Source organism: Apteryx mantelli, chromosome 1, assembly GCF_036417845.1.
Source record: "Apteryx mantelli isolate bAptMan1 chromosome 1, bAptMan1.hap1, whole genome shotgun sequence".
NCBI lineage: Eukaryota > Metazoa > Chordata > Aves > Apterygiformes > Apterygidae > Apteryx > Apteryx mantelli.
Genome location: NC_089978.1, coordinates 152,393,991 through 153,524,991, shown reverse-complemented (window position 1 = coordinate 153,524,991; position 1,131,001 = coordinate 152,393,991). Strand labels below are relative to the sequence as shown.

The 1,131,001-nt window shown below is 42.6% G+C and overlaps 14 protein-coding genes and 1 pseudogene across 29 annotated transcripts; 8 read left to right on the top strand and 7 right to left on the bottom strand.

Annotated features, from left to right (window-relative positions):
* The first annotated feature begins 14,113 nt into the window (after positions 1 to 14,113).
* On the top strand, positions 14,114 to 87,606 carry WNT5B (Wnt family member 5B). The gene is made up of 5 exons (XM_067307120.1): positions 14,114 to 14,153; positions 70,261 to 70,409; positions 71,159 to 71,406; positions 77,760 to 78,052; positions 86,071 to 87,606. The coding sequence occupies exons 1-5, from the start codon at positions 14,148 to 14,150 to the stop codon at positions 86,527 to 86,529; spliced, it is 1,155 nt and encodes a 384-aa protein (XP_067163221.1). The 5' UTR covers positions 14,114 to 14,147; the 3' UTR covers positions 86,530 to 87,606.
* FBXL14 (F-box and leucine rich repeat protein 14) lies at positions 46,627 to 50,197 on the bottom strand. Its single transcript, XM_067307109.1, has one exon. The coding sequence runs from the start codon at positions 50,195 to 50,197 to the stop codon at positions 48,995 to 48,997; it is 1,203 nt and encodes a 400-aa protein (XP_067163210.1). The 3' UTR covers positions 46,627 to 48,994.
* An 8,353-nt stretch (positions 87,607 to 95,959) lies between the features above and the next one.
* ADIPOR2 (adiponectin receptor 2) lies at positions 95,960 to 156,794 on the top strand. 11 transcript variants are annotated; one of them, XM_067307047.1, is made up of 11 exons: positions 95,965 to 96,024; positions 99,284 to 99,326; positions 100,199 to 100,319; positions 113,850 to 113,916; positions 117,509 to 117,745; positions 129,724 to 129,843; positions 131,661 to 131,832; positions 132,501 to 132,687; positions 133,791 to 133,978; positions 134,997 to 135,190; positions 136,739 to 139,517. In XM_067307047.1, the coding sequence occupies exons 5-11, from the start codon at positions 117,581 to 117,583 to the stop codon at positions 136,868 to 136,870; spliced, it is 1,158 nt and encodes a 385-aa protein (XP_067163148.1). In that variant the 5' UTR covers positions 95,965 to 96,024; positions 99,284 to 99,326; positions 100,199 to 100,319; positions 113,850 to 113,916; positions 117,509 to 117,580; the 3' UTR covers positions 136,871 to 139,517. The 11 variants fall into 11 exon arrangements, with proteins under 11 accessions (XP_067163191.1, XP_067163127.1, XP_067163148.1 ...); XM_067307040.1 differs by lacking the exon at positions 95,965 to 96,024 and adding an exon at positions 97,722 to 98,152; XM_067307033.1 differs by lacking the exon at positions 95,965 to 96,024 and having other exon boundaries at positions 99,105 to 99,326.
* On the bottom strand, positions 149,001 to 285,087 carry CACNA2D4 (calcium voltage-gated channel auxiliary subunit alpha2delta 4). Its single transcript, XM_067307017.1, has 40 exons — positions 284,981 to 285,087; positions 279,517 to 279,598; positions 272,341 to 272,457; positions 270,798 to 270,857; positions 268,622 to 268,784; positions 265,938 to 266,069; positions 264,820 to 264,880; positions 264,011 to 264,161; positions 262,514 to 262,588; positions 261,498 to 261,587; positions 252,272 to 252,385; positions 251,124 to 251,202; positions 249,254 to 249,387; positions 247,463 to 247,480; positions 246,105 to 246,182; positions 244,700 to 244,780; positions 242,188 to 242,262; positions 240,679 to 240,765; positions 237,042 to 237,113; positions 232,834 to 232,895; positions 232,128 to 232,195; positions 231,943 to 231,988; positions 230,335 to 230,432; positions 228,140 to 228,233; positions 226,711 to 226,806; positions 224,582 to 224,709; positions 221,888 to 221,968; positions 178,766 to 178,827; positions 177,624 to 177,638; positions 175,637 to 175,681; positions 174,635 to 174,697; positions 168,062 to 168,132; positions 167,127 to 167,202; positions 165,272 to 165,324; positions 164,194 to 164,249; positions 162,662 to 162,682; positions 157,034 to 157,151; positions 150,808 to 150,920; positions 149,886 to 149,968; positions 149,001 to 149,087 (listed from the first exon to the last, which is right to left on the bottom strand). Exons 1-40 carry the CDS (start codon positions 285,085 to 285,087, stop codon positions 149,001 to 149,003), a joined length of 3,312 nt encoding a protein of 1,103 aa, XP_067163118.1.
* On the top strand, positions 160,350 to 162,120 carry LOC136990970 (uncharacterized; annotated as a pseudogene).
* On the top strand, positions 196,230 to 202,967 carry LRTM2 (leucine rich repeats and transmembrane domains 2). Its single transcript, XM_013947215.2, has 3 exons — positions 196,230 to 196,296; positions 200,056 to 200,646; positions 202,513 to 202,967. Exons 1-3 carry the CDS (start codon positions 196,230 to 196,232, stop codon positions 202,965 to 202,967), a joined length of 1,113 nt encoding a protein of 370 aa, XP_013802669.2.
* Positions 285,088 to 303,015: 17,928 nt separating the features above from the next.
* On the bottom strand, positions 303,016 to 350,864 carry DCP1B (decapping mRNA 1B). 2 transcript variants are annotated; one of them, XM_067307002.1, is made up of 9 exons: positions 350,712 to 350,864; positions 349,490 to 349,530; positions 346,804 to 346,931; positions 325,203 to 325,269; positions 322,919 to 323,054; positions 314,161 to 314,289; positions 312,572 to 313,411; positions 305,905 to 306,153; positions 303,016 to 304,012 (listed from the first exon to the last, which is right to left on the bottom strand). In XM_067307002.1, the coding sequence occupies exons 1-9, from the start codon at positions 350,862 to 350,864 to the stop codon at positions 303,932 to 303,934; spliced, it is 1,824 nt and encodes a 607-aa protein (XP_067163103.1). In that variant the 3' UTR covers positions 303,016 to 303,931. The 2 variants fall into 2 exon arrangements, with proteins under 2 accessions (XP_067163103.1, XP_067163109.1); XM_067307008.1 differs by lacking the exon at positions 350,712 to 350,864 and adding an exon at positions 350,433 to 350,486.
* On the top strand, positions 336,633 to 837,568 carry CACNA1C (calcium voltage-gated channel subunit alpha1 C). The gene is made up of 50 exons (XM_013947219.2): positions 336,633 to 337,340; positions 412,408 to 412,731; positions 416,145 to 416,248; positions 625,481 to 625,620; positions 633,260 to 633,399; positions 655,435 to 655,596; positions 658,072 to 658,268; positions 680,668 to 680,771; positions 687,053 to 687,225; positions 711,322 to 711,412; positions 720,349 to 720,375; positions 722,460 to 722,620; positions 723,429 to 723,654; positions 729,841 to 730,048; positions 730,867 to 730,987; positions 732,935 to 733,049; positions 734,186 to 734,306; positions 734,429 to 734,498; positions 742,450 to 742,582; positions 744,330 to 744,459; positions 748,175 to 748,234; positions 748,371 to 748,430; positions 751,992 to 752,098; positions 753,974 to 754,061; positions 754,521 to 754,628; positions 755,354 to 755,406; positions 755,514 to 755,660; positions 756,546 to 756,747; positions 757,175 to 757,333; positions 760,193 to 760,303; positions 777,375 to 777,458; positions 778,076 to 778,159; positions 798,437 to 798,469; positions 801,483 to 801,611; positions 805,281 to 805,346; positions 808,958 to 809,049; positions 809,950 to 810,115; positions 811,002 to 811,129; positions 812,830 to 812,926; positions 814,845 to 814,947; positions 817,190 to 817,291; positions 818,723 to 818,850; positions 820,041 to 820,175; positions 821,206 to 821,558; positions 822,472 to 822,498; positions 823,844 to 823,972; positions 824,460 to 824,569; positions 826,554 to 826,657; positions 829,508 to 829,831; positions 830,105 to 837,568. The coding sequence occupies exons 1-50, from the start codon at positions 337,211 to 337,213 to the stop codon at positions 830,399 to 830,401; spliced, it is 6,663 nt and encodes a 2,220-aa protein (XP_013802673.1). The 5' UTR covers positions 336,633 to 337,210; the 3' UTR covers positions 830,402 to 837,568.
* A 1,659-nt stretch (positions 837,569 to 839,227) lies between these two features.
* IL17RA (interleukin 17 receptor A) lies at positions 839,228 to 864,305 on the top strand. 5 transcript variants are annotated; one of them, XM_067306957.1, is made up of 13 exons: positions 839,228 to 839,404; positions 848,500 to 848,524; positions 851,562 to 851,708; positions 852,940 to 853,064; positions 854,148 to 854,274; positions 856,260 to 856,307; positions 856,399 to 856,556; positions 857,923 to 858,000; positions 858,452 to 858,527; positions 858,611 to 858,625; positions 859,499 to 859,600; positions 860,649 to 860,690; positions 861,346 to 864,305. In XM_067306957.1, exons 1-13 carry the CDS (start codon positions 839,276 to 839,278, stop codon positions 862,851 to 862,853), a joined length of 2,580 nt encoding a protein of 859 aa, XP_067163058.1. In that variant the 5' UTR covers positions 839,228 to 839,275; the 3' UTR covers positions 862,854 to 864,305. The 5 variants fall into 5 exon arrangements, with proteins under 5 accessions (XP_067163058.1, XP_067163066.1, XP_067163071.1 ...); XM_067306965.1 differs by lacking the exon at positions 858,611 to 858,625; XM_067306970.1 differs by lacking the exon at positions 859,499 to 859,600.
* Positions 864,306 to 868,299: 3,994 nt separating this feature from the next.
* Positions 868,300 to 869,481, bottom strand: TMEM121B (transmembrane protein 121B). Its single transcript, XM_067295070.1, has one exon. The coding sequence runs from the start codon at positions 869,479 to 869,481 to the stop codon at positions 868,300 to 868,302; it is 1,182 nt and encodes a 393-aa protein (XP_067151171.1).
* Positions 869,482 to 876,487: 7,006 nt separating this feature from the next.
* Positions 876,488 to 886,427, bottom strand: HDHD5 (haloacid dehalogenase like hydrolase domain containing 5). Its single transcript, XM_067306949.1, has 9 exons — positions 886,341 to 886,427; positions 885,973 to 886,173; positions 884,909 to 885,021; positions 883,331 to 883,424; positions 882,803 to 882,836; positions 882,156 to 882,330; positions 881,670 to 881,858; positions 880,672 to 881,052; positions 876,488 to 877,483 (listed from the first exon to the last, which is right to left on the bottom strand). Exons 1-8 carry the CDS (start codon positions 886,425 to 886,427, stop codon positions 880,683 to 880,685), a joined length of 1,263 nt encoding a protein of 420 aa, XP_067163050.1. The 3' UTR covers positions 876,488 to 877,483; positions 880,672 to 880,682.
* Positions 886,428 to 891,742: 5,315 nt separating this feature from the next.
* Positions 891,743 to 914,944, bottom strand: ADA2 (adenosine deaminase 2). Its single transcript, XM_013948059.2, has 10 exons — positions 914,851 to 914,944; positions 913,534 to 913,859; positions 910,395 to 910,620; positions 902,971 to 903,181; positions 899,746 to 899,873; positions 898,532 to 898,622; positions 898,110 to 898,218; positions 897,358 to 897,515; positions 896,294 to 896,496; positions 891,743 to 895,375 (listed from the first exon to the last, which is right to left on the bottom strand). The coding sequence occupies exons 2-10, from the start codon at positions 913,844 to 913,846 to the stop codon at positions 895,267 to 895,269; spliced, it is 1,548 nt and encodes a 515-aa protein (XP_013803513.1). The 5' UTR covers positions 913,847 to 913,859; positions 914,851 to 914,944; the 3' UTR covers positions 891,743 to 895,266.
* A 29,673-nt stretch (positions 914,945 to 944,617) lies between these two features.
* On the top strand, positions 944,618 to 1,042,381 carry CECR2 (CECR2 histone acetyl-lysine reader). The gene is made up of 18 exons (XM_067289856.1): positions 944,618 to 944,785; positions 995,372 to 995,466; positions 1,016,793 to 1,016,976; positions 1,018,032 to 1,018,171; positions 1,018,709 to 1,018,813; positions 1,019,444 to 1,019,493; positions 1,021,987 to 1,022,156; positions 1,022,904 to 1,022,981; positions 1,027,803 to 1,027,959; positions 1,031,885 to 1,032,014; positions 1,032,306 to 1,032,343; positions 1,032,449 to 1,032,540; positions 1,032,830 to 1,032,956; positions 1,034,369 to 1,034,808; positions 1,036,069 to 1,036,197; positions 1,036,371 to 1,037,190; positions 1,039,650 to 1,041,060; positions 1,042,006 to 1,042,381. Exons 1-18 carry the CDS (start codon positions 944,618 to 944,620, stop codon positions 1,042,169 to 1,042,171), a joined length of 4,500 nt encoding a protein of 1,499 aa, XP_067145957.1. The 3' UTR covers positions 1,042,172 to 1,042,381.
* A 29,153-nt stretch (positions 1,042,382 to 1,071,534) lies between these two features.
* Positions 1,071,535 to 1,083,425, bottom strand: ATP6V1E1 (ATPase H+ transporting V1 subunit E1). Its single transcript, XM_013947684.2, has 9 exons — positions 1,083,285 to 1,083,425; positions 1,079,588 to 1,079,653; positions 1,078,093 to 1,078,202; positions 1,077,537 to 1,077,603; positions 1,075,593 to 1,075,682; positions 1,074,195 to 1,074,263; positions 1,073,714 to 1,073,808; positions 1,072,746 to 1,072,833; positions 1,071,535 to 1,072,160 (listed from the first exon to the last, which is right to left on the bottom strand). Exons 1-9 carry the CDS (start codon positions 1,083,315 to 1,083,317, stop codon positions 1,072,098 to 1,072,100), a joined length of 681 nt encoding a protein of 226 aa, XP_013803138.1. The 5' UTR covers positions 1,083,318 to 1,083,425; the 3' UTR covers positions 1,071,535 to 1,072,097.
* Positions 1,083,426 to 1,085,628: 2,203 nt separating this feature from the next.
* Positions 1,085,629 to 1,125,709, top strand: BCL2L13 (BCL2 like 13). Its single transcript, XM_067306924.1, has 7 exons — positions 1,085,629 to 1,085,980; positions 1,091,741 to 1,091,930; positions 1,100,832 to 1,100,942; positions 1,101,905 to 1,102,061; positions 1,105,337 to 1,105,406; positions 1,112,083 to 1,112,226; positions 1,123,775 to 1,125,709. The coding sequence occupies exons 2-7, from the start codon at positions 1,091,810 to 1,091,812 to the stop codon at positions 1,124,585 to 1,124,587; spliced, it is 1,416 nt and encodes a 471-aa protein (XP_067163025.1). The 5' UTR covers positions 1,085,629 to 1,085,980; positions 1,091,741 to 1,091,809; the 3' UTR covers positions 1,124,588 to 1,125,709.
* Positions 1,125,710 to 1,131,001: the final 5,292 nt, after the last annotated feature.

Sequence of the window (1,131,001 nt, the reverse complement as noted above, 5' to 3'; positions counted from 1 at the left end):
GTTTACACAGATTGATGCTATAGGGATGCATAAGATCTCCTGCGCATGTGTAAGATTACCAAAAACAGATATTACAGACTAATTGTCTGCACTAATGAGGTGGTCTGTGTGTGCCTGGTGACCTTTAGACTGAGACTGAGATATCAAGTAGCTGCTCTTTTCACTGGGCTTCAGGACATTTGGAAATCTTGGGCAAAAGGCCAAAGTCCTCTTTTCTTTTCCTATCTTAAAAAACCTTCAGTCCAAAGAAAGGGAACATGCCCTGTAAAACTAAATATATTGCAGTTGTGGACATACATAACAAAAATAATTATGAACAAAATTTTCTTATCAAGCAAACAGAGCCAAATCTTGTGTTGTTGATTGCATTTCTGAGTATACTGATGTTCTGTTATAATTTATAAAAGTGGAATGGCTGGGACCAACTTAGATATAGTGGCAGGGTTATAGCAATTGATCCTGTTGGTATGGGCCTTAAATCTGGATGCTTTAAAGTACGTGATGAGTAGCTTTTACCAAAGAGTTACAATTGCAAAAATTAAAACAGTTCTAAATGAGTCACTAAGTAGATGAAATATTTAGTCCTCTGTTAAGCAGCCAGTTTGCGTGAATGGGTCACTTATTTCAGTGGGAATGCTGCTGCTGTCTGTAGAAGCAAACCTTGTGACAAGTCAAGTTAAAAACATTTGGTTTCTTCATGTATTTAGAAAAAGGATGGGTTGCTGCTCTAACTCAAAACCCCTCCTAAAAGGATTTTCTTTCAGTTTGAGTAAACCTTTCATTTTCTGTAACGGTGGACAATTTTGGAGAACCACAAGTCTTTGAATTTACATGAACGCTCTTAACTCTATTATATAATGCATAGAAACTGTTTTTAGCTTTGAACAGTATATCATCTTGTAGACCAGTGTATTGAAGTGCATGCATGCATATATATCTCTATGTATCTGTGTATATCTGTGTGATAATATATATGTGTAGCTGCATGCTAAAAACTATGTTCAAAGAATACAAAGTTTGCAAATTCAAAGGTCTGGAAATCAGAAAATCTACATGACTTCATGCATAATAGGCCCATGATGCAATTTTCAGTGATGTATTTACATAACTATTTTTTGTTTGACCTTTCCTTCATTAAATGTGCAAGATAAAATGATTTCTTCAGATCAGTAATTACACAGACCCTAGTACTGCTGTCATCCATGCCTTTACCAAGACCACCGGTTTTCTGTTGCAAGCCTCTCGTTACTTTGATTCTATAAATCATCCCTCACATCAGTGACCTCTTAGAAATCAAGGGGCTTGTTCCAATAACAAAGGAATAGCCCTGAAGTCCTTCAAAATTTTCACAAGACATGAGCTCATAACTGCTTTAACTTGTTTCTAAAATTAACCAGATCCTGACATTTAGGAAGACCCAGACTTCAAATTCCACGGTTTGCAAGTGCCTGGAGCAGGGGATTTGGTCTGGCACAGCATATATATATATCATCCAGATCCAGAGCTAAATTTTGGTTCACCTCTTCTATCTGTACATGTGTTCCTTTGTTTAAGTTGACTAGAACAATCTTTTTATTTCTGGGAGATGTGCATCAAGCACCTATTTGGGTACTTGGCTCAGTTTAGATTTCCAAGTGTAAAAATGCAGTTTAATTCCCTTCAGCCATACACCCGCGCTTGCCCAAGCCTTCAGTTTGCTTATGTGCTCGTGTTCTTCTCCTGACAGAGGTATCTGATCCTTCTGTACAAAACATCTGTCAAGGATGCTTAAGGCCACAAAGGACCTACGATTTAACAGTGCTCGTACCTCTCGTACAGTGAGCGTACCTCTGCTTCTACCATCACACCTTCACTGAACAGAGACCAGCACCAACACGGCAGTGGCTTCTACAGTGGCTCCCAGGGCGTGCAGGCACTTCCCCGTGCAATGAATCTTTGAACTTCAATTGCTGCCACTTATTTCTAATGGTTTTGATAATTGAAATCTTCACATAGCAAAAAGGAATCTTGTCTCCTCACATGGCTGAACATTAACTATGATCAGACACCGCACCCGGCATCCAGCAAAGATTGCCTCAGGCTTCCTCGGGAGTCAAAGACATAGAAGGAGATCTAGTAGCAATGTCCTTCCTCCAGTCTTCCATACTGTCTACAAAATGCGTTGCCTTTCGCAGCCTGGTCATTCCAGGCAGCAGCGCAAGTCTACAAAGTTCTGTATAAACTTTTTGAGACCTTATCCTGGTAGATAAGGTGACTGAAATATTACAGAGGGGGCAAGTATCTGTATCCGCTTGTAGAATGCAATTACTAACATCTGCATGATGCTATCTCAGATATTTAATGACTTGGAGGACATGTGAAATACATGCACGTGCGATGTAAAGGCTGGATGCAAAGTGTAGAAGCTGGTAAGTTTGATTTCAGCACCTCATTATTTTGGTCACTGCATGACTTCAATCATCAGTTCATACCATTCCTGGTATGAACTAATATTTAGCATTAATATTTAGTATTAGTACTTTTGTGGTGCTGGTCAATAAAGTCTGAGAAAGCAAATGGTGAGACTATTATGGATATTTTGAAAAATTGCTGCTTTTGAGATTAGGGGTATGCCATGTTGATATCCTTCATTGCTGTAGTGTATTTTGGCTTCAGGTGTATTTTCCTAATTCAAGTGGTAACTCTGTAAGGTTATTTTCACAGGGAGCCAGGGTTCAGCAGCAGCAGCCCAGGCTGGAAGAGCTGAGGAGCTCTGGCACCCCCAGAGCCAAGGTAAGCTCAGCTCTTCCTAGGGAAGACCCTCTGTACATCACTTATGGTGGATAAGATCAAACATGCAAGTACAATAAAACTGCCACTTCTCCTGGTCCAGACAGCTTGCAACCTGAGCATTATCAGCAGTTGCTTGATGTTAAATGTTAAACCTTCTTGGCAACACTTTCAGCAGAAGCTGAAAACACCATAATTTTTACCAGGCACCATAAAAACTGCTCCTGCTTTCTCCTCTTAGATAATGTAGCTTTGTGTTAGATGGGGATCTGTGTAAAATTCTGACCAAAGAGGGTAGTTTGTGACTGGCTTTGCCTGTACTGTACACCGCATACCCAAAGCAGATTGTTTTTACTGAAGGTTAGGGTTCAGTAGAAGATGGGAGTTAGATCACTTGGTTTTCCTTTTGCAATATAAAAAATGGATGTCTTCATTGCTGCTTTCTCACCTGATCTGATGTGGAGGAAAAGTCCAGAAGTATTGAATGGCTTTTTCCTGTACAATTTTGACTCTAATGTGTTGGGTTTGTTGTTTTTTTTTTGGGGGGGGGGGTTAATCTCTTATCCATAAATTCAGCAGAAATATGCATGTACAGATATCCTCTTTCCTCATTTTTTGGGTAAAACACATTTTAGCAGAATGCAGATGAAGTGATAAGAAGTTTGTGCAGAGAATTTGGCTTTGTTCCCATGATGGTCTGTTTACTGCACCTAGCGTGACTGGTTCATATTCATCTTTTTACAGATGCTTAGGGTTCCAAAGATGTAAAATGAACCAGAAAGTCATCCCATGCATGGCAACTCATGCTGTTATCTTGATTCTCTACATAAAAGCAGGTACTACAACAGAAGATTTTTTGGAAAAAAAAAAATCTCCACTGAAGATGATATATGACCATGGTGAGGTCTTTCTGCTACTCAGCAAGAGAAGAGAGGACAGTGGTAGCTGGCAGCTACTACTTAAGCTGACATACTTGACTTAGATTTGCATTGGGCTAAGAGCATGCGTATACACCAATTACTAAAGCTCACCTAACATGCAGCAATTTGTTAAGCAGTAGTAACTCAATTGCTTGCATTGTCTGTTCAGATGACATACTAACAAAATGCTTTAAGGCAGTAGCTTCCAATTTTTCAGTAATGTCAACTTGCAGTGTGTCTCAGAAAGCAGCACCCATTTTTATCATCTTCTTTAAGGTCAAAACTGTTGAACATGAGGGGTTTGCTGGTTATTTTTGATGGCATGCAAGGTTATCAGGTGGGTGTGACAAATAGAGGAACCACTTCCCTAGGACAAATGGTGATGCTGGTCACTTAGGAGGAGAAAATAAGAAATAGATTAAATTGCTCAGTCCACTCCGGCTTTTGCAAACTTTGTCATGACTATTTCTAATCATACAATAGTGTAAGGTCCCCATTTCTCCTGCCTCAGTGATATGAGAAGTGCAAATAATCAATGAGCACAGACGAAAGAAACTATTTTCCCTTGGTGCATTTAAGCCAGCATTCAAAATCCTCCATCACAAGGATGACATTATGCCCCATGGATTGCACTTCCTACTCATGCCTTCTGAAGGGTCATCTCGTGTTGGTTTAGCAGAACCACAACACCTTGAATCCAGAACAGAGCCACTGCTGGACCCAGTGTGAGAGAGGTGCAATAGCCTGGAGTCTGCCCGAGAAAAGAGTGGAACCAAGATTTGTCAACAAAATATAATGTACGTCCGCAGCCTTCACATGGCTCCTCACTTGGCTGTAGGGATGAGCCTCACCAAGCTGTAGGGATGCGCATTTTGCTGTACAACAGATGTCAGAGATGTAATGCACCTAATGCAACATTAGCCCTTACAGTTTGCCACAACATGAGAATAACCTAAGGTAGGAATTTTACTTCAAGGGTGAAAGGTTGATCTTTATCCTTATGTTTGGAGGCTTTAATTTGATCCCTTTGTTAATGGAGGACATGATGACTCTTGAAAACAACAGTGGTAATGCAATTATTTATGTTCATCTGACAGAAGAGTAGATCAAAGCTATCTATAGAGCTGCAGACAAATATCACCATGGATGACCCAAAGGCATCCTTTGTGTGAGGTGACTGTATGGAGTATGACTTCATTTGAAAATCAGCCTTAGATCCATACAGCAAAGTCATCCAGGCTAATGCTGACCCAGAGCTTTTCTTTGCCTTTGCTTACAACTGAGCGGTGACAGAAGTTAGAGACGATGATGCCAACTTTCCCTGTTTTTGTTTTTCTGGTAAGAGACCTTATTCAGCACAACAGTATCGCTTATGCTCATCATTATGTGTGCAATCTTAAGATGATATCTCGGCAAGTTCAGACACGATTGAGATCTTTGAGCTGTGTCGTTGTGGGGGTGTATTAGAGCCTGGCACTGTGCAGCCTGGGTGTAATGGATCATTTGGGAACTTCTGTAAATGTGTGAAAAGTCAGTGAAACAGCAGTCACTCCACGCACAATTCAGAGCCAGGCCTGAGCAGGCTCCTGCCCTTCTGGGTATCTCTAGGCACTGCCCGTCCTCGCAGCAGTGCTGACGCCGTTAATAATTAACATCTCGACAAGGAAGAGCCAAGCAGATTTAAGAAAAGATAGACAGCAAATCAGCAAAAGAAGAAATCGAAGGTCAGCTCCTCCCTTGCCTTCCATAGAGTTTTCTCCATCTGTACCAGTTGCAATTCAGGCCTCTAAAAATACTGTTGCTGTATAGACTTCTAGCTGCCATGTGCTTGGGAAGGTTCATATAACTCGCTGGTAAAAAAATCATGTGATTATCCTAAAGCCCAAATTTTGTATATTCACTAAGTATCAACAGAAATATATATGGGCCTCCTGCATCTCACATAAGCTCATTCACTCTGCACAGATCTCTGTGCACAGGTTATTCATACTGCTATAAAATGGATTATATACAAGCCAAATCTTGAAAGGTGTTGAACACAGCATTACTACATTTTATAAGGTTTGGCTCTTTAAAAAACAGCCCCTGAAGCCCAATGATGGAAAGGGGCTCCCCATCAGCATTTACAAAGAAGATTGCAGCTCTCATTGCTCGAGTGAAAAGAAGAAAAATGTAGCTTGAGTGAACACTTTAGCACTCAGAGACAAGAATCAAATCCACAGAAACAAAGGCCTCCCCAGGTAAAAAATCTTGTGTGTGTGAGCAAACGTCATATCAAAATTCATGTGGGGGCTCTCTGTTTTTTCTTTTTTTTTTTTTCTTTTTTTGCTGGTGTGTATAATTACGATTCCAGGATCTGTTGAAGCCTTTAGTGATTTTGGCTGCTTAGCCTTGGGTGCCATGACTGCTGTGAGCAGGTAGGTGTTCTGCACATCCTGAAAAATCAATGTCTCAAAGTGAAAATTCAGAATCTTGACTTCGTTAAGGATCTCCACCATGGAAAATATGGAACAGATATGCAATTTAATATAAATTATATACAGGAATTCTGCATGTCTTTAATCTTATCTTTACAAGAGGTCACGACAACAATCTGGGCTAGAACTATATTGGTTTATGTCTTTAGTCGCTTTTCACACATAGACACACACACACACACACGCACACGCACACGCACATTTATCTCCTGAACAAGTCCTTGAAATGTGCCGAGGGTTCCTGTGCCTCAGGAGCATCAGTAGTTGTGCACAGCCCTTTGTCTGGTGTCCAAGTACTTAGACCATATTCAACACAATATTTAAGTGCCTTAGCAGAGAGCCATCTATTGCCATGTGGTATCTTCTTGCTTCATATATTGTGGCTGTGATGGTGCTTCAGGTATTATAGTTTTCTTCTCTGCCTACTTTGTGTGCTTTAATGTTGCTGTTTGTGTAAGCCTGAATATTACCCATGCTATATATATTCGTTTAGAAGCCTAAACATTGTCTAAAAGAAAAGAAACATTGTCTAAAAGAAAACTGTTTATATTCCCTTTGGCTTGCGCTGTGAAGGTGAGACTATTAAGCAAAGGCGTTTGTCATCAAAGGACGCCTCAGAGCCTACAAAACATGATGGTTTTCATCCAAGGGCTCTACTGTCATCTGTTTGGCTTGCAGAGTGACTTGTGTGTGGCAAAGGCAAAGTCATGGAGAGACCATGCTAAGCCTTGCTCGTGCTCTTCGGTTCATCTCTGGGCTTTCTGGGACCCTGGTATAAAAGCCGGAAACCTGCTGTGGTTTTACTCTCTCTGAAGTGCTTCAGGCCCCACTGTTGGGAGCGCCCAAACCGGAGGTGACGCGGCGAGACATGGAGCGAGCCAAGGGAGGGCGAGGATGGCGGCAGCAGTGGAAAGCCCGCCCGGGTGCAGAGGACTGCTTGTGGCACGGTCTGAGACACGCTGGGTTTGGGCGACACAGCAGGGCGGCCCCTGCCTCTGCCCCCCGTCCTTGCCCTGTGGCAGGGCCGGGGAAGGGGTTCGCCCTTTTAGCCTGTCTCTCTGCCTCCGCCCTTTGGTGTGAGCCCACCCATGTTGCACGGTCCACAGGAAAGCTGGGTGCAACATGTAAATTGTGGGGGGTTTTTTTTTCTTCCTTTATCTGAAGTTCCTCTGCAGTATTAATCCCAATGATTAGCAGGAGAATGATCTCCTTTCGCCTTTAAGTGCCGGATCCAGCCAGAAGCATGTCTTTCCTACTTTCAAAATAGAAATTAGAGAACATTTTAGCAAATGAAGAAAGAAATTACAAATGGAGAAGCTTAGAGAGAAGCTTAGGAGAAAAAGAGTCAGACGGACAGAAAGGAAGAAAGTTTAAATGGAGAAGCTAGACAGGAAGCATGTAGCGGAGAGCAGTGAGTTATGAGCACCTGCCTGGATTCCCCAGATGCCATTTTGGGGAAGGGGCCGCTGCTGCTGCCATGTGGAGCAGAGGAACACGGCTGGGCACCCCTCTCCTCCTGCCCCAGCTGCACCAGCTGAGTAGCCGCCGGCTGCAGGCGCAGGGGAGTGACAGGACTCGTCCGTCTCTTGCAAATCGCAGCCAGCGCCTCGTGTGCACTTCCCCAAAATGCCCTGGGGACCGCTCAGCTGTTCGGGGACATCTTCCTGCCAGATGTGCAGGACATCAGCATCGCTATTTGGAGAAAGTGGTGGTGCAGGGAGGGGAGCTGGCAGGGCAACAGCTCGCTGCTTAGACTGCTGGCCAGAGCACAAGGCAGAAATTTGGGTTTCCTTGCTTCCTTACATCCAGGTGTTGCTGCAGCACCTGGAGCAAACAGCCCCAGAGCCCAGCAGCCCCATGGCCACAGTGCCCACCACCCCACAGCTTGCCCAGGCCATGAGCAGGAGCAGAGCCTGGCCCTGGTTCCCATGGCTGGGCTGCGCTCCTGCCCTCCTCACCCACCTGCCACCACCGGGCTGCAGCATTGCCTCCCGCATGGCCCCGCCTGCACGCGTACATGCACAAGCATGCACACACGGCTGCGGCTGTTGAAGCCAACCACGCGGCCGATGCTTAATTACACTGCTGAGCTCGTTACCACAGGAAGTCGCCGGGGCCAAGAATTAGGTAAGACCGCAGCGGAGGGCCGGCCATTTGAACAGACAATAAGAATATCCAGCGTTGTCGTAATTCGTGCCGATAACAGTTTTGGAAAGGATGTGTAACTCTTCGCCTGGGGGTCGAAGCCAAGCTGGGGAGCCCAGGCCTGGGCCTGAGAGGAGGGGAGCGGAGGGGCAGATTACCTCACCGTCTGGCTATGGGGGGCCCCGCACAGCCCGGCTCCTTGTGGGCAGGGCTTGGGGCTCAGTGGACATCTCCCACCCTGCTGCCCCGCGGTTGCTCCTGCCGCTGGCCGCCGCGACCCTCCACCCTGGTGCCAGTCCACAGCTGGTCCCGACACCGCGCCTCCGTGGCTGGCTGGTCCTGCCGCGGCATCGCATGAGCCGGGGAGGGTAGTTACAGTTTAACCTGCTGGGGCGGCGCAAGAACAAGGCCTGTCTAATGATAAACCAGGGGCATGAACTCTGAATGCTGGCCCCAGCCTCGCTGCCGAATTACGCGAGGCTGGGCAAAGCCAGGGCTGCATCCTGCCTCTGTTGCCACCAGGCCCACGGGGTCACTGCGGCACTCCTTTGAATGTTGTGTCTTGCAGAGGGTTCCCTGTTATTTGATCTTCTGGGTATTCAAGGCTCACCAAGCGGCATGGCTCTCCCCTTTGCTGTGAGATCAGGGAGGAGGCAAAAGGTGCCGGAAGGAGCAGGGCTGCAGCATCGGCCAGAGCCCCGGGGCCCCGGCCTGTTCCCCGCCTGCAGTGCACGGAGCAGGATGTTCAGCCCCAACATCAGACCCCCTGCGGGCACCTAAGTACCTTTGCAGAGCTGCAAGGGCAGGGGCAAACCGGACAGAGGATAACTTCGGTAACCAGTGAATATGAAGAGGTGGCATGCCGTCTCATGGGGCCCGCATACCCCCAGCAAGCACTGCTGGCTGTGGCTCCATCGCGGCTCTGGAGCAGCCCACCCGTCAGCAGCACCATCCACACAGGACAATAACCCCCCCCAGGGACCCTCCTAGCACATCGCCAAGGTGAGGAAAGGCAAAAATGCACAGCCTACAGCTGCAGAGTCGCTGCAGGTGGATGCCAGGCCCTTTGCGCCCTGCACCGGTGGAGGGGAAGAGTGCGCTGAAGGTGGGTGAGGACCATGGAGGCAGGGCAACGAGAGCAGCAGCAGGCAGAGGCAGGAGGACATCCAACCCCCCAAAGGCAGCAGCTCCTGCCTACCCTATGGAGCCCCAGTTTGGCTCCTGCCTTATCTCGGCAGGGCGTCCCAGAGTCCAGGATGGATTTTACTCGGTGATGTCAGGCCAGATGAATCCTGGTTTAATTGACCGTGGGTGAAATCGTGCTTCGATGGTTAATGTTATACTTGGGGCTGGGAAAACTACTGCAAGATCATAGCAATTAGAGCTGGAAATGATTCAAGTCATCTAATTTATTTCCTCTCCCCCCCCCCTTATTGTCTCTCCCGAGGGACCGAGGCAGTAACGTTCCCAACAATACGTTCCCCTGTGCTTTGTCCAGTCCTGTCTCAGTGACTCAAGGAACGGAGCATCCACGTGTCTCTGGGGAGACAATTCCACAGCTTAAAAGACGTCAACATTAGGAAATGTTTCAGAAATTTAGCCTACATTTCCTTTTGTGGAGTGCCACAAATTCTCAGGTCATGAGCTTTATGCCTCAAGGAAACTGGCTGCTTCCCATGAGGGCAGCAGCTGGGAATAAGGTGGTGTTTTTTGTCGGGGTTTGCAGGGGCAGGTAAAGAACGTGGGGGTGGGTCAATGAAGGTTTTCACACCTGTGAGGCAGGTCAGATCAGGTAACTTGTCTGGAACGAGCCCTTCCTTGGCAGGAGCTGGAGATATTTTTTCCATTTCCAGATTTTTGTTCCACAAATCCCACCTTGAATCATAAAAAAATCTCACTCCTGGAAACTCGTTCAGTTTTACACGATAAACTCACCCCATTTGATTTGTTCCTTGCTACTAATCCCCATCACAGGAGTGTGGGGCATGTGGTAATTAAAGGAAAGCATGCATCCCAATGAAAGAAGTGTAAAGAAGCGTATCAGGTACTCCTTGAAAGATGTCCCAGAATGGGTAATGACTTGACCTCAATTCTGCCCTGCATGAAGCGATGACACAGGACCGTCTGACTGGGGGAAGCTTGTCATACAGATGCAACAGGGACAGAAAAAGCTTCCCAAGAGATAAGGGTTTATGAACATCACAGAAATGCTAGATTGGGCCTACTTCTACAGAAAGAGAAGTTGGGACCACGTCGCTTCGTGACGGAGTCTCCCATTTCTGAACATATTCTGCAGGTCATGCCATTTACAGAGAGGGACTTATGCTCCTTGTGCTGTGTGGGTTAAACTACTTTTTGCACATGATCTGATTTAACAGCTTCCCTGGTTGTGCTGTCACACTGTCTCCTATCATTATTAGTCACATCCAACACTCTGGTGGTGGAGTAAAGTCCAAATTCCACCCAGTTCCAGTTGTGGACAATGCTCATTATTAAATCAGGCAGGCCTAGTCATATTGGGACATCTTGTAAGGAACATCTGGACAACTTCTTCAGCAGCTGAGACTGGACAGGAACCCCTGCTGCTGGCAGCTGGTGCCCCCAGCACCTTGTGAGGATCACCCCTAGTGACGGTACAAATGCCCCTTTCCTCTTCTGTCCTGCTCTGTAAATGGAGGAATAGCTTCAGTGAACAAAAAGGCTGTGATACTCATGGGTGAGTGTTTTGGTGGAGGATAAAGCAAACCTGTGGGAGAAACTGGAAGGAACAAAGGCAACCTACTTTTCTTCTGTAAAGAAAAACATCAAAGACATTTCAGAAGAAAGGACAACACAAGGAAAAGCAGCAGTCCTCACCCATCCACAAGAATATCCATGACCAACTCATCCACGGCTTTTACCAGAGTTGGCAGGCATGCCTGGTCTCCTCCCACCTGAGACCTGCCCCCACACACACTTTGTTCCCTTGCGAAGGTGACCCCCTATACGCTGCACTGCTGCTGACTGACACCCTCCTTCCTCCCCCTCCAGCCCTTCACATGGGCAGCCAGGGGCCTGCTCCTGCCCCACTTTCTGGGTGCGTGCCCCCAGCTCTTCCTCCTGCTCCCCTGGCATCCAGCACCACTACGGGAGCGACCCACGCCTCCCCTCTGCTCTTCTTGCCTTGCCAAAGAGGCAGGAGTGGAGACTAAGGAAGGATTAAAGCTGCAGTAAGTCCCATCTTTCTCAATGACTGCACTGAAGCCAGCGTGGTCTTTTGAAAAATCCATGGTTTTTTTGAACAATCCACGTACTTCATAGCTGGAGGTTTTAAGGAGCACGTGTATCCAGTCCTGCCAGGCTGTCTCTGCTGTGAGTCCTACAGCAGCTCTGCCCTCTGCCTGCTCTTTCCCCCAGCTTTAACCCCAATTCAAGGCAGTATCTTGGGGTTCGAACCAGTGCCAGCCCCAGGAGGACTCTCTTGGCATTGTATCAGACACAAAGATGAGGACCTCAGGCCTACTAGCCTGTTGTGGCCAGATGTCCCTTGTTGCACCAAAAGTGGAAAAGCATGTTACTTAGCAGGCCAAGCAATTTGTTACCAAGCCTCAGTTCTGAGATGCTCCCCCTCACACCTCCAGGTCCCTGAAAGAGGACCCTAGTGTCCACTAGTTCCCCCAAAGAGGACCCTGCACCTGCTCTCTGAAGCCTGAATATGCAAGTTAAAAGTTCAACAGACAAGAAGGGAACAACGTCCCATCTCATAAAACAGCTTTACCTTGGAGCAAGGAAAGCTGGCATCTAACATTAACAACTGCAGCCAGTTGCAATTTCAAGACTGCATTTCCCCTCTAATTAGTTGGTATTTGCTACACCAACTATTATCTTTCTAGTTATATACCTCTGAGGACAATGGTTCCTTATTTCCTACCACAAATACTGGGTTACTATTAACCTCCAGCTGCCCCTCCTCTATCCCCCATTCACATTAAAAGAAAGTATCATTAATGACTACAGCGATGGGAAACATGGGAACAGGCAGTCATAAATTAAGACACTCAGAGCCTTCAATTATTTGTACTGTGTATCCTCTATTCAAACACTTACCTGCTTCTTGAAAAATGCTCACATGAGTATTTCCACTCTGAACATGAACAAACACTCGAAGCTATTTGAAAGCAGACACTAGTGTATGGGTGCATGCCTCGAACTTCACTGGCTAAGTCAGAAGTTGGTGTAAATCTGAGTAATTCCAGTGGGCCAAACACCTCCCTTTTGGTATTAACCTGCATGTGGATGTGTATGGGTTGGCGCAGCAAGGAGCTGGGTCTGGCTGCTCCTTGCCCTTTGCACCAGGCTCCAGGGCTCCTGCTGCACCGAGACTTTGGATTCCTGACACCGTGGGGCCCGGAGATGGGGACCCAACATAACAAGCGCAAATCCTGGCTTAGCTCAGGGCTGCAGGGCTGCCACCAAGCTCAGAGGCTGGGCCTACGAATCCTGCCTTTATGTGCTGACATGCACAGTGATCCCCAGGGCTAGACACTGTTCTCAGTTACACCAACATACACTTGCAGTGATCCTGCTAATGCCCATGCAGCTACTCCCTACTTCTGCCAGGAAAAGTGAGAACAGGATCTGGCCATGGATCTGCAAAGTTTTATGGGAGGAGATGACGGGGAGAGGCTGTGAACCCCAGTATGATCCTGATGTTGTAGGCAATGGATAGACTTGCCTGTTGAGAGCCAGCCCCATAATGAGCTCCATGAGAGCGGCACGCTGCCTGCTACGCAGAGCGTCACCGGGGCCTTTTCAGTGGTGTTCCTGAACCGGGCTTGGCCTCGTTCTCCCCATCTCTCCAAACCGCCGCTGCCTGCGCAGGCCGACCCCGGGAGACAGGCGCCAAAACCCCCCGCTCGCAGTTTAGAGTAGAGAGGCTGAAGCAGCAGGTCACCAGGTCAAAACCCTTCCCGGGGGGAGAGCCAGAAACCGGAGCGCCGATGCCGGAGGGGCTCACGCTTCCTGCACATCAGCGCCCGGCCCGGGGGGGCCTGTACAGACGGGGCGTCCGCAGGCACCCGCTGCAAGAAACGCGCTTCACGGCGGGAGGGAGCGCGTGGGGACCGCCCCCTCCCCGGCGAGGGGCCCGGCGGAGGGCAGCGGGGGCTCCCCACGAGCTGGCCAAATCCCTCTGCGGGCAGCCGGGGCCGGACGGCAGGAGCCCGCGGAGCCGCGGGCTGCCCCGCCGGGGGCCCCCGGTCACGCAAGGCCGCGGCTCCCGCCCCGCCGCCGCCCGAGAGCGCCGCCGCGGAGGCCCCCGACGGCAGCGCGCCGCCCCCGGCCGCGCCGGGGCGCCGGGACGTGGCGGGCGGAGGCGGCCGGGCCCCGCGCCGGGCCCGCCGGGCCCCAGCGGCACCGGCGAGGGGGGCGGCGGTGCCCGCGGCGGGGCGGGCGCAGGGCGCGGGGGGCGGGCGCGGGGCGGGCGGAGGCGGGGCGGAGGCGGCCGGAGCCCCCGGGATCCGCCGGCACCTCCCGGGCCCGGCACTCGCCGCCGCCAACTTCGGCCGGGAGCCGCCGCGGGGGCCGCCGGTGCCGGAGCCCAGCGCGGCCGCGGCGACGGCGAGGGCAGCGCCGGGAGCCCCCCCCCAACCCCCCCGACACCACCCTTCCGCCGCCCCGCGCCCCTCTCGCTGCCGGCGGGGTCTGGGCGCGGCGACGGCGCCGCGGCCCCCGGGGCAGGTGCGTCCCCTCGCGGTCTCCGGCCGCCGCGGCGCCGCGGCGAGGGGCGCGGGGCCCCGTGCCCGCCGCGGGCACCGGCTCACCTGCCGCCGCCGCGGGGGGACACGGCGCCCGGGAGATGCAGGTAGGAGGCGGCCCCGGCCCGCGGCGGGAGGGAGGGCGGTGTTTCGCCGGCGCGGCTCGGCCGTCCCGGGGGCCGGACGTCGGCCCCGGCGGCCCGGTGAGGGGCGGGAAGCGGCGCCGCCGCGGAGACGCGGGCGCCCCCCGCCCGCGACGGGCCGCCGGCCGGGGCAGGGCAGCGCCGGGATGCGGCGACCCGCGGCCGGGGGGCGTCCAGGGGGCCGGCGGCGGCGCTGGGGCGTCAGGACCCCCGGCTGAGCCCCGCCGCGCCAAATGGCGGCGCCCGCCCGTCGCCGCGGCCCCTGGGCGGCGCGGGCAGCGCGGCCGTCGGGGCAGGGGGAGACACGGGGCCGGCCCGGCCCGCGGTGGTCTAGGGCGGGGGACGGGCCCTGTGCTGGCAGGAGGGACCCCTGTGGGCCAGGCCGGCGTCGCTCTGGGAAAAAGGCGTTATTCCGAGGTGACAGGCACCACTTTGGCTGAACCGACGTGTCTGCGGCACGAGGCGCCTTGCTTTGGCCCAACGGACGCCCCTCCACACGTGCCCCTGCCTCCCTCGGTGTGCGGCGCTGGCCGCGTCCCTCTCGGGCGCGAGCGTGGACCCATGTGCTGTCCCCAGAGTCCCCTGCCCGTGCCGACATCTCTGCCCGCGTGGCCGTGCGGCGTGGGAGAGCCCGGTCTCACGGCACCCGTGCGTGACGCCCCGGCGATGTCTGTAACAACCGCGCTGTCTTGTGCAACTCTTTTTCTTTCTGGGAAGTAGGGGTGCAACGTTTCCCTTGATGGTATGGGCAAAAGAACTTCCCCAAACAGATTTTGATGTGCTGTGATGTGCTTTGTTGCCTCATGTTTGTCATAATTTTTCTGAGCCACGGATGAGCATCACTATCTGTCTGTCTATTTATCTTTTACCAGGCTCTTAATGCTTTCTTACATGCGCTTCCTAGCAGGTATTCATCGATACCCTTGCTCTACAGTCTGCAAAATTGTTCGTCGGTTCTTTGCGACAGAACAGTGCCATTTCTCGCACGTGTACCAGCGTTCATGTTCTCACTTTGTTTTCTTCCCCCAAAAGACCGCTTTTGGCTTTTCTAGCCAAAAGCTGTGGTCCATGCACGTTGCACTTCTCGCGCGCACCTGCAGGTCTCTGTGCTGCTGCTCCCTGGTACAATCTGCTCTATCGTGCTTCCCAGCACGCAGAGACTTCCTTTTGCACTGGTGCCTGCTCTTCCCTGTACACATTGAGTGCTCTTTCCTACTGTCCTTTGTATGTGCTTCTGTGTCCGCACAGCCTCAGACACGCGCGCATTAATGGCTACGCAGAATGCGCCTTTACTGTGCACTCTTCTTTGTGCACCCGTTCGCTTTGCTCTATCTGCTGCATGCCTGCGTGTGTGTCACTGACATCTTTCCCACACATCTCTACAGGTGGTGGTTGTGCGGGGGGGGCACCACAGCTCACGCTTACGCCTGTCACTCGTTGCCCTTCGTTCCTGCATTTACTTGTGCGCGTTGACACACTATCTGCTTGTATTGATGGTGGCAGTTTTATCCTGCAGGCACGTGTCTATCTGCTGTCACGTGCACAGATACTGTTTTAAAAGGGGAATGAAATTTGATGCATGCTCATCTTCCTCAACGAGAAAGAAGTGAACTTTCTCAAAGTTTACGGGAGAGAGAGACTCCTTTTAAACCACTGTCCTATTCATGGATGCATGGATTTATATGAGGTGAAGGTTGGGCACTGAAGGAATTTCTTTACACCAAACTTCCAGTATATGGAATAAGTTACCACGGGTGGCAGCAAAGCTAGCGTAAGTAGTCATTTTTTGTCCTTCTTCTTTAAAGAAATTAGCCAACTATATGAAGGGAAAAGCATGAGGTTCAACTGCCAATTCAGGGTAGGAGGCAGAGTTGGACAGGCAAGCTGGCCTCTTTCCAGCTGTGGATTTCCTGTGCTCCCAGGCTCCATCTCTTACTTGTCTTTCTATGCCCAGGAGTGTTAAGGAGAGATTCCTCCCTTTTGGAAATAAGTCCCTCCCTACCTTATTTACTGACTTTAATATTAATACACCTTCCCTCTTGGTAGCTTAAGCAGTCCCTGTGTCCTTTCCACTGTTCCATTGTATAAAACTAAAATGTCCTTGCATGTGTTACTAAAGTCAGTTTAGAGAACATTAAAGCTGAAAATATTGAAGCCAGCTCCAAGCAGAGAGAAATCTTCTCTCTCAGCCTCTTCCCTGTCAGTCTCCAAGAACAACATCAGAACATTTGAAAGAGCTGGGTCTAAAAAGTTGAGTTTTCCTATTCTTTTTAGATACTAAGGTGCATCCCACTTGTATTTTCAAGACTTTTTCCACAATCAAAGACCAGAAAAATAGCTTTTCAAAGGAAAACTCACATTCCCATATAATTACAAGTCTCCAGAAGCTTGGGCTCTTAGCAAGGGGTCAAATATTGCAAAATTTTTAAAAATAAATAAGTTGGCAAATCTCAGTGCAATCACCTTTGATGCTATTTGTTCTTTTCTCTGGACCGGTAGGCCTCTGTGTTTCTAGACTGCTTCAGATGTTGAGTCTTTTGTACTAAAGTTGTTGGGTTTGAGTTTCAAGGAGCACAGGGAAAACAGTCTTTTTAGAAAACTGCATGATTGCTCATTTAAATGAATATAAATTTTTTCTATTCATAAGATCTTTTTTCTAATGACTGATCAAAAGTTCAAGTAAAAACCATTTCATCATTTCAAAATTATTTGGGCACATACACAGTAAGTGTTTCAGAGAGACTTTTAAACACAGTACTTTTAAAATCAGGATGCAGATAGTCAAGGCATGTTGTCATTTAAGGCAGTGCAGTCTGTGATTTGCTTCCATTTTTTACAGAGAAAGGCATGTAAGCTTGTTGGGAAGAGGACTACAGACTTCACTGAAAGTGAAGGCAGTGCAGAGAAGAGTCACAGGAATTGCTCCTGGACTGGAAAAATCCCTTCTAATGGGAGATTTAGGGAACATGGATCTATGTTACATTTCACAAAGAAAATTAAGAGGTAGCTTGATGTGATATCTAAGTGCTTTCAGCAGTAGAAAGTATCTGGTAGTTAGCATTTTAATTCAAGTAGAGAAATGCATAACGGAACTCTGTGGCTGGGCATTTAAGCTATATACATTCACATTAGAAATAGGCAACATTTTTAACAGCAGGGTGATTAACCATTGGAACAAACTACCAAAGGAAACGGTGGCTTCTCCAGCTCCTAAAATCTTCAAATAAAGACTGAATGTCTTTTTGGAAAATATGCTTTACTCAAACATGAGTTACTGGGCTCACTGCAGAGATAACTGGATGAAATTGTACGTACAGAATTACAGAAGAGACCAGACCGTGTGATCCGCTGCCCCCTTCCAAGCTTTGGCTTATGAATTTGTAAAGCTTACGCAAATCTTTCTCTGCTATAAGTGAGGTAGAGCAACAGGGTCGTTGAAAGCAGATTGTCGCTTTTCAGCACAGCTGTTCCACAAAGTAGGGTTGCTCTCATGTACCTTATAATTACACAGGCTTTCTCTGCAAAAGCACTTTGCAAGCTGAGACTGATGTACATTGCAGGCTATTCATATGTAGGGATCCTTCACTTGTCCTTGGAAGCTGTAAAACATGCAATGAAGTTTGATGGCTTGCAGTGAGACTGCAGACAGAAGAGGAAAAGAGCGCTGTATCCCCTTGAGTCCTCAGGGCTTGGAAGACTCCCGTTAGAATTTGGCTGAGATTGCAAGACTTCAACTTCTTGTTCTTTCAATAAGTGTCACAAGCGATTGCTAAACCTCTGCTTTTACTCCTTTTTTCCTCAGAAAGGTAGCTTGGCAGGGCCCTGAATGGCCATACCAACACTGTCCCCTCCTTGGTTCTCTGTGGGTTTCCTTTGGCAACTTTCCTTTGTGCATAGTCCCAGTTTTCCCTAAGTACCTTGCTCAGGACTGAGGCTCTCCTCAGACTGCAGTTTTATGCACACTTCTCCAAATGGCTTTCCCACCTTCCAGGGACACTGTAGCACAGAGATGTTTGAATGAATGACGGGGAAAAAATGTCCACGCAGTCAGGCTCTCCCACACCTGCTCACCTCAGAAGATCCTATTCTGAAATGCCCTAGTCTGTGGTTACAGCCCCCCAGCAGTTTTGTTGGGGGAGGGGGTCCCCCTGGCAAGGCAGATGGTGAGAGCTGTGTGAACCCCATCTCTTCCCCTTGGTATGTATGTTTACCTGTCTAAATTTAACTCCCCGGTCAGCTTCATCCATCCTAAGCTGACCTGTTCTCTTGTGGCTAAGCTGTGGGTCTGGCTCATGCTGCAGCGTTTCCTGGCTGCTTTGGGCTCGTGGTTTGCTGCTCATTCCCTCTCTCCAGCAAACGCCGGTTCTTTCGAGGCCCTGGGCAAGCCAATTTTCCCTGCTCTTAGGTTTTACTTCTAAATCCGGTTGTGTGAAAAGGGACTTAACAGCCCTCAGGACTGGAGGGTCCCTTGTTCTCTCATCTCCTCTTGCTCTTTCCTGCTCTGATTACTTACTGTGCAGTGGGCTTCAGGAAATCTCCGGGTGGCCTGTTATAGTCCACAGCAGCTTGTTCTCGCTGTGATTGTTCCCAAATGGAGACCAGGCACCCTGAAGAGCTCGGGGCAATCTCTAAAGGGACGGTGCTTCTTTCAGCCCCCATTAGGACCCCTGAGGTAGGGTTGGTAGGTGCTCCTTGACATGCACGTCTTCCTTATTTCACTTTGTTCGGAACTGGGTTTCCCTGAGTTTCCTGTAGTTTGTTTGTTTGGGAACTTACTGATATGCACCTCAGCTTCAAAGGAATTAAAGAGAGGGAGAAGCAGAGAAGAGGAAGAGTTCATATTTCTGTTGGGCTGAACAGAACGAATTTCCTTTAACATGGAGTAGGAATTTGGTGCAGTAAATATGGCCCAACCTGGCAGCCTTATTCATCTAAATAAAAAAGGCAGGATCAAATTATTAGTGTCCTGCATAACCCTGCGAGAGACCCCTAATTGATCTCTGCTTTTCTGGCCATGCCTGGTTGTCATGTACTTAATGCTGTGGTCTACCACATGAGAGAAATGGTTTGAATCCTGGCCTCATCTGTCACTCTTTGAGCTAACCCGGTGGCCTTGTATTTAATACTCTTGTATTCAGAGGAGAGGTAATAAAGGCCAAGGTTTTCAGCAATGACTAGTGATTTGGAGTATCCAACTTGAAACACTGTCAAAGGTCTCGATTTTTTCCAAGGTTCAGCTATTTCTGACAATTGGGCAGTCTTGGGTAGTCTGGAATTGATTACCCAAAAAGACTAGTCAGTTTTGAAAATCTTCATCTAAGGATCTGGCATGGAATTAGAAAAAACAAAATTAGAGAGAACAATGCACTATGTAAGTCTTTAACAGAAATACTCCAATGTAGTAAATCTTCCTGGAGTGATAATCAAGTTCATAGCCAGACAATATTGCAGGCAGAGATTTGAAAAAGGTTTAGTTTAATTTTTGCTGCTGTCTAACTCATAAAGAAAGTCTTGAAGGGCATGATAGTTTTTCTTTTAGGGAAAGAGAAGGAGAGTGGCTTCTTATATTTATATATATGTATGTATCTCTGAAGTTTTAAGTCTTAGCTTATTTGAAGGGCTTGGGAAAAATACAAGTTTACAATAAACTCTCACATCTTAACTGGAGATCAAGGAGACTGAAGTGGTTGCGTGGATGTGTTGTTTTTTCAGAATGATTTTAGTCATTAAGGGTAGAGGGTTAACAAAAATCATACCAATACTAGTATTTCAGGGGTCTCCCTAAACTTATCTTCCTTTTCCAGTTGTTCTGTGTTCAGTTCCTTGGCTGTTTTGGTATCATGGTTTCACTGACTCCTGAAATATTGTGGCAGCTCTGTTGTGTACAAGTTTGAGTTCTAAAGCAAATTACATAAAAATATCCCATGTTGAGCTATTAAAACCTTTCTGACCTTTGTTATACATCAAAGAATGGTGAGAGAAACACATAAGCCCAAATATGCCTTCATTGATAGAACGTTTTTCAAAAAATATCATTTTGTGACTGTTAGGTTCATTAGTCTCTGAGGTATGTTCCTAAGTACTCCAAAGTTGTCTCTCATCATAAAAATTTGATACTGTACAAAAGAAAGTGAAGTTTCATTTTTTCCTCTTCTTCTTACAGATAGAGCAACTCTAGGGTTTTCCTTATTATATTCTGCAGCCCAGATTTGTTATAATCACTATAGTTATTGGACATGGCAGAATTTCAGGGTTTTGTTTAGTAAATATTTTGCCATTATCATTTCTGTGTCACAGTGGGGATGTTTGAAATTTCCTGTGGCTGTCATCACTTTCGATCCTGCCCAGCTTTGGATCCTGAAAACTTAACTGGAGTTTTATGGTTCTGTATTGAGATGATGCAGCTATTCATGGGGTAGCCATTACTCTACATGTTGTAGTGGAAGCTTCTGTTTTTGAGCCTAAATGTCAGTTCTTGCTCAAGTGCATAATGTGTACAAAACAGATTTCTCTCTGATATCTGCAGTCTTATGTGTGATTGCAGGTGTTATTTCACCTGTGGAGATTTCACAGTCTGCCTACAGGTAGAGTGGAGTTAGTGCTCACATGAATTATGACCAATTACCTGTCACATTTTTCCCCCACCCATTTTTATAACTATCCCCCATTTTCACCTATTCTTAACAAGCTGTTTGGGAGTTTTGCCAAACTGCAAAATGAACTTCTATTAATTTTTTATCAATAGCAAGAAAGTTTTCAGCAGGGTAAGTTTGGTAAGTACAGCACTGTTTATGTTCAGTTTTTACTGTAGCTGCATACTCCGTCAGCATCTCTGCTATTTTCCAAGGACTCTGCACAATCCTGAAAGACTAGAGAGCTGGTTGTCTTCTCCAAAGTATTCTAAGATGTAGTTCTGTATTTCTGCATAACTAGGGTTGCACTTCAATAGCATAAAAACTCATTGCACATAACAATCCAGGGTTTTCTCCAAAAGGCATGTAAAGCATCTGTATTTTCTAAGAAAATGGTGTCAGTTAGGTCCAACTGACTTACCAGGAACAATCTACTCCAATCAATCTCTGTCAATTTGACTGTTTTCCTAAGATCTTCTCTATACTAGAGCTGTGCCAGCACAGTTCTCCAGTGTAGCACTTTTCTGCCCGTGTAGTTGTGACACCTTGACAGAAAACATGAATGAAATCAGCAAAAGTTCCTTCTGCTGGCACAGAAGAACACACTGGGAAGATCCCAGTCAGCAAAACAGTGTTAACTGGGGTGTTGGGAGGCATGTGAATTTTTTATTCCGTGAACTAACATAGTTACATGATCTAAACTTGATAGTCTATACCAGGACCTCGTGTAGATGCAGGTAACACTTTTAAGTCAAGCATAAAAACGAGCTAAAAGCAATAGAAAAAGTGGCTATATTTAGATAGGGTTGAATTAGTTTGTGCTAGTTAAGCCTAACTATGGCTCTCTTATCTGTGGACAAAGCTCAGTTAGGAACTGTATTTTAAATACCTAAGGATAAGGCTCTGTCAGTTCCTTGCCACTTTTGGTAGACCTATGTGAGATCTGAGTTGGCGAACTTGTTGGCAAACAAGGAGAATCCCGAGCCGTGCAGCTTGAAGGTGGCCAGCTGCCGCTCACGGTTACAGCATGCCTCTGAGCCATGGTGAACGTCTTTGCCTGTCACCTGTATGAATTCTTGCATTTCCATGATGTAACAGGGAAGATTATCCTCCTGTTTCCCAGCTTGTCCAGTACCTCGTTATTCCTCTTGGTAAAAGAGGCTGCAATCTGCAGAGAGCCCAAAAGCTCTGTCCATAGCCAGAAAAGGATCATCTAGCGGACCTGTGTGCAAGAGCACGTGTGTGTGCCTGCCTCTAGGGTATGCTGGAGGGATGGGGGAGGCTGGGGGAGGAGGATACGGTCCCGTGGAAATCGTGGCTCATTCGCATCATTGGGACAGGCATGAGAGTGCTGTAGAGGGGACATAGCTTTCTAAACTCAGCCCAGGATTGAAAGAGCTCGAAAGTGACACCCGTTCCCAAGTTATGAACCGTGATCCAGAAGGTCCGTCAACATTGAAGGCACTGGTCTGCTGTAAAAAGCTAAGTAGCTTCCACAAAGTCCTCTCCTGGTTTGGGTCTCAGGCGGATGTTGCTCTGCTGAGTCACTGTTGTCACCGAAATCTCGACCTAACTAAATTTAATCTTTCCCTTCAGCTCCTCTGCCCAAATGGGCAGGAGCCTTTTGCTCTTAATGTTAAATTCCTCACTTGATCCTGTCACTCTTTTCTTCGTAGTGCCTTCTCTCAATATATCTCAGCATTGTTCTGAGCAGATCTTCCAGACTATCTTGCTGGCTTGTAATTTGAGGTCCTGAGTCTTCAGCCCTTGTAAATTGACCTGCTGTGCAGTTTTTATGCTGTGCAGACTTGCGTGATCAGAGCGATTGTCCAGCTTGTCAGAAGCAGCAGACAGTAGTGGTGCAGTTGCCTTTTCAGCCTAACTTTGTAACCCTGTGTCTGTGATACACAGCTTTCTCTCTTTGCTCCCCTTTCTGCAGTAAAATCTGGTTGGGTATTTCTGCACAGGACAGAAATTGCTTCTAGTTGTATATCTGCCTAAAGGCATCTTTAGAAATTTTGTGGATTCCTAGAGTTTGAGTGAGGCTTTTGTTTGTGTCATTCTGCAAAGAAGTAATGTTAAATACGTTAACAAGTTATTAGAGGTAACTTTGTGTTTCCTGAGTCCAATTTGCTTTTTCCTTTTCAAGGTTTTGCGAAGCAGACCTTTGGAAAGTGATCTGTAGTCTAGTGTGCTGAATAAGAGATGCTGCCTTGGAGAGCATATCTGGGAGTATCCTCAAACTCTACCCCTCATGTGTGTGCAGAACTGGATTTCTCTTTGTCCAGTACTCATCTGAAATGATGACCTTTTCCTCTAAATTAAAATCTGTAATTGCTCTGTAATATTTCACAGAGTATAATATTTCTGGATAGGTCTGGGTGAAAGCATCCCAGTTCCTGGACTTTATAAAGACTCTCCGGTTCCTGGTGTGTCCCCAGTGTGGACGTGCCCACTGGGGACATTGATATACTTGAAGCAAATGCCAAGTCCCCAAACAGCAAAACAGGCATGGAGCTGATAAAATAAAAAGGCTTTCATTAGAAAACATGGGTTGGTCTAAATTGAAATTTTCTGAAGAAAACATATTTTTCCATAGTGGCATTTCAAAACTTAATTATTTCTGTTTCCAACTGATATTTAGACTTAAATGTCACTGTATGTTGAAACCTTAACCTGAAACAAGAGTTTAAATTTCAGGTCAACGTACTGAAATATCTTGTTTTGGATCAATGTTTCGAGAGTTTTGTTTCTATCAAGAATATCTTGTTTTTTCCCCCACATTTTCAAATCAAAAGTGTTTGGAATTGTTCATGGCATGAAATAGTATAATATTTTGACCTTTCATCCTTATTTGGAATGAGGCAAATGCTGAAATCTCAGACCTTCTTGGGGAACAGAGATTCCATTCTCTGACCAGATCCACAAAAGTATATTTCCACTGGTTTTGCTGGCTGGCTACTCCAATACTTTGTGTGTGATGACTTGTAATTCGCTGCAGATTGAATCTGTGGCATGTCCACATGGCTGGTCTGGAGAGGCTGAGGGCAGTTAATCTTTCTTACTCTGTGTTGTGCTTTCAGATTAATATCCAGATTTCTTTCCCAAGATAAATTTTCCTTCCTAACCAGTGTTTGGTAATGCACTGCGCAGCTTCCTGATACATATTCCATACACAAATTAGGACTCTGATGTTCTCTCAGTATAGCTACGAGCTCTCATATGAAATCAGGATGTTTTAAAATTTGAGACAGCTTCTCAGTTGGCTATTGTTTACAGTCTTGCAAACTGCCATATATCTTCTGCTAAGAAGTTACTTTTTTCCCTTCCCACCATTGTCGGGAACTTTTTCTTGCCAGGCTCTGTACACTGTGTCTCTGAAACAATTTTATGGTGTTCCTCAGAAGCGTGCTTTTCTAAAGTTGCCTCAAAGCATAATCCAGAGAAAGTCTCTGAACCAAGAAATGTCTTTCTGTTTGGCTTTGAGGTGTTATCTTCACTCTTCCAAAATGCAGTTGGCTCCATCTACATCCCTAAGTTGTTTTGTTTGGAGCAAAGAGAGCTCAGAAAATCAAGAGAGGCCACACACATAAACAACTGCGTGTGAAATCAATTAAGCTAAAAGAGTAAGAGACATATTCTTGAAGGAGAAAAGACTAGTTCTCGCAGAAACTTCCCTTGTGTATTGCGTTGGCAGGACTGTTACAAACATTACATCACTGGAACAATGATGAGCTAGGTGAATATTTTAAACTTTTTCTGCTAACACTGGCTAATACTTTAAGTAAGAATGGTGTTTGATAGTGTTTGAAGAGTCTTCCATGAATATTCTAACAAATGAATTTAATAGTAGAAATGCTCATAGATAAAATATTAACATGCTAAAGCAAATGCTAGTGATGGAACTTAAATTTTGACATCATAACTTCAAATATTTGCATCATAACTTTGATGCCAGGAATTGCACTGATCCATCCAGGGATAAGAAGCCATCTGTCGTTCTTACATATTCAGGTATCAGACATTTTCAGCAGTATGTTCACAAAAAATCTACAGGACAGGAGTTCTTATAAACAATTTTTGATCTTCAATTAGAGAAAATCTTATATTGCTTTTAAAAAATCTGATAAGGCAAAGGGACAGGTTTCCTCAAGTTGTACATTATAAATTATTACTTGTCTCTGTAGCTGCATGACTGTGAAACCGGACTTTAAGAATTTCTAAACCCGGTTAACTCTTGGACTGTTGTCATATATAGCAGGAGTGCTCAACTTTCTCCACAGGAAGACAGTTTCTCGTTTCTCAGCACAATGTGGTCCTTTGCTTTAGGATACCCAGCGGTCAGTGATTAAGAACATATCCAGTTCCTCTGTGCACCTCTGTAAGTAATAGTCTCCTCTCTTGGCAGGCTGGCCCAGGGCAGAGCTAGCACATTCTGGGAGAAAAAACTGAGTTCGGCCTTTCTTGGCTGAAGGAAGGCCATGGAAAGGAGGCCTCAGGAGAGCACTGTACAGAGGAAAGGAAAGGAAGGAAAGATTGGGAAGGCTAGGAGGCATCTACTCCACTCAAAATAACCCCTTGAATTGTCACTGGAGAGGATGAAGCAGTGCAAATCTGAGAAACCTTTTAGTCTTTGTGCTTGTAGTGTTACTTCAACATTCAAGTCATTTCACTGCCATGAACTTCCCTGGCCCTATCCTACCTCCCATTTGGGGATGAAAAAAATAACAAGAGAAATTACTTTGCATTCTATGCTGAGATCTCCCTGAAGAATCACATTCTACTTCGTCCAACCCTGAACTGAAAGTTTCTCTTATGGAGTGAAAGGTTCCCAAAGGCTTACAGAAAAAACATCCATGTCAGGGAAAGCTAGAGGATGAGGATCTTGACTGGATACTCCTGGTCATGCAAGCCTATGGTCAGATTTTTTCCCAGTTTCTTGTTTCACTTCTAGTATAAAAGAGATTATTTTCCACATTTGAAAAGAAGGAAAGTCCTTTACATCTAAGATTTTGGTGTCTAATTTTTTTATTTGAGGCCAGGAGATTCTCAAGCATGGAAGCCAAAAGATATCATTTGTTACTGTACTGCAGGTGAGAACCCTTCCCAAGAAGGCAAAGAGCCATCCCCATAGCCTTTTGGGCAGAAGGGAATCACCAGGTGCAACCTGGCATTGCCAAATCCCAGCAGGTTGGCAGAAGCTTCTGAGAAGCCACTGCCTTTTACTGGTCTGATCACCTTTGTTTGTTTTATTTGCTATCTGATTTGTTCGAGGCTGACAAGGAGGGAAGGAGATCACCTCTCAGGGCCCTCAGGTCAAAACTTGGGCTTCCTAGAGCTTAGCTCTGTTTCCTTCCCTGCCACAGCCGCTGTGCTGACCCCAGGAGGCATCTCTCCAGGGAGGTGTCTGCTGAAATGCACAAAGTCATTTGCAAGTTAGCTGCCCTAAATACCCTTGAAATACATTTCCCTCAGGCACCTTTATAAATTCCCAAAGCAACCAGCGAGCCTTTTTAGGTTCCTAAGTATCTCTGTTAAACTGGCTCATGGTCTCTTGGTGTGTCTTAGCTTCACATCTATGAAAAGGCAATCATCATAGCACGTTCATACTTCCCTGATGCTCATGTGGTCCTTATACTATTTTATCTTGAACCGAGCCTGAGCAGACAGTGTAAATGGTTTTCTCATCCTCTACATTCCCTTCTTGTGCTTGGATGGAAATACAAACACTTGACAACATAAATAAATTAAACTGCTGATTTCCAGGACCTAAATACAGTCTTGGATTTGCTGCCCAACCTGAAAATAAAACTCCTCTTGTGAAGTTTTCTTGTTTTGTTTTTTGTTTTGTTTTAAACAAAGCAAGTAAACAGCAGCTGCACTACTGAACACGAGACGACGATTTGCCCAGTTGAGTTTCCTGGATCCCTCCCTGGGTTCTGCTCAGCCGGTTGTGCCCCATGCTGCGCTTTGGGAGGGGCGTACCAAGCTAAATATATCTGCACTGTCTGTGAAATGCAGTATGGGGTACTGCGTCATTTCGTGGAGTTTACTTGGAAACTAAGGTGGGAAGCCAGCTTTTATTTTCAGCGTTGGGTCAGATGCATTGGTCAGTCATCTCACCCTGAATTTTAGTGTCGATCAGGAGTTTGTCCTTGAAAAAGAGACATAAAGCCTGCTTTCTAAATAAAAAAGCAAGCTAATTAAAGAAACAAAATAACATTGGAGCAACCATATTTTTCTTGTTTGACAACCAGATTTAAGGTCCAAGAGCTTCTTTGGATAGGTCACCTTAAAAAAACAACAAAAAAAATCATAGCTCGAATATTGTCACTTATTGGATAGAGGAGTTGGTGTGATGCTGAGTGCTCTAAATATATCACAAAAAACTCCAGCTCTGGCAGCACACTGGCAATTGGAGTCCTTGGGTTTTTGATTATGTGGGCACAGAAATGTATACCTCCTAGAAATGCATAATGATCAGATGCAAATGTATAGCTAAAGAGGCTTTAAATTTGCGCTTTCTAGGTCTGATTTTTGGTTCGTCTTCCACTGTTGTTTCTGCTAGTGCAGCATGAGTGATTTCAAATGAATGGTATTTCCTCGCCTTGGTCCAGAGGTGCTGATGCAGCATGATGCACACCTGAGCTAGCTCTGGTCTCTGCCTCATGCAAGTAATGGCAGCAGGGCAAATGTAGCTGCACTGGTGACACTGATCTGCTGGGGACTCTCTGGGACTTATCCAGGCAAACAGATGTGCTGCAGCCTTGCTGTCTCTGAGTTAGCCAAGACTTTTTGCCTGTATGTCTAAAAGCTCTGGGTGCTGAATGTATTTTTCCTCTCTTCTTCCTTATACCACTGTAAGTGAGAGGAGTGCTGGAGTCTCTGTTTGGCTATCTTACTAAAACAGTGGTAAACAGTAACTAAACAGTGCAGTATAAGGCTTTACTTTTATCCACTGGGGCTGATGATGTGAAATAACTGCTGTCTTGTGTTTTACAGTGCCTAGCATACAGGCCTCTGGATGCTACTGCAATGCAAGCAGCACATTGCAGACCAAAACCATATAAGCTTTATGTGCATAGAGCACCTGTCATCCTGGAGTCCCAATCTACAGCTAGGGATCCTAGAGCTCTGTGACATACATTTCATACTGATGACAATAAAATCCTCCAGATTTCTCTGGGGGTATTCAGTTGTGAGGAAGTGGGCTGGATACTAGAATTTCTGGGGTTTATCCCTTGCTCTGTGATTGAGATAAGTCTGAGTGCCTCCTTTCCTTCACAGACCTCACCTGGGCACTAATGTCTGTGAGCAGTGGAGACTGCAGAGGATTACCATTACCATTTCAATCTGCCCAGGTGTAGCTTGTCCTCTCTGTAACTTCGGAGTGTTGGGAGGACAGATGAGAAATACTTTTCTTTAGCTTTCATTGCTTCTTTGACTGTCCAATGGTTCCTAGGAAGGTGGTAAGTAAATGAACAACCTTAGCAGATGTTACTGCAGAGGTTTGACAGTTTTGTGTCTCTTTTGATTTCCTGTACTTTATTCTTTGGTGATTTATGTTTCCAAAGTGATCCATTTTCTCCTTCTTCCTATCCAACAGTCACCCTGCCTCAGCCCTGAGGAATCGGTATAACTTGCAGTTGGAATTACCTTGTTTTATCAGTGGGCTGGCAGGACTTAGGGAAGAGGATTTCCTAGCAAAGGTAGACAGAATTCACAATAGCTGTCCTGCAACCACATGCTCTAACTACACTCTGTGACATAGTCTTAATATTCATGGTTTTTACTTAACTGTTGTGTGGAAAGTAAGACTGTTTGTACGGTATGCCAGACAGACACCTTCAATAGGAGAAGATGTGCTGGATGGATAGCATGTCTCTCTCTCACAGTCTCCTCCCATGCAGATTATTAACTGAACCATAATAACATATGATTAACTGTTCAAAAATAAATATTGCCCCTGTGTGAAGCAGTACTCCCTTTCCTCTTTTCCCCCTTAAGCCCTTCTCCCTCACCCCCATTATCACTATGGAATAGTGTCCTGGCTGGGCGCATCAGCCATCTAGTAGAAAAGGGTAGATAAATACCTCAATTTCTTTTTCTTTTTCTTTTTTTTTTTTAATGAAGTGTTTGTGGCTTTGCCTTGGATTCCAGCAGTGGAAGGGGAAATAGGTTGAATCGGTCAATGTGTCTGCACAGTGGACAGTGTTAATGCTGCACTTTGAGGACAGTGAGTTGTTTTGTCTTGTCAGTAGAACTGTCAATGCTCAAGCTGGAGTTTCTGCAAGAGATTCCAGGAGCACTGAAGGATTTTGGTCAGTATTTCAGTGTGTTTGTGTGGAGGCCAGGTGAGGTCTATGGCCTAGAATTTGAGGTCAAGAAACAGACTGCACAGAGCGACCTCTTGAGATTTGGAGTTCCCAAATTGCAGGTTCCCTGTCTGGTCCGCTGAGAGACACGAGGTAGCGCAAGAAGATGCAGTGGGCAGGAAAAACTCTGATCTGCACTTCCTTGCTTGTTCTGACCCCTGCTGCAAATGTGAACATAAAGCTGTGGATGGATGCTGGCAGCCCCCACATTTCCTTCAGTTGGTGCCAGGGTTTGCATTTCCATGCCTTTGAGAGAACAGCTGATGAGTTTGGGGTTGCAGTTTTAGGGAGCAGTCCAGTCTTAGAGCAGCACTCACACCATGCGGGTAAGAGTAACCATGAGCTTCCACTCAGCATGCAGACATTTAGTGGGAGGGAATAAGGGAGGGGGCAAAAAGGGAAAAGCAAACAAGGGACTGGGAAAGGCAGGGATAAAGAGGAAATGAAGAAGGAGGGGGAAATGTGGTAACTCGGCAGGGTGCAGGTTTGATATTGCCTCTCCCGATATTTATGCAGCACTGGTGTGTTACGGTAGTGACCTCAGCATAAATTTCCACATAACTGATGGGAAATGCTTGTGTGTGGAAGGAAATGGGGAAGGAGGGAATGCATTAACACAAAAGATTAACCCCACTGCTGCGAGCTCCTCTCTGTTGGCAATTATTTCTTCTTCTGCATTTTCTTACCATTACTTACCTGAGGGCTATCATCTCCTAAATGAAACCTGGGCTTTGCTCATATTCTGTGTAGGGACACTGCAGAAAAACCTCATAGCTGCAAATGATAGAGTAGGAGATAACCAATGTTATCCAGGAACAATAAAATAGGGCATTGTGTTATGGGAGAAACCATCTTTCTTGTGGGGTGTAAAACTTTGTGCCTGACTATTGAAGGTCTCCAGGCACTAATGCTAATCCTGCCCATGTTTTACTGTGGAATAAATAATGTAAAACCCATGATAATTCCTTCTGTAATGTCAGTAGATATTTTTCGTTCTTATACTAGTATGCTGTGGTCCTGTGTCCTGTTAAGCCACTGCTCTGTCTCGCTGCAGCAGCCCTACCGTAACAGCTTAACTGGTTTGCTGAGTGGTTTGGAGCCTTTTGATGGAAGGTGCTATTTAATTATCAGTGGTGTTATGTTCCCAGAGTTCACTCCATGAAAGCAAAATACTGGCAGTCTGTAATTAATCTAAGCTAATGTGCCACTGTTTACACTCCATCTCCCAAACCAGACAGATGTAAGAAGACACCCAGCTTTCATCTGGGATCCTCCCAGGTTATTTCTGAGCTATCTTTGGAGAACTGTAGTGAACATATCTACCCACCCCACAAGTCCCTCAGAAATGAATACCTTCAACTTTTCTAAGGAATGAGTGGGAGACTTTGTTACTTATTTCCTAGCAGGGAACAGACTTAATGCCTTTTCATTTGCTTTACCAAAGCTGACATTGGCTGGCATGGAACTGGAGGACATAACTTCTCTAGTACTAATGAATTTTGCAGTATGAAGAAGTCTGATGTAATAAGTGTTGCTTCTTCCCTTGCTGCCTGAACTTTAGATGAATAGGAGACTGCAGTATGTGGGGATGTGCTGGATGGGTCTGGTTGAAGGACTAGTGATTCTCTGCCAGCCTGGGACTCTGGTCTTAAAAATAAAATATCATATGTTCATTTCTGGTCACTCTGCTACAAATATTTAGCGGAAAAAGGTGATGAAAATGCTTAGAGCAGTAGAGAGACTGAAAAGATTTTGCATCCATAGTTTAGAGTGAAAAGTAATAAAAAGTAACATGACAGAAGTATATAAACTTAGAGGTATAGAGAAGTAAACCAGGCATTCCTGTGTATACTTTTACGTAATACAAGGATTTCAATGAAATTGAAATAAAACATCTGACATAGGTGAAACTTATTTTTTCATACAACACATAAATAATTGAGACCAAGAATTTAATAGAATTCAGAAAGGATTAGACATTTATATGGATAGAGATACTACAGTTTATGAATTTTATTCTAGCTGTTTTAAAAGGTATCAGGCCTCCTGTTCCTGGACATTCTTCCAGCTGCAACTGGTTAAATGCCCTTCCTGGCCCCAAGAACATACAATACCTTCCTTTGAAGCATCTGACAGGGGACACTAGTGCAGAGGAGTCATTGCCTTAGCCTTGCATTCCCAAAACGTCTCTGCATTGAGCGATCGGTATAAATCTAGCTGAAATCAGAGTTGACCAAAAGTTTCTAATCACCTGAAAGCTGATTTGTGGCATTTGAGGGTATTGCCATCCTGGACTATAGATCCAGCAATAGTTGTCCACCTTGTCAAACCACCAACTCTGTTGGCTTGATTACCTCTTTGCTAGTCATCTCAGTGTTGTACTGTGTAGGTGACCTCTGCAGGTCTGAGGCACAACAGGGAACATTACAACATCAAAGCCTATACAGGTCCTGCCCTCTCGGGGAACAATGCATTTTAGGTGTTACCTCAGCGTCTTTTGTCAGCAGTATGTTTCATTTAGAATGAAATGAACTGTGAGCAACTTTGAAGGGCTTCTCTGGATTTAACTTTTTCTTGTTAGGAGTATGTCTTTGGACAGTATGACTGTTTTTAATGAACAGTAATTTATACTGCTGCAGATGTGCAGGTGAAGAATGGTTCACCCACTGCTGCTACACTGGACCCCATGGATGCTGGAACTTCCTGGGGACATCTGCGATAGGGTTTGGCCTCGCTTCTTCCCCCATCCCAGCCTTCTGCCGGTTTAGCAAAAGCGGCCTGATTGCATCTCTGGCCTGGAGGAAAGAAAGCGTTGTTGTATCCAGCAGAGGGTGCTAATGAGCAGATATCCTGAGTAATCGGGTACTGCTGGTACCTCTGTTCTCTTGCGGTGGAGCCCCAATTTTCAGTGGCTGTGCCTGCGTTAGCAAGTAGAGTGGGCCAGTAGGAGTGGATCTGGAGGATGAAACAGTTGGTGCTGAAGACCTGGCATCCACGCTATAGCATTTTGGGGTGGAGGGCTATTATTTTGGACTAGCTCTCTTTTGGTCCCATGAACTCGGTGTCCATTTGTAGATGGAGTGTAGATGATGTGTCCTCCTCGAGTACATTGTCCTGTTTAGTTTTGTCCAAAGTGAATCCAGTTCATGAACTCCAAGACTGCTCCAAGCTGCAAACCAAAGCATGGGTAGTGGGACCAATCAGGAGATTTATTTCAAAAGTGAATACTTATTTGAACTAAAATTCAAGTGTACCCATGACTGTCTGATTGTCAGTAATGGTCAGGTTTGCTATTAAGTCCCTGTCACCTATGTCAAACTGATCATTTTTAAAATGCAGGTGACTGCAGATACTCCATCTGCTCTCCGTTCAAGGCAGTTTGTGGCCCCTGAGTTTTGAATCAAGTTATGCCTGAACTGAACCTAAACTCTCTAAGTGCATCTCAGTCAAAGCTTCCCAGTTTGATCTGACTTTTTTTTCTGTTCAAGCCACAAGTTACAATGCAAAACTGTAACTCGGTCCCAGCTGTGCTCTGAAGGGTCACAAACCTTTCAATGAACCTGGGCTGAGTCTGTGCCAAATCCCAGAACCAGGTGTATTTTTCATGTGTTTTTAGGACTGTGTGTTGTAAATGTCACATGGCTCTGAAATTTAGCCCATGGAGCAAACGTAGCATATTATCACAGCACTGGGATTAGGGAAGAAGAAGAGGTATTTTTTTCAGATAATTATAGGCAGCTGAGTTGCCTGTAGGAAAAAAACAAAATCCTGCTAATGCTCAGCACCTTTAGAGTACTTACTGCAGTGCAGGCATCACTGAACTTCTGTACATCAAAGGGGGAAATATCTGTCTGGTGTACAATCTAAGGTACTCCTGGATTGTAGAAAGATCATAGGTCACAATTATATCAGCTGCAGAAAACTCCACTGCTGTCTTTAGAAATCTCTCTAATTTTCCCCAAAGTCCTTTCTACTGAAAAATCCCAGAATGTTTAATAAACATACATAGTTAATAGTACTATCTTGCATGAGTCATCATTATAGTGATCTCTTTTATATGGGAGTTTTCCATCAGTAGCTCTGAAAACCTTTTACAGAAGAGATTTTTCTCACTATCCCCATTTTGCAGATGGGGAAACAAAGTAGAGATGAGGACATGCTTAAGATTATGCAGCCAGCCAAATTGGCATTAAAATTTAAGGTTCTTGGTTCTGTGCTCTACTAGAACTGCTTCTCCAACCACTGAAGTGCATTTAGATCTGGATGAAACACAGCAGCTATTGAAACAATTCGGGACAGAAAGTGGAGGAAGGCAGAATGTAATTACGTGCATAGGAGTGGTCACGTAACCAAATGCCAATGTTTGTGTAAAGCGACATGTTGTCTTTAATAACCACAAGTGTGGTCAGGCACCCATTTATTTCCTCTGAAAGACAACATGTTGAGCAGGTCAGCGCCCTCTTGGCATTATGCCGAAACACTGGGTCAGTGTTGACTCAGAGGAAAAAGTTCCACTGACTAAGTCACCCACATCGCTTCCTGAAGGACCCTGGGTTTTCCTTGGAGTATTGACTAGACCCAGCATTGCTGTGCTGGTGAGATCGGGTGAGATCATGACCTGAAGTGGTCTGGCTGCAGTCAAACATAAGGAGATATTGAAAAAACACTTATTGTAAGAGCTAGATGGGTGTTGAGCTTTGGGGTTTTTTTTGTTTTTTTGAATGATTTCGTTTTGAATTACAGATCTTCAGGGAAAAAAAAAGAAAAAAACAAAAAACCCTTCTTTAACTAACTTGGTAATAATAGCATGGTTTTAAAAGTACTTGTTTAGCCAATGCTGACTATATGCTTACACAGCTACCTCTGGCCTGGGAAAGATCGAAACCACAATGGCTAAGTATAGAGGCCTCTAAAATATCTTCATATATACAGTGCCTGAATACACAAACAGAACCAGTCTCTCTTCTGTCTACAGGAGCAATATTTTCCATAGGATTTGTATTGACAGAGGTTTACCCCTGGAGTTATGCTTATTTATTAAAATAAAAATCCTCCGGAATTACATCCCTGTGCTGAACCCCATTTCACAGCCACCTTCAACCTGATATAAGAAACATAATATCTTCCTGAATAAAAGTAAGCACTTTTTCATTCTGTGGTGGAGCAGGCTCCTGACTAGGGATTAAAAAAAAGGGGGTGGGGGACTATTGCTAGGGTTTCCAGCCCTGGCTCCTGAGAACAGCTAGTGCATGAAGGGGAGAAGTTCTCCCGTCCTTGAAGCGTGGTGGGATCCATGTACTAAGCAAGCAGCCAGAGTCACACTGGATGCTGGGTGCAGTGAAATCCATTTGCCTCTGTAAAGAAAGCACATCTGTATGTGGTGTGGAGCTTGCTGGTGGGTTAAACTCCTGTTTGCATTTTGTACTTTGTAGTCTGTTTTCTGGAGTGCAAGGCCATGTCTCTTTTGCAGCGTGACCCCTGACTTCTCTGTGTGGCTCCCTTTAAGTCTTTGACTTAAACTGCCACAGTTGCTTTTGGGCAGTTGTGGGCAAAGCAGTTTTCTGTTCCTCCTCTGTGAGTGTTATACCTCAAATATGTTCCTGCTGATTCCCAGCTGTGGGCTAGTTTTATACTGACACAACATATTCTTGTGTAAATGACAGATTTGTCTGAACTGGGGTTAGCGCTACTCGGTTTGCACGTAGCTGTAGGCAGTGCATGACATTGTTCTGGTGGGAGTGACGTCCTGTCCAAGTCAGGAGGTGGTAGGAGTGGCACACTGAATGCGTGCCCAAATTATGTGCTCCAGGGAGCAACACCTGGTTTATGAGACATATGCAGATGTTGCGTAGGTGGTCCTCAGATGCTTGTAGATTTTCCTATCGTTTTGACCGTGATTCTCTCTTCTGGCTCTGGATTGCTTGCTGGCATACTAGCAGATCTGGAAAGCCCCCAGCTTTCATAATAAGAACTTGTCCTTTCTTTTTGGATAAAGCTGCTTCTTTAAATGTTTGTAACAATATGCAGCTGAATATATAGACAGTTCTTTCAACACAAAACCACTGTCAGACATAATTTGTCTGCAGTTACTGGACCCAAATTGCATTTTTAAGTATTTATTTCTACAAGGACAATTCTCCAGGGAATGGGTATGGAAAGGAACAGAAACGAACATGCTCTAGGACCTCCTCTAGTGTTGTCTGCAGTCTCTGACAGCTTTGCTGTGTTGTACTCTGAGCACAGAAGTATCAGTGCTTATATTCTAGACTTCTTTGATGACTTCCGTCCAAAGGTCTCAAGTATTTTAAGAATTTCCATTAATTAGCTTTTCAGTTCTCATAGATAAATTAAATCGAGAGTGATATTAGCATGAAGCAGCTGAGATGCAGAAGGGTGGCAGAACTTGCCTATAGTCATACAGTGAGCTAGGAACAGAATCCACTCTGTTATCTTTCCTCAAAGGTGCTAGTCACCAGAGGCTCCCATGGCACTTCGGGATTTCTGAATGCTTAGTGTTTTTTACTTTTGTTTGTTTGTTTGTTTTTAGAAAATCAAGCCATAATATTTACTTCATCTCACTGTCACTAATGCCCATTGCATTGCATAGCTGTTCATGAGGGCAATACAATGTGTAGGAAATGGAGTTGTAATTTTCTGGATAAGCAACATTATTTTTGTACTATACTGTAGCTCAGTACTTCTGTCCTGCAGAACTAGTGATATGACTAGAGCTGAAATTGTGTCTTGAAAACATGTAGTGATAATGAAAGCAGGAAACCAGTATGTATTCGCACACCATACCTCCTCCATGTATGGTGACAATCAGCATGATATCTCTGCTTAGAGCTGAAAAGGGATTTTTCCCTCTGTTTATGACTGTGAGACATCCTATCCTGGTGACAGAATTAACAAGAGCTGATAAAGTTCAAAGTTCTTTAATGCTCGTGATAGGACAGTTTTGTGCAATGTACAGCTGAAACAGGAATGGTCTTAATCGTCACCCCGTCAGTCCCTTCTTTTCCCTTACATCATAGAGTTATGGTAGAGAAATAAGATCCTAACTTGTACAGCTGCGTATGAAATGCTGGTCATCTTCAGTTTTAGGAAATTAAGCATATTCTACTCATCACCATTAGCGACCCCTGTGTAGGGGACAGAAATATGGTCCCTGTTGGTTCCTGTGGAGAACACTTCTGTTAGATCAGTGGGGCATCAGTATGAGAGAAGATAAGGGAGTGGGACTTCCAGGAGTCTTAAAAAAAAAAAAAAAAAAGCAGTGGGAATGCTGGGAAAGAGGAGGAATATCAAGTTATCTACACGTCTTGGGGATCTTTAACAATTTCCAAATGGCAAGTAATTAATCTTTATAATGTCCCTGTAACCAGTCACTTTAAATCATTGGGATTCTGGATTCAAATCTTGCTGGTCACAAACATTTGGGAGGATCATAATAGTTTCCAGACATGTTTGTCATACATCTAAAAATCCACCAGTATAATACAGCATGATAGTTGCATTATAGTTAGACTTTTTACAAGAAAAGTCCAGTACAGAAGTAGAGCTGCAGCATGTTACATTTGAGGTGCATCTGCAGAGAGTTGATCGAGAGGACTGAGGGGAAAGGAGTTGTGTTCAAGGCTGTAAGAGGTTGCCCTAGACAAGACAGTGATCAACTGTTCTGCATTGCCACTTGTGGAAAGCAGAAAAAAATATGGTTAATCTGCAGCAAAAAAAAAAAAAAAAGATTCAAGTGGATATGTAGAAGAAGTATTGCAAGTACACTGGAACTGGTTAAGTAGGGGAGCTATAGGCTATGCCTTTGTTGGAGAATTTTAGGAACGAGTAAGATAAACCTTTGTCAGGCATGATCTAAGTATACTTGATCCTGCCGCAGTGCAGAATGTTGGACAGTGATCTCTGGAAGTCCCCCATGTTTCAAGGATACTGTAACTAGGGCTTTTCTTGGCTATCCACGGATAGCAGGCTATGTATAAATAGAAAGATGAGGAACTCCATGGGTGAAGCTCGCCTACAGTGCTTAGGAACAGCAGGCCAGGTGAAAGAGTCACTTGTCAGGAACCAGTAAAGGATGGCTCTCCTGTGGAGTTATGTCTGCTGTACAGTTTATTAGGGTGAAAAGATGGAACTAGAGCTGACTTTTCATCTAACCTCACATTTCTAGTAACATCAGTGAATTATACAGGTCCCACACTACGCTACTAGTGAATGGTGATTCTGGGTCCCTTGCTGTTGGATACTGAAGCTCTCAAGCCATCTGGAAGAGCAGACTCGCCCATCATCTGAAAGTTGGGCCATACGGAGTATCTGAAAGAACATCAGCCTTAAAGAGCAATTTTGAAAATGCGTGGCAGTTAGTCCTTTTATCTCACTAGCTTAAAACTCTTCTTTACAAAAGCAGTGTCCTTGTGTTATAGGTGGAGAGAATGATGTAGAGAGAGAGGTAAAAGACCTGATCCAAAAACCAAAACAAAACAAAAAACCCACAAATGATACTTAAGCAGTATTCAAAGTTGCAAAATCAAAAGCTCCAGCTTAGACACCACCTAGCTCCTGGAGGCATCTAAATTCCACAAATGCCTCATTTGCCTTTTTCTCTGTGTTCATTTGTCTTTTTTATTTAACATCCCTCAGGTGCTGAGTGTTGTACTTACGTGCCTGCCCAAAACTACTGGAGTCTGATTGTGATCCAGAAACAAAGTATCCTGGCCCCTTGGCCCCTCAGCCTCCCCAGGCATTTTCAGAGCATACCTAGCACACATGGACATAATAAGATCCAAAACACAGTGACAGCTGCCACTTTCTTTTAAAACATCATCTTATATAGCAACTGAATGGTTGGGATGCTCAGGGCTTAAGAACTGCTTCTGTGTTTTATCCAACAGCTGCTTTATGCAACATATGGAAAGGTTTCCAGAAGGCGAGACAGTCCCTGAGATCAAATGCTGATAGTCTATACTCATTTCTTTCCTTGCCTACTCTTCGTGTTGCAGTGAATCTTGAATAATCATCTGCACAATAACATGGCTTAGATGGGCGTAGTAAAGAGTGGCCCTTTCTCCTGGCCCTCGCCTGAGGGCTGATGGTTAGTGCCTTCTCCAGGAGGGGAGAGTTTGAAGTGCCACAAATGGAGGAAGGAATTTAGGTAGGTCTCCCACTTCCTCAGGCTACTGTTTAAAAGTAGGGCAGACCACTGCTTCCTCCAGGTACGGCTTGCTTGTTTGTACACAAATGCGAGCGCAGCTCTTTGACAGCAGAGGCAAAGCACCTACTTTTGGAGACCTGGCTCACTTGTGAGCATGGCCAGTGACCTGCAGCTCTGAGCACAGTATCTAGCTCCTCGGGCAGGGGAGCCAGTGCTCCCCCACCTGCAGCATTTCTCTTTTGGCTGTCACACACCAAGCGTGCTGACAAGAGGTGGCTCTGTGCCTAGTAAGGAGTTGTTTTGGAGCCTCTGAGGTGTCTAACTCTTCTCAGAGACTGTGAAAGCACTGGGGACCTTAACCCTGGTTTCCGCCCTTGGAGCAAGAGGCTGGGTGTTGCAGCACACGTCTTAGATGCCAAGTCTTTTTTGGAACTTGCTGTAAGTGACTTGTGCAAGGCCTCCTGCATAATGGGTTTGCAGAGCCAAAGCCCAACCTTACGGCCTATCCAGTGGACTATATCCAAGCTTACGCTTTGTTTTTTCAGTTTGGTGAGGCTCCCAGGACTGGATTGCTTTTTCTTGAGCTATTATTAATAAGCTTCCAGTATGCAGTGCTGCTTCTGTGAAGAAGCATTTCTGTTGGCTGCACAGTGCTGGAGTGGGACTTCTCTAACCTGAAGCCTGAGGTCTGTCATGTAGGACAGAGAGGAGGCTTGCAGCCGAGATGAGTGGTGGTCTCTCTGGATCCAGCTGCAGTGGTTTAGGTTTCTGGCTGAGTCCATCTGAAAGCAGCACAGAGCAAAATACAAAGAGAGGGAGGATCGTAAGTACCCCCCATTCTCTCCTGATAATCCCTTAAAAAATAATTGCAGGCCTAAACCTCTGGCCTCCAGCAAATTTTCCACTCGATTAGAGGCTTTTGTGAAGCTGGGGAAAGGGACACACAGACTTGCACATTGTGCCACTGCCCGAAACTTACAGCTGGGATTTTTTCCATCAAAAGGGGATTTTAGTAAAACCATTATAAGGGGCTTAGTCACAGAAAAGCGGTTGAGCTGAGACAGGGGTAGATTAGCTTTAACATGCTTGTTTTTTGGCACTAGGGACAGGGGTGGAAGTTACACCCAGCCGCTCACATGCAGCCTCCCTCTGTCTGTCTGAGTTCCTGGCAGGTGTGTGAGGGAGATGTCATCCCCGCACGCTGCGTGTGGAAACGCCTGTGATGAGAGGAAGGGAATGGGTAGCCCAAGCACAAGTTCTCACACAGTGTGGTCTGCATCTCTAAAGCAAAAGTCACTGCCATCTGATCAGTGTCTGGTGTGGTCTGTGTAAGTTTGCTAATGGTCAGGTGCCTCTCCAGAAGGAAAATCATGATGGGCAGTACCGCTTGCAGTCTTAAGGACCATGTCCTGACTGTGCCTTTGATCCACGTGGGTGGTCCCTGTGAATCACTCCAGAGACAGTAGCCATGAAGATGGAGATGGCTGGAGCAGCTGGTACAGCTGCAGTCTGAGCTGTACCTGTTTTTGTGACTAGACTTCAGCCTTGAGGGCTATCAAGGCACTGCTTTTTGTCAGCTATGCATTTGTTTTGTGAAATTCACTGTTGCCTTAAATGAAAGCTGCAATGGCTGAAGAATGTGAAGAATATTTTGTTGGAGTGGTTCCTGGTGCTGGGAGCTCTACTACAACCCACACTCGTGCATCCACACTTCTGGTGGCCCTGGGTGGCATGGCCGGGTATGAGAATACTAGGAAGAAGTCCTGTACGCTCAGTGTTTCTCTGTCCTCATCCTTCCTCACAAGTGTTACATTAGGCTGGAAAACTCATTTCTGTTTTTCCTCCTAGCCAAGTAGTGCAGGCCAGCAGAACTGGGGATCAGGAGAGCAGGTAGACACTAGACACGGTTCTGCCACTGATTTGTTATATAACCTTAGTCAGGTTGCTTCCACCGCTTTTTCCATGTTAGTGATGATACTTCCCTTTCTGATGTCTGAGCATGTAGGAGCTAATTATTAATTTTAGTAAATTACTGGGTATATCTACTTCTGAAGAAGGCACTATTGCTGTATCTGTAGCAGCAGTGTTAGAAGTTAAAAAAAAAAAAAAAAAATCCAGTTCAAGTTCAAAAACGGACATGCGCATGCAGTCTTAGATACCTTAATCATTAGAGAGGTATCCTGCGGAGTAACTGCCAACAGTTTAGCAAAGCCCAGCACAACAAAACTGAACCAAAATAATCAAAGCATTAAGTGTCATCCTACTCTGCTCCTATTCTCACACTTGCACACTTTTCAAAAAAACAAAGAAAATAATTTCTCCATGTCAAGCTAGAAATGTCAAAAGCTTTGGACTATCCAGGATTAGGCTTTACAAAAAAAGTGCTAAATCTAAAATCAGTAAAAAGCCTTACTAGTTATCTGTACCAAAGAGTGCCTAGCATGGCCTTTTCCCTACTCAGACTGCGGCAGTGTGGACTAGGGAGAGAGGTGGTGCAGTTTCTGAGCCATTTGGGGCTTTTCAAGTCAAAATCTTTTTTTTTTTTCTTTCTCGAGAAACCCGCAGACAGTTCAGGTCCTGAAACACAGGTCTCGTACACAATGATGTGTTGTTTAATGATCAGACAGATATTTTTCCACACCAACTTTGTTTCCACTTTGATTTAAGGTGTAAACCCGTAGGGGTCTTGTCTGCCCTCAGAGAGAGTGCAGGGACACGCTTGAGTTAACCAACAGGAAATGAAGTATTGATGGTGACACAGCTCCCCGCAGCCTCTTGCACAAGTGAGCATTTTGGGGTGAAGACTGCGTGTCTGGGAGGGAAATCTAGTTCTCAGTATGCAAGCAGAGAAGACTTAAACATTTATCTGTATTAAATCATGGATGGCTTAAGTTGGTCCTCTCGCTCTGCATTAATCATAATAGACTTGACCTCTGCCATCTTTGCTCAAGAAACAAGTTGCAAGGTAGGTCATGGGGAACAGGAACGAGCGCCTGCAGACCCGTGGCGGCGGCAGCGCTGGCTGTGCTGGCTACCTGGAAGCGGGCGTCAGAGGGACGTGGGACGCCACAGCACCTCTTGCATCTCTTGGCAAAGTGAGATGACACTTTCCCTCCTGGTTTTTCCTCGGAGCTGATCTCTCCAGGCCTGTGATTTTATATATACTTATTTATTTATTTATTTATTTTTTTTTTTAGTTATTCTCGTCTGAGCTGCGTTGCCACCGGTTTAGTGGGCAGCCTGGCACCCGCAGCGCCCTAGTCCGGGCGCGGTGATGCTTGCTGGTGCCTGGGGCTTCGTGGCGCGTTTGGGCCGGCTCATAGCTCGGCGGCGGGGGCCGGGCGGCGGCGGCACTCGGCGGGCAATGCTGCCGCCTGGCGGCCCCGGCGGCGGCGGCCCCGGCCCCGGCCCCGGCGGGTCCGCCGGTGCCCGGGCGGCGCCGGGGAGGAGGCTGCGCACCGAGCCGGGTGGCTCCGACGGCACAAGCGCATCAGCGGCGCGCTGCCCCTTTAGTTTCCCTTATATTCCCCTTGCCCCCCCCGTCTGCTTTACTGGGCGTGCGCCGGGGCGAGGCGGCCCCCGGGGTCTCCCCGCCGCCTGCGGCTCACCGCTGCGCGGCCGAGGGTGGCCGGAGCCGGCCTGCCCGCGAGGCATCCTCGAGCGAGGCCGCGAGCGCGGAGACGGGGACCCCGCGGCACGAGCAGCCCTGCCGGCCTCCCCCCCCGCCCCGACGTGTGGCACGAGGAGTTCGTAGCTTTGAAGGACGCGGTGCCTTTACCCCGGAGCCGGGGCACCGGGAGTGCAGCTGTAGCTGTCGCGAAAGGCGGTGGTGGCGGGGTTTTATTGCTGCTGAGCGGTGGGTGCTTTCGTTCACCGAACACGAAGAGGGGCTGCTGGCTACGTAGCCGCGATCGGCGTGCCCGTGTAGCACTATGCGCCTCCGGTGCAGACCAGCCGCGCTGCTGGAGTTACCCAGGGGTTGTGAAGTTCGGGCACATTGTATGGGTGGATGGTGGGGAAGGAAGAGAAGAGGATGAACTTCAGACAGGATTTTTTTATTATTATTATTATTATTATTTTTTAAGGTCGGGAGAACATTGTTTTATCTTCAAATCACTAAACTCTGCCTGGAGATGGAAGAATCAAGGGAAGGAAAATGACTAGGAATTGCCCCTTTCTAGATCTGAGCACATTCAGTTCTGGAGCCGAATAAGAGTTCATGTCTCTGTAACCCTCTAGTGAAAATACTTGCTCAGGGCATGTGTCTAGTCCCCGGTATTAAACTTAGGACCCAGTCTCCAAAACACACCCCTGGTTTTAGGAAATATTTTAAGAAAATACCATTTCCATTCATCTTTCTGTCTTAAGGACAGGTCAGAGATGGATTTTTTTGAAATGTTCACAGTGCTATTTCAGGTTGGACTGGCATTTAGCTAATGCATTTGGTAGATTTAATTAAAAGGGGGGGGGGAAGCACTAGTGTCACTGCCAGATGTGGCTGGAATCTAAGTTCTGGCATAGGAACTGGACAAACCCTCTCCAGCTCTTTATTTCATGCAGCTTAGGGCTGGGGAATTCGGTGGGAAGGGCTCCATGGCTGGCCACGGCAGGGAGCATTATGCAACCGAGCCAGCAGCTTTGGCATAGTGCCTAGCTGATGTCCTTAGGGGTCCTCAAATACTGCCTGAACCACCCAGTTGAGTTTATTGATTATCTTTTCTCCACAGAAGGCACTATTAAAGAGCTGCTGGCTAAAAGAGTTGGATTTAAGGTAGGAACAAGAGAGAGAAAAAAACAAGAGTCCCCTTTGCTAGAACGAACCCGTGCATGTAGTGAGGCTGCCAGATCTAAGGGACAACTAACTACCTTTGAGCTGTTAAGGGCAGTGTGTATTAACTTCTGGTTTTGGTTCCAAAAACTTTGGATGTCTTGGCCACCCAGCCCTCGCTTTAACTCTTCCCCGATTGCTGAAGAGCAGGTTCAATAGTAAGTTATATAATACTCTGCACAGACCACCTCTTGTCCTAACACAGACACCAGTCAGTTTGCCTTAAATCTATCCCGAGACCCCAGTTATTTATTAATGGGGAAGCTGAAGCCCCCAGAATTGCCACAGCAAACAGCCTCAGCAGAACCAGCAACGTGGGGTGAGAAGGTATAAAAATGAATAAATCTTTCATGCTTAACACTGACTAGCACAGACCTCCCATGTGCTAGTCCAGTGCAGTAGGACCCAGGTGGAGCTGCCTTCTTCCGCCCCCATCTCCCCCCTCCACAAATGTGGTCTTGGAGGACCAGGGAGAGGAGCCAGCCACAGGCTCCAGCCAGGGGAGCAGCTGCTGCAGCAGACCAGGGACCCTCACGCGCTCAGGGACATCGCTGCAGCTTGTTAGCCAGCTTCCCCCCGCCTGTGCCGCTTGATCCCTAGCCGCCTCCTCCTCCTCTTCCTCTCCTGGCTGAGCACTTTTCCTCCCCTTCGCTTCACACCTGCTCTGCTCCACTTTGCGCCACCATCTGCATAAAGCAGGCTGGGCAGCTAGTGAGCTCCTGGTTTAGCCTCCACGTCTGGCTCCCGCTGCTGTAGGCACGCCAGGGCAGGGACTCTGCTGCCTCAACCGGCAAGGCTGGACATGCTGGGAGAGCTTTTGGTGGGTTCACTAGTGACAGCTGGGACCAAAGGGCCAGGACATGCAGGGCTGCCTCCCAGCCCCATGTGCTCACTCGCAGAGCCACTGCTGCTTCGGTGGGTCTCTGGCATGTGTTTGGGCACTGCGACCTCCGTGACACAGGCGGGAGATTTCCAGTTCACTTCCAAACAGTGCTTTTTATGTTTTTCTACCTTGGTTGCCAACTGAGTCATGTTCAAAAATTCAAGAGTGGCTGGAGAGTGAAAATTAAGTTTCCCTCTTACCCTGAGGAGTTATATGGTAATCAGTCTATGGTTGTTAGCAATGGATTATTTATTTTAAGAAACCCTTCTCTATACTAGAAAACGCATGCATTCTTCCAACTCTGGCCTCGCTGGACAGTAAGGCCTGCACCTGTGCCCAAGACAGTACTGTCATTCCTGGGTGTTGGAGAGAGGCAATCCATCGGGAGCACTTGCTCCTTCTGTGGAAACAGTCCGGTGTGTCTAAACACCAGGCTTCAGGGAGGCTTGGCTTCCATTTAAATAGCATGCTGGGCCACATGGGCAATGTTTTTGTTTTGTTTTTTTTAATGGGGAGAGGAAAGGTTTTTTCTTTTTTTTTTTTAAATCCTATTTCTGATTACAGAATTTTAAAAGAATACACACATTATGGTCATTTAGATGTTCAAGTATCCATGTGAACATGGGGTTAATAAGGAGCTGCTGTGTATTTCCACTGAAATCCAGCAGAAACAAACCTACCTCATAGGAGATCTATCATTCTCCAGCCATTGCTAGAACTGCAATGAACACTTAACTTTTCAGTGGTAATAGGAACCTGATCTGGAATCCCTGTTGTTTATAGTGTTCATACATACATCCTCTTTTTCGGTCAAGAAGTTATTGTAGACTTTTTTTTTTTAAACACAGGGAAGAAAGACCCCACACCTCCCTCCAAGTAAAGGAAGATGGATATAGTGTCAGGCTCAATTAGATCCAATTGTGGTGGCCTTCCCTAAAGTGAACAATGCAGCTTTTGTGATGAACTCCCAGCAGAAAGCCTGGAAGTCTTGGGGAGGGGGGGGAGGAAGCCAACCCCGAAAGCCTGAATCCTGAGGCAGTCTAGGTGCCAGCCCTTCTCAGGATGCGGAGGAGATAGATAGATAGATAGTATGCAACTCTACCCTCTGCCCTCTTATAAGGTATTTTCCCTTTTAAGGTGAGACACTGACATGAAAGGGGTGAGGTGGTTAGAGCAGGTAACAAAGAACTATGTATAGCCGAGTCTTAGCCAAAAAACATCTGCAAACACACAGGTTAAGCGCCCAGAACAGGTTCATACTAGGAGTGGAGGGGACCTCTTTTGCTAGGGCCGTGCTGCGGGCAGTTCCCCCACCTGGAGCAGAACTTGGGTGAGTGCCGCAGGAGCGGGATAGCCGGGCTGGAACAAAGTAGCCTGCTCAGCGCTGGAAGTGCTTAAAATGCAAATGTACAGGAACTTCAGACCATCCCCCTCCCTCCTCTGCATGGAGGAAAGCAGCTAAATACAGCCAGGCCTGGAGAGGAATGTTAAAAAGAGGGGAAGAATCACCCTCCTCCTTTCCATAGGGACCCTCACACGGCGAGATTCAGTATGCATGACTGAACAAGCAAGCAAGGACAGCTCCTCTTTTAACTTTCCTGAACAATGGCTTCGGCTTCTTCCACCATTTCGCATTCTCTCTACCCCAACCCCTCCTTCAAAGAAGGAAGGGGGCAGCGGGGGAAGAAAGCCCTGCTGCAGGACTTAGAGGGAGAAAAGCTTTGTTTCGTGCCCTATGAACACCGCTTAAGCTCCATCTCAAACAACAATAAAAAACCACATCGCAGAAGTCTAAAAGGGACCCTGTCAGGTTAAAAGTCATACATTAAAGAGAAAGATTACGGTATAATACAAAGGACACCTTAGATTATTCACACATTTTTTTTTTAAATTTCCACTTTACTTCCTCTTTACTTTTATCTTTGCTTGGGCAATGGAAATCAACCAAGCCATTTCAGAGTTCCCAGGTTTTCGTGTGCTGGCAAGAGTGCAGTTTTTAGGTGATTGCCATTACAGGAAATGTTTTTATTTGATTCATCTTCTGCAGAGGATGGTGAGGTTGGGTGTCAATTTAGGCTAAGTAAATCACAAAAAACCTCTGCCATGTACCTGAAGCTTTAAAAATTAATAAATACAACCCTCTGTTCCCCCTTCCAAATGGTAGGTTTCCTCTACCACAAAATGCTCAATTTGCCTGATAGCAAACTTCAGCAGTTTCAGCATGTCTGACCTCAGACTGAGCAGACACGTAACACTAATCTGCTGTATAACTCAGTTTCTCTTTAGAGATGCTGAGAACAGGTAACTTCTCGCATACAAAGCTGGTCCTGCTAAAACCTTTTTTTTTTTTTTTAATAAACTTTCAATTATGATGTTACTCAACAATTTGCACAGGAGGGACCAGACTCTCTCTTTCCTTTCTCTCATCAGACTTGGTCACTCATTGAAACAAGAGAGAGCAGCCCCAAACCCTCCATATAAGCTATTACAGCACGCTTACCAAAATCAACAGATAAGATACCTGTCTTTAAAAAGCACAGACAACACAGATACATCTTTTTTTCAAAAACATACTTCATATTTCCTCTTTTATTATATAAATATCAGTTTAACCTTTTACTGTAAGAATATAAAATGTTTTAAGAGGATCTTTGTTATTTTTTTATACAAATTCACAAACAGTACAATTAATCCATAGGGGTCTCTGGGTTTGCGTTAACTCCATGGTCTGGCCTGTTACTGTGGAGGATTTGAGATTTTGAACATATGAGCAAAAAAAGCCAAGATATTTTTCTTAAAAACAAAACAAAAAACCTTATTCTTCCTCTTTAAAATAATAATAAAAAAAAATCTAAAGAACCAGCTCCATTTTATTGACAGAACAGAGATAAGACAGATGAACTTCAGTCTCCTCCCCTTCACATTACAGCCTCAGGGCCTGCAGGCCTGCTTTGCTCCTCTCTCCACTTACAAACAGGAAGCCTCACATAGTGACCTTTTGTAGGTGATTTGGGAGGGGAGGGGAAAATATTTGCATATATCTATATATATAAATTTTTTTAAACGAACTTGCATTTTACACATTTCTGTTAACAGTAGCCCAATCCTCAGCATGGATTCTCACATGTTACATGTTTGTGCTAGAAGAGTAAAAATGCAGAAGCACAGTTTGGGTCCCCAATCCCCAATGAAGAGGGAGGGAGAGGCACAACCAGAATGTGAAGGTGGGACACAGTAGGGTAAGCTTAAAAAATAAAAAAAAAATAAAGGAGAAATGGGGGGGAAGGGAGAGAAAAGAAAAAAAAATACAAACCCAAGGGGCATTATTCCAGTCTAGGCACAAAAATGTTTCAGTCTCAAAATCTCTTTCCTGTAAGAATTCCAGGGTTTTGAGGGGAAAAAAAAAGTAACAAATTAAAACGAGGTAGCCAGACATCATATATATATATTTATATATATAGAATATATTCAGCAGAAAAAAAATGTACTTAAAAATCCACAAGAACAGCAACTTCAAATGTCTTTAAAAATAAAACCATGTAAGAAAATGAATACTGTAAAGAGGAGAATGGATAAGGAAAACTGGGATCAGTTATAAGACACAAGCAAGGGATAGGTGGGAGAGTTAAGAGGCTGTTTTTGTAGCAGTAATTTTTTTTATGCATTTCAAAATAAAAACAGGTCACAGTATCTCAAAAGAAGCAGAAATGAAGCTGGAGATTCTTCCTCAAGTCCCATGGGTAGAGGGGAGCTACTTGCCCCCTTCCACCCACTCACCCCCAATCCAAAGAGGAATGGATATGTAGCTGGATATGTCTTTATCCTCATTGCCAAGAAAGAGAAGGAGGGGAGAAAAAGAGAGAATGATGAAAGGGAAGATGCGTCTCTCGGTAACTCTCAGCATCCCCCAGTATGTGGGGAGGTTTAAGAGACCAGGGTCTGTGTCCAGTCCCTACAGAGACAGGAGAGGGAGGAAATGGTTATCTGGATCTCCAATACGGAGAGATGGGGAGAAAGAATGGAGTGCCTAGGCTTTCTCGCTAACCATAGCGCAGGATGACATGGAAACATACAAAAGGAGAGGTTGCTGCTATCCCTATTCTCAGTGCAGTGGAAAACTGGAATAGTGGGAGATTGTATCCACCCACAGCAGAGAATAACATGGAACTGGAGATTGCAAACAGACAAAAAAAAAAAAAATCAATGTACCTAGGGAGCAGTATTTCTGTCACAATTCCCAGTTGGCGGGGGAGGGGCAGGCGCAGAGGTGGAATGGTTTTACCAAAAGCTGTGTCTGTGCCCAGTGTGCAGGGGAACTGGGTGGCTGGGTATGGAAATGTAGCTAGGAAGCTTCTGCTGCTGCTGTTATTGTTTGTTCCCATCTCCATTCCCACTCTCCTTTATATAAACAAAAAATAATCTATTCTCGATACATGGCAGAACAAGGGCCTTTCTTTATCCATCCTTAGTGCATGAGGGGATGGAGTGAAGGAGTGGGGATAAAGAGGGGTATCTCTAGCCCCAGTGCATAAGATTGTGGGCTTCTGCCTCTTCTGTAGAGAAGGATGCTGTGGGGGGAGGGGGAGCTCTGTTTCCCAATGTGGAGTTGGAGGCATGACCTGGAAAGGATAGGTGCTTTCTCTCTCTCTCTCCTCCTGTCCCCCTCACCCTCCTTCCTCCTTCTCCTCCAGAGCAAGGATGGGTAGGCAGCACAGAAGGGTCAAGGATATACTCTCTCTCTATATATATTCCTCCATCCAGTGCCAGGGTGCGTGGGTAGCATGGCTCTGTGCGTGCCTTTCTCTCTCTCTCTCTCGTGCTCTCTCTCTCTCCCTCTCTCTCCCCTCCATTGCAGCAGTCAGTCAGTAAGTCAGTCCATGAGTCCCTCCAGAGGAGATGGAGGTCTCGGGGTGCCCCCCTCCTCTCACCTGACCTTCTCGCTCTCAGTCATTTCCCAAAGTCCCAGGTTGAGCACCTTGAGGCAGGGCAGCTGGGTGATGCGCTCCAAGCCCCGCTTGGTGATGCGGGTGCAGCCGTAGAGGTCGATGCCCGTGAGCTGGCTGAGGTGTTCAGCAATGAGCTCCAGGCCCTTGTCAGTGATGCGGACGCACTGGCCAATGTTGAGGGTGCGAAGCCCGTGCATCTGTCGCACCATGCGGTTGATGCCCTCGTCACTGATGTGGCAGGAGCAGAGGGAGAGGGAACGCAGCCCGTCCAGGCCCTGTGCGATATAGGCTAGGCTCTGGTCCCCCACCTTGTCGCAGAAGGAGACGTCGAGGCCAGACAGCCGCAGGCTGCCCATGGCCAGATGCATGATGCCCGTGTCGCTGATGTTGTCGCAGGAGCGCAGGTTGAGGCTGCGCAGGCTACTCATGTGTGACAGGTGCAGCAGCCCCGCGTCCGAGATGCCCCCACAGAAGCTGAGGTTGAGCTGGCGGAGGCGGCCCAGCCCGCGGGCCAGGTGCTTGAGTGAGAGGTCGCTGAGCTTCTGGCAGTCCTGCAGTGTGAGCTGCTCCAGGCCCAGGCAGCCCTCGGCCGCGCTGCGTGTCATGCCCGCCAGATGCCCGATGCCCACGTCGGAGAGGTGCCGGCAGGAGCGCAGGTTGAGGCTCTTGAGGCGCTGCAGGCCCCAGGCGATGAGTAGGAGGCCAGTGTTGGTGATGTTGCTGCAGCCGCCCAGCTCGAGCACCTCGAGGCCCTTGAGGTACTGAGCGATGCGGCCCAGGCTGCTGTCCGTGATCTGCTTGCAGAGGCTGAGGTTGAGCGAGCGCAGGGAGCCGATCTCGGCCACGAAGGCGTGGCCCAGCCCGTTGTCGGTGAGGTTGTAGCAGCCGCTGAGGTTGAGGCTCTCGATGTCCGCCATGCCCTGGATCACGTAGCTCAGGCTGCGCCGCAGCGACAGGATCTGCACCCGCCGGATGCCCCGCGCCGCCAGGCTGGGGAAGAGCGAGGGGTTGGCGCGGCGCAGGTGCAGCTTCGCCTCCACGCCCCGCCACACGGAGCGGTGGTAGGCGGCGTCGCGCCAGGCCGTGCACACCTGCGCCGCGCGGCCCTTGTCGCGCACCTCCAGGTACCCGAAGATCATGGCCAGCAGCTCCGGGAACAGGCACGAGATGTGCGTTTCCATCGCCCGCCCGCGCCCGCGCCCGGCCGCCCCCGCCGGCGCCGCGCTCCGCCGCCGGGCCCGGCCCGCTTCCGCTCGGGGCCCGCCCGCCTTCCGCTCCGCGCCGCGTCGCGCCGCGCTCCTCCTCGCCGCCGCCGCCGCCCTCACATCGCCGGCCCGCGCGGCGCGGCCCGCGGGGGGAGACGCTGCTGCGCGACCGGGGCCCGGCCCGGCCCTGCGGCCGCCGCCGCCGCCTTTACCGCCGCGCCGGGCGGGCCGCGCCGCCGCTGCCGCCGCCGCGCTGCTGCGGCCGCGCCGCGCCGTGCCGCATCGTGCCGCCTCGCGGCGGGCGGGCGGGTGCGCCCCGGCGGCGGCCCCCGCGCTCCGTCCCTGGCGCCGGCCGCCGAGCCCCGCCGCCTCCCTTTGTCTCCGCGCCGCCGCCGCCGCCGCTCACAGCCCGCGGCCCCGGGCCGCCCGCATCCCGCGGCGGCGACCTGAAGGCAGCGAGGCAGGGAGGTCGCGCCGGCGCTGCCCGGCGCGGCCCGGCCCGCCCCGCCGCCGGTACCGACTCCGCCGCTCCGGGCCCGGCCGCCGCCGGCCGCCTGCTCCGCTCCGCCGCGCCGCGCCGCTCGCTGCTGGGCCCCGGCGCCGCGCTCGGGCCGGGCGGGGAGGGGGGAGGAGGCAGGACGGGGGGGAGGAGGAGGCGACGCTGGGCTGGGCTGGGTCTGGCGACGGCGGCGCTGCTCCCCCCGCCCCTCCCCGCGCCGCTTGCGCAATGGTACGATCCGGAACACTCCGAGCCGTCGCCCTGGAAACAGCGCGGCCCATTCGCTGCGCCCCGCCGTTAACCGTTGCGCCGCCGCCGCCGCCGCTCCCCGCCCGCCGCCGCGGCAAGCGCCCCTCCGCCAGGGGGCGCCGGCGGGGCGGGGCCCTGCGTGTCCCTCCCCCTTGCCCCCCGCCCTTCCCGCCATGTCGGTGAGGAGAAGCCCTAACCGCAGGCTGTCTCGGCCTCACCAGGGCCAAAACTTACCCACCCCCCCCACGTAGGCATCCCCATCAAGGCCGCAGGAGCGTGGCCCTCCATAGCTCGGGGACGGGGGGAGCTGTCAAGGGGGCTAGGGCCTCCGCGCTGGGCAACGGAAGAATTATGGGGAGCGGCTTTCTCCCAACGGTCTCCTTGAACTGGCGCTGAAAACAGTTTTAGGTGCTCACGTAAACCAAGCAATTTTCAGCGTTTCCAGCAGTCTCGAGAAAGACGCTTTGAAATCCGCGTTTGCTACCTGTCTGTAGCCTCATGTACTGGTAACCGTGTGTGCTTCAACACCGGGCACTTCCTGCACGGGTGTTAAAAATGGGTTAAGTCCTACTGCAGATCAGGTAAGGCTTTTGGAAGCAGTTTCAGGAGAGCAGTGCTGCTCTTCAGTGCCAAAGAGCTGTAACAAAAAAAAGTAGAGTTCACATTTGTTCATCATGACAGGCCGCATTTTTAATACTGTTTGGATTACTAAAATACTACTAAAATCAGCCGCGTTACTGATGTGTTTGCTATACTGAGACTTTCACTAACCCAAAGGAATAGGCTCTATTTTAATCATCATCTAAATTTATCTGCTATAGAAGTGCCCCTGGCTCCATCTTCACGTACAGATTCCACATTAGTAGTCTTTGTTGAGCAGAGACTTAGATGTTAAATGCTTAGTTTCACTCTGCTTTATTTTTTTTTCTTTTTTTTTGCCTTAAGTTGGAGACCATGAGAGTGGAATGACTCTTAGGCCCTGGTCCTGCAATGAGATCCCAGTGCATATAAGCATCGCTGTTGACATTAGGTTGTGGTTTGGCAACACAGAAAATCCAGCAATAGAACTCCTGTTACTGGCTCAAAAATGCCATGGCCATGTGAGGCAAAGTGCTGGCCTGGTATTCATTCGCTCTGCCCGGTCAAGTTAATTCAAGAAGTTTTTGACAGGTTAACTTTTTACTAGCAGACTGTATGCAGGATCGGGTATCACTGTACACAGCTCTAGCCAAATCAGGTATCATCTGCACCCCTGCAGTGGGCATAAAGCCAGCGTAAAATTGGCATTGGCTCTGTATCGTGTGCTCTGGCTCATTCAGAAGTGTGGTCATGTGCCTTGGCCTGATCCCGATCAAATTTGTGCTCCTGGGTGATCCAGCAATGTGCAGATCTGGCTTAAATGATCACAGCACCACAGCCTCACACAGACGCTGTACCAGGTGTCACCCAGTGCTAATTATCTTCTTAGCATTATTTATTTATTTTTGCCTGTACCATCGGATTAATGTGAAAACAGTTAGGGGAGTCGATTTTGCTGAGCAAGAGTACTCTAAACCTGCTTCTGTGCTTAGACCAATCATAGAACACTTTGACCAAAAAAGAAAATTTACATGAAGTCAGGAGCAGGGGAAAGGTTTGGCATGCGCAGTGTTTCGCAGGCTGCGTGGGCCTGGCTTTGTGAGACCTGTTCAGCTGAAGACAGTGGGGCTGCTCACCAGAAGGTTGAGTCCAGTAGACATCAGGCAACATGTGAAAGAAATGTGGTACAAAGGTGGTGTTGGCATATCTTAGTGATTGTTGCATTACTCATAACTGGCAAAGCTACAAGCAAGTTATACAAGTCATTCTGAAAGAGTGCTAGTGAAGTCTTTTACTGTATTATCCTGTATTTGGTTATGGAAACTTACCATGGAAATAATTCTATAATTCCTATTTTTAAACCTTCTACCTTGAAATCGCAGTTGAGGGGAAGGGGGAAAGGCACGCTCCTTAAGCCATAGGATTTTACTTTAAATATTTTTTTCTTTATATCTTAGCATGTTGTGTGCTTAATGCCTGTTGTGTGTAACCAGCAAAGGCTAGAAATAGATGGTGCATTTTTTTGGAGACCCTGAAGTCCCCTTTCTCACATGTTACACTTCGAGTGTCTGTCTGTGCTTCATTGTGAACTAGTGAGATTTAGATGTTACATGGAGTAGCCCTGGAGTTTGGACTCATAATCCTAATCTCCTGTGTTTTGAGGGGGAAGGACAAAAAGTATTTTTGTAGTAGTTTTTTATCGTCTGCTTTATCTGAATGATAGATGTTTGGAAATAGAGTTTAGAAAGACAAAGTAAAAGTGCACGGAAAGGGGCAATTTATCACATGGTTGTTCAGTTGATTTTGCATTTCCAGAAGCAAAGAAATATGTGCCATGTTTACCATGATCTCATATGGTATAAATAGGAGGTGGTAATCACCATGTGATAAACTGCATTTTATTAAAAATCTCTGACTACCTCATATGCACTCTGACTGCTAATCTATCCCTCTGGAACTATTTCTAACATTCCAGCCCCTTGAACAGCTCCGAACAGCCGCTTTCTCTTTTTGAAAGCACTTGCCAGATAAACGTTTCATTCTTTTTTCCCCAATTACACCGGTGTTCAGTGGAGGCTGGACAGTTTTGCTTGGCAGTGGTTCAGGAAGATCTGCATAACTCACTCATGGCTTCTGCGATTGGAAGTGATCCGTGCCGATAAACCTGCACCATCGTCTGTCTTGTATCTTGTATTCCATGTTTGGGCATAGTGTCCGCTGGGTCTTTCTGCAGTTTCATCTCAGTCTGTCCCTATTTGTTCCTTTTGCTTCTTAGTTTGTAAGATAACATCCCCCCCCCCCTTTTCCATGCCTGGTTTAAATTAATCATTTAAGAGATAACAAATACAGATTCCTTCCCTACCCTTCCTTTTCTTCTGCCACCCTGCTCCATGTGCTTTCTGCATTTTTAAAGCTCCAACCATGGAATGGAAGATTGCTGAATTTATCCACAGAAATCTTCTTGGCATTTGGCTTTTTCTCACTCATGGGCAATCCCACTGATTGCAGGAGAGCAATGACACCAAACCACTTAAACAATAAAGCCTGTGGTCTTCAAACACTTCTCTCTCTTTTGATCCATTCAACCTTAAATTGGTTCCTAAAGTAATATATTTCCCCACCTTGCCTAGCTAACCTTACTGCTTTCACTAAATTGGCTGTCTCTTGCCTTCTGCTGTGCCCTGCAGTCACTGCTCCCTCCCTTGCCCCATGTGCACCACGCTGTCCCACATCCTGGCACCTGAGAGACGACAGGCAGCTTCATCCAACAGAGCAGAAAAGACTGCACAGAACGGGTGTACAGACGACTAGGATTCATATGCTTCCACTCATTATGGCCAAGATTATTAAAGGGGTATTAGGGAGTTAGGAGCCTGGGGGGGTCCTCATTCATGCAGACAGCACTGGAGAGCTAGGCTTTTATTTAAAACAGTCATTTTTCAGACCAGACAGCATAAAGAAAATACAACTAGGAATTGTAACATTATGTTGCAATTGTAACATTATGTTCCTCTTGCCTTGGCGGAGCTTTGACCTGAGCATTAGGTCACAATGAAGCTTTCCGTAAAAGTGAAAAAACATGTTTTTACTGTACCTTGCAGGTACCATGACTTTAATATGGTGAAGTGCTACGCAAGTCTGTATTTTAGGATTAGGTGGTTCCATCTAGACAAAGTAATTCTGATCTGCCATTTATTTCCTGGTGTCAGGGCGGGGGGTGTTTTCATTCAAAATACAATATACTGTTAATATTTAGGCAGGTGCTGGGGCAAAATTCAGATCTGATGTCTCAGTGCAAATACTGGCTCTAAATTTGAGCCTGTGGGAGTTGTTTTTTTTTCATTTGGGTTTTGATCAATAACTGACAAGAATATAGCTGTGTTTATGTGAGGAAGAATGGTCAGAGGGTATAAAGCATGGGAGTTCTAGTTTATATTCCCAATTTTGCCATTAAGTTGTTCAGTGACCATTGCTGCTGTAATAGGTTGAATCGTCTATAGATGAAAGGACTGTGTGAAGAACCAAAATAATGTATTTTGGTGTTGGCTCTTGGACTCGGATGTCATGTACCTATCATGTACAGCTCATCTGCTCTTGTGTGACAGGACTGTCTGGTGGTTAGACAAAGTGACCTGGGCCCATGACCACAGGCAAATCCCTGCTCCGCCATGTGTGTCAGCTCCTTCATAGCTTATATGAAGTTTTGTGCACGATGTTACAACTCAGCAAAAGAAAGTGTTCTGGAAGTGCAGGAAGTAAAATCTCAAACCGGAATGCTTGCAATTCATTGCATTGAGCGCTATTTTAAGTGTTGAGCTTTGTCGTTCCTTTATTAGCAGTGCCAAAGAAGATCGAGATGTCAGAACGTATCTGATGTAATCATTATTAAAAGCAGAATGGTACAAAAACAAAGAGACCTTTCAGGTAGTAATTGCTTTCATAAGCCTTGCCTGGGGATTGAACTCTAAGACCTCTACAACCTGAGCGAAAACAGGTGGTTCTTGTAGTCACAGCCCATACATGTGTGCCTGACATGCTGTGTAGTACCTGCTACAGCAGCATGTTTGTGAAATCTCTCTCTGCAACAGTTGTCCAAAATCCAACAGAGTACGCTAAAACTCTGTGTATTTCCAATGACATCCAGCATGTTCAGCTTGGGATGAGGATATGTTCTCCCGAAGTAGCTGGCCTTGGGCTGAGATTGGAGAAAAGTGGGTGCGTGGAAGTGGATGCGACTTCCGCTCTGCCAGAGGTTTGCATACAGTCAGGGCAGATGTAGCAATACTGGCCAGCTTGTGAGTAAGCGTTATTTGGCTTTTAGGGAAGCTTGTTGCTAGTCATCTCTGTCAGAAACACCAAGGAAAGGGGAGGCATCGATACCTGCACTTGTTCCTCTCCAGTCAAGTCTTGCCTGGGGCACATGGGAGCAAGGTCTGGGAAGGGGTGATTCATATATTCTTGCAATAGCAAGAGTTAGATATAACCTGATAAGAAGGTAAGTTTGGTCAGGGAAGAGACAGAAGTAGCTGTCCAGTTCTTGAACCACAGTATTTTTTTATCCAGGGATTACTGCGGTGTTAATTTTAACTATGAACTCCTCCCTCTCTGGACCAGAGCCACCAGTACATTTTCAGGTAGTAAATAGCATTTTAAAATTGGCAATTCACTAGAATTGGACAAAGTTATGTCATCTGCCCTACAAATATTGGCTCCAAAGTAAGTTCTTAGAGGAAAAATGAAAAATGGGGCAGTACTGTTTTGAAAACATGCTGTGAAAGTCAGTCACAGTTAGAGCCCAGCATGAAAGAACACAAGCTGCAGGTAAGAGTTATGAAATATAATTTTATATGGAATGCAGGTGAAAGATACAAAATACAATTTTATACAGAATGCAGAATTTGCATTAGTTCTGGCCAAAGGAAGGTTAGTTTAACATCTTGTTCCTAAAAGTAATAGTGCAGAAACTTCTGGTGCTAAATTTGCCTGATTTTCAGAAGTTTTTTGGCTGCAATTCCAGAGAATGCAGAGAGAAGTGGTGGCAGAGGGAAGTGACTTTCAGAAGCTGCATTTGTTCTTGCTTGCATTCTTTGGTACCCTAAAACCTCATTCAAGCTGTTGAATTTCCCAAAGCATGCTATCCACCTGTGCACAAGAAAAATTTTGAAAATCCTCCCTGAAAATGTGGCGGTGAAGTTAAGGGGAGACATGAACAGGGTGGGGAAAAAGTATAGGGTTCACGGTGTTAGAGGTAGAAATATAAATGGATATAAAAAGATGTGTGTTTTATACTAGTTCTTCTTTCAATTTATTTCTATATCATTCAGAAAAACAAAGTAATCCTTTGCCTACAGTATATTCATTCCATATAGATTTATTTTTATGTGACCAGGCCCTGTCATGTACAATGAGAACACAACTTTCTTTAATCCACATGGTTCCCAATTTTAAAAAAAATGTATGTGCACATGAAAATGTGAGCTAGAAATATTGCTTTTAGTCCTTTCTTTCCAGCATACAAGCTGACTAAATTGTGTGGAAAAGCAGCTTGCTTTCCACTGTTTTACCTGAGTTCTACTATTTTCCTAGTCTTGTTGGTGTTGTTGTTTTACACTTTTTGCCAGCAAACCCTGTCTGTATTCTTTCTGTTCCTTTTGGAACAGTGAATCCTTTAGTATGAAGATTATTCCTTAATGCCCTGAAGCAGGAAACACAAACAAAAATCTCTAGATATATTGAAACCTGTGAAAATATTTATAGAATGGCAATGGTTGCCAGGATGTGGGAAGTAACAGGTAATTAAATAATACTCCTGTGCTTATCTATAGTACCTTTCATTTGGTAGAATCAAAGCTCTGCGTAATCATTTAATACCTTAAGCTTCACAGTGTTTCTGGTTGCTTAGCAAGTTTTAGCCCCATTACATCTATGGTAAAACTGAGGCCCAAAGCATATCTTCTGCAGGGATAGGAATTTGTTACCTGCAGCTTGACTTCATTTGAAATGTTGGATGTTTGAGCTCATGCTGTCTCACGCTAGATGCCCAGAAATATAGTCATAGTTTTTGGAAACCGAGGCCTCAATGACTTTCCGGAGTCACATGCTGAGTTTCTTGCAGGGCCAGGAGTACAGCCCAGATCTCCTGGCTCCCTACCCAGCGCCTGAGCTGCAAGGCCAATCCTTAGCTCGGCTTCAATGGATCCTAGAGAGCACTGGCATTTTAGCAAGTCAGCTGGCAACTTAGCTATGTTTTGTTTAGAATGGTTCACATTCTTCCATCTAATTCCCACACTGAAAATTTCCAGCTTCCTCTTTTCCCCTAGCTGTCCCAGCAAGACGTACTGAATATGCAGATGTGATGGCACACACACACACACACACACGTGCTTTTCCTGAAGCAACCCCTCAAAGTTTGTTCTGGATGTTTGTTTTACTCCAGTTCCTCTAATCCCCAAAGTGACATTAAACAGATTTTTTTGTTTAACCTTTGTATGAAACACTCTCTCTCCCGTTTTTTTGTAACGATATGCGGTTTTCGTTACATTTCATTATATTCCCTTGTGCGTGGAGGAGACACTGCATAAATGAAAACATGTTATAATTATTACACACTATGCACAAATTTCTTTTCAGACATCTCCCTTACATACTTTCTCTAGAACATATTTTTGAACGTGCATGTCACTATATTTTCAAACACATTCACATAATAATAAAAAACTCTGCTTTCACTGTATGAGTGTGCAGCAATATGAAGGCTGTTCACCCAAAGTCTTGGAAGCACACTTCAAAGGCAGCTGAGTACTTTGGAAAAATAGGGCTAATTTTGATCAAGAGCAGGAGTAGGAGCTAGGAGTCTTGGTAGCCCGTTTTTAGTGATGAATTTCTCAGGACAAAAAAGGCACTGGGCTTGATCAAAGAACTACACACCGTCAGCATGACTGAAATAAAGACAATCAAAAAGCTGGCTTCTGCTTAAAGTGAGGAAGTTGTTTTGCTGTAACAGCATAAATCCTTAACAGGATTTTTTGCTTTCCCTGCAGTATAGAGACTCAAGCGATTCCTTCTCTCCTCCTACATCCTGCCCACCACAGGCATGGGTGCACAGATCCTCATACATGGGCTTTCTGTAGTCCACACCTGCAAACAAGCATGCAGGACACCACACACACAAACCCTTCTGTGTGACCCAGCATGCTTCCCTCACCCGCAAGCAATCTTTACCTTTTCTACAAATACACTATTTCTGCAGAACAAACACGTATCCCACTGCAAGAACGTTGTATTTGGCCAAAAAAGTCAATGTTACATTCCAGATGAATAGCCATTCCACGTACAGAAATTCCCTAGTCCTTTCTAGTCAAGATATTCAATATCATATTGCCTAGAGAGAATATATACATTCAAAATAATGAAGAAAAAAATATCTGATACTGTAAATGTTCTTTTGGATGGTAGCTTGAAATAGATCATTTTGGTTTCCTCTATTTGAGTGGCAATTGGAAGATCTAAATCCATTTAATTTCTCCCATTGGTTACATATTTTCCCACCAACTTCCCAAAACACCTCTCTTTATTTGAAAAAAGCTCTGTGTCCTATACACTATTCTCTTTTGTTTGGTAAATTCTGCCTGAGGTGTCACTGTGAATATGGAGTTAATAATAATCGTATTTACATGGCTTCACAGAAGGATATTTAAATGCATTAGATCCTGTAATGTATCACAGCATCCACTGGCAATATCACAATACTGATCCTTGGTAGGTGAAGAAACTAAAGTTCAGAGTCTCAGTTAGTTATAGCCAAAATCACTAAGCAAATCAGCAGCAGTGCTGGGCTTAGCAGGTCCCAAACTGGCATCTTGCCATAATGCCCAGGCACAGGGTCACATCCCCACCTCGCAGAGCAGCACAGCTCCAGCCGAAATCGTGGCAGTGCAGACGGTGAGAGCCAAATCGCTGCCTTGCTACCTGCTCCTTGCTGCAAATGCCAGGGCAGGGCAATTTAAGGGCCACACTTGCGGCAAGAGAAGCAGGACTGTCCTTCCTCGGCTCTTGATAGCAAACTGGATTGAAAGACTGGTGTCATGAGAAGTCAAAATTTCCAAGCTCCTTTCTTAAGTTTGCAGGATCATAACAACCCAAATAGGGTATCCTTGTCCAGCCCAATTGCACCTGGTACAGGAATGGTGAATTTTAGGGACTTTTTAGGGTATAAGACAGGCTGCAAATATGTATACTGCCAACTAGACTCTCAGAACGGCTTAGGGCCAAAGTCTCCAGTATATATCGTCCATAGGCTTGAACAGCATTTTCTGAGTAGATGAGGTGTCAAACAGGCACCTAAATGAAGGTTTTTCAAAGAGTTTAACTCTAGGAGTTTTGAGTCTGGTGGTTACAACATATTTTTCACATCAAAAGCAGGAAAGGGGAAGCTCAGTTTTCTACATGCACTTTTGAAATCTGGGTTCTTACTTTGAAGGCTAGGTGTGAGCTGGGTCTTTGGAGGATAAAGCCCCACTGGTGGAGTGCGGGATGTGCAAAGGACAGAGCTATGCTCAGAAACCATCACTATTGGTGGGATAACCGATCTGGTGACAACTTCCACTGATTTTTCCTGATGCAAAGCAAGCTTTCACTTTTGTTAGCTCTACTGGGCCAGCAGAGCTGTGGGAGGAAAAGATGGATTCTATTCTAATGTCTGTACCACCAGCAAAAATGTCACATTACAGTTCATGTTGAGGAGAGAAGCAGGAAAAAAAAAAAAAAGCTTTTTTTGGAAAGCTTTGGCAGTTAAAATATCTATATAATAGGCCTTGAAAACTGAGTCAAATTCAAAGTCATTGAGAAGGAATAAATTTGAGTAAAGTGCTCTGCAATTTTAGTTGCTTCTCCACTTCAGATTTTTTTTTCTTCTTGCTGCTCAGGGAAGGATTTACAAAGGAGCAAATACTAGCTGCTACACTTCAAACATGAAGTAGTTAATTTTACACAGAGGTGCCTTTCAAATTAGTGCTTTGTTATGTTTTTTTTTATTTAGATATTTTAGATTTGTTTGCATTACCATGTTCTTGCTTTTCAGTTTGGCAGCAGTATTGGTTTAAGCAGTTCCTGTCCAAGAAGCAGATTTTCACCCTCTCCGTAGCGCACTCAGTTGTGCCCTCAGCTTGTGGCAATGTGCTATATGAACTCAGTCAGGGAACTGATCCACAATCAAAAATCCTCCAAGGAATACAATTTTTCTTGAAGTGCCGGCACGGCTCCATCTGGCCACGTCTTCCTGCCCTGCTCGGCCACATTTCTGATTCCCACATGAACCAGTCCAGGGAGTTAAATAAGTCAAAAGCATACAATTTTTTTGGTAAGTTTAATTCTGAATCTTTTTAACTCCCTGCCCTTGCTCACAGTGGGACAGATGAAAATCAGGACCAGCACAGGAAGGAGACAGGCTGAGGGAGATGGGAGCCTGGGACTACAGCGGGGCCAGTTTAGGCTCTGCTTGTGTTTTTGTGGGGCTGCAGCCTGAAAGAGCAGTGTCCTGCAGGACAGGGCTGGGATGAGCTCCGGAGGATGGGAGACGCACGTATTTATTACCTCAGTAATGCTGCCAGCACAACCGTATTGTGAGGCTACAGCCTCAGTCTTGGCACATTGGCATATGAACAAATGGGTGTGAGCTGACCATGAATAAATTTAGATTGGAAATTAGAGAAAGAGTCGCAGGGTTTTGAGCAGTGAGATTCCAGACAGAGTAGGGACCCCAAATAAACCAAACAGCTTTCAAAATGCTCTGTAAATTTATATATGGGGTCATATGATGTGTCACTGAAAATAGACATGGCTCCTTGTTCCTCACGTTAGACCTTATCTACTTGAAAAAAAAACCATAGTGGTTTAACTGAACAGTTTAGTTAAATGAGCGCAGATCTTAATTTTGAAGGTTTTACTTTCAGTTTAAAGGGTAACCTACACAAAAATCAACACTGAAATAACTCTTCCAGCTTAAATTTGCATGAATGCACATTCTGCTGAAAATTTGTATTTGGAAACTCTTTATTTAGGAAGGTCAAAATGTTGTAATAGCATTTTGCCAACAAGATCTTAAATAACTTACTTTTATTCTGAAATCAGAACTGTACATATGTGATTGGTGCTAAAAAAAAGGTGAGATATAAAATGATCTCTTTTTGGTACCAATGTATATGCAGTCTATTCCTAAGACAGTTTGAACTGATTTAGCTTAAGTTTGTTGCATCCAGAATTGACAGGATATTCCTAAACTGATTGGAAGTGACCATATAAAAGATAAGTGGATAAATAAATTAATGTAATCCTCTGATTATAGGGAGGGCTTTTAATACTCAAAATATATTAAGCGTGCTTGGAAAATGTTTTCTTCTTTGCTTTGGAAACTGTGATAAGTGTGTAAATGATGCTGTTCACTGGCGCATTATTCCCACAATGTTTTATTACTTGTGGCTTTGAATGTGCTGTATTTGAGCAGGAACAATGTTTAATGGATGGAAGAAGTATTTGGTGCTCAAAAGAATGGAAACAGAAAGCAGATTTTAATATTGACCCTGATTCAGGAAAACAGGTAGACGTATGCCTACTTTTAAGCACCTGGTTTAATGCTTTACAGAAAAGAGGTGAATCTGCACCACAGATTTACTGGTCTGAGCCTGTTACCTAGCCTTCCTGCACCTCATTTTCCCTATCTGTAGGTTAAGGGAAAATAGTACCTGTTAGAGTTGAGGGATCTAATGTATGGTGTTTATGTGCTTGCTTTGCAATTCTTTAGTGGAAGAAGAGCTGACTATTAGTATTATTTTCATGAGACTGGACTTTGTAAGAACATCTTTGAAGACTCTAACAGGAAAGAGAGTGAAAGTAAATTCAATTAGAATTTATTCCATGACTATTTCCTTTGGAAATTTATATTTGTATTCCTACATCAAGATTTGCTCATTATGGTTTAAAAAAAGAAACTAACAGGACACTATTGATCCAAGTCAGACTGACACCAATCCTTGTGGCTTATGCTGAGTTGTTGGATGTCCAAAACAGAGAAATAACTGTGCATCTCTGTGTCTCCCCTGGGTCATTCACTCCAGTGCAGCAGCAGCTTAACTGTATTTAAATATTTGACTGTCTTTGCTAGTTAGTGGAAGTATGAAACGGAGTATGAAACAAACTAGAAGTAAAATATGCTAAAAGCAAAAAATGAGGCCCAGGCCTGTAGCTGCAGGGACATAAATCCTCTCAGTTTGGGATGGCTCCAGTGGGATTGGAGGAGCTAAACACCACTTTGGGGAGGAGGAAGGGTGCGCTGTGCTTTGCAAGATCAGAGTAAGGAAGAAACTACTTAAAGTCATCCAGCTGTTCCCTTCCTCTGGCCTGTCCTGAAGTCTCTGCAGAGAAGTTGCTTCGACTCAGACTATCTTTCACTGCCTTGTTGCTCACGCTGTTAAAGAAAGAACTTTGTCCTATTATCCTGCCTAATCTTAAAGCAGGGCTGACACGTGTACGTGTAATGGCCATAATCTGGGTCCAGAGTTCTCTGCTCTCTGGAAATACTGCAGCCACTACTACATTGCTAGCAGAGCGGAGGGCTGCCTTCACTACGTGGCTCGAGGGGTCCGTGGGACGGGCAATATCACAAGTGGTACGCCAGCTCCCAAAGTCGCCCCTGGTAAACAAACACAGGAGGGACGTACTTTCTTCCATTTCACTTTCCTCGTGTTGTTTTCCCCTCTGAGATGTTTAATCCTCCATGTAAATGTAGCTCTTGTGGAAGGTACTGGCTAGATGGCCTTAAAAGTTGGAATCTTTCATTCATGGAAACCGACAATGTTGTCCAGGAGCAGCATGAGCTGCTAACCTTGCCTGGGCTTGTGGTTCAACTGCACCTGATGTGGCTCCTTTGAGGGGATCTGGGGATTCTGAAAAAGAAATTGTTAGCACAAGCCGAGGAGGTGGCTTGCCTATTTGGAAAGTAAACTGCGACACTGTGGGTCTGTTAAATAACCACCAAACAGTCATCAGAGGATAATGTTTGGTATTTTTCAAATATATGTATTTAGTGATTTGCTGGATTATGACCACACACAGTGGGAGCTGTTCTAGTTTCTTATATGGCTTACCCATGTAAATAAAATACACTAAGATGGTTTCAATTTGTGACTAACGATGATCTGCTGCAGCTCTAGAAACTCTGGAATTCTATCAGTCATAGAAACGACAAGTGCAAAATTTGGGCCAAACATGTCCCATCCTTCTCATGTAACTCCCGATTTAGGTTCTTTGGACCAATATGCAAATAGAGTGTAGTGGACTAACCATGGAAAGAGGAATTGGATGGCCTGAAGTCTGTCTCTGGGAATATTGTGAATATTGATGTTTCCCAAGCAGACAGATACCTGCTAAAATAATTCTACGTTGCTTCCCTCCCTTAAGCTGCAGGGTGCATAACCAAGAATTTAGGGAAAAAAAAGTCTCAGGTCACTTTTCTTCCTAGCCCTTACTGTGAAGCTCAGAATTGGGGAACACGAGCAAATTTCTTAGCCTCTTTGTGCTACAGTGCTTCTACTTAACCATCCAAAAGAGTTGTGACGGTTCCCAGCCACAGGGTGTGACAGAAGTGTGAAACTGCTTTTGTTTCAGCACCTGCAGAAGCTGCATGTGCTCCATAGGTCATTGCTGAGTCTTTTGCACTTTTCTTTTGAACATCTGGTCTCTGTTAACCAGGTTGGCTAGACACTGGGATCCCATCTACTGTAAGGGTACATCTACCACCGAACCACCTGAACAGGGAGGTGGGGTAGTGCCAATTTATCCTTGGAGTTTGCTCCTTTTTTGTAGCAGGTGAGATGGTCTTGCTGCAGGTGAACTCACTGCCTGTCATGTGAAATATTGTGGGATAAAAGACAAAGATTGTGAGGTCTTTTGCTAGTGAAAAACTGGTTTATTCATAGAAACACTATACTTTTTAGCTATTCTAGTTTTAAATGGTAAAAAGATTTAATATCTGGCCTCTTCTGCTGTTTTTAATACTTCTGCTTTTCTTGCTACCTCCCTCCATTCTTGCTTGCCTTGGCTAGACACTTCAGGGACAGCTGTCACCAGGTCTGCTGAGGCTGGAAGGTATATCTTGGCATGTGCTGCACTACATGCTCGAGTGACAGTGAGACTGAATGTCATTGGTCAGGAGAGTCATGGAAAAATGAAAGAGCAAGGTAGTGGTGAAAGGAAATCTGGATCTGTCAGCAGGGGTGACAGGTGATGAGATGCAGAAAAAGGTAGCACATGAGCACCTCGGAAGATAAAACCAAGTGCATAAGTACCAAAAGAAACAAGCAGGATGTGAGTAGGAATAATCTGCCTTTACAATGGACAGACAGACAGTGTGGAACAACTGAACAGGGCAGTGCAATGTCAAGAACAAAGAGACCGACACAAAGGACTGATGTGCTGGGATGCTTTGGGGAGGTTTTGTTACACCTTCTGTAACACCTCAGCTGGATCTGGACCTACAGAGGTGACTCCCATTGCTGCTTTATTAATAATCATGCTACAAATAAAATAACACATTACATCTGGAAAGACTGACACCAGTGCAGCAACACGATGCTACAGTGCTAATAGAAGAACAGCTCAGGAACAATAGTAGGTGAACAGTGCAGTCCAAAACAAGTCAGGGAGGTAAAAGACGACTGAGGATTCTGGCTGAAGGCTGCAATTTAGCTTCAAGGAGTTTTTTTTTTTTTTTTTTTTTAATCCACACTCCCTCTAAAACTAGTTCAGCTGAATGGGTGGATATGCTACTTTAATGAGATTCCTGAAATCTTAGTAAGAACTGTGGTTAAAACCAAGCCCAGCGGCCAGAAGCCAGAAGTGTATGGTAGGGCTTTATGGGGCACCTCTTGGTAGAGCCTGAGTCCACTGCGCAGAAACTGAGGGCAGGGATTCCCTTCCATGCGGCATATGTAAACCAGATCAGGGATCCCTAGGAATCTCTGCTGGCTCCTTAAGTAGATGAGACTCTACTTAAGTGAGTATTTTCCCCTGTTAAGTGGCTTATGTCAGACCTAAGACAGAGAAAGAGAGCAATAAATGTTTCTGGATGCACTGGACATTGTGAGGCATTAGAAACAGGCAATGAACCAGTCAAGTTGTGAGAATAAACAGGAACTTGAAAGAGGCTCTTGACCATAACAGGAAGGATGTATGTCCAGTTCTGCCCCGTCTGAGAGAAACCAGACAAGATGCAGAAATTATGATCATTTCAGTTGCAGTGGAAGGAGGTTTACATTTTCTTTCAACACCCTTTATAGCACTTGATAAAGATCTGTGTCACATTTGGGGACATCCCAAAATTTAAAAAAATCAATAATAGGACAAGAGACTTGCATGGGTAACTCTTTTCTAACTTGTCAGGGCTGTCTTCTAGCCAGGGTTCAACTTTTTCACAGAGTTTGTCAAATTTTTGCAAATGGTCTCATGGACACGACCTCCCCTTCTTTCTTCAAGTCTTGCAACTTCCCTCCAGCAAACGCAGCAGTAACAGTATTTGGAAAGTGGCAATAACTTCCCAGCTGCTTCAGTGTGACTTTCAAAACTTGATGTGTAAATTAGTGCTTCATGCACATTTGTCACCTCTGAAAACTGAACAAAGGCGAATACAGGTATTAATTTTAGGCAGCCAGGCAACACAGTAGACAGTTGCCTAGGGCAGCAGACTTGTTGAGCGCAGCAAAATGCCAAGTTCTTACTAAGATATAAGCTTGCTGCTGCTGCTGCTTTTTTCCTCTAAGAAGGAATCATCTAGCTCAGTCAGAAGAGCATTAGACCTTTACTCTGAGGTTTAAGATTCATGTCCCTTTTCAGGTGACGGCTCCCTGTTTTGCCCGAATGATCCTCGATGGTCTGGGTGCAAGCACCAGCCTTCCAACTGCCTCACAGCATCATGGACTCATTACCACTGTCTGAGTGGGCCAAGCCTCTGTTTTGGATTTTTTCCCCACACCCCTCCTCCCTCCTGCAGTGGGAGCAGTGTGGCCACTTACCCTTTTTGCTCTCTCTCTCCCTTCCCATTTGAGCAGCAAGAGGCCAGGGGGTACAGGAAGGGAAAGGGAGGGAAGGAAGGGAGGGAGATGGCGATTGCTGGGAGGGGAGAGGTCTCCTTGCATGAGTGGATATGAGCAGGCTGCCACATGGAGGGAGGGTTGGGATAAAAGCAGGACTCAGACCGGTGGCAGGGGGTGGCCAGGGGTGATCACCAGGAGGGGTGGTCCAGCTGGACTGGTGCTGGGCCAGAGGCAGGGGCTGGCAAGGGAGCAGCAAGACAGGGTGAGATTGGCTTTATGCAGGGCCTCCCCAAAACCATGTTAGTGTAGTGACCCACTATTAGTGGCCCACTCATGTCCCTCCTACAGAGCCACCCTAATGTCCTGTTGACTCCTAGGCGCCTCCCCTTGAGCCCCCCAAATCCTGATGACCCTGCCAGCATCCCAGTCAATCGTTTGAATTACTGCTAACAGCTCCTTACCCCCCTTACCCTGGCGCCTTGCCGACCCTTCTCATCCCAGCTCTCCAGCTTTACCCCAGCTCTCTTCCTCACAAAATCTCACTGACTTCTTCCAGCCAACCCTGCTTTGGCAAAGTGAACTTTGCCAAAGCTGCTTGAAGCAACCGTGCATTTGGGCTTAAAAGAATAATACAAGCTTTTCATTTACAAAGACTCACTTTGAAGGCAAGTTGAAGCAGACAGCAACAAGGAAGAGAGGCTGACAGTATTCTTCGAACCACCAGCCAAATACTTTGCAGCTTTCAGTTTGGAAGTTGCTGGCTGAGGCTAAATCCCTCCAACAAAACCTCACTTGCTATTACCACTTTATCTGAAGTCATAAACACAATCAGCGAAGAAATTATCTACAAGACCTTAAAAAGGACTCACTTCCACAATTCACATCTTAACAGCAGTCACTCTCTCCAGGAGCAGAATTTAGCTAGAATTCAGTTTCAGACATTTTCCTTTGAAGTATTTCCTTTAACCTTTGACAGAATATTGGGTTGGCTGATTAAGTCCTCTTATCCAATATGGCAATTTTTATGTCCCATGATTCAAAATAAAATCATTGCATTGCTTGTGCTTACTAGCCATCAGGCTGCTACTAGCAGTATTCACAACATTTTGCTGTTGTTAATCATCAGCTGCATTCAAATATTAATAATTAAAATGAGATATTTAATTAATGCCATGTATTTCAAGACCAAGTTTCACCTGAGCATCTTGCAGGCTTTACAGGCCATAAAGGTTTTAGGTTGCATGCCTCCACAGTGCCAAAGTTTGACCGCTGGTGCAGTACTGCTTTGTGATCACGTGCTTGTTGCCCTGCTGACTGCTGCAACTGCACACATGCACCAAGAGAGATTCACACCAACACGAACATTGACATCATCCGTATTCGTGAACGTGTATCAGTTATTGCCATCTCACATACCTAGCTTGGAGAGTCATTGGGATGGCTTGCCACTGTTTACTCCTTTCTCAGAACCCATGAGGAGACTTGGTTAGGGCGAAGCTTATGGATACATCTCTCCCATCATGTCATTTATTTACATGGTGCATACCTTATATGTGTGTGTGAAAGACAGAGAGTGAAGGCTTTTTTTCTTTTTTTCCATCCTAATTCTTCTTCCTTTTGGCTGCGTTGAAATGGAAAGGTGGGATGTTCTTTCCTCTGCCAGCGAAAAGATTTTCTGTATCTGAGGCTGCCTTGGAAATTCTTTAGGTGACATCACACCATGTCTGTGCAGACTCATTGTTTGTCATGGAAAAGTCATTCATCCATACACAACTTCCTTCCTCCCCAGACTCCAAGAGATAAACTTTCCATTCTGTCCATTCCCTATAGAAACCGACCCAAAACATGCATGCGTGGCTACACACACATACACCTTGCCATCCCTCCATCACACTCAAGGGTGTGGGCAGAGGGAGGATATAGGAGATGTGAATAAAGTCACCCTGTTTTCTTCAGACATGGTTCCCGCTGTGCCTGAGCAGTAAAACTCCCCTCCCGTGGAGGTTGTGGGTCACACAAGGCCTTTTTGTCCTGGGGCTAATTCTGGCACTCAGAGCTGCACATGTGTCTGCCAGGTGAGATGGGCCACCAGCTGCAGGTACTGCACATCTGGATGGGGGAGGAAGTGAAGCTTGGTACAAACAAACACAGCAATTTCACCATGGCGGGCACAAGGAATTTGATAAAAAATATACTTCAGCAGTCTGAGCTGCTGAGGCTGATGATTAATGTCTCCAGCACTGTTTATGAGGCAAAATGAAAGGCCAGATACTTGCGGTTCTTGGACCGCGCACGTCTTGGTCACAGCTTGGGAGCCACTGGAGGGGAACCACATGTTCAGCCGGCATTCAGCCTCGCGGCAGGAGCATTGCTGCCACACGGGCACATCCGGAGGGACATCGGGCTGCGGGGGGAGAAGAGTTTGGGGTGAGCGTTTGGCCACGGTGGCAATGCGGGAACCGTCTGGCAGAGGGAAAGACAGGGCTGTGGGAGGCTGTTTCGAGACCGAGACAGCAGTGGTGTAGATGGTGCGATAAGGCTGCGTGAGGAAGGAGGCAGGAAGCAAGGCGCACGTGTTCGAGGCGCCCGCGTGGGTCTGCCACGCACCTCTTCGCTTTCTGCCCAGGCTTTTGAATTTTTAGGGGGAAAGGAGCTGCCTGACTGCGCCTGCCTTTGAGTTTCCTGGTGGGCCGGGAGGGGTGTTTGGACAGGAGGAGCCTTTGAAGCTCTTCCCTCGCCCGCCCCGCGCCTGCTCTGCTCTGCTCCTCCGGGGCCCGGGGCCGGCCCCGCCTGCGCTCGCCGCCCGCAGCCCCAGCGCGACCTCCGCAGCCCGGGGGGCGCGGGCCAGGGTGTTAAGCGGGGCCCTCTGGAAGGCTATTTTGGGCGGGCGGGCGGGGGGGGGGGGAGCTCTCCGCTTGCCGCCGCGGAGCCGGCTCGTTTCCGCGCATTACAAAGGCGGTGGCCGCGCGGGGCGCTTTGAAGTGCCCGAGCCGCGCACCTGCCTCCTGGCCTGGCCCGGCCCGGCCCGGCCCGGCCCGGCCCGGCCCGGCCCGCAGCAGCAGCAGCAGCCGCATCAAAGGCGGCGGCGGCTCCGGGGGCTGCAGGGGGCGGCGGCCGCCGACCCGCACTACGGCCGCGCCGCGCCGGGCGCAGGGCTCCGCGCCGCCCCCGGGGCTCCCCCGTGACGCCCGAGAGGGGCCGCGGAGGCCACCCGCGTCCCCCCCACAACCTTTCGCCCCACACACTCACGGCCGCCCCCCACTCACCTCCCCCCTACCTCCGCCCCCCAAAGCTCACCCCACACCCCCTGCCCCAGGGACACCCCCCTCTGCCCCACCCCACCCCACCCCGCACGCCCTCCTCACCTCACCCCCCCATGCACCTCCCCAGGCGGGCCGGGGAGGGGGCGGCGCGGCCGTCCGCGGCGGCGGAGCCCCGGGAGCGCGGCCCTGCCCCGAGGCCGAGCGAGGCCCCCGCGGAGCCCCCGGCCGGCGGCGGCGGGCGGGGGAGGGTCCTGCGGGGGGCGGCGGGGGCGGAGTGCGAGGGGGCGCCGCGGCCGGGCTGTGCTCGCCGTGCCGCCGCCGCTCGCAGGCCCCGCTACAGGGCTGCTCCTCCGCGCTTCTCCGCAGGGCGCCCCGTCCCGGCGGCCGCCTCTGCGGGGGCTGCCCCAGCGGCGCCGCCGCCGCCCGCAGCCCACGATGACGGGGCCGAGGCTGGCGCTCGCCGCCGCGCTCCTCTGCAGCTGCACCTCGCCGGTGGCCGACGCCAACTCCTGGTGGTGAGTGAGCGGCGGGCGGGCGGCGCCTTTGTCCGCGGCCGGGGCCGGGGCCGGGGCCGGGGCCGGGGCCGGCGGGGCGCAGCCGCCCGCGCCGGCCGGGGCAGCGGGAGGTTTCCCCGCGGGAAGTTTCCTGCCGCCTCCGTCCTGCACTTCGCGGCCTTTTTATTTAAACAGCTCGCTTCTTCCAGGTGTCCCCCCCCCCCCTTCACCTTCCGCCCGCCCCATCCCGTTCTGGGGACGTGGGACGCAGCCGTCTCCCGGCTTCTCTCCTCCGTGCATTTCAGGGGTCCTTTTGCGAGCGCTTGTTGAAATCCTGAACGGGGGAAAACTCGGCGACAGGATGGGTGAAGTTTCCTATCCACTGCCAAAAGCCCTAGGAGCAGCCTTGTAGCCCCCTTCCCCTAAACGGCGGCAAATGCCCTGGCTTGCAGGCATCGCTCGCTGGCAGCCTGCACAAAACAGCTCACTTTCTTCTTTCACAGAGAAAGCGCTGAGCTTTCTCTTGGCCCCCTCCCCATCCCGGGTGTCCTCAGTGTTTAAACTCAGGTTACAAACGAGCTGTGTTTCTCCCGCTAGAGCCCTGGAAAAGACTCGCATCTGGCAGAGGTGTAGAGGGAGGCAGCTGACATGAGCAGTGCTCCCAGGCTTTGGGAGCAGGGCTGGGCTGGTGGGGAAAGGTGCGGGGCGCTTGGCAGAGGGGCCACTCGGGTCTCTCGCCCAGGCTCTGTTGGATGTTTTTCTCATTGTAGGTCTTTGGCCATGAACCCCATCCAGAGACCTGAGATGTACATCATCGGCGCGCAGCCTGTGTGCAGCCAGCTGCCAGGGCTGTCCCCCGGGCAGCGCAAGCTGTGCCAGCTCTACCAGGAGCACATGGTGTTCATCGGGGAGGGGGCCCGCAGCGCCATCAAAGAGTGCCAGTACCAGTTTCGGCAGCGGAGGTGGAACTGCAGCACGGTGGACAACACCTCTGTCTTTGGCCGGGTCATGAAAATAGGTAGGAGCACCCAGCACCGCCGGCAGGCATCAGGTGCTGGGCTCATGTCAGGTGTTTCTGTACAGCTTTCTCCCTTTGTTCAAATATACACGGAGGAGTGATGAGCCCCATTAGTGGTGCTCCTAAAGCTCCCTTAAACGAGCTTTTCCATTCCCTGGCATGCTGGTGCTCCCCAAGCGCTGCCTGTGTGCTGCCTGTGCCTGACAGGTGCGAGGTACCTGAACCACAGCAGGAGCTAGCAGAGGAGGGGGATTTTCCTTTGGGGAGGGGGGGACGGGACATGGGAAGGTCAGGAAGAGGAGCTGCTTTTGTTTCGTGTGCTTGTTTGGAGCTAGGGAGGGAAGAAGCTGGAGCCAGGAACAATGGACCCACATTATCTTCCCCAGCATCTGGAGTGCCCTTGGACAGGGAATGAAGCCATGAGATACGGGGGGAATATTGACTCCCTAATTTGGGATTCCCCCCCCCCCCCGATTCTCTTTTTTCTGCTGCTTTCTGTGTAAACCTAAGAGATTTTTATAATTCCTGCCCTGCTGGCCATAAGAGGCACATTGACAGGCCATTCCTGCACTTGAATTGAGGTGTGACCTAGCTACATTGTTCCAGCTCCTTTTGAAATGCAATCATCTGATGGCAAGAAACTGAGAAATCCGGGCTTGGTTTGATGTGTCCGACAGCCAGGACAATAAAGAAAAGGTGTTAAAACAGCAGCTTACACACATGCACACACACGCTGGCACACACGCTCCAGCCCTTGTGTGAAGAAGTTTTACTACCCACCCACAAAGCCAATCATTTATCACTGAAGAATCCAGAATCCATGCTATCCCTGCACGGTGAGATCAGGGAAAACACTTAGTAGAGAATGGAAAAAGACCCCAGCTCCCACACCCCAGCTACCCCCAGCATTGCTTACACTTTTTTGGACTCCACTCTCAAAAAACAGCACAGGAAGCAGGACACCAATCTTTATACCTCTTCACTTCTGGGGAGTCAAGTCAGTAGGGTGCTGGGATAACCAAGTCCCTTGATTCCTTCCATTTGAGTGCTCAGTGTAAAATTCTTAGGCATCATCCTGGAAAATTTTAGTAACTTTTCAGCATGCGTTACTCAATCTTTCAAAATCCCTAATTCAGCCCATCAAATTCCAATTCCACCCTTTCTATCCATCTCTTCAGCTCATACTCCAAGAAATCCTGTGTTTCTCTAGGGTACTCCTTTGGGAAATTCTGTTTCCTGACACATACTTTCAGCTCCTGACACACATCCAAGGCATCTGCACATCCTTGATCTCTTGCTGTCTGATAGCAAGGGTGGTGGCCAGATGAGGCTGCATACAGTCCCAGACTGTTAAAACTTGTGCTTCAGGGAATGAAAACTGAATGTTCAGCCACAAAAAGGAAAAGGACGGAGACTGGAGCTGTGTCATAATGACAGCAAATACCCCTCCATCTCTCCCATCTGGCATCCCTCCCTGCAGCATAGCCTCAGCATTCCGAAGAATGAAGTAAATTTAAGATCCCCAGAGATCCTAGTGACTCAACAAGGACATAAGAAAAGATGATTCTCTCCTTCTGGGGCAAACCTCATCCCCGGCTAGTCTGGTGGAAGAGTCCAAACATGGAGAAGAAGTAAGGGTGAACTGAAGAGAAAGCAGAGATCAGAGCTGAAGGAAGAAAGACAGAAAGGATCAGTAGGAGTATGGGAAGAAGGGACTAGAGTGGATAAAGGAAGAGGGAAGATTTCTCCTTTTTAAAATTACTTTGATCCTATTAACTTAAATTGAGAGTGGATTTGGGTTTTGATGAGGAAAGGTGTTGTGGGTATGTGATGGTTAAGTCCAGTAGTCCTGTTGCTGTTGTTTTGGGGAGGTGGTGGTGTTTGTTGGCAATGCTGATGTGTCTCTAGTAGGAATCTGCTGATGTCTGTGAAGTGATTGCCTGCGGTTGCCCGCTCTTTAGAAAGTTACCGTAACAAAAAGTTTTGAACCTGCCTCCAATTAGATCCTCTGCTTTGGTCAGTTAGAGCATGTTCGGAGGGTGGTGTTTTTCCTCTAGTACAAGACAGTAGAGAAGAAAGTTAGAAAAATGTTGCCAAAAGTAGCCTGGAGCATTACAGGTTTTGTGATGATTCATCACTGTTATCTGTTTAAAAGTCAGTGATAAGTTGCTATAAAGGATGACACTGCCTCTTTTCTCTTAGTTCTACCTTCAGGTTTTGTTTTTTCTTACTTTGTAATGGGGCATTGCTCATTATTTCAGCAAATCTATTTTCCATGCTGGAGAAGAAAAGAAACCATTTCAACCTGTTAGGTCATGTCAGCTATAAAGTCATTCTTCCCTGGGTTCATACTGTGTGCCTGTCTCCTGTTTTCAACCTCTAAGCCCCAATTCTGGATGACAGCCCTTTTTCTCTGTGTTGTTCCAATGGCACAAAAAAGGTCTGGAGACCAGAGTATCTGCAAGAGTGCAGAGGCATGCCAGAGTGTTGTGGAGAGGGGGAAAAAAGAGATAAGAAAGACCCAGAAGGTGTATAGTGTGCCAATAATTCTAGGCTGCCCACCCACAAATGCAGGCATGGCATATATTATGATATCATACGTGATTTCTTGAGCTGCTCTAGATTATGAGAGGGGAGAAGAACCTACTCCAGCCAAGTCCAAAACCTGGCAGATCCTTGGGAGGGTCTTCATCGGGAAACCTGGAAGATTCTTTCCTTTAACCTTCACACGGTGAACTGCTGCTTGGCGGTCGGTCTGTGTTTAATCATTACACCTTCATTTTGTGCATTTTATAGAGGTGAGGCAGTCCAATAATACAAAGATTTTGTGGAGGCATCTGTAGCACTGAAGTCAGCTGCTTTTTAACATTTGTTTTTCCTAGTGTTTGTGTTATCATGAGAATGGCTTTTAGCTTTGGAATGTAGTCTTTAGCTCATTCAAAAACAATATCTAATTGGTGATGTATAAAAATTATCCTTCTGAAGTTGCTTCTTGTCCTATCGATACAGATTACAGACTGTATATGTGTGTTTATATAGATTATATACAGATATATATACATTAATTACTCCTATCTATATGAAGGAGAGGACAGAGCACCCAATAAGGTAGTGTTAGAATTTCCTTAGAGGAGGAGGAAATATATAGCCTATTCTGTAACCTCTTTCAGTGCAATCCTAAATGCAAGATGGGGTTTTCCGGGTTAGTCCAGTCATTTCTAGAGCCAAAGATTTTATCTTTTTTTTGCCTTTTCAAATGCAAAAAGGAGAAAAGGAGTCATAAAAGAAAAAAGAGAGAAATATTTTTCCTCACTTTTCTTCGAGGTCAGCAAGCTTTAGGGAAATGCTTTTAAAAAAAATAATTTGAAACAAAGACGTTTTCATCAAAAAAGTTAGAACAAATTTTTATCATCTTTACCTCAATCTCCCCACTGAGGTCAGTTCTGCTTCCATTTCTAGCTCAAGAAAAACAAGCTGCTGGGATTGATACCTCATCTGAGTACGACACAGGAGGATGCTCAAGCTGGCATGCTCGCAGGTGGCCCCTGAAAGCCCCTGGAGCCCCTGGCTCAGTCCGTTGTTCGCGGCCCACGCCTGGGGAGCAGAGAGCCAGACAGGCACAGGAGGGCAGCATTGCTCCACGGAGAGCCCCGCTCCCGGCCCTGCCAGCCTCCCACACCGGCCTGGGGACCACAGCCCCCGGGCATCACCCCCAGCCTGCCCAGGGCACCACAGCCCCCGGTCACTAACACCCAACCTGCCCAAGAGAGCTTACCGAAGGTGCGCGAGAGGGCCGGAGGGGGATTACTGCCTGACCTTCTCTGTTACCTTTGTTCATGTTTGCACAAATTTAGGGAATAACACCGACTTGTCAGTTGAGGTGATGCCATAGCGGTGTGGAACTGGAGTGAATTTTGAGAAAAGCAGATGAGCTAAAACCCTAATACTCTTTCCTGTCTGGAAGGTGTGGTAGGAGAGCAGAGACAACACAGTGAGGAGACCAACTAAAAAGTAGGATGTTTAAGTCCACAGTTGCCAACTACAGATTTGCTTCGTATTAGCATAGGATTTCACACCCATGCCCGAACCCACCTTTCAAACCAAGCCATAGTGTTCCAAAACTACCTATACTGAAAATCATGGTTTGTTCTGCTTTGTGCACAGCAAGGAACAAAACCACCACCACTTGTCTCAGCCTCTCCCACTGCCATCTTCAGCAACCTGGACCCCTTAAATTCCCCAGGCACACTGAGCTGTGATGCTGCTACAATCTCAGACATGGAGATGGTTAAAACATGGATATTAAAAGCACAAATCCAGCCTGTACTTTCTGTACAGGAATCTCAACCACGCTTGAAGGATCCTAAGCACCTGGTTTCATGCACTCTCTGTTGAACAAGTTGCAACATTAGGAGGTCCTCTCTTTGTATGTGTTTTGAGCTCTATCCATACAGGCACAGACTGGTAGGGGTAAGTTGCACGTTAGTCCATTACCCTAAAAGTATGCATAACATGCAAAACAAGTAAGATGAGTAAAAGCTCAATGTTGCTCACTACAAAATGACTGCAATTCCCTTAGTGGCCAGTTTCAGCTGAATTACCTTGACTAGGAGTCACTCTCTTTGCCTCTCATTCCAGGGAGGTTTTAGAGGCCGTAATCCTTCTCTTATGATCTGCTATTAAGGCCCTCCTTTCTATAGTATGCATCCCTTGTAGCAGTTTGATTGGCCTTGCGATCTATTCCAGAGCAGCAGCTGTTTTGGCAGAAACCCTTGGTGTACAACCCTCGTTTAGGAAAAAAAACAAATCACAGGTTGTTCTGCAAGGTGGGTAACCACTTGCCTTTGTCTTGGGTCAAGTACTGCTAAGCTGGTGATAAGCTGCTGTTAATTGCAGATTGTCAGCTCATGCAAATTGGAACAAGAGCATACCTAAAGCATCAGCTTAGTCCTGCTGAGGGAGCTGGCACTGAGAGCCTCATGCATTGGTAGCAAACTGTTCTTGGAGGATCTGCCCTCTGAGGTCAGTCCTATTTGTCTGAGAGCATTAGACAGTCATCTCTTGCTGGGGTTTGGTGCAAGTAGCTCTTTGCAATCATACTGCTTATTCCAGCAAAGCTATGGCAGTTGTTCTCTTTATCATCTAAAAGTTTGATGACACACAATGACCCAGAAGGTGTTGGTTCAGTTATTTATTACACTGTGTGGTGTCAGTGCAGGTATGGTTTGCCTCACTGCCCCCTTCTTTCCCCCTGGACCCACAGCACTGGGTTGTGCAGCACACTTGGCCTTATGTGGTGCAGAGGTGCCCTGGTCAAATTGAGGCTGAATCAGTGCCAGGAATACATAGCTGGAGACCAATCCAGCTGCTTGGCTTGTATTCTAAACTGTATAGGGAATGTGCTCCAAGCAGGGCAGTCTCTAGTAGAAGTGCAAATGGAAAGTCTTTTCTTTTATTATTGTCTACATGGGAAAGTTTTACTCGTTCCAGCACTGCAGTTCTGTAGGTGTTGGGAGAGCCTCTGTCTTGATGTTTTACTGTAAAAATGGTTTCCTTTAGTCTATCTCGAACCAATTACCAGCAGACCTTAATTAAACCAAAATAAGGTAGATTTGAACTGAGGTGTCCATAAGAAGTGTTTGTCCCAATTAAACTAAAACAGTTCTAGAGTGACAGTTGGTTAAACTGGATTGCTTCTCTTGCACAGACCTAACTTCATGCGTTGTTCTCAATGATTATTGGCAGATTCGGTGTACAAGGCAGCATGACCCTGCTTGAGCGATTCCTCCAGGTTAGAATCAGAGCACACTGAAAGGTTGATCTGAGTCAGAAATGGGAACAAGGCTGAGCAGTCCCTGCTCATGATGTCGCTGTTTCTTTGGGCTAAGGACTGGAGTTTCCAGGAATCTGAAATGGGCAAACATGAGTGTAATAATAACCTTAAAGAGTAGCACCTACAAATTCATAAAGAACATGCTATTCACAAGAATATTCCTCCAGGCCACAGCAGGAATCTCACCCCCTTCCTTGGTATGACAGAGAATATTTGGGTTTGATCCTGGGTGCACAGAAACTGCCAGGACTGAACAGTCAGTTGACTGGGCCCGTTAATATGAAATGGAAAGAAAAAGGGAATGCAAGCCTGTGTTACGACAGTTCCCACTCCCCTTTGCCAGAACAGTGTGGTTCCCTTAAACTTGATCGTCCGTGCCTTCGTTCTGGTTAATTACGTGAGCCTACTCAGATCACACCATTTCCCACTGCTTGGGGTCAGTGTGGTCCCTCCTTCATGTCTGTTGTGTTCATTAAGAGATCTGTCTTTTGTTAATTTGCTCCTCATGTCTCTCTCACAGGTAGCCGAGAGACTGCTTTCACCTACGCTGTCAGTGCTGCTGGGGTGGTGAATGCGATCAGCCGGGCCTGCCGGGAAGGAGAGCTCTCTAGCTGTGGCTGCAGCCGGACAGCCCGGCCCAAGGACTTGCCTCGAGACTGGCTGTGGGGTGGCTGTGGGGATAATGTGGAGTATGGATATCGTTTTGCCAAGGAGTTTGTGGATGCCAAGGAGAGGGAGAAAAACTACGTGAGAGGTTCAGAGGAGCAAGCTCGCATGCTGATGAACTTGCAGAACAACGAGGCTGGTCGCAGGGTAAGACGAATGCTGACCCTTTCCTGTTTCTCAGAGGCAGATTTTGAGCTCAGGATATAGTTGGATAACAAATTGCTTGGAGATTTGATGGGGGATAGCCCAAAAGTGCCTGAGTAACTCCCTTGAAAGGGTGTATGGTCACATTGCTTCCATTTCTCTGATTATAGACAGTATTATATTCCAGTCTGGCAATGGAAGACAGCCATTAAGCTAAAGCCAGTGAGCTTTTAGGTCTATTGAAATACTGGATGGCACACATGCATGCAGACATGTAAGCCCTTACCAAATTAACCTGGTGCAGTCATGGCCCACTTTCAAGGTTTATGTCTCAGGAACTTCTTCCCAGAGTCGCCAAAGTGACAAGGTGGTGGAAACAGGACAGTCTGTTGGCTCATGGAGTTTTATTCTACTGGCATTGTTCAGATTCTTGAGAATGTAAGGCCAAAAACAAACACTGAATCAGACTGCCTGGCTATCGTTGAAATTTACACCCGGCTCAGCTGCCCTGGTTTTGGGCCAAATAATTTGCATTTAGGCAACAGACATTTTCTGAAAAGATACCCAGTTTTGATCTGCAGAAACCTAGAGATGGGGAATCCATCACTTCCCTTTGTAGTACGCTACCATCATTAATCACCCTCGCTGTTGTAACATTGGGCCTCATTTATCATTTGAATTTATCTGGCATCGGCTTCCGACTGGTTCTTTTTCTGACTTTTACAGCTAGATTGAAAAGCCCCATAGTAATCAGAATTTCCTATCCATGGAAGTATTTATATACTGCTATTTTTTCACCACTCTTTTTTTGACAACTAGATTGAGAACTTAAGCCTCTCTTGCTCTCAGACATTTTCTTCAGCCATCAGATCATATTTGTGTCACTTTAGTGTACCCTTCCCAGTTTTCCCATATCCTTTAAGAAAGTGGATACCAGAATTACATGCAGGGTTCTGGTACTGGTCTGTCTGATGCCATAAGCATAGGTGAAGTTGCCCCCTTCTTATACATTCAGTGTATACGCATCTGCTTTTCACTCAATTCCTCTGTCTGTGACTAATAGCCTGGAAGGTGTATCATCCTCCTTATGTGGTATGACTGCTTAATCCCACTTCTTTCCAAATGTAGAACAGAAACACTTTACTGAACATTTTTGCCTTCTCTACAAGGTATTTAAGAATTTTATCACTGCTGCCTAGTAGTGAGCATTTCTAAGGTTTATTTTATTTCTAATTCTACAAAAAAATCCTATTAAATATTCTTAGCCTTGCTCTTTGGTACCTTCTTCACTAAAATCCTTAGTTTTCCTTATCAATTTTCTGCTCTTTCTAACTTCTAATTGTTACTGAGTTATCTCTCCCTTTCCCAGGCATGTGTTGCTTTTCTGCATATAATTTCAGCTTCATTTTGCCACCAGAGAAGACTTATTCTGTTTTATTGATTGTGAAATTGGTATATGTTCAGTTGAAGCATTGCAAATGCTCCTTACTTTTTTTTGCAAAACCAAATTGGGGTAAATTTGCAGCTGGTGGAAAATAGTGGGCTTGAGAGCTCTGGAACTCAGTGGTTTGTGGATTTTTTGGTTTTGTTTTTTGTTTTTTTAATCTTGGGATGGCAAAGAGACTGGAGTTATAACTGCCCTTGCTTAGAAGGGGCTTCAATTCCTCCATGGAAGAGTAGTGTAAAAGTGAAGTTCTTCTCTGCAGTACTTACACTGAACATCCTGTATGCATGGAGTCATGAACCTGGATTACTACGAATGAATATTCTGCCTAAAACAGGGAGTGCATGGTTTATGAACCCTTTTAAAGGCCAGTCTTGTTGTCTTGAGAGAACCAGACAAAGCAAATGGCCAGTAGGGGGCTGGCTCAACTGTAATAACATCTGTATTAGAAGATAAGCAAGAAGACACTTGGTCCACAGGATGGGCAGACCACCCATGTCTTGTTATACCTGTCTTGTTATAGGGGCAAGAATCTAACTGAGCTGTGACTTCAAACGATGATACAATTTTAGACAGAAGAAAGTTTTGTCCTGTTTAGGAACACAGCTTAAAACAGTTATGTCCCACCTTGTTTAAACTGTGTGTGGGCTGCTATAGTGCACAGGCTTCCTTGGACTCTGTAGACAGGACTCTCAAGGCTGGGTGATTTCTTTGTCTCTGGTTAGTGCAAGACCTGAACAAAAGTCTTCCAAAGAGTCTAACAAGAGACAATGTTATTTTAAGCTTGTTTTGGTAAATAGTTAGAGCTCTGTAAAATAAGTGGCCATAGAAAATAATCTTAGATTAAATGAACACAAGTCATTTTAGATTAAACAAAACGGAAGTATAAACAGTTGTGTAATTAAGCTTGTGGTGTTCAAAGAACAAACTCTGATAAACTAAGGGAGCTGGTTAGTAAACTCAGCTGAGGAGCTTGATGTGGAGGAGGTCTGGAACTTTTTCAAGTCAAAGATGCTAAAGCCATTACAATTCTGCATGCCAAGCAAGAGGAAAAAGCTTGTAGGAAGAATCTCCAGACCTCACTGAATGAATAACTACCACAAAGAAGCTGTTAGGAATAGCCTGAGAGCCTACTAAGAATGGAAAAAAGACCTGATAGCAAATAAATGAAGAAAAGCTCTGTCTTAGAGGTTAAAAAGTGTGAAGATGAAGTGAGAACAGCAAAAAAATCAAGCCGAGTCAGACCTTGCAAAGGGTAATAAAATAGTGAAATGTTCTTATACTAAGCAAATAAGAAGAGATCAGGAGAAGGGAGACTGCTGTTAATTGAGGATGGGGCTGAGTCTAAAGACAGCGGTTTTGGTCCCCAAGGTAAGTGAGTACTTTACCTCAGATTTCAAGTCAGAATGAGGGCATTGCTCATGGGGATGGATAATGTATGTCTGCTTCACTGGAGATGTCTTTTTCTGACCTCAAGATGCCTGCCTGGGGGAATAAGTGTTCATAGACTGAATTTTTATGTCCCCTGGGATGGTGCTTTTCGGGGAAAGCCAGGCAGGGCACCCAAGGGGCAGAAAAGGCCTAGGACAGTTGGCAGTGGCCAATGATGCTGGCACCCTGTGGGAGCGAGGAAGGCATGAGGAGGCAGCTCTTGTGTTGGACAGGTAGAGGAAAAGGAGCTGAGCAGCAGGCACTGAAGTTCACAACTGGAAGATCTGGAAGGGATGGGATGGAGCAGGGGGCTGCTGAAGGAGAGGAGTTTAGGACTGAATGATTCAGAGTGGAGGAAATTGGAGTCAAGTGGCAGCAAAGGGTTGGAAGAATGGAGGGTTCTGGAGTAAATGAGATTGGGGTTTTGGGTGGACTGAGTGGATGAGGATTTGGGGGTAGTGAGGAATGGAGGTGCAAGGCTTAGGAAAGGAGATGACTGTGAATGGATCTGAAGTGTAGGCCTGAGGTAGCTCGGAGACAGCATTGCTACTGGCTCCAGGGTTGTCTGGTCAGGATGGTGTTTGGCCAGTACAGGACAGCCTTTCCTTATGGCTGTTAGAAATATAGGAGCAAAGGCTGAATGGTACGGAGAGAGAAAGGCAGCAAATTTCCAGAAATGGAAATTACCACCACTAAGGTAGAAGCAAAACGCGGTAAAGCTTAAAGTCCTCAAATCATGGGGAGTGCCCACTTTTTCTCCCAACACTCTGAAAGAGCTGGCATCTGGCAGCACAGGCAGTGTGACCTTGGCAGTGTTTACAGGCGGACTAGAGGGAAAGGATAACTCAGAGGAAATGGCAAAATGGGGAGTAATTCAACATGTATTTCTCAAAGGATGATCACACAAAGCTAACTCATGAGTTTTCTTTTAAGATGTTATTGATTTCCTAAAAGGCAAACTAGACTTGATAGGTCTCATTTATCTAAACTTGTGTAAGACATTTCTTGTATTTTCCACGTGACACAGTTAAATTGGGAAAGATAAGGAAAAGTACAGCAATTATGAGATGGATAAGAAACTTATTCATGGGAAGACATCAGTAAGTTGTGTGAAAGGGTGTGTTTTGATCCAGAGAGTGCTTAATTAGCAGAGTTCTTTATGGACTGACCTCAAGACCAACACTTAATATTTTTGTTTATGGGCCTTGGCACAAATATTAGGAATGTGCTGATGAAATTTGCTGATGATGCAAAGTTGGCAGGTATCATGAATACAGAGGAGAATCTGGATCTTGTCCATCAGCTAATTTTGACTACAGTAGTAAAGAAAAGGGTGACATTTAATAAAATAACATTAAGACCATCATGTGACGTCTTGTATGAAAAACGCTCTTAGTCATTAGGAAACCAGAAGAAAACAAATTGAAGGCACCAGTCAGCTGCAGATGACTGCAGATGTAATGCGGCTGTGAAAGTAGCAAATATCCTAGGATGCATTAACAAAAGTATTTTCATAAGACATGGGAAATATTAATGCCATTGTGTTATGCTCTAAAATATTGTCTACTGTCTACTGTCATATTCCCAGGCAGAATGACCTCAGACTAGAAAAGGGTCATTACAGTTGACCCAAGGGGTAGGAATCTTTTTCTAGGAAAGGAGGCTAGAAAAGCTTGCCATGTTTGGCCTAGCAAAGTGAAAGTTGAGAGAGGGTATGACTGATGTCTATGTTAGTGGGATAAATAGCAGGGAAGGAAAAGTACTTTTTAAGCAAAAGGCCAATTTGGCACAACAGCAAATGGCTAAATGTTAAGTTTTCATTTCTGAGATTCTGTTTTTGGAAGTTGGAAGGTACCTGTGTAACTCCATATTCCTGAAAGTTGGTGCTGAAATAAAAGAGAAAAGCATAGAAGTACTAGAGACACGGTAATCATCATTGATAAGTGACCACCAAGTGCCAGCCCACAGAGCCTGGCCCCCATTTCCCAGCCAGTGATGATGTCTTCTGATTTCTAGGGAGATTTTTGCCATGTTCCCCCACTCAGTTTCCTCTAGGTGAGAAAGCCCTCCTTGAACAAGCCTGAGGAGCTCTGATGGCAGGAGGGGAGTTTGTCCATGCTCTCCGTGGTTGGCACAAGGAGGTGAGAGGATCCTGAAGAGAACAAAACTCTTTTTATCTTTCAGGCAGTCCTGACCCCATCACCTCTTCACTCCACTTCGGAGTCCTCGTGGTAGTGGCTCCTGGCTTTATTGCCCTTGTTTGTTTGTCTTTGGCTGTTATCTCAATATGTTCTTTCCTTCCATCTGTCTTTTTTTCCAATTGGTCTCCATTACCCTCTCTTATTTCCCTCCTGTTCCTTATCTGTCGCCCTGTCTGGCAGACTGTGGCAGTCAGTCCTTTCGCACTGTTTACCCAGTCAGCATATGGCAGGCCTCAGTCATCAGTCACTCAATCCAGTGCCAGAAGAGCCTGGAAGGGGGTCTGGCTAATTGACCACACAAGAATTCACCATTAATTCTCTTCCCATTCCCATTCTTGTGAAAAAAGAGTTGGAAAAGAACTTGGGCTTATAGGAAAGGGCATTAAGCCTTTCCATTAGAGGTATTTTCAACCTGTTTAAGTGGCATGGCCATCAATCAGACCCTGCCTTTAGAACTACATGTGGGGTCTGTTATTCTTTACCTTGACCCCAGCTCAGTCAGAAAGGAATTCTCCAATTTCCTCTACTTTCTCCCCATCCAAGCAGCTCAGGGAGAGAGTGAGAGCCATTTTGAGACCGAAGCTACGGTTACACCCACGGTACATTGATAGCGGGAGCTGGGGGTGGCTGTGTGGCCGAGTGGTGCCATGCTTACCTGCGATAACTGGTAGCATTCGCATTCCACAGCACAACTATTACCCACGTGGGCCAGATGTTTTGAGCATCAGTTGCTTTAAGCCAAGTCAGAGTAAACTCAGTCCCATGACATTAGCTGAGAGGGATCGAATTGCAGTGTTTTTCTAAAGGAACAAAGCCTGGGATTAGGAAGAATCATAATACTTTATAAAAACATATGCAAGGGCAAAGGAGGCATGAGTGGCCTGGGATTTGACAGAACCATAATCAAAAAGTGCTAACACAAGCTTATAACAAGCAGACTGGCAAGGCGGTGAGGATATAGAAAGTGTCTGGGGCATTCAGCTGTAGCTCTGTCTGGTTACAGTACAGCAAGAATCATAAGTAACAGTGTGGCTGGTCCTCTGCAGTTATAGTTCAGTCCAAGACAAGTGCTTAACTCCCAGTCTGTAGCTGTTAGGTTACACTGTGAGGGATTGCCTCAGTAAATTGAACTCAGAGGAACAGAACTAAAGCTCCTCTGTTTTAAGGACTCAGTCCATTGACTTTCTTGGGAGCTGGGTTGGCCTCCATGTGATTTAGCAGTTAAGCCATATTGAATCTTCACTAGCTGTCAAAAGCACAAGACGTTAGCTATACCAGGAACCATATTTTTTTTAGGAGGACTCTGACCTCTCTCTGCTGGTTTAGAACATAGCTGTATGCAGACTGTTTTGTTTGCAGTATGTGAAATTGCCTTAATCACCTACCCCTTGGCAAGCAAATACAGAGAGTTGGGAAACTTTATTCTGTGTCAATCTCAGTGTTTGGCAGCTTTCTTCAGCATAAAACCTGGCTAGAAGACATATTTCACCATCTCCCTCAGAACATCCTATTTCTTCTCCCATTCCATGATCTCCCACACCAGATGCAGCTGGTGGTAATTTTGTAGCTTGAGCCAAATAGCTCTATTTGGCATGTGGGATCTGGCAGAGGCAGTGCCCTGCAAATGTGCAAGATGCAGGATGGTTGTGGGAGAACAGATGTGAGCCTCATACTTAATGCGTAAGCATTCTGGAAGTAAAATACTTTAACACTTAGTAGCTCTGATTTAATGTGGATGCCAGCTCTTCACTTTGTAAACTTTATTAAGTTCCTGTTAGTGCTGACAGGATCTCACATAGTCTGCAGTTTTGTACCTATATTTGAGATTAATGGAAAGAACAAACCCAACCTGCATTTCAGTTTATTTTCATAGGTTTTGAGCTTTGTTATTCTAGAGTATTTTTTAATCTCTCTCTCCTCCCAGCTGGGGGGGAGGAGGAGAGAAACGACCCTTTTTTTATATATCACATACTTGCTCTATTGAGGCAACTTAAAACTCACTGGCCTAAATTTTCAGTGTTATTTGTTAATTTTGGTTTCCAAACTTGCAGCAGATGGTGCCACATTTTCAGATGTACGATTCATCTCTAGCCCCCATGAACTTCTGAAAATTTAGTTTAAAATATTTCAGAAAAGACAGCACTGAAAAATTGCATTTGCTTTTTAAAATGTAGGCCTTTTCCATACCTACAGTGATTTTAGAGTAGTGAAATATCTGGACACAAGATGGCGCAAATTTGCAGTTTGGGCTTGCAAATCTGCGCTTCAAGTACTGAGACTGGTAATGCATTGAAAAGATGTGAACCGTTCTGTTTCAGTGTAAAGGTGTTAAATCTTTCACACTGCTACTACCATCTCTGCTTGTTCTTCTTTGGAAAACAACGACTCCTTGGGAAACTGCAGGTGAACAAGATCCTCAACAGAGACAGCGGGAAAGGGTGTGGATCCATGGATTTATATCAAAAGGATACAGATGTATTCTTAGAACTATAGCATCATTTCCTGTTTTAATTGATAGCAAATGAGCAGGTTCCCAGGTGTTCTCTTTTATGAACTTCGAAGGGAAAGAGGTGTAATATGTGGAAGTCCATGAGACTAGGAGCATTTCCAGAAATATGTCACAAGGATAGGACTCTTCCTCCTCGTTCTTTCCTGTTCTTGACCCTGCCATCAGGTCAGAGATCTGCCAAAGGAAGAGAGGGAGGAATGGGGAAGGCACGTTTAGAGGGAATGCGACCAGAACTAGAAATATTTAGGAAGTAAGAGAGCCGCGTTTGCAACAAGCGGAAGAGGAGATTTTTGTCTCTTTTGAAGGGAGAAACAACAGAAATTGGGGGATAATCAAAGCGGTTATGAAAATGTGAAGAATTGATTGTAATTAGGCCAGCTGCCAGTTGCAGCAAGAATAACAACAACTTTGCCTGATTCCACTCCTTTTCCTGCAGGCTGTGTACAAGCTGGCGGATGTGGCCTGTAAGTGCCATGGCGTGTCAGGCTCCTGCAGCCTCAAGACCTGCTGGCTGCAACTGGCTGACTTCCGCAAGGTGGGCGATCTGCTGAAGGAGAAGTATGACAGTGCAGCTGCCATGAGGATCAGCCGCAAGGGCAAGCTGGAGTTGGTGAACAACCGTTTCAACATGCCTACGCAGGAGGACCTGGTCTATGTTGACCCTAGCCCAGACTATTGCCTGCGCAATGAGACCACTGGCTCACTGGGCACTCAGGGCCGACTGTGCAACAAGACCTCAGAGGGCATGGATGGGTGTGAGCTGATGTGTTGTGGCCGGGGTTATGACCAGTTCAAGAGCGTCCAAGTGGAGCGTTGCCACTGCAAGTTCCATTGGTGCTGTTACGTCAAGTGTAAAAAGTGCACAGAGATCGTTGACCAGTACGTCTGTAAATGAAAAGAGCCACCAAAGCAACAAATCTATATTATATAAATCTATATAAATATATTTTATATTTGTATAAATAAACAGATGATGATAATAATTAAAGAAGCTTATTTAAGAGACATTTTGGTTTTGAAATTTCCCCCATCAGACTGGCTAGTTTGCCGTTCCTTTGGTTCTGCTGGGGAATTTGTCTTTGTGTGCATCTGCCCTTGGATGTTTCAGTCAGAGGGAAGGGGCTTAGGGAGCTGCTGACAAAAAGAACGCCTGCTGCACACGGGCACGCACATGCACACACCATCTCACTACAGAAACAAGGTCAGCAAGGAGGAGGAGGAGAAGGGTGGGTTCTTTCTGCTCTCTCGTCATTAAATGTCTGCATTTTGCATAGTATTGGACATCTGAAATTACAACCAGACATGGGCGAGTCCTAGTTACTTGCATTTCAAACCCCACCACCCCACTAAACCCACTGGGGGATTTGGAAGCAATTCTTGGTCCCTCTCAAGGGCTTTGTCACACTAGAGGGAAAGTTGCCAAGTCTCATGGACAAGAATATGGCTTAAAATTTGGAGTGCTGTAAACCATGCCTGGAGCCTGGACAGAGCAGAATGTGGTGGTGGAAGGCTTGCAGCTGATGATGAGGAGGGAAGGCGTGACCCATGGCTGAGAAGTGCACAGCCTGGGAGTCCCTATGAAGCCAGCATCTAGCTCTTCTGTACCACCCGGACAGAAGGGAATCTGTCAGAGCGCAGTCTACATGGATATATACAAGAGGGAGATTTTTTTTTTTTCTTTTCAACCCCATACTGAAACTTAACTTGTCATGGTAGAGGAGAAGCTGCCTGTGCCCAGAGATGTTTGCGAAAGAAATATACTTCATATTTTTGTCAGTAGACAGAAGTTTTGCACGCATACACATGCACATGACTGCATAAGTACTCCTCATACTGCTGCCATTTTTCCTCTTTGAAGTGGATGCAGGTGGTCACTTTGTTCAGTGCTATTAAATCCTTCTCACCACCATCCCAGATGTACAGTTTCTCTTTAACATTAAACACCCCTCACTGAGGTTTCTTTCCCTCTCTTGCTTGTGTATATGTGTGTTTTTATTCTTTTCGGGGGGTCTTTTATTTTGCAGCTTGGTATTTCAGAGCCCAGGGGCCATGCTGTTCCCTGACATAAACTAACCACAGATAAATTTGTTCCCAGAATATGGACAAATATTCACTAATGGAAGTCTTTTCTGTGTTTTCCATTGGTAATAAAAGAGTATAATAAAATTGTAGTAGGGCAGAAGCTGTTACCAAAGTGTGCTAATCAGTCTTACCACTTTGGAATTTTAGTAGAATCCAATTCATAAAACAGGGAACAAATGCTGTTTCTAGCACAGACATTTCCTGTGCCTCTTAGCATCTGCAGAGTTCATTTGCAGTCAGAGAACAATCAAGAAAAGCCAGTCCCAAAATATAAGGGTTTGCTAATACACATCTTCTTTCCTACTGACATTCCTAGTTTTTTTTACTATAAATTTTAAAATGTGCAAAATATGCCAATAAGCAAAGAGCCAGTCATGAAGATTATTATTTTTATATTAAACCTCTGTTTCTTATAAAACATTGCAGTTTTACAGATTCCTCCATTTCAACCACCAGAGAAGAATTTATATGTACCTTTCATACTTCAAATATTTGAGGAGTCCAAAAAAGCATAAGGAAGAAAAATTATGTTTAATAATTAGGAGCTGTTTTTTTAAACCAATGTGTCCAGTTTTTACTTTTTTTTTTTAATCCAACAGGCAATATATTTGCTGGCATCCCAGAATGCAGTTTCTTGGAATATAAACAGTGGCCTAGATTTATTTTATTATATAAAATCCAAAGCCAGTGGTATTGTAATTCAAAGTAACGGAAATAGTTTTCCATGCATGGAAAAAAATGTGAGTGCAATGGCCTGATCCAACTCCCATTAAACTTCAGTGGGAACTGGACTGAGTCCAAGATCAGATCAAACGTGTGAGCTATTCACTCCTGGGATACTATACATTTCTAGCCCAGTAATAAAACTTACTCTACCTTGGATACATCTAAAAAGACCTTTCCTCCCACGACCCTCACCTCATGTTCTTGTCTGTCCTGATTACATCAGTACTTAAAGGTGTCAGATATTTGTATATGACACCCTTAGGTGTTGTTAATATGTCTAATAATTCAAAATGATTTCATTTGGCCTTCCTAATAAAGACCACACATTTAAGGGAATCTCAACTCTCCTTGCAGTTTGGCACCACAATTCATTTTGTGGGTTGCTCCCAGCAACTCTGGGAGTGGAAAAGTTGGCATTGTTAGGGCCACTATTCCTCTGGGTGTCCCTGGCTATGTCTTTTTTCCACCTAAAATTTTGTCTGGATGGAAAGAAGATGATTTTGGCTTTTTGTCTCAGAACTCTGGACCTCTGGCAGCCTGGCTGGAGCCAGTAGTTCCTATTGGACTGGGACCATATAGTGATATGACAGAAGTGACCACTGGATCACTTTCTTCTCCCCCTTACCCCCCCCCCCCATTCACAAGGCCTGGGTTTCAGCCTTCAAGACTTTCTGGGAGTTTTATATCCAAAAATTTGATTCTGCTAAGCTCTAGCTTAAAACTTAATTTATATGGCGCCCACACATGAAAGAACCTCTTTAGGATGGTAGTAAGTATAAAATAAGTCAGGGCACAGTAAGTTTGGTTTGATGCAAAGCCAAAGAAAGTTGAACATAAAACTGTAGAGGAACTGCTTTTTCACCATGAAAATTAGAAAGCGGTGGATTTTGTGTATTGTTGGATGGACAAAATGGTAGAGAGCTGTTGGAGGGTGGTTAAACTTGATTCTGAGCTCCATCAATTATCTGCTTTGTAATCTTCAACAAGTTACTGAATTTCTTTGCATTTTAGTCTCCAGTCCCCCCCTTATGTAAAATGAAGAGCAGGATACCACCTTTTTCTTTGAGAAATATGGAAGAAAAAATTAATTAAAGGCCTACTCTATATACTCTTGCAGTCAGACAGCTGTATCCCCGCTGTGCTGTGATATGCTCAATTCAGGACAAAGAGGCCAGGCCAACCCTGGCTCAGGTGCTCTAAGGTAGTTGTTGAGGGACTCAGCAGGAGCCTGGGGGGCTGTTGCACAAAAACCTTTGTGTGGCACAGGAGTGGAAAAAGCATTGTTCTACAAAAGAAAGGTGAAATTCAGGTCTTGTTTATTTATGGCTATTGAATATCTTGTGGTAAGAGTAAGGCTTAGGAAAGTTAACCTGGTTTCTGAATCAAATACTTGCCTACTTAAATTCTATCTGCATTTTCAAATGGATAAGATATTCACACAATACGCTATTATATAGCATGTGCTGGTAACTAACTGCCACATTCCAGCCCTGAAGTCGCTGCACTTTAGGGCTGATAGAAATGACCACCTGAAAGTCATGTAAAATTAAAGTATTTCAGAACTAAAGGCACTATGCAAATATATGGTTATTGCAAGTCAGTGAACATCAGCTCCTAAACAAAGCCGAACAGGATGCGAATCTGTCATCATTTTCCAACTGGTAAGTAATATATAAGTCATAAACTGAATGAATGAGTCCTTAATATAGTCTAGTGCAAGGCATGCTAAGAAATAGCTGATCCCAGAAAAAAATAGAAACCTTCATTTGATATTAATTATGGTAAAAAGATAGTGGTGGTGTTGTGAGAAAATTTAAGTGGACATGTTAACCCTTGGAAAAAACTGGACTATCGGCCAGTCTCTGCTATTTGGTGGTTCCCATTCTTTGTCGCAGGAAGTCTGTGGCTATCCAGAGCTCAATACGATGGAGAGATTTCTGTCTTTTGCCGTTTGGGAAACAGCAAGGTTGAACCCAAACATGTAGTGTAAATGTAACTTATACTTTTGATCTGGACCCAAGTTTTGTAGCCCCGACAAAGTTCAAATGAAGCAGATCTTGTTCAGTCATATATAATCAACCAGGCAAGGATTTCTCTCTGCTCACTTGACCCTGTCTAGGGAGAAGTCTAGTAGGTTTAAATTACGCTGTGGGAGCAATTCCTAATCACCTGTGGCTACAGAAATACAGACGGTATTTTGATCAGCTGACGCATACACAGAACATCCCAAGGAGACCTTGGGAAATACCTTCCATCAACTAAAGGGCACTTCTAAAATGTCGGTCACAAGGTTGTCCAGAACCAGTGGTTTTTATGTTCATTCACTCATTTAGCTTTTATTTAACTACATTTTGGGCCAAATAGCTTCTAGAAGATACTGTATGAAATAAAGTTGCACTGAGCAGCAGGTTCTGAAGGAAGTGTCATACAACAGACAGTGAGCAGATATGAACATAACATTGGATGCCCTTTTCCTCAAAGGTAGACTCTGGCTATGTCTAAACCGTGGGACCCAGAGACGCATCCCATCTCCTCGGTCCTGACACATACCCTGGCTGTGTCCTGACTCCTCACCAGGGCTGCGTGCAGGCATCAATTGCCCCGCGCTGCACGTTTATGGGAAGGCTGCCGGATGCAAAGGCCATAGCGTGCTGAGCCTGTTCCAGCTCCAGCTCCAGCTCCAGCTCCAGCTTGGGGGAGACTGCTGCTGGCTCTGGGACTGGGTCCATGCTGCGGAGCGTACCAGCTCTGAAGTCTAAATATAACCCACCTCAAAGATAAGCAAAACAGATATCTGTGGCTAGCAGGATACGTACCAGGAGGGACAAAAAAGAATCATGATCAGCCATTGTAAAATAATGATAATATAAAAACCAGCATAATATGATGATCACAGCATGCTTATGCCTTATCAAATTCCCTGTTGTCAATCCTTTCCTGCAGAGCCTGAAGCTGTTACTATTCCCTTTTCTTCCTTAGCGCTGTTAAATGACAGTTGAAAGCTATTATTTGTTGCATTAGGGGGTTACAAAAGGAAAAGAAAAAAAAAAAAAAAAGGCATGACCTACTCATAGCATTTCCTCAAATACAGAAAAGGGGAACAACAGCAGGGTCAGGAGTTCCTCTTCTTCAACGAGCAGAGAGAAGCAGCTTCTCTCTTTTTCTCCACACTGATGGACAGCCATAAAATGGAGTACTAAATATTACCTTGTACTGGACTATGCTGGCTCTGTGTAGGGCACTTGAGCTTTCCACAAGACCTTACTAAACTATTTAAAGGTCTATAGCTTATTAGGGGGTGAGGGGGCTGGTGGTTCAAAGGTCACAGGCATTGCAGAAAGAAAGTAATTAGGAGGAGCAAAAAGGAAGCCAGTTTGTTTGAGAAAATCCAGGCTGCTCCTTGTCAAGGAACCAAGACTTGGGTTTTAAAGCTTGCAGAATTAGGGCTCTGTTTTCACTCAGGTAAATGCAATCTGGAAAATATACCTTGGGTTGCCAGAATTTGCATATCTTCACAGTGAGGCACATGGAGAAAGGATTTGCAGCCTTTTCCCATATGATTGAAAAGGCTCCTCCCTTTTCCAGAGAAAATTGTCTATATATTTAACCACTAGCTTACATGGGAAGGTCTGGAAAGTTAGCTGGTATGTATGGGGGCCATGTGGGAAGAAGGGTATTTGGAGTCATTTCATTTGTTCGTAATTTTAATACTTTCTGCCTGTTTGTTTGGACTTTACCACCTGTCCTCTATAAAGAGACAGCATTTCCCAGTAAAAGGAAAAAAACAGTAATTTGTTTTCTTTTTTTAAGCAAACAGATGCAGCATTCTGCAACAACTATGTCTCTCCATCATGAGCATACCTAGAAGAAATTTTCATCAAAGCCCAACAAAGTACTAATCTCCGTGAGCACTGCCTCCGCTGGGTGTTCCTGCTTTGAGCAGTGTAGTGCGAGAATACCGCCAGCCCTCTTTTGATGCGATGTGACCTGATATGTGGCCAAATTATCAGAGACACAATTTCAGCTGGTGATGCCAGTATCACACAGACCAGGAGCCTTCTTATGATACAAGGAGGCAGGGTCCATTGTGTGATAGATCCATGTATCCATCTCGGACACCACTGGCACCTCTGTTTTGTGAAGTGACCCCAGGTGCTACGTGTCCCAGCAGTCCTTCCCCTCGTCAGTAGAGAGCAGTGGTACCCACTCACACATCAGGCAATGCGTCTGACAGCAAGTATCAAAAGATATGTTATCATAACATTATCTTCCTTTTTTTTGTTCCATTATTTTATAGCCTTATTTTGGAAGAACACCAGAGCTAGGCTTATCTTTTAAAATTACTGTTGTTCTTTACATTTGACAGACAGCCCCATTTTAATTTCTCCTTCCTAACAGACGGTACTGATTGGGAGCTCCCAAGAGTGTTCAGGCAGGTATTGGGAGGACTCTAATATACCAGAGAAATTGGTTCTTTGTAGAGTCCCATTAATGGTTCTATCAGTGGGTCTTCCTTTTCTTTAGGAAGGCCTCACTGCCACCACCTTTTCTCATCCTCACTCCTGCTCCACCACCCCTGCTTCCCTCCTCCTGTTGCCCTCAGAGAGTCTTGCTGCCCCACTCTTGTCCCCAGATCCTGCTACAGGAGTCTTGGCGCTGAAAGTCCTTAAGGACCTTAAAGGCTCTTAAAATACAGCTGCCTAAACCCTATCTTCCTGCTACTCTTGCTGCTAATCTGCCTCCCCATGGGCACCAAGTGCTGCTGATGCCTGCGCATTTCCCCTCTGCTCAGCAACCACTGCTGTGTCCTCTTGCAGTGCTGCAGAGCTCAACTCAACAGGCTGGGCAAAGTTTGTTAACTTGTGCATCTCTCTAATTATCTAAATCTTGCAAGGAAATGCAAAGAGAACGATGAGGTGAAGATTTCCTGGGGCCCAGAAAGATTAGAGTACCTCTTCCACCCTGGGCACTTTCCCCATGAGTGCTGCTCTGTGGTGGTGTGACCGCCAGGTCCCATGCCACCCACATGGCTGCATCCATCCTAGGGAATACAGAAGGAAGCATTTCAAATATGTTTGTGCATAGAGATGGAGCATTTTAAAGGCTTGCAGAAATAAGGCATATCCCATAATTCCTTCTGGATCATAATTAGTCTTTTGGCTGTTTCTAGAGTGCCATATAGTTGTGTCAGTCTTTCATATGACTCCAGAAGCACCATCATCAGCTCAGGATGGGCAGGATGAGGCATTACCATGCAAGGACACATTACAATCATGCCTTTCAGGGAAAAAAAAATGTGGGGTAGAGCCAGTGTCACTTAATGAATGTCACAGTCACTGTGCTGGAGCTAATTGCAGCCCTGCCATGTTCACAGCCTCAAGCAGCCTCATAAGCATTTAGCCATTACCTTTCTTTGGCCAAGAAAACATCTAGACTAGGGTTTTAGAGTGGCAGCCTCTTTGCAATTCACTGTGATTATTCTGGTCGGTCTCAGTTTCATTCACCACAGGCAAATTTGCTCTCTCTTGCTCAGGAACAATAAGAGAGGTAACTAATGACTTGCTAACTTTTGCAAAGTGCAAGACTATGTATTTAGGGCAAAAGCAATCAGAGAAAATAATGAAGGCAATGAACATTTTATATTAACACTGTGATTTCTAGGAATTATCTATAAATGCCCAAGAAGTACATAACCCAATTTTTTTAAATGTGTATTTCCAAATGAATAATTTGCCCTATACTGCACAGTACAGCTTTGCTTTTTGATTCCCAGGCTCTTGAACCAGATATAAACCACCTTAAATCAGTTTATTTGATGATTAATTTAGAACAGTATTCCTATCTCAATTTCTCTCTTAATTGACTGACTACATATAAACTTATGGTGACAGGAAATGACAAATGATAATGACGTGTAGTTTTTACATATGTTTTTCATCAGTAGGGCTCGAAATATTTTAAAATTAGTACCATTTTACAGTTGAAATATTGAAACGTGGGACAGGAAATACTTCATCTAATAAGCAGGGGGTGGAGCTAGGAGCAGACACTGCAGCTGCTACTTGCTATTCTGCTGCCATCAAAATACATTTTGATAACTGGCAGAAATTGTAAATATATCTAATAGTGTAATCTTGATGTTCAATAACTACCTTGCTCCCTTTAAAACTCTTACTTAAAGATTATAATGAATGTGTGAGATGGGGCAGCTATTTTAATGGAGTTAATAGGGAATCATATTTTTATAAACATGGTTTTAAGGAATGGATATTTATTTAATTTTGGTGGGTGTTTCAGGCCAAAATGTTTCAGATATTTATGGAGATAATTTTGCTTCCATAACTATCTCTTTTACAATCAATAAAATGTCTGAGATACATCTTCTGGGTGTGGATACTTTAAAGGACTGTGCCTCAGGAAGGCACTAAAATGTGAAAACCACAAAAATTACACATAGACAAGTTCCAGCAAACCATCTAAATTGTTCTCCTTGACAATGCAAGATTGTCCCCTAACAGGATGTTTCCTCATTTTTTTGACTAGCCTCATTGTACAAGATTCAGCCTTTGGGTTTCCACCATTTTCCCCAAGGACACGATTTCAGAAGCTGGGACCTCAATGTCACATAGGTTTTCCTGCTATTCTGCCTACACTTCCCATGACTTAAAAAAGAATTTTTTGTTCTTCTAGGTGTCCCCTCTCTGTACCTCCAAACTGGACATAGGCACTCCAGTGCTGGCGGCCCATCAGGCTGCCAGGGATTATCCCCACCTTCCCCACCAAGGAGTTTCCCGGTGTCTGCCCCAGCCCACAGGGCACCGTGCCGTGCCTCTGTGCCGTGGCTACGCCTGCCAGGTCCCATTTTGTCAGGCCAGGGGCAAAGGCCGTGTGACGGGCCGTTTCCTGCGACGGCCTCTTCCGCAGGGAAAGGCAACCCTTTGCCCCTTGCACAAGGCCCAGAGGAAACGTTGTCACAAGAGCCGCCCGCGCAGGGCCGCCGGTGCCGGGGGCAGAAGGGGCTCTTCCCAGAGAAGCGACGGATGTGGCAACAGGCCCAGCCCCCACCGCGGAGCTGCCCGACCACCAGCACCCGCACCCCGCCCTAACTGCCCCAACCGTCCTTGCCATGGCAGCCGTCCCACGCATTAGCCAGTGCGCGCCAGCGGAGAACAAAAGCCCGCGCAAACGTCACTCTCTTCCCTCGGCCAATCAGAGCCGGCTCCTGCCGCGGGCGCGGCGGGTTGTGGGAAGAGGCCGCGCCCCTCCTTTCCCCGACCTCCGCGGGCCGAAGCTGGCGCCCACCCCGCGCTCAGGCGCGCTCCCGCCGCGGCGGCGACCTCGGCGACTACAGTCCCCAAGATGCAGCCGGGCTCCCTCCCACGCTTCCTTCCGGTGTGTCGTGCGCAGGCGCCGGGGAGCGGCCCGCATTGGCGGCGGCGGCCTCGTGCGATGATGACGCTCTAGGGCAAGGAGGAGGCGATAAGGCCGGGAGGGAGGCGGCGGCGGCGGCAGCGGTTGCCGCAGGAGGGGGGCGGCGGGCAGCACCGGGCGGGCGCCGGCCGTTGTCAGCGCGCGTGGGCAGGTGAGCGGCCGGCGGGGGAGGGGCCGCGGGGCCCGGCCCGGCCTGGCCGCCGCCTCTCGGGGGTGGGGGTCCGCCGGGGCGGCGGAGGGCGCCTCCTTCCCTGCTGCTGCTCCCCGGGGTGGGGTGGGGGGGCGGCCGGCCCCCCCCCCCCCTCCCCGTCCCGCTGGGCGGCCGTTCGGGTGGGGGGCGGCGGGCGCTGCCCGCGGCTTGGCGGGGAGCGGCCCCGCGGGCGAGCCGGCCGGGGCAGCGGTACGGCGGGCTTGCGGTCACGGTGTTTGCTCACGGGCACGGCGGCAGCACGTCGGAATCCTCGGCTTGAGGAGGCTTTAGGCTGCTGAAGCACTCTAAGTGGGTCAAGAGTCCTGTAAGTGGGGCTTGTTCCTAGGCTCCTTCACACTTGTTGCTTGTCAGGGCGGGGAAATCTGCTGCTGCTGCTCCTAAAATCTCTTTTATGGGTGCGATAAAAATAATAATTCCTGCCCTTATTCAAGAGAAGACTGGGGAGCATTGCCTTGCCTTGCCTGAGGAACACTCCATGTTTTTATATGTATTTATAAACACTGCAGTTATCAGCAACAGATAATGTAAATAGACTTTAGTACAACCAGAATTCAGGTATTCCCAAGTGAAACTGTAATTAAGAAACTTTTTTTAAAAGTTTTTTTTTTTTTTAAACAGAGATTTGGATGTTCATCTCTTGTATGTTTGGGATAGGCAGCAGAGAGGGAGAAACCTGCGGTATTTGACTAGATGACAAAGAAGATAGGACAGCTGTTGTTTTACTGGGCTTCTGAAGCAGTGTGTTGGTTTCTTTTTTGTGACTGTCTTAACCTTACAAGCCTGTTGACTTAGTGGCTTTAGTAGATGTCTGTGTTGGCATATGTTTAAGAAAACCCTTTCCCTTAATACTAAATCATACCTTCCTTGACATATGGGCTTTGTCACTTTATGTATGTAAACTGTTGTATGCACCTGCCACATAGTAGAAAATTTTTTCAATATTACTGCTTTTTTAAAGATACATTTTGTTCTTAGTGAGGCATTGAAGTTCTTCAAGCAATAGAATTGTTTTGTGTATCGGTTTTTAAAATGGACTAGGCTTTTAAAATTGTCCAGGTCCTCTGGGCAAAGCCTTCTGGGCATAATCTGGTTTGGTTTCCAAGAGTTGAGTTCTTAATGTGTAATTGAAGCTGTCTTCAGTCTCTTGCTGTAGTTGGTGTCAGGGAATATTAAATTCTTAGTTACATTCTCTCTGTGGTTGTCATAAATCTGTTCTGGAAGTCAGTGAAGGACAGTGTGCTACACAGTCGTCTTTTTCAAAATTCTGTAGTAAAATTTCTTGGGTTTAAACGACCTTTTTGTAGTGTTTCAGTACTGAGACGCTTGTCTTACTACAGAATCTTAGTGAGACTACTTATAATTTGGTGGTAGTTGCTGTAACAGAGAAAAAGATATTTCTGATTGAGGGAACTAGGTGTTGTATCATGGAATTTAAGGTGCAGCATGGTCAAAAAACAAAGCCTGTTTTCCTTTTTTTATCTTTGGCTATGAACAAATACTGTTTATAGAAGAAAGGAAGTTATCATGTTCTGGGTTTTTTTGGTTTTTTTTTTTGTTTGTTTTCCTTTTCACATAGGGGTACTAGCCAGTTCAAGTTAAGATAGTTTTATGCTGTGGATCTTACACATAGTAAGTTCTCTCTTTAATGTAAGCTTCAGATATACTGTGACTCTTTACCCTATGTGAAGACTGAGTGTGCATTAGTAGGCAGCCTGAAGCTGAACAAGAAGTTCACTGTTGTGTTGGAAGTGTAAGATTAGTTGCTAATATATGGAAATAACAATATTAAGTTGTCAGCTTAGACAAGAGAGTCAAGTAAGTCTGTGGATAAGGTTGTTGGCAGTTTCGTGGTGCCATTTTTTTTTTTAATAGCTAACCAAAAACCTTGGGGAGTACCTGCTGAGGTGGAAAACTGAATTGGAATTGGTGATGGAGGTGTGAAAAGCTGTGTCCCAAGTCTGTCCATGTTTTCAAAAGGATTATTCCTCAGTATAAATCAGATATGAAAAATAATCAGGTGTGAAGTGGAAGATTTTTTTGGCATACCTCTGAAGCAAAGCCTTTCAGGGTGAATATCTCTTTAACCTATTTATCTATTATAAGTATGTTCTCAAAAAATAAATATAGAATATGTTAACTATAGGATCTTAAATTGTTTCAGGTCTTCAGCAGAGTCAGGCCTAAACAAAGGGTTCCTCCCTCCCCTTAATCCCACCTTTACACCAGTGTTTTACCAGTGGCATTGATATTGGTGGCATTACTGCAAGTTTGCTCGAGTGGCTAGTGTGCTTTTGGCAGTTGTGGGCAAGATTCAGACCTGAAGCCTGACTTCTGGATACGGGGTAAAAAGGCTGGACCTTTTTGAAGGAGTTTGAAAAGCCTGTGCTTGCTGTAAGCAAGAGTTTCTGCTGATTTGCCATGAAGGAAAACTAATGGGAATTGACAGGGCATGTAATGCCAGTAATTTTAAAGCCTGGTCTTTGTAGCTATCTTATGTTTTCAGTTGAATGTTCAAGGAGCTGTGTCAAGCGTTGATGTTGAAAGATACTCAATATTAGGCATTAAAAATTTTGCAAGTTTTACAGGTTTCTGGTTGTGTAACCATATCGTCCAAGGTGCTGTGTGAAGAAACAAGGCTTGCTTTCGTCAGTGGAGATGTTGTCTGTGCATGAGGAAAATCTTGATAAGGAAACTTCAGGAGGTCGTTGGCTTATGCCACCAGCTAATTCAGATGCTTAAATAGAAGTAGGAAATGGAAATAGCAATTTTGAGTATTTATGAATCGAAAGTCTGTGTCTGAGTCATTCACTGGCTTTTCTGGCAGACAGTGTTGGTAGGTTTGAAAAGAGGTTGTTACACAAGATAATGGTAATGATTATGAAAAAGTACTTGGGAGGGTGTTTAAGGGGAAAAGTATTACTTTAAACAGTATCATTCTCTGATAAAGCTTGTACTAGACAACTGTCTTATCCTTTCTACAAGGCATTTTATTTCAGCTGGTTGTACTTAACAGGGTGACTGGTGGGCTTTGCTTTTTAAAGCAATATGTTTGTCTAGACCAGTTCCAATAAAGAAATTGGCTTTCAAAGAGTAAGAATATGGTAACAAACTCTAGTATTAGCTTTGCTTCTTTAGATTTCTGTTTTCTGAAAACATTTTTAACTTTCATTTTTGTATTTGAATATTTTCCTGCTATCAGAAGAATTTACTTTTGAAGTAGGATGCTGCAGATCAAGGAGGAGGTGAGTTGCTTCCACATATTTCCTATTGCAGGGCTTTGAAAAGAATGACCTCTTGCCTTGTATGTGTCAATAACTAGGACTAACAGAATCAGACTTTTATCACTGGATATTTGTAGAACTGAGCTGAAGTGTAACTTGCCCAGTGATTACATACTTTTTCTGGAAAGTTTATCTCAATGATTTGCCATAAAAAGAGAATGTTTCTTAACGCAGTTTGAAGACAAACTTTGAGGTTTACTTTGAGGGCACAACGACAGTCTTTTTGCGTACAGAACATTACTCACTGCATTGCAATGTGGCAGTTGGTGTGGTGATAAGCAATCAGCCTCCCTTGGGGAAGGAGGTGCCACAGCTCATGCTGCTGCCGCTTTGTTTTGAGAAGCAGCAAATAATTTGAAGCGAGGGCACGTTGGCAAAATTAAGGTGCTTAGAATTGTGGAGAGGAAGTATTGCATATTGAAATATCAGCTTGCCAGCTAATTTAGGATGGTTTTCAATTACAACTTCTGCTTTCTTTTGAATTTTCAACACCACATGGAAATATCTGTATCCCTCACTGCTTTTTGTTGAGTGGCATCTGTTTGAGTCAGGATATAGTCAGGGTAGGAAGAAAATGACTATTTTGGTTTTGTAGTGCCTTTTTTTTTTTTTTTTTTAAATAACGGGCTCTTGAGCAGTTGAAGTATGATGTAGGGATGATGGGTATAAAATAAAGTTAGATGAAAGCTGTATTTGTTATTGCATATAGTCATGATTGCTCTTGTATTCTAGAGTTACTGATCTCTACTTCTTCATTATAACAGAGAGAGAGGAGGAGAAACAATCTCCTCCTTGCGGAGGAGAAACTGTCTTTTCTTTTTCTGGCCATGCAGGATTGTTTAGCCTTCCAAGTAATCTGCACCCAAACTGTATGTGTATCAGAGAACGTTTCAGAACTTCTCAGTACTGACTGGTGGCCAAGTTGCTTGCAGAAAGGCATCCTTGAATGTTTAGGTAAGTATAAGGGTCACAGGATATGTAATTGTCAGTGTAGCAAAATTTGCAGCGTGGTTCAGATGGACTTCAGTAGCCATGAAAATGCAGTGGAGTTTGCTGGGATGTGCCAGCTGCTGTAACTCACTGTGAACAGGACTAAGCCTTGTGAGAACAGAATATTAAGCCAGCTACTACTTACAAAAAGAAAGTGTTGGAATAAGCAGAGCTATAATCACTGGCTCTCTAAGGTGCCTTTAGCTAGCAGTAAGCAAGAGTAGACAATTTACTTGCAGGAATAGACTGAAGGTCTATTCTGCATACTTAAAATGAGTATTGTGGTTTTCTGGTGGCAGATTTAAGTACATTAGAAACTTCTGTTGGGACTTGGTTTAGGAAATGCTGCTTCCTTTTTTGCCCTACCTTATTTCCTTTCTGACAGTATTTTGTTGGAAAATGATTAGTATTCGCATTTCTACATCTAATACTGACAACCAAAATTATACTATAGATGTCATAATGTTATAACACTGCCTACATTTGAAAAGGTCATCTAAAAATCTAAATGTCTTTACTAGCATAATTGTTTTTCTAAATGCAGCCATGATCATCTGTGTATTTTCAAAGGCACAGTTAGACTGACTTGTCTCAAGTACACCAAAGCCGTTGTTCTTACCCTTTTGACTGACTTCCCTCCTTCTCTTCTTAATCAAACTAAGTGTTCTTTTTCACCACCTTTTGGTCCTTAGAGGACTGCAGTCTGCTTTTCCTTGTTTGAAGCCAGCAGGGTCAATTGTACTGCCCTCTTGGGGTCTGGAGGAAGAGAAGATAGCATATGTTCCCTTAGATCTGCTTAGGGGATCACTGGATCTTTTGAGCAATTTACCAACAGCTTTTGGGAAAGGGTTGTTTTGTTTTCTTGTCCTGTTGGTAGGATCCCTCATTGGGCTTCAACCTGTTTTAATGACAGCGTTCTGCTGAGGTTGCCATTTTAGCTGATTACGGGTATGTTTGTTTGTCTAGTATGACTTTCTCAAAATACTGTCATAAGTATAGTGTAGTAAACTGGATGTTTTACCTGTTTATTCAAAGTTCCATATTCTCTTGAGGGAACGTACCATGGACCTTCTCCCTATATGGAATTTTTTCTTCATGGAGTTCTGCAGTCTTTGTTAAAGCTGCTTATTTGTGCTCTTCTGACTTCTCATGTAAACTGCTTAATGATACTAGATTTCGGGACCTGCTACCTTAAGGACTTCAAGCCAACATTGGTCTATATTTTGAGTTTTCGTAAAATAGAGAATTTCCTATGAAAACGGAATAATTGAATTCAAACAGTAGAAGCTGCCTTGCCTTCTGAGAATGAATGCCACCTCTGATGACTGAGGCTTAATCTGAATTACAAATTCCTTTAGCTAACTTTTAACTCCTGCCTGTACTAGAAAAACCTATATCTGTATCTCCTAATCTGCAGTGAGAACTGTTTTAAAAACCCTGTGCAATGCAAAGATAAATATAGCCAAGACTGGTTATCAGTCTTGAGAGTACTGCCAAGCTTTAAACCGCAAGACTTTAGCATTTGGAATATGAAAGAGGATAGCTAGTAGGACTCAAAATTAAGTACCACTGAATATGCATTTCGGCTTCTCTGAGCTGGCAGTTTAGTCATACTTTTATGAAGAATACTACACTGCATTTCATAGTGGGCTGCTTTTGAGATTTAGTGGTTGCCAGCCCCTGGTGTAAACTTAAGTATGGGCTTGTTCTGTCTTCCTAATGCCCATGCTTGGATTGCATAGACAAATACTAGTGGTCCAAAGATAAGTTAGTGGTGGTGGAATCTGGTGCTCCCTGACATTATGGGCTGTGATAGAACTAATTTACTTGCAAAGAATAGCGTATATTCCAGGTATGATTTTTTTTTTTTTCGTTTTAGGTTTAAGTGGTTATTTAGATTTCTTGATGTATTCCCTAGAAGAGGATATAAAATTGCAAGGTTGATAACAGCTGTACTTCACTGTTCTCAATATTAGTCTTTTATGCAAATAGTATTTTGTCTTTTAATGGAACATGACTGTAAAAATAAAAGGAAGAGACTATTCAGACCTCTCATTAAAGTAGCAATGTGGCAAAGTGCCAACTACTGGCTTTTTGCTTGCTGTACCCTGAGTGGGGAACAAAATGGATTGTTTTCCGAGGTGGGTGTCCTGAGATATGAAAACAAGCGTAAAAAAAATCAACAAAAGCTTTACTTAGTGGCTTTCTGGCCTTTGTATAATCAGTCCTAAGAGGAGGATGCTGAAAGAGGCTTGTGTCCTGATAATCTTGATGCCTATGACTTATGTGCTACTGCACTTGACTTCCTGCTCTTGACCTTTTTAATAATTAAAAACCATACTAATTCTGCAGAGTTACAAAAATAGCAGTTCAATAATGTGTTATAAAAATGTTTTGGCTTTTTTGCCAGCTTCCCTGATGCAACAAAGGAACCTGTTAGATGGCTTATACTTGATTTATAAGTTCTCTCTTATAGGGGCAATTTTCGAATATGTTTTGGGTATAGAAGAGGAATACTAAATTTTTCTGACAACCAGAGTTTACCCATTTTACTCCTGTGAAGGATATAAAAGGGTGGGTATTTTCTTCTAGTGCTCTCTGTAGATCATTCCACAGAAATACAGAGTATAATTCGGCAAAGCTTCCTTTGCTTTTTATTAGGCTTTTTGTAGGTATCTTGGCAATCTTGCATCAGCTAAGAATGCAGAGAAGGAAGATCAATAACAAAACATTAAAACCTTCTGGGTAACAAAAATCCAATATTTGATTCAGTGGCTTGTTGCTAAAGTAGTTGAAGACTTGTGTTGGCTTTAGCTACTGTATCAGTAAAATTCTCTTCTAATTTGGCCTTGATCCTTCCTATACTCTGAAGTTTAAAGTTAGGATATTTCCTATTTCTGCCATAAAGTCAAAATCAGGATTTCAAGTTAAGGTGGTCTATGTTGGCAAGCAAGAGAGACTGACCAAATTTCCCAACACTTGCATAAATGTTTCTGTCCTAAACATTTAACTAGCACATGATGCTGTTGAAAATGCCAGTTATGCCAAATGATTTGGAAGGACTCCAGTATATAGGTCAGTGTAGGGAAAAGGAGATGATACACAAGACTGTCTGTGATGATACTGGAAGAAAGTCTAAAATACTCAGATAAGGTCAGGGTTGATGTAACAGTATAGCTCTGCATGTCTGTGAATGAACTAGGTCCACCTTGGATTTTGAGCAGTAGAGACTTAAATGCTGTGGAAAAGTGATATAAGGTGCTGTCAGAAGAACATTAGTTGCTCATTCTTCAATGTAAGTTCTTTCCAGCTGCATTTTTCTGTATTAGTTAACCGCTCCAAATCAGCCCCTTGTCACACATCACAGTAAAGTCATTGTGAAAAACAAAGCATGATCACAAAACCCATGACTGTTTTCCTCTGAACACTAATGTCTTGGCTCTGTTTCAATAGTTCATTATTATGTAAGTGCCTTAGGGCTGATCTGCATGCAAGACTCGCATGAATGTTCTGTGCAGTCTAAGATTGTCCTCAAAAAGGTGCAATTCCACGTTCCTGTTCCTTTACCAGTGTGTACTAAGTGTCTGGGAGTTCTTTTAGCACTACCTGCAATCCTTCTGTGTATTACCTTTTGGGAAGTTTTATTCCATATGGGGATTAAAACTCTCTTAAATCTTCATACTCTCTTCTTGCAGATCCTGTTATGAGGTAACAGAATATTTGAACACTTTCTCATTTGAAGCCAAAGGGACTCCTGAACTGGATAGTAATCTAAGTTATGTCTTTGTAATAAATGAACAGCTTATAAGCATGTTGTTTGTTAAAACAAAAAATCACAGGTGACACTGGTAGTGTTTGGGGTTGACCAAAGCATAGTTTCATAATTCCTATTGTACAATGACATTTAGTCACACTAATGACGGAGTAATTAAGAATTACTGGCACTTAAAATTAATTACTAGGCAGACATAAAAAGGAAAGGTGTAGAATATATGTGTTACTGCTGCTTGCATTTGAGGCTGCTGCTCTAAGAGATGTGACGAGTAATAGACCTGTATCAGAATATTGTGCTGATGGTGATCCAATCGCTAAGGAAATGTGCAGGATGTTTGCGCTAAAACTACTCTTCAAACAAGAATAAAGACTGTTGGACAGTTACTGAACTTTTGACTTAATTGTACCAAAAGTCTTGATCATCTGGTAAGTAGCCTAGAGAATTGATTATACTGGGAGGCCAGTGATCTGTTGGTGAAAAACAATTCTGCTTTCTGTTTGAAATAAAGCCATACAACTTCAAACCTCTGAACTAACTGTTGGTTAAGGCTTTGTACAGGAATGTTGCTAGCACTTACTGAACATATTGTCATAAATGTAATGTTTGAGCAAGCTTTTCTCTTTGAAGTACTACTTGAAGTAAAGGTAAAGTAGGTTATGTAACTTGTAAAACATTCCTTCCTCCACTGGTGTGCAATCAGTGTCAGTTTGAAGCTAACTTGTGAGTGTTGTAATGCTTTATAACTCTAGTGACACAGGACCCTAAGATAAACTCGAACTTCTTTTAGGGAAATTTTTATGTTGTTTAGCAACATGCCTTCAAATCAAGCAGGAAAAATGAAAATGAATGACAGGAAAAGTCTTTGTCATTCCTTGATGATTTTATGCTGTAGTATTTGTCATAGGCAGTCTTTCCCAAGCTCTGATTTCAAACTCCCATGTGTATGAAAAAGCAATATTACGTATAGTTCGATAAAACTCCTTTCTGACTAAGTGACCCAAAGCAGATTAACACGTGGATTAATGTATTTATGACTGTAATAAATCTGCCTTGACAAATACTAAGGAGAGATTTGTTTGGGGGTTTGAATAAAATACAGTATCTGGGGTTACACTGAAAGTCTTATGGGGAATGATGTAGCTGAGATGGTTAAGAATTTCCTGCTTTCCTTGGTTTTGTGCTCGATCATCTTTATACAGATTCAGCTGTAACTATGTAAAGATCTATTTAAGTCAAAGTTGTTATCTTGGTCGGCAGGCCTACAAAAATCAAGGGATTCTGATTTGAATGGAATGCATGCATTTTGTTATCCACTGCATACATTCAGTAGCTGCTCTGTAGCACACACAAATCTAAGCTTCCCCCCCGCTCCCCTTACTGTGTAAATGTATTATCCGTTTTTTAAGGTAACTTAGAAAGCAGGCTTCGTGCTGCTTTCGTGTCTTTTTTTCTAGGGGTCTTGGACTGTAACATTCCCAAACTTGAGTAGAAAAGTCAAGAACCAGTGACAAGTCTCATGAAAAAGTGATCTATGCTTAGGTAGCACAGCTATTTGTCAGAGAGCAGTAACATATTGGAGATGAGGAATGCTTGGTGTTATGCTTGTGTTTTTGAGAAAGTGGTTAAGATAACCACTCTTATTACTCCATGAGGAAGGTGCAAGATCTGTTTCTTCCAAGTTGTTTATCTTGGGACTGGGACTTAGGAGAGCTTTGCACCTCTGATATGAGGTGACACTTAATATGACAAGCTTGCTTTCTGTAGATAGCTGAGGTCAGTGAGAGTGTAAACCAGTCAGAGGTTGGACTTGAACTACTCACTCTTCCAGCTCAAGATGGAAATTACTGCAGATTATCTGGTATTTGAGAGTGTTTTTTTCTGAAACCTTTGCTCTCACCATTCTGACTTTGAGTGGCAATGAAAATCAAAGACATCAAATTGCTGCGTGACAGTTTAAGCACTCTTCATGAAGGAAGATAAAAAATCATTATCGGTGGTTAACTGACTTTATTTAATCTGCACATATGAATCAAAATGGGGGCAAATTGAGTATTTTGATTTGATAAAAGGGGAGTCATTCCAGTAAAACTTAGAATTCTGGATTAGCTATAACTTAAGTACCACCAGGTTGGGTCAAAACAAAGGACCCTCTAGCTCAGTATCCTACCTCTCTGTGGAGTTGCTGCTTAATCTTCTGTTCTGCAAGCCTCTGACCCCTTCTGTCCCCCCTCCCACCATGATACCCAGCCAGTCTGCCTTCAGGCCACGCTACAGAAACACCTTTGAATGCTTATGCTCTGCTTGCTCAGTTTTCTTGCCCTTGTGTCCTGCCCACCTGCAAAGTGATGAGACCTTTTACCTGAAGCAGAGAGACCAAGAAACTTTGGGCTGGCTCATGCTAAACAGATCCCATGTTTTGCTGGGGATGTTAAGTTGGTGGGTGCTGTAAAAAAAGTGGTGCTATGGGTGTGTTTGTGGGAAGTGTTCGTTCACTTGGTGCATCCCCCTGCTGCAGTAAGAAATCCTGATACATATTGGTCTACTGTGCTGGGTCTCAGGACCTCTTACTGAAACTTGGACTGTGCTTTGTCCTTACCCTTTTTATTTATACTCTTTGGGTCTAAAGCCCAGCCAAGTTGCACAGCCTCTTCCTGGTCCCAGCCAAGCTGGCCATTCAGGGAAGGAGGAGGAAACTTAGCGAATGAGATTTTGGCAGCTATAGGGTAGGATTTATTTCTGCTTCCTTGTCCTCTTGTGTCTCTGGCCAGAGTATCTCAGGGTAGTGCCCTCTGGGTTCTTGGATGCCTTTGGGGAGCTATTGGCATTTTGGGGGTGCTTTGCCTGGTATCCTCAAAGTTTTCTATTTTGATCCTCATCTTTCTGTGTTTTTTTTCTTTCTCTCCACATTTTCTGTCTTATAGTTATTTTTCACGATTTTTTTTCTTCCCCTTTAGGCCCCTTCTCCTTTCTCATAGAGGACTCTGAGGTTTTTAGTAAGGATGCCTATCCCCAAAAGAAAAAATAGCAACTAAACATGAATATTCAAGGAGTCTGTGGAAAGCATATGCTGATATTTGTCCTGAATACTTTCTCAGCTTCCAGATGTTTTAGCTTGGGGATTTCTAGAACTAGAGGTGACTTCTTAACACCCCTTGATGGAGTTCTCTCATGAATTTGTTCAGTCTTGCCATGAATCCTCATGTTCCACAGTTTGCCCATTTGCTGTGTCAAGAACAGCCTCTGTCTGTGTTTGAGTTCGCCATCTGCTAATTCTGTGGCATTCACTTGGCTCACAGAAAACGTTTAATTATGTTTGGTGCTTTCACTTTTTTTTTGTAGCCATGATGATTGCAAAAGCTTGTGCTGTGTTGAAATCTTACTGAAATTTTGAGTGGTCAACTCTGGTTTTAAAAAACTTTTTTTTTTTTTGTTATTGCAAAGAAAGTCCTTTCCCAAATCATTTAGCAAATGACAAGCTGTAAGACATCTGAACTGATAATTAGCACATGATAAAAATAGATTCCAGATTTTGTATTTTGTACATGGAAGGCTTGTGTCACTTCGTACTCTGTTTCCTTAGCTACAGCTGCTTGCTTGTCAGCATAGGTCAGGGTTGGCCTGGTTATCTGGGCAGGTCAGTTGTCATCCAAGATTTTACTTCTGTTCTAACGTATACAAAATTTAACAGGCAGATTAAATTCACAGCACTGGTTATTGACTTTTAGCATTTAAAAGTCTGTCAGTGTCTACTTTTTCTTCGAAAAGCATGCATGCCACTGCTGTGCTGTCAATACTTCAAGAACTTTCCATGCTTTTCATAGTAGTGTAACTGGGGATTTTAGATGAATTTACATCCGACCCCCTTTATGCAGTTTTCAGCTAGCTTTCGAAGCATATCTCTGGCATGCAGATTAGTGGTTGGCTTGTACATGTAGCACTCCATCTTTATCAAGAAGCTTGGCTTGCATTCTTTCAGTATTGATGGCAGCTGTCTATCTGGGTACATCACGTGAGTCTGAATAGCTGTATTGCCTCTCAGATGCAGACATGGACACAGTAGTTGATCTTTGCATAAAATAATAGTAATATAGCTTATTTCTCTGCCGGAAAGAGAACAAGCTTGTACTGTGATGAGATCCCTTTTTGCCAGCTCCATTGACACTAGATGTTGTCCCAGTATAAGGTTTTTCTTTTTTTTTTCTTCTTCTTTCCAGAATAGTTAACTGAATAGTTTTACATGTATTAACACTGTTTGCAGATGCAGTTGGGCTAATGTAAGAGTACCTTCACTGAGTACTGAAAATTAGGACAAATAACTATTCAGTAGCTTGCTGACCCACTTCCTTCTCTCTGCTCATGTTCCTCCTGTCTGGGCCCTTGTCCAGGAAGTCAGCCCAAATTCCTACCGTTCCTACTCTTAACAGTGTGGATATTTATCAACTTTGCCATGCTTCCTTCCTGTTCATAGCATTCCTTGAAGAAATTTTGCATCTTCTGTGATGTCCAGAAGTTCTTTCTGCAGACAGAAGGAACAGAAAGACAGTGACTGTTTAACTCGCTTTTTTTTTTAATGTTTAAATGCTGTCACAGAAATGTACATAACTGTACGGAAGGCCTTTTGGTACAGAACAACATTGATGTTTGGGTCACGTTGGTACAAAGAGCTCTCCTCTGGGGTTAGAGTATTAAAAGCTCAGGCGGTCTATTTGGTTACTTCTTCTCAGGCTGTTTTCAGATTTTGATATTACATTATAATTTTCCTGTAGCACTTCAAAGACTAATAATGCCCTTCAGAATTGCAAAATGGGAGCAGGAATGGAGGAGTGCAGTCACACTGTTATGCTCAAAATCTTGTTTATGGGTAAAAAGGAAGCACACCATATAAATGTGTGTCTATATGTGTGTGTGTGTGTATATAGATATATAAAAAATATGTACGTATGCTTATGTAAAGCCAAGAATTTATTGCAAGTATAATGAAAATCTTAGTCTAATTCAGGGATTATCATTAGTCTGGATCTAATTATTACATAAAAAGAAGAATAATGCAGTTAGTACTTATATACAGGAAAAGTTGCAATAATAGTTGTAAAACAATTAAAACTGTAACAGTTTCTGTCCCTTCTCTTGGAGTTATTCACACTCTTCCATTGCTCCTCTAGGTCTTAAACTCAGTAGCTTTGGACTGCTGGAGAGGGTAACACCATAAGCTAACAAACCTAGAGTCCTTCGTTGGGAGGAATATGATGTTGCTTCATAGTTACTTGAAAAGTAACATGGAGCATGTTTAAGGTCCTAAGCTCTTTCAAACTTTAAACCAGTGTAGCTTTGTTAATTAGACTCCAGGTCACAGCTATACTATCAAAAGGGTCTGCAGGGAATGCAGTTATACTAGCAAAAATTCTTGTGCCAGGATTGTAAAGTAAATCACAGAAAGATGACTTGTTGTGCCAGTGACCTGGTTTAGGTTTTGTAAATGTGTTTTGAGTGTAAGCTACATCTCTACTTAAAGGGCTTGCATGTATACAGATGATAGTTTTCATTCTTACAATTATAGCAATAATTGCGCAGGATATTATGAGTAGATTCTGGGTGTTTTCCTATCTCTCCTTAGTTATAGGACAGTAGAATGTAATAATTCACCTTTCTGCTTTTGAATCATTAGTGATATATCATCAGTGTCCTCAGTCTTGTATCAAAGTTTGAGATGATGTAATAAATTACTATCCTGATGATATTGTTTATCTGAAAGAGTGGCAGCAGATAGTAGAGGGGACTTAAAATTCATTTAAGCTCATTTCTTGACTCTTTCAGTTGTGATTATCTTTTCAAAGTAGATTATATTCTTTGGTTATTTCATGAAGGATATTAATACCCATAATTAAAGTAACTTTATATTACAAACCCTGTTCTTGTCTAAAACTTTACCCATTAGACTAAATCTGCTTCTGACTTATATTTATTAGGTGCAGTCTAGTTACTGTAGATCTCGCTTTTTTTTTCTTTTCTTGAATTCTTGGTGGTTAAGGAAGTATCTGAACAAAGGTGCCGCACTCTGTTTTGTTTCGTTCTTAGACTGATACGATGCACTGGGTAAGGAGGTTGGTTATTCCCACAATATTCTCATAGCTTTTGTTTGTTACAGAAAAGTAGCAGATTTTAGGAATGTCTGACCTGTGGCAAAATTACATTATGGGTTTTGAGGGAAGGACTATGTGCTATTTTCTACTGAAAAAAATGACTTTGAACATAAATAGAAGAATAAGATTTTTGTTCTAATTTTTGTACAAATACAGGAATGCGAGCATGTTTTGTAGACCAAACCTGTCACCCACAAGACAAAATACTGATGAGTAAGCTCACAACACCAGGAATAACATTTGGCAAGATTATCAGCAAAACTGGAGGCTCTGTACTTCTAAAAATTGGAAAGAATGATGTGCTGCTCAGCATCTTGGAACCTGGCTTCTGGGATCCTGACCTCTATTTTTAAACTGGTAGTCTTGGTAAGGTGTCCGGTTTGCTAGGCCAACCGTGGTCTGCAACTGGTCACCAGGATCATAATAAAGACTGTGGTATGGGTATATGTGACAATTAAATACTTGAGCCAACAGATAACTGTCAGTCCTCAAGAGGTTTGGAAAATACTGCCTATACAAAACATGAAGGATGAAAATCTTGGCTGTGTGGTCCTGTCTCTGTCACGTTGCCTCTACTGCTTATCTGACAGCCAATTCAATTTGTTAATTTGATAGAAAACTATTCTCTCTTTCTCTTCCCTAGTTTAACGTTTTTTCCAGAGCACCAACTAGAATGGGCTTTGACAGGTATCAGAGCTGCCTTTGGAGGGGACAGGCATGACAAGTGGGATTGCCTAATGTACTCCTAGGGAGAAAAGGAAGAGTGGGGCTGCCCCCTTTTGGCAGCAGCCCTCCCTTAAATCTCCACAGTTTTATCATCTAAGTGGTGAGCTGTCCAAGCACTGAAGGCAATGGTCCCTTGCTGTCTTCCTGCTTGAAATTTGCAGCCTAAAACATGTGGACTTTCCTCCTTTTTTTTTTTTCCCCCTTCTTATCAAGGTGGCAGTGTGCTGTAGGGTGGGGGGAAGGGGGAGTTGGGTGTGTGTTTTTAAATATGGTTGTTCCATGGGTTGGAGCACTTGGGCTGAAGATCCCTGGTTCAATTTTTAGCAGGATTCAAACCCCTGCTTCCTAGGAGGAGGTGTTGTACCTGCCAGGGTAGAGGAATGTTTGCTGTCTGGATTGCTGATGTTGATCTGGTACCGTTCTCATTCTCATGCAAAGATCCTCTGTGTAGAAGGGAGCATGAGTGTAACAAGCCTAGTAGCTTAGCTCTGGGTTTTAGTGCCTCCTCTAAAGACTTTTTTTTTATATCCACCCAACAGTTCTTTTTATGAATTGAATGTCCTTGAGGCATGATTTAAAAGGCTGTGCTCTATCTTCACTTATAAGAAGAAAGCTTGTGTCTAATTTCAGTCTTTCACATTTAGACAGTTGGTGATCCAATGTGTTACTAACAAAAAACAAATACATCTTTCTATTGTTGGTGGTTGTCAAGTTGATGTGAACTAGTAAGATGCCACAGAAAGAAAAGCATAAAAGAGCACGAAGACCAAATGTTTCTCATTCAGAGAAAACTGAGCCATTTAATGAAAATGAACTGAAAGTCTTCCATGTCTGGGCAGTGGCTTTTTGTGGAACATGGTGTGAAAAGAACTTGAATTTCTGTTGCTCATTTCATTCTGCTTTTGTGGCAATACTCTTGGCTCTGGTTTACTGAAGAGTAAAACTAATTTACAGCAGCCATCCAGTCTGTAACAGCTGGACATTCTGCACTGGGGAGGGGCCAACCTCTGACATGACACTTTAACCCAGTTTCAAAACTGGGATCCAATTTGCAGTACAAATTTGACAAATGTTTTAACAACGTAATAGGATCCTCTGAAATGGATGCATTTAGTTAATGTAGTCAGGCTCTTGACTTGTTCCCTTTCTTTGGACCCAAATGTATCAGAATGTGCTTGATTGTTTGCCTGTGTAGCCTGCTGTGAAATAGCCTAGGCTGAAGTGTCCAGTGACAGTTTACAAGTTACAAAGACAGCTTTTTGGCCATTGACCCTCCGCAGGAATCTGTAAGCTTTGTTTTGTAGATGTCTCTTTATCTAGGGAAATTGCATCTAAGAGAAGAGGTGCTGGATTGCTTTGTCCCTCATTGTTAAAGATGACTTCTAAAGAATTTTTACTGCTTGATTCATACTTTTCCTTCAGGGTACATTAAGAAAACATGGGGTTTACTGAGATTCTTCTCCTTCCCCCCATGCTTACATGCCCTTGTTTGCTTTACTTTTGACTGTGTAGTTTTTGAGAGTATTTGGAAGGCTGTGGATGTTTAACACCTTAATTGAAAAAGACATGGCTCAATCATTAAGAGACTTTATCTTTAAAAAAATCAAGAAGGGTAAAAATCCCTTATTTCAACTTATACTCTTGGATCTTTTGATATTACTGTTTTGTTAACTTTTTAGCTGTGGTCTTCCAACTTAGGGGCAATTCAAAAATCTACTTAAAACATACAGAATTCTTTCTTCTCTCTTCTGCTTTGTTCTGTGCATAATGAAGAAAGCAGCCACCCAGTTGATACCCCATGTAGCTAATCCTTGACCCAGCATGGATTAGCTAGGCCATGTCTAATGGGTGAAATTCAGCAACAGTCTAACTAATGTGATACAGCACTTAGTCCTTCTCTGTCTTCCTCTTCCCTTTCCCCCTTACCCAAACTGTATCCTCCCATCTCCTGCCTTGTATTGACACTGATATTTGCCTAATTTTCCCAGGAGGTGGGTCAGGGTGCCAAACTGGCAGACAGTGAAATAAGAAGAAAAAAATCTGCCTATTTATTACTTTGAATCAGGTCGCTGTGGATGAAGTCAAATGACCACCGGTACTGGTGCTAGGGAGGGATGGCTTGGGCAAGGATAGGTTCATGCCAGTATCACCAGAGAGTAATTAAAGTAAATCAAATAATTTAACCTTGCTGAATGCTGTTGCTGTGACATCATTTGGGGGGGGGGGAAGCTACTTGTGATAGAACCTCTCTAGCAGAGAGGGGAGTGAAAGGAAGATGACATTTTTCACTCTTCTTTCAAATACCGGATATAGGTGGAAAGAAATAGCTTTGAAAGGATGATTCCAGTGCTGCTTACAGGAGGAACATACTGGGAAGAATTGAATGCTGGAGAGACTTGTTTGCTTAGGGATAGTGGGAGGCAGTCTGATCACCCATGACTGTGTTTTGTCTAAAGAGGGGAGTCACAGATCTCCTTAAGGATAGGGTTTGTAGTTAAATCTCAGTGCTTTCTTAGCTTTGCTACCATGTAGTGCTTGTTTAGCTTAGGTAGAAAACCAGTCCCTGTGCCAGTTGAATTCTGGAAGCTTAAGAGGGCTGTATCACTTATCCTGAGAAAAGCTTGTAAGCCATTCCAAGCTCTTGTTAGAATATCCAGGAATATGTTGCAAAGAACAGTAGCATCATCATGTAATGCTTAGTAAGTTTATTTTACTCCCCAAGCGGATGAGGAAAGAGTAAGTATTTAAATGTCCTTAAATATGCTGTGTGACTGTGGATATTGACTCCTGTGCCATGGCATAACAGCAGGGAACTACTGAAATAGTTTTATTTTCTCCTGTTTCTGTTTTCAGAAATAAGATGGAGCCTGAAACTGGCACTGACTCTTCTTGCTGTGGGGATGACAGCTCCTGAATTGGGGTAGGGTGAGCAGTTGAGTGATGATCATGTGGGCCCTTGTAGGTTGTGTGGTGGCAGCAGCATATAGAGTCAACAGACTAATGGAATACTGTCTTTGTTATGGGCTGTTGGGAACTTACCATAGTGTTGAACTGATAAGTTCTGTCTAAAAGCTGGCTTAGCCTTTAGAAGTTCTGTATTTAAACAACAACAACAAAAAAAAAACCCAACCCCAAAACAAGCATCAAACTCTGTGGATGCTTTTCTCAGCTGATTTAAAACACAGCAGGAACTCACTGGATGGTCTAGATGCTGATGTCCTTACTATATCTAAAATCATTAAGTAGAGTTTAGGTTGTACGTGGCGACTTTCTTTCTCAATGACAGCTAATTTTAATGAAAGCTTATCAGTTGTTGCATGCTGCAAAAAAGTTGAAGGCCTTAAATTTAAGATTAATATTTTAATTGAAATATAAAGCAGTCTCTTCCAAAACGCAAGTGTTCTATACCCTTCCAATTTCCAGTTTTAGATTTCATTAACTGCCTAGTCTTAGAGACAGAATGGGGCAGTAGGCCTCTCTACAGTGTTTTAACTGTGACCTTCTAGTCAGAGGCTACTGACCATGTGTAGACTTCCTATCTTAGGAAAAAGTCATCCTAGGCATTTGAACCGTTCAGTGAACTATGGACTCGTAGAAAATTCTTTAACAGAAATTAAAGACCATCTCTGCTCTTCCCATTCATAATTTCAGAGTGCTTTCTTCCTGCTTTCTTTCATGAACAAATAGTTTGGGCTATTAGCAGTTTTCTGTTGGCAGCTCCTTGTTACATTCAGGTACATATTTTTTGCTGTTGCAGTCCACTTAAAGGGTCTAAAATCTTTGGATTATCTCTCAGCTAGCTTACTTTGCATGCTCATTAGGGCAAGCAGATTTAGCACTGAAATGATCCTGTACAAATGACAACATGGAAACTTCTTAGTTTGTTGAGCAAATCCACTGTAAATTCAAGACACAATGAATTTTACTTATGCAGAGTTCTGAAGTTCATCTGTACTGCTGAATGAAAATTAATTTGCTGGAGATGAAATGTCTTCTCTTTTTTTTTAATCTTAGTGATTGCTTGGCAACTGCTAGTCAAATAAATCTTCAAGGCCTATTTTGAGAAGTCTTTTGGCATTCTTGTATCTTCTTGTATTAGAAGAATCTTTCACAAGCATTTTGGCCTTGTATGAGTCCAAATGTGGTTAAGCCTGTTGTGTTGACTCCATGTCTCTTTGTCTTTGAGTATCACTCCCACAGTGTCATGGATTTAGGTGATATAAGGACATGCTCTTAGGCAATATGGCAGTTAGGGCAGTATGCAGGGGCAGCTCTATTGCTTCAAGCTAGTAGAAAGAAAAACCAGTAAAACCTGCTGCTAAATGGCTAATGCAAACTGATCAGTCTGTGGAATTAACTATTATGTACCTGTTCGAAATGTTGTAAACAAACGTATGTGGAATATCAGATAGGGTGTGTGTGTGTGTGTGTGTGTAACTGTTTACAAACAGCTGCTTTGCTAACTTGGCCTTCTTTCTTGGCTATAGCTACAGCTTCAAATTGGGTACAATGTACTGTACTGAAATTAGTCTTTGTAAGTCACCTTTTAAAATGAGATGCCCAATTAATTTCATTTAAAAGTGTAGTTCTTGTTGCATACTCTTTTCAGATCAGTTTTGCCAAACTGCAATGTGACAAAGTCCTCATGTTTCTTGCACACAAAAAGAATTGTGAATCGGCTGCTTTAAGTATGACAAAGGCAAGATTTCGGTTGTTCAGTTGCTTGCTGATTATTTGTTCTTGGTCTTAAAATCCTCTTGCTCAACCTAACTTCTTCATTGGGCTTCTTGTGTAGCTTTGTTATCCCTTGGCTTAATTCTCATGGGATGATAATTTTGATGCTCTTGTGTTTACCAAGTGAACAGCTGTGACCATTTTAGATGTTACATTTCTGATGGAGGCTACTGCCTGTGTATCTGAGTTAGCAGAAAGGTGGACGCACCGTCTGCTCTGCTGGCATATTGTAAATCTACCTTCTTGGATGATGAAAGCAGTATGTCGTACTGAACTTGGGCAAATCATGTATGATTTAGTTTTGCCAAGTCTGTTACCTGCTTATTAACACCTCTCTCCACTGAAGATTGCCAGGCAGCTGAGGGGATGTAACATTAAAACTGCTACAGCAAAATTAGCTATAGCGTATTTGACAGAGCTCAAAATTATCATGTGGTCATCATTTGTAAATGAAGTTAATTCATTAAAGGAAGGGGTACTTTATTTGTGGGCTTTTGGGGGGTAATATTTTATTACAAGATTGTCATAATGTAGGATGGTAAAATAAAAATATAAAATGGGGATTTGATATTGGCAAAGTTCTGCATCTTTTTTTGGGTACTAAGATTCCAATCTAATTATGCACTCTGGCAAGTTAAAACCCTGTTAGGTGGGTTATCTTATTGCTACTTGTTAGTCATATTTAAGTGCTTAATGCTACAATAATAAAATGTTAGGAAGCGTTTAGTACAAAACAAACAGATTCTCATTCGAAGTGATTCTGCCATCTCACTTGAGTGCTAACTCCTTCCGGTTGTTTCTGGCATTCTGGTTATGATGTCTCCCAGGTGTAAAAGTATGTCTTGACTGGATGTTGAAGTGACCATCACACAGGGATGTACAGGAGAAATTGGTAACCAATAATACTCTTGGATTAGGGCTCAGATTGACAGGTTGCCATCAATTATTTTTCTGGAAGTTTAATTAATCTTTAACATCCTGAGTTAAATTTACCCCAAATCCTTTTTGCAGTGTTATAAGTGCAAAATTTAGTTACTCTTCTTCTGAGAAGGTAACATGGCTTTATGGTTTTCTGGGGGAATTATGTATTTCTGATTGCCGTGACAGAAAGCATGGCATTTAAATCTGTCTGGTCTAGTTTCTTTTACAAGTAAAGGTACAGACCCATTGCTAATAGTATTTTGGACATGTTAGTTTAAGCAAGGGAGTCAACATAACCATTGCGAGTACTGCTGCCCTCTTTGCAACCTGTCTGAAGTAGGTTGCTGCTTGAGTTCTCCTTGCTTACTATTGCTCCTGCAGCCGCACCAGTGCGTAATGTTTTAATGAAATCTAGCCCAGTCAATTTGAAATGAGTCTTGTACCCACAAAAAATTGAGGATTGTAGAATGCCTGTGATAAATAGTTTACTTTTAAATGGTATTAACATTACAGCATTTGCAACATTGTAAAAAAAAAAAAATTATAAAACACCCTTGTGCTTTTGTGAATTTATTGTTGTGCTGGAGTTCACTTTGTCACCTTTCAAAGACAGATGTTTAACTTGTGTTAGGATACAAAAGCATTAGTGGTCATGAGATGAGAACTCATTGTCCAGCAATGTAAAAGCCTATACAGATAGTCCTGTGGGAGTTTGGGCATACATAAAGGCAATCTTGGCTATTTCTAAACAGCTAGTCCTAGCTGTTTAGTAGCTTTTAGACATACTTTTCTTCTAGCCAACTCTTGTAATCTTCTTTTTAACTTTGGTTTAGTTATATAAACTGTTTGTCTTTCAGAGCCAACGTATTATCAGCCAAGCCGAAGCCACAAGAGGAAGCAAGAGTATTTGAGAAGGCTCCCGGCATCTCATGAATGAACTAACGGAACTCGATAATGCTGGTTCTCCAGAGCCAGGTCTACGGCTCAGGAAAGGACACATGCCTAGCACTGCAACACAGTCAGATATTGAAGAGGACAGCTCTGAGCAGAGGTTTCTTCTAGTGGAGCCACCTCTGTCTTCTGACCAGGAAAATGTAAGTTATGATCATCTGTTAAGTTTGCTGGGATAAATGAAATTTAAGTGCTTCAGTGCTTGAAATAAGTTCCAGAAATGTGAACCAAGAGCCTGCAACCATTTTGCATCTATGGCTAAATAATTATAATAAAACCACAAAATTGTCAGAAATATTCAGTTAAATATATGGGAACTTGGGTGGCAAGACTGGGCATAAGTGTAACCTTACCAGCTTTGTGTTTTGTATTTCCTCCCTAAAGAAATGGAGTTTGTACTGTCATTCTTCTCTGTGGAGACAGTGTTCATATCAAGCTTTTTGTGCTCTAGCTGCCAATTAGGTATAAGTGGAAGGAGAAGATACGCTGACTATGGTTTGAATATAATCTGAACCTTGCCTGGTTGCTATTCTCTTGGAGAGCAGGAGAGAAAAATCTGCTTACTAACATTACTAGCAGAAGAATGACCATACTGGGTTAGACTAAATATCATTGCTCAATATCCTATCTCTGATAGTAGCCAATAACAGACTTGTAAGGAAGATTATAAGGACAGGGAATCATGTTGTGTTACTTCCCTAGGATCTCTCCCAGCCTTTAGCAATTGGTGGTTCAGGGATTTCCTGAGCCAGTGGCATTGTTTCTGAATTTTTGCTGCATGAGTGTTTGTAAACCTCAGCAGCCACAATATCCTGCGGAAGGGCATTCCACGACTTAATTAGGTGTTGTATAAAAGTAATGTCCAAGCATTGGACAAACGTACCCTCTAGTTGGAGAATTTCAGAACTGTAATTAATGCTTCTGCCAGGATATATACAGATGGATATCAGCACAGTTAAGTGGAAGAGGCATTCAGCTTAGACTCACCATTACAGTAAACTCATTAAGCCATGATAAATGTATCAGCTTAGTTAAACAGCTCTGTGTTCTTAGCCAGCAGCAAAAACACGCTGATACTATGTAGCATAGCCTTCAGTGCAGAAGAGTAGGACTGTTGCTGTAACTGCGTTTGCCACAGGTTCTGGGTGTGTGCATGGACCATTACTATAGCTCAGCTAACACAATAGCCTTTGGTAAGCTGTCTTAACTTTATTTGTTTGAGCCCTTACTGAATTTAGCTTCAAGTGTCCTTGTAATGAGAAGTCAAAACAGGTATTCATGGCTAAGAAGCCAAGTCGATGGAAGTTGTACGCAGCTATGAGCTTCTACAGGACGTTCTCAGCACCATAATAGGAAATGCATTCAGTCTCTTTCTTTGCATTATGTGGAAAGTCCTAATGTGTGTGTATAACTTGTGCAAAGTGTTAGTGGCTGAATCTGCAAAGGTCAGATAAAAGTTTGAGTTGCACTAGCAGATAGTTTTAACATATGTACATTTAATCTGACAATGTGTTTGGTGTCATCTATTTTAAAGGGCTTTCTCTGCCCTATGTGGCTTCCTGTTTTCTTGACTTTTTTTTCAGCCTAATCTTTATTCCTGTATCTTCTTTATGTTTTCTTGGTTTTAATACTGTGGTATTATTAGTTTTTCCCCTCTTAAGAAATTGGATGCTTGATGCCTCAGATGGAGCATCCCAAAACTCTGTGCTGTCAAATGCACTAATGTTAGCTTGCCAAATGGCCTTTATTTTTGTGACATACTGCAGTATTCTAAATAATCTGGAAAACACATTACGCTATATGTCTTCCTCTGTCTTGTATAAGTCTGAGCACATCTGTTACTCAAATACATTGACATGCAAGCTAGGATTTACTCTCTGCTCTACTGTACATTATGGTTATGTGAAACACTCTCAGTAGAAATGACTTATTAGTTCAAAAGCATGATTTTCCTCTGGTCTTGAAGAGGCTCTTATTAGATAACGGTAATGCAAGGTTATTGCTGTTCTGTAGGTGGAAATAGTACCCAGGCATACAGGCTAAATATAGCCTTATAAAAGGACTTAAGTGGTGCCCACTGTATTAGTAATTTATTAGTCAAATGCAACCTCTTTGAAGCAAAAAGTAACAACCCAGGAACTTATATGTTGGAGAAGCAAAGTGGATAAGAGCTGTGAAATGTCTTCATCAGAACATCCATGATAGTCTAATAAGCTTTTTAGATGCTTCTGCTTATGACAAGCTAATGGTATTGACTTTCTTGAATATCATCATGTAAAGGTATCCTAATAGTTATGATACTTCCATAAAACTTATTGGGCTTAAGGCTTGAGGCATTAGTGTAAAAGCTTGTATTTTTGTCCTGTGATAAAATTACATTGTTCTTTTTTCATGGTGCCTGCATACAAATATTTGATCATACTAACTTATTTATATCCTTGCAACTTTTTTTAATATATCAAATCTGCCCCAAACTTTCCTTCATGAGATTCCTTTTCCTCTGCCTACTTGTGTATTGACTTCCTACTTCTCTTGTAGGAGGTACCTGTCTGATTTTGTGGTGGGAAGAAGATTGGGCAAGTTGCATAATCTTTTCTTCCTTTTTACAACTTTAAATTTTTTCCTTTTTCTGGGTTACCTGTTATGTGCTGGCAAAGCACTTTTAAGCAGGTGTTTCTCTCCTGTAGCATGCTGGATTATCTGGCCTTCCTGACAGCATCTTTTCTCCTTTTCTAGTGTCTCAACTGCTTTTGTAATTCAGGCAGTGTCATAGCTCCTAAAGAAATCCCTCTTATTGTGGCTTTGTTAAGCTGATACAAACAAATGCCTGTGACTTTTTGTAACCTGATGAATGGGTTCTTTATGCTGCCCTAAAAACCTGTGCTTGACTCTTTCCTTTTCTACTTTAATCTGTCAGTGACAGGAGGTGAACAAAAGAACCATTTTCTTTGCCTTTATTCCAACCATCAGACTCATGTTCTTGAATTGTGTTTCCTTTTTTGTAGTTGAGCTGCACTGTGCAGTTGGCCTTTCTGTGCCACACAAGACTCCATGAAGTGGGGGCCTGTTGGTCTGAAGGGTTTGATACCCTGTAGCAGGGGTTTGGGAGGAGGTATGCATAGTGCTCAAGTCATCTGAGTGGATAGAAGAAAACTTGGCAAATATTCAGCTGGATCACTTCTCAGGGGGCATGGGCTTTCACTTCAGGTGGAACTTGACCTCTGACAAACTTCTTGCTACTTGCATGCAGCTAGAGTCTTTTCAGGGCATAAATACCAAAATAGCTTGAAGGAGGGGGAGAGAAGGGCATAACAGACTTCCAGATATAAAAGTGTAAGAATAATTGGAAGGTGAGTAAATCACTCAGGGTTCTTAGCTGGGATCATAGAACTTGCTCAAAGCCTTTTCTGTTACAGAACTGTGCGTGTATTATCTATATGGACTACAAAAACAGCTTTCACAAAAATGTGCATGTAAATTTATGGAACAGTTGACTTGTCTCTATGGTGGATGCTGTTTGAATGAAAAATACTCAGTTAACATCTTGCAGGTCAAAGCTTGAAATTTAAGCCTTAAAAGTAGTCTCCCTGGAACTGATATTTGGAAATTCTGACTGTCTTTTTAACTTTTTTCCTTTTTATAGATCTACTTGCAAGCTTCTTGCCAGTTTGAAACCATTAAGCTTTATTCCATCTAGCATTTTACTAATGGTAGTTGGACTTTTGGTTAAAAACTTGCTTCTGCATTTGCCTTCCTCCTGCATTGCATTATAGACTTTGGTTGAGATTACCTTAGGAGTGGGTGTGGGAGAGGCCTGGCATAACAGAATTTGAGGTCTCATCAAAACATGTTTGCTTTTGTTTAAGCAGATTATATTCAAACTTTCTCAATCCCTAGATTTCTGTATCTGCTCTTACATTCCTCTATTTTTTCATTTCTTAGGAAAGAATGTTATTTCTTTGAAAGCAGGTGAATTGGCCTTTTTCCTTCAGGTCAAAAAAATCTTAACATCTGAATTTCTCCTTCATTTGCTGTTCTAGGCACTGGAAGTAGTGCATATTTGTTCTCAGACTACTAATTGCTGAAGCAAGTGCTTATCTTTCCCTATAATACGCCTTTTCTTGCACAGAAACATCTGTGGATATACAGAAGAGAATATCTGAATACTCCCGTTTAAACAGTATGAAGACACATGATGCGTCTATGGAGATGGTTTCCAGGCTCAACAGGCTTCAGTTGGTCAGATGCTGCCTGGTCATCCTTAACTGACAAAGACGCTAATGTGCCTAGTTTATTAACAGGCTTTTAGAGCTTGAATGTCTGTAGAAAAGAAAGAGCTTGGTGACCTAGTCAACCGTGAGTAGACAGTCTTCTGCCCAGAAGTCTGGTAACGTGGGAAAGGGCTGTGTCTGTCTCTGCCCTGTCTCCCAGAAAGCTCCTGGGAATTAGCAAGAAAGTTGCAGTAGGTTATGGCTTCTTGAGTTGCAGCTGGGTTTGACTGTCTCCATTTAAGTCTGGAAGCCATGTGAGAGGGGATGTGTTGGTACTCTGAGTTTGTTGCCTGCCAGCTGGTTTTGTAACCATTCCTTGCTGTGCTGTGTGGTGAAGCCAGGAGAGGGAGGGAGTGGTTTTGTTTAAAATTCACTGGTACAACTGTTTTCCTGGACAAAGGTTAGATTCCACAGTTCTTTTCTGTTGTTCTTATGGAGATCATATCTGCCTGATTTGGGCAGCAATGGGAAGGAAGTGACAGCCTTTCAGTCAGGGTGATATAGAATTGTACCAATGGGTTAACTTGCATCTTCCTCCAACTCTTTTAAATTGCCTGACTTTGCTCTTATGTGAAGTTCAGCAATATTCTTTCTTTTCTCTCTCTCTCTCTCTCTCTCTCTTTCTCTCTTTTTTGTTTTTTTTGTGAGCACTTTTTTTCACAAGCCCAGAGCATTCTTTTTTCTTTGTTTTTTGCTGTCAGGATTAACAATGACAGAGAAAATGGCATGTGAAAATCTTCTGTGGCAGATGTAACTTACAGGCCTTTCTCCGAAGAGGGTACTGATGAGCACATACGGGCACTGAGGCCTTTGGTCTTTATCAAGTACTGAACATTGACAGAAAATCAGTAGTTGCTGCTGCTCAGATTCAACAAACCCTTTTCATCTGAAGACTTTTAACAAGGCAGCTAGTTCTAAAGGGTGTATTAGCAAGGTTGCTGAAGCCAAAATGTGACTTTCCTATGACTGTTTGCTAAACAAATGTTGAATGTTAGTGCTTGTTTCTTTAATGAGTGCCAGCAAGCAATCACCCATAACGAGTTGTATAAAACTGTTTCCAAGTGATGTATTAAATGGAGTGTAGCTTTTATAAAAAGGTGACCTACAAAGGAAAAATACTAAACTCCAAGAACCTTAAAGCACTTAACATTTTGACCAATAGGCTGCAAGGGTCTTTGGCACAGCACTAATAGAAGATTACTTTTTTTTCTTTTTTGGTCCCATGACAGCAAAAACAGCTTTGTGCACCTTTGTGCTTAAAGGATGGATGTAGTTAGCCTTTTGGCAACTGTGGTGTCTCTACATTTACAACCCTGTCAGATTAAGAGAGAATGTAAACTCTAAATAGCAAAGCTGTTTTAAAGTAACTTGGTATGTACAAGAGTTAAGGGAAGTCAGGGAAAGTCTTTAGGTGCTGTGCTTTTCCAGTTGATTGCTTATAACCCAAAGAACATAAGCTGAAGAAATTCTGAAAAATGTGCAACAGGCTTTTAGCAGAAATTGCATGGCACTGCCTGCCACTCCTTTCCCTTTACGAAAGACCAGTTGGTAAAAGGTCAGTTGACAGAATGGGCACACTGAAGTTGCTGAAAAAAGCAATCTGGCTAGTTGAAAAGGATGTTACAGGACTGTGAATAGAAAAGTAGCATTTTTATATAAAAGTCTTGAACATATCTTGGCCGTTTTGCTGAATGCTCTCGGGTTGCTGAATCTGGCAGGCTGCCCCAAGAAACATTAAATGACTTGAATGTCATGTTAAACACTATTAATCATTCATCTAATGTGATCAAGATAAACAGAGCAAGAACTCCAAGTTCATGTCTAGACTTTGTGACTTCAGTTTAATATAGGGGATAACAGTGGTATTGTAAATGAGGCAACATATGTTTTCTAACTTCTATTTTAAAAAGAGTTGTATATAAGTACTGAGTTGTATAATATCCCATGACTCAGGGTTAATCAAGACATTACTTTTTCTGAACAGTCCTGCCTGTGATACAAAGGTGTTTTCATACTGAGGCAAAGTTCTTTCTGGACATGGATCAAGAGGAGAATGAGAGAACATCTGTCAGCAGCTGAAGGAAGCAACGAGAACTTTAAAACAGATTCAGACTGAATCATGCTTTGAAAATTTCCATGACAGTAGCTTTAGGGCATCAGTGACATCTTGATAGTGATTTGGCATCACAAAGTTGAGCTTTGAGATGTGGGATTTTCTCAACGCCAGAAGTTAATACCATGTAGGTATGTGCACTGTGAGTTAGACCCTTGAGTAATTGAATGATGACTTTGCCCAAAAGGGAGCCTTATAGGCGAGTTCTGCCCTTTCCTGGGTTTAGGTGACTCGTATTACAGTTACTAGTGGTTACTAGTTAACACATGCCCTTCTGGTCCTGCTTCAAATACCATACAACCAATGGAAGTTACGGAATTTCTGAAAGAGCAGTCCTGAAAGCTGCTGAAAGTTTTGAGAATACAGCAGCCCATGGAAGTGTGTATTACTTTAACTTTCCTTAATCCATGCCTGCTAGGGTTCTTAGGCTCCTTTCTAGCTGGCTGACATTGCAAAAAGGGAGACTGGAGGTCATTTGGCATCCAGCTGATGTGTACCTAAAGGAAGCTTGTTTTTGAAAATGGTCCACAGAAAGTAGTCTGCAACAGAGCTCAGTAAAACAGGTGCTGATGCTCTCTTTGTTTCTAGCTTATGCTCCTTAAATCTCTTGGTGATCTGATTCAACTTGAATATGTAAAGGGAAGCTGAGACAGCAAAAATGTAAGTAACTTCAGCCAGATTAGCGGGTTGGATCAGCTAATCAATCCAAGGGTCAGAGTGCCAGAAGCAGTATGACAAAAGATAGGGGTGAGGAAGACAGGACCACTTTTGGTACAGTAAGCTTTATAGGTTGCTTTATTAAGTATGATTTCTGTTTCAGTTTGCACATTGTAATGAACACAACACAGGTAGATGAATATTTTCTGGTGAAATGGCAGTCTAAAGCAATGAACAGCAGCTTCTTTGTTGCCTGTACAAGATCATAATCATGTGCAAACTCGAAGTAAGCTTTCTCTAAACCTTTAAACTGACTTGAAGGAACTACACTTGTAGCTTTTGAAGTCCAAATAATACAGCTTTCTCAGAAGTGGGCAAAGAGTTTCTGAAATCTCGTTCTACTATTGTGGCTTGACTTCTGGCAGGCTTTTCCCTAGTAACTGTATTAATAAACAGTATACATGCTAAGAGACTTGAAAGTGATCACACAGATGTTAACCTGTTTGAGAAGGATAAGCTGTTGTAGTAGACAAGTGTATTGAATTTACTAGAGCAAGTTTTGTTGTAGTTTTGTTGCTTGTCGCAAGCTTTTTTGCTATGTGATCTGATTTTTTTTTTTTTTTTTTTTTTTTTGGATGGCATTCAGGCAACAAATTCTTATATTAAGTGTAAACACATTCAATGGCTTCTGTGCCATTGCTATAGAAGAATGAGATTTTAATGTTAAAATAAACTTACTAAAACCAGAATATGTAGGACAGTGTGCAATTGGGCTCTTACAGAAAGGTTTCTTGCTCTTGTTTGCTCCACTGCTTTAAGTCATGGTTTTATCACTGAGCCTTTTTCATCCCCACCAAAGGATTCTCTGAAATTCCTTTTTAGAACAAGATCTATCTCTGGAAGTGTATTGCCTGGAATCCTGGACAAAAAGATGTAAACAAGTCTGCTTTCTTTTACCTTCTTGTCTATCGTTACTGTCACAGAAGGATCTGGAAAAACTTCCCAAAATAAAATGCATATGCTTAAACCAGTAGAACTATCTTCTTCTAACTATTGTCACTTGTCCTTCAAGTTTAGTTTATTTTCTGGTATGATTTATTCAATTCAGGATGCATTTATACATCTGTTCCGTATTTTATATATCGTTAGGTATCCATGCTTTTGTTGGTAGTTTTTGCATTTTATGAATCTGCAAAGGCGGTAAGTTGAAAATTGGAAGGATTAAGTTTCCACAGAATTAGGTATCCAGCCCCTCTAGGGTGTAAGTATGTAGGAGCCAGGATTTCTGATTTGTGTGAAAGACTGGCTCTAGCCATTGCTACATATGTGCAGCAGAAGAATGGCAGATGATGATGATCTAAGTTTGCTTGTTGCAAGTGAATGAGGGGTTTCATTTCAAAATCAAGTATTTCTAAATGCCCTAAGGACTTCTCAGAATTATTTATTCAAAGTTTTAGATGGGGGGAGAAAAAGCAGTTGAGTAAATCAGACAACACAAAAGAGCATCTGAAATATTAGTTGAGTGGAAATCCTTTGAGCCAACAGTCTGGAAAGTACAAAGGCAAAAACTACTTCTGGAAGTACTTGGTTCAGGATGTAGGATACTGCATTAAAAGTGGGAGTATTTGAGTTTTGTTCTGGGCTCTCATTTCTTGCACTGTCATAGACAAGTGGAACTATTTCCCCTCTGTTTCCCCAGAATGGGCAGAATTTAGAAATAGTTGAAAACGGATCCTAAAGCACATGGTTGCTTATGTTGTTATATTCTAGAAGTATTTTTGAATTACTGGTGTAATCAACCAAAGAAGAGAGAATATGGTGATCCAAAGATAAAAAGGAACTTGTCACAGTGGAAACTTTACAATAACAATATGCCTTCTGAACAGAAAAGTGGTAGCTTTTTTTCTTCAGTGATTTTCTGAAGAATTTGAAGCTGAGTAGGCTCCTTCAGGTTTCCAAATGAAAAATGGTATTGGTGTTGCACTACAACTATATATTTCCAGCTTCCAACAGGCATAGTTTACTGTTCTTTAATGGGATATCAGAGGAAGGAGTTGAGAGAGGACAGATGTTCCAGCATGGACCTCCTTTTTCCTCCTTAGCAGGAGCTTTAGTTTTTTCCTTGAATGCTAATTTTGCAGCTTAATAGCAGGAAGGAGATAGTAAAATCAGTTCCATTTTCTGGCAGTAATCTGGACTGTATATATGATACGAATTCCTTTTATCACTAAAAGAAGCTCAGTAATGATTTGTTTGTAGGCACTTTGCCAAAATGCAAACATTTTGGACTAACTCATAAATAGCAGTGCTCTTCAAGCCCCGTGGTCTGTTCAAATTAAGCCTTCTCATCGTTCTAGAAATGGGAGTATGTGGGGAGAGGGAAATGGTCATTTTCTGGCTTTGAGTCACTGGGCAGACTACAATGAATACAGGCTTTGATTCAGTGAAAGACCTTTTTTCCTTCAGTCTACCCAGTTTTGTGAGCTGATGGTTACTAACTTGACTGCCCCATTCAGCTGGTCATAGTGTGGTGCTGGGGCAAGGGGTGGCTAAAAGGCAGAGCAATGCATCTTATATCAGGTGCTTTGGAACTTAAGTATCAGCTTTGCCTTTCTGTAGGGCATGATCTTGGAAACTGAAGACTTCTTTGATTTGTAAGTGCGTGCAGATTATCATGATGAGTGTCTCATCTAGACCTTAAGTGAATTATAAATAATATTGAAAACTGAGAATCCTAAAGTAGAGATCCATTAGTAGAGGAAGCCAGTAAAATTGATAGTGTGGGAAATATGTCATTAAATGTTTTTGAATGAGAATGAAACCAAATTTATTATACATGTTTATTATACTTTCTAGTCCACAGGACATGCATGTATATTAAAAGAATGTTAAACCTATTAACATATCTGTGTTGCCTGATGCCTTTCTCAATAGAACAAAGATTTAAGGGGACCTCTTCAAAAGCTGAAGTTGCAGGGGGCTACTACAACCCTTGGATGTATAAATAAGTACTAGCACATCATTCCTCCCTCTCCAAAAAAGACTGAAGAATCTAGGTAGTTGACTGTAAATTTGAGGTCTCCTTTTATTTATTAAATAAGAGTTTTAAGGAGCTTTTTCAGATAGCTTATTGATGGAAATAGTTAACAAGGCCTTACTCCTAAGGAGAGAGCTGTAAATGTGGGACACGTAGCAAGATCTGATTTCTGATGCAAAACTCAAACAGGATGTTATTAATTTGAACATTCCTGTTAATTTATTAATAAAGTGTATGAGGTTATATATTAGATTCTCAGTCACTGTAAACTGAATTACTGATAATTAATCTTGATATAAAGTTGTTAACCTTGATATGGGAATAGGAGGAAGAAAGTGTCATGGCTTGTGGTGTGGAGGAGGCCAGTCTGCAAATGGATTGTGGGGTTTTCTTGGTTTGGTCACGAGGTATGTGGCGGCTTTCTGTGTCAAGCTTGAAGGGTGCAAAAGGCTCATTCTCTCCTTTCTTGCTTTCTCAAGCTTGTTTACCTTGGAAGCTGAAGCATTAAATGGAGTTACTGATGGGCTGTGAGCATTGTAGTAAGCAAAGAGGAATATAGACACCTCCCCCACCCCCAGAATCACAGAATGGTCGAGGTTGGAAGGGACCTCTGCAGAACATCTAGTCCACCGTCCCGTCCCCCCCACCCTGCTCAAACAGGGTCACCTAGAGCACATTGCACAGGATTGCATCCAGGTGGGTTTTGAATATCTCCAGAGAAGGAGACTCCACAACCTCTCTGGGCAACCTGTTCCAGTGCTCAGTCACCCTCACAGTGAAGAAGTTTTTCCTCATGTTCAGATGGAAGTGTCTGTGTTTCAGTTTGTGCCCGTTGCCTCGTGTCCTGTCGCTGGGCACCACTGAAAAGAGTCTGGTCCCATCCTCTTGACACCCTCCCTTCAGATACTTATAGACATTAATAGGATCCCCCCATTAGTCTTCTCTTCTCCAGGCTGAACAGGCCCAGCTCTCTCTGCCTTTCCTCACAGGGGAGATGCGCCAGTCCCTTCATCATCTTCGTAGCCCTCTGCTGGACTCTCTCCAGTAGCTCCATGTCTCTCTTGTATTGGGGAGCCCAGAACTGGACACAGCACTCCAGATGCGGCCTCACGAGGGCTGAGTAGAGGGGGAGAATCACCTCCCTCGACCTGCTGGCAACGCTCTGCCTCATGCAACCCAGGAATGCAATCCCCTTTTTTTTTTCTAATGCAAAGATAGAATGTATCGTATGTAGATTACTCACATGGTGTTACTTAAATGGGAAGTCAACATAGTGTAGAAAATTGCCACACCTAGTGACTCTTTCCTATATAATTGCTAGTGATACATATATCAACTGAAAATCCAGACTTTTTTTTTTCTTTTTTCCTCCCCCTCCATTGCTCTCAATAGGCCTTGGGGATATGGATGTTTCTCTTTGAATTTTGTTTAAAACTCTCTGGTGTCTGTTAACTGCTTTCTAACTGGAAGAAGTATCATACTAGTTTTTGGAATATGTTGAAAGTCAAATAGAGATGAATAAATGTCTTTTATCGGATTATGAGGCAAACAGAAGTGTCAGTTAAACAGAATAGAACTCCAGTTTTGAACTGAAATTTGAGATGAAGCAATTATAACTAGGTTGATGGATTCCTGCCCTTGGCTTGCTTTTTCTTACCTTAAAATGCCAGATATATTATAGTGGCATTAAGGCAGAGGTAGTGGCATTGAAACATAAAATAGGAATTAATCTATCCCTAGAGGTGGATAGGCTACAGGCTTTAATGATGAGAACACCACTACTTTCTTCCAAACTTTGGGAAAACAAGTGCAAACTGTATAATACTTTGATATGTGAGTTGTTCTGAGATATCTGAGAATGTAAAATAAATATTAATATCTTTCTTCATTATTTTGGATTCCTTCCTCAGCACAGTACAAGGGAAGAAGACTTCTTTGTTTGTCAGGACCTCAAATAATCATAGTTTTGTATGTTAAATGTTGCCTTTCTCTGTCTATCTTCCTACAAAATATTTTCTCTTTTTTCCCCCTCCTTCTCTCCAGAGTTCTGAGGATAATAACCACAATAATGAATTGCCTCAAGAAGATGAAGGATTTATGGGTATGTCACCTCTTCTACAAGCCCACCATGCTATGGAGAGAATGGAAGAATTTGTATGTAAGGTAAGAGCATGTAAAAAAGAAATGAAAATCTACCCAAGTAGTTTCCTTGTTTAGGAAGTTCAGATGACCAACAAACAGCCACTGCAGTGCTAATGTGGGGAAGAGCAGGTACACACCATCCCTGAATGGGCATCTCTTGTTGTAACCACTAACATTACAGCTTTTTGGGATCCCGGTCTGCCATAAATGAATAAATTGTAAAGCAGGGAACAATAGGGGTTACAAACTGAAGCAGCAACTCTAAAGCTGATCATGCAACTGATGAGCCTCTGAGAAACACCTGTGACTGGGAGGCAGAATAAATGCTTTCTGCCTGCAGCATTTCTGGTTCAAGGCACTTTATTTTACAAGGCCAATTTTTCCCAGGCTTCTTCAGACTTGCAAATATTTTTGCTTTCACAGCACCATTTGTATCCATTGTAGAATTAGCTTTGTCTGTTACTCAAATAGGGGGGGAGAAAAAAGATTCTATAGAAAGTATATTTAAGTAAATCCATTGTAGATTTTGTAAATGTTGTTGACCTTGTCTCAGTTTTTGCTACACTTTGAAGTCATGGTCTCTGGCCCCTCTTTCTTGGTGAAAGAGTTTTGCCCCTTCATACACTTGGTCCTGCTGGTTTTATGAACTATTGTTTGATGTTTTTACAGAGGGACCCTAGTTACTAGGTGTTTGCATAGAAGAAAAAAACAAAAGAAACACACATTCTTCCCCTTTTTAGATGTTTGTAGTGTGGATTATGTAAAATGAATTCCCTTTTGCTGTTCAAAATTCAGATCTTTGGTTCATGAAGTAAACAAGTCAATTTTTTTTGTTGAATGCATTTTTGTTTGGTTTTGGAGCATCCTGTCTTTAACTGGGATGGTTATTCTGATTAGTTTTGTTTTCCTTCTGGAAAAGATTGAGCAGAATTGATTAAAAACACTGTGGATTCTTGATGTTGAAACTGAAATAAGAATGTAGTTTTTAAACTTAGTGTTGCAGGATTCTTCAGGCTGGCTCCTGTATTACTAGCCAGATGGCAAATCCAAGGAACATTGCAGAAACGACACCGGTACATAAAGCACTTCTCTGATGCCCCTCTACTTGGCAATGCTGCTTCTGAAGCCAAACTGAAGATGACATGTATCTTATGTCACTGAAGCAGTGCTAAGAACAGCTGTGCACACTTTTTCATTTGGAATCAGCTGCAAGAATAGATGTGTGCACATGTTTTCTCTCGCCCGTGCTCTCATGCGTGCTCTCTTTCCCTTAAGAAAAAATCTGGCAGAATTGGAGAGTTGTGGATCTGTTGCCTTAACTAATCTGTCATTTCTTGTTCTGGGCATGTGGGAGAATTCCGCCCCCCACCCCTAGGATAAGGGATTGGACACTTCTCACTGAACTCTCTTGCCCCTTCATGCTTTATAGCGTAAATTAGTGCTGATGGGTAGACTAGCTATAGGCTACTTTCTTCAAATAAATGGAAGGGATGATCTGTGAAAATCTGTATAACAGAATGTGCAACAAGATTAGATGCTTTCCCTTCATTAAGCAGTGAAAAGCCTGATAGCTTTCCCATTTAAATGAGATGTTGAAGTATTTCTTTCTGGTGCAGCTCAAGTTCATAATGATACGCTGAGTTGAATAGGGAAGAGTGACTTAAGCATTATATTTCAAGTGTAAAGCCTTTTTCCCAGAGATGTCTCATCGACCCATTTCTCTGTTCACTGCACTCACATGTTAACTTAGCAGTTTTACTAATTTGAATTTTCTGACTTTTGCCATACATTAATGGAACTCAGTTGCCTGTGTTTAACCAAACTCTTCTAACCTCCAGGTGTGGGAGGGCCGATGGAGAGTCATTCCCCATGATGTTCTGCCTGACTGGCTAAAGGACAATGACTACTTGTTGCACGGGCACAGACCACCCATGCCTTCGTTCCGGGCTTGTTTCAAGAGTATCTTCAGAATACACACAGAGACGGGTAACATCTGGACGCATCTTCTAGGTATTTTCAATTTGCTTTAATGGTTATTAGTCTCATGACTCTCTTTGAGAGCAAGATAGGAAGGAGTAGGGGGTAGTAAGCATTATCCTTCCATTAGTAACCTGTTAGATTGACTTGCTGTTCCTCTCAATTTTCTCCCATCAAGGCTGGATGGGACTTTAATTGTGACATTCAACTTCCTGATGGTTAATAAAATACCAATAGATATTCTCTATTCTGAAGTCCTGTAAGTGTTAACTGAATTCACGTGTCTGGCCACAGGTACACGCCTATGTTGCAACTTGTTTGAACGTTATTCAACTTGCAAGGAACTTTGAAGGGAAGGGGGTTTTCTGAGCTTCAGAAAAGACCTATGTCCTTCTCCATTCACATTTTGCAACAGTTTGTTTTGTTTTTGTTTTTTCATAATTTGGGAATGTCCAGCCAATTGTCAGGCGTCTTGCAAAACAAGTAAAAATATAGAGTCCATGCGGGTCTGTATTGCTTCAGTCTGAGACAGAAATGTGGTTGCCTGAATGAAGTAGGGCAGTGCTTTATTCAGTATGAGTGCCATTAGTTGTCATGCAATTCCTGTGTTTAGTACTCCCATACTTTAAAAAAAAAAAAAAAAAAAAAAAAAGCTTTCAGTTTGCATGAACTTGACACCTTTTTGCCTTATTGTTTTTCAGGATGTGTGTTCTTCCTGTGTCTGGGAATCTTCTACATGTTCCGGCCAAACATGTCCTTTGTAGCACCTGTGCAGGAGAAAGTGGTTGTTGGATTGTTCTTTCTGGGAGCCATACTTTGCCTCTCCTTCTCATGGCTCTTCCACACAGTTTATTGCCACTCGGAAGGTGTTTCTCGGCTCTTCTCCAAGTAAGTGTCTAGCAGACAGGGTAGGCCCCATAGGAGACATTTGAGAAAACAGAGTTGGGACTCCTACCTGGAGCCCCAGTGTAGTTCATTAGATGACTGCATGTATTTTGGAACAGAATCAAGTGGAGATTCAAAGCAGTTTCTTCTAGTCATTGTTTGTTGCAGCATGGTTGTTTTTGTGCTGCTGTTTTAGTCTTGAAACTATTCTTTACCACTGTTTGGCAGGCATGTGCATATATATTACTGCTGTAAGTAATATACCTAGAGCTTAGTTACAGGATTTTGAATTTTTAATGTGACTGTCACTCACTTCTGTCATTTCAAATTATTTTGGGTAACTTTGAATCTTAAATTTTCTTACATAAAACAGCTTAACCATGTATATCTAGATGTCTTTTTAGTTTTTTGTTCTTGTTGTTGCCATCGTTGTTATTTTACTAAGCATTCTGCTTTGGCTAGATGCTAAATACCCTGTATTTCCTAAGACTGCTCAACCTAGGATTGTGAAATCTGCAAGGCCATCTCTAAAGTAACCCAGTAATTAAAATCCTCTGCTGAAGATTTAACTTCATCTTCTCTTCCACGAACATTTTGTCAGGGAGTGGTAAAAAGCAGTGGCTGTGGGAATTTCTTTTCTTCACTAGTGTCTAGAAAAACAGCTTGGCTGAAAAATTGTGACGTTATTCCTCAATGGTCACTTAAGCTGATGCCTTCCTGACACGTACTTGTTGGACACAAAAGTGTTTGTGTTGGCTGTGCTCTCATAACATGCTGTGTGCCTTTTTTTGTGTGCTCAGAACGCTGTTTTCTCATTCAAAGGTTTATCTGAGGTTCCTTCAAAAGGTCTTGATCTAAAGGCTGCTATATATTCTTGCTGATGACTGTCCAAAAATGGCCTTACTAGTTGCCTATCAAGGTAATCCGTTACTGTAGTAGGGCATTGGTGGAAATTTGCAGTCAAGGAGTAAGTTGTGATAGTGAGAATAACTTCGTTTTGCACTGATAAGTAGGCCCTTGGTATAAGTACTGGAGAAGAGTGTTGGTATGAGAACTTCCTTAGTTTCATGTTTTAAATCAAATTGATTTTTTTTGTTCCACTCTAGGCTGGATTATTCTGGCATTGCACTTCTCATTATGGGCAGCTTTGTACCATGGCTGTACTACTCCTTCTATTGCAACCCGCAGCCTTGCTTCATCTACTTGATTGTGATTTGTGTCCTGGGCATTGCAGCCATAATTGTCTCACAGTGGGACATGTTTGCAACCCCTCAATACCGGGGTGTAAGGGCAGGTAAGACCTGAAGTTAATTGTTTTGCTGCTTGACTGTCTTCCCTCCTTCCTACTTATCACTTGAAAAAACAGTCCTGGGAAGAGTGTGCGTAATTTTACAGAACGCTAATATTCTTGAATTGGGAACTTGATGAGTGTTCTTTCAGCATTGATTATAGCCTCCTGGATGCACAAATAATGGCTAGCACAAGTCCTGGAAGTGCATTTCTGAAATGGTCAGTGACACATGTAATAGGAAAGATAGTACAGGGTATTTCTGGCATTATCTAGCAGTTTTGCTCTCTGGAAAATTTCTAGCATTATCGAGCAACTCTGCTCTCCAGAAAAGTGCTTGGTGTATGTATGCGTATATTCCTTGAACTGCTTGTTTTGTTTCTATAATACTAGGCTCAGACATTAGCAAATCATCTGAATGATTGAATTAATCTGAATGATTTGTCTACATAAAATACATATTTGAGACAGAGCCCAGCTTTTCTCCTCACGTGATCAAGGGATCCAAAATAGATTTTGCTAGAATCTAAGTGCATAAGCCATATTCTCATATAGGGCAAATGAGCCTCAGATGCTACTCTTCTGTTTCCTAGGATTACTTGTGCACTATAATGGTAAATAATCTCCTTGTTGTCACTCCTTGTTGTCTTGCTCCTGAGAGATTATGGTAAAGTGTGACATAGTTCATGTAGCCTCAGTGCCCTCTACAGTCCAAGAAATGTAACTAGCTCTATGTATATTAAAGCTGGCAGACAGTCATTAAACGAAATGTTTCAGTATCTGCAGGAATGTTTAATCAAGTAACTGGTGTATCAAGGAATTCTCTCTGTATTCTTTAGCTTACTTTCCATTAAAGCTATCCTGGGGACCTCCAGCTTCAACAGTTGTCACCTTTCTGCTACTTTTGCAAACACAGAGTGAGCCCTCCATTGTTTTTATTTTGTTCTTTTTTCCCTTTGTCTCCCTTTACTGCTACTATGTTCAAACCTGACTCTCCCACTTTTTTTTTTTTTTAACCTCCTAGGAGTATTTCTAGGTCTGGGTCTTAGTGGGGTTATTCCCACCCTGCACTTTGTCATCTCTGAGGGGCTCCTGAAGGCAGCCACAATGGGGCAAATAGGCTGGCTGGCACTCATGGCATGCCTGTACATCACTGGTGCTGCACTATATGCTGCCCGCATCCCGGAGAGATTCTTCCCTGGCAAGTGTGATATCTGGGTGAGTGTACAAAATGACTGGGTGAGGAGACCAACATGAAAGACTGCTCCCCTTGAGGCTACAGGATGCTGTGCTGGTGTTTTCTTGCAAATATTGAACTGCTCCACTGGGAGCCTAGGTCTTAAGGGGCCAAACAACTGTGGGTTCTCCAAGCCCAGCTGTTCTGCTGCCTCTCTCATTGAGTTACCACAAGCTGATCTGAGGTAACTGCTGGTGTGCAAACTTACCTCAGCATGTGTACTTGGCAGCTTTAATAGATGGTGGCTTTTACTGATGGGTAAGCAACTAGGCATGTCTGTGTGTGTGTGTGTGTGTGTGTGTGTGAGGATCTTACAAGCCCATGCATTACCTTGGGAATCAATAGCCCATGGTTGCTTCCAGTGTGTTCTCTAGGATCCTCACCATGTCTGGCTCCTCATCTTGTATGTCCAGTGAAAATACTGGATAGAACTGATGAACTTTGGAGGGATCTCTGGTTCTGAAGAAGGGAAGGTGGAGTGGGCGAATGTGATGAGGAAAAGGGTTGTGAAGACTGGGTAGGGGAAACGTGGGGAACGTGAAGAAAGAAATGGGGTGGAATAAGACTAAAGATTAGAGGGGGGTGGGCATTTGGGAAAGATGTCAGGCCACTGTACTTCCATTAGACTAGTTTAAGGCACCTAAAGAAGACTTAAAATGGGGATGGTGCCTGGATTGAGTGGCTTCTGCACAGCACCAATTTGCCAGGTGAAGAAATACCAGAGGCATTATTGTTTAAATGGCCTAACAAAACCTTGTTATGATATTGAGCTAGTCTCCAAAAGCACTGGTGTGCCTCCAACTCTTTTTCCAAGCTTCCCATGGAGCCTGCAATGCACATTTACAGAAATTATTCAAGACCATTGTCCACATTGGTATGTCTTTCCTCAAACAAGAGAATGCTTTGTCATGTAGCTCCCTCATGGCTTTTGTTCTGCTATACTATAATCATTAGCATCCTGAGCATTCATTCAGAACATCTGGTTCTTTCAGGGTTTTAATATAATATCACATTGTTTTTCTGCTCTGTTTCATTGTGACAGAGAAATAAAATAACAATGTTTTGAAAATCTACTTGATAAAACTCATGCCCATGACCAGAGCAGAGTTCATACCCATTCACTGTGTGACATAGCCCCTCTAATCATAAACTGCCAGTGAGTGTTGTGCCCATTAGTTGTTGAGGGACTAATTTAAAAAGTATGCTTTTTAAGCCTTTTGGCCAAAGCTCTAAAATTATCTTCATCTCTCACCAAAGATTTGCTGTAGCAATTGGGTAGCATTTGTTGATTGATCAGGTGATTAAGTTGACTGTGGAAAGGGTTGTGTGGAGAACTTGCTTCTTTCTTTTGCTAATGATAGGAGAGGGATAGGCTCAATACAGGATTTAAATAATTTTGCAGCTTGTGACTTGAGGTACTGCTGTGTGTTATTGTATACTTCAGCTGAATGAAAGGCTTTTTTTTGGAGGCAGGGCATCATTAGAACCCAAAATACCCTGGCTGAACGGAAGTATTTTGTTTTTCACAGTTCCACTCCCATCAGCTGTTTCACGTCTTTGTAGTGGCTGGTGCTTTTGTGCATTTCCACGGAGTTTCGAACCTTCAGGAGTTCCGTTTCACGGTTGGAGGAGGCTGCACAGAGGAAGAGGGAATGCAGTAAAACCAGTGTTCAGCCCAGGATAGTAACCAAAACAATACCGCAAGCGCGGTTGAAGCATACTGGCTAGCAAAATGAATACCTGAGAAGAATCCAAGTTTCAGCTGATGGAGCATGGAGCTTCATGGGGATTCTGACTAACCAAGATAAATTCTATACCTCAAGCAATGGAATGAATCAATTTGAAGACCAGGAAATTCTGAAGCCCTAATTTATTCTTGGGATCTACAGATTGAGCTACAGAGGACCCTTTCCAAATCGGCTTCTGTTCAATGCCATATTTATTTGTAGATGTTGGGAGGGATAGCTTAGCAGTTTCCTTTTTTCTTTTTCTTTCTTTTTTTTTTTTTAATCAAGGTTAAATTTATATCCTCTTGGAGGGTTTGGGATTTAATTTTAGATGCTCTTTTGGGAGAAAAAAGTTGTAAATAAGATTTCTAACTTTCTGTTTAAATAAAATTTATATAAATGTTTTAAACAATGGGTGGGGGGAGAAGGGGTTTTTGTAAAGAATGCAACATGCAAGTACCACACACTGTTTCAATTTTGCACAAAATAAATGACTGCGGGAGGACCAGGTAAAATTCCCAGGAGTGAGGTATGTTGTTCTGCAGATTTTTCCTGGTGGCCAACATGCCCTGGGCAGTGTGGGGTCCTGGCAGCACTTGGAGTAGGTTCAGTATGCGTGCATAAGAGTTGTGAAGGCTGGATTAATCAAGTTGTCATTCAGGTCAGTGTTAACAAGTTTATTTACTCAAGTAACTCGAAAGGTACACCTGAGTCCTGCCCAAGTGTGTGGGACAACTGCCTTCCAAGCTTGCTTGGCCTGTATGGTTTTGGATAATGGAACCTACAGAAAGTTGTTTTGATTCTCACCACACGAATTGGAGCATGATGGGATAACTGTGTATGGAATGGCAAACAGACCGACTCCATCAGTGCCTGTCTACACCCAGAGGCCCCAGCTGAGTACATGGTGGCTGTCTGTGGGTCTGCCTGTTTTGTCTGAAAAAATGATGGTAATGCACTTGTTAAGATAGTTGAGCATGTGAGAGGAAACAGAGATGGGGTTGAGATAGACTGGAAAGAAGAAGCTGTGTGCTGCAAGACTTGGAGTTAGCGGTTACTGCAGACCTCAAGCACATTACCTTCTCATGTGTCCGGCTCCATATGCCAAGGGGGTTTGCAGGTTTTTCTTTTTAAAAGAAAAATTCACAATCAGCCCAATGTAGTTCATTTTGGTGTTTTTTTGTTTTTTGTCTAAGGTCTGCTTCCCATCTGTGCTTTAGCAATGGGATTGCTGGTATTTCTTAAACTCTAGAAGTAGAGTTCAGTTGGATTGCTGTGGAGCAGACACACCTCCTATATAAGGGGAGGCATATACCCTTCTCTTGTTTAAATTGATGTAGCTTGATCTTTGGAGCCCAGTCAGAAACCCGACTGAAGGAGAATCTTTGGAGTTGTTAGATGAAACTCGAACATTTTGTTTGTTATGGCACAGCTATTGCTTGGAGTGTTTAGTTGGAAATTCAGAGCAATTACCTCTTTTGTAGCTGAGTTGAACAGCTCATAAAATGCTTTAGTTCACAAAGCAGGAAGGTAAAGGGGTGTGTGTGTGTGTTTTTTTTTCTTTCCTTTTTTTTTCTTTAAGACTCCTGCAAGTTTAAATTTTCATCCTTCAAGAAAAAAATGTGGCTTGCAAAGATCTTCCAGTACCCTGGATATCGCTGAGTTTTTCAGGGAGTTACTTTGCATAATGGAGTCAAATAGAAGCAGAATGCCTTCCTAAAACTTACTGGATATTAAGACGTCACCCTGAATTGAATCTGTTTAAAGCCTTTGAAAGCAAGGCCAGCTTCAGAAAGAGGTGCTGCAGCGGTGGCTGTAAGCTGGAGGAATGTGTTCTCAGTCGGATCACTACACTGGATGCCAGTAGGCCAGAAGGAGAAGTTTATCATGAGTCTGTGTGGTACTAAAATGAAATAAAAAGCAGTATTAACTGGATGCGAGGACTAATGAGCACTGGCATCCCTGACAAAGATATAAAGAGTTGCCTGACAGGAAATATGCTGTTATCTGAGAAAAGCATGGTACGTATCAGAAGCAGACTTGTCCGTAAGGCACTTTGGGATACCTCTGTATCAGTACCAGCAGAAGTGGCAGTCTGCATCCTGGATCATCCTATGCTCACTCCCTGAAGGGTGATTGTAACCTGGTCCTAACAGCACAGAACTATTACAAAGACACAGTACTCCACCTGCTATTCTTAACCCAGTCAGTCTCTCCCTTTGAGAAGTTTGTGTGTTCCAATAAAAACAACCTAGCTGTGCACTTTTCTGTAGCTCCTGCTGAGAACTCTTCCCAGGTTGGCACCTGAATGCCTTACTCTCAGCAGTTAGAGGCTTGCTTGCTCTGTGTGCAGGTTATTGCCATAGAATAGTTAGGACCTACAGCTTCTTTCCTTCCCCATTAAATAGTGGCCTTGTTCAGTATATTTCTTTTTAAAAATTGCTTACTGTTGGAAGCAATGAAGCACATTCTGGGGTTTTGATGGTTGGGGACTCTGGTGATGGTTCCATATAAGATGGGATCTTATTACTTGCTGTATTCTTAACTTCTGCTAATAAAAGAACCAAATGAATATTGTCTAGCTTGGATCTTTCCATGCTGTGTATAACATTTGAAAGAGTCACTCTTGCTTTCCTCCTTCCCAGTGCTTGCAGTCAACACTTCATAGGTAAAAGGTTTCTGCTCGTCTAGAAACCAAACTGATGCTCAAAGACTTGTTTAGGTAGGGTTGAACTAATGCTTGCTATATGCTTCCTAAAACAGAATCTGGTGGCTGGGGGATCGTGTGACTGAAGTGTTAGTGCTGCTATGTGGCACCTTCTTGATATCTACAAGTCAAGCGAGTACATGCCTAGTCTTGCCAGTAAGATTTCTGTGTCCATGGATCCTGCTGCCTCTTAATTACAGTAATAATCTTGAGAGAAGTTTGTTTTCCCAAAGTCTAGATTTTCACTTGATGCTCACTGGAGCTGTAGTCTGTAGTGTGGAGAAAGGAGGTATCTTTAGGTGTGGCCAGTGCCACCACTTCATGAGGCTGCCCAGCATAAGAGTTCACCTGCCACACAGTTATTGTGAACCAGAGCAATAGCTTGGGACAACACTTGTCATGTCCTGTGTCTGCTTGTTTTTGACCTCTACTGTATTTAAAAAGTGACTTAAGGACAAAGTGGGATTACTGTTACTTTTAAGTTTCTTCTTTGTTTTGGAAAGCTTACTTGAATCTATGCTTTAGAATGAGGACCTAAAGCTGAAAGAAAGTCTTGGGGTTATTTTTTGTTGGGGATCTCTCATTGTCACCCAAGACTCCATCTGATCCTGGGCTAGCTATAATTTGGAAAGGTACCTATTGTTGCATTTTTAGAGATATGGATTTTTAGTGGCTCAGGTTTCCAGTTCTGGAACAGACCATGTGTACTGCTTCAGGTTGGGTGCCAGCAGGGTTAAGGGCAGTAAGTGTCTTATATCTACCCACAGTCCTGGTGCACAGCCAGTTTTGGGAAAGGAACACTTTGAATGCTAAAGGAGTAGCAAGCAGGCCAGGGAAAGGAACAAACTGGGCCAAGGAGTTGAACTGGGTGTGGTGGAAGGAGCAGAAACAGGCTGTAAGGTGGTGATGGTATTGGAAAGCCAGAGGTAAAACACTTGCTGGGAGTGCGAGGCTGTGAGGAGGAAAGTGAGCAGGAGGGACTGAGGGCCGGAAGAATGAGAGTTGGTAAGGAAAGAGGACAGGACTTGGAGACCTTGGCTGGCATTGGCTTTTAGATCAGTTGAATTTGGGAATAGCTCTTCAGGAAGGCTGGACTCAAATGACTGGTGTAAAGGAAAGAATGCTCCTAGCTTGCTAGATCTGCCTTGCTGTCTGTGCCCATGTGAGGAATTGTTTCATTCCTGTATACGGAGCTGGGGGCTGGCAGGGGTAGGAAGCAGTTGTGTTTGGCTGGGGAGGGGGTGAGATTGGTGCTGACTAGGCCAGCCCTGTGCCCGGAGTGGAGCCTTGTATTCCTCTGTCTCCATTCCTTAGCTGTCAGCAAACATCTATGAACCCCCGTGGCAAGATATGTCTAATCCTCCTCTTGTGTTAGTTCACACTGAGTGTGGCCATCTACAGCTGTACTGTTTGTTAGTTACTTAACTCTGGATACATGTTCTGCAGTGACTTGTAAGAGATCCAGCTTGAGTAAATGACCTGTGACAACTTGAGGTCTCAGGATTCAAAGAGTGGTGAGAATTTTGCTCTCGGATCACACATGAAGTACAAAAAATGCTGCCCCAGTTGAATATAAACTAGGTTTGATTTTCAGAAATAAGAATGATACTTAAAAGTTGCCTGGGCAACTTTAACTTGCATCTCTTAACCTTTCTGCATGTACTTGTGGCCATGCTATTTTCTCTCCCCAAAAACCCTTGCTTAATTCATTACAAAGGGTGAACTTGTCCTGATGGACTGCTGCAATAAAGGTGAATGTCTAAGGCCATTGCCTAACTTTATTACAGGAGCTGGAAGTAAATGAAGCATGTGATTGGAAAGAGGAAATTTTGTTTTGGTTGAAGCTAATAGCAGCTTCCCTGCAAAACTGAGTTCTTCTGCTTCTGCCAAAGTTTGCGTGTGATGTCCAGCAGTTTGAACCAGCCTCTCCTGCTGGTCACTGCCTCTGTATTTGTCTTGAGTGCCCAAGTTTAAATTCTCGAAGCTAATTTCCAGAAGCACTGAGCGCTAGCTGATGTGCCTTTGAATAAAGTTCCCTGGAAAAATCAGCTCCTTGGAGAAGACGCTTGTTAATTCCTGGGCCCACATGTCTATCTAGGAAAAGGGAACACCAGGCTCAACCTCATGGCAGTGCCAAGCGCTTCGCATGTGATCATCTTCAAGTACTTTAACAACGAGTGACACAGAAAGAGTCCACGTGGAAATCTGCCCAGCATCATCTGAACAGCAATGCAGGTCAACAGCTGCAAAGGGACCGTGGGGTAACTGGTTCCTCAGTGTGGACCATCTTGTTCACCCACAGGAAGACAGGCTTCTTGGGATGGGATGGCAGTATGTGAATGAGCAGTTAGCCTGGCAGTACTGCATGTGCACAACAGGATTGTTTGACTGCTTAATTCTAGCATTTCTAGGACTCCGGAGGGCTTCTCTTTTGCTGTTCTCTCCTCCAATAGTGTTTGTTTCAATGGCAGTGACGTTACTGTTTTTGAGCTCTGAGATGTTTGCATTGAAGATGCACATTGATAGCATTTTTAGTAGCTTCATCTCTGGTATAGAACAACCGGACAAAGTTTTTTTTACAGCTGGCTTAAAACTGAACTGGTCTAGTTGTAAACAAGATGAGAGAATCATATGGCTGGCTGTGTTCCCAGAATGATGATGCATTTCCCTAACAGAGACAAATTACACCCGATCCAATAGATATATGTTTTTTTTTTTTTTTGTCTCTAACTGTGCTGAACCTTTGCTGTATTGCTTGAAGTTTGCCTTAAAATTGACTGGAGCTGAGCTCCCACAAACCAAAAAAAAATTGCGCGGCTGAGCCTCCCTGCTCCCACACTCAGCCATGGTTGAGTGATCAAAGGGGTTGGCCATTTGCTGCAGCATAGCTCTGGATGCTCTCACCATCAAATGCCAAACTGCAGAGCCAGCTTGAGGAGAAGGAAAAGGAGCAGCCAGGGCTTGTGGGGTGGAAGCTGTTGCTGGGAAGGAAAAGGGCGATGCTGTCCCTCCCAGGAGCAGCAGTTGCCACCACCGCCCTGCCTGCTGTTCCCAGCAGCAGCGCCAGCCTGGGGCTTTTCCCTGGCTCTCCTCCAGCTCCATCCTTCCTCCCACCTGCCCCACACTTGCATAGCAGCAACTGATCCTGGCCCTGGTCTGACACGGCCAGACTGAATTTGCTGTGTTTGCTGGCAACCTTCGTACTAGTTTTTTAAAGTGACTGTGTTTATGCGATGTTTCAGCCCTGGCCACAGGAGTGACGCCAGAGCAGTCTGTTAATGTTGTTAACACAGATGAGTCATTTTCCTGCTGTGATGCATTTTTCAAAGATGGGTAGTACAGGGAGGAGAGGAACATGACAGCAGGCTTCATGCGGTGTTTCCAGCACAGCCTGGCGTTAAGTGCCAAGGCTGCTTTGGAGTAGAAAGCAATTGCTGGCTGAAATTCAAAAGAGCAAGTGCAAATTGAGTTTTGGCTAGCGTTTAATGTGCACAGCTTAGGTGTACTCCCTCTGACGGGCACAAGGGCTTCCCCAGCAGCTCCTTGACTCCTTCCCTGTGTGGCCTGTATGAAGTGAGTCCCTGATATGAGAGCTGAGGGAAGGCAGGGCCTCCTGGAAGGACACAGCTTTCTGCTATCATTGTTGCAGCCACTAACTCAGTCTGCTCCCTGCATGTGCAGGAAGCCAGGAGGGGATTGTGTACCTGTTTTCCATCCTGTTTTCCTGGAAAACAGCTTGAGAAGGGCCGGAGAAGTACCTGTGCTCATCCTTGTGCAGCAGATGTGCTGCCCATCATAACACCAGCAGGAAAGACCACAGTGATGGATCCAACCAAGGGGCAGGAAGGGGCTCAGTGCACAGTCCTCACCTACCACTGCCTTGCTCTGGGGAAAGGCTGGGGGCTGAGGCTCCACAGCGCCTCACAGCACACAAGCAGCAGTAGATAAAGCCAGAATTGGTGAAAATTGGTTCTCAACAGCCCATGAGATATTTAATAAAGAAACGTGCTTTGCAGCATGTGACTGGGGCTATTACAGTTTGCATCATACACTGATGAAGAGCTGCTCATGGCCAGGTTGCTGGGACTGACGTAATAGGAGTTAATGACAGTGGCATTAACTGTGATGAAAGGACAGAAGGTGCAGGGCTTCCTTTCAAGTGCAGGCAGAGGTGGCATAAGAGGATCTGCACCTAGGGCAGGGCGGGGGAGAGGCCCAGAGACGAGACTGCGATGTGGGAGAGCAGCCGAGTGCTGGCAGCTGAGTGATACAGGGCAAAAGGGGTGGAGCAACACCCTCTGGCAGGGGTCCAGCCAGCTGGAAATGGAGTTGCTCAGTGCACAGGAGTTTGATGCTCCATCCCCGGTTGCTTTCAAAAATAGCTTTGTGCAAAAGTAAATGGTGCATTTGGCTGCCTTCAGCCCCCCACTTCCCTCCATGCGGAGTCATGTGAGCCTGCAGGGTTTCTGTGCAGAGAGTACCAATGGGCTTTGCTGTTGTCAGTAGAAAGACCATCCTGGAAAATACTCTGAGAAGCTCAGGTCTGAGATGTGAGCATAAAACTGAGCAAGGCCGTGGTATCAGTCCTTTGTCCTCACAGAGGTCACCCCACCTACCCTGCTTGTAGCATATGGCTCCTGATGGTGCTCAGTGCTATCTCCAGTCTGGGATCTGCCAGGCTCTTGCTAAGGAAAAGGCAACTCAGGACAGGCTGTTTCTGTGCCCTGTCTGAATTGCAAACAGCTGATGTTGTTAGGTAAATCTAGGACTGATTTTCCTACTTTTTTATAGTATGAAATCATCTGTGTCTGGTCATACTTGATTGTCTAAATCATCGCTTTGTTTGCTCTGTCACAGGTTTGGTAGTATGAGTCAAGATAGGGTTTGTGTACATAAAGCTGTGCAAGGTGTGTGGCCCTGCCTGCAGCTGGGACGCTAGCAGTGCCTGCCACAGTGTACGGGGCGATAGGATTTCTGCAGCCTGTAATGTGGTGTCTCTGAAACCTGTAGTTCTCAGGATTTTATCCTAAATAATTTAGAGTCCCTTCTTGACTCCCTCTCCTCCTTCCTGGGAAGAAATCGGCTGCAGCTTTTAGGGCTGATAGAGCCCCGATTTGTGCAGCAGCCAGATGTGGTTGGGTGGCTCTGACTGGCACTGTTCACTGCTGAGCAGCACTTGTGACCCTCCACCCTTCAAGTCTTGTCCTTCTGTAATAAAAGCCACTACCTCCAGTTTGTGCACTTACAGGGGCAGACAGGATCTTGCAGAGCTTACAGCTGTGATTTATAGTGCCGTATTGGGGTGGCGGTGTGATGCTGCTTGGCTGGAAATGAGAGATGGCTTCTTTCACAGCTGCTCAGCTGCTGGTTGACTTCTCTGTCCTCAGCTCTCTGCTTTGCTGACCTATTTTTGTCTGCTCTGCCCAGCACGCGGGGCTGAAGAAGTTGGGAGCTGGAGCAGCTGCTCTTCCTGGGGATTTGGCTTTTGCTCCAGGGCTGTGAGTTGATACCTCTGCTGGGCAAGCAGAGCATACAGTGGAATTTGCTTAACCCCATGGCAGAGACAAGAAATGGGTAGGTGTGCTTGGAGTCTGCTTTGCTGGCAAAAAAGCAAGCTTTTACCTTTGAAGGCTAAAAACATACCTGTGTGCAGTTCATCCCACCTTGGGTAATCAGCAATGTGGGAAAGAGAGTTGTGCCTGCCTCCTAATAAATGGCTTTGACAACTGAACGTACAGCCAGAGCTTTGTTAGGAAACTCTGCCTGCTGCAGCGTGTGCACATGCTTCCTCCTTTGGGGAGGACCGGCAGGGCCCTGAGCAGTGCAGACCCTCCAGGAGCAGCCCTAACCAAGCCTGTCTGCCATGGTTTTGGGGCGCTGGGTCCCCTGCAGCAAGCTGGGCTGTCACAGCGCCAGCAGCAGGTCTTTAACTCATGCTCCCTCCACGGGCAGCAGGGAGCCCTGTGCAAAGGGATACCCAGCGGTGCTGCAGGCTCTGAGGCTGCCTCCACCACCTGGCGCAGGGCTGTAGTGGGCAGCGAGTGGTTGCCTGTGATGTCCCCATCAAGGCATCATGTCCTGCTGCAGGGGCACTCTCTGGAAACAGCTCTCTGAAGAGCATCCCCTGGCTGTTAAGTTGCCACCTGGTTTCACCCCTTTATACCTAGCTGAAGCCCCAAGCGTGGATGGGAGGGGAGCTCTTCAGCAGTGACGGGCGCCAGGGGGGACTCGGAGGACAGCCAGTGAGCACCAGAGCAGGCAGCATGAGCTGGCAGGGCGGGAGCACGACCCACGGGACTGAGGCCGTGCAGGCTGAGGCTCTGCGATGCTGGCACTGCTGCAGTACCCCTGGCAGGGCCCAGCCGAGCAGCCTAGCCTTGCCCACGCGCTGGTTCAGGCTGCACCGTGGTGGCCCAGAAAGCCCTGGCACAGCAGCTCCAGCACCTCCAAGTGTGGCTTGTTTTGTTTTAGCCAGTTACATCTCTGTGCCAGCTCCACTGAGGTGCAAATGTCTGTCCTCCTGCTTCTCACTGCAACAGCTTGCCATTGCATCGGGCAAACTGGTGAAAGTCGCTGGGCAGACAAGTTTCCAGGCTGTGCTTTATTTTTAAACCAGGACTTACTGGCAGACCTACACTCTTATTTTTTGGTTGAAGAAATAATTCAATTTCCATCCCCCTTACCCTCCCCTTCCCCTCAGTTGAAACCTATATACAAACTGTGTGAAGTAATTAAACTGGGTATAATTCATCTTATTTTTTTAGTGCAGGTCTGTTTACAGGACCTTGTTTCTTGTGGATTAATACACCTGAAGTCAAATGTTGTTATGCGGCAGGGCAATGTGTATTTATATATCTTTTTTTAAGCTGAGCAGAGCTGGGACTTTAATCCTTTCTGACAGGTGAGGTCACCCTTGAGAGCTGTGTGCCCCAGGAGGGCTCACACAAAGGGCAGGAGTGTGATGTTCTGGGAGCTGCGTCAGCCGGTGGGGGATGCCCTGAGCCAGTTGCTCCTCAGTTTGGGAACAGATCCCAGAGCTCCTCGGTCCTTACAGGAGACTCTTTTTCCTCAGCATAGTCTTCATCTTTCTTGGCTGCTTCTGACTCTAATAAGGTCACTGGATCTGAAGCATGGAAAACAACTCCACTTTCAGGGGCTGATTTACTTCCAGCACTGCAGTTGTTCCTCTTTGCTGTAGCATCACCTTCGATAAGGCAAAAAGAGCCGCAGAAGGAGCTGAAATGTCACAGAAGGTCTCCATTAGGCTTAGGGCTGAGATTTGGTGGCAGGAGGGGAAGCATCTGTACTGGCCCTGCCGCACACTGGGGTGGATTTGTGGACTCTTGGCTGTGTGGGGAAGAAGACAATCCTGGTGTGAGACTAAAGCTTCAGAGAAGCCCTGTTAAAATTGCCCTTGGTACGAGCTGTGCGTGTGTTTAACCACTGCCACTGCTGAGCTGTGGGAGCAGTGGGTTTGCTGCTGGTGCTGTGGCAGGAGGCGCTCAGTGAGGAGTAACGAGGATGCCATGCGAAGGGCAGCGTCAAGACACCTACTGTTGGAGCTGGTGGTTCAGTGTGACGAGCCAGACAGCTCTTGGGGGCCCGGAGGGGTGGTGGGGCTCCTGAAGCTGCCCACCTCGAAGGGGAGGCCAAGACAGGACACTGCCTTGCTCGTCTTCCAGCCTGGTCCTTGGAGCTGTCACTGTGTACCTGCAGGTGCTGTGGGTGGCTAGAGAAGGGGAAGGTGCAGAACGCAAGGTGAGACCCTGCTGCTGTCTGTAGCCATTAGCCGTGGTATCCTTACCCCAGCACGTACCCTGCAGGCACCAGGCCCTCCGCCTGCCTCAAGGGTGATCAGAGGGCTGTGAGCTAAGTGTGGTGCAGCTAACTGGCTTCAGAGAGTGCCCTATAAGGCAGGAGACTCATCTTCCCACAGCTCCAGTAAAAGCAGCAGGGCAGCGACCAGGAACACTTCTTGGCATAGCACATATCACCATATCCCTGATGGCCAAACAGTGCAGCTCCATTTCCATTCTTCCACCTGTGCCATGTCCCTGTGGGCTCTGGCAGGGAGAGGGGTGTCTGGGATGTAGTGTAGGGCTGTGATTAGCACCAAACATGACATGATGCAGCTTAAGTATCTATTTAAAATATGCCATATATTTGTTTTTAAATAGATGATACGGAGCAGTTCATACAAAAAAGGAAAAATGGGCACTTCCCACTCATTTTCATAAAGCTCTGTGAGAACCAGCCCATGCCCAACAGCTGGGAACAGCTGGGCTCAGGGTGGGCGGCTGCTTGCCCCAAGACAGCCAGCGGCAGCTTCAGTGAGCCAGGTAGTGCAGCTCTGAGGGAAAAATTGCCTGTTTCTTAGCTGCTTACACAGTGAAACTAGCAGGCAGCAGACAACCTACCCCCTCTTTTGGTGGGTCATACATAATGCCTTCCTACATGGGAGCCCACATATAGGCAAGAACCTGGATGCTGTTCTAGCAGTGTTAGGGAAGGTCTGTGCTGGAGACCACATGCATCTTGGCAGAGCTCATGTAGCTGCAGCTAACTAGTCAAGCCCTGCTACTTCCCATGGTCCAGGTGCATGTTACGTTAGTGCAATTCAGGTTAGATGCCATGTCCTGTCCCTGGGGTCCGACCGCCGAACACCCCCAAGACCAGGAGACTTTGCCTCCCTGCTGAGGAGCTGTGTGGGCTCTGGTCTGGTATGGCTGCCCCAGTCCAAGGTGCTCAAAATCCTGGCTCTTATGGAGCAACAGGTAGACAGGGTTTCCTATCCGTCCCACTCTCCTAAGGCAAGGCTGGCCCAGCAGAGCCCTCTCCCTCTGTGGGGTAAATCACTCTAGTGTGGCTCTGAGAGAGGCAGGGCCATAGTAAAATCCCCAGGGCATCTGCATGGGCTCTGCTGTTCCTAGCAGGAGCAGCAGTGAAACATAAGGTGTGGGGGGGTCAAACCTACACATCAGCCATGCCTCGACCTCTGCCTCTCCTGCTTTGAGCTGACAGGCTGGGAGCAGCTCGGGTATACAGTGTACAGAGCTGACCTCACTGGTTCCCACACCACTGTGGCCAGGCCTTGGGCTGTGGGCTCTCACAGAGGGAACCGTTTCCAATGTTGGCACCAAACTGAACAACAGGGCTTGTTGGGAAGGATGCAGGACACGCTGTGCTGCATCTTTAGTGCCTCATCTCCCCAAGGAGTCACAGAGGGAGTCACAGAAACACCCATGCCACGATGTCCGCTTCTACCACAGCTCCAGCCTTGTGGCCAGCTGGCTGCTGGAAACAGAGGTCGCCCCATCCTTCTTCACATCTCTGCTGCATATGGTGTTGCAGACAGTGTCACCGCAGGAGCAGCGCCAAGGGCAGTAGGAGCAACGTTGGTGAGACTGAAATCTCGGCAGCGCCACCACAGTCTTGGGCATTTTCCTGGGAAGGAGACAAGGCATCAGCTTGCTTACTGCCAGGGTGGCACCAGTCAGAGGAAAGGGAGCCCTCTTCTCACTTTCGGAAGGGCTTACTGAGGGCAAAGGAAGGGACTGGTTTGATGCCCACAGGCCTAGGCTGCTCCCTGCAAGTTAGAAAGCCACACGCCTCTCCAGCACTCACTGTGCTTTGCCCCACACCCTGCAATCCAGCCCTTGCTCTCTGAGGGTGCAGCAGGATCTGCTTCTGCAACAGCTATGCTGCCATGGGGGCTCCCCGGGCTCCTGCCTGCACCTGCAGGGGCCTCCTGCAGCTCCTTCGGGAGTCCTTTGCCCAAGAGCGGGTCACTGTGCCTGCCTCTGGCCTTGCAGGACAGGCAGCCAGGCTCCCCCTGCCAGTGGCAGGGAGGTGAGGCAGCAGGGCTGAGTATCTCGTGCTGTGCGAAGGTGCCCAGACCATGCTCACACCAGTGGTACCAGAGCTCTCTGCTCCTGTGCCAGTCCCTGGCTGTAAGGAGTGGTTGCAGCAGCAGATGCTCTTCAAGCAAGCAAATCCCCCCAAAGAAATCCCAAAGAAACCCAACAGCCCACTACTGTCTGAACTCAAGCCCTTCACAGATGTCACTAGTGTGAACGTTTTCTTGCTAGGAAACCCTCTGGGTTCCCTTGCTGGGAAACCCTCAGTCCAGCCAGCAGGATGGGGAGAAGATATGCATAATGCAGGTGCGCAGTCATGTATGCAGTGTGTAGGGCCATGGCTGAGCCCAGCCGTGTGCTCTCCCTCCCTGCCCCACGGGGGTACCTCGGGGTGAAATGCATGGCAGGTGTCCGGTCTCCTCCTCAGCTTCTGCGAGCGCATCCGGTCACACTTCACTGATGCATTATGTGAAAGGCTGTTAAGGACATTAGCAGAAGCAGGCAAGCAAAAAGGGGTACGAGTGTGACACAGGGCAAAGGGGTCCTGACGCAAATTGTCTACGTGTAATTGCCCAGCCTTGAGGACAGACTGGGGAGGCAGAAGGGAAGGGCAGGTCATCTCACAGCTGTGAAGGTGCAGATAGGCAGGTCAGGGCCATTTTGAAGCGCTAGGAGAAGGCAAGGAAAGATGGGCAACTGAAAATGTCAAAATGCATGGAGAGGGCTCGGCTTCATGGCAACAGGCTTCACCATGTCACTGCCCTCACCAAGTAGGGCTGAGCTACAAATGCACAGGGGAGCACTGCTGGGGAGCCAGCGCAGCTGCGCCCACCCTGGCACAGACCCTTCCTCCCAGCCTGCAGCAGCCTGGCCCAGCCCTTGCACTTGTACAGCCCATCTGAGACTGCTGCCAAGGCGCAGCCTCATTTCCCTGCCCCCTGCTCCTGCCCCCGGGCTCTGCAGTTTGTAGCAGAGACGAGACATTCGTCCTCTGGCCTGGGAGAGAGAAGATGTGGCTCCAACACTTTTCTCTCCAGCAGGGAATGCCTTAGTGGCTGTGGCAAGTCCTCATGTTAGCGTGCCCCCATTTCTCATTTCGCATTTTAAAGGGAAGGGCTGTTTTCTCCTCTCCATCACACCTCAGACTTGCCTAGCTCCCTGGTTGTCTCCCTGGCTGTCCCGCAAGCTGGGCCCTGCCCTCCACCTCCTTTCCCTTCCCCACAGTGATTGCTACAGGAGCACCCCAGCAAACACAGAGACGAAAGGGCCTGTGGAGACTTGTAGGCCTGCTGCACATAGAAGGATATATTTGACTTCTTTTGCATCTGGCAGGACAGGTGGGAAGATGCTGCAGTCACAGGTGGCATCTGTGACAAGGAGCAGCAGGTTACTGCTGGCAATCTGCTGTGCCACAAACATCCTATGGAGAAAGGAGCACGCGAGAGAAATCACATTACTCCCACCGCAGAGCCAGAGCAGCAGCCCTGGCAACACCTAGCCCTGCTTACCAGAGCAAAGGAATGCAAAGAAAACAGGGACTATCAGAAAGGGATGCCAGCAGAAAGCAGGAGAGAAATAATGAGCAGCTGGGGAATGTGTGCGAGGGGGAGATGGTATTAACACACCTTTTTGTCTGCAGGAAACTCCTAACTGGCTCAGATTTGCAACTCCATGCTAGGCACAAAATCACAGAATCACAGAATGGTTGAGGTGGGAAGGGACCTCTGGAGATTGTCTAAGTCCAACCCCCCTGGCTCAAGCAGGGTCAGCTAGAGCACATTGCATAGGTTTGCATCCAGGTGGGTTTTGAATATCTCCAGAGAAGGAGACTCCACAACCTCGCTGGGGAACCTGTTCCAGTGCTCTGTCACCCTCACAGTGAAGAAGGTTTTCCTCATGTTCAGTCAGAACTTCCTGTGTTTCAGTTTGTGCCTGTTGCCTCGCATCCTGTTGCTGGGCACCACTGAAAAGAGTCTGGCCCCATCTTCTTGACACCCTGCCTTAAGATATTTGTACACATTGACGAGATTCCCCGCTCAGCCTTCTCTTCTCCAGGCTAAACAGGCCCAGCTCTCTCAGCCTTTCCTCATAAGAGAGATGCTCCAGTCCCCTAATCATCTTTGTAGCCCTTCGCTGGACTTGCTCCAGTAGTGCCACATCCCTCTTGTACTGGGGAGCCCAGAACTGGACGCAGTACTCCAGATGTGGCCTCACCAGGGCTGAGTAGAGGGGGAGAATCACCTCCCTCGACCTGCTGGCAACACTCTTCCTGATGCACCCCAGCATACCATTGGCCTTCTTGGCCACAAGAGCACATTGCTGCCTCATGGTCAACTTGCTGCCCACCAGCACTCCCAGGTCCTTCTCCGCAGAGCTGCTTTCCAGCAGGTCAGCCCCCAACCTGTACTGGTGCCGGGGGTTATTCCTCCCCAGGTGCAGGACCCTGCACTTGCCTTTGTTGAACTTCATGAGGTTCCTCTCCGCCCACCTCTCCAGCCTGTCCAGGTCTCTCTGAATGGCAGCACAGCCCTCTGGTGTATCGGCCACTCCTCCCAGTTTTGTATCATCAGCAAACTTGCTGAGGGTGCACTCTGTTCCTTCATCCAGGTCACTGATGAAGAAGTTGAACAAGACTGGACCCAGGACTGACCCCTGGGGGACACCGCTAGCTACAGGCCTCCCACTAGACTCTGTGCCACTGAGCACAACTCTCTGAGCTCTGCCATTCAGCCAGTTCTCAATCCACCTCACTGTCCACACATCTAACCCACACTTCCTGAGCTTGTCTATGAGGATGCTATGGGAGACAGTGTCAAAAGCCTTGCTGAAGTCTAGGTAGACAACATCCACTGCTCTCCCCTCATCTACCCAGCCAGTCATTCCATCACAGAAGGCTATCAGATTGGTTAAGCATGATTTCCCCTTGGTGAAGCCATGTTGACTACTCCTGAGCATCCTCTTTTCCTCCACATGCTTAGAGATGGCCTCCAGGATGAGCTGTTCCATCACCTTTCCAGGGATGGAGATGAGGCTGACTGGCCTTAGTTCCCTGGGTCCTCCTTCTTGCCCTTTTTGAAGACTGGGGGTGACATTGGCCTTCTTCCAGTCCTCAGGCACCTCTCCTGTTCTCCATGACCTTTCAAAGATGATGGAGAGTGGCCTAGCAATGACATCTGCCAGCTCCCTCAGCACTCGTGGGTGCATCCCATCAGGGCCCATGGATTTGTGGGTGTCAAGTTTGCCAAAATGATCTCTAACACAATCCTCCTCCACCAAGGGAAAGTCTTCCTTTCTCCAGACTTTCTCTCTTGTCTCCAGGGTCTGGGGTTCCTGAGGGCTGGCCTGAGCAGTAAAGACTGAAGCAAAGAAGGCATTCAGTAACTCTGCTTTCTCTGCATCCTTCGTCACCAGGGCACCCACCCCGTTCAGCAAAGGGCCCACATTTTCCCTAGTCTTCCTCTTGCTACTGATGTATTTGAAGAAGCCCTTCTTGTTGTCCTTGACATCTCTCGCCAGATTTAATTCCAAACGGGCCTTAGCCTTCCTCATCACATCCCTGCATACTCTGACAACGTTCCTATATTCCTCCCAAGTGGCTTGTCCCCCTTTCCACTTTCTGTATACTTCCTTCTTCTGGTTGAGTTTTGCCAGGAGCTCCTTGCTCATCCATGGAGGTCTTCTGTCTCCTTTGCTTGACTTCCTACTCATAGGGATGCATGGCTCTTGAGCCTGGAGGAAGTGATGTTTGAATATTAACCAGCTCTCTTGAACGCCCCTTCCTTCTAGGGCCCTAACCCATGGGATTCCTCCAAGTATGTCCCTGAAGAGGCCAAAGTTTGCTCTCCTAAATGCCAGGGTTGCGATCCTACTTAGTGCCCTGCCTCCTCCTCGCAGCATCCTGAACTCCACCATCTCATGGTCACTGCAGCCAAGGCTGCCCCCGACCTTCACATCTCCAACCAGTCCTTGTTTGTTTGTTACTATGAGGTCCAGCAGCACACCTCTCCTTGTTGGCTCCTCCACCACCTGTGTCAAGAAGTTGTCACCAATGCTCTGCAGGAACCTCCAGGACTGTTTGTGCCTAGCTGTGTTGTCTTTCCAGCAGATATCAGGCTGGTTGAAGTCCCCCATGAGAACCAGGGCCTGGGATCGTGAGGCTACTTCCAGCTGACTGTAGAAGGCCTCATCGGCTTTCTCTTCCTGATCAGGTGGCCTGTAGTAAACACCCACAACAGTGTCACCCATGCTAGCCTGCCCTTTAATCCTTCCCCATAAGCTCTCAACTTGCTCTTCAGCCACCCCTAGGCACAGCTCAATACATTCCAGTTGCTCTCTCACGTAAAGAGCAACTCCACCACCTCATCTTCCTGGCCTGTCTTTCCTAAAAAGCACGTAGCCATCCATGACAGCACTCCAGTCATGCGAGCTATCCCACCATGTCTCTGTAATTGCAATGAGATCATGGCCCTGCGACCGCACACAGATCTCTAGTTCTTCCTGTTTGTTCCCCATGCTGTGTGCATTGGTGTACAGGCATTTCAGAGAGGTGATCGAGCATGCAGGTTTCCCAGGAGGGGTAAAAGAGGATCCTCCATAGTCATGTCCCATGCGCACTTCCCTGGTTGCATGTACCTGCTGGAGGCATCCCAACTTGAGCTGAGTTTTGCCGACTACCCTGTCTCTATAACTCTCCCCTTCCTCCATCTTTCCAAGTTTAAAGCTGTCCTTACCAGGCTGGCAACCTGTTGGCAAAGACATGTGTGCCCTGCTTAGTGAGGTGGATCCCATCTTTCCCCATCAATTGTCAATCTTCAGACAGCCAGAATCAAAACCAAAACCCAACCAATTCCAACCCCCCCCCCCCCAAACCCCACTCCTCCCAAAACACATATACATGCACACTGAAATGGGGCAACATGTACCAGTTGCAGTCAGAAATGAAGATCACATCTGAGAAGGCCTACTTTCAGGTGGTGGTCTTCCAATGCCCAGTCAACATATTTACACATGTGCTTGTACAGTGCGGGGTGCAGGTAGTATGTGGTCCTGCAAAGGGCAGAATTTTGCTAAGTTTCATGTTATTTGAGTGAGAAATGGAAGATTCCCAGTAGCGTCATTCATTGTATTTGTGAAATGGGACTGACCACAGGGTGCTTTGTTTGCCTACTGCTGTGAAAAAAAAAAAAAGTGACACATCAATTTGTGGTCACAAGTTTGCCTGTCCCTTCCCCTCCCTGTAGAACAAGCAGAATACAAATGTGTCCAGTGATGACTAATGGCACGTGCAGATGAGGATGTGCCTAGGTGCAGCTGTTTGCCCATGCACATGCATGTGAGGGGTTGCATCATGTGAGGGAAGGATGGGGAAGTGCTGCTACCAGGCTGTGCAGGAGTTGGAGGGCTTGCGCGGGCAGGAAGGCTTGTGTGGGCACAGCAGGGTAAGGGCAGGCGTGTGCTTCAGTTGCATGCACAGTTTTGTCCGTGTGTGTGTGTGTGTGTGAGAGAGATGTGTATGCTCACAAGGCTGCATGTGCCTTTGAATGTGTTTGCACATCTGCACATGTGCATCTGGGCACAGAGAAAGCCAGTGATGGCACACTCAGGGTGCTTGTGCTGGCGCTGGCAGGACTGCGATGCTGTACCTTGTATATGTCTCTGTGTGCCACCACTCCTGCTAACCCTCTCTCAGCCAAGGAGGAGGGTTCCTGGATCAGACATTAGAAATACAGGTTTGTGAGGATGTGTCCCCCCTGTGCCATCCATCCTGACAGCTCTGTAGGACAGCCCTGTTTCCCTGGTTACTCACCACTTAGCCTCTCCTTTTGCCAGTCTCTTAACGATTTTTTTTAATATTCAGTTTTAGAGCCTCGACAGAGGTGTTGAAGGTCATGCACTGCAGCATGTGACCACTTCATGAGTATTCCTGACTGATGATTACTTTGGGAACTTTGACAGCCAGGTTTTAACCCATGCACAAACTCTGTGATTAGGATGGCGGCACCCCATATGCAGGACTGAGAGCCAACTTTTCACCCTCTGCAGTGGAAATCAATGCCCAGAATGAAGCATGAAGGCTCCCATGCCACCTGGAACAGTCTGGGGTTGCTAATGTGATCCAGGGAGCTTGTATGCCTGAGCAGGTCTGGGGCAAATGCTACACAGAGCCTGTGTCTGAACTCTCCCCACTTTTGAGCATTTGCATGAAGGTGGCAAAAGAGACGCACTCAGTATCCAGAACTTGCAATCCAGCCCCACACTTTAACTATGAAGGAGCTGAGCAGGACTCAGTGGCTGCTGAAGAAGGAGCTCAGTGATGGTGCTGCCTCCCTCCTGTTTTATACAATAAGGCAGTGAATCAAGAGGGGCAGGAAGTAGGAGACATGGGTTTTCGGCCTCGTTGCTCTGAGATAATTCAAACCCCCCGTTCCCACCACTCAGGAGGTTGCTGTGACCACCAAAGTACAAAAATCTTGGGGTGGAAACATCTGTCAGCTTTCCTGTTGAGGGTGGGTGACAGCACTGCAAAGAACACCAGACTCCAGCTGTGAGAAGGCAATAGCTTGGGCCGGCACCAAGGCGAGGTTGGCCTGAGGCTGGTTTGGTGGTGGTGATTCCTGCGGAGACAGCTTAATGTGTAATGCACAAACAGGTCTGTTTGGTGCACTTAACTCCTTAGGATCTGCCCAGAGCTTATCTCACCTATGCAATAGCTTTTTTAACCGAATCTGCAATTTCTTCTAAGACAAAGTTTGGCAAGGACTATTTTTCATAAAGTCATGCTGACTAGCACAAGCTGATTTCCTAACCTTTAATTCTTTCCTGAAGTCAATCCAAGACTGAAGTCAGACTGGCTAGGCTTTTTTTTTTATGAGGGATTCCAGTTAGTTAGATCCATTTTGAGTCTTCTGTGCATTTTTGTGTAAGAGTATGTTGGGAAAAGCTGGCTGTGGAAATTTGTCCTTTCTTCACCTTCCCACACGTGATTACTAATGGTGCTAGGCACTTTATAACTGCTGAAAATGGCCTCTCTTCACAATGACTTTTCTGTTATTTTTGACTGTTCATTCTCTTAAAATGAAAATGGAGAATAAAAAAGTGTATCTGTTTTTTGATTTCTTTTGGTTTAACACTGCTCTTTTCCCTCCCTCCTTTTTTTCTGTAGAAAAACAGAAAAGAGGAAAAATACAAAAGGAAAAGGAAAGATGAAAGCAATGCAAAAAGGAGAATCTTCTAAAGAGAAAACTTCTGCCAAAAACATGAAAAAAAACAACAAAAATGTTTCTTTTTGAAATCTGTGGAATGGAATGATTTTTTTTTTAACTTTCTCCCTTATTCTACAGCCAGCTGTGCTTGTTAACAGATAGTTTAAAATTTTTCTCTTTTATCCAGGAGTTTTAATTTGGTTGTCCCACCTCCATGTTGTCCAGTGTGGCTATTGAGCTCTGTTGGCACACTTGGTGACTGCAGCTGTGCGTGTCTCGTGAGCTGGTAGGAGCAGAAAACCCCAAATGAAAGGGAATCTGTAATTCTTACTTTTGGCAATCTCTGCACTTGATCAGCCCATTTGTCTCCTTGATGGCTGGCTCGTACACAAAGACAGGGTACTCTGTGTCACAGGGCTGCAAGGTGTCCTGCTTCTTATGCCTGTGAGCTGTGATGGTGAAAAGGAGACAAGATATAAGAAATGAAGGTTAGAGGCTCATGAGGGAGAGGTCTGTATGGAGGCAACCATGTAAGAATTTAGGACTGGCCATCTGGGTGAGAGCAGAGTCCCATCCAGCCCTGTGTCCTGTCTCTGACGGTGGCCAAAGGCAGGTGCCCACCAGAGAGAAAGGAGACAGATATGAGAGGCAAGATGCTGTAGAAACTCAGCACTGCAGTGATCCCTGCTCCCACTAGGTGGTGTGGGAAACCCAGTCTATGTGAGAAATGTTCCCAAAATTCCCACTCGGCTCCCTGAAGTAAGGCTGGCCCTTGCCCTGCGGAAAGGTAGCGGTGGGGCCACAGTGGCAGAAGGGTGCGGCGCCACCACTGGGAGCCCGCAGGCAGGGCCAACAAGCCTATTACAGGGACATTTTGACACTGGTATCCCTGTATTCAAGGGAGGGGGTCTACCAAATCAGCTGTGTTAATAAAGGCCCTCCTGCCTAACCCAACCCTGGTTCGAGCATTGGTTTTAACCTGGGTTCAGAGCTGTGGCTAGACTAGTCCTCAGTGTCTGTGCTTGGAGACTTGCGCTGACGGGGATCCCCAGCATCTGTAAGCCAGTGGGAAGTCCACTACATGTTAAGGGTATCCCCACTGGCAGATGAGGCCTGGTAGCCTTTCTAAAATGGATCTGTGGTTTAATGCAACCTCCCATGTTTCCATGTTCCCCATCAACCTCTGACCCTTTCTGAATGCTGCAACATTTCAGAGAGACCCTATAGCAGGGAATTTGATGGGTTACGTATGTGTCACGTTAAAAAGAAAACACCAGCAGCAAACAGATCTGCCACGAAACCGCAGGGAAGCACCAGACAGCTCTCACAGAGTGGCAGAGTCCCAGCTTGTGTGAGGAACCAGCTCCTGGAGGGAACCATCCATTACAGAGGCAGTGAGCAGCTGGGTCGTCACTCATCAGTCACACTCTGTGGGGCTCCCAAACTAATTTCAGGATGAGAGGGAGCCAAACCACCTCTTTGCCTTACAGACCGTCCCCGGAGAACCAAGGGCATCCTTTCTAGGGGTTCAACAAAGTCTTCCTTTCCCAAAACAACTGCCTTGCTCATACTGGGCCAGTCTGGCAATTATTTTTCTGATGCCAGAGGTAGTAAAGCCAGCTCCTGCCTCTGTCACCCACAGAGGAATGTCTCTGATTGATTGAAGTGTGAGGCTTTGTTGCTAGGGGAGAAGTGGCTGCGGCTCAAACAACAGGAAGTAAGAGAAATGGTTTCTAAATCAGCTTTGGGTCTGAAAACAAGAGATTCCCACACAACCCTCCACCCACACGGTGGCTGCATGCACTGCTGGGCATGATGGGCAGGGGAAAAGAGTCCTTCTGATCTGGAGGACAACCAGCTTTTTCCTTGCAACAGCACCAGCACTGATGATTTATAGAAAAATGCAGCAACAGAGGTTTTAATCAGTAAAGGTATGTAAGAAGGCACCAAGAGACCATCAATGATACTGATGGGTAATCTGTGTTGCTGTAAAACCCAAAAGTCCTCACTGAGACCTCTGGCCTCCTCTCCCCTGACACTGCTGAAGGACGCAGTAAGAGGCAGTCACCACCTCAGGGAGCTCGCCATCTAAACAATATGGATTATGTGAGAGAGAGACAAGAAGGATGATTTTTCTCTCTGCCCATGCAGATTCAGTGACATAAGACATCCATTAAGAGCCAGGAACTGCAGCCAAATCTCCCCTCTAATGCCTTCACCAGGTGATAGGATGTGTATTTAAACCCCTCCCTGCAGTACAGAGTCTCTGGTAGTTGTGCCTTGTGCTTTTCTTCAGACTCTCTCTAAATATGTCACACACAAAGCAGCCTCCCACTTAAATCCTTCCAGACTCTGGGAACCACCTTTCAGTATCATGTTTGGGTTCATTTTTCACAATTCCAAAAGCATATAGGGCTTGATTTCAGCATTCTGCTTTGCTCTGTATTCACCCTTGATTCACTTTAAATTAATGGATGAAATTTGTTCAGGGTCTGGGGGCAACTCTGTGGCCAGCCAGGAGCTCTCTGGCTGTGTCTGTGACCATCTGCTGTTCCACTGTGCGAACAGGCACTGCACCTAAAAACCCCACACTGCAGAAGCACAAAAAGGCCTCTCCCATTTTTACTAACAAACAGAGAACTGCTCTTACTAGGATATGTAGCAGAGATGAACAGTCCTAAGGCTATTTGGGATGAGCAGTAAAAGATGCTATTACTGAGGCAAATTTCAAAGGAGGATTAGACATTTCTGGTAAAACACTCAGGATATCTCCCTTTATGTTCTAAGGTTCCAAACGACAAATACTTTCCTGATCAGACTAGCTACGAAGAACTAACAATATGCCACTAAGTCCCTGATGGTAGAAGGAGGATGGAAAACATAGTGGGAACCTTTTCCTTCAGCCTTATTTTGCTGTACTAGTGGCTAGGAAAATAACTATTTAACTCCAAAACACAAGGCCAGACTATCACAGTCTGTGCCCGGCATAGAGCCTTTTGAGGGGCACACTTGTTGCAAGACCACACATTTGCCCTAAGCCAATGAACTCTCAATGTCCCATCACATTACATTTGATTCACAGCACTGTGCTGACCAGGGCTTTCATAACAGCAGAGCCTTTGGAGCCAGACTCTGCCATTCCCTGTGCAAAACAGCAGCTGTGATGACAATAAAGGTAATCTGATAAAGGTATGGTACGAGGGTCTGCCAGAATTTAGCATATTGCTCATGCCAGGAGTTACAAAGACATAACAGAGCCTTAATGCAGCTGCTTAGTTTTCCCCTCCTCCCCAACATAGAATTAGCTTCTCCATTAGCTTCAGCTTTCTGGTGTAACATCATCAAACCCAATGGAGTAACAGCTATATAAAAATCAGTGGTGTAAAGGGTGGGGGGGCAATGAGGGGGTGACTCAGACCCTTGGCTTTGAGAATGTGGAATGGAAGGAGATTTGAGGCCTCCTAAACTCAGTCGGTGTTGAATCAGGGCTGTTGGGCCGAACTTGGTAGACTTGGAGAACCAAGCCTTAATGTGAAAGGGAACTAAACAAATTGCACCATGCATACCTGGGATAAACCTCTACTTCAGCTCTGGGCACGAGACTAGAGAGGTGACACTTGAGCAGTGACCCTGGCCCAAACTATACCATGGTGGCACTCACAGGAGCAGGCTGTGCGTTTGAAGGTAAGCAGTGGTAAGTACACCAGGTTTAGCCCCTTCAGGGGCACTTTTGCCACTGGTAGTATGGGCTAAGTCACTAACAGAAGTTGCACTTCTGTTTGCAGTCTTTTACAAATGTCTGCAATTCAGTTTGCTCTGGGTTAACCTCATCATGTGCAATAAGCTGTATTTTTAAACTGTGTTAAACTGGCACAAGTCCCCTGCACACACCATCTTAAATCAGTTTCTTGGCACAGGCTAAATGAAAATAAGCCACTTTAAAATCTCCTGACTTCTGCACAGAGACAAGACCAACCTAAGACAGAGATTATGCTTAAGCGTACTGCCACTTATTTTGCCTTGGAAGCAATGCAGCTGCAGCAGTATTCAGAAGTTCAGAGGAGCCCAGTAGCATGTACATCATCAGCATTACACTTGGGCTGAGCCTCTGCATGCACATGCTGGACATCAAAACGTTATCAGCAGCTCTGAGAGTCTGATGGTCAGGGATTAGTAAACAGTCAGGGGAGCTGAGAACAAATTGCAAACTTTATAGCAAAGAGTGAGTTAATGCCAGGCTGTCATTGCTACCATCTGCACTTCCAGAAAGACTTTGTCAGGCAGTTGGCAACCAATCCTTCTGAGCAGCAAAGGAAGCCGCTGCTTCTTGTTATGAGCTATACAGCCCAGATTGTGAACTCTTTCCCACCAGCATAAATCATGAATAACTGCACCCAAGTCAATGGATTTACACTGGTGTAAATGAAACAAAATCTGCCACCTAGTTACAAATACAAAGTTCTAAGTACTAAATTCTGTGCAATACAAAGTACAGAATTTAATCAATTATCTTGTATATCCTTTGTGGACATTATCATACAGTCAAAAACCATTTTTTTGACCTACAGAATTCTAGAAATAGTCCTTTCTAGGCTGCAGCCCTTGGCTGAAAGTAATTTTGGCTTAATTAAAGGCTTTCAGATCTCTGATGATTTCCATAAAAGTAGAAGCCCTTACAAACACAGACAGGAATGAGATGCTGAGAGCAGTGAAAATCTGTGGAAGCAAACATGTCTTCTCACCATCACTGAAAAGCAGATTTGCATGATAAGTGCAATCTGAATCAATTATGCCCATATTCCAACAGCAAGTCTTGCCTTCCCAGAAAGCAAGAGAACTTGGGAAGCAGGAATATGATCAGAGCTGCAGAGCCAGAGTTGCACATTCAGACGAGGGTGAGCATTAGATCCTCAACCATTAATTCTTCTGTATATATATCCCCAAATAAATGTGTATTCAATTTCTCTCTCACAAATGTCTCCTCTCCATACTTTTTGCATACACCAGCCTTGGCAGGCAGTCAAGAAACCGTTCACATCTCTGGCAAAAATCTACAGCCCATTCTTAACAACATGTGCAATCCATTCCTTCCAGCCCCAACAGTATTCTTCTACCCTGCTACTCCCTCCCCCACACATGGACACTCATTTTTTTCATCCACAGCCACACTCCCTTTCTCATCCTCTTCTTCATACATGAAGACACATTCTAACGGTCTCTGTTTCTCTCACGCATACATCTTGCTGGGCAGAGAGCAAACCAGCAAATACAAGCTAAATATGGAAGCAGTGAGATACAAACACAGCCAGTCTGGACTGTGTCTGGAGGGATTTCTAACTTGCCTGTAAGAGTGGATTTATGAGCTAGAGCATATACCTATCAGTTAAACTGATTGAAAGTAATACTGCATTATCCTAGAGCTGGGCTGGTATTCATCAGAAGGAGCTATGCCATGGAGTGTGGAAAAGAAGACTTAAGTTGCTTCTTAATATCTGAAGTCTACAAGACCCATATAGTCTATATTGCAAGAAGGCACAGTCTTTGTTAAGAACAGCCTGTTAAAAGCAGCCTTTGTTTTTAGCAAAATGCCTGAAAAGAGTGGGACAGCTGAGAACCAAAGTGAAGGACATGCCACGTTATAGGCGTTAAGGGCCTATCTATGCTACAGTAATGAGTGATGGTTTTGTCTGGGCCTGCAATCTCTGAGGAGACTGGTGTGTCCTTTTCTTTTATTGACTTCTCAGTGACAGACCTTCAATCACCAGCTCAGGCAGCTAAACAAGTAACAGCACTGCTTGCTCCTTCTCTTTGTAGTGCAAGGAAATACAGCCAGGCACTACCATGTCGCTGTGAAACCCTTCTGCAAGTTCCACATTGTCCAAGAGGTGGAAAAATGTCTTCCTAGCCTGGGATTTCTAGCTAAATCCTAATCTTTTTGTTGCTAAACAGTTCTACTTACAGTGATGGAAGACAGCCTTGGCTGGACAAATCACATAACACACACACACATGATGAAGATGGAGCCACGTGACAGTTTCACATGATGGTAGCACAACGAGGAGATGAATTCATACACAGGGGTCACAGAAGTGATGCAAGAGAGAGAAGAAGAAAGCAGAAAAGGAAATAGTGATGAGTAGTGCAGCAGTCAGAAACCCCTCCCTTCTTCCTCACATCTCAAAGATTAAAACAAATTTCAGCCGTTTAGCATCAACAGCTCTTTGCAGAAACACAAGGCCTCTAGGTCTGTCCTCCAGTAAGAGCAGTCACTCCTGCACTAACAGAAGTGCTGTATTTGCTCATCTGACTCTTCCTCACTGATTTCTGCATGGGGTCACTCTGTTTATCCTGACATGTGTTGAGCAGCATGCAGTGCTGCACAGGGTATATCTGCAACTTCCATCATCGCATCTGGTGAACCTCTTTGGAGGAGCCAAGTGGGAGTTATATGGTACCTAGACACTGGGCTAGCTCTCTGGCTAGGAGGAAGTTTTCCTTTCTGAAAATGACTGCTTTGCTTTGACCAGGAAAATTTAGAGCAAATGAAAGTTCAGCCCTACAGTTAGCAGGGAACATATCACTGCCTCAGTGAAAGTACCTTTAGTGCTGAACAACTAGTCTGGATGTAATAACAGTATCTACATTGTTGCACAGAGCACTCCTCACCTTTCCCTTAAGGTTGCCTCATGGCCATTTACATTCCCTGCCTGTAGGAGCAGGGATAAGACCACAGAGGCTCTGGGGACCTTTTTAGCAGGCAGCCTTGTAACTCCTGGGCAGGTCACTGGATTTCAACCCAGCCATACCCCTCTGCTTCTTCTGCTGTACTCAGCTACTTTGCCATAGCATGTGCCACAATCTTTTATCTTCCAGAGAGAGAGAGAGTTCAGTGGGAAAGTATAGACCCTTAATATGTTATTTGAACCAGCCAGTACAACTCAGCAGAGAATCCCACAGGATGGTTCAAAAAAGGATGTAAAGATGTTATTTTTGTTTGAATCCTACAGGCTCTCTGGCTAGCTCCCAGTGACCCCTGCCAAGCTCTGCAGAGCCTGCTGGTCTCAGCCCTACTCTATCCTGTCCCATAGGCCACCGTCATGAAGGAATCGAAGGGAGTCTTTCAAACTGAAGGGCTCTGCAGCTGATAGACAGAGGCTTTTGTCCCAGTGCATGCACCGTGGCGGGGTGCTTGGAAAGAAGACCCCCATGCTGCAATTATACTGGGGAAAAGAAAGCAGCATCCTCTGAGCAGCACATTGAAGGGCTTCACCCTGACAGCTGTGGTGCTTTGGTAGGCTGAGACGGGAGTGGAAGGGGAGGGAGAAGTAGTGCTGGGGCATGGAAACTGGATTCTAGATTCCGCAGAGGGAGCCACAGTATGGGGAGAGGGCAGTGTTTTCACATGATGCTGGCTTTCCCATGCAGCTTCTTCTGCCACTGGTGGCTGTAATGCTCACGTGCTATGGGGTGGCTGCATTCCTGTATACTCACCATCTGCCAAGTTGTCTGACTGCCAGAAGCTACTCATGTTAAACTCCAAAAGGAAGCTGTCAAAAGAGCAAGAACAGAGGACACTTTTTCAGTAGCCTAAAGGGATGCAGGTGTCAGTGAGATGGCCCTGTGGCCCAGTGAGTATCCGTCCCAAAACGTTCACTATCAATTTTCTGGCAGTGGAAGTCTGATTTTTTTTTGTTTTTTTTTTTGCTCCACATGATACAGTATAGTTCTGTATCATGGACTCTGGAATAACTAAATCGGCTTTTTCCAGAAGTACATACTGTATGTGGGGCTTTCCACTGAAGGAATGACTACTGTGGCCCCTGAGGCTGCTGAGGGATTCAGTCACTCTGAGAGCCACCTGAGGAGCAGGCGCGGATGGCTGCCAGGAAGCCGGCACTCTGACTACACAGCATCAGCTGCAAGTCACACAGAATAATTCTGTAGCAATAAACTCAAGCCCTAGGATCTGGCATCTCAGGTTGGGATAATCAGGGTCAGTATCTCAGCCTGGGCCCAGCAAGCTGAGCAGAGGCACTTTGATCCTAATTTGAATCTGAACTCTTGCTCCTGACCCCTGAAGTTTGAGGTGAGCCTGAAGCCAGTGCTCGATTCAAGGCCTCCCCTCACCCTGCTTTTTTCTCCCTTGCCTCTCTCTTGGATCTGAGCTTCCTGGCTTCATTCTTTCAGTCTTCACCTCCTGTGAAGTGAACACATGCATTCACTTGGCGCAGGCAAATGAGACAGGAAAGAGGACTTAGCATCAAGGATCTGCATCAGGCCTCGGGAGACCCAAGTCCTATTTCTGACTCTGCCACTTTGTACTGAGTGACCTCAGGTAAATCCCAGACCCATTCTGGGCCTCTGCCTCTCCATTTGCAAAATGGGAATAGTAATAGTATTCTGTCTCCCAGGAGTGAGGCACAGGCTCCAGGAGCACAGAGCTGAATGTCTCAAAAAGGCTGACAGCAATGTCCTACTCGGGCCTTGGAGCCCAAGAAACTTGTAGTTTTCTTAGCTCTCACCCCTATTGGTCTGAGCCTCCCAAATGCCCATCTCTTTTTGTACTCACATGAGGAAATCACTTATCAGCCATTTCACTGCAGTTAGAAAGGCATAAATTGGCTGGAGAACAAAAAAAAAAAAAAAAAAAGAGAGAGAGAAATACCATAAGGACTTGGTCAGAGAGTTTGGGCCCCATGTTTCAGACCAATTCCCTCCATGGGTCTGAACTCTTGAAGACAGGCTGGAAATTCAAAGTCTGGGTGTCACTGGAAAATGCTCAAAATGCATCAAAAGACAGCGGAGCTGCCTCGCTACTAATAATATCTTCTCACCCCCTCCCAAGCAGGGTCAGGTAGTTTATCACAAATGTATGAAGGACTTTGAAGATGTAATTGCTGGATGATTTCTCTTCAGTATGGATGACCTTGAGAGCTCAGAGCAGGAGAGAAATACAGCTAAATGGGACACCACCAGTTTTGGATGCTTTTATATTCTGATGGCAAGCGGTGTTTCTGGGACAAGCTACAGTATTGTCCAGGAGTTACTGTTATCTGCTATTGATTATGCTTGACTGTGCTTTTATCCAGTTTTTCCTCAAAATGGCATGTCTACTTTCGTTTTCTTTCTTTTCAGCTACAAATTGTCCCAGGGACAATTCATCTACAGAGAATCCTGCTGATTCTTTTCTTCATGGTGACCATATCTAATTCTCACCTCTTTCTCCCCTAATCCCCCTATATCCTCAGACCCAAAACATATAGCAGTCACAGGATACAAGATAATCTTCAGTTACTGCTAACTCACTTCAACCAAAATAAGTCAGCAAATGGTAAAATGTATAGATGGTTGGGAATTGGATTGATTTTTCCTATGAACAATGTATACGAAAAATGCACTTTTTGTTGATTTCTTACTTTCTGAGGGTTTTGCTAGGAAGGGAAAGGGAGAGATGAGAGCTTAAAGCTCACCCTGTTATTCTCCTCTCAGTTTGCCTTTTTTGGGCAGCTTACATTTTTTGAAATTTCTTTCAGTAACCAAAATTTTATAGGATATGATCAAGCAAATATTTTCACTACAATCACAATATTTTATCTATCTAGCGTAAGTATAACAATTGCTAAAAAAATTAACACATTATTAAAAGGTAATATTTTGTTGAAAATACTTTTTAGTAGGAAAAAATGACAGTCATGCCATAAAATGTACTTCCAGCACACTATATTTTAAAGTATCAAAAAATGATATATAAAAATAATAAACACATCCCTGTTGAGGGTTGCTTTAACTAGTTTGAACTGGATTAGTTTTGGATTAATTACTTAGTTCTGTCTGGTTGAGGCCAGGTTAGGAAGGTAGAACAGGATGAGATTATTAGGTTGTATCAGACTAAGAAGTGATTGCATTTGAGTACTGGTGAAACTGTTGACTCTGGCAGCTCGGCCTTTCTCTGGGCTATCAGCTCTTCTCCCAGCTTTAACCTTCTTCCCAGTTACTCAAGCCTACTTGATCTTCCTTAAAAGGCTGATGACTTCGTCCCAGATGCTCTGTTCGCTGACAGTGTAATTCTCCTTTTTGAGCTGCTGAGTAAAACAATGTCCTATAAAAACAACTCTGTTCCTTTCAGCTGCAACTTGGTTGGTTTCTTGGCTTTTAGAAGCCTGACATAGTCTAGTTCCTGTCCTCTCCCCGGTGCTTCAAATTTTCAACAAGATCCTATATACCAATAGAGAGCCAAATTGGGAACCATTGTCAGTGGCAGTCACTGCCTCAGAAATCTGCCTTACATGAGGTTGGGCATTGCCATGACTTGAAAGCAAACAGCTGCTAAGCTCTTTTGGGGAATGTGCTTCATCAGGGTGTTGGAGATGCCCTAGAAGAAAGCCTCCACAGACTATCCCAGGGCTACGTGCAGAGATACATACGCTGAGCAGAGGCTGTGCTCCGCTGTGGTGGTGGTAGGGTACTTTACACATTGCTTGATAATCATACATTGTCACCCTACAATCAAAACAAAACAAGCAAGCAGTCAAAAGCAAGCAATGCAACTGCCTCTGAGACACTCATGTCAGTGTGCACTACTTTTTTCCTACTTGGACCACAATTAAAAAAAAATTCTATACAGAAGAACTAAAGTGGGGGCCTGCTTATATCCCTCTCTGCTCTTTGGCCACTTCTGAATTTTGAAAAGTGAGATATACAGGGCCCAGATTAATGTAACTGGGTCAGTACAGGAGGAAATGTGTCCCTAATTTCAGATGATGAGCAACACGGACTCTGGAACAGAAAAATTATAATTATATCTACCTCAAGTTTCCCTAGTTCCTGTTTTCAATCCACTGAAATTCTCAATTCTCTTTTGAAAACTACTGGGGGTGTGGAATGAAAATAACAGAGGTATTTTTAAGAGAGAAATGTTCTCAGCTAGCTGCAATGCTGCGTCTGGAGGGGCCTCTCAGCCAACCACTCATAGAAAGGCTTTCCAAGTGGCACAGGAAACTGAAGTGCTTTCACACAAAATGCAAAGAAGTGTTTCCCATAGTACTTTGCCTTAGAAATGACAGAGAAGTAGCTGCTCTCTGGCAACACAAAGCTTGGGAATTACTGTATTCGACAGTGCTTTGCAGCAGACTGAAAGGCAAGAGATGAGGAGAAACAGGGTGCATGGTGATGATAGTTGAATGAGCCAGGGGAAGGGGGCAGGCAGTCAAAGGAGTTCTTGTGGTAAAATAAGAGAGCCACATGCACCAACTCATGCATCCTCCCCCTCCCCAGTGGTGCTGCTTACAGGGGCATGATACACGCTTCTCCACACACCATCTGAAAGCAGAGAAGTACAGAGCAGAGATCCACCACTTACCGCTTGAACATGCCCATGTTTAGCAGCTGGGTCATTACTGAGCCATCCACTGCACCAAAAAATTTTCCAGTCTGCAAGCACAAGAAAGAGGAATAAATTGTGAACAGTAAAATTTCCAAGTGCTCTACTGCTTCAGCTGATACAGTCTGTCTAGAAGCTGAAGGTTCTGCTACCTACTGCACATAACAAGCATTTTAAAGAGTTTGACCTTTGGCTGGCTAGAAGGTTTGAGGGAGGACTTTCCCCGCACTGCAGGTTGGGTATTCTATGCCATTCCTACTGTGCTTCAAAATGATTTAGCCCACATAAGTCCCTGCAGACTCTGACAGAAAAAGGCAGACTTTAAAGCTGCAGAGACCCAGGCACATTAATTCACTTGAAACCTGGGTTCTCTTGTGAGTTTTTGTAAACCCAGGTTTTCTGGATCCGAAAGCTTAAGTCTCTTCTACTTGAGCCTGCTCTGTTAGCTTGGGGCTGTAGTGCCTTCATAAACCTCTGTTGTCCAGCTACCTGAGACTAACTGACTCACCATGCGTAAATGCACAGTACAGATTTATTTAGGTAGCACAAGCAATTTTACAAATCACTGTGGTGCAAGTTCCAAACGTGCAATAGTTTAAAAACCGAACAACATATCACAAACTGATTCATCCCTTTAGTTTGCACCAGACACTATGCACCAGTACAGTCAAAGCTATTGCCCAGGCTCCACCCTAGCAGAAGTTGCATTTGGGGGGCAACAATCCCCAAATTCTGCTTGCATTTCAGGACTAAAAGTGGGGTTTGTGACCCTGTGGTCCCATTTATATTTCAGGGCTGATAAACCCAAGTAGGGTCACAACCCCAACTCTGGGAACCACCACAATAAAGACTTCTTAAACTGAATGACAGTTTAGCTTTCTGGATTACTAAATTGTGACACATCTATTACAAAAATGCTCATAATCTGCCAAATCCACTGCTTTGTTTGCAAGCAAGTAAATAAAATACTTGTAAATAATAAAAACATAGATACAGATCTGTCCTGTATCCTGGCTGATGGGTCTTGACACAGTAAATAGCACCTATATGTTATAGAACCATTCATGTAGTTTGTAGGGGGACATTTTACTTTTCCACTGATAGGCTACCAGTTGTTTAGCATGTATTAGCAGTTGACAGATGACTTCATTTATCTGAGTGGGCCATTTCCACTAAAAAAAGCCTTAGGCAGATTTACCTAAGATCATATGGTAATCATCTAACAGTAGTGTTACATGGTTATGAGCCTCCTCCCAAGAGTGTTTAGAAGGTGTTTCATTGCATAAATTGATACATAACATCAACTTCCCTTTTAGCATTTGGATTTTAATCATCTCAAAGATGGTCGAACATGTCTGAGCAAGCACTAACTTCTTCCACCTCTCCAGCTCTTTCAAGCTGATTATGGTGGTTAGGAGGCCAGCTGCCTGCATTTAATACCAGTCTGCAGCCACAGCAGGAGCAAGAGCAGTGGGATTTAACACAGCACAATCTGCAGCTGGTGTGGCAAGGGCAGAGGGTCACTGCAGGACCGCAGAGGAGATCTGTGCTGTCCAGAGATACTGATGTCTGACTGAGTTTCTCCAGGGAGGGCCTGATTCTTACTGGTATAAGTATGAGGAGATATTTGTATAGGTGAGAGTAAGGCCTAGGGAATGGGTACAGAATAGCATCAGCAAACTGGCATTTAACACAGAATCAGACATCAAAAGCTAAATACTGGTTTAGGTACTTTGTGAGGGTAGTAACACATAAAGCCACTACTTGGCACAAGCTGAAACAGTTCTTTACTGAAGCAACATTTTGCAAAACAGTTCTCATTACAGTCTCCTGCCTCCAATGACTGTCTGCTGCTCCTGCAAATGTCCCTCTGCTGCGTTCCTCCTTACTCTCAGCTCTGGGCAGGTTTCCACAGGCCCTTGCGATTTCACAGATTCACAGAACAAAGCATCACCTCTGACATCCTTGCATGACACACGGTGTGTCATACTGCCCTGCAGCTGAGAGCATACAAGTACATGGACTATGCACAGCAAAGAGATGCACCCTGGAGCACACACACAGCTGGCAAGGTCCATCACTGCTCGTGGACATGTATCCATCCATGCTTTGCCTGTGTGATAAACTATTCACGCAAATACGATGGAAGACAGCTCATTTTGTGTCTGCTGTGCTGCTGTGCGTTATCAGGAATCACCATTGCTAGCAGCCTTGTTAAATCCAGTGCTGGGCAGTGGACCGACAAGGGCTGTTGTGGGATTGGCACCAGGGAGCTGTGGACAAATGGCCAGATGGGTCAGGTGTGGGGCAAGCACACAGCCTCCTTGCTGCACTGCTCAAGCAAAGCCAGCTCTTGCTTTTCTGCAACCTCTGCTCAGGCCCTGGTGGCATCTTGGTCTGCTAGATCCTGCCCCGCACCTTGTCCTGTGAGTCCCACCTGGGCACTGCTTGCAGAATTACCTTGCGAGATGCCTCGGGGAGAAGGCAGGAGTCCCAAAGAAATACTTGTAGTGAGCAAGGGGACATCTGGATGCCACAGGTGGAGAATTCTCAAGACCTGAGATCTGAAGCTGTGCCTCAGGCACTCGTTCTGACTGGCAGCGAAAGACTGCTAAAAACTCAGGGGCGGTCACAGGGCAACGACTGCAAACATCGGCAGAAAAACCCTGTCACTGTGCAGAGCAACTCTCACATCTGTGGCGGTGACAGCTAGCAGGGAGGGCTGTCTGCACAGGCCTGTGCCTGGCTGGGATGCAGCTCTGTGCCAGTGTGCAGGGGACAAGTTCGCCTCATGTTTTGACAGCACTGGAAAGTGCTCCCCTGGCACAGCCCTTGCTGCAGCGTAGTCTGGGCCTGTCAGATACTTTCCCTTCCTCCTCTGCCCCAGATTGCCTGGTCTTCTCTCCCACCCACTCCTTTTTCATGACTCTGGCTATTAACTCTTCGCTCCCTCCACGATGAGTTTGGATGGAGGATTAGTCTGAATTAAGAGATTACCCATTCTTTTTCAAGTAGTCCTGCAGGGAGTTTCCATCTCATCAGTCATTAAAGTCCTGAGTCCCTCCTTCTTCTGCAGTGGCTTCTGCCTGTCAGTAAGCTTCTTGCCACCTTCGGGCAGTGGTTATTAGAGCCAATCCCCCATCCCAAAGGTGGAGGGAGGCAGAGCCTGAACGAGGCTGCTTTTAGAGGGTTGTCGCGGAGCCCCTCTTGTTTCCAGTGCAGGTTGTTCAGGGAAAGGGGTGCAAGCAGCCCTGGGCAGGGAGCAGGCTGAGTGCAAGGTGAAGCACCGTAGCCCAAAGGGAGTGAGCAGAGAAACGGAGCAGAAGATCTCACAGGCCCTGGAGGAGCTCTCAGCACCAGCTGCTCATATGGGCACCATAAGGACACATGCACTTTGCCACCTCTTCTCTATTTTTAGCTTGAGTGGTGCCCCAGGAAGCAGCACCCTGTTGGCATGTTCTGTTTGTTTTCGACGTGAAGCCGGTTCCTTGGTTGCCTTTCTCGGGCAAACACAGAGGAAGCGTCCACGGCCCCACTTGCACTGGAGCCGTAACAGTTTGTGCTGCGCAGCTGGGCAGATGGCCTGTGAGGAACGTTTCCTTCCAAGCCGCTCCACTCAGTGTGAGTCACCGGGATCGCCCGCACACACCCGCTCGCTCAGGATCTGACGCACTCCTTCCCATTCTGGCCGGTTTTGCAGAATGGGTACGGCAGGCGGAAAGCCTTTCTTCTCTCAGCTAGGCATAAACACTGACCCAGGTATCTGAGCCGCTCCTGCTGGTGCTGGTGTCGGGTATGAGGCAGGGCCTCCCACGTAGCAGCATTTAGCTATGAAGGCAACGAAACCCTGGCTATTGGTTTAATGCTGCTGCTGCCTATGTGCTTTCCTGGCTGTGTAGCTGCAATCTTGAATTCCATATAGGGTCTAACAGTGTGGACACCCGTGGTGTCACTGGGAAGTAGAAGCAGTAACTGCAACAAGATAAAGAAGTCATCTGGGAAGAAAAGTAGTGGCGAGCTTTCCAAGGTCGGGTAGGTAACAGCTGGAGAAGCTGACAGTATTGGCGCCTGCCAAAATGCCTGATCTCAGAGGCATGTGGATAATGTTTATAATTTACTCAAATCCACTGTAAGGCCAGGTTTTTGCTAGTCAGATCTTTCAGAGACCAGTTTTTCAAAAAAAATTTTTTTTTCCATAAGATGCAGAAAAATACAGTGACAGAACCTGGGATGACAGCGCTGAGAAAGGGCAGTAGATGTGGTGCCCAAAGGATGTAGGTGCCTTTATCTGTGAACACATGCAACAGCACTCAGTAAAGCACCTTTGAAAATACCATGGTGGTCAGAGGAGGAAATGGTGACTCCTAAGACTAAAAAGACCAACCCATAGAGACATGGCACTCCTGGAGAGAGTCCAGCGGAGGGCTATGAAGATGATTAGGGGACTGGAGCATCTCTCTTATGAGGAAAGACTGAGAGAGCTGGACCTGTTTAGCCTGGAGAAGAGAAGGCTGAGAGGAGATCTTATCAATGTGTAAAAGTATCTGAAGGCAGGGTGTCGAGAGGACGGGGCCAGACTCTTTTCAGTGGTGCCCAGCGACAGGACGCAAGGCAACAGGCACAAACTGAAACACAGGAAGTTCTGACTGAACATGAGGAAAACCTTCTTCACTGTGAGGGTGACTGAGCACTGGAACAGGTTCCCCAGCGAGGTTGTGGAGTCTCCTTCTCTGGAGATATTCAAAACCTGCCTGGACACGATCCTGTGCAACGTGCTCTAGGTGACCCTGCTTGAGCAGGGGGGTTGGACTAGATGATCTGCAGAGGTCCCTTCCCACCTCAACCATTCTGTGATTCTGTGATACTGAACATACAGTAGGACCTGGCCTCCCAGAGTAGGGAGCCATTGCAACTCTGATGCATTGTCCTCCTTTTATTTTCAGGCTTTGTTTGCTTTTCTTAGCACAACAGGTCACTGAACAGGCACTTTTACTGAAATATCCATTGTGCCAGATAGGTCACTTTTCTGATGGAAAAGAGGTTGGTTATTCCTTGCAACATGCACTACTTTATACCTGTCAGTACCACCTCTGCGTGCTACTGCATTGCTGATTCACTTTGCTTCGCCTGTCTTAACAATTCTCATTTGGCATCTCTGGAACTATTGTGTAGTGTCTGCAGAATTCACTATGTCACCTTTCCCTTTTGCCAGCAGATTAATGAATATGCTAGCCAACAAAAGTCCAGAAACTATGGGACACATACTGCTGATGTTTTCCATTCTAAAAATCTTGTTTTATTCCTCTTCTTGTTTTTCTGTCTCAATTACCTTGAGATGAATGACAGTACTTCATGTTTTGCTCCTTAACCAGAACTTCTTTAACAACCTCTTATGAGGGATTCTGTTAAAGGCTTTTAGAAAAACTGAAATACATTAGGTCATTCCTTCTCCCTTATCTACTGTTCTGCTGAAACTCTCAAACAACTGTAGATGATAACAGATTTTCTTCCTTTATAGAAGCTGTGCTGTTTGTCCCAATCACATCCATTGGGTGTTTTATAATTCTGTTTTTATGTATCATTTTAAAGTGTTTGTCACATCTTGAAAAAGTGCTTTCTGGGATTGGATCTACTGCCTTTTGGAAATATACACGCCATATTTGTAACTCTGGTACTATGGCAATTTTAATGAAATTCCACACTACTGTTAGTAATGAAAATGCTTCATTTTCCATTTCTTCTATAAGCTAGCTCTTGCTAGTAACTTATTGCTTTGTAGTTCATGAGTCTGTTCCAGCATGCTACTTTTTGTCATCCATATCCATGGCATTTTTTTATTTTGAAATAAGAAGCTCTGTGGTAAGTTTACCAGAGGGCAGAAAGGTATAGTTAAACCATGTAGTGGCTGGTTCTGTTGATTTTGCCCAAGGTGAACAGGTATCACATCACAAATTGCTCCCCTTGAGCTCTCTGGAATTAGTTGCGGAGGTACTGGCAGCAGGAGAAAAGGAATCAACTTCTGTTGCTATATTCTCATTAATGCCCTGAGTCTTCTTCCTTACTCTTTTACCTCTATGAGTCCAGCAAGTCCTCTTTGCAATTTACTTAAATGATTTTTTTCTTCATTTTTGCCTTTGGCATTTTGCTCTTCCTATCCCCTCAGCTTCCTTTCCCTAAGAACGCCTTTGCTTTGGCTTAAGAGGCTCTCAAAAGTGCTGCTGCCTTTCCTTCCATTTTCAGGGCATGCCTGCCTTCTGGGACTCTCTTAGATCATCTTTCAGTAGCATCTGCGGTGAGGGTAAGGATTCTGATTTCCTTGCTTTTTATAAAAAAGACATTTTGACTAGTTCCTTCCTTATCATTGCAAACTCGTTACTTACCTAGAACAAGCTGTCACTATGCCTGGAAGCCTTCCCCTCACCACACAGTTGAATTTAATCACACTGTGGCCAACCTTGGTACAGAATTCAACTTCATTTGTTTTAAACAGCTCTGGTGTGTTATTTAGGAACAAGACAAGCACACTGTCCTCCTTCTCTTATGCTTTCTTACCTCTGCAGGTCTTTTGGAAATGAGTATAAAGCCATTATTATCAATGAGGAAGCAATTCAGAATCTGCAGAGATGAAAGAGAAGCAACATTAAAGATGGCTTTTCCATGGTTTTCTGTTATGTACTGCTGCAGTGTGGACGTGTGCTTACAGCAATAGACTCAGCCTCAGCATTTCCATGTCTAGCCCCGTCACTCAATTATGGCAGGCTTTAGACAATTCATTTTTTGCTCTCTGCCTCTATTTTGAGATATTTTGTCAGTGAGCTGTTTGTGATAGAGATTTTCTCTTGGCATGGTTGTGTGCAGGCCTAGCATACACTGAACTGTACTTACACAGACAATATATGCTGTAGGAAGTGACAGGGTATTTGGAGACAACTCCACTTTAATAATGAGGTATTTAATGCTTTTCACCTTCAAATTTCAGAGTTTTACAAACACTAATGAAACAATTTATCATTTTTATTTTGCAGAGCAGGAAATGGAGGCACAGAGTTTAGACAGAAGTCTTTGGGTCTCACAGTGAGTCAGTGGGAAAAATTAGGATGCAAAGATCCCACATGAATATAGGACGAAAATTCTCTGGTGACGCCACTCTCTGGGCAGAAGATACCCTGTCTCAAACACGTCTGAGATCAAGATTGGAGCAGTGGCATAAAGGCAAAGAGGGGTGTCCAGCATGTATGTCATGCTGGCAGCCACTCTCTTTGGCAGGCCTGGGACCCCAGTGGGACAGACTTAGAAAAGATGGAGTCTCCTTAGAGTCACTGGCTGGAATTCACATCCCCCTTGCTGAGCTCAGCTGATCTCTCACAGTTGATGTTGGTACTAGGGGAAGACCTAAACTGCAAGTTTGTGTCAATGGCATGAAGTCTTGCTCCAGCTGTGTAGCCTCTTGTGAGAAGATGTTGAACAATACTTGATTTTTGGGGAGACAAAGGCCTCCACAGAGCAGGTGATCATTCCCATCGCAGGTATAGAGAAGAAATCTGGGCAACTTACATCATCCTGACAGCTTAGTGGACAGGCACCATCCAAGGCACTGCACTGGAAAAGAAAAGCAGGAATTAAATCATGGCATGATCTCATCTTACGGTCTCCATCTTGGCAGGGCTAAGCAAAAGGTCTCTGTATCGGCATCCCATTAAGCTGTTTAAGTTAGTTGGCATTTTGAACAAGACAAGCTCTACAGTATGCACAGGCAACACCCACCAAGTAAACCTGTTAGTGGCTCTGCATATTCCCCACACCATGAGTCCTCCCTGAGTAATATTGCTGAGGGCTCTAAGCCTCTACTGGCCTCTGTGAATTGCTTTCAGCAGTTCCCTATGCACTTCCAGCAGGGATGGCACTTATAAAGGAAGGGGGCAGCATCAAGCTCTCTGGCTGTGATAACAAAGGTTATTGCGTGCTGTCGAGAAAACAGCATGTGTTTCAGTATCTCCTAAAATCTGGACTAAATACATGCATGGTGTTTTAGTTCAGGATTATTGTCAGGCAGGTTTTTTTTATTGTTGCTGTTGGTTTCTTTATTATCTAGACAACTAATGATAAAATAGGATGTGAATGGTGCTTGTGTAGCCTGAGACACCATCCATTTGTTTCATTTAGGATTTATGTGTACCAAAGTCGACATTTGTTTCACAACACTGAACCGGACGGGGACAGGAGGGGTTAAGTGGTGAGTAACAAAGCCCTTCAGGTGCTTATTGATTTCATAATTGTTCTGAGTTTGTGGTGGCTGCATGTGTCTGTCTCTCTGTGTTATTTTTTAATTCTATTTTCACCAGGAGCTGAGGAAAGAAAGCTGACATGGTGTTGCCATTTCTGTACATGGGGTCCCCTTCCTGCCAGAGGTTTTCTAGGGTCAGGGAAGGACACTGACATGTGCCATAGCCTGTCTGCTCTCAGTCAGCTGCTCTTTATTACTGCAAAACTCTTATATACAAACCCTAGCCCCCTTTCTGGATGAGTCTCAGTTACAAGAGGTGAAACTGTCATTTCGAACCACAAGAAAACCATTACTTTCAGGTAGATTTTGTTTCCCATAGTGAGTTTTGCAGGACTAAAACAGTATTTTCAGGTTTCTGTCCCTCTGCTCAGTTTCAAAGGAAGCTCAGTGATGCCTGAGTTTGTTTCAAGCCCTGTGGCTTTGCAATACCCCATCCTTATGCTCCAACTCTGACTGGCTCTTTGAAGCCCTATGGATGATGGTTTAAAGACCCTCCTTGGCCCAGTGTCATGATGCAAAGGTGCAAGCATAGTCTCACCCTGATTGAGTTGTTTTGTCTCCCTAGACATAGGCATTAAAAGTAGCAGCCCTATCCTTTATCCCTGGTGGGTTTCTTTCTTTGGTTAGTTGAGAAATATGGCTATAATGACCCAATATTATTGCCTTGGGGGCTAACAAATACAGACCGCAGAGCTCAGAAATCAGAAGAAAAACCCACGTGAACCAGAGATGGTCATTTCCCCCAAGAATGTCCCGGCTCTCAGAGTGCCTTTCTCAGCAGTGTGAGGAGTGATTCTCATTTCCGCTGCTGAGGCCCAGACCTGGAAAAATTCCAGCAGTACCCCTGGTGCTAGGCTGCGTTTGCAGCAATGGGAGTGAGATGAGAAGCCTGACAGCTTGCAGAGAGCCCTTGAGGGGGGGGATAGCTGAACCTGAGCTTGCTGGTTGCTTTGAGACCACTACATCTACTGCCTTATCGTCTCAGCTCCCTCCTCAGAGACCAACCTACCTCACAGCTTTCTCCTGTTCTTGGTCAGGTTTCTGAAATGCTGCAACCCAGAGCACTTTCAGCTTTGCCGAAGACACTTAATTACTGCGAAGACAAATACAGCCTGCGACAGGCTTGGACTGTCTCCAGTGATTACAGACAAGGGACAGTGCCTATATTACACTGGCACACAAACCGCACAATTATGAAGCAGAGACGTGGCAAGGCACGCTGGGATACTTCTCTGTCCAGAGCTTTTGTCTACTTACATCACTGTCATTGGGCTGGGAGGCAGGAGGCACAGCATGGACATCCAGAGCAGCACAGCATGCATTGACATGGGGGAGATGACACAAAATCTGTTAGTCATTGCCCTGTCAAACTGCAGTCACGTCCTGGGAAACCATACAAAGGCTTTTTTCCCTATAGGCACCTATCAGGACCATGGCACACAGACACTTGGCACACAGGCCTCCTTTTAGCTTCTTTAATAAATCTTCCCAGTTTCACTTAACACTTGAAATGAGAGTGCGTGTATGTCTCTGTGAGAACTGCCTGGCTATAGCCCTCAGGAAATTTTTAAAATTAAGCTCTCTGCCAACATGTCAGGATGTGCTCACATGCTTTACCTAAGTCTTTTTAGCTCAGGTTAGGTTTATCTTAGGTCCCCCTATCTCCCCCTTCACCTGTTCTCTGTCATGGTAATCAGCTTCCGGCTCTTGCATCACCACAGTCACCTTATGACATTTCCCTCTTTTTACAGCAGAGACCCATTTCTGTTGTGTGTTGTTTTAGTCCTACTGGACTTTTCTCCCTTGTATAGTGCCCCAAAAGCAAAATCTGGGGGGAAAGCCCCTGAACAGTAACAGAAAAGTGTTTCACTTTTCCTGTCTCTCAGACCAGGGGACTGTTTTAATTATTCCACTTCTCTCGGTCCAGCAAGAGTGTTCAAAATTAGCAAAACACTGAAAGCTTATGCCTGGAGCAAATCATTTTTATTTTGGCAAGCTACTAGTGTTTTGTTACTGTTATCAAGATGATAAAAGAGGGCAGTAGATTTTGTTTTCTACATGCCCAGAGTTGCAGATTTCCATGAGGTTTCTGAAAGGCTGAACGAGCACAAGCCTACTTCCACAATTAAATGTGTCTCATGCAGCAGAGCTAACGCCAGGCCAGGATGCCGACACCGTCAACACAGCATTTGCGGAACAGATTCATGGCTCACATGGCATTAGTGCCGTCAAAGGATTAGAGAAATGTGTGACTTCAAACTAATCTACTCCATAAATCTTTTAACATAAATTTCACTAAAGCCTTTATCAAAATGCCATCGTACATGACGTAACCTAGCATCAGCCTAGCTGACGAAGAACATTAAACTGTCTCTCTGCATGGTTGCTGATGCTCCTACCTGTTGCATGGCCATCCAAAACTTGCGTTGGAGTAATTCCAGCTTAATTTGCACACCCACCGCTATGGGAAATAAAAGGGGGAAGGATGAAAAGAGGAATGTGTGAGAGAGAGAGAGAAAGACAAACACAAGTTAGGAAAGGAGGGGTAAATATTTGCCTGAAGTAATAAGATGTAACTGCAATTGCAACCTGCTTCCAAGTGTAAATGATAAGCACTGATGGATAAGCACTGAGTCAGACCATCAAGTGAGAGTCAGAGGTTTAACAAGGTAGGGGAAAAGGAGACGCTGACTGCTGCACTGAAGTACTGACACCTCCCACCCACTAAACACTACAGAGATACAAACAGATTAACAAAAAAAATACCAAGGGAGTGAGCATGAACTTTCCTCTTTGTCTGTTGTAGATCTGTCAGGCCAGAATGGACTTTTATGATCATCCCAGGCTCATCTGCTACACAACACAGTCTCAATCAGAAAAAAGTAGGCCAGTGAGAGGAAGGGATTCAAATGCCCACCTATCTCAAGGGGAGACCACAGTGATTTAGATAGCCATTAAGCCACCATGAAAGCAGAGAAATACTAAAGCCACTTGATGGAAGAGTGTAGATCAGAACTGCTTAGCTACCTGATCCCAGCCTATTGCACATTCCTCCAAGCAGAAGCGTGTGCGTTTTTTAATGAAGCACATCCTAATTTCTTGGCTTAATCTCTGTTCCATTCCCAGCATCATGTCCCTGAAGCGAGGCATAACTCTACGTTAGAAAAAAATGTGCAGGGCCTCCCTGACAGAGTAACACAACTATCCCCCAGGTAGGTTGCCTGCAAGCACACATAATAACCAATGCAGATGTGCACATCCTAATACTGTGACAGAGGAAAACAGGGAGCCTCAAGCAGGACCCTGAAATAGAATATAAAGTGAAATGAAGGAGAAAAACTACAGAGAGGGAGACTCTGAGCCCCTTTCAGAACCACCAGTATCAGGCAGATACCTGTTTCTAGTTTCTACAGATTTCCTCTCAATTAGCAGGAGCTTTATGGGGGGAACAGAACCTCACTTAGGATCCTTTAAATCTGAATCACACTATATACTATGTGGATGCTTTTAAGTTAACAGTCTGATCTGATGCTCTAATTCAACTGGGTAAGAATGAGAATCAGAGTATGCTGTATTTTCTTGCAGCACGTACAGAAAACCTGGCAGCTGGTATCAGCTGGAATCACAGCCATGTTACATCAGCTCTGCCTTTTATACCAGTGTCAGTGTCCTTCTTGTCACATTCCCATTGCTGGTTCATCTTATAAAATCCCATTCACAGGCATGTTTCTTATCCAGCTCTCCCTGTTGCAGAATGAATCTGACTGCCTTTAAGTGGGTAAAGGGATTATTCTGTACAGCTGCCATGTCCCTAGGCCTCAAAGAGCACAAACCAGACAAGATACAATGTTCACTCGAGATTCATCCATACCTACTTCAAAGAACGTAAAGAAAGGCGAAAGGATGGGGCGGAGTCCAGCTCTGGAGAAGTCATTGACTTCAGCGGGGCTATGGCAGGCCCAGTTAGGCTTGGTGCCCCCACAGACCAATCTGTGCCAGACGGCAAATGGTGCCACTGATGCTGAGTCCACTGAGGTGCAGGAGATCTGATTTGAATAAATAACTCGTTATCCTTTAAAGCTATCTCAAGCAAGAGCTTTTCTCCTTTTCACAGCAGATCACACCGGCAGGACTGAGCATTACCTGGGACACGCAGATTTTATAAGACGTGAAGAGAAGTTGGCATCTAGAAAACTAACCTTGCAATGCAGAGACTTACTGAGCAGCTCATGTTTTTGCCAGGAGGAACATCTATCCAGAAATCATTCCTCAAAGGGACCTTAGCTCCTGGTCATGAATCCTTGCCTCCCCCTTCTCTTCTGCCCAGCAAGTTATGAGTGGTGTGTACTGAACTCAGAGAGAGTTGCCTGCAACATGAGAGTGGAGAGTAGCTGGGGGCTTGCACTGATGTCCTGTGGCACAGACAGGAAGGACGCTCTCCCAGCTCTCTCCTTCCATTTTCCATATTTTCCACAGCCATGTCTAGCCATCTGTCAGCAAGTCTTGTCCTTTGCATGCAGTCTTTGCCAATGGTAGCCTTTCCATAGGGCCTGTGCTTACTGATCTCCCCTGCACCAGCCCTTTCTTTTCTTTATAGCAGTCTCTTTGCTTGGTATCCAGCAGACATCCCTAGCTATTCCTCGTGGAGCTGCGGTGTCTGCTGTTCTCCTCCTCACATTGCTGCACAGTCTGAAGAGGTCATTGGAAACACAGTTAGGGGCTAGCTGGACTTGCACTCAGGTTTGTCTATCCAGACAGTGGTGGGGATAGCACCCACCAAGGGGAATCACAACAGAGAAACTACTCCATGCTCCTGCCTGGCAGCACCACTCCTTGCCACTCAGGGGTGGATTGGCAGCTCCTGGCAAGAATTAGGAGAATCTTCCATGCATTCAAGTGACGCAAGGGAGCCTCCCAGTACTGGTAATGAATAGGTGTCTGGGTGCCTTTAGACTTCTGGTGAGAATAGGGAGAAAGGAGGAAAGCAAAATCTCAGTTCCAGTAAAGTATGATTCCACAGCTCAGATGAGAGGGAGAAAACTAGAATAAAACCCTCTCTGCTTGTTCCAAGTATAAATGACAGCTAATGAGCCTTTTTGCTCTGGTGGCAAAGAGTATGCTGCGGGAACAGAAAGATCCAACGTCCATGAAATTCTGAGTGGCCCTGGTGTGCGGCACAGCAACAACCATAAAGCCCTTGGAGAGACCATGGCTAACAGCTTTATTCCTACTAATGTACAGATAACCTGAGCAACTGCAGTTTCCCAGTGACGGAATAAAACATGAGGACAAACAATGCTGCATACCTTGCGTATTCAGACATTGCTTCGCCATGTCGATGAGCTACCCAGACCTGTGCACAACTTCCCACCAGCAGGCACCCTGTCTGCTCCACAAACCGAAGCGGGACCTGCTGCATTACTGCAGCTGGCTTTCTCAGGAGTCACAGGCTGCCGTTCAGCATGCAGGTAATTAATAGCTTTACCCTCCACCTGTTCATGCCTCGGTGCAGCAGGCCTGCCTCATTAGCTCATCCTCTGCTTGGCTCTCTTTCTGTCTGCCTTCCCTGCCTTGTCTCCTTGATTATCCATATGCTGTTTTCATAAGGAGCTTTCCTCAAGATTTAATTCTCTGACCTACCACACCACAAAAAGGCATAACAAAGAGCCATAAGATTACATCCCATAGACTGCATATCAAGATGTACCTTGTCATTCAAAACCTGTTTTCATGGCGGCTGGTGTGAGTTTAAATAAAAACCATGACTCCAAAGAAAGCAGTGGAAAAGTCCTGCCTTTTCTGTCAATCTTCATTCCTTGTTTCTTGCAACTGAAATATTCCCATTTTCCCCCTCAAGCCAAAAGGAGCTGCTCCATTCAGTCTAAGAAAAGTCCGCTAAAAATTTTACTTAAAAAGTAACTTCAAGACAAATTAAAAATAACAAAAAGCCCAAATCAAAGGCAGACTGCCTACAGTACTGGAGCTCAGAGAAGAGGCAGTTAAAGTGGATCAGTAAAAAAAAGTAATTCTTGCAAACTTTAGCTACTGAGGTAATCAGCAAGCAGAACGAAGGCAGGCGAGAGGTTCGATTTTGAAAGGCAGGCGGAAGGAGTGCTGGGAGAAACCAGAGAGAAGCCTCACAGAGGCGGTGGGTTGGATTTGAGACCTCACCACACCAGAAGGTTGTCTCACATAGGGCAGGGGATGCCTCTGCCGTTATGTGGCTGTAACTGCAAGCAACATTTGTGCTGGACATAGTGGCTGACCACACTCTCCCCGCTGCACGCTGACTCCAGCAGAGTGAACTGCAGGTGTAAAAGATCCTCTCTCGCCCATTCCTCTCCTCACAGCTGTTCCCTGCTCCCCCCTCGCATTCCTCAAGTTTTCCCTGAATTGCCATGGAATCAAATGCCAGGACACGCTCTGTTCGAGCACTGAAGTGTTAAAATAGCCTGCTGTGCCCAGGCACGCTTCATCCAGCCCGTTGTGGGCATTTCTTCATTAAGTCCCTACGTAACACACAGTGCCATAAGCCCCTCTCCACCGCTGGGGCGCCGATGGCAGGTGGGGTGTCTTGGTCGCAGGCCCCATGGTGTCTCCCTGCTGCCTCCCCTTCACCACACCTGCCAGCCTCATCCCTATAGAAATCCGGCAGAAATAGTGGCTTGTCCCCTTCCCCTTCGCGTGCCTTTCTCTCCAGGTTTATTGTGATCAGCCATGCCAGTGAGGGGAGGGAAGGAGGGGAGGAGGCACTTCGGCTCAGTGGTTCCTCTCATAACCTGTGCCTAACGGCTTGGACCAATCTGCCTGGCGAGGGGCCGCGGGGAACTCCCCCCACCCTGGCGTCTCCGCACCCCTCCTCGAGCCCTTTACACCATTCACCAGGAGAGGGAAGGAAGCAAGGGGGGAGGAGGGAGCACGCATGCTGGAGAGACTGAAAGCAAGCAACTGCTCTTTCTCCAGCATGGGTTGAGAGAAAGCAAAATCTTCTGCGCTCCTTCCACCGGGTGTTTTGGTGCAGATCCTGCCTGCTCGGCGGGGTGATTCCTTCGCAGTGTATGTGCGCGTTCCTGTGCGTGTGCTGCTGCCACTGCATATGTACCCCCAGCTGTCACTTCACTGCGCTCAGTCGCTCCCTCTCCTGCCTCTCTCTCTCTCTCCCTATTTATTATTTACAGAGGATTACAGTCCCTTTCCCATGCTGCCATCTAACTGTGCTGCTTCTCTGCCTGCTGTGTGGGGCAACCAGCTGGCTAGCACGCAAGGAGACAAGGGCTCGTGCCAACAGGAGTCCAGCGAGAACTCACCGGGCAACGGAGGGAGTTTCTGCAGGATTTGCTTTGGGAATTGCACAGGGTTCGCTGGAAGAGCTGGCTCAGACGAGGATCCTTCCTAGTCCGAGAACAGTAAGTAGAGGCTCTCTTGTCTGTATATCCCCCTGGCTATGTGAGATCTTTCAGTGGGGCTGCCCCCAAGGAAGTGGCTTCCTCAGGGAGGAGACTGGCAGGCAGGGACAGCACCGGCTGCACTCGGTGCAGCGGAGAAATCCCAGTTGTATGAGGCTGAAGGGCAGCAATTTTCCTGATAAAGCAGAATGACAACTCTGCCGCGGAGGCTGATGGTACTGGTTCTAGTCCAGTTTAAGTATGGGGAGCTGGAAGCAACTTCTCCCAGTTGTGAATGGCACCAGCATCTTTAGCTATGGCACGGACAGCTCAAGTGCAGCTTGGAGGCTAAGTGCTTGGTGCAATGGTGACTATGTACTGGGCAGTTCCTGGTGACCCTGACTCCTGTCCCCTCCTCAGCAAAGTGGAGTGGGTCTAACACACCAGGTGCCACTCACCTGACTGATGGTGGCTTTGCTGGGAAGCATTTTGGTCTCAACTGCCTTCCTTAGTAGGAAAAACCTAAAATGGAGAAGTGAACAAGGACTAAAATTGGATGGGGTGACTGATCCAAAATTCAGTAAACAGGCTTTAGGATGAGTTCTGTGTGTGTGAGTGCGCGCGTGTGTGTTGTCTGCATGTATGTCTTCACACATAAAGCTCACAGACACAATCACAGGACATGAACCATGTCACAAGTGGGGCCAAAAATAAATCCCAAGTTGTTTCCAAAATCCCTGCAGCCTGAGCCTGTGATTTCTGAACTTCTGGGAGGAAGGCATACCACAAGGGATGGGGGTGAATACAGTATGGAAAGAGTTAACAGCCTTTTCCAACATTGCTACTAAGGGCAACTCTGCCTGGGAGAATGGATTTTTCTATGGATTTTGCTTCAGGCAGGGAAATACATATGTGAGTGTTAGTCTGTGTGTAAGTGTGTGTGCATATATACACATGCGGAGACATGTGCGCACATATATATCAAGCAGGGCATTTTCCCCTGCTTCCACTGCTGCCCAGCTTATTACTGCCACTGCATCTCATTCTAATTAAGAGAGACATATAAAATCAGAGCTCTCCTGGTCTGGGGAGAGGGGATGTTTAGAGTCGGCGCTCCAATCAGGTCATTACTGAACCAGGCCCGGGCCTACAATTTGGATAGTCAGGTAGACTGAATGTGCCGGTTCCAGTGCGTCCCTGATTTGAACAGTAGTTAGCAGAATATAGCATTGCTCTGCCACCAGTTCCTGTTCTACCACTGAAGAATTGAGAGAGAAATTAAGAGCTCATTTTGATAAGGGCTGGAGCAGCTGCTGTCCAGAGTGCTATTAAACAATTTACAAGAAGGAAACCCTTAAAGACAGGGTCTCCCTTAAAGGCACAGATGGACTTGTTACAAAGCAGGGGATATTTCTAGCTGTGAGAGGAAAGGGGTGCCTTTCCAGAACCTCAGACCATTTTTCTTCTGAGCTTTGTCACTTGGGCATGTTTTGGGGGACTGGATCTTCCTCTAACTGCTGTGGGCAAGTAACATTTGCGAGGGAATTATTCCACATGAGTGAAGGGCTTGAGGGAGTTGTCTCCCTGTCAGACATCAGTGCAGTCTCTGTTAGTGCATATTGTCCACTTGGAGGAATTCATGGTAAATCTTGAGCAAAGAGGCTCTCTGCAAAGAGAAAGGGGGGAAGCCCTCTTATGTAATTTTTATACCACATCATAGCTTTACCTTTGCTTCCGGCAAAGTGAATGCCACATGATAGCAAGGTGCACTCACAGCTTTGGTATTTTCATGAGTTACTCCAGTCTCCTGCCCTTCCTCTGACTTTCCGAACACTGATTCGGAAAGGATTTTCGGAGCTCATCAGAACCATGGAAGCCTGATGAAGGCAGAGCTGCCATCTCAGCGTGGCAGGAAGGGCCTCAGCAGTGCAGGGCCACAAGAACACCCCGACAGGGGTGCTCAGGGAGCAGTGAAGGCTGTACCAGAGTGTGGAACAGCCCAGGGGCAGGCTCACTCCTGTGGGAGGGTATGTCCGGGTAGGACTTCAGTGACTCTTCAGCATTTGCCTGTTGCTGATTCAAAAGAAAGACGAAGCATTTTCCTTCACTTGCCATGTTTGGTTAGAAGAAGCTGTTCAAAGTGCTTGACATCTGTCCCAGTCCTGGGTGGCTCAAGCAGTAACCCAAATGACCATACTGGGATGCTCCTGCCAGCTGGGTAATGCTCTAAAATGCTACACCATGACACATACTGCACTTCTCAGTAGGAAAGCGCTGACGTTACAGAGTTCTGGACTGTTTCTGCCCATACTGCAGACTGTCTAGCATGAAAACACTCTGTAACACATACCTTATTCCTGCTGTGGCTTTACTGAAATACTTGCTCACAAAAATGCTTTTTGTGGCTCCGGGGACCCTAATACCAAGAAGTAATTGTTTCTATGTGCCAGTTCAAATCCAGGCTGGATGGATGGAAGAGGAAGTTGCTTCACCTGTGAGAGGTGGGATTACATGAAATACTGTTTTATTCACATTGCAAAAACAAGCACTTGCAAGTTAGGAAATGTTGGGATTCAGGCCACCGTGCCATCTGCACTGGGTTGCAGTCCTGACTATTATGATCACACACTGTATTTTCATAAGGCTGCCTCATTCAGGGCACCGGATGCATGGCACTCAGGAAGTGAAGCAGAGGGTTGTTATTATTTTGGTACCGCTACGTGTGTGCCTGTTTTATTTGTTTATTGCCTGTCATCCAAACCCTGCAGGCAATACATCATTATTCATTGCCTTGTGGTGTTCTGAAGATGTGCGCTGCTCTAGTTGCTTCACAGATGATAGAGAATTTATTCTCCTGATGAGGCAAGAGAGAGTGGTTATTTTCCTTGCCATTGAAGGGGAAAGAGATTTCCCCCCTAGCCGCACAGTGAAGGAGCAGCAGGTGCAGGAGTGGAGCCTGGGACCTCTTGGCTCTTAAAGCCACTAATGCCTTGAGACCACACCAGTTTACTGGCTAAGCTGTCAGCATTTTGCAAAACATCAGCTGTGAGTACTCAGCAGTTCTGCAAAATAGCCTCTAGGGTCTCATGTTGGGCACCCGCAAAATTAGGAATGTACAGATTGGCCACCTGCCAAAATTGTGGTTTAATATTTTATGTTGACGATATAAAAATGGCCTCATTTATTACAACATCCTCATTGTTGTCCTATGTATTGTGTCCTTTGCATTGAGTATGGGACATGGTCCTGTGAAAAAAATAAATAGTACTTGATCAGCAAGCAAAGGCTGTGTTGCAATGCATATACACAAGTGGGTGAATTAAGGTTGTGCAGGTATTAACTAACATTTAAGTGCTTGGCTTTACAAACCAAATGGCATATTTTTTCACACAGAATTTTTTTGAAATGAAAATGACACTTTCTTGATTCTTTTTTTATGAATGGAAAAACAGGACACTTTCTCTTATTTACACATTGTAATTCCTCACACCCATCATGGGAAGGACTGAGACCTAAATTTATATCAGGGCCACACAAGTCTGAACTCCATGAATGCCTGCAAGCAAAGGCTTGTTACTCCGAAATCAGGCCCTGAGATCATTCTCCTCCTCACTCAGAGGAGGCTGGGGGACTTCCTTCCCCATATAGTGTTCCCTCACTCAAGGAATAAAATCATAGGACCACATCGTGATTCTGAAGAAGTGCTGTTAGAAGAAACTTGGCTTAGCCCTCATCGCTTGTGCTCTCTTTCCACTCCTGGCTAGGCCCTCTGCTGCCAGTGTTCCCCAAAGCACAGTGTGCTGCTGCTGCTGTGATTTTGCTGCAAGGGGGCAGAGGGGCTGAAGGAGGACCCTGCTCTACACACTTCCATTTAGTGATTTTGATGGGATATGAACGTTACCATGCCTGTACTCCTTCCATGGCTGTAAACCTTCCAGAGAATTGAAGTCACATCAAATCTGAAGATGTTCCCCAGCCTGAATGAGCTCTGCAGCACGGGGCTGTGGTGTGTGCACTAGCTCAGATGGATCTGAGGGGCCATGCTGGACCTCTGGCCAGCAATAGCTGTCACCACATCTTGTTGAGGTGTGGGCAACGCTGCCGACTTCTAAAGCCTGTAAGCATATCCCAGTGATCCTCAGGCACTGCTGATGCTGCAGGCAGCAGCCTGGACCCTAGGCAATTTGCATAGATGTTGCAGGGAGGCCCCTCTTGAATGCTCTGGGAAGGTGATGGGGGGAGATAGGGAAGGGGGAGAAGGAGAACTCCAGGCTCTCTTTTAACATGCAGCACAGTACTCCTCGTGCCACAGGGGCATCCAAGTGAAACAGATCCATGCAACTCACTAAGGCAGAAAAAGAAATCAGCAAAAGGTCTCCTTCAGAATTCAGTATAAATGCATCGTGTGGACAATGAGAGTCAGTCTTTCCTTGGGCAGTTTTCCAGGAGCTGTGAGTGTGCTGGGTCACTGATCCCCTTATGATAAGAGCAGAGAGGATTTTTACTGCTGGCATCCTGCACTCTGCCCCACCACTGCGCATGCATGAATGATCCCTGCCCCTGTGAACATGCCAGGGGCATAAGCTTGTGAAGTGAGACGGCAGTGAAGTTCTGCCTCATCCCACAGTGTTTTCTAACTCCTCACCCCTCTCTGCTCCAACTGGCAAAGTGGTCAGTGACTCTCCTTGCAGCCAATGGTCTGATTCTGAGAGGCTGGCAGCCAGGGGAGCGCAGCCAAGGTGCTGGGTGAGGAAGAGTGGGAGTGACTCTTTCACTCAGCAGCTTAGGTGGCAGCAATTCCCCATCACATTGGCTTCTCCACCAGGCAGTATTTCAGCTCCCAGAAGCAAAAGTAACAAAAGTTACTTAGAAGACCAGGGAGCTTGGGGTCCTGGCATCTTTCAGGATACAGACTATGTTAAGAGGCAAAGCCAGTTCCTGAGCAGACAGAGGCATGAATGATGGCAGATAAGCTGGTGTGGGACAATTTATGCACATGGGATCACCTAGATTTGCAGAAGATCATCGCATCCTAGGAACTAGGAAGCACAAGGAGAAAGCTTTATGATTGAAGCACCTTGATCCAAGTAAGATATAACAGGGGTTTCTTTTGGTATTGATCTGGAAGTCCCTTGATTTGGCAGTCTGGCTCCCTCACTTGCTGTACTGTTTGATAGATGTCTCACCTAGCACTCCAGGGACAGAGCTATGAATGGGGAGCTACTTAACACTTGATCAAAAAACTGATATTTTCATGTCTGGTGGCTAAATTGAGGATCCTCCATCTGATACTCTGTGTAAGTAAATGTGTCTTTAATCTCACACAGGCAGGGTCCCTTCCTGCTATGGATCTGCTGCATCTTTAGCCCTGAATAAGAAGAGACCCAAGGAGAGTATTGGGGTATCTCAGTATTTCTGAGCCCTCAGAGAATCCTTCACAAATGTGGGCCCATTTTCTTCTTCTTAAACACACAGAATAAAAACAAGAAAGAGATTATTTTGGGATCCTGAGTATCATCCAACTAAGAAGTGAGAAAAGTGTCTGTGGGAGTGGGGAGGGAGATGAGCACAGCAGAAGCAGGATTCTCCCACCAATTCTTCTTCTTTCTCTGCAGCCTCTCCCTGAGGTATGCCACCAATCTACCTTCTGCCCCCAGGGTAAGCCTGGGGGAATGGCATTTTAAATGCCAATATGCTGAAAGAAACCTGGGCGGTGTAAAACTGGAAGCAGGAGCAGAACTGTGCCTCCATCAGATCTGTTGAGTTGGGAGTGGCTGCAGGCCTTCTGTCAAGGGGCTGAGTGAAAGGATTAAGGGCCTGAGCTACTACTGACCACGGGATTAACCCCTGTAGAAAATTAAAGTTGTAGAGAAGGCTCTTCCCTCCACAACTGAGAGAAAGAGAAAAACTGGGATTTGGATTAGAATTGGCAGGCCTGGTGACAAGCCACCACCCACAGCCAACTGTTCCCGGCTGGATCAGAAAATGTTATCTCAGGCTCCATGCAGAATCTCCCCTCCACATCTCACTTGATTATCAGCTTTTGCCAACAGCATGAGAAGAACAAAAACATCACTCTGTGGCAAAAAAAGAGAGGAGGAAACTGGGCAAGCAGCTCACGTGTCTGAGCCCTTCCCACTCACTCACCTGCCTCCCTTCTCAGCTGCCTCCATTTCGCTAAATGAAACATGCACGTGGTCTGTCGCATTCAATAATACTCAGAGAAGATGCTGGCACACACATGGCTGGATTTCTTCCTGTCAGCTGCCCCCTCAGCTCTCCTCCTGCTGCTGCTCTGGGCCTCCTCCATATGCTGCACTCTAGCTGTGCTGGGACTTTCCTGTCACTCCTGTGTTGGATATCCCAGTCTCTCCACCTGCTTCTGCAGCCTCCCAAGGCATCCCACTTCTCCGCAGCAATCTGGGTCTTTCCCATCAGTGCTACCCCCTGCTGCCCCTTCAGATACTCTGCTTTCTCAGATGGTTCAATGAGGCCTGATGTCCTTGATATTTCCAGCCCCTCTGACCTCTCCCAGTCTCATTATTGTGAGCTGAATGGGGAGGCCTGGGCTGCAAATAATGTGTCTTGGTTAAGGAAAGGGACTGGGAATCAGAAAAACTGACTTCCCTCCTGATTTTGCCACAGGCTGATCAGGGAACTTTGGGAAAACCCTGTAATTGACCTTGTCAGAACTCCTTTATTCTGTATAACTTTGATAACCCTTACAAATCATTTCTGCAGGACAGGAGAACATTTACAAGCCTAAGTGATCCAGTAATGCACTCTGCAGGTTTGAAAATCTTGAGCTGGGAACAGATGTAGACTCATGTTGAGGTCTTAAGAGCTGAGCATCTGAAATTTCAGACAGCCAAACTTAGCGGCCATTTTCATCTCTATCACAGCTTATCCCTCCATAAAATGGGGACAACATTAACCTTTCTTACAGGGGCATGGGGAGGAAAAATTTGTTAACACCAATCACAGTTGCATTTCAGAGGAGTCTATGCATTATCATTTCAAAGATCAGAAGCTTTCTGACCTATGCACATCCTAGAGAATAGGGTGAGGTTATAATTAACAGCAAGTCAGGAATGTGGCAGGTCCCACAATCACAGGTCCCTTACCATACTGAGTGGGTTTCGTATGCTTTCTACTTACTTTACAGCTTGCTGTATGAGGTGTTTCGCTTAGTTGTGATCGATCACTGCAAGTCAGATGGCACCATTTCTTCTGCAGCTGGATTTCTAGTGTGAATTTAAAATGTGCTTTCCATTGACTGTGACAGTACAACGATAATGAATCCTGAACACGTGTTAATAAATCAGCAAGTGCTGGAAATGAAGCCCCCAGCTATTTAGTGTATAACCTCACTGGGGCAGCGACACACACTGTATGTTTCTACAGTGCTGTTGAGCTTGGCTGACATCTCTGGGTGCTTCTGCAATCCAAATAAACAACTGAGGAGGAGTTGCTGCTGAGACAATGAGCTTATATCTGAACTCTTGTGGTCAATAATTTGCTTGACTGACCTAGGTCTGTTGGGGGGGCAAGAATGGGTATCATATCCATGCCACCTAAATCCACTTCTGGTAGTGTCAGAAGAGGAGCAGCTCCCGCTAGGATGACTCAACCAGATTATTTAATGACCTTCCAATTTCTATAATCAGACCACTGAGCTTATGTATCTCCCTTCCCTTTGTGTACAGTGTCTTGCCTGCCAAGGGCTGACGAAGGAACAGACACAGAATGGGATGCTTTAATCACTGAACTCGGGGGTCCCACTGCCCCCCTTCACTGTGGGTGAGGGCAATAAAACAGGAATCCCAGAAACAACAGCTTCCCCAAGGAAAGGGGGGGAAAAAAGATAATCTCCTTAAATCATCCTTCATGCCCTCCCTCACCCTGTTGGTTTTCTGATAAAGGCTAAAGCAATTTAGCACTGGAAAGGGACTTTGCCATCACTCATCAAGGAGAGTGTGGGGGAGGGATGAATGCCTGCATATACTTCCTGTCAATTTATCACTGGCATCTGTTATAGCCTCTGTTACCTACCCTTTTGTAATATAGGTCACCTTCATGCCCTGACGATGGTACGAAGCCAGACTGTTAAAGGAGTCTGATCCTGGAGCTGTGAACTAAGGGTTAGTGCAATGGACCGTGACAGATGATCCCAGAAAGACGTTGCTGGGCTCTGTTTCTGACTACGGCTCATACTAGTGACATATTGGGATAGTCACCTGTCTCTACAGCCTCAGTGTCCCTGTCTGGAAAATCAGATAATTCTATCCACCTACCTAGAGCAGAGGTGTTGCAGGCTAAGATCTGAGCCTTACTTCCCTTTATGCAGAGCGTTCATGGCACCTAGTGGAAAGACAGACAGATAGCCTTTCTGGAAACCATGGTCCGCAGGTTATTAAATATATAACAATAACAACAACAACAACAACGACACATACAACCATGGCAAGAGCCATTTGTAAAGCAGATGGAAAGCTTTGGATAGAAGGTGTCACAGAACTGGGAAGCGTTACTAAAACAGTATCGGGATGCAGTGAACGGAGACCCTCCCCCCCCTCACAGCATGATCCTTGGGACTCTACTTATGAAAGCTAAGGTTTTACAATGATACTGCAATCACCACTGGTGTCTGGACAGGGAGAAGGGAAGCACAAGACAGCAACAGCACCTGCTGTAGCTTTTATGCCTTGGCAGGTACTGCAGAGTCAATACAATTAATGCATCCTCCTGCCTACCCTGGTAGTAAAGCTCCCTGTTTAAGCTAATGAGGAGAATCCTCATTATAGAGTCCACTGGGGATCTGACAGCAGGCCAAATGCCCAAGTGGCCTTTAGCTTAGCATATTTCTGGCCACTGGAGCCCACAGCCAGAAATGGATGGTTTCATTCTGTTGCTCTGAGCTGAAACCAAAAGAAATGTCTTTTACTGTCCTATATCGAAGGGAAAGAAGGAAAGGCCACCAACAGCCCCACAGGCTACTCTGTTCATATCTCCAAGCACATGGAAGAAAGCTTTGGATGTCATATCCCATGGATCACAGGGCATTCGGCTGACATGTTGTTCCAGGAAGAAGGAACCATGCAGTAAGCCCACAAGACAGATAAACACCAGGTTTGTGGAGTCCTTGGGTGACTTCAGAGTATCAGAGCTCCAGCAGTGGAGATCAGCTGTAAACTGCCAAACCCAGTCAATCCCATGCTAGTCTAGAATGGACAGCATCGTGCCTCTCCTCTCCAGGGCTGGGGGCGTATGTGAGGCACTCCTAGGTCTGGCAGAGTACTTGCTGCTGGAAAAGCCCCAGGTTGTCAGGCTGAAAGCAGCCAGAACAGCTTTGGTGGTGCTCTAGAGAGCCTTGAGGTGTGGGTGGGTGCTGGCTGTCCCAGGACTACCGGCTTCCCAGTGCTGGGTTTGCAGAGAGCGCAGCTGGCTTGCTGCTCTGCAGAGCAGAAGGCATCTCAAGCCAAAGCAAAACACCTAATTAAGTCAGAATTCAAGACAAATCACAGAAAACCTTTACGAAGGAAGTCATCAAAAATCTTCTCTGCTTCCTGACTCTCTCCTGGCTGCAGGATGTTATTCACTAGTGGCACTGGTCTAACAAGCTTATGGGCAATATGTGCCTGGGATAAACTGTTCTTTCTGGATTCTTGGACTTAAAATTCCTCTATAAACATATTATTTCAAGGTGTTAATGCAGAAGCTCATTGGTCCTTTCACTTCCTCAGTCAGCAAACTCTACATATTCCAAAGCTGATGCCCTGCCTCCTAAGCATATGCTATGCTTGTGGATGTCGGCAGCTTTGTGTAAGACATGGATATGGATAGATATGGGTCACAGAAGAGTCCCAAGTACATGTACAAGTCCACCTCTGTGCATACATTTGTAAATGTAAGCTAGATTTGTGCCTATATCTGCATATGTACATGCAGATTGCTGCCTTTCAGACTTAGGTAGATGTGTATGAGTGCACAAATGCGTAGATGCTATCTCTGGGGCGGGGAGTGTTGTGTTTTTGTGACATGCTTTTAAAATAATCATGGGTTTATCAAGGCGTCTCCATCTTTGTGCATGTTGCAGCACAGGAGACAGCATTAAAGCCTGAACAGGTGTTAATCACTATGCACTGTAATAAATTCTAAACATAGGGAAAGAGATTATTTATACACATCTGCTCCTCCCACCCTTCACTCCGTGCTTGAGTCTTGGCACTGCCTCCTAGGATGAGGCGCCTGTGAGGTACCAGAAATGAGTGCATGAACCGGACCTTTCCTGACAGAGCAGAAGGAATTAGATGTAGAAACCCCGACTCTGTCACCATCTTTGCGCCTGGGTACGCCAGTCCTGCCCTCAGCCCTGCACTGTCGGCTGGGGATGGCACAGCGGAATTACACAGAACAGAGAGCAGGGGAAAACACCAACCCATGGACTTAGCAGGGGCCTGGGTGAGGGGAGATCGGAGAGGCAAGTGGTGTCATGAAGCACCCAAGGAAGTTTTTTTTTCTGAGGCTTAGCCCCCTTGATTGGAGCTGAGCCAGCCGATACAGATGGGGTGTTACAAAACAGAGCCAAAAGGCAAGAGCGCAAGGAACAGAGCTATCTATAACCCAGACAAAGTTAGATGGAGTGAAGGTGGGGAAGAGGGAAATGCAGAGCGTGGCAGGCAGACCCTAATGCTGAAAGTAAGGACATGATCATTCGACAACAGGATTTGGAACTGATCAGCTCCAGCTATCCAGCAGCCAGACAAGGCTCTGTGGCTGTCAGCTTAACTCTGCCGTTTATTCCTGTGCTGTAGGGAGTTAAATAGAGCACACGGAAAGCCTGCTGCTGGGGAGTGAAAGTCAAGGAGGGAGAGGGAAGGCAGAGACTGTAATTGGACAGTGCCCGGGAGGGAGTCGGGTGGAAGTGGCTGCGGGCAAAGCCCCTCCAGGTAAGTGCTCGCGGCTTTTCATTGTCCTTGTTGATACCAAGAGCCAGAGGCAGGAGGCTTCAGGGGCGGCATTTAGGACAGAGCCATCAATACGGAGGAGGCTGAAAGTCTTCTCAGCCAGTGCGAGCAAAAGCACTGAATGGGGACAGCTATTTGTTGAGGCTTCTCCTTCAGCAGGGACTGCAGGCAAGACACTCCTGCTCTGTTTGGGGAGTGGGGAGCTGCAGTAGGGGAAGGCTGGAGTTGTTTTGGTGCTGGGCAAGGTATTAATCTGTTTGGTGCATCGGCATTTGGATAAATAATCTAAATAGCTTGGCAAAATGTGCTAGTCCAGGCACTGAAGCTGCTCACCTTTCTCACTGAGATGCTAATTTAAATATGACCTGGTGATTTACACTCCTGTATAAAATAAATCAGTCATGGGAGCCTGGGGGAGGGAGAACAGCTGGCACGTGCATGGGGAGAGTGTCCCAATGGGAGCACAGTGCCCATTGAAAGTAAAGGCTGTGGACATTGTCAGAGCCCCATGGAAGGGGATGCAGGATGGCGTATTTCTGTACCCTGGTGGAAATATGCCCATTTAACTGCTACTGTAACTGTGGGTGGCATATCAGAGAGCAAGCAGGGGGACAGGATGGTGTTTCCCCTTTCCCTGCTTCCCTCTATTCAAGAGGGAAGAGCGAGGGAAGGAGGGACCTGTTGTCAGTCACTTATCGTCAGGGGAGAGTTTATGGTCTTTGGGTTTCTAATTAGACTGAGCATTTTGCCTTCTTCTAATTAAGATGTAATTCCTCTCTTTTCAACACACCCACTCAGTCTCCCCTGCCCCAAGTCCTCCCTTCTCCTCTGAAGCTCCCTTGCTCTTCAGCTCCTGCAGTTGCTGCAGTGTGAAATCCCCAAGCTGAAGCTGTGTTCTACTCAGCCCCGCTCTAACACCATGTCCATTTTACCTTAAAGCAGAAAGGAAGCACTGGTGGGGAGTGTGGGGGGAGAAGTGGCTTGGCAGCCACTAGTGCCCAAATCGTGGTGAGCCCAAGCCATGTATCCCGGAGCAGGATGCATAGGTGGCACTAGCCTGTGTGGCAGCGAGAAGGAATGAGCTGGAGACTGTTGCCCTAGCAGGGTCACCTCAGCAATTCATCAGGTTAACCTTGAATGTGAGGCTAATGTAGCTACTGTGGCAGGCTATTCAAGCACAGGCTTGTCAGTTTGGCACATATGTGAATAAGGCCTTATTTCTTTACCATTAGGTTCAAAATGAATTAAAATCTTGCTGTACTTCTTGAAATATCCTCCATCTCTCCTCCAAAATGGGGCTGATGCCTCAAAGGCAAAACACTAGGTGGGGAAGGGAATGAAAACACTGAGCCCAGACCTGCCTCCTGTGCCCAGGGGACTGAATCCCACCCATTCTGCTCGGCTCTTCTCCCCCAGGATCTGACAGGCAGGCTGCGAGGTAACTCCTCCACCCTCTCGGGCCGTGTGCCAGGCTGGCTGGTGGATGTGAAGACACGCTGGAGAAGACAACAATGCTGCCCACGAGTGCTGGCCACCGGTGGAGGAGCAGCTTCCCCATGAGGTGGCGAGAGGCTTGCCGTAAGTAATACCTACTCAGGTACTAAGCACAATGCTCCTGTTTCTCAAGGGAGTAGAAAGAAAATAGGTCATGTCAGGGTTAAGAATAGGGGAGAGGGACAGCTAAGAATGGAGATGTTTGAACTAATTCCTGATTCCTTTAGAGGCCAGGCTAGCGGGGAGGGAGAATGAGACTCTAAAGTTGAAGATGGGCTTAAAGTGGGACAGTCAGTGATGATTGCTTATGAATTCTAGTGGGCCTGACAGGTGAGAAACAGTGAGGAAGATACCACTGCACAAAGATCCACCCCAAACACTTCTCTGATCGGCACCCTGTAAGCAGCAGACTCCTCTCTGTGGTAGGGGTTTATACATGGGTTGCTGAGCAAGGCTCCCAGCTCTTCATGGCAGGAGAAGTCACGACAGATTTTGGAACTGAATAAAAGATGGGAATGCAGAATACTCCTACTAGGCACTGCCACATGCAGCAAAAATCAAAGAGTAAATAAAGAAGACATCCTTTAAATTAAAACATAAAAGTTCATTTTCCCAGTGGACCAGAGCATCTGCTATAGTACCCCTGAATGCAGAGCACAGATGACTAGGCTGCTGCGGGGCATTAGGGAATGTACCTGCACCTTAGAAAAACATTTGAGGATCACAGCAGAGGAAAGGGAGAGCTTGGAGAGTCTCCATCACTACTGCATGCCCAGGCAGCTGAGCAAACCCATGGTTTCCCTTGCTCCTGCCCTCCTGATGAAATTTGGGACTACCACTATAAGAAGCTAGGGGAATTATTTCCTTCTACAGAAAAAAAAGGCAGCTTTGTAATCCACCCTCACAGACTAGACTGCTGTATAAATTATTTACAATGAATGCTGCTGAGTCTTGACTTAATCTGATATTCCTGGATCAGCTTTCTGCCACCTACTAGAGTCACCAAACACCGCACAAAGTAACTTCATCTTCCCCTCACAAAAAAACACACATCGCTCATCCTCTGGCAGGGCTGGCACAGAGCATCAAGTTCTGCCTATTGCTTCCCTGCTTCTATTCCCCGTATAGTTGCATCCTAACCAGTGAGATGAATTTCTGGGTCTCAGATGACATCCTACACAGATGTATCTCTCACAAGGATGGAAAATGAAATCAGACCTCCATTCTGCGATTTTAGCAAAATGTTTCCAAGAGCACAAAGCAATATATGGGTAACTGAGACATCCTATATGGCTGCAGAAACTTGGCACAAATACAATTCCTGAACTTAACCATAACCAGCTGCTTGACACATTGTTCCTACCAGCCAGCGCCAGCATATATACTGGTGAAATCGCACAGCTGCTCGGTCAGGGACCAGTGGTGGGTAGGTATTTTGAGAGATAAGCCCTGAACAATGCCACCTGTATAACATTACATGGTCTGTTCTCGCCTTGCTTGGTGCACAAAGCAGCTAAGTGTTATCTCATCATCACAGCTGTCAATCTATTATTAATACTGTACTTTTGTCAAGCATCCAGGAAAAGACAGGGTCACTTGAGTGACTCATGGCTCTTTCCCTTCCCCACTCTTGCTCTCATTCTTTTAATTCTCATCCTACAACAAGGGAGCAATGTATTCTGAATGGAATTCAATATCACCCAGCCAGACAGTACCTTCACTGTGCCAATTCACAGGCTTTGATCTGCTTTCATGGCAGTGTCTGCTGTTGACCCCAACCTTTGCACAACAGGAAAGCACAGAGGTACTCAGGATAAAGATCTGTCTTACATTTCACTACAACGATACATTATTATTATTAAAAGAGCACATAGATTGGTACTGGCTGGGCCAATGTAGACCTGAGATCTTGACTGTATGACAGAAAAAAAATTCTTGAAGGAATTGTGAAAGATGTATGAAAAAAAAGTAGCAGGCACTCTCTGAACACTTATCCCTTAGTCCTTAAGGAAATCATATAGCTCAGGGTCCAAATCATGTAGTTGTCCTTATGCTGCCAGTCCACTAATCAGCCAATTCTCACAAGGGTCATGGGGAACACAAAGAGACCTCAGGCATGATGGCAGTATTTGAGTATGAAGGCAGCATCACTGACAGAAGCCAAGTCAAAAAGAAAAGGGGGTGGTGGTGGGGACTATGGGGCAGACTAAACTCTAGAGACAGTGTTGTGAGGGGAGAGAGAAAATGCATGACTGACTGCAGAGCTGCTCCAGTCAGAGCTTCTCCAAAACATGGGTCTCTACTGGCTACCTCTCCTATGACATTCTTTCCAGAATTTCCTTGGGGTTAAGAAATAAAATATCTCTTTATTGGTTCTTACAAAAAAGCAGGAATGCAGGCAGGACAGAAGAATCTAGTTTCCAGTCCAGGAAAGAATGGTGAGACAATAAATGCATCCATTTTAGCTACCATTCAGCCCTGGAAAGACTCAACCAACCCTAAGTGACTGCCTTCACTGAGGAGAAGAGAAAAGTAGAGAGGACAGGGCATGATGTAGAGACAAATCTACTTCAGTTTTACACAAATGCTCAAACTTGTCACCTTAAAAAACAGTGAGGGAGCTGAACTTGCTTTCCACATTGAAGAAATTCATCTTAATTCCTTTTGTGGAATTAAGATGAAGGATGCAAATGTTTTACATAGTCTGCCTAAACATAACTCCCACTCCTCTAATGACAAGAGGCACAAAGCTTGCTTTCCTGTTGCTGATGCTTCATCGTCACAGAAATGAGACTTTTAAAGGGCACTGGCTCCCGGCTAGGGTTGACGACTAGAGCCCTGACACTATTCATGAGATCTGGACACATCTGGAATGGTGATCCAGAACAGCTGTACAAAGCACAAATGCTGTTTTGCAGATTTTCCAACCTTACTTTTGAGACACTGTAGGAGAAAGGGGATGTGCACTAGCCTTTTTTTTTATATCCTTTTCTTCATCTACCAGCCTGCATTTTTTCCTCATCTCTTCTCTGGTATGGGTGATTTGGGTCAGAGGAGATGCTTGTGGGGCTATTGGTGTGGGATTCAGAAACCATTTTGACACCAATAGCAAGTAAAAGTGTTCAGTGTGTCGGGGTCTCTTTGTTGCTTTATAATAGCTTCCTTGGTCATCCCTCTGTAATGCAATTTAATTCATAAAAAAATCTCTTACCAAAAGGCCCACACAAACACATTGTAGATATGGAAAGCAAATGATACCCTGATTTAGAGGTTAATTTGGATTTGAGTTTGATCCATCACAAGGATCATGATTCAAACTGCAGGAGCAAAATTGACATATAGGTTGTTTTGTTTTGCTTTCTGCTTAAAAGCTTTTCATTAACAAGTTTATTTCTCAAAAAAATGCAGCTCCTTAAACATATAGCAGTCTCTTCTCTCTCAACCCTGACTCCTCAGAAAGAGCTGTTCTTCATCTCAGGTGACATCTCCCACTACTCCTTGCTCCATTCTCTTCTGACAGGAACTAATGCTCTGGCATCAGGCAGCAAAACCCTCTGGAATACACTGTCCTTACTTCTTTGCGAAACTGGAAGGATATTTACTTGCTTGCTCACAAAAAAAAAAAAGGCTAAAAAGAAACTCATGCTGCCAGGGAGCAGGCCAGTAGCAAAAGGGTATAGCTGTGAGGAAGATCATTTCACTGCAGGGCACTGTGGTGAACAGTCCTGCTGTGATGGTCATATTGTAGCTGTAGCTGTGCTCAAAGTGGTGATGGGCGAGAAGGAGAAAGCACTGCTCTAACACATGTTCTCGCTCCCTATCTCTCTGCTTTTCAACTGCCAGTGCTTGGCTGTTGGCTGTCACTATGTGCTGCGGAGTCCTTCTTTGCTTGCCCTTCCTCCTGCAAGTGTAACAGTGGTAATCTGGAAGTGGACTGCAGCGGCTTGGGCCTCTCTTCCATCCCCTCAGACATCCCCACAAACACCAGGACCTTCCTTTTTCTCAACAACAAACTCAGCATCCTGCCAGGACCAGTGTTTTCCAACCTCTCTGCCCTACAGAGGCTGGACCTATCCAACAACTTCTTGGACCAGCTCCCTCAGAACATCTTCAGTGACCTGGGGAACCTCACGGAGCTCCAGCTGAGGAACAACAGCATCAGGGCCTTGGACAAGGACCTGCTGCAGCACACGGCCCTGCTGCGCCAGCTGGACCTCTCCATCAATGGCCTGGCCCAGATACCCTCAGGCATCTTTGATGACCTGCCTGCTCTCCGCTCCCTCTCTCTCAGGTCTAATCGCCTGCAGAGCCTGGACAGGGTGACCTTTGAACCTTTAACAAGCCTGCAGCAACTCCAAGTTGGGGATAACCCCTGGGAATGCGACTGCAATCTCCGAGACTTCAAGCACTGGATGGAGTGGTTCTCCTACCGAGGTAAGTGCTCAGGCAGGGTGAGCGAAGCACGGTGTGGGAGACAGACTGCTAGCTTTTCAAAGAAAGGCAGTCAAAGGCAGGCAGAGAAGAAACACAGGCAGATACATCCGGTAGATCAGGCTGACCTAAATTCCAGATCTTTGCCAAGGAACAGGAGGGCAGTGCTATAATGCTAAGAGACTGCGTAGTGCTACTGTAGCATGATACAGTTAATGCTACTGCCAGTCCTGAGAAGGCCCATGCAATCCCAGATTGCCTATTTCCTAGTTTTGTTTCAAATCTCAAAGATTATTCCTCTTTTTTTTTTTTTTTGAGGGGAAGGATCTTTCCTCAAATAACTTGAAAATTTTAGCATTATGAGTTTGCTTCACCCCTTCTGCCAAAAGAAAAGAAGAAATACTTTTCAAGCTTCTAAATAACTGTCCAGTTCTCTTCCTTATGCTAGGAGAACTAAAAGCCAGACTTGTCTGTAAAGCATGAGGTTTGCCTTCAACAAAACAATCATAGGAAGCAGTGCCACTTAGGAAAATATTATAACTAACATTGTCAAACCCAAACGTTCAAATTACCAAGTCAGGCCCTAAGTCAGACTGGCTGTAAAATCATTATTTCAGAACAAGCAGTTTTTGACAACTTCATATTTCCAGTTTTTCCTTGAAACATTGAAGGCTAGAAATGTGTAGATTACTTAGCAGGAATTCTGATGGAACAACATGATTTCAGGAGCTGAGATTCTAAGAAAAATGGCACATTTTACAAGAATGATGGCTGAAGGCCTGACCTTCTGTCACTGAAGCCACTGAGTAGGAAAGGGTCTCAAATCATGTGGATAGCAACAGTCAGCTGTCATATTCCTGCCGATCACAGCCATGCTGCAAAGAGATTATCTGTGCCTATGACTAGACTGCAATACAGTGAAATATGTATTTGTGTGAGCAGAACCAAACAAGCATATGAACGCCACTTTTCCCTTTCGGGGAGTTTGTTTTCTTTCTTGACTCTCACATCACAGAATTGATAAAAAGCACACAGAGTTAATTTTGCCTTTTTTTTTCCCTTCACAAGAAATTGCCCAAACTTGCTGAAGCATTTGTTTCAACATCTGTCGCTATTTTCAGAGGGGAGATGGATTAGTTGTTAGAAGATGGGATCATGTGTCTGTTGTTATTTTGAGAAGATAGGTCCTGATTCTATCTTTCTGTTTTAATTTTTCCTTTCCTAAAAAGTTCTATTGACAATTACATAACTCAATAAACAGTGTGAGGCTGACTTAACAGATGGTTTCAAAGGGCTTTCATGTCTTGGCCTGAAAGCCATCTACACAGATATCATGCACCAGGAGATCTACTGTCAAATCCAACCTAGGTAGAAGCATCCCAGCCAGGTGCCATGGTTGAAACCTCTTCATGGAGGGCTAAGCCATGCCAAATGTCTCCCAGTTAGGCAAAACAACCTTTCTAAAGGACACCGTGTGTGCTCCCTCTGCCCTGTCTGCCCAGTGAATGGAGGTGCAGCCATTCCTCCCTCCTACCACCTTTGAGAGGCACAGTGGACCTGGCAGGATACCGGGGGGGGGCAGTAGCACCTCCTGACTTCATCTTACTCTTGGACTCTAGGAACACCCCATGCTGGATCATGGTTCCCTTTCGGGGTAGGAAGAAGCTCTCTGAAACCTCTCTCCACTCAACAAAGCATTCACCCGTGAGGGACTAGATTTTACAGCACCAACACCATAACAAAGTGGTTCCACACTTGAAAACCATAATGCTGCTATGACTGTCTTTTGTAGGCTGTGTTTAAATGCTCCACCATAGCACTGTATCAGGATGCAGCTGTAATTCACTCCTATTATCTCTGTTGGGACAGGTGGGAAAATCGACCAGCTGGCATGTACCCTGCCCAAGGAGCTGAAAGGGAAGGATATGCGAATGGTGCCCATGGAGATGTTTAACTACTGCTCACAGCTGGATGATGAGAACAGCTCTACTGTGCTGGACAATACTGGCCCACCCTGCACTAAAGGAAGCCCAACTCCTTCCAAATCTAAATCAGGCCCAGAACCAGAGGTGGAGCCCAGTGTGGGATGCCCTCAGAAACAGCGATACAGGCCTGTGAGCGTGCGCCGGGCCATTGGCACTGTGATCATTGCAGGGGTGGTTTGTGGCATTGTGTGCATCATGATGGTGGTGGCAGCAGCTTATGGCTGCATCTATGCATCCCTCATGGCCAAGTACCACCGGGAGCTGAAGAAGAGGCAGCCACTCATGGGTGACACAGAGGGTGAACATGAAGAGCAAAAACAAATCTCTTCGGTGGCATGAAACCCTTCTAGGAAGGCAAGGACAGCAATGAACAAAGGTACCTGAGAGCTGCCAAGCATGGGGTCCTCCCTAAATACATCTTCCCAGACAGACAGACAGACTGTGCTATTGCTCCACTCACCCAAGTAGTGCAACATGCTTCTGGGGGGTCAGGACACCTGGCTCTAATTTCTGTTCCTCTGCCACAGGCTCCTTTTGTGCCCTTCCACCCTTGGGCCCTTTCAGGCAAATAAAGCAGAGTCAGACCTCAAGTGCTTGCTGTGCCTCATGCCCTTGCACAGAGCTTCCCTCATGTGCCTGCTTTGGCAGCAGCTGGCACCTTCTGGGAACCCATGTCATCCCCTCAGCATCAGGACTGAGTCCTCCTGCGCCCTGCCCAGAACTCTCTGCAGAGAGAGCAGCTCTGTGAAAGCTCATGTGAGGAGCAGGACACCAAGCAAGTGTCCATGCCTCACTGTTAGGGTCACTGTTGTTGTGTGACAGTAACTTGTTCCTCACTTGACAAGTCAGTGTGGCCAAGAGCATGTTAGAAGGGATGGAAGGTCTCTAGGGGATGACAACTGTATGAGAGAGATTTCCCTTCTTGCTTTTAGAGGTGGAAGGATACCTACATCATTCCAACACTGTCTGGGAGCACAAAGTTCTTTTTGCTCCTGGCCAAGAACAAGTCTACAAGCTGACATATGTGTCATCCTTTATAGGTACCCAGAGACAGAGCCATGCTCCTGTACACACACACACACACACACACACACTGACTCACTCTGATCCCAACACACATATGCAGACATAGCCCCGCTCCATACATCCAGGCACCCCATCTGTGCATGCAGAGCCACATGTGCACAAACTGATCTGCCCTGTGCATGCAGCCATGAACACGTTTAGCCACTCTACCTTATTTTTATTATAACGGTGCATAGCACCTTCTGGTTCAGAGAAAATATACGAACCCTGCCACTGAGGAGCTAACAAAAATATCTCAGCCATAGTACAGAGCCAGGGGGGGAAGGGACAGGAGAGGACAGAGAAAGCATGAATCAGCAAAGATGAGTACAGAGCATAAACAAAGGTGTGTTTTTGTTATCTATTTTATATTTTCTATGATAAATGGAGAGGGTGAATGATACAAAGCCTCCATCTGCAAGCACTGGAAGGGCAGAGAGAAGTGGGTCATCAGGAAAGACATAAAGGAGGATGTGGCTCACCAGCCTAGGTAGTGCAAGCCATGCTGAGGGATGGTGTGGCCTAAGGGGGAAGTGTGGGGGGCAGAAAACAAACAGCCTGAGAGCTGTCATTGCTGGCAGAGAGGCAAGCATGGTGCATGCACATGGGCAATGTGGCTGGGGTGACTGCAGAAAGGGGGCACAGTTCTGGAGGGTCTTGAGGTAATGGCAAAAATCTGGACCACAGCATGGCACAGGAGGGAGAGCCCACGGAGGGGCTGATATGGTACACAGCACGGCACACAAACGCTCACCTCACAACCACTGCTATGTTCACCGCCATCCACAGCTGCACATGAGTGTGCCCATACACACAACTGCACACACTGTCACTGTCATGTAGGGTAACTTTCCCCAACCAGATTTTAAAGCCCTCAGACTGCAGTGCCTCATATTAGTCTCAGCTCTTTACAACCTGACAGGAAAAAAAAATAAAAGTGAGAGGGGAAAAAAAATAAAAGGAAAGGAACCTAACATAAGAACTCATTTTATATCACTGGAAATGGGATAAAATGCTGTCACCAGGGGAGAGTGCACGTTGCCATGGTAACCCGCTCTAACCCATCACAGTGGGTATTCCTGGGCTAGGAAGATGACACCGGAGGTCATGCATCTGCAATGCCTGTGGATGGTGTGATCCTCATCATCAGGAAACAAGCTGGCAGCAAGCCCAGCTTTGCACAGTATGTGAGAGGTCAGCATGCACTACAGGTGGACCCTGCCAAGGCACGGCACCTCTTCCCCCTGCTCCAACTGAACCCTGATGCCTTTGGATGTCTTGCAGAGCTCCTGCTCAGTGCTGCTGGATCCCTGTGGAAGTGATTCACGCTGGCTCTTCACCCCCTTCTGGTCCCAGCTGGGTTGTTGTGCTGACCCATGGGAACACAATGCCAAGTCTTTAATCTGAGCTTGGAGTGGCACAGTCCCTTCTGACCTGTCCAGGGCAACCAGAAGCAAAGAGACAGGACTGTTTTCTCATGACTTCCCTTTGATACAAGGATGCAGCGGACAAAGGAGGATGTTCTTCAGGAAGCAGAAGACCACATTGCCCTAGAAGAAGGACTGGGAGAAGCAATCCACCCACGAGTGTGTGCACACACCATACCCCTCACCGCCAGCACACTGCATGCCGGGAAGAGCAAGAGGAGGAGGAGGCGGACAAGGTGGGGCTGGCAAGATGTGAGGAGGAAGGACTCTCCCCCCATGCACTGTATAGCCACTCAAACCATCCCATCTGCTGCAACTGTAGCCCGCTCTGAAGGGCAGAACTGGTGCACTGCAGACTCCTTATGTGTGTTACTGCTGCTCCACATTCCCAGCAAGCCAGGACTAGAGTAACTGCTGGATCCAAACCTCTCCCCAACCCCCCTCTCAGGGGAACTTCTCTCTTTACCATACTGGACTCCGCAATCATACTTGAAATGGGACTTGAGTCAGAGCGGTATACTTATAGATATATATTTTACTTGCATCAAATAATGGTGAAACATTGCACAAAACAATTGGTGTGTGTGTGTGTGCGTGTGTGTGTGAGAGAGAGAGAGAGAGAAAGAGAAAGAATGAGAATGTTTTTAAGGGGATAGTCTAGACATAAAATAAATGGGAGGGAGGCATGGGAGGATGTGAGGAGGAAATCCCCCTTTCCCTGCACCTCCCCTGTGACCTCTTCCTGCCCCGACCATTTTTCTTTGTTGCTAATAATATTTTCCACATCTTGTGTTGTGAGGCTGATGATGACCTTGCCCATCCTTTCCTCTTTGTTTTCAGTTATAAGGCAGAAAGTCTGGATTCATCTCAACCCTAGACAAGGGACTGCTATGTTTAGAAACCCACCCAGGAAAGGAGAAGACAGGAAAAGGGAGAAAAGAGAGTTGCTGAGAAACATGAAGGCTGGATGCTATGGGGAGTCCCACTGGAAAGCAAATCCTGTACTCTGAAGGACAAGGCGCTGTCCTCTTTCACGCAGAGCAGAGCAACAAGGTTCACTGGGAAATGCCCTTGTTATACCACTGTTTGTAGGCTCTTTCTCTGCTCCCTAGCACACCTGAAAAGCATGCTGCTCTAGCGGGACTGAGCTTTTGCACTGACAACAGGCACCTCTGGGGAGCACGGGATCCAACATGGTCAGAAACAAAGTCCTCCTGCGGGATGCTGGATGTAGGAGAGCCAGTGCTCCTTGCATGTTCAGGAAAGGGGTTCCTCTGGTGTGCGGGGCAAGGGGCTCTCACGCTCCCTGCAGGCATGATTGGGCAGGGGGGCATCCCACTAAACACACCCTTTGCTGCAGGCAGGAGCACCAATGCCACGTGCACATGCCTGCCTCAGGAAACGCTCTCTGGGGGCAGGCAGGCCCAACCAACATGCCAGGGTGATGTGGCCCTTAGAGGCAGGCAGGCCCACTCGAAATACCCCTTCTGCTCCCCCTGTCCCCCTCCCCATACACCCACCTGTGGTGCAGGCAGGCACATTTCCTGCAGGGAACAGATGGCACTTGTAATTTCTTTTTCTTTTTGTTACCGTTTTGAGGGAGAGCAACAAGATTTTCTAAAATGATTGAATGGAGGTTTCTTTGGCATGAGACAGAAGATTTTTAAAGGTATATTATATTTCTGGCTTGTTGTTACAGAAGAATAATAAAGAATGTATTTTCCTATGCTCCTCATTGTTTAAATGAGATCTCTGACAGCAACCTCCCCTTTCCCCCATCCCCTGCAAAAGCAAATGCTGCAAACACTGCAGCCAGCTAAAGAAGAAAACCCTGAATTTCCACATATGTGTACACTTGTCTGCACATAGTGTTTCAGCTAGGAATGAACATGCACATTTATACAGACACATACACCATCAGTGTAAGTCCTAGGCAAGCATGTGTCTGTAGTCAGGGCAAGGCTGTAGGACAAAATACATAGTCAGTCAAGGTGAGACCCTAGATCTAGAAACACACACACACACAGTGCTCCAGGGACACAGCCAGACAAGGGCGATTGTGTAACAAGGATAAAATACTGTGGCAATCAGCTCATTACATAAAAGTCGAAAGGGCCAAATTAATCCCTCGTGTAAGAACGCGGAAGCCAAAGGAGTTATATTCAGGTCAAATTTGATTCCAAAAGCTTTTTTTTTTTTTTTTTTTAATTTTAATTAGAGCATAACGTTCAATAAAACTTACTGTAGCAAACAGTGAGCTATGGTTTCTGACATCTCCAGACTTCTGGCCATCCTGAGCAGGGTTATTTTAAAATGAATGAAAATTGCTAGGTAATGCTATTGCACCCACAACCACACAGGCTATCACCCCTAGAGATAAATGAATCTCTCCACCAGCTGTTCACTAGCTAGGTCTATCACACCCAGCTAAGAAGTTTAAATTCCCCACTTCTCCAGAAAAGTGCTATACATACACAATTCATCGCATACTCTTCCTGTGACAAAAAGCTGATTCTGAGGCATGTGGAATCTCTGCAGATGTTAAAACCACCACAAGCAAATCCTTGTGACACTGTACTCACACTGTCACATCCAGTCTGATCTTCAGAAAGAAACTGGGAGCAGAACTCAGGTACTCCTAATCCAATAACAACAGCTGAGGGATCTGTTCTGTTGAAAATGTACCACCATGACAGAATCACCATTACTACTATTTAACAGTATGGTATCTATGACATGTAGTTTAATCTAATTTTACCACCCAGGCACAGGAGTGCACACAAATGCTACTAAGCAGTTCATATAACACCAGAAATATAGAGCTGAAAAAAGCAAAGCCAACACACTCATCTGATAACTCTAAACTTTTTCTGTTCATAAATTATCTGGGAGCAGCCTGCGATTTTCTGCAATTTGATTATCTTTCATTTGCCAAATGTATTCACCACGTATACATATCTACTCACATACACATATATATGTATACATAATACATGTAAAATATATAAAATAGAATACCTCCTCAGTATATTGTTCATCGGCAGCCTGCTGTGCAGGCTTGAAGTGTTTGCTAGCTCTGATTGGAAACACAGGTCAGAGGGTCAGTTTCTACCCTCTGATTAGATATGGGCAAGTCCTAGCATAGGATTTCTGGGGGCTGAAAATCCTTCCCTCCAAGAAAATTGTATAATACATACAAAAGAATAAGCATTCCTGATGAGTACAGTTACAGAACTGAGCGAACGTAAATAAAAGATTCTCTTTGTCATTTTGGGAGCTCCCCACACTACTAACAGCTCTGCAAGATGGAGACAAGGCAGCATCCTCACAGCTTTTCTCCCTTGGGAGGGTAGGGGTGAAGGAACCAACAGGGGCTAGACCTCTACTTCTCACAGTGGCACTGTGCTCAAGTCAGGCAGAGGCCACGCGCAAGGCACCGTGAGCGAAGCAGAAAGCAAAGCATGATGCTAAGAATAACAGTCTGCCTTGCATGAAGCTCCAGGGCCAGGACAACACACCACTCTTTGCTTGGGGCGCTAAGATAAGATTTAGCTTTTCACATTTGCTTTTTCTGTGTTCTAACTTCGGAATAAACCTGTTTGTTAGAACATCTGCAGAAAGTCAATGCATAAAGGGCACAGAAAGAGTGACAAATTCAGGTATTTTATTTGAGAAAATATAGACAGACAATACACTGAGATATTCACCCAGCTCTGCATAAAGCTCAAGGGAAATATCCAGAGTAACGACAATGCTTTGCATTTCTATAGTGCTTGCCTCTGGCAACTCTCTGGGAGCTTGCAAACATTAATGAATTCACAGAGGCATTGATTCAGAGAGTATAAAGGCCAGAAGGGACTTCAGATCATCCAGTCTGACCTTCTGTGTATTGCATGCTACTTGGAAAGTGTGCAGAAAAGAACCACAAACATTATTTGGGGGTGGCAGAAAATGCCTTGCTGTGAAAAGCTTAAAGAGCTCAATCTGTTTAGCTTATGAAACAGCAAATACAGAGGTTATCCTGTAGAAAGTCCAATAGTGTGTGTTTACATGCAGCTAAAGTGAATTTTCCAGAAAGGCATCTACCTTTGATTTGAAAACATTCAAGAGATTAAAAATCCCCTTTTCCCTTGGTACCTTATTACAATAACTATTCTTGCTCACTGTTAACATTTACGCTTAATATCTTATTTGAATCTGTCTGGTTTCAGTTTCCTGTCAGGGGTTTTTGTTATGCTTCTCTCTGATAGATTAAAAAAACATTTAGTAACCAGCATCTCTCCCTGTGAAGGTACTTTAACACTAATCAAATCATCTCTCAATCTTCTTTTTGTTAAGATAAGCAGATTGAGTTCATTAAGTCTTTCACTGCAAAGCATTTCCTCATTTCTGGAACAATACTGTAGGCCTTTGTTGCACTCTTTCCAATTTTTCCTCCTCCTTTTAAAAGTACGCCCCTCATCCATCACGATCTGTGATATGTATTGTAGATATTACCTAACTATTGCCATACAATAGTAAATATCACCTTTCCCTACACCTACCCACCAATCATGTCTCACAACACACTTGCTAGGCTGTATGTGCATTATTCCTACTCTAAAGGGAGAGGTATATGGAAAAGCTAGTGCAATGCCCTACAAGACATTTTGAGAGAGCTAGGATAGTGGGGAACTGGTTATGATCCCACTCATAATCACATTTATACTAGTATAAATTCACTGGTTTTTGAATAAGATTCTCCTGATTTATGTGATTCTTGTCAAGAGGAAAATCTAGCCCTTTATTTAAACTAATGGTCCCCTTCTGGCAGTCTCCACTTTCTCATTCACTCCTGGTCTCATATGGTATTCTTCGCATCTCTCCCACTGGATCTAAATGTCTTTGATTCCTCAACTATTCTTTCTCTCTCCCTTTTATTTTCGTTCTCTTGTGACTGATCATCCCCTTTTCAGCGACTGCCTCTGACCAGCTGCTTTTCAGATTCTCCCTTCTCTGATCTCAACTGTCACTTCTCAGTTCACAAAACATGCCAGCCCCCACATCCCCATCTGCTTTTTAAAGGCTTGTTATCATAAGCAGGGGCTTCTCCACTCACTGTTCTTTACTTTGCAAAACCCTCATCAGTCAAGAGAAACCATCACGCTCTCAAGGGCTGAGAGAGGGTTTTAGGTCAGCCCTGTCTAACTTGTGGCCTTCCAGATGCTGCACGGTGGCCTTCCACTGCATTAGCAAAGATATTTTTATTCAATCATGATGGGGAATGTATGAATTATATGGTAAAAAGGCCCAGCCTTGTACCCAAAGGGAGCTCTGAGGCAAATGGTGAGTACCCTGAGTAACTGCCCTGCAGCTCGCTTGCTTGCTGGTAGTTGTATTGCCCAACAGAGAGACAAGGGACCCTGGCTGTTCCTTGGGCAATGGAGAAGCAGCTGCAGGCTCATCTCTTTCTATTCCAGGCATCACATCTTACACTTCTTCTCACAAACTTTTCAAGCTGCAGCTTAAATCCATTGGCTTTTAATCTCAGACTCCTGCTGGAAGGCTATTCTAAAGAGGCCTTACACTAATGGTTAGGAACCCTCTGCTAGTTTCCCACCCTAAATACTTTCTTGGTATTTATACTACACTGTTTTCATACTAGCAGTGTCCTTTAGTTTAAATAGCTTTCCTCTTTCCCATATGCTTCCTCTGTGATGTATTTATATATAGCAATTCTATCCACTGTAGCCTTTGTTCCACTTGGTTAAACAAGCTGGGTTCTCACAGGCTCCTCTCATGAAGACAGGCTTCCCATTCCTCTCATTATCTTTCTGTCCCATTTGTACCTGTTTCAATCTGTATACCCCTGGCAAAAATTGTATGGAAACTCCAGGAGAGGTCTCAGAGAGCTTTGGGCAATAGCAGCAATGCATCCCCATCCCCACTGGGAACACCCTTCCAGCTACCTTCTAGGACAATGCTTGCTTTTTCCACAGCTGCATCACACAATCACTCACCACCATCCTCTGATCAGCTAGTACAGAAGTTTTCAATATTTTTCTCCTCAGCTTCCTCAGGATACGTTTAACTCCTCCTTCCTGGCCAGTTAAGAAAGATTTCTTCATTTGGTGGACAGATTCTAAAAACATGCATCTTCAAGAGCTAAAGGCTAGGGAAGCACAGGGAGGGAGGGCAAGATATGGCTGGGACAGGATCAGAGCCATTGGGAACTGCTGCATCTACCCTGCTGCCTTTCAGCAAGGATCTCGAAATTGAACTTGGCAGCTCTCAGCCTTAAATTTTATGTGGACATAAGGGAGTAATACAGCCTACACTGAGGATCCTAACTGAGAGATGGCAAAATGGACCCAAAGATTTCCAGAAGACAAGAGCTGCCTCCATGCCTGCTTGCTGTGCTTTCTGCCAGCTCCCACAGAATTCCCAGTTTACAGAATACTTCTAATATTAGTCCTCAAGCATTTGACCTTGTCTGTTGTACTACTAAAATTCATTCTGTTTCTGCTACTCCTGTCAAGGTCAAATAAGGCTTTCTCTATGATATCCTCATCCTTCCCTGTACTGGCAATGCCTTCTAGTGTTGAATCATCAGGACACTTCCTCACTCTCTTGCTATTTGTGTCAGGGTCTCAGGGTAATGTTAACAAAGACTAATTCCATGGCTAAATGTTGGGGAGTGCTACAAATAATCTTTTGCTAGATTGAGAGGTGATCTTGCTGCTGTAATCTCCCTCAGACCCATCTCTACCTCCCTGTCCCTTACAACTACTCTACCTTTCTGTATCTTCTGCAGTTTAATTGTTTCCTGTGTGGAACCACATCAAGTACTTTACTGAAATCCAGGGATGAGATCTTTGAATTTCTTTCGCCTTCCAGGAAAATAATTATCTCACAGGAGGCTATTGGGTTAGTCCAGCATGATCTAGCATTGCTAAACCATATCACATGACTCCATTTTTCCCCTAATCTGCATGATAATTATGCTTTCCTTAAAGAACTCTTCTAAGGCACTGCAAACATTACAGAGGTCACACTTAGAGGTCTGAGAGTGACAAACTTATTTCTCCCCCTTTCTTTAACCCTAAATACTGAATTTGCACTTCTCCAGCCAGCATGGAGTCACCCTTGCAGGTAGAGTTGACAAAAATCCTTGCTGTAAGCCTGTGACCCCATGTGCCAGCTCTCCCAGAGACGGAGGGCACCCAGTTCCCCCAGCACTGTGAGTGTGCTAAGCAGCTTGAGCTGCTTATTCCCAGTAGGCAGCTTGTTTCTTTCCCAGGGTCAACACCACTGTCCTTATCAATAACTTAGGCACAGAGCCCACTTTGATTTGTCTCAGATTATAGTCTCCTTGATCTTGACCTTGCTCTCATGGCCCAGAAGTGGCCCCACTTCTTATTCTTTTTCTTTAAATAGCTGAAAAATCTTTTGCCGTTTGTTTTAATCTCCTTTGTGAGGTCTAACTCAGCTTGATTTGTAAGCAATCCTCACTTTATCCCTGCATTTCCTGACCTCTAAGACACAGCTTTCTTTGCTGTCTGTTCTTTTTTCCATTCTGCGTAGGCTCTCTGCAGAGCCAGCTTAAGCGGCATAAGCAGTTGCCTGTGGTGGCAGACAGATGGAGGGTAGCAGAATCAGGCACTGCCATTTACTGACTCTTCACAGAAATATGGTCTCCACAGTGTCCCCAAAAGCTGAACTGCTGCCTCCCTGCACTCCAGACTTTGCACTGCCTCAATGCTGCCAGTGCAAGTTCTAATCTGAAGCAGTGCCAAGAGCCAGAGACACATCACCCCTCTACATACTCAGGGCAAACAGTGTTGTCTGCACCATGCCTTCCTCCTGCATATGCAGCAACATCTCTCCCCCCTGCCTCCCCATTGCCTTGGGAAAGTCAGGCATTTCCCAGAGCTTCTAGGCAAGGGCTTCTATCCAATTTCTCCCATAGGCAGAAGCAAGGGTGGCCACCTTCCACTCCCCTTTCCTCTCATACCCTCCATGCCTCACCTCCTAACAATGGGCCCATACTGACTCCAAAACACTCTGCATTCAGCACCTGCACAGTACCTGGCAAGACAGGAAGATTTGCGGATAGCCCTTACACAGAATAGAGGTAGAGAGAGAAAAAGAGAATGGCTGTCAATACAGCCTCTGCATGATGGAGATAGAGCAGAGTATGGTGTAAGAGCATTTGGGGAAGAAGTAGCATATTACTCAGGATATTATTGGGAATACTATTGGGATAAAGCCCTGAGCAAACTGGTCTGACCTCAGAGTTGACTGCTTTGAGCAGGAGGTTGACTAGAGACCTCCTGAGGTGTCCCTTCCAACCTGAATTATCCTGTAATCCTACGGATGGAACTGTTGTATCCCAGGGAGTGAGGAGGAGAAGAAAAAGGTCTTGTGAGGGAAAAGGGCTGGGAGTAGGAGTCCCATGCCCATTACATAGCCTTATGATGGGGAGATTTATGCCTTGGACAGCTGACTGTCCAAGGAGAAGAGGAACTCAGGAAGGAAATAGGCTGAGTTTGGTGCTAAAAGGAAGGGATCTTAGGGCTAGGCTGGAGCTATGTATTCCCGTATCTCAGACCTGCTGTCTCTCACCCTGTAAAACTTGTCTGCTTATACCTTGACCACCTTTATCGCCATATCCTCAAATTGCTTCTTTTATCCCTTCTAGCATCTTGTCAGATGACCTTGCTCCTCTCTTGAACTATAGGTCCCAACACAGTCCATGCCATCAATTATAGAAGTATTAAAGATAAGATTCTTGAATGGACAATACTACTGCACTCCATGTACTCCAGATGCATAGACATGGTCTGTTGTGGAGACATAGGCATGGATGAGGGAATGTGCTGGCCTTGCATTTGCACAGATTTAGGTTGCACCCTACTTGGTCAGAAGGGTTAGTGCCACTTGCTTGGCAGTCGATGGATCTTCACATAGCTCTGAATAGGAGACCCTGGCCAATCTGGGGCCCTCAGGGTCACATTCACAGAATGCTATCACCCACCTCTACACACCTGCACCAGCTGCCCACTGGGTACACTGCCATGTCCACATGGATTACTCACATACACACTGCCTGTACAACAGAAGATGAGTGTGTGTGTGTAACCCCACCACAGGCAGGAATAAGTGCAAGTCTCTCAGCAAATATATGCACCTACGTGCATCCCTACTTATACATCCAGACAAGTATCATAAACGCATTACACACTGCAAAGAAACTGACTGTATATGCAGATACACATATATCTGCACAAATTCCCTCACACATTGTGTATCTACACATATTCTACACATAACATGCTCCTGCAGGCCCACGTGACCCCAGGCAGAGATACGGGTCTGTAAGGAACCTGGCTAGATAGGAGTTAATGCAAGAAAGGATGGGAAGGAAATTAAAAGCAAAAAAATTGAAAGCCCAGCACATGATTCTTCTCCTATCACATCTGTGAATCCTGGAGCGCGAGAGTAATTGTCTGCAATGAGTCAGACCAAAAGGCACAAGGAAACGGTTGCTATGGCAACCCTCGCACTGCTCTAATTCGGCTCGGAATTAAAATGATATCAAATAATTTGCAAGCAAAAGGAACATGGCAAAGGCACTGGGTGCCAATCTAAAAAATCCAGCTATATGCAAGCCTCTCCTGAGCCAGTGTCAAGGGCTCTTCTCCCTTCAAGCGTGACAACCATTGCAATCAGAGGAGCTATACAGGCGAGAGTGATGGATAACCTTAGGCCAGAAGATTTCTGCTATATACTGGCAAGAACGGGCTCCTGGCCTGGAGTGCCAGCCTGGAACAGGCACCAACACTGGCGACAGCTGGATTTCCCAGAGTAATGCCCCCCAGAACTGACAAGGAAACCCCAGTGCTCACATGTTGTCATGGCAGCCCACAGAGAAAATATCCTGTAAGGGCACTGTCCTAAGCTGGCGGTGAGCAGGATTTCGGCACAGGTATGGACCCACAGCAGGGTTGTTTACTCTGTGTTATGCAAAGCATTGCCCGGATGGGCTGAGGAAAGGAGTTTTTTCCTAGTAAGTGGTACAACATGCAGAATGCAACACTCAGATGAGTTGAGACTATTAGGAAACATTTATACTGCAGAAAAGACTACTGCCTTGGCCTTTCCCCCCTCAATCAAGGGATCGTCCCCAAGGCAGAAGACACTGTCCACAGACAGAGAGGCACAATCCCTGCGCTGAAGATCTTGCAATCTACGCAGAGAGCAGATACACCACAGAAGAAAAGGAAATTGCAGCTGCCCAGCCAGAGAGGGCAGGATACTATAGAAGATGCCTTGCATCGCTGTTTTTTACATTCTTTTGAGGACAAAATAAATGTATTTGACCCCATCCTCAGCAGTCACTGTTTCTGCATGCAGACATAGAGTTTTGCAGGCACATGCTAGGTTTTTCTGCTTGCCCACTGACCTAGCTGGAGGAGAACCAGCTCTGAACAGGGAACTCTGTGGCCCCAACACCAGTACCACACCCTGGCAAAAGGCAGAGTTTGTAAGATCAGACTCAGTGCAAAATACAGCAGCCACCTCGCTTTTGGCTGTCTCATAGAGTAGGCAGAGCAAGCTTGCATCTGCCCCCAAAACACTCAAGAGACAAAAGCAATATTGCTTATAGCTTTCATCTGAGACTAATGCTCACTAAGTCTTAAAATACCTTACTGGATACTTCAAGCCTATTATTGTTTATTTGCCAACAGGTGCCCATTTTGCTCACAGGTCTCTGTCCCAAAGTCTCTGCACGTAATGGGGAATGCAGTGGATGCCAGGCAAGCAGAGAGGTGGACAAGGGATGCAAGGAAGAAGTGTGAGAGGAGAGACGGTGGTTTTGGTGCATCAACAGCATTGTGCAATGTGGATAGCCTGGCCTGCTGAGGAATGGCTCAATGTTTAGGCCAGTCAAATGTGTACTGACTGATAACCAACTCCAGACAGATGTCCTGAGAGGTAGAGAAGCCACTGCTGCTGTTAGTGTTAAAACTATCAGCATTTCTGCCTTACTGAGTTCCCCTGACACTTTCTATGACTGAGCTCCAAGGCACTGCTCTTTCAGATGTTTATCTTATGAAAGTGCTTCTTTTGTTAGAGCAAAGGGATGACTGTGAAACTGCCTGGGCTTTGGGGATTGCCAGGAGGGAGTGGCATTAGGCAGACCCAGAAGTAGCAGGGTGACAGCAGAAAATGAGTTGAGTTGCCTCTCTTTCCACTTATGCTGCCACTGGGTAGAGAGAGGGGGAGATGTAGGGGAGATCCTGCTTTATAAATAAGGCATCCAGATGATACCCCAGGAGTTCACAGCAGTCCACACATTGGGACATTTTTGGCACAACTTCCAGCAATAAAAGAGAGGCAGCATTCCCTCCAAATAGTGCAGTACACATTTGAAGATATCAGTTGCTCATAGTTCTTGTATTGCTAATATTATGCTGGTTTCTAAGCCAGTCTAGTGAAATCATTTTAATTCTCCAGCTCGGATGCAGTTCTTTCAGTATAAAAAGTGCTTATGCTACCATAGCGTGCATTTTACATGCACCTACCATGCATTTAGCAGCTTCTACAGGTACAATTGCCCCTTTCTAGGGAGGAAAACAGAGGAGGTTGACATGTTTTAACCACCCAAACAACAGAATGGTAGATATACAGAACTGTGTGTAGATTACCTTGAAAAAATGCCACAGCAACAGAACTGCTGGAAAAGCCACCTGCATCTCCTCTCTCTGTTTGTTGGTAACAGACAGCAGGCAGCCAAAATTGGGGACCAAGGAAGAGCATGTAGAGGTGTCAAGCTGGCCAGTAATTGCTTTTCAAATGAAGTGCTTCCGTCAGACTGTACTTGTGATAGAGGATGGATTCTAACCAGTGCTATAATGGCAAAATTATTCTCCATTATCTATTTTTCAGACCAACTGATTTCAAATACTTTTGAAAAAAAAAATATAAGCTTTTTTGAAAATCTTTTCCTGCTGTGAGTACAGAGCTCTTCTGAAAATACTGGCCTTAATAACTCAGTGTCCCAACGCCCTCTCTGTAAAATATGGACACTTCCCTTCTCTCACCCTTCTTTGAGCTTGCCTTTCTAAAAAACAAGCCTTCTCTGAAGAAGACTCTCCCCAAGTACATCTGTATATACTTTTCATCATGGGATAACAATTTCACTTTGGCCCAGTGAATAGGAACTAACAATAACCTGAATATAACGGAGGAGAGAGGCATTGTATAAAATAAATCTGGATCTCCCAAAGGCCTATTTGGATAGCCTATTTGTTCTATTGGACACCGCCGGGCCTGTGCATACCCTGTGGTTTGCTGATATCAGCTGTCTCCCATCCCCGAGACATGACAAAAATGGCAAAAATCCTAATAAAAAGAAACCTGTATCTGTTCCTGTTCTGACTGGTAGTTAGCTGACTACCACATAACTCATACAGAGAAGGTCAGGCAATAAAAGAGACGTCATATGCAGCCCAAAGAGACAGTTAAACTCCTGCGCAGATTCCAGCAGTTTCACTGGGGCTTTAAATCACTAAAAGCTTCTGTCAGCAACTGCATGTGATTTCTGCAGTGACCCCCATGAGGACCATAAAGCCCCAGGCTACTGACTCACTGGAGGAAACAAATGACACAGTGCTATCTGGGGCAGGACTTGGCTTGGGGAGAGTGCCATCATAATTCCTTATTTTTCATTTCCAACAAAGTTAGTTCTTGTGAAAGGTACTGGACTGACATCCCAGGAGAATAACTTCCTTCTAATTAATTACAATTAATCATCCAGGCATTACTTAATGTTTGCACAGTGCTTTGAAGCAGCAAAGCACAATATAGCAGGTAGATATTATTAATTCAAAGAAACAAGTATAGCCAAGCTAGCGGTCAAATTGCCTGCATGGCTTCCCACCAAAGCCCTGACTGAGATTATACCAACTCAGCTTGCACAGGTGGGCCCTACCTTGACTCCATCTTGCCCTCTAAGAGATCTCCAGGTACCTAGAACCAGCAAAAGGTCTGCACAAATCCCCCTCACAGCCCAGATACAGGGGCTTGGCCCAAAGAGGGAAAGAGACGGATGAAAAGGGAAGAGGATAGCACAGAGGACACTGTGCTTTGACCCACAGAAGGCCACTGCAGTATAGCGCCATACACGGCACAATTTCAGAGCAGTCCTGGAGGCTGTTCTCCTGTACACCTCCCAAGCCTGCCAAGGGACTGCATAACTGCTTTAGTTCCACACCATTTCCTTCCTACTGAATTTGGACAGCTCCACACCTGTCCTCGTGTGGAGCAGCCTCTCTAATGGTGAGAGGACAGTTTTGGTCTCCTCCCCATTCTGGGTTGCACCACTGAGCCAAGCCAGATCTAAACAGGAGGAAGGAGGCCATCATACTCGCCTGCCATCTGTGCCCTCAACCCCTTGGCTGGGCTGTTCTCTAATCCCAGCTGACTGCTCCCTCATTCTCTGACAGAGTCCAGGCCTATGTCATCTTCTTAGTCATTTGGTTTCATGAGTTTGTCTTTCTCAGCCTTGGTTGGGGACTGGCATTCATCTGCCAGAATGAAAGGGGCCCAACACTCCCTGTCACTGTCATCCTCCTCATGGGGGCACTGGGGGTGCCCCTTACCCACAGGCATAGCTGTAAATCCTAGAGTTCATTTTTTCACTGCACATGTAGCAAACATTTCAGAGTGCTTACAAATCCCCCCAAGCACCATCAAGTCAAACAAGTGACAGTAACAATCAGTGGCAGTATGACAGGCCAGTTCATCCAAATGACACTTTTATAGGGGCACTTAAAAAGCCTTCTTTTGGCCCCCCTGTACATAACTGTGACAGAATGCATCCAGAAACTACAAGCCCACCCAAATCTTTGGCATTCTGGGAACCACTGCTAGGTAGCAAATGGATTTCTGGTAGTATCCTGACTCTAAATGAACATGATATCAAGTCCATTGAGGGCTGATGCTATCAGAATAAGAATAATAATAACAGTCTGTGTCCCACTGTGCTCCAATTGCCTCTTGCTGTGTCTGCACTCACTCCTCTTCCTTCACCTCTCTCTCCTGTCCCTAGTGTGGGGGTGGGATGGTACTGCAGCACTCCCAGGGTCATTTGTGCTGCAACCTCCATTGTGGGGTGAAGTTGCCCAGAATCAGGTCTCAGCCACTTAGCATAGTTATACTAATGTGAGGGGAAATGGAAAGAGACCTATGTCCTTACCTTCAAACCTACTGTCCTCAAGATTTAATAGTATTGCAACAGGTAGGGTGACCATGATGCTTTTTTCTTTGACTACCAGTATTAAGAAAGATTCAGATGGTGATCCTGATCACCACTGGAAACAAAGCAAATGGTAATTTAGATATAGTACCTCTCTGCTCCCTGAAACCCTCAAAGCATGTTGAAAACATATATCCAATCTAGCAAATGGGATGTACCTGGGCAAACCCTTGCACTCCCACTGAAGTCAGTGGTGGCTACAATTAGGGAATAGAGACAGACATTATCTGCCTGAAGGATCTGGGACACTTTGGAAGAAATTACTCCTCTCACAGCTGTTCTGCAGCCCATACTTTGGATGAAATATGGCTAGTCTTCATCAGTGCATAAGGAACAGAGAATGGAGAACACCTACCTGAACATACCATGGGTGGAAGTAAGCAAAAGGTGATGATCTTTTGTGATCAGGTCACCTAACATGCCTGCTAGTGACAAGGGACCGTGGTATTTTTAAGGAACAAAAGCAACGGAGAATTCATTTCTATGTCTCAGCCTGTGGCTACCAGTGAGGAAACTGGTTTGTTCCTTATCATTTCCACAGCTATCAGAAAATTTACCTTAATATTGTTTTAACAGGGTTTCTTTTCCTGTCCTTTGCTGCTTTCTCCACCCTCCTCTTCCCTCACCAGAGGTTTCTATCCCTTCACAGCATCTCCACACAGACAGTTGATTCGGCATTCAGCACAACCGAGGGGGTGGAAATCTCCACAGGGGTTGCAAAAGAGCTGCTGACTGAAGAGGAATGGTCTCAGGGGCAGATCCTCTTGCCACTTGTCCTTGCTCTCTCTCTTCCACCCAGAAGAAGTTTCCTCCCTTGTATTTATGCTGAGTGCCAGATGAACTGTTTTTGTGTGGCTTTGCTCAAGCTCACTGGGAAGGAAAGGAATCATAAAACACAATCTATATTTTTAATTATTTCTCCCCTCCCAAATTCATGCCCCCCCAAAAAATGCTCCAGTGCTGCATAGAGAGACTTAGTACAGTCTCAGTACGATTTCATTCTCTGCTGGTGTACTCATAGTAGTGTCAGCTAGTATCAGTTTTGGTAGCAGTGTCTACGCTTCAAGTACCTACTTAATGTAAACTGTATTGAAACCATCTCCTTATTTCATAGGGGTCTCTGAACAGACTTCACTTGACAATAATTTTCTGACCTTGGTTGGATTTGAAATGGTGGTCTAGTAATGAAAACTGTTATTTCATGTCATCACTCTCTTAAGATAGAAGTACTCTCTCAATCCCCAAGTGATACTTAGAGAGTACCACTCTCTACTGGAACTTATTGAAAGCCTGGAAACTAAGGAACAGTTCATCAGATAAAGTTAAGTTGCCATAGTTTTTACTGACTTCAGTAGATTGAAGAGCATTTACACTGTTTAAAGTTGTGATATTCTTTGCATCCTACCCAGCCTAAGTAAAAGCAATGGATGATTCTCTGATCTAAAGGTATTTGCAATACAGCCTTCTCTCAACTGGATATCTCTATCACAACTGACATTACCTCAAGCTGAGGTAAACAGGGCACAATCTTTCTGTAGAGTACCAGACATCTATTGTAATGCTACTCAATACAGGAGAGTCTGTAGCTGATTTCACTGTTAAAAATTAAATGGCAGATTCACACATAACTGGAAATTTAAAGTCATTGCTTGGTACCTGTTCTAGACGGTCATTCTTTCCATCATACAGGACATAGTTAACACTAAACATTCTTTCATGGGTAGCTCTGCATCTCTGCGTATTTCTGGTGATAATTACTCGACTACCTGTTTTGGCAACCCCTTCCTTTAGCGAATGCTTCCAGCTATAAAAAAATTTCCACTCATATTGAACTACATTTTCTCCCATACCCATACTCCTACACAGTGAGTTTGTTGTATTTTCATAACAGCTGAAGCAATTGCTACAGAAAATGGTAATGTTTCAACAGTGCTTTGGGGCTCTGTGGGAAATAACATGTTCTACAAATATTCCAAAAGTGCACACAGAGTCTAGTGAGGGTCTGTCAAAAGGGGCTCAAAGCTCAGATACAAAAAGAATTATGGAAATCTGTATATATGAGTTGGAAATCCAGAAGCAAGCTCATTCCACCAGTAAAAGTTAGTTTTCAGTTGACATAGAGCTGGAGATGCAGGAGCACCCTGTTCTTCTGAAAACAAGTGTCTTCCACAAACAGTTCAAAAGCTGCACAGAATTCTCAACCTAGTCATGCTCCAGGGTCAAAGTCAGTCTCAATCCACAAAGTTACTGGCTTGAAGATGGGAAGCTTCCATTCAAACAGCCAGTTTTTCTTCCAAAAGCATATTAGCCATTCAGCACCTGTTCTAATGTTCTCTATTTAGCCTGGTTTTCAACATCACTACCATCACTCCCCTTGAGTGACAAGCTAACAGCTCTCAGCTCTCGCTCTCAATATAAGATGCTACCATTTCATTCAAGATAAAAAGAGAATCAGAACGTCCTACCTGCAGCAATACCCATCTTTCCATCCACAGACACAGCTACAGCTGTGCTCACTGTCACCACTTCTGGTGGGTCACCTCCCTCTGTCAAAACACACATATAGGAGACTCAGTTACCTTACCACCAGAGATCAGTAAAATGCAGCGGGAGCAGCTTGCTCACACAATTTCTCATCCAGGTCAGTGTTTACAGAGGCCTAAACCCTGAAAAATCCTAGAGTTTGGAGGACTGCATCTTTCAAACAACAAAAGCTCCCCAAGGGGCTAATAAGGAGATAGTTTGTTCCCTTCTAGAGAATGCAGTTGCCCATGCGACAGATGCCATTTCTGTAATTTTTTTAGTGATTAGATTAACTTCAGCTGGGGCACCACTTTTGAAACTGCCAGGGGACAGTTTGAAGGTCAGCATGACTGATTTAACCTGCAACTGACTCCTTCCTCGCATTCTGTACAGTAAACTCTTGCTCAGACAGATGGATTGGGGATTCTTTCCTTCCCAAGAGCTCCAGAGTTTGTCACTGCTTTTCATTTCTGCCTTCATCATTCTTGTTCATACTCCGTGTGTCCTGAGCATGATTCTGTGGCTACCATAGTTTAGCCTGGAGTCTCTCACTCATTTTTTTGGACTAAAGCCAGATTAACTTCCTCAAGGGTGTCAGATAAGCTAGCAAAACCCTTAAATACTCAGCCAATTGATGTTCGCATGCTTTGAGCCTTATCCTGCATTTATGGTGAATTCCAAATTTCTTGTTGTCCCTAGAGTGAGATTCAATAAGCAATATGCACATACTATCCCTAGAAAAGAAACATCCAACACATGACAGATCTGGGCTGCAAGAACAGTTCTATTTGACCCACAGGGCATTCCCTGCTACCTTCTCTCAGGGATTTTGGACATTGGCAAGGAGGCGCCTGGATAAATTATTCTGATAGCCTCCAGCCATTTGCTACCGGACTCCTCCCCAAGGGGTCTTCTGGCTCTCCCCTCTCATGCAACCTCCAGTCAGGAGGACATATACTGAGTCATGTGGAAAACAGGAAAAGTGGCCTTTGGCAGTTGATTCTCAAGAACTCCCATAAGGTACTGAGTGGCCTCTTCTGGCCAGAAGGTGGGGCACCCTGTTCCATGGGATGTCAAGTGAAGGGCCCGGATTCTGCTCTGACAATGAAGCGCTGTGGCTCAGAAGAACTGAGTATTATTTCCAGGCTCTTCACAGAAATCTTGTGTGATCTCATGGATCACAGTCTCTCTAAGCCTGACTATCCAACTCTAAAGGGAGCAATTATCTTCCCTACAGTTTAGAGTACAAGGTTTTCAGGTCCAGGCACTACCTCTTACAATGTGCTTTTAGGCTTTCCAGCATAATGGGGTCCTGAACTTGACTGAAGAGTCCAAGTAATAGCACTGTAATACAAAAGACAGTGGTAGCTGCTTTTATTCAGTCTTTATCCATGCAAAACTACCTATGACTTCGAAGAAAACCAAATCAAGCCACAACTCCAATAGTTAGTCAACAGTGACTACTGGTGCCTGGGTATTGGGGGTCTGTGGGAAGCACCACAGGGTGCTACCACCAGGTTTTCTAAGCAATACTCCATTCCAAACAGCAAATGCGGTGGCATGCAGGGCAGCAAAAGGTCCCTCCTGCCATGCCTCCCCCCTCTCTCTACACTCCCCTTTTAAGTAAGATGTAAAGGTGCTGGGCAAAGAGAAATTTTGGTGAAAGGTTTCACATATTTTCTGTTTCCACTCCTCTCCCTTTACATCCTGGTTTATCTCTTGCCTCCCAGTCTCGTTTTCTCCTCTTCGCTACTTGCTTTCCCACCCACCAGCCTCCCACCACTGTGCCACAAAAAGCTCTAACAGCTAAAGTGCTGAGCTCTGTGACAGAGATGGAGTGCTGAGGGCCAGAGAAGAGCACAGAGGGGATTTCTGCCTCCTGTGTAGGAATCTCATACCAGTGTTTTTTTGATCTTATCCTTCTAGGCTCTTCTGTTCTCTTCCAGCCTTTGAGGAAGTCCTAGCTGGCTCTGAGAGCTCACAGGAACCAACACCCTAAGCAACAGACACTGAAAAGCTGCTCCTTGCTCGTCTGTCATGTTTGAGCTCCTTTGCTGGGTAAGAGGTACCATATTCTAGTTACAGAAAGTGGTGATGGAAGAAATGACTCCCTCTAAACTCACGTCTTCCTGACTGAGTGCTCACTGATCCCTCATCAGTCCTGGCTGACCATTACTCTAATCATCGCGGCTAATGGGCCTGCCACACATGTGCCTCTCAGGTCTGGCTACACCTGCCTCTCTAATTCCTTCTGCAATACCTTTAACTTCCCCTTCTTATGGTTCACATGTCCTGCAGCCCCTCGTGTTCCCTCCACCGCCTCTCTAAATCTCTCAGTTTACCAGGCCCTTTACCTCCCTGTGTCCTTCACCTCCTCTGCACCCTCGTGTTACATAGTTGTGAACACCTTCCCCATGGCTTGTAGCTGTGTCTTTCCCTCATCTCCAGTTCCCATATCGTGCCATGAGCCTCGTGCCTCTATACTTGTACTAACAAACTGCCAGCGGCCAGATCGCAGCACTTCCCACTGTGCAAGAGGTGGCAATAAAGGGACCGGGATGAACGTGACATGGGGCGCAGCGTGTGACAAGCTTTCTTTTCGCCACTTCCCTGCTTCATGTTCAGGCTGAAGTTACCTGAATCATCTTCTGAAGTGATGCTGTAGATGAAGCTCCCAGGGGGATGTTCAGCTGCCCGACGATACCACAGTGGGAAGTGGTCCATGGTGAAGATACTTTCCTTGTCCTTCTGCGTCAGGAATTTCCTGCCAGAGGAAAAATGAGAGTAGTCTTTTGCACCTGGTGCAGAGGAGCAGCAGTCCTCCTTGGGATTACACAGTGGGAAGTGCTTGGGGCTGGATCCACCAGCTGGGCCCTTCTCAGAGCCACTGGTGGCATCTCGTCACCTGCAGCTTCCTCTGCAGTCAGAGGGGAGACAGGCCACCTCTGGGGCACATTTGGATCAGAGGCACAAGTGCAAAGTTTAATATTAAATTTGCTTGCACAGAGCACCCCTTATCCTGAGGCCTCTCGGACAACTTGGTAGATGGCTGCTGCGCACTGGCCCCTCCATGACCGAAACGCAGCGCCCAACGGGGTGGGACGGATGCACCTGCTCTGTGGCTTGGTGCTTCACACCCACCAAAGGGGTGAGGAATCAATTCCGGTGGGGGATGCACAGAGGCAAGACAACCCCCCCCCACACACACACCCCGCTCCCCGCACCCGCAGAGATGCCTAACGCTTCCACAAAAAGCGTGGCTGCCGTTTCGGAGGCCACCGGGCGGGTCAGGACGAGACACGAGGCTCTCCTCCCCGCCGACCGCCCGCGTCACCTGCCCCGCGCCCGCCATTTTCCGCGGGCGCCCGGCAGCGCCGCCCCCCGCCCGCCCCGCTCCTCGCAGCGCCGGGGGCCACCGCGCCGCTCGCGGCCGCCCGCCAGGTGCCGCTGTTGCCCCGGCCGAGGCCCTCGGCGGCGCCACCGCCTCCCCCCCCCGACAACCCCCCCCAACCGGCCGCGGGCGGCCGTTGGCCGCGGGGCGGGAGCTGCCCCGGGGCTGCGGGGAGCGGCGGGGGCTGCCGCGGGAGGGAGGTGGTCGCCCGTGGCCGCGGGGTGTCTGCCGCCTCCTGCGCCTCAGCCTGCTACAGAGGGATGGGGGAGAGGGGAGGAAAGGAGACTGGACTGTGCCAAAGATTAACGAGAAAAGCAGGGTAGGCGATGCTGTGGTGGCTAAATGTTGGAGTCCTAGGGACTCACTGGCTGAAGGAGCTGAGGAAACAGGAGCTCCTCGCGTGTGACACGTTGGGATCTGTCACAGAAATGTAGTGACTGCAGCTGTATAAAGCCCTGAGCAATGCTCCCAATGAGCAGTGTGGGCTAGGGAATCATCATATCAGCCTCCTATAGCACACACCATTTTCTTTCTTGTCCTCAAGGCCTGGCTCTGGCTTATCCAAGGCGGCCTCAAAAACATGAGGAGCATGGCTGACACGTACAGCACCTCAAGCACAATGGAGCTGAAGACAAAGCTCATGTTTGGGGGACTCGGAGACAGTGAAACACTTGCAAAAAAGCTAAGGACCACCTCTGGTGCCATCCTGTTTTGCTCCAGCTGCTGCTGATGGCTCTGTGACCTGTCCTTTCTTACAGCAGCATGCTCCAGCCTGCATTAAAAACTCAACATAAATGAAAACTGTACCCTTTCCATATCAAACCCGTTCACTGAACACACATTTTTGCCTTGAGGGAGAGGACAAGAGAATGAATCATATATGACAGATGTCAGTCACATCACTTAATGCATCACTGGAAGGCATTGGGATAATACTGTGACATGGGCAACATAAGAGCCAGAACAGAATAAACCTGGGAGGGAATTGAGACAGAAAGATCAAACCTAACCAGACTGGAATGTCTCCTGGACACCGGAGTGCAGAGCCTTTTTCACTGCAAAAATGGTCCTGGGGATCTAGCAACTGGGGACATTTTCTCAATTAGCTGACTAAGGTCAGCGAATGATCAAAATTTTTCATTTTACAATGAAATGAATGCACTTTGGGACAGTATTTTAAGAAATATTCAAAAGGACCAGAGCAAGACAAAGGACCCCTCCCCTGACTCCATAAAACAGCACCCACTCCACCAAGGTCTTGCTTGTTTCCTTTCATTTCTGCATCCCAAAATACAGTTCAGAGACTGGTGGTGATTTCCTGTTGTTCCTTCGCAGAAACTGAGAGAAACCCTGTAATGCAGTTTAGGGACTTGCCTGTTGGAAAGTTTCTCAGAGCCCACATATAAGGCATTCCTCATGAGTCCAGCCCGAGTGCCCAGAAATGCCATCTCAATGTCTGCCTCAGTCTCCCTGTGGGACACAAACATACAAGCAGATGCACACAGTTCTGAGAACATGAGCTATCTCCCTGTCCCAAGGTAAGGGCCTTTCAAACTAGAAGCACACCTGGAGAAGTAGCCCCCAAATTCATTTGTAAGGTAACCCCATTTACAGCAGGCTTCTACGTGCTAACAGCAACAGGTCATTGGCTAACAATTGGCAGGCTTAGACTTGCGCCTACATTCACAGTTTTGAAGTTTGTTCATTTGATTCTTTCATAAGTAGGACATAAGCAAGGGAGAGGGATTGCAGAGAGAGAACGGATGTCTCAGGTCTGTATGAAGTAGGCCAGGTAGCAGACCTACTCGGAAGCAGCGCTTTGACTCAGACAACTGCAGCTGGAGTCATCAAGGGCACAGATGGGAGAGCTACATGGTGGAGAGTCTGCTTCAGTGTGGTGTATATGGTGCAGCTTTAAAGTGAGATGTGTGTATTGCTGTGGCCACCTAAGGGTGTGCTGACTAAAATTTCCTAGCAGGGTTGCCGCTGGCTCAAGCTGTGTCAGCAGTAGGGATACTGGCAAACAGTAACACAAACAGGGACAAGAGTCCTGTGGCCATGCATCTGTGTAAGTAGTATGTTGTCTGCTGAAAGCAGATCTGTGTGACATGATGTTAGATGTTAAAAGCAATAGGTGCCACATTGGGAATAATGAAGTAGAACGTTGCCCTCTAAAGCCAGGGTGTCCTGTCCATTCCGGAGTCTCAACCTGAAGGCATCACCAACAGACACAAGATCAAACTCCCTTTGTTCCACTGATGATAAAGGAGCAAATTCCTTTCCCACTGGGATGTTTTTTGCTATAGTCACATGGGAAGTCAAGCCGAACAACTTTGCTGCCATTCAGAGGGACAATCTGTGCATAGAGAAATACTCATACGAACTTTAAACATCAAACTGAAATGGTCTTAGTTGGCCTGAGATACCAAACTGTATCAACTATAGAGGAAAACACAGTGCAACTGAGTTAGGTGCTGCAATGAACTGGTGCTGAACACCCCTTGCAGTGACACTTCTGAATCATTACTATTCTCCGTTCAAACATGGGTGACCTTAAAGAGAATGTTTCATTACCAAAAAAACCTCACCAAACAGAGTGCTGAGAAGGCCTAAGAACTGAGAAGGCCCCTGAGAAGGCTCAACCTGCTGGAGTTCACTCCTGAAAGATACCGGTGCCTTCTGAGCTATTTCTAAAGTTTCCTATACACGGTGTAAGCATCTGTGACTGTTTCAGGCACTGGGTAAGCACATCTGGAAATGCAGCTTCAATGACGTTTTACACATTTATTTCTCACACACTTACATGGACATATTGAGGGCTAGTGTTGTCCAGTAGGCCTCCATGGGTGCAGTAACCACTGCATCAAACAGCACTTCCTGGACCAACTCCTCATCACCTAAGGAGAAAGGAGAACAAGAATCAGGAGAGAAAGACATGCTCTCCCCCTAGGTGTCTTAGAGAGTCCCTTGTTGCAGACCATCTGTCTGGCTCTGGTCAGTGGAGCAACACAGCACAGAAAGAGGCAGCCCCTTGCAGTGCTGAGGACAAGACCCACAGTCCTGCCTGGTGAGAGCACAGGAGCAGGTGTTACAGCTAAGGCAAACGGTGCTGACGCAGAGAAGGAGCTCTGGGAGCTGCTCTAACAAGGCGGATCATCATGCTGGTCCCCCTCTAAACTTGGCGAAAAAGTTTGGGTTTTAAAGAGTGGGTAGATGAGAGGCTTTCCAATGAAGTTATTCACCACACCTTCTCTCTGGCCTTCTCCTTGACTGAACAGGCTGTCCACAGCCATTGCCTCAAATCCTTCCCCTTGGCCTTGCTTCTGGGTGCTCTGTAGTGAGGACACCAGCCACCCCATTCCACTCAAGCAGCTTCCATCAAAACCCTTAGTGACTTCTTGATGGCCTCTACCCTGTCCTTGTGTTCCTTGGCTTCTCTTGGCATTAACTCTCCATCCTTCCTGCAAGTCTTACAGGATGCTGTCCTGTCCTGGTTTCCCTCAGATGCTCTGGCCGGTCTAGGCTACCAGTCTAGTCCAGTCTGAATTGGGACTGAGAGGTGTTTAGAAAAGTCTGAGGTATCATGCTTTAAATGGCACGCTCTAAAATCCCATTGTAGAAAAGTATCTAAACTAAACTTTGATTTGATCTGTTTCACTTTTATATTGCCCTGCTTGCATTTGTCTCATGTTGTGAGCATGTGATGGCTGTCATATTCCAGATATGCCGCCTTCAGTGCTTTTCTAGACAGAGCCATCCTCTCTGTTTTGATGTTTGAGCCTCTACTTTCTGGGCTGAGCCTGCAGGGCTCTCCTGATCTTTTCCAACTGCTCCCAACTTTCTTATACTTTCCCTGTCACAGCTGGCAAGATCCATTCCCCCATCCTTGCTGTCATTCAGATCTCAAAACCAGAGGTCACAGGCAGATCTTTCCTTCTCTGGCCCCCACATATCTAGGCCATGTCCAAATTCTATTTCTTTTTCCTCCATAACACTTCCAAATCTCCATGCATCTCACAGTCAGCTCTCCTAAATTTTTCTTCTGCCTCCCTGGCTTTTTTGACTCATACATCCCCTCCTTTCAATCTGCTCCAAACACAGCCAGGAGGGGTCTGTTCACACTGTGTAAGAGACAAACAATTATTGGATTACATTTGTTTCCAGTTTTAAGAGATTCCCACCTCCCTGCCAGAGGTTTCTGCCCCTCAGGTGGAGCATGATATGCGAACACTTGATTCCGCATTTGGCATAAATAAGAAGGCTGAAGCTGTGGAGAGCGGGGTGGGCTGAAGGACATCTTGAAGCTAGATTGCTATAGGGAGTCCCCATGCACAGCTGCCTGCCTCTGCCCCCCACAGCAGAGATCCCACTTTGTAGTGGTGCTGTATAAGCTGCTTGTGTGGCTACACTTACCTAGAGAATGGGGCTTGGTGTGAAGGATGAGCAGCAGGGGAACTAGGAAGGATAATCATTCGGTAGCAGGTTTTCTTTTTTCCTCCCCAAATCAATTACCAATTGTGTTTGAAAAACAAAATTAATAGTCCTTGTTCTGGAAGAACCCATCTGTCTAGAAGGCACAGTGCAGCACTGGTAGGATGCTGCCTGGAGCCCTAGAGAGCAGAATAGTCACAGCAGCTTTCCTGGCTCTCCAGCCATCGCCCCCTCCACTGCTGCTGGTCAGTCTACCTTAAACATGGTGTGCAGCCTCCCCACACCATTCAAGCCTTTCACCCTTCACTATTTCCTATGCGGAGACCTTCAATAAGGCCAAGTTATGTAACAGTTTTGAAATGGAAAATAATCCTCTGACAGAGACAAGGAAGTGTGTCTTCAGCTCATTTCCACTTGTGAATTAAGCTGGGCTTGAGTTCAGTTCTGCCTGTGTGAGCAGATGCTGCAGGAGCTCAGTCTGATGCCACTCAGTTTCTCACAGTCCCTTCTGCACCATGATGGGAACAGGAAAACCCCAGCAGGGCCTTTTTGATACCCAGGACTCACATTCCAGGTCAGGTTCCTCTCCGGTGAGGAAACGGATCACAGCCTCCAGCTGGCTGAGCTTCCGGTGATCTGGATCAATGTCTGTGATGCAGTAAATCCTGGTGGGGAGGGGAAACAAGCCCACAAGGATGAAAAGAAATCACAGTAAAGCAAATGCTCCTCAAAAAACCCCAAAACTCAAAAAAACTGCAAACAAAGATTCAGCAAGAAAGCTTGGGCTGCAAAGATTTTGCTGTTGCTACACACCACAGCTTCTTAAAACCTAACAGTGTCACCATAACTCAGGCCCTACTGATAAAATCAAACATCAGTTAGTGTGACTGCTGTGCTAACTTAATATGGCTGCTCTTATATCCTCCAGCATAAGCTAACAATGCAACCTGCTTAGCAGTCCCAAATCCTTTCAGCAGAGTTATATACATGCTGTATGAGATGTGTACCCATGTGTGTAAAACAATAACAATGTGATGGATCAATCTGGAAAGCAGGGGACCACATGCAGTGTTTGTAACACTGGATCAGGACCAGAAAAGCCAAGAGACTGAGAAACAGAACATGAGACATGGAAGGAGCTTGCAGTTTAATACAGTGGCAAGAAAAGCTGTCCCAGAGAAATAGGACACAGCTCCAGGAGCATCAGGACACAGATTGGGGGAGGGGTGGGACAGTGTATTATAAATAGAGGACTCTGTTTTATAAAAGAAACCAGACTTCTAATTCTGCTTTCAGTTTTGACTGCGTCAGTGACAGGACAAGGGAAAGGAAGGGCTTATAAGAGAGAATTACAACTCATTAAGGGACTGAAAGGAATCGTTTATGAGAGAAGTCTAAGAGAAATGAATATGTAAAGCGTGGTAAGCTGACACCTCAAGTTAGGAGTAGAAGAAGAAGTCCCTGCATGTGTCTTAAGTGTGCTGCCTATGAAACTTGACAGTGTAATGAGAGGTCTGAAGGGCTGCAGGGCTTCTTGAATATAGTTGTTTTGGCTTTGATTCAAGCTGTGTTCATGTGCCTTAGTGTAGCTGAATTTTGCGTTCATGAAAATCCCAAACCTCTCAGCAAAAAATGGAAAGTGCCATGCTTTACCCTGTTTCATATCCAAACCAAGCAAACCCGTAAATTATGCAAGATATTGAAACAGGGGTAATAAATCAGCTCCATGTTCACTTGAAATTAGGTCTAAGCTCAGTTCACAGGAATGCCAACCAAAAATAAGCAAGGATTTTAAAAAGCATTTCAATCTCTAGCTAACCTTGCAACAAAATCCCCTGTCAGATTTGACTTAGTCTAGGTTTTGTAGCACAATTCTGAGCAACGAGAGGAGGAAAAAGATGAGTTTGAGCACAGAAGACTGAGGACAGATCTTGGGAGATGTTTCCTAGCAGGGTGATGTGTCAGGCCTTGGAGTGATCTCCCAGAGGAAGAGATGGAACTGAATTCTTGAGGTGCTGCTGCGTTGCCCCAAGACCGTCAGTTCTTCCAGGTGCGGTCCCTGAATAACACTGCTTTTTCTCAGGGCCACTGGTGAACTCAAGCAAAACTGGTGGGAACTTTGCCAACAATCTCAGGACAAAGTCCTGCATCATTGACAGGATTTCCTCCACTTACCATTCATTGGCTAAAAACAAGTCCGGCTGGAGCAGGTCATGCAAACCTGAAACCAGATAATATATTGAGTATTCGGTTAGGTAGCAGACTGACAGATATAGGCTGGGAGGGTAGAAGTGAAGCAGTGAAATTCAGATTAATTTCCTTGTCCATTGGACCAATATGGCTGTTCCAAATTAACCTACCTTCTTCCACTGAAGTGTTGCCCAGCAGGATGTATTCCCCATGTCCTCTGGACAGCACAACACCCAGGCTGCAGGCAGGAGGGAAAACAGAGGGCTTGTCAACAAGGAAAGGTGTAATCCCTGAACATGACACTGTATTCCCTGCAATTACAACCCTAAAAGCCATTAACTCCCTCTACAGCTGTTAAAGAACATCAACAAAAGAGGATTAAGTGAGATCTAATTTCAGCGCAAGAAAGTAAGGAACCTGTCTGTAGAGCTATGAGGCATTTTTTGACCACAATTTTTTGGCCAGAGTTGCACATTCAGGTCAACAATAGCATTTCTAAAACCTTGCCAATTTCAAACCATTTCAGCTGGAGAAAAAACACAAAATAAAAACTAACTTGATTTCTCATGTGATATTTTATAATTATCAGTTTATAACAATGTTTTGCTTTGAACCATACATCAGAACATATAACATATTTAACAGAACCAGATATTGAAAATCTTTCATTCTGCTTTATCTAAAATGTAGCTTTTGGACTTTGAACTTCAGATAAATCTTAATAGTAATTTTGAGTTGACTCCAGATCATTTTTTTTAATGATTATAGGAACAAAGAAATCAGTCATTCACACTGCTCTACTCATGAGTCATAGCCAGTTTTATGAAGAAAAGACTCCTGATACTTTGTATTGGTGACATGCGAATCCTTGCTCACCTGAAAGGTGTGCCACTGATGTCCGTGAAGAAATAATCGTTGGTGAGGAAGAGAACTCGTTTCTGGAATAAGAGCATGAATAAGAATGTGAGAGACCATCAGACAGACCAAGACTGTAGTGATGATGGCGACCTGGGATGTATGTCCTCAAGGTTAGGCCAAAGCAGTTGATCAGCACCAACACTTCACACTGCAGGAGGACTGGCCAGAGGCAGAGATGAATGTGCAGTATGCAGCATATTCAGCAACTTGTGACTTTCAGGAATCTTTATTTCCATATAGGCCTTCAGTTAAACCTTTCTTTGCTTTGGGGCTCCAAGGCAGGCTGCAGGAAGGGGAGGAGAAGCTGCCCTCTGCCTTGCACCATCTGAGCCAACATGCTGGGGCCCTGCTGCTCTTTTGCTGTACAGAGCAACCTTGATGGCTTTGCACATCATCATCATCACCAGCAGGACTGGGGTCTCTGTGAGGCAGGTAAGCAGGAGGGGAGGTGGGGTTGGAGGAGAGTCAGCAGAGGCAGAATGGCCACACAGCTTGTCAGGGAGGTGGGCAGCTGGGGCCAACTCTCCTCACTTTTGTGGGAAATGCTGAGATTCCTGACATTTGTTTTCTTGCCAAATTGGGACAAAAGAGATTTTCTGAAAAAAAAAATCAGTAAAAGAAACAATTTACATTTTTAAAATAAAACACAAGTGCTGATTCAAATCCAAGCCATTTTGATTCACATGAAAATATTTGTTTCAAACTGACATTTTAACTCAAGACATTTCAGATTTTTGAAAGCTGATTTAGAACTTCAGCTGTTTGCCAGACTGGCCTTTTCCTGTAGGAAAGTGTTGATTTCAGTGGAACTCTTTTCCAAAGGAGAAAAGTTTTTGGAAAATCTTTATCCAACACTTATGCCAGTATATGAACCCTAATACATTTAAAATCCCAGCCCTACTCCAAAATGAGGTGAGACGATGTGTGTGGGAGACAGTGAGGGAATACAGAAAACTCACTGCTCCCCAGGGAAAGTCACTCCTGCTCTAACCTGCTCAGAGCTCAGGCTGTGCAGCAGTAGAGGTGGAGCGATGCGCAAAGCACCAGCTCTGCAGTGTGCCCTGAGTTTGTGCACAAGGCAGATGGGCTAATGTGGATGCAGATGGGGGCTAAAGTTAAGGAGTAAGGTGAGGAGGTGGCAGACAGCTCAACCATTTTTCACCTCTCTCCCTCTCTGCGTGACATTCATGTACTGTTGAGCAACATGGTCCCAGCCTTTTGCCAAGCAGAGGCGTTCCAGAAGTGTCATGATAAGCAATATGACACAGTGGCATTTTGATGACTGTGGGGGGTCACCACAGTCTTGCCAGTCTGATCTCACAGAGAAGGAGGAGACCTGGGGGTGAAGGCCTCTGCCTGGGGTGAAGGACACAGCAGCAGATGGCCTGGGGGTGCCACTCCTCCTGGAGTCCGAGACTCTTTCTTCCAGCAGAGCTTGTCTGTTTGTCCTTCGGTCCCCTCCTGCTGCCCTTCTTCTGCATGTGCAACCACTCTGGTGTCTTGTGGGAAGGAGGGTAGACCTCTGTTTGGGCAGGGGGTGGGAATGGCCACTCAGCTCTCCCTGAGACACTGTGCAGGTAGCACCACTCATCCCTTGGGAAGGGCGAGAGGCAGAGACACCCTGGAGCCACGTGGTACTGAGGATGATCAGGCAGGACTTTGCTGCGTAGCACAGAGCAAGGGAGATGACAAGAATACGGGCACCTTGGCACAGCAATGGGATGGCTACTTAACAGCACCAATGGTCTGGGAACGTGTATATTTCAAGCTCTGATATTGTGACTGTACTGGGCAGTCACTCCGCTCTAATGCCATTAGCAGTGGTTTGCCACAGCTCCTACACGTCCTTGCTCTTTTGCTTTCACTCCTACCTTTACAGTCTCAACCCTTTTGTCTGCTAGCCAAAAGCAAAGGCATTTTTTGCCGCCAGATCTCTCTAAGGACTGCCCCTTCTCTGTGGTCCTTATTTTTCTCTCTCCATCCCACTCTGTTCCCAATGCCTTCCTTTGATCAACCTGCGGAATCACTTTTACATAGCTGACAGAATATTTTCTATCCCCTTCACTCAACCCTTTGCTCCGCTGTCTGGCTCTCTCATTCCCATTGTTTTAAGGCTCTGTCAGCACTTCCTTTGTTGCAACTGCTGCTCTGCTTCATCAGCTAGCAGAGTACTAGAGGGAATAGTGAAGTTTCATTTCTGGTCCCTGCTCCATGTGTATTCAGATAAAAGTAAAACTGTCACCTGCTCATCTTCAGTCTCCTATTGTGCTTCATAAGGCTCACAGAGTTGCAGAATAAAACAGGCAATATCTCTTGCTGAGGATACTTCTTGTTACATTTTTCCCTTAGGTAGGGGAGCAGAAAGATGTCCCTAAAACATTGAACTAAAAGGATGTCTTCAGATGACTCAGAAGAAATGTTATTGTGGGTGCACAAAGACAGAATGAGGAAAGAGGTTAAGCCAGAGAAATAAGCAATCTAGACTTCCAAAGAACAGATCTTGCTGGAAAACCCTGATTGCTTTTCTGACAGAGTAACAAAGCTAATGCGTAAAGGGAATAAAGGACGTGCAATATATGTGGGTTTATATAAAGCACTTGAAACAGCTCTCATGAAATTTTATTTTAAAGAATCAATTAATGTGGGCTTAAATAAGATGTGGAGTGAGAACCAACTGCTGTACTGTAAACAGAAAGAAACAGTAAACAACAGTGTATCAAGAAGATGATCTAATGAGAGGAACAGATGGAATCTATCTTAGGAGCCATTATATACAATGATCTATAAGACAAAATAAAACAGCATTTCTCTGCATACTGAGAAAAAGTCTCAACAGCCCTAAAAGTTAGAAAAATGGGATAAAAAGAAGGCATGGGATTCAGTTAAAAAAAAGTCAAGTGGAAAAAATAGTTAAGAAACATAAAAGCCAAGGCAGCAGCTCTGGGGCAACTAAGAAAGAGAGGAAAAATATGAAGGGACAGCAGAAAGGAGATTTGAGGCTCCCTGTTCAGAAATGTCCTGTTGCAGAGAATAGAAGCTCTCTGTAGAACAACTGGGAAGCAGTACTCAAATAATTCAGTGAAGCTCTGGTATTTGTGTACCAGAAGTCATACAACAGACAAAGGGAACAAAAATAATTGCTGAACTGCTTGGACTGAAAAATGTGCAAATATTTCAAATGCATATGTTGTCAATGGCCAGGAGAGGGAGGGCAAATCTATTGACAGGTACCTGATAGTTGTGAACACCAAGAATAGAGACAGATAGTATAGTTACAAGATCTAGCAACCATTCCAAAGAGACAGAGAGATCTCTACATTAAGAAATGGCATCGACTGTGAGCAATTGGTTTATTGGAACTAGTGCTGACTGTGGCTTAGTGTGGGAGCAGTTCAGCTAACCTGATTGCTGAAGAAAATGCTCTTTCCTAAAAGATGGAAAATTTTCCTAAAAGATGGAAGACTTCTGGAGCAGTGTAACTTGCAGGACTCTGGAATACTTCCTAAGAGGAAATGATGAAAGCCAAAATCTTTGGGAGAGTTAAACCTGAATGAAAAAGTACCAGTGAACCTAACGTACACGACAATTTTGCACGTATTCCAAGAGAAACTGTATAACCTTACATTAGAGCTGGTAGGGAACATTCAAAAGTCTCCATTTCCATGGGATTTTTCATAAAATATCTGTAAATACTTGCATAGAAATTTAATCATGGACCTGGTTAAAGGAAATCATATTCTAACAGAGTGAGGGAAAGATTTTCATGAGTGTTTTGGGGGAGGGAAAGGGAGTTGCAAAAGAGCCTCCAAAACTCTTTCTGTCTAGGTCAGCTCAACACACCTTCCCCATCTCTAAACTCTTAAAGCTCTCTGATTTATTTCACAGCCCTACAATGAACAACGTGCTTTTTGGCTTTGCCTGGATAAAGTAGGGAGCTGTGAAGCACTTCCAACACCTTTGTACGAGGAGAATGTTAGTAGGTATGAAGAATACTTCTAACGATGCTCTATTTTATGTCTTTAGCATATGTGTTATATACGTGGTAAAACAATAAAATCCTCACATTCAGAAATGCTGAGCATTAGAAACCACATCCTTCACAGTTCTTCAGCATCCATTTCCCATCCTCTCCTGCTTGTGACCTGAACAGAAGGATAATTTCTTACCCCTTTATCCACAGGGACCTTCACATCCATAGAGAGGTAGCCTGTTTCCCCACTGATCATGGCAGTTCTCAGCTGCAGAGGTGAATAAGAGTGTTAGTGTCTGCAGGTAGAGCAGGATGGAAGTTAATAGAGTCACTTGTCATTAACATAAAGAGACTGACAGAGAAGAGTGACTGGATTACCCCCCACCCAGCCCTTTCTCACTTCTTTTAAACTGAAAATGTGTTCTTAGTGGTCAGGATCCTTGTTCAATCAGTGTAATAAGTGACATAGGAAAATAATGGCTTATGTTGAAAGCTTGTTGATATGTCTTTTTAGCTAAAGGAAAGGACTTGGAAGCTATGAAATTGTCAGTCCAAGTTTCAGACTTCACCATTTGGCAGCCAGCAAGTCATTAGCACAGTACTTTGAGACTGTGAAAGAAGAGACACCTGAGAAAATGCACTTGCTCCCCCAGACCAATTCCAAAGCTCTTTGACATTTTTTAAACTGATTTATAAATTATAAGCTGTATTCAGCAACACTTCTGGGGGGCAGCAAAGCAGCTGTGTAACACAGCACAGCAAGACTATATGATAGCAGGGTAGGCAGTGAGAAGACCAGTTTATTCAATCCTGTTTCCAAAGGCAAAAGGTAATTTTCACAGTGACTCTCAAGTTCTTGCAAGAAAGAGCCAGGAAATTTTCCATAAGCACAAAGTCTTTGACTTTAGGTCCAACCTTCCAGAGCATTTCAGCTTATTGCTTCAGCCTGGATAGAAAAAAAAGGTGGGAAGTAACTAATTCATTCACACAGATTACTTCCTTACTTCCAGAGACAGGCTTCCATTCAAGTGCTGGTCAGTCTCAACTGTATTTGCTTTACACGTCCACAGTTCAAAATATTACGGCTGTTTGAAGCGGGTTATTTACAGTCCTAGAATATAAAGCTTGTGTGTTTATGGGCCCTTAGAAATCAAAACACTGACTTGTACTATTCCTTTTTAGCTAGCAGAGTCTGACCTCCTGTCAGAGCCATGGCCATACGCTGTTCTGGTATGACTGAGCCTGCTACATTTTCTCCAGGTTCTGGGCTGTTCAGATATTGTTGTTCCATCCATACCTTCTCCTCAAATCTCAGGCATCTTTCGTTGCCCCGTATGGCAGTGGAGGAGCAGATCAACAGCTGTCCGAGACAGCAAATTCAGATCTCCTCAGCTCCAGCTAGTCTGCAGGCAGGCTACTATCCTGTGCCCAGCACCCATGCAAGAGTGGTTGTAGGTTGGTGCTAAGATCCAGGCTGGCTTCTTCTTCCTCAATAGCTTCTCCTGCACTGAGAAGTAAATCAGCTATAGCCCTGCTGTCTGGGAGTCCTCATACTACTTGATCCTTTTTACATAGGACAGTTATAGTGACGGTTGGCATCCACTTGCAAAAATGTGAAGGAGAGTTTGGATGGAGGAGTCATCTGGTCCATGCTGAAGCACCATTCCAGACACCCCAGACAGCAAGCACTCCTGCTCACGAGTGATAAGGCTATGCTGCCCCAATCACTGGTAATGAGCACCAACTCCTTTCCAGTGTCCTCTTGTGTGCTTTCAAACCAACACAGACATACAGTTTACCTGAGGGCTTTTAATAGTATCTAGATGTTTAGCCACTCAGTTTCAACATCGGAAGGATTCTGGCAGGATAATTTCTTTTTCAGTGGCTCTGTCAAAGCTGGAGGAAGTCTGCTTGGGTGAGAGCTCCTAGACTGCTGGGCCAGATCCCCTGACCCTTCCCTTTTCCATTCACATGGAGAGTATCCGTTTGGTGCTTTAAGGAAGCCCAGACTTCCTCGTTGCCCAGTTGTGGGTGGTACTATTGTGCACCAGTTTGAATTTTCCAGACAGTGCCATTTTTCCTCCCCTGGATTTCTTTTAGCAGCTGGCTATATTACACATCATTAGCACTTGGGCATATTTTTCCGGTCTGATTTTGCTGCTTATCAGTGTTGCTGAGATCTGTCATTGATCTAATAGCATAGCTGCAAATCTGAGCGTTGAAATGTTGGCAGCTTTCTGCTGCAGTGGGTGTATCTTGAGAGTCTCTAGACTTGCTGAAGTCACACTGCAGATACCGTTCGCGTCACTGATTGTCTCTGTGCCCTCAGTGACTGCAACCTTTCTGTATTCTGAAAAAGCAGTACAGGAACATAAAGTGGTTTTGTTTTACATACCTGTTTTGAATTTTTGTCACTCTGCATAGTTTTGCTCTGATTGCCTAAGCATAGAAACCTTACACTTTACATCATATTTGTGTTCAACTATCAAAATTTTTTGGTCAGACAGGAACTTGCTGGCCAAATAACTATGACAACAAGGTGGAGGGCTCTAAATTCCTGGAAGCTTCTGTGAAATAGTGAACTGGGTAGAGAAGAGTGGCCCTAAAAGTGGCTCTGGTGAGCGAGAGAGAACTACAGTGGGAACAGTTCCTAGAAGACATCAGCAAATCCACACAAAGCCAGAGGCAACCTGTATCTTGTTGGTTCTGCCATGTGTAAAACTACTTAATTTTGTCTTGCTTCCTCATTTCACACACAGTCCTGTTGTGTTTCCTTTCTCAGTCTGCCGCCATTCCAGTTCCTGAGTTCCTTCGGCATGGCACTTTGTACTTGTGCTAGCAACAGCAGTTACTTAGATCCTCTTGCTGGGCAGTTCATTTGTCCTCCCTGTTTGGGTGGATATCTATAGCATCAGATCTGTTTATCTCAACAGTCTCCTCTGTAATCCACAGGCATGTGTCCCACAGATAATTCTGTCTTACTCCAAATGCAGTTCTTATCTTAGCAACTTAAGTATTTATTCTCTCCTAATTCTTCTTTTGAGTAAAAGAAAACCAGCTACAGCAGAACCTTGCTGCCTTACAATTATATTTGGGTTCCTAGTTCTGAAACACTTTTTATCAGGTGTTCAGGTGCACACTTGTTCACTTTTTAGTAATTTTGCTCAAAGGAGAATAAAAAAGGGCATTTTCCAATGTTTTTTCACTCTGGTCAGCTATTGTTTTCGCTGCTTCCCAACTTATGCAATAAAGGGATGTCTGGAAATTTGTTTTTCCCAAGTGTCTAAAAGTCCCTTATGCTCTTTGTTTATTATTAATAAAGACTGTGAGCTTTAGTTTCTTTGTGAATTGCACTTTCTTCCTCACTGTGAATCTTGTTAGTTGAGTGGTTCCAACTATATCTCGTATGCTACATCTACGAGTAACATCACAGGAGGCCTCCCTATTCCTAAACTACCTTGGCTTTTTATTAAGCAAAGGTGCGTACAGAGGTGCAGCAGCTACCACTAGCATTTGGGCCATGTGCAGACAGACTGGCTCCCTGGAGCACCCCCCAAATGCTTCCATCCTCCTGCCAGTGCCTTCCCTCCCTGCTTCATTGGAGGGAAACCTCACATTGAGAGGAAGACAAGTATTTTGAAGGGGAGCAACAGTCTTGTCCTCTTGTAGACCACCAGCCTCTCCTAGGCAGGACCAGTCACTCACAGAAGAAACCAAGAGCATCTGTTGCCTGCTGTAAGCATGCCTCTTCCCTCCTCCTCCCACCATATGTACACACAAAGTAATAGCAAGAAGGAGATACAAGAAGGCTAAAATCAGTTTCTGATACTCACTATTTCATCCTCATCTTCCCATTCCACTTCTGAAAGATCTACACTGTTGTAGTTTGGTTTAGGTTTCAATTTCTTTCCTTCTTTATACTGGGGTTTATTAAAAAAAGGATAAAAAACCCAAGTAAGTGGTCAGGTAACTTCCCAAACTAACCCTTTAAAAATTGATATTTAATTCATAAAACAGGGATGCCTCATTTAGTCTGTGACTGGCAAGGCAACATTTGGGTACAGGTGCCATCTCAATCCCATGCTATCTATTGCTGTACATGGGCAATCTGGGGCTAGGGGAGTTCAAGTGGGAAAAGCCATTTCAAGAGTAAGGGACAAGCAGGAACATAGGTAAACTTGCAGGTAAAGGCTACAGCCTGTTTTGTGAGAATATTCTACAAAATAGCTCAGCACAATACACTGCTCTCCAGCAAATCAGATGTTGCCCACAGCTAAGAGTCTAATCCCATTAACACAATAATAACACCAGGAGATCTTTTCTGATGGGAATTAGGCTTTAGCTTCACTGAAAAAATGGTATGCTTTTCACCTGAAGCTAACTGATGGAAGCAAGTTATTTCCCTGTAATCTTCCTGGTGAAGCAAATGGTGTGCAGTAGACTAGGAGAGGCCAATCCCAGGTGGAGGATAAAGCACTGGCCTTGCCTAGCCCTCATCCTGGAAACACCATGTCTCCCTTCTCTTCACACAGTGGAGTAACTACCTGTGCCTGTTGTCTCCCTGTACAAAGCTGCCTTTATGAAGACAGCTGGTGTGAAGCCCTGTTGTGGCACTTTCTCTTGCCAGTAACCACACTAACTCTTACATCTGTGCACATGTGGATTTGTGCACACAGGCACATGTATGAAATGTAAAATGCATCATACATCTGAGTATCTGTGGAATGAAACCCTTCATGTGTTGCAGGGAGATATGCAGTCTGGAGATCCAGGTGGCACCGCAAAGGAGACAGGTTGTCCTTGTGTCCACCCTGCCCCTCAAGTCCCAGAAGGTCTCTGCAGCCTACTAGTCCCTTCATTGTCTCTGACTTATGAGGTTACTAAGATTTGTGGTACTGGATCCTACTGGCCTCAAATTCCTCAAATGTCTAACCCTACAGCTGCTGGGCAACTATTACTGGGGCGCTACTCATGCTGAATCTTCCTGTAGCAGATGTGCCTGAGTGAGGGGAATTGTTTCTGCAGTTTGATACACAGCAATGAAACCTTGCATGCATGCAAATACATGTGTACCCACAGTTCAGTAAGTGCACACAAGTACAGCACTCACATGCTGTCTTACAGAGAACAGGCAGGTAGGCTACCTTACACTTCATACGCATGTGCAGGCATGTATGCATCAATGTGTGTGGAACTGATTTCTCTGGCCGTCATGTTCGTAGTGTCTATGTGTCAGAACCTGGTAGCCCTCACAGCTCAAAAAAATGTGAGAAATCAGTAGCATCCCTGAGAGTCAGTGTTTTCAAGTGAGCAAAGGTCCTCAAATTCATAGCTATACATACCAAAGGACGCAGGTCTGGGTGTGAAAGGATGTAGCCGTTGTTAGTGTTCAGAAAGGCGTATCCATGGACACCCAGCTGGAGAAAGAGGCATCAGAATAATTAGCTCTGCTTTTTCTAGAAACACTGCTATGTAAAGAATGCTGCAGATACCCTGGCCCCATCAACGTTCAGAAGTATTTCCCTTTAAAAGATATTCACCAGCAGGAGGTAGGCTCCATCCCAAACCATTTGTCTTTGTGTCTTTGGCTGCTCTGTCTGAGAAGACTGACTATGTTTGTATGCACAAATGCATGGGCAGGTAGTTGATTAGTGTACACATTCAAAAAAGATGCACACTTAGAATCTGTGATTGTCTTAGCTGAAAATCACCACAAAGAGGCAGAAATAGCTCTCCACAGTCACAGCAGTTCTGTGCATAGAATAGGCAATAAGGGGAAATATCATAAACCATACAATAACAGCTGTGACAAGTGTGTATGCTGATCACTATATATGTACAATATTGAATGGACAAGGAGTATGAATTTCACAGACATCTCTGGAAACCTGGCCTTCAGACGAGCTCTGCATTATGTGTCGGTGTTGGCAAGGCCAGATCTAGCCTAGGTCAATTGTGCAAGCCTACAGCCTTAAAATGCTTTTTAAGGAATAGCATAACCTGACAAGAGCAGACACTAGCTGACCTGATCTGCAAGAGATTTCTGAGAGAGAAATCACTCAGATCAAGCCCATACACAATACAAATTCCAGTTAAACCCTCAATTGCTAAAAACCCACTGATAGCCTGTGCTTGCCAAAACAAGAAGCGTCTCAAGGAAAATAAGAATCGCTGAAGTTTCTATCTTGAAAAAGATGTAGCAACTTTATATGTTTATAGAGACAACCTATCCTGGAGGAATAACAGTAGGGAAGCAGGGAGGTAAGTCATTCACAATCAGTCTGTACGTTTTTGGAGACATTTATTTCACACATCCCAGATCAAAACTTTGGTCTGTCTCTACATGGAACAGTTTGTTGCAAATCACACAGAGCTCAGCTTAGCATGGCAGACTGAATTCAATGCACACTGGATCAGGACTTGGATCAGCAGGCTTCCCTATTAGCCTATTAAAGCTGAAATTTCTCAGCCAGTAAGTGGGATCATGAATGTATGAGCTCTCCAGGGCTGTAACTCGGGAACAGCTCACTGAACCTTTGTAACTCATATACCAGGGTATCCAAGCTGAGGATACCAGGTTTCCAAACTGAACTGGAGCTGGAAGAGCTTCTGCAAAGACATATTCTGTCTCTGATGTAAAAAATCCTTCAGTTAATTTTTCCTCCTTCTCTGGCACTGGCTGGAGAAAGGAATGGTGTTCCACCTTGGTCCAGAAGAAAGATTATTGTGACACATGGCCTTTGAGTGAGATGGAGAACGGAAGATGAAGGGGAATTAATCTTCCAGAGAAAATAAATGTATGTAAAAATTGAGCCTCCTAGACAAGGTTCCCCCAGTCCCAAAACAGCTACAGAGAGGTACTCGTAGTTCCTGGGTTGCGTGAAGGATCATTTCTACAGCTGCATACAAATGGTCTAAAAATCCTGTGTCCCACTCTGGAAGCACCACACAGATTCATAGCTTCTGGCAGCACTTTCAGTCCTGTCAGTCTTTATCACTCAGACTTCAGACAATTACCTAACAGGTAGTTGTTGTCTAGTAGTTATTTAAGGGAGACTGGAAGCTGTGTGGCTCAAATTACTTGATTTCTGTGGTGATCTTCAGTGGTTACTGCTGTCTCCTGGCATGCAGACTGATTGAACAAAAGGTCACTGCACAGAATTTACAGCAGAAACTGAACAAAACAGTGTATCTCAGGGTATTTTTCTAGAGATCAACTTTTTTTTTTTCCTGAATATGTTGAACTTAGAGCTAATGGAAAGTGTTGGACTAGCAATTCTGGAGAGCAAATACTCCAACTAGGTACAGCACAAGTGAGTGAGAGCCAACTTCCTGTACACTCTCCTGCCAAGAAATCTTCATGCTGATCTGAAGAAAGAAACCCCTAGGCATGACAGGACAGTTTGGTCTCCACAGTCCATCTAGTCCTCAGTTTTTCTGCCAAGAGCATTGACAGTGAGACTAGCTTATTTTGTGCCAGCTGGCATAGTAACCTTTGTCCACTGGGAAATGGATATCAAACATTAATTCTTCTGAGATAGGTTGTTAGATCTGTATTATCCCTGAGGGATCTAAGTTGGTGGCCACCAAGATGCAAAGGCTCCATGACCTGTTGCCAATCCACTGAATCATCCAGTCCCTGTATTTCTGGAGCAGCCTAAGAGCTTCTAGTGGTGAATGATGAATTCTCATGTGTCATGTTGAAATCACACATCATCACATCCAACCTCTCTTGCTTTATGCTCATAGTTCTTCCTACAGACAGAGGAAAGATTTTTCATAGAGTCATGTCCATGGAAGAATGAGTGGTGACTTCGCTGTGTAAAATAACAAATTGCATTATCTCAGTCTTACCATATATCGTGGTGCAAGTTTTAACAGCTCCCTCAGTGGCACATCAGAGCCCACCACACCCAGGAGAATCCCATGAGATCGCTTAAAAATAAAGAAGAATCCATTTTCAGAAACAAAGTTTTGGTAGCTTTTGATCTACCCCCAACTGAATACACATAATTGCCTTCCTACTAGTCTCTCACAGTGTTCTCTCTGGGCTTGAGCAAGTAAGTTCATTCAAACCAACTAACATACCTCAAAAAGTCTCAAGAGGGTTGCTCCAGTGTTTAGGAGTATTTCCACCCAATATTTTCAACATTTTTGATAATGATTCAGAAGGACTATAAAATCATTGAAACAAGATTTGAGGACAAAAATCTGCATTCAGTATGTGCAAATAACAGTAAAGAAAAGTCAATCATGCAAGGCAGTATGGATCGGTTGATAACTGGGCCAGCTAAACCAAATGTAAAATTATTCACCTAGGAAAAAGGAATGCAGGAAATCCCCACAAAATGGGGGAGTGGTTGTTTAAAAAGCATCTGGGGATCATGGTGGAAAAAGGACACACAAGCTCCCACTGCAGTGCTGTGGTAATACAAGTTAAGGCTGGCCTTGGGTAGAGAAGGCAGACAATCTGCATAGAAGTCAGCTGAGGAGTTATCCCTTCTATAGCAATGGTGAGGTACAGTCCATCATTTTAAAAGGATGGTGAAAAACTGGAAATGGTGCAGAAAAGTGTCCCTAAAGAGTTTTAAAACCTGAAGGAAATGCTCTTATCAAAGATAACTAAATCACTCAATTTTTTTATCTTATCAAAAGAAAGACAGATTTGACTTTACTGAAGTGTAGAAGATGCTTTCCAGGGAGAAAATACCAATGGCTACAGGCTTTTTAATCTAGCAGAGAAAGCCATAATGGTGGGAAGGTGAAGCCAGACAAATTCAGACTGCAATTTAGCCACTGGTTTCTAACAGAGAGTGAGAAACCACAGTGGAGAGCTCAGGGCTGGATGCCTTTCTGGAATGACATTTTTGCCAAACATAGGTTACTGGGCTCATGAAGAACTGTCTACATGAAATGTAAAGGTCTGCAATAAACTGCACAGACTAGACAATATAATGATCTCTTCCAGCCTGAAACTTTACGGGTCTGTGAATTAGGCTCAGTTTGAAAACGGAAAATATAATACAGGGAGAAGTGTCATATTTAAGGGGCATTTGGAAGAAATAGCATTTCAGAGGAAATGACAGACTATCATTTTGACTGAGGAATTACCAGCCACACATCTTGCCAGAAATCCACCGCAGTCCTTAATGGCCCAGTGTGCTTTCAGAGGCTCACTGGCTTTAAAACACCACAAAGGTCTGCTGCATCCTTTAACCTCTGCTGGCTGGAAAGAGAGTCAAGCCAGCATTGCACTTACCGTCTCGTTCTTCTTACTGAAGACTGGCATAGCCACTGTTGTCATGAGCAACAGACTTTGAGCTTGAGATGCAAAGAGCTGCCACAAAACAACAAACAGTGTGTTAACAAATGCAATATTGCAGCTAACACGATCAAGAGGCACTGGAATTCCCAAGGACCCCAGATGTTGAGTACAATTAGACACCTCCTCGCCTCCCACACCCCTCTAAAAACAGATGGCAGCACTTTGCAATACTCTGTATCCAAGACAATCATAGGACGGATGCTTGCTAGTGTGGGGTGATGAGGCTGGGATGAAAGCCAGTGAAATGTGTTGAAGCAAGAGACGTTAAAGAGCTGTTTTAATGAAGTGACAGGAACCTGTAAAAGTGGTGGCACAATTTATACCCACCACGCAATGGGAGCAGACATAGGCACTTATGCAACATGTGTAAAAACCACCAACGCGTGGTGCACGGAATTAAGAAAAACAACACAAACATGAGCAAAATCACAGACAATACATATCATCTATTTTGCAAACACATGAATAGCATGAATGAGAAACACCACAGGCAAATGTTTAAAAGCCACAAATATACACAGAGCCTACTTATATATACTTGTTACTCAGGCATCCAAGCATAGCAGAGATAGAGGCAAAATCACAATACAAACAGGTGCAAATGGTAAGCTGTCTCTACAGGGGATACAGGACATGCACAGGTAAGGGGGTAACAGAGGCTCCCAATACTTCAGAAGACCGATACTCTGAAAACACACAAGAAAGGAAGTAAAAGAAGTAAGACATGCGCAGGAGTCTACCAAACTTGCCTAGCTATAGAAAGCTGATGATAATCCTTTGATGCCAGGAACATTTTCCCACCATCTTTCATTTGGTCAGGTAAGCAGCAAGGCAAAAAATGACCTTGTGTCTCTGTTACTGTACAAGTTAGGAGCCATAGAGGAGTCAGGCAATAATCTATGCAGTTGCTTGATGGAGATTCAAGCCTGGTATCTTGAGTTACTGGGTTGTACACTTCTTTGTGGAAACTTCCCATTCGTAGCAACACTAGCGCTAACACACAGCAAATAAACCTCACCAGCACTCACTGGGCATATGGAAAAAGAGATCCAGTGAACTAACCTACTGCACAACACACACACCCCTACCCACTCTGAACCAACAGCACAGCACAGCTCTCCAGTACATCCAGCATTTCCTCTTCTCTTCTTGACAACATAATAGGGCTCCCTCAGTGCTGTAATCTCTACCCCCCTCCAGATGTACAAGCCAGCTGTGGCTGCGCGCTAGCATTGACACACCAACTGGCACAAAAAAAACAACATGCTCACAAAACGTAGGGGTGCAGTTACCTCCTCAGATTGTGGTAGCTAGTGAGAGACATGGATGAACAGACGAATGAATACATGAATGGAGGAATGAATCAAAGATGGGAGAGGCAGGACTGGAGGGAGAGAATGGAAAGCCAAGAAAAGAGGCAAAAAAAGAGATGCAGCAAGAAAGTGCAACAGGAGAAACCCTGCTGCAGCCTTGGGAAGTGTGACACCAAACACAAGTGCCAGGTATAGCATGCTTACTATTGAAAAAAAACTTGCTGGGTACGTAGGGCCTTTTCTGGAGGTTTTGCTTAGCACCCTCAAATATCACATCCCCAGCTCTCCCTTGGCACAGTCCCTGCAGCAGAAAGCATCCTCATATCACATCACAAAGCTGGTATGCCATGGCTGCATCCTCAGCATTCAGCACAGAGGTGCGGACCAGTCTCTTCCCATGAGCATAATACCTGTGCACTGTGATAGTGCAAGCCAGGCAGGCTTGTGGGTATTTCTTGGGGTTCAGCATGGCATCAGCATAGAGTGATACCATGTGCGACCTGGACTTCGTGTTTCCTGCCACAAAGCTTAGCTCAGAACTGCTAGTTTTATTCCAACTCACAGTGAGTTCAAGTTTCTTGCCATGAATCTTAAATCCGAAAACTGTGGGTTCCCCCCGGCTCCTTCGGGGCTGTGGCAGACATCCTAAAACTGCTGCTGGCCAGACCTGGGCTAGAAACTTCAGTCCCGCAGTGGGATTCAGTTCAGGAAATCATGTATGGAAACATTTTTACTGTTTTAAAAAGATTTTTTCCCTAGAAAGCAGAAAAAAATGATGGCATTTTTTTCTGGAACAGGAGAATCTGACTTCTGGTCAGCTCTGGATCTCACAATTATGCCAGACACTTCTCTGTGGTGAAGACTGCAGTGCAGGAAAAAGCTTTATCTGCCTGAAGGCACAGAGAGTCCCAAAGGTAGAACTGTATCTTTCTCTTTCTGCAAAGTAAACAGGGATGAAGAAGATGACTGAGGAAAGTCATCTATTTGGTGAACTGCAGGGGAAGGCTCTTTCAGTGATGATCTAATCCTTTGTCCTTCCCTTCGCTCCTTTGGATTTCAAAGCTGCCTTGGCAACACAACACCATAATAACACCTGCTTATGGTTCAAATGTGTCAGCTCTTCCCTTGGGGCAGGCCTGAGAGAAAGCAAGTGGCATTGGGAGTCTTGATGTACAGTCCTTTGTTTCCCTCCCAGTAAGTGTGCTATGTCCTTTACCCACAGGATTGAGCACAGAGCCACTGCGGTGACATTACATCTTGCCAGCGCAAGCAACAGAAGAGTGAGCCTGCCTCTCAAACTGAGATCTGAGTGACAAGCAGCATGCAGCTGGTCACTGGGCTGGAGGAAATGAATCTCCATGACCCATATTCTGAGCTGTAAATAATCTTTCCTATGACTAATCCTTGAGAAGGTAGCTTCCTTTCACAGAAGTACTACTTAAGTCATGCTGTGTCTGTGTGATTAGTCCTGGGTTCCTGGGTCACCGCAGATTCTCAAGGAGACCTGAGTCTGCTTATACATCTCAACTCCAGGAGTGAGCAGAGAAATATTGTCTGTCTCAGCAGAGCCAGAGCCCAGTAATTTCTATCTCATGGCTTTATGTAGTTTTCAGAGCTTTATTTAGGCATATGTATATATACATAGGATATTTAGAAGGGAAGTCAGGACAAGTTAGATGCCTAAATTTACGAGCTGGACGTCTAACACCTTTGTCAATCTGGCCTGCAGCCCCTATTTGCTGACTAAAGACTTGTGCTGTAGGTCCTTACCGCACTGTCCATGTAGGCCTCAGTCCAAATAATGTCGTGATCATGGCTGATGACCATGGGACGGCTGAGCACATGCAGGTACTCCATCACATTCTCCTGGACATCTGCCAGCGTGGATATCTGAGTGTAGTAGCCTTTGTGGAGAAACAGAGGTGGAGTCACTCTTCTAACACCCCTTCCATATTTATAAATGAAAGTTCATGCAAAGTTAGAAAACTGAATGTCAAAGGCTATATCTACCCAAACAGCTTAGTCTGCTCTTTACAAAAAATGCCTTTACATGCCTTGCGTGGACAAGTCTTTGTCTTGTTGAAAACTAGAATTTCAAAGCATTGGCTCTGTTCTCAAAATCCCGGTCCAATGCTCAAGACCAAAGAGTCTTGGTATAACCAGAATCACGCTAAGCAGATGTAAAATGTTGCTTTGAGTCTTAAGCAAAAACATCACCAAATCAGGCTGCCTTCAGTCCTGGAGGCCAAACATAAGCAAACAAACTATTCCACCAGGCTACTCACTTATCCTGTTCAATTTTATATACAGCCTAAACTCCCAACTTCTTTTCCAGAGTTTTTCCAGCTGATCTGATAAGTTATGTGATGTGGAAGCAAATTTGGTGTGCTTGAAAACAAGGAGCACAAGAGCTATATAATATGTCTATACAGAAGAACCAAAATCAAGGAGCTTTCTTCAGAGCTCAAGTTTGGTAGGTGAGAAGCCTAGTGCAAAGAGAGTATTTTTGGTCTTTGCTTGGTTGTTCAGAAGAATCCATTCTCCCATTTTATGATAAACTAACAGCACAATTAACTCCCTGTCACTAATCTTGAAGCTGAATATGCAATCCAAAATCCAGGCTTTTGTCTCATCTAATAAAAAATAAAAATGTTACATGTGATTCATGGTGCTAACAGATGACTGTTTGAACCTTGAACATCCCCACTCACAGACATTCTGCATGCCAGGCACTCTTTTCTGTCAATTATTTTCAGTAGCAAATGTACCAATGCATTTCACAGTCTGCTGGAGACACTGCTCAGACAGAAAAAGAGCCAACATACCTAGCTAGTCAATCCCCAACTTCAGACTCCCCACCCCCCCTTTCTTTCCCTCTTTAAGAGTGATTATGATTTTGCAAGCATTGCTGGTTTCTGGCCTTCTCCAGATGTACTGAGATCAAGTCATGCCCAAACATGACTCTTTGACTCAAGAGGGGAAAGACTTGTATTCCCCTCTTCCTTCCCCCTTGTGAACTCTGATTGATAGGGCTAAATGCACTTTTTAAGCAGCCCCAAATGCATAGGGATCACTCATCTACTCTGAATGGATTGTCCCATTCATGCCATTTCATGCCAGCTACAATGAATATTGGTTTTGGGGCAGGAGTGACAAGCCATTCTGTTATCCCAGTGAAACCAATGGCACACAAAGAATTTGGCCAGAGTCTAGGGGTTAATCTGCAGATCTTGTGAAAAATGCTGCAAAATCTTTAAAGAAGAGGTGTTTGTTTCACATCTCAGCCAAAAGACATCAGGTTTAGTGACAGAGGTTTAGACAGATTGTCAAAAGTCAGCCACTGGGACTGAATAAGCACAGGGACTTAGGCGGACTGCAGCCAGCATGAATCTCGGGCACAGTGTCCCTTGGCACTGTGACAAGAAAATGTGGTGGTTCATCACTGAGGACTTGTGTTACCTGGACACAGGCACACTTCATGTGGACTAGCAGGCTCTGCTTTTTTCCTAGGAGGCCTTCCAACTAAGGGCTCAGTGGGCCCCAGTTAGGGGCCCACCCCCTCAGTGGGAAAGCCATAGAGGGGTTGCAGTCAACGTGTGATGTGTGTGATTGGCACTGGGGAGCCATTCCTATACTGCACCTTTGTTGTTGCAGGCGATCCATTTCACGTTGGGGGCAAAAGTGACCTCCCGTCCAATGAGGTAAGTGAAAACCCGGACCTGGCAACAAGAACACAATGTTAACCTAATTAAGTTGTAATGTGCTACCAAATCCAAATGGCTGAAGTTTAACATCCCATTATATACTGGTGTGAATGCCTACTTGAGGTGCAGAGCAATAGCTAAAGCAACCTTTTGCCTTCACATGGAGACAGGAGTGTCTTTATTTTGTATTTTATGGGCTGGAACTTTATTATCAATTACAATAAGCCCAGAAAGCCAAGTAGCACTCAGGATCATCTGAATAAGAAGGTAGTGTGAATTCTATTAGATTTTATGATAGCAGCTCTGCCAGGCACTTGCCAAGCACATGCAGAGAGGTTTATAGCTCACAGAAATCCTTTACCTAGGGGAACAGCTGGCCACATGAATCATTAGAAGAAAACTTCACCATTTCTCTTGTGTTTGACCAATAGCAATTAAGTGAATCCTGAAATAAACAGCTTTAACAGCACCATGCTCTGGTCTCTCTGTAGGCTGCTTCTCTCTCTTTGTGCATTGCCTTTAGCTGGGATGAGGTAAACAAATAAATCATAAGGGTTTAAGATGAGCCATGGTCTATTCCACTTTCACAGTCTGCTCTGCTAGCACAAGTCTGTAGTCTCAGACCTTAGAGTAAATAGGGCTGCAAGGTACCTAGAGAGGTCATCTGAGTCATTTCCCTGTCCACTGTCGGGACCAGTCATAGCTGAACCACTCCCAAACAGGATCAGTCGTGGATGGGATTAAAATTCTTTGTAGAGGTGTTTATTATTTAAAAATACTCAGTTCAGTCTTTATCATTGTATCAGGAGAAAATTTTGATCGTCCACAGCTTTGGAAAAAGATGTGTATGAGAAAAAGTCTGCATTGACCTGCAGATATCCATTTGTGATCCTATCAGGTCTAAAATCACCCCAGCGGACTCCTGTCTGGCTGCTCTGTGTTGTGTTTGCAGCAGGATGCATGCGGATATTGGAAGATGTGACTGCTCAGCTCTGCCTGGCATCCTGACTCACGCTCTTCTATTTCTGCTATGGCAGGGTAGCACCTTTCCTCACCCTTTCTATTTATCACTTCCCAGACAAACCTTTCGATCTGGCCAGTTGTATTTTTCAAACACAGCTTCATAATCCTCCACTGCTCCATCTGTGATCAGCATGATGGCTTGGTTACACAAGCCTCCTTGACCAGCATCTCTGAACTAAAAAGAGAGAGGAACAGCATTAGTTGTCTCAGCAACTGATTCTGTGTAATTACAGCATGTTTATTCATGATGGACCAGATCCTGACTCCTCATGCAAATCTTACACTATCTGCAGGAAGAGTTCTGCTTAAAGAAGGACTGTGTTTGTATGCTGCATATAATTTTTTTGTTTATACAGCCCTTCCTAACACAGGTGGTCACACATGCTTTATAGAAGTAAAATAACGAGAAGAAAATAAGTGCTGTGGAGAAAGGGTGAGACTCCCTGCTGCCTCACAGCTTGCACAGTTGCATTCATTTATGCAAAGTGACTATAGACTGACCATAAACACTGCCATTCTGATTTGACAGCAATTTCTGTCACTTCATATGGCAGGAAATGTGAGAGGAGGGGGAATCAGACTCATTATTTCAGGCAAAATCTATCAATCTGCCAAATAAAGAGTAGAGAAAGGCAGGAACACATGAAAAAAAAAAAAGGCTACTGCCATCGGAGCTGAAATAGGTTATGGATGTGCCAAATAGAAAGGCCATATGCTGCAATGACAGAGGACCTGTTATCTGTGAATAAGCAATATTTAAGGTAGAGTAGAATTATGCTAGGACTCTGGTACAAACATCAATATTCTGTTTCCAAAACACACACAGAGAGGTGTTGAAAAGGTGTGTTCTTACAGGCAAGCCAGAACCTGACTGTTTAGCCAGGAAGACCAGTCTTTGAAAGTTGCTTATCTAATGCTCCTGAAGGCAATGCCATTTGCCTCTTATGCCCTCACGTGCAGCAGCTCTAGAGAACTAAGTGCTTTATGGACTACCATCATAGGTGTTGAACTAGCAGTCACCAGAGAAAGTAGCAAAGACAGGCTTTGCTCACATCACAGAGCAAAAACAAGCAGCTATTTTGCTGCACCTCCTAGCTCAATGTCAACATGCACTTCTTCTCTTGCACAGCATCTCTCTGCTTTTATGCTTAGCCTGATCCACAAAGGAGGCTTACAGAAACTGATACAGATTAAAAATATGGAAGGAGGAAGATATGACAGCTCCACACAAGAGATTAATGAGAGGCAATGGCATGAGATAGTGAGTGTGTAGGAGACTAATTTGAGGGTGACTAAGGTTGTATCAGACACAGCAGTGACTTTAAATTGTAGAAGGGCAGCTGTATCTTAGAAATTAGGAAAAGTAGTAAGATTAATTAAGTAAAATAAAAGCAAGCACTGGGCGGGAGAACAGAGTGCAGGGTGTGGACTGGGACTTGTTAGGTGTTTTAAGTTTCAGTTCACAAGTCCCTTCCAGTTTGGTAATGCCATCTTAGGACAGAAGACAAATGCCTTTACTGATACGGATCCCCCTGCAGATTAACATCATGACCATCGATACCAGCCAAGTCCATACTCTATCACTTCTGCAGTAGGATTTCCCCAGTCATTTTACCACTCTTACCATCTCCTCTTCATAAAATTACCAGGTTCAGTGCCAAAATCACCATTTATGTCTGCAGTCCTGCCTCCTTCAAAATTATTCTTAATACCACTGAAATACATGTTACTCTACTGCAATGAGATTGGATTCAATAGCTTCTGAACAACCACCACTAGGACCACACGTATGACTCCTTCCCTCATGATTTCATAATAATCCCATTATTTGCATTACTGACCAGAACCAGGAGTGATGATCTGACATGAGAGAGAAGCAGGTTTAGCAGGGTCTCTGCTTCATTCCTAACTAGCTGTTCCTCAGGCAAGTCTTCCATGAGGGTTAATAAAACAGAGTGAGATCATTGGACTTGCTCATCTTCTTTCCTACCACCAAAGCAGCACATTCAGAGGGGAGACTAGCTGTACCTCTGCTGCTGTGGTCATGCCAACACAGCAGTGGCATCTCCCATGTCTTCCTCCATGTGGTCCACAAGGTCTGACTTTACCAGTGGTTTAGAAAACGGAGAAGATGCATATAAAGAGAAGAGAGGTCTGGAGAGTTTCTACACCTTATCCCATGGAAAAACCATCAGTATCACCCACACAGTTGTCAGAGCCCCGGGAGGTGTTGAAGCACACACACCACATGCCCAGCAAGGAGACTCAAGGTGGAGGCTGAGGGTGAAGGCGCGCAATAGGAACAAGCAAGGGATACTCTTAAGTGCAAATGAAAGGCAAAAGGTAGTTGACAGCCATGTGGGATCCTGCTGCAGACCACCAGATAGGAAAAAGACAAGGAGTCTCAGGTGAGCTATACCTAGGACAGGTATCAACTGTGTCCAGATCACTGGAGAGAACGACTAGTGAGACTGTCCATTACAGAGGCATAGGGCCACACTGGTGTGGGAGATGCTGTCAGAATCACGTTCAGATTGCAGATATGTGAACCTTAAAATTACGAAAGCAGCTTATTCCAGTCTGATGCAATCTACAACACATTTTGTTTAGGTGATTATTAAATTAACACTTAACTGAAGTCACCCGCCATTTCATCAAACTGTTTAAGACATCTCTTCATGTAGGTTACTTCAGACCTCATAATACTGAGATACTGAGAAATTAAATACAATATCGCAACCAGCAATCTCCTAATTATAGGAGTAGACAGTATTTTCAACAGGGAAAATGAGATCATCAGTATCATAGAAGTAGTGACTAAAAGGCATATTTAGAAAACAAATGAGTAAGAGGCAATCCTTGATTCTTAGGTCCTTTCATAACTGGCTGCAACAATGATCTGAGAGTATCCAAAGACCTTTTCACAGGCAGCTCTGTGTATAATTCTTTGCTCTGCCTGAAAGAAGGTGAGGAGCAAGATGGTCACAGACACGTCTGAAGAGGTGTGTGCTAGAGCTGCAGCGAATGGATGAGGCACTGAGCTATGCACTCTCCTCCATAGCTTTGGTCATGTTGCCAGGACTGACAGGCATGATCTAATTCATTCAAGGTCATATTCTCCTGCACTCCCTCATTTGTTCATTGCCTTTTACTTTGCAGTTATAGTCTGGCACAGAGTCACTGGGGAGGCAAGAGGAACATCAGCACAGCTCAGTGGCGCGTGCGCGCACTGACTAATGAGATACACATCTGGCCAGATGAACAAGCAGCCCCATCTCCTCCTGCCCCACTCACGCTGCAGCTGGATGCAGCCCTGCCTGTAATGCAGCACCCTCCACCCCTGGCCTCCAGAATTAGGAGAAATTCAAACTTAGTAGAGTGTCCCCTGAGGAGAAAATTAAGAGTAGAGAAAGAAACAGAAAGCCAATGATGAAGAAATGAGAGACAGAATTAAGTAAAATAGCATAAGCTGGCAAATAGGAAACCCTGAGTTTTGTGTATCCTGAAAAATATGCTACAAAATCCAGGTCCACAAAGATGTGAACAAGATCAGGGAGAAAATTTATAAACATTCAGATAAGAAGCAAGAAAGGGAGTAAAAAGAGTACATGGCCAGATGATAATCAACAGAGGTCTGACGCTTTATGGCCTCTGTGCTTCGTCATCAAAAGGCCAATATTGTCATGGCTGGCTGGATACACGCTGAAGTGCTAAGAAACAAAGAAAGGAAGGAATTACAGGCAGGATCATAAAGTGGTATGGTTAAAGAAGGTGGTAATTGAATGTATTCAAGTAAACTGTGCTCATCAGGAAGGGAAAGAACTGCCAAAGGTGTTGCTAAACTGCAGAATCACAGAATGGTTGGGGTCTGACGGCACCTCTGGGAATCGTCTGGTCCAATCCCCTGCTCAAGTAGGATCACTAGAGCAGGCTGTCCAGCACCGTGACCAGTTAGGTTCTGAAAATCTCCAAGGATGGAGACTCCACAACCTCTCTGGGCAACCTGCTCCAGTGTTTAACCACCCCCACAGTAAAGAGGTGTTTTCTTGCTTTCAAGTTTCAGTTTGTGCCCATTGCCTCTTGTCCTGTCACTGGGCACCACTGGGAAGAGTCTGGCCCCTACTTGCCTCATGGTCTGAGGCCTGACTGAGACTGTATGAGATACCAAAGGATGGGAGGGAATCAACAGAAAATGTTTTACAAGAAGGGAAAAACCTAGATGAGTAAATTGACCTTAAACATCTAGCACATTCCTAGAAAAATTAGTAACACAGCTTTCTTGTGAGTGCACAAAGGGAATGCTTCCCCACACAGGTATGACACAAGATGGCACAAACTCCTTTGACTTCTTACATCAGCAGATGGGTTTATTCTTTACATGGCGTCAGTTCTGCTCAAGTTGCACAGAATTTTATATCTCACTGAAAGCCAATTTAGTACCAGTTTCACCATTTTCCCAAAACATTCCCCCACCATTTTGGAGTGACCTATTCATAATTAACCTCATAAATTATGTCACTTGTGTTCAGCAGTGAGCCGAGGTAACATTACAACAGCTTGGTGTTAAGAGGAGAGATCATTCTAAGGTGGCCTCAGAGAATAGAACTTGGGATCTTTTTCCCTCCACAGTCAAAAAAAATCAGTTTTTAAAATACATGTTTACTCTGAGTAGATCCTGAGAAAGCAGGACCCATAACAGTGAGATTTTGTAATGCCTAATCCTAAGAGATTCATATGTAACAAATATATGAACATATATATGGCTCTCAGGATTAGGGGTGTGTGAGTGTGTTTGCATATATATATGCGCATACACACACATATAAGGCATATCTACCAAAATATATAAATATCCTTACAATTGGTTTACACTGGAAAACATAATCACAGGCTGAAATACAGAACAGGAGACTGAATACTGGCTGGGAAGGAGCACTGCAGAGGCAGATCAGCTGGATATGAATTAACAATGTGACAGTGTCTAAAGAAAGCTAACTGATGTCTTAGGTTGTGTTAAGAGGACTATTGTGTGTAAAACAAGAAAGGTAATTATTCTGCTCTGCTTAGCACTTGATAGCCCTCAGCTGCAGCACTTACAAACTGTTGGGAGCATAGTGTTTCAGAGAAGGCAGGAAACTGGAAGCAGCTGAGAGCAGAGCAGTGGCCAGAACAAAGGGTTATAAATCCTGCAGGAAAAAAGGATGAGAGAACAAGACCTGCTCTGCTTGTTGAAACAAAGAGAAGAGAAGGTAGCAGTGAGGTAGAATAAAACTTGAAAATAAGAAAGGAACTGAAAGATAGCACTTGATGCTTGAGAGTTTTGAAGTACTTTATAAATGCCTGTTTAACACCCTGGTTTCCCTGTGATGCAAATTTGATTGAAACTACTCAGTATGTGGCTAAATCGAAATAGACAGTTTAAGTGGCTTATCCAGCATGGCAGAGAATGGCAGGGGAAGCTCTGGCTAACTGTTCTCCTGAAGCTTTACCGTAAATTGTATCACAGATTAAAATACGCCCTGTCCACCCCAGAACATAATGGCAAAACACAAATATGGTGAGAAGTCGTGCTCTTCTTCAACCCCTCTGCTACTCATACCTCATTGAGTAGGTTGCTGTCAGGCTATTAATTCTATGAGCAATTGGACTAGGAACAAATTACCAAGGAAATTTTGCAGTTGCTTTCATTATAGATACTATTACTGGTTGTCTATTGTAATCAGCAATGTCTGTTTCATCAGTGTGATGTAGCAATTTTCATTTTTCTTCTCTTGCATATTGCATAACAGGATAGTCTGTGAGGAACAGGCACAATTACAAGCTGAGAATGGGAATTTTGTCTGATGGGAAGGGGGTTGCTATTTCCCAGGTTCCCCCTTCTCCCTCCTGCCCTCCAGCTTGGCTGCACACCTTAGCTGTGAGACTGCAGCAGCACCATCTCAGATTTGTTTCAGGACTCTCTGATGCAAACCCTTTCCCTCCTCTATTATTGATATTGATCTGACAAGCTCTAAGATTTCAGAGAGTCCTTAAAACATGTGCACACTTGGAGGTGCTGTTTTGCCTGGAGGAGGCTGGCTGTGGTACTTGCAGAGCCGGGGGTCCTCCAGCTGATGGTATGGAGGCACTCTCCAGCTGAGCCCTTTCCAGGAAGTTCACAGTTTTGGGAAGGCTGCTGCAGAGTAAAGGGGGTGTTTCTACGGTGGTGTGCCTGTGTATATCCAGACCCTGGGGCTGCTGCATGTGTACTGAGACGTGATCTCAGTCTCTCCTAAATGTCATCAGTGAGACTGAAATCCTGGGATGATACTGTGAAGTGAGTGAGGAGATCCTGCAGCCTTCTGCTGTGCATGCAGCCTTTCCATCATGGCTGACTGCAAAAAAGCCTCCCAGCTGATGGCTTCAGCAACCTTGGGTTTAGGCCCAGTTTGCTAAAGATGAGACAGCCATGGTCCATGCTCTGGTGGATGGGCTCCCTTCTGTCACACTGTAAGAAGGCTGCAACTAGCATTACTGGGAAAGGAAAGCTGGGTAGAGGAGGTGCATGTCCATAGCTCAGTTCCACACTCCCCTCCCTCCCCCCCCCCAAACGAATTTATGAAAGTTTGTTTCATGGACTTTCATACTACCATGAAATGGGCAACAGTACCCTTCTGCTTGCTCAGGAGCTTTTGCAGTTCTACCTGAGTGACCATACCTAATTCTTTAATCATGTCAATATAGATGCAGCAGAGATTTCTGGTGCTGCTCTCTGCACTGCTCCTGATTTTGTCTGCTTGAACCATATTTGTCAGAGGTCCTGCAGCCAGCAGAGACAGCATGGTGGTTTCCAGGAATCACATCAACTGGGTGAGTGATTCAGCACCTGAGTGCACCCTGAGCCAGCAGCTTCCAAGGTGTAAAGAGGAGAAATTTGACACTAGGAGTCACCTAGAGCACAGTCACCTTTCCTCACCTGCAGATGTCCAAAGCAAGGATGCTGAAATGTCTGAGTCAGTTTCGTTATCACCCCAAATCTGAGGAGAAGGTAAGACAGGAGGGAAGTAGCATCTCACCTTCTGAGTAAATAATGTTAGGAGGTTTTATCACCACTGGGTGCTGTAGCATCTAGTAGCAATCTCACCACTTTGTTGACCTTATTAGATAAGGCAGGATCAACAAGGATCAAGATAAGTGATTTCTACTTACATTGTTCACTGAGTTTTGGATGCTGAGTAGAGAGGAAAAACATTTTCTGTCTGCCAAAGAGGAGCTGCTTCTCTGTTACTGCAGTGTACTTATGTTAATCCACTGAGCTGAATGCACATAAGTATCTTTTCTGGAGGTATTTTTGTGCTGACTACATCAGATGAAGACTTTTTTCCTCAGTCTCCGCTTTCTGCCACATACCTTCCATTTCCCATGGGCATGCCTGGCTCAAGGTACACAGGGTTTTATAATGATCCTGCCTTCTGGAGGCTTGAGGATTGCCTGGTCTAGTGGGTCAGATTGCCAGAAGTCCATGGGTGGGCCATGCTTGCCAGAAAGGAGACGTGAGGTCTCCTCAGTCAGTGGAGACAAACCAGTTTTGATGTCTATGCTGGGCACAGCCAGTTGCTGTTTCAGCTGGGGCAAACAGGGCTTCTTTAGGCCTACGCTCCCTTCTTCCTGGGACCTTCAAAGTTATTCTGGCTGAGAGTCTGCCTCTTTAATCCGTTGTCATTGTAGATAACCAGTGCTACATTAGATATTAAGAAATAGATTCTCTGTTTAAATATTCTGATTTATAGGACTCAGGTCTATATAGGCTCTGAATCTTTTAAAGGTAAAATTAGTTTTGTTATGAAAATGCAAAGTTATATTTAGATGAATCTAGCAGACATCTAGTGTGTGTAATGGATTCTAGCTTTATACCATTACTGCTTCCCTGATCTCTTGAGTCACTATCTTCCCCCAAAGATACTGAATCATTACTGCTAGGAGTGCTGCCATCTTATTACTACAGTGACAATGCTACGCTACTATTCTCAGATTGCCATTAAATTCATTATGGCTGTTTAAGCTGACAAGACAGCTCAGCTACTGCCATCACGGAGTACAATTCTGATCATACTTGCACTAGGATAAGTCAGGAACAACTTACCATAGCCAGTGAATTTAAACTTAGTTTGCAAAACAATTAAGAGCAGAGAATCTTTCCCAGGACATCAACACCTCTGGTACTTTTGGCATCAATGCCATCATTATAGCTGCTAACATCATACTGTGTACTTATTTCTTTCAGCAAAGGCATTGACATCTACACGCCTACCCCACTGTAGATGGTGCAAAAAGGTGGTTGTGGGGTTCAGCTGAGTTCTTGATCCTTTTCGTTTTAACATTCCTTAAGAAACAGAGTTCACATAAGCCAGTCGTTCACATAAGGCAATGAAACATTTACAAATCTTATCACAGGACATGAAGACACTGACTTTGATTAATTGCCCTGTACCTGTGGTTTCTTCTGTATGAAGAACCCTGATCTGCAGAAGAGTAATATTCAAATAAATCTGAAGCCTGAGAAAAATCTTTCATGTCTTCATCATAACCTACTTACTGAGGCTCGCTAATAACATTACATAAGTAATATAATTCTGATCATAAGATCAGAATTATTGCCTTGAACTTCTCAGTTACATTTTATTGCCACCATCAATAATCAGGGTATCTCTATCCCCATGCTATCAGCAGTATTCACACTGATGAACGCAGTGCTCTCCCGCGCAGGTGCCATCCCCTCAGACCCAGGCTGGGGTCTGCATTGTTAGCAGCAGGAGTTGCAGTGCACTCCTCGAGAGCAGCTTGGGCCAATGCCAGGCTGTGGGCTCATTAAGGAAACACAAGGCAATAGCCTGACCAACTTCTGCCAAATTACCCCTGATTATTCCTGGTGCATGCAAGAGCAGATCCCAGCCCCTATAACTCTCACAGAAAACATGAGACTGACCGCAGGAGAAAATAAAAACTTCCCTCCCATTTAAAGTCCATGAAGATCTCGAGTCCCATGCTCCTGCCCCGAGGCTCGCTGCCCATCCCTGCCCATGCTGCTGCCCTCCATGGCAGCAATCAGCTGCCCCAAGGCATCATGCACAAACTGGGGCATCTCTGAAACCAGTTTGCCCCTGCACGCTGTTTGTCACGAATTCAGGACCCAAGATCAGCTCGCGCCACTTCGCCCTGCAGTGCTACAACAGCTGTACTGGTTGTTGGAAGCAGAGGGGAATGGCGTGGTGGGCCAGGGGCATGTGCACCCTGCGCGATTCTCTTACCTCCCTCAGGATTCTGAAGGACTCTGTCAAGGCCTTGTTCACAGTCCCCACTCCTTTTGCCTGCAGTTCATCCACCAGCTGTTTAAAGTGCTGGCAAGAAGAGAGACAAAGGCAGCGATGAGTTGCAGGTGGAGGCAGGACACTTTTATGGACAGGGAGAGAAAAGGGTAACCTAGAAATTGGTTAGATTTTATTTTGCCCTGATTTTGTTGTAAATGAAACCCTCAGAGAAACTCACAAGACGGAGAGCATTCTTGGTTGTTTTTTTTTTTCCTAAAAGGCTGCAGGATCCTTTGAGAAACTCTGCTGAGACATCACCCTCTGGAGTTATACTCTGTGACACATAGCTAAGCTGGGAAAGAAACTTGGAGAGAAAGTTGCTTGTTGAACACATGGAACAGGCCATGTGAGGATGTACTACTTCATCGTATCAATACACACAGGGAAAGGAAGAAAAAAAAAAATCTAAGAGCTAAAAATACAAGTCAGCCCAGAGGGCGGTGGAGCAGTCAGACACAAACTGACCACCTTGGGGCTGCAGCTGCTGAGCCCTCCTGGATCAGAGCAGCAAAACCCCTAGTCACAGAAAGTGTACTGGGGAAGTACTCTGGCAGAGGGTCAGGCCAGGCTGAGAACACGTTCACTGGAAGAGGGCTGATTTTTCTCCTTTCTGAGGGCTGAGAACATGGGGTTTCAGAGAGCCTTTGCTTCTGCTTGTGGTTTTGCCATGGCAGGTTCACTTGTGCTCCAGCAGAGGTGGTGCGAAGTGTGTCGGGACCTAGGGAAGCTGGTTGTTGCCACCAGCTGACCTGGTATTACAGCAGCTTTGCATAGGCAAAGGCATACCAAGGAGCCAGGAAAAACCACTGCTTTGGAGCCTGTTTCTGAACTACAAACCCACATGCTTTTGGGAGATAGTTGTTTCTTGTCCCTAGAGTTTCATGCCATCCTAACCCTATGTTCTTATTACACTAAGAGAGCTAACCTAATAGTGTCAATGGGAGTCTGATACTCACCTCTCTGTTATCTCTGTCTGCTTGGACCAGGATACCCTTAAAACAGGGCTCAATAAAATGAACATAATCATTGTACTGCAAAGACAAAATGAAAAGAAATGGGTTATAATCGGGGAAGAGGGGAAAAAAAATCAAACTGGGATTCATAAGTGGACATTCAGAAGAACAGTAATCAGTATTATGCTGCTTTATTCATTTTCCCTTGAGAATTGTATGTAGTGATCATGGCAAACTATAATTTTAATAAATCCTGTTTTTTTTTAAATAATGTGTTAATTGTAATTTTTTGCTAAGTTCCATCTGGGCACATCCACATGTACAAAGCTAATGTTTTTTTCACTCAGACATCCCAGAGTCCTCCATATCCTCCAGAGTTCTCCATACTAACTTGTGCTCCTGGCGTCACTTCCAGCACTATTCGCACATACTTTTGACTTCTGGAGATGTTATGTGTCCCCAGCCATCAGCTGAAGCTTGCAAATGACTTTAGCCTGAGCTCTGATGTCTCTGGCACACGGCTGAATGACGACAACCGATCAAGTAACCACACATCAGCTAACTGTGATAATCAGTGGCGTGTGCTGCTGGACATGAAGCAAAACATACCAGTGTAAACCTCTTTCACTAAGGTCCAGATGAGTATATTTACCATATATTTACAGATGACCTTTCCAGCTCCTTAATGACTTCCCTTCCATTCTCTGCCAACACTGTTCACTCCTCCATCCAGCCATCTATATAAAGACAGAGCTGTGACCACTGGAGTTTCTAGCTATCTTACACAATGAGAAGCTATCAACAAAAAGCAGGCTGTATCTTGGTGATCAAGCCCATAAAAACTTGTGTTGGAAGGCCTGAGAGAGACAATGCTTGAATTAACTTTGAAAATTATGAGGTGAGCTGCCATTTGCCTTTAACCTGGCACAAAACCCCCCAGTCTTGATGTGGATTGTGTAAAAGCTTTGCTTTCTGTGGTCACTTTTGCTGGTCCTTTGTGGGTAACAAGCCCACCCTCATACTGGCCATGGTCATAAAGAGGGAGAGAGTAACTCCTACGCAACCTGACCAAACTCCATACAGGGCTTTGCAAATTGGCCCTGAACTGGATTCCAGCCTTAACTGGTGCACAAAATGGCATATGGCAGTAATTGCCTGACCTGGAAACATTATGCTGAGGGTTATACCACTTCTGACCCAAAGCACAGTGTTATGCTCTGCTATGCTATGTGAATTTACTAGTTCAGGTCCCTGTTGGGTCAGGTATCTCTTTACAGCACTTCATTATCTGTTGCAGTCACATCCTAAGTAAAAAGATGCATCTGGCATCCTTCATAGAGGAAATGAGATGACTTAGCAGCCACCCTACCGATCCCCCATTATCCCCCATCCAACATGAGTACTAAGTGTTGCAGTTACACCACTGTAATGTCATCTGTAGTTTGCTAAGGGGACATGAGGGACAAAAGACAACTCTGCACTGAAATGAGACATACTTACTGCAATGATGTTGACAAAGTCATTTTCTCCCAGGGTATCTAAAATAGTGGTGATGGTGTGTTTGGCAATGGTCATCCGCAGGCCCTTCATACTCCCACTGACGTCCACAATAATTACAATATCTTTGGGAGAGGTAGCTGCTTGGATATACCTTTATAAGAAGAGGAATACGCTGAAGCAGGGTGAACACAAACCCCAGTATAACATGTACCACAAGTGCAGCTATCCAGCAGGGTTGAGCTGGGGATCTGATGTGGTATCCAATGCAGAAAAGTGTGAGATTGGGGCAGGGCCCTACCTTGTTGCCCCACCAACCCCAGTGTCTCATTTTCTGCATTGACAAGCATTGGGCCTGCTGCAGACATATGTCCAGATACCGCTGAGAGTGACAACTGCTAAACCGGCCTTTAGACATGTTGAGCAGACTGAATAAATGCCACAAATTCCTGGAGTCTGAACAGCCCAACCCTCTGGTCATAGAATTATGAGGAGAATGGGACAGAGGAAGGATACATCTGCGATAATTTCCATTTGGTATATACTAATGCCTGTCTCTCTGCCCAGCCAGAGAAAGCTGGGACTTCAGGTGACAAGCCAGACTCTCTAACCTGGTATTGCCTTAGTTCATGTACCCCTCAGCTCTCCCAGGAACAGCGTGGGGCAGCAGCTACTGATCAGCTGCCTCACCAAGGTGTCACCAGGCAAGGTCTGTTCCCTTGCCATTTTGCTACCTGTTTTCCAGAGTAGGGAAGAGGCTGGAAAAGAGGGAGCAGAAAAGTGCTTTGACCAAGTTTCTCCAAAACTCTTACCAGCCACGATTCCTGCAGTCGAAGGAGATGACTCCATTCTCATCTGGTAACCATTTTATTCCTGAAGGGAGCAGCAAAGGGAGCAATCAACACACAGAAACAGGCATCTGCTCCCTGTTCCCCAGGCACCAGCACTTCTGTTATTCACTGCTGAGATCCTGCGGGGTCACGCAAGTCTGGCCAGCAGTAGCAATGGCCGTTCTGCAGAAATACCAGAACTGCATGGTCTTTGGCAGTTCTCAGAAAACTGTTAATTAAATTTCTATTCAAAAATATACTTAGATATTGGCTGGTACCTGTAAAATCTATTCAAATCTGGGGAGCAGTTGCACTTAATTTAAGCTTTCTGCCATTTTGATGTAGTTCTCAACAACATCTTTTCTCCTTAAGGAGAAGAAAAGGATAAGCATAAAAAAAGCAGCGGAGATGGGGACATGTCCCTGATTCTCTACTAAAGGCTCTGTCACTGTCATCTCTATTTTCCCCTTCTACAGCATGTAACAGGTCACACAAGGGCACAAGAGCCATCTGACAGAGGGGGGACAAGGCCAAGTTACAGCTGCAGAGGATCTTGGGGGCTCTTCCAAGCATGGATCCTCCCTCTTGCTCCATAACCTTGCATGCCACTCACAGCTGGTGAGGGGAGAGCAAGTCAGGCTGCTCAGCTGCATCTGGCACGTGTGGTCTTGGAGACAGAGAGAGGCTGTGATGCTGTAGCTGCAGCTAAAAATCACAGGAGAATGAGACTGGAAGCTGTTGTGCTACTTCCAAAGCCAGTCTGAGGTATTTGAAGACCCTGTCATGGTATTTTGTGAGCTTTTTAGAGGGCAGTCTGCCTGAAGCACACCTCAGCAAGCAGACTCCTCTGGAGTCACAAGTGCAACGTATCTGGGAGGCTGATCCACATAAGAAATAAGGGTTTATGTCTACCATGGATGCTCTTCCTTTGCCTAAGTGGCAGAGGTATGTGCATCAAGTCTTTCTGTTCACTGCACACGACCCTTCATGGGGCATGTTATCTCCAAGCTTCCCAGACTGGGATCTTTCACAGCACATTCCCCTTCCTGCAATGCTCATGCTTTGAGCTGGAAGAGCTGAGCAGATATTTCCTCTTTTACCTGGGTAAAGCCTGAAGAACCCAGTGGAGCTGCCAAAGTACTGCCAGGTCAGTGTGGGGTCCCTTTCAAAATTGTCCACGAAAATAGGATTCAAAGCTTCTGACATGTAAACTCCATTCAGAATGTCAGGGTCTGCAGGGAAAAAACAGGAAGTGGGGAAAAAAGCATGCAAAAGAGGGGAGGAAGCCCCCCACCTCAGATGGAGGAGGGAGATGGGGACAAAGAGCCCTGGAAAGACTCAGGGCCTTGTCCAAAAGTCATTCCTTGTGCTCTGCACAAAGTCATGCTCCCTTACTAGGGTCACTTGCCTCAAAATGACACCTATGCCCTTGGTACAGCTTTCCAAGAGACACTGTAAAGGGAATTGATTGCATCATTCAAGCTAATCCTGGAGGTCAGCTCACCACTGGCAACTGCAGGTGATCTCAGCTTGGTCATATGCTATCCCCATTTCTCTTTCTGGGCTTGTCTACCCCCGGGCATTACGGGGCTCTGAAAAACTCACAACAGCCAGCACTGTGCAGTATACAACCAGCACAACATACAGACACAGCTGACCTGTTACCTAAGATGGCATGTGCGGCTGTTATAAGGCAACTGCCTGGCACAGCATTAAGAGGAGCAGCCTTTCTACAAAGTTTTTAAATTTATGCTGGTTCCCAAACCTCTACAGGACACATTGTAGTATGACGCAGTTCCCTAAGACAGAGGAGCCCTATGGTTTACATGCCATTTCTTTCTCTTTTTCCCTCATGTTTCTTTGATTCTGTTCTTCTCTTGCCTTCCCTTTCCATTTCTTCCCCAAGCCTGAGCTGTTCTCACTTGCCCCTGAACTCATCAGAATCAATATAAAGTTGCAAACTTGCATGAACTCATAGGAGGCCATGTATCTGTAACACCTGATGTTGACTCAGTGCCTCAGGAGATCAAACGGAGCAGCAGCAATAGGATAAAGAAATTATAGGAAAGTGGTCGTCATAGGATTAACTGCATTAAAGCTGAACAGGATGAGGCCATGACCCACCACTTCCTGTTCAGTCACTTTACGAAAGGCAGCTTTAGTCAAAATAGGGGCAAAATTGAATTGCGGCTCCCCGGTGGTGAAGCTAAAGTAACTCATGCAGGAAGGGGAGCCAGAAGAGCTGCAGAGAGTGAGCCTTGGTGCTCCTGCTGACATTTGCTAGAGAGGGAGTGAGTACTCCCAGGCATTGTACAGACAAGAAATCAGCTAGCTGGGCAGTGCCTCTCCCCTCCAGCAGAGAGAAAGGTCTACGGCTGCCTCTTGCAGCAGCCATTTGGCCACCTCTGTGTGCCACTGTAGGCAACAGCCCACTTTGTTCACCTGCAGCCAGCTCTGCTGGTGGTAAAACTGATAATTTTCAAATTTATCTTCAGCTCAGTAGTACACATCAATCCTAAATCCAGCAGCAAAACTAAGCCAAACAGTGTTAGTGATCATCATTTCAACCCAAATCATCCCAGGCCCCACAGACATCACAAGGGTCAGAGTTGTCTCAGATGAAGGGCCAAGGGGCGGTTGCTGACAAGACAGATGGCTGCTCAAATTATCTGGACTCCTGTGGTTTTGAAACCTAAGTCAGGCTGTGTTTGACCAGAGTGGGAGAATTCCATATCAAAAGTCTAGGAATCACATCGATCTTTCTTTGTGCACAAAATTTTAGTGTCTAGGGCTGTCAGACCAGATGAAATTAATTTAAAATTGTGAGAGAAATAAAAATCCCTCTATTGTCCCCCTAAATAATGTAGCAGTTGTGAGCACAATCATCAATGCCTGCCCTCTCTGGTCCTGAAGCTTGTAAATGAGCTCAGTCTATGAGAGAAGTAATGGAGCTTTTTTTTTGCCAAAATGTTTACAAGAAGAAGAACTGATGGACAGGCTGGCAAAGAGCCACTTCAGGCAGCTTCAAATGTTGACAGAAAAGAGCAGCAACCTAAAGGCAATTGTCATCAGGTGCCTCGGCCTCCAGAAGAAACAAGCAGCGTGCTGGCCTGCCAAAGATGGGCCAGTTTCTGGTGTGTAGCTGTAGCTGTGTGAATGTGCAAGGAGGAGAGGACACAGACCAGGCATGAAAGAGGCTGTGTGAGCCTCAGTGCTTGCCTTGGCTCCTGCAACTGCCAAAGGCTTGCTGAGAACAGAAAACAGCCCAGAATAGCCATGTCCCAATAGCAGCTGTGAATTAACCCCCCACAATAAACTCACTGGGAATTAGGAGTGTCCTCATGAGACATTAGAGCCTCATAACACAAAGGTACGTGAGCTCTAACTTCTCTGTTGAAATCAGTGAGATCTTTGGCACCCAAAGGCCCTGATGGATCTGGCCCTTTGTGCAGAGTAGCTATATCCGGTAAATTCACATCACAGTTCATTTCACTGCTTCTTTGGTTTGGTAGATGAACCCTGCGAGACTACACTGCCTACTTCAGACAGAGGACTGTCCACCATTAGAGGTCTTCCAAGAATGTATTATACCAAAGCCCTGTCACAGTAGCAGACTGCAACAGTCTTGACTGTGACTTGGGACAGTACCCTTCCAGCTCTATTTTCTATTCTGTCAGCTGTCTTTCTCTTTTGTCCCATCCTTCCTTTCAGTATTATTACTACTTGATAGCTTCCATAGCCGCTGACTAGTAGTGAGAAAGTAGAGTCCAGCAGAGTCCATTACCTTTGTTGTAGACATTAGTGGGGAGCTGGATATCACTATATGTTGTGTTCACCAGTAGATTATTGAAATGCTCGTTTGGCTCCAAAATAAATTCATCTCCAAGTTCCACATAATTATCATTCTCATCCTTCTCATTAATCAGGAGAGAGTTGTAGTAATCAAACTGTTGATGAAGACAATGGAAAAAAGAAAGGCAGCAAGAGAGAGAATAAGACAGATTATTATCAGTACTGCCTGAAAAAAAAACATTAAAATATAAAAAGGAGACATCTGGAGAATTTGGGCTTCGAATCAGGTCAATATGAGCAGCAAAGGAGAGCCATTATCAACTGAAAAGTGGTAAGCTACCCAAATGATGGTTTCTGTCCAATTTCTCACTGTCAGGTGCCCACATGTGATAGAGCAACATCATAACTGGCATCAGTACTCATTCAGATTGGAAGCCCCTGAAGAGCCACTTAGAGCAAAGGAACATGGTGACAGATCCTCATGGTTCCTCAGCTCAGAGGTATTTAAGTGTCTGTGTGTCTGGCTCCTGGGTTTTGCTATAGGGTGTGCTGATTCTGAGCTTACTTGCCCTGTTTCTATATCTATCACCTACTGGAGTAACTCCTGATGCAAATGCAACTAGGATTATCCCCTTGCTGTGCCACTCCAAGCAGCAGGAGCTCATCAAGAGCAAAGGATAGAGCAGAAGGTGCTCAAAGACAAGGCAGTTACCCTCCCTGTAAAGGCCATTCAGGGTTTAGTATGTACCAACCCTTTGGCGTCTCCAGGACTCTCCCCCTCAGTTAACAGATGCTTTAAAAGTGATTTTGTGTACTTTATTTCAGGTCAGAGGTTACTGAAGGATATATATTCAAGTACTAAAAGTACTTAGGGGGTGTGAACTGTGTGTGTGAACACAAGGTAATGTGCCTTGCTTTACCCATAACCCTTACTGTGGATGCAGCTGACTTAACCAATGACTGTAACATGACTCTTAAAGAGGTAGGAGAGGTGAAGTTAATATCTAGCTCGATTTCAAGAAGCATTTTCATTCCCACCTTTTCACCAGCATAGACAGGAATACTTGCAGGGGTTGCTTGTACTTCCACTAGGCTCCCTGTGCTTGTACTGCCAATAATGGACTTCATTAATCAGTTTTCAGTTCTGTTCCTTTCACCAACAATAACCCCATAGCGCTGCTACAAACAATTATTAACAGAAAGCCAGTTATCCAGACTGTATGGACAGCATCAAACTTTCACTTAATTGGGAATCCTGACAAGTGGGTGCCTGCATGGTAGAGAAAAGATGATGGGAGTTGGTGAGAAAGATGGTGGGAGACTCAGCTCATTGGATTAATAGTTTGCTGTGGATATTTGTCATATCTTAGGTCTGACCTTTGCAAACAGCATCCTCCTCATTGCTCGTACACACTCAATTTTTAGCCCATTTTCCAGTCAAGTAACCCACAGAACACCAGCTAATTTGCACTAGCACATTACATGGATAATGACAGCTGGTATGCATAATGACAACTTACTGGTATGCAGTAAGAGTAATATCTGTAACAACACACAAGCCACTGCTTTCCTAAATCCTTCCCATCCTTGATCCAAAGGGTCTCATCACCTTTTCTAAGGAGGGGAGAATTGAGCGCTAATTCCCCATGAGGATTGCAGCAGCTGCTTACCCAGCTCCCAGGTGCTAATCCTTATCCCTTTTGAGGGGCTTCAGGACCTTCAAAGTACTGGAAATGCCCAAGCAGCAGCCTAATGCTATAGCCGCTTTGAAGCCTGATGTTTCATGGTTAACTTGCTTCTCTAGCCATTTCCAGTTGAGCATTAAGAAGCTGGGTTTGTGGTGTAACATGCCAATATAGGAAGGAGGGAACAGTTCTAATTATCTGTCATACTGTCTTCCCCCCTGCCAAAATCCCAGTCTCACCTGCTGTGCATGCATCCCTCCCATTTTTGTAGGATGGCAAGGCAAGGAGGTCTAGGTCAGCATTACTAGGCTTGGGACCTGCCAAAGGAGTCACTTAGACTACTTTCTAGTAAGACAAGCCGAGGGCCCTGAAAACAAGGAAACTCCTAACCTGTCTACGAGCCTGAGGTGAGTGGGTCCTGTCTTTTGGCTAGTCTCTCTGAGGGTATGGGCCATATTTTGTCACTGACAGGTATAAACTTACCTCCAGTGAGGAGTTGTATTCATGGTTCAGATCTGCATCTTCTGCTGCCTCCACCAACCTCTAATGCAAACACAAAGAAAGATGAGGGGTGCTGTGGGAAGCACACAAGAAGCTTTTACAGCAGCATCAGTTATTCCCTGACCACACTTAGTGAGAGAACAGCAACCACCTCCATCCACACAACACAAAGTCACAGGGGCTATAAACTTTCTTCCTTCCCTCTTTTTCTGCTGGCCTGTCATTCTGTCCTCCAACTTTACAACCTGGAAGACACTCACAGCTATTTCTTTCAGAGTATGTTCACGCCTACTTACTCCAGAGTCCGTAATAATCTCCTGAGCAATCATAGACATCACAGGACATACACATACAAACAGACACATGTCCATTTAAAGAAAAAACAGCCAGAGATTTCATCTCATTTTCCAGGGGCCCTTCCAAAAAACCATGGGAAAGGCATTTCAAACCAAGCCTGCTGTCAATACCTTGTCAAAGAAACAGGCCTTGTGGGAGTATCAATCTGCTATTGTTACTGAGACAAAAGACCACAATTTTATTTCTTACAGGGCTCAGTGACGCCATGGCCATTTATACACTTTTGCCATTTATGGAAGCCAAAATAATCACTGGTATTCTCCAGTCTGATGTTTCAGGGCACTAATTCTCACTTTGTACGGACTGGGAAGGAATGCAGCCAAACATGTACAAGTTTTCAGAGTTCCACAATTAGTGGCAGTCTCAGCAAAACTACTTTTTTGGTGCTTCACAACGGATAAGGCAATCCAAACTCTGGGAAAGTCTGGCTATGAATTTGATGTTATGGGCCAAAGCCCTGAGTCTAAACATGCCCAAATTTAGCTTTGAGATTCAAATGACGTGTTTCTGGATCGTTTTTACATATTAAATGCTTTAAGCTGTCAGGGCTCTGACTACAGAAACATGCTTCTAAATATAAGGGAGTATGTTAGATCCTTGGATGCAAGAAGAGGGGCCATAACGATTACCTGCTCTGATCTCCAATACAGAAACAGTTAAAGAATATTTGTCACCTCCTCCGCGTTTCCCCAGGTACACAGCTGGAAATCCAAGTGCGTTACTTGCAGCTCATGTTCATGAGTTTTCCCCTGAGCCACACACAGAGCTGAAGCAAGCTACTAGTCTTCAATGACCAGAGTGCATTATGTACAGATGAACTTTATTTTCATTTGTATGAGGCTTTTCTGTTTAAACAATTATAGAGTTAAACCTCCTTCTCCCAAAAGAGCGTTCATTCCCTCATATTTATTTCTAGATTTTGTTTTTTTACTTATTTCTTACTCTAGGCTAAGGGAGAAACCAGTATTCCCTTGTCTGTATGCCCACAGCCTTCCACCAGTGTCTACTTAAAGCTCAGAAGCCAGCTGCACCAGCAGGCTTTTGGTGGGGTGAGGAAGCCCTTGTGTGACCTCTACGCCCACACAACTCTGGCACAGGAGGGGAGCCAGCACCTGCTGCTCTGGGGCCAGCAGAAGGGGCCTTCCTTCCTAGAGCCCCATGGTCATACCTCAACAGCTTCGACCTTCCTGCGGAGCATGCTCTCCATCTGCTCTGAGAACTTCTTCACCAGCTCCAAGCCGTCCACCTCTTTAATCTTCAGTGTTGGCTCCACATCTTTGTATTTCTACCCGATGGAAAGGAGAAAATCCTGCTGAGCAGGAGGCTCACAAGGAAAGGGGTTAATCTATTATCGCTATTCTCTTTGGTGAAGAGAGATGTGTTGAGAGGAATGGCCCAGTTTATTTCCTCCTCTTGTCTTTGTGCTGCCTCCCTTTTCACCCCATAATTTGGGCACCTGCAGATAACCTGCCATAACACTGGTGCCTGAAAATCAGGGTAAAAAAAATAGAAGGCCAGCTTTCAAAAATCTAAAGTGTGTTGTGCTTACATCAGTAATAACATTATATGCATCAGAGACCTGAAACTGAATCAGCCACAGGGACAGATTTACTTAGGGCAGAGGGAGCTGTGTGCTGTCATTACATTGCCCTCCATGTCATACACGCCCTGGGGCACTGGTGGGACGGTCACACTAGTGAGCGTCCTTTCCTTCCACAGCACCATCATATCTGTAGCATATCTTGTCAGTTCTCCAGCAAGATGGGTCAGCGGGCTGCTCAGTGCTTTAGGCAAGAGATTGCCAAGGAAAAGTCAGGGAGACAGGAACCATGCTATTTATTCAGAACACATGAGCATATTTTGGCCAGGAGCAGTGCAGAGGTGACTCCGAACAACTAGGAACTGCAAGCATGGCAGAGATGCAGCAATGAGGAGGGTCCAATAGCTTTAGAGTTGGCCAGGTTTTTCTGACTGTTTCATATAATCTAGGCATTTAAAGCCTGAGAGTACTCCCAAACTGGGTAATTATAATCTGCCTCCCTAAGCCTGATCTTTTAAGATTGGATGCAATGGCCTTTATTTCTTCTCAAAAAATCCCAAAGCAGATCGAGATAGGCAGAAAGAAAGGGAAAAAACAAAAATAAAAAGCCCAAAAAAACTGCAGAAGGAGACAAAGTGATTAACCTATTTCAAAAAAGACGGAGCCTTATCTCCCTGGCAATGAGTGTTCCCTGGAAGTGCAAAGACAAGTGATTAGATTTCCCTGGTCCCTCATCATCATTTCTCTCTGCAGCACATACACATCCCCTCCATCCTGATGCAGGAAATTTATTCCATCCTATAAGTTTTGTCATGTTCCCTTCTTCTATCAGCACCACAGCAATCTCAGCCAGGGCTGTACTTCTCGCCCTGGTACAAAAGGAGGTTAAAGGGTACAGGACAGCAGGGGCTTTACTGACACTCCTGAATGAGAAGAAAGTGGGAGGGAGTTTGCATGTCCTTAGGGTGAGCAAGTGAAGCTCGTTTTGTTCAAGAAGCTCATTGATCATTAGGGAAGGCGGCTGAGCATATGCGGAGGCAGAAATGCCTTGAGGATGGGGCAGGCTGAGTAGGTCAGGCAGAAATAGAAGCAGCATCCAGCCTGCAGCAGACGTGGCAGGGAGGCTGCTCCTTCTGCCTGATGTGATTAACAGCAAAGGTTTTACTGGATTAAAGACACCAGACCTTGCATCCACTCTGCTGCAGCCGGGTAGCAGGAATGGATGGGGGAGAGGGAAGGGCTGAGCACAAAGGTTAGTGCAACCATGCTGCCAAATGAGATGTGTAACAACCCCCCCCCCCACCCCCACAGAGGGCCCTGGCTGATGACGAGACCACAGCACACATCCCAGCTGCTGCCTGTCCCATTTAGCTCCATGTCATGGTGTTGTCAGAAGGGAAGTGATCTCTGCCACGCTACACTTTCATCAGGCCCTCCTCAGGGGGGAGGGTAATCTCTCCTGGGAAAGCTACTGAGGGGGGCAAACCGCACTAGCAAGCACACTCTTTACAAAGTGACCTACTATCGGTTACTTTGGGTCATATCTTGAATTAGAAAGAATTGGGCTTTTTACATCTCAATTATTTTATGTGCCTTTGACACATTGACAAGTACAGGTTAACAGGGTAAAAGTAATCAGGAGCAATCAAGAGCAGCCTGCTAATGTCATGCTCGCATCTGAGCTCTGGGAACTAGCCAGAGCTGGGAAAACACCGCAAAATAACTCTCTGCAAAATTTTAGCTGGCTAGTTCAGGGAATACACCAAGTTGGAGCTCAGATCCCCTTTGAGCTTGTTTCCTACAAATGATCCAGCACACCATTTTGTATCTGTATTCCTGCCACTAAAGTCATCTGCTATTAATGAATACATATCGCAAGAGTTCCTCAAGGTAGGCAACAAAGTAATACTTGTGACTTCAATACCGGATACCATGGCTGAAAGTACTGGGTAGATGTCAAGACAGGTTCTTGTCGTCAACTGAGATTAACCAGCACAACCCAAGTTCAGCACTCAGGTTATCAAATCTTTAGAATTTACAGTATGGGAATCACCTATAGGCTTAGAAAAACTGGCTGATATGATCTGGTATTGAAAAGAGACTAAACCTTCACGGGCTGCTTGTGAACTTGTGAACTTAAAAATTTTCTCACATTCATCAGGTACTTTACTCTCTTAAAACAGTAGGAACAATTCATTAAGATTCCCCTTCAACAGGGAAGGGGGTGGTGATTTAAAAGCAGAAGACCCAGAATTCAGTATCCTACATTTCATCTGTGAACAGAGATATGGATATGTCACCAAATACATTTTCTTGTTCCCACCTCCACGAAATTTAGCCCATTGAAGTACACAGTGTTGCATTACCCACTGCTAGTGAAACTATATTAAGAGTGTGAAAGACAATTCATTCCATCCTCACCCAGAAAAATGTCTCGACTCCAGTTATTTAATTTGTCTGTGCTTCACCATATATTTATTTGTAGTGCTTTCTAGTAATTACATAGCTGGAGCCAAACCCTGCTGTCCTTTCTCAGTCCTATCCACCACTGAAGGCAATTGGGACCTCAGCTACAAAAGGAAGTAGGAAGTAATTCTGAAATATTTATCACATGGCATTAACTCAGTAGAGCAAAACTAAAATCACTGAAGCCAACTGGTGTTTTTTTCACTTGCAGGGAAGTCCTGAGAAGCCCAGAAACACGTGAGATCTTCTCAGTACGGCTGTGGTCTGCAGCCCCAGACCCCAGGAGGGTGCCTTTGGTAGCTGCCTAGGCAACAACAGCAAGAGGACTATGGCAAACAAACCAAATGAGCCACAGGCCACCAATTTCTGTTCACCAGCTCTGTGGGATGTTACCACCCTTCTAACTCAGCCTTTCACACAGCCCCTTCGCTCCAGCTGTATTGCCCTCAGCAGTCCTAGACCACTTAGCATTTTAGTACAAATCCATCATCACTGATCTAAGCTACTATGCCAGACTGGTGAGCGAGCTCGCCTTGGTACCCGGCTTCGTAATATTCAGTGGAATACAATGAATGCTTCAGTCATAATGCAAAGCAGCTCTTAAGCTTTTGCTACGTCTATGAGGTTTGATTTGATGATATACCAACTGCTTGGGGACTAAGAGCCACCTCGGGGCTTTCTTAATGCTCTCCAGTCTGGGGGAGAACCTGCCCTTCTAGATTCAAGAGATGTCTACTGATTCACTGGCTCTCTAGGAGAAATACAATCCAGGAGGAAAACTAAACATTTGGGTTCACAACATGCTATTTCGTTTCTTTTGGAAAAAAAGAAAAAAAAAAACATATCCCCAAACAAACCCAAAGTCAAAGGAAACACATTAAAAATTAATAAAATAGAAGGTTTACAGGCACAGCATTCAAATAACTGAAAAAATATGGCTGTCAGAGCAGCAATAAGTTAGTTACTTCATACCTATTAGGCAAAAGGAGAACATGAGGTCAAATGTGAAATGTACTCAGTTTGAATTTTCTCAAAGTCAGTGTGCCCACTGACTTCAGCAAACAAACATAGAGGGAAGAATCTGAGTACAACCCTCAACATTTCATTCCCTACCCTTGTACTGCTCTGCCTATACTAGCACACAAAGAGAAATATACCACGTGAAAAAGAGGCCATGGCCCCAAATTCAAAAAGCAAATGGGGAACACGCATGCTTGGGTTTCTAGACTTTGGAGCATTTAGCTCCCCAGGCATGACTCACTTGTGTGTGTGTGCTGGTGCACTGATCTACATAAAGCCATTTGGGGTCTGCCAAGAGACATCTCAAGGGGCATGAAAATGTTACCCATTAATAAGAAATTTGCCTGCAGTGCTCTAAGTGACAGGGAACTAGATAGAGACCTCCAGGACAGTCCTTGGTTTAAGCAGCTTGTTTGTGAGAAGGTGGCAGACCCAGTGCTTGCCAGGGAAATTGAGGCTGAGGGACAGACTGAAGAAATGGGTGACAGCTGTTCTTCCCCTCTTTCCACAATTCCAGGAAAACAGGGGGAACTGAAAGGGTTTAAGAAGGTGGACTTGAGGGGTAAAAGGCAAACCTAATTTGATAAAAACTGCTAAAGTATGACCACCTTCAGTAAAGTCAGGGCTGGAGAAGACATGCATTTAGGAGATGACTCTTTGCTGGAGAGCATAAACAGAGCCAGGCTGGATCAAGCCCATCTAACCTGTCTGCTGGAAGTGGTGACAGTGACTCACTGAAGAACATTTCCTCTGAGTCATGGGTGACGCTGCATCTCACTTAGTGATGCCCAGAGTCTGCACAAAGCACAATCCCTCTGTGCTACATCCAGGCTCCATCATGTGCGAGACCAAAGCAGACACCTTCCCCTCTCCATCAGGTAAATTGTGAGGACCTGAGCTGGGTCAGGCAAGTGTGATTGTTTTTTAAGGGCAAAAGGTCTGTCAGGTCACCAGGAAAATAAAGCTTTCCCTTGAATTATCTCAGCACGAATACTAGATTGGGTTTGATTAGATTCAGGCTTCTTTTGGGTCAGAAATCAATTTTCTTTGCTTCTAGTGAATTATATCAAAAGCCCTGGCAGTTGTGAATTTTTGTTGAAGAGTTGGATGTCATGACTGTTGTTCTTAGTGGTACTGTAAGTATCATTTAGAGGACCCATATAGCCCCTCTCCCAAAGGGATTAAGATTCAAGCAGACAAAACATTTAGTGTGGACAGAAGGAGGTGAAATGACTGGGTACAATGTCTCCAGAGAGCAAAAACACCACAGCTATCTTGACACCCACCTCAGTGCCACAGTTGCTTTCCCTGGCCTCTGCTGTTGCCTTTCATGAAGCTAGTATTTTCAAGCTAAATCCTTTTCTCCTTATTCCCAATAACATTTGGACCTTAAGGAATGTGAACTCCCTTAATCTGCTAGTAGAAATAGCCACAGGAGCAGCACAGGCTGGCTGTGTTGAAGCAGTCAGAAGGCATTGTCAGCAGAACTTCTTCAGATGAACCTTTACCATCTTTTAGAAAAACTAGTATTTATGGACTTTCTGTGAGACAGCAAATACTTACACAGTATCAGAAACAAATATCTGAGTATTGAATAACCCCCATCTCCTGCCCACTGGACCTCAGGTGCCCAGAGATGCTGTATCGGGTTGCTTTGCCTCTGACACTACCTTCTGCGGACTTCATGGAGAAATAGGCAATGCAGAAGCATCATCAAAACTGCTAAAGGCCAAATTTTTGCCTGCTATGTCATCACACCATGATTGCCTCATGATTAGGCCAAGAAGTACCTACGTCAGCATTGACAATGTTTTATTGCATAGTGGCACATTCTTCTTAAACACTGACAGTTTTTTATTGCATAGTGGCACGTTCCTCGTAAAAAGGACTAATAGTCAGTATAGACCTTTGCAACAAATACTGAAGATGTTTCTCTGCCAAGTCTGGCAAAGGCAACACTGCAGAAGCCTCTCCCTTCCTCCCTAGCATGCTAGGAACAGGGAATTAGAGGGCTCAGTAGCAAGGCAAGTCAAACCATCCCTTTTTGCACTAGGATGTGGGTATTATTACTATTCAGAGGACAAAAATTAGATACCTAAAGGGCCTAAGACACAATGCATGGCTTATGTTGAAAAGAAGGATCAGAGAAAGAGAAAAGAAAAGAAAAGAAACTGGATAGCCACATGAGATAGAGAAGGAAGTATATCCTCTCAGATGTGCCTGGCAGCAATCAGGCCTCTTGGGCAGCGCTTAGGAGAGGCTGATTAATACAGCCCTGCTGGCAGTGATGCAGAGTTCACAAAGAGTGAAAGAGGAGCAGGCAATGCTAGAATAAATTCCTTGCGTCAGATAGTTATTAATTATTAGCTATGCTACAGGAAAACCGCAAGCTACATTGTTTGTTATGTTGAGCCCACACCAGCCATTCATCTCCGATTTTAGAAATCAAAAAGGTAATAGGGCAAATTCTCTACAGCTGCAAACAGGAAAATTCAGCTAAAGTCCCTGGAGATGCACCCGTTAATGCTGACAAAGACTTTAGGCTGGTGCTGCTCAGTCTTTGATTAGCAAACTGGGTGCCCCAGGCAGGAAAGGGAGGCAGCAATCTGCCTCTGGAGGTCACAGCTTCCAGCCCTGCCAAGACATCCATCTCAGAGACGCCGTCCAAGAGGAAGTGAGGAAAGATGGTTTTAAAGGCAAGATTTAAAAAGGGGGGTGTGACTTGATGAATGCCTGGAGGAAGATAAATGAGGCAGCAGAAATAAACAGGAATACCAGCTGAGGTAGAGGCAGAAAGAGGCAGAAAGAGGCAGAAAGAGGCAGAAAGAGGCAGAAAGAGGCAGAAAGAGGCAGAAAGAGGCAGAAAGAGGCAGAAAGAGGCAGAAAGAGGCAGAAAGAGGCAGGGTGATGAAGCGCAGATGAGGGATGAACAGGAGGGGAGGGAGGGAGGGAGGGAGAGACATGCAGTTAGGAAGGGAGGAGCGAAGAGTCAGTGCCGGGGAGTGGAACAATGACTGGGGAGAAATGTGAGGAATACTGTTAAAAAGCATTAAAAAAAAGCAGGGGCAATTTAGGTGGCATTTGGTCATGGCTAATAACAGCAGGAGAAGAGTTAGATAGATCAGATTTTCTTTAGTTCAGTATAGCTGGGGGGAACTATTCTGTTCCTGTGGACGTGAAGTCCCATGGTTCTGAAAGTTAGCTGGAGACCTTTCTGTTTTGCCTTTTTCCACTGTAAGTCTTCTGCAGAGGGGAAATCTGGAAGGCTACATGGGAAGAGCATGTGAAGGCAAGGAAATCCTTGCAGCTTTTGCCTACCTTCTGTAATAGGAGAGCGCCTGAATACTTAGTCACAATGGAGTACAGCTCCCCACCAAAGGCATCTGCCCAAGATTTCACCCTAAAAGGAGAAAAGAGAAAATTCGGTGTAAATAGGTAATAACCTCTAACTCAAAGGCAGAACTTAATTCCAGGGAGTAAACAGGGAAAAATCTGTCTTCCTATGCACGAAATCCTCAATGTTTCTTCTCACCCATTATAGTGACAATGATAACCCTTTCTCCCCAGACTGCCAGTGAAACAAGCAGTAAGGTAGGAGGCAATCACTGATTTTGGACGTTCTCCCCATGACATTAGTCAGCAAGGAGCAACAGTGAGTTTTGGTAGTCTCAGGCACCTCTTGTTGTATCAGAGGATAGAGTTTATCTCACCTAACTTTAGAGGTGAGAGAGTTGTGTGTTTGGTCTTACATATCATCTGGTTTCCTCTGTTGTTAGTAGAGTGAAATAAATAGCTCTCTGGAGATACCCATTTGTCTTTGCAGAAGGAGGCTAGGGTGATGGTCTAGACACCTAATTTTAAGATTGCTAAACAGAAATAAATCTCAGGCCTAAAAGGAGTTGTCAAGATCCATCTCTTCAATTCGGTTCCTAGAGTTTACAGGGCAGAGGCTAGCGAGCTGAATGAAGATAATGCTATCAGTGGAGATACTATGGCTCGATAATGCCTGAGTAGATTCTGTATCTCGTCATTGTAAAACATTACTCCAGTTTGTGCCATCCTGTAAATAACTGATGTTAGCAATAGCTCATGGAGAACACCAGACATTGAAGAGCAGCCTGAATGCCAAGCCACTCAAATCAGAATAGATGGCTGTTGTAATTGACCGAAGACTTCATCAGAAATCGACTACATGATTCACATTAGGCAGCTCCACCTACACACAATTCCTTTAACAGGGATTCACTTAGGAGAGATTTATTTAATGGAATAAATGGCCTTCTCCACTTATCAGAATATGCTATTTATTTACAGGATAGAGAGCCTTACCTATGGCTTTCAGTAGATTTCTCCCAGCTCAAAGCAGACTTTAACCCCAGGGCCTGACTGTCCAATGCACTGCACCATTTCTGTGGCAGAATAATACAGCCACTGTTAAGATGAGCTCTGGAGCAAAGCCAGTGCAGCGATGGCAGAAGAATCGCAACAATAACTTCAGCCTAGAAAAGCCTATCTGTTTAGTTTCCCCTGTTGTGAACGGAGGCAGACCAGCAGTTACAGGGGCTGATTTAGACCACATGTAAAGCTCCTGCTTTGTACTGCACCTCTCTCCACTAACTCCAAAAAGGGCATAAGCAGAATAGGTACCCTTTATAATCACTCCTTAATTGGCAACGAGGCATTCATTTCTAACCACTGAGTGTGATCTGGCACTGACAGCAGCTGAAATCAGTAAGAACAACTCAAAATTTTTTTTTGGGCTTTGTGTTCTGCATCCTATTTTGACAGCCAGAGCTTTTATCTCTTCATTTCATTCTTAGACCAAAAAGAATACAGGTATTTGCTAGGAAGCCAGGATTTATTGTCCCATATCAGAGTTATTTTTAGAAAGCCTAGAAAAAAAGAGGAAAACAGAAAAAGGGGAAAGAAATATGCTGCAAACGGTTGTAGGGAGCATAGGACCCCACGAAATTCTTTCCTGATTCTTGCAGTGACCAACTTGTTCCCTGAGGCATGAGGTCTGAGGATCTCTAAGTCGACATTTAACTTGACGCCCATCTGCTGATGTTAGTTTATAACTCTTATATGCGAGATACTTTGTGCTGATATTAACCAATGTTCTTCAGGTCTCCTCATCCTTTACTGTAGAAAGCGAAAACCTAAGCATGAGGCTTGGGGTAGTAATTCTAGCAGAGAGACTTGTTTTTACCCTGTTTGCTGAAAGGAATGAGGCACATGTGATCCTGCTTTTTCTGTTCTGTGTTGTGTCTGTGGCTCTGCATGTGACTCTATCCTCCCAGTCCTAATAATTTTTCTGCCCAGCAGGGTAGGAGAGTCAGTGATATTAAGTTCTGACAAGTGTGTGTAGATGGGCAGATTCAGCAGAAAGATGCTATTATTGAGGAAAAGGGGTTGCAATATGAGCTTAGCAATTATCAGTCACTAGAGAAGCCAACCACAAGACACAATTTTATAGAAAATGCAGCTCTGCTGCTCACAGAACTACTTGTCTCTGAAATCCTCAAGTCCCAGTGCCACAGGATTACTCGGCATTCTTGGCTTTCATAAAAACAGGAAAAGGGAAGTTAATTTTTTAGTCTTTGAGGCTATGGCAAAAGAAGACTAAATATGTCAACCTTGAAATTCCAGTAACAGAAGAACTCGGGGAAAAAAAAGTTAGGATTTGTGTAATTTCACCATTGCTAAGCCAGTCTCCTAGGTGGTGAATGCTCAGACTAGGAGCACACTCCCAGCCTGCCCAAGGCCACAGGGCACAGCTCTGGCATGGCATGTGAAGGCCAGGGCAGGACCTCCACAGCTACTTCTGAGCTGCCACCCTGGCTCTGGGGCCACTATTTCTGCTGATGTCCTTGAAGCAGCTCTGCAAGGTGCCATGCTGCAAAACCCACAAGCCTTGGGAGAGGCAAAGGGAGCAAAAAGGACCAAAGGAAGAAGGAAGCACAGAGAGAGGTTTAGAGAGAGGCAACTTTAGAGTAATGATTGGAAAGTTAGGGGAAATGGAAGAATGAGAGGGCACAAAGGTCCTGGGGCCCTCTGGGATAGGACTGAAAAGCAGATAATTGAAAAGGTATGGTGGTATTTCATGGAAGATGAAAAGAAGGCAAGTGAAGAGGCAGAAATACACTGGCATTTACATATATAAAAGACAATTATTTGCCATGGAAGGGAGTGGTCTTAGAGTCCTGGAAGGTTAAGGGCAGTCTGCTGAATTTAAATAGGTTTCTTTGTCTTTTCATAAACAACAAGAGAAAAGGTCAGTGTAAAATTCATCAGGTTGCAGAGATATTTCATCTAAGGCTGCTGGCTCCCAGAACTCAGGAGCAGATGTACAGAGGCGATAGGGGCAGTCAAAAGAGGCCACACCAGGCTGGTCTGCACCTATCCCGCCAGCATTTCCTTATGTTTCAAGTACCCAACAAGCAAAGGCTGAGCAGCCAGCCCCAAACCCTCACAGATCTCACAGCTGCCCATGCCATGACCAGCTTATAAGCAGAGGGTGGTCAGGAAAAAGGGGAGGTGGTTTCTGTGCTGAACTTGCACCTCAGAAATAATAATTGACTGAGCAGATCTTTGCACCATGAGGGTTAAAGCTGAGTGTGTTTTGCAAAGATTTGAATAAGCTGGCAAAGAACTGAGTACACTGCCACAAAGCCAGGCATGACACAGTGAGCAGCACAGGCCTGCTTAGCTTTGTGTCACTTAACGGTGATTGAACCCAGCTGGTGTTTAAAAGCTTTTAGTTTGGTGTCCCCAAAATGTCCTTGTGTAACCTATAGAGCAGGTCCGTTTTCCTACTCCCTTTTGTCCCCTAGCAAATGTATTCTTCTACTGAAATTTCTTTCAAAGGGGCAACTTTGTGCTTTTGTCAAATTCATGCGTGAATATGAAACACCAGGGACTAATTCAGCTGTTGGTCTGGTTTTGGTACCAGGGGAGAGAAGATCTTTTTCCATTGTTTTTTCTTTTTTCTTGTACATGAATAAGTTCCAAATTCTGTGAAGTGATGTAACTGTTTTCTCTGTAGTAAAGGGCTATCACATTATAACCAAACACATCAGAAAAGGATTTGAGCAGAGAGTGCCTGCCTGTAATCCCTGCACTTGTATGCAGTGGCAAAAACAGCAGAAAGAACAGGCTGTCTTCTTAATGCCACAGATTTCAAGACCAAAAGGTATTTCTATGCAGTATTTATTCTGGGCACAGAAAGTTGCTTTTTACTTTACACAGTTTGAAATTATTAGAGGTTGAATTTTATTCTACAGAGAAATGAGAGCAAGAGGGAAATATATTTTGGAACAAACTGCTTCTTTTGCTGCAAAGTTCCTTTTAGATGGACTTTTAAAGTCTTGTTTACCATCACCCAATATTTACTGACAGAAGCACTTAAGAAAATGCAGATTGCTGTAAATCGAAGGCAGTCCCACATGGAAGCAAAGGTAATTTCACAGAAAGGCAGAGGTGTGCGGAAGGCTAAGGACTGCTCTATAACCTGTGCATCCTTCTTATGAAACCCAAATCAGAAGCCCTGAGCTGAGGAAGGATTTGATAGCGCAGCCAACAGTAAAGCCAGTGGCAAAATTTCCTGCGATCCCGTCGATAAAACCCTTGAAAGTGGCAAGGAGCCAGTGCAATGCTTGGTTGCATCAAGCGTGCCACACTGGCAAGCAAATTTGCAAGGGTCTTGTTGGCACTTTTTGAATACAAAAAGCTTTTTCAATCTCAGGAAAGGACTTTGGCTCACCTTGGTTGGTGTAGCCAACATACCTCTTTCTAAAACTTGAGGACAACGTTGTGTCCTCTCCAAGCTAAACCCGCTGTCCTATGCGGACGGATATGGCCCAGCTCTTCTTCTCCAGAGAAACTGCCCCACAACAACTTTTACCAACAGTGTTGCTGACAGGTTTTCAATCCTTAAAGGATTTAATTTGTCTAAATCAGCTTAACAAGGTGAGGCTTCTATAAACTCTGTCTGACAAAACCCCCTAGCCTCCTGGGGGGCTCCGGGACGGGACTCACTGCTGACAAAGGTGTCACCTTGCAGCAGCTTTCCAGCCGCGACCATGATGGAGGAGCCATTCGCACATCCTGGCATGCACACAGCTGTGGGGTGCCCTGATGCCTTGCAGGCACCCAAAGAGCCCACATGCAAAAAGGGCATCAAAATTCTCTATATGTTTGCTACCGCCCACACCCAAAGGCAGCACATGCAGGAAATGTGGCTGTGAATGCCTTGTACTGCAGCTCTGCTTCTTGTTTGTACGCTCCAGAGCTTTGGAAAGAGCTGATTCCCCCCTTTTTCAGTGAGATGGAGCAGGAACAAGCAAGGAAAGGTGCTATGGCCTCTTTCCTCTATGTAGCCACCATCCACCATCCACGTAAATATGCACATATTAAACATACACCTGCTACGTATGTGGACACAAGTTGCTTTTTTGAACGTGCAGTGCACTAAACCAGCGTTAAGGGATCAGTGCCAGCAATATATAATAGTAAAAAGAGCAGGAAAGCTCACACTGCACAATCTGGATCTTGTATGTGCCAAAGAGATGTGTCTTCACCTGATGCCCCATGCACCTCATGCGGCCAGATCCTGACCGGTGCTATGTATCCTTATTGTCCCTTGCAGGCTACAAACCAGCACTTGAGAGCCCAAAGAGGCTGAGGGCAGGGGGTGGCCAGGTGGCAGGGCGGGAGGAGGCTGCGAGGGGGCTGAGGAGGCTGTGGGGAGAGCTGGGGGGTGATGCATGAGGCAAACACTTACGTCTCCAGTGGTATCTTCGTCTGCGCCTTGGTGGCAGGCGGGAGGCAGATGAGGGAGAGGAAAAGCCACGGGGCGGCTCCGGGCCCCATCCTCCACGCACCAACCATCAGCAGGAGGGACAGCCGCAGAGATGTGGGGGATCCCGGCCCGTCCTGCCACTGGGGGACGGTGTCTGCACGTTGCCAGTGGGCTCCGGCATGGCGTGGGGCCAGCGGCTGTGCTGCTGCGGGGCTGAGCCCTCGGGGGATCCTACATCCACCCGGCGTGGGGCCAGCGGCTGTGCTGCTGCGGGGCTGAGCCCTTGGGGGATCCTACATCCACCCGCCCTGGGGCCACGGCTCCTCACTGCCGGCCAGGCTTGGAGGGGCTGCCACGAGGTCTCTGGTGCAGCCAAAAACCCGCCCTGAGCTCTCCGGGGTGGTGCAGAGGGGAGCCTCGGCAGGGGGGTCCTGCGTGGGTGCTGGGTCCGGTGCGGCTCAGCACCCCGCAAGGACAGCAGAGCCCGGCGGGAGTGCCCGGTGGGAGCCGCGGCGTCTGCGTGATCCACTGCCAGCCCTCTAATCCCCTTGCAGAGCAGCAACAGCAGCAGATTTAGGGAAGCGGAGTGGGATAAAATCACCCGGGATTACTCTGATTCCTGAAGACGGGTCTTGGCTTCTCCAGGCAGAGATCAGACTGCCAAGCCTGCTTTAAAGGGGTAGCAACATGCGCCCCCAAAAGCCTCCTCACCTTTGATACCTGCCCAGAAGATGCTCCCCCCCTGCACTGGAGGATGCTTGCACATTGCCCGTCCTCCTCTCTGTCGGGGATCCTCCAGCAACGCGCCACAGGTCTGTGTCCCAGCGCCTTTGGGCAAGCGGTCCAGGGAGCGAGCTGAGTCCCCTCTCTTGGAAATGCTGACCTGCCTCCAGGAGTGTGGGGTGCTTGGAGGGCTCCCACAGCTCCAGCTCTTGGGACGCTAGTGAGTTAATACCACCGTATCTTAGGTTAGCATAGGACCGATGACCCCAGCCACAGACCTGGTATATGACGCACCATCAAACGCAGGTCCAACCCTTGAACCAAAGGGTTTGTAATCTAAGAAGTAATGTCTGAAGACCTCTTACAAGCAAGTCAAGAGGAAAGCAAATGGATAGCAAGAAAGAAAAATGGCATGAAAAAAGGCCCATGCCAGTTAACTGATCACCTACTAATGTGGGCGATTATTTATTAATAGTCAAACCTCTCCGTTCAGGCAACATTTGGTTGAGATTGCCATCCCCTAATCGGTGTCTGGAGACCAATGAATCACAAGGGACCAATGGCTGTATTAGATGAATAACAGCAAGTAGCAAACGGCGTACTCTGATGAGGGGCACATTTATAAGCTCATTATCATCAGGAGAAGTATGAATTATGAATAACTACAGATACAACAGTGGAAAGATTATAAATGACTAGAGCAACCTGTTGAGCAGCTTGACTCTATAGCTATGGCTTAACCCATTTATTAGAATATCTTGCAATTATTTTTCACACCTTTGATAAAATGCAATGCCACAATAGATCAAGTTAGGGTTCTCATAAGGATGTGAAGGGGGAAACTGACTGTGAAACTACTCAAGTAAAACTAAGTGACATATCTTAGATGTGCTGTTGGGTGCAGTGTTGGTGCCACACATGAAATGGGATAACAGAAGAAACAGAGAAGATATAGAGAAAGGAAAAATAAACCCGTGATACATGGAATGGAGGTTAAGTTGTATGGTGAAGAGGCTGGAAGTCCAGGGTGAGCAATTAAGTAATTACAGGAATGACTTACCTCAGGACAGGATGGTTTCTTCATTTATTACAGTCTTTACTCCAGTTTGAGTATCTTTTAAAAAGTTATGAGATTATTCAAACAGAAGTAATGGGCTTGAAGGGCAGAAATTTCCAGATGATGTTCTTAAGTCTGTGCTATGCAAAGGATTACGCTGGAAGGACAAAATGGTTCTTTCTGACCTTAAAATCTACAAAAAAATCAATTCCACACATATAAACTCACACTCTAGAGACACTGCCTTCAAAGTACCACATGACTGTATAGCAAACAGCATAGTTAGCTAATGAAAGCAATAGTCAGAATAGATCTGGATCTTAGTAATGCATTTCTCTCTCTCCAATGGCCAAAATATGATACGTTGGCTCTTTCCCTGAGAAGGGGTAAATACGGAACCAAACTGCCCCAAAAGGAAGCAGAAGGTGATAACAATACAGAGAAACACCTTCCTCCAAGAAATACTCATTACATCCAAGGGGTGCGCATGTGTCGCACGCTACAGCAGAGCTGGTTGCTCTTCCCCTGACTCTGGCCTCACGCTGCTGGGACCGGGGACCTCAGGGCCAGGCTTCTGCCACCTCCTCCTCCTCCTTCCTCTGAATCCAGACAAAAGGAGAAGATAGCTCTTGGGAAGGCTATAAAAACTGGCCATCAAGGTCTCATTTCTCTGTGATTACCAGGATTAAAAGTGAGGGATAGTGTGCAGTGCTGGCTAGCTTCCTTGCCTGTGGAAGAGATGTTAAAAATCCCCATTTTGAAAAAATCCCAAATGAGATCTGAAGAAAGGCAAATCAACATTTTAGACAGCATTTTCTTTCCACTTTGCAGGGAGCCATAAGCAAATAGATATTCTGAGTGACTCTTCCAGGATCTTTTCACTAACCCTTCCAATTACTTTGGGCTATTTGAAGCTGGGACCCAGTTTAATCCAAATGGGTTCTGGCAAGAGACCTTGTCTCTCTGTGTCTGGAAAACTCTGAAACACTGATAGAAAAGGCGATGAGAAACAGCAACACACTGAACTGGGAAATCCAAATCCCTTTATTTGGATTTATCTCATTTAATGGATATCATCTAACGGATATAGCTTACTTAACCCCTTAATGATCTGAAATTGCAAGGCAATGGGATTCAAAGACAAAATGAAAATAGCACAGAGAACTGAGAAATGCCAGGTGACTGGAGAGCCTTTAATGGGATTAGTGTGCATCAAGATTCTTCTGCAGAGCTCAGCTACTGCAGTTTGTGAGCATTTGGACCGCAGGGAGGAGATAAATGACAGCAGGGTCTAACAGGGGGAAAGAAAATGAATCCCATGCGAAAGAATGAAAACAAATAAATAACTGGGAATGAAAACCTGAGGAAGGCTGCAAGAGATATGGGGTAAGACAGTACACCAAATTAGAGCTAAATTTGCAAAATAATGGGGCTATAAAAAATGCCAGTGCAATTTTGTGCTGTGTTCACAGACACAGGGAAGATATACCAGCTCTGTTTGTTTCTGTTTTGACTAGAACCTAAGTTCAGTTTGGATGATCTTGTTATGAGAAGATATTGGCAAGTGTCAAGACCAGCAAAAGAACAAATATGATCAGAACATTGGTGTAAGCAGTGTATGACTGCAGTTCTAGTGACTTATTAAAGTCACTAGAAATTCTCATTTGTTTAATGCGTTAATGTGATGACCCTAACCTGGAAATGCCTGAGCAGCCTAACATGTAGTCTTACAGCAGGATAAACATAAGAAGAATGGGATAAAATGTAGAAAGAGAAACTCTACACTGAGCATCAGAAAAAGCTGAGTAGATAGATCTGCTGGGCATGGCACACTCTCTTACGGCAACCTCTCTCCCTGCAGTACTGCTTAGTAAGGTACATTTTGTAGCAACCAAGTCTCCCTTTGCTAGAAAGTCAGCTGGAACAGAGGACATGGCTGTGGCCTTGAACATGGCAAAGAGAGGCGTATGCAGCTTAGTGGAGATGATGAGCAGATGGGACAGTGTCTCAGACTCCTTGGGTATAAAGCTCATGCGCTCCTCTGTTCCAGGAGGTTTTTCTGGCTAAAACTGGTCACCAGAAGACACTGCTTCCCCATGGCACCTGTGGTATTGATTTTCCAGCTGGCCCATGCAGCGAGGCAGGGGTGCAACCTCCTATCTTCTGCATGTTCTGGAACAGTGTCTTGGGGCCCACGTGGAGTGAGCATCAGGCTCCTTTTCCACTGTAGATATCAGGACTGGGGAAGAAGACATGGGAGATCACAAGTATTGATTTGTTTTTCATTCTGGAGTCATTGGGATCTTGCTGGGTGCCTGCCACTACCTCCTACCTCAAAGTAAGTCTTTGTTCCATCATGGTCCTGAACTTAAAACAGCTGGGACATAATTGTTTAATAAGAATTGTTTGCTTTGATTTCAAATAATTTAAAACAATTCAGTTCCTATGATCCTAGAAAGACTGTATTTTTCCTTAAAGAAATGATGGGGATAAACTATGTGGTCTTGTTCACAGCAGATGTATTTATCTAAGAACATAAACTTATGTCTCTCTTCTCATGGCAGGCCTCCTTAGATACATATCTAGGTACAAAAGATTCTTTCTACCCTGATCAAACATCCTCTTTGAGAACTGCTCTCACAAAAGCACTTTTATTGGTGGTTTTAATGGCTGGTCATGCAAATCTCTTCTGATCAGGGTTCAGCATTGTAAAGGTTTAGCACTTGCAAGCCAAGTTTGCAGGAGGTGTGGATTTAATAGGTGAGCGGGGAAGGGGAAGAGGGCTGCAGCCTCTCTTCTGCATTAGTGCCAGTGCTGCAGGCCGATCCTTCGTCACAGGCTGGGGAAGTCTCCCCACAACTGTGTGTTGCCCTTCCTCCTGGTCTGATCGCATTCAGGCCCGGGAAATGATGCCAGTAGATGATACTCTTTGCTCTAGCAATGGGCTGGCTGCATGGCTGGCAATGTGCCTGGGACCTGGGAATTTCGGGTCCTGCTGCTGCCATTGAGAGCTGAATGATTTGCAGCACATCGTAGTGGTGTTGGTGAGCACCGTCACTGTAAGTGTCCCGTTCTCACCTATCATTGTGGGAAGACGACACCTCCCTCACTCCCAGGAGTGTTTGGGGTTAACTTATTTTTAATACCATCTGGCAGCAGGGGGAATGCTCAATACAGTCTGAAAGGGTTCCTCTGCATCGGAAACCAGGCTGATGAGTGATGGTGCTCACAAGGAGACCCTGATATGACTTCACAGCGCAGTTACACAAAAGCCTGCTTACTGCAGGAATGCAGCTGAATACTGAAACCTCATGGAGATCTCCGCAGAGCAGCACCCTTGTATAATGCTGGGGGGAACATACAGGGTGTCACAGACTGACTCAGAGCAGAGGCTCGTTAGGAAGCTGTTGTGCCACTGACACTCTTCAGTTCAGGTTGCTTCAGAAGCAGTGAGCAGTGATGAATATCTGGCCCCAGAACATCATCAGGTATCAGTGGGGATGACTGGACAAAAGTGTCCTTTTAGACCCTACCTTCCACCCAGTTGCTCTGTAAATATCTGCTCCTAGATCCAGTCACCTGCGAGCTGCGTGCTTTCCCTGTTGTTTTTAGAAGCAACAACACAGGCATCATATTAATTAATGCCTTTGGCTGGTTACTTTGCTTTTTTCCTCCCTTCCCCACTCTCCCCAGCTCTATGCTAAATTTAGACTTGTTTAAATACTCTGAGATGAAACAGGCATTAAAAAAATTTTTTTTTGCTAGCAGCATTTGAAATCCTCAGCATCCATAGTGTTCTGAGCAGCAGGAAACTGAGAGCACAGAGAGACACACCAGGGGAGAGCAAAATGCATAAAAAACATGGAGCAGTGAAGCATCTCCCTCTATTGGAAGGGAAGGGGAGGAGAGGAGATATTCAGCATATACTCAGTTTGGGAAGAACTGTGAGCAAATAGCAGCAGCTTTCCTGGGTGCTGTCACTAAGGTAGTGCCCGGACAGAAAATTAGCTTTATCCTTATCTCTCTACTACCAAAGGGTTAAACTTAATCTTCTCCATTTCAAGTCCACATGACCTGAAGGAACTTGTTTAGGAGGAAGGGAAACCCCATTTTAAAAGGGATTAAAATCTTTCATGATAAAGTGGCTGCACTAGAACAGCTTTTTCGAGGGAGGAAGCTCTGCTTCCTGGGGAGCCCCAGGAATTGCAGTGCATCAAGTGACTAAATAAATGATGCTACTTATTTTGCTAATCTGCACAGCCACAAAGACACTTGACTCAGTGCACGTATAGCAACATCGTTTGTGCTGCCAATTCCTTCGCATTAAATGTGTGATGCAATGAGCCTGTTCAGAGGACATGCTACCTCCTTCCTCCTCAGAGTGTTAATAAGGATTCAGGATTTTGCCAGGTTATCAGGACAGATGTATTTGGGCCAAATTAGGGTTGTTCCAGCCTTGCTGGGCTAGAAGGAAGGAGGGCCCTCCTGCCTAGGTGTCCCCATGTCAGGGTGCAGGCATAAGGGGGGCAGAGCTGAGTTACTTGCCTTCTTGGTCTGGGGTTACTAGCTCACCTATTTGCTGCAGTCCTTATGAGGATTCGTAAGGTAACGGCTGTAGAGTGCATTGGAAATACAGGGTGCTCTGCAATTCTCTGCGCTGCCGTAAAGGGAGACAGCAGAGCCTGCAGGACAGGGGACGCTGCCCTGGAAATGCAGGGACTGTATTCTCACTCAGCAGGTGATCTACAGAGGCACAGCAAGCGAGTAACTACATTTTTCATGTTTTTAAAGTTTTTCTGTTAATTTTACTTTTTGCTGCTGATACTGAGTGTCCAGACAAGAGTTACTGCAGAAATGTATATCGACATTGCTGGGATCTTTGGAATATTCAGAACTCAATTAAAAAAATCTTAAAAGCTTTATTTTTTTTCCCTTCCTTTTGATTTCACAGAAAGGAGCAGCTTTGCCAAAATTCTAGGTCACAAATTAAAACATTTCATGCTTTTCCCCTTTGAAAACAGGACTATTTTTTCACATAAAAATCAGAGATGATCAGTTTCAGTATGATTAAAGATAAAAGCTGGGCTTTAGATACATTTACCACACATAGATGTAGGTGTAGATAAAACAGTCCATTCTTTCATGAATATTAATGAAAATATGTTTGTGATTTTAGGCAACCAGCAATTGTTATTAAAAATACTCTGACAGTTTTGAAAAAAGAGAGGCTGAAGGAAGATTCCACAAGGCTTCCTGCATCAGGTCCACCCCATTCTAAACTAGTCTGCAGTTTGTTCCTGAATTAATCCGTAGTGAGTGAAAGGTATTTCCCTGACCTGAGACTGTCCAACTGACTGGCTGGGAATGGTCTTCATCTCTGGGCGAGGGAGGCATCTGAACAAGGCAGTACCAGCAGTGTCTCCTCTGCTTACAGTTCAAGTCACTTCCCGTCACCCTTATTTGCCTCCATGTCCATAATTAGTTCAGTCACTTGCCAACTTTCATAGCGCACACGCGCTCTCCCTTCCTTCAACATTTTACAGCGGCTCTCTTGGAGAGGAGCCTTCAAAGAGATTTCTCCTCCACTCCAGAGGTTTTAATGCTGTGAGTCTGCCCTGAAAGGATGAAGATACAAATCATGTTGTGTATAGGAAATCATGAAATGCCCTGTTTGATTTCCTTTAAGGAGCATAAATTAGCTGAAGAAGCCACCCACTGCATTTCTTGAGAGAAGTTCATGTTGGTTTTGTAACCCCTTATTGGCCCTGGGCAATTGAGCCAGGAGTCCCTCATTCCAGCTAATGTCTCGGCATATTGGCAAGCGTCTCCTCCCCACATGGGTGCTGGCCCATGAGAACATCAATCCAAGGGGAAAGAGCGACTCACAAGGATTTAGCCTGCTCCACGTGTATATGTAATGAGAGCAAATAATCTCTCTCACTGCTAGAACGTGTAACAGTGTGCAAAGTATATGTCTGAAAAAATCAATATCTAGCAACCTCACTTATTTTGCTCCCTCCTGCTTTTGTCAATATCTGGATAGTGTGTGTGACGGTGAAGAGACAGCAATGACCTGGCAAACCATTTACATGGATCAGGGATAGAGATGTCTACAACATGCTTGAAGTAAATCTAAGAAATGCATTTGATTTCCCTTACAAAAACTGGATTTTAGTTTTACCAGAATGATAAATAAACAAACAAATAAATGCATGCATACAAATGTAACAAAAAAGAAAATTCTTATTCCAAGTCATGATCTCTGTCTAACATCATCTGCCGTTTGCTAAAGAAACACATTGCAGCTGCCTGCCTTCTGGTCAGCACAGCACCAAGGCTGAAGTTAACATCTTTCTGAGCCAGCGGCGCCTAAAGTTTCAGACAGAAGCCAAGCAGTTGTGCCCTGAGGGATTCCTTCTGAAATCTGATGTGCATTAAGTAGGCAGGTCGGCACTGAAATTTCATTAGCAATGGTTATTCACTGTAGCTCTGACCTTAGCCTAATTCATTCAAGTGATGCTGGAGTTAATTGGTGTTTTCAGTTTGGAGTGATTCTCTTTTCTAGCTGCAGTTTAAACCTGGATCTAGTCTGCTCGCCAGGTCTATAAATCCACTGGAAAGAAAAAGCATTACCTGTCTTTCCTTGTACTCTAACGTACAGTATTACATTCTGACAGTCACTAAGCTACTTTACGTCTGTGTAAGGCCCAAAATGTCATAGCAGGCAGCAGTGAAATGCGTGTGCTGTTGCAGCTTGCACACCAGTAATTTTGATGGAGCGCTTCTGCTCTCAACAGTTAAAAAGCTATTGGACTGCAAAGTCTTTGCCCAATTTCAAAGCATTACTTTGCAAGAAATGAAGACCCCATCCAAGAGATCATGATGGGTGGAGCCAGCAAAGCTGCTCTGGCAGCACGGGGCCCCCGGGAGTGCTGGCAAAATGCTGGTTTGAAGGGGCAGGTCCACATGCTGGCTCTCACCAGTTGTGGGTCAGCATTTACAGTTGCTGCACCTAACTGGGGGGTAGACGGGCAGCAGCCTCTACTGGTCATAACAGGCAGGTCATACTTTCCAGCATACTTTCTAATTTCCCCACACTTTCCAGCTGTAAGATCCAGCTAAGTGTCAGCTACCCATGAAGGGCCCCTGTAGGTCTGCTGTAGGGAAATCTGCAAATAAACACAGCAGCTGGGTTTTACAGTGTATGCTGTTACACAACATTATGGTTGTCCCCTCACAGTCTTCAAAGCATAGTGCCACCTCTACGAGGACATTTCACCTGCTCTCATGTTTCAACAAATTTTCCTTACAACACTTGTGCCTCCACCCTGCAAACTGAGACCACTTAGGAGCCGAATTCCTGAGCTTGGGCTGTGGCTCTGGAAATACGGGGTCAGTACACAAGGCCCAAATCCTAGCACTCCTCATCACACTCTGGGGTTGTAAAGAGTGTCCAGGACTTTGCAAATCCTTTGCTGGGGCACCTCCAAACTCTGCTGTCTTTATTTGCAAGTCCTTGATTTCTGGTCAGCTTTTTCCTGTCTTTAAAGTGCCATAAGCTCTCACTTGCCTCTTAGAGTTTTTCCAGAGCTCTGCTGATTCTTTTCTCTCTGCTGATCTCTGGCTTCACTTCTACTAACAGCTGCTTTCTCCTTGTCTACATGTCTAAGGCAGAAACAGAAAATGCGAAGTTATTCAGTTCCAAAGCCTTCCCTCCAAGGAAGGTCTCCAGCAGCAAATGGCAAGCTGTTGTCCTTTCTCACCTTACTGACATGAACATGTTGAGGGTGATCAGAAAAAAAGGGAGCTGACTGCTTTCACATTTTTCCCAGAGTGATGAATGGAGGCACAGCATGCTTCTGAATACAGTACACTGCTGGTGGTACCTGGAGTGTAATATAAAAAAATGACCTAATGCACCTAGTATGGAATAAGATGGAAATATGAAGATGTATTTTAGGTTAATGTAACTAAAAATTCCTTGGAATTAATTGCTTCAGGTGGCTAGGAAAGCTGACAGGGTAGAATAGCTGTGGGGTTCTTTTCCTGTGTGTTTCCTGTTTCCAGTGAGACAGCACTGATGAACTGGATTTAGAATGATACCCCACATATTAACTAAACAGAAAACTGTAATTAGCACCAGAAAATTGCCAGTTGTGTATATGCATATGCAGGGCCAATAAGCTGTAGAAACAAATATAGACGGTGTGCTTGAAAACACACTGTGAGTTCAGCCTTTGTATGGCAGCTCAGTGTAGACAGGGTGAAAAGTTCCTGTGTTCAAGAGCCAGGAAAACATGTTATCATTGACAGTGGTTTTCAGCACTGCTGAACAGTTCTTTACTGGGTGGTGTCATTTCTCGGAAGCATGAAGATCGTGGTGGCAAAGGACAGAAGCAGGAACAGATCTTGGTAGCCCAATAGTCCAACTTGTTCTGGCAAACTTGCGTTTGCAGGTAAGTAAGTAGCTAATGAACAGGATGTTTTCCGGTTTCCTGTTCCCTTGAAAATGAACTTTCTGTCCATTTCTGTCCTGTCTGAAATGCCGGTAGCAATTGCTCACCTCTGGACAGGCCATCAGAAAGCCTTTAGGACTCCCACTGTGCTGCTGCAGCCATTTGGCAGAAGAAAAACATTTCTAAGGAAGAAAAGCAACAGCAGCTTTGTCAGCAGCACATCACAAATCACATCAGAGACTCAGAGTGACGAGCAGATACTAAAGGGACAGGAAGGATAATGGGAAACTTGTACTGACTGGCCACTCTAGTGTGGTCTCTGTTACACAGTTGGAGTGAGTACGTTTCAGAGCAACAGTAATTTTTTTTTTTTTCTGATCAATACAGGAATTGCATACGAAAATACTGTCTTTGTTTAGTTCATTCCTGCTGGCTTTGTTCATTCTTCTGTTCTACAGCAGACATAAGGCATACCATGCTCTCAAGTGCAGGCTACCTCAACTGTGTGACCTGCACAGCCTGTGTGATGCTGCAGAGAAAGGGAAAGGGGAAGGGATTCCTGCTGGGTCATATACCACCAGCTAAGGGAAGAAATACGACTTCAGAAATCCTGCATTTGTCAGGACTCAGAGTTTGGGCACTATGCTGCTGCTGTTGCCTCTAGCTGTTCCTTGCTTTTTCCAGTTTTCCCTACCTACACAGCATGCTGATCTCTACAAACTGTTGCTTTTGAGAAGCAGAGCAATCTGGGCTGGACTGCGGGATTTGTCTGTTTTTTTGCAAAAAAATTTTAAGGGATGGAAGAAAGAGTGAGACCCCAATGAGCTGTGGCTGAGGATCAGAATCCCCTGCTTTGCCTCTCGACTTCCTCTATGACCTTGATAAATCCATTATGTAACCACTCTTCATGTCCATTTTAAATGGAGATAATATTTCCTTCTGTCTGCATTGCAAGGATAATTTGTATAGAAAAGCATTTTTAGATACTTTAGCAATGCTGAAGACATACAAAATATATGTAAGAAACAGAAATCCTTTAAAAACATATATGAAATCTCATCCAAAGACATTTAATTGGAATATGAAATCACCTCTATTATCATCTCTCCAAAAAAAGAGCAGTTCAGTTTGGATTAAATATTGAGCATAATTTTTGTGTCCTTCTGTTCTGTACCTGAAGCCATCCCAGCCATTTATATATTCAGACCTGCCCCCATCAGCACCAGTGTAACTGAACATATGGTTTTGGTGCAATGAGAAGAGCCCCCACCTTTACTCCTTCTGTCACTTCCTGTGCTGGTATTTTATCTCTGAAAACTTCCCATTTCATTAGCTGATTTCCTCAGTGTAGGCACAGTAGCACTTGCAAAGCCTGCTCTGCTTTGACTGCTAGCTGATGTCTCAGAAGTAAGCCTGTGTTTCCTTGATCTTTGGTCATTGGGCTGGTTCAATGCACTTGACACTGAAGAACATCTGTCTGTTGAATTTAATGTCCCCCAGTCAGTGCTTAGCTTAGTGTCCATTCTGAACTTTAATGCTCTCTACATTCCTCCTTTAATGCAAGAACATTTGGTGAAAATTTTCCTAGGTAACATTTTCCTGGGTCAGTTTTGCTCTTTTCTCTCCCTTCTTCCTCTTCCAATGGCTGTCCCTGCAGGTGAGCTGAAAATTCACCAGTTTCACTTATGTTTATAATTATTCACTATCCTTTCACAGACCCTAGTGGGTTTTCTGGAGTACATAGCCAGCATCTCTTGATATCTCAGTCAAAGGAGTTAACTGGAGGTTCTTCATTTTTATGTTTCTACTAATTCCTTCTTACTTTGCCTTGATGAATCTCTTGTTTTATGATTCCTGCAGGGACCTTTCTCAAGGATTTCAAGGATAATGAAGCTTTTATTTGTTATAGGAGTCATCATCATCATCTTTGGTGCTGCTGATATTATCTAGACATTCCTAAATTGTGGCACACATTATTAGTAGGATGTGCTCCACTTGAAAGTAGCACATGGTGACCACTTGTTCTTGCTCACATGGGAGACATGGGTAAGTAACTCTCTGTGAGCAGCTGCTTTGGAGGAAATGGAGTTGAGATTTATGGGAATTGAGTCAGTGGTAGGAAAGAGGACACAAACTGCCTAGAAGCACTAGGTCAGGTCTTTGGGTGTAGAAACAGGGGAAGGGAAATGCAGATCACATGAGGGTAAGACAGCAGGGACAAACAGTTGATTCTACCTGTAAACACAGCTCTGAAAAGAGTTGAGAATTGCTACCTCTGTTGTCAAACATGGTAAGTATGGGATCCCTGAATTAGGCTACAGCTTGACTAATCTCCTAATTCAAACTCTTGGCCACAGCTACCTGCATCCATGGAAGAAGCCAGGGAACACAGGACTTTCCTGATAAGAATCCAAGATGGGATCCTCAGGCAGAAAAAAAAAAAAATCTTACATGAATGGGAAAAGCAGGCACTTTTACTAAGTGGTATGTCTGGGACTACTGCTCTAAGTGGAGAGGAGATTGTTAATGAGCCAGGCTGCTAAGCAGCAGTAAAAATGAAAGAAAAAAGAGCTTTTGTTCCCAGCTTGAGTAGCCCTGCGCCAGGAATGCTGCCAAGAGTCTGCATGTTCCTTTCCTCTGTCCTTCTGAATGCTATATTTACAGGCAAGTGCTGAAGAAAAACACAGATGTAGGCAGGTTTTTGAAGTGGCATAATAATATCTAACTCAATTTTAGTATGTTTCATAAGTAGATTTCAGGAATCAGGTGAAGAAATACAGTACCTATGGATGTACCCAAAGCTATTTGCTGTAACAGAGATGGACACCAACACCGTTCAAGACAATGTGTAGGGGCTGTGCACTCGGTACCTGGGCCTATGATGCAGGATGGCAGTACTTGGGCAAGACAAGAGTTAATATTTACACAGCATCCAATGGCAGGATTAGCATCCCCCTATGACACAGTAGCAGCTGCAGGACTTTACCATCATTTCCTATAGTTCCCTCATGGCTCAAAAACAGGCTACTATTTTCCTGACAGTAAGATAAGTTCTGATCCTTTCTATTTCTTGACTTTAGTTTAGCCACCACATGACCGGAGGGATTTTCTCTTTCTTCTACCTCTACTGACTGCTGTTGTTAATGCAGACATGTTGTTCTGAACTCACAGCTTGCTCTGCTGTTTTGTAGAATTTACGTCAGAATACAATAAAAAAGGCTGTTAACTAATACATGTCCAAGATAGTTTCAAAAAAGTTTTTTATTACACAAGTGACTGAAGTTGCTGCTCTCACAAAATATGTAGTGACTTCCCATTCTATACACCAGATGTTTGTTCTAAATTCATTCTGTGGAAGTTTTTACTATGTTGCTCACTTTTTAAAAGGAAGACGCATGGAGATTACTTGCAACTAGAAATCTTTCTGTAACAGCTACAAGGTAAAGGTGTTCATACACTGGACACTTTCTCTAGAAATTATTACATAAACTTATCTAAAATTTGGTTTTTCTCTCCCCTTTATCTTTCTGGTGCTATTTCCTGTTTATTTCAGTAGTATTCTCAGCTATCCATAAAGGGAATCTGGACTCTAATTGTACCTGCATTTCTCACTCACTTCCATGCTGGGCAGACTTGTATCTGAACAGTCTTGGTCAGGTTTGATGGTAGAGTCTCCAATAAATTAAAAAAAAAAAAAAAGGAAGGGAAAATTCATTCAAACATCTGCTGTATTGTGAGAAGAAGTAGGGACCCGCTCTGATGTCAGGCTTGCTTAAACACAAGGGGGAGGGTGAAGGTGTTGCAAAGGCTAACTTTAGCCCAGCCTCGCTAATCTCCCAGGCTAAATTAGGCTTGTACTCTGACTTTTGTCCTCAAGAGGATCCTGTCTTTCCACTGGCTCTACAGAGAGATTAAGCTCATGAACAGTAATTACCCTCTGTGGAGGTATTTGCAAACACCTTCATGGATTTCCCCGTATAGCCAAGGTAGCAGATAACAATGAAGTTGCATTTGTGATCTTTGTGTATTGTCTCAAAGTATTAATGTCAGTGAAGAGGAAAAAACCTTTAGATTACAGTTTCAGAAATGTTTCAAGTCAGTTTAAGGCAGTATTGCAGCTCAAGTCTTTGGCCTTGCTTTCCTCTCCCCAGTTCCCATGCATTTATTCCCACTGCTGCATACTCTATCCCTATGCTGGTATAGAGGTGCTTGTGCAGCTGCCCACTAAACTGATCAAGGATAAAGCTAACCTTGGGGTGAGGATGAGTCTTAACCTGGACTAATTCTGCAATGCATTTCAGCATGTAGCTACCTTAATCAAGATAAAAAACAAGGAGAAAAAAAAGAAAAAAGGAAGGACGGATGGGTGGGAGCAGGAATGAGCAGCTAGGAGTGGGTGGCTGGGATGGGTTGCTGCTTTAGCAGCAATGCCAGCTTAAAGTGTATATAAATCTGCAGCCTTTGTTTGTTCAGTGTCTTGCAGAATAACATTTTCCTCCTCCTGTCTGCATATTCCAGGCTCCCCCCTCCTATATTTCCAGCTTAGCTGAGCACAACTATACATCCAGAGGTCAGAATAAACTCGTTTCAGATATCCATAGCAGTTCAGAAAAGGCAAGGAGTCTTAAGAGTCTCTTAAAAGTCCTTAGTCAGGCCTAGCATTAAAGGTTACTGTAGTTTTACTGACGATTCATTTTTTAGTACATTATTCATTTCAATGACTAGAATTTTACCTTTTTCTACATTTCAGGAATCCTTCTGGGAAAAGCTGCCTTCTACTCGTAATGTTTTCTACATTAGAGCCTCAAATGCTTACTGAAAAATCTCTTCTAATCTTGCCTTTTTTTCAGCAATGATCTCCAACTTTGCTAAAATATTAAACTGTGATTTTAATATTCTAAAGGGACAAAGATATCTAGAATACTCACTGCACTTATGATTGAAATTCAAAGCTCAACATATTCCAAAAAGGCTGTCAGAGGAGACCAAGCATCCTGCCTATTCAGCTGCATCCTGCTCCTGGAAAATTTTATTTTGCTGTACAGTTTTAATTATCCGCTTTGCAACAACAACAATGGGGAGTAAATAGAGGAGCAGTAGGCAGCTAATGTATAAAAATCAGATAAAGGATTTGAATTTTCTGAGAGAAGGGCCTGAGGAAAGGTTTGGATGGCTTCACTGAGTATTACAGATTTCCATGATAAACAGAGCCAGAATTAGTCAGAGATCATGCTTCAGTATTTCACTTTCTACTTCTTGTCTTCTCACTGTAGTTTGATATATATGGAATCTTGTAAGGAAGTGGACAGTGGTGAAGTGGAAATACACTGAAAACTAATATGAATTCAATGTTGAGACTGGGATTAATGCATAACATAAAGCACTGCTGCAACTTCTGGAGTTTTTGCTAAGCCCCAACATACAAGGTATGTATTCTACTGGAAAAAAAAAAGAAAAAAAGGCAATATAAAATATAATAGGGAACACAACAGTACCACAAGAACATCCCCTGCTCCCCGCCCCGCTCCCCCAAAACATGCATACTTTGGAAGTGCCTAACACAAAGTTGTGACCCTTACATACCTTCTGATTTTCTGCTTGCTACCTTTCTTCCTAAGATTAAAAAAAAAAAAAATCAGGCCCGAAGAGAAGCAGCCCTAACTGCAATGGCCTTTTCCTCTCTAAAGGTCTTATTAGTTTAAGGGCTCCCAAGTTCTAATAACATCTTAAAACCAAAACAACTCAGGGATCCTAAATGTTCAGAAATACTCTAGTTCAGAGGTGATCTATGAAACCCAAATTAAATTTTCCAACACCGTGCGAAGACTTGGCTGCAGAAAAGGAAATTCCCAGCTGATAAAAAAAGCTATTAAACAAAGTTCTAGGTAACCCTGCTTGAGCAGGGGGATTGGACTAGGTGATCTCCTGAGGTCCCTTCCAACCTCAGCCATTCTGTGATTCTGTGAAAACACAATACAAAAATGCAGAGATGAAGTTTTCAGTAATACATGAGGATCCTTCAGCTTTTCCATGGTACTGGAGGGATCTGACTAATTTCAGGAAAAAGCCTTTTTCTGAGACAGACGCTTCAGACAAAAGACAAAAGGGGCATGTCACAGTTTTACACGCCAGTATGATTCCAAACTCAGACTCCAATTCCCAAACATCTCTCAAGAAGCAGATCCCACAATCTGAAACAGAAACCTAGAAAAAAAAAATAATTTCTCACTAGAATTCTCTATTTTCCTTCTTCTGTTCTTTGTCACAAAATTCAGAGTTTCTTTCTGAGTCTTATTTTACCTTCTTACCTCTGTTGTTCTTTGTAAGTGTGCAAGCCAGTTTAAATGGTAACTCCCTCCTTTGTCGCATGCCCTTCTTTACTTCACTCCACAAAAGACAGGTATCTGCCTCCTGAACAATTCCAGATATTCCTTATAACAAAATACAGTGAGGATGGGAGAAAACCAACTCTGTCAGTGTTACTTGGTGTAGATGTAACCAGAAGAGAGGGCAAAGAGTAGAAACCGTTTGCTTTATCCTTGTCTGCTTTAAGAGAGGCTTCAGTTTGTCAAGCATAGTGCAAATACCATTGCTGTCATACACATCAGGAGTTACAGATGTTTTTAAAGAATTTGCATTTAACCTTTTTAAATGCTATGCTACCCTGAAAAGCAATAAATTAGGATGTTTTAAATATTTCTATATCAAAATTGCATTTTTGTAAATAAAAATGTTTCTCCCATGACTAGGAAGCCTATCACTAACACAGCCTGAGATGCTTCATAGCTGAGCTGGATCCTTCCCGCCTCCCCCAAATTACAGAAGTTCTACCAGTTAAATTAAATCTTAACTATGTGTCCCCATCATCTTTAAATTAAACTCTCAAATAATTCAGAATCACAGATACCTATTATATGACTATCTATTCTCATATAAACACTTTTGTGTAGATTCCAATTTCTTTCACACCAGTTCATTTTGGAAGTAATTCAAATTAACTGAGTAGGATCACATAAATTTATAATGGCTATAGGATTAGAATTAAGACTTGCTATCTTTAAAGTCTGCCCTTCATGATATCTGTGCAACATGTTCTTTTCATGGAGTCTGCAAGAATCATAAGCAAACTGGTAACAAAACAGAGCTGGAATACCATTTGCTTTCTATGAGCTAGTTTGTGTAGGAAAAGCCGACCAGTTCTGTAGGCACAAGTCCCATGGGGTTATTCACTCATGTATATAGGAAGTAATTCTTGGATTTTTTTGATTTAGCCTAAACTCTTTTCCAAGAAATCTAAGCAGAAAACCCAAACCAAAACCTCCAAATCACACTCTTATACCAGAGTAAGGACAGATATATGGGGGATAGGGGCAACTATATAAATAGTTACAATTATACTAATTGAAACCTGCATCCTAATTTACACTGAAGAACTTTTCCTTCACAGATGAGGCTACAGAGTTGTGCCTACAGCACTACTCAGAGCAAAGAAGAGTGTATACTCATTTATGCATTATAGATTGGGCTCTCTGTACCATGAAAGAAATGTCTCCTGAGCAATTGGCACTGGGTTCCTAAACTGTAGTAAACTGGCACTTCAGCAGCAGATGCTAATAAAAATATACATATAATTTCTTTCAGTAATTTAAATTCTAACTCATTTAAAACCTCATTAATATGTCTTCTGCCAAGTGTAAAAACATGTTAAAATAAGAGCTAATACAAGCAACCCAACAATTCTAGATACATAGTCCATAGTATAATAAGATGAAGTCACTGCATAGTAGAGATAAATCCATTTTATTTTCTTTTGTAGAAATGGATCAATGAAATCATTGTGCTCCATGAACACACTGAAAAAAAGAACCAGGACTTTTACACCAGGTAGCCTCCCTCTTAAAGTTGTACATTGCTTATAGTAATGCAGATTCGATCTGGAAGAATAGAAACATGAATCCAGTGCCACCTGAAGCTATGCTGATAGCAATAATCACAAACAACCCCCCTCCCGCCCCAATTCATCAAAGGCCTTCCAGAGTCCCATTTCTACAACTAGCTAAAAATATTCCCGTTAAAATAGAAAAAGATTTTTCTACAAAAATTTGGGGGAAAGTCATAACATTTCTTCTAAATAGTTTCTAAATTGCTTTGCAGACAACTAAATAAGGTGATGGAAGTCTACTTAAGACTTTGTTTCAAAATTTCTCCAATATTTTCACAGGGCTAAAAATAGTCCAACATTGCCACCATGTGGTCAGAAATGGGTATCGTTCATTTTGAAAGTTGCATATGACATCTCTCCCAGAGAAAATTCATGTAAAATACCTAGTCGATGAATAATCACAGTATAATTAAAAAAGGAAACTGAACTCTGAGAACAGAGTCTTTATGCAGGAAAAACAATTCTAAGCATGGGCCCACATAAGAAAAATAATTTAAGATATTTTGTGATTAAGTCTTCAGTATCGTGACACTCCCCTCCCTGAAGGCACAATCCATTTCCGCCCACCTCTTTCTCAGTACATCACGTACTTGCCAATAAGCAAAATCTACATGTATGCAAAGTGCCTAAAGACCACTCATTTCAGTTTAATTTTTTTTAAAGGCAGAAGCTTTTAAACATAACATTACTTGAAAAATTTGAAACTTTTCCCCTGGATTCAGGAAGTCATAGAAATTTAATTTAAAAATCATCTTTCACATAGACTTTTTCATTGCCGCCTTTCTCACACTGAAGAGATATGCTTCATAAATAATATTTAAGAAGTTGTCATCATTCTGAAAAACAAAACAGATAATGGTTACTGCACGATAGAGGTTCTTCATTAAAGAGATTAGAAGTTCTTTCCATTTCATGGAACAAATATTTTTCAACCTTTTTCTATTTAAAAAAGCCAGGTGTAGGAAGACTTATTTCCATTACCAAAAATATACATTACTTCCAAGTCTTGCTAGTAGCCCTGCAAGAATTTTGGTATATAAGAATATGAGAATATAAATTTTACTATGGCAAACATGACTGTATCTCTGTAAGAAGTAACGAATACACAGAAAGCAGATTTTCCAGACTCATGGTGGATTTAACTTGAGTAAACTATTCTTATATAATAGTGCAGTGATGATACATCCTTGTAATTTCTTCCCTTTGCTCTCATTAACCTAGGGGTTTCTTTAAGTAGTTTCCTCCGTTACTTCAATAATAATGCCAAGGATGTCTGAAGGAACAGTGAAACACCCTGTTTTTTGATCCTGTACTAAATCCTACCTGGGCAAATCGTTGCATCTTCCTTAGCTCTTTTAGACTTAATGCTCCTAACTGATGCTGCTCCTTTTGCTCTGATGCTCGTTTAACTTTTTGCTTCTGAAGATCATTTTGCAAAAACTGGTCAACTCAAATTAAGAAAGAATGTCATAAGTAGCTCACATGAATATATGAAGATAATTAAAATCGGGATATTCCTTGAGGAAAATCAGGAGCATCTGAGATTGCAGTTACAAATTGGAAAATAACAGGTGAGAAATTGGCAGTCAGTATCACAGTATTAAACAGCAAATAATTTCCAGGCAACTCACTTAACCCTTACTACCACCAAGAATAGCAGGGTCAAATGCACATTTTGCAAGTATGGTTTCAGAGGTTAAAATCCAATTTTCCTTGACTAGTTTCCTTTTTTACTTAAAATATGGCTTTCCTACTATCCAGATATTCCAAGTATGTAAAGACAGGACAATGTGGTATTTTTCTTCTTTAATCCCAAACTAAAAATACAGCCTCTCATTTGTTAAAGATATTATTGTCTTTCTGGGTCTATAATTTAAATTGAATTTTAAATGAGTCACGTCAGCATTCCAATAACGACTTTTATTTTTATTCCAAAGTCATACAGGTACATAGTTTTGGCTTACAAACTGGAACCCTAAACCTGTGTCTCTAATTCCTTTTGCATTATACTGAGTTCTTCAGTTCTACAACCTCTCCTCAGTATTTACTCTTCCAGGTATTCATCACATGGGAAGTTAAAGAAAAAATATTCATAATCAGTCATATCATCCCACATCAGTAAACAATTGTCTCTTATATAACACTCTTAATGCTCTGTCACATTTAAATCTGAGTAACTGCAGCAAAAAGAATTTTAGTGCTCAGACTAGAGAACTGCATTGAATGGACTGAACTAGTATATTTTTTTAGGTTATCTAACCCATATTTTAATTTTGCTCATGCTCGTTCTGTGATTTTAATTTCCCATCTGGATTCCTCTTACTGTTAACATGCATCTCTGAAAATATTTGGCAGCTAGGATAATCACCCATTATTTATCCTTAGCTGAAGATATAATAAATAGCTCTCTGGCTCATAGGCAAACCTTCTGAAGCCTTCAATCATCTTTGTTCTTTTCCTTCAAATTTATTATCTTTCCTGAACACAGAACTACATGCATTAATCAAAATGCAGTTAAGCCAGCAGTTTGTGGAGAGAGGCTATCACCTTCCTGGTCTAAGACATACTGCTTGCTTAATGTACAGCCTAAGTAGCACAACTTCAACATGCATTTTAATTATTCATATAGGCTCCAGACAGATGGATGTAACCAATTAGGTGCATAGGTGTTTAAACCAAAACAGGAATAAGGGCTTTAAGCAAAGTAGGAATAGTCTTGACACTCTACCTGAATCAGGTGTAAAAGTGTTTCCTGCAGCTGCATCTTTGTCACCAAGTTGCTATTGACCACAGATGGCTCTGGGGTTTGCAGCGGCAGGAGAAGGCTAGCAGAGCTAGCAGCAGGTTCTTGGGTTGCTGGTGCTAACCGCCCACTTTCATTTGCTTTTGGTGGGGCAGGTGTAGACTGAGTGAACACCATTGGGGACATCAACAAGGTAGGAGTCACAGTGGCAGGAATACGCTGAGGTGAGATTACCTGTCCATATGAAAATAAAGTCATTAATTAAACAACCTATCTAATTATTTATATGGGAATAAAGATGATGAAAACTGCAAACTGCAGTTTTGACAAGAGGTACACAAACTGCTGCAGATCAGAGTCTAGACAAGTGAAACTCCCATTCAGGACCATTTACATGATCTATTTCCAAACTGAAAAGCCTTCCATCCAACTTGAGAATGCAGTAATAGATTCAAATGCGATTAAGTCTAGCTGATAGGCAAATAATCTGAGTATTAGAGCATCTTATTACAGAAATTAAACTCTTATTAAATATCAACACTCTGGGAATACTATAGCGAAGTTTTCTACACAGGTACACTCCTTAAGTCCCATCTTTGAGAATATACTTGCTTACATGCAAATGCAATTATTGAAGACTAATACTTTATACCTAATACTAAAAAGTATTTTCCAGTAATAACTTCCAAACTACTTTAAATATCCTCATTTTACTTTTTTACTTTTATATCCTCACTTTACATAAGGGGGGTGGAAGGGAAATGGAGATTACATGACTTATCTAAAGAGCCACAGCGAGCTGGCGGCACCATCAGAAGTAGAACTTACCCATAATTGCCTATCTCACATTCAGTTCACAAAATCAAAAAAGGCCCTCAAAGAAAAGGAAAACATAGATGCTTCTGTAATTCTGTGAGTTCCCTCTGTATCATACCATACCAATCTGAAAATATATTATGCGTCAAATAAGTTTTAAATTTTGTGATGCATTTTGGAACTCTAAAACACACAGGACTAGCAATACTAGCAGATATAAGACATCATGGAAAGTTTATTCAGTAAACTTTTAGTTATTAGAACATTCTCCAGGTAACTCTAGTAATAAATCTTAATCAGCTATCTCTTCACTATTCAGGTATCCAATCTTTTTCTTTAAAGAATAAAACGTAAAAAGAATAAGTATGAGCACACCCCAGCTCTTCTGTTTGGGACTGGAACATGACTTATTGCTACTGTGCAAAGGTCAAAGGCTACCAAATCATTTCGTTTTGTCTGAGTCTTGGGTTACAGTTAAATCTTGAAGTGAAATTAAGTAAAACTAAATAAGAAAATAAAGCCGAGGTTTATCTCCTAGCTGTGCAAAACAATGAAGTTTATTAAAGAAATTTCATATTTTTGCAGCTTGTCTTACCCCTAGTTACAATTGCTTTGCTCAAGACATTTCTGAGTATTGTTAGTTATAGCACCATATGAAGAGAAATACAAAGAATCAAGGAGGCTCAAGATCTTGTGCTGGTTTATACTAAATTTAAGAAAGCAGAAAGACTAGGGCACAGGAAAGACTTGTGGATATTAGAAAGCATGCCATACACACTTTATGCAAAAATCTCCCAGGAGTAACACTTTTTAAGTAAATATTGTTTTTTTGTTTCTTAAAGCTAGAGTACTACTTGAAAACAACTCACCACCTACAGCTTTTTTTCCACCCCATGACACATAATCATAACAGAAGCCGAGTCCGTGTTACAATGCTCCTGAATGAGTTAAGGTATTCTTAACTCGCTCTAGGTTTCCTTCCAGCAGTAAGGTAGTACATATATATGTACACCTATGCTTGAAAAAAAAGTTCATTTTAGAAAAAAACCAAGGTACATCCAAAGTGCCATAGCTGTGTAGAGTGAGACATTGAGGCTCTGGACAGATGTTCTCCTCCAAATGTGCCAGTGGAATACTTACTACCTCCGGGCACTGATCACAGCACTTCTGTTCTACTCAACCATGCAGCTCAAGTGACTTGCCTTTAATTTACCTCAAGCAAAATTAGCCAAGTTAGCTTAAACCAGCTGATTTTTCCTAAAGTGATTTAATGAATGCTTATACAAACTCCTCAGCAAGGGTAGGAACCTCCAGTAAAGGAATGGTGATGAGCAGCTGGAGGAGACAAACTGTCCCACCAGCATAGCTGAATCTGAGAAAGTGCATGCCAAAGACCTAAATGAAATGTCCTTAGAAATCAAAAGACATTTTGCCGTAGTCTGACACAAACAAAACCTGAGATAAACCATGCTCTTAATAATATATAATTACTACTGTCAAACAGATACACATGTTGTGGTTTAGCAGATATCTGAAAAATTACTTGTTTTTCAGGGATAGAACAGCTGCTTGTTAGGACTTGCCAAGCATATGGAAGCTAAATGTAGTAAGCAATACTGCCATCTACTGGTGACACAGCTAATATCTAAAAGCTAGTGCAATACATTTACTTGTTTCAAAACAGGAATAGAAAATATACATATCATTTTTCAGGACACAGTATTTGTTTCTCTGTGAAAACTTTAAAATGTATATTTTGTTAACACTTGGGCTCAAAGCTTCTGCCATTTTGCAAACTTTTACATAAACAGAACAGTTTCTTTTCAAAATGTAAGGGGGAATTTTCAGTTTAGATTTAGTTTAGATAATCTTCAGTCACTGGGATGAGAGTCCCATCAGAAAATCTGGACGCTGCTCTTGGCACTACTAGTGGAATTGTTATAGTACCATGCTTTGCTGAAAGCACTGAAAATACTTAGTAGGGACATGTAGCCTTTGGACTAATCTTTCAGCTTTGAGTAACTTCTCACAAGGACACAACAACCCCTCCAAAATGCTACTCAACAACAACTTTCTCATAGAATCTACCTTGAGTTGCTTGTTCATCCAGCCTCTCCTGAATTATCTCCAGCTTTAGCAGGTCAACACTTAAACCTCTGAATCACTAATAACAGAGTAGGAGTCTAGCATCAGTTGTACAGTAATGAAATACGAACAATGAAAAATGTGCAAGGTGATTTCTGCAGCATGTTATATTCCTTTTCTGCAGGAAGATCTCACTAAGATATCTCTTTTTCATATTCTGCATTGCTGGTGGCACTTAGATGACATGATAGCTGGTAAATTCACATCACACCGTGAACCAAGAAATGCATTGGCTCTCCTGTAATGCAAATTGGCAACCACTGTTGCTCCCTAAATGTGCACAATTCCATATGCGTCAACTGCTTCTCTAGAACGTCAGTAGCCAGAGTGGATGTTGTGGGCCTCCAGCTGTTTTTAGTGAGCATTGTTTAAAACTAAGAACATTTAATCTAAGAATGGTTCCTGAACTTTAAAAGACAGTTGCTGTTAAAATATAGCTGGCTACAATGCTGATGCTAACATTGCTTCGTCTTTCCATGTTTAATTCAGAAAATTTTAACTGATGTTTAACAGCAGAATCTTACATCATTTTCCATAACAAGTTTAACTTACTAGTTGCCTTGCTACTGTGCATCTTTACAATCTCATGCTGAAACTGCAGTCAAGATAATCTTTAGGTAATGGTGCGACTCTCTCATCAAAGATACCATGTACCACACAAATTCAGTAGAAACAACATATGATGTACAAAATGTATTTTTGATGAAAAATGCTCCAAGAAAAGAGATAAATGGTCTGCAAAATAAGTGGCCTTTTAAAAAAGAAAAGATAAATTTGTGCCAAGGTTATTGTAAGCACTTTTAAAACCATAACTCTGACTAACATAAACACTTAAGCACACGTATCTATAATGAGGACAACTCATGCCTAATTCTAAGCCCATGTTTTAAAGCCTAATGCAGATTAATGCTTTTTTATTAATGCTTAAGCACATGTTGCTCATTGTCCGCATAAGGAATACTTCTCAGAATAGGGCTGGCACCAGACTGAATGCTTCCGAGTATTATTCTTTAGCTTTTGCTAAAATTTTATTTTGGTGACTGGTCTCTTCCTTTCCATGTGGGAGATCACAGCTCTTACACCATATGGAGATGCAGCAGAAGTCAATTTAAATTTGGGCTTGTAATGTGTCAATTGTGGAAAAGACTATTGCTTCCATTTTCTTAGTATTGCTGAAGGATCTGGGGTGTTCCTTTAAAATGATTTTTCCAACAACAAAGACACTGTCCAGGTACCTTTCTATTCCTGTTAGACTTTTTAGAATTTGCTTTTTCTGTACACTGAATTATAGTAAAAGATGCAATACCAAAAGATAAATAATTATAGAGAACAAACCTTTTGCTGCATTTGTTGTCAGGCTCTGCTTTAACCAATTTTGCATAAGCATGTGCAGATATATTTGTGCCAATTCAATTTCACTCAAGATGTCTGTCTGTAGGCAGGGCAGCACTTAAGCCTGTGGTCTACAGCAAGGATGTGATTATAAAAAGATCAATGATGGTTTTAAAGGTTGTTTCAGATATTTATTTTCCAAAATTTTTCAAGAGTAGGAATATTTAATTTGGCTCATTCATGGCATTCTATAGAAGAAAGATTCATTCCTTCATTTTAGGCCTTTTTTTTTTTTGGCAGTCTGCTGCATGTGAAAGAGGCCATGTCTTCCAGACTGCAAAGCCTTAGGTGCCCTAAACTATAATTAGTCACACTTTGATCATTTTTATATTAAGTCTTATAAACAATACTGAATATGTCAAAAGAACTGCATCTAATACTGTTTTGATAACAGCTGTGGCTGTGTCAGTCAGTAAAGCTACTCTTAGCCAGGCTGAATCTTCTTGGTCTGGTCTCAGCCATGTAAAGTAAGATCAGAGTCTCCTTACTTGCCTTTTCTTTCTTTTTTTTAGGCAAACTTGCAGGAATAATCCTAATAAATGAGACTTCTTACAGTGAGTACTTTTCTTTTTTCAAGTCATTGTTCTATTTGTACCCTTGCAGTAAAATAACTGAAATTGTGATTCCCTTTCCACATTTCATTCCCTTTCCATATTGCAATTAATTTCAGCATCATTTTCTTTTATAAATATACACAAATAAAGCCTTATCAGCATCAGTACCAATCTTTCATTCGAAAATACCTCCATATTTTTGCCACTTTTTATTAGTGTGCATTGGCTTATAACATAGAGGTTGGCACTTGTCTCATTTCACTTTTACCTTCTAAGTAGGAATGGCTCATGTCTCCATGCTATCAGTACATTTCCTGGTGAACCAGACAATTTCTTTCGTTTATAGGAAGCAATCTCCATTCCCAGTGGAAACAGAAGTAAATTATTGTGACTCTGGATCCTTTTTTTATTCATTAGTACTCCACTGAGAAGTCAGATACCCATCTGTAAGCAACTGCTCCTGAATAATTTGAGTGACTAATCCACCAAAAGCCGTTTCACACAAGTTCAAAGTCATGCTGCTTTGATTAAAGACTAAGATTGCTATTTGCTATATTGTATTCATCATCTTCTGATCTCTCTCACAGAATTAAAAATCTTGACCTGTCAGTGTTAGTGACAGATGTAGCCCTTAATTGTTAAATGGCCATTTCAGTCTCTTCAGGTACAGAGCAACTTTCTACAATAAGAAGGATTTTTGTAGCATGCTGAAACATTTTGTAGTCTTTCATTCAGCTTTTTCAGAATTTGCAATAGATTAAAGCAGCTTTTAAACTTTACACTGAAAAGGTGAATGTTTTATTACTTGAATGAGTAACTTCTAGACAGCAGTGCAATACAAGTCTTGGGGATAGCCTATCCAAAATAATGGAAGTTAAAAGGGGCTTAGATGCTCATCCCAAAACAGGACATTGGAAGACATTCAAGTGTAGCACCTCCTATGGAGAATAAAGTTATTAACAAAGACAGCAGTTGTCTAGGAAGGGGCATTTTGTAATTGCACATGAGGCTTTTTGGAAGGACAGAAAGATTTACTCATGAGGTGCACACAATTTCTTGAAGTTTCTTGAATTTTCTAAGACACAATCTAGCTTTTAGTCACAATCACCAGAATGCAGGTTTTGTTCTTTTGAAGACATTCAGGTACTGGGCAACTTTTCAAAATAATATAAAGCAAATAAAAAAAGAACTACTGAATAGCTAAGAGTAGCAGTTATGGTACAAGATAATTAATTCAGCAATGTACAAATACTTAAGAAATGGCTGTAAGAAAATAAGTGACCTGAACTTTTAGCATCCAACTGACATGCATAGGAATGCATACCTGCAACCATGGAAAGTTACAAATAATTTTATAAGAAAAATATTATTAAACACAAACATTACATCCAATAACCAGTGAATAGTCACTATAGCCTGAGAACAAGTACAGCAATTGAAAATGAGGTGAATTTTTGAAGTGCCCCTGAAAAAACCTAAGACCTAATTTTGGTCATTACTGATGTGCAAGAGATTCACCCTTCAGTATTTACAATATCAGAGCTTGGCAAAAAAGAACTTACTTGATGTTGCTATAAAACTATTACCTGTAAAATGAATGATGTGTGTAAGACAGTAATACAGGAAGATTCTGGCCAAAAAGACAGGGACTACCCCTATAAAACGTCAAGTTCAAAAGACAGCCAAACTTTTTTTTTCTTCTTCTTCTTTTTTTTTTTTTTTTAATTCTGAAGTTACTTATTTACCTGAAGGAGAGAGCTCTGTTTTTCTGCACCTGGTGCCTTGTCTATCCAGGAATCAAGTGGTTTCAGTGTATTGGCATTCTGCATAACAACAGGAAACTTAGCTGCCAAGGTTGGTCTGCTGGATACATGCAACTGTTGTTCTTGTTGCACTATTTGCAGTTTTTTCAGTAACTCTTGAGGTGAAATCACCCCAGAATTGGTTGCTTGATTGCCAGAGAGAGAAAGTGGCTGTCTAGGAAGTTTGGACTGTTCTTTACCAACTGTCTGAGACTCCAAAGTCTGGCCAGGCAGGGAACCATTGAAATACACCAAAGGTGGCTGGGTCAGACTATTTATCTGTGCTGCTGGTGCTCCAACAGCAGCAGGAGTCCTGCTGAAGACAGAAGCTGCTGAGCTTACAGGTCCGGTTGCATTGGGGTCCATTTTAGGGACTGATCCCGACTGACCCTGCAATTTCTGTAATAAGCTCCGAGTGCCAGCAGTATCCTGGACGACATGAGATGTTGCAATGCCATGAGAAGTCACAGGCTGGAAGAGTCCTGTGAAAGTCTCACCCACAGGGTGGATATTGCCATTTTCACAGAGTCGGTTCTCAGGAAACTCAGCAAGTGGATGAAGGTCTGTCCCACGCACCATAAGCTTCTGAATTGCTGGGCAAAGATGTTTCTCTGCAGAGGGTGAATGTCTGCTAGGTTCTTCATAAGACAATGAACGTACCACCCCCTGCCTAACAGGAAGATTCTCTTGCTGCTGCTTATTATGTGGTTCTGAGACATCTGGCTTTTCTTGTTTTCCAAACAGTGCTGTCAGAGACAAGTGTTGTGGTTCAGGATCCACATTCTGTGAAGGGAAAAAGAAAAAAAGTAGACATAGTTCTCTTTTGCATGCTAAGTCACATCAAGTGGCTACAAAATTTAGCCAGCAGTATTCAAGCAATAGCTGAGAAAACTACGCTTTGATCTTTTCTCCCAAGAAAAGTCTTAATAATTGTCACACAGGAAGGGCAAGTTGTCAGGCTGCTGATGTGGGAGAAAACCAGTGATTCTGAGAGATAGCAGCAGCTTCACTTTAAATACCATGAAATAGCATCTTCCCTTTCAACCATTACTACAATATTAGTAAGAGACAGAAATCTTCTGCCCTTGTGTGAAGGTGTGCCACTTCTTGTACATCTCACTGTCATGGCTGACAGGATTCAGCTTTTAGGATTTTGCAATGCAATATAGCTTGAAGATATATCAAAACACTTTTCTGTATTTAGATTAACTAAATTCATTTAAAGAAAAAGAACGCAAAAAGAACTGCGGTCCGGCAATTGACTAGACTAGCTTGGCACCAAAGCAGCATCCCCAAACTGAAAGACCAGTATTTCTTTGTTGCATCAGCATAATATGCCTGTAATTTTAATGCTTCCACATCATGTGGTATAGGGAGGGGTGTCTTTTATAAATAGACAGTTTTGCATTAAAATAATTCCTTACTGTAGTTTCACCTCAAATGCTTGCACTGACCTTCTGACCTAAATAAGCATTCCTAAATGGCTGCCGGGTTACAGCAGCACTAATCAGAACACAAGCAAAACATTTTACCTTGCCTTGCTGAGATATTTGCTGATGCTGATTTTCACTAGGCTTCACTGGAATTGGTTTGATTAGGTTAGGGTTGTTATAGATAGCAGAGGAACTGGTCATTTGTTTTGGCTCTGAGCAGGTCTTACACTGCAACAGAAAAAAAAAAGTATTTTTTGAGTAAGTGAGACAATATCTTTTCCCTTAATTCTCTACCATAATAAAATCCAAACACAGTCAGGTATTTAAGAACCAAAAATATCAGTTTTAGCACCATTTATAAAAAGTTACACTACTGAAAGAAATATAACAACTACAACCTAATTTTCTAAAAATACAAAGCATATGCACAAATAAAGACTTGACTCCAACATTTCCTGTGTATGAGGTTTCCCCTTCTAGTTTAAATCTCAGTTCTCTTCCTTATTTTTTGCTTTTCCCCGCACTTAGCCCAAAATCAGTCTGGCACCTTAGAAACTAAGCAACAGACATGCTTTTTCTGCATCAGTAGGCAGCTAGTCCTATAACAGCCTATAAGTAGTTTAGACACATGGGGATTTATGAGCACATAAACACCATTTAAAATGCTTTTTGTTAAAAATTGGGATTATAACTCCTAAACTCCTTTATGTAAATATGCCACAGTGTAAGAACTTGGAGGATACATATACCCACACGGAAAAATAATTAAAAGGTTTAGATCAATGTGCATTTGTAGAATCAGTATGTTTCCTTATCAAACTTGACAGTATTAATCAACGTATTTATAAGGAGATGGGCAAGCAGAGACAGATGACTAAAACTGATCAGTGACACAGAAAGACTAATATATGAAGACAGAAGGGCATCATTTAATTTAGAAAAGAGGCACCAAATATGCTGTGTGAAAGAGATACAGAGAGACAATAAATGGAATAGGATAAGGTAAATCAGATGGTCTCATTCATATTATATAAAAAATAAAAGGATAGTTGATGAAACTAAAAAAGTAATGAGCATACAAGGAATGCTGTTTTCAATGGAAAAGAAAACAGTGAAACACAGCAAGTCACTGCCGCTAGATATTATTGATACCAAGAAATTGGAAAGGTTTTTAAAGAATTGTTTAATAAAAAATTAATCCTATCTAACAAGAATATTCATAGTTAATTAACTAAATTTGATGGGTCTAAGTTTTGTGCCTCAGGACTAATAAGTACTAGGAAAAAAAGCACTTTACAGATGGTTGGTAAGGAATGATCAACTTTGATTTCTTGTTCCTTCCTCCAAAGAATGCAGTACTATGCATTACTGAAGACAGAATACTGCACTAGACAGATTGCTGTTCTCATGCAGTAGAGCCATTGCTATGTGATTATTAAAATGTTAGTATCTTTTCTAGAACTTTGTGATAAATTCTTTAGGATTCAAAGGTGTTAGGTGAGAGAACAATTAGAGCCCCCACAATATACAGAACTGGCTGTAGCATCCATTTCTTACACCTACCACAACAGTAAAATGTGAAAGAAAGCAACCACTGGATGGCTCAGTGAAACAGAACTTCAGTTCTTGAGGGGGTTTGAGGGAACCTGGTGGCAAAGGCCATGGTACACAAGGCCTTCTTCCCTTCAGCCTTTACTGCTAAGACCTGCCTTCAGGAAACCCAGGCCCCTGAGACATGTGGGAAAGTCTGACACATTGAGGAGGATCAGGTAAAGGAACAAAGTGGACATACACAAGTCCATGGAATGCACCCACGAGTGCTGAAGGGGCTGGCTGATGTTGTGTGACCACTCTCGATCATCTTTGAAAAGTCATGGCAACTGGAGGGGCGTTCCTGAGGACTGAAAAAAGTAAATGTCACTCCTATCTTCAAGATGGGCAAGCAGGAGGATCCAGGGAACTACAGGCTGGCCAGCCTCACCTCTTTCCCTGTGAAGTTGATGGAGCAAATAATCCTGGAAGCCATTTCCAAACATAATAAGGACAAGAAGGTGACTGGGAGTAGTCGGCATCAGAAGGGAGATCATGCCTGACCAACCTGATAGCCTTCTACAATGAGATGACTGTCTCAGTAGATGAGGGGAGAGCAGTGGATATTGCTTATCTCGACTTTTGCAAGGGTTACAACACTGTCTCCCATAACATCCTCACAGACCAGCTGATGAAATACAGGCTATATAAATGGACAGTGATGTGGACTGAAAATTGGCTGATCTGCCAGGCTCAAAGAGTTGCAAGCAGTGGCACAAAGTCCAGCTGGAGGCCAGTCACTAGTGGTATCCCCCAGAGGTCAATACTGGGTCCGATACTGTATAACACCTCATTAATGACCTGGATGATGGGACAGAGTGTACCCTCAGCAAGATGATACCAAGCTGGGAGGAGCAGCTGATTTACCAGATAGTTGTGCTACTGTACAGAGTCACCTCAACGAGCTGGAGAAATTGGCCGACAGGAATCTCATAAAGTTCAACAAAGGGAATTGTGAAGTCCTGCACCTTGGGAGGAATAATCTCATGTACCGGTATAATTTGGGGGCTGACCAGTTGGAAAGCAGCTTTACAGAAAAGGACCTGGGAGTCCTGGTGGGCAACAAGTTGACCATGAGCCAGCAATGCGCCCTTGCAGCAAAGAAGACCAGCAGCATCCTTGGCTGCACGAGGCAAAGCGTTGCCAGCAGGTCGAGGGAGGTGATCCTTCCCCTCTGCTCAGCCCTGGTGAGGCCACATCCGGAGTACTCTGTCCAGTTCTGGGCTCCCCAGTACGAGAGACATGGACATACTGGAGCAGGTCTAACAAAGGACTACAAAGATGATTAGGGGTTGGAGCATCTCTCATATGAGAAGAGGCTAAGAGAGTTGGGATTGGTTAGCCTTGTGAAGAGAAGGCTCAATGGGGATCTTATCAATGTGTATAAAAACCTGATGGGAAGGTGAAAAGAAGATGGAGCCAGACTCTTCTCAGTGGTGCCCAGTGAAAGGACAAGAGGGAGTGGGCACAAAATGGAATACAGCAAATTACATTTAAACATAAGAAAAAACTTTTTTTACTGTGAGGGTGATCAAATGCTGGAATGGGTTGTCCAGAGAGGTTGCGGAGACTCCATCTGTGGAGATATTCAAAACCTGGACATGGCCCTGAGCAACCTGCTCTAGCTGATCCTGCTTTGAACAGGGGAGTTGAACTAGATGATCTCCAGTGGTCCCTTCCAGCCCCAGCAGTTCTGAGATTCTGAGAGTTTCTGCTCAAAAATCACCTTGTGGGTGTTTGGACAGTGACAGCCTTCTGCAATGAATTTGTGAAGACATGCTCTCACAAAGTAGAAGTGTAGTTCCATTGGCACTTGGCTTTCTTCTATTGCACTTGGCTGTATTCTGTTGTACAGTAATTTCTGGTTCAAATGCTGCTCTCAGAAATAATTTTAAAACATACAGAGACAATCATGCTACAGGCGGTTTATCCATTTGGTTTAAAGAAAAAAGAAGCACTTGCATCTTCTTCCCTGTTGTATCACTACTGCATAAAGTGAGAAACTGCCTCAAGCACTAGCTTTGAAAAACCATGAAAAACAAGACATTGACTTTGCCAGCAACAGAGAGCTTCACAGCAAAATTAAATTTCAGTTAAATATAAAATCACGTAGTGAGTGCACCATGGCTAATCTGAGTAGGTCACATTCAACATGGAAATCTATTTAAACCTAACTACAGTATTTCCCCTCTCTGAACAAAGACCTAGAAATAACTGCCCCAGAATGAGGTATTTCATTTACCCAAAGTCTCTCTACCCATCTCACGGTACAGAGCAAGTTTCATGATTAAAGACACCTCAAAATTCAAGGGAAAAAATAAAGTCCAAAGTCTTTTAATGGTAGGCAAAACATTGCTTTTAAAAAAAATTTTTTTAAAAGGTAGTTCATGCTTATCTCCCTTCTATATGATTCAAGGCCTGATTAATGGAAGCATTCAAGAGAAATCTGCATTTAATTAAGTTTCAGTTTCAGCTTTGCAGTTCATTTTTAAAATAGTTATAAATGGATTGCTACAAAAAAAATTAACAGAAAAAAATGCGAGAAGCCAACACAGAAAATAAGCCTACCAAATTAAAACTTTTACACTAAACAAAGATTTCCTTTGCATTTATTAACTCTGAGTTACATTTATCACATTTATCACTGCCCATACAAATTGTTTTTTAGGTTCTTCTGAGCTTATGCATAATCATCCTTGGATTTGAGTGACTTAATTTTGTTTGTTTTCTACAAACTTTATTTTATCATCTTTTCCAGGCAGTTCATATGGACTCTCAAACAATGCCAGTCTTAGTATGGAGCCTTCTGTAGCTCCACCAACTTTTTTCTTTTTTTAAACACAAGGACAAATGCCTGCAAATTATTCTTAATCACTTTCTCAGCCAGTTTCTGACTGGTGACTTATGTTGTCTCTCATTCACTTAATGACAATCAGGCATGTTTATCTAGGTAATTGTCAGATGAAAGTTTTTTGAAAGCTCCCCGGAATAGCCACATGTAGCCACTATTTGATCAATACTAAAACACGTGAAGATAATTTTCTTTTCTAGATTGGATATATCCTAAACTATTATGATATTACACAGATGACTAGAGACACACTTCAGTAAAATCAAGTTGCTTTTTGTCCTAAATTATTTTCTTTCTATAGAATGCTGCCTTTTTTTCAATGTACCTCCTTCTTAGTGCTACTTTTCAGCATTGCTATTTTGGGGAAAACATATAAGCATGTGTTTACATTCCTTCCTCAACTACAATCAATAACACACTCTTGTATCTTTCACAATGAGTTCTGCAGGATTTAAATATATGTTATATTAGGCCTTAATTTCTCCAGCGTATTTTAATGAGCTGAATTCTTTAGAAACCATACATACCTTAAATTCCACTGTCATCCTTTGCATGATGCCAGAACTAAGCATAAGTAAATGAGGAGAGAAGCAGTAGAGTTGAGCATAATTATCACAATATGAACAGTTTTTGAGACTAAGTTCTTCAGCAAAAGGAAAATACAATTTATAGGAGCATACATAAAGGCCTATAGAGAATGAAGTTGCCCTGTCTCTGTATTGTTCACATAATATGATATGATAACATGGATGGTTGGCTGGCATCTGATACAGGGAAGTATGCTGAAGAAGAAACAGCCTCTATTGGTTCCTTTGAAATCATCAACTAGTGGCGCTCAGAATATAAGGTCATTTTGGCACACTGGTAGCACATCCTTGCTGATGAGTAAATTATGGACATCTGCATGACATTTTAAGACACTGTCAGGTGGCCAGGTAAAGAAGATATCAGACACCATCATCATCAAGTGGCAAAAAGCAGCATGAAAGAAATGTCAACACACTCTTTAGAGACAGAAGCAGAAGAGTACTGATCAGCTACAATATCTCATGATTATTACAGCTTGCTTCAGAGGTCAGTCCTTTAGTCATACATCTTGTTCAAAACTATGCTTCTTCAAAAGGTGCAGAAGAAATGAAAAGCTTCTAAGACCAAGTCAAAGAAAGGCTAAACAACACAGAGACATACATGGTGAACAGCGATCAAGATGAACAAAAAGACTACATAGGACATGTTAGGCAAGTTTGGTACAGTCAACAGAAACATTTGAGGCAAACAACTGCGCTGTGTTGTGAGATTTCATCGTCTACCTGAACCATATGAGGCTCAAGCATAGACTGAAGAGGATGTTGTCAAAGGAAACACAGACAACAGACAATCATGGTAGCTCAGTACTGGAGTTTTCCTGAAACAGATATCATGCCACTTCACCATCTCTTTCTCTATAGCAGAAATTTGACTCTCGGAGAAAATATGAGCTGCAAAGACCTATCAAGTACAAGGAGGAGATGCGAAAAGGCCTGATACAAGGAAAGGTCAAGCAAGACTGGATGGGACTTAGTCCAGGAGAGTTTTGTAGATGGATGGCTATGCTGAAAGCTATAAAGAGAACTCTGAAGTTGTCAGAGAAGGAATGCAGAGCTAGGTAGCCCTGGAAACCAGGGACTTTTATCTAGCTGATGTCAAGCAGCCACAAGAAGACCTTAGTTTACAGTCACATGAAGGTGTACAAGGTGCTCTGAAGAAGAGGAATGCTAAGGAGGGCAAGAATTATCACAAAAAAAAAAAAGCAATAGTAGCAAGAATTCCCAGAGAAAGCCCTGCTTAAGCGAGACATTCAAAACAAATACAGACTGTTTAAGAATAGTAGCATAGGCTCTGCATCATCTAGGCCAGTTATGGTGCAGTGCCCTCTGGAAAGATAGACCTTCTGGAGAGGTGGTAAGATAGTATCAAGGCTTTCTTACAGATAACAAATCAAAAGGTAAGAATGTACCTGAAAACTTAGAAATTATATTCCTGTTTGAGCAGGTCAGTATCACTGGAACATTTTGCTGAAGGACAGTGAAGAAGCAAAGAACAGAAATAAAATCCAGACGCCAGGCCTGCTCACTGCTGGAAGTGATGCTCATATCAAATGGTTGCGTGTCCTTAGTAACGGACAAGTAAGCTTCGGTTATTTTGGGCACATCAACCAGCCAAAGGATGTCCACTTTATCATGTCCTCTGGTCTATAATATTAAAGGTCAGATTAAGAGACAGATGATTCAATAAATGGGTAGATTGATAGAAGAACTGTGCCACACAGAGCTAAAAACACTGTATCTTGGAGCCCAAGACAAGGCACCACAGTTAAAGAGCAACACATTTCATCATGCTTTGTTCTGCACCCTAGCAGCTCTTGAACTGTTTATCTCTCTAGCTATTATTATGAGGTCTGCTAATACCACTTCTTCTCACCAGAGATCAAGAGAAGGCAAGGATACATTAAAAGTACTTTTTTCAAAAATGTTTTGGTGATTTAGCAGCTTAAAACTCCATTAATAAAAAAAGGGGGAGGGGGGAGGCTAAGCATTTCATTTTTTTCCCCATAACCTCTAAATGTGTAAGTTACTTTTGAGAATGGGCTATACTCTTCAAAGTTACTCACACTCTTCAAAATCTTACTGCGGGGCTTAAAATTCAGCAAACTCTTTAGACGCTTTGAAAACTAATGCTCTTATTCTATGGCTCACAAAAGTTCAAAACACCCTCTTTTCTGAAACCACACAGAATTCAGAAGGAGAACAACAGACTTCATGACTGATTACAGCACATCTGCATCGTAAGTCATAAGACATACTCTGGCAAGGAAGTATATGTCATAAAGCAGCCAGAAAGCACGACTGCTCTGAAACATATTGACATTAAATGCAAAAGTGGTTCTCATTGCCTTTATTTCATGCACTCTTCCTAATTTTATATTACTAACAAAATGAGAAGAAACACACATCCAGTTCTTAAGAGGTCAAATACTCCTATTACTCATGTCCCAGATGAAGAGGAAGTTCTCATGTTATTTCCTTAGCAACCACTTTTAAGCAGAAAGATTAACGGTATGGATAAGAAGCAAATTTACAAAAGATCTTAACTGCAGAAATTTTTTTAAAAAATCTGTTACTTAAACACATCTTCCAGCATTGCCTTTCCTCTGTCTTGATTTTCTGTGTGTTCATCTATATGTGGAAGATGACTTTCTTTAGACTTACCATACATCTTTCTCATAGTATCTGAATACAGCCTAGTATTTTTTCCATCTTTCCAATTATAGTATTTTTAAGGGTGGTTAATAACAAATCCTTGAACATTTCAGAATATATCAAATCACACTCCTTTATGCGAACACTAGATACTTATTCAGTATTAAAATATAGAACAGATACCAGGTTCTGAGGGTGGTTTTTTTGCACTATAAAACATTAAATTCACCTCTTAGAGAAAATACGAAGATCTTAATTTCAAAATAAGCTATGCCACAAGAAAAACAACTACATTTCACCATAACTGAAGTATAACCTTTCTGAGGTTCTTATTAGTAGCCACATTTCAGAAAAACAATTTTTTCTCTCTTCAAATTGTTTATGTTTAAGATACATATATTTCTAGACTCAAAACACTCGTATGTTATGAGCTTATTATTACATGATAACACACATGAAGGACAGGAAGCAGCAGTAGGAACTGCAGGCTCTGAAACAATCTGCAGCATACATATGAATAATTAAAATTATTAGATTTTTATTCCCTAAAGCAAGCTTTTTTGATTGCTCAATAATACAGAACATTATTAGTCCATTAGTTACTTCTTTGTTTAGAAGCCTCAGAAGACCAAAGCAGCCCATGGGCTGAAATCATACTAGGTTCCATCAATGTCCAAAACTAGCTAATGACCACAATTAAAGGCAGTAACTTCAATGCTAAAGGTCTTCCATAGAGGAAATGATCTGTGCAGACCACAGAAACTATTAGAGGGTTTGAATACTTCATCCAGAAATAGGACACAACTTGAAGGGACTTTAAGGTACTACTTAATTAGCAATGAGCACAGGAGCTCTATGGGTCAAAATCAAAGCCAGAAACATTCATGCCCCAAGTTTACACTTCTTTTTAACCCCTAGAGTGCAACAAATAAATAATCATATACATGTTTTCCTTTCAGAAATTTTTATTCACAACATTCTTTTCTCTTGAATCTTTAGCAAATTCTGCCAAACAATTGACAGAGCGTATTGTCTGAAATCAGACCACCAGTTTTACTCTGAGTAAAACTCCTCTACAAAAAGAACTGTTATGTGTTAAAATGTAAAGTGTCAAGCAAGTTGGCATCATGGTATCACTGAAAGGAAATGCCCTCATTTTATAGAGAGCAAGTCTCACCTTGGTATACTCATCTTTGGCCTTGGTAAGCATCCGTAAGATATCCACTTCTTTGTTATTAGTAGAATTCATGATCATTGGGGATACTCCTGTTACTGTGCCCTGCTGTGCTTTGAATTGTTCCTGTTGAGTTAGGCTGAAAGTGGGAGGTGAGAGGAGAATATACAAGAAAAAAACAACAAAAAAATAAAGTTTAACTACTGCTACTTTACCACAATTAAACAAAACTTGAGTATTTTCATTTTTCCCCATCAATATTAAAACACAGTTATCACACCTATATTAAAAGATCTGTATTAAAACAGCTTGATACAGCATGAGATACATGTTCTTCAATCTTGAATATACTAGGTCATAGGCTTAAATTTCTGCAAGTCACTCACAATTTCTAAACTCAGAAAGAGCAGGGAATTTATAGTGTTATTCAGTTCTACTGGTGGTGGAGGATGGCAAACACACAAATCAGTCATTAACTACTAGCAAATGACCAATTTCCTGCCCCAGCTGCTTTATTATTATTGCAGAATGCTGAGAATTATAACACAGAGCCAACTGGCTGAGCTACAGGGTATTTTTTATCTATATGCAACACTGCTATTATAAGCCACTACACATGGTTTACAATAGCATGGATCCTCTGAAAACTAGTCTTTATTGTAGTAAATTACCAGTTTGAGAGCACCTAATCACCACCAACTGCAACTTGAGCTAGTTAACTAAAATTAGCTGTCAAAAACCTGGGCTTCCTAGGGTTCATTGCTTATTTCTGTAAATTCATCCCCATCAATTATTTCTTGGGTCACAACTGACTTATTTTAGAGCTGTAGGACACACAGCATAAACAACAAAAAAGCAAAACCAAAAAAACACCGTTGTCACAGTTTGTGTTTCATAATGTTTTGTCACTGCAAAATGTAGAGCAGCAGGTATTTTTTTTAAGAAGAGACATAAAGGAAACTTGACTAATTTCCCAGCCAGGATTTTATAAAAAATACTATCTGGAATAGAGCGGTAGAATGGTTAAAGCATTTTGCTATGGATCTAAGTGTGTGAGCATGAGCCTTGTTTGGACTGGTACTGCAGGACACAAACAGGCACATGGTACTTTGGCAATCAAAATTGATGTCACTTCCTCAGCATGCTTCTGGCTACAGAAACACGTTTGTTAACTGGGCTGTTAAGACTGGGACAGATGACCTGAAAAGGAGAGATTCACAGTTCTGACAGTGCTTTTGCATTGCTCTGCTAGTATCTAATGCTGTCAGCTTGACTGTATCAGTCTTCTACAGTTTTTCTTGGGATGACAAAGACCTGGACCTACATCATTCCTCTTCCTATCCCTTAAAAGAAATGTCAGAATAGCTGTGACACAACGCCTCCAAATCCTACACAGCACAGGCAACTGGTAAATCCAATCTTTGCCAATTCCTATCAGGTCCCTTTACTATTGCCTCCACATTACTTCTCTAAAAAATTTAGATTGCGCATGCTGATACAATCTAAATGACTTATCTTCTTCCTCCTTCAAACAAACATGAAAACCTGCAGAATATAATCATCAAAAATGGGATCATTGCAAATAAGCCAATTATTAAACCAAGGGCCCCTATCAATTCTGGACATATGAAGAAAGCAGTGACAGTTAAGAGGCTATCCATGATACTGTAAGATTAAAATACTTCTGAGAACATAGTTCTGTGTGAAATTTTGATCTCTGGTTTGACTGCAAAATTCGAGTTCACAGAATTTATATAAAATAATTTTATTGAGTACATAAGAGTCATGAAGTCAGAGCTAATTAAGTGAATTTTGTACATATTGCTAAGAAAGGAGGAAGCAGGAATTCAGCCATGATGCAGAAAGAGGAAAAAAACACAGAAACTGTATTATGACAGTATGTCTTCATGATTGCCCTCGCTTACATTAATGTGAGAAGAAAAAGGTAACAGCAACATTAAAAAAGTCTCCCCAAACCGAAAAATATATTAAGCCTCCAAAGAGTACAATTCTTCAAAACAGATCTCTGAGGCATCAGGGAATAAATCAGATGCACTGTTATGCTCTGATAGGTAAGCTGGACAGTGAATTATGAAAAAGTATTGCAATACAGCAACTTATTTTTGAATATATAAAATGCAGCTGGGTGACAATTTTACTTTCAACAGATTCTATAGAAATAGGTTTAAAGGAGAGAGGTATGACCATCCTTGTAATATAATGTGCATGTATGTACAGAAATACATACATAAAAAAGCACAGAAAGTCTTGTTTACCCATCACTTACTTTTTCATGAGTTCTGCAATTCTTTGGCATTCTTCCTTATCATAAAACCAAATCCCATATATGGACACTGTAAATGCACATCAAACACAAACTATGAGCATCTTCTCAAACAGCAGTTCTACCTGATAGCAATTCTACCTGGTAGATATTTAAAGGTAACCTGCAAAGGAATTTTTAAATTTATTTCTTTCTCCCCCCCCTCCCCCAAATAAATTAAATATGACAACTCAGATCCTCCAGTAAAATAAAAAAAGATCAAAGGCATATCTCCAAGGATGTACAATACAAGCTCTTGAACCTACACTGAAGGCAGAGATATTTGATCCTTTTCTCCAAAACACTAAACCATCAGAGTTTTTCTTTAAATCCTTTTCCTCTGTCAATTTTTTCAGTTGTCATATCCATCCATTAGACCGCTAGTGGTTAGTGTACTGCAGGCAGAGAAGTGTTGCACACATATATAAGCAAGCAAGATTCATTTAGTTTTTAACAACTTTCAGGCCTCTCTTACATAATATACCACCGATGTTGTTATAGTAGCATAAATACACCTCTTCCTCTTTGCCGATTTCCTAGCATGTTGCCCATGACCTTCACCTCCAAAGAAGTAATTATCGGTAGCCAACCTCACTATGAGAAAACCTGTATCTAAGTTCAGACTTCAGCTTCTGGTTTCTGCAAAAGTAAGTGCCTGCAGCTTTGCCCAGCAACAGCAGATTTAAATTTACTAATAGCACAGAATTCTCATATGTACACACCACTAATGCAACCATCGTGATGGTAATAACCATAATGGAACTGTAGTTAGTGCACCTTCCACAATCATCATAAATAGGGAGGTTTTTCCACTCACAACCGTGTTAGATAATTTTTATAAGATAGCCTGGGAATAAATCTATAACACTGTCTGTACATATTCTCGAAAATGATCTGTCCACATCGGTCAGGGTAACTGTCCTAGTTTTAACATCAGGCACAAATCTGCTCCAAGAAGGGGAGGACAGAGGCACTTACAGGGCTAATATGCACCTTCCCCTTTATATCATCACCACAACCTTGTGCAATGTCTTTGTTCCCATTTATATGATACGGTAGCAAAGAGGCAACTAACTGTCCCCCCACCCCCACACTGCAGCAAGAGTTAATCTCACTAACATGTTGTAATTCCTAACACATCTTCAAAACATAGTAGGGGCTAGTTTTCATTTGAGAGGGGACTAAATGGATGGAGTAAATGCTTGAAAACAAGTGTAACACTATGCCTAGTCGTGTAATATTTCTTTGTATTAGAGCAAAACAAAAGGGATTGTTTCTTCAATTACAAAGAACCAAAAATGTAGCATACTTCATATCAGTTGGCTTTATTAAAGTCTGAAAAGAAAATGAATGTGCAGCAGCTCTTTGTAAGACACAAGTGTAATATTTATCTCCATTCCCCTTCAAATTTTCAACCATTTGTTGTCCTTTATATAGCTAAAAATGGTTTAACTGTTTAACAGAACATACCGGTGAAAAGCATAAAAAAAGAACAGCTATCCTATAGACAGACAACAAATAACAACTTTTAAAAGATGTATAATCCTTTTCATGATTAATTTTTTAAAAAGTTTGATGATGATTTTTATTATTCAGCTAAAAAAAGACAAGTAACACAATATGCTCCAGAGGTTCTAAAATCCATGTATAAATGTACAACATATGTGCTGGTGCGAACTGCATAACTCATGTCCTTTTTGTAAAATGGACATTAACATTAAAAACTGAACTTAAAACAGTTATTAATATTCCAACAAAAGTCACAGTAAGCATCAAATAATGAACTGCAAGCTTGTACAAAAGTGTGTGAAGGATTTGCAAGGTTCCAAAATACTGTGCTAAACTAGACATCCTTCTATCTAAACATATTTGAAAAATTCATTGTTCTGTTAGATGTTGTCCATATTACAGGTAACACAACCATATTCTTGAATGCAACAAGGTAACAGATTGAAAACCTCATCTGTCCAGACAGTCAAAATTGTTTTAATAAATCAAGGTTATTCTTTGTTATAAAAGAATCTCCAGCGTAGACAAGGATTGATGAAACACTGGTTAACTGCTCCATCCTTTCTTAAATTTTTTTATTATTTCTGCCACAGCTGGTGGCATGTCCAGTATGCAAGATAGGTTGAACAGATTCACCTATTAGCCAATTGATCAGACAAGTCACAGGCTATTCATGAAAATCTGATAAACTTGAAATCAGACAGTCCCTTGGAAATATTGCACTGCTTCTGGCCATTACAAGTTTAAAGACTGGAATCAAAAGCAGAAGCAAGCTAGTTTACCTCAACTCAGAGACAAAAAAACAACTGTCTGATTGCCAGTATAAAGGACCATTTCAGATTTTATAAAACTACAACTCATCATTTAAAATGCATTTCAAACAAATGCACAGCCAGTTCAGATCACAGAATCAGGATACTGATTATGTCTGTCCAATCAAAGCAACAATATATACCATTTTAACTGAATGCTTTAGTCAGAATATCCTCCAGAGAGCTGTCTTCATTGCAGAATTAGCCCAGATGTTATCTAAGTGTCAACCCCATCCTATTGACTTCCACATGTGCACACACACTTTCTCACCTCAGCCAAATAGTACTTCCAACTCAGATTTGGAAGCACAGATGAAAGAAAGTTGAGATTGAAATCCAAGCCCAATATTCTCTGAGCCGACAGCTTAACCATTTAGCAGTGAAGATGCAAAATCTTTCACAGGTAGACAGTCCTTCACTTCTTTCCATGCTTCCCCCATCTGTCCAGAACAGATGAATACTTCAGAAATACACTGAGAAAGAATCATAGGGCTGTTCAACTTACTGCAGCACAATGGACTCTTCGACATGCACTCTGAACTCTTCTTCAGGCACAAGAGAATGAGGTACCAGTGAAAAGGTAACAGTTTGGGTGGAAATCTGAGATGTCACATACCTGAAGTACACTAAACCTATGTGTTCATATTGAGTGCTCATCACCTGGGCTAACCTTGACATAAAGTTATACTACAATATATTCTACTTTAATCTACATTTAAGGAAACAAAAATGGAAATTATAGTGATAAAAATGTGTACTAACTGCCATCATCTTGATTAATAACAAACATAAAATGGCAACTTTTTTTTATATATACGTTAACACATAAAAATCCAGGAGCAGCCAAAGAATCTAAGACGATAACAAACTGTAATTATTAAGCTAGTAACCCAGCATGCTCTTCACTAACAAGAGATAAATACACATACAATACTAGTCTCACTGCAAGCTTTCTACTAGTATGAAAAGAATGTATTTCTTACCAGGATTCAATTTAAATAGATTATCTGTATACACCCTGTCATCTCCATCGGACTGTTTGACAAAAAGGAAATCTAGATCTAAGTATCACCTGCAGAGTGATAATTGCACTATCTAAAATGTTCACATGCTAAAACGTAATCATTAAACAGCAGAGCTACAAAGGAGATTCTTCTGCTGCAGCACAGAAGAGGAAATATTAAGTCACTGAACGCCCAGCTTTACCTATAAAGTTTTCCAGGGAGATATTGTTGTAAAAACAAACAAACAAACAAACAAACATCAAAACCAGACGTCTTCTGCTCCCCAAATGGGCCAGTTACATGAAAAGTAGCTAACAAAACGGAAGACCAATGAGGAGAGCTAATTTTATTCTGACAAGCTGGCATTCATCTATTCATCCATTTTCAACAGTTCTGAACTCATGTTCTTTACTAAAAGAAATGAGATTTAGTAATGAATTGATCATATTAAAGGAAAAAAAACCTCACCAAGGTCATGTTTTAACAAGATTAAGCTAAACTAGAAGGATGTAACACAGGTATCAAATCAACAAGAAATAGTTAGTGTTGAACTCAAGTAAGACAAATAAATTAGTTAAATCTAATTAAATTTATTAAATTAAATATTAAAGTGTATCAGTCTTTAGAACTGTTAGAATTAAAAAAAGGTAGCTTATAAATCAAACCGGAAAATTTTTAACAAAATCAGTGAAGCTCATTTAATACTGCTCTGTGATTTAATTTCAGAAATTAAATTATTTAATTTTAAAATCACAACTTCAGAGCCAATTCTAAAGCTTCCGCCTGATAATTTTAATTTTTTGGCTAAGTCATTCTTATAACCGCACAAATACTACAGCACTGAACACTATTCATAAGCAGAAGTCGACAGCTGCTACTTACCAGAATTATAGATGACAACTTCTAATCTCTCAAAATTAAGACATTTATTTATTTATAATGATGAAGAATTTCTTACCACCTTTCATAATTCATGTTAAGGATTAACGACCCTATTAAAAAGAAAGGGGTTTTCTTTAGGATTATTCTTTTTAGTCTTCATTTGCATAGCTTCAATTTCCAGCTATTAGCCTTTTGTGCTCTGGATAGAAGTTTCCATTATCAAAGTTTTGGTTTCAGTGTATACACCTGCAGTCATTATTTTTAAGCTACTGATACACAAACTACAATATTTAAGCATGGGTAACATTAAACATGGAAATATCATAACTTCCTACTTGAGACTCCCCTGCAACTAACTGTTTTAAACTTCCTGTCAAAAAAAGATTCCAGAAAAAAAAAAAAAAAAGAGTAGACTATCCATTTTAATTTGAATGTTTTTTTCTTGATGTCATGTTTCCTAGGGTACTGGTCTCATAAGTATGGACTATGCTCTCGCTCCTGAAGACGTAAATCCACACTTGACTACACTGAAATGCAGTTTGTCTATGCACATGTTACAAGAAAGCCAGACTGCTTTACGCTGATGATCATTTCTCTCTGCTATCTATCTTTTGTGCAATATTTGACTAGTCTGCAAACTATTAATGACAACTGTGTTTCTTCTTCTGATAAGCATGTTAAAATACTACAGCGCCAAGAACCATTTTGCAGGACCTACTCAAAAAGTACCCAAAGCAGATTATACCCACAATAATACTTTTAGATTTATGAGTTCTTAAACTTAAAACACCATTTAAAGCACGTCATCTTAATTTTGTATCATTCTACTCTAATGCAAATATGACTTCTTTGTCCCTGATATAGTCTTTATGATTATGATAGCAAACTGGAAGGAATACGCTATGTTCATCAGGCTCAAGTAGTGAAGGAAACTTCCCTGTTAGAGCTCTACATCATTTAACACAGGATAAAGCAAGTAAGACAGGACTGCAAGAAAGGAAAGAGGGTGTAAAAGAACTGCAGCTAATGCAGCTGCACACTATCCTGGAGAGCTGAAGAACAACTCTGAGGCTGCCCCAGAGACATTAGGCAATGATATGCATGTTGCAAAATACCATCTGAAGTGGGCGTCATTGATTGGGTATGTTTCATTTCTGGGTGTTTGATTCGAGAGCCTGGACCTGGGTATAAAATTTGAGTGTGTGATCTGCAAAAACACCAGCCACAGAACTGCAGTCTGCAGGAAGTGTTTTTGAACACGTGAATGAAAAATATACTGAAAAAATTAGGTCCAAGTAATTTAAAGTCAGATACCCCACATTAATGGATCTTAAATCTTAACCATTCTGCCTCAGGATTCCAATTTGTAAAATAGGAGGAATAATACTTCTAATCTGAACAAAGTACAACACAAACAAACCAGTTCAGTTTACTTACAAGGTATCAGCTAGTATACTGATGAGTATCACAGAAAAAAATAATAATTAGTAGTTCTGTCTCTAATATAGAACTTGAGCAGTATGCAAGAGGCCCACATTTCAGCAATGAGGGAAAAATCAGAATACTGAGTAGCTGCTCTTTACAAGAACACCATCCAGACTATTTGATGACTGATGATTTGATTCCTTATAGAAAAAGAATATGTGATCACATAATTTAAAATTACGTACACAAAAAAAGAGAAATTGTAGTGGTAACCTTAATTTTGGTATTTGCCAATCTAGGAGTGCTCAATTCTGCAACTTTAAATCATTTTAAACATAGTATTTTGCATCACTATTTAGGTATTTAAAAATAATAAAAACATAAATTTCACCCTATTATACCATACTGATAGTCATGTGGGACTATCATCAGCAGGACTGCAATCTTTAGGTCTCTTGCTCCTCTACGTTACATAGAGCAGCACAATACAAAATAAATACCCCCAATCCCCAAAGACATTGAAAAAAGATTATTTTTTGGACAATATAAAACTCTATTTTGATACCAGTGTAAATTAAATTCCTAAAAAGCAGGTGGAAGAAAAAAAAAATTGCTAAACAATCAGACACTTGCTCTTTCATTTAAAGCTTGATAATGCTCCTGATCCACCTCTCTGGGTCACTTTTAACATGGACAAGGAAAAGATGACTTTCCATGGTATTTCCATTATTTCAAAGGTTTTTAACATTATATATGAACAAGCAGAAAAAAAAAAGCCAGTTATTAAAGGGAAAAGAAATCCTCCTCAGAGACATCTTAACGCAAAATGAAAATGATTCACGGCGAGTGAAAAAAAGCCTTTTTTCAGCTTGACCAGTCATCTTAAAGTCAACTGAGGAGGGAACTATTCAAACAACCTTCTCAATAAAGCCAAAACACAAAACAAAAAGCCCCTCAAAACCCCATTCCCCCAAAGCAGATTGCTAGAGAGTGGGCAGTGATTGGCAACATTATTAAAGTCAAGAATAGGTTCCTCGCTACCATCTGTTTAATTGTGCCTGGAACTATGTCTTAAAATCAATGCATGAAACAATTTTTTGTTAATAAAATGGACCCTGAAATATCCTTGTGATCTTCAACCTAATGAATAGTGGGTGACCAATTCACAGACTTCCAGATACAGAGCCAACAAACATTACTGATCTCATTGGGCAAAAAAATGACAATTCAAACAGAGATGATAATTTGTTTATAAAATCATGTCTGCAGTTCTAATGATAGCCTGATCTGAGACGCTTCAGAAAAATCTATAGGAAATTCCATAATGAAAAGAACATTAACTCCGCAGCAGGGACAAGCAAAATAAGCTCACTAGAATGTCCCTCAAATAGTCTCAAAGCTAAGGTTATGTTAGCCTGGCAAGAAACTTCAATTTCCATTGATCCATTTATTTCCATATAGCTCAGCAGATGCAAGAGTCCAACAGCAGGTTCTTTACTTTTTGGAAAAGATCCCAAAGGCAAACCAAATTTGCAAGATTTCCCTTAAAACTGACTTTTATTGATGCTACAAGAAATTTTCAGTCATGACACAGGAATAGTGTCGATGCAATGATCCATCTGGCTTAGTGCAATTTTTTTCTCCCCTCCACTGATTTCTAGTCTCATCCCCTGCCATTGCATCATCAGTTCCAAATAACTTTTAAATCATGATGATGCATGACACTGACATGAAGGCAGGAGGTCTGTAGGTGCTGGGCTATCAATTTCTTAAACAACAAGTTGTTCTTAATAAAACCTGTATTGTTCTTAAATAAATAAATAAGTTGTTCTCAAATAACAAGTGTTTCTCATTATTCACAGCAGACTCCTAAAACAACCACATCAGACTGGAGCTCCACTGCCTTTTCTAATAGGAATGATTATACATACAGTCTCTCACTGAAAGAGTTTACAAGCTAAGTGAAGAGATATTAAGATAGACAAATGCTACTGTTTCCATTTTGATATAGAAAAATGACAAGATGCTGACTTTGGAAAGCTCTATGTGGAAGTCTTTATCAAGGCTAAAAACCAAACCCAGATATCCTGAGTCAACAACAGCAACCTTCCTCTGCAAGAAATCCATCAGAGAACGGCTGAGTGGGAAAAGAAATACAACTCCTCAACGTCCGAAGCTCCTATTATCCACACTAGCTTACCAGTGCTCCATTATCCCCAATAACTTTCCACTGCAAACCATTAAATTGGTCTTCCATGCATACTGAAATAAAGCCAGGCTCTCATCTATATAGTGACCTGAACATACACAAAAACACACCATTACTCAAATCTAAACTAAATATATATCCGTAACTTCCATTAGCAGAAAAGCATACATACTAGTAGTATTCCACTAGCACAAAATCATCCTAAGATTATATTTACCAACCCTCCAGCACTACAGATACAGGCTTCTTTCCAGAATGCTAGAAATGAACTTTTAGAAGTTTTGAAACCTGTAAAAAGGGAAGTTATACTGGATTATCTCTGAAGCCTTTTCTCAGAGATTAGTTTATAAAGTTCACAGAATAGTTACTTATCAGTGGAAGAGTTTAAACCAGAACACTGATTATATGCACATCACCCTAAAAGTTAAAGCAATGAAAAGAACTGCCCTACTCAACTGAGGAGGACAACAGGAAGCACCACTGCTCTTCCAGCCTGGGAGATGAAAAAAATAGTTTGCTTTTATTTTAAAGAATATGACTGAGAGCTGCCTTCATCTCATCTATTTCTAGCCTTTATCTTTCCTGCCTTCCACTAGGCTAAAGTAAGTGGCAGCTTCTGTTATGTTTCTTATGGATTATGAGGTGTTCTAGTCCTGTGGGGATGAAGGCTGCTCCAGTGTAAATGACCTACTTGAAAGGTTGGTAGAGGACTCATCAGGATTTGACCACTGCAGTTTTCATGGATTCATATTTTAGCCAAATCTAAGAATATATTCCCCAAAATTTTGAAAGCTTAATCTCTGAGGTACCTGTCAAAGAACATCTCTAATTCCAGAGCTACCTTCAGGTTCAAGGTCAAGTTTTCAAACTCTGCTGGTGTTAATTTTTTCAGTTTAAAAAAAAAAAGAGGAAAAAAGAAGGGAAAATATTTTAACCTTAAGCAGGTGTTCAACACCATGTTATTTTACGTTATTTTTTCCTGAATCCTGAGTTTTTCATATAATCAGTCTGATGAGCTCTTATCCAAAACAGTTCAAGTCATGCAAAATTATAAACAACTTGAAAAAAGGCTTCATTATGAAAATAAGCAAGCTCAACTATAGATGTTGTTTAAAATTCTGACTGTTGTGATCTCATCTCACTTACTTCTTTATTGCATGCCTTCAGATCCTACCTAATGGAAATACATTTGCAGATCGATGAAGCTGTCAACCTGCAACAACGATCTAAGTTGTCCGAAAATATATACTTGTTCTTGTAACGTGTAACATCTAAAGAATATCATAACATTGACAAAACTAAAAAAAAAGCGTTCTTCCATTTGTATACTCTGTATATTCATACATTTTGGAGGCAGTCAATTTCACCATTTCACCATCTTTCCTATGCAATCAACTCCTTTCTGAAAAAGGTTAGAAAAATAAAACAAACATCCTGTAGAAATAGGCAAATGTAGAGTCAACTACTTTTTTTTGAAATTCCACAATTCTCAGTTCCCATTTACAGAGTATCTTATGTCTTTGTTTTTACTATGGCTACTTGCCATAGCCTTTTAAGATTTTTTGATTCAATACCACCACCCCTCCCCCCCAAAAAATGCACTACTCTGTAGCCATCTCTTCTGTTATAGTCAGCTGTTACATCGTCTTCAGTTACTTTGGCCAAACTATGGAGTTTCCATTGAAAATTCCATTTTATCCTTTATGTATATTTAAATTTTATTAAGCATATTTTATGAACTACTTTATTCTTGTGAAAACTGCAATTTAGTCATTTTTCTTTCATGAAGATACAAATGTCACCTCTTTGAAACTACCTTACCGCTTTTTTCATTTGATTGCTCTAATTTTGTTTTTAAGGTATAACTTTAAAAAATAATTTTAGCTATTTAATTCAGTGTTCAACTTATTATAAACTTCAGCATTTTATTGACTTTTCTACCTTCTTTTGCACAAAGTAGTGTGTGTGTGTGTGTGTGTGTGTGTGTGTGTATAGATGCATGTGTGCACGTACAGAAGGAGAATGTACCTTTTGAGATCAAGCTTGTCACCATGAAAATATGATTAAACAATAGGTATTTCTTCGTTTTAAATCTGTAATCCAATAGATGAGAGCATCTGAAAATCCATATTTATCAAATTCATGTTACATTAGCAGCTAGACATTTTAGACAACTGAATCAATGCTGGGAGATACTCTGCAATTTTTGCATTGCTGAATATAGACTAGAGTTATGTTTCGATTCAAGTTCAAATTTGGAACTGTGCATTGGGAGATTTTTGTTACAGCAATTGCATTATTTTCATGCAGGAAGTAAAACTGCATCATTTCATTTTTTTTCAGAAGTCAGCAGTGTTTTACCAACCCACGCATAATCCCTTAGGTATAAAACATACCAGTAATTTTCACCTTCTGCTTTCTTATTCTCGTTCTGTCCCCTCCTTCTGCTTCTAACTTGCTCAGCACAAACTTGAATCCCAACTTTGTTCTCAGTATAGCAAGGAGATGTACAAAATATACATGTGACAGAAATCAGAATAAAAACAGAAGAGAGATGACAACTGAAAAGCAAAAAGAAGTAAAGCACTGCCGGAAGGCATATGATACTTTACATAAAATCCAATGTTATCTCTCCTCTTTTTCTAATTAATTATTACAAAATTTCAAGAGCCTTCCCACTGAAAGATGCCACAGTGAATTTAAATTCCTGCGTACTGGATTTAATGCTGTATTTTGTTAATCCTGAAATTTTACAGAAAAGCAGTTGTTTGACAGAGACAAAAGAATTGGTGGAGCTCCTCAAACTGAAAGTCCATATCCTGTGCAAGACAACGACCAGCACCAGATGATTCACAGGAAGAATCTTCCTACCCCCTTTATTGTCGACATCTGACCTGAAGTATGTGTCTTACATCACTTACTTTTTTTTTCCCCCCTGCCTACTGGATCTGTGGCTGTTGTTATTCATATGAATAATATCTCTACTATGCAAAAGGATTACTGAAACAAACTGTAACAGACCTAGGAGTACATACGTCTAAAATAATGACGCTAGCAGGTACAAACACATTTTTTGTAAAGATTAATTTTAAGCAATACATTATGATGTGAAGACTTTATATTCTGTTACATTTTATTAAAGCAAGCTCTGCACTGCAAAACCAACAACTGGGTTGCAGCCATAACCGTTAAAACACAGCAGATGGCAAATACTAAGCCCAACACTGTTACTAGTTCGTACGCCTCTTACAACAAAAAAACAACACTGCATTTGCAGTCTTAGTGGAATTCCACTGGAACAGTTGCACGGGTTTCTATATAAAACACATTCCTTGTCCTTTAAAGGGTATGCTATCTTATACTTGAAAAGAATTTCTTTCTTTTTTCTCCTCCCGTAATTGAAAAATACTGTTTAATGCCGATTTAAGACTTGTTCTGATGAAGGCAAAGCTGATGAGGCAGTCAAGAGCTTATATTAAATCAATACTAGACAGAAGTGAGCGTTTATATATGCGCCGTAGGATATACTCTTTCACATTAAGAGAAGGTTACAAATATTTTTATATATATACACACACATATAAAAGAGACTGCGAACAAGCAAGCTCGCATTCCAAGAGAAGTTTTCTGGCTATGTCAGGAGTGAAGTCCACGTCCTACTAGACAAACCTATTTTTTTCAAACACGAGAGGATATTATCAGAGAAGTCCGTGCTGATATACAGAAACCAGAGATTGTCATGGCTCGGTGAGGTGATGAGCTGACGGGTGGATGGCGTCCATTATCTTCGTTTCTCAATCCAAGTTTTCCTGAAAAACCACAGGGGGAGGAGTAGGCTCCAACTGAGCATTAGGCACAAAGGACAAGGAAAGGATCAGGAGTGAAGAGCAAGGAAAGAAAGGATAATGCAAGAGATACTGCTGAGATTTCAAAGAGCTGGAAAATAGTTTCTAGAGGAAAGCACTAAGTTGTCAGTAGTTCTAAGCAACACTGAGATTTTAACTTCTGTGCAAGACTATTACATTAAATATTTCTAAAGTAAGAAACAACCAGCCAAAGGGAATTTTCATTTAATATATACAGAAAATATACTCAGGTTCATCTGTTGCAAAGCTCCTTTGGAATTCTACAATGTTTCAAGCCTTTGTTCGGCAAGCGTATCACCCGCTAACCAGCCACTTGCCAGGGGAACCTGAAACGAAGTATAAGGGGAAGCTGGTGCATGAAACTCAGCTCAACTGCTTCTACATCAAACCTGGAGGTAAGACAGCACCACACAGCAGTGTGCATGCAAACTGCATGGGGAGCTATCTCCTGGGATAAATATTCCATTTCTATTTAAATAGAAGAATCTGTATCATTGATGAGTGAGTGACAATCATGTATGAAACAGCATTAATAATGCAAAGTAGTAGTTGGGCATAATGTACTTTAAAGTCTTGTGTGTGTGATCACACTATGACATGGTATAGAGAACTTTGGTAATTCTCAGGTCGGTGGAGTTAAGCAGATGGACAGCTTCTCTTGGTAATATACTGTCTTTTGAGCATCTAACGAACATCACTTTCCCACTTCCCCTTTGACTCGAGTAAAAAAATAAAGGCACAGGCAAAGCATGCAGGTATGAGCAGCAAGCAAGAAAAAAGGTTTTATTGTAGATGAAGAGGCTAAGAAGTTTAAAACATTGCCTGAAAGCTCAATATATTAAATGCAAACGTCTGCATGTAAAGGGGTTAATCTGAAAAGGGCATTATGAGAGTGGTTTTTAAAAAGCAACTTGTTTTGCAAAATTTTGTTTGTGTAACTATTTAGGTATTCACATATGTATTTTCACTGATCTGAAAACATCTACTATTTTATACTACACAGGGAGGTACGGTATGAAGGAGACGGGATACAGGTAGTCACATGAAAAAGACCGTCTTAAAAAAAATCTGTTTCAACTTTAACTCTTGAGCTTTACTGCATCGTATGCCTATCTTATCTTGAAAAGATGTCCGGAATTCCTAGTGTTGGCAGTACACTCTCAGCAGTAAATGTCCAGACAAGCTAATATGCTACTTATGTGCTGACATCCATAAATGGGAAACTAAGACTGTGTTTAGCAGATATATGCAGTATTATACTCTTTGCATTCTATTCAGAAACTCACCCACAACTGCAGGGTACTCGATACATGCTTTTAGTTCTATTCCATATACTTTCCCTACTAATTCGCTTGCCCAGGCAGGTATAAGCTTCTACCATACACAAAATAATTATCAGCCACCAAAAAACTACATAGCATTGTTATCTTAAGTCCTTAGTCTGTTTCTTCTCACATGACATATAGTTTCACTGACTTTCAAATGGGACTCCATCATTCCACATAACTGAAAAATCTGGTAGCAGTACCACACTTTTCCTTATAATTTTGACCACTTTATTACACAACAGAAACACATGGATCATTAGAGCAGAAGATGGCTGCACTCATTACAGTTATAGTTGCAAAACCTCCTACCCTTATAGACCCACTTTACAAATGCAAAGCTTTCTAAATTATTTGCTTTACAGCTGAAGACTTCCAGACCTGGGACCAAATCCTCAGGGTATGAAGGGTGAGGAGGAGACAACAAAAATAACCTTTTAGGAAAGTCCGAACAGAATCCCTGTAGGGGGAGACAAGTGACATGGTTTTCCTCATCAAGATTTTTATGTCTTAAAATTAAGACCTTCATAAATGGCATTTACAATTTCCACTGAAAATATGTGTTGTATTTAGTTTAAGGGAAAACATGAATAATAAGAAAGCCTTGGGGAAAAAAAAATCACTTAAAAATACTTAACAGTATTACATACAAAGAGCTTTGCTTAAAAGAAAAAAGCAGAATATTAGTTCCTTCCTTCCCTCTTGTGATTTGAACCCTAAAAATCTAAATCTAAAAATCACAAACCTACATGTTCTCTCCACACTAAGTACAAAAAATCCCAAGCACCTTGAAGCAGAACTAACCAATACATGCTAATCCTAGAATCCCATTAATAGTTTAGTTTGAATGGGGCATCTGGAGGTCATCTAGTCTAATACTCTGCTCAAAATAGGGCTAACTTCAGTTAGATAAAGAGTTTGGGAAAGAAGATAATATGATAGACACAGATTGTTACCGAAAAGTATCTCTACTTTTCTACTCCACTTTTTCATTCTATTTATTTATTTTTATAGTAATTTGCATACATGCATCCTTCTTTTTCAACAATAAATGATCCTGTTTTCACACAATATTAAAAATCCAACCCTACTCCCATAGAATCAAGCAGAGTTTAATCACAGACTTCCAAAAGAGCCATACCAGCTTCTATATTCTAAAATAAGTAAGCTAACTAAGCACTGGGTAGCAAGATCGACAATCCTGATCTTACCAATCTCCTGTCTTGAGCCAGCACTGCTGTGTGTTCAATCACACCTAAATGCAGAATAGTGCTCAATTATGCCATCAGGTTACCATGTTGTTTTTATATGTTTACAGGTAAACATTAAAGATTTTTAGGTATCGTTGAAAATTAAAATAAGAGACACAACTGGCAAAATTTAATGAAGTTGCAGAAAAAAGTAAATCAATACCTGTACTATTTCTGAGGCATCATTTATTTTTCTTGATCTTCTGAAGTAATTTTTATCATCTTCTACGCACATTAAAGTCATTAGTAGAGTGAAGCATAGAACACAAAATGAGACATTATATGGGAAACACAGCAGTGAGCTAGTAAAGATTTTACAAACCAATCTAAGAACAGATAAATTCTGAGTGAAGGTACAAGGAAGTCACTTAACTGAATGCAAGACAGCATCTCAAAAGCAAGAAAAAGACAGTCACTAAGCACTGGATAAGCAAGCTTCTTCCTGCTCCCTGCTTATTTATTTCTCTCCAAAAAATGTGCACATGACAAAACTATAGAATAGTTAAGTTACAGACAAACTGTAAAACAGATTTAGAAAAAAAAAATGCATAAAACATGACAAAGCTAATTCTGTCAGAAATACGACCTTAATTTTCTGGTTTTAAAATCAACTCCTACTGCAACATTAATGCATTTTCAGTGTGTTTAATTTGCTTTCCTTTTAAATTAAAAAAAAGAAAAAATTTTAAATAATAATTTAATTTAATTTAAATAATTAATTTTAAAAAGGAAAAAAGGTGACTAACATTCAGAAAAGACACTCCTGACCCTGCTGCTGTTCCTTTCTGGCTGGAGGCATGACGAATTTCTATAATGCTGATCAAAGGAGAGAAGGTGGAATGGGAAGAAGGAGGAGCTATTTATTTATTTCTAAGAGGCATAAATGTCTCCCAGGAACACCTCCTCAGGTAAACCACAAGCATTTGTATCCTGAAGAAATGGCAGTGGACTGTCCAGACAAGCTTTTCTAAAGGCTTTAGCCAAATTTGGTTAGCAAACAGGAAGCTGACATGAAAACACCTCTAATGAGGGCCCATCTGCCAGAAGTACTTTGGATTTCTCTAGTTTTACAATTTTCAGTATCAAACAATTTTGTTCCAAATTGATAAACAATTTTTCAAAGAGGTTTAAACTATAGAAATAGTTTCTTCAACAAATTGGGCAGATGTAATAGCTGTCCAGAGTAATAATTTCACTCTCAATCTTAACTTCCAAGAAGTTGTTTTTAAGTTCTTGAGCTGTGATAAAAAGTTGCATTTTACTTAAGGCTGCTGTAACAGAGCACCATATAATACTTAAAAATCATCAACTCACAGAATTTAGAGGAAAATAATTCAAACTGAATGAAGTTAAAAACATTTAACAGTATTTGTTTCAAAAATAAGAAGGACACAAGTATTTTGGGGAAAATCAGTTAAATACCCATTTCAATTTATTGCGTTCATTTTGTTTCTTTTTCATTATTTGACCAGAATACTGTGTGTTGGTGGGTAAAAGGCTAATAAATAAAAGTTCTCCTTTTTAAACTGACATTTTTACCAAAACCAAAAAGCAAATAGGAACTCTGCAGCTTTATTACATCATAAAAAGAAAGCCTAAAACAAAAAAATCTACTTCCCCTGTCTCAATGGAAATAGTTGAGCAAGTTTTTGTTTGCTGATCACTATGCACGACACTGAATCCAAATATATACAGAAAGTAGATCTAACCACCAAATGCTGGTTTCTTTCTCAAATAAAAACACATTTCAGAAGAAAGAAGAGTTTTACTAATATTGAATTATAGAAGATATAATGTAGAATAGTATCAGAACAGATTTCAGGGGAAAAAGACATTATAGCATCCAAAAGCAGATTATTATTATTATATATATATTTTTTACATCCCTTATTCATGTTTACATATCACTCATATTTTTTACCATTTTCTCCTCTTTTCCCTAGGAAAGTAAACTTCTAATAGTTTTCTAAGAAGGTATTTCTTAGACAAATGTTTCTAGAGTCTACCTGAAGGATCAATAGGTCTTCACAGACATCTACAAAAGTGGGACACTTATTAGCCATTTAGCATTTAAATCAAAGGGTGAACTGAAACAAGCCCCACTCAGCCTCTGAACAGATGAGCTCTTCCAGTTGAGAGGGCTCTAGAAGACCATAGTATAGAATCTAAGAATGAAAAAATCTAGTTTGACAAAAATTTACACTATTATCTTTTTCTAAAGCTTTCCTTTCCGTTTTATTTACCCCAACATATTTTGGGGAAAAATTTCCTCCTTGAATAATTCTGACGTAGGGAAAAAATAATTATGATGTAGCAGAGGGAGGGGAGGGGGGGAACTTAGGCTACCTCTGTGGACAGCTGCCAAACTTCCCCCATCTACTGCAAATCTTTGCAGTGTGGGAATCTGGGGAAGTGATACTAAATTCAGAGGGTACTGACAGACCTATGGTGGCCGGTTAAACCTGACAATTGAAATTACTATGAGGTTATGGATGTACCACTTGTCTCTACACAGTTTCACCAAAAGCTGGCACGGCTGTTCTGCTCGCGTGCACTCCCCGACCCTATGCAAGTGTTCAAGTTCAGTAAAACATGCCAGATCTGGCTAGGAAACCTCATATGGCTTCAATCCTAGGAGATGACATGATCAAAAGCTTTGCTAAATAAGTGACACACAAATGAAAAACAACCATCTGTGCCCAAATGGGTAGAGTATCTAGTCAGATACAGAATATTTGTTGAACTGTCACTCAGTTTCTTTCTCCAGTTGCTATAGTAGAAAAACACCCAAGTAACTTGTATCAGATTAACTGTCCCTGTTAGCATACTAGCTTCTTGCAGGGTATGATCTTCCTTATATTTTTTTCCGGCAGCTCTAAACATGAACCGAGCTCTCAGATACACAATTTAATTTTCCCCAAGTTTTCCCTGCTCTATAAATATGAAAACCAGTATACAGTGATAAAATGATAAATCAGTCAGCTCAAGAAATAATTCTCTAACCCAGCATACACCCATATACAACTGGTATGATATACTTTGGGAGTCATGGCGATTGGATTATTATAGAGTTGATCATTGCTAAAAGGAGAAACTGATATTAGTTTAACCAATAATTACATTTCTGCATTTCTTTTGTGCTATTTCATATTAATCAGCAGGAATTCTAGAGCAACAGATTCCAAACATTGGTTTCCACAATAAATACCACCAAAGATTAGGGAAAAAAGTAGTAATTATGAATTTAAGATTAAAATCATTAGATGATCTGAACAAAAAAAACAAAACCACTGTCTTTATTTGCTCTCAGAAAGACAAAGTGTCTGAAACCGCAGTTAACAACATAAGTTTAAGGATCATATTGAAAATACTTATTTGAGCCATAAACCTTTTGTTTCTTGGTGTACTTACAAAAGGATTTCTGTTGGCATCAAATACTCTGTAATTTGAGCTTCCCTTCTGGCTTTCAAATGAATAACCCTAGTTCTAGCCTTACTTTAACAGACACAAATTTTTCTGTTAAATAATGGATCAGTGCAAACATTAACTGGCAGGGCTCTCAAATCCAGCCTGAAAAGTCCTGGGATTACACTGTAGGTGCCTGCACCGATGTTTTTAGACAATAGACTTTAGACCACTAAGACAAAACAAGACCATATGGAAAAACAGAAGTTATATAAAACCCAATAAAGTAAAAAGATCAAAATACTCCTTTTTTATTTTAAGTATTCATAAACTTTAGTTTTATTATATACCATTTTGGAAAGCTTTTTCTATTGTAATCATAGAGTGGGTGCAAAGCAGTCTTGCTAAATTGATAAGTATAACATTACAAAATGTTGGGGACGTCTCCAGTGCAAAAGTAACACCCTTTTGCTGCCGAGAGTGTTTATTTTAAATTGTATGATACAACCAGCCATAGATATTCAGTTCTACTGAAATAAAACTAGTTTCAACAAACATTCATAATATTGCAACAAACAAAAGACTGGCCAGTACTTTCTTATTCTTCCAAATGCTTGATTTTGTTTTTTCTGAAATTTATATTTTCACAAAAATCAAATACAAATCTTATATGAGAAAAGAACTATACCAATTAAAACACAGAGGAAACAGAAATCTTATTAGATATGACATGACTAGCACTATGACAAATAGAGTAAGAAGTAACCAATTCAAACAAAAGATTAGAAAAGGCAACTTGTTTCCAGATCCCATTAAGTGTTACTTCCAAACTGCCCAAGGTTGAGCCAAGTAAACAGCTATTACTGAATAGTCCTCTATTTGCATCCGGAAGCAGGAAATAAAAATAACATTATAACATTAGTGCCTAAAAAGAACAGGTTTTGAATGAAAACTCAATTTAATAAGGAAAAAACCTGAAGCCTCAGTTTAGCAAAAATGATAAATAGAGGTTGTATAATAAAGCAAAACCTAATGAAAATATTTATAGCAAAAACTCAAGGTGGATATTCAGAATCATGTTTGGATGAGACCTTAGCGAAGACAGACATATAATGTTGAGGAAGTTACTTTATTTTATGTAGTAAAGACTGAAATATACAAAAAGGGAGAAAAGGACTGAAGTTAGCTGCATCTTAGTGGAGAAATCGCCATGTAAACTATCTAGATGACTTAAAGAAAACCTGGAAAGGTCAAATGAGGTGGTAAATAACTTTTCTTCTATGGGTCTGTAAACCCAGTTTGTTCTGAAGACATAACTGTTTCCATGGAAGTCTGAGAAAAAAACAGTTTTTGTTTTGAAGTACCAACAGCTTCAGCTTTCTTGGAGAACTAATGATTAAACCTTTATAAGACTATTTTAGAAAGATAACTAGGATTAACATGTATCCGTATGCATGGAACACACCTGATACTACCTGATATCCTAAACTAGTTGATTTTGAGTAAAGCAAACATGAACCTTTTCTCACATAATGAAACACTCAAATTAAGTAGAGACACAGATTTTTCCATGGTCAAATGCAGCAGTTAACTCTGGAGAAAACAGACCCACCAAAACTATGGCTGAAGATGACTTTAGAAAACTAGGAGTATACCAGCTGGGGTTTTGGTACTCTCTTTTTCATGCTTATCCTCAACTGAATCACATAGCAGAGTGCCACGAGGACAAAAAGACACCGGTTCTTGTGGCTGAGAGATCCTAATGTGAAAGAAAAATTTTGGTACCTTCATATTGGTGCTGGCAAATTGTCAGTGTAGGTCATCTCTGAAGATATGCTTTCACCTCCCCTGCTCCAATCCTCCTGCTTCCATTCCCTTAGTTTGTTTTGTATGCTTGCTGGGCTTGTTCTTTAATGCACGCTGAAAATTCTTTGAGGTAGTGCCTCCTAGTACAGATTTGTGAATCTACTAGCAGAAAGGAACATTAACTAATTCAGGGAAAGGAATCCCTTGGTGTGTTTAGCTGGTGTCACACTGGTGTCACTCGCTTGACAGCTGGCTAGTCTATTTTGCATGATACGTCTTAAAGCTGAACATAGAAGGGTTCAGTAAAATTCTTCTGCACAGAAGAGCAGAGAGGTACGAACAAACTGTTCTAACTTTGCAGAGGCTGACTGGCAATGAATTTTTCAACAAAATCCAGCTTTGAGTTGCCAGATGGAAATCCTGCCCTAAAAGAACCACTGTTTAGACAGAAGAATCCAGAAAGGAAGCCTTTTGCATTTTGTTGTTACACAATTAGCCAAAAAGGCCCAAGCAGGTTATTGAACACAACCCCACTGCTCAGAAGCATATGTTAGTACCTGTGTTTGAGACCCTGCAAACCTAAATTCTGACATCTCTTAGTGAACAAACTGTTTATGCCTCAAAATCCAAGTAAACAATTCTCTCTGCTATAAAAAAAAGCTGTTTATATGTGGTGTTCAGACTAAGGACTGTCTTACTTTCATTATATCAGCACAGAGAGTTATAATAAAAAAGTTCTATTTATTCTTTATGCAAATTGTGTCTCAACAAAAAAAAAAAATCAATAGCTTTAACTTCAAAAGGCAAATACTAGTATATGCATATAAAATTCCTACTGGGAATTTAAAATGAGATTAAAAAAACCCTATATACATAGCAGAGACTCATTGAAATCAGATGGCATAAATGGGTCTTGTGGTACTTAACACTGCTTAAAATCCTAATGTCTTGTCTAGTCTAGCCTGGAGATGTCTGTATTTCTTTTCAGTTTATTTGGGAACTTAAATGGTGGAATTTCACCTCTTTTTCAGCATCTCAAATACTCTCAGAAATAGAATTTTCATTTAGACTATTTGTTACTTCACCATTATTATTTCTGCCACATAGCATCTGCAAGCAACAGAACTCCCTCTTGACATATTTTCAAGCTCCACATTGAGTTTAGGAAATAAAAAGATCCAGCAGATTATCAAACTGCACTGCTTTGGATGCCATGACTTTCCTCAGTTTTTACTTCATTCAGAGGGAACACATCTGGATCACAGGTCACATAAAGAATTTTTGGAATCTGTTTTTATGCACCAAGCACAAAGTATAGATCACACTACAGCTCTACTTCCAAGTACAGGCATAAACCTGTATATTTATAAATGCTCATTCACATATAATTGCATGTTGCAATGGTTCTATGTATATTTGTATACACATTTGCCAATTCTTACATATAAGCCTGATAATTATACAAGACAAGCACAGAGACCAAAGTACTAACTTCGTCTCTCATCAGGGTTTAAATGAGGCTCAACTCTATATCAGCACTGTTTTCAGGTCAGTTACCTCTAATAGTCAAGAAGTAACCCCTTCTCCAACTTGCCGTAAGGACAGTATATTGGAGCTGGAACCCAGGCAAGATTTGAACTGGCTGTGCTTGTCTATCTTTATGCAGAACACCAAGATCACATACATCACTCCAACCTTCAGTGGATTCTCTTTATGACAAGACTTCCCAACACTGACTGAAGTATATTCAAAGCACAAACACTATCTGTATGAATATCTACATCCATCACATACACTTTACCATAAAAATCTACTATTTGTCAATTAAGGGAAAGATTACGTGTTAAGCATGTTTAAATGCTTTCTTGAGAAAAGTGGTATTTTAGGAAGCAGTGAGCGACTCTTCTCTTTCAGCATGTCAAAAAAATACATTCCTTCAATTATAACTATTAACCAGCTAGTTTCAGCCCTTGAAAGCTGTAATCTAATGACTTAGACTGTCTTAAACAGAAAAGAGACTATGAAGAAGAGCTGACTACATAAACATTTAACCCAACATATCATGCACTTACATCTGGCATTTCTGTAAAGCAGAAAAGGATCCTGCAGCTGGAAATCAAGGTCTTTAGTAATTGGTTCTGTTCGATTTTCCATGCTCAGCCTGTTCATAATTGTGAAGCCATGCCTCGGAGAAGCCGATCTGAAAATTACCAAGTAGAAATATCAGGTCAAAGACAAACAGAAATGACTATAATTTTTTGTTGTATAGTTCTCCAAAATTGTTTTTCTTTTTTAACAGATATTTCAAAAATCTAATTTGGTTGTCAAGGAAATAACAATTGAGTCTTGCAGTCTTTCATGTAATCCTTTTAATTATTTCAAAACATTCTGTATGAGAAATGACCAAAGCACCACCGTTCACAATAACTGCAGAGTATGCCGCATCTGTGACACTACCATTTGAGGCCCAATGATTTAGTCACATCAATTTCGAACCCACAGCATTACTCATGTATGCATGCCCAGTTTTTATATTGAATTATAAGGGCTACAACTTCTGAACAGGCAAGATATTACTTCATTACACTTCATCCCAGACCACTAGCACCACACTACTCAACCATCAACACCTAGCCTATGGTTTCCTGCTGGAGTTGACAACAGCAATTAGAAAGATATAGTCACGGGCCAGAGCACAGTTGGTTGTTTAATATTCAGGTAACAACTACATAGGATAACAATCATTCCAGATGGGATTTTCAATACCATCTAAAGTATAAGAACACAAATCATATTATGCTGTTTCATAAGGGTTATACTCCTAAGTCATTTAGATAATTTCTGTTAACATGAGCTGTTAACCCTAGCACCAATTCTGACAAGAGATACTACTTTCAAACTGAGTTTGACGCTAAAGGACAAGATAATGGCTAAATGTTTGGGAAAAGTGCCAATTCTGGTAATCACTGGTGGGTTAATGTCTCTATGAAATCCAAAGCACAGGAATCTGCATTACAGGATGGGAGGCAATACAACAGAAAATTAAACAAAAGGTGGAAACCTTAAGAAGAATCCTTGTTCGCAACAGCCAGTAATTCACTTTTTCCCTTTCTTGTTTTCAAATAGTCCACTTCCACTGGTGTTAATCCAGTGGGAAGTCCGATTTTTGAAACTTCCTGAGAGTTCTCAAAGATGGGATAGGTGATAAATAAACCAGCTCAAGTAAAATGGTCACATTACTTTATCACAATGGTAGTAAGAAAGCAAAAGGCAACACCAGTTGCCTCCAACCTATGGTCTATTGGCAATGTTTTTCCAACAGGATTTTATGACTTTGTTCAAAGCCACAGAAAATTAAAGTTAAAACTGAAACTGATGGGGAGGTCAATGTATGATGTCACCCACAGCTCATAACCTGTTCAGTATAGTTCATGGTAGGGAGGGCAGCAAGGGTGGGAATCTTTGATGAAAATGGAAACTTCCTCAGCTTCCCTTCTCTGCAGGGAACAAAAAGAACAATGGAAGAACACAGGTGCTAGAAGTGCCAGGCCTACACATTGTCAGTTCCGGACATCTAAATCCAACATCCCAGAGAAATACTGCTTCTGTTGTACAGTACACAGCTAGGCACCTCATGCTACTGCTAGCACAAACAAGTGCCAGTTCTTTCACCTTGCAGTGGTAATTTTTATAGCATCTCATCTCATCTTTTTGTTCCTCTTCACTTACCTAAAAGGAGGTTAGAAAAATTACTGCTAATGATTCCTACTGCTGGTAGGAAAGAGCTCAAAAGGTTAAAATCAGCATTCCCACCTCACACAATTCAAATTCTCTTGTGCCTCCTCCATGCCAGTTTGTCACTTCATACATATGACTCTTGCCCACTCAAAAGAATCCTTTGATTTCTCAGTGCTCCTATTGGATCCTCAAAAGGAGAAAGTCTGTTTATCTGCTTCAGTGTCCCTTCCAGCAGCTACTGCAAGATCGGTTAACTGAGTCATTTTCTGCTTTTAACATTAGTCACACGAAAATGCTGGGGTACTACCTTGGAAACCCTGTCCGAATGTAAGGCAGGCTCTACAACAGATCTAGTACACAGAATATTAGAATAGATGATCTCATGGATGCTCTGAGAAGCATTCTGTTTGTAAAATCTCTGAACATCACAAGAATTTCTTATCTCCTCAACAGACCTATTCTTAAGTAAAAATATTGAAGTGTAAGTGAAAAAACTGCAAATGTAACATATGTCTAAACATATGAATTACAAAAAATATTCCACAACCAGAGCCATTACATAACAAAAGCACTAAAAACATCCAAAACCATGGAGAAAATATGCACAGAAAATTAGCAGTCAGATACAAGTAACATGAATGTTCCCCTACACAGGAAAAAAAAAGTTTTAAAGTCCTGTCATTCCCTAACCTTAGTGAACACCATTATTTATTTTACTATTTTTTTCAGACACCTTTTAAAGGACAAATGCTACATCCTATTTAAAACAATGTCACAGATTTCTCTGGTTCATCCATATTGAGTTTCAAACTACATTTTGAAGTTTTATCCACACTCTAGGTGATGCCTCTTTCTCATTGTTTTCTTCTCTGCATAGTCTTTTTTCCAGTTTTCAATTTCTTTTCACCTTGGGATACGACAGGATTTGAGCATGTTACTTCATTTGGCCAAACTGTTTCCTAGCTAGGTTTTCCACATCCACAGGTTTCATGTTCAGGCATTAAAATATAACATTCTTACCTTGTGTAAACAAACAGTGTTCCTTCTACATCAGTCTTCTCCTAAATGAAAGGAATGTTAAAAAGTTCAGGCATAAATAAGTCTCTATTATCTTTGTTTTAACAGTACCAACCGGAGTTACACCTCTCTGACTTAAGCAATGAAAAAAATAACTAAACCCTACCTTACGGATGGTGGTGATAGCATAGGTCACCATTCAACTGATGCAAGTGTTACGACAAGATATGAAAACTATTAGATCTGCTTTTTCTTTCTTAATAAAGCCTCACAGTCAGTTTCTAATCTTTTTATATCCTGTCAGCCAGGATAACTGATGAGACCTCATTGGAAACAAACAAGAAAGCCAGCTTATGTGACACAGTGGATACTGAGGCTCAATATCCTGTTTAAAGTATACAAGTGTCTGTGTCTAGGGGCAAGTATTTTAAGACACAGTTAGGGGAGGGGCAGGCTGTTTCAGGCTAAAGAGCCAATAATATGAGGTTAAACACTACACTCAACTATGTTTGGGGGTGACTCTCAAATCTGATTCAGTTTTCAGATAGACTTTCTCCTCACAAGCAATATTCAAAACTGATTGGAGGAAAACACAGAAAGTATATTGCACACATTCTTCAAATATGGCTGGGTGCACAGACCTTAAACCCCATAATAATAATAGTTAATAATAATCCAAGAACAATCCATAAATAGCCTCTCAAATTTTCAAAGGATTCCCCAAAGCATTTATCTTAAATGGCTTTTTTCAATCTTAAATTGCTTTATCTTAAAACACTTTTTAACATTTGCAACCCTGACATATTTCTCTATATATTTCAATTCCAACCGTCACTGTTCATTTTTGAACAGGAGACACTTCCTCATTCTCAGGGGCCCAGTCCAAAAGCCTGTCCCCTTCCCCCCAATACTGCAGAGTAAAAAAGTCCCACGGATGTTTCAAAACCTGCCCCCTGGGCATCACAGGGCTTCATGAAGCCCCACAGAGCTGGAGCGCAGGGACAAGCCGCCCCCGGCCCCGCGAGGCGCCCACGCGGCACCACCCCGGGTGGGGCCCGCGGCAACCGTCCTCGCACCTCAGCGCCCCCCTCCCCCACCCCGGCGGGGGCGGGGCCTCCCCGCTACCCGCCCCCCTCCTAGACGCCCCGCCTCCCCCCGCGGCGGGGGCGGTGTCCCCTCTCGCCCCGCCCCGCGGCGCTGCCGGGGGAGGGGCGGGCGCACGTACCCACTCGTTGGCGCGGTGCCCGAAGGTGTAGAGCGCCACCTGGCTGGCCACGTCCACGATGCTGCTGATGTAGGGGTCGTGCTGCTGCAGCGCCGCCAGGCTGATGTCCAGCCCCTTGCCCAGCAGGGCGGCCCCGGCCACCGCCGCCGCCATTTTGCCTCCAACAACAACACACGGTTCCTAGTAGGCGCAACCAATCCAATGCCGAAAGGAAGGGTGGCGGCTCTTCCCCCCGTCCCCCTTCCCTCCCCCGCTTCCCCTCACTCCCGCCCAGTCGGAACGAGAGCGGGCGGGAGAGTCGGAACCCAGCCGCTGCAGTCGAGCGCCGAGCGCCGCTCTCTCAGGATTGTTGCCCGTGGTAACAGGCAAGCCGCGGGCCCGGGCCGGCGGGGCGGCCGTTGGCCCCGGGCTCAGGGAGGCCGGTCCCGGCCGCCCCTTCCTCAGCGCCTGCCCCGCACCCTCGCCCGGCTCCCGCAGTGACCTGGCCTGGCTGCTTGTTTGCTCCCGGTGCTCGCAGCTTTCGTTTTCGGGTCTCTCAGCACCACCGGGAAGGCCACCGACTTCCTTGTCGGAGCGGCAGTTGAGATCCACCAGTAACAACCCGATTCCCCCAGCTGGAGGTTTAAAAAGAGTCCAATAAACTCTACAGAGACTTGCCGCAAAATTGTGAGAGTTGGACGTGTCAAGCTAGGATATCGTCCAGCATGTGCACACTATGCCTATCAGCATGCTTAGGTGAAGGCCTGGTATGCTCCAAAATACATACATGTTCAAGAGAAGGGAAAGCCACAAAAAAAATGTGGAATTAGAGCCTCGTATCCACAAGCTTATGCACACACAGGAAAATTCAGGCACACCAGTGTGACAATGCAGAGAATATATATGCAAGAGCGCACAAAGTTAGTGTGCGTGCCTGTAAGCACGTGTGCTTCCTGCATCCTTGCATGCATGCACTAGCACAACACACTCCACGCGTGCATGGAAACATAAGCTGGTTAAGACCTATACATAATTCTGTATTTGCTGGCATATACTCAGGCGTATTTCTGCATAGCACTTAAGCAACAAAGAGCACATGAGCACCCACCAAGCAAACAACAGAGGAACAGACTGATAGGACCATGAACTCAGTTTTCCTGCCAGCCATACATACCATATTTCCTATCAACCATACGTATTTTCTTATTAATCTGTTATATCAACAATTTACAGCAAATACATCAGCTTTTTGTGGCATGGAGATAAAGTCAGTATGTACTGTTACATGTGAAAGATTTGGTTAACAGTCCGGCCTGACCCCCCTGTGAGAACACCACTTTTTTAAGCTTGACTTCATCACATGAGACTGCTGTAGCAGTTTTGCGAGGAGTTGCCACCATGTACAGCAGCAGCAGGGCAATATATTTTCTTCTAAAGAATGGGATACTCTGTAAGAACTAAAGGCAAAGGTGATGCATGGTACCTGTTTTGTTAGTATGCAATATGCTGGATGATACCTTCTAAAAAGGGTAGTTGCTGAACGTAGGGGAGGAAGACCTCCATTTTGTTTTCCTCTTGCCTTGGCACCCTGGGTTGGATGGAGGCTGTGGGACAGAATAAGCAGAGGCGCCTGCTCTGAGAGCAACCGGGCAAGCCCAGGGGATGAAATTTCTATAGTGTAACATGGGGACAGGAGAGAGCTGAGAGACAAGCAGCTAGGGGTTTGTAGTATTAAATGTAGGGACAGTGAGTCTCCTGAGTTAGGAATGGACATGCAGCTAGTGGGAGAAAAGTCAGATGAAGAGACTTTTCTCTGAGACTCAAGAGGGAACATGTAGGTTTTGTTGTAGCCCAGAAAGCCACTGAAAATCGCCTTACTAAGAACAAGGATCTACAGCTTCCTCTGCAGATATGTGGTGTGTATGTGGGGAACCTCCTTACAGACTTTTATTATGATCTGCCTCACTCTTACTTTCTCTTTTTCTGAAGCCGTCTTGTTCTGTCTGGGACTCTAATGAAACATAGCTTTGGAGTTTAAAAGTTGTTTAGGTGTTTTTGGTATACTCACGGTAGAGAACTGGTTCTAAGCAGTTTTACTGCAAAGCTCTGGCCGACTCACAGGTCCTGTAACAGCAAAGAAGATATATTGTTCATGGTGGACAAGGGAAACTACCATGCTTTGTCTAGAAATGACGGGGTAGAATGGTAAGAAAAAGAAGTAAGTAGGAAAAATAATTTTGGTTGCTCAGGGAGTGAGTGGATCCACAATCATTTCTTTTTGGTGTTAAATGATCTTCAGTTTCTGGGTTGCAGGCACTCCTAATCACAGGCCTCCTCATGTGCTGAGGACTCTCCCCTTGCCAATTCTTTGTCATGTCTCCTGCTTACAGGAGACCTTTGTCACCAAGACATGGAAGTGTCAAACTCTTGGAGCCCCACTTCTGCACTTCCCTTTCAAGATGCCTTTGCTACCTCCGACAATAATACTTTAAAAAGAGGTTCCCTCACTTTTTTTTACTTTTTTTTTTTTTTTCCCTGGGAAGGGGGCGAGGATATTACAAAATCTGGTCAGAAGGAATGTTATAGAAACTTCTTCAAAGGTTATTCATTTGGACTGCAAATAGTCGTAGTTGTTATCTGGCAGGAGAAGGTAGTATACAGAATTTGTAAGACATATTGCAGCCCTGTTCTAACTGAAAAAATGTATGAAGCAGGAGTGAAGTATCTTTCAACTTTTACAACTTCTCATTTCCCTTTTTGTCAGGCCAGGCAGTAACGAACACTTGAGACCTTGCATGTCAGTTATGTTAGGGAGACAGGCTGACTGGGTCAGGTGCGTCTTTTATGCCCTTCTCTTCACATGCGAACAATGTACCGACTGTCCTGTTTCCCTGCACACCATGGAAAAAATCCCAACTGTGAGGTCAAAATCTTCAAGTAGGCCTGTCAAAAAATTTTGCCTGACTGTGCTCAGTGCACTGTTCATGGCTGCTTCTCCCCTTCAGTACTAACTCCTTCCTGGATTACGGTGTCTTTTTTGATGAGAGCTTGACAAACAGTCCCTGCATTTATAGTGAGTGAATTTATGTTGCTTCTGATCAGGCTATTTCATATTTCTTGTTGCACTGTGTGGAAGCTTCTGCTGGTTCCAGCTGTTTTCCTGTGTAAGTGTGACATAATCGTTCCTTCCATTTAGCCTGAAGCAAAGGTACTTAATAAAACCGTTAGCTCTACCCTGCTTTATGGGATCACTTGATAGTAGTCTTAAATTTTCCGATGAAACAAAATCTTGTAAGTAGAGAAACACTATAAATTCTCACTGCATCTAAAAAGTTAAGAACATTTTAGCAAAAATGTCACGGTTTAAAAAGATTGATTCTTTAAACTGTGTTTATTTGCTTACAGTCAGTAATCCACTGGTCCATGATAACTATCAAATCAAGTCAGAATGATTTTACTGTAATTTGTTTATGAAACAAAGTCATTTTTTATCTTTGAAAATGTCATAATTTCTTGAAGTGTATAATTAGAATGTCACATTTTTGTCTTCCACCCACGTGGATACTATTCTATTAAAAAACTACGCTTTTGACACAGTATGAAAGGGATTTTGAGTAGGTAATATCCAGACTGATTTAAAGCAAAATCCACACAGCATGCCGTTCCTAAGGTCTCTGTTAATAATAAACACTAAGATATTTAGGCCAAACCTTTCCACAAGAATTGTTCAACATTCAAGAATCTGTGTCACTTGTGAAGTCTGAGCCTTTCCTCCTGCAGCAAATTATTGACACTAACAATATGATTTCACATGAATTTATTAGGTGGCAATGCTGAGTTTATGCAGCCCCTGTCCCTGGTCCCAGCCATTCATTCCGGCCATACTGGCATCTCTGTACGGTACTGGCACAAGTGCATGTGTGGCCACGGCGTGAACCAGTCAGACTGGGGAGCTGAACTGATGATTGAAAAACAAGCATTCATCCTGCTGCTGAGATCGCAGCCTCAATTGACTGCTTTCCTATCTGTTCACATTCAGTCCTTTCTTTGACTGGTGATTTTTTTAATAAGTGGCAGGTCTCACTTAGGAAAACGTATAGTGTTGAACACCTCATTTGCTCCCCTTCCTCATCTTCCACCCCTCTGGAGCTCTTATCACATGGTAGTTGCTTTTTCCTTCTTACTCCTTCCCCAAGGCTGCCATAATTTCCTTCTCGCTCTGACCAGTGGCTACAGTGCTGCCCCTGCTAGCAGAAAGGTGCTGAGGCAGCATTAATAAGCTCATCTCGCTTCATCCAGGGCCCCTTGAATATCTTTGCTTGGTGCTTCCCAGCGTGCCAGCTTCCAGGAGAACAGTAGGTGAGTAGGTGGCTCCTGTGGAGCCAGACAGGTCTGACGGGGCTGGCTCACCCATGCTCCACACATCTCTGGGGATGCGTTCGTGCCTCCTCAGCAAGGTACCTCTCACTGCTGGGGAACCGGTGCCTTTTTGGTCTGCTGGAGGCTGACTGCATCCCTTCCCAGACACTGTTGAAATGCATGGTCTTTTTAGCCCACATTTACTACAGGCTCTCAGTAGCTACCTTCGGATTATGCTTTCATCACACTCAAAAGTCTAAATTGTTGGTTGTATTGTTGGACAACCTTTTAATTCCAATCTTAATGGTCAAAGCAGTTATAGTTTTTTTGTTAGTAATTTATTACTAGCTGAAGGTTTCTTAGTAGTTTAATCTGGTGCAGTTATTTGAAAATAAACCCCAGACTAAAATTAAATCTGGTTAGTTTCATTCACATTCCACCTCCAAATAAACCACAGCACATTCAGTTGTTAGTGTGAACACCTGTTTTGTGACATTGCTCCATCTGAAGTTTACGAGACTATTTTGAGATTTTCTGCAATATGTTAGTCCACACAAGAATGGGATGGTATTCTTTGTCATTGTTGCTTTTGAAATTCTGATGTTATCCATACTGTGTCTGAAATGATTAATTACAATTTGCTATGATTTTTCTGTAGAACCTTGTGTTTTTGTATGTAAGTGCCTGGATTCTTACCAAAATACTATTTCTTGCTTTGACTTACATTTTGCTAAGTGATTCTGTTAGTAGCTTCTAAGCTTTTTCCTTGGAGTATATTTATTTACAAGATGCTTAGCATTACTTATTTATAGGCCCAGCTCCTGCCAGTGGCATGTCTAGAAAACAATTTAAAGAAAATTAACCAATGTAGTTAGCTGAAGTATAGTTTTTGTCTCTATAACTTCCTGTTTAGCTATTCTTCTGTAGTGAATAATTCTTTTTGGTTTAACTTTAATCACTTTTCAGAAGTCATATACTGAGCTGAAAAAAAATTCTAATATCACGAAAAGACTATATTTCAGGAGCAGGAAGGGAGAACTTTCACTAATATAATTCCTTTGAATTAGAGTGTTATACAAAAAAAAAAGATTTTCTATTATACATTTAATCTGTAAAAATTCTGCTTTCTATCAGTGTTTGATTTTCAATGTTTTAAGTGACTGTAATAATATTTCAGTGTCTTATCTTTTAGTAGGGCAAAAATGAAAAGATTATAGACCCCACAAAAGATTTTTGTACCTGAAATATTTTTCCCAACTATACTAGTTGATTCAATAAAAGGTTTTACCTCTGCCCATAAACTTTTCCTGACTTCTATATGATTGCAAGTACAATTTCTGTCAGACCTCTTAATAAAATTCTAAATTACTTCCACCAGCCTCTCCCAAAGCTGATAATGTTATAAACATACATTGTTGATTGTCCTGCCATAAGCAAGAAAAAATGCTGTCAAATCTCATTAGCTTTTTTCAACTTCCTTGGTTATTTAATGTATCAGAAATCATTGACTTCCTTCAGCAATATTCCTCTTAAAGTTTAACTTTGCAAGCTACTTTACTGTCAATCCTATGCTACTCTGGTTACAGTTAAAAAGTTGACACTGGATTATATAATGAGAACGCACTCTTTTGGGACCAGTATTTGAGTTCCTCAGTAATTTTATTACCACAGTTGTATGTGCTTATAATCAATAAAATAGTGTTGATATCCATTATGTTATTGCTATTCTGATAAACTGCCATAAACTGATTTGATCCATCAGCTTCATTCTTTACACAGATGATTGGCCAGGCAAACCACCAAAACGCTGATGATAGGCCATGCCTATCCCACAGGTTAATGAGATATAATAGTATTTATATCTTATCTAAGATAATATCTTTCCAAGCACATCTTTCTGGTAATCACCATTTAATTTGGCAGAATCAAACACCTGTAGCTCTAAAAGAGCTATTTCCCAACTAGTTACAGAGAAGATTGCCTCATTTAATTTATTTACTAATGTGAAAAGTTCTATTAGATAATTACATTAAGCCAGGACCTCATTTTTACACCTCACCTAGCATAGGAGCTCTTGTCACATTAGAGAAATGGTGTCATTGCAAAGATGTGCTGCTGTTGCTGCTAAGGAGCTGGTGGCAAGCCTAGAGGAGTATCTGGTCAGGGCAGTGGGATCCCAAGGGGGAGTTCTGAAGAAGGGGAACATGCCCTTGGTGCCAGAGTATCTTTTTTATGAAAACAAATTCTGCATATTCAAGTTAGTTTGGTTGTGTTAACCATAGAAGGGAAGGCTCTGAATTATTGTCATACCTGTAGCTTTTGCACTGTTACCTTATCAGGGGAATTTGCATTACCGTGTTCTTGACTGACAAAAATACTGTTGCTTCTTTGTGAAAAACATCAGTGTTTATTATGGACTCCAGTAAAGGATTCCATAGCATCAGACACAACAAGGGTGAATGGAGCTGGTGAGAGTGTTGTTGCACTACTGAAATCCAGAGTGAGCTACAACAGATAAATGATTATATAAGCAAGGATCCTTACCTGAATCGTGTCTACTTATTATATTGTTGTTATAGATGCAAAGTAACTGAGTAAAGGTGGGTGTTCTGCCTCAAGTGTCCTCAATAAAATTTTGTAGCTGCTTGTGGGGATGACTGTAGGGAAATACTTGTGATGCTGATGGCTACTTAGTATCTGCTTCTGGAGGTGGTAAAGCTTATGAAGGTTCTCACAAACATATATTCTGTAGTTAAAGTTAGGCTTAAAAGCTGTTATATTTTTCTCTTAATATGAGATCAGCTAATCCATAACAGTATGATCTTTCTATCTGGTATATCATTTTGGGTGACCATTTTTATTTATTACTGGCTTTATTTTGCTGGCAAATATCAATGTGATATTTGTTTTAAAATAGATTTCCTTTCAAACTGAAAATTGACTTTTTTTTCTTTCATTATACGGACTGTTGCAATACGGATCCACAATTGCCTTGGTGCTTTAATGCAATTATTTGCCTTTTATTGAAAGTTAAGAATTTTTCATTTTGATTTTAAATTATTATTTGTGTTGCTCTAGGGTTTGTGGATATGGAAAGAATGGCCTGGGCAGAAAAAAGAACTCAGATTTGCATAACTGTACTAGAAGACAGAGCTTGATAACATTTGAAGTGTTGCCCTTGGAAACAATGAACAAAATCTATCTCTGTTTTTTAAGAGGGATGGATTTGGACAAAGGCAGCCTCCAGCAGGCAGCCAATAGATGACTTAAGCACTTTGAATGAGATTTTTGAAGTGGAAACTAAAGGTATTAGCACCACAAAACTCCAGTGGGTATCTGAGTCTGGGTTTATTACACTTGTGTGAATTTATTTCCCCTGGTGAATTCTGAGAGCTGTGAAGGTGTTTGGCAGGCCCTCTTCTACAATCTGATTTTGTCATTTTCTGGTGATGCTGTGCTGTGTCTTCTGTCAGATTAAATTTAGAGGCATACTACCTTGTTTGACAAAAACATGAACTACATGGATTTTCCAAAGAAAAACTTCCGTAACCAGTAGCACGCCGGAGTTTCTTTCTTCCTCTTATTTTTCTTTCACTGATGTTTGCCCAAATCTGTCAATGTTATTATAATCCTAAATTAATCATATAAATATAACCTTCAGTTGAACTTGCGTAATCCTGCTTTGTGATCTACAGTGAAATTGCTTTGTCATTTAAGCAGTAGTAAACCCAGCAACCCCAAACAAGAAGTGCAAAACAAAAACAGGTTGAGGAAATATTTTTTGTTAGATGCTTCTGTTGTTTACTATTGTCTTACTATTTGATTTTAAGAAAAGATTTTCTGAAACAGTTTCGTGTGTGGCTTCTTAAGGAGTTCAGTTTATTAATAACAAATCAAATGCAATCTATTTCATGACCCTCTCCTTTAGTCCTTATTCAAATCAATATGACTTTTTTTTCATTTTTAATGGAAGAGCCAACATGTTGGTTCTGAGTCTGAAAAATCTTAATCTCTGAATCAAAAATAAAAGAAAAAAAATTAGTCATAGAAGCCATAATATGTTACCTGGTGAGACAGCAAAATAGACTGTTTTGGAACTGTCTGGTAATAGCAGTTGAACAAAGAGCAGGGAGGAAAACCACGGGAGCAGAACATACAAGCAATAACGGTGCCCGAAGATTCTTTATGTAGTTAGTTCATAGTAAGTATCATGCTTAAGGTATGCTAAGACAGAAGGGGTCATAGACCCTGGAAGTTAAATTTCTAACCAGCAGAACCTCCCAGGTTGCTGGGAGGCAAGGATTTTTGTATTTCCTGAGGAGGATCTGTCTTTGTGGATGTCTGTCTCAGCACTTACTTCCAGAGTACTGCACCTGGAGTACGGCATTTCTTACTTCTGAGGGCGGAAATGGGAGCAGAGTTACCCGAGCAGCCTGGGCTTGTTCCAAGGCAGAGCTCACAGAAGCACTGACAGGGCAAAATACATCAGATAGAAGTGGGTAGACTGGATTATAAAGGAGAGATCAGTATTGGAAGAAAACTACTGATAGTATGGTTATGTTGCTTATATATTACATGAACATGCAGACTGGGGAAATAGGATACATATAGAGTCACAGCTGATGAGATTAGGGGACAGGACAGCTGGAAAGAATTGGATGGAGTACAGGAGGGGTAGCTGAGGTGGTACAATACCTGCCATGGGGGAGTGGAAGGCAGCATTAACGTAGAGGCAAAACTGAAGAGGGTTGTGGCCAGAATGAGGAAACTGCTGGGAATGAAATGAAATGAAAAGAACAGAATTAGTGTAAATCTTGGTGTAGAAAAATTAGGACAGATTTCATAATGGGAAGTAGAGGAAGAGGGGTGTTCTGGGGTTTAGATGGACTGAACTGCTGAGCACAAGGATGGGTAAATAATGTGCCATGGTTATTGAAAATGCCCTTTTTCTGCCACTACCATTTTTTTAGGTCACTTTACTCACTGTGAGGTGACCTAGTTGGAACTGGTTGCTACTGGTGGAAAGAACGTGTGGAGAGTCTCTCCTCACGCAGTGCTGAGCAATTAGGAAACAGATACAGCATTTAATAGATTTCTGTGTCTTTGTCTCTGAGTGGTTTCTGAGGAATACAGAGTAATAGGCAATTTCTCTGCCTGCTTGAAGAAGAGGAAGACAGGGACATAGACCGATTGATTGTAGGAGAAGCAGGTTGGTCATCAAGAGAGAAAAGTCATAATGACGTAGGGAGAAGCATATATGAAAGGATAAGGCCTGCTAGAAAGCTTCTGGTTTTCTTACTGCTTGACAACACTCACCACCAGATGTCAAAGCCTCCTTGCAGTCACACAGTTCCAGGAGAGATCATACAGTTCTACATTTTCAAATATCATTGTATAGTTAATATCAACTGATAAAAAGCAATTGCATTTTGTCCTAAAATTATATGATGATAGAGCCTGAAGTTTGAAATATGGATTAGGATATAAAGGGAGAAAAAGTCTATGTAAATGTAAGGTACTGTATTTAATGACCTATCTTGGAAATTGTTGCTTGCAAAAATTACATAAAGCAAGCTATTTTGGCTGAGTTTTAGAGAGATGGTATATGTATGTGTGTGTACAAAAAAACAGGTCTAAAGAGGGTAGGGGGAAGCTTATTTTGAACATGTCATTTAAAAAATTTCAAGCAATGGAAAGAAAAAAAAAGCTTTTCTGAGGTCTGATCCCACTAGCATTTGGTTACCTGCATTAACTCCACTTGATAACTCCAGTAATGATAACTCCATTTTTATTTCATGTAAATCAGTAAGATGGTTTGACTTATGGGCTTTTCCTTTCATATGGAAAATCTGTCTTGCTATGTCAGGAGAGAGTTGTAAGCAAGCTACATTTGTAGTTTTATTGGTTCTCAGGTGTCCTAAGGTACTGAGCAATATGATCTTTATTCTGTGAATGAAGATACTGTATATGAACTGCAAGAATAACAGAAAAATTGATCGCACATTTGCCTTTTTCATAGAAGCAAAGCTGAACAGACCTTTGTTCTAAAGCAAAAATAGTAACAAGGATGGAGATTCCACAGCCTTTCTGGACAACTTGTCTCAGCATTTGACCAGCCTCATGGTGAAAACAATTTCTTTACATCTAATTGGAACTTCCCATGTTGCAACTTGTGTCCGTTGCCTCTTGTCTTATCGCTATATATATCTCTGAGAAGAGGCTGGCTCAATCTTCTCTATACCCTTCCATTACATACCTGAAGGCACTAGCAAGGTCTCTTTTAATCATCTCTTCTTCAGGCTTAATAAACCCAGGTCTCTCAGCCTCTCCTCATATGTTTACATGCTTCAGCCCCCTAATCATCTGGGAGATTCTGGACTTGCTCCAGTATGTCAATGTCTTTCTTGTACTGGATAGCCCAAAACTAGATGCAGTACTCCAGCTGGGGCTTCACAGAATGACTTCCCTGTGACCTGCTGGCTACACTCTTGCTAACACAGTCTAGGATTCAGTTGTCCTTCATAGCAAGACTTCACTGCTTGCTTATCTTCAGCTTGTTGTTCCCCTCACCCCCAGGTCCTTTTCTGTAAAGTTGTGCTCCAGCCTGAGCTGGTGCATGTGGTTATTCAATCCCAGGTGCAGGACTTGCACTTGCCTTTGTACTTCATGAGATTCCTGTCCATTTCTCCAGCCTGAATAGCAGCCCTGCACTCCAGCATATTGACTGCTCCCCTAACCTGGTATCATCCATGAACTTGCTGAGAGTGCACTCCATCTGATCATCCTGATTGTTAATAAAGATATTACATAGTACTGGTCCCAGTTTCATTCTCTGAGGGATGCCACTAGTAACTAGCCACCGGTAGGACTTTGCACTACTGATCAGTCCTTTGAATTTGCCAGTCCAGGTGATTTTTTTTTAATCCACCTTACTTATCCAGTCCATATCTCACCAATGTGTCTACAAGAATATTATGGGAGACCATGTCAAAGGCCTTGCTAAAGTCAAGGTAAATGACACCCAGTGCTCTCCTTGTGTTCACAGAGCCAGACATCTCATCATAAAAAACAATCAGGCTGGCCAGGTGTGGTTTGCCTTTGGTAAATCCATACTGGCTGTTCCTAGTCACATTCTTGTCCTTCATGTGCTTGCAAATGGCTTCCAGAATGATTTGCTCCATAACCTTTCCAGGAGAGTGGCTTGGCAGTGACATTGGCCGCTTCTCTCCTCACCCTCGGATGCATCCCATCTGGTCTCAAGGACTTGTGTATGTCCAATTGACTTAAGTGCTCCCTAGGTCAATCTTCATCTACAGCAAATGATGCTTCACTCCCACAGGCTGCTGATGGGCTCAGAGACCTGAAGACAAACCTTCCCAGTAAAAAATTAGGCAAAACAGGCATGGAGCACTCAAGCCTTATTCACATCCTTTGTTCCTGTGCCTCACTGAGCAGTGGGTCCAGGTTTTTCTTAGCCTTCCTTTTGTTCCCAACGTGCTTACAGAAGCCCTTGTTGTTGCCCTTCACATCCCTCACTATTTCCAGCTCCAGCTGAACTTTAGCCTGCCTGACACCATCACTGCACTCTTAGGCAATGTTGTATATTCCTCCCGGGTACCCCATTCCTGCTTCCACCTTCTGCATACTTCCTTTTTGCCTTTGAGCTCAGTCATGAGTTCCCTGTTTATCCCTGTTAGGCTTCTGCCACACTTGCTCAGCTTCTGCATGTCAGAATGGCCTGTTCCTGTGCATTGAGGAGGTTGTCTGTGCGGACCAACCAGCTGTCCTGGACCACTTTGCCCTACAGGGCAGTCTCCCATGGGATCCTGGCAAGTGTATTCCTGAACAAGCTGAATTCTGCTCTCCTGAAGTCCAGAGCTGTGATTTTTCTAATATTTGTCTTGCTTGCTTCTTTCAGGATTTTAAACTCCAGATTGTCATGGTTGCTGCAGTCTAGGCTGCCCTTGAACTTCACATTACCAACGCGTTCATCCTTTTTCATGAATAACAGGTTGAGTGTCTCCCTTAGTCAGCTCATCAGTCACCTGCATCAAGAAACTGTCACCAATATCTTAATATGATTATTATTGAGGATTTCATTTTTTTGAAATGTCTCATTTTCAGACTAAAGAAGTTTGAATAAGTTTCCAAAACTACCGAGTAATTATCTAAACCAAACAGTTTAAAGTTCTCCCACTCTTTATATTAATAGGAACCACAATATTCCCATGCTGACTGTGAGGGGAAAAATCAATATCAGCAAACGTACATTCATATTGATTTATCTTCCCTTTGGTTTTCTAATTTAGTAAAGACTACTAATGCAACATTACATAAAGATTCTCAGGAGAGTAAAAAGGCTAATAAGATCAGGTACCACTGTTTGTTCTGTGTGGAAGTGAACTGACTTGACTGTACATAGTCAGCTATTTAATTAGCCCATACAGGAAGGCTAATGCATACTTTTGAGCCATGTAATAGAGGGCACTATTCCAGGGACGAGCACCAAAAGGAGCCATCAGGATGACTTTTTGGAATGTGGGCTTGGCATGCTATTAGGAAATGGACATTAGAGAAGAGAGGTCCACAGAACCAAATAATAAGATTTTTTTTTTTCCTCGCATAGTATTCTAAGAAATGTTGTACATGTATTTAAATGTCCTGTTATACACATCTATACAGAGCAGTTAATAAATTTCTTCAAACTAGTTTAAAAAATGCTTCTCTGGTCATGTGCAAGTTGTTACGCAAATATTTGGGGGTTTTAATATTATTTCATGTGTTGTATGAGAAGAAGGAATGCATTATGAAAATGTCTGATCAGTTTGCTTTGCTTGCTCATTCCAAACAAGGCAAAGGGAGCAAATGATAAAACATGTTTTTATGATTTGGAAACTAAAGTTTGACTGTTCAGAACACTAGAAGGTTATGTTTTGGGAGAAGTAAGTCAGCTATACACATACATTTACTGTAAGCTTAGAGATAAAATTAGGATATTATATAGTACAAACTGTTGCATGTATGAAAGGATGTGAAGCTTCAGAAACTGAGTTTTTAGTTTTCTGAACAGGGTACACTTAACATAGCCATATCAATCTAGTAACACTTTTTCTAGAACAGAATATTAAATGATCTCAGGGTATTCAGCCTTATAACTGAGACATACACGCCTTGCTATATTAAAAATATAAAAGTGTAACAAGTTATAAAAGGAGAAAAAGAACATTCTCAGTATTCTTACTGTGCATAATCCATACTTCATGATTGGAACTATTCCGTATAATTTTTTATTTTTATTTTTATTTTTTTTTATGATAGGCCATTCATGAGGGCACTGTCATAAAGTAGGACACTTGCTTATCCTATCAAAGGACAAAGAAAACAGCAGATTACTGAAAAATAAGACAGAATAATCAGGTTATTGAAGGCCAGGCTCATGGAGTATTTAGTGTCCCAGAAGAGCTCCTGACAATCTACAGCTGATAGTTTACATTTTCAAGATGATTTTAAAAGTTGAGTCCTATCTCCCAAAATCAAAAATCCATTTTTTTCCAACTTGTAATGAATTTGTTCATCAAGATGCCATTCAGAAGTGAGAAACATATTCTACTACATATGTATATGGAGGAACAGTCTTTGTCCTGTTAAAGTCGATGGAAAATTAGTCGCTTAGGTTAGCTTACTGTCGTTGGAGCATCAGCAAGACCTTTCTTATAAAGAAGGATCCCATTTTGACTTGGAGCACCAAATGGTTGGGTGACTGTCTCCAAAAGACCATGACATAGTTAAAAATGACTGAGTTCAGACTGATCTTGCCTAGTCATTCATCAGCAAAGACTGTAACTCCTGTCTGGAGCTACAGTAACGCTAATTTGATTCAGTATAGAGATCTCTTTCTTAGGGACAGAGATTTTATTGTAAATATGATCTCTTTCTTCAGTCCTTTGGTTGTAAAGGCAGAGAAGTTAAATCAATATCACAGAAGACAGATATTCCAGTGGTCCTCACAAAAAGTAGTACTTGAATATAATTTAAATATTATAAGGCATAACTCCATGGAAACAGAATTGCAAGGTTACCTAGCCAAGCTTAATTCTTGTTTCTTTCATCTAATCTTCTGGATCTAATTTTCTTGTTGTGTACCCCCTGACAAACACAGACTTTCAACCATTCCCAAATTTAAATAAACACAATGTTATTAATGCATAGTTTATTAAAACAGCTGAAACATTTCCATTCCTACTACCTATTTTGCTATTTGAAAAACAAGAGTAACTGATAACAAGTATAGGTGGTCATCCTCTATCGTGTCAGCCCTGGAAAAAAACAAGGACTACACCTGCACAAGACTCTGAGGCTGTTTTCTCAGAGCAAAGGAGAGTTAAACATCTAGGAATGTGGTTCTAGTTTAGCTTCTGAGGTCACCAGTTGTTGTGATCTGGGATTTTTCTGGCCCCTATAGCTTATTCTTCTTCCATACTGAGCGCATGGAAAGCACAAATTTGTCTGAAATTTTAATTTGACAAAAGTCAAGTCATATGTGTGCCAGAAGGCCTTGAAATCTGGGCAATTTTGCCTGTCAGATTACAAGTCCTAGCTCTAAAGTGTGTCTTACTAGGAATTCCCATCAAAATGGGAATATGAATTTTTGGACATGGTTCAATTCAGTTCTTCTTGACCATTCTCTCAGAAATGAGTGATCGTTCTTTTGCAGAAACTTGCAGAATAAATTCAACCTGCAGCTGACTTCCAGTCTCAGAAATTTAAATCCAAACAGTTAAAATTTTGCTATTGATGACTGAAAAGAATGTCTTATATGGAAGTGTTGCCTCATAGGCCACACTAATCGCAGATATTATTATGTATGCTGTGTAAAGCAGGCTTATTTTTAAATGGAAATTAAATTACAGGGAGCCATTTAGTAACACTACAGTTAGTGTGTGCATAAAGTACTAACAGATATTTTTAGTTCTTTCATTACAAGATCTCAAATCACTTTACAAATATTATTTCAGTTAGATCCAGAAATATTATACTCTTTTAAAGTAAAAATAGGCACAAAATCCACATTTGGTCAATATAAGTGAAGAGGCAAGATACTGTTGAGGAACTGGGTCAGAGATTAAATAATTTACCCGGTTCTCCCTGTCAACCTTTGAAACTGCAGCTTTTCATTCTGAAAGGATCTTTAGGAAAAGTTTAGTAGTTCTGTCTTCCTCATTTAAGACTGCTGCATTATCCACTGAAATCAGTGGAACACTTTTCTTTGACTTCTCTAAGTTTTGAATTAGGCCTCTGATTGCTACTTGCACAGTCATAGTATCTTACTTAATGATAAGAATCTGTATTATTGTTTCCACGTGTTCCTTTGTAGGTAATACTCCGCATTTCCTGTGCAGGTGCCTGGTCAATGAATCAATAAGTATTTTAGGATATTTACTTCCATCATTTTGTCTGTTTAGTGCAGACCCATGAACACCTGTGGCTTCTAGTTCTCTGGAAAAGCACTTGTCAACACAGACTAATTTGGAAATATTTCTTGATAGCTCCTAGCAGAAGACACTTCTGGTGCCCTTTCTTTAAATAAAGGGTCTACTGAGTGTAAGTTATATCATTTAAAGGGATGCTATCAAGCAAAACATGTATAAGAAAAATCCTTAATGTGTTTTGGCCATAATACTGCATCTTTTAGAAATTATTTTAAAAAATCAACGCTTACACTGTTTGTTTGCATTTTGCTTGTCACTCTGAGTACAATGATCAGCGTCATTTTTTGTTTATAATCACTTCCACCTTTCAGCTCTTACACACTGGCCAGAACCTCGTGGTTTCATGTGGCTTGGTGAAGTTATATAACCTGTTTACAACCACAGATTTAACCATATTAATGAAGTACCTCTCAAGAGACCTAATGCATCTGGACAGTTTTCTGCTGGTGATACAAGACCGAGACTCTTTCAAAAAAAATATTTCCAGTTCTCAGAAAGCTTTTACTGTCTGTCAAATATCCCCAGTATTGCCAGTGCCTAAGCAGTTTATCTTATTGACATTAGTGTATTATTAACTAGAGTCTCTGAGGACAGATTTTTCCCAAATCATCCTCAAGTGTCTTAAGGGGTTCTTAGGATGTATGTTACATTCCTTGAAAAATCTATTTTCTGATCATTATTTTTCTAATCTGAGAAAGGGAGGCCTGTTGCATGTAGCTTTCCCCTGTCATATCATTTATCCAAATACCAGGGTCATATTAGCAAATGACTGCAAAACAGATGAGCAAAGTTCAGTCTCAGAGAAAGTGAGGTGATGTGATGGATGGAAGAAGCAATACAAAGAAATACTCATTGCATCCTGCTATGGAGAAATCTGCCTGAAGATTAAGAGTATTTGTAACCCCGGAGTCTCCTACTTCTTTCATTTCTTCCAAAGATCCGTAAAACTTTTACTGTAAACCAAATCTTTTCCACCTGAGGTTAGCAAGAAGACTGCATGTCCTCTTGTGAAATTTAGGCTTAGTCATAGAAAGCCACATGCACGCCATGAGCAGGCTTCGTTACTGTAACTCTGCCTCTCTGGGGCTCCCTTGCACTTTGAAATGTAGACCAGAATCTTTGGAGAGAGGACACGGCGCTTAGAGGAGAGGGAAGAGTTGATTCAATTGACGGTATTACGAGAGGCTAAAGATCTTGGTGATGTATCTAGACAGAGATATAGCTAGAAGTTAGTGGTGAGTCATCAAGTGTTTCATGTTTTAATTTCTGCATGTTTCAATAATAAATCAACCTGCACTTATAATCTGCTCCCCCCCAGCTGGGATCATACCTGCTTCCACAGTGCCTCACAAATGGAGAGGAAAGACATGTGGAGATGTCAGTACAAACATCCTTATTAACTCTAGGTGGTGCCTGGGAAGTAAAGGGTGAAGGACCTGACAGTTTGGCTAAGCAAGATATGTCTTGAAAATAAATCTTTAAGGAAGAAATTGTCCTTCTTTCTTTATGGTACTTTAAATGTGATCTGAATCCAGAAAGCCAAGAAGGGATAAAAATGAAAAACCGAAGAAGAATGTAATGCAGAAGATGCAATGCATTAGATGATGATACCTTAAAGAGTGCCAAGTACTGAAGAAGCACAAAATAAATAAAATATATTGAACATTCTTTTTACTTTTTTTTTTTTGAGGGCAGCTGGTACTCTCTTTTATTCAAATACAGTGTAATTTAAGATATACTCTGGCCTATCCTTTGGAACTTCAACAGTTCCCATGCATTCAGTAATCTACTGAATAAGAGAAAGTGTATCTGTAATATCCAAGGTTTTGAGTGATTCAGAGGTCCCTGATCTTTCTCTGCTTTATGCAGGTCATATGTTAAGGATGACCACACTCTCTTCCTCATTGTTGTGTCAATATGAGAGCAAATGATTCAGGAGTGCATTCTTTGTGTGCCACCTGCAGTAACTTCCCTGGGTTGACCCTTTACGGGGCAGCATTTGACTCAGTGAGTACAAGATGCAGCCGGTAATTCTCCCCACTTCTAACTTATGGCTCAGTTCACTTGGTGTTTGTTTTTTCAGAGCTGAAGATAGTTTACTTAGAGAGGGGAGTGCAGGGTGCTTTTTGCTTTGTCAGATGTTTTGTGGTGTAGATAGGCACGCAGGTAAGTGGTGCCCTCAGTCCCTTCTGGAACCACCTCTTACATCTGTAAGAGGTAAGGTGATAGAAAATGTCCTCATTCCCACCCTATTACGTGCATGCTTTCTGATGGGAGATGATAATTTAATTGGTGACACATTCATGACGTAAATTATAGTTTTTCAGGTCCAGTTCTGCCAGATGGGCAGACCATAATGAGCCAAATGCAGACTTTCTCTTTTGTCTACAAAGAGCTGAATTTGTCTCTGGCATTAGTTGTAAACATTCTAAGTTAGAAAACATCTTTTTTCTTTTTCCCTTTTTTTTTTAACCCTATACAAAGGATAGGGCTGCTGGTGTTGCAAAATAATTGAGTCAGAGCGTGTTGCAATCAAAAGATGATTAGTTTCTTGTGTTTATGTGTGTTCTGATGTGAATTAAACCAATCTATTATGTCTGTTTTGTGTTCCTAGGGATGCACTATTTTTATGCAGAACTTGCAAAAGCAGGCACAGTTCACCCGTCTTTATTAGTGACCTTGTCTCGTCCTCTGAATTATGGGCAGTCTGCTTTGAACATGGGGAAATGCTACTAACAATCGTCATGTGGATGTTCGGGTTTTTGTAGTTGTTTAACCTCTCAAGGCCCTGCTGCAGTTCTAGATGTAAAAAAAGAGGAACAGAATTATGGGTGTTTAAAGCTGAAATATTTATAGAAGCAGTTTTTTATTTAAAAATAGCATTTGTGCCTGGGAAGATCAGATGTACCACTTCAGTATGAAAAACAAAACCAGATTTTAGTTGATATTATTAATAGAAATTGCATGAAAATTGATAATGTAATTTAGTTGAAAATATTTTCTTCCGGTCTATGTTTTGAAGTGTTTTTTTGTTACTAAATGCTATAAGGAATAAAAAGAAATACATTTTATATGTTTTATAGTTAGAGGTTACAAATAGTTTAATTTCTGCTTTTAAAGAAGAAAATATTCTGGGTATCAGAATGTATGCCTTAGACTTTAGATGTTTGAAATTAAAGGAGGCATGTGATGTTAGGAAAATCATTTTGCTTACAATGGGAAGATGGGATTCACATCTACCACCAACAAAGTGCTGTAAGTTAAGAGGAAGACATGTACTAGAAAGAGATCAAAATTAAAAACTGGATTATTTAGGGTCAAAGGTTTCCTTAATTGCCTGTAAGAGATGCTTACATGGACTTTCAAAATCCAACTTTATTATTAAAAATGAAAAATAATAAAATGCCTAATCCTGCAGTCATTGTTGATCTGAAGTCACTATTTAGGTTGATGAGTGTTTCACTTGAATGAATATAAAGCACTGCAGGATGTGGCCCAACACATTTTAAGATAGTGGCAATCATTAGTGCTCTAGGATTGAAAGTGTGTCCAAATCTGGCCTGCTATTCTTAAGAATTACAGAATCACAGAATCGCTGAGGTTGGAAGGGACCTCTGGAGATCATCTAGTCCAACCCCCCTGCTCAAGCAGGGTAAATTGACTTTTACTGGAAGAGTTAGTCAAGGAAAATGAAGACCTGACCTTTGTTATATTCGTAACATACAGCAGATGTAGTAAAAAAATTAATATACTCTAAGATGAGTTTCTTTTTTCCCACAATTACTCATTAGTGTAGTGCAAACAAGATGGTAAACCTCTATAACATAAGATGTTGCTGAGTTTTCATACTGGAAATGCTTCCTGACCCAGAGAATCATTCCCTGATAGGACTGAAGGAGTTAAAGTATATTGTGTTTCTCTTTTAAGGCTCAGGCTGTGGAAATAACATCTTTGCAAAGAACCTAACATGCTTTGGTATTTTCAGCTCTCTGAAAGAAATTCTTCCATGTTCTTTGTAAAATGGTAAATTGTGATGGGGAGTAAAGTAAGTGAGTGTTGTGAGTTACTGCATTAGCTTTTCAAATAGTATCTTAGAGCACACCTGAGGAAAAAAAAGTGCTCTCAGAGCAATGATTCAGAACCCCAAATCAAAAATATGAATTCAAATATGTTTTGGAGAGAGGCTTTGCTCTACTTTCTTCAATATTTGAAAGTATTCGTAATACTATGATGACTCCCTTAAATACAACTTTGAGGGAAAAAAAGTCTATTTAAAACTTCAGGTACCAACTAGAGACACTAAAAGCCTATCTGAACAAAGAGATGTTCCTGCTTCATGTTTGCTTTGAATGACAAATCTCCTTGGCTTTGCAGTCCTCTCCCCAATGACAGTGTGAAACAGCACTCTTGATTAGTCAAGAGAAGGCAGCATGCAAGCATTATTATTAAACAGTAGAACATCACACCATCTGGCTCCACCAGCTTGGAAATGATGTCCTGTATTCTTTACTCATGGCTGACAAGAAACAGCAAATTAACTGGAAGTACAAGTGTGATTTACCTTTTACCCCTTACTCTTGACTCCCCTTGGTCCACCATTCATTTTGCCTTTGAACAACCTAATACTTCTAATTTTATTGATCTATCAAGGAAGAAGATAATACTTATTGTACACAAGAGCATTAAGTATATAAAGAGAAAGAAAAAGATGGTGGAAGCCACTGCAGAACTTAAGTTTTTGTTTAAAAAGCTTTTTAAAAAAAAGTTGTTTTTTTTCTGAATTACAGAGTTAAAGGAATACTCTTCTGTGACAGTCCATTTAACGTTTATTCTCAGAGCTAATTTATGGACAGAGAGAGGAATGTTATCATATCAGAACACTGTTAGGCAGCCACCTACTCATTTTTTTTATTTCCTAACACCTAGTAGAGTTGATACCCTGGCTTTATTTGAAAATGTGTTTGATCTCAGCACAGTGATTCCCTCTCACCTCCGTGAGCGTGCTTTTGTTTAAAGCAAACTTTCCAAGATCCCTGCAATTCAGTGTGGTTGAATCTGGGCATAAAGAACAATATCTTATTTACTGTCTTCATAGATGCTGTAAAGATTAATTAGCCCATGCTTTGTAATACTTTGAAGAGTTAAAACTGCCATGTAAGCATTATAATTTGGTTCTCAACTCTGCAGTCTAGCTTTTAATTGCTCTGCTTGCCATATTACCCGGAATTGAACTCTTGCAAAATAAGCAAAATCAGTCATAGTTATTAATCAGATCAGACTTCAAGTAGAATTTAGGGTGGCACCAAATGTGGTAAAGGCTGTGAGTAGGTTGCATTCTTCACCTGGAATAAGTACTGAGCCAAAAAACCTATATGCTTTGGGTTTCACTGTGCTGCCTAATATGCTACCTTTCAACTGTAGCATACATCTGATGACCTGACAATTTATGATCATTATGGATACCACTGAACCTCTTAGTTCTGCAAAATTTTCAGGAGCAAGCTAATTTCCTGTTCTTATAATTATATTCTGACCAAATTCTTACAATAGCTAAATAATTTCATATGGCATTTGTAACTTCCAGTCTTGAAGTACTGTATGGTGTTAGCTCAAAAGGAAGCTGTCAGTTCTATCTTTGTGACTAGTAAGATGATTTTTAACAGTTTTTGTGTGCTCTGAAGTTTTTTGGATGCAAGGCACTCTGTGATATCATAAGTTACAGTATTGATGCTGTTGCAGACTATGGAAGCTTCATCTCAAGGATTGAGAAATGAAGAACACGGGGAGTCACGAATGCGTTCTGCCTAGTGCCAGAACATCAGCACAAGCTGATTGCTCCTTTGTGTCACTCTTAGGGCAAGAGTGTGATTCATCACTTCCATTTTGCTGAATACTGAAGTGCAGATGCATCTTTATGGGTTAGATTTTGCTTCCATTGAAGACTAAATGGCATCCTGATCTCATTTATAATGATGTAAGTTGGGAGTAATTTTGTAAAACTGATTGACCTACATCAGTGTAATTCTTGTGTGAGATCTTGTCAGATTCAACAACTTCACTGGAAATGGGTTTGGTCTTAACACATATATATATATATATATATATATATATATATTTAGTTTCCTTGAAAAGTAATGGATTTTCCACACTGGGGAGTATGCGTAGGCTCTGATTGTTGTTCTCCAATAAAATATTTAAAAAATAAATTCACTTGACATGTTTAATCCATGTGCTCTTTCTGTATGAAAGTTCAGGCACGATGTAGCTTTCAATGAAGGATTAAGTTTGACCACCAGCACTCTTCCATTTTGGCAGTACCACCTGCCATTCTTTGATAGTATGTTCAATCCTCTGTCTTTGTAACTCTGTTAACTACATTGTTTTGATACGTTAGGCTGGTTAAGCTGCAGAAATCTAGTTTAAAAATAGCCGTATGATTTTTAAATGATTTTTAAAAACCGGAGAAGCACAGAAGAAAAAATTGTTTATACATGGTTATATATCTATTTCTGTAGAGCTATTTCTGGTAAACTGAAGCTATCTGATATACTAGAGTAGCATAAAAGGGAAGATTTATGTAAGTATAGATAAAGAATCATTTCTGGCTGTGATCAGGATGATCTTACTGGTATATCTTTGGGTCACTGGGCTGTGCAGTGTGTTTTTATAAGGGATATAGGGAATAGTATCTTTTTCTATCAAATGATTTTATTTAAGAGCAGAATTTCTCTCCTAGCTTCTTCCTTCTTCAATTAATTGATGTCTTTCACTTGTAGATACAAGTAAAGGCTGCAAAGCAGCCGTACAGTAACATACCGCTAAATACAGATGTTCAAAATATGAAATCTGTCAGTCAGTCCCTTGGGCACAAGTCTGTGCCTATTCATGTTAGAACAACAGTCACATGTCTTATTAAATCAGGTATTCTTCTTGTGTCCCATGTACTGTGGATTTGTTCTGCTATATACTGCATAAGCTACACTGTTGTGATTATGCTGATAAGCGTTCCTTCCTCAGGATGCAGTGAAAGCCAGCAGCCCCTGTTGTGCATGGTAGCGACTGCCATAAGCCCTGCAGGCTTAAATGGAAGAGAAACAGAATCAGAGGGACTAAGTAGTCCCATATTATTTATCGTTCGTTGTCTACATTCACAAGCTCTGCCAGCCTGGAACGTGCAGGCGATGCTTTTCCTTTTGGATTGACAGGCAGCAGTGACCGCTAGAAGGTTCAGATGTTGATATCTCCATCTTCCTTCCTTCCTTCCTCCTATGTTTCTGCGGGAGATGGCAGCAGATGATACAGTGATTTTAGAAGTCAGAGACTCTCCTATGAGACTGAAAATGGAAAAAAAATCCCTGTTTCTGTCCAACAGTTATTCAGTTAAATAACAGAATGATGAAGCCTTGTGCATTGTGATGATACAGACGGAACTGAGTAAGATTTTGAGCCTTTTGTTCTTTTGACACTAGAGAAGTACCCTCCAGACTAAAGGAAAATGGTAAAGTACTATTGGAAGTGAATGAACAATTTTCTGTTTCACCTGTTCTTGTTTCAGAATCACAGTCTATCAATAGACATTTTATACTGATTACAATAAAAGAAACACCAGCATTTAGAAAGTCTTAAAATTTATGGCATTTTTACCCCTTTAGTCTCAGAATCTGGAGAGTTCCTGTTGGAAGGGACCTCAGGAGGTCGCCTTCTCCACTCTCCTGCTCAAAACAGGGAGCATGGCCAGCTCATTTTGAAAACCTCCAAGGATGGAGATTCCACAGCCTCTCTGAGCAACCTGGTCCGGTGCCTGGCTGTCCTCAGGGTGAGAAATGTTTGCTCTACATCAAGTTGGAACATCCCGTGTTTCAGTTTATGACCATTGTGATTTGTGTCTGCTGGGTGTCTGTGTAAAGAGCCTGGCTCTGAAGTCTGGAAGAAGCTTAGGAATTGGATAGGGGACTTCTTCAGAGATTTGGTTGTACAGGAGCCAAGTCTGGAATATTCATCCTGCTTCCACTAGCCCAATCTCCTTCTGAAGTCAGAAGACTTCAAACTGTCTTGTAAAAACACAAGTAAATGAGATAAAAAGGACATTCAAAAAGGGGGAAATCAGAGAACAAAGTGGAAAACATGACATCATCTGTTCTCTTCAAAGCTTATTTTCTTGTGTAACATTGGGACAGACGTTTCTTCTTTTTTCCCAATTGCAGGATTACGATGATAAGCATTATTGTATTTTATCAATTTATTGGTTTAATGCCCCAAAATCTTAATCAGGATCACGACCTGAGTTCTTTACAAAATATAAGATGTAAATCCTGCTTATTCTGATTTAAGACTACAATGCAGAAAGGTGAGGGGAACTGGATGGGAAGGAGGGATAAAGACAAAGAATGAGATCATACAATTATATATGCTTGCTGTATGTATAATTGGCATCAGCTTTCCATTCTCTTTTAATTTCTATTAAAAATTGATTAATTTTTCTTCCCATAGTGTAAAAGGGAAATTAAATAAGGACTAAAAAATTCCATGATGCTACGAAAAAAGGTAAGTTATGAATAATAGCACAACCAGCCTTAGCCCCTGTTGTAGCCTATTCGTACATTTATTTATTTTTTCACCAATGTTACTTTGCAGAATAGTGTAGTCTTGACTAGTTGGTGAGGAGGTAACAAGTTTTTCAGTATAAAACTCCATTACTATATTAAGTTCCAGCAAAAGTTTTCCTTCCTCTAACTTTCTCTTGCTCACCCTAAATCAAAGAATATATTAAACCTAATCTGGAAAGCTTACTTCTTGTAATGCGTTCCTTTTAGATAAAACTGCTGATTTTATGCATATTAGGAGCTTAACTTGGTCGTGCGTGGTCTCATGCAATTCTTGAGAGGCAGCTCTTATAAACTAGCGTACACGTCTGATGGCATTATAAAATAACTGAACTCTTAACTATTTATGTTAAGGAAATATAAATATTTCCTTCAGAACATGTGGGATTAGTGAGTAAAGATTTTAGAGCAGAATTGTTTTTTGTTTCCTTTTGCTTGTTTTAGCAAAGATGGGAAGAAATGAAAGGGGAGATATAAATAAACTGTTCTGATTGCATGCTAGAGGGATAGATTTAAATAACAGTATAACATTCTTTGCAGCTTCTAAAGCTAAAATTTTTTTCAAGAAACTGCAAACATAGCAAACATCTTTTACACTATGTTGATTCAAAACCTATCTAACTCTAGTATCACCCAAATGAATTAATGCTCCCAGTTGTTTGCTGCTGGTCACTTCACCTATTTTACTGCCTCGGTTCCATTAACATTCCACTGCAGTTACGGAAGCATTGAAGGGTTTATATTCAGGAGACCACCCATTACATATTCCTACAAGTATTTGGAATATTCTGCAGCAATCATGGAGTTTACAAACAGTGATAGTCACACAACTGCTTTTAAATTAAAAGCCATTTGAGTAACTATTGTGTACTTGCCCAAATCCATGTGGTTGGGGAGGATTTAATTTATGCAGTATTTAAGAACCTTTCCAGGATGCCTTTAATATCTCTCCAGCAAAATAACACTTGTTTCGCACTTCAGAACTTCTGTAACACTTTAATAAAGTCCCAGTAAATGAGCTTTTGGATGTCCTGGGAGAATGATTAGTCAAGATGGAAGCGTAATGAAATGTACAGTTTTAAAGTTGATGATTTAACAAATCCAATTAGGATCTGTGTAACATTCGCTTGTGGTGTTTTGATGATGATTTTTATGGAAATAAAGAGCTATTTTGGACAATTAGTTGGAACTAATTTTGTTTTAAAGGAGGGTTTGCATAGCTTTAAATTGCCTGAATGCAAGGTTTAGATAGTGCAGAGATGTAAAGCTGGATTAACTGTATTCCTTAACCATCCATTTCTGGAATTTGGGGTTGAAATCTAATGTTGCTTCATATGGAAGATGTCTTTAACTTAGTGCCCATTTGAATTCACCACAAAATCATTATTCAGCTAAAAATAATTGCCAGTCCTTTTAGCAGGAGGCTGTGGGAGAACTGCAAGTTGTGGAACATATAAAATTCCCTAAGTTAAAAGTGCTGCAGTTGAAACAGAGGCTGATGGCTCGGTGAGTTGTGATTTTCTCCATTTTGGAAAAAAAAAAAAAAAGCAAAAAGCCCAAAGAACCCCACAAAATTTGCATTATAACCTGATTCACTTACTAAGTAAATTTAGCCCTCTAGCATGAAAAGACCCATTGTGCAAAGTGAAATGCTTGACGTTGTCTGTAGGGTCAATATCACAGTAACTGACTATATTAATGAATTAATCATCTTCCTTGCAGCTAATACATAAGACCATGTATTTTTAGACCATTTTAGCTCATTACTGATTAGCGATTATTGTAGATCATCCAGAATTTGACAGAATTCTTAAGCGTTGTCTTTCATGAATTTACATCAATAATTTTGTACATTGACAAAGCAGATTTGGAAGTCTTGAAACTCATTGTGAAATGAGAAAAGAGAAGGAAAGAACTCTGTGTTATGCCTCCCATCCCCTCTATTTCCTTTGTGTTTTTCTCTTCTGAGCTCAGTTTATGACTTTTATATTTGGAATTGTTTGTACAGGCTAAATATATTTTTCTGTATTGCTTTCTTATTTTGACTTTGTGTAGTTTTCATTGTTTAATAATTTGATCCACTGAGGTTTCATAATTCCAGCATTCTTTAATCCTTCTAGTCACTGTAAAATATTCCTCAACAGCTTGTGCAAATTTAGCCTTTGTAGAGTCCATCCCTTAAAAGAAAGTCCTTCCTCATACTTGCCATAAATCTCAATTTATGTGTGGTACTTAGTTACAAGTAAGATACAGACTACATATTCCTGCGTATTTTGTAGAACTACACTAGAAGTTCAGAATGGTAACTTTCTCCTGCTCTTCCTCGCTCTTCCTTGCTCTTCCTCGCTCTTTCCTTCTTTCCTTCTTTCCTTCTGCGATGGGAAGTATCTAAAATATACTCAATAGTTTGAATGGTGCCTTTTTTTGACCAAGGGTAGGTTGATTGGATAAAAACTCATTTTTTCATTGTAGATTTCCTTGTATGCATTATTCGATCATTTCTTATGTCTGATGAGCAATTGTAGACTACTGTTAGTGCTGAATATTTTGCTTTATTTTTCCCATGTTTCTTTGTTTGCAGTAGCTAATAATGAACTGCTGTGTTTAAATGTCTTTGCATCAGTACATAGCCCAGTCTAGAGCAACCCAATTATTTCTTCCCTAAAATAGAAAGAGTGCAACAGTTTTTCATTAAGTTCAGGTCTTTCCTTTAAGTTTTTATGGCACAGTCACCAATTGACCTTTTCCACTTTTGAGGAACAGAGACTACTTCTATATTGAAATTCTGAAAAGTTGTTAGACCTTCCCCAGTGTGCTAATTAGCGCTGTGGCTATGTGTCCATGATGAAGATGGCATACAGATTCTTACTTTACAGGGTCTTGAGGACAGGCACAAGTTCTCTTCAAGTCTGTTAAGCGTATTTGCATTTTCATTTTTTTTAGGGTAAATGTCTCTTGTGTTGTTTCAGTCTATTTAAGCATTTGTTTCCCACTACTCTTCAAATTTGTGCATGAATTCATACAATGCTACATAGTAATCCTTAAGCAACTAAACACCTATTTACATTAAGAAATGGCAAACTCTCACATTTCTACAGTTGGAATTAAAAAATCACCACTGCCACCACCCATTGAAATCATCTGTACAGATTACAGCTGAAAGCTAAAATGAGCTGTGAATATTTAAATAAAATCACATTTTCAGATATCCAGCTTACTTTCTAGAAAGTAGAAGTTCTGTAGTCTAGAAAATTAAAACCTACTTTACGGCTCTCATTTTCATCTACTTATTTCTCTCCTACGTCTAATGACAGTTTATTCTAATTATTAGCCATTTTCCTATCCAGTTGTCAGTGATTTCATTCTTTTGTCTTTTCTCCTTAGCTCTAACAGTTTCTGTTGTTTCCCAATAGTGGGCCATAACATAATTTAGGAGACCATAAAAATATCCTGATAAATCTCATCATTTTCCATCAAACTTTTTGGAATTGTGTATTGACATTTAAATATAAAACCTAATGACTGAAATTTCAAAGCCAAGTAACAAATCCTGCTAATTTCAATATGAAATATGTGGCTAACTTTCCCAAGTTGACTTTGAAAATCAATGTTTCTGATTTTATAAATTTTCAAAATTTTGTGTGCATTTGGCACGGTTACAGATTCTAGGAAATGAAAGCACCTACAAATCCTGATCAGCAGCCCTACTTTTCCCTTCCATCCCGTGTCTCTTCTTTTCTGGAGAAAGTCGCCTGTGTTACAGCTAATTGGTAGGTCTGAAAAGTCTGCAGTTTCTTGACTGCACTTTCAATGGCTTTAGACAGGACTATCAATTACTTTCATTCTGGTTAAAATTAAGGAGCTGAAACAAAATTGTCAAATAAAGAACATGTTTTAGAAATCCATATTCATTATAGATGTGAACAGCTTTTTTTTTCAATAACAGCCAGGAAGGTGAAATGGAGAGGATGGTATTTACACTTTTAGGTGATACAAAGTTCAGAAAAATCACAAATGGCTTTGAGAACAATTCTAAACAGAGCAGTCCTGATATATGAGAAAAGTTTGCAGTCATCACATATTTGATTTGAGATAAATACGTTTTAGTCCTGCAACACTAGGAAAAAACAAACAAACAGCATTTTCAATACACTGTATATAGACCAACAAAGTAGTATTGCACAAATGACAGAGCTTGTGTTAAGGGTATTACGTTATTCATGCATGATGATTGTTTTAATATACCAGGACCAATCAGGCTATTGCATTCAGGTTTGAACACTCTATTTTAAAGGAAACGGACACTAGACAGAAAACAATTATTTAAATGCTTTGAAAAAAAGAAAGGCCAAATTCTTCTTGCACAACATGCAGTGTTTAGATCCCATTTATTTAAATCAGTGACAAAAAATCCCATAGTTTTCAGTGCAACAAGGTGCTGATTCTTATGGGAAGCTTCCTCTGTTAGTTGGTGGAGGTGCAAAAACTTAAATCTGTGGAAAAAATCACTTTCTGGAAAGTAATGAAGAGCTCTGGCACTGTTTCTCCGAGCTGGCCCTGAAAGGAATCACATTTGTATTGTGAGCTTTAATACTGTTTCTGGAGATAAATACATTTCTTTTCCACTTTTGAATAATTTATCTTCTTATTTTATAGTGAAAGACATAGCTGCCAAAACAGTGTGAATATAATCTATGGAAATTAGATAGTTAGATAACTTATGCAGTAGGCCCAATGAACACCCTAGTTCATGTAAAAAGTAGTGAGACTGCTGAAAAGAGCGTTTCAAATAATTTTATAAATTATAAAAATAGTTCAGTGCAGAGTTACTGTATGTTCTTGTCTGTTCTTCTATTCTCGTCCTATTACTTTCTAGCCCCATCTTTAAAAATCAGCCTAAAGGTAACTCTTCCTTTTTGTGTGAAGGGAACATTCTCCTCCACAGCCTATTTGGTGGTTTCTGTTTTGAAGGTGAATGTTGGTTCTGATAACTGGGTTTTGAAGAAGCCGTTGTGCCCAGTATACTCTATATGTGGCTGGCTAACAGGGAAGGAATACTACATTGTACACGGAACAAAGACAGTCCTGACATGCAGAATGCACTGGTGCATGTTTAAATTATGTACTCTACAAATCATCTTTGACATCTCGTAACTTTTAATAGCTGTTTCTCAGAAATCTCTGTCTTGGTGCTTTATATGGCCTCATTACTATTGTTCTCAGAGCAGTCGCAAAACTACTTTTCTCCTCCTAGCATTCCTCTGAGGAGGAAAACTATTATCTCCACTTTAGAGCTGGCCTAAGGCCGAACATACATTGGATCATTTGTCCAATCTATAGTCGTCTGCTTAAAGAAAGTCTGTGATTGAGGAGGAATTCAATACTGATCTGAGACTTACCTAGTGTCCTGATCATTACGCCATCCATTTTACCTTTAAAGCTGTTGGCTACCACAACAGAAAGGGACAACAAACTTTCTAATTGTTTTTATATTGAAAGAATAATTATTTCGTAAATCTTTTAAGGTCTTTTGCTCACCTGTAAACTCATCTTTGGGCTGCCTGTGTAGTTATCTAACTCCATTTGAAGAAAGCAAAATGTGCTCCCCTTCAAAAGGCCTAAAGGCTTTTCAGATCATCAGACAGTCATCAGTCATTCAAAAATAACAGAGTGTCTTCTAATTCTCACAGAGGGTACACTTTACCTTTGGAGTCCTGGCCCAGAACTTACCTGATCAAACTGCTCAGAGGCCAAGGGCCATTCAGAGAAGGGCTCTTGGCCTCTCCGAAGTCTCAAAGCTGCTGCTCTGGAATCCCTAACAATCCCTTGTTCACTACCTGTAGGAAAAAATAGAAAGAAAGTAAATGTATTTTAGAGCAATTGAGTTTTCTCATTTTCTGAGAAGGGTAACACCTTGGGTGCTCTACTGAGAGATCTATTATTAAATGTGAATTTAAGCAATCACAGTATTGAGAAAAAAATAAAAGCACCTTTACTTCAAATGCAATTTTTTTTACAAAATCCGTTTTCATGAACATTTTCTCAGTGCACTTTGACAGTACAAATGTTTTAGGGGAAGGCATGGTGTTCACTCTTATGTTACCTGACTGTCCTTCGTTAGCAGATGTCTCCATCTTAATGCTGCAATCAGTTTCTTTCCACTTCTCTGTATAGAAAACTATTTGCATCAGAAATGCTGGATAAGGAAACCTCAAGTTATAGTACAATTTTATTTGTGCTAAAGAAATTAATGCCAGCTAATATTCTTGTTTCTTGTTCTATTTTTCTTCTGTATTTGTTTTCTGGTAATTGGCCCAAATTGTGTCCCACAGTGGGAGCTTGGCAGAGAGAGAGGAATAAAGAATGGAGAAAAAGATTTGTAGGTGGCAGGGACAGCTTGTGTATGTAGCTGCATACGTATGTGAACTGGCATAAAGCAAGGCTGTGTGGATGCTAACTATTTAACTAATACAGTATATAAATCCTTAGCTAGCTAAGAATATGACCCGGTAAGGGCAAAAGAAATGTTTGCAGGTGCCCCAGTGGTGTTTGATTTCTGTGCAAGAGTGATCAGCATGCACTTAATCACTTCCTAGGAGATTATGTCCATGCAAGGGTGAATCATACAACTCTTGGTTGACTCATGGCTTGAAAAAAAATGGAATTAGCACAATGCAAAATGGTAAGAATTTGTGTTCAAGAGGAGAAAAATAAAATGCTTGTTTACATAACAAATTTAGGAAGGGAATACTTTGCTGTTTAGTCCTTTTACAATGATGAAAGGAAGAGCAGGTTTTTTGGGGGGGGTTGTTTTTACAAGAGACAACTAGAATTGAAAATGAAAGGTAGTATATTGCTATTCCACCTCTAGGTATGATCTTGCTTGATCTCATAAATTAAACAGGGTAAGTGCATGTGACATTATTAGAGAAAAACTAGGCAATAGAGGACAGAGTATTTTAATTGCTCAGAGGAACTCTTCCTCCCAACTCAGAAATAAAGCCGCATCTCTACATGCTGTCAATGGCAATGTGTTGTTGGTGAATTACCTTTTGGATAGCATCTAAAGCAGAAGTTGTGATCATCAGTGGTTATTAGAAACCAAAACGACCTTTTTTAGGACTAGTGCTTTGACTGCATCCAGATTTTGGTAAGTGCTTTATATCTATTCTAGTTTCTCTTGTAGTTCCAAGTGGATGTTGTATTTTCTTGCTTTTTTTGCCTAAATCTGTTAGGTGTTGCTGTTTTCTATTATATTCTGAGCTTCACCTGAGAGACAGCTGTTTTAAAGTGGTGGGAAGAAAAGCTTCAAAAAGAGACTGATATTTGATAAATCCCATTGAAATCCATTTGTAGAGAAGGCACTAAGTTCATTGTAAAGTAATTGCTTCATAGATGGTGTTACCAATTTTAAAATATTTGAATAGAAATACTCTGTCTTTCTAGGTTACCTGAAAAACCATTAGAAAAGGAAGAACCACTACACTTTAGTTTCCATAAATAGTATTACATACACGTGATGTTACATGGATACACTGTTATCATAAGAATTCACACCTATAGGTTTGCACAGAGGACACAATATTGTGCGCATTCACCCACATGTAATTCCAAGTGTTTTAGTTTCTCAGGTCGTTACAGTTTCTACGGTGGTTCCAGAGGGGTATTTTTGAACTCTGCATCTCTTGTTTAACATGGCAGCTCTGAGAGTCCAGATACATTTAGCATGTACTGCATTCAGTTCACATTTCGTTTTGAAGAAGTCATTTTTGCTTCTCTGCGGAGGCTTCAATTACAGTGGGCCAAACGACAGGGATAATTAAGGCAAGTGGTGGGATACCGGCAGAACACTTCGGTGCTTCCACCAAGGATTTTGAAAATCCTGGCTTGATTAATCTGTTCAAACAGCTGTGCATCCTCTTGTCTGTGCAACTTATCCCTGGGCAGCGCTGTCTCTTCCGCTGTGTGTGTGCCGAGCATGCATTTGTGCCGGGTGGGCTCCTGCGCGCAACGGATCAAGCACGATTACGGCTCTTTCTGTCGTCTCGCTAAGCGCTCGCACATGATGCGGGCGGCAATATTTCAGCAAATTACGTTGCCCTCCTTTAAATTCAGCTCACAATTGCTTTCCGTAGCGGAGCCGCAGGGCAGAGCCCACAGCGCTGAGAAACCGCGTGGAAGAGGGGCAGGAGGCCAGCGGCGCCCACCGCCGCGGGCGGCCCGGCAGGCGCGGTGCGGTGCGGTGCGGTGCCGCCGCCCGGCGCGGCCCGGCCCGGCGCCGCCGCCGCCGCTGCCCTCGCCGGTCCCCCCGCTCGCCCAGGCAGCCGGCTCCGGCTTGCCTCCTTGACGTCATGTCTGTAGAAAGGCTTCAGCAGGCGCAGTGAAGGCAGGGAGCGTGTTAAACTTTCAGATCAAGTCAGCCGGCTCCCAGCGCTGCGCGCGGGGGGCTGCGCGCTGCCGCCGCAGCTGGAACATCTGGAAGTGTTCAGGGTGTCTGTCTGTCTGCGAGAGGCAGAGAGAAGGGAGTGAGTGTGCTGAGGGAGGGGAGGGAGTAAGGGGCTGGGACTGTGCTCTCTCTTCCTCTGCAGAAACAGCTCCCTGCCAACACAACGCGCTCAGAATGGCTTTGAAGAGGAGGAGCAGCAGCGTTTGAACATCTCTCTCTCTCTCTTTTTTTTTTCTCCTCCTTTCCTTACTCTTGTAGTTGGTGGATTTTAAAAAGACATTTAACCCTCAGAGGTTTGTCCTGGATGCTTTTTCTTTCTTTCCTTCCCCCCCCCCCATTTCCCCCCTTCCTGTTCTTTTTTATGGTTTAACAGCCAGAGGTGCTGTGCTAAATTCTTGGAAGGGGCCCGGATGTACTGAGGATGCATTGCAATTTCACTAAAGGAGGCAGTAGTGGAAAGGATCAGTTTTTGGTGTTTGATGCAATAATGGGAATCAGGTAATAATAAAAGAGGAAATTCTGCAGTTCCATTCTTCCTTGAATTTTACCAAGCCGATTTGCGGAGGGATTAATCTGGACTCGTCTTAAATGGTCAATGAAAACAAGAGGATGTACATTCCAGAAGAAAACCATCAAGGTAAGCTTGAGGTTTACCTCAAAGGCTCTAGCAACCATTCTCTCTCGTCCCCATTGTCTGTAATCTCTCGGTGCATTTCAGCTGCTCCCGCCGCTGCCACAGCCAGCGGCAGGCGCAGGGGCCGGGGGAGAGGACAGGCTTGGACACCAGTTTCCCTTCGGAGCATACAGATACCCTCAGCCTGGTGTGTTGCAGGGAGAGACCCCCTCGGCCCCTCGGGGAATGTGTGCTTCATACGAAACCCCAGGCAAAGAAAAGTTGCTTAAGTCGCCGTCATCTTCTTCTGAAGCAGACGGGCGAGAAGGGGCGCCCGGGGCAGGGGCTGTGCAGCATTGACGGAGGCTAAGCGAAGCCGCGGGGCAGCTCGCTCTTACGTGTCAGGGGCAGATTAACTCGCCGTGCAGTCGGGATTAGGGGATCTTTGCCAATTAATGTCGTCCCGGTCCTCCTAACCCCCATCTTCCTAAAACACTGGGAGAGGAGCCCTTCCCTTCTCTTATGCTATTTCTAATCTCTCACGCGAAAGGGGAGGGGAAAGGGGAATTATCTATTTACACACACATACACACAACATACGCACATACTGAGACAGAGGATGACAGACACCGGTGAGTGCCTGTATTAAAATTAAAGTTAGGCTTTACTCGGGGCAGCGATTTCAACACTAGTTCCGCTCGGGTTCGCCCGCATCATGGATACCCAGCCGTGCTGCTGCTTCTCAGTATCAGCAAACGTACCCAGCTTTTCCCTATAGTAAAACTTTGTTTGTCCAAACTCCAGAAGTCTTCGCTCCCCACCCCCCGCCCCACCCCGATCTGCCGTTCCTGGAGTTATTTTTATCCTGTTACCTGCATGTTGTCACCCCCTCCCCTCCCTTCCCGACCAGCCCTGAACCAACACAGCAGTATTGCAGAGCAGGCAGAGCCATTTCCTTCCCTCGGCGAGACAGGAGCAGCGCTCCAGCGGCAGCGCTCTGCCGGGGGGGGGGGGGGCTTTCTCGGCAGAAACCCCCCCGTTTGTGGCCAGCTTCTTCCCCCCACCGCAGGTTTCGCGGTACGTGCTCGCACCTCCGCCGCCCGGGCAGACTTGCCCGGCCCCCGCCCGCCCTCCGTGCCGCGCCGGACGGGGATCGGCGGCGGCGGTGAAACAGCTGGGTTTGGTGCGAGGGGGCCGGGGACCCACGGCCCGGCCCCCCGAGCGGCGCAGGTGCCCCCTCCCGGGCGAGCAGCATCGCTGGGCAGCCCTTAATGGTGGGGGGGTTTCAGCGGTCCCCCCCGCCCGCCCCAGCTTCCAGTTAAATACGATTAAAAAGCTCCGTGGCGGTGGGGCGGGAGGGCAGAGGAAGCGGCCCCGGCGCGCAGCGCAGCGCAGCGCAGCCTACGAGCAGGGCGAGCCCGCGGCCGGCGCCGCCGGAGCGGACGAGGCGCTCAGCCTCCATAGCAATATGCCAACGCTATGGCAACCTGCAGCCGGCTCCCGGCTTTATCAGCTGCAGTGGTTATATAATTGGAGGGAACAGTTTTGCATCTGGCTCTTGGTGCGGATTGTCAGTGCTCCCAGGTGAAAGAGCAACTTGTAAAGCAAACAGAAAACCAGCCAGATGGAAGAAAGTTCTGTTCCCTGGTAGGGCTTGGGCTGTCATTTATTTACAATCTACCTTTATTTTGTGTAAACAGAGAGCGCTTGAAAGGTTAAATTGATCAGTACTCAGGAAAACCTGGTGGCAAGGAGATGAGAGCAAACCAATCACAATGGGGAAGGCAGTAATTAAAGCAAATGTAGGGGCTCAGCTGAAAGAGATTAAAAAGATGAGTAGTGGAAGGCAAGCCTGGGGCTGGGCCATTGGTCTGCCCTTCGCATGCATGGAGGGAGGATTGGTCTAGGATAATCGGTGTCTTACTTTTGCATCCTTCTCAGCTGCTGGCAGCAGAGTGGATGTTCCAGGTACTACCAATGCAAGAAAAATTTTTACGTCTCTTTCCTGAAATGTGAGTGGCGTGACTAGGCCTCTGCCTGTAGTTGCTTTCTGCACATGTTGGCTCTGAGTTAACCACTTATTAGACTACCTCAATAGTCTTATAGTGAGGAGTCTCTATAGTAAGTAAGCCAGAATAGTAATCACCTATTAATATATATATATATATATATATACTGGAGACCATTAGTTAAACAGAGAGGACTGTGGGAGGAAAAATGAATTTTGTTTGAAAATGCCTTGTTGATTTCTTCACTACTAATTTAGCTAGGTTTGTAATATCCTTATTTTACACTTTTGGATGCGACTTAGCACACAAAAAATGTTTTGCCCCAAAATAAGAATTTCCTGACTCCTTAGGATGTTAAAAATATGAGTCTGCTATGTTGTCACTGCAGTCTCACGTTACATGGGAAAAGCCGAACTAATAGTATTATTTCTTGATGCTGAGGTACTTCTCAATGTTTATTTTTCCTACATAATGGAATATATTTTGACAACAATTAATTATTCATTGTTACCATAGTGCATATGCTTATTTAGAAAATTTTAAAAACCCAACAAGCACAAGAAAAAGCTTTCAAAACTAACTACATCACATTTAATGCACGTATGGGACCTGGTGCAATCCTAGATGGGCATCTTTAATGCATTCCCTCATAATATTTTGAAAATTTCCTCTCGTAATATAAAATGGAAAATCGGTTTGCAAAATTGTGTTTTACAGCCCCCTCAAGGGAGGGAACTGAATGAGTCAACCTGGCCTTTGGTGCTGCAAGTTGGAATCTCAAATGTAGTTTAAACATCTAGTTAAATGTCACTGCTTGTGATTTTGGCGTTTGGAGGGATCTTTGCTGGTGAGATTTGGTGACCAGCCAGGAAATGAAATAAAACTAGTATTTTTGCCCTGTTTTTTAGTTAAGAGGGCTTAGGTGGGAGGTGGACGTGGGAGGCTGTGGGGGTGTCCGAGTACTGCCTCTCCCAGAAGGTGGCACTACAGGGCTGCAGAGCCCGGGCGCCGTGGAGGCGCTCGGGAGGCGTTTGGCAGGAGACGATTCTAGGTCTGCTTCATCCATCCCCTGCTTTTCAGGAGGAAAGGCCAGATATAGCACTGATAGATATGTATCTATCCTGGAATAAAATTCATTAGTATTAAAGAGCCCCTGGTAGGTCATCTATTCCATATAGTAATGATCCTCCGAGTGAAAAGCCATTTCTGATATCAGGTCTAAACTACCCTTCGTTCAATTTCAGATAATGCCTTTGGGCTTTGTCCTTATTGCATATTTTGAAAAGATTTCTACCTGCTTCTTGTAAAAAAAAAAAAAAAAAAAAAAAAAAAAAAAAAAAAAAAAGTCCTCAGGTATTTGTCAACCATAATTAGGTCTTCTTGCAACCTCCTTTTCTAACCTGCGCATATATTGTTCTTGAAATCCTTCCCGGGAAGACATTCTTTTCATAGTCCTTGTGTCTTCTGTATCTGTTAAATTAAGCAACTAATTAGTATTCCCTTTATTTGTCAGAAGCCTACTGACAGTGACAGTCAAATCACTAGTATACCCCTAATGCATTTTCTGACCTGAAGTGAGGGTCAAAATGAGAAATATTCCCTTTAACCTTTCAGGTATAAATACACAGGTGATGGTGTACACTTCACAGTTGATTTCAATTTAAGGGTTGAAATCTATCTCATGCTGTGCTACAAGACAAAACCATTGGCAATATGGGCTAAAATTTATTGGATGTTTGCTTTGATTTTCTGCTGTATTTTCAGAATTTCAATTCTATTTCTTGTATTTTTTTTGGACTGTGTTTTTGCATATAGGAGAAATTCCACTCTTTCCATGGTGACAAAGTGATTAGATTAGCATTCTGAGTCTTCATTTTTGTGTGTTATCATTTTGCTGTGAGGATTTGTCAGAATATGCATTAGTTGTGGGGCATAACGAATACTGGTAATTGGTTTAAAGCATCTCATATTTACTTTCAGGATTTTAGGGGGAAAAACCTGAATCACTCTTTTAAAATGCAGCACTACAAATTCCAACCCCACCAATTTAACAATAATTGCTTGTATTTATAAAGTACAATTTTTTACATCAGAGTACTCAGAATATGCTCTAAGCATTAAGTATTTTAATATAATATGAAATAGCATTATAATATAAAATATACTTAACATAATGTTAAATAAGAATAGTTAAACAGCCTGCATAATAGTGCTCTGCATTTACTTGTAAAAGTTACCAGCAGAGCCTACAGAAAAGTATTTAAGCACTTTCAGCCATTTCCTAACCTTAAAAGGAGTATTTAAGTATCCTGCTAAAGATATGGAATTTAAAACATATACTTTTGAAAGACTTTCTTTGAAATGTACATCAGTCCTCTGACTGGCTCTTCTTAAAGTTTGCGAGTTTCTCCCATCATGAACACTCATTTGTGGAGATCTAGCTCTGTAACCAAGACACTGCATGTGAACCCCCTCTTGGCTGCATCACTGCTGTGCCATCAAATAGGTTTTGGGGGTTACAGCTGTGTAATTCATTGCAGGAGATGTGACACACCCTTGCTGTGCAGAATTAATTTGTTCTACCAAGATATTTACTTTGAGTTATTTGTTCTCATTTTAAAAAAACTTCCTGAGAACATTTTAGTTTAGAGAACGTGCAGTATAACTACAATATGGCCATGAATGTTTCAATTTGTTTTATTTTCTTTCAGTTTTGTGGAAAATCAGTCTACATCCATATTTATGATAGTATTCATCTGAATGGCAATCACTGTTAAGCCTGCATTTTCTCCCCCCACCCCCCTATTTTTTTTTTCCTTAAAGGAACTTTCATTATTTATACAGGACAGTTGAGAACATCAAGTTGTCCATGTGTTTGTTAGAAACTGTCTCATTTAACCCTTTTGGGGAATCAATTCAAGGAACTGACATCCAGGAATGGCAAACACAAGATCTCTTCTGAGCAAATTACTTCTGTAAATTTATTGACTATCAACCAACATAACAGATGTGACTATGTGCAGTAAAAGTCTCTTTTAAATTACAGAAAAAAACAAATCAGATCAACACTAAAGAAAGCTTTTGCCAGTGGCAGATATATGCTTTACAAAACATAATGTTATTAAACCGTTCATTTGCTTACTTCATTTTTAAGACTCTAGAGCAACCCAATTTATTTTTGAGTCAATCACTTGTTGAAAACACTATTTTTTATTTAGATTGATAGTGGAGATGAGATGAATTTGAGAGAAAGTTTAGTAATTAAAATGTTTATTACTGGAGTTCGGTATTATTAATTTTAAGAATAGAAGATGACATTAAGCATTCAGTCTTATTGATTACTACTGAATGGTTTTTCTTTTGACATGTTATCTTACATAAAATTGGCATTTTTTTTTTTGTTCTTATAACTTTTACAAATGCAAATTGAAAAAATTGAATACTTACCATTTTTAGATTGCATTGGTTTTATTGGAGTAAATGAGACATTGTGCACTTAACACTACTTGAGGGTTTGTTCCTCTTCCTTCCCTTTTTTTCCTAAGAGATGGGAAGTTGGAGTTGGTCCCCTGTGCAGAGAACAGAGGGCACAGGCAATGGGCATACAGTGCTTCTGCCAGAAAGTAGGTGTATTGAAGTGTCAGCACTAGTTTTAGGTGGTAAAGCACTTCTGGGAGCTCTGAAACAGTGATTAAATCTCCTGGTCACAAGAGCACGTATTGGTATTGGAAAATTGGCATGGAATAAATGAGGGTGAAGTTTGTAGTATATATAAATCTTTGTCCTAAAGAATATTTGAAGTGGTTTCTATCAATCAGTGTGAACAAGCAGGGGGCCATAATGATGCCTGTGGTATAAACTTTGTAACAAACTTGAAAGGGAGTCAGGGTAGCTTGCTTTTGTCCAGAAGAGCTGTCGTTGTCTCTGTACAGTGTATGGAGATTTCCAGAACAGAAGGCCTTGCTGCATTTCTCCCAGAAACCTAAATGTAAAATTAGTAGTTTGCATAGTTTGGCATGTTGAAAAAAAAAACAAGGAGAAAGGATTAATGGGTATAAGATAGAAGATGTGATGGAATCTCATTTTGTCTTTATTTTGGCATATTAGCACATGTCCAGCTATAAAAACAAATTATTTTGATCTACAGTTGAGAGGTTATTAGTATGGTTCATCCCCAGAAGAAGCTTAGATTGAGGGGAAACCACTCATGATGGCTTTGATACTGGTCATCTTTCCTAGAAGGGTTGATTTTGAGACACTACCCTCACTGGTACACATTTCACTGTGAAGAATCACATGCCTAAGGAATGGGGATTAAATAGAATCATAATTTAGGATGGAAGGGCCTCCAGAGATTGTCTAGTTCAATCCCCTGCTCAAAACAGGTCTAATTAGATGAGGTTGCTGGAGGCCAAGTACTGTACAGTCAAGTCTTTCACACCTCCAAGGACAGAGATTTCACAGCCTCTTTTGGCAACTTGTTCCAGTATTTAACCACCCTCATGGTATTAAAAAAAAAAAAAAAAAGGTTTTCCTACTATCCAATCTGTATATTTAAAGATTGAGGGCTATTTTACATATGCTAGCCAACAGCTGAATTGCAGCCGTGTTTCTGTGCTTAATTAGATGATCACGGCCTCTGGATGGAGGGTGTGAAGGACTTCAGCCTCAGCGCCTCACAACACTTTCAAAGTAGATTATTTTTGAAGGTCTTATATTATCATAACTCAAAGGTGAGAAGAGACAAGCCTGGAGTCTCAGTTATTATGATAGGCATACTGAGTTTAACTGGATTGTGTCCCTGCGCTGTGCTACAACAGTTCTGAAGAACTGAGGATGGAGGCAGTTGACCAGCACTGACAGTGATGAGGCAGCAGAAATCTGTAGGCAACTCACTTTAATGTTTCAATACCTGTGAACACATCGCGTCAATAGATGAATCCTGCTATAATTTACAAACATCCTGTTGAATCTAACTTCTGTTGGGCTATATATACCCACACATAAAATTGGGGGTTCTGGCTTCTGTTTAGATCTCCCTCCCCACTGACTTAAGACAATTAAGATAAGTGCTAATGGATGTTCTATGCAATGGTAGAAGCTTATATAGGAATTCAAAGAATAATTATATGTTGGATTTGAGTAGATAACTTCTGCAATTTTCCTGTGTGTGTGTGTTTTTAATCCCTGATACGATACTCTAAATCTCAATGGCTGTCTGGGCAGGTAAAACAATCAGAATCTGTTAAAACAGACTGGGAAGCTTAATCTTTTCTGACAGTTGGGAGGAGTTATCAGAGTACCAGTTAAAGCCTTAGCTGGAAGGAGTTATTTATCCTGGCACCTGTAAGGAAACAAAAGAAATACACAGGATTAATCAATGTCGTGAGCTGGGCACCAACAGATTAAGCCAGCACAGATATGTTGAAGGGAAATTTTGCTCCTTTGGTAAAAGATACAAGATAAAAATTAAGTCATTCTCAAGGGTGACTGGAGAATTAATGATTTTCAGAACAGACCCAGAAGTGAGACCAAAACTCTGGCTAATCCCATGGGAACTCTCTCTGCATCTTGTACATAAATCATAGAGTTAATTTTTTCAATGAAAATATTATCTAAGATCTGTCCAATCTTAAAGGATGCTGTATCATACTTTTAAAATATGCTTCTCTAAATAGTATTGTTATTTATCTTACATTTTTCAGGTTTTCAGTCCATGATGTGGATGGTTGCCTTTGGGTATTTTGGAAAAAACAATTTAAAATGACTGAACATGACATTATAATTACAAAGTAAATATGCTCTAATTGAGTAATTAACTTAACATTTCTTCCTACAGGCATTGTAGGAATGAATTCATGTTACTGATCAGATTTCAGATTCTTTATTCCAAAGGAGAAAAAAAGACTTCCACTCTTCCATATGGCCAGATGGAATTAAAACTTTTTAAATTTCTCCATTTTTTAATTTAATTTTTTTTTATGCATGTGATATTCAACTTGCACTTTCTGTCAGACAAAACATGCTTTTAAATATACGAAAAGACTACCTGTATCTCTTTTCTTGCAAGTCAGTCCAGCTCTCATAGGTACCTGCTATATTCTTTCTGCTTCATGCATTATTGACAACAATAATAATTTGGAATTGAAACTTGTCTTATATGTGGCTTTGAGCAGTAGATTTCATGAATTTTAGATACAGAACTACTACAATGGCTCATGTGAGAGGCAATGGAATTCAAGTGAATTCAAGATTTAATTTTGATGTCTGTTGAAGATAGTGGAAAAATGTTACACTTAAATATGCTACTTAGTATGTTGAATTTTATGTTTAAGTCTGATATTGATTGACAATGTCAGGAAGTTGAAAATTAAGACTGATACACAGCCTCAAACTTTGTTGTTCTTTCTATATTATGTTCTTTCTATATTATGTTCTTTCTATATTATGTTCTTTCTATATTATGTTCTTTCTATATTATGTTCTTTCTATATTATGTTCTTTCTATATTATGTTCTTTCTATATTATGTTCTTTCTATATTATGTTCTTTCTATATTATGTTCTTTCTATATTATGTTCTTTCTATATTATGTTCTTTCTATATTATGTTCTTTCTATATTATGTTCTTTCTATATTATGTTCTTTCTATATTATGTTCTTTCTATATTATGTTCTTTCTATATTATGTTCTTTCTATATTATGTTCTTTCTATATTATGTTCTTTCTATATTATGTTCTTTCTATATTATGTTCTTTCTATATTATGTTCTTTCTATATTATGTTCTTTCTATATTATGTTCTTTCTATATTATGTTCTTTCTATATTATGTTCTTTCTATATTATGTTCTTTCTATATTATGTTCTTTCTATATTATGTTCTTTCTATATTATGTTCTTTCTATATTATGTTCTTTCTATATTATGTTCTTTCTATATTATGTTCTTTCTATATTATGTTCTTTCTATATTATGTTATGTGGCTCACAAGAGGCTGCATTTTCCACTCAGACCCCATAGGTGTAAATACTAGAAACTTAGATTTAGTTAAGTGTCAAGGGGTCTGATATTCTTTGGATGCGTTTAACAGACTTTATTACCTTTGCTGTCAATAAGTCAAATAAGCCCAAGTACCATTATGAAAACAGAGGAAATCCATAGAATTCATTACTTTCCCGACTTGTATACAAATAGACTTTTGTGTAGAGAGGAAAATTTCAGCACTTGTGTGCTGAAATTCCCAAAGTGATGGTTAAATTACCTATTATTGCTGTTTCATAGATTGTATATATACACAGAGTATTTTCAGGTGCAATTTAAATTCAAACTGGTGCCTTTTAGTGAGAAGTAGAATGTATTTATTCAGTGAAAATTGAAACTGATCAGGTTTAATTTTGATTTGAATGGAGCTTCTGTATGACTTATATTCGTAAGCCACGGGGAAGAGCGGATGATATGCAATTTTTACATGACTTTCAGCTAAATTACAGTTTTAAGTGCAAAACCTGAGATTCACAGACATCACTTAGTTTTGGCACAGTCAGTGCCAAAACTGAATTCTTAAATCAATGAATATTTTAAATAATATAAATCTAATAGTTTTTGTCTGCCAGATAGAATCTCACTGACTTTGGCTCATTTGCCCAAGTTCTGTGAATGTGAAGTACTTGTTACTGCTAATAAGTGTTTTGATGTAGTAGTCCTGTGCAGAGCTTTCAAACACAATTCTCTACAGTTTTCTTTGAAGAAAGTTGTTGGTTGTTATCAGTTAAATATGATAAACTTATTGCTTAAATCAGAAATGGAGAAATTCTGAATTCCTGGGAAGTTTAGGAGGGACTGTGTTGAAGTTAGTTCCTTAATTTGGTTTTTGGTTTTACATTGTGACCAAAAGAGAAACAGAGAAGTTTTTCTATCTCCCCCTCCCCTCCCCCCACCATGGAACACTTGTTCTTTAAGGTGGTTTATCATGGAGAGCATTAGTGCATAAAGTACAGAGGTAGGTTTGACTGAAAGTTGTTCAGGTTTTTGGCATGCATTCAGTAGGACTAGATGGCACATTATTTACCAGAAATATGAATGGGGAAATTGTATTTGGAGCTAGTTCTACAAATATCAGAGGGCAGGAAACATTCTTGTAGTGCATATCAGTGGTGTTTTGATACTTCAAAAGGAATGTGATTAATCCATCTGGATGAGCTTACACACATTGGTGAATTTTAGTACTTGTCAACCAATGTTCATGTTGAAATACTACTTAAAAGTACTATTTAAAGATAGAATTGCTGTGGAAGATGAAAAGCTCAACTTGTCATCTTGGGATTTAAACCTCTAGTTCATGTAGCTAGCTTTTTTTAATAACAGTCGTAGAAAGGATCTAAACCTGCATCTGCAGCTGCAAAGCCTGGAACAGAGAGATTTGACAGGTCATCAAGTGCTAGCTGGGAGATTAATGTATAGGCTAGAGTATGAACATTTGGAGGATCAGACAGTATTTTAATTTATTTATATATTAGGATATGGGCTTCCAGAAAGTCTATCATATCTCAACAAAGGCTATACTTCTTTTCTTTTGGAAGGCTGACAAAGAAATGTTTTCTGGGAAGTTGTCTACTTATGTCATTATATATTTACATGGTCATCATCCCTGTAGTAATAACATTTCCCAAATGTTAAACATTCTATTACTCTTCCTAAACTGCCAGCTGGGTAGGCTTGGAAAATTGATATTTTTAAAAAATAAAATGTCGTGCTCATGTGAAGATATTACTTTGAGAAATGTAGCTGAAGAAATTAATTTAGCATTTAATTTTAATGAGATGAGTGTTACAAAGCATTGGGTAGTTGCCGATGTCATCGGGTCTGGAACAGGCACTGACATAGTAATCCCAGGATGCTCAATCCATCCATCTGGGTGCTCCCTGGCAAGCCAGAGAAAGCACCCTGCACCCCAGTCCTCCTGACTGCAGAAGCAGGTTTGACTCTTGTGGTATGGTCAGAACAAGGGGTTAGTTTGCTGTCCTGCTCCAGTGTTGTGATCAAGTGCAGGGCTCCTGAGAGGTGTTCCCAGACAGCTGTGGTCCCATGATGTGCGTAGCTTATTATCCCTTTCCCTGTTTTTTGACTCTCCTTTTTTTTACTGCCTTTGTGCCTCCCTTCTCTGACCCACTCTTCTCCAAAATAAACAAAAAACACCCCTAATTGCTATTTCTCTCATGGTCCCAGTTTTGCTACACCTATACCCAAGTTTGGTATTTCTGACATTGATACCTGGGTAATTTGGGCCTTATGTGGCATTACTAATGCAGTTACCTAGGCACTGTTGGCCTTACAATACTCCCCCCAACGTCCCCAGTACTTCACTTCAATTAATGGTGAAGTCTGGCCATCTCTCATGCTACCTGTAAACTTTGTCAGCTTCTCGCCCTGTTATTTGTCATGTTCAGCAATTTGAAGATCAGTACTTGATCTTTAGGATGTGTATGGTTTTGCTCTTGCAGGTAAGTTGTAGGGATCAAGTGTGCTTCTCTTGTATGTAGATATCACCACGGGCAAATGCGAGTCTGATGGAAAAGGAGACTATTCTCTGATCTCCTGCACACAGAGGTAGACATCTTTTACTTAACAACTAGGTGTACCTCTGGTAGCATAGATAAACTAAGGGACCAGTTCACTGGCCTGTGGACAGTGTCTTTAGCTGAAAGGTAGGGAGATGGTAAGTTCTGTCTTTCTGCTAGAATGAAGATTTCATCCTTGGTCACCAATTTTTGAAGTCTGTCAGGGATCTGACAACTGGTAGATGATGCAAAGAATGGACAGAGACTAACAGGCATAGAAGGGTCTGTTTCCTAAAGGGGGACTGCACACAGTAATCCATGGTGTGCACGCAGTGTGCTTGGTGCTAATGGGTAAGAGGGAATTATGCTGCTGTCTTCTTTCCATCTCCATCTAGACACATTTATCAGTAGACTGCACTGGGGTTTGAATAGAAACCTAGCTATACAGGGACTTCTGGTTTTATCTGCTATCTTTCCAGTGAGCGTGTCACAGGGCACTGGTGTTTTTGTGTTCAAATAGTTGGAAAAACACATTTTCTACCCTCTGGAGTCATTAGAATGTCTCAGAGATGTATGCAATTGCATTGGGTGTTTATATGTGTATATATAGGCAGAAGTGTAATTTGTTTAAAGGACCAGCAGAACGAATAAGTGAAGGTGACTGGAAGGGATCTAGCTGTATTACAAAAAATTCGGAAAGAAATAGAATAATATGAATTGAGAGAGAAATGGGCTATAGTATTTTGTGATCCAGGTCACTCTCTTACAACTGGAAGAGCTTAGCTCCAGAGATTTTTAAGGCATCCAATAAAGGCTTTTAGAGACACGTTTTCAAATTGTCATTCTCTCATATAGTAAAATGAATCAGTTGGCATAGGTTTTGTCTTACCTCATTGTAGATGTCTAGAAGTGTCTAGTCTCCACTAATCATCTAGATTCTGTCTGTAGTCAGTGAAGAGGAAGGCAGGCATGGACACAGAACATGATAGGTATCTAAGATAAGTGGGATGAAATGCTTTCCTGGAGGTACTTAACAGCCTTGACTGTATAGAGAGAACTTTGATGACTAAGTTAGACTAAATGCCAGCTTTTAGACTGCTAGAGCTAGTGAAATGAATTCCACCTTCTGCATGTGTGCCTTTCTAATTTTGGTTGTCAACAATGCAAGTATACTGTGAAGAAAGGAGTTATGTGTCTATGCTATTTTTTAGTAAGTATATTGTCTTTCAGATGACCTGTGTGAATGCATACATTAAATGTATACTTCTGCCTGAAGCATACCATTAAATGAAAGGATTTGTTAAAGCAAACAAGTATGACAGGAAAAACAGTAATTCAGGGGAGAGACATTTAGGAAATCCAGGGAAGCTGTTTCTTGAGGAATATCCCTATCTGTCTCTATCTGGGGTGAAAATGGTTCCTTTTTTTTTTTCCAGACTATGTTTAGGATTGGAGATTATTGTGAACACAAAGTAGGTAGCCTGAGGAAGTTGCTGGGGCTTTCCAGGCAGTGTCAGCAAGAGATGACGAGCATGCCAGAAGACGCGCAGCATCGGAGAAATCATGCTGTAATTGGTTCAATCTGCTTCTCCTAGCTAGCGACGGTAGTTAGCTGGGCCGACTGGAATGTACAAAATTTACACGGAAAGATTAACAGTTAGGTAATAATAATGTAGAAAGAATTTTTTCATTAACTCTTTGGTTTGTGTGCTTTGTGCTTTTGGGTGGAAGAAATACAGTGTGCCTGGTTTTTGACAGTGCTGCTTTTGAATCATTGCAAACGTATACTGTAACAGAGCCCCAAAGGGAAGATAAATCAAGGTGCAAAATTCATTTGGTCTCATTGGCTTAACATTGGAAAACTGGCTTCTGCCTGCCACAGCTTGGAGTACCAGGCAAAGTGCTGGCAGTGAGAGTCCAGCCCAAAGGAGAGCTGTCTGGCGAAGGTGCACCCTGAGAAGGAACGGGAAGGGATTTCATCCTGGTGATATAAGAAGAAAAGGTTAAACCATCTCAGCAGGGCAAGTTTTTGTTGCCCTAAACAAAGGGTGATAGTCGCATTTTCTTCAAGATAATGTAGTTTTACAAAGATATAAAGAAACACATATCTTTTGGAAACTTCTTCCTCCCTCGCTGCCCCAAGCGGGAATATGAATTCTTTATGTATCAAATTATTATCTCTTCAGAGCCTCTTTTCTCAGAATTTATAGCCTTGACTTTATCATGTTACCCTCCACATAAGCGATATAGTGACAGAACGCCTGCCTTGCCCTGGGAGAAGGGTGTGCTGTGGCAACTAAGATATGTGAAACAACCATTATAACTTCCTGAAAAGCATCAACGAGAAATTCTGCTCACAGAAATTGTAATCTGCAGTGTGATAGATCAGTTCAAAATGGCACTTGTCTTTCCTGGAGTGAACTCTTTATTGTGAGATGCTTCTGTAATAATTCAAATTTTTTGGTTTCAAATTTTAAATTTGAATTTTGAAAATGGAAAGTGAGGGCAGTTTTACACTAATAATAATAATAATACAATGGCAGTGTTCCCTATCAGGGGCTTCCCGTTTAAAGTTTCTGTAGAAATCACAAGCATATGCTATGCTTCTGTGGGAAGGTATTCTGTAATTTTGCATAGGATTGTCTATGATGCTTTCTGTCATCATTTCACCATTTGCTTTTGAATGCTCTTTTGCTGCCAGTGCCTAGTAATGATAGTGACTCAAAAGTTGAGACAAGAGAACGTTTCAGGAAATGTATAGATTTAAGTGGGAGTAATTTACTTAAAATATTGTAACTGTTTTTGTAACACTAGTTTTCTGATTAAACCATTGTGCTGCAAATAACTTGCAATAAGTACAGCAATGGGAATCCCCAGTCTGTGTGTGAAAATGTTGGATTTATCTTGCTGCAGGCCTAGATATGTTGCAAATGATACTATTTTAGAGGTAGATTTCCAAGTGATGTATTTTAAATGTTATTGTAATTGTGTTGTTTCCTGCTGTTTTTGGGCTGTCTGTGGATAATGGATCTTAAGGGCAGGAGGGACACCTAGCAGGCCAAAGAAGCTCCCCCAGCAGTTTCTGAATCCTTCTGCTTGAGCACCAAAACACCATGGACATCAGAAGAATGTCCAGGCCCCTGATTTGGGGACCCAAAGTTAAAGTGACTCCTAACGTTGCACAGTTAAGTTTTCTAGTGGTTAGGCACCCTTATTCTTAGTAATGTATACCTTATTAGATATCTGAGCTTGCCTAGTTTCAGCTACCAAATATTTAATCTCATAAGGGTTTTTTCAGTTAGATTAAAGGGTCACCTGGTATCAAAATTTTTTTATGCTCATGCTGGTAAATTGTGGTCACTTTTTTTTAAACTATTTCTTGTGCAAGACTATATTGATATGTCTTTAGTTCCTCATTATAAAATATTTTTTCCACTCTATATTTTCTTGTACCTCTTTCTCTGAGTACTTTATTCTATTACTCTTTTTGAGGTGTGGATCCCAAAACTGGAGAACGTAATTCTGTCTTCCATAGCAGTGCTGTGGCTTTGTCTATACAGCATGTTACCTGGACTTCTAGACTTGCAGATAGTCCATGTCAAGGTCCACGTCATCTGTGCGTTGGCTTACTCTGTGACTATTATTTAGATCCAGCCAGCTGGGTCTCAAGATAAAGAATCTCAGTCTTGCAAGAGAAGCTCGCTCACACTCAAGCTCTGCCTACAAGCAGGGAGGCCACAACACTGATGCAGTGTTTCTGGAGGTGATTAGAGGTGCCCAGTCCTTCTTGGTAAACAGACTGGACTTTTTCTTCCTAATGAGCAGTAGAAATGTAGACTCTCTCAACTGGTGTTCAAATACTATCCGAGTACAGTGTTTGGAAAATTGCTTGCCCTCTTTGTGAACCTGATCCTGCAAAGCACAGAGTACCCCAGGAAAGGTACAAAAAAGCCTCAGCTTCCACTGCCTTCAGTGCGATCCGAGAACTATAGAAAAGACAGAGGTTGGATCAGCAGCTGGAGTACTACCTTCGTGGTATGAGCATAAATATTGGCCACCAGCTTCTAAGCAAGTGTTCTACAAACCTGCTCTGCATCTGCTGTCGCCACCTTTTCTTTGGTACGTGTAAATTCAGTAATGATCAATGAATCTGCTTTTATATAAACAGGATTTTATATTTTTAGAAAGAATCTATAAAGACTGTCTCAAACATTTGTCTGCATCTACTGCAGAAAAGGTCACAGAGAAGCTGGTTAATAATGTTTGTATAGACAGTTTCAGGGTATAGTTTGTATAATTGTTTCAGGGTTACGTGTTACTGTGTTCAACAGAAGATGCAAGCCAGACACTGTTTTTTCTCAAAGGTGCTCACGAAGATTGTCTTGCTAAATTTTCCCACCTTTTATTATCTTTTGTGTTTGCCTCTAGTGACCACATAGTTTTTCCTGTACTTTTTTTCTTTCTGCTACAGTTGCAAGGGCCTTATTTAGGTTGGAAATTAACAGAGCAAGTCAAGAGTGCTTGTTTTTGCGTCTGAATATTACACACACTTAGTATTCAGACTTTGAACACTTTCCAAGTCGATACCAGTAAATACAAAAGTCCATTAGAGAAATGTCCGCGTGTTAGCGGCAGAACATAATGCTTTAGATACTCAGACAATTCAATAAAATTATTTTTCTCTGTACCAATTAACTATAAATATGTATCTGTTAATGTTGCAGTGCCTCTACATCAAATAAGCTTAGTTTGAATAGGAGTACATTTTTTCAGACTGCCTTTCAATGTCACCCTGAATTTGAAACTCAAGCCATTTTTTTTCTTTTGTTGTATATCATGGTTTATATTCATGCAGTTAGCAATTTTCTGTGGGTTTGTTGTAATGGAGGTTCCCAAGTGAAAGGGCTGCCTTTCTCTTCCTGATTTGCAGAGTCCGTTACATATGCAACATCCTCATGATGTTCTGTGGATGAAAGAAAACAGAATGATATGACTGAGGCAGCTTTTTTTTTTTTTTTTTAACCTTCTTCAGTTCAAACTTTGCCATTTTTCGCGTAATCTCTTTCTAGAACCTGAAAGGTGCCAAGTTAAAAAGATCCCTCCTGTTTTTATGCTTTTATCTGGTATAAAATTATTTCAAACTAAGATTACAGTAATTGGATTACTGAAATTAGGAAGAAAAACTTATTTTCACTTAATATTTTGGATTTGGTAGAACTTCTTGTATAGTTGATTTCCAAACTTTTCCCTATAGTTGCCTTTTTCTGATGTTTTGTTAGTCTTGCTCCAAGCAGCAGGGAAAAATCACATTTTAAAAATAGAAAAACGTGATTGTTAAAACACTAAGATTAACAGATGAAATTAAAGTCAGTTTTGACACTTGAAACATCTTTTAACACATTTTCCTTTGAAACTGCATTTCAAGAAGGTAATGCATCTTTAATTTATTAGGATGATACATGCATAATCTAAACATTAGGTAAATGCAGCTTAAAGGAAATTCTAAGTTTCGCATTTTCAAAAGCAAAATATAGTTTTTAGGTGCCTCTGTTTTGGGTGGGTGCTAATGATATAATTTGCAGGTATCTTTTTTGCAAGTGTAGTGTAGTAGATGCCTCTGAAAATTAGATATATATTATTTTATTTTATTGTATGTGCAATATCTGACACCTCTAAAAGCAGTAGTCACTTTTGAAAATTTAGACCAAGTTTATTTTACCCAAGAGGAATGCATCTGAAAGTTGATTTCATCTTAAAAGTTAATGCAGTTTAGGAGCCCTGCTTTGGATGTTAATGTAATCTACTTTATGGAGGAAGCAAAGAAATCTGATTCAATAGCTATCAGGAAAGTAAAAGACATTAAAACCATGTATATTTGCAGAAATGTAGGAAAAATGAAAAGCTATCCATATTTTCTGATAGGGCAGCATGTGCGACACTGACTAGAAAGTGAATTTAAAAACTAGATGACTAGATAAAAGCCTCCATACAAGAATGACTGATGATCCTGGAGGCTAAGCAATCTATCTTTGCTCTTTGGGAGAGAAATGCTTTAATACAAGCTTGTGCATGAAGCCTTGCTCATTCCTGTACCTTTGGTTTGGGTGCATAGTCCTTGCTCCCCTAGCCACAGCCTCAGAGCAGTAGTAGTGCAAGTAAGTGCTGGGTAGCCAGAGGGTTGCTGAAATCTGCCTGCGTTGAATGAGGGGTCAAAGAAGGAGGGAAGGCAGGGACCAGCTGGCCTCCAGAGTCCTTTTTAAACTAAATTATTCTATGATAAATTGTGGATTAATGGCTTCCTAATATAGCTATCACCATTGGGAGGGCTGGCAGGGGGTACTTATGCAGAGGAAGGACAGAAGTATACTTTATTTTTATACACTTGCTAAGCCCTTTCTTACAAACTCTGCCTGCTGTCTGAGTTTATGCATCTGAGCACTGACCCCATAAACAGCAAGAGGAAGCCAAAATCTCAGCCTGTGAAGCCAAAAGAATTTGCACTGTGTATTGTTTATCAGCACTGATCTGTGTTTAGAACTGAACAATGTAGAGGGTGGTTTTTTTTTTTTTTTTGATCTGTGTTCATTCAAATTCATACCATCTTTAACTCAGATGTAGACCTATTTAGAGGGATCTGTTTTGTGCTTTCTGGCAATCATCTACCTGATGCAACTGTGAAGAAACTTCCATTTCTTGACTGAGAAGAGCTTAAGCTGTGGAGGAAATGTGATTGACTTTACAGAATGAAGAACCATTGAAATGGCAAGCTTTGAATTGTTTAGATACCATACACTTGTATGTATTTTCCAGATTTTTGTCACATGTTTTGGGTCAAAATAGGAAACAGTATCTAATGTGCTTTTTACAGAACGGCAGCTACAGAATTGCTCTTTACCTAATACGTAAACACACATGCACGCATATGCTCCCCACATGCAGGTGGCAGTCATGGCATCTCATTTTATCCACTTAAGTTTAATTGCACATCAGACTTTTTTTTTTAAGATTAGATTAGAACTGTATTTACTGTAGATGAAAGCAAAAAGATATGTTTAAGATATGTTAAGATATGTTTAAGCAAGAAAGCTCTCTCAAGGTCTCCTCATTTGAGGATCTGTGCCTGGAGTTTGTCCCAAGAAGTATGATGTTCTTCCAAGACGCTTACCATGACATGCATACACCTATTAGCACATGTTACTGCAAAAGTTTTGTAACAATAGGCACTCTGAAAGACTTTAGGTAGATGTATAGTGCATGAGACATGCATCTATAACTGCTACAAGTGAAGAGCATAATTTTTAAAATTATATTCCATTTGATGTTAGAAGTGCATTGTGCTTTGCATTTTGTGGAAGACTGCGTTACCCCAGCAGAACTACAGCGCTGCATAAAAACTCCTACTAGCCATTCCTTCAAATCCATAGCTAATCGGGCTCTCCCAGGCTTACTTGAGATGAATGCAAATACTGTTGTTAGTAAAAGGATATTTACATCACTAGTCCTCTGTTGCTATTTTTGAGTTTTCATGACTGCTTCAGTGAGCTGTGGTTGAAAGAAAGGAAAGTGTTCTCTGGCTCGGCGTCTGAGAGCTGCATCTGGGTGCCACCAGAAACATGTCTCAAGAAACCAGGGAGGCTTACTTGTGGGTTCTTTTCATGTGCCTTTTTTTTTTTCTTTTTTGTAGCTCAAAAGCTACAAGAAAATGTGAATCCTTCAAAGGGAATTGCCCCCTCCCTCCCACCAACAGCCTAGTACAATTCTCTCTTAGTAAAATTTTTAGTGTAGGGGGTTTTATTATAGACTCCTATGGCTCTCCTGATATCAGCATCAATTACCAAACTTTTTATATTAAAGACTTGCCTTGGGGTGGAGGGAAGAGGCTTAACTTTTAGTAGGCTCACTGCTTTTTCCCCTATCTCCTTCCTAAACAGGATACTTTCTTTCCTTGTCTGGTTCTGGATGTCTTCTCTTTTCTTTGAGCGCACAGTCGCAGCATAATCGCAGAAGAGCAAGTCAGGAGCTAGTTGGATTTTTTGGGGGACCCCTGAGGATTTTCTAATGTCTGTCTTTCCAGATTATTCCAACGAGACTTGACGAAACACCTCTTGGGTGAAGGAGACAGAACAGACTGCTCTGTTTGGTTTTGTTTCCTTTCAGAATGGAAGGATACAAACTAGAGAAATAGAAGAAGGAGCACTGGAGCTGTGAAATCGCAGATACTAACTTGTTATCACCCTGCTAATTAGAAGGGGGGAGAGGGAGTTTGTCATTTGTGTCATTGTAGACTGAGCCATAGGAAACAAATTAGCCAGTCAGTAAGAATATAATTTGCTTTTATTTCAAGAACAGGATCATTTCTTTTATTAAAAAAAAAAAAGAATTGTGTTCATTGAAAAACATGGCATTTTCAAACAGAAAAGAGATCTTATCTGAGACTGACAATGGAAGACTCTGGTTATACGTCTGGCCATAGTGCTGGGTTTTTTTGCATGTGTGTATCAAAGGCTCAGTTTTCAAATAAAGTATACAGACTATCAGGAAGAAAGTAAATATAATTTCAGGTCATCATTCTGTTGATTAAATTACTGATTTTATAGCAATAATGTAGTCAATACAATGTTTGCTCTTTTTTTTTTCTTTAAAGGAGCATATCTATATTTCATGACTAAATGCAAACAAAAGTCTTGGTAAAATGTTTTTTTGACTAGCTGGATTCTTGGAAAAATATATACATATAGCTGTACTGGAGTATGAAAGAGCATATACTCTAAGTCACGTCATTCCTTATTCTGTGGGTTGTGAGTTTTTTCTTTTCTTTTTTTTTTCCCCTCCTCTTCCTTCCCATATCAGAAGATGGCAAATTGTATCATATGGGGATATGACACTGGAAGAACCTTGCCAGCTCGTGATCTCTGGTTTTACTGGGCATATGTTTATCCAGTAAGGCCAAGCATAGCTCTCAAAATACTTCCATGCATATCTGACAGGCTCTGTTCAGGTCTGTCAGACCTTGTTCAGATTTGTTGGTATCTCCCAAATGGGACAGCTAACTGCCTAAATGGCCTGTGAGGCGGCTTGCTAGTTGTGGTGGTGTGAAGGCAGGCTAAACCAGGGTCTCTCCTGTGCCCGACTGCACTATTCCATAGTGCAGACAGGTTGCATGCCAAAAGAATCAGTTGTATTGTTTGTGCACATGCATGTGTGTCCGAGAGCAATCTCAAAGAGCTCACCAGTGCTTGGATGGAAATGATAGAAATCTGTATTTCTGTGCCTAAATCTTTTGAGTGTCTAGGAGAGTGCATATAGAGGAAGCATCTTATCAGGAGGCCACAGATTTCCAGCATGCTCTGGTGAAGCAAGATATTTTTGCATGGATAAAACTATATATACAGTGACCCTGAAGGGAAGAGTTGACCCATGATTTATTCTGGTGTTGAAAAAGAATTATTATTATTTGTATTCTTGTTGGGCCTCTGAACCTTTTTCATCAGCCAGGGATCCATTCTGCTAGATGTTGTACCAATACAGAAAAAAAGTTTGTCCCTTCCTTAGAAAATTCAAAATCTACATAATGTTGACCAAGTTATGAAAATTTACCATGCTGAGTCCATAGTTAATTTTCAAGTGTAAATATTTAACTTGGAGGCATTCATTACTTGATATGAGAGGAGCTTCTGCACTTGCTCTTTTCATCGAAGCGGACTTGTTTTTTCACATTGGTGGTAGCTCATTGCATCTTCTTACACTAATGGCATGCAGTAAAAAAAGCTCTGTTTGGAGGGGGGATATAAAGAAAAACAAAGAGCTCTAGTTGCAAATGAAGCATAAGTCTTGAATAAGATTTTGTGTTTACTTTTTAAAAAATGTTTAGTCTCAACTATGGCAAATGAACTGTCTTAAATCATGTATCTTTTATGTGTGTGTCCTGAAGCCCCAAAACAATTTACAGCAAAAATTCTTTAACTCTTATCTGGGCTAACAACTACATGCTGAGTTTTAGTTTGACATGATGTTTAAAGTGCATGTGTATGTTATAAATTTTGTTATAGCAAAAGCTGTGGTTCAGGTTGCAACCCAGCTTTCATTATAACCCCTATTTCTACTTGTACGTTACCTCCAGAAAAATCTTATTTTTGGAGTGGGGGGAAGTGTCACCGTAGATGTTAACTCTGCCAGAATAGATGTCTTGTCAACTATCTTAAATAGGCAAATAAGAAAAAATGTCCAAATCATGCTTTAAAGAAAGTGAGATTTATGTGAGTGCAGTCCTGCATTCTTTAGGTGAAATTTCAAGGGAAGTACACTGAGAATTTAATAAGGATTTCCAGAAAAGACTGTTTTCTCATACAAATAAGCTGGGTTATTTCACTTCAAGATTTTAAACTTTGTGTATGGCTAGTTGTTATTGTCCTGAGATACTGAAGGACTTCTGGAAAAATGTATTTTCAAAATGAGTTTTCACAACTAAAGAAATAAAGTTACAGGAAAATAGGTCCAAGGGCCCCCACCTCCCATAAGAGTGATGAGCATGTCTAAATACATCTTATAATGTACTGGTGGAGCTGTGATCTAAAGGTTTGAGTCAAGCAGGGCTTCATCAGAGAGGTATCTTCAAATACTGCTTCCTCCTACAAATCTTGCCTCGTGTATGTGATTCTAGAGAAATGTTTCTCTAAACTGGTCAAAAAGACCTAGAGTGCAGGAGCTACTGCCACCAATCCAGGCAACCGATATGTATGCTTCATTGTCATTACTATTAGGAAGTTTATTCTTTTTTTCCTAATGTGCATCTTAGCTTTTGCAGTAAGAAAAAATTCATTACTTGCTTATTTGCTGAGAGTTGTTCCCTTTTTGTTCTTTGAAATAGTATTTCTTAAACTTAAAGACCGTTACCATGTCGTCGTCATCCTCGTATTCTCAGGAGAAGCAGTCCAGGTTCTAGCATTCCCACTTCCATCTCTTTGCTGCGTAGCCCATTTTGGGGGGCCTTTGGTTGCTCTCATTGCCCTCTCCTGGGCTGCCTCAGTTGAGCCGCATCTTTCCTGATGTGTGTAACCCAAACCTGGCTGCAGCATTCCCGCTGAAGCCCTGCCGGCACAGAGCTGGAGGGAAGCCTTACTTGACGTGCTGTGTGGATTGTATGCCTGCTCATATACTGCATTGCGATGATTGCCTTTTGTGGGGAGCAAGCAGTATGGCAATGTCAACTCCTGGTCTGCTGGGAATCCAATATAACCCCCAAGGTTTTTCTGAAAATAATTTGGGCAGATGATTCATCCTGCTTAAATACTTTGCCTTTGTCCCTGCTGAACTGTATTCTATTTTTAAGACCTTTTCTCCAATTCATGAAGCTCATTTTGAATTCTAATCCTGCCCTTCAGTATATTTGCTCCATCTCCCAGCTTCATAGTTACCTGCTCGTTTAATAACACCATTCCCCACTTTGTCCTCTGGATTTTTAATGAACACATAGAACAGAATCAGATACTGGGCAGGAAGCTGGGACCCTCTATGTGCCACATGCATCTATTTAGACTGTGTACCAATGTTCACTGCTCTCAGGCATCCACTGACTTTGCATGCATGTTATAACAACAGGTTTTTTCTAGCTCATGTGTCTCTAGCACGCTTGTAAAAGTGTCATATGAGACCTTATCAAAAGTGTTAAGGGAGTCAGGAGATGTGGCACCTACAGCTCCTGTCCTGCCTGTGAATTCTGGTGCATGGTTGTGGTAGGAATAAAGTCGTCTTTGACACAGTGTGTTCTTGACAGATCCCTGTCTGCTGCTACTTCTCTTTGTCTTCCAAGTACTTGCTGACACTTGTTTGTTGCAGATTTTTTCTGGGAATTGATATTAAGCTGGGTTTGACTTTTCCCCCTTTCTCACTCTTATTTTTTTATTGGGGACTACATTTGCCCTTTCTTAGTCCTCTGAGATCTCTCCCATCCTCCATGAGTTCAAAACTGCAGCCAACAGCTTTGAGATTATTTAAAGAACTTTCTGAAGTATTTGAGGATGCAGTACTTAACTAGAGCTAGCTGAAAGCATGTACATTTTCTAAGTACTTTCTAACTTGCTCTTTTTCTCATATAGGTGGAAATCGTACCTGGTTTGGGATTAATTGTGCTAGTCACCTGCTTTTGCTTTTTTATTTTTTTCCCTTTAGTGAAGATAGATGCAAAAAGGATATGAAACACTTGATTCTTCTTGACATCATTTATCAAACGCTCTAATTTTCCACTGGCTAATGGATCAATGTTTTCCACATTCTTCTTCTAACTAACAGATATCCTGATAGACTGATTTTTTTTGTGTGTGTGTGTGTGTGTGTGTGTGTGTGTGTGTGTGTTCTTTGTGTTTCTTATTAGGCACCTCTCATTCCATCCTTTTATACCTTTTTCCCTGTGTGTCTGGGTTGTAGTCTTACATGATCTTAGTAGTGTGATCAGCTTCCTAATTTCTGTATGTTTTATTTCAGTGTTTGAAATCAATTAAGATATGACTTAATGAGTTTTGTCTTTCACTATACTAACCTTTCTTATGCTTTGAGGAAAAATACAGTTGTGCAACACTATTGTTCTAATGTTTGCAGTTTTAGTGTTATGATGTTTATAGAGTGACTGAAAAAAGAGTGACATTCAGCATTGGCATAGCTGTAATTTCTTTTTAAGAATTAATCTAAGCAAAACTCCTGTAAAATAAATGTTGTGTATAACTAGATGAAATCAAGAAACTCAAAAGCTGCAATGCCATTAACTTGCCCACTTCCACACAGAGTGGTCACCACTTAGGCTTTTTTTTTAATGATGCTTTTGGATCAATTAATGTGTCATGACAGTTGCATGTACATTTGCACTTATAAAGGTTTTGGTGGTCATTACTGTACATTCTTTCGGTGTTTTAGTTGTAAATTTACAACATTGTGTATTTTGTGCAAAATGGTTCACTTCTTGTTGTATAGCAGCCTTATTTGTTACCTTTCTGACTTAATTTTGAAACTTATTTCTGTTATTTCAATATTTGAGATAGTTCTAGAACTTTGCAACTTTGCAGAAATGAAAGTCTATCCCAAGGACTTTGTAATCTAATTTATTTGTTGATATGGCCTTTTCTGTTTAATTACTATTCAAACATTTAAATTTGAGAGTCATAGCACAGAAGTGCTTGAGAGAGAGAGAAAAGGATTCATAAACCTTTCAGTTTTGTGCACCAGCTGGACATAGTCAACAGCACAAATTCTTGTTAAAGGGTGGTAGAGATTAGCAGCGTGATGCTGCTGCAGATCCCAGTGCTTTAGTGAGTGATTCTGTTTGGGTGGGGGCTAAATCTCTTTCCTGCTTCTGGCCACCTTCCAGCTTTATAACCATATAAATAAATGTAATTAAAGTGATTTAGGTATCATGGAACTTCATTTGTAGCAGGGAAATCAAATGAAGCATTTTAATTGCCACATTGCAAAATGAAAATAGCAATTCCAGTAACTGCAACTCTCAGGTTACAGCAAAGTTTTGTGGTAAGGGAGAAATGACTGCCATAGGTGAAATTTACTGTGGTGCCTCACAAGCTCAATATGAGACATGTTCTGCTTACGTCCTAGGAATTAATACTAAGCATCTAAATTATTGTGCTGAATTTCCTAAGTTTGGCTGTACTGTCTTTGAAAATATTCTGCTCAGTTCTTTGTACTTTCTGTGAAACTCTGAGCTTTACTCTTTTTAATTTAAGCTGTTTCTATAAAGTGCCTGCAGATCAAGTCATTTGTCACTGCCATTAGTTATTTAGTACAGATAGTGTCTGCAGCCTCTGAGCTTCATAAAACACAGATCTTTATCAGTAATCAATATTTGTAATATTTGCTAATATAAATCTGTCATTACTGACTCATATTTTGAAGTTAATTTGAGATAAAGGATGTTATTATGGGCCTTGTGATTGTGGTAGAAGTAAAAGCAACGAAATCCCCAGAAGCTGTATCCTTAACTACACTGGCACATCAAAGTCAAAACACATAGACTTGAATCCTCATGAAAAATCTAACTAATAAGCAGTAATAATGGAGAAACTTGACACATTCCCAAATTGCAGAGAAGTCCTCATTAAGGTGAAGCAGCTGTTTATTTTCATAACCGCATGATAAGAACATAGTGGTGATGGATCAGCAAGTTTGCTTTTACTGGAAAACACACGCGTCTTTCTTATCTGCTGTAATGGCTCAGTATTAAATAAGAGCTGGAGTTGGAGAATAATTAGAGCAATTTTCCATTTATTTTTCTTTCCAGTGTGCCTTGGGGTAGGGAGGTCAAAAGGATGCTGAAGGGAAAAACTGAATCTGGAACTAGTCTGAAAATAAATATATATCCCATGAGTAGTGCTGGGTACAATTTGCTTAGTCTTAGAAAACTTCTAAGTTTGTCTGCCAGTTGGTTGCCAGCTTCAGCTAGGAAATCTGCTTAGCCTGTGCAATTCTGAAAGCTCTTTTTCTCACTTTGAAAATGTTAGGGATGTGAATTAACTAGTTCCCATTTCTTGTTTCTTTCTGCTTTCCCTTTCACATATCAGAGTGATATTACTCACCAGTTTCCTTTGGCTGGTTCTGTAACTAGGAGGTTTTTCAGCAAATAATGGCAAGCTCTAGATTTTCCTGCTATGTAGTGAAACTATAACAGCCTGGTAATCTTATCGCAATGCCTGACATAAAATAACATCTAACTGTATTGTGTCCGTCCTTGTGATTCAGTGAGATGAATTTTAAAATCTTGTGTACTGCCTAGGTAGGGGCATAGCCTGTTGCACTGCGTCTGTCAGTGTGATTCTATTACTCTATCTGCTCTGATTCATTTGTAATACAGTCATTGCTGTGATATCTTGGCATTGCATGTACAACCTTAAAATATGCATCCTGAGTAATTTTCTTTTTCAAGACTTTGAAATGGTTGCTGGTTTCCCTAATTTAACTTGTCTTTCATCTAATATCTCTTATCGAAGGATAAGAGTCACATGGTCTTTGTTTGCTTTGTCCTCTAGTCTACAGGAGCCCAGTTGATCTAATTAATAACACCCCTTTTCCACATTAATCTAAAGTGGAACACAATCAATGATAGACTTTGAGCTTGCTTTGAAATAGAAGGTGATCTAAGTCTTTTACTGGGTTTTCTACTATCTGCCCTTTAGACATATGCTTCAGAAAAGCATAGTTTTTTCTGATGAGATGTAAGGGAAACAGTTTCTTGAGGGGAGGCAGTGTTTTGAAACTGAATTCTTTTTTTATAGCCTATGAAGGAACAAGATCTATAAACCATTCCCAACTTCCTTTTACCCATATCCCCAAATATGGGGTGCCAGGCATGTTCACAAGTCCACAAAAAAGTTAAATAGGATTTTAAATCTTGAACAGGATGCATCTAAACAAGAGGTTCTTCCTAATTAAAGTTGGCTGTTATGACTTTACATTGCACTTTTCTAGCATGGCTTATATTTTCTTCTATAAAGTGTTGTCTGTGGCAAAAATTCATTTAATCTTTCCCAAATTCTCACATATCTTAATTGAAGTGTACTTCAACAAAGTCAGGGAAGCAGGTTTGAAGCCTCAAAATTCACTCATTTTGGAATGATTGAAGTTTTAATTTCACTTGCTGAAAAAGTCTCATTGAAGAGGCACAGGTGGCATAATAACTGTCTTTACTGAAACAATGGAACAATTGCACTATCCTGAAAGGGTGACTTTGTTTTTTTTGTACTGCTACGATCTTCCAAATATCAGAGACGTGAGAAAATGGTCACCTGACATATTCCAGTGTTAAGGTTGGGCAAATGCATGTACTGCTTCAGTTTAAGCTGAAATAGGTGCAAAACTTGACTGTTAGGTTTGATCATTTTTGCCAGTGATAGCTTTTAAAGTGAGTCTTATTCCACTGATTTCAATAGTTCAGCTCTTATAAAATCAGTTTATCAGGATAAGGAATCTCTTCCAGTTTCTAAATATATGCATTGGTTGGCCTGAATTACCTGCACCAGTATCCTATAGGACACAAAGGCCATGAACCCTGCCTTTACGTTCCCATTGCTGCTTCAGTGTTCCTTTTAGCCAGCCTGTTCTTAGGGTTATGCATATCTACTGTTTGCAGAGAGCATTTAACTCATAGTTGAAATCTCATTTTACCTTGAGGAAATCTTGAAAACACAAGGATTTTTATGATGGGACTTGAGACTCTCATCTGGGTTCTTTGCCACATGCTACATAGCATGGTGCCATATGTCTGTGTGATGAAGTAGTGAGAACTAGCCTCAGCTTTTGAGCTTTCAAACAATACGACTTGTAAAATGTGTGGCTAAAAAAGAAAGAAAAAGAAGGACAACTTTTTTTGTGTTGGCTCCCTGGAGATTGTTGGTTGGAGGCACTTCTAAACTATGTGTCCATTGGTCCTTGTTAGGAGACTGTTGCAAGATAAATGACTGCACAATAGTATTACTTTAAAATGAAGAGGTTGAATTGGAGGAAAAAGCTGTTAGTCAGTGGATACCCTACACTTATCCTTAACCTCAGATCTTGAGTTTTACTAATGTTTAAGATTTTTCAATGCACTCTTTTCTGCTGTTAAATGTCTCCACAATTTTCTCTGTTCTTTTTCTTTCACAGGTTCCAACTATGGGAGTCCCCGTCCAGCTCATGCCAACATGAATGCCAATGCAGCTGCAGGGCTTGCCCCAGAGCACATCCCTACTCCCGGGGCAGCTCTGTCCTGGCAAGCTGCAATTGATGCTGCCAGGCAGGCCAAATTGATGGGCAGTGCTGGCAATGCAACAATATCCACGGCTAGCTCCACACAGAGAAAACGGCAGCAGTATGGAAAACAGAAAAAACAGGGTACCACCACAGCTACACGTCCTCCCCGGGCACTGCTGTGTTTAACACTGAAAAATCCCATCCGGAGGGCATGCATCAGCATCGTCGAATGGAAATATCCTTTTTGATGTTCTCATTTGGAAAACAGCAAATTGTTAGTGTGCATCAGGCACTGTTCATAAGTGTGGAGAAATCAATATATTAAGTTGAAAGGTACCACTGGGAGCTTAAAGTACACAAGTAGTATTTGACATCTTAATTGAGATCACTTATGCTGGGGGAAAAAATGGTTTAGGACTGAAGCCTTACCCATAGCAGTGTGTAAGAAGCCACCAGAAGTTTAAATCATATAAAGGTTAAGGGTTGAATTCTGCCCTTGCACAAACATGTGCAGCACAAGCTGAAACTGATGGGAGATATGCAAGGTATATCAAGGTACATATTCTAAAGCCAGAATTGAACTGACTCTGTGGGCTTGACAGCAGCTGTTGGCTTTCCTTTCTGTATAGTGTAGAAAATGGGGTGGCATGTGTTTAACAAAAATATGTATGATTCAGAATACCAGAGCTGTTTAACTTGTGGCACCTCTGCAAAAAAAGGAGTGGGACAGAAAAAACTGTATGTGATAAAACCCTGAAACAGGGCTAAGCTCTGTTAATTATACTGGAATTCCATTGAAACCAATAACACTCACTAATGGTAAGATAAAACTTCTGATTATTTGGACGTAGGGAAAGAGAAAGGCAGTTAAAGTAATCCTGCAACATGTACAGATGCAGCAGGGGGCCAGATCTAGTAGTCTGAACAAGAAGCAGACCGTGTCACAGATGATAGATGATAACCACTGACCGAGAACTGCAGAATGCAGGGGTCAGTTCTGCTTCCCTGGAAAGGCAGCGAGAGTCTGGCCGTTGACTTCATCAAGTGAAGGAGCAAAGCTGCTTTAGTCAGCAAAGTCAAAGGAGCACAAGCTTGAATTTTACAACTGGTATGAAATACAAGCTGAAATAAAAATACCTCCCCCTGCCTCCCCAGAGAAACTAAAACTAACCCTGAACAATAACTGTCAGTAAATCACGAGCTAGTGGTGTTCATCAGTAAATACAAAAGAAAAAGCATGTTGCTAGGGATAGATAAGTACATTAAGGGAAGGCAGTACAGAACTCAACAATAGTTAATATGATAAAAAAAATGAGCGATGGTATTTAAGACAATGTGATAATATTGTTTCTTTGGGGGTCTGGTGGGACATTAGAAACATGAAAACAGAATGAGTGTATTAGGTCTCGCTGATATGGACACCTCTTTCAGATAAAGAACTTGTTAAAAATGCTCCTGACAATTCTTTGATGTCCTTAAAGTAGGTACCTGCCTATTCCTTTCTTCTTCAGATGCTAATTTTTAATCCCCTTGATTAGGTTTGTTACTTTCTATCCCTTCTGGCACAACCCTGATACTTTAAGCATAAGATGATGGATGATGACTAACAGGACAAAGCTGAATATTGGCTTACTTGCCAGCACCTCAGTAACCATGTCTTTAGAGAAAGAGCACAGAGTGACATTTGATAAATGAATAAGATCAGCAATGAATGATGGGAATGATGTCCTGTAAAACAGGATACAGCACTGCTGAGATCAAGAGAGGACCAAACAATGTCATTAAAGCAATCCAAAGATGCTGGTGCTTGCATTTTTTTGTATTTATTTGGTTTTAGATGAGTTGCTGGAAATATATAATTTTTTTTTTCTGTCAGAACCTCTCATTGGACATCTAGTGTTTATAAGCATGAAACACTTCAATAACAAATAACATCATTAAAAGGCTGTAATAAGATTTAATTTTCTTGTACTCTGACTCTTCCTAATTGCTAAAAATTACTGAGAAAAGCTGAGCTTAATTTTCTGAACATCTAAATTCTAAGCACAGTGGACATTAAACAAATATCAAATGGTACTTCTGTAGTTTCATACCCAAACATTATGGTGTTAAGAGCTTGGAAGTGCAACTATGTTAATGTTTACATACATATATAGAGTGAAATGAAGTAATTACCTTATTTTGCAAAGATTTACATGTGTGTTTAATTTTCTGCTATGCCTGCAGTGTCTTTGCAGATTTTATACCATTTTATCTTTACAGTGTAAGAGGTTTAGAAGGAAAAAAAAAAAAAAAAGCATGAACAGTGAAGCAATTAGGAAAAAGAAAGCCTATGGAAATGTAGGTCTTTGTGCAGTAAACACTGTGTATGCAACCTTAGTCATCTGAGAAGTCCCACTGGTTTCGCCTATAATGTATGTACTCTGATCCTGGCCTTTAGGCCAGGAAGTTCCCAAGACCAGATCCCCAGTAGCCCAATAATCCGTCTATTTGTTCTGACTTCCCATGTGACTGCAGGCCTTATTTGCCACACTGATAGCTGAACTGAGCTTCTTCTAGAAAGGCCCTGGACTATCTTCTTCCTCCATATTATCATATATCTTCTATTATTCATAGGTTCAAGAATGGTAGTCCAGCAAGTTTTGGAACCCTTTGACTCTTCCATATTTGAAATGTAGAATAAACATAGGGGTCAGTGGCCTGGGATCTGCATATATCTTGCAGTTCAGGCTGCTGGGCATCTGGCTCTCCAGTTCTTTCCTGCTAAAACCTGTTGAGAATAGCAGTCTGCTGACCACTGCACTATCAGGTTTGTTCATTGAACATCCCTAATGCTGTTGGTTTGGGGGATGTTTTATTTATTTATTTATTTTTACAGGAAGTTGATGCCAGGCTGAAATGCCCCTGAATTTGTTCTAGTTTCACTGGCATAAAGAACTCTTACCTTCCTGGTGTCCCTAACATACTGGGTAGGTGCATTTTTTTTGCTCAGGAAGGCAGCTGAAATGCGAATAAAAGAAAAGTTAATACTCCCACAAATAACTTTTAAGGGAGGGGAAAAAAGTATATGTGGCAATGTGTAGTATAAGCACATTTTGGACAAAGCCCTTTTTTTTTTTTTTTTTTTTTTCCTTAAATTTTATTGTCAGGGCTTTAAATGTCTTCTAAGTATATATATGTATTTCTTCAACCCTTTCCTTTAACTTTGAGATATGTGAGAGAGAGTGGAAAAAATAAGAACTTTCATTAAAAATCATTTTTAGAGTTAGTAAATGCAGATGGAAAAGACCAAGACAAACTGTAACTGTAAGAGGAAAGATGACAGTACTTCCAGAGCAGGCTTCTATTATTAAAAATAGCGCAGCCACACTTGAAGGAAAATAAGGAAAATGCAATCTAAATAAATAAAAGAAGAAAAAACTTTTAAGAAATCTGTGTTTACTCTGGCACGCGACTGGCCTACACTGCTTTTGACATATTAGGAAGATTCTTGGCTGGGAGCTCCTAAGAGCACTTAAAAAGGCATATGTTTCTTTTCAGAATATAAGGGACTTGGAATGTTTTCTTTAAACAGAATTCTTAAAAATCTTTTATTTTTTTATTCGTGTGTGCACGTTTCAGAACAATTCCCTTAACTCCATTCCTCAGACCATTTGAAATAATTATTTTACTGACTATTTTTGCCAATTGTGTGGCCTTAGCTATCTATATCCCCTTTCCAGAAGATGATTCCAATGCCACCAATTCCAATCTGGTAAGTCCTTACCGGTGTCTAGTCTTACTACTTCAAAAGTCCTTCTAAAAAGTGACTAGAGTGACTGTTGAAGCTAGGGAACATGAATATATCCACTGAAGATGAGACCATAATAAAGTGGATTTGGGATTTGAGTGCTACATCTTTCATTCATGTTAGCACCTGTTTCGGTGGAGCTGGCTTTAGAAAAGAATGTTCCAAAAATTGCATGGGTCCTGTGTATGAAGTTTTGGTTAGCAAGAATTGCATGCTGCAAAAGTGCTTGGTAAATTTAAACGGCAGGTGTTTGCAGAAGAAATCTTTTATTCATGGATTATATGATGGTTTTCATCTTACTAAGTGCCATTGTGAAATTGATACAGTCCTCCTCTTGGGTGATACATAGGAGCTAGCTTGATGACTAATTTCTAGAAAGTGTATTAATGTTTGCTTTTCACACTGAGATGTGCATTTGGTAGAACAATGTATATATATATATGTGTATATATATATATTTTTTTCCTCTTGTTGAGGGAGATAGCTTTTCATCTGTTGCCATTGATGCTAATGCTAGTACTTTGGGATAGAGTTGTCCATGGAACAAGGAAAGAGTGTTTACTTTTGGCTCAGTATGAAGTCATAGCAAAGAACTCCGTTCAGTAAGGCACAAAACAAAACAGTTTGGGAATGCAAGCCACTGAATTAGCAGAAAACATTTTTCTTTCTTCCCAAATATGTGAACAAATCTCCTACTTATCAGGCTGAATCAGAATAAAAACCTACTCCCAAAATTTAAGAGTTGGGACACTATTTTCTTACTGAAATTTATTGGGGCATAAGAATTTTTAGAGCAACAGAGGTGGAAAATAAAAGCCATACTTCTAAAGTAGGGAGAGTTGGGATGGTTGACAGACACTGTAATTAAAATGATCCATGCTGTTCTCTGGAAGTCAGTCGTTTGATTAAATATCTTTTGAAGTTGTATAAAACAAATTGCAAACTTCAGGACTTTGCTGGAACAGAACTCCTGGCTAAAAAAAATCTTAGTGTTATATTTTTCTATTCTAACTCCTTAAGGAAGTTTAAAAACAGGAGCAGGAGGTGATAAGTGGTTAAACTTAGTGTTAAGCTTAAAATATTTTCTATATTTACAATTAATTTCAAGCCCGTACAGGGTTTTTAACAAAGGAGTTCATGAGCTGGTGGCATCTCCTGCTGCTGTCTTTTTGCTAGCTCAACTTACTGTGGAACAGCAATGACCTGTCTTATGTATGTTTAGAATACTTCAGCCTGGCACCTTTCAGAAATAATATTTTATATTAAAAATGCACATTCAGTTGCTCCTCAGTGACTATAAAAGACTGTGTTGTTCATTTCACATCCTCACTTACAAGGTTAAAAGACAAAAATGAAGCAGAGTTGAAGGTTAGAGAACTCTTAATTTGTCTTGAGCTTAATTGAGTGCGGGTATTTGCCTTATTTCAGTGATGAGACTGCTGGCTAATATCAGGTTGGGAGTATATTGAAATAACTTTGTAATTGAATGAGGTACATTGAAACTGTTCTATTATCAGAAAACATATTCACCTTGTGAGCTGAATTGCTATTCTAAATCTGTTCTCCAAGACATCTCTTGCATCTTTTACCTCATTTGACCAATCCTTCAAAATATCCACCTTATTTGTGGATAGGATTAAGAACAAAAGTGAGAATTATCATCCTAAAAAAGTTTAGAAATATTGTAACCTTGAGGATGAGGAGGTGTGGTTAGTTTACCTGAATAGCTGGTTCGCAGAAGTGAGGAGGAGAGGAAAGTAAACTGGGCAATCTGCTTTACTACACTTTGTTCTCTGGGTCTCAATGAAAAAGCTGTTAAAAATGGCAAGACTTTCACTAGTGGAATTAAGGCTCTGTTCTATGTTTTGGATCAAGCTCTGGAGCTTTGACTGCCCAGCAGCCTTTCGTCCTGTGACCTGAAAAAGGAGCGTTCCTTTTCAACATGCAAGTGACAGGGTGGAACATGGTTAGTGCGGGTCACTGAACTGTGCTTTCGTATTCCATCAAAATCAATTCAGCACTATCACCTGTTAGGTCTTGGGGTTTTTCTTTTCCTCATGTTGATATACATTTATTTTGTATGTATATACTGCTGTTAGGAAACAAGCTTTTAGAGCATATGTCATACAATTGCATTCCCAAGCACTTCACAGAATTATAGGTTGTGATCAGTGAGTGAAGTACTGAGCAATAGCGAGGGGAGAATGGAGGCAAAAGAGTGAGATAAGGGTGAAAAAAATGTGTTAGTTGTGTCTTGGAATGGGATGAAAGAGTAGGTGAAACACAGAATTAAAGGAAAGCTGTTCCATACGGCAGGAACTCGCACTCAAACAGCCAAAGGGTATGATGAAGTCTAGGCTAGAAAGAAGCTGGGCCTGGTAATATGCTCTTGTTGTAAGAGCTGGGATACTTGCTTGATTTCCCCCCAACACCTGTGAGCAAAAGTCTTACCATCAGATTTATTTTGTAGTCATGAAGTCTAGAGCTCCAAAGGCTACAATCAGAAACGTGAAAGGGGTGTATGTCTGCAGTGCGTGCAAGTAGGTTAGTAGTGTGTATGGATGTGTGTACTTGTGCATCGATGTAAGTCTGAACACATACAGAATGTGCCCAGAGAAAGTTTCACTTGTGTAAGAATTCTTGTTTCATTTCCACTTTGCAATTTAGACTTTGGAGGATAAAGTTACCGTAGTCATTCCCACGTTCCTGCTTTCCTGAGACATCCTTAAGCTCCTGAGATATGGAGAAACCGTCTTCAGGAAACACTTGGTGGTTAGTAACTAATTTACAGGGTCTGAAAGAGACACAAACAGTGGACACCAATAAACTACCAATTTTCCCTTAGGATCAGCATATTCCTTTTTTAAGGTTTCATCATAACTTTTCAAACAGTGTTTTCTTTTGGGGCTGAGGGTAAAATTCAAACAGTTGTTTTTAATAAGCTAATGAAGTAGAGAGTGGTGAGAGAAAAGAATTGTGAATGGTGAGAGTGGCTTCCTTTTTGCGTAAAAGTAGGAAAATGATGGCTCAATAATATTTTGATGAATGATTATCTGTATGAATTTCACAGATGTGATCAGCCATTGGTCAAGTGAGGCATACTTACTGCTATGTCTTTCATAGAAGTTTTGGAGGCACATACCTCATTGGTGTATACAAAAAACAGCAATATATATTTATATCTCCTTCTTAATAAACCTTGCCTTTAGGTGCAACAGCTATTCAAAATTGTGCCATAGTTGTTGTCAGCATGCATATTGGAACTAAATACAGAAGTTTCCAATAAATAGTCCTTTTTATTTTGTTCTAGAGAGGAATTGTCATTAGCTGTTATCTTTTAGAAGTTCAGGCCAAATACCACACAGATGTATTGACTGGTTCATTGTGATCCGACTTCATATAATAATAATTCCTATAAAACAGCAAGCCATTTATAACAGGTCTAGTTATGGTTGCTGGACAATGAAGCACTTTCATTTTTAAAATGCACATATATGCTCAGACCCAGGTTTTGAATTTTTATGCTCATTGGAGTGTTTTTGCCACTGTCTTTAAGAACAATATGAGAACAATATTATGTAGTAAAAACAAATGCTTGAAATTGGCTTCTGTAGTTTTTGTTTTTATTTTGTACTGTGTTCACTGAAAAACTATTAAACTTGCACAAATGGAGTGCAGTTGTATTAAGTGCAAAATTGTTTTCATATTAATGAACTCCGCTGAGGCTTTGCTTGATTTTACAAGTAAAGAAAACTCAGGCCTGACTCTGCAAAGAATAGTGTTATGTATTCTCTTGATGGAGTCAGGAAAATTGGAGCTAGTTTGAGGGGAATTAAAGTCAGCCTGCATGAGAGGCTGTAACTGATACAGAGGCTTTCTGCTTGTTATCCCCACAATTATGCATTAGAACAGAGATAATGTACGTTTAGGAATAAAACTATAGACTGCCTAAGATAGGAAGCTGAGAGGAAAATGCTTCTGTCACTTTACTGGCAATTGCAAATGGCACAAGCCTGGTCAATGTCACAGCATGGCAATAACATAATGAGGTTAAGACCAAGGTTTACAACAGGTTTTGTGCAACGCAGTGCAGTCGGTTGTTTATGCCTTGGATAAATAGCAGGAGAAAATTCCTTGTGTTGTTTTGATAGTTCTGCTTTCCCTCCCTTGCCCTTATTATGGGAAGGAAATCCTATTGTACAATAGTTAAATTTAAAAAAAGATCTCTTGCATTTATATGTGCGTTTATAAGTGGATGTCACTTTCAGACTAATTTGCTAAAACCTGAAATATGACCCTGTGAAAAGAAAAAATGGGATTTGTGCTTGCTTGTCGGTGGTTGTGCCAGCCTGAGTTTGTGTGACTACCTGCCTATAGAAAGGGCGCTTGCCCTTCAGTGAGGTATGGCTGCTTTACTAACTGGTAATTACTGTAGTATCCGGTTGAGTGGGTGATCTCTGTACAAAATGAAGAAATATTTGTAATATTTTTGCATTTGCAGCAGACTGACATGATAGATGTGGATGTGGCTAGATACGTACTGTAATTCTAGATACTGGCATAGCAAACAAGCATTTCATATATCGGAGAATTCTGAAGTCAGAACACTGAGCAGTATCTTCCCCCCGCCCCCCCCCCTCCAAAGTCAAAAAGTTTTAGAGAGCAAAGTGGAGGGTTCGGGAAGAGAAAGAATGGCTTTTGTGCATAAGGAAGGATATCAAACCAAAGCTCTTGGACCTCTTCTGTCATTGGTGTAGTCCTCCTATGTGACAGTTCATAACTAGTGAATGAATACAGTAATGACACATACTGACATTAAAGGCGAGATGCTGGGCACATCAGAGTGGATACCAAGCTAATAAGCTCTGATAGGTCTGTTAGCTTAGGCCTCAAGCCATCACTGGTACAGCTCAGGGTTGCGAGGGGATTTTAGAATTTGGAAAGCAAGGAATAAGTAACAGTCTGGAGGAGAGGGGCTGAGGAGGGTGGGAAGGGATTGGAGGGAGGAGGAGAAGAAGAAAAAATTGTTCCAAAAAATCAGTGAAAACTTGCTCTAGAAACATGGAGAACCACTGACCTGTGTGATTCTAAGGAAGCTGAATATGATAAAATTTAGGCTCAACACTTTCCAGGTGGTCAAACTGAGACTTGTTATTCAGAAGTCCTTGGGATCCCTTCCTCTGGCAAAGAGGCTGATTGATACTCAGCATCTCTGGCAGTAGTGAAGCACAGGGGGGAGGAATAAGCACTGCATTTGAGATTGACATTCAAGCCTATATGCTGGTTCTGGTATTGGCATGCTGTGTGGCCTTGGGTAAATTGCTGGTTCGACTTTTCCCATCTGTAAAATGGGTTAGTGCTTCCATGGTGAAGGTAATTAGCCTTACATCACTCAGACCCTTATGAGGGTGAAATGTAGGACAGATGCCCCACCTGTTGTGCACTGGAGAACGCAGAATTTCTGCAGAGAAGTAAGTGTATGAGAATATCATCACAATATGCTCACATGCGCTGAATTAATTTGGGGAGGCCTCTTAACTTTTGAATGCTTAAATTTTCAGCCTTTTAATGGCCTTTTAACACAGTGGTGTAATTTCCTAGGCTTTGTGAAAGTGAAATTGGTAAAGCAGAGTAACACCTGTATGTGTTACTAGCAAGGCTAGAACTGTTAGATTCCCTGGACAGACCTCTGCCACTTGAACTGTCTGGGTAATTGGTAGCAGTAAGAGGTTGTTCTCTGTGTGGACCAGGTGAAGAAAGGATTGGGAAAGCTTGGAGGAGAGATTCATAGATGTTTGCCCACAGCAGAGGAATGCAAGGTTTTATTCTAAGCTCTAGAAGGGAATACACTCAAAGGACTCTTCTGCCTCTGAAAAAAGGACTATTTCTGCCAATGATGACTCCTTCTGAACCTTTCCTCTACTCAGCTGCAGTTGTCTGAGGTCTAACTCTTCCTCAGTTCTTCTGCTATTTCTATTCTTTTTGCTTAACTGCACTTAGAGTCCATACTTCAGGTTTCTCATCTTTCTACCATTTTGTTTAGGCATCTGGCTCCCTGTCCTGCACATGGTTTACTGCTGATTCCCAATATCAGACAAATGTCAACCTTCTTTTTATACCAGCGGTCCCAGTGCCCTCACCCAGTCTGTTTGCTACTGTTTCCCAGCTCTTCATCGGCTCCGAGATCTCTCATCTCTGTGTGCCATCATTTTTGCTCCTTGTTTTATTATCTTTGCTTGGCCAAATCCATTTTCTCCTTCTACTGTGTCTTCCATCAAACCCATCCTTCTTGCTGCTTTGAAAAACTTTTTTTTTCTATTTGCTTCTAACTGCAGTCTCTCCTCCATAATGCTTCCGTATGTTACTTGGCTGTCTTCTCAATTGATCTCAGTGCTGTCCATGACTGCTTCTCCAATCCACTCCAGTCTTAAATTCCTTTCAGTTCCTAAACCAAGTCTCTGTAACCAAGCAATCCCAGTCTTCCCTCCAATTCCCCTTTTCCAATTCCATTCTCAGCATGTTGTTCTCTCAGTCTGAGTCTTTCCCTGACTTAGCCTTATAGCCCTTTTGCCTTTGAAATAAGTAGTCTCTTCACTGATGCCTGGAAGCCAGCAGCAGGAATACTGAGAGAGCAGCCCCAACTCAAAGTTCAGCTGCTTTATTCCACCTTGATTCAGGCCAATTGAGAAAAGTCATTACAAAATGAATCCTTTTAAGCCTCTGTAGCCCTTGCCCAGCTTTGTGGAGGTGATATCTACATCCTGGTATGCAGAAGCTCAAGGATGCTTGATTAGTATTTGTAATGACAGTTTGGATGTTAAGTTCTTGCAAGTCTCTGTGGCGCCAGCACAGATGGAGTTTTTAAGAGCCAAACTGGCCTTTGAAAACGTGGCCAAATTTAAGTGGGCAGGAAAGGCAAAAAATGCAGCCCTGACACACAAGCTGTTAACTTGCCCGTTCTTATGTTCTTGTTACTGGTCACTAAATAAAATAGGTGTTGAAAATTTTTTTTACCTAGGGTAAAACAATGGATATTGTTAAACTGTTTTGGCTGAAATAGCACAAAAATATTCAGCCTGAGGCAAAAACCAGCCTGGAAAACTGTAGCCTTAATTGTTAAAGTCACAACTGAAAGCAACTGAAAACAGTATCTTAAAAACAGCAGTGCCAGAATTCCATCTCCAATAATATCTTCCATATTAAAACACGGTGCTTCACTGAATCAATGAGATACTGAAAAGTGGCATAATAGGCTTCCAAAATTACATAGTGATTTATATATAATGCTGTAATGATTTCAAGTACCTTTACGTTATAGTGTATATAATAGAGTGGAGAGAGAAGAGGGTTAAGAGATGCAAGCTAAGAGAAAAAAGTAGGTTTCAGATAGATAGGATTTGAAAGAGAAATACATGTCTTTGAGGGAAAAAAAAAAAAAAGACTATTCAAAAAACCTGTCCTGGTTTGGAGGAGCAGCAACGGAAAGCTGCAGAGAAGCTGTGCAGGCAGCCTCAGGATTGTTAGAAGAAAGAAAGAGAGGAGACCTATTCACTTTCAGTAGGAATCTGGAAGAGAACTTGTGAAAGAAATGTTTGGCAAATTGGTCCAAGTCTGGAAATACTCACTTGAAATTTGCAGCTTGTACATTTTCGTTCAAAGGGTTTTGAAATTTTAACTATATATTTTGGTCCTAATTGATGGCAAGTCCATTGGTTTACCCCAAATATAGAGCAGTTTATCCCATTTCTCTAGACAGCCCTGATTGCCATTCCCCCCTCCTTTATCTGTAAGCTTTCTAAATTTCTGACTGATCAAGTGTTTTTAATTTTTTTCAGGTGGTAGTTGTTACTGTTTGTCAAACCTCAAGTTTACTTTGGGATGTGTGTGGGGTTTTTTTTGTTTGTTTTTTCCCTCCCTGTTCAGGAAAGATGGGAAAAATATGGATGAAAGTTAAATAAGAGATTTTTAAGTGCGGTTTTCTTCACTATAGCTTAATTCCTATCCCTGCAAAGTAAGTATTTTAAAAACAATGGTAACTTCCAAAATGATAGATACTTTTTGTACTGTCCTTCTGGTACAGGTATGCTTATCTCTCTCTAAGCCTGTGGAATGCTAGACTTTTGTTCACAAGTTCATCAAAGTCCCATTAATGATATTAGGAAATAAACATCTCTACCTAGAAATTTAATGGATAGTTTTACATACGGTCTTTAGGTATCTTTATGCACAGTTTGTATTATGTCAAATTCTTTGCTTTTTAATCAGCCAAGGTTCCCATTGGCCTCACTGGAGTTTACTTAACCAAATCACCAAAATTCATCCACTAATTGATTGTATGCTATTGACAAACAATAGTTGGAACCTCAGGCCTTGCTGGCATCTACAAAATCTACTTAAATGGTAATACTCCTGGTACTTGTGCAAACAAGGGGGAAAAAAAACAACAACCAATGACTTTTAATAATTCCCTTAGGAATCAGAAAATGGATGTGATGCTTGCCAAAGGGCAGAATTGCCAGAAAGGAAGAAAATGTTTTGTATGTTTGTCAAAGTTTTGACTGGCTCTTCCTCTCGGGGGCAATTTCTATTTTTTGTATCTTCTGACTCCTAAAACCTGAGGGTTCATATGTCAAAGCAGCTGTTAAGTCCTCCTGGCTGAATGATGGACAGTCTGTACTTCAAAGCTTGCTAAGACTATCCTTGAATTTCACTATTGAGAAATGCTGGACAACTTTAGATTGTCTACAATCCATGGAACAAAACCTTTTTTGCTGGATACACTAACCATGCAAAGACTAGGCTTATAAATTATGGTTTTCTATTAAGAATCAAAATATTGGATGCTCCAAGGAACATGTCTGCTCCTTGAAAACCCTCTGTGCTACCCTCCTGTGCTTGCTGATAGTACTTATAGTAGTTGCTTTACATTTTCTCTAACAGTGGTGTCAACACCTTTAGCCACATGAACTAAATTTGGCAGTGGCAGGAGCCAGATGCCCAGCTCCCATATTATAAGCTTTCCAGCAGCAGCATTTATGTGGTTCCCCAGCTTGTTGTGCTGGCAGCTGTGCAACTTTTTTTGAGCTGTCCTGATAAACTCGCATTGATAGAGAGTTTGGGATTTTGGAATTTTTCCTCTTAGGCTGGCTCTCTATTGTCTGCTGCTTGTGAAGTTTATATGTAAGTAGCTTAAGTTAGGAACTGAAGCAGTCATCTTTTGTATATGATTACTTTCATCTCCTATGTTGAAATATTTTTCTAGTTAGCCATAAATTAGCTTAATCTCTATTACTAGTACTCCTTGATCTGAAGCAAGATGAATGTTTTTGTATTTACATTAAAAAATTTCTATTACATACCTTCAAATATAAAACCTCACTCAAGAGAGGCACTTGCTTGTTGTTGTTATTAGATCATGATGATGATGATGATGATAATATTGAAAACAATTTAAAGTGATATTATCCTTGTATGGTCTTATTGTTTGTTACTTGCTTTAAAACAAGAATCCCTGTTTAAATGAGATTATGAAGCCAAACGTGGTCACATAAGATTTTTAAAGATCTAGTTGCATAATTTTTTCACAATCTGAACTTGTACTTAAAAAACAAAAAGCTTCTCATTATGGTCACCAAGATAATGTCTGAATCTGAACAAAAGGCACGTTAGTGCCCTTCAGGAGTAGTTGCCTGAGTTGGAAGACTGCAAGACAAAATAGCATCTAAGAGAATTAACAGCTCCTATTCATCCCCTTTAACTGTTGGCACTGAATTATAGCAATGACAAACTAATCTCAAACACATGTAAAATTATTACCACTGTAGTGGCAGCTGTTGGTGCTTTTAACTATTAAGGTTTGTTTTTTCTGGAGAACAAGGAACTCAGCTGCCTCTGCTGTTTAAAGTCACTCCTGTCCTTGCAACAAAGGGAAGGGAAAAGAGTATTTCCAACTTCATGCTCCTATCAAATGTCTCAATTGCCTCCTGAGTCCTACAAGCGAACTAAGCATCTGCTTATGCAAACACTGAATAATCATATGCAACTGAAGCAACTGAGCATACAGAGATGCAATATTTTCAGCTGGATTTTTCTGTAAAATATGATGCTATATGTCAAAGTAGGGAAAACTGTAGGTAATATTTGGCATGTGTACGTAGACATCCTGGGCTCGATGCACAGCTGGTGTACACCTGATGTTGCACTAATTTCTGCCAGCAAGAAACTGATACATCTCCTTTAAATCAACCAAATTGTATCCTGATTTTTATAAATCATTAACAATGATTTATTCTTCCCTGATCAAATCTCAAACCAAGCTTTGCCTGTGAATCAAGCCACTGACTTTTCTTTTATAGTTCTTATCTTATTTAACATTTTCACTGTATTCTCATTCTCATTTGACAGTCATATAATTTTTATCAATCTTAGGGGAACAGAAATTGTGTGATGGTTTCATCCTGACATAAACAAGTTCTAATTTATAGCAGTTCTAACTCCAGCATTACCTTTTATTTACTCTAATTAAGTGTCTAACACACTTTTACAACCTGCTTAAAAATTACATCCCTGTTTCTGCCCCTCACTTTTTCTTTATATTGGATATAAATATTAATGTCCAAACCAGTTTTGTCTCCATTTTTCGTTGTCCCTGTGATAAAACCAGTGCTGCTACTTTGTTTTCACCTTTCAAGTATCAGACTGTTGCATGCAAGTATTTGACAGTCCACAGGGGGGAAAAAAGGCAGAAGCGGATGAAGCAGAGTTGAATATTTTAGCCTTTCAGAGGCTATAAAATATGAGAATGTGTTTGAGTCATTCAAATGATCTTTCCATATTGAAATACTTATGGAGCGAACAAAAAAAAAGTTGAAAAGTATTTATGATATTCAGAAGTTCTACTTCTGCTAAGTTCTGAGCATGTTCATAGCAGTTACCTTAAAGAGGATACGGTTACATGAAGGACATAGCGGTTTAAAGATTTTGAAGAACAGGAACCAATCTAAGGAAAATGCAATGCATTATTTCAGAGAGAATTAACTTCTGGTACAACTGTGGAAATATTTCTGATTAATATCTCTTGAAATAAATTCAGTCTTGGCTGACAGCTCCTTTTGGAAATGTTTACCTCTGCTTTCACATTAAAATACTGTGTTGAAAAAGGATACCACAGAGATATTGATCCTCCTTTCAGAGGAAAAGAGATCACAGCTTGCATTCAAGATGCTGCTCATGTGCTTCTCTGCTCTATTCATCTCAGTTACTCAAGTCATTTTCCATGGTAGGCAGGTAACATTGTTGGACTCCAGTATGAATTTAAAAATGTGTGTTTAAAACAGTCGGTGTTTTTTTGTGATTCATTCTCCCTCCCTCCACCACGCAGACCTGAACTGACATGTCTCTGAGCCAGCGTGCCTGCTGCTGATGCTCAGTAAAATACAAAGAAAGGTTTCATTGGACGATAAGCTCTAATAACCTGCATGTTTCTCCTTTTCTTAAAAGAATAATAATTTCCAAAGAAGAATTTTTGAATCACTGACAATACAGTACTACTTGGCTTTTTTTTAAAAGCCTCTGTTGAACTTAATTGAAGCAGAACTTGCAAACCTTTACTAGGAGAGCTGGATCCTAGTTCTGGGATCTCCTTGGGAGCCATGGTTATGGATGCTTCTGGGTGGTGATGAGAGCAAGTTGGATCTCCGAGAGGCTGTACGATTGTCAGATGCATGCCTTCTTCCTGTCATTCCCTATCTCTGACCAAAAAAAGTACGCGCTCGTACTGACACAGACATTCAGGGTAACAGGCACCAGCCTGGAGGCTTCTCCCTTGTCTCTGTGTGCAGACACAGCAGCAGCTGCGTGCGTAGGAGGGGTGCCTCTTCCTCTTCCTTGCACCTTCCCTCCTGTCTCACTGGGATGGGTAGTGGGTCCACTTGACAGTCTGTGCAGGAGAGGAGTCTGTTCAGCTTTTGAAATAGTGGCAGAGCAGGTAAGGCCCTTGACTGGTGTCCAGGGGTGGGGAAGAGTTTAAGCTTTGATTAGGAGCAATATTGAAAATTATTTGTTATCAATGCATCTACATATGTTTATACAGTCACTGAGAGCAGAGGACTGAAGGCAGTTTAATAGCCACATCACTCCCTGTGCGTTTCTGGCTATAGAAACTCAAATGCCTTCACTGTTCCAGCCTAGAAGGCAAACTGGGCTCAGCAGAGCCTCTGACCTTTTGAAAGCATGAAAGTCTATACTGAGCTGAAAATGATTCCTCTTTCATTGAATTGCTTAAAATAAATTGGCTTATGACCTCTTGAAAGTATATCTGAACCCACGGGAGTAGGGAGATACCAGATGAACTAGACCAGAGCAGAACCCAGAGGTGAGCACAAACTTGAATTTGGACCCAAATTCAATAGAGCAGAATATATTGTAAAGTTGGAGGTGATGATTTCAAGCAACTGGTCTTGCCTTCCACTGACCATGTAATTTCGCGCTGTAATTCCTCTATCAAGAAAAGTAAAGATCTATGGCATATTTTTAAGGACAACTCTGATTATAATTTAAAGATGTTTAAGAATAATGTAACCTAAAAAAAAAAATTGATAATGTTTTTCATTCCTCAGTACATTGTCCTACTACTATTAATTTGCATCAAGAATGAAAACTTCTTTGCTAACTCCATGTAAATTCTGAAAAATTGCTTGAGCCATCTCTTAATCCTCTCCATGATAAGCAACATAACTTTTTTTAAATTTCATTATTTTCCTGATTTTTTTTCCCTGTAAATTCTGATCAGCATCGTCTTTGAAGGACAGACATTGGAAATACAGATAAAGTTTTCAGCAGTGCTCTCAATGTACAGAGGTAATAACTCTTCTCTGCTTCTGTTCAGGATCTTCTCCCTGTGTGTCCTAGAATCTTATTAGTGATCTTGGGCAAAAGCATTACCTTGATGCTTGTGTTCAACTGACCTTGGATATAATCTGGAAGCTACCTGGAAAAACGTTTGCTCTCCGAAATGTCATCGTATTTTGATAAGTTTGGCCTCCATTCTTTGTCCCCAGACATATGCCTTTGTTTTTGGCTATACTGAAATCACATATTGTTCAACAGTCACAGTTCTTTGATAAATATTCTCAAGCTTGCGCTGCTGTAGCAAAACCAGAAGCATTCAGCTTGATTTCAGTTGGGCAGTGAGTCTCTTCTGAACAGCTTGTGAACAACATGTTGTGCTTGCTTCTGCTGTTTGGCTTCTCCTGTCATGTCTCTGCATCTTCTCTCTGTCTTACCTGCTGGAGCTCCATGTTGCATAGAAAAAATTATGTAGCTATCCTGTTCTACTATCAATAAATACATTTAATTGGACTAGAGGGCAAGAGATAGCCTTGTGGCTTTTGACAGTTTCATTTACTTGCTACATTCAAAACTATTATTTTGGGTCCCCTAGTTTGCATCAAAAAAGCAGAAACTGAAAGCTTGTAAACAGATCCAGATCTTGCTTCTTAAGATGCAGATCAGAATATGTTCTCCCTCATCATAAAGAGGTGGGAAAAGTGATGATGATAGTAATTTTTAGTAGAGCAAAGCCTGAGGGGAAAATGGCTGATAGAATAATGTACAGGGAAAAAAAAAAGCACAAAGTCAATTTTAAAAAGTCCTGTTGTTATGGCTGGCCACCAGGATTGTAAAAGAATTTGTTCAGGTATTTAATGTCAGAAAAAGAAATCATTCCTGCTTCAGGATATTTGCCATTTGCTTTACAATGATGAAATACTGTGCACAGCCTGAAATGTTTTGGAATCTAGTCTCATCGTGTCCATCAAATGACCATGCTCGAGGTATTTATTGATGAGGCTGGATAAATCCTAGCTGAAGAGAACACCACTTGTCATGGAGTGAGTAAAAACCTGGGCTTGATGCCAGACTCGCAGGGACAATTTTGCATTGGCATAGAGTGATTTATACTTGTCTTTGCTTCCATCACTGAGTGCCAGAATAGGGTGAGGGAGGAAGGAAGAAAGCAAAAAAACTGTATCCTTACAGGGATATTATTTACTTAAAATTTAAAATGCATTAAAATCTTCTCATTGCCTCATCATTTTCTGGATAGACTCCTAACTTCATCTGAAATTAAATAGTCTGTGCTATATGTGAATCAGATATGATGATTATGACGACTCCTTCTCAGTCTATTAATTTTTCTCATGCTAAAATGTTCATAATCCTGTGACAACAGAGACTAGTTTAAGTCAAATAAGCTTAGACTGGACTCTTGATAAATAGACTGAGTTCTTGGTAGAATTTTCTTGCTACCCAATGATATTTTGTTTCAGTCATCAAATATTCATTTTCTGGACTGCTTTCAGTGAATCACAGAAGAGTCTGTAGATTTTAAAGATTGAAAATGACCAACATATAGAAAAGCATTTTATGACTTTTATTAAAGCTTTTTTGTTTTGCTAGCTTATTAAAATTAATTGTTGAACTTGGGAACTGACTGGTTTGTGCAAGTAGTAGTAGTTTCCATCTATTCCCCATAGCCTCGTAGGAAAATAGCATTCTTGGACAAAAGTTGAGTCAGGAGAGAGAAATGACTCATTCTCTTTACCATTCCCATCTGACATTACTTTATGAACAATCAAGAGTTTTCATCTGGAGTATGACTGTTGTATAAGAATATAGAAATTTCACATGAACTCAAGGGGAGAATGGAACAAGACTTTGGAAGAGAGGTCCATTGAGGATTCCTAAATAGACAAACAGCATCAGGCTCAGGAAATCCTCTGAGCTGAAAATAATAGGAGGCTGGAGAGTGCTTGGGAGAAGTACAGCCTGTCCTGTTACTGGGCTTTCTTTGGCTTTTGATTATGGCTGCTCTTGCAGGTGTGAAACTGGGCTACATGAATCCTTGCTTTGAACCAATTGACTTGTTAATGATCTCATGCTACTACCTGGCCTGTGAGGTTGCAAGGGAACAGGAGAGTGAAAGGAAGGAAAAAAAAAAAAAAAAGCTTGAAACCCAGAACTTGGGGGTTCAAAATTCAGAAAGAGCTCAAGATTTTTGTTTTATGGTTTTGTAGCTAGATTTAAGGAAGGGCAGTGATCTTTGACTTCATATGGATTCCGGACTTAGATCTGAAAGAGACTGGGAAGACTATTCATAGGGGATTTTCTTCTTTTACATCCCTTCACACTGGAGAACTCTTTCCAAGCACATCATTTTAATCCCCTCTTGTTGGTTCGTTAGTTAGGCTGGTCATTAAAGCTGTGGCTTGTAAACTGACAGCACCAGCAATTCCTGCTATGCAATAATGCTGGCCAGTTACTTTTAAGGTGGCATGGCTAACCGCAAAATTCTGTGCTTTTCTGAATCTTTCAGGATGCTGTTGTGGATTGTCCAAAGCCCTGGAGGTGAAATTGCCCTCCAGTGGTGTTCCTGTTATATAAAGAGGTCTTCAGTTTGAGAGCTGAGTAATTGCAAATGAGTATTCAGCAAAAATTCTCCATCTGAAGATGACAGAGTAGGAAGAGTGGTATTAAGCTGAGGTGGCAATCTCGGGTTTCTGTGGCTTTTCATCTCATTCAACTAAGGTGTTTCAAAGGAGGAAGGCAGATAATATCAGAATGTTGGTTTGTTCATTTGTGTTATAGCCCTCCATTTACAACATGCCTTTTTAATCTAATTTTGTTTTCACACTGTTAGGCAAGAGAAACTGGAAACCTGTGAAATGCCATGAGGAATCCTGCATTAGAGTCTTTTACAACATGCCATCAGATTTGTGACACTTTTTTCTATTCATGATGTCCTTTAGTACCTTTTATTTCAAGGAGTTTTTGGTGGAGAGTCGCATGCAAGGACTATAAAGGAGGTGGCAGGGCCCAAGACATTTCAGCCTCTCTCCAAGGAAAACAAACCTAGCAGCATGGTCTAGATACTGTCCCTATTTTCATCAATTCCCTAGCAAATTTGAGTCCAGATATAGGTGTCCCAGATATCAGAAAAATGGATCTCTATAAGGTCTCAGAAACCTTGCCTTAACAGAATCCTCTCAGTCTTTCCAATAAAGTTCCTGACTGGGAACTTACTTTCTTAGAAGACGGTTTACAGGAACAAGCAATGCCACTTACTCAGACACAGTATCAACAAGTGCCAGCTTTAATTATGTGGTGATATTCTACCTCATCTTAACAAGATATCTGCTTCCCTTTGTCCTTCCACTTTTTTCAAAAAGGAAGCACAGCACCAGTTTGACATTTTCCAAGGCAGCTTAGAAATGTAAGATTGTGTTGCTGTTCCTTTGCTGATGCTTCAGTACTTGAAAGTTTCAGACTGGTGCTGAATTTCAAATGGCTGGGAAAAAATTGCCCCCCCCCTTTTTTTTTCTTTTTAACCTCTTGATAAAAGAAGACTTTTAAAAATCCATTCCCAAGGGTTGCTAGTGGTACCTAAACGTAAGCAGACAAAGCTGGTGCATGAGTCAGTTTACCAAGAACACAAAGGTCATACGGTATCCCGTCATGAACATGGTATGTAATAGCTGGTCTATCAGATTTGAGGTAACTGCAGTCGCTCTGTATTAACAATGAAAATGAATTTCTCTGGGCTCAGGAAATAGCCTGGGCTAGGAAATAGCTCTGTGGCATCCAGGTCAATCTCTAGTGTTGTCTGAACTGATGCTGATTCTTTATGTTGGAAAATATCCTGCTGCGTTTTGCATATATTTTTGGCATTTCCCAGTTTTCCTAGGAAGACTGTTCAGCAAAATTATTCTGAAAGCCAATAAAAAGAAGCTGAAAACATTTTTTAACACACTGACATTTCATCAGGATGCCGTTAGAGTCCAGAGATGATGCCTATCAAAATCAAGATCCTTTTCTCTGTACACACTCTGGTATTTTTCCAGGGTTTAATTGACTCTTGCTGTTGTATTTATCTTTTGTTGATAAAGTTTCTTTTATGTACCACTAGTGGTTGCTACTGATTTCCCGAAGATGTTAATCTAGTGAAACTCACAGTTGCAGCATTTGAACTTTTAAAGACAGGCAAAGCAAAACTGCTGGGGTACATAATCTGTGGTTCAATCTACTTGTCTTCTAATATGACATTGTATTTTGGTTTTTTTTTTTTCCCCTGTATTAGCAGATGTGGATGGTGATTAGCAGAAATTAGTTTCTGGATCTGAACACCTACGAACTTTGGGCAAGTTCAGGTTCCAAATAGGACATAAATATAGGAACACATGCCATAGGGTTATAAGGCAACACTTCAAGTCATCAGATCCTCTTTCTGGACAGAGTCTAGGTTTAATTACCTTGGAAAGTGTTGCTGAAAATGTTTGGCCTAGAAATCTGACCAGAAGCTTTTTTTTTTTTTTTTTTTCCTCCCCTTTCTCCTTTCCTATTTTCACAGCTTTTCTAAGTATAGAACTGTCAGGGAAAATAATCATCCAGTCACAACTGAGAAGTAAATGAGTAGTATACTAATTGTTTTACCACATATGCTTGAGTTGTGTAACTGGATTTAGGACAGACAGCAGCTCCTGTTTGGCACTTACTTTTGCAGAACAATTTTAACAAAGTCAAGAGAAGGTCATGGAACCCAAAGAAGTATCATCTGCAAGGCATTGTAGTATTTTCCACTTGTAGATTACAAGTGCATGTATCATGACAATGCTTTTTTCATTTCAATAATTGTTAATACAGTGATTCGAATAAAAGCAGTTCAGTTCTAACAGGAGCATTAATTATGCACTTTTTAAGACCTTGGTAGTACATAGAACAAAGAAGTTATAAAATGGTTATAAAAATCCTTGAGATGAAACTTTCTGGTAAGTAATTCACAGTGATAGTCCTACTTCAACCAACACAAATCAAGTAAAAATGTATACATGACCTAAAGTTTATAAATAATGCTTATTATGTGAGAAGATTCTGAGTATAAACATTGATAACCATGTCATAAAAGACTGATTTAAAAGTGACTTGCAGAAAAAATGTTTTTATTTTCTTCTCCAAATTAAACTGTCGTTAACATAAAAATTATCACTAGCAATGTAAATTGTTTTTTTCTTGAAAAAACTTTATTGGAAAATTTAAGGAAGCTGTATTTACCAATATTTATCTGAGCTACTTCTTTTAAGCAACATGGGATATCAGATAACATGAGCAAGATAAGGTACTGACTTTTGAATTGTTACCACTAAATGTTGGTTTATTTGTCTGGTGCTATTGATGCTCTCAGAGATGCTATATCTCTTCTATAACTGATACCTACATTTGTGGTGCAGCTGTCAAGATACCAATTCTGAATGTGTATCAGTGTTTGCTGGTTAGGATAGTATGTCTACATGTGCCTTCAGGAGGGTGGAGCAAATTCAATCTGTGGTCATCACAGGGCAGGAGAGCAATGTGTCCAATTAGACACAAGTTTCAGGTTCAGAGAAGTAGGTTGGATTTCAGTAGGCTGGAATTGATGCTAGAAGCATTGTCCGTCTTTATGAAAATGTCTTCAGTGGAGATTTAGCTGAAGCTGTCATCTCAGGTTTGCTGTCTTGAGTCGGTGCAGCCACATTGTGAAATAACACTTGAGTGTCACAGAGTGTTTGTATTAGCAGCACAGAATAGTTTTCAAATTGATCTATGCCATTAGACTGCAGTAAGGTTATTTAGAGAATCAAAGCTGCCAGGAGCCTTAGTGGTAGACTAGCCCCATTTGTGCTAGGCATTACAGAGAATAAAAGATGAATCCTGCCCCAAATCTTTCAGTGTAGTGCTTGGAAAAAGCAGTCCTGTCTAGCTCAGTTTTCTCAAAGTGCTAGATACCTTTTCCCAAATATGAAAAGGAAACGTATATATGATTGCAAGGTAATATCTTTATCTGAATATCAAGAACTGTCTCTAAGGAAGTGGCATACATCATAGGGAATTACAGCTTTACATGCCTATATTTAAGAATGTGTGAGTTTACATAGCATTTCCACTCTCCTTAGCAGTGCAAAGTTACCAAAACAAGATGAGGGGGATTTTGGAGTACTCTGTCATAGCACTGTAATATTGATTTTAAGCTACACTTTCTTAAATGGTATATTTAGAAGAGGTGTCTGGTGGCTCTTCCATGTCTAGAAGTAGAATAAAGTACATTGCCTCAAAACAGAACACGTATAAAGAAGAATATGTAAACAGTCACTGGAATTTTTTGAGTTGTGTAAAATTAGTTCTAAATTATGACAGCTACATTTTCATATGATGAAATTAAGGCAAAACACATGGAGAGGCAAAATCTTTAATAGAAAATATACATTATTCCAATGCTTTTAAAATGTCCCCAGTGGAATAGCTTATAGGCAATGTCATATCCTCCCTGTTTTGTGAAGAGGAAGAAAGCTGGTGCTATTGTTATCTTTAGTCCATGTTTAATATAATTTTGCTCCTTTTGTTCACCAGAAGATGAATCCTTAGTAGATGCAATATCTGATATCCCTCAGTTTTGTCTCATGTTTGCTGCATGTCAGGTTTAAATGAAAGGCAGCAGGACGAGGTTTGATGGATGGCATTGCTTCCACACGCTGTTTGCCTTGTTGCTTCTGTGATTCCCGTCAGTGGCACATGCAGTTGTTCCTGCCTTATTCGGAACAAAGCAAGTTGGGGCTTCGAAACTGCTGATACAAACTTGTGGGGATCCTGGTCTTCTACATATTTACACCTGCTTCCTATGTTGTTTAATACTCAAAATATCAACCATTCTGAAAGGCTAGGATGATACACATGGCCACTGGCCTGAATCTGAGTTTTGGCAGAGGTGGGCATATCTCCTTGCTTTTCATCTTAGAATTTCCTAAAATAGTCTGCAAAGTTAATCAGTTTGTGTATGATATAAGAACAATACGGCAGCGTAGGACTGTTACAGTGGAAGAAAAAATTATGTAATTTAATTTTCAAAAGAGGAACAAAGTAGATTAAAAATATCTAAAATGAGATTTTGCCAAGGTTTTACTGTCTCTTTCTCTTTGCATGGAATAAATGTCTTGAGACGCCAGAATGTTACGTAGCCAGCAAGTGTTCTGGACCTCAGCTTTGCATCTAGTGCCATACTGGTTTCTTGATGATTAGAAGAGAAGAGCATTCGGATCATACCCACTCCACTTCTTACAACAAAATTACCCCTTAGATTTTGTATTCAGGTACTCCTTGAGCCCAAACCTACTTAATTTTTGTGATTTGATATTTGAGAATTAAGGCACAACTTCAGTTGTTTAAGCACCAAGAATCATATGTATAGCCACAATATTCTGAAATTAATTTGTAAGTGCTTGTTTTCAGACTGTGGTAAAAGGCTTATGTTTTTTTTAAATTTTCCAAAAGATTCCAATCTTGTGGTGCTGGAATAAAAAAACATCAGGAAAGTGGTCTGGATGAAGACAAGGAACAACAGGCATGAAGACAATAGTCTCTCATTGCCTTCAGATACTTTACAGGTAGACAATAATTCCGCACTGGATGAAGCACAGGTTTTTGTGAACTATGGTTATGATAATTTTATTCAAAAATAGTAAGAATGCCTGGTGTTAAGAAAAACTGGTTTGTAACTAGCAAATAGGATTAAAGTCATCAAGATAAGCTGCATCCTTACCTTGTGGCCCTTGCAATTCTGCTTTCTCCTCCCTTCCTCCATCTCTTCCAGGAAATGGAATATATGTGTATTTTAAATTCTGCATCCCATTCCTGAAATAAAAACATTGACGCTTAAGACTTAGAATGGTTTGTTATTACACATTTACATGATATAAAATGTTGGTGTAGGAACAGGACAGAGAATGAGAACTTTCTGCTAGACACAAAGTAATTCAAATCAAATAAGAAATGTAATAATTCAACTTCAGTCATTGTAGTGAGTCACTGTCCTGAAGACTCTATGTTCTGAGAGAGTAGTGGATTAAGACAGAGAGACTCCTCCATCTTTTCTTCATGAACAAGTCATTTGGAAGAACTGCGCAGCTGACAGGAAAGAGATGTGAGCGTGTCTTTCTCCTTGACAGACCTGACACTCTTCCAGCTACGTTAGGTAAAATTAATTGATTGACTAGGGGCAGCTTCTAGTTCATGCCAGGATAAGGAAGAACACCTTGAGCATGATTTACCTTCATTTTGTTTTCCATAGATTGCCTAGCAGGTAATTTTATTAAGGAGTAATGCGATTGCTAACAACAGGAGTATTTTCTTTTCTTCTCATGCCACTGTGTGCAGGAATTTGTGAAACCATTTATACAGATGTTAAACTGTGGGATTCACTGATGAAACAATGTGGTGACTGGACTTTAATACAATAATGTAATGACATCACCATTAGATTAATTATGGCATATCTCTATATGGACATAAGAGGACTGCCTGTTGGAATCGATGAAGTTCCTTGTGTCTAAACGCCTCCCACATGTTTACAAATTTCCACTTTCAGCCAAGTGTATGATGGAGATTTTGTGCTTTTGTATGAAATTTCACAAACTGGCCACTACCTAATATAGGCTGTCAGGCTAGATTCATAATTTGACTGTACTGTATATTATATGGATATTTAGGATCAGTTTATAATCCTCTTCTCTGACTTCCTACATATCAGGAGTGGAGGAGCTTTTCACCCTGTAGTTGTGTTTGAAATTTAGTAGTCTGAATATTTTTGTTTCTGATCTGGAACGTCAAAATCTATATTCTTGGTAGACTGTTGGCTGTACATTTGTATTAACTCCAAAAGAAAGAATACAGCTACTTTTGTTCATGCCCCTGCATGGTGCAATCTAAGAGGGATTTTTGAACTTCAGAATGGGAACATATGGTTTCAAAAAGGAGCACAGATAGTGCTATAGTGACGTTTAGAGCGCTTCATGGAAACACTGCAGTTGCCACGTTACAAAAGACCTCTAACTGGCTTTCTAGTTCACTATCCTGCCTTTGGAGGACTGTAATAGCATCTGAATAGAAGAGTAACAGAGGAAAGCCCATTATAATGTGCAAGTTTATCTGAGAAGGAAAATATTGTCCCTCATACCAGTTGGCTTAGGCTCTAAAACACATTTTATTCATGGGCATTCCTTTTGAAAGCTCTCTGAAGTTCTGGACTTCCCCATTTCTTGTGGCAGTGAATTCTGCTGTTGCTATAAAAGCTTTTATTTATTTAGTGAAGCTTTTCTGCTTCACCTGTCAAATTCCATAGCTGTATCATGAAAAATAAAAACAGCACATGTCATATTTTGGAGAAACACTTTCTAAAAAACATCCAAATTTCAGATTGGCCTTTATTCTTCATCCTGAAAGTTAAAGTAGGAGCTATATGCTTAGCACCTTTGAAAATCAAACCACTGCTTTAGATGCTTAAATATAGATTTACAATGCTAACTTCAAGCAGTTGCTTTTCAAATTCTTGGCCTTGGTTACAAATATCAGTGAATACAGCTAATAGCAGAAGTGTACCACATCATGCCAGAACTCAGATGATGAATAGACCTGTTTGATAAGAGATTAAAATCCATTATGAAAGCATCAAGGAATTATAACTAACCCACTATTGAAAGACTGAACAACACATGAGGGTGTGCTTTGAAGAAATACTTTTTTTAGTGTGTAAATGACAACATTATAAATATTTGCCTTTGGAACCTGTAAAGGAAGAGGAAGGACTCAAAACTTTCTTACTGGAACTGGCAGAGACAAATAGGGCATCACAAGTAGTTGCCAAATGCTGGGTATAATGTGCCTTTTCCTTGGTCACTCTGGTTCAGTTTGGCACGTGAAGGAAAACTCTCAATCCTTGGGAATCATGCTAATATACTGGGATAGCAAATTCAATCAAAGGACTGGTTGAAGAGCTGGAGATAGTAGGCCAATAGCTACCTGTTATGATGACAGTAATTTTTACCAGTATATAATGGCAGAAATTCATATGCCAGCCCTCTCTACAGAGAGCTAGGAGTAAATCAGCTGTTAAATGAGGGAACTCTAATTTATATAGGGAGAGGTTTTTTATGGCAATTTGCATGGTTTCATTATTGTAAGGCTTGAAGGAAAATAGTTAAAATGAGGTTGAAAGTTAGATGGAAAAATAAGAGAAATCTTAAACCACAGAATAATCCTGAAGAAGGCCATTTAAATGCATTTTGCTGCAGAGTAAATTGAATAACAAAATAGAGGCAGTAAGTTTGGTGCAATAAATCACAGAAGAGAACTAATTCATTAGAGCTTAAAAAAAACTTTAAAAAATGGAAATTCTGTCCAAACACCATTAACAGATTAGAGCACAAATGATGCAAGTTATGATGCAACCTGAAAATAAAATGTATAAAAAGACAGGAAGATAAATACAAACAATAAAGTATTCTGAAGATGTGATGTAAGAACTGAATGTATCAACAGAGGTTTCTGTCCTAGTAGCAGATGACCTAGAGAATTCTTTGTATCGCAGAAAATACTTAGGAAATTGCTCTTCTAAATGCATTTTTTATAGTGAAATTTAGTGTGGCCTTAACTGAAGATGAAACTTTTGGAGTAGAGATCATGTTTTCTGATGTATTTGCATCATGATTAGCTCCCTTACTGGTTCCAGATTGTTTGGAGTTTTTTCTATTGGTGTAATGGTGGTGGTAGTTTGCTTATTTTTAATTATCATTATCTAAGTAGTGGTCATTATAAATAGAATATAGGTGAACAAATGAAAGCACCAGAATCAAATGTGTTCACATAAACATTTTAAACAGTTGGACAGGAACTGATAAGTTGGGACGTGATTTTATTCCCAGTCAGTCTCTACATCTAAAGCATGAAAAGGAATGGCAGATACGGGTGAGGAAATGTCATGCATCCACAAAAACAACTGTGATCAAAGACTCGAACTTGCCAAAAAAAAAAAAAAAATTCCTCCAAACTGTTTAGACTCTGAAGCTGAGTCTATGTAAAGATGGAATTGTTTAAAGACCTGAAGTCTGCTTTGAGTCCAAAGCCTGGCTTTGAGTGGGAGGTTGAACTGGATGACCTCCAGAGGTCCCTTCCAACCTAGATTATTCTGTGATTCTTTGATTCTCTGTAGCACGTTTTGCAGGAGGCACAGAGGTGAATTGTCCTGTACACTTGTGCCAAATAAAGGGGTTGCAGGCTCCCCTGGCATTGCCTCTTTTGGGGCTGCAACTCACCGTGCAGAAGTGTCTCTCACAGGGAGCGTCCTGAGAGTGCTCTGGGAGTATGTCTGACATGGGCCTGAGCCCCGCAGCAAGCCAGCACAAGGTGGTTAGGTTTCCAAGATGGTCTCGTGTACAGCCAAGAGCTGCAAAGATGTCAACACTTTCAGGAGTTAAGTGAGGATAGGTTGATTAGGATTTAGATTCCCATCCTGCAACAGATATTTTGCAAGTGAACCACTGAGCTGGTGCTCAGTAGGAGTGTTGAATACTATTTAGCCTTCCTTTATTTGGGAATTAAGTATGCCAAGCCATGTATTTCTAACTGTGAGTGTGTTTACCTACACAGGTATCGTATCTGTTTGCTGAGTAGCTTAAGATGAAAATTTTGACTTTTCTGGTGTTTGAATAGTCTGGGCAAAATTGCTGAAATCACCCCTTTGTTTTTAATGACACTCTATGTTCATTAGGACAATATCTAAATCTGCTTGAAATTTGGCTTGTTGTAGGCCTCTCTGCATTGCTTGGTGCCTAGCAACAGTCATCGGGGCCAGTGTTTTCATCCACTTTCCCTTTGAAGTGTTTTCCAGTTTCTCCTAACTAGGATATGAAATAAAAACAGCCTGAGAGACACTTACCTCTGCATAGCACTGGCTGATTTTTACGTACCTCAGGACAAGCTTGCTGTGGTAGGAAGCCCTTCAAATCACTCTTTATTATTCTAATACTATGATTTGGAATCCTTGAATCTAATCTCTTGGAAACCCCTTCTATGCATGTGGTAGGAAGAGGCAAGAATTTGTGTGCTCTGTGTCACTTAGAACAAATCCTAGGTCATCCGTGGGGAGGAGGAGAAAGCAAAAAATAGTCCAAAAGGTATATTTACCCCAAATTATACTTCAAACATGTTATTAAGAGAAAAAGCCTTGAATACTTTCAAAATAAGCAGGCAGCTTGCAGATGCAAACAGTTTTTCATCTCCCTGCTGTTCAGACAATAATCCTATTTTCTCAATATTAATAACTTCAGGAACTTTAGGGGGTAATCTGGTCTTGCAGCAGATGTTGAACCAAAACTGCATAGCCTAGACCTTATGTGCAAACTACTTGCTTCCTTTGCCAGGTTTCAGCTGGAAGGTGTGTTGTTCAAGTATTGCCCTTTATTTTCTCTCTATTAGGAGGGTGTTGTGCCTGTGTTACATGAAGAGTGTCAAGAGAATTGAATATGTATTTGCAAGTGCCCTTTGCCTATTGCGTAGGGCTGCTTTCCTCAGTAGTGGATTAGCATTATTGTTCCTCTTGGCAGTAAAGTAAATGAAGGAAAGAACAGCTATGTTTGTTGTTTTTTTCATTTTAATTAAATGGTTTTAAAATTGACCATCTACATTGCTACCCATAGCATTTAATTTCATCACGATGTTATATCAGCTAGTGTATGCTGGAACTTGTAGCTCACCTGGGTTCCGCAGAGGCGGCTCAGACTGCGTTGCAGAGCTCTCTGTTCATTTGGACAATAGCTGTGCTTGCTTTAATGAAAACACAATTAAAACCAGGCTGGAGCCTCTGGACTCCTACTACAAGTTATTTAATTACATTTCATGGAGAGCTAGTGAGATGAGATCATTTCTGCCCATATGAGACTCTTATGGTGATGAGCTATTTGTGACAATGAAATGGTTTACAGTAAAGAGGTTCCAGTCTTGGAGCTAGATCCTCAGCCTGTGTAAAGTGCTGTAACTCCACAGATTTCAATGGGACTAAGTTGTAACTGTCTGAAAACCTAGCTGTCGTGTTAAAAACAAACTTAACTGGGGCGGGGGTGGGGAACAACCTACCTATAAGCTCCTCTTCTCTGGGCCTTTCCTTATTTTACTTCTTTCCTGAAGTCTCCCCACCTATGTAGTCATCTTTTCATCCTTTTTTTTTCTTCTTAACCGTCACCCCAAATAACAAAATCTATTTGTGCAGTTACAATACATTTCAGAAGACTGTCCTCACAGACTGGATGATGCAGTACAAACATAAGCTAAGGGTGTATTACCATGAGTCATATGAAGCATGCTACTTGTGATAAGAGATCTGCAAATATTCTTTCAAACTGTTACTGAACTTTGCCTAACAGAGGTTTGACATTTATGTTATCTGACCACCTCACTTTCCCAAAACGTTATACTCCAAACTGGGGTTCAAAAAAAAAATTTTTTTTTTAAACCAAATTAAATGCTTGCACCTGTAAGATTATGTGTTATGGATTAGAGTCTGACTATTCCCTGAACAAGTATCCAATGAGAAATACATGTAGGTTATCTGTGACTGAGCCAATGATTGCTCAGTCTTATATGCACAGACACTCTATTATCAATATGTATTTGTAAATTCATTGGGTGCTTACTGTTGCTCAGTTGCATTTCAGATAAAGCATTAAAATATTAAGGTTCTGTGTAACAGTAAGGAGTCATCTGGGATACCTGTGTATTTATTTATTTTCATTTGTCACTATTAACTCTTAAGTTATTCTATTTTAGAAGCACCTGCAAATATTGAAACATAGGTGTTTATTGCAAAACATGCGACACTGGTAATGACATCCTTTGAATTGCTTGCAGACTTTGCTTTTGGGTTGGTCTATTGTCTTGGTTTTGGCCGTAGGGGAAAAAGAATTACAGTGGAGAGATAAGAGATAATCCCTACAGGCAGTTCCATATGGGCAGCACCAGGTTATAGAATCAGTCCTGGCCTTTTACCTGTCGTGGCTGTTCTTGTTGGTGAATATAATTACATACAGACTGGCAAAAAGTGAGAAGGACTGAATTCATGTCCACAGTTAGGACAACCACCAGAGATGCAGGAAACAGATTTAAGTCTGGACTGTGATGAGTATTTATTGATTTACACAAAATGGGGCAGCTCCAACAGGAAAGCATGGGAGAGAAAGATTCTGTAATCTGGTTGCTAACAAATTCTTTTAAAAGTTAAGATTCACATCCTTAAATCAGCAGAGTACAGATCTGAATCTAGATTTCCCAAATCCAAGATGAATGCTGTAATCGGCCACAGAGCTACTGGTAGTTATGCTGAGAGTAAGGACTCTGTTTTTTCATGTAGACTCCAGAACATCCTCATGTGTAACAAGAATTTTGTTTCACTTAATTTCAAACTTTTGCATTAGGAAACTATTTCATTCTTAGATTCAGTTGTTTGGTTCTAGATGGAGCATTACGTGATGTCTCAGTGTTAAAGATAATGGCTGACTCCACTCCACTCCATTTTATATCAGTGTTCTCCTGTTGCTCCTGCTTCTTTATGACCCTCTGTGGACAAATGATGTGCATCTGTGTACCAAACTATTTGTTGTATTTGGCTTGTCTTTGCAGGTCCCCATATAAATAGTCAGAAAAAATGATGAAAGCCAGTAACAATACCAATACAGTCTGCATTATTAAACTGCCTTCTTTGTTTCAAAATGCCTCAAGTGTATAGTCGCAGGAAAAGTTTTAGAAGGAGGACTATGTATGTTCCACAGGGATGTTTCAATCACTTTAACCCTTATTTAATGAACTACGCTAAACTGAGTGCTTAAAAGCCATATAAATAGTCACTGAGATTGTTAGCTGCTTTGGGTTCAAAAAAGCTGCTTATGAGAAACATTGATTTAAAGGAACTGAATAATTTTGGCTCAAATTAGTAATGGGACAAGAGAACATTTTACTGCTTCAATAGCTTGTGTGAAATGAATTGGCGGCCCCAGTCCAGTTTCTAGTAAATGTTTCACTGCTACAGTAATAGTCTGTCTATAAATCATCAGTAATGCCCACATCAGAAAAGTCACCACTAACATTTGACCATAATTGGCTGAGTGAACATGTTCATGCAGGATTGCCCCCAATGACTTTCAAAGGAGTTTCTCTTTGCTAATGTGGAAAAGCATTGGCAAGGAATTCGGGGGATTTGGGGGAGTATTGCTGCAGATGTTGTTTGGGTAAAATCTTCATTTCTAATTCTGCAAAAGTTTAATTTTTGCCCAAACTAAAATTCAATGAGAGTGAAATGGAGGAACAGGAAGAAAGGCAGTGAACTGTACAGTCCTGAGTTTCTGCTGTCCTAACAGCTGATGTTTCTATTATTCTTATGCTCCTTCCTTATCAGTAGCATAGACAATAGTATCAGTAGTATTTTCATCTCTGGGTGTTCGCAGACAACATGTTCTGCAATTTACGTACTTTGTTCTAACACTTGCTTGTGTTTTCACCGCCTTTAACTTAAATACAGTAAACCTGGTGTATGCTCAAAGAGTTATTCTGAGTTGGCTGCTATTTTAAATTTTTCATATGAGACATGCTGTCTTGCCTGCTGTCCTATGGCTTGCCTTAGGGAGCCTCCACAATGTGTGCCCCTTAATAGAAGCTAATAACATTCATTTGGTTAAGCTGCCAGTTTGTCAGCAAAATATCCTCTTCAGGATCTTAAAAATCTGACATCTGTCTATCAGTGTGGGTATATAATCCACAGGACTGTGTTATCAGAGCACTTAGGACAGCCTATTATAAATGGGCAAATCAGTCCAGATAAAATTAGAACTGACTCTGTTCTTTACCAAGTCCTTGAACTAAACCTACGTCAGACTACTTTTGAAGCGACTGACAAAACTCTCACAGATTTTAATTGAAATCATTCATTCAGGACTCTGATCTTTCACTTTGCTAAGCTCTTAAAATTAATCCTCTTTTGTTCATTTTTGTGCACTCTGCACTTCCTTGTTCTAGCGATGGCCCTCTGTGCAAAATCTGCATCATGGGAGGGAAGGTATTGCAGCCGGACGAGGTGTGCGAGGGACCAGAAACTTCCCCACAGAAAAATAAAATCAAACCAACCAAACACACCTAAGCAAGATATGTAAATTCTCAAACCTGCTCTCAAAAGACTTCTTTCCGAATTAAAAGACCAGAGAGGTTTGGTAAAGGTTTGGATAGTCATCTATTTGGTGTAATAACCTCAAGCCTCCAGTGGTTTGACTGTCACTGTTCAGAGTTAAAATGTCTTTCCTTGCTTCAGTGTACTATGCATATCCAGCAGGCAGTCTCTTTTCTTGTGTGCTTCTGACACAGTAGTCCACTATTAGCATGAGCAGACAATTCCCTTAAAGGTCAGATGAAGTCAGGGAAACATATTCCTCAGTGATAATGAAATAAAGCAGGAGCTGACACTTCAACAGTGCCAAGAAACACGCACTCTTCTGTGTGTGCATGTGTGTGCACATACCTGAATTAGAAAGTCGGTCTCTGCGTTCTTTTTGGACACCGTAACAACTTCCTGAAGAGTGGGCTCTATAGAGAAACAGACTAACTTTTGAGATGAAAATTCTATTTGGATTTTTTGGAGCACTAATTAATAAACATCAGTGGATCCACACACTGCCCCTAGGAAACAGTGGCAGCAAAATCCATGCTGGTTGCATTTGTGTAACATTTTTCCTTACAGCAGAAAGAATAAAGTCACTGGAGAGATCTTTACACTGATTCATTAGAAAGGAGTTGGATGGTACTTTTTGTGTTGCCTCATGCTACTTTACTTCCATATGCTGTTCAAGATAATTAGGGAGTAAGATTTCAGAGTGGTGTGATAGACATAATGCTATGAATGGTATTTTGATTAGCTTATACCAGTATTTACTACACAGCCATATTTAGTCTAATTGGGGCAGTCAGGTAAAAACAAAAGCAAATGGAAGAACGAATGGCCCAAGACCATCCACTCCACAGCAGATACTTAAGGGTTGGATCTTGGAAGGCTGTTTTCTCATTCATCACTACTGGTCATGAACCCCTAGCTAGAGTAAACCACAGGAATCTCTCTCAGGCCTACTGGTTTGTCCTATAGCCCATGATCTGGTTGTGAGATTAAAAACTGTGAAAGTCTCCTGTAATAGAAGTAGATGCATGAAGCCTAGGAGGTGCACAAAATATGGACATGAACACACCAAGTGTACAGAAGTATCAGTGAACAGAAGTCATCATGATTTTTTTTTACACTGGAGTTAGGTTTAGCAGTTGTGTACCCAGTGAGTATCTGAAAAAAAAAATTACTTTATTCTAAAGATTGTTTACATTCCTGGGAGAGATCGTTACTATTATCTGCGTTATGATGATGACAGTGTGTACCTTGAGCGTGTTTCCCTCCCTCCTGCCACCCACATCTAATGTTTTGGTAGATGCTTCTCTTTAGAAATTAAAGAGACTTCCTAATGAGGCTGATCTCTGGAAACTAATGGAGTTTCCAGGACACTGATAGTAAAATATATTATCTATAGGAAGACAATTGTCACATCAGATTCACTGGTTGTTTTCAAATCAAGAATAGACTGTCTTACTACACGTATCATGACCTTCATCACTTAAAAGAAAAATTCTAGCAAAGCTAAAGAGAGCATTGCCATAAATCCTATAGATGTATATCATTCATACCTCTTGACACAGATGTCTCTTGTCTCGCTTTCTAGCTTATGACTTCCTCAGCTAGTCATAGACTCATGATCTTCTGACTTCTGTACCTACATGTCACCCATTTGAACCACAGCGCACATCTGTCCTCCTCCTGATTTTGGTGCAGATGCAACTGGTTGACTGTCTGTATCCCAGGAGGGTGAACAAGTTCGGTCAAAACTCTAGGAGAAGTTCAGATAGCCCCAACTGAACAAATAAAGATGGACTTGGGCACTAATTTGCCAATATATACTTTGTGTAACTTCAATGGAAGTGTGCCTAGAAAGGGTCATTTCCTTGCTCTAACAGCACAGAAGCTCCCCCTTTAGGCAAAATTTCATCAGGGTCCTTTCTTCTTCTTCAGGGATCTAAGGTGTGTGAGATGATGGATGCTCTTAGAAAAAGCTAGAGAGGTTTGAAATATATGGGAGCCTGGATGATGATCAGCCAGAAGGAGGTGGTCATGCAGTTTAAGATGTGCATTGAAAACAGATTTTGCAAAAGAAAAGCGTGCATAACTCAGTGAAGAATCATTGTGGCAGGGTGATAACTGCAGCTTGCGCTCATGAAACTCATAAGGTGCTGCTGTACTCAGCTTGAAAAGTTTGGTGTTGAAAATAGAATCACAGAGTAAGTTAGGTTGGTAGGGACTTCCTAGGGTCATTTGTTTTAGGCTCCCACTCAAAGCAGAGCCAACCTTGAGGTTAGATTGAATTTCAAAGTTAAATCAAGTTGCTCAGGGCTTGTCCAATCGAGTTTTGATCATCTCCAAGAACGGAGATTCCACAGCCTCTCATGGCAACCTGTTCCAGTTGTAATCATCACGCTTGTGACTACAATGCTTTTTCCTAATAGTTTGTCAGAAATGCTGTGGCATGGTTTTCTATATATGTAAAACTTCTTCAGAGGCACATCCCACCATGAAAGAAAGAATATATATGTAGCCTGAAACTGTTTGCAATTTATTCTAATTGTCCCGAACCTTCCAGTACTGATTACTTTTCATCATGTTCCAATTTTTCTGGCAAATTGTAAATGCAAAAGTAGAGGGGGATACTTCCATTCTAAATAATTTTAAGGCACATAACATTAAAGAGAGAAAGCAAATGAGGTGCCTATACATTATAGGAACTAGATAGTCTCCCTCCTAGACTTCAACATCTGTATGTTTCTTTGGGACACCAACATGGAAGGTATTAACTCTTACAGAATAGCTTGGTTCCTTTTTATTAGCATGAATTTTTTTTATGAACGTATCAAGTCATGTGATCCCAAAACTGCACTAAAAGATGAACAAAATTCAAAACACTTAAAACATTTAATATTTTTATGCTAATATATACCTGTAAAAAACACACTGTTCTCTGCAGCAGCAGCAAAGCCTATATATAGAAGAAATCATCATCTAAATACCTTTTCAATGTGTCAGGAATGAGATATCTGTATGTTTAACTCCCTCATGTAGGCAATGAAGGAATAAAAATCAAATTTTCAATTTTTATTTCAGACTATTCCTATTTAATGGTTTTATACCAGTGGTTTTAGTTAGAGGAATGTGTCATTTTCAGTTATAATCACAACTAGTTAAGAAGTGCTAGAAACATTTCAATTTTTTATGATATGGATGGTTTCTAATATCATTTCACAGTGCTTTTCATTTTCTGTGGGGTAAAAAAAATAATTCTCTTGTGTTTTTGCTGTCTTCAGTGAGACTTTTCTAGCTAAACAGCTTTCCTGCCTACACAGGCATCCTTATACATCTGCTCCCTGATTTAACCTTGGATCATTTGCTCTGCTGCTTAATCTGACTTCAGGTTTGCTAAGATGTATCTGCTAACTTGCCCTTCTTTTAGTGAACTAAGCATTCAGTTCTTGTTAGCTTTTTCTCAGTTCACAATCCCCGCTGTTCTTGGATGGTGTCCATTGTGGTCACCAGAACAGGCTGGACTCCTTCTTTCTGCAAACTTTATGAATAACAGTAGTTCTCCTTTTATTCTTAAAATGGAACTGATGTGAGTTACTAGTTATTTGAATGATCCTGAAAGGGAGAATATTATGATGCCTAAGTATCATTGCTTTAGGAATGAAGATGGAATGAAACGTGTAAAACATAATATCTGAGATGATTGTGTTCCAGTCATGTGAGGAAAGCTATTTTGTAGTTTGAAACTATCTTCTAATTTGCAGCATAAATTCATTCACAGCTTGAATATTCCCATCTATTCCATCATCTCTGTCAGTTCTCTAAATCTCATTCAAGGCTGTTTTAAGTGTGCCCTGGCAAGGCAGAGAGCCTGTATGTCTCAGCAAGATCTGTCGAAATAGCAGACATAATTAGCATGTTTTAACATGTTTGTGGTTGACAGTGCTTCATTAATCAATGATTTACCAGGAGTCAGTGGCCAGTAGATTTGGATGTGTGTAAAAGACCCAACAAAGCCTTTCAGGATTTCTGTCTTTTCTTGAATTCTTTTTTTCAAATAGGTAACAAAGAAAACATACCGTTCTTGCAGAAATCTGAACCAGAGACCAAAACTTTATCTTCCTTTAGGGTCTGACATTTAGTTAGAGAACAGTCCTATTTCCATGGTAAAACACCCACACAATGGAAAATCGCTTCCAAAATGCAGGTATCAATTGACCCTTTCTTCCTTTGGGACTCAAAACATAATTGATTGGTTTGTAATGCTCTACTGACCTTAGAGAGATCTATTTCGCCCTGGAAATTGTTTGTTAATCCATAGCTCTTTTTATTTAATGTTGTTTTCAAATGAGATGTTTTTTGTTGGAAGAACCTCTTGCCTTTATGTGAAAATTGTAGGTCTGTTATGATTTTACATCCAAGCATACTTTTATTTAGGGACTAGCAGGGAAACTGTTTCCTTTGCAATTAATAGTATGTAACATACCCTGGCTTGCATCAACCACATGAGGCAGGATTTAGTAACTCGCCTCAGGACTGTCTAGGAGATATGTGGTAGATTTAGCAAGGTCATGTTACGCAGCTGGGACATGAAGGCAGAGTGGTGCTGTGCTAAGTAGTAAAGCAAAGAGCTCTTATTTTCAGGATGATTACAATAAGCAAACTTTTCTTACTAGGGGCAGGCATAGATATGGATATAAATATAGGTATGCAGAACCAGTCAGAGCCCTAGATTTCTTTGGCAAGTTTTGGCTGAAATGTGAAATGAATGATTTCGCTTAGGCTGCATGCTAATTTTGAGAACAGAGGAGGGCTCTTTTTTTTTGCATGAGGGGAATTGTCTGATAACTAAAACACCTTGTTTAGTATTTCCTTTATCATTATTGACTTTGAGTCAAAAACTAAGAATGTGCTGAGGAAAATTGATGGTCACTAAAATTATGAGGCATTATCACTACAGAAGAAGATCTGATATCGTATGGGAACAACTGGATGATTAGACTTGAGTAAGAAAAATCAGATTTAATTTAGTGGTACAAAATGCAAGGTCATGCCATAAGGACTAATAGGAATAAAGTTCTGATACTATATGAAATCCATCTTTTGGAAGCAGCTAAGACAGATACCTGTTGACCAGAGAATGATTCTGAATTTGCGGTGTAACTTAGTTGCGAAGGAGGAAAATGTGCTACTTGTGTTAAAAGAAGTCCAATAGACAGAAGGAAGTATTAGCGCTATTGTACATGGTACTACTCCAGAGACGATGACCTTTAATGTTAGACCACGAATGAAAGAGTAGGTGGAGAGAAGGGATACCAGGAGGAGTGAGAGAATGGAGGCCTTTATCTATCAAGCATGCTGTGGTAGTTTCACTAGTTCTGTTTAACAAAACAAAGCTTGAGAGGAGGTACACTTAGTGCCTATAAATACATAATGGGAATAAGTACAAAGGAGAGAAATACAGTGTTTAAAGGATAGTTAAAAGATTTATACCATTTCTGGGAAAATACTTCACCACACTGTAAGGCTGTATTTTAAAATTGTATATGATTTTATATACAAAATGTATGAACATTTTTTCATTCATCACTAACACCTAAACAACCACCATTTATTTCAAAGCAGAGAAGGTAATAACTCAAACAGGCATGAATACCAACATGACTTCTATGTAGAACTGTGGGATTTGTAATGACTATAAATACTCCAGAGCCTCATCTGTTGAATATCAGCTGTAAAACAGTGTCTATGATAGCAGCAGCACTGCTTCCTCTAAGAATATGTCAGATCACTCATTCGGTTGTTGATTTATAAGTAGTGACTTCTGAAAAGAAAAAGCCACATGTCGAAACAGGGATGAGGCTTTCTGCAAAGATCCTGGAGAGATTCTTCTGTTTGCTTCCCACTCCTAAATCTCTGTTAAATAGCCAGGACAACCCCAGATAAGTTCAGGAACAGAATTTTCCCCAGTTTTCAAGTCGAACATGTTTCGAGTTATGCTATTGTACAAGGTCCCTGCTAAAAGCCCAGGTACTCGGGGAATGCTGGAGGCAGAACTGAGCAGAGGGGGTGCATCTTGGGGGAGCAAAAAGAGCAGAGGTCTGTGAGTACTTAGGATGTACTACTGTCACGTACCATTGCTGACAAATTTACGTTGTCTCTGTAGTCTGTCCTACTTACGTTAATGTCCACGTTTCCCTTTAGAGCAGCAGGAAAAGGTGAAAATTGTACACATACAGACTCCCATTCAGATCTTGTGGGCAGCACAACTGCTTAGTTTTTACCCCTTGATAGAGTTCCAAATCCATTGCGTCTGGTACTGTGATTTGAAGTAAGGTTTGCTGGCAAGTTTCTCAGGTGTTGGAATAAATTGGCTTTTGGTCACAACTGAAGTGACCTTACCTAATAGATGTTATATACCTCTATGTTTCCACAAAAACAAGAAAAAAATGAGTCTATTCTCCAGTATGCCCCTCCTTGCTAGCAGTGATGGCATCCCCAAGATGCTAATATCTCAAGGTCACTTTGAAGTTTTACTTAGGCTTCCTGATCATCTCAGTTTGTGAACAAATATGGCTAGGGTTAAAGGAGCACCAGAGGAAATCTAAACTTAGCAAAGTGCTGAGAAATGCATGCTTTTTGGACTCCAGTTGCTCATAATGGTTTGCAGATCCCTTAAACACGATTGGGCAACTACTGTGAATATGGCTGATCAGGAATTTTTTCGACTAAATGTTTCCATCAGAAAATACCAGTTTATTGAAACAGAAAGCTTTTGTAGGAACCTACCAGTTTTGATGAACCCCAAACCAGAAGGGTTTTTTGAATTCCTGGATGGGGTTCCTGACTGAAGCCCTGCTGGAATAAGCAGTGTTCTAATGGATGAAATGCTGATTTGGGACACAGGAAACGCAGCTTCAAAGGTTTTGCTGCTCTCTGTTGGGAATATGGGACTGGAATCCTGCTAGAATGGTTCAACTACTGTAAAAGTTCAGCTCTGCTCATTGCAGTCAGTGGGTGAGACTTGGTCATCCTCATGCTACATGAGACTTTTACTAATGAGGCCTATGTCTGTATGTCTCTGTTATTACTTGTACAAAATAGGACTATTGCAACATGAACAGTTGTAGCTGAGTCCTCAGCTGAGGTTAGGCAGTCTAGGATTAAAACCTTTATCATTCTGATTGTGGGTGGGGATTTGAATTCTTGCCCTCTTTATGTCAGAGGCATTCCCTACCCAGTAGGCTAGTGGATCTTACAGAATAGCACTCTTGCTCGCTCTTTTTTTTTTTTAATTAAGAAAAGGGAGGAAGTTTTGAATTTTATAAGGGGAACATTTTTAAAATCTCAAAAATTGTATGTGGCAGGAAAGACATCTCATAAAAATCCTGTCATTCTTTACAGATGAAGTGTTGCTTCTTGAAGAAAGAATATTTCATCCTTGAGATAGGAACTGTTCCACAGATATTCTTTAGAGACCATTAGTGGCCTATGGGATACAGCTTGTAAGTCACTGCTTTTAGTGATGGGCATTTCTAATTCTTGTGAGTAGGTTTCTTATTGGTGGTGCACTTGAGGAATCAACAAGCAGTGCAGAACTAGAGAGAAAGCAATTATATACCTGAAATAACAGAAACAGAGATGAAAGAGTGTAACACTGACAAGTGCTTTTAAAATAACATATTTTTCAGAAATCATGTATCTATGCAAAATAAGGTCATCTACACAAATCTCCCTACATAATGAAATTAGGAGAGTATTCAAGATTTTCTTCTGTTATAGTGCATCTCTTTTGCATTTGATATATATAGAACAGAAATTTAAAAACAAGTTTGTGGACTGTTTTGCGAAAGAGGACATTAAATATCGGGACCTTTTCATGTTGCTCCTTTCAAGATTGTCAGATGCAGTGTATTTAATCAAAAAGGACAGTGCTACATCCTCAATATGTTGAAACAGGAGTAAATGCAATGTTGGAGTAAGAGGGAACACTGTATTTTTAACATGCTGCAGGAAGTTTTGGTACAAAACATTCTTACCAACATTCTTGTGTATCTATTTAGTAATTTTATACCTAATTATTAACCAAAGTGTTTAAAAGTAGCGATTGATGAAAACAAAATGCATGAACACATTTAGGATGGAATATCCCATCAAAGAAGTTGTAGTAGCATTTCAGCAATTTAAAAGCTTTTTTTTTTTTCCCTTAAAAATTGCATTAGTAATAGAACAAAATATCCTTCAGGCAAATTTGTTGTGATTTTTTTCCCCTACTCATTCTTATACTTACCTTGGTTCTTTAAAGAAGGTGAAATTCATGTCTTGGAAGGGCTAATGCAAAGCCACACCTTGTGTTTTCCAGTGTTTAACAACAACAACAAAAATAAGTCAGAGATGTTTGGGATAGAAGGTGTGGAGAGGAAAAGGGAGCGTGAGGTTGAATAGGGAAATATAAACTATAATCCCACTTGAGTCAGTGACATATTGTATGACCTTGTGCAAAACATCTTTCAGTTTCTCATAACTGAGTATGAAGCTCTGATTTAGTTAAGAAAAAAGTATAATATAAGATGAAAATTTATACTGAATCTGAGATGAGTTTTGTGTGGAATAAAGAATAACATCATGAATTACAGGTCTTTGAACTGCATATTTTTGAATTGTTTCTTCAAGAAACAAAGCATACATGATAATACTTCTGTCAGTCTTCTGCTAAGAAGTTCTGAACTGGTTGGCAAATTTTAAGTGAAGTTAGCATGGAGGTAGAGGTGTCAAAGATGATAAATTCGTAAAATGTTTATGAAAGAGTGGCTGATTAGAGGAGGGAAACCCTGTTAATGGCCCTATTGAGAGGATGGCAAGCAAAACTCTGCCATTATCCATCTTCTTTGGCAACTGCCAGTTGGACAATCAGGTTTCATACAAGTCAGGTAATCAGCCCATGCATGATACATCAGCAAAGAGCATGTGTGACATGTATGACTTCAGACAGACTCATGATATGCCTTGTCCAAAAAAGAAAGGTAAATGGGATTTGGAGCAAACGAGGAATATTGCACCTGGAGGGAGGTGGTGTTGGGGAGCGCTGAGAGTAGTATGGAGAAATTATGGGCATATGGGGAGGAACAGAAGGTAATGCCAGGTGGTAGTATCAGGGGAAATGTGGAAATGCAATAAGTGATGTGGGGTGAATTGAGCTTCTTGTCGTGGCAGTGGAAGAAGTAGAAGACATGAGATGTAAATCTGTTGGAATATTGATTTATTTAGCTCTCCTACCACTGCAGCCATTTGTTTCATTTCATTTTTAGGGCTTTGTGCACTGTTCATCCTTTTAGATGGATGGGCTTGAATGCGGTGGAGGTTTGGTGCTTAGATCTCTGTGCTAGGGTGACTGTCCCAAATTTGAATTGTACAAGATCTATTTTAAGTATTGTGCATATTTGCAGACTTCATTGTCCAGAAAGAATATACTTTTAAAATTTAAGTTTACTCTATATTGGATGTCACATTCAAATTTTCTTTGAAGACTGTAGATTAGAGATTTGTGCTATTGCGGAGACTGTTAGAACTCAAAACACCCAGAAAAGAACTCAAAATACCCAGATTCGAGAACCTCCTGTCCTTTGGGTGTTGATTAACATCTGTGTATTTTCCTTTATGCCACTTATTAGTTGAAGAAAAAGATATGTCATGCTACCTTTATTTTCCTTTTTTTTTCCTTCTTCTTTTCTTTTTTTAATCTTTGAGGCTGTGGCTGAAACCGGTGTTAAATTTATCATTCTGTGTTGGTTTATTATTCACTTAGGCATAGCTAAAACTGCTTAAATCTTTCCCTCTCTCCCTCAAGAAGTAAGATGTTTCTGTTTTGATGACACTTTCATCAAATCTTGGATAGAATTTCAGCAAAACAAGTACGGATAAGTGTAAATTAGTGCATGCACAAGGCACAGAAGATTGGTGATCAAGTCCTTCTGCTGATCCAAAGAAAAAAAATCAAGACTTCAAACATTTTCAATAAATAATCTCATTTTTTTTCCTGTCAGCCTTACCCATATTCCCTACAGTTAACACAGTTTTTTGAAGGTGATGAGCCTGTTTCCATGAGATAGCCTAAAATAATTTAAAAAATAACAGAAACAATAGAAAATATAAATCTTTGCTCTTAGCCTTTCAAAGTGGTGTAACTATTTTTCAAAATGCATTCTGCCCAATGTAGTAGCACACTGAACCATTTGGAGAAACGAACCGTGGATCACCGCGGCCTTCGTGAAGAAATGAGGCTGAAGCCGTGGGGTGGACGGCTAGAAGAGAGGCTGGCTGCAGGCAGGCTGGTTTGGCGGCCTCTCTTGGGAAGTCGTTCTCAGCACGAAGACGGTGCAGAACGACTGCAACGTATCCCCAGGCTGATTTCCAGAGCATCTTTGAAAGCTTCCCAGGAGCTGGTGATCCCTGCTGAAGGCAAAAGTTCTGCTTGCTTTCCAGTATAACTCTGTGAAGGAAAGCCGCCCTTCTAAGGGGCATATGATTTTTTTTTCTTTTTTTTTAACTTGAATAGAAAGGTTCCTGTGGGAGCTGTGTGTGTTCGTTATGCAGTCTTTCTCCTTTTATAACTGCCTCAGACCTCAAAACTTGAAAGGCTCCTTAAATTGCAGTTCTCAGAAATGAGACTTTGTTTAAAAGAAGAAAGATGTGATAGGTTGTCATGTTTCTATCCATATAGCTTCAGATCAAATATATTCAGATTATAGATATTTTTGCTGTCAGCCTTGCAGACTTAGTCAAGAAAGACAAGCCTGATTCTTTCCTACTTACACATTATTACCAGTACTATTCTGCAGGACAGATTTCACTGTCAATGAAATTTATCCCAGCCCATTGTTTTAGTGTAATTTTACAGGTATCATAAACTGCCAGATCTGGCACCACAATTGAAGCTTATAAATTAATATCTAAGCCAAAAGAGAACCTGTCTGACTTTCTGATAGCCATATTTCTTTGCTAGAAATCAGAAATGTAAAGCAATACCTAAAGTATTGGCAGGGTTATCCAGAGAATGGTCACATTGACAGAATTATTTTTGCAGAGAAACCATAAAGAGACTTGCAAATCTTTTCAGTATATTTGAGTCAATTACTAGTTCTTAGTGGAAATTAACTTGAACTCAATGGTACTAGGGAGAATTTACTCCAAGTTTTAGGTTTAATTTGAGTTTAACTGGCATAAAATGTGTTCACACTGATACATGTAGGTGTAAACACATTTTATGCCAGTTAAATTCAAATTTACACAACAGAAATGTTTCGAATAGAGAGGGAAATGGGCATATGTGTTCTCACGGGAGGCTATTCCAGAATACCTGTTTTATTTTAAATTCACACCTTGCCATACTCCATATAACTTCTCTGTGTAGACAAATGGTGACATTTTAAAGAGATTTGGCCTTCTCATGACTAAATGCTCCTTCCTTTCTAACTAGTTAAAGGGGTAAGACATGGTTGCATTACTTAATTATTCCAAATAGAGGAAGTGATGCAGAAGGTGATTTCAGAACATTTAGAACAAAAAGTACTTCTTCAGGTAACATACACTTTTAGAGTGCATTTAAGGTGAAGTTTTCCAAACTGAACAAAGTTCAGGTAGAATCTGAGAGATTAAATTGGTATGTTCTCATTCTAGTGCTCCTGCAAGAATGTGATGCATCTTCTGTTTTGCCTACAGGTCTGATCAGCAGGGAACAATCTCTAAATTTTGGAATCGTATAGAGATATTTCTTGTGTTACGCATGCTTCCTTGTGTGGCATCTCTGAGACTATATACCATTTTTCTTCCCCATCTGTTATCTGAACGCAAAGGTTTCACTTCTCTTTTGCAGAGAAATAGGTCATTATTAATGTTACTGCAGCTTTTTGGACATATTTTCTGTTTTATCTGTTGTTTCAACCATAAAATATAATGTAGATGTAAAAAATATGATAAGAGTAGAAAGACTCCATGAGCCTAAAAGAAGAATATATGCAGTATTGTTTGAAATAAAATGCTATTTCAACGACAATATTTTGGAGGTAAATTAATAATCATTTTTCCTTGAGTGAATTCAATATGGCTAGTGCTCCTGAGCTGCAACTGTACTGTTCCTGAAAAGATTCATAGGAATGTGTGATAATTGTTTGTGTCTCAAATGTCAGGTTTCCTCTTCAATGGGAAATTCCAAAATTTGAGTAGAAAATAATTTCAAGTTGAAATATAAATCCAGCATTTTTGAATGAAAATATATCATTTTAATGGTGTCAAAATATTTTTATTAAGTTCATTTCCACTTTTATATTGTATTATCTCACTAAATGTGATATATATAATTTTACATATACAATTACAATTAAAAGTTTAAAATAATATGAGAATGAGTAGATTAATTGCTATGTTCAACTCCTGAAATGGAAAGCTTTGACATTTTCTGTCAAAAACTTCAGCTGAAACCAACAACATGTCTGCAAAACACTTCCATTTTGATAAAATTATATTTTTTGAGAAAGAACTCTTCTGCCAATTTTTATTATCTTTAAAAGATACCAAAATAGAAATAAAATGAGAGACATACTGAGACCACTTGGTAATGGTTTTGTCTTTTATGATGTCTGTTCTTTTATTTACACTTAAAACTGCACATGTTAGAAATAAGAGTTAACCTCCTCCCTGTGCCCCCCCCCCCCAGTAACCATCTCTGTGATAGCAAGTGAGGTAGTATAACTAGTGTTAGTTAAAATAACTAACCATAGTTAGTATAATAACTAGCTATAACCATAGCTAGCACCTAAGTAGTATTCCAGCATAGCTAGCATGCATTGCTGGTCTTTGGTCCCTGTATCTAATGCAGTATTTAGTCTCTCAGTGTGGGTGTTGCTGAGGAGTTTCCATGGAAAACTCATTGGAAGAAGCATTTCCTCCGAACTAGTTAAGTTTTATGAAGACAACTGGAGTCTCGTGCATGGCGCAGAGAGCAGAATGCCTTTATAAAGGCATCACATTTCACTGTGCGCGCCTCTTTAGGGGAATTGCTAACTGGCACCTCCATATATGCAAGAACTTGGCTAAGGCTAAAGAATCCCTAATTATATTTTAGAAACAAAACTAAGAAACTCAGAGTGGTCAAAATAACTCTCTTGAACTTCAGAAAACATTGTATCTCTGGAAACCATCCCTGGATGGATACTTGTGTTTCCCAAGGGGATGCAACAAGGGAAAAAAGCAAGTCAGATTTTTTTTCTGTATTTGAGTTTGTAGCTTCCTTAAAGGTTATCCTTGTATTTGCAATTGCTTGTTTTTTCTCGGGAGCTGAAACCCATCTGGACAAAAATCAAATTCTAGGCTGAAATCAGCAGGATTGAAATACAGTTATTTTAAGTGTTCTGTGTGTCTGGTTTTGTTTGTATAAATTAATCTTATCTGATACTCAGCAAGTCAAAATGTATAAAATTCAGTGATGGATGCCAGAACAAGGGGAAGAGGATAAGAAAGCTTCTAACTAAAAAAGACACTTTAATTTTAAGTTCTTTCTGAAAACAAACAGGCACAAAGAAAGAAATCCAGCTCCCATTGTTTTCGCTTTCTTTGTATTGTTCTTGTTTGGGTTTTTTTGAAGTAACTTTCCACTCAGATTTGGCCTATTTTTATTTAGTGTCTTTTCAGGGTGTCTAAAAATATATTTTTGAATATTCACAGTAAATCTTCTGCTTCTTTATTTATGCCACTGTTTGAGAGTTCCTTGTGATCAAAGATGATATTCCAGTTTCTCAAATCCGCCATGCCACTATTAAGTGTTTATCATGGCATTTTCCAGTTGCCATTGCTGCCTAAAATACTCTGAAAAAGATGTCATCTTTATTGAAATACTAGGGAAAAAGGGGAAAAAGAGAGAAACATTTTTGTCACTAGACAACCATTGTGCGATATCTTTCTAATCACTGGGTCAGGGATAATATGGAACTTGGGGGGAAAATACCACCTGGACTGAGTGCTCGGAGTAAAAGAGGACTACATATTTTGGCCAGGGGTTTCACTGCAACTAAAAAATACAGATTTTGCAGCATCAGGATGTTTTAGAAATTTCTTTTATGTTGCCAAGTTATTCATTTGAAAAGAAAAAACAACAATATTCAAAAAACCCACAAACCCTGAATGTTTTATTTTAGCATCTTAAACATTGAAAGATTACAATATTTAATCTGAAGTTATTTTCTGGTTCAGAATTCCTTTTTGTTTTGTTTCTCTTCATTTTGTTTTCAATTTAAAAAGGTTTTAAGAAAATCATTCCTGGTAGAAAGAATTAATGTTTTTTCAGATTTTCCTTGCTTGAAAATGAAAAAAAAATCATTTTTGCTTAACCCAAATGAATTGCTTATTTTATATGTTGGAATGTGGTCAGCCCCAATATTCCATCCATTGTCTAGCTTTTCCTATGAAGGAAATCAGCTGGACATGTAGTTTGTCCCAACCCTGCTGTATTTACTTATCCCTTGGAAAATTTGCAAATTTGTCTTTCCATGCATTTGTTTGTTTGTCATGTGTCCATGTAGTAACCAGTAAGAAGCAGTAAAGGCCAACTTACATTGTCTCACTTGTAACTCTTATTAACCTCTGTTGAAGGATTTTTCACTACAACAGCCTTTACTTCCTTGCTAATGAACCTTCATAACACTGGCTTTCCTAAGCTCTGTTCCAGTTAGACATGGCATATCTTTTATTTCCATAGTGTCTTTAATCCGAGACTATCAAAGCCCTTAATGCATGAGGTTCCACAGTACCCTAAGTTGCATTTTCTGCTATTTTGCAGGGTTTGCATGGACAGAGAAGGTTTAGAAGTGGAAATGAAATCCAATTGTTCTTGTCCCTTAACTACAGGACAGTACCAGCACAGGCAATATAAACCAGCAGAGCTGTCATGCTTTCTGACTCCGCTGCGGAGATTTAGAAGGTTTTTTAGCCTTTTATCTGTCAGTTTTCCTCTGAATATTCAGAACAATTTATCTCCTTTTATACTGTTTAGTTTCATGTTTTCACTGATTTGGAAAATCTTCCAACTGTCATGTTTTGGTTGTTTTGGTTGCTTAGAAAAAAAGTAGTGCTAATTTTAAAAGGTGATCAAAGTCTGTGGAATATAAACATCCCGTAATTGCAGAGATCTTAAGGGAGTTTTATTATTATTTTGCCTGGTACACATGAACATCTAGCAAAAAAACTCAATATCTTTATTTTTAGGCCTTGCTAATTCTCAGTCTTCTCTTAGTTGCTGGCTACCTGGCAACAGCTTATTGTCATGGTAACGCCAGCATTGATGAGTGAAGTTCAGTCTGTCTGTTTTGTCTGGTTCTTTCTGATAGATATAAAGCTGCGGGATCCTTGTGGCCATTGAAGGGCATTAAACTGCCAGACTGTTTGCTTGGTCGAGACTGTGCAGTGTTACCGGGGACCTCGCGCACAATATAGAGGTGGACAGAGAAGGAAGGAGGCAACTTGTTGCCTAGGGTTCATATTTTTGTTGGGAAGTAGAGAGCTATTCCTGGAGAATTCATCTTCTATTTAGAGTTATTATCCAGACTCCCAATGTGCTCATTATCTTTGTTCTTTTCACAATTGCAGTTGCATTGGTATCTGTTTGTGTGTTCCTCATATGCTTCCTGAAAATGTGTTCTTTCTTTTTTCGTTTACTGTTCCTGATTTTTTTCTGTCAGCTAGGGCACCCAGTCAACAAGTCTAGAACCTATCCTGATTGCATCCAGATGGTTCGTGCCTGGAATTATACCTAACACCAATGGTAGTTTTGTCATTGAGTTAAGGGAAGACAGGTATTTACCTGGGACTTTAATGGGGAGGTTGCAGGCCAGAGTAGAATTTTGACTGTTTAATGTAGTGAGGTTAAACTAGCACAACAGGAAAAAGCTGTTGGTCTTCTGTAAATTAAGACAATATTTAATGCTGGGTCAGGGGTTAGATTTCTTCTCACTGTGTTCCTTTATTCCACTGAACACTCATACACAGAAATTCTAGTATATTGAAACTTTGATATGATCGGACCTTGGTCTGCAAGTCTGCTAGAGAAAGTTCTTAGAGAAAGATAATTCTCTCCCCTGGATAGTGGAACACTTTCTTAGCTTTGCTTCCAGCTTTGGACTGGATTGCTCAAAGTTCCATATCTTGGTTTCCAATCAGTGGAATATGACTCAGGCCTGACTGCTCTTTGCACAGCTGATGCAAATTAGAAATGATTGGCAGCTCTGCATTAGAAAATGCAGTTCTATTGAAATTCTCCTGAATTCTGCTCATGAGGGGGAAGGGCTTGAGGAGGAGTGGACAGATTCTGCAGGTCAACAATTGGTTGTGCAGCTGGCATCAACTACAGAGGATTTGGCTTTTACAACCATGGGACCCTTCCCTAAATATCAAGGACTACTAGGGAGAGATGGGATCCACCTGGCCAGGTAGGGAGAAATCTTCTTTGCCAACAGGCTGGCCAGCCTTGTAAGGAGAACTTTAAACTAGGAATGACAGCAGAAGGAGATGACAACCCACAATCAAGTGAAAAAGTGGCGTGCTGAGTTGGTAAGCAAGGGTGCAGGGTGATGTGGACAGGAGAGAGCTCTTAATCAGCAAAACAGGGCTGAAAGGGGCCCGCCTCGAGAGTATGCACATAAATAAGGAAGTGCCTGCAGGACAGCACTATGAGGGAAACTCTCATAGCTTTACTGGGAAATAGCACAACTGGGTGGCTCTCTGAAGTGCCTGTATGCTAATACACACAGCATGAGGAATGAACAGAAGGAATTAGGGGTCTGCATGCAGTTGCAGGGCTACAGTCTCATCAGGATCACAGAGACATGGTGGGATAGCTCACATGACTGCAGTGCTGCAATAGATGGATAGGAGCTCTTTAGAAAGGACAGGCTGGGAAGGCAAGGAGGGACATTTGCCCTATACATGAAAGAGCAGTGGGAATGCATGGAGCTCTGCCTAGGGACAGATGATGAGACAGCTGAGAGCTTATGGAACAGGATTAGAGGGCAGCCCAACATGGAGGGTAATGTGGTAGGTGTCTGCTACAGACTGCCTGACCAGGAAGAAGAGATAGGTGAGGTCTTCTTCAGACAAAATGCAGGAAGCCTGACGTTTGCAGGTCCTGGTTCTCATGGGGTGCTTTAACTGCTGGGGTATCTACTGAAAGGCAACACAGCAGTGCACAAGCAATCCAGGAGGTTTCTGAAGAGCAGTACTGAAAAAAGTAAATGTCACTCCTATCTTCAAGATGGGCAAGCAGGAGGATGGAAGCAATTATAGGCCAGTCATCTCCTTTCCTGTGAAGTTGATGGAGCAAATAATCCTGGAAGCCATTTCCAAACATAATAAGGACAAGAAGGTGACTGGGAGTAGTCGGCATCAGAAGGGAGATCATGCCTGACCAACCTGATAGCCTTCTACAATGAGATGACTGTCTCAGTAGATGAGGGGAGAGCAGTGGATATTGCTTATCTTGACTTTTGCAAGGGTTACAACACTGTCTCCCATAACATCCTCACAGACCAGCTGATGAAATACAGGCTATATAAATGGACAGTGATGTGGACTGAAAATTGGCTGATCTGTCAGGCTCAAAGAGTTGCAAGCAGTGGCACAAAGTCCAGCTGGAGGCCAGTCACTAGTGGTATCCCCCAGAGGTCAATACTGGGTCCGATACTGTATAACACCTCATTAATGACCTGGATGATGGGACAGAGTGTACCCTCAGCAAGATGATACCAAGCTGGGAGGAGCAGCTGATTTACCAGATAGTTGTGCTACTGTACAGAGTCACCTCAACGAGCTGGAGAAATTGGCCGACAGGAATCTCATAAAGTTCAACAAAGGGAATTGTGAAGTCCTGCACCTTGGGAGGAATAATCTCATGTACCGGTATATGTTGGGGGCTGACCAGTTGGAAAGCAGCTTTACAGAAAAGGACCTGGGAGTCCTGGTGGGCAACAAGTTGACCATGAGCCAGCAATGCGCCCTTGCAGCAAAGAAGACCAGCAGCATCCTTGGCTGCACGAGGCAAAGCGTTGCCAGCAGGTCGAGGGAGGTGATCCTTCCCCTCTGCTCAGCCCTGGTGAGGCCACATCCGGAGTACTCTGTCCAGTTCTGGGCTCCCCAGTACGAGAGACATGGACATACTGGAGCAGGTCTAACAAAGGACTACAAAGATGATTAGGGGTTGGAGCATCTCTCATATGAGAAGAGGCTAAGAGAGTTGGGATTGGTTAGCCTTGTGAAGAGAAGGCTCAATGGGGATCTTATCAATGTGTATAAAAACCTGATGGGAAGGTGAAAAGAAGATGGAGCCAGACTCTTCTCAGTGGTGCCCAGTGAAAGGACAAGAGGGAGTGGGCACAAAATGGAATACAGCAAATTACATTTAAACATAAGAAAAAACTTTTTTTACTGTGAGGGTGATCAAATGCTGGAATGGGTTGTCCGGAGAGGTTGCGGAGACTCCATCTGTGGAGATATTCAAAACTTGACTGGAAATGGCTTGGAGCAACTTGGTCAGTTGACCCTGCTTAGAACAGGGAGCTAGATCATCTCCTGAGGTCCCTTCTAACCTCAATGATTCTGTGCTTCTGTGAAATAAAAGCGCTTGTAAACTTCTAATTTTCCAGTCAAGAGTTTCAAAAGATTAAAAAAGCATAAAGAGTGGTATTTCCAAAATTTTCTCATGCTTCCTTAATGTATCTTCCTCCTCTGTAGTGTGAAAACAGAGAAGCATGGTAATCATGACAATATAGGAAAAAGTAAATTCAGGAATGTCCTCAAACTGATAATGAAAAGCTGAAATTTTTGGCTTTCCAGAAATCTAAACCTACTAAACACTGTAAGTCAAAATTAATGTTACCTATAGAAAAGCAGACTTCTTTTCCTGGGCAGTTTGCAGATTTCAGAAGTTCATATTCCTCCCAGAAATTTCCATGGGGACCAAAAAACTACTCTAAACAGTCCTCATTAAAATACAATGCCTGGCATTCCCTTTGGGCCAACATTAATGTAACCAAATTGATCAATGAGAATTTATCATGAAGATCGTTGGTAATGTTATCACTGCCTCTTTGACTGTGTAAGTGAGCTATGAAGTAAGTGCCCCTAGGGCAAAGGGAACATCCTATGAGCCCATGTGCTAATGGTCAAACACAGCACATGCTAAGTGGCATAGAGCAGAGCCAGCATGAGAACAGTTGTAGGCTACCAGCATCCTCCAAAAACATTTGCGAAGGGGAATGCCTCCCAGGTCCTGCCTTCTGAAGTCAGTGGAGGGCTTTGCCTTGTACTCGTGAAATGACTGGTGAGAGTAACATCTCTTGGGTCCTGTTGAATTTTTACCAGTATATTCAACACTTGATCTGGGAAAGAAGAATATCATTTGATACACCATTCTTGGAAGGTCATTGATGTTGTCTTGCAGTGTTTCATCTTTACTCTGTATTGGTAGGTTGTTCGTAGCTTTGTATTTTCATGTCTTAGGTTTTTGAAATACTATTTATTAGGCTCAGTAGTACCACTGTGTATGTTTTAGTCATGTAAAAGTGAAATGTTTTTCATTTTTACCCAGAAATACCCAAATATGCACTATAAAAATCCAGGCATGCTGCCTGTCTTGTCACTTTATGGGGGCCTATGGTTGCCCATAAAAGCACTGATTGATGTACCTTATTTCCCATATCTGTCAGTGGAATAGAATATTCTGTGACTGGTCTAGTATTTTTATAAATGTCATCTCATAATATTTCTATTAGCAGCAATAAAATAACCAAGTGCTAATGCTAAATTTGTACTTGAATTTGACTATAAAATTCCTGGATTGCTGTAAACTAGGAAAGTAATGAGTTTGTAGGATATATGTCTTAAAATGGGATACCCCAAAATTATTTAAATTGGCATTTGGGGGGGAATTTGAATGTACATGTGTACATATTATAAGAAACTGATATTTTACCATTTGATTTGTATGCCATTCATAAATCATGGGCAAAAAGCTGTGTTACTTAAGTGTGAAATATGTTGATAATTTTATGCATCTTGTGGCTGCACTTACTAGTTTGGATTGATTTAAAAATAAAAGTTTGATATAAAGCTATGGACGAAATTCTGATCGGTACTCACTGAATGAGAGTATTATGTTTAGAGTCAGTGGAAATAAAACCAGTTTCTTTTTCTTGTTGGGCTCTGCATTGTTCAATCCTGTGAATTAAATGCATTTCCTAAAACAAGATAGTGACTTAACTGTGAGAGATTACTTTTTAAATGAAACCTGTGAAAACATGGCATTACTGTAAATGCCTTCACTATGTGATACAACACTCACATTATAATCTAAGTCCATCAGAAATTGTTCTTTACCTCTGAGTCTAGGTTTCACTGGTAGATTGCTGAAGTTCTCATGTAAGGGTTTGTGGAAGTCATAATAAATAGAAAACTTTAAATAATCTAATTAGTACAATAGAATTAAAAAGGCTCAATTGAATATTTATAGAGAGACTCCTTTCCTTTTTGATCCAAAAATTGCATTAGAATTTGGAGCTATTGGATGGTCTTTGCAAACCTCAGTAGTAATTTTTGGGCTTGTTGATCCTATTCAGATCACTGGAAATGCTGAAGGTTATCTCATGTTAAATCTATATCTTTCACTCGTTAGATGTCTCCAAAAGCCTTACTATTTTAACACTGAGAAACTGGGGTCATGGTGTTGTTTGCCATCTACCTCATTTTCAAGGCTCCAGAAGTCAGCTGAAGCTTGTGTTAGCACAAAGTCTGGGAACTCCAGGAGTCTTTTTGTATCTGTAGAAGTTGTCACTGGAGCCTAAGACAAACTTTGTAGTGGAAAAATTCTTTTAATATTAAAGAGCAAGGGAACTATCAGAAATAAAGAGAAACAAAAGAAAAAGCTCAAATTAATCATTCAAATGCCCTTCCAGGATAAGAAGTTGGCAGCACTGGGCTGCATTGTCTTCATGGTGGTAAGACAGAAGATGACTAACACCTTCAGAAGACAGAGAGGAAAGGATAGGTTGCAGCAAGCTTTGCAAGAGAAACTTCTTTCAAAGTTGAGATTATTCATGCAGCCATTGTTCTTTATTTTAGCACATGACTCAGTTTTGGGAAGAGATTTTATGAATGTTCATGTGTTTTTGCCGGATATAATTACCCTGGTGACATAGTAAACACTTTATTCTTTCAATAACATAATCTGTTCAACAAGCTGTTGGCAGGAAGGAAGATGCTTTAGAATATGTCCAAGTTACAACTCTTCTTGCAGTCATAGTATTGTTGCAGGTGGCTGCTAGTAATTCATCACTGCTTCAGGAATAAAAGCCTTAAAATTTTACAGGAGAAAAAATGTAATACAGCTATTACAAATAAGGACTGTGTGGTTGAGGGGAAGGATGGAGAGAGCAAAGGAGGACACTGTCCAGGTACAAACTAGACTTCTGGAAATATATTCAGAATCATAATTTTGCATGAGCCACAGTTTTTCTCTCAGCATCCCAGTTCTTAAAACTTTGTCAGTTCAAGAAATGCTTCTTCTCTCTCATTTCTCTATAGGCCTGGTACTACCTTTCTGTTGGGAGTCTGCTCTATCGGCCACGTTCAGTTTCCTACCACTTCCTTCTGAACTCCACTTTGCCCTCTCATCCTGAAACCTCTCACCATAGCTGTGATATAAACACAGATTGTAAATGTACAGTGCTTTGAAACTGTGGGGTGGACTCAGGAGGGAAGAAGGATACAAAAAGATATCGGGCAGAAACAAAGCCTAAGGTGCATTTCAACAGTAACTTTCAGAGAGGTGTATCTATATTTTTCTTTCATATCATTTGCCTGTAAGCAACAAAAGCAGAAAACAAGGATACATTGGGCTTGATCTCTTTTTTTATTCTTAATCCATGAAAATCATTGGGTGTATGTCCCACCTAAAAAGAGAGTCAGTGGGCCTTTATGATTCACAGTGCTAAAAAGAAGAATAAATACTGAAATTCCTTAGGAGAATGTGTCTATGCAACTCTTTATTGTAAATCACAGTTATGGAGGAGAGCCTGAATTCTTTTATTTTTAACTGTGAAGGGTTGACAGTTCTTATGTAACTTGAAAATATTGCCCTCACACTTTCCTTGAACATCTTACTTAAAATCCAGGGACAAAAGTATGTGGGAAAAAAATTGCTCTGCTATGTTGTATCATCTGTACTGTGTGCTCTGCAAGCATCATTAAGCTGGGCTGAATGTGCGATGATGTATACTGTTGCTATCACAGATGCATTTTTGCAATCAAAGATTTCCACTTTCACCAGATGAAAAGATATTTTCTTAATGTTCATTACAGCATATGAAGACATTAGTGCTCAGATCCTTTCAGCGCATTAGACAGAGCATTGTCATTCTTTCTTCTCATCAGTTGAAATAATCAATTATCCCAAATTGCATTGCCTTCAAATAAAATGGGGAAGAATATGGGCTCAAGCTTTGACAATCAAGGCTTGCTTTAGATAATGCTGTTAACCATTTGAAATAGCAGAGTGAGGCATCTGAGCCATTACCATGTGGCAAACCAGCAGAAGAGGACAGGATGCTGCTTTTGACTTGTTCTGCAATACTCTGTGACTATTTTAAAGACAAAATTGAAGGCAAAGGACAGCCTACTCGTGATAAACTTTCATGTTGACTTTGGCATATTCATAAGTGAGAGAGAGAAGAGAAAGCCAGTAAGAAGAAGTAAGAATATTGTATTTTTTATGTGGTTTTAGAGTTGTATACAGAGCCATGGATGTTTGTGGTACTCTACAGATAAATAAAATGACAGGTCCTCACACAGAGGAATTAAGACTCCAATGAAATGTTACACAATAAGGGATGCCAGTAATCACAGGGAGATTGGAAGAAAATATGTTTTCACAGGAGTGAAATATCTTGAACTGTGTTTGTTGTTACATGCATTCTGATATCTATCTAATAAAATGTCAAAGAGAAGCTGTATTTAATATTGTAAGATTGTAACTGGTATCCTAGAATGAGAGTTGATCTGAAGGTCATTGCTGGAAAGACACATGGAGGATTTAGAGCCATGAGGGGTCTGAAGATGGAAAGATGAAAGACAGAGTCAGGGAGAAAACTGCAGGCATTGGAGATGGCATAGTAGAAAAAAACCAGAGCCCTCTAATAACTAACAAATAAGATCCAGCCCTCCCATGTCCCTAAAATTTTAATTCTGGTTGCCATTCCAATCTAAGGAAATGGATCTGAGTCTTGGTGCCTAGTCCATGACTGTGCAAAAACCCCATCCATTTCCACTCTCATATGAAAGCGTTTGTTTTCTCTCTGATTTTTATGTGAGTCAAGGGATAGTCTATGGCAAGGCAGGAGAAGTAATGAAGCAGTCAGCTGAGGGAAGTACAGAGCAGCAGGCAGTGATGATGGGGACTCACAGCGATGGCCAGCGGGAGCAAGGAGAATTTAGTCCAGTGGAGCTCTGTGGAAAGAAGCAAATGAAGCAAGGTGGGAGAATTTTCTAGTAACCGCCTACTCGACTAATTTAATCACAGAAAGGAACTCCAGAAAGTTCTGGCTTGGGGGAAATGTCTGTCTTCTCTCAGGCCACTTGTGACAGGGCTTTCTGTTTGTGTGGAGGCAAACATGCGGAATTGGGTTGGAGATGTCCAGTTGGGCTTTCTGTGAGTTTTATAACTGACATAAAATGAGCTTGTTACCCCTTCTTGTGAAGCAAAACAACAGAAGATATTTTACCATATAACCAAGGCCCAAAATAAACTCTATTCATAGAAAAGAAAATCTTCTGCAGAGAGATCTGCAGTTTTTGAAGAAATACTGTTTCCTGTTCCTTAATTGCAGTGTTGAAAGACTTAAAAGAGGCTTCATGGTGATGTGTAGTTTGCTTTTTTTTTTGCCCTAATGCATGAAGATCAAAGATTGAATTCAAGGTCTTTCTGCATGACTTCTGAAGTATTTGAACTTGGACAATAAAGAGAGTGGATTATCAATTGTATAGCAAAATTTTACATACCAGGAAATTGTTAGTGTTTGTCATCTGCTTAGCAGTACCTCTATACTGCAACAAGGGAGGGGAAGTAGAGTAATGATTGTATATTGCAATAGAATTCTGAATTTAATTGGACCTTGAAATGCATTTGGGACTGGCTGTCGAATTAAGTTTAGTCAAGCTAAAGACTTTCATCAGCTTTAGGAGGCTTCGGTTAAGACGCCTGGTTTTCAGACAGGAGGGCTGAATAGGAACAAAATAAAAGCATGATCATGGATATGCTTTATCCAGATGCATTTTGAACTCAGGAATCTTTTAATCTTGATTTTTATCAATCTGTCCAGAAGGTCCCTGAAGTCATTAGGAATAAAGGCATGTTTTCTTTTTCCTTGATAAGCTTCATTTTCTGAGTTAATCATTTTAGCTATTTTAAAATCTATTTGAATATGTTTGGCATGTAAAATGATAGCTAGAATGCATGTTGTGTGCTAGAGAGAGGCATATTCGTTAACTAAGGAAAATCAAAATTACCAAATTAATTGTATTGCATAATAACAAAGCTAATCTCCAAGGAAGGTTAGTCCTTTCCCCTTCCCCCTTCACATGTACTTGAAAATATTACTGCTTCATGGTTCAATCCTGATGTCCTTAATCAGTTCTGACTTGCTACTTTTTTAAACAGACACCTTACTAACTTTATGGAGTAGTGCCTGAAGAAGGAATGATTAAAAACATGGGGACTTGCCCCTAGATACTTCCTCATGATAAATTAATATTATGAAATTATGTTTTGGAATTACAAGAGAATTCCATGAAGAGAGATGATATATTTTTAACATGAAGTATAGCTCACTCTCACAGAGTAATTCTCAACAGCAGTTTACATAATCAATAATTTGCACTTCTGTAGGTCCTTTCAATCAAGAATCATGAACTGTTTTATGAGAAAGGTCTTATATGGTCCCCACTTTATAGAAAGGAAACTGAATTAAATAGTACTGAAGTACAGCTCTAAGGTCACAAATGAAGCAAGCATATCCAAGTTCACAAACATACTTCCTTTTCCTAGTTAAACCATGAGACTGTCATGCCATTCCTCATGACATTTCTTCTTAGCGCACACACTTTAGCAGATTGCAGTGAGATTTTTCTGGACTAACAACCATTTGGGCTGTTCTTAATTATGCAAATTTGCAATCATTGCACAAACTGAGGTTTGGGACTAGCTGGCAATTGTGTCTTTTCAAAGTGCGGTGGGACAGACATCATTGCTTTCGGATGACTAAACAGATTCACACTTGGGTGATTAGTTGACATCTATATGTGGGCTTTTTTTTCCCTTTATTGTCTTGGTAGCAATTAGGTTTACTCAGTACTTTTTCAGTGTATCTTTCATTAGTTCATTATCTTCACATACAATTTAATTTAGTCAAATGTTTCAGTCACTAATTTCCACAACAGAAAAATTACATGAACTGTACTTTACCTAAGAGTGGCTGAAACTGAATCTGTCAAGAAATGGGAAATTCTTGCTGCACATTTCCACTGTCCTCCTAAGCAATCGTACAGTACTGCATCTAAACAGACATTTTCAGGTTCAAATTCATCGTTCAACATTAAAGAGAAGAAACCTAGCTTCCCAAGCCAGCAAAAGTTAGGAGCCAAGATTTAGGTCTGAACTTCCTGAGACATCTTATTTGAAGTCAATAGGAATGCACAAGAGTAGGTTAGACTTCCTTTCCCACCTTTAGTATCCTTCAGTTCCACTCTTTTCTTTCAGCTGAAAACTGATCATATGTCTGTGCTTTGGTTTACATTCATCCAGTTCTCTTTGTTTTGGTGGTTACTTACTGTAACTGTTTTACTGCCTTCAGTTTTCATGCATTTGTCTTCCTTGTCCATTTGACATCATAAGATCTCTGAGGTAGGAACTGTATTTTCTGATGTAGAAATACGATCTCTAAAGTGATGGAAATTGAACTTGCATAGGCACTCTTGGTGGTAAAATGATAAAGTTTCAGAAACATAATAATTCCTGCTATGAAGCATCTTAGGTGATGTGGAAAAAATCTTAAGCAGCCTAAAACTTCTGCAAAACCTACTTGAGAAAGTACTTAAACAGTTGCTTCAGTCTCTTTGAAGGACTGCTGCACATGCTTAAGATTAATCATATTCTTAAGCACTCTTCTGTATCCAGAGCCTGAATTATATTCTGTTTGTGTGGGGTTTTTTCTGTTTTTGAATGAAAAATTGTTAAAATGGAATTTTCCATCACTATTATCCTTTGTTATTGGGCAAATTGCATAGAGAAGTCACTGGAGAAATAAAAGCCGAAAGGACAGATAAAGTGGCATCATTGACAAACATTGACAAACACCAAGAGAGCCCGCTGAGACAAAATCTCATTAACATTCTTGTAGAACTGAACTGAGTAATCTCTTTCCTAGTTTCTACTTTACACAGAGAGAGATAGTCAACATGTATATTAGTAGCAGAGAAGAATCCCAGCCATACAGTTTAAGTATTTTATTCATTAACCCTTGAGAAGGTCTATTTATACCCTGTATTGTTCACTTGTACCCAGTAATGTAACAGTGAGGAAATCACTTCCTTAAAACAACAAACTTCAAGCAAGGATCAGACCACATCGCTATGGATGTTTTTGAAGCTAGGCAAGAACTTTGTTCTGTAGCCAAACTGAACTGTGTTTGACCTATGCCTAAGTAGTGGCTCTATTACCTTTGTTCTTAGTCTGTAACTTTTATTAACACTGGATATTCCAAGAGAAATGGAATTGTCTTATTGGCTATAGCCAGGTTAAAGGATCCAACAACTTGCTATGATCATGGACTAATCTGGGTTAGCTAATATGGTGGGTGACATAATTTGCAGTGATATGATTGTATTTTGCCATCCGGCTGAATTGTGCCATGTAAACCCAATAGCCCCAATTATTTGAAATATTAAAACAAAATGGATCAGTATGTAAAAGATCAATGACACAATGATGAGCAAGTATAAAATTGCTCTATCATCTGAATGTACGGTTTATCACATACGTTTCAATTCTGTATGTTCGTAAAATATAAAATATGTATGTGGTATTCTCCCGGACTTGTAAACACAAATCACTTTGTCTCCTGTTAGATAAGCATTAACAGTCTGCATTCAATTCAGAGAGCAACCCGATCTCACAGAAGATTAGGCTATTCTTAGTGAGCTGATAGCATCTGGGATTAGGCTTTCTTTTTCATTCACGGAAAACTGAAAAGAAACTCTCTTTCATCATCAGAGGGGATGGCTTCTGTGGAGCTGAATTATTATATAAACCTACCAGAAATTAATTCACAAGGGATGCCTGCAGAATACTGCCACAAGAAATGAGGTTCAATAAGACCTTCTGCACTGTTCTGTCATGTTGCAGGTGTCAGCAATCAAAACAACACACATATCTGCTCATTATAATGGGTACAAATAGAGAATCTGTTGAACAGACCTGTAGGTTTTAATGATACCTCCCAGCTTTTATTTATCTGTTGCTCTCCAGTCTACAGGTAATGTGTTGCATTCGCTGCCATGGTAACTTAGGAAGTAAAGCCAGCAGAAACTATCCTATTTTAAAGCTTTCCTTTTGCTGTTATCATTCTCTCCATACCTGTAACAGAGGCATATTCCAGAATTATATTAACAAACAAGTACAAATAAACTAAAATTATGCTTTTCAAGTAAGAATGAACTAGGCCAAGAACAGCTATTAACAGCTAGGTAAGCCAGTCTGGACAGAGGGAGCTGAAGGTGCAGAGATGTTCACTACCTGTTTCCAGAGAGATATTGTTGGAAAACCATTCAAGCACGGTCCTTTCAAAAGTTTATGAGGAAAGGAAGGCACTAAGAATCATATTTTCAGGTCAAAAGGATGTCAATAGGGACCATATGACAGACGTCAGGAATGGCACATGTTATAGGATTGACCTGGACTGACTTTTTTTAGCACAATGATAAGCTTAAAAGTAGCTGTGTTGGCATCTCCCTGTTTGGTTCCCTTTCCTAGGAAAATAAGTAAGCATAGTTTAGATCTTCCATTCCAAAATCTTTTCAATCACAACAATGAAAGAATGTAAGAATAATGAAAGAAATGAAAGAATTTGGTCTAAGAGATAGAAGAAGCTCAGACACTTGCTTTATTCTAACCTAATTCATCCACAAATAAAACCAATTAAAAAAAAAGGATATGTAATAATTCCCTGGAAGCTGATAAAAATGGAGGATAAAATAAAACAGGAGTTAAAATGTAAAAAATTGTACCAAAACACATTCCCTAAACAATGATGTTTTAGGAAAGAACTGATCAAGAAGAATCTTAACAATGTATTTATTACTTGATCATTTAAAAATAATGCCGATAAGTTTAAACCTGCAATTTCCCATACTGTATGCTCATATTAGCATGAAATTAAATCATTCTTTTTCCTGCCTCTATTCTGTTTGTATTCTCTAGACTAGGTTCTCTTAGTCAGAAATAATCCCTATCTCATAATGCTTTCCTCACTGCTGTGCAAATCCTACTTTGTTTCACAATGAGGTAGAATTTGCTCTAATTCTGATCTGGTACCAGAACACTTGCTGGAGGAAATAAGCCAGCTTTATTTTGCCTTTCTTTTTAAAAAAAGCTTCCTAAAATACATTTTGAAGTTTCATATCAATACAACTGTTCCCCAGTCGTGACAGCTTCATTTAGCTTTCTGCAGATCTTTATGGATATTATTTGATCTGGACTTCAGCCGCAATTAGTAGAATTGGGCAGCAAAAACCATTTCCTGTCCTGTGAGATGTTTCAGCATTTCAAATATTAACCCATTCTGTAGATGGATGAGCCTCTCAAAGTGAAAAAGATGATCCTTCTAGAGCTACTGCTGCAAGACACTCACTTCCATGTAGACGACTATGCTTGTCTGAAGCAGAGTTTTAAACCTTCTTCTCTCCCATGTTATAGTTGTAGAATATAACCAGTTATATTCTAGTTATCTAGATTTCGCTTATCGCCAAATTAATCCTGGTTGAGCCTTTCTCTTTTCTGGGTCAGAGATCCATCTTTGTTGATATAGGCATAGATGTTCATTCGAAGTTTTGGCTTCAATTAATTGACATCTTTCTGGAAAAAAATAGCAAATATTTCATTTGAAAAATCTCTTTCATAGCTTTTCAAAACCAGCTGTCATAGATATTATTGTTGATGCAAGTGTGACCTTCCCCCTGGCAAATGGAGTCAGATTTTAGACAGAAGATGTTCCTTTCCTTGTGTAATGGAGATGGTACCACCTGCCTGCCTCATGGAGGAGTTGCGAGAATGAACGTGTTTCTGTTCATGAACTGCTGGGTGTTCTTCCTAATGCTAAAAGCTGCCTGAGAATGAGAGTCTCGACCTCAAAATTGGATGTAGTACTGTTACAAGCAAAACTCACCACAGAGCAAATGTGCTAACCCTCTATTTATTGCTTACCCAGCTGTTTTGCTAAATTGCAGCTCCTTTAAAATTACACTCTGATTCAGCAACAATTCAGTAGTGAAGTCTGAGGAAGAAAACACTAGATGCCATTTTGAATAGCTCCACTAACAAATGATAAGCTAGTGAGAGAAGAGAGTGGGAATACTGCTGAGATACTGTGTCTCTGTTACTAAGGGAAATTCAGTTAGCATTAGTAAAAACTACAACACAACAGGGCTCAGGAGATTGTTTCACAACAGACCTTTGGTAGACGCATAACAGAATGACAGGAAGGGAAAGGGAAGCCTGTGGGGTAAATATATCGATGTGATCTTCTTGCAGCTTTGCAGGCTTATCTGGATGTTTAAAGCCCACACAAGAAAAGCAGATCAATGTATAAAACAGTGTTTTGCGCATGAGCACGGGAACTGGCATCCTGTCAAACGCTGCCAACACTGCAATTAGTCAGTGTGTGCTAAACAGATGTGTGTGGTATCCCTTTAAATCAATGCCAGTCTTAACTCCTTCAGGATGGCTGGTACAGTGCTCAGCGTGACCATGGAGTGCTGTTTGTCTGGGTGTGTGTGCATGTCCGTCTTACCCACTTAGTGCATCCGTCCATCCTGCAAAGTACTGTAGAGGGACGGTCACATCAGTACATTTTACTTTTTCAATTTTGATAATTCAGAGTTGTTTCAGTAGGAAAATTGGTATGTTGGAAGTCTGTCCTCTCTCCTATTTCCTTTTTTTCCTGTGTGTTTTTACTGTGGAACTAAACATTTGTAATTATATATGTGTGTACAGGCACAGATATGCTGTATGTATGCACTAATGCTGTAGTAACATTTAATGGGTGAGATGGTGCATGTTTAATCATGGCTAGATCAAATGCATTAAATCATCAAATGATTTAGCTTGTGTGATGATTCTTTCACTTGCCTTCAGTATTGGCTTGCAGTGAGAATCTGAAGGGCTTTTAAGCATATGAAGAATATTTTTGAAAAACATCCCACTGTTGTTGTAAACTTTCTCCTAATAAAAACATGCTTGTGAGATTATGAGAGGACTTCAGTCAAGAATGCTCAATGTTCATAGCTCCATCCTTTTGTAGGAGAGAAGATAAAGGATCCTTCTCATAAAGCAGTTTCCATGTACAATACCTGAACCGTGGAACCCACTCACAGTGCCCTGCAATATTGCAAAATCTGCCCTGGGGTGGACTCTGTGCAGGCCTGGGTGTTTCCATACAAATCCTGAGGTCCTGCGAAGGAAAAGGCAGCTTCTCTCTCAGTTCTGCTTGTCCACCTGATCCTGGTGAGGCTGGCCTTTTGCCAGACTCCATAACTTCCCCTCAAGTCTCTACATTTTTAAAAATTTATCTAGCTCTTTTCCCTGGAGATTTGATTCTTTGTCTTTTTCAATGCTTACCTTTTAAGAGAACAGCCCTTTGAGTCCCTGGATTGGGTAACAGCTCTATTTCTTTTCCAGGACAACCTTGTAGCTCTGAGATGAGCTGCTCTGCCAATGTTATTCAGCTTTTGCTGGGAACACTTCAGCTTTGGCTCATAATCTTTGGGTCACTATGAGCATGAACTGTGATTAGTTATATATGGTAACGCCTAAGCACCGCAGCCCCATCCTGCCTGTTCTGTCCTTTTGATGCTGGTGGAATTAGAATAATAGCACATTTATTTATAAAGCACTCTACGTTCCATGTTTTATTCTGCTTGTTTAAACAAGGAATTGTTCATTTAAACATAAAAATGCAATAAAACTAAATAAATAATGTAGCATTAAAGAACTAAATAAATAACACAGTATTAAAAATCAAACAGATTAAAAATAAAGGCAGCATCCTACTGTCACTCTCTCTCCTATACATGCATAGGCTCAGGAGAGAGGCTGGGAAAGATGTAGCATTAATAAACATAAGGCCAGTGGCAATCATTAAACAAATATCATTAAATAAATTCCCTTGACAGTTAAAAAAATACTGGAGGCTTTTATTTAATAAAAAGTGGGTAGGAAGATGAGATGAAGTGGGTGCTGTAGAGTAGTGAACTCCATTGTCAAGAAACCAGCCACAATAAAGTACCAAGACCTACCACTTCAGCAGGCAGCAGTGGGATCCCTGGAGCATGGATGAGGTCAAGGCAGTACAGAGCTTTCCATGTTATGGAGGGTCTTATCAGGTTTGGTTTTAAAACTTAACAAGATCACCTTTAGGTCAAAATACCATTCTCTGGGCAGCCCATGGAAAGAACTGTGGGCAGACTAAGTCTGATTGCTCTTTACTGAACAGAAGAGCAGACAGGCTAATCCATTCTGAACAAGCTGTGGCTTCAGAGCTGCTCTGCAAAGACGGCAGTGCAGCGCCTCTGTCCACGTGGTGGCCATGGCACATGTTGCTATTGTGAGGTTGCCATGGGATAAGTAAGGGCACAGTGTATGCGGACTGTGCAACAGAATAAACATTTTCAATCGTTTATTCACATGTCTTTCCAGAGAGAGTCAAAACTGATGTCAGGATTCATATCAATCTCTTTCAGCTTCTGTGAAATGTTAGAGAGAGTCAGGAAGGGAAGTGGTAAAGCTGTCACACTTACTAAATTTTCTAGTTCCCAGCTGAAGTGTTGGCCTGATGTATACAAATCACCAGTGGCTTCAAAGAAAAAAATACCTGTTTCTACACATCCTGAGGTTTTTAGAGGGGTGATGTTTTTCAAATACACACATGTGAAGAATCTTGGGAGTTATAAGACTGAGATGAAGCTGCCTGTTTAATCCAAATACCTGACAGATGTCTGGACTATGATTTATTTCACTGTAGCTTTTGTAGCTGTAGTGAAGCTAGCTTTAAAGCTGAGTAGCTGGGGTACTGATAGCTCTTTAATCACAGCAGCACACAGTTACAGCTTGCTCTATATTCTGTGCTTCCACAGCTATGCTGGTAGCCGAACACCCATAACCAATGTTCACACACAACTCTGTGTATATGGCTGTGTGTGTGTTTGCATACGTGGAAGCTAGTGTGAAGGTATGTCTTGTATCTACCTATGAAAATTTAGGTCATACATTTAGCACCATTTAGGAGTCTGTGTACACACTTGTTCTCTGCACCGAAAACATAAAGTAGTTCATCCTGTTTATTTCTCTTCCTCTGAAAGATAAGTTGAAATATTTTGCAATTACTCATAGGTTCATAGGTGATATATGTCATAGAAACACAAAGTTCTTCTGAACAATTGTATTGGTGATGTTCTTGGCACGATATAGATAATACTCAATAAAGAAAATGATTTTTTGCTCATAAATGACATGAATCTAGACCATGCATTTACTTCCACCTCTTATATCTGATTGACTTTTACTATATCTGCAAAATGGAAATGCATTAGAAGAGTATCTCCATTTCATTTCTAAGACCAATAGCAATAGTTTTATTTTATGTCCTTTGAGAATTTTTAATTATCTTTTATAACAAAGTGTAGAGGAATGTAAACAATGACATGCAGTTATGAGAGAATCGTTGTAGTACAAGGTATGATGAAGACATGTAGGAGTTAGGCTGCTACAGCAGTTTCCTGTTTTTTTCTTTTGCATTGATTTTTGCTTTTGTAATTCCTATTTTGTGTTCCATTCTGCGTCATTTCTTAAAAAATAAAATATTAACAAATGTAACAAAGTTTTTAACACCTGCAAATTATGTCATACCCACAGATTTTAATGAGTCAGTAGCCACCAGAACACTCCAAAGGGGGATCACAGTTTTTTAAGTAACATAGTTAGTGTTCTGTGATGTCTGGAGGTATCATATCCTGCAGTTTTTCTTATTTGCATCTTTACAGTTCCCACCCAGAAATTCTACTAGCAAGATCACCCTGATACGCTTTGCTAAAAATTCACTTACCTGAATTATTCTACAAATCAGGGAACATTTATTTTAGCATCCGGAGCAAAACCAGGTAAAAACAAAACTACCCCAAGGTGTTTTTACAAAATGTAGGTTTCATACTATCCAGTCTGTTTGAACACATGCCAACTTTGAACTCCATAATGGTTTGCCTTCAGGATTTTGTTTGGAACAACAGAGGCTCTCATTTTTTCCCATTATTTTTCTGAGACCCATTATGCAACTGGTGGGAATTATGTTATATCCAACCTCACATATACTCCTAAAGCAGTAATGAAGTTGTTTTCAAGCGATCTGAACCTTAGATGAACTCTATCCTGGAAAGATTGGATACAAGTCTTATATTCACACTCATTCATTTCTGCTGGTTTTGAGGGTCTGGTAATCCATCGGGCAGTCCTGTCTCTCCCAGTGAATAGCTCACCCAAGCTCTGGAGCTGTTGAAAAGTTACTCAGGTAGAAGATAGATAACTTTGGGACAGTCACAGGATGTCATCTTGCTCTGAAGGACATACTCAGCTGCAAGAAGGAGCAAACTGGTTCAAATAAGCCTTGAGTTGGACTGGATGGGCCATAGAGAGAGATTTAGTCCCATGGTACTTCACATTGTTCCTGTTGCTTTCTAATGTATGCTGAAGTGTGCCTTGAGTCAAACTTCCCCCATCTCTCTTCTCCATGTGCATAGCAGCTGATTTTCATAGTACTTATTAGGGCATGAGCAGGGAAGACTTTGTGTCCCCTGATGAATGGGCCAGTGCAGTGTGCAAAGCACATATTATATATCACTTCCTCTCTTTCACTTTTCCCGCTAAGTTCCTTGCTTGACCGTATTTCACTACAGTTAATAACATGCTTTAAATATGGCAGGCCCTGCTTGCATCAATAATAAGACCTCTTTTTTTTAAAAGGGCAGTTTTAATATTAGCAAGTGGCTGCTCCTGTGATGTTTCCAATATGCTGCTAATCTGTAAGTACCTGCTCCTCTCAGTAGCTGAGAGCCTCCTGTGTACTGCTTAGCAGTCTCGGCTTCCACTGATTTCAGTGGAAGCCGAGGATAATCAGTACCCCGTAGGACAGGCCATAAGCGAATGCTACGGGCAATTGGAGCACAGAAGGATAATCACAGTGCTAATGAAAGCAATAGGTGGCTGTCAGTGAAATAGTTTTTCTTATTGGGTTTGTCTTGAGAGGCTGAAAATTTTTTTTAACTGAATTATATATGTATAACAAAAAAAAAAGAAAAGCACGAGAGAATGTTGTTAGAATTTCAAGTTTTTGCTCTCAAACAGCAGTGCTAGAACTGCTCAAAGAAAAGGTCATTAGAGATTTTAAAAACACAGAGGAAAGAAAGTTTTTCCTATTGGCCAACAGCACAATTGCTTTGGCTGAAATTAAAAAAAATCTCCCCAAACTCAGCCTGAGGCAGGATGAAAAATTTCTAGCTATTCTTCAACAATAAGCAGTGGAAAAGGGGATCTTTTAATGTGAGGCATTTAACAGCTTTAAAATAGATGTTACTGGAGAGGATATTGCCCCCTCTGGTAACTTGTTTGTCCAGTTGGAGAGGAAGAGTGGGGACACAATAGAATGATGTAAATCTGATCCTGAAGAGAGAGTGTTTAGGATGGGACTAGAGGGTTAAACAGAGATAATGACAGGAAATTGTAACAGAGTAATTTTAGACCTGAGGGGAATAGATTGTGGAACAGAGAAATGGTGGGAACCCTATTGTTAACACATTTAAATATAGACTGGACAAAATGTTAATAAATGTACAATAGGGAGCAATTTGACATTGTACTCAAGGAGATGGAAAGGATGCAGTAATGAGTCCTTTAAAAAGAACTGCTAGGTTCTCTAAAGTACATCACTGTGAACTTTATATCACTTCAAGCATATTTATATGTAATATAAATACTGCAAAAATTGTTCTATTTATCAAAGGACATTTTTACTCTAAAATTTTTTTTTGTTATTCAAACACTATACTTTTGATTTCAACACTCTGTCCTTGCTTGTGTTGTAGAGTATGGTGCTCTCTGCTGACTTGTACCTGCTGAACATACAGAGTGATAATTTATCTTTGTGTATCTTAAAGGCTAAAGACTATCCTATTCAGTTTTAGTAAATCACTCAACAAGTAGCTCCAGAGAAGTGAATGACATTCAAATATGGTCCCCTGAATTTGAGAGCCGACTGGAACTATGGAAAGGAGGAATGTTGATAAGGAGCCAGTCAGAAGGATCTGTCAGATTTTGGTCTCGATATTCTCTGGACTTCCTCACTGTCAGTGTCCCATAGTCATGAATCACTAACACTAAACTGTTGAAAACAATCAGCCTTATCAAAAAGGTAATTTTTAATTTGCAGGTATGAATCAGCATGAGAGTGGTGGAGTTGCCATCTCAGGAAAAGTTACATTCAAATGAATACATTTTATAAATGAGTGAGTGGTGCTAATTTAGATTATCCTTTTAAACTCGAGCAAATTTTCAGAAAACTGTTTACTTTCATATTACATGTTGAAAAATAATTAATAGTTCTTGGCGTTGATGTTGTAGGTCAAGTGTAAGAACCTGGTGTAAATCTAGGGAAAAGTACCTTTTAAATGACATATAAAAATAATTTATATTTGGTAATGTTTTTCATCCTGGAGGAAATCCAGATACTTAGCAGCTGCCATACATATGACAAGGTCTTCACTTCTTACTAATATTAAGTTATTGTTTATAAATAATTGGCATACAAAATGTCCTTAGCATTCTATAGATATAGGAGAAGTCAGTCATCATCCAGAAAGCTTGCACGCTGATGACAAACACAGTGCAGCAAGGGAGACTTATGCTAAAATGAGATCGATCAAATGGAGTTGGCTAATCTAAGGTTACAACATTACTGAGTAAAAGTCTTTTAAGTGAAAAGTCTATTAAAAAATATTTCTCTGATATATTTTCCTCATCTCACTAAAATTATTTTCCTTGGCAATTACTTTCTTATTAACTCTTGCTACTCACTTGCACATCTCTTACTTCTCAGCACATTCTTCCTGCTACTCCCCTCCCTTCTGCTAACCACCAAGCTGTCCTCTTCCTTCAGGACACTCCTGTAGGCCATGCTGTGTGTGGAACATTATAGCTCATAGGTGAAATCCAAGAATGAAGAGTTCTAAAGAAATTATAAGGTATCATCATTATTTTGATGCAGATCAGAATGCTGCTGCTTTTCTGAAAAGGTTTGGCTTGGCCTTACGCTCAGATGAGTTTGTGAGATAGCTAGTAAAGTATAGATGGTATTTGAGAAGTTTATGGCAAATTAAAGGCAAATTACCTTTCTGTGGTATTGTATGCTTTGAGATTCTTACTCACAATGTCTGGGAGGAAAATACATTCTCCTGCTCGTATATAATGTTCACTATCTCTAAATTATATAAATACATCTCCTACAGCCCTAGCAAAATTATACTTTATGCATTTCCTCTCTTTCTTGAAAGATTTGACAAGATTACATGGTAAGAAACCTGCTTGAAGTTCTGATATTTATCTATGAGAAAAGAAAACAAAATTCTTATCAGGGATGTGATGGCATGATTTTAACTCAAGAAAGATGAAGAAACATAGAATGCCACTGAACTTATTTTTTGAAGAAACCAAGCACTGACATGATTCATAATACTGAAGTATTATAGTTCCAGTAATAGACAATCAGCTAGAAGCAGACCTGTGGGAGCATAATGTTTAGCCTCTTATTTCAGTTTTCTTTACTGTGTTCTTGCTTTTCTAATGTTCATACCTTTTCATGAGAGAATATTATATGAGGTAGTATGATTAAAAATAATGGGATTGAAGAGTTTTTCCTCCTTTTAAACTGAACTGAGCATTAATACACAAGTTGCTAATCCTAAGTGGAAAACTGTGAATATTAAGCTCTTGTTTCTCAGGAATCAAGCATCCCATGACTCAATTCTGAAGTGGAAAGAACATTTTGGCGTGCTAGAAGGGTTTTGGCTCCATAACTGTTTAATCTGTGGTCTTTTAAACAGCCCAGGTCTCAGGTGATGCCTGTTTGTTATGATAATGGCTCTGCCAGGTATGTTTTCACTTGGGACATTTGGGTATCAAGGGCTGAAGGCAGACCCACCTCACCAATGTCGTGCCTATTTGATATGACTGATGCACTGAAGTGTATGTTACCACTGCAGCTATAAAGGGTTTTTAGTGGGACTGTAAGGTGTGGATTTCTGCCTTGCAAAGCAAGGCTGGAGTGGGTATTGGGCAGGCAGTATACCATTCTCTGCACAAAGTCTAGTGCAGCTGTAAGTGGACCTGTGAGCACATATCCTAGTGCTCTTGCTTTTCTAGATTCACAAAGAGAGAAGTGGAAAAGGTTGAGGATGTCTCTAAACTCAGGAGCAGTGATTGTCAAGTGGGAAAGTTGTGAAGGTGGAAAAAGACTCAGCTGAGGAGCAGTTCTGCTCTGTGGAGGCATTAGGTAGGAAGAGGGAATATGTTTGGGATCGGTGACTTGGTTAAGGCAGTGGAAAAAGTTCAGGGCATTCTGAGTTCACAGGGCGTTATATTGAACAGGGAAGGCTGAAGAAAAAGCTGTTGATTGTTAAATAGTGATTTCTGTAGCGGGGCAGGAGCAGGTTCAGGCAAGAGTAGAAAAGATTTAACATTTATTGTATTATTCTGTACTTTACAAGAATTTTAAAAATGTATGAAAGCAACTGTGTAGCAGCCAAGTCTTTATATCACCTCCTGTTCATAGTGTCATGGCTTGCTCTAGAAATGTTTTCATTAAATGTCCTAGATATATTAACAATATCAATTAAAAGTAAAGGAGAGGGAATGTAATTCTACATATGAATTCCTTAGCTGATAGGAGGAGAGGAACATACAAACGTGCAATGGATTCTCAGTTTTGTTTTTCTTTTTGGATAGCATAATTGTGATTTGTACATTTTTGTTTGAAAGAACTTATGCTGCCCTTGAGAACCTTGTGATAATAGGTTTTTTGCAGCACGGTGGTTAGACAGATCTTTGTTGTATTCATGTTTGCATGCTGGTCAACATTCAGTTGAGGGGACAACCTCAGCTGGTCAGAGCAAAACCACTTTATCTCACTCTCATTTGCATTCTACATGCCATGTTTCAATTTTCCATCATTAAATAATAATTTGTAGCTATGTAGAATCTTTTATTAGGGATCTCAGAAAGCTTTATGAATACTGTATGAACAAATGGAGCCTCTCGACATGCCTGTGAAGTACAACTAGGTAGGAATCATTATCTCCTGTTTTATGCAGGAGCAAGATAGGACATTAAGGCACAGACAGATTAAGGCTCTGAATTTCACCACCAAATTGTGAAAGAACTATCTCATAGTAAAGTGGCCAACTGTTGAACATGTATATTTGTAAATGGATGACAAATGTAAGTGCGGGTAACTTAAGTGCAGTTTCAGACTAAAATTGAACCTCTTTTTTCAAGGTCACATAATGAGTTTAATCAGAGTGAGGAAGAAAACTGATGTCTTAAGTCTCCCTGCACTGTGTTTTAAACATAGAACTATTCATTATCTTTGAAAAAGTGAAATTAACTGGGAAGTTGATATATCCCAATGAGGATTAATCCTACTCAGAGCTTCGTGTAGGTTTTTCTGGTTTTGTTTTAGCTAAATGTTTTTTTCTCACATTGTATTTTCAGCTTGATCACTCCCTATTAAGTTAAAAATAAATTTCTAACAATATGACTTAAAGAAAAATTTGTGTATTTCAGAACTGTCTGCTTTCCCCAGGAAATTCTAGACAATTAATAGAACAGAAATGAAAGATTTTGCCTAGGGACCCATCATAGAATAAGTGTGTATAAATACATGCACAAAGAGATACATAGCAACTCATTAAAAGAGCATTTCATTTAGACAGATCTGCTTATCATTGTGGAAATTTATGAGGCACTGTAGAGGATGGACAAACCCAAATCATAGGCAGCATGCTATTTTGAAAGACTGATGAAGTTTTCCTTGTATTTTTTTTGTTACTGCATTGTGAAGCCCATTTGACCATGTAGCTCTTATTGGTTAAATCTGTGCCATAGAAGTTCTGAAGCAGTTGTTATTCCCCAAAACACTTCAGAATATGTTGTAATTCATTTATGTACTATCGTTTCTATACTAGAAGAAATTTCCATTTGACATACATCATGAGTGTCTCTGTCTGATCACCTACGGTAACAGTTTTAAATCTCTCTTCGGGTATCTTCTCTAATACCTGATTACATTTAATATTAAGATATTTTCTCACAGCTAACGAGATTTACAGATGAGACTCAAAAACACATTTTATGTACTGATTTTGCACAAGTTGCCCATGTTGTTTCTATGTGGTCTGTGCACATTATATATGTTAATGCACATTTATCTGCAGATTACCCATCCTTGTCTTAATCTCCTCCACCTGAATGATGGTAAGTATTCCAAGAGGGAATTATCACAGGTACGTCAGGCAGGAAAAAAGGCTTGTTAAAAGAAAGCAGCACCATTACAAATGCCAGACTGTTAAAGAGAATATTCTACTTCTGAAATCTTAGGGATTACTAGTGGCAGAGGCAATAAAAATCTTTAAAGTGATTTGTGAATTATTGAATAAATTTCTTTCAAACTGCTTTATTACTCATAGGAATTGTATCAATCAACAGTGAGAGCTAAATTACTAGATCAGTCAGAAAATATTGTTGCAGCTGAAGAATCAATGCTAATTGAATCATTAAGGCATTATTACATGAAACACAAATAGCTCAGGATGATAACTCTTTGCTCTGCTTGATCTATAGGCTAAAAGAGACATAATACCAACAATTGTAATTCTTGATTGTTCTGCTCCTAAACATCATATTTTCTTAATACAGTATTTTTCTCTATCAGTGTCATTTTACTTGTAAATCTCCTACTTGTGAATTTAAAAAGCCTAAGCTGACTTTAGATTAATGGCAATACACATTTTCCCTGTAGTTCAAAGATCAGCCTTTCTTCAGCCAGACTCTTCAGAGCTGGGGGCATTATTTTCCTTCAGCTCTTTTCACACTTTGAAAGAGCCTTGTCAGTGTTGTCCTTCCTATCTTGGTTGAAGCAAGGTTTGATCTGGTGGAAAACTTTTGGCAATCTGTAGTAACACTGACATCAATTAAGGGAATTTGGTATTTTGGGTCTCCCCTATGTGTGAGCTTTGCCCTGGTTCTCTCTTTTTTGATAGCCATGAAAGTTTGCTATTAATGTAGGAGCTGAAGGGATGTGGATACTGCCAGTATTCTTGAATTTATCAGGCTGTGGTCACAAAGGAGGAACAAGGATGGGGCAGGATCTTTTGATTGCTGCCCATGCCCTCTAAACACAAATAACCACAGTCAATTTGCTAGACTTTGTTACTGTGAGATTCAGTGAATGTATATCTGTCTTTTAGCTGTTGTAATATCATTGTGTCATGGCTAAGGCATAGTGACAGACCAACAGCCCATGGATTACATATGTATATGTGGGTGTGAGAGAAAGTGAGTATATGTGAGTTGAGTGTAGGTGACTAGTGGTGATGAGGATAGTATTTAGATGGATAAATGGATGTTTGCTGGGGCAGATGGGAATAAGAGCATCTATATGAGAAAGAAAGTGTATGAATATATATCCTACAGCTGTTTTGAGATGGTGATTTTGTTTTAATCTTCCTACTTCCTCTTTTTTTCTATCAAGAAACATCTTTAGGTTTAACATAAGTGCTTGCAGCCATAGCAAGATTTTGATACACGGAGTGTATTTTTTTTCCATCTTGTCCCAACAGTAAAGCCTGTGCTTTCTGCCAAAGAAACTTAGGGTATTACCAGGCCTCTTGATTTCTCATTCTTCTGGATCAGAAACGTCATTTTAGTGAATGAGATCATTTCTGTTCTAAACTGACCTCTTCTGCACTCAGCAAGGGTTTAAAGAAGTATAAGTGTGTGTTTGTGTGTGTATGTGTACTTGTGATCAGCTAAAGAACTGTATGAAGCTGGAAAAAATAGGTCAAGGAATGACAGAACCCACTGCATATTCTTTAATTCTAAAGTTTATTGGATGCATTAAGAAGATAAATGAATAAAAGGACTTGGTGCCAGCAAGGGCCTAGAATGCACCTTTTCGGTCTGTAGTATTGATGTAATTTAATGGGTAGAACACAGCTACATCACTTCTCTTTTCTTTCTGTTCTTTCTTTTAAAATAAACATTCTCTTTTGTATTCATGATGATGGCTCTGCCACAACCTTTCCAGGCCGTTTCCTTGCCAGTCCGATGTATCAGCTGGGAAATTTATAAAGTGCTTTTCTCTTTCTCCACCCTTTCCACATTTCTGTTCCTCATCAGTGCCCCAAGTGAGTGGTCACCAAGCTCTGTAATCACAGGACTGCAGATGCTCATCATCGCAGGCCTGTGTAATAATGGCACAAGATGCAGTGGGGAGACAGCAATACATCATGCAATCATATTCATTCTAGCCAACAGATATGAGGGGATTTTTTTCTTATTTTGATGGTATCCAGACCTGTATAATCCAGGGCAATGCAGGGTGATAGGCATGCATTCACATTTCACCCAACCAACCTCTTAGCTTAATTACTGTTTGCAAAAGTTGGATTTGTCTGTTTGGCAAACAAACCAATTCATGTGCAGTCACCTCTACAGTGAAATAGAGGAATTGCTTAAAAGCACCACCAGTAATAGAATAATTTTAGAGGAGATATTTCTGGGAGTACTGGATAGTTAAGGAGTAATTCCCCAGGCTGAAATTTAGCTAGGGTACCAGGCTTGCAAGCATACTCTGTGTGAAAACATGGGGCTTGTTAGGAGAGACAGGGATCTGATACAAAGCCTCCCAATGCTACTGAAAAGTGGTTTCTACTTACAACCACAAAATGCTTCAAACATAGCCAAGTCCTAGTAGTAAATCACTAACAATTCTTGCAGGACTTGATTTTTCCTTTGGAGGGTCTCCATTTGTTAGTGACCTATGCCCACTTTATTCAGCTAGAGGTACTACCAGCTAATATAGTGAAAACAATATGACTAAATTAAAGAATTCACACCCATTTGGGGTACCAAGCAGTGATTTAATAGCTCATCTGTCTTGCACATTTCTTTTTTGGCTTTCCAATAAAGTCATGTTGCCAGTTTTGTCAGATTTATGAAGTTTGTTTCACAGGGTTTGTAGCTAATCCCACTGAAATTATTGGGATTTATTCCATTCACTTTAATAGGGACCGGATGGAATCCATAATCTAAAGAGAGGGAATTTTTGGAAAAGGAAAAGAAGGTGATCCTAAGGCCTCCTTCAAGTTCATGACACAAGAAAAGCTCTACTATATGGAAAAGCGAGACTAAGGACAAAGTGGCTAGAAGGTACTGCTCATGAATACTAAAGAGTCTAAAAACCATAAACAACATCTAAAAGATAAAGAAGCAGAAATCAACAAGACCATTTTCCTTCATGGGTGACTGGGAAAATCTCAACTTCCAAGTTGCTTTTACAAGTAGAATTCAAGGCTTTCATGACTGTGAAGTTTATTAATTTCTCTTAAAAAATAAATGTATTTCCCAGTTGATTTTAAGAGGTTTTACTCCCTCATGCAGTGTCCCATGTTTGAATAGCAGAGCTCTTCAATATTTTCCCTGAGAAATGAAACATGAAAATAGAAAAGGGGATCAGAGGAGTGAGAAGTTTTGGAGCTGTACCTTCAGAATATGACTCCATGCTCATATGCATGCAGTTTTCAACAGAGAAAATACTTTCTAAACAATAACACTTGCCACAGATTTCAAATGTGCACTTAGGCCATTCGTTTTAATATCAGTCAAAGGAGATCTACTGGGAGGACTCAGTCCTCACACTCAGGTAAAGCTGAAGATTGTCTTGCCTCCTAATAAAGTTTATCTTTATGAACTTAATGCTATCCCATTCTCCTTGCTGCCTAGCTTCTGTTCAAAGGATGCATCATCTGCTGATGCCTGTCTCTAGAAATGTACAGTCTACTAGAATGAGTTTGACATATATCTGGATGATGGCTAGCAGAGGAACATCAGAATGTAAGAAATGTTCAGAAGAGAAAAAGACTACATACTTCCTTATTTCTGTTTTCATCCTGCTTTCCTTGTTTTTCATTTTGTCCCTTAATTTGCTTCCAAAAACAGATCTGGACATTTCTTGAGTTTCTAATATGCTTGAATTTTAAAGGCTTCTTCCAGTAAGTAAAGTTGGCTCCCTATAGCAAATCCTGAACAAATTCTCAAAGAACAGGGTGATTAAATTTATTCAGTGTAGGCTTCTCAGAATCTCTTAGACTGCAACAGATTGTCTGGGCCATCCAAACCAAATCTGGCCTAAATCCAAAATGAGTTTCTAGGTATCTTAAAAATAGTTGTTTTTTATTTTGGTGGGCAGTTTCTGGTCAGCTATACCATATGACCTTGCACATTTTCCTTCCCTGCAAAATTTCTCCTACTGCTAAAAAAGCTGTTGGCTGGGATCAGTGACAGCAACAGACTTTCAGCTCAGTCTGGTGTCAGTAATCAGCTGTGTTGGGATCTGATGAAGCTAACTTGAACATAATGAGTTCTCTCTAGAAAGTGCCCTTTGGACCAGAGGTGGCCCACTTGTTGGTGATGGATTGAGGAATGGTTTGAATGGATCACGAATGGAAAATAAATTTACCGAATTGAGCCTGATGATTTGGTAGCTGAAATATTCAGATCAACTCCACTGTTATGAAGAGGTAGCAGGAAGCACTGGCTGCCCATCTTTTCCTCATGACTGCCCTGTTCTGTGTGCAGTTGATTGCATAAGCTGTGATTGATCCATACAGCTTCTTCCCTTCCTTGCTGCAGCTGTATTACAGCAGCAGAAGAGGACAGTACAACTGGTCTCTGCTCTGTACCCTGCTTTCTTCCCAGATAGTGGATGTCAAAGGCAGAGCATCATCTCCATCTTCCCTGGGGCAGCAGTTCCTCTGCCAAAGTGCAGTGCCCGTCCTCCTACAAAGACACCCAGAGTAGCTCAGTTTAGGGAAGAAAGGAGAAGAGACTGAAAAGAGAAAAAAAAAGTTATGTTGCAGGAAGTTCAGTTTGGTTTAGCCAGACAAATAGTTGAAATCACAGCTGATTGGCAAACTGTGTCCTGGGTGCCCTACTTTTTGCTGCTGCTCCTGGCCCTTCTCCGTAGAGGTCTGCCCCTGTGCTCAGGTTAGTGGGGAACTCCTATTTTCCCCAACACTTCAGCCTCGGCCCTCTGTGTGTGTTTGTCTCTGCAGGCTCCCTGTCTTTGCCCCAGCTTTCTGCCTCCTTCTCCCAAACTGGATGATACTGTGATATACTCTTTATGTCCCTGAGTCTTGGCTGTATTCTTGGTAGAACATAGCAGCTTGGGGGCTGCTCTAGCTTGACCCTGTTAGCTGTGCTTGATAAGGGCTACACACTAGCCGGCATGCAGTGTGCTGCAATTATTTCCTTCTCCTCTGCTTGCTGCAGGATACTGCCTTGGCTGTGGGATGGCTGGCTAGACACTGGCCAGGACAAATTCTCTGCCTCCTGGGAGCTCCCTCATTTGAAGACAGTTCTCAGCAGAAGAGATGTGAGGAGTTTGGTGGTAGAGAATCTGCCCCAAAGCATTTACTGTGAACTTTCCAAATCAGTTCTTTTAATATCCACCCTGAATTAATCAGGTTCTACTTTTTTAGAAGATGGTATGACCGTGCATCATACTGATGTTGGGATGCTGAGAAGCTTCATTATGCGCAGCTGCATTTGCTGTCATTGCTGCTAATTGAATATGTGGTCAGGTACTGGTCACAAACCCCAAACTCTCCAATTTTTCTTCATTTATTTGAAAATGGACTGTATGGCAGTATTAATTAAAACTGATAGGTTTCAATAATTTAGGTACAGATTCTGCCTTCAGCTATCTGTGTACTTCTCACAAACAAGTGAGAGCTCTGTGTTTATTTTAGATCCATCTGTCCTTATCTTCCTTTGATTTTTCAGAAAGAGAGAAAGGCAAACAGTATTAAAATTCAGTGCAAAATTAAGAGAAAAATATAGAAACCTTCTTTAAAATTCAGCTCTGAATAAGGCCCTGAGTTTTCCCCTTCTCAGATATCACCGGGGCATCCCTTACTCAGAGAGGCTCAGCTCCTACAAGCCTGTCTCAGGAAAGATTTAGATATAGACTTTAACAGTCCTGAGCTATTTTGAAATCAAAAAGCACCTAAAATGTCTCAGACAGAGTCTCCATTTCAGGATAATCATCCACGCATTTTGCATTCCTTCTTATATTGTTTATGCTGAGCATTCTCTTAATCTCACTCACTGTAGTGTCATCTTCTTTATAAGAAATAATAAATCAAGCTCGTGGCATTCTCTCCACTGGCCCCCACCTTTACTCTGACTGCACGTTGAAGAAAGAGCAAACTCAGTCGCGGTGAGCGTGCTGGAACATCTGGAATCTCTCTGATCTCTTTCCAGGGAACATTTCCCTGTGGCAAGGCCGATGAGCCTGAAAATTTTCCTTTCCTTTGTAACTACGCTGAAGCCCTACCTCCACTCACGCTCCTCTATATATTTAGTATCTAGCTGCAAGCACAAAGTTGGGTCCTTGGCACCATAGAAACTGACAGGTGATGTATGTTGCTAGTTGGCATCCAAGATAGGAGATAGATCATAAAGAAAAGGTGGTGGCACTATGTGATGAATGAGAGTTGTTTTCTTTTACCACACAAGTTCTGTTATCCATGTGCAGGGTTTACTCTGTCTGATGAGAGCCACCCGTAATGCTCAGGCTGTGCCTTTGATCTCGCAGTATTCATGAAAACGGAGTGCAGGGCAAAAAGGAACAGCAGAGGACATGTCTAGTCTGCTGCATGAACATCTGCAGGTAGTGCTGTGCTTAATTTTAGAGGGACCAGCCAATTTTTGAATGCCCATCTATATTTCTATGTTTAGTTAAGTATCCAAGATACTCAGATAATGGAAAATTCAGCTGATATAATTAGAAGAAAATTTAGGTGCAGGCCTTAAATAAAATTTAAAGATGTGGTTAAAATTAGGCTTTTATGTCTTTCAGCACCCAAGCATAGAGATATACTGAGGTCAGCTCTTTTGAAAACTAAACTGCCTTTCTAAATACCTGAGTACAATTTAGGAGCTTAATTTCAGAAAACTGGTTATTGAAATGCATAGCACAGTGATACAAGCATTTTTGTTATTCCCCTTTTCGATAAAGGTGACACTACTTTGCAGTTCTTCAGAGTAGCTATTAGGTCCAGCATTTTGACTTTGAAACAAATTTGTTGCTCAAAGTACTTCACTGTCTTTAATACATAAAACCCCATCACATCCTTGTTAGGTACTTCAATTTTAAGAATGAAGAATAGAATGAATAAGTAGGTTGGCCAAAGATGGTGAGAAAGTCTGTGGCAGCACTTCAAACAAGAAGAAGAAATCTTGGCTTACAATTTTTTCTAAGTCTTTGGTTATGTTTGGTTTTAGAGTATTCTGAAGGGTAGAATCTGTTGAAAGACTATTAATGGTTTTATTTTGAAAGAATTACAAGTGAAATAGTTTTATTTCTTTGCTTCAAATTGAACTTTAATTTAGTTTACAAGTGTAAAAGACAAGGCTATTTTAGGGTTTTCTCCTCCTTTTCCTTGCTGGCTACTTGCTCCCCTCTTTTGCACTGAGGAAGAGGGAAAAAGAAAGGAAGTAGAAAATGAAGGCTAGAAATTTGGGGGCATCTCTCCCAAGGATGGGAATCTCTCCATATTTCAACAGTGGAAAAAATGTAGGGGAAAAATTTAAAGCTTAGAAAATGAATTACTTTCTCTTATTCAATTTGTATTTTTCTGATAACAAAAGAAAGTTTAAAAAGATATGAAAGAGGCATATTATTTCAACTTTTTCTTGTATTTTAATCTTTCTTTTCCTTACAGGGGAGTTAAAGAACAGATAAAAAATAAGCTTCCCCACAGTGAAAGGGCATTTAAATTTCATCATCTTTGCAAAAGCGAAAAATACAATTATAAATAGGTTTTTTTTTTCTTAAAACAATCAGAATGAACAAAATTGGATTTTCATCCAAAATAATGGATTCTTTTATATTCAAACATTTTTTTTGGTTGAAGTCTGAGGCCTCTGTCTACATTAAGTCAGGAAATTTATTTTTAATTATTTTTAAAGTTTAAGTTGTGACTTTTATGTCAAAGAATTAAAATTTTCACATTACCTTTCCATGAGTATTTTACATAATACTTACAGATATTATAGGGGCTTAGGTTTGGTGGATAAATGTTTATGTGATGATAGAATGGAACACAAGAAAGGTTTCATTCTAAAGCTTTAGTTTAGCTGCATTGGAAGCTAGGTCAAATCCACAGATTTGCTTTTGCAATCAACCTTTGAATCAGAATGATATTCACAGGAATGAGGGACCAGAGAGTTACATACATGGGTCAAATCAAAAATTGTTATATTACTTCCAGAAACATGTACCTGCTACATATGTGAACCATAGGGGAGGTTTTTTCTCATCTACATTCACCAGAAGAAATAGTAAATGAAATAAGTAATTCAATAAATTCAATAAGTAATTGAAATTTTGGGGGGTATTAGCCCACTGTAAAAATCTAGGTTCAAACTGCTGAAAAATTACTCACAGTTGTGCTGAAATCAGTAAATCATTTCAATTTTAAGAAGTGCAATAAAATAGCTAAAGTCAAAATAATTCATGATGTTTTCAAAACAAAATATATGCATTTTGATATATAAAATTATGGGAAGCTTTTCACTCATCCTGAAAAAAATTTTTAGCTTTCAATTTTGCTGAAAAAAAAAAGAGAAAGGTTGTTCCTAGTCAACCTGAAAAAAATTGTTTTCAGCTAGTATCTAAGCAAAAAACAATTAATATTTGCTTAGCTCTAAGGAGAAGTCTGTTTTCTATATATTAGAAAAGATGTGAGTTAGGACACAAGATCCACAGTGTAATTTAAGTGTCTTCAGATATCTTTTTTCTCTGTTTTCTTGTTGCTTTTCCTTCCGTATATTCCTATCCATGTTTTCTAGTTTCCTGTACAACTGTATATAGTTATATGTATAACCAGTAGGTCAGCTGCTGGTAGAGAACCTAAAAGCATTAAAATAAGTTTTTCACTGGGTCAGATCCTCACCATCTTCATTTTGCTGCCTGTTGGGGCCAGTCAGAACGTCATGGTAGGGGCTGAGACAGAATCTGCGAACGCCAATGCCTTGCAAAACCACCCGCTGTTCCCCCAGCACAAGCCACACGGGTTAAAGGAGACTCTTGGTGTCGTGTTGGCAGAAGTGAAAGGGCTATTGCACACCCGCACAAAATTTGGATTCTGTTCAACAGAAAGCAATGGTGTAATGCACACATTAAGAGCCAATTAATGACAGTGTCATTACAAACAATCTTGTTGTTGGATATCTAACATTGCTTTGTGACTGTGTCTTATCCTCTTACATTAAGGCTTTGAAACACTGATTATTCTGCTGCCAAAGGTATAAAATGATCTGGAATTTAGTCCATTTTTATCTTATGTCTCAAGTGCCAGCATCTGGCTGCCACCTCTTTTGTAACATTTGGAGTCCTGCATATGTGGACTGTTTCAGAGTCCAGAGCATGCCCCTCTTAATAAGTGATAAAATAGCTTCTTGGGCTAGGAATCACTGAGATGTATTCTGTGTGCTCTCCTAGCTTTGAAGGTTTATATTTACATGCATGTACAAATAATATTAAATAAGAATTTATCAAAATGAGCTCACTGAATCGTTTCCCAGAATCAGTGGCACTCATGTGGCTGAAGTAGTGAAACCCATAGCTTTGTACCTGATCATGAATTTAAGAGCTATCTGAGCAATAACTTGCCTTCTCCCAGTTTGCTTAGATGTAAAAACAAAACTTGAGGGGAAGTATCTAGGAGCCATATGTCCCCTGGTCATAAATTGTGTTTGAACTTTGTTCATCTTAATTTACATTTTTATTGGAAAAGTTTTCTGAGGGCTTGGATGGAGTTTCCAGACAACAGAAGAGGGAAACCACAAGTTCAGGTTCCATCTCTGATGAAGACTATGTATTTGAATCTGGGTCTCTCATGTGCATGTGACTGTCATAGTCACAAGAATTACTGCAGGAAGGGACTGTGTTTTGTTCTGATCTGAGACATGAAAATGAAGAAATACAAAAGTTTTCCATGAAATGGAATTTATACTTTCCAGCTCTCCTGGTTAAAAGATAGACAAGAATGTCTTATGACATTAGAGAGTTCTGTTATGTTTACACAGGACATAGATATGTGGAGGAAGCAGGAGCAATTCTTTGTGTAAACGTGCTGGACTCTAAGTAGATTTTTGCTCCAAACCATGGAAGTATCTAAGAAATTTCAAATAAGTTTTGAGCTCAGTAAGAAACTTCCACTGTTTCTCCAAGGAGAAAGGAAAATATTTGGTCAGGAGACAGAAAAATAGGGAGAGATACAGAATAACAACCCTTTCAAGAGTCCAAAAATAAACATTTCTATTCACTTTACTCTTCAAAAGGCAAGTGCTCACACAAGCTAACAAACACTCCTTTGGAAGAGTTAGCAAAAGAAGATATTTTTGTAGCAAGCTTATATTTTTTGGCCTGGCTTCTGCGTTGGCACCTGTTTGACCTGGCAATTTAAGCTCCTTTCTGAAAAATGGGGTTTGTCCGTTAACTATATTGGAAATTGTAATCTCAGTGGGAATTTGTGATCCCAGCAGCTTGTAAACAGCTTCTTTCCTTCCACATATGTCCTCGTAACACTTGTAGAATTTAAGACATACAGGAGCCTCCTAGCAATGACTTGTGCCATTTCCTTGACTTCTCTTCTATCATCACAAATAACAATAAAAGCAGTGAAATGCAAGCTATAACAAGCTGCAGCTTTGGCAAAGTAACTTGGAACTACTTTACCCATAGCTAGTATGCACCTGGTGCACTCTCAGATAAACACCCCAGACAGGGACTGGAATAAATAATATACCCAAATATGTAACAGACAACAGCACAAATTATTTTTGACATTTATAGGGTCCTGGCTACACTGTATGTGTGTTCCCCGCATGTCTGGAATGTGTTGGCTGTAGGTCACATTGCTTTGAATCTCTTCTTTCCTAGAGATTTCCAAAAAATGTCTTCCAGCAGTTCTGGGGAAGGAGGGAAAGAGGTGGGACAAGTGTTTCCAGATCAACAGATAACAACAGAATTTGGTGGCAGGGATCTGGATCTGATATCTCCCATAGGTTTTAATTTGGATTTGCTTTGTAAGAATTAGGAGCAATTTCTGAAGCACACAGGAAGGGCTGATTTGCCACCTCAAATCAAATTGCTGTTTCAGCAAGTCTAATACCTTCTCCTGAGAGTGGCCATCATTTGAGGTGCCAGAGGAACATAAAATGTTCAAGGGATGCTGTGATCTTTCTGAGATGACAAATGAGGCTCCTGTTGTGCCAGAAGTAGTGCATTTTGGGCATTGATGTTGTCCTAGCTTGCATAGTTCTTAATGGTATTCATAAAGTTATTCAGCTCTACCAGATGTCTTTTGGCCTCCTCTTGTGACAAATTAATTTCTCAGATTTAGTATAGAAAGGGTAAGATAAAATACTTTTAAATTTATTTTAAATGTACTGAATTTACATTTTAAAATGGTGTTAGAAGTTGTATAATCCCTTCTAAGTTTTTTCATATTTGCGGTAAATAATACCTGTCTTTGAATCCTCTGCTTTAAATGCAATGAGTTGAACTATAGATTTGGATCAGTTTGGATCAGAACTATAGATTTGGATGGGTAGACTTTCTTCCTTTTAGATTTGCATGCTCTGTTTCATGCTCCTGTTTTCAGTACCATTCCCATCTGCACTTTTGAACTGGTTTGACTGCCTTAAATTATTATTACATCTCTTTATTTCAGTTGTGTAATGCTTATTTATATAGCCAATAGTTTATCTAATCTATAAAGAGCTTAAGTTCTTCTAGATTTCTATTAGCATTTACTTTAGACCAAACAATTTAGAATAATGAAAACCACAGCTGGAAACAAAGTGTAGCATAGTCTTTTGCAGATTGGTACTCTGTTCTTTCGATTTTCTTACCTCCTTTTAGGAAGGTCATTTTATGGTGCTAGGTACAAATTTAGATGTAGTGTTTCTATAATTACAGTTTCCAAGCTCTTATATTTTCCATGTTCTCCTTTGCTTAGTGATTTGGTCAAGACCTATAAACTGAAGAGAATGACTCACATGTACTGTATTGAATATAGGCTTTATTATGGCAAAACTAGCAATGAGAAAAACTTGAGTCTCTCTTGAGAATATTTTTTCAGACTTCTGCAAGTTATTTGATGAGCTAAACAGAAGTGCTGTGTGCTTTACATGATCTCCTCAGCCAGTGTGCAGAGCAACCTAAGGCCCACATATGACACCAGCCCAACTTACAGTGCTCATAATAGAGCTACAGGAGTGCAAAGGCATTATATTAGGCTTCCATGCAAGGACTTCATCTCATCATCTCACTCAAAAGGAATCTTGCATTAGCACCTCCAGTAGCCTCTTTAATGACACTATTACATATGGGTTGATTTTAAAAGATTTAAAAAGCATCTAATATGCTGTTGAAGTGTTTGGGTCTTTGAAGAGATATGTTAGGCACTGTATCATCTAAATTACCACTTCCTCATCCTGCAGAATCACTGCCAGTCTTTTGAGAGTGTGAGAATACCATCTGCATGAGCTTTTGTCCTTTCATAACATCTGATAACAGAAGTCCTGACCGACATTTTAATATACAAATAAATGGTCAACTTGACCTCAGGTTAACAAAAACATTTCCACATTCACTTTGTTGATGTACAAAATAGCTGTGAAGAAATAATTTCATGTCTTTAAAGGTAACAGACGTTTTCCAAATAGGAATATTTTTTGATGGATGCTATTTTTTGTAGAGACAGCTCTTCTAAAATATTTTGGCAGTTAGTAATTCTCAGGACCACAAATCACTTTTGAAACCCAGCCGAATAATTTAGCTCTTACATACCACAATATCTTAGCCCATCAGGGTTGAATGCCCTTAGAAGATATTATAGCTTTGTTGGATTGAAAAAATGAACAAGTTGGAAACCAACAGATTTGAAAATTGCTGGATCCCAGTCTGGGAAAAAAATGTTTCCATTAGCATATTCATGGAACTATAACAGTTGGGTAGCCTTTTAGGTCATAAAAGTATCTCTTTACTGATCTTAAAATGATGTAGGACATGTATTTATGAAATTTCATATGCATCTTCTCCGATAGTACATTTTCAGCTGAAGAAACAGGACAAAAAAAATTTAAGTTCAGTGTATGTATTGTGACAGAAAAAATGAGTGAACTGTACTTTACAATTAGGTGATGGGCCCCAGTTTTCCCATATGATATGAATAAATATATGCAACCATCACAGTGCTTATGTGTAAGTCCCTCTTTTCACAGCTGTATACATTTCTATGTATTATCTCCAATCCAACATTATTGCCATTCTGCAGCCAGTTGGGGCTCTTTTCAGTGCTATTTGTTTATGTTTAATTGCTCCATTACAACCAACACAGAAGGTGGCTTTATGTTAGCATTTTGATTCAGAAAAGCAGTGCCATTTTGAAGTGAATCCTCTGATTGTCTGCACTATTTGCTCCATTTCTCTTGAGTGGTTTTGGTTTATACCAAAAGGATGTTTTTCAGAAGAAATGTAACCAACAACTAAGGTCAAGGTATGCACCAAAAGGACTCCAACTCCTAAAGAGAACATGGGGGTCTAAACCAAGGATTGATCTGTCAGAACACTTCACACCACATGCATAGTGGGGATGTTTTGGTCCAGGAAAAGATTAAATTCAATCGGAAGTAACACTGGAACTACATATAGTGGACCTGTAGGGGCCTCAGTACCAATTGCTTTCTCCTACTGATATTATTCTGTTGCGTAAGAAAATTTTTTAATGTAGACAGCCAAAGAAAGCACAGTTTTTGAATCAGTATTTTTTCAATTTTATTTTAGAACTAGCACCAACCATTCTCATTCTAATTCTTCTTTCTACCTCAACTCGATGGGTTATTGTACTGTGTTCTAGAGCTGCACTTGATGGTTGAAAATAAGGTATGGCATAGAAGATCAAAATGGGAAATATTTTCATAGGACAATAGTCTTTCATGCTTCTAACTCTGCAGGCAAAGAATAGATAGTAGCTGCCACTATGAAAAAAATGACATCTAAAATGCTAACCTGTCTTCCTAGTGGGAGTGCTCATAGTGGTAAGAAGTAATTGCTACTACTCCTGCTCTGGAAGGTTGTTCAGGATTAAAACACAGAAGCTCCCTCCTTGTCCTTGGTGTGAGTGCAGTTACAGCATGAAGAAAAGGTAGCCTGACTGAATGGGAGCCTGCTGCTACTGAACACCTACCAAAGGAAATTCAGGATAATATGTTTCTGAGTGTTCTGCTACCATGAAAAGAAGATTAAAGGATAAATGACTTATACTGTTACATTGACTTGAGCCTACAAAACAAAGTTGCAGAATTTTTTTTCTGTGTCAGTTCTGACATACTGTTTATCAGTAGTGTGTGGCTTCCATTTGAGAATTATAGTATTAAAGAAAGAAGTGGGAAAATGTATTTTGCCCTATAGAGAGGACTGTATTCTAGGGGAGAAGCATGAGAAACAGAGTTCTACTCTTGATTAGGAGAAAACTCAGTATCTACCTAATTTGCTCCATGACTTCAGGTAACTGATACTTGCCAGAATTTTCTGATGCAAGTGCTGAAATTAGGTACTTACAATATGGAAGCGCCTGACTAAAGGGAAGGAATGAAGAAGGGTCAGAGCTATGCACACAGAAAGGACATTTTTCTGGCTGACCACTTCAGTTGGGAAGAATTCACTGCTTTCAGTATTTTTATGCTGTTGTCTGCTAAGGGAGGCCTTATGAATCAGCTGTTTGGAAATCCTGTTGTAAGAATGCAGCAAGCTGTCCTCTGCAACAGAGATACGAAGAAATACCGACTTCCTGAATCACATAGGGAATGCTTTTAATCCTGTTCTGCCACAGAAAATGAGTAGGGCTCTCATCAGCCAGAGAATGGAGGTACGCCTAATTCCTAATGATCACTGATGATTTACCACACAGGTAAGGGACAGTATGCACAAACAACCTGGAGAATACATTGCTAGAAAAGCACTTTTTTGCTGTGCAACATCAGTTTCTTCTTGCTAAGACACAGGCATGTGATTTCTGTTTCTGTCTGCCTTGTTCTGCTCTGCTGGAATCTGGTTATAAATTCTTTGCTGTTTTCTTTGCAGGGCCAAGGTAGATTCTTTCTGCTAAAATCCATACATGGATTCTCAAGGTCTCATTCTTTGAGATCCAAGCATGCTTGTATTCTCCTCCCTAAGATCTGAGAATACCTTTCTTGTCTTCGTTTCTCTCACCAGGAATATGAAGATAGATTTAATTTCTACAAGGATCATGAGCTTGCATTCCCTTCTTTTCCTCTTTGTAAGTGAGAAATTGGATTCTCCTCAACTTTCTAAATAATGTTCAGTGAGACTAGACCTAAAGCTTCATTGCAAAATTATTATGGGATCTATGTTTTTTATGTGTAGATGGCAATACTCTGATAAAGTGGAAAATGGCCCTTGCAGACTGTATTCATATAATAAAGTGAACCTGAACATTCTTTCTGCCTAGACTTTACCTGTTTTTAATCTATGAGACCTTATAATTCTATTAACTTTGGGAATGAGAAGCTTGGAAACAGGGTATATGCATCACACAGCTGAAGCAATTCCCCCTGAAGATTGTTCTCTGTTTTTCGGAAATTCTGGCTATACCTGATATCCTTATGCCACTGAAACCAAAGGAAGTTGCCACTGACTTTATTGGGGAGTATGGATGTATTCTACTCCATGAAGAGGTTATACCTAGGGAAGGAATTTCATATAGTGCAATTTTGTACTGTGATGAATTTCCAGAGATCACACTTGGCAACATTGGAGACACAATCTGACATGTGTCTGAGCAGATAAACCAGAGATTAGAACCTGGGTAGTTCTGCAATGTCAGCTAAAGATGTAGAAAAATCTAAAATAAATTATTAGTATCCCAGTTCAAACAGGGGATCAGAGACTGTGATTTTCATGGTTTTACTTTAATGTTTAGTATGTGATAGTGCCATTTATTTGAATAATGCCACTCTTTTATGTTTTTGCAAAATGCACAAAAAAGCAACTCGTGGCAAATCTTCAGGTGAGAAAAGGATTTTATATCTGTTTTGCAGATGGGGAAATTGAGAAAGATAATTTACTGACTTGGTTAAAGTCACTAACCAGAATAAATGGTTGAGGTAAGAGTAGATCCTTGATACCCATGAGCCTGCCAATATTTTTCTTCCATACATTTAGTGGGTTTACTCGCAAAGTCTTAGTTCAAATCATTCTAGTGAGGATTTCCAAAATAATATTTAATTAACCCTCAGAAAGGAAATAAAGTATTTTAGACATCACTGACTTAAAACATCTGAAGAAAGGAAGCTTTTCATCATTAGTGGAAACTTGCAGAGAGAATTTGCAGAAAAATGTTGTGTAAAACGGACCAGCATTTTAATTTTTGTAAAACCAAATGTTTGAATTGTTCTGGGGTCCATGTAAAATGTGAGAGGCAGTGATTTTAAGAAGGGCTTTGTCTTTTGATGTTTATTGTCAAAGAAACAAGTTTCATCTTTGATTCTTGCCCAGACTAGCAGCCCGTACACTTCTTCTCTTTGCACAATGCAGGATGTGCCCTTCATATTGGCTGAGCTTGCTTTCGTTTTTCAGTGAACCCTGAATCATGTTTAAGAATTTTGTTCACCTGGTACAGAAACAATAACGAAAAATCACTTATGTTACAGAGAATTTCACTTTCAAGGATATGTTGTGAGAAATAGGTAAGGGCTACAAAGTTGTCCCTATAGAGATTCACTGGATCTTTGAGAAGATCCTACAGATAACTATGTAGCTAGACATTTCAACAGAGATGAAAGTGCAAACAAAAATAACATCTGAGCGCTTATCAGAATATCTTTACCTTTAGCTGTCACTCTGAAAGATTTTAGTATTTTTACTAACCTTTTGAGAATTTAATAAACATATATTTTAGAGACCCCAGTTTATAATATATTAACAAAAAACATCTTTGTGTTTTATGAATTGATTAATTTTCATTGTGCTTTTGACCTTTAAATTAATAATAGCAGCAAACGCTATTGTTAGGACATTTCCAGACTCATGTCAAGGTACTGAAATTGGATGTTAGGAGACAAGTCTGTTGGTGGTTCATGTGATGTAAGTTAGTGGCTTCTGTCCAGTATCCATCTTACAGTAAATCACCATCATTACTGGCACAGAAAGGTAGTCTTGTGGGCAGCCTCAGAAGAGAAGGAAAGGATTTCATAAGTGAACCCTAGGCACGGATTCTCCAAGTTACAGAAGAAACAAATTGAAAGTTGCACGAGTTGTTTCTGCTATATCTGTCCTGCATCATTCTCCATAGATGTTGATCTTTTCCTGTTTGCTAGTTAAAATTCAATTTAAAATGTAAGTAAATACATGAATTTTGTTTATTCTGGCTTTAATAGGGGCCTGTACGTCCTTTTTGCTTACTAAAAGAACAAGCACGCTCCTTGGGGAGGTCCATTTTTGCTTGCTGTCATGGTGAGTCTTTGCCCAATGTGCTACGGACTAGTGAGAAGTTTACTCTCTAGGGTAAGGATGGCATATAATTAAATGCTCATGCACTGTCAAAATACTGACAGTTATAAAATGCTCCAGCCAGTAACTCATTGGAGAGCAAGCAATGAGCAAAATGACTTCAATATGCAGAAGAAATTTAGATGCCCTGAGGGAATGCTAATTCAGAGAGAGCGTAATAGGGATTACTGCTTGATTTATAATGTGGCTTGAAAAAATCAACTAGACTGAACCTGCTGCCTGCATGTGCACTTAGATAGACGGTCAGAATTCAGAAAGCAAGGCATCAAGTGTCCATCTTTTCTTAATGTTAACTTCTCCTCTGCCCTCCTCTGCTCAAGGTACAGTAGGATTCATTTTTGTCTCTAGTTAAACAACTACCTGTGACCTCCCGTTACCACCTTATACCTTTTTTGTTTCAACCGGGAACTCACTGAGTTAATCATTTGCAACTGATGCTCGAGGTGCCTCCTCTCTGATAACATGCTTATCCCACTTCAGTCTGTCTTCTTCCATCTCTGTTCTGTAGTAACTGCTTTCGTAAAGGTCTAAAAGCTTCTTTGTAGACAAATCTCCTGTCCTCTTTCTCACCCTGAACTCTTTTGCTTTGATGCATCGGTTGTAAATAAGTTTTTCTCTGTTCTCCTTTCCATTCCCTCCTTTGCATCTTCCAGTTCATGTGGAGTTTCTCCTGGTCCACTTAACCTCCAGTTTCAAAAAGAAAATTACACTTTGGCATAACAGCCAATACTGGTGAAATAATGCTGACCTCTCATTTAATAATCAACCGTCTCACATGCTCTATGCTCATGCCTCTCCTCTTTTGCTTTGCAATGTTTCTGCTGCCACGTTTTACAGAAAAGAGTCAGGAGAGGAAAAGATAATCTGTGAGTCACTTGTGCAATGATGACTTGCAGATTTATTTATTTTCCTTCCTCATTTTTTTTCCATCCTGCCAATCTTTTATTTCAGTTTCATCCTTAAAAAGGGGACAATTCTTTTGTAAAGTGCTTTGAATGCCTCTGCGCTTATTGCAAAGCATTATTAAAATATTACCAATACTTAGAGCAGAATTTCTCAACTTCCATCTGCAGGGCAGATCTGAAAGATTTTTTCCTTCTGTTGGAAAACATAATCATATCACAGAGATCTGGGAACCCTGTTCCCGAAGGTTCAGACAGGGAGATTATATACCCTTTGAACTCTGGCTCTCTTATTAAAGCCAATTGGAACTTTTGGGTTGTTTGTCTGTGCTCTTTTTGTTTAAACTATATTAGGCCACAGAGGCACTGTAATCTGATGATTTAGGATACTGAAAAATATTAGATTTGTTATTTGGGACTCGGGATGTCTTGTACCAGTGGAGGTTGAGCAGGGCGGTAAGATGTAGCATTGCCCTGGACATTTTTGTACTGAAAATTTTGTATGGAAATGACTAAGTTCTCTAGAAGTCATCTTAACTTTCTGACTGAGGTATGAAGTTGCCTCACTGTGTATATTCATCAGTGACTGCCTTGGTGGAGAAGAGAATTTCGCAAAAGAGAAATGAGAGAGAATATTTTCAGATAGCTTTGTTTTGATTGTACTTTTTGTTTTGATTTATTTTGATCTGCCCATGAATTAGTTATTGCCATATGTTCTATAAGTAGAATTTGTATTGCTGTTCAACAGTCATCATTTGTCTATGAGACTTACAAACATTTTAAGTTTTTCCTCTTTGACATTTTTAGGGTAAATATATTTTCACAATGGCTTGAGTTATTTTGTATTCAGAGCTGCTGTCACACAGAGCTGCTGGGGCAGCTCATCTGTGGCCCATAGCATCGCTTTGCCGCAGGCCTGTGACCTTCACCCAGCCCTATGATTCGTGTCTCACGTTCTGATTTCAAACTTTCTTCTTTCTGCTGTTGCACATATATGCACTACCTCTACCATATGTGATTTGCAGAATCCTTTCCTGTTCCTTTTACAGGCCTAATGTATTTCACTTCTGACCTCTGTAATAGCTTTGCTATTTGAACCGTAGGTCTTTCTTGAGTAGACATTGTCATTGGTGTCCAGTTCTGCCAAACCTGGTAATAGCCCACAGTCGTAATAAGTGCATCCTGAACCATGCTGTCCTAGCTGAGCATTTTATGTCATGAACTTGGATTTGAGACTGTCTCTAAAACATTGATTCTGTAAAATTAGTAAATGGAGACTAAAAGGATACCATCCCAGGCTCTGTATCTTCCAGATCAATTGCATGCAGAGATGTCAGTAGGGAAACTAACTTTTCTGGTCTTGTGATGTTTAAGTAGAATAAAAACGAAAATCCTTTTCATCCTGATTAATGTTTTAAAACACTGAGAGGAATCTGTACTCTTATTCTACTTACCTGGGACAGGTACAAAAAAATTTGTAGGTTTCATGCTACACAGCTTCTGAGTTTTCTTAAGAAATGTAGGAGCAGATCTATGAACCTCCAAATAGTTTAAGACTGTAGCTAAAAAAAAAAAAAAGTTAAGAAATTAATGTAGTTGTTAAAATAAAGGGGAACAGTAATTTGATTTAACTGCTAGTATAAAGACACACACATGTATATATTACAGATAATCTCAAAATTTAACATGTAAGTGATCCTGGTTTTAATAAGATAAAAAAATGGGAAGGATCTTAGAAGTATGGTTTGAGAGTTAAAAATAGTAAATGACTGATCTACTGACATTTTCTCTCTTTTGAAGAGGATATTGGAGCTTTCACAGCTCATAGAGCATAAATCTGAAGGGCTGCATAAGTCTTTAATATTTCTTTAAGAAAGCAAGCTACGAATAATAAAGGACACATTCAACCTCCTATTTTGATTTATTTCTGAAATGTAATATATTTTATAAAACTCCACAATACATAATGCAGTTGGAGTGAGTTCCTTCAATATTTTTTTTTTACAGACTAGAGTATTAGTCACTATCATAAAAATGACATGTGTAACTTCTAACTAAAGAAGCTTGGTATGTTTATGTTGCTATCAATATGTCTGCATGGAAAAAAAATCATTGAAAGGTGACCCCCATATTGGGAAAATTACCAGTCTCCTAACAGAATCTTAAACAACTTTAAACAAACAAAAAAAACAAAGTCTAATGAAACATATTTTACTGCATGCATTTTAAAGGTCATCTCTACACATTCTGAGGCAGTATTTCATTGCGCATTTCCAATGTGAATGGGCTTGTGCCTCCAAAACACTTATTTTTTTCCCCTCAGGAGTCTTCTGATCCCTATGCCGTGGCACATTTGCCCCATTTATTATTTTCTCAAATGGGACACATCAACTCCAGCCATGCTTTTTGACTTTTTTGGTGATTTTTCATTGATTCTTCAACATAGACATCTTGTCAGATATCATTTCCTTGGCGAAATTTGTTACAGCATCAAAAGAATGCTTGCATTTATAATTTCTGACTGTCATCAAGTTATATCATTATAATATACATAAATATATATTCCATGCGCCTATGTGCACGCATACACTTGCAGAAGTAGTGAACTACAGTTTGTATCTCTCTCTAGTGCATCAGAACAACTCGTATGCTCTGCGGCCCTGCCAGGCTATTAGAGACACTCCCGGCTGAAATATTCCACGGTAAAGCCCAGCAGTAGCCAGACAGGGAATATCCCTCCGCTTCAGTCACTCAGGTACAGACAAATAAATGGAGCAGGCTGAGGGCCAGGTTTGGTACGGCTGGGTGCCCCTCAAGCAGGAACAAAGCTCCAGGGAGAGATTTCCTGCAGAAGAAGAGAATCAAAAAAGTGTCAGCCACCAACCAGCAGTGAGAAGCCTCTAGCTTCAAAACAAAACAAAACACTGTTTGTCGTCTTCACTAATATGATTATCCCAAAGTCATGCTGATTTGCAACTCATCATTATGTCTTTGGGAAAAATGTACTGGAGTTGGTCCACAAGGACAGATTTGATTATTGTAACAGTCCCTTCTAGCCTGACGTGACTGAGTGAAATCCTAGCTCGGACCGAAATCAGGGACAGAGCTGCTTCAGAGTTCAGCACAGCCAGGGCTTCTTTGTCTGAATCTATTGTCTTTGTATGCATTATGCGTACACATAAGTTCTTATAAAAACAACAATGATTCCTTACATCACAAATGTGGGATAGCTTAATTTATCATCTTGAAGTATTAAACAGTTTCAGATGAAGGACAGTTTGTAGATGTGAAGTATTATTATTAATACTTACATACATATTTTTTTTAAAATAAGTCTCAATTCCTTTTTTACCTACCTAAATCAGCGTGATCATAAAGTTTCCTTAGAGCCATAGTGAGCCTTCATTGCTCACATCTTCCCCTAGCGTGCTATATCTACTGGTTTTCATCTGATGTTTTGAAACTTTTTTTTTACCAAGACACTGTATTATATGATATGTTGTAATGTGCCTTACTCAAAATCCAGGTGAGACCTCTGAACGCTACTGTATTATTAATAATAATAGTATTACCTTGGTTTACCAAATATTTATTTAGTTGTATACCCTCCTGTGCTAACAATATTTAATGCTTAGGTTTCTCCAGTGATGCAACATTTCTATGAAATAGGCTAGAAAATATTGCAGTTTGACAGCATAAATAGAGAAATTGAGGCAGAGAAATTAAAAGATGAGGCTGGTGATGAGATGGGATTTAGTGAGAGAGCTGAGTTTTCAAATTTGCTCCTGCTTCCAGATCTATGCTCATTTCACTAGGCAGGCTGCAGTAGAGACCATATCACCAGAGTTTTCCCTTTAAATGTGAAGCACTCATTTTATAAAAAAATACTCTACTGGCCTGATGGTTTGCATCTGGATATTAGGCCGTTCATTTCCTAATTAAGTTTGTCCCTCCAGCATTCAGGTTACAGCGGGTCTGGAGTCTGCTCTCTGGCTTATCACCTCTCTCCTTAGCACATTAGGACTGGTTTTAGATTTCTCACACTCTAATTATATTCAAAGAGAGCTGCTTATGTGAAGCCCCAAAATGGATTTGTTTTCCAGTGCTTCTCCTTTGTTGCATATTAACGTTTAATTAGCAAAAATATCCCATTACCTCAGCACTAAAAGTGAGAATAGCTGAGGGACCTACTAAATACGAAATTAGATGCACAATCAAACTTTAATCTGGTCATAATGCTATTACCTAAATATTATTATAACTCCTATCATAAGCTATGATTTGATTGATTTTGAAATGCTTGTACCCAGAGTTCCTGGCACAACTTGTTTTTGTGAGTATGCTAAAGTCAAGATGTCTGAACTAAAGAGACAGCTACTCCTAACAAGCTTTATTTGGGGTTTTCTTCTGTTTAAGTAGGTTGGTCTGTAACGTCCTTCCTTCAGAATGGGAACGGAGATGGAATCCAAGTTGAACTTAAACCAAAAAAAACAGTTCTTTAAGCATACTTTAATGACCCGTAAATGTTCTCATGGCTCTGAGGACCATCTTTCAGCAGAATCTGTTTTTGAAGGAAAACCAAACTTTTCCCCTACAGTTCTGGAAACTGGGGATCATAACTAAAAGGCAGATGTAACACATAAATATATAAGAAGATATATTCTTCTGTTCAGTTTTTGTTTTTGCATGAGAGGTTCAAGTCAAAGATCAGATGGAAGATTTCACAATGGGATGCATAAGGAATGGCAAAAGAAAGGGCTCCTGGTACGTCCTTCTGTGGCTTTAAGGGGAGCTTCGCTGTTTATTAAACTACTACCACAACACTTAAAAAGGCTTTTGGTAACATGCCCTCTGCAAAATCTCTCGACTATTTTTTCCACTTAGTTTTTGTTGCTAAGTTCTGTTTCTATATGTGACATCTTTGTGTTTTGTTTTGTAGTATGATGTCTCAGCAGCAATATTTCATCATGGACAGTTGTTTTGATACTCATGTATTAATGTAGCAATAGGCATCTCACGCATTCCTCTATTTTAAATTTGGACCTGCTGTTAAAAGTCATGATCGGAGAACACATAAGAAGGTTGATGGGATGCTACATGATAAGACATACTTCTGAAATTTTCTGACAGCGTATAAAATATCTTTGACCCAGTTAAGGGGGGAAAAAAAATCAAGATATTGTTTAACTACAGTTTTGATTATGGTGCACTTAGCTTCCAGTTCCAAAACCATCTTTCTTATTCTGCTGTTGGTTTGAACATATCATCTAAAGCAGTTTGAAAATGACAAGAGTGATTTGTTTGGAAACAGGATATCTCTTGAGAGGATGAGTTTTTGCAACATTTTCAAGCAGTTTGCAAATGAAAGGGGAATCTCCTGGTTTGTATTACTATTTATTACAACATTTTCTGCAAATACAAGTTTTTGTATTTTTATTGTAATTTTATTATTATTATTATTAAATATTATTATTTTATTGTATTTTTATTCAAAAAAAACAAGAAAAACTTGTTTTTTTGAAAATCTTACATTTTCCTTGAGGAAAATTGTTATTACCAATGTTTTCTTTTCTTCTGAAGAAAGATCAAACAAAATAGTTAATTTGAAGTGTGGTTAACTGGAAACAATGTGTTTCATTGTGTTGAACTGAATAGGAACATCTTCCCTCTGAGTCAATTTGCTGTTAAACCACCTGGGTTGGTTTAATGCCTCACAAGAGAGGTAGGTGAGATACCTCCTGTCTCTGTGCTCCTGTAGGGACCAGCCTCCTTGGTCTACAACACCCTCGCAGTGTGTTGTCTGGTTGAGCACTTGGAGTACATCATGGGAGATGTAACCCCTAGAGCATGGCCTATCATGTGTGATTGATGTGAGACACCACGAGTACATCCTCTAAGAAGCAGCGTGGCAGCTTGTAAGGGTTCACATTCATGTTAAATGAAACTTGAAGACAGAGTTTTCAGTTCAATCCAAACTGTCAGACTGAAGCAGTTCAACAATTCCAAATAATTTTTAAAATCTTTCAAACACTTTGAAATGGTTGCTGAAAAATGTAAGTCTTAAAGCCATATGCTTCCATGTTGTCACTATGTTTTACATGCTAAATTGCCTCAGAGGACATTCTTGGTTGTCATTCAGAGTGGACAAGTATAAAAAAGTAAAAGCAAGAGGAACCACATGGCTTCTTGGTATGAAATCTTGCAACTCTGACTACAACACATATCAGAAATCTATAAATATAATTCCAATTCCCTTGATCACCCTGCTTTAAATAGTAGACTGCAATTTCTGAAGCACAGAAATGCTGTTAGTGTATTGATTTTTGTGGTTACTTCAATGACTAGCCACTCTTGGGACTTTTCTTTATGCCCAGATATTTGCCAACATTATTTTTATTGTTCATTAATTAAGATCTCTCACTTATTCAACTCTTCAGTGATGTTGCTGGGGCAGTTGTAAAGCTTTTCAACTAGACACCAAAAAGAAAGCCAAATGAAACTGCTAATTCCCTGAGACTACATCTTCCCAGCCTTCAAAGAGTAGCTTTGAGTTTGGGCCCAAAATTAAAGCTGCTGACCAAACACCAGAAGTGCATTTAGGATTGCATTTAGGGTGAACCAGTTGATATTCAAGGGAAAAAACATTGAGTGTGGCTTACCATGCATTTGGCTGCAGTATGGATTTACAACTAGGTCGCTGTTCCTGACCCAGGTAACTCCATGTAGCCCATCTGTCATTTTCCTGCCTTTGCACCACTGATGTTAGTCACAGAAGATGTCCTGTGGTCTTCTGTAAAAAGGCCAAACTCACCTGCTGCAAGGACAGATGGGATTAGTAGGTAACCTTATTTGGACACAGGGAGACAGATTTAAGGAGAATACTTGACAACCTCCAGCTGATCCTAAGACCAGCCAGCTCAGATACAGATATGCATAGCCTTCATGTTCAAACTCCAATAGATGAAACTGGGATGGTTCCCTTTTTAAAGCAAAAGAGCCAGCTTTAATGATTTTTGCATATTATGGCATTCCTGAGTTGGCTATATGCTTGTCAAGTTGCCCTATCTTCCTCCAGTCTTCTATATCTTTCAATACCGGTTTTAAATCTGTCCTGTCTGGATTAGCTGTCCTCATTCCTACTAGTGCGAAATATATTCTGTACATTTGCTTTTTTTCTATTTTAGTCCACTGAGGACAGTGAATGTGTGCATATTGTTTTAATTTTCCAGTTTTGTTGCACAAGCTGTTATTGAGCAGGTTCCACAATCACAGTAACCTGATTGCACCCTCAGTGAACCAGACTTGTTTGCAAAACTAGAATTTGGGGACTAGGACTCTGTTCCTTTGCAAATATATTATTTGGAAAAGAAGAACTATTCCTGCCTCCCTAAAAAAGCTTAAGAAAAAGAGAACTAGCTGAGAAACTCTTCAATCCACAGGCAAGAAATCCTTTTGGTGCTTTATATGTATTTTGTAAAGAACAGATCAGTTCAGTTATTTGGAATGAGAATGCCACTCTTCAACATGGTTTAGAAATAATATCCTCTTTGATACTACAGCTTTCCCAATGTTCAAGTTGAGCAGAAATACCTGAGAGTGGACCCCAGGCTTCTAGTTGCTTTAACTGAGCAAAAACAGCTGAGATATTAACCCTCCTTATGAATGAGACAAATGAAATTTCAGATTTCAGTTGAACAAGAAATGCCTGCCAAGGTAAATAAAGCAGATAGCAAGGTAGAGATTTTCAAAGTTGCCTAAGGGAACTGGGGTCCCAGAACAGGTGGCTTTGAAAACCCCATCTTAAAAGCTGGCAAAAAAAGAAAAAAGAAAAAGAGGGAAAGGAATAACAATTGTGTGAGAATCTGCGTAGACCTAGTCCTCTAGGCTTCACCGTTATATTCCTGGCTCCCTTAAGAGGTCTTTCCTCCATTCAGATCAGTGCTGCAGCTGGGCAGTTGACTTTGGAGGTGATGCAGGACCAAGGGAGTCTCCTTCTGCTTCCCCCTGCCCATGCTCCTGCGCTACAAGGGGCCTCTTCTGGTTTATGGTCTCCTTCCTCCGCTTTGTTTCCTGGCTGAGACATGTGCTGTTGCATTGCAGGAGCTCCCTCGCTGTTCTATTACTAATTTGTGTGTGGAGTCCTAATTACAATTTACCAAAATGTTTTTCCATTTTCTATCTATCATGTTCTAAGTCTATAAAAGAGTGGGTGAGAAGACTTGTCAGTAAGTCACACCTCTTCCATTTTTTGAGCTATATTTTTAGTTGACTGACTCAGATGGACTTTTGCTGTCAGAACATAGAAAAAGCCTTACCAGTGTCTGCATCTCTTTCCATGCTCAGTCATTTTGCATTTGGGATTTGAGTTCATAAGTGTATGCATCTGTAGCCTCAACTTGCTGATTAATTTCATCTTACGTGTTGTTTCAGTCTCCTGTTTTATTTTGGGGGTAAATTTCATAAAGCTGTGAATATCACATATTGCAACCTTACTAGTTGCTTCCTCTAGTAACTAATTTCAGCAATAAGTATTTGCAGTATTTGGCCTGATTGTTGTTGATATGTAACCTGCAAACATAGCTCTATTTATATTAGCATACACTAATGACTCTCTGGTTCCTACAACGAGAGTAGAGTTTTTCATTGATCCCGATGCCTTATTCAGGAGGGTGAAAGAACTTGGGCAGGTGACAATGATATGAAGAGAGATCAGTTGCTGATCTTGTTTAATTGCTTTTTATAGTTACTAAGTGATGGACCAATTCTTTTCTTTGTTATTTGGACCAAACTTCTTTTTTCTTGTTTTGAGGTGGTGTTCCTCTAATTAAAATTCAGAACTCCCTCATCATTCCTCCATGTCTAGCACTTTCCACAGTGCTGCTGTGTTTTCATTCCTAGTACTATGTGACATTCTTTCATAGTGCTCTCAGTTATTGACAAACATCTGAAAAATGCTTTCTCTAGTAATATGAGCTTTTTCTTACCTGTGTTACCCACCTGCCTGCAAGCATACACACCTGCATCAACACACACACACAATCCTTTTTGTGGAAGATGAAACAGTTTGCAAGTCATCTTTTTGTACGCAGATCATTCTGTATAACAGTGTACCACCTTTTTCAAGGATGTATTCAGAAGAGTTCTCTGCAGTGAAATTGCAGGTCTGAACACCTTGAAGCTGGAAACATTCAGTTTCTGATCTGAAACTAAGCAGCTAATGTGGTCCTCAGGGGCTCAGAGGAAGGCGCTGGCATGAGGAATTGCTGCTTTCCAAAGTGTATGTCAGTCTTAATTTAAGTCACTTCCACTATGGTCAGAGTGTCTTAATGTTTCATGCTGTAAACATCCCTCACAGGAAACAATTCGTTCCTCATTGATCTTTTCTGGCAGTTTGCTTCCTCCCTCCAGTGGAATAGAGAAGTGCACCTTCAGCTTCCCTTGTCATCTAGCTGGCTATTTCCAAAGCAATACTGACATTACTGAGGCTTTATGATCCCTATCCACCTCGGGGAGTTTAGACCAGAGTGTTTGATATCTCCTAAGTAGTTGTCACGAAGAGGAACAACACGCTGGTCAGGTGACTGTGGAGACAGGCCTGACCCCAGCTGTCCATGACAAGATAATAGTAACTGTATAATATTGCTGTACTGTGTTTGTTTCTTTGATGTAATCTTTTCACAACATCTTATGGAAACCAGTGAAATTACCTTTTCCCTCTTGTTCTTTCTTTGGCACCAAAATCTTAATAAATTCCTACCCAACAGTATATTCTCCTGCCTCTGTAAACAAAGATATATATTTATAATATATACATTTATATGTATATAAGCAAGATATATATGTGTGTGTATATATATCTTGTTTTCATATATGTTAAGACATGCTGTTTACTGGCATCTTTGTAGTCATCTTCGTTTCACAAAGTTTTTACAGGGAAGTCACTAACTTTGATATCCAACAAAATATGGTGTGAAAGTGTAAGTCCCCTTGCTACTGTTTGTGGCACAATATGGAAAGTAGCAAAAAAACTGAAAAACAAGGTGAAGAAACTTCTGTCTTCATTTCTCTGGCTCTAGGAATCACAGAAGGTCATCAGGAATAGCTTTGGAGGGGTGAGTTCCCCACAGACCCTCTCTGATTTCCCAGCTGAACCCAGGAGGCTGTGCTGATTTGGCCAACACAGGTTGCTCTAATTAGGGCAAATCCTCATGCGGAGAGCACTTCTGCTGCAGCTGCCTCCCAGGCTGTGGCAGATGAGCAGCAGGGGTAATTCAGTCTCCTGGGCTGATGACTGGGAGCTGCACAGCTGTTCTCTGTTCCCATTAGGGATGTGCAAGAGCCAGTCTTTCTTGTGCTTTGTGGGACATAAGGGTGAGCTCTCCTTATTTTCTACCCAGAGGTATGACTTCTTCCCATTAGAAGGAAATCTACTGTGTAGCAGCCCTAGAAGTCCCTAGCCCCTCTGCAGCAGTACCCATGTAAGTGAGCATCTGAGTGGTAATCTGTGAGCTAGGATGGTTTCTGCAGCTTGTGTTCCTCGTATTGAGACTGCTGATGCTTTCTTTGTCTGTTAGCAAGCTTTAGCTGTTATCTGCTATATGTATTTCTAGCTTGTCTTTAGTTTATGGAAAGCCTGTATTTTCCTTTGTTATGTTCTGTTTACAAGTATTCCTTTGTACGGGCTGCACAGTGCATGCTAACAGCACAGTTGCTTGTGTGCCCAACAAATGGGGTGGGGGGGGTGATATCATATGTACTAATGAACGTACAGCTTGGTTTGCTGCTATCTAGTGGCTCTTGCAGCGTTTGACAAGTAATATTTAGTACACTTGGTTGGAAGAACTGTGGCTGTCAAAAGGTAGTGCTAATAGGTACATGCGACCTGAAAATTATACTATAAGCTGCAGGGCAGTGTATGTAGTTTAGACAGTTTTAATTAAACTCAGTTCAAAAACTATGCCTTTCATTAGGATGGGGAGATGCCAAGTTGTCCACTTGCCAGTCAAACTAAAAGAGTTTCCATCTAGCAAAGTGGACCCATTTGAAAAATACAGCTTGTTGAAATTCAGCACCCTTGAATAATTATGCACTAAAGGTGTCTGCCGTGTTCAGAAACACCACAACCAATGGAGTCGTGCCTGGCAAGCTGGAGCTTCCTGAGTAATGAAGACAATGTGAGATGAGTACAGTTTGTGCAGCAGGAGTGCTTGAGGGCAAAGGGGAAGTGGGCTGGATGCGCAAGGTCACCATTATGGGGCTCTCTTCTGATTTAGAGCATTCTTTCAGCCTGCAAACTTTGAGATTTTCCATAGACTTCAGGGATTTTTGTGCAGGTATGATGGGACCACTTGAGATCATGGCTGTGTAATGTTGTACTTGGGTTTCTTACTGCATCGTTTACATGAGCATGACTGGGCTATAGGATGATGTCCAAGAGGATAAAAAGTCTGACTGAAGCAAGTGCAATAGGGGGTATCTGTAGTAGATGCTTTTTAGTTGTAGCATGAAAGTACAGGCTTAACCCATTGCCAGTTATTTCTGGCTTTCTAGTTGCGCCCTATGTAAAACAGCATTCAGGGTGATTTTTCAAAGACATCTAAGGAATTCAGCAGCATCATTTCTGAATTTAAGAAATTAACCCATCAGTAACTGAAAATATACTTTTTTTTTTAAATTCTATTTCACCCTTCCAAAGTCAAGGCCTATACAAGGTGTTTCTAGATCCCATATTAACAGTGGTATCCAGAATTCTGAGGTTTTTGATATACTTTATCTTCACCAGACAACTCTGAGGAAGAGAAATATAGTCTGCTCTGATAATCTCAAGAGGAAGAGGCTCTGGGAAGTGTTGTGTTGCCAATAACTTGGAAGAAAAACAAGAGCAAGATGCCTATTGTCTGATGTTAACAGTTCTTGCTAATCGGTATTTCATGTCAAATATGTTCACATTCTCAGGTTTGCGCAGCCCTACTACCCATTTTATGGACAGAGCAGGGAAACTGGATGATCAGAGTTGCGCAGAAAGGCTCTGGTCAATCAGGCTAATATGTTTTGATGTTTTTGGTTTCTGGCTAACGCTGTAACTGCTGGATCTTCCTTCCTCTCCAGCATTATAAATACCGTCAGGGTTTTGATGTGAAAGTAGGCTGCTGGGACAGTTCTCAGGCTATCAAGAACATCTGAAAGATGTCAGACTGCTCAGCAATGTGCTGGCTATAGCCATTACAGTTGTGCAAAAAATGAGGTAGAGAATAAGCCTGGAGCAGCGTGTGTTCATCCTGTCTTGATGGGTCTTGGATCCCATAGTGCTCTTACCTGTGTCAAGTAGGGGTAGGTCACTTTCCTATTTAAAAAACTTGCTGCTGGTGTTTTTCATAACCCAAAGGAAATTATTGGGATTATATATTATTATAAGGAAGCTGTTCAGACTTGGTAATTCTGTGCTATTTCCACAAGCATGCAGCTTCAACGCATATTATTGCCAGGTCGTACTTCTTGCATTTACAAGCAAAGTGAGCTCCTTATGTGAACTAATTCATGGCTATAAGGAAGGCATTTCTGCTTCCCCTGCTGTTACAGAATTGTTCCCGTCTCCCAGAAAGGCGCATAAGCAGACACTTAGGTGCGCAGCAGGGAATGTGAAGCAGGGATCAAGGCATTTATTGTGCCCCTGGAACACGTAGGAAGTGGCATTAAGGTCATGATACATTGCAGGCTTGAAGGAAGGCCAAACAAAATAAGAAAGAAGTTCAGAAGGCCTTGGGTTGTGGAGAGGCTGGATGTTTTGTTGTTAAATGACAAATACAAGTGGAATTGTGGTTCTGCGATCACTTGTGGTCCTCACCAAAAGAGGTGGCTCTTCTTGCCTCTGACCATGTGCCCCTGCCACATCCCTTGCAGCAGTGCTCACTGCTCGCGCAGCTCAGTGGTGAGCCAGGTCAGGCTGGGGGCTAGACTCACAGAAAAGCCGCGACTGGTTTTCAGAGGAGCTGACCCCCGGGCAGGCGGACAGGAGAAGCACAGGCTGTGTGGCTGGGCGTCAGGAGTAAATGGGCAGGACTGCCCCGTGGGACATCGCATGAAGCTTCGTGGGCTGTAGCTTGAAATTCTGCCTGTTATGGTCACGAATAGCACTTCTTTGTGAAATCTGGGCTGTTAACTATTCTTAGTGGAGTAAATGCATTCCTCTTCCCTAAGTCACTTTTTTGGCTGGGTACAGTTCAGTTACTGTCTTTTAGTGTTAATACAAATCCTGTCTTCTCTCTGAATTCAGGTGGGGAGGAAGTTCAGCAGTAGGTGAAATAATAACAGTTTTATAATCTCTTCCCTGTGTCTTGGGGTTGTTATGATGCTAATGATTTAAGGATACTGAGAAATTGCTGAATCTAAAGCAGTGTAGAAATCCAGAGTGCTATTAAAGGTCACAAGAAACTTCACTAATATGCCTTTTGCTAATTTGCACGCAGAAAAATGTCTGTCTTCCCACCACTCATAGCAAAGATTTAATAGCATAATGCTGCAGTGAGGTATTGTATTATTTAAGCCTTTGTTGCTTTTAGAAATATGCCAAAGGACATCTACTATTATATTATGAAATATTATCATAAATAACTAACACTAAATGACACTTGTTAAGTAAATGAACAAAGTACAGTGTGTGGCACGTCAGGCTTGCTTTTGTTAGTGTTGTTAGTTTACTCGGTACTTTAGGAATTTTCTGGGGGTTTTTTATAATGAAAAATCTAAGAAAGGACAATTTAGCATATGAAGGCTACAGTTTGGTCATGCAGGCAAATAAACTCCACTGACATCTGAAATTTACTGGAGTCTCAAACTGATGTTGAAAATATTAGGAAAAACCAACTATAAATATGAAGAATATAGTTTCGTATGTGGTTAATAACAACTAGATGAAATGGGGGGGGCGGGGGGCAAGTCAATTTCCCCTGGGGAGAGGGCGAACAAAAATTTTTACTTCTGTTGGACTCCTTCCATTAATGCAAACTTTTTACTCTAAAGTATTGTTTTATATGTATTGTAAGCTGGATTTTGAGATGAGATGCTTTCTTCAAGTTCATGACAAGTTGAAACATTCCATTCTGAACATGTCAATATTTTGACATCATCAAAAATACTTTTCTTAATTCTTTCAATTATCTTTTTTTTTTTTTTAAATCCAATCATTCCCAGAGGGTTTTTCCACAAAACTGGTTCTACCTCTAACTGTTTTGCTTCTCTTTCTCATTTCATGTAAACCAGAGTTAGTGTTCTAACCACTGCAACAAAAGCTTGTGGTACACAGCTTATGAGAATAATCTTGCAGAAAGATTTACGCTAGCCTTGGGCTCCTACCTAAATACATACATACATAACTTCAGTTTCTTGGAGGAAAGATGAACAAAATAATTAAACATCAGTGAACTGGATACTAGTTTTTAGTGTTTGATGTGTTCCTTAAGTAGCCAGTTCCCCCTTCAAGAATACTTTACGTTTGGAAGACTGGAAAAAATCTGGTGATCTAAAGGAGAGAATGTAATATCATTTTAGCAAGCTAGAGGTCGAATTTGTGAAGTAATGTCATGCCTTAAAGTGAAAAAGAATTTGATGGACCTATGAAATAACTGCTATCCCCCACTTCCAAATTTCTGCCTTTTACTTTTTTTTTTCCTGCTGATACTCTTCTGGGATACATACATGCATACCCACACAAGCTGATGTTATCAGACTCATTTTTGCTGAAAACATAGAAATTTTGTAGTGAAAGGAACTGTTTGTTATAAAGAAAATCAACAATTCTCTTTTAAGATGCCAAATATAAGTGTAATTTAGCAAACCGGTATTGATAGACTATTGGGTTTCATTGTGTTTAGAGCTGGGGTATTTTTGTTTTTTTGTTTCTTTTTTTCCCCCCTCTTTTGATTTAGAAATACTTATGTCAATTATTTAGACAGCTGGAGAAATTGCTAGCACCATCTATAGGATGAGAGGGCTCCAACTCCTTCCTGTTGATTTCTGTGTAAAAGAAGGGTATTCATTTGAAGCTGACATATCTCTGACTGGGCTGCTTTCTACAGGCCTCTTCCTTTAGCCTGTCTTTTTAATAAATATAGTGGTGTAATAATTAGTTGCTAGAACCGAGAAGTGAGGGTTTTGGTGTTGCACAAATTGGAACAGGTTCAAGCATGAGAGCTTTCTTATGCTGGAAGTACACCCAATGCTGCCGATGGTTTAGAAAATCCTCAGGCTGTGTGCAGTAACACTGTACCTGTCACTTTGGGGGGGATGTGAGAAAGTCATCGGAGCTTGTTGCAGCCCCCCCCCACACACACACACCACCCAAAATATGCTAGTGGTTGAACTGTCTGTGCTCATCCTCTCATAAATAAGAGGCATTCAAGGAAAAAAAAAAAAAAAAAAAAAAAAAAAAGCCTGCCTGAGCCGATTTCTTTGAAAAAACCCGTACTCTGAGCTAAGGCTCTAGCTCTTCAGTGACTATATTTAAAATAGTTATGTGTTTCACTTCTTTTTTTAAACAAGTTATTTATCCTTCCAAATACACAAACACAATTGACACGAAAGGCATAAAGAATAGTTATTTATTTTTCACTCCTACTCTCTTGCTTCTTCCTCATTAACATTATCTCCTTGGTAACACATCCCATGAATTGTGTCTCTGATATGTCAGTTCCTGCAGTCGGTTTAGTGTCTTACCACCTCAATATATTTGAATGTTGTCCGTGATGGTCTGCTTTAAACAGTAAATTCCTTCTGTTCCCCCTGCCCTGTGGGTTTTTTTCAGCATTTCACTTTGTCTTCAGGGATCCCAGGTGTAACATGACCCCTCCCTTTGAAATAGATGACATTGAACTTAAGGGAGCCAGAATTTCTCCAAATATCTCTCCCCCTTTTAATCCTTATTTAACTTATCAAAATGTTCAGGTGCATCTCTTTAGTGTGGTAAAGAATACTTCATCCAAATGTATGTTTATACATGAGTTTAACAAAAAAGCCTGTGTGACTTTTTTTTTCCCCCTCCCCCTTCTGTACAGCATTCTTGTGAAAGAGCCTACTGATTCTTGCTTTAAATATTTGATAATGTGTAATCAGAATCCATCTGGACCTAAAGCGTTACCACTTTTAATATCAATTATGGCTGACAAGGCTTTTTCCTTTGCAAGGGGCTGATCAGACATGTTTATATGTAATTTTTTGAAAGCTATGGAGGCTTGCTGTATTTCTCTTATGCATAAACACTATATAGAGATCCTTAAAACTGGTGGAAAGGTATTCATAAATTTGGGATGAGGTAATATTAATCTCTGAATTTCTAAATTAATTTTGATACAGGTACTTGAACTCTTTAGTTGCAGGGCCAAAGAGGAAATCCCTCTAGTTTCCTTGTCGTAATAAAATTAACTTACATACTGGAGATCAGTCTCTTTCATCTATTCAGAAGCTATTGAATGGCCTCTGACATAATACAAGGAAATAGAAATTACATCCTGGCCCTCAAAAAATGTCCATATGAATTTTATATTGGAACCAAGCCTTTTCTGTGAAAAGTTTGGGCTTCATTGTTTCAGCATTTTCTAATAACAAGAAACACTACATTGGCAAATAAAGAATGTACTTAGTTAGTGCTGCTGAATACCTCGGTGGGTCGCTTACTTTTGTAGTAATGAGCATAAACAGAGAAGTGAAGATATTTTCTTTCTGGCTCTGTGAAGCAGGAGTTCCGGTTTCTATGCCAGACACCTCCTTTGGTGCACTCTGTCTAGTCATGCAAACCAGAAATCTCAGAAATGCCTTGTTATTTTGGATACCTCTGCAATGTAGTCCAAATGAGCTCACAAAATGACTGGCTGCTATTGAGAGTGTTGGCTTTAATATGTGTATTATAATATGAAATGGAGAAGATAACAGAAGTAATCTTAGTAAAATACATAAATATTAATATTCATAAAGTGCTTTCAGATCTCTAGCTGGTACAGACTTCAGAAATGCAAAGTGCTAGTCATAAATGTACAATAGGGAGCTGGAGAAGTTGCAGAGGACAACTTCCATCACTTAATGTGGAGATAATCCTTGTGAGATAACTGTGTATTGACTGTGTCCTAACAAAAGCAGGAAAGCAAGCTTGGCATGAATAACCCTCTAATAGGACTGGTGTGTCTGTGGTGCTAAAAGCAGCTTAGCATCCTCTTCTCCGTCTCTGTGTGCGCATACAGGCACAAGTGTGTTTGTATCGTAGTGGCAGCTGTCTAAAGCAAATACAATGAAACTAATCTGTCTAAACTCAAATACAAATGAATTTAAAGAGGCAACCCCCCCCCCCCCAATCAAGGAGGTTGCACTATGTTGAGCTACTCCATTTGCCTCACCTGATTTATTCATTGGTGATAAAACTGGTGCTTGCCTGTTTGTAAGGCATCCAAGAAACTGCAACAGCTTTTTGGCAAATAGATGAAGAAATCACTCCAACTCTGACACTAAGAGGCTGGGAGTAGTGTTGTCAGTGTTGGGTCCCTCAGAGATAAGATGCTAGGTCCATGCAGAAGCAAAGACATTGCACTTAAAGGTTAAGTTTCTACAAATTAAAGGATCATGCATTCACCTGCTGTTTCCTTGTAAATACTCTCTGTGCCAACTGGTAAGACTCTTTATTCCAGTAACTGTTCAATGAGTCCTATGGACCTTTTTTGGTAAGTAAGCCTTATTTCCCTAATGAAATAAGGATTTGGTTCAGTGTTAATAGAGACATTTGCCAAAAATAGGGGTGCCTCAAAATGCAAATATAATATGCAATGATCCTTATCCTTTGTGACTGGCTTATATACGTGGGAAGCAGAGGGAGTGGAGAGAGCAGAACTGACAAAGAGAAAAAATAGTTTTTAGGCCTTTTTAATCATTATTCTGCTGCATATTTTAAAGAATATGAAGAGACAAATCTGAAGGAAAGGTATTTGTGTAAGTTAGTAACCAATGCATCTGCCTTTCTAAATAGTCAGGGAGCCCAATATTTTGGCTGCAGCAAAGCTGGGAAGAGGAATGTCAGATTATCTTCTTTTTGGAAGAATTGTTGAAATGCATAAAGCAGGACCATATGACTTGACCATTCATAATTTAGAGGGGAAAGCCCAAGTGCTGAATGTTTTGAGCAGGGGACCCAAAATGTGTGCCAATACTTCTGGGGAATGAGCTGTGCATGGCAGTGTGGTCTTATGGCTAAGAAAGGAATGGAAATGGGAAGAGAGTTGTTAGTTGCTGGGGAAATGAACATTACTAATGTAAGCAACTCGAATCTTGATTGTATTTGCAAATTTGCTGAGCTCACCTATTTTCCTCTCAGCTGACGTGTCTAAATTCTTAATGTCAATTACCCACAGTGATGGGGAAGGGAAGAAGGGGAAATTACCCTAGCTGTCAGCTCAGTGAGCTACGCTATTGACAAGGAGCATTTATCAGACACATTTAAAACTTGTTTGCTTACCAGCCACATCGGCTGTGTTTTAGAAGAGATACAATAATCTTTCACACAAGCTAAAGACTGACAAATATAGAGCCTTTGACAGAAACAGACACTGTTATTAGGTTATGCATTTGTAGCAGGATTTTATTATTATCATATCACCTATTGGAAGAGTATAAAAACTGCCTGGACTGCAGACTTAATTTCTAGATTCCAGGAATGGCTGGGGCAGGAACAATCCCAAAGCAAATGGGGTTTGGCTAAGAAGAAGGTGTGCTGAGATAGTGTGCTTTTTCAGTGCACCTCTGGGTATGAAAGAAATCTGACCCCACATTTCAATGGAAACCCTTATTATGGGTTCTCTCTTACTCTTCTAAGAATAAATTGCCCTCAAAGTTCAGGAGACCCCTTTGCTACATGATACAATTTTGCTATTTGTGATTATTTGCAGGGGAAGTAATGAATCTGGCCTTCTGATGTTACGTATACAAGAGCTTTGCAGTGCACTGAGCTGTGATACTTTCAAAAATGTGAGCAGACTTTGTCAGTTTAATACTGGGTTTAATGTCAGATCTCAGCACAACCATTCAAGTCAAGCTGTCAGGTATAGTTGAGACTAAGTCTGACCTATAATATTTTCAGAATCCAATTGCAAATGTCCCATGCACTCAGGTGTCATGACCTGGGCAAACAGAATGAGGTCTTTACCTGAAGGATTTAGCCTGGAAGAAGACCTAAAATCAGCAAAAATGCATGCATGCCACATACATGAATTTTGTGTATGTTTTTAAACTATTCTGGAGGTGTTTGGACAAGTGGAAAAAGATTTACCAAGAAGCCTGAGAGAATGAGTGTACACGGATACCATGAGATTATAACTTGCATGAGTGGCAGGGGAAGGGGCTCATCCAGGTGTCAGGGAGGTTTTAAAGAACGTTAATGACAATGAAGAAATGAGGTCAATCTGTAGCCCAGGTAACAAGGACAGGACACTGTACTGCCTTCCAGCTTCAGGATCTGTTCTGAGGGTAGTGCTTTGGGAACCAGGGATTCAAGAATGTCTGTCCAGGCAACATAGTTACCTGTTTATTCAGGAGTCCTGTCAACCTGTGTGGGTAAATTTGTTTCCCTGGCAAAAATTGCATTGATGCTATGCAAGAAAATACCTAAAGAAGGGCAACAATGAAAGCTGCGGAGGAGGCAGCTTATAAGATTAGTTAAGAAAACTTACTCTGCATGACAAAATTTGGGTCAAATAAGGCCAAACTTGTAACAAAAAAAAAAAATCTAGGAAATACTAGCCTAAAACATGAAATTAATGTAAACCAAAGCATTTAGTTTCTCTTAGTTTTAAGCTATTTCTAACTGTATAAATAAATTAGTCCTAATTACTGTTCCATTCAATTCTTTGTTCAGAGGAATTTCCCTGTTGCACAACTATGGCTGAGCAGAATAAATTGTCCAAGTTCTCATTCTTAGTGGCCTAAAATAACTACCTTTCATGGATATTTTAAATGAAAGCAGAAAGTGCCCTTTGTCTTAAAAACAGTCCTCAGATTAACAGCAGGAGGTGTCACAGAAATGATGGTTCAAAAACTGTCATGAATACTCAAGGTAAGTAATGGAGGCAGGCAAAGCAGAGACATGTTGGCCTGTGCATTGCATGAAATGCAGGCAGACAATCAGTCATCTTAAGTAGAATAGGAAAAATCTGAATGAGAACATGATTTCCAAATTTTTCATTAGGGCTAGCAAATAAAATACTACACCATTCATACCTTTCAGTGCATTGACTACAGAAATGTCAGTGACAGCTTTTTTGTTAGCTTTAAGTTAATACTAAACTAGTGTCTTTCTGGTCCATTCAGACATCCTGAGTTGCCAGAGACCTAATAAGGTGCAGAGATGAAATTCTGTTGATTAGTGATAGCTCAGACCTTTTCACAAGGATAGGAGTTTTAGAACCACTATTTGCTTTTCACTTTCTAATTCAGGAAATAAAATTCCCCTGCTTATTTTTTTCCTGAAGGTAAAGTTAGATATCATATTCACTTTAGTCCTAAAATGCTATGTAGCATTCCTGTGTGGTGGTGGTGTCATGGTTCAGGACCTCTCTCTTCTGAGTGTATGCCCTTTGCGTGAAAGGTTTCCATGCCTGTACGTCTGTTAGCAAAGGACCTTGCATTCCTCGTCTTGTCAAGACTGGGCCCTTGCAGCTCAGTGCAGACCACAATTTTTGCTGCTCCCTTCCTTGAATGTATGATGCTTGTATTCCTATTGTACATAATACATTTATAAAACAAGGTATAGCACAAGAGGAAAATGTTTTTTAGTTTTTAAATAAATAAGAGGTCTTCCTACACACTAAACTTTCCTAAGCTTCTTTAAAGCTCTTGAAGTCTTGAGAAGGGCACGTTTCTTGAGGATCCTGTGTCTGTGGACATCAGCCTGGTCCCTGTGAGCATCATCTGGAAACTGCTCTCTCCTAAACGCATCCTTTTAAAACCTGGTCATTGCCCTTGTTCCCTCTTCTCAGGCCTTTTGGTAGCTTAGTACTATACTGGTGAACTCAATGCAAAGGCCATGGTTTAACCCTTTATAATCTCAGGTATTCTTGGAGATGATGTTAATGAGGTTATTGACCTTCTTCCTGCCTATGTGCAGCTCAGTCTGCCTTGAACTGACTCCTCATGTATGTACAGTAATTCCCTTTACTACAGTCATTCAACATGATGCAGCATATTTATTTCAGAGAAGGCAGCAGTGATTTGTGGAAGCATGTTTTGTAAAGTAATTGGAAAACTTTCTAAGTAAAAGCTGCTGTTTACTGTACTGCAAGTGTTACTACTAACATGAAAGAATATTTTCTAGCGTTCTTTGGAATACTGGAATATTTTCCAATATTCTATCCCTTTCGAACCCACCGGTAACTATTCTGTCAGGGCATCACATTGCACCAAATTGTATCCAACACGGTTACTATTTTCTAGAGGAGCACGAATGCCTCATATTCTGGGGGGGGGGGGGTGGGGGGGGGCGTTGTTTTTTACTTCTGGCTATGCTGCAAATCAGTTCTGTATGAAAAATAGTTGTCTGAAAGTATGCAAGATCTTCTGAGAATAACTGTAAATCCTCCTATTTCCAGCTAGTGGGGCTGGAAATAGAAACAGAGAAGATAAGGAGTGTGGTCTTCTAATGCTTTTGTCACTTTGAGATTAGTCTGCTTTGATGCTCTCTAGGTGAGGCTACATTTCAAAATTATTTGGGGACTGCAGTGATTTGGAGGTGGCGGGAGGAGGGCTTTTGTTATTTCTTCAGTGAACATATCAGCCCTGTCCTCTTCAACCCATACTGTCTCTCTTGTTGATTTTTTTTTTTTCAGATTTATTTGTATATGCTTTTTAAAAAGCTTTTTCTAGCTTCAGTTCAAGCTGTCTAAGAAACTTGCTTTCTCTTCATAGTCCCTTGTTATCATAAGTAGCCACTGCATAAATGGGGAGGGGGTGAGCAAAGGAGCTTGGCTGGTCAGACTTTCTTCCAAGTTTGAAGGATCCTTCAGTGAAGGATTATTCAGTGTGCAAAGTTTTAAAATAAAACAAAAAAAACCTTTTCTCTCTCATTGATGAGATGATATGTGCAGGTCTGCCACAGGGGTTCAGAACTTGTACAGGATTTGTATGAGGGGATATCGGCACCCATTATATTTATATTCACAGATGAATAAATAAAGATTCATTGACAACACTTACTCTGACCTCCTGAATTACACAAGCCACAGAATTTCCCTAAGTGACTTCCTGTGTCAGGCCAAGCTTAAGCTAGGACATACCTTCTAGAAAAGATGTTTAAGCTTGATGTATGGCATAAAGTGATGGAGAATCCATTGTACTTCTTGGTGGTTTGCTCCAGTGTTTTACTTAATTTTCCTAGTTCCTAGTTTCCTAAGTTTTAAGCTTATTTAATTGTAGTCTTATTTCTTTATTTCTGCCCTCTCCCTCCCCCCCCCCCCCACCCCAACCCCAGCTTCTGGCCTTTCAGTGGTAGATGCAAGTCTGTCAGAAGTATTCCTTTGCTTATGTTCGACGAGTGCTGAGGGAGCTGGCGGACGTTATTGCTAAGCCACTCTCCATCATCTTTGAAAGGTCATGGAGAACAGGAGAGGTGCCTGAAGACTGGAAGAAGGCCAATGTCACCCCAGTCTTCAAAAAGGGCAAGAAGGAGGACCCAGGGAACTACAGGCCAGTCAGCCTCACCTCCATCCCTGGAAAGGTGATGGAGCAGCTCATCCTGGAGGCCATCTCCAAGCATGTGGAGGACAAGAAGGTGATCAGGAGTAGTCAGCATGGCTTCACCAAGGGGAAATCATGCTTAACCAATCTGATAGCCTTCTATGATGGAATGACTGGCTGGGTAGATGAGGGGAGAGCAGTGGATGTTGTCTACCTTGACTTCAGCAAGGCCTTCGACACTGTCTCCCATAACGTCCTTATAGACAAGCTCAGGAAGTGTGGGCTGGATGAGTGGACAGTGAGGTGAATTGAGAACTGACTGAATGGCAGAGCTCAGAGGGGTTGTGATCAGCAGTGCAGAGTCTAGTTGGAGGCCTGTAGCTAGCGGTGTCCCCCAGGGGTCAGTCCTGGGTCCAGTCTTGTTCAACTTCTTCATCAATGACCTGGATGAAGGGACAGAGTGCACCTTCAGCAAGTTTGCTGATGATACAAAACTGGGAGGAGTGGCCGATACCCCAGAGGGCTGTGCTGCCATTCAGAGAGACCTGGACAGGCTGGAGAGGTGGGCGGAGAGGAACCTCATGAAGTTCAACAAAGGCAAGTGCAGGGTCCTGCACCTGGGGAGGAATAACCCCCTGCACCAGTACATGTTGGGGGTTGACCTGCTGGAAAGCAGCTCTGCGGAGAAGGACCTGGGAGTGCTGGTGGACACCAAGTTGACCATGAGGCAGCAATGTGTCCTTGTGGCCAAGAAGGCCAATGGTATCCTGGGCTGCATCAGGAAGAGTGTTGCCATCAGGTCGAGGGAGGTGATTCTCCCCCTCTACTCAGCCCTGCTGAGGCCACATCTGGAGTACTGCATCCAGTTCTGGGCTCCCCAGTACAAGAGAGATGTGGCACTACTGCAGAGAGTCCAGCAAAGGGCTACAAAGATGATGAGGGGACTGGAGCATCTCTCTTATGAGGAAAGGCTGAGAGAGCTGGGCCTGTTTAGCCTGGAGAAGAGAAGGCTGAGAGGGGATCTTATCAACGTCTACAAGTATCTAAAGGGAGGGTGTCAAGAGGATGGGACCAGACTCTTTTCAGTGGTGCCCAGCGACAGGACACAAGGCAACGGGCACAAACTGAAACACAGGAAGTTCCATCTGAACATGAGGAAAAACTTCGTCACTGTGAGGGTGACAGAGCACTGGAACAGGTTGCCCAGAGAGGTAGTGGAGTCTCCTTCTCTGGAGATATTTAAAAGCCGCCTGGATGCAATCCTGTGCAATATGCTCTAGGTGACCCTGCTTGAGCAGGGGTGTTGGACTAGATCTCCTGAGGTCCCTTCCAACCTCAGCGATTCTGTGATTCTATGTTCAATTCATCTTTATGCCTCTCTTCTAGAAAACCTGCCTCTTCTGTTAAATATTGAAGATCTCTGTAGCTCTTTTTAATCTTTCTAATTTTTCAGCATCCTTTTCAAAGTGTAGATATCGCAACTGAACATGCTAATCTTTTAATGATCTAATTTAATGTTAATCTTGCAGCAGTAAAAGCACCTTATGGTTTTTCAACATACTCTTTCTTACACATCTGAATTTAGCATTTGCTCCCTTCATCACTAAATTGCCCTAGGAAGGAGTTCATGTCCTGCTAGCTATCTAGCCGTGACCCCCGAGTCCTGTTCTGAGCCACTGCTCTTCAAAATACAGTCTACAATTGCGACACACATTGCTGGTTACTAGATGTATGACTGTTTTCCAGTGTGTCAGAAAGAGGCAAATAAAAGCTGCAGGAAGCAGGCAAAACATGTACGGTATCTAATGGTTTAAAAAACAAAACTCAAAAGAACATTGTGAATTTGCTCACCAAAGTTTTTCAGACCTATTTTTAGTTGTTTGAACATGTTGACTCTTATACAAGATTCATTCAGAATATATAAACTATTTGGTAAATATTTCCACATGTGAAAGAATCATATTTCCATCCATTTTGTTTCTGTCTTTCACATTCTAAAATAGGCCATGGGAGCATTTTAGAGATATTTCTGCAAGAACTAAATGAAGTTCTTGCACTGATTCATAAGCATACATCATATATTAATAACTGCAAGGAAGTCAGGACTCGGACTAAAAGGTACACCATTTGATGTGTGTGTATTTATATATATTTAAATAGGCTCTGTATCTTGATAAATGAGTATGTTGCTCTTTTTTTCTCCTTTCTGCTACACTGTAAAGCTATAGCTGTGCTGGTGACCTTTGCTGCGATACTGCTACTCAATGAACAAGCTGCTCCATGAGGTATTTAACCATAGGTACATCTGTATTGCTTTTGGTAGCCCTGCTGGCCTTCAGGCTCGGTACACAGAGCAAAGTGATGAAGCTGACTTTTACCCCTGCTGCCCAGAGAGGCAGAGGTTGCGTGTGAACCCAGCCTTGTGTTCCCCAGTTTCCCTGCCTGCAGAGGCAAAAACAGCCTGAAACATGTTGCTGAGGATGCTGGTCTCAAGTGCAAGATTGAGCCTTCTGGTAACATAATGTAACCGTGTTATCAAAGCCTTGGTCTCTCTATTGTTTTTAGATGCTTTGGGGATGCAGTCACAGTACTTGCCTTTGCACAGGTAACCATAGGGTAGCTCAGTCCCTTATGTGGGAAAAATTACAGTCTCCAAAAATTCACCCTTTTCTAAGAGGAAGCAGCTTTAATTTGCTTGTTATATAAAACAGTAGTTAGTCTGGTGTAAGTGGAGTTCAACAGCTATAAAGCTTGTGCAAATCTGTCTGGCTTTTTTGTATGTAAAACTTACTATTTCCCTGACCACTGAAAAACACTGAACACTTAAAAGGGTATACTCAGTTTGCTACTGAGTATTTTTCAGTTTTTATTTTTTGCTACTTCTGAGGTCCTACTAATCTCGGGTGTAACTGCAGTATGATTATGCAGTGTTGAAGACCGAGCCCCAAAGAGAATCGGGGGCTCTGATCTAAAAAGATATGATGCTGGGGAGGAGGCAACAGAGTCCACTCTTCATTTTAATGGTGTTGTGTCTGTAACACTTGAGTGTAATTAAGATTAGCCTGGTCTATTTAGTTTAAAGAAATGTCTTAATATTGTATTTTATTATTCATATACAGTGCTGTAAAGTAAGTAGAAAAGCATTGACATGCCTCCCTCTTGTTTACCAAAAGAATCCTCGGCATCTATTTTGTAGTGACCCTGAATAAGTGTAAAAATAGATGCTCTGAAGCCCATAACTTGAATTTGACCACTACCTTTCCTAAACAGCTGGGGCAGAGGCCCTGTGAGAGAAGCCACATTTCTGCAGGCCACTAAGAGCGTCGCGGAGAATGTGACGGCTAGGTAATGAGTCCAGCTCCTGAATTTGCAAGGAGGGAGCACTGTAGACCTAGAAAACATGTGGCTCTCAGCGATGGCAAGGACTGGCCTAGCTGTTGAGGTGGCCCTTTGAGACCTTTGGCTAGCCAGCTGTTGTTTGTAAAAGCTGGGCTGGGCTGGCAAACTCGAGTGAATTAGCACAGTGCACAGCCAGCTCCAGATGCGTAGGGAAGCAGCATGTGCTGCCACCAATCTGGAAAGCTACGCGGGAGTCATTGCTGGCTCCAGCAAAAGAAAAGAGAGGAGGGCTCAGATCCTGTGCCGCTTGTCCACAGTGCTGGGCCTTCTAGGCAGGAGTAAGAGCCAGCCTGCCATAAGTGTTCCTTAGCCTACCTGAAATAAATAATAAGGAAGAGGAAGTGTCAGAGAAATTTAAGGAGAGAAAGAAAAGGCTTCTCGGCCTTGCCAAGTTAAATAGTTTTATCTCAAGAAACGGAGTCAGACTGGCATCATAAATGAGCGGTATTTTAATGCCTCCTAAATATTAATCAGTGTTCCTACTCCCCTAGCTAGGAGCCGGGAGGGGATTACTTTTGTTGTGCCCTTGCAACTGAAATGCTTACATCTGGTTCTTTGACATCTGGATGTTTCCTCACCTGGTTCTGCAGATGTAGTACAGAGTGATGGAGGAAGACAAAAACGAATTCCCCTTTACTGAAGGAAATTGATTTACCTAATAGCAAACATCCTTGGCACTGTTCATAATGTCTCCCAGATGTTGGCAGTGGCAGTCAGTGGGACTTCATTGTTCCCAAACATTCCCATACCATGACCGTACTCGGGCTTGCATATGCCCAACTTGAAGGTGATTTGGCATGTAAGCAATACAGGGCATGTACTGGAATTAATTGGAGCCATCAGCTAGCTATTCTCCAAGGTCTGTGAGCCTGCAAGTAACTGTTTACATTAAAAACAAGCCAGGCAAATCAACTGTTGTAAGAATAATGCAATTCAATGACTTTGTTCCTTTACCTGCCAGGGGAGGGAAATCACTGATCATCTGCTACAGTGGGTCTTAGCAAAAATCATCTTATTCTTTCCTTGTTTCCTAATCCTGTCTGCTACACACTGGGGATGGAGTGCTGCGAGTGGAAATATGAAGCCAAAGTATTTCATTTCTAGTATGAGATCAAGCCATGTTCAGTCTGTGGACTGATATGATCTGAGATTACTTAAGAGGGTCACAACTGGGCAAAGCCTGCTAAAGCTACTTCTACTTCAACATCACAGAGAAAAGGCTCACAACATCCTGTTATGTTTCTTGGAGGTGAAAGAACCTAAATGGGGCGCATACAATGCCAACAAATAGCATGTTGCACAGAGGAAGCAAAACGTGGGGTTTCCACAGAAAACAAATACAGACCGAAAACCCAGCAAGTCTTCTGGGATAAAAAAGGTTAAAAATCTTGAGATGCATGATAAAATAACATCTAGTTAAAACAATGGAAAACAAATGTTGACAAAAAACAGGGCTTAGGACTAATTAACAAACATCAGCCTGCTTCTGAAAGTCTGCACTAGGAAACACAAGCTGCTGTGTGACTCAATTATGCATCAGATGAAGCAACTTTGAAACTCATTTTGCTGGTGCCTGGAGATAAACCATTTCAAAGATGACAATTTTGGCAACAGCAATTTTACAGTCACACCCTCCCTAAAGAAGGTACGCCAGACAAGAGCCACTTTTCAGGAAGATGCTGCACCTGGAGCTGGCAGCAGCCATGGGGTGGGTTAAGGCTGTGTAGTGCTGCAGCCACCCAGCTTTGACATGAGCTCTTGAGTGTCTGCGGGCAGCGTAATAGGGGAGGAGGAAGCAATGGCTGTTGACCCCTTAATACCACTGCTAGCCCTGTTTATCCCTTCTCTGCCACCTACTTCCATGGTAGCCAGGTAACTATTCTGCCCTCCAGATTTGAGGGAAAACACTATAAAATATATGTGTGCGTGTGTGTATATGCATACACACATATGTTTGTTTTCCTGAGGCATTAGCAATTTTCTATTTTAAATTTTTCTCATAGACAAAATTACAATTTTTTACTTCTAGATTTTCTTTTTGGAATTCAAAATGACATTCCACCTCATAGATTCAAGATACTGAACTGATGTGTTTCAGGTCTTTTTCACCTGAATTGCTGTGATTCCTTGAGAGTTTGAATACTGTTGGTTTGTGTCCCTGTTTTCCTCCTGGGCTGGGTCTTTCCTCCGGGATCTCTCAGTTGTGATCCCCTTTTGTTTGACCTTTGAAATATGTTGTGAGAGTCACATATTCTATGCAAATAAAATGCTCTTAGTCAAAGTATAACTTTGAGTTTCAATTTGACATTAAGGTCAAAACAAAAAATATTGGTGTTTCCAGCTAAAATTTTCTGGAACTTGATGTTCTACAAAATATGCATGAAGTTTTGGCTTTTTGACTCAGTTTTGGCACATTTCTTAGATAAAACACAGCACTGAAATACCTAATCACGGTATTGAACTCCCCATCTGTAACTAGTTCAAGCCTTTGTTTACACTATTCCAACATTTGTGTGCTAAGTCTGTTCTCCAGCATTATGGAAGACCTTATTTCTTAACCAGTCAACTCCATCAAGACTTCAAAATGTTCAATAATAATCTGTATATACTCCTACCAATTCTACTGAAACAGAAGTAAAAATGCATTGCCCAGCTAGTAGTAAGTAGGTAGCAGTAGATAAATAGTGATGAGATTAATGGCATGATAGCATCCTCAGTAAAATGTAATATCAGTAGTATGCCCCTGTGAGTGACTTCTACCAAACATGATGTCTTTCATCAGAAAAGAACATTCCATAAATGTATTTTTCCAAGTAGCTCCCTCCACACTGTCTCTGTTGCCTTGCAAACCAGACTGCTGTTGCTTTACTTCTTTGATAAGAATTGTGTCATAGTTTCTCTTAATCTCTGTTTGTCAAGTCCAGTGGATGCATATCTGTGCATCGTGGGCCCACAGACAAGCCTTCCGTGCTAGAGTCAACTTGGATTTTCCTGAGTGTTTGCGTGTTGTTAAATATTTCAGCCGAGGTCACCGATCTCTACATTTATTGCCACCACTCTTTTTGAGAAATAACAGTTCTGCTCAGATTGTGCTGTTTTTTTGTGACTAGTACATGTTCTACCTTCCTAATTAGGCTATGAGTAGCAAAATAACATTCAGCTCTTGGATCCCATGCAAAATACCCACAAGATACAGCTGCACCTTCAGTGAAGTATAATCTGAGAAATACACGTGTTGCATTCTCAGTCTCCATTGCATTTTTTTGTATACTGTCAGTTTGACTGTAGCATTCCTATAAAATTGGGATCCACACCCATGGTCTTTGCACCATTCTGTGTACTGTCTTCTAGCTGTAGCGTACCATATTCCTGAATAGGTTTAGTTAAAGTGTAACATTTTCTGAAAATTCGAACTGTCTTTTGATGCTAGGTCGCAATTCAGTTGACCCAGCAGAAATATAATAAGGATGTCAGTGTTTGTTTTAAAACATAACTCATGAATAAAACTTTTTAAATAAATTATTTTCTAGAAAATTAGTCTTATTTAGAACAATTGTCCAATAAACTAAGACAAAAATGTTTCAGCTGTTCCACTTATCCATTTAATTTTTTCTGAATGATTACTAAAATTTGAATCTCTAACCTGCCCATCTAAACAAACAGCAGAGCTGAACGTAGGTGCCCCCATAATCCAGTGTAACTGACTGTATTTCTTAGGTCAATTCATGTATGGTGGGGTTCGGCTGTCCCCTTCTAGAAGGAGATTTGTCTGCTCAAAGGTCCATGTCCCAAATAATTGGGTGAATCATAACCTAGAAGTGTTTCTTATTTGCCTCTAATTAAAAAGAAAATGTGGTTGACTAGTTCAGATGTAGACCTGTAATAAAGAAGAATCCTGTCCTCTCTCTATTTTAAAAGAAAGCTGGGAATCTCATGATGTATTTCATTTAATCCCTTAAAGTGTAAAACTACTCTCTCCAGATATAAGATGAGTATGATCATGTATGACCTGCCTGGTAGTTGAAAACACTTCTATTCAACACATTAAGTTTTCTTCAGTGGAGACGGGGAGTAGCCATTTGAGCAGAAACCCTTACCTGAGCACATGAACATCCCTCTGCCTGCCTGCGCATGCTGTCTGCTGAACCGCAGAGGCGAGTGCTCCTGCTGTTGCCATCTCTGCTACGGCTCAGAGAGAGACTGATAAGGAAAGGGCAGATGCTACAAGGGGAGATGGCTTCCCATAGCATCGGGGAGCAGTCTCTGCATTTCTTACATCCCCAGTTCTGGCAGAGGTTGCAGGAGGGGATACCTTTGGCAGCTGATTGTGCTTGCAAAGGACAGGAGCAGGCTTGGGAAAGTGGAGAAGATGCTGTGGGAGGGAGTGCAGATGGAGCGTGAGCAGCGGGAAAGCAAGGGTTTCCAGGTCTGAATTCACATACCTGAAGGACCCTGCTCTGCACTGTAAATCCCCTCATTTTGACAGTCACATGGCAGTCATCATCTGACCTTCTTTTCCATGCGAGAGAAACGCAATACTTTGGGGAAAAGAGGTGGCTGGATGATTGCAAATAGGTCAAGTATGAGCTTGTATCATCAAGTGAGATACAGAAAATACGAATGACTTCCTGCAGATCATTTCTGCCCATTTCCGTGCTGCTACAGGTCTCTGTTTAGAGGAGCAGAGCTGCTTCCATGCCAATGACCTTTGACTAGTGACTCAGTCTGCAGACTCATGGATGGCTACAACAGTCAGTCCACTTGATGAAATTATCCTCTTCAGCCAGCTGCCGTTGAAAGCAACGGACAAAAGCTTTCTTTCCCATTTAAGCATTGTTTCCTTTAAGCTGGTCATGGATCTCCAACTCATTTAGCAGTTTGTGCTGTAGTTTCTTAAAACAAACTGGTCCTTTTTCAGTTCTGAGGGGTTTTTTAGAAATAGTTACAGAACATTGTTCAGCTACAGGAGTATATGAGGCCATAAAAGGTTTTTGTGGGTGATGAAACACCAAGAAGAAATTGAGAGTATGTAGCCATGACCAGTATTTCTATTGCATGCGAAGACTAAAAAAAAGAGCCAACAAACCAAAGCATGAAAGGAGAATTCTAGAGAGAATAAAATCTTTCTTGTACTGTATATTTTGTGTGGCTACTTTTACGGAGTTTTCTCTTTGCCGGGATGGAGATTATAGTTCTGAGTTAAATATATTTTTTCCTGAAACACAGGCTTTTGTCCCTTACAGGAACTCACTATTCTACAGCAGAGCAGAGAATTTCCTTAAGTAGAGGCAGAATTGTAACAAAACAAGACCATATGGACTCAATTTTGAATGATAATTGTCTCCTGAAAGAAAGTAACTACTCTGAGGTCTTGGATGTTAGTGGCTAATTCCACTCTGAGTAAAGTCAATAGGTGTTTTTTCCACTGAACTCTGTGCAAGAGGAAGCTGGCCCTATATAAATGACTGCCTGAGGATGGAGTTAAAACAGGGTCACAAAAGAGGGAATGTTTTTCTTTGGTGTGATTTTCTGAGGATTTTTTTTGGCTCATCTTCTAATGCTGTGGTGGTTTTAACAAAACTGAACTCTCTCTGCTGCCTAACATAGTATCACCCATTTTTAAAGAAGTACGTCATAGCAATAAATTCTGTTACGGTAGGACATTTAATGACAACATGACAGCATGAGCCTTTATTTATTTAAAGTGGAGGTTAATTTTTCAAAACAAAGGCTTAAGTAGTAAACAAGATAAGAGGCATTCTAACATGATGGTTTTGAAACTTTTTTTTTTTTTTAACTAAAAGTGGTTATTTCTGGAGACTTGGTAAAAGTTAATGTTTTCATGTAGGATTTTTTTTCAAGGTGTTAGAAGATAAAGTATTTAAAAAGCTGACTGATTGCAGGTGATTAATATTTTTAGCGGCTTTACAGGTTTTGCCCTATGATTAGTATATACTGTACCATGTATAGGGAATACCTATAATATCACAGTCATGCTTATTATTTAGAAGCAGTAAAATCACTTAATTCTTCTGGGACATTCTCTTTGCCTTCTACATGTGAGAGAAATGCAGGTGTGCATAGGTATCATCCAAAAGTTTTAGACTCAAAATGTGTTTTAGATTAGCGTGCTGGAAATGCATTCTTCTTTCAATTTAAAAATAGTGTTGTTAAAAGGGATATTTGCCCTTTTTCTTTTAAGTCAGTAAGTACTGAAGCTCATAACCCTACCTTCTTATGTTAGTAATAGGATAGATCCAGAAACTGCTTGCTCAGTATTTAAATGTAGCCACCTGCCTAGGGTGCAAAGGGAGGCGAATACAAAACAGCACAAAGCAATGTTACCAAAGAGTTTGGGATGAGAGGTAAGGCCGAACACCATTCACAGTCAAAACCACAGTGAGGATTTCAAAAGGTGCCCTCTAATCAAGCGAGTGGAAATCGAAACCATCCTGCCGTACACAGAAAATACTGTCACCTCTGAAATCACTAGCACTAAATGTTTTTCCATTAAGCAGCTGACCTAACATGACTTTCTTCAGCTCAGGAGGCCTCGTGATATAACAGCAGAAGGTGGGCTGGCTGTGGGCTGAGAATGGTGTGCCAAGGTACGGGAGCCCCTGTAACAGGGGAGGTGTGGATCAGCCTCACAAGAAACAGCCTTTGTGGAAGGACGAGGCGGGAGAGGTAGCAGTAGCCGGGGACCATGCTCACGTCGGGGGGAGGAGTGCTGGAGCAACACGAGGAGCACTTGGTCAGAAAATGCACCACGTGTTCCCACTGAATCTGTTCTGCTTGTAGCCTGCATAATTTGGTATTGTTGTTTCTGGAATTTATACCCACACAATCAAAAGTAGTTTCTTTAATGCTGGAGAACATAATTATAGGCCTGACAGGCTCTGACAAGTTGGTAGAGACATTTATTCTTACAGTCGGCAGATGCTTAAATGATTTTGCATTGGAAAATGCTGCCTGTGAAATGTTCTGTCTCTGTTACTAAACCCAGATTCATAATGAAGCCTAGCATCAAATATTTATGTAAAATTACTTTAATCTGTAAACAGTTTTATCTATAAAAGATAAAAACAGCTGAGAAAATTTGTCAGGGGGGTTTCAGAAGTTTGTGTTACAAAACAGTGATATGTTTCCCTTTTGGTCTCTTAAAATTGTTACCCAGCTGGCACTTTACAGACTAAGAAGTCCACAGTATCCATTGCTACATGAAAGATGTTCATTTTCTGATATATTAATAGCACTGTAACCTATGCCTGTTGGGGTCACTATGTATTATTAAAATCCTCTCACAAGACCCATTTGGAAAAGCAGGAGGCTTTATATAATAGCCATGAATCAGTCATAAATAAAACACTTTCCCACAGAGCTGTCCTAAAACCAGACTGGTTCTCATCAGGAAATGCCAAAACTGTATATGCTGACTTGTGCCTGTGTAGTCCTCTTTGCCTCCTGGCTTAAGTTGTTACCTTGAAAACAAAAACATACCAGCTAACCCTCATTTGCCAGGAGCCGACTACAAGTATTTGGAAAGCCACAAGGAAGAGAGGGATGTCTTCAGCTATCTGAGCTCTTACTCAGAGGTTTTGATGGTGACTTGAGTTTCCTTTAATGGTTTGAGTCATTATTTGGAAGCTTTGGTAGCTGGTGGTGCATCTGCAGAGCAGTTGAGTCTGAAACTGACTGTAGCCTGATCCCATGGAATCACATATTCCCTAAATATTTTTAAAAGGGAAATTTCCATGGGTCCACTTCTCCTAGCTTACACACTCTCTGATGAAGGGTATTGCAGAGGCTCTGCTTATCTCTGCTGCAAGGGACCTATAAATCTCAACCACTGGCTTTGCTTACAACTTTGTTTTTTCATAAGGTTTCTAAAAGTAATCCCTTTCTAGCCACTAATCTGACCTAGATTCTCTAAACTGATTTCTGTAGGATGAAAGGGCCGGTCTTTCCTCTGGGACTACTGCAGTGGGACTTGCACAGATTACTTTGTGGATTTTAGCAGTCAGAGATGAGAGTATAATTTGGAGACTGTGTATTTAAGTGTTTGTATAGCCTATGTGACAGTGGTATCTAAATACCTCCAAAATATTTTAAAAAACTAATGGTCTCTGTCACTCCTTTTCCAGCTTGGAGAAAGGAGCTGCTTGTGTCAGTTATAGGATTTTGTTGTTGTTTGTGCTTGTGGGTGGGTAGAAATTTGTCAAGGGAAGGCTCAATAGAGAAAAAAGAAGATGATTTTGTATTTAGCTCTGAAACTAATGAGATCATGATCAGTTTTCTCTCCTGTTAGTGTAATCTTAGAAGATAGGCTTAGCTGCTCTGAAAGCTGTGACATCATTAGTTGGTGTTAACTGTGTCGGTGAAGAGCATGTGTTGTAGGAAGGCTTGCACTTAGGGAGAGAAGGTAGTTTCTAAGGTAGCCAGGAATAACCACAAGAAGCCTCGTCTTTCCAAATGGGGACCTCGACCTCTGTATCCAGCAGAGTATTAGAATAGGAAGTGGAGTTTTGGGGGGATGTTCCTCTGTGATCTGTGCAGCTGACTACGTAAACCTCCAGGACAAGCATGGCACCGATCACAGGTACTTAGGTCATATTCTCCTCTCCGGTAGGCTGAAGGTCCTGTTTTCTCACTAGGCATGCACACAAGTAGGCTTTCTTGCTACCATGGCTATTTGGATAAGTGATATCTTAAGGAGTCCAGACACAATTAAATAAACCCCATTTGGTAAATCTGAGGACAAATGTCTTAGTAGAAAAAAGCTGCCGCTTCTTACCAGTGTTACTCAGTCATGTGTAGGTTGTACAGCTGTAGGTAGCTACCCTGCCTCCACATGCTGTTTTCATAGAGGCACTGAGAAAGCTGAGGGATGGTGCTGTTTACATGTGATAAAAAGGAGACTTGAAGCTGTGGGTTGGCTCACAGACTGCCAGCACTACAGTGTTTGTTATCTCACCAGCTCTCCCAGCAGCTTCATATGGTTAGCAGGCAATGTGGACCACAGGTCTGAGTCTTCAAGACTCCTCAGCTAAGGACTCTAGAAGTGAAAGAGCAATTTCCCAGACCTCTTATGCTCAATTGAGGCAAAATGATATTGCTGTTGACCAGTGTTCATTCTTTCTGGTAAAGGTCATGGAGTCTTGGAAGGATTAAAGCCATCAGACTCTCCTCATGTGCTAGAGGAAAGCCCCAAACCTTCCTCCACAAAAGCAGTTATTTTGATTTTGGGTCCTCCGTGTAGCATTTATTATTGATACAGATTTTATAAAACTTCTATTGGAAAACAAATTTTGCCCCAACCTCTGTTCAGGAACTAAATGCTAGCATTTTCCTGCATGCTGGAAACTATCAGTAAGAGAGGAGACAGTGCCTTTGATAGGACAGGAGATGTGGACCAGAAGGATGCTTGCCTTTTTTTCTGAAATCAAAGAATAGTGGAGAATTGAAAGGAGAATTACAGAACAGCATTTCTTACAGGCAGGAATAAAGTGTGTAATTCCTAGATTTACTGTATAATACATGCACATTATAGAAAGGTGTTTCTCTTCATGCTTTTTAAGGCATGAATCTATTGTTCTTCCTTTTTGGAGTTCTTATATCTCTGTAGGCCTCTGTGAATTAGCTCATAAAGAACACTTTTTCAGGCATCTGCCCATAGTGTCAATGGTCATAGTACAAGGAAAACAGGACTAGAGAACTTGAGAAGGAAGTGCAGAATTACTGTTATGTTTGCTTATTAAAACATACAGTTTGGATTCCCCTCATTACTTGCAATATGCAGCCACTCTTGATCCTCATGCTCCATACACTAACCTGTGAGAATGTCATTTGTTTACTTACTACGCAACTCCTTATTTCCTTTCAGAAAATAAAAAAAAAACAAAATAGTGATGTGGTCATTTCACTGAACACATGCTATGTGGAAATTATTCTAGAATCCGACAGCAATCATCCAAAAGCTCAGGACTGTTGAAACATTTCCATTTCTGATGGGAGCTGCAGCTAAACCTCTTAATGTGATAAGAGGCATTAAGAATATAAAAAGGCTCCAGCAGGTATTTAAAGCATTGGAAGGTCTGATTTTATAGCCTGTAATCACATATTTACAGTACTTCATTACTCTAAATTAAAGGTGTGATAAGCAAAGCAACAGCCACTTTCCATAGAAGTCAAGAAAGGGCTGCCTGCCTTGGTTGAGCAAGTTGCTATATTGTTCAGAACAATAAGCAAGAAAAGACTTATTTGTTCCACCTTTTGGAAAAAAATGAAAGAATTGAGGGAGAGGAAAGGAGGGCAGGGAACAGGCAAAGGAGAAGGAGGAGAATATGTGTACTGTGCCAGAACTCATGTTAAGATTGCATAAATGAATACAGCAGGTGAGGAAATGTAGAAGGTAAGGTTCCCATTATAACATCAAGCTCCTGGCATAGCACAGACTGTATACCTACTTACGTTTTTCACTTTATTACCAGTTACCCAACACAAGACATGTAGTATAGTGGAATTACCTTAATATGGTTAACTTCTGTATTTCCTAGCAAAGGAATGTTTAATATTGAAAAATAATCTTATAATAGCCTAGATTTTTGTATTTAATTTCCCCAAAGCATACTTAAAAGAATGAAGGGGAGGGAACAATTGAAAAAGGCTTACATGTTTAATAGTAGTGAAGCTACACATTCATATTTTGGCAACTCTGTAGACTGTATGCACATGCCTTCCATAGATATAAGAAGAATCCAACCAGCCTGCTGCTGTATGACGTACCATTTTATTTGCCTTGCAACTGGAGAAATGCATTAGGGAATAATGTTTCTAGAAACCTGTTCATGTTTTTTTCTATTCATACTTGCTTCCCATTCAGGATTAGCTCCTCAGCTGCGTTCTAGTTGGTGTTTGCTAGGGGCTCTTGGAGGAGATAGCTACATTCAGATGTAGGCTGGAAGCTGTACTAATCCCAAGTGTAGCCCGTTCACAACAGCAATAATTTATATCGCAGATGGCTGGGGACCCAAAGGCTATTCTGGAGTCTGGAAATGTTGAAGGAAAGGCAAGATGCAGCTTTGACTGGGTTAAAAGCAAAGAGGCTGGCAGCAGGAAACCAATACAGAGCTGTACAGCACATCATGCTATTGTAAGAGAAGCAAATGCCATCTTGGAATGCTTGAGCAGAATCATAGCCTGAAGAAGTAATGGAAGAATCCTTCAGTGGTTTCTTCTAGCTGAAACACTGAGGCCAGTGCTAGGTAGTACCTTTTAGGAAAGGTGAGCACCGAGAGCAGAGTCCAGGGGAAGAATGGTCAAAGCACGACCTGCAATTTAGGAATGTTTAGTCTAGAGATAGGAATTGCAGACTAGATACTAGGAAAGAAATTCTAACAGTAAGGATAGTGAAGCTTTGGAATACATTGCCAAAGAAGGCTGTGGAGTCTCTGTCACTGGAAGATTTCCAATACAGACTAAGCAAACATCTGTTAGGAATGATATAAGTATATCTGATTCTCCCCTGAAACAGGGGAAAGAGTAAATCATACTTAAAGGGATGAAATAAACTAGCTGTTTTCAAACTGTGGGCCATGATAACCTTGAATTCAAAGGGGTCATAAAGTGTTAACAGTGGCTACATCTAATAGTATTTGACTTAAAATTTCTGCCCCCCTATTCATGTAATCGTTGCAACAAGATATATACATAACCCCAAAGGGAGTAATGCTTTCCAGAAGATAAGTCATCGTACTAAACGGCTATTGAAGGTTTCTCCTGGCCTTCTGATTCTGTGATCCCACAAAATTGCCGCTGGAGTAAAGCAAAGTGGGCAGAGTAGATCTGAAATTTCATTTTGATTCATTTCTATCAATCATTTTTTATCTATAAAAGTACATAATGGTCATTGCTGCCAAAATTTAAGCTAAAATGGTCTTTGGTGTCTAAAGCTTTTAGTCTGTTTTTTATTGCTAGTCAAAATCTTTCTGTAGAAAGGCATGCAAAAATATTTTATTTTTCACACAGTGTCATTTTTAAAATTACCAGATACATTATTTCACTCCTGTGGATGAAGAATAATTATGTAAAGTTGTACCCAACAGACACTTCTTTAAAAAGGTATTTGTGCAAGATAGAGCACAGCTAAATGCCAGAAGTTTAGAAAGTCTACCATAAACAAATCTCCTTTTCATCTAGTAACCGAAGTGTAGTTTACAGGAGAGTCTTTTTTCTTAGATGAATAATAAAGGCTGGCTAATTCTGAAACCTGGACATGAATACAAACATCTCTACAGTGCATGAGTGAACCAAAACTAGTCAGTTCATGTAGTGGAACAATCCCTAAGTGAGAACTTCACATCTGATTACCACTGACCATATATTAGGAAAAGACCATTTAAATATCAGGGTTTTACAGTAATGGCTCATCTCTCTTAATGGCTTTTAATGTATGCCCCACTGAAGACATGCCCTTTTCTGACTGCTAAACATGGAAATAAAAAAGAAATGTAAACAATTATACAGTATAACTAATCTTCTGTATGGAAAGCACTAAAGCCATATATGGGGTGGGGGGGGAGAATCCAATTTTCAGGCATTTGTAGAAAAAAATATAACCTCTTTTGTCTCAAATATGACCTCTTTTGGTCCTCACTTTGAAGAAAAGCAATGAAATTGAACTTCAGGCATTTAAAATATGTACACACTCACCCACTCACTCATCTTAGGTTACGAAGGAGCTTTGTCAACCCTGCTGAGAAAAGTTGCAGGAAAATGTTATTCTACTGGATCAAATAATTCATAGAGACAAAACAAAAACTATTGTCTTGCTTATATGTCTGGTAATAGAATTTACTCATTGTAATAATAATAGTATTTCAAATGCTTCTTAAAAAATATTTGATGTAGAAGCACTGTATTACTTACATTGATGATAACAGAACAGGAATTTCCAGTTCGTAATTGCACTCTGAATCCAATTTTTATCGTAGAATAACTTAAGCTGAAAGGTACCTTTGTAGGTCACCTGGTCCAACCCCATGCTCAAAGCAGTGCTGACTTCAAAGTTGGATCACGTTCTTTCAGGCGCTTTTTTCATTTTAGTTTTGAATATATCCAAGGATGGAGATCCCGTAGCCTCTCTGGGCACCTGTTCCAGTGTTTGACCACCCTCATTGCAAATAATTTTTTCCTTATATCTAATCAGGATTTTTCTTGCTGTAACTTGTGTCCATTGCCTCTTGTCCTTTTGTTGTCTGGGAAGAGCATGGCTCCACAGTCTCTCTGCCCTCCCCATTAAGAAGTTGTAGCTAAAGACCATAGCTAGATCTCTCTCTCCTACCCCACCCTTAGCTTTCTCCAGGCTGAGCAAACCTAGTGCTCCCAGCCTCTCCTCCTATGTCATTTGCTCCAGCCCTCTGGTCATCTTGGTATCGTGCTGCTGGAATTGCTTCAGGTTGTTGGCATCTTTTCTCTATCTTTGAGGAGCCCAGAACTGGGCACTGCACTCCAGATGTAGCCTCACAAGTGCTGAATGGAAGGAAATAACTGCTTTCCTCCAACTGCTGGCATGATTCCTCCAAACAAGACATCTAGATCCCTCTGGAATTAGCACAGTGATTCATAATGGCTAGTTAATCACCTGCCATGCCTGGTGGTGTGCCCAGGTGATGAGCAGCAGAAGGCTTCTAATTCTCTAATGCTTTCAAGGTAACTGAGCAGTGGTCAGGGCTCCTTCTCAGGAACTGCCTGTTTTTAGCACCAGGTATTAATGTCAGGTCATCTCGTCTTACTGCAGCAAAAAACTGATGTTGAAAATCTGCTTATGTTCTACTCTCACCCTTGCCGACGTACAGCTCATGTTTTACATAAGATGTGTGGCTGCAGCTTCTGGTGTAGTCAGAGATTTGAGGCTTAACAGGAGATACTGACAAGTCAGTCAGTCAGCCTCTCTCTCTCCTTTTCTCTTTCTCTCTTTCTCTCTTTTCCTCTCCCCCCCCCCCTTTTCTTTTAGTCTTCTCCCTCCTAAAGTTCATAGAGGCACTTCTGAAAATAGGGTTCCCTATCCCTCAGATCTCTCATCTGGCTACTAAGATCAGAAAACTCAATATAGGTCTAAGCACAAAGATCAGATACATTTTGGGGGGGGCACTTAAGGTTTTTGGATCTGTGTCTTATGATTTTTTATATCTCATTTGAAAGCATATTTTGCCTTTCTCCCTATCTTTTTTCTTCTCTGTTAAGAAATCTCTTGTTTGTTTGTTTTTTGTTGGTTTTTGGGTGGTTTTTTTTTTCCCTAAGCTTACTGCTTCTTTATACACAAAACAATTACTATAGTCTGGTATCTTAGATGCACTGGTTGAACATTGCTATAGTCATTAAAAAGAATCATGGCTCCCTTTACATGTATTGACACACAAAATATCACTGAGAAAATGAGAGAGATTTTGTATAGAGCTACTGATGAAATTCTATTCTCCAGAGAGAAATTACTCTCTAGAAAGCTGACATGGACAAAACTGATTAATGGATTTTCTTTATTATTTTTATTTTTATTTATTTTTTCTGAATACTTATCATAGGAAGGTATTTTTGCTTAGCATCTATGTAAGATCTTTTATATAAAACTCAGACCCTAGTAGTGCCTATTTCAGACTTATCCTAGACAGAAAAGCACTAAGTTCTAGTTGAATGAACATTAAAAATGCCCTTTATTTTATTTGAGGCTATTTTTACATCTTTTCAGAAGATAGGATTGTGCTTTATTTTTATCTGTGTATCTATGTATCTATATATCTATATATATCTATCACTTAATAAGTTTTTGTTACTGTTCCATTACATTAATACCAGAGGAAACAGAGCAAGTAAGGGTTTACTGCACTCCTTGGCTAGGCTTGCTCTCTGTGTGCACACATGCACACAAATGTATAGGTAAATCCAATAATTAATTGCATCTGGGACTTTCCCCAAGAAAATTATGGGTCAAAGTTTCTAATAGATGTGCTGAAAAGAAGTTTGAGCATGTGTAGAAACTTCACAGGGCTTGTTCAAGGTGGAAGTAGTTTTTGAAGTCTGACACCTTGCTGATGACCAAACCAGTGCTGCTTTGAATGCAAGACAAATGTTTTTTCTGTGTTTGAAACAGACAAAAGCTAATGAAGCGAGATGTCAAAAAAAATTGATTATCACTTCAACATTATAAAATTGTGGTCCAAACAAAGACAGAAGAAGTTGCTTAAATATCTTAGGATGCAGAAACTTCTTAACCGTCTTATGGGGCAGTTCTGGTGTGTGGACTATAAACTGATTACATTTGATACAGAACCTAGTTATAGCTATCAAAATCTGAACCTCTTTAGCTACACTTGATTGTTGTCAAGAAGAGATTCAGAATTTCATAGACATATGTTTGAATCTTCATTACTAAGGATGTGCTTGGCATAATTATGTCTATTTTGATTCTTTCACAAAGAGTTTCTCTGGTAAATTTTATCTTCACAGCAATCTGATTCTGTCATTATTTGGATTTATACTGCAATACAGTGATAAATACAGAAAGACTTCATTGCTAAAACTGATTTTTTTCAGTTGATATTTTGACTACATAAGATTAAGATGTTTTAAAAATACATTTCTGAAGTGTGTTTAGCACTGGTGATTGACATGGGTTTTCAGCATTGAAGATGTACTTTTGATAAGATGAATGGTTCAGGGCAAGCACGCAATTGTACAAACTATCTCAACATAAATCACAAAAGGTATCATTACTGGCCTAAGAAGTCTGCTCTTGCTAAGATTGCCAGGACGAAGGCCGCTTGGCAATAATGATGACTTTGATATATGGATAAAAGCCTGGTAGGAACTGAAATAAGACCAAGCATTCAGCTTATTTCTTTATGGTAATACCTCTGTAGACAAGCCCTTTGTAACAGATGACAACGCTTCAATACATGGTCCAGACATGGATGATGATAGGAAATGGCTCAAGTTTTTGCAAATTTGCTTCTTCCAACTACAGTATAAGTGTTGTTGTATGTGAATGACTGAAGAAAGACTTTCTGTGGATCACTCCCCTTCTTTCCCTTTTGAATCATCCTATCACTTCCTTTGAAAAATGTCAAATCGATAAATTTGATAAACAGTCTTCCCAGTAATTTCCAAGTAATTTCTCTTCTTGGATTCTTGGTTGGTTGGAAGTAATCTCTGTGTCCTCTCAGCAAAAAACTGAAGGGGGGGTAAAAAAGGTAATTTTTCAAGGTCATTTTGTATGCCAGGGACCCTGGAAGTTTCCAAACTTGAGAGCATGCACACAAGTGTTAGCAAGGACTGTGCCAGCATGAATGAGCTTTAATTCTTGGACTTAATTCCTTGAGTCTCTTTGGTAAAATGGTGGGTTAATTCTTAAGGATTATAAATTCATCCTGAATTCCTTCTAAAGATAATGGAAAACTGATGTCCTAATCAACTATGAACTTTCTTTACAAGTGTGACATGAAAATGCATTTTCTTCTGACATTCCTGTCTAGAGTAGGCCAACTCTCTAAGAAAAGCACTGAATTTTTGTTACTTCTGACACAGATACAGTAACTTCTGCTGTTGCCAAAGGTTCTACATCCAAATAGCTGTCTGGTTACATCTCTCAAGAGCCGGTTCAGCAGTGCACTGAATGGAAGTGATTTCAGCCCTGTTAGTCAATCTTTGATAATTTTTGGCAGCCACATGGAGTTTATGGCACCCTTTTACAAAGTATTGTTGCCCAGACTTGACAGGAGTTAAGAAAGCAGTCAAAGATTGGACTATTTGGGTTGCAGAACTCTTTTCTGGCGTTGAGTCACCTTAATCCCTGCCAATCTTATTTCACTTTTTCAAAATTCTATGGATTTTTTTTCCACCTTTCTTCAATATCTATTTTCTAGCTTGCCAGCTGTGCATGATCACATTCTTTCTCTTTCTTTCTAGCTAAGCCTCTTTTAAAATGCTACTCAAGGGCCCAACAAAAATGGGTTGCCAAATAGAGCATTATCTTTAATTACAGTAAGAATATACTACTCAAGACTGTGGAATTACATGTTAAGAAAGGAGGCTGCTCAATGGAGGCAGTCTTGAGCATAAGTGTGAGTAGTTACATTGGATAAAACAGACTAAGAAAAAATTAAAACCTGTTTGGAGAAAATTTCTTCTGCTTTTGGGTTTTAAGGTTACAGCTTAAAATACAGAGCACTATTAAAGTGCTGCTGCCTGTTGAAGAATTCTGACGGTTTTTGAAATCTCTTTTCTAGCCTAGAATTTTGATTTCCAAAACTGGCAGTTTGATAAGATTCTTTGGAAGTAACTTAACTTCTTATGTGTAATTGTTCTTTGAAGATAGTCATTCTCTAACCTGCTTTTCCATTAAGCCAATCACCTGGATGTTGTTTGGCATTGATAATAGTAATTTCTAAGTAATTCATGCAGGACATTTTACAAGATAGAAGCGTGCATCTGGTGTAAAGGATATCGAAGCTGCTACACAAGAAAATTTGACAATGCAAGAGCTCAGAAGTTTAAACTTTAGAAGTTCCTGCTGATCATATGCCCAAATTCTGCATTTGAATAGTGTTCTTTTATGATACAACTTCAGAAAATGATTGCAGTTACTCTGTGAAACTGTCGTATGGGTGGGCCATTTCTTGTTGATTAAGATGCATACAATTGAAATATTAATACAAATTTATCATGCTGAGAGACAAGTGAACTAAGTGGACTATCAGTTTTGGCATCAATATCAAATCCATGATAAAAGGTAACGTAAATAGTCTTTGTGCCTTTCATGGTAAACTTTCTTGAAACTTTTCAAGGCCATTTTCCAGGTTACGATGTTTAATTTGCTTTTATACCTTTACCTCATATCACAGCAATCCTATCATTTAAAAATGTTAGTGGCAAGATATGTACACCGTAGACAGACAGTCTTCACAGCATCCTTCTGAAATCTGTCCACGTGATGAATTCAGTAATGGTTAACTTACAGGCACACAAAAAAGCAAAAAATGCTGTATGCAGAGATACTTGTAATATGTTTGAGTATTGGAATGTGTATTCTGAAAGACCTGTGAAAAGGTCTGAGGCAGGATAAGGAATCGTTACATTATCAGTCCAGGCATTGTTTTTTAAACATAATCAAGTTACTTCCAGGTATAAAGTTCAGAAAGCAATGCGGTTATTTCTTCTTGAGATGCCTCTGCTAATGATGCTTTGAAACAATTGCGGAGGCATTTGGAGATCTGGTTTTGCAGCAAAATTAATGAAATATAAGTAAAGAAGCATAATGCCAACACTTTTATTTGTGTTTTTGCATGTATTCAGTGGAAGCATGTTTATTTCTGTCTGCGTTCAGTCCGGGGTCTACAGTAACTATTTTTAGCAGCCACGCAGTATTGTTAATCTGAGATTTTTGACTATCCAGTGAGTCAGAAGGTCTGACTGCCCAGAGATACATGAGTCAGACAGGCAGGAATAGTCTGTTCTTCTTCAAGACACCAGGAGACATAGATTTAAAAAGGAGGTTTCATACTTAGTGAACAATACAAATGGAAACGTAATGTATAAATAGAAATCCTTTTACCCTTCACATGGGATTCTTTTCCCAGGAAACTCTTGTCCCAAAATTATTACTTACTACACTATCTATTTGTATATGAAAAGGCCTGGCTTGTCACCCTTCTTATTCTTTTCATATCCCCTGTCTATCAGTTAGTTAATGTATTTCTAGGACACAGAATCCTCTCACTGTGACATAACTATTCCCACAGTAAGAGACAGAATACATAAGAAGCGTAGAGAAGGGGTGTGGGTCAGGGAGGAGAATTTCATAATCATTTAAATTTATCTTCTGAAATTGGCCCTTTGGGAAGGGCAAATTCCATTAAAACAGCAAAGACAAAGTGGCCTATGTGGTCCTGAAGTTTCAGTCTGCAATGTATTTCAGTTTTTATCTTCACATGCTAATACATGATCCTTTCTGACTCTATTCATATGACTCTGTAGCCCTGTGCTATTAACAGTTTTCCATTATAATCTGGGTGTATATCAGTAGCCTATAAAAGGAGGAATGATGCACATAATCAAATTAGTGGTCAACGTCTTAAGACTTTCCCTGGGGAACACAGAAGTGTCCAACTAACTAGAAAATCTAGTGGATTCTGAGCTGAGGACTGAGTTTAATAGGCTAATGCAAGTTCAGATCCACCCTGGAACACTTAGCCATAGAATAACAGTGCTTTGGAAATCTTGCAGCTCTACAAATTAGGAATGAAACAAGGATACTCTCACTCAGAAGTCGCTTAAAGCCATCTAGATCACAAGATACTAAAAGTCATGAAGGTATTATATCTGCTCAGTGGAACATGTACTTCTGGTGATCTTGGCCCCTGTTACAGCAGCCAGGAACACAAACAGCATCAGCTGACTGTCTCTTGGTCAGTTTAAACAGAAAGCCATACAATGGAATAGGCTGTGAAGGTTAAAGTCACCTGTTCTTTGGAGGCAGAAAGCACATGAATCTCTAAGAATTCATAAATCTTTTCCTAGAATAAGTTAATTAAGTGATACAAAGGGAATGCATTTTCTGAGCGAGGGCTTACTCTGCTCAGAGTCCCTTTAGGACTAGGATTGGTTCAAAACAAACAATTCTCATGAAGTGATTTGGAGAGCTAATCTTGGCTAACTCATGGATATATTACTGTTTACTCTTTAGAGAAATGGGGGCCTGTAAATAAAGCAGAACTGAATTAAACTGTTAATAAAATAGTTCCTATTGTTTTCAGAAAAAACAAAAGCAGTTGACCCTTTATTTAGCCTTTAGTTTGATGTCTGTAATACTCATATCTGTTAAGATCTGATAGGACTTTAGGTGGTGCATGTGTTCTTCTGAGTCAAGTACTTTCCCTGTGACCAGGAGATTACTAGCAAGAAAACCTGTTCTACTTGCCTGCATTCCTGGAATTGTCCGTTCATAACGTATCTTCAGAAGTCTCTTCCAACCGACCATGGGGCAGAAGAGGGGGTTATTTATAATAGCATAGTTAGCTGTGCAATTGCCAATGTGCAAATATCCAAACTGAAAGGCTGCCTAAATAAGGACATTGTGTTGTAAAGAGCAATCAGTACATCAGAGCTTTGTGCTGCTGGAGGCATCAAAATGTATGACAAAACTTATCCAAGTTTAATATTTTCCCACATAACAATAGGGAACATGCATCCGGCCTTCATTGGATACGGCTCAGCTGAATTTCAGTTGTCTCTTTTCTTCTCAACAAAGTTCTAAAAGGCATTGCCTTAGTAAAGAAGACTAATCAGAGCCAGCATTTTCACAAAAATCTTACAGAGTGTGCTAAGTCCCCCAGAAGAGTCTGTACAAAAGTTACTGATGGATGTCTGTATTGTTCCCAAAAATGGATAGAAGGCACTTCTGTGCTTCTTGATTCATACCTGCTCATACACATTTCATGAAAAGTGCTTTTCTGATGGCAGCCACTTCAGCTGAGTCAAGGGATGCCAATTTCTTATGACTGATCAACCATTAGTATGTAGAGATTAATAAAAGCACGTTAACTTTGCATAATTGAATGGTGATTTCTTCAAGTGGTTAATCAGTCTATCATCTAATCACAAAAGTATCATCTGACTTTGCATTCCATCAAAATGAAATGAAATTGATAAAAGGAATATTTAAAGTTCCCCTGGGCTTGTACACTGAGACCAGTCACCACCTTGTTTTGCTTGACACTTAATCATCTTGTGCCTAAAAGGACAATTTTCAAAATTATTGTCTTTGTGTGACCTTCCTGTTGATATTCTCCTGTTGATCTGTCAAGTCAATCTCTTGCCAAAGCTAATTAAATTATAACAATGCCCATGTCAAAGCCAGGCTTAAGTAAAAACAATCATTAAAGCTAGGAAAATGATAAGAAATATTCTTTATAAATTCTTTTGCAGAGTCTGTGTTTCATTTGATTAGAGCATATTCACCCCTATACTCTACCCCTTTATATAAATATTAAATAAAGGTGGTAACTCTTTTAATAATGAGATTTTATTCATGAGAAAATTTGCAAAAACTAATTTTGATCTACAGCTAAGGTTAATTTCAAATGTGATAATTTGGGGTGGAAGCAGAAATAATGGATTAATCTACCATTGGATATATATAGTTATAAAATTAATACAGTTGATCTGGGAATAGAAACAATACAAGTTTGTTGGGATCAGGTGTCTGGATAAGTCTGAACTGAATTATCAATCAGATCAGCAAAAATAGTTAACTGGCAGTCTATAGATTGAAATATATTAAACAGTTAAGGGAAGTGTAAATATTGTGATCTGTTTGGGACACAAGTCATAAGAAGTGCTCAATTTGTTGAAAAATTTGTCTGTAATAATTCTGCACGCTACGGTAGATTTTCAAAACAGTCTGACATCACTGTGCTCTTCAGTAAATGAGTGATTCCAAACTGTGTTTCACTACATGGAGGTAACATATCCATTTCATTAATAGTAAAAAGAGAAGCCTCTTGTGTCTTTTCAAAAGAGCAGTATACAGCAGAGCTGTACTGCCCAAGGGCTGGGGAAGCAGCAATAGAGTTCAGACCTGTGGTATTTTGGGCAAATTTTAATACTGGCCGTGATATGGCATATTAAAAAAAAATGAAGTAGCAAAAAATGATAGGGCAGCACTGTCCAGAAGGCTGGAAGATCTTGCCTGTTGAGATTAATGTTCAGAGGGAAAAGCTTATGAACTGAGCCATCAGCAGCATGTAGCGCACCGAGGTCAAGGCAGCAACACAGACCCTTTGCTTCCATGACCAAAACAAAAAACAGGGAGGGAGGTGGTATTGGAGAGTGGAGAAAGAGAGTGAAGATGTTCAGACCAGGTTTGGAAAAATGTAAAATAAGGGCATGGGCTCCCTCCAACTCAGAAAATGAAGTGAGGGCCCCTGGTTAGAGCTCACTCCCACCTTCTCTTCCATTCCTGTCCCAACAGTTGGGTCCCTTCGTCTGCCTGGTGTAGTGCACTTGCAGTGCCTGCTTGCTCTGTAGCCACCATCCTGAATCCCTTCCAACACCCGCAACCTCCCTGGACAAATCGTTCTTCATGTGCAGAAGAGAATTTGATTCCTATAATAACAGCAACCAACACATCTGCTTAAAAGAAAAGGAGGAGAAAAAAAAAAGACAACCTAATAGGTTATTTTCAAATATTAGACAAGTAGAGGAATTCTTGCTGTTAAATATTATCAGTTGTGTTTCTTCTGTTCTGTCCATCAAGCATTACTTTGTGACAATCTGTAGCTCAGAGATAATTGTTAAGTTTTTTTCAAATTACATTAGTAACCCGTAACTCATACTGTGTGTAATCTTAACTGTCTGAAATGATTCTGTAGGAGGGATGGTTTTCCATTTAAGCCAATGTTTCTAGCCTTTTTTCCCCTTAGTAGTGCAACATTTAGCATCAAGTCCTAACAGACACATCAGTGATTTGAGATAAATTGCTCAAAATTCTTGCTTAAAAATATCATACTATTCCTCTTGAATGTGCTCTACTGGTATTCTTTAGAAATTATTACCTAATCTGATTTGGGAAAAGCATCTTCTGGAAGTTTCATTATCACTTGATTAATGTCTTTTAAGTCTTTAACTACAAAAGCATCTACTTTCTGTAGTTTTATCATGAAGTGTAATTTCTTTTCCATGCTAAAAGGGATGAAAGATTTTTGAATTTACAGTTATGACCATTAGTGCTATTTTCTTCTATGGTGCTGCAGTCTGTTACATGAGCAAAAGAAATTGTTGCTAAATTATCCTTGCTTTCTGCCTGCCAAAAAGTGATAGTCTCCAGTTGGAGTAACTCCATATTTTCACTAATATAGATGGAATTAGAGTGAATTGCAAATGTTTTAAGGTGCAAGAAGATCTTCAAACTTGAAATGTAAGGGCTTGGTTTGGGGGGGGGGGAGTTTTTTTTTGTTTTTGTTTTTATCTGCAATGGTGAAGATTAGAAACACCCCTAATAAAGTCAGCAGAGTTAACCCTAGCAAAAAGTCAATGTAAATGAGATTAGAATCAGGTGGAATGGAAATAATCCTTTCCTGTCAGATTCAAAATCTAGTTTGGGCTTAAGTTATTCCTGGGCTAGTGGACAGGAAGATCTTTCTCATGTATATACAGGCACAGGTTGGAGGGTAGGGAAAGTATGGGTTTGGACTGTTGTGGCATTTTTGCTGTTTGGCAGGAGCTGCTTTGATCGTGAGGGGTTTTTTTTATCGTTGTTTTTGTTTCATAAATTTGCTCGGAAATGGCGATTTATATTGTAAAGGATAATATAAATCAATCAATAAAATTGTTATTCAGTTGCTAATCTGGAGAGAAGGAGGTGGAGGCTGCAGGCAATAAGGAGAGAAAGGAAAGGAGTACATTCATATTCTACCCCCACAGGAAGGGAATAAACAGCATCAACAAATATGTAAGGTGTATGCCTGATGAAAGGAGCAGGATGAAAGCTTTCAGCTCACAAAACTGGATTATTTCTTGTTACAGAGGCTGGCTTTACTACTGATGATGTAAAAATGAGCGGGATTGTATCCTCTGTTTTCTTCCATTCTCAATATGTAAAGGTAAATAATAGTGCTTATTTAAAAGTGAAATTTTGTTGTAAGCCTTCATAAATACCAGCATGAAACCTTGTCTAGGACACTGAGATAATTTTATAGCAAAACCACTTAGGATAATTTGATAAGGTGCTCTGACTGCAGAAGAGTAGAAGTCTTCTCTGCATTGATTCTTAGGAGAGCTTGAATAAAAATCTCAGAAAAAGAGCAAGCATGGGGATAGCTCATGTTTAAAAAAAAAAAAAATCATATGGGATCTACTTATCTACCATGCTTTATTTCAGAGTCCACTTCAGTTGTCTGACAGCTTGCACACATTGTTCATAAATCCTGATAGCCACATGGTCTGTATTTGTAGAATGATTGGTACCATATGGAGAAGATTTAAAAGTGTGCTAAATGCATAAGCTCACACAATATTTCATAACAAAAAATGTAAAGCTTTTCCAGGTGGGGAAGGAAAAGCGTTGCCCAAAGGTCTCTTAGAATATCACTGCTTTTACTCCCTTCGGCAACTGGATGCGACTTTGATAGAATTCCTTTATTTGGACTTTTTCAGACAAAACCCTGTCAAAGGCAGAAATGAGTAGGGAATTTTTAGGATTCCACTTAGTTTTCCTTCTCATTTTTCTTACTAATGAGAATAATTTCATCAAATGTCTTGGTTTGAATTCATATACTTTTGCTTTTGCCTCCGCATCTGAAGTTTGTGAGCTATTTGTTATATGTTTTTTGAAATGACTGTGATGTCCCAGAGGTTTCTGACTGAAGTGAGGATAAACAAGATCAAGGGAGCTGCTAAAGAGAAAAATGGTCCTTTTTTCAACAAATGAGCTAGATACAGTTCTGTTAAAGTCAAGCGCTTTTTAGTTGTCCAGAAATTTGATTTAAAGATGTAAATTTAAAATTGTATTAAAACCAGGAAAGCCTAGTTGCCGGTTATATAATTAATCCACTAGATCATGCTGCCACTTAGCTCTGCTATTAAGAAATGTGTGTCTATGTAGCCTCTCTGAAATGGGGCCTCCTGAAGAGATAATGTATTAGGGAACAATGATGGGTTGTTATATAATGAAACCAAACTCCCTATAATCTATGGCTGTGCTGGTTAAACAGCAAAAAATGCTGTTCAGTCTGTTCCTTCAAGAGGTATTATTCTATGCTTAGTCTCTCCTTTAAGAAGCACTGAAAAATAGCTGTCCAGGATCCTTTCTGCAAAGTCAACAGCTTACTACATCTTGTTATGAAAACCTCAGGATAAACAAGAGTAGGCAACAAGTAGATAAAAGGTTGAATTATCAGAGAACGGAGGCCAGATTTTCAAAAACTACAGGTATCTGAAGATGCGGAGATGTGGTTAATGAGATTTTTGAGAGTGCCTCAGCAGATTGGGGCCTGGGAGAAACAGGCCTTACTTGGTTAGCTGCATCTGAGAATCTCACTTGGCCCTATTAGCCCTTTCAGCCTTCTCAAAAGCTTTGAAAATTTGGCTCAAGGAGCTGAAAATCTGTTTCTCTGTTCTAGAAACCTGGCAAGCCCTGTATGCCCTGGGTGTTGGGGAAGTTCCAGTGATTTCTAACAGGCAGATTTGGTTATCTGTCCTCTCAGTTTATAGGCACGTATTCCAGACGGTGTGGGTCATTGTGATGGCCAAGAATTCCCTTTCTTTTGTGTTTTTATAGTATCTGTTCCATGTGGTAAACCGTTTTGTAAGGTACATGTGCTGTCATATGAGCCAATGTGCAGGCATCAGAAAATAAAATATGCTGTTGCTTCAGGAAAACTCAGCTAGCAAATGCAATCTGTATAAGCATTTGCTTTCAGTTGATCTGCACTGCAGCAATTCACAGGGAGTCTAAAGCCTGGACCTTTCCAAGCTGTTCTTGCCTGGGCTCCCATTCAAACCAGGGAGCAGTCAACGGCAATTGTTTGCTTCCACTTTGCTTCTCCTGTTCCAAGGCCGGTGCCTGGTATAAATTAATTTTTTCCCAATATTTGTGAATCATGGATTCAGTTGTCTTTTCCCCATCGTTTTTAGCGTGGACTTCTGGTTGGTTGGCACTATTTCCTTTGTACTGCTAGGACCATCTCAATTTTTTTTTTCTATATTCCATTCCTTAATAAGGTCAGACAATGTATGGTCCTGGCCCAGGAGAACTGCCTGTGAATATGCTTTTATAAAAGGGTATTGCATGGACGACATGAGTGCTTAAACATTAAAAATAAAAGCCACAAATACAAAGGAATAAATGAACAGTGAATGAAAACTAAAAGATTTAAAAAAAAAAAAGATTTTCTTTTATGGCTTTTGCCTTTCCATTAGTTTGCAAGTCAGCAAAATTCATATCCTAACTGCACAAGTTCTAGTGATAAGACAAGTCTTCAAAACACCCTTGCTGTTTCATCGTACTACATCTCTCTAATGCTGTGTGTATGCTTTTTCAAGAAACAGTAACTGAGCAAGGAAGAGAGAGGGAAAGAGACAGAAAGTAATCCAAAGCAAACTGTACGTAGAGTCTCCTTGTCTTATGTATGGCTTTCTAGCCCGTCGGATTTGCAGTAAAGAGAACTGGAGAGACGAAAAGAGACCATTTAGTAGCAGTTATTTTTAAAACAGAGTATGGGGAGGTGGAGGCTATCAAGGCAATGACTATAAAATTCAAACCTTAAAACAAACAAACCAACCCCATTCTAGTCCTGAGATTGTAATCGTATTGCCATAGACACAGTGGCCTGCAGCAAGAAGGTAACAAGAAGAATGTATCTGTTATTTTACCCTACTTTTTAAATCAAAACATGTGGCTTAAATGGATCTTTGGGTTATTTATAATTAAATTTTCCTGAACGATGCAAGAGTTTGCCATTTCTCAACCGTCTGTGGCATCTGTTTTCACATACTTCAAATACAATAAAGGCTTTTGTTGTTGTTGTTTTTCTTTTTGGACTTCCTGTACAGCAAAAGTAGGAATGGATGTGAATTTATAATTGAATATGCCTTTTGGGTACAGACAGCTGGATAAAAAACTGCGTGAACCAAATTTTGTCCCCAGTTATTCTTAGATACTATCATTGAGCTTAAATTCTACAAGCATGGAGAAGAGAGAAAACTATTCTTCTGTGCAGTACAGCTCTGTCTTCTAAGAAACACCAGTTTATGAATTCTTAGTCAAAATAACCCGAGCTTAGTACTTTCTTTCAATCTGTCTTGCAGTTAAGCTCTGCGTCTCTGCAGTTTGTCATAGGGCAGTGTCAAAATATTTGATTTGAATGTTTTTAAGCTCTCTTCTGGAACTTGAATTTCTTGAACTTTTCAATAGACTGCAAGTTGCTTTGGTAACATGAAAAATACCTACAAAGTTGGGGCATTAGACCATTAAACATTTAAGGATCTAAAAGCCCTTTAATATTTGTTACACTTGAACTCATACTGGCTTCATGTCACAGACTCTTTTTTTTTTCCCCTCCCTCTCTGCTGTTTTTCATAAACGCCTGGTGCTTGGAAACAAAGGCAGATCATTCTTTTCTCTATAGAGGCATTTAGTGCCAACATGTTTATCTTGGTTTTGCCAGGCACATGGAGCTAGATTTGTTGTCCATTTTACAATAACTTCACTTGAGCTCCTTGTGTTAAATCAGTGTGAGAGAATACAGTTAGAGTTAAAGCATTTCAGCACTGTTGAAGCCTGCTTTCTCTCTTTCTGGTTTTGTAAAAGGCTGTAATGACTGCATTCTTTTTATTTATCATGTGACTCAGAAAAAATATTTTCTGAATGAAGTATCTCTGTGACCATATGAGGAAAATGCCCAATAACAGCAAGATGCTACCACACAGTTTGTTTTTTCTACTTATCAGAAATGGTACCATCTATTATGGTAAAGGCAAATCATGTCTTCAAAGTACTTTTAAGTTTTAAAGTTCTTGGTTTTGCAGTCCCCTGGAACATCTCTCTTTTTTGACTTATGCTATTATCTGGAGCATCACATCAAAAAGTAAATATTAGACCCCAAAGAGAGAGCTTTTTTTACTTTGATCCATAATAATGAGAAACCGTGACGATACGGAATGGGTTTCAGGATGCACCTGCAACACTTCACTCTCCACAGACCAACTTGCCAGCAGAGCTACACAGAAGATTGTTATCTCTGTGTTAAAGGGTTGGGGTTTTTTTTCACTCTTCTGACTTTTCCTTGCACAATTCAATCATTTTAGGCAGTATCTAGATAAAGAATCATTCACACCATTCTGTTTTTTTCAACAGAAGCAAGAGGCCAGTTTTCAAAGAGAAATTATTTTCAGATAAGCTTAGCAGATCTTTTACAAGAAATCAAGAAATAGGTAAGAAAGTATGCAAAGATATGAAACTAGAAGAGCCAGTATATTTAGTTCTGGGCTGGTACAAGGAATTAAATATTGCTTATATCTTTTTTTTTGGGGGGGGGGGGGGGGCTCTGCACACAATTAGTTCCTCTTTCTCTGTGAATTCATAGAGGAATTGTCTTTAGCAACACAGTAATGCAATCATTTCTTGTTTTCAGCAGAACTATTCTTTTCGTATCAGCATGTGGAACAAGAAATAGACCATGAAAGGTTTTTATATGAGGAACTTCCTTAGAAAAAGGCAATTGGTCCTATTACAATAGCTCTTTTCTTTTCTCTTTTCTTCAGTTTTCATATTACTTTTATTTCCCTATTAATGTACAACTTTCCACCATCTCTAGTTTTAAATTCCTCTTAATAATACAGAATTCTCATAGGCAGCATACGCATCAATATCTCTGTCTAGGAAATCAATCTGTTAAGGTTAGTGACTTTTTTCATCACTTAAGTATTTTTCTGCACTTTCAGTTGTCCCCTCATATTTTGCATAATTTTTTAGTTCATTTCTCAGATCCACAGTCACTGCTACAGTTTCAATAAGCCATGGAAAAAATATGCCCATATTGTATGTTTCGATGAAACTTCTTTTGCTTGAGTAATGTTTTGAATATAGTCCGGTGGGTGACATTTAGAATGTGAATGGGGTAATAAGAATTGTAACTATTATATTCACTTTCATGTCTCTGTGCACTGAGCTGTAGGCTGTAAAGTCTTTCTGACTATTTCTCATTTTTCTTGTAATCGGATGGTGCCGGGTATTGCACACAGCAATGATCCCATCTCTCAGTTCTCTGCTATAATACTTATTATTTCACTATACTTTTATTCTTAAGGTGGGGGGGGGAAAAAGCTAATGATTGTTTGTAACCATTTTTCCCACCTTTTTCCTAAATATGCATTTGGGTTTGTTTTCCTGTATTAAAAAAAATGGTACTTCAGAGTTTTCAGAGATCAGGTTAGAATCTGATAAAGGTACTGTATGTTGCTTAAAGAGTTCCAAACAGTTCTTCCATGAAAGCAGTTTAGGATATATAAGCTAGTTTAGGTAAAATAAGAGCTAACTGCAGTCCTCCCTCAAAATTCAGCTGGTGCTCTTTTTGTAATTCAAAAATGGCAGGCCAATTTTTTTGCCGTAACTTTTCATATTTTTCATATCTCTGTACTTTGTGCAGAAGCATCAAGAAACCTCAATAAAGACTATTCTGCAGACTCCGGAGATTATGATAAGTATCACACATTCTGAATCTGAGCCTTCAAGGTATTTGTGGTTTGCCCATGACTGATTTCCGGCTAGCTCTGAAGGGAGCAGCTCAGGATGACAATTTTTCCATAGTAATGTACCTGGAGAAGCTATATTTTTTCACCAAACAGACTTGTTTTCTTCCCCTTTCTGCTATGTCAGTTTGCTAAGCATTCCTATGATTTTTCTACCACAAGATGGGGGGCAAGGAGGGGAGAAAAAGTTTACCATTTCTTTTCTTTTAGCTGATGCTGCTCATTTGCTTGCTCAGGTGATGGCAGTGATGGCTAACGCGTAGCAGAGGGTCTGCCACTTGCACCCTTTTGCTGTTGATACAGCTCTTAACATGCATTTAGTGTAAACAGGTAAAATGTCAGGGTAATCAAAAAGAGCAGTAAAGATAGTTAATTTGATGGAAGACCATGAGCCAAACTCTACCCGTATTCATACGTGACCAAGCTCCTGGCTGGCAGTGGGACTTTGGGTGTCAATGAAGGCAGAACATAGTGGGATGTGTTTCTCCAGACAGCTCAATGATAAAAGGGTTCTCAGCTGAGGCTGCTGTTGGCTACAGGCTGCTGTGGCGGCAGCACTGTGCTTGAAATCTTATGGGAGCAAACTTCCCTGTAATAACCTGGGGAAATTAGCCCATTCTAAGGGGTCCGTAGTGTTTTGGCAAGAGTGTTTTTCATGATGTTTTCAGTAATAATAAAGAAATGTGGAAGCTTGCAAACAGCATAAGCATGGGGCTGCTGACTGATCAAAAGTTAGCTACAGAAGTTTGAGGTTTGTTTTAGACTGGAGCAATGGTGTGGGTAATCTCTCTTTGGTAATGAGAGCGTTTGCCCGTGCCAAAATGACAGTTTTTTAAAGAGAAATCTCTGTGTCTTCAAGGTGAGTAATTTTTTCATCCAGCTGTTCCTGACCAGCAATTAATGAACAAAAAAGCAAACACACACAACTAGTTCTCGGGTTGTACTGCTGTATTTGGTCAGGAGAGGAAGAAACAGAGATGTGGGATGGCCTTTTTTTTTTTTTTTTCATCTCCTTGTTGGTCATTTATTTTACATCTGGAAAGTTTCCACTTCTAGAACGTTCATAATACACAAAGAACTTGCAGACAATTCCCCACATAGCGAGCAATTCAGGACGCTGGGTATTTTCAGAAGAGTATGTTTGACTTTATAATATGATAAAGAAGAATGGGTAGCTATTTTCAGGGACAGGAATACTTCATCTATCTTCGTCTGTTATTTAATTCGGAATCTCAAGAAATATTATCTACGGTACAAAATAGGACTTGATTCCTTAGGTTCATTAGTGAAGAACAGATCCATCCTCCCAAGCCAATATTTCAATCTGTACTTCAGTCTGACATGTGCTTAAATCTCTTATTAATCATTTGGTTTGGCAATTTGATTAAAGACAAACTTAACTAGCATCCTAGACAGATAAAAGGGAAAGCCACCCAGAATGAGAATTCAAGCTTTTTATAGAAGTAGGACGTAGTTAAGCACAACAGAGGATACAGCTAAAATTTGTTCCTGGAGTAACAGTGTACAAATCAGCGAGATAAGACGACATTTAAGTATATTTAGCCCTTGTGGTAAAACCCTGTTTAGACCACTTGTCTCTGAGCTGCAGAACATCTCTAAAGAATCTTTTCTAGCACCAAATGCCTATTTCATTATTTTACTTTCAGCAAAGTGTTTTAGAAAATCTTTTCTAAAGAAACTGCACAGCAAACATAATACAGAACAGCATATCAGCCAGAGATGGGAGTTTGTTCTCACTTTGTTCACTTTTTCTTCTGGTTTCTCATTTATCTGTCTCCTGTATAACATGTTGGGATTTTTCCTCTTTTGTTCTTGCTTCTCCTTGACTAGCTAGCTGGTTTGGCATCTCATACTCTTGTGGGTATTTTTAGCATCTCTTGAAAAACTCTGAAATGGATTCCTGCTGCTGATCAGCCAACGCTGCATTCTCCAGTAGTTACCATCAAAATATCTTCTATCTGCTTCCCTGTCCCTCTTTACCCACCTTTTTCTTTTTTTAATTTGATATCCATAATGTTTATCTCATAGTAAGTGTTCCCTCTTTTTTGGGGAAGAAGACCTATGCCTTCTAGCCAGTGCTCTGGATGTCTTTCCACCAGACTCCTGACTTGCTGTTTAAACACATACCAAAAACTTTCAGGGTGTGTTTCCATGGTGATTGCAACATGTTTATTGTGGTATCTGTCTTGCATTTTTCTTGTGTAAGTGGTCCCTTTCTTTCTTTCTTTCTTTCTTTCTTTCTTTCTTTGCTGTGCTGCTTGTGATACAGCAGGAATCTGCCTTAAGTTAATTCTGGCAAAATAACCTTTCTGTGTATTTAATGCAATGGATTTTTTTTATTGCAGAATAACTAAAACTGAGAGACGAATTGTCTCTTGAACAAAGACAGGTTGCAGGGGTTTTTTTTAGACCTACCCAGTACATCTTCTCCTGATGCAGTAGCTGCCTTATATAGAAACCTCAGTTTGCTCACTTTAACTCGGAGGAAATGTTCTTAGTTATTGCATGCTGTTTATTAGCAGTGGCAGTTTTTTATTAAAACTTCCATAATCAGTATTCTTCTGCCTGGCCTCTTCCATGACACCTGCTGGGAGAGTACCTGACTGGAGCAGTGGTGTAGTATTTACAGCTGCGCTCCACAGACGTTTCTTGCTGTGACTTTTGCTAAGGGAAAAATGAGTTAGAAGTACTGACAAGCAAGTAAAAGGCAAACCTCCAGGTGACAGAAGATTGGGTTCACCTCTCATTACCTGGAGTGCTGTGCGACTCCTGCTGCATTGGGCCAGCTTTCACCCTGCAGCACAAATGGCCAGGTATGCATTTACAACTGGGTCAAATGAGGACACTCTTTTGCACAATTTCAGTAGGAGAGCTCTGCCACCTACGTCCCTGAAATGAATAACATGTTCAGTGTTTCTTCATAATTCTTCTCACTTTCAAGAGCCAGATTTCTGACCCCCAAAATACATGAGTTAGTTTCAAGACAAATTTCTGAATTAGCAGACTTTTCCTGAGAGAGGGAAAAGCCTTCCATGAGAACGTGACTGTTCACAGGAGCTCTCCTTCCCTCAGGCTGTTGAAACACCCTTGCAAACAGGGCAGGGGGCACAGGCAGGTGTCTCCCAGGAACTGCTCAGCCTTTTCAGCATTGCCTTGGAGAGGTACACAATATTATTGTTGATTCATGACTTTTTCTCCTGTGCCTGTTGACTTGCACCATCCCCTAGTCAAATGGTCAAGTTGAAGTCATGTTATATTCCTTGCTCGCTCACCCGAAGGAACAGTACCTAGCATCCGTGGGTTTGTCATTGCAGGATGGGCATCGCCTCGCACAATCCCAGTTCATCTGTAGTAACCTCATGTGCGGAGAGCTTTGGATATCAGGCTTCACAGTCAGGAGCATATGTTTGCTCAAAATAGGAGGGAAAAAAATAAAAAGGAAACGCCACTAATGATAACCGAGAGTTTTCAGTCCACTGATTGCATGGTGTACTGTAGAGCGAAGGAAGAATTACTGCCCGCTAAAGGAGGTGAAACAGAGGCACAGAGAAGTCAAATGGCAAACTGAGGATTTCTGTTTTAAACTCACCCGGGTATTCATGCATCTGAGGCCAGCTGTATCGTGTCCAGCTGCTTTCACAGATTTGTGATGTTTATTTAAAATGTTTCATGGAAACCTGATTTATTCTCTTTCTGAAGCCTATTCCTTGTCCATTCAAACTTCCAGTGATGTCAGAGAGACTTTTGGAAATGCGAGGAACATAGTATTGTGTCCTGAGGAAAGCTGTTTTAGAGGTGCTCAACTCCTTTCTCCTAATAATTCCATATAAAGGAATAAAAATTGTGTTTCCTATGTGAAAAGAGAAGACTTCTGATTTTCAGAAACAGTCAAATGGACCTGGATAATATCCCTAAGGTTTTGGGGTTTTTTGTTTTGTTAAGAAAAAGATACTGGCTAATATATCTTCCATTTTGACAGTGCCTTTCTTTAAACAGAAACTGATTTAACTGAACTCTCAGTTAATTGGTTTAAAAATATGAAAACCTCAACTAGGGTATGCAGTAAGCTTTTCATAGCACATTCTGGAGTCAGTTACCATGGCACTGGGAAAGATTTTGGTCTCCATGGCAACCTCAGGTCGGCTTGTCGCACCTTTTATCTCATGCAGACTGTGCGCCGCAGCTTGTGTTACCCAGAGTTAATATGTCGAGAGAGAGAGAGGCAGGATACGTTACCAGGGACGACTTTTCTCCCACTTCATACTCAGTCAGTCTTTTAATTACCCCTAATGGCGCTAATGGCGGGAGCTGATAGGAAGGGGTGCGGGGACGCGGCGGCGCTTGGCAGGTGCGTGGGGAAGCAGGATGCTCCCGGAGGGGGAGTCTCCAGCGAGGCTTCATGGGCTGCGCTCGGGCACCCAAGGAGCAGCCAGCTGAGCGCGCAGAGCCAGGAGGCCGCGTCTCTGTATGCTTCGTGACCCCTTTGCAGCTGCTTGCTTGGTGCTCGCTGACCCTGCAGCAGCTGCAAGCCAGAGGGCTGCTCCTTTGGTCCCCTGTACACAGCGCATTTAGGCTTCTGTGGCTAAATCCTGGCTTGGTCCATGGTTAATGCATGAACTCTGGATCCTGCAGCCAGCTTCACCGGCATGGCGTTACATCCCCTGGCCGTCCCTGCCTCCTCTGGCTCGTGGCTGCAGCTCTCACTCGAATACTGCCCTGCTCCCACCCTCCCAGCACGCCCTGCCACCCTTCCTCTGCAAACGCAGCCGTATCCCTATGCCGAATTGCCATGGTCAGGGGGCTGCTATTGCGGAAGATAGGAAGGCCCTGGAAAGACTGCCTCCGTTCATTTGTAGGACTTGTCTTGCAAAATCTTGCTGGTGGCGTTTGGGGCCTGTTACTGGAAAGCAAGGAAGAGTTGCTGGCGCTGCAAAAAAGGAAGCGTAACTCCAGCAACCTGTACCCGGAGCTTCTTTAAATGAGCGAGCTTTCATACAGTCTCTGCTTGTTTACTTGGAAATTGTAATGACTGTGAAAGCAGGCTGGTGAGGAAGGCTGCCAGTAGAGCCAGGAATTAAGGAAATACTTTCTACTTCCAGACCCATTAAAAACCCTGTAGGTGTTGATCTTTCCTGGACTTTTGTGTTCTCCCAGGGCAGAATGGCACGTGCAACCACAGGATATCTGTTTGACAAAGTGTATATGTGATGTGAGCTGAAGCCACTGTAGTTATGCTGTTGACTAAAAATGGTCAATGCTTAATCCATGTTAATGCTCATTTCTGAATGTTTTGTCTACCAGGAGGTTCTTAATAGTCTAATGTGGAGCTTTCCAACTACCTGTTTTAAAAACAGATCATACTATAAACTGAAGAAGCGAGTAAGTTTTACTTTTGATGACGAGTAAGCTGTCTTCATCTGAAACTGGCGGCTCTAAAAATCGTAGGTAGCTGATGGAGAAATGAGCATTACAATATATTTAAAATACACCTCTCTTTTTCATACCTATTGACTTGGATTCATGCAGCTGCCTGCGAGAGAGGCATTCTCTCTTCTCCTCCCTCTGAGTGGGTGATGAGAAAACCTCAGAAGGCCCATAGATTTATTCAGTAAGCTTTTGTTAAACCTTATTTGGGCTATACAGTTTTCTGCACCCTTAATGTGGAATGGAAAAACTTTACCCCCAAAATCGAATCTTTTCTCAATTATGCCTTTAGTTCAAGACCAGTGGAATGAAAATCAGAGCATATGGAATATTTTCAGGTCTCAAAACAGATTTATCCTTCATATGGACACAGGCTTTAGCTGAGTCTTATTTTATCATCTGTTCTTAACCTAATGATGAGGCCAAGCAGCAAAGTTTGGATACAGTTTTGGAGGAGGAAGATATGTGTTGCAATGAAGACTGTATTTGTGAACTTTAGAAAGTCTGTTTTAAGATTCAGAAATGACATTTTTGTATAATGCTTTGATATATAAATCTGTATGCTTTTAAATATATGGATTTCATTTAGAAATTTGACAGCCAGAATTGAAAACACTTAGCCATGACAGAGAATATTACACTGTTAAATATCAGGGAGAAAAGATAGAAGAATTAGCAAAGATGGGAACCAGATGCATTCAGACTGATCCCAGAACTGGGAAGGAGTGCTCCCTTTCTCGCCATCCTTTGGCCGCTCTGCAGTGCAGTTCAGCAGCTTTCCAGTGACTTTCCCAGCAGACTGCTCCCCTCATAGCATCACAGTGCTGGTGCGCTGAGAAGGGAGAGCTGCAAGAATAAAATTCTTGTTGACATTTCCATTTCTCTGCCCAATATACTGAAAGACAAAAATATACACATTTGTTAAAAAAAAAAAAAAAAAATCCCACAGCTTTTTGAGTTGGCCCTACCAGTGAAGGCTTCCTTGTCTGTATTTTCCTGTTGTACTTTTGTTTGAGAGAAAGCTATGACTGCTGTAAGGGGCAATTACTTGTTCTGAATGAGGTGGTTTGCAGTGCTTAAAACAATGCTTAACAAGTGCATAACATCTCTGTACAGTGTTTTCAGGAATTGCTCTGTAGCAACACAGGGAAGGAACAAGCAAAGGCAGAGCAAGCTCTGCTTTCTGCCTGACTTGAGATAAATGACAGTAATCACAGAGACAGTAATCTGGCCTTTTCTGCTCTGCCCACCTGCTGCTGCTGTTGTCATGCTCTGCACTCTGCTGCCATCCTCCGTGACAGCAGTGCCTCCAGCTTGGCACTGCTGGGAATAATTAGGGGTGGCATAACTGTGCAGCTGCTGCCGTGCTAAAGGGGGTGCAGGCGAGGAGGGGGCAAAGCACCTGGGCCAGAGCCAGCAGAGGAGGAAATTAGCTGAGCTGTCATGTGCGCTAACAGTGAGTGTTTTAACTCTAGTATTAGCTGAGGACATGAAAGGGAGATTTTTCTCTCTGGAAATCTGACTATTTGACAGGGCGGGAGGAAGGAGCATCATTAGAAGTCCAGAAATAGTCAGAATTGTAGATTGTCGTAACGGAGCTTAGAGGGCAGGTTGTGGCATCTTTAAATACTATCTCGATCCTGTAAGGTTTCTCATGCCCTTCACATGGTAGCTCGGGCGTTTTGTGGAATCGTCCATGGCAGGCAGGCAACCTCCTGTGGGCAAGCGGGTGTTTTAAAGGGCAGGCACTATGCAACGTTCAACGCAGAAAGGACACATCTTAAAACATTTCAACACATCCCAGCTGTAATTAAGAAGGGGGGGCCTTAAGTGTGGGGGTATTTTTTTTAATAACTGCTAATGATAAATTTAAGAATGCAATCCTTACTGGATGTAACTAATTGAAAAGAATATGAGCATATGGAGACTAGGCAATGAGCAAGCTGGTGAAGAGAGCAGGGCAGAGAATAGCAAGTCGAAGGACATGGAGGTTTCCCTTAACTCTGAGTTCATGGATTGAATATTGATGTGACATTAGGGCTAAACAGTGGCTTTTAACTATGCAGAGGTCAGGTGACGAGGCAGAAACTGTTTCTAGAGATTTGAGATGTTCCTATTAATGGGAAGTGTTAGCACTCATCCCAGATTGCAGCATGTGTGGTCATTATTTTATCTGATCTAGCTATTTTAGGCTGACCCTCTATATTTCAGCAGAAGTCTAAGAAATAAAAAAGCACAAAGTTTATTCTGAGGGCATACCAGCCTACATTTTGTGTGTCTGTGTATACATATGCATACACACATAGGGATGGTATTAAATTGTCACTGCCAAAATATCACTGCCATGATAGTATCTCATCATTTTAGGCTTATTGACTGAAACGCATGAAATACAAAAGATTAATTTTCCACGGTAGATAAACTAGAGTTGACCCTAAAATGCAAAATAAATAGGGACAGTTACTGCTGGTCTGCATCTTTGGTTTATTGAAAAGATGAATTTATTAATATTTGGAGACTTCTTCTGACATGGAAGATACTTAGAATCTATTATCACATCCACTGTCAGTTTTCTTTAAGGTAGGCTGTGCCAGTGGCTTTGGTAGGTCCTTATAAATGGTGTTTATGAGTCCTCCAATAGTTTCTGTTGTTCTCTTTGGACTTTCTGTAATCAGTCTATATGCAGTACCCAAATGGAGCATCCAAACCTGAGCCATTCCAGTTATTCAGCAAAACAGAAGGATGATTTTGCAAGTGATCTTTTCTTATACATCCCAATATGCAAACAGCATTTGTTGCTGACAATGCAATATCAATAAGTAATTTCTAAAATAGTGTTTCTACCAGTTTTACTCTCATTTGCATCTAGATCTTGCTTCTCTAGTTTTCTACATTAATGTCACATTAGAACACATTACATATGTTACTGAAGTCAAGTTGTACAATATTTAATGTCTTTCCTTTCTTTCCACAAGGCCTGTTACCAGGTCCTAAAAGAAATTAGTGTGACAAGACTTTTTTCACAACCAATCCCTGTTAGATATCAATAGTTACCTTCCACATAGTTCAAATTTTTTCCATGATTTGTTCCAGGAATTGACTGGAATAGTCACCAGTTAAACTGACTGGTTTCTAATTCCCTTTTTCCTCCTTTACTGTCTTTTAAAAATAAAAGACTAGAGAAAAGTAAATGTGGTGTCTGATACCTCACCCATCCTCCACAAGTGCTCAAAATAACTGCTAAAAAGTCTAGATTTCGTCAGCCAAACCTTTAGGGTAGTCTGGGATGAAGTTCATTAGGTCTGGACAAATTGGAAAAAAACCCTAGCTTAACTAATACTTGTTAATCAGTTCTTTTTCTATTCAAAGGCTTAGATCTTGCACTTTTGTCACTGGCATTAGGTTATGAAAGCCATCTGATGAAAGCTCACCTCCTGTGAAGAACAACACACAAGAAGGCATTGAAGAGATTGACCTTTTTGACATCATCCATCAATAACTTTCACTCTCAGTTTCATGGCAGGCTACCCTTGATCCTTTCTTTATTATTAATATCTTTCCTGAATGCTTTCTTGATGTATCTCACAACTTTGTACTGTAGACATTCTCTGTAACGTAGTGTAATCCTGCTAAGTTTTGTATTTTCATTCGTAACCTGACTTGGTTTTCACTTTGAGCATCCTTCCTTTTCAGGTTTCAGGTCAACCAAGATCATGATCTAGTCAAGGTTACTATGTGACTTGTCTTTCCTCCATAGTAAAACAGTTGGCACCTAAGGCCTTAAGAATTATTTCTTTAAAGAGCTTTCATTTCTCTTTAATGCCTTTTTCCCCTTAGACCACCTCCTGGAGATCTTTCCTGCAGAAATTCTCTGGGATTATTGAAGCCTGCTTCCTTGAGATCCACTGCGTTTACTTTCCTGCTCTTCTGTCTTCCCATCCTAAGTTGTTAAGAGCAGAAAAGTACAGAACTCTTGATCATTTTAGTTTTTCTATTAAAGTAACACCCACTGGATTTTTTTTTCCTGTTCCTGTTTTTCCTGTTTGTACAAGTTCCCTGCTATTGTCCCAGATTTGGCCACCAGATTTTGACTGGCTTTAACCACTGCCTTACTCAGGTGCCCATGTTCAGAGGTTAGTCTCTGTAGGTTCTCTGAATAGATGACGGAAAGAGGTGTGTGTGTGTATTTACCAGAGCGTTATTCACAGAGCACTTGGACTCATGCTTTGAGTTACCCTCTAGTGGGCCCTTCCATTTTCCAGTGAGACTGAATTTCTAATTTAGGCTTCTAAATTAGGTGCTCAAAATTAGGTACTTTTCTACACGATCCCTTTCTGTGCTCCCCCTCCCAAACTTGATTCTAGCCTGAAGCTTCATGGCAATGTTCCTTTAAGTCAGAAATGGAGGACCTGCAGAGAAATGTGATCTCGAAAGTCTCTATGCGCTGTACAATTTTCTGCATTCTGACTGATAAATTATTGTGTGTCTTCAATGTGCTTTGGCATGCAATGCAATTTGTCCATGTAGCTGTGATGATAGGTTGTCCTGAGCTAATAATCAAGACCCCTTTGTTTAGATTCCTCAGCCTTTTAGGGAAGTCTTAAGAAAGAATTCTTATCTCTTCGTCAGTTTTTATTCACATTTTATCATAAATCGAGCAGGCTTTTAGCCTTGAGAGTTTTACTGTGATCATGCTAAGAAGCAATCTAAGAAAAGAAAAATAATCAGCCCCATTTGCAATGGCAGATTGTTTTCATGCATCGCAAGAGAATCTAGTTAATTGAGTGTTGCAAAATGCTTCAAAAAGGAAAGCTGCCTTTCCTATCAGATGCCTCAGAACTTTGTGCCACCAGAAAGCAACAGTCTGGCTTTGCCCTGAAATTCTCTCAGACCTTCAGCAATGGCATATGATTTCACACAGTATGTTCTTACCCTGTGCCTAGTCATCCTTCTTCCACCTTACAACCATAGTGCCACCCAGAACAGTACCGCAGCATTGCGCTCCACAGGCCGGTACACTGCCTCCCATTCTGCCTTCTCTAACGTTTCCTCACCACACATGCTGCAAGGTTTATTTCAAATTAACGCTTGCCTGGCAGGGTCACAGGGGTAGTGCAATTAACTTACGGAGACACGCTGAAGAGAATTAACTTAGCTTTTTGGTTTTAAGCCTACATTATTAGCTGTTTAAACTTGACTATTTGCACCCAAATCATTAACGGCCAGTGTCTCATTCTTGAGGGACCAGGGCTGTTTCCTCGTGGCAGAGGGACTGTTGGTGGAGCAGGAATTAATGACCAGCCTGTGGAAAAATCACAGGAGGTGGGTTGTCTCCTCTTGAATATTTGTAATGGTAGAATGCTTTCCTTTCCTCAGTATGATGTGAAGCACACCTGTGCTATCTCTCAGTGCAAAATTTAAGGCTCCCTTATTGATGTTTTAATTTGAGTGTTCATGTTTTGTTTTCTTGACTTTGTTTAATGGTCTTCAGAATTCCCTTGTTCTTGCTTTGGAGATTTGCTTGGTCATGTTAGCCCAATTTAATGACTATGCTTCTAGATCTAGCTTTTTTCTTTCTTTCTTTCTTTTTTTTTTTTCTTTTAAGGTATCCAAATTCATATAAAGGCAATCCAATTTCTTACCTACCTAAGTTGTTTTAGGAGGTTTCTCAAACGATTTAAATGAAAACAGCCCTTCGGTTTATTGGGAGGGGCAAATTAGCAAAAACACTTACATTTTTCAAAATCTTAATCCTTTTTTTCAAAGTCAACAAAGCATAGCCCAGCAAGACTGATAACTCCAGCTCTGTGAGACATTACAGCATGTACTGTACTACCAACAACATCATGGAGCCAGTCATTAATATTTCCATGAAACTAATATTTTTCAGAGAACATGGATTCATCAAAACTGAACCAGTTCACAGGTGCAAGTTAATTTTGATTAATATTTCAAGACAAATATTTTTGGTGGAGAGTAGAGTTTCCAAATTTGCAATATATCTAGTCTGACCTTTTTTAAATTTAAAAAATAGTGCTTTTTCATTTCAAAATGACCTTTAGAAAGCTAAGCTAATTATCATTGAAAATTTTTTGAAGTTCAGAATAAAATCTTTTAAGCAACTAAAAAAAAAAACCAGTTCAAGTCCTCCAAATTCTTGAGACAGAAAATCACATTTCTGCCCAGCCTTAGATATTGCCTGCCAGTGACCAGCATCAAGCTAGAAGCCTGCTTTAAAGATGAACCCAGATTTTGCTAGGGCATTTCACAGAGAGAAGCCTGCAGTCTTTCTCTGCTCAGCTAGGTTAGCTGGAAAAAAAGAACAACTCAGTATACAAGAACATAACTTTGGCCTTTCAAAACCTTAATCCAACTCCTGTGGCCTTTTTACAGGTGTAGATCAGCCACTTGTTGGACACAGCTAGCAGTGTCCAGACTCTTACATCAGAAATTAGGCTTGCTGTAACCATGGCACGCAAGTGCGAGAACAGTCATCTTCCTCTCCCTCACTCTCTCATAGTATTTCACGGGCATTCAGTGTTACCAGGCTGTGGGCTGAGGTTCTGTACTATTTTATTAATGTTTTGAAGAATTATTCTGGGACATCCAAAAGAAGAGCTCATAATCTACAGAGTAAATAAGTATCAGAAAGACTTACAAATGTTTATTGCAGAAAAGGCTTTTCTAGAGGAACTCGGCTATCTTACAGCAAACACCACAGCTATTTTTGTGTTATGCTTTCCAAAATTGTACTTATATCAGTAACATTTGTCAGAATGAAGACTGACAGGAGTTTTCCAAAGCACAATGTCTAGAAGATAGAAAATTTCTTTAGCATATCAAACTGTTTATTCTGTCTTGCATTTTCTCACCAGTGTACAAGAACACCTTATGTTTAAGGCCTCACACAGCCCTCATAAACTTTCCTCACTGAGGTGCTTACCAGGCTGCTGTGTTTTGATCCTAGCACCCAGAGCCTTCTTGCTCATGTGCTCCTACTTTTCCTGATGTAAGTAAAGCTGTCTGAATTCTTGAACTCCACCACACTTGCTGGGGAGAAGTTTGCTAATAGTTGTCTGTGTAAAGGGTGACCTGTTTGCTTTATCTCTTCAGAATCAGTGCTGGCCCCTTATCCCCTGCCTTCAGCCTCATGCTTATTCATGCCCTTTTCCATAGCTCTGCTGTTGTGATATCTCTTATTTCATAGGGGGCTTTCAGAGTGGCATGTAATAACTGAAGCATAGAAAATCTTATAATCTGTAAGGATTCTTCATCATATTTATCTAGTCTCTTTCTGTTGTAAATAGCCAGACTCCTCCCTCCTCAGTGAGTCTCTTAGTTACACAAGACCTCAGGTCCTTGTATTTCTTCTGCTTGCTCAGGGTTTGAGTCTTTGCAAATCTTTCTGAGGTTTTTTTCACAGATCTCTCAGGCTCCACATTTAGGATCAAGGCCTAATCCCTGACCTATCTGTCTCCTTCTCCAGCTGTCAGCTGCAGTTCAAGTCCCAGATTCTGCAAGGAATTTGGAGGAAGCTTTTTTCAGCCATCCCACCAAGAGGTTCATCAAGGTTTAACTAGTACCCATTTTCCTTGGACTGAGAGTCCATGGTGGTGTAGCTGCCTCTCTGCATGCCTAAGCCTTACATGGTTCAGGAATTCCATATCTCAAACAGCATCAACAAACTGCACATGAACAGATTCCCCAAATGTCCACAAGCTCTCAATCCTGAAGGAACTGAGATCGCTAATTATATAGAGAAAGGTCTGTGTCCCGGAGCCATCCACAGGACCCTGGAAGTAGGTTGGGGGGTGGAGGAGGGATTGCTGAGGAGTGATAGTACATCAGAATTGTCAAAAAAAAAAAAAAAAAAAAAAGGAGAGAGGGGTGTTTGGAGAGAGGAAGAGGAGAAAGTACTTACTGTGAAGTTCACTTTTAACAGCATAGTTGAAATTACGGCTATAGATTCTATCCTTTTACACCCTCACCCATGCCAGACAAGTGTGATTCATGGAATTTAGTCTGCTTTTTTCCTTTCTACTGTAGTACATTTGCATGGATCTTATGAAATTAACACAAAATCGCATCATCAGTGACAGGTAACAGTAGGATATATTAAGTCAGTGTTTCCATATTGCATTTTTTTGCATATGGTATGATATTTAGGTTCATACTGTCCACTAGCCACACTTTATTTCCATAGTCTAGCTCCTTCAACCACAGCCCTGATGTACTGTCTCTTTTATATAATAAAACTGCATTCATGTCTAGCATTTCTCTTTCCCTGTCAAATCCATGTCAGCTGTTTTGTTTATTTCTCCATTCCACTTCTCTGTCAGATGCTCTGTACCTTGTGAATCTTTGTGATAGGGGCAGGGATAGCAGCAGGTAAGGCTTCAAGCATTCATAAAGTTAAGGGAGCTGTAGAGGTGGTTGTGGGGGTGGGGGCTGAACAGGTGAAATCACATTGAGAGGAAGCCCGTGGGGGAATATCTGTTTAATGGAAGAATCCAGTAGAAGTGATTTTTATCTCATCAGGAAAATAGTCATTGTGAAGTACTGTGGCAGAAGACTTAATGAAGTGGTTAGAGGAGGATCCTCTGCTCAGGTAGGGGAAGGTGTGTAAATGCAGTTATATGCCTTAATATGCAACACTGCATCCCAAATCCACTTATTCAGTTATCTGTTTGGTTTTGGAAGGATATAGTGGGCCAATCTGAGTGTTTGTTGCTTTAAGCTTATAAGCAGTTACTTGCTAGCATGTAACACTGCTAGTATGTATGCCAGCAGTGCTACATGTGAGAAATCCCTTTTCTGCACTACTGAGGGGTTCACCCAACTTAGCATGTCAAAAAATGATTTTGTTACAGCTCTTTTATTTCCAAGAAACATAAGATTAATTTAGTGGCAAGAGTATGGTACTGAAAAATCAAGTCCCAGCTTTGTGTTTGGTTGGCTTTGTCTGCTAGAGTAAGACAGCTAACTTCTGTGAGCCATCCATAAATGAGAATAATTCTTAATTATCTTCCAGGCTGCTGCAATTTTTAATTAGCGTTTCAAAAATGTTCTGGACTATGCAGGTGTGAGGCACAATAAAGTGCTGCTATTATTTCTTAACAGCACATACGTACCTTCCTTCTTTCTATTTCTTTTGTAACTGAAAAAAACCCTCTCTGCTGCAAGCTACTGAAGTTGCATGGTGTTTTTAGCCGATCATCTCATACTAACCTTCCAGCCAGAAAAAAGAACTGAGCCAGACGCTGAAACGTTTACAGACGCTTTTTGGTAATTGCTGCAGTTAATAGAAGCTCCAGTTGCTTTAAGAGAAGCCTCAGTTTATGGCTGCATTTGAATTTAACATGCCATGAAACCATTGTGACATGCACAGAGCCTGAAGCTTTTGCTGTTCAAACCTTTTCCATGAAGCCGAGAATCCTAACGAGAAATGAAGGCCCCAAGGTAAAGATCTCACAACAGGCTGTTACTGTAAACAGAGCAGAAAATGCACCCCAAGGTGAGAAATCCTCTTTAAAAGATTACTCTGCTGTGGAGATGGAGAAGTGCCATAGCTTCCTTTAATGAGCAAATCATTTGGAGCCAGGTAGATGTTTTGGCAGCCACTGTTTGATGAAGAAGGAAAACCCCGCAGCATCTTGGGGTATTTCTGTATCAGTGTGCTGTGGCTGTGGCTGCAAAGGGAGCTCCAAAGGAAAGCCCGTCTGCTACCGGAACATCTCCTTTCCTGACCGTTTACTTGAGCCTACCACCCACCAGCCTGTTACCTCCTCATTAAGTCCAAAGAGCAGATCCCATTGTCTCAAAGGTCATTAGATGCACTAGTTAACAACATTTTGCAGAAGTGAGTCAGGTCAGTATTAAATATGGCATACCTCTGACATCAGGGAGCATCTGGGATTAAGGACTAGATGCTGTTTCACGAGATATGTCCTAAGAGCCAACTCAACCAGAAGGCAGTGCGGCAGCAGCGCAGAGTGGGCACCCCACTGGTGACAGCTGGTTCCTTGCTTTGCTCAGGCCTGAGGAGACAGAGATTGCCCATTCTGGTTTACCACTCATACGCCTTCCCTGCTGCTTGTTTCTGGGTAAAATCTACTTTGTTTTCTAGATACGTACAAACCTTTTTTTCTCCATGTTTGCTTCTCATTGCATTTCTCATTTCTCCGTTTTCTTCCATTTCTTCCACGCTTTGGGGGCACTGTCAAAACTTCACCTAGCAGTGCACTATCTATATTATCCTCTATACTTGTAAGCACCATCTTCACTTAACAAAGTGCAGAAAGCTCATGTTCTGCCTCTCACATTCGTTCACCTATTTGTTGGCGTTAAGAGGCTGGGGTACGTTAGACTCCTATTGGAGCCTCGATACCACTTCCACCCTGACTGGTAGAGGGACCAGAAAGTCTGGCTCTCTGGAGCTTCCCCCTGCAGACTCACCTGCTCTCATCTTCCCTCCCTGCAGCAGTCAGAGGAAATGTCCCTAGGTACTGTCCCAGCCAGAGGCCTCAAAAATGGTGCTGGTGCTGACCTTCCTCTGTCTTATGAGCAGGGAGATGAATGCTGCCACCTGCACCAGACGCAGTGCAACCAAGCTGCACCCTGTCAAGGTCCAACTCTGGCATTTGGGTTATCCATGAAGAGAGATTCAGTATAACACAGCAAATCTATCGAAAATTCTGGGTTTATTGTGGGGTTTCTTCACAAACCTGGCTCTGCTCTGTGGTGGGCCATTTCTAGAGGGATGGCTGCTGACAACCAGGTATCTCAGTGGGGCAATGAACTATCTGTTTCATCAAAATCCACTTCATGTTTTCTAGAGGGATTAGCGTGAAGTTTTCGGACAGATTGAGGGTGAGAGGGATAGATGCAAATGGTTAGTTTATTGCAACCTTTATTACTTTGCGCAATATAATCTTGAAGCATATATGGCAATATTGTGGAAGTAAAAATTCATATAGGGATACTTATAAAGTATTGTTTTTCAAGGCAGTAGTGAAAACACTGGACTGTATGCAGATCTTGTTAGTGCCAACTTAGTGAGGATGCAAAACTGCTAACTTAACTCAGGCGCTTGCTGCTTTAAGTAAACCCAGAAACACTGGAGATGATTCTGTCTTATGCTAAATGAAAAGGCTTAAACAACTGGAATGTATATAAATATATATATGTGTGTGTGTTTGTGTGTGTGTTTATATGTTTATATATATATATATATATAAAGTATACTAAATATATATAAAAAATCTGGAGCAAGAGAATTATTTCATAAGACTTGTGTTGATGTTGTTGCCAAAACTGAATGAACACAGTAAATTTGACAATGCTCTCTGATCATTGTTGTAATCAAATTGAGTGTAAATATTTTGTCAGGGACTCTGATTTCTGTCAACAATTACTAGTCAAAAATATATTTGCTCCTTGACTGAAAAACAATTTTCATTTATGTTACTGAATTCAGCTACTTCAGGGAGTGCTGGTGGACACCAAGTTAAGCATGAGGCAGCAATGTGCCCTTGTGGCCAAGAAGGCCAATGGTGTCCTGGGGTGCATCAGGAAGAGTGTTGCCAGCAGGTGGAGGGAGGTGATTCTCCCCCTCTACTCAGCCCTGGTGAAGCCACATCTGGAGCACTACGTCCAGTTCTGGGCTCCCCAGTACAAGAGAGATGTGGCACTACTGGAGCAAGTCCAGCGAAGGGCTACGAAGATGATTAGGGGACTGGAGCATCTCTCTTATGAGGAAAGACTGAGAGAGCTGGGCCTGTTTAGCCTGGAGAAGAGAAGGCTGAGAGGAGATCTTATCAATGTGTAAAAGTATCTGAAGGGAGGGTGTCGAGAGGATGGAGCCAGACTCTTTTCAGTGGTGCCGAGCGACAGGACGCGAGGCAACGGGCACAAACTGAAACACAGACACTTCCATCTGAACATGAGGAAATACTTTTTCACTGTGAGGGTGACAGCGCACTGGAACAGGTTGCCCAGAGAGGTTGTGGAGTCTCCTTCTCTGGAGATATTCAAAAGCCGCCTGGACGCGATCCTGTGCAACGTGTTCTAGGTGACCCTGCTTGAGCAGGGGGGTTGGACTAGATGATCTCCTGAGGTCCCTTCCAACCTCAACCATTCTGTGATTCTGTGTGATTCTTTGATATTTTCCATGTTAGGCATGTTTGTGAGTTACTCTAGCTGCAGAACTCCTATTTCTCTTAATTAAGCGTATGTGATTTATTTAACAATTGCTTGGATCTTTGCACCTCAGTCAACCCACACCTAGTTCCTCAGTGTGGAAATGGCCTTGTTGTTCTGTAATCTGTTGCCAGGTATTGGCAGACTTGGGGGGAGAGGAGAGCTGTGTAATTGTATCCAACTGGAAGAGAAATGGCAATCTATTCTGATCACTCAATGTTTTTTGTTTATCCTGAACACTCATGTGCTGCTTACTTTGAATACAAAGGACAAAAGCAAGAGAAAAACTGTTCACTGACATTTCTACTGATAGAAATTCAAATTATTAATGGTCACCTGTAGCCAGAAAGTGCCCCTTCTCTAGGCCTTGATCTCCCATTTTGCCACACTGTCTATTCCACAGCCTGTTTGCAATATTTTGTATTGAGAATCTCCTCAGTCTGGCCTTGATTATTTTCAGTACTTAGATGATCTAATTCAGCTGACCCATAACATATAACCTCCTCTTACATCCTCATTCCAGAAGTCTCTCGGTTGCTTGGCAGAGCAAAAGAGCCCTTCAAAGACTTTTGAATTCCTGTTGTCTGGTGTGGCTGGCTTATTGCAAACACAGAATAATGTTCTCTCTAAAAAGTTTGCAGATATTTTTCACAAACCCATTCAGAAGAAACAATTTCAAATTTAGTTTCTTTTGTAGGTTATTTCTAGACCAAAAAGCAAGGTTTACAGTTTTGCAGCCAGTATTGGCTGCAGGGTCTTCAGTAATGTCTTTGTGTTTCTGGGGAGTATCATACTGATAGAGCAATAAATTTGATAAATCAGATTATCCATTAGTTGGATGGAAGGTCAGCTTTAGAGATTGTTCTTTTCAGCTTTCTCTCATACATGGATAATGTGGTTTGGGAGGTAGCTTTGAATACCTATGAAAAGTGTCATGAACCATCTCAACATTGCTTCCGCCTAGGAAGGTTTTGGTGATTCTGGCATGTAGCTTGGCTATCAGTAACAAGTCTCTCTTGTAAGGACTGATCTAGTAGCAGGACTTTCTGCTGGACCTAGGGACACCAAGTGACAACTTGTCCCAAATTCCCTGTATTCCAGAAGATCCTTTCAGCTTGGCTGCAAGTTCTGATAGAAGTTTTATGAATTCCTTAGGAGGGTCTCATATGTAACAGCTTCAGAGACTTAGTGAAATGGGGCAGGGAGAGAGCTGGTCTGTCGAGTAAAGGAAATGACATGAACCAAAAGTGAATGAGGATGCTCTTTTTCTGTTCAGCAACATGGAGGAGTTTGTTAACAGAGGCAGCAGAAAAGCACCATCACTGAGGCTTGAAAATTGCAGCAGCTTTTACAGGCATTTCTTCTTCCTCACTTTATTTTTGTAATTAGAACAACCTGTAGCTGAGAGAAGTGAAATGGGCATCGTAAATGATATTGCTGAACCAGTTGGTAGGACATCTCCAAAAGAAAAATAAACCGAACAATTTGATTAACCATCACTTACCGGTGGAAACTTAAGATCGTTGCTAATGTGGAATACAGGCTGGAGGATCACTGAGCTCTACTAGCCATCAGCTTTGTTAGCAGCAAACACATAGCAGATGCCACGTTGTTTGTTATTGGTGACACCTTTAGGAAGCAGAGAATAGCTAACAGATTTTCTCTATACCAGTGGGACTCAAAATCAGTCTCTTGCAAGTTTATGATAGCAAAGTGTGTATTTGACACATACAAGAGGAAAAAGGAGTGTTCTTTATGTGCTGCCTCATTGAGAAATGCTGACAGGCGTAAGCTGGAGTCTGCAATGTAAGTGCAGAAATGGAGGAGAGCATGTGAGCCCAGGGGCACGTGAAGGAGGGAATCAAATAACTGGAAGGCAACCACAGGAAAAGGGGCTTCTGGTTAAAGCAGTGAGAGAACAAGAGCAGAAAAGGATGAAGAGCTAGGGGAGACAAGCCAGTGGACTGAAAAATGTCCAGGGGAAATGGAAAGGTTGGGGCATCCTTGATTATTTGTATGATGGACTGTATTACTAATGTTGACTATTATATTTCATGGAAGGAGGCTAAGATAGGTCATTTTTTAAAACAATGAAGTGTTGGATTAATGATGTAATTGACAGTGTCTTGTGCAGACACATTTTACATAGAGCTGGCCCACTTCTGCCAGCATCCTGGTTTCTTTTCTAAAATTATGTCATCGTCTGTACACGATTTATTTTCCAGAATATCCTGAAGGGGTCTGAACAGTGTGTGTGTTGTGGGGGAGACTGGCTTTAATTCTTCGGCAGCCTGATTAAGCTGAAGCCATTCTCTGGGCCCTGCAACATGGGCAGGCTCTCCGTGGCACACAGCATCACACGGCAATGCTGTCTGCCAGCCCGAGCTAAAACATCTAGTTTGATTTCAGAGAGGCTTGAGCATGGCTGTCTTGGCTTAGATGAAAGGGAGTAAATTTAACACACTAAAACATAATACTTTTCTGTGTAACATGAAATCTGACCAGTGTTACACATAGGCAAATAGGTTACTAAGAGAGGATTGGACTTGTTTTTGAATAAAAATAGTGATTCATCTGGTTTGGATAAGATTACAAGCATGTCAGCTCCCTGCATTTTAAGGAAATTTTAGTTGGCATCAGAAAGATATGTTGCATGTATACAATGGGTTTACAGCACCAAGCTATTAAAGGCCTTTTGGAGGTCCAACACTGAGATCTGGATTCTCTATAGCTCTTTTATTCCATTTGCATCTGGAGTAGCTGAGTGTGTTTTGGGAGAATTTCTGTCTGCATAGATTTAATTGTTATTCTTGGGAAAGAAAGATGGAAAGCAAAATTTGGGAATGTGTCAGTCCCTATTGTTCACTGAATCCAAGTCCCCTGATACTGCAGGCAAACCACCTAATAATGCCTTTTATAAACTGATCTAATTCCTTCCTAAAACAGTTTTTTCCATCTTATTTGAGATACTGTCCTAGTATCTCACTTCTTTTCTGGTTAGAAATCTTCTTCTAATTCCTGCTTGAAAAATATGCTTGCGCTGTTATTCTTGAGCCACAGTGCCCTGGTGTTTAAGTAGGTCTTCTCCTTCCCTAGTATTTACCGTGATTTACCATGATGTGTAGACAGCAATGACATTCCCTCAGTACATTATCACCGGATAGCCTCCAGTGAAGAGATTACCTACCAAACCCACTGCAGCATTAGTGGGGATACATTCTCTTACAAGAGAAAGCTAACGTAGCCCTATAATTTGGAACCGCGCGTTAAAGAATTTGAAGCGGTAAAACTTTCAGTGTTGATGAAAACCGTGTTTATTTCATTCCTCTCATCAGAAGTGATGAGTCATGCTTTTATGCGAACCCCGTCCTGTGGCCTGTCAGCAGCTCCGAGCAGAGAATAATTCCTGAAGAAATACTGTCGCTTCCGTAGCGCCATTCATCCCAGAGAATCCTGAAGCAGTTTGCAAAACGGTGTTTATACAAGAGAGAAAGATTATCTGTCCACTCCCGAAGTGAAGCTCTGTCTTTGTGGCGGAATGCAGCAGTTCCTTAACAGGACATTTTATTACCGCCGCAAGAATAAATGAGGAGGAGATGAAATTTACTTGAAACCGCAGGGCAGACTTGGGTGCTTTGGAGAAGCTTCTGGAGTGACTGGTGTACCTGCTTGCGCCTTGGTGCCAGCGCGATTTCCGTGGCCTGTTCTTGCTGTTGTCACTGTTTGGTTTGCAGATCCCGCAGTCGTGTCTGCCATTGCCGCTGGAGCAGGAAAAAGTATTAATGGCAGTGCTGGGTCTGCTTTCCTTTCCTTTTGACTGGTTTAGGCTTTCTGATTAAGTGACAGCTTTCATCACTTTCAGCAGTCTCTCTCTGACAAGATAATTTATAGATGCATCAGCAATGTATGATGAGGCCAAGCACAGTAAATAACAAATGAGTGTGGCTTATTTTGAAATTTCAACAGAGCCTCCTCCAAAATTCAATGTTATTGCTGTTTTTCATTTACAGAAATATATTTTAATTTCTTTGCTGAGCAATCTAAAATTCAGTGTACCATTCAAGAAAATCTGCTGTCATGCAAAGATGAACACAAAAGACAAGATATTAAATATGATTGTGAAATTTGCTCTACATTTCTGCAACATCTGAGCTACGAGGGAAGAATTAAAGGAGCAGAAGAGTTCAAATAGCTCTTCTGGTGCTTCCTCCTTGCACCTAGTCAGCTGATGATTAACCAGAGTATGAGATTTAATTATCAGCAGTTAATCTCCAGCCACCAGTGTCTCAAGTTCAGGGCTTACAACCTCTCACCAGCTGTTTTAACCCAACTGTGTGGGAGACAAACAAGTACTAGCGAGTTGCCACAGCTGCTAGGGTTGGTTGGACTCTTTCTGAAAGTAACTTCACTTCCAAAAATGTAATTTCATCAAAATTGAAATGCTTCCAAGATGTGCATCAATTTAAAGAAAATAAAACAAAATACAAAACGAACAGAGCGATAACATTCTAACATATTATTTTGAGATTTTTGGGAATGGAATATTTTAATTGTGCTGAAAAGAAAATGATTTGTTTCAGTTTTGTTGTGCAGGGAAATTCAAAAGTTTGGGGTTTCCTTGCTGCTGTTGAGGATGTGGTTAAATCTTATGGAATGGGATATCACCGGCACTAGCTGCCATGTAGTAATGTAGAGTCCCATGGGGACAAACTGAAGGAGTCCCCAGAAGATGAGCAAGGAAGTTCCTGGGGTTATGAGATGTTATAGTCACTTACGAAACCCTGTTTGGATATGATACCTGCTCTTGAGAAGCAGTAATGTGAAACACACAGGTCCCAAACTGATACATTTTGGTAGGTATATTTTAAACCAAATGTTGAGGGGAAGGCAGGGCAAGGGAGGTCACTCTAGTTGTAGACGTTGTACATACACCTAATATAGAGCATGATAAGTGCATTGTTGGGTACCGGGGCCTGATGATAGACTAGTTGCAGCTCTTCATGATCTCAACCAGCTGCCGCTCTGGCTCTCAAACTTCTAGCCCAGGACAGATGTAAAGGTTTAGAAATTCATGAAGTACTCAGGACTGAAGCCAAAACATGCTTGCATAACTTATTACTTTCTTTGGTAATATTCTGACCAGATCCTGTTCCTGTCCTTACAGAAGCGGCTCCTTCAAATGTCTTTTTTTTTTTTTTTTAATTTAACACTCATTGTGCTGTTCCAGAGGTGCACCTGACAGCAGTGTGTAGGTGTCCTTTGGGAGCTGGTTGAAAGAATAAAGCTTGTGTCTTCTCATGCCTCATGAGAGACTCATGGAGGAGTTCATTTCCATTCCCCTTTTTGTTTTACGTATGTCATACTAATTGCCATCATTTTGAAAAAGGCTGTCTAGTTTATTAGTCTTCTAGTGGTTTGTTTATCTCAGGGCTTTAAGTCCAGATAAATATTTCATACAGGCCAGTTTCCTTATTTAATTTGTTCAAAAGGTGTGAATTTGAGTAGGGGCTTTGACAGAATAAAAGATTAATGCAAGGCTACAACTGTTTATAGCCACATCCAAAAATGTGAAGTATTTTTAAAAAACAGGATAACAGAACATTGAAATATCACAAAAGGACTTTTCACACACTGGGGTGGGAAGTCATGACATGCAAGACTATAGTTCACAATGCGATTTAACTGAGGTTCATTGAAGTTGAAGGGAGAAACATAACTTTGTCAAGTTAAAAAGCTCCCTATTAAAAAAGAGGTAGGGATGATGGATAAGTAGCCCAAACCACACATGTCATGGCTCGGTAATGCTACTACATATGAAATACCATGAATGTGAGAAGCTGGCTTTCCCAGAGTCCAAATGCAAGGGATGATGTTGAAACTTGTCCCTTTTTCCTGACTTGATTTTTTTGTGTACAAGCCTTTTAATCAGAAAACAAAAATTTATGCCCAAAGCTCCCCACCAGGCTTGGTGACTTCTAGGGAACATCTGTGTAGGGGTTTCCCTACAGTACGCAGGGCATGGACAAGGCCATCTGCTGCCGGGAGCCAGCAATTCCTGCAGCGTCCTCACCACTTCTGACTGAGCAGCTCAGTGAGATGATCCTGCTGCCCTGCTGCTGTGGAGCTGTACCTAGGCTCAGACATCTCACCAGAGCTGTTGCTATTCTGCATATCTCCAGGAACGCTTTTTTCTCCAACACACACTTATTGAATGATTTTGTGTGTCCTAAGACACTTTGTGGACTTGATCCACTGACCCTCAGGTTAGCTTTGACAGCCAAAAGCCAGATGAGCTCTCTGCATGCTCCTGGCAGGCTGCAGATCTTTAAAGGGCTGATACAGCCCTCTTGTTTGGATGTGGTAACCCCTCTATGTTAAGGATATGTTTATACAAATTCTCACACAGCTGTGAGTTGAAGGATGCATTTTTGTTCTGGATTCTGTCTGCATATCTTAAATTTTTTGCTAATATTCTTTTACTGTTGCTGTATGTGTTGGTTAGATGCACTCAGACACTGGGACATCCATGCTTGAAAGGAGAGTGTGGGTGTATTGACAAAAGTACCAAGAGGTACTATATATTCTAAATCCCAAGAGTCTGGAATTAAAAGAAAATTGCCACGTGAGAGCAAATAAATTGAAATGGATGTGTTTTCTAGCAGTGTCTGCTACTTTCAAAGTAAGCATAAGGGTTTCTTTAAGTATTTCTGTATTTCTGATATTCCTTTTCCATTTGCAAAGAGAAGAATTAATTACAATTATAAACATTAACTTTTTAGTGGACAGAAATGACAGTAAAATTTATAGTTTTAAAAACCTGTGTAGTTCGGGAATACTGGATATATAGTTAGCAGTTAATTGTTTTCCCTTCAATATGAACTAATATTCTTTTCCCTTCAATATATAATCAAATTTAGACAAGCAAGGACATAAAATAAGGACATATGTAAATCTGAACCATTCAATTCAAGTTCATTTTTGCTTTGGGACTGACTTTTTAAAGCCAGATTTACACATATTTACCAAAACTGAAGAATGCCAGTGGATGAACACACTTGCACAGCAATATAGGGATGAATTTAAGTTTGCACATGAGAAGACTATAGCTGTTTCTCTAGATATTAAATAGGTGTAAAAAAGTGACAGTTTCTGAACAGGTAAATTGCAAGCACTTAGAAATGTTGGGAAAAAAATGTGTTTTTTGAGGCCAATAGGAAATGTGATCTCAGATAGCTAGTTAAGACAACATCATCTGTAAGTTGAGCTTAACTTCTGCTGTCTGTATGAACTCCTAGTAAGATTTGCCTTGCTCCAGACTTCTTGAAATGACCTTTTTGCTTGTGCTGAGGAGATAGCAGAGAAAGATTTTTCCAATACAATCCTCTGTGTTGGGCATCCTTGAGTTCTGCAGTGGCAGCCCCAGCAAGAGGGCTCCGAATCCCCCCGGCTACCTGAGAAGAAGCAAGTCCCAGAGCAGGCACGTGCAGCAGAGAACAGAACAGATGCAAAATTCCCCTTGGCTACTTGATGAGAGGGCTGATCCAAGAGCCAAAAATCAGTTGTTACTCTTGATTTCAGCCCCTCTGTCACTAATTAATCACTCTATGCACTTCATTTTCCATACTTATTGACCAGATTAAAATACATTGTTATTTAAGAAAAGAGCCCGGGACCTTGGAGAACTAGCTTCTATCTCTAGTTCTGCTGCAAGCTTCTTAGGGAAGGTGGCCATTGAAATCCTAATGGGGTAAATCGTGAATTTACTGCTGTTATGTTCTTTAACAGAGTTTTTGTAATGCATCATGTTTCTTAAATTCAAGCACTGACTTGATCCCGGTACATGCCCAGTAATTTGACCAAAGCTGTTAGGCATTAATTATTGGCTCCAATAACTAATATTCAGTCACAGTTCTGCTGATGCCTTATACTATATTTTGAAGAACAGCAGCTCTGTTTAGTATTTGCATACAAAATGAAAAGAATTAAAAGGTCTACTGTGCAGGTACTATATTGCCCCTACTCCAGATCCAGATATAAGTGGAGTAATGTGTGTGTTTGTCTTTGACATAACTGCCAGTTCTGCAAATGTAATATGAGAGTCAAGCTGGGTTCTTTCTGGTTCAAGCAGAATGCATTGTTTTGAGACACAATTAGACCTTGATTAAGTTTTATTGCTAGAGCTCACGCTACAAAGGAATGCAATTTGTTCTCAGGATGCAAACAAATTTTCTTCTCATATTTTTCAACAAAAATATTTCATTCAAACTTCTCCGAGGATATATATGTATTTTCTTGACCGCATTTCACTTTTGGGCAATAGTTTGTCAAAGTACTTTGCTGGTCCAGGTGGTTTCAGGTATGAATGAGTCTCTCTGCAAGTGACTGCTGTTACTGAAGACCTGATCACCTACAGCTTTGTTAATGTCAAATGAGATTTGTAAGTGCTTAGGGACCTTGTAATCAGGTCAGGAATATTTCCCTTTCCTTTTTCTGCCAGAGGTTGTGGGTAGACCTGAACAAGCTCTCTCCATTGTGGACCTTAATTAGGCAGATTCCCTGCTGTGGCTAGAAGTGGTCTAACCACCAAAGCCACAGGACCTGGGGCTCAGTTTTAGGACCTAGCTGCCGGTTGCAGCCTCTTTCCCTATAGAAGGAGCTATTTGCTTCTTTCTCTCACATCAGCAACTTACTGCCACAAGAGCAAATGCTTTTTTCAGTTGTTGGGCTGCTCATGGCTACAGCAGCCACACGCCTTTTTTTATTGGTGCAAAAAGAAGTTGTAAGTGATTTGGGTAGACGGCTGCATTCAACCACAGTTGAACAGTGCTTCTGAGGGTTATGCCACATAAACTGTTGTGAGATTTCATATACTCCACAGGCAACTGAGTGAAAATGTGATTTTAAAAAAAATCTTTTTTATACTCCTAGCTAAATTTTGCTGTGTTTGTTGGCACTCTTGAACACAGTATATAGCAGTTTATGGCTCATCAGGAAATGAACAGGCGCTACTTATACTGATACAAGTATTCAGGAAGAGCTTTGACATGGTTTACTACCCCAATAACTTTTGAAGCCGCCATAAGTCGAGCTGGTGCAATGTATAGGAATAAACATTGCCCAAGAGAGCTGTGTAGGAAGGCTGCCTTAGAATGGGGAGATTCCTTTTCATACTTGCTCTTCTTGGTGTGAAACACCTACCTATAGCCACATGTCATGTCTTGTAGGTTCATTTTTTCCTGTTGTCCCAGCTATTTCAAATCAGGAATATTCTGAGCAAGCACACAAAGGTGCAGAGGGGACAAAAAAGTCTCTAACAGTAACACCTGTGGTGCTGAGCATGCTATTTTAGCACCCCCCCCAAAAAAAAAAAAAACAGGCAAAACAGGTTTGAATGTGAGTCGTTATAGGTTAACGGTTTCAATGGCGAGTAGTTTCACTCTTCAACAAAGTTGGTGGGTATTTCATATCAGTGTATACAAAACCAGTAGCTTTACAGAAAGCCAGTAAGATCTAACTTTCCACAACCATGTTTCTTGACTTCTGTGGAGTCAAAATCTGAACATTAGGTCTGCAAAGGTTTTTAAACTGTTACATGCATATGTAATTAATGATTTTTAAAGGCCTCCCACAGCATGTTTGATATTTGTTTGTTTAGATTACTAGTAGTAGCTGACTAAAGATATATCAGTGTCTTCTGGGGAAGCTTGTCCTTTATACACATATGTATTTGTGCATGCACAACAATATACTTTTGTCTTATTTTATGTTTCTTAGGCTATTTACATAGCTGTATGTTCACACCCTGCCTTCATCTGAAAGCATTAAAAATTAACTCCTACTATAATTCCCCCAACTTTGAATGTAGGCTTTAAACTGTACGCTTGATAGATCTATTTTTAAAGAAGCGATTTAAAAATTGTGAGTTTTTCTTCTTAGTAGTAAAGAAAATATCAAGCAACCTAATCCAACAAAATCCAGATTCAGTTACCAAATCTGCAGCTGCAACTTCAGCTCCAAGATGCTGCATGCAGTTTGTCTCAGTAAGAGATTGTTTTGCAGATGGAAATGATTAGCAATGAAATGTATTGTAATAATGGAGTGTGCTAAGGTTACATAAGTTCATAAATACACAGTAAAAACAAACTGTCATTTGCCTTCTCATAAAGCTGACCCAGTTAAAAATATGCTAGCTGTACTGCATCACATTAGCAGCCATCCTGCCCATTCTCTACACTGATCTCCTTTTCCTCAGTCTTCTTCCACTTCCATTCTTCTTCCCCCTTTCCCTATCTATTCCTTCCCTATCAATGTTTCTATGCCCCACCTTAGCCTCTACTTTCTTACTTCTGTGGGAAGTACTATATTCATTCTCTGTGCTTCTCCAAGAAGGGACATGCCAAAAAGACAAATCCCTAGCATGACTGACCCCACAGTGTAATCCATTCAGACTAAGGAAGCAGTGCTACTATATGGAGCTGGGAATATGGATATGGTAATGTGGCGACAGGAATGAAGGTAGCCCTTCATATTTCCTCCGGGAATGTACAGAGAGCAAGTGAATCAGTGCAGAGAGCAGGCTCAGTTAATGACCAGTCATACTTCTCCTTTCCCACCCAAGACATAGGAAAAGAAGCTTTCTCCCACAGCAGGAAACCAGCCAGGTGCCAAGGCTGGCACTAAAGAAGATCTCCTTTGCTTGGAGAGTCGTTCTCTGACTACCCTTCATGACTTGTTAACAATGTACAATAGCAACTGTAAAGAAGAAAAAGATAAACTAGCTTACTCATTTAGGCATGCATGAAGTATGATAAACACCAGAGCTTCTCCATGTAATCATTCTGCTTTGTCTTTAAAATCATGAGCATCACTAAAAAGGGGAGATAGCAAATTATTGTTCACTATCTCTTCCCATGCACGAATCGTGGAAAGAGAAGGATTATATGAAACCAGCAGGTGATAAAGCAGGTTCAAAGCACTTGGCTTTCTAAGTGCCATGGGATTCATCTGTGGAACTTCTTGGTGCATTATGTTGTGGATATTGAAGAGACTGTGCATGTTCACAGAAAAGAAAGCCACCAAAGGGTACTAGATGCAAGATACTACCTGTGGCTCAGCAAGTCTCTAAAGTACAGACTGTAGTGCTAGGAGAAGTGTTCTGCAGAAGTATCGCTGAAGGCTTGCCCTCATCCTGTACTCCTACCTGAGCAACTGCTGTTGATCAACCCGAGAGCCAGGATATGGGGCAAGACAGATCTTTGGTCTGATCTGCTATCATTGCCATACTTTTACATTGTGTATTTTCTTTCCTAAGTTCCTCTTAATGCTCTCAAGTATATTACTCTTACTGTAGACAACACAAACCTATTTTTAAAATGCGATGGCTACTCATGATTCAGGCTGACATTTTTATAATACACTCAATTTTATGTGGCAGCTAATTGATCTAAGTATGTCTCTTCTATTAATTTCAGTGACTCTGATCTTTCTGACCACTCTTTGATGGGCTGCCCACCTTTCTACAGTAGTAGCTACTTATTTCCACACAGTTCGGGCTTCTTTTTTTTCCACAGGATTGTTGGTGGATGATAGGGTTTGTCTCCGCCCCTGTTCTCTGTGGTCCTGGAGTATTTCTCTTGTATTCTCGTTGTGCATCTGGCTCTGCCTCTTCATCTTCTTCTGTTAGGGTACAATTCAGCTGCCTAACCTTGGGCATGTGGTGATGTTTTAGGTACTTCGGATATCCTGCCTGGCCTCCAGAAGAGCTTGCCTCTCCCATAGGTCCTGTGTCATATCTGATGGCCGAATATGGGTGCTTCAAATAATTTAAGTTGTTCAAAATGTCACTGTTCAGACAACTGAATCTCTTAGAGTGCACGTTTTTCCTAAGCAGTTTTTGGTTAATCTGCATTACCTATATGCTTTGAATTCTGTATTTCCTTCCTTCTAAATCTTTCTCTCTCCCTTTCTTTTATTCGTCATGCCTCTCCCTTTTATTACACTTTTTCTCCATAGTTTGCTCTCCCTTACTAATTTGTCATTTGTTCTCCTCTTTTTTTTTTTCCTGAATATCTCTCCTTTTCACTCCCTAGCAATCAGTCTCTCATTTTCTTATTCACCATCTCTTCATGTTCTCTCCCTTCCCCAACTTTGCTACATGGTTAACATCTGGTTGTGCTCCCTTGTCCATCCCTGCTGTTATCTTTTAATGGGAAATGCATTCAGAGTATGGGAAACACCTGCAGTTTGTGTGATGAAATTAGCAAGTAAAATGTATAGAGAGCTATATATGCATGTGTGTGACTAGAAATTGTTGGGAGACTGACAACTCCGGAGGAGCTGAATTACAGAACAAAATAAAATCCCTTCAGCTTAAACTGATGACTTTGGGCTTTTCACATGCCTGCTAGCTAAGCTTGCAATTGGGATAATTCGTTAATGAAATCATCTTCCAATAATAGCTGTTTGTATTGAATCAACTGCATCTTTGTACCTCTTCTGTCTGTCTTTCGTTTAGAGTATGACTGAAGTGCAGTAGTGATGGGGCTCTTCTGGCTACCTAGACAAGTATAGAGACTGTGTTACATGGTGGAGCACGCGTTAGGTGGCTGGGGCAAATGTGCTGTCTGTTCAGCCCCAAGACAAGCTAGATCAGGGCAGCCTGGTCCTCAAGCAGGCAGAGTCCTGGCACTTGCTCTGAGGGATCCCCAGCAGCTGCCCCTGCCTCACTCACTTCCCTCCCCAGTCTCCCAGCTCCTAGGAAATTCTTTGCAGGCTAAAACTACAACAGCAAAGCAGTTTCAAATTCACATCACCAGGGAATGAGTTAAAATGTAGTTGCACTGAGAGGGTGAGCGTGTGTGTAAACCCTTCACAGCCACCCGCTGCCTGAGCCCCAAAGGGAAAGTCTTGGATCTCCTTATATGGGGATCTTCTTTTCAAAAGAAAGTGGTCAGAAATTGAACGGTGTCTGTGTTCAGTCTCTGTATATGCCCAGCGCTGTCACCTACTGCATTATGGCTCTGCAGAGCGCAATACAGACTTTCTCCAAAGCAAGGGGGGGGGGGGATAAGGGGGGAAGGCAACTCGTATACTGCTGTTCTTAGTAGTAAAAGTGAGTTACAATGAAACCTGATTGGTATGGTGGTCTTTGAAGATTTTTCCAAGAGCAGTAGATGACTTCCCTGTTTGAATATAGTAGTATTACAGATTCGTTGCCCCAGCAGTGCTGCCCCAAATTCTTCTTGTGTTCATCTGTGAATTTTTTCTTTTATTACTTTGAAGGAATGGGCACACGTGTACATATGCACACCCACACATACACTCAGATCGGCAAAGCTGGCCAGCACATTAGCTTAAGGGTATCTGAATGTGCAGAGGGTTTGGGATGATTATTTAAATTTCCTTATATGGGGATCTTTGCAAGTGCAGTTTTATGGTGATTCACGTTTTGGCCAAGACTTGGCCATAAGCCTTTTTCAGCTTTTTCATCAAAAAGACTGTTGCATTTAGTTACCACGATTAGCTACTGCAAAGTGATACTTTGGATTTTTCCCCTTGTGCCTGCTTTGACCTGTGCAATGGTGCATGTTGGCCTGGTGGGGAAGGAGAGAAGGAAACGTGAGCACAGGTGTGGGGGTGGCTGGTGAGTGCGGTTAGGACTGCAGGCCAAAGAGCTGCTCAGTCATTTCCCAGATCCTTCCCCAGAGTGACAGAGACGGCAGTGTCCATCTTCCTGGCCTGCCTGGAGGAGTCTTCAGCCTCCTGTTTAATTTCACCGCAACACTCCCAGGGACGCGGCCATGCTCCTCACACAGGCTTGTCTCAGAGTGATGGCCAACCTCAGGTCTCTCCTCCATGACCCTACTCGCCCTCCTTTCTGTCTGCCTGGCGTGGCCTGGGGCTCATCCTGGTAAGTGCCACATGCTGAGCTGGTGTTTAGCTTTCCCAGATGGGTCAATGCTTGAGGGAGGTCCCAGTGGCCACGCATTTCCAGCCTGTTCTTCCGGATACGCCTTCTCAGTCTGTTCCCCTTGGAGTAGCCATGTGCAGTAAAAGTGGTGATGTAGTTTGGCCTATAGGCTCCACAGAGTGGCTGCCCGAGCCTGTGGCACTGTAAAGAGCATAGGAGTGCAAGTGGTGTAAAGGGGAAAGTGAGGGGTGGCCCAAGGTAAGAGCAAAGCAAAGAGGAGCCCTGTGCTGTGGGGCAAACCCATTGCCAGCCCTGCGCTCTGGTGTCTGCTGACTTCAACAGCTCAGATGAACTCTTTTTTTGTTTGGTTGCAGTTTTTTATGTTTTAGATATAAATAATGCTGCCCCCTCAAGCCCCTCCTCCTTTCAGCTTCCCTGTAGATGTGCTAAATTAAAGGAAAAAGCAGGTTTTGCAGAGAAGAGAAAACATTCAAGTTCAAGGCCAGAATTGCTTTCTCGGGGAGACCGCATTTCTGAGAGCAGAGAGAGCATGACGGGGGTGGGTTATGGGGAAAGTAGAGCACCATTCAGCCAACAGCCAGCGCAAACACACTTTTCCCCGTAATCTTAGCTTGGTGCCTGGGCGGGAGAGCTGGGGAGCCATGTCTGCCCATGATACAGCAGTGTGTTCACCACCCTAAGATGTGAAGACACAGTGCTCCCACACTGGTGTTTTGACTCAAGAGCCATCACAGGAAGCTCCGTCTCATGGAAATGCATATGCCACACTGTGATCCAGTGACCAAATGGTCACTGTGCCAGGTATCCACTAGCAGTACAAGCACAGTACTTTTCCTTTGGTGATATAACCACTATGTTTCATTTCCTAGGTGGGATTACAATTGCATCCAGTTTCTGAGCAAGATACCCTAGTCTCCTTTTCTTAGGATCTCGCATTAATTTTCTGCTGCCTTAAGCTCCCATAGCTTCAATAGTTTCAGCAGTGGTACTTGCACAGCAACACCTTTCCACTGGAGATCTACAAAGCAATGCAGTGGGATGCAGCTACTGCACTTCATTTCCATCAGTGAGTAGTGACTGCCTGGTATTTCCAACTGATGCTCTGTTTCCACTGGTGATGCAATTGCCTCATCCCTTTTGAAGGACTTGAGCCCAGTCCCTCAGGAATTAATTCTTTTCATCAGCCTGTCTATGACCCCTGACATTACTAATACTTTAAAACCAGACTTGATTAATCATTAGGCTTTTAAAGAAGAATCCCAAGTCTAGCTGCCTGGATTATCCACAGCCATTGCTGCAACTGGCAGGAGAACCTTTAGCAGAATGGGACATGTTTGACATCCAGCTGCACATGCAAGCATGGTATCTCTTCTCAATGAAAGCAGGATTTGGGAAGTGCTTTTACCTACTCTGTGTCTGTTTTCCTTTGTGTAAATCAGAAGTAACCTCATTTAAGTCTGTAATGTGCAGAACATATCTGTTCCATTCTCCAGCAGTGATAAAAATCACCCAAAAGTTTTCAATATATGAGTGAGAATGTGCTTTATGGACCCAAGCTTTCTCATGTGCAACAGGTGCAATTCATCTACTTTTGGCCCTTCAGGCTATAAAGGTCCTGTTCATTTGAAAGTGCTGTTATTACTTTCAATACAAAAATGTTTGTACTTCAGTTGTAGCATTGCATTAATACATCTGAATGTGTCCATTCCACTATGTGATCTGTTCAGAGCTGAGCGTATCTTTCATTTTCTGTGATGTATGCTTCTTAGTACCTCTTATACCTTAGATTTACCCAATGTACGTTTCTTTTAGAGAGAATGAGCTTCAGTCATGACATAAACAGATATCAGTCCCATTGATTTAAGAAAGGAATCCAGAGTGTCCAATCTCCTGAGAGACTCCTGGAAACAATTCTTGGCTTCACCATTGTCTAGTTCTGCAATCTGAGGAAATCATTTAAGCTGTCATTGCCTGAGTCTTTTGCCTCTGGTTCCATGTGTTTTATATCCTTCAGATATTTGTCAGCTGTTTAAATTCTCCTTCATTGTCTCTTTGCCAAAGTCTGCATATTTAGCTTTTTCTTAGTCTTTCCTTTTAAATCTCTTATTGAGTTTAGATGCAGTGATGTCAACAATATCTAACAAACAATGTATAATACTTCTGTAATTTGTAGGACCTCCCTAGAAGGAGGAGACAAATTAACTTTCACCATCTTCATGAGCTAGAAAATCTCATTCTGATGTTTTAAAATGTTTCAAAATAGAATTTCAGAGAAATCACAGTAAGGAAAAAACTTACTAAATCATGCAACTTTTCTGGCTTTCAGTGCAGAATATTTTTGCTACAGAGAACTTTCAATTATTTGTCTTCTTAAGTATCCAAAGCAATGGATCTTCTGAACTTTCTGTTGGAAGACTGCTTGATAGCATACTAGAACTACTTGTGAAGACAAATTGATGTTTCAATTGAAGTTTATCTTTCCTTAATTTAATGTCATTACTCCTAGTTTTACTGCTTCTTGCACAACCCTGAATTCTTCTCCTTTCTTGGTGTTTATAGCCTTCAAGTATTTGTCGTTTCTTGTTATGTTCTCCTTCTTCATTGTCTCCTAGCCAAAGTCTGTGTATTTCATTTTCCTAGTCTCTCCTTTTAAATCAGCCCCCGGATGTTCTTGTTGCTCCTCGGCTTCTACTTTAGATAGATTTTTGTTTTAGTTAATGGGATGTTTTGAAGTGAATGAAATATTCCCGAGTGTTCTAGAAATAGGGACTAACTCTCTCTGTTCTCTGATGTCCTGGCCCCAAGCTCAAAACCATCTTAAGGCATGGTCTTGTGAGAAGGTCAAAAGATCCATGAACCAATGCTGGAATTCCCAGAAATCCTATCTATTACAGATTTCCCATGTTATAAAATATCTTGCGTAAAAAGGGATTAGACATGTTTTTTCCTCTGTTTCTGGGGAAGCCAGCACTTGTGGCTTGCAAAAGCAGCTAATGTACATGTGCAAATATATTCTGCATGCAGAGCAAACCCAGTGTGTTGAATTTACTATGCAGGCTTGTCTGTGCTCCATATCACACGCGCAGTGAATGCAGCCAGACTTGCTAACTACACGTCTGTCTGGAGTTGTAGAGATCTCTAATCATAGTTGTGTCATGGCCCACCAAGATCCCTAAGAGAGCCCTCCCATATCCTCAGCTATGCTGGGGTTATTTTGCACCTCTTGAACCCTGAAGCTATTTTTCAAGGTTATTGGAAGGACGGTGACATTCTTGCATGGTAAGTGAAGGACAACCTGGCAGTGACATTTTTGTACTCTTCCAGTCCATGGCACCAGATAAGATCCTTGCAGCCAACCTGTGACAGTGGCTAATGCCCCTGTATAGAGCTCATTTCAGTCTCGTGTTTTCTAGTTGCAGTTACAGCCTTTCCAGCTACCTTTCTTTTCTGTTTCTGTTTGCTGATCTGACTAATGTTTTTAACCATTTTTCAGTTTACAGCCATGTCATTCTTTATTAATGGTCATTTTATTTTTTCTGAAACAATGATGAGGATGTTAGGTAAAGAGTGGACTAGCATATTTCCCTATAATATCCCAGGAAGTTATGTGTGCAGACTTGATACAGTGCCAAGAGCTGGATTTTGTTTACTGCCATTCAATCTGTTTTCCCTCTGGATGATTCGTTCCTATCCGGATTGAAGTGAATTAATTCTCTGAGTAATATTTCCTGAGATGCTCTGTCAAATACTTATAATTCAGATACGTTATGTACACCATATTCCCTACAGCCACTAATTTTATAATTCTATAAAAGATACTGAGGTTTTTATGGCAGTCTTTATTCTTTAGGAACCAATGCAGCTTAAAAAGTTGTTCTATTATTTTGCATATTAGAGCTGCCTGACTATGGTCTGGAAACCCCAGTTTTGTGTTTCATGTGGTCTGCAAAGAACTGTCTGGTCACAAAGTGCAGTCTCTTGCCCTAGACATTAGATTTTGTTACAGGGAGTTAGAGTACATTAAACACATTTCTTCATGTTAGTCATCTATATAGGCAGTTCTTCAATTTGTTGCAGGACTGTGATCACCAATAAAAGGAAAAGTAATCTGTGTAATAGCAAGAGGAAAGGGTGCTGTGTTTAATTAGTTTGTGTTAAACTGTGGACCTCCCTGTAGAATAGATTATACTGATGAGAAAGTTTAGCATCACTTTGAAGATGTATACAGGGAGCTACAAAGGAGTTTTCCCATAGTTTTTATAACCACTGGTTTTGCTGGGAGTGGTTGCCGTTCCGATTTTCTTACAAATAAAGGGACTTCTCCTTCTGTATGTTGTCAGGCTTACCTATTTTTCTTGGGGGACTAGAGAGCAGAGAAAACTGTAATATGGACCACTATGCTGGCCTCCAGCTTTGTCTACAGATCCTTCCCTCCCTGAGTTCTCCTTGCTGTATGGTGCCTGCTGTTCCCAGTGAGATGCAATCCTGTCCACAGTACTGAATGGGTACAAACTAGTCCTTGTGACTTTATTTCTGCTTTTTTTTTTTTTTTTTTAATATATACGCTTCCTGTCTGTATTTGGTCCAGTTTGTTGCCATACAGAACAACAGACTTATTGTCAGTTCAGCTACCTGGTTTATAGCTGTGTAAGTGCATTGCATCCTTGAAGTGTTTCTTGCATTCTTCTGTTTTCCTGCCCTGCTTAGCAGCCTGTGTGTTACTTGCCCATTCCTTTTCACTTTAGGGACTTCATTCTTTTTTGCCAAAGGCTCTGTGCACCTTCCTGTGCCCTTTCTTCCTACGTCTGGGGTTTTGCATCCTAAGTTTCCTTCACAGGACAGGTTGTTCTTTTAGTGTCTCTGTGCCAGGGGCTCCGTGTGTTCCTTCCTTCGATACAGGGGCCCCACAGCGTATTTCTTCCCTTCTCATGCCTTTTAACCCTTTTGGACTCCAGTGGGACTGTTTTTTGTTTTTTGGGTTTTTTGGAAGGTGTATCTCCTGCAAGTGAATAAAATAAGATTTGTCTCACTTTGTAATCTTTGCATTTTCTTAATTAAATATCCTTACAAGAACATTCAGTGAAACCCACTGTTAACTTTAGTTCCTTAAATCTCTTTTTAGGACAAAAATCAGTAAGCTATTGACCCAGGAATACTGTTGTAAAAATAAATTAGATAAGCAAAAGAAAATCTTATACCATGATGATAATAAATTTGGGGACATGGAGAAAACTATTTCTTAGCATATCTTTGTCTTCCATTAATAACAATAATGTATGAATTCTTTCACAAGTGAAGGCAGATAAGATAGCTACATACAGAATATCTTTATATGGCTCTGACCCAGTTAGCTGTCCTCAGCTGGGAACCAGAATGCCTTTGTCTTATTTTTTTACCAGCCTGTGTTTTTCTGAGTAAATTTTTCACCTGCTGATTTCTCTAATTTTGTGTTATTGCTCCTGTTACCACAATCCTAAGAGATTTATCTAGCACACACTAACGTTCTCTCCTATTGAACTTTTAACTCCTGCTGACCTCCCATTGATGAAAAGAGCCTTACTTCCCCAAGTTGTATTCTACTAACAGCTGGCCCCATATGCTTAAGTTTCCGTGATAGAAAGTGCCCTCATCTACTGTTTCTGCACTGTCCAGTTCTCTAGTTGTCTGTTTATACACTGTTCTTAACTCTCTCCAGCTTTCTTTGTTCTGTGCACGTCTTTCACTGAGATGTGACATGCAAGGAGTCAGTGAAGCAGAGAGACTTGGGTTAGCTCTTGTAGCTTGCCAAAGCTGCAGAGAAGGATTTGGTAATGACAGGGTGATGTTATGGGAGGGACAGAAAGGGGGCCTTTCCAAGATAAGAGGGAGAAGAAGGAAGGAGCAGACTAATAAGATGATCTCAAAGCTACAGTTAAAAAAGCAGTTTGATTTTGCTTACATGCTATCTCATAAGTTACTTGGGTTCCTGCACCAGCTGTTTTCCCGTCATGCCAGTCAGAATTTGGGGAGGAGAAGATAACTTATACTTTCCAAAGTACACATATTCTGATCAAGCAGGTGACTGGTCTCTTTACTGTCTAAAGGCTGATCTGAAACCTCCCAGAATCTAGCATGGCAGAGTTGTCTTACACTAATTGTGAAGGTGAAGGTCACACACCAGCCTTGGATCAGGCAAGTGGGAGTTAAACAAATTGGCTTGTAGAATGTCCTAGATTTGTTTGAACAGTCCTGAGAAAATTCTCTCTGTTACAAGGCTGGCTGAGTTCACCCAGCCACCTTGGGACAGTGAAAGGAGAGCAGCATGCCAGCATGGTCTGCCAGCGCAGCTGCTGGGGTCTGGTATCTCTTGCTGTGAGGCCTGGCTTGGAGCATTCCCAGAATTAAATTGCTGGCACTTGCTGCATTAGTAATGAGCCAGAGGAAGGTCCAGGTTGTCTCTGCTTTGCACTGCTTTGGTACCATTACCTGTGTACCCTCCCTCGAGGCTGCACTTCAGATCTAAACTTAGAGACTGCCCATTGCATTTTGCCCTCCTCCTCAAGGAAGGACAGCACTTGGTTATTTTGTCCTTCCCCGGGCTGAGGTAGGTAAAGGTCACAGATGAACATGCTATCCTCCACGTGGGTCGCTTTGTGTCATCATGAGCTGTGATGATAAGCCAAGTTATCAGAAATAATCTGCCTGCCTGTCAGCTGCCTATTAAGAAAGTGTCGGTGTGAGCATGCATGTGTGTAACAGCAGAGAGAACAAACATGCATTTGTAGCCAGGCCACCTTGAGAAGTGAGTTCATCGGATCTGATAGCCCCAGAGAGTCAGCCAAGAGGCTCCAGATGCCCTGACAAGCAGCTTTTGCCAGCGAGTGCTGCCTAGCCACCTCCTGAAATCCATGAGACAATTAACATGGACGTCTAATTGCACAGAAGGCGTTTTGGAAAGTGTGGCCACAGAGTGGAGACTGACGGTTTCCAGCCTTGCTGGCAGTCCTTAGGTTAAACAAGACCTCGCATATGGGACTCCACAGTCTCTTTTTCTAACCTTGAAAACCATGAGCAGTGTTTCAGCTGAAAACAAAGTAAGCTTTAATCCCAAGGCAAAACCCATTTTCAGGCTTGTGTACAAGACGCCTCAACTTGTCATGGGAACTGCACTCCTTTGGTAAATGCCACCAAATTTCCTGTCACTGCAAGTACCCCTTTTAGTGTGCAAAGGACACATAATGATCTTCTCTGCTTCATTTTTACCCCCATGAAAAGGGCCAGTCATCTGGAAGCCATAACAACTTTAAACCCAGCTGCTTGTTTCCTTTCATGAGTGACTGTCCAGAACACTCCAGTTTGGAGAGGCTGAAGACAAGCTAAATAACTGAACCCTGTGCTTTTTTAATCTCCTTCCGGTCAGGTAGTAGGGTCACAGTTGGTTTGGATTTTATTTTTTATATAATGTGAACTGTGAAGAACATTTGTATCCCTGAATCATAACTGCAATACATATGTAGACTTCAACATGCCAAATGAATCTATCTGAAGGGAGAAAGATGCAGAACTAGCTGGTTCATAGGATTAGTAATGGGGTGAGAATCTGTTCCCCATGAGGTTGCCACTTCCCTTCCAGGCAAGGTTAGTGAGGCTGAGGCTATCTGATAGCTGCCTGGTGTCCCTGTGTAGTGCCATGCATTGGCATACACAGCACAGCATTGTGGCAGCCGTTGCAGAGACTGAAGGCTTGAGAAGTAGCAGTCCCCCAAAGGCTGTGGTTATTTTGTGACCTTCTCCAATACCACAGTCTTCAAGTCCCAAGTGAAACGAGTTTAGGATCAATTTACAACTACAAACAGCTGCATGGGAAGGACTTCTTTTGTGGGCTGAGTATTGTCTGTCCTTTTGTGTACTAGCTGTGAGTTGCATGTACCTGAGATTGATTAAGCTCATATTGCCCATCTCAGAGAACACTATTTGTCTCCTTTCAAGCCCAAGTTCCTTAATTTCTATGAACTCTGGAGAAGGAGGGATTAGATTCAGAAGCAAAAGGTTGATGAACTCATCTATAAACTCATATTTTCATCTGGACCTAAAAAATTCTCCCATATTGTACATAGCAGGCTTTATCTGCAGCTTCATATATTCCTCACTTAGGAAGAACATAAAATAGCAGTTCTTAGCATGTAGAAGCACAGAGAAATACTTTTTAGCATAACCATCACTCCAGACTGCGCCACAAGCCTTGATCCAAAGGACTCTTGTGCTTTTGGGGATGAAGGGGGTAGAGAAGTGCACGGGGCTAAATCTGAATCCTCAGGGCATTGCTTAATGAGCATCTGTCCGTGCGTTCACTCCAGCTATAAACAAACAGTGAGATCCAAGCGTGCTTCACACTGTCCGGGTGCTAAATATTTTCCCTGGCTGCTTCCAAACCCTGTGCCTGGAGGCCTGCTGTCCTTCCCTGAGAAGAAAATCCAGGCTCAGGGACTGAAGGGGAGCTGTAGCATGCTCTGATGTGGACAGCTGGGAACCAGAAGAATGAGGCATGCTGCACACTGCATCACAGTTTAGTTACAGCTCAGCCGATGATCGAGCCTTCTGTGCTGGATCCAGACTGCTCTTCCCATCCTGTCATGATTGCAACCTTTGGAGGGTGCTTAGCTTCCTCCAGCTGCAGCAGCAAAATCACTTTTGTTTGGGTCTTGCTTATCCTCTCACTGATTTCATCCTTACATCAGCAGATGAACCTCAAGCCAAGAAGTTAGCTTGCCGTCCCGTTGCTTGGGCAGAATTGTGGTCTTCCCTTGAAGCAACCTATCTTGTCCTCACTGCGAGGTGGGCTGCATCTCTCAGCTGTCTGGGGTCCACTACACTGCTGTAACCTGTCAGGGCTGCCAGGATTTGGGCAGGTCCAGTCAGCTGCCAGTGCCTTGGGGATTGTAGCCTACATGTATGGACACTGCTTTGGGAATGTTAGTACATCAAACATAATGACCACTTCTGGTTATACGTTTAGTTTGCAGGGAAACATACCATGTTCATACAGGAACAATAACTTCTGGTTAGCTTTCACAGGTGTGCAGCCCTAATGCTGCTGCAGTGTGTGATTGTGTAATTTGAATCAAGGTGACTTTATCTGAGCCTAATTCACTTTTCAGTCTCATTTCTGGTTTGCATACTCTGGGGATGCATCTGTCCTCCCTTTCCCGCCCTGGTTTAAACAATCTGTGATCCTAATTTGGTAGGCTGCTTCTTTGTTACGAAGCATTGAATAAAAAAAGGGGCTGATTTCTTAGTGTAGAAAAATACCACGCTTCTGAAGCAGTCGATTAGTGCTTTTTTTCCCCAAACGTTTCAAAGGAGGATTTCTTGAGTTTGGAAACCCATTCTGGAGAAGGAAATGGAGTAAAAGCTAGCAGTTTTTGACAAATAAAAGATGACTCAAGTATTAGGAAACATTCTTACTGTGAGGCCTCAGAGCTTGTTGAAGAGGCTTGGAAGAGAAATAATGGAAGCTCCATCTGTTAAAGCACATAAAAGTAGACTGGACATTGCAGGGGAGAATATGCTACAGAGCTCAGTCCTGTTTCTCTGTCTGCAACTGTTAAGAAAACTTTTCTGTCTTTCCTTTCTGTGCTACCAGTAGCTTTACTTCCCCCAAGATAAGTGCATACCTGTGTGTGGTGTTAATGACCAAATGAGAAAATTGAGAAGTTCCTTAGGTGCAAGGGGTGAAAAAATGGGAATTATCTCCCTGCTTTTGTACGTTCAGCTCTGAAGGCATTCCTTCTCCCCTTGCTCCCTCATTCTCCCCTACTCTTTGTCAACAATAGGAACAGAAATGCAAGAGTTATATACAGCATTTGTGGGGCCTCTGTGCTCGGCAGCACATTCTCTTGTGGTTTTGAGGCTGGAAAACAATGGTTAATGGGGCATTGTGAAATTTCTCCGTCCTTGGCTGACAGTGTGAGTATCTGTAAGAGATCGGATTTTAGAGAAATCTACAAATCTCAGGTCGTAATGACTGTAACACCCAGAGCGAAGCATGAGAGGCACTGTGGCTATACCAATTAGGCAGAATGAGAAACTTTTTTTAATGAAGGTGAAGCTTTTAAAAGTTTATATCATCAAGTTTATCTCTTCCCAACTTTGGTCACATATATATGTTGTTGAGAGACAGGTTTTAAAATTGTTCCTCCTGTTCCAAAATGATTTTTTCAAACATACGAGCAGTGCTACTGACCTAAAATGCAGTAAGCCCGTAGAAATCGGGGGCTCTGCACAAGACGTCAGTGTTATTATTTGGTTCTGAATAATCCTAAATTTTGGAGGTTTTTTCCCCCAACTTTGAACGCAACTCCAGCTGTAAGCTTGCAGCAGTCTTTTGTGGCTCTGCAATTATGGCCAACCTTTCAGTGAGCATACTACCAAGTTACTGAGTGCACACTTCTGCAGTTCATGTACTTCAGCAGTTGTCACTGTGTGATAGATCTTGATGATATCTGTCCTCAAGATGTTTGATAAAGTATTAACCTTTAATATTCATTAGTCAATGCAGATGTTTGTAAGACTGAGGGAAGACAAATAACTGATAATCAGGTTATGAAACCGTACACAAACTAGGTTTTAAAAGTGTTTAAGCAATAAATTTAGTGTGGCTAGCCAATATTTTAATTAACTATGAGATGCTGGAATGGCTTCTACTCTCAATTTCACAGAAGTAACTCCACTCCAGGTTAAAAAAAAAAAAAAGTCATACTTGCAGGAAACTGGTGTAAGTAGAAGGAGGCTTTAGGCTCATACATATAACTTCACTGCACATGTGCCATTAATAAACTGTGAAGTTGTGAATTGCAGTGATATGAATACCTGAGAGCAACTTCCTTCTCATGTGGTACCAAGGCACTTGAAATTCACTGGAATGCTTTGATAATAGCCTCAAGGTTAAGGCAGGATAAAACTGATGGCAGGTTATATTTAGCCTGGGTCCTTGACTCTAGGACTTGCTCCCCTGCTGGTGTGACTGAGCCCATCTCTAATGACCTTCAGTTCACATTGCAAGATGGATTTAATTTCTGGGACCTTTGGAAATAGGATTTGGGTATGGATGAAAGTTAATTTTGGTGGGCTAGGATGGACTTTGCTTGTACACTTAGTCTAATCTGTGTTTGTTGCCAAACCTCACAACTTTACCTTGAGTTTCACAGTAGCTGATTATTTTATAATAGCCCAGTCTCCTAAAGTTAAGTTGCTTTCAGCTTTGGTCTGAAAAACAGTAAAGTTTTAGCCAGCATAATTTTCGGAGCAAAGTTTGAAAACGTGGAGTAAAGCCTCAGAAACTATAAATCAAAGAAAAAGAACAAAAAACATATTGCTGTTGTTCTCAATAGGTCCTTTTAAGGCAAATTCAGGATTTGCGTGTTTATTTGTTGTTAGTTATAGTATGTATGAGTTTGAAATAGATACAGAGCTCCTAGAAAAATAAATCTGAAAAGGTCAGTAAGCAGTATATAAGAAAGTGCAAAATGGGGTGTGAAAGAGCTGACATATAATCTCCCCTAAAATTCAATTGAAAAGGAACAAAATGGGGGACATGCTGGAGGGATTTTTGGTTGGTGGGGTTTTTGTTTTGTTTTTCTTTTTTTAAGAAATGATCCCTCTTCTTACTCTTGCTCGTCAATGAAGCTGGAAGCAGTGCTACGAGAAAATATAGGAGCTGAGCTGGTTTTCTCACCAGTGGGAATAGAAGTCAGCCTTTGAGAGGGAACTGAACTGTAGATATTCTACAGTAATCTCTTTTTTCTAGGCGCTCTCCCATAAAGCACACTGACAGGAACGTGAGTTGTTTTTCTCTCCCTGAGTCAATGCACTAAATATTTTGCTCCTTGTTTTGCATTATTAAAGAGTTAATACTTGGATATTTCTCCTATCACTGTGTTCTAAGTGCGTTCATGGTGTGAGCTATAAGGTACTGATGATGGAAAGGACTTAATTTGTAACCAAAGCCATGCTCTGCTGTCCCTGCAACTGGCAGACATAGATATTAATACTATGCTTAATTAGAGTGACTGGGTGGTATATGTTTGTCAGATGAAGAGGTTGGGAAATGGGGTAAAAGACTGAGGAAACCAAAGTCTGTGTTATATTGTTTCTGCATCATGCATCTCATTCCATGCTGTCTGCTCTTGCACAGGAAGGATGAGTGCCACATACAGCATGTGATCCTGTGAAATTAATAGCAATATTCCAAGGTATAACCTGAGCAGGCTCGTGTGTTTTTTTCAGTCCTGCTTCATAGTCTGTGCATTTCAAAAAATGTCATACTGGAATTGCTAAAATCTCATCACTTGACAGTTGTGGCAGAGCAGGCTTGCAGCCAGCACACTACTGCCTTTCTCAGGAGGATGCCAAGTGGTGAGAGCTAGGTACCAGTGTCTGCACCTACACTGATCTTGCCTGTGCCTTCTACTCTGGTCTGCTGCTGTTTTGTGGTAACCTGTCTTGTTTATTAGTGTCAACAGATTCAAGTAGTGCCTTCCAATACATAGTGCTTCTCCTGGGCTCTCAAGATGAATGTTGACTTTCCTGTACAGCCGCCGCATACAGATCACAAGAACCATAGAAGATCCATTTAGATACTTGCTTTTTTGCCTATACCCTTGAAGGGGGAGGAAGGAGTTAAAAGCTGTTTGTGCTGGTATTGACAGCAGACAGGTAAATTGAGTATTCTGCAAAGCCTTCAAAATGCAATGAGGCTTTCTGTCTGTAACTAGTGTCCCTTTCTCTACTGCTCTTTCTACATCCTAATAAGTATATCCAGATTGGTTATACTAATGATAATACCCCAGAAGCCAAAAGCCTACAGTCATGGAAATTTACTTCCCCATTTAGAGTACCATAATATAAGTAAATAATTATGTTTTTAATATTTTGGTACTGCCACCCAGAAAAATAATACTCATAAATTTCCCGACACAGAAATCAAATGCAACCCACTTAATTACTAGCAAGTAAACAATGATTCTTTCTCCTTAAAATACCCAAACACGTTCATAATTAGCTAATTAAACTACCATATAAATGATTATTCAATATAAAAGAGCAATCGAGAGGCGGGCAGAGGAGGAAAAGCAGTGAAATCATCACCCGCAGACACACTTCTTTCTCCAAGGAAGCTAGTGAATCGTTACAGGAGAGATGATGGGTGGAAAATAATAAGAACAGCAGCAATAATTAACTTGACAGCAATAATTAACTCGACAATATCTGCAGTTTGAAGCCAACCAGTAAGTTTGTTTTCCTGATAGAAGACCACATGTGAGAAGATGTTTACCTCTTTCTCAGCACTTCAGCAGTGCATGTTGCAGATGGTGTTGGCGGAGTAGGGAACTGACAGGGCAGTTCTGGATTCTGCCCTCTGATAACCTCAGTTCACTATGTACAATTTAGATAAGTCACACAGGTGAAAGTTTTCATACTTAAATGCCCTGTTTTAAACAATAAGTTCCACATTCGTGTGCAGCTTATGAGTGGGCCTGAAGAACTACAAAAGAGCTACTCACCAAATCAGCCTGGAGATGCTATTTTCTGATCTAGCCAGAGAAGCTGCCCTAATTCAGTGCTGGTGTGGGCTGTGGCCCATTTAAAACATCACTGTGGTTGATGAGCATTAGCTCATCTGTAGCCTAGGACAGTAGAAATCCCCAGCCTTTCTTTTTAATATAACTTGAGAAATCCTTGAGGTTATGAAAGATCTTAACATTTTGCTTACAGTGGCTACTGAGTGGAACCATGATTTGGTGTATATTCTACAAATCGGTAAAAACTGGTAAAAAATGGTCATCTGTTCCTCATGAGTGGGTGTCAATGCTAAGTTGTTAATGACACCTCTTTTGATGTCCAGGAAAATTAGCAAACTTCTGCTGGCATATATTTTCATAGAGACAAACTTGTTCATTCAGGAACTCTTGACGTACCTAAGGAGCAAGTATTTCATTGTAAGGAGCTCCATTAGCTTTAAAGTGTTACATAGGTTTAATTTATAGACGTACTGAGGATGTGTGATGTTCCTCAATTTCTGCATCTTTTCTGTGTTTCCACAACCCTTGCCACTCATATCTGAATATTGCCTCTCACCTTCAAGATAATAGTGTTTCTCTCCTCTTTTCCCACAGGAATCAGGCTGAGGGTATTTCATTGTCTTCCCTCCATCCTCTACCTCATGTAGCAAATACCCCACACAGATACTCTGGTTACTTCGTGTTTCTTTTTCAGTTGAATAATAGTTAAGAAGCAGCAAGACAAAAAGAGAGACTTGTTAACACGGCACGGAAATCAAAAATTGGAAATATTCTTCAACAGAATGAAAAATGCAGAAGCCCACTGGGTTATGGAGACAAATGTCCTTTAGTAATTGTATGAGTCAGATTAATTCTTTTCCGAAGTTGCAAACTAGTCAGCTTTAGTCTTTTTCCTTTAGTAGTTTGGTGGCGGACACAGATATTGGTTAACTCTCCTCCCTTAAATCTAATCAATTTTTATATGGCTCTTGTGTATTTTGGTATTGGAAATGCTGCTGTTTTTCTGATCACTTGTGACGTACTAAAGCGGTAACATTTCTGGACAGGCGTTGCAGAGACGAGGTATGAGGTTTGAGCCCTTCAGATTCATTTTTCTGAGAGAACTGTCAGGGGTGTGTGGGCCTTGTTAACTTGAATCGGGCAATAAATTGAAGTGATATCTTAATCGCTCAGTGTTTTAGCTTGTCTGCCATGGCAAAGATGTTTATAATATTGGAAAGGGAAATGAACTCTGTTTAGAGCCCACTTTACAAGAAAACTACTCAGTGGCTAGGGGAAAAAGTGGAAAAAAATTGGAAATAAAGCCTAGGGATGGGGAGCCAAGATGAGGGCCGTCTGCAGAATGATCAGTCTTTCCCAGAGCACCGCACGAGCAGCTCCCTCTGGAAGGGGCTGTGCAGCCAGGTGAACAGCCGAGGTGAAGACAGGGTGGACCAATTTGGGATCGTTGTTGGAAATTATGTAGGGGGGGAAGTTTAAAAGAATTAGATGCATATCTGCCATGAACACAACTATTATAAAATTTGGTGTACAAAAGACAAATCTCTCTGCTTACTTGGAAAACACAAGTCTCACTGGAGTCAGCGAGAGCTACTGAGATTGAAATGTGGAATGTGGAAATGTTGGTAGGTGCTTTGGCACAGACAGAGGAGCCGAACTTTGGACAGCTGGTCTCTTAAATATGGGCTCTGATTCACTGTTGTGCCCACTGCAGGACTAGCAATAGCATGGGAAAGTATAGCTGTGTGACCCTTGGGTCTTCTCTTTTCTGGAAATTGCTAGGCAGTCATTTTGTCCATAACACAGGTTAAAAGTTTATCAGCTTTTGCCCCTAAAGGCCCAACCTAGCAATTGGGAATACCTTGCCGTTTGTGTAGCCGCTGTTCAAATCCTTTGCTGAAGAGTAGCATAATTTCATTACAACAGTTCTCTGTAAGTCAGGAGATGCACCAGTGGTCCATGTGTGCTGTTAAAGAGTCAGGGCACCGCTGATTCTCAGGACTCTTTTTTTCCTCCAAGCTGAATCTGACTTTTTACATTATGCCTGCCTTGGTATAGTCTTGTTTGGATTTCTCCTGCCTTCTTATTGGCTTTTTGATGCCTCCTAATGAATACATTTTTACTTGTGGGCTTCCATTAAACAAATCTAGTATAGGGATTACAAGCTGTTACTGTAGGTGGTTGTAGTGTTTTATCAGCGGCTCAGGAATACTGACAGAAAGTGACAGAAATCAAGAAAATATTATTTAAGTAGGGACGATAAAGTGGGATGAAAATGGGAGAAGTCACAGGAAGGAGGGCAAGAGACAAAAAGCTATCAAGTGTGGGGAAGAAAAACAATGAAGAACTGCAGTAACAAGCAATTCATTTGTAAAACAGTACCCAAGTTAAGCTCTGCTTCTAGGATGGCTCTTGCTGCAGTCTCCCATGTTGTCTTATACCCACATCAAGTGTTTCTGGAGACACCAAACCATCTCCTTAAAATAGACATCTACCCTCTGTGTGTTGCAGAATGTCATCATCTCTGACGCAAAGCTGCCTGGCCTCAGTCCCTGCAGTATACTGCCTTTTGAAGCCATGTTTGGCTGTCAAGCGCTTCCAGGACAAGTTGGCCAAATAGCATTTTTTGGCTTTTCTATAGTCTTTACCTTCCTTAAGTATCCCAAGTTCAAATACCATTGCATGCATTAAGCACATCTTCTCTTCTACCATCTTGTCTACAGAGCTTTGTCATTCTTGGATAAGTTTCACAACCAAGCAATCTTATTTAGGGTTTTTATTGTTTTTACCCATTATAAAGCTAGTGATTCTTTAGAGTGGAACCTTCAGACTAAATTGCCTTTTCAGCAATATTAATGCACTGCCCCTGAATACGATGCGATGGGCTGCTTTACCTTGAGATAGCTTGGCTTCCTCCTGTGTGCGCTTGCAAAAGCTGTCTGCTGTGCTGACTGAGGACTAATTGCTGGAGTGAGAGAGGGAAAAGAGAGAAACATGGATATATTTTCACATAGGATATGCCTTTCCTTTTCCCATGCAAGTAGGGGCAGAGGCCCCTAATTTCTTAACAGGCAGCAAAACTTAAGATATGGTGAACAGACAACTGTCATCATATACTGAAGTAGTTTTAAGGTATTTGAGAACTAGATGTTTCCAGGAGAATTTGAGGTCTGGAAAGACTGGCTACTACTGTAGGGTAAAATTAGAAGGGCACCATGAAAAGGAAGGTAGTCTGAGCTTAAAATGGTATAACTGAGATTAGACCTACAAGTACCCTGACAGAAAAATCTGAATGTGCATCCTTTTTTCTGTGCCCTGAGAGTCTGTTTCTCATTGTGCTTTAATTTTTCTTCTCTTTCTTCCTCCTCATTCATCTGTATCGTATTTGTTTATCTATTCTCTGGCCCCTTCTAGCATTAACATCCCAAATTAATATAGTACAATGTAAATATCATGCTCAACTCTATTACCTAATAAACAAGTGTACATGTTAAATATTAGAACATGACTAAGCAACTCTGAACACATCCTGTGTCCTAGATCCTGCATGACTCATATGTCATGGGAATTAATAACCAATCAGCTATAATTGAGTAAAGCAGGAAAAAGGATAATACTGAAAAGGAGGGGGTTTGGGATTTTTTAAAAATAGTACAGGGATTCTTTTCCATTAATAAAAGAAAAATAGATTTTTATGTTGCCTCCATTTAAAGATCTCAGAATGCTCTGCATTCTTTACAGAAAGATCGAAAGTATACAAAAGGATTAAGTAACTCTCCGCCGGAATGCAGACCTGCCGAGTAGAAAGACAGAGCTTTCAAACAATGCAGAGCTACTTAAGAGCTCAGCATACAAAGTGCAGAAAGCCACACCAGTCAAAAAAGGCAGAACTCGGGAATTTCTCTAATATAGGTAGGCTGTATTTATCCAGCAGGAATTAGTCAAAACAGTGAGAATGACACTGCGAACTCGGAGGGAAAAGCTGTTGGGATGTTAATATCACATCTTATTAAACTGTTCTAAAAGAAAAGTTTCCTAAGGAGACTTGGGGTTTCAGGTTACAGAGCAGTACAGAGGATGTGGTACATTTTGAGGTCTTGCTCAGAGGTGAAAAATTCAGAGGCTAAATGTAAGAGAAAAAATTTATCCATTAAAATTTACTGATGTGCATAGATCTGTGTGTGTGAGTGCATATTTTTTCTTCCTAACTGGACTGAATTTGAAAAATAATGAAAATCACAATTTGATAGTACCTGTTACTCTTAGGTTCTTTTTCCTAAATACTAGGATATTTTTAAACAGTTAAGCATAACTGCTAAAACTGCAGTATCCTTCTTATAAATTACTGCCTTGTAAAACGGAGCCCAATAAAAATTATTTTAGGAGGCTGTAAAGCTCCCTTTGGGAGAATATAAAGTAGGAGCCCTGGTGAGGGAAGGGCACGGCAGGCACAGCTGAGGCTGGAACAATGCAAGATTCCTCTGCTGGTCACTTTGGTGCACTTACTGTTGATTAGCAGAAGTCCCCATTTCCCTTCTTGTGAAGGTCTTCCTTGCTCACACTGCAACGCTCCAGAGTGCCAGCCTTACCAAAAGCTTTACTGGTACCGATTTGTAAGGACTGGAGTGGATAAGTTAAAGAAGAATGTTTACTGCCAAACAGAAGTCAATATTACCTCCTTTCCTTTATGACCTGCTCCTAATTTGATCTTAGATTTCCATTCTCATTAATCTACCCACAGCATGAATTCTCCTGATAGCTTTAAAAAAGTATGATGGCTTTAGAAGAGTGAGCTATATTGTGCCTATTTTACATCAGAGCCGTAGAGATGTAAGCCTCATTGTGTGCTCAGTAGGTGTGCTGTCTTGTTATTTAATTGGGTTTTGTTCTGCATTTTAAAGAGCAGAGAGCCGCTACATTACTTGGTTACATTCCTGGGGAATGTGTCCTGTCAGATACTGTTTTAGTCAAACTGATTCAATATTTTGCAAAGGATGTTTTGGTTTCACAGAAAATGAACATAGCAACAGGTAGGAGGAGCAGCAGATTGACACGCAGGGTCTAACTCTGAACTGCACTGGGACCCTTGCAATGAAAAATGCAGCAAGTTCATCAGCTCTTTCTTGATCCAAATTCAGGTTTATAAATGGAGCAGCTGAACTCTGTTGTACAGAAAGATACTTGAGTTCCCTCCCTGGTGAGTGTAAATGGAGCATATCTCTGCCTAACAAGATGCACCACAGCCTTCTCTGCCTCAGTCAGCATCAGTTCTGGACCTTTCAGCAAATGAAACTACATACCACTCACAGCACAATAAAATTAAGTATTATACTATATAATATCATATAATATCCTCCCTGCTTTTAATCAATGTGGCAGCAGAAAGCTGATAGGCTCTTTTTTGGCAACATTTTTGTTCATACATAATTTGCTAGTTGAGAGAATTTGTGGTCTTCTGGTCCCCAGTCAACACTGCAGCTGCTTTTGCAACATCTTGATATCTTTTTGGTGTTACAATACAAATATCACCACATAAGCATGTTGCTATAGCACAGAATGGCTTAGAGAAGTAACCCACCAAATATCCTTCTCAGATAATGAAGTTTCTTTAGTACTCCCCAAACATTGCCTAGTATGTATATCTTATCTACACAGTGTGGAAGAGAAGAGTATTCCCCCATGGTGAGAAGATTGGGGGTTGGGGCCTTCTGCTGGAATTTTCTACTCCTGATTTTGTCATAAGGTGATAATCACGCAGGCTTAATTTCCAAATTTGTTCTTCCATTTTGGATACCTTGTGTTTTAGAGATGGAGACCCAAAAACATACAGTTGCAGCTGAACCTCTAGAAGTCTTGTATATAAGGAGAAGAAAAGCAGAGTGCAAAACAAAAACAACAACAACAACAAAGAGGCGACAGGATAGACAGATGTCAGAAACAGAAGGCAAGAGGTGGGGTGGAAGCAACTGAGGGGGGAAAAAAAAGGCACAGAGGCAGCAACATCTCAGTTTTCATCCACCAGGAATTTATCAAAGGTTTCTAAACATTTAGACAAAATCTTTTCCTGCTTGTCAGAGGTTCCTTTTCTCTAAATTGTTAGCAGCTCGTTAGCTGGTTAAGTCATCCAAGTCAGCATGCCAAGCTCATATCCCTGGAGGCATCATCACTCCAATTAGTGAACAAAGAATTTGGTGTCTCTGAAAAAACAGGGTGTCCAGAATGGGCACTCAGAAACTGGAAGACCCCAGACCTTCAAATACCTTTCTCCTATGTATATCTCAGTTTTCCCACTTGTGAAATGGGGACAGTTCCTCTCTTGGCCATGTGATATGGTTTATATTTTAATTCATTCATTACTGTCCCCGAAGTCCAATGCCACCCTTGGGTGAAGGAGACTGTACTTATTCAAAGTAGTAGTATTGCTGCTTTGAAGGCTTCTCTGATCTACAGAAATCAGTAGATTTAGTGGCCTAAGCCAAACTCTCAACAAATGCCAACTCTTTCTCTGCTGCCTGTATCAAGGAAACTCCAGCATTGCTCCAGAGACATAAGGAGTTCAGTAATCCGCTAATCCCCAAATTTCTGTAAATCCAGGATTAATTAAAAATATGCTCAGCAAAGCTCATGTATTTCTGCTATGGGGGCTCTGTGTACCCTAAGCAAAAGAGATCAAAAGAAGACTAAACATTCACAAGGTCATGTTCCCAAATGCACTTCAGAGGCAGACCCACTGAGGAAGAGAAACTTCCATCCTAAATATCACCACTCCAGGTAAGAACCAGGCAGTACAATAAGGCTTGAGAGTCTTCTGAAAGAGGGGACAATCTCTCTGGTTAACTTGGCCTTTACAAGGTAATAGTAGAAAACCCTGAATCTACAACAAAAGAACAGAACTTACTGCATTCCAGCAGGACTGCAATGGTGTTTGTAAACTGATCAGTGCCAGGGGAGAAGCCTGAATTCTGTTTCCCCCCAAGAGATCTTCTGAGCTCCTTTTCAAATGATGGCATATAGAGGCATTCCTTGAAATCCCAGATGACTAACATTTCTTGCATAGATCTGCTTAGCTGGAAGAGTGTCAGTGAGATTTTGAAGGGCTATTCACTCGTGGATACGGAAGGACTGTCCCCTGATGTCTTTGCATCCAAAGCAAATAGACAGCTGCCTCCCTGATGAGACAAATCTGGCTGGGTCTTATGACCCTGGACAGCTGTTAATGCCTCAGAACTACAAAAGCTAGGGCTAGAAGAAATCTTGAGAGGCTGTTTGGTCCATCTGCTGCCCCCAAGAAGGGTTTAGCCTCTAGTGATTTAAACTCCATAACTTCCCAGGTAATGTGCTCTAGCATATCCTTATCACCAGTACCCCTATCTCAAAGAAAGGTTTCCCTAATATCCATCCTAAGCCTTCTTTGTGCCAGTGTAAAGCCATTATTTCCTGCCCTGTCCACAGTGAACACAGGGTAACAGGTTAGTCACTGTCTCTTTGCAGCAGTCTATAGCCTTGTCTTGCCCTGCCTTCTCTACGTTGAACAGCTTCCCAACAATCTTTCCTCTCAGGTCATTTTTCTATACTTCAGATGATCCTTGTTGTTTTCCCCTTGACCCTCTCCAGTCCATCCATGTACTCCTTCATTCATAGCATTTCAGCAGAATTTTTACTCCTGCTGAGTATAGCAGAAGAATTTTTTCTTGTGTCTTGCGGTTTGTACGTTTGTTTACACATCCCAGCATATATCTGCTTTTTTGTTTTGCAATAGCATGATGCTGAGTCATCTTCAGTTTGCAATCAATTATAGCCCCTGAAGCATTTTCTGAAGATCTAAAGCGCTAAGGTGATGAGACAAACTTATCCCTAATGATCTCCTCCTTTCAGTCAGTTCTAGAAAACTTGTGGGATGAATTTAGCTGTACTAGTTACACATCTGGCAAGTTATACAAGAGATTTCATTGTCATTTCCCTTTGCTATGCAGCAGCCCACCTAAACATAGTATCGTACAGGGAATCTAATGGCATCAATTCTGGGTAACTGAACATTTCATGAAGGGAGTGATTGCAGAAAAGAAACTAATGAAAATTAAAGAAACTCTCTTAATTATTTTATTTTATGGCCCCTTTGTCAATGGCCAGTGGATTGACAGTCTTATTTGCTTATTACATTTCAGCTCCTTGTGAAAATGAATTGAGTTTGAAATAAAGCAAAGCGACACAGAGAAGCAGAGTGAAAGAGAGGACATGCAGTGACATAGTGTGGCTGGAAGATAAGCTGAGGAATGCTGTTATGCTCAGGGGGTTGATGGGAGTCCTTGTGACATGCTTGCTTACCAATGTTTTTCCACATCTTTGTGAATCATGATGGACCTATAAGAAGGGAATGTTTATGAGGGGAAAAAATGGCATTGGAAATTTTCAGTTTTAGATTGCTTAACTAGAATGGAAAGATTTTAGCAAAGCACAAAAATGTTTGCAAAAATTTAATCACAAGGTCATCTTCCATGAAGGAACTGTTTTATGAAAAAATGTTAAGTTTCTGTGCTGGTTCCTGAAGCTTTTTAAGAGATCAGAAGGAAGCTGTGGACTGTGAATACTTGTCACCCTCTGTGCTGTTCAGTAACTCATAATGCCTTATCCCATTTAATTTAAGTTGTTAATCAGTTTCACCATTCATTTCTCAAACATGAGCACAGCACTCCTTAGAAGAGTTTGCAGACAATTAAAAGAAAACACTAAAATCCCCAGTCTGTGCAATTATATTTAATGTCAGTGTTGGAAAATATTTCCAGTATTACTCGGCCAAAGCTTACTGTACTTAGTTTTTATTCAATTCTTGCTCATGCAGGACTTCTAGAAGTTGGTAGAAAACTTGCCCAAATAAGGACTTCAGTTAAAATCTGCTTCATGACAGATTTTTAACTGTTTATAAAATCTATATTTTTACCCTCACTTTTTTCAAAGTGATGCCTTATAGTACAGTGTATCTTAAAAGCTTTACCTGCAATACCATCACATTCATTTAAGCTATTAACTTTTTGCAACCTTAAATATGTAGTTTGGGTTTGATGTCTCTCAATCTGATGTGGCAGTCTTTGGTTAAACAGAGTAATCATTGCATGTTTGACTGGGAGATAACAATATGATAAGAGAATAATTCTCTTGTGACAGCATCCAGGAGTTCATCCAGTTCCTGCCACTTTTGCACTGGCAGCAATGAGCCCAGCGTTAATACGCATGACCTAAAATGTACAAAAAGCAGGGCAGGGGGAGTGGATGGGGTAAAAAGCAAGAGAATGTCATGGGATGACACTGTGCAGAATCTGCAAGGCTATGAGGAATATGTACTGAGCTCAAGAAAACACTTAGGCCCCACCAACATGAGTTCAAGTACAGGCATTGGCTGTCTTTTATTTCTGTGGTGTGAGTTGGGACTTGGCCAGCAGAAGGGCAAAAGTGATGGTTTTAGTGTATTACAGCTCGGTCAGAACAACACGTAAGGATGAAAAACTTGGAAGACATCCAGTACAGCAGCCTATAATGTTAATAGCATTAAAATAATTTTCAGGCAGATCAATATGAATCCTGTTTGCTTACGGCCTGAGGGTGATTGAAGAGAGAGGGGCCTTGGGAACAGAGTAAGTGAAAACACAAAGTGTGTAACATCTTATTTTCATCAAGTGAACACAAAATCTTTGAAATTCAAGTCTGTTTGGCAAAATGTTTGCCAGACTGGAGCGGTAGCCTGTCTGACGTAGAGGAAATCTGGCTGAGTTCTTAGATATCATTTCACCGGGAGTGACCTCCTGAGCCATGGGTTTAATAAGGATTTGCCTGTAACTGATGAAAGGGAATTCTGGTTAGGGGCGGGGTTTAGATGCTGCAGACAGGCCAGTTGAAACCTAATTTTCCCTTTAGACAGAGATCCCACAGCATATAGTATTTGCAGGCGATATGCCACCCTTGAAGCAAAGGGAATGTAGGAAGAGAATACCTTTTTGCAAACTAGCTAGAAGCTAATTAAGCTAAGTTTAATTAAAGACCAAAAATTAATAACATTATTGTCCTTTACTGTCCAGAGTGTAATATTTTTCTTAGTTTTTATTTTAAAAGTACCTACTTGAGAATAAATATTGCTGTAAAGGTTTATCATAATAAGAAAAAAACATATACATTATTTGCCTCTCCTCTGGCTTGAAAATTAGTAGTTCACCATGGTTCTTTGAAGCCTTTTTTTTACATGCAAAAGTGGCATCAGGACAATATTCATTCCTCATTAATGCCTGAACTTCATTAAAAATCTTTCTTCCTTTCTCATGAATTAAATGTATTAGCAGGCATTAACCCATTTCACAGATGTTTCTCTTCTCCCCATTTTCCCTCCTGTTTGTTTGCCAGTAAGACTGGTTGAAACCTGGGCATTTTATGGGGAATTCTGATATTCAAAATTTGTTTTTGTTGAAAATCTGAATGAAAAGTTGAAATATTCTATACACGATGTTCCCCCTCTCCCCTGCCCCCAAAGGAGTTCTCAGAGAGTGCAGAAACAACAGAGCATTATGTTTAAACATTTTTATTAAAAGAAAATGTTTTAACATTCCCAGATGTTTGGGTTTCTTGAAGCAAATCCAAATATTTTGATATGACTTGAACTTGCATTAATCTGCACCTGCCAGAGTGCTTCTGCAGGCTTTGTGAGGATGATCCACTGCCTTGTCTCTTCTACAGGCTGAGCTATCTGACCAAATTACACCAGACCTAGTGCCAGCCCAACTGGTTGGAAGATGGTATTGTGTGTCAAAATTGTTATTTCCCCCTTTACTCCCCAATATATGCACATATGAGGATGAAACAAAGGCTTCACTTACAAGAAATGAAGAAACATGTCCCAGTCTGACTGGGGGATGAGGAATCTGAACTCCAGTTTCCAGCTTCTAGTCCCTGGGTGTCTTTCAACACCTGCAGCCACTACGTTGAGTGCAATCAGTGTGGCTGGCGGGACTTGAACCAAGGAACAGAAGAGCTGGCAAAGAATATCAGTAGTTTGGGGGGTTCAGGTAAGCATAAATTAGCAAAAACTGCTAAAAACAAAAGCAGTTATTTCACTTCTCCTTTCTCAGAAGCAATCTTGCTACTATGCAGAGCTGTAGCCTTGTGAGCTTTGTCTGTTCAAAATGAAGATCGTTTCTATTCTCTGGGTACAGCACAGGTCACAGTCATGTTTTTAATTACCAATTAGACTTCCATTAAGGAAATAAAATGAGTTTTATGTGCTGGTTGTCAAAGGTCCTTATAGCTGCCTCATTCCAAGTGCCCTGTCCATTCGAACAGCAAGCAAACAAACAGAAACTTACTCAGGGGTAGTAAACAAAACCTCAAATACTTTACCCCACAGAAGGAAAGACAGAGATTGAGATGGAGAAGCTGCAAGGACTTTTCATTTTTCATTCCCTTCAGGTGTGTTTTTCCTGTCTGCTGTGAGCAGTGTGAACAGAATGTTAAATATGCCCTTAAATTACTTGTGGAAAGAAAAGATCTCACACACGCGTGCGTGCACACACACACACTTTTTCTCACTCATGCATAGATGTGTATTGTGTGTTTGTATGAATATGTACAGAGAGACCCCAATCCTAGAACATGCAAATAGAAATTTCAAGAGGGAGGGTTATAAATAGTCATAAATTCAATTTATTTATAAAGCATTCCCTGTCAGGCATCACTGCAGTGCACAAACAATTATGAAAGAATTGTAGTAGATTAAAAACGTAAATTAGAGCATCATAAAATGCACAAGTGTTCAGACTAAAGTGCATTTGACAGAAATATTTTAAAAGTGGGATTTGATGAGCTCTTCTGGGTGGTCAGTCAGAGAAAACTCTGTGCTCATTGGCCTGTTAAACAAAGATTCAGGGCCAGCTTTCTGCAGGGGGTCTCTTGTGGCTCCACAGTTCTTAGTCCAAGTCCTACAGTAGTTGTGAGTAGTTCACGGAGGGTCTAAATTGTGCTGGATGTGGCTATGGTTTCTTGGGGAACCCACATTTGCTGACAAGTGATACTGTGCTAGCTGTCCAAATACTTCTTTCTTCAGCTCTCCTCATCCTTCCTCTTCTTGTCCTCTCCTGTCCTACAAACATGCCCTATGTCAAGGGCTTGGATGAGACAGGCATTGCCAGTCATTCTGCTGATTTGGTGCTCGCTGGGTCCCCCTTCAAAATGGTGCTCCCTCTGCAAGGGGATTTGAGGGAAGGTTTCCAATTCTTTAGTGTTACCTGAGTGCTATGAAGCAATTGAGGTGAAATGGGGGATCCAGACTGTAGATACTTACTGACCTACCCGGTAAGAGGATAGTACTTTTCATGTTCAAGTTAGCAGCAAAATTCTCCCTGATTTAGACTATATGTTAGTCTAACCTGGCATGTACTCAAATTACTCAGAACTTTGGAGGACTGAATCATTTTAAAAGGGAAAGAAAAAAAAACTTCATTAAATTAAGGGTATGGAATGCAACTCCTCCACATCCCTTATCCATGAGGGAATTATAAAAACCCTTGGCACACAGAAACTCTCATTATGGACAGATTTTCAAAGGAATTCACTATCCACATGTTGAGTTCTGTTGGAAATTCAGTCCCTCATTTTGGAGCCCAATTTTCAGTGAGCTCTTAGAAGAGATGACTGAATATGAACATGAAGGTTCCTCAAAGTACTTTCCATACTACAGCAACCTAGACTTACAAGGCAGACAAACTACATGATATGTAATATATTATGATATTGTTGATTCCAAGGAATAAAAAACCATCAGTCTGCCCTAAAAATCATGTGATTGGCTTAAAATTAATAAATCTCATGGGGACAGGGGGTATGTATTTACAGTTCTGCCTGGCACCAAAATGTTCAGCATTAAACACCAACATGGTTTTGAGCACAGAAAGGTTAGGCTAGAGGGGATGGTTTTAATATTAATAATACTAATAAAGTTTTATAATAGAATGGAGTGTGGTGAGTAGCCAATGTCTAACTTACCAGAGTCATTTGGGGAGCTGAATGAGACATGATATGCCCTGTGATGATCTGTTAGATGTAGCTGTCATACTGAAGCTGCTCTGATTTAAATGGATGCCTCTGGTATTCTGTCCTCAGTCCGTGGCTGGTAGATGGACAATTGACTGTGGCATTTTAAATGCCTATTTTAACCCTGGGAGAAGGTACTGGACTGTCTCATTGCATCTGAAACTGCATAAAGGAAACTAGTAAAAAGCTTTTACTAGGGGGCGAATTTCATTCCTGGGCATGGTAACAAAACAACACCTAGCCAGCTTTTAATTCCTATCCAGAGGTCCTAAATGAGGCTGACAGTCATAAACCTTATGCTGCCTTCTCTAATGCTGCTTCCCCCTAGAAGGGAAATCTCATATTGGTCTGATCAGAATATAAAGTGACAGTTCATTTCAATTTAATCAGAGTAGTGGACCAAACCAGAAGAACCTAGGATATGACTTTCTTTGCTTCCTCAGAACTGTTCAGGTTTGAATGTCTGTACATGACCTGGTTGGATGTCTTCAATTCTTTGTCACACAAAAAGCTTCCAACTCCTCAGGAACATATTCTCTGGTTTTAGTTCATATGTGGAGAGAATCCTTTTGTTCTATTTCAGTCCAAAAAAGAAGAAATCTTGAGCAATGAAACCCAAGAGATTTCCCCTACTGTTAGCCAAAAACTGTAAAGAAAAATCTTATATTGGTTAGACGTTATCTAATCAGCACCAGAATCCAAAATTTAGGTCCAGTTGGATGCATAATCCATTATGTGAATACAGAAAGGGGCATGTCTAACTGTGGAGAATGAGGCATCCTGCTGTGAGACATCAAAGGGTGACTGGAAAGGAAATGGCTAGTTTGCTAGATTATTCTGAGGACCAGAGATGCATTTAGAATGAGAAAATATGGGTGTAGAATCTTTGAAAAATATAGTTTGAAAGGGACATCTGTGGGTCATCTAGTCCAACTTCCGTCTCAAAGCAGGGCTATCTTCAAAATTATGTCAAGTTGCTCAGAACTGTCTCCAGTAAAAGATTTCAAAATCTCCTCCCTCTTGTACTGTGGTGCACACAGGACTGGCATGTCAAGCCTTCTGAAATGTGAGGTTCCCAATGATTAAATTATTCTGTATAGCTGGAGCCTCCTTCTCCACTTTTAATAGTAAAAATGGAGGTGAAATGTTGATGAATCAGAACAGTAATGGCATCCTCAACTGTATTTTGCTTTGAGTGAATAAGGAACACAGGGCTCACTGAAAGGGAACGTATACTTGCACAAGATACCTAGCACAGGGAATTGACCCCCTGTTGGAGTGAGGGAGGGGACCCCGGAGTAACGATGAGTCTCAATATGAGTATGGTCGTTCTCCCTTTATTAGAGCTTACACAAAGTATATATATTGACAAGCAATACGCATGCGCTAGCAATAGTTACATGATTGGTTACAGTTTCTGTCCATACGTATAAAGCGGATACATGATTGGTGCAAAGTTGCTGACTGTGCTCCATCGACATTTATGGAACCTAGTTCCATCCAGACTTGTTTACCAGTTTCGTGAATACCTTCTTTTGTAGTGCTCAAGGCCGCTGCAAGGCTTGCTCGGCCGCTGCAAGGCTCGCTCACCTTGGCCTACATTCCTTCCCTTACCCTGAGAACGGGATTGCTCATCCCAATCAGATCATGCCCTCTCTCGCTTAACCATTCCTCCACAACCCCCCTTACACCGTGGCTTTGTATTACTGTTGGACTCTGACACAAAATGTAATTCCACTGAACCCATAAATAACTTCAACTTGATCTTTGCCAGAGTGCCGTAAGAAAAATAAGGAGCTTAGGCTAGATCCTGTAAGAGAGCTATACATGAAGTATTCGTTGGTTTACCAAGGAACTCTTGAATAGAGGGCATGTGTATCAGGTCTGTAATCATTCAAAACTACTAATGTCCTATTCTTTTATTAATTTCTGTGGGACATCTTTAAATGGATCATAGACATGTTATGAGTTATTATAAAGTACTGAAGGCTGGCTTGAACTACATTCTTGTTTTGTAATTTCTTATTTCAGATTACTGAGAATTCTGTATTTATCTGGTTTATTCTTCAAATGTTGGATGTTTTAAGTAGATGCACATGACAGTAACTCCCATTTTTAGGATCAGGTGTTAGTTAAAAGGGGGTATTTCTGCAGTACGCCATATCAAATTTAGTTTGGCTCACAGTAACACGATAAAACAGACATTGAATTTGGATGGAGTAGAATGAAGGCAGTGCTGATCATACTTGGAAATCTAATCTTTCAGAAACTGTTCTGACTTCTGTTTACAACACAGTGGGCTATGTTTAGCTGTACGCTAGTCATCCACTTCCTTCTTTGGCCTTATTTTGCTCTTGTCAGGTAATGTTAGCTAGTGTTTTTTTGCTTGATTTTTAAAAATATTCTTTTTAAGGAACAGGTAGAGGAAGGGACACTGTGTTTTAGGACTAGCTTTAGGACTAGCAATGGAGTTATGTTCAGCAGTATGCCATCTTATCAGTCTTTTCACTTTACCAAATGAAGGGAAACTGCCACTATTTTTCTGCAATGGCAGTAATTTTAAGGAGTCAAACAAACCAAAAAAAACAAATAAGCTTTAAGTTTTATTCCCTCACATGCTTGTCATGTCAATATATTCATGTATACTTAGCTGAAAGTATCTTCTGAGCAACTGAGTGCATTCAGAAGTGACCCAATGTCAACAAACCTGACTAACACGGGCTTTATTGAATTGATCCTGTAAGTCCACACGTGTGGTTCTTCACCAAAGGTCAAAGTTATCAATGCTAACGGTAGTTTCAGGTGAGCAAATTCACACAGTGAGGATATCCATATCTCAGATGTGATGACAATCTGTAATCTGAAAACATGGAACTTTCTACATAAGGTTTTCTGGGCCTTCTTTCCCAACACTGCAGTTCAGTCTCCTTACTTCCAATCAGTAAAAGATTGTTTTTCCCACTGTGAAAAAGTCTGAGGGCTTCCACGCTGACTTGTATCTTTCAGAGGCTGTTTGTACAATTAATGCCAAAACATCCTAAATGAAAGAGGCCCTTAAAACACTGCTGTTTTCCTTAGATAACTGAGTATTTGCATTATTAAAGAAATGTAGTCTCTTATGTTTAGGGAAGCACTAGGGAATAATAATGCAGACGTTGACGTAACTTGGTATAAGGTCAAACAGCTTTATAAAGGTTATAGATGTGCAGGGCTTGCTGCATATTATTTCAAATATACAAGAGCTAGCTTTTGAAACTGCGATTGTAGCACAGGCTGGGCTGGGTGTGAGCAAAGGGAAAAAGTGAAGATTGAGAAAACTGGTAATGACTAAATTTTAGATTGTGAACTCTTTAGGATGGGGGTGTATGAAATACAAGGATCTGAGTCTGACTGGAGCCTGGAGTAACTCCTGCAAAGGAAATACAATAAGCTAGTAGTGCTGCCAGGTGGATGGGGATTGGAGAGCCCGGGGGTCAAGCCACAGCAAATCCTTTGAGGACCAGTTTCTCAGAAGCAGCCCCGGTCTACTCGGTACTTTCCTAATGGCAGAAAAACTTCATGGCTCCCCTCAATGGTTTGCTTTACTTCCTGTTTTCCGACTCTTATTAACCCAGGGTGTCATTAGGTACAGTTTAAAAATTAAAAACAAAAACAAACCTGCAACATCTTCAGAATGTAATGGGATTAGAAGGGTTTTGAACTTAATACAGTAATCCTCTTTTGGAAATATATGTTAGTTATTGTTTGTTTCTTCTTTGTCAAGAATAAGAAAATGTGCAATTTGTTTCTTGGCTATGTTAGTGCTGGCTAATGTATCAGCTACTGTATCTGATGCTCGTGGCCTGTATCTATAAAAAGAAAGCAGTGGAGCCAGCTCCAAAACATCTGTGTATGCTCCAGAGACTGGCCAGTTTTAGCAAACTATTGTCCTTTCTCTTCTTCCACTCATATTTTGGCTTTTTCTCTGTCTTTCCATTTTCATCACTACTCTCCAAGTACGAAGCTCCTGCTTTGTAATTCTGCCACCTACAATATCCTTCATGTACCTCAGCCGTCTCACCACAGTTCCTGTTTCTAAGATGCAGAGGGAAAAACACAGTTGCCTCTTTCATACAGCTCCAAAATGAGCTCCCTCCGCTTTGATTCTGGGGTTTAGGAATGTGCTTTAAGCGACAACGCCATCCGTATCGCCTTTCCCTCCCTGAAGGTAGCAGGCGGCTGCGGTCCTCAGGAGCGCTGTAACTTCCCGCCAGTGGGGAGCTCTCCCCGGAGAAAAGCCAGCGTTTCTTTTAACATGGCGCCAGACTGGCTCCTCAGAGGAGCACAGCTATGTCCCCAGGGGTCCTGAAACGCTGGGGCCCAGGGCGCATCGTCCCTGAGCGCAAGGATTCAAGCAAGCAGCCCATTTAGCAGAGGTAAAGCAATCCCTGTGTGGCTGCCAAGCGCGGTCAGTGCTCCTCCTGCCTTCAGGCTGCAGGTAGCGGAGTCACTTCTGTCAGCTCCCGGGGCAGGGCACCACCAGGAGGGTGCGGGCACGGCAGGGCCACGAACCGCCCCGCGCCAGTCACGGCTGCTTCCAGCCGGTTCTGCAACGGTGGGAGGCCACCCTGCCCGCATGGCTTCAACGGCCGGAGGGGCCCCGGGGGACCCGCACAGGCACAGGGGAAACGGGCAAGGAGGGGCGGAAAGAAACTGCTCGGCCCCCGTGCCAGCCTCCTGCGCCAGCCGTCAGCCTGCCGAAGGGATTGGGAGGGACGGAGCGTGACGTGTGGCGAAAACGAGGGGAGCTGAGGCTAGGAAGCGGGGAGGAGAGGTGCCTGGGCTGAAGCTGGGCATGGGAAAGGGCAGGAAGGGTGTTTTCCTACGCATTAAATTGCTTATGTTTCTCAGTGCCTAGATCAGAAGTCAAAGATTTCTGTTAATTGGCAATAAATTAAATTAAGTTGAATTCCCCCAGTCAAGACTGTTTTGCCTGCTGCACTGAGCTATACTGTGTTCACAGAAAGCTCTTGAGTTTTATAGTGTAGGGAAAGAAAAGAAACACAGATTAATTACTGTTTTTTTTAAATCCTTCTCAATTGTAAGCAGGAGTAGCTTTCTGAAATGGTCTTGGAGTAGCTGCACTGCTTAAACTTGCCGATATTTTTTCTTCAGTTTTAGATCCTGAAATCATTACTTTAAGTGCAGAGGATCATAAAACCTCTCTCCTCTGCTCAACATTATGTATGTTATGGTCATTGCAGAGGCTTTTACAGAACCTTACTTTTCATGGATCTTGCCACATTACCAGAGCATTGTAAAGACTTTATTCAAGCAGCTTGCAGTTATATGTGTACAAATGCATACATATATGTATAGGTATACATTTGCATGAGTGTAATATTTCGGCATATTATTACCTCAGTAACGGGGTTCAACAAACAGCATTATTACAATGACAAAACAGAAGTCTGTAGTTCCACGGGTGTCTTTAGGAGACAAAAAGGTTTGAGGCTTTTAAACCCAGCCGAATGGAACTTGTTACTTGTTGAAATTCTGGACACTGTGTGGAGTATTAGACAAACAACAAAAAAAGTAGTTTATTCCAAAATTTTCCAGATTATTTAGTTCCTTGGTCTTTTTGATTGCAGATAATACAGGTATTCCAATGAACTTTATGGAGTAGAAAGGTTCCTCTAGCCCAACTGTGCGGCAGAGCTCTGCAGCCACAGAACAAATGCAAAGCTAGACACAAAGCTGGCAGCAGCATTTGTTCAAGGGCCCAGAGGTCCCCTTAGTCAAGGACAGTGTTTTCAGCATCAGGTCAGCTTTAGTGCTTCCTCTTTTTCTTCAGTCTGCTTCCAACTGGACCAAACAAGAGGGTGGGCTTCTCAAAATCTCCTTGAAACCAGTCCCAGCTGTGACTGCCAAGAGGGGTTTTAGGTGAAGCACTATTTTGGGGGACTTCTCATGTCTCTATAAAGTGGGATGCCAGAAGAATTAATTGCGAAGGGCAACCTCAAAAGCAGTCTGAGCGAGAGTGGTCTCAGGCCTGTTGGTGACTCTTCTTGGGGGAGGGAATGAGAACTGGCTCACAACTGCAGAAACTCTTTAGCTGAAACAGGGAGTGAGGCCCGTGAATAGATTGGGTTGCAGCAAGAGAAATCTCTTTGTTTCCTTCTTAAAGGGTATTAAAAAGGTATTCATTCATCCCTAGCAAGGTCATTTCAATCCTCCAATCCAATGGTACTTCCATCCTCAGTTCTCAGCACATTGTTCCCCTGTGGAGCCCATTTCCTTCTTCCTCCAACTTTCACACAGGCTTTACCTTGTCCTTTCAGAGCCAGGGCATCACCTCTTGGGCAGAGCTAGCACAGGCTCGCTGCCTGGGGTGCCGGGTTGGAGTCTGGCCTCATGCCATGCTGATAAAGGCATGTGGCAGCACAAAGGTTGGTGCCCTGCCCTTTGCAGGGCAATCAGAAGGACACTGCGTAAAATCACACAGTAATTTTTTTAAGATGCCTCCTGACAGCTCGTCTTACTTTACAAATGTGTGCATAGAGCTTGATTGTTGGGGTTTATTTTGCTATGATTGGTACATCAGATAGTACCCATTCAGTTTTTAGGGGCGGTGCAGAGAGAAGGGAGGCCAGATTAGTCCATTCTAAGAATGGACTAAGCCATTATAGAGCTCTTTTCTGGGCCAAGCCCATGGCTGGACTGTTGGTTGTTAGCAATTATGTGCTAATTCCCAGGCTATATGTGGTAATGCACTTACTATATGTAGAGCTGGGGATATGGTAGTCACTAGTGCTGTATGCTTCTGTTTTCTCCTTTAAGTTCAAGGGGAGAGAAATCGTTAATGTCCTGATTCTATCTCTGCTTGGGAGGATGAAGGGCAAAACTGTGGATGTGTTTAAAAGCTTTACAAATGGATCAGATAAGTAAGGAACAATACTTAATCTTTTTCTTTTGTAGGTATTCCCCGTACTAAGCACAGGGGAATACTGCAAGCATTATGATAGCTTTATCTGAGGGAAAACAGCAATATTTTGAAGTACAAATATGTGCCTATGGCTGTCAGACGGAATTTCTCAGGTGTGTAAAATAACATGTTAATGTAAATGTGCAGATGAATTGATTAATATATTTTTTGATAACTAGTGACTAGTAGGTTGCCATTAATTATGTGGAGCTGAAACAGGGCCATTACAGTTTGGAGCTGAAAAGAAAAATAAAGTAGTGACCTGCCTGATTGTTTAGCTGGGTATCCTTCAAGATGCAACCAAACTAGAATCTCTAGGTTGTTTTAATTTGTATTTATCTCAGATTTTTATTTCTTCAGTGTGAACTTTTAATGACTGAGTTTGTAGTTTAACCTTGCAGGGACCTAGTCTCCTTTTGGTGTCATCTAGTTTTCACATACTTATTTCCCACTCAGCTTGCCATGCAGCACTTTTGTAGCGATCAGCTAATGCTGCAGTTTCCCTCCTACTTGGTTGCAAGTGCCATTTCTGCAGTACTGCTAGTCTGATTCTTCACTGAGGTTAAAAACCCCAGGGACATGAGAGACAGAGAGTCTGTGTACTGACTCTGAAAGTCTGCTTGCTTGTCCTGAATCAGACTATACTGTAACTGGGAGTGACTTTGTTTGGATGTGCTTAGTTGCAGCGTGTTTCGCAGGGTCATGTACATTTCTGATAGAATGACTAAATGCATCTTGCATTAGTCAGCCTGATCTGTAAATCGTTTGTCACCAACATTCAGCCTACCTATTCCCCAGCAAAGGAAAAGGGAGTCCTATAAGGCAAGTGAAAAAAAAAGGCACAGTATGACACATGCATTGGTCTCAGATAGGCCCCTCTCTTATTTCTCCCCGTGTCCCTCCACAGTGTTGCATCCAGCAACATTTCCTCTCCAGAGGTAGAAAAGAACTGGGTGCATGCAGCTCATTCTGAAGGATGACAATATTTTACAATGTACCCTGCAGAGGACTGAATGCTAGAACATGCCTGCTAACCCTCTCCCCTCCTCCTTTGCACAGACCTGTGCAATGTTCAGTCCCTGCCAAGGCAAGGACAGCAGATTTCAGAACCTAACCAAAATTTGCTGCCACTGTCCTGTCCAACTGGCTGCAACACTATGCAGTTGCAAAAAGAAAAGTCTTCTGGCAAGTCATGCACATTAGATATACCTAAGCAGCGAATCAGTGAGTTGTAGGCTGTATGGATGGAATGTAAAAAAAGATGATGTTCTTTTCCACTGTTTTTCAGTCTTGCTAACTATTGCCTTTCTTGTTTTCTTGTCTTCTCCCCAGGAACGAGTGGAATATCTCTTTCTCATAATTTTTACAGTGGAAGCATTTTTAAAAGTAATAGCATATGGACTTCTCTTTCACCCCAACGCTTACCTCCGCAATGGCTGGAATTTACTAGATTTTATAATTGTGGTAGTAGGGTGAGTACCACCATCTTTTCTTTGAATGCACTGCACACATGGGAACATGGGGACTCTTTAGGGGCATGAGGATAGAGAAAGAGTTGGTAACATTACTTACAGGTGATGTTAGGGGTTGATGTCCATCATGTTCCTTCTACTACCACCATTCATCCTTCCCACATTAGCCTTCCTATAGATTCCGCACCCTTTACAAAGTGTTACTGTGTAATCTAAAAATAGGGTTAACTCACATAGATCTTCTGCAGGTATAACTTGATTCACACTGACTTCAGTTAGTGTAGCATTGATTTACCTTAAGATTTAGTACTGCCACTCAGTTGATGGTACAGTTTCTGATTTTGGGTTTCCCTTGCTGCTCAGCCTTTTCCAAGGCTTTTAATGGTTTGCAAGACATGGAAATTAAACAGCTCTTTGGTGATAGGGATGAAAAGAGGAAGTAGTGCAAGGCTGTTGGATAGAATTAAACTACTGAATATGCTCTTGTTGGAAGAAGCTCCTTTAGTTTGTAATTCTGTAAGAAAAATCCTTTAGTGGGATCTTTTAGTTAAGATTAGAGTTGGATGTGAAAGGAATTTTGCAATCTTGTGAGTTTTACTGATTTTTGTCTTTCCCAAATAAGGATGAAAAATTTAAATCTCAGGTTTTCATACTTACAAACAAAAATAAGTTCTTTAGTTCATTCACACTGTTCTGTTGGTGATTTCAACACTCTGATTTTGATTTTAACCTTTTAAGTTTTGAACCATTTTAAAGACTAATTTTAATATTGTGGATCAGATTGCCACTGTGAAGTGCAACCTTTCTAATCCCGTTATTCCTCTAATGTTTTTTAAGTTAGAAGGGTAATTGATTCCAGTAAAAGCAAAATAAAACATCTTCTGTTGCTTCAAGCTGAGATTAAGAGATAACCAAGGGTTTTGAATTGTTGTTGTCTAGGAGAAGGGATGATAAAGTAAGGATAACCTACTGCGACGACACCAAGAACAAGTATGTTTTCTCCTCAGTAATTTGTCCCATCCTCCCTGCCCCTCCATGGCTAAAGAGTTTCATCACCCATAAAAACTTGCACTCTTTTGACCTCTTTCCCAAAGGAACCTGCATCAGCTCCTACAGAAAATGTCAAAAAGGGGCACTCTTCATAGTCAAAGCCCCTCATAATTTCTGCTCCAAACTGAAGTCCATATGGCCTCTTGCAAATCTGACCTGAGAAATTACCAGTCAGCAAACTCTACTCTGTGCTACTTGAACCTGCTGTTTTCCAGCATCATGGGGAAAAGTGGGTGGAAGGAGAGTTTGTGGTGAGAAGGAGGGAGGACAAGCTGGAACATGTTCTTAGTTCCAGAACATCCCCACTTCCAAGTGCGCATAACTCTTCTGCCTGCAGCAGTGCCCAGTTACCTTTGCCCTTCATTGCTACCTGTGGCCAGAGGATCCTGCAGCAAACTAGTCATTGGAAACTGGCAAATCTCCCACCCATACCTGGCACTGATGTCCAGTTCTCTAGATGGTTCTGCCTTTGAATGCCCTCAGACATCTCACCTGCTTGGGAATCACTGCTTAAGGTGAAGAAAGGTTGGAGAAACAAAGTCTTGTGAATGTGATTCTTCCCTTACTGTTTTTATGAGAAAGAGACTTTTTAAACACGTTATCTCTTCTTTTTCCATTGGAATGTAGAAGAGCAGGGCTCTGGAAATCACAGGGCAGCATTATATCTACTTTAAGTACAGTCCTTTTCAATTTTCCTGCTAGGGCAGTTAATCAGCAAGATGATATTCAGGCTGAAAGTAATTCCCTTGCCAGTGACAGAAGCAGCAGCTCTAAGCTGTCTGTGCTTGCCTCCAGCAGCTCGCAGTCTGTAGATGGGAAACAAAAAATGTAACTGGGGAGGGACTGCGCAAGTATAATAAACATGGCCAAGACCCCAAGGTCTCTGTTAAAGAGTAGCAATCTCAAGCCACAGATTTCACTTCAAGGCCAGATGGGTTCCTTTGATGTTTATCTGTTCAAACTCACTTGTACACTGCCACAGCCTAGGCTGGTGCACTACTTTTTCTCTCCACAGACCCTCTGCAAAATCTAGGTGGTGATACTGTCTGTTCTTGTTCTGCCCTGTCTTTTCCAGTCTGAAAACCCTCGATGACATTATGTTTGAATTCAGGCATAGCTGAATATTTTGTTAGGGAAGAAGTCCCATGGTAAAGGTTCAAAACAAAAGAAAAAGAGGAAGAAGGAGAAAGGAGGAAGAAAGCAAGTGCAGAAAAAAGGCTGGTAATGAAATTTTCTTCCTGCCCTTTTCCTGCCCACTGCCAGAGTTATTGGAAAAAGCTGACTTATTTGAATGCAGCTGTAGCACTGGGCAGAGGGGTTTACTTCATGGGGGAATAAAGGATGGTATGGAACTAACACTGGAAGCATCAAGTCTCAAAATGACCCTGATAACTGCCAATCATGCTTATTCTGTCTTAGGAATCATCTTCATTTTCAGTGATGATTGCTCTTGCTACAAAAAATATAAAGGCCAGGTGGGAAGTACTTCTTCAAGTGCTACTGGAAGCTAAGGAAGCGAAAACAAGACAGGTTCTTTGTTTACCTACTATACACAGCTTAGCACTTATGCCTTGAAGAGAGAATACAGAGAAACTTACTTCCTTTACTTTAAAACATGCAAGTCAATAGAGTATGAGGAAAATGGAAATGTGTAGGAGCGAGCATAAATTATAGAAAGCAATCTCAGTTTTTATAAAAACTGGTATTTGTTTGTATGCTTTTCCGTACCTTCTGAAGATAGGTCTCCTTGCTATCTAAAGGAGTCTTAGAGTCCGTGTTTCTAATATGGCCACATGAATACACAGTAGGAGAGGGGAATATTGAAAATAACTGCTGTTTTCTGGAGAAAGGATGCACTTCAGACCTGTAGGCTTGTAACAGCTTATCATTCTTGCAGTGTGGGAGATCTGCTTATTCATCAGCTAAGTCCTTTAAAGCTTGATTCTAGCTTATCTTTAAATAGCCTGTGACCCTGCTATAGTAGCACCATTAAATACTGCTTTGAAGAAATTTTTCTGTGTGGGTATCAATCAGAGGCTCTGTTGATAAGAACATTATTAGTTAAGGTAGAGATCACACTCCTAAGCTGCCTAATGAGGTACAGCCCACAAACATTAACCACTAGTCAAATTGTTTCCTACTTCCTTCAGTCTTACTGTTCCTCTTTTGTAAAACAAAACTTCCAGATACAACAGTGATGTCCTTTAACATTAGGCTGTTGGAAGAAATCTCTCTTGAGAGAAAACTAACTTGAAAATATTGTGCTAGAAGAATATCTGTCTTTCCTGGCAGTGCTCTGGTTTGTCTGCCAAGCACAGCCATTCTCCAAGGACCCCATAACTACTGCCAGAAAAAAAAAAGGTGTCATAATTTGAAAGACAGTCTTACTTGGTAAGGTAAGCAGTGAATGCATTTGGAAAGGCTCTGAAATTCAGAATAGATTTGAAAATGTGGTCACAGTATATGTCTTTCTGAAGGCCTATGGGGAATTTCTAAAGGGTAGACTCACACAGTTTCACACTCACAAATCACAGGTGAACTGTAAAACGTGGTGAAAATGTCATTGTACTTTACTATTTCTTTGTACCTATAAGGATTCTTTCAGTTGCATTTTTCTGCTGATTTTTGGCCTTAAAATTCCAAGCACTCTATTCCCTCTGTTTTCTGGAGGTCCTTGACAAGTTCTTTTTTATGCTATAAAAATCAGCATGCCCTTCCCCACAGAGGAAGAGATGAAGAGCTGTAGAGCCGGTTTCAGCCCTGTCATGCTGCTGTTGTGGTCATCTAGCAAAGAGAAAAACTTTTTGATGTTTCAGATGTCAAAAAGGAAGCAGAAAAAATAGGAAAACAGTGAGGTTAGCTTTATACATCACAAGTAAATGTTAAAAAAAAAAAGTGGAGTGGGTCCATTCGTACATATGTATGTTAGAAATTTATTTTCTGCTTTATAGTTCATCTCTGTCAAATTAATTTAGTTTAGTTGTAGTCATGTCACAGGTGAAATTCAGAATCAAGATATTGTTAATTGTGCCTCATCAGTGGAAACTACTGTATCCAATTGAAAATGGGACATGAATTTAGGTTGGCAGAAAGTAGTTAGCTGGAAGGAAATACGATTGATTTTCATATCCTTTTTAAAAAGAGTTGGTGAAATTTTCAGTGGCCGCAAGAGATTAGCCCTTTTGCATTTTTATGTCATCCAAACTTTGATTTTTCTGTCAGCACAGTGTTCTCTCGCATCACGCTTGGAGTATACATTTCAGCTAACTCACCTACAGAGAAGAGAAGGAAAGAACAGCACCTCATTTCACCATACCTACTGTGGGCTTTTCCCAAAGGTTTTCATCAAAGAGCAGATCTTCCCTTATGAATATAGAGTAGAAGGATTCTAGCTTGAAGTTTTATGAGAGTAGTTAACATCCATCTATCTCTTTTAGGGTTGGAGAACAGTTAGCTGACAAACTGGAAGGACTCTATAGAGCTCATAGAAGCTACAAATAGTATATTGGTTGTGGGTTTTCTCTAGAAGAGGATAATGGAAGAGGGAGTCGGAATCCTTGCCTTTCTTCTGTATCTAATCATCTGTGCTATTTATGAACAGGATTTTCCTTTCTCCTCTGGGTCATAATGAAGTTATGGCCAAATGAGCATGTGGTAGTTGTAGCCTCTGAGTCACAGATGTCTGTCCAGGCCCTAACTCAGGAGGCTATAGGCACAATGAAGTATGATTGACAGAATGTTCTCTAAATTTGAAGAGCGGAGTAGATAGAGATTCGGTAGGCCAGGTTGGGCACAGAGTCTAGACCCCAATGTAGAAGGGGAAGGGAGAGAAATCAGAGAAATAAAGTTGTATTTCATTGGTAAAAAGCAGGATTAGTACAGAGGGAGATACTAAGCTTGGAGTAAATATGTTAAAGCAGGATTAGCAGGGGTAATGCAATTCAAGTTTAAATGTAGGTTTTTAAATGAGGAGCTGCAGGAATGACTGCAAATTACTTCTGAAGTGGAATAGGCATATGAGTTTGGGTACCTGAAGACAGCACATTCAGTATGTCAGCTGTGGAGCACATGAGGAGGGCCAGCTGGCCTAGAGTAGAACTGCATTAGTCTGGGAAGGCGGGTTCCAGCTCCACTGGAGTAAGTTGCCATACTGGTTGTGTTTCTGTTTCCCCCAAACTGACTTACTGAATACCTATCTTAGACTGCAGAATTCTAGAGCAGTTCACGGTTTGCCTGTTGCGTGAGTGGCAGAAGAAAATGCCTTTAGGAGCAGTTGCCAAGAAGTACTGTTTGGTAACAAAACATGGGTCCAGTGATATTGGGGACCAGGAGAACCAGATCCTCATTTATGCACAGACACTGACTCAGAGTTCTTTATTTAACACTGCTTGTTTTCAGCATTGCAAAAGAGAGCTGAAAAACAGTATGAGAAACCTTTTGCAGTGAATTCTTTTTCCTCCAGAGGGTCCTGGGAGACTGGGACTGTTGTATAGGTATGCCATTCATAATCTAGCATGGGAATTCTGTTGACTAGGAAGACAGAAATGTTTGAATAAGAAATAGAACACATTTATAGAGCTTAATCACTAGCTTACTGGAAATACATTAGGCCAAATTTGACCCACGGTGTTCCTGTTACAAACACCAGCAGAAAATTGCAGTGCTGTGTAATTTGTGTACAAAGCTCAAAAAGTACGTAAATTCCAATAATTCATGTTCCGTGCATGGGCTTTGTCTGTCTCTGCCTGTGATATCTGTAGCAGCCTCAGTATTTCTCATAGGCTCTGTTTTTGTCTTCTCTGCATCCTGCTTCTCAGTCTGCAACACCTACAAACTCAGCATCCAAGCTCCCCACACACAGTTTTTCCCACGCTTGTTACCTAGTTGTTAAATCTTTCTGCAGTGCTTGGAGTTAAGGCTTTGAATAGATCTAGTTAGGAGTTCCTCAGTCACAGCTGACAAGTTTTATAAGACTCTCTATATGAAATTTTTAAAAACTGCTTGAGAAATGAATTTCACATTTGCACTCCAGTAATCCACATTTTTGTGTGGATTTAGTGCTGAGGAAATGTGTTGGCTTAGATGCTTGGTAAATGAATCCTTCTCTTCTGTCCAGGGCAAGCTTCCTATATTCATGGCACTATCAGTAAGTTTTAACCACGGACTGCGGGGATTGGAACTTCTTGCAATTGGGTAGTTCAGTCTCTGCTGTGTATGCAGTTTTGGGGTCTCTGTGGAGTTTTCCAGTTAGAGTGTATAGATGAGATTCTGACAAAGGAACTACAGATTGCAGTGTCTGTGACATAAATTAGCCACTCCTGAATCCAGGCTGCTCTAACAAGAGTATTGCTTGCATCTCTGCTAGCTTGTTTAAAGGTACCTCTGGTACCTCCATGGCATGCTGTGGGCCACAGAGTATTGTGCCTCTTGCAGGCAAGCTTTTTCTACAGAGTGCCAAATACCCATTTAGACTGGAACAGCTTTTAACCTCTACTGAATTTGGCTGGGTTCAAACTGATGACTTCAAGGCTGAAAGCAATGTCATTAGCAAATTCATGAGGAATCCATCCTCCCCCAAAGGTACTAATGTTTTACCAGAAAAATGGTAGCTGCTTCCTGAAAGCTAATTTATTAAATCAGGTTCTTATTAACACATAGAGTGAACCTTCAGCTCTTTCTTAAAAGAACAATGTCTTTCCTACCCTGCTCTGCCTTTTCAAATATATTCTGAGTTAGCCACCTTCTCCTTAAAGGAGCAACTCCTTTTAGCCAAGATAAAACATTAAGACTTGTAATAAAACGAAGACTCCTACAGTTCTGCACTTCCCTAGCCACTGCCTCAGGAGATTAACAATGGGATGCACAAGCACATAATCTGAGCACACTCTTTTATCTGAAAATTTGCAGCTTAAAGGATCACTGAGTTTTAAATCCAGTTCTACCTGCAGTGACCTTGGTGAATCTTAATTCCCTGTAAAATGGGTGACAAATAATTAATGATTGGGTTAATTACAAATGATGATTTTTTCCCTAAGGTGGATTGTTGGTTAATAAAGATAGCAAAGCAATGACAGCAGAAAGGGCAAAATCTAAATTTCTTTCCTTTCCACCCAGCTCCTGCTGAGCATGTACAGACCTCTGTTAAGGGCAACCTGGAGGGTGCCTTCAAAGCAAAACCCACAGCTATGCTTGGCCTCAGGTACTGCCAGAATGCCCATTCTGAAGCACACAGCACCCCACATGCCCCGGCGTGCGGGGCAGGGTGCACACTTCCCCCCAGGCATTCTGGCCCCTGGGGGCAATCTGCAAGCTGGCTGCAAGGAGCCATGAGGCTGAAGGAGAAGCGTATCACATTTATGTCTGCTCCAGAAACAAGTGTTTTGCAAATGGTATAGACATCACCATTAGGCTATTGCATATGGGACGAGTCTGTCTCTTTTCTCCACCATATGTGAAAGTCAAGTGAGATGTGTGGCACTCTTCACAGGTCTGTGAGATAGTTTGGGTGATAGGATGATGATGATCTCTGTTCCTGTTTAGCCCAAGCCTTGCTGTCTGCCTACAGCTTGTTTCCTCTTTCTTTTTACAGGCTTTTTAGTGCAATTTTAGAACAAGCAACCAAAGCAGATGGGGGGAATTCAATAGGAGGAAAAGGTGCCGGATTCGATGTTAAAGCACTGCGAGCTTTCCGAGTATTACGTCCCTTACGGCTGGTGTCTGGAGTTCCTAGTAAGTAACATCACTGTTTTTCTTTTATGTGTGTGCATGTCATGGCATGACGCAGGGGTAATCCTTCTGTGTAATGATTTTAACAAAGCAACATGATGCAGATTTTTTTTTGGTGTGTGAAGGAGGTATATTCATGTGAGTGTAGCTTCATGATAGATATGATATTAATCAAAAGATGACCAAACCAAAGCTGAGGGAGAATGGAAGTTGCATGAGGTGTCAGATTTGATCATCCAAACTTTGTAAGCAATGGAAGTGGGAGATTCAAGATTTTCAAGATTTCAAGCTAACAAATTAAAATATAGTCTCTTTGAGTCATTTCATTTATGTTAGATGCTTTAAACAACTGTGAAGTCATGGTACATTGCGGGTATTACAAATACTTGACCTTGATGGAAATGCTGAGTGGTCTTTTTTATAGATTTTGGAGGGAGGGGAGCCTTTTTCATTAAAACTGCATTTTCTTCTTTGCATGTGATGCCCTGATCGAGAGTGCTGGGAACAATTTAGAACCAGCAGTACATAGGGCAATGAAACAATTATGTTCTCAGTTAGTTGTATTAGCTTAAATCATTTGTAATGACTCTGAGGAAGTCCTCAAGCAGTTTTTCATAGTCTGACATCCATTTTCTTATTTGCAAGGAAGGTTTGAGTAACTAGAAGGCTGTTAATTCCATCGCAGAGGTGGAATATGGACATCACAATATGGGAGGATCATATCATTTGGCTCAAGAGTTTGTTTTAGAATGGACCTGTTGGCCTTCTGGAAAGAGATTTAGCTGAAAGCTGTCATTGATTTCTGTGTTGATAGCAATGACAGAGGTAGTTAGCAAGGAAAGGCTGAGAGGAGATCTTATCAATGTGTACAAATATCTTAAGGGAGGGTGTCAAGAGGATGGAGCCAGACTCTTTTCAGTGGTGCCCAGTGACAGGACAAGAGGCAACGGGCACAAACTGAAACACAGACAGTCCCACTGAACATGAGGAAAAACTTCTTCACTGTGAGGGTGACAGAGCACTGGAACAGGTTGCCCAGAGAGGTTGTGGAGTCTCCTTCTCTGGAGATATTCAAAAGCCGCCTGGACTCGATCCTGTGCAACGTGCTCTAGGTGACCCTGCTTGAGCAGGGGGGTTGGACTAGATGGTCTCCTGAGGTCCCTTCCAACCTCAACCATTCTGTGATTCTGTGATTCTGTGAAAGGAGTTCTTCTCCAGAATGGCTGTGGAAAGAGCTTTGTTTGTTTTTGTTTAGGGAGCCTGCTAGTTGGATATCTTATTTAAGTACTTCTAACTGGAGTCATTCAAAAACCTTGAGTCAGGCTACCATAAACTCTTTGAGATTAGCTTAAAGATCATGATTTATTTGTTACAAAATAAATCAACGTGAATTTCTTTTTCTTTGGCTCGTTTTCTGATCCATTAGGTTATATTGGAGCCATGTTTTCAGCTTTTCTCCACAACCATGAAGGGTAGAAACTTTTTAAATGGAAACTGAGGATCTCTGTGGGAAGAGTTGAAGCATTAATAAAAGCAAAATGCTCAAGCAATTGACAGCACTCTTATTTGGTCTCACAAAACAGCCATGCTTGGTAACTCGTCTGTAGGGCCTTAGCTTGTGCCCAGCCTGGGATTGCTTTGGGTGTTGATGGGTAAGTAGCAAATACAGAAAAGTAAATACTGTCCATTAGTCAACTAGGGACCTTTCCTTCTGATGCGGACCAAACATCATGCCACCTGTGTGTGTGCTAACCTGCCGCAGTGGGTTGATGTGTGCAGAAAATCAGGCACCATGCAAAACCTTCAGTCAGTGCAAAACGCAGCTCTGCCCTTGGTGGGGTTTGTCACATATAGCATATTCTACCTGTGCTCTTTGGTCTGCACTGGCACCCACTTAATTCCTGGCTGTAAATCAAGGTTTTGTTGTTTTTTCTAGTCGTTCTCTGATCTAAGTCTTTTGACGTTTTCTCTTTGTGTTCCCACCCATTGGTAGGAGGAAGGTGCACAAAGTGACCAGCCTCAGATTTAAACATCTGTGAACCCAAGTGTTCTTGGTGAGATGCAGCTGATGCTGGGGATGTGGTCTGAAAGTTGTTCTGACATAGGCTGAGTTTAGCTGTGCTTATACTTCTAGCTGTTTTGAGAGCAACATGTGTTTTCCAAACTAAGGGGTGCAAGCTGACTTTTATTACTACTTTTGCCTTTTTTACATTTTACTTTTACAAGTCTCAGGGCCCTTTCAGGTAAACAGGTTGTGCACAGGAAAGCTATCCCATCACTCTAGGTTCTGTTTAATATGCATCCATTTAAAATACAACCACTCATCTGGGAGGGCACTAGTCTTGGTAGGGTGCTCTGAGAGGACAGGAGGAAGCTGAGGGAGCCAAATCTGGCATAGTTCATACCCACATGCACGTATGATCTTGATCTCAGCATAGTCTGTCTTCTAGTCCGTTTGTGGGTTTTCTCATCAAGGGAAGTATTCAGTTTGCACCAGAAGAGAGGCAAGGAGCCAGATGCAAACTAACAATTATTTGGTCTAGACAATCAGATGTCAGTCCAGTGTGAAGCAGGCAAACCATCAACTTGACCTGATAGACGTATCCTCTCTTAATTTTTATGGTTCTCACCAGGGATGTATTTATTGAACCAGCCTTATTCGGGGCTGGTGTGGCTTTTAGAAAGCCTATTTAGATCTGTAGCTAACATGGCCTCAGTCTTCACTGTGTATTTTTGTATTGTACCAAACACCTGTTGATTAGCCTAATAGATGTTATCAAATCCATATGTATTAGTGTGTAATTTTTCTCATGAGGCCTTCAGATAACATTGCCTGAGCCAGCCATAAATAGCACATTGCAGGATTACATTATAACATAATAAGCTAATAAAGAGATTTGGAAGTCAAATCTCTGTGTCCCATTCCAAATCTGTCCCTGAGATAACATTACAAATGCTGGTACATGAGTTATCAACATTGCACTTGTGCCTCGCCATCCATAAAAAACTGCCTTTTGCTTCCTTCACCTTCCAAAATATAGCAATTTTTTCACTGTGAGGAGATTACCTACTCAGATTTGTCCTAAAATTACATAAATGTAACGTGTACTGTAGCTTATTCTCATTTAACAGACTCTGAAGGGGTGCGGAAGCAACATCTAATTTATGAGAGCTGATCTTCTGGGTCACTGGCAGCTGCCTTCTGTGAGGAAAGCCCAACATCTGCTGTTTGGCTTGAGGTCCAGATCTAATTACCACAACTTGGAAAAAAAATTTGCAAAGCACAATGATCCTTATAAACCAAAATTGTGAAGCACATGGTGAATTTTTGTATGCAAATTATAACAAACTCATTGGGATTGGGGTTGGGAAATAGATAATCTGGGGCAGAGAGATTGACTGGTGGCATGGGAGCAGTGAGGAGGGAATCATTTTTTCTGAGTCAAGAAGAGTCTGTGTGAATTGTTTCTCTCTTGCTCAATGCATTGGAAATAATTCAGTTTAATAGAGGCATCTTTTGTATTCAGTTTAGAACATTTAATGACCTGTTTCAGAATATGGAGTTTCCACAAAGGTATGATTAGAAGTGGGTGAAAAAAACATATGAATTGCCCTCTAAGGGGCAATTATCTAGGTTTTACAGATGGACAAGTGGAAGTAAAAGTTCAAGGCTAAACACTTTCAGAAGTGGCTTCTAATTCTATATGCCTCATATTGGCTACCCATGCTACACATCTGGGCCAGCATGGGTGTCTGAAAGCTTCAGATAGATGGGTAGAGGACAGTAGCATGGGAGCTGAGAATCCCTTTGCTGTCAGTCCCATCCCTGCTTAGTCCCCAGGATGAGGCTATCTCATGCCAGAAAACTTCTCAGCTATGTAGTGAATTCAGGGACTATTCAACACAGTGGTTGATCTGCAAGAAAACAAGTTGGTTCATCCACAGGCAGAAAGGTAAAGGTACCGTCGACAACCTTTGTTAAGATCAAACTGTCCCAGGCCCCAAATTACTTTAGTGCCTCCTAAAATCAAAGGGATTTGAGGTCATTAATTCAACAAAGCCTAAAGACCATAACTGAAGATGACTGTGATAGGGCATAAATATCCCATAATCCTTAAGAGAACAGACAGTATTTTTTTCTTTATGATTATATGGGCATTCACAAGACCACCTGTGATAAGAAAGGAGATAGTCATTTTGTTTAGAAGATGAGATAGACATTTTGTACCTAGCTCACAAAAGTGATTGCAGCACCGTGGGAAAGACTTTCACTGAATTTACAGCTGTAACTTAATGTCTTTGAGTTCCCATTACGTCGTTAGTAATTGATGTTTAGTATTTACACATTTCCAAGCAGTGCAGTAGGGATTGTTTTTTTTGTTTTTTTTTTTAATAAGTGTTCGAGCTCCTTTCTTGAAATCTTCTATCAAAGTGGAAAGAATAACCGTTTTTGTTGTAACTGTGTGAGGTGTACGGCAGAGCAGTAAGTTAGATGCTTCCTACAGCTCTCATCCCAACGCATACTGTTGCTATATGAACAAAATAAAATAAAAACACAGATAATTGAGCAAAACATTTTTAACTCTTTTTAAAGTTGTATTGCTTCTACAAGTATAATCTGCTCCCAATCTGTTTAGCTTGATGTTAACATTTACCATTAATGGTGAACATTTTCAAAAGCATATGAATGATTTAGGTTTCTAAGTGGTAAGTTACTTTTAAAAATTAGATGTAAGCCCTTTAGATCTTTGATACACACATCAGGTTCTACTGTTCAATGCTTCTGTTAACTGTCATGATAACATAATCCGTTTAGTACTTACTTTATTCCAGCATACCTGTTATTCTACCAGAACAGCCTCCTGGTAAAAAGAACTCCTCGTATGCATTAGAGCATCCATCTTAATGTGGCATTAAGATCAATATATTGGTTTGAGAAAAGAGAGAGAAGGAAAACAATTCTTCTGGTGTGCATAAGTGGACAAGTGCAAAATCGGCATGTACACCAAAACATAATCACTTTAGTGGCTTGGAAACTGTTATCCAGTATCTCCTTTGGCAGGGGTAAAGCCATTGCAAAGCTTTCTAGGGAATCAAGGGAATCAAGTCATAGCTCTTTTGTGTCAGGAGTTTTTGGTTGATTACTTTTCTATCTCCATTTTACATTATTAAACATTTTAAAACTTATTTTAAACCTTTTGTGCTTGAGGAGGGCAAGAAAACCCATCCAATTTGGCAGTGAAGAAGCATGATCCAATTAAAAAAAAATCACTCCTGACTATTGGAAAGGGCAATCAGTTACTCCTACATATGCTAACTCACGCCCATTTCACTTAATAAATTCCATTTCTATTCACTTTTCATGTAAGTAAATTCGTGCTGCTTGATTATATCACCTCATACATTCTGTTCATGCTCTTTATATGTTGTACTTCGTTTTCATGTAACTACATTGTTGCCATTAGCTATTGCCTATCTGATATCTGCCAAACTTAATTTATAAGCTCTTCTAGATGACTTCAAATGCCATCTAATTTAATCAGTAAGTGGTGTGCTTCGTACTTTTTGTATTGTCAGTGAGATCCTCCGCTGACCAACCAGATGCACGTGGGCAGAAGAACATAATATCTTTACCAAAGTTGGAGAGGAAATTTGTCTTTTCTATTAAATTTACCATCTTTTTTTTTCTTTTATTTTTTAATAAGAACCACAAAAAGCTAAGCCTGTGCTGTCTTCAAGCTTCATTGGTGGTTCTCTGAGTTCTTGCTGGAGAGAATTGTTCAAAAGCAGAGTGGGAAGGTATCTATCACCAGTACATGCATGACCTACTAGATTTGCAGTGATTGCATAACTGGGAAACAGAATATGAGCAAAGGAACCTAAGCCAGGTCTTCCTCATGACAGTGTAATATCTTTCTGTCAGTGAAACAACAGCATGTAACTTGCTGAATCTTTATTTTTAGTTAAAATGAGATAAGACCTTCAGACAAGGTGCATCTGTGAATGAAAAATTTAGACATGTTTTTAGATTTTGGTCTATCTTACAGCAGTCAGTCATCAGTTGCCCTGAAATGTTCTTTATTACAGCTGTTAGAATTTACGTTGCTTTCTCAGTCCCAGAAATGTTCACTACCCTGTGTTCATTGCAGTGTTTTCTCATTACCACAGTCATCTTCCATCCTTATCCAAAACTCTCTAGCATTAATCAGATTGTGTCTTTAAACTTCATAACATGTGGCAAAGTATTCTGTATTTACTTGCAATGTCCTGATCGAGCTGAGTCATTTAGATGTTTATATATGATACCACATTCACCACATACTGCAACCAAGATGAAAGATTAAAAAGATCTTGAGGGTGCCTCTAAAAAGAGTCATGCATGAGGAAATTTATTTGGCCCATCTGCAAGATGCTGGATTAGCAAAGTCATCCACTTGGGTTTGTTATTTTCCCATATCAGTGCAGATAGGTGAAGCAAGGAAATCCTAGGGGATGATAGCGCTGGATTTTTCTCTGTCTAGTTTTTGTGAGTGGAACACCGCACAGTCAGTTTTTTGGTAGAATTAAGAGAAAAAGGCTTACAAATATTTACAAGATGTTTAAGCTGCAGTCCACATTTTCCAAGTAAGATTGTTCTTATCTCTAAAACTGGCAATACTTTTTTCCCTCTTTTTTAAGGAATATGATCTAATCTAATAATTTCAAATTATAGGTGATTTCTCTCTGTGTGATCTCATAATTCAGAGTTCCCCCCACCAATAGAAAAATATGAAGGGACTGCAGGATTACTGCAAAACTTAGAGCGACTTGCAGGGTTTAGTACAGCAGAGACATGTCAAACTCATTATCGTGGTCCTCCTAAGGTAACTCTAAGCAAATTTTCTGTCTCATGTTTGGTTTTCATTCAGGAAGCTGAATTTGCTCTTGAATGATTTATTAAAAAAAAAAAAAGTGTTGTTTTTTTGTGTATCAGAATGCCTCTTAGTGCTGTGAGCTGGAAAATGGTGCTATACTGAAGGTTCAATCTCCAGCTACACCTGATTTGGAGGCAGTGTACCTAACCAGGGGAGAGAACAGGCATAACATCCTCTCTCTTGTGAAATCCTTGTAAAGCTGAACCTGTCTAGAGGCCAACATGAACTCAAGTGTAATTGAAGCACTCAAGGCCACTCTAATTGATGCGTGGAGAAAGCTATGCCAGTAGATAAGGATCAAGCACTAAGCAGAGAGCCCAGTTCCTGCTGCAGGTATGCTGCTCCTGAACCCCTAAATTCTGCCTGTCCTGTATAAAGCAGGGAGAGAGAAATGGTGATCTTTGACTACCCTGGAATTTCTTCACCCGGGGGAAACTCATTCTTCCCATTTGTAGCATCATGTCAACTTGGGTGTGCCGAATAACTTTATTGGAGGCTAAAGATGGGGCCTAGAACAACTGTGTGTGTTCTCAGCTCTTTCCATGTCTCAGCGTGCAGCTGTGACATTCACCTTATTCCATCCCCTGCATCTGACTGTTTCACCTGTAATTCCTCTCCTGTTTGTGTCACTGTGCCTGTCATTCCTTACCCAGTCACTGAAACACCACTGCTGAATCTGTTGCAATGATTCCATATTTGCAACCATTGAAATAACACACTCAATGCAGTTATTTGGCTTGCATTTTGGATTTTTTTTTTGAATGCACAATCAAAAATTTCAACTGTATTTTCTCTGTTTTCCACACAGCCTAAGGAAATTAACGCTACTTTATATAGTTAAGGAAATAATGTAATTGAGGTTTTAAATACACAGAATTGAGGAAATCCAAAATAATGCCTCTTTGAGAGCCATGTGTTTTTGGACTATGGCAGAGAAATCTGAGCCACTGTCTGTTTCTGTGTGTCGAATAGTACATATTAAGTCTTAAGCAAATACTAACTGGCAGTCAAGAACACTTTTTTTCAAAATGTGTACGCTTCTGGCAAAGCAGGGCTGGCCCTCATCTGGTTTGCACATTGTTTGCATTTATATTCTGTCACTGGTGGATCTAGGGGCCTAAATTTACCCTTTTGATGCATGTGAGGTTGTGGTGTGAATTTCATATGAAAGGAGGATTCTGGGTTGCCTTCAGTGTGGTATGAACTGTGAGGAGACACGAGAAGTGGCCTGATCAAAGTTATCAAGTATGAAAGGTGTCTGCATAGATACAAAAGAGTTAAGCCAGATGGAGGAGCCAATATCCTTGGAAAAAAATTGTCTACCTTTGTACCTGTATGATCAAGGGTCATTGACAATAGAGGGAATTGCTGCAAATACCTTTGGGCAAAATTTGGCTTCCAAACCTTAAACTGCCTTAAACTTTGTTGTTGTTGCATTTAATAATGTCAGCTATTGGCAAGCCCAGTTTCTTCCTTTTCTCTTGGGCCCTGAAAGCTGTAGTAAACGTGCTGTCATGCAGATTTCTTACGTGCTCCTTCATTCTTGACCAAGACTGCTCAACCATCTGTACCATCTCTCCAGCACACACAACACCGCATAAGGACAAGTTGCATCACCTTTCCCATGTCATTGCCTAGCTGTTTTTAATCTCAAGTGGCCAGTTTGTTGTGCTTTCAGTACAAATGGGAAAGAAGAGGGGGAAAAAAGGAGAGAACAGCCTGAACCAAATGTCCTCATTAAGCTTACTTCTGCATATTTAACTTAAAACTCTTCACGGGCTTGCAAGTCCTTTATTTACTTGGGTCACTGCTACTCAGGGGAGTAATTTCATTCCAGCATAGCATCTCCCATAGGTGAAGATCATTCCTGTGAGTAGGGCTTACGTAGTCAGGATCTAAATCATATTTCTTTGAGGCGTGCAACCTGCAAAATGATGTAATTTATGACAGAAGAGGTTAACTCAAGTGTAGCAACAAGAGGTTTATCTTAGCAAGGAAGATTACTCACAGAGGCACAGACTTCTTGTTGTAATAAAGATTTCTCTCATATTTAAGGAATGCCAATGAAAACAGGGAAATATTTATTGTTTGATCTTTGCTGTGTAGGTCTTTTAAAAATAGCAGTAACTACGAATGTACCAAATAACTCTGTCAGGCTTTACCCTACCAGTTACTGTGCATGCTGGAATGATTATTAAACGTCTTCATGATGGAGCAAAACAAAAAATATCCCAGCACCATAATGTGGGACCACATCAGGGTGTAGGCAGTCCTTTCCAGCTGAAGAAAATAAACCCCACGCTGACATCAAAGAACAGACATGGAGATAGTCTGAACCACTAGCTTGGCTCAGTAGGAGATTTTTCAGAAGTGTTCTGGATGTGTCAGACTCTCTCTCTAGCACCATTTTTTTATTCTTCAAGTGGTGCCCAGAGGTCTCATTCAGAATGGGCATAGGGCATGGCTCTATGAGAGAGTCTGTGCCATCAACAGGCTTGTCCTAAGGGGCCTAAAAATCTACAAATGCCATGTGTTGTCTTCTAAGAAAGAGTTTGCATCCTTGTTTAGACATGTGTTTGCCCAAACCATACAGGAGCAGAAGTATACATGCAGACCGTAGCTAACTGTTACTGGCAGCAGTGTGTTGGGTTCGCAGTTGCTCACTTGCTGTCAGTCGCTATCCCAAAGATGGGTGAGGGAGCATCTTACTGTTTCAGGTCAAAATAGCAAAGACATGATCCACTCTGTTTTCTTTTTATGTTCTCTCCCTGATGACTTCTCTACTTCATCTGATGTTGTCCCAAGCTTAGCATCAAGTGTGGTTGCATTTCATTTCTGATTTCAAATGGCTAAATTTTGCATTGATCACTTCAGGACTTGTAAGGAATGAATTGAAGTCCTATGTTTGTTTTCTCTAAAATGAATTGGTGTCTGTTAATCTGTTATTGGACTTTTGAACATACCAGAAGCTTTCTCACCCTCTCTGGAGGAAGCGGCTAACACACTAGGGCTAGCATTTGCCATGGAACTGGGAAATAAGAGAGTTCATAGAATAGTGTTTTGCTCAGGACACAGGGAGGTACACAGATGTTCCAGTGACTCTAGCACCATTTTAATTAATCATCCTTGTTCATCCTAGCCTTCCAAAGCATTGTTAGATTCCTTTAGTCATCATTGTGCTCTATTTTAACAAAGCATGATAAAAATATCAGCAAGGCACAGACTAATGGATCATTCAATTATTTCTCTCAACCAGTGAATGCATTTTTAGTCTCCTGTTTAGCCTCCAAACAAATTATTTTTCAGTGATGATCTGGATTTGTACCAATATTGCTACTTGTATAAGTGTTGTAGGAGGAGAAAAAAAAAAAAAACACAAAGTACACATAGCTGATAGGAGGCAAATTTGAGTAAATATATTTAAAGATTTAAATGGCTCTGTAAATCTACTAGAGACCTTAATCAAATCAGCTACTGTCTGCTGAGTTATGTCTGCCTGATATTACTGTGCTTATTGAGAGCACAGGAATGTTGACTGGTATGAACAGCTAATAAACTTTTCTGTATTTAAAGTATTAACTGATAGAACAAATAATTTGTTATTCTGACCACAGAGTTATATTGACTAAAGGCAAACTTCAGCCCACCTAACCTGCCCAGTTTAATGTTTTATCAAAGTTTTTTTCCTACCAGAAGGGAAGGATATCAGCTATCTTTCTTATGCTACTCTTTTCCCAGAAGCAAATCCAATCCCTGTTTAACACATGTACCAATAACCTATCCCATATGTTTGTTACCCTTTGTCATAACTATTTTGTCTGAGTTCTGTAGTTATGCCTCATAATTTTTCAATTTTAGATTATGTTACCCTGGTTTGTCCTGCCACATCAATCACCATTCAGAAAACATCTGCTAGCCCTCTGCAAAGAATCTGTTTCTCAACTTTAGTAATACTAACGCTGCTCAACATTTTTTCCATTGGAAGTATTATTGACAGAAAATAGCTCATGGCATAAAAGAAATAGTTCATTATCGAAAGTCTATTTTGGTCATTTTTTTCATAAAGAAAATGAAATTTAGGAAGCCTCAGGAGTGGAAAGATCTGTAGAAATTCGAACTATTTCAAGATTGGGTTACAAAGCCTCCTCTCTAAATTTTTCTCAAGCTTCTGATCTTTTAATCAGATATTCTTTCAGTAGCCTTGCCTTTTTGAAGGCAGTAGTGCACACCTGGTATTAGAACTAGGACAAAGCAAATGCTACATATCATACAAGAATCATCTGTTGTTTTGTGTTTTTGTGTTATTGTTAGCGCATTAAGCTAGCAGCCTGGTTGACATTTCTATCTTCTTTTGCATTGGCTAATGGACTTAGTGATTTTTATGCAATAACTGAGTTCCTTTTCCTCAGCGGTATGCTGAAGTTATTTGCACATTTCTGCATTTATACTTTTCTCATAGATTATTCTTGTACATTGGTCTTTAATATATACTGGCAGTTACCAAAACAATAGAGTTCCTTTTAATCAAGTTGAATACCTTGGTCAGAAATCTAACAAGTATGTCCATGTGTCCATACAAACAATGGGGTGAGGATTTACAAAGGGCTGAATTGAGCTGTTTAGTATAAACAGTGCCCAATGACAGAATTTAGGATTGAATCTCAACTCAACTCTCCCAATATTTTTGAAAATTTCAGTTCAAGCTTCAGCCCCCTCTCTTGCTTTTAACATTTCAGTGTTGAGATCTTAATTGCACTTAAAAACTTTACTTAGAGGGGGCCAAATTCCACACAGATTTGTATGTGCAGATATCCATTGGCATCTGTAAAGAATTTGATTTAGCTGTTCAGTTTTCACTACTCCTGCAGAAAGAGAGCCCTATGATTCCCTCTTGAAAGCTTAATATATGTACAAGGAAATTCAAAATAAATAAACATTTAGTACCAGTGCATTCCAGCAAAACATAAATAATCTGCACAAAAATCTTGTGAATTGTGCAAGTGATAAAGTTACAAAGAAAGTAAATATCAGTAAAGAACCATTCTTTCTTATGACAAATACAACTTTGCAAAAACTGCAACCATTAATTTTTTTGTCCAAACATACTGGAGCTACCTAGTGAGCTATAAGGGGTTCTGTTTATTATATCAAAAGGCATTTTTTCCCCTACAGCTATTTTATTATCTGATGTCTTCAAACCGAGTTTTATGAAGACTAATCAGATTTATAAAAATCAAAAGCAACAGTCTTACTAGTGTGGAAAACAAAAAGCTGGAGTTTTAGATATTTTGAGGTGAGCCTAATTAATCTCTGAATGAATAAGTCCCTAAATCCAAACTCAGCCCTTAAAACTAAGAAGCAAAGTTGTTTAGATTTGTCTGGCTATATACTTTCAAGGATTTTAGCATTAAAGCATGCATTTTCATTAGAGCATGCATTTTCAGCGGTTAAGAACACAAAAACAAATCCCACATGTGCATGAAGACAATAACACAGCGGTGATCACATATCATGTGGTTTGAATACGTTCATTCTTTCAGTACCCTGTCGGGTATCTTTCTATTTTTAAGTTCCCAAAATACTCCTGAACACCCTGCATGACAGTACTTTTGAAAATGTGATGCTATGTCTATCTAGATGTTAGCCCAACTATGCTCATTAGGCACTATCAAGAATTGAGATGGTGTGAGTTTTCTTCTGCTGTGTTATGTATCCTGTTTTTGTTATATATGATGCTGTACTTCTGTGTGGATAGCCATCTAAAATGTTTTAGGGTTTAGCTAGTATTTGTTACACATTTTCTTTCACAAGAAGGTGAAAACTAGCATAGCTGATGGTATACCAGTAATGATAGGCTTGTAAGAGTTTAATTCTCACAGGGTTTCAGAAGGATCTATTTCTGTCATCAGTACATTTTTCTCCAAAAAAGACCCGTAATATAATAATCTCTGAATGCACTTTTACATTTGCAGGATCACTGTTAACATTTGTTACCTTACTAGTTTTTACCTTTCTTCAAGCCTATTCACAAGTGATAAGTTAGGAGGAGTTTCAGGAGAAGGAGCTCAGCCAACTAAAATAACCTTTATTATTTAGAAGACAGAAAGGCTTATTTAGTGATGAACCCAAGGGACTAACGTCCTCTCACTTAGAAAGCTATGAGAATAAACAGATAAAAATAACACTGTTCATGACCCTGAGATTTTGGCAAGTTTGGAATGGTATTTTTAACCTAACAGCCATTAGTCCTCCACTCAAATGTCAGTGTATTCACAAGTCAGGTTTTAAGCCTGTTTATTTTGCTATGATGCTTTAAACAGAGTTACAGGCATTCATAGTTCCTTATTTCGAAAAGGACATCCTTTGGACACAGTAATGTGTGCAGTCATTCAGAGCTGTGTACAAACTGCATTTGGACTTCTGAAGGAAAGCTCTTTCATCATCATCCCAGTTGAGATGTTTCTTAACTTTGGGGGGTTTTTTGTGTTAACTTGACCACTAGACTAAGGCAGTACAGCTTCTTGACACGTTCCTATACAAGTTTTCCCACTGAATCTAGTGGCACAGAGCTGGGCCAAAATTTGCTCCTGTGCCTGGCTCTGAAAGGCTATTCTATGACGCAGCTGTGTTTGAGCAAGGAAAAGTTAAATAAAATGGAAGTGTGATGGATCATTTCACTGAGAACTGGTGCAATCTTCTGGCCGACTGTCTTTGGTTTTGCATAGCTGTGCAGGGGGGAGGCTGAATAAAAGTTCTCCCTGTTTGTGATCCTTCACAGTGATTAATTATAGACAAATTACAGATAAAACCTTCACAATGAGCACAAGAGCAGTCTTCTCAGAAAGGCTGTGATCCTTCAGACAGCAGAAAATCAAGGCTACTTCCCAGGAAGGGGTGAGAGCTGATCCTTGTGGGCCTGGGTACTGCCAGGGCTTCTGCGTGCACTCTACCTACCTTACTTATATAGCCCATCTTTATGAATTCCTGCCTGACAGTAAATTTCCGACCTTCTCCTCGCCCCTCTCACCGTAAGACTACTTTACAGTGGGCTTTGTTAAAGGTAGCCTCAAAAATAATTTACAGCACTTCATTTGCGTTCTTGACCAAAATGGTCTTTCTTCCATGATGTGCAATTTTCAGCCTGCAATTTGTTGCTGCTTTGTTTTCCATGCTGTTTCTCTATACACAGGTAACCGCATGTGAGAGACACTACACCGTGTTTTTACCTTGAAAGTCTTTAGAAGATCATGCCTGGACTACATCCTCAGCCAAATTGAGCGAGGATGAAATACCTCACATGTCTGGAGAATAAAACTGAGATTAAAGTTGAGCTACCTAATGTGTTGGGACTGGAGAAATGAGCAGGCTCTTCTGATCAGCAAGCAACTTCAGAAGAAAGCAGACATGTTGTTCCTTTGAGCAAAAAGCTGTAAAAACATGTTAAACCCCTCCAGGAGGGGAGAGGGGCACTGCTATGGGTGGAACTAGAGATTTCTTCCAGCAGAGAGGCAAAGAGCCTAAGGCAGTGTATGCCATTACATTTATCCAGCCTTCCTCTACAGACAGCTGAAAGCTGGGGCTCTGTGGCCACCATGCTGAGGGCAAGCTGTATTGTTTGGCTGCTGAAGTTAGGTCACTCTGACAAGCAGAGAACACCGAAGATGTATTGCTTCTCAGGAGGAAAAGAGACAGAAGAAAGAGTTGGGTTTTGTTGTGGCTTTTGTTTTTGTTCTGCTATTCCTTTCTTGCCTCAGAGGATGAGGCAAGGGCAGTATTGCAAGACTTCACAAATATAAAACAATTATATTCACATACTCATGCCCATTTGTATGAATTTCCTTTTGTGTGTGTGTGGATTTCAGTTTGCAAAGTCAATGAAAACAGGGTTTGAAAACAGTGGAATGAGAATATTGGGAACAGATGCAGAAACTTTCTTTTTCCATTCATCCAGCACATGATTTTGAATTGTATGTTCATATATGTTTAAATGGCATTATCCACCCACTGAAAAGTGTCCTTCCTAGCTTTTCTTTGCTCTCAGGACTTTCAGCCAGTTTTCTATCCTATGCCCTGCCTTCCAAGACCTTCTCTGTTATTCATGAAATAGAAATGATATCTGCAGCCCCAAGAACATTGCACTATACCTACAGAATATGCTTTGTCCAGCAATCTGTTACTAATATTTTCAGACTCCAGCTACACAGTAAAGGACAACCTCCCTGAATTGTTACTCTACAACTATCATTAACTGAACCGTGTCATCTAACTTCCCTTTGCAACATTGGTGAGGAAAGTCTTCAAAATTTTCTCTCAAAAATCATTCCAGATGTTCTCATCTTGGGTATCTTACTATGACTGTGGGTCCTTTTGTGATAAAGTGTCTGTCATTTTGCAGTCTTTCTTTAAAATTGGAATAAAAGCTTTCATATTTATGAATATTCAGGGTTTTCCAATTTTTGTAGCAAGTGCCTATGTTTATTAAATGATAAACATTCACTTTGGGGAATATTACTGATTACATAGCTTGTGCTTTGGAAATGGAGATCCTGTCATGGCATTCTCTTTGTGTAGCATTGGAAATAACTGTGCTTTCTCAGTAGACTTAGCTCATGCCTGGGGATGGTGCATAAACTCCACCACTTAAGAGTGGTTCCCAGAAGTGATCTGACTCAGGCACTGTGCTGACTCACAATTCCTGCCCTGCTTCTCCTTAGCTGCAGAAAGTAGTAGTTTTCTTCTGAACTATATTAGAAGAAAAATAATTACCTCCCACACCCTTGGCACTGGTTTAGCTATGGAAATCTGTGTGTGTATGTGTGCATGGGGAAGGAAGGGGGGAGTCGAGAGTCCTCTCTTTTCCCTCTTATTCTTACTCCCTTGCTCCTAGAAGGTCATATGTGTGAGACTGTGCCTGTTCATACTCATGATTCAAGCAGTATTATGGTGTAGGCAAAAGATAGCCTTGCATAAACCAATGAAGGAGCAGAATCAGGAAGTACTTTCTCTGAAGATCTGGGCTATTGATATGATTAGAACAAGAAATCCAGCTAACCAAGTTTAGTCCAAAATTAAAGGCAAGTGAAACTGCAAGAGAGAACTGTGCTTGGAAAGGCCCAAATGTGTATAGGGGGTTGTTTTGTTTTGTTTTTTTTCCTGAGACCAGCCTACCATTATATTCCTTGGATATGTTCCACAGAACAATAATGCCAAGTGCATTTTAGCAGCTGGGTCCGGTGTGCTTTTTTTTGTGCCATCTTGCTGAGCACTGGTCGAAATCCAAAAAAGCTTGTAAGTAAACAATGTAGTATGTAGGTAATCCCATTGCTTTAGGTGTAGACACTTACATGCTTACAGATAAGCATGTTCTTCAGTAACTGGCTGGATTGAGGAGACACTAGCCAGTGCTTCACATGACTGAGCATCATCCTGAGAGAAACATACAGCACTGAACAATGGCTCTAAAACACCTGCAGCATTCCCAACACAGTGTATTTCCCTTAGCTTTGAGAAAGATGTACGTTGCATTGTACAGGCTCTTTTCTTTCCCTCTTTCCATCCCCCCTAGTCTCCAGTGGTGCCCTAAACCATTGGGTGGACACAGTCCTGTAGAGGCTGTAAAGGGCTTGACCTGGCATAAAAATCAATGTTGTTACCATGTGATAAATATTTAAAATGTTTTATCAGGGTAAATAAATGCTAAATTCTGTGAGCCCAGGGAATGGCATTAACGTGTTTTGCTTACTGTAACATTTATGGAGTCAATGTTAGCCAACAGAATGTAGCCAAGAGGTTTTTTTAAAGGTAAACTGAAGTGCTTTTAAAATAAATACTAAGAGCTGTTTAAGATCTTCAGTTATTAACAGAAGAAAAGACCAAGCTGGAAAACTGTAAACAATCCCCTTTGTGGCACTTTCCCTAACCTCTGTGCAGTTATCTTTTTGTCCAGCCCTGAGTGAGCTCCTCAGGGCAGATGCTGTGCCTTCACAGATGTCTGGAGAGTGTCTATCACGTGGAGGGAGCTTCTACAAATGAATAAGTACATTCAGAATGCCAAATATTTGAAAAACACTTCTTCCTATATCTACTTGCCAGGACATAAGTTCAGGGCTCTGTGTTTCTCTGCATTCATGGTTAGTCAATGATGGCATTGCTTGCTCACCTCTGTAAAGCAATGTAAAAACACAGCTATCAGCTCTGCTGTGGGGAGGTCATTATTGGCATCATCTGCTTGAAATCCAGAGGCCAGCTTTTGAGCCTGATCATATCACCAGGCATTCCAATATAATTACGATTGTTAGCTGCATGGCTCATTGCTAGGAGTGCAGTCCTCTGTCCTCACAAGGAAGAAAATCTCAGTGGTTTGTGGTGATGTGTTACAGCATGCAACAGGCAGTTGATAGGGGGGACTGCATTACCCCAGTATCAGGAGGACCCATGTTGAGTGATATCTTCATGTGGCAGTGTGCAGACATTAGGAGCATGCATGAGCAGAGACAGAGAAGTGGTTTCTTTGTAAATTCAGCTATCTTTTCTTCCTGTGTATAGGAAAAGAGCATGTAAAAGCATGTAGAAGTTCTCACTATGGGCTAGAAAAGGTTTTGTGATTGCCTGTAAGGGGTTGATTCACCTTTGCTTGCCCTGAGCAGAAATGCATCTGATCAACCATTAGAGCTGCTATTCAGTTCAAACGCTGATCTGCACTTTTCAGATTTCAGAGCATAGTTTTGAAGCATTTTGAAGCATGTGTTGAGGGTGTAAAGAGGATGGGGCCAGACTATTTTCAGTGGTGCCCAGCAACAGGACAAGAGGCAACAGGCACAAACCGAAACACAGGAAGTTCCATTATTATGCTTAACCAACCTGATAGCCTTCTATGATGGAATGACTGGCTGGATAGATGAGGGGAGAGCACTGGATGTTGTCTACCTTGACTTCAGCAAGGCTTTTGACACTGTCTCCCATAACATCCTCATAGGTAAGCTCAGAAAGTGTGGGCTAGATGAGTGGACAGTGAGGTGAATTGAGAACTGACTGAATGGCAGAGCTCAGAGGGTTGTGATCAGCAGCACAGAGTCTAGTTGGAGGCCTGTAGCTAGCGGTGTCCCCCAGGGGTCAGTCCTGGGTCCAGTCTTGTTCAACTTCTTCATCAATGACCTGGATGAAGGGACAGAGTGCACCCTCAGCAAGTTTGCTGACGATACAAAACTGGGAGGAGTGGCCGATATGCCAGAGGGCTGTGCTGCCATTCAGAGAGACCTGGACAGGCTGGAGAGGTGGGCAGAGAGGAACCTCATGAAGTTCAACAAAGGGAAGTGCAGGGTCCTGCACCTAGGGAGGAATAACCCCATGCACCAGTACAGGTTGGGAGTTGACCTGCTGGAGAGCAGCTCTGCTGAGAAGGACCTGGGAGTCCTGGTGGACACCAAGTTGACCATGAGGCAGCAATGTGTCCTTGTGGCCAAGAAGGCCAATGGTATCCTGGGGTGCATCAGGAAGAGTGTTGCCATCAGGTTGAGGGAGGTGATTCTCCCCCTCTACTCAGCCCTGCTGAGGCCACATCTGGAGTACTGCATCCAGTTCTGGGCTCCCCAGTACAAGACAGACATGGCACTACTGGAGCAAGTCCAGTGAAGGTCTACGAAGATGATTAGGGGACTGGAGCATCTCTCTTATAAGGAAAGACTGAAAGAGCTGGGCCTGTTCAGCCTGGAGAAGAGAAGACTGAGAGGGGATCTCATCAATGTATACAAATATCTGAAGGGAGGGTGTCAAGAGGATGAGGCCAGACTCTTTTCAGTGGTGCCCTGCGACAGGACGTGAGGCAACAGGCACAAACTGGAACACAGACAGTTCCATCTGAACATGAGGAAAAACTTTTTCACTGTGAGGGTGACAGAGCACTGGAACAGGTTGCCCAGAGAGGTTGTGGAGTCTCCTTCTCTGGAGATATTCAAAAGCCGCCTGGATGCAATCCTGTGCAATATGCTCTAGGTGACCTTGCTTGAGCAGGGGGGTTGGACTAGATGATCTCCAGAGGTCCCTTCCCACCTCAACCATTCTGTGATCCTGTGATTATTCCTAAAAAGAAAGTGTCTCTGTTTGTTCTGCCTGTCTGTGGCCCTCCCCCTGTTCCTTTCATTCTTCTTCATCACCTTTCCACATTCTACACCACAGACTTTTCTGATTGTCCAGGCCTGGTTCCTCATTCCATTCCCTGCAACAGCTATTCATGTTGCAAGTGGCTGCTTGAACTGAAAAAAATAAGGTAACTTACTGGCAGCAACTATACTGGAGCAATAAGCTTGACAACAATACCAGGAGCATGGTGATGTGCATATATCCCTTGCCCCTCTGGAAGCAGCATTCAGTACATCTTCTGAGAGAACATTTCTAAAGTAGCTGCATAGTTAGTGGTTTTAAACTTTCAGAAAATCTCTGAATAATTTAATGGTAGTGTATATACTACTTGCTAATTAGCAGAATCATCTGGATTTGAAAACAGACTGCCCTAATAGGGTACTGCAGAGCACACACATCAATTCATGATAACATTATTCAATAGCTCTTCTCTTCAAAGTTGGTTTATTATCCTCAAGAAGCTTTTCTCTAATTAACCTAGCTGAAGCACCTGTAAATCTCCTGATGGTGCGTATTCCCCTTGGCTGTCTAAACACCTTGCTCTCTCATGTTTATGGTGCAAGCCTTTGATTTTACAAGCACTGCTTTGTTAACACAAGCAGCATTGGCTTGTGCTCATATTATCTTCTCTGGACATACGCACCACGCTACAGCACTTTAATGCTGTGGTTGACAATGAACCCAATTTTAAAATGAGAGAGCTTTTTGTTCATCATCCTTGCATCTGTCCTCAATACCCTCTCAAGATCCGTGGGTAAATCCTATGATGAAAGTTAAATCAATTAATAATGATAATGAAGGGTAGATAATGCAAGACCTGGTCTTAGAACTCTTGACCTTGTAATCTTGGCTATATTTAGGATTAATGAGGCTCCTAAAATCACTAAAAATGGAGGCCTTTTTTTGCTCCTGTGTAGATTTATTTGCAGCTACAAATATTTTAATCTACAAAGTTTTGGTTTCTTCAGATTCATTGACATCTGTACTCTTAACTTTCTTTTAATGGTTTTCATTGTTTTGGAAAAGGCGTGACATTGTTTTCATTTTCTGGTGAACCTCACATTCTCTTCTGCTGTAAAGTAGTGGATTGATGTTGATGTGGAATGCTATTCACTTTCTATATATATTTATAATTAGTAGACATTGAGGTGAGCAGTTAGGAAGAATGGGGAAAAAAGTTGGCTGCCCCATGTGATCACAGCAATAGTTTCTTCCCCAGTGAGGTTATCTATCCAAAGTAAGTACCTAGCGTAACTGAGCTAAAAGAGCATCCCACCCTGATATAGGATAATTTTTGATCCTGTCAGTATTGTACTTCATTTAAGGAACTCTTCTTGAAAGCCAGAATATTACATGCTGAATATCTCCCTCTTTGGATGGTAGTATGGGACATTAACAGATAGCTGAACCGACTGCAGACACCTGAAAAAAAAACTCTGACTAAAGGGATGCTAGTAGTCAGCTTGGGATTACTAGCAGACAGGGAATGATCTTGTTGACCTGACAGCTAATGCCACCTTTGATTGTTTCTACTGCATGCCATCATGGCTGGTGAGCAAATGCAAAGTCTCAGCCATAGCTGTCAATTGACAAGTGGATTGCCTACAAGTGAAAGTGTTTGTCAAGAAATGTGTCACTTTTATTCGACAGTATTTAAATTTATAAAAAAGGGGGGGGAAGGTAAAAAAAATGAAAATCTGAGATCTCAGATGATAGATTTTAAAAGTTAATCGTTATTGCAAACTCTCTTGGCAGAGGTATAACAGACACTTACAACTCATGATTCACATTTTTCAAAAATCGTAGCTAATGTCAACTTCTCTGAGGAGATGACAGCAGGAGACATTAATGGCTTCTGGCTCTCAGTCATTGCAAAATCGTGAGCTTGTAATTGTTTTGATCTGGCTATTCGTAGACTATAGAGTCCTAGAGGTCTCTCAATACGTCCAATATTAACAACATGACAATGACAGCACTTGCCATCACTGTTACCAGCAATAATAACTTTAAGACCTTCGTAAATGCAAGGCTTATGAAGCTGGCTTTGTTTTCTGATTTTACAAGTGAGGAGAAGGAGACACAGAGAGGCCCATGAATCTGCAGCTTGTGTCAGCTGCATCTGAGGGCGCAGCTGCTCATCACCTTGGCAAGCCAGGCTACAAGTCACTCTGCCAGTGCCATTCTGGAAATGTGTGGCTGGCTCAGGAATAGGAATTATACCAGTCTCATGCCTTAACAACTGTGTAGTAACATTTTGTTCGTACCCCTTCCTGGGGACTTGGACAAGCTCTGTTACAGAGTCATCCCTAAATCTTGGTGCAAAACCAACACTGCTGGTTCTAACTCTCCCTCTACTCAGACTAAAGTAAGATGAGGTGGATCCAAAGTTCAGGGAGATCCCAAGAGGGCCAGGAGCTCTCAGTCAGGAGGAGCTTGGTGGTCCTTCTCCTTGAGACTGGTCTGATGTCTGGAAGGACTCAAAATCCGAGCAAGGACACGGCTTCAGTTTGCCATCCCTCCCCACACTCTGTGGTGCAGCTCCATGGCACCCCAGCATTTGTCCTCTTACATGTCTCACTGTTCTTCTTGTCCTGATTCAGTTCTGGTTGTTCTTTGTTTTTTCCATGCTTTGGCTCCGCTGAATACTATCTGGGGAATACCTTAGGTCTGGTTTTCAAGAACAGGCAAAATAGCTAATGTATTCCCTCCCCAGAGTGGTGGCATTTCAGTGACAGGTAAGGTAATACCTGTTTTATTTTAGCCTGTGATTCAGGCTACAGTGTTAAATTGTGAAACACTGGGAATCTTCTGGAGGGAAGGTCCTCTGTAAATTAAAGTCTTTACATCATCGAGATAATGAGTTCTGGTGGTGGTGGGGAAATGAGTTAGAAATGACATATTATTGTGCAATTTATAATCTCCCATTGGTGCTTTCTCTATGTTTTGTTCCCTCACTGATAAGTGCTTCCTTCTGTTCTCTCTGTAGGTCTCCAGGTGGTTTTAAATTCAATTATCAAGGCCATGGTCCCCTTGTTGCATATTGCCCTGCTGGTGCTGTTTGTCATAATTATCTATGCCATCATTGGACTGGAGTTATTCATGGGGAAGATGCATAAGACCTGCTACCATGTACAAGGGGGACTAATAGGTAAGGGGCATGCTTTATGATATGGAGCCCACTTCCTTGGTTTTCTGTCTTTTATGTAAAGATTTTTGCCAGTGCAAAGTGAGTATCAGGTGTTCCTGTTCTGCAGGGGAGTTCTTACATAGCCATATAACAGTCTGAGTGCTAGTGCAAATAACAACACCTAGTATGAAGCAACCATGTGTTAGGATCCCAAAGTGCTGGGAGCAGAAATAATTTGGTGCTGCTGATCTACCTTTTGCATTGAAACAGAAACTGCAGGATGAATGGAAACATCCCTTTGCACTTTTATTATAAAGGCCAGTTCCTTCATTGATCTCTTTTCCTGGTTAAATATTTGGTTTGCTGTCTTTAATCTCATTTCTTCTCCCTGATTTCATCCCTCTCAGTGAAATGAAAACCATTTGAATGGGGTTCCACACTATGGGCACGTGAGCCAAGAAATAGCAGACACTGAGGCAATATGCAAAAGCTCTGTTTGTTGGAGAGATCATGGTCACTTAGTCATGCCAGGGTGTGGATAGCAATGCACTGCAGAAGCAACAGCAGACACAGGAGATGCTCTGCTCAAACCAGACAAAGAGAAATGAAAGTCACCTGAGGCTAGATTTTAGAAAAGTGACCAAGCAGCAAGTTCGTAGGTGCCTTCTGACCAAGTGCATAGGTGAAAAGGAATGATGGTAATAAACAAAGATTTTCCGAGGGAGGCCTTTCCCTTATAATGGAGCATTTGTGCTAGCTCTGGAAATGGGTGGCCTTTTTCCCTACTGTGTATGTGTCTGAGGATTCACAAGAGTGGTAGTTCCTCTCTTCTGCCCTGTGGATGTGAATCAGCTTTGATGTAGAGAGACTGCCTCTAACAGCAAGAGTTTAGCTTTCTGTTCTTAGGCACTTCAGTTGCTGGCCTGTCAAGGCTACAAGTAAAACTGTCAATTTTTGCTGAACACAGCTGTAGACTTTTTGTGGTCCTTTAGCACTAAAAGCCAAGCTGAGTTTTTTAATGAATCTCCCAGAGGCTCAAGCAACATTAAAGTAGTGATGATTTCCCCGCTAGCAGACTGAGCTGGAAATGAGCTGGCATTGTGGAAATTAACAACTCTAATATTTTATTATTAGTCCAATTCCCAAACACATCTTCATTTTAAACCTGTATGAGGGTAAAGGAGCATCTAATTGAGGGCCAGTACCCTTTTTTGTTTTCTTAATCACAGGCTGTGACTGTGGTTAGAAGTGCAGCTAATAAGAAAGCAAGGGTATGTTCATGGGAAGAATTACACCAAATCCATCAGGAAAGAACTTTCAAATTAGTCTCTTCAGTTGTATTTTTGCTCACCCATCTTATTGCCTGCTCTTTATCATTTGATTTACCCAACTTGAGCAGCGGTATGCTGCTGTGGGTGCCAATGACTAGGACCCAGTTCTGCTCATAACCAAGAAAATACCATTCAGGAGGAAGTTGTTTCAGAAGTTCTTTACTTTCTACTGTTATAATGTTGGCAAATTTCTTTTTCCGGAAATGGTGCTAGAGCCATAATGACTTGTGAGTTGCTTTTACATCTTCCAAGTGTATATATCTTCTTCTATACTGTTTTTATTACGCAATTATTACACAATTCCTACACATTACAGCATCTAATTCTAATATTGCTATTTCTGGCATGCCTTGGTGTAAATGTGATCAGAATACATGCATCTGTTATAAATGTATCACTAGGCTTGTATTAAAAAAGCTCCTATTGCGGGATGTTTTGTGCTTATAAAAACGCTTTATGTAGCATTTTTCACATGCCAAAGCATTTAGGCAGGCTTGCTGTATGGGTTCACAGATCTTTGGAAACACATCTACAGAGTAAAGGATGGATAATCAAGCATTAAAGTCTTACAGAACTTCTGAGTGCCACATGGGTACTGATAAAATGCCACACAGCTTCTAACCTCCAAAAGAGCAGAGCTCCAAAGGCTCTCTGCTGTAATTTAGCAGTGGCCCAGCATCATATCATCCTATCTCCAGAGCACTGAAGCCCATCTACTGCAGGGGCTCAGCCTCCTACAACAGCAGTACCTACAATGCTGCAGTTACCTTCTATGATTAACCCAGTCTGTCAGGTGACTGCAGTATGAAAATACTGGTTATAAATGTGCAGTCTAAGGAAACACGATAAATTTGACCTAATGTTCCCTCTAATGTTGAAGGGCAGTTTTGTTCCTGTTAGAAGGATATGCATTAAAAACTGTACATTTCAGTTTTGATTGTAAAGTTTGGCAGCTTGGCCATTTTTTTACAAAAAGAAATTGAAGCAAAACAAAACATCCCTCTGCCAATTAAAATTAATACAGTTTCTTGGGTGTCTTCAGAAAAATCTGTCAAATTCACTGCAAAATGCATTTGTCAAAAACAAATATTCTTCATGTGTTCATCAGTGTGTCGAATAGCAATTAAATCTCTTCATCTCCTTTTTCCCCCACCTCTCATTTAAGATACACCTGCAGAAGATGATCCCTCTCCTTGTGCTCCCCAGTCTGCACATGGGCGGCAGTGTCAGAACGGCACCGAGTGCAAAGCAGGCTGGGAGGGACCTAAGCACGGCATTACGAACTTTGACAATTTTGCTTTTGCCATGCTGACGGTGTTTCAGTGCATCACCATGGAGGGCTGGACAGATGTACTGTACTGGGTACGTATCCGAAAATGCTAAGTTGAAATGCCTGCTCGTGTGCTCCAGCAACATGGAGACTTTGGTGCTTTAGTTCGATCTTTGTTTTTCTTGGTCGTTCCACATAGTCAAGGCATGGTTGTTAGCATGGAGCTTTAATTAACTCAGTATTAGTGGGTGATACAGGAGATTTTATCTGGCATAGTTAAATCAAATGTAAATGTTGACTTACCATCAATATTAAAATATTGAAAGATTGCACATGGCTTATTGGTTTGAAGATTTGCAATGTACCTTTGTTGACCAGAATGTCATGTAAAGACCCTCTTTGAAGGGGTTAACTATCTCATACATCTCCGGATTACTAATGTAAAAGTATTTGTAAAACAGATAATCGGGTGCTTTACCTGTGGCATTAAGGTTACAAAGGCATTACACTGATCTACTTATGGGTTTTTAAGAAAGGCCTCACAAACACCTCTTCACGCCAGCACTGCTCCTCGTTCTGAATTTTACCCTAATACTAATTCTTGCCCCCTTCCTAACTCTGATACTGATCTAGATCATGATTTAAAATGTTAGTCCAAATGTGACATTATCTTTACTCTAAATGCAGAATTTTAAATGGAATGAACTCGTCTTTTACCCTAATTCTGGAAGTTTCAATATCTTTAGTTTCTATACTGTAATTCCTACTGTGCTAGGAAATTCAGTGACAATACAATTATATTAAAAGAGTTAAAATCGGATTTAGTCTTGAACTGTAAATCAGACAAAACATTTTCTGGATTTAGCTGTTACCATCAATTTTTGCAGCACTATCTTATGGTCCAGGAATTTAATTCAAACACAGCTCTGTCCTGTCTGTACAGGGCTAACCCAGACTATGACTACATTTGAAGATTGGCATGTTATGACACCTGGTTTTCCAAGGTGGTAGGAAGTCCAGTGTAAATAGGACTTGTGCTACAATACATGATGGAATTTAACTCATGACAACCTAAAGCACGCAAAAGGATAGTCTGGACTGAAGCAGGCTTGCTCTGTTAATCAGCATCAGCTTCTCTCTTAAACACAAGCCTGAAACTGCATTCTGCCCACCAGTGGGTTAGAGTGTACAAGATTTTCCTTTGAAGATTTAGCTTATCTGCATTAGATACTCTATGTGGAACAGCTAACAGTTGTCTTTTTATCCTCTTACATTTAGATTAAAACCGTGACTCTAGCTTTCTTCTAACACCTGAGATAAAGGGCAGAGATCATAACATGAGGAGAATCTGAGTCCCAGAACACAAAAGTTGGCTTTACTTGAAATGAGGGTGTAAATTAATAAAATAGTGAAGAAGAGCAGAAGTTGGAAAAGGAACTGGGCAAAACTGCTCAACCGTTCAACTATGGCTATATATAATATAACTTTTTATCATGTTTACCTCACATTCCTCCAGTCTCTTAGTGCCATCTCTCTTTGTGTGATTGAGAGGACTTATGGGTAGTTCAGGGCAAATAGAGAATAAACGATATCAGGAATAAACATGAAGACACCTGTTGCACTGTATACCATTTTTTCATTTAAAACCTTATCTGCAAGTTCTCAGAATTTTCTCCGAAGGCACTTTTTACAAAAGACCCAATGAATCCTCATACTTCTGGGTTCATGCATCACTTGCATGACTGGATGTGAATCGTTCAGAACTCAGGTATCAGTTGTCTAATAACAGGAGCCAAAAGGCATATATTCACTGCTAAATGATTTTCTACCATGACTGCTGCAGATGGTCTCATTTTTTTATGGCATCCCTACAGCAGCCTGAACTTTAGCGGTTGGCTTTTGTTTGATATTTGGCCAGCTTTTTCACTAATTTCCTGAGCTGTTTTTTTTTCTTTCTTTCTTTCTTTAAAGACAGTATGGTGAGCAGAGACCTGAAATTAATACAGATTGATGGTCATTATTTTCAGGGACATTTTAGTTTTGTGGCTTTACTAGAAGTCTTGCTTCTTGAAACAAAAGTAATATTTGTTATCATCAGTTCCCAGTTATTCCTAGATGAAACTATAAAAGCTAGAGTTAGCAGTGCAGATACAGTTTCAATAATGGAGGAGGCAGAAACTTAGTTTATAAAGAAAAAACACACCATCTATGTTTAAAGGCCATGAAATACAAAGTTTGACTCATATTGTAAACACCTGAACTCCTGATATGATAGGCACACAGGATTAAGCTATCCTAAACAATCCTAAGAGTGCAATTGTCTCCATGGGACTTTTTGCCTCTTTGTGTTATATTGGCAAAGTGGCTAGAAGTCAGCACTGATCAATGTTTGCCATACAGTAGGTATCTGAGATGCTATGGGTATTTCCTTCTGCAAAGAAGTCTGTGGTACTTTTAGGGGAAATGTTGACTGGGCAGTTAACTACAGTGCACACCTACGAGAAGCATTATGTCTATAATACTGATATATAGAAACCATCTCTAAACACTCATACTGGAATTTCATCCATAGGTGTTTCAAACTATATCTGTTGTGGTTTATACGGTAAGTTTTATAGTCCATGCAAAGGGCATTCTAGATTAAGTTGGCCAGATCCAAGAGGAAGAGTACTTCTAAACAGTAAAGAATTGATAAAGATGCAACATTTCAACTGCCAAGAGTGAGGGAAGAATTTTAGTAAGTGGAGTAGGGTGTAAATAAGTTTTTAAAACATGTGTGTGAGCCACTGTTTCTTTAGTGAAGCCTGAGTCATATATAACTCTTTCTGTTCCCTGACATTTGCCTTTTTCAGCCAAAGAGTGGACTGGTAGTAGACAACTCATTGTGGGTTGTAGCTCCACAAGAGAGCAGAGAAAGAGGAAGCTAGTCTCTTCTTATGTAGATAGCCAGTTTGAAAGATCTCCTGCATCCACAGTGAGGGCATGCAAATTAAAATTTGCTCTATTAGTAAATATATCTTCACAGTTAAATTACAAATTCAGACTTAAAGATCCCCTCTCTCCAACTTTATCCTCAGATTGAGAGTTGGTGTTCCATTTTAATCCGAAAGGGAAGTACAGACCAAAGAAAGGTATAAGAAAGAGTTGTCTGCAAATCAGACAGTTTTGTGGCTGAAAATTTTAGGTCATGATTTTCCAAAATAATTCCTTACACTTAACGATGTAAGCTAATGGGTTAATTATTAAAAGGGCTGAGCATTCAAAGTTCCAAGCAGGTTCTTAGCTCATCTGAAAATCAGAGTAGATACCAAGGTTTGAATCTGGTACTGCTGAGGTCAATGGCAAAATGCCTATTATTGTCAAAATGTCAGGATTTCACCTTCTACCTTGTAAAATCTTACTCATACTGTCTGGGTGTACCACATGCAGTCATGTGCACCACACAAGGACTTACAAATGCCTATTCAGGGCCTTGGTGTTTGTTGTGATAACCTTCAAAGGACCTACCTGTGGATATAAAGAGCTTTCTTTGCTCTCTCCTTAAATCTGAAAATAAGAGCCTGGCCTAAAACTTAGCAGAACATCAGATAAGGCTCTGGGCTGAATTACTTGGCTTGAAATGTTTAGCCAGTGGAGCAATTCCCTTGGTTTGAACTTTTTCATAAGTGCTTTTCAATTATGCCTTCCTATTTCTTAAAAAAATAGCTTCTGAGAGGTACCTAGATCTCTGAATTTCTCTCAGTGGGAATGGAGGGAGCTTAGCACATGTCAGTATGATGCCCTAAAAAATAAACAAGAAATTTCATAAAACCTGTCTATCTTTTGCCACACTTTGCAAGGTCAAACCTGCATGTTCATAAGTTAGAAGGCTATATGACCTTCCACAAGGTCCTAATCCTGGACTTCTAATCCACTTAAATAGCTTTTCAGATTTTACCTTCAGGTTCCTGCTTGCTCCTTCATGCTTCCCATCATACCTCCTTCAGCTTTTCACCTCTTAAGTGAGGTTTGTCTCCTCTATCATCAAGTGTTATTTCGCAGCCTGTGATCTACATGCTCACAAAAAGATAACCAGGGACAGGAAAGCAGTAAACTTTTATTCTCTAGAAGGACTTGATATCGAGAAGATCAATACACTTCCCAGGCTCCTCCCTCACTCAACAGATAAGATTTGTGAATAGATTAGCTTCTTTTGAAACATGAAAGAAAAATGCTGGGAAAAACAGTTTGACACTGCTATAGTGGCAAATAAGATAATTACTTTCAATGAGCCAAATTTCATATGCAAAATAACTACGTTGGACAGGATGAAAATCAGTGCAGAACAACCTTGTTGACTCTTTGCTGAAGGAGTGATCTTTGCTGAAGGGAGCGTTAAGTGTTTATAGGAGCACATCTCCTAAACTGCCTCAGTCTTAAAAGGTTTACTTTGTCCGACTAAAACTGCCAAGTGGCTTTGTCTCAAATGCAGGCAGATCATAGAATCATTGGAGTTGACAGGCACCTCTACCGATCATAATATTTCATGTGCGTTGTAGCAAGATTGAGCCTATTATTCTCAAGCCTCTTCTTAATGCGTGAGGGACTAGCATTAGCAGCTTGTTCCCTTGTGCAGACACCTATGCCCATTTCTGGAGACCCCTCAGTCTTGGGAACTTTCAGCAGAAGATGCAGACAAATGTTACAAATTGAGTCATTTTGCATTTTGTAATCAATCTCTATTGCACTCCATTATTTCTTATTGTCTTTTTGACTAATGAGGCAAATTAATCCCTGTGCAGTTTGTAACATCCTGTTTAAGTATTTGTAGGCATTTAGTGTCTCCCTTTAATCTTTTTCTAATCTGAGCAGATCCATTTCTTTTAACCTTCCCTAATGGGGCTTCTTTTTAATTATTTTTATCAGTTTGTTGCTGTCCTTTAGGGGAAGTTTCACTTCTGAGTTAAATACAATCTGGACAGTGCCCTGTCTCTAGAATGGGCTTTCATCTTCGTGTGAATTCTGCTCTCTACAGCTGAAGCCCTGTGACACTGCATACAAAACTGCCCACTGCAGCCTCTGTCCTAAGGGCCTAGTTTCTTCACCCTCCTGCATCTAAGAGATCATATAAATAAATGCAGACAGAGCAGGGAGCAAGTGAAAAATGCAATCAGATGTTGCATTGGAGTATTTATGCTGCTGAGTAACAGAGAACCTGGCCCTGGGATGCTCTGCATAACAGCTAGGTCATTGCAGCTTGAATTATAGGATCAAGTAATTCTACTTGATCTACTTGATGATTATTAATAATGAGCAGCCTTAAGCCTGCCATAGTTATAGGAGTATTGGCTTTGTCCCATGTCATTTGGACAATGCTTCAGCATACTTGGTTGAGTATCTCAAAATAACAAGGTAATGCGGTGTTTCTGGGGACAGTTTACCTCAAGGCTCTAACTGTAGACTAAAGAGTGTGTTATTATTACAGATGGACTAAAGCCAGCTCTGGATCAGATCCAGGGCATTAACCTGTCTCTGGAAGAGATGCCTGACCTGGCACACAATAGGCTGATTTCCTCAAATTTAACTGAACAATGCTTGGTAGGCTTGCCCAGCCTCTAGGAGAGAAAACATTTTAGTAATATAAGACAGTGCGCTAGAGCCACAACCAAGACAATGTAATGAGGTTGAATCAGTGGAACCATTCAGAAGCAGTACATCCCCAAAGACAGCATACTAGATGCAGTGGGTTAGACAGGATGACCTGAAAGATTTCTTCCAATCTCCGAGTCTGTGAAATCATACTTCCAATATTCACTAACTGAACTTGAAACTGGAGCTCACAGTCAGCCTTACAGTTCCCATCATGAAATCAAACTGGGAAACAAACAGGAAAACAGATATAATTTACTTTGCTAACAGCCTTGACATATCTTGTGAGCTTTTCTCATCCCTCCACAGCCTGTTGCAGCCAATGAGGAAGATGTTATGAGGAATACAGTGATATTGCCACAAAGTAAAGATGTTAAACGCAGAGCTGCAACCCCCAGTTTTCGCCAGCTGTGTTTTTCTTTCTAACCCTTTATTCTTGCAGCACTTGGGCTTGAATTAGTAAGGCTTTCCACACAAGAGAATTATCTAAGAATATATCTGTCTACGTGTTTCCATGGTGTTTATTCCTCCCTGGCCCCCCCAAAAAATGCTGAGCTTTTATTGTCGTGGGGCTGAGGTTTTTTTAATCATCTTTTTGGCAGAGTTTGGCATGGATGTGAAAAAATAACAAAGAATAAGCACACAAGTATGAGCAGCCCATCTCTGTGATTGCAGAGGTTATATGATCTCCATCTGCTGTAGAAGTGGTGGGTAAGGGGAGAGGGCCCACAGTTCAGAGCACTGAAGTGCTGCAACATTATTGCATTGGAAAAGCAGTGGCCACACTTAATTTGCATAAATGCTGACCTGAATCTGATTTTTTCCATGAACAACTGCACATGGAACTGTTGCAGATGCCTATACGGCTGCCTTAAAAGCGAGTAACAGCAATGACTTGCTGTTTGCCAGCTGCCACAAAAAAACTGCTGCTGAACATTTGTGGCTTTTGATGCAAAATGAGCACATATTGTGTGACATGAAGGCTTCATGAGCCCTTCGGGCCTCAACTTTGGGCCTCTCAGCCCTCCTCCTCTATATGAAAAGAAGCTCTCCATTAAAAATGAGCTCCTTCATGGGATGTTTATGGGGTGGTGTTAGTGGAGACCCTCTGCCCAGTGCTCCTGCTTGGGAAGGACCTCTTTAATAGCTCTGTCTTTCTGTTGCCCTTTCTCTGTTCTTTCTTCTTTTGTTCTTCCTTAGGCTCTTTCCTAATTGCTGCTGTCTAATCACCACAGAGACCTTTCTTGTCTTTAATCTTTTATCCCAGAGCTCTAAAATTAAGAGCTGAGCTACTGGGACACTTTTAAGTGACTTAGGATTTGAGTGCCTCTGTTTGTGGGTTCATTTCTCTGGCCATTTCTCAATACTTTGCTCGTATTTTTCAATGATCACTGGTGATCGTTGCCTTCTGAAACAATCGTATTTGGAGTTTTTAAGTTGGGATCCAGATCTACTAGTCAGATACACAAATAATGGACTTTGGCTCATGATCTAGTCCCTGGGAAAGAAAAAGACTGAGGAATATGTACAAGGTCAGAACAGAAGTGGTAGCTCTAGAACTGACTATTTATAAGCCTCATATTTGAGTTTAATTTTGTTTCAGTGTCACATTTTCAAGACACAGGACCATATAGCTCATTCCTCATCAATCTTACTGTGAGTAGTAAATGTTCCCTGCCTGCACAGAGAGTTGGTCCACTGAGATTGGATTCTGCATTTCTTCATTGGTTTCAGTGGGATTTCTATCTGAGCAGGACTTGCAGGTCCTCTCATGGTTGGTCATACCTTCGTAAGCTTATAGTTTAGCTGCTCCCATGGTCTCCTCTAGAAGTGTTTTCTTCTCTCTTAGGCTTCTAACTCCAGTCCTCTGAACTGCACACAAATCAGAGGCCTAAAAATGACTGTGGGCACATTTTCCTAAATATACAAAGTGACCAGAAGTAGCAAATGAAGGATTCAGGACTCAGTCAGAGGTATAGTTGCCACAGAACAGCCAGACTGTGGTTGTTTAAAGCATATTTACAAGAAATCAGTTCTGGATATAATGCTGATGTTGCATGCTTGCTATTGCTGATAACACAAGAAAAAAAAGGATCAGCCTTGTATGCTGATATGCAGTTGCACTGCATTCAGGTGCTTTGATAGTAGTTTCTTCAGTGAACCTCTAGTGTTTGTACAGTATCTGTGAGTGGGTAGTGTGCCTATCAGATGAAGGTTTATTTTCTGTGCTATGAGGTCTAAATATCATGCATTTTATTGGTGAGTTTTGGGTGTGATTTCACAACTGAAAGCTGGATTCATCATCTAAAATGTAGAATGGATTTCTGGGAATATCATAGATTGGGGAACTGTCTACAAAGGAAACTGGGATATACAGATCATGTGCAAAATAAAAGAATTGACAGTCATGCCTCCACTTAGGAAAGAAGGTAGTGATTATCTACAGCTTACAGTACTGTTTCCATTCTCTTTATTTTTAAGGATTTAATTGACTATGTAAATCAATGAACAGTATGTACTTTTGTATTCCTGTGCATGCAGCAATCAGTGCTGTTCTGATGTACTCATGGTAGAATTTGCTATCAGTCTGCACTGAGAAAAATAGAAGTAGTTATAAAACAGCAATACAGTAAAACAGGCAGAAAATCCTTCCTAGATAGTCAGCCATGCAAATGTAAATACAAAATAAACAGAGACAGGAAGGAAAAGACCAGTATTCTAAGATGAGATGAAATCTTTACATTTGGAAACCCACCATCCTAGGGGATACTTTCATGCTTGAAATCAGCTCTTTATTCTTTTGGAGTGAATTGCCAAAGCTTTTAAAAGATGAAAAGGTTTTTAAATAACTAAGCAGCAGTAAAAGATGTAAGTGCCGCAGTAGCTATAATGAAAGAACTATCAGCCCTGTAGCTAAATAGCCTTTGGGCTTTTGAATAACTTTTTCAAAGATCAACCTTGCCTTTTAAAGGGGAAATAGATATATATACACACACTTACATAGGAACAAGGCAACTAACATAAAGCTCTGTGACTTTTGCCTCTGGAGGCCTGAATTCAAATCCTGTTTAAGTCACACAAGTCCAAATAATTTTTGGAGGTCACTATAGGGCATTTCTGAAACTTGTAAATTCACCCCAGCAAGCTAGCCCCCTTGCATAATTGGCTGCGTGAGAGAATGTAGAGTGTTAATGGGTGCTGTTATCTGTATAGGGACCTGGCTGTGCAGACAGTTCAAGAGCATAAATCTCCTCTAAGTAGATCTACTGTGCAGGAACCAAAAATAGTAGTGCAGTAATAAGGCAAAGATAATGTCACTACTGATGTTAGCTTTTGAGAAGGGAAGAAGTAGGGAAAGGTCTGTCAGCCAACTGTATCAACAAGCAGAATGACCAAGGACAGAGGCTTGGTATACTAGACTCCAGGCCTTATGTTTATAGAAAGTCCTGGAGACCTTCTGCTCAGTCTCAGCCTTGCATCTTTAGGAGTTTTCCCTGGGTCAGTGTACTGCCTTTTCTTCCCCAGCTAGTCTCTATGTCACAGTCAGCCCCAATGAAGAAATAGGGTGACCAAAGCCATCATTAAAAAAAAATCTTTTGAGGGAATAGTTTAGGGGGAATTATTTGTATCCTCAATATGCAACAGTTCCAGAACTCTCCAGAATATGAGTCACTTGGCAATAAATGAATATCAAGATTTCACTTTTGTTTAACACAAGCAAAAAAAAAAAAGTTAAATCCAAAATGCATCCATGCAAATATATGGTTGATGTATTCCTACATAGAGGGATTTTTTGCATTTGTAAATTGGAAGTTTGCCTAGGTGTTTTTGAAAGTTGGGTACCAAAGAATTATTTTTAAGCTGCTATCACTGCTATAACATGCTATATTTTATATTTTTTACATTGTACAGTACTGTAAATTAAGCAAGAATCTTCCCGGGGCAGATGGAACCTATGAATGTGGAACATAAGAATAGGGGACCTGATGTCCCTTTCCATCCTGCTGGGACACAGGTTCTCTGGTGCAGATGGAGCATATTCTCTGAATCCCAGACATGACAGCGGCAGAAATGCTGGGCTCTACTGCATCTTTTGGCTTTAGGCTGCCTCATCCACAGGGCACTGGACTGCTTCCACAGGGCTACAACAGTTTTGAGTCAGAAGAGGAAAATACTCTGAAATCAGAGGGTCATTTCATTCAACCTCCTTCTTTGTTCCAGAAGCACTACAATCAGCTCATAGTTTGACTCGTTTTAAATGTATTTCATTCATCTCTCTCATTCACAGAACCAGTGTTGCCCTAAAGGATCTCAGAGTGTTCTGTAGACTGAAGGATGTTTTGATCTTTCACTGATGTAGGTTCAATTCACTGCCTTCAATAAAGTTAGTCTAGAATTAACACTTGGGCAAAGCAGGTCTGATTTTATTATGCAAGGCAGGAACCCAGGACTGCAGAGACAGTTATTAGGATAAGAATGCCATGCATCTGCCTGAATTTTCCATGCAGTGCTATAGGTTTAATGGGGAATAATTCATCCAGCTGAAACTGAAGGGGAGAACTGAAATGAACTGTCCATGACACTAATGTTGACAGCCCATACTACTGTAAAAAGTCCTTCTCAGGCTTACATTTCCGAAACTGAATCAATTCTGGCTTATTTTGTTTCTGCCATCTCAGGGCATCTGGACTAACAGACCACACATGACTTATTTCTAAATACTGCTTTTGAAAAAAAAAAAAAGATATAGTTTTTCTTCCCAAGCTAACTATGGACAAAAGTAACCATGAGTAATCAGTTAGGATACCAGTAATTCTTTATTGACTCCCAGTAGAAAACATGGTCTGATTGATCTTAAATCACATGAACAATTGTTCCATGGTAAACTGAATTGAAATACATTTAGAAATAATTTTTTTTTTATCTTTTACCTATTAAACCCGCAGAAAGAAGGTTAGCTAGCAAAGTTGGAGCCCAGAAGTTAGCTGCCTTTGATGTAAGGAATTCTAGCTGTGTAACTAATACTTTCAGTGGGTGTTCAGAATCTCTGTAATGCTGAACATCCTGCAGAGGTACACAGACCCCTCCAGTTTTCACAGAAGAAGGTTAATACAAAAGTCCCACAAAAAAGCAGAGAGAGTACAGGCGGGAGGAGGGGAAAATGTAAATGGTACATTCTTGATTTTCATTTTTCTGTTTTCCATCCCTTAATATAGTTGACTATAGGATTTCCCAGTGGTACTTTTCACTCACAAAAGTGAATATGCTGAGATTATGTCAGCAAAACATACTTTTCAGATAGTTGATTTGCTGTGGTAATCCATATCCCTTTGGAGCTTTACTGGTGCTAATAAATCTTGTAACTTTGTGAAAACCCATTAACACTGCAGTTTTCTCTAAGTCAACAGAGAGCCTAACTTTTTATTCCTCTGTTTTAGAAAGAAAAGTACTAAGTCAGCTGCCAGTAGCCTTTACCATCAATGGAAGTTGTATAATAAACTTGGATGATGTCCATTTAAAATCACAAGTTTAATTAAGACGAGGAGTAAACGCACCTAAGCCAATATTCCCCCTACCTCTCCTACAAGCACAAACTAACATGCCATAAAAGTACAGAATCAGTGAGCATTTTCAATGTGAGTAGATTTCAGGGGAAAAACAGTCCAAGTCAGTCATTGTGTGCCACAGACATTTTGACCTGCTGGTATTTGAATGCAAATTTTAATTTTCTTCCTGCTTTCAAACCCAAGATCCTAAAATGACATGCACAAAGATCTTGAAATTCCCTTAGTAGTTCTGTCTTTTAAAGAATAGCTGACAGGAAAAAAAAATGTGCACCCAAACAAAAAATAGATGAAATATGAATACAGAAACTGACCAAAGAATGAAATAATATTGTGGAGTCCAATGGTTATACACTAGGGGCTAAAAAGCACAGTGCAAGGATTCAGTGTCGGCTTACAGTATCAGTAATTTGGGACTAGATGGTTGAAAGTTGGTGTTTTTAATGTGTCTTAGACTTCATAAGGCTTTACCCAGCTGAGAAAATGGACATATTCTTGAGAAGGTGGGGCCAATATTTAATGATTAATGAAAATATAACTCAGTGCTATTGTAAAGAAACAGTCTTGGCAAATTCTACTGGTAGCAATTCACTTCCTGCATACTGTATGCAACAAAACAAATACAGTTTGTTTCATGTCTTTTATGTGTTCCTCATCAGAGGGAGTTCATACAACAGCAAATTCTGCTGTGATTATGTAATTTCAGAGAAGCTCAAACATGTGTTTTACATGTTTTCAGTTTATCTGTCATCAAGCAGCTGACACTGCTTCTACATCTTCAGTCTAGCCTTGTTCTTGCACAGGTTGCAGCAGCCTGTTAGGGCCGTTCTGCAAGACTTCCACCTTCGCAGAGTCTCTCTAAGAAGTGGGATCCTGTCAAGGTGTACCTTCTGCAGGAGTGTGCGCTCTCTTGACTCTGAGATTGAGCCCATCAGGCTCAATGCTTTCACTTGTCTTCTCCATAGTGGTGTGTGGGAAGCTTGGTCAGATCTGGACAGAGACTTCCTGTGAAGGAAATCAGGCAGCCTAGCAGTGAATTACAGCTAGACTGAAAGGGTTTTTAAAATAAACCAGGAATTATGGTTCACCTGGATCAGAGCAGGCAGCAAGCATTGGGTAAGGACACCTAGAGCAGATTCAACATAGTCTTTGTTAGCAGGGATTAAGAAGCAGTCTTATCAGGCTACATCTTCTCAGATCTGTCTGCCCCCTTCCCCTTCTTTCTTCTGGACTCATCATCCCTTGCTGCAGTTTCTTTGACTTTTTCCCAAGGGTTCTCTATTGCAAATTAATCTCTTCCCTTAAGGTTTCTGTTGTCCTCATCAAGGCAGTCCTTTCTCAGCTAAAGTCTCTTTGCCTCCTGCAGGGAGTTCTGTACAAATTGCCAATATTTCCAGCTCAGGATGGAATTTTAATTTGCTCTTTTCATCACTACACAACACACATAACAATTGGAAAATGAATGTACACACAAGAATCTTGGAATGCTACATGTTATTCTTCCCACTGCCCACATATGGTGGCTCTTGTCTACATTATTTGCTTTGATCCTACCATATATCAGGATAACCTGACTGAAGCATTCCCTACCCTGGTTCCTGATCCTTGTGCACTTGTCTGCATCCAGCTCTGTCTTGTCTTTGTGCTGAAGACACTCTGAAAAAAGTCTCTATATGCACATAGGGTTATTTGTAAATTTGATTATTTGTAAAATTCCATAATTCAGGTACCACAGTAAGAAGAGCCTTAAAAATAAGTGCTTCATGACAACAGCTGAGCTTAAAATTTGACTTCTCCTTCCCTACTTCAAAATAAAACAAATATGAGAATCAAAGCAAGTATTTTTTAACAGGAGCAACTGATCAAGTGCTGCTCCTTCCTGTGAGTGTCACTGGGTCAGAGTGAGGCTGGGGTAAGCTCTCCAGTCTCTCCTTTGCATCCTTCTGATACTGCCAGCTACAAAACGCAGAGTACAGACTTAAAGAGCAACTGTGGCTTAGAGCACCATGAAGACTACCAGGATGTTGATTTTTAGAAAGAAATTCTACCCAGAAGAGAAACAAAGGCACCTGGAGTCCTTTTGCTTATATTTTATGCCACTCAGAAGCAATTTTATTCTGTTGTTCCCAAGTACATAAAAGTAAGTTGAGCTTCTTTTAATTTGTATATTTTTGCTTATTAGAGAGTTTGGGTTTTTTATTTCTCCACCCCCCTTCTCTACCTTTTGCCCTGAGTCAGCTCTGAGACCTTCAATTCCTGCTTCTTATCACCGGTCTTACAGATTCAGGAAGGCTAAAAGAGTATTTCAGGTTGACAAGAAGAATGATAATGCTTCTCATGAGGCACTAGAATGTCTAGACTGAAATGCTTAAAGCTTTTTGTTATGAACCAAATGATTTCGTCATCTCTTAGTCACTGTGTACACAAAACTTTTCATTTTATACTGCTCTTTTTCACAGGGAATTTCAGAAAATGAGCTCCTTATCATACATTTTTCCCAATCTTGCACCCCACCCCATTCAAGCAAAGCACTTAAGCATGTAAGTTCATTTCTGCTGGTAACAATATTACTGACCATTGACTTCAATGGAATTACTCAAATGCCTTAAGTTATGCACATACATGAATATTGGATTAAAAACCAACCAAGCAAAGACAGCTGATTAGATTTTAAATATTAAGGGATCTGAAAGGTAGACTCTTCATCCCTAGGACAGTGATGCAGTAAGTCTAAATCTAGCGTTAGGGGCATATGATGGGAAATAGCAAATATGATCCTTTACTTGCTTCTTATGTGAACAGTTAAGTCAGATGGATGTATGCTGTGTAAAGACTTACTTGAGATGTTTTTGGAGACCAGCCATAGAATTCTCAAGCAAAAATGTGCTCTTTTCATTTCTTTATAGACATGATATGCAGCAGCCTCACACCATTTAGGCTCCAAATGCACCTGCAGATTCAGGATCTGTGGGATTTCAGTGCTAAAGAAGCGATCCCACGCTTTGTCTCACAGGTTAGAAAAAATTCTTCGAATCCTGACATATACAGAAATTCAATTTTAGTACTGTGTCCCTTTTTACTCCCTCATAAAAATCTTCCTGGGGCTTCTTTTTAGGATTTATAGTTTTGCAAAAAAGCTAGAAATTGTGAACAACAGTGAGCAATTTCTTTGTAAAAAGCAATGTTAAGAGTAGTGTGGCTTCCAGTATATTGCAAAGTGCATAATTAATTTATTTATTGCAAGTGTTAAATGAAAAAAGAATATAATATAAGCAGTACTGTTAGAGGTCAGAGAAAAAGTGTGCAGACTTTGTCACCAGAGCTAACCAGCAGTTATAATTTTTTGCAAATTCAGGGGTTGATTTATTTGTGTCACAGTCTGTATAGTCACAGTCCAATTAACTAAGAGCTGTAAAAGAGCATGACCACTAAAGAGCCTGTTATTGGATATCTTAGACTTCTAAGGACAAGAAAAATTGTTGATAGAAAGGAAGGAGTCAAGCCATCATGTCATGAGTCCTCTGTCTACTCTGACTACTGGCCAGAGCTTTTAAGGCAAAGATTGCAAGTATTTCAGAACCAAGGTATTCCTAAACCAGAATCAGCTCTAGAGTTGAGAGATTAGCCATAAGAGAGTAATCTATTGAACAAACTATTTTTTGTTTGCAGAGCAGCCTCAAAAACACTCCATCACCAATTACAGTTGTTAGTTGGATATTCTTAGGAACTGCCAACGTTATCCTTATTTACATTTAGGATGAATATTTTGTTCCTCAGCTATTTCTGCTGATGTAATGTATCTAGCATAAGTAAAAGTAGCAAAATGAATCTCTGGGTTTTTTTGTTTCTTCACTGTACAGATTTATCCAGACACTTCCTGGCAAATTCATTCTGCCTTAGTTGCTTCTGATGGGTCACATCAGTTTTGTGAGATCATTTTATTTCTCTGACAGGATGAGTGCAACACATTTAGGCAGTCAGTGGGAAGGTTCAACAACAAAGCAAAGCTTTAACTATCATGAAGCATTATGACAATATAATGGAAGCAAAAGAGATAACAGAAGAACAGAAATACTTGAAAATCTTAAACCTGTTCCTTTCTGGGCTGTGTAGCCCTTGCCTGCTATGTAGGTTTTATTATCTGTAGTGAATTTTTTTTTCTTGCATATGGTCAGCATAGGTTAGGTGTAGTGGTGAAGGGTGAAGTGCCACCCTCTGTTGTTTACTTTAATTGTTTTTGTGCCTGAGTTCTGATTAAAAAGGTTTTAGGAAAACTCTTTCCCCCTCACCCCCGCCCCAGTGCAAAACAATGTCTCATCCTGTACAAAAGACAGTTTCTAGTGCTGCTTGAGCTGTTTAAAGTAGTAGCTCCATGAGAGTATGTGTGAATAAAATTCATTCACCCAAATATTCATGGAAAGAGGAGGAGTTGAAAAGGAATTTTTTTTTAATCCAAACCTCTTTATTATTGATAAATGTTAGATATCTAAGTCTCACATTAGTATATGCATAAGCCTTTCTGCATCACCTGAGCCACGCTTATCAGTATGATGCACTTTGATCTTTGATCTAAGCTGGCAAAATCACTTATACATCCTTAAAGTGCTTAAGTACTTTTTGTGAAAAAGATGATTTTCAAAATGAAGGCTTCAAGCAGGAAGCTATATTTAGGGATAGTTAAGTGTTGTCTGTGCCTCCTCTTCCTTCTCCTGTCTCCCTCTCCACGTGTTCTCCAATTTTATTTCCCTATATGACTACAAGCAAGATTCAGTTTCACCTAGAGATCTTGTTATTGGCATTTACCATTGCATTTGGCTAGATCGCTTCCTGAGGCGGTGAATTCCACAGATTGGTTGTAGGCTGCATAAGGCAGCATTTCTACACACAAGTTCCAAATTTACTGCCCTTTAATTTTATTGAGTAGTCTGTGCTTCTTGATTAATGTTATTCTGTGAAAGGTTATACACTTCATTATGGAGCACTTGAAGCACTTGACTTGTATTTAAAAAAGTCTGTCATAACATTCCTTAATCATTAAAAATCAATTAGCAATTTATTCAAGAAATAGAAAGCTAGTGCTGTTGTCCTAGCTAACTTGCTCTCCCTTAACCTGCACCTCTCCAGTATTTTACACTGAGCAAGACAAACTTCAAATTTTTTCCTTCAACTATCTGTACTTAGCATGAGCAGCTTGCTACTTTCTAGTGGTAGCTGTCCTTTTATGATGGATGAAACTTTTCCTGTAGCTTGAGTATGTCAGTTGTTTTTGAAAGACATTTGGCACAAAGTCTAAGAGTGTGGGTGTGTGAATTGTAAAGTCAGGACAGTTTAGTGAATTTTGTCAACCCTCCCCATTAACTGGAAGACAGATCTCCACTATGTGCCTGGTGATGATAAACCATTATGTTAATAGATAACATGCATCTAACATTATCTTTGAACTATGGTGCTGGTGTGATCAGTGAGATGCTTGCAAAATGTGCCTAACACCCCTGGAAAAAAACAATTCTCTAAACAGATAAAGCAGAATAACAGCTGTGTCTCATGTCCCCCCACTTATATCTCTTCACTTAGTTTTGCAGAATCACAAGGCACAAGTGTCTTAGCTCCCTCTTTTTATTCCTTGGCACTACTGAAACTGTAGGTTGTAATTGTGGTTAGCAAACTACAGAATTAAAAATACTAGTGTCACTGCTGGGAGATACTCTGTATCATCAAGATAAAAGCCTTCAGCTGAACGTTGAAATGCTATAGTCATGAGAGCAATTGAGAACAATGCTTGGTAAAAGGAAGAGTTCTTCCACGATACACGATGTCCAGCAGACCTTCTGAGATGTGCTGAAATACCTTCTTTTCATCTTGATGCTGAGCGGGTTCTACAGTTCCCAGGAAGCAAAATTATTAGTGTAAAGTATCAGAATTCAATTCCCCTGGTCTGTGGGTAATGATGTTGTTTGTACAATAGTGATGTTTGCTTGGCCCAGAGAGGAAAGACTGGCTCCAACTTTGTTAATAACAAGGGATATGTGTTGTAGCCAATACAGTGGGATACTTGGGTTTTCCCAGAAAGATATTTTTTGTAAAAAACACCAACACAGAGTCTATGGCCATGTGGCAGTTAAGAGCTTTGACAAAATAATAACTTGTTTGTATCCATCGCATCATGTTTCTCAGTACTTTACTACAGTTCCTTATGTAGGAGAGTATTAGTGCTTCTTACAAGTGTTTATTGATGGGACCCAAGGCAAAAGGATGACACAGATCCAGAGAAGTTTGAAGAGAATGCCAGATGTGTTTCTTTAATCACAGTGTTTCCAAGCATAACTAGTAGGTCTCTGATTGTATAGTCCAGTCTGAAAGATATCAAATCTCTTTAGTTCTGGTTGAGTACCTTGTTTAGAAAACAGGAGACAGCCTTGCCTGCCAGAAAATGCAGTTCTCTGTCCTCTTACTCAGGATCTCAAGGACCAACTAGACAGTAACTTGATTCATTAATGCTGAGAACTGACGCATAGTGTAATGGTGGACCCTACTGTTGCCACAAAACTGACCAACTAGCCAAAACAAAGTTGATGTTAGAGGGGAGCTATAGTTGCTCTTCAAAGAAAATGACCCTCCTGTTCCTCAGTGCAAGTGGTTGAGGAACCCACAGCATGACCAGGCATTTGCACAGTGCAGCAACTTGGTTCTAGTCCCAGTCCCATCAACCTGAGTCCAGAGCAAGGTTAGAGCATTGCTGAATGAAAGACCCCGCTGGATTCTGCAGATGCCATTTGATCACTAAGGAGTCTCTTAAGCAGATTTCTTTCCTAAGAGGTACAATAGCTCAGCCTCATTCAATTCCAGTAATCCTGAGTCTGGCCAACTTCTGAATACTTAGATGGTAGCATTTAATCATACAGTTCTCCATAGGGCTAGGTAGTATCCCATTTTGCAGATTGGAAAGCTGAAGCATAGTGAGACAAAGTGATTTCCCCACATTGCCGGACAGCGCATATAGCAAATCAAGAGATGGAATTTAAGACCTTATCCCTGAGGTCTCTCAGAGATCATCTCTAAGGGATGATAGATACATCAATATTCAGAAATGTGCCAACCTTCTGATCACTGAGAGTAGTGAGATGTTAGTGTGAAGATGTGAGCTGTAAAAGGTCTGGCAGCCTGAGTTAGAGATCAGAATTATTTCTATAAATGACCATTTGTAGATTCCCACCAATGCTGTGCTTATAGCTGACCTAGTAATTGTCTCATACATACTTAAATTGACACCAGGTTGCAGTCACCTTGACCACTATAGTGGGAGTACTATCGCTCATACCTACAGTAGTTAATAGTCTTTGTTTGGAACTGTAAATTTAGAAGATGATCCACCTTTCCCGTTGAGATTCATATGGTTAATAGTAAACACACAGGAAGAAATAAGGGGAGAAAAAGTGCACTCTGCAACCAGGCAGCTGAACTCCATGTCAGGAGTTGTACTGTCTGTACTAGAGAGGTAATCTATAACAGAACCCTTTTCTGTTCAATATAGATGCTACAAAAAACATTCTGCCACTGTCATTTTCTGCACTCAGTGGTGTGTAGATGGTAAATCTCATTCTGATCCTGTTGTGATGCTGTGCAGCTTCTCCACTTCAATAGCATAATTAGGAAAATTCAACTGTACCACCTAAGTTATGTTTGCATAACTTAAGTGGTACAGTTTTGCAGTAAAAGCCTCCAGCTGCAGTCAACAAGATATAGGTATGCATACACATGTGATGAACAGCTACATATTTGAAGAATGCTGATAAATTTCCAGGAAGGAGTTTGAATCAAAGAGAGATGCGAGGTTTCTAATGCTGATGGTATGGGAACATTGTTCAGTTGGGCACAGTCTATTATGGACTTACAGGATACTTCCATTTTAGACGAAGCATTTCCAGGTATTTGGTAGGATGCAATCTTAGCCAAGAACTTAATGTTTCTTAAATGTTAATACTTTGCTGTTATTGTTCTGAATAGGTGTATTTCTTTTTTCCCTCCACCTTCTGCCAAGCAGCCTAGGTATCTGTCTTGCGTCTCTCCTGGAGACATTTTTCAAGCAAATAGTAAGCTCACAATGTACTGTCTCATTATTGAAGGGGGTATTTTACATAATTTACCAATGACCTAATGCTATATCAACATATAACATACATACCTATCACCTGTGGCTCAGTCTTACAAAGTATGGCGTACTCTCACCTCCTACTAAAGAAAATGAAATGTGAGAGCACCCAACATATAGAGAAGTTCTATGTGATGGATTCCAGGAAGAGATACCACTTTCTGCAAAATGTTGATGGTTTCTTTGCTCTTGAGAAGCTAGTCTCAGCTTCTCCATTACTTATATGATAGGGCAGTAAAGAGGAGAAGCCCCAGTGCTCTGCTTTATCAGGAGGCAGGTCTATTTTTTAGGACTCATTTGTGCTGATGCTGGTTGGCACAGTCTTTATGCAATTTACAGGCATTGGGAATAGGTGGAGTACACTATACTCTGGTTATGTACTTTACCAGGCCACGATGGAAGTTTTTTGCCAGCTGGAAATTTCTTCATAACAGAATAGTATGAAGGGGCAAGCACCTGAATTATGTACCAGAAACTCTGGCATAGGGTACAAGGATCCACTTGTACTACCACCCTGGAAAGCTCTACTTACTCACTTTCCCATCTGATTAAAAAAAACACTGATAGTTAAGTACCATGTAGCTGAGGGTTTTTTATCACCATCAGTGATAATTAAAGGGAAATCAAGTCACCACTGTGCCTGTGCTGGTAATTTCTTATGGCAGTTTTTCAAAGTGATTTATAGTCATTGTGTGGAACACTTTATATAGGTAGTGACATTCTTTATATAAGAGAGGGGGTGTTAAGTCTTGTTTCTTGACCTAATTCCAACTTGGGTAGTTATGCTTTGTCTGCCCAATTTCTCCTCTGTGACTTGAGATAAATATGCTATTCTATCTTCTATCATGGTATTGTGTTCTCTTTAAACCATTGCTGTGTTTCACAGCAGAGGTATCAGTCTTTAACCAGTCAGTTACTTTTTTTTAGCTGTGTGGGATGAAATGTAGTTGCAAACATAATGAATAATTAGTATCATTTACAAACTAACTAGACAGTTCCACAAAGGTATTCAAAGGGAAACTGAATGATATGCTTGGGGAAAGTTTTGGGAACTTCTGGATTTCTGAAGAGAGGTGTTCACTCTCTTCCAACTACAAAATTTATTAATCCTCTGAGGAAGGATTTGATGAACTGTTTTCACAGAGGCAGATTTTGAGCTTGTTCTTTAATGAGTCTTCTTCAGTTAAGTTGCAGCTGAAGGAGCCCTGAGATAGAGTTCTGGATCGCCCCATTGACCATGGACAGTTGCCAAACAAGGACTTCAGTGACTGTACTTTTAGAGGAAAATGGATGATGTTCTATCCACAAAGAACTGATTATATTAGTGTTAGTCTCCTGCCTTGTCCTACTGAAGGTCTGAAATTCCTTTCCTGAGTTGTTATGAATCTTGAGTCAGATTTCCTCCCCTGAAGTGTGTCTCAGTGCCCATGTATGGAAGAATATTTCTTCTGTGATCACAACGAATGCTTAGGTTGCAAAGAAAAGAGCATTTTCCTAGAAGGAGAAAATAACATAGGAGACAATTTTTAAAAGCATTGAAACCAAAGGAACCTAGGCTGCTTTATGCCTTTAGGTACTTTTAAATCTGAAATTTACATTCATAAATTGCTTTAGTGCTCCTGAAAATGTTAACCACTGCCTGTTTCTTTAATGATACAATGTCTGTAGTGTTTATGAAATGTAAAGAAAAAGGGGGCTGTGGTATTTATGACACCATCATGTGAATGAGATTCTATTAGGGCCTCCAGCAACTTCCCAAATTTTTGAACTTCAAAGGAGTCGTCAAGATAAAATGGTGTTTGTATGTATGAGAGCTTTTAGAATGCATAAAATATCATATTATGCACTAGAGCTGCTCTATGCATAATACAGGTTCTGGTGCTAAAATGATAGTCTGCCTGCTTCATTTGCAGATACCTGCAGTAGTGTTAAAGCCAGACCTGTGCTCAAGATGTTCAATTTGCAGTCTGAAATTCTCCGAGTATTCAGTTGTGTAGGGGTCACATTTTGCCATGGAGGAGAGATTCCTCTTGAGAGAAAGGAAGTTTGTGGGAAAGCTTGAGAAAACACTTGACCAGATCAGAACATGATGGGCCTTGATAGGACTTTCCTCTAAGGGATACAGGTACTGCTCTGACTGTGGTAAACTAAAAATTACCACAGCATTGCCAGGAAAATATTGATATTTGCCCACAGTTGCCACCACAGGTTTCTCTCGGAGGTATGTGAACCCGTGTTACAGATGGGAAATAAATGTGATCAGATAACACATTGTAACAATGCTTAGCAAGCACTGACAATATTTACCCTGGCAGCAGACAGTCATACATACATGCAGGGGGTTAAAACAGAAGTTTAGAAGTCACTGGATGGACCCTTGTGGTCCTGCGAGTAAACTCCAGAAAGTGATAGTATGCAACTTGGAGTATTCAAAAAAATGCCAGTATGGCACATTGGTGTATCTCAGCCTACATTAATCTTTGCCTGTAAGGAAACAGGGAGAGAATCATGCAATCAAAGGAGAAGACACATCAGAAAGAACATACAGAAACACTTGCTGTGATTATGTGAAAACAAACCACAGGCTCTGTTTACAAACCTTTCCATCTGTTCCTTTGCCTAATCATTTCTGCTTTCCCTCTCTGTCTTCTAACTTTCCTTCGTCTTTCCAGATGCAGGACGCTATGGGCTATGAGTTACCATGGGTGTATTTTGTCAGTCTGGTCATCTTTGGATCCTTTTTCGTTCTAAATCTGGTTCTTGGTGTGTTGAGCGGGTAAGCCGACAGTTTTGGTGTCCTTTTTCCAATGCTACAGGGCAAGACTCCATAATAAGGGTTCTTCCCTGTCACCAGGATTCTTTCTGAGGGATTAAAAATCTAAATCCAAGAAAGTTTTCACATCAACTCTGAAATATTTTTACAAAATGTTCAAATTTTTCAAATAAAAATACAGGTAACAGAAGGAGTTATTCTCTAACAAAGAAATTCAGCCTGAGGGCATCCAAAATTGCTAATGCCAACCTTTCATAAATTTCCATAAAAAAGACTATTGAAAGCCTTACTGCTGGTGACTTGGGATCTCTTTGGCTGGAGCCTTGCAGTGCTCAGAAACTGAGCTTGTCTCACTAATTATCATTCCACTCTTCCAGGTCAATGATGCCATAGGAAGGGACTGGCCCTGGATCTATTTTGTTACACTAATCATCATAGGGTCATTTTTTGTTCTTAACTTGGTTCTCGGTGTGCTTAGCGGGTAAGCAGTACCAGGAAAATGTTTTATTATTGTTTATTTTTAAAAATTTGTATTTCTATTCCTACTCTCTGGTTACCAAAACAATGGGCAGTGGTGGGGTTATCTCAGGAACCTTTAATAGAAGGCCTGGGTTGTTGTTGTGCAAATGGCAAAATACAGCATTCCAAATGGCACGGAAGGAGTCTTTTGAGCAAATCAAAGGAATGCAAGACAACTCTTTGCCTTTAACATATTCCTCTACCTAAAACCTCTACCTGTGCTCTGTGGGAAGAGCACAACACTCTATATCCCCCATAAAACTGGCTATAGGTGAAGCATACTATTCACCATAGAAGGGGATTGCAGTAAAATCTCTAGTAGAGTCACAAGGACTGAAGGAAGAAAGAGAGCACATAAGGCAAATCCCTTCACATTTGTGGAATGAGATTCCTGCCAAATTATGTCTTCTCACATGAGAAGTTTTCACATTGCTTAATATCTCTAAAGCACAGTCTGATGGGAGACTGTTTTCCCTAGAGGGAGTCTTGGACATGTTTCTTCTTCAATAAGCACATCTTCTCTGTTGTGCAGATTACAAGCTTAGGCATGATACAGGGAGAAAAGATCATTTCCCTCTGACCTAAGGATGAACATAAAAGAAGGAGAATTGCTTCTAGTGTTTAAATGTCCCTAAGACATCTAGACATCTAGCTGTGTTTCAGTTCTGCAGTGTAATCCTCACTGCAAGGCATCACTTTGGTAGCTTTGGTTAAAAACAATTGATACTGTACCCAGTAGTTAAAAACTTTATTGTCCTTGGGGAGTGAGATAATTAGAAAAATCAAGCCAACAAACATTCCTTGCAAGATTTTTTTTAAAAAGTTCGCTTAGAATTAGGCTTCATTTGAGCATGACTGGGTGCTTAAAGCCATTTTATGTAGATGCATAAATATGGTATGAGGATTTTTATGCATCCTCTTTTTGTTTGTTCCTAACATCCTGCCTCCTCTAATGAGCTCCAAATGAATTTGGTCAGAGCCTTTATCTGTTGCCTGGATGGGCAGTCCTGAAGTCTCCTGTCTTTTGATCATAAGAGGGGACTTGATGCCTCACAGAAATTATATCCTCAGTACTTGGGCCAACAAAATAGGAAGGGCACTAGTAGGACCAGAGAAGATCCTCCACTGACCATCCTGCAAAGAGACACGTAATAGTGGATCTACAGGAGGTTTGCTATTGTCTTTGTTACTCTGTTGAAGGAGACATGCAGCTAAGACAGCTGCTGCAAAGAGAGGAGTGTCCAAGGAGTAAATTGAGAGGGAAAAAATCCCCAGAATGAAGTGTCAGGCAATAGTCTGTGTGGGATATCTGGAGAGTGATACTCGAGATACAATTTTAAAACATAAGCTCCTCCCTACTTCACGTGGATACTCTAATCAGCAGGTGAGGACATCAGCAGTAATGGAGGATGATGACCAGTCAAAAGTGGGTAAGCAATTTGTCATGTCAGAGATGCAATCAAGGACCATGTAAGACTGGTTAAAGATTATATAGTATCTGATTGGTTAAACAGTGCCCATGAGCCCAGCCTTGAGTGTCTACTGTTGAAACAGGGCTGATTCACTTTACCAGCTCTTGGATTTGTATCTGTACCTAACTGAAAATTGAATTTCCTCTCTCTTTCATTTTTCAACTCAAGAAAGTGTTTTGGGACATCGATCCCCCACCTTCTGAGATACTGCAGCTAGACTTCACCACAGCTAGTGGTGAGAGATGGAAATAGTCTGTAGGGGGAATTGAAATCAAACATGAAGTTCACCTTGTTTAAGCGGTGAGTCACTCTTCCTGGCTGTGTTCACAGTATTATGACAGCTGCACTGTTTCTGCAAAATTTTTCCCAACTAGAGAAAAGTAAAAAGAAACTTCAGAATCTGCATCCATGAAAAAACACAGAAATAATGGGAGAAATGTTCCAAAATTTCTCTGGGCTAAGTAAGCAGTTCTTAAACAATTAACTTTCTAAAGCAGTTCTAAATTTTGCTGAGTCGCAAAGTGTCTTTGCTTTGCAGATTCAGCTTTTTCTTACAGACTTGTCATTGCTATAAGTTTGTTCTGTATGGATGACCCACTGATTTGTTCTATATAGATCCAAAGCAGTATTCCTGGCCATCTTCATACCTCCATTCTGGGCATCTCTGATTTCTCCCCATGTATTTATTTCAGGAACTTCACCAAACATGTCTTGTAGGTAGATTTCATCAATGAGGGATAAGCTTAGGTTTTTTAATCACTTCTGAATATGTAAGTGTAATTAATTGTACTCACTAAGATGCTTTGATCACACCTAGACTTTTTGCATCTGCAAAATTAAATGCTGAGTTCTGCTCTGCCTAAAGATCACACCTGTAATTTGTTTTCCCTTAAGTATTTCACCCATTCATAGTCGTTTTGGTGAATTTAATAGTCACTTGCTAAACTAAATAGTATGAAAGAATATTCATGTGTAGAGCTGTAATCCTCTTTGTGTCTTGACTGAGCACAATATAAAATTCAAGTATTCCAAAGGAAATATCCAGTCAATAGACCGCAGAGTAGACCCCCTTAAGCATAGGCAAAAGGATTCGACATCATTGTTGTGAGTGAAGCCATTGTTAGAGGTCTCCAAAGATCAGAGATGTTTGTATCTGTGGTATCTGTTTCAGTCAATTAGTGAGGAAATTAATGGCAGTGTTACTCACATATCTTGCCTAGCAGTGATCCAAATCCCAGGACACAGGCCAAGCAAGCAGTTGCCTAGGGCAAATGGAGGGCAAGAGAACAGCTGTTTCTTTTGCTCTGAGAGGATGCTGGAAAACCCATTTGGCTGCTTCTGCTCCTCTTTCTGCCAAGGAAGAGGTCAGAGTGAGTGGGGGGCTAGCTATGGTTGTAGCTCCTCCTGGGAACAGCCGGAGCAGTATTTCTGACCTTTCTGGATTCTTCCCCAATCTTCTGTCCCCTCATCCAACCCATCCCATTCCTTGCTGTAGCTGTCAAGATGGATGAGGTTCGAAGCCATGCACTGTGCTTTCAGCAGTAAGCAAGATCTTTGAACTTCTAGAATTCTGTTTTGCTCACTTCCCACCACTTCTCAAAATGAGAGTAATCATAGAGAAATGAGATGCAGCCAAGAATTATCTATATTCCATCATCAGGATGGGCAAGAAAGTTTTCTTCTGGATCTACACAGGATACAGAGCTGTGTGTTTATATTTATGATCTTGACCTCTCCCTAACCTCACTAAGAAAACCTCTCTCCAGAATACTTTGCTTTTTGGTCTTGTTCCTATTGGCAGATGTATCTTAGAGTTTTCTGGGAGAAGAGAGGGAAAGTGAAGCAAACTGAATTCTAGTAAAAACAATTCAATTCACAATATCTTAAACTGTTGTTTTCCAGCCCACTGGAAAGAGACAGATTGCTTGGTAGCTCTGTAAGCCTCTGTCATCCTTACCTTGACATGATAGTGCAATCTTTTTTTGAGAAGGCCACCTCCAGACTCAAGACGGCACTTCCATCAGAAAGCTTATTTGGTCCTTGGCCTCCCTGCTGAAACTGCAAACAATGAGCATTTATTGCCAACTGTGATGGTGGCAGAGGTAATGTGCACACCTGCCTGCAATAGGAACTGGACTGAGGTCACCAACTCATTTCACACAGGATAGTAAATGACCATTCACTGGTAGCAGTTCTTGGTTGTTAACTACATTTGCCTGAATACAGGCTGGCATTCCACATGGGAGGTGTTTTGTATTGCATTAGCAATTTCCTGAGCCACCTGTTCTCAATGGTTTAATGTTAGTAGAGCACAGAAATTAAGATCATTTAAATAAGTTGTCTTCTTTGGAGAGTCATCTGAGATGTGGAATACCGTACATTGTACAAGGGAAGAGACATGCTAATGGGTATCATTTAGACCAGGGGATCGCAGTATTTTCAGCTGTGCCATTACAAAATTAGGTAATGAATTCACTCTTATGCAGACAGTCAGTGTAAAGACATGGTGCAGAAATCCCACTTTATTTTTGTCAGCTCTCCCACCCTGCCCAATCCCCTTTGAGAGAGACAGTAAATGGGGCCTGAAAAGACCCAAGTAGGTATGCAGCTTAAATGCATCTAATGTAAATGATCCACTTTAGTACACAGTAGGAATTTCACTTTCTGTGAGCTGGGCCATGCCATACTGTTTTTCACACTTTGGTGTCTCAAGTTGCCCCTTCAGGTAATGCCCATGTAAATATAAATAGTTCTCACTTGGGATTGAGGGCCCAGTCCCTTTTAAAATCAGACCTGTTTGTTATAGGTTCTAAAATATCATTTTAGAAGTCTACAACTGAAATATTGGGATGTAATTTATCAAATAGGGTTAATAATACATAGCCACGTTCAGTGATTTTTTTGGAGAGTTAATTCATTAATTTGGGTAAGGTGCTATGAGAGACCCAGAGGAAAGATGTTATTGAAGCAGAAAATATAAATTGGATTTTTCAAAAACCTTTCTTTTGTTTCAGTTTTTATGATTGTTGTTGTTTTTTTATATATTTTTTAAACAACAAATGGCCCCAAGCAAGAAAAAATTTGATTTTTCATTCTTGCCACATTTGCAATAGCTGTTTCTGTCTTGTGGCCAAGTTTGGTCCCAGGGCTGACTGTGATCTTTCTTCAGGCTTCAGAAGCCGGTGAATCACTTCTTCATTTCCACTTTAGTTATCACAGTTTTGTGGGACAGGCTTGAAACCTTAGCCATGTGATAGAGGTGAGGATTACACAGGCATCCTTTGTCACATATTGTGGCTTGAAATGAAGACCTATGCCTACTTTCATTCTTCTGCAGTGCTGGTGTCATGTCCTGCTCATAATATAGAAAGCCTGATTCAAAGCGTATGAAGTCAATGGAAATCTTTCAGTGGATTTTGGACCAAACAAGAGGGAAGTACTTTGCCCTCATTATTAGAAACTCATCTCCATGTCGGTTGCTTGAAGATACTTGTGTGGCACACATTAACATTTTTGGATAGGATTTTTATAGTCTTAGTGTTACTGTTGTCAAAGTACTGGTGGGTTTCCTATTACTTTTTGCAGGAGCAAGTGTAAGGCAAAGATTAGGGGGGTTTTGGAAACACCGCTCATTGCTGACGGTCACCAGCTAGGGTAATGGATGTTACATTGGAGAGAATGAGTTTACCTCTCATTTCTAGAAACAGTGGGCCGTATTATGTGCTGTGCATGCCTTGTGTAGCTATCAGCTTCAGCAGATACAGGACTTAATGCTTAAATGCTCTTGGTCCAGAACTCTTCACAATCGTTAAGCACACTTTTAAAAATACAAACATTAAAACCTGGTTTAGAACCACAGGAGAGTCTCTAAATGGAGGCAGATCAGCATTTCTAGAAAAGAAAGTAATCCAGTATATGAGTCTCTGACAGAGGAAGATACAGCCTACAGCCAAAAAAGAAGACAAAGTGGACACCCTGCATCATAACTAAGCAACATGAAATTCTTGTTCCTACACTTTCTGTTTAAGCCCATATTCCCAATAGTGGTCTTTCATCAAGCCACCAACCAGTTCACTTTCTGGTAGAATCTAGTATTGCTCATGTTTGTCTCCCCAGCTTGAGGTTTGAAAAATATATTTCATGTTGAGATAACAGGCCTGAATACTGAAAATCTGCAGTAAAATATTGAAGTCTGAATTTTAAAATATATTGTCCAGTACTGTGGGTGAAATTACCCATAATTAAATGTGTACAGAATTGTGGGTACCATTAATTACACTTGCAATTAGCCCAATTTACTTGTGATTACACCTGTAATCATAAGGTCAGATTGAGAACTGGCTAAAAATTAGAGCCACTGTCTCACTCTCCAGATGTCAGATTATTGTCAAACAGTTCATTGTTGAATTAAATTAATCATTATTCATATAGATATTTGCAGATAACAGTTGGAGTTGTAAAGAATATTAGGAAGTGAATGGTATTCTACATAAATGTTATATATGAATTTTGTTTGAATTATCAGTCAAATGTTGAGAATGATAGGATTTAAAAAAGGTACTTTAAGTGCTAGTAAAAATGTGGCCACTCCAGCTGTTTTACCTGTGTATCTAGCAAGAATACTCCATACGTGTGTGACTGAAAAAATAGAGAAAGTTGGTGGTGCTACATAGGAAGTGGAGTCTTTCTAGTGGAAATCCATCTAACCCATTGTTTTTCAATCTCTTCCTCTCTTTCTGCCCATATCCTGTCCCTCCCTCCCTCTTGCTAGGGAGTTTTCCAAAGAAAGAGAGAAGGCTAAGGCTCGTGGTGATTTCCAGAAATTGCGGGAAAAACAACAGCTAGAGGAGGATTTGAAGGGATACTTAGACTGGATAACACAAGCAGAAGATATTGATCCAGAAAATGAAGATGAAGGCATGGATGAGGAGAAGCCTCGAAACAGTAAGCAATTTTCTTCTGTCTCTCTTTCTTACTGTGCTTTTAGCAAGGGAGCTCGTGCCCATGTAATCTAGTGCTGAGACTGCTTATTAGACAGAACAAGTTCTTCCTGGGACTCTCACTATCCTGATGCATGAGGCCTGTATAATGCCTGTAGGAAACTGTGGGAGGGTGAAATACACACAAAATAATTGATATTGTTCTGCAGATCTCAGTTTCTTTTCTGTAATACTGACATTAGATGCTGATACTAAATAGAAAAAAGATTGATACTTGCTGTTAGAAGTCTGCTACTGGGATAAGTTTTAAAATATACATCTGTCTCTATTTATTTAATTGCAGTTCCGTGTTGCTGGCTGTTGACCCATGGTTAATTACTTTGAAAGCAAAGGTTTCTAGGCAAAGCAATACTACAATATGGGAGAAAGGCCAGATCAACCCTGTTGTACATTAAGCGGGCCATCTGTAACTCCATTGAAATCAGTGGAATTGCATTTGTTTTTGCCAGACTGGAATTAAGCTCTCAGAGATTTCTTGTAAGGGAATTATCTCTTATTTTTCTTTTCTGGAGTTGAGAAGATGTTTGTGCAAAGTGAGAATTGACCAACTATCTCTGCTAATTAGAAATACTGAAGGAGGAAGGGTTTGAAGAAAGCAGCAATTCCCTGCCTTCCTTGAATCTTCTTCCTCTTCCTCCTCTTTTACCAGCACAGGCTGTGTAACACCTAGCAATTATCATTACAGGTCATGCAGTCTGGAAATGTCAGAGTTGGAACCTTCAGACAGTTACAGTTAATAGCCACTGGCACTACTCTTAGTTTTCATTACTGAAATACGCATCATCCTGGTTTGATTCTGGAAGAGAAGACATGAAGCATTTCCCTAGAGAGTGCCCTTCCAACCAAATAAGCAAAATCCGTGGGATGATCTCATTAGAACCATGTATTCCATCAATAGGAAGACTGAACATTAAAAGTTGTGTCAGGAGAATCAAGTAAGATTTGTATCAGACACTTGTGATCTTTGGAGGGGAGTCAGCCCTACTCCATGTAGCTGCCCAAACACTTAAGTTCTTGTTTTAGAAAAAAAATGCAGGGTCTTTAATATCAAGTCATATTATCTTAGGTATCTGGATTTGAGGAAGTAACCAAGGTTACTAAGTACTCAGACTTTCCCCAAATCAGATTGGGGTTTTTTTTGTGTGAATAAGCCTACATAGGGCTTATAGCTTCATTTGAGCATATAGACTCAGTAATCGCTTGGTAATGAATTTACTATTCATGGCCAGAATTTGCTGGTCTGTGGCCTATAATAATCCACGAAAGGGTCTGGTGGTCTAATTTCAGTTTTTTGTAGACAGGACTCCATATTAAAAAAAACACCCCTGTAATGAGTTCTGATTGGTGTCCTTATATGAGGTCTGAGTGGGGAAGCCAAGGCCTGAAGTGACACACAACTTCACTGAAGTCACCAGGAGGCCTTCCCTTGACTTTAGTGGGAATTGGATCATGTTTATCACATCTGAACTGCCCTCTCCTCTTAGAGGCATGCCTGTCAAAGGAAGTGTAGCCATACTGACAAGGTAGTGTGGTGAAAACCTGCCTTGGCTACTGGCTGGTTTCAATTTTTGTTTTTAACATGAAAATAACGCTGCTTCAGTAAAAGAGTTTTGCAATAAGTCAGATGTAGCTTCATTGCAGTTGTCTTGGGAGGCAATCCAAGTTTGAGCTAACAAACTTCATTTGTAGGTGGTGATGTTTAGAACTGAACAATAATACATCTTCAGCTTGCTTTCACTTCTTCATATCCAGTTTAATAAGGTTGGTTTTGTAAAGCATGGTTTATAAGAATTAGTCCTGTTACGAATCACAGCTTCTCTAGAGTTTCTCTTGGTTGTCTGTTAATGACAGAATTACATGCTAGTAGCAAACTAACATGTTATCCATTTCTTTTCCAAACCATTAATTAATGCAGTGTCTTGGTGCCAAGTATCAGGTCCAAGGGCAATGGTTGTTAATCAATCCTTACTACAAAAAATACCATTCACTGTGACACTGTGGTTTTGGATCACTTCATCAGTTTTTGTTACGTGACAGACCAAGCTTGGGAACAGACGTCTGCCGTGCCTGGTGCTATAGAGTAGAATTGCACCTCTGTTGAGAAGAATCGCTCAGAATGTGAAGGAAGGCTGTGGACTGATGCTGGCCAGGTACTGGGGACAACAGTCATGCTAACAAAAGTCTCTGCAGAACAGAATAGCAGGGACCAAGCAAACAGATCACTCAATGACACATATTTTGCTGTTCCTCTGATATATATGCCCCTATCTAGAAGAGGCTGTTAATAGCAGTATTCTTTTTAGCATCTGTGGCCTGCATCTAAGAATGCCAAATTAATCTTTCTTCTGGCTTTGGTATACTATTCAGTGATTTACCTGGGCCTCCTTCCTGCCACAAGGTTTTTTGGCTATGGAAGTAAAGGGTCTCTATGCTGCCTTCCTCTGCTGGGTTAGTAAATAGCTTCTGGATCAAAATGGTAAACTGTTAGTGTCACTAAAGCACTGTTGCCTGTGCAAGCAGTAACCCCCTGCCCCACCCCAAAGCCCATAAGAATACTTGGATGCGTGCTGCACCCAGGAGAGTTGGGGAGTTTGCTTTCTGGCCTTTTGTATTTCATAAAGCATGATCCTTTTCTTTTCCAGTAGGCTGTTGTATTTACTTTTGCACAGTGATAGGTACCATATTGTTCAAGCCCTATGGTATTTTGTCACGCTATGAAGGTTCTCTAGCAACAACTGAGACAGTAACGTAATAAAAAAACATGTTTATTTCCTCACGCAAGTTCTTGGATTAGTAACATCCATTAAAATAATGCAATTACTAATTTAGAAAGGATAATCCAAAACCATCAATCACTAATTTAGAAAGGATAACCCAAAACCATCAATTATTGTGCTATTAATTGGAAGCACTGCTTATCCCTACTTGAAAGCTTTCTTGTTCACTCTCTTAGTGAGAGGACTCTCAACCTCGAGGAGTTACCTTAATCCAGCGTCCCAGGAAAAGGGGAGGGGGGGAATGAGAGGATGATCAGGTCCCGTTCCCATCCCTGCTCCAACTCTCCTAGCTCCCAAGGCTCTTTTTATACGGCTGGGGCTCTGGGCAAACACTGCTTTTGCTGACTTTTGCGAGTTTCACAATCACAGGACTGTTTGTTTGTCTGCTTGGGAGGACCCTGCTAGCACACCTCCGTATTGTTTCTTCCCTCCCTGGGGGTCCATGCAGATTCCAGGTGGCAGACTTCTTCAGTCTTGTTAATTCTTCTATTCCGCAGCCTTGTGCATATCAGTCCTTGCGCATATCGGTTGGTAGACTTCTTTAGTCCTGTTAACTCTTCACTCGCCCGTCATATTTCTTGATAGTTCTGAGTTTCAAACTTTATTCATGTGACAAGTGATGCTGTATTTTCAAAGCCAAATAGCTTGCAGGCACCCTATCCTAAAATGTAATACTCACTTCACTGGCTGACAAGCTTGTCTCCCATGTATGCTACCTAGGAAGAAAATGCTGGTATACTTATTGTATCTACCTATATACGCATCCTGTATGTCCTACTGCCTACAAACATACCTTCTACAGAGTCACGTCAAGCCACTTGGGTGCTGAGACCAGCATTTGCCTGATACCCACCAGAACAGAGCAGCTCTGAAAAGTCCTTTCTGCTCTCCTGAAGCTGAGTCACATTCCAGGTGTACTGCTCATGGGGCTTGGTGGATCTGCTAGAAAATTAGTTGAAAGAACACTGTGTAGCAAGATCAAACAGAGAAGTGGAGGCACTTTTCTTAATGGCATCAGCTTAAGACAATGCCATATAAAAAGTGCCATGAGTAAGTGATGGGGCGAGGGATTGTGTGTGTTATCTATTACGCTGAATGTTTTGGCATTCATGCCAGTGTTCAATCCCTAGCAGGGTTAGACCAAGGGAGGAAGATGGTATTAAATCTCTTCATCCAGACCATCTACAAGATAAGCTCCAACTATATGGGACAGATGGCACAGCAATTAAGACTCAATTGTAAATGCCCTCAGGAATCCCTTAGGCTTGATTCCCTCCAGCACATCTGAATCCCACCTGCTAGCTGTGCCAGGCTGCTTGGCATTGCGTTGCTGAGGCTCCACGTCCTGCTTCTCTTCTTGTGTTTAGTCCTCCCTGAAGGGATCAGATGTCTCTTCTGTTACTTCATAGTGGTTATCTCTTGAGTAAACTTTAATCCCTGGTATCCTTCAAACTCATTGCCTCCTGTCTTCAGTATAAGGTCCTGATCTTCACAGTGGAGTGTTACTGTCTCTTTCTAACACACTTTCTTCAGTGATGTATTTATTAACAATTTTGACTTCTAAAGTATCAGCACTGAGCCTTTCAAATAACCATTTACTGACGTGTATGAAGCAGATCAGACCTTCTACAGATGTTGTTGTTTTACTCGTTCAACAAATTTTAGGGGTTGCCTTTACATCAGTTACACATGCACTGACGCTCAGGAGCACCTGAGCACCAGCATGAACTCTGACAGTGACTCACACTATTACATCAAACAAATCACTTAAGGCTTTACTGCCTCAGTTTCCCTAGTGTTTTGGAGGTTATTTGGAGTTTTCTTTCATGAAGACCATCAGAAGAGTTCAGCAGCAAGTAACAAACATATATATATGTATTAAACCAGAGTCTCAGCAAATGTAAATCTGCAACTCTGAGATTGAGCAATTCATACCATCTGGCTCTGGCCCAAGTAGTCTACCTGAATTAAATCATCCCAAACACGGAGAACTTCTGTTTCTAGTCTCTTCTCTGTGCTTGGCTGGAGAGGCAGGTTTTGCTGTCTTCCTGCTCTGTAAGGAGAGCTGTCTGCCTGTCAGCATGGGAATTGCATTCTGTAAAACAGAACACAAGGCAGAAGTGAAGAGAAATTCACTTGCATCCCCATTTGGTCTGATTGCCTGTGCCGGTCCTTAGAAGTGCTGCTGGCCTTAGGGCATTATCAGTCCTATTTTGTGTGTGCCACTGCTTTCCTGAAGCTTTCAAACCAAGCTCTAAGTCTCAATGGGTGTTAACAGCATCTAAGGAAATGATCAACAAATCCAAGTACTACAACAGTGAGGACCTTGGTGGAGGAAAGGGTGAGCAAGGAAGGTAAATGTAGCCTGAGCTGGACAATCTGTGCAGACTTTAACTGATACTTCCCACTGAATAGGTCTTTGCATTCCTTTGAGGCAATTTAATTACCAGTGTCTCTCACATGCATTGAGGGGCATTCACAGAGCAAGTTGAATCCATCCCCTGTGTTCTGGGAAGTGGCAGCTTTTCTGTGTTGTTTGCAAACATGATTTCACCATTATGGCAGATATGAGATGGGAAATGTGAAGAGACTTCTGGGGGCTGTACGTGTTTACGGTTCTCTTCTATGCCCTTCCTCTGATGAGCCTTTTGCAAGGGAAGAAAATATTAATTTGACAGAGAGAGAAACGTGTCATGGCACGAAACAGATGCTGAGTCTCAAAATTACATGATAGGGAAGAGAATCCGCCCTCCTGTTACCACAGCAACTGGGAATTTGCCCGTTTTTTCTTCCTGATAGTGGTCTGGAATGCGTCTATATTGCTGTGGGCAGAAACAGGAAACCTCAATCCAAGCCAGATTCTCCTCCTATTGAAGGTAATGGGCAAAACTCCCATTGACTGCACTGGAGTCAGGAAAAAATTGTGAATGGCCAAGCAGAAGTAACTTGTCATTTCTAATGGCACAGATTTTGCCCTTCCTCTGTTTCAGTCCTGTTTGGTTGCTGCTGTTTGTAATGCAAGTACAACCCCATTGATGTTAGCAGAGTCCCTAAGTGTAACAGAGCCCGCTGGTTGGCCTGGTGTCTGATAACAAAGCCATTCTGTGATTCAAAAAAACACTTTTTTTTTTTAATTAAGTCATATCCTAGGCAGGTGCGTAAATTCTATGAAGAGCTGATGTGCAAGTAGTTTACCCTACAAAAATTTAAAGCCTAATCATACTCCAGGGCTCTCTTGTAATGGGACTGATGACTGTAGATAATGAGGTTTTCATGTAACACAACAGAAAAAGCAGTGGAAATCAATGTGTTGCCTATCAAAACTATCTAGGAATAGTTTAGAGAGTATATTAGATAGTGAAAGGTACAAGGGTTTTGATTGCACATGCAGATTTATGTCTCAATTAAACTGGGAATGCAGAGGTGCCCACATGAAGACAGAAAGTATAGAAATACAGGCAGGTTCTAAAACTTCTAAAAGTCTAAGCTGCTTAAAAAGAAACAAACTTCAATCTTCACTTTCCAAGCAATTTTTGTAGGACCTTAGTGATCTTTGGAAATGTTTGTTAATGTCTGAGTTCACTGTCCCTAATGAATCAACTGTGACGTAATCTTTAGGCAGACTGCACGTTTTGCCTTACACTTAAAACCAATATTTCTTGTGAACAGCAGCATGTTGTCATGACTAGGCCTTAATCCTGGGCAGAGAAGTATATTTAATCTCGGGTTTGTAAGGTTTGACTTCCCTAGGAGAAAACAGTTTTGAGAAAGGAAGGAAGTTTTCAGCTGCAAAAGTAAAACTTTTAGAAGAAATAGGACCTCTTGGACCATTAGAACTTTTGGAAAATCTGCATCTTCCAGGGAAGCGCTTTGTGCTTGTGAACATCAGGCCAGAAATAAGGACAACAGGAGAGTCAGTGGTTCAAAACAGGGAAAGAGAAGCATTTGAGAGCTCCAGAAGTAAAAGCCTCAGTGATTTTAACCCAGAGTTTTATTCCCAAGAGCTCCAATAGTAATTTGACTCTATTACATAACAGTGATAAAAAACATGACTACCTTTTTTTAAAAAGTTCATGTAAAAGTTTTTAGGATTTGTCTCTCCAGTTCCTGTTGACTTGACTTCCTTTTACAAAGTCAACTTTTACACCATACGTGGGCTCCACTGATTTCAGTGAGGGTATGTACGAAAAAAGTTCCATTGACTTTAGTGAAAGTTGTCACTAAATCTTGTGCAATCCTTTGGAAAAGTTAGTGGTTTGAAACAGTTGACTAGGGAGAGTTTTGTGTGCAGATCTAATCAGGATACCAAGATAAAAGAACACCAACTTTGTTAAAATTTTACATTTAGTAATTTCATATGTCAGCTTGCTCTGTGGCTTCCAAATCATGTGCTTAGTGTACTGACAAGGAAATAGATTATTACTTTCAGCCTGAAAAATGGTATGGTACTGCAGGATAATTTCTGAGACAGAAGTACATAACAGGATTTTCAGAGACCTGGTTAAAGGGTAAAATTTCAGGATCACCTAAAAAGCTGTTGGTCCAGTTTCTATGATGAAATTCAATGGGGAAATTGTGCAGCTAGGGAATTAACATGGAAGATTCCATGTGGAAAATGAGTATATATAGAAGATGCCTCTTTTAACTTCAGTCTTAACCATCACTTCCTTTTAAACTCATGTCTTCTGACTCTACAAGCAAAAAGGCAGTGTGCTAGGTTAATTTTTGTCTCTTGTTTAACCAGAATGCATTGAAGTAACTCTGTTGACAGCAATTCAACTCACCTTGATTCATTCTAGTTTCATCCTCTGCAGAGTCCAATTTTTTAAATGTGTACCTGGAAGGACATGGGCAGCCCATCCTTGACAGGAGAGTACAGCTTGATATTTTAGAGGATTTGGGCTATTGTTAAAAAAAATAAAAAGTCTAAGGTGCTCACATGGATTTTGAGGTCATCTAAGCAAAAGCTGTAAGAGGCACAGACTGGAAAATGAAACCCATATCAGTTTAGTTCCTGCAAAACCAGTTAGTGATTTGAGAATGGTATGAAACAACCTGGTTGCATTTTGCTTTTCATGCATAAATCCAAGGAAATAAAAGCCAGTGTTGTGAAATGATTTATTATCTGTCAAAACCTCATCTATAGACGAAGAAAGCACAGTGTCATCTACTTTTATCATTGTCCACTGATGTGGAAAATAATCATCTGGTAACTAAGAAAAGATGAGCTTTAGTGCCAACAATTGTAGGCATTTTGCAAGGGCATTGATAGGTGCTTCACAAGGAGTTTAGTAGCTGTGATAGATTCATTCTCTTTCACCTGGAGACAGAGGGACAAAAAAAGTGCTTCCTGGTGTTCACTGTACATACCCAATTCTTCTAGAGAAAAAATTCCATATACTCATTTGCAGGTTCCAAAACATGATTTGCTTGGGTAGGAGTGACAGCAGTTCCCAACTGTGTGCTGTGCCCGGTGCATGCACTAGCATTGTGCCTGGTGCATGCACAGTCCCGGTGGCATTTTTGTACCTTTTCATCTTTTGAAGTAGCTCATACACTACTCTTAATACAAATATCCATGTTGGAGTACAGTTACTCAAAGGCGTGTCAAAGTAAATTATGAGTCAGCTTTGTCTTTGCTTTGTGACACAGAGAGGCTCAGGTTGCAAAATGCCACATGGGTTTGTGCTACAGATGTCCAGCTGGAGTCTCTAATTAGCATGCTGCCTAGAAAGGGACATTGGTTCTCACATGGGGCTGAATCACTCCTGCAGTCCTTAGGCAAAAATCCTGCTGAAGGTGCTAGGCATTTTGCCTCGGTAAGGACTTGGGTCCTGATCTGTCTCATCTGAAGTCAATAACAAAACGCACAAGTGTCAGCTCTTGAGAATGTTGCCCGATCTGAGGTCTTGGTGCGCCAGAGGCTGCTTTATGCTCACACATGACTTCAGTATTGGGTAATTGTTGCCCTTTGAAGGGAGAGCATGAGATATCTGTGATCTGAAATTACTTACAGGACCAAATAGTCCTGATAGTAACATTTGCCCCAGTGCATAATTCCACTGTCTAAATGGAGTTGTATCCATCATGAATTTGACCCATTGTCTTTACTAGCATTTCACTTCAGGGAATGTGGGATTGGGCCCTGATAAGCTTTTATATTCTAAAGTGGAAAAATGACAGATAGAAGAATGAGAAGGCATAGTGACCCTCTATGGAGCTGCAGTAGCAGAGTACCTGGGGCAATTATGTTCAGCTCTGTAGGTGACAGATTAGCATGTTGCCATTTTAAAAAGTTCATGAAGTAACAAAAAAGATTGTTTTGGATGAAATACTTCCCTTTTTGCCCTGTGTTTCATTGATGTCAACAAGACTATGATGCCACCATTTGACTTTTTCCCCACTGGAGTAAAAATAAAAATAAAAATGAGAGTTTTCCCTACTGACTCTCTTTAGATCTTGCTTTCTTTTTTTCTTTTCAGTGAAAAAGCAGGGAAGCAGTAGGGCCTTTCCCCTTGATTGCTTGTCTTCCTCTCCCTTTCCAAGAGAAGAAAAGAGGAAACACTTATAAAGAAGGAGAAAATTAGTTTTCTCAGCAAAGTGAAATTAGAAAGTTTGGGTTCTAAATTATGCTTAGAAATATTTCACCTACAACATCTATTCTTTAAGATATGTATGCAAGTTAATATTTGGGGAGGGAGAAAATTTTTCTGGTTCTTACATGGAGAAAATGTTCTGTTTTGTCTCGTTTAGAGAAAAAGGCACAGAAAGGTTTAATGACTTTTTCAAGATCACCCTCCCCCTCAATGTCAGAGCCCAAATAGTCTCTCACACCATTGTTCTGCCTTCTAAACCAGAATTTTGACCTCAGATTGTATCAAATAAAGTATTTACAGGTTTTATCAGGATGTTTTTGAACTATTTTCCTTCTTTGGGAATTCACTGTATTTCTTAATCACTTTAATAGATACAGCTTTCTTGTTCCCCTGAATGTATGGAGGATTCACTCTGTCAGGTAATCAACAGGTTGGTTTGTAATTAGTAATATAATTTAACAACCCAGCTTTAACCAAAGAGCAATATTTAGCTTCATCATTACATAAATTTCACAACTTCCTAGTTTCTCCTTCTCCCTTTCTGGCTGAAAGGAAGCTTTGATCATAGAACAAAATGCAAGCAACCATTTGAACACATCCTTCCCCTTCTCTCCCTGGTGATAGTTACTGCCAAGGGTAGGTAAATCCTATCCAACTAAATGACATGTAGAAGCAGTTTAGCTCAAGCCTGCCTTTTACATTAAAGCACTGTATGGAGAAAAGGAATTGTTTCCTTTGTTTGAATGGAGAGCGAGAGAAGAAGAGCTGCTGGTAGTCAGAAAGCCTCAGGACGAAGCTATGGCAGATGTTACAGTATATAACTCTGAAGTATTTGTTCCAGCATGGTGTGAGAAGGCCTGGTCTTGTTTGGTGAAGCAGAAAAAGCATTTTTTAGAAAGTAGAGCAGAGTAACTCACTTATTTGGGAGAGGTGGGCCAAATTCAGACATGTGTCTGACTCCAGCAGCCAGCTTCTTGAGTGAGTGCTGGTGAACAGAGAAGGCTCAGAGGTAATTAACTAACCCTGAAAGAGTCACCACATGAGCATCTATCAAATCGTCTTTGCCACTGCTGCTCCTGTTGTGTGGAGGAAGGGAGGGCAGTGTGGAGAGCAAACTCCAAAGCTGTGCTAATTTCTGCCTGCAGTCTCAGTTCTTCTTCTTATCCCCTTACAGCCATCAAAAGCTACCTAAATTAGGTAAGCCTCTAGGCTGCTATAGTTCATGCTTGGGGAAAAGCTCTGCCTGTAAGATCCTCTGTGACTGAAATAGTTGAGTGGTGATCTACGTGCACTCTGCTCTCTAGCGGCTGAGGATCTGGCTTGTGTTGTTCATCACACAGTTTTTCCGGCTTCTCCGTTCCCTTGCTCTGGTAACCTGAAAAATGAACAACGTTACTGAGAACTGCTAGAGCAGTGAAATGTGACTAGCTACAGCATATAGAAGCTGACATTAATGTTGATAGGGCATTAAGTTTATCTACTATAAAGGCTATTTCCCTAGCAATGTATGTCTGGTGAGATAACACCTCTGTTTTGCCTGCTGGAAGAGAGACTTATATTGACATAGGAATCCTCTCTAGTACAAGTATGTCAAAGATAAGTATCTTTGAAGGTGAGGCTTTAGAGAGAGTCCATTGTTTATATGGTTAGGGAAGGCACCTTTGTGCAGATAAATTAATCTCCATCTGCCCCATTAAGAAGTACTTCCTGAAGCTGTCTGTGCTTATCCATTGACCCTGTGATTCCACTTCTCAAGAAGGGACAGTAAAGGAAACAGTCTGTGAGAACACTGCTATTGCCATACCTTCTGACATGATGAATGTGCTTTATTTCCCATGGTTAGAGAGGTTTAGAAGGCATTCAATACCAAGGTTTCTACAGAAAATTTTAGGAAGAAAAGCCACAAACCCCTGAACTGACTATTTATACAGCAAGGCCATTTTTTAAAGTAAATACCCAAAGTGTGCTCTTAAATCTTTATAAGGGCACTTAAAAAGTGTTTTTCAAAACTGTGGTGTATTCATCAGTTCCTGCTGAAGTCAGTGAGAATAACCAGAGATCAGCATTTGAAAACCAATTATCATTGCAGATTTAGTCTTAAAAGTCTCTTCATTGTGAAGAAAGCATTGGTGAACAGGACTGATAACAGCTGAAATCCTAAGGACTTTTTAATGTGGTATAAAGAACTGTCAGGAGAGAGGCTGTGGTGTTCATCAGTGATATCTGAGGGACATGGAGCATGTCTGGAGTTAGGAGCAAGTGTTGGGGGTGAGAATTACTTGTATTATAGTAGAGCCAACTGAGATTGAAGCCACAGTGTGCCTGTGTACACACAAACAAAAATATGTATGTACACACATAAAAGACATCTTTGGCTCCAAGAGTCTGCAGTCTCAACAGTCAAAAGACAGCATTATAGTTCCTTTTTTTACCTAGGAAACTAAAGCATAGGTAATATAGATGGGATTCAGCTGCCTAAACATAGTCATCTAATACCTACTTGGACACTTCATGGTACCTAAAAACTTTATTTTGGACTGGCAGATAAATATAGCACTTGGGGCTTGCACCCTTCTGCTGTGATAGTTGGAAGGGCATCCTCCAGGCAGGGAAATCAAAAGAGGTGTCAGAAATGGCATCCAGTGCCTTGGTAGAGACAATTGAATGGAGTTTGTCCAAAGACCCATAGAAAAAACTTTGTGCAACTAGAAACTTCAAAACAGATCTTGTAAGTGCAATGTCTTAGAAGTGTTCCTGGTAGATATAGGAATGTGATAGGACCAACTGTTACAGAAATTGTTCTGCTATGGGCTTTTTTTTCCCTCAGTGTCAGTGTGTATTCATCATGACCAACCTGCCTGTCTTTCTTCCCCTTTCCATTTTGTATTATATCTTGAAGAGGCATGTGCAGGAAGATAAATACTGAGGCCTAGACAAAGTATTCCTGGGCCCTAAACAAGAACTGTGTGGGGGCTAGGGCCAAAGTGGAAAGTCTCTAAGAGGTCCAGACAGGCTGGGGGAGGCAAGAGGTGCATCAGCAGAGCTCCCCTGGGGAAATTGTTGCATCCTCCACCTTCCCTGCCCCTGACTGCAGGACAGCATGAGTAGTCCATCACTTTCTTAAACAAATTCACAAACGAGCACACAAGAAGGCAAAGATAATAGTATTTTGTTTTAAATTCAGGTAGGGTTAGAAAACTGACCCTGCTGTTGTAATGGCAGTGCAATGGAGCAGTGCAGTGAGCTGTAGCTGACGGGAGGTCTGTGACGCTGAGATATTCCTGAGGCAGACTTTAAAGACAAGGAGTCTGGGTGACATTACACAGCTGAACTATACGTATGCTACTGAACTGATAGCCAGTGTTGGCACAGTTGAAAAGAATAGACAGTTGTGGATGGCACCCAGCCCTTTTCAGTGTTTTGCTGGGAAAACTAGGAAGCTTGCTGCAGGACCCCAGTATAGGCATGACTAGCAGAAAAGCAGTCACAGTTTTGCTCTGTGACTCCTCACTTCTGTTTATTGGGTGAGAAACTTCCCATCCACTCCAATACAGTCTGCTAATAAGATGAAAATCTCCAGTTGTGTTTGTTCCTGGGAAGAAATGCAGGTTCCTCTATCCCAGTTATCTCAAAAACAACATTAAGCCCAGAGAGGTGGTGAGGGAAGGAGAGAGAAAAATGTTTTCAGCTGGGGAACTGAACTGAAAATAGCTGTGTCACTGTGTCTGCCTGCTGGTTACAGCAGCTCTTCAGTTAGCAGGACAGTACAGATAAATCAACAGATTTGGGAACTGGCCTTTCAGATTTTGAGGCCTAGATTTAAATTAGGGCCCATGAATGTTCTTTGTGCTGCTTACATTCTTATTTCCATTTACATGACCACAGCATGATGCAGCTCACTTTTCCTTATCCACTTGAGGAAGGACTGCATTCAGAGGTGTCCCTATAAGTAGACTGTAGAGGTTTGTAGGGGATCCTAGGATAGATAACATAAGGGTTACTGGAGATCAGGATGGGGATGTTACCAACTGCATTAAAACCCGTAGGCTGAAATAGCAGAGGGGTTAAACATCGGAACGGAGGTGCAGTGGCAAAGCTGCGTGGATCCTCACAGATGTGCAGATCAAAATATAAGTGTATTATCTAGCTGTTTGAAGAACCACGAGCAGAATAACAGGGGCTATGTCAGGTCACAAATGAGTTGCTTTAACACAGCTGTGTGAGGGAAGCTTGCATAACACCTGCCCACACTAAGCTTAGCTCAAGCTGTTGTTATCAGTCCCTCACGCTCCTGAATGCTAAAAGTATTTGCAAATTAAAAATCAGTTATTTCAAGGCCACTAGAAAATGCCTGTTTCTTTGGCTTGGAGTAATTGACCTATTCTCAATGTCCTACTCAAGAGGTGCAAAAGCTTTAATTACATGTTTGACAAGCTGATTTTAAGGACAAAATCCTTTAACTTGAAATCTTTGCTTACCTCCTGGCTGCACAGTAACAGAGCCTGCCCAGCTAGCATGTCTCATGCTTCTGACTCATGATATTGTGATAATAGTGTCTAGTATCAGACTAGTCATTATGTTAGCAAGTGTCTGAAAGAACGCCACATGCAGGAGCAGCACACAATCACAAGCATTTTATTTACTAGTCACAGAAGAAATGTAATAGACTAAGGTTTAAAACAGAGTTTTGTGCACATTTCAGAACAGGAGAGGTGATTTCCATTTCTGATCATGAAGCTGAATAGAATCTGTTCAGTGTGACCAAAGAATATAACTCAAGAATGATTTACATCCATCGTGTGTGTTCCTGTACCTGTTGGTCAGTGAATTGAATTGCTTGGTCATTTGCCATCAGAAAGGCATCATCTAGAAGGCTTCTCACATGTACTGCTTGAATACTGGTATTAGAAAATGTCTGCACTTGCTGAGAATTAATCTCTGTTAGGTACTGCATGTGCAACATGCCTGCTCAGATGGAGAGGGACCTGCTGCTCTCTTTTCCATGATAATATTAATGCTGAAATATTTTGAGCAAGTCACTCCCAAACTGAGTCTTCCAACTTGCAGAAAACATAAACTACTGTTCCAACTTGCTGAATGGTATTTCAGATGAAAATATTCAGTCACTGTTGCTCGTTCCCACAGCTTTCTCAGATGTGTCTCAACCTCTGTCCAGGTGACCTGCCTGTCCTTTAAAAAGTACAGCCCAGTTTCTGTCTCACATTCACTTTTCCTTTTTTTTGATGTTCTACTAACAGGGGCCAGCCTCCAGGAGAATAGTTTCCTTCCTCTATACTAGATGTAGTCCTCAAACAGACCTACCTTAAACCACTTCTCTGGAGGGAACACGCACAACCCTGCAGCTAGGAAGCTGACTTCAGCAGGAATTTTAGTTGAGTGTGTTCCCTCCAAAAAGATGTTTGTTGTGAGCTACTGGGCATGGCTCCCCACGCACTGCACCATCCAAACAGAAGTACAAGCCTGCTGTCCTGATGCATCCTTTTATGCACTGTATCTCACAAACCTTAAACCACTTACTGAGTTTTCAGGTGTCACTCACCTTGAAATGGCTTGTGACGGGCAGGAATGTCATAAAACTGCTGGAGCTGCATCTCAGTCACTTTGAAGCTTAGCAGTCTTGGTGGTAAGCAACACTCCCCCGAGAGTTTCTTATGACCTAAGCGTATCAAGTTGAAACTGGCTTCTGCAGTTTTTTGCTTCTCCTGGACTCTGCAGGGAAGACAGATTCACAGGGCTGCAAACTGAAAGAATAAAGATGCTTTTGCTGAAGTAGGGATCCTCATCAGAGTTACTATTCATCAGAGTTACTGATTCGCCACCCAAGTGTATATCTATGTGGATGGCAGATGCAGAAGTTCTCTCATGTACAAGTTTAAGGAAACGTGACCTGCTAAAAAAACACTTTTGTGCTTGAAGCTTATGTGTCGATTATTGTCATTAATAATAATGCTAGTGAGCAAAGTATGAGAAACATCATGATTTTTAGAGGGGCAAAAATGATCAAAGTGGGGGAAATATTTTTTTTTAGATGTTGATCACACTGTCTTGGCATCCTTTCTCTGTGGTTAGTCACTTTGCTCATGAGCAGGGGTTTTTTGTATCATTTCCCAACACATTATGCACAGCGTTTGCAGCTCTTGGGCACCCATTTCTAAGGCACTGCCAGATCAGCCTGCAATAGTAGAATCCTTCTGACTTTCAAGTGGGGATTTCTGCTTTGCCCAGAGCATCACAAGCTAGGAGGAGTCCAGAAAACATGCAATACTCCTACTTGTTGTACCCATGGATCATTACGCAGGGTGGATTCAAGCACAACTGATGGCATTGCTGCTTGTCGCACCTTCCTTTGCTGAAAACCATAAAGAATACAAAGGGATCTTGTAGAATGATTCAGAATGTGTTGTTCTGATTTGTTGACCATCATGAAATACTGTTGAAAGAGTTGTAGATACTCAGTTGTTTCAGTTTTCCTTTTTCTTTCTTCTTTCTTAACCTTTTTTTTAATGAATTGCTCCAGAATTCTGTGGCGAACCGGAGGGGTTGCTTGAAAATACTAGAGAGGCACCAGAAACTTAGGATGTAAACCATATCCTGGTCTATAAATGCCTTGTGCTTTGGCCCAGTAGTTGTTCCTAATGGCAAGGCAAATGAACAATGCAAGTCATTTATCAGACTAGAAAACCGGTTCAGGATGTCATGAGAGGATCCATATTCAGAAGAGAGACATCTTTTACTATTTGTTCTGGTAGCAGCTCTGTCAGCCTGTGACCCAGCCCATCTGCTGCTCCTGTCCTCCTTCAGCTGCATGGATTAAGCGAGTTGCTTCCATGGCTTTTGGAGGCAGGTACTCTGCAGAGCACTGAGTGGGCTCCTAATGTGGACTCAGATGTTAGCTCAGCAGTACAACCAGTTACCCAGGGAGACTGCTCGTTTTGCACTTTTTAACAGAGAGTTAGGCTGCTTTCTGGAAAGTCTGCTTTTGAGTGAGAGTCCTATATGCTGTGCTTATGAGACATTTGAGATACCACAGGTTAAGCAAAAAATACCTCTGCAGGGAAGTGTGAAGAGGATTTTAAGTTCTTCCTTTCAAATACAGAACAGAATACATTTAAGGCTTGTGACAGCCATCCCTTGGGAGGGCCAGAAGTTTAACTGTGTCTGTTATGTGGTCTTCCGTGTGATGTGCATTCCACTCGCTGGCTGAAATGAACAAATATTTATGGAACACTACATATTACTGTCAATATTATTATGAAAAGAAGAAAAACGGATGCTGTTTAAAGTTAACTGAGAAGTTCGGCTAAAGTAAGTTCCAGAAAGATTAACTAGTGGCAAGGTAATGCATTCATAGGTGTGCAGTAATCTGCATGTGTTAATGACAGATCTGGTTGGCACAATTGAAACCTTCCTCTGCCTCTCATATTCCTCTCTGTATATGGTGCAAGCTCACTTAGCCCATGGTTGTGTTCCTTCAACATCACAGGATGTATTTGTGCATATGGTGAGGCTTTGGAAGGAGAGGAAGCCATGTAAAAACAAGTCTTATATGGAAGATATATATTTAAATCGTATTGTGAAATCTGTAATTTAAACATAAATGAAATCTTTGACCTACAGTTCTCCATCTTAGTATTGGCTAACGCTTCCTACTTCTGCTCCATTCATAACTGCATTGCATCAGTCTTCTGTGATGCAGTCCAATGCCCAGCCTGGTTTTGCTGTAGTAACAAGCTCTGTTACTACATACTAGGTACTCCATCTTTGCTGCTGGTTTACTGGTGTCAAGGTCTTTTTACCTAAAGCCTTTTTCCGTTTGATTGAAGTAGGTGCAGCTGACAACTGCTTTATGGCTTTTTATTGTTGTCCTAGATCCTGTGGACAACGTTTAGTGAAAGTGTGAATCAAGCCCTTTCCTTCTAATTGCAGGCATTTGTACATACCCCTAAATTAGGTTATACAGTGTATATATATCACATGTATGTAGTGAAATAGCATGTGTATAATACTTTCTATGTGGACATTGGCCTCTGAGCCCTTGATAAGCATTTTCCACATATTTTCACCATTTTTCTGCAATTTTTATTGTGCTAGATTCATTGATCCAGTCTGTCTAACTTTGGGAGGTATGTAACCACCGAGATCCTACAGATAATTTAAATTCCCCTTTCTCTTCTTCTGTAGAAGCTTTCCTAATGCAGAACTCCTTTTCAAAATAGAAACCCCCAAAGAATTCCCCAGTAATAGCTAGTATATTTTTCTGCCAGAACCAGGAGGAGATCTAAAGAATACTAGTCCTTTATCTCTGCACAGTTTCCCTTCCGCATGCTGCTTGCATGTAAGAACATACTCACTGATTGTTACTAGGACACTGTATGCATGTAGCAGAATGAAAGCTGTATCTTATTAAATTAGTGAATAAGATGAATGAGTACAGCATTTCCAAAACAGGCAATGAGAAGAGAAAAGCTAGGCAATATTCACATATTAATTAAAATGAGAGCTCTCCACAGAAAAAAGATGAGTCCATTGATATTCTGACAGCTGCCCGTAAATTCATTTATGAAATGATGGGCATGAGAGGCACCACGGGAAGCAGGGTTCTTACTGGAGACAAAGTCATTCACTTGATGCACATTCTGTTAAAGGAAGCAGCCTGGATACTGCAATTTATTCTTGTTGTGCTTGATAGAAAAAGAAATCTTAAATCCCAGCTGGAGAATTAATGGGACTTCTTTGCTCTTTAGATTTGCTTTATAGTTCTTCAGAGTCTCACTTGGGAAACATTAGCATCAGTAATAACTATAGTACTTAGCACTTATTGTAATGTGTTTCATCTGCAGATCTCAGAGTCTGCAAGGTGAGTGCAGAATTATAATCCCCATTTCAGAGAAAATGAACACGTATCTAGAAAGGTTTGATGATATGGCCAAGGTGACACAATGAGGTGAGATGTTGGCAGAATAATATGGGGTTCTTCTGACATCAGACACCACTGGGGGCAAAATGAGTGATTTAGCCCCATATTTTGCAATGTACTTCAATACCAGTAGAAATTGGAGTGTGCAGTCCGAGTGAGCACATCAGAAAAAAACATCAAGTGTATTGTTCCCTTCTCAATCTGAAAACCAAGTACAGGTCTTTTTTAGTACAAATGAACACACTGTTGGGTAGCCATGCTGTTTCAAGTCAGGTATCTAACCTAAGGGCATAAGTTAAATGCCCAGGCTGTCCATATAGTTGATGGAGCCATCAGAAGGCCTTTCAGAAAACTTGCAATAGGAACCTATCTGCCTCTGTAGCCTAACTCAAACAGCTAAATCAGAGGCATGAAGTCAGGCAATGTGAATAGCCTCTGTATACAGTTCTAAAACTAATGCAGAGTCATTTAGGAACATGCGTTCCATTAAAATCTGTGAAAAGTAAATGCTTTATCTACATTTGTGGATCTGGGCACCCTTTGCCCAGGCTGCTGCTTCTCTGGGTCTTAAATTATCACAGCAGTTGAGCAAGAGTCAGCAACTAGTAAGTGTGGCAACATTATAATCTATGGGAATAAATCTGAGAAATTGAATTGCGCAGCTTCCACTGCTGTGGTGACAAAAGTGTCATAAATGCAGGATACAGCAGTGGTAATGATATTTCTGAACTGGGAGCAAATAATATTCTCTAAGTCTGTAAAGGAAAAAATTATCTCAAGACTACACAGAAGGGTATTTGCTTGTGCCAGCTTTTTGTTTGAGTGGTTGGCTGTTTCTTGGCAACCTCCCGTCTAATAATTTATTTGCATGCCCATGGGGCATTTGGTTGGAGCAGGGACATATGTTAGTGCAAGAGTAGAGCTTGTATCAATGCTTGGTGCCAGTGACATGAAACACAGGCTCTCAAAGGGTCTTGCATGTCTGTGCTGTCTAACCAGTCACAGAATTCAGACTGTTTGTCCTTATTTCTGTCTACTGGGCCTCAGAGCTAGAATTAACATAACAGGAAGCATTTCTCAAATTTATTTTTAAGGAAGTTGCTAGATAGCATTTGTTGTTGCTTTGTTTGCTGCAAGAATACTATGTAGGTAATATGAAATTGAAGTTTAGATAGTCCAGGAGAGAAAGTTTGTATTCAAAAATAAGCCACACTGTGAAGAAATTTAAGAAGTGCAAACACTTTAGAAGCAACTGCAGAGAGAATATAAAACCTAGTGGTCCTTATGTTTTGTATTCCGTTGAAACCATGAGATATACCATTTCATGTTTTTAAAAATTTGTTTCACTTCCCTTTAAAAAAAATTACTACCTGGAGTTTTCATCAACCAGAGTGAATCATGGAAGCGATGAGTAAGGATAAATCCCCCAAAAGAGATTGCCATGTAAACAAAGCCACCTTAATTTGCCTCCAGGTAAATACCTAATATCTTCTACGGGACCTGTTCCTGTGCTGTTGTTAATGGTTCACGGTACCGCACTGGCTGAAGCAAACTGCCCACTGTTTGGGCTCATTGCCCTGTTAGCTGCGCTGGCATTGCTGGTGCAGTCAGGCAGAAGCAAACTGCCTGACAGACATGCCTCCTGGCCTTTTTAACAACTTCCTATCACTTGCAACGTAGGGGGCGTGGGCTGAATTGTTCTCTACAGCCAAGGAGTCACCTGTCTGTATCATAGGTATTTAGTCACTTGACCAAAGGTTGGCTGTTGGACGCTATGCACTGGTGCACAGGGATCAGTCCCTGCTTTAGCCATGCTGCAGTTCGGATACTGAAACATCCTCAATATGAAGTATGTGGTAGATGGAAGATTCACTGGTCTGCTTCAAAGCAGGGAGGTGGGGAGGTGGGGAGCCCACACAGGGACAGTGCACCATCTCCAGCTGGCAGAACCCAGCCCCGCAGGGACCTTTGATTTGGATACATGCAGCAGAGTTTTAGAAGCTGACAGGGAACCACTCTTGTAAGAGTGCATCAGTCACTGAGCACACATGGGACAGGAGTCGAGGCACCAAGATTTCCGGTGCTAAGTCGCTTTGTGCCCAGGTGGGAGGGAAATGTATTTATCCCTTTCTTGCTTTTGTCTCTGTATCCCAAATGGCAAGGCAGAAGTGGCCATAGTGATTGCATAGTCTGTATAGCATGGTCCCAAACATAACTCTGGTCTGGGCTAGAGCCCACCATTTAGAAAAACATCTTCTCCTGATTAAAACATTCCTGTGGTGGATTCGCCACCAGCATTTAGCACATAGCATGGTTCCAGTAATTAATTACCCTGACTGCAAAAAATGCCTGCCTTGTTCCTAGACTGGAGCCTGGATGCGGGCACAAGGTCTATGTCTGAAAGCAGAGTCAGATAAGAATGCCATCTGGGCAGTATTTGGTCTACTTCCTCTCATATTCAGCCCTAGTTTGTACATACCTCTTCTGCAGCTGCTTCTGTTTTCAGGATTTGTTAGCTGGCCTGAATGAACCTCACAGCATCAGTGCACATGATTATCCCCTGATATTGAAGGTGATGGGATGTGCCAAGAAAAATAAGTGATTGCCCTGCTGAGTGCATACCACGTTTGGAAATACAGCCCCAATCTCCTGTCTGTCCTGACCTTTAACTTCTAGCCCATGCTTCCTCTTACACTTGATACCATCTTAATACTTTTTATTGTCCTTAACATTTTGTATCAGTGCATTATGCACTGAGTGTAATGAATGCCAGTAAGGGTGACAATGAGCTCACAGCCTGAACCACAGGAATCTCTTCAGCCCACGTGCCACTGCACCTGCATCCCTCATTTTAATTTGGCCTTCCAGACACACAGTAGCAGTAAGATTAGGGAAATGCAGAGTAAGCTCTAAGACAGCTTTGTGCATACACCTCTGATCTGTGTGGGCTGAGGACCTCTGTGTGTAATAAGCGGAGGATCAACATTAACTAAAGGCATGAAAAGCCATGCAGCAGAAGGACATCAGAGGGTAAATGCCAAATGTAAACTCAGATGGAAATCATAAGACATAGTTTAGAAGTATACTAGTTTGGTTAAGTGTACCTCTGAATGCATGATGAGGGTTGTTAATCTCTGTAGATGGGGAAAGACAGAGCTGTGATCACACCAACAACTTTCCATTGGCAGTTCTGCCGGTATTGGAAGAGTTTCTTTATATTGGAGCAGTTTAGAAAGAAATACAGGAAATCTCATTCAAAAATAGTCTGGTCTTGATTCTGGCCCTGAAGGACAGGGGATAACTTAGGGACAAATTGTGATTGCCTTAGTCTCATTGATTTCAATACATCAGACAGTCAAAAATTTTGCTATTGATATGACTGGGAAAAGGATTTGGCTCATAACTTTAATTCGGCAACTCAATGTTCTAAATATTCAGATATAAAATAAAAACAGAAAACAATTGTCCTCTGATGATTTCTATTATAGTATTTCATACTTCCATATACCTTTCATTCTGTATTTTTAATTCACGTGATGAAGTTTTCAGACAGAAGTGGATGTCATGTGTAAGCTGAGTTCCTTGTTTTTTTCTTCTGCCTATCACTGGCTGCATGTTCTCTATTGATGTCTTGTTCCTGGTACTTGACACTGACCATCTTGTCTGTGAAAGGAAGCACTCCAGCTGGCTTGCCTGATAAGAAGAAAGGGAAGTTTGCTTGGTTTAGTCACTCCACAGAAACCCATGGTAATGTTCCACTGCACTCTGTGTCCACACTGTGTGTAACTGTGTGTGTTTATATATCTCTATACATACCTACGTATAATGTATCTTCATATACTCATGCATGCGGCGTGCCTTGCTTTTTCTGTTGCTTGTGCAGTGTCCTCTTCATGCACTCAAGATAAGCTCCTCTGTAAATCAGTTTCTTGCTAATGTCTTCAAAATTGTTTTCCATTTGCAAACAAACTCAAATATGTCTTGAAAGTGCTTTACCTCATCTTTGAAGATGACTTGCCAAATATCAATTTTTTTCCTAAAGGGCTTAGACAGGAAATGTTAATCATAGATGTTGTTTTTTCATACAGCTTACCTTGTTCTTTCTTATGCATCAAAACATGAATTTAGCTGATTTCTTAATTTGTCTTTGCAAACAGATAAGACAATTAAAACATCTATGCTTTGTGAAATAACAGACACCATTAGAGTAGAGTATTTCATGGCTGTGTAGAGAGTGCAAGGGAGTCCATTATTTCATATGGTCCTAAGAACACAGTGCAAAAACTTTCAATTTCCAAAGAGGCACTTTATAGGCACTTGCATTGTTGGGATGTGATAAAGGAAAGATTACATTTTGGGGAGACATTTCTACAATGATGTTTCCAACGCAGGAACACAGGACCTCTTTGGAAGGATTCTGATATCTTTTTAGCTTTTAAAAGAAGACTTGATCACAAGGCCCATCAAACCTCTGTCCAATTGAAATGCAGAGCCTGTTTATTCTCCATTGCTTCCTTTTGCTCCAGGGACCCACAAATAGACATGCTCTTATTAATGAATAATGTATTCTGACAAGCTATTAAAAGTGTCTCCAACAGCTAATATTACGTGCTCTCAAGTCTCATCTGAGATATATATCCAGCTGCTATTGCATGTCATGTTCTGAAGTTCTACCAGGCATCTGAGAGATCTGCCCAACTCTTCTATTGTTCAATCTGATTTTTTTTTTTTAATTTGTTTGTGTATTTGAAAAGGAGGGGGGAGGGAAAGAGGATACATATACTGGAATGCCATCCTTTGTCCTATTCTATGTTGAATGGTTTTGTATTAAGGAGTTATTACAGCTCACCACACAGTGTATAGGAGACCTGGGAGCAACGGGTAGAAAGGGAATTGTGGGGGTTATATAATATATATAAGAGTAAATATTCAGGGTTTAATAACACATAGGATATGTGACAGCTGTTTGAATCAGGAAGAGATAGGTCCAGACCTAGGGTTGCTTTCATTTGATGGCTATTCCATGACATTTCTGTAAAAGCCTAGGAGACTCTACCCAGTTCTTAATTGATGGGTATCTACACAAAACCTCCACAATGATTCTTTTGTTGGTAATAGCTGAATGGGTCAGAAACTCTGAACTCCTCTCTTATACCTGTATGTCCAGTTTCTAAGTGTAAGGTTGAAGCACATTAATGGGTAGTATGTGGCAGATGAGCCACCAGCATTATTTATGCAGTACCTGCTTTCAGGATAAACAGAAGACTTGTCTGAATACCTGTCAGTCTAGTACTTTTTATATGCACTCCACATATCACAAAAGAGGCTGGGGAAGGCAGTGAGGTGATTTGGCTGGTGCACGTAAAGGAGCATTTTTTAAGTGTTCTACTGAGTCAAACAAAAGTTTCTTTTGTTGGTTTTGCCACGTTCTCTAATTTTCAATGGTTCTTATTTTCCAAATTTTCAGGAACAGACTCTCAAAGAAAGAGAGTAGCTGCTTCTTCCCCTTTCTTTAGCATTTGGGTAACTTGTATATTTTCTTAAGCTCCACTTGCCCAGCCTGCCCTGTGCAGGGAGGCAGCAGACTTGCTCAGCAAATTGCTTACTGCTCAAGAGCTGAGGCTGAATATCTTTTGATTAAGCCAGTTCCTTCACTGCCACATTTGACTAATAGGTGTACTGGGTTCTAATGGCCAACCCTTTCTTTTTCTTCCCTTCAACTCTTACAGTGAGCATGCCCACCAGTGAGACCGAGTCCGTGAACACAGACAACGTCCCTGGAGCAGATATTGAAGGCGAAAACTGCGGTGCTAGGCTAGCGTGAGTACATATACACAGAGATATGTATGTAGGGGCTGGACTGAGCTGGGTGGGTTAATACCAGGGCAAATTTCAGGCTTTTTAAGGGGGAGGAAAATACACAATGGCGGAAAGGAAAGAGTGCAGATCTATTGATCCCGGGTCTTTATCTTAATTGCAATGTAAACTCACTCTGGATCTTAGCGGAGAGACTCTGGGATTACATAGATATAAATAAAGCACAGAATTCCCAGGATAAGCAGAGCCTGGTTTTGCATAATAGCTAAAAGAATAACTGATAGAAAACAGTGTTCTTATTTAAAAATTCCTCTGTAGTGATAGATAATCAAATCCAGCATATGTAGACCAAAGAGTGGAAATAACTGTTCTATTTTAATATCTCTAATGATTCTTATACATTTTACAGAGTCTTGTAATAGAAAAACACTGATAATAAGTCCCATCCTGCAGCCCAAATTACCCCTTTCAAGTTCTGAACACACCACTGTAGTGACAAAGAAATACATCAGTTAGCAGGGGTTAATGCCTCCTTGTATTTGCACCATTGTATGTCCTGGACACACAAAAATGTGTGAGACAGCACTTATGGAAGCATTTATACTTTATGGTATATTTTTTAGCACCACAGAGAAAAGGGATAGGCAAGAGGAGTTCTGTTCCCTTTTGCATGACTTAAATAAGAATGGACCTTATGCTTTGGGAGAATGTGTTAAGCCCTCCAAATTTCCTTGGAAGAGGGACTAAGCACATTGCTGCTATTGCTTGCGCCATGCTGGAGTACTTTGAGGCACTCTTTTGTCCCTGGGACGTACCTGGAACCCTTCAGTGCTGGTCAACTGCTGATCATAAGTACATAAGAAATGTCTTTGTTCAGACCTGTGGTCCAGCTGGCCCAGTGTTCCAGTCCTGGCAGTGACAGGAGGGCAAGTGCACGAGCCTGGACATTTTGTATGTTCCATTCCCCTTTTATTGCCTCCAAATTCACGTTCATTAAATTAGAGATGTTAGAGGGCACACTTCTGCCTGTTCCCTTTAGCGGCCATTTATGGACCTGTTGTCCACAGATTTATCTGATTCTGCTGATGCTGTCTGCCCCCACAATCTCCTGTGGAAACAAGTTTCCAAAGTTCACTACCTGCTGTGTAGAAAAGTATTTTCTTGTATCTGTTTTAAGCCGATCTCCTACTAGTTTCAGTGAATGCCCTCTCCTTCTAATACTGTGAGTTTTGGTGAACAACAGTTCTGCATTCAGCTTATACATCATTTTTATGACTTTGTAAGCCTAGATTGTATCTCCTCCACATGCCCCTTGGTCTTGTCCTCTACAAACTGAAGAGGAGAAGGAGATCTTATCTGTATCACAAGATATGATATGTGGAATATTTTGTAAATTCAGTTTGCTCTGATGCAAGTGTCAGCCAGTGGCTTACAAACCCCATGAGAAATTATTTATGATAGCTTTCCTACACCTGCCTGCTGTTTTCTGCCTGCTGAGTCTGGCATTATAGTTTGGATTATGAACTCTTTTCTGAAGGAACCGAACTAGACCTATTCACAGTGCTAAGGCAGTTGTAGCCCTCCTATTAGCACCCCACCAAGTTGCATGTGCTTTCGTGGCATTATGGGAAGCGGCAGCTGGATATGTGACCACTCCTGTAAGCTGGATCCAATTTGGAGAACCATGTCTATTCTTCAGTTATAGTGCATAACACAATGGGTCCCCTGGTGCTGCACAGTGCCAACAACAATGGCAACTGTTACTATAACGTTGCATATATTTTTAATATTACAGCTTACATTCATTTAATGTCCTTAATCCCAAAGGATCCTAAGGCATTTTTTGGACTGTATATGCAGGGCTTGTTTTCACAGCGTTAGAGTTCAGCCACCTTCAGGGTAAAATGTGGCAGATGTTTAAAAATATAAGGAGAAAAGGCACAAATGTATAAGGAGGTGTATGAGGGATGGCTTGTTTTGCACTGAAACTGCATGGGGAATTTTGGCAAGCAGAAGGTAATCTTAGCTGGAATGTAGCCAGGAGAGCTGAAGTTAAACCCAACTTTAAACATAATCATGACTTAGAACAGATTTTACTTAAAATAGACCAACGTGTCCACAAGAGAATGACAGTACTGTGGTCTGGCACAGTGATCACTTTACCCATGTACCTTGCTAGCCTGTGTTTCAGCAGAGCAGGACATGTAAGGTTCAGGAGGATAGACGGTTTCCTTGCCACTTGCCACTTCATTCAAAAATAGGTAGCATATAGTAGGGAATTGAAGTCTGTTATTGAGAAGGGTTTTTTTTACTCCTTTCACAAGGACAGTCTGCATTCTCAAGGCCCCACTGAGATTGCTTTTCATCTCAGAAAGATGGATGGGCTCCTTCCAACCAGGAAAATGAATGGCTGTATCATTGTATTTGAAAGTCTGGACTGAGACACAAATTTTGCCAATAGTTCCTGCCTTTATAAAGTGTCTGCTTCAAATCTGTGGAGTTGAAAATTACTCAAGGAAGCATAAATTCAAATCTGCCCTGAATTTTGAGGCTTGGACTCCTTTCTGGTTTGTTTTATTTACTGTATCACACACTCAGGCAGAGAAACCAGGGAGAACTTGCCTTTTTCAGGAAGTATTAAGTCCTCTTCTTCTTACTGAGCCTTCAATTAAACTAAGCCAACTATAAGCCAACATTCCTGCTGGAACATATCAAATGTAAGTGAGGATTTCAGAATTGCCTTGAATGAGTATTTGCCTTGTGTGGAACCTGTCTAAGAACATCAGAATAGGCCCAGTGATTCTGGTAATTTCAGCATTGCTCAAGAATAGGAATAATTCTTGTATGAAGTTGCCTGAGCTTTTCAAATAATTTCCTCATCTAGTATTGGTGACTTTCAGTGAGCATTAATAATTGTATTCAAGCCATCCTGATTTACTCCAGCCAAAGATTAGGCCTGGACTTTTGAGCAGTCATCTGCCCTCTGGATTTTGTTTTTGCAGTTGAAATGGCTAGACAAGTTTTTTGTTGGATTGTTGAGTTGCTTGTATTGTAGACAAATCTTGATTTTACCAGCCTGCTAAAATCACCTAGTGGCCGTGAGTCCCCACTGTCTTGCTGTAAACACATTTTTTCCCAGAGGGCAGAGACTGCAATGGGCAAGCTGCAACCAGAAATGACTGAAGCAACAGGGAGATTTCAAGTCAAAGGTAATATATTTATTTATTTAGTGGCATCAGGCTGGAAGGGCATTTAACCCCATCAAGGTGACAGGCTGACCTTGCCATCAGAATTTGCACATGACAAAAGGAGAAAATGACCAGGCATCTAAAAGAAAAAACATTTATATTGAAGATAACTTAGAATTACTGGCAGTTCTTTCTGTTCTTATACAAAGCTGCAGAGCTTTGAAAGGGTCTGTGAATGACAGAAAGATCTGCTTGAGAAGCCAAGCTCAAGCATCTCTTTTGGAATTGGAGATCTCCCCTGACAGCCTTTCTCAGCTCTATAGACACATATGCTATGTGAGATCAGGAGAGTACCTCTCAAACACAAGCTATCTCCTACTGATGAATTGTCTCCAGAGAAGCTTTTATTTCTATAGTATCTATACTATAGAAACTGCCTTCATCAGCTGTGCTGTCTGGAGCAATGCCAGCCTTCAAACCAGCAGAAGGAGTTTCAGGAGGAATCTAAAAGGGCTTCTCTATTTGCTTATTGTGTAAATCCAGTTTCTTAGAACTAAAACAAAAAAACCCTTATTCATGTTCATCCCTGGTGTAATGCTGCTGCTATTGGAAGAGCTGCAGCAGACAGTAGTTCCTTTCCTAAGATAGGAATTAGCTTTATCAGGCTTTAGGGATACTGTGCATTTGAAAAGGATTTTGTAGGGTTGTGCAGGACACTGAAAAGCATCCCGCAACTTCCACACTGTATCATCCCTGTCATGATGTTGCCTTGTACTGCGCTGACATCTGCCCTGTACTAGAAACGCAACAGCTTTTATCCTTGAGGACAGCATTTGTAAGTGAAACTTTAACTTACTTCTTATGTGTCACAGCTTTAATACCCTGTTGTCACTGGTACAATGAAATATGTTTCCTCTACAACAAGTATCAGTAGAATAAACCCAGAGCTAGGAGCATGGTTTTCTATATACAGGATAGCCTTATACCCAGGACTTCCCAATAGAGAGTAATTTCTTTGAGCCTCTGTGGTTACTGCTCCGCACATCTTAGATTACTGAGGACAGGCTGTTGCTTATAATCAATAGTAATCTATTCTGTGCGGACTGTCACTGTATATAATCTTCCAGTACAACCAGAATGTTAATTTTCTAATACAACCATACAGATCTGAAGTGCCACAATAGAACTTGCCTTTATGCATATGTAATAGCTAAAGAAAGACATTTGTTGAAACTAATGTTCCATGGAGCCACATTAGAAAACTGAAGCACTTGAGCTCAAAAGGAAAGAGAGCTTAAAATGATCTGCTTTCACTGAAACAATAAGCCACTTAGCATTTTCACCTTGGCCAGGATTTCCATACATTTGGGGGACAGTTCAATTGTATTTCCACCAAAGAGGATTAAAACAAGATAAAACAATATGAACTTTCCAACTGGAAACACAGTGTCCTGAACATCCTATGAACAATGAAAGCTTTCCCTGGCAGCTGAACCATCAGTGATTTTTCCTTGTTGCTTTTCTGGCTGGCAAAATAATTCCTGTGCAGCTCTTGCAACAATCAGCATGGGAGCTGCTGGTGAAGAGGAAAGAGTCAATTTGCTTGCAGGTTTGTCATTCACTACTGTTGCTGCTGGTTTTCCCCTAATGAGAAGATAGCATCCTTCTGTGTAGACCAAAGTTCCCATCACATCAGGAGCAATGGTAAGAAATCTCTGCCAAAAGCCCTGAAACCACTGCTGACTTCAGCAGGAAAACACACAGGATCAACCCCTGTGTGTCAGCCTCAGCTATTGCTCTTCCATTTATTATAGGCATAGTGTTTTTGATATTCACAGTCAGCCCTAGATATGTGTCTAAAGGACAATAGCATGCCCTTGTAGAAGAGGAATTTTCTTCCCACTTCAAATTCTGAGAGGCCCTACCTGTGACTTGCCACAGAGAGAGCAGGATTATCCATTAGATTCTGGAGTGTTGTGTTTTCCCAGCCTGTAAGAAAGCCTGTTGAATAGCAAGCCACCTCAATTTTTAGCGGGACATATCCAGTTTTCTTAGGGAAGTTCTTTAGATTCTTATTGCTGCTGGCCAGTGATCACATCTCTCTTAACTTGCATCACTCCGTTCAGGTCAACATGCTCTTCAGTGCTTGTGCAGACACCTATACAACTGCCCAGTGTTACTTCCATTGTACAGAGGATAGCAGGTGCTTCACTGTGATTCTCAGAAACATACCTGAGGGTAGAATTTAGCCCTAACACCTTATCAGGCTGAGAGATTACCAGGAATGCAGCATGCATTCCCCAAAATGTCATGTCACTGTATGTTCTTGTCCCAGGAATGTGTGGAAAAGGACCCTGCATGGCCATCTTCTTTTCAGGGATTCCAGCGTCCTGACAAGAAACAAGGAAATGTACCTCCATCAGCAGGGAGACAGAGAGGGAAAAAGTGCTTTCCAAAGACTTCTTGTGCTTCTTGACCAGTAACAGCAGGGATGCACCATATTGCACCAAAGCAGAATCAATATCACAACAGGACTCTGTTCTCACAGTTCTTAAAATCTCTGATAAGCACAATGCAGCTCTTTGGATGTGACACTGTATCTCCAAAGTTGCTATAACGTAAAGGCATAGTAAGTGAATTTCTGTGTTACTGCTCTTCTGAGAGCTTTTAGTAGTACCAAGGGATTTTGTAAGTTTTCATGAAGATAATTGCTAGGGGGAGTCATACAGTGTAAAAGTAGTTGTGACCAGCTTGCTAAATAGTTGTATGGTCACATGTAGTAATATCAATATCCAGAAAACAACTGTAATGTGGCTTTCATATCATGTTTGGAGACCTGCAATATTTTTCCAGAATTCTTGTTTGTTGTGTGTACAATTACAACAAAGTCCTCAATCTCTGTTACCAAAGGTTGGCACACCCTTTGCAAGTGCCTGATTTCTCTTCTCTGGTGTACACCATGACCAGAGAAATGAAGACTTCATCTCTAAGAATATGGGATAAGTCACTACATTTGAATTATGCTGATTATCCTGAGTTTATACTGATGAAATCTTTAAATTTCACTGTCTTAGCTGTATTTGGTCCATAGCTATGTAAGGTTAGAAGAAGCCTAGAGAATTAAAAAGATAACTAGTTGAACAGTAAAGGACTGTTTTTTCTGCTTGTCTTTCTAAAAAATAATCTGAATTACATGGTTCCTATGATAAAAGCTCTCAGTAGTGATCTGAAATGGATTTTGTATAAGTTCCAGTACCATGATTTTAAAATACAATTTCTGAAGACATTCCAGAGCTGGACACAACAACTGGGGAAGCTCTCTTTCTCCCAGTGACATAAAGTTCCCAGGATACAAGGGTTGTAGGAGATCAGTAGTTAAACTCATCAACATAGAAGCTGGTCCACCTTGAATCCCTGGCAAGTGCAAATTTGGTGTGTCACAAAGAGGCCACAGCAAGGCCCCAAATCCAGACTTTTTGACAGCCCCTAGCAATGGCATAAGAGCATGTTTATAGATGTCATAGTTAACTGGGTTCTGAAGGACAAAAGATTCTTGATGATGAAGGTCATTTGAAAAGTGTGTTTCAGACTAGAACATAATGTTTGCAGAAACAATTATCGTACAATTCATGTTTCCAAAATTCCTTTTCATTCTTGGATTCTGCCTCTAAATATAAATCTCTTCCCCCTTCCTTCTCCTGTTCTATATATATAGCACACCCACATGTGATAAAGCCTTCTGTCTTAGCAGTAAGGCATGAGAAGCGGGGTGGGGGGACTTATTAGCCAACCTGTCGGAGCAGTGAAGGCACTTGGCTGCAGCTCATAATGCTCCAACGATATAATTATCACATGCATGATGAGTACTACACCTGCCGCCTCTCTTTTTTCTAAAATATATAAAAAGTTTCCTTAAATGCCACACAGCTCCCTTATTGAGAAACCTTCAGCTCATGAGGTCATCAGAGGACCTCACACTCCCCATCCTTGCCCTTCCACTAGTTGGGTCCTCCATGACATACCTCTCTCTCTCTTTCTCTCTCTTCCAACCTTTTCCTATGAATGTCCACACTATCTCCTTTTCAGTGCCCACCTTTTTCTTTCATCCTGTTTTTTAACTCTTCTTCTTTCTCCTGGCTTTGTCTGATCCTTCTGTCCCGTTGCCTGTAGATCTGATCTATTACAGTTAGTAGGTAGGGCTTTTCAAGCAAGACTTTTCTTCGGTGAGAGTGTTGGGATAGTCTTAACTTGAAGGATATGGTCTGTAGGTGCTTCGCTAGCCATCCTTGTTAAAGCTTGCATTGTCTCTGCAACATAATTTAGCATTCTGTTCAGCCACTGTATTATTTCTTCTTTATTGAAAGAATTCTTGTGTGTGTCTGTAACCACACTGCTGCCTAGTATGTGGCCTAGACAAGCTGCCGGTGACACAGCAAGAAAGATGTATTCAGTGTAGAGGCCTTTTTTTTGGCTTGGACCATCTGCTGGTGAAGTGTTCCTATCACTAAAATCTCTTTCACATAAAGAAGCTGACCCATCACTGCTTACTTGTCAGCAACTGATGTCCTCAAACAGGGACATGACCATTTTTAACATTGCTACAGAAAGTAGTGTTGGATGTTTTGAGAATTACTTTCTCCCATGTCTGCTAACAGCAAATCTATTTTTAAGCTGGTAAGGAAGACCTTTTCTGACTGTTGTCAACAATGAATCACTTTCCTATCATAGAGGGAACCTTAAGAAATACTTCAGCACAGCAACAATATCTCATTGAGAGTCACTCCTCAGGTTCTCATTTCTTTTGTTATTGGTGGTGGATTTTGCAGCCCCCTAAATCACACCAGACTCATGCCACTGCATCCACATAACTTTATGTCTCTCTATGAGCCAATGTGTACGTACTAAGAGACAGCCAAAGGGTACAAAAGTCCTATGGTATGTATTTCAAGCAGCTTAGCATAGTGATTAGGGAAATGGAGTCTGACTCCAGCTTTGCCTGTGACTTCACATATAAGGCAAATGAGGTTATTTAGGTGAATGAATTTGACTGCATTGAATTAGATATTTAAATATACACAGTGGGAATGCAGCCCAGTATTCAGGAATGCTTAACACCCAAAATTCCATTGATAGCCTCAGAATCTGTGATTGTTCAGCCCCATTTAAATCCAAACCATTTTACATAGATAACAATAAATATGAGTGTTAGAATCTAATTTTGAAAATATCTACCATATACTCTTCTTGCTTGAATTGCTGGAAAAAACCCACAACATTATTTTCCCCATAATATCATAATGTATTTATATATCCTGAAGAGACAAGTGATGTGTGACAGCAACAAGTTTGTGTATATAAAGTCATACATATTTTAATATAAGAACAAAACCCAGTGACCAGAAGAAAAAAGTCAGAATTGAAAAATAAATTTGATAGCAGATCAAGAGTGCCCCTACCATTAGGACAGCCTTTTACCCAAAAGAAGAGCTATTTCACTGATGTCCAAAGGTGGTAGGATCCCATCATGGCGTGACTCCTGCTTCTGACTAGTGAAACAACAAGATTTGGATACCAGGGAATCCTAGCCCTTCCCAGTGCCTACACAGGGGACTCACAGGGGATTCAAGAAGAAAGCAGCATCCATTAAAAATTAATTGTGCATAATTTTGTTTCTTTCTATTGCTGTTCTCAAAGAAGCTTGGGAGAGATGGCACAGGTTTAGAGACTTTAATGGTAATTCTTATCTTTCAGGCATCGTATCTCCAAATCTAAGTTTAGGTAAGTAAAGCAGATTTTTATGTTTTTCTTCATTTCCACTTGTTTTGTTCCTTACCTTGTAAAGTGATTTATTCCTGCATCTGTGGGGCAGGAATTATTCATCTACCTAAAATCAACATCCTTTTTCTCTGTTTCACACTGAAGTAAGGCACAAGGAGTCTTGAGAGCATTTCACTCAGAAGTACCTATCTGATTGCTACCTACACATCTTGAGCCATAAAATACAAAAGTAGAAGAAAAAAGTTCAGCTACATAATCATACTATGTCCATCAGCATCAACCCTGTCAGCTCAAGGTTCTATTTTCTACACTCTGTTCCAGTACTCTGTTCTGCTTGGTTATAAATCTCTCAACTGTTGAGATTTGCATCATCAAGTTATTTGTAGAATGTTTCATTTCACCATGGGAGACATGGAGTTTTTCTGGTGGTGTTTGGTTCTCTGTTGACTTACAGCTCTTAAAAACATGAATCAGTCCCAGGCTAAACATCCATGTGTTTCTATTGGAAGAACTGACTGACTACGTGGTACTTGTTTTTTGTGGTTCCAGTCCATTTCTACCTCTTCAGTAGGAACCCAGCTGCCTCTGTAACTCTGAATTTGAAGACAATTTTATAAAAAAGTAAATTAACTTTCACAGTAACAGGGACAAGTGAGTAATTCTGCCCTTTAGCTTACCTAGGTAATAAACAATAATGTAAATTCAGGAATCCATATAATGCATACATACTATACATATGCATACATGTAGAGAGTTGCAGAAGTGATCACATTACTGCAGTCTGTGCATTACTGTGTAGATGTAAGCACAAGAAAACACTTATATCATCACATGGTCATATGCATGCACATTAGTGCACAAGTGCACAGTACGGTGTGTGGGATCAGTGATGATTTAAGGACACCATGAATGCTAAAGTGTTATGAGAATTTTTTGAATGTTGAGAAGACCATTTCTTTTCCCCAGTCCACTGCAAAACACACAGCCCTGGTTAAATCCTTGTGTTGCCTAGACTAGATGCTTTTACAAATTGTATAGCTAAAAACAGCTCAGATGTTAAAAATGTTGCTGCAGAATTCTTGGACAGTGTGCAATGTTCATATTGCCTGGCATTAGTTTATCTAGATGCTGAACCCTCACCTCAAGTATGGTCACAATTTATCACTGGAAATAATATCAAAGAGAAGATTAGTCTATAGAAGTTCTCTCCTCAATTTGCCACTTTGTTCTGTAATGTTCTGTATGTGTGTTTGTCTATAGAGACACACATACACATGCACACACATATATATATAATATCTGTATAAAACTATTAGATTTATTATACAGTGGCAAGTGTTGCCTGGAAACTGGTTGCTATGCAAGTTAAATTCTGAAGAGTAGGAGGTGTGTAATTAGCTTTAAATATCTTCTGTGGTTAGTAATTACCCTCAGAAATCAGTGGCACAAGGGGATGTGTTCATGGAAGGCAAACTTTAAAAAGGTCTGTTGATTAGCAAATGGTATCCTTAGTTCCAGGCATGAAGGTGCAATGCTGAGGTCCCCTGAGTTTTGTTTTTCTGTTCAGAGTTAGCCCTTAGATTTGGGCCTGGTCCTGAACATTGCTGAATATTGGAAACCCTCCTGAGGTTTTATTTGACCCCATCTCTCCACGAGTTTTATCCAAAGGTCCATGGTAGAGAGTGGACATCTTTTCATTGACTATCCTGATGCTGGAACAGGTCCCATTTCAGTCCACAAGCATTAAATACAAGAAGAATAATGATTTCTGTGAGAACTGGGCTAAAAGACCTCTCACAGTAGTGGTGATGGATGTCTTAATTGGATTAAGACATTGCTTGAAGAGGTTCATTCATCCTTAAATATTTCAAATTGACTTAGGGCTAACTTTATTCCTATAGCTAAAGGAAGGATGGCCAAAACTGTTGACTCAGATAAAAATGAAAGAACATTTCTCAGGATGAATTTTAAAGTTATTCTCTACCACCCATGGACAATGAATCAGGACTAGAGTTGACAGAGAGATTTGCAATAGCCTAAGGAGCCCCATCTGAAAAGTACTTTTTCTTTTCTAATTTTTGAAGCCGCTACTGGCGCCGATGGAATCGATTCTGCAGAAGAAAGTGCCGAGCTGCTGTCAAGTCCAATGTTTTCTACTGGTTGGTGATCTTCCTTGTGTTTCTCAACACTCTTACCATTGCCTCTGAACACTACAACCAGCCAGACTGGCTCACTGAGGTCCAAGGTGAGGAGAGGCTAGTGGTTCTGCTTATTATTGTCAGTGTCAAGAAAGGGGAATGAGAGAGGAGCTGATGCATTAAGATGGCCGCATAGTGTAAAAGGAGTACACATAGCTGCAAATATAGTTTGCTTGGAAAAACTAAATTACACAACAAAAAACCTGCCTCCATTAGGAGAGGCTTCTGGGAATGCATAGCTTCCTGCTTTCCAACCAAGGCAGTGTTCCAATGGGTGTAGGTGAAATCAGGAGCTTATACTACATATATATCTGCAGCAGTTAGAATTCCAATTTATGGATGACTATTGGGAGCCACAGGTCCCCCAAAGTTTCCCCTGAAATGGCGTTTATGATAAATTCTAGTTACCAGGGAGGTGAGGAAGAAAGAATGATTTGTAAAGTTCTCCTCTGTCTGCAGAACAGCTGAATCCTCAATGGAGGTAAGAGCAGCTGAAAGGCTTAATTAAGCAACAGCAGGTATCACAGCAGCTTCTGTTCCCACTCTCATCTGCAGATGACAAGTGTGATGGGAGGTTGTGTACAGGATGGCACATTCCTGCCATAGAGGTTGTGGGGTTGTGTAATACATCACAGCTATATGTGCAATACATAAGAAGCACTGTAAGCATCTTTGTAAAACATTTCTGTGAATGAGATGGCCACACTTTGAAGGTCATTCTTTGACCCAAACTTAGATGATGTTGCTCTTTTAGATTGTTCCCAGAAGGGGTTTCTCATATGCAAGGGTTGATGGTTGGCTGTTATGGTCTTTTGACAAAGTTTCATTAATTTGTTTCTGTTTGCTTTTCATGAGACACTGCCAATAAGGTGCTGCTAGCTCTTTTCACGGCAGAGATGCTGCTGAAGATGTATAGCCTTGGTCTCCAGGCCTATTTTGTGTCCCTCTTCAACCGTTTTGACTGTTTCATTGTGTGTGGAGGAATCCTGGAAACAATTCTGGTTGAGACAAAGATCATGTCACCGCTGGGCATTTCGGTGTTGAGATGTGTTCGACTCCTAAGAATATTTAAAATCACAAGGTACTTTTGTGCTTCTTGGAGGTCATCTCTGGAAATGAAGGAGGGCTACTTCTCAATGCACAACACATATGGGTACAAGACACACGCATGCCTGTCTTTTCACTTTCTCTACCATCAATTGGGTAGTGAGAGTACTAGGTTCATGGTCCTCATCTTCTGAAGACTGGTGCAGGATGGGGAGGGCTGGATGTCCCTGATGTAAGTGGCAAGGATTGGGGCAGAGTCTGACAAAGGGGGCTGGGGACGCTTTATACCAAGCAGATTGATTAACTGAAATCTGTGGGGATAATAAGAGCTGAACTTAGGCTTTAAGAGTTGCCTGCAAAAGAAAAAGTGAAAATAAAACAGTAGATAGCCTTGTGACCTTTCTGTTGCCTTATGGTGATAGAGAGGAGCCCGAAAGACTGCTCTGAGCAAAAACATTTGACTGAGGAGCCCATGCCAGCTCCAGTGGACTCAACAGTGTCCTGAGAGGTAGATAGTGTCAACACCAGCAGCTGTAGGCAAAAGATTTTGCCAGCCCTTCTTCTCCTTCAGAAGAGCCTAGCGTGACAGCAGCAGTTCTGTGAAAAAGTCAGACACTTCCAGAGTCCAATCTCCCCTCTTTTTCCTTTTCCTTATATGTATTTTCTCTGCATAAACGCACAGAGGTGCCTATTAAATAAGAGCCACTTCCTGCAATCAGGCACCTCCAAAACACCAGCTGGATTTAGCAGGAGTTTTTCAGCTCGAGGAGAGGTCATAGGAGAGGTCAGTTTCCAATTTACCCAAATGGAGGCTCTTGGAACAGACCTGCCGAGGTGGTCCCCAACGCAGCACAGGGCCTGCCTTTTCCCACGTGGGTGCCAGTTAGCATTCTATAAAAAGCTTGATTGAGGTAGTGAAAGAGTGAGTTTTTTGCAGGCTCAGCTATGAAGTCCCTAGAATCACTTTAAATTCCCCCAAAAGGAAATTTCTGACAAACTTTGGATAAAAAACACAGAGCATGAGAAAAACAAGACCAGAACTGGAAGACAGTCAAGATGGCAGAGTTTTGAGGCAGAAGAAAACAACAGGCTTGGATTCTAGTATCATGTAAGATTTACCCTTAAAGCTTCTGAACCTCAGCTCTCTGGCACAGTGGATGGTTTTCAGGGTCAGATGGCAGACAAGAAATCAGTTTGCAATCTAAGAGACAGTGGCCAAAGCAAGCCTACAACTATCAAAAGAAAAAAATATGGTCTGCATAGAACAGTGATCATAGGAGAGGGAAAAATGTTCCAGCTAACAAGGGTTTCCAGCAAGAAAGGCATCTTTGCCCTTTTAGAAGTAGTGGGGAGCTCTGGTTTGGTGACTGTGTTTTCTGGATCTTTGGGTCTGAAAGCTATCATTACTGAGTTCCAGTCTTGGTTTCTGGGGAAACCAGTAGCTGTTTCAGGCGTTGAGTAATCAGATAACCAGGGCAACATACCAACAGCTATAAAAGCATAAGATTTAGCACAGCATCCTGAAGAGGTCATTGTTTTTTCAGGATTTTTCTCCATTTCTACACAAAGTATATAATCTAGTTAGGAGAATTCTCTAAAAAAAAGGCAAACACTAACAGATTATCACTAATACTTTAGGAAAGTTGAGATATTGGAATATTCAAATATTTCAAAAGCTTCTGACAGTGATTTAATGTAGGAACCAACCAGCCATAGGACTAGTTACATTTATCTTCATCGTTCAGTGGAACTAAAATATAGTTCTGCATGGCAGTAAATGTTACCTGAAGTGAGTGTCCTGTAATTTGTACAGAGGTCTATGTGTAAAGCACAGTAAGAGCTAAGGAGTAATGAATAATGTATTAATTGGATTTTGTCTCCTTTCCTGTTCCTAAAATATTGGCAAGTAGGTTGCAGTAGTCTCAGATTTATCTGTGTTTTTTAATTTTCTTCATGATTTTTCGCCTCCGTGGGTGAAGTTCACCCTCATGAGGAAGGCCCTTGCACAAGCCTCCAAGCAGTACTCTAGGCCCACTCATGTCTGACTGCAGGAGAGAATGTTCTAGCATTAATGCTTAATTTTTACTTCTGATGTTCTCTGGTAAAATACGAATTTTTCCATTATTCAATCAGCTCTAAACACAGTGATGATTTAGTGACACTGACATTATCAATACTGGTAGAACACGCCACCTGAGTGCAATGATAATATAGAAGGATAGAATCCTGGAAAGGTGAGAAGGATAAGAGGGATGACAGTATAATGTTTTATGTCAAATATGTATTCACAAGCAGTGACATGGACATACAGTGGAGCTGGAAACAGTGATAATCAAGGGGATTTAAAAAAGCACAAAGCAGGGAAATTACTCTAGCAAGTGTATATCAGTAGGTAGCCTAGTGTTTATATATTTGTGTGGATATTCCACAGTAAGCATCAAGCACAGACAAATTTTGGGTGCATCAAGAAGATACACTTCTAGGAAAAGCATGAATATAGCTCCATAGTATAATAGAAACAAATAAAGATACCATCAGATGAACAGCACATCATTTTAAAAAACACTGTCAGAATTTCAAGAACAAACATTTCTTTCAAGATTGTAAGTACTATTCAGAATTATTTCATCTTGTGCATTAGGCAAGCAGTCAAAATAATCTATTTATTTTATTCTCCTTAATTTTTACAGTGCTGTCCAGAAAATCTTCCTTTGCTAAGAGAAGACAAATGATTGTCTCTTTATACGCAGTCCTTTACTACTTTATAAATCCCTGTATTTATTCCATTATATACTGAAGATAAATCAATTTATTTGCAAGAGTAAACTGAAATTCAATATTTTAAACCCAAATCCCACCACTAAGTGTTTGTGGATATCTCTCTGTTAACTTTTGGGAAGAGAGACAGAGCCCCCTTTCCTGTACTGACGTTCAGAGTGGTGTTATATTGGACAAGCAGTGTGGGAAGCTTTACTACAAGGAGCCTGCCAGCTATTGCTACTGTTTCAAGCTCTGCATCTGTGATTGCCAGTATCATAAAAACATAGTGGAAGGCAATAAAGAGGAGAGGCAAGAGAATAAAGAAAGATGTTAGGTTCTAATCCAGTTCTGCAATTAAGTTTTGTGTGAGATATTGAACAAACATATAACTTCTCTGCATCTTACTCCTCTCTTTTGAAACAAGGATCATAATCATGTCCTACTCATTGGGGTTTTGCAGTGACCTGTTCATTGGCATCTTCAAGGGCCTGAGCTCCTCAAGTGGGAGATGTCAAGAAGCGCATTCATTTCCCTAGAAGTCTGAGGAAGCAGCAATTCTTTCTCTTGTACCTCCCATTTTATGCTGACTGGTCCAAAATCTCTGATTTTGTCCAGCAGTGCCATGAGATTTACTGTAACTGTTCTTTTTTTTTCCTTTGTAGTATATTAACAGAAGAGGATGGAGTGGTCAGAGACTTTTTCTTTGTCTGGGCTTCATTCATTCCTGATGTAGAAGCCTTGTGTTTCATTGAGTCACCCCAGATCTCGCTTTGAGGGTGGTGTTCGTATTAGTTCTGCAACCAGCTAATGTGACATATGGTAACTTCAGGCTTCTAGGACACTACGATAAGACCTTCATTAATTCCACTTCTTAGTCAAGTCAAGCCCTCCTTATCCGTTCCTTTTTTCTTTTTCTCTTTTTTTTTGGGGGGGGAGGGGGTTGGTTTGTTTGCTTTTTTAAGGGTGCTGTATTTCTAATTAGCACTCAGAGCACAGATAAAATAGCAGGAATCTTATCACCAGGTCATCTCAGTTAATTGCTTTGAAGTTTGATTGTTGCATAAGAAACTGAATCTCAAGTAAGAGAGTCTCAGCCATTTGTAGGAAGTGAAGACCTCATAAAAGTCTGTGCAGTTGTGTTTTGAGATAGTAAAGCATTTAAGCTTTAAGTGAGTCACTGAGAGTATTCACATTTGTAATGGCTTTATTCTGTGCTCTTAAGGGCATTGCTAGATTGAGACCTAGAAAATGTGTGTCCTGGCTGACATCGGAGGACTTGGAGAGATATTCAGGACCCTATCAGTTTCTGGTGTAAGACTGCTAAAGCCAGTGAAGTTCCATCAGGAATAAATTTGCCCCTTTTCCTGAGTCACTTTCCCTTCCTCCCAAAGCTTGAAAATATGTGAGCTGTAAGTATAAACGCAAATACAGAGAGCTGTTACATTGCACATTCAATGCGGACATTTGGTGGCACTGAGCCTGCAGCTTCTATGCCCTTACCTTTACTCTGTAGTTTTACATTGCTCATCTGTTTAATTGCAGTTAAAGTTTAAAGCATTTTAGTTTTCTCTGAAGTGCTGAAGCTAGGCTGGAGGGAAAACATCACAGTTCTCTTTGAAGCTCAGCCCCTGGAGATGAACTAGTTGCTGAACTTAAGAGGACATGGCAGAGTGCCTCTGCAAATCAGATTGCTAACCTTTACAAAGTGATTGGGCTGTTCTAATATTCCTGTCTCCCATGGGAGAAGGAAAGCCTGCTTTTTATGCTGACTTTTTGGGAATATTAATTTAACTGGGATTTTAAGAATATTTGTCTCTAATGAATACACTGCCTGCAGAACAGACAGATTTGTATGTTGAAGGATCAGACTTACTCAGAGGAGTGAGAGCACTAGACATGTCTGCCGTCTTCTCAAGTGGAACTTCTGTCTCTGTGGAAAATATGGCTAGAAATTTAGAGTCCCTTAAGGAAAGAAAGGTCCCCTGTTACAGGCTTTGGAAGAAGGGAGCAGAGGAAGTTGTCCGGGGGGAAGCACAAAGCATGGTGGTAGGCTGGAAGAGATGGTGCTAAAAGGAAGACTCAGAGATCACTACTGCCTTGCTGACCCGTGCAAGCTGTCAAAGTTTGCTAGCAATGTGCATTCAAAGTGAGATGATTGGAAAATGACAGCTCAAAACTGCATAAAAGTGGTTATGACAGACTAAACTGCAGGGAAGGAGCCACTGAGCTGAGGCAAGATTGAAATGAAAGTTGCTTCATGGGTGATATGGTGGATTCTTTAGAAAAATGCTGCCGTTTCCAACACACAGCTATTCTGCAAGCTAGCAAAGCAAGCAAACTCTCATGCAGGGGTAGAACATGCTACTGGCATCTCTTTGATCCCTGAATGGGACTACAAGGGCAAGAAGATCCTTTCTCTTCATCACGCATCAATTTGATCCAGGCACAAGTCTGAATACAGTGTGGAAGAACAGGGGTTAGCCATCATCCCTCTTTAATGGTAGCTGTTCTAAAAGCAGAAGTCATAGTTTTCTGTCAGTTTGTGTGAGGCCACAAGTCATCTGTCCTTCTCTCAGTAGCTGGTCTAAGTAGGCTTCACTTTAGTCATATCCAAGAAATTTTTGTCAGTCCCAGAGAACAGAAGGAATATCTGTTGATTTTGGTCATTGTGATCAGCTGGTGCCTTGGTGCCCTGGGGATTCTGAAAATGTCTTGGCCAGCTGTCCTTGAACCCATCGCTAAGCCCTGTTCTCCAGCCTGCCTGAGGAAGTGTAGTAGGTTTGATACCCAAGAAGTTGTGATGGTGTGTTCTTCCAAGAGTAATGGGAACTCAGGGCCTTATGGATGTAGATCTGGAGTCTCTCTTTTAGGGTCTATATAAAACAAGCACTGGAGGAGGAGAAGGACCTTTAATATCGCCCTCATTCTTCCCAGTCCCAGGAAGCTTAGTAGCCTCTATCCATGAGTGAGCACAAGTGCATATACACGCACACTAGCTCTTGGACAAGTCTGTATTTGCATCCAAAATGTTTCCCCATCTGTTCCTATTAGTTATTACAGGCCATTCTCTGGAGTGAGGTATTCTGGCTGCCATAACATCTGTGAGGGTTGTAATGAGGTTGGTGAGAATGTAACTCACTGAAGCAGCAAGAACTAATCACCATATATTGATAGAAGATTTGCAGAGCCTTAGATGGAGAGTGCTGCAATAATCTTCTGGGTGTGTGTATGTGGTGGGGGATGGAGGGGATTGTGTATGTACATGTGTGGTAGTAAAATTACTCATTAGCTGCAGTAGTTCTCATTATCTTAGGCAAGCACATCAATGATTCACTGCTTAACAGGGTGTTTGGAAATGTCTGCTTATATGCAGAAGGCAGTCTGAACCAATATCCTCTGCAGTCCATGAGCACCTGTTTTGGAGTGAAGAAATTTTAACCACCTCTTTTTTCTCTCCCAGATATTGGAATTCTCTGAGTAACCTCGTGGCTTCACTCCTGAACTCAGTCCGTTCCATTGCCTCCCTGTTGCTGCTTCTCTTCCTCTTCATTATCATCTTCTCACTCCTGGGAATGCAGCTCTTTGGGGGCAAGTTTAACTTTGATGAGATGCAGACCAGGAGGAGTACATTTGATAACTTCCCCCAGTCCCTCCTCACTGTGTTTCAGGTAAGGGCAAGAGCAGTCCTGATGAGGCCAAGACATTGTGCTTGCAGTGGGAGAGAGAGAGCAGGTCTTGCACCCTTCCTCTGCAGGCTCACAGTCCCTGAGACTGGAAATTAGGCTAACAACACTAGGAGCCAGGCAGCAAGCTGTGCTGTTAGAGCAGGGGTTCTCCCTCCCAAAGTTGGAAACCAAAGCTGCAGTCCTCATGTGTAGCGAGATGTCCAGTGCTTAGCAGGGTGGGACAAGAGAATGGCCATTACCATGTCCCAGGATAGCACCTACGCGCCAAAGCCTAACCCTGCAGCTGTGCTCTCCAGTCACACAGTATTGGGGAACAAATATGTGTCCACAGCACCAGAAGAGAAATCAAATGCCCTTTAAGCTGGCTGCTGTTTTCAGTCAAGAGCATCAGGATCGTGATTGCACATGCATGGTGAAGAGAAGTGGCAGGGAAGGCTGCACTGAGTGCTGTCTTCAGTGCTGTGGCTTGCACAGCCTGTCTGAAACAGCAGGCATGTGGGAGGGAAATGTCTGGGAGAGGTGGGGAGACCTGAACAGAGTTGTCTTGCAGAGCTGTTTGGTTTCAAACATCAGTCCTCAAGGGGACATCTCTAGTTTCTTAATACTTAGAGCACAAGCCCGCTTTGCGTTCTCTTTTTTTTTTCTTTAAATTTGCTAGATGGACACATCCAGAGTCCCCAAGCATCCTGGGGGAGGGTGTGATCTGTAGGATAGTAAGAGATATCTTTGTGTTAATAGGTTTTTCAAATTCTCTGTGTGGTCTAACACTGTATCCCTATTGGTGGGAATGTGTCATTTAGATCCTGACTGGGGAGGACTGGAATTCGGTGATGTATGATGGGATCATGGCTTATGGCGGCCCCTCTTTTCCAGGAATGTTGGTCTGTATTTACTTCATCATCCTCTTCATCTGTGGAAATTGTATCCTTTGATGCTATCTTTTCTCCAAGTGGGGCTGAATTTAAAGCCACCCTTTACTACTTTGTCATGTCAGTAAATAATGAATTTCATACCTTACATCTTTACCTTCTCCCAAGGAATTTTGGCTTTGCAGTGCCAAAAGTTAAACAAGTTTGTTTAATTTTAGCTAGTGCTAAGACTTCAGGCACATAAACAGTTCTAAGAGCCAGCTACATGCCAGTTCCGCATGCCAGCTTTTATTTAGAAACTTTACATGTTTAGTGGTTTTATTTTTTATTCCCCTTAGTTCCCCCATGGGTTTTTCTTTTCTGCCTTCTCCAGAAGCTAATCTCTATGTCCACCTACTGTATTTACTATGTATTTTTGCTTTATTTGCCTTTTCAGTAATATATTCCACGTGCTTTCATCCAAACCTTATGTGGAACAAAAATACGTATAATCTACAATATGCTATATACAAATGCTGTAATAGGAGTAACATATGTTTGACATGATTGATCTATGTGAAATCATATATTAACTCATGTATAAACTAACGGGAACCATGTTCCATTTCACTTACTGCAATCCATGTGTTCTTCAAATAGAAAATTGTGTGCTCTGTTATCCACTAGCCTGAGCTGGTGTTAAGTATTATCAGTCTCTCTGGCTTCAGGGTGAAGTGAGGGCACTGTACGTATCCCAGGAGGTACAAAGTACATTGCGTGATTAGGCCGTGAGTGTCTTTTCATAAGAATTTGCATGTAACATACAACTATGGTTTTGTTCCATATCTCAGTTTGCTCCAGATTTGTTCATGTTTAATTTCTGCTTCCCTAATAAATAACCCTATTGAGTCAGAGGTGATATTTCTTTTATACTGATTCTTCTATAAAGCCACCTTGTAGACTCAGCCCAGCTCTTTTGACCTTTTCTCATAATTCAGATTTCTCAAACCCTGTTATCTGACATTTCAGTTGACCTGCATGCCCTTTCTTCAAAGTGAGATGGTGCAATTCCACTTAATCTGAAGGTTGAATGAGGCAGCCTGCCTGACAGCTTACAAAAAGCTACAATTTGGATCCCCTTGTGAACTGCAGAGGAAAATGTGAGCCAGCTCCACATGCTGGCTAGCTTTGGAGCCATTAGACCTTGGAGCCCAGGGAGGAGGGTGGTTGTACTTCAAGACTAGGCCTTGAATTGGAGTTTATTTAAAAGTTATCATGGTGTAATAAGACCCACTCTCAATAAATTTGTAAAGAGGCTGATGTTCAGATTTGTGGCATGAGAACTAAACATTGACTGGCAAGACAAGAAAGAAGTTATGATTTCTTGCCCTTCAGCTGCACGTGCATGCCTGATTTATAATGTAGCTTCCATGCATGGGCTCTCTGCTGGGAGACAGCAGGGTTACCAGCTTGTCCCTTCAATGCTTCAAATCCCAAAGGAATTTCTCTATGGTCTCCTCAGAAATGCTTACTGTCTGTTGGATATACTCATGTCTGTGGGAGTACCTATAATGGGGTTGTTCAACTTGAGTACATAGGCCAAAACCAGGAAGCCTAGGTACCTAATATTATGAAGCTCTTGAATGTATATTTAGGTGCTTTAATAAAAATGACCTAAGCTATCAAAGATGCAAAGCATTCACAGTTCCACTTATCTTCAGTGGGATCTGCTGAGACTCTTTTGAGAAACCAGAAACTAAAATGTAAGTGTTCAAGTCTGGACTTGGATGCTTTATATCAATCATTCTGGAAACCCCATACAGTGTGTTAGCCATTTGGATGGAAGGTGTAGGTTTGTGCATGCTGGATATGCGCATCTTGAACATTAGTGTGAACTGGAAGTTTGGAAAATCTGGGAGATCTGATGACAGCTTGCTAAAAAATTTCAATCAAGACACCCTTGGTACAATGTTGTTCTGCAGTTTTCAAAGCCCATTTTCTTTAAGTAGAACACAAACAGATATCTTGCTGAATGTATTTTTAGCCATTGCTGTGGACAACCTTGCTGATGCTGAGAGTTTAACATCTGCACAAAAAGAGGAGGAAGAGGAAAAAGAAAGGAAAAAACTAGCTAGGTAAACCCATATATATATATACACATATCTATACTCATATTCATGCATTTGTGTGTGTGTATATACACACACATTATGCACATATATACGTGTGGGTATGTATGTGTTATGTGTTGTTTCTCTGGGAGTGTATATATATATATTATATATATGAGAGAATTATATGATTATATATGTAATTATTTATATATAATATTTTAAATAATTGAAACTAAAAGACAAGAAGGTCTTGTGAGTTGGGAGTCCCCACAGTTGTGATGATGTGAGCAGAGGAAAGGAACTCTGGGTGACTGATGAGCTTTCAGGGTGTCTGTGGAGAAAGAGTGTGAAATGGTGTCAGTGTGATGCCATTTCATTCTCCTTATTACCTTCTGATTGCTCTGGACTACAGGCATGTTCAAGGCATGACAAGGATTGTCATTCCTATGACACAAGATTCAGCTGCTTTTTTCTCTTTTGATGCCACATCCTGTTCTCTTCTTGTCGGTTCTCTTGGTGTTTCTGCAGACTCTTAGGAGGCGTGAGCTGGGTGTAGAGCTTCTCTTTCATTCCCAGCTGCCAACAGTGGGGAAGCCTCTCCTTGCTCATTAATTCTATTCACTTTCTTCCAGGCTGTTTGGAGGAGATCATTCTGCTTTGTCCTGCACACCAGTCAGCAGGGTTTCCATGACTGGGAGTGGGGCAAGGGGCAAACTGTGATCCCAAAATGTTGGTAGGCAACCTAATGGAAGATCACAAACAGCTGAAGATCACAAAGAGTTGAAGACAGTTCATGCTTTTGTCATTGGGTAGAACTATGTGAATGAAGAGGAGATCTCTGGTCACAGACTTAGAATATGCATGTGCACAAATGCACAGGCACATACTGTTTGCCACCCACACACACACACACAGAAATACACGCCAGTGAGAAAGCTACAAAATAAAAGGATGCTACAGAGAATTAGAGCAGATTCTCTGCCTTTGCCTGCAGATGATAAAAAGGTGGAACCCGCTGGTATGTAAGCTGGGTTGAGGACGGACATGCCAGCCAGCTGAGTGTTCTCATGATGTGTGCTATACTACATGAAGTTTCTGAAAGGGAAACAGCTTTTCACCTTTGTAACTGCTTGCTTTTTATCTTGTCAAATTATTAGGACTGCTAGTCCCGAAAAGAAACAGGAGATAGAAAAAGCAGCTGTGGAGGAGGAGACAAAGGAGGAGAAAATTGAGCTGAAATCAATCACTGCTGATGGAGAGTCCCCACCTGCTACCAAGGTCTGCTGCCAGCCACCGCTCTCTGTGCAGTGATGGCAAGAACAGCTTGGGTTTCTGAGGGAAGGAAAACGCTCTGCCTTGTCTGATAAAGGCTTTGCCTCTTCTTCTTCCGTTTCTGTCAGATCAACGTAGATGATTATCAGCCCAATGAAAATGAAGAAAAGAGCCCATATCCCACAACAGAAGCACCAGGTATTTCTCTGCTTCTTCTTATCCCTGATTCAGGAAAGAGAAGCTCCATTTGTTAATGCACATAGAGCCAGATTGCTCTGTCTGGTACAGTCCAAAGGCAACAGGTGTGCTGAGCTTTTAATGCCTTCATGATGGGACAAGTTGATGCGCTTGCCAGTGTTTGCAGAGGTGTGGACTTGATCCCTTCCAGTCCCTATACTGATTAACAGCATTTGATTTTTTCTCTATAAAGCCCACATTATATGATTATATGTATATTTTCAGTCCTTTTTTCAGTACTCATTGGTCAGGGAAGACCCTTAACAGATACTCATGAAAGCCAAAGTGTTGACTGCCTTGTTTTGCACAAGTTTTTTTCCTTAATCAAAATAGTCAATGTGACTTATTAATAGAATACTAAAGGCACAAGCTCTTAGCTTAGAGTAGGAAAAGAACAAGCTAGAGCATGAGTTAGGCTAGTTTTTAAATCAGTTTGACCTAATTATCTTCCTCCTAAGGTCTTGAAAAGCTGATTGAAGCAATCTTTTCTAGCAGTTTTTCGCTGAGAAGTCCTGAAGGCTGGATCTTTTAAGGAAGGGTGGAGCAGAGGAATTATAAGCTAGTCAGCGAAACTTCCATTCTTGGAAAAATGCTGGAAAAAAAGCTTAAACAAACTATATGACTGCAAGATAAGGAGATGACTAGCAGCCAACATAGATTTGCCAAGAACAAATCATGTCAAACCTCTCTAATTCTCTTCTAAAAGGGGCCAACAGGACTTGCAGATGGAGGAGGAAAAGTAGACGTCATATGCTTTAACTTTGCTAATGCTTGTGACTCTGTCTCTTACAACATTCTCATAAGCCAGCTAGAAAAACACAGTCTAGATGATTGGGAGAGATATCAGTCAGACCATTTATGTGGAGAGCAGTTGCTCAAGTGAGGTTCTACAACACAAGGGCATCCCAGGGTCAATGTTAATGACCTGAATGATGGAAGAGGAAGTGTGCTTATTATATTTGCAGATGACATGAAGCTAGAAGGGGCTGGAAGCATGCCCAAGGGACAGCATTAGAATTCAAAGAGATCTTGAGGAAATGGAGAAATGGTTTAAAAAAAATTGAGAGTGCAATTCCCATAGGTGGGAATAAACAATTCACAAATAAAGGATTTTAGGTGACAGCTAGTTAGGTAACAGTCTTGAGAAAAGAATCTGAATCTTGTTACAGATTACAAACTCAACAGGCCAACAACATGGTACTGTTTTGCAAAAGGCAAACAAAAAGTGAATTTATAAACAGGAAAAACATGAACTCAATCAACTTACGGGTTACTTCTAACAGGCCAGTGAAAGCTAACCTGAGCATAGCAATTCTTTTATTCCGTTCACCATTAAGAAAATCTCAGCTGGAGTATTGTGTCTCATTTTTGGGAGCTGTGCTTAGGAGAAGTGGAGTTCAATTGGAAGGAGTCTAGAGGAGCATGGTGAAAGCAATGAATCACAGAATCACAGAATCACAGAATCGCTGAGGTTGGAAGGGACCTCTGGAGATCATCTAGTCCAACCCCCCTGCTCAAGCAGGGTCACCTAGAGCACATTGCACAGGATTGCATCCAGGCGTGTTTTGAATATCTCCAGAGAAGGAGACTCCACCACCTCTCTGGGCAGCCTGTTCCAGTGCTCTGTCACCCTCACAGTGAAAAAGTTTTTCCTCATGTTAAGATGGAAGTGTCTGTGTTTCAGTTTGTGCCCATTGCCTCACGTCCTGTCGCTCGGCACCACTGAAAAGAGTCTGGTCCCATCCTCTCGACACCCTCCCTTCACATACTTGAACACGTTGATAAGATCTCCTCTCAGCCTTCTCTTCTCCAGGCTAAACAGGCCCAGCTCTCTCAGTCTTTCCTCATGAGAGAGATGCTCCAGTCCCCTAATCATCTTTGTGGCCCTTCGCTGGACTTGCTCCAGTAGTGCCACATCCCTCTTGTACTGGGGAGCCCAGAACTGGACACAGTACTCCAGATGTGGCCTCAGCAGGGCTGAGGAGAGGGGGAGAATCATCTCCCTCGACCTGCTGGCAACACTATTCCTGATGCACCCCAGGATACCATTGGCCTTCTTGGCCACAAGGGCACATTGCTGCCTCATGCTTAACTTGGTGTCCACCAGCACTCCCAGGTCCTTCTCCGCAGAGCTGCTTTCCAGCAGGTCAACCCCCAACCTGTACTGGTGACTGGGGTTATTCCTCCCCAGGTGCAGGACCCTGCACTTGCCTTTGTTGAACTTCATGAGGTTCCTCTCTGCCCACCTCTCCAGCCTGTCCAAGTCTCTTTGAATGGCAGCACAGCCCTCTGGTGTATCAGCCACTCCTCCCAGTTTTGTATCGTCAGCAAACTTGCTGAGGGTGTACTCTGTCCCTTCATCCAGGTCATTGATGAAGAAGTTGAACAAGACTGGACCCAGGACTGACCCCTGGGGGACACCGCTAGCTACAGGCCTCCAACTAGACTCTGTGCTGCTGATCACAACTCTCTGAGCTCTGCCATTCAGCCAGTTCTCAATCCACCTCACTGTCCACTCATCTAACCCACACTTCCTGAGCTTGTCTATGAGGATGTTCTGGGAGACAGTGTCAAAAGCCTTGCTGAAGTCTAGGTAGACAACATCCACTGCTCTCCCCTCATCTACCCAGCCAGTCATTCCATCATAGAAGGCTATCAGATTGGTTAGGCATGATTTCCCCTTGGTGAAGCCATGCTGACTACTCCTGATCACCTTCTTTTCCTCCACATGCGTGGAGATGGCTTCCAGGATGAGCTGCTCCATCACCTTTCCAGGGATGGAGGTGAGGCTGACTGGCCTGTAGTTCCCTGGGTCCTCATGAAAGTGGGAAGCAGGAAGTAAGATTGAAAGAACTGTGTGTGTTTGAGGTAGGGGAGACTGAAGAGAGATGTCTTCAAATGCATAAAAGGCTGTTACAGGTAGGAGAAGAATTATCTTTTCTCCTTCTCCTTCTTACAAATAAGAAGCAACAGACTAGATAACACTAGGGGAGAATTTTCTCATGGTAAGGCCAGAAAAGATTGTGAAGATGGTTGTGGAAGCACAGCATCCCTGACTGTTGTTAAGAACAGGTCAGAAAAATATCTGCCAGAAAACACTTACATATAATAATTGGGTGAGCCTGGCTTGGCAGAGGCATGAACTAGAGGGTCTTCTGTGATCCTTTCCTGCTCTGTTTTTCTGTGTTTCTATGATTATGTAACTGTCTGTAGTAGGTAATAAGTCACATTCTCTTTTATTCTGTTGATTCTTAATAAATGTCTGTAAATAGGTTGGTCTGATAGGGTGAAAAAAGACACAATAGTTCATTTTAGATGGACAAGTGTTTCAGACAAGCAGAAAGTAAAACTGTTCCTTCCATTTGATTTTCAATACAAACCCCCCTGCATTTGCTACACTTGTATTCATCAATATTTGTAGCCCATTAATCAGGAATAGACTGTGGTTCCAACGCCATGCAATACTGTTTTATCTTGACTGGGGGAGAGTACTCTGGCTTTAATCTTCCAAGCATCCCTGTAGGCACTGGCCACTTAGTGGACACCCATCGTCAGTTGCTAGGGAGGTTGGGGGAGTCTTTAGTAACAAGCACATATTAAAACAGCCTGGGACAGTTCTGGTCCTGGTTCTTGACTGGTTTTGATGTGCAGACCCGTACATTTTTTTCAAGTGAATATGCAGCCTCCTGTATTGCAAATTTAAGCCTACTGATAATAGAATTGCTTTCTTAGTTACCTTTCATGGACAGACTGAGAAATCACCCAGCGTGAAGACTGTATGTCAAAAACTACCATCTACAATTTGTGTTAGAGATGTTTTATCTGCAGCCATGGCTAGGACTAGAGTGCAGAAAATTAGGTAAAAGCATTTCTAAACTCCTACTTTGAGGTGCCAGTCCCTGGCTTGGCATACTTTTAAAGCAAACCCAGAATCTGAATGAAAAATCTGTGTTTTCCTGACATATTTGGTTTTCCAAATGCTTAGGTTATCCTCTGTCTCCTAAAGTTTTATCAGTGCAAAGGGACAGCACCTTGATAATTTGACGTTGTATCATACTGTTTCTAAACAGATTGTTGCCAGAACTGTTTTTTTTCTACCTTTGTAAAGATTGAGGTTACTTTTCCTCTTTTCAAACCATCTGAGAGTGTTAGCTATTTGCTGAAAATGAGAGCTAACAGCTCATGCCATTAACTGACCGCTTCTTTCAGAGCTCGTGGAATTCATGGTAAGGTTCAGATAGTGTAAATTTTTATAAATCTGATATTAGAACAGATGTACCATAGTCATCTCTTCCATTCTGCTGTATAAAGCTCTGAAACACAAAGGTCCTCTCTGAGCTGACATGACATGTAGCATCTGTCTTGGATAGTCAATTCTGGGGAACAAGGCTCCAAGGCTTCCTCTGGCATTAGCAAGCAAGAATTTCCCAGTCCCAGTGTGTACCCCTGTTCCTTTATCAGCTTTCTTGTGTCCAGCCGACCAGTCCAAAGTCCTTTTGCTTATAGCTATTCAGTCTAGCTGTGCTGCAGGAGATGCTGTGTAACCACATCCTGTCCATCTGGGACACCTTTTCCTGCCCACTTCTTGCATGTTGATGCATTTCAGCTGCGCTTGGAGTGCAGCTTCCTATTGCTTCTTAGCTGCAGTTAGCTGGTTCTGCCAATTTTCAGTTTATGATTTAAGGTCTTAAATGACAGTGACCTTCCCATGGCTGTGTGTCATTCCATCCTCTGAAAATCCTTCACACTAATCAAGTATTCAAAAACAATTTGAAATGGTCACTTCATCTATTTTTTACTTTATTCTTCAAACCTACCCCACCCAATCTCCTGTTAGTTTCCATTTACTCAACCAGAGTTTTCTCCATAATCTCTTTTGACTGTATTTGCTACACAGTACTGCTCTTATCCCCCAGAATCCTCCATGTACTTGCAACTCATCAGTTTGCCTATCCCCTTTGTTGGAAGGCGAGACTAGTTCTACCAGAGATTTGTGTATACTAGACAATTTATTATGATGATATGTTTATTATAGGAAGACAGGGAGCAAGTCTTGCAGTCTAGTACAGAAACAGACAAAGAATGCCACACATCAGATGAAGGTAAAAACTTGGAATGATTCATGGGAGCTTGAAGCAAAGTAATGCCCTTACACAGGAGTTCTGGTCTTTGTATAACAAGAAAAAAAATTCTCATCATCAAATTTCTAACTGGTGCTACACTGTAGCCTCATGTGTGTGCTTATGGGTTCACAGCCAAAGGACATCAGCATTCTAATGAGGCATAATTCAAGATGACAGTCCTGGATTTGAATTTCCTTCAATTCAGGAGAGTTCAAACCTAGATCTGAACTTGGCAGCTCTGAGTCATGTTTCTTTATGATTCCGGGGCAGGTTTCACTAGAAGGGTCGCTTTTTAAACACAAATATACCTTAGGTGTAAAATATAGTCAAAGAGCAGGTGCTGGATTGCAGCAGATGTGCCCCCCAGCACATTTATGAATACCGCATTGACCTTTGCTTATATGCATGTTGGCAGCTATGCAACATACTGTTTCTTTATACTGGCAGATAGCTTAGGTAGTGGCCTGAGTTAAGGCTATAATCATGTGTTGCCCTTCGAGTATTTGTCCCTCAGCTTGTCCTTTCTTCTGGGCCCTAGACCCTACTTTAAATGAAAAATGTTTAGAACATTATTTTTTCTCCACAGCTGAGAGACTGAATATGTTTTCCAGTCTGAAGCTATATGGTTGCCAGAATTGTTAATATATTTCTCGCTCTATGGCAGACACAAGACAAAGAGAAGAGGAACAATGTTCTTTATGGTCTTCATGGGGCTGATCCTTCTGCATTGTTCCATGCCCATTTGAAAGTACTTTTTTTCAACAACCCTCTGAGTAAAATAAAAAAGAGTGATCCAATGGTAAAGGCACAGAACTGGGACTCAGAACACTGGTCTTTTAAGTGAGAGCTCTCAGATATTCTAAGTGATCAGGGACATTGGTATTGCAGACTGTTAAAGAAAAAAGATGTGCTTATCTCTCTCACTGTTTGCCAGCCCACTTTGAAATCTGTTGATAAGATGTAAGTTCAAAGTATTGTAATTATTATATTATTATGAGCATTAACACCAATTTTACAAGTACACAAAAGTACTTCTGGAAGAATGCTTCTTAAACCAATAAAACCTGTAGAAAGAGTATTATAAGGTATATTATGGAAGAAAATTGAGCTGTTAAAAAATAGACCTGCTTAAAAAGTACAAACTCCTTGTACCAGCTCACACATTTATCCAAAAATCTATCAAGTGAATTCGAGCTGAATTCCTGCTACTGGAAGTGTACAGAGAGAAGCCTATTTGCATGTAATAATGGCATGCATTGAAAAGGCCACTTTTCTGCTGTCTCTAATATCCAGATTAGGGTCTGTGCTGATTCATCTGTTCTTTCTAATGTGTCCATTACCAGGCCAAGCACAGCACCTGACCCTAAAGGAACAGGCTCTTTCTGGAATTTATCTTACTTCATGGAGTCCAGATAAACCTTTTAACTAGAGTTTCCTTCTTTACTTTAGCTGGAAGATGAATGAGTTGCATCTAATCTGTCAGGCTCCCTTAAAATATTTCTTTTTGTCTTGCTAATTAAATGAGAGGATTGTGAACTTCAAAATAGCAAGATCCTATCATGTCATTTACAAAACAGCATCTCGCTTCAGCAGGTAGGAGAAATCCTCAAAAGTGGAAGGTACTCTTTCATATTCCCCTTAGTCCCCATCTCTGTGTTTTCTTCCTTGAGGGTAGTCAATGATATGCACAGTGCCTGGAGTCCTGCTTCATAGGCATCAGGTTCAAAAGTCTCAGCTTTGTTGCCTGCCCTTTCATTCTTCTCTTTTCTGAATTCTGAAAAGTGACAATTTTAAGAATTTCTGATTGTTGTAAGACAAAGTGCCTATCCTCCATGTTTGCTCTGTGGCATACGTGCACTCATCCGGGCGCAACTCCAAATGTGGCAATGGTTCCATGCAGAGCTCTCACAGAGGAAGAGGAGAAAAGCGGATCTTGATAAACTGGAGGAGCGATCTGAGGAAAATAAGATGCAGTTCAATAAGGATGATTTCAAAATGCCACTCTTGGGAATAATCTGCAGCACAAATGCAAAGAGGGGAATGACAGGTTAGGCAGCAGTTCTGCCAAAAAGGATCTGTACTTTACACAGATCAGAAACTGATGGCAAATTAATGTCAGAATGTGATGAAAAAGGTGCCAAAAAGGACATTCAAACAGGAAAATAGTATTATAAGATATAAGAAGTAATCTAGTTTCCCTCAGCACCAGTAGGACCTAAACTGCAGGTACTGCAAGAAAGTTGTGGGAGAAAACAGGAGAAAATCCAAAGGAAAGTAGCAAGAATGATCAGAGGTCTAGGAAACACAGCACATTAGGAGAGACTGCTTTTGTTTTACTCTAGGAACCAGAAGAGCTAGCAGAGACATAATAACATACCTCACATATATAAAAGACTGCTGAAAGGAGAAAGGAATTATCTCTTTTCTGTGTCCATGGAAAATAAGACAATAGTTAACAGATTTAGACTGCAGCAAGAAGGATTCAAGTTAGCCATTAGAAGAAGCTTTCTTATAGAAGGGACAGTGAACCATCTGAAGAGACCATTATGAGGAGGTTGTGGACTTACCAGCATTGATGGTTTTACAGACAGACTAGATCAATGTCTGCCGGGAAGGGTGCTGGACAGCAGATGCTGCCTTGGAGAAGGGAAATGGACAAAGAACCTTGAGCGTGCTTCTTCCCATTTTGATGATCCTAAGCGTGTAGCTGTAGTTCTGATAGGGACAAATACCTCAGAACTGTAGAATGGATTGTATTGTGCATTAAAAGACAAAAATGCTTCTTGCAGGAGAGGAAGATGAGGAAGAACCTGAGATGCCTGTTGGCCCTCGGCCTCGCCCGATGTCGGAACTGCACCTCAAGGAAAAGGCTGTGCCCATGCCTGATGCCAGCGCATTTTTCATCTTCAGTCCTAACAACAGGTATTTAAGAGGCTGCTCTGCTGGAACCAGGAGAAGGAGACAGGTACCCCTTTGACCCTGGGTCCCAAAGGTTTTATGCTGTGGAGCTCCCTTTCAGCAGTTCATATCAGAGGTGTCTTTTCACCAGTCTTTCCTTCAAAGGCCCTGGCATGAAATCTCCATGAAAGCCTGAGTGTAGGAAGCCCTCTGACAATATGCCTGTTCAGTGGGAGTTCAGGGCACCTGCAAGGCTGGTTGAAAATGCAAATCACAAAAGCTTTGGAAATAAGGGACTCTGAAGCAAGTCAGCAATTGGAATTCTGCAGCATACACAGGTCCAAATTCAAACAAGCCATCAGGCAGTCAGTCAAGCATGAGGTAGGACCCCTTGTCCTAATGACTGCTCAAAACCTACTCCCAGTAGGAAGTTCCTGTGTCTCTGCTTATTCCTACCCTTCAGGAGTAAGCATGCAGGAAACAGGACAGGGAAGAGGAGAGTCCACAGCTCCCAGGGCAGGCTGAGGAGAATAATTCTTCTCTCACACTTTTCCCTCAGGCTCCTGCAGGCAGTGTGGCTTCACATTGCCCCACCTCTCTTCTCAGTACGGATGTGTGAGACAAGTACTGTGAGTAGAGGGTTGAGCTGTCACAGAAAGCAATTTATATATCTTTCCAGGGTGCAGAAGTGATCTCATTGCCCAGTGCTCTGTGCAATACCATGTGTCCCAACATCTTTCTGGCGACTACGCTTCCAAATACAGCCCTGAAGTAAGGCAGAGCTGTAAAAACAAAATGGAATTTAGAACCAGTCTTTCCACAGCAGGGCTTGTGCCACTCCTCCTTTGATATGTGTGTAACAGGGAAGGACTGACGAAGATTGGGACTCATGGACTGTAATGTCAACTTTGCCACCCACCCACTGTTGCTTGTTGAAGTAAATTAACCTCTACAATCATCTGTAAAATTGGTATAATAGGGGCTTGGAGGCTGAACAGCCAAAAGTAGAGCTAAACAGACTAATGAAGTGCCTCTAGAATTATGCATAGGACTGTTATGAGACTTAACTCCTCATACTCTGATATTGTATGGAAAGTGCTTTAATGATGTCAAGTAAGCACACTGCCATTTGATGGGAGACTGCTACTTTCCTGTGCTGGTTTCCTGCTAAGAGCAACGAGCACTTTATATTAGGCTGAACTTTGGCAGACACCCTGCTTGGCATGATATTGTCCGACCAGAAGCCCTTTCCAGAAGCCAGCCTGCCTTACATTCATTTTGCTGGGTTTTGTGCCCTGGTAGCAGATGGATCCCTCATGGCTCCTGCCCAGTGACAGTCCAGTCCCAGCTCAGAAAGACAGTAGCCACTCCAAAGCCTGTTTCTGCTGCTTTCTCCTAACTAATTCACAATGAATGAAAGCAAGTGATGTAATTTCAGGTTGGCAGGTTTTAGACCACATCTAAATCACAAAAGGCTCTGTCGGGAGAGGCTGGCTGTTCTCCCTTCAAATGCACCAAACATGAGTCCTGCAGGCAGCCTATCACACCTTGTGCATCATTTCATGATACAGAGATCCAAGGGAGCACAGCACCCAGCAGGGCCAAGCACAGCTGCCTGGGCCGTGATTTTCCCTGCTGCTGGGGCAGAGCAAATCTGCTCTGCAGAGCAGTCCTCCAGGTCCAGTCCTGCTGGCAAAAGAGGAGGGGGGTATGTTACCCATGTCTTGCCTTTCTCTGAGAGATAAAGTTGTGCCTCTCCTCTCTCTTGCAGGTTTCGTGTCCACTGCCATCGAATCGTTAACGATAACATTTTCACCAACCTGATCCTATTTTTCATCTTGCTCAGCAGCATCTCCTTGGCAGCTGAGGACCCTGTCCGACACCTCTCCTTTAGGAACCAAGTATGCTTCCCATTCTCCTTCCCTTGCAGTGAGTTAAGAGTGTGATACAGCAGATCATGAGCCAAAGTCAGGAAAGTCTGAAAAGACTGCATCAGAGGCTTCTGGAGTGACTTTCTGCCCTGATTTGTGCCTTTTGCTAGGCTTTGTGAATGTGAAATCACTGGGCTTTACAGGGGACGTGAGTCAGGGCAGATTTTGGCCCCTAGTTCATTTCATAAGCATCTGTTGGGGAAGAAAGGACAGGAGACTGAAGAAAAAATTACTGTTTCTTGGGATTTGAGGCATTAAAGATGGGGTGTAGATACACTGGTTGGGGTTCAGACCATTCTAATTCTTGCTATTTGCAAGTTCCCTTTGGAACATCTGCTCTCCTGCCACATGCTTGCTTTACAGCTAAAAAACCCAGGGTCTGATTCTTACTTTGTTTGCACTGGTATAAATCAGGAGTAACATTCTTGAGTTTGGCTCAGTCACTCTGGGGGAAGTCGGTGTCACTAAGGTTAGAATCAGACTGTTTGAACGCAAGTTGCAAAGTAAATTTGAGGTAATCCTCAGAAAATATGCCATGCTCCTCTCCTGGATAGGCTGGGGGAAGGAGAGGAAGGCATTTAGCACAGAGATGCATTCTCTCCTTCTTTTCTGGCCATTCCTATTAGCCTTTTGAAATGTTCAGTGGTCTCCTAAGTCTGCCAGTGGTTGTTTCCGTTAATCTGGGTTCACTGTAGAAATCAGAAGTGTCAGCAGTCATATGTGACACTTCTGATCTCTGCTGTCTGCAGCAGCATTTTGGCATCTTTCTGCTTGAATGCTGGTAGAGATTGCTAGACTTGAACAGTGGGCCAATTTATTTATTGTTTAATATTAAAACCTGAATTGAACGCTCATTGTTCTGCCTCCCCTGAAATATCCTGGCCCGTATATGTATATGAAGAGAAGATGATAATGGAGGTTTATTCCTGAGCCTTATCTCAGAGCTGCTTTGCATTTTTTCCTGAAAGAGGGTGCTAAATAATACAGTCAAACCTATGCCACCAATGACCTACTTGCTCATAGCTGAGTGTGTCCACCATGTAGAGCTAAATGTATGTCAATCTTAGCATTAGAGAATGATGTCAGCTGGCATATGGGCTTCTGACATGCCACAGAAGCTGCTGAAGAATATATTGCAGAGAGATTTAAATGAGAAAAAAAATAGTCAAAGCTAGTTGTCCTGGATAAAGAGCTGGAGGTTTGGGACAAAATGTTGTTTTGGCTATTTAAACCCACTGATGTTGCATGAAAATCTGTGCTTAATTTTTGCAGGTACAGATGTTTAAAATGTGTCAAACAAAGGGACACTGACAAGATGTTTGGGTTGCAAATGTGATCTGCCTTTACGCCTTGACAGTAGAACACTAAGATTGTGTCCTGCCCTGTGCCCACTCAGAGGGCTGGAAGGGAAGGAAATAAAGGTGCAAGCGAACTAACTGCCCTTGCCCTCACTCTGGGATAATATAATCAGACATTAACCTGTTCACATGGACTTTTGCAGACTGGTTTCTGCTGTTAACACAAACCGTCCCAGAGCAGGAAGACAGGAATGGAGAGATCCTTCTCCAGCAAGGGCTAGCAAAGAGCTTTGGAAAGAAGCAGTCTTCTTTCCTGGGCTGGGCTAGTGGCTGCATCTTTCCTGTGTTGTATAGAGCTCGGGCAGCAGGTCTTTGGAAGTGTCTCTCCAATACGATCAAACGTCTTCAAAACCCAAGCAAGACCTGAAATTTTATACGCTCACAATGTTCTCCTGTTTGCATTCTGGCCAGGTGCTCTTTCATTTTAGTTTATTCTGGGTTAAATACTTATTTAGATGGTAATAAACGTGCCTGCTGATAAATGATACTGCCTGCACAGGTGATCTGTGGTCATTTCCAGCAGGCATGATTTCATCTAAACAGGAGGACTTTACTAGCTACAGCTTTGGGGCCACGTTCACCAGTATGGTCCAGTTGCTTTGCTGTGCTCTGGTGATGTAAAACAGCTGCAGACCCAGCTTAATCATCCACTTTAATCAAGTTTATGGCTGCTTTATGTCAGTGGAGTGATGCAAAGCAGTCTGAGAGTACCCATGAATCTGACCCATTGGTTATAAAATTGTTCCATTGATATAATAACCAAATATCAGGACCTAGCAGGCTGCAATGCACAGGGACATTTCCAGTTATAATGTGTACAAATTAATATGGGATGCAACTGAGGCCAGTCCATCCTTGAAATGGCCCTTTTTAATTCTCTAAGTTGCAAAAATTTATAGAGCCCAAACTAGCCTTGAAGAGTGAGAACAACTTCTACAGAAGTCAAAAATTGAGCAGTGACTTGAGGAATTTTAAGTTACACAGTCACAGTAAGTGATACATGTCCCTATTTGATCTTCAGTGACTGCAAATTGGCATGGATTTGGGTCATGCTTAAATGGTGCAATCTAAAATAACACTACAGTTTGCAATAGCTATCTCGTTGCCCATGGCATAACAGTCTATAAGAATCTAGCCACTCTTTGTAAACCTATAAGTCTGGGTTAGGACAAGAGCATCCAGATACAGTAAAGATCTGTGGGATGCATAACATCCTCCTGGTGGTGGAGGAGAGTTTACTGCTGTATGTTTATTAGTGTTTTAGCAGTAAAGGCTTAAATTCAACAAATGACCAGGTTTCTACTGCTTCTATATAGTGATTATTCAGTTTATAATGTGGTTAAGCTAAGAGGACAGTAATCCAATGGAATAATACTTTTGATTTTCACTGTTTGCAGTGTAGGTAAAACAAAAGAGTTTGGGATATTGGAATATACTGGAAAAAAGAGTCCAATTCTGGTCCCATTAGTTGGTAGTAAAGTTCCCATTTGCTTCTGGGGGATGTAAACTGGTCTGCAGTAAAAGACATCTCTGCCCTTAATGCTGCTACTTTAAAAGTCACGTTACACTTCTAGACTTGCTGTTGCCTTCTGTGGCCATGTTTTGTGGCCTGCTGTGTGTAACTCTGTTAAGCCCACTATGAAGTCTAAGTTCATGGGACTGTTGAGTTTTTCAGCTTGCCTGTTCCCCAGAATGCCAATGGAAAGATGCAAAATCTAAGCTAGGCATCTCTAGTGGATGAGCAAATTATGACTCCGAGATAGAAGTTGTGATTCTGTTCAATTGGCAGAGTGCATATTTGTTATTCATCCTAATTCAGGGCAAGCTGGGATAGAAAAAAAAAAGAAGAGATAGAGCAGCCCCTGTGCATCAATTTGCAGTTTGTTTTTCTTCCTTTGCAAAAGTCACAGAACAAGCCTGAAATTAATAAGAAGGAATTGCATGTTTTCCACTGAGAGACTAGACGTTCTTGTATTCTCAGTTTGGAAATCTATTTGGGAAAACCCTTGAATTGTCTGTTCTTTATCAGATACAAATATAAAAAAATAAAAATAAAAAAAATCCTACAACAACCAAGAACTTGTTTTGCCTTCAAAACCCTCATGGGATTGTAACTCAGAAAAGATTATCATTTAATGTGCTTCTTGTCTCCTGTGCCAAGACTTTCACTGCATTCAACAGGACATCATTACAAAACCATTTCCTATATTTTCCTCTTTGTCCCTTCGTTAAGAGGCTTGTGTATTTGATTTTGAATTGTGATTTCCCATTCCAGCGGTCAGTCACTGATATACCCTCCCCACTCCTATTCCCTTTTGTTTTTACAGATTCTCTTTTATTTTGATATAGTTTTTACTGTCATTTTCACCATTGAAATTGCTCTGAAGGTAAAGTGCCCATCTTCTCTACCATTTCTTGATCACGAGCTTACTAGTTTTCTGCCGCTAGCTGTTGCTAACACACACGCCTGTTTGTTCCTGGGTCACGCTCAGTACCACTAACCCAATTGTGCTTATTTTTCAGATCCTAGGCAATGCAGACTATGTCTTCACTAGTATCTTTACATTAGAAATTATTCTTAAGGTAACCAATCTGAGCAATACACTTCTTCCTTTTTTTCTTTCTCTCTTTCTTTCTCTCTTTCTCTCTCTCTCACTCTCTCACTTTTTTTCTTGTATCACCTTAAACCCCAGTATTATATCTACACACAGAATTGTTTATCTTTTGATTTTATCCTTTTGGTAGTTGTGTAAGAAGTCTTCTGTGAAATTTTGATATTCAAACTTGTAATAGACAGCCAATATCAGCACAATGCTCTTCTGGGGAATCACAATGAAAGGATGGATTGGGAAAAGTAAGAGAGGACCAAGAAAAAGGCCAACACCCTAGAAATTTGCTCTCTCCATCCTGGCCAATCTTTCCAAAACCGGCTTTGTTTGCTGTACAAAGAGCCCTGAGCACATGCACTTCCTCCACTGCATATTAAAACCCAAAGAGAAGGTATCAGTTCTGCACAAGTCATGACACTGGGCCAGAGGGAGCCAATGACTTACATAAGATTACAGTGTGCACCGCTGAATGGGAGATAGGAAACGGTTCTACCAGGGAGCCCAGTGCAGAAACTCAATTTTTAGGTGTGGCAAGGGAACTGAGAGTACAAATCACTGAAACTCGAAGGACTGTAGCTGAGAATGAAAATTACTGAGCCACCTGGTTGAAACCTGGCTTTAGATTTCCCAGGAATATGCTCTGTACCAAAGGAAATGCGCAGGAGAATCGTTCAGCTGGGAAGCAAATAAAAATAGGCAGCCTTGTTCTTAACTCTAATTTTCCCAAAATATTAGACTAATAATTTAAATAACAGTAATTGAGCAAAGTTCTGGCTTTCCAAATGGTAGGTTCACTTGGCAGCTTGATCTTTTTCTCAGCAAGATGGTTCTAAGTGCTGGCAGGCAGCAGCATTCTCCTTAGAGTTGCTCTGATCTTGCAGCTTAGGTCCCTAATAACAGTATCCAAACTGGAGGCTGGCAAGCAGGGAGACCCTTGCGTATTTTTGTAGAGAGGCGTGCTTTTGATATGACTTTAAAGCACCAGAGCCAGAATGCTCTCCAAAGTGATGTACGTATTATGCTGTCATGCTCAATCCAGTGTGCATCCGTTTCCACAGTCAATCTGAACATGCACGCACCAAATGGTCTATCAACAAGGCACGCATCTCAGCAGCAGCAATATTTAAAACCAAAGCTGTAGTCTAAGGCTTAGCTTTCTACATCAAGGCACCTTCCCACCTATTTGAATTTACAGTAGCAATTCTGCTCCCACTGAAGCAAGCTGTAACCCACCTATCAGTGGAAGCAGAACCTAACCTAATCGACTGGTGTATTGCTCTGTTTTCATCACAGGAGTGTACTGCATAGTACCTATTTCTGAGCTTCCCCAATATTACCGGCAAAATTCCCCCATTAACTTCAGTGACTATGTGACAACACCTCTGAATTTTCTGCAGGGCCAAGTGGGAGAGGAGTGCAAGGACTACAAACATTTAAGAAATTCTGTTCTTATCCTGTCGGTCTCTGCCTCACAAGGGCTTGTTTCTCAGAGCCTGTTTCTCTGATGCCTTGCCTTGTGCACAATCTTTTGCACAAGAGCAAAGTTGGTGTAAATGATAAGCAAAAGAATAAATGATTATATGATGTTCGAGACAGTGGAGAAACAAGCTTCATCTATGTCAGTGTTGCTGATGGCACATGCAAGCCTCACAGTGACATGATGGAGTCTGATGGATGTTAGCAAGGTGACTACCTTAGCAGTGTTTTGAACATGCCATTGAAGATAATTATGATTTAGTTTTAAATAGCATTCTAAGAGCTTTGTTCAGTGCTCCAGGTGGAAGGCAGGCATAGATTGTATACTCTGTGAGAGCCTCTCCTAAGATAACAAAATCTCTCAACAGGCATGAGAGAACCACAGTTTGTATAGAACTTAAACTCAGCAGATTCCCCTCCTGATTTCAATGGTGTCTCCTTTCTTTCAAGATTGCCATACAAAACATAACCACTACAGGGCATCTTTACCAGCTTTGTTATGGCAAGGACCTCCCCCCCTTCCCCAGTCAAATGTATCTTTAAGTATAAATTCTAAGCCAGGACCAGAGTTTATACTTCCTCTCCTTCTAAGTTCTATCTGACTGATGGATAGTTGGTTCCCTGATGTCATGGATGTTTGGTGAAAAAAGCAATCTGATATATCGTGTGCTCTTCCACTCTCACTAAAGTTGTCACAGGTAGACATGGCTGGAAACCACCAGCAGGTATGCCATCCTGAGCTATTAGGAACCAGAGAATTCCAGTTTGAACTTCTGGTTCATACTTCTAGTTGGGAGAGTCTGGCTGGAGTTGGTCATTGAGGAATAGTCTCATGATGTCTGCTTCCAGTTACTTTAGGCATCTAACTTAGATGAGATGCAGAGGACCAAATTTAGAAGCCTGTGTTCCTAATGCAGGTAATGGAGTAAGATTAGCAATTGTGGGGTTGAGGAGTGCTCAAAGCAGCTGCATCAGATCACTCACCAAGGCTAAGGTAGGTGGTACAAATACCCTTATCACCTCATCCTCTTTGAGATATTGACATGCCAGACATATCTATTCATATTCTGAAATAGAGCTCAGCCTAAAATTGAAAGTCAGGACCTTGGCTTTCCTGAGTTCAGAAGTGTTTAAGTCTGACATGGGGACTGAGACCCACTTCCATTTCCATTGTCACTTAATCCAGTTCTGGATGTGTGACATCCCCTTCAGCAGAGCACACCCAGCAGCGCAGAGAGTCCCTTGCAAAAAATGTAAACACTGGTTTCCATTCCCCAAGTGTGTGGTGCTCATAATGATTACCTCCACGAAGAGGCCTCTCTGTCTCAAGGAATCTTACCTTGGGCTTTGCAAAGAAAAATCAAGGGGAAAATGCAACCACCTCTTTTGTAGAAGAAAGACGGAGGGAACTGGATGGGGGAAGGAGAACTGATTGAACACAATTGAGCTGGATAGAAGGAGCAAACTGAAGAGAAGAGAAATTCCTCCTGTTGCTTAAGCTGTACTCCTAAGCATGAAATCCCTGAGGGATTCTGTTTTTTCTTGCTCAGAGGGGAGAAAGCTCAACTGTCCACTGCAGCTGGTTTAAGCTGTGAAAAACATCACAGAAGAGTTCCTTTTATTTCGTATTTTAATTCAGGAGCCTTTATATAATACAATACTCCCGAGTGTCCTCTGCCACTGAAGATAAAGGGAAAAGCATATGATTGCAAAGAGTAGTTTTTGCAAACAGTCATTATGCTGCTTTGCTGATTCTGAGTGTTACATATTCTAGGCACTGGAAGTGCAGAGAAAAAAGGACCAGAGAGACCATATGAGCACCCTTTTCCTCACTGAACCTAACATTGGCTTTCCCTAATTAGTTCTCTCACAGTTATTCTGCTGTCTTCTTCACTCTTTCTTTTTCAACTTCTCCTTTGGCATCTGGGGGTAAATTGTCTGCTATGTTACAAATACTGCCCCTCCCCAAATGTACACTCTGAGCACAACCAGTTAGTTTTGGTTTCTGAACAGATGCTAATGGCAAAGTGTGTTTTTGTCTTCGTGTGCCTCCCTGCAGATGACTGCTTACGGGGCTTTCCTCCATAAAGGCTCCTTCTGCAGGAACTATTTCAACATCTTAGACCTGCTGGTGGTCAGCGTTTCTCTCATCTCCTTTGGGATCCAGTGAGTGAGCTATTTTCAACTGGTTGATTTTTCTGGACAGTAGGACTGGGATGGGAGATGATACCTCAGTCTCATTGTCTTATCTGGGCAGGATTTTTCTTGTGAGCCTGAAAGTATTCTTCCCAGATAATTCAGGAGACATTAGAACTCATCCTTGTGAGGGGAGATAATAATTGGCCTATACTACACTGGTGACCCAGATCTCCCAGAAAGAGCAAATGAGAACAAGAAACTTGGTCCACTGTGAATCATGAAACTCAGCTTTGGTCCAACATCTGAGTTACTGTATCAGTTCAGGACAGTTAAGAGACTTAACTGTTTCCTCGCAGAGCTCTCTTTCCTCTCTGGAAAACAGGATGATAACATTTTGCTACTCCCTAAGAGTCTTGGTCAGTGAAATATTATCAAGCACTTTAAGAGCTGTATAAGAATCCTCAGAGCAGTGGTGGCAGTGTCAGTTGCTCCTACTTCTGTCACTTCCACTTGGTATCTGTTGATCTGATAATTTGCTTAATAAGTTTATAAATTTACTTGACTATATAGAACTCTATGCATCGGATAAGGAGTTTCCAAAGTAATAACAGCACACCTGATAAGAAATCAGCTCCCAGTTGTTCCCATTATGGATTAGCAGCTCATGTATGATATATTCCAGAGCTCACTAAATCAAGCAGAAGGATTTATCAGGTTCATTTGGCTTTCAGTCAAGGTCTTAAGAATGGCTCAGTGCTCATCTTGGCCTGCTGTGTTGTTCTTACAGACCTGACTAGGCTCTTCATATGTTAGCAAAAGAAGCTTATTCCCAAAATCAGTAGGAGGGCCTGATGTCATACAGCATGGAGGAAATTCTCAGTCAAGGTTTCAGTCCTCAAAGATGCAGAGAGCTGTGGCCCTATTGTAGCAGACAGTTCTGTTCTGAACTTAAAATTAAACACATAGGTAACCCTAATTAATTCAGTGGGAGTTTCCACATCCTTAAAGTTATGTACAGTCTTAACTGATTTGCTGGATCAGAGGCCAATACATTGCAGAATCAAACCCAGCTGGATGGTATACCTTTAAGTGCCAGAGTCACCTGGAATTTGCTTTCTTCTATTAACATTTCAGCAGAGTGCTTCTTTGAGCCTTATCTTAAAATTGCATGGGATGACTACATCTTGGCACAGTTTCCATTAGGTATCTACAGAGTATTTGGTAGCTTGCCCTGCTTAGAAAGACTGCCCGTGTTCCATTCCCTTCAGTAATACAACAGGAATGGTGAACACCGGGCGAATGTATCTTGAGCCTGCATAGATCAGGAAGCAAGACCTACATAAAAAACTCCGTAGAGTGGTTTCCTCACCCCCATCACAGTCTTTTGTAAAATGCCTAGAATGACTGCTCTCCTCCATACACATTTTTCAAACATATTTAAAATTGCAAGGATAAAATATATTTTCTTTGTACATATGCCATTAGCATTGCTAATGTGTCTGCATCATATATTTACTCATGTTAAAGGGTTTCTTATATAAGGATGAAATGTTTGGTAATGTACCGATCAGTAAGAATATACATTTTCTCATAGCTAAAATCAAAGCCATGATCACCTGTGAGCCCTAAGCTGTAAACTGCAAATAGCTAAAAAGAGTCTATGTTAGTAAAATCAGCATTTGCTTTTGAGGCAGATGGGTCTGAGTTCTGATCCCAATCACCCGATGCCCTGAGTTGCCATAGCAGGTAGCAAAGAGCTGACTCAGTAAGTACCCTATACAGTCTAAGGCTGTGTAGGATTTCAGATGAGAATGAGTGGGTGAAATCCACCTGCCCCTTACAGCATGCCCGCCGCCATATCACTGTATCTCTCAAAGCTGACCTTTTGATACTTTCTTCCAGGTCCAGTGCTATCAATGTGGTGAAGATCCTACGTGTTCTGCGAGTGCTCAGACCACTGAGGGCCATCAACAGAGCCAAAGGCCTAAAGGTTAGAAGAGTCCCAATGCACTCTGTAAATTACAAAGTCAAGTTTTTTCAGTCTACCAGGACTTTTACAACAGTTCAAGGGCTGTTTTAAGGATCACCACTCAGGTTAAATGTTGCAGTTTGCTAGGGTTACAGATGGGCTCACAAGTCTACTTTAATTCTTCCACCCTTGCACTATTAGCTAAATTCCCCTCTGTGGGCTGGTGGGTGCCCAGCTAGGTAAGGATGTGTTGCTGGATGTATTAAAGGTCTGAGCTCTGGTGTTTTCCTGTCCCTTTTTGCCTGCTTCTAAAGTACAATGAAGAATGTAAGGGGTCAGTTTTCTTTCCTGAGACATTACTTAATGGTAGTAGTTAAATCAGATCTTTTTATTTGTTGTTGTAGTCGTGGGCTTCTCCCCTAGCCAGAGCAACGCAGGACAATCCTACAAGTTACTCTTGTTCCTATCTTCCATTTGCAGCATGTGGTCCAGTGTGTGTTTGTCGCCATCCGAACCATCGGAAACATTGTGATTGTCACCACTTTGCTGCAGTTCATGTTTGCCTGCATTGGAGTTCAGTTGTTCAAGGTAAAACCATTGGACTCATTCGTTCATCCATCACACTGAGCTGTCTTCTGGGGTGGGAAAAATAGCATGAAGAAGCCTGTGGAAGGGGATATGGAGTCTTCCCTTATGAAAGAAAAAACATATGTGGCACTATCATTGTTACCTGAGCTCCTGCTACTATGAATTCCCCCAAACTGGACCAGACACATGCATAATTTCTGCATTTCATCTGTAATCATAAGAAACCAACAGTAAGGTTGGCCACCCTCTTCCTTCCCTAATAGTTTGTGGCATGACCTCAGTGCCAGGGAGGTGAATGGGGCTGTTCTAAAGGATTTGGACTTGCAGACTCTGTCTAACCCCCATCTTACAGAGGAAGGGCCATGCCAGATGATCACTGGAGGTTCTTTAATCACTTGTTACGGTCTACTTTTATTTCTTTGCCCTTCATCACCCTTCTGACAACTAGTATTCTGCAGCACTCAGCAGGCATGCACTGAGACATACACAGAAAAGTTCTGTGCAGGCAGATGAAAGCCTGTGTTCTGAACTACCCAGATGCAGGCAACTTTCAAACCGTTTGCTCACATCTGCGTGCAAAAGAGCATGTAAACATACTCATAGTCAGTCAAGCAAGTAGTAAATGCAGTTTCCTTGCTACGTGACCTGCCCTAACCCTTGCACGGTCCAGGAAAGGAAAGTCCTTCCAGGAAAGGAAGCTTCATTCTTCTTTCTTCTTCTTCAAGGGCAAGTTGTACAGCTGCACTGATAGCTCCAAGCAGACAGCAGCAGAATGCAGGTGAGTGCGACCTTTCCCAGTCAGTCCCTTTTACTGGCTGTCTGCTCTCAGGGCCTGGTACTGTAAGTGCAATTGTCCCATGTTTTTGGTCTGTTCTTGAACCACAGGGGGTACTACATTACATACAAGGATGGTGAGGTCAACCAGCCGATGATCCAGCCCCGAAGCTGGGAGAACAGCAAGTTTGACTTTGACAATGTCTTGACTGCCATGATGGCCCTCTTCACTGTCTCAACCTTTGAGGGATGGCCAGAGTAAGTGCTTCTTGGGCCCCAAGGGCTGGGGTGCGATGCTGACAATGTCCTCATTCATTTCAAAAGAGGAAATTCAAATGCAGAATATTTTTAAAAGTCTAGAGCATTAAAGGTAGCGATAGTAGCAGCAGTCGCTGTAGAATTATATACTTTCTTTGTAAATTCCTAAGAGCCTGGAGGAATTGCTGTTCCTGTATTTGTCAACAGTGCACAGCACTTCTCTAGGTCTTAAGAAACAATTTCCAGTAGTGGCACTGATAGCAATATTTGTTACAGTAGGTACTAATGCTGATACTAATACTGACTTACAGTACTGCTAGATGTTGCAAGTTTTCCCATGGAGCCAGCAAACTAGTATGAAATGCACCAGTGCTGTCTCTGCAGTATGGGCAGACATTGGATATTTCACCAGGCTATACTGTCTGTACCACAGGGGCCAAGGACTTCCACCACTCCATTCTGTCAGTGTAACATGGGTGTGCAGGATATGATGGGGTTGCCCCAGAGCTGTGTCACTGGATGATGCCAACTGCTGTGTCAATAAGTATTAAAAGCACTGAAATCCCCTTTCCTCACAGAACTCAGTTCCCAGCAACCCAGACTCTTTTGTTTTCTGTTAAATGAAGGAATGTATCTGTTCTAACTTTTTAATTGTTCAACAATGTATACACTTCACCTCTGAACAGGTTCAAATGTATAAAGTTAATAAGAGCTGTGCCTTCTCTTTTGCAAAAGCTTACACTCAAATCAGTGAAAGTCTGCACATCTGCAAGTGAAAGCATTCTGATACAATTAGAAGAAAAATAGCAAATCTGAGTCTTATCACTTGTAAAGCCTCACGACAGTTGCAGATTTTCTCTGCATTGGGTTCCTGTTTGCTTTCAGGTTGCTGTATAGGTCCATTGATTCCCACATGGAGGATGTGGGACCCATCTATAATCACAGGGTTGAGATATCCATCTTCTTTATTATCTACATCATCATCATTGCTTTCTTCATGATGAATATCTTCGTTGGTTTCGTCATCGTCACGTTTCAGGAACAAGGAGAACAAGAATACAAGAACTGTGAGCTGGACAAAAACCAGGTAATTTACAACTACTTGTTGCCACCAAAGATAAGAAATACATTGACAATAAACTTTTAAGAGAGAGAATACATCCACAGAGGAACATGTAAGGACTGCCAACAAGCTAAAACACTAAGCTGTCTATACTGCCATTTTTCAGGAATCAGGTAAAAATAAATCTCTCTTTAAGATTTGCACAAAGGACCAACATCTACTTTAAAGTGTGCTGTATCATTTGGTTCACTGACATTAATTAGATGAATGTGAATATGTTGTCTCTAATAGTTAGAATAGATGCATTCAGATTATGATATAAAATAAATTCTTCTTCCAAGCTTTGTCATTTCAGTAAACAACCTGAACTTACTTTTTTTTATTTTTGGAGGCAGCTGACCAACCACGCATTTTGTTTTTGATTTTTAAATCTACCCTGCCTCTTTCACAGCGCCAGTGTGTAGAATATGCCTTGAAGGCCCGGCCCCTGCGGAGGTACATCCCTAAAAACCAGTACCAATACAAAGTCTGGTATGTGGTAAACTCCACCTATTTTGAGTACCTGATGTTCGTTCTGATCCTGCTGAACACCATCTGCCTGGCCATGCAAGTAAGTATGCAAGCAGAAAACCTCACAGGAGATGAGTAATTAGACCCTGCTGGGGAAAATGTAGAAGCAGCAGAGGTTGAGGCCAGCTTTCATTTTCACACCATGCACTGAGGGAGAGGGGCATGATAAAAGATGTTGTACCATGTTCACTCTGGATGACATTTAGTTAGAATCATGAATCTGCCTCTCCTCCTCTTCCCACTAATATGTGACACTTTCAACAATTCTGTTTATCCTGTTTAAAAACAAACAAACAAAAAATTCAACAGTTATAGGCCAATTCAGCGGCCACTGTAAGAACAAGTAACTTTTCAATTCTGACTTGTATTCTCTAAAAAGTAGGAATAGGCCATGAGCTGCCATTCACTTGAGATCTAAAGTTTACATTTTGTCCTTTTCTGCATTAAAGAAACAGAGACCAAATATGTGGGCAAACAAGAAGAATAAGGAAAATGGAGATAGAAGGCAGGTGATCCCTAGCATCTCTTTTTTTCTGTATTAAGACCCATAGAAACTTGGCTAAAAAGTACCTCCAGAGGCCATGTTTTATATCTCATCACCTCAAGGCAGAATCAGCTCCACCTAAAGCATTTCCTGACAGATGTTTGCCAAACTTGCTTCACTAGTGATGCGACTGGTTGCCTTACTACCCCCTACGCTTGTGCGCTTATTTTCCTTAATGTGAGAAGGTTTTCCAAACATCTAATGTGAATCTAGCGATCAAACATTTGCTGCTGGATCTACAAGAATAGCAAATAGCAGTAGTATATTAACATGTGCAGAGTGTAACAACAGTAAAAGGGAAGGAGACATAATCTTTAGTTAGTGGCCAGCTTGCAAAAAGTAAAGTTTAAGTTCTTTTCAGTCAAGAAATAGGCCCTTGTAGACAAAAGTTGTTCTGTACGTTTCCCCAAGCCTGTCCTTTTCTGTCTTGTTCCTTCCAGTCTGTCTCTGCCCAAGACCTCTCTCGCCTCCCCTTCCATATTCAGTCAGTCCTAGACTCCATCTATTAAGCCCATCTCCCCAGTCCCAGTTTCTGCAGCCACTCGAGCCCCATTCTCCTCTACACTCTGGCTGTTTAAGAACTAGTGTGCCCATCACTATCCTCCCCAAACTCCACCCCTTCTCCTTGCCCAGTCAGTCCAATCTGTCTCTGAACTCCTTTCCTCAGTCTGTGGCCCAGACAGTCCCAGATCCCCATTCCTCAACCAGTCCTTCTCCTCACTACACAAACTCCCAGTTGCAGTTTTCCCTCCATGGACCTCCTTTCCAGTCTCTCTGTGCCACACTCCCTTTCCATTTCATTGTTTAATACACTTTGTTCCTGTCACTATTTCATCCCTTACTCTGAGTCCTACTCTCCATGCCCTTCTCCAGCCTGCCCCATTTTTTCCCCTCCTACATCAGCTTCTCTTTTGACCTTAGCATCCCACCGCTACATTTCCCACTGGATCGGTCCCAGTCTGCCCAGCTCCAGGTTTCCCATAAAAACTAGCCCCAGTTTCCTGTCACTCGCTACCAGTCTAAGTCTCCATTCCCACTCAGTTTCACCTTATTTTCTCTCAGTGCTTCCAGTCCCGTCTCACCAGATTTCTTGTCCTCTCTATTTCTTTCCCTTCATTTGGTCTAGCTCTTTCCCCTACCTGTTGAAAAGGCTTCCTCTTCTGTCTTGCCTAAGGTATCAACAAAGGAGTGAGGCAGCACAAGCACAAGAAGGAGCGCTCTGCTCTCAGCTGAAGTATATACTGCCATGCTATCATGAAACAATGTAGAGTGACTATTTTGTTCACTCTGAAGCTTTGGAGCATGCTCAATTGCTGTGATAGCAGTGTATGCACAAGGCAGCTGGAGCTAGAAGATGTGAGAAGTTTGTGAATACACAGACAGGACAGACAGAATCTTTGAAGAGTCTAGGAAGTCTATATCCATCCTGAGAAAAGTACAGGTTTCTCAAAGGCATATAGCTTGGTCAGATTTGTGTCAGATTTCATAAGGGACAGCAAATATGCTGTAGCAAGCACAAAAGCCACATTATTAAATTTAAGTTATTTACTTAAATGATTAAATAAATTATCCTGAGCCAATTCAGAATAGGAAAATTCAGCCCAGGTGGTTAAAGTTTAGCAAAGTTAAGCAACTCAGAACAGGGCCTTATTATACGAACTGGAAGATGACCTAAGGCAATGCAATCAGTCCCAGGTATAATGATCTGGAAAAGGGGAAATGAAGAGTGAGGTGGCAACATTTGCAGAAGACACTATTTTGATTAATCAAGAGAAGACAAAGAGTAACTTCATTAGATCTTAATAAAGCTAAGTGAATGGGCAGCATGATTGCAAATGTAATTCAGAGTTGACAAAGGCAAGATAATGCATATTGGAAAGATATGATTTGATCTGCTTATGTACATTGCAGGATCCTGAATTAAACGTAATTACTTTGGAAAGAGCTTGATATCATTCTGAACAGCTCAGTGAAACCCCCGTCCACTGTGCGGTAGCAGTCAAACAAAAAAGTAATCTAAGTGTTGGGGAAGGGTGAGATAACACAATTGGAGACTGTCTTGTACCATTATGCAAATTTATAATGAGTCTTCAATTGGAATGGTAAGTGCAAGTAACCCCCCCTCAAAAAGTTTTTTTAAAAAGAGAAGTGATACAGAGCCAAATGGCAGAAATGAGTAGAGGTATGGAAATGCTTGTGTGTGAAGGGATAGGGATTATAAACTGAAAAAATAGGGTGTGCTGGGGTTTTCTTTAGAGAACCTTGACATCAAGGGAGATTAGTAGGGGCCCTGTGGAATCATACGTAGCTGGTACGTTCATTCTTCACACTGCTGCTGGGATGCCTATTTTTCAGCACTACGGTCAGAGCTGCATGTTCAAGGAAGCCATGAATATCCTCAACATGCTCTTCACTGGCCTCTTCACTGTTGAGATGGTCCTGAAATTAATCGCCTTCAAACCCAAGGTAGGTGCTGTAGGTGTGGAGCTTCCCAGCCTCTGTGTGTGTGTGCATGTGTGTGGGGCAGCTGTGAGGAGAAGGAGGAGGTGAAACTTTCTGATCTGTTACCCCACCAATAACTGAGCTGGACAGTTGCTCTCTGGATTGGAGTCTCACATGTATTTAATAACTTTTTTCACTGGAGAGTAGACACATAAAAAAGAAAAAAGCAAAGCCTGTTAGTAGAGAAGGTTCATAGTTCTTTGTTTTTATTAAGTTATAGTAGTTACACTATGTTATGGCTATAACGTGGTTTCCATGCTGAATGTTATTCTAATGTTCTCTCTTACTTTCCTAAAATAAAATACAAATAGCATCCCATGATTAGTCTTCTGGCCCAAGTGAAGTTAATCAAGCATGACTCATTTTGAGTTACGGCCTTTGGAAAAAAAAATTATGTTTCTTCTGTGAGGGCTATGGCTCAATGCTGGTTTGAATTACTTCCATTCTGAATTTAAGACTTCGTTGATAATATTCAGTACCCCAGCAGGTCCTGCCTGTAAATATTGTCCTGTCCATAAGGCCATGGCATTCTGCTAGTAGAGTTTTACCATGGCATAAGATTGTAACCTACAAGCTCTTCCAACTGATTTGAGACAGCTGGTGGAGGATGAGGACAAAAATTCTGACCTCACATAGTTTAAAATTATGTGAGGCTCTATTCTTTGGAGTGTAAATTCAGTGGTGTGTCATAAGGAGTGGAGTTCAGATACCTAAACACAGGTACCTCATGCCATTTCATATCTTCACAGATGCCTTGATACATTGGGTTTGGCAGATACAGACTGAAATGTCAGTTACAGTATTAGTAAAGATGAGAACCACCATGTCTGACAGTTATTCTTGTCCTTCATGTTAAACATTTAGGGGATCACAGAAGTTAAGAGCTCCAGCTGAAAAACTTTCTTCTCCCATTCCACTGAATTCAGTCTCAGTTTTTCGTGTTTTCTTTGTTCTGATTTCCTTCCACCCAGTCCGTCTTCCTTCTTTCATGCTTTCTAGGAATTCTTTTAGAAGAGTCACAGTTTTGTCTTGTATCCTGAGCCCAGTATCACTCTTCTTTCTCAGATATAGTTCTCATGAAGATTAGGAGCATCTCTTGCTGTCCTGTGAAGGATGGATTTTTCTGTGAGATCTTGGACACAATCTTGGGGAATTAGAAGTATCATCATCTGTTTCAGAAGGGATTGTAATTTTCAGGAGGGATCTACCTTTCACATTTGAGATTTTGCTATGTCTCTTAGCAAGCACATCTTTTGACACTTTGTAAAATACTGTCTGCACGTTATAGTCCCAGGAATCCATCTCACAGGCTTTGTAATGCTCTTCTGATTTCATAGTTCTACTTTACAGGAAGATTCTTAACTATGAGGAAGGTGAGCTTCTCAGGCAGAATTTCATTTGAGCATTTAAGGGAAGAAGCCCAACTAGTTTGAATATTGAGCTTGGTACATATGCAGGAAAGGCTTTATCTGACATGGTTGCCTCTAACAGTAGGGAACTGGACATGATGTGGATGTCCCTTCTACTTTCTGTCTCTCATATTCCTGTGTTCAGTCTCCTTTTCAAGTTTAGCTGCACAACAAAGAATTAATCAAAATCAGCTGAGGGTAAGCACCTGTCCTCCAGATAGCAAAGGACTGAAACAGATTGCCTAAAGAGACTGTGGAATCTCCATCATTAGAGGTTTTCAAATTAAGTTAGATGAACCTTTGTTAGAAGAGGTTTAGGATATATGAGCTGCCTCAGGACAAAGGAAGATACCATCTTATAAGGTCCCTCTCAGCCCAATTTTCTATGATTCTGTAATTTCCAAACTAAACCCCCAGCTACTGCACAATTAAAAGTGAGAATATATGAGAAATTTTCCTTGTGACTAGAATAGTAGAGTATTAATAGAGTCTTCTCAACTAAGGATCAGACACCAACCTCAGGTTGGGTCCTGCCCATCCTGAAAGGATAAGCCATAAAAAGAATAAATCTGCTTAAAATCTGAGTCTGCCCTGTGTGCCAAAAATAGTACTAACCCTTAAACTGCTAGTTTAATTAAATACCTTCAGGAAAATAAACAACATTTTAAAAAATAGAACCATAGGATCTGCAGGGAAGAATAAGAGGAATGAACTTGTGAAAAGAGCTAATACAACAAAAACATTTGCCTCCAGCAGTATATTCACGCTGAATTACGCTCAGTACCAGTTCAGTGACTGCTCGCTCAGGTCTCTGCTTGGCCAGAACTTGTGTCCTTCTATCATGCAAGATATAAAAATGAAGAAACCAAGTTTTCAGATGGAGGTTGTCCCCAGGAACCCTGGAAAAGTGCAAAAGGATTTCAGCGTCATCGGGGTGAACGTCACTGTGGCACTGTCACCATCCTCTCCTCTCTAACCAACCAGTTTCTCCAGACAAAGAGATGAGATGCTAAGTGACGTTAATGTTTCCCAGATATGAATGGCAAGATTAAGTAATTGCGAAATCTCTGCCAAAGTCAGAATTGGCTGCCGTTTCCAGAGTATTAAAGCCCAAACCAGCCTTTGATTAAGCTGCTGTGTCTCATTTTGATATTGTGCCTAAATCACTTTTTTCTGTCTGAAGGGTTCCCTAAAATGATGGAGCTGTAAGCTCCATCTGGCAACAAGACTGACAACAAGAGAAATTTAGGTAGCTGAGTGTATTATGTCCTCATCTTTGTCACAGTCCCCAGGAAAATGTGGCATGAAGTCCATCATAAGCTAAAACTGACAAAATGTGCTTCATTTTCTCCAGCTTCGTTGTGCTTAACTCAAGAGTGGTGCTACAGCTGACCTTCAACTAAGCTACAGCAGGCAGCACTGTAACTAACTTGTAACTCTGAAGTAGCTGCCACAGAGCTCTTCCTTGAGCAGTTACTTCCTAAAGGCACCTTGGAAAGAATGGTCACCAGCAGCAATACAGGATCCCCATTTCTTCCACCTCTGATCACAGAGGTGTCGAAGGGGTAGCACAAGCTGCTACTCATTCATACCTTTACCAGAAAGAATTGCTAAGGGAACTGAGAGAGGTCTCTTGCATGGGTACTCACAGCTGCTACTGTCCTGGTTTCTTACAGAAGTCACCACAGGTACTACTACATGAAGAACAGCTTGGGGGAAACCTGGAGTTGCTGCAAATGCCATTTCCCTAATATGAGTACTGCAGGCAGTGTGTGACAGTAACACACTGTGAAGTACTAGTGGTTTACTGCCACTACAATGCCACCTGCATATTACCTATGTAACAAAAGAAGAGGTAATAGCGTCTGACTGAATATGTTTTTTACTGTATCCAATTTTTACTTCTTCACTCCTGTTCTGAGAGGAGGCATGTCCTGCTTATTAGCTACTCTAAATAGGAAAAGGTAAAAAAAAACACAGTCAGTTCCACAGACATTAAGTATGAGCACTCATCTACCTGACTGCAAAGAATTGATATGGGTAGTCCAGCCCTGGGTCTAACTCTTGTGGAAAGAGCAAGGATTTACTCATTGAAAAGCCAGCCGTAGGGATAAGGAGTCGAGTTTGAGTCAGGGCTCATCTCCTAATGCTTACAGAAAGTATGTGAAGGTGGTAGAAAGACAAGGGCTTTCCTAGCTAAACATACTGTTACTGTTGAGATTGACTGCTCTGGTCAGGGAATCCCTTTGATACCTGTCCTTTTTACTGACCATCTTCTGTGAACAGTATTTTGAGTTTGTTTAGTCTCTGGGGAGATAGAGAAGCTGTAGATAGCAAAGGGTTATAGAGAAGAGGGGTGTATTAGCTGTAGTAGTTTTCCACTGGTAGAGGCAGTGCATGCTAGGCAGGGACAAGGTCAGCCTCAGAGCTCATGTGTTTCTGCATGGTGCATTTTCTGGAGAAGAGGATCCATTCTTTGAGGTTTTTGCAGTATAAGTCTAAACACTGTATAAGACAACTCATGTATGTCTGATGCACTCGAGGCAGGAGGGTTTGTTAACAGTGAGCAAGAGAGATTTGGGATGATTAGGACTGCTGATAAAGAGAACATTCACTACATGCCCTGCATCTCCTTACAGAGTATTAATGTGCTGCTGTGAAGCAAAACTCCCAAACTGACCTGCACGTTCATCTTGGCTGAAACTCTTAAATTGATTCAAGACTAGTTACTTCAAAGAGGCAGACAGTTTAAAATTAATACCATTGAGCCAAGGCCTTTTGCTGCTTTGTTTTTCTAATTTTGTAAGTTCTCTGACCAGTCTGGTAAGCTGTTTTCCAGTTCGTGGGTGGAGCAAGCTGCTTTTTCTGAAGAGAACTGCTAAAGGAAATGAGAGGTGCTGTGCTCTCTGGGGTGCTCACAGTTACTACTGTCCTAGCTTCTTAAAGAAGAAAGAAGAAATCACCACAAGGTGTAGTCCATGAAGGACCAGCTGTTCTCCAAAGACCCTCCTAGGGTTTATCTTTTCAGATCAAAGACAATGGCTTGAAATTTCTATTCACAGGAATCTTAATATAGGGATATGTATATGCCATTTTAATATAAGGATGGATTTTTCTCCAGGAATTTCAGCTCTTTCCAGCTCCCTGGAATGGTCTGTTTTACTGATGAACCACATCTACTTCTTTTTTCAGGAAATGTTTCATGTATCTTCCTGTTAACTAGGGCAGGACTAGTAATCTGAGAGCTGTGAATTTTCATCCTCTGTCTCTGTCATCTCAAAGTAGGAAGATACATCAGTGGAACTACTTCCATGCATAAAGTACATGTTCATTATCTTGTCAAATCCAGGTCTGTGTGTGAAAGGGGGATCTTGGGGATTTCTTCCTTGGAATTATGATCATCTGTGAAACTACAGATCACAAGTCTATTCCATTTGCCAGACACTGTCAGCACCTTTCTTTCATTGGTGTTTATGGATGTTACCTGTAAAGCATCTTGTAACAACACCATCTGTCCTGCATCAGATAGTTAGTTCAGTCCTTCATTTATCACTGTGACTTTTCTCTGAATTCCTTCCATTCTTTAATACCATTTTCATAAAACAGAGTTCAGGCTTCTGTGCACTATTTCAAACAAGTTTCACCTTCAGTACAAGGGATATAATCCCATGTGAGCCCAGGAAGGGCTATGACCCTTTGAGCAGTGGAAGTCATGAGTGTCACTCCTTCTCTGTAGCTAGTAAGAAGCATTCCTACCCACAGTTATTTCTTAGTCTCCATTTATTGACAGATCTACCTTTCTTTAGTGTTTCTTTCTCTTCAATATATTTTCCCTTCTTCATTCCTCTTGAGGCTCCCCTCATTCAGCATTTATCATGTACATGATGCACTGACATCTTCCTCTCAAACCTGCAAAATGACTCATCTGTTTTTATTCCCTTTTTACTACTCCATTTCTAGTACATGTATGCCTATACAGACAGATCCTTGAGTAGTCTCTCATAAAGTCACGCTAGCTGCTTCATTCTGCTTGCATTCTTCTTTCTCACCGTAATCACAGTCTGTCATTCCTTGGTTAGGATAGATGCTTCAGCATTTTCATAAACAATTTAAGTTTTATATCCTATCTATCCTCTTGCCCCATTGACACCAGGATAGTTCATTTGGGAAATCTAAATTTTTTTGTACTTCTTCATTCTAGTAGCTTTAGAAATACCTGTATAGTTTAGTGTGCTGCACTGGCATCATTCATCAGAGTATTTTCTTGCTCCAGCTTACACGGAGAAAGCAGAGTAAAGATGTTATGCACTGATAAAAAATGTCAGGAGACATGGTTACAATTGAGTGGTCTTTGCCCAGCTCTGAAAAACACTTCAGGTCCAGCTGACAGATATAGGAATAGCGTTTGATTGAAAATCACATGGTCTGAGATGAGGTGAAGTGGGATAAATTAGTAGTGTAGGTTGTATAAAAGTATATGTAATAAAAACATACATTAATTTGTGTTGGGCTACCCACAGTCTCAGAACTACAACCCTCCAGAGCCCTTGGCACAGGTAGGGGCATCCCTCTTCCAAAGTTTGTCTACACAGTTCTGATTGTTGAAGACAATCTTACTTTGCAGGTTCTCTTTGCTGCATTTGGTAGATTCTTAACCTAAATAGTCATGTGGTTGTTTCCTTTCCTCAGCTTCAGTTTTATCTTTTCTGTTTTGGAAAGGACAACTCCTAGAAATGGAGCATGTGTTGACTGAGTCATCTGCCCAGTGTAATAGGCAGGGCAGCCTCCAACCCCCATTCTGCCTTTTGTTGTAAGAGTTGTAAAAGGCAAAAGAAGGTATGAGAAAAGTAATATGTTTCAGGATTTGTGGGTGGGAAGAAACGTACGTTATTTAACAAACGGGAAGAGTGGGGTCCATTTGATGATGCTGTTGGGTAAGAAATAGTGAGCATGGAGAGAACAAGGAATAGCCAGGTAATAGAGTAAGTGGACTGAAGAAAGTGAGAGCACTAAATAAACAGGAAAGGCTGTGTTTGGGGAAAAAAAGAGAGGGGAACCTAACCTGGAGGGGAGGAAAAGCCATACACAGATAATGGAGAGGAGGAAAGGACAGAATATTCTTACAGGGAGAAAGGAAAAAATAAACCCAAGACCCAGAAAGAGGAAAATATTAGTAAAATGGAGGAAGAGGCACTGGACAAAAAAAGTGCAAGAAAAAGAAAAACAGAAACAGGGCTGAAAGGAAAAGTGGAGATGGAAAAGGATTTTTAAAAGATTAAAAAAAAAAGGAATTAAAAGCAAAGAGAAGAATTGCATAGTTTTTAAGCTAATGAGCATCTTCTTTTTGTTCTTCTACATTGTACTGAAGTTCACTAGCAGACATCCCAGGTCTCCATGTTCAAACACATCAGTATCTCAGCCACAAAGCCTCTCCATATACTGTTTCATTAGAATAATTTTCAGTAAATATTGGGTACAGCATATTTCCCCATTTCTGTGGATAAAACTCAGACCTGTTGCAAAAAGTTAATATCAGTGTGTTTCTTCAGAAATGCCTTCCTTTTTCACCCTAAAATTTTCTCTGGATAGAGTTTGAAGATACTAAATATTACTCATGATCTTCGGTATACCCATCAGCCCAGCTGGAGTTACAGCACAGCAGTTTCAACAAGCCCAGCAGCCAGATGACCAGAATTCCTTGACATTTCTGCAGTGCCTATCCAGACACTGCACAGCATGTGTGTAGTCAGACCGAGACTCTCAAGAAGTTGCTGAATCAGGCCCAAGGGTTTTGGACTAGAAAAAGAAAAAATCTTAATTCCTTAGTAGTCGCTCCTCTGCTTTCTCTTTAGTAACCCTGTCTGCCAGGAGTTTCATTCATTTTGCATAGCATATATGTCACGTGGAGATTTGACCATATGGTTTTTTATGTCCACAGGTTTGGGAGGAAGATTGAACCTCTTTTCTAAGCCATTAAGCAAATACTAAATGTACTGTATGTCAGAGCAATATCTGTAGGCTACTTTGATGTAAAGAAATAATTGAGATAATTCTGGACATAAAGGATCAGGTCATCCCAATCTTTTATACCCATCAGTGGGCTGGAACAGAGGGTCATCAAGGGGACTTGCTCCTTGATACCACTTGCTCTACAGAATTGCTATCTGCCCATGTGTCCCAGAGAAGGAAAAGAAGAGAGAGGCTGAGAAAGTGACTGGGCAACTTGCAGCACAGCCTGTGCCACAGCACTCTCACAGCAGCTCGGCTGTGAGACTTTCTCAGAGAACATGGAAGGGTTTTCCTCTAGCCAAGGGCCAAAGCAGCTGCTGTTGTTATTCCAGGCTGTAAATAGAAACTGTTCAGGAGTCTGTGCTACAGACATACTGCACAGAAGGGACCTTGAAAGAAAGAGGAACCACATTAGATTGCTGGCCCATTAAGTTAAACAGTATACCTGACATAACAATAGGGCCTTAAGCAACAAATCCTCCAATTCAGTGCAGAGAAGGAAAATTTGCAGCAGGACACTCAGGGATTGGGTTCCTTTGGTAACAGCTTCCGCAAAGGAGGAGTCAACAAGCACATAACTGCCTTCTTCTTCATATGAAAGTCCAGGGAATCTTCTTGGTACTTCTAGATTTCATTCACTTCCATAGCAGATCCTGAGTGTGCGCAAGAGGGGAAGTTTGGCTATTCCTCAGTCTTTGAAAGGAGGAAAGTAGTGCTAGACTAAAGTTTTTCTATTGTGAATATGCTTATATTCTGAGATGGCATAGGCCATGACTCCACCTAAACAGGTCATACAGCATGAAAAACATTTGGTAGGTGAATGTAACAGAAGAAACTAGAATGATGATGAGAAACGGAATTTTTCAGTAATTTCCAACTCACAGTTGTAGTTGAATCTGGGTCAGGAAACACCAAAGTCTTCCTGTTGAACACTGGTTGACATCCCGTATGAAGCATACTGGTCTCTGTCCAATTTCCTCATGGAAAACATATGTCACAAAAACATACCAACAGAGTTGTTCTCATTTGGTTTCTTTGTTGGTGTCTTCAAAGAAGAGGCCAAGAATGAAATGAGTATGTAGAATAAGTTTTCCTTTTCATGCTAAAATCTTGGCCTTTCATGTCATGGCTGAAACAATTGATGAGGAACAAGAAGGCAGTTTGACCTACTGCTTCCTATGTTACAGTTGTTGTTTAAATGCAGGACTTTCTCATTGTTGCAGGAAGAGGCCAACAATTTTTTGCATAGAAATAGTTCCTCTAAGTATTTCTATATAGAATGTGTGAATATTCTAACACTGGTCAGCCAGAACTATGCAATCCTCCAGCTTTCTGAAGGATCAATGGAGAATTCGGTAGGCAGAAATAACTGTTAAAAAAGCTGGGTAAAAGCTTCAATGAGGGAGGACCTTTTCCTTCACAGCAAATGTACCCAGAGAATTTGCATATTACTGCAACATTGTGACAGATTTATTTTCAATCTGGCACTTGAGGGTTTTAATGTCATTATAAATGATCAAAAATAATGATATGACTGCACAATGCAACAGTGTGGGAAGTACTGTATTAGCTATTACACTTAATTATTTAATACAGAAAATTATTCACACAGTGTTAAAAGCCCAGTGGGATGGTGCACTGGGGTCTCATTCACAACAGCATAGACAGCGTCAGCAACAGCATGTAAAGGGAACGGTTCCAGGGAAAAGTGACTTGCTTTCACTCGCAGAATAAAAATCCCAACTCTCTATCACTTCTATCACAAAGTTATTTAAAAGGGCCAGAAGTTCTCACAGATGTGAATCTTCTCTTCATATAAGAATAATACCGGATAACAGACTGTGATACAACCCTTGTAAGAATTTTTCATCATATTAGGAAATGACATTTCCAAGGCTATATGGTCACTGGACTGGACTCTAAGTTGATTTCTCTTCTCTATCACGCATCTGGCTTCTGTGGGATTTTGGAGACTTTAGTTCTGTATATTTCTGCTTCCCCAAGTGTAAAATGAGAATAAGCATCCTCTTTTGTAAAATGTTGTGATTAATGGATGGCATATGCAAGCCAGCATTACATGAAAGTAAGCATTATTTTATTAATTAGTATATTATTTTATTAACTAATCTAAAACTAAGCCATTTCTGAAAATGGAGATGACTTTAAAAAAAAAGAAGCTACTCAAAAAGCTATTGCTCATATCTATGAAGTTGTAGAAAGACTGTGCCTTTCTGCCAATGAGTATCCATTGTCCATGTAGCAACCATGTCAGAGCAGACCATAGCCTTTTCATCTGGTAAGTAAGAGGACTGAGAAACTATTCCACATCCAGCCCCTTATATAGACTGCTTCTTCATCTGTTGTCTGCCACTGCCTTATCTTCCCATAACAGTAAATGGCTCTTTACTCTGAAAGATGTATAGGTTCTGTTCTTACAGGTTGTGAGTTGTATTTTACTTCTTTTGAAATGATCTTCCCCAGACTGGAATGTCAGTCCTACTTCAGATGACAGATCATCAGAAATAGCAAAGCCCATCCTTCTGCTCTTTTCATAGGACTGTTTCATGACGCTGGTTTGGTTTATTGTGTTCAAGACTTATTTTTTGGCTCTCATCAAGACCTGCTTATTCTGAACCTTGAAAAATCTTTGAGTATCTACAGATTCTTCCTAATGGAATTTGACAGCAAAATTTTCCTAGATCTCACCATACAGAATGCATTGTGTGATAAATGGTCTGTTCAGAAATAGCAGTCCATCACATTCACTTTTCAGCCTTTCCAGTAAAACTGGGGCTGATTTTATTTCTCTTTACTGAGAACAGGTCTGGTTTCTGACTGCAGGGCAGTAATTCTTAAAAGATTGCAATGTAATTATTGTTCATGAGGAAAAGAGCCCAACACCTCCTTCGATACCACTGTACCCACAAGGGATCTGGAGGAAGTTCAAAAATTTTTATTTTATTGTTCCAAGTGACCAGCAGGATTGAGAAGAGAGCTTTCCATTACTCTGCCTCCATTTTCATGCACTTATAACAAGGAAGCCTTAGGCATTATTGTTCTCAGTCTTATCTTACCCTTGCTTAACAGGAAGCTATGAGCAATGCAGGCCAAGAGTGACATCAGGATCAGCTAGTTGAATCATCCAGTTTCAGTATGTCTTGTTATCATTCCTTCAGGCCTTCTTAGCATATAGTCTTGAAATACAGTCTTTGCTACCTCTAGGAGATGCTTCCTTAAAAAATGTTCCATGTTACTTTTGCTGTGCTTCTATCCCAGTCTTTAGAGGACTTGTGACCATAACATTGCACTTCAGGCCTCTGACACGGCTGAGTGCTTATATACTACAGTGATAGGCACTTTAGAGTAAATGAAAGTAGAACGAGATGTGAGATATCTGTACCATCGCTTAAGTGGGCAGAGAAGGACTCATGGTACCATCTAGAAAATACAATTCTGGTAGAATAATCTGGGCTGCAAGATCTGGAAATGGGAGTTCCCTGTTCACAGAACAGATATGATAAAGACTGTTCTGGCAGATGTCCCCAACACTGTTGATTATCTGTAGGTGTCAAGAGCATGAAAAAGTTCTCTTCTGACTCAAGAGAGTATAGTTCCAGCCTCCATAATTTTATGTTTATTAGTTTGTCAAAAGAGGTCTTGGGGAACTCAGTTCAGGCAAAAGTTTTATTTCTTTTTTTCTGTGATGGAGATACTTATCCACTAGAAGCACACCTAAGTAACTCACTTAGCAACTGCAGGCTTTCAAACAATTATCAGAAGATGATCACTTTTAACCAGTAACAAACTACCCCAGATTTATACCAATGACCTAGAAATAAATATTTCGGTCTTTTTCCAGATCACAAAACCATTTAAGTCCTCCAGCTTCTTCGATTCTGCCATGCTGTCCAGTATGTCCAGACAGGCCCGCAGACCCCAGGGACACCTGTCTGCTCTCAGTAACATCTTCCTGTGGGAAATGTGAGAGAGAGCATGAATGAGAGCGAGAGAGGATCATAAAAGAAAATATCAAAGTTATTTAGCACATATCTTGCTTTACAAATTGGTCTTGTTTTCTTATTGAATAAGCAAAGAAAGGCAGCAGGTTTCTCTAGAACTGATTAGACCTTTGGAAAAGCCTGGAGAGCTGAAAAGCTTCTCTTCTCAGTCCCTGTCTGCTAAAAGATTTGATAGAGTATGGGGGGGGTTGTGCAATTCCCCACAGCAGTGACTCATTACAGCAATTGGTAGGTGAACTGTGGTGAGTCTGTGTCTCAGAATTAATCCATCAATGGATGAGAGCTGATAGATAGTATGCAAATAGATGCTGATTTCTTGCAGTCTGTCAGGAGCGCCAAGCAGCAGCATCCTCCACTTTACTCCTTCTGTATTAGGTTCTGCTAATTTCCCTGATTGCTGTTATGGCTAAATGGTATCTCCACATAACAGAATTTGCATTATCTCCATTTGATGTCGGGAGCTATTGTAGCTTTGTAAGACTCTTCAGGTTACCTGTAAATCTCTCGTATCCGTTTTAAGAAGGTATGTCAAGAGTCACAGTGTAGTGTAAATGTCATTTCATTCGATTCTGTTTTCCAGTGAGACTGTCCCTTGCAAAAATACTTTCCAGGAAAGCTTCTTTTAATGAAGTCTGAGAACTGTCTCTCACAACTCCAAATGGCCTGCAGCATTTTCAGAAACATATTCACATTCTAAGCAAGTATCTGTCAAATTGCAGCAGTTCATCTCGTTTTGCAAATCACCAGCAAAATCTGCTTTGGTGCCCTTTACAATGATCAGGAATTTTGGAATATCAGGAAATCAGCCCCTTTCTCTCTTTCCTATATGCTCTTTCCAGCTGATTAAGATTAATATTTCCCTCATTGTTTGCACATACAGGTTTATTTCAGATAAATGGAGGCAAGGTTCTCCTGTCAGTTTGCTTTCCTCTTAGGCTCCATAGGTATCTATATGTCTCAGTTTCTTCCCCACCACCATCTCTTCATTGGTGTATTCATATATACATACATACATATCTTTCCCTTTTTTCCTGCGATACTGCAGCAGCTTCTGCCCCTGGGGACCATCTGACCTACATTCAAATCCCTTGACCCTCTCTGTGCCCTTCATCTTTAGAGGCTTTTCACTCAGAGGGATTTGTTAATTTTTTCCAACCACCTTGTAAGAGATGGAAATGAAAACCTGTGACTAAGCAGACAAATAACTGCACATCAATTAACATAGAGGTGACCCTGCAACTCCCACAGGGCTGGATGCTCATAACCCAAGTGGTACCATGATTCAAACAGCCCTCCCCTCAGGATTTTTGTACTTCAGCATAGTCATATAGCTCTCCAGCCACAACACGTTCTTATTATGGGCTCCAGGTGACTCTGAGCTCAGACCTTCAGATAGACTCCAGTGGACAATTTTTCCTGCTGTTAACACGGTTTCTTGGATTCTGCATTTAGGATCTCATATTCACAGGAGGTAAAAGAAATGGTCTCCAGAGATTTCAGTAGCTCCATTGGTACCAAAACAAACTCCAGTGTCTTTGATAGCTAACCTCAGCAACTAGGAAACCTAAAAATGATTGGCTTATTCATTCTGAAATGATACAATGTCTGCTCCTCTCGCACAAATGAGATTCCATTCCAGTCAGCTACTGCATATTTATGCTCAGCCTTTCATTAACTTATTGATCATGTGGTGATTCATTATCCTTTGCTACCTTTGAGGAAACAAAAAATGGGGAAAAAATGTGCTGTAATGGTGAGGTATTTCCATGTTTTCTGAATATTCAGTCCAATCCTCCTGGTCTCTTTCTGTCCTCCTTTCTTCCCAAAAGCTTCATGAGTCTCCACAGAACTCCCACAAGAGAGGGCAACTACCATTCCCCAATAAGCCCCTAGGGCTGCCATAATGTGATATGTAATTATACAGCTAAATCAGTGTCAAGCATCTCCCTTTAAGGGTAAAAAATGGTATTAGACTCTAAATTCCTGTACTGCAAAAACAAACAGTGCCATCAATTCACTTCCAGTCAGACCTCCACCCCCCTGGGAAAAGTATACAGAACTTTCTGGTGGGAAAAATAGTTTGGAAATACAACCTCTTTATTAGAGTGAAACCTCTTCCTTCATTCAGCTTGTCTTTCATTAGCCGCCCTGGTACACTCCAGTGAAGAATGTGGCTTTAAGAGGTACTTTGAGGTCACAAGAGGCAAATCCCCAAGGGGTCTAATTCACTCTCTGTATGTACTCATAATTCTTGACAAAATTATGAGTTCTGATCCAAAGCTAAGTAATCACATGGTCATTCATAGGTAAATGTCTCTAAGGAGGGTGGTTTTTTAAGGAAGATTCCATTAACTTGCACACAAATGAAGCATCTATGTTCTCTGTTTTCTTTGAGCTCTATTACTGTGAATAATATCTTCTTATTTTTCACCCTTCTGTTTGAAATACAGAGGGAGCAGGTGAGGAGGAAAGGAAAGTTTTAAAATTCATGTATTTTCTTAATTCAACATTAGCTTATTGGATATGGGGTTGAATAAAACTGCATTCATATCCATGGTTCCTCTTTATCACTCATATAAGAGGTACAGAAGGAAGAGAAGAGTTCTCTGAGTCAACCTTACAGCCAAGCAGTAGCGTGCCATCATAGTGTTCCTTCTGTGCTGCATAACGGACCAGCCCATGACTTTCAAAGCAAGAAGCTGGCTGATGAGACTCAGCAGAGCATCCCCGGGGAAGAACTCAAAGGGTAAATCTGGAGTAATTCCACAGAAGTTAGCAGGGTGACTCCAGATATGCTGTGATCTCACAAAGGTCCAAATCAGCTATATGTGATGGCAATGAAAAAGGGACCTTTTCTTTCCAGATCAGAATCTCTCCTGAGATGTGCCAGCTGTGTCAGCATAATTCCATTGCTTTCAGTGAAGTTACATTACTGCAACTGGGAGCAGAATTTAACTCGGTGGATTCAGTGGTCGTCTGAGGACAGAATTTGATGTTACTTGTCATCCTGGTTTTGTACCAACAGCAAATGCTGTTATAACAGCAGCCATGGCTGTTGAGCTCTGTGTCCAGAGTTGCTCAGTAAAAAGAAATTGCTAATTTGGTTACCCCAAAAATACTCTTTGCTATATGATTGGCATCATACAGCCAGTAAAAATAACCACGTATCCATCACAACAGATTTAAAAGTAGAGAGTCTTCATTTTAGTGGGTGAAACCCTGCACAACTTGTTTCTAATCTTCACCCTTGCAGCTGCCCAAAAGCAAACTCTGCTTTTCCTGGAGTTGCTTGGGTTCCTGCTGAAATCCTTAGTAGTTCCCAAACTGTAAAGTTGGAGAAGGAAATGGAAGATAGCCATGCTACTGAATGCATGTGTTCATTTGGCTGTGCCATGTGAGCAGTGCCATTGCCTTCAGCAGGACTGTCCACATGAACAGGGGCAGGAGGACTGGGCCTGTTGTCTTCTACTCCATTCTCTCTGATCCTGCAAGTGTCTTCTCTGCCAAGGTTACATCAGGCTCCAATGGCACTTTTTGCAACTCTGTATGATCTGTGTCTGTCCTTTATTTATTAAAATGCGTGTGCCTCTACAATTTAATCTGCCATTCTCTCCCTCCCCTTCCTCTTGGTGAAGTCTAATTACAGTTTTATTCCAGGTCCATCTGTTTGCTAACGATGCTGGACATCACTGCTGAATTCATTCTAATATTTGTTATGTATTTTCTAGGCTGGATGCTGAATAATAATATTCTCTGAATTTGCTTTTGCTCCTGTTTCCTTCCCCCCTGTTGTAGCTAATTGTGTAGTGATGAGTAGTCATGGGATGATTTCTCCTCGCAGTGCAGATCTGTTAAGTTACCTATTTCAGGCAAAATAAAAGGCTTTTTTGTGGTTTTGAGAAGCAAATTTCTAAGTCCACTCTATCAGCTCCCTTCATTGTGTGGAACCAGTCGGGCAGTGTCTTTCTCTGCCTCTTTTTTTTTTTTTTTTTTTTCCCTCCCCTACACATAATGTAGCTTGTAACCATGAGTCTCAAAAGCATCCTGGTAGGCAGGGTTTCAAGGTTTAGAAAGAAACTTTTTGCCAGTGTCTGCTGTAGGGGTTGGTTGAGCCCACAGTAATTTCAGGTTCCCAAGCCTGGCTTTTGCAGTGCCAGTGCTGGGATTTATGCCCCCCCCCAGCCCCCCCGCCTCCTTTTTGCTTTTTGCAACACTGCCTGGGAACACAGACTCACAGTTTACCCATGACCTGACTCTCTGGCTAAGAATAGCAGTCACAGTGCAACTTGGGTTCAGTCTCACTGGAGACATGCTGCAGCTGGGAAACAGGGAGGTCAGATTAGCCTGTGCTCACAAAACCAAAACACATAAAAGGAACACAGAAAGTTTTGTCTGTTTGCCTCTTTTTAGGACTGCAGAACAAGGGGAGAGGTATACAAAAGTATTTTGTGAGCCAAGATAAAATTTCTTTGCTCATGATACTAACTTGAACAGGAAATAGACAAAGAGAAGCTTTTCTTCCAGACTGAGCAGGACCTTTTTAAAAAGGATCTTGTATCCTCATGGCCCATTCAGCAAAAAGTTATGCAGGACGGGGAAGGCAAGCAATGCAGATTAGCATCTCCTGAGCACTTCTTAGGACAATGAGGAGATGCATCATGCAAGATATTTCTGCACAGCAAAATGAAGGTATGAGTTTAGCACATGCTAGAAGCTCTGCCATAGCTTGTTCGAGACAGCTAATGTCTCAGTGGTGCTATGGCACAGTCTTTAGCATGAGTTAGCAACAGATCCTGTTCTGAGCACATGCTAAAGCCAACTTTGGTTCCATCCTTACCCCTTTCTGTAGGATACATTGGCACATACAACATTCACACTGTCATTTTGCAGTGCAGAAGTGCTTTCAGAGTAACAAAAATACCAGCCCAGCTCTGTAGTTTAAGAAAGGAGCTAAGGTATTAGCAATAGAAACTTTTAGGCTAATGGCTGTCATAATACACATTGTGACTGCGTAAAAAGAAACATGACAGCCAGTGAGCTTTGACTAGCACATCCCCTGGCTCAGCTGTGCCCTCTCCTCTGTTGTGATGGGGTGCCTGGTCATTCTTAGCACCACCAGCACAGAGCTTCACATGCAACATACAGACTGGTGGCTATATTAACATTAGCAGAAGGGGAGCAATTTTTTTGAGACGGTATGACACCATTCCTGTACTCTTACCCCAACCAAATCTAAAGTCATCTGAAATGGGGAAAGGTAGTATGTTGCTAGGAATCGGAGATGTCCAGAGGAGCTGGTCCTGCAATGCCTACTCCTGTGAGCAGCCATGCTCAAAGCCATCTATGTAGCTTCCCTTCACCCTGCTCTCAGAGTCAGAGGGGAGCAGTCACTAGCCTGGGATCACATTAGCTGGAAAGTGGCTGCTCGCACAAGTCAGGGATACCAGCACTGGCCGGCAGCTTGAGATGCAACAAGTAGATTTAAGAGGAATACCATTTGAGGTATCAGGGCAGTAATTCTAATGGTAATTTTGAACTGTTTTTGTCTGTCTAACATTCCTTTTTAATCCCCATCCTGCCTGCCCCTTCCTTATGTAGGGTTACTTTAGTGATCCTTGGAATGTTTTTGACTTCCTCATCGTAATTGGCAGCATTATAGACGTCATTCTCAGTGAAACTAATGTGAGTATTACTCTACCCTCCCCAGGATACCACCACCACCTCCTCCTCCTCTGCTGTTCCTTCTCTCTTTCTCTCCTTCTTTCTCTTTTTTATTTTTTCTGGGTTTTTTTCCTCTAGTCATGCTTTTATTGAACTTGCCGTCGTCCTTCTCCTTCTCCCAGGGGAAAAAAAAGGAGGGGGGGGAAACGCCTCCTTCTTTTTCACTTGTCATAGCTCGCCCCAAGGCTGTGACTGGTGAAAGCGCACAGAGTTTGGGGTGTGTGTGCTTTTTTTCCCTCCAAAAGGTAGACATGCTTGAGTGTAACTTTCTGACTAACCAGGCTTTTGTTGATACCCTCCATCATGTGAAACGTTACAGAGGTTTGAGCAACAAATACTGTAGAGTGGTAAGAGACTATTTAATATGCCCACATAACCTCTTTCTTTTCTTATTTTTTTCCTCTTCTCTCCCTCTTTCATGCTTTTTTTTGTTTTGTTTTGTTTTTTATTTTATTTTGTTTTACTTTTTACCTTTTTTTCCCTCTTTCTCTACCTCTCTCTCTTTCTTCTCTCTCTTGTTCTTTCTTTCTCTTCCTCTCTCTCTCTTTCTCTTTCCTTGGCTTCTCTGCCACATGCAGCACTATTTCTGTGATGCATGGAATACATTTGACGCCTTGATTGTTGTGGGTAGCATTGTTGATATAGCAATCACCGAGGTGAACGTAAGTAGCTGGCGTCTGTCCATGATCGTGCCTGCTCTAACATTCATTTGTCTTTCCCGGGTTATTTTATTTTTTCTCCCCCTTCCTCCTTTCTCTTGGGTTTGTTTTAAGAGCTTTTTGTTTAGTTTTGAAGCTCTCTCTTTCTTTTTTTCTTCTGTTTTAATTTTTGGAACGACTTAAAGGACTTTTTGACTGTTGCATCATTTTCTTTCCTTCATAAACCACCTGGCATGAATTAAACTGTATAGCAGGAAAAGTGATGGGAAATGTGGAGTGTAAGTGAAAAAGAGATTTGTGCCATGGGAAGCTGCTAGAACAGTCCCAGGCCAGCACTTTGGTCTACCCAGCATTATGCTTTGCTTCCCATGGCAGTTCGATACTCTCCACCCCACAGAGATCTAAAGGTCAGTTCTTTCGAGGTGGAACTATGGGAACCAAACCTAGAATCCTTCTGATGCTCCTTTCCTACCCCGCCCAGGCTTCCTCCAAAATAAATAAAGACCAAATCAACTCTGTTTAGAGGAACCTGCTCCTAATATTTAGTTTCTAATTTGAAAAAAAGGTAGATAAATTATAAGAAAAAAGCACAAAGAAAAACCATGTGTCCATGATTCAGCCCAGTTCAGTTTGCTCCATCTCACAAAATCCACCAGCACAATTGGCACTGATTCGCCCTGGTGGTGCCCATCTCAGTGGACAGGTGAAGGACTGAAAGAGCCATGGAGACTGAAATGAGCAGCTAGTGTTCAAAGAATAAATCACATCAGGCAAATTTTTTCCTCTGTCTTTTTTTTGGGGAGGTAGGGGCAGAGTGGGCTGTAGGGGGGGCATCAGATGGGGTAGAACTACAGGATAAATAGACAGGCAGGAAGTATAAAGATTCCAAAAAGAAAGACAGCAAAGGACCCACCGTATTTAGGAGCACGGACAAAAATAACACTACTGATCCAGCTTAGTGAAGCCAGGAAAGTAGAAAGACTGTAAAAAATTGCTGTGAGGTTGTTTAATGTAGAGCAAATCAGTCATTAATTTGCAAAATGATATGGCTATTGAATAATCATTCCAGCTTGGAATTGTTGTTTACCGCAGAGGTAATCCAATGCAAGCAGAGAAGTGACAGCATAGTTTTCACTCAGTGCTTTGTTTGGGAGAAATTATAGACAACATTTTGAAAATATCAAAATACTTTATTTTGAACAAAATGTTTTGGTATTTTAGTCAACTTTATTTTCTGTTAAAATCTTTCTTCATTCTTCTAAATTCTAAAACAAGGAAATTTATCCAAATTGTAATATTTTGATTTTGAATAAATAAAATATTTTATTTTACTCTCGTCTATTTTCCTTGTCTTTTGAAAGAATGGAAAATAGTCCCTAAATGAAAATGAACATTTTTTTTAATATCTCTTAAGTGTTCTACTTTCTGCTACAATTTTGTTCAGAACGTTGTAAACAATTTTGGTTACCCTTTTACTAGAAAGATATTGACTGGGCTGAGTTTGTAGAGGGAAGTTGAAATGATCAGCAGGCTCAAGTAATTAATTTTAAAGAACAAAATGAAAGCCTTTTATATGTCACCCTTGTCACAAGAAAACTAAAATGGGAACCTGGTGTTAGCCTGGAGATTGTGCAAATGTTCCAATCCCATCCAAAGAGACAGTATTGTACATGATAAGTGAGGAAATAACTATAGTTAATGGGAGATGAATTATGCTAAACATCAAGAACACCTTCCTAACTGATGTATTTGAATCTGTCAAAAAGTCTTCCAAGTAAAAAGGAGGGAAATCCTTTTGTTTTGTCAAATAAATGGAGGCCTATCATAGCAAGAAACCCTATATGGCAAGAAAATCTAATGGATCCTTTTGAAAAAATACGGAGTAATTTCCTATAAATTAAAGAACTTCTTACATCAAGGTTTGATACACTTTGATATACATCTCACAAAATTTCAGCCATCTGCAAGAAAGACAGATAACCATCCAGGCTTCTTCTTACAGTTAGTAGAGAGAAATACACACTTCCACAGGCCAGCCGATTTCTTCCTGTGTAAGCGTCTGTGACAGGTGAAATGAATTGCTTTTTGGAGGTGCCCATCCAATGCCTGTGGAGTGTCTAGGTTGTTAGGTTTGTCTAGACAACCAGCTCTTAGACACTAGGTTTAAGCAGGATAAATGGCAACCACTCTCAGCATGTTGTAGAGAAGGTCATGCTGCTGATAATTGTGCTAGGTAGGTCCTGTGCACAGATCTTCAGTCTCCAGGGCTATCCATATTGGTGTGTTTAATTACCACTGACAAGGCTCCCTCTCTTTTCCTTTCTCTGTCTAAATTCAAGTTCATTTCCATGCTAGCCAAGGCTTAAAATCCAGTTTTTGGTTACAGAAGTATATGAAAAATGAGGGTGTGCCTCTGTCCAAAAAAACGTCACCTGTCTTAGATGAGGAGGCAGCAGTAGTAGCCCTTACTCGTTTAGTAAGGGTTATGGACATCATTTCATTATGGTCCCTGTGTTTCCTCTAAAGAATCCTTTCCTTCTATACAGTTTTTACAGATTTCTGCACACGTCTTTTTGTTACCTGGCATGTTTAAACCTTCTCTTTTTATCTAGGCAAGTCCTTTGCTACTAGTTTCTAACGTTTGTTACTAAAAACTCGCACAATCTTTTGATGCACTGATAAATGAGCAGCAGCTATGGATGGAGTTTGTACTGAAATGTTTTGAAATCCCTTTGCACCTATAACCCTTATTGAATAAGAGAATGTATTGTATGTTGGTTTGTCCTGTCGGATTCCCTTACCTGCTAGCAGCACTTGATATGTTACATATTTAGCAGATGGGCATTGGAAATATCAGCCCATCTTGGATGGACAGTTGTCATCTTCCCAAGCAGTGTAAGGCAGTTTATCAGGTGCACTTCTCCCATTCTCCTCAGGAGCTTGTCACTTTCTTGCTGTTTGTGGGTTTGAGCAAACCCTGCCTTGTGTCTCTGTACACTGTCTTGTCTTGTTCCAATAGACCTGGAGTCTGAAAAAGAAAGAAAAATAAACCCCAAAACATCAACAAGCTCCACTAATTGGAGATGTTTAGCCTGGTCAGGTGCAGGTAAGATGTTTCTGCCCAACTCATTAGAAGCTGAAGAACGTTTGTGGTAGGATCTTGGAAGGTGCTGCTCTTGGATCTAAGGACAGCTTTGACTGTGGTCAGTTAGTGAAGATGGAGACACCTGGCATAGGTTAGTTTGACATGAGGCCATAGAGTGTAATCCTGAAATTTCTGAGGTTCACCAGACATTTGCACTCAGAGGAAACATACCCAGGAGGTGTTAGGTGCTATAGCTGTGGTTGCTGTGGGAACTCTGACTGACAGGCACCACAGTATGTGTGTAGGTATACGCTTGCATCTGCTTGTGCAGTTCCCCATGCTCTGTTTTTTCCTTTTGACAATTATTCTTGTTTTTTGAAAAGGAATTTCCCAGACCAAAACCTTCGTTAAGATATATGTGAGTGTGCATGTGTGGGTCTTCGTGTGTGTACTCCATTGGGTATAGTATATTTTCCTGAATGTGTTTGGATACTTATGTCTGGGCTACAAATCAATGGGAGAGTGTATAGACATGAATCTGTGTGTGTAGGCAAGACAGAATGTGTATGCAAGCATATGTATTTGTGTTCTGAATAGTTGTTGGTGGAGACGTGGGTTGTTTTGTATGTATCTGAGTATATACGAACACGTTTTCAGAGCTAGTGTGGCTCTCCTAATGTGCAAGTCTGATCTGCTTATGGGCGGATGTTTGTATCTAGGAGTTGACTGTATGCAGGCATGTTCATCTGCATGCCTTTGGATGAATGTACACTTGCATGTTGAGCTCAGCATATGTTTGTTAGCATGGCTCTGTATTCACGTGTAGTGAGAAGGCATGTACTCACAAGTCAGGTCCCCTGGTTGTCTGCAGCATTCCTCAAACCTTAGTCAAACCCCCACTTAAATCACCTCCATGGCATGAAAGTATATCAAGTGATAACTCCAACTGTATCCAACTGCAACTTGGGAACACTTCCCAGGTCCCCCCAGCCAGCCCCACAGACACAGAGATGCATCTCACACTAATGATTATATATGCAAAGGGCACAGGGCGGGTTAAAATCTTGCAGATTTGAAAACTTCAGGGAGTGACACAGTTTCTGCCAAATTCACTTTTAAATGAGCTTATTTTCAAGCTTACTACATGACTGCATTTTCAGAGCTTTGTTTCTTATTAAGTGTTACACAGCTAACTTCCTAGCCACAAAATGAAGATTTTTCAAAATTTTCTGTAAACATTGATTCTGTTTTGGGCCACTTCTAGGCAACTTCTTAAGTAACTAAAGGGTTTGGGGTTTTTTTGTTTTGTTTTTTAATCTGCTATTAAAAATGAATATCCAAGGCAGAAACCACATCTGCCATGTTTCAACTGTCTCTAAATGCTAAGACCAAGCATGAGCTTTTGGGGATAAGATGAAATATGATGTAATGTTTGGGGCCTGGGAGGCAGGCCTGTGGGTTGTATTTCTTGAACTTTAACTTCATCACTGTGCCTCAGTCTCCCCATCTGTAGATTGCAGGTTGTTATGATTCCCCAAGTAAAGAAAACATTGTCATTAGCTTTACAAAACACTTTATGGTCCTTATTGGAAAACACTATGGTGCTAAAAATGATTACTATCATAATAATAAAAGGAAAGAAAATATTACAGGAGTTGAACAAAAGCCAGCAAATTTAGAATATGTCATCCAAAAAGGAGCCACAAGCACGGGCTTGCATTTCCTTCCTTTCCACATCAGCAGACACAGCCCAGAGTTCAGTCCTGTGAAGCTGACTGACAGCCTCCTGTCTCCTCCTCTAGGCAAACAAAGTTTCTCATTACTATTTATTGTGCTGTACCAAAGGAGGAAATCAAGTTTGATTTGTGCTCTGAGCTACAGTGCCCAGAGTGGTGAAAGAAAACAGTCAGACACTGAGCTGCTGAGAAAGCTGCTAAAGTAATGTCCTTTCTCCTGTCAGTGTCAGGCTGAAGATTCACTGTGGCTGAGTTTTCATTTGCTGCAAAAGCAATTCTCATGGCAGCTTATGCTTACCTGGATGAGTTTCTGTGGCCAGCTGAGTTTGTTCCATTCAGATGTGATGGGCAGTTGACAGCGTGTGGATGTGTGAGAGTTACAGAGGCATGTTCGTTTGTGAGCATGTGTGTCTACAGAGCACCAACATAGATATCAGTGGCAGTGGAGATGTTGTGTGTTTGATTCTGCCTGTCTATCTTGAAAGGATGTCAGGATGGGAGGGTTTGCATTTACCTGTGCCCAGCTGTGAGCCTGTCCTCTCAGATTCTGTTGGTGACTCTGAATGGGTTTGCATGTATGGCTACCTCTATGTACATCAGCAGTGTCTGAGAGTGCATGATAATGACTGAGCAAAAACATCTGGACTGGTATCCACCCACCTGTGCTAGTCAGTGACCACAAAAATACTTGCATGTCTGAGTATGTCTGTGGATGCTGAAGGATGTACAGAGGATGAGGTACACATGACAGGTACAGAATGCAATACAGCAGTGTGACAAAGAGCCAAGAGGGGGTGCATGGAGACAAGATGAAAACCATCAGGAATAGGTAGGAATTGGTGGTTTGCAGACTTGTGGGAAATAATGGATGAAATTTCCCTGCATAAGTTGCCTTCCTGTTGCAGCAGTACGCGTTTTCTGAAGAGTGAGCATTTTCACTAGTCTGAGGATTGGTGGAAATGTTTTTTTTTAAATGAAAGAGGTGACAGAAGGAGAGAACAGGAAGGTACAATGTCGTTTGCTGCTCTGATCCATGGTGGCCTCTGGGAGACATAGGATCCAGGGCTTCAGTAAGTGATACCTCTATGAAGAAAGTAAGAGAAATCTACCTTGCTGTACTCCTTCCCCTGGAAAATGTTAGCCAGGTCTGTTGTGCCCAGGCCTGCTGGGTAGTGGTTTAGCATTTGTCTATCAGATACTTAGGAGCACTGAGTACTTTACATCTTGCATTTCTGAAAAGGTTTCCAGGTTCTGGTAGGGAGCTGGCAGAGGGTTGTAGCTTTGTTGATTGCTGAGTACTAGTGCAGTAAGGCCAGAGAGATATCAAAGCATTCAGATCCCAAGAATACTTGGAGACCTGTGCAGTGATTTCTCTTTTAGGATCTTTTATTTCTGAGGTAAAGCAGCTCAGGCTTAGACCAGGTGCACGGAGCCTTTTCTTACAGTCATCCTGCTTTTGATGTCAAGAGGCTTCATGTCATTTGTTATGGGCTCCTGCTCCCATTCTCTAGAATATCTGACAGAATATACTCAAGTCTCCCATTCACCTTCCCCTGCACCCTTCCCTTCTAACCTGCCCCCTTCCTTTCTTCCTTTTCTCCCTTGCTTTCCTCTCCCTTGTCTCCAGCCACACTAAACCTCACAAATTCTTTTTCACCCTCAATCAATGTGTCTGAAGGCAGAGAACCAGTGGCTTAAATCCTGCAGTCCTTATTCAGGGAAAATTGCCCCAGAGCATTTCATCTGTGTAAGGACTGGAGCAGTTGGCCCCTGTGATGCAGTCTTATACACACACACCCCCGCAATGGGAGCAAGGATCGGTGGAAGGACGACACACATCTAGCCTGCACCTCAGTTGGGACTTGCATTCATCTCTGTCGCTGCGTCTGTCTGTCTGCCTTTCTGTCTCTGCCTGTCTGGTTCTCCCTGCTTCCATGCCCTTTGCTGCTCAGATTTTGGCCATCAGCTGCCACTGGACACAAATCTTTGCAATTCCTAGAACCTGCAAGTTCATTTGCCCAAACTTTCCGGAAGAGGCAGAAATCATCTCTCTCCCTCCCTCTTTCCTTCCCTCTCCCTCTCTCTCTCTCTTTCTCAAATGCCATCTGGGTAGCGGAGGCCTCCAAATTATGTAGCAAAGGGCTGGAGAAGCATAGTGGCTTCTTTTGACATCTTGTGTTGTCATACCCTTACTGATGCCATCCTAAAAGTTGTATTTAGTCCTGAACTTTCCTTGTGTGCGTGTATATGTATGTATATATGACTTGTTTTCTTTTTGGAAATACTACTGATAAAATTCCTTATGGGGAGGGGGATTTCGATTTTTTTTAATGTCTGGTGGTGTTTTTATCTCTAGAATAATCCAGGTAACCCACCACTGTGGCCCCAGCTTCTGCACTTAGGAAGCCACGTTGAAGCATGGTTGTGAGCTGTCGGAGTGGCAAATGCTAGTGCACCGTGGTTTATTTTGTGAACATCAGGAAAGCAGCCCTCATCTCTTCCCCAAACTAGACTTAGATCTATTTGAATTTGATACCTGCCATGGTTAATCAACAATTCTAGTGTGTGTTTTTCACACTGTATTGGTGAGAAGGACGTGTGATAAGAATATTTGACAACAACCATGTTTGAACAGGGTTATTTTTATTTATGTATTATTGGTCATGAAGATGGGGCCTCTTCTTTTTTTCTCTTTTGGCTTAAAAAATGTTGGTATTCTGAGTGCATTTCCAGAGTGCATAATATGATTTGCCCATTCAAAGGAATGCTTTTGATAACTGCACAGCTTCTTCTGTAAGGAAATCTATATGAAATGCGGGCAAACAGAAAAAAAATGTATCTTTTGCAGAAAAGGGGGCAGTGAATGCCAATAACTCCTTCCCCAGTTTACCTGAGCATTTGAGCTATATACTGATGACTAGTAATATTAGCAATGCACCGTAAGAATAAAGTGTGTGGTCTCCATGGGAAAAACATATTGAAAGACTGTCCATACTACCCAGTTTTGAGGAAGTACCTCAGTGTTGTGATTTCCACAAAACTGTATGTTACACTTGGCTTCAGATATTATTCCAGATGCCTGGAATAATCACAGCGTATTTTAATGCAGGGGAGATTTAAGAGCAGGATAAAGATAAATTTGCCTTACTGGGTAAATCTAATCACAGACATGATAGTTAATTAAAATATGAGAAACAGAAGATACAGACTCCAGGAGAAAAAAACACTTATAACCTAAATGTAAAAGCAGTAAAATGAAAGGTAAGAAGAATGAAGTTATATAGCCCTACATCTATAAGACCTGATGCAGAAACCTGTCTGGAATCCTTCAGAGTAAAAACGCTTAGAGCTCTCTCTAAAATGGTGGGGCATGTTGTCTCATTGACTGCACTGGGGACTGGATTGTGCTTTTAATTAACGCAGGCTTTCACATACCCAAAGCCTCTGTGGGTTTTAAGGTTTTTAGGACAGGAGTCCTGACTGCATATTGAGCTATAAATTCTTGTTACAATAACAATAATAGCTAATAGTGGGAACACTAAGTACTACAGGCCTTGTCCTGTGTCTGTTCAATGGTGAAATATGTGTGTGGCATGTATATTTAAGTACAAGGAGCTCTTTAAAAAGTTACATTTGGGTTTTCTGATCAGTATTTAACTTGTCATTTTTCTATCACATCACTTTAAAAAAAAAGTTACAATTCCCTGGCACCAACATTTGAGAAATAATACAGTTATATTTCATTTTTATTGTCAGTATGTTTTTCCACAAAGCTAGTTAAATGTTCAAAAGAAAAAATAATAAAAAACATTAGAACTAACCCAAGCTGGTTATATTTTCCATTGGTTTGCTAGCCAGGATAAATCATTCCTTTTGCCTAACAAAAATTTCTTTTAACTTTCCCTGAACTCTAATAGAGATTGTATCTTTTTATGAATCCATAGAAAATCTATGACTCTGATTCCTTGGATGCTGTCTTAATGTAAGCATTAATTAATGATAGCTCCCCAAGCAACATAAAGTTAGATGTTCAAAAAGGTGCTCAGCTCAAATCCAGCTAGTTGTGTCATACAAGACCATTCCCTGAAGCAATGAAAGATGTTTTCTGGCATTAAATTCTCCTTTTTCTAGGACTTACTTTGCTTAGAATGTTCAAGGAATTTTCCAGTGTCGCTGTTCCCCACATGCTGATTGCAGTTGTAAAGGGTACACAATCCCCCGTACTTCTCTAATTCCATTTTGCTGTAAAAAGCTTCTTTTTTTCATCCAAATTGCAACAGCTTTTGACTTCAGTGCTCCAAGACCCCATGTGTGTACTGTATACTTACTATTATGCATAGTTAGAGATCTGCTAACTGGCTACAAATTATACTGCCAGTTGCAATGAAAGCAATGAAGGTGTTGGAAGAAGGTGAAAGACATGCACATGTATTTTACTTGTTTTCCTCTTTAACTTTCTCTTCTCCTCCGTCATCTTATCTCCAGTTACTTTCCCCAAATTTTGCTAAAATCTTGTGCAGTAGAGATCATGTTTCCCATGCTTGCCAGGAGCACTGGGAATAGTTTTCAGCAAGGCAATGGCTAGCTCCCCTCTACCTACTGTATCAGTGATTTTTTCCTCTCTTTCTTCAGTTGAGATACTGTCAGCCAAGGGAAAAGTTTTTTTACCCCTTGTGAAGGTTTTAGTACCAGGCACTAGGCAGCAATCCAGCATGGTGATGGGTACCATTCTGCAAACCCAAATGCACAGACTGAAAGGAACTCCGGAGATTCCCATTAGATAAAGCCTTGGTTATGTTTTTGCTGCTAGGAAAGAGAATGTGGCCTTCCAGCCAGATGTGTAGTCAAAGGTAAACATATACAAACTAATTTTACCCTTTCTAATATAGGCCATAAAGCATCCTCATTTAGCACCCCCTGCTCCCCAGCCCCACCCCAGCCTCATATGCGCCAACCAGGCAAACATGTTTTTTTTATTTCTCACTAGACAATTGCTTTTAAAATTGCTGTGCTCTTGCCTTTCATGACTGGTCTGTTCCTCACGGGGATTGTCGAGCACAAAATGCAAAAAAAAAGACTTCTGTTCTATGTATCTTCTTAGACATCTGCTAAATCCAACCCATTCCCAGCTGAATCCATATGATTTGGTTGTAGAGATGGGATTGCCTCTGATGGTCAGCAGATTGATAGCCAAAAATGTCGGTCTGGCTCTAACTGTTAGTAAAATCGACTACAGCACAGAGCAATCTCAGCTCTTCCAGCAATCTCCCAGCTGCTCACATCCCAGTCTTTGTCTCAATATCCACTTTTAAAGTGGGAGATACCAGTCAACAGTGCTGTCTGCTAAGCCTTGTCTGAGTGACTGGGAAAAAATCTGCTTCACCCAGAGCCAGATCAAGTGACATCTTTTCCTTAAGCTGAACTGACATGAAGGCAATGATGCCTCAGCTATAAAGAAACACTTGTTAATAGGAAAGCACTAAAACAATTTGATATTTAGAGCTAGGGATTTTAAGTCTCAACCATTTGCCCATGCTTGAACATACTGAATTACATGCAGTGAGTATTCTATTTCATCCAAACCATCCAACTTCTTTCTTTTTTACTATAGAATTCATCAAATCAGTAATCATTTATTCTTGGAAAGAGGTCTAGAACAAAAAAATATGTTGCTCAATAGCTCTGTAACAGCTGACTGCAGTCTTCATATGACCACCTCTAACATGCTCAGATAATGCCCGTAATTGATGTTTCAAGTCCCAGAATGGCTCACGGGCTTTGTTATATCTCGTATTAATATACAGCAATTCAGTGTGCCTCTGCAAACAGTTCTTTTCTAGGAAACTTCTACATCAACATTAAATAACTTTCTAAATGAAAAGGCAATGAAAAGACACAGCCTATGAATTAAATACTAATTGCTTCAGATCTCAAATGAAAACTATCCATAAAAAACTCTGTCTGGGCTGCTGGTGTTTCTGGCTAGCTTCTCTTGAGCAGAGATTCATTACTCAAAAACAGGAGCTGCTATTGCACCTATATCCATGGTCTGTTGTGATGCACAATCCTGTTGCATTTGAAAGAAGGTGGGTTGGGCTTTTTTCTGATTTCAGTGGGATGAGCAGTTTCTTCCAGCACCTTCATCAAAGCGTAAGACAGCTCACTCTTCTTCACCCTGCCCCAGAGCCTTTGGGCTGGCCAGAGGAAGGATCCTGGTGACACGGCAGAATCTTTGAGCTGTCTACCTCCCTGGAAAAACCTGCTCATGGTCTAGTCTCCATCTGGCTCCATTAGTGCCCAGAAGAGTTACCATACTGAGCAGTGGGTATCTTTTTGCAGATGACAGGCCTGCTTCTGGCCTTAACTCTGCCAGTGTAATTCTCCATCAATTATGCAGGTGCTGCAAAGATGCTACTGAGGGGTCCTTGTGGATTCATACGCTCCTGCCAACCACATCTCAGTAAACCCTGCTGAGCTGCCCAGTAAAGCTCTTCACAGACGAAGTCCATCAAGGTCCAAAGCTCTCTGGCCTCCTTTCTGTCATATACAGGTGAGGCTGCCCAGAGAAACTAGTGACACTGATATGCAAAGGGCATCAAGGTTCAATCTGTTCTTCATTTTTCTTCCTTCTTCTCTTCCTACACTTTGCAATCCTATCAGCTAATTAACAAATAGCTGTAGAAGAAATTACTCAAATGCTCAAGGCACCACAGACAAGCACAGCCATGATAGAAGGACATGCTTCCAGGAATTTGCTTAATTCCTCAAATCATCAGCCTCCAGGGGATATGAAGCCAGTAGATGACACTCCTTCAGTACTAATGGAGTATTGCAATGCATTGGAGACAAGGAAACATCCTACCTACCTATGGCTCAGGAAATTCAGCTTAGAGGAGAATTCTGCTGCCATTACCCCTTCCAAGACAGGCCATGGGATGGTATGAGGAAGGGAGTGGATACTTCTTAGAAGCTACACCTTATACAGCACACAACAACATGTCTTTAAAGTAACCAAGACTGGTATGAATGCTTTGAAGTCTTCTTTTTTATTTCAAGATCAAAATCAGTGGCATCGTCCTAATAAACAAGAACCTTAACAGGCCAAGTTATGTCAGAGACTGTTTCTCTACTTGCAGCCCACCAGAGCAGCTGTGCTTTCACAGCACTACTACAGATAAGAAGTCAAGATGATAGATGTATTTAGATGTTTAGGACATGATGAGAAGACCTGGATATGAAACGATTTGTTGCTAGGAATGAGTCAAAGCCAGAGCCAAGCTGTGCTCTATTTAGAAAACCAGCTTCATAGATTTCCCTGCCTCCAGGCAATTACAAAAAAAAAAAAAAAAAGAGAGAGAGAGAGAGAAAGAAGAACTGATCAATGTAAGAGAGAAGATGAATCTTCCTAAAGAGGTAGAGAAACAGAAGACTCTTCTTTCCATCAGAGTGCTAAATACACTGCTGGGTTTGGTGTTTAAAAGCCATATTAATTCTGCCATTGAAAAAACAGTGAGACCCTTTGGACTACTTAGAAACAACAATGAGAAAACCATTAAGCATGGAGGATAATGGAGCTGAGGAAAACCTGGAGACCTGGGAACTCTTAAGTTTTCAAACTTGCACTGTCTCCATCTTGTTCAGTGGTCTGGTCAGCTTCCTGGGTCATCCCCTTAATCTATTCTGGGCTGGGACAACCCGATTATCTCCTTTGGGAATCCCTGTTCCCTGAATCAAGAACTGGCCAGCAAAAAAGCAAGTTAAATGAAAAAAAGTCAGCACTGTCACACATGGCTTCTGGCAGAGGTGTTCAAATCAGCAAAATCTCTCCTCACCTGATACTCAAACTGGAAAATCCTTAAAATCGGTCCATTTGTTGAACAGAAATCCTGCACAGAGCTGGCCTTTCAACATTTATTTTCATGGTTTGGTTTATTTTCAGACCTTCTTATCCAGATCTGCTAGGGCTTTCTTTTGCTACCTGTCCCTCAAAAAATAAATAGTAACACACAGGCAAGCATGCACCTGCCTCTCTGAGTCAGACCAGTCCTTGTACAGCAGAGATGAGCACTCCATCTCTGATAGTATTTAGTATCTACTTGTTTCTCAGGAACACCCAGGCTTGATTACCATAAAACTTGAATTCATCATTTACCCAGAGCTAATGAGAAGAATTATTAAAACATCCTGAAAATTAAGAATAATTTGCATAGACATACTTTCACAATTGTTCTACTTTTCCTCTGAAAGTCATGAAAAAAATACAGCTTTCAGCTATATAAAAAGTGACTCTCATTAACTGTCCAGTAATTGTCAATCTAAGGTAATTTGCATAACCAAATTAAAGCAATTGACTTCCCTTATATTTACCTTAAGCACTTGGAATCATAAGATTACTGTCTGAAAATTCATGGATATATATATGAAATTAATAAGCTATTCAAATTGGTATGATTTGCATATTTGAAGCTAATTAGAAAAGCAATCTCTAGAATTTAAAAATCTTAGAATACATAGGAAATGAAGGGGGAAAAAAAGGTATATGTAAGATTCATTTGCTGTAAAAGTTACCTTGATCTTATTAACTGTATCCAAAATAGGTTTTTGTTGCATATGGATATGCTAATATTTCCCCAAGTATCTGAGCTCATGTGGAATCTGTGTGAAATATATATATATATATGTATATATATTGCATCTGTATGAGCTGGCACTTACATCAATGTATATTGACCCACATCATTAGTTCATACTGGCAGGAGTGTAATGATAAACTTCATTGCAGGTGTCATATTTTCACATTTTTCCTAATTCCCCATACTGCACCAAATAAATATTTAGTTTCATAGTGCAAGAGATCTTAGTTTCTTCTGCAGAGCTGTCTGAGGATTAGCATGTTACATTGCACTGGAACAACAGGGAGATCAGCAAGGTGGTTACCATTTACCTCAGTAAAGGCAGCATCATACACCTTGATTCCCTGTTTTCCTGTAACAAGGATGCCCCTTTCTTACACTAAAAACAAACCTCAGTTTATGAAATGGCCCAGAAACACTCTGGTGCGTCACACAAAATTGGAGCTGTGGGGAGGCTTGATTTTTTGTTTCATAAAAGCTCCTTGCAATTCTGACAGTTTTCCTCCTTTAAAATAGAATAAAAATTTTAATTGCAAAATTTCCAGTAAAAGATCATTCCAACAGAAATAGTTTGGGGAAAATCAAAACATTTGTCTTAGTAAAGTAAAAAAAATTCATGCAGGGAGTGATTTTTCATAGGTATATAACATTTCTAATTGAAATGAAAACTCAGATTGAAATGTGTTATTACAGACAGAACAAAATGTGAGATTTCAATCTTACTAACATTTCTGAAATGCTTTTTTTTCCCAAATTGGCATGTTTCTACAAAACATTTCACTTTCAACATCAGCATTCTTCTAACAGAAAATATTTTTATAGCAAAGAATATAATTCTGGCTAGTTTTATTCAAAATACACCCAGAAATTTTCAAAGAACTGGACTCTTAATGGAAGAATGCAGAGGTTTAGTAGCTTGCCTGTTTTTGTTTTTTAACTAAAAATTTGATTTCACTATAAGGTTGTGGGAATTGAGAATTATGCCTTCTGCAATCCAGTAGTGTTCCCACACAGAGAAATAGCAGATATTTTTCTGCCTGGTTTCATAATAATTTCACAAACTTCAGTGGCAGGTGGATTATCTCTAGAGTGCTTGTGATTAAAACCACACACATCAGTGGTAGACAGATGACTCTGGAGAGGGTTGTGGTAACTCCCTAGTGTAATGGCAGACTACTACCTGCCAGCAGCCAGGTTGATTTGAAGCCCTGACTTTTTCTAGCTCTCCACAGAAACTTGTGTTAGCCTCCTGAGGTCACTTCAGCCTTTTGACACTACAAATGCAACAGCAAGTCTAGTGGTTTTTCTCTTACCATGTCTCCATGACATTGATAAATTCTAAATCTCTCTCTCTCCCCTATACCTTGGTAAATTCTCATTCTTCTTGAAGCGCATATCCTTGCAGATCCCACCCCAGCTTGTGTGTGACCCACATGTGCAAAAGAAAAATCTTCAGAATAGTCATGGTGTTGGCTTGCAGTTGTCCTATATGTGCCCTCTACATCCAGTCAAGCTGTAAGTGGCCAAGCAGCTGAGACAACCCTTGAGTTCTTTCTCACTCCCTGTAGCAACCAAATTAAATCACTGTTGCCTGCCAGGTATCCCTTAATGAAACTGCTTTTAATTCCCCTCAAAATATTACCTGTGTTGGTAAGATGTGGTCATTTCCCCAAAATGTCTCCTTCCATCCTTCTGATTCATTTTGTATCCAAGAAAGTTAGAGATGCAATATGACCAAAGCAGGCAGGGCTCTTAGAGGACTTCTATATAAAGAGAACTTGTGCTCAAAAAGACTGACATCCTAGAATTGCAAATGAGCTACACAGCACTGCAGCCTGCTCAAGAGAACTCCACAGTGCAGATTCTCAGAAACATCTTTCCTTCAAGGAGTATAAAAAAGCACAAGATGAACATCTGTCACCCCTAACCCATGTTAGAAAGCTAACAGATCAATGGAGAAGTTTCCAACAAATATGGCATCTTCATCTGCAGCTTTTCATTTTCCAAATGTGGACAGCAATCAAGCAAACATCTTAGCAGACATCCATCACCAACAACCAACTACTGCAAGTGATCTTTGAAAAGCTTCATCTGCAAGCCATGTAGTCAGTGGAGAAATACAATTAGAGATCATTTGTCACGAACAGCAACATAAGCAGCTAACCGTTTGTTCTCATGAGAAATATGTGAAGATGCTCTCTCATATCACTGTGCCAAAGACTCAGATACAGATTTCCTCTCATTTCAAATCTAGGACTATCAGGCAAAATTAGAAGACTGTCACTATAGGACTGCATTGACTGAGACAACTCTGACTAACAATAACTGTATATTCAGCTGCTTACAGATTCCCCAGATGAAACCATGCCCAAGTTCTCTGCAACTTTAAAATTAGATTCTGACTCACAGGGGGCTACAAAAAGAGATTTCTCCCTACAAAAAGAATAAATCTTGCTAGAAAGTTAAAAACTATCAGAAAGGAAGTTTCACTCCTCAAAGGTGGGGGAAAAATCTATGTGGGCTTCCTAGCACAGACTGAATCCGCTGAAGGAACCGAACTCATCTTACACTGTCTTCTGTGGTGTAAAAAATCACTACCATCTGCACTGATTGTAATGGGAATGCCACCTGCCTGTACTGATATCTCAATGGTAGTCAAGCTTCTAAAAGTACTGAAAAATACTTACCAGCAGTTAAGGAACCTCTTTGAATGTATTAATTCAATTTGTGCTGTACAAACCTAATGGAGCTCCCCTTCAGACATTTTTTGGGGCTGTTTCTCTGGATGGCCCTTGTAGTTGTGAGTAAACCAGCCACAAATCTCAGGGGATTCAAACCTCTCAAAGTACTCCTCCATCTCCAGTGTTCCACAGGGACTAGGTAGGACTGGTACCTCTCCTCAGGACTTTTCTACTGAAACTTTCATTTAAATCTGTCTGTTAATTTGGCTTATTATTTTCTTCCAAATGTTTATCTGTCCAGAAGGTATTCTAAGCCATGGATATTTCAAGAGGCTTCAATACTACGGGGACGGTTCAAAATCTTTTAGTCTCTATGCTTGTGTTTTAGCTCCTGTTGTTACAGCTTTGAGAAGCCAAGCCATCGCCTATGAAGAATTTCAGAATGGATTATGTTAAGGCATCAGCATGCTGTGATACTGACTCTTACATATTGCCATTGAAACATTGAAATTGGTTCTCCTGAAGTGCAAATTTTATCCTCACCTGGCTTACTAAGTATTCAGTGTTTGGAAAGCCCCTAAACACAGTAATCCTCTTATCTGTGTGTAACACTATTTCCTTGACTTGAGTGCAAGATCAGATGCCGAGTTTGATATGTCAGTCAGGATGGCTATTCAAAAGACTCTGATACTCCCTGAACTCACCTGGATGTGGTATATTCTTTGTTAACAGCCACCAGGAGGCTTCACTCCCACCTACCCAGGGGGAGCACTCTTTATTGATTACACAGACAGCAGGACTACCAGGAAAACAGAACTAGCAGTTACCTTATTTGATGCTGTGGCCTCTGAGATTTTAAGCCTATCTGTTGAGAGGCTCTCTTCTTTCCCAGAGTCCTCCCCACTCAGGATCCTGAATTAATGATTGGCATAAGCCATGCCTTTCGTTTCTGTGTCTGTAAGGGCTGTGAGGACATGCACAGGTTAGCAGCAGCTCAAGCAGTGTGGTGGCAATATAAAAGACTGGCATTTTGACACACACAGAACTTCATTAAAATCAGGTGCATGTGGGCAACAATATTCTGAAGAGCTTTCCAGACATGCTTCAGGATTCCCTCAGCATTTCAGCTACCGAATCTTTATTTTGGCTTCCAGTACCCTTTTCTCTGTTTCTTGACCTCTTCTGCTCCCAGACATCTCTGTTACTTTTTCAATATGGTAATACCAAGAAAAAGAAAAAAAATGGCCCAAGTACTTCCATTGCATTTGTCCCTGTTGAGTGTCTTTATGCAAAGCACCTGCCTCAGATATTTCTCTTCCTACTCTTAACCTGGAGGTCCTCTTTTGTATCGTTCTTACGTGCCCCTGGACTTATTTGTGATCCAGTTGCTTTGGGTCCCTTTTCTCTACAATGGAAGTTGCTCAGGGCATTATCTCTTGGTTGAACTATTATTGTTGCCCTTTCTCATTCAGTTATGTGCATGTTACTTGTGTACCAAGTGACAGGAAAAGGGTGGAATAGCTGAAGTTCTAGACCACATGCGGTGGGAGAGATGGCTGTAAGTTTTAGAGAGTAGAGCCTACGCCGCCTTCTTTTAAGTGGTGTTATTTCTCAAAAAGCTTTTTCAAAGTTATTATACAGATGAAGATTTGCTTTTGTACATTGTTCTAAGATTTGTAGAAGTGAAATCCTGTCCAGTTTAGATGGGAATTAGACACAGGCTTTAATCCCGAGTACCTATCACCATGATTTCCTTCTCTGTGAACTGACATGACTACTGTGTTCTTGGGTGCCCAGTGCCTGTCCTTGTACTAAAATTGGTATAGCTGCATCACTTGCAGGGTTAAAGATTCTCAAAAAAACTAGCAATCTTTCTCTCTACAGTATAGTTAGGAATGGCCACTGTTGAAAGTCTCAACAGCAAGTTCTCAGATATCTGTGCTCGGTCCATTTGGTGGCTCTTTGGCACAGATGGAAAATGATGGGATTTGGCTCCTTTCTCAAACCCTTGTGGATACCAAAGAAAGCATTTAGCAACCCTCAGTTCACCATCTCCCCATTATATACCCATGCACAAAACACTGTATGAGCACAAGCATATCAGGAGCCTCAGCCCACTATGCCAGAGTCTATACAAGTATCACCTGCCAGCATTAACAGAAACTCTCCTCTGCTGCTTTTGAGCGTTTGTTGTAGTTACTGATATAATTTATTTCATATTTGACCCCATCTTAAAACATAGGCCAGTTAGGGGAATGAGAGAGGAGTCAGTCAACCTCTGCTTTCTTAGCAGTGCCAAAGATAATCAGAACGTGTGGTTCGTAGTTTTTTAACACCTTGCCAACTCCTCGAAATTGAGCCTTCCATTTTAACAGTGCAGTCTTAGCTCCTTATATAGTCATATCTTTTATACAGAATTTTTTACTCTATTACAATACTATTATTCTCACTTTCAGGTGAAATATTAATGATAACAAAATGACAATTAAGATACAGTATTCCACAGTAACTTAAAAGGCTTCCTCAGACAGTCAGTCAGGACTGCACTGAGATGCACTGACATTGTCAGCCAGGAAGGATGCAGAATCCTGAAAGGTGCTGAAAACTTTCTGGTACCTTCAGTCAAATCGCAGGTGCTTTGTACCTTCTACCAGGAATGCTGCAACTAGCAGGTTGAGGCTTTGTCCTATTATTAGAAAAAGGTGATTTGCAAAACTGATAGTGGAAGGGGGTGGAACAGGGAAAGCCACTATTGGAGAGTTTTGCCCAGCAACATGAAATCAAAAATTATGCCTGGTCGGTAAGAAATGTCTCTCTGGGCACTGCTCCCTTATTTGATATTCAAGCCATATTTTGCCAGTATGTGATCTGAAAAGAAAACACAAGACCAAACATGTGAAAGAGGAGGAAAAAAGCAATGAGAGCTGACAATGCCAAACCAATCAGTTAACCCCAAACAGTAGTATATGATTAGGTGTAGCTTGGGTTTTTAATTGTTCTCATTTGTGTGTATCACCAAATAGGCTGGGCATCCAAAATACAGCTTTAATTTAGGTAATAACAAAATACAAAGCCAGTTTGGTTAGTGCAGCGTGCTTGAAGAGCAGGAGCACACTGCAGGAGTCCTTCATGACACTAGAGGGGAATTCTGCCATTGTAAGAAGAAATGTATCAGTTTCAGCTTTGCTAACGTAGTCACAGGAAGTAATGTCAGACAGGTTTGGCATATAGGGCATATAACGGAGGTTAAGCCTGGAGGATTATGCTGCCATTTAACTGAAGGACTCCCAGTGAAGTTGTTTTTATTTATTTTTAATTCTGCTTCTTCCACCTAAGGGTATTTGCCTTGGGTGTTTTTTGGAATTGACCTCAGTATTGGAAGGGACCCCAGAAGTTAATCAAGGACTAAGGTCAGACACAGTATTTGCAGCAGTTCAATTGTTCCCAGGAAGGCTGGGACTCAGCTCAGCTTGGCCTCAGTGGACACATCCATTAGGCCCCTGGGGCTTTACTGGGACTTGGGTGAAGTCAGAGCAAGCCAAACAACAACTTTACCAACCCACTTTCCCCAGCTGGTAGTGGGTTCTGTAGGGTTGCCAAGAGCATGATTACACTATCCCAGCCCATTGTTTTATTAACAGCAATGTAATCAGTGAGAACTACATGGAATGGGGGTATATAAATAGAAAGCGTTGCTTTAGCATTGGGCTATTAAGGGTTTACAAATCAGACTGATGCACTAGAAGCTGGCCGTTCCCTATGCAGACATGGCCTGGATCTGAGCTGGGGAGCTAAATCAGCCCATATTGAACTTGATAGTAGAGATAACAGAAACATTTTAACGTTATCAGTACTTCCACTACCTGAGTTCCAGGATGTCTTACACTGATACTGGGTCAAATTCACATGTGGTGTTAGTCGGTACAGCTCACATCAAATTCAATGGGAGTTGTTCCTACTTCTGCCATGGCCAACTTTGATCCTGTGTGTCCCGGGGAATGAGCCCAGCCTCTTGTGCATTTCTTTCACGCTCCCATTTGCCCTCTTCTGCGATTTTGTTGCTCCTGTGTTAGCCAGGACCTAGTTTACTAGGCCTCTTGATTGGAGACTTATTACAGCTTATTTCTGTCTGCCTTTCTTTAAAGCCAGCTGAACATACCCAATGCTCTTCCTCTATGGTAAGACCGAAAATACAGACCACCCTCCCAGCTTCTGTGACACTCTTTCTAACACACTCCTTTATTCTCTTCCCCTGATCACAAGTTCTTTCTCCAAGCCCAGCCTAGTTATTTGTGCATGAAGCTGCCTTGTTGTGTATTGGTGTGAGTCTGGTGTTCACGTGAGCTGTGAATATGCTGCACATATGTATTTCTTGTGCATCCTGAGCTTTCCTTTGGTCAAGTTAACTGTTGTTCTGCCTTCTAATGAATCACCAAGAGAGAACAAGAACTGATAAGATTTCTTGTTAGCAACACACTCTCAGGATCAGTATGACACTGAATAGGTTTGCAATGTTACCTCATGTCCAAGCTTACAGACTAGAAAGGTTTAGAACTCGGAAGCTCCTCTTTGATGAGGTGATGTCACTGTAACTTTAGAGTTCATACTTTGCACACATAAGAATAAGCTGTGCAATGGTGTGCACAAACGATGCTGTCTTGATGTACAAGGCAGTTCCACACTACCCTAACAGAGATGCAGTAAGTCCAATCTATGATTGCCTCCCTCCTGCCTTTGATTGTTCCCTCCTCTGGCAAAGATATACCATCAAAAGGCTGGATGAAAGCAAGGAAGAAGTAAGCAAGGCCACTCAGACACTGGCTAATCTGTAGCCACCTAGTCCTAAAATAAAACAATCATCTCCCTCAGGCCTGCATTTGGCTAAGTGGTTTGATGCCAGTAAGTTGCAGGGAATTGGAGGAATTTGTTCTACTTTGTCCACTGCTTACACTTTGTCTAACCCAGGAAAGTAGGGCTAATTTTCTACTTACAGCTCTTGCCTCCTCCCAGCAAGGAAAGAGGAGGCAATGCTAAAACCCCTTTCCAGACCTGTGTCCCAGCTCATTGCTACCCAAAGGGCCAAAGCCATGAGAGCACTGGCAGTTAATGTAAGCAAACACCTTTTTCTTAGGCACAACTCCAGCAAAACTGCTATCCACATATTTTTTAAATTTGGACCTCAACTCTCTTTTAGGTGGTATTGGAATTTAGCTTCTTACAGAAAGTTGAAGGGACTTCTGTAAGACTGGGAGAGGTGTGTGACTTTATAGTCAGCCATCCAGAACTGTAGTTGTGAGGGTACTGAATGCCATGATTATTTGATTGCTCAAAGGCCAGATTCTCTCCTTTACCTTCAGAGCAATTCCCTCCCATTCACTGAAGCCCCCAGGCTGTGGTCCCAAGTCGGAAAAAGAGGATGATGTTAGATTCGGGGAGCACTTAGGCTGTTCCTTGGCATAGCCTGTTCCCCTAGTCTTTCCCGCCCTGTTACTGCATGGGCGGCTAGCATCAACCTTTGCTGCATACGGGAGGAAGATACCCAAAATACCCACTAGTGATTCACATAGATAGTCAAACTGCAGCTCTAGTGCAGTCTTGAAATGTTAAACATACAGCGGTGTTTTCTGTGAGAGTCAAGCTCACTTGCGCACAGAACAGCAGCAAACGGCTACACCCACTGTGCAACACTGCCACTGCCTGACAGGCACCAGGGCAGAGACCTGACTGGGGAGTCAGCAAAGCTGAACATGAATCTGCACAGGACAGGCTGGAAATAGGAGCAAGCACAGGTCCATGTTCTCATCTGCACTTGTTGACTTTTAATCACAGAAATACACGTCCAGGCAGTTTCTACGCCTTGGATTTTATAAGAAGTAGAAACACAAGCAGATGCTGTTTTTGTTGCCCTGTGACAGGAAATCCAAAGGGTCTGTTCTCTCTTGGTTTACACAGTGGTGAGTAGTTGACAGCAGGAGTGATCTGCACTGTTTCTTCATCCTAAACATTGCTTTTCTGGGGCTTAGACTCAAATGCTGGACTTTGCAGTGTGGGTGAGGATAGAAATGGGGTTTTGTGCACTTTGCTCCACGGGCAAGTCAAGTAGCAGGATGACAGTGTTATCTCCCCATATGACAGAAGGTTACATTCCTACAGTGCTTCTAGTGGCAACCACCAGCTCCACAGACTTCGCACAGTATTTTAGGGGGTTAATGACCTGGGAACCACATCATTGCATTTTCTGTGCCTTGCCTCCCCTCGAGCTAGACAGCGGGTTCCTCACAGAGGCCAAGGTAAGCCTGCTGACATCTCAGCATTCAGAAAGCTGTTGCTTTCACATGTGTGAAGTCTGAGGAATGTCAAAGCTGGTTACAGGCCCAGGGGAAAATGCTTAGGGACAAAGCAGATGCTGTGAGAAAAACAGAGGCCAGAAAAAAGACTATTTAAAAATACCTCATGCCTGAACAGTAGCAGTGAAGCCAAAATAAAATGTTTTTTTTTAAAAAAAGGCAGTGCACAGACTGTGGGAAATACAAAGGGGTCATGAGAAATGCAAAAGGCCCAGATGCAGAGCAGCAGGAGCTAGCAACCACAGCTCAGCACCCAGAAGCTCAGCCACAGCAGCGCAGGAGCAGCAGGGCTGTCAGAGATACAAGAAACACTAGCAGCTGAGCTGGGGGCAACACATGCCGTGCCCTTGCAGGTCTTCACACACCAAAGCAGAGTTGGGACCTGCTACTGTTTCCCAGCAGAGCCAGCTACACATCTGATGCACAGCCCCAAACTCACTAGAGCTGCTGGCTGAGGTTCCTGCTGTGGTAGCTTCAGAGACAGGTCCAAAGAGAAAGTATCTTTCTCCTCCAGTACAGTATCAGAGGAGAACGGCATCTTACCAATGTAATGATGGGGGGAAGTGGAGCATAAACAATCTCTGATCGCTAAAAGTCCAGGCGTCTTCAGTGGAGATGCTGGTGGCCTTGAAAGCCCCCATGGAATAGCATCACCACCATGGGAGAGAAGGCAGGCCAGGCCAGCGTCCGTCCGTCCCTGAGGTGCTGGGGTAGCACAACACCCAGGAGTGTGCCCAGGACCAGCAACAGTGCAGTGAGCTCTTGGCTTAGTGTTCTCTGTGACCCAGGGTCTTTGTTCCTCCCGTGCTGTTGTAACTCCTGCCTCTGTGCCAATGGCTTCCAGAACGCAGAGGAAAACTCTCGCATCTCAATCACCTTCTTCCGACTCTTCCGCGTGATGCGTCTCGTGAAGCTCCTGAGCCGAGGGGAGGGCATCCGGACTCTGCTTTGGACCTTCATCAAGTCCTTCCAGGTACTCCCTTACTTACCTCTAAGTATATATAGAATATCTAATTCTTTTTACCCTTTGTTGCCCCTCAAAGAAGGATTTCCCATAAGTGGAAGTGCCTGATTACAAAGGATGCTCATCAGTCCTGTGCATAGAAGTGACATATGGCATGAATGAGACTTGAGTAAACGGGGCTCATGGTGGATGACTGTGTGGGTATGAGTTTCATCTTTAAAGCAAGAGTAAGTGCTTGAGACCTTCCTGAACAGCCTTGATAACTCAGTTCAACTCAATTACAGTCTGTAACCCTGTTGATCTTTTTTTCCATTTTAGTTGTATTTTATATCTGTTATTGTAGGTGAAATTCACATCTGAGGGGAAGGCTTGGGTCACAATTAAATTTCTCTTAAGCCTTGTTTTGAGGATTGCTAGTGAGTGTTAGAGGTGTGTGACCCCTGTGCTTTATTCAGGAAGAATTTCATCTTTTCTGCCCTAAACCTTTCACCTTGATAACAATGCCAAGCTATTAAATTGCTGCTGCTTTTGCCCTGGAGGCAGCTGCATTTTGGTGGTAGGTAAAGTATCAGAGAAGATAGGGGAAGGAGAAGGAGACCAGACTGGATAAGGAATTATCACCTCTGTGGGAAACAAACGCCAAGAGATATCTACTCGCTAGAAATACTGCTTTCTAACCATCCAGTAGTGGAGCGATGTATAGAAAAATGGTAGTTAGAAATGAAGCATGGCATGTTTCTGTATTTTACAAATATTTGAACTAGACGTGCTGGGCCAGCACAACCTAGATGTTAGCTGAGGTAGTGTCAGGGAAAACACAGCACAGTAATACAAATTGTGGTCTAAACATATGAAAAGATGTAGGACACACTACTGGGCAAAAGCATAAAAGAGTAACTTGCCAAACACAGAAGCCATAAAACAGCAGTCAGATATTCCCCAGATTCAGGCTTTAAATGGTTGATAGCATTTTTACTGACTCAAATGGTAAAGGAACTGATCCGAACTTTAAAACTTAAACTTCACCAACTACAACACAAGCTGGTACCAAAGCCTGCTGTGCTGTAGATCACCATGACTTTTGTCTCTGTCAGCAGGAGTAGCACATGTTTACACCAGGGATCAAATTTGGACTCTTTCCAGCGCAGCCCTCAGGTCTTCTCAGTAGCCATACCACTGGGCTCATGTAAAGGACTCTCATTTTTCCCACTCCTTGACTACCGAAGCAGTAAGGATGCAGTAGTTTTCTGACACATCTACACCACGTACAACTTTTTCCATTGGTTATATGGTTGCTAACTTTCAGGTAGTTATTTGAGCAGCTCCAGTGGGAACCGTTTTGGCGGAGTGCATAGGAATGAGATGCACTTGGCAAAGCTCAGCCATCCCTGATGTAGGGGCAGAGTCACACTTCCCAGCTCCTTCATCCCCTCCCCTTGCCCCTGCTTCCTCCAGTCACTTGAGCAACAGCTCACTTTCATCCTGAGCTCCACTTGTCCCGGCTCTTGGCTGGAGAGGATGAGATGGATGGGAAAGGGTGTGCCTGGTGCTTCCCTCCAGTGACCTTCAGATCTCTTCAATTAGAGACTCAGTCTCTCTTAGGAAGGGCTAAAGGGTGATGGGAGAAAGTATCAAGGGAGGCATCTTCCACAAAGGAGAGAAAAAAAGCACTGCGAGCAAGTGCCTTTTCCCTTGAAAGCCTTTAGCTGTTTATAACATGGTATTCTCTGCTGAGAGCTCCTCCTCTTGCCATTACTGCTAGGTTACTTTCATAGCTAAGAATAGCCACAGCGCAGAGCTCTTAACTCAGCCGCTCCCACTGTCAAAATCTGGGATCCCTGTGGACTTTTTTGTCTGGCACAGGCTTTTCTCTGTGTCCCCACTTGCTTCCAGGAAGTGTATTTCGTCTTACAGGACAGCTTAATAAGCAATGAACTTGTGCAGGAGTTCAGATACCATCGCAACTACCAAATGCCCTGTGCATGATGCGCAATCCATACAACTTGGGGCACTGATCAGAGGAGTGTGTGGTGGGAAAAATGCTCAGCAGGGTTTCCGCCTGGAGAGTCAGCGACAGAGACCAGACTGGCAAGTGGGAGGAGTAGGAAGTGAGAGGGGTGCTGAGAGCAAGGCAAGGCCGTGGGAATGAAAAGGACAAGTGGTAAAACCAGAGAAAGACAGAGCTGGAGGACAGAGTTAGAAGATTGGAGTATGGGAGATGGTGAGCTGAAGGAAGCATGGGGAATAAGGGGCAGAGATGAATAAGAAGGTACATCAATAGAGAGGAATGGGCTGAGCAGAAAAAAAGTGGAAGGAAAGTAGAGGGCCAGGAGGGATGACAATCTTCCAGTCCCTTTGTGAAAGCTGGACAAACTCTGAAGGTTATGCCCTTTATGTTCTGTCTGGATACTATCCCAGGAGCTCTTCTGAGGTCCTGTGTGACTCAAGTCCAGAGTGGATTGTCACAAAATGTATGTAGCCAAACTCTGAGCTGGTGTGTCTCCATGGACATTGTGGGGTAACCACACAGATTTGTCTGATCCCCTAGAACACAGAGGAATCTCTGAGTCTTAAGACAATGATTGCAGGCATTGTTCAAAGGTTTAAATTTGGGGCATCTTAATATTCAGATTTCTTTGAGACGATTTCTGCAGGTCTTAGTCACATCCCCATGGTGGTCAGTGAAAGTTCTTCCTGAATTCTTCCCGTGGGATTTGACCCTATTGAAATTTAACTTAAACCTGAAATGTGTAAATAATCTCAAATAAAACCAAAATTTAATGTTGTGAGCATTTGATACTCCATGAAGCAGGGTGTTTAAAATCCAGACCAAGGAGAGTGCTCACATTTTCAGGATGAATATGTCCATGCATTACCTCTGAAGTAAGGTCTGAAAATCTCTGGTCAGAGCACAATATATTTCAAAAGGAACAGAGTAGAAAATTCCTTCTGGAAAACCCAAATTTTTGAGGTCCAGAGTTGTGCCCTTCATTCCTACTAGTCGTGGAGGAAACTGATAGCACTCAACACTTTGCTAATTGCACTGGCCTCTTCCTTATGAGCCAGCACTGCATATCAGGGCTCTGCATTTCCTCTTCAGCAGCTGATCACAGACACCTAGTGCATTGTAGACACCATCACAAGCATCTAATGCTGAACAGGAACAAAGCTGGTGCTGCTGCAGGTACTTAGGATGGTACCAGCCATTGTAGGAGAAGCCTTGAACTTGGATCTTGACAGCTGTCACGTTTTTCATTCCACCGGATTGGATCCAGAAAAAATCACAGGCAAGTCATTGCCATTAGTCACAGAGTAATACCGATTACAATAGTTTTCTATTGTTAGTAAAGAGCTGTGGATACTGCCTGTGCCATCACTTTCCCCGCTGTATCATGGGCAGGATTGATTTGAAGGAGGCAGAGCCACTCCACCACGAGTGGGAGCAGAGTCAGATCCTTGCTGTGCTGGGTGGCACCAGGATGGTGGTGGGGAGGGCAAGCAAATGTAGGCCTATAGAGGCATCTAGTGGCCACCTGGATAAATTACAGACTCCAAGTTTTGGGGCTGCCTCAGCCCACATTGCCAAAGCCATGAGCATATACGAGGCTCCAGTGTGCCAAGCTCAGTGGAGACACAGTGCTCTTTCTCTCTTTTTTTTTTCTTTTTTTTCATTTCTAGGCTCTCCCCTATGTGGCTCTTTTAATAGTGATGTTGTTCTTCATCTACGCTGTGATTGGGATGCAGGTAAGTGATACTAAGGAGCTCAACTGTCTCTAACAGTGGAAGTCACTAGATCAATGTGTGGTGGTAAGGACCTACTATAATGTTTTCTCCTGGTAATGTATCAAGGCGGCTTATCTTGACTGGCAAACATGTCTGCCTATGGGCTTTGAACAGGAACACAATACACACAAGCAAAACCAAAATGAACCCCATTTAATAGCAGGACACAATAACATAGTAAAAGCAACATGCCAGCCCTCCACACTCCCAAAGAAATACACAGCAGCTGTAGCAAAGGTGATTTACTGGCTTGCTCATTGGCTCAGAGTGGTTGTTTCAGTGGGCTTATGGCCGTGCCGCGCTGAACAAACCTCATTTTTCTCTCACATCACTTTTGCACTGGTGTAATACCACTGAGTTGTAAAGAGCAGCTTTTGATTTACACCCGTGAAAGCAAATATGGGATCAGACCCAATGTACCAACTCTCTATGTTTGTGCCAGTTCTTCAAGAAGCTGCATCAATACAATATCCTATTCAGTTCGCAAAAATGAGCTTGGAAGCAGCCTGAGCATTCATCTGTGCAAGGAACTGATGTAGCATACAGACCATTGAAGAAAGCGTGTGATGTAGGCACAGTTTGTGACAGTCCCAGCCTCATATGCTTTGCTGCTTTTCAGACTATGCTTCACTTTCCACTCCTATGTTAATCAAAGATCTCAGAGAAGTCAGCCATCTGGGACCAGAGACCAAAGTATAGAAAGGCATGACATAATTACTTCCAGAGATCTTTAAATATGACAGGCTTCTTGGTTTTAGAATGCAGACAGAATTTGTAACAAAATTCATTTGACCTCTGTGACCATTTTTTGTTTCATGTTATTGTAATCACATCTTTTTACAGACTCCCATTTACTCTTCCCCAGTTTGAAAAATAAAACTAATCATTTCTTGAATTATCATAGGTTATCTCATTTGGCCCCAGTAACTGCAGCTGTCATTTAATCTACCAGATTCGCACTTTAAACTTGCTAGTTTTGTCTTTAATACCTAACTAGCTCAAATGGCCAAGATCTTGACAGGATTACCTGTGCCATGTAGAAAATCACTTGAGAGTATTATGTTGGTGTTATGTAGCTACAGAAAGCATTAAAGATGGCTTCCAAGCACCTACCCAGCTTCAGTCTCTAATGATCCTATCACTACCAAGGCTAGATATATGATTCTGTAATTCTATTCCCTTTTCTGTGAACTAGTTCTAAGTTGGCTATTTAATCCTGGGTTTATATTCAAACCTCTGTTTTAACCATTTCAGCAGCCTGAAGGTTATATAGCTCTCAATCATGTTGAACTAGATTACATACTAGTTTACTAGATCACTTTCTACCATCCTTTCATTGACAAAAACAGGAGTTCTCAATCTTCCCTCATTGCTTAGAGTCTGCAGACCTGTTATCATCACTTTCTGTCCTTATGGCATTTCAGATATTTGGTGTGCTGCTCTCTTGAACCTACTGGCACATAAAGTTCCCTCACACATAGGGACACTTAGGAAGGAAGATCCTTCCCCACTCTCTTAAGCAGCAGCCTTGAATGCCTAGATGTACCAGATCTGATGTCAACATAAGAATTTCCCATGTGAAGGAGACCTACCACTTTATCTCAGCTGCTCCCCTGACACGGAGTGTAACAACATTCAAGCCTTGCTACCTAATGTGCCCAAGTGCAAAAATACAAATTGATGCTGATGGATGAAGCTACTAATATGGTCCAAGAGGCACAGATTGAAGAGGCCAAAAGAGAGGAACTTCTACCTGCAGCTCTTCACAGCTGGCTAATACAAAACGCCCACAGTAGATGTTGCCAGTGCATCATGTGTGAGGGAAGCCGCAGGGTCAAAAGGACAATCACAGGCTTCCTGCATGGGAAGTTCCCCTGCCTACGCTTGCCTGAAATGAAAAACATGGGCTGCCTCAGCTCAAGCTGCCTCTGAGCATTTAAACTGTCTTCCTGCTCCTCCTCAATGCAGCTGGGGCTGTCGCTACTACCCACGGTGGGGTTGGGGAAGGCCCATACACCCAAGAACAACCCCTGCAGAAAGTCTTCTATGTACAGACACTCCCTCCTGTCTGGAATGGCCTCCCCATCATTGTCCCTGTGCTTCACTCCACATCGTTATTTGTCTTAGGGTATTAATTACTGGTGACATTTGCTTGAAAAGAAGCTCCGTGTTTTCTCAGAGCTGCTGTGTTCCTGCTGCTCATTTTGGCTATGAGATTACAGGTCTCAGTCCTTGAGATCTCTGTCATGTTGCTATCGATGGGGAATAAATAGTCCTGACTGATTATGTTGTGCAGAGACCTTTCTACCAAGTGAGGCTTGTTAAGCTCTTAGTCCCAATGTCCATAAATACAGAAGCCATGTAAGACTTTCCTAAAGATGCCTGAAACTCTCCTGCGCTGGGAACTTTACATCTCAGAGCAGGCTCCCAAAAGGTGTGCTCATCATTGTAGGCTTTGTCCGGTGACTGGGTAAACTGTACTTGATGCAGCAATGGTTGGCTGGGCATGGAAGGAAGCTGTAAGCCATTTTTATGGATTTAAGGAAGGGGCTGTTAGATTCTAAATTAAGACTTGAAAGTCAAGGGATGGGGCACAGATAACCCCAAGCAGGTTGAAATAGCTTTGTACTGAGAATTGCCCTGATGCACAACTGTTGAAGTAAAGAGAGATGCAAATTTTATCTTTTACAGTGCCCTAAACTGTTACCATCACTTTGTACCTAAGACCAAATTCCCTGAGGCCCCATAATTCTTGAGTTGCCTTCTCTGCAAACATGTTGCCTCTGCAGAGCACCTCAAAACAACACACAAGCCACCAGCTTGCTTCAGTTCCACAGGGCAGACCCACTGCTTTCAGTTGCATTATGAGGCTTTTAAGACAGATCTTCTCCCTCATATGCCTCTGTTCTTTACATCACTAACCTTTGTCCCTGATTTCATCTCTTTTGTTATTTTCTTGAATTGCTTCATTCCCTGTTTCTCTGGGCAAATCTAGTCATCATCTTTGCACTGCTGCATTCTGGGGGCTCTAAAACACCTCCTGGTGACAAGCATGGTTACTAGAGGTGCAGACATTCGGATAATCTCCAGATCCAAGGCAATGTAATTTACATTGTTTTTGGAAGATGCAAGGCATCCCACAGAGTTGGAAGCTCAAGGCTTTGCAACTGATGGTCTTTTGCTATGTTTTCCTCCTGGTGAAGATAGATAGGATGAAGGAAGGAGCCTTTTCTTCTGTGTTGTTAACTTATTTCAGCTGGATTCCCCTTCCCATGTAAGTGCCTGTTAAAATAAGACCCCGTATCACTTATTTATGGTGTATGAAATAAGGAAGGATGTGTTCTTTAAACAAGAGATGCTTCTTATTACAGTGTGATTGCTTTTCTGATGATAAAACACAAGCAAGGGAACCAACAGCAAATATGAAAGACCAGTGGAAATGTTTTGTAAGTGACGAGCAGATCCTGTTATATATCAGATCCCCTGGGTCAGAGTGAAATGAAGAGCTACAAGTGACAAGAGGTTTGGGGTTTTTGCAAGGCTAACCTGAAAAGACCTCTGCTTTCTGCCAGGTGTTTGGTAAAATTGCGCTGAACGATACCACAGAAATCAACCGCAACAACAACTTCCAGACCTTCCCCCAAGCAGTGTTGCTGCTTTTCAGGTGAGTGTCTGACAGTTCTGGATAGTGTCAGTCTGGAAGCACTATTCCTTTGTTCTTGGACATAGCTTATCTGCTTCTACCATGTCTTGCTCACGAGATGAGTAGAAACATGGTGTACCTTAGTAGGGGAGCCTAGGAGTTATGTCAGATGAAATGACTGGTCTGTTAACCCTCACACCTGCCAGCTGACACAGGCCAACGCCCAGTGTCCTGAGAGGGAGGCAAGTCCTCCTACTGAAAAGGAAGGTGGACAGTTGTTCATCTCTCTCAAATGTTGGTACTCATCATTAAGTCCTCCTTTCTTTTAAATCCAGCCAATATGACTTGCTGCTTATTGTAGCAGGGAAAGGGACATGAAGCCTGCATGTGCCTTGGCATGGCCATACCTAGCTCAGCTTAGCCTACCATCATGCTGCAGTTGTGGCTAGGTGTGCCAGGACCAGGAAAGGGTGCAGGAGAGAAGGGTTGGGAGTTGGCAGGAATTCAGCACTCTCCTCTTGTTTGCAAGGAGGGGGAGCAAGGGAAAGGAGGGGGACTAATATCAGAGAAACTAGGTCTCCCCCTCCATTTAGCGTCATGTAATCCATAGCCACATCACACAAGTCTCCATTACTCTGGCAGGCTGGAGCACGACAACCCCATAATCCAGACTAGACAGAGTGAGTAAGGAACAACGCATTGACAATGGCAACAAAGCCAGAGAGAGTAGTGGGATATGCCAGTGTATGTCACAGCTAGGCCATCCCTCTTCCCTAATAGGCCTAACTTGCTCTTAATTGACCTCAGTGGCAAAATTCCCATTAACGTTCATGGGAACAGGAGCAGCTTGCTAATGTACCAGTCCCTCCTCTCTCAAATCGAAGGTGACTGTTGACTTGCCTTGCCCTTTGCTGTGCCCAGGTGTGCCACCGGTGAGGCCTGGCAGGAAATCATGCTGGCATGTCTCCCAGACAAAAAGTGCGATCCAGAGTCGGAACCGGCCAACTCCACAGAAGCTGATCACTCCTGCGGGAGCAGCTTTGCTGTCTTCTATTTCATCAGCTTCTACATGCTCTGTGCCTTCCTGGTGAGTCTGTACTGGCAACCTAAATGTGCCCCATGTGAGACTGAGCCCCAGCCTTCCCAGGCCTCATTACTGCACAGCAGAAAAATGATCTCAAAGATAGGAAATCTCCCCATCACGTCTTTCTCATGACAGCACTCCCTTGATCACTGCAGTTCCTGCCTCTCTTTAGAGCTCTGGGGGTGCTCTGCTTCTAGTTCCAATCCTTGTGCACAGCAAAGGAATGCTCTTCCCCCTCTCCCTCAATGAGAAAACCAAATTAGTGTGTTGTGGGCTGTGCTGAGGCTAGCAACGCCTCAGCCACACTTCCCACTTTCCCTCCTACCTTCCTTCTGCCTACCGAGCAGGTTTTTCCTTCCCTGCCAGCAGCAATGACTGTGAGAATACACATATCCCACTTGCATCTGCTCAGTGTTGGCAATGCGGCATTGCTCAGAGTTTCAGCACATGCTCTGCAGCTGGCATCAGTGCGCAAAACTCTCCCAATGAAAAGCAGCAACATTTTAAAAGGCTTGGTCTTGGGCCAGGAGAAAGGACTTTTATCTTAGCCCCACTGCTTATAGAGGATAAATTCCAGGTTCCCCCACCACTATCGCATTCTTCTGGGAAAAGGCATGGGTAAATAAAATGCCGTCACAGCATGTCTAAGAAGTCAGCAAACTTGAGCCACGTCTGTTCAGTTGGGAGGAGAAAGATATGATCAGCTGAGAACATCCTGCCTCTAGGATCTTCTCATTTAAATTGGGGAGCTGGCATGGGAGAACAGAGACCCCCCACACACACACAAATGGCTTCCTAGTTTTGTGAGTCAAAGTCCAAATCTTGAACTGGGGACCTGGTGAAGTCTGCTGTTACCTGCCTAATCCACCATCTCTGTCCTTGTTTGCAGATCATCAATCTTTTTGTAGCTGTTATAATGGATAACTTTGATTACTTGACACGGGACTGGTCCATTTTAGGACCACACCACCTGGATGAGTTTAAAAGGATCTGGGCAGAGTATGACCCTGAAGCAAAGTAAGTAACCCCCAGGAATACCAGTACTTCTCAGGAGAACAGGCTGGTTATTTTCTAGTTTGTAGACCCACTGCGGTCAGTGACATGTTCCTCCTGCAGGAACACTGTCTCTCTGCAAAAATCCTAAAATAGATACCTCCACAAGGTATTGCTGCTGAATTCAGTGGCCAGCAGAGCTAGGATATGCACAGAAATATCAGCATCTAGGCTGCATTTTTACCTGACAGGACATTGTTTCACCTTCAGTCCGGGGCAGGGATGGATACAGATTGTTTAGGGAAGGATAGTAGGAAATTCAGAGGAGGTCAGAGAATTGTTTTACTCTGGTGTGCTGGGGATGTATTGAATCCAAGCTGTGAATCTTCTATTTGACTTTCTGCTCGCAGTAGAGCTGCTGTGCTCAAATCTCCATTTTGTAACATGTCATATGTGCCCATCACAACTTGTACCTTCACATGACTGCATTACATGGTCTGCAGGGTTATTCACATCAGCAGACTTGGAGAGATTTAAAGTTACATGAGAATAACAAGAATAAGTCACACAAGAGCTTAACTGACATCTCTTAGTACATGCTCTCTTTGATGCATGCTTGGGCTTAAAGTGCATTTACATCCCTGTGGCATTATAGTATAAATGACAATTGCAATTATAAAGGCCCCTTAATAATGCAAAAACTGTGGAAAGAGATCTTAGTGTAAACTAAAAGCAGATCTCTGGTTCTGGATTTGTAGACACAGTGTCAAGATTAATTTGGGCTCAGGCTCTGCAGGATGTGACACTGTGTCACATTATCAGAGTAGTATTTAAATGGGAACCCTTCTTCCCATCTATAGTGACTGTCCAGAAAAATTTTCAATAGAAGATAAGCAGAACATCTTAATAAGTACTTTGTTTACTAACAAAACATGTGCTAGTATTTGTGCATGTTTGAAGACAAAACTACAGTGGCTGGAGTCATATAATAGATAACCTCTCACTCCAGACAACATCTTGTTCCTTCCCATCCATAAATGTGCATTTTTTTCCTCTTCCTCATTAATGTCCCATGCCTGAGGCTCCAACTCCGGCTCTGGTAGCTCTCCTCTCACCATGAGAGAATTCTCCTTTTGGGAAGCCATTTACAAAACTTGAAAGAAATCAAACTGCTGCTATCTAGGTGTGTTTACAGAGACAGTTTAAGATGTCATTTCACACTGGTTCCAATGACAGCCAGAAGCATAAACAAGAATCAAAAGATAGTGGCTCAGGGCTATTTGTCTGGGAGGTAAAGTGCCAAGGAAAAAGAAACCCTCTGCACTTGGTAAGCATTACAGCCCTAAGGCCAGCAGGTGCACAAGCAGCCACAGATTTAGAATAGGTCAGAGGTGGGGAGACAGCCCCAAAGTGTCAGTTTGTGCACTTTGGATCTGCAGCATTCAAAACATTGAAGTCAAGTCTTGCAGGTATTGACTTGTGTTTGACTGACCGCTGTGTTTTCTGTACTAGTAGGAGTTATGTGAGTGTTGGGCAAATCCTGAGGAATGCACTGAATACAAGAGGCCTGAAATACTACCACAGGCTATGTCTAGGTTACAGAGACTGGCAGTGTGGGTCTGGAAAGATCTCAGTGATACTTCTGGCTGTATCTGCACTCTGCAGACAAATCAGCAGGTGTCCCTGTGTTAAGGATGCAACCTTCATCTTGCTTTTTTCCTTAGGGGACGTATCAAGCATTTGGATGTGGTGACACTGCTCCGGCGGATTCAGCCACCCCTGGGCTTTGGGAAGCTCTGTCCTCATCGAGTGGCTTGCAAAGTAAGGCACAGTGCAGCTCAGAGAAGACTGGGAGTCAGAAGCAGCAAAATACCAAGCAGGGGCCTTTTATTACTAATCCAGAGTGTAAGATCCAGGCAATCCTGAGGCACAGTCTCTGTGCTTCCCTGCTAGCTGCTATGCAGGCTGCTGCTTAGCACACACAGCAGACCCCTTGCAAGGCAAGGCCCAGCAGCCCCAGAAGTGCGAGGCACCCATAGACGTTTAGGGATGTCCCTTTGGAGAGCTGAGTTGGGACAGGACCAGTGATGCATGAGGCGGTGTGTGCTGCCCCGGCGCGGGAAAGCTGGGAATAGCACATGTTTGAACCCAGCCTGTCTCCACTCTGCACTGCTCTCCTGCTCCTTCAGGCTGGTAATAACCTGGTGGACAGCCCTCTACTCTGTGACAGGCAGGTGTTCCTCTAGTGAGAGACATTAATGCACTGCTAGCTCTATCAGCCCTGTCTCTAGCTAGGAGGGCATTCATATAATTCTAGCTCTCTTAATATCGAGCATTTTATCAATTGCATGTGTTTGTGGTATCAAACACACATACCAAAAAGCCAGATTAGGACAGATAACAGGGCAAGTAAAAATTTCTCCAAGATTTTCTTCATATGAAGTAATCCACCAGAAACCTAATATTAGCTCTTGTTCTTTCTTAAATAACTGACAGAAACTGAACAGGAAGGTGAACAAAGTATTAAAATAAAGGAAGAGCAAGGACTAATTTTCAGTGAAAATGTCTCATTAATTTCTTTGGTTGTGAGACTCCAGCTATCAAAAATAACTGACTCTAGTAAACGACATGTTTATCAGCTTTGTGCTTCCTTCCCTTGAGCTTCCTCATTCATCACCTCACAAGTCTCAGAGTTTGTATGTGACTTTTGTAGATGGTTTGTATCAGTCTCAGAGCAATACACAAATGCTGTGGCCTCTACACACAAATACATGCCTTCTGCGGACTGCTGCCTATCCATTTCAGTCTGCTATCTAGCTATCTTCTGTCTCTTGTGTCAATCTAAACAATCTAATTTAAGTCCCACAATCCATGAAAGCAGTGGTAGTGACAGGGAACGACAACCTCCAATTTGGTACTGAACCGGGCCCATTGCATGACAGTGGTAGCAGACAGAGCTCTAACAAAATCAACCCCTTAAAGCACAAATCAAGTTCCTGGTGTCTCTTACCTCCTGAGACGGAAGTATGGATGTAAGATCTGGTGACTTTACTACATTTTACCTCAGATAGATGTCATTGGTCTCACAGAAGTTCCCCCTGCAGCTGCACCAGTCCTTGGCACTCGGTCTCTGTCCTACACAGCTTTGCAAAATGACTGCAGGGCAGATGCAGCCCTACTGTAAAAGGAAGAGGGGGTACAGCTGCAGAAAACAGACAAACTTTCAGGTTCAGCTAGCCCACTTTGTTCAAGTCTGTCAACTATATCAGCGAAAGATACTGATTCTCTGTTTAAATACACTTGCACCAGGCATAGCTTTAGTGCAGAGGAGTTTGCAAAGTGCCTCATGAGACGTGAAGAAAACAGTTTGCTCCTGGTAAGAATGAAAGATGTCATTTAAAAGCCAAATGGTTTGAGAATGGGAATAAACTTCTGTCTGTAAAATGCACTGTGGGCAAATGCCCCTGGCCACTGGGGAAAATGAGGGCTGATACCCATATAGAAAAAAAATGGACTGTCTAGCAATGGGAGACAGACCCCAGGGCAAACTCATGCCATGGCTGGAACAAGTGGCGGATAAGACAAGTCCTCTTATAATTGTTTAACCAAATCCACAGGCCATGGATGCACAGGTGAGAGGGAAGGCAGGTCTGGAGGGCATTGTGAGGGTGAAGAAAGAGCATTTTTCAGTCCATATGTTGGCAGTATGATTGTTCTGTTTTTCCTCCTTACTCCACAGCGCCTTGTCTCCATGAATATGCCACTGAATAGTGATGGGACTGTCATGTTCAATGCTACTCTCTTTGCGTTGGTCAGAACAGCACTGAGGATCAAGACAGAAGGTAATGCTTGACTGCAAGGGTACCTGAATGATGTCTATGCCAACATGTGCTGAGCTGGAATGCAACGTAATGACAGCTTGTGTAAAAGTCTTCCAGTTATTCATGTGCAACACATAGTACAAAAAGCAAAGTAAATATATTTGGAAGAATAATGTCTTCTAGGGAGAGAACAGTGTTTCTAGCTGAGTGTTTTCTAGAAAGCTGGTGCTTCCCATGGTATCATCACAGATTACAGATCATGTTCTTTATGAAGGTTTGGAATTTAAAAGCTTCAGACCTACTATTTGGTCAAATCAGAGGAAGGAAGAGGGGCAGAGAAGCTTCCCCTTGTGTAAACTGACTGCAGAGTTGTGCAGCTTTTTGACCACTTTTACCACTAATCTGCCAGTCCATGAGAGGCAGCAAAGCATAGACCAGAGGGTCTCACCTCACCAAAATTCCTCCTGTGCTTCCATTAGCACATCACATTTTAGTGACAGTGTTGTTGTAGGTCTAAGGACATATGGGAAGCCAAGGACATAGAGACTTAGTATCTTTTCATAGACCAGAGGACAGAGTTGGGGAAAGCAGACAAGCTTTTGGGCTCAGCTTGTCACCATTGTTAACTCTTCACATTACCTGCTGTAGAGAAAGATATTGGCCCTGAGTCTAAACCTGGTTTCACCTATTAATAACATAGTTTAAAGAGTGTATGGAGTGGTGATTCACAGCTAAACACCTCTGCCTCAGGAGTGGCTGCATTACATTTTAGGCATGGGAAAGCAGAGACCAGCAGAAGCCTAGCTTACCGTGCCAGAATTATACTGACAGCTGAGCCAAAAAAAGATGGTAAAATTAAAAATTGTATTAAGGCATTGGATGTTGTGCTAAGCAGAATTTGACCACAGCAAAAGTGGCTCTCCTGAGAAAAAAGCCAACCTCAACCTCTGTAGGACATCTTGTGTCTTAGATGAAACAGAGGCCCAAAAGGGAATTGATCTTCTCTTCTGTCTTAGCCTCAAACTCTGACTCACTGCCAGTGACCTCCTGTGAAATCACCTGAAGTCTCAAACTGCTTCCCTTCTTGCCTTAGCAGCATCTTACAAGTAGTTAGGGCAAGAGTTTGGAATCAGCTCTCCTGAGTCAAACTTCTGACTTTGATCCTGTCCAGCTGTTTCATCCTGAGCTGTCCAGCTGTTTCATCCTCAGCAATTTAATTAGTCTCCCCATTTTCGTTTCATTGTATTAAGAGAGCTGCTGGCATGCAGAGCATTGTGCAGCACACTGAGGAGCCTTAATGCTTGGGGTGCTATACAAAAAGCTGCAGGAACAGCAGATTTGTGAGGAGAAGACAGTGGTTTAGTATACCTAGAGAGAGAAGAGCACTTTCAGCATAAGAGGTTTGAATGTACATGAATCAAGAAATTAAAACGAAGATGAGCAGCTTGGGAGGAAAAGGGTACCTAGAAGAAAAGGATATAAACTGAATCTGCTTCACTCTCAGAGGAGTGGTGTGGCTGGATTAATGCCTTATCAGCTCAGAGCCTCTGGGAGAAAACAAGTAATATATAAGTTCAGACAGTAACATAAAAGGCTTGTTATCTCCTATACTGTTCCTCAGAGAATAAACAAGAATATGCTGAGACTGTCCTGTGAGTCGGAGAGTGAAGACCTTGCAGATTCTTTGAGTGCCTTCTCAGAGCACTGCACAGGCCCTCTCCAAGGCAGACTCTTGGCACCATGTGCAGAAGTTGACATTGCTGGCATACAGGGAATGCAGCAAGTAACCCTTGGGAAGGACTGAAAGCAGACCCAGGTCTTCAGAGTTCTATCTGCATCTTTACCACCAATATTTGTCTTCCCTGGACAGTAGTTTCCTGGTAACGGACTTTTATTATCATCATATTTAACCTTCACTGGATCTCAACTAAAATTTGAAACTGTTGAATGAGATTGCTGCTTTTTAGGACAAAGTAGCACTGCTGTTCTCTTGTTTCTGGCTGCTGGAGGCAAACACTCAGTAATACAGTATCAGCAAATACTTACCAGTCACCTTCCTACCCTTCGATGACTAGGTATACTTAGGAAGAAGACCTCTTGCTGTGAGGAAGCTTTAGCAATGGTCAGAGCTATCTTTGCCCAAAACCTTCCACTGCTGAAAAAGCTCTACTATTTTCCTCCTCAGATTGCTGTGCCAGACATGTGAAATTGCTCCTCTGCAGAGCCTGGCTTGATTCTGTCTCTGATGATTTTCACCCTGCAGGTAACTTGGAGCAAGCCAATGAAGAGCTGAGAGCAATAATTAAGAAAATCTGGAAGCGCACCAGTATGAAGCTGCTGGACCAGGTGGTGCCCCCCGCAGGTGGTGAGTGCAGGATCCTGTCCTGGTCTGTGAAATTTCTCTGTCCTTTCTTCTACCTGACATGTCCTACTGCAGCTTGTGATCATCAGGTGAAATATGGGGTATATGCTTTCTTCTTCAGGCTGTAACCTGTTTACTTGGCTGAATATTTCATCAGGTTGAGAACTGTTTCTGCCAATAATAACCAGAATATGATGCTCTTACTGCTGAGAGATCAGGGAAGGAAGAAAGGGTCTCTAAACAGGAGTTATAAAACTTCATTCCTAGATCTTACCCCAGTCATGGGCACTTGCTCCCCTGGACATTGCCCAGTGGCTGCTGTGAGCAAAGGAAGCAGGCAGAGCTGAGTAGCTCCAGAGAGGATGTGAACTTTGTTAGTGCATATTAGAAATTGGCTTTTCACTCAAGTTAAGCATATAACCCCTTTGTAGTTACCAGAACTACCTTTTCTATGGCATAACTACTTTCTGCTATGATACCTGTCAAAGACTTACGGACCTGGGGCCAATCCTCCGCCAGTCTGAATTGGTGTAACTGACTGTTCTAGGTTTCTATGCAGCATCCCTGATGGGTCATAATCACGAGGCCTCTGGGCTCTTCCTTCTCTAGGCTTCTTGGGAGCCAGGATGCATCCAGTGTGACCTTCACTGACCTTCCAGGGGATTCCAGGGGCAGTAGAAAAAACAGCTCTTGGCAGATACTTGACATTTGTAGTCAGATCTTGAAGCCTTGTTCAGCCCACTCTGAAGTCAGTGGACACTATATCATACAAAATTTTGGGGGGTTTGGAGGTCTGGGGGTTTGGAGAAGGGACGAGAGTTACCTGGGTAAAAGTTAAGTGCACATTTTGGCTCACTGAGAGTTTGTGTTGAGTGAGAGAACAGCAAGGACTGGGCAATGATTCCATTCCTGGGGGCTAGGGGTGACCATTTTAGTACCCATGCTAGACACAACCCAACAGAGTTTCAGTACAGAGAAGGGTCAGATCATGTCTGGGGCAGATGGCCAGTCACATGCCGTTAGTGAGCCCAAACTCTGAGTACGCATTTACCCCAGGCTGTCATGAGACAGAGGAGCATGTGTTAACCCAGACTGGGAGGCTGCTGCTACAGCAAGATCCTATATGGTAAACCAGTACTAGAGACTGCAAAGATTAGGAGGTGTTTCATCATAACCAAGGTGCATCCAGAGGTGCATAACCATAGGTGTTCTCTGCCAGCAGAGGCAGTCATTGGCTCCTCTCCTCCTGAATACTCACAGCAAACTCTGGCTGTGAAATAATCACTTCCTTCAGCCCCACATACTGATACCATGAAAAGCAAAGAAGTACTGTGGTGCCTAATGTTTTTGCTTTGAACTGCAAGTCTCACATTAGCAAATTCACTGTTTAAAATCAGTTGCTTATTTTGTTTTTTCGGACATACCCCTTTTCAGATGACGAGGTGACTGTTGGGAAGTTCTACGCCACTTTCCTAATCCAAGAGTATTTCCGGAAGTTCAAGAAACGTAAAGAACAGGGCCTGGTGGGCAAGCCTTCCCAGCGCAATGCTCTCTCTCTGCAGGTGAAAAATGGGCCAGGGATGGGCAGGGGTGGTGCAGCTGAGGCATTTGATTCTGCTTCCCTCTCAACGATTCTGAGAGCTGCAGTGGGCTATCCCCATTGGAAGGGAACTTGTAGGCACCTTCAATTCAATCCCTTTGAATAAGCATTTATCTACCAGAGGCCATATCCCTTAGCTCTGGAGGTGAAATGAACAAATGAGTTATATATGAGATTTATCAATCAGCTGATAATGTCTGAAACTTGGGTTCCCTTTGGAACACTGGTATGAAGGTCTGGCAGACATTTATTACCACATTCATTATACCCCTTCTGAGGGGAGTCACTATAACTGGGTAAGGGAGAGTATGTTGCCAAGAGGTTAAATTAGTTAAAAAGCAAGAAGGATGCCAAGGCATCATAGTCCAATGGACAGGACATCAGACTCTAATACTCACTCTGCTACAGATTTGCTGAGTGGACTACGAGGCTGTATGAAAGAATGAGAAAGTCCCACTGATTATACAGGCTGTGCCATTTCAGTCCCTCAGTTGTAGATTAAGGAAGAAGAGTGACACTGAAGTTCCAGCAAACTAAAATGTGTCGTGATACAAACACAGGGTGCTGTAAGAGAGGTTTTAGCACACCTCCAGCATACCTCCCTGGGCTGACTCTCTTATTGACTGGTATCCTTTCCAGTTAATAAGGGGTTTGAGGACTGTCTAAATCCAGATGCCAGAAGTTTAGCTATAAATCCAAATTTAAGCTCCTGACTAAAAAGGAACAGATTTTCAGAGGCACTGAGTACATGATTCAGCTGGAACTGTGGGTGCTCTGGGGTTTCTGGCTGTGGATCTGAGAACCCAAAGCTGAATGCACAGAAACTTGCTTGGTCAGGCCAATGGATTTATGCCTGTGTCCTGTAACTATGAAACCAAGTGACTAGCAATGAGCATTCCTGGGTTGGATTGTCGGTGCCTTCAGAAATTGATTATGTGGCTAGGAATGTCACCTAAACTTTTTGCAAGCTGCTAAGAGTTTCTCCATCTCTAAGCTGGAGATGAGAGAACAGAATTTGTTGCAGTTTTACTAGAATCTGGGGATGCTATATTAAGTAAAATGGCCTCACAGTGCTTGGGAAGAAATAACACTGCTTTTATCTCTCATATACCCACTCGGAGATATGAAGCTGTACAGTTTGCCGTTTTGCAGGCTGGTCTGCGCACACTTCATGACATTGGGCCAGAGATCCGACGAGCAATCTCTGGAGACCTGACAGCTGAAGAGGAGCTAGATAAGGCCATGAAAGAAGCTGTTTCTGCTGCCTCTGAAGATGATATCTTCCGGGTGGGTGCTGAATGAGTTTGCATGCTGAGGATAGGCCTGTAGCTTAGCTCAATGAGTGCAACACGCTGTTTTATACACCCTGTATTTCAGCTGGTCTCTCTTTCTTGTTTTCTAGACCATAGTGGAAAGCAGACTAGTAGACTCGGTGCTAGGTCCTGAGGATCTTATGTGGGTTTTATCACATTTTTCTTCTCAATGGAAGTTTCCCCTACATAAAACCTAAATAAAATCAGAGAATGGCCAGATGTGGCCAAAGAGTCTGAAGAACAGCTCAGTTCAGCTTCATCTTCCCATCCACAGAACACGAGCCAGGCATGCACCAGTATTTTGTTCACTCTTCCTTTCAGTGGCCCAAGAAGTATCCTTTCGAAAACTACCCCAGAACCTAATAGAGCTCCTATGGTCCTGGAGGAAATTTCCTGAATAAGTTACCTAAATCTTCTCTTTCTTACTTCATCCTTATTTCTTCTAACTGTCTCCTCTGGTAATATTTCCTGTTGTTCTTTGGCATTTCCCCCCTTCAGATATTTACAGAAAGTTACTGTCTGTCCCTTTCATTACTGATCATCTAAACAGTACAGAAAATTCTTCTTCATGCATTCCTCCAGTTGATTAATAGATTCTAGAGCTCTTCTCAAATTCCCTCTCATTTGTAGACATGGTTTTGCAACTGCATTGTGAAGACTAGACATCAGTAACCTGGTTCTTGCACCCTTACCCATTCCTGCACCACCAGGGCTGGTGGGAGGTGTAGAGACACCTTTGCCTCACCTATGCACCTGTCCATTACTGTAAAGCCAGTCCTCTGAAACATCTTAGAAAGGTAAAACTTTCACAGTGTGTCTGTACCAGGCCTCTCTGGCAGAGAAATCCATGTACTGTAAGCTCTGGTAGAGAGAGCACCAGTGCCATAATTCAAAATTTGGTCCTCGCATTTTCTTTCCCCCTAAAACAGGTTCAGCAACAAATTCCAGGCCCCTTGCAAATCTTCTCACTTATAAAAGGAAAACTGTTTCTGTTTCCCTGACAGAGAGCCGGAGGTTTGTTTGGAAACCATGTCAGCTATTACCAAAGTGATGGCAGGAGCGCGTTCCCCCAGACGTTCACCACGCAGCGACCTTTGCACATCAATAAGTCTGGCAACAACCAGGGAGATACTGAGTCTCCATCTCATGAGAAGCTGGTAGACTCCACTTTCACTCCCAGCAGCTACTCATCTTCAGGCTCCAATGCCAACATCAACAATGCCAACAACACTGCCTTGTGCCGCTTCCCCAGCCCACCCAGCTACCCCAGCACAGTCAGCACAGTGGAAGGCCATGGCACCCCCTTGTCACCCACCATATGTGTGCAGGAGGCTTCTTGGAAACTACCCTCCAAAAGGTAAGCTTCACAGCAGAGAGTGGGCTGAGTGACCAGGGAGAGGAACATGCATGGCAGCGTCAGAGCACTGTTGCTAAAGTCACCCACCAGCTAGAAACAAGAGAAGACATTGCCCTGCTTGCAGCCTGGATTGAGCATTCTGGTTCTCCACTTGTGCCAAAGCCTAAGGTGCAGCAGATATGCACTGGCTGACCACTGGTAAGAAGCAGCACATAACACCCTCACTGACCAACACACTTGATCTCTTTGGGCTTTTTCATGAAGAAACCTTCATAAGAACCAAAGACAGCCCTCCTTCACCACAGGGAGATGTTTTATCTACTGGTAATTAAAAGAAAAAGGAACCCAACAGGGAGTTTTAAGGAAGTCATTTTTTTTCCTCCAGTGGGTCACATCCATAATGGGGTCACCAAAGGCATTCTGGAAGGAGGATTGCAAGGATTTCAGAAATGAAACACTTGTAAAGCAAAGAAAATCCTCTTCTCTGAACAGCTTTCAGGCTGAAACACAAGTCTACACACAGATGAGTAAAATGACAGGAGTGACATTTCCAGCACTGTGTATTTTTTAACCCTTCCAGTAACAGTGGGAGGGAGCTGGAAATTTGTTTTCAGTGCAGACAGTGGCCAATGTGAGAAGGTGGAGGAATGCTGCCGTAGCAAAAAAAAAAAAAAAAAAAAAAACAGGAAAAAAAACAGAATATGACAATAAGATGGTGAAAAATCAGTGGGGGCAAAATTACTTGAGTGAAGAATGCCGTGGCTTTTCCATTTCCTGCCTTCCATAGGGAGGCCAGGGGAGTTGCACAGCATGTGTTACCATTTGTCACCTGTTGCTGACTTGTACTGATGTAACACTGCTAACATGGTGTTCTTTTCTCTCCTCACTTCCCTGGGCATGTTCCTTGAACTAGGACGCATTACTATGAAACACTGGGACGGTATGTATTCTCTCTCATGCTGTGATACTTTCCAGGTGTAAGATCCATTGTTCCTCCCATTGACAGTTCAAATCCCCATTAATGTTGAACGTAAATTCTTCTTTTTGGTGTTAGTAGGGCTGAAAAAGAAGTAATGTTCTCCATGACATCTCCAGAAAATATTCCTGTCTTGGGTTTTTTTTACCCACAGGCAGATAGTGATGCATGGTCTCTTAGGTTTCTAGCTGGGCTCACACACCTAGGCACAGTCTGATCACAGCACAGGAAATGTTCCTTGGTGTGTTCATACAAAAATTCTGTATGGTTTGGCTAAACATAGACTGGTGAACAGGAGGAGCTGCCACTTACTGAGTTCTTCTCTCTGCACCTCAGCAGTTTTAATCGCCTCCCATCTCAGCAGGAAGATTACTGCAGCACTCTCCTTCAGACTGTTCTGTACCATGAATATACTCGTTTCTCCCGGTGTTTTTTGCCTGAATCAAATGAGAAAATAATGTTTCCTGTCCTGTCCCTGAAAGATGCAAAAAACTGCCACACTGCTGCCTTCTGAGAATGCTAGTAACAGACTGAAATTGGCTCCAGTACCTCCATGTTGGTATTTCTAAGATTCACGCTACTTTCAGTTTTTATTCTACTCCTCACAAACCCCAAACTCAGAGTGGAGTGAAATACAAGATCCCAGAATGTGAAACAGAGGGACAAGAAGGAAACAGGCAGGGAATTAAGGGCTCTCGTGCTTAAGAATTTAAACAGATCCTACTGAATTCAATAGAAGCTCTCTACAGTTAGTGATGAGAAAAAAGGGACCAAAGATGGATAAGACAGCAATGAACAAGAACGTGGACAGGATGCAGGGGAGAGGTGGTGCAGAGTAAAGAATCTGGGAGGCAGAGACTATACTGCACAGAGCTGAGAGGGTAAACTTTAGTCAGGCTAGGAAGCTTCTCTTCAAAATTCTTAACCAAGGCTTTTGCAACAAGAGAAGAAGATGCATCTCCAAGAGCCCATCTCAGATTTTACATTGAGTTCAATGAGGCAGATCTTTGGAAATGTGGTCAGTGTGATGTGTACATTCACAGCAGGTACACATGGTCACACATGACAATAATATATTTACACTATTGTTCAGTTTTGATTTAAGAAACTCTTCCTCTGAAAGAGGACACAGAAAATAGTTGTTGCTTTTGTATTTGTGAACTCTGCAGCTCTGTTCAGTCATTGATTTTTTCTATGATAGCTCTGTACCATTATAATAAGCTGAGACAGATGGAGCCTGTCATTCTTGTCTCTGTAACAGGTTTTCTTTACCATCTCCATATCTTGACTTGTCTTTTTTGCTCATTAGCTCCAGTTCCAGAGACAGCCAGCTGGCAATTGTTTGCCAAGAGGAAGTTTCTCAGGATGAGACTTATGATGAAAATTTGAATGAAGACATGGAGTACTGTAGTGAACCAAGCCTGATCTCTACTGAAATGTGAGCTTTGCAACTTTAATCAAGATGTTTGGGGGGGTTCTTTAATTAAGACAGAGAGGTAGGAAGAGGTGACATTTTTCTACAAAAATTTCAGTTTCTAGAATGAGACCAGAAGATTTTAGTCAGACAACTCAAATATCAGAGAGTAAAAAAATGTATTCAGCCCTAAGAAATTACGTTGAAACGATTTTTCTCCTAGGATTTTTTTCCTAGGATTTTTCCTTCTCCTCTCAATGGGACATCTGGATTTTATATCTTAAGGTCCTCTCTCCCATTCATTTCTGTCATCTAACATCCCCAGATCTCATCTTTAGAGCATTTCTCTGTCTCACAATCTCTGTGGCTGCTCCTGGAACAATTATAGGCAGGAGCTAGCTAGGCTAGTTGCATCCATTCGATAGTGTGTTCTTCCTGGCTTTCCTACTGGAAGAGGGGTTATTGTCCAATATGAGCTGTTTTTCCAGTATCCCTTTGTTCTTCTTTCCAGGCTTTCATACCAGGATGATGAAAATAGACAACTTACTCCACCAGAAAACAACAAAGGAGAGGATACCCGGCACTCCCCAAAGAAAGGATTTCTGTGCTCCTCCTCACTAGGTAACATCCCGGGGTGACATGCAGGCTCTGCTCTCCTCTGCCTTGACTAAATTCTAACATCTTGCTGGAGAAATCTTGTCATGTGTGGGGCTATACGTGGTGTATATTGCACTTGGCTCATGAGACAAGCCTCACCAGCAGACACCTGTGCTGACTTTATGCTCGGTCAGTAGATGAATCTGTGGCTGTTTGGAGAGTCTGTGGTTGTTTGGCTAATCCATGTGATCTGTTTGATTAAGCCTGTATGTGAATTAGGAGAGTTTATTAGAGCGCTGTAAATTCTCCAAACAGACACCAGGGAGTCACTGGATGGACTAGCCTTCAGTATACAGTATTCGGTTATGTGTGTATTCAGCAGGGAGAAAGGAGAGGTTTTCTTTTTTGGCTGTTATGAGGAAAACAGTGAATTTCAGATTAAGTTAATACGGTAAGAATTTGCTTTCTGCTGTAACTGTAATTGGATGTTTTCAAATGCTTGAGTGTGCAGACTATGTTCAAGTGAAATCCATGGATCATAAGATTTTATGAAGATACCAGGACAAATGTGAGAGTCTGGAAGGAAACAAGATCTTTTATGTAGAATATTTTTCAGCCTTTTTCCCTGAGTAGAGTGGTGTGGGGAAAAAATGGGGGTGGGGGGGCCTGAAAAGAATACTGTAAATAAAATGCATTCTTACAAAATAAACAATGACAGACTATGCAGTGTCATGTTTAAAGTGAGGCTACTATGTCTTCACTTAAAGCCTTCAAGACGCTTGTACTATTGAGAATTTCAAAAGCATTTACTTTATTTCAAAACTTGTAATAGTAGGCAACATGAATTCCTATGTCTATCCTGAAGGCCAAATTTGCAGTCAGACCTTGATACAATGCTTCTTTAACTACATTCCAATGAATATTTATATAGTGATGTCATATTCGTTTTACTAGGCTTTTCTCAAGAAAGAGGAAATATTTTTTATCTGCATCGTAGCATTAGCTCTTGTATCATAACACATGTTCCCTCCAGGCCCTGAAGGGACCTTTTCTCAACAAATCAATAATATAGATACTTACTATTTTTAGAATTCTAATTTTCTCTCCTGCTTTAGAAAAATGTCAGTGGAACCAAGAAGTACACAAAATATTTATTGTGCCATGCAGCTCTAATATTAGATTTATTTGCTACTGTTCAGAAGTAGAGCCTGTGTAATTGTTCATAATATACCTTGCAGTACTTTTTAATTCCTGTATAAGGAATACATTTCTCATATTTACAGAAATAAAGTTTAATTTCATAGCAAGTAACCACTGTAGATATTTCAACTGTTCCCACCAAATCTTTTTTATTAAAAAAAAAAAACAGAGGCTTTTTCTCTTCCTCTCTTTCCAGATTTCTGGAAATGCTGCATGTCTACATACCCAACCCTCTGTTCACCAGTGAATTCAACCATCGATGTAAATAATTCACTTCCACTTGATCTTGCTATAGATACAGCCTCATAAATTGTGGTACATGTGGCAGTAGGGGAAACAGACCACATGAAAGCAGGAAGCCAGTGTCACCTGAGCAACCTGATGCTTCCTCCTGTGCCTGTGTACAGCCAAGCACAGAGGCAGAGCATCCATTGCCATTGGCAGCCCCATTGAGGGTTTTACCTGAACCAGAGAGATTTGGGAACACTTTCACTACTTAGTAGGGAAATAAACTGCATGGTATCTACTAGGACAATTTTTAAAAGAGAAAAATAAAAGAAAACCATCATCCAGAACTTTGTCTTGCAACTTGCTTGGAAGGTAGCGCTGGTTGGTCCATGGTTCTTGACTGTGTTTTGCAAATACAACTGTTTTTGAAAGGGGCAAGGTGTTGAGGGAAAGTGGACAGAACCTAAAGTGAGGATGTCTTTGCTGTCTCTCCAGTGGAACTGCACTAAAACAAATTGAAATCAGATTATCTGTAGTGTGGTATGAGTGATGGACACAATTCTCTGTGATTGTGTTTCAGGTCGAAGAGCATCTTTTCACTTAGAATGTCTGAAAAGACAGAAAAACCAGGGTGTAGACGTCTCACAGAAGACAGTTCTGCCTTTGCATCTGGTACATCATCAGGTAAGCTTTACTAACCACGAAGGGCCCAGCAGTGCAACTGAGAATATACCATCTGCAGTGCCCTCCCACTGTATTACAGCCACCTTCTTAAAGACCTTTTGGGATTGTTTCCTCACCCTTATCAAAGGTTCATTTTTTGGAAATTGTATTTGTCCTCATGCTCATTCCTGCTTTCAGGATTTTATCATTCCCAGAAGAATGCTACAGGAACATATCCTCCAGAGTTAGCAGAGTTATCATTATCTGATGTCCTTGAAAGGGAAGAATAAAACCTAGCTAAAATGTCAAGATAAAAATAACTACCCAAATTGCACACTGCAGTGCAGTTACACTGGCTTTGATGATAGTACTCATATGAATAAAATGTGCAAGGTCTACTTCCATATTAATTAAAGGTAACCAGTAACTGTAATTAATTATTTTAAAAAATAAACTGATTACATGTAATTAATCAGCTTCTTAAGCTCTTTATAACTGCATTCAGCAGCGTGGCAAATGTATGCTTAGGCATGTATCTAAATGATTAGCCAGCTGTCAATGTCGAAAGTAGATTTGTGTCTTTAAGCTTGATGGCCCCCACTACCTATCACCATAAAAGAAACAGGTGCAGACAGTAGTGCCAGCCCTGCAACGCGGGACACCCTGCTCCGTGCAATTCCTTAGGCAGAGCAGAATTGCCTTCCCACCTCCTTGAGCTGCCATAAGGGCAGAAAATGCCACAGACCAGCAATAGGAGGAGGGAGAAGTCATAGCAGTAAGAGAAGAGAGAGAGATGAGTGCACCTTAGACTCCCTGTCTTTTCTCACCTCCATTTATGGCAGCAGCAGCCAGTTATCCTTTAAGGATAGAACTTCATAAAGCAGTGGTCGGCAGAAAGCTACTGCTGTGGCAGAGACAACCAGCAAAAATGTTGAGGCAGGGCAGGGGGGAGTGGGCAGCAAACAGCTTCCCATCCTCCCTGCAGCAGTAATAGCCCTTCTGAGGCTTTCTGCCCTCCCACGGCAAGCTAAGCAGACAAGAAGCATGCCTCCCACCCTCTCACCCCACCGGCTAGCAGAATCACCTCCCTCCAAAGGCAGAAACCTGTATGAAGAGGATGGACCTACCTCACCCTTCTACATCCCACCATGCAGCTCCAAATCTTGAGGGACAGGGCTCTACCCACCCGAGCATCACTCTGCCAGCCTGCAGGGTTATCCTGAAACAGGCATCTGGCCTCTGGCCGGGAGCATTCAGCAGCGTTATTCTGTCTACAAAGATGTTGGCCTACAAGAGTACTTAAAACAAGAACATGAACAGGAAAGTTTGCCTCTGCTAAGTGCAATAGATTCTGTTGCTTGTGAATGCTTGAAGAGGTATTCTCATGAAATACTCATACATATGGCTATGTAAATATATGCAGCTGAAGCTTGAAGCAATCCCTCAGAGCTTCTTTCAACTTCCTCATTGCCTTACATTTTGAATAAAGAACCTTGTATGTGTTTCTATTGAAAAACTGGTTCAGTTGTTCTTCCTAACAAATCCAGGGCTCTCCTTGAAGTCTGGTCAGTTTAAGCGAATTGCTGAGGCCAACATAGCCTGCAGGGCATGACCTGTACAGAAGAATTTTAAGGGCTTTTTTCCTCGCTGAAGATTGATAGAGTCTGATATCTAATTCTTGGTGAACATCGTTGGGCTAATTGACCCAATTATTGATTCTTTTGTTCATTTGTCACTGTAAAATGATCAGCATAGCATACTGAAATCAGTTGCCAAGGATTCCCATGGCAGATGGATTGAGCACTTAAGTTAAAATTCACTTCACTTAACTTCAGATATCTAAAAGTTAGCTGTCTAGTCTAAACTGGTAAGTTCAGTCCCATTGTACTCAGTAGAGGGAAACAGCAACCCCAAAGAGCAAGTATAAGTTTAGTCTAAGTCTCATCCTCCAGAGGGCATTTTCAGGCAGGTATGCAAATCAGACAGGATGCCTCTTGGTGTCTCTCTAGACACCAAGTTTACACTAAACACACAGCTTTTAGATAGCTCAAGCTGAGTGAGACTAACCTCATCCCTAATGAAAGGATTCTCTGCAACACAAATCCACATTCTTTTGTATTTTCTATGGTTCAGCATTTATTTCTTTACTTGTATTAGGCAGTAGTGAGTTCTGTGAGGTAAGCTATTGACTTTGATGGCATTGCTCATGAACAAGGCACTGGTCACCACAAGTAAGGCATCAGATCAGCCCTGTGCAAAGAGGGGTTTCTTGAGAAATTTATGTTATAGAAGGAGACTGGATGATTCAGAGGTTATACATATGACTGCAGGAGGGACTGCTCAAAGGATATTCATCAGATAGTGATCCTCCCACCACCAGCAGGTGCTTTAAAATCTAGTGGTAGATTTACAGTTATTGCCAACTGCAGACACATCTAAGATTCTCTCATGGTATGTATTCAGGTTCTACAGCACATACTGACAGAAAACACAGTAATTGGCAGTAAAAGCTAGCGGTATGGGTGGTGGCAGTGGTGGTAAAAAGAATTACTGTCTCACCCACTGGAGAAGAGGTGGTGTTTCTGGCAAGGCTGTGGGGAGCAGGCTTGCATCACTCCTGTGAGTGGGGGGTCCAAGGCTGAAGAACCACAGTCTTGAAAGTTTTCAGTCTGGTGCTTGGCACCAGAGCAGAATATGCCATTTAAAGGAAAGCTTCCAAAATGCATTCACAGGAAACATTTATACTGTTCCAGGAGCTTGCACCTGTTTTCACAAAGCTCAAGACCCTCCAAGCCTTTCTTGGGTAGTTTCTCTACCACCTCATCATGCTAGCCCAGCTGCTAACTCACCTTGTTCTTTCTCTGTCCACAGGCATTGGCAGTGGCAGGCCTGAGTCCCCTACTCCAGCGAAGCCATTCCCCCACCATGTTCTCCCGACTGTGTGCTACGCCCCCTGCGACACCCTGTAGCCGTGGCTGGCCACAACAGACCATCCCGACTCTGCGCCTCGATGGAGCAGAGTCCAGCGAGAAACTCAACAGCAGCTTCCCATCAATACACTGCAGCTCTCGGTACCCTGACGACAGTGGCTGCAGCAGCCCAAGGAGAGCCAGGCCAGTCTCCCTCACCGTCCCCAGTCAGACCGGAGGGAGCAACAGGCAGTTTCACGGCAGCGCTGGCAGCCTGGTTGAAGCGGTAAGACTGCAGAGTCACTAAGGACATGAGCAGTGTCAAGGACACCTTGAAATGTGGCCCTCAAAGAGCAGGGCAACAGATATATTGCTGCACACAATGCCAGGAGTAGGAAAGCCCATTTCCAAGGAGGTGTTAGCAGCATGAACGGGAGGAGAAGGAAGATTATTAGGGAGAATATAGCAGCAAAGAGGGTTGGGATAGGGGTGCCATAGGATTGACGATGCAGAGTACTAACGTTTGTCTTTGTCTCTGGTTCCCTACCTGCTCTTGAAGGTCTTGATTTCGGAAGGACTGATGCAGTTTGCTCAAGATCCAAAGTTCATTGAGGTCACAACCCAGGAGCTCGCAGACGCCTGTGACATGACGATAGAAGAGATGGAAAATGCAGCAGACAACATTCTCAATGGTAACAGCAAGCAGAGCCCCAATGGCAACCTCTTGCCTTTTGTTAACTGCAGGGACCCAGGGCAGGACAGTGCAGGAGAGGAAGAGGAAGAGGTGCAGAACCCGGATTGTAGAAAAAGTCAGGAGGAGCTCAAGGACAGCAGGATTTATATCAGCAGCCTGTAGTTGCCAGGGCTGGAAGCGATGCTGGTTTTTTATTTGTTTCAATGTTCCTAATGGGTTTGTTTCAGAAGTGCCTCACTGTTCTCGTGACCTGGAGTAACCGGAACAGCGTTCTTCATTCATTTCTGTTGGGACGAGTCGCAGAGTTGGGTGGTGTAAGAAAGCTTTTCAGGAGCAGATATAACCCCAGCACGTGTCCATGAAGGAAGAGTGAGGAGGAGGAGGAGGAGGAAGAGGAGGAGAGCCAGCTCCCTCTTTTCTTCAGTCCCTGCACAAGGAACGACGACTGCCTCCCAAGTGCAAAGGGGAACCTCAGCTTCCTGTGGATGGCCCTAGCCAAAAGGACCCTGCGTCAAACGGGTGTCTTTCAACTTTGCTTGTAAAAATCATTTTGCACATATTCTGTATGAGCCTCACCGTCTCCATAAAGCCAAGGCCCTTTGATTCAAGGGAGAGAAGGACTTCTTCTGCTGTGGATTCCAGTACCGCCCCGGGGAGGAGGAAGCAGAAGAAGCCCAAGGGCGCCCGAGGGGCAGGTGGCAGTGCTGCCGAACCCTGCCGAGCCAACCTGCAGAGACTCCCAGGCAGCGGTCTCTGCCAACCAATCAGAGCTCAGGCAGCCACTGCTGCCAGCCAATCCAAGCTCGGGCAGCCACTTGCCAGCCAATGCAAGCTCAGGCAGTCACTTGCCAGCCAATCAGAGCTCAGACAGCCAGCCGTGCCAGCGGGTGGGAGAGTGGGGAGCAGGCTCTGCAGTGGGGCTGAGCCAACCTGCCCTGTACTTGCTGAGATGGTGATGGGCTTGTGTAGATCTCTCCTTGTTTTGCGGTTTGATATTTTCTTGAAAGCATGTTGCAGTTTTTATTTTGACTTTTTTTTTTTTTGGAGGGAGGAGTGTTTACAAAGTTTTGTAATCACCTACCTTTTTGTTTTGGTTTATTTTCACCTTTGCAAATGTTAAATTGGTTTGATCATGTTGTATTATTTAAACTGTTTTTTTTCTCCATTGAAATTTGGTAGAAGTACAATGATAGACAAGTTTTACCAAACATTATGTACACCAAGAATTTGTAATTTTATTTGCTAGTAATTGAAACCTCCTTTTTTTGTTGTTGTTTTATAATTTAAAGATAGTAGGCAATGCACTTGATATAGTCTTGCACATTTGAGTGATTGATTTGGGTTCTTTTTAGTGCTAAGTATACCTGTGAGTGTGGGAGCAATACTGAGTGAGTGTGCGCGCACGCGTGTGTATGTAAGTGCATGCAGTTCTCCGCATCCTGGTTTGAACTGCAGGAGATCTGTACCTGGAGCCATTTGAATGCAAAAACAAACCACTATCTCTGCTTTTGAAAGGGGAATCAGTAACTCTTTGCATTTTCTGTTCCACAAGATATGCAAAAACAATGCAATAATATTAATTTTAAAATACAATTGTAAATTGTGCTGGCATTAAAACTGTATAGAAAAAAAATTATGGGGGTGGGAGAAAACAAAAAACAGAAGGCGTTATGCTTCGATATATTCCGTGTGATGTTTTATTGCATTGATAATGTTTCTGTTGAAGAAACTGTTATACTTGAATTCAGGTCAGTTTCAGTATTTTTCAAATATTTTTTTAAAATGAATTGCAATTGTGCCAAGCAAATATAATGAATTGAATTAAGTTTGTTTAAAAGAAAAAGAAAAAAAGAATCACTTCTTGTATATTTTGCTGCATGTCAAGTGAATCATTTCGTATTTGGAATGTGCCAAGCTTTACCTTTGAATTTTTAAGTGCTTTTCTATGTGTGGTTGGGGAAAGGGGTACTTTTTTTTTTTCTTTTTTAATTTGTACAATGAACAAAGTGTATCTGGTGTAAGTAACTATTCTGCAATCCACTGACAGGTTGAACGTTACTGATTTTGCATATCTTGTGTTCATTTTCCTTTTTCCTCACTCCCTTTAAACATGCACAATGACTTTATTGGTATAGAATCTTTCTTCCCAAGACTGAGACATTTTATTCAGGCTTTGTTCTCTTTCCTTTTGCTCAGTTTCTCTAAAAGTCTCTTCCCACTAGAGGGTGGCAAGACCCCCAAAATGATTTAGCAGATCCATTCTCAGTATTCAGCTGGCAACAGCAATTCAAGGAGTGGGGAAAAACTCTGCTTTCAGATCTCTTTTATTAAATAGCTAACCCTGATCAATAATAGTAGGATCCTGGGATAAGCAAATGCAAGAGGCAGAATGGTCAGCAAAGTAGAATTACCTAACTCTGGCCTGGACTGAGAGCCCGGGGTAAGTAAGGGAAGGAGTTCTGCATAGTTGCTTTGGAAAATTGCTGCAGTCTAGCTTGCAAGTCAAGATGCAGATGTTAAGTGATTTAATCCACACTTTGGTGTTCCTATGCAGGGTCTCTTCCCTATTCCCAGGCCTTAGTGGGTCAGAGCGTAAGTCTATGTCACAAACCACCTAATGGCACAGCATATTGCAGCCATATTTCCCTACTTGTGAATGTGAACCTCTCTTGATTTTCCTCACACTGATCAGTGGCCCTAAGCAGTGAAAGAGGCTGAAAAAACAGGGAGGTATTGTAGATTTTATGCAACTGATTTTATTTAGACTACTGCTGTTTTTTCTCCTTTTTCAAGAGATGGTTCACAAAATTGCAGATCAGTGGTGAGTGTGATCTGACTCAGAACTAAACTTTCATTCAAATCTTGAACTTTTGCAGATGTTTGAGAACATCATTTATTGTATATGTTGATTACATTATTTTTGTAATGCCCTTGTTTTACTTCCTAGTTCTGCTGGGGCCCTACAGCAAAAATAGCAAAGACTATTTTTGACAGTGAACTTTTTTCAGTGTAATTATGCAGTGGCCCATAGCAGCTCAAGACATCTTGCAAACAAAGCCTTTTAAACCAGAGACATGTGAATCCACTTAATCTGGCCTCAAAGTCATAATTCAAGACTTCCCTGGAGAAAGTCACCCCCTGACGTCAGTCACTCCCCTCCTTTCCATCCGCTGTGTCTCTCTTGAGACGGGCCTTTGGGAGTTTGCTGTTGCTAGTGCTGAAGTGCTCCAAGGCTACTTGAAAGGAAATAATGCCATGCCTGGCCATCTGTTTCTGAAACCAAAATCAGTTTAAGGGTTCCCTATCTCATTTTCTCTCTCTAGAAAGTTCATCTGACCCTATCAATAGGAGACGGAGGTGTTCTCTCCTCCTGAGAAGCAAAGTACTGATCTAGACTAGTGGAAGCAGTGGAAGTTTTGGGTGCTTGACAGTGCCTGTCACCTTTTAGGACTTTTCCTGATGGAAAGGAAAATGGTGAAAAGGATTATGCCCCATCTATTCCCTGTGGAAACCGTGACTCCCTCAGGGGTCAGAGCCTACAACAGGCAGGGAAATCCCTGCTCTCTGCTGAAAGCTCTCATAGGTCCTGCAGAGTGAAAAACACGTGGCTAGCAGAGGATGCAGATGAACCTCACAGTTTGAGAGGTGGATGCTAAATTTAGCAATTGCTGATGCCAGCTGTGCAAATTTCTCTTTCTGGGGAAGGTAGCTTTTTTTTTTTTTTTAATTTGAGGTACTTCCAATGTGCACATTGTGACAGGCCTGAGCAAAGAGCTACTGCCTCCTTTAGGTGAGGTAGTGTCTCGGGAACGGTGGGAAGGTGGGGGCAGGTTTAGTCCCTGGAGTGTCCTTCCTTCCCCTGTGTAGGGGAGCGGATGGTGGGTATAATCACTGTGCTGTGGATGGAAACTTTAAAGGAACTGATGGCTGAGGAGTGGCGTCTAAGGAAGAAAAGAATGGGGAGAACAATCTGCTGTTTGTCACTGAGCATCTCTGACTTGCTAAGAGTACACTGCAGACGAAAGACATTTCTTATAAAACAACAAACCTCCTCCCTTTATCACTCCTGCTCATTATTCCAGACAGTACTGGACCAGCCACACCAGGTGCATTTCTTTTTTCTTCCTTATTCTGTGTGGCTGATGTGACGGGGAAAAAAGTGGAACTCGTGATCCAGAGCTGGAGTTTCGTTATCCACAGACCTTTCTGCATCATCTGCCTCTTCAGCTGGACATATGAATGATGATGGTGTAGATGCTGCTGCTACTGCAGGGCTCCAACCTGTTTTATTACCCTGCCCACCGTACCCCAGCACAGAGGAACAGCTGGAGAGGCGCCATGTACAGAATTGCACCTATTTCTGCTTTGTTTTCTGACTCAGAACCCTGCCCCGATGACTATGACAATGATGACAACAACAACAACAACAACAAAATAAGGGCAAATGCATTTTTTACATTTCTTGATAATTTCCAAAGCAATGTATCATTGCTTTCTTTAGACTGACGCCAATATAACAGTTGTATGGGTCTCAGCCAGGCTCCTGTGTCTTTTCTGCCTGATAGTTTCAGATTGCTGTATGAAATGTATGCGTGTTTGCACACAGACACAATCATACTAGGTAACAGCACCATGAGCCCGTGGGGTTGTTGACCTGTGCTGTAGATAAAGTTGGAGGCCTTGCTTCTTACGTGTAGATGAGAAACCCCAACCCATCGGTCCAGCTGAGCTGAAGTGAGGCAGCCATACTGAGACAGAAGTGAGTATCCTAAGACGCATTCACAGGCCAGTCGTAACTGTCCCAGTGGCAGGGGCGGGGTGGGGGAGAGGAACACTGAATGGGAAATTTGGAACACAACAAAGTTGTTAAAATAACGAGAATCCAGTTGGGGGCTTCTGGTTGTGGTGAGCTTTTACCAGTTCCAATAACGAAGACTGTAGCATGTATAAAGAAACTACTCATTCCAGGCCATCAGAAGCCTCAGCTCCCATCTTGCTAACACAAGGATAAGTTGAAATTAATACATTGGAGGCTAAGGAGGTTTTACTGATGCAAAGAATGTGGAAATTGGAACTGGGCCCAGAAAAAAATTATTTTTCCCATTTATTTTCTTCTTCAAAGATGACTAACAAATATAAATTTCAAATAATGAACAGCTGCATAGGGTTTCATTTTCTCTTCTTTTGAATGTTGCAAAGTTAATAAAGTCTTATTCTGGGTTAGCAAGCCCAGGGATCCAAAAGGTTCCCAATGGGATCTCAGTCACCAGAGCTTTTGCTCTCTGTTGCTGCTTTGTTTCCAGACAGCTGAAACACTAGGGCCTTTTTGCTACGGCACCCTGCAATGGGATGGGTGAGGGCAGAAGCACAGCAGAGAGATATATCCTGTACTGAAACAGACTGGGCTCCACTTGCTTTCAGAGAAGTCAGTAGCATCACACTGGAATGGAAAAAAACGTCTCCTGATATAAACTTTAGTGTTCTGGTTAAACCCTCCATTCTTCCCCTGTCCCTTACGGGGAACTTGACTTAGCTGTTAACACCTGAGCATAAAAAAACAGGCCTTCTTTAGGGGCACAGGGCTCGATCCAGTTGCCTAAATGTATGCATCTGCTGCCATTTGAGATACCCTGCAGTATTCTGCCTGGCCTGGAGCAGCTGGTCCAAAAAGGCACAGCTCTTCCCTAGGGCTTGTGTCACATCTACCACCCCCATGTGGATGGCACAGATCTCAGGTGGCAGCAATTAGGCAACTTAATCAAGTCCCTTTCCAAAGGGCTAATTGAGAGGAGCAGCACCAATGGCTGATGTAATAAGGGAATCTGCTTTAGCATTACCAAGGGCTTGGTTAAGCACTATCAGGAGCCCATTTGCCCATGCTGGTGCTTTTCTATGCCATGTCATACAGACAGCCTGCACGCCTACAGCCTGCAGTTCACCGCGCTCTGCCCAGCCCTTGGCCAGGGTGAGTGGGCTGCATCCCCAGCCCCACAGGGCAGCAGCAAGCCCAGGCAAGAGCAGGCACGATTACATCCAACAACAGATTTTTCTGACGGCATCCAAACAGCCCCTTTCCAAAGCATTTTCCTATTCAAAACAGAGCCACCAACTCAGACACCATTCCTCCACCAGCCTCATCATTCAGATGATGAATTACCTGTGTTTTTCTGTTGTGCTTTGCATTTGTCCAGCAAGGCAAAATGCAAGCTCTTTCCCAAACAGGCTGTAATGTTTTTAATATTTTAAGCATCCTAAGCCAGTCTGCTCCTGTCTCAATCAGATAGACTGGTAACCAATACTACCTAAACATCATCAACTTCATGGTCACTCATAAAAGTGATTGGTTCAGGATTATTCAGTCTTGACAGTTTGAATGTGGGAAGATTTCAGAGGAGGAGGAGTGAGATTGTAAATATCTCTTTGAAAAACATTGCTGCATCACACACAAAAAGAGGGAGATACTTTTAAAACTGCCTTAAAAATCCATTCCAAATGATGAACTCTCCCTCCAAATGATTGCCACTTGGTAGACCTAGGGATAAGGCTTAGGGATAAGGCGCTTTGGGTGAATTCTGGCAAGAAGTGGTTGGAATCTAGTCCAGTTTCAGAGATGAAAATGTAATTTAGGAGCTGATCTCTCACTCAGTCTGAATTCACATCAGCACCAATGACTGAGCACGGCAGGATAGAAAGTGTTTAAGGTATGGGGGGGTATCTGGTTTGTATCTGTATGGTTGGGGTCTGGCCTGGCAAGGTACTGCATACCTGTTTTTCCCAGTGACTTCAGGGAAGATGGGGATCCTCAGCACCTCTTAAGTTCAGGCCCTGGAGCATCATTTCCTGCTCTGATCATCAGCTATAAATGTTGATAAATATAAGTGTTTTGCCTTCATTTGAATTGCCCAGAGCTGTAAAATGACCTTTCTCAAGTATAAATCAGTCCAGATATAAACCTCTCCCACTCTTCCCTACACTCCCTGCCCACTCCCCCCAGCCCTCCCTTGTACCTTCACCCAAGCCCTTCCCTGTCGCAATTCTTTACCTCCTTCCACAATTTTATATCTAGTTTTCATGAACCCACAGAAATGCTTTTGTAAATAATGCTGTACAGTTTGTAACCGTCATGTAAGCCTGTCATCAGTGCCAGAGTCCGTCTTGCCCTCTCGCACGTTTTAAAATCAACAGAGGAAAGTTAGAGTGAATGGCCCGCAAGTGAACTATAGGGTCATCTCTGTGTGGGACAAATGTATATTCCTGTAAGATTGCATTTTTATCTAAGGAATGATGTTATTTTAAAATTGCTAATAAATTTCTAAACAATGTCTAGAATTGTTCAATATTGTAAATGTTATCAGAACTCCGTTGACATTGCTCCCTTCCCTCAGCAGCGGCTGCAAAATCAGACAGCTTCCTGCAGCCCCTTATTTTCCACTGGCAGTCCCACTGCAGTTGAAGGGGCCCTCGTGCACTTAAGGGGCTGCAAAACAGTCTTGGATAGTCACAGGCTATCCTGTTAAACAGTAACTTAGAAAATCCAGTCGCTCTCTCTAATGTAATCACTACAGAAATTCTACCATGTAATGATAACCGAAGTGTGACTCATGTATAACCAGTTTTAACATTTTCCACACAGGATTCTTTCTTACTAAGTGTACGCATCAGAAATGAGTACCTGCAGCCTAATTACAGTGTAATTAATAAATACGTAAGCCATGCAGCTAATGGAAGGATAATAACTAGCATATCACACATTTACTTTTTGATTAGACAAAATCGTTCTAACAGCATGGTTATCATGCAGTTACGTTGTGATGCCAGTTGAACACTTTATTTCCTGTCATAGCACTGTAAATCATAGTGTACTTAGACCAAGTATATTTCTATAAGATTGAGCAAAATCTTCCCTAAAGAAAAAAGAATGTTTTTCTTCAATTATGTGTGTAAATATATACATATATATATATATATATATATATATATATTCCCTGGCTTGTTCACAGATGTCGCACTGCAGGTTTTGCTACAGTCACTACTATTAACTAGTGGTGTCACAAAACAGTAAAATACAGGAGGTGATTCAAACCCATAGCTGTCGCTGGCATAAAGGGTTGGAATGACAGTACGATTACCAGAAACCTCTTTATTGGCAGACTCAGACTGGCCTTCAGTTAGACGTTTTTCACCACAAAAACACAAGAAACCACCACGCTCTGAGCTGTCAGCAGAAGTCCAGCAAACACTTCAGCTTTGCTGAGACATTCGCTGAGCCGGAGCAACGGTTGAGCTCCCCTGGGCCAGGCTATGGTTTTGTGTGAAGGCCATGATTTTGATGCAAAACAAGGTGAAAGTCAGTTGAGGATGTGTTACAGTCTGAGGTTTAAGGTGTGAAACTCGAAGTGAAACCCATGAGCATCAGAAACAAACGAAAGGTTTGCACAGGCTCCCGTGAATTAAATACATTTAGAACGTCCCCATGACAGAGAAATAAAAATTGCTGTATGCAAACATTATACCTTCTTACTGGGTATTCACAGCCCCCTATCAGTGTTCATTACTAACACTCACAATATTTATCTGAACCTAGAGGGATATGCCAGGGGAAGGTAAGCATGGAGAGCTCTGACATGGCTTTTGTTTCCTTGGGAAATCAAGGACAAATGCCCGGGTAAAACAAGCTTCGGCTTCCTCACCCCCTAACTTTGCCCACAAAACTTCCTCTGGCGACACAGCGCCTGCAGCCCTCAGGAGCGGTTCAGGGGCGGCAGCCGAACCGAAGCTGCCACGGGAAGCTGCAGCTGCCGCCCTGTCGCCAGCAGCCGCCCCGCAGCGGGGCACACTGCGCGGGCCCCCAGGCCCCGCCTCCAGGCCTCCAGGCCCCGCCCCAATGCCCCAGGGCCCGGACCCTGTGCTCCAGGCCCCGCCCCCAATGCCCCAGGCCCCGCCCCCTCGCTGGCGGCCCCTCCTCAGGTGAGGGCGGCCCCGCCCCGCGCCCAGGTCGGAGCCCGGAAGCCCCGAGGCGCTGGCGGCGCCACGGCCATGGTGGGCGCGGGGCGGCGGCGGCTGCTTCTGCGGCTCTTGCTCCTTCTTGTCCTCCCCGTCCCGCCCGCGGCCGCGGCGCTGCGGCTGCTGCTCGGCGCCGCGCCGCCCTTCACCTGCTCCCAGCCGGTAAGCGCGGCGGGGGCCGGGAGGCTGGGGTGCCCGGCGGGGCCGGGTCCAGGACGCGGACCGGGGCCGGGGCCGGGGCCTCCGCAGCCGGGCGGCGCCGGGCGGCAGGGCCGAGGCCGCGCGGGAGGGGGGCGGCCTCCCCGCTTCCCGCGGCTCCAACGGCCACCAACGGCCGCCGGCGCCGCGGCGGGGGGCCGGGGAGGGGCGCGGCGGCCGCGAGACAGGGCGGTGGCGCCCCTTTCCTGTGGAGCGGCGCCGCCCGGGCCGCGTTTCGCCGCGGGGGTTGCGGCGCCGTTTCCCCGGGCGGAGGGGAAGGGCCGGCGGCCGCGGCGGGGAGGGCAGGGGCGCGGCGCCCCCGAAGGAGCCTGTCCCTGCCCGGGTTGGGGCGAGCGCTGCTCCCCAGTGGCCGCTCTCGTTGTTCCCTGTGGCACCGCCGGCCTTGCCGCTGCGGCCCTGCTGCTGACTGCATCCCTGTGTCATCCCTGTTGCTCAACTAAGGACCAGTACTCTTCTTTTTTTTTTTTTCTTCCCTCTTTTCTCTACAGTTTGGGCCTGTGGTTGCTGTGGTCTGTATGTAACAAAGCAGCTGTACATAACAAAGCGATTGCGTTACCTTCATGTTAAAACCAAAATTGTAAATACCACAAAATTGGCCCGGTCATGTGATCCCTGGCAGGAAGCGCCTGTCACTAACGTTTGTGAGGGGCCTGGGCTGAGATTTGCTCAAACTGCCTGAAGTAACCGGGCAGGATGTGAGTCTTTGCTAATAGCTGGGGTTGCCTAATGTCCTAAATGTTTTAACCTGTTCCTTACAGTTAAGGGAATTTGGGGTGGAAACTGTGGATCCCTGCTGAAGGAGTAGTTAAACAGATTATCTGTGTTTCTGAAGTTTTGCAAAGGCTGGCTTTTAGTTGTCTTTCCTCCCAGTGCAACCTGGCAGAGAGGATGTAAAATAAGAGAAGTGCAGATGTGGTATATGTAAGAAGTGAACTAACCAGTGTGAACTGTTTTTGGGCTGGCCTGAACTCCTAGCAGGTCTTTGATTTGAGGGAAAAGTATTTAAGATGCATGTAAAAAAAATACGTGGGGGGGGAGATCTCTCTTTTGTTAATAATAACAATAATAGTGCATGCATAATCACAGGATAATGGGTAGTTATCTTCCAAGCTGGAAAGACTTGTATGTCATGATGCACTACCAGCAGTCTAGAGAAGGCAGCTATTCAGATGTCGTTACTCATATGTGAAGCAAAATGTTTCCTTTAGGATGATAGATTTATAAATGAGCATATAGGTAAATAAGTGATTTGCTTCTTGTAGCATGCTGCACCTTCTTTTCAACTTCATGTTTCTAGCTCTTCTAAAGAAAATTTCCCTCTCTGTATTAAATCAGGATATGTGTGGCCAGCTACAGGAAGAAAATGTGACCTTTAAGAGAAAACATAGATCCCAGCTGTTCCACAGCACATCTCCCATTTCAGTGTCTTCCCCTGTATACATCACTGGGTGAAGCCTTCAGCACAATTACCATGGTGTAGTGACCTAAAGAAATATTTTCCTGTCCTGACTAATTTAAACTTCTGATATGCTGAATACTGAGCTGATGAACATGTCCTGTGATCCCAGTCCCTTCTTTCTGTCCTTGTAAGAGACCCAGCCCTCTCCCAGACTGATATTCTTGTTCCTCTATAATCTCTTCCTTACACATTTCCTATTCATTGTATATTCTGCCTCCTGTCCTAATATTTGACCATAAACTTATCCATGTTTCCCCAGCCTCTCCTGTGCTGACTTTGCTTGGGGTATTTAAAAAATACCCCAAGAAAACAGTCTACTTTTGCAATTTTACTATAGCCTGGACACTGGGGAATTACAAAATGCAAAACTTTAGGGAAAGGGGAGACTACAGCATTGCTTAGACATTTGACATAGCCACATGTGTCCAAACTCTCTTAGTCATGTGAAGTTTGAGAATAATGCATTATGGAGTTTCTGTGAGTCCTTGGATGCTTGGGCTTTGACTGACTCTGTCTTCCTGGTTGCACATCCTTTTTTAGGGAAGTGAACCGCAATTTCTCAGTGAGAGTGTTGCCAATACATCACTGACCTTTGCTGAGGAGGCATGTTGCCCTGTGCACTGGGTGTGCTCGTAGATCAGTGAATGCGTAAGCCTGCTACTTCGGTTGCTCTTTCAATAAGCCATTTTCTGAAATGCAGACCAATTTATGAAAAATCGGTTGGCCTACACAAACCTGTAGCAGCCTCTTTAGAAGCAATTGTGAAGCTGTTGACACATATAGGAAAACTACCATCAGCTGAAACTATAACAGTTGAAAACAGCTTCCCCTTCTCTGTCGGATGCACTGTTTTCAGAGGGTGATTCAGTAATCCTGCCAATTGGTGACTGCAGCATGGTTTGAAAGGGAAGCTGTTGCTGAGCCAGGTCAGTGAGACACTTCCTTTTTCTAACCCACTGCACTCACATTTCTGTTACTGAACTTTAGAGGAGGTCAGGGCAAGTAACAGTGGCTTTTCAGCAAAACTCTCATCTGGTGAAGGCTGTTTTGGAGAAGAGGCAGAGGAGGAAAAGTGTCATATCAGCAGACACCTGTAATAATTAAAAAAAAATAAAATTAAACTCTTGTGAACAGGAGCTCATCTTACTGAAATGACAACAAATATACTTAATGGAGCCTACTCACCACCATTTCATCAGGTCTACTCTGCTGTAAGACTGGAATAACAGTTGCAAATCTAGTTCTTTCTAGTAACTGTTGAATATGTCATCTGTGGGGAGGTAGGGTTCTGCCCTTATAGTGTGCGTGGGGAAAAACATCCCTCAGATTAAATACCCATCTGGTTGTTCATAGTGAAGTGTTTAATCATCATGTTTAGTCATTGGGCTGTGACTGTTCTATGACACAGCATGTCGTGTGTCCTGGAGGAACACTGTTTATAACCCTGCTATCTTTATACTGTTGGATAGGTGTATATAGTTGATGTATATGCACTGAAAACCTCTGGAGAGGACGTTTATGTAACTCCTTTCATGAAGGTGAGTGGTGGTGGTACCCATGAGAGACTTTTCCTGTGTCTTCTCTACAAAGATGTTAACCTGCCTTTGCTGTTGATCGGCTAAATTAAAAATATCACAACAATTTTGTGGAAGATGGCTATTTCCTCCTAACATTAAACATCTTTCAGTAGTTATTCTTGTAACATATGAATGTCCTAGCAATCTCCACTTCTGAGAAGTGAGGAATCAGGAAAGGGAAATTACAGTAAATTTTAAATTGGTCAAGCTTTGGGAAGCGTATGAAATAGCTTATAGGTGAGAGGCAAATTCTGGGAGATTGGAGCCCTTCCCATTCAGCAGCAGCCATTTTTTAAAGGAAGGTTGGATACCTTCCCAGCTCAATGCAGTTTTTTGCTGGTTACCACAGCATCCTGCTGGGAAATCTTGGCCTTCTGTTAACTTAATGATTGGATTGCTGTGACACAGTGCTTTTAATCAGTTCCATTTTTCAGATTTGTGTGGTTCATGTTGTATGTGGTCTTTTCTTCTTTGATGTCAAAAGCAAGAATAAAGCTTGGGTGGGAAAAAAAGTGAAAGTATTTTTTAACTTTCTGTGAGCATGTGACAGATATGAAAAGTTGACTGTGCCTGTCCTCATCTACTGATCATTGTTTCGTGCATCACTTTGCAATCTTCTTATTTTCATTTTTATGCATCATATCTTTGCAGCTTTGCTTGGTGGGCCTGAAAGGTGATAGCGAAATGGTGAGAAGAGAACATCTCTGTTTAAGCCAGTTCTTCTATAATAAGGTGCACAGCCCATTGCCTACCTGTGGGCTCTATCTTTGCCTTTTATGTAGAGCTCTTCATTTTTGTCCCCTCTCCTCCCATTTGTCTGCTTGCTCGTCTGTAGTATCCTGCCTGGTACACACACCTCAGTCCTGTAAATGCTACTTATGTGTTCCTAGCTTTATGTGGGGGAGTGGAAAGAATCATCTGTGTAGTTTTATTTCTATCGTATCATCTAACCTTCTCCTTGCTCAAACGGGGAAATTAGGTTAAGTATTTCTGCTGACCACAGTTTTGCTCATGTAGCTTATGAGGGAGCTCAGAGCGTCAGGGGGGACTGGACTTGCCTGGCCCTTCGGAAGGGAAACCCACCAGCAGCAGCAGCAGTTCCTCCTGGGGCTGAAGATGCAGCAGGGCAAACCGGGAAGTAGATGCCGTGCCCCCAACAGCACAGGAAATCTATCAAATTGAGCATTGGTCCAGCTTCTGACAAGAAGTGAGATTTGTCGGGAGGAGAGAGTATTAGAGCTTTTTCCCGATTAGAGATGACATATCCATGCCTAAGGGAAGGTGGAACTTTTCTTATCTAGCATGTCCAAGGTAGGATTTAATCAACTACTTGATGCCACTGGATTTCTTAGGTGACTTTTGCATCCAGTTCATAAATGCAGAGAACTCATAACAGAACCATCATGTTATAATGTGATGGCAGTTCTTAACCGTAAGCTTGAATTTGTAGGGCATCCTGGAAATAGATCTGCTTGAGCAGAATAAAGATGAATTGCTGCGTGGGTGTTTTTTTTTTTTTTTTTAAATCAGAAATTGTTTGCAGCTTAGTTTGACTCAGACTTTAGGACTGACTTATTTTACTGCAAAACTGACTTGCATTTTCTTAATTGCTTCCTGGTTTTTGGCCATCGTTCTCTGGAGTTGCACTTTCTGGCATAAAAGTGCATCCTCAGCTGCAGCCAGTCCAAATCATATGGGCTGCAGCTTAGTATCCTAAAAGGAGGTGAGTTTTCTGGTGACTGCTTTTGAGGAATCCCTCAGGGTTCTTACATCCCTGCCTGCATTGTGATTTGGTTTTCTCCTGCTGCTGTCTTCATTTTCCTGTGCCAACAGAGAGACCTTCTTGGCCGTATGAACTATTCTTCTAGGCACTTGGGGCTGCTAAGTCATCCCTGTAACACCGTGGGGATGGGAAGGGGAGCGGGCCAACAGTTGAAGGGGGGGTGCAGGCTGCCCCATGGAGGGAGGATCCTTCTCGTTCTTGTGGTAAACCACCAACTGGTGGCAGCTTAACATGCTTTAATGTAGTCAGCTAGAGGTAACCAAACGCCACTTGCACAGCAGATGAAGAGGCTAACATGGGGTAGGAAAAGACGTATGAATGTAGCCCCCCTCAAAACCTTGAGTGGAGCTGGGGGAATAGTGACCTACGGGAATAACTATAGTTGGTTGTCCCAACAGAAATCCAGTGCTGAAGGTTAAGGGAAATCTTAAATGTCAAATTTCAGTTAGTCCAGAACCCTTGTCAACAAACTGATGGCGCCTGGTCCAGCTGTTGCCTTTTTAATGAATGCCAGATAAGGGACAGTCTCATCCCTGCTGACAACATCATTGCAAACGTTTCACCTGGGACAGCAGACCTGGGTGAAGAGCGAATCTGTTTGCCTGCTGTGCTGGATCAATCTTCATATCTGTAACAAAACAAAAAAAAAGGAAATTGCAGCACTTCCTTGGTTAACCATGTCTTATCTGCTAATAAACAGAAACACTAACACTCAAATGAAAACAGATGTTGCTGCTGTTTAGGCAAATAATGTATTATAATTTATACAAGGGCTTTATCATGGTGCAATTTACAGTAATTACTGATAACTGAAACAGCACAAGGACAAAATGACTTAATATTAAGTGGTAGGTTTTAACAGAAGTTGTTAACCTAAGGGGGAAAAAAGACCATGGTTAGTAGCCCATTGGTTTTGTTGCCTGTTGATGCAAGAGGCGTTGTCAGGTTAAATGCTTTGCCAAAAAAAAAAAGTCAGATTAAGCATTTGAAATGTTAGGAGTAAATACTTTTCATAGCTTAATCTGTTTTTCCATACTGGTAGCTACAATTTATATTTTTTTCTCTTTCAGTGAACGCAGCTTAGCTAGTTTAGTTCTGGTTTAATCAGCATTCAGTTGTTGCATTCTAGTTTTTTTCCATTGTCAAAAGGTTTAGGTTGCAGATGCTGCATGTGGATGTTCCAGTGCAAAAAATCCCTGATTTTTTGGAGGCACAAAATTGTAATAACATTTCCTTTATATGTATTTCTAAAGCATTTTTTTCTTAAGATTGATGAAATCAAATACTCTGTGGAGGATTTGCCTGCCTGTTTGTCTGCAGTAATTTAAATTGGTGCAATATAATTGTGAGAGTGTAATTCACAGACTAAATTGGTATTTGATATTCAAATTGATTAAGCTGATTCCTTTAATTGTGACTGTTTTGACCTTTTGAGTGCACTAAAAATAATGAAAAGTACCTCTTGCATATTTTTACTGGTTGACATTTAAGTGCATAGATTCAATTTGCTCTTGGTTATGCTAGAGCTCCTCTGGCCTGTGCAGAGCAGCTTTTGGTGGCTTTTGTCTTGAGACTTCCATATAGTAAAACACTGGATGTTTCCAGAGTTGTTAGTGCTGCAGCCTGGGAATGAGGTTGAGGATCCACCAGCAAGTTGGAAACTACAAGGAGATCCAGAGTAAAGATAGGGGAGGAGCAGACAGGGGATTTCTGCACAGGAGCTGCTAATGCTTGGGGTCAGGGAGGAGGAGGAAGGGAACAGAATGGAGTAGCAGCAAGGAAAGGTTAAATATGTTGCTGCTTATGCCCCTTCCCCCCCACCCCATTTATAAGGGAAACTTTAATAGTAAAAAGTAATTGGAATATTTGTGCCAACTGTGGGACGTTGCCTGAATCCTAACTTAGCATCCTAAAGATGATTTCACTTAAATTTTTAATTGAAAAATGAAGAGGACCATTGCTAGGTAGCTAGTAGGAAAATAGTCCTTTATCAAGGTTTAGTTTTCAGGCAAAGTGTTGTATAGATTTGTGTATGTTCAAAAAGTCAGGGTGACTGATTAGGCAGATTCCTTCCTTTGAATTCACTGAAATGAAACAGTGTTTCCTGAATTATAATAAAGTTGATCAATATTATACAGTTGAAGTGTTGCACTGAATCTTTTTAACATAACTGTAGCTGAGGTATTTTTGTATTACTGCTTATCAGTGTGTGGATGTGTTTACCTGTAAAGGACACCTGAAGAGCGGATTTATACTTGCTTATCTCATTGATTTCTGTAACAAAGGCCTGGAAGAGATTTCCAGTTTTTCTTTTTTTAGCCTGAGGAGCTTAATGTCAAATCTGCCTGCTTTAGCTGAAGGTTTGTGAGAACAGATACATTAGTTGATGTGTGACCATTAATGTCTTAAGCTTTTTTTTTAAGGCATTTTAGTCAGTGGAACTCAACTCACATTTAAAATAACGAGTTGCTCATCGTAGTTTGTATGATAACTGAATTCATCCATCACTTATCTTCCACATTTATTTCAAATACTGCAAAGTTTATTAATTACTATGATGTTTTGCCTTCACTAGGACTTGCCTCAAGCTAGGATGTAGTCCTGTGTGTGTGTTAAGCGGACAGAAGCCAGTGCGGCCGGTGAGGAGTAGTGTCCCCCTGCCTTTCCAGACATGGTGGCTTGTTCATGGCCTTTCTTGCACAAGCAGCTGTGCAGCAAACCAGAATGGGGAAAGACCTGATTCACAGCAGACTTCCTCCTTCCTCCCCTTAGGTTGGTTTTAGCCTGGATCAAGATGCCCACGTAGCCACCTAAATGCTTGTGCCAGCACAGGGAGGGTGCAAAGCTGGGGTGTAAATGAAGGGTAGTGTAGTGTTGTGTCTCTGGCAGCGGTGCTGTCTAATGCCAGCTTAATGGCTATGAAATTTCAGCCCTCCTTGTTGGGCTGGATTATGGGTTCGCTATGGAAAAGGTACTGAAAGCTGGCTTTATCAAGTGCCATCCCTATGAAAATCCCAGTAAACACAACCATAGATAGCTTTTACTTCAGCCCCAAGCCCCACATACACCTTGAGTTGACTGTAACAAGTTACACAGAGGTTAAAAACACCACTGCCTTGTGTCTGCAGGAATTATGTTGCAGCAACAGCATGCCACCTTCATACGTCAAGGCAGAGGAAAAGAGTGGGAGGGAACCTAGTCTTTATCTTGATTTGCTAAGTCAGTGAGAACTTCACACTTTATCATCACTAGGATTTTGTGCCGCACTAACCAAGTAAATTTACATGCTTGTTTTCTCTAGTGACTGTGGGGTCTTCCAGAAAAAACAAAATGTATATGGGGAAAACCAGGCGGAGTCCATATAACCTCTGCTTGATTCTTCATATTCAGGGCATCCTTATCTTCAACAGGAAGGAGTCTAATTCTAATATTTTCTGTCATGGATCAACTCTAAAGCATACCTCTATCTCTTGAAAGTAAAAACACCACATCCTCCGTATACGCCTGGTGTTTACTAAAGGGTTTGTCTTTTCTCCTTTCCCTGGTTCTTACATGATGTCAGGGAAAAGACCAGCCGTAACTACTTCAGCCTTTCTGTTGAGGAAAGGAGCATTTGTTGCTGTGTGTTACCCATCATTTGTCCAATTTTAGTTTTTTGAGCATCTTTGCACAGTGTTTTTTGATCCCAAACGTAAGATGAGAGAAATGCTCTTCGTTAGGCAACACGTAATCTAGTACTTCAGTGGCAAACTGGGCTGCAGGCAGCTCACGCTTCCAGTCGGGTGTGCTTAGACCTTGCAAGTGTTACCACTATAATCAGTGCTGGGTAGCAGTGATGTTTAAAATCACACCTGTCTATTTCAAGCAGAGTATTTCATGTCACATTGGTTTTAGTTTTAATAGTCTTGGATTTTGAAAGGTTTTTACTATCATCATCTTGCTTTTTTGCTTCTTTTCAATTTCATTCTATTATTGCTGCTACTGCTGTCACTTAAGTGCAGACTTCAGGTGTGCAGAGGTTTCATACCGGTGTCCTTTGCTTTTCTGCTTAAACTTTATGCGTTCTTTTCTGATGATTAATTCTTCCAGCCTGTCTGTGCTGCTGTTCACTGAACTGTTTGGTACCTGCCCCTCTCCTGACACCAAATAGAAGCAAATTAATGTCAAGCCAGTTTCTATTTTGTGAGTAATGTTCTTGTTTCTTTCCCCCCCCACACAGGATTTAAACTGCCTCGTAAGAAACAGTAAGTCTTTTTTTCTTCTTTGTGGTGTTCTCATCAGACCTTTTTGTTTTTTAACTGTCTTCATGCAGCAACTTCTTTTTACCAAAATCAGAGAGATGCAAAGTGAAGCATTGCTATTGTGCCTGGCTTTAGGAGTTTTCTATTTGATCCATAATGGGTTCTATCCAAAAGAGGAATGTGAAGTTAGTCTCTTTTTCAGGGTAGAGCTCATGGCAGGAGGGGAGGGTGAAACACAACCCAAATTGTTTATCTTCTATTAAAAGCTCAGACAGTCAATTTTTAAAGAAAGACAAGTTTGTCTATAAATGTTGGTTTCATTACAAGCTCACCATCTATAATAGCACTTGTTGATGGAAAAATTAATGTATAAACTAGAAGTAAAAAGAATGCAGCAGGAAAGGGGTGGTGGTACTGTTGAGGACAACAAATATAAATTATCAGGCATAAAGTACAATGAACTGGAAAAGGAAACTGAAATCATCATAAGCTGTACTGAACATAGGTGTCATTGGATAAATCAGGTGTAAGGAGTCAGATCTTAGCCATGGCACAGATCTGATATACTTAAGTAGAATTATCAATAATATAAAAAAAAAAAGAAAAGAAAAAAGCAGTTGTTCATTTGGTATATGGGAGACACCTGAATAGATCTGCAGAACTCCTTGGTATTTTATTCCAACAGTTCTAAGCAGACTCGTTTCTGCTTCTGTGCCCACCCTGTACTGTGCAGGCACAAGTATTTACGCAGCCTTGCTTGGCGAGCCAGACCAGGGAGCTGACTGTGCTGAAAATAACAAGATTTTAAACTCTTTTTGGCAAGAAAGGGGGGCAGAAGATGGAATGGGATTTGCATTGGCAGCTAGCCATTAGAGTGCAACTTGACAGCACAGCTAAGCCCAACTGCAGCTCCGCTGTTAGTTAACACACTGCCTTATTTGAGTTTGTTTGGCTTAAATTCCACCTTTTGGTTCTAGCTGTTTTTCTCCTCTAGGGAAAAGACTTTTTAGTGCCTGGTACGCTCTGCCCTGGAATATGTTACTTTTCTAGACTCCTCTAGATTTTTTTTTTTTTTTTTTTTTTGTAAAATGAGCATCTGAAAATGGTCTAACTTTTTCCTAAGCCTAAAAATATGCTGACGTCAAAAGGGATGGCACCAACTTTCCACCGCTCCCAGATGAGAGCTCCCATCACCAACCCAGCAAAAAAGCCCGGAAGTGTGCTCTGATGGGGGAGCTAATCCAGCACTGTAGCAGCAAGCTGCTGCTGGGAAGTGCAGCTCCCCACTCTGTCCTTGCTGGCTGTCTGGGCCCGGCCTCTGCTCCCTCCCAGGCAATGCCAGCAGCTGTGGCTGGCAGCCAGAGCTGTTTCGGTGAGCTCACCCTGGCCAAGTAGCCCACTGAAGAAATGGTGACATTTTGTTTGCTGGATCAGTTTCTGAACAAGTTCATCGCACAGCCCGGTGGCTGCTGAACTCTTGCAAGGAACTAAGTGGAAAATGTAGCCAAGAAAGAGCAGCCTTTCATTAGCAGCGTGTTTTTTATTGGCTTAAGCTGAAAGTGAAACTACATGTTTTGCCTCTATTTGGGGGGGGTGGGGGTGTCAAACTACAAATTCATTCTTTGCTTTTCATTTCAGTATTACATCATTTTAATGTGGACACAGGAAAAAGCCAAAGAATATCATACCGATCTCTCCAAAACCTGAATTCTACCTGCCATTTTACCTGTTCTATTTTTATTTCTTTTTTGACATGTACAGTGATCGTGCTAGCTTGATCATATGATTCATAGATTGCATGACACAAGGAGCTCATGTTCAGTAGTTTTTCTACTAGGTTTTCAGAAGTACTGTTACTCAGTTTATAAATTCTCATTAGATATATGTGGCCTACACAACTTGTACTTATATGTACATTATAGTATGTCAAAAAGTTTTGTCTGAATGGCTCCAGTATATGAAGCGACTCAGGTATTTGATATGATTTTGTGATATACGCTTTTAAAAATGCATAGCATCAGGTCTATGCTCCCCTTCACCAACTGGGCTATTAAAAACATTCAAACTAATGATTTCCCACTGGCAACATGACCTTGAGATTTGTCAGCCAGTTCTTCCTATGTTTGTACTTCACTGATATTCAGTGGAGCTGTTTTTAATGTGCTCTGATGGCAAGTCAAATGTCTTACATAAGTCTAAGAAGATTGTCTGTCCATAAAGCCTGTCATACCTGACTTTTTTTTTTTTTTGGATGAGATTACAGGACCTGTTTTTCATAGCATCATGTTGACTGGCATTAATTATTTTTCTATCCCGAGGGCTTATTAGTTTAGGAAAGGTTTAATAAGAGCTGTAAGCTGAAGTGAGACGTATATTCAGATTAGAAATAAAGCACTTTTTAAACAAAGTAATTAACTGTTGGAACAACTTGCTTAACTACTTGGATGCTTTGCTTGTGTATCTGATAGACCTTTTTATCATTGGAAGGCTTGAAATTAGTGTTAGTCTTCTAACATAGAGCTGGTTCCACAACAAGGTATGGACTTGCTGCAGGAGGTACTGAGAAAACTTACTTGATCTGTTTAACCAGACTAGATTGCAATAATAATCCATTTCATGGATTTTAAGGAAAAGAGGAAATATATTACTAGAATGCATGAGTTCAGATGATTACGGACCATTTAGAGTACTTGAATTTCCCAGTTCACGCTTGAGTCTGCACATGCTGAAAACTGCCTTTATTAATTGTGAAGCAGTCTTAATAAACTGTCACCAAGTTTTGCCTTCTGAGTACCCTGGGGACAAAGCGCAGACCGTAATTTCAATTAAGCTGCTCTTGTGCCATCCCATAAAAGGCAGCATACACATTTAAGAAATTGCTGTGCATGGCAGAATACCAGGAGAGAGGGAAGCAAGATAAATTTAGGACTAGTGGTAATTTGTTGTCAGAACCAAAAACACTACTGAAATCCAAATTTTTTGTCAAGGGAAGAGTTTCTTCTGCCCTGCTCCTAAATAGCAGCTTTCATTTGCTGGATAGGTACCTGCATGGAGACAAGTTGGCTGCGAGTTTCAGTGTGGACGCCTTCTGCTCCAAGTAGTCTTCATGTCTCTTCTGATGTTTTCCATCAGATGGATGGAAAATTGTTCCCTGTTCTTCGGATAGAATGGAAAGTGGCCACTGATGGTAAGTGGTGGTTGTTTAACATGAGCACAAAACGGAGGAATTAGGTGTGATCTAGTAAGGACGGAGAGGAAACTTAGTACTCAAAGTCTTTTGCTGATCTACTCATGGAAGCAGAGCTTAGAGATTTGGCAGTTTGACTGCTTCATTTTGTTTTGGGTTTGTTGTTTATTTTGGAGGATGGTTTCTTGCTGCCTGAACCGGGGCTCTGGGTTTGCTGGGCCTTCAACAGAGTTTAAAATGCTTCTGTTAGTATGGAAAGATATGTAAAATGTGAAAAACGGATAAAAAGGGAATGCAACAGTGGCACACACCTTTGCTGCAGTAGCGAGGGGAGAAAGGAGGCTCCCACTGCAAGCAGTACCTTCTCAAGAGCTGTTCTGTCAGAGCAGTGACTGCGGCTGTCTTACACAGGGGAACTTCATCTGTGAGCAGAACAAATGAGTTGCTTATGTGCTGTTATCCTTAACCTAGTGCAAGTTCTTCCCATTTAGGATACTTCAGTCCTTGTGACTTAGATTTCCTATATGCACATGTATCTTGATAAAGAAATAATTGTCTCATTGCTGGAAGCTTAGCAAGTACCAGTAAGTCAACAAGGTACTTAACAAGTACCAGTAAGTTTTTTTTTGCTCTCCAAACATCTTTGATTTTTCATTCATTTATGGTGTTCCCCTTGCATACCCTTGTCCACAGTTTTGCACTGATTTGAAGCAGAATGAAATACATTTCTAGTTCTGCATGGCCTGTGTCTGAGGGCTGGTCTGTATAGCGTTATTATCTCAGTATAGCCATATTAATGTAGAAGCAGGTGTGGTTCAGATAACATAGTCATCTGGTAGTCATGGTTATAAACGTGCTCATTGGGTTTGTTTATGCCAAAATAAAAGCATATTTGTTCTGGTGCCAGAATTGCATGAGGCAGGGCTGAACACAACACTGGCAAGCTGTGAGCTGCCAGGACTCCTGGAAGGGTGAAGTTACCTTCCACTCTACCCCTTCATTTGCACGGAGGGAGCACTTGCTGCGCAGGACAAACTATAATCTGAATGTGGTATTTGTCAGCCCTGTGCGCTCACTTTTTTGTGGCTAGACATGTTTGTGTCAGCGTCCCCAGGACTTCAGAGCAGCGAGACTGACAAGACTAGGCTCAGTGGTAGGCTCTGTGGGGGCTGTGACCTGTGCACACGGAGCTGTCAGGAAAAGAAAAACTTCTCCATCCCTGTGCCTGCAGCGAGCATCCAGTATCTCCGGGGGGCAGAGCTGGCTGTGATGCAGGTGAACAGCAATCAGCAAATCTGTGCCCAGTTTGATTTTCAGAACAACTTGCCGCTTCAGGTCCGTCCAGATGGAGGCCGGGTGAGTGCAAAGGGCTCTAAACTATCTTTTCTAGTCCATGGGTTTGTTTCAGCTTCTCCTGTCATATAGCAAGTCTAATAATGAAAAACACCAATCGGTTAGTCAGAAGAGCTGATGTAGTGATGCAGATGCTGCGCTTGAGGCCTGGTGTAATTTCCAGTTTATTTTACGCTTTTGTGTAACTGCATGCAAGCTCCTTACCTATCTTGGTTTCTTTCACTTTTACTGTCCTTCAGGTTGTAAATGCCTTCTGATATTTTGCTGCTCTCAGTTCAGTGCCTAGCACATGTGGTTGTTCTAGATGTTCTTAAAATGAACAATTGTAGCAGGTTTTGCTTTCTACTTGACAGCTGTGACACTGTCTTTAACTCAGTCTTTCCTTGTGCTTCCAATTCTCTCCTGCACTGTCCTGCTGTAGATAAAAGCCCAAACCTGGGAGTTTGTCTTTCCACCTTATGCTCACAGATTAGGAGACTCATCAGAAAAATGCCAAGCATCCGCAGCTCCCTTTAACAATAGGAATTTGGATTTCATTCCTTTGCTCACCGAATTGGGCTGAAGTTAATTTACCCTCTGGACCCTATGCCTTCCTCAGCATTTCCACAGCATTGCTGATATATGAAAAGCAGTATAGAGGGGAAAAAACATGCAATGGCCAGGTACAGATCTATACATGTAGAGTTGCAATTATAAATGCTTAGCACTTGCAAGGCACTGCAAGATTCATATAGGACTAAAATTTTAGTCTCAAAACCGCATTTTCTAATCTAATCTCCTTTCAGTTCAGAATGTAATTTAGTGGAAACTGTCCACACAGTTGAGTTTGACATGAGATTGTTGTATCAGCTCAGAAATCCCAAGAAGTAACTGTATTCCTCTCAATCCAAACATGAGAATTTGAGACAAGAAAGCAAGACCAGGGGACTGGTTTATTTAAGGCTTTTGGGTCTCCTTTTTTAACAGTCAAGCTTCAAAAAAAGGCCATATAGGATGAAGGAACACAATGGGACAAAAACAAGTCAACTGTTAATTTCAGTACCTTGAACTATCTGATTTTAAGTCCTTCTGAATGTTTGGTTTCAGTGGAACTTCAGTTTTGACCGCTTTGAGGTGGAACCTGGCCAGACTTACCAAGTGACTGTCTACCACCTGCCCAAACTGGGTACGGATGGAGACTACAACTGCAAGTCCATGCCTTACACGATGCCCGGTAAGAGTTGCTCTATTTCATTAGGCCTTGAGCTTGGGATTTTGTTTGATAGTTTGTGGACTGGGTTTTTTTCTAGACCAGGTACTTGAACTGGGAGCAAGTTTGGCAATGGGATGACAGTATCACAAGACTCTTGTCCTTTCTGAATATAGCTGTTTAGAAAAGTCATGGTGCTAGTCTTTTTTACAGTGCTGCTGTAGTTTATCCCCAAAGTGCCTATATCATTTATGTTAAGTCACCATTCTTGTTTCTGGGATCCTCTCACTGAAAGATAACACACAAATCTCTGCTTGGAAGAAGGTGCATGTGGAAGAACTATGCAGTGGAGGCCAGACACTTTCATTCTGGGTAACTAGTGACTTCCTAGATGGAAGAGACTGCTATAAAAATGTTTGTGCTCTCTAGAAAGCTGGACAGAGTATTGGGATTGGGGCCCTGAACTCTGAGATATTGCTCATTAGGAGTTCTGCTGTGGCTGTGGTTAAACAGAAATTCATAATTAAATTTGAAGACTAATATAGGTGCCCCTCTGAGAAGCTGTTTGAAGATGATAAATTATATTTGCTGGATTTTGTTGCTGAAACATTCATCAGTGGAGCAGATAAAAAGATATTCCATCTAGTTGAATGGGACTCTGGACTAATCTTTAATGCTCTCTACAGGCCATCAGTGCTGCTTCTATTTAATTTGAAATCTTTGGAAGTTGCCCCTGTACTTGTGGAAGCTGGAAGTACAGACCAAAACTTCCAAATCAGGATGAGTAAAATCTAGCTTCTGATGTCAAATTTTAGGCACCGAAGGTTTGATTTAAAAGGCACAGTTAGGCAAAGTTTACCAAGAATCTTGATAGAGTTTTGTGTCTGACGCTTTCTTGTGCATATGAGAATATTTCTCTAACTAAAAGAACCTGGGGTTTTTGTTTGTTTTTGGTTTGGGGTTTTTTTGCCTGAATATGCTGAGCATCTGCAGTACTCTCTGGCTGACCTGACCAGTTTCTAAACATTTGGCGTTTAATACACAGCTTGAACTGGTCCATCATTTTCTTCTTAACTTGCTTAGATTTGGAGCACAACTCTGTAGTTATAAAATTACAAAGTATGTGGTGTGTCAGTCAGTGTGCAGCTGGAAAAGGAGAGAAGACACTTGATTTTTTGCACTGGTTATGCAGAGCACTTTCTAGCTTTGATCCCCTCTGTTCTTCTGGAACCTAGTGCATTGTGTCAAGGTCAGCGGTTGCAGGGAGCTGTCCTGATTAGAGTTTACCTGTGAATTACAGGGGCATGAACTTGACAAAGTTGGAAATTTAAGATCAGTAGTATTTTCTTTCATCTGTTTAAGCAAGCAATGGTAGGGAGTTGTTTCCCTTCCTTCGTTGCCTCCAGACCCTGGAGGAGAAATATATTTTAGGCTGAGACTTGTAAATCCCAGACAGCTAAATGTGTAAGTTTGGATTTGAGTGTGAAAAAGATCCCAAAAAGTAGGGCCAGTCTGGTAAGTTAAGCTAAGAGAGTTGTAAATGTGGAAGAGCATTTTTAGGATCAAGAAAGATTCTAGCCTCTAGTTTTCCTAGGACAGAAACTTTTGGAGGAATCTATGGCTGTGGTGCTCTCCAGGTCCAGAGACCAATATAAAGTTGTAACCCCCCTCCCTTGAGAATGTATTATCATATGACCCTCTCTGCACAAGTTTTCCACCAGCAAGGATTAAGCATTAATACTTGATAATATTAGAAGCATTGTACGGTTTTAGTCTTTCTCATTAATTACCTCCATCCTTAAAAACATAACATCAGTGAAAGGGATAGTTTCTACCTTGGAAATGGTGATACTATTCTGGTGCAGAATTTTGCTACTGCACTGAAACGAAGGTCTCTGCTCCTCAAGGAGGGCTCCAAGTTAGGTGTCTGGCTTCTGATAAAGGGGGTGTTTTTCTTAAATGGAAGTGCAGTATTTCTGACCTGTCAACTGATGGTCTCTTTCCTGCAGACTGCAAGGACGCTCTGATGAAAAGAACTGTTCCATGTATAAAGACAGGTAAAAGTTGTCTGTTTGAGTTACCAGTCATTGGTGCCCCATTGAAATCTTTCTGACAGCTGAAAAACTTGAATATCTGCGCTTCTTCCAGGCAGTCTGTGGGAGCCCAGGATCCAAGGTAAAAGTCTAGATGATTCGACTCTGCTCGTGAGCTTTAACCCGTGGATGGAGTCTGCCCGATATCAAATCCATGTGGCCAGTTTCCTCAATGAGAAGAAATGTAAAGTGGTCACACATGATTTCACTGAGGTAATTACCTTCCAAATAATTTCTGCTGTGATAATTTAGATAAATATTTCTTTAATAGTCACAAAGCAAGCAGATAGATGATGTTAGGAGAACTAACAAATGTACTTGAACAGTGATTTCCAAGGAATTATTTTCAGATTTTTATTTGGCCTTTGGAAGAGGGAGCTTTCCTTCAGGAATTTGGTAGATAAAAGATCAAAAGGATGTTCTCAAAGGTATCTTTTCTAATGCATTAGAGTAAAAGACTCAATTCAGTGTTATTTTTGTGAACAATGAGATGGTTATGGGGCAGTCTGTAAGCACCTGTAAAGGAGACAGAAATTTGATGTAGGACGATTTGGGCTTTATTTCCTTTGTCAAGCCAGTGCCTGGGAGACGACAAAGCTAAATAAATCAACCGAAATTGAGGTGCAAAGTTTTAACAGTGAGTACAATAAATCGTTGAAGCAGTTTATCGAATGTTATGTTTGTTGGTTTTTTGAAATCAAAACTGAGTGCTTTTGCAAGAGGTGTTCCAGTTAAACTTAGAATCAGTTCCTATAGGTCTTAAACCTGTGTTGTTAAGAAGATCAAAGTAGATGCAGACTGTTGTCTTCTGATGTAAGAAACTGTCCCCTTCAGGAATCTGAGGGAGGAGGAATACTGAATGTTTGATATTAGTCCCTATCCTGCCTTGAGGGAGGGCAGGTAAACTGGAATTCACCTTGCTTAATCTTTCCACTCCTTCCACACTTAACATCCTTCGAACTCCTCACACTGACATGCCTGAAGTTATTACTGACACAGCATGTACAGCTGTGTGCATATATCCCTGGCAGAGGTGACTATACCTCATTTCAGAGTATGCCTCTGCTCATCGTTGTAAAAATGTATTTACATTGAAAAGATATTGTTTGCATGCCATGGATAATAAGGACAATTTCTTTATCTGTTCTGGTGTCATGGACAGCAGTGTTAAGTCAGCTTTTTAAATTCAAACAGACCAGAAACTGTTAATTGTTAATTGAAGTGTGAACATTAAATACCTTAAGACATTAACATTGTTAAGAAACTGTAAGTTAATGCTTTCAAAGTTATGCAAAAGACATCCTTAATTATTTCCTGTTACCTGTGCAACCTTAGTCTGCTGTTTTAACTGCATTCTAATCTCTATCACACAAGTTGCCCACAGCAGTGATCACCAAGACATTTATCTGTTTCATCCTATGAGCTTCTGATTCCAAACAAAATTAGGAATTTCTGCTTCTTTGTAGCACACCAGTAACTTGCATTTCCCATATTCTCCTCTCTACTCCTTTTCTTTCTTATGGCTTTCACTCAGTTTTCTTCTTCCTTCCCTTATAATAGTTGCTTCTGATTTCTGCAGGATGGACTACAGCAGCAAGTAAATGTTACAATCAAAATAGAGAAGAACATAAGAGCTTGTTGCAACTACAAAATTCAGGTGCAGTCTCATTGTTCCTATGTCCTTCCTTCACCAACAAGACAATGAACAACAACTTCTGAATATAATATTTTTGCGCAGTGTTTTGTTCTGAGGTTGGCTAATCCCCAGTTATGCATATCAGGGAAATAATGGTTATGCCTGAAAGAATAATTTCTCACATAAAGGCATCCTCTATAGACAGTGGCCCTTCATTCTAGTATAGGGTAGCCAAGTCTGAGTGACACAGGAAAAGGATTAACAGATGTGCAACCTCAGGAGCCCGCTGCCTTATTAATGTACAGTGAATAGTGTGAAAATCATTGATTAATCTTCTTGGTTTTTGAAGGGAAATGGGAATTCTGTGCCCTGTGCTGAGCTTTAGGGAATGAAGAGGCAGAGGGAGAGTAAAGTAGGGAACAGAATTGCTGTTAAGAATAGCTTCTGTTTTCTGGATTTATTTCAACTACAGATTCAGCCGTTCTTTGTGAACTGTGGCACAGACTGCATGAGACATTCTGCTTTCATCCCATGTTCACCGACTCCAGGTGAGACCCTCTCTTCTCTAAATTAGATTCTTACTGTTTTATAGATGAGAGCTGAAGTTTTAATGCAGCTCTATCTTTTGCAGGTACAGACCCGTCAGGTAAGAAGTCCTTCCAATACACTGAAACTTCCCTTGCTGCTCTTTTCCTGTCATATAGAATAACATGTGATCCTTACTGGGAATGACCTGATGGTCAGGAAATATCCCCTTGTAGCACTGCTGAGTTCAGAACATGAGTTGTGGTAGAGTTACTTCACCGTGCTTTAAAAATGCAAGTATTTGTATACAGTATGAACCTTACGGAATGATTTTTTTTATTATTTGTTTTTGGAGGTACTTTACTTGCATGAAATTCTTTGAGAAACACTATTTTGACAAGAGGAGTCTTAATTTAAAATACTTTCTGTCACTTTGCTCAATGTTCAAAAAATTTGCATAGTAAAAAGAGCTTTGGGAGAGAATAGCTTGCATATATTCATCTTCATGAATGTCAAGATAAATCATGTGCATAATGATTTAACATTTTTTTCTTGGCTGCAACAACACCTGTTAAAAGCTAGTTTTGTCCAAGATTAAAACAAACACACACCCTGTGGATTGAAATATTACTTCACCCTAAATTCTTTTTTAAGAAGGTAGATTATGTGAACAAGCAGGATATGGGATGCATACTGTTCAGCAATGAAGGCTATTGGTCTGTGGTTTCAATGTTTTCCATGTATGGCTCTTTGTGGAGCAAGCTTATAGTGCAGAACATCATCCTGAAAGCAGGACTTTGTTTTAAAATGTGTCTATGGTATTGCTGGGGAGGGATGGTGGAGAGAAGTACTGGGCTGTCAGCGTGGTCTGCCCATAGCTTTGGGCAGAGCTATGGTCATTCCACCTTGGCTTCAGCTGCTCAAGAGATTCTGCTCCTGGGTGAAACGCTTTAGCTGTTGAAAGCTGTGTCTGAGTGCTCTTTTTGTATCATAGGTGATATGATTATATGGTTATATTGGTGTATCACTGGGATCTGTGTGTTACTGGTGGGATCAGTCATAGCAGCTGTCATTTGTATGACCAAAAAACGAGCAGGTAAGACTCATACGAGCTGGAAAGAGAAAGCCGAGCGCTACAACTAATCTTTCTTACTCCTTTGTTTATTTTTCTTACTGTTTTCTTCCTTGCCTTTGTGATGTTCTGTCACTGATATGATGCTTATGTAAATGCTTTCTTTTGTTTATATCACAAGACTTGTGTAACATCCTAATACCACCTAGTTAAGTAAAACCTAGATGGATTGCACTGGCTGACATTCCACTTTCACAGAGTTTCAGAAGAAGCTCATGGAGGAAAAAAAGGGACTTCACAGTTTAGCCCTTCGATTCCTACTAAACCAGGTTTCTGCAGCTATCTCTTCCATTTATTTTTCTCCTGCATTGTGTAAGAGCCTTGCAGGATAGAAACTTCCTGTTTTCCGAGACCGTAGTCTTTTCCCTGTCCCCCAATGTCTCTGCAAAACTCACTTCTATACTATTTTGAGTTTAAATAACATTCTTCAGTGAAGACAGAAAAAGAAAAATGGAGCACAGAAATTGACACTGAGCAGTTTTGAAAATTAGGTAATTAAAGACAAATTCATAGTCTTTTGTGCTGTAACCGTGAGGCAATTATCACAGGGAGACTGTACAATTCACTGAGGGTTTTTACGTGAGAGGAGTAATCAAAATCTTTCAAAGGACTTCTCAATGTAAAAATTATCTGTAAGATGTACCTGGAGACACTTTAGCTTCTCCTTTAGAAAAGCCTCTTAAGAAAAAGCTATCTTAAAAAAAGCTGCTGCTTCTAAAGGAGAGGTAGGAGAAGGTGTGGGGCTTCTGACCTCATTTTTCAGAGGCCAGCCAGATTTGGGAAGGATGGAAAAAATCGGTTTTGAGTGCAACCCTTCTCTCCAAGGAAAAACAAAGTAAAACACATAGCAAAATTGGTTGTGGAAGAGTCTGTATTCATTTAATGTTTTTATTAGGCTTCTCCCTTCCTGTTTTGCCTCTCAGAGACTTTCAAATCTAATCTTTGGAAGGAGTTATTATTTTAAGGGGATTGTTTTGCTTGTTAGAGTTGACAGCAACTTTCTCTCTTTCAGGATGCCAGCAAGGGAAGAGCAACCACAATGGCTTGCAAACTGGTAAGAGATCCTGCCTGTGTGTTGTCAAGTACGCTCCCATATGTAAGGCATTCTGAAAAAGTTGTTCAGGAGGGGCTATCATGGGCTCTACTCCTCTATAGGTGCTTCTCAAAACCAAAATAGCATAGCCTCAAGATCTTCCTGGTTAGTCAAAAGGAACTTTTTAATAACTGGTAGCACTGAACAGAGTATACAAGTTGGAATGCCGTCCTTTGGCAAATGGGAGATAACTATTTCGTAAAGGTTGGTTTGTTTGTGTTTTTTCTTTTGTCGGCACAGCTGTGGTTGTACTGGCAAAAGAACCCTGGCTAATCATCTAAGCCATCACAGCAGGAGACTGCTTTGGGGTGAATACAGCTCCCCAGGGGGAATTATAGCTACACTTGCAAGACCAGTTGAAGTTGAAGCCAGTCTGCTTTACTTTTATGCATGGTGAAATTCTATGAATCATCTAGTTGTTATTGTAAACCACAGCTCCACTGTCTGGACTCCCATGTTAAATTCCTACAACGAGATGTTGTCCGCTTATGTTGCCGAGATAGCTTCAAAACTGGTAGTATTAGAGCCTTTTGTTACTATCCTATGCTGATTGTTGCTAGCTTGCACTATTACAATTTCAGAATTGTAGCTGGGATGAATCTCTTTTGTCTTTCAGAGGTGCTATCTCCAGACCTTCCTCTGCCACCCTTGAAGCCTCGAAAGGTTTGGATTGTGTACTCTGCTGATCACGTGCTCTACGTGGATGTGGTGCTGAAGTTTGCCGAGTTTCTCATGACAGTCTGTGGCACTGCTGTGGCCTTAGACCTGCTGGAAGATCATCAAATCTCGGAGCTTGGGGCATTACCCTGGCTTACTCGACAAAAGAAGGAAATGGAAGACCTCTCTTCAAAGATCATCATCTTATGTTCACGGGGCACCCAGGCCAAATGGCAGGCCATGCTTGGGAGTGAGCCTGTGTGTCTCAAGCAAGATCAGCAAAAGCCAACTGGAGACCTGTTCACCCCAGCCTTGAATCTGATCCTGCCTGATTTCAAGAAGCCAGCCTGTTTTGGGATGTACATAGTCTGCTATTTTGAGGGGATAAGTAGTGAGAAGGATATACCTGATCTATTCAACGTCACTTCCAAATACCAACTGATGGACAAGTTTGAGGATATTTATTTTCGGATTCAGGACCTGGAGAAGTTCGAACCAGGACATATACATCGAATCCAGGAAATCACAGCTGAAAATTACGTCAATACCCCTAGTGGATGGAAGTTGAAAGAGGCAATGCAAAAGTTCAAGGAGTGGCAGACAGAGCACCCAGACTGGTTTGAGACTGAAAGCATCTGCTTGGAGAATGATGAGGAGCTGCAGTCCATGAACAGAGACAGTCAGGTGGATTCATTGCTGAGTGAGCAGGGTGGAATTGTGAAACATCAGCTGCACCTACGGGAGCCTGATCCTAATTGCTGTTATGTCGTCAACCTCCACATGCATGAAGGTGAGAGCGGAGGATGCAAACTGCAGCCTCAGCTGAATCTGTCTGGGGATGTGACTTCTCAGACTATGGCCATTCCTATGGATGAGGCCCCTCTAGTTCAGGTAGTGGAGCTAGTCTCTCCCATGGAAGATAAAAATGTACTTGGTCATCATGTGCTGACTAATGAGGACTGCATGGAAGGAGTCCCTCTTCTGGAGACAAGTTTTCCGGTGAGGAATAACATCATCCTCCATGATGACTGTGAAGCTTCTGCAATAGATGATAGTCCTGCAAACCTTTCAGGTGAACTGAGACACCAGCTGAATGGACTCATGTACTCTCTTTATCAGCAGAGTGTCATGCCTTCGGAGCCATCTTTCTGTCGAGAGGAAGCTGACAAGCAACACCAGTTGGTCTTAGATGACCAATGCAAAGGGCAAAGACAATCAGTGCAATCAGACCAGGGCTACATCTCCAGATGTTCTCCTTTGCCTCCTGATGACCTTGTGGAGGAGGAGGAGGAGGAAGAGGAGGAGGATCTGGAGAAACAGGTGCTCTTTCATGAACTCTCTCCAGAGGTCTTGAATAGTCTAAAGAGCCTCCAGCAGCAGTTGTTTTTTCAGGACATTCAACGGAGCTGTGACTGGAGGTATTCAGCTGAGGTGATGGACATGAGCCAGTCTTTGGAGGACTGTTAGGCTCCATTTGGGACATGCTCCTTTTGAAATACAGGGATGGAAGGTGGCACCCTCCACAGCACTGAAACTGCATTTCAAACACCATCCTTGTCCTTGTATTACAAACAACTTATTGGTGGGAGCTTCCTGTCTGCTGTCAGGAGGCAGGATTGCCCACCAGATGAGTAATGTTATTGCTTGCAATCTCTGTGTGGAGAGAGGCATCAGGAATATTAGCCACTGCTATGAAAGAGCAGGTGGTAATTCTATTCCTCTGGAAAATGTAATACATTGGATCTTCACTGACTGATTGCAGAAAAATCACTGTGGTTCGTCCAGCTGTGCCTTCAGATTTCCCACCAGCTATCCTTGATTTATTGCACTGGACAGAATTCAAGGCCAGAAATCAGAACAGATTTAGACAGCATAGCAAACTTTACATTGCCAATTTAATGCAGCTTTCAAATATTTTCCTGTAAATACTGTGTTAAAGATGTGTGCCTTAAACTTCAGCTAGGTTAAGGCTGTCCCTGCCTGGACAATTTCTCATTTTGCCATTCATTCTTTGATACACCTGCATTTCTGTGGCCATTCAGAAATCAAGTGGAGTACCTGAGCAGTAAGCAGGATAAAATTTTAAATTAGGAGGCTGCTTTGTCTCCTTAATAGCTCTCCATACCCCTTGTGGAAGTTTAGTGCTTAAAACCAGCAGTAGGGGGAAAAGGGTGGCAGGGGGAAGATATGCTGGACAGAAAATAGAAAATGTGGGTTTGTTGTGCAATTAAAAGAAAATCCTGGGGCTGAATACAGAGTTGCTGAATCAGGGGAGCTTGGCAAATTCTGTAATGCATCACTGTGATACTGTTTGCTTTTGGGCATCTTAGTACCCGGAAGACTTAAAGATGTAGATAGTGGCGCAATTAAGGAAATGAAAGATTATTGCAGGAGGGAAGGAGGTGGAATGTAGCTTGAACAGATGCTAACTGTTGTGGAATATTTGCTAGTAATAAACTGAGGGATTAGTCTTCCAGGAGCAGTGATGGAAACTATCAGTTCCAATGTTTTGAAAAATTGGACTTGACACACTAGAAAGAATAGTTCCCCGTAAGTGATCACATGTTGGCCCCTGTAGCACTGCCAGTCTAGTCAAAGCTGGCATTCGCCCTGTTTGTTATCATGGTTTCTGCAGCCCAGCAAGCTGGGAAACAGTTTGTGAGATGTAAACACGTCCATGCCTTTCTCCTTTGTGCTCAGGCAAGCTTGTCATCTTCCTGTCCTCCTAAGCTTACTTGTCAAAAAATTTTGAGAATTTTATTTCAGCTTTTTTAAATCTGGTATTTCAGAAGATAACCTACTCTTCTGTTTTTTTTCAACCAACGATGTATTATGTTATTTTATAAATGTATATGTTTGTAACTTGTTTTTAATTTAAGGAACAAAACACAAGAATACATTAGAATATATTTACTTAAATACTTTTGTGTCCTCTTTTCAATTTCTGCCTGACACTTGTGTAAGTATTTTGTATAGAAATTGGGGGTGAAACTGAGATAAAACTGAAGCTGAAGCAGTTGACAAATGTCATAACCTTTCTGCAAAGTGCTGTGCTCTTGGAAACTGCTGAGGGACATCACGTGTGAGAAGTGCACATTTCCTCAAAATGGGTGTTCAAGAAGTTAAATGTTTGTAACTTCTGTGCAGAGCTGGTTGGTGAGGCAGGACTGTTAAGCAAAGCTTGCTTTCTCTGCAGCCTTATGCCTAGAAGAATTGACAAAGGGACAGTGCCTGCCTGTATCTGAACTTAACACTAGGTGCCATCTTCATTGCCTGTCTCTACAGGACCAGCTGGACAACAGGAGCTAAGCAAGTGGTAACTGTGATGTGTTTCTCCAATGAGTTGTTTATCTTGGAGTATGCAAATAATTGTCATCTTGATGATCCAGTTCATAAAATTCCTTTTATTTTACAGCAGCTAACACTTAAATCTGATTTTTTCTTTTTTTTTCCTGTGAGCCCTTTTCAAGTGGCATGTATTTCTGTAAATGATTTGAATAGGAAGCTCAGGAGTGTCATCTAAACTTTTTTTTGCATTAGTCACTTCCATCTCAAAAAATTCCCTTAGTGTTACAGCTTTCAGAATTTACTTTCATTAGAACAAGTTTAAGCTTGAGGAATATCTGGACACTTTAGCAATCCAACATGAGGAGGGACAGAGAACTTTAATGCATCTGTTGGTCTCTTGTTGAACTATTGAATATTACATTCAGACTTGAAAAAAAAAAAAAGGAGCAAAATCAGTCACAAGTTTCTAATTTTATTTTAACAATCTTGCTTTTTAAAAAATACAAGTTCTGATTCATGCCGCAGGGATGCCAGCGTCCATTGGCCACAGGCCTTCTCTCTCATTTCGGTTTATCCTCCTGGGAGTTGTCATCCTTTTGTCAGGCTAGCAAACAGTTTCTTAGGAGAGAGCAATAAAATGTGAAATAGCTGAATTCTGTTACAAGGCTCTAAGGGGCATATGTCTTAATATGGCACAACTTGGTTTAGCAAGGTATTACTGACCTGGGCCAGTAATTTAATGTTGGGCAGAATGTATGGCAAGTGTGAAAGGTGCATTGACTGTGAGGTGGTGTTGGCACTGTAGTGGCACCACTACCACTTCTGCAGACAGATCTATCATGGGGCAGAAAGGTGTAAAAGGAAGTGAGAGTTCAGTTACCAAAGAGAAGGGAATTGAAAAGGTGGAGCAGACTTACAAACAAGAAATTAAAGAGCTCTAAATGTCTCTCTGTAGTAAGTAATTTAAGTGGTGGCAGAGCTGCCCTTCTAGTTACAAGGGGACTTCTGTACAGTCAACTGCTAAGAGAACTTTAAACTCTTGAAGTAGCACATTTATTAATATTTACTTAACCTAGTACCAGAAACCACAAAATGACTCCATGAACTTTTCTACAAGGGAATTTTATACAGCAGAAACTTTATTTTGAAGTGTCATCTGTCCAGGGCAATTTTCAGATTAAAGGACAAATTTGAACTTCACTATTAATGCAGTCAATGGTTTGAGTATGCCATGGCTAGATAAATTTCCGGTATGCCATTTTTGTGTTAATGTTTTAAATGGAAAAAGGCACTCACTGTTGAAACAGCAGCTTTGTTATGTTGTTTGGAGCAGTACTGAAGTTAAGACTTGTTAAACAATTCTGCTGTGATTCTTCTAGTGTCTCAACTATGCTTATGCTTCAGTGCATTAGGGATGTCATTATACTCCCCTTGGTGCTATCATGAACTTAACCACAGGAGCAGCAAAACTTTGTTGTGGGTGCTATAGTTGATTAAAAAAATACTTGCCAAAAAGAAAGCAAGCGGGAGAGGGAAACTTTGACTAAAGCATGGGCTATTCTTGGATTCAGGTACCATCTCGTTCTCTCTTGAACAGTACCCAAGTTCTTTCTGAGCTTTTACTGTCTTTTTTAATGCTGAAAAAGGGAGGCGCAAAGGAGCAAATCTCTGTACAAGCACAATCTACCAGCTATTTCATCCCCTTTGGCCAGGAAATTAGCATCCCCTAGACACATCTCACATCACATAAGAAAAGTTCACAGTACTTAGTTTTACAATCACAGTTACTCACAGCACCAAGATTGTCCAGACAAAAGAAGTTACTGAAAAGAAGGCCACTGGCCAAAATTCACACAACTGCCCCTGAAAGGGCTCAGATTAAAAATAAAGCACTGGTGGGAAAGTTCAGTCTGGTCTTTGCTAGCTCTTCCTTGGGCTTGGGGAGAGCAGCGGGTCCCCCCACCTAGCCGCAGCTCTGAACGGACCAGTGCTGTGGACCCATCTTGCGTAGCCCCTCGACGCTGGTCGGCCGCCCAAGGGCAGGGGGAGGAGAGCCCCATGGCACCACCGTTCTGCCTGTGGGAGTTGGAAGTTATCAGACTGTAAACATTTTGTTGTAGCAGTATGTTAGAGCAGGTGGTGGATCCTGCCCTGTGAAAGGGGAGGTGCATGGGGAGGAAAGGCCTGGGCTGCGCCTGTGGGCCTGCTCTTGCCTCTGGGTAGTAGGCGATGGCACTTTATTTCCCCTTCCCATCAGGACGGCTTAAGAAACGGCTCTGGACGGGAAACTGTGACATGTTTTCAATGAATACAGTCCTGCCCAGGTAACAAAATATAAACCTGTGAGGGGCAAAGTCCTTTTTCTGTGCCTGACCTTCATGCTCCTGCTTTTATTTGACTGCTTTCAGGAACAGCTATAGACAGACAAAGGAGCAGGCCTTAACCCACACTGAACATTCATGGAGCATAAAACCAAAGATAACAGTGTTTCTACGAGAGGTTACTTTACAACTAACTTTTTTCCCCACCCACCCTTAACCACATGCGTGCAGAGGACAGGGTGCTGGTGTGTGGGCTTTCCCCAAGGTGCCTGAGCCGTAGCCTGGGCACCTGCAACACAGGGACTCAGGTAGCACTTTGCTTTCTGTGCAGAGAAGTGAGGTGCACAGGGCCCACTCCGAGCAGCACCCAGATCCTCTGCCCTGCTGTTTGAGAGGGGAATGATTTGCTGACTTAGCCCCTTCTGGCTCTAGCAAACACATGGGGAGAGGGGCTGGAGAAAATCTTTCCAGCCTGCCCAGCCTCTGTGAAGGGAGCCCATGTGCTCTGCATAAAAGAAAACCAACACTGATCCAGTAAACATGCATATTCACAGAGAAATGAGAGCCCCAGCAAGTGGGTGCTGCTGTCTGAAGTGAGCAGTAGGCTGCTGTAAACCCTGTTCTCACCAGAATTCAGTGTCTCAGTGGTGATGAAATGGGGTCTGAGCCCCCGGATTAATGTCTGTTTCAAATTCATGTGTTTCTTTATCGTGTGAAGTCAATGTAAGATGCAAAAGGTTGAAGCACAGAGGTAGACGTTTTTGTCAAGGAGAAAGTGGCTTCTAGGCTCACAATGGCCGGGGGCCAGCTGACTTCCAGAAGTCCCCAGTTGGTCCTCAAAGACCCTCTTCAGCTCTGCTTGTTGGAAAACAGAGGTGACAGCTTTGCAAGCCCTAATGAATCCAAAGCGTGCTTCCTTCTGTCCTGCACGCACCCCAAAGGCAGGTCTCTGCTGTTCAGACCCTTTTCACATCTCATCGTGATGTTGAAGTAAGGGAAAAATCCACTGGTCCCGGTTGCTTAGGGGGAGAAAACAGAAAAGGAAACCTTCACGGTGACAAAGCAACACGGTGGCCTAGCAGGCAGTGAAGGAGAAGGAGTTGGATCTTCCCAACAGTGAGAAGGGGCAAAAGCACTGGAGAAAAACTCGCTGCCAAGGGCAGGTGCGTTTTCAGGGGTGGGGGACGAGCTCTGCTGAAGCCGGGTTCGCGCCCAGCTCCCTCCCTCGGTTTGGCCGCGGGCAGGAGCGCGGGGTCGGCCCCCCGGGCGCCGCGGCGGGGGGACCAGAGCCGAAAGGCGGCGACTCAGCCCTGCGCCGTGACCGCCAGCGCGTTGACATAGCCGTGGGGGCCCACGTCGGCCTCGGAGAGGCCGTGGGGCAGTGGCGCGGCGGCGGCGGGCGCGGGGGCCGCGCCGTACTTGGCGGCCGGCGTGGCGGCGGCGGCGGCGGCGGCGGCGGCGGCGGCGGGGCGCAGGAGGCAGCAGGTCTCCAGGGCCTCCAGGCCGCGGCAGGCGAGGAAGAAGAGGTTTTTGAGCATGAAGAGGGAGAGCGGCTGCTGGTAGCGCAGGAGCAGGAGGCAGCGCAGCGCCAGGAGCGGCGCGTCCAGCAGCCCGGCGGGCAGCAGGAGGTGCAGGGCGAGGCGGGCGGCGCCGGGGGGGCGGGCGGCGCTGAGCTCGTACAGCCACAGCACCGGCGAGGCCAGGCAGAGGAAGTAGACGGCGATGAGGAGGTAGCGCAGCGGCGCCGGCAGCGGCGCCGGCCGCCCGGGCTGCAGCACCAGCTCCAGCAGGGAGAAGCTGTCCAGCAGGTCGAGGCAGGTGGCGAGGAAGGCGGCGGCGGCGCGGTGCTGCGGCGGCGGCTGCGGCGGCAGCAGCAGCTGCCCGGCGCCCTCGGTGCCGATGGCCCGCAGCAGGCAGTAGAGCAGCGGCGCCGAGAGCGCCAGGGTGATGCGGAAGCCGGTGGTGCCCAGGGGCAGGCGCAGCTCGATCAGCTCCAGGATGGAGGTGCCCAGGATCAGCGCCGCCTTGGGCGTGAAGGCGATGGAGTAGATGAGCCAGGCGAGGTGCGCGTAGGCGAAGTCGCCGCCGCGGGGGGGGCCGCCGCCGCCGCGGGGGGGGCCGCCGCCGCCGCCGCGGCCCCCGGGCGGCCCGTGCAGCAGCAGCGGGTGCGGCGGCGGCGGCCCCGGCGGCGGCGGCGGCGGCGGCCGCTCCCGGCGGCGCGCCCGGCTGTTGCGGCAGAAGAAGATGCCCCAGCCGGCGGCCAGCACCAGGTCGGTGGCGATCCAGCTGCACCAGTAGAGGTCGGTGACGGCGATCAGGTAGAGGTCCAGCAGCGCGCCCTGCCCCAGCAGCAGCACCAGGGACAGCGCCTTGAAGCCCCAGCGCCGCCCGCCCGCCCCGCGGGGCCCCGGCAGCGCCCCGCCGCCCGCCGCGCCGCCCGCCGCGCCGCCCGCCGCCGCCGCCCCGTACAGCTCCGCCGCCGTCATGCTGCGGCCCGGGCTGCCGCCGCCGCCGCCGCCGCCGCCGCTGCTGCCGCTGCTGCCGCTGCTGCTGGGGAGCGGCGAGGCGGCGGGCGGCGGGGCGGCGGGCGGCGGCACCAGGGGCTTACTGATGCTGATGCTGTCCTCTTCCTCCTCCTCCTCCTCCTCCTCCTCCTCGGTGCTGCTGCCGCTGCTGCGGGGGCGGCGGGCCCGGGCCGAGCCCGAGCTCGACCCCGAGCCCCGCCGGCTGCCGCCGCTGCTGGAGCCGCCCGGGAAGAGGGGCTGCCGGTCGGCGGCGTGCGGCGGCGGCGGCGGCGGCGGCGGCGGCGGCTGGAAGGAGCCCGAGGAGGAGGAGACCGAGCGCTGGTTGGAGGCAGCGCGGTGCATGGTCCTCCCCGGCCCCCGAGCCGGCGTGCCGGGCCCGACGGCCGCGCCGCGGCCCCGGCCCGCCCCCGGCCCGCCCTCCCCACGCCCCGCGCCGCCGCACCGGCACCGGCACCGGCAGCGGCGGCGGCGGCAGCGGCGGCGGCGGCGCGGAGCCCCCGAGCGGCGGCGGCGGCGGGAGGCCGCGGGCGGCGGGAGCCGCAGCCGGTGCCGGAGCGGGCGCTTGCGTCGGCGGTGGGTGGGCTGGGGGTGGCGGAGCAGAGAGGCTGTGCAGGCGGGAGGAGGAGGAGGAGGGGGAGGGGGAGGAAGGCTCCCTCCCCCCCCCCGAGGCTGCGGTGGGGCGGGCCGCGGGAGCGCCCTGGGAGCCGTATCCGGGGGGGCACAGCCCAGCTGGCGCCTGCCCCCCAAATCTCCCTGTGAACGGAGTCGCCCGGGCCGGGTGTGTGGACCCCACGCTGGTGGGGGGGCGAGGGGGTTGGTGCCCCCAGCACCAGCCCGGGGCAGGGGTTTGGGGGGGGGGGGGGGTCCTTCCATGCCATGCCATCAGCTCCAAAAATTGCAGCATAGTACCGAAGCTCCCACATGTAGCAAGTGCCCCTCCACCCACACATAAACATATACAGGCTTCTACATCTGTGACTACAGAAATCAGAAGTGCTTTAACAACATCTATGTCCCCAGATCTCTCTAGGCCAACCAAGAGGAGGGCAGAGGCCTGGCACTGGATCTGTGGTGAAGCGCTAGCTTGCGCCCCCACCCCCACCCCATCCATGGCACTGGACATTCAGCTGCCCATACTTATGATTTGGTGTAAGTAATTGCACATCAAAGTAAGTGGTATTTACCCCATAGATTTCCTGAGTTCAGCCAAGCCATGTGCTGAGTGCTTTGCCCAACTGGCTTTTGTGGGAGAGTTGCTTTAAATTGATGCAAATAGCACTAAGGTTCCTACCTCTGCTGAAATCACTGCTCTGGGCCTTTACTGGACCACCAGTAATGTCTGGAAAGTGGGGCAGCTGGCTGGAGCCCTCTCAGCACCAGCAATGATGCCTGGACAGGTCATGTCTCAAAGTGGTTTGGTGCTCAGCAGCCGCAGCACCTCCATCCCTAAGTGCACCCATCAGTGATAAGCCCAATGCTGCCTGTATATGAAGCAAAGCCTACTACATAAGTTGCATCTGAAAAAGTCTGTATAAATTACACCTGCTGCTAAAGATCCAAAATAATGAGACGTTTGAGGGTGTATACTAATCAACACATGGGGCTGAGCAAGCCCCAGCTGTTGAGTACTGAGAAAGGCCATCCACAAAGGCAGTGACAACAGTCTAATACACAAGCACTGGTGCAGCCTCCCTGGGGAGGCCTGTGTCGGTAAATGCCCGTGGATGCTCCTGACAACAAGCAGAAATCAGTCTGGGGGTACCAGGAGGCTTCATGCTGAAACCTGAAACAAAGAAATAATTGAGGAGGGGAAGGGAGGAGCTTAGGGGTGGGCTGGCGTGTAAGGACTTCTTTAGGCACATAGCAATGATCAAGTGGAAAAGCAGGGGAAGAAGAAGAGTCACAGCAAAAGTATTAGTCTGTTAATGGAGATCAGAGTGAGGGCACAGAAAAATCTATTTTCTAAAAGCATGGTCAAAACAGCAAAAAAGGGCAAGATAAGAGGAGACCATGCAGACTTTAATCTAGTTACTTGGGTACCACAATACTGAAGTGGTACAACTCCTAAATCATGCTAGCAGCCCACAGGCATTCCCATGGTCTCCCATGCTAGTTGTCATCCTGCTTTAAAGCCCATGCTACTGCATCTTTGCTGCTACTGCCTGCATGGCTGGGTTAAAGCTAGGAGTGGGACGTGTTTTCTGCTACACTCACATTGTGTTTCAGTGCTTAGCTACACTTGTCAAGGTTCAATGTGGCACCAGCTCCATTTGTATTATTTATTGCATTCCTCTAACCCTCCCCTTATCATGATACGTAGCATTAGATGGGACTGATCATGTGTGCACTGTCTTGCTGTTTAAGAAGCCTTTCTCTCTAGTTCCACACTCTAATTAGCGAATAAAAATATTTCAATTTAAGGTCAGTCACTACAGCATGTCAAAAGAAACCTGATGCAAAATGGTCATGACACCTACAAAGATGCTCACAGAGGGACCAGGATGCAGTGGGAGGGACCACTAGCCTTGTAACTGTGACAAGTGTGACCAGTGGTCACAAGTTTAAAATCAGGTGAGTCCCAAGAGGTCTGTCACCATTCATTTGCCAGCACATGTCTGCTTGGCAGTGTGGGGCTGAGGCTCTCTCCTGGCAGGCTCCAGAGAGTGCCGTGCAGTGATGCCCTGTATTTGGCTTGGCGGGCCCCTGCCAAGGTGCATGGCTTGGGCATCACAGCTCCAGCATTGCCTCTGCTGTGCTGCCAGAGGCCCGTGACTGTCCTCTTCCCCTGGCAGCTCCTGGCTCTCCGCATCCCATATCAATGCCTCAGCGGTGTTTCCGCAATGCTACTTTCATAGTGACACAGGCCACGCTCTTCCCTTCTCATTGCCAGTGTGTAGTGCCAGCCCACAGCCACCCAGCACATGAAAACTGCTAACTTTTAAGTGACAGAAGCAATATAATACCACTTTCTGCTGAGCTGACGATGCCCAAGGTCATTCAAGATGCAAAAAAACAGTGAGCAGTGAACCACCACTCCTTTCCTTACCAAATACACTATGAGGAATTTGCTTTGCTCTTGAGGCCTTTCAAGGTGTGTGGACTGTTTCAGAGACAAAAGCCCTGCGCCCGGGCTCTGCTGCTGAGTGCTGATGTTCAGCTTGCCAGGTCCTCTCTCTTTGATACAAAATACAGACTTGCCTGCCAAAGAAGAAAACTATGTCCAAAGAATTTCTTGGATTATAATTTTTGTACAACTGGACAAACAGGCTGTTTAGGGCTCTTTTGGGTATTCACAGTTATATGAGGAGGATGAGTCGCAAGACTATGGCCAAAGAGGATGTCCGTTGTCCGCATTGCTGTTTCAGGTTCAAACACGGCCTAGAGACCCTTTTCTTTGGCTGAGGTCAGGCGTTTGCCTGATGCCCCCACAATTCAGTCAGCTCAGCATGGCTGTGGGTCAGTCTGAGCAGAAACAAGGAGCTGCGAATAATATGGGCTGTGCCTCAGTCATTTGGTTTCCCCATAAAGGCTAGGTTAGATGGCAGTGAAAATGCGTGATCTAGGGTAGAGGGTAAAATCACACTCTTCTGTACTGGATCCTGGACTTAATGGGGGGGGGGGGTCCTTCTCAGGGTAAGCCAACATTTGTGTCACTGACATCATTAACATGACAGAGACTGGTCAGTCCTGAGGACTGGCTAAATCAGTCTTGCTTCTAACTCATTTACCCGTTCCACTTCAAAACTGCAAGAAAAGTTTTCAAGTTCTGTGACAGGACCTAGAGTGAAAACAGAGCGTCCATTTGGGCCCCTCGGGGCAACAGTCTTCACACAAGGAGGGCTGCTTCCTGCGCTACCTGGGCCACAGGCAGTGCTTCCTTTGCCCTCCTATCTCTCCTACGGGTTTGCTGGGCAATGTGCTTCCTTGTGCATGGGCGCCGTAGGACATGTTGCTTTAGCTGCCCTGGAAGTCTGCTCACGTCTCCTCTGCTTTCAGGCTAGAGGCTCATTTCACAGACATTCGGCTGTGTTTCTTGGTGGACTGGACTCTGTCCCCCCCGCTGGGGTAAGTGTAATTGGACGGGGTTCCCAGGGCTTCAGGAGGGATGAGTTGTCTCACTGCCGACCCTGCAGCTGGCCTGCCCTCCTGGGGAAAACGGACTCTGACGTGCCAGCCAGGTGAAGCAGCAAAGGCAGCCCGGGGGGAAAGTGTGGTAAGTGAGGCACCTGGGGAGGAAATGGGTGCTAAGTGGGTCTGCCTGGGTTAGCACCTTGCTGCCTCCAGGAATATGGTGCTGCTGGGCTGGGACTGGGTGAGCAGGGCAAGAGGAGCTGCATGGAAATATTTCTCCAGAGATGGTAGGAGTGCTGCAGAGGAGGTCCTTATGTTGGAGGTAACTGGGGAGGGGATCCTGTGGCCTTTGGGCAAGGGGAGCTATGCATAGGGGGTGGGGGTGAGCACTGGGATGGAGAGCAGGAGCCAAAGGCTTCCTTTGGCTGAGCATGGGCTTTTGGAGCTAATGTTCCTCCAGGCCTGCTGAACACCATGGGGAAAACAAAACCCAAACAAACAGGTGAGAATAAGAAAAGAGTCTGTTTATGTGGAAGGAAGTAGAAATTGTATCTGTACTTTAAAATGGGGTGGGGGGAGAAATGTCTTCTGCTTGAGAAAGCACTCGAGAGCTTTTTGTAGCATGCTGTAGGATGAGATATGACAAGCTGATGTCTCCCATGTGATCCAGTTATTTAATGCAATATGCAGTCCTCGGAGGTGTTAGTGCTTAAGTTACCATTAAAACAATAAAAGGCTAAACTATAGATAGCTTCTACTCTGCAGCAGCTCCAAAGCTATTTTTCTGGCCTTGTTATATATTTATTTGTGTGTATGTGCATATATTTAAAAGCTAGCAGTAGACAACAGGGTTTTATGAAATAGTCATAGCGACTACCTAAAATACTACCATTTCTAGTTTTCCTTACTAGTGGAGACAAGTAGAGTGTCCTCAAAAATACTAGGGGAAAGGCAAACATTCTTGCGGGCAGAACTCAAGAGGAAACAAAATAATGACTCTATTTCTTGGGAGGGGAAAAAAAAAAGAGAGAGACAAAAATATGCCTGAAAAAAAGACCAGAAGCTAAAACCCTAATTATACCCTGCAGTAAGCTGTCAGAAACTGGCAGCAGTGGGAGGGAGGGAGAAGAAGAGGCAAAGCTGATTTCAGTGAGTTTGAATTAGTGTAATCTGCTCTAACCATACTTAAAATGCATTTTGTGTGGGATGGGAAGGCTCTGGGATTCTTTGACACACATTTTGCACCACAGTTATTTAATCTATTCAAATGTCCAGGGTGGAAGTTACAAACAGGTGTAGAGCAGTCTCACCTGGCCAGCACCAAAATTCAAAGATGCCTCAGTGTGTTCACCTCTGAGTGCAAAGTCTTTGTAACTAAACTGCTGATTGAGCACCCTGATTTTGGGAATATAGGTATTCTTCAAAAGGATATTAAAGTGCTTAACAACCTATTACTTATAAACTTCAGTTCAAAGAGCTGATACTGGTGTAAAATGCAGAGATATTTTTTTTTCATGCTTGTTGTAGTGGGGCAGGGGTTTGGGGAGTGTGGAGGCTTTAGAGGTTGTTCTTTGTATTTTGTGCTTATTCAGCCTTGGCACATAGTGTGTATTGGAACTGACCTTAGATTGAGAAGAAAATGAAAATAAAAGATCTTAGTAGTTGAACTGACTGAAAGGAAAAAGAAGCAATTTTTTATAGTGAACTAGAGAGAAAAATGTTCTTGTGATGCAACAGTTTGGCTCTTAGTTTTGGTCCTGCTTGTGTAGGTTTATGAAGTGTTCCAGACTGGTTCCATAAAGGTCTTAAGTGCGTAATTTTCACCATATTGTCCCTGTGGGTGCATAAATCCATAAGGACTTGTGCCTTTATAATTGATGCTAGCTACATTCAGCAGAGGAAGGGTTTGGGCATGCCCCTGAAGTGCCCACATCGGTACCAGCGGTGAGCAGATAACTGCTTAGCTTGAGTTCGAGACCCATCATCATCTACAGACTAAGCATTTTTCAGCATTTACTCTGGTAGGCGTTCCCCCAGCACTCACCTGGGAGCAGCCCCTCAGCCCCACTTGCCCAGGGCTCTTGGTCCCTCTTGTTTAAGCTGTTCCTTCATCAGTGTTTCATTACACTCTTCGTGTTGGTTAAGGATTTCTGTGTGGCTCTAGCTTCAATGCAAGTGAAATATTGCACACTGGCTGTTTTTAGGTCATTGAAGCTGAAGACTTTCACCTGGTAGGATCTCAAATCTTTCATTTGCTGAAGTCAGTGGAAGCTCTTGGCTCTAATGTGAGAGTTTCTGTCAGTTAGTATCTGTCTCTGTAACTTCACTCACATTTTCCAAAAGGTAACAGAGCATGGCTCCTGACAGACAAGTTGGGTTTCTTTTATGATCACAGGCGGTTTTACACAGCAGCGAGTAAGCTAATGGTAAGGAGGGTTTTCATATACCCTTAGGCTTGTTCTGTCTGCAATAGCAGGTTAAATTGGTGGTATCTAGTTTGTGGCTTCCCCACACTGTAGAAGTAGTCATTACAAAAAACCGCTTATGCAAGGTCACAACTAAATGCCTTCCCTGAAAGTGTATTACATACAAGTGGCATCCCCAAACTAGTCTTGACTGTGAATAGTCAGCAAGGACATCGTAGTTTGATATGTCAGTTTTTTCCTCTACAAAGGGGGAATGGTCAAAGTTACATTTATCTCACTTGCGTAGAGCAGATACAGAGCTTAGAGGGAATGACAGTTCAGCCCATCAAAAGAATCGCCGGAGGGGTACCTTTCAGGGTGGTTCCCTCAATAAAATCTGAGAATGGCTTCATGAACAGAACAAAAGACAGAATTTGTCCTGGTTATCTTCTAGGACAAAGGCATGAAAAAGGCCAGGACAATACTCGTGATATGTACACACAGCATGTTAAAATTTATTTTACAGAAACCCTCTTTTTTTTTTCTTTTGTTTTTTTTTTATATATATGTGCTAGTTCAAAGGAGCAGCTGTGGAATCGGGTTGAACTTAATATGAAAGCTAAAACCATCACAGCTTGTGATTTCTCTGCACAATACATAATCACTGCTACAGTGCACAAGATATAATCTGAAACCCAAATTACCCATTTATTGGAGAAAAAAGACACACCAGCACAAGGATTGGAAGAAAGGGCTCAGTAGTGTTATGTCACTCCCTGAATGCCAGGCTAGTAGTTGCTTGTGTCCTGTGAAATAAGTGAATCATCCTCTCTGGACACCCTTTTCAAAACCTTATTGCAAGACATAAAAGCTCTGCTTCAGGTCCAAAATAACTTATATCCATCCTCCAGTTCCTCTGGGCTGTTCTCAGTTGCCTCACCTCACCACTTACTCCCTTAGGGCTTGACCAAAACCCATTCATCTGTGGCAGGTAGAGCTGTTAGGTCTTCATAATGTTTGTTGCAACAGGGCAGTGTACCATATATAAATGTTACAGGATTAGATTGGCAAGTGAAGTCCCCTCTCTTGTTCACTATGTTCAGTAATCTGCACAGAAGTATGCTTGCTGGAAAACAGAGAAATATGGTATCTAAAATACCACATCTGTGTAATAGGTGAGGCAAAGGAAAGGTTATGTTCCAGCCTCACTTAAAGCTAATCCCAGGAAACACAGCAAGTAAAAGGACTTCACTGAATTCTAGTGTTAACAGGCACCCATAAATGAAATGCAGATAGGCTGGCAGCCTGCACAGTGCTCTACCACAAAATCCATGGAACAGAAATCTGGCAAGTGCCTCTCACTGCAGAAATCTTCTATAACCAGGTCAGTATCAGACAGCAGCTGGAGATCTCAAATTCCTACTCCATTCACTGTGCCCACGCAGTTTCTGGGAAGTGACTCAGACTAAGCGCACCATTTCAAGGAGCTGAGGGGGGAAGAGGGACAAGTTCTCCATGTTGCTCAGACCAAGGGCAGCCCATCTGACTTACCAGTGCAGACCAACAAGCAGAGCCCCAAAAGCAGCATTACTTGGCAAAAATAGGGGAAAGGATAGGAAATTCTTCTAGCTTTCTTCTCCCCTCTCCCCAGTTTCTACTCAAAAGTGAAGCTTCTTTAATCACTAAAGCTCCTCCCATGCGTTTTAAAGACTCCCAGAGCACTGCTTCAACACTAACATGCTAAAAAAAACCCCAAAACTGGAGCTAAAAGTAGGTTTGGAATCCAAAGCAGATTCACGTCAGTCGGTTCATCTCCACTGCTATTCTAGAGATGGAGGTGCCTGGCTCGTTCTCTGTGCAAATGCAAAACTGTTCCCTTTGTGGAGGAGGCCCTATCGCCTTCTTGGTACCTACCTTGCTTCTGGCTGAGGTGGGCTGTGCACGTTGATATGAAATTACAAAACCACCTGTGATTTCTCAAAATTCCTCTGCATGTTCCTTCCACAAAGCTACGACCGTTATCGGAAATGGCAGCCAGAGTACTTGACTCCACTCGGGAGAGCTGGTTCGATAGCACTGCAGCCCCCAGGGAACATTGTTTCAGCAGCACCCTGTCTGTGAGCAACTGGCACCATGATCTTAACACATCACAAGAAAGAGCTCTACCAAAGGCAACTGCACACACAGATGCACAAACCTTAGTATTTCTGCAGATAAGTACCTACCAAATGGAAGGCATGGCTAGGAGTAATCACCAGCAGTCAGGCCTGTGGCCTATGGCCTAGAAGACAGTTTCCAGTTAATCCTAAATCACCAGCTAATCACCAAAGCTAGCAGATATTGCTCAGAAAGGGAGCATTCCTCTTCCTGCTGCTGGTTGTCACCTGTGGAAGTGAGGTTGAGAGACACCAGAGCGAGTCTAAGAATAAATGGGATTTGGGGCTCCAGTATCAGGCCTTGCACACTGGGTCTACAGCACGCTTGTGACTTCAGAGACGCTTTGAAAGCTAAAAGACCTTCCCTGTGTTATACGCCAAGTCAATCCCTGTACTTATTCTTCTGGGAACTGGAGACGAGCCTTTGTTTTGTACAAGTAGGTTAAACAATCATTTTGTTTTCTCTCCAGCAAAAGGCAAAGGATTAAAATTTAAGATTGTGTTTCTCACATCACAGCTGCTCTTAGAAGCAGCCAAGTGATTCTTGTCCTGATGAGACAAAGGAGAACCCCAGCTAGTGCTAAGAGAGGAAGAGGCTGCTTCCCATTACAGATTTCACAGGAGGGAATTCACCCAGAGGTATTTTTCTGCTCCTATTTGGAATATAAGGTATAGAGAAAAACTTGCCTTGTTAGAGAGCAGAGAGAAGGACCTCTTTGCCTGGGTCACTGACAGAGCACCCAGCCCCCTCAGGACACAGAGCCTGGCATAATGTAACCAAAGAGCCCACTCCACAGCGTGACCTTCCTAGCAGGATACAGCAGTATCGGAAAAGGAACACAGAGAGCTGCTGACGCAGAATGTCAGTGCACGTGGATGCTGAGATTTTAATTGCGAACACCACAGATTTCTGCGCAGAATATCTTTTTTGTACCCTGTATATGGAGCTGCCTGGTAAAATGGGAAGGAGGGAAATGGAGGCACCTCGGACCTAATTCTAATCTCTATGTGGGGCGAGTTGAGCATAACTAGTAACATAATTCAGTGTGGTGGCGCCAAAGGCTTTCTGTTGTTTATGCAGACTGACTTGTACTTCTAAAATCATGATGCTTGTCTACAATTAAGAAATCCCTTCCTGAGCCAATCTTTCATATAGAGATCCTCAAGTAATGTTTACTTAACCTTTTTGGACTGTCTAAATGAACTTTCTCTGACTAGGCAGGGCTAGGGAAACAGAGGCAATGGAAGGAGTATGCTGTTAGGGGTACGGAAATATTCCTGGGCAGCAAGGTCCCAGCAGCTAATGAAAGTTAGGGGGACTCCACCTCTACACTGCAGGAAGGGGAGGGAACGGGGACCCTATCAGGGAACATATCAGACCATATGGGATATCCCTGAGAGGCAAACCACACTGGGGAGAGAGGAAAGAAGGAAGCAAAGGACAGAATGATTTGTGTTCTTAAAGATCAAGACTGGGGGTTTGGGGCTTGGGTACCATCCTGGCTCTTTCAACCCCTACATGCAAGGAAGGAGCAAAGAAGGGCTGTGACTTGTACTAGCTGGCCTCCTTCTCAGGGGCCCCTCCATGGAAGCTGTGCCAGGTGGAGCAGGGGGCTGCCCCTTGCAACAGTTGGGGCCAGGCTGGGTGTAGAAACAGCCTCTTGCTGCAATACTGAGTTCTAGGCAACGACACCTCTGGAAATTCAGACACCGAGGTGTTTCCCTCTGCTACTAAGAGCCAGCTGCTGGCTCCTAAGGCTGACTGCAAAAGGCAGAAGTATTCACAGAATGCTAAATAGTGGGAACGGAATAATACAACTTTTCCCTTGGCCCTGCAGCAAGCTGCTCTGGCAACTGCAGCTTCCTTTGGGGGGCCCTGCCCCTCCCTAACTGCTGGAGGGCTGCAAAATGGGACTTTGTTTCAGACTGACAGTGACGCAGTGGCGAATCCCCAAGCAAGCAGGATTTGTTAAAGTCCATAGGCACTTATTCATTATAAGGAGACTGTTAAGAGTTAAAGCTTTCCCTTGGCAGAGTGTCACCACAGCAGAGCTTCTGGGCTGCTCACATCACAAATTGGACGAATGGTACGTTGTACGGATGGTATGTTGGCTGATGGTGGCTCTTTGCACAGGGAAGAGCTTCATCCTCAAATACATTGCAAAGAGGAGAGCAGGCTCGCCTGATCCCTTTGCACAAAGGGTGGAAGAGAAAGAACTCTGATGGCAGAACAAAACTGGGACTGCTGGGACAGGCCTTCTTGTTATGTCTCATAAACCTCTTAATTTCCATTATGGTTCAATTTGTGATTGTAGCAACGTAAGTTCACAGTTGAAAGCCTGCTGGTGGCTGTCAGGTTTGCAGAAGACTATCAGTACAAACAAGGGGTGTTTAGTGTTGAGACAAGGAGTTTTCTTTCATGTTGGCTAGACTAGAAGATCACCCCAGGTCTCTCCCTGTTCTCTCCCTCTCCCCTTTCCACTACACGAAACCCCTGACTGTAGATCTTTGCAGCACACCTGTCTCAATCCTAGTTCCAGTTTTCCTTCTTGAAAGCAAGCTGCACAGCGTCATTCACATCCTGCACTACGTAAGATGCCTCCACCAGGCTGGGGTCAAAGCAGAAATCCCGATGCCCGTGGAACGCAGTCTCTGTCACGCATTCCTCTGGATTACTGGGAACATCTGCATTGTGGCGGTAGACCCCAGTGCAGACCAGAATCGACTCGCAGCCCTCCATTGAAATGTTGCAGTCCTTCCTTTGCACGAGCTGGTCCTCAGTTTGGGGACTAGCTGCGAGTGGGCTCCTCTTCACCCCAGCCTGGACCTGGTTCTGGTGAGCTGACTTGAGGTAGCTGTTGTAGAGGTTTGCCCCATAGATATCGGACATGGGATTATCCCTAGATAAGGCCACAGTATGAAACAGAAATGAGAAACTAACCCATACATCAAGTTCTGGCTCTGGCAGACTGGGATTAAGGCAGCCCTGAGAGAGGAAGGGGCACAAGACACTTGCTAACATCAAGAGTATCCCCCAGATTGGGCAAATGAGTCCACTTACTCATATAGGTGGACATGTAGGACACAGTGATGTGTCCTGTTCAGCTGTGGTGAAGGCCACATGCTTCACAAATACCTTTTCTCAAAGGGAAAAAGATACACCCAAAGCACTCATAGCAGGTTCTGCCATTACTGTAATGTAAGCCCTATGACCCCAGACTGTTTAGCCAAATGGGCTAATGGTACTACATCTGAGTCTTCTATCTTTTTCTTTAATCCAGTTATGTTACATGCATTCTGCATCCTGCAGTAAGAGCTTTCCTTGGCTGACAGTGCCCTTCAAATTATTAGAAGTGTAGGGTGCAAAAATCTAGCAACCCTTTGCTCTAAGACAGGAGACACCAGCAGTGACTTGGGGATTTTGGTGCTCATTTTAGAAATCCCCATAAAAAACTTTACTTAAAAGAAACTAGGATGCAGCTCCCTAAGGAAGCAAGCAGGAAAAATGGTCTCTTACCCAATTGCATAGAGGCGTCGGATGGGAGACTTCCAGCCTTGTTTCTCAGCCTGCTGTTTTATCAGGTACTCAGCATAGCGGTAGGTGACTGTGCTGGGTTTGCCAATCAAGGCCTCGTACCTCAGCTCACGGCCTGTCACCTTCTTGTAGATGTTCTCCAAGCAGAGAAGGAAAGTGCCATGGCCAAACCTGCTCCAGAAAGTAGGTCATCAGTGCCCCCACTCATGCCGCTTGCATGCCATCCGCTGTAACCAGGTTACCGCCTGGTTTGGACACAGTATCTACCCACAAACACCTACACAGGCAGTGATTTGGCTTTTGTTTCTTGAAAGTTTTAGTCTTTGTTTCTCATTCAGTTTCAATGTCTCTGCCGCTAACAATGCCATACTGTCAGACTCTAAAACTAAAGAAATGTACTGTGTAAGAAAAGATCTGCAGGAGAGCTGTATGAGCTAGGCTAAAATAAATACCGGACATGCTTTTCACCTGGGCATCTTGGCTTCTGCCATCCACAGAAGATCCATGTTGCAGGCGAGAACAGGCAGATGAGGGTATGGTATATCTTCCAGCTCTGCCCCAGGGTTCCCATTGCTCAAGAGTACATCAATAATAAGTTGCAGACTTGTCTCCCACCTGACCGGCTCCCCAAACAGAATCACCCCTGAAACATTTCAAGAGATGCTTGGAAACTCACAGCATGCAAGTACAGGACCTACTAGCAAAAGCTTAATGTCTGCCATACTGCACATTTTTCCAGAAGAAATAAACCAGCCATCCAGAAGGAATAAAAGAGCCATCCACCCTTCAGTTTGTTCCCTCTGCTGGGATGCCCTGGCTAATACTGCTACAATCAGAGTACAGCCAGTACCAGGGCTCCAGTCTGCATAGCACTGCGCTGCGTTCACCGCTGCTTCCAGGTGCTGGAGTGCGGTACAGAGAGAAGTTGGCTTCACTCTTATCAGCTTGTGCTTCATGCTGTGCAAGTGCAGCTAGACTGCCTCCAGACTGTATCCTCTCAATAAGCTGCCTGTGGATACTGATGAGCTGACAGCACATCATTAGCTCCCCTCCCAGCTGGCTGGCCTGACTTATTTCTGCTTGCTGTTCACATGTAAACAAAGGCGACTGCTTACCTTCTATAGTGGGGAAGTCAGTGGTTGGAGGAGGCTGCCAGAAAAAAATAGAAGGCTGGGTTAGTAATGCAAAAGCTAATGCCCTCTTCAAATAGAAATAAAAATGCTTCCTCTGAAACTGCCAGGGCTGATCCATAAAGAGGCAGGGCAAAGCCCCTGTCAAGCCACCTTGAATCCCCCAAAAATATTTATTTACCCTCCACCCTCTAGATTGGATTTCACAGATCCTGCATTCCTGTCTCTCAGACTTGGAGAGGTCAACCAAACTGTCTTGCCAGTCACTGCAAGGAATAGCAATGAAACACAGCCATGGCATGAGGGAGAAAGAAGGGGGCAAAGTTACTGCCCTTTCAGCAGGAGCCAACACTGGAAAGCACAGAGAGATGCAGGCTGCTCAGTACCAATCCCAGGCTCTCACCAGAGAAGGTCACCAGCAGCCAGCTGGTCTGTGCCCTTGCAGCTTCTCCCCCCATGCTATAAGCTGTAACACAGCAGACCACCCATTCTACTGATGTATCAGGAAATTACCAGCTCCTTTGGCCTCCGGCTTTGATCCACCATGTCCAATAGGGGAAACGCCTTCCTCAGTGCCTCTATGGTAACAACATGCTTGAACCCCAAGCTATTTCAGATCATCAAGGGAAGATATGGAGACTTTTTTTTAAAAAAAAGTAACTTGCAAAGGCATCTACAGGGTTAAGAAACACAAGTCCTAGTAGCAGAGCTGTTACTTACACCTGGTAATTGGTTAACTTCATTGCTTTCAGTCAAATTGTATATTGTGCATCAACCTAAAGGTGGTCCTAAAGGTTGAAAAGACTGGGGGGATTTACTTTGTCATTAGCAGCCCGTGGTGGTAGGTCAAGAGAAGAGATTGCTCCAGGGCAGAAAGGATGTGCTTTGGGAGACCTTTAAGAGCAGGATTCGTGTATTGGGGCAGTGCAGGGCGCTGGCCAGGCTTCTGGATTGAAGTAGAATCAGTGAAGCTCTGAATCAGCTTAGCTGGGGACGAGAAAACGGTGCATGCTGATAAACCTAGGCAAGGAAAGGCTAAGTTGCATTTGCTTGCAGAACACCTTGCCATTAGCTTCCTCTGCTTGCTCTGGGGAAAGGTAGGAACAGGACAAGATTTTGTACCAAAGGCATTCAAATGAAAGTACAAGGTTTGACTCTGTGTGGGTGTCTGTGTGTATGTGCACATACACAAGGGGAGGGTCTATTGTTCTGACTGTTTCCCTGTTCATACTGCTCTCTGCCAGACCCATTAAGCCCACTCAAAGATGCTGTTGGAAAGACAGAACAGTGACCCAAGTCCACAGCTTCATAGAAGCTAAGTGAACAGCAACAGGTTTGGATGAGGTCCTCTTTACAGAGCTAACCCTGGCATATAACTTCAAAGGCCCTGGAAAAGGGAATGGTACTGTGAACATGAGGAGAAGCTGGCCATGGCACTTCAGTGATGAAGCTGACAGGCTGAAATGGTGAGCAGATAGGACAGGATGTCACAAACAGTGCAGCTGCTTCTTCCTGCTTGCAGAAGCAGACTATGCCAGACCTGCTATGCCCTCTGCCCAACAAGGCAATATGCATGTGGGATTCTCTTTTAAACCACAGCCCTGCACTTTGGCACTCTGGCTTTATAGATATTTGAGTTGCTTAAAATGCTATCACGTTCCTGGGAGAAATCTTAATTGTGGAGGGTTGGGTGCGATCTGTAATTTAGTTTGCCATCAAAGACTGGGTAGGAGCATAATACTATCCCAAAAGAGAAGAGATTCAAAGCCTGTAGGGTCCTCTCAGTGAGATCCCACCAGGAAGAACAGCAGTGCAGCTCACAGAAGAGCTAATCAATGTGAGAAGTGAAAGGCAGGCCAAGGAAAGCCAGAAGGTGACTAAGATAGAGGTAAATGACGAGTGCCTGAATTTGAGTCTCTCCATAAGGGTCCCTCCCATAAGATAAGAACAGTGGCCTTCCTGTTTCCTTGCCCTCCTGCAAGCTGACTGAGCAAATGCTCCGGGTACAGGCAGGGTTGGAACAGCAGCGTTTAGTTGGGAGGCTACAGTGGGAAGAGCAGACAGCTGCGAGGCAAGTGCAGCAAAGGATACTTTTGGGCATTCTCCTCCACGGGCCCCTGCCCTGCCACCAGCACGCACTTCTGGTGGAACTGACTGAAGAGTCGCAGGGGGCTGTGGGACAGGATCACCTGCTCTGGAGACACCTGCAGAAGGGAGGAAAGGTGCTTGGGTAAAAAATATGGAAGATTTGCCCCTTCTCCGTGCAGTGTTCAGCAGTCAGGCCACTTCCCTTTCCCCATGCTGCTGCCTTCCTCCGCCCATCCCTGCTGTCCTTGTCAATTAACAGGTCATGCCAAGGCAGAGCCAGTCATTTTGTGTGACCTGCCACAGACGCAGCTCCAGCTGGTTGAGCCACACAGAGACATTCAGACTGCATCTGAACAGGATTCTCTGCTTCGCTCAGTGGTGCTCCCACACAGGTCCTGACGGGATCAAGGGCAGAACAAGGCAGGGCCTCCTACCCCCATGTGCTCCTGCTAGAGCCATCCAACACTGTCTTTCCATAGCCCCCTTGTTGGGCTAAGCTGGCCTAACAATATATACAGGATTTTTTTTATTTAGCTCAGAGGAACACATTTATATTTCCCATCCCTAGCGGACCCCGGCTCAGAAAGCAAAGCCAGCTTCTTTTGACAGAAGTTTCAAATCCGTTTGCACTATGAAGGTCAAAGTTTCCCCGCCCTTAACCCCTCCCCAGAAAGCTGTGCTGGGAAGGCTCCCTCCTCTTGGTGCTCCTGTTTCAAAGTACAGATGTGTGCACTCAAATCCAAGTAGGGGCAAGGGGCTGCAAAAAAGCAGTTTCTCGATGACTTGGACTCATTTCATCCTAGCGTAAGAGCTTCCTCCTCCTCCTCCCCATGGGAAAGCCCCGCGTGGGCACCACTGGGCGACCGCCTGGCTGCCGGACGCAGCCACTCGACGCCCGGCCCCGCGCTGGGACGGGGCACGAAACGGCCGTGCGGATGGCGCGAGCAGCGCGCGAGCTGTGCTGCTGCGCTTGCCGGAGCCGGGAAGGCTTCTGCCTCCGTCTCCCCGCGCTCGGGGCGACCCCGGCCTAGGGGGGCAGGCGGGCGGGCGCGAGGCCGGGCGGTTACCTGCAGCCCCAGGGCCCGGGACAGCTCTTCGGCCTTGGCCTTCCTCAGGCAGTTGCCGGCGTTGGTGAGGAAGACGACGGGCACGCGGAGCCGCCCGCGGGCGTCGGAGAGGGCGCGGAAGGCGTCGCGGGCGGCGGGGATCACCTGGCTGCCCCGCACCAGCACCCCGTCGATGTCGAAGAGGAAGCCGAAGGCCGGCGGCTGCGGGGCGAGCGGAGGGCACGGTCACCGCGGCCCAGCAGTCCCCTCCCCTCCCCCCGCCCCGCCACCCCCCCGGTCACCCCCACCGGGACGAGCCCGGGCCGCGGCGCCCTTGCAGCGCCGCGGCGAAGGACGCGGCCCGGCCCGGCCCGGCCCCCGGCGCTCACCCGGCCCCCGCCGCAGCCCCCGCGGGCGGGCGGCGCCGCGCCGCGCAGCGCCCCGCGCCCGGCCCGCAGGCAGCCGCGCAGCGCCATGCCGCGCCGCCTGCCCGCCCTGCCTCCTGCCCGCCCGCGGCGCGGCGGCGGGGCACGCCGGGGCTCGTAGTTCCCGGACTACAACTCCCAGGGACGCGGGGCGGGACCCGGAGCCGGGGGCGGGCGGTGGCGCTACCTGCGCCATGGCGCCGCCTCCGGCCGCCCCGCGCGTCACAGCGCGGCGCCGCCCGTTGCCATGGCCCGCGGCGGCCGCCGACCGGTTCGCGCCGCTCCGGTCCGGTCAGTTACAGCCGGTCCTGCGGCAGGCGGCTGCCTCGCCGGGGTGCCTGGCCCCGCGTTTGGGGTACCTGCCTGCGGTGGGGCTGTGGATTTGGGGGGAGATTGGGGCACCACAAAGGGGGGGGGGGAACGTGGCCTTCACATGGGGCCATTTTGTCTACTCTGTGGTCATCTGTGGGCCTCGAGCCCTAGCAAGCTGCTTTACGTGCTTTACGTGCTTTACGATGCCCACGTCCGTAACGGCTCTTCCCCTCCTTTCAACAGCAAATAAGACATTGACGCCCTAGAGATACACCAGCCAGTGCTTGAAATTCAGGAAGCAGTTGGTTTGTGCGTCAGGGCGCAGCACAGAGGGAAGGATGCCGATACTTATGTGTTTTGTAACAATTTACTCCAAGATGGTCTTTTGGGGTGCTCAAACGCTTTCTTTAAACCCTATCTTCATCTCCTTTAAATACACTTCCAAAGTTTTTACTGTGCTGTTTCAGAGAAAAATCTTGAGATTTTGGTAAAGCTGGGAGGCAAGCTGAAGATGGCGAGTGATTACAGAAGCCGGTGTCCATGTTGAAGAAGAGCAGTGAGGCTGGCAGGATTTGATGTGATGGAGGAAAATGAAGCGCTCAAGGGAAACAGATACCAACAGCCCCTGCTAGAGGAAAGCCGTGCAGGATCACTAATGAGGAAAGATTAAGGCTGGAAGAGAGCTCGAGGCTTAGACCCCTCCAAATCAATTATACAGGCCCTTACAGAGGTTTAATTAACCATTTCCCAAAACACACCAGTGGTGGGGGACTCACAGTTTCATTAGTGAACCTATTCCAGTGCCGCATGGCCCTCAGAGGTTTTACATCTCAGGATATAGCCTTGTTTCGATCTAAGGTTATGACAATTTATCCTTCTTGCAGTGGACATTCAAAGGATCTTCACAGCAGTTTTTTACATGTATGCAAACTCCTGCCATGCCTTCACTCAGTTTTTTTCTATACAAACCCAAGTCTTTTATCCTACAGATCACTATGTTTTCTAAAACTCTGATCATTATTCTTGCTCTCTGATGCACTCTGTCCCAGTGGTTCCCTCTTTCTTGAGGTGAGGCACAGAAATCTTGATACTGAATTTTGCCGAGGTTTTTCTAGTGCTAAATAGAGCTAAAGGTTTGCTTAACGTCCATAGAGAGGAAACGGTGTTTGTTTGCTTTCTGAATAGGCTTACCATCTCCTCACTTCCATGATAAGGACAGGTTTGGCACATATGACTCAGGCGCCCCAGTGTGATTGTTTGCTTTTAGGTTGTTGTTCTGTGAACTCCAATATTTATTCATTTTTGACACACTTTAACTCCCAGAGACCTTTCTGCGGAGCTATTACAGCATCAGCAACAAAAAGTTTTATGTTTGTATAGTTGGTTATTCCTCCTTAAGGGCCCCTACCCTTACTGAATTACTTACCGTTTGTTTTACATCATTTCTACAGCATGCCAAGATCACTTTTATTTCTTAGAAATGTTTGCAGCTCCTCTTGCTCTGGCAAAATTGACGCTGGCCTTGGAGATGCTACTCAAAGTATTCAGTCTCAGCAGCCTCAGCAGCAGGCTGTTGTGGAATCGGGCTTGAAACCTTCTTCCAGTAGCACAACTGAGCCAATTACAGCTACTCTTAAATACACCTTCTTAGCTAGTTACACACCCACTTACAGACTAGGGACTTCCATCTAGAAGACCTTGTTTCCCTTGGCTGCTGAAGAAAAATACAGTCAAAGAGAGAACCAAAGACTTTCTAAAATTAAAAACAAACAAAAAAAACCCTCAAATGTTTCTCAATTATCCACCAAGCTGATTGTTTCTGGCAGAGGGAAAAAAAAAAAAAAAGATAAATGTACTGTAATTTACTCTGATTACGGCTAGGAGGGATTCATCACTTTTTAATGATACGACCACTTGCAGGTTAGATTAGTTGTTTTGGTTACTTGTGTCAGCATCTGTCGGTCATTGAAATTAGGCTGCCCAAACTGTATGTCTGGGGTCCGTCATTCCCTTCTTATTAACTGTAAACGCACTTTTGCCCTTTCCCGGGTTCTGAGACTTGCAGAAAGCTCTGGGAGAGACCTAGCCAGTTCCCTGACATAGGGTGAATTTCATCAGCCCAAGCTGATTTAAAAAACATTTTGTGTATCTAAACATCCTTGAGCTTTTTTTTTTTTCCTCCTGGTGCTTTTTCTCCCCCATTATAGCCAGAGGTCTTATGCATTCATTGCTGGTGCTGCACAAATTTAAGACTGAAGCAGAAGCAGGCTTTCCCCTTGCCCTGGACCAGTGGACCAGCTGTTTTTTTTCACCTGTTTTTGGTACTAACGAGCTTCAAAGGAGGCACAAGCCGCCGGCAGGCGGCGGCGGCGGCGGGGGGCGCCGCGGCCGGGCGCGGGGTGCGCAGCCGGCGCGGGCCGCCAGGGGGCGCCGCTGCTCCACGGCGCCGCTGCGCGGGGCTGCGCGGGGGCGGCTGCCTGCCCAGCCGGGGCGCGGGCCCCCCGGGAGGAGAAAGAGCGAGGGAGGCGGTGTCCTTCTGCTTTGGGACCTGGAGCGATAACGAGTCAGCTGCTAACCAGCCTCCCCCCCCGGGGTGAGATGGGGGTCCCTGCAAATTCAGTTTGCCCCCTCTGGAGCATTTCCCTCTCGTGAATCAGCCGCAGAAGAAAACATTGGCGCCTGTGACAGTGCTGTCCAGGCTTGCAGACCTCTGATGCAGCCAGCACAGGGAGCGAAGGTCCAGGCTCAGAAGGGGATTTGGTGCCCCTCATTCCTCAGACACCACTGAGCAAGGGTGGAGAGGGGAGCCGTGTTTCCGGCTGGGGTACCCGCCTTTGAGGGCGCATGTGCCCCAACCAGTCCTCACGAGCGTTCCCAGGAGGCTGGCAAAGATGCTGTATTTATTTTTACAAGGAAGGTTGTCCGACAGCCTGAAGCATTTATTTTTAAACCACCGCAGAGGGAGTTTGCCAGCAGCCGGACGCAGGCTGAGCCTGGCATGCACAGCAGGGCCCGACAGCAGCATGGCTGCCAGGCACTGCTCCTTACAGCTCCTGCTTTGGCTGCTGAAATCTGGTCCTCCCAGGACCAGCAGTCATAGACTTGAGCCCTCTCATTGCTGTGCTAAACCTCTGGTGGCATAATTTTCCCTTGAAGAGTTGAGACTTTCTTGCAAACTCTGCTAGGAGCTTCTTGTTTTGCATGTTATAGATGGGCCTTACGATTTCTTCTACGTGCACATCTGGTAATAGCCATATCCCGTAATGCCCCCAGTGCACCAGAGACCTTTGTTTGGCCCCTCTTACACCAGCCCGCAGGAGACTCTTCTTCCTCCATTTATACAGTACTTGAATGCTTTTTTCCCTCCTTTCATAGCTGGCTTTAAACACAAGCAAAGCAGGCAGTTGCCCGTAGCCTTCTCCTGTGGGTTCCTATGTAAACTTTGCAGCTGTGTTTTTCCCTGGACTCTTAGCCCTGTCATCACCCCCACTTCTTGACCTTCTAACATCCCCCTCAAAAGCAGCAATACCTTCAGTCTCATTTCTTACCAGAGAGGCTCTACTGGCCTGTACCACCCCTTCCCCCTCTGGTTTCTCTCTTCTCTTTCTCTGCTGCAACTTGCTCATGGAATGATGGACAAGCCAAAGGTTGAGAAAATACAGTAAAATGCCTTTCTTATCCTGTGATGACCAAGGGGGAGGACACAGCCTGATAAAAATGACAAGCCAGTAGAATTGAGAGCCAGACCCTTCACCTGCCTGTCCCTCCCTCAGTGGACAAGAAACACTTGATCCACTTGCCATGATTGCAACTGCTGCAAGGCTGTAAAGAAAAGAATTATGTACTTGGCCAATTAGAGCTACACATTTCTGGCCAAAGAAATGTCCTTCCTCTACCTGTGAAGAAACTAATTCAGAGACTTATAGGACAAAAACCTGAAGCAGGCTGAGCAGTGGGAACTAATGGAAAATAGCTCTACAGCCCTGTGTTTTATGGCCAGATAGATGGCTTTGCTTAGGATCTGGCATCTGCTTAGTCCCACTGTTGTGATGGAGGCTCATGTGAAGTTTAGATCCAGCTGCTCATTTGGACCTACCTCTTCAACCAACTATTTTACTTCTCTCCCTGCTTTTATTGGCATGATTTTTGACAGCAACCACTAGTGCTGGGTCAGCCATTTCCAGCAGTGAGTCACTCCCAGCCATTGAGTGACTGGGAGGAACATTTCATTTATTAAAGTGCCCCAAAGGCAGTCTAAGCTGCTGTGCAACAAAACAGCAATAGATTTGTGACATGGTGTGCTACTAACAAAGCTCTATCCACGTCCCCTTTAAACAAATCGAACCTGAAGAGACCACAGGAAGAGACTGATAAGGGAAATAACAGGTATAGGACTTGCTCTATCCATACGACTGCTTGAAATAAGTGGCACAGAAACTACCGTGGATTTTCTACTCTCCTTTCTCACTCCTGAGACTGGATCAATAGTGAAGGCGGGCTGTTTTGGCCCCATTAGCTCTGTCCTGCTCGATGCAGGCTACCCAACCTCCCACTACCCTTGTGGCTACTTCCGGCCCTGATTATCCAAATGCCTCCTTCATCTCAGGTTTTGAGGTTCTCTAGCTGACCCTTTCTTCCCATACTTGCCATTAGTACTTGGGGCAAAGAGCCTTCAAGCTGTACCAGGTAGCTCACTGATGCTCCACAAAGCATTTGGCAGCTTTGCAAAGGATGGGCTGGTCACATAGTGTTTGTTCTCTCCTTGTTGCCTGTTAGATTCCTGCTAAAAGCAGGTAAAATGACCTTCAGTAATTCCTTCTGCTTTCCCATGCTGTAGCTGCCACAGAGATGGTACACAACTGAAATAGGAGGAGAGGTAGCATGAGCAAAACACATCCGTCAGGCTATCTCTGTGCAAAGATATGTCCCAGAGCTGGATGCAGCTGCAGTGTGGGCTGGGGAAGGGGGGAGCTGGGAGACCTGTGCAGTGCAGAGCCATGCGGTTCAGGTTTGTCTCCACAGCACGTTAGCCCCATGGATCAAACTGCCCTTTGCATCGTGCTCCGAAGACATTGCAGACTCCCTCATAATTGTACTCCAGCCTGAGTGACATGAAACATCCCTCTGCAGATACTAGGATAAAACCTCACATAAAATACAGGTATCTCAGTCATTTTTAACAAAAGAGGGAGAAAAAACCCTCCACAATGGAAACAGGTTTAGAGATTGAAATATATACTGTCTTCTGAAAGAAACGGACAAGAGAGCATTATATATCATGTATTTGTATCACAAGTGGGAGCAGGGAACCAAAGTACTGAGGGTAAGAAGATGGACTGGCAGCAAAATCCTTTAAATGTTACTGCAAGTGCTAAGAGCTGAGTCTCAGCCAAGCCCTATAGCCAATTTTCCCCTAAGCTTTAGAGATATCTGAATGGATTGATCTTTTTTAACTGCTGCAGTGCAGCCCAAATTCCTACCTTTTTGTACTCCTAGAGTTAGAGGGGTGGGGATTCAGTCTAGGTTTTGCAATTTGTACCTTTCTCTGAAAAAGGGCACATGCTAAAAAAGAGTTGATCCCCAGCAGTAAAGCAGGCCAACCCCGGTCCTATCTGTCTCTCAAAGGCCTGAAAAGAGGTAAATCTCATCTATTGCAAGAGGACACTTGGGAAGCCCCAGTCATCATACATGGCAATGACCTGTTCAAGGAGATAGAGGGAAGGATGTACCACTGGAGTCAAGAACCTCCATTCAATTCAAATTCACATTTAAATATATGTGATTTGGATGAGAAAACTTCTGCTACCTGACCAAACCCTAAGATGGTTTTCTTCTGCAGAAAGGAATCACTAGGCTAGTCACAAATCCAAACATAGGCCTGTAAGGGCCATGCTTTACCTTTCTGAGGGCTCCATTTGAGGAATTTAAGATGACCTCAGACCTGCCCAATTTGAACCCCCCCCCAGTGGCTGCTGGGCTATCATCCTGAACAGCATCACCCTGGTGGGCTCCAGACATCAGGCCACAACACATCACGGTTCCTGTTGCAAAGTAGGGTAATGACCTAATGCACAGGAGGCTCTTCATAGGAAGGTGAGAACAAAACAGACAAAACAGGTAAGCTGGTCTCAGCAAGTGTTCAGCAACCAGTAGAGCTAACCCTGCTTGCAGGTAGTGAGGAGGGAGAAATACAGGTAACCAAAAGGCCATCAGTGGTTCAAGCCCCCAAGAAAACATATGCAGGAAGTATACAGGTCAATACTCTGAGAGCTAAAACCTTTCCACTAAAGTAGAAAAGGAACAGAGGTGGGTAAACCTGTGTTAAGGACCTCTGCTCCTCCCACACAGACTCTCTAATGATTAGCTTCACAGTGCAGCAAAGAGGCTCACTTAAGGAAGAATCAGCTCATGGCAAATAAAAGATCTTCCTCCACTGACACGTAGCAAGCTGAAATACCAGGGGACTCAGAGGGACTTGACTTCAGGTCACTCGTTAGCAGTTGTTCCACCTATTTGCAGCAGTTTTCTTCATCATCATAAAAGAAAAGGCATTTCCCCAGTCAGCATTTATAATCTGACTCCAAGCAATGGCAACCTCGGGGACTTTACTTTGAGCTCTGTATGCTGTACCCACAGAGGTGGAGATGCTTCTTCTTGGCTCCTCCTCCAGTGTAAAGCTCGTTCCCACTACCAGCTCTGCATCAAGGCCTGTGAAGGGCTAACCTGCGAAGAGCAGCTGCTGGCCTTCAGAGGAAGGTGTGGGTCATGTGGGCAGAGAGCTGGAGTGGAGGTAGCTGTAGCTGGAAGGGGTAGTGGTGTGAGGAGCTAAACTCACTTGGTTAGCAAAATGTGTGAGTGGGTTCCCACTTTTTGCTTTCTGTGGTTTGCTTTTCTGCTGCTTTGTGTTCTGCAATCCAGATGCCTTCAGTTTGTTGTGTTTTTGTTTTGTTTTTGCCTGAGACAGCTAGATGTAAACTTGCAGCCTATGAAATGTGGGCAAATTAATACTTTGCATGCAAGGGACACACAGGCCGTGCAGCTTGATCAGCTTCTGTAGTAAGTGTTCTTTTGTCCCACTTGTGTTTTACCCAAGGTCAGTGGAAATAAACACTATAGCCAGGCAGCTTGGAACAATTAGCAGAAAATATAAAGATAGCTGATTAGCCTGAGCTGGTCAGATCAGGCAATGACAGACAGAGCAAGTCATAGGCTCTGAGGAGGGAGGCATCTTTCACTGGGAAAAAAAGTGTAAATTCTCCACAGAAGCCCCCTTTGGCTGAGGCAAACCAGTGTGATTCCACTGAAATCAGAGAGACACCAGTTGATCCTAGCTGCATAGTCAGGTTATGTGGCCTTTCAGCATTTGTGCTGAAGGATTTTGCTGAATTTGCTTAGCACCCTGGTTAAGATTTCTTTTTTAATCTCCCTTATACAAAGCAGTCATCCTGAAAATATTTCTTTCCCCAATATTTCTGATGTTGCTAAGCAAGGGAATCAGCTTGCCTCAACAATACTTATTGTGTAGTTGCTACAATACTTTTCTGCCAAAGAACTGGTAACTACAAAGATCTCTGTGAAAATATTGGATATCCAAAGCATGAGGATGGCTCTCCACCAAGGTGAAGATCTCTCTGATATGGATGTAGACTGAATAAAGGCACATGTGTGCTCTGATTTAGGCAACACAGGCCCACAGTGGAACCCCCTGAAATCAAAAGGAGCTTCCTATAAATGCAGAGGCCTGTGTTAACATGTCCTTATGCAGGATCAGAGTTTTAATTAAGCTGGGTCTGGGAAGCCAGGGTGTTTTTTTTTCTCAGCTGAAAAGCATTTTAGTTTCCATGTGACCAGAGAACAGAAAAGGATTCTGCCTGAAAAAACTGTCAGCAACTGAGGCACTTCTTTTTGGTTTTGTGATCACTGTGTGACCAAGCTTAAATGTTCTGGGAGCATTTGTACAGTTCCATCAACTTGTTTGCAGCGCTGGTAAGTCCTGAAATAGCAGACATCAGACCTATGACTGGTTCTTCGACCTAGCAGTGCTCTTTTGGCAGCAGGCCCAGGGTTAAACATAACAAGAGTCATTTTCAGTCCTTGCTCTCCTGAAGGTCAGTGGCCCAAATGGCTGGATGTTTGTCTTAGCTGTTTCCGGACAAGGTCTGCGTTTTGTAATGATAAGGCAAAATTCAGAGATCCTCATGTTGGCAATCTCCCACTAACTCTAATTAGAAACCATGTTTTCCCTGAACAGGGATGTCGGGATTTGGTCACTGGCAATTTCTAAGTGTGTTTTGACTGTGTCATTTTGAGCAGGGTATTTTGTTGTTGTTGTTGTTGTTGTTGTTGCTGTTATAAAGGCTCACAACTGCATTTTACCTCCAGTCAATGACTTCCATAGTGTAGTGCAGCTTGTTCTTAGCATTAAGTCTAGTTTACCAGAATCATCCATTCCCCAGTGAGACTTAGAGGCTTGTCTCCTCAAGCCCCATGGAAGAAGCACTCTCTCTCTCTCTGCGTTAGCAATAAGCCTGGCTCACTCTGACTTGCCAGCTGCCTTCTGAGATGGCTCTCCTCCCTTCTAAAGCTCCCTCAAAAAGCTATCAGAGAGGTCAGCTATGAACTGGTCCCATTTTTTCTGCCAGACCTCTTTGGCCTTGGCTTTCTCTTCTGGTAGCATGGCACTGTATCTGTGAGGAGAAGAAAAGTCAGTATGAGACAAGGAGGCAGGGGGCAGCTATTTCAAGATCAGTGACCAAAATGAAAAGGCAGGAAGCAACAACAGATTAACCCTTACAGGACATACCTACACTGCACAGATTAACACAGTGTAAGGAGCCCTGAGCTCATGCTGGGACCAGAGACATCACAACCATGTCAACAGCTTCCGAGTCCTGCACTGCAAGGACAGACCACCTCAGCCTGTATTAGCTGGGGGGGTCTCAGGCCAGCACCCAGTGGCTAGTGCAAAAGGGACAGGCCTACTGTTGCTTTGAGACTGTCCCTGGACTTGGTCCAAATCAGTAGGAAATAAGAGTATTTGTTATCTTCCCAGCCGTGCGGGGGCTTGGGGTTGACATGAGGATTGGCACGGGATTTGGCAAACAGACAAAACTCTAGGAATGTGTCAGAAGACACTGGGCACCATGTCCAGACTATTTTGGGACATTCAGTGCTGTCCAGATAAACAGAAAAAGTGGTTAAACACACCCAAATTACATGCTGGCAAACCCTTTTCCTTTATTTATCCATTGGGCCATGGCAAACACCAGAGCAAGTCAAATTCAAGCAGAAATAGACAAGTGATATAAAAACATTTCTCCCCTTCCTAGGACAAAGTGCTAGAGGTAACTTCACACAGGATGTAAAAGGGGAATAAACTGAGATACTGGGTTAGAGAAAGGCTCTCTAGGGCAAGGACAGAGGAGATTCTGGGGATCCCATGTCCTACTCTAGGAGAAGATGCACAGAGCAGACTTCGAACTAACAGAAGCCCAGTCCACATGGCAGAGGAGGCTCTGGGGCCAAAACCCAAATAAGGTGGGTTTCCAGAGAGCAAGCTGATATTCCCTTTAGTATTACTTTGGCTAGAGAGGTAAAGAACTTACTTTATAGAGTTGAGTGCAAGCTGTTTTAAGGTCCTCAAGTCAGCATTCAGCCCTCCGAAGGCCATGAACACCTCATAGAAGTCATAGGAGACACCCTTTGCCCCAAAGATAGGGGGATCATCGGGGCTGATCACAATGGGGTGTCCTTCAGCCATGAGGTTGGCTGCAGGGTGGTTCCGCAAGTCAGCTACTAACAGCAGCACCTCAGTGGGGAAGGGTGAGAAACGACACCAAGTTGGGTTATTGCGGTACCCATGGTTGCACTATGGCACCCATCACACCACATACCTATACCTATAGCTGCCTGTGTCAGCTGCTAGTTGTCAGGGAGGAAGAGCTTCCAGAGGGCTATTCAGAGCATATTAGGCATCTGCTCTGAAAGGAGCTTACCTTTCTCCACTGACTAAACAGGGAGATTGGTTTCTTAAGTTAATCACCTAAATCAAAGCCAGTGGTTTGAATAACTTCTGCTTTTTTACAATAATTTGAGTGCAACTGGTTCAAGGACTGTCTTTTTGTTGCTTACAAATTTGCCATGACACTAAACGCAGGGAATCAGGAGCCAGTATCAGGGTTGTCTCCCTCAAAGCCCACAAGGGTACATCTCCACACCAGAGCAGCTCTTCTGCTGCACCCAGGGGACAACATGCGCCATGCATCTGTGTTGCAAAAGAGTTACGAATTCTGTGAAACCAAAAGGACTCCCAGCTGCCATCCCAGCTTCTTGACCTCTGGCCCTCCTGCCTTTAAAGTATTTTCCATTATGCCTCTAGGCACCTCCCTGGCTCTGGACCTCGTTGTCTTCACTAGGGAAGACTGTCTGTCTTCCCAGGCCCCTCTGGATAGGGATTTAAAAGATTTTGAGCTGACTGGTGGCACAAACCTTGTCTGCACAGCAGGCTGCAGTATAATGTGCAAAGAAAACTTAGCCAACATGGGTGCAACAAAAAATGTTGCTGTCATAGCATGGAGCCCTCCAGCTCCCTGCTGCTCCTCGCTGCTACGGTAAATGCAGTTCCAATGTCCCAAGCCCTGAATTAAGACCTCAGCTTCTACCAACATACCTGGTTGGAGATAGGACAGACTTCTATGGGAATATCCCTCTTCAGAGATAAATTTTTGGCTACTGGGTGTTTAGTTAGGGCGAGTCCATGGCCAATCCGGCTGGTATTCAGTAGCAGAGCATCCAACACATTATTGTCTATAGAGGTGCCCTGCCAGTCTGAGGAGAGACAGATAAGAATCATTGCTGTGCTATAAGGAAATATATCTTCTCAAACTGCTAGATGGTTTTTGTTAATAAAGGTATCAATTGCAAGGTGAGAGGGTTTCTCATGCTCCGAGTTCCAGCTTTGCTTTTGCAGTCAAACAGGGATACAGATTTGCCTGGGACATTGCCCAGCATGGAGATACTCATTCATCTAACTTTAGACGTGCACTGTATCACCCTTACAGCTAAGCTAATCACCCTGAGCTCTCTTTATAGTCAAGGAAGAGATGTAATCATTTTTAGAGTATGACCTATTTTAGACCTCTGCTTTAGCATGAGATGAAACACACCTTAGAAGTGCCTGTTACTGTCCATGACTATAAAGGGAACCCGGGGTGACTAGTTCAGATGTAGACATCTTCTCTGCAGACGTCAACATTTAATAAGCACAGTGCAATAGTTAGACACAACTGTCTTGCATGGCAGGTTAAATCCCACCTGTATAGGCTGAATAATATATTGCAAATAAGCAGACTTCTATGCTTTGCAAGTCTTCACTTCCTGCCTCTGTAAGCAACAATGCGGGACTTGTGTCCTCACGCTTACCAGTCTCCCCAGCATGGAAAAAGTATGACAAGTTGACCCCCAGGGAATACGGGATGGTCAGGGCATCCTTCAGCTCCCATAAAGAATGACCTTCATCCTCATTGCCTACCTGGGGAGGAGAAAGAAGATATTTTTGAACATGCTCTGGAAGATTGTGGGATCACAGCTAGAAATCACTACGTGGTGCCAACTGTACTGAAATTACAATGTTGTGTTTTAGGGGGGAAGGCGGTTGATTTTTTCAGGTCTTTTTGTTAACTACCCTTAGCAAAATCCTTAGCTAGAGGATTTTTGACTCATTTACACTGATTTCAGTAGAGCAGCAGAAGATCTGGCTCTGGTATGAAACATATGCCATATATACAAGTAGTTATATTGCACCTCTAGAGGCTAATTCAAAGTCATGGAAGAAATACAGTTACCAGGTCGAAGCCTGCCAGGAAGTCTGGGAAGCGGGCTCTGAGTGCCATGGCAGTGACGATGGCATCTTTAATCTGGGAAACATTCAGCATCCTAAACAGCAAGAGAGAGAGAGCAGTGCAGAGGCTCACTTTCATGGGCCTGCCTTCTTTGGGTTTGTTTGAATTGTGAACTGGGGCCTTCAGGAGTATTTCCAAAATGCAAGGTCCTCCTGAATCTAGCAACCAGCTTCAGGTCTCCAGAGCAACAGCAGCAGAAAAATGATATTATGAAAGGAAACCCCTGCATGTCACTTGAGGTGAGGCACGCTTATCTAAGATTCACTGGCTTTCCCATATACCAAGTAGGGAACAGAACAGCATGAAAAGAAAATGTTTAAATATTTTTTTTCCCTCTCTACTATTTTGCTGGGAGGTAGGAGAACAGTTGCATTTAAATAGAGTTTTAAAGTTAGGTTTCTTACAGCCCTATTGGACTTGAACATCACAGTGCATTTTGCAGACAGACACAAGCTCATTCTGTCCATATCCAGGCCTGCCAGAGGCAAGCCAGCTCTGAACTGGAAACCGCGTCATGCGGAGCTGGAGCAAGTAAGTGCTGCTGAGAGGTATGTTATATTTGCTCAGGATCACCTCACATGACTTCATGGCATCTGGCTGACTTGGAGAACAGCCTTGTATCTGCCTGCAAACAGCAGCATGAACATACCGTACAAAGGCTGCTGGGAGAATAGGATTTGCAGAGTCCCGCAAGGACCTTTGCAATACAGAATGCCCAAACTCAGGCACTTCTGTTGCTGCTTCAGCTTCCAAAGAGGGAGAGTATGTCCAGGCATAGGAGGAGAGGACACGCAGCTTGGACACGTACGCACACAAGCAGCCTTCCCCTTGCTCATTCCTGCGCCCAGGCACTCACAGACACTTGCCTCTCCAGGCACACACCATCAGCTAAACCTGGTTGTTCTGCACGTACACAGGCTTGTAGAGACGATTTCTCATCCTCAGCCTCCTACAAGTGCCAGGAAATGCTTCAAGTGTCAGTACCCAAGGTCTGACAACCCATGCAGGCATTGCTAACAAACTGTAGCACTTCCAGCCTATCACTCAGAAAGCATTGCTTCTCCTCATACTGCCTGGACCACTGTCTTCCCCACTGCCGCCTCCACTGTAACGGAGCTGGTTATGCCCCATCACTCTTAGCTATGCTCAGCCTCTACCTGTGTGCTGTAAATATAATCTTTGCTCCAACGAAGTCAGGATGATCTTTCACAAATTGCTTGGTCACTTCCCTATACATTGCCATGGACCAGGACTTATTGTGCCGAGTGCCATCCAGTTCGTACACCTGTAGGACAAAGAAGTACATGGCAAACAGGAGTTAGGAAAGGTGTTTTGTTAGAGGGAGGGAGAAATGAACTGAAGAAGACTCTCAGAGAAGCAATCTGCTGCAGTCCTGGCAAGAGGGCAGGAGAAAGCAGTTAAAACTTCAGAACATTTTCTTTTTGAAGCCTTTACTGGCTGGCAAGAACTGAGGAGTGGTTTTCCTCCCTACTATATGATACAAGAAACAAGTTTCTCCATGTTCAGACATGGCAAGCAGTGCCCTTGGATATCCTGAGGAGACCATGACCTCTGATTCATGTATGTATCAAATGCTGGAGCATTTGTCCAGCTGTCTGGCTGCTCATACATACTCTGTGCCTTGAGGTGGCAGTCTGTCAGCAAACGCAGGCCCAAAGCATGCAAGGGCTGGGCTCCATAAGCCACCAGCTGGGCTGGACTTCAGCTCCCCTCTGCCTAAGGTTTGCTCTGTGACCTTGAGTAGGTCATTTAATCCTTCCATGGTTTCCCAGTTCTCTGGCTGCAAACTGGGAAAAATAATCCTTTCTGCATGCTCTGTCTCATCAACTTACTTTGTGAGTTCCTCACTACTAGGACTATGCGCAGGGCTTTTGCCCTGATTTCAGCAGGAGTGTAGACCCTACAAGCCCCAATTGCTACTAATCCACAAAGGCACTGCCTGGAGCTTTTAACACAAGGAGGCTGAAATCACTCAATCCATTCTCTTCTTTTCCTTCTTTCGTTTCTTTTCTCTTTCACCCTTCTCCTCCACTCCTAAACTGGTTCACTCCACCTTCTTATTGTCCCACTGGTGCTGCTCCCTTGCATTCATTGCAGTCGCTAAGCCCCCGCGCCCCGCGTGGCATTCCCCTTGTAGGCATCAGGAGCCACAGGGTGGGTGCAGATTATCAAAGGGAATTTTCCACTACTGCAGCTCACAGGAATCTGAGACTTTACACAGCTGAATTTGCAAACACAGCTGGGTTTGGGGGAGCTTTTCTACAATGTTTGCTATTTCCCACTAAATCCTGACTTTCCTTTACTTGTCTTCAGTGACCGCTTCCAGCATGCTTTGATGCAAGGCCAGCTTTTGTGGAGTGTCAGTGCCGTTGCCCAAGCCTTGCGGAGGATCTCTAGGTGCACAGGTATCTCACCATTCCCATCACACCCTGCTCACCTTGACTTTCACGCCGAAGTGCTTCTCTTCCCTCTCATCTCCAGTTTGGCCTCACCAGCTCTTCCCTGCCTGCACTGCTCGCAGAGGCCAGGAGCCCTGCGTGCTCCCAGATCCTTGCAGCCCTTACAGCACTACCCCAGCTGCAAGCAGCCTGCCTGCACATACCTCACGGCACACGGAGCTCCAGGTGCGAACAAGCCTGGGGCTCTGGAGCCTCCCATGCCTGGAGCCATTAGGGCCTGGATGGGATGCAAATCTCCTCTGCCAAACCTCCCTTCGGAAGACATTACAACCATGTCTAATGGCTGCTGGTAAATGCAGGGTATTTTCCAGTTAGTCCTGCACACTCATTTCATCGCAGATATTCTTGGCCCGGAAACCTCTGTGACCTGGGGGCATGCCAGCACTCATGCTGTCTCACAGCACAGGAATTTTAACATTGCTATTGTTTGCTCTTTCCAGGTACCCCAAAGACAGATGGCGACCGAGCTGGTTCAGGAGAACTGGCTTGTGACCAACTCCCAACAAAGTAAGATGTATATAAGCTCTGTGGTTTTCTTCCCTTCCTTTTTCTTTTTTTTTTTTCCCTTTAATACACCATTCTCATTTCAGGCATGATAAAGCATGCCAGCCTGCAGCCCTGAACACCACAGCCCTATTTCTCTGTGGGGCCAGCCTGAGCCACAACAGGGCAAGGTTAGGCAGTCCGCTCCACAGCTGTTGATGCAGAAGCACTGACAAAGCTAGCTCAGCCTCTGAATTTGTAACAGTGCCTGCCTGCCTGCCGATGGGGTGGCTCTGAAGGACTCCCCCGCAGCACTGATGGTTGCTGGGTTGCAGACAGTCATCTGCAGCTGGCCTGAGCCTGCCAGCCATTTCACACAAGGGCAATGATTTAAGTAAGTTGCTGGCAGACATGTTCTGGAGTCAGACTATCAGTGAGACATTAGCATGGCTGCTCTGTCCTCTGGATGCTATGTTCCCCACAGTGAGCCACTACCTGCTTTCCAACACAAGGCGCTCAGCTGCCATGTCCCTTGGGTGCTGCCAAATGGACATCGCATAGCAATTTCATTCCTGTTTTAATGGATTGTTTAGAACATGGAAATGAATGGTGTAATTAGGAGTGATGGCCCCAGTTTGTTTATTTTGATAAGGAATTTGCCTCTTTTGCAGAGCTCCCACCCTCACAATCTCCTGCTTTGAGTTTGTTGTGGAGGATTGTATGGAAAATGTATGCCTGCAATGTAGAAGCTGTCACAGAGAAAGTGGCAATTGTCATAGCTATAAGATGGGAGTGGAGTCTGCTGGCACTTGGGATGGTGTCAGGGGCAGTGTGGGACTGTAGGATAGTCTCACTGGCTCTACGTGATATGCAGGGAGAAATGTCTGAATTATTATCAACAGATTTTAGTGTTAATGGCAATGAAAGGAGCAGTTCATATCTCACAGAGCTAACATTTTAGGCTGTCTGCACACTCTGGAAGACAGTGCTTTGCCGGTTAGTATTCTAGCCTATTCAGAGAAGTCATTCTGAAATAAGCTGTAGATTTAAAATAATGTAAATATTACAAGATGGGAAATTATTCCAGAATAGCTACAGCAGAACAGGTGCAGAGAAATCCTAGATATCTTCCCAACCAGGAATATTAGACACAGTTCCAAGTCAGAGCTTACAACACACTTTTGCAGTGTTGCCACAGTAGATATCTTCCTTAATCATTAAGAACAAAGTACCTCTCATTTTCAAGCCCCTGAGTATGCAAATCTCCAACAAAGGCCTTTGAATATGATAAAGCTTTTCCAGCATCCTTACAAGGCCAGGTACGCAAACATCCAAAAACTAAATTCAAGATAGGGCTTGAGAAAAGTTATGGAGAAACAAGGATTTAAAAGAGTACTAGAAAAGCCAAAAAATACATACCGCAGGCAGGAGAGCTCTTATCTCGACGTACTGTATGTTATCCTCATAGAGTTCCAGCAGCCCCTGGTAGAAATAGGCCTTGAACACAGGTGCATAGCAGATAAGGCCAGAGGCAATGAGAAAGACTTCTTCAAATCTTCTCCAGATGTAAGTCTGAGAAGGGTAGGCCAGCTCAGGGGCATCTGTCACCAGGGTCAAGTTTCTCAGCAAGCTATAGAAAAGGGTGAAGGGAAGAGGAAGAATTAGAAGAACGAACAAGTCAACTGGCTTTCAGTATGCAAAAAGCCACCAGCTGGCCACTTGGGTGACTTCTACAGGAGGAAATAGGATTCCTCCAAGATAGGTGTGAGTTTTATTATCAGAGACCAAGTTTTGCAGACATGACAGTCTCCCATCCACATCCTCTCAGATGAAGTAAGGCAGCATTGCCCAACTGTGCTGAAGAAGGCATGCATGTTGGGGAGGACCAAGAAGAGGTAAAAAGCAAATCCTACCACAACAGAGGCTCAATACCTAACTTGGAGCCCCTTGGCACTATTATACAAACAGGTGTATTATACAACTGGTGCAACTATGAAGCATTCAGATAGGTTTTCTACCACCTATGTTTACTCTATATTTACTTTAATATTATATATTCTAATATATTTATATTTAATGGTTGGTACAGATAATAGCTGTGCCCTCTGACAGGTAAAAAGTTATACTGTACACATTAAGCTCCATGCAGCTTAAGACTAAATGTGCAAAGTACCTGCCCCTTCCTTTTTGAGGGCAAAAACTCAAAGAGTAATATAAGAGTTACAAAAGCAAGTATGATGACTTTATGTCATAAGAATTGCACTCTGCTACCCAGGAGGATTCTTAACCCAAGAGTAACCTAATACCTTACTCCTGCAGACAAAATATTTTCCCAAACATCTTAAATGCATGCAAAAAGTTATCACATCAGCACCTCTGTTTACCACCTAAAGGCAAGTAGAGTCTCCAGGAGACACCAGAGTACTGGGTCACCACCACCCTGCTTACTAAACCTGTAACTTTCCCTGATACCTTTGTGTTGTCAAATGTGTCATCTAAAATAAGCAGAGGCAAAATGATTGTGAATCAGAAATCCTTTTTCCCCCTAGTGAAACAAAGCTGCAACCCTGCCTATTAAATGAAAGCTTGTGCCTTGCTGATAACTTTTTCAGATTTGTCTGCTGGGAAACAACTGATAAGAATTGTGGATCCTGCCTTTCTCTTACTGGGATGACAATGTATTTATTTCCTTCATAGACTCTGTTGGAATATAAGCCTCTTTAAGAAATCTAGAGAGGCAGCAGGTTGTTTTATCAAGTAGAGTTTGAGGGAACCAGTAACTGCATTATTATTGAGTTGTGGGTGTAGCTGTAGGTGAGCATTTGCATTTAGGACAGGGTGAAAGTCTGTCTGTGGGAAAGCTTATAGCTTTCATTCTGTGTGAAACTTTTCTTCTGGCAATAGGTTTCCTCACTTTTTCAGTTGGCCACCTGAAAAAGATTTTATAAGAAATTTCTCAGGCTGGAGGGCAAAGTCTAAATGGCAATACATGGAGTGATTAACTTCATTCCTGGGTAGACAAACTAAAGCCATCAGAGTTAGTTACACAGAAGGGTGCTTGAGGCTCATGGTCTTACCAATCCTACTAGGCCTGATGTTTATCTAGTCTCAGAGGCTATGCAGGTTCAGATAGAAATACCTTTGGCCATGCTTCATCTTTCATCCAAGTATATGGTTTCTCTTTGATAACTGCTACTGATCTTTAATAATGTTTCGTGTTTGATGTCTTGCCCCTCATCCTGCCACAGTACTCTGCTCTGTTATATAGGAGATGTGGGTTTGATTTGTGTTCGTATCATCTCATTCCAAGAGGCTTCTGTGGATGGAACTAAAGATCTCCCTCCAACAGATCTAAAGTGTGATCTGGTCCAAACTAATAAACTAAGACATCCTGGGTAGGGACAGCCCTTTGGAGTCCCTCCATTCGGAGCATAAAATGGAGCTGTTCCCCCAGCATCTGTGTGCTGGCTGCTCTTTGGCTCTCCAAGGACTCTCTTCCAGTGGTTGTAGTTTCATTTCTTCTTTGCTCTGTTAATTTGTTTGCTACGAACAATTTTAAAAACAAAACTGTATATATGCAGAGACATTTGTACCACATTAAGAATGAGATTTTAAATGCACAACAGTCAGGAAATTCAGAGTTAAGGTTTCCACAGCAACTTTAGCTCTGCCCTCTTGTGCATTACAATAGGGCCTTTTGGTCCATTATCACACAACACTGGGCGACCCCAGATACTATTCAGTAAACAATGCAGCAAAATGGAAAGGAACTGAACCATAACCAGGGAGGCACATGCGTAGTATTTTGTACTGCGGCCTGCAGTGGCATTTGGCATTTCAGACATGTTCGGGGAGCACTGAGGAGTGACATTGTAGCATCACCCTAGAAACCAGGAATGCAAGAGCCAGGGGCATCTTTAAAGAGCTTATCTGACTGACAGAGCGCAGTCGGAGATTGGCCTCAAGCGGAGCGGGTGTGCGCCAGCTCGGCAGGGAGGGGAGAGAAGATTTTGTGTGGGAAGAGCTCAGGCTACACAGCCAAGCCTCTGGAAAAACACACGCAGCGGTCCCGTTCAAACCAACTTTACTGCTCCTTTCCTCGCCTGGCCTTGCTCCCACACTCTTGCCTGGGCCCAGCCGTGGGGGCTCCTCGCAGTCCACGCACAGCAGCAGAGATTGCCAGCCTGGAGCGGCAGGGCGACCGGGGCATTTCTCTCTTTAGCACTGGAAACACTGCGGGAAAAACCTCCGTGTGGATCAAAAGACCTTGCAAGCCTATTCTTGCCACTGTGTAGAGCTTTGTTTTAGATAAGGACCAACCGTTACTTGGGATCCAACTATTTTTTCCCATTGTCCATGAGAACAGACTTCTTCAACAAAGAGCACTCAGTGCTCCGCTCCTTATTTTTAAATCTAGCTGGGCAAACTTGGGGTTGTTTACTTAGCCTGTGCTCTTGGGCTAGATACAGCAATAAATCCCCACACCACCCTGCTCCTAAAAGCACATAAATCATATAATGTTTTTTATGATCCCCTTTCCTTTGAGACTGATTATTGATCCTTAGAACTGTGAAGATTTATTAGGTAACAGTGATCCATGCTTGATAACAGGATAATCTCTTAAGGGTCCAGGCTGATAATTTTTTACCAGGAGTAGTCGATGCAAATGAAGCAAAGCTTCATAAATACATTTTTGCTTATTTTCTGGAATGGAACTTACTCAGTGATCAGGTGCAGACTACAAATAGCTTTCCATGTCATATCATATATGCAGTGAACAATGTTATTGCAATGCGTATGCCCAAAGGGGCACAACTAGAATGACCAGCTAAGGATTATTTATTTTCGACCATGTTTTTGCTTTCTTTTTTCCTGTTTTTTTTTTTCTAACTGCTTTGTTTCCTTGCAGTGTATAATACCAGAGTGAAAGGTTGCTTTTTCCTGTTTTTTAAAGGTGTTTTTTTTCCTGCTACTTTTCTATTCTGTATGGGTAATTATACCACTCTCCTCACCATAGTATCTGAATGTCTTCCAGTGGTGCATTAAATAGTGTGACTAACATCTGTCACATGTGGTTCATTCGTTCTCTCTCTTCCTCTCTTCTTCTCCCCAAGGGGAGACTTGTAGAGGGAGTAGAGTGTTTTGTTTCTGTAGTGGATTTTTTTTTTTTGTAATGTACATGCTGCCCTAATTTTCTGTTGGCTAGGGCAAGTCAGAGGACACGAAGGGGAAGGTGCTGGAGGTCTGGGCAGCCGTTAGCACCCAGGGGAATTCTCTCCACTGCCTAGGCCTGGCCTCTGTGTCAGCTCCCTCACAGATGACTTCATCCGTATGATAGAGAGCTCCACTGGGCCACGGGAGCCGAACTGCTGGGCATGGCCTTAATCCTTGGACTACTAGGGGGGGAGGTTATTTCACAAATATCTGGAATGTCAATGCTCTTTCCCTAAATATCTCGCGGCATGGCTATTGTGAGCTCTCGCTTTATAAATGATGGCAATTATGTTGCATCTAGAGGAAAAAAATGGCCCTCTCCTATATCATAATTAATTGTAAAGTAAATAAGTGAGGAAGTCTTTTAAACTGTCAGAGCAAAATTCCCTTCCTTTTTCTTTCTCCGAGCCTACAGTCTCTTGACTCTTGTGATAGCATCATTTTGGAAGTTTACCAGTAACAGAATACTCCAGGGTCTTGGCCAATAGGACTTGTGTTTTGAATATGAATGATAAAGCTTCTTTTGAGGCAAATAATAAACAAGAAGACTTACTTTCAGCATAAACAGACACACACATAAAAACAGAAAAATACAAACAACAAAAATGAAATGGTACATATCTCACTCCCTCTGCCTTTGGTGATCAGGAATGCAGTAAGGTGAAGGAGGTGCATCCTCTAGGAAAAAGTCTCATTGTTCCCTTCACATTTGCTGAGCCACACTATCTTGCATGAGAACCCTTCCCTACTGCCATATTCCCCTGATAGTTTCTTGAAACCACCCAACTATCCATCCGTTCCTTCCTCTGACATCTGCTTTCTCTCAGCTTGTCAGTGCTCAAGGGCAAAGAGGAGTGCAGGGAAGAGGTAGCCTGGGATGCACATGTTCAAGAGACTGGGAGAGTTTCCAGAAACCGAGAAGCAGAACAGATTGGGGCCTATTCCTGGCTAGAGACCTATTTCCAGACAGCCAAAAAACATTCCTAACCCCTAGATTAGTACCCAGGGATTAGATCAAAATAGGAGGGGAAGCGCCTCAATGTGGCTGTTGTTCATGTGCCTGCATATTATGTACAATGACTCCTTTGCAGCTTCAAAATACTCAAAATACAACATACTCAAATAAATAAGTCTGTGCAACCAGGATGCAAGAGAACCAGGTTTTTGTACTTGGCTCTAACACTTGTTTGCTGAGGAAAACCACTTTGTTGGTCTCTGCCTCAGTTTCCCCTTCCACCCTTGGTGAGACCTGTGTAGCAGGGTCTGCCTCCTGTATTGTACAGTACCTTCCACTATGGAGTCCTGCTTTGACTTGCGGTTACTAGACATTGTTGATAAATAATACAAAAGAAGAGGAACATGATGATATTACCTCAGGACCCAAACAGGGCCATAGGGAATCAAGCCATGCACAGCTCCACCCTCATTCCTCTGTAGGATGTCATGTCACCTAGCCTCAGCCAGGAAGGGACATCACACTATGTAAATACAACTAAAAATAAATACAATGAAGTGTTGCTCCTAAGAAGGTTCTGAAATACTCAGTGTGATTGCTTGTGCCTTCAGAAAGTGAAGCTATTTCAAAATCTACTCTTGCACATTATTTGTGGGTCTCCTGGTAGGGTTGAAGAGGGCTGGTGCCATGGTATTTCTCTCCTCATCACTCACAGTTGAAATGGAAAGGAACTAATGGGAAACCAGGTTTCTCTTTAGAAGCGCATAAGTGACTTCTCACTGGATATTATTTCTTCCATCACATATCAGGGCAGCTGTGTCTCGGTGTAGAAAAGGTGGGGAGCCCTGGGCCTGGCACTACCTTCTCCTTCCGTTCTGGAAGTGCTCAGACTTTGGTCTCAGCCTGTTTTGATCTAATCCCTGGGTACTAGGGCTTATGTTTTTTTTTTTTTGGCCTCCTGGAAATAGGTATCTACCAAGGAACAGGCTCCAAAGGAATCTGCAAAGGATCAGTGGTGCCTGGGACAGTCAGCTCTCTCTGCCCTACCCAGAAGCAGAAGTCCCTTTTGTGTTTATGAGGGAGGGAAGGCAATGCCATCCCAACGATCTAGCAGCTTGTTAGCCCAACCTGATCTGCCTCCCAGATCTGCAGGGCACAGAGCCCAGGCAGACTCCAAGAGGAGGGGGTAACAGCTTCCTGAGAGTTAAATGGTCTCTATTTAAAAGCACGCATACACACAACCTCACCAAAGAGCACTACAGTAAAAGCCAAGAAGTTTCACTTAGGAAATGCCATAATTAGGTTCACCGCATGACCTCAGTCCAGCCTTCTCCTTGTGTGTCAGCACCACAATACCATCTTTAATTACATTACACCACATACTATTTTTTTCCTCAGGACCCCAGTCTCCCTGAGCTCAGTGGACAGTGGTGCTCTCTGAATGAATCACTACTCAATATTTTTCTTTGTCCTCATTACTCAGTGTCTGCCTTCATGCATTATTTAGCGCATGCCATCCAGCCCCCGAAACGCAACACAGAACTACATGCTGCCTCCTGGCCTTTTCAGCAGGGCTTTGTCAAAGGCTGAATGGCCCCTCGGTAGGGAGATAGGGCTCCATCCTCCTGTCACCACCCTCTGGAGGGGGAGCCAGGCTCTTCCCACCCACCTGTAAGTAATTAAATGCTGGGTGGCTGCTGGGCAACAAGCAAACACCTGGTCCTGATAAAAGACTGCCAGCCCCAGAGAGAGGAGCTCCTAGAAGAGAGTGGGTGATGCGGGGGGGGGGAAAGCAATTTGAGGTAAGACTTGCTAGATAGCTATAGGAGGCTCTGCCAGTGTGGAGGGAAGTGCTGTTAGCAGGCAGATATTGAGGGGAATGTGCTGCCAGGCATGGCACCTGCATGTAGGGCTTCTGGGCTGAGCTGGCTCCTATGTCCCAATGCCCAACTTGGGATGTAGCCCCTCTTCTAGGGGCAGGGATTCAGCTGCAGTTCCTGGTGCCTGAGGTTCCTATCAGGAATGAGTGCCCTGTGCTTGAGCATGGTGAGTCCCAGCTGGGTTTCCAAGTGAGCATTCAGGAAGTAAGGATGGTGTTTGGATGGGGGAGGGGGTTCTTCTTCATTTTTTTTTTCTTACTACAAACTTAAGTAGTTTGTCCAGCTTCCTGCCCTGAGGCAAAGCAATGACTTTAAAAATGATTTTATTGGCTGGGGTGGTGGGAAGCCTAATTGCTTAGCTACCTGACTTTCTCCTGTTCTGTTATGTTCTGCCTTACTGGCTACATATTTTTTTTGGTTACCTCAATAGAGGAGGCAAGGTCCTTCACCATGCAGCCCTGTCCTATCCTGGAAGCCCATCCAGTATGAGTGCTGAGGGAGGGTGGGGGCAGGTGGCATAAAACTACTTAAACCACTGTCTTCAACCTGTCTGTGTAAAGGACAAAAGCAAGGGTGCATAGGAAACTTCAATTTTGATAGTCTCTTATTCTGGTATACTTAATGCTGCATCCTTCATGTTCTTGCATTATTTGCTTGTTCTGCCTACACAGCTTTAAATGAAGTGCCCTGCTTCCAGAGTAGTGAGCAGATGAGAAAGGTGCATCAGAAAGATCCTGCTGGCTATGCAATGCTACTGTGAAGTGTCAGCAGGCTTACAACTGCTGTTCACTCACCTGTTATCAAACTCTGTCACACTGGGCAGCTGCTTCCGGTACGTCTCTAGCAACACCCACTCAGAGCACTGGGCTGGCATGGGATGAGGAGGGTGAGGCTTGGAAAACCTAAACCGAACCGTTCCTGTGCGTGTGAAGCAGATGTAGCAGTTGGGCATATAGGTGACATTGTATACCAGCCAGTCCACACTCAGGATGGCATAGTCATGCAGGTGTAAGACAGCACCTGGTGAGAAGAAAAGCAACTCTGATGAGACAAGGCAGTTGAAGACAAGGAAAGCAGCTTTAATGTGATAACAGTTTGAGCTTGCTCATCCTGGGGCATCTGGAAATGCTTCTAGATAGTCATGACTGACCTCTCCCACCAGTGAGACTGAGCAGCTGCTCTGCCCCCTCTGTGCTGGGGGATGTGACCCACTTCACATCAAACACAGGGCAGGCAGAACATGACAGCTCCCTGGGAGCAGAGGCAGGGAGGAAATCAGTAGGAAGCTCTACTTCTCCACTGGGATGGAGAATGCTCTGAGTTATTAAAGGTCTTTCAGACTGACTTTGCTGTGAGCTGGCTCAAACCCCACTTATTTAAAGAGGAGCTTTCACAGTAGGCAGCTGTTCACAAGGCATGCTAGCTACCAGGCAGATCTGAACCAAGCCTCTGTATCTAAGCTGTTTGAATCCCAGCATCAATTTTTGCCTCTACTATGTCCCTCTTTCATCTCTTGGAAACTTTGGCCTATACCAAAATCTCAGACCACAACACACTGGGGAATTAGTCAGATGCAGAAGTAGCATCCACCTCTATCCCTTATCAAATACATGCTCACTCACAGTGTACATCTGCTGGCCAGCACCATGTGCCTTTGGGAAGCTCTGTTACTGTGCAGTATGTTGGCAACTCCCTGAGCCTTCCTGGCATAGGAAACTTCTGTATGCTCACCTTGTTCAGTGCATCCTTTTGTACTGCCAAGACCTCTGCTCTTGCAGAGACTTCTTACATTGTTGCTTGAACTAAACTTTCCCTCTGTAAATGGAAGATGCTGTGCTAGTAGAAGCTAAAGTCTTACAGATATGTATATTATTGGTCTGGGGAGACCTCATATTCAAAATGGCTTTGACCCACTTAAGGATAGGGAGGGAGAACAAGTAGCAGGAACAGAAGAGAAGACTGGTTGTCATGTGCTGTTAGACAAACTGAAACTTCAAGACTAGTCAGTTGATAATCCTTTGTTATAAAAGGTCTGACTGTTAAGCTGCTGGGCAATGGCAGTTACTGCTCTCACCAGAGCTAGAGTGACAGGCTGTGTCTGTAAAAGCAGGCCACAGTTGTCCAAAGCTGAGCCTCCTGTCATTTACAGTACCACCCTTTTTCCTGTGTGAGCAGCAATAGCTATTACAGTAGTGTTTGCAATAATAGTAATGCCTAGGGGCTCTACTCAAGACTGAGGCCTCCTAAGACTAGGTTCTACACAAGCAATTACAAGGATGTGCTCTTAACCCTGAAAAGCTTGCAGTTCTTACAAGGGCTCTGAGAACCTATTTTAATATCTCTTGGATTGGAAAGCGTTAAGCTCTCTCTGCTTCCCTCTGGGCATCCAAGGTACCCTGTTTGAGGGGAAGAGGGAGTTGCCTTTAAATTCCTTACTGATCAGTGCAGTGATGAACGGATAATGCGGTGATGAACGGATAATGGCCACACTGATATCCTAAGCACTTATTGTAACTGGTCAGGATGCTGCAAACCAGGGAGCCACACCAGACTGGGAGGGGAGCAAGACAGTTCTTATCCATACACTAGTGTCACAGCCTTGCAGATGAGAAGCCCTCGTGCAGAGGAGCTGACCTGTGACTCCACTGAAGCTAGTCACCAGCCTGTTGCCAGGGAGCTGTGTGGGTGAGGCCATGGGACTGCATCTAAAAAGGGACCATCTGGAAAGGCGAGTGCATCATCCAGAGTAGTAAGGGTGTTGACAAATTCCACTGAGTACCTCTTGTCTTTAGTTAAATACTTGTTCAAATACTTCCTCACTAAACCAAAGATGCATAGGGAGAAATCAGTCAGCTGGGACTCAAGGTCTTCCTACTGCAACTGCCTTGACCTCCTGCCTCTCCACTGAACTGTCAACAGCTCAGAAACATGGAGATGTCTGCCTCCCTGAAACTTGGCATAGATGGCTTGGATTTCCACATAGCTAAAAATGTCCTCTCCTGCTCTCCAGTGCACCCTGGAGAGCTGTGCTTTCAAATGCTGGTGTGTTCCAGGTGCTCAATGGAGGATGCATAGGATGTGCTGAATGTATCAGACAATCTCATGCTGTTATACAACCTAAATTGTTCCAAATGCCTTTAAAACTATATATGTGCTGCAGAGTATAAAAAAGCAACTTCTGGTGTAGAGCATGGCAGCCCATTAGCACATTGCTTGCTGAGCAACAGGGGAGAAAGTGTCTTGACTAAAGACAATAGGACAAATGCCTGGCCTTATAAGCAGAGGTCTCCCATAAGTGGACAGAAGATAACTTGATTAAGAAAGATTAACCAAAAGAATACATTAGTTTTTTGTATTACATTCTACAGGTCACATCAACACAGGCTTTGACTTGCATTCAGCTAGTAAAAGCTTGCAGTGTTAGAGGTCACACCTTTCCCCTCTGGTACCTTCAGACTTCCAGTAGACTTGCAGATCTGCTACATAACTGGCTATAGAAAAGCATACTGGGGGATACAGCACTCAGCTAAGAGCTGAGCTAGGAGAAGGTTGGAGGCGTGTCTCTGGAATGAGTAGAAAAGAGGCCCTCACTGCAACAGGCTGAACAAGTAGGGATGCCTGTGACATCTTGTTTTCTTCCATTCCTCTGCCCTTTTTCCACACTTGAAAGGCTGAAAGAGCTGTATTGTAAGTTATACTAAGTGCTGCCATTGTTGAAAACCTGTATTCATCCAGTCCATCCCCCTTTTTCTATTTGTCTGCCCCCATCCCCAAGCTAAGCAACAGGGCTCTCCCTGGGATCCAATGAGTACTGTTCTTGTAAGTTTGCTTGTGATCAAAGGTTTGCCACATCTTGTACTTTATCCTGCCTTTAGCATAGACAATAACAGGGGAAGGATGGATAGGACCAGGGACCCATAGGCCAGAGCCTACCTTTTGGCATGCGCTTTAAGATGCTGAACACTGCGCTCTGATCAATGAGGCTTTTGGCCCGAAAGAAGTGCATGCTTGGAGGGAACAGTCCTGTATTCATGGCTGTAGCAACCTCCTCCTTCTTGAGGCTTACAAGCTTTGTACTGAGCTGCTGTTCCTGTTTGTCCAGCACCAAATTACCACCTGTCTGACAGGCTTTCTCCTCCTGCATTAGGGAGTCTCTGTCCTTCCAGAGTGGGATGGGAAGACAGAGAGAAGCCAAATTCAGCAGAAGGTATGCCAGCCTTATGCTTTGCCCAGATGGAGGCTTCATCTTAGAGCTGCTCCTGGGGGGGGGAAAAAAAAATCGGTGTATAAGCACAAGTCAGACGGTGACACATTGAGTCATTAAGCGGCTGGCCCGTCCTGCAAAAGTAGTGGGTTAATGTGATACTTGATACTATGGTACTGGCACCTCCTGTATTCAGGGTTTTGTGTTCCCTGTGATGCTGATGACCCACTCAAGGTTGGGGGGAAGAAGGACTGCTGCACAGGATGAGGCTGGTAGCATCATGGACCTGCAATGTGGTGAAGGTCTAGCCCTGGGATTGAGGACTGGTAAGGTCAAGACTCTGGCTTGCAAGCTAGGGTGGAGCCCCCTCAGCATAAGGGGCATTGATGACAGGGTGCCAGTGAGGGAAGCAGGGGACAAAGCACTTGCGGAGGTGCTTTTGTGAGTGCATAGGCTATGCTGAATTGCAGAGCTCTGCAGATCCTGGCTCCCTACAGTCAAAAAGACTTTGCTATATCCTCATAGTGTATTCCAGCTACCACAGGCTTTAGTTTAGTTAGACAACACCACTGCTTCCTCTGTAGTAGTAGGAGCATGTCCCTTTCTTGCAATCGCAGAAGAATGGGACAGGAAGGGAAAATATGGGAATAGTAAGAGCATGTAAATCACAGAAGACAGGCACATGTGAACACTGAGATCTCTGCCCTTCCCCAAAAAGCACAGCTGCAATATAGTATTCCAACACCAGGCTTCAGTGACCCTCCACACCAATCCCACCAGACCAAAGCAGACTGGAGAAAGACTCAGCATTTTGAAATGGTCCCCTGTGAATTATATATTACATCCTGCTTGCACACATGCCTTCTGCTTCTAGCCTCTTCTCCACCCACAGCTTTCTGCCTCTGCCCCATCAGTTGGTCCCCCAAGATGAAGACTTGCTGGGGGAGAAATCTATTTGCAGATCCGTATCAGGCCTGTCTCTGAACCTGGAGAGAAAAACTCCCTAAAAGGCACTATGACAGCCCTAGTGAGACTGACTCACTTACTGTTAATTTTTCTTCTCCTTGCATCCAGAGCTCGTCCAACTGCAACTGGAGAGAGCAGGGAACAGTTTTCTCTTGCAAGCAGAAACTGCCACGGCCAAAGCTAAACAGGCAGGCTCTGTCCTAGCTGTGCCAAACAAGATGCGAGCCAGCCCAGCCAGCACACAAAGTTCCCCTTCCTGTACATGAGTTTCGCTTAGCTCAGCTTTTATTTATTCCCCCCTCCCCTGTCCCTACAGCTTCATGAATATATAAAGAGGAGGAGGAGGCAGGAGAGGTTATGAGAAAGGAGCTGCAGGAAAGCAAGGGACTGCGAGCCTGGGGGCCAGGCGAGGAGAGCTGCGCCTATTGCCTGTGCTGGCAGGAGGCAATTCCAGCGCTGCCAGGACCCAGCAAACAGGAGAGCCAAAGCAGCAGGGTCACTTCCACAAAAAAAACACTCCTTGAGCCTGATAGTGCTGTGACTCTTTAACCCTTCACAGGCAATCTCTGGCATGTTCTCTGCAGCCATCCTGCATGCCCTGATATTCCTACACAGCTTTTAAATATCCTTGAAATGCTTAGACATTCCCAATGCAGGGAAATTCTTAAATCCCAGGAATAGGTCTGAGCTTGGCTAGTCTAATCCCATGTAGAGTACCATGCTTTCAATGCTATTTAATTTAACAACAATACTGCAAATTCTATTTAATAACATTTTTTTAATCTGAGAAAATAGGAATTTGTAAAGGTAGTTTTAAATGATTTTGCCTAATCCTTGCCAGCTATGCAAACCAGGCCAAAGCCAATTTGACTGGACTTACCAGAGCAGAGTTTGGCACACAGGGATAAACTTTTCCCTGTGGAGTAAATTAGGGGTTAGTGGGGACACAGTTGTTAAAACTGGTCTGATTTTTTTTTTCCAATCATAACAAATATTGTAATTTCACTTTCTTATTTTGCACAGTTAAATAGGCTGTTTTAAAGTTATTTAAAACAGATGTTACATAAACAGCTTCCAGTGGAGAACAAAGTCCACTTGGTTTAATTTAACCAAAATTTTAATGATTTTAATTTTTTTAATAAAAAAAGAAAGATCTTGTAAGTCAACAGCTATTGAAAACAACCATCAGCAGTCAGAAAGACCATTTTTAAGGTAGAGAAAATAGTCTGGTCAGTAATACATTAAATTTCATCACCAGGCACCACTGCAACAGACTGAATAGTACAGTGGACAGCCCCCTGAATATTCCAGATGGTCACCAGTCAGATATACCATGCCATCTCTCCTCTTCTGGTCTGTTCACCCTTTGCTGTCACCGAGATCAATCCTGGTGGAAAATAAAAAGGGTAGCCTGCTTCACTCAGGGATCAGTCAGAGTTTTCTAGCCCTACGCACCATGAATGACTCTTCTTTTGAACCCCAAGTGTGAGAGCATGTGTGGAGGGTTGCTGTGCCCTATTGCCTGCTCTTGAGCAGGAGAGGGCTTTTCTCGAGTCCTGAGATGATCTTGCTCTCAAGGAGGAATCGGAGGAGTAGACAGTGTATTCAGGCTCCCTGAACTCAAAGGATGCCCCAGCTATGGAAAGCTCCACAGCAACTATTAGTTCATTAAAACAATTCAAGGATCAGAGGTAGTAGGAGAGACTGAAGAGCGAGGCATGTAGCATGGAAAAGGGAAGGTTCAGCAGGGACAAGCGTTCTGCCCATAAATACCTTCAAGGGAACAATATAAATGAAGGAAGGGAATTGCTCTAATTATCTCAGAGTAGTAAAGCCTGGAGTTAGGACCATAAAACCAAATTCAGGCTACGCAGTTAGAAAAATGTCTTTGCAGTGAGAAATCAGGCACTAGAGACAGGTTCCAAGGGAAGGGTATTGAGACTGGTAAAAGCACTGTGTGAAGGGCCTCAAACAGCAGTTCACAGCTAGGCAGTGGTTTTAGAAATGCCTGCCAGAGGGCCTCAGATATTTGCCAGTTTTGCAGCACTGATTCATCCTGCTAAATTGAGTTTGAAAAACAAAACCAAAGTCCAGCATTAAAACACTTCTTTAAGGGACCTTTTCCACATAAGCAATTGTAACAACTGCCAGGAGAATGCTGTACAGATGTTGAGAGAAATGAGCTAAGAAATAAGAAGGTGTTTGAGTTGCTTTGCTCTTTATTAAAGCATGGCCTGTGCTCCAAAAAAAATCGCAGGGAGTCTGCACTAGTGAAATAAGAATTAAGTTTCTTCTAGATAGCTCTCCTATGACCCTTGAGGATGGAAGGGATGCAGGGAGGGAGAACAGGATAACGCAAGCCAGAGTATGGTTATCACCAGTCAAAAGCCCCATTTGTGAGAGGACTTAGGTTCTTCTAGTGCCTGCAAGTATTCACAGCTTTGGTGGCAGGCCTCACTGGGAACCAAGGCATGAGAGAGGAAGACTTGCCCTGTGTAAAGGATTGAGAAGGATTATTATAGGGGTCATTTCAAAATTGATGTGTTTCTTAGTTTGAATTGTTGCCAAGAATTGGGTAGCCTGGCTGATGGCTGTGTAACAGCTCTTTGAGTCTGTCCACATGACCACTATTGCAGTTCCTGTCCAGTCCTGACTAGCTCCTGAAATAAGCTTAATATTCCTGGTTGAAGCTGGTGGGGGCACCAGTTATGCCTGCTCCCTCCTCAAATCTGTACAACTATTTCGTGGTTTCTTGAGTGGCTTCTAGCCCTTGCCGACCTCTGTGCTGCTGCAGCCATACTTACTGGTTTCCAAAAGCCCTGTTTTAAACCCGTCTTGGGTATGTCTGTGCAAACTGCAGCTTTCTCTAAGACCAGCTGCACATTAGATGCATGTGAAGCTTTATATAGCTGGTGGCCACCCTTTAGTGCGCTCAGTGCCTGTCGTTCAGTTTCAGTTCCATATGCGAAACAGGGTTTTTTTGTTCTTTAGAGCTTCTTTTAGGCGACTGCTACCATCTCCCCAGCCACGTGTTTCCCCACCATCACACCCTGCCTCCCAGCTCATCCTCCTGTGCCTTCTCTGCTGCTGCCACATCTGGGTCTCTGCTCTCACCTTCAGACCCTTGCAGCAGCAGCAGTGTGATGGGGAGCACTGACTCTGTCCCCAGCAGCAGGGTGCAGGGAGAGGTGAAGGACTGCAGGCGCAGCAGTGTTGGGTCTGTGGACTCCTATTTTGCACTTCATCTTTCCGCTTGGCACATCACCCGGAGTTTTACAGTGTTCTGCAAAGCCCATCTTTCTGCTGCAACCTCTGCTTGGAGGATCACTTTGCTGTGTGCCGCTGTGGGCACTTGCCCCAGATGAAGGCCCTGCAGAACAGTTAGATAGTTTGCAGCCCAATGCAGAAATTACAGCAATGACAAAGCCGGCAATGGGCGAACTAGGGGTGGTGCAGCCCCAGCTTGCGCTTCCTGTTTTTGGCAATGCATTTTGCATAAGCCATACTCACTGCCTTTTCCAAAGCAAGGGGCATTTCTGATAGTAGAGAGGACTGAAATGTGTTTTAGCTTCTTAGCCATTCAGAACACACTTAAATCTAAGCCATGCTCTGGAAATATCACTGTAAGCCCAAGAAGAGGAGGTTGGAGCTGGAAAAAGTGTTCCCAGCTTTACCAGTTAGATATTCTCTCTGTGCCAGCTGCCTTATTTGTAAAATATGAACAGTTACCAATCTAGCTACCTTGCTGACAGTTGTGATTATTTACTGTATCTGCTGGTGAAATAGCTACACTCCCAGAGCCAGCTGCTAGACGACTGCGCTTTTAAAGCAGGTATGCATAGTGGTCATAGTCTGGTTTTGAAAGGAGAACTGTGAAGTGCGACAAGGAAGGGGAAGGCAACCATATGTGAGCAGAGACAGCATTTAATAAGGACAGTCTCTGGAAAGTTTCCTTGCACCCATGCCCCTCCGTGCTAGGCCTGCAGCAAAGCACAGTGACAATCTCTGCTCTAAAGCGTTCACAGTCTCCCAACCCCCCTGTTAATTCCTGTGAAATGCTTAGAACATGTAAAAGTGCAAAGTACTGTAAATTATCATTAAGAATAGACTAGCCCAGGATGTTTGGGCTGATTAAAATCTCCCCACTGGCCTGCTTTTGTCTGGCTGGGCATGGGTTGGTAATTTTTTGCCTTTTTTTCCACCTTTGTGCCCAGACAGGCAAAAATATGGGTCATTTACCAGACAAGTGAGGAGGTCAGTTGGGGACCTGCAGTGGAGAGGAAGCCAGTTTGCCATGTGGGTTGTGCTGGCAGCATTGCATCCCAGCCTGCAGCGAGCTCAGCTCACCCTTAAGGTGCTCCCTCCATGTTCAGAAACTTTCCCTTTCACTAGCTGCCCAACTGTCCCTCCATCCATCCGTGTTTCCTTTCCTTTCCTTCTCAGCTACATCCACAGCCATTTGATGACATTTAAAATAAATAAGAAATTCAAGATGCTATGAGAACTGGAACCAGTAATGGAGGGAGCCAGGGAAGGAGCAAAACTCCCAGGTTAACGATGAATCACTCAGGGAGTGCAGTCATTGATTTGTAATCATTGCCTGGCTCCCAAATATAATAGCTGCGAATTCCTCTGACCGGCAACTGAGACGAGGTGCTTTGGGCTATTCCCAGCACACTTGTGAAAATTCAAATCCGTCTTGCTCACAAGAGCAGGTCTCGTAGCTTGGGGAGCTCAGCAGCTTTATCAGCGCTAGCGCCATAACAAGTGGAGTCATCAGCGCTCGCCAGCAGCAGCCTGAACACACGCCAGTCTGGCGCTGTGCTGCTGCTGAGCTGAGCTTTCAAATAAATAAGTCAAACCACATCATTCCTTCCAGCGTCCCCCAGGGCTGTTCCCTGCTGCTGTCACCCCACACCAGAGCACCGGGCAGGGGAAGGACAAAACAAAGCAAGCCAGCGGGTGTTAGCACCCTGTCATGCTGGGACCAAACTGCAGCCTGTCAAGGGCTCCTGGTGGTGGGAGCTGAGAGCGCTGGGTCCTTTGGGAAAGGGGGTCAGCGCATGCAGGGCAGGTCCCAAACTGCCTCCAATGTTTCTGTGCAAAGGCCCCCAGCAAGCATTAGCACAGCCTCGAGTTTATTAATTGTCTTCTCTCTCTCTCCTACCTATTAGAGGCAAAAAATGAGTGCAAAGTAGGCAACAGAAATACCAGAAATGTCCTGGGTTACCAAGAGTGACTTTAGGGAAGGAAGAAACCCAGTGTCACTGTGGGAAATATTTCTTGCTTTTTCCATTAGTCACATCAGGTTTCCTGCCTGCCTGGGTGTCCATCCATCACTAGGCTGTGCTGTCTTCTGCAGATTAGCGTGGTTTTGAGGGGGTTGTCCCTAGTATAACAAGGAGGGCAAAATCCCTACCCCTAAAAGCTGTATTCCTGGTAAACACCCCACTCAGTCCATGCCTCCTACTCTACCCACCTGGCTTCCCAAACCAGAACCTGTTCTCTTCTCTACCTTACCCGCTCATCAGCCCCCTGAAGCATTCTCCATCTTTGCCTAGACTCCTAATCCCCCCACCTCTGCCCCAGGAGTCCTTCATGCCTTGAAACAGAGGAGCTGAATTTGTCACTGTGCACCTGTGAGCCTCCCCGTCACCTCTGTCAGGACAACTTGTGTCTCCACGATCTCAGCTTGCTCTCTGTTTCTCTGCATCTACATCCCCCTGATTGCTGCAGCATCACTTGGACTCCAAGCCCAATCAGTAAGAACTACTACGCCTTTCCATGCCACAACACCATGGTCTGCCTGTCTGTCTCTCTCCCTCAGAAGTCCCACTAAAAGACAGATACCCCACACTGCATCCCAAAGCTATGGCCCTATCATGTACTCTAAGGCTCCAGAGATGCTTTGGAAGAGAGGATAGCAAAGGCTGGGGAGCACACCTGTAGCTACACCCATACTTCAGCTGTTCAGAAGTCACCCCATTGTATATGTTTCTTTTTACTCATGTTCATGAAGCAAGGAAGATGGCATTTAGACCCAGTTTGTACTACAAGATTAACTGCAGTGAGGAGCATCTGAGTTAAAACTGGACTGTTCTCCCCCAAAATGTCTGTTTTGCAGCCAAGCTTCATCCTGCCTAGGCAAAACTCCAAACTTTATTAAAGGCTTGGAAATGTCAAAACAGGGCTTCTGCCTCTTCCTCTTTACAGGTACCTCCATATTGCATCATAGCAAATGCAGACGCTGGCCTCAAGCCAGTCAGTTCTGTTACTGCCAGTGGCACCGCCAGCAAAACAGCAATTTCCTCCCCCAAGCATTTACCCAGTTACTCAGGCAGGGTTGCACTCTATGGTGATTTATATTGTCACCTACTATAGCAGCACCTGCTCAAGAGAGCTTAAAGCAAGGTGGGGGGTGCTCATCACAACAGCAGTCACCCGTATAGGGTACTAACTGTAGAGCAAAGCCCAGCCACTTGGGATCACTACAGAAAAGCTCACGGCATTCCCTGCAGGTATAGACCTCTTCACCCTATTCTTCAGATACATTTCAGCCCAGCTCATAAAAATTTGCTTTTCATCCCCCAGCACCTCTCAACCTTGTCCTGCAGGTAGTGTTAGGTGCAATCTTACCTTCTCCTAAATCACACTGATATATGCTTTTACACTAAAGCACGATGGCACTATCTGCATCGCCAGGGCAAGCAGAGAAGTCCTCAATGCACCCATCCCAACCTAAGTGACAAGGGAGGCATGAAGTACACAACAAGTGTCACTTTTGGAAGCCCTTCAAGCAACAAGCTTCAATATGAACAGTGACTTCGCAAAGTGAAGCACAGACAGAGACTTCAAGGGCACAGCCTGTAGGGTCTTCAAACCAAACAGCCCATGCCATGTGCTATGCATGAGGATACAGTCTTTTCTTACCTCACCCTGGGAATGGATAGCTGAAGCCTACCTTCTTTCAATCACTGGGAACAAGTCTTGACTCTTGAACCTCACCATTGGCTCTGAGGATGGCTCCTGTCTAAGGAATACATCTAAGGAATAAACCATGCGACAGCACTGGGACAGTGCTGCTATGAGGCCCGCTGTATAACCTGGATCACCAGTTATGGGAGGAAGCACAGCTGCAGGGACCAGTCCCTCTGGCTTATCCTGGGATTCAGCTCCACATTTAGCACAGCCTCCTCCACAGTGACGTGCTGGGAGACCTGGGGAGCCATTATCATCATCTGCTTAAAGTTCCCCATTCCTGTGGCCCTCTTCAGTGCAGGATACATCACCATGGCTCTAACATGCATGAAGATGTTGGTATGTGGCACATGTGAGCAGGAACACTGCCCATCTCTGCATTGCATTGTAATACATGAGAGCTGCTTCCTTTATGTCCTACCTGGTAGATATACCTTCTGCAGAGGGACAACTCTGTTTCCTACTGTGGTTCTCAGTAGTTTCACTCTGTCAGTGAGAGTCAAGGCAAGATCACGAACAACATCAGGGATCTAGAAATCAATCGCGTGTTAGCTGGAGGGAGCAGCAAGGGCTGGCTGCCCCACAAGAGAAGGTGAGCTAGGAGCTGAGGGTGATAGCAAGGCAGGCATGGGGCAGTGGCACACACTGACAGAGGCATGGTCCCACAACGCCTGAGCACGAAGAGCACAGCAGGTCTTGTGATGGTAACCAGGTTCAGCCAAGAGTCCCATGACTGCCAGACAAGTCCATGGTGATGAGGCAGGTTGGAGTCAAGCCAGCAAGTCAAGCCAGCAAGTCAGAGTCTGTATCACCAGAGTACATGGCCAGACACAGGCATGACTGCAATGTAGCTGCAGTGTAGCTCAGGCAGGGACCAAGCATGAGAGCCTCAACTTAAAAGTGAACAGCCGGACAGGCCCTCACTGAGGCTTCATGGCAGAGCTTTCTTGAAGAGCTCTCTTCAAGGTTGGACACTTGCACTGCTTTCTAAGCTGGCTCTGAGCCCAAGGAGCCAAACCCCTGGGGGAGGATGTGGTCAAGGCCCTGAGAGTAGTTAACACCCTGCATCATCCTTCTCAAGGCAGGTATAGATGCCAAGGATTAATATAACCTTATTCCAATCTCCAGACTCAAGTGTCACACCACCACAAATGCCGCTGGTAACAACAGTGGACATTTTTAAGGAAAAATTCCCTTCAAGACCCACCTCATGTAAGTTCCAGTGGCAGCTTTCTGCCTGGCTGGGACCAGTCTGTGTTATAACCAATATTCATTCAGTAGACTTACCTTCAGTTCTGTTTTCTTGAACACTAAACCCTGCCATAATACAACCTGAGGCAAACTGTGCAATAGCTGGGTAGCCCCAGTTTCACCCAGAGTCTTGGTTCTGACTTTTTATTATCTTGTATTTGATTTCACAGCTAATGCAGTTTAAAGCTGGCTGCCTTTCCACCTACAGGGGTCTTCTGCAGCTCTGAGCTCTCGTTGCCGTGCCCCTTTGTATAAGGCACCCTCTGCAGAGGCAAAGACTAGGTATCATTGATGCCACTTCCCCAGCTGTACCTGAAGGTACAGGGTAGTGGAGGGAGGGCTGGTTTGTGGTGTTATAAACGAGCTGTGGTTTGTCACTACTGTGCCTTCTGAAGCAGTGAGGCTCTCCACTGTTATAAAGATCTTGCTAGCACAGAAAGCATGTAGAAAGTTGCTGCAGGAAGAGAGAATTAATAGAAATTGCCACCAATAACTGTTTTAGCAGAGTTTTGAAACAATACTGGGGACAGACAGTGGGGTGGTGCATAGGAGGGAAGTGTGCTTTAGCCCCTTATGCATGCACACACCTTCTTATGCTAAAATAGTATTCCTGATTTCAGTCTGGAGAGCGAGAACTATAAACCAAGCTGAACTTCTGACTCTACTGTTTTTGATAGTTTGTGTTTATTCACCTTATTGTGAGTTGGACCAGAAACAGCTCCTACCTGCAGCTTCTCCAGGGTGTTCAAAACCCACCCCTGGGACAAGATAGCAAAGATTAAACAATCAGCATTCATTTCATCCTTCTCCATTCCCTGTTTAGAAAAGCAGGCTACCTGCTACCAGCAGTCTTTCTGGGCTCCTTTCCAGGACCAAGATGAAGATGTATCAAGGTACGGACATGGAAGGGACAGTAGTGTGATAGGTTCAAAGACTTTGGTCTAGATTCTGCATCCAGATCTGCCCAGGTGAGGCCCTTCCACAGAATAAGAAATCAAGCCTAATAAAACACACCACGAGTTGTCCCAGAGCCATTGATATGGAGCCAGGCTGCAGCTTGTTGGAAGGGACAATCTCCATTAGCGTGAAGAAAGATCCATCAACTGCATTTTGTCCGTGTACATTTTAATGTTTCTCATATCGCCATGCCGCCCCCTCCCACCCCCGCAGTGCTGCTCCAGCATGCAGCCCCATTCGCAGCGCGGATGCAAAGCCCTAATTGCCAGCGCAGGGACTGCAGCCAGCGGGGATACACTGAGACAGTTGGGCTGTCCAGCAGCATGTCAGCTCCTAGGTCCGCAATGGAAATTAATCACTGAAGCTAAAGGCAGTACACCTCAAACAAAAACCCACTGGCCACGCTGAGCAGGCAGGACAAGTCCAGCCTGTTGAAACGACATTGTAATTAAAACTTAATAAAAAGTGGCATTTATTGATGAGTTGTATTAACCTTGTCTAAAATCATTTGGACAAATTAAAACTCCTCTTGGTATTTCCCTGACACATTAAAAGCAGCAAGGCATGAAACAGATGAATAACGCTAGCCACATTGGCTCTTTGTTAGGGGCAGAAGAAAGCTTTGCCGTCGGAAAGCTTCAGCTGGCAGGGCTTCAGCCAGCAAGACGCTGCCTCCTGGCCTCTGCCAGGGCCCCTGCTGGCAAGCCCCAAAAGATATTGCCAGGGTACTTACATGGACATATAAAGAATGCTCCCAAAAACGCTGCCGGGGACCAGCTGTCCTACTCCAGGGGACACTTCCAGGTTATTTGCATGAGCAGCTATAAATGCATGCCCCAGAGAGCAGTGCCAAGGCCCCCGCTGGCACACAGCAGGGGCTGCTGCCAGGCCACTTGCATGGGCACAAAGCAGCGCAGGCCTGCGGACGACACCGCCGTGGCCCCCGTTCCCACCCGTCGCGGCCCCTGCGAGGGGCGAGTCACGCCACAGGCGCCATGCCGGAGCGCGGCGCAGCCACAGCGGGGCCCTGCCTCCCGGCTGCGTTGCTCTCTGCTGGCTTTGCTATGGTCACAAACCTGTAAAGCAGAAAGCCTGCCAGACCCTGCGCTCTTCTCCCAGCTGCGGCTGTCTCTCCGCAGCCACACAACAGCTGAGCAGATAAACACGGCGCCACCTGCTCCCACCTCCCATCCCGCCCTCCGCATCCCACGCGCACGGGGCCACCCGGCGCCCGGAGCTCGGCCAGAACTCCGCCTGCACCCTCCTCCCCTGCGCCCTAGGCCCCGTGGTGCAAATGGGAAATGAGGGGGCACCTCCAAAGCAAACCCTGAATGTGCCTGGCCACATTTTGGCCAAATCAGTCCAGCGCTTCCCTCCTGCCCGGGCAGCCAGGCAGGAAGGGCAATGGGGAGCATGGCAGGGACAGGCGGCAGAAAGAGGGGATGCGGATGTATGGAGACAAAAGCAACCAGGACACCTCAGTCTTCCAACCACTCCTGGAGATAATAACAGTTAGTCACAATCTGTTAGCAATAAGTAGTTATTATGACTTCTAGTAGGGATTCCCCTTAAGCGTGTGTTCGCATTTACTGTCGTGTTTGCTTACGCCGCGACTCTGATGTTTTCCCCCCCCCAGCTGTGCCATGGGCCGGAGTGCGGCTATGCTCAGCTATTGGTAACCTGCTGCACTTCAGCACACACTGATTTCCTATGGGCCATCGCATGTGTGAACAACATTAAGTGTGCAGATATGGTATTTTAAATCTGATTGTTCTCATCTGATTAACTAGACACAAGTTTGATCCCTTTTTTGGATCCTGTTAAGTCCTTGGTCTCCATTACATCTGATAGCAGCCTGTTTTACAAGTGAATCATACTCTCCGCGCCTAGCAGCCGTGTTCAGCTACTTCAGTTTGTACACACACACTTCTGGCACGATACTGTCACCCTTTGGTGTTGCTTAAAACATGTAAAATAACAGAAGGGTGAGAGAAAGCATTTTGGGAGTTTGCGTTCTTTGTGTTTCAAAATGCAAATGCTACAGCATAGGCAATGAAATCCAATTCTGGGGGAAATAAAACTGATAAAAAGATAGTTTTCTTGTTTGTTTCCTACTTGACCAGACAATTAAACTGTGGGACTTTCTGCCCCAAAGTATTTTTTAAGGCAAAGGATTTTTTTGCACCTTTTCTTAAGCATCTAATACAAGCCCTTATTGGAGTGAGGATGCCTTGGGCATCGCCCTTCTGGCCATTCCTCTAATCCTGCCTCCCCACCAGGAGCATGAAGGAGGCTAGCTCAGGAGTACAGTGAGCATATTCAGTGCTTGACATTTTAAGTAGAAATAGAGGAACTGCTGCTTGCGTTGGATCAGACTAACTCTTTCTCTGTTCAAGTATGGTGCTTTTGTTGGGGTCAGCGCCACAGGCAGGGACACAAAACCCTTTGGTGGGCAGGAGCAGGACAACAGGCCTCCTGAGGAAATACTTCCCCAAATCACATCGGTGGAGGGACAATTCGGCTTTGACAAGCAAGGTTTACATCACTTGAAGTTTTCATTGCTTCAATTATAGGTTCTTATATTGTCAGTAAAAATGTTTGAGACCTGCTGAACTCTTTTCTGAATCCTACTAAGGCTCTTGGTCTCCATCACACATGACTGAAGCAAGCTCCACAGGTAAAGTATGATTGGAGCAAAAAGATACTGTCTTTTATCGCTCCACAACTGTTTCCAATGTCATTGAATATCTCTAGGTTTCATACAATGAAACAGGGAGATGAGGAGCTTCCAATGAATCTCTCAAGCCTGCTCATTCTTTTATGGAGTTTTATCAAACTGCAACCACAAATGAGAAAAAAAAAAAAAGACTTTTACTCAACCATGACTGGGGAGGAAAACGCCTTTGTTTTTACTCTGCAGTTCTGCTTCCTATTTGCATTCAGAATTACAATTATTCCATCTAGTGACAAAAGTAAGTTCTTGATGCTTTTCCCCTTCCTGCACCTCAGTGTTACCTGTTCTCCCTGAAAAAGCAACACCAGTGTATGAAATTACTTTAAAGAGTTAGCTGGGAAAATTTGGCACGCAGATAAAGGCACATGAAGAGGAAAGTCCCCACTGAAGCCTCATGACTCCTGTTTAGTTTGCAGGGCTGCAAAACACAAAAAAATTCCCTATTTAGTAAATTGAGGAAATGTGGTCCAGAGCAACTGAGAGACAGATGTGGAACCCTGTGATGCCAGTGCTACAGACTCGCTTTTCAGGCTAGAACAATACTTTACAATGAAAAATTCATTACCCAGATCTGTGAAAAGCAAATGAAGTTCAGCCTTTCCCAACCTTGACATTTTCCAGACTGCTGGCCAAATCCATGGGTAGGACACACAAATGCACACCCACCCCCACGCTTCAAAGGCATAGCTGGTACAACACAGAATGGCTTTCAGATGTGACTTATCTCCTCTGAATGAGCTGTGACACCACCAAGTCCCAGTGTCCAAAGAGCTGTGCATCTATACTCCTAATTACTAAAACTGGAGGGAGAGGCTTTACTGCTCTGACTGTGCACTGTTCTAGTGTAGCCCACAAAGATGCAAAACAGAAAAAGAGTGGGTGAAAGCAAAGTGCAGCAATTAGTAAGTTTATTCGACAGAACCCAGTTTGCATACGCTATTGCCAATTGTCACTCCGCTTAGCCATCGTGAGCTATTTTTGCAGCCAGGGGCTGCTTACTGATGTGAGGCTATTCGAACATAGCCCTGTTTGCTTGTGCATTTTGTCCCTGTCCTCCCCCAGCTCTGTATATAATGTGACAGTTTCTGCCAAACGACGTTAGTGCATTAGCCACTTTTCAAATGATCGCTTCCCCACTGGGTTGGGTCTCTTCAGAGGGAGAGGATGGAACCTGCAAACCTATCGGCTCCAAAGAGATTTTCCCCTTTCCCGTTAGTGGTATTCCCTGAGCCCTGCTGATGAAAGACACAGATGTGTCTGCAGAGGAGCAGCTCTCAGTGCATGCCTCATTCCCCAGAGCCCTCTTCAGCCAGTTTGATGTCTAAGTGGAAGGGAAGAAAATAAGCTGACAGTGGGGTTACCACCCAGATGATTTTCTGAATTGATTAGCTGCTTTTTCAGAGGCCTCACATCCATACAAACAGCAACCTTGTTGGATCTCACAAGCTAAGTAATGACCTCGGCTAGGAGAGCTCTAGAGAAAGCCCAGCTGTAATGATGTGCCACTTCCCTAGGAAAGAAACAAAGGAAAAAGCCAGGGGAAAACAACATGAGGGGAACTAAATAACAGCTAGAAAGAGGCAAGGGAAATGCAGCTTGCAACAGCACGAAGCATAACAAGCACCTCTCAGCAGCAGCTGCTTTTAACTCTAATTTATATTTAAAGGGCTGGGCAGGCAAGAAAGAGCTCAGACCACAACTTTCGGAGGTCGAGGCTGTGAGCATGGGACAGGGCCAAGAGGATTTAATGGCCTTCTCAGGTGTGTAACGATAGAAGTGATGTTGTAATAAAACCCAGGTCCCATTGAGCTGTCACACGTTGCCAGTCTACTGCCGCACATGGGATGGCTGGACGCAGCGTCGGTGAGGCCGGCTGTGCCCTCACCGCCGCACTGCGCAGGACAAGCCTAGCCCCCTACGTCAGCTTCCACCGGGCACCTTCAAGACCGCAAGGCTTTCAGCTCAAGCAGGCACCACTCGGGGACACAGCCTGGCGTCCCTCACCCCTTTGGGTGGCAGATGGTGGCTGTGGACCTGGCCATAGCACAGGGGCAGTACCTGCCATGGCCAGGGCACCCCAATGGTGTAGGCAGTGGGTTTGTCATCTCCTGCACTGGGGACCAAATTTGTTCCCTTGAAGGGGAGCAAATTGTCCAGCCTTCCCAGTCTTTTGCTCCTGCCTTCTGAAACTCCATAATAATGCAGATTACAAGAGGGAGGGAGGGGTGCTATGGAGCCCCATCTCATTGCTCTTTCCCATCTGTGCCATGCTACTCCTGGCAGAGGTTTTTATTTGACCAAAAAAAAAAAAATCACTGGAAATTAAACCCACACACTATATTCCCTCTGCAAGTGCTCCACACCTCAAAGTGCAGTCTGCTGCTCTCAGAGCCTCTGATTAGCTAAGCAAGGCAAGTGCTCATTAGCCCCACCTGGGTCACTCTGCAACTGGGAGAGAGGAACATTAACCCCCACATGACTCCTGAATAAATAGGTCAACGGTGCCTTCCCTGGCCAGGCAGCTCTGGCTCTGCTAGCGGAGTGCTGGGCAGTACCAGGAGGTCTGTTGGTGTGGGGCACCTTGGCACCAGTAGTTTGGTTCCTCTGCAGTGTCCAATATCTATCTCTGCTATTAGCTCTGTATTGGGAGGGGGGAAGATGGGTTACTGCACAACTTTGCAATTTCAGCTGTTCTGTGCTATAAGCACTTTGCTGGTAGAGTCTCCTGGAGTGTATCTGCATGGTGATAGGGGGAGGCTCCAGCCTGATGGGTACAGCTGCCACAACAGACTTCTGCTTGGTCCTGATCTGGTGTTTTGTAGCCGCAGCTTCAGAGCTCAGCAAAGCCAGCTGCTGGCCTAAGAAAAAATCTTCAAGTAAAGGCATTCATATGCCAGGTTCACCCCAAATGGGCAGGCAGGCAGGGTAAGTAGGAAAATGGAAGCAAGCATGTGATTCCATGTCTAGTAAAATTCATTATTATTTTTAGGAAATTGGTGCTGAACCATAGAAAGCATCTATCTGGGAAAGGACAAGAGCAGCCTGCAGACAGGCAATGGTGAAGAATGCTGACTGGCAGTGATTACTTAAAATATGATGCTGGCTGTCCCTCTCTCCCCGGCTACAAAGACAGTGTGGGGCATGGGGCACAGCAGCTAGAGCTGGAAAAGGACAGAGAATGCTTACAGTATTTCATAACTCTGTCCATATCTTGGGGTTGAGGAGAAGGTCTGTCCTTCTCAGCATTCCCCACCCCATGGTGGAAGATGGGCAGAAGTTTGCCAGTGTTAGGACCTGTTTATCTGGGATGAAAGACAGCCAATTCCAAGATTGGGAATTTTACTAGATGTACCAGAAACATCCTGTCCTGCCCTTCATTCGTCCTTTGCAAGCAGGGGCAGAGTGGTTATGGAGAGCCATCTGCAGCCCCCCAGGGCAGGACACACACCCGATTTGGGACAGTACAGCAGTGACCCATTAAATCAGCAAGTGACCAGAGACTTCAAGTGACACCTCCTTTCTCCCCCCCCCCCAGCAACTGCTCCTAGACTCTTCTCCTGAGGACCATCTCTCGCCAGGCACTGATTGCAGACATGGAGATGTCAGGAACAGATGTAGCAACAGGAGGCTGCCAGCTATAGACCTGAGCTACCTAGCAGCCTTTTGTGTGTGGCTGGCAAGTAAAACAATCCTCCCTAAACCCTGCCCTCTCCCATGACACTTCAAACGAAGGACCAAACCATTGGCCTGATCTGCTAGATAGCTCCTTATTCAGCTGCTTTGGGGTTTTCCTGCAATTTGCTAACCTGAAAGATTATATAGGCTACATGTGTACACATACACATGCAATATATATATTCATGCACATACATGCCTCCTCACATTAATAATGCTGTATGAATTTCCTGCCTATCCTAACCACACAGACTATCAAAATACATAATATGTTCTGCCTACTGTCAAAATATGATTATTAGCAGTATGGAGCCTATAACACACAGTTAAGCAGATCTTGTAGTGGGTAGCGATATATTTGGCAGTTCATTACAGTACTTGCTGCTTCTGTCTATAGTCTTCTTCCTGTAGCATCTTTTAACAAAGACCTTTTAATAAAACTGCATATAGTTACAACTATAGATTAGTATCTTCACTTTACAGACAATGATCTTGATACACAGAGATCACTTGTACTAATAACAGGCTGAACTATTAAAACTGACAGCACTTTTTAAAAAGCCACTATTTATGCCAATTCTTTTCTCTCTTGTATTTTTTCCCAGCTGGATCAAAGGAATTTGACCTGTTTCTCTTTTACTTCAAGTCAGCTTCACTTTTCTTTCTGTTAATCTTCTCTAGTGCAGTTTTCAAAGACTGAGTTGGGAAGACTGCAGGGGAATGTTTCACTGTCAGTTTGGTTTATATGCAATATCACTGTTGTAATGTCATCAGAATGTTTTGCTAAACGAATTTTTGCTTCTTTTTTTTTTTTAACCTGACTCCTATAATATTTATTTAAAACAATGGTACCTGTCTTTCATGGCAAAGAAAAATTAGTTGAGAAAAGCTCTTGCTCTGGAAAGGTGAGAGTAGAGTTGTGATGGCCATTTAGAAACTTTATTTACATCAGCAAGATGGGGTAGTGACAGAAAAGCAAAAGAAGTAAAGTTCTGCCTCTCTAACCAATGTGACTCCCTAGGAAAACACTGGCCCTGAGCAGGGCTCCTCTCTGAGGCCTTGGCAAGTCAAGCACATAAAAATAGAAGTCACTTAGGTGGTGGCCTTGACCTAGAGCTCGTGGACAAGCTTTTGCCTGCAGCCACACAGCTGATGGGAGAGTGCAGGATGAACTTGAATGCCATATGCAAATGGACCAGGGAGGACATGAACTGGGAAGAAGACTCACTCCTGAGAGATGTAGTAGTCGCTTAAAAATTCAATCTGGAGAATACCTGAAAAATTGTATATTGTCATCCAGACCGAAAGACTCTTTGAGTAGGTCACACAAAAATCAGCTCCTCAGGTGCCTCAAACAAGCAGCACTTTAGCATCATTCCAGTTTCCAACAAAGATAGCGAAGAACAACGTTGCCTGCAGTATGTTACTTGCTTGTGCCCTTGAGCCAGCAAAGATCGGAGCCTGCAGATGTCAAGTGCACCTACACAAGCAAACAGGAGTGCCTGTGCAAAAGCAAGCACGCGAGCTGCTAGCTAGCTTGCCAAGTAATAACAGAAGGGAAGATACATGCCACTAATAAACCAAATTCGTCCTCGATTGGGCTGGTCCAGTTCCTGCTGAAGTCTGTGCTGCTGCCTCTTCAGCGCTGCTCCATGCATGCTGGCTCATAGACTCGCTCCCCATCCCACTCTGCTCGCACTCCTGACACAGGTAGGCATTTGGCGGGAGGTGTCTGCGCCATCTCAACGGGGTACAGCGAAGTACTCGCACTCAAACAGCGCCAGCCCAGCTCCTGCCTCTTCACAGCCCCCAGAGCAAAGAGCAGCAGCTTTAAACATTAAATACAGCCGGCAGCTAGGCAATGCTTCTTTACAGATGATGCTATATAAAGAGAATGGTGGATTTAGTTTCTCTGCTCTTTGCAGAGTTTCACCCAGAGGAGCAGCAGGGTGGGCACGGCCCTGTGGTGTGTGAACTGGTGCCTTCCCCCCTACATCTCACAGCAGCGGTGGGAGAACAGCTCTCTGCTGTGCCTCCCTAATGCTGGTGAGTGTTTTCTCCTGCTTGCTTCATGGGGAACACATGTGCCCAAGCAGCGTGTTTGGCTGAGAGCAGGCATTTGGTGCTGTAAGTCACGGGGCTAGTATAAGGTGATCTGCCATGCCTCCATTTCTCAGGACAGCAGAGCCGTGCACTGCTGTTTCTCTGAATTGGGCTTCAGGAGCAGTCTGTTGTCTCCCAAGATTTCTCATTGCCCGCTCTGACCACTGATTAAAGGTATGAAACACATTTCACCCAGAAGCATCTCTGCAGTATGTACTAACAAGCAGTTTCCCCTCCTTCTAGCAGTGCAGCTGCCTCTAGCGTAGACCATGCACAGCAGGGCATATTTCACCACAGAAGCGGAAGATTAATTTCTCCTCCGACTGAAGCTGTCTGGAATTGTTTTAAGACCAGCAAAATGCAATTGCTCAAGTTATAATGTGCCCAGAGCACATGTGCCCAAACAATGCCAGGGGATTTTTAACCACCAGGACTGGCTGGGGCCTATATGCAATATTACTTCTTAAAAGATAGGATCTCTGGAAACTCTGTCCCGTTTCCCTCCCCTCCCCAAACACACACCTGCCCCCCAGCGCTATATGGGAGTTGCTTCAGCACTGGCTCAAAGGGAAGATTTTGGCCTGCTTAAGTGCTTCCTGTGCTCTCTCGGGGCTCCCTTACGGCTTCTCATCCGAGCGTTGACCCAGCCGATCTTACAAGGTCTCGCACGACTGCGCTAACTAAGCTCTCGCGCTGTGGCATCCGTGTCCTGCTCAAGGTGGCACGCTTGACGTGCCCAACGGGGACAGGTAGGGGTGACAGGCAGCAGTGGGAGGATTTGCTATTTGCCTGTCATGCCGGCTCTCTGCTTTAAGTTCCTTAACCCCCTCAGGCTCAGTTGTGACTCACTGCCGGTATTTGATCATATTTTCAGAGCACGATTAATTACTCTTTATTGCTCGTTCACATAACGGGCTGGTATCATCTTCAAAGGCCTATTCTTTGGAGGAGGAGGAAGGAGACATGCCCCATAATTTAGTGACTATTGCTTCTAAATTAGAAGGTTAATAGCTTGACCACTTCATATTTTAACCCCTAAGCCTTTCTTGCTCTCTAATGGTAAAGCATAATATTTTTTATTTCCTATAACAGGTCCCCATGGGGCTTTGTCTAGATATATAAATCAGAGCCTTGCTGCTCCTTTTTGGGGCTCAAGAGAAGATTCTGCTCTCCTCCAGAGCCTAAAGTGGCTCAACCCCATGGCTAGCAGCGGAGTTACCCCATTTTATGTGCACGTGCCTGGGAGCAGCCCCTGGGAACAGGCAAGGAGAAGGTGATCACTCAGAAAATTGGCAGGGAGGTTGGGTGCTGAGTACGCGTGCAGATCAGACCATTTATTTAGGTGTTTACCTACAGCATTAACTTCAAGCTTTTGTTTTGATGCCATGGTCTAGCAGGGCTGGCAGCATCCTTGGGGCTGGGGCAGACAGACAGAGTTGCCAGCCCACACCCCTTCCCCCAGCAGGAAAATGTGCCTCAGAGGGGAGGGTGAACCTGGAGGGCTGGATGTGGGAACCCAAAACTTGAAAGGAAAGTTATTAAGTGCAGAAGAAAGATTAGGTCAATGAGCTCTTCTCCCTGCCAGTGCAGGCCTTTCTCTATTACATGTTTTCTTGTATTTTTATCAAGTCACAGGTTTAAAACAAGTCAGGCGCTTCCTCAGGGAGCAACCATTCCACCACAGCCAGCTAATCTGTAGCAAGTCCCTCATCCTGAATTCAGGCAGAGCTGTTTGAGGAACTGGGAACTGAAGCCTAGAGGTTTCTCTGGCCCGGACTGTGATATATTTATCAGGTTTCTGTTCAGGAGCCTATGTCATCTCTCCCATCTAATGTCCAACTTAAGGAGCGCTTGTATTGGCACCTTATTAGCATGGGAACTCTGGAGCTGAGCCGCACGTGCTTGATGAGAGTAGTAAATGAAAACCAGCTGGAAGAGTCAGTGGATCACACTGTTAGCAATGACACAAGTGGGTCTTCTTTCCTTCCCTAGACTGCTGATTTAAACTGGTCCAGTGACCAAGAGAGGTGACCAGCCACTGTTGTCCTGTGGGCTGTATTAAATACATTATATGGCCTTGGTCTGCACCGCTGGAAGCTCCTGAGTAGCAGGATTGCCCTGGAGGACACCAGGGTTACATCAGACAGGCAGGGCTGCTTCCCAACAGGCAGTTACTTCATCCTTAAGGAGACCACTGCCATGCAAATACTGCCCAGGTTGCAATCCTTTGGGCAGCTTCAGAACATTGTTTTTCATGGCTATTGAGGCCAAAACCTTTCAGAAGGACATGCAAAACTATACTGGTGGCACAGGCTTCCTGGATTTAGTGTTAGATGGCAGATGCACATACAAGGCAATATGCTGAGAAGAAGAGTGAATGTATAAAGGAGATCTAAGGAGATGGTAGCACTCTGCATCCCTATTAGTACTGCCCAGTGCACCCTGTGCACCGCAGCCCATGTAAAGGAAGCAGCCTCACTGCCTTGCAGGCCCCCTGTCCCTTGGCTATGCAGCATTCAGGCTGTGTCAGATCCCAGGAAGGACCAATGCTGGTCCGAGAGACTGAGGTACTGATAACATGCTGCTGGGACCTTGGGAAAATGAATGTGGTGCCTGCAAAATGCAACCTATAAAATCATTTCCTAGCCCCTGTGTGCATGCAGCAGGGAGAGCAGCCTGAGTGCTAATTTCAGTGCTAATTGCCACCAGGCCCAGGGTTAGCCAAGCGCTCCACCACTCTCACCAGACACAGCTATTTGAGAGGATGGGGTGTGAGGGCATGAAGGAAGTTTCTTGGGGCTAGCTGCCAGCATTTAAGGTCTGTTCTAATGCACACTTGGCACTAATGGAAATAGCCCTTGAAGTCAGAATTGTGCTCCTGTACAGAGTCAGGATTTTCCTTAACTGGTCAACAGAAAAAGGTCTGAATATCTTACAGCTCCCCAGTTACTGGCAGGACTGTTCTGGGAAGAGTCTGGAGATGACTAACCGGATTAGTCACTAGCCCTTTCCCTTTGTGGCTGGACAGTTAAAATCCCTTCACTTCATCAGTCTGCCAGCCATAGTCCCCTTCCTGCTGCCTACAATGCTGGCAACCGCTTTTCTCAGAATGGCTTGACACCCAGACAGTTTTGGAAAGTCTTTCATGGATCTTGTCCTGAGTGAGACCTGCCAGGATTATTTATGCTAGGGGAAGTGATCCTAGCTGTTTTCATTGTACTGGGACTAAATCCTAGCAGAGATGTGTCTAAACCAGCTTAAATTGTGTTTATGCTGGGTGAGTTTAATTACATGCACTGAATTAAGCAAACCAGTAGAAGTGCAGTTTAAACTGATTCAAGAGCATCTACATTAGGGATCTGGAATTAAATTAATTTTGTTATATGCCAGGAAAACTTTTCTTCAGCTAGGCTAGATTTCATACTGATGCCATTACTGGGAATGTCACCTCCCTCCCTTTGGTACATACAGAGAAGTTGGATTAAGTCTCTCTCATCTTATGTAGAATAATAATATTTAGCATGGAAGTAGCATTTTACAATATCAAAGCAATAAATACTGAGCTACCATGGTAATGAGAGTTGACAGGGCACTAGCATTAACTAATTAAGCCTCACAACTTCCCTGAGGTATATAAATATGGCTATTCCCATCTTATAGTTGAGGAAAATATATATGAATTGATATACTCAAAGGCACAGAGCAATTCAGTGAAGGAGCTGGAATCACAACTCAGTACTGCTAATGTTCGAATGGCTGCTCAGTCCTCTGTGAGGCTCTGCCTTATTTGTAGACCCATGCGTCAGTCCAATCTAGGATCCCATTCTTAGCAGGATTTAAAAATACATTACTTTTAATTTCTGTTGACTGCTATGGAAGGAATGGGATTTCTGTATCTCCCTAGCCAGAGCTGCTTTGATAATGCTCATCCCTATCTAAGAAGGTGTTGAGACAGAGGACCTAACCGCTATGGGTTGTAATCAAAACGGTCTTTTAATTTCCCTAAAGGAACATAGTTTCTCTCTCCTGGAGTAACTGATGGGGAGCTCCTCTACACGTGGAGCACTACCCTGCTGTGACGTGTACTCTACATTTCATTCTGGGGCTGTTCTTGCTTTTCAATGTTGTGCCTCCGCGGCACGTTGCACCTGGGCAGGACAACCTCAGGCTGCGGTGGTGAATCCCCTTGGGTCTCTCGCTAACTGCTCTGAGGCCATCTATATGAACTGGTACGGGAGCGTGCAGTACGCGTATCAGTGCCATTGCTAACCGTTGGCCTGGAAACAATTAAAATATCTCTTTGTTTATGCTCTAGCACTGATGCCAGTGGAATATCTGAGGACCGCAGAAGTAGAGACAACAGGCCTGGAGAGACATGAAAGCATTTGGGCTTTAATGTCTCTCCACTCTGCTTCCTGCCGTGGTTTCCAAGGCAGATTGCTAGCTCCCCATCTTCTGTTTTGCTGCCGTTCAAGCCAGCAGGCTTCTGACCCGTCTCTCTGCCAGATGTATCTACCAGTGCTCAGCAGCAGCTGTGAGCGTGGCTGACCGCAAACAAACGCATACATGTTGACCCACTCTCTCTGCTGCTCTTTGGGGAGAATTTGGAAAGATCCAGATTCCCCAGCTTGAAATCCATTGCCACAAATTATCGTTCGCCTATTGATTGCTCTCTAGGAGACAAAACATCAAGTTACAACCTGTGGTTTTCAGCCCCAATGGATTAGAAGCAGAAAATCTGTTGAGACCTAAGGCTCAGCAGGGGGGTTGGACTAAATGATCTCCAGAGGTCCCTTCCAACCTCAACCATTCTGTGATTCTGTGATATGTAGCTCAGTAAAATACACAGGAGAGGAGCTGTGATGGAGGATGCTTTGCCACAACAGTTCTAGCCAAGTTCCCAGTAGGTAGATGCTTTTTGACTAGCTGAGAGAGCCCATGTGAGCTAAAAATGGCATGATGTTGCTAATTTTTCACCTAAACTTATGGTGGGATGCATGACTGCTGTTATGCCTTACAGAAAAGGTGGCTGCACTTCAGTAACATGTGATATTCCTCCTACTTTTCAACAGTTTGCTTGGCTGAAAATATTTTTGTTGTCTTGGGAAGTAACTTCCTGGAACATTACAAAAAGCATTGACCATTTTTTCAGACACAAGGTCAGGTTTGCAGGAGTGAATGCTTTCACATTAACTTGTAAACTGAGCAAATTGAATGTGTACGTCCAAAACAAATACTGCGCCACACTTTTGCAACTGCACCCTCCGCAGCGTAACAACTCAGGTATGTGCTTGAGAAGTTTAAGAATACACTCTGACCAAGCAACTGGTTTGGGGCTGATGAGACACATATCTGTGTTGGCCATGAGGCAGGCTGCAGGAATCACGCACAGTCTCCTGAAGCTAGGAAGAAATGTTTGTGTCCCAACTAAATCTGCAGTCCTGCTAATGTTAGCTAAAGTTTAAACATAACTATATTGATAGCGTACACCCGAGTTCAGCAACAGACAGTGCAAGCTGGTTTGCTGCAATGCTGTGCCAATTAAGTGAGAACACCAGGCTTTTCCTGTGCTCCTTCTGCCTCCAACCCGTCTCCCGTGCTTTCAAGCGGTGTCCAGTCAAACCCTCTCCTCTCTAGCACCTCCACTCAGTAGCAGTTCTCTGCCCACCTGTCTCTTCCCCATTCACTCTCTGACTTAACAGCTGGCTCTCCTTTTCACTGACCCTCCCATCTTCACTCTCAATGAGTTAAACTTTCTCACTGTTTTGCTGTTGAGCCCTCACATTTTGCATCTTTCTCACCTCACCTTCTTGTTCAACCCAGGGCCATCCCACTCACCAGAACAGCCACCTGGTTGATCTTGTTTCTGTTGTGCATTTCTTCCTTTTTCTATATTCAGGTTTTCTCTCAGTCACTTCACTCATCTATTTCAACAGTTCCCTGCTCTTTCCTTTTCCTCCTATAACCTTTCTGCTCCTTCCACTCCGTGAGTGTTTGTGACTACAGACTTTTCCATACTCCCTCCTAACTAGGAAGCAGGCATGTAGACTCCTTGCCCCACTTCCCACCTCTCCCAGTAGTTACCGGTTTCTCTTGTTGGCTTCCTTGTGTCCCTCTCTCCCTACAGTGTCTCTTGACGTCACCAATTTCCTCCACTCCAAATCTGTTTTCTTCTCCTTCAGCACTTTCTGGTCAAAGAAAGGACTGTTCCACTCCTATTGGCTTTTCATGTGTGCACTCTCAGCCTCCCGTGCGCCACTTCTGTCCCTTCTTTTAAAATCACAAGAAGCTTAAAATAAGAAATTATCAAGACTCAACACAGTTTTCCTCTCTCTACTCTCCTGCTTTAGTTACAGGAAGCAAAGTTTCTCATCTGCTTTCTTACCTCCCCTGTGATCTCTCCTGCTGCCGCCACGACCCTCGCCCTACCCCTACCCTACACAGAAAATCCTGTGCCCTTGTTTTCACCATCTGTGCCTCAATTTTCTTGACTTGCTATCTGAGTCAGAAAGGCAGATCCAGGGAGCAAAGCCTGACCCTTGATGCTAAGTACTCCACTTCAGCTGCAGTCTTTGCTATGTTCAGGAAGGTGATGCATAAACCACAAAATCTGAGGTGAAAGCAGGAGACTAAATCGAAACTGTCTTCTATTCCATAACTTGGAGAGCAAAAAGAAGCAAAGGCAGTGAGATTTACTGGTGCTAGACTATTGAGGAAGTCAATACAAATAACATAGCAATAAAATTTGGGCATGCTACAGAAGTGAGCTGAAGCAATTCACACAGAGAAATATAGAAGTTCTGTCTGTTTTGAAAAAATTGGGGGAGTTAATCTATTCTTAAATCGTTTCACCTGATTTTATGAAAACCAGAACCTCTCTGAAGCCCCATGCTTCTGAGAATGCGCTCCCACTGAGAACTGAGTCTCAGGTTTGGCTGGTCCTTCTGCAAATGCTTTTGAGTCCTTATGAGGAAGACTGGAGATATATCTGCGCCTAAGTTATAGAAACCTAGTCAGTGGGGCTTTAACTTAAAGACATAAAATGGAAATGCAAGGAAGTTCTGAGTTTTTGAAAAGAGATCCTTGTTAATGGTGCTATCACTTCAGCTGGAGATGAACTGACCTGTACCGTCAGTAATCCATTCTCTTTCAGAGGCAGGCTACAGGCCCCTGACAAGAGATCTCCCTGTCATTAACCTTATAATACATTTAATCTTTGCCAAATTAGGCAAATATTTCAGGTCTTTTCAGAGAAAGGGGAAAGCATTCCTCCCTTCCTTTTACTTGCAGATGAAAGATTTTGTCATACAGAAGAGGGGACTTTCAGTCCCTATGTCACCTATGAACTTTTTGTTTTTGGCACTTGGAATTTGGCATTTTTCTTAAGGAAACAGGAGCTCAGAAACCAGTGTCAATGCTGAACAACAAAAACGTGAAGCTTTGATTTACTCCATCAGCCTCAGAGTTCTTTCTCAGTGTTGCTGTACATGGTACACGCATTCAACTGATGGCCTATTTGGGAGGAAAGGAAGAAAAAGAACATGGGGATAGGGAGGAGTGTGTATATGGAGGGATGATAGCAGCTGGGGTGGATATTGAACAGAAAAATCAGTAGGTAGGTGAAGTCTAACCAATAGCCTAGAAAAGTAATGATGAAGAGAAGAGGACTACAGCACACTAGAAAAGGACATTGGTCAGAACAGGCTTTGGTTTTGTTTGGTTATGAGCAGGAAACTCATAACCAAAGGTGGTATGGAGGGGGAAAACCACACAGGATTTGAGAATGGATATATTTATCACAGAGGAAATGCTGGATTACATTCATCAAGTCTTTGCCCTCTGTTGAACAGCAGCAGGAGAGCAGAGATTTTTGTGTTTGAATAATAAATCTAAGGAAGTGATTTAAGAACAGTGTAAGAATCTGGCAAAGTGAATCTACCTTAAATAATCGTGGGTGGCTCCCAGCTTCCTTGCATAAAAAAGAACAGCATAAGAGAAGACACCATCAGACAGAAAGAATGGGGATGATAGAGGGAGCCAAATTAATTCAAAAAATCTTACGAGAAATTAGGACGGTAGCTCTTCTGACAAAAAGAGAGATTAGGAGGCTTCATTAAGATTCACAGAATTCTTAATGGGATAGGAAGTGGGGATACTACAAAGCTATTTGACCTAGTGTCAAGAACAAGCTAAGATGCAGCAATAAGATAAGCCATGGCTGGACACTACAGGAATTCAGGGAGGAATGTCAAGACAGAGCAAGACATAAATGCAACATAAACTCCCCTTACACGGCAATAGGACAAAAAGATTGCTCAATGGAAGAATCAGATGTTTATTTAAAAGGCAAGTAATACTACAGTAACCGTCCCAGAGAAAACTGTCTGAGGGTTTGTGACCCAAAGATTTCTCATGCAGAACTATTGGCATTTTATACTGATCTGAACTGTGTGTTGTTAAAGTATTACATGCTAGGCTGCAAACTCCTCTTCAGCAATTACCATATCTTAGCTGGAGCTGGTTTAATCCAGTGCAGGCAGATACAATACACCAGAGATCAGATACTTCCTTGCCCAATACCAAGTCTCAGAGTTACTGTATCTTGAAACAGAGTCAGGATTTCAGTATAACGTATTGGTCTCCTGTAAATAATAAATTGCTAAAGGCAAAAGCTTTTTTTAAGATAGTTTGGGGGAAAATGAACTCAAATACTGTATGTAGAAAGGTAAATTATAAACTGGCTTAAGAGCATGTCTTTTGGGAGACACCTTGGCAGGGAAGGCCTGGGAAATCTCTCTTGTGGGTGTGGAATTTACAGCAAACAAGAAGGAGGTCGGTGCCTGATGCTGCCCCATCTAACACTGATGCACATATCACTACTTACCCTCATCACCACTTCATTGCTAAAGCAACCCTTGCAGCCCCTACACACAGAAGAGCACAGCGATGGCCATACCAGATCAGACCAGTGGCCCTTCCAGTCCAGTATGCTCACTTTGACAGTTGGCGCTACCCAATACTTCAAAGAAAGGTGTGAGAAACCCTGTAGTGGACAATTACAGACTAACCTGCCCACAAGGGAAATTTCACCCTAATCCCTCACCATCAGTTAGTGGTTATGTTGTGCCTTGAAGCCTGACAGTTTATATCCCTCCTAAAATTTATTTATATCCTGTCTAACGTGTCCATGAATGTCCTTAGTCTCCATATAAATGTCTAATCCTTTTCTGAATCCTGCTAATCTCCTGGCCTCAATGAAACCTTATGGTAACAAATACCGTGTGTTAATTGTACACAGTACAAGTATTTCCTTGCACCATTTTAAACTTGCTTCCTTCCAATTTCATTGGGTATCCCTTGATCTTCAGTAAGAAAAAGGGCAATGAACTCAGAGGTTGCTTATTCTTGCTGATAGCCCAACTGCTGCCTCTTTATTTGTTTCTTCTCTAAATTAAGTGTTCCTACTTTTGGGCAAAGTTTTCATGGTAAGGCTGGTACACAGTAGCCTAGGCTACAGCACAGCTCTCATGCCTTCTCCTTATTCTTTATTCCATTTAGAAACTTCCATTTAGTGAAGAAGCAGGGAGAGGAAACCCCAAAACTATCAAAAGTAGATACTTGAGACTGAAGAGTCTGAAATCACATTTCTGAGAGCCACGGACTGCTCTATTTCGGTTGGTATTAACTCAGCAGCAACAATGCCATTGTCTGACTGATGCTACCAGCCTTTCCCTCGCTTATGCCTCCAAACCAGAGACAGAGCAGGTTATTTGCAGTGTGGTTTCCCCTTAGCCTAATCTAGTCTATCTTCAGGTGGGAGGTTGTACTCTCCCTACTATCACTTCTCAGGCATTTCACTGCTTCTTTGCATCAGCGCTGGTGACCGTATGGCCATGGGATTAATCAAGCCAGTTCTGCTGATCTGAGAGAAAACGAATTCTTCATCACCATCATTAAAAAAAAAAGCAGCCTTCTGTCAGATCAGTGAGCCACTCCACATCACCCAGCAGCTGGACGATTGCTAACTCTCACTCAAGGGACAGGGTTGGGGTATTGTTGGAAGGCTTAAGAATGTCGCTTCTTTTGGGGGGCAGCCTAAGCTGGACTGGGGGTAACCGAAACCGTGCCCCAAGTTTCCCCCAGAGGACAGGCCTAATGCATCCAACCAAGCTTGCTGGGGTACTACAAATGTTGTTTGGGCAGAGCACATCTCTGCCGCATTTCCAGCATTCACTGAGAACATGTCTGGGGACATCAGAGTGGCAAGATCTGAAGGCGTTATCAACACTACATCCCCTCAGGCCTCAGCCTGGGCTGTAGGTATCTCAAGTACCTTCCTGCACTGACCACTGCACATCTGTGAGCAGCAGCCTGTCACCCTCTGCCAGATGGAGACCATACAGGAAGCAGCAAGGGAATGCCAGATACAGAGGGGAGAGGCTAAAGATGAGAAAGTTAACTGAGTAAAGAAGAGGAAGGGCTAGGAAAAGTAGTACTGGTATAAAAATGTCCCCAGTCAGATGAAGGTAGAAAGGAGTGGGTGGAAGGAAGGAAGGAAGTCCTAAACTGTGGTTAAACATAGTCTTTGCAAGGGTTTCACTGGAGGTAAGATCCTAACCTGGTGCGCCTGTGTGCAGTAATACTTTGCAATTGTTTTGAAGCTGAACTGCAGTGGAAAACTGAGCAGTAGTAAAGTAATGCAGGGTCAGTGTACAAAGTTGTAACAGCACCGTATTTCACTAAATCTCTATGCCTTATTACAGCCATCCTGCAAGAAGATGATACCTAATTCTTGCTGAATGCTTTTCTGCAACTTATTTCCAAGCAGGGCAGCGTTGTTCTCTTCGTTTCAGGACCAGGAGAAATGGAGATACTGGGAGTTCAGGTGAGATGTTAAAACACCTCAGGACAGAGGGTCTCCCAAATCCATACTGCCGCAGCAAAGCAGGGAGAGCAGGAAGCACCATCGGCCTCCCTCATTTAAAAATATAAAGTGAGAACAGAAAATCTGGAGGCCTGGCCAGGGCACAGCAGGCAGGGGGATGCAGACCGCGACTCAACTGGACCAGTGCGGGGGCAGGTGTCCCCGGACTGCCTGGGCACCAGGGCCAAGGACCTGTCTGCGGAGGCTGGACAGCCCACAGGGGGGCCAGCCAAGGCAGCCCCATGCTGCCAGCCCCCGCCCTGGAGACTGGTGGGGGTGAAGTGGGGGTTGAGACGAGGGGCTGAGGCGGGAGACCAGTGAGGGCTGAGGCGTGGGGCTCAGATGGGAGGCTGAAGAGGGAGACCGGCGAGGGCTGAGGCGGGGGGTTGAGGCAGCGCTGGGAGCGGCCCCGGTGGCAGCCGTCTCGGCGGCAGTAACCGAGTGGGCACCGCTGCGGCGGGGGAAGGAGGAGAGCCGGGCCCGAGGAGGGCCTGCGAGGTCTCTCGGAGGGGCTCAGCCTCCCGCCGGCCGTGGAGCGGGCGGGCAGCAACGGGCAACGGGTAACGGGCGACCCCCGCCCCGCCCCTCGCCTCGCCTCACGGCCCGCCCCCCCGGTGGGCGTGTCCCGGGCGGGCGCGGGGGGCCAGTTGTTGTGATGAGCGCCAGCTCCACCCCCTCCTCGTGCACCGCCGCGCGGCCCCCTCCCACCTCGGCCCCGCCCCTCGCTCTCGCGGCCTCGCCCTCCCGCCCCAGATGCCCCGCCCCTCTCCCCGCCCCGCGGCCGCCCTTCCCGCCTCCCCATTGGCCTGCCTGCCTGGGGCCACGCCCCCCGTCCCGCAGACCGCACCTCCTCCCCGCCCCCCCTCCCGCCCCGGGCCCCATCTGCTCCCGGCGTCGCGGCGCGGCGGCCGCGTTGCACGGCGAGGGCCGCGGCGCGGGGAGGTGGAGGCGGGCGGGCCCGCGCCGCGGCGGCCGCCGCCCGCCCGCAGCAGGGGCAGCAGCAGCAGGAGCAGCAGCAGCGCCCCCGCCGGCCCTAGCGCCCCCCGCGCCAGCGCGGAGCGGCCCCGCGCGCGGGCGGCAGCGAGGGGGCAGCGCGGGGCCGCCGGGGGGCGGCCGCGGGGCGGCGTGGCGCCGGGGGGCGGGCGGAGCGGAGCGCGGCGGCGGCGGCGCGCAGCCGCCCGCGGAGTGAGGCAGCGAGCGGGCGGGCAGCCGGCGGCCGCGGGAGATGTGCCCGGAGGAGGACGGCGGCTGCGGCGGCGGCGGCGGCGGCGTGGCCGGCTCCGAGGCGGCGGCGGCGCTGGACGAGCTCCGCTCCTGGTGGGAAGTCCCGGCCATCGCGCACTTCTGCTCGCTCTTCCGCACCGCCTTCCGCCTGCCCGACTTCGAGATAGAGGTGAGACCCGCCGCCGCGCCGCCCCGACGGAGCCGGGTCCCGGCGGCGCCGGCAGCCCGCGGAGCCCCGCGCCGCCCCCACGGCTCGCGGCAGTGCCGCGACTCCGGCGCCTCCCCCGGGCGGGCGCTCTCGGTCGTTCGCAAAACTTTCGGCGCCGCCGTCCCGGAGCCGTGTTTCTCCCCCCCCCAACCCTTCCGCGCCCGCCCCGACGGGGCGCACGGCCGGGGCAGCGGGCACGGCGGCGGGGCCGTATTGTGCGCGCGCGCACACACACACACACACACACACACACACACAAAGCGGGGGCGTCCGCGGGTCCCCGCGCCCCCTCCAGCCTTGCCCAAAATGGTGGCAGCGGGAGGCGGGGCCGGGCCCCCCCCGCCGGGCGGACACCCCTGGGGCCGGCGGTGCCGTCGGGGAGGAGGTCGCACCTGGCCGGGGCCCGGCGGCCGGCGGTGCTGCCCCTCTCCGGCCTCCCGGCGGGTCCCGCCGCGGCCCGCTGGCGGGGGCGCGTCCCTAGCGGAGCGCCCCGCTCGTTGTGCGGGGCGGAAGGGAAATTTCGGGGTAGCTGCGGTGCCTCGAACACCTTATCTGTCCGCCACGGATAGACTACTCGCTGTTCTTATGCTTTTTTTTTTCCCCAAAAAAATTTTCTTGTGCAACTTTCCCGTGCGGTTTTTTTTTTTTTTTTTTTTGGTGCGTGTGGCTAATGTTCTGTAAATATTTTGCGCTCTGGCTGCAAATGTTACAAACAAAGTGTGTCGGGGTAGGAAATCTTTTGTGCGTGCGGTGAAAAGCTATTCTTGCCAGCACACTGGCAATAAACCGGGTGAATAACATGGTGGCGTGCGTGTTTTAAAGACAGTAATTGCCCCGTGAATGCGAATTGCAAAGATGCTGGAAAGTTCAATAGGATGTGCGAAGCCCTAAAGAGCACAACGCCTTCAGCAGGATGCGAATTTCTGAAGAGGGGGGAATCCCTTATGCAGTGCGAAATCTTGAAAGGGGGTAAGGTCTCTCAATGATGCAACTTCTTGCGAAAGGGAACTCCCTTCCCCCTCCTATTGAGGCAAAACCATTAAAGGGGGAGGCTCTCCGGCCGGCAGCGCAAAGTCTTGAAGGAACCTGAATTTGCAATGATAAAAGAGCCAAGGCACTAGCCTTTCACCTTTGGAGACAATTAGCATCTGGCTTGCTTCAGAAAACGAAGTAAGTGTGGGCTCCCCTTTGGTTCCTAGAGCACGCTTAGGGTGGGGGAGTTAACATCACTCGGAACAAATTAACCGCTTTTGGGGGTCGCAAGGGGGAGAGGAGTGCTTGCGGGCTGGTGCCGAGGGCGTCACAAAGCACCACTAGCCCACTGAAAACATTGCCAGCAAACCTCCGCGCGCAGGGACGGCCTGCTGCGTTTTGCAGAGACTGGTTTTAAAGGGTGACGTTTTGTACCAGGGCCAGTGGAAATTGCGGTTAAAATCTACGTGCTACAAGGGGACACGTACAGCTGTCAACTTCACATCTTCAGGTGTGCGGAGTGCTTCTCCTTCCCTTTGCCTGCACGGTACGAGCAGTCTAGTGCAGGCTGCTTAAAAATTTGCTCTTCCTTGAAGTTCACCATCTTGTTACCTTTTCCCTGGTGTAGTTGTTCCCGTCTCATCAATGGTTTCAGGGATATCTGGGAATGGTGTGCTGCACAAAGAGCCTACACGGTTTATGGAGTGAAGCCACAAAGGGACTTAGTAACACTTTTTTTTCCTGAGTGTTGCTTTATGTGATTCTTGGTTTGTATTTTATTCAGCTGCATAAAGAAGGCTCCTCCCTTGGTTTCTCACTTAGGAATGCCAGTGTCCCTTCTGGCTGTCTCGCAGGATATTCTGGTGTGTCCCAGGTGGGCTTTGAGTTTCAGGGGCTTCTGAGTAACACAGAGATGGCCATTCTTCTAGGCATCTAAGGAACGCTAAAACTCAAGGCAATATTGGGGGAAAAAATAGCTAGTCACCAAGAATGAAACAGTGCACTCATCTACAGATGAAATTTTCTTGCTCTAGCTTTGGTTATTGCGGGAGGCGCACTTGTGGCTGACGGCAAGTGGTTTGAGACGTTACTGTCCCCTTGGTCAAAAGTTACTGTCCCTCCTCTGGGATGCGGTAACTGAGTGCCCCAGTCCATTTTGATGCAAAGTAAAACAGGTGGGTTGGAGCGAACCTGTTTTCTGATGTATTGAAACAGAAATGGAAAGCTCACGTGGATCACTTCAGAGTATTTCAGCTGAAATGCTCTGACGTTCAAAGTGCTTTGTAGCAAACGTTTGTCCACCTGCATCCCGTGTTGCTACAGGCCAGCCTCGCTCAGGATGCAGTCGGTCGCTCCTGAAGGATATTCTCCCCGACGGGGAGGGCTTAGGCTGGTTCTCAGGCAAGAACCTGGCTGGTACCTTTTTATGCTGATGTTAGTGGAGAGTTTGCTTAACTCCTACAACATTGTTACAATGGTGAAAGTTTTAAACTAACCCTGTAATTGTGCTGGTAACAAATACCCCTTGCTTTCTCAGTTGCTGAGACCTTACTGCACTGTGAGTTTCACTGCTTTGGTCACTGCCGTTCCCAAACTGGACAAAATCTGATCTTTGGATATTTTTTTTTAAAAAAAAAAGCTGTTATCTCTTGGTTTGTTTTTACACCCACCGCCACCACTTTGTTTTCTTCTGGTAGCTCTGCCCGTATTTGGGCAGAAGGCGCTATGGTGATAGGCCATCTGGACCTGTCCCACCCTGACTGAGCAGATCTGCTGATGATATTTGAAAAGTTGGGGGTGGGGGGTTAGTACAGTGAGGCAGCATGGAGCTTTTCTGGGTTTTTTTTTCCCCCTTTCTAAATGCAAACCTTTTGCCCTGTACTTACTGGCCCAAAAGAAAGCGAGCCTTCCAGATGTGGGTTGCCATCAGCAGCTGGATGTGTCAGAAACCTGGGAAGCAGATGTTTTATTTTCTTTCGCGCGGACCGCGGTGTAGCGAGGGACTGGGGCAGGGGTGTCCGGAGTGGGAATAAAGGAGTGCATCCATCAGGCCGGGCCCCAGGCATTGTTTGGGGAGGGGGTGGGCGCAGCCAGCCCCCACGCCAGCTCCAGCAGATGCAGGCGCCTGACGGGGCGCGGGGCTCCGCTTTTCAAATCTCCGCAGCATCACACAGCGATGGGCTCAGGAGGGGTTCGGCGACCACCAGGTCAAAAGTTCAGTGGGCCACGAGCGAGTGCATGTGTGTGCGCTGGGACACGTTCGGGTTCACGCTGGGTTTTGCATGGATCTCTAAGGATGACAGAGGGGACTTCTGCGTTCTTGGGATTTTTTTTTCCCCCTTTATAATGGCTGCCTTGTCAGCCATCTGCTGTACAAAACTTCCGTGCCACTTCAAAAGTGGGCTTTTAGTTGTGTTGGTTTGGTTGTGGTTTCTTTCCTGGTGGCTCATAAAATCTACAGCGAGTGTTTGCCCTTATCTGCTCTAATAGTATTTCAGGGTGAGAAGACCTGTCCACACGGGGGATATCAACCTTTTTTGCAGGCTTGCCTTGGTAGACAAAAAAAAAGATGCTTTCCACAGTCAAATTAGTGCGTGTGATGATAGGAAGCGATTTGTTTCCCTCTTCAAAACTGGACTGCTGTGTGTGACAGCTCTTGCTACAGTCTCTCCTGGACACATGCCCTCCCCTGTGGGACAGAAATGCTCCTGGTAGCTGCAGTGATTGTTTAGGTAGAAAATATTAGGAGAACATTTAATGTTTTCAACTGTATTTCAGCACAACTGGGAAAAAAAAAAATGGAGAGAAGCCAGAGCAGCATGGCCACCCAGCTCTTTGGCATGTGCTCTTGAGAGCGGTGGACTAAACCATTTAAGAACTTCTGCCTTGGTAGGTCCAGAGGAGCGATTTTCAAGAACCTGCTTGAAAATAGTCAAAACGTTGTTAACTTAGTTTATTTGGAAAAGGGGAAAAGCCGCATTACATAGGGAAAACATAAATCTTTTCCTGTGGTTTTTAAAAGCGCCTTTGGGCAAATTGCCTCTGCTGTTAACTTCACTATGGCTTTAAGAAGCTTTTCCTCTCCTCTTTCCCCTTCCTCGCACTTCAGGCTCTGGCTCTACCTTTAGCTGCTCTCCTCCCACCTGAAGAGAGCACTGCTGCTCTTGCACTCCTCTTTTCTCCTATAGCTCAGTATCTGCCTTTTCAGGTCTTGGACAGGCTCTTTCTGTCAGGAATATTTTGTGTCTGTTACAAAGCGGTGGCTGCTACTGCTCCCATGGGTCCCTTGAGAGGAGGAAGAGTGTGGGGAGAGGTAGCAAGGGAGCTCCATGGCATCTCTCACCTTCCCACCTCTGTGCTGCAAATTTTCAGCTGTGGCTGTGTGAGGGAGAGAGCAAAGAAAGAGTTTTTTTCTGTGCAAGTCAGGTAGAACTGTTAAAAACAAACAGTTGTTAACATGTTAAACTTCAAGTGTGTTAGAATTTTAATATGTAGACAAATGTATCCTTTTTCTAGTGAAGACAGAATGGCCAGCTATGCTTGGACTTCCACTGGCCCATGGTATTATGTCATGTTGGGTCTTACTGTATTTCCTCTGTGGAGTTTCTTGCTTTCTGCCCTCTGGGTGGGTCCTGTGTGATCCACGATACCAAAATGCTCAGCCTTCCTGTTCTGTCACTGCTTTGTATGGAGTTAAATGCATAAGCAGTGTGCTACAAAAACTGAGTGTTAAATCTTCATGCCTCTATAGGTCCAGGACTGCATTGTTGTTTGTATTGTAGTAGCATGTACAGCATCTACTGATGCTTCATCGTCCTGGGTAATAGCTGAGATGGCCAGGTAGTTTCTGATTATAGGACTTAGAATCCACTTAAGGCAAGTGCCACAAGTAGGTGTAACATGCAAGTTAAAATGTAAGTAAATTCATGTAGGTGAGCTCTGCTCACACAAGATAAGTTGGAGGTAGTTAAAATGCTTTTCAGTAGAATAGTTCAGATGTTAGGATGTCCTTCTCACCGTTTGCCCGTTGGTGTTAAACATCAGAGTGGAAGTGAGTGGACATCAACTGCTTGGAAAAGGACTGAATAATGGATTTGCTCTCTAAAAACTTAACTCTAGTTGGAGTTAGCACTTGGTTTTAGAAAAAGGAAATTGTTTGAGGAAGGATAGAGCAATTGGCAGTGTAGAGACTTGCACTGTATGGTGAGTAGACAGAGTTGGGAAAAGTGATGATGGGCTTCAAACATGCAGACTAGGAAGTGTCAACCTCACTGTGCAGAGGTATCCATTTATGGACTGCTATGTGAATTTGGGTTATATACTGCTGTCATTCCTCGGTGGAGGAAAAATGTGCTGAAACATAGGGTTGGTGCTGTTTTTATTGCTCTTTCTACCTGTCCCGTTCACCGTTCGGTTTTGTCGCTTCTGTTGTCTGCATCTCATCCCTCTTCCCATGTTTTGGTAGCAATTCTTACTTTGCTGGGCCTCACTTTTGCTGCCTTACTTACTCTGTTCATAATAGAATCATTAACACTCTAAATGTCAGTATTAGGCTTTAGAGTCCATTGAGATTAATGGATGGGGAGGCAGAGAGATACTTCTCAGAGCTGTTGTTTCAAGTGGTCTGCAAATTGGAAAGCATTATATCGGTTTACATTTCACATGCAAGTCACATTTTCACAAGTGTAAATCTTAAACTTTTTAACCACTGTTTACATTTTCTATAATGAGACTGTATAATTGGATGCAAAAAAAAAAAACCCCAAAAAGGAATAGGTAGTTTAGGAGGCTGATATGAGAGTTAAAACCTTATCTTAAGCCTCTGAAAAGAAACCAGAAGTGACTGCACACAGAAAGAAGGGTTTCTGAACAATGGGTAAGGAAGGTTATTTTGACAGCAACATTTTGAATGAATCTGACTTAGGTGGCAGGGAAGTCAGAGAGAATGACTGCAACAGTCTAGGGCAGAAGAGAAAGAGGACCTCCATGAGAAATTCAGAGATTTGGGTAGAGTACGTGGGGTTGATACTATGGATTTTCTGTGGTGATTAGTAGTGGAGGCAATTACCTCTTCCAGCAGCACAGCGGACTCTGAAAAATCACGTCTGTTGTTAGCTGAAGTGTTTGTGCACCCACAAGTTTAACAGTTTAAGCTGAATTGGTTTAGAAAACAGTTTAAGATAATTTAGTGTAAATCCTCTGCTAGAAAAAAAAATGTTCTGTATAGTAGTTTAAATATGACTTAGCAGTTTGCTTTGTTTACAAAGACTTGACTGTCCGCAAACCTATACCAATTTAATGAAGCTGATGTAAACCATTGCATGGTGCATCTAAATTAGGCTTCGAGTTTATATTCTTTTTGGAATTTGCACTAACTAAACCAGTTAAAAGTAACACCTTAAAAGTGTTGCAGCTTTATATGTAGACCTGCTTAACTGTGGTCTTTCTCTCCCTGCGAAGAATACTGTAGAGCTGTGCCATTCTGCCCCTGGCATCTGTTAAGTGCCTGCATGAAGGGTGAAGAATTAACTTTTGTAATGGCAATGGATGCTTTCATAGGCTTCTTTCAGGGAAAATCTCCTCAAGAAAAGGGCTAGGGAGAAACGACAACAGCCAGGGAGTTCAAAGTTCCTGAATTAGAAGTTTATAGTTTTAAATCTTACAGTAGATGTTTATGAAAATTATTTTTTCCCCCTCGTTACCCAAAGAAACAGCATCTGCTGGGATTGTGAGAACAATGCAGCCCAGTGATTCCTCCTTCCTTACAGTAGAGAATCCTGTTAAACACACAACACTGTGCCTTAGAGTGTATCCTTTCAGCAGGCTTGTTCCTTTTAATGGGTGCCCATTCCTGGGGTCTCCATTGTTTCATCAACAATAGCACTAGGGGCAGCTGATTTGGTTGACAGAAAATGTGTTAATTTAACAGATCTATTCCCTTTAGCAAGTCTCCTTCCTATTGTGTCCCCATTCTCCCTCCCTTCCTTGCAAGGAAGGCCGTGTTAGCAGATCCTGTTAGGTGGAGTACTCCTGTAATTAGGAGGGGTTTGGAGTCCTTTGTGTAAAGAACAGAAAACAGCTGATAGAGAAAATTGATTTTGGTGCATTTTGTTTGTCGCCAGAACACATGTTTTTGCTGTACTTTCATGTTTTTTGTGTGTGTGCTTTTAAGTCAGTCTTTACTGGGGACAGGGGAATAACTTGACACTACAGACTAATTACAGTCAAGGTCTTTACTTTGCAAATGTTGCTCTGAGGTGGCCTAACAGCCATATGTGACTCCTTTTAAAATTAGGTCTTTATGGACTCTTATTTTTTATAAATGCCTAGCTAAGATACCAACTTTCTCCTGAAAACAAAGCTGTTAAATATCATCCGGGTTAGGAGTGCTGAAGGCTGGCTGGAGGGGATGGTATGTAAAGTTAATACCACAAGACTTGAAATGCAAGGGGCATAATGTTTCTTAGACCTTCCCTGTTCTAGGGCAGGCCACCAGTGTAACGCAACAATTCAAAGACTGATCTGATTTAGACAATGCAAACCCTTAACGCTAGGTGTACTTAAACTGGTTCAGCTTTTGCCTGTATTGATTTAGCTTATTTCAGTAACTCGCTGCCTATGTGGGGGGCATTCCTTTGTTGCTTTTTAAATCAGTGTGGTTAAATGGGTGCGTTCGGCTCCGCGGAAAGGGCTGCATTCGCGCTGCCGAGGGAACTGTGAAACTTGAAGCTTTGCTTTCGTGGGCAGCCTGCTGCCCGGAGGAAGTCTTGCTCCCTTTCCAGCTCTCACTCTTGACTCTGGGGCCATGCCCCTTCGCCGGCGCCTGCCCTGCGGCGCACTGGGGCTTTGCAGGGCTTGGGCAGGGTTGCTTTCCTGCCGGCGGCGCTCGAGGCAGCATGGGCGAAGCGGTGCGAGCGTGCGGCAGAGGGGAGTGGGACCTCGTGTTTCCCTGGTGGTGAGCTGCCGGGTCAGTCCACCGTGGCCCTCGAAACTCTTGCCTTAGTGCTGCTTTGGTCGCTGGGGCTCCTGGTGTGAGAGCAGCCTCGGAGGGTCTTGTTCCCCCTCATTGGTAAAACCATCAGTTCTCTGACTCTTCCTCCTGTTATGTCTGCTTTAAGGGAGGTGGAGCTTTGCAAGGCCAAAAGGTAGGAAGAAAGAGCTGGGGCTTTTTTGTTGGTTTTTTCTCCATTTCAGGTGAGCCCTGTACACAAGGAGTTTAGGCAACAAAAATGTTTATACATCCATAACACAAAGCATAGAGGTTTGGGGGGGGGGTTTCCCTTTCTTGCTGGGGTTTTTCTTATTTGTTTTAGGAGGCAAGAGGTGAGAGTTCAATTTAGGAGCTTGACTCTTAATAGAGCTTGTCATTGTTGCTAATATAAAACAAATGATGAGCATGTGAGAGGAGTCAGAGGCTCCCTCTTCTGGTGTGCTGTGAAGGTTCAAACACAAAAAGAAATTTGGGGGGGGGGGGGGAGAAGCCCGGAAAGAAAGACCCCTTCCATGTATTTATATGGTATTGTAAAACCCCAGTTAGGCCTAACCCTTACTGAATTAGGCCCAAGATATAGCTTGCTTTGTGACACCTGAACAGGTAACCTTAAGGGGCTCTGTAAAGGCAAAATGCTTTTTCAAATGCAAATTCATTGCATTTGCGAGCACAAGCAAGTCCTGGCTTCATAGGGCTCCTGGTCTGAACGTGGGAGATGGCAGCCCATCATGTCCTCACATCTAGCTTTCCTCAGTGCCCTTCTTCATGTCTCCTCCCAACTGAGTCATCCCCTTGCAAAACCCTTACTTCATCCCACACTGCTCACCTGCTGCTGCTTGGCCCGTTAGTTAGCCAAACCTCGTGCAGGCTGTGTGTGCACTGGCATGCAAACATACAGTCTGGGGGTGGTTGTCGGGGCCAGGTGTGGTGAGTGCTCAGCATAGAAACTGTATGTCCAAGACCTTGGCACTCATGCCGCTTTTGGCCAAGAACACAAAAGTTATTGGTGGGTGATTGATAGAAAATGTGTGCATGGCATAATGTTTTACATAAAGGTTTTTAGAAAACTAGTCCAAGAATTTGGACAAAACATGGTTGTTGAGTTCCCTCTTAAATTAACATGATTTCAGGGGATTAGAGAAGTGACCTTATATCTGTCTTTATTTTTGTATTGTTCATTGGACAGCCTGTGATCATATGGCCAGTTTCACTGTTATACTAGTGTGGACTCATGACCGGGTGTCTGGTGGAACCAGAGGACATGTTCTCAAGCATTCATCCCATGGCAGTTCCTGCCATCCTTCACTGATGGCAGTAAAACTGTTCACCTGAATTAAAAAAAAACAAAAATTTTTTTTTTCCTCTGAGTTATGTTTAACCAGGAGCAGTTCCCCAAGCTGGTTCACTGTGTAGCCCCACAAAGGGTTGCACCAGCATAACTGAAGTAGTGGCACAAGAATGGAAACAGGCAGCAGGGAGGGGAAGGGCTTTTTATAGCTGACCCTTCTGCTGAAAGAAATGCTTGTCACACTGCAGCTCTGGGTAGCAGGTGGAGTGAAACTGTGCAGGTAACAAGAGGTCACGCAGCAAGGGGGGGCATCTGGAGAAGAATCCTTATCATCCTTTGTAAAAGATTTTGGGGGTTGTTTTTCTGATACTAAATCAAGATTTGCTCTGTGTGTTTTTTATATATGTATATATATAAAAACATATTATAGATATACACACTATACATAACACACGCACACATATGTATATATACATGTGCTTTCTAAGAGTTGACATTCTTTAGAAAAAAATATGAATTAAAGTTCATGGCTGTCCTTCAAATTGTTCCTTCCAAAGTCAGGCTGAAACACACAGTTGAAATCAATCAGTTTAATTGTCTTGCACAGAAACAAAGTAGTGAAAAGTTTGATTACCCTTCTTAGAATTTCAGGTTTTTGGGTTTTTTGAACAAACAAACCAACCTTTTTTCCCTAAAGTTTCTTCCAGGCTCTGGTCACCCAGCATACGTGGGTATCTATCCACCAGGATTTGCTTGCCTATTGGTGAGAAAGTCTGAACTGATTGCCCTGTAGGACAGAGCAGCCATGTAGAATAAGCAGGGAATAGCTGTCTCAATTTCTTTTCTTTCAGCCTGATACAAGGTGCCGAGGCACAGAAGACTACTTTGCCCTTAAGATAATTGTGTGTTGGAGAGGATCAAAGGGCTTGAGGGGGTTTTTTGGTTGAAAGAGGATTTTCTCCATGGACAGCTGCAGTAGTGCATTAGTAGTGCAATGGATTATCTTTCCATGATCTGTAGGATCTCAACCAGCTATTGGGGGGCCCTGCTGAAGGCTGCTGCTTGGAGGAGGCAGAGTGAAAGTCCCTGGTGATGGGAGGACCTGTGAGGCCCCCGAGCTCGGACCGCTTGGCTCCCCTGCCCCAGCAGGGTGGTGCTGGATATTCTTAGGCTGCAGATAGTGCTGGAGCATGGTGAAAGGGAGCACAGCTCTTGGTTATGATTAACTGCAGCTGATGCCCAACATCCACCCTGTGTGGTGATGGAAGTGCTTATTAAGGAATGTGAGAAGGGAGCTGATTGCAGCTGCTGTGGTGCCCTATAAAGGGCAGTGTGTAATTTGGGAGGGTGTTACGACTTCCTCGACAGAACAAACTACTCACTATAGTAAGCATCTGCCCTGCCAAATGCCTGGACTTTCTCATTTTGGGAAGTTTTGGATGATGGCTGATCTGCAAATAGCTGCAGCATTGCATGGGTGTCTCTTTGCGTGTGCGGATGGGTATCGGTATCCTGTTCATTGCTTGCGGGGGCACATGCAGTCAGACCTGCTGACCGTGGCAAGGATGGCAAGAGGTGATGGGATGGGACTTGGTGCTATCAGAGGTGGAGATCAGGTCATGCTTTGCCTCCCTGACCTGGTTTCAGTGCTGGGGGACGCAGGGTGGGAATGTGCACCATGGGGTTGTCAAGGAATGCTGGTCCCCAGGTGGCTGCTTCAGTTGCTTGTGCTTAAATAGGGCTCGAATTGCATCTGTGTGCTGGTTAATAAGTGGTGAAACAGCACTGTCTTGGCAGGTCCTGTTGTGTGTTTCTTGAGGTAGCAGGATGCCAGAAACACAGGGGTAACAATAATATCTGGGTAGCCAATATACTTACTCTCTCTTTAGAACTTCAATGACACAAGTTTTATCACTTTTCTTTTGTTGTTCTTGTTGTTTTATAACTTGTAAAGCACAAGCCAGAGGAGCCCAGCTTGGATTTCGGGACTGAAGTTTTTCAGGAGGGTGGTTAGGAAGACTTTTCCCTTGGTAATTGTAAGCTGGACTGGTTTCAGCTGAAATTTTTAAAGAATTAAAGGATGAACACGGACTTCAATATGATGTTGTGTTCTTTTTCCTTGGAAGAGTAACTACAATTTATAATCATTGCCTAATCTGTAGCCAGTTGGCAGGAAGGCTGTTAAGGGATTGATTATTAGTGGATGCTTCATTGTGCTGTCCAAGCCTGAATTTCTTGATCTAACCAGTTTCCTTCATTTGTAATGGCTGCAGTCAGCAAGGAGAAGAGGGAGATGTGTCTTCCCATTTGGCAGTCTTATTTCTTGTTCATGGGATATGCTCAGGAAGAAAGGGTCAACAAAAAGTGTCAACACTTCAGCATTCTCGTAGAAAGCCAGCTGTCTAGCTGGCTGTCTGGAGACTGCTTGCAATTTTTCTGCTGCCTCTTGGGATTCTCTCTAAGTGCATTCATTTTCCATGTGGTGACTTAACAAAACTACTGCCATTTGGTGTGGGTATCCTGGAGGCTGTGTTTTTTTTTTCCTGGGAAATGCAGCTGGAGAGTGGAAGTGTCACCAGAAAGGTGATCTAGCTCTCAGAAACGCGAGTGTCCTGCAACCCAAAGGAGCTGTGGCAGCTCCTATAATTGTAACTGAGTTAGCATTTGAACTAGCAGCAGAGGACACGCAGCAGCAGAGTTGCAGCAGCACAGGATTGAGCTTGGACAGCAAAGTCTGTCCTTGGGTAAATACTCTGGTGGATAGGTCATGCTGAACCACATCTTGCTGCAGCTAGGCTGGTACCAGTACCTGGGCTATCTAATTAAAAGTTGGTACGTGCATGGCTGTGCAAAAAGCAGTTGTGCTGCTGTACTGCAGTGAAGTACCTAGTATTACTGCTTAGGAAGGGGGATTTCTGAGCAGGAGCAGTAGTGCCATGAAGGGGCAGCTCCTGCAAGTGGTGCAGTGAACTTGAACCAGGCTGCTCCCCTCGGCTCAGCGCTGCGGCAGGGGCTTCTGGCACGGGACTTGAGGCTGAGTGATAGCAGTGGGATGAAGACAGCTGAGCTAGTACTTGTGAAGCGGAGGGGTCAGAAACTCCATGCCAGGTCTTAGGAGCACGGTCCTAACCCTCTGCTTTTCTCCTCCTTTCCTCCCCCACTCCCAAGCCCCCTCTTGTGCTGTGTGGAAGTGTCCCAGTTCTTGCAGCTGTGTTAATTGTAATGGGTCATTTAGTCCTGAAATCCCTGTTTAAAAGGGGCAAGTCCTTGCCTCGTGTGACAGCTGCCGCCTTGCACTTTTCCCCAGGCTGGAAATAACTGCATATGACACAGGAGCAGAGAGCAAGGTGGGGGAGGGAGGAGGTTTTTCTGGCTTACTCTTAGCGCTGTAATGGCTTTGCTGTGTGACTCTTTTCCCATGTGGACCATCGCAGAGTCATGCCCCACATATTTAGCAGCGCTCTCAGCTGGCAGTGCCTAGGTGATACAGCGACGGTCTGGCGCTTGAGGCGCCCTGCTCAGAGGCCACTCGTGGCCCTGGCGTATTCATGGACATCTGGGAGCAGGAGGCAAGGGGTGTGCAGCTGCCCGGGAAGCTGCGCTCTGCTGTGCGAAGGCAGAGGCTGTAGGATGCAGGGTGGAAAGGTTTTTACTCTCCCTACTCTCATTCCCCTGTCCAAAACTCAAAGCCTCGAGCTCATGGAAACCTGGCCAGCTTTTCCCCCTGACTGAAGGGCTGTCTCCTGATTGGATTGACAGCTTTGAACTGGAAGACATTATTTCATTAGCCTGCTAATCAGATGCAGAGATTACCTGATTGGCTACTTAATAATTAAATGAAGTTGCCTGTAATTCTTTGAGCACACACAGAACTAATTAAATTAACCCTTTGCTGCCCTCCATGCCTGGGGTGCACTTGTGTGAAATGGAGAGGTCAGCTCTTTGAATGTGGGGACCGTGAGCAGAAGGGGGAAATGGCTGCGATGTAGCCAGGGCTGGACATCCCAGGTGTGTTTCTTGCACAGAGCATGGTGAGGACAAGTAGATGCGTGGTTATACCCTCTCACTGAGTTGATGTTTGGTATTTTACCTGCTCCATGATCAGTATGTCTGGCAATGCTCTACAAAAAAATCTTATCCTCAAAAGACTGGAGAGTGCACTTGGCTTATGGAAGCTGGTGCCCACGCATGTGTGGTAAAGCAGCCGATGGCTTTGTATTGGCTAGCAGAGAGCAAAGTATCAGTGAAGAAAGATGCACTTCACGGTTCTTTAGGAAAAGTAGTCGAGTGAGGTTGGAAGATGTTCTCCTGTACCTCTGAAGCATTCTTCTTCCCCATCCCCACAGACACATAACCCCAAACAAGCCAAATATCTCTACGTTTTTGACAGAATTCCACTAATTAAACTTACTGTTAACTACATACTTCTCTCTACTGCTTCAATGGCTGCTTGAGGAACTGCATTTTGCATGTGCTTACGGGAATACAGGTGTATCTCGTATAGTTATGGGAGGACACATAGGTCATATCAGTGTCACAACTTTCCTTTATTGTAGATTAAAAAAGAATGTGAAAAGAGCAATAGGGAGAAACAGTTTAACAGAACCTACAGTTCTTCCCCACTGTGGCTGTGTTTTTGTTTGGGGGGGAGGAAAAGTAATACAAATTCAAGCAGATTTCTCTGACTGTCCCCCATGACAGCTGACAAACTGATTTGTAGTATAAAGCTGCTGATTTCTAGACCAAACATCTGCTTGTCGCTGGCAGCTTGCATTCCTACCTGAGTCTGTAGTCCCCCATGTTGCAGCTCCACTGTTACCACCTCCAATGCTGCGCCCCAGCTTCAGTTTCTGCAATGCCCGAGGTGGGCACAGGGTTTGAAATTTATAGCAAAAGGCTGATATTTCATAACTCTTGCCATATACGTGTGAGAACATTGTTATACTGTTGAAGACACTCTGCTTTTGATTATTTCATTGCTAGAGTGAACAGGCAGCATCTATAATTTTTTTGTTTCAGTTTTTAGTACTGAGCACTAGGCTGAGGCAGCAGAAAAGCCACCTTATAATCCAGCTCTGCTCCCTTACTGCTGTCGCCTTCTGGACTTTGCCCATACATGTTAAAACAAAACTGTCAAATTAAGCACATTTCACTGTCATCCAAGACTAAACTTGGCAGAAAAGAGCCCTCGGACCTTCTGGCCTAAGTTAACCATGGCTGGCTTCAGTTCCCCTGCTGTTGAATTGCTGCTCATCCGTTCTGAGCACGCAGAATGGCTTTCCCCTTCCCCACGGCCCGCATTGCTAGACCTGTGCTCTTCCTCTCCCTTGAAGGTCGGTGGTAGCTGTAGTGCCCTCAGCATCAGCCAGCCCTCAGCGGAGGGATGAATGCATGAGCCACTGCTTTGTCTTTAAAATCTGGCTTCCACGTGACAGGCAGCCAGAAATGCCTGTGAAAACGGGTCAGGAGGCAGAAGAAAACAGGGAGGATGCGAAACAAAAGGGCAGCTTTCAGGGTAATTAGACAGTTTCAGCGCTCTGTCCAGTGCGGGGCATTTGCTTGTGAGAAATGATCTCCCGTGTTGACTTGCTATAGATCCGGGTGCACCATCAGGGTTGGGAAGAAGAGCAGAGTAAGCCCAGAGAGGGGCTGGCCAGCCTCAGGATAGCACGTTCCTATTGATCCCTGATATTAACAGTCTCCCCTCGCAAGGCAAGCTGTCGGACCTGTTTTCCTCACCAATTGACTTGTGCTCTCTTCTCCATCCCGCCCAGCCAGAGCTAGGGCACCTGCCTGCCTCTTAGGCTGCGTTTCTGGTGGGAAAACTTGTGTGCATTTCATGAGCAAGAGGGCAGGCACAGATAGAAAAAGTGTGCGTTTTGGGGGAGGTGGGGAAAAGCATGTTCAGTGTATGGCAGGGTCAAGCTGGAGCCCAGCTGCAGAAACCAGTTAGGTTTTAGCGTTCTTAATACTTGATGTTATCTTGTGTAAAAGAGTGGTAAGTAAGGCTGGCAGGTCTGTGCCTGATCAGTTGTTGTAATAAAAAGCTATTTTCTGTAGAGATTTCTGAAACAAAGACTATCCTAGTGTGTGGTGGAAGTGGCCATTTAAATGCATCTAACCATAAAGATGTTGCCTGTCTGCAATTTTAATATCAGAGCTGTGGGCCACACTCATGGGGGGGGGGGGGAATCGTGCTCCATAGGACACTGTATGCCTGAATGTCAGAAATTCAGTTTAGGGGTGGTGTTGAGGGAGGCTTTTGCCTCTTCTTTGCCTTCCTCTTTGTTTTTGTTTATGGGTTTACAATATGAGATTAGCATTTCAATGTTACATCTCTGAAGCAAAGGCCCTTGGGGTGTGGTGGAGAGCTGTGCAGCTTAGCTGATTGGGATTACTGCTCCTCTCCTAGCAGTGGTGGTGCTTCTCTGGCTCCAGCAAGGAGCAAAGCCCAAGGCCTTGTATGTGTTGGAGGTGTGCTCACATTGTAGCCATCCACTCAGCAGCACTAGTGCAAAACCTGTAACTGGCCTTGTTTTCAGCCAAGGATAATTTTGTATTGTTTTAAGTTGTAGCAGAAGTTCTAATAAAGGGACTCTGAATCCCAAAGCTGTTCACTTTTTCTGGCTGTAGCTGCTGATCTAACACAAGATACAGAAGCTTTATCTTTGGGATATCTGATTTTTGTTAATTGGTCTTGACTTCTGTTTGATTTGTTAGCCAGTTTGTACAATGAATATGGAGTGCTATATAAACAATATTATGTTGTCCCGTAATGTAAGACAGTTGCATGTGGTTGAGCTGGCAAACCTGAGTCTACACAAGAAACTTCAAGGTAACTTTAGGACAAATAAGTTCATATGCTTATTGCTTCTTTATTATGAAGAAAATGTGAAGTTTTCATTTGTTTTTAAATCCTTCCCCCCAAATGGTTATGATTAAAGTGGTTGTATGGCTTTTTCCCTGTTCGAAGAGGGCACTGTATTCTCGCATAAAGGTCTGTCTCTGAAATCTTTGCAGCTTGTAGCTATTAACAAAAAAAAATGTTCTGAGTCTGAGTTAAAAAAGTATTCCTCCAAACCAACCTTGGTTGTCTCAGGTCAACTTCTAAGTTTTTATTCTAATATATAAGATTTTATGACAGTTATTACTGTGTGCTGCCTCTTTCCTCCTGCTAGAGCACTCACTGTGCACACCTTCATTCCTCCCTTCTGGCCATATAATTGTTTGTCTGCTGTCTGGGCAAGGAGTCGTTCAGGGTGCCGATGTGTTAAGCTGCTGAGAGAATGGGGAGAAATGGGATGGAGGTATTGTTAGGCTGGAAGGTGTTAATTGGTGCTCAGCCACTTGTTTGATTTCTAGACAATTGCAGCAGTGCTTGAAGTTGTGCCTGAGCTGAACAAATGGCAGGGGCTCTGCGAGTTCCCCATTTTCTCCCTTCTGAGTGTGTGTCCCCCCACTCCAGATCAGCCCAGTTGAGCCAAGAGGATGAGCCTGGATGTGTAGGAGTTGGCTGGTGTGTGCTGCACAGGCATTGTCACACCGCGCGTGAACAAATGCAGAGCAGCAGCACAGGGTGGGTAGGGGATGCTGTACTGCATGGGGATGTTTCTGGCTTCTTCGAAGCAGAGGACCAAATGCACTACAGTAATGCATTTTCTTCTGTGGTGTTTCCTGACTAACAGGAAGATGCTCAACCCTGTCCAGGACAGAGCACTCTTGTAGGAGAAATATCCAACTGCCAAATAAAACCTCTTTTTTGTAGTCTAGGGCTCCTGCCCAGAAAGACTGCAAGTGAGGGTCTCTATTCCTTCTGTAGCAAGGGTGCACAGGTCTGACCTGTGGCACCAGAAGAGTAGCTTGCTCTTCTGTAGGTTGAAGAGGAGGAATCCTGTCTCCACTGACCACACAGCTGGGAATTGAGGGACCACTCTGATTTCCCTGTCCAACCACGAGAGCTTCTTCCCAGATGCAGGAAGAAATGGGATGGGGCTGGTATCTGCTGCAGCTTGGAGACAGGTACCTTTTAGGCTGGATGTATTCATGCCTTCTTCCTGCACTGAAAGATCCAAGGTGTGTTGAACGTTACTGAACTACTTTTGCACAGACCCCCTGGCATCCATATCCACACATGCACCCAGCCCCAAATGCTTTTGCGTCACAGTCCTTTGGTCTTTGTGGGTGGAGTATTGCCATGTTGACGTCCTGCCCTGGGTGTCATGGCCTGCTTGGCCGCGCTCATCGTGGTGCGGAGCTAACTTTGTGCTACACCATACACAGAGCGTGGAGAACATAGTGAAAGAAGGCAGCTGAACAGGGAGATGGTGCTAAATGGAGACTGAGACTTCAAAGTGTAAATGATCTGTGGTGAGCATTATGATTGGAAAGCCAGTCGAGACTGACTTCAGGAAAGACTGACAAGGAAACCCCAAAATAGGATCACAGAAATGTGTAGTCAGAAGGAACCTCTGGAGGTCTCTAGTTCACCCTCCTGCTTGCAGTGAGACTGTCACCAGCAGTAGATCATGGTTTTGAGGATGCATAATGCTTTCCTCTGTTCTTTTCCCACCTCCCAAAACAGAGAGCAGGATTGTCACAAGAATGTTTTAAGATAACATTTAGCACTGTATAGTCTAAAACAATTTGCTGAAATACCAGATTGGGCAGGAGGGGTGATAGAAAGAAGGGTGTTTAGTTCTGAGGCAAGAATACACCTTTTGGTTGGTTGGTTTTTTGAAACTCCACTCAGATTGGTAATAAGGGACAGTTGGAAAATGCCTTTTTTTTTTTTTTCCTCATTCTGCAGGGAATAGTTTGTCTTTGAGGGTGGCTGGTGCCTGTGCTCTGATACCTCATTTCAGGAGTCATTATGCGAGCACTTGAAATGGGACCTGTGGGTAAGGAATGCAAAAAAAATAGCAGCTGTTGCCTTACCAGACAGGAAAGTGTGGGTTTTTTTGTTTGTTTTTGCTTTTTAGGGGGAGGGGGGTGTCTCTTGGTTTGTTGTTTTGTGGGAGGGGGGGAGTTTCTTATTTTAGCTAAGAGAAGATAGCCCAAGAATTGTCCTTTGTTTTTTAAGACCAAGTTCATTTCATCTAACTTTACATGCCCAGCACCTAGGTGACTAGTCTAGCCCCTGGTTCCATGTGTATTTTTCTGATAGCACTATTAGCTGAGGTAGTCCCTGTATCTCTAGCAGCACCTTCTCAGGTGCACCAGCACAACTGTTTGTGGGGCCACACTGAGATAGGTCAGGGAGCTCATCAGGCTAGTGGATAAAAGCAACTCAACTCCCCTTCCCTCCAGTTATTTTTCACCTGGATCAGCTTTATGAGCTGGTTCATGGAATGGCCCTGCAATCAGCTGTGCCGGCCATACTGTAGTGTGTGAATTGAAATAAGTGGTGGGGATCAGAAAAGGGGCGAGAATAATTTGCTGAATGTGGACCCTGATGTCAGACTGGTCGTGCAGGTTCTCATCACGGGCTGTGGAAAGGAATAGATGTTTGAGAGATGAGAGGAGCCTATTTTAGACTGGATTGAATCCTTCTGGAGGTGTTCCTCTCTCACTGTAGATGATGGAGAGGAACTGCGTGCACCTGCTCAGATGACACCTAACTCAAGCCTCGCTTTGACACTACAGGAACAGCCCATAAAATGGTGCTGTTCCTGTATGCTTTCCAATGTTTCAGCGCTATAGGGACTACTTCAAAGCACAATATTCTCTCCTTGCCTGCTAATGTAATTTGTACTTGAGCTCAAGTGGTGGCAGTGGTAGAGAAGGTGTCTGTTTCAAAACACTGCTGTGGCAGGATAGTGAGGGTTTTATTGCACATTATTGTCTTCTGTGTTGAAACTGATGCTAAATGATTACAAATTCAATTACTTGACAGGAAACTATAGATTTACAGTTGTCTGTGCAACCTTTAATCCATTGCCTTGTACCTGCAAATGATGATTGTTTTTAATTAGTGTCACATGCTTTTTCCATGGGAGAATGGCAGTGTTCAGTTTGTAGGACAGATGGTGCTGAGAGTATAAATCAGGGTTGAGCATTGAATGAAGCTGTTAGCTATATGATTCTCACCTCATTTACTGAAGTTTGAAGGTGGGCAGGAAATGAGAGACGGGGGCTGCTACAGGAGAAGAAAGGGCTGTCATTTGAATAAGTGAGGGTGTAGTGCCATGTTTCTTGTCTCTCCCATGGCAAGGCAGGTCTGAGGTCCTTTCTTCTCCTCTCTTTTACTCCTGCTCCTAGACCAAGAGTTTACAACCCCTTTTTGTCCACTAGTACAACTTTGTGGGGCTATGCTTATGAAGTGGGGGGGGGGGGGAGAAAAAGTGATTGAGGCTTCAGAAGCTAAGCTGGAATTTCACTTTGCAAAGAAGCACCAAAATAACTGCCAGAGGCAGTGTGCTGTGACATAGGGATAGAGGAGGAAGGGAGGGCTTTACTGCCAGAAACGGGCTGATGCAGAGTTGCATGCTCAGTTGCATGTTGCACTCATCTGCTGCAGAGATGTAGACTGTCGTCTTCTGGGCAGTCAATTCTGCCAGATTTCTCGCTGGCAACCTTCATTCACCCATCTTTGTGCTCTTGAGGTCATTATTTCCATTGTGTGTGTTTAGTGGCAGCACTTGCCTCCGGAGGAGCTGGGGACACACGCTGCCTCTCAGCTATGGCAACACAGCAGTTTGTGGAGGTATTGCGTGAGCCGAGGGAGACCAGGACAGGGTCCTTCTTGGTGTCACATGCGGCCCCATGACTCATGGTGTTGGCCATGCTGTGGAGGGCACAGCCCCATCCCCTGTCTCCATGGCGTGGTGTGTGTGGGCCCCTGTCCCAGGCTGCAGTGATCCAAATTAAGGCCACAGTTTTCACTGGTTGAATGAGCTGGAGTCGACGCCAGCTGAAGGGTGGCAGTGGGTTCCAGTTGGTGAAAAGTTAACCTGGTTAAATGTGTTAAAAATCTGAAGTGGCAGAGGGGTGTGTATGCCAGATAACGTGGCATTTTGGGTTCAGGACTAAAAATCCAGAAGCTATCTTTAGTTGTATTGTTAAGGTGTATCTTTAGAAAATGCTGAGAGCTTACTGCTAAAGTTGAAATTGGTAACAATAGCTGGGTCAAGCGCTGCAGGAACGAGCCTGCCTCTGCCACAGGCTCTTTGAGTGGCTTTGGTCAAGGTACCTGTCTTTTTCTTGCTTTCCCTGCCTTTGAGATATATGACTACCTACCCATGTTCTCGTAGTCCTGGGAAGACTAACTGTTTAAATTCTGTACTGTTTTGAATGCTGCCATAACAATGCCAAGTGTGTTTGCAGGATTTTCTTTCTTTTTTTTTTTTTTTTTGAGGGCAGACATCTTAAAAGTTGAGGTGCAGTCACTGGAAGCTTGAATTAAGTGGTGTATTTTGCAAGGATTGGTCATTTCTTTTTCAATTTCTCATTTGTCAAATAGGATTAAAAATCATTAACTTGTAAAGTGGTTGAGAAGAGAATTCATCTTCATTTGATTGAGATACTCTGTGGAGGACCACCAGAGGAAAAAGTCTATGAAGCGATTAATAGCTTCTTATTTGGTGGCAGGGATTGGAAGCTATGCAGTGCGTTAGACATAAGGATACATAAAGAATGAGAAGGATAAAAATCAATACTGAACAGCTGTCTTTACTTTCTGGTTACTCTCCCCCATGTACTGAACGAAGTGTAATAGAGAAGTAGGTGATCACTCATTTAATAGCTATTATAAAGTGTTTGAATGATGGGACAGAACTTAGGTTATTTTTGTAGTCCTAAATGTAGCATTTCCTTCTGTCACTGAAATTTTGTTATGGAGGTTCAACAGTCTGCATAGATGATATGAAAGAAGTAGTAATAAGTGAGACAGTATGGCAGCGTAAAAACCCAAAGTACTCTAGTTAGCAATGAGTTAAGAGTGAAATGAAGCTTTGTGTGCCATCTTTTGGGTGAGGAAAAGAGTAATAGGGAAGGAGGGAAAGGGGGGGACGTAGTAGCCTGAATGCTTATCTGGAATTGGTAGAGAATGAGAATAGAAGGAATTATCTGGATCAGTGATATCAGAATATCACACTGGTTGCAGATTTGAACTGTACTGGTATCAGATGGCTGTCTGGCTCTGTGATTACCAGCAGCTTCAAAGTTACGGAATATGCAATTCTGATTCAGAAGACAGATGATTTTTCTGATAGGCATCTCTTGGACCTAACTTTCTTTTAATAACCTAACTATTGTAGTCTCAACAGCTCTGTGGTTTGAAAAAATGCAAATTTCTGTATGTCTGATGAGGTAGACTGCATGGAATGGATATTCTCAGTAAGCTGGCTGGTGCTGCACAGTCTCTCCAGGATAATAGAGTCTGGGAACAATTAAGCGGCAGCGTAATCAGTTCCTGGGGGCAGGAGCATACCCTCTTGCTTTTCAGCATTCCCTTGGCTGACTCATGAACTCTGTTGATTGACTTGGGAAGCAAATGAATCCAGCTCTCCTCCACAAGGAAGAGTTATGGAGGCAAGGTGGTGAGAGGAATACATCAGATTACGGGCAGTTCCTGCCCTCTCTTCTGTAAAATGTGTGGAATTTACAGTGGCTACTTAGCAGCTAAAGGAGTAAGGGTTTGGGTTTTTTTCTTTTTTTGGCCTTGAAGTTCTGTCCATCATTTAAGTTAAGTACAGCACGTTATAGCTGGGAAATGCTCAAACTCAAAGAGGACAATCTTGGCAGTTTGCTAGAAAACTGACTATAACTGACTACAGTTAGTTGTCAAAAAATAAATGTATGCAGCCATATAATCTGCGTGTACTTTATATGTATCCTGGTAAATGAAGGAAATGGCTCATTTGGATTGACAGTTTATGGGGCTATCCTCTTGTTATTCAGCTGTTCCCAAGCGAGTGACTGGAAACTTTGTTTCAGGGGATAGCCCTGCTTTCAATGCACTTGGTTTTTCCATGTTTCCTTCCACCCAAGGATCCTAAGGGCATTAATGTCAGGTTAATGAGTATAGTCAGGCAGGATGTCTGAGAGCTGGGCAGCGTGCTTGTTCCTCAGGTGAAGAATGGAGGCACAGAGGGGTTAAGTGACCTGCCACAAGCTTCCCGTGTGATCTTGGGCAGCTTGCAGTGCAGTCCGGATCATCCGCCTTCCAGTCCTCTGTGCGTGAGACACAAGAAAGTTTAAGGCACAAGAACACTCAAAACATTTCTTGTTTCTTTAGCAGGCTAACTTAGTTCTTTTGCCAAAAGTCTCTATTCTTTTTTCCTTTAAAAAAAAAAAAAACTTGATGTATTTGGTGGTAATACATTTTATAAAGTTATGCAGTCTCTCAAGCACAGAGAGAGCAAAAAAACCCTGCAATACACCAAAGTGCACACAGGGAAGAGATGAGCTGTGTGAGCAGGGCTTGCTGTTAACTAAATTTGGTTTGCGGTGTCTTACATTCAGGGATGAGAAAAGGGCTGGTGGTAAATCTAACTCGCAGAGCCTGAACGGGCCAGTGACGGGGGAAATTGGGGTGGGGGGGGACAGAAGAGACAAGCACATGGAAAACCAACTTCTGCTACCTCAAAAACATGCATGCAGAATGATAGCGGGGTGGGTGCGGGGGCGTGCAAGTTAGTAACATCCCAGAAGCTGGAAGAATAAAATGAAAAGGCAGCAGGATCAGCACGCAGATGAAAGGCAGCCCCTTTAACACTTGCTCCTGGACTCTGGCAACTCTCAGCAGTTGGCTGGAGACTAAGCTGGACGGTCCTGTGGAGCTGCAACAAAGGGACGAAACAAACCCCCGTCCCCCGGGGCCCCCCTCCCCGACAACGCGTGAAACAACTTGATAAATGATTGCTCTGTCAAGGGACGAGGGGATGGAGACGTCTGGGAGCGCAGGGGGAATGTATCTAATTCAGGCGTGCGGGGAGTTTGGGGTGGGAGAGAGGAGAAGAAGAAAGAGGGGCAGTGGGACTGGGCTAAGGTGGTCTCCTGGTCTTGCAGGCAGCGAAATTAATAAGTATGCAGAAGTCAGAAGGGGCGGGCGGCACGGTGCCGGGGTTTCTCGGCAAGGGGCTTCAGAATGGTTCCCGTCGCCCGCCTGCCCCTCCGTCCCTGCCTTGCCTCCAGCCCTGCGCACTCACATTACCTCATTTAATCGGGATGGCAGGAAATACAAACCTCCCCCCGCTGCTCCCAGCCCAGTCCAATAAGGGCGGCCGATAGCATTGAAAGCTGCAGAAACAGGAGCCCATGGCCTGGCTCTATTCATGGGAACATTAATTACCCTAAAACAAAAACAAGAGGAGTTCACAGCTGGGGCTCAACACTTCAAATTCCCCTCCCACCCTCCCCTGCTGCTCCTCCGGAGTATGTGCGCGCCAGCTATTTATACAGTCTCCTCTCACAAGCGATGGGTATTGGGCCCGGAGTACCTTTGGTTCCCGACCCTCCACCGTTGGGCTTTATCAGGACGGTGTCACTGGCTCCGGCGTTGCACTAGTATTTCAGAGGCAGCATGGATGCAATCCAAGGGCAGGCGCACTGTGCAAAAAGCCAAATGCCACCACCAAAAAAAAAAAAAAAAAAAAAAAGACGGTGGCTCACCAACAGTTTGATTTGCTGTGTGGTAGTTTTGTGGCAAATTGTGGCAGCTGGAATACAAGCAGAGTGGTCCTGTGCAGTCAGGAGGGCTGCCGAAGGAAACCTGGGCTCGGATGGCTTAGCTTGATAACAATTATTAGAAGTGAGCAGTGGGGGAAATTTCGCTGTGTCCTGCTGGAAGCGAATAGGGATTTGGTAGCGGCAGAGTATTTTCTCCCTGCCCCCCCCGTGGGACTGGAGTGGAGAACTTAATTTAGAGCACTCCTGAGCTGCTGGTTAATAAACGCTTGATCCAGGAGGCAGCTGCTGCTACCACTTAGAAGGTGACCCAGAGCCCCATTCCAGCATGTCCCAGGCCACTATGTCATGAGCACCAGTTGCCAGGAATAGAGAACGCAGCAACATTTATAAATAAATAAAATAGGTTTTGAGTGTACTTCTGTGTTCAGTAAATGAAAAAGGGTCTGAGTTCATGAGAAATAAATGCTAAATTTTGTTCTTGTTTTAGTTATCGGATTACTGTCATCTATCCAAGCAGCGGCTGGCTCTGACTTTCGCTCTTGTGGCACATCGGCAGTGAATATTAACAAAAATAAATAAAATAGGAGGCTACTTGTGAAAAGGAGTGTTCTGAAGCACTTGAAAGGCAGTAATTGCCAGCTGTCAGCTCCAACTATTTCTTCAGAGTAGGATTTAACCTCTCTTGAGTGTTGCTCTTTCCGTTCTCTCCTACACCCTCTGCCCCAGTATCTCTGATGAGCTTAGCAGTGCTTTGGCACAGGGTAAGGAGGTTACCTGGAGCTGAAAGCTGCAGTGAAAGCATTGCATTCATTGAGGCTACTAACCCTCTGACTTTTCAATAATGATACAGGCTAAAGCACCTGAGTGCTTAAATCCCTCTAGCACCTTTCCAAATTTGTCTTGTGTCCCTGGAAAAGCAAGAAATTCTCCCACAGTTTAGAGGAAAATAATCTTGGAACAGCTGCAGGTACACACAGGAGCTGTGAGATATGCCCCAGAAGTGCTGATGGGAGCAGCATGTCTGTGAATCCAGCAATTCGTGTGCAATTTTGCAGTGTAGCCACTTGCACTCATGTTGAGTTGAGCCAAATGGTGTTCAGCTGAGTTAAGTAGAGACCTAGTTATACTGTTGAATGGACCAGTTCAAGCACTGTTGCAGATTAGGGGGGTAGGGATAGGGAATTGGACTCAACCCTTCTAATGTCCTGTCTAGCAGTAAGAAGGAACTGCTGGTGACTATGCCTGCTCCTCTTGGTCCTGCAAAGCCCATCATTGCTTTGGTTGCTTACAAAGATGGTTCTCAGCCTTGATAACTTCTGTTTTTCCTTGCACTTACTGTTGGAAAGAGGGCACAGTTTGCCAAATATGCCCTGTGTTTAAAAAAAAAACAATGTGTAGAAAGACTCTGTGCTATTTGGTTTGGATCACTGGGAAAGGAGGGGAGAGTAAGAAGAGGTTTCATTGTGATATGGCCTAAGTTATAAAAGCGTAACATTGACAACTTTTAGAACATAGGCCGTATCCTACAGGCTAGCAGGGAGCAAATCTTGTCCTGTAACCTTGGATTCTGCAAGCATGTACAACAGTGCAGGAGAGTAGACACAACCCATTTTTTCATTATTACTGCAAGATCTCAACTCATGTAGGACACCACCATGTAGCATTTCACCTTTTCCACCAGCAGCCTCATCTAATACTCTGGGGCAGTACCCTTCTGTAGAAGGCCAGAGAGGACAACTGAATGCAGTGATTTCTTTTAAAGCCCCAGCGATATTTTACTGGAACTTGTAGTCCTACCTAGTGGTAGGTTTTTTTAAAGGAATCTTTAAAGGAATCTTTAAAGGAATCACAAAAGGGAAGTATTTTTTCATGCAAGACATAATTAAACTGGAATTCATTGCCACAGGATGTTGTGGATGCCAGAAGTCTAGATAGGTTCGAAAAGCAATTAAACGAATTCATGGAAGAGAAGTTCATCGAGGGCAATTAAACACAAAGATACAATCTCTGGCACAGGAAGTCTTAAGCCACAGCTTGTTGGAAGCTGGTAGGGGGGAAGCCTTATGCTATGCTTGCCCCATTCTTACACACCCTCTAAGCATTTGCTGCTGGGCACTGTCTGAAGCAGGATATTGGGCTAGATGGACCTTTGGTTTGACCCGGCATGATGGCTATATTCTTCTGTTGTGCTTCAGACAAATGTAAGGTGTCCCATTTCTGCTACAGAAATGCTAACAGCACGTAGAGATTCATGTGTCCCTCTGGAGTCTTCTTGGCAAGTAAAAAGTGAATTAAGACTAGATCTTCTGGTAGTGGGGGACAGCTGTGCTCACGAGGGAAGGAGGGAGAAAGAGAGAAAAAGGGACTGCCCAACCACCGTCCTGCCGCCACAGCACACGGTATGCAAAGCGCGCAGGGTGGTGTTTGTGGACAGGTTCCAGACATTTTACATGCTTCCAGAAAATCCTGCATGAGCCCTGTCTTCCAGTAACTTGCCCTCCTCTGCCAACTGCTTTCTCCAGTGCATTCAATACACAAGCAGTCTTTCATAATGGATTTAAAATGAGACTTAATGCTGATTAGTAGCATGTAGATACACAGACTAAAGTAATTCTTTAGATGGGAAATAACACGACTTTTAACCTTTCCTTTAGTTTCATGCTTCCTGAAGCTTCCTTTGGTTGAGAAGTTTAAGTGAAGCAGTGTTAGTATGACATTGTATTAAGTGCTGTTACTCAAAGCAGATGATGCCTAGTACTTCATTATTGTAAGACGTTTGATTTGTTTCAATAATGTTGCTTCATTTACACTGATAAATGAATTCGGCTGTAAAAGCAATAACCAAAAAAACCCAGGTCTTTCGTCCCCATTCTGGATATGCCTGTAATTGTAAACTGCTCCGCACTGTGAGAGGATGTGTATCAGGGTGCTATAGGTATCAGTTAGGTTCTGTCTTAAATTCATTGATGATCCAGAGACAGAAATGAGCAGTTTACTAATTAAATTCTTGAATGTTAAAAATGCTAAAGGAGTACTACTCGATAGGACAAGAGCCTAGAGAGATTAAATGTATAGATAAAGAAATTCAAGTTGAAAAGTGTATGCTGTCATAACTGGACATAAATGATCTCAAACAGAGCTACTCACTGGAAACAGTTGAGTTGTGAGAATGAGCGTGTCATGTCTTGTGACTTGTGGCCAAAATCTCAGTATTGAGTGTTTTACTTAAAACCTCAGTTCTTGAAGATGCTTTGAAAATGTGATCTAAGTATACCACCAATTTAGAGAATCAAAATGAACCCAGTATTTATTACCTTAAAAAAATAAATTGTGAATCCAATAGGTTGTGTTTGTTGTGGGCTGGACACCTTATTTTGAATGTTTTGGAACAGTAAAGCAGACCAGTAGTTCAAAAGAGGCTGTAAGTACATGATGTTTTTTTCTTAAATGTATGTTAATGCAAAGGAAGGCTATTGGCAGCATGTATAGGAGTGTGATACCATAAAATGTAGTAGGACTGGTGCAACTCCTGCCCTTTTGTGTAACCATGTTTGCCATGTTCTTGTTTCTGAACACCTAAATACTAAAAAGATTTAAAATTTGTGAGGAAGTCATAGAATATCAACAATAATAACAGTGGAAGGATGATCCTATTGTAAAGAAAGGTGGAGAGACCTCAGTATATGCAATGTATCTGATGTTCACTTGTATCTAAAGGATACAGACACCAAGAAAGCCAAGGGAATTAGGTGATAGAAATAATAAGCTGAGCTGAAGGAGGAGAAAATTGGTTCTGAATACAAGGAAGGGCTTCTAAGCAGATACAGGAAGCTCCACTCTTGAGACATTCGCACTAGAATAATACGTTAGAGAGAGAAATAGGTGGCAGAGAATATCTCCCAAATAGTCCAGGCTTAGAAATGGGATCCAACATGCCTTTTGTATCTCTGAGTTTCATGCTCAATAAAGTGAATTGGAAGATGGTGGATGGTTAGTATTATGAATCAGTAGCGGGTTCCTCCCACTAACCAATGACAGGATTATTTGACAAAGAGGAAGCGTTTGTGCTCTTCAGACATGCTTTCTTTTGACAGAACTGAACTAAAGAGCTAAACAAGTGACTCAGGGTTTTACTGGAGGGTATGAGAAGGAAGTAGACAGCAGATACACTGTGGTCTTCTTGCTGTGTGAGTCAGTGTTTCAGGATTCATTGTGAAGGACACAAGCTAGCTTACTGTGCTCTGTGGTCAGTTTTTGATGGAGATACTTTCCCTTTCCAATATTTGAGGAGATGCCAATCTTCTCATTGTAATTCATTTGTCCTCCGGGGCTGGATGGCTGTCAGGGTGATAATCTCGTACCCACCTTTCTTTTTGCCTGCAATGGCACAGAGTGGACCGTGCTATGTGACCTTCAGAGCAGATGTGCAGCCCTCCTTCCTGTCCTATCTGGCCCTGTTTCCATTGTCCACTCCAGGTTTTGTCTGTGCATGTTACTGCTCAGCAACAGCTATTCCACTTTAAATCCTCGCTCTGATCTGAATGGATATTCAGGTGTAGGAAAGACCTAGGCAAAAATTGTCTCCTATTTGGTTTGGGTGGGAAGAAGCAGTTACAGTAACTGTAGAGTTGATATCACCTCCTTCCACTTTTCAGAGAAGGCTGAAAAAATGAATAGTTTTAGACATGAAAAGCTCAGTTTCTCAGCATTATTTCACCTATTCTTGTGCTGACTCAAACCATCTTTTCCTTGAATGTACCCCACACAATGAAGTTAAAATCATGTCCTCTCCATTTCCTTCCTCTTTCATGTTGAGATATTTTCATGTCCAGGGTTTGTCTGCCTCCTCACATTGAACCTCCCGAGCAGGTCCTGGATGAGGCCAGTGGCCCGGCTTGTTCTCATTTCCTGTTCTGAGTCATACCTAATATTAGATACTTTAGAAGAAAGAGTAAAATCCTGCAAAGACAAGTGGGAGAGCTGCAGTATTCTCTTTGCTCCTGTTGCTGACATTGTTGATGCTTTGTGGTTTTTAATCTTATTAGGGTTATTGCTTCAATAAATACCTTGCAGAAGAGAGTTCTGTGGGTTAATAATGTATGGGTACAGCAGTATTTTCTTTCATCACTTTTAAATCTGTTGTCTTTTATTTGGTTGGACAACTCCTTGCTCCTGTCTCATTGGGAGAAAAAGAGGGTGGGAATGGAGCATAAGTGCATCCAGATGGGTTTCTCTGCCTGCCTTATATATTATATGCTTGATCATTTCACCTCTTGCTCGTCTCACCTTGAACGTAGCCCAGAAATTTGAAAATCTTTAGAATTCTTATTCAGCAAACTTTTTTTTCTGAATCATAGGTCATCCAAATTCATGCTAACTAGGGCTCAAAGAGTCTGATCTTACTGTGATTGTAATGTATGTATTTTGTAAATAAATTCTTTGACAAGCTTCTTTCTAGATCTCTAACTTTTGTCAATCCTTTCTGGACTTTCAAGTTTCTGATACTTCCTTTTGTTACAGAGACAGAGCAGAATGTAATGTAATGATTTTTCATGACTGAAATTGTTTTCCATATCATTCTTTATCTATCTTTAATACAAGTTACACATCTGGTTTGCGGTTTTGACAATGACTGGACACTAAGCAGATGTTTTCCCTGTGCTGTCCAAAAGGGCACTTAGATCTTTCTCCAAATGGTTACAATTAATTTAGAACCCATCCATGTCTACAATTAGTTAAAACTCTTCATGCCAATTTGCATAACCTTGCACTTTATGTACTAAATTTTATTTGGTGTAATTTGTGTAGATCCTTCAGATTTTTTTTCAGAATATTCTCTACTCTCCAGTTTCAACTTACCTATCGAACTGTATCATCCACATTTTTTTTTCCTATTTGACATTGGATGTGCCCCTTTCCAGATCATTTAATATATTAAATGTTGATCATAGTATCCACCCCTGGGACTTCCCCCATTAACCCTCTTGAAAACTGGCCATTTATTCATGCTGTTCGTTTTTTCTAAATTAGCTTTAATCTATTGACAGATGTTTACCTCTCACCCCATGACTGGTTTCCCTAATAGGCTGTGGTGATTAATATTACCAAAGACTTTTTGAAAATTCAAATTAATTCTATCTACCAGTTTTTCTTTAACCGCTGTCCTGACTTTCCTTGTAGAAAATATGGAGGTGCCAATTTTTCTTCTGTAAATACCATGCTAATCTGTGCCTCCTGTACCCATTAGTCTAACTTTTGTAACTACATGGTTGAGCCATTTTGCCTGGTGCTGAAATAAGGTTCACAAGTATCTGTAATTACTAGGTTCATAGCTGTTTTTTATTCACAAAGTTGCGGTATTCTCTCCCCTGCAGCTTTGCCGTCTACTATGTAATTTTAATGATAAAGCTGCCAGCAAAATATGTAATATGCCACTTCATTCTTACATTGTTTGACACTCAGGCAAGTGCTACCTAGGCCAGTTTGTTTCCAATTCGAATTAATTTTATGTGACTTAAGGCAACGGGGAAGGGCTGCCCTGTGTTTTGACAGAACCTGTTCTAGCGCTGCGTGTTGCAGATGCCTCTCACACACCTGGTGGCCAAAGCAAGGGCAGAGAACATGGTTAGGCTCTCGGTATCTGCATTGCCCGCTAATATTGATCTCTTTATTTTAACGAGTTCAGTGTCTCTTGTAAGGTTCTCACTGTGGATACGCTTTAAAAAGAGGTATTTTGAGTATCGTGATAATCCCTTCTCTTCGAATGTTGAGGAAGATTAAATGGGTTTAAATTGTTTGCTTGTTTAAACTGAAAGGTGAAAATCTATGATAATTTTTCATTTAAATATGATTTTAATAATTTTTGCTGTTTATGCTTTAGTAGAAGTTGGATTGTTGCTTGATCTTGCTAAGATGTTGAGATTTACTGCCAAATTTCAGCTTTTACATTAAATTCAGTACTTTTTTTCTATAAACCTTTAAGCCATTTGTGTCTATAATATACATTTAGTTGGATTCTTATTTTAATGTTTTATGTTACAAAATCATGACTGTTTCTTCCTGTTTACAGAATAAACCATTTACTTGTGATCTGTATTAACATCCTTTTGGATAAAAATTGGAATTGAATTAAAAATGCACTAAAACTTTTTAAACTGATGTGATGAAGTAGTTTAGTATTAAATTGTGTTCAGTGAGCTGGGTGTTACTAAAAACAGTTTTGCCCATAAAACCAATTTACTGCAGTTAGCCAACCAACCAGGTTTGTTGCTGGTCCTCAGGTCCTTCAGGGCTCTAGAAAATCATGATCTCAGCCTCTCACATACAGTTTTTGTTCAGAGACTGGAAGAAGTAAGTAAATTTTTGGCTTGGAGCCCAGTGCCCGCCTGTGCGCTGAGCGTTGTGCCTGGGTTAGGCATTTGGCAGAGGCACTGCTGACACCGGTGCCAGCAGTCACCTCCTCCCACGCACTGTGCTTTGTTGCCACCAGTGTGCGCGAGCTGGGCAGAGGAAGGTTGATCCGTGCGTAAAATAACCCGGCAAAGAAACCTCAACTAACTGGTCCATTTTGAGATTGAAAAACCATCTTGATTTGTCATGTGGCAACACCAACGCGCGGGGAGAAGTTGCTGCAGAGCTGGGAGTGAGTGGTGGGTGGGAGGCAAGGAGAGGACACAGGTAGGGGAACGTGGCATCAGTCTGGCAGTGACGCTACAAAGTTAGATGCGAGATTTCATTCAAAGTGAAAGGAAATGAAGTATGTATTCTTTCAAGTGCTCGCAGATGGGATCCACACATGTTAAGGCTCAATTTATCCTATCAGTAAGGTCTATTCTGGGCTCTTCCCTGTATTTTCTGCCAATTCAGTCTGTGAGTTGTTTTACACCTTTTGGCAAATATTTGTTTTGGAAGTTTTGAAATATATCTTAAATGACTGATATAAGTCAGAAAAAGCTTCAGTCCTTACTGGTTATTTCATTTCACATTTCAAATTTAGCTTTAGATAAGTATAACTTTAAAGGTATTAGTGTATCTTAAGTATCTGAGTGTAACATCCAAGCAGAACAAAACAGCCTTTTATTGCTGTTCTTGCAGATTTTGCAGTGGTGTTGGTATCCCAGGTCACAGTCTGTTTATATCTCCTTTCATTATATAGAGATATCCATATGATATAAGGTTTATATTCCAGAGTGTTGGGAATTTCTTTTCAGTAGAAATTTTATATCTTTGCAAAATTTAAGTTAAGCATTATTTCTGTATTTTTAAGTATCCAGTGCATGTTGGATGTGGATTCAGATATTACAGTACTTGTCACATTGCACCCAATAACCTTGTTTCTCTCTCACCCTTGTAGAGCCATGCTAACTCCTTTGCAGAGTTTGCAGTGTTATTTTTCAGAGGCATTGCAAGCTTTTCAGCTCCTTAAATGTGCTTTCCATGTCTTATTTTGACTGGCAATATCTCTTCTGCTCATACTTGAACAGGTTTAATTTCCCTGAATTGATTTCCTGAGATTAAATTATTTCCTGCGTACTCACAGCTCTATACTTTGGTTACATCCCATTCTTTATTTGGTTCCAGTAGCCTGTGAAACGTAGTACTGGGAATGCAAGTATTCAGCTTTTGCTATTCTAACTATGCTTCTTCAGACACTACAGCGCAGCTCAGATGTTTAAAGAATTCAGCCTCACAGCTTTCCTGTGCATTAACAAAATATTTTTTTAGTTTTATGGAACAACAAAGTGAAATGCCCAACATCATGAAGGAAGTCTGTGGCACAGCTGGGACATGAACTCTGATCTCCCTGTGTCTGTCTAGTGCCTTAATTACATGATCATCTCCACTGCCTCATCTGAAAATCATCTCTTGAAGTTGAACAAGCATGTCAAGCTGCATTTTTCATCTCCCCCTCTCGTCTCTGCTTATAGCTAGAGGCATTGGAGAAGAGTGGAGTTTTTACATGTTGGGAGTCTTCTTCAATACCATTATTTTATCCCTTCCTTTTTCTCTCCCTTCTTACATCCCAAGTCATGTGAAATCAAGTCTCTATTCCCTTCTGCATCTGAAATACTCTTCTGTGTATTTATACGTATACCTGCTGCCAAAAATTTCATCCATAACCTTCATTTTAACTCTATAACAAGATTTTTCAAGGCCTTTATTTTCCCTCCTCTGTGACATTCAGCTCTAGGCAACCAGTGTTTTCAGTGTTTGCCATACGAATCATGTTCTCTCCTGTTCGAGTTTTGCTACCCCCCTGTCCCATTGCACATGGAATACAAACTCTTTTTTGCCTGGTAGACAGGAATGGATGTACGAGGTTAGTTCAAAGGTCCGTCTGGTCCAGCATCCTGTCTCTTGTTCTGTAGCAGATACCTGGGGAAGTGTGTCAGAACAGAGCGATCGAGCAATGATACTTCCCCAGATTGTGCTCCCAACCTCTGGCTCATATTTGCAGCTCGGGGACTTCCTTTTGTATTAAAAGCCCTTGATAGGTTCTTTTCTTCCGTTAATTTGTCCATTTGTTGTGTGAACCCATGTACACTTTTAGCATCCATAATATCCCGTGACAAGAGACTGACAGATGAATTATTCCTTGTGCAAAGAAGTGCCTCCTTTTGTTTGTTTTTAACCTGATAGTTTCCTTTGATATCTGCCCATTCTTTTCTCAGAAGAGACCATGAGCACTCATTTGCCTTCACCATGCCATTCCTGGTTTTATGGACCTTTATCTTCCTGCATAATTGTTTTTCCCACAGAAGCTGTTTCATGCCTTTGATCATTGTTGTTGCCCTGCTCTAGCTTTTCCAGTTCCGCTTTTTTCTCAAATGTGGGGACCAGAACTGCATATAGTGTTCAAGATGCAGATACACTCTGCATTTGTACAGAAATAAAATGATGTTTTATGTTCCTTTCCTAGGCATTCCTACCATTTTTAATTCATTTTTGACAGTTACTCTGTTGCTTCTGCTTTGAGAGTTCTGCACACTGTTGTTGCCCAGGTTGCATCTCAGCTGACCATTTCCCACTCTTGCTTGTGGCCTGAGCTCTGCCAGCTACTCTTGCCTCACCAGAATTTCCTTTTTCCTCTTGCTTCTCCCTTTTTATGTTTCCACTCTGTCTGGAAGAGCTTCCTTCCTCCAGTGTTCCTGCCCACCTTGATCTCCAAATTCCTGCCAAAGATTCGCACTACAAAGCCCTTCAAAAGCATCTGCTCTTTCTTCTCTTATCTAGCATACCAGCAAACAGGCAACTTTCTAATATGCTAGAAGGAAAAAATGCCTTTAAGATTTGTGCCAAGCTCACAGAAATGTAAATTCACATATGTATATCAAATCCACTCTTCTTTTTTCTCTTTTCCTCTTCACCATCTGTCTTCTAATCTGGTTTCTGTGTGCATTAGCGTATAATTTTACACCAGTGCAGATAATTGCAAGTTTAGCCCCAGTTTGCAGTGTTTAAAAATGTCTCACATTAACGGGGCTTAATCTCATCACAGTGTGGGTAAAAGCTCAAGGAAAGAAACAGTTTAGGGAAATCTGGGGCCTCGTGTATTCCTGTCTGGGAGTTTTTGGACAGAATTCACCCAGATGATCTGTGTAACTTATGCATAATAAGTCTGATGTTTCTTGTCTGTCTGGGACCCGCTGCACCGCTGATGCACAGATGTACGATGTGTTTGCCTTCCAGATGTGCTTGGTTGTACATAGACTCTGCGCACAGCGAACACACACACACGAGCTTGGAGATGCACTAAGTGCCTTGTGTTTGCTTCTTATGTTGTACGTTACATCCGCACATTAGCCTTGCTCCAGAGTTGTCCTGGATGAGCGTTGCTAGCTGGAACCTGCCGTAGGGTGCCTTCCTGCACAAGTCCTACTATCGCTGTATATTTTAAACCCAGCAAGGGTGGTCAGTACAAGGGAACTCAGTGCTTACAGCAGTATGAACTGTAGCTGCTGTACCTTGTTTTAGATGATTACCCTGACTCCCTAAAAGAGCAAAGTCCCTCATATTTTCAGTGTAAGTGGGAGGCTGTGGGCTCTAAGCATGTGCAAAACTGGGGCTTGTGTTGAGGTGCTCCCATATGGACTTTGGAAATTGGTCTGCGCTGGGGATACTCATCCTGCAGATGGGGCGAGTGGGGCAGGATAAATGTGCTACTCCCACCACTGTCCTCCTCTACCAGCAAGTCTAGCGGTGGGGTAGTTTTGAAGATCAGCAGCATTTCAGGCCCCTGACTGGGGCGGTGCTAGCAAGGGCTGTCATTAAGGTTGTGTCATTAGATTTAAGCATAGAGATGGGATTCACAGAAAAATACCAAAAGTCTTCCTCTAATGTATAGCTCTGTGCTGTCTCCTTTGGAATAAATCTGCTAGCTGAACATTGAATTAAATCAAACTAAATTAGAAATGGTTTAATGCTGCAGAGGTCTAATCTGAGACTTGTTAGACTTGGTTTTAGTGCTCTGCATCAGGTTTCCCGTGTGATCTTGGGCAAGTCACTTAGCTTATCTGTGAGAATCCCACATGGTTGCTGTGAGGTTAAATTCCGTAAAGATGCATGAGGTCCTCTTGTGTGTACATTACTGGGCTTAAATAAAGGCTGAAGATAAAATTAATGAAATGGGCACTTCTTTGTTGGCCCTTTCTCTGTCCCAAATGATTTTTATGGTTGTGGCTGGAAAAAAACAGACACTTAAAAATTTGCTTATAACTAAATCTCACTAAAATACTTTCATAAGCTGTATCTGAATAAGTGAGGTTGCACTTAAATTATCAACAGTTGAATCTAATGTATATGATTATATTGACAGTGTGGTCTGCTTCTGTAGTAAAAGTGGCTCAGAGCCTTTCTGACTATTTTAAAAAAAAAGGGACAGAAACAATCGGTTACCCCTGCTGCCAGGAGAAGGAAGTATGAGGGCTGGGTGTGTGGGTGGACAAAAGCTTAATCTCTCTCTCTCTCTCTCTCTCTCTCTGTTTTTCTAAGAGTTTGAACTAATCAGTGTTAACCAACACTGAAACATCTAAATCATAAATCTATTCAGCTACTGAACAACTCCCAACAACAGACAGCAGATTGTTGTGCCTTAGCTATCCACGGCTGTGCTGTGCCATCCCTGGCATTTATTTCATGCATAACACCTTCTCATAGCTTTTGCAGGTTTAACAAAATTCCCATCCATGGTAGCTCCCTTTCAAGGTAACTTTAGGCAGAATATGAAATTATGGCAAGAAGTTCGAGGACCAGTGAGGCGGTCTGCAGACTCGTCCTTCTCCCGTGGCCCCCCAGGAGCCGAGACTCCTGCTTTCCGCTATTGTGAGAATTAATCCCTTAGTGTTCCTCGCTGCTTTACCTTCTATATAGCCACTAAGCACACAGTGACTGAAAAGTTAGATGCATGCTCAAAAGAATGAATAGCAATGGATCAAACTTTTTTAGCTCTTTTGCAAGTGCTGTTATGAAAAAATAGCCGATTGCTTTATATTTGAAAAATAACTGATACCTCAATTCACCTGAAAGAGTCAAATCTGGAACTTCTGGAAAATTTCCCCCTTTTCAAATCAACGGCAGATGGGGAAAAAAGAAAATTCCTGACTTTGCACCCTAACTAGAAATCGATATAGGGGTAGTTCTCAATGCTGTTCCTTGATTGCTGGCTGTAGATATGGTTCTGTGCTGATTAAGGGTGCCTGCTGTAAATGCATAGGTGGAATTTTGCTGCAATTCAACTGAGATTTTTTTCAATGCCAAGATTTATTTTAGAGAAAAACAAAGCAACATTTTATTGTTGTGATTTGATAACTTTCTTCTGTGCAAATAACCCTAGAATGAGCAAATCTTGTAGCCTAGGATGCAATGTGGGGTTTTTGTGCATTTTTTTTTTCTTTTTTGATTGGCTGGAAGTGGCTTGGAGGTTACTAAGTTAAAATGACTTTCTGGGATCCCTCTGTGCTAGAAGGGAATGAGTCGGGAACAGTCTTTAGAGCTGAAGTGTTGCTAAAGCCTTATTATTACTAAGATTCGTTCACAAGAAATGTTATCACCCATCAACACAAGTGCGATTCAGTCCCCATCAAGCTTTGCTCTGGGGGTAACCAGGTCAGAGTCGCCTCTGCTCGTGGGCCAGTAGATGTTTTGAACAGTAGTGGTATATGAATGCATTGATCAAACTGTTGGTATATGCAGAAACCAGCTGTAGACAGTCCTGAAAGACGTGAATCTTTGAATTCTTGTGGTGTATAGTAAGTATAAGGCTCTATGTGCCTTCTTTTAAGGATGTTTGGTAATCATAGGACTGTTTTGTACCCAAAAGTTTGCTAGGCAGTTTGTCTTATTTCAGCCCACCCCTTCTCCATGCTGCCTACAATCTAGGTTTAAACAAACAAGATAATGTGACAAAGATAAGTTCCAGTATTTATTTGGAGCTGTTTTATGGATGACTAAAGATTCTTTTGTTTTATTTAAAATTTTGAAGGAGATAAATATACAAAGAGTATGAAAGTTTGAGGGGAATGGAATTCATATTCTGAGAGGAAACTCTACACCGATATTTTTTTTTGTAATAGGATCAGTTTATTCCTTGAAACAAAGTGGTGGTGATTATTCCAAATGCTGCATGTTCTGTTTTGTCTTGCACTTTTTGATACTTTTGTATATTTTACCTTTGAAACTCCTGTTGTTTATTTACTTTATTTTATAGTCTTTAAGTTGTTTTTAACATGCTTGCAGTGAAAACAGATCCTATAGAGAAAATGCGTTCTTTGAGAGTCATCTAACCAGCATAGCTTTCTCTAAACTGGAATTTTTCATAAAATCTCTCAGTTTTGCCCCTTTGGAGCACCTCCTCTGGACATAAGTGCTGAACAGGATGAGATGTTTCCTTCATTGCTGAAAAGTCTTAATTTGCAATATTCTAGTTCAGGGTTCTTGAATTTATGAACTGCCTGGTGTAGCTGTGCTTGCTGTCATCTGTGGGACTTACAGTTAGGAGAGTTTTGAGCAAATGTGCATAGACAAGGGCCAGCCATCCTCTCCTGTTTTGAGAGATCTGTGGATTGTAAAACTGACTCTCATTGTCCTACAAATATTAAGCTGCATGAGAGATTTAGGTATTTGTCTATATTTCATATCTATTGAAAAACAGCAGAGAACAGTCAAGTGGGTTGCCTGAAGTCACCCAGCCTGACAAAGCTGGGAATAGGCTTCCTGGCTCCAAGTACTGTACTTTAAACTACAAGATTAGTCTTTTTTGAAAAGGATAATCTGTATGTTCAAAGAAGGCTTTATAAAGCTCCCATTAACCCTGGTGCTGTACTTAGTGAGGAATCTAATTTATGTTCTGGTAAATGAAAGCAGTTTCAAAGACCTTAGTGCTGCAGGTCACTGTCAGACCTTCAAGGTCTGTTGCCACCAGTTTAATTTTTCTCCCGCTTGGATTCTCCTCTGTCCATCGTTTCTAAGAAAGGGGGAGAAGACTGTCCTCCTGAGGAAAGATTTCCGGAGACATCAAGTTGCAGCTAACTGAGAACAAGGTCCACATGTGTTTTTTGCTATGCTTAGTTAATATACAGAATGGCTGATGTTCCCATTTCTTCCTTAAAAGAGCAGGAGAGAGTGAGCAAGGGAGAGAGACCTTCTGGTAGAGCTCTTTTTATTGCATTTTATCACATAGTCAGGATCTGAAGATCTGAATTCCAGTAGCCAATGACTGGAAATGTCCTTTCAAACTAAAATGTTGAACTTTTGAGTTTACCCCTGAGTCCTAGGGCTACCTTATCTAAACGTGCTGTAGAGAGGAAAAATTTTCCAGTTTTATTCCATTATCTACACAGAACAGCATTTGTATATTAGCGAAGTAGCAATACATCATTCCCAGCATTGTTTTCACCCAAAGATTGCAAGTGTTATACAGGGTTGGGTAAAAATTATCCAACTTTGGAGGGGTGGGAAGGGAGACAAATTTAACTCTTGTCACTGAATGCATGAAGTGAGAATAAAAACCAGGGCTTTCCCAATCCCATACTCCAATAAATAACACTTTTACAAGCTGGTTATATAATTATCTGTTACTGTTTTTCCTGCTTCAGGCAGATCAACTGTTTCGTGTAACTGAAGCATTTTGTGCAGATCTTTTGATAATCCAGTGTCATCATTTGTGCACTGATTTGCAGAAACAAAGCTGGTGATTACAGTTTACAAGATGCAACAGACCTTTGTTTCAATTTTTAAAATATAATAAAACAATTTTTTATTTTTTTTAACTCTGGATGGGAGGGAGGACTTAGGAGGAGGGGAAGGTACTCTGAAATAATGTCTGTAGAACAAATGTTACAGCAATAGACTTAGTTTCCTCTGCGTCTGGGCAATATTTTATTGTCCCTCTTTAAAATTATGACCCTGTTTATAATACATGTTTTATGACCACAGTTAGCATTAACATTTACAGACATAATTATTATTATTATTAACGTTAGTAATAATTTGCAGTTTCTGGCAAATAACTATTATTGCGGAAACAGCTAAATGTTTATAGCAACCTGTGAATTTAGTGGCTATAAAGACAATATGAAGTCCAGCTATAGGAGAATTCCCCTATGGAAGGTATGTTGAAGAAGATATTCAGTCTGTGCACTGGAAAGATTGAGACCTAGAAACACTTTTATCACCTTTTCTATTGAGTACTGTTGCCAGATGTGGAATAAAACCTGGAGTGTCCATTTTCTAAACCCACAGAGGGCTTTATATCATTTCCCGTAGTGCACACAAACACGAGCTGAGCTCCTGCCAGACTTGGGTGGAGATGGTGGTTCACTGCCGGGTCTGGCCAAGAGGTGTTCGCCAGGACGGTTCACTGATTGCCTTTGCGTTAATGTCAAGTCACTCGGAGCATGTCACAAAAAAGCTTTGTTTTTCTAACCAGACCCTTCTCCCTGCTAAATTTCCCCCAGCTGCGATTCGAGGAATGTGAATTCCTGCGAGGTTCCTGCTTCTTCTCTCAGCTGCTCCGCGCGCCCACAGCAGCCGGTGCCATCACTAGGCAACATTGTTGGGTCCTGTTTGGCTTTTTTTTTCTTTTTTTTTTCTTTTTTTTCTTTTTTTCCAACTAGCATCCTGTGACAGATGACGGCTCAGCGGAGCAGGACAGGTCCGCGTGCTCAGCAGGAAAGCCGAGGAAGCGTGGGATTGCAGTTAGGAGTGGGAGACCAGCCCAGGAACGCGTGCGGGATGCACACTGGATAGCGGCCGTGGTGGGGGGACAGATGCTCTGAGCTCTTACTCAGCTTTGAAAGCTCTGGGGTGCTTTTACGCATATCCAATGAAATACAGATTTTTGGACTGGACTGAAGGTAGGGTTTAAGAGTGCTGGAAGAGATAACTTCTCCTCGGATTTGTTTTGGCGTTGGCGCCTGCAGCGACATACATTATAATGATGGCTAAGATAGAGCTGTGTGAAGAACTGTGACTCTCACGTTTCGATATTTGACAGACTTAAAACACCATTTCCTGTGACAAGCCTATCCCCTAGTGTATATACCTCTCATTAATATGGTAGCATCTGTGTTTCCCATAAAATATAATAATAGGAAACCTGTGTGAAAGCCATCAATTTTTGCACTGAAGTATGGCTGGATTGTGTAAGCTTGGGACAAATACAGAGATTCTGACAGATAAGTAAGGCAAGGCTTTGGCTCTCTAGAGTAGCACAGAAGGAGATTTAAGAGAAACACAACTAATAGGCTTCTTTTGTACTACAAACTGATAAGCAGCGGAATAGATCTGTATTTTTAAAACTATTTCTTAGACTTATTTGCAACTAAGCCTGTTGCAAATATGCAGTTCCTGCATCTGAGTGACCGGCCAGCTGTGTAATCAGGATTGATGCTGATAGGCATGTATTTTGTACTTTTCAGATTTTTCTTTGCTAAATTAAAAATATATACTGAAACTTGGATTTCAACGTATCACCGCTTTGGAATTCATCTCTCGCCACGTGCTGTGAGTAGAAATCTGTGGACTACCTGCAGGTAACTCCAGGCTCTGTAGTTAGCTCTTCTTTTGTTTGACCCAGAGTGAGGGAGAAGGATTTTTAGTGCTGATAGCACTTTAAGACCCATCTCCCTGCTGAGTCACAAGCCAGGGTTTGTTTGTGATGGGTACGCTGCGGACTGCACTCGGGCAGCGCAGCAGCTGAAGGGGAGTTAGAAGAATGGCTGGCTGGGGAGATCAGATTAAAGAGAAAAGCAAGGCTTTACAGCCTTTTTTATCTCAATGCATTTTACCGTTTCATCCTGCTTTTTCAGGCAAGGGTGAGCAGGAATTTTTCCCCATTCAGAAAGCCAGGCCTTCATTTTAGTTACAGGGGCAAAAGGGATATAATGGAATCACCTTAATTCTTAAAGGATGATCTGCGCTTTTTGTTTTTTTTGACACACACAAACGTAGTTTTTCATGACTCACTTATCAAGTGGCAGCTAATAACACCCTGGAGGGAGGGGGGCAATGATACGAGTGCTGGAGAGCCGCTCTTCGCTTTTGCAAAAGGACTTTCATGGTGCGAGCGTGAAACAGCTGCATAGCTTGAATACCATGTTGCATCAGCAGCGCATGATGGCAAAAAGTAAATTCAAGGGTTTTGACAGTATGAGAACTAGAAAAGTGGAAGTTGGCTTAGGTGTGTCAGCTTGGATATATTGAGAATTGTGAAAATTCCCTTTAAAAAGTTACTTCCCCAGTAAGTCTTGAAATCTTTGCAGAAACTTTAGCCAAGCAATCCATTCCAGATTTTGGTGTTCATCCTTCCTCTGCCCTGTGCTCATGCTGAGCAGATGAGCGCAATGGCCAGACCTAAAAGGAAGAGCATCTACAGTCTGATCTCATCCTCCCTTGCTGCCTTTGGCTGGAGAGGAGGAGGAGCCTTGAAATCGGATTATTACTTCGAGCCTCTTGGCTTTGGAGCTACAGACTGTTCACCACGTTGCCAATGGGCTTAAAAGCTTAGCAGAGCTCCCACTAGGTACCCAGGAAACCTCTTACTGCAGAAGATGGTGACATTGCAGGATCAGCTGTTCTTTATTTATCATGCAGCAGAATAGTCTGGGGAGGTACCATAACTAACCCAGTGATGTTGTTTCCCAAAACAACATCCAGGACAGGTAGCCGTGCTGATGCTGTTCCTGCCTGTGTGATTACACTTACCCAAGGCGCTATGTAAAACAGTTGCTAAAATTTTTAGCCTTCAGCTGCTGGTAGTATTTAGCCAGTAAATGAAAACACTAAATCCAGCATTTGTGGAGAGACAGTTTGGGGGGGAGTTTTTTGCTTTGTTTCGTTTTGTTTTTACCAGCAAGGTTCTACTGACCTGGGGTTGTGAGAGCTCAAAATGTGCAATGCTATTATTCAGAATGGTCCCAATGGCTAGATACAACTAGTGGTGAGCTAGCTTCTCACCACGTTCCTCACCCTGTCTTCCCACTACCAAAAGAAAAAAAAAAAGCCTAAAACAGTAAACCCTACAAGTAGTTTAATAATCTGAATACATCTGACATTCCATACAAGTGCTGCTAGCCTGAGAGAATACTCCTAGGCAATAAATGATATCTTTCTTACAAGGAGGCAAACAGGATGCAATTCAAAAACTTTGTTTCCTCTCATATTGTTGTGCTTGGAGGTTATTTTCAGCTAGAGTACTGAACTTGTGGCTTGGGCAGTAGTGGTCAGCCACTTTGTGGGAGTTTTTTGCCTTTTTTTTTTTTTTTAAGGCATGACCCCTGTACTTTGGGAGTAAAGGCATCCCTGATTAGACATTTAAATGCACTGGTGTTAAGCTTGCTTTTCTTAATTGCCTCTCACAGGTTTCTTGGAAGTCTTCCACTACCAGGTTTGCAAACCATAGGCTGCAGACCATGGGTTCTGCCGAGGCTGAAATTTCTGTGCGTCTCCCATGTAAAGTCAGCTCAGTGCCTGGTGTGATGATTGCCCTACTGCCAGCATAACTGGCTTATGGGAAGATGGCATAGATTATCTGCTTTGAAGGAAGAGGGGATTATTTTGAAAGGGAGAAATGATCTTTTGGAGGGAAACAGCATGATGTCCAAGTGCCTTGGCTACTAATAAAATTGCTGAAAAAGAGGAAGTGGCAGTGGCCTCAAGTGTGAAGTGTGCCCCCGGTGAGGATGCTGCGTTTTTGTTAGTTTCTCCATCTGTAAAATTGCTCTCTGTGTGACTGTGTGCCTCCCCTTCCTTCACAGGTGCTGTGAAGTTTCATTAAATGATTTTAAAATGCTTTGATGCTCTAGGATGAAAGCTACTCTAGAGGAGTAAAATATTAATGTCTTACTATTGAACAAACTAATCACTTGTTACTTCAGAGCATCAGATGTACCACTCCATCTGAAAAGGCTCTTTGCAAGAGCATGAAAGTATGAACCAGCAGCAGTTTTATATCCCTTAAGTGCTGACAATGCATAAAATTCATAACAAATGTGATTCTTGTCCCAAATCGCTTACACTGCAGACGAGATGACCTAGGCTCAGAGGAGAGAAAGTGTTATTATCATCAGTATGCTGCTATGGGGCATGAGGGAGACTAGATTGATCATTCTGAAATCTATTTTCAATACAGTTTAGCCACCCAGTGTGAGCTGTTCGTATTTGTTTGTATTACACAGCAGTGAAAAATTCCAGTCGGAGAGCAAGCCTCCGTGTGCTGTGCAAACAGGGAAGGGTCTCTGTCCTAAGGGAGTGACAGAGACAGCAGCTTAATGCAGACCGGTGCAGTGGTCTCAGAGCACCAGCAGCCTGGTGTTTGCCCAAAATCATTAAGCGCCCTGGTAGAAAGGCTAAAGAAGCATAAAACCAAAGTGTGTCTCTAAACCAAGCCTCAAATTCTAGCCTGACCAAAAAGCTTCATCAGTGCTGGAAAGAGTTTGTGTTTTCAAATCTGCTGGGACTGAATTAAACCAAGTTCAGTGTTTGTGCAACCCCTTTCGCAGCAGAAGGGAGCTGCTGGAGGAGAGGAAGGCTGAGGTTATCCATCGCACTGCCAGCACCGTGGGGGAGCGTGGGGGATTTGTTCTTTGCAAACAGCAGTGATGTGGAGGCAACATGACAAATTCTCCATGGCTTTCTGTTTATAACCATCTCCTTAATATAAAGCTGTCATCTCACACCTCTGCTTAGCTCTGGAGTAACATTATGCCTCTATTTACAACGCGCTTGAAATAGCCTTCAAAGTCTGCTTGCAGAAAGTTAAGGGAGGGAGGTAGAGATTGCGAGGTTACCAAAGGCACTGACAGACATTAAGGATTGACCTGAAGAAACAGGAAAAGGGAATTCTTTTGCTGCTAGTGTTTTTTTCCCCCTCCCCAAATCATATTTCTTTTCTAACAGGATAGCTTTTCTCTCCCCTCAAGTGTTTGTTCTTCCCCCCTTACCCTGCACACACCAGTCTGACAGCTCAGATAAGGCCCAATGGACTACTACAGCCCTGAGCGTTATTAAACCACTTCACCTCATTCCCCTGAGGCTGTGTAGGCCAGCTTGGCTCCCTCTGAGTCCCCGGTCCCCAGGGGTTGAGGTGTCCAAGAAGCTGTTTGCTTGAGGAGAGTTGCCGATTCAGTCCCTGCTGCCAGGAGGGCAGGGAGGAGATTCAGCATTACCTCTGGGCTTGTCCCCATCTCTGTGGAGGAGTTGGGGGTAGTATACTACCTTTTCTTGATAAGACGCTCCAGCGTTTTATGGCTTCCTGAGCTTAAAAGGGCTCCCACAGAATCACGGTAAGGTTGCGGTTGGAAGGGACCTCTGGAGATCGTCTAGTCCAACCCCCCTGCTCAAGCAGGTTCACCTAGAGCAGTCTGCCCAGGGTAGTATGGAGGCTCTTGCAGTGCCATCGCCTGCAGGAACAAGGACACAGGGAAGTTGGGAAAGAAGTGTGTAGCTGCAGCTGTGACCCGCCCCAGCGCTGCACAAATACCAGCCTGAATGGTGTTACCAAGCTGTCCGTCAGGGATGGGGAGGCGCGAGGGACTAGAGTGCTCTGCGTGTGAGGCAGGGAGTGTAATCTCTCAAATATTTGGATAACGGAGGGTGTCTCCAACTAGCGACTAAAATTAGGAGATTGTGGCTTGGAGACTCCATCAGGATCAGGAGCCATAACTTCTCTCTGTGACTTTATAGCAGCAATCTAAACCTGCAGTTTTTTGTGTTCCCGGAGTATCAGGAATACCTTAGGAGTGCCCCTCATTCCCTGGAATTGCCCTCCCTGCCTGTCACTCCACACTGGGCAATTTCGGTAGGTGTTGTATTTTGAAAACTGTTTCCTATGGTGGCGGCAACCACAACCAGGGAGATAGTGGCACTGGGCTGCAGAAAGCAATCTCTGGCTGCTGGGTGGGTTCATGCTTTCTTAGGCATGGTAAGTACATCCGAAGGACATCACACAAACTCACCAACAAGCTTAGCATGTGGTTTGACAGAGCAACCAGCCTGTGGTAGTTGAATGCTATCACCACAGCTTTGGAACCGCATCCCACTAAGATAACCAGTTTATCTCTTGGGTTTATTTGGAGATGACTGGATATATTCCACCATATGATCCGACAGACTGAGTAGTTGGATTAATAATTAAAGTTAGCTCACTTCTGACTGTAGTTCGGAAATGGACTTTTGAGGGCATCATTTTTTTCTTCTAAATCTGAGTGGAGTGCTACTGTTCACCTGTGGCTCTAGTTTTCCCATCCTCTTTACCAAACAGCTATGGCATGGCCCGTTGTATCAAAACCTCTTGTTTTTCATTGCATTGACTTTTTCCTGATGAATTGGTTGGGTATGCTTTGCAACTGAAAGGAAGATGCTGCACTTTTCTCTGGTATGTGTGGAAGAGGAGTGGTGGTCACTCCCGGAGTCCCTGCATACTGCCGGGTTTGGCTGCTTCTGCTCATAGCTGAAGGGACAGCTGGATATTTAACAGAGTGGGGAGCGGAAGCTCTTAGCCAGAGATGGGAAGCACATGTGCCAGCGTCAGGGAGTGCTAGGATAAATGGTGTTTGTTTGGAAGTATTTCAGAGCTGTGATTGTCTTCATGTCTTCCTGCCCAATCTAAGTAAACTGTATTCTTTCTTTAGCTTTCCAGAAGGCATGAATTTGCCGGACTCCTGCCCAGGTATCTCTTATCATTATTATCGTTATCTAGGAGGGGAAAAGAATGTCCTGAATTTAGTGACAGTGTTGAAATTTCAACAGATGGGTTGGGGTTGGCTCAGCACAGCCCGCCAGTAGCTTTCAGCGTTCTCCTAAAACCCTCTGCAAAAGCCTGTTGAGTCACTTCAGAGTATCGCAATGGAAAGCTGATAACAGCCGCAGTGTAGAAATAGAGCTGAAGGGATTGGGTTATTAGACTGACGGCTAACTTGGACAGGGCTTAGCTGTGCTTAAACTGGTTATGTCTATCACAGTCAGTTATAGGTGATTCAGCTTTGTGGCACCAAGGAGGCCCTGGTGCTGCAGTCGCGTACTCGGCAGTGCAGCCTGCCTGCGCGGTGTCCTCGCACCTGCTGGGCTTGTCCACTGGTTTGGAGGCCATCTTGTGAAACGAGGGCCCCAAAACTGGTGACGCCGCCGTCCGAGCAGATAGCTTGCTGGGGGCTGACCTATGAGTTTCCGTATTTAAAAAAGACGCTGTATACAACAATACCCCTGTGTTTCCTTCATCATCTCTGCACTGACACTGTTGGTAACTTGTTTTGTCTTTGCTGTCATGTTTGTGAACTCATTCTTTTGCTTTTCCCTGGTGAGCTGATAGTCTTTTCTCTCAAAAATCTGGACAGATACTGAAAAGTAGCATGCTTTGGGGCTTGGGCACCAGCTGTGCACTTGTGTGCTGTTACAGGAGTGAAGTAGCATTTGCAAAGAGATGCAAGTAGTAGCAGGGTTTAATATATATTCATAGTTGTTTGGTGGGAGCAGCTGAGCAGCGCTCATTTCCGACTCGAGCCTTTGTCACCTTCAGCGGCGCACCGAAAGGGTTAACCATAACCACCTGCTTTTGCGGCGTGGGGCGTCCCAGCGCTCCCGTGCCAGCTATTTTCGTGGCGGGGCCAGTGGGTGCCCCCTGGCCCGGGCCAGCTAGCCCTGCTGCGGGCCAGCGCTCCTGCCGGGCGAGGTGGTCACCCCTGCTCCATCCGCGCCACTGCGCTCCTTCCCAACAGCCATTGCAGGACTCAGAGGGGATTTAGTCCGGGGCTGGGGGCAGGGAAAGATGTTAAACAGGCTTTTCCCTAATGAGGTGTGACGCCAGCTGGAGAGGGGGAGAATCCTGCTTTTCTCCTGTCTGTTGCTCTCTCCAGCTACAGGAGGAGGAGGAGGAGGAGATGTGTCCGTCCCCCCCTTCCCCGCTTTCCTCTGCTGATTTGCTGCCTCTTCTGTTTCCTTTCTGTTCTGTCCCCAAAGCGTTTTGGCAAGGTTCAGATTTCTGCGCTCACAGCTCAGTGCTCAAAGAGAAAGGGGGAAAAACAAAAGGGTTGCAGGCGTGGGGGGGATGGTGGCGGCGAGGCAGCCGAGGAGGCGCGCAGCGCCCTAACCGGGCCGGGGCGCACGGCGGTGGGTGCCCAGGGCAGTGCTCACCGTGAGAAACAGGCCACTTTTTTTTTTTTTTTTTTTTGGATTGTGGCGTTTCTCCTCCAGCATCCCGTGTGCCGCTCCAGCGCCTCTCTGCTCCAATGCACGTGAGGCTTGGAGGAGCAAGGATTCTTCTTCCCTTCTTAAAAATACGGGTTAGAGGATGCGGTGGAAACACGAGAGGATCCTAATTCTTTGTTCGTGATCCCGAGATGTTAAAATGTGCGTCGTGTCCTCCTGATACCTACCGCTCCCACAGCACGCCGGGCATGGTGTGGGAAAACTCCAGCATTTGGATGTTTTGAGACAGAAAGCCAGAGAATCTGCCTGGATAGAAAACTGCCATGTTAGGTTAGACAGGGCCAACAGACTCATCATGGGGAAGTTAAACCACCTCTCACTGCTCTTGTCCTATCCCAGGCAGCAACAGAAAAGAAACAGGCAAGAACTTTATAGTTCAATGTGTCGGTGTTGCTTTTCAAGGCAAATAATCACAACAACACTTTGATTGTGCCTTAAGCATAGCCTTGATGCTGAGTGCGATGCATGGCAGGGACCAGAGGACCCTGGGGGATTGCACACATGCACCAGCAGCACTGGGGAGCGGATTGCAAATACAGGTCTACAGAGGGCCCAGCAACCTTGCACCCACTAACGATGGGCCTTCGTTAGCCCCGTGCAATGCCGGTGCTCGCTCATCCTGACGTGAGAGAGAGCCCATTAACTCAGCGCGCCCTTGGGCTACTGCAGCGACCACACTTAGGGGTGCACCTTGTGGGTTCAGGAGGGAGAGAGGGAGGTGGGAAAGTCCTGTGCCAGGTATGTGGGGAGAGGTGGGTCGGCGCGACCCTGCGTGTCCGTCCTGGTCGGGGGCCGGCACCTTGCCCAGCGCCCCAGGAATGCCCCATATCTCCTCCACGAGCGACCTGTGAACTCCAAAAATGTAAAAGGTCACCCCTGGGCTTGGAAAACAATCCTGGCAGATACCGGGCTATCTTGGCGGGTTGTGGCCACTGTTTAATGAGCGTTAGTCAAACAGTGGGCTGAAAAGGCTCATGGGAAGCAATTTAAATATTCCTGCGTACAAAAGGCTGTCACATCCTAGTGAAGGCAGGCTGTTGACTGATGGCTTTAACACACAAGCATACTGTGGATGAGGGAAAGGGAGAGGCTGAATGCAGGGTGGGGGGAAGGATATCCCAAGTCAGAGTCTCACTTTTTCCTCTCCTTTATTCTGGGCCCTAACATGTCATTTTTCACAAGCTGCAAGTTCACTGTGGTAACTTACCTGAACAGCTATGTTTTATCACATCACATCCTTTTTTTCCCCCTCAGTTATGTTTTGTTAGAAGGTAGATGACCGCTAAAGTCCTTTAAAAATTAAGCAAGTCAACACCTGCAAAATATTAGCTGCTTCCTGAGTGAGTTCAGTTTTATGTATCTCATGATCTATTACTGTTATTAATTATTATTTTATATATAGCAATGTTGTCACTCCATCCAAGATTTGGCAAGCAATAACTGTAGTTTTTGTATTAACTTACCATTAAGCAAGGTAGTCAGCTAGAGGCCAGCACAGAGGTTCTTGGGACTTTTCCTAGTTCTGCAGCACGGTCACCCTGTCAGGCTTTGGCTGCCTTTTGTCCTTTCTTTGCCTCAGTTTCCACATATAATAAATGTTTTTAATATATACTTCACAGGACAGGTGTCAGGCTTCTGCTTATGAAGCTCTCTGGGTATCATGCAAGAAATAAATAAGAGTAGTGTTGATAATGAAAATATGCCATTAATATCCTTCCAATAAAATACGACAAGCAGCATTTAATCTGCAATCTATTATCAATAACTTTATTATTGCAGTTACCGCAGTCTAATAAAAAAGCACTTTCTCTTCTTTATTGGGTAAGTGCCAAAACGTTTATCCTTTATTCTCTGGCCATTAACCTTTATTCTCTAGCCATTAGCTTAGCCGTTTGTATAACAGTCTGTTGAGTAACATTCAAGTAGGAATTTGTATTGAAACCATTATTTACTCTGAAACCCAAAAAGAATAGGTTCTTATGGCTATGTTATCTATCCATATTAAATCCTGTTAACTGCTGTATACTGTGATGATCACTCATATGGAAAGTGGATTTTCTTGCTGTGAGTGATTTTCTAGCTTATAAACACAACTTGTCTTTAGTTAACCTAGTAATATTTTGAAAACAAAGCTTGAAATTGCCAGTCAAAAGGCAGATATTTTCTCACAACATGTGCAAGATATGTATTAACTACTAACGTTTGGAAGTTTATCCTTTTTATGGTCCTGAAATAATCTGTGATGCTCTCTACTGTTCTGTCAAGGGTTGAGAGTTTGGGTCAGGTCATGTGGCCGGACATCCCGTCTTTCTCTCCTAGTGAAAAAAATGAAGAAAATCAGAATTCCTGGAGGAGTGGGGGGGTTGAAGCATTTGCTCTCCAGCTTTTTCACCAGTTTCTGGCTACCTATCTGAAATTGCTACTTCTCTGCCTCAGTGGCTTTTTGGGCCACAGTTTCTGAGCGAGTCTTTTAAATGAACTCACCACTACCACTGTTAGTGAATGGAAAACAAAGCAGCAGAATGAAACTGTTAATTCCTGCCCATCAGCTGAACATAGGAGAGATTATGGGTTTCTTAGTAAACTGTAGTATCTCAGCCTCACTGAACCCTATTTTTCTGTTTTCAGACAAAAGCATTAGTCTTCTGGCTGGAGAGTATCATTCAGTAAAGAGCCTTTCAAGGTCTTCCCATAAACTTTTGCAATGAAGAGGTAATAGGAGGCAATTTTAGCAAAAGCTGAGGGTGGGTGAATTAAAAGTAAAAGGAAAAAGAAACAGTTTCAAATTTAATATTTTTATATTATTATTTTTAATGATGAGAAGGGAGTGGCTGACCCAGTGTATGCTCTGCTGCTGTGCAGGTACTTTAGGCTGCTTGGGTCTTGCTGGTCCTGGTCAGCTAACAGGGTATTTTGAGGAATTAGTATGATGGTTGGAATTATTTTTTTTCTCCTTTCTGCTCATTAGGAACTGGAAGCTGCTCTTCACAGGGATGATGTGGAGTTTATCAGTGACCTGATCGCTTGCCTTCTTCAGGGTTGCTATCAGCGCAGGGATATCACGTGAGTAACCTCACTCTATGATTTTAAGTGCTTTGCAAGGGGAGCTAATTAACACAGTCGCAGGGATGTTTCACAGCTTCAGAGTGATGACATGGAAGGGATCGGCAGTCACCAGCAATCAGGCCAGATTCTTCCCTAAGTAGAAGGGAATTCCAGCTCCCCTCTGACTGAGTTGCAGGCTTTTAATTTTACAGACCTGTTGTTAAACAAACGTCTGTGGAAGAAAACATGGTGTTCAGATCCCAGGCAAATCTGGTACCCTGCTGTAGCACTAACCCATACAGAGAACGTTCACATCTGCTATTATGCTCTGCAGTCTATGTGATCAATTTAGTGACATCACAGTAAGCGTTTAAATCATCACATATGTCTTCAACATTTTTATGTGAATTGCATAGAATAAAAATTGCTGCTATGCAGTCACCTTACCTGCATGGAAGATCCCACTGCTTTACAAAGGGACAAGTTGGGCAGCAGGAGCAGTAACAAATATTGTAATTATTTTCTTGGGAATAAGAGGAGCATTGGAATCAGTTCAGTTGTAAGATGTTGGAAAGGACTTTCAAGTGTTCTCCTGATGTTTCAACATCCAGAAACACTTTGTTAGTGTCCACCTAAGTAGCCTCCCAAAATGAAACATTTGTAAAACATCTTTCTAGAGGGTTGACACTCACACAGTGAAATGTGCTCCCAGTGATAATGAAGGCTTGTTGCAGTGCTTTTTATTTGTTCTTCTCCTGTGAATCCTGCTAATAGCAAGGCATAATTGTGGAGATGAAGACATCTTGGCAACTGTTACTTTTGCTTAGAAGAGGTGTTAAGCAATCCTGCTCCCTAAGATTCCCCTGTTGTGCAGAGGTTTAGGCTGGTATGTGGGCATAACCATAGTCCTTGCATTGAAGGCTCTATTTCTAATTAAGTGCTGTTGTTCAACCAAAAAAATCCTGTACATATGTGTGTGTGTGTGTGTATGTCTGTATATTTGTCATTTAAATGGGTTCTCTTGCATTTCTGGGTTGACATTCAGCATGAGCAGGTATCAGGAACCAGGCAGCTGCGCTGCATTTACTATCTCTGAATGAAACTGATGTGATGAGAAGCTTGACTGTAAAGCAACTGTAGTCATATATACCTCCTTCATCTAAATATCCACAGAGCAATACCATCTTGCCTATAAACATGTAGCCAATTTATTTCTTTACACAGAAACACCAGAAAGTAGTGGACAAAACATTTAAACGGCTTGAGCATTTTGGTGCCCAAACAAGAGGTTTCTCACAAATGTAATAAATCCTACATTCTGAAGTTCCCCTAAACAGATCTAAGAGCGTCCACCTAGCAGTTGCACTGTTTAATTGCCTACACTTCTCAGCTGTTTTAATTAACAAAAAATCAGGGATGAATCATGGGTGAGTCGTTAGGCATTGGCAAGTTGTCTGTTGGGGAAGTTTACACATGTAGGCGTGCATATACACTCATGCACAGTTATATGACTCACCTGGCAGCTCAACAATGTGTGGTTATTCAATGGTGTGTGTAGGTCCCAGCCTATGCATGTGTAAATACCACCTTGATTAACACTGAGACGTAAAAGATGGAAGGAAGTACTGTCATTACAGAATGAAGGGAGGGTAACGCAAATGCATTTTTGTGTAGTCTAGTCAGCATGCATATGCAGCATAGGTTGGTACCTGTGTTGCTGTTAACAGTATGTCCATGCATGTTTGAGAAGTGCTATAGGAACTGGAGGAGGACAAAGTCACGCAGTGAAGTTCTGAGAACTTACACCTCACCCAAAGGTGATGCTAGGAAAAGCATGAGGTGCCTGAAGAAGAAATGGATGATTGGACAGTGAAAACTGTGGCCACCTAAGCAGTGGCTACAGTATAGGGGAACTAACTCATGGGTAGGGGAATAAGAAGAAAAGTATTTTCTGCAGAGGAGATGGAAGAACAGCACAGCAGAAACTGTGTGGTGCAAGTGGCTGAAGGAATAAATCAAGCAAATTGTCCGTAGCTGCTGGGATTTAGGGAGGTGGGTTCTTAAGCATTGCAGAAGAAGCAATACGGAGGCTAGCTGGAAACAGAATGGTGCTATATGCAGGGGGATGGCACGAAGGAAGAAACATCAAGAGTTAGTCTAGATATGGAAATCTGTAGATGAATGTCAATAAAAATGATTCATTTCTCAGAAACAAACTTGCCCCACTGTTTGTTTCATGCTTACAAAACCAGCCATGAAACATTCATCCAAAATAAATGTATTTTTGAAACCTAATATTCTCATTGTTCCTTATACGCTTATTTCAAATATATGTGTTCTCTCTAGCCTGATTTCAAGCAGCATAGGCCTTTGCTGATGCACAGCTTTCCTGCTGTTCTTAATTTATCCCCCATTAATGGTAAGAAGTTGAACCTCTAATTGATTTTTGCTTGACTGCTCAGTGATCAGAGACGTGCAGATAGGAGAGGCACAATTTTTGTGGAAGAGCAGTTTAGAGCTGGTTTCTTATGATGGGCCAGGGCTCCTTAGTTCCCTGTTGCAGGCAGGTCAAAGGTATCTGTCTTGCATGGAAAATGTCAGCAGTTTCTTGGACTATCACAGCTACAGCAGCAGTATTACTACAGCAACTTCTACAGCCATTTGTGCTCTGCTTTCTCATGCCGAGCCTGGGCTGTTAATCTTGAGGCTATAAACTTTGCTCCCAGTTGCACCTCGGAGGGGAAGGTAGCTGTTCTCATCCTTGTTCTTGCGCTGGAGCTCTGTGGTCCAAGCACAGGACACTGAATATAAACTTCATGTAAACCATAGTTTGCCTCCCTCTCAGAAGAGTTTTGAGGTTTAATTTGTACAGTGTCTTACCTCTTTGATGGCAAAAATGTTATCTGTCTATGCTTTCTCACAGTCTGTCTGGGAGTAGGTTGTAGTTCTTGTCACATCTGTTTTGACGGCATGCAGAACTTACGACTGAGCTGGGTTGCCTGGCTTTAATCATGCATCATAAAGGGGTATAAAACTGTCACATACCTTTGCTAATTATAATGTGCTCTCAAGTAATTTGGGAAATGGAACCTAGCTGAGAGCCCTTCTAATACACAATTTAACATGCTCTAGTTTGATATGCTTATTGGTATTTGAGAAAAATAAGATTATTAATTTTGTAGGGTTCCATGATTCTTGATTTTCAGGTAGAGCAGTGTGGTTTGCAACTTTTGCCTTGGTTTTGATACTCTTTATGACAGACGGTTTTTAAAAGGAATTAAATACAAAAGAGAAATTGCTTTTTGCCTTGTTTGGTGGTTTTAGGGAGTCTTGACTGTAAATTTAGGACTTCTTTTGAGTTATGGATATTTGTGTTTAATTACCAAGATTACTTAATGGGATGCCACATGACAGTCTCCAAATAGTTGTTTATCATAACCACAGCAGTTAGGAGCACTGTTGATTGACCTGGATCTCATTGCATTAAGCATTGTAGAAGAACAGAACAAAAAAGGTGGTAGTCTGCATCTCTGTGATCTGGTAGTCTTCATTTTGCTATGATCTTGCCTAGCACTGGATGGTTAGAGCACTTTGCCACTGCAGTTTCACTGTTCTTTCCCCTTTTTGTTCTGATCCAAGTAAATATCATTCGTAGTATTTATATACCATACATAGCATTAACTACTAACCATGTAATAACTAATATCCTTGAAGATTTTTTGTATGATCTCACTGCTCAGTTTTGTGTTATAGGCATGATTTGATTTGATGCCAATGAGCTTACCCATATATTTTTCCTGCCACTAGCTTTTGTGCAGAGACATTGAAATGTCTGTTTTCTTTTGATGGTTTCAAAATGCGACTGCCTGGAAAGTGAGGAGTGACAAGGGAGAAAATTCTTAATAGAATATGGAGTTTATACAAAAAAAAATTAAAGCAGTTTGAAAAAATACTCTTGCTCACTTCAGAATCTGCTCTGATATAAATTGGGCAGCTGCATAATCCCTAGGGGCTGCCACTTTAATTCCAACAGGAAATGCGACTTGATGACTTGTATCAAGACAGGAAGATCAGAGCTGCAGCTAACGGCAAAGGCCACAGCAGGAGCCTTCTGCAGCTGTTTTTAAGTAAGAAGTGATGGTGTGACATAGATGGGTACATTCAACTAAAATAATCCAGAAATGCTCCTGCTGTTCCGCATTTCTTTAGGCAAAACTCATTCTTCCCTGCTCTGTTATTGCATATTTACTACTTTTTTTCATGTGATGGCATAACAAGTTTCAATGACTTTATCATATTTGTCATCAGGAGCTGTATATTATTGTGTCTTCAGAAATATTTTAATCACTTTTTCTTACAATGTATTTCACTTTTTATTTATCCAAAGTGGAAAAAGGTGCCAGAAAGTGAGGAAGAACAAAAACAATATCTCTGCTCTCATCTATGCCCCATGAGACTCTTTTTCTTTTTTTCTTTTTTCTTTTATCCCAAGAGATTGGTGCATCACTCTAGCTAGAAACGATCTAATTGACTTCCCTGGCATCACAGAAGGCATTTGCTGGCTTAGGAACCTCAATTTTTTTTATTATTATTATTTCTTCACTTAATGCCTTGGAATATTTTCCCTGGGGAGATCATCTCTTTTGCCCCTGCCTTCAGCTCTTTCGGGATCTGTAAAATAACCTTGGAATCTTTGGCCTGTTGTTTGCACCTGTCTTTTTTGTTCTAATATGGGTAATAGGAGGACATTCCTTCACTCCTCCCTCCCCTGCAAGATTGTCTTAATTATTTTTCTCGTGTCCTTCATTATGGCATTGAGAAATACTCCCAATATGGTCTCCGAAGAACTATATTCCCTGCTTGTTGAATTTCCAGTTAAGAATGCAGCCTCTACTCTGGTTATTTTATAATTCTTGTTCTCTAGTCACTTATTTTAGCTCTTGTCTGAAAGAGATAAGAGATAATCTGAAATCTTCTAACCAATTGGAGCAGAATGGCTGTTTTTGAGGACTGTGTTTAATAGCTCTGAGTATTTCACTTCTTGCTTATGCTTTGTCATGCTCATTCATCTTTGTTCTTTATTCTGCGTGGACTGTGTCTTTAAAGCATATTTTGGGGGTTGCCCAGGCCTCATGTTTTGGGAAAGTGTCTACAATAAAATGCTTAAAGTTTTAAAATTGCCCTTCTGTACATGACTATGTGAGCTGTATCCTTTCAAGAACTGCTTTATTGTGGTCTCGCCTAGGGAATAGAGTTGCAGGTTGACTGGGATAGCTGGCAAACCAGTGCCAGGTTTTCAATCTCATAGATACTGTAATGAACCAGGCTGCAGAAATAACTAAACTAAGGTACCATGACAATCCAAAGGGATTCAACAGTTCAGTCAGTGCATAACATCTGGGGCAGATAGTGTAAGCTCAGTCAAAGCAGACCTGGGGAACAGCACCTTTGGGAAAGAGTTTAACAGCCGACACTTACAGTTGTGCCGGTGACCTTGATTATAACAACTATTCCAATGGCTCAGTCACATATCCCCTTGCTAACTCTGGATCATATTCATGAATGCCAAGTGAATATCAACAAGATCAGCATTATTTACAGTCTGACTTTTAACAAGTGCTGCCTTGCATACATCACGGAGATTGGTGTATGGCCTCTGGAATCAACCCAGTATCATCAGTGCAGGAGGTATCTTGAGGGGGCAAGAGAGATGAAGTGGCTACATTGCTCATCTTGAATCCAATATTAATATTTATTATAATAATAACCAAGCCATGCACGGTGAGCCTTTTAAAGGGTAAAAAGTGAAAATGAGGCAGCTGGCAGGTGTTGGGGAAGGAAGGATGAGATTACAGCAGTAAAATAACACGGTCATTCAGAGATTAATGAGTAGCACAGTGGAATAAAATTATAGAGTTCAAGTATAAATAAAGCTAAGTAAATGTCTTTGACTCTCAGATGGATAAAATGAATCTTTAAAGAAGAATTTGAGGAAAAGTTGGTAGCACATTCTGGAAGTACCATTCCATATGTGTGTGGTAGTGAATGAAGAATGCAAATGGTGGAAGAACAGAGTGTGAAAGCTGTGTGTTATTGCCAGGGCAGACGGATGAGAGACAAATAGATTGGATAACTGGGGAGAGGAAGTTATGCAAAACATTGACAGGACAGAAGAGGTGGCTAATCTTGAAAGGATGAATAAAGCAGAGTCAGTGAAGGGTCTTGGAGACTGCAATGATGTCATCTTGCTGCTGTCAGAATTTGGAATATGAAATGGACAGATGTATTTTGAGCTCTTGATTTTGCAAATCAGATACTCCAAAGAGGAGGAAGAAAGCAATAATGAAGAAAGCAGTTGAGAAAGCAAGTGAAAACATCTTCTGTTTAGACAAAAGGAAAAAGACAAAGAAAGAACATTGGGGAGAGACGGGCAGGATGTATGAATCCTCTCCATGTAAAACTTTTGCCCTAATTTTTGAGCCTTGCATTTCAAAATAGTGATGGTCCAAACCACTAGTGCAGGATTTCTGTTCCTGCACAGTTATTTTTGTAGGCCACCTCCAGAAACTTAGCCAGGTTCTGAAACTGAACTTTGGCCCAAGAATATTGTAAAAGTTCAGAAATGATTTTCTTGGAGACTCTTTAGCTCCAGTGAGTGGAGTGAGCTCCAGCTGATGAACAGCTGGGCTGGATGCTGGCCAGGTGCTAAGCTGCTACAATGATTTGGTGTGTCATATCAATCTCTATCCTCAATGATGTATACTTTCTGTTTTATCTTATTTTACCTTCCATCCTTCCTCAGTTCCCTTCTGGTTCAGCCAGCAAACAAAGGTAGTTGGAACCTTAGAGAAAAGAAGAGGAAAAAGCCTGCTCTGAATCCACTCCTAAAGGGACTTCTTAGGACAGTGTATCTGTAAAAACTTGTTCTTTTACATTGTCCCAAGAAAGTCATAATCTGTGGGGCTGGTTCTAAGTAATGAACTTGCTAAGCTTTTTTGCTTTAAGGCAACCTCAGGCTAGGTATGGTATTTTTTGCCTCAGAAGAGACTTTCTTCTTCCACATGAAGCATATTTTTCCATGAACAATGAGGCAAATAAGGACTTGTTTTGTATGGATTTATGCCATAATACATGCATGTCTCCTATTTCCCCATCATCATCAACACAATAACTCTAGTTTCTTCCCCACAGTGCTCATCGTCACTGCAATACCCTAAGGTCCTCTCTACAGCCCCTGAACAATCAGAAGAGCTTATGGTGCCATAATACTGTTGTGTTTCCTTATGGCTATGAATTGGGAGTATGCTTTCTGTTGATGATCACTAGGAATAAACAATGCAGCATTGAGTTGGCTTCACTTGTTCTTAAAGGATCCAGGAATGGATAGTAAGTAATGATCCTCTCCCAGTCTGAACATGGAGCACAGTGAACCTCTTTCCTATTTGCTCTGGAAGAATGAGAGATATGTATTTGGGGCTTTAAGTTGATTGGCTCTAACTCCCAGCGTAGATTTGCTTCTTTTCAGAAAGAGCATCACCATCCAAAAACAGCAGTAGAAAGAAAGAAGCATGCAGGTGAAAATCATCTAGCACAGATTAAAGGCTGGTCAGATGCAGGTGAGGGTAACTTGTGAGAGAAGTGAAATGCCATCACGAATTGACCAAGGCCTTTACTGTCTTATCAAGCCAGTTTAGAAGGTGAGAGTCATAGGTCCTTTGTCCTGGACCATTCAGGCAGCTGTGTTCATTCCTTGTGAAATACAGGCTGGCATAGCTTGGTCTTTATTTCACCACCTCTGGAGTGGTTTGTTGTTGTGTATACACTGTGTGTGGCTGGTTGTCAAGGTCACACAACACAGAACCAGGAAAAGAACCTGATGCCTTGAAAGTCAAAGTGTGTGCAGTGAGGCAGAGGAAGAGAGAGGCAAACAGTGACAAGAGCAGGGTGTGCAGCAGGGATTCTCACATGTAATTACATCTGCATGGCAGAAGTTTCCTTCTTTAAGGACTGCATGTCTATTCCAGGCCAGAAGGGTATGTACCCCCTATACGCCCAATGTACATGAATCAAAGTCTCCCTTAGCAGCACCCTTCAAGGCAGTAGCAGCAGCCTGCATCTTACCAGGCCTCTCACTCCATGCCAGGATTGCCCAAATCCCACCCCTCAACAGTTAGCTTTTCCCAACATACTTGTTTCCATCTTAAGCACCCAGATCCTTCTCTCTCCCTTTTTATTGTATCTAATAACCTGTAAATAGTTCTTCGGTTAGTTAATAAATAGCTCTAACACAAGGGGTGGGGGGGGGTTGTTTTTTTTTTTTTTTAATCCTTTAAGGGATTGTCTTTTGTTATTCAAAGCCCAAGATACTTGACACAGAAGCAATGCAGAAGCCCCCAGGCTTCAAACACTGTCTTGGCTGTGGGAACATTATGCCTATAAGTGATTCCCATCCTCACTGTCTGATAAGCCTTGGGGAAGAACTGCCCGGAGAAGAATGCATCACTCCAAATTCCTGAGGAGCACTGGGAGGCATCCATCCATGCTGGGAGGCCTCCACCACTGGGGAGTTACTCTCTCACCTGCTGATCAGGGCCTTTCATGATCGACATTTCACCGCGCCTGAGGACCCTCCTGCCTTTGTCTGACTTCCTTTACAAGGCTGAAAAAACTCTGGCCTCCTGTCTGAGAACAGAAGGCACCTCCCTTTGTAAAGTTGTGCTCAGAAAGGTCCAGGACAGACAGTTTTGTTTTGAGGCCCAAGAATTGCTCCTCGAGATCTAAAACAGGCCCTGGGAACTGCTATGTCTCAGATTTATTGCCTCATGAGTATGTGTTCTGAGGAGAACCTTGGTTCTTTGCTTTTCAGTTGCATCCAAAAAGCGACATAATTTGCTGATACCATTAAGTCTGTCAGTGTCATCAAGATTGCTGCCTGCTGATGTGCCTGTAGTCTCCAATTTGGCATTGTACTGCTTAATTTTCTCTAGGTGATCTAATGTTTTACCAGGAGACCAGCTGTGCCCTATGGATTAATGCATTCTTTCTTCAGCTGGCTCTCCTACTCTGTACCTCCGTCTTGTGCACCGATATCACCAACTTAAATATCGGTCATAACTATGTCTCCTTGCCGTTATCTTCCTGCCCTTCGGTACCAATGTATGCTCCAGTGCCTTCAGTACACATTCTGGTGCTGACTTTGAGACTCTGGACCTCCATTCTGCCTCCTGCCATTCTGCCTTTGCCAGCAACTTCTGTTATTCATCTTCTGATTTTGAGCCTTACAGAAAACTCTGCACTTAGGGTCTCAGGAGATTCTTACTGCTTTATCTTAGCATACTGTCAGGGAACAATTCTTATTCCCACTCTAGGTGCAGTGGTAGATCTCATTGGACAGGGATGGATTGGACTCCAACACTCCTCGGCTCTCCAGCCCTATTTATTAGTATGCCAGTGAATTCATTGCTTAATGAAAGTCATTTTCCACAGCCAAGATCAATGTCACCAATGTCATCATGTGGTAAGAGCTGACATATACATCTTCCTTGAGATATCCCATAGTATCAGCTATCACCTTAATACAAAACTTTCTTCAGCCATGATACAGAGAAATTTTCAACTCTATCATTAACTTATCGTGGGGGCTGGGGATGAGATAACTTCTTTCCTTGGTCCTTTCCACCTTGGACATGATGTGTGACTGCATCAGCACTGGTACCACCCTGTTCTAGTACTAGCTCTGTCTCTCTTTCTAGGCAAAGCTTCAATAACTGATATTGCCTCTTTCTTGGGCTCCCTTGGCTTAACAGACTGATTCCTCAAGGCAGGAAAAGAACAGCTGACCCTGCTGGGTCATGCAGCTTGTCTCCTTCTCCATGACTACTGGACTGTCCACCAAAGTGAGCATCCCATGTCATTCAAAGACTTGTATTCTTCCTCTGTCAAATATTAGAAGACTTTTTTGGTAGCTGTTATTTTGTAATATCCAGTGCTCTTTTCCAAGAATCTTTGCTCTCAGATCTTTGCTCTCTGATAAAGGAGCAGAAACTCCTCATGCTTGCCAAGCTCTCAAGTCGTCTTCCCATTCAGACAGGCAGGATATGTGACAGACTGTCCTACTATAAGTTTTCTGGACATTCCTGTATCTTTTCCAGATGCACAGTATTTTAGAATTCCAGACATATCTCAAGGAAATAAGGTCTGTAATTTTAGGTAAGAAGAAAAAAAGAGCTGCAATATCACCTGCTTTCCTCCATGCCGGAGTTGTGGAGCATGCTGCAACATGATGGTAGGAACATGCATACTAGTGGCTGATTACAGAGCTGGTTTCCTCTTTGAGTTTAAACCATTCCTTGCTGCTCTCATGGGTTGTACATCACGCTGATGGCAACTGATTTGTTATTGTGCCCTTTGACTCATGGTTTCAGGGTAGTATCCTAAAGGTAAGACTGCATAAACTGTGAAGTACAGAGTAACTGTGGGGTTAGTGACAAAGCTGGGCAAGTGTGCTTAAACACACTTTTGGGGGATCGTGGTCATCCTGAATCTATCCCAACAATATCTATGGAAAATAGCATAATTACACTTAATTAACTGATATTTGTGCAGTGTTGCAACTAAGGAAAAAGACAAATTTTTAAAGTGTCTCAAATCATCTCCTTTTTGCATTCATTCAGAGTAGACGTTCTTTTCTGTGCATCTATTTCTACCTTACTTCATACTTCACAAATATATATAGCAATATTGTAGGCTGACCAGAGTAATGTTTCAGGATCTTTTAAAAAACTGGGTTTTTTTTTCTCTTTTAACCCAGTTATCCAAACCATTGATTTGTCATCATCAGTTTTCACTCAAAAAGCAGCATCTGTAATTGAGGGGGGAGAAGGGGGAGGGTCCTGCTTCTCTGTCCTTACTATAACCCCAAAATCCTGTGTGCATTGAGAGCACAAATCTTCCCTTCTTGGAGCCTGTGCAAAGACTCACTGAGTTAGAGAGAAAGGTTGAGATGGCAGTGAAAAACAAACAGGAAGCCGTCATGTTTTAAATTTTATTTTATCCCTTTAATATTCTCTTAATCTGTCTAGGCGGTGATCTTATGCATCCTCCTGCTCCTAGGGAATTTCTCTTCCTATGCTACCATATGTCTTCAGCTGTTGTTTGGGATGTTTCTGGCTGCTCTGGTTTTATTGCTGCTCGTATTCTTTCTTCCCTTCCCACTCCCTAATCAAACAACAGAAATATGCAGGCAGGCCCTGCTCCTACCTAGAATCAAATGTGGCCCATCGCCCAGTGTGCCTGTAGTTCACCATATGCATCTTCCACATCCTCCAGGTACTGCATAATCCACCAGACTTGGCAAAGTCTCTTTTCTTTCATGGTTTGCCTCTTCACACAGTTGGTTTCTTTCTCTGGCTTACTTGTCCAAATAGGCTGCTACTCTCTTGAGATGGGGAAATGGATGCTGGGCATCTGCTCCTTTCTTCCTGGTACTGCAGTGTAGGGGGAGGAAGGGGAGCAATAAAGAGGCAGATAAGGGCAGCAGGGAGCAATCTGGTATAGGTGAAAGAAAGGCCATCAGTGCCTTCAGGTTACTTATTTCCTTCAACAAAAATCACATTCACCTTCTCATGTGGAAGGAGCTGGGGTGGAGATACAGTGTGCCTCATTGTTGTCTTCTGCTACCTTGACATATTAGAGGTAGGACAACTGAATGGTAAGACTTGTGGCCCCTCCTGCTGGTCCTGAGGATGGCAATGAAAATAGAGCAGCCATGGCTCACAGAAGGGTGCTTGGAGCTCCTGCAAGCAGGGAGATGGAAAATGACAAGACAGTTCAAAGTAACAGGTACGTGTGATTTCTCCTGCCAGTGCTGCCTTTCTCTCACACAGCCCAATTAACAGGGGTCACAGAGCACCAATTAGCTGCCTCGGCATTTTGTGAACGTAAAGCAGTGAAAAATCCAGAGTGAATGGGGGAGAGAAGATCAAATAGACACTTATCTCAGCCCTCCTGCCTGTCCCTGGCATTTGCCAGCCTAAGGGAAAAACCTTTTCAGAACAGGCCAATATGGGATAGTTTTATATCTGCTTCAGTATCTCTGATGCTTTTCTGTCTTTTAGCAAAACAACAAACAAGTAACTCCCAGCAGTTGTGTCATGTAGAGGGTGTTTGCTAGATAAAGGCAGAATCACAGGAAAAGCGTGGACCACAGGCAGCTAGGCAGCTGAGAAAAGTTAGAGCATGCCTTTTGCTGCTTTGGCTTATGAGATGAGTTCAGTTCTTCCAGCAGTTTTCTGCTTTTGGAAGAGTGGACCTACAGCCTTGTGCTTCTTGTGTGAAGGAGAAGGAGTCTGTATAAGGTGGAAAGCAACAAGTATCAGCTCATGGCAGGCAAAAGGGTGTCTGTATCTAATTCATGAGTTGGTTAGTGTGGCCTAGTAGAGTTTGAAGAGCCCAAGCTGGAAGCTTCCTTGATTGTTCAGCGTTTCTGTCAGGGCTGCGGGGAGAAGTCTCCATGTGCAGTACTGGAGCCTCCCTGAGGGGTGAGCAGCTGTGGTGACCTTGTGGTTTCCCCTTCTTCCTTTGTGCTCCCCTTTTTTGGGGGTAGCACAGCAGTACTCCCACTTCAGCTGTCATATTCAGGTTAAGTGACTGCACTTGCTTCTGTCAAGCCAGCACATGCTCCTGTGGTGTGATCCCTTATTAGACTAGACAGCCCACATCAGCTCTCCATTCTCTCCGTGTCCCTGGAGACACTGTCTCGCTCCATAGCTGTTCCTATTCTACTTCTCTGTGGGATACAGCATATCTGCCAGCTCCCCTTCCAGCTTCTCCAGTTTTTAGTGTATGGAAGATTGCTTGAGGTAAGATGAAGGAAGATGAGGAGCAGGACTGGAATATTCTTAGCTGCTGACAAACTTGGTTTCTCTCTGCTATTTCTTTCCTCTCCTAAATATGAATGGTTTTAGAGTTCAGCTGGGAAGGCAGTGGATTCTCTAGCACCCAGCTGGGTAAATTAGATTTCCTTAGCAAGATCAAGCAGCCCTTCTGCTGGAGAACCTCCTGTCCTACCTTTGTGTTGCCATGTTGGAGGGAGGGTCCTAAATTACACCAGCACCCTAATGTCTCCTCCTGCTATGTGGTCTGTTCAGTGTGCTCTTGGAGGTTGTCTCAGTGCCACATTCAAGCTCCAGAGGCATGTTGTGGGGCAGGTGGGTGGATGGCAAGGAACGGGAATTGCTAGCTTGCTGAATTTACCCCGCTTTTTCCTCTACTTTTGTGGAACACGTGGGTGTATCTTTCAGGGGTGTGGAAACATCTAATCACTCATATTTCAGACTGCCAAATCCTGGGGTTAGACGAGACTGCTTTAGGGTAGAGCTGCTGCTATTTACCATTTACTAAATAACTCTTTTTTTTTTTATGGTTTGAAGCAAAGCCATGGGTGTGAGGTAGAAAGAACATCTTCCCATGTTTAGAAGTGTGAAGACAGACTAGTGCAAGCAGAGCTCTGTGCAGTCTGTGCTTTGACTCTTGAAGCCTCTTTCTCCTTTCCTACCCTGTCAATGCTTCTGAATGGCTATGCAGGCAAAGCTATTTGAGGTTTGGGCAGCATCTGCATTCAGAAAACTAGTTCTAGTTAAGAGTGGAGGATGAGAGGTGTGCCTATACATACCTCATGATGGCCTCATATTCCAGCAATTTCTGCTCCCTTTCCAACTCTGGAAGAGAGACTTCACACTGGAGCTTTGATCAGCCCAGTTTGATTTTTTTATTTTTCCCATTTGGTGGTCTTGTTCAGGGTGCATTAATGTAAACGATCCTTCTTTTGTCCACAGCTCCTTGTAGATCAGCTAATATTCCCCAAGCATGAGTCAGAAGAGGGCACTGAAGAGCAGGATAAGCCCCGGAGTTTATTTCCTCCATCACAAGAGTTCTGCCAGGGTCCGTCCGTCCTTGCTGAGGTCTGTCATGGGGTTGGTGTGGCCAGGAGTTATTTCTTCCCTCATGACTGTTCCTTGCTGGTATTCTTAAATTCTGCCCCTGCAGGTAATGCAGGAAGCTGCTAGTTGGATTGGAAGCAAAATGTGGCTGTTAAAGCTTAAGGCCATGATTCCTGGATCTCCAGCTCCCTGGTCATTTTGCTCTGCTGCAGTGAAGTGTTTTGAGGAGAGGCCCTTCAAGGCACTTGTTGCCCTTGAGTCTCTGCCAGTCTGTTTGCCCTGATGACAGGTTGGCCTGTGGTCTGAGGAATACGTGTTTTGTGTTGGCTTGCATGTCTTCTGAGCGAGTTGCACACAGAGGGCTTGGAAGGAAATCAGGAATATACCTATCCAACCTTTTTCTCCCCCACGGAGGTAGTATCTTTTTTTCCCCTGCACCATGCCTGATTTAGTTTCTCAGTAAGGTAAATTGTTTGAAGCTAAAGTACAAGCTGGTCCATAAGCCTTCCTTCCCCACCTCAGATAAGAAAGCTCATTAATACAGTAAAAAAAAAAAAAAAAAAAAAAGAGGTCTCCATTGTTACATGAGAGCTCAAGGTCAGGCTAGTAGTAGTAACTCATATTGCTTCTAAGGTCAGCCTATGCTTTCTCTTTCTGACAAGCCACGATAGATTGATCGTGGGGCCCCTTACATTATTTTTTTCGTCTGAAATAGGCTCTGCTTTTCCTGACCCTGCTAATGATGTTTGACTGAGGTCATCCCAGCAAACCCTGAATCCTTCCCATTACTTTCTAGAGGGCTTGCCTTTGTGCTGAAGCATTGTATGCTTGTTAAGAATTAAGCTTTCCTGATCTCTGCTATTGCAAAGAAGCTGTCTTCATGGGAGAGAGGAAAATATCTTGAATGCCATCTGTCAGTTAATGCTCTCATTAACACCTGAGTGACTCCCAACACCAAGCTGGTGCCTTTTTGCCAATTCAGAACTTAAAAGGTGCCAGCCCATAAGGTGAAATATCTTCAGTCCATAAAATTAAATCCATGATAAAACGTCTGTTCTGATGAGACTTTTTTTGTTTTAACTAGAGAGATCACACAGGCGGAACACAGTTCTCTTGTGCACCGTGAATTACGTGCCCAAGAAATCTTTATTCACTTATTACTGAGAACCTTTCAAAGGCAATTATTGCCTATTATTTGCCTATTGCTTGCTGAGGGAATCCAAGTCTTTTTCAGCTTTTAAAGCTTTTACCGACCAGAAGTATCACCTCTGTTATTTTTCTTACTGGCTAACTCTGTAAAAAGGAACTATGAGAATAATTATATTCCTATTTAAATAGTCTTTGAGGGAAAGGTTGAGCTCTCCCAGTCTTGTTTTCCATTTTCCTCCCTCACATTGCTCTGAAAGTCTCTTGGGTAGAAGGTGAAGGAGGTCTATTAGTGTTCCTGCTCTCTGTCATCCTTTGGTTTTGTCAGGGTTCTTGGTTTTATTCTCCAGTACTGAACAATATACTATCTGGGATAAGACATAGGTCAGGCTTACCATTTTCCCAGCAGTTTTACTTAGAGTGTTCCAGTATTTACTCTGCCGTTGCATTTTGTAAATTAAATGAAACAAGAGACTTAAAATACTGTCAACATGATAGATATTCTAGCTAGGGGGTCCAGGCAATTATTTGGCATCTGAACTTTCAGAAGGCTTATCTGTGTGTGCCAGCAGTATCTGAGCATCATTGAGAGATTTTTGTCTCTGATATTTCCAACTTCTTACCCTAATGTTTCTTTTGATCCAGTATTTACTCTCTCAGGGTTGGGGTTTTTGTGTGTTTTGTCTTAGGTTTTTTGAGGGGAGCAGAGAGGGGGAGCTTGTAAAAAAAAAAAAAAAAAAAATGGCAGCAATGGGCCTCATAGGGAGGTATGCTGTAACAGTAATTCCATACTTGGGCCATGGCATCCTGCCTGCAGGAAGTGCAGATTGACACGGGGACTCTTTTACTGAATCAGTGTTTGTTTTTGCTTTTGGTTTTTTGGCTTGATTTTGTTTACAGTTTCCCAGCCAAGATTTGATGTACTTTGGAGGCTTGAAAAATAAAAGCACAAGTGGCTCCACTTCTTTTGGGCTTGAGCATAAAAATATAAATAAGTGTGTGTGTGTGTGTGTGTGTGTGTGTATATATATATATATGCAAATACACACACGCACACACTTGCAGTCTTAACAGTCCTGGATTTGCTCAGAAGGGATTTCACATTGAGGTCACCCTCCAGGGTGCCTGTGGGCTTGGGGTCTATAGGTGCAGCTGTCCTCTCCCAAGCATGCTCACCCAAAGCTCCGGATAAATTTTTCCATTTATGCCATGAGCTTTGTGAAATGCTCACGCACTCCCGCTGAGGTCTCCAGAGGAGGTCCTCCAGGAGGCTGCACACAGCAATGGCACACAGGCACCAGGAAGGGGGCTTGGCTCGTTCCAGGTGCCAGCCAAGCCTCTCCGACGAAAGAAGGACACCAGCACATTAAAACCCTGGGTGGTGGGGAAGGTGCCTCTGAGTGTAGGGAAAGCTGCTGTGGAGACAGACTGCCAAATTGGGATCACCAGGCGGGGGGAGGAATCCTCGGCTCCCCTCTCCTGGAGCACGGAGAAACATCCCTCTTCTGGGACGCAGCCGTGCAGCAGATGGTCAGGCTGCCGTGCTCGGCTCTCGGGGGGTGTATAATTTCTCTGATGCTGATAATTTCTCTGGATGCTGATACCCATGTTGGGGAGGAGCCCCTCCTTCGACTTGCTCCCATCTTCTTTATGCCCTGATTCTTTTGCAGCTACTACGAAAGATCACAGGCAACCTGAGCTGCAATGTCGCTAGTACTCTTGTGGATTGTCTGCCATTGTTTCTCCCCTTTGACATGGGTGTGCTAGATCATGTCCTTCCCCCCACGCAGATTTCTTTTTATATATGGACAGGTCCACAGCATATGCTTCAAACTTCCAGCCACAGGTGTGATTCAGCTTGACCTCTTTTTAATGACTGGAGAAAGGTAGGGACTGCTGACAATGGCCCGGTGGTTTCAGAGCATACAGTTGAGGATGAGGCTGCCTGCATGCTCACAGAAAAGAAATTGTCATGAGGACATCCACATCATCCACCTAGGGATGTATCACTTAGATACACATGTATTATTCCGCCATCTCCCCACTGCAGCTATCCAAATCGTTTTCCATATCAGGTAGTGACTATAGAGCAGGGGACCTTGTGACAAGTGAGGGAAACTGTCTTGATTTTGTGAAATTTTAATGGCACAGAGGCTAATGAAGTTGGGATGGGGAGAAAAACTGTCTGTAGGAAGGGGGAAGCTTTACAGTTGCAGAGTGATCCGAAGGGAACTCTTCTGACCTCTTGTAGGTGATTGCTTTAATAGTTTTCCTTGGCTAATGAGCTGTATGGAAGATGCTTCTGCTGTATGGCATGGGGGGGCAGGGATAGAAGAGTGAGATACGGTGACAATCATTATGGCCCATGGTCCCAAATTCTTTTTTTTAATTGTTACTAGGAGCCCCAATTTGCTTTCAGGGAACAGCTGAGGACACTGAGGACTCTTTATTTTCCCCTCTGGATCTAGCTGTTGCTAATTCAATGTGAAAAAGCTCTTCTGAAGACATCCAGTCTTTCTTAATCTCAGAAACTAAACAGCCATGGCCCTTGCTAATACTGGTACAAGATGACAGGAAAAGGGATTTTCCTTTGGATACATGCTCTGAAACAGAATGTATCCAAGTATGAATCCATTCCAACCGGGGAATATCCGAATTTGTAGAGAAAGGGCATTGCTGACTTACCATTTCCTCTGTCAGCTGAGTGTCAGTCATGCTGAGAACATCAGAAGAGATAGATCCCATCTCATTATCTCGGTAATCTCCTGCCTTCTTCTTACCTAGAAAAGGGTTTTCAGAGGTTCTCAAATGCAGCAGATACTCTGTAGGACTTACCACACCTGCAGGTATATCACTGTCCTGTTCATTGAGTTGAGGAAGGGTAGTTGACAGAATGCATCCAGGTCATTCCACTCCTGACCCTGTCTCTTCGATTCTTGGATTTGGGTTTAATGGGTAATGCTAAATAATAAGTCACAAACATTTCTGCTTTGTCCATGGAAGAACTCCAAGGCCAGAGTTCTTACAGCTTGCAATGCTCCCTGCAGATTTTATTCTGTGAACCAGGCGGTCTGTTTCAGAAACCTTTTGCAAAGGAAAGTTTAATGGAAACAGGCCAAGAGAGACTAAGCATAGGTGTGGCAGACAGGTTGAAGACTGGGACCCCATATTTGTCTGGGAAAATGAGGCTAGCCCTCTTGAAGAGGGAAAATATAAATTGGCTAGGATTGAGAGTGACTGGGAATGCCTTGAGACATCTGGTTCCCATCTCTGGTTCTCATTTCTCTCCTTATTCAAAGCGACAAATGCACAGTAGCTGTCTTTGAAAATTGATGGGGTAGGAACTCGAAGTACTTTTGAGAACAGAGCTTGTAATGTATTGGACACTGAGATGGATGGCGGAAATTTTTAGTGTTAGCCACTTATGTGAAAGTCAGACTTGAACCAAATTGGTTAAGTCAACAGAGCCAGTCCCCAAAGGGAATGTGAGTTATATCGGCAAAGATTTCAGATGATCTTCTGGAATTGAGGGGCTTCCTGGATCAGCCTTTTTTGAGTGCAGCTAAAATGGAAGATCAAGAAAAGTGAACTCATGCAAATGGTAAAAGTATCTGTCTGATGCATGCCTTTCCCTTTTTTGTAGAAAAATTTTTAGCCAGAAAAATAGGAACAGACAAAGCCTTTTAACTTCTGTTGCTTCTTCCTGGTATCCTGTGTCACCACTGTTTTCCAGGATCCTAGGAAAATTGTTTATTTGGTCAATTTTACTGGAAATGGCCAGAGCCCGTATATCAGATCTGATTAAATAATCTTCTGCCTTAAGCTCTGACAGAGTTTCAAGACGTTGAACTTGAGCTACTGGAATTTGGATGCTCTCCATCCCCTTTCATGATGGAAGAAGCATCTGATGATCAATACAGGCATTGGCATGCTTTCAGGAAAGGAAACTTGGGTCATTATTTCTGTTCTAAAAGCTTTAGTCAAATCTTTCTTTTTTTTCTAATTGGTGACTTTAGTAAATAAATATTTACCTGATATTTAAGCTGTGTGTGATCAAAGAGCACTCCTAAAAACAAATAGTTTATAAATCGAATCTAGTATTGTGCTTTTTGCCAAGTTGAAGTCCTTGCTGGAAGTTGGATTGGGTCTTGAGGTATATAATGAAGGTTCTGTGGGAATGTATGGTAAGAGATGTAAGGTAGGTTGACTCTGCATTCAATACTTCATAAAAAAAAGGATAGTTTCTGTAGTTTTTACCCTAAAATTTGTACTTGAGACAACACAAATCATTTCATGAAACTGTCCTCCTTTATTGTGTTGACTGAACATTTTGGATGTAAGGGACTGTTTCAAGTTACATGTGTTTGATTGCTGATATCAGTAGGGCAAAACATTGACACTTGGAAATGCTAATGTTTTGCTTGTGCCATGTGGAAAAGAGTGAAGCTTGCAGGCTGCAGAAACCACTAGATCCACGTGCATTCAGGCACCTGTTGTTAAATACAATAGGGAGGCCGATAAAACTCATCCAGTGAGAGGAGTTAGCTCTAGGAGGTCAGCTTTCATTTGACATGCAGAAAAACTGGCTCACAGAGAGTAATCTGCAGGGTGGTAGCATCAATCCCCCTCCATTCGGGGAGGAAGGGAAATGCTGCCAGGTGGATAGGGCTTGAGGAAATCATGTGTCAACTGCTCCTCCATTCTCACAGTCGCTGTCCAGTCTTTACCAAATGTCTGAAGCCCCCCTGTCTAACAGCTAACTTCTTGTTGACTTTTAAGAATCTTCCTCCAGTAAGATCATGTTCCTCTGTCTCTTCATTAAAAAATAATAGCTTCTGTAGTAGTTAGCAATTTCTCAGGCACATGCAATTCTCTAGTGCTGGCAAAGTTCCATTAATCATATAGAGTAATCCGTTTGTGCCAAAAACCTATCAAGTTGAGCTGCCTGTTTGAGGGATGGTGGAAATGTGTACCCAGTGGTGTTCTTCCAGGCATATGGACTTCTCGTGTGTGTAAGAGTGGCTGGGTTTTAGGGACAGTGGGGCTCCGCCTTTTCTACGCTCAGGACACAATTCTAGCAGGTTAAGAGAGACTGGCAAGTCTCAGGAGTCTAAGCGATGTGGATTGTTCTTTAGGAAGTTTTGTTTTTAGGGATACATGGTCTCACCATCCCTTCTTCATTCCCTTCCCTGAATTTTTCAGGAGTCAGAATAAGCTCTTCTTAAAATATATGTAAGAGTTCTTTTAACCTTAAGCTTCATCAGCAGTCTAAGATGTGTCAGATGGGACAATTTGTAATACTTATCAATACCAAATGAGGATAAGAAATGTATATGTTTCCTTGGATTAGATGGTGAACTCTTGGCAAAGAAAGGGGTGCTTGGTGTGGCCCAGCTAGCAAGCGAAAAAGATAATTTTAGCAGTAGTGTTTAAGAAGTGCTCGAGTGTTCAGCCTGAGAATCTGGGAGTCTGGAGAGGAGAGTGTGCTCTGGCCTGAACACTATTTGTGAAGCGCCCGTGTTAGGAATGAGCCTTGCGTAGCAGGGCCCAAGCTGTGGTCTGCCAACGTGGGCTGTGCATATGTCCTGCCGGAGACGCTGGTAGCAGAGTCAGAGAAAAGTGGCAGCATCTTTGAGCTTGGAGGGAGAGGAGGGTGGGGGCGGTGACAGGAGTATGGGAGGCAAGGAGACAGCAGCAGAGAGGATCAGCTATCAAAAATTTTAGAGCTGCTGACTTGGGGCATAGAAAACTTCCTAAGAGGCAGAGGGAGGAACAGGGCTTGGCAATGGCAGATGTGAGAAGCGAATGGAAAGCTGAAGAAGATAAGAGTCAGCTGAAATGGAGAGAGGCAGATGGGATCAGCCTAGTCTGCTGCGTTGCATCTTGGTGTCGTAAAGGGTTGATGCCTGTGATGGCACAAGGTACTTCCCACTGTGATAAAAAGGGGATGGAGTGGGATGAGATAATGTTTAGCCTGTTCTTTCAGCTTGAAATGAAATAATAGTAATACAGAGTCCTGTAAGCTGCATATGTACAACATGAAATCCCACAGTGTTGCAGTTAGAATATGGTGCTGGTAGGGGAGCTTGGAAACCTAAACTACAGAGATACAGTGAACCACAGCTGTCCTAGGGCACAGTTTTCCTTCAAGTGTTAACTGTCTCTGTGTTGTGTTTGTTTAGGTTGTCCCCGTCGCGTTAGGTGTTTCTGGCATGGTAAAACTATAGTGAGTGTGGGGGGATTTGTTCTCTTGGCTAGATCACAGACGTTTCACAGCTACCTGGAGGACATCATCAACTACCGCTGGGAGCTGGAGGAAGGGAAACCCAACCCCCTGCGGGAGTCCACGTTCCAGGAGCTGCCCCTGCGCACCCGAGTCGAGATCCTACACCGCCTCTGTGACTACCGGCTCGATGCAGATGATGTCTTTGACCTCCTCAAGGTGCTTTGGGCAGCAGGAGTGGGGAAGGAGGAGATGGTGCAGTTGCAGGAGCTGGGGTAGATTAAGAATTCTTCCTGGGGAGGGCAGAAGGGAGGAAAGTCAGCATCCCATTTCCCTCCCAGGGTTGTGCTGTAGGTGGTGGACAGGCTGGGCATGGTGCAAGGGCATTGTGGGGTTTAGGTCACAGGTCAGAGGCATATCAGCAATGCCCATATCCTGGCGGCCCTTTTCTGTCTTTTTCTCCTGATCCCTTTCTAATGTGTTGGTGACTAGACATCACCATGCTCTTGCTGTTAAGTCGAAGAGTTGTGGGTTGTTCATGGTTTTTGAGGTGAGCTTTTGATAAGCCAGGCCACTTTCCCCGATTGTGAGTTTCACACCAGAGAAGTGTGTTTTAAGGCCAGGTACTTGGTGGCAGTGCAGCATGTTGACAGTTTGTCCTCTCCTCCCTCACTCCCTCACTTGCAGAAGTGCCAAGGCAAATGTGTAGAACTGATGTTGGGGCTCTCATCCTCTGCAGATGTGTTTCTAACACAAAAGTCACTAAGTAAATTGGCTTCATTGGCTACTCTTCCTGAGAAGACTGAATTTGGAGATGCTCCAACTGTAATGGCAGCGCTGTAGGAGCAGAGACTGTGTTGCTGAGGGATGGTGTGAGATGAAAGGATGGGGCTGAAGTGTACTGGGAGAGCTGGGGGAAAGGGGGTGGCGGCAGGGGGGAGGGAGTTTCCAGGGCGCTTCTCAAGGCTGTGCATGACTGTCGCCAGCACTAATTAGACCTTCCCTGTCAGGAGCACCAAAGATGAAATGTTAAAACGAGAGAGGCCATTCAAATTAGAGATGCCAATCTAAATCCCTCCCTGGGCAGAGAGTGAATGTCGTCTTCCCTCTGGAGTCGCATTTTCCCAGAACGGCCTGGAAGAGCAGCTGTGCTGCTGTTATGGCATGGTGGGAGGGAGGGAGGTGTTTGTGGAGGAGTGTCATCATGTTTTGTGTGACAATGTGGCTGCTTTTCAACTTGTCACCGTCTGGCTGGGTGCTCCCCGTGGATGCAGGGCTTGGACGCCGACAGCCTCCGTGTGGAGCCTCTGGGCGAGGACAGCAGTGGTGCGCTGTACTGGTACTTCTATGGCACACGAATGTACAAGGAAGACCCGGTGCAGGCGAAAACCAACGGAGAACTGGCTCCAGACAGGTAACAGCCCTCTCAAGTCCCTGCACTTCCCCCATGTCTGGGTGCATGGGGAGAAGGGGGGCCCGTGCAGCCAGCCTGACTGGAAGGGACTCTCCGCCTGACTGCTGTTGTCACGGGAGGGGAGCGTGTGGCTGCAAAGGGGGGGCCTGGGAGAGGGCTGCGTCAGTGCAGGGCGAGACTGGAGTTGCCAAGCAGAGTGCTAGCTGCCCCGCATTGTGCATTGTGTTAGAGCCAGTCTGCAGCCTTTGTGGCACCACAAGAACCTGCTGTGGAAACGATGCTGCCTTCCCCACCACATTCCTAGCTGTCTGCCCTGCACTGTGCTGGCGGCTCCCAGATCAGGCTCCCAGCAAGTGGGAATCCTGCTTCTCCTTCCCTTCCTCCCTCCCTCCCTCTCCATCCTGTTGCTACTCTGATTTAATCCCTCCTTTGGTTTAGTTCCTAGCAGCTGTTTCAATTTCCCTACCCTTCTCTCTTCCTGCCAGCCACAGTTCCCTTGCTCAGCAAATATTTCATGGTGGTTTTGTTGTTTTGCAGGGGATGCGGGGGGCAGACGAACACCCCAAATGTTCCTGGGAAAACAGGCAAGAGACGAGGGCGACCCCCAAAGCGGAAAAAACTGCTGGAGGAAAATCTGCTGAGGTATGGAAAGGTTGTTCCTGCAATAGTTGTAGAAGGCACATGTTCCCAGGGGGAAGTCTCTCTGATATTTCTTGCCTTTAACAATATAATGTACTTCTGGGGTTCCCCCAATAAGTATGTATATCTCATGCAGCCGTAATTTCAATGTATCTCTGAAATGAAGCAAGCTCAGACTTGGTAGGTGCTTTGATCACTCTCCAAAGAAAATTCTGACTGAGCTGGAAGCCAAGTTTGGTGAAACAGTGGGTATCACTCTTCCCGCTGCCTGACTTCTGATGCAGTTCCTCTGTGCAGTGCTAGGGAATAAGGTCCTGATAAAGAAGGCTTTCACTGTTTAGTACTTGAAGCCAAAATCCTGGCCACCTGAGCCAGTACAGATTTTGGGATGCTTCCCATAAGAATTGAAATACTGTCCTTGCCAAACAGCAATCTACATACTTCACTTTTTAAAATGGTATGAAGCTATGATACATATATTGTATGTGTGTGTTCTTCACACTGATTTTTTTATGGTTTTGCTGTGCACCAAATAATTTCTGTGTTCCCCATGCTTCTACCCAGAAATGGCTGCATTTCAGTGATGTTAAGGAATGTATTTATTATATCACTGCTTCTCTTTCTTTTTGGTAGGGAGAAGGCAGAAGAGAACTTGCTAATCCGTGAGACACAGATAAGAAATGGTAAAGAGGTTTTTGGGGTTAGGGTTGATATGATCAGCTAACACAGCTCTTAAATTATCAAAGCCCAGAGAGATGCGTTTCTCAGGAAAGGGAGAGTCTTTCTGCTAGTGGTTCCAGCTGAGTTTGGAAGGAGGGGTTAGCATTACAGGCTGCTTTACAGCTGAGAGCCTGGGTACCTACATGCTTCCTATCTTATCATGGATTAGTTTGGGATGAAGAAACGCAATGTATTGGGTTACACTAGGCCTTAGGGGCCCACCTACTCACTAGAATTGATAGAAATGAATGGTCCTTGCTTCTCTGAGGATGAGGTGAATACAGGCCCCTGTTTGTAGTGGGAGCATTTTTCTTTTCTACCAAACGCACTGGGAAGAGAGAGTAGGATTAGTGATGCCAAGATAGGGAAGAGGCCTTTGATTCTCCTCACCTCTCTATCCCAGTGGCTATTGGGTGACTAGACTCGATCCTCTGTAGATGACGACTTGGGGATACCCACCTAAGGGTTAATGAGGCAAGCAGAAAAAGAGTTGGCAACATAATGTGAAACTGAGTCTGAGGGGGCTGGGACTCATTTGTCATACATGAGAATCCCTTGGCTTCCACATAACTCATGGGCTCAGCCTGCCCATTCCTCCACAATAAAAGGCAACTGGGGCATTGTCTTTCCCATGCCTCATTCTCTTCTTCCTTTGTGTTCAGATTTCCTGGCTGCTGCTCCATAGTTTGGAGGCAAAGCTGAAGCTACACACGAGACACTGTGGGTTTTATCAGATCATTGTTTTCTAGTAAATTGTGTCACTTCAGCTGTGGAGTAAGTGCCACTTCTGGTGGCACAAAGCAGTGCATTACTCCTAGTTATTTTTGAAATGAGTCAGCCATAAGCAGCTGGCAAGGGAAGGGAAAAAGAAAGGGGCACATTGTAGGAGTGGCATGCAGGTAAGCTCTCCACCACAGATTTAGCTCCCATAGCTTGAGGCGTTACAGCCCCCAGCTGTCTGCTGCCTCCTTCTGCCAAAGGAGCATGGCCAGGGTGACAGAAATAAATGTGTGGCTGGTCCTTCACCATCTCAGTTAACAGTCCAGTACATTAACTTGAACTGAAACTGATGGGCAGGTTGAGCTAATACGCTAGCCTGTGACCTGGGACTAGCACATGTTTGCTCTGCGTCACTACTTCTGCGTGGAGGTTTCTGATGGAGGGCAGGTGGCTGGAGGGAGGCAGCAAGCTCTCAGATCTTACTGGGGCAATCTAGTAGCTCGTGTGGTGGAGCCACCAGCCACTCAAATCCACAAAGTGCCTAGGGTTAGGCTGAGAGAGAAGAGGGCTCTGGGGGGGGAGGTTCTCTATATTTTTCATAATAAATTTGCTTGAAAACGCAGTGAGAAGCTGCATGACATCTGCCAGTGGGGTGTGGGATCATTTCTTTCTTTCCAGTAGCCAGTGGTTAGCATGCTTTTTTCTCGAGGGAGCTGAGAACCCCTCAGCCTGAAGGGATTTAAACCAGCATCTTCCCCCTCCCTGAAAGTGGGCCATAACCCTTTTGCTTAGAGATTGTCCTGGGGCAAAAGCTTGCAAGTTGCAACTGATGAGGCTTCTCAGTTCTCTGTAAACATTTGTGCTACAGGAACTACATTCTCTCTTTCCAGGTGGGTGTTCTAACCACCACGCTGGAGAGTCTTCCCTTCACAATTAATATTCAAATGTTTCACACAAAGCGGAACAGCTCAGAGTGTCTTGATAGTTAGGACAGGCTTCAGAGCAGTGGGAAATCTGCTTCAGATTCGACTCTGGATCAAGCAGGGATGGGATGTGAACTTTTGGAACTTCCCCCTCATCTGGCAGCCCGATGAACCCAGTCCTTCACTTCCTCTTCTCTTCTTTCAAGTGCCTGCAAACAAAATGTTTCATTTGGGTAGAATGGAAGGTTTTATTCACCACAGTAAAGGTTTGCAGTCCTAAAAATTTGGCTTATTTCAAAATAACATTTATTTTCAATGATTTTATTCTTCTGCCAGACTAAAATAATCAGACATTTGCTTTACCATACGTTCTGCCTTGGCTGACAGCCTCCATTACAAGGAACAAATTAAAACCTTTTCTCTGGTACCCTTTGATCATGCAAAGTGATGGAAAGTCATAACTGGGATGAAGGGTTACTATAGGCGTGTCACACTACCCATGTGTTGCAAAGTGCCACTGTTACATTTTGCCTATGTAATTGCTCTGTGTCTCGGCATCTCTTTCAGTGTAACTAGGGGAGGTAACAAAACTTCTCTCATGGATCAAGAGAACTTTGGGTCTACAGCAATGCAGTTTTTCCTTTTCTGTACACTGACAGTGCTTTCCCTCACTGAGCATGTTCTCCATAACAGTGACCACTGGCAGTATCTTTTTTTCTTTTCTCAAGCCATAATGATATGAGAAGAGAAGGGATAGAGAAGAGTTGTTAGTCATAACTGTCATGGAGATAACATCCTTTCGTGTTGTTGAAGGGTCCCAAGGGCCAGGCCGTGGGACATGGTGGCTGCTGTGTCAGACGGAAGAGGAGTGGAGGCAGGTCACAGAAAGCTTCAGAGAGAGGACTTCCCTTAGAGAGCGGCAGCTCTACAAACTCTTGAGTGAAGACTTCCTGCCGGAGATCTGCAACATGATTGCGCAGAAGGTGAGGAGACATGACATCCTGTTTACCTCTGTCTGACCGCTTTCAAGAGCATGGACGTTTGCTGACTGAAGGAGCGCTAAATCCAGGCAACTGTCACCCCACCCTGCTCCCCACTCCAGCCTGCAAGTGCCGTGGATACAGGGGCTGTTAAGCATTATGTATGGGGAGAAAGACTCCCTGTCATGGAGTGATAGGGCTTGAGTCGATCCGTGAGGATCTGGTTCTTGACTGCAAGCAGCATAAGTAGGAGGACTGAAGGGGTTACTGTCTTCAGCTATGTTCTTTTCCCTTTTCTGCTGGCAGGGAATCTCTGTCTGCTCTTGAACTGCTGCAATTTACAGCCTAGCTTTTCCATGCAAACTGCTAGTGATTTCACTTTAACTGCAGTTTCTCAGCTGGCTCTGCTGAAAGGGCGGTTGCTGCTTCAGCTGTCCTAGCTAAGTCTGCTTGAGATAGTAAGTCAGAGTCCTTAGACTCATAGGGATATTGCCTGTCAAATGAATATTTTAAGGGGGGACAGATTTGGAATGGGATCCTCCTGATAGCTGGCTTTGTACAATGAATGGGCTCTGCAGGCAACGTGGCATTCTTGGATCGAGTTCAGTTTGTTTGTTTGCTACCCTTGTAAAGCTATTAGGGATTTCATGGTCACTTCTAGCCCCCAGAGTTTCTCCCTCCAGTTTCACCAATGTGCCCTAATTTCATCCACTCTCTTTTTCCTTCCCTCAACTCTCAACCCTGTTTCAGGAGAAGCGTCTGCAGCGGACAGAGTTTTCTCCCAGGTGGATGTCTGACCATCAGCCCATCAAACCAATCAAGCAGGAGGTGAGGGGGGGTGCGAAGGGGAGGACAACGGAGGGAGGCGAGAGCAGATGCCTCCTGGGGGAAAAAATAAACCACAGCATCGCTATTCAGTGGGAAGGAGTCGTTTGAAAGTGCTTGTGCTGAAAGAGAGATGGGTGGTAATGCCTGTCAAATCCAGCCTGACACTCAGGGTTTCTATGGCGAGCAGGGAGGTGCTGCCCTCTGGATCGCAGAGGTAACAGGCCTTGCTGCAAACTCTGGTGCAGCTGCATATGGAAATCTGTGCTCAGTCTGGGGAATTCCACTTCAATGAAAGTGCTGGCATATTTGAGGCAGTTCAAAGAAAAGTTGAAGAAGGATGAGAGAGCTAGAAGAACTGGCTTACAAAGGGAAATGACAGAAATTCAGCCAAGGGGAAAACGTGAGGCTGCAAACACATGAGGGTGTAGATAGTATGGAGAGAGAGAGAAGAATGACTTGATACAGCACAGAGCTGAGTTAGGAGGGGATCAGATGGGAATGGAAGGCACGATTTAGGCTGCCTAAAGAAATGCTATCAAACAACAGTACTGCCAGCTAAAATGACTCCTTCCCTGCCTCTTCACCCTCACTTCCTCTCTACTGCATCAGTGTAACGGCACTGTTGCTGGCGGGTCTGTGCAGTGAACCAGACCCAGGAAAATGACTGGAGTTAAATATAACTTTTTCCTTTGGTTGGGGTTATTTTAAACATAAATCAGTCTTCCTGTCTGGTTCACCACACAGCCCCCAACAGTCATGTTGGCACAGCCAGGGGCATAGTACAGTACAGTGGAGATGGGAGGGTCTTTGAACTGGCAACTGCTACAAAAAGAAATTGGTCAGGCAACACAGGATTAGCTTTGGAGAAAAAAAAAAATTAGCCATGGCATAATCTCTCACTGTAGGTGTGATGAAAACATAGTTGGCTGGTGCTTTGTCCCAGAATGCTGCCAAACCCTGGAAAATTAAACTGCAGGGAATATCCCATGTGAGCCAGGGTCAGAGGTTCCTGCAAAACAAAGGAGAAAGTGCAGTTCCCCACAATAAATATAATTACTTAGAATAGGTAAATAAAAAGAAGGAAGACCCTCTCATCATGCTGCAGATAAAAGCCTACGGAGAGGAAAATAAGACCCCAGCAATGGTCAGTGTGGTGCCAGAGGTGCTCTCTGCAAAGCCCACCATCCAGGAGGTGAGGGCACACGTGTTTGTTCGCAGGCAGCAGAAGTCCCTGAGGAGGGGGCGAGTGGGAAACACATGGAGCCTGAATGATGCTAATCAGTACTGCAGGTGCTCCAGGTCTGCTGCGGCAGAGGGCTGCTAATTGCTGCCTGTGGGCTGGTGAAATGTTTCCAGCGAGCCCGGGGCCCTCCCAGCGCCTGCTGTGCTGGGGTGCCAGCAAGCGGGAGGGCGACGAATCTCTGGACGCGCGCGCGGGCTACACAGCAGGATGCGGCGGTCAAAGTGCCACGGGGGAGCTGGAGAAGGTGCCAGCATGTCTGATGGCCTGTTTGCTGAGTGAGCAGCAGGCGAGTTTCAGGGAGAAAAACCTTGGTCTGGCACAGGAGTGACCCCTTCCTGCCGACTCCACACGTCGGATGCTGCTTCAGTCCGAGATATAACTGCTCCGTAGGCTCCTAATACTGCAGGGGATTTCTCAACAGGTGGTTCAGATTAGCTCCTCATTAAAGAGCCGCCTGAGCAGCACCCTCATTAGGGCAGCGCTGCGGAAACCGGAGCAAGGAAGGCTTGGAGGGCAAGGGGCTGGGGCGCATGGCTGATGGGGGCCACAGCACCCGCCCCTTCTGTTCCTGAAGTTTGATACCTAGTGTCTAAAGAGCAAAACAAAAGGAGAAATTTGGCCCTTTTGGGGTCTGGGGGGAGGCAGCGATGTTGTGTCCTGGAGTGCTCTCTGGCGGAGGGAAAGAGGCAGTGATGTCCCAGACGCAACGGGGTTTCTTTTGTGCCAGCGGGGAGAAGCTGGAGAAAGGTCGCTTTGCCAGCTCTTTACTCAGGAAGGAAGTTTTACTTGTGTTGGCTTTTTGCTTTTGTCATTCTAATAGGTTTCTGCTTCCAGCACATTTGGTAGGAGATGATAGTGTCTGATTTTACTTATTTTTGTTGCTTTTCTTTTTTAACCCTGAGGTGAGCACCCACAGCTCCAATGGACTTCAGGGGGGCACGAGGCACTAGGTCCCTCTGCAGATCAGGCCTTTTCTGCATCTTGAGTGTCTTGAAGAGTCATCCCAGCACTGCCATCACCCTGCAAGTGCTGCAGGGAGCAAATGCAGTTGTGTCATGAGCATACACTGAGCTTGTGGTTTCTGTTTTTCACGTTCTTCTCTTGCTAGATCTGCTAGGATGACTCTCTCTCTTTTGCTTTAAAACTATCTCATTGTTCTGTCACTGCCGAATTTGTGGTGAGTTGATCTGGGACATGCCCCGAGTTCTCTGTTACGCCATTTCTGCATAGGGTGCTCAATGTACCCAGCAGGCTTGGAGGGGTCCTGGAGTGAGCGCTGCCACTTGGATGTTGTGTTCACATTTCCATAGGATGTGAATGGTGGAAGCTGTATGAATCCAAGAAAACAGAAGGTCTTACCAATGCACCAACATTTGCAGAAAATAGTCTGGCACCGCAGTCTGGCTTAGATCTACTGCCTGGAGAGTTGAAAGGCTGATGGTCACATCATAAATAAAATCTGTAACATGCCAACTTCTGATGGCTGGTTCCTGCTTACCTTTTCCTCTTCCTACTTGCTGCAGAACCTGACTTTTTTTTGTTCCTGTTGTAGCTTAAAGGTCGGACAAGAAAGTTGGGGGAAACTGATGGTCAGGGTCAGACCTGAAAGGATGATGTTTGGAGTGCATGAGTAGAAAGCAGGATGGATGGTAGAGCAAAATGAGAAAGGGATATTGAAGGAATCAAAAACAAAAATGTAGAATGCAGTTCTGTAAGCTCTTGACCTCTTGTACTTGGCATACTAGTTTTCAGTCCTAGGCATCCTGGTATTTGGATATTGATCAGTTGGAGACAAGATCTGAGAAAGGCAACTAGAATGACTAGGGAGCTGGAAGGATTGCTTTATAAGGAAACATTTAACCTAATTACACAAACACAGGAGTTTTGTTTAAGTGTCTGAGGAAGCCCGTAAATGCTGGAATGTGACTGAAGAAGAGGAGAATTTACGGTGGCCCAGAACTAGGAATAATTGGATGGAATGAGGGGAAGAAAATTAACTTTAGACTGAATGTGAGGAAAAGCTGGCTGGCCTAGAGGAGTGTGGACTCGCAGAACGGTTTACCTAGGGAAGCAGTGGAAGTGTGAAGTATTAATATTTGGCAAAGATTTAAAAAGGAAAAGACCATAGGCAGAGTTCCCTTGTGGTGAGATCATGCTGTGGGTTTTGCCTAGAAAGATGAATGCAAAATAGGTGTTTTTGCAGCCCAGTCTGTCCCTACATGCGGGATATCGTCCTGATGTTGTGAATAATCCCATGACACTCTCTTGGGCTCTTCTCTGTACCTGTTGGTGGTTGCAGAATAATTCTCCTAACATATTGTTGCTGCTGGGGGCAGGGAGATGATGCATGGTGCTTGTCCCTGGAGAGCTGCAGTAGGAGATAGTTGGGCAGTGCTGTGGGGGAGAAGGGGAGGTGGGGAGGCAGAGGGGGAATGAATGTACAGTAAAACCAGACAACATTTCTGGGTGTTTATCAAAACACACTAAGGTTCCACTCCTAGGCAATGAAACAAGGACGAAATAGTAATCATGGTGCCAGATTTTTTCTGGGGATTAATAATGGGCCTGGGGAAGTTGATGGTCTGAGCAGCAGCCAAGGGACCCCAGCTGATTGCTAATCCTCAGGAAATGCCTTCTGCCTAAGGGGTGGTTGCTGGTTATTCCCTGAAAATGGAGGTGGAGAAAAATATAGACACATTGTTCTTTTCTGGTTGATATTCCCTGCTGATAAGACACACACATACCTTGTTCTTGCAGAAGTCAGAGAGGTAGGAGTGGCTGGCAAATGACTGATTCTTTTGTCTTATAATTAAATTAAGCTAATAAAGGTAATTCCACAATACCTTTTACATACCTTGTAATCTATTGGAGAAATAGGAGCAGGCAATTCCTGCTCTGGAAAGTCTGTAGTCTAAGTGGGATCAAACACATGCTTACAGCCTGCTGGCAGTAGGGAAGTAAGGAAGTGGGGCAATAAAGGAACAGGCGTACTTGAAGGAGAAAATTGGTCAGAGGACCCAGCAGGATAACTATCCAAACAAACGAGCAAGAGCCAGTTCAGGAGAGATTAGCACACAAAGATGTGATAGGCCTTATTTTGAATAGGAAAAGAAAACACTCCGAATGATACCTTGACTTAAGGCTGTACCAGTCTCTTTTACTGTCCTAAATATTCTGTGTTTTATCGCAAAGCCAGATTTGGCAGGGTAGTCCTTTCTGCTCACACTTGACAACGCTCAGGACTCAGCTAGCTGGAAGACCTACAGGGGTTGTACAGGGGTGTCAACAGTCAGGATCCTTTGCCTGGAAGGAAAATCCACACAGTACATTCCTGGTAGGGTGGCAGTTTGTCTAACTAATCAGTTCTTCTTTTGTCCCTGGATCAATAGTGTTTCACTGCTTCACAGATAATTTTCCTTTACATGTTGCTTTTTCATCTGAGAAAACATGTACAAGTCTTTTCTTTTTTCAGCCATTCATTGTAGCTATGTTTTAATACTTCTTCAAAGTAACCCTGCCTCTGCTCAGACTTGAATAAGCCAATGCATTACAGTTCTCTGTGCACCTTTTTGTTATAGGTAAACCCGAATGTGCTCAGTTCGATGGAGGAACAAAGGCGCAGGGAGGAAGAGGAGGAGCGCCAAATCCTTATAGCAGTGCAAAAAAGAGAGCAAGAACAGCTGCTAAAGGAGGAGAGAAAGAGAGAGATGGAAGAGAAGGTCAAAGCAGTGGAAGGTATGTGCAGCCAGTGTGAACCAGATGTAGGAGTCTTAAAGCCAAGCCTGAGATCTCGAATTAAGATCTGCCATTTGTGTTCTTCCCATGCCAGACATGCTAACGAGAATATCTTTTCTTGGACTTAGCTCAGATAAGTTGGCCTTGCTGTCCTGCATGTAGTTTCTTTTCCCTTGTCCGTCTTCCTCAGTGTTGGGTGGCTGTTCTATAGCGTGCACTTCAACTGTGCCTTCTTCCTCAAATCATACCTGTTTTCTCCCTTTCCATAGCTTTATCTTTCTACTGCTATTCATGTTGTTCCTCAGGTCCCATACCTCCTCTGTCTCCCCACTTGGGTTCTCATGGATTTCCCTGTGTGCAGGTTTAGTTGGCTTTGCTCGTGCTGAATAACATTTGGTCCTTTTAGCCTAATACATGATGAAAGGAGGATTCCCTTTGGGGAGAAAGGGAAGGGCACAGTACATGAGTAGCAAGAGCAGTATTTTCATATTGCTACCACCCTCATCAAATGGAGAACTAGGGATAAGGGGACCAGGCTAACTAGAATACAGGAAGGTGACAACTTCAGGTTTTGGTCTTGTATTTGTTGTTTTTAAATTGAACACTAAGTTAAGCTGTTGTGCAAGAAACCCTCATGGAGTTCATGCCAACCCCATAAACTTTCCAAGACAAAACTGTCTGCTACCAGATGTTTGGTAGCAGAACAGCTGTTATCTAAGAATAATTTCTTTTACCTGCTTACCTTTCTAAACCTTAGAAAATCCAATTACTTGCTTGGCCTTCACATGTTTCTGTTTCTGGTTGCCAGTCCTGGCTAATCTAGTGCTTTAAACTCAGAATCATCCAGCCTCCAGATCTGCCACAGATATCTGTTTCACCTTGGCAAATTGCATATTCTCTGTGCTTTAGTTCTCCATATGTATAGACAAAATTAATCTTGAAGTTCCAGAAGAGCTGCAAAGTTAAATCTAGTATTCAGAGTTGCTCAGGTGTTACTTTGGTATCAGCCATATCCATTTCTGGGTAAATACAATCACTACGTCATCTGATGTAAATGCACCAGAGCCACTCAAAAAACTGGCACAGGATTGGAGTATTCTGTTTTAAGCCAATTTAGCATACGTTAGTGCTTTTCTTGGCAGAGATGCTTTTATTTTGGTTTGAACGGTTTATTTCAGTTTAAACTAAACTTCTTTCCAGTCAATTTAGGCTAAGTCAAGAGAAGTCTGCTTTTAACCTGGTGCAAAAGCTGTTTGGAAAGTTTATTTAACGGGCTGACTTGTTCAGTTAGATCACTACAGTATTTTTCATCCCTAGAAACAACAGCTATCCAGGTAAAACTTTGGCTTCTTAACCATCTTGCCTTATTGTCAAACACAGCCTCCATTAGCATTTACTTTGACAGTTCTCGTGATGGACAGAGAGTGATTTGAAAATGAGTCATTTGTTAGACTTGTTAAAACTGGACATCCGCCAACAGAGGTTTTAGGGTAACAAAGATTTTCTTGTATTTTGTTGTCTGTTTGGGGTTTAACATTAATTTTGTAAGGTATTCTGTAGACGGGGGATGCGAAACAGGGTGAAATCTTTGTGCTGTCTGATAAGACTTCATCAGCGCTTCACCTGCTTCTTAGTTTTGGACTGTATGTCTGTTTTTAGATCATGTTCCTCCTTTCGGTCTGGGATTTCACTTCCTCCCACTCCAATGCCCACCCCAGGTAGTGAGCCTCCTGCTGGGCCCATCTGTACTTTCCTGAATTTACGAGTTAAAGCAGCTTTCTAGATTTCTACCAGAACAGCAGGTTAGAATTTTCCAGTTCTCTTCCCAGATGCTGCTGTAACATTACCTCTCCCACATATGACTTTCTACCTGTTTGTGGTACTTTTTAGGTCATTGGTTAGTTTTTGAAAGCTGGTGGGTAGGGCACAACCTAGGCCAACATGACAGTGAGCTCTGCCAATTGTGATCTTAACATGATATATTAATTACTTGCAGTGGTAGAGGGACCTGCCATTAACCCTAACTGTGCTCCAGCCTGGTAACATAGTAGCACTTCCCAGTTCCTGTCAGTTTACCTGGTCAGATCCTCAGCAGGCATTGATGGCTTTCTGAAATCTACCTCATCGTACTTAGTTGCTGTTGCCATAAGATTTGCTTTTTGCCACCCAAATCATTGTTGCATGTTTTTCTCAGGTTCTTACATAGCCATCTATAAAAGTGTCATCTAAATGATGCTAATTCTACCAAAGAAGCATGCAATATTGAATTGTGCTTGGACTGACCCTAATAATCTCTGCTAACTGAAGTTTTATGTCGTACTTCTCGTCATTAAATGTTACAGTAGATGCTGACAGATGCTGTGAGCCAGCTTAAATGCGAGTCCTCTCCTGCCAACTTCAGTGCTACCTAGAGTGCTGTAAAGGGAAATTTGGACTTTCTTTTACCAGTCTTTGACATATCTGGCCATGGACCACTCTGGAAATACCCACCCTGTAGCTATTCCTAAATAATATCCATCATCTTGTCAGAGCATACTTTAGGAGGAAGGAGTTATTTGTGGAGTCAAACCATGATTTGCAGTGGTGTTACTGGTGGCCACGTCAGTGTATTATTGCAACATCACTGGCTCCTTCCCAGAATAAAAATCTATTCCTTTTGTGGCTGGGCACAAGGTGTGGCCATCAACTCCTCTGCAAAGAAGGAGTGTCTGTTTTTTTCAGTATCTACAGAAAAAGCTTGGAAGCCTTTAGAAGCAGAAAGCTTATGTGAGCTGTGACTCTCGTGTCTGAGTAAAGACTATAAAAGCATGCAGGTTGGGACATTTTGGAAATGCCCATTCCCAGATTTCTTGCCCTTCTCCACCCAGCCCCCACCCCACTTGCTTTTGACTGGCAGAGTGAGAGAGCATGTAAATAATCTTCCACCGATACTGGTGCCTCTTGAATCTTTGGCATTTTTCTGAGATGTAGCCTCTGTTAGAGGGTTACAGCTGAGTCTCCCCCATCTTTCTTTCATTCTGGGTGTTCCCCTGATGGGATCTGTTTTCTGAAGTGCAACTCTTATGACATCTCTCCTCTTGAGCTGTATTTCCACAAAATTCTACTTCAACAGAAAGTTGGTACAATTGCAGGTGGTTAGCAATTCAAATGAATTCAGATTTCCTATAAGAAAAAAGGAAATGAGGTTCATAAGAGCCCATAAACTTTGTATTATGAAGCAATCTGTTAGCCAGCTGTCTGGTTGCAAACTACAGGTTATATTGCTAGTGTTGCTTCTTCCTGTCTCTCACCTCTTAAACTGGAGCTGTCCCAGTGGCCCTCTTGGGTGGCAACTTGCTCCCTCTGGCTGCTGGCCGTGAAGGCCTACCTGAACAATCTTTCCAAAGCTAACGATAGTGACAGCAGATATTAATGACCCCAGTTACTCATTGTCACTCATCTGGTAGAAGTACTTCACCCTTCCCTCCACACTGCTCCTCATCCACTTCAGTGCAAAGCCAGCTGCCTTGAGTTCACCTGGCTGAGGAGTGCTTATGCCCTTGTAACTGCACAGGAGTAGAGGCAAGCAGCTGAAGGGTGGTAACTTAACAAGCCAACTGTTTCCATAGTGCTGATCTGTGCCTTGAATGTCTCTCTTTGTACCACACCATGGGCAGGAATTTGTCTGGAAGCTGGCTAGGAACAGCTGTATCACAGTAATGCTCCAAAATTGCTGATGGTAAGGTCAAGGGAAAGTGAAGAGGCATGTTTATTGTGCACTGTATTCTCAGCTCCTGTTTCTTTGCTGTTGCTACTTTTGCCGGAAAAATGAGAGTGTTTCACTGGAGTTCTTGAGAGTTACAGAAGCTACCTTAGTTTTCCCTGCAAGATATTGCTGACAAGGAGTGTTGAACCACTTTCTCACCTGTCTCTCCTCCCGCTGCAGAACGGGCCCGGAGGAGGAAGCTTCGTGAAGAGCGGGCCTGGCTGCTGGCGCAGGGGAAAGAGCTTCCCCCAGAGCTTTCCCACTTGGATCCCAGTTCCCCTACTAGGGAGGACCGAAGGACCAAGGACCTGTGAGTATGCAGCTGGATATGCAGCACACCCATATCCTGAAGCCTATGCAGTGGGTAGGGGCAGAGAGGAGTATGGTTGCTCACATGAATGAGGTAGAAGAGAGGTTGGAAAGCACTGAGGAGCAGGCTGAGAAACATCAGGGTTTGGCTCACACTAGAGGAGTGTTTGTGGTAAGGCCTATTTGTTAACATCATTTGCACTCTGTATGGGGTGGAAGGGAAGATGAGGTAAGAGGGACGTGTCTTATATGTCCTAAGTCTGCGTATTCACTGTTGCACTTCTCATTACAGCTTTGAACTGGATGATGAGTTCACAGCCATGTACAAAGGTTAGTTTTCCTACCCCAGCTTTCTGCTTTGCATGAGTCTTTCAAAGTACGATGATCCCCTGGGCATCAGTGTGTAACAGTTCACCTTTCTTTTGTTACTGCCAGTTCTAGATGTGGTAAAGGCTCACAAGGACTCTTGGCCTTTCTTGGAGCCTGTTGATGAATCGTATGCTCCAAACTACTACCAGATCATTAAGGTAGGGGAAGTGGTCCAGCCAGCTTGACTGATGTTCTTTGTTGACTGGGATGCATCTGTTTGGGTAGTGTTTTGACATTTTGTGGACTGTGTTTCCCTCACAGTCAAACTGTACGACTCCAGTAGTCCATTCTGGCCTTACAAGTCTAGGAAATGCAAGGCGAGAGGCTGCATCTCATGAGAACAGCCTCTGCTCCCTATCCATCTCTGTGAGGAAGCCAGTAATATATGCAACTTTGTGAGCCCCTCTGCTCTTGCTGTAACTGAAAAGAGGTTTTATTGTGTTTCAGGCCCCCATGGACATATCCAGCATGGAGAAGAAGTTGAATGGAGGTCAGTACTGCACCAAGGAGGAATTTGTGGGCGATATGAAGACCATGTTCAGGAACTGTCTAAAGTACAACGGTGAAGGCAGTGGTAAGAGTGCTAAGATGATAAATTCATCTGTTTGGCAGTGCTGACTCAAAACGAGCACTGAACTCTCCCTACTCACCAGTACTTGACTGGTGCTTATTCTCTTTCAGAGCATTTGCAGGAGGCAGGAGTAGAGGGTAGGAGCTCTTTACTTAATAAGACCTGGGGTTTCAGCCAGGTTTTTAGTACAGTTGTCATGTCGAACTGGGGCCTGGCATGTTAAGGGACCCCCATGGTGGTAGGTGATGAAGGCAGAAGGTGCAAAGAGAGGGAAGTCTGTTTCTTTGTGAGCTCTTTCCTTTGTGTGCTTTCATGTGTCTGTGTGCTCCTTTGTCTCATAATATCTGAGTAACAGACTTTGTGGAGCATAGGAGGCTGGTTAGCCCCCAATTTTTTTGAATACCACAAAAAAAGTGAGGAATGCACCAGGCATGTAGCCATTTGGATGGAAAATGTGGGGTTTAGATTCCTTGACTATTGGATGAACAGCATGAGTTTGCTAATGGGAAAACCCGATTTAATTGCTATGCCAATTAAAATTCTGCGTGTTGCTTAGGTAAGAAATCAATTCCCAGATGGTGGGTCATCATTACAGGCTGTGTCTCACCAGCACCACCCTGAAAGGGAAGGTAGTTAGAGCTACCCGGCTTGTCAGTGTAGGCCCCAAGCAAAGCATTCCAGCACTGCCACAGGGAGAGTTCTGTTTTCTGAGGATCTTCTGGGTTTGTTCAGTGGAAACAACTGTAAAGTCATTTGTTCCAAGGCCATTAACACCTCTCACATGTCTTTTCCTTCCTATCCACTTCAATGAAAAGTATGAGCCTCTCTGAGCAGAACAATCCTGTGGAAATACACTAGTATTTGTACTAGCTTTTGTGTCAGGGTCAGCAAGTGCTTTAGAAACTGTACAGAGAGAAATCTCTTTGTTGATTTTTCCATTTTGTAGCATGCAGCGGAGATTTGAACCAGTCCAAGAAAAGCCTTTGACTGTAATCAGATAGCATTGCTGGAAATTTACATTTCTTCTCTCGGCTTTCTGCTGGCTAACTGTGCAGGTCATGCATCTCTGCAAACAGAGGTGGTGTTTGTCATTGTGTAAATCTTGGCACTACTCTGGAACACTAGGTTAATGCTGACTGTGCAAATCAGGCCACTAATGCTATTTTGTCATGCCTTTGTGCCTCTCCTCCAGTGGGGTTACTGAACAGATCTGATGCTGTGTTGCTTATTAAATTTAAGAACATAAACAAAAGTGGGTTAGTTACAAACAAAAGTCTTCCTCAAAGAAATTTGTAGGAGCGGAAGATGTTTTATCTGAATGTGGAACATTAGAAATGAGGAAAGTCTGATGTTGTATAATTGTTCCTCTCTGTAAGGCTCTGTCCCTGATGTTGCTGGGGGTTTTTTGACTACAGAATATACCAAGATGGCCTACAACTTGGAGAGATGTTTCCACCGAGCAATGATGAAGCACTTCCCTGGGGAAGATGGAGACACAGATGAGGAGTTTTGGATCAGAGAGGATGGGAGGCGGGAGAAGAGGAGCCGGAGGACTGGCCGCTCCAGCACTGGCAGTGTTTGGACTCGGTCGCGAGAGTCAGAGGGACCAGGCAAGAGGCAGCAACGCCTGGAAAATGGAGGGAAACCCCCACCATATCGAGCTACTTCCAGGGCTCCTGCTTCCTCCTCCTCTTCCTCCTCCTCCTCCTCCTCCTTCTCCTCCTCCTCTGCAGAGGATCCAAGTGGCAACCCAATGCAGCCTGCTCGGGAAGTGGGCCCTTCCAATGGACGAGGTTTCCCTCGCCCGCTGCAGTACGGCAGCATGCCCAGCCCTGTGCCACATCCCAGCCAGATGGTAAGGAGTGGTTTCTGCTGTTTTGCACCGATCAGGTGCATGGAGGGAGGTAAAAGAGAATAAAACTGTCTTCTGTAGAATCCCCCACTGTGTGGCAAGAGTCTTTCCCAAGAGATTAAGAGTCAAAACTATGGTTTTTAGAACTTAAGCTTTTCAGCCCTAAGATTTAAACTGATTCAGCTCACTCTTCCCAGGTCTCCATGTAGCTTTCTGGGGGAAAAGAGGATTGAAAAGAATACAGTCCATCTTAAGAGTAGCCAGGGCTGGAAAAGTAGCTACTTTTGTAGTGGGAGGCTGTTCCAGATTGATACCTCACTAGTTAGGAAGAGTCTGCTAACTTTTTGCATGGCCAGCATGCACCCATGCATGCCTGAGCCAGCACTGTCCCCCACCTCTTTTCTCTCCTTGGTGAGTTACCCCATTATGCCTGTAAAGCAGTCACATTCCCTCTTTTAACCTCCGTTTTATGATGCTGAACAAGCCAGTCTTCTTTTGTCTCAATTGTTTACAGCTGCCTGGTAACTTTGTGCCATCTGTGTGCTACTGCACTTCGTGTTTTGAGTATTTATAAAAGCAGTAAACAAAACTAAACGCAAGGCCACCCTGGACTGCTGTAGTGACCTCTGTTTAGCCTGACATTTCTTCTCTGAGTGCCACCTGTTCTGCCTGCCCTACGGACTGTTCCTCACCCATCCTTTACTGTCCTTTCCATTTAACCAGTGACGTCTGGTGTCAGTGACGTGTGGCATGCTGTATCAGCTGCTCCTCAGAGATCCAGGCTACTCCCTTTTTTTAGGTGGAAGTCAAACAAAATTACTGGAGCGACTCTTGTGATGCAAATAGTGGGAGCCAGCAGGAGAGGTGGAGCCAACAAGTATTTTGAAAGAAATCCAGCGTGTTCCCCCCTCACTCTGCTCATTTCCTGATGAACTCATACTCTTGAGATCTGCTCCTCTCCTTGGAGCTAACCACTGTCCTCTCCAATCTTCTTGCTTGTTTCCAACTAGATAGGTGAGAGGTGAATATATCGAGGCCTAAGCGCAGGGACAAGTGGCTGGGATGTGAATGAGGGTGACTCTTTGGTAGGGAGCTGTGCTGTCTTGTAGGAAAGCCCCCTGGTCTATAACCCGATGGGATCTCCAAAAAGCCTGTCCGCTTTTCTGTGAGGTTCTTTCAGTCCTAGTTTCCCCTTACGTATAGCCGCTCTGTTGCTTTGCTGCATCTCACAAGTGGTTTTATTTCTCCTCACACCACCCCCAGAGACCAGCCGTGCCAGGGACGTTTGGCCCTCTGCGCGGATCAGATCCAACTAAATTGTATGGCTCACCGCGAGTCCCAGAACCCCATCCTGGAGATCCGGTTCAGCAGCACCAGCACTTTGCCATGCAGGTAAAAGCCTTCAGAAATGCCGTGGTCTGTTTTCATAAGAGGCCACACCAGTGGCATCACTTCTCCTGGGAGCAGTTGGCACCCATCAGTCCTTTCCTGTTTCTTCCTGTGACTCTTGCGGTGTGACAGCTCTCATTAAAACCCACCCCTTCTCTCTCTATCTCTCCCCCCAGCCAGCCGTGGGACTGAACGAACACCGAGGACATAGGTTGGCTACCTCTGAGAAGCAGGTGTGTGCAGGACCGACGCACGTCGCTGGCCTCGGCCCCCGGCCCGGAGCCCTGCAGCTTGGGCGGATGAGCGGCCCCCCTCCCGAAGCCGTGTACCCGCCGGCACAGTTCCAGCAGGGATTTCTTCCTCCGAGGCACAACGGGCCTCCCATGCAGCCACCAGAGAGCCCGGAGGTCCCCCCGGGCCACATGTACAGGCCCTACAAGTACCTGAACCGTGCACACCCGGCGCTGTGGAACGGCAGCCACGGCGCTGCCGGCCAGGGCACCCTGGGGCCCGAGGAGAAACCCGCCCTGGGACCAGGGCCCTCTCTCCAGCCTCGCGCCCTGAGTCACATGATGGACCCCCGGGCCATAAGGCCACCTCTGCCTCCTAGCCAGTGGTCTGAGCAATCAAATTTCCTACCTCATGGGGTTCCTCCCTCAGGATATATCAGACCACCTGGGAAAGCCGCTGGCCAGCGGATGCCACAGCCGCCAGCCTCTCTGTTTGGGGGGCCACCTCAGGTTCAAAGAGGGTGCCAGGGCGGGGACTCCATGATGGACAGTCCGGAGATGATTGCTATGCAGCAGTTGTCATCCCGCGTGTGCCCACCGGGTGTGCCTTACCACCCTCGCCAGCCACCCCCCCCACACCTCCCTGGGCCCTTTCCGCAGCTGGCTCACGTGGCATCCGCCAGCATGCAGCCCCCGAAACCCATCATGGGGAATGGGAACTCGCAGGAGCAGACCGGTCAGACCATGGAGCTGGAGAGCAACCAAGGTAACTCCTCTCATGCTGAGCTCATCTGCCAGGGCAGGCAGCCCCTGCCTGTAGCTTTGCGCTTTCCCTGCCCATGTGCATTACCCGCTTCGCCGTCGTTTGCTCTCACACATCTGCTACTTGCCCTCCTACATGGCACCGTGTTTTCCCATGCTCTGGTGGACCCTCTGCCCACTGATTGCCTCTTGCCAGAGAGAGGCGTTGGCTGAAAGCCATCAAGAGGCTTCTCTTCTTGTCCTGCTGCTGCCAGGATTTGTTCAGGATCTGAACAGCAAGTGCAGCTCATGCTATTCTGTGCATGTTCTTTGTGCGTACAGCAGCACCCCACAAACAGCCACACGTGTGCCTTGGGGAGTGAGGAGCTATGCTGTAGGGCTGGGAGCTGCACCCAGCATGTGTTGCGTGCCACTGAGGAGGAGGAGGGAGCACCTCCAGACCAGCTTTGCTGGGGAAAACATTCCTGCTCTTGGCCTCCAATCTCTTAGGGTCCCAAACTTAGTGGTGTTGCAGATGCGCAAAAGCTTTCTCTGCAAACGTGGCTTTATTTGGACTTGCACCACTAGAGAAGTGAAATATATGCCCTGACTTTCAGACTTACCCTGAGTCCATTTTAAATACTGGATGAGACTGAGCAACAAAACAAGTTTTATTCTAGAAAAGAGTTAAACTCTTGATTAAATAATTGTGGAGACATAGTTCTTAGGCATGTCTGGGGTTTTTTTGTTTTGGGTTGGTTTTTTTTTAATCTGAATTGGAATATATTTTATGCTTCAGCCATTGCTTAGGATTTTTCTAAGACTTTTTTGTTTGGCTGCCAGGGCACCAACAGTAGCATGCCAAAGGTCTCTTCTGTCTCAGTTATACCTGGCAGTTATCAGTGTGCCACTGGGGGCAAATGCAAAGCATAGTCTGTAATACTTCTAGGGCTCAGCTGGAGTTAATATAAAAATTGAATCTGCGAAGAGTTAGGTAGGAAAGAAGACATGTGAATAAATGGTTTAAATACAGTTCTTTTGGTATATGTCAGTATGGCTTCTCCTCTGAAATGCACACGTGCCTCATGAGCTTAACATCTCAAAATCTTCATGAAAGAGGAGTGCCAGAAAACCACTGAACAGCCATGTCAGTTTAGATGGGATGGCAGTGTGTCATATGTGCCACCAGAAGTTTCTTTCTAGCTGAATTTCACTCATTCTAGCTGGTAAACTAGAGATCAAAAAAAACTTAAAACAAACCTAGACTAGAGATCAAAAAACCCCAGAGATTTAAAAAAAAAAAAAAAAAAAAGTATTTTTTCATTAATTCTAGCTGGTAAACTTGAGATCAAAAACCTTGTATCTTTTATCAATCCCTTGTGTGTCATGCACTAAGAGGAAAGTCTTTCCTTGTGGGGCATTGCTTAAAACTCATTATCATTTAACTGTGCTAGATATAGAACAGAGACTGGGGGAGGACTTTGAGTGATTACAGGGCAGAGTAGCTGCATCTCCAAATCACAGTTGGTCGAAATATGGCAGTGATGGGCTTTGCAGTATCTTGATATGTGGTAGTGCTTTTGCCCAAGCTGTGGGTAGGCAGGGTTTGTGGACCAGAAGGGGCAACACAGCCTGAAATCGAGCTGTCGTTACCTCCGCTTCTTACCTCACTCTTATGTGGATCCTGTGGTCTCTCCCCACTCTGCCTCTCCATTAGGCAGTCTCTGCACACCCATGTGTCAGACCAAACCCACATGTGCAATGCTGGTCTGGTGCAGGTGTGATTTACTGGTGTTTGCAAACCATTGTGGCTCTGTATCTTAAGGCAATCCTATGGATTCAGTCCACACATGTCATCTTTCCAAGAGAGCTGCAACCTTATGAGCAATTTTTAAAGAGTTGTTTTAAAAGAACAAGCTATTAAAGGTTGCCTGACTTTGCAAAAACACAATTCAGAATCCTTAAAGAACTCTGAAAGAAAGATTTTATGTCGGAAGTGGGAGGGAGGCCATAACCCCACAGAATCTGCCTAGCAGTTGTGTAGTGCCATGCCCTGATAGCCCCATAGAGAAGTTTGAGTAGAAGATGGGTTATCAGAGACTTTGTAGTACTTACCTGGTCCTTGGTGAAAATGCCTTCATGATTTTAGAAAGTCACTCTCTTTCTTTTCCATTTTTACACAGTTAAAGTGGGATGCTTTCTCTATCCGAACATTAGGGATTTGTCAGACAGTGCTGCCCAGCAAATTTTTGCTGGGATCAGAAGCAAAGAGGATGTTAAGAGACCCAGAATGACAGAGGCTGCTGTCCTTCCTACCAAAAGTAGATATTGTGAGATTATTTTGGTAAATCTGGTTAAATTGACAGGAATTATTCTTTGGCAAATTGGCTTTGGGTGAGCATGAGTAAGCACATGTATGTTGGGCAGAGAGGGCTGATTTCCAAAATTAGACCCAGGGGCAACGTTTTCCCTCTGTCTTTCCAGTGGAGCCGCCCACCGGCATGGACGAGAAGGCTCAGTGCATCGGCATTCCCGACGGGGCCTACGCTAAATTCCTACCTCATCCCAAAGCCCCACTGCCCATGGAGTGCACCCGGCGCACCTTGCCCCCAGATGGGGAAGGAGACGGCTCTGGAGTGAAAAACGACCTGAAGGCAGCACAGAGCAAGAGTGCATGGCTAGTGGAGAGCACCTACGCCAGCCCAGGCACCCAGGGCTGCGTGAAGGACCTTGTGCCCACCTCTGAGAGAGGAGGGCCCATGCCCGAGAACGGGGCTGTGGGCGAAGGGCTCTCAGGCAGCACAGAAGGGAAGGGGATAGCTGCAAACCTGCTGGAGAAGCCTCTCTGTGGTGGGGGGAAGGCTTTGCCCGATGCATCCGTGCCTTGCATGGGTCAGAGCACCGGCCTCCCCAGCATGGACACAGGCTCCATGGGGGCCGCCCCAAACCAGTTCCACCCTCTCTACATGCCCGGTTTGGAATACCCAAATTCAGCCGCGCGTTACCACGTCAATCCAGGCCTGCAAGGGTTTAGCCCTGTGATGGGTGGGAAGCCACCGCCAGTGTCTCATCCGCAGCATTTTCCATCACGGGGCTTCCAGCCAAGCAACACCCATCCTGGCGTCTTCCCCCGGTACCGCCCTCCCCAGGGCATGCCGTACCCCTATCAGCCCCAGCCTCAACCTTCCTACCACCACTACCAGCGACCGCCATACTACGCCTGTCCACAAGGCTACTCGGACTGGCAGAGGCCTCTCCATCCCCAGGCCAGTCCCAGTGGGCACCTGCCCACTCACCCGCCCCTGGCCAGACCTCCTTTCTCCGACCGGGGGAACATGAGCAGCTTGCAGGGCTGTGAGGCACTGAGCGTTGCCCTGGCTTCTCCAAACCGCATGGACGTAGCGAGTGCCAAAGAGGTTTCTCCGAGTGACGGGCAGGATCTGGGGCCTAAAGATGAGAAGTCCGAAGAATCCCAGGAAAGGCCAGAGAGTCCCAAAGAGTTCCTTGATTTGGACAACCACAATGCGGCCACGAAGAGGCAAAGCTCGGTGGCAGCAGGAGAGTTCCTCTACGGAGCTCCCCCACCACCCCTGGGTTCGGGAATGGGATTTGGCCCATCGGCTTTCCCTCCCCATGGGGTAATGCTACAGACTGGCCCTCCATATGCATCCCGGCATCCCGCCAGTCATTTCCAGCCCCGGACATATGGATCACCCGTGAATGCTCACCTGTCCCATCACCCAGTGCCTGGACAGGCCAATGGCCTCTCTCAGGAGGGACCCCTGTACCGCTGCCGAGAGGAGAACATAGGCCATTTTCAGGCCTTGCTGATGGAGCAGAGAGGCAGTGGAGGTGGCATGGGGGGGCCACCCCAGGACTTGTATAGATCATCGGGGTAAGATTGTGTTTTCGGCAAGAAGGTGAGGTGGGAGGAGGGTGACACCAGGGTGACAAGAAGTGTTGGATATCCTTGAAAAGCCCTGACTTGAAACTGGAGGAGCTGGCAGGTGCTATTGAAAGGCTAACAGATTACTCATAGGCCCTTGGAGTAAGAGGACTCTCTTAGACCTTTCTACAAGCTGAAAAGAGTCTCATTGCAGCTTTTTAAAACAAGCAACATTAGCAATTGTGGAGACCTGTTAGCCTGTTCAGTCCATCCCTGTACCGCAGTTTTGTTTTATCTGACAGTATTTTCTTAATGCGTTGTCCAGTGTTGCACATCTCCTAAGCAAATGGGCTCTTGCTGTTTTGCAAGAATTTCATTGCATCTTTTTCAAAATGGAGCAGAATAGCTAACTCAAGTGGAAGTTAGCTTCCTGTTATCAATACCAATCACTTTAATGTCACCTCCTTTTTCCCCTCCTCTTCCTTTGTTCTTCCTCTCTGTTTCAAATTTCCCCCAAAGAAAATTAATTCTCTCAAAGAAAATTAGTTCTCGCTGAGATTTTGCATAACACGTTTTATTCCCAAGTGGAAAATTCTGCTATTCCAAAAATTCCATGTTCAGATTATATAAATATGCTGCTACTGTTACTGTTTTGTCATAGTTCCCACTATGTGACTTGAACGGTAAACTGTTACCTTGTAAGGCAGGTGTGGAGAAAAAGGAAATAAAGGAATTCCCTTCTTCCAGTATTCAGGAGACTTGGCTTACAACTAAGTCATCTGTTGGAGGAGATGGGGATGGATTTAAAGTTTGTGTTTTGGGGTAAAGCCAGAAAGAAGAGTATGCATGTGAAATGTGTGCTTGTATGTAAATGATTTGCATTCGGCCAAGTAGGTGGGATTTATTCTTGATGTTTGTGTGCTAAAATTCTCTCTCCATTCAACCTGGCTCCAGAATGCAAATGCATCAGGCTCAAGTTCCCTTCCCGAAGATGCCTACAGCAACCATGTCCCGGGAAGAGTTGACGCCACAAAAACCATCAGCGTTGTCTCTGGATCAAGTAAGGACCACCAAAGAGAACAGGGTTCAGATGCCAACCTTTTCTCTCTCCATCGTTTAAAGGAGTGAAGTATTTGCTAAGAGTGGAAAGCACTGGAGAAAGCTGGGAAGTGAACTCACTGTTATGCAGAGGAATTGGGGATGTCTCTGTTGTCGTAGCTGACTATAAACCATAGCCTGAGCTAACAAATATTGCTATGTGTTGCTGTGTAGTTGTATGAAATCATGAGACTATTTCTTTGTAAAACTGCCCCAACACTTGTTCTTCCTCTTCCAGAGCTAGTCCAAGGAAGGAAGACCCTCAAGAAGACGAAAGCCACACATGATTTGGACAGGGGGGAGGAGGGGCAAGCCTTCCTCCCACCCTCCCCTCACCCAAGCAGCACGGAGCTTCCTGGGGCTGTGGAACATGGTGCCACAATGGCTTTTGCATTGGAAACCCAGAGCGGGGCCGGGCCCCCAGCTGGCCGAGCAGCTGGCTCACCACCGCGGGGGAAGCATCCCAAACTGGTGGCTTTCCATGCCTGGAGACTGCATCTCATTCAGGGTTTGAGGGATATTTTGAGTGGGGAGGGCGGGGGTGGGGGATTGAAACTTTCATTGACTGCTAAACTCAGGTATATTTTTCAGGGTGGAAGAGGACGATGATGGAATTTTACTTGTAGTATTAACGTGTGTGTTTTGGAGCTGGATCCAGTTTACAGAATTTAACCTGTTGCCTTTTTAAATAAATTTCTGTTGTTGGTGAATGTATTGTACATAATGGGGGAGGGGGTGGGCCCAGCTTGTAGTGGGCTTAGCACTGGAGGAATCCTTAACTGTTTACAATCATGTCACACTGAAATCTTTCAGGATAGGGGGGAGTGGGGAGAGATGAGGGAATGTGTGATGACGACTTGCTGTCCTTCCTGTCCTCTGCAACTGAGACATAACATAGTTGTTTGACTGAGTAGCAGGAGTTGCTCAGGAGCACAGTGTGTCCTTCTCTTTCTCTTCTCTTCTTCCTCCTTTCCCCCTCACCCCCACATCTGCCCCCTGGATCCAGGGCCTGAGTGCACTTCCAGCTCCTGTCATCATGGGGGAACAAGGAAACCAGGACCAGGAATTGAAACCAGGACAGGACACTCATGGCATTGTCCCTTCTGCTAGTGCAGTACCCCTCTCCCTGCCTTTCTGATAGCAGTAATTTATGCTCTAGAAACTGGAAAATGGTATAATTGGTCATCTTAGACTTCTTTAGGTGAAACTAGGACAGCTAGGGTGTGGAGCAGCACCTGTCCATAGTAGAACAAATATTGTGCAAATCTGTAATCCCTTGCTGCCTTAGGAAGGGGAGCTGAGTCCCCATTTTTTCTTTCACTGTCCCTTGGCTACATTTCCTTCTTAGCAACAGCAGAGCAGAAGGTACCCCGGGATTCCCAACAACTCTAGTTTGCATGTGGAACAGGAACATGAAGCTGCTTGGGGGGAATGATTTGTTTGCTGCAGTGCAAGCCATCTGTTGGCCTGTGGTGTTGGCCTTGGTGTTTGCAAGTCATGGGTGAATCAGAACGCATTGCTTTGAGGCCAAACGGAGAGGTGCAATGGCTCGGCATGTGCAGCGAGGAGAGGGCTGCGTCCCTGAGTTGAGTGCACAAGGCTGTGGGTTCACTGAATGCATTTATTATTATTGATACCGTGGCAGCAAGTACTACAGTGCTAGTGGCAGCTTCCTTCATAGGCTATACCCAGTCTGAAGGGACTTTCCTCACCAGCCATACTGCAACTGGGGAGCCTGAACTCGCATTCTTAGCCAGAAACTGAAGTTCAAACATAACTTTGACCAATGGGTTCAGTAGAAATCTCATCTGCAGATATTTATCCACATCTTAAAGCTAACAAGCAAACACAGCTGAATATTCTTGGGGACAGAGTTGGGGTAAAACAAGGTGGAGATGCTCCACTGCAAGACTGGGCAGCAAGATCTGTCAGGGCCACAGCCCCAGTGTCAGCTGCAGGTTGGACTACAGGGACAGCGGTACAGGAAAATAAGGATGCGCTAATGTGCCAGCCAAATTGTGCTCCCATTGGCACAAGTGGCAGCAGAGATGAAGACAGAGCAGCATGCCACGTAGTCTGTGCTGCCAACTAGAGGAAGGTCTTCATCTCTGGGTTTCGGGAGAATTTTTCTGGCTGCTTTGTTGTCTTCACTGGTGCCTTCACCTGTACTAGCTGGATTTGTGCTAGTGTGCGCTACTGCAACACCTTTGTCCTGCTGCATAAATGTACCATGTGTAGGCATAGCTGAACAAACTGTGCGTAGCATCTGACTGGGCCATTACTCCTTCTGTCATAAGCTTTTGGAAATGCAAAAAGCCTAAAAGATGAGGAATATTCTTTCTTGAAATAGTCAGGATGAGGAAGGGCTATCATGTCAGTGCCAGTCCTACCAATGTGTCTTACTGCTCCATTACTACAGTACTTTTGCCTCTGATGAGCTGGGTAGGGCCAAAGTATTTTCCAAGCCTAACAGGAATTAAACAACTTATTGCTATTCCCACAAGCGTTTATCAGTTCAGTTCTCCTTACACCCTGCTGCAGCCAGCCTGTGAACTATAGCTGTTCTGTTTAGTCCAGGGAGTGCCTGGTTTAGCTGGTTCCTCCCCAAAGGAAGACTTGAGTATAATGTGAATTGCTTAAAATACCCAGTTATAGATGCCATTAAATTGCTAAAGGGAGATTTTTCGATGTTTTTTCATTTGTGTTTATCAAGCAGGGAGCAGCTGTCACTAGTGGATTGGTGTAGACTGGAATGCATAGTCTGGAAGGTTGTCCTTGGAATGAGAGGCAAGCAACTGCTCTCCGTAGCCAAGAACAAGGCTGTGGCTTGTTTGGACTCATCCCAGGTCTGAGGGTCTTCTGCTGGCGCAATGGCTGGTGGTGGGTTTACAGAAGTACCCCAGCCACCAGGAAATGTAGATCTGAGTATAGTTTTTAGTGCCATTCACTGAGTGGAGGTACTGAAACAGTAATAGGTATTTATTAAAAGCTGTGCAAATATATTTGCTGTTCAGGATAACAAACCTCGGACAAAAGAGAAAACAGTTGCTTCTTTTTTTAAAGCACATTTAAAAATGGAGGAAATGTAAAATATAACCTGTAGCAAAGTATTCGAAATTCTGGAAACGTGAATGTAGATTCTGCAAATGACCCCTGCCATACTTCAGCCTGTGTCTTCTCTATCACAGAGTTACCCAAATATTTGTAGTGCCTTTCAGCTTATTGTGAACTTTGTGGAACAGGAGGTTTTAGAAGCTAAACAAAACAAGCTGAAGCACTCTGGGTCTTCATCTGGAACTGGCACTTGGTTCTAGTGGTCATGGTATCTGGATGAGTATCAACCCCAGATCAAAACAGAGGAGAAGTAACGAAGGCAAGAATTGCTTGTGGTCTGTCAAGAGAGGGTAGTGTAGTGTCAGATAGTGATAGATATCCTAAGGATCCTGTGTGGTGTAATCCATCGACAAAATGGAAATCTGGGAGAAGGTTTTGACATGTAGATGGTAGATGAAACACAGAGTAGTGAAGCTGACTCCTGGGAGGATTTCTGGATAGATGGCTTTTGATGTAGAATTTGTTGAATTCTCATTACAGTGACTAACAAGCTGCTATTGTGAGGACACATGGTTTCTATTAAAAAAGTACTAATATAGTGTAGGGGGAACTATGACTGGGCTATAGGGATAGAACTTGCTAAGATTAGAGAGCTGCTTGTGGAATCTTAGCTCTGAGTTTCCAGACTTTCAAATGTTTTGTTCATAAATGTTTGAGGTTTTTTTCCCCAAAAAAAATCAAGAGCTCCATCTCACGAGGTACAATCTAAACAAATCATAGAAATTCCTGCCCCTCACAGTGAGAGGTCACAGTGGCTGGGAGTGAGTTGCTAAAATGGAGGACCAACAGAAATGTACAGAGAGAAGCAGAAAACCTGAATTTTACAGCTCATGGATTTCCAACCCCTGCTGTGTAGGACTGATTTGTAGATATTGTGACAGAGACAGGTTTAAGGAGAGATTTAGAAGAGAGTAAGATGGCAGCTCTGTATGTACAGAGTGGTGCTTTTCCCATGGGTTGGTATACAGTGCAGGAGAAACATAGCTGCATTTTAAAATATCCTGGATTTTGACTGTCAAGACTGACACTATCTTAAGTAATATTTTAACACAGTACAGAGAAATTCTGGACTCTGTGATTGGAACCCCTCTTTATCATCCCCCAGCATTGCTGTAATATAGTATATAACCAGTTGGTCCTTCTTCAGAAAGCATATTGAACTAGTGACTTGGGAACATTTCTTGTAGCTATTACTTTTCCCTATATGCAGGATGTGTTTTGCTATAATTACAGATTTCTTGTTGAACAGGACTATATAATATGTTGAACAAATAAGATTCTGTCCATGCTTAAGCATGCTAAAAGTTTCTTATGTTCTCAGAAAAGCTTTGTGCGCTACTCTAGCTTTTTAGCTGCTTGCTCTCCCTACTGCCTCCTCCTTTGCAAGCAGTGTATAGTGTGTTTACAAGCTCCCTAGATGCTGGAATGCCATTATAAATGCCATTGTATCAACTTCCCATGGGACTCTGGTAGCTTTGGACATCATAAGCAATATAGGCCCTGGCAATTCAACCAAGTATTTTAAGACCAGTAACTGAGGCTTCACAGTGATTTTTAGCTGTGTCCAGCAGAAGTCTGGAGTTTATAAATTCCATGGTGTTAGCCACCAAACCACTCAGTAGCAATCTAAGACACCAGTCTGCAATGAAGAGGACAAAAGAGGAAAGTAAATTTGAAGTTTCAAGGCCCAACTGTTTGATTTGTGACTTTAAAGTTTATGAAGACACTTTTCTTGGAACAGCTTCTAATTCTTTCTGATCTGCCAAATGACTTTCCCATGCAGACTTTCTGAAACAAATTTGTGGTGTGTATTTTTGTAAGTGTGGTTTCTCGGGGTCTTGGAGAACTATCAGCTTCTCAATGTCTTATCTGAAAGCTAGTCACAGAGGCTGTCTCCCATTATGCTGACTGAGACAGTTTTCCTGAAGTTTCTCTCTCTTTTTACACCCCAACACTTCTCCATTTAAAATGAAAGTATAATTAGACAACCTTCATTTTCCTCCTCTACTCATCTCAGTCAGTCTTCTGCACATCTCTATGATCAGCCAGGGTTATTGCTTTGCTCTTGTCAGCTTTGTTCTGCTTTTGTTTTCTGAGGAGACACCTTGGTGCTGTGATATGCATTGTGGAGTTTTGGAGAAGGTGCTCAACTAAGTGACTAGGAACCGCTGTCCCAAGGGGTAGCTTGGAGAAAACAAGCAGGAGAATCCGTAATGGTATAGTTGCCACTGGTTCCTCTCATTGCATAGCAACCATGCAACTGGGTCTGTTTTTAATAAGAGCTACCCATTAAAAAGTTTTTACTGCAGTGCATTGGTGGTAGAGAAGGTGCTCTTGCAGAATTCCTGTTTTGCTTTAAGTCTGGTGCTAGTGGTTGAACAGCAAGTGTGTGAGTGCTGTATCCTTTCTGTAAGGCCAAGATTGAGATAGCAGGCTATGAAAGTAGTGTTGCAGCTGCAGATCATGTGACAAGCTTTAAGAGCGTGTGCTTATTGTAGCTGAGAAAGCATCTCAAACGTTGACCTTCCAGCCTTTCCCCATCTGTACCTGTTTAACATACAGATGGGGGTAAAGCACATTCTGGCTTGGCAGGACCCCTGCCGCCCATGCGGAAGGAAAACGCTTTTAACCAGCACATAATGAACTAAGCATTCTGGTTTTCACTCACCACTGCCCACCTCCCTCTCCAGCCCACTGCTCTGAAAAAGAGCTGGGAGGGGGGATCCATTTCCAGCTGTCTCTGAATAGGAGCTATTGGATGACAAGAGCAAGGCTCAGTCCACCCCTAGAGCAAGGAAAGTCATGACAGGGTGTCTGTATTTGAAACTGCAAAATAACATCCAAGTATATCTTAAAAGCTCAGGTGTAACAAGCTGTGTGATGCTGAAACCCTTTTGACAGTGATCTGTCCTGGCTCTGCTGTTCTCAACCTGCAGTATTTTAGAAACCATGGAGTGTTTTGTAGCTAACACTGCTGGCCTTGTGTCAGCTTAGGGTTTTTTTTCTCCTTATTCTGCAACGGTGGCCTAGATTTCTTTTGGCAAAGGTCTTCCTGTTTTTGAAACATGGATGTCAAAGAGAAAAGGACAGTGCATCCAGGAGAGAGCAAGAGCTAAATTCATCATTGAAAGAGGGGATGAAGGATTAATTGAGGCTGAGGGGCTGATTAATTGGGATTGTCACCAGCTCTAGCAAGTCCCTCTGTCCTTTTGTCCTTTTTATTTTGAAACACAAGGCTCACTTGCAGAAGGGGAGTAATTGGAATATCTTTTAAATAAAAGTGGTACTGACTCTGTGTGGGCAAAATTCCCTTGTTATGGACAAGGTTAGACCAGATGGCCATTACAGACTCTTGGCCTTCAAATCAGTGAGAGGCAAGCAGGCGCCTACTGCATTCAAACACTGTTAGTAATGTCAGGACAGAGATCCCCCTTTCTGAAGCCAGACAGCTACAGGAGCTTGGGCCTCAACTTTTAGTCTGGAAGGTCATCTGACCCCCTTTTCTGTCATGCACCAATATTTTCCCTCTCCTTGCTTCCTGATTTTCAAGTTTATTTCTCTCTGCTCACTTTGCTGCAGTCAGTTGCTGTCAAATGCAAAGGTGAAAGCTCACTGCCCACACGAGCTGAAAGGCCGAAGGCTGAACTTGCCAGCTCTCTCCTTTGCGTATGCGTGTAGAAAGAAGGTGGGGAGTACACGTTACTCCCCTTGTGAAATTAAGGTGTCCTCAATGGCTAACTAGTGCTGTCCTGTGTGCCCTTGGGTCTGCTACCCTGTCCCTCTACCAGCACAAGGCTCGCTCCTGGCCCCCATGCAGCATTCCCGCGCTAGTGCTGTGGCACGTGATCCCAGCGCGTCTACCTCCAAGGCAGCTTAGGTTAAGTATATACTGTGAACAACCGTGAAAGCTGTTATCGCTCTTTCTTGATAGATCGCTGAACACCACTGCCTGATTTTTCTCAGCAATAATAACGTGCAGCAATGCAACTTTGTCCTTCCTGTATTGTTTCAGGGAGAGGGTGGCTGTAAAACACACTCTGGGGCTCCATAGTTTGAGTGGGAAGCATGGTACTTTCTGTGGCCCTGCATTTTAACTGTGTGACTATGCCATGCTTCTGCTCTCCCAGTGATTGATGCGTTGATTGAGATAGCCAGGAGAGACCTGGTACATTTTCTGCCTTTCTGGAAGGTAGAAAGGGAAGCAAGTGTGTTGATAAGAGCCAAGCCTCATCCATAGCCTGGGTTCAGAGCAGAGCACGTGGAAGAGGGGTGCCTGGTGCTGGAGTGCCGTGCCTTGGAGCGAGGGGTAGGTACATCACTGATTTTGTGCATTTTGGTGGAGAAGAGCAACCCACTGCTGTTTGACTTGATGTTGATGGGGGAGGTAGCAGAGGAGCCTACACCGCTACATCCATTTTTCTGAAGTTGGGTGATGTTGGGTTTTTTGTATTATTGTAAGTTTGTAAAGAATGTAATCTGTCTGTTGGGGGCATAAGGAGAAAACAGGGCCTTTCTCTTTTTGGGTCAGGCTGCTCTTTTGTTGCTGTGTTTTTTGTTGTTGGGTGGGGAGGGAGTCTAGCAGCCATGGAGGCAAAAGCCTGGCCTCGATCAACTGATTGCAACTATCTGATTACAACTATCCCAGGGCAACAGGCTGGTGAGCTGATGCTGCCGCAGAGACCTCCTGCACCAAGCTGTGAAAACAAAACCCTGCATGCATCTTTTCGTGGGGGGAATCGGACCTGCGGGGGCTCTGCACTGGGGTGTTTTGTTGGGTGGTGAGATGTTGTGCTCGAGGGCTGGTGTTGCTTGTCTTCAGCCCAGTTAGAAAGAGAGTTGGTGGGCTGCCCATGCCGTTCAGCCTTCATGCAAAGGAAGGGTTGGCTTTGATGGCCTGAATTTTTCAGTGCGAAAATGGCTCTCGCTGGAGTTGCTCCCCACAGGGCTCCTCTCCCCAGCGGGGCTCAGGTACCTTGCACCGCTGTCGGCCTCCTCCTGGGAGCCCTGGCTGTAGCCCCTGCCTCCCTCCCCATCCTGTAGAGCACAGTGTCAGGGATCCTCTTCTCTCTCCTGCTGCTGCTGCAAAGTTGTGTGAACTTTCCTGGTCAATACTGGAAAGGGGAATGCTATTTATTTTTATATTGTGTATATTTTGTCTTGGTCTGCTGATTACCTTTGTTCCCCAAGAGCGACAGTTACCTCAATAGTTAGTTTAATACTGTGTGTTGGGTAATTTTTTTAAAGAACTTTTTTAAAAGCTTGATCCTTGGAGGTCTGTAGATTTTATTTCCATATGAATTGGTTATTTTGTATAAAGTACGTTCTTAAAATAGCAATCACGCTTGCTGTATGTGTGTTTTCTTGTCTCCTGGATGTTCTTCCTCTTCCATTGTAAGGTGGGAGCGGAAAGGGGAGGGAAGGGAACACGGAGGTCTTCCTTGGAGAGACAAAGCACTGGGCTGCCATCAGATGTGGTTGTACCACCTGAAAACCATTTACAGGAGAGCACCTGGAAAACTAACTGGGATTGCTCTCCCTTCTGAAGCACAGCTGTCTGCATATGATCAACTGAGCGGAAATGAGATGGTGACACCAATGTCCTGTGAGTTGCTGGCAGGCTGCAGGTTTTCTCCAGCCCAGTTGTGGCTGTGCATGCTGGAAGACCTGCCTCCCCTTAAAACACTGTGCCGTCTTTGGGCTCAGGTAGCTCTTTCCCTCACCTTCACCCGAAACCTGTCTTTGCTTTAAAAAGGGTCACTGCCCTTGAGTAAAGGCCATAGTGTCCTGCTGCTATGAAGGATGAACTGAATGTGGCTTCACAGAATCACAGAATGGTTGAGGTGGGAAGGGACCTCTGGAGATCATCTAGTCCAACCCCCCTGCTCAAGCAGGGTCACCTAGAGCACGTTGCACAGGATCATGTCCAGGTGGCTTTTGAATATCTCCAGAGAAGGAGACTCCACAACCTCTCTGGGCAACCTGTTCCAGTGCTCTGTCACCCTCACAGTGACAAAGTTTTTCCTCATATTCAGATGGAACTTCCTGTGTTTCAGTTTGTGCCCATTGCCTTGTGTCCTGTCACTGGGCACCACTGAAAAGAGTCTGGTCCCATCCTCTCGACACCCTCCCTTTAGATACTTGAACACGTTGATAAGATCCCCTCTCAGCCTTCTCTTCTCCAGGCTAAACAGGCCAAGCTCTCTCAGTCTTTCCTCATAAGAGAGATGCTCCAGTCCCCTCATCATCTTTGTAGCCCTTTGCTGGACTTGCTCCAGTAGTGCCACATCCCTCTTGTACTGGGGAGCCCAGAACTGGACACAGTACTCTAGATGTGGCCTCACCAGGTCTGAGGAGAGGGGGAGAACCACCTCCCTTGACCTGCTGGCAACACTCTTCCTGATGCACCCCAGGATACCATTGGCCTTCTTGGCCACAAGGGCACATTGCTGCCTCATGCTTAACTTGGTGTCCACCAGCACTCCCAGGTCCTTCTCCGCAGAGCTGCTTTCCAGCAGGTCAACCCCCAACCTGTACTGGTGCATGGGGTTATTCCTCCCCAGGTGCAGGACCCTGCACTTGCCTTTGCTGAACCTCATGAGGTTCCTCTCTGCCCACCTCTCCAGCCTGTCCAGGTCTCTCTGAATGGCAGCACAGCCCTCTGGGGTATCGGCCACTCCTCCCAGTTTTGTATCATCAGCAAACTTGCTGAGGGTGCACTCTGTCCCTTCATCCAGGTCATTGATGAAGAAGCTGAACAAGACTGGACCCAGTCCTGACCCCTGGGGGACACCACTAGCTACAGGCCTCCAACTAGACTCTGCGTCGCTGATCACAACCCTCTGAGCTCTGCCATTCAGCCAGTTCTCAATCCACCTCACTGTCCACTCATCCAGCCCACGCTTCCTGAGCTTGTCTATGAGGACGTTATGGGAGACAGTGTCGAAGGCCTTGCTGAAGTCAAGGTAGACAACATCCACTGCTCTCCCCTCATCTACCCAGCCAGTCATTCCATCCTAGAAGGCTATCAGATTGGTTAAGCATGATTTCCCCTTGGTGAAGCCATGCTGACTACTCCTGATCACCTTCTTGTCCTCTACATGCTTGGAGATGGCCTCCAGGATGAGCTGCTCCATCACCTTTCCAGGGATGGAGGTGAGGCTGACTGGCCTGTAGTTCCCTGGGTCCTCCTTCTTGCCCTTTTTGAAGACTGGGGTGACATTGGCCTTCTTCCAGTCTTCAGGCACCTCTCCTGTTCTCCATGACCTTTCAAAGATGATGGAGAGTGGCTTAGCAATAACGTCCGCCAGCTCCCTCAGCACTCGTGGGTGCATCCCATCGGGGCCCATGGATTTGTGGGAGTCAAGTTTGCTTAAATGATCTCTAACCCGATCCTCCTCGACCAAAGGAAAGTCTTCCTTTCTCCAGACTTTCTCTCTTGCCTCCAGGATCTGGGGTTCCTGAGGGCTGGCCTGAGCAGTAAAGACTGAAGCAAAGAAGGCATTCAGTAACTCTGCCTTCTCTGCATCCTTCGTCACCGGGGCACCCACTCCATTCAGCAATGGGCCCACATTTTCTCTAGTCTTCCTCTTGCTACTGATGTCTTTGAAGAAGCCCTTCTTGCTGTCCTTGACATCTCTCGCCAGATTTAATTCCAAACGGGCCTTAGCCTTCCTCGTCGCATCCCTGCATACTCTGACAACGTTCCTATATTCCTCCCAAGTGGCCTGTCCCCCTTTCCACTTTCTGTATACTTCCTTCTTCTGGTTGAGTTTTGCCAGGAGCTCCTTGCTCATCCATGCAGGTCTCCTGCCTCCTTTGCTTGACTTCCTACTCATACGGATGCACCGCTCTTGAGCCTGGAGGAAGTGATGTTTGAATATTAACCAGCTCTCTTGAACGCCCTTTCCTTCTAGGGCCCTAACCCATGGGATTCCTCCAAGTAGGTCCCTGAAGAGGCCAAAGTTTGCTCTCCTCAAGTCCGGGGTTGCGATCCTACTTAGTGCCCTGCCTCCTCCTCGCAGCATCCTGAACTCCACCATCTCATGGTCACTGCAGCAAAGGCTGCCCCCGACCTTCACATCTCCAACCAGTCCTTGTTTGTTTGTTACTATGAGGTCCAGCAGCACACCTCTCCTTGTTGGCTTCTCCACCACCTGTGTCAAGAAGTTGTCACCAATGCTCTGCAGGAACCTCCAGGACTGTTTGTGCCTAGCTGTGTTGTCTTTCCAGCAGATATCAGGCTGGTTGAAGTCCCCCATGAGAACCAGGGCCTGGGATCGTGAGGCTATTTCCAGCTGTCTGTAGAAGGCCTTATCGACTTTCTCTTCCTGATCAGGTGGCCTGTAGTAAACACCCACAACAGTGTCACCCATGCTAGCCTGCCCTTTCATCCTTCCCCATAAGCTCTCGACTTGCTCTTCATCCACCCCTAGGCACAGCTCAATACATTCCAGTTGCTCTCTCACGTAAAGAGCAACTCCACCACCTCGCTTTCCTGGCCTGTCTTTCCTAAAAAGCACGTAGCCATCCATGACAGCACTCCAGTCATGCGAGCTATCCCACCATGTCTCTGTAATGGCAATGAGATCATGGCCCTGTGACCGCACACAGATCTCTAGTTCTTCCTGTTTGTTCCCCATGCTGCGTGCATTGGTGTACAGGCATTTCAGGGAGGTGATCGAGCATGCAGGTTTCCCAGGAGGGATACAAGAGGATCCTCCATAGCCACATCCCATGCGCGCTTCCCTGGCTGCATTCACCTGCTGGAGGCGTCCTGACTTGAACTGCCTTTTGCCAGCTACCCTGGCACTATAACTGTCCCCTTCCCCCGTCTTTCCTAGTTTAAAGCCCTCCTTACCAGGTTGGCCAACCTGTTGGCAAAGACCTGCGTGCCCCGCTTAGTGAGGCGGATCCCATCTCTCCCCAGCAGTTGTCGATCTTCAAACATGGTCACAGAAACCAAAACCCTGTTGCCAACACCAGCGGCGCAGCCAGTCGTTAACTTGGAAAGTCCGTCTCCTCCTCCTCTCATCCATCCCCCTCACTGGCAGGATTGAGGAGAAAATGACCTGGGTTTCTCTGGCTCCCTTTTGTGCTGTTTTAATGCTAGGCAGTGTAGGGGATGAAGGCCTTCAGGGGCTGTCAGAGGACTACAAGGACTTTCAAGCTCATGTCCTATGGTCTGAATCCATACCAGGCCCAAAGGGGCCGTTGCCATTTACTATTTAATAAAACTCCCATGTGAAATGGGGCAGTGGTTGCAAGCCCTCTGAGCAGACAGGCATTTTTGAGACAACATGGCACTTTCTCACAAGGGTTTTGCACTAAAGCTGGGAACTGACCTGGTCATTTGATTTGGAAAGGCGCCTGCCATAGGTGGACGGGGGGCAACTTGCACTTGGCCCTTGCTTGGCTGGTCCCTGAATAAATAACTGGCTCCATTTTGCTGATCCAGCAGCTTTTCGTCAGGACAAAATTGGTGTGATTTCTTTAAAAGATGGTGCCAGCAACTGAGAAAGCCAGGGACAAATGGCAGAAGGCAGGGGGCATGACGGCTGCAGGGCAGCATACTGCGAGCTCCTTCCCTCTCCTCCCCGTGAAAGCTCCCTCTGTCTCCTTGAGGGCTAGTAACAGATGCTGTTGCTCACATCTTCTTTTCCTGCCAAAACAGCTTCACAGAGTAGCCTGCTTATGCCACCGGGGCCCATCTGCCCATGCTGGCTCTGGGGCTGCCACGCAGGCGGGGGCTGGTCCTGAGCCCGGCTTGTTCACTGCACTGTCGAACACCCAAGATGCCTCTGAAAAGAGAGGTGCACAAAATGCACATGGGCAATGGGGACCCTGCGCTTGCTGGCCAAACCAGTGCCCTGATCCTGTCCCTGCAGCTCTTCTTTCTCTCGTGTGCCCTGATCAGCAAGTTCATCCCCTCGGTATTTTTATGAAGATGGGAAACAAGCTAAAGTAAATGAAGGGGTCAGGAGCTGATATAAATCCCCAATTCATCTGAGCATTTTCTGCCACCCCTGCCCCTGCAAGGTTTCCCTTGGAGCTGATTTTTACCCTTAATGGTTTGGTCAGAGAATGACTGATATCACCACTAGATCTGCACTTTTGTTTCATGTGCAAAGGCCCCCGTGTGAAACCTACGCCAGCACATATTGACACCTTCCTGCCCCAGGACACTCGAAGGACCCCGAGACATGATCTGCTATCCCTTTACACCTCAAGCACCCCAAAATGGCCAAACCTGTCGTCCCAGCAGCCTGGGCCAGGTAAGTGAGACTAGCAGCCGGGCAGGAGTTTCTGGGCATGGCTGCAATCTCCGGCCATACAAGGGTGGTCTGAAGACGCGTGCTCCTCTGAGATGGGGGCAAGGTAAGTCCTGCCCAGAGGCGAGCAAGGGTGGCTCTCGGTCACATTTTCCCCCTTCCCCCTCTCCCACCATGCTGCAGGCAGGGGCCAGGGTCCAAGGTGGAGAGGAGCGAACTGCCCAATTTAGGAAGGGGAGGAATTCAGTCGCTCCTTCAGTCCCAGGAAGCGTTTGGGTCAGAGGGGATCATCAGGGGGAGATTTCTAATCCTCAGGCTAAACTGGCGCTGGACTGAGCTGACACTAATTGGAACCAGTCCCCGAAAAGGGGCTGGAAGTTGCTGCTCTGGGAGCTCCTTTACAGCTGAGGCAAAGACAAAGCTTATCTGTGTTATAGGAAATGCCATGTCCTAACCTTGACGAGATGCTATCGTGAGCATAACAGGCAGTGTCAAGCTAGGCCACATGTCCCCCTTATTCTTCACCTCTCTGGTTTCTGCTGTCCACGATTCTTATTTCTCCTCCCCACCCCCCACATTGGGTTGGGAAATCTGCCCCTTTGTGGTAAGAAAGGACTTTCCTGAGCTCTTAAAACAAGGCTTTAAACTGTTCACTTCATTTTTAGCCTCCTTTTCCCTAAGATGTTCCCACCTCCACATTTTCTCCATTTTTTTGTCCAGTGATATCAGAGCAACTGGCTCATCCACGAAGGCTTAAATCGGAAAGGGATGGATGGGTCGGCTTTAATGGGGTGGTTTTAGTGCCCAGTTTGGGTGTGGAAGTACATGCTACGGCACCGCGGGCAGCTGCTGTGGGCAGCCCGGCTGGTTTCTGTCACTGTAAGAAAACAACGTGTTACAGGGAAATAAGCCAAAGCTGAATTCTGGCTCTTAGTGGAAGCAACCTGTATCAGTGTGTCTTAAAGGAGGGCTGACCTTCCTCAAGGCCCCAGGATAACTGCATCCAGTCTTTTCCTGCTCCTGGCGAGCACAGGAGCCGTTCATGACCTGGGGAGTCATGGCTGAGAGTTCGAGTGCAGGATGTCTGTCACGTACTTTGCAGATCTTCGTCCAACTTTGTAGGAAGACTCTGCTAGAGGTAATGAACCTTGGGTGTCTGGTGGGCACCTAATGGCGAGGGAAAACTGGAGTGCGCTTGGCACCCAGCAGTGTTTCGGGGAGAAGTGGGTTTCTTTTCTTGGAGGGGGGAGGGTTCCCCTAAGAAAAGATTCCAGCAGGTAAAGTTCCTATCTTGAATTTTATGGCAGGAAAATCTACACAAACCTTTTTTTCTTGAGCCAAGAATACGAACCAAAATCACAGTCTGTGGCCATCATCAGGGTTTTGTTTGAGGCTGGTTTTGGGGAGAGCAGTGCAGCACATCACGGGAGTCAGAGTTACTCCTCGGTGTCCTTGTTAGCAAAGCCCCCTTGCTTACAGGTTTCCAGAGTCACACTATGAAGTTAGTCTCCCTGCCGTGTCATGGGCCCCCTGGCCTCAGCACAGAAAGGAAGGGCTGAGGAATCTGTGATAGCTCAGGAGGACACAAACAAATTGTCTGCGTTCACAGAAATGTTTTCTTTAGACGTACACATTAGAAAAAAATATATACCCACTTAATTTCAGGATTAAGATTTTGGTATTGTCCCAAGATGCCTTGCTCCCAGCCATAATCTCGGGCTGAGGGCGCAGTGTGGTGGAGGGAGCCATTTGTGTGCATACGTGTATGTATTCACGCATATAGTGAATGATACTGGGTTTGCTTTGTGCGCTGAATGTGTTTGGGTCTCCCAAGCTCTAGTGAAAATTATAAATTTGTTCTGGACCATAAAAACAGCCCTAAAATTTGGAGTCCTGAAGGCCCTGTACCTGCTCATCAAGAGGAGGCAGAACAAGCTTCCCCGGAGCAGGAAGACGTGGGAAGGGGCCGGGGGATCGCTCTGGGCCCGGAACCTCGTTTCTTCTCCATCGGGCAGAGCTGCACCCTCCTCCTTCGCCAGCACCGGGAAGCCACATGTTCCTGCCCACTTTTTTTTTTTTAATTCCTTTCGTAAGAGCCTGCCAGCATCAAGGGATCGTAAAAAGTTCACTCTCTTGTCACGAATTCACCGACTCTTCCGGGGCCAGTGGGCAAAAGTTGTTTGCAATTTCCTCAAGCCGTGACCTTTGTTTTGACCGTGGCGGAGGAGACTTGCAATCCATCAAACCCACGGCTCGTCCGCCTGCGCAGCAGGATGGGGGCAGGAGGCCTCCTCCAGCCAAGCCCAGCGAGCGGGGAGGGTGGGGGATGGACGCTGCACACATGAGGGCCACGCTGCACAAGAGTTTTTAAAGGACCGAGCCCGGGGAGTGGGTGTCTCCACGGCAGGGCAGGTCTCGGAGCGAGACGCGGAAGAGCTGAGGGAAGGATGAGCTGTTGGCGGGGACGGTGAAGACAAGACCTGCGTGAGAGCTGCCAGCCTCCTCCCCTGAGGTTCAGGCTCTCTGATGGGTGATGCAGCCAGGGAAACTGCGCCAGGAAATGTTTCGCTTGGGCACTCATTTGATGCCCGTTTCATGTGGGCCCGGACAGCATAAAGCTACAGGGTGCTGCCAGGCAAATTTGGTTGCAGACAGAGATTTTTCAGCTGCTGGGTCTGGTACGCTCCTGCCAGAGAGATTGGAGAGAGGGTTTGCTTTAATTTTCCTTCCTGAGAGGGAGGCTGGATCATGATTTGCTGAATCAACACAGCCATAAAAGATTTCTCATCTGGCTGGTGCCTAAAAGCAGCTCTGGAGACAGGGCTGTTGCACCAGACCAATGCTTCTCGCTTTTAGCAGGAGCTGAGGCAAAATGGGAGATGCCTGCAGACCTACTGCCTCTGAAGCCCCAGCTGCTGATGGTTCCTGACATCTCAAGCTTGCAGGGGCTTGGGGAAGATCTTGCACCACTACATTTTGTTAGGAGAATAAGTTGCAAACTGGAACCATCCCCTGGGAAAAAGCCCTTGTTGGCATCTGCCTCTCTGCAAAGGTTCCCGGGGGAAATTCATCAGAAGTGCACGTTGCCCCTGCACCCGGGTGTGAAGACATACCTGCATATGAAACGCATCTCGCCTGAGGAAATGCAGCCTGTGCATACCAGTCTACCCCGCTTCCCTTGGCAGCATGCCTCAAAATCCCCTCCCTCTGATCTCTGCTTCCCTAGGGAAATGCATCCTACCACCACTTCCTGGCTTCCAAATAAAGGTTCCCTGGGGAAGTTATTCTTTCACAAAAACGCCCCTTGGTCAAGCTGAGAGAGCACTTAGGTTTTAAGGTCAGAAGGCAGGATTTCAGCATTTCATCTGGCACCCTGTTTAACACCAAGCATGGACTTTCAACATCCAGATCATCCTTTTTAGCCCAATCACTTGTGCTGGAACTAGCATACTTTCTCTGATTTCCTTTCACGGCTGATTTCCAGGCACGGCAGACCATGAAGTGAAAAAACATGCCACTCAGCTCTTTGTTCAGTGAGGATGTGTTGAGCGCAGGGAGGAGCAGAAGGGGTGGGACTGTCCTTTTACACCTCTTGAACTGCAATCCTTGTGCTGGCTGTGGGGGAGGCAGTTCCCTCAGCTGGGAGAAAAGAGACAGAGCGATGCACAGGCTCCCCAGAAAGTCTGCAGCGGACAAACTTCACCCCTGAAACCAGACTGCTTTGTGAGCATCACCCTCCTTCTCTTACATCAGTCATTCTCATGCTTTTTATCTGATGTTCCTGTATGCCAACACAGCTTCTTTTCCACAGCTGTCTTCTCCCCGCTCCGATTTCCCCTTCTGTAAATGCATACCCAACGCCCGACTTGCGCCAAGCCCCAACCTCTTCTCTGCTGTTCTCCTGCCTCCTCCCAGTGCCGGGGCACCCACCAGCTCCGGCTGGGCTCTCAGCAGGTGATGCCGTGAAGGGGCTACAGGGCTTTCCTTGCCATGGGGGACGCCAGAGGGGAAGGGCTGCCCGGGCAGGAGGAAGGTTAGAGCCATGCTCACAGTGCGCGAAGCACACAAACACTGGGGACATTGGGGAAGCAGGCTGTGGTAGGACTGGGGGGAAATAAATGGAGGAAATTTCAGAAAGGAAACAAATCTACAGCAAGTACAAGGAAGTGTTTCCTGATGAGGGGAGCCCTCAGGTGCGAAATGCTTTCTTGGGGGGGGGGGAGGGGAGGGGGTCTAACGGCTTGGCTGCTGCGAGTCTGTTCCTGAGTACGGTGGTGGTGTGCCCCAAGAAGAGCTAAGCTCTGCCATCACTAGTTTGTCTCTGCGAGAGGACCTCCTGGGAGGACCAGAAGCAACTTCCTTTCCAGGCAAAGAGAAACAAAACAGGCCACAGGACAAGCATTTGTGTGTCAGCCAGAACAGGGTTTGCTTTGCTGGTGCAACTTGACTGTGCGCCACATACCTGGGTTTGGCAGAGTAGGAGCGGAGGAGGCTCCAGGAGCCGAGAAACAGAGGAAAGTCTCATGCTGGGCCTGGAAACCCCTCTCAGAGTCGCGCCTACCAGGACCCAGGGTTACTCACCGTCCCAGGTGGATGCACATGCTTCACAGGCTGGTCTCCAGAGGTGCTGGGCTACTACCAAGGCCGAGCTCCTGGCGCTCAGCACAGCAGGGAGGAGGGCTTCCCATGGAAATGCACCCCGGCTGCAACCCGCACACCTGGGCTGAGCCATCCCAAAACTCAGCGGTGGCGATGCAGGCCTTTCCCCTGTCCTTCCCTGCTGGTTTGGGAGGAAGAGGCTGCACTGGCTGAGGCTGATGCACCTCGCCACGTGCCCTGCTTGCTTCCCGTTACCAGCACCCCAGAGGGGTGCACGGTGACAGCGGTGTGCCCTCTCCCTTCCCCACGGCGTGGCTGGAAACGCAACTTCAGCACGACTGGCTCGCAAGGGAGGCCGTGAAGCACCGCTGCTGCGGCAGCCCAGGGACGGCTGCCCCTGCCTGGGAGGCTTGCGGGGACGGCGGTGTGCCCTCTCAGCAGGGACAAACTGCCTGTTATCGCAATGCGAATTGGAAATGCAGATTCTGGCACAAGTCCGATTACGGCTGGTTTTTCTGTTTTCCAAGCTGCAGGTGGTGTTACTTTGACGGCCATTTTTCATTTTAAAAACAGTATGTCCCTAAGGAGAGTCTGAAAGCCATCCCTCCTCACATGACAAGGGGAGACAAACTCTACTTCCTTCTCCCTTGTAACCAAATTTCCTGTTCTTTTTTTTAAACACTTGAGCGAGTATTTCTGGGGCTGGAGGGTGTCAGAAGCAGCGTGTGTGGGCTTGATGCCTTCTCCAGAGGCGCAACATCTTGCCATAGGGGCAGCCGTTGCCACAGCCACTGGCCATCATGCAGAGGATTTTGCACCCCATGCCACGGCTAGGACAGCAGGAGCCTGCGGACAACACCAGTGAGTATCGGTCAGGGGAAGGAGCCACTGGCACCTCCGTAAGTGGCTCCAGAAGCAGTGGCTGCCAGGACAGGAGCCCTCCCCGCCTCCAAAGCTCCCCTGGGCGCTGCGCCGGGGACTGGACGCACCGAGGACAAGCCAGCGGCTCTAGTGCAGGGGTTGCCATGCTTGCTGGAGCAAAAAACCCTTTTTGTTACCCCATGATCACCTCAATCAGAGGCCAAAAGGTTAAAATCGAAGCAAAAAGGGAGATGTCCATCCACCAGCAGCTCAGCTTGGAGGCTGCATTACAGAAATAAAACAGCCAAGCTTTCATCTGCTCCACAGGTTTTCCCCTCCCCTCTTTTCCTTGGTTGCATATCTTGTGAGCGGTCAGGAGGCTCACGTGCGCCTCGGGGCACAGAGCCAAGCCAAAAGCAACCCGTTCTGCTGGATACTGCTGGCCCGGGAGGACGTCCGGGGGGGGCTGTGGGGTGGGGGGGTACCTGCACGGCCCCTGGCTTCCCACCGCTGCACCTCCACCCTCTGCCTGAGCCGAGCTGTAGTTAATGTGTTAATCAGCCTCTTCTCTGTTCTTACAGGAAAGTCACTGACTTTTTTTTTTTCCCCACCTGTTTTTCAGAAAAATGTGGTGTCCCGAGCGCATGGTGCAGCGGCACCATCAGGAGAATGGACCTGCTCTGCCCCTCATGATCTGTGGGGCTGGGAAGGCACCCATCTGCCCTGGGGACGGCAGCAGGGCCCTCCCTCCACCGGGCTCCCTCCTCACCTCCGAGGCTGTTGCTTCACACAGCTCTTCACATTTCTCCTTTCCCAGTGGAGCAATATCCCCGCTCAGCCAGGGACAGTTATCAGTAACAACGTCGGAGAGCTGACAGTTTCTGGATGTCTTGGACCCTGGCTGAAATCATTAGCTGGGAAGGAGGGAGCCGCTTCTCCAGAGCCTAGCGTTTAAATGAAAGCGAAGTTCATTTGGTCACCAGCTCTGCCCCACAGAGGCTGTGGGACTAGATGGGGGCAGTGAGGAGGGCAGGGATTCAAGCTGCATATGAGGAAGTGGAGGCACCCCCCCCCCCGCCCCGGTCCCTCCACAGCCAGGCAGTGCTTGCCTCTGCCCTTCCCATCGCTCATGCAAGAAAGCACTTCAGCCCACATCGACTAGCCCTTGCCTTGGTGAAGGGGACAGGGCAAGGCCGTGCACCTCGGTGCCCACGGTGCCACCCACCAATGCTATGCAGCACCCACGGTTCTCCTGGCCTGACCAGAAAATGCCCTTTCCTTGGGTGTTTTTTGTTCCCTGGTCATACACGGGGAAAGCGAAGAGTCCCAATGAGATGGGGCAGATGCCTTATGGGCTCTGGGCACTAGAGGGTACAGGAGAGCAGTGGTCACCATCAGCCAGCAGGTGTTTGTAGAGCATGGAAAGGCAAAGCTCAATGTTAGCTTTCTCTCCTGGAGTTTTCCGCAGCCCTTTCCTGAGCCCCTGCAGTTCAGGGTGAATCCTGCTGACATTCATCTGCTGCCTTAGGACTCCCTCTCCATCTCTGTCTTCTCCCCGAAATGCAGTGTTCCCCAAGATGCACACACAGCTCATCTGCTCTGGAGGACAAAGGGCATTTTAAAATCCTTCTTTGCGCTCCTGGGTGACTGCATCTGCAGCCAGGAGAGGGTCCTATGGGGTTTCCTGTCAGCCTGCTGGACCTGTAACTCTGGAGAATCCTGCTGGCCAAAGCGAGCTGCAGAGCAGCATTTGGCAGCCTTGAAAGGGGCAAAAATATAGACATGAACAAGTTAAATCTTTCTGTTCCTCCTCCCCACTCCCTTAACTCTGAAGGGCAGATACTCTCTTGAAATGTAAAAACACAAATGCACACTACGTTTTTTTTTTTTGGGGGGGGGGGGGGACACAATAGTTCTGTTCTTTCTGTTCTGTTCTATTCTATTCTATTCTAGCCATTCCATTCCATTCCATGGAATTACCACCCTGGAAAATGGGAGGAAAACTGGTACCAAGTAGTCACCTGGTCATCTATTTAGTATGGTATGGCTGAAGTGTCAGCTGCTTCTCAGTACCCACCTAGTGTCACCATTTAAAGGTGGCATAGGATGGTTGTTCTCACAGGGTAGGTGCCAGCAGGTGTGGAGCAGTGTTGCACTGTGGGGTGTGCATGACCGCATGTGTCTCTGCCCTGGGTCATGCAATGCCCACGTGTGACATGAGTGCCACCACAGCCGCTCAGCGATCACGGGAGCCAGGGGAAATCACAGCCCTGCCCTGTCTTGTCTCCCTGAGCGTGCAGGCAGGTTGGCTTGGGGGATCACTGTGCTTGGGCACCCTGGCACTTGCCAGTCAGTCTCTGCAGGGAGCCTGAAGGGTTCGTTCCTGCTGCCATGGCCCAGGGAACAGGGGCCAGCCTGATGCCAACCCCACGTGGCCATCCGGCCTCTTGGGCAGAAAGGCAGGCCCCTTTCCAGCCCAGCTGGTGCACCAGTGCGTGCAGCCATCACTTCTAGTCATTGCACGTAGCTGGCAGCTAATGAAAAGGGAAATACAAGATGAAAAAGGCATGATTAGTAAAGAGCAATAAAAACAATCAGAGGCAGGGAGATATGCTAGTGATATATTAGGTAAGGAACAGGGAGAAGCCAGATGGTTGCTCCAGTTTACATTATAACTCCAGATGACTTGGCAAGAGGTCACTTAGTGGAACTGAGAGACTAATGGGTCAAACTGGATGAAAGCAAACACTTCATGCCTCCCTACATAGCCCAGGTGAGTCTGTGGAACTCCTTGCTGTAGGACGGTACTGGCAAAGCTGGCGTAATGATGTTTTTAAACTGTTTTTATAGATTAGTGCCTTTATCTGAATTGCAGCAGTATTTGCAGCTACTCTGGGATAAAAACAGGAAAAATGCAAAGATTTTAGACCATAAGTGATGAAGCGATCATCGCTCTAAGTCAGGAGTGATTTCCTCTCACACAACACAGCAGAACTCCCTCCATGTAGGTTATTGCTGCAGGCAGGATGTCGGCGCCCTGTGGCATCATTAACCAATTTGGATGTGTCCATCCCGAAACTGCAGTGATGCTGCGGTCACAGGAGACCTTGTTGTTCTGCCAGCTTTTCTCCTCCTACGGACCATCCCCATAATAGGGACTTCTTCTACACCAACAAACATTGCAGGAGCCCCTTGCCAGGCTACATCGAAAGTGTGTGTGTGTGGTAGGGGGGAGTCAATACCCGTCATGGTGTGAATTAACCCTTCATTCCCCTTATTTAGGAAAGGCCATGGATTGATGCTGGCCATGCCAGAGAGCATGCTCAAGCTGGCAAGCAGCGATCTCTTCTGGCTACTGTTCTCATAGGTGAGTATATGTAAATATCCATGCATAGCCATGTGGCTCTGTGTGTGTGTGTGTGTGTGTATGTATGTGTTGTGCAGCTGGTGTGGAGGGATCTCTGGGGTATCTAGTTCCTGGAGTCTGTGGATCCAACAATATCTCAGGAAGCTTCTGTCTCCCTCTGGAGCATCTGATTCGCACTGATCAGCACATGCACAGGCAGGGACTGCGTGGGGCTGCTGTGCATACACAGTGTGGGGGTTCCTGCCTTTCTGAGCAACAGAGCTAAGTAAAGAGGATAATCATTAGAGGTTAAGTGATTAAATAGTTGCTAAATGACTCAAGCTGAGCCTAGTGTCAAAAAATGATGTGATCCCAAAAGGCTTATTTTTTATAAAGCCTTTTTGACTAGTATGTAAGCAAGCCGTGGAACTTATTGCAGGATATCCTTGAAGCCACTGGATTCTTTTTTTGAACAAGGAAATATTTCTGAGTTTAAGAAAAGCATGAAATAGTATCCCAGCTCTAGTTTATAAAAACTCTCATAGGATTATCTTGAGCTTCATGACTTAAAGCTGATCACCAGCTGCAGTGAGGAGGCTGTTTCTTTTTGTGCTACAGAATATCAGAACCATTTTAGGAATTTTTGTGCCTGTAGACAGCAGCGGCCACTGTTGTAGGCCATGTCCTAGAATAAAGGCAGCCTTGGTCTGGTGCATGCTGGTGGGAGTGTGCGCTTGGGGGTAAGGAGCTGGGGAGCAGATCTGCAAGTGCCCTGGGCGCTCTGTGTATATGGGCAGGCACACACTCACTGTGGAGCTGCAATAGCAGCTGTGTAGGGTGGGTGCTGCAAGCGCAGCTGGGACGGTGGTGTCTTTGCAGCCAGTCATGCTAGCGTGTGTTTCTGTGTCCCATGGTGCTCTCCGTCCTGGGCTGTCCTCTGCAAGAAGTCGCTGATGCTGAAGAGGGAGATGGTACGTGGGAGCTGAGTCAGGGCTTGCTGCCTGGTAGCTGCCTGTCCCCTGAAGATGCTGGAAATCCAGCTTCAGGCTCCTGGAGGGTCGGGTGAGGCCTGCTTTGGCCTGGGAGGCACGAAGGGAGGTGCAGGCTGCTGCTTGGGGCCGTGTCACAAATTCCTCTGGTGCAGGGATCCAGCCCTCAATAAGCCCTTTGTGCCCCAGCGAGGTCTCTGCAGTCCTTCCCCCTCCCAGGGCCTGAAGGCAGCAGGCAGGGATGGCTAGGAAATGACCCAGACAGACGCCAAAAAGAGCCGCCAGGCTCCTGCTGTCCCAGCCCTGGCAAGCAATGCTACCATTTGCTTTCAAAGTGTTTGGAGTTGAGAGCAAAACCCCTGGGCAGAAGTGTGGAATGAGCAGCTGTACTTGAACTGCTTAACATTGTGCGCATGTGGGAAAATGCTCATAATTCCATGTTCAGCCAGAGTAATAACATGCTTATGCTCCCACTCCGGAGTTGCGTTGGGACTAACATCCAGTGTTTAAGCTGCTGCTAATGACCAGTGAGGGGACGCAGGGCCTTTCTGGAGCCCCTGAGGGGAAAGCACCCGCCCTGCTCCAGCAGATGTGCCAAGAAGGCTCTGCGGTGGGCTCAAGCACAGCGTTGCTGTGACCTTCTGTCTAAAAGGGACCTTTGCTGGGAGAAAGATCCCACTGCAGGCAACAGTCAGCAAGCAGTGTGAGAAATAACACTGCTTATACACAGGGCTGAAGAACCAATGTGGGCCACCAATATCTCGCTGCAGGAGAAAGCAGGAGTTTCCAGCACACCCCAGCGCTGGTTTGGTTTGTAATTCTCACACCTTCAGTACCTTGTGACTGCAGTGTGCGTCCCCACAGGAGCTGCACTCCAGGCAGCCTGCCAGAGGGAAGCTGAATTGAAAAAGTGCTAGAAGTGTTAGCCAGGGACCCAGGTGACCTGGCAAGGGACTGCATGCTTGCTCTTGTCAGCTTGTTTTTTTCTATGCCTCAATTTCCCCATCTGTGCAGGTAGGGAGGAAAGCGATGCCAACCTCAGCTGGAAAATGCTTTGCCAAAGACTAGTGTTGTGGAGAGGGACAAGTCCCTTAGATCTTAGAGGCTCATGCTATAAAGCCAAAGTTGCTCAAAAATCAATGTGCTCCCCATCCCTCTGTGTGTAAATAGAGTCTGTAAAGACTTCCGAAAGACTTTAATTTGAAAAATATTGGTGTTTCTGCCACTGGGAGATGGTAGGAAGAAATCCACAATCCTGGACAGCCACAGCACTTCCAGTTGGTGCTATGCCAGGTACGAAGGCTGTGCAGTCACCTGGTGCTTAGGAAAGCGATGCGTAGGCCAGGGACTGTCTGGAAAAAGGAGCTGGCCTCATGCAAACACTCCTACCCTCAAGATGGAAACAGGGCCTTTGGAAATGGTGGAATGGACCTTAACAGTTTTACTACATAAACTGAGTCTTTCACAACACATCAGGCTCAAGCTACCTAAAGCAAGGTGGGTATGATTCCAATAGTGTAACATAGGCTGCAAAATGCCATTTGTTTGGAGTATTTTCACTATGATTTTTAACCTGAAAATGCCCCTTTACAGGTGTTTCTCCTATTTTATCTAACATAAAACCAAAGAAGCAGTATAGGATCCTCTGGAAGAGGTGTCTAGGAAGACAGATTTGGGTTTTCCCAGCTAGCTCTACCTTGGCTGAGAATGGCAGGAACTTCCCAGCCCTGGAAGGGCCTTCTCGTCACAGCCTGTTCCCTGCAAACATGTCTGGGACGCAGGATGGGGCTCCCCCTTGTCTCTCCTGCACCGCCTCTATCAAATGGCAAACGTAGCCAAACCATGCTGCAGTCTGTCTGGGCTCCAGCTCAAGGCTACACACCTTTTGCCAAATTACTTTACAGCACTCTCAAGTCTTTGCTCCTCAGAACAGCAGCTCAGAGTTCACTTAACCAAGGAAAATTCTTTGGCTGGAATTTTCCTCTGGCATAGTTCTCTTCTATTTCCAATTTTTTTATTTCTGTTCTTTCATTGCAGTTTCTTAATTAAACAAATGGATAATTTTCTCTTAATCTCCCAGATTATTTTAAGAGCATGCTCTGGCTCTACAGAGATATTTCCAGCCTCATTTTGATGCATATAATGGCCTATGTAAGGTATTATCTAACACCCTTCTTGTTGCTTTCCAATAGGGATTGTATTTTTCTATTATTTCCCACTGCCTGCTAGTATCATCAGTCAGGACAGAGGCACACCACGCGCAAGGTCCCCTTCTACTGTTAGCTTTTCTCTGGCTGTGCAATGGGACCTGTGACCACCCTGGACAGTGGGCATCCAAAGGCCCATAGCCAGGCTTTCGTTGTAGATTCAGCCACAGACTTAGCCTGCCTCAGGTGCAGGCCCAGAGTCCTCCGTGCTGGCATGCTCTGCCAGCGCCCTAAAAGCTGGGGGAACAGGACCAGGCTCCGAACAGCTGCCCTTAACTCCCTTCTCACCTACTCCAAGCACATTTTCTTCTCCTCTCCCTCTCTCCTCTCTCAGACTTTCACTTGTCTGCCAGAGATCTCTAAGGCCTCTGGCTTCCAAGCACAGCTATCGACATCTCAGGCAATCGATGGCAATGTCCTTCTGTTAGAGGCTTGTTAGCAGCAACAGGCAACCCCCCCTCACGCACATCCCCAAGGTGGACTCTCAGCACTAGCTTTTAAACAAGACTCGGCTGCATTTTCCTCCAAGATTGGCTCTGAGAAGGGAGCTAAGCACTTAGACTTTAATAGCCTCCTGAAACACTCTCTCTTTCAGTACTTATTTTGTGAAAAGTAGCACTCACCCACCTACAGCCAGTTCAGAGTTTCCTTTCAGAAGTTATAGCTCTATCAACCATTACTGGCTTAATAAAGGTATTGAGGCCTCAGTTCTCAGATACTTTCTGGTTGTTTTCTTCTAGTCTTTCTCTCACCTTGACACTTGCGTGCACCTCCAGGGATCATTCATACAGCACGTGTCTCTCTGATTAACGCTAATACCTCTCAGCATGAAAATTCAGTACTAAAAACAGGGTTGTGACTCACATGTGCAGTAACATTTTAAGTCCTCTACTGATCACTTAGTGTCAAACCAGCTCCTAAATTTTCCACTGCCAACTGTGCAGAACAAGTGCAGCATTATCTATTTCCCTGTCTCCTTTTCTAGCACTAGATAGAGCCAACTCTGCCCTCTCCATTAATCTGTGGTGCCTACCTCTACCACCACAACTTAATTCTTTTACCTGATTTAATGCCTCCTTTGTTCTCCTCTGTCTAGTAGTCCATTTCTTAATGTGCTGCTCTGGCTGAGGGTTTGTCTATTACACCCATCTGGAATAGGTTGCATGCTTATACAAAGACGGATGAAGATCAATATCCTCATTGATTTGCCCTAGGTCATCAGGTGAATCAGTAAGAAAACAAAAATTGTGCATCCTAATTTATTTGCTTAAATCCACAGTACAGTTCAAAGAGTAAAATGGTGCCGCAACGACACTCTAGCAAGGAACTGTGAAATCCTCCTGAAACGTTGCTTTTGTTTCACATCTTTTACTTCTAAAAAGTTGTGTTCCAGTGCTGAAGAGAGGCCTGGGAGAAGACACAGCAAGTTCACTAACTATATTTGCTAAGCCTGGCTTGCATATTCCACTTTTTCTCTGCATCTCTAAGGTAATAAAATTTGGTAACAGCCTCTATTACCTGGGATGAAGGGTAAGGATGTTCCAGGTAATCCAGACACCATTTCTATGTAATTATATTCTCTCATCTGGTTGCCCCTCTCAGATTAAAACTGATCAGCGCTTCTTGCGAGGAATTGCTGGCCCAAGAGTGTATTCCTGTCACAGCTGACATGGCTCAAGTTGACAGGGTCTGCAGTTTCACTAATCAACTGAATAAGCAAAAGTGCTTTTGTTAGCTCGTGTGGATGGGATACTAAACCACTGGTCTGAGACTTCAGATGAGATACAGATGAACTGCTCAGACCATTTCTTAAGGTCTCTACTGCTGCTCAAGTGATTAACTAACAACATCCTCCCCCAAACTGAAAGCATTCTTGAGGCCACTATTTTTTATGTGAATCATGATGACAGAGGGTATTCCCTCCTCTTTCCTCCATACTTCAAAAAAAGCGTTCATAAGATGAACAGAATATAGTAATTAGCAACTCCAATATGCTTCACCTGTGAGCTCCATGGTCAAACACTTCATTACTTTTTATTTTGCTTTTCAAAAATACACAAGATGTGGATTTGTGAAGGTCCTTCTAGCTTCAAGAAAGGAGCAAACCATCAGATCCTGCACAAAGAATCCCTCTTTGACACAGCCAAGCATGTTTTTGTTACTGATGTTGGAGAAAGCCTTGATAACTTCTAATATAAATATTTTCTAAATAAAAAATACTGGAAGATTATATGGTAATATTGCCGATCACTGCAAAATCGGCTACAACGGAAACAGATTGAGCCATCTGTCTCTTCTTTGTCCTGCTTTTAGCTTATTCTGACTGTGACTTTTGTCTACATGCTTTATACTATTGCCTGTATCAGTTTTCCAGGTGAAGCAGCAGCACAAGCATCTGATATTATGACCTGCCTTAAGTCTTCTCAGTGCATATTGCCTACCAAAGATAGTAAGCTCCTCTTGTCTTTTCCCTCAATATTCTATTTCCAGACAGCACACTCTATTTCAACATTCAGAATTCCTGTACCTAGCCCTAGTCATGGAGAAAATAAGGACCCAGATAAGTTCAGCTGCATTTTCAAAGCACTGGCAGATAACTTGATGAGTTGGATGAAACTATCAGAAAAGACTGGAACAAACCTGCTCCAGAAAGCACTATTTAAACCTAGAAACAACACAGAAACACACACACACACAAGGCTTTTCCTTCTCTACAGGTGTGTCACAAAACGAGAGTCCAGTGTATAGTCAGGAAGCTAGATCACTGACAGTTGCAATGATGGAGGCTGTAACGGTTATTTCAAGTCTAGAATGAGTAGAACCTTAATCTGATACACTTGTTGTCCAGTCATAAAACAAAACTATGGAAAAGCAAAGTAATAAAAGAATAAATACCATACCATCTATGTAGAGAGCAAGAAATGGATACCAAAAGACAAAAGTGAAGAGCAGTTAAAAAAAAAAAAAGACAAAAAACACACTTGCTAAACATTCTTATTTTGTAAGAGGGAATTGAAAGCATTTCTTTTAGAAACAGAGATTAAATTACTTGGAATTTGGGATTTCCTTGGCAGTTAATCTCCATTTTAGATAAAGGAGCCAGTGAAAGGTTTATCTAACGTTTAGGGTAAAGGGGCATTCACCTCAGCTTGAGAAGAAAGGGCCTTGGGTTAAAAACACTGCATAATGCAGTGTTGCTACAAGTAACAACAAGTATTGAAGAATACTTGCCACTTACTACATGGCACAATGTAAAATTCCAGCTGTTCTTGAATCAGTGTGGTACTTAGCATGACTGTAAAACATGCTCAAGCACTAACTCATCTGAACAGTTTCATATTTCCATGAAAAAAATTTTAGAGTTGAGCACTAGGTGAAGCTTCAGGTATTCTGGCAGTGAGTTGCACTGTGGAAAGTCACCTCAAGAATTTCTCACTCCTCTGCCATGTAAGGTAGAGACAATACTTGTCACACTTTAGGAGAAAAGGAGTAAGTGTTTGTAAATCTTAACAGATTAGGTGGTTTAAGTAATGCAACCATCTTCACTTTAAGGTGTTAAAGGTTAACGATAAAAGAGAATAGCTGCAACAGAGGCAGCTGCTGCTCCTCAAATCCTAAAATGCAATTACTAAAGCAGTATGCTTTGGATCTCCTGCCCAGAAGCAGCAAACTTACAATGGAGATACAACAAATATAATCCATTTTGAGCAGTACAGCTGCATTACTCTAATTCTGTCTTATGAAAGACGATTAAGGGATTAAATAGCAAAGCTACATACTCATTTTAAGAAAGACTGAAGTTCATCCTAGAGTCCCTTACTCAAAGTGCTAACCTAAATTCCAAAACTACTCAAGTAAATAGCAGAGATAGTACTCCATCCTGTTGAATTCTACCTTCACAGAACAGTTGTTAAACAAAACCCACAAGTAATAAATCCTTATGCACACAAGCCCATTCTTCAAGGTTGCTGCCAACCACCTAGAGGGAAGCTACAAAGAACTCCATACACACACACATTTTTATTTTAATAAATAAAGTTTTACAGGCTCAGGCTTTCTTTCTTTCTTTTTTTTTTTTAAATCACATATACAGAACAGAAAACTGTGCCTGACCAAGTAACATGAATTAAACTATTAACCCTGGGAAGGAATGCATGCCCTCTATAACACTGAAGATTTTAACTGGAAAGGGATTTCTCATGGGCAGCATACCAATTTACTTCACAGATTAAACAACTTGAGAGATGTGGCCAAAGCAAAGAGAGTGACCCTAAATGGACCACTTGTCTTTATAGCACCACAACAGTGCAAGGAAAGCCAAGAGCCCAAATCTTCCACTTTCTAGTGTCACTTCTGGATGAGTATGTATGTCTTCACATCCTTTGAGCAATACATTCTAACCACAAGTGGAGAGGCTAAGCACAGCAGGTATGCAAAATTATTTCATTGAAGAACAGATATTGGATGACACAGTAATGTTACATTTCAAGATTTTAAATTAGCAGATGCTTTTGCATCCCTTCAGTATGGCAGTGGAACAGATCCCACCTTCTCTCATAGAGGTTTAGTCCAAAAACTTCCTGTTGGCATTAGCACCAAAGAGTGCCACTCTGATTTCTGGCATCATCTGTTGAGAAAGAGTATATGAGTTATATTTAATGGGCAATACAATTGCTGTACATTCTCATTGCAGACATTGTGCGATAGCTAGGCTAGTATTCAAAATTAAGCAGCCAATTCAAGTGAGTTTTCTGAAGCCTTTATCTGATCACGCATTGTGTGCTAGTCTATGGACTTACCTATACTGCAGCATGAGGCAGAGATGCCAGAGTTAGTTTTCCAGCAGGCTATATGATAGGATCTCAGCCAAAGTCCCTGGTACTCAAGCTAACTTCAGTAATTAAAGTTAGCCTCAGTAATTCAACATCTACTGCAGTACAGCCATACCAAGTCTTTCATTATCACAATTTCTAGAGCTTTATGCTCATACTTCATTCAAAAGGTATAATTTGGGGAAAAGCCATATTTGTTGTAGAAAAGCACAAGCAGTAGATAGTTTTCTTCCTTTCAAAAGGAACTTACTTGTCATCCATGTTGAAATCTGATCCCACATAGTATTGTGACTGTTATCACATTGAAAACACAAGGATTTAATTGTAAGACAAAACTAGTTAATTATTCCTTGTTTACTTTGGTTGGGAGCCAAACTCACCTGCTGGGCAACAAGATCCAGCCGACTTTCCAGGGTATTAGAAACCTTAATTTTACCATCACTGTTATAGATTTCAACACCTCCAGCACTGGAAAGGGGAAAAGAAAAAAAAAAGAAAATGAAACAAAAACAAAAACAACCCATGATACATCTCAAAGCCATAGTGTAGCAGAGACATTATCCCAAATCCCTACTTAAGAGGGTGTCAGATATGTAGATCAGAACTTTTTTTTAAATGATGTCTTAGCAAGACAGGACAAAGTGATGCAGTGAAGCAGTACTGCAAAGCATCCTTAAAGTTATTAGATACCATAGTTGCATACAAGGGTCCTCATTAGCATGTTCAAAATGCAAGTGGAGCTATGAAATTTGTCACTATAAAAGAAAATCTTAGACTTGGATGTTTCAAGTTTTCAGAAATGAAGAAGAGCTTCTAGCAAGAAGCTTTGCTTCCTCATACATAAAAGAAAAGATGGTTACTTTTAGAATAGACAGCTTTGTTCTGTGTTCTTTATTATACTATATGGGAATAAAGCCTTGCAGTTCTAGTGCTCATGAACCCCATCGAGTGAACACCCTGTAGCACCACATAATCCTCCTTATGACTCAATTCTTTGCTGCTTCTTGAGACAGAAAGCATAGCTACATCCATCTTCTCCCTCTCTAAAATACCAGCTTTAGTTAAAGGTTTCTACCTACAATTGTTCACTGTCTACCTCGTTAGTGTGAAACAGGCTGGAGGTTGCACAAAACTTTTATTGACATTTTTGATTGAGACAGCACTTGTCTGGAGGAAACTGCAAAATCTATGCTTGATTCATATGAAGTGCCAAATTCCACTAGAACTGCAGCAGACACATTATGCGGTTATTCCAGACATAATTTTCTGAGACTGCCCTAGTAGGAGCTGTGCCTTAAAAAACTGCATTAAGTTAGTGCTCTGTGTAAAAGACTTCCATTTTCCTTACATTTCTTCTGGTAGAAAGTTGTCTTGGTCAATGTGAACATCCACATCTCTCTTTGTGGCATTTTTGTAGATGGGAATGCTCTTCTGTACAGCAGTCTAAGATACAAAATAAATCTCTAATTAAGCCCTGAAAAATGCTAGCACATCAATTAGATTTGGTCATTCACTTGTTTGTAGTAATAAAAAGCTGGAGTTGGGGATTTGTTTTTTTTTTTTTTTTAAACAAGTTTATTTCAGTATTTATTTCAGACCTTTGAGCCAAAAGCAATTATTATTAATATTGTGGTAACATCTAAAGTTTCCTAGGTAATACCCAAACAGGTAAATGATCCCCAAGCACATACTTCTCCTCTTGCACTGTATTTGCAGAAGTGCTTTACTTGTTCACAAATCACACAGGTAGGATCTGAGCAGGAAATATTTGCAATTAGGTCCCAGCTTTTAGGTGTATGGATATTTTCACTTTATTCTAGGCATCTTACCTTAACCATAGAGAGATCCTGTTTCCTGCACCGAACAACTATTCTGGGCTCAAGCAGCTGGTAGAATCCCTGCACAAGATAACCGTTACAGTGTCAGAATACTAATATTTTAATTGTCCTAGAATTGCTTAACCCCAAGAAAGGGCAGGAACTGATCAAACTGATAACTGAAAAGTGACACCGCTAGCCTATCTTATTTAGTAAAGATGCACTAGTTCTTTGCTTACATGTTCACCTCATACAGACATTCTGAGAAAGGATACCACTAACATCTGGGAAACCCAGACGAACCTACAACTACATATTATGCATTTCTTGCATTAGCTACAAACTTGGAGCTCAAGTGTAGTTAAATGTACTGATCATAGGAGTGAGTTGCCCAGGTAATACACACATATACATAAGGATCATTGCTGTATAACTAGACTGAGCAAGCTGCCATAATGACATCCTCTCGTACAGCCCTTGATTAAGGCATGCAGTAATTTCAGGTGCCTGTTCTAGTAACTCCTGTCTTGCAGCTGCTGTAGTAATACATAAGCACTGAAAGAGGAGCTGATCCCTTAGTGCATCAGATCTAATGAGCCACAACAGTATGTCCAGCTTGCAAGGGTCAGACAGGTTTTTTGATGCACAGCAATACCACAGGCCAGACCTACACGCGGCAATGACACAGCAGTACTGAATTCGAAACACAAGCTGATAGGGAACACTCTTAAAAATTCTCTGCCATCAAACTGGGGAAGGTAGAGCTGGTGCCCTATTTTTGTGCGAGCTCATAGCAAAAGGACTAATTCATACCAGAAGGTGGCACTAGTGGTCACAAGAGTAAGTGCAGTAAGACCCTGGTCAACACTCCATTTCTAGCAGTTAAGCTTGGGACTAGAGGATGATACTCCAGGTCTAAGCAAAGCCTTGATTTGTGTTTTATATGTCTGCCACAGATGTATGCCATACTACAGTAAGTTTTGTCAAAGCTAGGACTTATAAGTCTCAAATGCTCAAAAGTTTTTAAAAGCAGAAGACTGTCAACTTCTAGGTTTGGAGAAACAGCTGTTAACAAAGGTAGGTTTGAGAAGCTCATTCTAACTACTTAGTATAGAAGCTTAAATGTGCATGTTACAATGTATGTATCTGCAATTGTTCTTATATCAGAAGCCAACTGCTTGTTATACTAGGTTTTGTACCCCAAAATAAGCTGCAGCCACAGACTTATCTGTTCAAAATCCAAGACTGAATGATATAGTGGAAGTGGTGTTTAAAACTACCCCCCCCCCAGCAATATTTGGTCTAGACTTCATGCAATAACTGTAACCGCTAGAGTTGGTTGATGACTGAGGACAGACACCTAGGAGGATAGAGCTGCTATCAACTATTTGTTATGATTTAAATATTTACCTGTAGAACTAGTCCATCCAGCAGTGTTTGGTACCTGGCAGTATCCTTCACCACCTTGGCAAGTCTCTGCTTGGCCTCATTCAGCAAATCCTACATTCAGAAGAAATCAGATCAGCAGAGCCCATCTGTTTGGCATTTGGTTTCATGCCTACCAACTTTCTGTACTCCTAGCATAGCTATCACACCCTGCCAACACGTAAATGTACACTCCAGCTGGTGTTCATCCAAGCTAGACCTTCATCTACGTGCCCAACACAATATCCTTTCCAAAGAGCTCCCCCCTCCTTGCCTTGATCTGAACCCATTGTAACCAGACAATAATTCCTTTTTTCATGGAAAAGTGAGAGCTCAGTAGTAAAGGCCTAGTATTTATAAAACTAACTCAGACAAAGTAAATACGCTGTAAGTCATTGCCTAACAAAGAAAGTTGTCTGAATAACTGATTTTTCCAGCTTTGTGGTCAAAGAAATCTAACCTATCTTTGTATCAACAACATTCGGTTCAGGTATTTTTTAAATCTTAAGTAAATGCAGGTCAAAATTTAAAAGTGAAAGGTTATTTTTAATTTGAAATAGCTGTTTTTGAATACCTTTATTCAGGAAATATGTATCAGTTGATGAAGAATTTTGAAGAAATTTTAGTCAACTCAAATACAGCTCCCAGAACTGAACTATTATCATACCTCCTTGAGACAAAGCAATAGTATGATTTGGTATAAACCCTTTTTTTAATTATTATTTATTTATTTTTCAACTGTCCTGTCTCAAGGTGATTAAGAGAAGAACACATGTTAACAGAATCAGTACTAAAATGTAAGACTACCACAGATCAACATCACTGTCAAATCTAGTTACACTGTCCATCCTGGAGTAACATGGCATTTCTGGAAATGCTCATCTCTTGTCATGAAGGAGGCTAAAGATCCGATAAGGGAAAAACGAGCTCGCAGCATGTGACTTTAAGTGTTTTAAAATGAGGAAGTGTTATGCATTACTCAGAAGCATGAGGTTGAGTCAGCTGATAAATGAGGAAAAGATTACCCAGCAGAGACTATCACAATAGAGTTAACGCTTTAGCCACCCACCTTCCTCCTCTCTAAATACAATCTAAAATTTGAAACTAGATTTAAAAATCAATAAACTGGTGACTTCCCTCTGCTAACTCCCTTTTTTTCCAGAATAGCATCAATATGAACAACATTATCTAATTTTTCATTTTCAACTTCTACGGGTCTCACTGCTTTTCCAATAGCTCAACAGCACCATCTAGCTAGAATATGGAACATTCAAATTGTTTCTGAGATGGGATAAGGAAGCTGTAAAAGAGATAATAGAAAACTTGCAAGTTGTATAATGAGCAGAATGAGAGTACACTACATGCCATTTAAGACAAACATAGTAACACTGAACTAAGACTGCATTTAGCCTGCACTGTTAAATGATCACTCACTCTATACCTTTCACGTGCTAGAATCAGAAAAACCTTTTGATATATTAGGGGCCACTAACAGAGGCAGAACCACTCACTTAGTGTGTTTTAAGCCTATTTGCTTAAGCCATGCCATGCTAGCTTTAATGCAGAAATGTTACTTCAGGCAAACAGAACTTTAAAGTTCTACAAACTGTTGTGCAAGAGAGAGTTTCTGTTCTTTCAGGAAATAAATTATTGCCCAAATTATAAATACAACTGCTACTTGCCATGTTGCTGGCAGAAAACTATATTTACCTAAAAGGGCAGGAAATTGGAACTGAAGATAAGCCAAAGTTGATTAAAAAGCTCAACTATACTTAATGACTTTTCAGAGCATCTGGGAAAGCCACTTTTGTGTGTTGAAGCAACCATCACTCAATCATAAACCGTATTTTTGTTCAGAGAATGGATAAGATCACTTCCTAACACACGGTAGGAAAAAAAACTCCATGTCTTTAATTCAGAGATACTCACTGCAATAAGGTCATCCCTTGCCTTGAGGACCTTCAGTCTTGCCTGATTCATCAGGTTGGACATCTGACTGCAAGTTGCATGGAAAAGTTGAATCAATCCACCAAACTTTGAACACTGACATTAGAACTACTACATTTAACTGTATACTTTACATTTAAAGATAACAATTCTACGTTTAATGACAAGCCTGTTAACCTGTCTGAATCTGTTTCTGAACTTGCACAAATGATTACAATGCAGGACCATCTCCTTCCATAAAGGCCCACCAAAACCAAACCTGACAGGATCATTAGTCCCAAGCTAACATACCAGGGTAGAACTTTACACATTAACTGCATATGGAAACACGGAAGATTCTTTCACCGGACCTCCTAGCAGATATACTATTGTAGCTCTTCTTCAATAATTTTCCCCAGAAATATTAAAAACTCAAAATTAGAACTCAGTATATTAGCCACAATTTGTCCACTTCCAAGGAAAGCAGTTTTTTGTATATAATTGGTAGCAAGATGGTAGCTTAGGCTCTGAAGTCGACCATCTAACTTAAGCAACTTACATTTTCTTTTGCTGTTCAATTTGTTTCTCCTTCTTTTCATAATACTCCATGATTTTCAGCCTCTGTGTCTGAACAAGGCGACCCTTCTCAATGTTGAACTCTTCTTCTGCCTACAGTAAAAATTAAATAACTGAAGTGGAAATTGATTCCACGGGCTGAAAAAAAAACAGAATCAAAATGAAATGGCTATGCTTTAACACATTCATGGATAAGCCAGGATGATAAAATTTCTGGTTCCATACAAACAAAACATTTCAACCAGTACTCAAGTCAGTGGGAGTTCAGCATGTTTTTGCTAAACTAGAACCTTGCTAACAAAGAAGCAGTTTATTTTACCAGTCTTTGACGGCTCACGTTTGTCTCTTTGCAGTCCTCATGCATAAAATTATCAAATCTATATGTTATTTAGTGAATAAAGAGTTAAGAAGCCTATCTCTCTTTTGTTTGAGCTTCAGGCCTGGCTTGGTTTTTTTGTAGCCAGAAAGGAAAGAGAGTCTATATGAGATTTTACCAAAAATAAGCTACCTGGCCCTCAGTGTCCTTGAATTCCATTATTTTAAGCAATGCTTAAAGAAGGATAGTGATAGTGTAGGTATTATCTTTTAAAAAGCCTAGCTAGATAGCATATGAAAACACATGGGAAATTTTCATGTTTATACCGAAGTATCCAATCTCAGCTTCTGACTTCTGCTTGGAGATCATCAAGAATACCTGCCTTAGAACTGATTAAATATTTGTCCAGACCAAAATGTTTAAGGAAGATTATTAGTATAGTAATACAAATGCTGAGTCAAATACCAGTCAGATTTTTGGTATAATGCAGATTGATAGGGTTGTAGGGCACCATTAATTCTTCTTTAATAAATATCTATATCCTATCACCAGGTTACTATTATGCTCATTCTCTTCTGAACTATCCCAAGTGAACAATTCTGCAAGTAATTCAATTCATGCCTTAAATTTAATTTATGCTTTACTTCCTTGTGATGCCTACTAATCACATCTAGAACTGAGTCTATGGGTAGCTACACAAATTTAGGTACAGTTATGAACCGGTTCACAAATATGTTTTCATCAACATAAAATTCAGCCAGTTAATCTGCAGTGATGCCAAGTTATGTATTGGAGGTGGGGGCAGAGAGAAGGCGTTCCACTTGACCTAGTGTATTCACATTAACATTCAGGTCTCGTTTGCTTTAAAAAATGAATTATTTTGCATATAAGCACTTGCATATAATTGCATACAAGTTCACATTTAAGCACTAAGAAAACTTTGATGAAAGAGTAGCTCCAACTCAGCTGTCTTGATTTGATTTGTCAAAAGCTAATGAACATCCTGTTTATTTAGTAGCATCATTTTGTTACGTAAAAACTAAATGTAATGTAAGCTGTATCTTTCAAAAGTGTTACGGGACTGCTCTGACTGCAACTATCAAATAGGATGCCAGATGCAGTTCTCCTTTTGCACTTACTGACATTGAACTTCCATTTTTACCTTTGCATCTATTTCTTCAGCCTTTTCGTTGGCTTCCTGCTCAATGAAAGCCATCATGTGCTTGATCTACAACAAGAGAGAGAAGAGAAAACATTTTCTTTTGGGAAGGATTTTGATAAGAAGGAATGTTTTCCTCTGTTCCAGAACAGGCCCCTTCATACCCATTCCTTAATTCATATAATAGTGCTGTTTTCCAAATAAATTAAATAGAGCATACAGGTCAAAAAATTACATCAGCATAACATAGGTTGCAAGAAAATCTAATTAATTTTTTTTAAATAATTCTGTATAACGCCATTTCACTGGATATCTTAAGAAGAATCTAATTAGAAGTGCAACACAACTATGCAAAACAAACCAAAAAGTCAGTTTGTACAAATGTGAGATTGAATATTTTCATTCTTCACTGAGTGAGAACAAGACTTTTTTTCCCAGGAATTAAAAAAAAAAAAAAAAAAATCCTCATACACTAAAATTAAGTAGTCTAATTGTTACAACATTCACATGAAACATGGAAGATTAAATGTGGAGTCCCTGCTCTAAGTCAGGCATAGATGGCACTTGAATGAACCTGGGCCTTCCATATGAGATGGCTGCTTAAAGGAAAGCAAAGGGCCACTGATCATCCTGGGCAGATCTGAACAAGTTCCTTTACACACAAGAGAAATCTTTCTTGACAAATGTAATAAATTCTGTAGAAACTTACAAGGTCATGAATTTGTGACAAAAGTGTTTAATAAAAAAAAATACCATCCTTTAGTTCAACTCTAAGTGATTTTACAAAGTACTTGCACATTAGTTTGGAGAGGCTGTGGAAGAAGAAATATGGGATAGCTGTGCTATTTGATCAAGACCACATCAAGTATATCACATGCTGCTTTAAGAGAGTGGTATGCACTAATAGAATCAATTTGAAGAACCTTTTTGAAACCACCCCAAAACATTATAAAGCATGGGCCCAGCAGCTCAAAGACAGGAAAAACAATTATGGTAAGTTCTGTTTATTATGCTTATATGCCATTCCGTGACCTGGCCTAAATTTAGATTCACATTTGGGGCACATTATAAGGACTCACATACACCCAAACCACACCTTTGAACACGTATAGCCATTTCCACAGGCAAATGCGTTATCCTTTAGTAGACCATAAAACCCTACTGACTTTTTGCTTGCACTTAGTGAAGAGAAATATTTCTCAAACTGATCTGAACGAACTTGGATGAAAGATCCTATTTATATACACCCATGTTGAAAAGAAGTATTTTAAAGAGATAAAAAAGGTGGCAATGTGAAAAGAGAACCAACATGTGCAGAACAGCACCATGTCCATATAAACAAGAAAAACAGAAGTCAACAGACAAGTGGAAGATTTTAAGCATGTACAATGGATGAAGTGAATGATAATATCTCCAGTCTCAAAATCAAGTCAGCAACTCTTACTTTAATTCCAGTTTGCAATATTTCTACGAGCAAGTCCACCTACAATTTGAGCTTCCTATCCTGCTCACCTGATTAGATGCCTGGTCAAGCTAACCATGAGATCTACCTGCATTTTAGAAACCAGAAGGGAGGTAGATAAAATATGGAAATAATTTTTTTGAATAGTCTAATGCTGAAGGAGACTAAGGATTTTTTATAACAGCAGTAATCCTTGTATTACTGAGTGATTTCTTCCAGTTTAGGTTGGTTTCTGCATTTTGGAAAACTACTTTAAACAGTTCCAGGCACTCAAGAAAAAATTGTCTGCATAAGTTAAAGGAATAAGACGGAAGCAAGGTGATAGGGCAACCATTTCCCCTAGTCTGCATTGTAATAATACGTTAGACTAAACACCATTATTTCCTTCGTATTGAACACTGCTCTTGCTTTTCATAGAAATGAAGAGATCCTAAGTGAGGCTTTCACATCTGTGAATATTTATTTTTAATAGGGCAGGCAAAATATTTATTTTTAAATGAGAGACTAATTTCAAATGAAGTTAATAGCTTTTGCACAGCAGTATTTCCTATAGAAAGGAATATAGGATTTTTTCCAACAGTACTAGTTTGATTATCCTTTCTGTGGTAAGTTCTAGCTGTTAGACTGGCTTTAGCTAGAAATGACTAGCCAGATTACATGCAACAATCTGTAAACCACTGTTATCAGAAGAAAGTAAGCAAACTTATCAATGGGAAAAAAAAATCTTAATTAAAAGATAATTTTCAGTGTGAAAATTATTGAAAGCACCATAGCAAGTAGTAGCAGTTCATTTGCCAAGTCCACACCAGGATTCATACACATGCAGAACTGAGCATGCTATTAGCAGTGTTCTTTTTTCCAGTTAACAGGATCATACTAGTTTCAACAGTGAAAAACAATTACACAAAGGTCACAGATGTGAATTTCTATTTGCATTATGTGTTTAGTGTATCTGTATATCCTGAACTAGCCTTTGAAGTTCAGGTCCATGGCAGTTGAACAAAACCACCCCAAAGTCAGATTTATTGTTATAATTACCATGGAAAAGAAAGGAAAAAAAACCCTATCTTTGCAGATAAGAAGCAAGAGAATGTAATGTCACAATTCCCCTTTTGGAGAAAGGCAACCTACTGATTTTACTTTCAATGTGACGTTTCCTTGCCAAGAGACTATGTTTACTGAATGAGAAAGTGAGACACTAAGCACTTATGATGCAAAGGACATATGGAGCTTGACTGATCTGCCCAACACCCGTAGCAAACTCCACTGACCAGCCTCGACTGGATCAGTGAAGTCTTTAACACTCCACACCACCTTCAACCCAGCTCAAAGCAGATTTTTTAGGGAAGGGCACTGTTTACTGTCAATAAGAACAGAATGTCCTGACTGGAGGAAGCGCCACAGTCCAGACTTCAGCCCTGTAGGTTTCCATTGCCAGAGAAGCCCAGGTGCACCATGCTGCTTAAGGCAGAGAAATGAAAAAAACATTCAAGAGAGTTGAACAGCCTGCACAAATGCCATGTTGCAGCTAATTAGATTTAGTATACCTATAAGAAAAAAAGAGGTGGAAAGGCCTTAAAGAGAGATCTGGAAAATAATGCTCATCTAGGGTATTGTATTTATCTGCCTCAAAATGGACTTAAATACTGTAAATAGCCTAAAGACTACTCCTGATCTCTTTCATTACAGCGTATCATGAAATGTCACCAAAATGAATCAGCAAAGTTCCCCCATGTATGGCCACCAAGGAAAAGAAAAATCAGCTTCTTCAGAAGTTGACTTTATTTCTCCCAAAGATTCCCAGGGAAGACCTTTCCCTTTTGCTTTGTCTTCACAAGAAAGTGCCACAGCAGAGTGGGAGACCCTACTCAGCAACTAAAACGTGAATCAGCCATAGGATACACTCCCAGCTACTGCTGCTGCTTCAGAGCTGGCACTCTCCCTCTGTCTTCAACTTGGCCTCTTCCAGGCAGGACGGCCCATCAGCTCAGGCAAGACTGCCTCCCCCATCTAGCACGGCCTGCAGGCAAGGACAACCCTGCCTCGAGGCCGCCTCGAGCGAAGCTCTGCTGTCGCCGCCCGCGGCGCCTCTCCTCACGCCGGTTCCGTCCCGTCAGCTCCCACCCACCGCCAGCCGGGCCGTGAGGAGAGCACAGACCTAGCAGCGGCCTCAGCGGCCACCGCACTGGCCGCTCCGGGCCGCAGGCTCCCGCCCGGGCCGGGGCCCGCAACCGGTACCTGCTTCTGGACGTCGGCATCGCTGAGCGCCATGATGACAGAGGCGGCGACAGCGGCGGCTCGAGGGGAGACGGTCGGGGCCGTTGGCGACCGCGAGTGGAATCAAATCCGGTTCGGGTCACAGCTGTTGCTGCCGCGTTGCGTCACCCCTCCCCGCCCCGCCCCCTCACTCCTCCAGGCCAATAGGAGCCCGGGCGCCGGCGTGGCGTCGTGGGGGTGGGGCGGCCCGTTGCGCCTCAGTCCCGCAGACCGCCATCGTGTGGCGGTCGGGGGTTGCTGCGCGGCTCCGGCTGCCGCCGACGGCGGCCGGGGCTCATCCGAGCGGCGGCTTTCGCCGGGTTTGTTTTAGGCTTTTCGCAGCCGCGGGAGGAGAGCTGCGAAGCGCAACAGCGTTTCTCCTGAAAGAGATAAAATCCAACAGGTTGCCAAGATAAGCCCCCAGCGCGGGTGGTCTGTGTGAGGGTCTTCCTCGGCACCATGCCGAGCCCACGGCACCCTGAGAGTGACTTAAAATCACACAGCCGGACCTTGCTGGCTTCTCCTGGCCTGGTCCTCCAGGTTGTCGGAGTATGGCGTGGAGACATGCCGCCTTACCTTGGGCGTTCAGGCCTCGGGCTCTCCGTTTCCCTCTTCAGCTGCAATACGCTCTTCCCCCGTACCCAGGCACACCTCACCTGCTGGGAACTGCTGGAGGTGGCAAGCCTTTGGAGGATGGATTTAGACTTCAGAGTTACAGTGAACAGTTTAGGAGCGCTGTATTTAAGAGATGAAGCAGTCTTTCTACCTAGCATTTCCCTCTAGCTAGCATTTTTAAGACTTTGGTTGGATATTGTGTCCAACTTTGAAAAGATAAGAGCTGCTTCCAAAAAAAGTTGTAATAGTCTTAATTTACAACAGAAAGGATTTAGGTTAAACATGAAGAAAAGCTTGCTGATAAAGCCCTAAAGTAGATTTTCTGGTAACGTTTTAGACTCCCCATCACAGGAAGCTTTGGTATCTCAAGGTCACTTTCAGCTGTTAATTGTATAAGGCTGGGAAATACTACTTTTAAAGTCCTACCCTTTTTTCATGTTTGAATTGGCAGTGTGTGATGAAACTGACTCTTTTTTACACCTGAATGAGATGTTGGGCAGCATTAAAGAACACGAAAAGTAAAGCACAAGGACACAGGAAAGAGCTCACCAAGGGGAGGGAAAAGACTGGATCACAAAAGGGAGGTAGGAGGTCAAGGACTTTCAGGTGCAAGTGATTTAGTGAAGTCTTGTGATGAGCCACTAAGGTTGGTTGTACTTTTATGATTAACAATTACAGCACCAGCATTTCATTATAGAAATATACTGTGAGACTCAAAAGCTTTATTTTTTTTGTTTGTTTTTAGTTACCTTCTGTCACTTCCTGATCACAAGATATTCAGGACTATTTTCAAAAGGTGCACTGATTTTTCAAGAATTTTGTTACTACTCCCATTGTTCCTTGCATGACATTATTTTAAGTAGTCTTCACAACCTACAATATTTTTTATTCTAAGTGACAAGAAGCTTCTACTCCCATGCTGCCTGTACAATTACTGGAAAAATAGAAGAACTCTTTACAAATCTGCTTCATATATGGTATTTGTCTCATCCATGCTTCTTTCTGGCTTGTTTTTATTTCCTTAATTTTTACTATGCCTTTTTTTCCTCTCTCAGAAAACTGGCTTATCATTATAGATATATAAAAAAAATGCATACATAAATGTTTACATCTCAGTTATATTACAATGTAGGAAGCAAAGTATGTTTTGAAACTTGAGAACATTTTATTATTTCAGGAAGAACATAAGTAATATTAAAACTTACAGTTGGAACTTTATTCAAAGCTTACTTTCTTTCCTAGTGCTTAGTCATTTTGTGAAGCCCCAGGCTTGATAGTGGGCTTCTCTTTTCTCTGATACCCTGTCATACTTTGAAGTTAACCCTAACCTATAACTATGTAAACTGTATTATAGCCACGGCAATTTCATTTTCCTCAGTTTTCCATGAAAAAAACGTAAACAGGGCTTAACTCCTGCGAGGATGACTTGCAAATCCTCTGGCTGCATTCTTTGCACGTATGCCCTTGAGCGCAGGAGACACGTTGGGGCCAGCGCCTGCCACGGGAGAGACACCTCCCTGCTCGACCTCATTGGGGTCCCGCACCGGCGGCAGCGAGCTCCATGGCGGAGCCCCCGCGCCCGGCGGCGCGAGGCGCACGCGTCACGTGCCCAGCGCAGGAAGCTGCGCTGCCACCGCCCTGCCCCCGCCGCCATGACACCTACCGAGGCAGAAGCTCCTCGGCCCACCGCAGAGCCGCCCCGCCTCTTCCTGCCCCATCCTGCGGAGGGGGGAAGTCACGTAGCGAGAGAGATGTCCTTCCGGGTCCTCTCCCCTCTCCCCCTTCCCCGTCCCGCGGGGTGGGCTGTGACGCGATGACACAAAGTGCCATGACGTGATGCCCCCTCGCCGTGCCCTCCTCCCCTCCCGCCCCTCCATCATGGCGGCGGCGGCGGCAAATTAGGGCAAAGCTCGCACCGCCTCGCGCGCGCGCGCACACACCCACCCCCGGCGGACCGACCCGGAGCAGCGCCGCTCCGCGCCCGACCTTCCCTCCCCCCTCCTCCTCCTCCTCCTCCTCCTCCTCCTCCCCGGCCCCCTCTCTCCGCTTCACGGCGCTCTCAGGTGAGGAAGGGGTGGGAGCGGCGGCTTATTATTCCCCCCCCCCATTTGCGCGCGCTCGTGCCCCTTCCCCCCCTTCCCCTCCCCCCGCCTGGCTCCGGCCGAGAGTTGGGCAGGGGGAGCGGGCACGAGCGCCGCGGCCGTTAGTCAGTGCGGCGGCGGCGCGCGCGCGCTCCTCTCCCTCCCTCTCCCCCGCCTCCCGCGCGCCTGCGGGGCGGGGAGGGGAGGGGAGGAGGGAGCAGGCCGATCCCCGCGGGGTCGGTGCCCTGCGAACTTCCGTGAGGGGGCGGGGCGGGGCCGCGCCCCCTCCCCCTCGCAGCCGTTGCCCCCGCCCGCGCGACTCATGCCGTTGGAGGTTGTTGTGCGCGTGTGTTTCCCCGGGGCAGCCCCCGCGGCCGGTCGTGGTGGTGGCCGTGCCTTGCGCTGATTCCTGGTGCGGGTTGCGGGCCCCTCCCTGGAGGGCTAGGAGGGGAGGGGGGGCAGGCACCGCGATGGAGCCGCTGGCCTGCCTGGCCCTGCGCTTTGGGAGAAGGAGCCGCGACCCCCTCTCCACCCCCCCCCCCCCGCTCCCTCGCAACAGCCTCTGAAGGACGGTGGAAAGGCGAGTCGGCCGAATCTGAATTGCAGATGGTTCAGTAGCGAGCGGATCAGGTGGCTTCAGGATGCGCCTGTTGGCTGCGCGGTCTTTGTGCCTGCACCTGGTGCTTGCACTGATTTAGCATGTAGGCATATGATTCCAGTGCAAACCCTGCTGACTGACTCATCCCCGTCTTTCTGCCTCTTGCTGTTTCTGCCTAGATATAAATATCTCATTCATCGCCGTAGTAACTGAGTAGCTTACGCTGCATTCTGAGAGACCTGCTCATCTGTTTCATTCCTGTGTTTGCCTGGTGCTTTGGAAACTTGCAGCAACGGGAGAGCTTCTGCATTAGCTACCTGCTGACTTGTTTACTTTCAAGTCCAAGCAGCACATGGCAAATGAAAACAAAATGAATGAAAACTGGGCTTTCTAACATGTTCATGAAGGTTGAATTTCTAATGATTTAATATTGTGACAGGATTGTTTAAAGCTTGGAAAGACTGAAAACCTTTGTACTAGATAATTCATAAGATTTTGGGTTGTTTTTTTCTAAAAGAAAACCAAAACATTTGTCTGGAATGCTCATTTAATTACATTTCCATCTAAGATCAACTAAAACCACAGCCGGGTAAATGACTACTGCATTTTCCAGTATTTTTATCCTTTAAGTGCTACTAGAGGATCAGTAATAGATGTAGTATTGATTCATTTCCAGTAGGAATTGACATGTTTGAACTCAGTAATTATCAGTTTATTAAAAACAATCAGTATCTCTAAGTGATACTGTAATGCATTTTTGGAAAAATACTGAAGAGTTTATCTTCCAGCTTCATCACAGTCAGGTGCCTTGGAGAATCCTACCGGGTAGGTGAAATGTTTTCAGAGACAAACTGCTGCAAGGTTGAACTAGTCCACACATGCAAGTTTCATTCAAAATATCTATACAACCCTTCTGGTAAACTTGGAAAGTACTTGAATGTTTTTCATGTTGTTTGTATGGGGCATGGTTTTATAGGTACATGACCTGCAAACAACTCACTGAGAGTTGAAAATTGTAATACAGAGCACGGTATAAATGTAATGTTGTAGATTAGACTGAAGCATGGTGAGCTGACAGTACTAAGAGTGGTTACCTGTTACAGAGGTAGCTATCAAGAGGATGAACCAGAATATTTCAGCAGCATGCTTCCCTAAAAATGATTTGAACTTGTGTACTATGATTTTGTTACATCTCTAAATCTCGCAATCTGTGCTTAGGTTAACACTGCCTGACTGAGACCACTCATCCTCTGAAATAATTCTCAAGCAGCAGGAAGGGATTCTATTTTCGCAGTACTCTAGAATAATTACATTAGTAGCCAGTAAGTGAAGTTTGGTAACTTGGGCTGTAGATGGGAATTGCCTCCCACCCTGGAATGACTGACTGTTTTCGAGTGGGACTTAACTACTTTCATGATGTTGGTGTTATTTTTGGAATGAAGGCAATCTGTAACTGTGCTATTGTTTTTAGTGTTTTTAGTGCATTAAATGGAAATCGGTAAGGATATGGGTCATCTATTCTTTTGTTTATAAACATGCAACAGAATACTTTGTAAGGGCACATCTCTAAATGCATAAGATATGTCTCTGACCTGCAACAATCAAATGGGTATCCAGCAGATCTTGACGACAGCTGGTGACTTGTCCTTAAAGGCAGTATCATAATACTGTTGCATTTTGGCTTTTGAATTATACTTAGTAAATGTGTAGCTTGATGCATGCTAGAATCGTACAGGTAAGGACTGAAACACAGTAGAGCCCCTTCTCTAAAGGATTATATTCATTGTATTCATTGGTAGTTTTTACATTGCCCTTGAAATAAGGTATAACTCTCCTGTGGATTAGGATGCGACAGACTGCATGAGGAACTGTCGGTCTGACTGGAACTCCAGTTCTCAGGTCAGTTGAACAGCTCAGCCCATGTAGAACAAATGACAGCAGGGTTGGAGGAGTGACAACCTAAGTAAGCTTGAGCACATGTAGCTTTTTTCCCCCCTTGAGCATGCTTGAATTGAGAAGGATTGCAATTTTTTGTAGGTAGTAATTCATAACAGTAATGGTCTCTTTGGCTTTTGAGGAAGCAATATTCTTGTGTTGAATCTCTTACACCACAAGCAACCCTCTCGCCCTTGCTTTGAAGGCTCACATAGTGTTCTGTATCATGCCTTGTTTCCTCTGCTCTTTTACATCTGTCACACAAGCCTTTGTCTTGTTCTCTTCAGTAGTTTCTGGACTCTTTTGCATTATGCTCCTGTAAATGGAATACTCTCCTTCCTCTGATCTAGCCTTTCAACCTGTGTGTCCTGTTTTATTTCCACTCGTCCCTGAAAAATGGCCTTTTCTGAAATATTTACTCTATATGAGGCAATATTTCTCTTGGTAAACACAAATAATCATTCACTATTTAAAATGACTACATTCACTATTTAAAATGACTAATTGAATGATTGCATTATGGGCTTTCCTCAAGGGAGGATCAGTGACTCTGAAATGCATTTCTGGTCCGATATTCTTTTATATGAAGCCTAGGATATTTCTTCCATACAGGCCTCTCGGACTGTATTAACTAAAGTGATTACTTTTTTTCATCTGAAGATTGTTTTTTGTTTTTGTTTTTAAATCTCTTCTCAAGGAAACACTAACCACTATTTAAATAACTTGTCTGATTCTCTCTCTTCCCCCCCCCCCCCCCCAAGGTGCTCAGTTAAGCATGCTAAAATGTTCATGAATTAGGCTCCACTGTTGCATATGGATCACTGTGCTGGTATGGAGTCTCATTCTTGTACTGGTAGATTGTTATTTCTTTCATTTTTGGTGTTGATTTGGAATTCTATTTTAAAGAATAAATCTTTGCTGTATATTCAGACTTGTTCTTTGATATACAGTGTAGTGTCTGGATTTCTCTGGACCATACATCAGACTGTGATTCCTTCAAGATAGGTCTCTCCAGTTTTTCTTGAAGGGCTCCCATTCACTATGTAGGCATTGCAGGGCATATCTTGCTTTCAGGGTTATGCTATTCTACTGAACAAAACTGCAGTGTGTTGGGGAGCTTTTGCTTTTGGGTGAATGACATCTTTCACATCTGGTGTGAGGTCTGAAGAACAGATCTGTTGTTAAAGATTCCTAATGTTTTTTTGAGCAGTTGTTTTTGCCAAATGTCCCTGTTTTATCAAAGTCTCAGTTTGTGATAGTGGCTGAAGGGTAGCTGTGTATTGTGCAAAAGCTGCTCTTATCCTTTGCTATAATGTCTTATGTTTCTGAAGCACAACACATTGCCTATAGAGCACTCTGGGATGGAAGAGAGAACATAAATGTAGGATTACTGCTCTGAGGGAAGAGATGAGTGTTGGCTCAAAGTCTCAACAGCCGTTCCTATGTAGATTGATATTTCAGTTCTGTCTGTAGCGAAGACCCAATTAAATCTTTCTGGTAAAGGATTTCAGGCATTTTGAAATACATAAGAAGAGACAGGGCTTCGCAGAGTATAGTCTTCATGAAACATTCCTCCTCTGTTCTTAATGCTGAATGAGTTTCAGAAGCTAGAATTGCTAAAGATTAAAGAAAGAACACCTAGCCAATTTTCCATCAACTCTTTTTGCTTTGCAGGTTTTAGTTTGACAGATAAATTTTTCTTTGCCAAGCTACTTACAAAGTAACCATGCCACAGCATAGTTCTGGTTCTGTTTATCCTCAGTAACCAGTTGTACTGCTGTTAATCTGAATTCCTTTCCAGGGAGGAGGGGAATTAGAAGCTAGCCAAGATACACCTAGACAGATCAATGTTTTTCTTTTGTGTGCTATATTTATTTATTTTTTCTTAATCTTGAGGCATCATCTGCAGATTGTGCTTTGGTTTACTAACCTGGTGGTCTGTCTTAATCTCAAGACATTCCCAATGTAATCAGGAAGCCTCCTGAGGTATACCAACTTCTGCTGGGTATTTCTGTAGAGTTTTTCTCATTCTGACTGCACTTTTACTGCTAAACCTGGTTTAATTATTTGTGCTAAAGATGAATGTAGTCTCAAACTAGTAAACTGCCTAGCTCCTTTGGTACCTGTTGAGTAACTGTTCTGTAGCCTCAACATTTCTGTGTGCCTTTCAGTTAAATATCCAGTCTGATGGCTAAGTGTGAGGTACCTCTTGTTCAGGAATGACTCTCTGAAGTTTTTGAGAACTTAAACCTGAAAGCTCATCTTGAAGCCCTAATTATTGTTATTTAATTTGTCAGGCTGTTTGTACATTGGAAGAAGTTATCCAGACTGTTCCTGATTTAAAGAGCTAAAAGCATGTTAGTCTGAAACTTCCTTCAAATCTGTTGTATGGCTTTTTCCCCCTCTCCATGTTGTCTTCTAAGATTTTTTCTTTTTTTCTTTGTCCCTTCTGGCTGTTGTTTATTTCTATCTTAGTCTTTTCTACTGTTCTCATTTGGATGTTTGAAAAGTGACTAAACAAATAGAATAAAATGTGGAAGGTCCTTGGCCAGATGTTGCCATTAGATATGGATTTCTATCAGTATTAATGTCTGGGTGAGAAGTCCAGGACACACAACCATCTGCTCTTCCAATCTCTACAATAAATGTGGATTTTATTTCTTCTGTTGACCATATGTTTTTCCACTGCTGCTGGAACAGTAAAATGAATTTGAGGCAGTTGTGGTCACTTTTGCTGCATTAAAAATTTTGAGCATTGTAATAGCTGAGAATCTGAGAGGCAAGAAAATAGTCATCTGCGGCTTAGGGGAAAAGCGAACTCTTGTGAACTTTTCCCTCAAATTGTAGTTAACTAAGTCTTCAGAACCCCTCAGAATTTCTTTGCATGTATTTTTATATGAGGTTGAGTCGGGAGACATTTGGAAGGAGGACGCATGGTGAGGAACTGTTCAATTTGCTTTAATGCGAGAGTTCGTATGTGAAGTGGGAGTGAGAAATTCCACTGCTGACAACAATCAGACAGGGTACTGGACTGGGAGGTATTTGGTTTGATTCTGCACAGTTCTTATTAAAATAAGAATGCATAGGATATAAAGACAAACATCTGGATTGTACTTTAAGATCATTACATAATTCCTTGTTATGTATGAGTTCATGACCGATTGCAACCTTATAAAAAACAAACAAAACATTCTATTCTTTCCTTACAGCCCTCATCTGTTACCGAGAGAAAACCCCGTGTGCCCAATAAGAGCACTGAAGCATTGCAAGTCAACCCGATGGCGTCCTCTACTGCTGTGCCTGTAGGATTTCATTATGAAACAAAATATGTAGTTCTCAGCTACCTGGGACTTTTATCACAAGAGAAGCCACAGGAGCATCCTCCTCCTTCAACTCAAGGTGATATACCACATATACACGTGTAACTATTTTGGCAATCATTTGTAGTCGTGAACTGTTTGTGCATATATGTAGAATGTCAGCCAGATGTTTAGTGTTCTGTATCTCTTTATTTTACTATTCATTTAAAATAATGTGAAAAAATGCTGATGGAAACAAAGCTGTTTGCATTTAGATTGCTATTTTAATTTGAGCTGTGCCAGAGGTGACTGGTGTTTATGAAGCAAAAACATGGTTTTAAATAGCTGTCTTCAGGTTAGGAAGGATGAGAATTTATCATCTTTGTTGAGCCATCTTGAGAATCTGAGCCCGTGTTTGCCTTTTTTGGGAGGCAAATGGAAGTAAGCAGGGGTGAAGTGGTGTTTTCCAGCATAATCTCTGAATGATGACCTAAGCAATACCATGTACTAAATATTTTTGCCATATTATGTTAACGCTTCTGTTGTTGTCAGTCAGTGGTAGTGTGGAGATGTGAGACTTAATCTGGCCTACGCTGCATTTATTTGTTTCTTTATTTTTAAGAAGTCAAGGATTGCATGGAGTCAGGTGTTTCTTCCAGAACAGGCTTATGCATATAGGAAATTGAGCATAACAAAAGAAGTTTGGTAGATTGTTTCGTATTCCAGGGAATAAACCTTCTTTTATGTTGGGGTAGCAAGCACTTAAAACAAGCAATGTATTTGTCAAGATCATTTTGGTGGCTTGTCAATTCTTAATGATGTTTCAGTCACTTATCCGCAGCTTATTCTGATGAAAGTCATATTTTAAAAAAAGGGCAGTTTTTAGAATCTTTTTTTCCTTGAATGAGCATTTAAGAATGCATACTCTATCATTTACTCCAGTTATCTGTCATCAGAAGAAAATTCCTAAAACAAAAAGATAGCATCAAAGATACAGCAGAAATAATTTTATCAGTTTGGCACTAAAATATAGAGCATATGTTGATTATATCATATACCGTTTATAAAATTAAACATCGTATGTTTAAGATGTGTCTATTACTTCTACTTTGGCTACATCTGTGGTCCATGAAGGGAGAGGCACCTTAGTGCCAAGATGCTGTTTCATGAAACTCTTTGTTGGAGGATGTGGTTATTTTAGGAATAACACCTCATTCTGGATATCCAGTCAGGATAACAGGACTATAATTGGAAATATATGAGGTACATACAAACCTACCATGTGGAAGAGTCTGCTTCATTCTGAAAATGTAAGACTCAGTAGGGAAACTTAGTCTTAAAGCTTTCTTTTTATAATTTGGATTTAGTTACCTATGAAATATTTGAAAATTGAGAGGAAACCTCTCAATTGTTTCTCAGTACAGAAACTTGTAAGAAATGTTTGAATTAAAGAAAATTATTAAAACTGTATAAAGAGGAAGTGCTGCTACAGATGTTTACATACACATAATCAATTAAGAGGACTTTTGAGGTCTTGTTTAAAGAAAACTGTTGAATCCACTATCCACTATATCACATATCCACTATTTAGATATGTTAGCTTATGTTACAGTGGAATGTACTTGGACTTGCTATTAAAATACTCTAAGGCATTGACACTTTGAAAATCTGTCCTTTCATCCCCATTGCTCTAAACCTTCGATCCTAAGCAGGAGACTCTCCTGCACTTCCCTCACCAACACCCCCAAGAACAGGAAGTGAACACAACTTTTCCTCCCTTGGTCATTTTTCACTGTAATTAGATCTCTCTTTCAATGTTTTTACTGCTTTCTGATTAAAAAATGGAAAAAATCATTCTCCCTTACTCTTAATCTGCAATGTTGTTTCTCATTCTGTTTTGAATGCCTTAGATGGACTTCAGTCTCCTTCTAAACAAAGTGCAAACATTTTATCCTTCCTTTTAAGGCATTATGTAACTTTAATGTATTTTTGTTTCTTTCTTCACTTTTGCTGTTGCTTACCTGTTTTCTGTCCTTGCAACAGCTTTCCATTTGTCTGACAGTTGCTTTTCCATTTAAAAAAAAAATCTTTTCTCCTACTGCCTTTCTTGTTGCTTAACAGTTGTTTCAACTGCACTCTCAGGCTGTCTGTGGTAAGGGCCATGTGTTTATTGTGAAGTGCTGTATGCATTTTGGTTGAATATGAAGTAGTTATGTACAATCTGTATCTTGTTGCTTAGAACATGGTGAAAACTGCACTAAAGCACTCTTCTTTTTAAGCTTCTCCCCTAAGGAGACAATGAGAGAACAAGCAGCCCATAAAGGATGTTAGCTGCACTGCCTAATGCACTAGTGGGAGTCAGTTGGGTATTACAGTAACAAGTGCAGTATTAGAAACCTGTAAAGAACAAATGAGATGTGAAAGCCAGTAAATGGAAATGAATAGTTGTTTAGAATGCCATCATGAAGTAGGAACTTTGTTTTTCATAAGGAAAATATGAGAGGGATAATAATATGACATTGCATCATGTTTGTCAGTGTGTTTTTTCATGCTGTATCATCAGCCATTGGTAAAATATCTTGACAGAGCCTGAGGTACTTTCATTGATGGTTTTTGTGGTGTTTAAAACACTAGTCGCTGGTGTTTTGCTAATGGTTATTTGATTGTATTTTAGTTGCAAAACAGTTTTCTATTTTATACTTTTCATTCTTACGAGGTATTGACTCTTTGCTATATAATAATCTCCCTTCATACGTTTTTCTTAGATCCAGATGAGTCTACTCTTTGTCCAATTTCTGTGTCTCGCTACAATATAAAGGGAGTATCCAGAAAGGCTGGCTTTAGCCTCATTATGTTAATCTCTTTAGTCTCCACCTGTATTGGGGAGTGAGAGGCTCTTCTAGAGGGTGTTTCAGAGTGAGATCCTAATTATAGCTGCCTTGAATCACACTGGAGGATCTTCTCTCTCTTTCCGTTGCACATATAAAGAACATAGAGAAGTAAGATAAACTAGGTGTAGTTAGTATTTATATACTTCCCCTGAGTCTCCTTCTACAGCAGGCTGCTAGATCTCACTGTCTGATACCGAAGGAGATTTCAGTGAAGCTTCAACATTCCAGATAAAGTAGAGAAGATATATACAATGGCTCAAAACAACAAAAAAGAAAAGCAGTCTTTCCTAAGAGTAGTGCTGCTGTTTTATCTCTTGTAGAACTTGTAGGAAAAATTGAATGCTTTTGTTCATTCGCCTCCATTTTCCTGCTATGGTCATCTCCCCAAAAGCTGTGCTTTCTTGCATTTCATATTGAAGAGTTCTTTTTCTGATGTGTGTCTTTCTCTTCCAAAAACTCAGATAAAAGTAAAATCTGCAAGATACTTGTTAGATTTCATGTAAAAACTTGTATTTAATTTTTGCAGACCTAATATACTTTAATAGAGTGATGACTTCCAGAGAGAATTAATTTAGTAAAGAGAAAGCTCGAACAAATTACATGAAGAATTCCTTCACTGTAATTGCTTTGGGGTCTCTTGGTCTGTCTTGATTTGTTGCAAGAAATGTGGCTTCAGTTCCACTAGCTAAAACCAGTTCTGACTTCAGCCAAAGAAGGCCAATCTCTAAGTCAACACCTGGGTATTACTATGAAAGTTTTATTTAGAGAACTGCTCTTCAGTGCAGGGACTGAAGAGAGAACTGTCTGCAGTTTTCCAGGCACTCGAAGAAAAGCTTATTTTATTGGACAAAATGATCCTTTTGACATTACAGCTGTGTAGAATTTTGTAGTTGATCTCAGTATCTCTAGAGGAAAAACAAGCAAACTTAACTAAGAAATAATTTTAGAGATTACTTCTATTCCAGGCCCAGTTCTGGAAAAATAATGATTCTTCATAATTCCAGGTTCAGTTTATTTAAAGTAAGGTTCATTAGCAGTAAATACCATTACTTTTTGGTAGAATTTGAGATAGGTGAATAATACAAATTGCTCAGAGAAATCTGATACAATAGACAGGGTAAGATATCATCTGTGTAAATTCATACAACCTGAAGCAATGGATGAGCACAGTTAAAATGTGGGAGAAAGCTCTCAGTAAAATAAATATCACTTATTGAAAACATGCTGAAAATATGTTGAAAATAAATATCAAGTATTGGAATACATTTTTACAGTTTTTTCCACTGAAATTCACACTCATTATGGAGGCTTCCAGTCTACTGCAGCTGCCTGTGCTACTTGCTGTCTTTTAGAAGTGTCCAGGTACTTTAATTCAATACACCTGTGTTATAAATGCTTCTTGAAATTTGATCAAGGGGAGTAATTGTTAGTGTACTTCTGTGGGTTTTTTTTAAATTGATTTCTCCATGGTTTGACTCCATCCCATGAGCCTGTAGTCGTAACTGTGGTTCTAAGGAAAGCTGTTTTTCTGTGTTTTCCTAGACAATCTCCTGAAGAGAATTCTAAGAATAAGAAACCTTATATAATCCTTCAGCTCGCAGGAGCATCCACAAGATTTATAATCAATGTCACTATTAAGCGTGGCATAGATTGCACAAGAGGTGAACAAAACTTTGACAGTTTTACAGTTTCCCTGAGATACATGTTATCCATGGTAATTGTAATCCAATTACTGTGCACATTGTCCTTTCAGCCATTAATTATCTGTTTTGAGATTGGTGTATGAAGTGCTGTATATATTCAGTAATCAAGTCGTTATAGTGGTAGCAGTTTCCCAAACAGATTTCTTATTGCTAAGCGGTATTGAATTGGGATACTAGAAGTGGATTTTACATGTATGTGTTCACATGCACCAGTTAGAAGAGAACTCTGATACATCTCAGGAAATACATGTACAGATACTCAAAGATGATCAGGATTTATGGCGTTGTAGGTGAGCTCAAGGCTCCTCTATGACAATCCCAAATCTAACATTAGTAGATTTATCATAGGGTATTGACCATGATGGGTGGGATAATTGTTGTCACAAGAGATTCAGTCATCAGGTGGAGTGGCTGTTGTAGAATATCTTGGTTTTCTTTGTCCTCCATGTCTGTATCTTACTTATCCTTCATAGTACCTATCATTGTTCTGTGGGAAATTAAAGTTTGTGAGATGTTTTTAGCTAAGTAACACATTCCTTAGAAACTTTCCTCTTACAGCACAATATATGTAGTTTGGCTGAAAAGCCACAATCTGAAAAGCTACACATCATATGTCAGACCAATCCAGTTGTTAGAGGTAATGGGAGACCCATGTCTTGAACTCAGGAGAAGAAAGGCAATTCTTGGGGTTGTGAGTCGGAGAAGAAAGAGGGGGTCCCTCCAGAGATGTAAATTCCCACTTATTTAAGCTTCCTCTCTGCCCACAAAAGAAAAGACTTCTAGCTGGCAATTTCTTGTGTCTTTTTGGTCCTTAATAGAGTTTTGGACTCAATTAATTTATTTTTAGCAGAACCTTTTTATGGGTAAAGGCATGTTTATGTTTAAACTTCTTTATAGGTAGATTCGTTTAAACCTCTTTTCAAACCAAGGGCTACATCTGGTATGACAGTCTGTGTTCTGGAGTTTGCTGGGGTAATGAATATGCTTTTCATTTAAGAAAAAGGTTGAATACATTTCTAAAGAGATCTCTTATATCTGCATCACTTCTCAGTGCTTGCAAAATTTTTAGACACTCGCTTTTCCGCTTTGCTTATTTTTTTAAAAAAGAGCCTGAGATACTATGTAATTTCTAGAGTCATGCTGAAAATGAATTTTCAATTCAATGTTAACTATGCAGACATTAATACAGAGTCTTGAAACTTGAAAACAGACATACTGATAAGTTAAAATAACAGATATAAAACAAAAAATTCCAGCACAGATCTGTGACATCAGAGGCCTTCTTTTTCAGTGACCCTGTATTCATCTGAACTAAAAAGACATACAGCTTTTTTCAGTCTCTTCTTATAGTTGCTGCTGTCTCTTGTTAGCCTTAGTTTGACACAAACACAATAGAATCAGATGTGCTGGCTCTCTGACTCTGAGGGATGACTTCCATCCCTCCTCCTCTTCCCAGGATCAAACTTGGGAAACAGGTTAGTCTTGTATTGTTACTAAGCTTCTGGAATGGCCTTAAGGGTGGAGTTTTACCAAAGTATTACATTAGGTTACCAGTCATAGCACTGCCTGATTGTCAGTGATGCAGTGCTCCATGGACTTTTAGAGCACATTTTCCCCCTACTTTGCATGTTACTTCCATATACCTGAAAAATAAACTATTAACAAGAAAACTCTTGGGCAAAAGGGGAACGCTTATTCCTTAAATAGGAAGTGGAATGTACTCACTTTTTTGTATAAGAATTTGTAACAAAAGTTTGTTGTGTCTTTGGGTTGGAAAGAAGCCTTTCAGGGTCAGTTTACCAAAGACCTGTAATAGGTAGACCTGTTTTTTTTCTGCCTAAGAAAGCATTTCTTCTTGGTGAATCTTGTAAGTACCATTTATGGTGTGACCTTTGGCATTAATAAAGAATGAAAATATGATGTTCCTGCTCTACCAGAAGCTCTTTTTACTATTTTATCCTAGTTATTTTCAAACCGACTTGGAAGTCCTCTAAAGGAGGAAAAGGATAACTGCTCTCTTAAGAACTTTGATGTTAGAATATGCTATTCTTCAATACTGGGTGCATTTTTATGGCTAAGGGACAACATACAGGAGATGCAGAAAGCTGAAGCCCTTTGATAGGGGAATAAACAGTGCAAAGTCACTGAGCCAGGAGGGGTAGGTTTCTGATGTTTTGGCATGACTGAATGGTCAGGTGTTATTGGAATCAGCAGCTGCTGCAAAGTTATGGGTGTTAGGGGATGGAAACCATTGACTCTGCAGCACTGGTTATCTAAACAGCTCTTTTGTGTGCTGGCAGCAATGGAATTTCTCTTCGTTCCATTTTCCACATGACTTCTTATCAAGTATGACAGCTTGTCATGTGTGATCAACATCACATTAGTCCCATGAGAACGGGTGCTCTTCTGAATACCCTCTTTCCTTCCATATGCAGGGTGAAACATAGGTTAAAGCAAGACTTTGTATTTGCATGTACCTGTTGGGCTTGAGTGTGAAGCAGTGATTTAGTCATTCAAAGACCGTAAGGGGACTGACAAGGTATTAGTGAGTGTCTGTTTATTAACCAAAAGGAGGAACAGTTTGTTCCTGTCTGGAATTTATGGTTCAGAGTGGCAAAGTGAGACTCTTTGTTTGAAAAGGGATTTCAGAAGCTAAATAAACTTATTCTGAATATAGTAATGGTGATATAATTGTGTGGTTAAGTAAAATGAAATTAAACTGACTGTCTGTTGGCCCTTTAAACTATTTGAGCAAATAAGTGTAAACATTTTACATTGTCCTGTACATCCATTTCACATGAATTTGTCTCACAGGTATCCATAAAAGAGCTGCATGTGTAAGCATAAACAAATGTTCAGTGGGTTGATTTTAAAGATTTCAACTTGTTTTTCAAGTGTACAGGACATTGCAAGCTTATTTAGTGTTTTTTAAATACAGAAGATGCACTCTATTTTGTGTATCTGTGTGTGTTAGCTGGTATTGATGCTTAAATGTTTTTCACGCACTCTGATATGAAAACTAGTGCTTACTGTGTGTCCGTTATGAAGAAAGGGGAAGGCGGTGCAATGATTAAAGTGAATTCAAGCAGATTTTAGTAGAGGTGAACCAAGGAGAATAGGCATTTGTTCATAAGACTGCCAAATTATGATTTAGTGCCTTTAAAACACGGATGAAAAAAGACATGCCAGAAAGCTACAATGGTTGTTGCGGGACCGAAGATTTTAATTGAAGATTTTAACTTGAAGATGCTGATGTGAAAAATAAGCAATGGGTAAGGAATAAGGTCAGACAATATCAACATTACAGATATAAATCCTTTCCCTTTTTATTTTCTTCAACTGAATGAAGAAGTTCTGTACAGCAGAATTGTGCCAGGATGTCCAGGAAGAGCTGCAAACAGTTAGTGTGGGTGCAAAAAGGGTGAGATAGGTTTGAGAGTTGTTGGCATTTGAGTGCATGGGTAGGAAACACAGGCAGCATTATCAGAAGGTCGGACAGAAGATGGTTTTTAAACTATGGGTGTGGGACAACATGAAGACCCCAAAAATAATTCTAAGGAATATTCAAAAGTAAGAGATCCAGGAAAATGTGATTGGGGAAGTATAGTCACTGATACTGTTGAAAGCAACAGAGTGCAAGGCTAATGAGGACTGATGACTTAAAACTTTCCTTCCCTGACACTTTGGGAAGGGAGTGGACAGAAGGGGGATTACTTAGCAAAAGGAAGCTTTGTGGTCAACTGACACTGACAGATGAGAACTGACAAATGACTGGCAATTCTGGGGTACTTTGTCTCTGTTGTTACTTTTGGACCCTATCTTAAATGATATATTTTGGCCTGCAGGATCCCATGAATAAGGAAATGATGCACAGTTGATAGATTTCAGGATTCTTCACTGATATAATTACATAATTGTTCTCAGTATTTTTGTTAACTTTGCAGACCTCAATATAAATTTTATATTTTGTTACTAAAATATCAAACTTATACCTATATTAAAATTGAGTATTGTGAACTGTAAAGACATCTGCTTGGTTTTGGTGTAGTTTGATAATGAGCATATTTTAATTATTGCCTATTTATGTGCTTTGGTTTGATTTTGGTTTTAAATTTAAGATAAACTGCTTAGTGTTTTTTAGAGCAATTGAATATTTTAATTGTTTTGTTTATAAATTCATATTTAAAGCACTTGTTCTATCTTGAACAAGCCCAGAAGCTTATGTGTTTCTGGGTTCACGTAATAAAACTATTGTAATAAATGCACTCAAGGGAACACTTTGTGATATGATGTCTGAAATATGATTTTCACCTTGTATTTCTTTATAGTTAAAATTTCAATATCATGTTCCATTTATCTACCTTATTTGAAATACTACATTTGAATAATTACTCTGGTTTCTTTTAGGGACTCAACAACAGCTTATGGCACAACATGCTTTGGAGAAAGAGGCTTTGGAGAAGATTAAAATAGAAATTGAGGAGGAGCTAAAACGTCTTGATGAAGAAATCTTGGAAGGTGCAGGCTCTTCAGATTTTCTCATTTCAGTTGACAATCTCTATACAATATAACAGTGGTTATTTTGTAACGTGTACTCTACTTAGAGATTTTTGGCTGCACTGAACGTCTCGCTTCCCCTCTCTCCCCCCCAATATTTCTGCCCATTGTCACATTAAGTAAAATAGTTAAACTTTGCCATTTAGAGCAATGGAGTCTAGCCAAAGCAAACAATTAAATGGCAATTAATAGGCTACTGTAAATAATGAAATGTAAGCAACTCTTAAGCTGCTCTAGTTGATGACAGAAGTAAAATCATTCCTCAGCAACTAACGTTCATGGGAGAATGGACTTAAACTGTCCAATGTCTCAGTTCTACCAAGTTTGCTTTTTTTTTGTGACCTGCTCTGACCTATAAATGTGACTTTAATGAGACTCCCAGCAAGGGATAATTTGGAAACGATCTTTGCTTTTCATGTGCTTTGCAAATGGAGAGACCAAAGTGGAAGGGCTCTGGATCTATTTTCATTCATCCGTATAGACCTGTCCTAGAAGATATAAGTTGAGAAGGAAAAGGTTAGATGAACTGAATATTGTTTTAAAAACTGATACTCTGGTACTGCTACAGATATTTCCCTGTGTGGGCAAATTTTACCATGGGGAAGAGGCTCTCTTGCTGCTCTTTCAGGGCTGGCATTAGCTTAAAATTCAGAATATTTGCACATTCAGTGAATTTGCCATTTAGGATACGGTTATGAAAGAAGACCTAGAGGGGAATGTAGCTCAGAGTCTTCTATGGCTTGTAAGTACCACTTCCGGAGTAAATTTGGCCCATACTTGTTTTACTGAAATTTATTCATAGCGTACTTTGACAATGAAGTTGTGATTTCTTCCTCCCTGATATAAATTGTGCTTAACTAGTGGGATAGGAAATCTGAGACTGTTGTTGTACTTAGGTATATCTATATATTTTTTTCTCTCAGCATTTACCAGTACAGGATTTGACTGCCACACTTCTCCCGTATTCAGTCCTGCCAATCCAGAGAGCTCAATAGAAGATTGCCTGGCTCATCTAGGGGAGAAAGTGTCCCAGGAATTGAAAGAACATCTGCACAAAGCACTACAGAGCTTGCTTAGCAAGTGAGTTTTCCTTTCCTTGTTCGAAAGGAAGGTATTTCCTTTTGCATTGTAGCTGCTGCTGACATGCTGAATATGGGACTACATTTTTGCATTGCATTTCTGTCTTTTTCAGTGTTCCTTTATCTGTCTGGGTTTTTGTTTTGTGTTGTACAGTCTGAATGCTTCTTTGTAGTATTTGCTCTTTGAAATACCGTAAGTTCTAATTTTTTTCTAATCTTTTATCACTGAACTTCTGAGACTAATTCAAGTAGTTTGACTTGCTGGTGAAACTAGCAGCTGGCAGATGCCATTTGCCATTGCCAATTTCATGGATGCTGGGCTGTAGCCAAATTAACAAATTCTACTTTATAGAAAAAGTGGGAGTAGAGGTTTGATTGTAGCTGTGCCCAAGATGAGAGGGAGAATTGCCTGAAGTGAAGGTAGTTCGATGTTTTATGACCAGCATTCAGGACACACATCTGAAGCAAGTGTGGACACCTGGGCTAACCTCACTGCATTAGGAATTGTCCTTTCATTTTAAGCTTATTATTTAAATAGCAAATAGTACTGGGCATCCCAGTATCTTGATTAACGTGATTTGTAGATATATAAAGTTGTGACTATTTCTTTTTCTAATATGAATTACTAGCCTGATTTCTGATGGAGCCACATGAACTACTGTCTCTGTTAAAAATCAGGCTAGTATGCTGAATGACCTCCAAAATGTGTTTGTAGAGAGCTGGAGTTGCTAGTTCAGGGACAGTTATATAAATGCAATTGTGAAGGCAGCATTTGAAAATGGCTGTCTGAACTATATATGTTTTGTGGATTGGTTTAAATAACATGGCTCTAAAGGAGCTGTGAATCTCTAGTGCTCCTCTTTCAGATATGCGTAGCTGTTCATGAAATATTTAAATGGCAAGATGCTATAAGCTTAGATACCAGTGCCTAATTTAAACTTTCTAATCTGATATTTGGGGCTTAAGTAGTCCATACAGGCATTGGAGAGGCATCATTGTGCCCTTATGAAGGTACCTTTATGCCAGACATTTGAGAGGTTATGAATCTGGAAGTCATTACTTAACTATCCCACTTTCTTGTAATAACCAATAAGGATTGTTGACTTTTTATGACCACTTTAATTTAAGACTGATGGACATGGCCTGGGCTCCCCAGCAAAGGTCCCATGTAACATCTGGCCATAGCTGCATCTGGAGCCAGCTGGCTCTTTTCCTTGAGTCATCCAGTGGAAAAGGACAGCCTGTCAACTCACTATTTAGTTTCCAGAAGCATACATATAATGTCTGCTTCTATATGCAGTTTTGTAGGGTCAAAAAGTAAGTTTAATCTTGTGTAAACTAAAAATTATTTAACCACAGAAATCAGTATGTGTGCTACAAATTTCTCCTTAAGCTACTAGTCTTAACTAGCTACGAGGTCTGCTGGTGTTCCTCCAGAATTGGCAGAAGTTTATCTGCCTTTACAAGTCAGACATTTGCCCACGTGACCTTAAAAACTTGTAGTTAGTATCTTCTAAAGAGTGGAAATTTTGAACAATATCTCACTATCCACTAAAAAACCATACTGGCAACAAGTTAGAAAATTAACAGAAAGATCTTGCAACTCGTCCTTTTTGTGTGTCTAAAATCATAAATTTAAGTAACAGTATTGTGTAAATAAAAGTTTTAAATAAAAGTTTAAATGCCTTATACATTGTAGGTAAGGGAATATTAGCTGTCCATCTGGTAGTGTTTGGTCCTAACTGGTACATCCTAGGTTGTTTTTCTTTTCTGGGGAGATCCTTAGGTGAGGGCTTTAACAAATACATGGGTTTAGACCTGAATATTTTAATAATCACTTGTTAGTAGCTTGATGTTCTAGGTTTTTTGTGTTTCTTAAAGGAAAAACTTTCATTGTAAGTATATTTTTGAACGTATATACCTATATATATATGTATGTATATATATAATGCTTTTCAGTGCTATGTGGGAGACATAAGTGTGGTTCCCACTGCTGTTACCTTGCTGTCTAGGTCCTTATTTGTCAAAAACAAGATTTCAGGCTCCCTGAAGCCCTATGTCTATTCGGTGAATGTAATTAGATGTTTACATAAATAAACCTGAAATGCCTGTGAAAATGTGGATGACATACATGCCTTTTTGTAAGGTGAACTAGAGCTGCTGTTTAATCTCTTAATATCCTTCCTGCTGCTGTTGTTGCTCTTCTCATCCCGCTGATTCATTTGGATTTGAGTTTAAAAGGAACTAATGTACCAAGGAAGTTAAGAGAAGGCACTTAAAATAAGAAGCCCAATTATGTTTTCCACAGTGAGCTTTAACTCTGATCTTTTACCCATGTTTGCTATAGTAGGATTACTTGACAAATTACTTATTTTCCTTGTATTTGATATTTTCCTGTTCTCTTGTATACATATAAACAAGCCTGTTTGTGTTACTGCATAGTAGGCTGCTAGATCATGACAGATTCTTAGACTTCAATAAGCAGTTATTGTTTCTCCTGGCCAACCCCAGATTCCACTTTCTCCCTTAAAGCAAAACTTGGACTTGCCTACTGCTGCGGTCTGGCTTCAGGGTAACTGCTCTTGCAGCAGTCTGTTTTGTGTTGTCACTCAGCAGAATCGTCCTTGTTGCTGACTCTAAGATGCTATTTCATCTTGGAGGAGAGAGTATGGAAGAGTTTCCCCATTGCCATTCAGAGAAGGAGAGATGTGGTAATTCTAAAATGAGAAGTCTTGTGTGAGATATCTACCAAAATATAAAGGGTTTTTTGTGATCAAAAGTACTGTTTCTTGCAACTGAAAGCTTTGACCCTAATATAATGTTAACAAAGTCAAGCAGCCTGTGTTGGTTCATAGTCTATACTATTTATAAAAATTTTACTCTGCACTCACCTTTCTCTCACATGTGAATTTACTAGTATTTTTTTTAATCTCCCAAGTCGTAGGTCATAATAAAGATACCATGCAAGAGCTTAGTAATTTTGATAGCACATCAGAGAACTACTTATCTAATGTCCTTTAAGTTGTAGACTGTCAAATTATTATGAAATATATCTAACCAATTTTGCAATATTATACTACTGAGAGAAGGTGATGCCTTCCTGACCCTGTCCGCTGTTTGTATTTCATGCACTGAAACATGAGACTTGTTAGCTCTTAAAAATTATTTGCTGTAATACATGTGAAAATATTTTGTTCTTTGGAAACTGAGAATTTTATTTTATTCTTGTTCTTTTGTTTCCTTTTATAACTTTCAGTGTTGGTTTAACTTCTGCAGGCCGGTGACATACCAAGAATATCAAGAGCGCACACAGGAGACAGCTGCTCATGCCAGTGGATGGAACAAGGTACCAAACAATCACTTTTTCTTTTTCGTCTATTTGATGTCCATGATGGTGTTTACTAAGTGCAGTTAGGTGTAGCAGAGAACCACGAATAAAAAGAATATGCTTGCTTTTTAGAATGCAGTAACCTTCCCTCTCAGAGTAGTACTGCAGATGTATTTTGTAGTTTTTAGATAATGTAGGCAGAAGTTATTCAGTGGAAGTATTAGGCTAATCTTCCTTTGCTGTGGTAAAATGAAGTGAGAGTTGTTGCTTGAAATTTTTTTTTTTTTTGACAATAATTATTTTTAAAAAATGAAATTTCCAAGAAAGATTTACAATTTTAGCGGTGTTGTACTGAAATCTACGAGAGATGCTTTCATAATGTTTCTCAACTGTTTCTTTCCTCCCGTCTCATGTTTGAAATATATATTTAAAAAAAAAAAAGGTACTAAACATGGTGAAAGTAAAAATTAACAGTATCTTCAGAATATTTAAATTGTTCAGAAAACATAAGGAGGGCATGCATATCTGGTTCCGGGAGAAGCTATCTCGGATGATGTGAAGCTGCTTTTTAAAATAATATGCAAGTCTGTAAATGAACTCTCCCATGATAGATTTAATGCAAAGTAGAATTACTGTCCGCAGTTTCATATTTCATTAATCATTCTAATTCATCATTCATTATCTTAATCATTCTATGACAGGTTCAGGGGATATCAGAAAAGAGAAAAACAAAACAGCTGTTTGCAAATTTAATCACAAATTGATAAAGTTTAGTCTTAAAAATTGAAATGGAACAAGAAATCCTTTTTTTTTTTCCTTCTTTTAAAATAACTTTTTTTCAGAAACACTTCATTTCCTTAACTAGATTTCTCTGCTTAGTTCAGATACTGATCATTTCTCTCATCTACCTCTAACCAAGGGCATGGGCACTATTAAAGTAGTTTATTAACATTGCTTGACAAGTTACTGCCCATGACCCAGACAATTAAAATTGATGTGTATGTGCTTTCAGTTTATCGTATTGTGAATCATAGCACTTTAGCTTCAACTACCATGAAATCAGCTTATCAAGGAAGTGTTTAAACTAGAACATTTTACTTTTCAGTTGATAAAAACTAAAAACAACATAAAATTAGTCATCGTGGCTCAGCTATAAGGAAGGAGGTGGCTACGGTGTAGTCAGTTGCCTACTGTGTCTCCATACACTCTTGGTTCAGGCCCCTTGCTGCTATAGTCCTGAGTAAATTGATCTTCCACCTTTGCAATTTTATGATTCAGCCCCCATTTCTGCTACATCTGTGGAGCCTCTGTGGCTAACAGTTTTTTTGATCCTCATCAGCTTTTAATTGAGAGTATTGGCCAGAAGATATCTTTGCTTATCCATAACATTTGTGACTTCAAAACTTACAGTTCGCAAGCAAACTAGAATGGAAAATTTGTAGACTAATACAGTATCTGTTGGTATTGTTTTTGAGGTAGCTCAATGCTTCAGGAATGCCTAGCAGTTCCTTTAATAATACTTGTTTTGAGGAGATGGAATACATTTAGGTTGGTTTCATTTCCTTTTAAATTCCTTTGTTGTCTTAATCAGAGTCATCTTTTATAACAGAAGAGATCTAGGTATCTTTCCTCCAACCTCAGTCTATCTTAATTTTCACTCTAGAGAAGAAGCTGTTAAAAAGATAATTTAGAAATGTAGTTATAAATAGACATACAGTGTAGATCTAATTAACAGGCCTACAGCAGCAAAATGGGGCTATGCTGGCCTCGGGTTTGTGAAAACCTGCAAGGTGTATATTTAAGTCAGCTCTTATCAGGGAACTTGTCTACTTTTGTAAACTTACTGATGCATTTCTGTAAGAATGGAAGCTATGACTCTCTAGGTTACGTGTTCTCTGTAGCTAACACTGTTGTAGTGAAGATATGCCTAGGCCATGACTGCTTTAAGAGGGAAGGACAAATAAATTAATAAGGATAAGTAGTCTGTAATGAATAAACATGGTTTCCATATGAAATGTACTTAATAGTAAAATTTATTAAATGTACTTAACAGTAAAAATCTGAGAGAAAGCAAGAAACACAGTACTCCCTTTAGAGCGCTGTCTGTAGATACTTTCCCAATACTTCCTCAGATTTTTTCATAAAAGATATGTCTCCTGTTCAGCTTGTTTTTGTCAGTTTGCACAAAAGCAATGTCTGTCCCTCTAATAAAAAATATTATTGTTGAACTGAAGCAAATGGCTTTGGCCCTTTTATGCCTACAATAACAAACAGCTAGCTGAACAGAATAATAAATCGCTCCCTTTTGTATGCCCATGGCCTTTACATACCCTATAATTTCTTAGGTGGAACACAAGACGAAGATGCACAGGAGTTTTGGTAGATGTCAAATGGTTAAAGATGTGGAAATGCCTTCCTGCAGATGGAATGCTGGGTGGTACATATGTGATCTGGGGTTAGGGTTTGATCCAGACTAGAAAGAACATATAAAACAACTAAAGCTAGTAGGATGAAATGTGGTTTTTAATTACATGTAAGCTGCATCTGTTGTGCTCAGTAGTGGTATCTCGCATAGCAAGATGTTGTTTTTGCTTTTAGTTGTTATAATGAGGTATATAGAATCTCACGTTATGTTTTTGAGTCTCTGCTGTCAAAGGAAAAGTGCTGTGGTCCTTTTTAGCAACCCAAACATTATGAGAAGCCCAAGTCAGAATGAACTATTTTTTTTACTGTGATTTCACATTTGTCAAATTACTAGCTCCGACTTACATATATACAGATACACGTGTGTGTGAATATGTATATATGTATTATGATATATATGTATGTATAAAAGCCCCGCCTATTCAATGTAATGAATGATATGTGCTCAGAGAGCCACACTGATCCTTCAGTGGCCTGGTATCTCTCTGATACAAAGCAGACTCAAAGCAGTCTTTGCAAATTTTGCTGTGTTGTGTGTGATGAGAGTATATAATCTTTTGTGAGGTATTGGACTGATATAGTTAACTTTGCTGGTTACAGGTTGGTTAATGACAAAGGCTTGGCTAAACCAGTCTGGTTTAGAATTGGGAACATGTTATTTTTTTAGTCATACCAGTTTTCACAGGATTTGTTCATTATGCAAGCATGAGCAGAAAGGAGCCACTTCTAAATATAACCATTATTTTTCCATTAAAAATTGTGGACCTTTACCAGAGTCCATTGGTATATTTGAACTGCTGAAGCGATTTGATTAACTGCCTGGTGCATGGAATGTAGAGGAATGTTTTCAGTCACTAAAACATGAATGCTCATCTGAGTGAGGAAATACTGCAAGGTAAATCAATACACAGGAATATCAGTTCTTCCATTTACATTTCACAGAAGCAAAGTTACCCATACATATTTGAAGTGCTGGTTTCCAGCAAAGCGATTTCAGTAGAAAAAAATATTTCATGTGTTTCTTGGAAAGCATGATGTAAGAATAATAGCAGTGATGATGGATTTTATAAAAGTAAGAAGGAGTCTTGGCCTTCTATTTGAAATAAGTCTCTTAATAAAAAAAAAAAAAGAGGGAATTATATTTGAATTGTATTTCTGTAATAAAATAGGTATATTTTAAAATCTGGTGATGAAGTACTCCATTCTTGAGTTTTTATGCTTTCTGCTTAAAATGAAGTATTATGTGTATATTCAAAAAAAATACAATCCCATTATTGTGCATCAGATAAAAGAATAAAAAATACTGATATTGAGAGTCAACTGAACTGGTAAGTAGGTTCTCAGTTATCTGAATGTCCCATTTTTACTGATTAAAGGAGCCAAAAGATAATATAACAAAAATGGAAGAAACAACTGGTAAAAATTAAATGAATTTTCATGTTGAAATAGTAAAAAGATACACAGGAGTGGTAACTGCTTCGGATACAACTTCTTCAGAATGTTAGTTGAACTTTCTTTGTACTAAATTTTCTTTTTGCTTACCTTTAAATCTATGATATTACACTGTGGGATTGAAATACTATAATTGACAGAAATCTTTCATTTACACAATCAGAAAACTTGTAATAGTAAAGTAACAATTTGTTGCTTGTGATAGTAAAGCAACATTTTGTTTAATGATTCCCTAGAAGCTTTCTCCCACCAAGTATTTTCTGGCATGCTCTGCTTGTTATTGTACAGGCATACCTCATTTTATTGTGCTTTGCAGATATTGCTTTTTTTACAAACTGAAGGTTTGTGGCAACCCTGCATCGAGCAAGTCTATTGGTGCCATTTTTCCAACAGCATGTGCTCACTTCATGTCTCTGTGTTACGTTTTGTACATTGTTTTTTTTTAGAGATTATGCTATTGCACGCTTAATAGACTACAATATAGTGTAAACATAACTTTTATATGCACTGGAAACCCAAAAATTCATGTGACTCGCTTTATTCCAATATTAGCTTTATGGCAGTGGCCTGGAACCGAACCCCCAATATCTCTGAGGTATGCCTGTACATGCCTTTTCTTCAATCAAAATCTAAATAAGCCTTAACATTCCTTCCTGTGGTGGAGGAAATTACAGTTGCTTTAAGACTATAATTTTACTTTGGTCTAGTTAAAATCTCATTGGCATTCACATAGCTACTCTTACCTAAAAAGGGCTACTGTTAACCTTTATCAAGGTAGTATGAACTTAATTTCTTTTACAGATTTAGGATGGTATTGTGCAAAGCCATTCCTGCTGCTACTGATCTCAAAAGCAGAAGTTCCAATAACTTCAGTGGGAAAGCAAAACCAGGCTCTGTGTGTTGGTCTGCATGGGACTGAAGATTAGGGTTTGAATTTGGTCCCTTGCCCCTAAGGCCTGCCAGATTTGGGAGGAGAGGATGGATTAGATGTTTAAATTGGCAAAGGAAGAAAGCAACCATCATGTTCAGTGTGCCAACATTTGATCTCCCCTAATTTCCTAAGCAGTCTTGTTTTGCCTTTGTTTCTCTTTCTGTTAGGTTAAAGTAGATGTTAAATAATTTGAGATCTGAACATTTATGCTGTCCCAGAGTTAGGTGGGTGTGCCCAAAGCCTCTGAAAGATATCTAGTGTTGACAGCATGCTGTTTTTTCTTTAATCCAAAAAGACTGAAGTTTCTTCTGACACTTAACCTGTCCTTCACCTGCTCTTTATACTTCTCCACGTAACTGTAAGCTTGCATCTTTTCTGCCTCTGGTTTGAGATTAGTTACAAGAAATTCCAAAAAACCCAAGGCTTTTAAAATTCAAATGCCATCTCATTCCTAGTTAAATGAATGAAGTGTTAACTGTTCTTTCCAGAAGAAAGTAATATAATCTGTCCTTTGTAGTATTGCACTCTCTCTGTTATTAATCAGCTCAAATATCTTAAATTTATCACATTACAAGCATTTGTAAGGTCCTGTCTGTTTTAGTGTCCATCTGAGTGTGACTCCACTGTGAATTTAGAACAAGTCTCAAACCCAACCTGCTTTTCCTATGCTCTTTCCTCCATGCTTTGCATCCTAAGATGTCACGTCTAGGAACAGTAATGAGAGGATATTTACAGAAAAGAAAATCAGACTGAAAGAGGAGGAGATTGGGACATCAGCCTCCTGATGGAAAAGGAAGCAGGCATTTGAGGTTCAATCTAGGCTATAGTATTAACCTGGGTATTCCCTCTTACAGACAAGAAACAACATTCTCCCTTGCACAGTGTCCTAATGACCCTCTGCAGCCTTTGCAGAGAACAGATGTGCAATGCAGTTGTCTCAAACTAGGCACAGTAAAACTTAATAGTATTTTTCTCTTGTGTCGTAATAGGGCTTTTTCAGATGTTAATGACTTCAATTCATATCTTTTTCCTGAACTTGGTAAAGCATCGCATATAAACTTGGCCCAGAGGGCTACTTGGGTGCTCTAGGAGAATAAATTCAAAGTTTAAAAGTTCAACTGCCTGTTATTTAGGCAATCAGAAACATAACTTCAGAATGAAGTGTCTGGAAGAGCTGTATAACGTGAAGGAAGTGGGTTCACAGAGTACTACATTTTCCATAGTAATTTACATTTGGGTAAGACTGAGCATTAATTTGAAACATAAAAGGTTTGGAGGGAGGAACGAGAGTTGGAGGTGAGGGAGGGAATTCTGTACGTGTTGAATTTGGCGTAGGAGAGAGGGTTTAACATGGAGAGGGCTTTGTGTATGTCAGTTTAAACAAGCCTGTAATGTTACAATGCTGTGGGAAGTTGTTTGCCTCTGTCCTGTCTGAATATAGAGAGTGAACTTCTAAAGAGACTTTCTAATGCAGTACATCTATTCAAGAATATATGAGTTTGCTGTTTAAATACATTTTGGATGCATATCCCTTCAAACTATTTATGATGATGTATTTCGCCACTTCTGGAGTAGCAAGTTCTGCTTCTGGACCTGTTCTGCTTCTTTACCTGAATCCTGCATTGGGAAAAAAAGGGACTCAGGAAACCACTACAGTTCTGTTCTGTGACAGTCTTAAGTTACGCTGTGGTATTCTGCTTGTCAGATTAAAAGCTTCTTTCCTGTTGTTCTGTATTTTATTTCTGCCTTGTGTCTTCAGAAAAATGAAGACTATAGTTCAAGATACCTTTGTACCTTTTCTCTAGACTGCATGAATTCTTCCATTTCACCTGCACAGCAGTACTGATGATGCTTTCTGTATTCATTCTTAATTCTTGTCTTTTGAAGGTCTTGGTGCCTTTGGTTCTGCTACAGCAATTTCTGATGGAGTTGACCAGAAGGGGCCAGGAACCACTGAGTGCACTTGTGAACTTTGGGGTGACATATCTAGAAGACTATTCTGCAGACTATATCATTCAGCAAGGAGGATGGGTAAGAAGACAGTGTTTAATTTCCATATGCTGTTCAAAGCTTATTTTTAACTGTGTGGTCCTAGTCTTAACAGCAGTGAAAGTTAGAGGGTTTGCTAGGAGTAAGCATGTGAAAGAAGGGATGTATTGGCCTCAGAAAAAGGAGAGGTTCATCTTTTTAATGTTGTCTTCATAGTCCAGTAATGTCTGTAAATGGTATATGTTATTTTTTTCCTCTTAAATTTCAGAGCCTTTTTAGCAGGTAAGTATTTGGGGAGCCCTTAATACAGAAATGCCAATAAGTATTAATTTATTTTTATAATAAGTGATAAAATAGCTAATCTGTATTAGATTTTATAGTGATACAGGAACCTTCATAGGATAGAATGAGCAATCAAGATTCCTTTGCACTATATTTCTTTGTGGAAATTTTAAATTCATAATGACCTATGGTCCTGAGTCATGGCATGCTGAGAAAGTTGCCTTTAAAAAATATGTATTCTTACAAGGTTTGCATTGGAAAGTGTTAGATATCTGGAAATTGTCAGAGTTAAGCCCTTCTTACGGTCTACCTCTGCATCTGACCACAGTTGATGAGCTGGGTCTGGAAGGCAGAGCTGTGCTGAAGGAGGTTGAACTTCAGATTGCTAGGTTTGGTAAGGATGCCAGATTTGAACAGAATTAATCTGGGATTAGTGTAAATGGCTCCAGCAAGTAGATTTACTGTAATTAATAATAATAATAAAAAAAAAAAGGTCAGGAAAATCCAGTGATTAAAAAATGCTAGTAGAAAAAATCTCATTCAGCTTCTCTCGTTTCAGATTTTACCTGTAGTTTTCTTTAGGAGTAGTCTTTTTCCACATATCTGCACCTTCTTATACCCTTTCCCTTCCTGGCAAGAGCGGATAATGGTTTTTAAAACTTTAAGGGACTTTTTTGTTTGTCTTTAATGGACAGAAACAACTGTAAACAGCATGCATTTGGACTTTAGTCCTTTTGATAAATGCATCAGGATTTCAGAGTATTTTCATTACAGTGAACATCCTTGCTTGCATCTTTAAGACAGACGGATGTTAGTGCTAAGGCCCATGTGAGACTGCTGTTTTGGGTTTTTTTCTATCTTGGAAAAGGCTGTGGTCTGTTTTGTAGCCCCCTTTTGAGGCCTGCTATAGACATACTTATTACAGTGCAAAGCCTCTGAAAACAAGCAGCTTTCCACCATGGCCTGTGCAGGAGGGGGATGTGCTTTGTGTTTGTGTGACTGTGCATGTATGTACAGATCTGGGTAGTCAGTGTTTAATGGGCGAGGAGCTTGTCTGTATACATCCACTCAGGCATAAAATCGAACTGACATAAGCAGTACAGCAAACAAGTCAGAGCTATTTTTGAAACAGCAGAAAAGACAAGGAAGGAGACAAGGTGATGAAAACCCTTTCCAGCTGAATTAAGGTAGCAGCACCAAGCCCTTGTGAGTTGCTCTGGGGATAGGGTTGGGGACCCGCTGTGCTTATGGTTTTACTTGGAGGAAGGGAGTGTATGGGTTTATTCTGCCCTTTTGTTTCCTGTAATGACAATGTTCATTTTTGCTGAGCGATATGCTTCTCGGTTTGTTCTGAATCTGTAGGATGGTATTCTGGGGATGGCAGTACTGAGAGCAGGGAGCGGAGCGCAGGTGGAAGACTTATTTGTGTTTTTGAGAAGGGCTGGGGGGAGAGCTACATGGCGTGCTGTCAGCTGTGATGTGTGTGGTTTGCATTTTTTAAGATAAGTATCTGTTACAGGAGTTGTGTGCAGATCAAGTTGTCAGTAATGCTTTGCTGGAGTCATAAGGACTATGTATAAACCTAAGAGTCTCCAGTGAATGAGATTGCTATGATAGCAAGAGGTTTTGTGTTGTCCCAGAGTGGCGTGAATATCAAATAGGTCTTTTCTGGAACTGCTCAGAGCTTACTTAAAAAAATGATAAGATACCAGAACAGCATATCTGTTGCTCTGTGGACCAGGAGCAGAGGAGAGCTTTACAGGAGCCTGTTTTCAGGGGTAGACTCGAAAAATTCTGCAGTCACTCAGGTTCCTTCTCTTCCTGTGGCACCATTTGGGATCATTTGGAATCTTCCTCAATTTTTGGATTGAATCCTAACTTTGCCAGAAGGGAAGTAGCCAGTAGGAATGAAAGGGGCTAGCTGAGCCTGTCCTCTTTTCAGCTGCTTTTCCTGTGGGGTAGGGATTTTACTTGAGATTGTTATGCAGCAAATGGGCTCACTGTATTACTATGTGCTACTTTACAGTTTGAAGAGCTCCAGAGATTGTATTTGTGTGCCAGATTTCAAGCGGTTTTGTGGGTGTGGGAAGCTTGTAGGTTCAGGAAGGCATCTGACTGAGGAGTAGTTACTAGAAGCAAAGTTGCTAGCTCAAGGGAATGAAGGTTAAGAAATTGGATAGCAGTGCAATAGATTTCAAGAAATCTGTGTGGTTTGGGAGGAATGGGAAATTGGGATACCAGATATAGAGCCTCTGAGCCCAGAAGTGTCTTTGGAATCTTTCATCTCTGTCCTGTAGAGATTTGTGGATGATATGATGTGTTGAAACAATGAGTGGCCCCCTCCCCATCTCCGTTCATGCACTAAAATCGTAATTCAGTTAACTCTTAATCGTAGAGTGGGACTGGGTTATAACAGTTGGTTGTCGGGTGGGAGAATGGCTGGCCTATTTTTATTTTTTATTTTTAAGCACGTATCATGCTCACTGTGTACTATTGTACTTGATACAATAATATCAGGTATACGATGTATGTTGCATTCTGTCCCCCATTCTCTTTGGTGTATTTTACTGCTTTAAGTGGAAGATCTACAGAATAGGCGTTTCTGTCTTCAAGGCACTGTATGTTGTTTGGATGCAGCTGTCACATAAATGTCTGTGAATAAAGAGTTGAAAAGATTACTCCATCTAGTTTGCAATCTCTTAGATTTAAAGGTAGATGCAAGTTGAGTTTGGAGAACTACAGGAAAGTCGGGATATCTTGCTTTTTTCTGGATAGTCCCTCTTTCACTTCTTACCGTGACAGGTTTGGCTGCAGCTCTTGCATTTATTCTGCTTGACTTTGAATTTCAGTATGGTCTCTCTTTTGGAGCCAAAGGCATGCCTGGTATTTCAAGTTCTTCATGTGGAGATACACATTTCTTCCTCCTGTTTCTAGGTTTTGAACCCAAATGATCATGCTCTAAAATCTCATTCCGTTATCATTTTGAACCATTGCAAAGCAACTCCCAGTCTGATTTGGCAGTAGCTTAGTTCTTCTCTTTCCCAAAAGCAATGTTAGGGCTCAACAAACTGACGTGCAGTGTACATGCTGTTCCCTCCCCTCCCTTTCTCTCCCCTCCCACCCTCCCTCCCTCTCTTGCTCTGTCTCCACTTCTCCAGGACTGAAAACTGCTGCATCAGAAGCAATTCTTGGTCTCCTGGAAAAGTGCACAGTAAGGCCAGTCAATTGGTAAGGATTTTCTTCCTTTTCCTCTCCTACCTCTCCTCTCAAGTAATTTATTTTTTCTCAAGCTCTGCATATCCTCTTTTTCATGGCCAGATTTCATCTGCTTTGAAATAATCTGGGAATATCTGGAAGAAGGGAAAAAGTATAAGATTACTTGGAAGCTAGCTGCTTTCTCTTTTTTTCAGCTTCGTGTTCATGTTACAAGTCCACCTGCTTTTCACTTGTTTGAAAGAGCTGAAATAAGTGCATGTAATCTGTGCTTACTGGGATTTAGTTATTAACCTTTATTCTCTCAGTAGGAGACTGATCTTTGCATTTGTCACCCGTGACTGAAATTGTCTCTGCCTTCCCAGGGTCCATGTGTTACAATGTTTGGATCTGAGTTTGAATTTAACTAGTTGTTAGCCTGTGTTGAAGAGGTAAAAGTACATTTGTTTGCAATATGCTCATAGCGTTTATAGTTTCTCAGCTCAACCTTAAAAAAGTTGCTCTGTCTCCAGTGTTTTGTCTGGTACTTTTCTACTGTTGTTGGCATTTTCTTTGCTGCTGGTAATTGAATAATCAATGTGCTAGAGTTTGTTAAAAATCTGGAGGAAAAGAAGAGTAAAGATGTCCTTGTGATCCTTGGGAAGCAAGGCAGTCAGTTTGCGCAGCTGGAGATTAAAATCTCCTTCCGCAGCAGTCCAGGTGTCTGCTTTGAGAATGACAATGCAGAAATCTACAGACATGCTGCACTGGAGGGACGATAAGTTATTTTAGTAGGGTAGAGATGCAAGAGAGGGGAGCCTAACTAGAGAAGGAGTTATCCTTTCAAAATAGTTATACTTTATGCTTTTCTCACACAACATGTCAGTGAAATGTCCACCTTTATTCTAATGTAACTTTTGATACTACAATAGATTTTTTTACACACTGTGGTTGAAAAAAAAGGAGCTTAAATGGTGCGTGACTGGGCAACTACATCTCCTTTCCTTCCCAGCTCCTCCCCCCCAAAAAAACCAATATAGCATTTGTCAAGGCTCTTCAAATCAGTCTGTATGAAGAAATGGTCTCTAAATTACTGAATTTACTTGAGTTTAAACTGCTAAAACTAAAATCTTCAAAGGTACTGCACTGGAGCTGACTCTGCAGGTAGTGGAGGGTATGTTGGAGGGAAGGAGAAGGAATGGGATCATTTCTGCAGGCTGTCTATTCTAGCCAAAATACTCCCTGAAAGGATTGAGAGCTGTGGCTGTAATATCAGTGTGCTTTGATTTGATTCATGTGCCTTTTTTTAATTTTATAAAAAATTTTAAGTAGGAGATGGTCTTTTTTGTGAATTCTGCTCTGTTTTTCTTGGCTCCCCCTATCTTAACAGTTTTATATAGATAGATAATACCTTAGATGCCTGGGAGTTTTTTGTTACTTTTTATTTTGTAAGAGTATTTTAGATCTGGACATTGCTTGCTGACCGTTTTATAATCCATTTCTCTGGAGGATTGACATAACAACGGTGTAGTCTGAATTCGGAAAGAGTTTGCACGTGTACTGGTTTCCGAAGAGGCATAAAATAGTCTGGCTGAATACAGAGGCACAGAGTGACTGGAATCTCTAGCTTGACTTGCTTTAGGCTGGAGTGAAGCTGTCCCGACTATACTGGTAATTTGTGGGCACAGCTGTTCCTGCTCTGGCATCGGCATAGAGGGCACTTTATTGTGTCACTGGTGTAAGCCTGCTCCTGAATTAGAGCTAGGAATCATATGACTTCTGCATTCCCATCTCTGGGGAAATTTGTTAGTGTGGGAAATTTGCTTAATTCTTTAGAGGGAAATCTCTTGGGGTTCTTGGACACAGGCCAGTTCATGACTTGTTGCTTTTGTTTTTCGGACACTGGACTGTAGACAGGAATGCATTTGATGGTTTTCTAGTGTTTGTATTGGCGCTGTGATGCTATCAGAGTGTGAAGAAAGTGTTGAATGAACCTCATTTCCCTTTGATAGGATGTGTTACAAGGTAAAGTCAGTAACTCCAGCTTAAGGAACTTCCTTACTGTGTTGTGTTTTTTGAATTTTTTTATTGTAGTAAAGATTCCTCTTTTGGAACTTGCCACTTTCTTTGCCCAGTCTGTCAGCTTTTCCTCCTGTACTTCAAGGAGTTTTTCTTCTTGGGGATTTTATATGGGCCTATTTAGTTTCAGGGAAACTTAATAAATAAATAATAAAAATTCAGGGAACAGATTTTTTCCACAAGGTGGCACTCCTGTCTGTACTGACTCCTGTCAGTATACATAATTTTTGCCTGTACTGGACAAAATCAAGATCTGTGGTGTAAGACATGGGAAGCTTGCTTGGCTGTCGAGCTTTTCTGTTTGTTTTTTTTTAAATGAATTTTTAGTGAGTTTCTTCACTGGGTCATTCATTGCACTTCAGTAGCAGTGTGAACAGAGTGTTAACTGTTACTTGTGTGTTTAAATTTCATTAAAAACTGAACCAGAGAAACCAGTCAAACTTTTTGAAACACTTTTAATTGAAGAATATTTGTTTTGGAAGATTTTTAGTACAACTTTATCTTTGTTTTAGAGCAAACATTAACATCTAGCTAAAACCTGGTCCTAGAGTAAGTTAATTGGGCATCGTCTAGCAGGTGAGCAAACTGACAGGCTGGTTCTGGATGCTTTAGCAGAGAAATTGAGGAAATGTTCAGTGGGAAACGAGGAGAGGCACTTCTACTTTGTCTTTGCTTACTGGCTTGGCTTAAGGGCTCAGCAAAATGTGTGGGTAAAGATTTACCCAGTAGATGACTTTGTGTGTGCCTGCAGTCCAAGCCCTTGCATGTCTCACCATATGTGCTATGTTCATGCAGCACAAATGAATGCATGTGAATGGCGGCCATCAGCCAGATGCTATGTACCCTGTAACTGTGTGTGTTAGGCAGTTTTCTTTGCTCTATTAGGAAAACGCAGTGGCTTCAGCGCTACAGACTTGACGAGAGCTTTTTAAGCAGCACAACCTGGCAAGCAAATTGCAGAGATTCTCTAAGTCCAAGTAAAATCGCTTTCTCCATATTTAAAGCTTTGGGAAGACGATACAAAGGAATTAGTGTGATACTTGTCAAGTCAGTCATAATTTGGTAACTTTCTGATTTCCAGTTCTTAAAACATTCAGCTTTGTCACACTTAAAGTTCTAGGGCTTCCACAACAATTAGAAAGTTTTTTGGCATGCATCTGGTCTTCAGTAGTTCACAGGGCTGGGTGTTTAGAAGTCTTGTCTAAGGTGCAATTAATGCTCTGTTAGATAACTTAATGGGTGTCTCTGTTTGCATTCATTGTCTAATAACATCTCCATTACATATGCAACACTATTTCTGTAGGAAAAAAATTATTCATATCTTTGAGATTTTCTGAATTTTAATTTGAATATCAATTTCCATCAGAAGCAGCTTTGCATAAATCAGGCTGAAATTAATATTCTGGTAAATAAGACTTTTTTTTCTTATGTGGAGTTAAGAGTATTTTTCTGAAAAATAACTGCTACAGTTAGTAAGTCAGCTTGTTTCAATACAATTAATAACAGTCCTTTCTACTAGAAAACTATGAAAAAGAATAGTCACCATGAGGGTCATGTTCCAAGTCTTGAATTGTTATTTTATGCTTATTGTCTTTAAATCACGATTGAAAATTGACAGGTGTCTTTAAGCAGCAGTTTCTGACTATATGTTAAAGGTGGTAGTGTTCAGAATCCACTGCTGAGAGTGATTTTCCTCAAAATTTTGATTTCTGATGCTGGCAGGACTACAGCTGAATCCAAGCTGATAGGTTCAGCCTATAGTAGCAGTTTTCAGGGTATTTTTTTCATTATTTTATTACCAGTTTACAGTTGTTTACTGTAGCTCACCATGTGGCATACACGTTCATATTGCACAAATAAATGCATATGAGCTATGACATATGAACATAAGAACTATGCCATAAGGACTATGCTATGAATCTGTCCTTAGGGAGAATATAGCATGTCTGTTAAAGGTGCTTTCTGTCACTTGTAGAAGACTTGTGGAGCTCGATTTTTTAAATCTGCAAATGCCACCCCAACAGAAATGAGTTGGTCTTCTCTTCAAGACTGCGCCGTGTGCTGTGGATCATCTTTATTGTTTTCTAACTAGAGAGGAAACTCTCTAGTTCTCCTTCTCCTAATCATGACTTGTGCCAACTCTCACCTCAAAAGTAGTGGTTGGAATGAGGACTGGTAGCATGGTGTAGTGAAGGACTTGCTTCTGTAGACATACACAAAGTCATTCTGTAGGTGTGCTGGGTGGGGAAAAGCTCTTCAAGTTTGCAAGTCTTGTGTCCCAAATTAGAAAAAAGGGAACTCTGATCTCTCTGGTCTGGAGCAGTGGATTATCTATTCACAATAGATAAAGCAGGCAAAGAAACATGCATACATTTCTTATTTATTGTTAAATCTACAAAGTATGGCTTGTATAAGACCTCAGGTTATTAAAAGTCCTTCCAGATGGTCCATCCTATCCTGAATTATCTGTCTGTGGGAGCTTTGCTTCTGGATCACATCTGTAGGTGGATGCAGAGAATTGTCCTAAATATCACTGAGTTTTTATGGCAGCTGTTTTAAAAGAAAAAAAAAAATCAAAAGAAAAATGCAACCCCTGACCCATTCAGCACAAAATCCTAGCTTTGTCCTCTTGATTTTCTGAATAATTCAGCTCAAGAAATGTTAATCTTGCATCCTAAATAATGCTTGTTATGTCATCAAATGCTTTCGATGAAAAAGTAATGAAATCATAGATTGACACACAGTATTTTAGGTCTCTCCCAGGTTTTTCAGCCTTAGGCCATCTGTCTCTTCAGAGAAAAGAGGCAAGGGTTAGAGGAATATGTACTGAAGAATTTTGGGATGGTTTAAATTCTGCCACAGCCTTTTTACTTAATAATTCCTATTGACTGATCTTAGGTGGCTCCCTCATTGGTTGCTGAATCGCTGCTCAAAGGCACTTGACTTTCACCATTGTCTTAGTATAAGAACTTCAGGGGAATCTAGGCAATCTGAATATGGTCCTAGTTAGTGTGTTTTTTAGTTTATTAACGGAAAGAAGTTTGTTACAAATACCAGAACTCACAATGCTGTAGAAACGTAGTGAAGTTTCAGAATATTTTGTTCAAATGCTGCATGTTTAATCAATCACAATAGAATCTATGCCCTTCCCAGTGGTATGTTAAGACAAGAATTGTTGTCAGTTATGCGGCGTTTCTTCCCATGCTAGTTTCTGCTAGCATCAGATTACAAATGTAGTCTGTTGTGTTGTGATGAGCTCTGAACAGGAAATAAATTGATTATGACTTGTTAAAGGGTAATACTGAGTGGAGAGGAGGGTAGTGTTAGAGGTTCATGAGATTGCAAGTTTTACCCTTCATGATTTCATTGTTTAATTGCTATTATTCTGAATCTGTAAAGCCTGTGGAAATACAGAATTTGCTGTGATTGTAGGTGACTTAGTATATTTATATTACAGTGAAACTGTTTCTTACTTAATCAACATCCAGAGAAAATCCCAGTGATGAAGGGAGCAAATGTATGATCTCAGTGTCTGGAAAGTGGGCCACCTTTCCAAACTCTATACAAGGCAGTTGAAGTTAACTACTGTGACTGACTTGCTTCTGATTTTGAGTTTCCAGTGGAACAAAATGAAAGGATGTTGCATGTGGATATTGAATTCTGTTCCTATATGCTGTGGAGGAACTCTGGCCTGCAGTTGTCAGTATTTGGTCTCTTTGGATACGGTAACATTTTAATTTACTTACTCTTCTTTGGTCTTCTTTTTCTTTGCCCTTACTTTGGAACACTTGCTGTTTCTTCCTAGGTCATAGAAGTCCATTTTATTCTATGGTATGAGCTGCATTTGAAAAATGTTTGTTTTCTAAATGAAATGAGATTTTCAAGAGGGTACTGAAGTTTTGAGTTCTCGGTTACTGCTCATAAGACAGAACTTGTTTTGGATCTGTTGGCATATGTGTGGTGTCTAAACATTTTCATAAATGTAATGCAGTATTATTTTTTATTTCTTTCTGAATCAAGGCTTTGTGGGCATCTTCAATTGCTTAGTGAACAGCTTGATCACTTTTAACCCTCCCCTTGAGGAATTTTATTTATCATTTCTCTTCAAAGTTTCTGAACCTGTTACTGATCCAGGTGACACTTCCGACATCCAAGCAATTTAAACAAATTTGTCAAGAAAAGTTCCTTTTAAAGTGTTCTACAAAATGCTCTTACTAGTGCACGTATATTTTCCAGAATTCAGTGGTGATATTTAGATGATATTTAGATCCCACCTCTGTGATACCAAAATAAGTTATGAAATCCTTATCTTCTCAATGCTCTCCTGTACTGCAGCCTACACTGTAAAGTCTCCAGGAATGAGTCCATCCAGTTTCGCAGAATGGCAGGGTGTTTTGGGGGAATGGTTAGAGACCTCACACCATACACAACTCAATCTTCAGTGAGCCCTTGTCAGAAAGTTTATTGATATGGTGATAATTTGCACCATGTTACTGTCTATAAATCTCTCAAGTCCCAATTTTATGCTTCTCTCCTGTGTCTGCCAGCTCAGGGTTTTTCTTGTTCATTTTTGTTTTCTGAGATCATTCCCTATTCTAGCAAAGTGAAGAATTGCAGTGCGTCTGGTAGCTCTGCAGAAAGTACTTCCATGTTTATGGAGAATCCAGACCGCTCGCCTTTCTGTGAGAGAAAAACACTTTGCTGCTGGCATAGTCATTGTGAATTCTGCTATGCCTACCAGAAGTTAGAAACTACTGACTTGTAGGCCCTGTATTCATTGCATATTTTCCTACCAAGCCATAGTAGGAAACTGGAGCAGAACCAAAACCCAAATTCATAGGTGTTGGGAAGGGTTTCAGAAAGAGGGGGCCTGCTTTAGGAAAACTAATGTGTGTGGAAGGGGGCACAGAGAAATGAGAAGAATGGATTTTTTATTTTTTTTCCCCCCCTTAATGCTTCGTGTTATGATGGGACTGTATTGGAAAGGTTGATAATTGAGAGAGGAATTTACATTGAAGGGGTTCCTAGTATTGCAGTTAATGGTAAAATGTTCAAATTTTTGTTAGGAACAAGGGAGTGATGAAACCTTTTACTCTGGTTTCTCATGCTTTTATTACATGGCTTAGCCAACTTTGGGGTTCTTACTATCACAGCCATCTTAGGAGATTCTTCTTTTGCACTTAATTTTTTTTTTTTTTTTTTTTTTTTGGTCTTGTAATTTTCCTCTTGAAGCAAATCTCCTCTGTGGTACTTACTCAGCAGTCCATGCATGACTGGAATCTACAATGCTGTTCTTTTTACAGGGGGGAATCAGTATTTCACACTTGCAGTTTCTCTAACTGGAGCCCAGTGTCAAGTTTTTAGAATGTCGACCTTTATCCAGCTAAATAAAACAAAAGAAACCCTCTTTGCATTTTTGGGTGTCTGTGATCGTTTGTTTGGTTTAACTTAACTTGTGTGGCCAAGGTTACAATGCCAGACTTGGAAAGTGAACTACTTCAAGAATAGCTAAATTAGTTCTTAGTAAATTATGAGAATTACTATAAGTTACAACTTGTTGGCTCGTTGGTGCAAAATAGAAATGCAGGCTTCAGATAGCACTGGAAATGCAATAAAATTAACGTACCAGAAAAGCCCTTATATAAAAATGGGCAAACAATACAGAGCACTTGCACAAAATGGAGAGGGAAGAGATATTCAAGTGGGCTCACATGCCTGTTGTGTTGGACTTAAGTTTCTTCTTTTCTGGTTAATAACAATATGTTTTGGCGATGTACTGAGTGATGCAGTAACTTCAAGGAAAGGAAGGGTTCACAGCAAAGCTCTTTAAGTGGTTCTGCTCTCGGAAAATCCCAGTAGGACCAGCTGGGTTTTGTAAGCTCTTCTAAAATATAGGTCAGACAAATCCTGCTCCTGCAGAGGCCCTCTGATCTCGCTGTCAGCCTTACTAAGTTTCCAGGTGTCTTGTATCTCCCCGTACAGGGGACGTAATGCTGAACTCGTTGCTCATGCGCTGTGTCCTCCTTTTCATTTGTAGGGGACAGTCTTTACTTTGGAATTTGAAGAGGAAGAGTACCCAGGGATCATCGCAGAGGACAGTAATGATATCTACATCCTGACTAGTGACAACTCAGGACAGGTGAGCCCCCCAGAGTCCCCCACGGTGACCACGTCGTGGCAGTCAGAGAGCCTGCCCGTCTCCCTGTCAGCAAGTCAGAGCTGGCACACGGAGAGCCTGCCGGTCTCCCTGGGACCGGAGTCCTGGCAGCAAGTGGCCATGGATCCTGAAGAAGTCAAAAGCCTGGATAGCAACGGAGGGGGTGAAGAAAGGAGTGAGAACAACTCTTCCAACTCCGATATTGTTCATGTGGAGAAGGAAGAGATACCAGAGGGGATTGAGGAAGCAGTGGTGTCAGCAGTCGCTGCAGAGACCATGCATACGGCATTCCCAGAACCCCCTGCTTCTTTACAGGAGGTAAAACCTAAAGCTGAAATTGTGTCTGCTGAAAAAGTGCATCCCTCTGCACTTCTGCGTACAAAACAGGAGGAAAAGGGAAAAGTGGCTGAAGAACCTGTTGAACCTGAAATCCCCATCTTAAGTAAACCTGTTCCAAAATTAGCCCCGTCAGAAGAAAAGGCTGCACCAGAACCTGAGAAAATACTGCTTCCAGGGGAAAAAAAAGTGGGGAAAGAGGGCCATTTGGAAGAAATGGAAGAGAAATCCTCCACTGCAGAGGAGAAGCCTATCTTATTGCCAGAAGGGAAATCTATATTGCTGTACGGTGGGGCTGCTGCAGTAGCTATATTAGCTGTAGCAGTTGGAGTAGCACTGGCGCTTAGAAAGAAGTAACAGAGCTTTCTTGAGGAGGAGGAGGAGGAGGGGGGAGAAAAAAGAGAGCATTATCCAATTTTTGTAGTTGTGTTAACTAAAGGTTGAGCTGCCTGCTGTTTAATTGGACACTTGAGTAAATGGTGATGGGATGAGGTTATTCAATAAGCCTCCAGCTATGGACAATCATGTTTTTAGTAGAATTAGGGTGGGGACTGGTTTTTCGTGATTAAAGTACAGAGGTATTTTTAAAAAAAAAAAAAGAAAAAAAATCCGCAAATTTAAGAACTTAAGTGCAGGTGCTGAAGAAAGGGGTGCTCATACTCTAGGAACTGGAACAGAGAATCCCCAGGGGAAGGGGAGAGCCAGCTGCTGTCAGCCCCTGGAATTTTTAGCTTCTCAGATTGACCCGCTGTTGCAGCTGTGCTGTCTTGTCACTTCCCGTCGCACCCCCGAGCCCTCCTTAACAAACATTAGCCAACCTGAATCCTGTAGCGAGAGGCTGGTCTCCCTTTTGTCTCGGCTTCCTCTCAGGTACTGCACTGCTCCTCGTAACCTTGCAGGTTCCTTCTAAACCCCAGTGGGAGAGTGCTTATTCTTACCTCTTTGCTCACACCTGGTTTGGCCCCTAACATTTATTGGAGCCCCATCCTGTAAAGAAGCTGCCTCTCTAGAGCTGTATTATCTCTGAGCATTCTGGTGTTTCTGGGGGGCAGATGCAGAACAGCGCTTGCTGCTAGCAAGGAAGGTGGGGGAGGTACACTGCTATTTGCTGGTCTGAGAATCCATTTGACATGCTCCTGCCCAGCCTACTTTACTGCCACACTTCAGTTACCAGAGATGCAAAATTCATACCAGACGTGGTGCCATTTTGATAAGTACTTTGATACAAGTGTACATTGAGCAAATAAATGGCAAAACTACATGAAAGTGAGACATGAACTGATGCCACCTGTAAAATTCAAAGGTTAAATGCTATTTTGTCCTATATCATGCTGCAGTCTGTATTGTCTTTCACAAGTTAAGCACAGAGTGTATTTAGTCCTAACTTGGTCTTGGCTGTGACAGAATCCCAGATACATATAGTAATGGATTCTAGTAACTAAGCAAAACAGCATTAAATATCTCCTCTGTTTGTCTGTTCCTGGCCTGACCCTGAGTGGTGTTCAGTGCAGTTTCTTTTGCGACTCTGAATCTGTAATTAGCTAAACTTACAGATTCACAAATGCTGAGAAAGTTACTTTGGAAAAAAAATCCCTCTTCCTTCCTGCAGTCACGTTTCAAATGCTTTTGAAGAGAAACCTTTTAAGTATTGTCGTACATATTAGTTATGTCAGATCAACTGCAGGTGTTCTATTTCATTGTGCATTTCTGTGTCTGTCTTTGTACTGCAGCTTTGTGGGCAAGATCTTAGATTTTCCAGGCAAAATTACTGACCATCTCTGAGGGTTTATGCTGGCACTGTGGCTTAGAGCAGATGAAGGTAGGTGAAAAGGAACTTGGGATAATGTAAAAACTGAAACGTGAGCTTGCTTACTGTAAGCTTACTCTTCATAAAGCACAAAGACAAGGTCTTTTTTTAAAAAAAATAACCTTGCCTACTGTACTTCTGGTAATGAGCCTGTTTCTTAAGTGATCTGATAATGAAGAGATTTTAGCACATTCTCCAATTTAGCATGAGGTGAGTTCTTGCTACTTTTTCCTATCCCTCCCACATCCTAATATGCTGGTAAGTCAGTAAGAACCTGGCAGATTCTAGGGAATTTTTGTTTTAAGCTTGTTCTATAATGGCTTCTGTAGAAAGCTTCCTGGATTTTGAGCTGTTTGAATTTGAATATTGAGAAGAAAGGACTGTCACATATATACTCCTGCTGTGGAAGGAACCTCAGCTTAGGGGTTCTGGACTTTACTGTTGATCATAGACTGCTCTTTTTCTGTGTACAAAAGGTAGCAGGTTGGCCTAAAAACAAAAACAAAAAACAAAAATACTGTTGTGAAATTGAATTGATCTTTTTTTGCTGTTTCTTGGTGCCCTGCTGAGATCCTCATTGTCGTGTTATGTGACCTGAGCTGTCACGGGGACCTCCTCATGCCACTGACTCCTGCTGCTGCAGGTACAGTATAGGGGCAGTATTTCTGCCTTCCCACCACCGTAGTTCTCTCCCTTGGTACCCCCCTGGAGCTTTCCTCTCTTTGAGAGGAGAGGTCCTTATACTCTTTTGTCACGGATGTACAAGAATGTTTACATTTTGCTTCATTTAACGTGTTGAAACAGTATTTATTGGCAGGTGACACCATCTGCAAGGGTACTTGATTGTTCCTATGTGGCAAGGGCTGCTTTATTGCAGTCAGGATAGGCCTGCCCCTCTCCTACTGCTTTTTTCTGTTTCCTTTCCGGGCATGGTCTCTGTGGGAATAGGGCTGTTCTTAACCTGATCCAAGTCCTCTCCTTGCTGAAGATGATGCATCTACATTTGGGAAATCCCCCATCTGTGGTCACTCAGTGGATTATACAGCAGTACCCAAATCCACTCTAAACCAGAGATGGTTTTTTTGGACACTCTAGATAACTTGTTTGCAAGCTGTGGAGGAAAAGGTGTTCTTTTCACCCTTCTCTGTAAGTGGTTATTTTACTAGTAGTGCAGGAGATGAGCACAGGACAGATGAGAAGATAAATCCATGCAAGTTAGGGGGAAAAAGGTCCCTAGCATATTGACACAAAGAGCCCAACGGGGCTCTAAATAAAAAGTATCTTCGCCAGCAAACAGCAGTGAGAGGAAGAAGGCAGCAGTAGTGGGAAAAACAAACAACTTTTGTTTTTTTTAAAGCTTTTTGCAGTGGGGTGAAAATCTCAAGTATCCGGTGTGTTGCTACTTTGAATGGAGCATCAGCTGCACAACTGCGTGTTTTGGTTACTTGGTCCCTTGCCAATAATCCCATTCTTAGGCTCTTATTGATTTGATGATTCAGAAAGAACATGTGCCCTCTTCTCCCACATCCCTCTAACCACATGTTTATAAAATTGCTCACATACCTATCTTTCCTCTAGGAACACTCCATTAGCTAAAAAAAAGTCAGTTATGGACTTGAATTCCACTGAATCTGGAGTCCTGTGGTCAGTGCTAGCATAGGCCCTTTGGAAGTGACAAAAGGGGCTGGACGAGCTCAGATGACAGTGTTATGACTGACTTGAGTGCCAGGCTTCTTGCTCTATGATAGGTGTGAATTAGAAAATGGATTTTTTTCCCCCCTATTTTAAAGTATATTAAGGGAATCCTGAACTGAATGGTCTAATGACACTGAACTACGTGCTTGCAACCCCTACTTAGTGAGTCTTGTAGCTGGCAGAGGAAAGACAGTAGCTATATACTTATGAAAGAGCATATAGAATTATTCTCACTTGTGTTGCTTATCCCCTTCCCAAAAGTGCCTCAATATCTGTCCTCAAGTGGACTGTACCTTAACAAAATATCTTCGACCCATTCTTTCTTCATGTTATCCTTGTCTGCTGCACATCCTCAAGCTAAGATGATAAAACTACAAAGAGCTATATCTGCAAAAGGTGTGAAATACTGCAGTATGGAGTTCCTCTGTACACAACTAAGAGACCTTGCTTGGAAGCCACAGTCTGAGTTAGGTACTTAAGAAATTGCAGTTGGTAGCATGCTAAATAAGGAGCTGTCACGGAAAAGGCTTTTAAACTAAAGTGTGACTTAGATTTCAGTTATACTTAACTTGGCTATAGGGAGGCTCACTTAGGCATTACTACTGGGAACTGGGCAAGGTCTTTTTACATAAAGCAAACCTAAAACAACAGGCCTGGGAGCAAAGACTGAAACTCAGAATCCCTCTGTTATATAAATGCCCAAACCACTCAGACCTAGAGCCATGTCCCCTCCCCTTGCAGCCATGCATGAGTTCAGGGGACTCCTACCATAGGAAACTTAAGGAGCACCTGGGTCGTGGAGCTGTAGTTGGCATAGCAGTTTCAAGCAACTCGGGTCAAAATCAGAACAGCACTAGGCACACAGAGAGGCACCTTGAGAACTTAAGGTCTCAGTTCCTGCTGGGCTGTGTGCAAGTTGAGTTAGGGGTTTGCAGTAACTTGGCTGCCTAGAATATAGAGGTTAATGCCTAAATACTACATCTGGCCTAACGATGGAACAAGCTTGAGCCAGGAAAGCAATGAAGCCCCCAGACTTCTGTCTGTTCAAGTATGACCTATTGAGCATCTGCCTGCTCCAGGTACTTACCAGTCTTTGAACAGACACTCCTAGCATGTAGCCAGACGATGCAGTGGAAGCATGCTTTCTGTTTAGTATTGCACCTGGTTTTGGACACCAGTTTACCTTCTAGATAGAAGAGGGTCTCTCCAGCAGTTACGTGGATGCTATAGCCACATACAGTTAACAAGGGAAGTGGAAGGTCCTATTGGTGTGGTGTTTGCAGTTGGCTGTTTATTTCCTAACCTTTCTTCTAGCAAGCAGACTATGACTACAAAAATTCATTCTTGCTGTTTGCGAGGGCTGTGATTTTCAGCCTGGCTGGGGGCCAAGTTCAGGGGCCTGTAGCTCAAGGAAAGGTTGAATGCTACAGTTCTAAGAGTGCTTTTGCACAGCGCAAGTTCTGTTACCAGAATCCTGTTTCTTTTCTTTTCATGCATCTCTGATCACAGCTAGGCTAACAATTTGGACTGTTTTTAAACTAATCAATCAATGCTTTCTAATGGTCACAAATGGACTGTCTCATTAGTACTAAATAAGTGAGTTGTTTCAATTTTTTTTTTTTTTCATTTTAGTGATTGTAGTAGTCAAATAATTTGAGGTCCTAAGCCTTCCCTACATTTAATTTAAGCTACAGTGGTATGGCAGTACTAGCAAAGCCCTAGTATGGTAGATGTCGCTATCCTGGCAAAAAAAAAAAAAAAAAAAAAAGGTGCTTCTAATAGGCATAGTCTTTCATTCACTGAGGCAGAGCAAACAACAGCTACAAAATTTGTATCTGAAGATATAATTACTAGAGTCTTTGCTGTGAAAGTTTGGGGGGGGGGCTGGGGGAGTGGGGGTTGGGGGTGAACAATCACCTAGCTGCCACTGCTAGGTGTAGAGCCCAGGTTGCCAGTAGAATTTCTCTTTCTTGGCATGACACATACTGCTTCTTTCAGTGTCTGAAGGGCAACTCAGCTGTTGTACGTATTCTGTACTCCAGTATGTTACAGATAGATAGGAAAATGTGTTTCAAAGTGAAACATGATGAGATGAGGCAGAACATCATTTCCTGGACCTATTGGAGGCAGAAACTATGCATTGTTTCATTTGGCCTGGTCTGCTTAATTTCTGCACTGGGAAGGTTACAAAACCAGCACTGCTTTGAGTCTCTGTGTTTGTGCTGTGCTTTGAAGGGCAAGCTATGTACTGCCATTCAAAAAAAAAAAAAAAAAAAAGCATTTAAGCCACCACTAATTCAGTCCAGTGTAGATAGCGCACTGGCCCCTATGGAGCAGGGAATACAGGGCTAGCTATATGCAGTGGGTCTTGGTTTGCATCTGCTGCTGTTAGCTCCATGGACTAGTGTCCTTGGCTGGGGAATGAGAACTGCACCAGCTTGGAACAGGTCAGCTGTAGTGTTACCAATACATGTAGGGGAACCAGAACACACCATAGTTCATACTCACTTTTTTTATTTAAATGACTTTATCCCTTTTTTTTTTTTTTTTTTAAACAGCTGACCCTCTCTAGGTCTCTTAGGTAGGCTGACTTGCTTCTTCCTAGCTAGAGGTCTATGGTTATGCTGTAGAAGAGGGGAAGCTACAGTTAGCTTCCAGTGGAAGCTGCTTTCAATCTCCCTGCAGTATCTGCAGGGGAGGCAAGGAACACTATTGACTTGGATGGAACAAGCTGCAGAGGATGCATCTTATTGCTGTATCTTTAGGGGGTCTCTCCCCATTTTTAACTCACATTATAAGCTTTTATTCAAAAAGTGTTATAAGGCTAAAACCCACTCAGACCAAAAGAATGCCACTTGATTTTAAGTAGCAAAGTCTAATGGGACTGACTAATGTACGCATGTTAGGGGATATCTCCCACTAGGCTTCTGCTGGGTCTAGACAGACAGAGGCTGACTTGCAGGGAGTTCAGGTTGTGTTCCCAAGTGGCCTGTTTGTGGGACGATACCCTGACTTGTCCTGAAGTCACCAGTTACCCAAGGAACTGGTCATACTGTTCCTTTTAATATGTAAGTAAGTGCAGCCTTCTTGGGGAAAACTGTGTAAAGCTTTTTGTGCCATTTGGTTAAAAAAAGTGTTTCCACCTTTAAAAGGAAGTTCTTTCCAGCTTCATTGTTCTACATTCAATTTAAGTGAAGGGGTATGTATATTTTTTCCTTCTGCCAATGGGACACTACTGTAAGAAAGACCATGCCCCCAGGTTGCACTTT

Coding starts and splice junctions, on each gene's coding strand:
- CECR2 (XM_067289856.1), top strand. CDS start 944,618: ATGTGCCCGGAGGAGGACGGCGGCTGCGGCGGCGGCGGCGGCGGCGTG. Junction 1,018,814..1,019,443: donor CTGGAGGAAAATCTGCTGAG/GTATGGAAAGGT, acceptor TCTTTTTGGTAG/GGAGAAGGCAGAAGAGAACT. Junction 1,037,191..1,039,649: donor GGAGCTGGAGAGCAACCAAG/GTAACTCCTCTC, acceptor CTGTCTTTCCAG/TGGAGCCGCCCACCGGCATG.
- ADA2 (XM_013948059.2), bottom strand. CDS start 913,846: ATGAAGCCTCCATCTGGGCAAAGCATAAGGCTGGCATACCTTCTGCTG. Junction 910,621..913,533: donor CTTAAAGCGCATGCCAAAAG/GTAGGCTCTGGC, acceptor TCTTCTCACCAG/GTGCTGTCTTACACCTGCAT. Junction 903,182..910,394: donor GTGACAGAGTTTGATAACAG/GTGAGTGAACAG, acceptor CCTTTTCTATAG/CTTGCTGAGAAACTTGACCC.
- IL17RA (XM_067306957.1), top strand. CDS start 839,276: ATGGTGGGCGCGGGGCGGCGGCGGCTGCTTCTGCGGCTCTTGCTCCTT. Junction 851,709..852,939: donor ATGGAAAGTGGCCACTGATG/GTAAGTGGTGGT, acceptor CTGTGCCTGCAG/CGAGCATCCAGTATCTCCGG. Junction 856,308..856,398: donor TGTTCCATGTATAAAGACAG/GTAAAAGTTGTC, acceptor CGCTTCTTCCAG/GCAGTCTGTGGGAGCCCAGG.
- CACNA1C (XM_013947219.2), top strand. CDS start 337,211: ATGTTTCAAGCCTTTGTTCGGCAAGCGTATCACCCGCTAACCAGCCAC. Junction 720,376..722,459: donor ATCTCCAAATCTAAGTTTAG/GTAAGTAAAGCA, acceptor TAATTTTTGAAG/CCGCTACTGGCGCCGATGGA. Junction 778,160..798,436: donor TAGCAATCACCGAGGTGAAC/GTAAGTAGCTGG, acceptor CTTTCTTTAAAG/CCAGCTGAACATACCCAATG.
- CACNA2D4 (XM_067307017.1), bottom strand. CDS start 285,087: ATGGTTGGTGCGTGGAGGATGGGGCCCGGAGCCGCCCCGTGGCTTTTC. Junction 251,203..252,271: donor ACAACTGGCCAGATCGAAAG/GTTTGTCTGGGA, acceptor TCTTGTTGCCAG/GTCCGGGTTTTCACTTACCT. Junction 178,828..221,887: donor AAAGATGGGTATTGCTGCAG/GTAGGACGTTCT, acceptor TATTTCCCATAG/CGGTGGGTGTGCAAATTAAG.
- ATP6V1E1 (XM_013947684.2), bottom strand. CDS start 1,083,317: ATGGCGCTCAGCGATGCCGACGTCCAGAAGCAG. Junction 1,078,203..1,079,587: donor CTGAAGAAATAGATGCAAAG/GTAAAAATGGAA, acceptor TTTTTACTGTAG/GCAGAAGAAGAGTTCAACAT. Junction 1,075,683..1,077,536: donor CAAGGGATGACCTTATTGCA/GTGAGTATCTCT, acceptor TTCTGAATGTAG/GATTTGCTGAATGAGGCCAA.
- TMEM121B (XM_067295070.1), bottom strand. CDS start 869,481: ATGACGGCGGCGGAGCTGTACGGGGCGGCGGCGGCGGGCGGCGCGGCG.
- ADIPOR2 (XM_067307026.1), top strand. CDS start 117,581: ATGAATGAACTAACGGAACTCGATAATGCTGGTTCTCCAGAGCCAGGT. Junction 132,688..133,790: donor GTTTCTCGGCTCTTCTCCAA/GTAAGTGTCTAG, acceptor GTTCCACTCTAG/GCTGGATTATTCTGGCATTG. Junction 133,979..134,996: donor ATACCGGGGTGTAAGGGCAG/GTAAGACCTGAA, acceptor TTAACCTCCTAG/GAGTATTTCTAGGTCTGGGT.
- BCL2L13 (XM_067306924.1), top strand. CDS start 1,091,810: ATGGCGTCCTCTACTGCTGTGCCTGTAGGATTTCATTATGAAACAAAA. Junction 1,102,062..1,105,336: donor CTACAGAGCTTGCTTAGCAA/GTGAGTTTTCCT, acceptor TAACTTCTGCAG/GCCGGTGACATACCAAGAAT. Junction 1,112,227..1,123,774: donor TCATTCAGCAAGGAGGATGG/GTAAGAAGACAG, acceptor TTTCATTTGTAG/GGGACAGTCTTTACTTTGGA.
- LRTM2 (XM_013947215.2), top strand. CDS start 196,230: ATGCTGCCCACGAGTGCTGGCCACCGGTGGAGGAGCAGCTTCCCCATG. Junction 196,297..200,055: donor GAGGTGGCGAGAGGCTTGCC/GTAAGTAATACC, acceptor TTCAACTGCCAG/TGCTTGGCTGTTGGCTGTCA. Junction 200,647..202,512: donor GGAGTGGTTCTCCTACCGAG/GTAAGTGCTCAG, acceptor CTGTTGGGACAG/GTGGGAAAATCGACCAGCTG.
- FBXL14 (XM_067307109.1), bottom strand. CDS start 50,197: ATGGAAACGCACATCTCGTGCCTGTTCCCGGAGCTGCTGGCCATGATC.
- WNT5B (XM_067307120.1), top strand. Junction 70,410..71,158: donor GCCGACGCCAACTCCTGGTG/GTGAGTGAGCGG, acceptor TTCTCATTGTAG/GTCTTTGGCCATGAACCCCA. Junction 71,407..77,759: donor TGGCCGGGTCATGAAAATAG/GTAGGAGCACCC, acceptor TCTCTCTCACAG/GTAGCCGAGAGACTGCTTTC.
- DCP1B (XM_067307002.1), bottom strand. CDS start 350,864: ATGGCGGCGGCGGTGGCCGGGGCCGCCCTGCTGGGCAAGGGGCTGGAC. Junction 349,531..350,711: donor GGCACCGCGCCAACGAGTGG/GTACGTGCGCCC, acceptor CCTTTCATTTAG/GAGAAGACTGATGTAGAAGG. Junction 304,013..305,904: donor CACTTTTACACCTGATTCAG/GTAGAGTGTCAA, acceptor TTTGTTTTTCAG/AATGATGACAACTTCTTAAA.
- HDHD5 (XM_067306949.1), bottom strand. CDS start 886,427: ATGGCGCTGCGCGGCTGCCTGCGGGCCGGGCGCGGGGCGCTGCGCGGC. Junction 886,174..886,340: donor GGGGCTGCGGCGGGGGCCGG/GTGAGCGCCGGG, acceptor CTCGCCCCGCAG/CCGCCGGCCTTCGGCTTCCT. Junction 885,022..885,972: donor CCCGGGCCCTGGGGCTGCAG/GTAACCGCCCGG, acceptor TCCCTTCTGCAG/GTGTCTCCAGAGCAGGTGAT.